Below are 1,153,433 nucleotides of genomic sequence, written 5' to 3'. Positions count from 1 at the left end.
AAAAAGAGATACCCAGAACACAAACAAGCTTGTACCTCTTGTATCTTAGAGCCTCCTAGTGAAGACAAGCTAAGTGCTTCTTGCTGCAGTTTTAGGTACAGCTTTTTTAAACAGTCCATAAAAACTACTGAGTACGAATGATCTTTCTTTAGTATTCCAACCATTTCTCAGCTTGCAGTATCGTATTTCTGTCAAAACCCCATGTGAACTACAGCGTTATTCTTACACGAAGAACACCTTCAAGCTTCCACAAAACTTGCATTGTTACTAAAAACTGTTGTTTCACTGTAGGCAACATACACTTAACCCAAAATCATTCTACCCACAGCCAAAAACTGCTGATGTGCCCAGTAAAGCCATTATTTTGATTAGTTTGTTAGGTCCAGTCTTGCTTTAAGAATCCCACAACAAGCTACTTCCCAGATCACTGACTCAGAATTAAATAAGGCCTATCCAGCTGCACTAACACAACATAATGTTCATGCCTATATAAAGCTGACATATGTGGCTTAGGGTGAAGACATCTTACCTTACTTTAGCTTTCTAAAAGTTAGTCTCAGAGTAAAGTTTGGTAACACCAGGAGATGGCTGAGACAACTTAGCACCTTTCCTGCCATCTAAAGGAGCAGTCTCATTTGTTTGACTGTAGTGGGTTAGTCCCAGATCAGGTTCAAGGACCAAAGGATGGATGACAAAGGCTGGATGAGCAGAATTGCTATTACAGTGGCAGCAAGCTATTAGGTCACTTACATTCACTCAGTCATCAAAGGATGGAGAGGAGTCTAGATATTTTAAAAACCTCTAGACACATGCACTGACATCAGAAAGCATAGCTAGTCCAGACATCTACTTTTTAGGTATCTGATGTTAGATGGCATGAATCCTAAAGAAAATGTTCTTTGAATTGTATACATCATATAATGTAAGCTACAAGATGCTTTAGTGACTGTCAATCATTGGAATTACTGCCGGTGATTTTTGTTTGGAATGAAACAAAGCAAACAGGTACATAGTATGCTGATATTGCCTTGAGAAAACTATTAATGACGTAACTGGAATAAGTAGCTTGACATTTATAAAATATAAAAACATTTATGACTCTGAATAAGTTTTGTCATAACTACTTTCAAAAGAAAAATAGGAAATCTGCTTTGAAAAATTAACACATCTCATTTTGACGTTTTTGGTATGATACAGATCAGTTTTTGTTTTGAAGCAGCCAATTAGTTTTGAAATTTTTTTGTTCTCTCCATGTTACATATAAAAACAAAACATGGGAGCAACATACAATACTTTGATTTTACTGCAATGAAGGAAGAGGTTTATTTTCAGGGAAATTTTGGCATTGCAGTTCAAATCAAAGTAAAATTTTGTAACCCTGTATCATTTGCAGCCCCAAACCTCTGTTCCCTGCAGTGCTCTGTTCACAAAGCTGACATTTGCCTGCTAATTTTCAAACTGAGGGTGCTTGGCATGGAGTATTGGCCTTACAGCGTTCTTGATAAAAGCTCTGCCTGTCTTGTGCATCATTACTGAAGAACACATAGTCCTCCTTGGAGTAGTGTTAAACTATTGTGTCCTGTATCACTGCTTGCATCATATTTCTCTCTTAATTTAGGTTATCATAGAGCACAGAATTACAGCTACTATTAAATGCAGTTTTCTTGTTTTGCATAATCACTGGTTTCAACTTGTTACTAATAATATGCACCATTATGAGAACCCACTCAGCCTCAAGCAAGGACATTTACAAAAGGTTACATTCATTGCAAAATGTTTTGAAAGACTCGTAAAAAGTGTTTGGACTTAACACAGCATTATGCTTATCTCGCAGATATAATCAAATTAAAACATCTGTTGTGTGTAATCATCTGTCAGAAGGAGCCAATCGGCTTGTTATCAACTCCTGCATACATCAGAGGCAACAAGAATAATGTTATCTTCAAGATTTATCTCAGTAATGCTTTCTGTACAAATCTCCTGAATGACACTTAGCAAAATAAAGTTTAGCAATACTATTCAAATTAGCAGTAGACTCTCAGGGCGCTGGTGTTCACATAATCTCTGATTTTTAGCTATAATGCAAATCAACCATTTTTAAGCTTCACTGAATTGGCTTGTTCTCTGTTTACTGTGTATGTACAAACACCCCCAATAGTGAAAGCAGAAGTACATGTCAGAAGAGATATCGCTCCTGCAGTGCTTCTGGCCCTGCCAGAAGCAGGAAGCACCATTAATCTCACCACACAACCTTTTGCATGAAGAACTCCATTCTATTTTTCCGAAAGCAAAGGACATTTGGAGAACTTTATACTGTTTTCTTCAGTTTCCTGTACTTCACACAATGGGTATCTGAGCTGGGAAAAAACCTTGCACATTCCCATTAGCATGCTCTATCTTTTGTCGTAACTCTTCTACACATACGAAGAGCTAGTAAAGCCAAGACTAGATGAAGTGGCATTTTTAAAAGACATGGAACAAAATTATTGCAGATATACTTGGGAGATAATTTAAGTTGCTCAAAAATATGGTTACCCATGGAACCTGTCTCCGTTACCACATAATTTGTAGTATTTATTATCATCAAAGTTTGTTATTTTAGGCTCTTCATTAGAAAGAATTTGAACATTGGATGCCAAGCCTCAGAAAATATCTGAAGCTATCAAAGGATCTAAGTAGCATAACACAGAGGCCCTACTGTTTCATTTTTCCCGCTGGAACAAAAAGGAGTTGTGAATCTATGATAGAGTATATCCCTAAATCTAATCTGAAAGAATTCCAATACTTCAACCACAAAGCCCCAGAACCGAGGAAAGCATCCTCCTACTCCAGCAAGCAGAAGATCATGTCCGTGTTATTCAGGAATGCAGTACACTGATGATGTTAAACTGACTCATTTGACCAGGATCTTTAAACAAATTTCTTTGCGATAGCACAGCTGTTCCTCTCAGGAAGGAAATGCATGGCTCCATAATTTTTATCTGTAAGGCAACTTTATGATCTGTGGTCACAGGAGGTGGCTACTGTGCTTTAGAGGTCAGAAGCAAGCAGTACAGGAGGATCCAGAATGCCTTGGGAGTTGGATGTTATTCCAACAGAGCTGACCCTGGAACAAATGGGCTAACAGTGGCTTGCAAATAACTCAGCTAATATAATTCACTTTTGCTATTTTCCTTTCTGTGACTGACACCAGCACCAAACTAGCCTGTGAGCCCTATTTTCAGGCTGTGCACACAGTCTCCTACATCTTCCAGCTGGTATGACATCTCCCCAGTTGGAAGATGCTCTCCATGCAGTCCCACCAGCCCTGAATGTTGGGCAGGCATTTCCCTTCACAACTCAGGCCAGACTAGGCGGGCTATGGTCAATGGTTTCAATTCTTGGCTGGAGCTGTCTAATACTGGGCAGTGAAAATTACATAGGGCTCACCTGAATCTCTCAATAGGTGTGAAGGATACCAACTCTACCTGGTAGATTGGGACAAGCCTTGGGGGCATTAAAGACTTCTGCAAGGATCAGGGAGAGGTTGTTAATCCACAGCCTCAATGATATTTAAGGCTCTCTGCATCACTATAACAATACAGGGACTATTAGAGAAAGCTTTAGTGCAATTTACACCCATTTTATTACCCTTTTATAATATTAAAGTGTTATAAATAGTCCTTAACATAACTGAGAATTAGATGCTTTGCAGTTAATAAAAGATGCTTATTGACTCCACTGTCTGTGGAGAAATAACACTATGCATTTTCTGGCAATTTGGCATTTCTGGAGTGTCAATTCCCCAGGTTCTACGTCCAGATAGTGATTGCAGTGAGGGAACAAATAAGCATTGCTGGTTTAAAGTCAGTCTTCCCTTCTATACAAAGGTGCCTAACATTTCTCGCTCAACTTTGCCCTGTGTGTAAGAACATTTTCGTGTCTCTGGTGACCTATTGCTGGAGAAAGTGATTTGGTAATTCTCCTGCCTGCTGCAAATTGAGGGGCAATTGAGACTGATGAGGGATAAGAGTGTGAGTGAATATTTGTTGTCCCTTCACATGCTTTGAAGTATAGATAAGGACACATCTTGTCCAGTGCTACCACAGTTAGATCTCTGAATCATGCAGCAGTTGGAGCCCTCCTGTCCTGAGGGACTGCTGCCCATGTAATATAAAAACTGCTTAGAAATAGAGGAGTTTGTAGGCTTTATGGTTAGGTAAACAAGACAGCCAGGCAACAGGGTGGGATGTTGTGCAGAAAAGTGTAGCGATGCTTATTAGTGAGTAAGGAGATCCTCTTGAAGTCAGACTGAATTTTCTGAAGACCTTCTATAGTACTTGCTCTTTGATGTATTTGCTGGCCAAAAATACTAGCCGGGTTTTCATCTCTACCAAGAAAAGATTGAAAAATCAACTTCAGTAATCTTCATCACAAATGAAAAGTAATATACAGCTGTCTGCATGACATTACTCTTGTATGATTTCAATGTTTTTCCTTTAAAGGGCATGCTGTTCTGAATTGGCATGTCTTTCTTTTCTTCATTTTGTTGCCTTTTTTGTCTCCTTTCCTTGGTTTCCTTTCCCTTATTTCTCCTCTTCTCTAATATCTCTTTCCTTCTTTTTCAGTTTATTTGTTCTGTGTGTTTTAATCTATCCCCATTGATTTTTCCTCTAGGTGTCAATTACAGACTGCTATTTTAAAAAGAAATCCTTTTTTTAACATCTTTGCAATTACTGCTATTTCCAACTATGGTACCGTTAGACTTAACAAGCTGCTGCTTCAGAAGTGTGTCTGCTTGTGTGTTTGTGTGTGCATATTAACATTTCATTCAGAAGAAATCCCTGACTATTAGTTTCACAACTAGCAACAACCACACTCAGTTAATTTATGAGTGGTAAAACTTCTGGGTCTCATATAGTGTCTTTTAGTCAAAGCCCAGAATAAAGGGCATTGTGAAATGGGAGTGGCATAATATGCTTTACAGCTCTTCTATTTGCCCGGTTAACCACAACAAAGAGTCCCAGCCCAGACTGCTCTCCATTCCATTACCGCCCTCAACAATTCCTTCTAGTTATTCTCAGATGTGCTGACAAGCTGATACGTAAAGCCCTGGAAAAAGCTGTGGCACTGAGGTCCACTTTTTCTGCCAGTACAATCATATACATGTGTGTAGTGCTGGCAGGGTGTAGTGCACCTTAACTGGGGTTGGCAGCACAGAATGAGCTTGGCTTCCTGTGCAGAACCTGTTTCCATTCCTCTCTGATCTGCTCATGAAACTTAGTGGCATATTGGGGAGTATAGATCCTATTTTCACTGAAAAAATGTGCTTAATTTGCAGAAAGGACACAAATTGACTCATGAGAGCACTGAACATCTTCTGGTGCTGTCCCACAGTTTGCCCTGGCTGTGAGCTCTTCCACCCTTCCCAGGGACTGGATCATTAGCTCAGATGAATGCTGCACCGAGACGCACTCCCAGACTTGCTTGACACACTATCCCCGGGAGACCCAGGGGGGGCAAAGGTAGATTAGGCTAATTTACACACTCAGATCCAGGTTACCAGAGCCCATGCTGACTGCAGTGAAGACCTATCTTCCATGTAACTAAACTGGAAGCTAAAACATCAGCAGACATTTACCATAACCCAGAGCTGTAGCAGAATGTTTCAGACTCAGAGCATCTCCTTTCTGTCCTGCCTTCCCCCCTGCCATCAGTGCGTTCTCTCACCTGCTCCTTCCAGTTCCCGAGTCCTCTCTCTCAGTTTCCCTGCTGCTATTTCTAGTACTCTCTGAGTTCCCGCCAGCTGCCACTGCCTGCTTGGCCCACTCAGCCCACTGCCCGGCTTGCTGGGCAGCAGCCCTGGCTGGCAGGGTTTGACATGCTTGCTTTGGGTTGCTGTGCACCTCGAAGGAATGCTGGCGTACCTGTCCCTGCCCGTCCTGTATGGATCCTCCTCCATGGCTCTTGTGGAAGCTTTTACATGGTATTTCATGCAAAGTTTCTTAAAACCAATAAAGGTTCAAGGAAAAAAAGCAATCAAAACCCCCTACTAGATGATTGTTAAATTTCTTTCCTTACCTAGCCGCAAAAAAATTTAAAAGGTAAATTCAATTTTTAGCACTGAATTGCCTTTAATACTGGGATTAAAGTTTGCTGGTGCCACAGTCATATGATCATTGACAAGAGGCTTTTCATCACTGCCTTTCTACACCAAAAACATTGAGTAAGTGCTGTCTTGGACTCTTTAAGAACTTGGATATCTAGCTGCTGCTTATTGATTAATTTTGATGTTGTTCATCCTCTTGGGTGTCAGTGAGAACAATAAGAGTCTGGCAAAGAATGAATTCACATAGACAGCTCGAGTATTGTTCCTTCCCTTCCCCATACCACACCAGACATGGCTGTCAGCCCAATCATTTAGTACACAGGCTCCAAAAGTTTTCAGTCACACAGAATGTCCCCTGAAAGTCACAATTCCTTCCACGTGCCATGACAAATGGCGCTAGCTGTGGTCATATTGCATGATACAGCTGGAGCATGGAGCCAAGCTCTGTTGCCTTCCTGTTTTCTGCTTACTGTCCACCCACCTCATTGCAAAGGAAGCCATGCCTTTGAAGGGGCTTCACTGGCAACCAGAAGGCAGGCAGCTCATGGAGGTGATGAAGGGAGCAAGGTACCATTTTGCCTGTTCTACATAGACACGTAGAGCTTCACCTCACTGAACTGCAGTCAAGTAGCCATAAGCATAACTTATCTTATAATCTTCCACTGGAGACAACGGCTGGAGGTAACCACTAGAGGGACCTGAGTTTTTTTTTCCCCTGCCATTTTTTTAAAAAAACCCTATTTTTTTGCATTAGAATAAACCACTCAAGCTACAAATGATCACAGTTGCACCATGCATGCTGACGGCCTGCACCTCGCTCTGGGGAGCCATACGAGCTTTCTAAGCATCAGAGGAAACCCAATGATTCTTATAGACTAAGAGACACACTACTCCCTGTGAAGTGCTCGAAGATCCTCAGCTGGAATGCGTGGTGCAGAAGGAGACCCCTGGGAAGCACAGTTTCTTTTCTCATGAGTGATCATTATGACCTAAAAAAATAGTCCCTTTTCTTACAACACTGAGCAGGTGTTCAGATGAGGATGTATATCTATTCTTATTTCTGCTGACTTTTGTGTGTGGCACATGAAGGGACAAGATGGGGGATAACTCATACCTCTGTGGACATGTTTTCTCATGTGCGACATGGAAGTAATAATTACTACCCCACAGTGTGGATGAGACTTATATATTAGGGTATATAAGGCATACTTTACTTTCCAGGTGGAAAGCACCATAAATGATATATGTACTTCATAACTCTAGTATGTTTTCTTCTACATGGCCTTTCAGGTGCAAACACTATTCTCTTTGCAGTGTTCATGTTGATGACTCTTAAGAAGACATTTGCAGTATCAAATGTGATTCTTCTGGGGCATGCTAACACCACCACTTACTTGTAACTCAGTGCCAACCATAGACTGGCAATGTGAGCTTCCAGGTGTGAAAGAAGTGGTGACAACTGAGAACTGGCAGGTGCTGATAGAGTGTGTAAGCCAATATGCAATAAGCAGGAACCAGTGTGAACTTCGGTTTCAAAGCTTAACACATATTTTGCAAAGGATGCATTTGCAGCCGTAGACAGAAATTAGAGGTTGTTTTGCAGCAGCCACAGAATAACCTTCTGCTATTGTGCTACAAAGGATGCACACCACTTTCAGCTTTTGCAAACCAGTTTACCACAGAGACTTCCTTGTGGGCTTACCCCTGCTGTGTTGATACTATTGCACACAGGCAGCTAGGCTGCTCAGAGTACACAGCTGGTGGGGGGCTTTCTGCCTCCTTTTACCGCAGGCAGCCATTTCTGGCCTTCAACTACACCATTTTAGGAGATGGGCCCCAAGTTGTAAGGTCTGTATCTGGATCCAAACACAATTTTCTTCAGCATTCACAGGAGATCTCATCCTAGGTTTGGGCTTGCTCCATTCAGATCAAAGCCCAGCTGCAAAGCTTGTCTTCCAACCAAAACTTCCTCAAAGCTTTGGGGTTTGCGGTTGTAGTTCTGGTTTAACTCCATTTCTAGATATTTTTAAAAACTCTACATGTAGAAAATTTAAGGCCAGACTTTTGTCCCATTGAAGTCAGTAGAGTCTTGCTTTCTTGACGCTGATTTAAAAAAAGGATTTAGGCTGTATAGGTAAGATCAATGCCAACTGGAATTTTCAGGAATTTTCCTACATGCCTCACATTTTGTTGCCAGACACCTTAGGTCTGCAGAAATCTCCATTTTGTGGTCACATTTTATTTCATTAGACACATGGCCTTCTCTCTTTAGTATTAATTCAACAAACGTCCAAAAAAAAGTCCTTGCTTGGTTTGACCTCATACATTCTAATAGTTGCTTCTGGGGTGGTGGGTTGTCTCCTTCAACAGATTTAGCACTGAGATAGGATAACAGATGGGAGTGGACCACCAAGCCATTCCAAGGCAACGATTTTTATGTTTCTCCCATTGTGTAAAGCCAAGGTCCGACCCAAGCAAGTGAGAGCTGACGGTGCGCTGAATGGCTGAGAACAACAGTTGTCAGAAGGAGAGGACAGCAATGTACGCAGAGCACAGCACTCTCCAGGCTCTCACAGGAGTTTTTAGAACAGTTTTTGCTCTTAGCTCTATGTTGGAAAGGGTTTTGGAAAACATCTTGCTCTAGGAAAAAGAGTCTTTCTAAAGCGTATGTTATTAGTTATCTTTGTTTGTTTGTAACAAAATTAAAATTGAATGGGTTGTGCTCACTGAGCAGCACAGAAACAGCAGTTGGCTTGAAATGAAATGAGCTCAACTTGAACATGCTCAGCTTCAGATACACATTAAGCAATTTCCTGGTAAAAGTGTGATAAAGATTATTTGTATAAACAGTTGCTTCTCCAGCCATGTAGAAAGAAACACTATCAGTAGCAGGGGGTGGCTGTGGTCACCGTTAAGCAGTCTCAGTGACCTCTGATTATTAATCTAGCACTCCTCCACAGTGTTGTACGGTGCTCCTGGGCTGTTGTCAGCCTCTGAAACACCAGTGGTTTCTGTTCAGAGTCTGTGTGAAACTTCATTGTGTTGGATGAAGGAAATCTTCATATATCTGAATTTCGTTACAGGGGCCCGATAATGACAGGTGGTTTTTAAGTGCTTAGAAAAGCAGCAAGAGCAAAAAGACTCTATCAGACTTTAGGGATGAGAACAGAGCCCTGGGAAAATCTGCAGTTGCAGCAGCACCTGTCACATCAAACTACTATGCAAGTAGGTTAGGCTGTGTAAAGAAGGAAAGAGGAAGAAATTCATGCGGTTACTTATGGTCACTTCTCAGCTCTGTTACTGCTCTTAGATGTAAGTATAGGCAAGAGATTTAAGATTTAAACACATAAAAAAAAAGATTCTGCAAGGAACAAGCTACTAAATGTCCATGTCACTGGACAGTAAGACACTTGGAATACTTTCACATTTACAAAAGGGGCAGGGAGCATTTTTGAAGGGGTCAGCTTCACAATACAACAGCGCTGTGAGGCTCACATAACTATGTGGGATGCTTTCCAGCTATTGAGAAGTGAGCAGAGAAGTACCTGGATAAAGTGAAGTCTGTGTTACCAAGGTCATATTTTTAACTCTTTCCACATATTGGCTCTTCTATAAGCAGAAGTTCCCTAGCACTGTGAAATGCTTCAGACTTTTATCCAGAAAACAGATTTATTACAGTACATGCACAAGCCCTTAAATAAGGGAAGAATTTAATTCTGTAAGAAACCATGATGGTGAACTTTTCCCTCAAAAGAGAAAAAGCAGCGCACCCCTGTGCACCCCTTCCAAAGCCATCAGGACAGCCCGGTGGGCAGCCTCTGCAGAACCACCCCAGCACCACAAGGCAGAGTGAGAGGTGAGCCCCTTCCAGTCAGTGAAGCTTGTCCTTCAGTTGTACATTGCCTTTTCTAGGAGAGTTAGTGTCTCTACACCTTCTACAGTGAAAAGACTGTTCAAGCTGATGGCAATACTTCAGTAAGGGTATGCATACAATTAACAGAAAAAAGTTTCCCTACCTTAAAATTGAAAGGAAAAAAAAAAGCAGATTTTAAAGTTCTGTAAGCTGCTGAATGTTTGAGAACAAGCTGATATTTAGCTCATTTTCTTTCACAAACCACACCTTGTCCTGCCTTTTACATCGTATGTCTTTTCTTCCCTGTACCGTACCTTCCAAATGTGCTTTAAAACTCTTAGTATGTATCATGTCTTTCAGTAAAGTAAGTTCAGGCAAAATAATCTGCAATAGAATTGTTTTAATTAGGGAGAGAGTTGCTGGAAAGACTGCCAAGGGAAATGAGAGAAGAAGTCCTACCCCTTTTTAACTGGGTGGAAAGATGTTCTTGGAGAGTTATGTGCTGAGAATTCATTTGTAGCATAATGTCTTGGCACTGTACAATATTTTGTTTGATTGCTGTGGCAGCAGACTTACCTACAATGGTTTCACAGAGAGATTAAAGCCAGGAAAGCAATTTTTACTGGTGAGAACTAGAAAGAAATGGCTCACCAGTGACAATAAGCAGTTCTTCAAGGACTACCAGTTTACCCACACAGATTAGCAGAATTAGCAAGAGTTTTTGCAACAGTGCCATCTGGCCTTCCTTTGGAGCAGAAGAGTGCTGTACACATATGACTTGTTCAGATGGAGCACTGCACAAATGCAGTGTTTAAAACTGACTGATATTTGTAATGAGGTTAGTGTTCCAGCTCAAGCACTTTTGCAACTTGGTTAGCACAGTTAATTCCACAGGTGACAGCATCTCCCTCTGAGCTGTGGCAAAGAATAAAATATGGGCAGTCAAATTCAAAGGTGTCCAACCTTCTTCCTTGAACAAACCATCCCTTTCTCAGAGGTTCTTGAATTGTAACCAGAACCAAATAGATTAAATCAGTGTCTTAAGAGAGAGATCTGTGGATTTATTTGTCTTTGCTAATGTCAATCTACATTGGAAGATCAGGATTCAGTGTGAATCTTTCTGGAAAGGGTGAAGGCATTAGTGCTCCTTTAGCTCAACTAGCAAGGTGCTGTTTTTAATACTAAAGCAAAATTCTAAACCTTTTCCCAGGGACTGTAACTGTTTTACTGTTATTTACTCTGGGTGACTTTATAATTTCTAATGTCAGTGATCCTAAACTACTGAAGTCTTACCAGGTAGCAAGAACTCATGCCGGGAGTGTAGGCAATTCATATTGCTCAGCTGATCAGGAATGTTTTTTTCCTTCAGTGCAAGCTGCAGCCATAGGATCCATGCATTCATTTGTTGTGACACCCCTGAGAAAGGACTGCTCTGTGTTACTGTTCCACAAAGGAAGGAAAACAGAGAAGCAGCAAATATAGCAGGTTTCCGTGATCTGAGGAAGTTGCAGAAGAAACATGCTTTATGATTTCCCTAAGAGGATCTATTAGATCAACCAGCTTCCCCAGGAGTTCCCCTTATCCATGACATTAGAAAGGACTGAGACTTGATGAAGACTTTTTAGGAAATTTAAAGAAATACGTATTTTGTATGCTTTGTAAACGAATGGCATTTCATTCCTTAAGCATCTTCCATTAAAATAGTTTTTAAATATTTAGAATTTTCTCAAGCTTTTATCTTTCTGTTTTTACTGCCACTCCTCTTCCCCCTGCACACCCCATTTTGCCCCTAAAGTGATAGAATGGAGGAATACTCAGAAAAACACTGAAGTTTAATTTCAGGCTGCCCTGAAGAATCTTCTTCAGATTTGAATTAAAAAAGAATGTAGTTTCCAAAATAATGCAACTTCCTCATTAAAGAAAACATGCTATTTATTTTTTCATTAACTTTTTAGGTTTTAGAAGCAGTGGCAATAACTATGGTGACCATTACTATCCTGCTATGAAGAACACAGCAGCTTTTGTGGCAGGGTTCAAAAGATTAATCAGAACAGCTGGAGATGGAAAGAATGACATAGGCAACTGTAAACAACTTGCCACATTAGCTTGTTTTGTTACTTTTCTTGTTGCTATTTTCTACATCCAATAAAAGGGATTGAATGTAAATGAAAAAGTATGGCTAGTGGTTGGATTTGAAGAGCTTACAAAGCATTGGAATTGCCGTATATTCCTACCTGCAGAGACTGAAGAACAGTGGCATTTCCTTGTTCTTGTCAGAGCTTTCTCATCAATTATTAGTGTTCACTGTTACAAATGTAAGTACAATGAAAGTACAGCTATCATCCCAAAGGGTTATAGTCTTACAAGGCTGGATGAATGGTGAGGAACAGAATGACATGTCCATGGTCATACATTAGCTATATTGTAACAACGTCCAAGGTCTCTATGGAAGGATGATGACGGGGGAGAGTCTTCCATGCCAAGCAAAATACAAACCTAAAATTAATTATTTGAGTTAAATGAATGCTGTGTCTTATAGACATTGTTAGATAGCTTTATTCCTTGCTTATGTTTTTATGTATCAATTCAGAGTGGGAACCCATCTTCACAAGTAGGAGAGGGCCACTCAGAATAAGACTGAGAAGTCTTCATTAATTAACCTCATCTGGAGAAAATACCAGGAAAAAAATCATACATAACCAATGACCAGAAGCTTAAAAGAGATGCCTTTAAAATTAGATACTTTCTTTTAAAAATTGTGAGGATGACCGATCATTGGACAAACTGTTGCAGACAGTGGTGGATTCTGTATTTCTTGATGTCTTCATATCGAGAATGTAGAAGTTGCAACTAAACACAAGTTACTGGAGTAAGTTAGAATGAAAAAATATGGGTCAGACTAAATCAACTAATAGTCTTTTCTGGTCATAAATTCCAGGAATCTCTGAAAGAGCATGAGAATAGTGGGAAAACTGTGGGCAGCAGCTCTATCTGTCTAGCTCCAGCTGCTTCTTCTCACTGGCTGTGAGCTCAGGGCAGAGCACTTCTCTAATCCATGGCTACTAGGAAAGTGAGGTTCTTTAGCTTTCGTGTTGTGGACTAAGCTTCCCTCCTCTCTGAGCTTCTCTGCCATTTGTACCAGGCTCTTTTTACTTGTATAAATTTGGATTTCTTGGAGAAATTCCTTTATGTATGGCAGAAAGGAAGAGCCCGCTTCAGCCTCATGGGGTCTGCCTTGGGACAAACAACTTCAATCTGGCAGGGATGTAGAAATTTATGCTGAGGTATTTCTCTGAATTTTATTAATTAACCTCACACCAAATGCCTTGACTAAACTGTCTGGGCTGCCCATTCTCCACAGCAATAATCCCTATCAATGGGAAAATGGATCTTCCCATGAATGGCTCCTATAAGTAATGTCTGTGCTGGATGTGGCTGCCTGCCTACCTACTTGTTTTTTCTACAACAATGGCAGCTTGGAATGATTATTTCTTTTTTTTTCTTGCAGCTGTGACATACCTGAAATATAGCAAATCATTCATTTAACCATAGAATTACAGAATAGCCCAAGTTGGAAGGGACCTTGAAAGATCATCTGGCCCAACCTTTAAATTTAAATTAAAATTGCTATTGTGAGTGTCCACTGTGGTAATATGGAAATGCAGTTGGCAATTGTCATCTGATTGTACAAATCACTGAATGCACAGCACCAAAAGACAGGCCCCTACTCCCAAAACATTGACAATCATACATAAATACATATTTTCTACAAGACTTGGTCTACTTTGTTAAATAATTATATGCATCAGATGTTGAGTTTAGGCTGTGAGGTTGTCCCAAAGCATAGCAAGTCTTTGTTTTGCCAATATATGTCCCTTAGCCAGATATGAATGCAGCCAGAATGGTGATGGAAAGGGAAACTGGGGGAGAGCTTTACAGACACACAACTGCTCAGGTGCTATATAAACAATCAAGGCAACAACCCCTGACTGGTGTGAAGGAGCTTTTAATCCTCCTCTCCATAGAAATCTGTGTTAGTCACAAATTTACAGCTGGATTTCTGTCATAGGAATTCCAGTCAGGTATATTGCTCAGTTTAATTCAAAGCAGCTCCATTTCCCAATGGGTGCTTCACAGTTTAGCCTCAAGCACATCTCCAAAATCTGAGTCTGGTCTATACAGACAGGTAAAACTTCTGGCCATGGGCCTTATAGGTCTACAAGATATTCCACAATGAAAAAGGATGGAAGCAAGTCAGTTTGCCCATGAATTTTCCTTGTGATGGGAATACTGACTCAAGAGTGATTTATACTTTGAAGATCAAAAGCATTTTTGCTATGCAATTTACATACTCTTCTTGCATGCATTTTGAAGTCTTGGCCTCAGTGCAGTAACAGCCTGTGTATGCTCATTTCCATCTAAGCTTTCTGCATCAACCCTTACTGTCCTGCTCTTCCAAAGAAAAATGTGCATTTTGATGGAGTATTCCTTTCAGTTTAGTTTACTTTAATTCACATTCTTTACTATCGTATGAAAACCACCGTCTCTACAGTGGTTTGACCTGTAGTCCCTTGGATTTAGTCACTTGTCAAAATAACTCTAAATATTAAACTATTTCACTGTTTTAGAAGCAAGCTCTAAATACTGCCTCCTTCCACCCTCCTGTGTTTTCATTCTAAATGAAACAGTTGCCTTTACTTGACTAATTCCAACATTTTTGTTATCACATCAGAAACACAATATCTTAACAACCTCAAACCGAATTTGAAGCAGCAAAGAACATCTTAATATTTAACCATTTTGAAACAAATTGTATTCCACAGATAGCCAAGTGAATAAACCACATGAACTGAGTTTTGCCCTCAGGAGGTCTCACTCATGGAACTTCAGAATTCAAATTGTTTTAAAACTCAGAGCATTTGAAAACTTTTATGGCTTCCCTTGAAATAAGAGTAGCAGAAGCTGGAAAGAGCCTGAAGGTGAAAAAATAAGCTACTAAGACTTAAATCCTAAACAGAACCAAGTACTATCTGAGTACCTTCCACAGGACATCAGAAGCAATAGTGAAGTCCTTGGTTGCCTAGACGGAATTCTTTGCCTGTGCTCTGTGGGATCAACATTCATTTTGGTGGGAGAAAGCTGGGAGAAAGGAGGAAGGGATTACGGAATAAAAACAGCTGTTGAATTGTGTCATATATGGTAATAAACTCCCCCCCCGCCCAATCACATAGGGAAAACTGCAATATTTCATGAAGATGACCAGAATCCAACAGAGCATTCCACAGCAGGATTACCTTGGCAAGAGGTGCAGACATAGCAAAGCAAAACCAGATTCATATTGTGAGTAGTTCTCACACATTTTTTCCCAAACCTCCTGATCTAAAGCACATCGGAGGTATGCAGCTGTCCCTGACATATCTTCAGTTGCTTTGAAAACGATGGCCAAGGCTGTAAACAGGTACTGAGAGAAAGTGGAAGCCTGCTGAGGGACTTGAGTTCAGACACACTGTGCTAAAAGCACCTTACACCACGGAAAAAGTCAGCAGTCACCTTCTGGATCCATCCACAGGTTTCGGATTCCACTCCTGTTACAGGAGTTCAGGCTGGAGGTGACAACTGCATGAATCACTGGGGCGAGATGCCCATCTACGAGGAAACGACAGAGTTTCCTAGTGAGCTGAAAGTGAGAGAAAGCATTTCGGGAAAGTGCTGCAAATTTGATCATCCAAGTCTAGCAAGGAGTCAGCCATAACTTCGATGAACAAGGGCTGTATATCTTTGAGGAAGGATGGTGACAATGTTTTGGCCAGCTCTTCAAAGTGTTTCCCCTTTCAGTCAGACACACTTCAGTCTTTCCTGGATTCAGCCTGAACTGACTGTTCTTCATCTAGATAGTTACTAGTAAGCATTTTGACATGGTAGAAGTGATGGTGGTTGCATTGCTCGACAGTGGGTGTACAGGAAGACAAACAAGATGAGGGAAGCTTGGGTGGACACACTTTGCAGTAACTGTGAGGTAACATATTAAGGCAGAATTGCCTTCTAGATATTTCACTAACACCCTAGCAAAATCTGCAGTCATGTCATGTACTCTGAACACTTAGCAAAAGGAGCCCACCCTTGTCTCCTGGTTGGAGCTCACCTGCAAGACAGAACCGGACCAGAGGATTCGGTTGGGCTAATGGGGATTAATTGGCAGAGCCTCCTAGTGGAGACCTTCTGTATAACTCCTCATGACACAAAATACATGAGGAGACACCCTTTTCTTTGGCATAGCTATGCCTACCCTGTGTTGTTGGTAGGTTTTTAACAGGCTGTGCTGGCTAAGAGAGATTTCCCCCCACACTTCTGTCCTGTATGAATATGCATGCAAAACACTGCAGTATAAGCTTGCCTTTCAGAAGGGCTGAACATCTCAAATAAATGACCAGATTTTCAAAAGCCCCAGAACTCATGCAGGAACCAGAAAGAAGCTTTCCAAACTGAATAAAACAAAACCCACTTTGGCTCCCATGAGAGCAACAGGAATCTTGGACAGTCTGACTGAAATGGCCCAAAGCAACTGAGCTCCAAGAATCCGTCCCTGCACAGGGCTGCTAAGTCCTTCCAGAATACATCCTTCACTGCTGTGGCCCCATACTTCGCTATGACAAAATAACCACTAGATGCATTTAGCTATTTATATGATATTGATGAAACCAGTGGATTCTCAGATTGTAAATCTGAGACTGCCATCTGCTCAGTGTCCCTGCTTTCTGAGTGCTTGCGTGCTGTTCTTTGATTCTGCCTAACACTCATTCTTGTTGCCATTGAGATCAAGAGGAGTTTATTGTTACAGGTGGCCACAGAGATTGTACCTACTGAAGATGGTTAAGTTGAGCACCCATAGTGCAAAGCTGCTTCATAATGAATCAAGGAAGTAAAAGGAAGGTTTAAGAGAAACAAAATATACGCTGGTCCGTATTTCTCTGCATTATACTATTGCTGAGAGGATGTCTGTGAAATACATGTAACAGCATTCAAGAGCGCTAAATAAACTCTTCTTTTGCTTTAGCTGAAGATTTGCAAACTGAAAATAGTGTCCCTTTTGTGTGAGGAAAAATGCTGTAGATTGGAATGGTTCAAGAAAATCTGCACAAACTCAAACTATTCCCAAAGACAGAGAGCAAGTCCCTGAAAAATTTGCCCCTAAAATCACTATGCTGATTACACTTGCCTACTACTTCATTTTCTTTTCCTGCAGTTCATCCATATTCTTCAAACTTGCAGTCCCAGGATAATCAGTGTTTGCTGCTCAAGAAACTGCTCATTCCAGAGTGCATGTAAGCAGTGTTCTCTCTGAGACTTGGGAGTATGCTGAAAAATGCAAGCTGTATGTTCAGTTGTTTGGTGGGCTGAAAGTTAGTCAATGGCTGCTGTGCACTTCCAGTTTTGGAGGTTTCCTTTCTGTCTTTGTTTCACAACAAAGCCTGGAATTACTGGATTCAAATGGGTATTCATACTTTATGGGTTCTTAAATAACAATTTAATACTTAAAACTGAGACATCCAACTCCTAAGACAAAGAGCTCTATTTTTATTTATGGATAGATTTTTTGCAAATATCATAATGTAAATTGGAAACCAGAACTATAACATATTAGTAATTTCTTTTACTTGGTGTTTAAGACATATGTAGGCAAGAAAGGGAGAGAGATGGGGTGACTGGACAGATGATGGGGACTTTAAAATGTCTGTTACATTTCCAGAATTCCTTTCCTGGAAAGACTTTGAAAACTCACAGCTGCTGCCCTTTAGCTTGTATGATTATTTCTCCAGCTGTGTGGAAATGCTGCAAAACCATTTTGTGACCTGTCATAGGAAATATTTAGACTCAACAATCAATGACATAGAAGTTTCTGCTGAATGGTATTGCCTAACTCTGGTGTTAGAGTGGATAAAAAAATGTTGTTGATTCTTAATCATTGTATTTGGAACTGAAGTATTTAGGATGCTTTTTCCCAGCAAAGTTGCACTCTTTACCCTTTTAAGAGTTTTGAACCTGGTTTCTCATATCTCTTCTATGCTTTAAAGCCCTAGTTAAGGAAAGGGTTAAAGGGCAGTTAAGGGGGAGTCTTTCTCCTTCAGTGGAGACTGATTTCTGGCCCTGTATCCCTATGTGCAGGGATAAAACCCCTGCAAATCAGAAAGAATAGACTTTAGGGTGGCTACCCAAGTACCTGAAAAAATGAAGATGGAGGAGAGGGAAAAGTGATCTAGGAGATCTGTGAGGCAGGAAAAGTTTGGGAAGGTACTACAGAGAAGTGATTCCAGTTGCTTTACAAATGCTTCCCCTGACAGTTCTGGGTTCTTTTGCAAAATGTCTCAGTTATCAAACCCCACAAAGAGATGCAGGTCAGCCATTCCTCAGACAGGGCTGACTGACTGCTGGCCACCTGGCAAAGTGGGGAGATGCTCAGTGATGGCAAGTGGCTGCTGAGCTGCCAAGTAAGGCCAGTGGTCTGCAGCATGGTGGGGGACAGAGGCAGGCTCACTTCAACTCCCCATGTTGCTGTGAGAGGACACCAGAAGTCTTGCTAACTCTGTTTTCGTTCAAATCTTTCCTTTTTTTTGCTTAAACACTTCTTACTTCATAACCAGTAGGCTGTCGTTAAAAAAGAAATTTCAACTTTCTCATGCTTGCCCTGTGTCAGCACCAGTTAAAAGAGCCAAGCTCCCAGACTCTGTAGCACAAATGTGTATCATAGGCCTTGACAATGCTTGACAAAGGAGTGATTAATCCTTCATAATTACACAAAAAAGGGAAAAAAATAGAACTTGAAGGAAGCCTGACTACTTGTCTCGACAGCCAAGTGTTTGTTTTCTACCATCTTGTGATACGGCCCCACAAGATCAGGCTATGACCTAAAAATCTTGCTTCTCTTCATAGCAGCCTTCAGGGCATAAGCTAATGGTTGGAGAGGTCACCTGTCTCACACACACAACTACAACAACATCATTATATACCTGGCTAAGTGCATGGCAATGTTCATTATCTTAACTTATATCTCAAAATGTTGGCTGTATCTGAAGGCAGGAAACTAGGCTAAAATTGATGAATTTTTTGGACAGGAAATTAGGCAAAACAACTGCTAGTAACAACTGTGCACAGATTTCCCAGCCTGCCTTTACAAAGATATTGAGGAGAAGGTACAAAATTTGGCAAAGGAAATGATTTTCAGGCAGATGCTTTCCCACCTTGCTTAAGGCTGTCTTTAAGAAACACCATTCAACCCTCTCACAAAAATGGTGTTGCCTGTTTTTTTCTTCCCATAAGAAAGGGCTCCCAAGGGTCACTTCTTTTGACTCCTTCCAGTAATACTTGCACATATAAGAAAATCCCAGGGTGACAGAGTCCAGACTGACAAGACACATTCTATGGTTACATTGGATTCATTTCTTAGAAGAACATCAAATTTTCTGTAATTTGTTTCCTAATCTGGCATTTAAGGTCAACTATTTACCCTGAAAAGACAAGAAAAAGGCCAGCCAAATTCATGGATTAATTATACTGAATTAATTGAGGTTTCTCAAGATATTAGTGGATGCAGAATTAGGTTGTTGCCACTGTTCTCAAAGACCTATTTTGTCTGAAGTAGTGCTGTGCTTCACAGTTACTCTAGAGGCTCTGTATGGAGTTAGGGTCTATGACACTAAAAAGGTATCAGAATCTGACCTGGTGGTGCTCTTGTTCAATCTTTCAGACTTGTACCCAAAACTCCTGACTGGGCTGCATTTTTACCAGAACTCACATGGGAAAAGTAAAGAGAAACAGGGTTATCAGAGACTAGGAAGGGAAAGTCACAAACTGGGAAATGAGGATTTAGTGCTAGAAGTGGGATAGAATTCTGAATGCATTTCCTTCTATCAAGCCTTCTACGAAAAAGTATGGTGAGGTAAGTTGGGATGTGGATTCAAGTATGGGTGATAATTTGCCTCTCTTTTTTCAATATCCCAGTGGCAAATGTGGTTTATCAAGAGATAAACTGTGATGTGGCACAGTGACTTACTTACCTTCCTACAACTCTTCAGTATCGGAAGTTGATACTCTGCAAAAAATTCACAAGTGGAACAATGGCTGGAGCTTCCCAGGAAGTCTGTATGCCAGAGAGGAGCCATTTGACAGGCTGGCTTGTGCCTGCAGACTGTGTATTTGTCACTGGGAGAATAAGTTGTTTTGCCACAGAAAAGGAAGAGAGGCTAAAAGGAAACAATTCAGTTACCTAAACAGAGTCAACAAGTTCAGTTTAGATGTTCTAGAGTATCTAAGACATCCTCATCTGACACAGGCCCTATGAGAGATTTCAGGACAGAAAACTGAAAGCCTTAGGGAATACCGTAAGGCATTGAAATGTCTCTCAACACCTATGTTTAGATGAGTGAATCCCACCCTCACAGTCAAATGAAGCAGTGGAAGGGATTTGGTGAGCAGAGAGACATCTGAGATGGAAGGACAAGCTCTACAGAAGACAGCCAGAGTATACCCACAACAGTGCCTGCTAGAAAACCCACAGGATTAAACAGCTTATTATAGGAAAGGAAAGACAAGATAACGGAGAAGATGAAGACGGGAAAGAAGACAAGAAGAACTTTGTTCAGAATATGGACAATCTAGCAAAGGGCAAAAACAGGCACTAGAGAAACATGTCCTGGAAAGGGGATATGAAGGGTGAGGAGCAAAGAGAGAGGGTAGATCTAATTCAGAGAAACGTGTACAATCCACCAAGTTCAAAGTAGATGAAGTAATACACCCTGCTCCATAAAACTTGTTTCAAGTACTTTCTAAACAATTTCCCTTGAACATGATAAATCACTAGTTTCTACAGCAATGCAGAGCAATGCTCTCTTAAAACTTTTCCTAATTCTTCCATAAGATTTCAGAAACCCTCAGTTTCTCTTTGTCACTTCCATACCACAGCTAACATGTTTCCAGACAATGAAATTAAAAGGACATGAACCTGACAGTCTTTAGGATAAAGGAAGAAACCACACAAGAGGGAAATGGACAAAAAATTACAGGTTTTTCTTTTTTTTCCACTGAACAATCCAGTAGGCAAAGCTCTCCCAGGAGTTCTGTCTCTGAAGTAAGGACAATTGCAGTGCTGTAATTAGGACAGAAAGATTACCAGTTGCCTCTAATTACATTTTGATTTCTACCATTTTTTATGGTTCATTTTTCTTTGAAAGCTATTATTCACTGGAATGAGCCTGAACAGCTGTGAGCCTTTGTTGGTGATGTGGGTTAGGAAATAGTGTCATTTGAACTGATTAAGTGTGCACATTCCACTTGTCTCTATCTCATTAAATTGTAACACAGAAGATAGTGTACACACTGGAGAACACACAGATCACACACGTACTTGTAGGAGACTAGCACGTGATAAGTAGAGACACCAGGCTTGCCTAGCGGTCACCTGGGATTAATTCCCACATTGCACAATACATATCAGTTTCATAGACCTCATAAAACGGGGATTAAGATTTCAACCCTATATTAAGGTACATGACATATTTTCAGCTGTTTTAACAATGAAAGAGAGAGAGAGCAAAGAAAATTTTCTTAGGAGAAAATGTGGGGCACAATTTACATTACAAAAACCTCCTTATCTAGGCAATATGGTATTTTGCCCAGTGCTCTATGCCAGGAGACAGCAACCTGTCTGAAAGGGTTGCATCAGGATGTAATTTTCTTCCCCCAAAATAGAGATTAGAACCTGCATAGTAAAAATACACCAGAATCCAGGACATGTTGCACCTCCATGAGAAAAAGTTTTACTGACGGCATCTCAATTCTTTATGAGACAAGGGTTTCCAGCTCAATTTAGATTTAAACAGAAGCAGGGAGGTGTTGCCTTTTACAGATTTATCTTTTACAATGTTGCTCCTAGCTCTGGACCACATAGCATGAAAAACTGCCTGTGTGCCATCTTTGGCTTTCCTGTCTTTCTTGCTGATCTCTGTTGCAGACGATTGCAGCTCTTAGATCTGTTCTTGGTAAATGCAACGACTCAGAATAAAGTTTTATTATGCACTGTATGTTTCCTATATGACAGACAGACAAACTCCTGATACACTCCGTATCCCCTATGCCATTCCTATGCTCGGTTTGCTGAAGCAATAGGGACTAGTCAACTATTAACAATCTTTAGAGCCTTTGCAAATGCCAAGGCTGTTTTGCCTCAGGCCAGAAATTATAAAAACATTTTCTTAATTAAAAAAAATACTTTAAAAGCCTGATTGAGTGCCACATATATGGAGGTCAGGTTATTCTCCAGTGAACTGCACTAAAAAGCTCAAAGCCTCATTTAGTAATGTCCAGCCTGCCTCTCTTAGCCTGGGTCAGTTGCCATGGCATCTGCACAGCTCTTTAAAAAGAACCAAAAGCCAGTGTAAGCTACATCTGAGTCAGCTCGGTGCCTGACCTAACAAAAATACTGTTGCCTAAAACTGGGCACTCCTGGTTGCTTTTACATGAAGCTTGCTAGTTTAAGCCAGATGATAACACTACCATGGCAAGATGGTGCATGTAACAGTTATGAGCAATAAAATAATTCATTTAGCTACTGGACTTGCCAAAGAATTAGAAGGTGCCTCTGTGTCATAACACCATGTGTCAGAGAAGCTGGCAACTAAAGACAAAATAATACACCAACGCTCAAACAAGCACCCGGAGTAAAAGGACTCAAAGGCTTTTTTATATTGGGTAAGGGTTAAAACTTCAGTTTTGCCGTCGCTCTCATGTTTCCAAAAATACACAGATAGGAAGCACAGGTTTGCTAGGAAGGAAGGAGGTGACAGAGACTGTGGTCACACGATTAGTGCTGATGTAGCACATCTACCTCCGGTCAAGTGATGGGGAGATGCCTGTTCAGGAGAGGACCATGTTCACCTCCAAAGGGACATCTGGGGTCTCTTTTTATTAGCTGTGCATTTCTCAGCATGTATGGGATCTCATTCAGTGCCCAGGCTTATTATAGATTTTGTAAGGGCAGGAAAAACAGCATGAGAAACAGAGGCCAACAGTTTTGTTTCTCAAGCCTCTGATCAGCCCCTGTCAAACTCATTTTCCTGCCAATAACAGCAAAAGAGTGTAGTGCTTGAGTGTGTAATAGCGGGAGCCAGAATTTATAAGCAAATGGAGAAATTACTCCTAAACTTTTAGGAGCTACTAAAGATTTTGAACACCACCTTATACTGCCATGCAAAATACTGGACATCTCCTATTTTAGTGCAACATACTATCTCTTCCTAAAGCAATCACCGTTAAACCTTCTTCACTGTACATGAAAGAGAAGGGGAGTTTTGTCTTGTAAATTGTCATTTTTTTTACAGTATCATGGGGTTTTTTTAAGACTACCTGAACTAACCTCTATTTCTTCAGCCATTCATAACTACTATGAAAATAATAAAAAGTGTACGTGGTTACTAACTGGAAGTAGTAGGGAGTGTCCCTGGGTCATTTGCCCATGCTCCAGACTCAAGTCTTAAAAAATGGGGACTGGCCATATCCTGCTGCTAATTCTGCTTCTGTTACCATTTGGGTCCAGAGAGCTAGAAGTGAGCGACTGCATCTGATAAGGAACTCTCTTTTGCTCCCCAAGCCCTCAAAAACACAGAAAATGCTTCTAACTTTACAGCCAGGGCTCAGGAAGGACACATAACTCAGATGCAATCTAACGGGTTCGTAATCTAGGACGAAGATACTCAACATTATGTGAACCAAACGCTGCCCATTTGGCTTTGTGACACCCAAGCCATCTGCACGCCTGCTAATGGAAAGAGCACACAGGCAGATGCATGCAGGTTCCTTTGGAACATTCTGCCTACTGGAAGAGAAGAAATCTGCCTTTCACATGAAGTCATTTTGCCAGTGTTTTGAATAGTATTTTCCGCATGTTTTTTCTATGAGATCAGCAGTCATGCCCTACTGTTCCACATTATCAGCCTTTTTTTTCCACCCTGTGTTTTACATTAGCAAATCAGCCAGCTCTGAGATCATATTATGTAAGTTTTTTGTTTTGTTTTTTCAATTTCTGTGTTTCTCTAATTAATAGGAAGTGGCTCACCATTATGGCCTAGAGATGATAAATGGCTTCCTTTCCTCATTTGTGCGTGGTTCAGCTACGAGCCCATTGTTCCTTGACCCGCTCTTTCCCAGTGCTGCCAGCCCCAGGGCTGTTGTGCTTCAGAGAGCAAGAACCACTCCAGGGACAGGGCAACCGTGTCACGAATGCGTTTGGTCCTCACCAGTTGGAGGCCCTTGCGACAAATATGTTTGCATAATGTAAACATGTTTACTGCACATGATAAACTTTGACCTGTAATTTTGGCTCTGACTGGAAGCTAGGCCCTCCTGTAAGTTGGATTCGTCTCACCTAACATTAAACTACTGAAAGATAGTTGTGTGAGCTACTGAGCTGGTTATTGAGGCTTCCTCTATAATCAGTGTGGAGCAGTATTCAACCTATCTGAAGTGGATGACTTTTCTCAGGAGCTGCCTACTTGCCACTGGCTATAGAGCGAACTGAGGCTGCTACTAAATTAAACATCTACTTTCCAGATGGCTGAAATGGTATGATACGAATTCCATCTTAGATGATTTGCTGCACCAGCTGAAGCCTGATTTGTATGCACAAATCTCTTCCTTACACTGTAGTCTAAGACATTCAACACTACTTCCATTTTCTATTTTGAAGCTGTTGTATGACTTTCCTTTTCTTCCCCCCACCCCCCCACCCCCCCCACCCCTTAGTGGAACTGGTAAATAATTTGCAACAAATCACATACTTCAATGGAATAAAAATTTTGGAAAAAAAAATCTGTGAGAACCTTCCAATTTTCCTCCAATGCTTATGCTTTTCAAAGTTCAGTGACTGCATCATTTGCAGACAGTTGGGTAAGGATATTCAATACTTAAAATTCAAAGACTGTGGGTTAGTCTGGTTTGGATACATTGACCACAGAGTATTTTTCCTATTCTGTGGCAGAATAACAACTAGCGATTATTTGCAGTAATTCATTTGACTCTGCTCAGCACTGGTTTAAAAGCATGGCAATGGTCTGTTACAATGACTCAGTTGCATGGCAATAATTTTGAACTGAGGCGGAATTATTTAAGCTGTTAAAACAGGATTGCTTAAGATTATCTTGTTTAAAAATTAGGTTTAATGAGCCAAAAATTTATTTTCTGCAGATGAACCCTAATATGCACTTAAAATTCATAGTTTCTAAGAATGCTATTAGTGAATTTATTTGCTACTATATTCCTGGGGAAAAAAAAAGTGTAAAGGAGAAGGATATATTGGAAATACATTCACTACTTCTGTTCAGCAAGTAAGAAGCTGAGAATTAACACTGAACTAGTAACAGGTTTTACAAAACAAAAGGAAATGTTGAATCATTATTGCCTTATAATCATTAAATTCTCAAAGAAAATGTGGACAATCATTTGGCTGTCTCTGGTATTTAAGATGATATGAGGGAATGGTCATTTCAAGCTTAACAATTCTTGCTTGCATATAAAAGTCTGAAGATAATTTCAGATTTTGGCTTGGGAAACATATTCTTGGGTCCTGCAGTTATTTTTAAAGGAAGGCTGGAATAGTTAGAACTAGGTGGTGTCACAAAATGGAACACAATTGTAACAACTGTTAAAATGAGATGCCTGATTGGCAAAGCTCAGGAGACAACAGCCTGTAAGAAAACAGTCTACATTACATACATGATCTTCTCTTAGTGTCTTCAGTGAGAATCCTTTCCTAAGCCTCCTTGCCACAGCACCCTTCCAAAGATTCTGGAATCTCTTTTGTCTTGTTAGCCTTGTCCTCATGTCTTGCTAGAAAGTGAGTTGCCTTCCAATAGGCAGTTCTCATGCATTACTTCTTTCCTGTCATGCCTATGTTTAAATTTTGTTATTCCATATTTCTGTCCTGCATGGGCTGGGATTTCCAAGTCTGTGTTCCTTGCAATGGAACAGACTACTCAGCCAGCTGATATTCTCTAGCCCATATATTAATTGATCACAAAATCCAAAGGTCAGAGCTCTGGACATATTTCAGTTAGTGAGATGAGTAAAGGAAATGGGATGTATCAGAATGGATACTTGGGTCCCTGGCAGCTGAATGCTATGACAGCACATGCTGATGAGAGATAATAGCTAGCGGGTCTGTTCCACAGAGGTGTGCTGGTAAGCTGATTTAGAAGCCATGCCTAGACACAGCTCCAAACAAACAGGGATCTGAAAGCTGGCTCCAACTCAGCAACATGGTGACCATTAGCTAGGCTTAGAAAACATTTTGTTCTAAAGCTTTTAGTGATTTCTATTTTCTACAGGAAAATGTCCATAGAATTATTATTATGCACCTTGCACTCAACAGAGGAAAAGATGTGGTGAATTCTTTGCAGTCTGAACAGTTGATTTAGTACTGAATCCTTGTTGGTAATTTGGCAGTGCTACTGAAAAACTCCCACAAATTTCAGAAGTGACTGTTCAAAGAGGATGACAGGCATTAGCATGCTTGGCAAAAAAACCCCCCACACTGATTGCTCAGCACATTCCTCCCTGTTTTCCTTGTCAGGGTCTTTGGAGGAAGCATGTTGTAACCACACTCACAGAAATTCCATTTTGGTTGCAAGACCTCTGCCCACCCTAGAGAAAGCTACGCCAGCATTGGAGTAAAGTTACATTCAGAACTGTAAGGGAAGAAAAATATTCAGGAACATTCCTCTTTCAAAAAGTATCTGTAAGAATGGCAGTCAGTGTCCCCTGAGGTTTGGACCTTCCAAAATTTCTGTTGCTGTTTCCAAAGCTCCATCTCCAAGGCCCTGTCTGACTGATGTAAATCTGTGAAATCACATGTGTTTAAAGATTTTCCTTAAGAAATACTACACCATTAATGCACCCTCCCCAACAGGAGCACTTACTAGCTAAAAGAAGCTTCTTCAAAAGTAATAGTTTTCAGGAAAGCCCAGAAGTGAAAGGCAAGTTGTTTGAAAATATATGCCTAGTCCAAATTATTAGGGAATCAAAAATTCCTTATTCCCTTGAACAGGAATCCCCACTAGCTTGTCCACTGGTCAGATGCAGTGGGTCCACCTTCTGGTTGAGGAATCCAGATATTTACAGGATTAATAAAGTAATTCTGAGGTTTTCAGGTCCCTAGCCTTTATCTGGCCTACTTGGTAATGACTAGAAAGCATTATCATCACTGAAAGTGATTGTGTTCACATTGATGTCCATGGTGGCTTTATGCAACTTGAACGGAATAAGGTTTTTTTTATGGAAAATGGTGATGGTCTTACTCCATTACCTGGAGAAGGCAGACAGCTCCAACATAAAGAAATCAAGTCAAATAAGAAATATGATCATAGGTCAGAGTGGAAAACCCAAACATCAGGAATGTATATGATCTGTGGCAAGAAAAATGAGTATTCTCTAGGCTTGTCAGTCTAATATCCTTCACAAGTGTAGAAAAAGTCAAAACAAAAAGGAAAAGGAGGCTGGGAAAATTTCCATCCTTACTATTGTAAACCATGCACAACACCTGGAAATGCTTAGGATTCCAATAACAACTTAGAATATAGCTTTTTTTATGAGCAGTCCTAGTACTAGTATTCTTCACTCTGTTGTTAATCTGAGCAACATAATCTGGCAAATACTATAAACATTTCTGGAGATACTCACTCAAATTTTGCTTCACCCAGACTTTATATTTACTTTCTTGGGTTACTTTCTTCCCTGGGGACAGAGCCAGCATCAGAGTGAACGTCACCCTCTGAGAATATTAAATGATCAACCACTACGTTATGTCTACAAAGCGTGAGAAAACGATGCTTAGCTAATGCGGCTATAATGCTGCAGTAACACTCAAGCATCTATGTGTACCACTGAGAAGTGGTTTTGTAAGTTAAACACCAAAACTAAGAATTGAATACCTGATTCCCCTGGATCCGTTGAACATTTTGTTTCATGTTTCTTTGTTTCATTTTTTTAAACAGTTATTACACAAAGTAATATAAAACAATTTATTAAGGACTTATTAGAAAAAATGCACTGTAGACTCTCCCCCACAATAACTATTTAAATATCTTATCTGGGCTGGGGTCCCCTGAAGTGATGACTCGTGCTCTGTTTTGGACAGTTAGTTTTTCTTCTAAAGCCTGCTGAAAACTTTTGTTTGCTGCAATGCTCATAACGGCACAGTCTAATTAGAGAAGGGCTGCTCGGACCTACCATGCCACCCTGTAGTGTTTAGTTATGTCCTCCTGCTCTCCTGCTCATCCACCCCTCACACCTGGACGAGGAGGTGTCTGATGCCGGACTGCCTGTGTTCGTGTTGTGTTCGCACAGCATCCCTGTCCAGATGCATATGCCTAGGCTCTCTAACCTGTATAACATACAATAACAAAACCAAGCTCCCCCTTCTACTTACACATAAAAGGCAAAGGAAAGTAACGGAAATAGTCACCTATAAAATATTCATAACAGGAGAGCTTTAAAGTTAGTTTTGAAGACAAGCGGAGTCACAACTCCCTGGAGAAGCCTAGTCCCTAGAGAAGAACCTGCCTCTAGCTCAGGCCAAGGTGAATTTTGGGTGGGAAACAGGACAGGCTCAGTGAACCAGGAAGGTTGGCAGTTACAAAGGACAAGGGACAGTCCTTCCCAGTCCACACAATGTGTAGCCAGGCCAGCTGGATTTGATGGCAGCCTGCTCCGGCAACCTGAAAATTCTGTGCCAGACAATTTCAATAGAGAATGGACATTTATACAAAATGAAACAGAAAAAAGTTACCACCCACACTGCTTGTCTTCCTGCAGTATTTACCACACGATACCGTCATTTGCAGCTTACAGAGTAAGCATAGGTTTCTGCACTTATGCCAACTTGCAGAAGTTACAAATGAGAAAGGTGAAGGTATTGGTAGGGACAGGTGGGTAAAGGGGTGAATAGGGGGGGTGAATAAGGAGGCAATATGGAGGTGTGTCACATGCACAGTAACAGCTCAAGTGAAATAACTGGCGGTATGGATGCTTACACAGTCAATTCAATGGTCAAAGGTTCTGAAGCGATTGGAGTGGGTCACATCTGAAACTTTTGTATTAGCCTGTCTACACACCGAGGAAAATGCAAGTGCTTTGGTTTGACCCAGGTCTTTTTCTTTATAAGCAAGAGCTAGAATTGCATTTGAGATGAAAGCCCTTATTTTGGAAACCAGTTTTGTGCCATAGAGCACTCTCCATAACCTGTGCCAAGGCTGCATGAGTGCAGGTCATCTGCAGCTGCAACTTGGTATTAGACTGCTAAGTACTCGTTTAATAACCAAACGTGCTGTGATCATGTCTTTGAACAGGGCTTTTTTCAGCATAGGATTAAAGTTTAAATTTCAAAACGGCATACCCTTCAGTTAATGCTTCCTTTAGCCTTTGATGTCTGTTTACTGTTCCACATACCTGTTTCTATTTTAGGTCAGAGAGCATTTGTATGTATCTAAGAGTATACATATCTAAGAGACTATTTCTGCATGGATAATACACAGGGTAATTTTAGGTCTAGAACACATACTGAGCAGTGGACAGGCTGCCAGAAGGATTATAAAACCAGTCGTGTGTTTTTCAAATCTAAAGGACAGGTTTCAATTAAGCAAAGCTGGGTTCAGCTGTAACAGAAATCAGTGCCAGGTAGACAAGACTTCTCCGATCCCTCTCCTGCCTCACCCACTCTTTCCCATTTTGGTCTTTTGGCTAGCTATGAAATGAACATTTGTTCTGAACTTGCAGAAACCCTTGCAGCATGACAGTCTATGGTAAGGAGTTCTAAGGTAAAGGGTTTCTATATAGCTGAAACACTAGATCGGTGCAAGAGGCATGTCAGAGGCTGGCCCATTGCCAGGAAGATAACCTGCCAGTTGGTATTCTGGAGCTCACTTGCATTAAACAGGCAGGAAGATGCTGTGTACTTTACCATTGTACAGGCTCTGACCCTGTGCCAAAATAAGTTCCTGAAATGGATGCACAGTGCAGCATCTAAAACACTGCACTGTCCCATCTGCGGTAAAAGGAAAACACTTTTTTCCCTGTTGCTATGTACTTTGGCAGATATCCCATCCAAAGAATTGTGCTCAAAGTACTCTGGAAACACCTGCCAGGAGACTACTTGGGAATGTTGTTTAAACAAGCATACCTGCCAACTTTCCAGTACTGTTGACTTTGCAGTACCAAAAAGCCGTCCTATTTTAAAACAGACTTGATGGATAACAGGAACTGGGACGTAAGGATGAAGCACAGAATGTGCTTAAAAATTTGCTTGCAGTTTTTGAAGCTGCTCAAAGTAAGTAACTGTCTAATGTACAGACATTTCAATATGTAGCAGTACACATGGCTGGACTCAAGACAGGAACACATACGTAATAATGGTATGTGTTGATTTTTTGTGAAGAGAGGAAGGATATGTTTTTCCTACAGTAATTTATTTTAAAAGGGCTTCCACATTATTTTATGCTGATAAGACATCTTTTTACGTGTGTGTGTACAATATTTTTGGTAAAGCTATAAGAATTTGTAGGGGAAAGCTTTCACATACAGTGTTTGTTCTCAGGAGAGGTCATGCAGAAGCAGAGGTAAAGGCAGTAACCACCTGCCAGATTTGTTCACTGAAGGGGAAGAGAAGGTGAAGAAAGATAGAGAAAAATGTCCTTTTTACATGCACAGACTTAGCATGCGCAAATACACCGGCAGAGCCAGAGTTACCAGGCGATGATGAAAATACAGTCTGCTTCATTAACATCAGTCAATGCACGACAGATGCCAGATCTTCTAATAGGGAAACTGAATTTCCTGCCATCCCCACCATGCACGTACTTCTTCTATTCCCCCGTACAGTATGTTTATTTCTAGACATGGGTAGCTCAGTGTCCATTTACTTAAATCCCACCTGGTCCCTCTGAGGATTTCAGAGATCTGTTCACACCTTTGTTCTTGACCCACTCCTAACAAGTCCTTGTGCTGGAGAACTTGAATTCCACAGCAATTTTCTAGCTGTGAAGATCTGTGAGGTTCTCCCCCCCTCCTCACTCCACATATTTAGTCTCTCCAGGAAACTTGAGCAAACATGGAAAACGGCTCTCTAAAGGCTCCTCTCAGGCACAGAGAGGAGGCTTAGCCTGTCTGGATCAATCATTCACACTGTACAAGTCCAGTCATGCAATAACTCCAAGAAAGGCTGCATTAGAGTTCTGCTGGCCCATGGATGTGCCAAAATGCTCAAATCCAAGGTTGCAGTTAACCCCCAAGAACATGCAGCCATTTAGTGAATGTCCATCAACATGGCACATGGCAAGTTCTCTCAAGCTGTTTTACTTTCCCACTAAGTGTTTCACATTGACTCACAGTAGTAAGGAATACATCTGCCACTTGTAATGCAGTATTTTGTGAATTTTAAAACTCTGCTCTAACCAGCTAAAATCCAGAAGTTGGCTGTAATGCTCTTTATGTCCAGATAAAAAGAAACTGTCTGCTGTGTCAGCACAAGTATATAACTCCATTCTGAAATATTTACAGCCTTTTTGGGCTGCTTTTCTCCAGCTGAAGCCAAAGGAGTTTTGCCCAGACTACTGACTTTGTAGGTCCATCTATATCCAGCTTCCTTCGAATGTCAATGGAAAGACTCTTGTTGACTTCAGTAGGAGCTGGATAAAACCTGAAGTCATAATTCATGAGACAAAAGGCTCATAAAATTTAGCTGCAGCTATTCCTGCACTAATCAAATACTGTTTTGGGTAATATTTACTGCTGATCTTTCCACCACAAAGGCACCTGTGCCATTAGAACAGAGAGTCTCAACTGTTATTTAGCAATTTAGAAAACATTCACAAATATTAGACATCTTTTCTTCACGTAAGGTGGTATGGCTCTATCACTTCATCTTTCTTGTTGCACAGGCCCAGATATCACTAACAATTAGAGTTGTACAACCAGCTCCGTGGACAACACTGAAATGCAGAGCTCTAAGCTTGGCTTGAGGATGTTTGGCATTTCTTTTTGCAAGCACCCATCTTTCACGTGCAGTATACTACCAAGGAGAGAGTTTATAGGCCCAAGAAAGCAGCAGACCCATGAAAATGTAAAAATCTCCCAAATCCTTAATCAACCACTGAAATCTATAGATGTGTGGCAGGGACAAGTAAAGCCAACAGAAATGCCTGTGTATGTTTGGGTTACCTTTTTTATTCTATATAGTGGGGTTGTTTTTGCTTTAAATCTGGTTTCTCTTTCCTAATGTGGCATATGTGATTCCCTTCACTGCCATTATAATCTCACCCTGGATAGTTCAGTACATGTTCCCCCATAGTGGTTTTTTGTTTGTTTGTTTGTTTACTTTTCTACAGGAACACTACAGCATTTGCTCAGTTTTCTGGCTTCTGCTTCATCAGATTTTCCTTTCTTCTTTTGAACAATATAGAAAGCAAAAACACAATTGTGTTTCTCAAAAATATTTTTAGGAGGAATAGTGCTCTAAGTAAGGTATTTATTTTTAAAAGCCTCTATGGTATTTTAAAATATTTAGTTTAGTGCACAGAAAATATATGCAGTACTTTGATATTCCTGCAAGGTTCAGATATCTGACTTCATGGGAGGAAATTTTGTTTTAGTTATTATGAGCTCTTTCATCCATTGTCTAATTCTTGTTTCCTGTATTTTTAAGTATAGGAGATTGAAGAATTAAGCTGATTAAAATTGGAAAAATGTTATTTTAAAAAGCTAAACATAATTTCTGAGGTGAACTGTCCTATACATAACATTCTTAAGCATGAGATTTTTGCAGCACTCTGACACTGAAATGCTTTCTATTGTAAGATACTGTGCTTACAAACTCTGAAAGAAGCTTGAGATACTTGGCTCAGATTTGTCTTCTATGTGTAATGAAACCATTTAGGCAACGTGATAACAGATACTAAATCACTTCAGCAGATATGACTGAGAGGTGGAGGCTGTATTCAGTGTGGTTTGTGATGAAGATCAGAAACTCACCATTCATATTGTGCATATGAAGAACTGAAACAGCTATTATGTTTCTCATATTAAATTTTGCATTTAAAATTCTCTTATCTATGTCTGAACCTACAGTGTAGCAGTCATATGCAAAGCCCTTTCCTTAAAAATGGGCCCCTTTTTTTTTTCCCAAGAGGAACAATATTTTACAAGCAGTCATTGAAGGCAGTTATAATCTTTCCTGATAATTTAGTCACGAAAAGTTTAATCTTTCACATAACAGCACACTGAATTTTCTGAGTGGGGTCTTGAAGAAACAGGAGTTTGGGAACTAAAGGCATCTAACCAAAAAGCCTCTCTAACTTTACCAGAGGTTTAGACAAGAGGTTAGACAAGTTTAAGAATTATCAAAGATTCCTCCACTTTATTTCTGGGGTGCCAGTTTTGCTCCATCACAAATGCTTTTATTTCCCTTCCATCTTCTTTCTCTCTCTACCTTTAATAGTTGAGATGGAGCTACTAAAGAGCTGGTCACTTTATTCAAGCAGCAACTAGACCCTAATGTTCCTTTCAGAATTGACTGTACTTGAAACGCTGGCTGAACTTGGCAACTTAAAACCCCTAATAATAGGAAAAACCAGATTCAGCTAGGAATTACACAGCAAGTTGCTGGAACTTCACCAAAAAATAGTGTCAGACCTGTCTGTGCTGGGCAACTGTCACTGCAAGAGACTGTAGAGCCCTCTGAGGTAAATGGGTCAGAGCAGGGTTGCTGCCAGTCTAGCGAGAACTGATAGCTCTATAACAATTTGCTCAGCATAGCAAGAAGCAAAAAATACAGAGAGCAGTGTGAGGAAATGTGTCATATTGCTGAGGCACAGGCTTTTCTAATCCTAAATCAAAAACTTCTTGGGGTTGCTCCAATGTACACTATTGGTTGGTGTCTAATGTTGACCCTACACCATTTGAGAAATCTTTGAAGGACAGGAAAAATCTTCACTGGACTTCCTATCTCCATAGCAAAGAATTAAGCTCAGTTTAGTTTTTGATTCTTGGAGAAGTAAGGAGGGGGGTCAGCAGAACTACTACCTTGGACTTCTGGAGGGCTGACTTTGGCCTGTTTAGGAGCCTGGTGGACAGAGTCCCTTGGGAGGCAGTCCTGAAAGGCAAAGGAGTCCAGGAAGGCTGGACACTCTTCAAGAAGGAAGTCTTAAAGGTGCAGGAGCAGGCTGTCCCCATGTGCTGGAAGATGAGCCAGCAGGAAGGAAGACCGGCCTGGCTGAACAGAGAGCTTTGGGTGGAACTCAGGGAAAAAAAGAGAGTTTATGACCTTTGGAAGAAGGGGCAGACCACTCAGGAAGAATACAAGAATGTCGTGAGGTTTTGCAGGAAGAAAATTAGAAGGGCCAAAACCCAACTAGAACTTAACCTGGCAACGGCCGCAAAAGGCAATTAAAATGTTTCTATAAATACATCAACAACAAAAAGAGGGCTAAGGAGAATCTTCATCCTTTATTGGATGTGGGGGGAAACATAGTGACAAAGTATGAGGAAAAGGCTGAGGTACTTAATGCTTTCTTTGCCTCTGTCTTTAATTGTAAGACCAGTTATTCTCCTGGTATCCAGCCCCCTGTGATGGTAGGTAGCAGTGGGGAGCAGAATGAAGCCCCCACAATCCAAGGTGAAATGGTTAGTGACCTACTTCACCACTTAGACACCCACAAGTCTATGGGACTGGATGGGATTCACTCAAGAAGACTGAGTGAGCTGGCAGAAGTGCTCACCAAGCCACTTTCCATCATCTACCAGCAGTCCTGGCTAACCGGGGACGTCAACAGCCAGCTGAATATGAGCCAGCAGTGTGCCCAGGTGGCCAAGAAGGCCAACGGCATCCTGGCCTGTATCAGAAGTAGTGTGGCCAGCAGGAGTAGGGAGGTGATCGTGGCCCTGTACTCAGCGCTGGTGAGGCCGCACCTCGAATCCTGTGTTCAGTTTTGGGCCCCTCACTACAGGAAAGACATTGAGGTGCTGGAGCGTGTCCAGAGAAGGGCAATGAAGCTGGTGAAGGGTCTAGAGAGCAAGTCTTATGAGGAGCGGCTGAGGGAACTGGGGTTGTTCAGTCTGGAGAAGAGAAGGCTCAGGGGAGACCTTACCGCTCTCTACAACTCCCTGAAAGGAGGTTGTATAGAGGTGGGTGTCGGTCTCTTCTCCCAAGTTACTAGTGATAGGACAAGAGGAAATGGCCACAAGTTGCGCCAAGGGAGGTTTAGATTGGATATTAGGAAAAAATTCTTCACTGAAAGGGTTGTCAGACATTGGAACAGGCTGCCCAGGGAGGTGGCTGAGTCACCATCCCTGGAGGTATTTAAAAGATGTGGATGAGGTGCTTAGGGACATGGTTTAGTGGTGGACTTGGCAGTGTTAGGTTTACAGTTGGACTTGATGATCTTAAAGGTCTTTTCCAACCTAAATGATTCTATGATTCTATGATTGTATGAGTGGGTGTAAGAACCAGCTACCTTGGTCTTACGCCATCTGAGGACTTCTGGATATTATACACAATTTTGGCTGGACAGCTTGAGCCAATTCCAGCCCCCTCAGTAGTAAAAAAGAAAAAGAACAGTGGAAAAGAACCTGTTAGTGTTTCCTGCTAAATTATTAGAAAGAATAGTAATGAAAAAATGGTTTGTAATATAGCCCATAGAAATATGGTGATAAACAGCAGGGAACCAACCATACGTACACAGCAAAAGTAACTCTCTCCTACACTATTACTGACCTAGTGTTTTTCTACTGAGGCCAAGAAGCAAAAGAGCAAAGCATCAGGCCCAAACTTGAGCATACATCTAAGGAGCATTCTGGGCCTAGAGCAATATCCCCAGCCAGCCAAATCAGGTGAGAAGAGCATACCTGTGAAGGGATCAGCTCTCACTCCCCGACCTGTACTGTGCTCCTCCCCATCACCTGCCTCTGCTACTGGTTGTGCTCATGGCAGGGTGGCTTTGGCATCTCTAAATGGCAGGAAGAGAGAGGGAAGGACGGAGAGGGTGAAGGGGATCATGTGGCAGTACCAGCAGCAGACGCCTTGTGGGTCCAGGACTCGCTGGATGGCATCCATGCAGGGCACTCCTGTCTCCCTGCCTGTGCTACTGCTCTGATTGTGCCATGTAGCCCAGGTGACATTTTGGTGACTCCTTACATGCCTGATAGTGTTGAAGAGTTTTGCTGAAGTCACAGGTTTGTTCTACTGAAAAGTGCTAATCAGGTTCTTTTCCAGCAGCTAGCTCCAACAGCATTGGCAATCACCTTTTCATTTATGGCCACTAACCTGCTTTCTTAAAGTACATTTTATTTAGCAACCTGCTGTTTTGTAATGGCATCTGTTCCATTCTGATACAGGTGCAGATGCAAAATTTAACAGTTTTATTTATTCACAGATTTTACTTCTTTAGCGCTTCCTCTATTTGCTGCACTCTGACAGGCAACATTATCATAGTTTACTGGGCATAAAATACCATCCTTGAAACAATTCTGCCTTTTTTTAAATGAAGATACTAATGAATGTGGAAAATGTCTCAAGTTAATTTGTTCTTCTCAGAGGGACTGGAATGGGAAAAGGAAATGACAAGGGAAATAGGTATAAAAATAAACCATTCTTGTGCTCTAAATTTCCTGATCTCCCAGAATTTTTCATAAGCTGAAGTAAAGGAAAAACCTCACAGATGGTGCATTTATGCATTTTAGATGCATATGAATAGGAATATTTATGCTTTAAAATACCGACATAATTTTAAACCACCATTTTCTAATTGCAGCTGATATATGCTTCATGTGTTTCTTGGCGGCTTCATTTGGAAAAGACACAGGGACCTCAAAAAGTGTAGGATTTCATTAGGAAAAAAAAAGCAGCACAGACTGCTGTATATATTGAGGAGCTTGCCAAGGCTGTGGGAAATCAGAGGAAGAGATAGGCCAGCCTCCTTCCCTCAAACTCCACCTCTATGAACTAAACCCAGGAACATTTGCTGCCTGGGATAGGACTACTTTATTGAAGAAAGCCGTATGTGCCTAGGTAAAAAAGAACAGTATGTGCTTAGGCTAAGCTCATCGCCCAAACTCATTTTCCATAAACAAGGCTCTGCTACGGAGACATAACTCTGTTTAATCCTGTCTGGATGACTTCATTTGCTAAGCACTCCAGAGCTTGCCATAGACCATGTGATTCACCCAGCTTCATTCACTCTGGAAAGCGGCTCTCCCTTTGACTCTGAAGCAGCAAAAAATGTCTTTTATCAAAGCAGTGGAAGAAGTACTTGTCCCATTGGATCGTGAATACCCTAAAAGGTTATCTCTCTTCCAAGAAAAGTCTTTCCAAACCATTGTATTTCACTGATTTTTATTCTTTTCCCTTTGTTTTAAAATAACCTCAAAATCACTTCCAACGTGGATTCACAGTTATTTAGTGATTCCAGCTACTGGATACTGTAGTGAAGAGTTTCATTCTGAATAAAAAAGAAATCCATGTTTTGCTTTCTTACCAATGTTATATTTTAGGTGCATATTACATAACTGCTTCATGAAGCAAATAATTTTTAATTAACTTTTATGCATTTTTTTTTCTTTGCTCCTTTTCTGCACCCCCTTACTCACAGCATAAAATCTTTTTGCTCTTCCTTACAAAGAAGTATTTAAACACTTTTGGAGTGAATGTAATGCTTGCTGGCTTGGAGCAGAACTACAGACAAAAAGCCTTTTTCTGTAGCAAATGTTGAGTTCTGGTAGCACTGCAGCAAGTTTTCCTGACACTATTCCTCAAGCTCACTTGGAGTTCAGTGGGTTGGGGATGAGGCTAGGAAGCAGTGGCTTCTCCATCCTACCTCCCCAGGTGACTGCCTTTAGCTGTCCCCTTACACTACATCCAGTAGCAAAGCAGAAGCAGCTGGATTTTGAGTGCCTTTATGCCTTATGTCCTGACTCTCTGTGAGCTAGCTCTAGCATACAGACAGCATTCTCAACTGAGAGGTCAGGACTGACTCCAGGACAGTGCAGGTTTTAGCCTTGAAGGTGAGGCTTTCAAAGCTGCCAATGAAAGCAAGGTGCCACATGGGTTTCTTGGGCTGACCATCTTTCCACCATGTACTTGAGCTGGAAAAGCAGGCCAGGGAATAACAATCCCTTGAGTCTAGTTAAAAGATCCCAGCTTGTAGTGTGGGAAATGCCTCAGTGCTATTCCATCATGAATAGTGCTTTGCTGCACTAAACAATCTGTGTAGAATCTGTTTCTTAAAATACAAAATGGATGTGCTGATTGTACATTGTGGATCTGTTTTTATTTTATTTTTACTGAACTAAGGAGTTTGGCCACATGATTGTGAATAGGAACTGACCAAACCACTAGAACTATTCAAGAGTGGGCTCCAGCCGTAATCAGAGGGCAGTGACTATTAATGTGAAAAGAAATCTGTTCTGGAACATAATAGATGTGAAACTTGGCAAAATCTTCAAAGACTGAATTTGTCATATCTTTGCTGTACAAATGACTGCAGCGCAGGAGGCCCAGAGCTGGAAGAGAATAAGGTAGCTCAGAAATATCCACCATGGTGCTGAACCAAATATTGCTTTGCATGGCTTGACTGTGGCTAATATAAATTAATTCATGTTCATAGTTTACACCAAGAGGCCTAGAGCAAGTTTTCTGTTAGTCCTAATCCATTGTCAGATTCTTTTAACAAATCAGGAAACCAAACCAGATACCATGCCTTAAATCTGGAAAAAACCTGTGAACTCTTCCAAACAGGAGATACTAAAACCTAGACTGAAACTATTTATTACTCTCACACTTGGACCACAAATTCCTGGAACTGAAAAACATTTTCCAATTACAATTTTGTCGTGAGTGATACATTATCCTTAAAAATTTTAGTTTCAGTATTGTTTTGACAAAAAAAACCCAAAAACCCCAACCTTCCCAGAGCTGACTGGACTGTGTGGATTTGGGGGCCAAGTTTCTCAGGAAGGGATGAGGATGGAGAGCAAATACAGGCATTGACTACTAGAAATAGCTGAACCCAAACAAGACCCAGCATGTAAGGTGCTTTGCAAAATACCAAGATATGGTCAGCCAGTGCTAAGGAGGTCTTGTAACATAACGTATATTCATGTTAGATGTTGGGGGGGGGGGGGCAATTTTCTTATGAGTTGCAGTATACTGTAGCGCATTCAAAAATTTTGTTGCTTCTACTGTTGGCTTTGCATTAATATGGCTTTCAGAATGGTTTTAAGTTTTTTATGAACCCAACTACTCTAAGCTTTGTTGGTTTTTGTTTGTTTGTTTATTGCTGCTCAATTGAGCTGATCCCAAATTCTGGGACAGTGTCTCTTGCAGAGAGATCAGTATCTCATTTCTGCATTGCCTCCTTTTGTAGACTTGGCTTTTATGCTATTTGCTAATCTCACTGAGATTGCCTGTAAATCATTCAGTCGGGGCTGTTTTTCTCATTTTCTTCTTTTGTTTCTAGGGTATATTACTGGCTGCCTTCCTCTAAGGAACAATTCCTGCAGCTAGGCCAAAGAGCTTCTTCAAAAGTGACTTATTTAAATGCCTCTAAAAATTGAAAGGAAGACAACAAAATACTCAAACTTGAAACTGTCTTACTCAACATAGAAATAAGGAAAGGGAATGAGAGGTGGAGACGCCTTAGGAACTAAACAGCTACACCACAGGGTCCTACTCAGTCTCACAGCACACCAGCCCTGCTGCCCTTGTACAGGATGGCATGCAAGGAAGTACTTAGTTATTCAGCTGCCAACTATCCCTCGGTGTCACAATAGTTAACCTACTTTCTTTTCAGATTTTACAACACAGACATCAGTACATTCAGATAACATATATAGTCCCGTAGCTCCATAAAGCACCAAGCTCTCTCACACACTAGAATTACATGCATCTACATATATGTATACATGTACTGCATATATTTCTTTTGATGACAAATGCTATCATCAAAATTATTGGAAAATGCTATAGCTTGGAAAGAAAAATATGTTACGTACTAAAATGTGAATTATGTACTAAATTGATCTCCTGTTACATGAGGATCCGGAAGAGTTCCCCACCCACAGTATCACAGGCTAAGTCTATTCTGTGCAGAAAGATGTTTTTTAATCAGGTTCTGCAGGTGAAAAAGCCCAATAAAATCTGTTTGTCTTTTTCACACCTCAAAAAATGAAATCTGATAAAAAAAATAAGTAACAGATGGAAAAATAAAAGTCCAGATTTCTGAAGCTAATAAAAAAAAGTTACTATTCCCAGTTAACCCTGCATTTCAGTGGCAAGAGGTATCAGACTTGCCTAAGTATTTTGAAACTCACAACCAAAAATGCTACAAGCAAAATATAGGCTACAATCAAACCATCATCAGAAAATGGATATTAGAAAGAGAGGAGAGAGAAATAGGGTTTTTGTTATTCAGACGAATTGTTTAGATATCACATGCATGAGTTGATTCCACTCCTCACTGGAGTTCTTCAGAACAACTTAATTGGAGTTACTGGGTCGGACCTTGAAGGGCTTGCAGGAAAAAAACTTTAACAGTTTATCCCCCAATTAACACTCCCAAATATGTTGTCCAAAATCCAAATTTTAAGAACTTGGCCTACTTTCTAGATTAGCTCATTTCTCCCATCCAGCTTCTCTTACTGCTTGAATAAGAAAAAGAAAGCAAAATTCACTTTTTGGGCTAATAATGTGCCTTTAGGACATAGAGGGAAAGAGAAAGACCTGCATCTTGATTAAAATTTACTTGTCACTGGGGTTGTCTCTCTGCAGCTTTTGTGAGTCTACCATGAATCAGCCCATTTAAAATATCATGCTATATGTCTCGCTCCTTGCTGCTGCCATGACATTTTGATTTTAGGAAGGAAAATGTCAACGCATGTCAGCTGGGTTTGCTTGGTAATTTCTTTTTTCTTTTTTGGTCTGTGTGTCTCTTACTTTCCCAGTGTCTTGCTAATGGAAACTCTTGTACTTTTGCCTTTTCCCCTAATATTTCCTGTAAGTCTCTTTTTTTTCATGACAGTTGGTGATGCAAAATAAATGAGAAAAGGATATACTGTAAATACCACATTTTGGTTAAAATCCTGTGCCTGGGAAGAGCTTAGACCATTTCATATGAAAAGTGAAACTGTTGCAGTCCCACAGCTGGACTGAACATTTATGAGACACAGAGCTCTTAGCAATTTCTGGGGTAAGATGAGGTGCAGTCCCTAGACATTTTCCTAGATAACTAGAATGGACAGCATTGTAAGTCAGAGACCCCCCCCAATCCTTACCTCTCAGGTCTCCTTCCTTCATCTAAAACTAATCTGTATTGCCCACAGCATGGGGCTTTTATCAAAAGAATTGAGCAGAGACAGGGTGGGGATCCTGTTATGGCAGGGTGTGGTTTTTCTGTAGTTGAAAAGACTCATCCCTTCATTGTATTTACAGGAAAAGAAAATCAATCTTTTGAGCGTGTCCTCATCCTAACCCAGTTACTGCACATACAGATAAGAATAAAATGCAAACTCCCCTCCTCCCCAAGGCTTCATGTAATTGACTGTAAACCTCTAGATCTGCCAGGTACTCTAACACTGAGATATTGCTTGCAGGTTGGAAAGAGAATCCTCAAGGAAGCAAAATCTTTATAAAATCATGGATAAATCTGGACCAAAGTATTATAATAGATTTTAAAACAGGCATCTGAAATAGGTAATAGAAATCTATTTAGCTCTTAAGCACTACTGAAGGCCAGTAAGTTAAAATCCAAATCAAAACCCCACCGTAAATTTTATTCTAACTCTAAATAATCCTTATTAGGAATATGGCAAGCCATAGCCTCTCTCCGTTTTGACACAGGACTCATGCCCAGACCTTCCCGTTCCTGACTTTTGCTCGGCTTCCTGCTATAGATGTAGAGGAAGAGACTAGAGAGCCTCACAGCAGAGGGGAGAGGGCAAGGAGCATGCACTGGGGCTAAGCTGCAAGGGGGCATTAACGCTGCAGTCTAGGTTCATCCTCTGGCAAAGGGAGATGCCTAATGAATAAACTGGATGTACAAGAGCTTTGGGGGAGTGCAGCGCTCCCCCCAGTTCCAGCCCCCAAGAAAATCTTTCAATTTTTTAGTGCTAACCATAATTGACAAACTGATCCCAGTTTGTCCGTGGGCTGCACCTCCAAAGCTCCTTTCTCCAGCTCCACCAGACTTCCTCCTCCTCCCGTGTCACCCCAGATGACCCAAGTGGTCATTGCCAGTTGGGGCAAGGAGGAGTGGAGGACTCCTCCACAGGTGACAGGGCTTTCTGCCATGGTCCCCACAGCGTAGGTGCACACCAAGAGACCCATGTGGCTCAGCAGTCACAGCACCAGGCTGCGTCCCTGCAGAGTGCTGCTCAGATTTGAAAAGGCAGCTTGATTTCTGGACTCTTATGTGACTTGCCCCACAGAAAACCTTTTCTGTCGTGGGGGCCCAAACTGCACTGACTTAGAGAGAAACAGAAACCGGATAAATATGGGAAGAGCAGTATGATTCTTACTCTACAGAAGCTGTAAGAACACAGTTCTCCTGGTTTGTCATACAGCCACCACAGCACAGGGGTTAACAGAGCTCCTTGTTAACAATTTTTCCTGTCTTTAGGCTTGTTATTTTAGGGTACTAAAAACAGTTTCAATGCTAAAAATAAGTTTTAAAGTGTTCTTAGCTTATTCTTAATACTTAAAAAGTTATTTAATATTTTTTTAAACAGATGACGAAACCAATAAGAGTGATATACTTCAGGTATTTTTCTCAAAATGGTGGAAGAATCATGGGGAAAGCTCTTATATGAACTATGTAACTGTAGGTGCATCAACACAGCTATGGAATAAAGCATGGATATGACCATTTTTGACAGGATATTTTGAAAAAAAAAGGTTGTATCATGATTTTTCTCCTTTTTTTTTTTTTTAATTAAAATGATGACTTTTTTGTATGCACCCCTCCTTTTTCCTTTCCAAAATGAATGATTTTGACCAAAATATGCTTTTCCCATTAAAAAAATTCCTTTGGTCAGAAAGGCGTTTTTGCTTTTGTTGAAAAGACGTTTCACAAACACCCACAGAATAGCTCCAGTTAAGAATTCGGTTTCACTCTTACAGTTAATGCTACCGCATTATTTCCCCTCACACATAGTGAGTACAACCATTAACAGCATGGTTACGGTATATGGAAGATATAGTTTCATACTGTTCCATACAGCAGCATTCCTTACCAGAACTTCACTACCAGGAATATTAAATTTAAGGCGTGATAAGGTAGAAACAGCCAGGTAAAGGCTACAGAGCTAGAGAACAAAGCTGGGGGGACTTTTTTTTCCTGAGGTGCTGTGCAGATGGAGGACAGGCAATGTGCTTGGCAGAAATGAAGTGGTCACATTTTTTAAAGCATGGGATGAAGCTTAAGTGAAGGTACACAGCCAGAAGGGGGATGAGAAGATGGAGGGAGTTGTCCTGGGTAACAAACATGCCTGAAAGCTTTTAGTAGTACTGCCTGACTTGCAAACTCAGCAGCCCACTGTACAGCCCATCTATACTGCATTTAATAGCACTGGTGTATATATTAGTGACAGCCCCTGGAATACAACCCTTTTTCTGCTCTGCTATCATGTTAAGCCACTGGATGGACGTGTTTGCATAAAAACATTGAAATACAGCATTGAAAACATGCAGTAGTTACCAGGAACTGTCAGCTCTCTATCTCCTACAGCCATTTTGCTTCCTTGTATATACATATATTTACATCATTTTCAAAATGCGTATTATTAAGCTGACTGTTATGGCTCCTCTGGAGTGGTTACCGTCTATTATGTAAACATATCACTGCTGCAATTTATAACACTCCTGTTATTTACCCAATAGAATGTGTAACTGTTCCAAGTGAGCCATTACCGTCTGCCACGTAAAGTAAATCCATCTTCAGCTGCTTTTGCAAGCATGAGTTATAACGACACTTAACATTTCAATAGTGCCATACACTTTGGAAGATCTCAGTGCGCCTTACAAACATTAATGGATGAATTTAGATTTAAAAGCAGTCCCATGTGGCAAGAATTAGAGCTAAGCCAATAATTCACAACCAGGTCCTGATTCAGGAAGAGGCTTAATCTTGGGCACCAACTTCAACGTGGCTGCTTATGTGTCGGAAGTTTCACACATGCCCAAGTTCCCAGGTGACTACGAATCTGCGGGGTCTACAGCATTCATTTTTCATCTCTTTCTGTTTGCAGAACATGATCAGCTTACAATCTTAACACAGAAGGTCTCTCTGCAAACCAGTCTTAATTCTGTAAGACATTTGGTTTGAATTTCATGCACACACCACCACCACCCCCCCAACCACACAGTGTGTTCATTCTTTTCAGGTCCTTGTGTTTTGTGCTAACTCTTCCCAGAAGAGTGTTTCACCCATTAGTCACCCCATCGCACAGTGTTCTTAGTGCTGGGGGGAGGCAGATGGTAAAGTCCAGCAGAGCTTTCCCCAGCTGGGCAGCAAGGACACAGCTCTGCAATCGGACATTTCTGCTTGGTGGAGGTGTGGAGTCTTGAAAGCTGTTAACAGAAAGAGGAGCTGCAGGTGTCCAGACCAGAATGTTAAAAACCCACACATGCCCGCTGCAGGACAGTGCTAGGACAGGGACAAGGTAGGGAACAGAAAACAAAAATCACCTCTGGTTACTGATTTTTTTCATTTGGAAGCTTTTGGGTTTCGTAGATATGCCATGACCAAACGGTATTGCCCTGAACTTATTTTCTCATGACAGCTCATGTGAGAATAAGGGAAATGGAAATGAAACTTCATACTAACTTCATTAGGAACATAAACACAAAAAGTCAAATTGTCCTCTGAATTACACTGGCTGCTGGAACACTAAAAGCAATGGAGTTACAGTAGCACAAATAAGAAGAAAATCATATATCTTTATTTGATTTAGCGAAAAAGTCCAAAACTCTTGATAAAATGTCTTAATAAATACAGTCCCTATAATAAATAGTAGTAAATTCATTTAAAAGGGGTCATGAGAGACATCAATTTTTTAAGGATACTATTGATGTATATCTATGCATGCTCCTGTAACTGTGAGCTGAGGTAGTATGACCTATGCATGATAGCATTTCTTCACGAGAGAAGGCACAGTGAAGTGAGTCAAGTCTTTGAACTTGAAGAAAGGGACAAAGTATTTAAGCTCTAAAAACTATCTAGGTTGCTAGCGATGAGTTATACTGGATTATATTTTGTTCTGGCAAACTGTTTCTAAACTGCATCAAAAGCATATACGTGTTCTCTAGAGTGTATATGCTGTGCAACTACTCTAAGTAGCAGACACTGTACAAGCCTACTTTTGGTCACAGACAAATTTCAGAACTGAAACTCTGGTACCAAAAGTGTTTTCAGGAGCAAATTCCTACACAATTTGGTGCACAGATATCAGATGATTTACAGTGTTTCCAAAGGTGCCAGACCACTGAAAGTCTCCGTGAACAACATTTCAGGTTCATACGCATATATATACGTGCCTTCTTAGATGGTATGTGGAAGCCAGGTTGCACGTATACAGTGCATCAAGCGAACACTGGTTGGAGAATTGACAGATGTACTAAACAGCGTGTCTTGCAACGGTTTGACATTATGTGGGCTGGCAAACCAACTGCAGGGGAAAGCAATGCGTAGCAGGAAAACAACTCACAGGAAGGTTACAGTTAACCTCCCCCCCTACTTTATCATATCCTCTTCTGTTATTTACTGCTGCTTATACCTTCCCATTCACCCTGCAATGATACGGGAAAATGCAATCTCTGGAAAATTGGTGGCAGTAACTCCCTTAGCACTTAATGAACCTGATTCTTGTCTGGCAGCTGATCGACCTTGCTACACCTCCATTTAAATCCACGGAGCTTAGTTTTGATTAACACTTGCGTAACTAAGGTGAGCATCATTTCCATAGTCTCTCACACCTGATATTTAATTTTCTGCAGTGACTGAGCAGAGAATTCCATGTAAGTAGCACTCCTTGCATTAAAAGTTGAATTCTGGGCTCCGTGAAGTTGATGACAAAATGCTCACTGCTTCTGATTTTTTTGTGGTTTTTCAAGGATATCTAAGCAATTTAGAATGGACAAGACAAGTGCACAGTCTTACAGTACAGAGAGACACTGACGTGACAGATGAAGATGAATGATACACTCATAAAAATAGAGAACTTTGAATATCCCTTCTTCTGTAGATTTAATTTAAGTCAGATCCTTCAATATTGTATGGATGTGGTTTATATTAAAGAGTTTGAGAACAATCCCTAAGCAGTGAATTGAACACTTTATCATTCAAAAACGTAACATAAAAGTGAGTTAAAAAATACAAGATATGAAAGACCTTGGAAAAAAATTAATGGTCATGCTCTCATAGCTCCTAATGATAAATGATGTCTCACACGTAGATTGAAAATTGCTTGCCTTTTGCTTATGATGAGTTTTTCCATTTTAGATTACTGAAATAGAAAAAGAGGACTTGAAATATTTCTAATTACAGGGAAATTCTGAACTGGAAAATATATCTCGTTTCTTTGCATGCCTCTTATTGGTTTTCTGAGAGGTACATAAAGTGCCAATTTGAAATCCAGCAGATGTGGATGGATTCCAACTCCCTCCAGATAGCAGAGGTTTGCAGGCAGCTGGGCCCTGTGTAATAGCAAACATGGTTATTTGAGACGTAAATGCATGGGTCCTTCGTACTATCTCTTTGAATACAGCAAAAGACCTAAGAAAAGTTTACATCTGATCTTTCAGCATGAAAGGTACTGTGGGACTAAGCAAAGGAGCCTCCCTCATCAGCACAGGTTGTGGGAACGACCCTATTCCAGCTCTTCTCTCAGCTCCCACTGTAATGGCACTCCTCAAAAATGGGAACAAAAGACATAGGCAGAGTAGGGAATGCTAAAACTGTATTTTCTTTCTCACGGTCCATTAACAAAACATACTTTAGAAAGGTCTCAATTTACAATGGGAGCGAGGCAGACCTAAGAGCACAGAAATACAGGAAAATCAAAGAGGTGGTTTAAAAATCTCTCTTTCCCCAGTCTCTACACTAACCACAGTGACTGAAATCAAAGCACACAGTTTATGCCGCTGCCAGCAAAGATTTTGAAGTTAGAAATTCTGAACTTTTTCATCAACCTTCTTTGAGCAGTAGTTTAATCGATTGACTTCCAAGGGTCCCTTCCCAATAATTTTTTTCTATGATTATGTAACAATAGATCTACCAGTGAAGAGAATCAAGTGACATCAGCATTTTGGAGCTTTTGATCCACCTTCTATTTAGGAAACTAACTTCATGCATTTCAGGAAGTAAAGTTCAAATGAGAAGACACAGATCAGAATAACTTCCAAATGACCAGCTTCCAGAGAACTGACCTCCTCTTACATGTGTTCCCATAATAGTGAAGAGATTTACAGAGTCTATTTTCCTTCCTTTTGCAATTGTAAAACTTCAAACTTAACACCAAGGAATCCCTGAGTGGTGCCTTTCCATTTCATTCTTTCTCAAATGCCTTTCAGGCCACACAGCAGTTTAACTGCTTCTTTTAGTGATGTAGTTTTGCAGCCACTATTCCCCTCTTCAGAAACAGATTGTGTTTCTGGATGAGAAATTTCAAGGGCATGTCACATACACTGATGATATCTCACTGTGCCTTCCACACCCATTTTGGGCACCAGCAGATTTGCCTCTTGACTACATGTATTAGCTTTTGATATCCTCCTGGAAAGACGATGGTTGGCATTATTTCCATCCACATTCAGGGATTTAAGTGAGGGACCAGAATTAGAAGCATATTCACCACCTGCATTCAGTGAATGGCCTTCTGGAAGTCCTTAACTACCTTTGCAGATGGAGGCACGCAGAACCTTCGGTGCAAAGTGTCAGATAGCAAAGAAGCTGCAAGTTTAGACTTGATTATCCATTTGAAGAAAATGGGATGGAGTTAATTCCATGTGACTACTCAGATGCTTGCAACTAGATTTATTTGCATGTTTCATGGATTCAGAACGCTTGAAATTTAACAAGACTAATATTGAACATGTCAGGGAATAAATTTTTTCTTCCATTTCTGTTGCTGCGCCACTACTGGGTATAACAATAATTAGTGTTTATTTACCAGAATTTGGATTTCTTATTTCTACTAATCGTACTTTGCCAGTGTAAGTTGCAATTGTTTGTACTGAACCATGCACACATTAGCCTACTAGTCTTGCTCACTTAAGCAGACTACTGAATTTTTCTGCCAAGATATCGGCTTTATCAGTATAGGTGAAATCAACATGCTTTGGATTTGTTGCCTGTAGTCTTGGCTTGAAAGCATAGGTTGAGCTTCTACCAGCTCAATCTCTTTTCACATCAAATCCATTAGAGTGAATAGAGTGGCATAAGGTAATCACAGAAGATGAGATTTGGCCCCAAACTGATGAATGGCCCAATCACTCTATCGAGCTGCATAGTATTTTTATATGACAGTTTTCTTTTTGGCTGAATGAAGATGAGTGAAAGGAGAAGTGGCTCCCTGGCAAAATCTAAAGCAAAGGCCGAAGTCTAATGCCTTCATATTTGTAGAAGTGGCTTCAGGTAAATTTTTTCTTAAAAGTGTCAATTTAACTATTGCAGTTACAGTCTTTTCTAAGGAAAAGAGAAATACAAAGGTAGAGTAGAATAACCAAAGAGAAATGGTACACTTATTTTGGGGAAAAACATCTATTTCAAAATACCCAGATTAAGGTTTACCCAGAAATTACTTCCGTGGGTTTTGAGGCTCCTAGAAAGTGGTTAGATTCCTTTGAGATGCAGAGTAGGCTCTACTATCAGTACTGAAATGAGTCACTCCCCATTTCTGACGAAGGCTGAAGGAAGGGGTCTTTTGATGGGATCTGCAAGACTGCATTTTTTCTCCAATAAGAGTTGTTACCGTGTATTGACTAGTAACATTTTTGCAGAGACTTGTGGCTAGGTGGCAATGTGATCCACATTGGAGAGAGTGCCCCATACGGGGACTCTATATAGGAGGTCTCCACACAGGCTGAAGAGCCACTGCTCCCCAGCTCACTTTAGGATCAGGCCACACCACATTAAATATTTCTGGGAACTTGAAGACCCCCCTCAAAGTGGACTGTTCTGGTCATATTTCCCTGGCCTTGAAAAGGAAGCTTATTTATATAATTTTCTTTATAAACTAGAACTGTAAATAAGGGGTTGATTCTGAAAAATACAAGCCTCCCTGTGCCTCACTGGTTCCATCAGCATGGAGAATGCTCGGGGTCTTCTAGGCTTTAAATGAAATATAAATTGCTCCAGTCGTATTGCCTTTACCACTAGGATCTCCAGGATTAAACTATCCAAACCTCCTTGTGCAACAACGATCCCCGCTTTCCCCTCTTTATCGAAGTTACCACAGACACGGGATTGTATAGCCACTCAGTCTGGCTCTGCTTTACAGCATGTCTCTTAGAACGCCTGTTTGGCTGTATAAAGTGTTGATTACTGCACTTCTAGGGCTCCTTGCAGTATAGGGATAAGTGCTTTGCATTTTATTTCTGCCAAATGTAGAGAACTCTTTATAGATTGTACAATATCACTGTAGCTTTTTTTTTTTTTGCTTTAAAAAAAAACGATAAGAAGAGAGTCATCATCCTGCAGGAATCCCACAAACTGATTCTATAGCCATTTTTTTTCCTTTAGTGCTTCTGGGAAAAACAGATCAATTAATAGGAGGGGGGACAGGGGAAAATCTAGGGTTTCACTTTGGGAAATAGGGCTCATCTCACCTAACTTCAGCTACCTTGAAGAAAGGCAATCCAAAACAGTCACAAAAGACTATTAATCCTCTCTCAAGAGAGGTGGGTTGAATTACTCTCAGGAGCTGCCTGCCTCTGTTCCTCTTTCTCCAGACAGAACTAAGATAATTCATGTAGATTACGGGGCAAGGCCTAAAATGGCTGAAGTTAAGACATAATTAGTATGACCCATGTATTGAATCCTGCGTCTTGCATGAGAGAAAAAAAATGTAAATTCCAGCGAGTAAATGATGGGCTCTATTTTCTTTTTAATGCAGGATACAGTTTCAAGCAGCATTTTATACCCACTCTTTCTAATCTGGGATTTAAATGATGAATTCTTGCTTCCTTGCTTGCCTAATAGATTTTGCTCTTATTTACAAACTGAAAAGCCTCATGCTCTGTTCTATTTTGTAAACATAAAGACATTATTATGGATATGAATAGAGACCAGAGAACCAGCCTTCAGGCTGGAAGGAAAATGAAGCTCTGCAGGGCTGAGGGGCTATGGCCTGGCAACTGAGGGGATATGGCCTAGCAACGGAAACAAGGAGAAAGAGAGGAAGGCAGTCTTAAAGATGCCTGCTGATAAATACTTTTGTGACCCTGTTAAGCAGTCATACTCACTCTGGAGTCAGATTTGTGCAAGTACAAATCTAGGAAAAATGCCAAACAACATTATTTCAGTTTGGGGAACTGTTTCTTGTGCAGAATACTAAAAATTTAAAGTACCCCTCCCCAGCTTTCTATTTTTCTATTTGTCTGGCATTTTTACAGAAAGCATGACAATACAATAGAAATGGTGTTTTTGTAGCCATGATGGTTGAGCAACACTAGTTAGTGTGAGCCTGCCTGCTGCTTCTCCCTCAGACCAGAAGAAAGGTTTGCATGCGTGAAGACTTGTCTGTGTTCTCCAAGTGTTTCAGCTGGTCTAATGCAAACTATGGCCTCTCCCTTCAGGCTTGTAGTTGCTTCAAAGAGAACATGCAGACACCTTTAGTGTTAGAGGTTACTGAACAAGACCAGGATCAATGCTTCCCTGCAACAAAGGGCTAGCAAGAATTGAATGTATTTTTCAATCTAGCAAGCAAAAAGGCAGGAGCAGTGCTGGAGGGGAACACAACAGCAAGCAAGGGATGTGAAGAGGACTTTGGGAATAACATCCGACACCTGCAGCCTCACTAGCAGGCAGATATTCAGCTCCCTGCAAAAATGACTCATACTAATTTGAAAGCGTAGAGGAAAAGCTTTGGCAAGCACAGTGAAAGAGGCAGCTCTCCTTCCCTAGAACCAAAAGGCTGTTCTTTAGAAAACAGCAAATTTGATGTCATTTTAATCTCACCAAGATCATTTCCCAAGATCAAAGATGACAGATCAACATCCCCCTGCTAACAAGTGCTATTGAAGAGCTATAGTGTCACTCACTGATAAACAGATAATTTCAGACTTGTTAAAAAGCTCTAATTATTCCAAGTCATTTATAGAAGGAAAAGGTGATAATGGGATGTTGGGGAGGGGGTGGCAGAGATGAGATTTCAAAAATGCTCTGCTTTTTCCTAGAATCCTTTTCTGTAATTTCTGAGGACGATGCTATTTCTTAATAGAATTAAAAGTTGAAAAATCCCAATGTGAGATCAGCGCAACATGTGGGTAAGGTTTGGCAGTACAGATGACAGCATCCAAAACACACACCTCTTGTGATTTGCAGGCAAGTCTGCGTCCCTACATTCATTACAGTTAGAGCTTATTGTGATTTTGGCTGTCAAGGCATTAGCATTCTGCTGTTCCCGGTTAAAAATAAAAAGACATCACAGAAAACGGACACTTCAGATTGCCTCCAGCTATTCTATCCAGCTCCCATTGTTCGTAAGGCTGCAATGCTGTGGCGTCTAGCAAGGATATTGCTGAGAACACTGCATTAAAAGTTAACATTTCTATTCTGTAGGAAATTCTAGACTTTTTTCTTCTTTCTTTGGAATAAAAAAAAAATAGAAATTTCAAGAGTTTTCCATGAAAGTGAAAAGTTCCCAAATATTTTATTTCCAAATAGCTAAAATGACTGATTTTTCAAAAATGTTGAAGAAACTGAAACTGGAGACCATGACAGACTCTTGCTTAATGCCCAGCTCATAGGGTAACAACAGGAAGTCAGAAACAGCAAAGCCCCAAGAGTCCATGGGTGAGGCAGCATACTGGGAGTGTGGGAAACAGCATTCCAGCTCACTGGCAAAGGTGTCCCGAGTAGGGTTTTTAAACAGAGCAGGCTTTTTAGTTGGCTTATTTAAATCCTGCTTTCCACATGAGCCACCATCAAAAAACAGAAAACAATGTCTCAACCTTTCTTCCTCCCAGATAGGGAAGGAAGACTGTTCTGTGCAGCATGAAATGTTGGAATTTGAGAATTTGTAGTGTTTTTTGTTTTTTTTTAAACTTTAAATTCAGGTCAATTTAAGAAATAAATGTGTTGACTCTCCTTTTCACTCAAAGTATCTGCAAATTACTTGTATGGATATAAATAGCTATTTTTTCAGCAAAAAAAAAGCAGTTTGTATCTGTGTCTACATAAAAGCCCTGAGAGAGACCCCCAGCATGAGCTCAGCTGCACAGCAGTGGGCCAAACTCCAAGTGGACCAAAGGCTCCTTGGGCTTCTGGCCTCCAAATGCCTGTGAGAGTTCCTGGCAGCTATAAAAACCCATAGAAATCCCATGGTGCTGAAGAAGTGACTGTTGCTGGAGTCTACAACCTCCCACCAGGCAAACAAGCGTGAAATGACGAAAACCTCCTTATAGTTCACTGTCAGTTTGCTAAAACTGACAGAGTTCCACAAGTCATTCCAGATGTGACGAGTCACCATTTTCTGACAAAAAAATGGTTTGACTGGAGAACATCCAACCCATTCTTGGGATGGCTAGAAATTCCATCGTACTAGATTTCCTCTTGTTCTTTGACCTACGACAAAACACGGCCACAGCTAATGGAGCCCAGAGCAGTATGCTTCAGTTGATCAGGCCTCCAGGCACATTTCCTGAGTATCTCATTTCAAGGAGTACCACTAGTTTCAAGCTAAAAGGACCTTCAGCACTGCCACACAAATGCGCTATCCCTTTCACTGTGACTGCCAAAAATCTTTGCCCTCAGAAAGAGAGTAAAAGAGCAGAGGTAACAGAAAGACCAATTTATATTAAGAGAATTCATCCAGGTGCAGTTTACTTTTGGTTTTTTTAAACATCCCTAAATTTGTTCTACAATTGAATTTTGGCAGATGGAGAGGCATGTATCAAAGTCTTACAGGAAACTGGAAGAAAGTTAACGACCCCCTGAAAATCAGGTATGTCCTGAAATGTGAGTTTGACTAGCCTAGCTACAAGCAACACTGTTTTCTACCCTTATTAGTAAGGTACCTACCCTCATGTGACTTGTTACGTGCTGCGCTTATCTGTCCATCCAGTTCCCAATAATATGCTCAAGCAAGCATGGCAGAGTGACGGCAGTCTCAGAGGCATTAAGTTCCTAGCAGTTGCATGAAGGCTGGGTAGAGTCAGGCTATCAGTGCCTCCCGTGAGGGAAAAAGGTGCAGTGTTTATTAGATACCAGAAGTCTGCAATATCAAAAGCCCCTCTAAACGACCCCATGGTTGGTAAGGCTTGAGCAAGACCTTGCATCTTAGGCTGTGAAGTCAATCACCAAAGAAATTCGTAGGAAAGTAAGTTTCCTTCTGTTTGATGCTTACGGAAAAACTGGATTTTTCCAATAGAAGAAAGCAAGACAATGTTATTAGGAGATCTAATTTTTTTTCCCAACTTTTAGTGGACCAGTCTTCATCACTTGCTGCTGCTTCTTTAGTACGAGGATTAATGCAATTAGGAGTTTGGCAGTTTTGCATAGTTACAGACTTGGAGTCAATCTGGCTGTGATAGTCTGTGTGAGACAAGGTGAAAACAGCTTGCACAGGCAAAAACTAGGCTATCTTTTAACAACTCTATCAGTTGGTCTAACACCTCCATACAGAGAATGCTTCATCAGTCACTACATTGGCATAGCTTGCAGTGATTTTGAAGGAAGCTTTGTAAAAACAATAGATGGCAGAATAACTGTAGGATTTTGCATGAACAGCAATATTGTCACCTGCGTTGACTCTGGTTTTGGTAAAAAAATTATATGAAAAATGAACATTTTGTCATTTTTTGAAAGGCTGCTGGCACAAAGTCCTCTCCATGTTTTAGACAAAGTGATGGACATACTCACACGTAACACAAAGGAGAAATAGGGAAACCTGGAACCTCCTGCAGCAAGCAAGAAGAGGCCCAGAATGGATATTGAAAAAACCATTATGATTTAAATCATTTTATCTAATTTGGAGAGCAGAATGTTTGAATTGCTAAACGTTAAGAAAGAAAGCAAACCATTCCAAGATCCTTAAGTGTAAAAGTGACACACAGTGTAAAATCTGCAAGGACTCAGCAGCAGTGCAAATTTGCATTTCCATAGTCATCCCTGCTGAGATGATCTCGGATGAAACAGTGAGATCCACGTACGTAATTTAGTGCAGGAACTATTCAAGCCTGCTCTAGTGAAATGTATAGTATATTCAATTATTTTTATGCATCCTGATTTGCCAAATGCTGATGTTCCTTAAAAAAAATTCTAACCAATTTGGCTTCATTCCTGCCAGGAAATTAGTATGAAATGACAACAGGGTTTTTTTAAGAAGTGTTGTCTTGACTGTTCTGATGTGTTTAGCTGGATGATGCAGTGCAGAAGATGTTGTTAGGGCCAAAGCAGAGAAAAAAGTAACAACATGGGGACTCTGACATTATGCTCTTGTTTAAATCCATCCTCGTTCAGCAGAACATTTAAACACCTGCCTTGCTGACTCAAGGGCCAATGGGTATCCCACTGCCTATCTAGTACTTGCTTACACAACTCTCTTTTATAAAGTCCAGGTGACTCTGAATTATTCACTTTACAACGCACTTAACGGTGAAATATTCATTCTACCAAGGGGGAACTGAAGTATATAAGTTCCCCCTTTTTGTGGTTTCCACCCACAGGTGGGCCCACTGCCTTGGCCATGGGGCCCAGAGTAGTTCACATTGTCACTCCTTTTGCCTAGCCATGCCCAGCACCAGCCAGTCAATTCCACACTGCACACCACTTCATGCAAACCCTGGCTCCACAGCTGTCCCATACACCTCCATTTTTCTTCCGTCAAAGGCAATTCTAGCACATGGCTCACGCCATGCACAATACTTGTCTGCCTTGTGCTCGACATGGCAGTTTCCCTCCTTGGACCTTAGTATAGATCACATTTAGTTTCAATGCTGTTTTTAAACTCCTCTAGGTGAAGTCACTCCACATCCCTGTAGGTCACCAATATCACAGTCATGAACTCTCCTATCTCATACGGCATAGCTTGAGGAACATTGTTATAAAGATCCCATCTCTCCTCCAGGTCCCTCGTGGTATCTCTTTTGGGTTGAGACATCTTAAAAACCTTTTACATGTTCTCTAAGCATTAATCTCTTGATGCTGTTGCAGGAGGTCATGTGTCAATATGGTGCTTTCTGGAACGGCAGTGGATGACCAGGCTGGTTGGAGGACCAATACCAGAGGACTGTCCTGTCCAGTGGAACAATCTTCGCTCAAACTCTATGTAGCTGCTAATTTTGTCCAGAAAGAGACCTAGTTATTCCATTCCAGGTGAAATCTCAGTATTGGTCCAGCAAGCAGACAACGCATACAGTCAGGGAATTGAGATGCTGAAGTAGCCAGGAGTCAATCACACTTGTAAGCACAGTGGAATAAAAGAAAATCAAGCAGTTGGTACTGGGGATCCTGTATGAGTCATTACGTGTGTTTTACTTCAGACTTGAGTTTAACCTGATTCCCCAGACTGAATGTTCCCGCCTTTCAAGGTGATTCTCTCTAGATAGGGTGTCCCACAAGCCCAACTAGGCCTGGTAAGTTTGCACAAGCCAGACACCACCAGAAAAGACCTAAATATTGCAGCATTTACTGCCTTTTGTTTGCATATAGCAATAAGGGTTTTGTGGCAGGTCACCAGATATAGGTCCATGGCAAAGCTGCTCATCAAATTCAAATTTCAGTCTAACCACCGGATTATCCTTCCAGCTGGAGAAGGGGGCTTAAAGCTTTATGAGCGTGTAGGTGGCAAATGGAACAAGTGGTTATCTACACACACAAAGCAAAGGTAGAAAATATGGCTAGCAATGACATTTTAAGCCTTTCTGTGAAATGATCCATTACTAAATATACCTTTTCTTTTACATACCGTATCTGAAAGGAGGATTATGATCAAAATGTCATTTTTAATTGTATTTTCTATCCTTGACTTTGTAACATTTAGAATAAACTCCAACTCTGTTCCCCTAAAAAAAGAGAGACTGTACTCTTCCCAGGCATATAACATAAAATGAATTATTTACAGCTCCAGGAGAGAGATTTCTTTTAATTAGTGGTATAATTAGTGAATCCTTAGTGTCTGTTTTTGCAAATGGTTAGTACTTTGTAAATTTTTAGAAAACTGATATTTACATGATGATTTGAATGGTAGCCATGTAAATCTGAACAAAAACGAGCTGTTTTACAAGACAGACAGAAAGGCAGGAGGAAAATGTTCACAAACTTTGCCATTACTTCATTTAGGATTTGGTACATATGGTCCTACATGGAGTTTAGTACACAAATGGAAAGCTCTTTAAGATACTACTTTTACCAATACCAATGCACATGTGAACCACAAAGAGCATGAACAGGAAGAGCATGAACAGGAAGAGATGTATATGCCGTGCAGCAGACAGTGTGAACAGAAGGTGAATTCCAGAAAAGCCTTTTAAAGGAAATGTGTCACTTTCTGCCATTCAAGTATGTTTATTTTGACTCTAGGAAACTTATAGCTGATGTAATTTTATCAGATTTTTTTTTTAGTAACCTGAAAACCAGAATCCCTGATTTCAGCACTAATTTTACTGTAACCAAACAGAATTAGACACAAAGAGCAGAAAGTCTTTATCTTCTGATGTAAGGACACAAGCTGCAGCTATTTCAAAGGTACTAAAGCTTTTGCATCTCTAATCAAAGGCAATGGTGTAGAAGATTAAGAACTCAAAAAATGAAGCAGCCATCAGCTGCATTTGGACTTCTTATATGAGAAAGGGAATCTGTTGTGCTCATCTGCATTTTGGACTTCTTGATTAAGAAAATTTTAGGGCAGACTCCTGGCTTTGAAGTCATGGCAGAGCGGACTGGACCTATCCTGTATCAGAACTGCTGGCACAGTACAGTCTGGTAACACCAGATTATATATTAGTGAGTAAAGGCAGGGAAGGGAACTATGGTCATGACTTGCACTCCTAAATACATCAGAAGTTAGGAACTTTTGCAAATATCCTTCATAATAATTTATAATGTGCAAAGCAATCAAATAATTTCCTTTAGCACTGAGACTGATTTGAGAGGGAATCAGCAATCTTGTAAAGTTTTTATATTGAGACCTATGTGATTTTGTTTGGATTTGCTGAAAAAACCTGACTGAAAAAAGCACCAAGGTTACTGATGCTGTCTTCCCTCCTTTGCCAGCGGCAGGAATCTGGGGCAATAAAGCATTTTAAATTTCAAATCTTAACATTTTCATGAAGAGGAAATATGCCAACACATAGGGAAAAAGCAGTTCGTACAACAGCAAAAATAGTCTTTGAGGCAGAACAGTGACTACTGTATATCTGAAGTTAACCATTTCAAGACACACAACTATCTCCTCCAATCACAGAGTGGCTGTCTTCATTTTATGCCATCTTAAATGTCTAAAGAACAGGCACAGCAAAGCAAGCATGGCCTGCAACAAAGAACCAGAAGGAAAAAGGTTTGCAGGAAAGAAAGGAAGCAGCAAATTGGCAAGGATCTGATAGTTTAGACTCCTGAGGCTTGAGGATGTGTTCAATTATCATTTATTTTTCTAATTTACCAGGCATGGACAGATTTTTGAAACCACCCTCCAAGTCAGCAGGAGTTTTGCTATTCACTTCTAGAGGATAATGAACCCAGAACCTCACTGCATTAATTCTTCTGGTTCTTTAGATGCAAACTTCTGTTTTGAAGTCTTTGCATTGCTTTTCTAGGCAAATTCTGTTTCAAGTCCAGACAGTATTGTCAAGGTTAGTGCAAAAGCAATATTGCTACACTAAGGTTATATATTTTTAAAATTTCCAGATGGAGCTAACAGCCCAATCTACCAATTCCAAACATGACACAAAACAAAACAGCTTTCATTTGTATTTGTAAAATTGCAATTTATGTTACCATAAAAATCAGAATCAGGATCCAATTCATAAATTCCTTTGAGGTAGGTAAATATTTCTTCCATTACACAGAAAAGGTAATGAGTTGTGTAAGCTGATCGATTTTCCCTTAAAGGCACATCATTAGAACTGGAGAATTCTTGTATTTAATTTTGTTCATTTCTCCACCATGTTGTATTTCAAACTGGAATTCTTTGAGGTTTTACACTAGGTCACAAGTGGATAATATGACAATTTGATGGTGATATTTTTTATTTTCTTTCTTGATTTTTTTTTCCCATCTCAGTTCATAAACCGAGTGGCTTTTATAGCTTTCTAATAAGGAAGGCCAAGCAACTGCTTGATGGCTACAAAAAAAAAAAAATACAAATAAAAATTTCAGCATCAATTGAAATTGAATTTTCTCAAGTTATCTTGTCTTCAGTGTGTTAATTTTCTTTAGGAATATATGTGCAGTTGCCTTCTTCCTTCCCCTCACCATCTCAGTCTATTCTTGTCCCTTCAGATTTTTGGAATTTATGTGACAGGGAGAGAAAAGAACACATGGGTGCTTAAGGTCATCCTCATAATTTTGGCAACATCTCCACCTACTTTCTCCTTGTCTCCTCTACAGAACTGACTGAGAACAACTCACTTGGTTATGACCAACGTGAGCAGAGACATGTCATGTTCAGGATCACACTGACTGTGGTGAAAGCCAGTTTTCTTCCTTAGCACAATACTGAGTCCACCTTATCTTGCTACTGACTGTAGAGGTAACTACACTGTTTTGGTAAATTAAAATGAATGATCAGTTCCTCAAAACTAAATAGGTATTTTCTATTGATATATAGGCTTGCTAGGTTCTTCCAGTTAACCTTACCATCTCAGCATCATCAGATGAAACTTTCTGAAGTTGGTCTATATTCATTTCAACACTCATTTATTTCTGCCATTTAAGTAATGAGAGCATCTAAAAAGCTTTTCCCTTATAAACTAGCCACTAATTGGAGACAGCTTTTTGCCCTGTGTCTTTGTATTCTCCCCTCCCTCGTCCACAAGAATGCAGCTTTGGGTGCCTGGCCATTCACTTGCCTCTTCCATCTGAAAAAAAAAATCTCTTCCAACATCCCTTTTTAAGATATTTCTGCCTTTTGCTGTTCATCTTACTGCATTTGGAAATGGAGGAATGTGGCAAATGACATTTACATCAGCAAGTTGTGCTTTGGACACTCCACAGCTGACTTAGAGTTTTATTTTTTTAATGCTTACAAAGTTTCATCTCTGGAAGCTAGAGCCTATTTGAACATGTTAAGCACTTGATTATTTCTACTGACAAGATCAATTTGGTACCAAATTAGAAACTGTGTAACCTTCGGTAGTTTGAACAAAATGAGTGTTAAAGAGAGAGAGCCTGTATTTGTTGAACTCAAAGTGAAAAAATTTCTAAACTCCAAGTAACACTCCTGAGCTCACTCATACTCAGATTACCATCAAACATTATAGGCCAGATTTTGAACTTGTTCAACAATGTAAGAGAATCTCAGTAGCCTCTTAGAGAATTTTCCGTAATGCAAAATTGATGCTAAACTTGTACATGAAACCTCAAGCTTCTCCCTTAGAAGACTAGCACCGGAGTGAGGCCACAGAAGCTGTAAAACTTCAACCATTCTGGGTCACATGGTTGTTTCTAAACACCAAGTGAAAAATAGCAGAAATTACTGTTGCCAGTGGGCTGCTCTAACTTCCAGTGCTGGTAACATAATCACTAGGCTAGGCAAGGAACTTGGTGTGTTCCAAGTCAGAACATCATAAAAAAGCAAAAGCAAAGACAAAAAGTGAATTTTTAATTAAGCAGGAATGTTTGCAAATGAGGTGGAGGGTGGCTCTTCTTCTTAAAAAGTTTTCTTGAAACATTTCTTCTTTTAGATAATGAACTCTCCCCTCCTTCTTTCAAGAATATTCTGGACAAGAAACTCCAATATTTTTGTGCTCAAGTCAACATTTATAAAAAAGGAATTTTAACCAGCTGTATGTACAAGTATAGCTCTGTTCCCAAGAAGTCAAGTGTGATAAGCATCTTACAGTGATTTTTAGCCAGTGCACATCCTGTGCTTGCTTGATTGTGCTGAAAGTTACAACTTGTTTTTTATCGATATGATTTGGCTGAATGTTTCTGGAGCAACGCTGTAAGAATGTGCCCACATCCTCAAGAGCCTGGGGTTTTAATGTAATTTGATTTCTGAGAAGGCTGAGACTGATGTAAACTGCACCACTGTTCTTGCTGAGGGATTTCTGCAAAGTAGCTTTTCTCATGCGTTCTGACTTCAGCCTGAATTATTCTTCAGGAAGGGGCCTTGTTCAGAGGAGCTGAGAATCCTCAGTTCCTCTGAAAGTTAGTGAGCTAGTGAGTTTTTTGCACATCGCTACAGGATGCTAACATTTTGAACGCTACTTCAAACCATACCTATCTCAGCTGACTGTGTTTTCTGCTCTAATTTGGGATTTGGCCAGAGCACAACATTCACATCGGTCCTATCTTGACATCAACAGTTACTTACGTTTCTTCATTATTCCACTTTTACCAGCTGGCCTATTATAACCTGTCACAAGGGACTGTATCAATTACATGTGGTTATACTACATCTGTGAACCTAATGTAAAACTGGGGTTGAGAGAATGGGGTTTTCTCACAACTGTGGATAAGCAAAATGGCAGCTTTACAAGAATGGGTGCTAAACAGTAAATTAGAAACCTAGAGACATCCTGGATTTATGAATTACTGTTACATGAATGAGTTATGTTACCACAAACATATACCAAGAAAATATGCAGTTAAACTGCTTGAGCAAGTCAAGGACTCTCTTCGCTTATCTATCCAGAGGCCCTCTGGAAGCTTAGGCTTAATGTTTGAAGTTTAAAAAAAAATATCCTTAAAAGCACTTCAAATACTCTATTGTGTAAACTGCAGTGAAAAGAAGTCTACTTCTAAGTGAGAGTACCATGATGGGGTGGAGGAAAGAGCACTCAACTGCTGTATTGACTTCATTTCACTGAAGAGGCTGTCAAATTCTCTAGGTAGATGAATCCTGAGCCAAGATAAAAAGCCTGTGCCAAAATGTTTCCCTTAACCATATGGTGACATATGACAAAAGAAAGACTTCAACAAATCTGAGTTAATTGATACCAGCTGGGAATTTGCTCCAAAAATCACGGTTTTCCTTCTATTTTACAAATCGTGAAGCTGTATTCATGTTTTGTGAATGTGTATTTTATGCAGTAATACTTTTATGCCCGTGGAAACTATGAAACAATATACATTTGGTGAGAGAAACCAACACCTGCATCTTCTATGTCCATGGATGCAGAAAAAAATGGTACAACACATAGGACTGTACTGTGGCATTTAGTCTGCTACTATTCAACAACTGCTGTGAAGAGAGCTTTAGAGAAACTAAAACAATAATGTTGTTATTGTCACCAAACAATACAGCTCAAAGAATCAGTGCTATATATAAACTCCTAAGAATGTTTTCATCAGGTTGGGAAGCCAAGTCTTTGTGAGGCTGAAAAGAAGTTTTAGTAACTGAACAAGTGTCCATTCTGCACTGCATTCCCCAAGGGTTAGAAAAATGGCAGAAGGCTACATAGTTTATGGCATATCAGCATTTTTTTTACTATGCAGAACTAGAAAAAATGAAAATATATCTTTGTTTTATATGAATTTTCTTTAGCCCTCAGACTACTGAGCTATTCTTCAAATGCTTTTCACTAACAAAGACTTAACATTTACCAGAGGATCGGACAAATTCCTCAGGCATTAGAAGCATGGTTGATTAAAAAAGCCTGCATTTAGTAATTAAAACAGTGCAAGTAATCCACAACTTGAAATATTTTGGAAGCATATCATAGAGTGAATAATGCAGCTGTCAAGTGAAGAAGAGCTTTTCTCATAAAGGATCACTTCACAATATGAGCATCTCCAGATCCCCTCCAGCTATAGTGCACTTTTGCATAGTTGGAGATTTTTAATATTTCTTAATAGGCAATATAAATCACAAAATTCATAACAGTGCAAGATTTCCTAGGGTTGGTTTAACACTTACAGAGAGCAGCAATTTGCTGTAGTATCCAACTAATGCTTACATGCAAGTGGTTTTGATTCAAGCAATGTAATTAGGATGGGTTTTATATATTGCTGGTCATCCTTTTCCAAGAGCTTTGCCATTCCGTATACTAAGTGGTTTAAAACTTTAGATTATGTAATTAGTCATGACAGACACATCAGGAGGACTGTGGAACCCCCAAATTGATATGAAACAAGCCTCAAGGAACCAAACTCTGTGAACTTAATAGTGGAAAGGCCCCCTTTCCCTTTCTGTCATCTTGCTGATGGACATGGTCTGCTTTCCTCACATCTGTACTGCTTTATCAGAACATGCAAGTCCCACAGAACATTTGTGGCAGCCTCAGTAAGAGCACCTGCTATTTTTCAAGCCTGAACGAAATCAAGGTATTTTCTTACGTAGATTTTGAGGCAAGAAAGTAATAAGGGAATGTTATTCACAAATTTTTTTCCTCCAAATTTCTGTTACTTCAGTCAATAAATACATTAATCTCTCTCAATTATGTTCCTCTCTATCAGTTACGGAGGAAAATGGTCTGGTTTGCTGTAGCGGAAAATAGCAAGGACACTTATTCTGTGTCAGGCATTTCAGAAACCATGACTGGGGCCACAGTCTCCAGGAAAGCCACTTTACTTGTGGCTACCATCAACCATAGCTGTCTCTCTTCATGCTCATTCACTCACTCTTCACCACAGAAAGCCAAACTTGCCACACTGGAGGTGTTGAAACCTGAGGAGCAGCCCTTACTCCCAACTGCAACAAAAGGCAAATCACAAGTGAAGGGAGTTCCTGTGTGTAACACAGATGTCTGAGACGGAGATTGCTCAGCAGCACCCTTCCAAGCTACCAGCAGGTACTACTTTGCCAGTTCTTCTCTTCAAGTTGCATCAGTCTTCATAGACCCTCAGTCACAGAGGAAAAAGTCAAGAGGATCTTAAGACTCACATGGAATTCAGTCCAAGAGATAAGTAAGACATAACTAGGTAGCTCATCTAGGCCCAGCTGGGAGGAGAACAAATTACTCAGTCATGAACTGGAAGAAGGTTACAACACATTTTTGGAGGATTTTACTTTCAATATCTTTAAGCATCAAGACTAAAGAAAGAAAAATATGGGAGATTTAATTTCTGTTATCTCTGTACTATGCATATTTATGTAATATACTACCACTGACAGGTAGTATCTGCTAGCACCTTCCTATTTAAACTAACCGCACTGAAACTGATCCATGTAAATTACACAGCCTCCTAACAAAGGGCGCATTACTGCTTACCTTCTACAAAACCATCTCTGCAGATGTTCTCAAATCACTCAAGAAAACAAATGCACATAATCATATTGGATCACAGTGAGATGATTATTTCTGCATTGATTAAAAGGCACTACTAAATCCCTCTAGCACTCCTACAACCCTCAAAAAGAGGTGAACACAATTTCTCTGAAAAATTTTCCCTGCACTCCCAGTTGTCGTCTTGGTACTCAAGGTTACAAAAATGGAAATGTAAAATACAGAGCTGATGGGATACGGAACTACAACACAGTGGTTATTTCTAAAGGAATAATACAGATGAATCGCCAGGCTCTTAACTGCTATTAAAGTCAACCTGGAGTTTTAAGAATAAAAAAAAAATAACATTTTCCTCAAGATTACTTTTAGCCCATTCAAAGCCTTGTCTCTGTTACAGCACCACAAGAGAAACACAAATTGCATCGCAATATGTCAGTAGAAAGGTAAGCATGGGAGCGCCTAGCTAGTATCAGGCAGTGGAAAACCTTAACTGGTATTTATAACTGCAGTAGAAGATGGTTGTTGATCTTGGATATTACAGAGTACAAAATGAACATTTCCTTCCTCAGCATATAGTAAATTGTGCCTATGCATGTTTCTGCATATATTATGTTGGTGACATTAAATAATAAATACTTCTTTCAGTAAAAAAGTATGAATACATAGACACATCTGAGAGACAATCTCAGGAAGTTGGCAGTTGTGGCTCATCTTAGTTTGTGCACATTCTCTCACAGCCAAACAAACTGCATCATGATGTGCCTGCTCTCACTTCACTATGGAGGCGACACAGCTGAACACTGACCTCCACATTTCCTTTTCCTCAAAAAGAGCGGCATGGGAGAAGGCTCTGTTAGCTTTCACCCAGGTAAGGACTGCTTACCTCCAGGCAAACAGTTAGCTGGCTGGCCAAGGTCAGAGGTTGACTCTTTGTCCTTAGTGACTTGATTCAGGACTTGGCTATTACCCAACCCTTATAGTCTCTCCCTTGACTTTTCATGAGGCTTGTTTCAGAAGCTGGGACTGAATCCTTCACGTATATGAAGTCACAGCAAGCTTTGCTTTTGGCTTTGGTGGGAGCTCTTGTCTCCCTTGAACTTGCAACATGTCAACACATTTTTGCATCTCTATAGAAAGTACTGTAATCTTAAAACAGGTGCTTGTTGTAGATAAGCAGGGAATGGCATACTCTGTGCTGATGCTTAATCAAAACAGTGCTATCGCTGCGAGCTATTAAAAACACTTTGGTCTTCTTCACCAGCCAGCAGCAGTGTAAGGGATACTCTGCTGCTAGCTTGGAAAACTGTCAGCCATTTGTTTCCTAGAGCCAATATTACCTGCAGTTCTTGTGTAATAGTGTTTGCAATACACGAGAAAGAGGAATGGAAAACTGAGACTTCTCCAAACAATTCCACTGTGTGCTCATTTTGATCCCTGGGAATCATCAAATAAAGAGAGGGTTTTATTTTTTCACTCTGATTCCCAACTTGCTTTGATTTTAAATCAAAAAACAGTCATTACCTCTTCACTCTGTGTTCAAATCTAGTGACAGCTTTCAATGCATTATTTTAATTAGGCTTCCAAATTTGTTCATAAGCTGTCCAGGTCACAAGGAGAATTAAAAACAAACACTGGTAATGTATTTCTGCAGTACTTCTACAGGCAGCTATATTTGACTTGTATCCAGAAGCAAAGCTAGCAGGATCCACATGACTGGAAAGGGCATCAGTGAAGTTTGACATTGTTTAAGCTTCTGGAAGCTCTGCTCTGAACTCTGCAGTGCCTCTGTTACTTTGGGATTTCTGTGAGAGATACAGGCTTAGTAACTCTCAAACAACACACAGGTATTAGAAATTAAAAGCTCACCACTAAACTGCATAAATTATTTATGCAGTGATAATAGTTGTATTTTCAATACACATAATAGATTCCACATTTGTATATACTCCTGGAGACCATACCTTAATAATGCCTTGCCTATGATTTTCATGATTATCAGTAATTTTGCCCTCATTCTAAAATTTGCCCCCCTATTCCCCCACACCCCCCAAGTCAAGTTTCAAAGCAAGGGCTAAGATATAATTTCCCCTAAGCTTGTGGTTACGTAGAAAAGAGAATTTTATAATTATTAGAATATTCTGTGCCTTCCAGGAATTCAAAGACAGGCAGTTTTTCAGCATTTGTGAGACAAAACAGAAAACTCACATTGCTTCCTCAGTTTTTGCCATCTCACAGCAAAAACATGACAAAAAAGATGATTCAATGGATATATCAGTCAGAGCTAAATGCACAGAACCAGAGTTTATTAGTGATTAGTTCCCAGCAACCCATCCTGACATTCTAATTTTAGCTCATCAGCAGCTCAGGGACAGAGAAGAGCCAGCCAGAAATACAAACACACACACTTTGATCCCTTCCTGGATTTTCTGTGGAAGTACAAGCACAATGGCTTTTTCAAATTTGCTGACTTCTTAAAGTATTTAAAAAATGCTTGATCAAAAAATACCATTTACTACAGCATAGATAAAAAAGAATTTCGGGAGGCTGGTGTCATCCATGGGAATGAGCCAAGTGAGTTTGTGGACCTTAACTACGAATTTTCAAACTTTCAAGCATTCGATGGCATGTGAATGTAATCTTAACTCTGAATTCCCTGGGCTTTAAAAATCCATGTATAAATACCTTTCTGCTAACTACAACATTCTTGTAAGAGTCTTACTCTGTAATTTACTACTGTTCACACTGAAGCCAAACTGCTTTCACTTAAAAAGCAGGTTTGTTAAGGCATATGCCATTTCTAGTACCTTTTGCTTTAGTGCTTTGCTCTCCTTTATGCACACTGAAGATTTTTACACAACGGTGACTATCAATACCTTTAATTCCAGCGATGCTACAGGCAGAGAAATGAGATTCTTCCTCCTGCTCCCCCAGGCAGTTCTGTAGGGTGGTAGATCCGACGTGCAGAGACCTTGCACCAGCTGCTACAAATTTTCTGTGGACCGATTAACAGAAGACTTCACTGTACAGAGCTGTCAATCCAGATCTTTTCACAAGTGCTACAATAAACTTCTGAAAATTACTATCCAAACTAAGCTATTATAATGCCGAATATTGCATGAAGTCCTGTGAGTGTTAGTAGAATAGCAGACTATGGTTCATACACTGGCTAGGGGCTCTGAGGTGAGACTAAAGGGCGATCATTTGCCTTTTTTGCGCTCTCTGTTTCTCAGGTGCCATTGACCTAAATACAGAAGAAACTGATCACACAACTGTACTCCACTGGAAATTACAACCATGATATTTTTTTTTTTTTTAAGTTTACACTCAGTCTGCATATCATGAACCAGCAAACAAGCTGTAGTACATTTATTAATCACCTTAAAATTAATTTTGTTATTCAAGTTGCCATGATAACGCTGTATGTAACCAGGGGAAAATGCATTCCTTTAAGGGTCACCTGAAAAACATTTTTTTCATGTTTTCAAGCCTGCAAAGTAAGTGGTGAATGCTTGCATTTCCAAATTATATACAGATACAGTTAACTACAACATAAAATTAAAAAAAAGGAAATATTTCAAAATGTATTCAGCCTCATCATTCCATTACAGTGAAGCATTCCTGCATTGACTTATCATTTGTCTGCCTGATTTCTCATTTCCTACAGTGGCATTTCCTTTTGCGATGAAATAACATTGCTGTTATTTTCTCATTGTTACCTAGAGATCCATTTTACATATAGCCCATTGAAACAATTCTGGTCTTAATGTTCCCTTGTTAATGAACGTTCAGAATCACCAAGTTCACCCAAATCATTCTTTGCATTTCTGTAACATTATCTACAAAATAGTCTTTGTGAAGAACGTGGAAACATCTTTTTTGTGAATAATGAATTTATCAAAGAAAAATAATGGTGAGGCAACTAGAAGCACTCTACTAGTCACAAAGCTTGGCAAATACTTTTGATTAAAAACTTGCAGAAGTGTAAAAAATATTTAAAAGTTCCATTTAAAACATTCAGTTAAAAAATCTAGAGAAAAAAGCAAAGTAGAAGGGCTAAAAAGGGATTAAGAAACATTAAAAACACTTAAAGACTTGAAGACCTACCCTACAAGCACAGGAAATACTAATATAAGAATGCATCCTGAGGAAAAGTCCATAAAAGGAAGTAGTAGTCAAAGACTGTTACTTAAATACAATTGTTAAGTATAAAATAAATTCCATTGTTAAATATCATATATTGTTTAAATAAATTGTGATTTTTTTTTAAGTAAAAATTTATATCTGACAACTCACAGCTGTTAAGAAATATAGTGCAATTTGTTTTGCTGGATTACCAGAAATATTTAGTTATTCATCTTCTAAAAATGGTCTCTATTTTTTATTATTTTCATTTGAGACAACAGAAATGACTAAGCATCACTGTAGCTGAAGGAGCTATAGGATTTTCATGTTTTATTAAGATTCATAAGTTTCATTAAGATTCATAAGAAATAACACAGATTTAGAAATTCAGAGAAGGGAATTAGAAATTTAAGGTTAATAATTTTTAACTTTAGTGCTATCCAGAAGAAATAAAAATTTAATTTTCATAAAGCTACATGCTGCCTTTCGATTTTGAGATCTCATTCATCTTTTAATCTTCCCAATCTTGGAAAAAATAGTATAATAGCAGGAATAGAAACAGAACATTTTAAGCAGCAGGGGGTTTGAGAGTCATACCTTTTCACTATATTCAGTTGCAATCAGAGTATCTTAAATGAAGATTAGCCTTTAGCAGCCAATACACCAGCTGTTCCTGGGATGCTCAGGGTCTGATCATGTATTTAGATGTGTACTAACTTACATGGGCGACTAAGAGTTTCACATCTGCAATAAGAAATGTCTTAAAAAAAATTACTCTTGTCCTTTCTACTTTCATGTTAGGTGGCTTAATGATGAAAAGAATGAAATGAAAAAGGTATCTTTTAGGTCAGAAATCTATGGGGAGATAGTTGCATATATTACATCTCTCAGCAGGCAGCCAAATCATTAAGCCTGCATAGAGCTCTTTGCTGCTGGAAAGAAATTGGTGCAGAGAAATCCATCCTGTTTGCATTTTGACTCAATTCTTACTATAAGTGAAAGTAGCCTAAAGATTTGCCTGTGCCCTTGTTTCCCTCTAAGATAAGAAGTCCTCCTGTGATAGCACCTTCTGGGGTGACAGGGTAAAAGTGCTGTGGGTCATTCAACCTAAACCATTCTATGATTTTGGACAGGGGCTATCCTTCAGTCAAGGCAGGTCTCAATATTACAACAGAACTGTGCAAGGCAGCCTAAAGAGCCAGTAAACTGGGCTAAAACTTGCTCCTCTGATGCTGTATGTTGATAAGCAGACATACTTAACAACAGAAAGGAGGAAAAACACTTTCTAGAAATATAGGGAAAACAGCCATATATACAGAATCACCTCACCACCTGTAAAGTCATCAAAGCTATCATTCTGCCAATACACCAAGGTAATTAAACACGAGGGCTACAGCTGCTTCTGGAAGGTGCTGAGAAAGTCAAAACAGAGCTTCTTTTTGGAGCAGCTGTACACAGGGTAAGTAAATTTTAATATCAAGAACGTCAACCAACTTTCTTACAGTGCCATCATCTGCAGACTGGTTTGGAGGTGCAACTTGATGGAATGGAGCGGAGCAAAACCTTGAACAAGAAGCAAGTATGGCTGTGACCAAGCTAGACTCCAGTCTAGAGGTCTTCTACCCTTTTCCCCAACAGTGGCAGAAAATAGCAGCAGGCATTATTGTTACTAAGGAATCTGTATTATTTTAAGTTCACTAATTTTCACTTCCTTGGGCTCAGTAGGCTGACAAATGTCAGCAGCAATATTTAAAAAGAGATGACAGATACAGCAAGAGTGTCAGATGACATAGAAGCAGTTAATGTTCAGTCCCAGAAAGTTTCCTTCCTCCACACCAAATTAAATCAATGAGATTAAAAATTAATGTAAATTCATTTTCCTTATTTTAAACAAACAGATAAATCCTCACTGACCTGTTAAATTCAAAGCGTAACAGGCAAAGACCTGGTTTAAGCACTACTAAGCAATTAAAAACAAATACAAAAGTCTCCCACAGATGACCACAGAAAACCTGCTATCCCAGTGTTGCAATGTGCCTGGCAATATGAACAGTGACTTAATTGCTAGCAATCAGGTTCACATGCTGCTAATTAGTTTCAATTTGTATTAAAAGCAAAGCATGCAATTTGAACAGTTGATCTTAGAAGCATTTTTCAGAGGGAAGCAGTAACTTTCTATGACATCTGGAGTGTGCAGACAGTGTGTTTTCTGTATGTGCTTTATATAAGAATCAACAGGTGAACAATGAAGATACTTAACTAATCCTAAGGCCCAAGCATTTGGGTCGAGCAAGTTCTATTTTCAAACTCTATTCATAAAAGTCCTGAACTGCAACTTACTCATATCCTAGAGCTGTTGGTGACTCAAAATCATCATCTTCTGAATGACTGGCTCTGTCTTTTATCAAAGCAGAGGTTTTAACAGTCTCAAGAATAAATAAACTAGCACTTTCACTTCTGTGAAAGTCTGAGGGCTTTGTGCCTGTTGCCAGAACTCCATGCTGTATAGATAAGCTCGGTTGATATGACCTTTCCTGATTCCTGTCCATGTCACATAGCAGAGTAGCATTATTTTAACAGAAAAGAAAAAGGAAAAGGTAGGTATTCTCTGAACTATCCTTTTCACTTTTGATCACTATTATGATATTTTTCTCTATCAAAACTGAGAATCTCTACAACCAGCCATGAAAGTCCTACTTTGAGAAATCCCATTTCCTCTAACTTCACTACAGATCCTGCATAGTGACTTGAGGATGCTTTCTGTGTAAATACAGAAATGGTAACGCATATGAAGATTTTATACCCTTGTTTCCAGACAAGATTCTAACCTGTCCCCTTGCAGCTAAGCAAACCAACTGAGGAAAAATGTAATGCAGACCTATAGGTTCTCCCAAGGTTGCAGAAAACCTCACACAGATTTTCCAGTTGACTTTGCAGTTGATTTATAGGCTGTCACCAAATCAGCTGTCAGAAGCTGACACAAAATGTCTTCTGCAAGCTTTGATTCCTTATTCATTATAATGTCTTCTTCATTTATATTCTGTTGAACCAAACAACCCAGCATTTCCTCTCCCTTTGTTGGATAGCTTCCTGTCCCTGCAGCTGCCTTCTGTGATGTCAAAACATGAGAGTTAAGTGTTGTCCAAGGATTATGTCACCCAAGTCCACCAAAATAAATCAGATTTGAGTTCTGAATATCTGAGTTTAAACAGCAAAACCTCCTGTAAAGAGGCAACTCCTCCCCTTGCCCAGACAACTTCTTGACAAGTAAAGATTCAGTATGACTTGCCTTGAATCTTACACATTGCAATATGCTGAAAGTTTCCTGTTATCTTTTCTCCTTTATTGTAGCAGAAAAAGACTTCTACTGCATCAAAGTTTTATACGAGCAAGTTTCACTGTATGTATAATTACATATCATTCTTGCCTTCCCACTTGAGCTAAATCAATTCTTCTGGTGGCAGAGTCTGTACTCTGACTCTGTATTTGAATAAAGCATCAGTTGTATTGAATGTGCTGGAATTGGCAGATGGTTGGTCAGTCATTCAGTTTGATATTAATTGCTTCTTTGAGAGCCCTTCCAGAGGACTGAGGACAAAATGCATAGTGTCTTATTACATTAAGAAAAAAATCACATCTGAAATTCTTTGATTCATCTGCCTGGCAGACAATACACTTTCTCCTTAAGAGTTAAAAAATGACTAAAAAATTCCATGATTTAAAGATTATCTCATTTCCTTTCAGTGAGTAAAAAAAATCAGACATAATTTTGTTTGGAAGAAAAAGTTAATTTTTTTATTACTATTTGAACAATACTTGTAACTGATGAACAGAGTTGTTTGGGATTTTTTCAGGAAGAAGGTAATGTGATGTGTTCATTATTATTATTGTTATTATTATTATTAAAATTTGTCACCACTCATTTATGAACATGTTCAGCTGTGTTCATGTGTGTCTTGTAATGACTCATGTTGAAGACTACAATAGCAAGCAGTGGCGGGATCAGGTAAAATCAAGAATATTTATCACTTGTTTTTAGTGACTGAACATCTAGAAGACGAACAGAACACCTGGCATGAGGGCTATAGGTCTGCTTTTCATGTATTATGGTGGGTCCACTGCTGGAGCCAAATAATTTTCTTCAGGTGTAGAAGGTACTCCCAGGAACTATCCAAGATAACTTATGATTATATTCCTACTTCACATCAAAAGCAATTTTTCCTCAGTATATTAAACATGTCTAGCACCTGAAAATCATTATGTATGATTTAATCTCAAATTCATTACTTCACAGATATATAAAATGTATGTTGCATCATTTATTCATTGGCCATTAGAAATACATAAAATAGCTGTAAGCTTTTTAAAAGTGTGGCATCCTTTCTTCTGGTAGTTATGTATTGCTATTTCCAGCATAGCAATTACAGCAGGTGCCAAATGGCACCTATTTCTTTTTGATAAATGATGTCTTATGCAGTATTTAAGTAAGTAGTGTGTCTGCTCACCCTAAATATTTTTTAAGAAGAGATAATCAGTTAAAACTGGAGGCTGTCTGCTTCTGCCACTGTAGCATTGTACTAGATAAACAAGCTCAATGCCTCGTTTCAAAGGTAAGTCTCTCTCACATCAGTGGACACAGAATTCCTATGCCATTCCTGTGTTCTCCCTTCTGCACTTTTCCCTGAGTCGTCTCCACAGTAATTTTTTCTTTTTCCATAAGCACACTGGACACTCCATTTTTCGTCTCCTCTCCTACTTTTGAAGTCACAGTGGATAATATCTGGACCTCACGCTCAGGCACTGCAAATCATGAATGTTTTAACATCTGCAGCCTATTTACAAGCAACTTGGAGGTAAAACAGTAACACACCTGGTGTTTCTAATTTGAGTAAAATCCTCCACTGAGTCTAGGGGCTAGATCCTGAGCTAGCAAGAATCACATTAACTCCATTATTTTTAAATAGACAATGTAAATTTACACCAGCCAAGTCTTTGACTTCAGAAAGTCACAAGGCCTCTTGGCACCTCACATGCTTCATCTGGAAAGATGGATAAACTTGGGACCAAATTTAAAAAACAAGAGATTTTACCTCTAAGCTGAGATTTCTTAGGTAAACAATAAAAAAGGCTTAGTTGTATATTGCTGCATTTTGCTCTAAAACTGCAAAAATATGCATTAACCAGATATTATTGACATTGGCTAAGGCTCTTCGCTTAATAATTTACTGCAGTAAAATACTAAGTCCACATGGAAGAACCACCAGAACAGCACTGACAGCAACTTGGATACTGTGGGCTCACCGTTCGTTATCTCACTTGGCTGCACAGGAGACAGCCAGTCGGGTTCACAGCAGAGCAGGCCTCTTGGACCCTCTCTGAATGCTGCAACCTTGAGCTACCTCTGCCCTGGTGGATATCACCATCATTGCTCCTCTCCTCTCCTCTGCTCACCCCCAAAGGCAGAAATATCAGCCATCCTTGCAGCTGGCTTTTAAAAGTTTGCTGGGCTCAACCATCATTATTATGCTTGTAGACAGAGTGTACAAGCTGAAAAACTTGTGATGATGACATCTTCAAATAAATCCTGTGTCATTGTCACAGGGTATTGAATCAACTCTCTTTGGGAAAGGTAGTTTTACTACTCTATGTGTAGTAGCTCTCTCTGAAAAGGTGTCGTACTTTTCGCATTCAGCTGTACAGGTAACAGAGCCATTCTTGTTACGCGTTTGACAATGGCTTCAGTGTGCCTCTCTCCTGCTACCTAAGTACACTGACTCCAATAACAAGTCAGGTGCCAAAAGCAAATGGGCTTTAAGAATGGGAATCTGTATTACAAAGGTCAGGAAGATGTCCCCTACTTACCATTAATGGGGGCACACCGGGGTGATGCCCAAGAGTGCTGCTCAGACATCAAGCAGCCATACCACATATTTAGGGGAAGAAAAACAAGGTGTGACCTAAGAGGCTGAAAAGCTTTAGGTAATGTGGTGAGCTTCTCAGGGGGGCTAATTAGCCTGGGCTTAGTGCTGGGCTGATGCAGCCCTGCTGCTTCCATTTCTGAAGCTAGTGTCTGCTCAGAGCTGAGTTGTTTTAAGTGTACAGACCCAGTCATTCAGGGTAGCCAGGTATCTGTAACACGGCACTTTATCCCAAGGTATACAAGCCCAGAGAGCTGCACTGAAGCTGACAGACACTCTAGTGGGAATAGTAGGACACAATCACAAAATTGTGCCTGAAGATATTAAAAAAGGAAAAAACTATCCTATCAGCTAACCTGTTAATCATGCAGGTAAGATGGCAAATGCAAAACTACGGAGGAGTTAAGAGGAAGAATCCTTTTCTTCGCAAGCTTACCTGCCCCATCCTTTCAGCAAAATCAAGCCAACAACGAACAAGAACTTATTGTCAGAGAGAAGATCTGCAAGGAATATTCCTAAAACAGAAGAAAGCACGTTCAGCCACAGCAGCAAAAGAGGAGGTTGACACACTCAGCAGAATTTCTGAGCTTATGAATAAAGATGACAACTGAGTGAGAACAGAGCCAGAACTCAGAATAAAAACTACGTAGCAATATTCACGCCTCTAACGAAGCCAGGGAATTTCTGGCTCTGCATCTTTTGTGCTTTAAATATGACACTTTGGCATTTTGCCTCTTTCTGTGTGTGTGTTTTAGCAGTGAAAAGAAATCCTACCTTGAAAGAATGTTTCATTTTGCTTTTTCCAATGAAATACCCTGCTAACAAACTCTGAGGTTAGGGCCACATGAGCATCAGAGAGTTGGGCTCAAAGCTAAGCAAAAATAAAATTAGACCAAAGTGAATTTTAGCTCCCTGAACAGTGTCCTGCCATGCACAGGGGTTATCCTTTTCATTATATAGGTCTCCAATTCAGTTTTGGGCATGCTGGCACTACTGCATATTTGTTTCTGGAGGTACTTTGGAACTAAGCCATAACTGAAGTCTAAGTCACTTCTTACCAGCCCCATAAATTTGTTAGATAGGAAAATGCTAAAATAATGTGAAAAGTTACTCCATCAATTCCTGCTGCCTTACAAAATATCTTGGCAGCCTAATTTTATTTTCTTTAGACCATCTTGCAACAAGTTTGCTGGAAGCATCATGTTTGGACAGATTTACTGTTAAATTTTTTTCTAGTACAACACTTGCAACAATTTTAGCTTTTAATAAAGTAGGGATGGAAAATAGTTACATACAAATGTTTGTAAATGGTTACCAGTGGAGTTGCTCAGAGGCCTGTCCTGGGTCTGGAGAAGGAGACAGATTTACCCTCGACAAGTTTGCAATGACCTGAAATGGAGGGGGATGGGGGTGTGTGCAGCTGACACGCTCAAGGGCAGGGCTGCCATTCGGAAGGACCTAGACAGGAGAAATGAATTGACGAGAAACTCATGAAATTCAGCCAGGACAAATGCCTTGGCCTGTGTCTGGGACAGACTAACACCCAGCAGGAAACAGACTGGGATTGCCTGGCTGGGGAGCAGCTCTGTGGAGAAGGGCCTGAGGGTCCTGGGGGACAGCTGGGTGGGCCCGAGCTGGCACGGCCCTGACAGCGCTGAAGGCTAACAGCACCCTGGGCTGTGTAAGCAGGAGCACAACCAGGAGATGGAGGGAAGCAGTTACTCCGTTTTGTTCAGCACTTGCTTGACCATATCTGGGATACTGGGTTCAGTTCTGGGCCCCCCCGCTACATGAAGGCTGTCAATAAACTGCAGTGAGCTCAGCAGAGCTCCCGAGGCAGCCAAGGCCGGAGCACTTGCCCCGCGAGGAGAAGCTGAGGGAGTGGGGCTGGTTCAGCCTGGAGAAAGGGTGGCTTCAGGGGACCTGCTGCCCCCAGTACCTACAGAAGTTATTGAGAGCAGAGAGTCAGGCTCTTCGGTGAGGTGAATAGTGGCAGAATGAGAGACAGTGATCATAAATCGGAATGAGGTGATTTTTCCTCCATATAATGAAAGTAATTTTACTATGAGGATAATTAAGCAGTAGAACGGGGGCAGACCTGGCGGGACAAAGCCCCGAGCAACCTGGATCTGTCAATACAGGCCTCTTGTTGGTTGCAATGTATTCTCTTCCTCTAGCACTATTGCTTGTCCTACTACCTCAGCTGCTCCAGCTGTGCATTAATTCCTTTGGAGGCGATGTAGCTGATGAAATATGTTAGTTTAAAACAGAATTTGTAAGTAGGAAGAACAAAAGCAAGTTTGGGGAGGAGGCATAAAAACTATGCTACAGTGCTGAGGCAGCAGAAAATAACCCCTGTATGCCTCTACAGTTAACAACTGAAATGATTTGTACTCCGTGATTAGATTAATAGACATCAACTTTGATGTGTGTTGGGCATTTAATCTTTTAAAATGAATTTTCATGAGAGAATGTGTTTGCCCATTCTACATTCATCAGTGCTGATGATTTTGCTCATTTCCTTCAAAGGGCTTTCTTCTGTGCAGACAATCCTCCCATTGACTAGTGAAGAGGAATTTGACCCACATCCTATAGTTTGGTATTGACATGTAAACCTGCTATGGAGTAGGCTGTAATAATTTCTGCTTTAGGAAGAGGTCATGAAGTTACAAATATACATGCCTCCCTACCGCTGCACATCACTAAAGACTATTACCCAGATACCTTCTGGATCCTCTAAGGTGATTAGGTTTGAGTGTTGAAGGAGAAGGAGGCACTGAAAGCATTTGGAAACTTGTGAATTACAGAGTGGTCAGAATGGAAAGGTAGAGATCTCACTGTGGCAATAAAGAAGCTTTCACATTATCAGTTTAAAATTCTATTTCTTCTGCAGTCCACATCTGGAAAATGCCAGTATATAGGCTTGATAGTCTAAAAACATATTGGTGTGCCATACTATCCCATAACAGTCCATTTCATCCACAGATTTTACAGATGCTTTCCCTGTGGAACTTTAAGGCTGAACTGGTGAATGTCCTCTGCCAGCTCGAGAGGACCTTCTCTCTCCTTAAGCTGAGGATAGCTTTGGGATTTCCCCACCTTGCGGTACAGTGGGCATAGGCTCCTGGGCTGCAAGTGGGATGTATGGTGCCCATAGTGAACATACTGGCTGCAGACCTGTCATTGCAGCACACACTGCTGAAGAGAATTTCCTGTCTGAGTCAGCCAGAACTCTCCCTGGGGCTTTTCCTGCGGTACAGCTCCTCGGCAAGCTCAGACCTCAGAGTCACAGCCAGGCCCTATCAGATGCTATTCTTATCACTGGTGTAGGCTAGGAGATATGGCAGCAATATGCAAATGGAAAATCCTTGTGGTAGCTACCAATACTTTCCAGACTAAAACTTGAACCACTAACATTCAAAACATAAAGGACCAATTTCAGACTCTGAGTAGCTCAGTTAACTTCTAGGGAATTATATTGACCTACCCAGAGAGAAGTTTTCCCCTAATCCTGAAAGCAGTTAGCACAAACAGCCACACAGAAGCTGTGTAGGTCATTGATTTTTTTAAACTTATTTTGCATGTAGACTAACTTCACCTACTGGATTTAATGAGTGTTGATTCAATTTTATGGACTGTTATTTCTTCAGTGGCCCCAAACCACATAAAAATATCATAAGGAAAGAGTTCTCTGATTCCAGGCTGTAAAAATTATCTGTATCTTCATTTTCCACCTGCTTTTCTTTTTGTTAGGATCATGTACTTTATTGTGGTTTTGTCAAAAAAGTGAAATACAATTTGATAGTTATGATAAAGAACTTCTGGGTTTGGATGTAGTAACCAGGACTGCCTGTAAAAGTAGAGGTTTGTGGAAAGTGATTTAGTATATTCAGTGAGGCTGAGCATTCTAGTTCTCATAGTTATTTAGACTAACTTGGAAAATCCAAGCCTTGTTTTCCTGTTTGGAGTTTCATTTTTTGATCTAAAATGTACGTAGTAAGTGATCTGGGCTGTTGGGGGCTGTTATCTACCAGTCTCTGCACTCGCCAAACTCTCAGATAGTGAAATATTTTTTTCTCAATTATGTTGAAATTAAACAACATTCTGAAACACCTGTACTTCTGCAAGTGTTGATTGTAAGGCACAGAACAGATAAAGCTGAGAAGAAAGATCTGAGTATTCTTCCTCAGGCAGCTCTGTAATGAAGAACATGAAGTCTCTCTAGTTACTGAAAGAGACTTCTAGAAGATAAGGCATGGATGCTCAGTTATGAAGTTTGGAAGACTAAGTAAAAGGCAGGAATATGGTGTGGAAAGTAGGCATTGGACAGCCCTACGGCATGGTATGCTTTAAGTAAACAAACACTTCTGAAAAGAAACCCAACCACCTTTGTGTGGTATAAAATTCCCTCTGTAATGTGGCTAGAATGCTTATGCTACATGCAAATCAATAAAATATGAACTCCAGCACAGAACCACTGAAATGAGCCCTGCCTCCACTTAGTAAAAGCAACGCTGATATCTGAGAAACTGAAAACTCTTTTTTTCTCAGTTTCCAATGCTCTACTGTTTGCTGCAAACAAGGTAGAGCAATATAGCTATATGGGATGCTGCTTGCAAATTGAAGAACGCACAAAACCTTTGTTCTTTTTTGTGCCTGAAAGTATTCCCAGAGATGTAACACTGTTATGTTCTACACTTGATCCTGCCCCTATGCTATGCTATGCTACTACCCTGCTCATGACATTAGTGAGACCTACTCTGCAAAAAACTTAACAGAGAAGTTGAGTTTCAGTTGTGGCCAAGTAATTAAGAAAAATGTTTTTCTCTTGCACAGAAAAGAAAGCAAAAATTAAAAAGCTGTGCATTCCTGAGGTTATGTTAAGATGCATTTGTTTCTGTCTGTCTCTGCCTGTGGTAAGGTAACAGAACCTGTGTTTTTTGACTATCTTGGTACTGCAACCTCTTGTGTTAGTCACGTTGCTAAACAGTGGAGGTGGAATTTCAGATACTGTAGTGATCAGCATGCTACATAGAACCACCTTATACACAACAATGTTCTCCTAGTATCTATGCCCAAGCACTGGTAGAAGCAACAAAGCTTTTCATATGAGTAACAGCAAGAAAGATCTGGTCTGTTAGTACCATTCAAAGTAAATCACAGACAGAGGTCTGACATTTTAGAAAAAGAAGCTGTTTCAATAATCTGTTCCTTTTCTCTGGAGTTAGGTTGTACCATTCTTGCCTTTGTTGGAGTCAAGGAAAAAGAAATATATAGTATTTCCTTTCTACCTGTGAAATATTTGCAATAAATGACAGTTTTGCTGAAAGACAATAAATAACAATTTTAAGATTTCTCCAAACACAAAAATTCAAAAAGTTCTGGCCTTTACTTCTTTTCCTGAAACACTCTGCATTCCACAAATTTAACATCTACCCTCCATTTTATTGCTGATGGGAATTACATCTTCCTTTACTGTGAGCCATCCATCTCCTCCATCTGTGGGCTGGCATAGGTGGCTGACCATATAAATAGACCTATCCCCAGGTAGGTCCCCAGCTAGCGTAAAAGTAATTTTTGTAGCCTGTTTGTTTCCTTCTTTGGGTTTGCTAAGGAACAAGGTAAGTTATAAAAGTAACTGGATGAAGTAGGTTTGAGTTTTTCTTTGAATACAAATGAAAGTTATTATTTGCACAGCATTGGTTCTTAAGTTCTGTTAAAAAGCTGAGTCATCTGATCTAGGACAACATTCTGGTAAGGAAGATGAATTGCTTTTCAATGAATCCCCCATATTTAATGGGAGCTGTGTTCATTACATATGGGGTGCTTGACTGTACAATCATCACCACTGACACGAGTGAAACTGCTTAAAGATTCATGGGCTGAGGACTGACTGAAGAATTGGACTGGTATTTATTCTCATCCTCAGGTAGAGCCTGATTCTGATTTACAGGAGCAGTACAACTTTTCTGATTGACCTGAGGAGGAGCAGGATGGAGCCCTAAATTGACAGTGTGATTAATATTAACATCACATTGATGTTCCAGTCTGTTTCATTAAAATGGATCCTGAAATTATAGCTATAGAGCTGCTGCTCTTCACTTCATCTATGTCACAGTACAGGTTTTCTGAAGATTCAGTAGCTGAAGAAATAAGTAGAAGCTAAAGACCACCAGGTTTTTTGCTGGTACATGCCATCACAGTTCCACTGAAGGGCAATGGCATTTCAGCAATTCATACCAGCTGAAGCTCTCCAGATGAAACATTTCTTGCAACCTGGAAGGAAAGGCAGAGTCCGTACACCACAGAGCAGCCTCAGAATCTTTCAGTTACTTTTTCTTTTGTACCCAGGGTATGTGCAGGTACTAAGGGGAAAGCAGGAATGAAGGGACAAACAGAAACCAAATCATGATGATTGTGCTGAAGGAAGAAAGAGTTGTGAAAAATTGAGTCATAATGAAATAATAAATGGGGCAGCTGGGGTGGGGGGAAGCCCATCATGTTTGGTACCTTAGTAAGGTTAATTAATAGGTGAAAAATGTGAAACAGGATGCAAAAAGCAACATGTGGCAAATACCAATGAGGTAACGAAGACCATTTAGTGTATTTCCTATCAAAATTCAAACACATGCAAAAATAGAACTGCAACAATCCATTATAGAGCACATGGTTGCTGTTTATAAATTCTGTTTTATGCCTACTGGAAATTACCAAAGCACATTTTGCACAAAAGAAACTTGAAAGGTCTGTGGCTGTGAGTATTTTACTCAGCTTGAAAACAATCCGAAACCTGTTAGCTGAAGCAGAGGTGCAAGTTTCACAGTGCTCCAAACCTCACTCGCTGAGCTACAGGACTGCTATTTTCTCACAGAGGCAAGTGTCACTTCTGTGGAGGGACCCAGAGAATTTCATTGCCTCCACTCTTTTTTAGGACCTACAGTAACATCATCTGTTGGGGCTGCCCAGGATTATTGTGTGCTGTGTTTCCTTAGCTATCTTTCATATATGCAAGCAGCTATGCTTCTTGGGAACCTGCAGCAAATGTATTTGCGTGAGTGTGTACTTGTGTGTGTTTGTGTGTTTGCCAATACATTTGGCACAGATAGAATGCATCTGACTCGAAGAAACTACAGGATGTCTACTCTGACAGCATTCCAGTATTAGTAATGACATTCAACTTAGGCAGACATATCTACAGAACAATCATGCATTTGTCTGGTCTTTTGAATCAGAGATGCTAACTTGAATTGGAAAGGGCAAGGCCGTTTCAGAGCACTCATGAAGCCGTTGGGAGAAGGAGATCTAGAAGGCTAAGGTTTTTTCCATCTTGTTCTTTGGAGCCTAAATATGCAAGAATGGAGCACAGACTGAGGGAGGCTTTGCTGTGTCTAAGACTCTGACCTCAAAATTGAAAGCTTGGAGTCAGCTAAGTCTCCCTGACAACAGAGAGCAGGAAAATGGAATTGGCACTCCACATTATTCATTTCTTTGGATTACGATTCATTGTCAAATGGGGAATAAACTGAATCAACAAAAGTGGTAAAGAAGTGGTCTCTTGTCCACTGCAAAAAACATATATATATATCTCCAAAGAACAGAGAGACAAGGTCTGCTTGCCCTTGGGGGCATGGCAGGCAGCTGTTGGGTGTGCCAGGGCAGGAAACAGCACTTATCCTGTGGCATTTTGGGGTCCTCTTTGGGCCAGGAAATGCCATTATGACCTGCAGCAGATAAGATAAAGAGCTCTGAGGAGGGCTGCAGAGTCTTTACGAGAAATCAGTTGTTCAAATAACTGGTTATATTCTGTGTATTTAGAGAAGCTAGTATCATTTTCCCCCCTCAGTTCTTACATGCCAGTGACATTGCTGACATTTCCTCACAGCTCTCTCAAGCACCCACATCTACTTTGTGTTGTGGGAATAAAAAAAGAGTGCTTGGAAATGTGAAGAATCCATGACCAAAACTCAACCCCTCTCCATCTCCTCTAGTGCAGTTTCACTACCTGGTAAAATGAAGAGTTAAAGTGAAAGGAAAGGGAGTATGACATCAGACCTGAGGCCAAGTCCTTAATTTGTTTTTTTGCTGAGGCTGAACTCAAGGAAGTCAACTGGATCCTTGCCTGAGTAAGTACTGAGCAGAAATTAAGGAAGGGCTTGAAGACTGGGTCTTTGATGTTTAGGTCAATGCCTTCCGTGTAATCCCAAGTGCTCAAAAAAGCACAGGGGAAAAAAGAAAACTGTACCCCTTAGCACTTCCCATTGCCAGCTCAGGCAGGAGGACTTGAGTACTTCTTGTAACATCAGGATTCTACAACTGAACTGATAAAACCCTACTGAAATGGGAACAAGACTGGGGCTGGGCAGTTGCAGCCAGGTGACTGAGAAAGTTAAAATAAAACCATTTACAGTTTTCATGGATTCCCCTCTCTTCAAAATCACTGTGAAGCACAAGGCTGTATGCATACATCTCCTCTACAATGCTGAGCACACCACAGGGTTCCAAATCAGACTGTAGATATTATTCTGCAAAGCAATTGCCCAAGGTTGTAATCCAAATGCCTATACCACCTACTTGAGTGAATTCTTTGCCTGATTCAGTGAAGTCCAAGACTGGGTTTGCAAAGCCTTCATTGAAACTATTGTATACCATGCAAGCTATGCAATTACAGTAAAACAAATGACTGCTTTTACCTACAGATACGGAACTTGTACAAAGCAGATTGGTTCTACTAACACATAATATCATGCCAAAAGTTCCCCCAAAGAAGCCGTCAAAAAGAGAATGATAATGCTCAAAAAAGTAACTAAAAAGTGACCCTGCCCAGTCTCCACAGGACTGAGGAGTGCATTTTTCTTGGGTTCAAATGTTATGGCCAAATTTTGTATTGAGTCATCACCCAGTCTTATTGACTCCAATGGAATTGTACCAATCCCAATCAATCCTAATTGTCCAGTATCCTTCCCTTGACTCCTAATTCCTTCCTTTCCAGTCCTTTTCTTCCCACCTCATCGAGCATACCTTGAGCTAATTCAATGGCAGGAGTACAAATACAACACTGCAGAACTTACCAGTTTTATGTATTCATAGCCATAGGAACCAGAGAGTCAGTAATCCTAGAATCAACTGATTAGACTGCACATAAAGCCAAATTTAATTCCATTGTTTTGCTGCCTGCAGCAGTAGTTGGGAAAGGAAAGCTATTAGTAATCCCCTTCTGTGTTGCTCTCACTGTAAATAAGTGTTTTTAGTGGATTACCCGAGGATGTAGATTTCATATTTTAAAACTTCCTTATTGCTGTATAAACTATGAGTGTAAATTAAGCTGCAAGAGGTAACGGATATATAACCAAGAGTGCTCAGGGTGTAAGTTCGGCTTCAAAGGGCTTGATTAAAGACTCAGATTATAGCATCAGTGAGCAGATTTATATTTATACTGTCAGGCTGATGTGAAACAAACAAGATCTTTCTAAACAAGAAAGCAACTTAAGCAGATTAAATCAGCAATCCTTGCCTTGTACAAATATGCAAACAGTTCTGCTTCACCCCATTTTCTCCCATGCACATCACGTGTTAGCGTGATTTATTTATTATATTAAATGTAGGAAAAAAAAGTTCAGTTGCTTAGGATTAAACTCATAAGGAACAGAAAGTGCCAAGGTAGGTACTCAACGGTTTGGCTGGCTAATCAGTACTCATCAGGCAGCTGGAGCGCATCCTCATTGCAGGCTGTGTCAGGAACTGGTGTGTGACTCCACTTAGTGCGAAGGGGAATCTCACACCCGCACCCCCTGGTGCTGAGAGACTGCGTGCTGAGTGTGTCTGTCATGGAGCTGTTCTCACCTCGAGGAAGATTGGAGCCAAGTGCTCTGGGATGCCTTTGCACACCATCGGCTGACGCAGGTGAGCAAGTTGTTAGCCAAATGGGTCCAATCTGGGAACTCTGCCAGCTGGAGAAGGAGGCAGAGAAGAGCCTGTCTCTGATAGCTGTAACTAAAGGTGTTCCCTACAAGGCTCATAAAGGATGGCTGGCATTACCACAGGGAGCTTCTAACAGAAAGTGAGACTTCAGCCTTATGAGGTTTTAAAAAAAATGCTATTTAGTATGCAACTGTTTGCATTTGAAAAAGGCAGAGCCTTCTGCAGGCATTTCTGCTTTCCCTTGCTCCCCTCATGAGCATTTAACAACATCACCTTTTTGCTTACATAAAAATTGCCCACCAATTCTTTTGTGCCATGATCTTACGAGATGGCTTCATGAATCATTTTCTCAGTAATAGTTTGCTTCTACCACATGTAGCATATGCATGTACGTGGAAAAGGACATGCATCTAGAACATATGACCTCCCTTGTTGGTTGGCTGATCGAACATGAGGTCTACACTTCATAGGGCAGACAGAAAGAAAGACAGCAAAACTCGCAGAGGCAAAAAAAGTATGCCCATTTGGCTTCTTGCTGTTTATGGGTTGCCAGCAATGAGATGATAGTGTTCATACACCTATCCTTTATGTACCCAGACATCTCATGGTTATCCAGTGTTTAAATATGGGCCATACTGTGACTTGGTGCAGAAATCAGTGTCTCTCTACAGGAAAGCAGTGTGTGTATGTGTGTGCATGTATGTGCAGAGCAGGACTCTGCACTGTAGACATAATGTTCATGATTCATTTGAGAACCATGCAAGCTGTAAGTAGTGCATTTTGCCTTAGCACAAGTACGTTCAGCTTAGGACACATTTTATGCTAGGTTAGAATAAGAAAAAGCATCTGGTGCAAACACTTTGGGTTTAAAAGTTCAAAAGTCACTTTCTGAGACTACTCCCCCTTGCCTGTATGCAATTTGATGGCAGATATATTTGCTGTTTTCACTTACATATTCATTACCAAAGCAAGAACAGCAGGCTGGAAGGCATAATAATACAGAAAGCACAAAGGTATTTCTTACAAAGAAAGTGGTCTTAGGTAAGGGGAAGAGATAGATGTCTCCCTGCTCAAGCCAGGAACATGGATATAGACCTAAATATAACTGCAGATTCTGATACCAGATTCACTACAAGTTGGACATTTATTGTGTACAAGGGAACATAATTCTGAGAATCTCTCCCAGACACACCTCTGTAACATCCAAATTTCAAGGGCAAACAGAAGAAAAGGTTTGAAAAAGGATCTTCCTTCTGCCACATATCAGAATAGTTGTAGTTAATTACAGAATTTCAAGTGTTAAAATTACTGCATACTGGGTGGAGTCTGACAGCCTCATAACAAGGCAAGCAAACCATAGTCAAGATACAATAAAACAATTAAAAACCCTTTAAAATAGTCTGTTATTATATCTTGCTCTTTTCTGAAACTGCCAGATGAACCACTGTAGTGCTCTGCAGAGTCTGCCATGATGTTATGGCAGCCCTTTCCAACCGTAGAGCATACTAACTGGCCCTCAGCAGCTCAGCCAGCTGCAAAGTCCAGAGCAGGCTGAAGTAGACCAGAGACAAGGGTCTGGCATAACCTGTCTGCTCCCACCTGGCACCTCATAGATAAGCAAGCGACCATTTGTGGGCCACAATAGCTGAGCTGGCAACTTCCATAATCCTTGAGCAATATTGTGGGCTCTCAGAGAGGCAGGCAGAAGTCAAAGTACTTAGTAAAATGCTGCAGTAAGATTGTGAGAGTTTAATCAGGAGGTCTGAAGCTATAGATTTTACCCCAAGAGCATATGAAAATTTCACCCAGGAGCACAGCACGTAACAGTCTCGAGTTCCCTTGAAAAAACCAACCAACCAACCAGACAAAAACAAATACCAGTTTATGTTGAAAGAGGCAATTTTGTTTTAAAAAGCCTCCCTCAGCTATTTCATCCTTCCCTTTGGTTTCAACTGTTACTCGAATCTTGAAAGTTCTGCATCAGCCCCTTCATTTTGTGGAACCAAATTTCTGTTCTGCAGAGAAAATGGAATGCAGATTCAATAAAAAAAGCAGAAACTCAGTGAAGAGCAAAAATCGTTTATGTATTTCAAAAGGACATGCCCCTTTCAAAAAAAAAAAAAAGGTATTCAATTGGAAGTGTGCAACTGATAAAGAAATCCTTGACTTGGAAGCATTCAAACTGTTGAACAACAATATAGCACGGCTGGAGAAAATAATCAAAGTTCATTGGCCAAATTCTGCTCTCAGAAAGGAACAGCTAAGATCAGAATCTCTCCCAATTGCTATCTGTTTTCCTATTTTATAATTAAATCTTGCAATCTTTGCTCAGACAAAATCATCCTCTGGGATTGCTGGCATTTTTGTATGACTTCAAAACTTGGCACTTGGTGTTCTCAGGAGGAAAATCTTTAAGAGTTAAAAGAATACAGCTGAATTGCAAAGAAGAACCGGCCAGAAGTGGCACGACCTCATCCCCTAGCAACAGAAATCAATAACAACAAAGATAACATAATTACACCACAGAAAGGATCCAGAGGGCAGATTATGCCAAGTATTATGTTGTTAAGAAATAATGACATGTGAAAGAGACAGCATGTTTTAAACATGGAAGAAAATACAGAGAATGTGGAAGGTAGGTAGGGAAAAGTGAAATAGTAACACAGAAAAAATTAGCCCGCAGACTCTTAAAAGGGAAAGAAAATTATTCCTGTTCCTGCTTTCACTGTTTTATTTATTCAGTACACAGATTTAGATTCACAGGGGAGCAGAGGAAGGCATTTTATTTCACAAGAAGCATCGTGGCACAGGAAAAATAGATGACCCTATGATGACAGCCTTGTTCTGGAGACCCAGCTCATTTCCTGCTTAGGTATCCATACTACTTAGACAAATCGTGGACTTTCTGTGCCTCAGTCTCCCATCTGGAAAAGAGTGCCAATAGAAGTATAAGGATTCAGAACTGAGATGGATCAGATACTGCTGTATTGTGGGAATTACACAGAATTACCTACAACAGAAAGATTGGCAGGGGACATATGTTTGCCTCTCAAACAACACACTCCTCTTTTGCTGTTCAGGTTACTCATATGCTTAGACGAGGCAGGATTCTGTGATGGGGCAGTCCTCCATTTCTCTGCAATATTTAAAGTTCCAGCATCACACACCTGCCAGCACAAAGGTTATTTAGGAATGTGTTCACTGATATAACTCTCTGCTAATGCTTTCCTACAGCTTTGAAATACTAACTAATGTGGGGTAATTTTTCAAGCAAGATTTCATTTTAGGGAAAGCTGACCACAGGATCACAGAATCATTAAGGTTGGAAAAGACCTGTAAGATCATCAAGTCCAAGATCTAGCCAGCCAAGCCTACTGCATTTTGCCTTCTCGCCCACTGACCACAGCAGAAGTGGCTCAGCCACCGGGACCATCCACCTGCAAGGCCCTGGACTCTCAGCCCTGTGAACGTAGCTTTCTAACCAGGGCCCTAGCAGGCTCTGATTAAAGTCACCATGCCCTTTTCAGCCATGTACCAGATATTTGCTGAAATTAAACTACTTAAACTAAGAGAAAACCCAAACAAATTAACAACAGCAAAAGGAACATTGGAGGTTAATACTGCTCTGTCATCATGATTTCTACGTACTGATACATGGGCTAAGCTACAGCTTGATGAACTTGGTTTCCAAGTACTCAGGGAGCTCAAAACCAGGATCAGGGTGAAATGTTCATGGTAACAATTTTTGGGGGGTGAAGGTGTACATTAAGAGTATGATTTTCACTTATTTTTTTCTGGCATTTGTGAAAGCACCTTCTGAACCACAAATATATGCTTAAGAACACTCTTAGCAGTTCAGCCAATAGTAATAGAAAATCCCAAATTAGAAAGACACAGAGAGAGAGAGAGAGAAAGTATGTATTAGGAGGTACATGAGATGTAACTCACACTGTGGTTTTGCCTCAGTTAAACACTATTGTACCTGTTTTCATTATCCTTGTGGCACACGGCACGGTCAATATTTCTACCTCTACGTCAACTTCTAAATTGATGGGGTTCAAATATCACACAGAGGAGACACACAAGCAGAGATATGCCAGAACACAGAGGCTACATCAACAGCGGTAAGTGAAGCGGTGCCAGGAACAGTCCTGGACACCGTGTCTCGGTCATCAACATTGTTAAATTGTTATAATGTTTCCAGGCACAATTTTGGCCCAAGCCTGACAGCCCATCTTGCAAACAAGTCCTGGGCCCAGTTCAGAAGTTGACACTGGCCAGGGATCATTCCCAATGGCAATTTGGATGCAGCCACCCTGATTTGGAGGGTCAGAGAGTTTAACTGTATGGACAGGCTCTTCTGTGCCATTTGGCCTCAAAGCCAATCCTGGGCACATTTAATTTGCTCGTATGTACATAATCTGTGACTGCTTATGCCTTCTTACCATGGGAACCAAGTCCCACATGTGTTACTATTCTCAAAGTCTTCCTAATTCTTTTGATTTTGAGCTAATTCTTAGAAAGCATTGCTTCTTGCCTCTAATCTATGCAGACTCCTACTGCATTTTTTTTGAACCTTTGCAGGCGAGAGCCACAATTGGGCACCCATCCAGGCCTGCTTTGCTGTGGCACCCACCTTCACATCTCTTTTATGAGTAGCAGGAGCTGATAACAGACCAATTACGGTCATTATTCCTGTCATAAGATGTAAAACTCAGCACAGATGGTATCTTATTCAACTTTAACATGATGCAAACAAAAGAACTATTTTAACACGCTGTATAAAATCAGGGGACTTTCCACACTCTTTCCCAGGAGTGCTTGAGTGCTGATGATTTAGCTGTCTTGGCACCTACCCTAGACCCACCAGCCAAACTAGACTATTTTTCCTTCAGAACAATACATTTTGCAGATATTACTAAATCCTGTTTTTTCCCCAGCTTCGTATGGAACTGTGTTAATCACAGCTCAGTGGATGGGAAAATCAGTGCAGTGGATGCAGTTTCATAAGCCCTTCTCAAAGCCTGCAAAGTCAGTCTCCTCTAATACTGGCTTACAGTTCCCCCATTTGAGCTGCTGTTTAACTCAACTGCTTTCCCTTCGTGTCACCCTGCTCATCTTTCCTAAATCCTAAAAAGGTTCATCTAAGACTATTCAAGTCACTGATGGTGTCTCCATATGACAAAAATGAGCCAGACAATTCAACCAGGGCTCCCTGTTAGATAATTTGAAGCAAGGTCATTACCTGCATTTATTAGCAGTTTTTGAGATGAGAAATGCTTATGAGAAGTGAGGTTAAAAAAATCTGGCTGAGATGACTTAATAAATTTTTTTCTGTCTGGTAATCTTGCAATCTGCAGGGACACTGAGATTACCTGTATTAGTTCAATTTACTGGTGTGTATTCACGTGAAGTAAGAAGATTTTCCACATAAAGTAAGAATACTTTGATTTCTTTGTGGCAAGTACTGTGTTTTCAAAAAAATCAGATGTTATTGCAATTTAACACAGAACAACGTAGAGGTACATTGTAAACACGTAGCAAATACAGCTAGTCTAAACAATGCAGAGATTCTGTCCCAGGAATAAAGAATTGACATAGCAAATCCTGTCAGTGGTAACTGTCATGATTATCATCTGTTGTGTATAATATTGGTATTCCTTAAGGATACTGCAGTTATTTCACAGGTTGTTAAATGGTACATGGCATCTGCATGGAGAAAAATTACATTGTGATTGGTCTAGTTGGAGCTGTGGAGAAGAACAGAAAATCTTCACTATTTTATAATTCAAACTTAGTATGTTTAGCTGTTTGTCAGTGATAATGACTTTGAGTCTGTGAATGTCAGTTGCTAAAAATGATCGATTTGATATTTTTGTTCAGAACTCATTGTAAAAAAACAAATTTAATTAATTTTTGGTCAACTTTTTTGGAAGGACTGCATACTTTAGGTAAGCTATATATTTCATTCCCTCTAAGAAACTCCTGGTTTAACTCAGAACCATTTAAAAATGAACCACTGCAGTACTGAATATATGTTTATATAAATGAGCATATTATTAGCCTTGATCCAATAAATCACACATTTCAATAGCTACAGGAAATGGCACCAGCATTTGATGGATCAAATAACACACACAAATCTCTACAGCTAAACTGAACGTAAGTTATTGAAAAATTCCTCTTTAATTGGTGGAAACATTTGTCTACTTCCCCACCCCCAGCTTCCTTCATGGCTGGTACATAGGAAGGCACGTTGTTGCTATTCTTGTTTCCAAATTCCAATAACATATTCAAGATCACATACATTTATAAAGAAGTTAAGTAACTTATGATCTAGTTTGGATATAGATAACAATATTTGTGTGATGATGTGTGAGGTAGAAACGTGATAGCTTTAAGAAGTATGATTGAAAGAATGCTAAAAATGTTAATTGATTTGATGTACACTAAAAAGAGAAAGGTTTCGTGTCTTGAGCTGACTGGAGAAGTGTTTGAGAAGAAGAACACACTGTCAAAATCAGTGAGTATAATGTTAATATTCAAGTATTTGCTGGTTTTCTGCTTGCTGGAATCTGAAATCCAATATAAAATCTCAAGTTTCATGTTTTTCTGTTTGTTTTTTTTCTTTTTTTTAAATTGCGGAACCACGAGAACAATGAAATAATAAAAACCTAAAAATAACACAAATTTATCCAAAAGGTTCTGAGGGCTGAAAACAACACACTGCTTCCCAAACTTTGTTTAAAAAGAAACAAAACCAAACCCCCTTGCAATCTTATAGCAAATCTTATTGTTACAAGTGCTTGACTAGGTTCTTACAGAATGTGGCTGGACAATACTCCAGGGGGAAGTTACAAGGTGCTTGTATACAGCTAAAAGAAGGGAGAAGCTATAAGAGAAGAATCACAAAGAGCTTAAAAGAAAAAGTACCTTTAGCCAGATGTGGAAGATGAGAAGTGAAACCTTACTAGGAATCTGAAGTTAATAAGCCTGTGATCTTGGAAGAGAAAAACACTGTGCATTGAGGGATATAGAAACAGCATGATAATACTGGTAATTTTATTTCAAATGAGGCCCTGACTTGCTATAACTGATAATGCTGCAAGTGTTGCCAAGGGGTGATCTGATTGTCTTCCTGAGTATGTTTCCTAAAGAGCCATCAGAGAATGGAGCTGTGAAGGAAAACATCCTGTGATGCCATTCACTTCTGTTGAACAAGGCCCTGCAGAAAGCAAGAAGTCACACAAAACTGTAGCTAAATTTGCTCTTGGTATCTGTTTCTCAGCAGATCATTCCTAAGCCCAGGGTAATGCAGGGGAGTAAAGGCACTAGTATTCAAAATGAAGGGCTTGCCCTTGACCCTGCTGACCCATCTCTGCTCCAAGACGGGTATTATTTCTTAAATGAAACAAGAATATGTTTGGAATATACGTACACTTCGTTACAACTGCTTCTTCCTCACTGGGAAGCCAAGTAGAAAAGGCTTGCCCAATTTTTACCCACTGGCAGAATGGGCCTGTTGAAGAACAGCCCTTCCTTCCCCTTAAAATACAAAGGATGTGATTCTTCTGTCTGCAAATGAATAGCAGAAATAACTGCTGAAGTTAGTGAAGCTCAACAGTGAGGAAAATGAGAACCACATCCTAAATGTCAGCACAGTCCCTCTAGATTTTCAGTACTGCTTGGCACTTAGACAACACTTTTTATCTGAGAAACTCAAAAGGCCAGTTCTTAGTTCAATCTTGTAATACCCCTCTGAGGCTGGCAAAATGCCCAGCTAAGGGAACTTGAGTACAGAAAGGTTAAATAATTCACTGACAGTCACACACAGTCAGTAGCAGATACCAAAGGCCCAAATGCCCAGACCTGTGCTGTAAATGTAACAAGCAATAAGCAAATTCTGGCCATTGTCAGTAGATTTGTGTATCTATTCTTTAATGGAATGCATTGACTATGCATCCTTTGGGGCTTAAATTATCAGTAAATCAAACTGAGCTAAGGCTTGTTTTAAATAGATGTAGATTTCTAAAATAAATAACAACATTCACTCAGAGAATTGATTCATAAATCATGGATAGGCTGGTTTTTTGGAAAGAATAATCAGCAAAATGCAAGAAGAATTTTTACAGTGTTGTCTAGTAACAGTTATCACTCCCATGTGATATTACATTTAATAGTTAAGTCCTTGCTCAAACTGCAGTAGTGCAAATCTTAAAATGCTTCTTTGTGGAGGATAGGAATTATTACATTTATTTTCCATGCAAAGAAACTGCTGTCCAATTAGAAACTGAAAAAGAACAGGATTCAGTTCAAACCAGTTTAAATTTTGCATGCCTCAAATAATCATATTAGAAGGAAAATGGAACTAAAATGCTACCGCATTTGAGAATCTGTCATACGGGACTTTCACAAAAACTTGATGTAAAATCTGGACTTGCAGTTCAGGACTTCTGGAATTCTAGACCAATATGCAACCCACACTAAATCTTGTTTGGGAGCATTTTCATAATTAGTGAACTTCCAGCAATTAAAGAAAAAACAGCAGCATTCATATGAATAGTTAAGTCAGCAATAATTTACAATTATGGAAAATCTTCAGGGTTTTTGTCTAACCAATACGTATTATAGGAATGTGCTTATTAAATTTGCAAGTGGCATGGAGCTAGGAAGAATTGTGAGTACCTTGGAGGACAGGATTAGAATTCAAAATGATCCTGCCAAATTGGAGAAATGACCTAAAAAAATACAATGTAACTCTAAGAATAAATTTGAGGATCTACAGTTAGGTAAGAATAATTAACTGCATAACAGTATAATTGTAATAGGAAGGGCAGCTCACTAGATGTGGATTCTTTAGCAGTGATTTGTGGTTTATGGTGGCTCAGAAGTCATGTTAACAGTGTCATGCTGTTTGGAAGGAAAAGGTAAATATGATACTGAGGTATATATATATAAACCAATTTTCAAGAAAGAGGAAGCCATCCTCCAGTTTCCTTCATCTGATGCTATATGAGTGTTGAGCGAAGTGGTAGCCCTGTGTCCAAATTTGAACTCAAGAACCACGAACAAAGAGATGGAGGAAAAGGAACACAGATTTTGGAAGCACAACCTTGAAGAAAAGGCTTAATGAACTGTGGTGGGGTGGGGGCAGTTGATAAATTTTCAAACATACAGAAGGCTGCTACTACAAAGAAAGGAAAATCCATTCCCTGTAACTAGTACAGCCTAAGGTGCAGTAACAAAGATACAGGATGGACATTGGGAGGAGCTTTCTAACAGCAAGAAAGTAAAACAGTGCAGTAAGTTGCAGGAAGCTCTACATTCTTCCCATCAGTGGTGAGACATATATCTGTAGGAAGAAATTCTTCACCGTGAGGGTGGTGAGGCACTGGAAGAGGTTTCCCAGAGAAGTTGTGCATGCCCCAATCCTGGAAGTGTTCAAGGCCAGGTTGGACGGGGCTTTGAGCAACCTGGTCTAGTGGAAGGTGTCCCTGCCCATGGCAGGGGGCTTGGAACTAGATGACCTTGAAGGTCCCTTCCAACCCAAACCATTCTATGATTCTGTCAGGAATGACACTGGCACAAGAAGATGGCTAGATGATTTCCATAGGGCTCTCTGATTCTATTCTGCTGAAATAAGCTACATTCCTTTAATATTTCACACAAATATCTGCAGTATTCATTTTTTCTGATGTAGTGTGAAAACGGTGCTTGATTGCATCGCTTGATCTAACTCTCCACTCAGGCAAAGATAGGGAGGATTTACCTGGACTGAATGGCTCTAACTATCAGATGCCTAATCCACAAGTCACTTCTCAGCTACCACACTGCCAACATGCTATGGGGAATCTGAAGCAGACATTACTCTCAGAAGGGCTGTAAGTTTCAGTTGTGGATGTTACATTCAAAAACAGTAAGAATGTTTGAACTTGATCAAGATGACAGTTTTGCTCAAAGCTAACTAGGGTGGTAAAGAGAAAATTATGACCTAGAATCATCTCATGCGCAAGTAGATCCAACATAGTAAGTAGTGTTGACGTAAACATCAAAATGCAGAGTCAGAGTGTTTTAACAGATAAATCATGTCTAGCTTTGATCATGTATATGATGCGTCAAAAACATTTGATTGGAAAGAGTTGGGTAGACATACATGGTGCACCCAAGCCTATATTCCTTCAAAATTATTTTTGCTTTGCTGCTTCTTACAACTTAAGCTGGCAAAAGTCTTTACACTAAAGGTTTAAACTGAGTTGAGATTTTTAAATCATCTTCCAGTTATTCTTCTCCCTCTTGATACCTTAAAAATATCTATACTGGCCCTGAAGAAGTAGGCATGCGTTAGCTGATCTGACACCAATTATCTAGAATTATAAAAGCTTACTGGAAAGACATCCTCAACTGCAAACAAACACCTTTTTTAAGATTCAAATTGTACATACTACTTCAGAAGGGCTTCTTATTTTTTGTATACCTCCACCTGTATGGACCAGAGATAGAGTAACAGTGAGGGGAAATCAGGAAAAAGAGAATAGGGGAGGGGAAGAAGTGGGGTGGGAAAGGGTGAAGAACACTCCTAAACCCAGTACCTCATCTTTGTTTTCAGGAGACTTTGTGTTTAGTGTCACAGACCTAAGAGGTACCAATAAGCTCAAATCATACTGGAAAAAATGCTGTTCCGCAATTATATTTGCTCTGAATTCAGTAAATTTATATCACTGTTAATGACAGAAGAATTTGGTGTCTGAAATTTTAGATGCTTATTTAAATTTTCTCCCATTAAAGCACTTGAAACAAAAACCTCTTCTTATTAGACTTTGTGGCATTCACCAACTTAAAGAACAGAAGACCTCCCTCTGCATTCTTCACATCATTCCTGGGTTAACTTCTTGATAAAATTATATTTATTGTAGCCCAAGGGTTTCTAGAATTAAGCACCTAATAGCTGCTTAACAGTAAAACACAGAAGCTTGGGTCCCGTATGTATGCTGAATGAACCAAGGCCAGAGTGTGTATGTCTTCCATTGTGCAAAACTGAATGTGTAGTTAAATTAAGAACAATAGGTATTCATAAATCAGCATGAGTGCCCATGAGAAACAAGTCTTCTAATTAAATAAGAAGAGAATCAGTGTTCCTTGTTCCGGGAATTGTTATTTGGTATTAAGGCAGAATATATTGATAGTTAGTAGAGAGACATTTTTTGTTAGAAGAATTACTGGGTTTATTTATCAAAAACAACCCCTTTCCAACATATTATTAAGGTTAATTTACAAAAATAACTGACTTAGAGGGAAGTCACATACATGCTTTTTAAAAAGAAGCTTTAAAGTGCTCTTATAGAAAAAAAAATCTTTGTGATCAGAATAAAACAAAATTAAAAGTAGTATTTGCATGGAAACTGCTGTGGTGTTTAATTCTGTTTTGTTTTTAAGCTAAAAGAAAAAAAAAACCCCACAAAGAAAACCCAAACCCAACAAAAAAACAAGACAGACATTAGTATCCTTCTTAGGAGAGGATTTGAAAAAAAGAGTTGGATGGTTTCTTGTCTTGACAATACTTCAGAATTTGAGTGGAAACTGTTCAAAGTATTCACTACTCAGTGAGTAAATGCGGCTTTAGGAAGGCTTCATAATTTTCTGATCCTGATGCTTGATGCCTATAGCCTCACAAGTGCTTACATCTTCTCCCATCATCTCATCAAAAGGAGACAGAAAGCAGCGCATTAATGTTTTCTAACTTGGGTCCTGCAAACCCAACTTTTATCCATCCATTATGGTGCCTTGCAGCTCTTCAAGTGCAAAGAACCACCTGAGTAGATTATACTTGGTGATAAAGTCAGGAACATGTACGTTTCAAATGATGGAGAGCTTAAACATCACATTTGCTTTAACCTCTTCAAATATAAAATAAAATAATTCTAAAGAAACTTTCAGAAATTTGTCTACAAGTCTGCTTTTAAAAAAAGTCAGCAGTTACAGAAGCAATTTTCAGTATGCCAGATTGACTGATTGAATCACATTAATCACAGATTAAAGGAAGCAACTACATGTTTCCTGTACAAAGTGTAAATAGTTAGATCACCAGTTTAGGCATCAGATTCTGTTCTCACAGTTAATCTGAATTCCCTTTTAAGGCATGTTAATCTCTTGTGTAGACACACTTATACAGACTGGAGTTGGCTTTGAAATTCTATCTTCAGATTTACACAAACTGCCTGTAGAATAGTTACTACATGTAAATTCTCGTTAATTTTCCTTTATGTCCCTTGATGCACAAGTTCAAAGCAGGGAAATCCCACAAAGGCCTCATTTTGTGTCAGGCTAAAACTTGATTTTGAGATTGTCCTCTATAGTATTTCCACATTAATGAACATTAAACTGCCAGGGCAGCTTCCTTGCCTAACTAAGAAAGTACACCACACAAACTGAAATATATAGCGTATCTACATGACACATTTGAAACTTTCTATCTTCACAAAGGACGATTTTAATATTTTGTCATGGTGATTTGAATACATTTTGTCATGAGTAGTGTTTTAGGGTATGAAGGCACCTTTTTGCTATAAATGCATTTTTAATAGACTTAATGGCTTTTGGATTACTATTTTTCCACCTAAAGTGAGCCAGCTTCTAGGCATATGTTTTGATCCTGTCAATTATAGCCCAAAAAATGACATTTGCTTCCTTGAGATGGAAGAAAGAAAGAGTTAGTACTTGAATAGTCTGGGTTAAAAGTCGTCAAACAAAGAAAAAAGTTAGGTTTTGACCATTCTGGGTTCAAGCTGTTGTCTTCTACTGAAGCTTTATATGCCTCATTAGACACATTGCATCCCTGGGTTTTGTACCATATTAGTGTTCTTCAACTCTAGTGTCAGTAACTTGGAAATGAGGTGACTGGCATTGTACCAACTCTCTCTGTCATTTAACTCTGGCCAAACTAGAAGTATGATGGGATTTCTAAAGCAGACTATCTTCTGATGCCACCACAAGTCAATGGGCTAAGACACTTTTGAAAGTCTTACCCTAGGACTTGAGATCATGAGTCCTGCTGGAGTCCAGCCAGCGTAACAGTGGAGGGAAAGCTTTTAAAATATTTCCCTGCTCCAGTCAGAGCTCTTGGAGCTGAAGATTTGTCTCCATTATCAGTAATTTTAGTCATTCATCAATGTGCCTTGTGGATTTGTGTCCATAGAACTGTCGTTACTGGCATGTTGTATCTTTTAACATGAGGCAGGCTTTTCCCACAAGGCTCCTTTTAAGTGGCCACTTCAGAAAAACTACTAACTCTACCTTCAAATCTGTTGTGGGCCATCGTTCACTTTATTCCATGCAACAATAGTAACTAAGGAAATGTTTCTGACACTTTTTTATTCCTGGTTTTGGGTGATTTTGGTGAAACGTCAAAAAGACAGAACCCAGAAGCACAAATAGATAAAAGCACAATATTATTAGGTCCAGTTCTGTAGTGTTGAAAAACTTTCATGAAGGCTGCTTGTCCAGAACATTGTGTTCCCCTTGAGCTTCCAGAAACCCGGAACAGTAATAGACCACACAGCAGTGACCATCAAGGGCATTCTTGCCTTTTAAAATCTTTGATATTCAGCCCTATAAACAACATTATTTTCATGGCCATTGTAAGGCTGTGTTTTTTCTCTGCCTGGAGCATTTTCTACAGAGTAAACTCATAGTCCATGTGTGAGAATGTATGGAACAATTCATATAGAATTTTGCCATCATGTCACAGAGGACACACATTGTCACTGCCATTGTAACTAACTCCAAACACAGGATGCTAGTCCCCTGAGTGTGCAGCACCAACTAACAACATTTTACAAGACAGAGAAAAGTAGTCTAAAGAAACTGAATTTAACATGAGAAAAAAAACCCCAAACAACAAAAACCTACCCAAGCAAGCATAGCTAAACTGAAACCCATTAAAAAGAAAAGATTAGGACGACATGAATATTTTTTCCCCCCATTGTTAAATGTAAACTAAGCTAATGGTCAAAAAGTCGTGGAGGACGAGGGAGGGAAGTTGTGGATGATTGCTTCATTCTTTATTACGTCCCCTCTCCATCCTGGTAAGTTGGAACATCAGTACAGTTCTCATGCCAGCTTCCAAGTAAACAACACGCACTTCCTGGCTATCTCTAATCTGGGCAGTAATGTGTGTGAAGGGAGAGCGCTGAGTGATCTGTGGTTCTGACCAGGTATCCTGTTTTGACAAGGGTGTTTGTCCTTTACCCAACATATTGCAGAAGTTATTCTTGACATTTCTGTGCTATGTTTCTTTTTGGGAAAGGCCTAATTAGGTCTTTTGGGAAAGATTTAATTTGGATTACTGAGAAGTTTAGAGGGCCAGAGGTAACAATTAAAAAACAACAAAAAAGAAGCTGCACTGATAAAATGGTTTTTGCATTCAACATTTTAAATTACAGTTAATTAAAAGATACTCTCTTTCCTCTAATTAATATTTATACTATATATTGCTCAACAGCCTGTGGTTCAAAAGCAAGTTTTAAATTTGCTTCTAAAAGTTTTTCAGGAGATAACGGAATTGTTTTAGCAGCTAGCTTACCTTTCTGTTCAATAATTAGAGCTACTTGGAATTTATTTTCAGCAAAAGACTTCTAGTTTGGAAAATGCCCATTAAGCAAACCCCCTGACCAATGGTAAGTAATGCTTCTAGTGAAGCTTTGCTGGCAACAGCAAAATTCTGAAACAAATTTAAAAATGAACAACGCACAGATTGTTGTAATTAATTACCTGGTACTTGGATGAGATGTGGTTCAAGGTCCATATTTTAAGGAAGGACCTGCTGTCTCCCGAGTGATTAGTCTATTCTGTGGGCTAAAGAGAACTCTTTAATTTGAGACAGTGACTCCTTAGCTATACTGAGCTGAAGAGTACCCACAAGAGACTTTTAAAAGTGGCTGAACAGTAGAGATTAGTGATTACGTCACCCAGTTGACATGTAGATGATCTAGGTTGCTGTTCCTCTTCTGTCTAATGTAGAGCAAAGTCTTGAATGTGTAGCTCCCATATCCCACCTAGTTGTCATAGTTATCCAGATATTGGCTTTTTCCATAGGGAAAAAAAATTCTATGGTCTTAGTGAGAGATATTCATAAAATTGCACTTTTGTTTCCCAGCCAGCTTTAGTAAAATGCTTTATAATATGGATGACGAAAAGAAAGTAATAAAGTTTACACCATCTTTATAGTTTAAATGGTCTAGTCCTTCGCACACTGAAGACTTGCTGTATTTTATCCCTCTATGATCCCTTTGCACTTTGGACTAATATAACAGCTGATTCCATTGAACCCAGTTCACTGAATAAGATGGATATAACCATCCCAGTTGTGGCCCCAGTCGTAAACCAAAGAATGCTAATGTAGGCTTGTCACTGACTTCCATAGGAGGGGAACAGAGGTCTGTACTCCCCCAAAACCAAATTACTTGTCATTTATGAACCTAAATTATCTGACTTAAATCTAACATAGCTGTAGATTTTACTCATGATAAATAGCACTGGCATCATGTCAGAGAAAGAGGAGACCAAAAGAAGGCACGTTACTTGCGTCAGAGGCATTTGAAGGATTTAGACAAGCTCTGGGCTGAGAGGACATTTAGGAAGATAACAATTCTGACTATCTACTGTGTCCAGTAGTCACAGAATTTAATCTTTCTCCACCTAGCTTTCTCCATTCACTACATTTGCTGACAAAAAGTATTAATTAAAAATGGCTTTCAGTTGGCTACAGAACCTATTCAAAATGTTCAACATTCAGAAAAATTTAATTCCTCAAAACAAATGCGTCAAAACCAGCTAAAAATCTTTAAGAATTCCCATTATATCATCTTAAAGAAAAAACAACTTTATTCTTCTTTCTTTTTTGAAGACGAATTTTACCTCTGAATATTTTAGAATTGTCAAACCTTTGTACTGCAGCCAAGGGAAGGAACACTGGAGCCACACGTTCTCCTTAAATTCCCTCTGATTACACAGGAGTGACCTGGGGATGACTTTGCCTGATTATTTTATCGTTCTAGAGTTTTGCCAGATAACTCCCCTTGCATCCCAAATCCCACAAATCCAAAGAGCTGTGAAAATTATGGAAATGTTAGGAATCTGCTCTGAAATCCTACATTTCTAACTTACATTTTTAGGGTTTTTTAAGAATCAAATATCCATGCACCTGTTTTCTATCAGTTCATTTCTATATTTGAATAAAGGCAATCCAGAGCCACAAATGCTCATTAAGTAGTAACAAACAGGACATTTCATGGAGGAATATGCAGTAAATATAGGGACTGACAGTGATCTTATATATTGTTGGGAACTCAGTGAGTCAATGAACTTAGAGCAGACCTCATTAAACAGCACTAATTTGCTTTTTCTTTTTAAGGCAAAATTCTACGTCCCTGAGATGTTGTAATGGACAGTGATTCCAGGAGTCCTTCTGAGCACAATGCTCAAATAAGGACCACTGGAGGGAACTAGTTAAAAGGATTTACTTCGAAATTATCTGGTATGAACTGAATATATTAGAAATAATGAATCATTACAAGCTGATGCCTTGGAATGCTAAATCCTCATTTTAGTTAAATATACTGGAGCTGCACAGGAATGATCTTGGAGGGTAATGAAAAGCAAAATAATGACAGATTAGCCAGTTCACTAACTTCACTGATTAAAATCTTTCTTCATAATGAGCAAGCCAAATTAAATGGAGACGTGAGGTAGAAATATAAAACATACTTTTCTGCTGAAGTTTTAAGTACTTCGGTAAATTCTGTGAACAGATTTCAAATCCAAAGACCACAAATGTAACCTAGGTCTCTCCCTACATTTTAATTGGAATATGATGATGTTCCAGTGATAAAGGCTAAATGAGTTCAACAAGCAAGAGTCACAACACTGAATTTCTCAAACTGTGACTAGAAGTCAAGACTTACAGTTAATCCCATGGCTGAAGCAAATCAATAGAGAAAGAGAGGGATTTTAATCAGGTAAAGCTTCCACGAGTTAACTTCACAGTGTTCTGGAAACAGCTACTTGCAAATGCAGAAAGCAAGAAGTCCACCCTTGGTACTGTCTGAGTATTTTTTTATTTTATTTCTGTTTAATGCATACAAATGCAGCTAATTAGCTCGTTTGGGAAGCACCATTAACATCCCAGTTCCCACTGGAGAAAGGTACGTTTTCCAAGAAAATGTGAAGTAATCCAAGAATTACTTGGAAAAGTCTGAGGCCCCAAACTGTCATGTTCTCTTACAGCACACATGGTTTGCCTGCCTGCACAATCTACCTAGGAAGATTTGTAAAACTAGTGACCCCAGTGCATTCTTTATTATTCCACAGCCCCAAACCAGCCATATTTTAATTTCATTTACACTGCTGTAAGTCTGAATAAATTCACTGGGTAGAATCCCAACATTTCTTAAGTCAAGGACAAATCTCTCCTTTACTTCACTGTGGTGAGGAGGTCTCTCTAAATTCAGTGGAGTTACTCGAACTCATCTCAATGCTATCAGCTCAGTGTCTAGTCTTTTATATCCTGGGGTTACAGCATAAATAAGGCAACAATTAGAGACGCAAAACAAGTTTCAGTATCAATCTTGGAAGTAGATTGTGTCACCCTAGGAAAATAGAAATGTGAATCCCAAATGATTTAAGCAGAGCTGCCAAAGGGAATATCTAGCATTTCACTAATGGAAAAAGTCAATGTTAGATGGTCGGCATAATAGGAAAAGTGCCACAACACTTGAAGCCATATGACTGATTTATATACAGCATAACTTAAAATACGTTCAACTGTTATTTCCTTTTTAAGGTCTTTAGCAGGAAAGCATTGTTAATTTTTTCCAGGGGTCTCTCAAATAGCAACAGATATGTGGAGACACTTTTCTAGATACTCTGTTTTTGAAAATTGTTTTGCCACCATCTTTTGTTAAACATGAAAGTTTGGAAAAATGACACACATTTCTATTTTCCTTTACCTGTTTTAGTTGTAGTAATTATCTGGGACTATTTTAAGACTCAAAGTCAGTAGAGAGCAAATTATTTTAGAAAGGGAACTAAAGCAACCCGGTGCCTCTTTGTTAGCAAAACTGAAAAGTCTGCCTATATCAAGTCGAGTGAAAAAGAATACTAGTTTCTGCTTGTTAGGAGGGCTCCAGCTTTCCATGAGTTGCAAAAGGGTAGCACCTCCAGAATTTTCACTATCCAGGAAGATTTACAGTTGGACACGATGATCTTAAAGGTCTATTCCAACCTAAATGATTCTATGATTCTATAAGATTTTGTTCCTTAAAAAGATTGCTTTAGGCTATTATGTAAAGGGCCAGTTTCTGATCCTGGGACATTCACAAAGAATTTTTGAATTTTTAGATTATGAGTTGGACTGCTTACATGCAGGATGGAGTAAGATTTCTTCCAGCCTTCAGCTTTGTATAGATCTACCCTGCACAGGCAATGTGGTTGGGTTTGCCTCCCATACTATGCAGCATATGGGCAAGAGAGGCAGGAAACCTCACTAGCTGACTATCATACTTGTGGTGGTCTGGAGTCTTCATTACAGTTAACTGCTGTTACAGACCAACCCGGACAAATCTGAATCAAGAAACATAGACAGGAGGAGATATTTCTGAGATGTAATGCACTTCAGAGCCCCTTTTGCTCAGAACTGACCTTAAAGGCTACAATCTGATCCTTTTTTTTAATTTGCTAAAGAAATCCATAAACTTATATATGTTACAAGGAACAGGGTTTTTTTCCTGCATTCTGGCAAACAAAAATGAATTAGAAACTAAAATCCTACTTCTAATAAAGAAATAAATATTAGAGGTGGGTGAAGCATGATTTTGGCTAGGCCTTTTGGCATAAAGGTACGTGACTGAAAGGCACTGTGAAAGGGAGTAGTAATTAGTAGGAAAAAGAAGAGGTAAACATCTCTTAACTGTAAACCAAAGTATACATCACCTTCAAGATCTTAATTAAATTTCTAGGCAGGAATTGGCTCAAAAAAGAAGGAAACTTCAATCCACCTAAGACAACTTATTCCATAACACAGAGCCTGATGGTTATAAACTACTAAAGGTAATTCAGAGAGGAAACACAGTATAAGCTTTACAGGTAGACTGGCAAGAAACTAAAAATCCTCAAGTGCAGATAAAACAAAGTCTATCTCTACCTCCTTCTTTATAGCAACAGATAAATCTGTCTCATGGTTTTAATGAAAAAAAATTTAATTTTCTCTCCATCATTTTTAGCCAGGAAATCAGTGCCTTCCTGTTACATTCTTAATGGTTTTACTTTTTACTCATTTCTCTTATGCACTGGAGTTTTCCTTTTCTCCTATATAGTCTCCTTTTTAGACAAAGCTTCATGCATCACAGGTTGCATTTATATGCCCAGTCTGCACTTCCACAGAGTTTGGTATGTATTTTTGTCATTTACTGGATGGTATGTGTGAAAACCGTTCAAGTGCCCTCTAGTGACTGAAACTCGCTGTAAATTTATGGCTCACTACAGCAATCATGAGTATTTGACGGACCCAATAATAGCAATAATGTGGATGTGATGTGTTGTGGCCATCAAGCTTTCCCATTTTAACTTTTGATTTCCTTGCTGCTGTGACCAACACTGGAACATTTCACAAGCAACATACTGCCTGCAAGCTATAGGGTAGAAACCATCAACCTGATGTAGAGTAGAAGATAGATGCTAAGATGACAGGAAACCACAGATGTTTAATACTTGGTCCATCTTAGGACTAACTAAAAGCTGCAAGAAAAAAAAAAATTATAGTCTATAAACAGTTTAATGCATTCTTCATGAAGTAATTTCTGCTACTTTCATTACTCTATTTAAGAAAATAATGGTAGAAAAGTGATGTAGCAGTAGTAGTAGTAATGGTAGGCAAAGTTTCCATTTGACTACTTGGTCTAGAAAATGGATTGCAAAAATTATGCTTTTTGAATCAGTTCAGATTTTGAACACTTGAATGTAACAAAGCCACAGGCTAACAACAGAATTCAACAGAAATGTAACAACAGCTATTCACAGAAATGTACTATTTATTTATCAATTTAAAGGCTTATTAATCTAGAAGCTTAGCCATTGACAATGGGGAACCATATAATATCATACATGTAAGTCTTAAAGCCAACACAGCTTGATAAAATGAATACAAATTCTAGGCAGTAAGACATGAAGAATAAAAGCGTAAGTTTAGTTTTACATTTCAACCATTTAAGACAATAAAAAAATTGCAATGATACATAGAAATAAATTTTTCATTTTAGGTCATAAGTAGCCTTTCTAGTCTAAACAATCAGTCAAATAAGGGCAACAAGCCACATCATGGGGACTTTTTGGCTCACTAGAAGATATCCTGGTATGTGGGTTGGTACAATAAAAGCAATCTGATCCAGGAATGAATTATCTACTGAACATAAAATTCTTAGGAAAATAGCAAAAGATGCTCAACCCCCCCATGCGCCAGCATGAGCAAACCAATTTTTTCTCTCCTACCTAAAGGCTGTGTACCACTCCTTCACATACTATTGTTCAAAACATAAAGGCATACTGCACTGACTTAGCCAAGAAAACCATACTTATTTATGGCTCTCTGGCAGTTGTTTTATACCAGGCTGAGTTTGATTATGGTTAGAGATCTGTTTAGACATTAAAGCCAGCTCAAATTCTGTGAAGCTTGAATAACGGAGAAAGTAACGAAAATTCAACAAAGGGCAATTGTGGGGTTTTTGTATTGGTAAGGTATTCTTCTGGATACCCTTGGAGGCCCTGGTATTGTCACTGAACACTTCTAATAAAGGCAGAGTGCTTTAAACAAAGTATGCCACTCTGCAAACTCTTTTTGAAGTGGGATAGTTGGTGAATAATTTGTGAGGCAGAATAATCACTTTTACAAGGTGTTTTGCAAACCATCTGCCTTCTTTACATACTTCAGTTTTCATGAGTTATAACAATAAATACTGAACCTTGTGTTTATGTCCTTGAAAATTTCTTTAGTGTATGCTTCAGTAAATCCAGAAAACTCAGCAAAAAATGCAAGCAGCCACAGCTGCATGCTTAAAATTATAATGGACAAAAAGTTTCAATGCATGTTAGGAGAAAATTAATCTGTTCAAAGCCAATATACAACATGACGACAGATCCTCTAGAGGTGTGACTGTTCTCTGGCTTATTGGTAGTGCTCTGAAGTGCTGTTACCTCCCCTCCTTCTACCTCAAACTTTTTCCACCTTCAAACCATTCACCATGTAACATTTTAATCCATATTTTTGTTCTGCATCCTACTTCTCCCTTGTCAGCATCCCCCTTAAAACATTACCTGCGATATTATTTTCTTGGTATTCTCATTTTCCTTTTGTTGTCTTCCCTTCTCACAATATGTAAGACAAAATGTTATATTGCAGTCCTCCTATAGAATGAACATTCCTAAAAATAAATCAAACTCAAATTCAAGGTTGAAGAATAAACCCTAAAAACATACAAAACTTCCACTGGTGTTCAAGGGTCTCTGCCTTTCAAAAAAAGCCTGCAAGAGTGGGCTTTAATAGGGATGTTTTATTGTTGCTACAACAGAGCAGGATTTTTTATTGTGGTTTTATTTTTCAAGTTTGCCTTAGAGAAACTCTCTAAAATGCTTTCTATCCCTCTTGAAGGTCTCAAAACCAATCTTTCAGCACTACCAATTTCCCTGTAGCAGCAGGACAACTTTGCCTGCCAGCAAGCCAGTTCTTTGTCAGAATGAAGAGCTTCTCATCAGTAAATGCAACATCTTCAACTCTGCATTTCAGTCTCTGCAGTAATAACATAGCCCTACCATTGACTTGAAAATAATTAGCCAGCAGTATCATTGGTATTTTCTTCATTGCCAGCACAGCTCTTCAAAGGAATAATTCGTCTCTCTTCAGGAGCATCAAGCTCTTCAATTGAGTAATGATGGACTTGAGCAAATACCAGTCTCAGCAGCAAGATTCCTACTGTGGAAACGTGTAATGCAGTTTTCTTATGTAGCAATCTAGTGTTTTTAGAACTACAATCAAACCCTCCATAAAAGTGATATAATTGTGTGCAATTAAAGCAAAGTAGCTGAGATCTAAGCTTCTGAGGCCAGTGTTTTCCTTTCAACACACACTTCAAACCACTCAGCAATTCCCAAACTTCCCCATGTTACTACCATGTTCACACATCCCAAACAAATTCAGCAACCAGTTTCCTCTTTCAGCATTGAGAGTACAGCAGGCAATGCTGTCCCTTTTGTATCAGCATGGCAATCGTCTAACTAAGCCTCTCTGACCTACACTTCAGTCTTCTGAACAACCCATCCAATCCCCTACACACATGAAAGTCCTGAAGCATGTCTTGTGTCCCCAGTCCAGCACTTTGATTTACACTGCTTCAGAAATTCACACAAAAAAACCCTAGTTCAAATGCAGGCTCTTGAAATATTTAGCTTTCATTCTCAGCAGCCCTTTTTTTTTTCCCTGTGCACACACTATTTTTGCAGGCAGGCATAGGACTGATACTGTGTTATTTGTACTTTAGCAGGACTAAACGAGGTGCTGTCCAGCTTCCTCCAAGCCTACAGCAATACTCCAACAATTTAGGAATTGCTGGTAGGAAATAAACCCCATTTATTAAAGCCAACCCTGATTTGATAGAAAAATGATGGTGAAAAGCAACGTCTGGAAAGGAACGTTACTTACTGGACTTTTCATGGACATGGTCAGATTGCTCAGCTGGGTGGATGCCTTAATCTGAGTAGCAGTAAATTCCTGACCTAGTGGAGGAAGCAGGTGAGGGCCATAGAGGCAAAGTACAAGACAAGCCTAAAACCAGTAACAGGTATTCAGTGAAAAGGCAGTCCAAGTGAACTATGAAAATGTAAGTTCTTCCTGTGTTTGTTGGTGTTATGGTCTGAAGTAATTTTCTTTAGTGAATTAGTCCAAGTCCACTTTTTGTTTGCAGAGGGTAATTTTCTTTCTGGAGAGTTAATCAAAACCACCAGACAAAGTGGCTAGGTATTTTTCTGACTTTTTTTTTAAAAAAATCAATCAAGGCTGTGTGATTGTGTATGCAAATGCATTTGGAATATTAACTGTGTAAATCAACAGTTGATTTCCCAATTAAAATAACTGGTAGCAGCAATTAAGACAGCAATTGTTAGGCTGTAACAGTGTAGTCAAGAGGCTATTTTCAAACTGAATAGACTTGTGTGTGTCTTCTTAGTAAACAAGCAAATTGTGGGGGTTTTTTACTACAAAGTTTGTTTTGGTGTGATTTGAAAGTAAACCTCTTTTTCCTCTGTGCCAAGAAGAATGTCCTTTGAAGCTAAAAGTGAAAACTCCAGACACAGTCTGCACCCTTTCTAATAATCAAAGAGCTCTTAACTGAGCATTGACACACACTCCTCTAAATGGGGCTCTCTCTCAGATCTGCCTTGCAGTACAGCTGTCCTACTTCATTATTCGCATGACTAAATGTCACTTCTCCTCTCCACTTCCCTGCTGATGAACAACTCACTTCTACCAATGTCTAAGAGAAGGTTCTTCCCTTTCCTTCCTCTTGACACTCTGCTCTCTTTCTTCTGTTCCTGCTCCAGTTCCTCACCATGTTCTTCTCTGGCCACCTGTCAATTAGGCAGAACTGGTTGAAATTTGTCAGTTTTAAATACCCATGTTTTGGAGGGGAAAAAAAAAATATCAGAATGTTCTGTCTACATGTCCCCTCCATTTCTGAACCCTTGATGTACTGTCTCAATGTACATAACACAGAAAAAAATTGATTAGGATGGTTATTCATACAGATCCCATCCATTTTGAACACATTTCCTTTTCTTCACCTTGCTTCCTGATAAGTAGAGCTGGTCAGAAGATTCTCTGAGAAGGCCTAATCACCAACAGGAATGCTGATTGAAAAGATCTGCCCCAGTCAAGCGGCTGGCTTCTTGGAGAACAGGGATTAACCCCTTGTTTCTCCAACACATTACCAGAATAATAGTGCTTCTAACAGTACTGATTCATGGACAGCATTGTTTTAGTTTGAGACAGCTACTTAGGCTACCACACTCTGTTCGCTCTTCCTTATGCTGCTACATCAAAGCAGAAACTCTTGTGCACTGATTTGCCTTAAGATGCTGTGTGGGGAACTGATGTTGCCTCAGGAATTCATTCACAAGCAGCGTTGCCATCCATTTAGGACTCGATACTCTGTTAGCTATTCCCAACTATGCCCTCATGAAGAATACCTAGGTAAGAAATACACTGTTGCACAGCATGTGAGTAATTGCTCTTGTACTTTTGCAGTTTACATTGTACACTGGTCCTCACCTAATACGAAGCAGCAAGGAAAAATCTACATATCAGGAAAGGTTAACTGAAACTGTAGAGCACTCCTTTCCTCAATCTTTTGTTAATTTCTGTCCAAGCAGACAAATCCTGAAACATAATTAAAACTTCAAAAAGCTTCTAAATTATTCTTAAACATACTAAAAATGGAACAACTGTTTAATTCACAAACAGTCCAGACGTTTAGGACTATGCAAACTTGCTGCAAGCAAAACAAAAACATAAACAGACAAGAGTGTCATAACAACAGGAAAATATGATGAAAATGCCTCCAACCACCACAAGCTAAACATTTTGATACCATTCATTCCACCCACAACTCAGTTAAACCAATGTTAAATAAATACAGAAATGGCAGATTCACTTGGACTGAAGTCATTTGACAATTCTGAAGTGAGTGAAGGGAGTTGTGCGGGGAAGCGTGTGGAACTCTAAATTCACGAAAGGCAAGTTGTCATTCATTTTCTTGCAGTAGTGACTAAAAAGGATGTAGGTGGGAGAGAGTCTGGGAAATATTAACAGAAAGAAAAAGTAAGACATTGCTAAAAATATCATGGACTCCAATTCCAAGTCTATTGTTTTATAGCAAATTACATAGCTAACATTATTAAGATTCAGTCTAGGTAAAAAAAGGCAGACAAACTACAGGATAAGCCCAGCTGCACAGAACACATAACCCATCTTTCTCATTTGCTCAATAACTCAAAGATTACGTTCTGCTTGAGCAAGCTGCTGTTTGTTCCCTTACACACTCGCCTTCTTCCATTAACATTTTATACTAATTGCTGTTTAATTTGAGGTTTTCCTTTTAAGAAATCACAACCGGAAACTAAGGTTTCTGAAGCAAAGCGTATCTGCAGAACACTTCATTCTTCAGCAGTAAAACCATAAGCTATCACTTTGCTTATAGGAAAAAAGAAGCAGTTTTTTTCCTATTCTATTTAACTGAGCCTTCTATTTCTTAATTATTATCAAAATAATCTTGCTCATAACAAGTTCTTGTAACTGCTTTATACTGACTTCAGAAAATATGCATAGGTAATGAGAAATAATTGTCTACTAACAGCCACTCTTTGATGAGCAAATGTTCATAGCACTACAATTTACATAACTGATACATGACTTGTGTGTCTTTGAATACCTGTCCAATTCTCATCTCAACAGCCTCACAGTCTTTCTTTTGCTACTTTTTTCAGTGTGTTTGTACTACACTACACTATTTTGGTTTTCTGTGCAACTATTCAGTTTTGCCAGAACTGGCACTTAATCATATTATTTATAAAAGTGAAGTAAACCAATCCAGACTATGTTGAAACTTTACGTGACAGCTAGAGGTCAGTTTACATGACATTGGTGCAGATTAGGCACAATGTAGGGTTTTAGTCTATCATTCCTTACCTAAACAAAACTTGGGTTAAAGGGAGTAGAAGCTTTGCCAGTAAGATTTACACTCACATTCTGTCTCAACTCTGTGCATGAAATTCTATTCAGAGAAAGCCAACTTTTCACAGCATAGACAGTAGAAATTCGAGAAAGAATTAAGAGATCAATGGAAAACATATTGATTAGCCTGAAAAAATGGGAGTATTCTAGACAAAATTAGAGTATCTGAGAAGCATGAAGAATTAATCCCCCAACACACATTCACAGAGGTATTTAGAACACAGTGGTAAACTAAAGCAAAGCTGCAGCAAGATGTTAAGTCTAGAAGGCACTGGAGAATAAGAAAACATGTGGATGAGGTGCTTAGGGACATGGTTTAGTGGTGGACTTAGCAGGGTTAGGTTAACGGTTGGACTTGATGATCTTAAAGGTCTTTTCCAACATAAATGATTCTATTCTAGTCTATTCTGTCCTAAAAACTAAGCTGTTAATATGTTTACCATGAAGACAGCACAGCAGAACATTTAAACTGTTCAATTTTGGATAGCCATCTTATTATTTTTTTCGTAAAACAGGGTAAAACAAAGCAAGCTGACCAAAAAGAAAGTAGTAAAATTTCAGTTTAACCACCTCACAAATTCCACGGAGTATGTACTGCAGATGTTCATTTTGCACAGACAAATCAAAACTTATCCTTTACTGAAAGAAGGTGATCATTTCTCAGATAAGGTGACTAGTTCTCAATTGTAGGGTGCACCGCACTCATACTTTTCTGACTCACATTAAGGTGGACCCAGGGAAAGCTTATTAAATGGTTGCAGTAGTGAATGACTCACGTATTCATTACTGTAAACCCTGATGCTAATCAGGAGAATAAACATGAAAGTTCTCTAAAATGCCCTTAAGTTGCAGTTAGAAGAAGGTGAAAACAAAATCTTGACAGCTTTTCCCTGGAACGGTGCTGAGGTTATCGCTGGTGATGCATCACCAGCTCTTTAATGCTATGACTGCACAGAAAGTGCAGTAGCCAGACTGACTTGCCAAATAAAATGACAAACAATCAAGGAGAGGCACTGAAATGGCAGTGTGCTATGCTGCATTTACGTATACGAACCAGAACAGGGACCAGCGACTTAATAAAACTGTTGGCAACAAGGAATTCCAGCTATTTCTCAGCCAACACATAATTTTTAACACTGATCCCTATCCTACAAAGTGAATTTGTTCCTCCAAAAAGCAGAGTGCTTTCAGTTCCTGTTAAAGAAAATTTTAAAGGCAAATGACCTTAACCCCAGCAACCTTTGTGGCCTCAGCATCTGCTCGTGGAGAATTAGCACTACTACTAGTTATGATTAGAGGATAGAGCTTCACTGTGTATCAAGCATAAGACAAACACAGAAAAGATGGTCTCTGTCTAAACCAGCTTGCAAACCAGACTGAAAAATTTGAAATGGGAGCCACACATGATAAACAGCAGAGTATCCAAGAAAACAGATGACAGGCTGAGATACTGAAAGGATTTAAGTCATGTGTTCTCAAAGTCACACATGAAAGTCCCATCTGCTACTTAACTGTTCTAAACATACCTATCGAGTTACCTATGGTAGATCAAATAAGGGACATAGTAGCATGTAAGTAAAAAATCTGCAGCATCTCATGCTTAGGTGCCTGCCCCTTCAAAATATATACCAAGCTCATGCTTGAGTACTGAGACCCTTACAAATGACTGGCAGTTAGAATGATAACCTAGTAGCATCAAGATGCAAGGGGAGCTTTCTAGAGAGAGCCAGCAGGAAACACTAAATCCAGGATCTATGTGAAATCCTGCATCTCTTTGGGGCTTAAAGCCTTGAACTAGAGCTTGGGCAGATGCCTGAACTCCCTCAGGATTAAATCCTCTGCTGAGAGTAGATGCTTACAAAGTTTTTTTCAAGCAGGTGAGCAGGGCTCACTTTTGAGGATGCAGCTGCTGAAGCAAATAAATAGTATCAACTCTCCTATTTCAAATGGTAGCCTTATTTAGAAATTATAGCACTCAAACAAAACTTCTGGGCTCCTAGAAAAGCACCTAGCCAGACAAAGTGTGTGTGAGACAGGAAAGCATACTTCACTCTTTCAGTCCCCAGGCAGAGTTTTATGACAATCCCAGTGCCAGGAGAGAAGCATAGAAGTCTGACAGGTTGCTGTCCTGCCTCCCAAGACTTTATGTATGTTTAAATGGTGGAAAAAGGAAGTCCTGGAGGAAGAGTCCAGGACTGCCTATGCTCACCTGAATCCCCTAGCTATGGAAGCATAGCCTCACACCCCTCCTTGTGCAACTTAGTGGCTGTTTTGCAGATGCTCATGTTTCAGATTGATCTACAAGCACTATCATCCCTTCCCTTTCCTTTGGAGTAGCTCCTAGTTTCCCCTCCTGGAAAAAAAAAAAAAAAAGACATCAAAACCAACAAAGACTCTTAAACGGTAAATTAGCATTCTCTGTTGAACTGTTCCTTAGCTGCTGTGTCCCTCATGCTGATTAATGTTAATGGAACCTTCTGTGAAAGCACAAAGGGGACCAAATGCCACCACTTTGTGCCTGGAATTGTAGGGTTCCCGTTTCCTGAGATTCTTCACTGCTGCAGGAAACAAGGGTGGCTGTCTCAGTTGAAAGCTCTGAGTCAGTGTTGAATCACTGCCCAACATGATGTGAGGGGGCAAGAACGTACATGCGGTTTTTGTTTTGCCTTTTTTTTTATGATGGTGTCTTTTGAATATAGACATAAAATTAAGACCACAACCATTTTAAAGATCAGACACTCCAAGGTGCTTTTCACACAATTACCTCTGATGGTTGCATTCCTAAGGCCATTTCAAACAGACACAATATCCTGCCTTCTGTATAGTGCTGCCTTAACAGATAAGAAGCTCCATATCCTACTGGGGAGATAACATATTTCAACAGTGGATAGGAACAGCAGGAGAGGAAGGGTGACCTTGTGCTTCAATATTAGTCAGAAGCTTGAAAGATCTAGATTTGAGTTCTGAAGTGAGAAGATCAAACTTTTTTGGTGAAGTTGGATCAGTTGCTTAGATACACATTCAAAGGAGGTGTTTCATGCCTAAACATCAGCCACATCAAAACTGTAATCCTTAAAACTATGATCTCCATCAGGCCCATCTGCCAGGCTTCCTGGAAAGGCTAATTCTCAGAAGACCCCAAATACACAATGCACTGTAGTTAATGGCTGCAATAAATGAGGCAAGACAAAGTTCCAAGGTCCACGTCTCACTCCAAAGTCAGCACAGGTACTTACAGGTATGCAATAGCTGTTTTATGTAAAACACAAACCCTCTCCAATGCAGTAACTTAAACCCAGTCCTTTTCTTTTCCCTGATAAGTGTCCAAAAAAAAAATACACTAAGTATCATGTTCCCCCTCACTGGGCCAGTGAATCTGCAACAAATTCCCATTAAGTGGAATAGCTTCAACAAAAGGGAGGGGAGTATGGCCAATAGCTGTAGGGAGTGCTCACTTTTGGAAGATGTGGGTGTCTTCACCAGTCAGATGAAGGCAAGAATCAACCGCTGTGTCCTCCATCTTGGATCAGTGTTCTAGCCACTGAGATTGTCCTGCTGCAAGAGTTGCCTTCCTCTTTGTAACTCTCAGCCTTGTGTTGGAGGAAAAAAAACAATGGGCTGTGCTTTGCCCAAGGCCTGTGACAAAACCATGACTGAATTTAGAGTTTGTGAAATGCTCAAGGGCTCTTTCAGGACAACACATTATATACAAGATGCTGTTGGACTGATTTCCACACTAGAAAGGAAGCAAACTGTCTCCTATCAATGCCACTGGCAAAATTCCTTCTTGTCAGTGACAGCAGGAGGAGGTTCCAAATAACTAGAAAGGCAGTATGAGATAGTGAGGAATACCACTCTAAGCAGCTTTGCATTGTGATTTATTACATTGTTTGTACTTTACGTTAAAGCTCTTTCCTGTTTTGTAGCCCATGGTCTAGAGAGCTGAGGGTGTGCATTCACTACCCTGAGCCAAGCATTGCCTCCACTTCTTAGTGATGGTACAGGAAGACCAGGTGCAGAAAATTGAAAAGCTAGAAATAGTAGGGAGTGAAACAGAAGACAGTTGCCTCAAAATTTCGCAGTGGTCAAATGCCAGATCTTTTTAAAAGTGAAGAAGATAGCTCATTTATCAGTCTCATCTCTTTAAGACTTGTATGTCACATCCTTTTTTAAAATAGAGTTTCTCTTAATGCAAATAGACTGACCAAATTAGCAGTGACTAGTAAGGAGGCCCTGGACATCACTTTGCATGTCCAGAACATAAATCACTGTATCATTCTACATGAAATGTATCCAAAGCTTTTGTATATAAATAATCTCTAAAGATGTAATTTCAACAGTGGTGTGTGCATTGAGCTAGAAATGGCCTGGACAAGCTGTGCTACTATCAAAATAGATAATTCCTCTTTTCCCTAGCAGTAGGATATAAAAAATAAGAAGCAATATTGCCAAGGCAGAAATTACTTTCTGAATCCCCTAAAAAAATTAAGAGTCACTGACAGTGATACTAGGTGCTATTAAAAGCTGGAGCATAGACTGAATTAGGAATTGAAAGAATGACAATGATTTAAATCTGATTGTGTGAAGTTCCTGAGAGATCTCTAAATGATACCCTCAAATCTTAATGACTATGCATTAGTGCAGATAATAAAAGTTACTGTAAACTATAAATATGCACGTCTGCAACAAATTATTCTTGTTCTCTTGTACTCTTGTACTATTCCATAAAACAATTTTAACTGTTTGGGAAAGCAGAGAAATATCAACACTTCAGAGAAACAAGAAAGCCTTAAATAACATGATCCTAGAATGAAAATTCATGCAAATTCACTAATTTCAAAAGTAAGTGCATCTAGCAAAACACTAAAACAGCTTATTAAAACAAACATCTATTTTTGACAAAATTATTTTTTCTACCTAGGCTGAACATAGACTGTAACTCCCCGATGCCAACTGAACCTAGGAGACTCCGTGAATAAATGATGAGATCAGCAGCAGGGCAGTGCAAAGCCAAAGGCTCAGATCTATTGAGTCAAGTTTTAGACTGATGCGAGTTCTCACACAGATGAACTACAAAGCCCTGAAAACATTTATAAGCCTGATGTTGACAGGCCCATAACTACCAAGGAGGTGCTACTCTAAAAAAAATATTCCAGAAGAGAGAGAACCAAAACAGCTAAAAAAGATCTGAGTGAAGTCTTGCCCATCAGTCAGAAACCAGATGAAATGTTTAGGTTTTGTGTAGGTTCTCTGGCTCAGGACAATTTCACCTTAATAGAAGGCGTTTTTCCTGTTAACACACTGCAGTATGTGTTTCGCCACAGGACAGGTTAAGCTCTGTTTTTTAAAAGCTTGGCATGTATATTCTGGGTTTGTAAGCGTATGTTGAGCTGAAGACAGGAAAAAGCGTATTAAAAGTTGGAGGGATATGTTTATCTCCTCTCTCCAATCCAGTGTTCATGTGAGATTTTAACTACACTTTATTTGTTGTTTGTCTTTTAACTTAGCACTTTTGAATTAGGACATTTTATTCATGAATTCAGATACGCAGAAGAGAGGTCTGACACATGACTTGTAGGTGTTACTTAGGAAAAATCTGACCCTTCTCATAGCATTTTATTTATTTACTTATTTTTATACCCACTATCCCTTTGTTTTGCTTAAAGATAGGCAGAGACATTATTTCCCACTCACTCTTGGGTCTTCTTGCCTGTCCCTTTAATTAAGTTGCGGTTTTCTCTTTTAATAAGCTCTGAAGTAATTTGTTATGAAAGCAGTTTTGCCCACTCTGCAAAATGGTATTTGTTGGTTTATTTGTTCCACCTAATTCAGAAAATGTTTTTGGCATTATTACGTGCTTACAGCTATAAATCACTATTTCTCTAACAATTGTAACTCAAGGCTCTTACTTTATACAGGTAGACAGCACCATCTACATTTTGTGCAGTGTCTGTTGCTTTGAAAGGCACCAGAGTTGGATGCAATGGCCCAGAACTGAGCGGGGGCTGACCAGAGAGGCAGCAAGGCAAAAGTACCAATGAGTTGTAGCAATCGAATGCATCCTTTCATGACCACGGATCATCACTGTCTACACTATTCAAAGCAGCATGCTGAAGAGTCACTTAAATTAGCCCTCCAAAATCTGACCACCCCAAGCCATGTATATTATGCCACGCAGATAGGTCCCTTTGAGTCCCTGGGTTAAAAATCGCCGTATTCCTCTTCAGGAAAAAAGCATCATGGAAGCCTTATTTCCCAGAGGAGAATCCCCATATCTCCTTTCCCCTTCCACCCTGACATGAATTACCGTAGTGGACTTGGTGTTGCATTAGCACGTGGTGTTATCTGAGATTGTTTTCAAGGGCTTAATTAAGATGTTTAACAGAAGCCAACAATCACAAGAAATGCGATGTGGATGTATGGAATGCAACTTGCATTTTAGCTTTTTAAAAAATTGTAGTTTGCTTCTGGAAAGCATTTAGTTCCCTGTGAGTTACCAGAAACCTAACATTTTTAAAGAGCTGAGAATTTCTTCCCTGAAGCTGGTACTACAGTTCCAATTATCACAGATCACTATGCCATCTGTGAGCAATTACCTTTCACTTCCTCTTTAAAACATAGTCAACATGTTAAGCTAAGTCGGGCTTCAGTTCTTTCCTGAGGTTTGAATGCACGAACAAAGATATTTACAATAAGATGAAGTTCAGCCCAGGCCTTCTCCTCCAACTTGGCTCTATCAAGAGTTGCTGCTTCAAAATTGTGCATTTTGTACTCTGAATTCTCCCTGCTTTTCTGTCTCTACTTCAGAAACCCCTTAAATCTCCATGAGAGCAGTAGTACTCTTTGGATAGTACTTCTCTCTTTTTATGAACCATATAAAATGTTCCTCTAGGGGAATGGATGCTGCAAAGCTAAAATTATTTCTGCCCCTTTTTCCAGGACAGGCTATTAACTTCTCCATCCTTGTATGTTACCAAGTTTGTTCTTACACCATCACATTAATGAGAATAGTAACCCTGGGGACCAAAGTGACATCGTAGATTTGAAAGGAAAAAAAAGAGTATTTTACTTTTCTGTAGCAGTTGAACTACATCTTAGACAAGATTAAAAGTGGCTGTCAGTACATGGTCACTGCTGTCCAGGTTCTATTTTATGTAGTGGAACAAAAAAACCCACCACATCATTATATAAGAAAGGTCCTTTTTAAAGTCTTTAACTGTTTCTTCAATGCAGCAAATAATTTTTTCCATATTTTTAAGTGTTTAAAGGACTGATTATTTATTACAGCAAGGACCAGCAGATCTGGAAACAACTATAATAGGTGATACCTACCTGTATTTCTACAGCACCTCCTCTAAATGGAGGTCCTCAAAAGATTACCAAATTTATCAGATCTGAATGTTCTGAACAGCTCAGATAAGCATTGGAAAAGCACATGTGTTTTTGAATTTGCATCAAAAGTTCACCTAAATATACATTTTCTGAAATTTCATACTCCCATGATCCCCTGGGAGCTGTGTTAGCACCCACTTATTTTTAACCATCAACAGCTGTATTAACAGTATTAGCATCAGTAGACACTGTTGCCAACTGGAAGCATTCTCCACAGAGATGTTTGAATCCTGAATGGGATTAGAAAACCTTGAAATGGAGCTGATTTATATTAGTGATGCACTGAGAGGCAACTGATGCTCACCCCTGTTCTTGCTCCTCTGTGGAGAAATTTTAATCTCTGTAGTCTTCAGTTCATCACCAACCTCATTTAAGAAGAACAAATGCATAACGTACAAACCAGGATGACAGTATCATGGCAGTGCTACTGTGGTCTTTGCAATGACCCTAACTGCCAATGCAGTATTTCTAGAATGATCTCAAAAAGTCTCCAGAAGGTTTTCAAATAAAATATTAGAAACACTTCTTTTCTCCCCATTACTTATTCAACTGTAGTTGGATAATACAACAGCAGTATTCTTCATCACTGTTCTAGATCCATACCATGTTTCTACCACTAGTGCCTACTAGAGGTTTAGTGTAAAGTTTAGGGTTAAGAAAATGATGAATGATTCAGGCCTTCCAGTCAAAGACAGACACTTTCCACAGCTAAGGGAGAAGCAGTTACAATAACTAAATTAAGCAGATAGTGGATGGTCTGCTTATAGTCCCACAAGCCTTGTTTAATTCAAATACATACAAGATACCACTTCTGCTATTCACAGTAATTGTAAAAAATTCTATTCACTGTTCAGCTATAAAGGAAGACAAAATCTCTGCCTCAAGACACATAAAGGCTAATTCTTATTGCTTCAATAACACTCTAATTGATAGAGTACAAACTCCCTTAGAAAAATATCATTACTTTAACTGTGATGATGGAGTCTCCCATAAAGCCAATGTGTGAAGCTTCAGTTTTTGGAGCTCCTTTGGTGAGAAATTAGTGTGACTTTAACCACAAAATTATGGCTACAGGTGTCCTAGTGTAACTTCTTGTGCTCACTGTACCAGCACTCCTCTAATTCCCTCAGTGTTGCATAGTGTCCATCTTACTTTGCTCACAGGATTTGATAGTGCCAACCCAAACCATTCTATGATTCTACAAAACATCATAACAAAAGATAAGCTGTGAGTGTGACATTGTTAATAGATAGTGAAACTAAAACACACTGAAAACATGTGACTGGCCAAAAGACACATAGGGGACTGGTATAAAAAAAACCAGCAGCAGAGTTTAGTTGTGCTTCCTCACAGACTCTGCCACCTTCAACAACTCATATAATGATGGAGCATGAAGGGTGAAATGAAAGGCACCATATATTTCTTGCAAAGACTTACTCTCTCATACACACACTTAGGAACTGGCACTTCAATCCCACACCAATCACTCCAGCACCCTCTGCCAATGTTCCTAAGTCAAGCACTTGCACTTTCCCTTCTCAACTTTTACACAGGACAGTTTCAGCTCTGTATGAAAATTATCCTCACATCTCTCCGTACTGTCATTTAGTATTTCTTCTAGTCATCTCATAAAAAAAGAGATCTCATTGAAGATTTGGAAAGTAATGAGGTAATAGTTTTGGGAACTATTTAGATAAATATTGAAAAAATAAAATAAAAAAACAGCCAACACTGATTCATTTGCAGTGTCAATTCCATCAAGCAAGACTTATAAATTTCACACTGACTGCTGAGTTTCTAACGCAAGTCTTTGATTGCAGAAGCTGAGGTGCTTTGTTCTACTTCCTAAACAAACTTTTTTTCCCCCTCTGATATTTATAATGCCCATATAGTCTTATAATTTCTGTAACACCAGCCTATTTTTTCAAGGGTTTCATATTTAGCCTTAGGCAACAACCATGCTAGATTCCACAATAATATTGTCAATGCTTTCTTCTTTGCAATTCTCAGCGTGGTTTCACTTGTTGGTATGTGGGGTTGCACAACTCCCTTTGAAGCTGTGTGTGACATTTTTCAGTACGCCTTTAGTGCTTTCTCAGAAACTTCGATGCTGCGTTTTCACTTAAGTTTAAGAGTTTAAAACAACTCCTGCCAAGAATGACTTCAGACACCATGATGCCAAGAGGCAGTTCTGCCAGTCAGCATCAGCACTAAGTGATGAAAAAGCTTCATTCATAGACAGAGGTTTGAAGAACTCTGAGATGCTCCCCTTTACAAAAATTGACATACTGGACATTAAAAATAATAATAAAGCAAACAAAGAAAACCATAGCATGGCTATGAAATGCGACTGCTCAGAAGTCAGGGAATGTGAAAGCAAGCAGGGTCTACGAGCTCTTTCTATAAGCAAAGTGTACAGAAGGGCCCAGTTTGCACATTGAAGTGCAGTGGTGTGTTGGAGGCTAGATATGGTTGTGAAAGCATTTTGCTCAGCACCAGTGTTTGTATTCATCATGGGAACTGCTCACCTGTGCTGCCATAACTGAGCAGAGCACTTATGCAAGTGAAGAAAACCCCACTGTCTCTCTAAGTCCCCTAATAGCCAAGCGTTCTTCTTCAGCAACCAGTAGTCTAACAAGGTGGAAAGAGCTGAGCCAATGTATAGCCAACTAGTAACATTTAGAAGGTAATTCTGCTACTTGCTCTTAATTACCCTTTGTGCCACTTGCATACAGCTATATTCCCGCCTGCTTAATTCAGCTTTTTAATCCAGTGTCTCCTGATTTTGAGCCTTGGCTTCGTCTGATCCTAGGCTTCTTGATTCTTGACAAAACCTTCTCTTGAATTCTGAGCTTGCCTGGCCCAGACCTAATCATGGGTGTGCACTTCCCAACCCACAGTCCACAACACAGATACTACGTAGTCTACATGTGTATTAAATAGGTAAAGAACTCAGATATTAACTTCTTCCCAGCAAAGCAGAAATTTCTTAGCTCTCAAGGCCAGCAATGCACCATACAAAGGAATTGTGGTGCATAGTACCACTTTGTGTAAGATGCCTGGGAAAATAAGATATAAAATTCCTGGATTCATGTCAGGATCAGCACTTTCAGGCATACTCAGGAACTAGGCTCATCATTCAAAGTCTGGGTCTGGTGAGGCATGCAGTACAGGCTATCCTAAAAGTTCATCAGATTAGTACTGGGCTCCTACCTGCACAGAGCAAGAGAGAGGCTGTTCTGTAGTGTAACTCAGCTGGCTGGGCCGTGCAGAGGCTGAAGGCTAGCACAAGCCATGCCTGTGCTTCCTATGCCCATAGCACCTCTTGTTGGCAGTCTGAGCTATGAATGTCCGTACATCCCACCAGCCCTTCCAGCAGATGATATCTGGGCTTCTTTAGGAAGGTCTTTGGCCATATTGTCTGCCTGAGGTTGGTATTACAACATTTCCAGAAGGGGAAATTGAGTGCCAGGCCTATCACAGTGCATCCAATTACATGATATACAAGCTCAGGATGAAAATCTGGGTGTCGTAAGATAAAGTTTTCTCTGGAATACCCTGATGCCACCTTAGCCATCACCTGAGTGAAAACTTAGTATAGACAAAGCTAGTGCCCTTGCATGAAGCATCGTTTCCCTGTATCCCTTGAGAGCTGTGTAGAGCTGATGGCCTCTTACAGAGGATTCTGGCATCAATGTCAAAGTGCGCATTAAACTTAACCCTACTTAAGAGATCTCAGAACAGTCAAATGTTTTGCAGTACCTAATAGAAAAAACAAAGCCTTATATGAACTAATTTTCCTGACAGTTTTTTTCTCTCATTCTTTTACACTTTTTATCCTGATCATCACCAATGCTTTTATTCATTTAATCCAGTGTGAAGCAATTTAAAATAAGTTCACACATTTGTTTGTTCACAGCAGCAAACACCTAAACAAGAAATTTTTTTGTAATTCATTTTAAAAAGCTGCACAATGAAAATAAATCCTTCAAATAGGCTCACATGGAATATCACTCTACTGGAAGCATAATGTCACAGAAACAATTTCCAACTTCACTCTTTCTGTGCAATGCAGCAATTTTCCACATTTGGTTTTATCACCCATGTCTTACTGTATTGCCAACATCTGTACAAGAATTCCCTTTACCTGCCAACATAAAAAACCCCAAAACAAAACACAGACGGAAAGTGTGTTTGCTTGGAGTTCTATTTACTTATTTTAATTTATGTTTGCCCATTCAACCAATAAATTATGGATACGGGTAAGTAACAGTTGAAGCTCAACTTTTGACATGGACCAAGAGAGATACTTTATTTCCAGAGTGAAAGACTTGGACTAAATACATGAGCATTTTTAAGATGTCATGTCAACTTCATATTGTGTTAGAGGGAGATTTTTATCACCTTGCTATTTTATGCTTGATTTTATAACATTCCTTCTTCAAAGGGAGTCAAATCTTTTTGCTTAGCTCTATATATACTGACTCAGCCACACTTGAAGGGCTCCACTTGTGTGAGCTGTGGAGGGGGTGTAGAATGCCTTGTTTAAAGCATTATGTATTTACAAGCCAAATCCCCTGATCATCTGATTTTGAGAGAGGAAGAGGTGCATATAAATTGCATGAAACACAGTAGGACTAAATTATAGCTGAAGCTTTTTATCTGTGGTTATATCCCACTCTTCCCACTTCATGCAAAGATACAGTTATATCCTTCATACTATTTTCTGCTGTAGATATTCTGTCGTTTCCATCATGGAGAATATGAGACATAGCAGTTTAGTTATCTTCCCTTGTAATCTATTCAAAGGTACTTTTGGTCCAGTTGCATACCAGTAATTTTTGCTTTGCAAGACAACGGCTTTGAAGAGCTGAGAAAAATTAATAACAATTTATTTAAAGCTCTGATGCTTTGTCAGGCTTTGGTAGTAATCAAATTTTCATTTGAATCAAATAATGATACCAAAAGAACCAAAGAAAACTATTATGCAGTGTCTTGAAAATGGCCATTAGACGCAAGCTAATTAGTCTTGTTTGAAAAAGAGTGGTTGGCTAACAAGCAAAAGCAACAGTTCAAAAAGGGGAGGATTTTCTAAGTAGAGAGAAAACACACCAATGTACGCAACCACTAAGATAATGAAAGAGCTAATTTTTATCAGGACTAAACATTGATCAAGGAAATCTCTCAGATTACGAGAGCCAGCGTAGTGTGAGAGCACGGACAAAGAAGTGAACTTACAGTATATAAACTGAAAACTTGGAGGGAGTAGCGTTGACACAAGTTAACAACGGGGACTTGACAGCTGATCCACATGACATAAGGAAAACTTAGAAGACTTTTATGAAACATTTTTTAAAAGCGAGTAATCACACTTTTGTAATAAAAAGACTATTAAATGAGTGCTAAATTATCAAAATTAATTATCATCTGGCAAACACAACTACATGCCTCTTCTGTTTATGCGCAGAAGCTTATAGTTCTTTGAACTACACAGAGCAGATACTTTCTGGTCGAATGTTATCAAATATTCCTAGCCCTCTCACAAAGTTTTTTTTCTCAGCTGTTACTAAAATAGGCAAGGTTTTCTCAAACCATGCTCACCACTCTTGTTTCTGAACTATCTGTAGAGAAGAAATATGTTGAAAGCTGTGCATTGCAGCAATGAATTTACCTTCTGAATATAGCATTTGTGGTGTAAGAGCAATTTATATCTTCAGTGGAGGGGGACCAGACCATCTCTGTGGAAAGGAGACATTTTTGCAGATGTCATGGGTGCTGAGATATGTGACTATGTCTAAAAAAGAAAGTGATGTCCTTCCTCCTTGAGGTAAAGAAAAAACTTAAACATCCACATGGAATACCTACTAGCTAGGCTAAAACATTAGAGCTAGCATGCAGAGATAGGCAATCACACTTTATGCCACCCCTTGAACAATAATTAGATTCAAATGATAATATTCAACCCCAATATTTCTTGGCTGGCTTCCTTCACTCCTTTCTCCTATGTGCTTTTTGGAGCAATGGATTAGAAACAAAACTGACTCACATGGAATTTGAATAAGAGGACTTTAAAATAAAGTGACATTTTGGGAATGGTAATTACTTTGCTAATGGTGTAATAATAGTGCCTCTTCCCAAGACAATGAAATAAGAGGATTTGGTGTCCTCTTTGAATCACAGACAAATCCAAATCCAAATTTCCAAAGTAGGACTAAAACATGAAGAACACAGAAGCCCAAAATCTGCATTTTATTTTAAAGGGGTCAAAATTTTCACCATGTATCTTACACTTACTAAAATTGACAATAAAAAAACCATTGATATGAAGTGAAATGATACAAATGCAGCTGTACTTGATGTACTAAAAAAATCATATAGCTATTTTACTTTCCTTCTCACTTTTCCATTTCAGCCTTACTATTTACTGTGATGTAATAAGAGAGGACAGTTAAAGTTTGTGGCAGTAGGAGACACATCTGGATAGCAATGGATTCTCAGGGAGGAGCGCTTCCCAACTCTATCATCCCATCACAGAATCTGTGAGGAAGCTGGTGCCCTACAAACTAGGGCAGTATATTATCTGTCCTTGTGCTGGTTGGCTAAATGGGGAAAAGGAACATTTTAGGTTAGCCCAGAATGTCCTGAACTGGGAAAACACCACCATAAAGTTACTGTCTGATATAATTCTATGCGACCTGCTAGAAGGAATGGAGGGACGAAAGGGGAGAGTTTGGTCTCAGTGGAGAGATGCCAGAGATAAATCTGGCCAACTATGTTCACAACAACATAGGAAGAAATTAGTCTCTCCAACCACAAAAAAACCCAAACCAAACCGAAGTCTAAAAAACTTTTGCAACAGGTTAAATGGCATAGCTTTTTAAGTTTCTAAGAAAAATGTCAGTATGCCTGAAAGAATAACCCCTAGTTTCTGCCAAATGGTAACCAATAAAGAAATCTCTATTGATACCAGAGGATGAAAAGTTCTCAGAACAAAGCCATCCTATTTCCAACTTTGCCAAATACTAGTATAAGTTTATTTTCCAAGAGAGCACATTCCAGACAAGGCACTTGGCCTAGGAAAAATGACATTCTACTAACTGACGTCAAACAACAAGGAAAAATAACAAGCGAGTTCCTGAAGCTTGAATACCAGGTCATAAAACTCAAAGGAGGAGAACAGTTTCCTCAAAACCAGAAGAAACTGTTGCAGACTTTCTAGACTCTTTCTGCAGTGGGAATTTGTGTGTTCAAGGCATGTTTGTACAATATGGGAAAGAAGCAAGAATAAGCAAAGAAAAGTGGTGACTCCATGGAAACCATTGCAGAAAATGTCTGCCTTCTTCATAGTTCAACAAGGGACCCTATGCTTTAGGAATGCTGTGACAGGGAGCTGCAACAGCACTGTATCTTACGGAAAAACTTTACATACCTGAGCATTCAGAAGTGTACTCTGCGTGCTTTTCTGCATACCAATTCCTTATAGTTTACAGTTCAGACTGAAGAAACTTCAGTATCTCATCCCAGCACATTTCAGTGCAGTATGTAAACACAAGCAATGTGTTTTAATTGGCAGTCACCAGCGACCTGTGCTATGACAGTACAGGATGCAGCTGGACGTGTCACGAATACAGAGCAACAAGTTCAACACACATGCCATTGTGCAGAGACCACATGCCCAAACACAGAAATTTAAAATAGCCCTTGGATGTTTTGAAACCAGGCAGAACAAAATCTGGTCTTCACTTACACAAGTGAACTGAGTTAGTGAATAATGAATAGAGCATGCATTTCCCTCCTACTTCCATCTCAGGGAACCATCAAAAAGGCTTCCAGCTTGAGACTCCCCAAGTGCCAGGAAGGGGTTCTGACCTGGAAGTTAGCTTTGGAGGTCTGTCAGGCTGCTAATTCTGTCTCCAGTGCCATGAATTAGCATTAGCAAACACATGCTAGCCTACTATTTGTTGTAGAAGAGGAAGACCATTTCATTTTCCATGCTCCCTTTAGCAAGCCTGCATTGCACCATTCCACCACTCCCACACCGTCAAGCAGCAAAGAACTGCAAGTTTATAAAAATGCTTCTAAGTGATTGTTTCCCTTTAACTATATCCACCTCCTGTGATTAATATCAGTCTGCCAGGATAATTTTCCTGCAGGTATGCTGTTTTCAATACTAAAATAAAAACTAACACTTAACTTGATAAAGCACAGACTGCTCTGTATAGGTCTACTCAAAACCAGAATTATGCATCTGTGTTCAAAAACATACTCCTGCTACTGAGAAGCATTCATGCTTTCATCATACTTAATTTACCATTCTTTACAAATGAAAGCAAAAAAAAAATATGTGTAGCTATTGCTCCTTCTTTATGATATTTTAAGTACTGCATTTACCATTGTTTTTGAAATCAAAGAGTTTTCGTCCTTTTTTGGTAGTGGTTTTACTGGCAATTCTCAAGATGGCAAGAAAACTAACTGGAAAACAAGTAGTCTATTTCTATTTGAATTAAGATGGTAAAATACAAGCAGAGTTTTGTACGAAACACTGGGGTTTTTGCTGGGGTTGTTGGTTTTCACTTTTTAAATAAAAACATAAAGAAAATAAAGGCAATTATTTTCCTGATAAGCTAATGCTTACAGATTTTCTATTTTATTATCAAAGAAACCAGACAATTTCAGAAGGAATAACAAATTTTACTGAATAAGATTGTTTCCATTGAAATACTTTATTTTTTTTTCTTTCTGAACTGATTTAATGACATTTTCAAAATTTGACTGAACAAGGCCATGGGCAACCTGAAGTTAGACCTGCTTTGAGCAAGATTTTGGACTCTGTGATCTTCAGAGTTCACTTACAACCCAAATTTTACTATCAGACTAAATAGCACAGCTATTTCTGCTTCATTCTCTATCCAAATTAAATGGTTAAAAATAGCCAATCAGGCCAGTTCAGAGTAAGGCTGAAACAGCTACTTACTCCCAGTGTCAGTACAACTATAATAACCTCCATATGATGCTGTATCTCATACTGCATTCATATCCTTGTTTTCTTTCCTGCCTCACCTTTATGTTTTAAATTAACACCTATTTAATTCAAATTCCTGGCAAGTCCTGGAAGAAAAGCTTTCTTTGTGAAATATTAATTATTTGTATCGTCTCAACTGAGGACTGAAAAAATTATCAGTGTGTGTTTTTTGTTCTTTCAACAAATTATTACAACTAACTACATCAACAACAGCAATAGCTATTATTGATTACATTTATAAAATTAGTATCTGTTTCCAAATTCTATATTGATATATCAGGCTAAGAGCTTTCTGATTTTGGAGTATCTAAGTTGTAGGAAAACTAGCATCCTAGAACTAGGAACATAGATATAGCCCAAAGCTAATTAAAGTCCTACATTTTGGACTTACAGATCTGGCGACTAGCATGTGCTTATGCTTTTACTGGCATACAGTGGATATATGCCAGCATAGCTTGCTTTTTCTTTTTTTTAATAAACACAGATGTTTGCAATGAATCTGTTCTTATAATTTCCCAATTGACCCATAATGAAGGAAAGCCGCCAGCTTTAAAGCACCAGTTGTTAATATCCTTTCTTAATCCAGGTTTGTGAGGCTACCTTTGCAATAAGTATGTTTTGTGAAGGTGAAACTGGAAATGCATGTGTGCATACACACATATGTGTGTATTCTTTCTACAGAGAAAAAGAAATGCAAAATGTCTTTGGAACTGGCTGGCAAATACATGAAAATTACCAGATGAACCACCTCAAAGAGTGAGGTCCTGCCTTGGTCACACAGCAGTCCAGTCAACAGTATGATGAACAGGTCATCATATTATGCTGGCCACACAATAGTCTGGATGTAATTCAGATCCCAGGGATTTAAAAGCTTTTTGAAAGTTACATTCAATAATTATGCTGCTCAAAAAGTTTTCACCTTATTTCCCAGTGAAGACAACCAGGAAACTCCTGATGCCACCAGAATGGATAGCAGCAAGAATATGATGTTTGGAAGAAAAATTGCTTAGATAGTTCATAGCTATTTGACATCATACCTACTTGTATCTTCCTGAGACCAGGATAACAATCATGGGAACTGAAAATCTGAGTACCAGAAAAGAGGATATGCAAGATTAGTCTCAATTCTACCTTTCACAGCTGGTTTAGTACAGACCTTTGATATGTGGGCAATAGCGTTCAGCTGCAGGTTGCTACTCTGACAGGTTTTTCTGCCTTGAGAAGTGTAGCTACTTCTTCTATATTTAACAGATAAAGCCAAAGGTTGATACTGCTGAATAGATTAAGCAACAGTAACAATACAACATCAAAAAAAGCTTTTCTAAGGCCATCTATAGACAAGTGTTATGTAACATATCCCATACCTTATAACAGCTTAAATAGACACCTAAGTTTATGAAATAGATACACAGATACTACATTCTTTTTGAAGTACTAAAAAAGGTACATCAGTCAAAAGACATATGTATGTGGTATGATCTTCATAGTGAAGCTAGAACACAAAGGATTTGTCCAGTCTGACTGATCTTTTGCCTGTGGTTTCCTTTTGATGACCAGTGACTGATCGTATTTCCTAAAGAACTACATAGCAGGTCATTGAAAGAAACTCCATGAATCACATCCAGCAAGTTGTTAATGTTGCTGCTTTGAAGCAGTCAGAATTCCTCCAAGAATCTCTCTTCTGACAAAATTTGGATACCTGTCAATCACTTGCCTTGGTGTTTAATGATACAAAGACCAGACAAGTGAAAAAGATACTCAGAAAAAAGTTACACAATAAAAAGCTATCAGACTTCATTCACACTGCAGGTCCAGATCACAGCGAGTAACGAATCAGTCTTACAGATGGTTACTAATGTACTTTGTCCATTTTACTCAGGTAACTGTGGTGAAAGCAAGGACAACTAGCTTTGAACTGAGCATCCAAAGAGGTCTTTTGAAAGTCTAAGTAAGAAGAGTTGATAATACCAAGAATCAAGTGCAGTACTTACTATAAGAAAAGTAATATATTTTTAACTGCCCCAAGAATGGAAATTTATTGGTAGCATTGGAGATGCTGTAAACAGGAGTGATACTGTGTGGGTCTGAATATATTTGACTAATAACCATTTTTAACATATAACACATAGCATATTTTTGTTTAGCTCTGTGAGAATCTGGTGATGCGTTTTCCAAGGAAGGGTGATATACCTCAAGTGGGAAGCAGTACTCTATAATGAAAAGGATTTGCTTCTATCTGCATGAATTGGGACATAATAACGAAACACGGCCCTGCAAAGAAAACCTATCAGTCAGGGCCCAGCATTCTTATGACACGACAAGCCTTGAAGGTGACAAAAATATCCGAGACACTTCACACATAGAAACTAATCTATGTTGGGTTGTGGGAATTCCTCTATGGAAATAATGTTTTGTTCAAAGGCTCTCAAGTAAGTGAAGATGGGGAAGATCCTTTATGTGGTATCACTTTCACAGATTAATTGGAACAGAAAGGAAGACATAAGGCAGGTTCCTTCTCTCAAAATCATTTAGACAAAGCTCAGTGGTGAGAAATTACTTAATTAACTTCACATATTTTAAGTCAAAGGTAATTTTGGCAACAGCCCATTAACAGGTGACCCAAGCTGTAATTCAGAAAAAAAAAAGAAAAAAAAAGAAAGTACATTCCAATGTTTCCTTTCTGACAGTATAATCCACATGAGCTATGCAAAATTCCGTCTACAACCTCAGCTATTTTCCAGGGGGCCAAGAAGGTGAAAAGTAGCCTAGAGGTAAAAAGTGATTTTTAACAGGCAATAATATCTCATTATCTCAGTGCTACAATAATGTACAGTGTCATGGGAAATAACATATTCCTTCATGTGAAAACATAATCATATGCATTGTAGTCTTCATTCAAGGAGTTATTTGGGGAGAGGCAGGTGGTAGGGTTCGCAGACATAAAACAGTTATACAAAACCATAGATGTCTCCATAAATATTTGTTTACATTAGATTTGCTTTCTTTAACATGGACTAATAGAAAGACTGGAGTTGGAGAGGGGAAGAAAAGGTAGATAGAAAATGATGAGTGGAACTTATCCTTTACCCTGAAGGGGAATTCTGTAAGAAAGGCAAATCATATCAAGAAAAGCCATTATTCCCAAATCAACACAAATCAATTAGCTGTGGATTATATGATTGGTTTAGTCATCAGCTGCTGTATCTACATTATACATGTTTTTTCACAGCATGATTTACTTTAGCAAAAAATAAAAGACATAAGGCAGTCTGAGTTTTATGACTTTGGAAGTACAAGGGTGAGACCTAAATTTCAGGATCACCTTTCTATGAGTTTGTTGAAGAACATAAGCTCAGAAGACTAGCATGACCAAGGAGAACATAATATACTCATTTCAGTCCTGCAAGACTCTACTTAAATCCCCTTTCTGAACAGATGAGTGACTGCATGAGTGATAACTGAGTTCAGCTCTCAGCAGTCACACAGTGACAAAAACAGTAGCATTCACATATAGTATTATTTTCTAAAGCAATATTGTGGGTATTTAAAGGGAATGAGCCTTTTTCATAGTGATTTGATCTGCCTGACACACATTGTACCTTGAGAAGCTGCAGGTTGGTCCTGTCAGTATGTGGGTTTTTAAGTGCTGCTTTCAAGAGCATTTCCATTGCTGACATAATCTTGCCGCATGGGTTTCTGCAGCTCTAGGTATGCTAGCACAGCTATGCTCTCAGGGACATGCTGCTGGACACATGGCACTTGCTGACAAAGAGTTTTGCTGCCAGCAAAGCTCTACCACCTCCTACATGACAAACTAAGCCACCAAAAAACCTCCTCTGTAGCCATAGGGGCATCCATGATTTTTCCCGGTCCTGGCTAAGGATACAATGCCAGAATAACATTGCTTTATGCCAGCCCTTCTGAAAACTGTTCCCGTCTCCTCCGCTAGCTAGTGCAATTGTTGAAAGACATAGAGAGCAGGAACAACAGGCTTCTATCTTTTCTTGATCCTTTTAGAGGAATTTGTCTTACTGTGAGCGTTCGATAGGCTTTTATACACTACCAAGCCTTACACTTCTGCTAGAAAGAGATGGATACAAAGAGTAAGTTTGAAAAATTGGATGAAGCTGAATCAGATTAAAATGTTTAAGACCCAGCGTCACATGCAGTATCCTGAATCTGTGTTATCCCAATATTGATCTGAAGTCTTACTCTTCCCATGTAGTGATAGATTTTGGTGAGCATTTTTATCAGGCTGGATATTACAATAATGACATGTTGGACAAGGACAGGGTTATGAAGCATTCTTTTGGGAGGCTTATTATTGCAGTGGGGATAAGGAGTAGCAGAATTTCAACAGGGCTGACTTTAAAGTACTATGTTGTGTATCACATGCGGTGATTTGCGAGACAAACCCACATATTAAAAGCTACAGCTCTACCAAACAAGTACTTTTCTAAGTCTAGTAATAATTCAAACCATATAACCAAATATTCCAGTCCATTCTGATCTAGTTCTGTCAGACATTCCTAAGCCATACTGTAAAAAAAAACCTCCAAACCAACAAAAAACACAAAACAAAAACCCCACCAAGAAACCTGAAGGTAATCGCTTTGCAAGCTTTATTTATTTTGTTGTAAAGTAAGCCTTTTGGAAAGCTTTCAAGACAATGCTTATTCTTGAATAAATGCCATTACAAACTTCACAAATGTATAGGATAGGCAAATCGATTTCTGAAGAGAGAATGAGCAAGCATCCAGCTGAACAAACCACAGTGCCCCACTGCCCCACTCACATCCCTTGCTCCACATAAAAGCTGGAAAACATATTTCTTCTGGATAAAGTGAATGCTGACTGATTGCCTTTTTTAAAAAAAAATTGCCACCTTGACAAAACCCACCCATTTGCTCTATCCCTATGTGCAACCAAAATTGCTTTTCTGAAACACTTTCAAATTCCCCTTACTGCCAGGATAACTGAATGTTTTATCTATTAGGTCTGAACCCCCCTGGCCATGACATTATTCAAATACTGCTGATACAATGGTCTCCGCATACAGCTGCTTCTGCTAACATATACCAGGAAGAATTTTATTGTGACAGCTTATGAAAAAATTTACATAATCAAAGGAAATGTGGTAACCCTTTATTTTAAGTGTCCAGTAACCAGTACTTCATCACGGCACAACACCCACAGGAAGTGCATATGACATCCACATGAGTACTAAATGAATCCATTAGGATTAGTGGTATTAAAATAAATACCAGATGCATTAACAAGGGACTGCGTAAAACAAAATGCTGCACAAATGTTTGCATCCCAATCCCAGCTTTCAAATAACATCAGCATATTACCCTAAAATCATTACTTTGCTATTCTAGTTCCTTTCCTAGGGAGCTCTAATGATAGTTCTTGCCCTACAGTGAATTCATATTGCATCTGGCACAGGAAATTTGGCATTTCCATTTACATAACTGTTTTCAATTGCACAAATTTGCTGTTCCCTAATTCTCAGCATACTTTGGACAACAGTTTTCAATGCTTGACTAAGAAAGAGCAAAGCTCTGAGCCAAACAACTTTTCTTTCCCTCCCTCCTCTTCCATCGGTAGGTTCTTGTGCTTTTTCAAATGGAGATAAAGGAGGGTTAAGTGTCAGCTTTCAAAGAACAGAAGTTGTCCATCATTTTGCCTGGTTCAATTCAGAGAGCTGGGACTGATTGACAAAGACTGTATCACGTATTACAAGTGAGAACTGCAGTCTAGGTGAAAATTTAGACACTAAAATGTATGACATTTCCCAAGAAATAGCGTTCTCCTTTGTGTCAGATCAAAAGAGACAAAGATAAATGATAGCATTTCTATGAGACAAAACAAAATAAGTACAGATTTATTAACAACTGAATTTCAGCTGCAGCTATGGAAGGCAGATATACTTCTCTGGAATATGTACAACTCCAGGCTGTACACTACTGGATGTTGAAGGAATAAACTATGAGTGAACAGTGATAATACGCCACACACAATCTGTGTGAAATACCAGTGTGGGATTTAGAATGAAGACACCAATGGACAAGATCTGCAGGTGGACTGGAGAGGAGGGAATGTGACACATAGAAATAAATCAAGTTCTAAGAAGCTGCAGACCCTCTAGCTTAATCTAGTGGTAAGTAAAATCCTCGGAGTGAGTGCTTGTAAATCGAGGGAAATGCCATTATAGTGCGACTCTGGGTTCCAACTCACACACTGAAGCTATTTATATTTCTTGAGAGAGAAACAAGACGCTGATATGGGGAAATTATAGAAAACTACAGCTGTGGAGAAGGAGAGGCAGGCTGAGCCTAGTGAATTTTGTTGCCAGTGTCTCTGCCATTAGGAGCAGCAGTGATAAAATTATCTCTCTGCTTGCCATTTCCATCCCATGGTTTGCATGTATGTTGCTCAATTTTCCAACATTGGTTCCTGTGATATATTCGATGCCTGTCATTACCTGCCTGTGGTAAGACACCTAGTTTTTGTAGCAGCGCATTCTCCATGACTGAGTCTGGCATCTGAGATAAGAAAAGAGACAACTCGGCTTCTGAACAGGGCATGTCCTGGGTAAAGGAAGCCAGCACCATCTTCATCCAGTACAGAGGAATCTACTAATAGAAAAGATAAAGCCGCAAAGAGTGGTATCTCCTAGCAGCTCCCAATGAGAGTGGTTCTCCTTGCTGAGGCAACAACGTAGAATTGATAAGCAGCAGAGCTCAAGGGACTAAAGTTTGCCAGAACTACACTGTTTTGATGCGGAGCCATGTCCAGTGCCTCCTGGCCTTTTTGAAGATAGCAATGGCAGCCACAGGGTGGGCTGGGGACACAGAGACAGCAGGAATTTCCAAGTGGAGGAGAGAGGAGGAGCTGAGCTCAGTGAAGGGAAACACAATGCCAAATTTCTCAAGTACATCTCAGCCACAGAAAAGACAGGAACCACTGGTCTATGCAAATCCCTTCTGTCATGCTGAAACCTTCTTGGCAGCCTGGTCCTTCCTTTTTTTTCTGCTTCTATTAACTGCTGCCACCATTCCACCCACTACAGCTGTTCGGCCATCTCCTGCTGCCCACTCACTAGTGTGTCCCAGTCCCTTCCTTCTCCTGGCCTTTGTTGCTACTTCTCACTGCCCAGAAGGAAAATATGTCAATCTTGGGATCAGCAGGTTTGGGAAGAAATTAAAAGGGCAGATTTGACTTCTCAGCCATACAATCTCTGTGACAGAACTAGATAGAAAGCCACAGAAACACAAACTGCAACTATATGTAGTGTAATTATGGCTTTCACAGACTTTGCAGCTTGATTTTTCCCTGCTTGTTTGCAAATTCACCGCACAGAATAAATGACTAATTCCGTATGGAAGGTCAACCAAAGTAAACAGTTTTAAGAGAGGCAGTTATTTTGAAGAAAAATTATATTGTTTTATTTAAACACCCTCCAAAAGGTGGTATGGTATAAATACAGATTTCTTGATTTCCTAATAATTGAATGTAGAGAATGCACTCTGGAAGACATACATAAATGCATGTGTGTGCAGTGCTGTGGACTTACTGTACTATTCTGAAGTAAGTACAAGTTCCAGTTTACATCAGAGGGGTCTTTCAATTATGAGGCAAGAGCAAAATATTCCACCATTAAAGTAAAATACCACAGAGTGTGAAGGAATTGAAGCTGTACTAGTTACTTTATCCCTGTAGTTAAAAACAAGAAAAATATATCCAAACCCCAGAGTCTGTGTTGAGTCTGCTAATGTCACTGCCAATAAGAGTTAAAATTTCAGTTCCTATGTTTGTCTTCCTTGGATACATTTCAGACTACTTTTACAATATGTGCTCTGACAGGGAGGTCTAAAAGAGAGCTGCCAAACTCCTCATCCCCTATACTCACAAAACTAGGAATAATCACCTCTTCCTTAACCCTCCCACTTTTTTGATATTATGGAAGCAAAAATAAATTAACTAAGCCAATTTTTAAAAAGAAAGGAATAGGACAGAAAAACTGAAGCAGTTTTCAATTGTTAGCATTTTCAGAACTACTAACAAAAAATTAAAACCAATGAACACTTAAAATGGTTGCAATAGTTTAAGGTGTGGTTCTATAACTGTAATTCAGTTCCAAAGCCTTCTGTAACTCCAGTGAAGTCAATACAATTTGGATGAATTTTACATACTATGTTTATAAAACATATGAACAATCACACGACTGTCTACTGTTCAAAAGATTTTTTACGATTTTAGCTTAAAGAATCTTTGAGCTTGTAAAACTGGAAAAATGTGATTTACAGTATTTCATTAGTTTAGGGATGCTTTAGCTCTTTGGGATTATGCATCTCCATGTCACTTCATATTCAGTAAACACAATTCTATACTTGATCAAATCCTGATTCAGAAATGGGATAGGGAGAATCCACTTTGAAATCAGAATCCTGCCCAAATTATCATTTCAAAAAGAGAGCTTGATGAAATAACCTATGTTTATACCAATGTTTTGGGGTAGAGAGAGATAAGATTAAACAATCCATAATTCTGTACGCTAAAAAGCCTGTATACTTGAATTACTTATATAGTGTGGTCATAAAAGCCATAGTCTGCCTTTAGACGTGAATTTAAATAGTTCACATAAACTTGAATGTAAACTGTGTGCAGGCACTCACAGGCAGACTTGCAAGAGGGAATGGTCCGTTTTCCTTTTTATGACTTCTGAAGAGCAGGTACAAATAACAAAAAAAACCCATTTGAGTCTTTACATGGGTCTCATTCTCAGATCTAAAAACTGAATGTCAAGGAGAGTATTTCACAAATCTCTACTGCATTGACTGTTGCTTTCTCTGTAGAAAACAGCTGCTAATAGTTAATCCATTTTGGTGTTACCATGCTGTCTTTTCTGCAGCTGTCACAAGGGCAGCATTTTCAAGACACTTAAGTAAATTTTTGGTTTTAGTAGGAAAAACAGGGTATAGTTTGAAGGGCACTAAACAAGTACCAAGCCAGTGAGAGACTATTTTCTAATTCAGAGCCTAAAACACTATCGAATACTCTTGGTTTCTGGTTTTGTAATACTGAATAATTACGGCTTGAATTCTTCCAAATGGAAACAACATCAAACATTTAATCCTGCCTTTAGGAGGTTTCTATACTGCCTAGCAAAACCATTGCATTGTGTACACCTCACTAGAGCCTCATAAAAAGAAAAGTTAAAGAAACAGAAATTCCACATTGCTCTCTAAGGTTATCCATTTTGCTTCTCATTTATTGTTCTATCATTCTAGCTATTATTATTTTCTCACTTCTTATGTAAGCATTGTGTTCCCTACTTCCCACCTGACGTGGGTTGTTGTAACAAAGTGTTGGCTGACTGCTGGAGATTTCCAAAATTGACCCTAAGCAGATGTCAGTGCATGACTCTTGAAAAGCTTTTCAGCAGACACATTCTTGGTGAAACAAAGGGGAAATTTTGACTAACCTTACCCAGAATGAACTGAAGTGCTTTAGTGAAAGACAAAAAAATTATCTTTTACTGCCAAAGAATAGTACCGTGAAGGTCTGTGCAAGTGAGAACTCTAGTTATAATCTACATTCTTTTCAAGATGAGCATTTTGTTAAAGGAATGCTAAAAAAGAAGGTGTCATTCTAAACAGGAGCAAAACCACCAGCCAGCTGGGGCACTACTTGTTCTGGCTACTGTCTGCCATACCAATGCTGACATTTTAGGAGGTCCAGTCTAAGCTATATTGAAGACAACCTGAAGTTTGAGAGAGCTCCTTGCAGAAAAGAGAGCTCTTCCAAGGAAGACTTAGTGTAAGGGAGAGTTTTAGTCTTGTTTCCTTAAAGCTCTGTTCACTTTTTGTGCTTGATTATTCCTCCAGAACTTCTCTTCCCCTAAAAGATAAGTGACAGTCTTCAGGTTGCTCTAGGCTGGGGTGGCTGACATTGACCCAGCTAGAGTCTGCTATAGTAGCCAGCTCTCACAGTCACGCCTGACTGGGAGCATCATCTCAGTGAAGCATTCATACAACAGGAGCTGCTTCATCACCCACTTCCTCATCATTCACCATCTATTGATTGCAGCTCCTGGACTTCTACACGTTTCTATGGACAGGCCATCAAGAACAGGAGAAGGCAGACATGAACATGACCAAGGAAGGATATGATGGTCAACACCACGTTTTGGTCTGGAGCCAGCTGCATCAGAGACAATGACTTCAGTGGCAGCCTACTGAATTCAATATATTTAGTATTAGCAAATTTCATAAGCTTTTTATATTAAGCAGGCTAAATTGCTACAATAGTTCTTCCTGACATACTGTCAGTGGCTCAGCACAATGCTAGAACTTGAAGCAGCAAAAAGAACAATGCAAAACTCAAGTCCCAACAACTGTTTTTCAAAAGGAAGATGGAAAATCTTTAGAAATTCTATCTCCCAGAATCCCTCCCAATCCCAATAGAGAATAAACTTCTTTTCGACACAAGATTATACTTAAATGCCAAAATGATTAAAACCAAAAATCTTGTGTCATCTCTTGAGTTGTAAAAATGATATAGCTGCCAGTAGATGAAAGGATTAAAGCAAAATGAACAGAATGATTAGCAGCAGAAAGACACTCATATACTAGCAGAACACACCCTCATGGTCAGTAGTACTGAAGTTCTAGCGCTAAAGCTGCTGGGACTGTAGCGATGCATCTACCAATAGTGAATCACTGTCTAGATAGCCATTTAGCGTCTCAGCATGATGATCTCTGGCTTTTCCAGTCTACACCATCTTCAGCTTTCACTTACCGAGAAATTTCAAGTGCATGGAAAAGGGATGTAATAGTTCACATTAGGGCAACACCAACAGTCATTAGATATCCAACAGATCAAAGTGATTTTGACTCATTACCTTAGATACCTTCTTGATTACAGAGAGGGCTTGACTTCTCAACCTGTGCTGTTTAAAACTAGTTCTCGAGGCTCCTATTGGGCAACAAATAACAAAATCTGTGTATCAGGATTAACCTTATAATTACTTGCTGACTGATTTTATCCTGGGCAAGGAGAAGCAATGATCCACTATGGAGAATTCTCTTAAGATTTGCCTGTGCTTCTTATTAAGTTCCACATTTTAAAGGATTGGCCATGTTTTTTCTAACAGTAAACTGCAATTGCCTCATCCCTTGCACCTTGATACTTACTTATTTATGTTAATCCTGGGATGCTCCAGTTTACTAGAAATAGATAGGAACTCTTTCAGTTCTTTACATTTTTCAGTTCTCTTTTAAATGTTAAAAAGCTTCTCTGCCATTTTCTAATTCTTTTTACCATAAACAGTCATGTTCAAATATTGAATATTCTTTTGAGATTTTTTTTTTTTGTCACTTGTGGTTTTCTACTCCAGCTTGTGAGCAGTTTTGCAGATGGTATTCATTTTGAAGCTTAAGTGAGGTGATCTTTTATATTATTACTGTTCATGCTTGTTCATAACTGGCTTTCTTTCAATAAAATACTGTATTTGTGTGCTCTGTTCCACTAGTACATAATGTGCAAGAATTTTTCTTCATAAGAGTCAGGAATCCTGGCCAGCTTCAATCTCTCTATATAAACATTTGCCTGCACTGTTCTGTTGTTTATCCCACTCAAAGAGAGATGAGGTGCAACTGGAGGGGGGGGATAATATAAATAGCAGCATAGACTATTGCATATGAGTTAATTAATCAAAATAGACGGGAATGGGTCATAGAGAGGGTGATGGTCAAGCGAGCACTTCTCATAGAGACATTGAGAAACCTATCCAAAGCAAATAGCTTAGACTAACAAATGGCATAGGTGCTGTTGTTTTAAGTAAATCTGCAATTAAAAGCTCAGTGAATCTATTGGTATACACAAAGTCAGCACTAGAAATTCAACTGTATCCAAATTCAGAACAAACCTAGAAAAAAACAACACTGACTACAGGTGTGGTCAACCTTAAACCACAGCACTCTGCCTTGAATTCCTTAGCCTTGGGGTTTGTCTTTTACCAATATGAAATACACATGCGAGGGAATACAGTGCTCCTAAATTATTTGTCTTTTCCACAGTGCACCAACCACTAGACATGAGAATGTTGAAGAAAATGGCTTTGTGTCACCTCCTGCAAGCAGTCACACAGCTATTTTACCTTTGAAAGCCAGAATTTCGTAAGTGTGATATCTTTGCATGAAACAGTTCACAAGCCTCACAGCTGGAGTGAGAAATACTTCTATTTTTTTTCAACCCAGAGTAAGGTGTGGTGGGGAACCAATAGAGAAAAAGAGATGGGGCTCTAAAGATACCTGTCTAGGTCTGTGGTGCAGTGCCTGTGGAGATGTGAGTGTCATCTGGGAAGTCCTAGGAGTACAGAACCTGCAAGTCTCCTTTGCCACTACAGTGGCCATTCAATGGGGTGTGCCACTACTTTCCATAAGTCGTCCTCATAAACACAGTGCAAAATGAGGTGGGCACCGAGTGCTTGTGTGTCAGCTGAAGAAGGACACTGAATGTACAAAGATGTAATAAATATTTTAGGTTTCTATTCCTTCTGGCTCCAACCTCAGAACATTACTAAAGCCAACATACCCAGTGACAGTTAAACATGCCTGATTTTTTTTTTTTTTTGTTCAGGACTAGGCTTCAATTCTCAAGAAACACTGAGCACATGGAAATGCTGTAAAACCTACCTGCAGATCTGAACACAGAGAAGTCTAACCAAATTTCATCTACAGCCATTCTTCCACTTAATATCTCTTTATTCTTTCAGTTGGAGGAGATATTTTCTACAAGCATTCTCACCTTCATGTTGTAAACCACTGTTGTGCTCCACCCCAGATGTAGAAAGCAGGCAAACTGTGCTGGAAGTCCCCGAGTGAAAGGCAAGACATTAAATACCTGACAAAGTACTATTATTCAATAGGAATGATCAACATGCCAAGAAGCACAGCATACTAACTTCTCCTGTTAAAAGGAGTTTCAGAAGCAATTGGGGGAAAAAAGATCTCTTGGGGAAACCATTCCATTAACCTCGCACAACATGGCAAAAGCTGTCTCAATTTTTAATCCCTAACTTTAAAGAAATGTGGCTACATGAAAGCAGTAAATGATTGTGTCAGAGCTAAAGCTAAACAAATCTCAATGGAGTTCAAGATGTTGCAATTTCGACTTCCTATTAGCCTGGCTGGTGAGGAGGATGCGTCTGCCTGCAGTACAGTCTGACATTCACAAGCATTTTGCTGTGGTTTAAATGAACTTTAAAAAAATTTTTTCCCCTGTATTCGATAGACTAGCAACATGCCTATGGTCCCATGTTTTATTTGAAATAAAGGAGGGAATTTCCATCCCTTTTGACTTTTTGAATCTCATTCAGAATCTAGAGTAATTTACTTTTGTTCACACTCCTGAACCTCCGTATCTTTTCTTATGTAGACTTGCTTACGTCACTGCCCTGTCATCAAAACATAATTTACACAGCATCTGCACCCATCTGCCTTTGTTTTGTCCTGAGACTGCGCTGGTATATGACAAGCATAAAAATAAAACTCCAGTTAAAGTTCCAGTTACTTGGTTGGTAGGTTACATCAACACAGATTCTTTGAGATATCATTGAAATACGTGCCAATATATCCTAGGAAGCATAGTGAAGTATAACATTGTGGGCCATTCATGCATTAGTTCAGTGTACTTGCAATGATGGCAGAAAGTGTAAGGGCATGCTTTGTTCATTTAAATTTTTTTTAGAAGCAGGACATTTTGTTTTGGATTTTTACATTTCAAGGTCATTTACTGCACGTCTTGTCAGATACTTGATGTCTCGCATTTCATCATCTTGATCATGACTCTCCCATAGTTAGCAGTCCCCCTCATCACAGAGTCATACTGTGAAGGGAACTGTCGAACTTAATTGCACCCAAGAGACAGGATGCAATTCATGATATTATGAACATCATTGCTGATGTCAACAGAAAGAGTCACTGCTAAGATAAAGCTGGCAGATGGAAGCCAGACAAATCAGAAATTGGAAAATACTACAGTTGGCTGCCAGTGTGAATTACTTTCAGGTGGTCAAGTTCATCCCTAATTAAGATGGCACCCTCAGCATGCAATCCTAATGAGCCCTTAGCAAAGGCATAACGAGTCCTAATTCTCAGCTTGCATAGTTACATTTCTCAAAGTGGGTTGGTTATTATGCAACAAGTGAGGCATATCAAGTATCTTGCATTTGCTAAGTGAAGTGGGAGTCAGATGAAATTAAAAATTTTATTAGTTCATTTGTGTGTGCCTGTTTTAAAAAAGTATCAGAGAAAAAAAGAAGGAAAGTTCACAATTTATCCTGTTGGTAGGCTGGGGAAGTTTTGTTGGTTTTGTGGAGAAGTTTATCTTAATCGCATTTGAGTAGGCATACAGTATACATGATACACAAAGCTTCCTTTAAGACTTTACATTATTCAAAAGCGGATCTCAAAGCCTATTATTAGAGAATATTAGAGAATCTCTATTATTAGAGAATAAATGGACTTCCAGCATGGTTGCCTTGCAGTTAAGTGAGCTTTATAACAAAACTTTAATAAGGGAAGTTGGCAAGGTAGTATAAAAGTTAGGTCTTTTGTAGGGATGCATGGCCAAGAGGTTATAGGGCTAGCAGGAAGAAGACCTGGCCATTCCTGACTGAACCACAGAATTGTTTCATCGACTTTAGAAAAGCTATTTTCTCTACTGGAAAGAGAACCAACTAAGTAAAAATTAATGTGCAGTCTCAGTTGCTGTTTTCCATCTATAACACCAGAATAGATTCCTTGTCTCATGGGCATTTTATGACAGCTGTTGCTTACAACATCCTTGAGCAAACTAGCCTTCAAAGGTGTTAGTTAACATGATATGGTTAATCACAGACAATTCTAAAGCACAAATGTTAGTCCAGAACCTGTCTGATGTATTACTTTCAAAACAAAGAGCCATTTTGACTTCAAGTCCTATTTGAGACCCATAGATGCTAATGTATATTAATAAAGAATGAAATTAGTATTTTTAAACTCTGTCAGTAAGAAGACCAGTAGAAAGCTTACCTTCCCTGACAGTATCATAGTAAGTCACATAATGATGGACATACCTAGTTTACCTTATCACATAACAAAGGTGGCTAAGTAGCACCAAGCAACAAGTCTTTTAAATGTGGTATCCTCCAAAATGTTTGTTCATAAGGCAATAATGAGTTTTAACAGACATCTAGATTACAATCTACTCAAATCAACTCATTTGGGAATATCTGGATTATAGGTATAGTAAAAGATTTGCATGGCCTTCATACTATATATAAACTTGCGTACATTGCTTGCTGTGGTCATAAACTTGCTTACATTGCGTTTTGTTAAAATGGTTTCCCTGCTTCTGGTTGTGACTCATTAATATTTTCTTATAGGTACCAATACTTAGAGCACTTGGGAAAAGACAACTCAGTTCAGTGAAAAACATGAAGTGCCAGATGTTCAGCTAACGTGAATCAATGTTGAAGAAAACTAGTCTGGCAAGGAAACTTTTGTTACTATGTCCAGGCTGGTGTGTTTAAAGGTACAGAGCTCGGCATAATGGGGCATCAAATTGCATGGCAACGTAGGCTGAAAATAAGTGGGTTGATTTAAAAGAAAAGGTTCCTCCATTTTCTTTCCCCAGTGCCTCAAGAAGCTGCCAGTGCAAGATATGAATGCCACAAAAAGTTCTTGGCATTCACACTATTCTGACCTAACAAAGATATGCTGAATACTGATTTAAAAAAAATCTCATACCTTCTTTTGCCATAGACCAATCTGACACATCTATTTCATCTCCCCCTATGCAACTGCATTTTCATCTTCTTTTTCCTTAGTGTTAGGCATTGCCAGATACTAGCACACACTCTTCCAGGAATTTATACCTCTTTTAGAGCTGGTCGGGAATCTCCTGTGATTTTTTTTTTAATTATTTATTAGGAAATATTAAAAAAACTAAACAGGTCATGGGAAAGTCAATTTTGTAATGGAAGATCAAGTTTGATGCGTGTTACACAGTTGCAAAATTATCATTTTGTTTTGACATTTTCAAAAGGAAACAGTTTATTTCCTTGGTCAAAATTACTCCTAATTTTGAAATTAAGTTAATGTATGCCTCAACTAAAGGTTTAGTAAAAACACTGTGAGGTGAGGTTGGCTTGACAGGAGTGGGGGTAAGTGTTGCAGCACGGAAGAAAACCTTCCTGTGATTGCCAGAAAGTACTGTGACAGTGCTATGCAGACATTTTTCAGTTTACAATAAAAGCATCAGACAGGAAAAACAATGCAAAATGATTAGAAAAGTTTTGTACTGACACTGAGCCAAGAACTCAGATTCTTGCGATACTTCAGCTAGAACTGGAAGGCATCTTATCATATCCCAAAGGCTAGATCAGCTGTGCTTAACTAGGTCTGAGAAGTGTTTCCCAGCCTGCTTTTAAGAGCTGTCAATAGATGGCAGTCCTCCAGGGTCCCTAGTGATTCCCTTCCAGTCTTCAAATACCTCCAGCTCTACAAACATAGCTACCAGTAGAACCCTTTAGCTTTACCAGGCCTTGACCTTAAAAATTAGCCTCAGAAACTCTGAGGAAGCCTGAGAATTCATGTCAGATGTCTTCTGAATCTATACTCAAAGCTTGCACAGTCTGGAAGGTCCTAGAGCCACACAATAGCTGCCAGAACAGGTCATGCATTGTTTTAGCACAATTTACAAAATTAGCTAGGCCAAACAGATTTTATTTGTTGTTGCTAGTGACAGACTTCCTTCTGGTGAATGACACTAATGGAAAACATCTGTGGGATAAGATGGCACAAGACCATACTTTTCTGTTACAACCAACTTTTGATAGCGGGCTTGCTGCCCTAACCAAGTTGTAAAGACGGCTTGTTAGGATTACCATTTTTCTCCTTGGTGAAAGCCCTACTTTGCCTGCTCCTGGCAAAGATAGTTCCAGGCACGGACAAAATAAATAACGATATAAGCAATAGGCAGGTAGCCTGCTACACAGTGAAGCTAGAGAAGGGTTGAATGGATTGCTTGGGTACAGAAGCAGCACCATGGAAAAAGCCTTGTCCTCTGCATTACCTAGACAGGAATACAAAAAGCAGAAATAAAGCTGTTGCTTTTGCCAAAGGATTTTAGGATAAATGGGGTAGCAGTTACTGCAGGGAGATGATATCCCATCTCAACAGCAGCAACTGTCACTTATGGGTCCTCTTGCTCCATTTCCTTAACAACAGCTGGAACAACAAGCCTATTTTTTCCAATCTGTATCTCAAGTTCATCTTATCTGCTGTCCCTGGCTATGACTGGAAGGACTTTGCCCTTCACCTTTACGGCAACAAAATTCAATTTTGCCTACACTGCTGAAAGTCTCTGAGAAAGTTCTGCTTTGGGAGTAAAGGAGAAACAGTGTCAGGGTAAATAACATTAGCCAATCTCATTTTTCTATTAGTTTCAAATAAACTTAAAAACCAAGCTGTAATAACACCACTTTTCAGACGCAACTAAGTTACTGAATCCCATATAATAAAATTAAAATTATGTAAATAATTTGAAGTATTTATCTAAGCAAGCTGTATAGGTTTGAATGTTAGACATGTTGCTGAACTTTATCACATAGGTTCCGAAGATTCATGTTTCTCCATGGGCAACGTTCCAGTCCAAGGTAGACCTGAATTTCACTGAATGACTAAGGATGATGCAGAAAAACCTCCAGCATTCTTGAAATTCCAAAGTTTATAGTAGAAAAATTTTATTAGCAACCCCAAACTTGCTTTCTCCCAGCTGCATATTATGAAAACAATTTGTGATTATATAGTTGTAATCTCAGTTATTCACAACAATTAACTGTTTCGCTAAAAGGTTATTTACTGTGGGGATGACAGGATTTATTACCAGTTGATAATATACTACGTATAAATAGAGAGGGGCAAAGCCATAGGGGGGTTAGTTTTAGAAACTACGCAGTCATTCTTATCTTCTTTTTGCCATATCAGATCCCAAGCCATTCAGGAACAGATAAAAATACAAAAAGTTCTACTGATCCAGTTTTTGCTTATTGATCTATAAGTATTCTTCCCCTTTTAAAAATGTTTTTTTCTACCTTTAGGACTACAATTATGACAAAACCTAAAATTCTAGCCCTTGCATCATAATAATGCAAGTTAGAGGATTCAAGGCATCAGTGCTGCAGAAATGTGTATACAAAGAATGGCGTGAGGTTTTGTAGTGCATATGGCAAATGCTCTCATCAATAGTTCATTACTTCCAGACTAGGAGAAATCAAGCAAAAGATGACTCCAATACATGATAGAAATATTAATTGCACACAAGCTCTAGTGTCCCACTACAAATCCTCAGTTTATATCAGACTAACTGGACCAACTATTCACCTCATAAGGCCCAAGAGAATTAAAGCAGCTGTTAAACTTCCCTGCTGAGGATCATAACCATCCTTCTCATACTTCCATGGAAGTGGGTGTTTGACAGAGAACAAATGCAAGCTCAGATGGCACACAGACACTAAGAGCTCTTATCAATCAGCACCACTTAAACAGCACTGAACATCATCTAAAGCAGAATCAACAACCCAATAAATCCTGAGCAGCAGAACACGGAGAGCAACAACCCTCTATGCCTCCAAATCTCTGGCCCTGTGATAAGCACAGTTTAACTGTGGGGAGGAGCAAAACAACCATCCAACTGTGTCCTTAAAGCAAAGCAGACTGGAAGTGTGGTAGTGGCCAGGCTGGAAGAGTGTATAATGCCTAGAATATGACAACTACATGCTGCTCTGCATTTCACTGCAGGAAAACATCCAGGGTTATTTACTTCCACATAACCCTAAACAGCTTGAAACTTAATTTATGCACCTGTATAAAAGAATCATCTGGAAACTGTACCACCATCACAGTCACCCCGCAGCAGCCCTGATAGTAGTGAAGTTTCAACTGTAGCGTCTCCTCCAGATGAGCAAACTTTCAAAGCCTCAAAAGTTATTGTTGTAGTAGGAGAGATCAAAGGCCTTATAGCAGGTGTTTCAGCAGCTGCTCCTGTCCAATTTCTGCCCAAACAATTCACAGCTGGCTATGAAAGGGCCTGCAGAAGTAGCTCTGATAGTTACTCAGAGTTAAGGGAAGTCTTAGTTTCTCCAACTCAGGCACTTGGTTTGTGATGGAGAAAGTAGATTATTATTACATGACATTTTCTATGTAATAGCACTAGGGAGAACTTTTCTGCTCAGCACCTGGTTAGCTAAGGACTTACTTAGACTGAACAGCTGTGCTGAATTGTTCTGAAAGGCATCTTTCTGTCTGGCCAAAGCGCATAGGAACACTTACCTCACAGAGAATGGAGCTAGGTGCAAAAGTAGGGAAGAGCGGGAAAGGGCCAAATCCTTTACATGCTGCAGGGCATTATATCTCAGTTGCAATCAAAAGACATCCACTGACCTCTGGATGTTACTGTAACAGGGTGCTATAGCAATAAGTAAACATATGGAGAGTACCAAACGTTAGCCACTGCTTGCTAGTGTCTCTTAGCAAATTGGAAATGGTCCAGAAAACAGCCACACAGAATGGAAAGTAAACCATACAATGAAAGAATGAAAGTCAGCTTTTCAGAACAAAGGGATTTATTTGTCCATGTTTTATACTACATGGGCAAAAAATTTCTCACGATGAAGATACACTTTGGATTTTGTGCGAAAATTGAAACCAGACAGTTTGTGTTGGAAATACTACACACATTTTAATACTGACAATAACTAACAAATCCTTATTTGACTGTGAAATGAATTCTCCATTGTCCGACATCTTTAAATAAAGTTGAGAGGTCATTTAAGTTATGTGCTCTAGCTTCACCAAAAGGTTTGGGATGGTGAAAAGTATTGGGCTAAACCGCCTCAGGACGTGTAAATGGACACACTGCTCACTTCCCATGTTGGAAAACTGTTTATACTGTCATAAGAAAACCACATAATTGGAGGATATGCCCAGTGCATACCTGCTGTCACAACCATCCTTGGGAGACTTAAAGAATGCCCCTGCTCACTGTGGCTGGCATAACAACATTGTGTTGAAGTAACTGAATATTACCCCGATGCACAATAGACTCAATGGTCAGTAGGTCAGTACACACTGATGCGATTAACATTCAACTTTGTGCTAGATCTATAAAAAACCCTAGAACTTCTATTATGGAAACAATCTTAGTAGTTAAATATTTGCTTATATTTCCATTTGAAAAAAACAACAAAAACCAGAGGATTTTTCCTAACAGGATAGAATTTTCTTGGAAAAAATGTGGCGCTGATCTAATATTGCTTTCCTATTTAAAAAGTTTCATATTGGCATGAACTTTGAAATATTTATATTAAAAACTGAAATACTGATTTGAAATGAAATATTAAATTCTTTCATTCCCAGCAATGTCAGCACCATTGAAAGTAGTAGGTAGAGATTTTCCAAAATGAAGTGTCATTGAAAGCTTTGACAGAAGGTTCTGATTCGACAAAGTTGCTTTTTCCAAACAGGAGACAAAAAAGTGTTAGAAAAATTATTAGCTCTATTTTGAAACCTCTGGAGTCAAGTGGTGGTGTATAGTCTTTGAATGCAACTGAGGAAATTAAATACAGTCTACACTCTTTAAAAGGCAACATTTAAAAAAGTGTGGTTTTTTTCCCTTTAACTTTTATTTAAGCAAATTTAGCAGACCTGCAAAAAGCCAAGGGAACTGTCCTAGAAGCTCACCTCCTTTCACTAGAGAACAGTTTGAAAGCTAGAAAAAGTGGAGTTTGCTTCCCCTCCTTTTTTTTCCTCCTGATTTTGAGCTAATCACCCCACACCTGGGTAGACCATCCACAGTTATGAAAAGACAGCTCAGTGTTCACCCCCTTTCAACTTCTTGGTCTACTTCCTGAGACACACAGTCAGTTTTTCATTTCCTTCAAATGTAGAATGTTAAGTGGGTACTAATTCAGGCATTTTAAAGCAAACAAGACAAGTCGGCAAAAAAAGTAATGGAACCAACATCAAAGAGATGTCTGCTGACTCAAATAATCCTGAATTGAGGAATGACTGTAAGGGAGGCACCAAAATCCTGCAGATGAATGCTAGGGCCAGGGATATGGGTTCTATCCCAAACAGCACAATTTCCTAACCATGTTACCATAGCATTCCACTTAATCTCTGTGACTGAAATAATTTAACCACTTTTAGAATACTGAGACCTACAGATTAAAGTAACTTTACATGCTGCGTATTAATAATTAAAAATATCAGATACTAGCCTGAGGTTTGCATGACAATGCAGTAGTTTCACTCTTGGTTGCAAGGCACCTACAGTGCAACTAACCAACCAACCCCAGGCAAACAATTTCAGGGAATTTCTTCTTTGTCAAAATGTTTAAGAGTGTCGCTCTTTTAATGGGTTAAAAAAAACCCTGACACATGAAAGGATAACTATGATACCTACTTCACACAATGTAGAAAAATTACCTTTGGATTTAAGCCACGTGTGCAAGGAATTTATATAAGGGTATATATAAATATATAAATAAGTTCCTGGCACATTTGTGTATTTGGAAGAGCTCAGAGGGTTTTATAATTTTATACATATACAGCACAGACTGTTTGAAGGGTTATTGTGTGCTTTGTAAACAAGATAAATAACCACCCTTGAATTCCTTTGTGAACCATAAACAAACATATAATTCAAATATTTCAAAAGCTAAAATACACTGCATGAAATAGGGCCTGGAAATGTTCTTTCACAGGCACATGCTGATTTTCCAGAGAAATAAAGGGCACTGTAGCCTCTGCTCCCACTTTCTTAGTTGCCATTGCTGGGAGTGGCATGAAGTCCATGGCAAATAACAGTGTTAAAAAAAAGATAAAAAAGAAAAAGGAAAAGAGAAAAAAGAACAGCCCATTCCTGCTCTATTTTCTTCTCCCAGCTTCACCATTATAACCAGCCCTTCTCATAAAGTAGCACAGACTTCCTCCTTTTTGGATACAGCAATACATGACTGAAATAGATCCATACTACTAACTATACCCTCATATTGAAACTAAGACCAGACAGAGGCCATTAATTGAATGTAAAAGCTGAACTCTCCATCTCCTTCCCCCAGTCGCACATGAAAATGAGTTTACCTCTTATCCTTCTGTTTTGCTCTAGCTGTTTGGCCATCTTATCCCCAACAAACTATTCAATGAATACTTCAGAAGCCTTTTCCTCAGCCCTTCCTTCAAATCAATTCACACTGTGCTTTAAATTAACACTGCTGAATTGGCTTCACAGCTGAGCAGTAATGTCAGGAGTAAATACAGCTAAGTTACAAGGGCTGAGGCTGTTCAGCCTGTGGCTGTTCTGATCTTGGCCAACAAGTCATTACACATGAATACCATTTCCTATTATGCTGGAAAGAAGACAAATCCACATAGTTTTGTACCAGTTACATGAGCCCAAACATCTTCAGCATCCTGGATCTTTAAATGCACGGCTTCACAGGGTCAGGAGACTCATTACAAATTTACAAAACCCTCCAAGATCCTTAGAGGTATGATCAATAGCTATGAAAGTATCATTATTATTATGAATGTATTGCAGTATTGTGCCTAGTAGAAGCGATGGAGAAGAGAGTCATGTAATAGCCAACTGTATAATGCCCTGAAGCATAGCATGAGTTACCCAACTGTCAAATTTTAAGAAGTGCTGGCTACCTGCATCTCATGCTGAAGTCATCTCTTGGGACTTGACTCCATTTGTAAGGAGTATGGGACTTGCAGGGTCAAGCAACGAGAACAGGGTCAAATGAGGCTGAAACGGCAAGGTTAGAGCAGCGCACACGGAAATGCAGAGCATGGTGGAGCTGTACAGACAGCTGTAACAGCCCTTTTTCGTCTATAAACCCTGCTTAGGGCCTACTTTGTTACAACTCCCAAGGAGTATGCATCTACACAGCTGCTATAGCTGGCACTAGCTGCCACAAAGTGAAAGAGGTTTTTTTGTAACCAAGATGTCTTGTCTCAGTCTATACAAAAGAAACATGATGATGCATAAAACAGATACCTGATGTTAGCCACATCAAATCCAAAGATGAAATATTGCCAGATTTAAACATCAGACTTACAACGGGATCTGCCTGGCCAGAAAGGCCCCTTCCAGTATCCAACTGTAGTATCAGAGGTTTCCTCTGAAACCAACCCTTCCTCACCCACACCCCACCCAGGACATCTGCTATCAATATTAGAAAACATGGTTTCATACTAGTCTGTCTTATTCACATGAATTTACCTATGTGAAAGCAGATGATCTGTGGCCAGCCATTTAACTCTCAAGCTCATTCTCCCTGGAGTTTCAACCTGAGGGAATTGTTCCCAGACTAATCCAGCTTTGCTTTCCACCTCCCTCCCAGTAAGCTAATGGAGTTCTAGCTGACTTCACTACTCAAATAAAAGGGGGGTGGGGTTGAAGGCAGGGTAGTGGCTTCAGCCTCCATAAAACTGTTGCCAGTGTTCTGTAAAGGAACTATCTTGATTCCTCCAGACAAGATCATGAAGCAGGAGACTGATGGGTAAAATATGTGATGAGCTCTGTGATGGCTTGCCTCTCTTCTGCAGAGATCTTGGTGCAGCAGAAGGCTTCCCTTGCCACCACCCATGCTGAAGCAGGAGCATGAGGTGGGTAGTCTTATAATCAACTCTTAACAGCATTCATATCCATTCACACAGTCATACTGATTCTCATCTTCTTGATATCCTTGTTCTTTACTTAACAGACAGGCCTTTTATTTGAGCCCACTCTTGAATGTGTGATAAAATCTTGGCTTCAGTTCCAGTTCTGAGAGTCAGGATCAAGCAGTTTCCCCAAGGTGGTCATCATACCTCTGGGAACCTAGAAAAATTTGTCATTTTACCAGGTCTAATAATACTGTTCTTGTCCTAAACCAAGGCATCATGCCACTCCTCACAAGAAAATCTTCCCTAGGCATTTGTTTTTTGCCTTATACTCAATACTTTCAAGTCATTCAAAGTCAGCATCTGCTGCTGCTATAGTAACTGCAGCAGCATGGATAGGGGCAGCATTGCAAGCTTCCATTTTACTGCATCTGGATTTTAAAATACCATGCACAATTATTAACTGCCTCCTCTGGCCATTTCCTTCATTTATTTTGCTCAGGCAAGCAGGCCTTGCAAACCTGAGGTTGAGTAGCATCAGCAGCACCAAATGGTCAATGATTTATTAAGTCAAGCTGTAGATGCAGTAATGCTCACCAGGTGGCTAATAAACAGCCTTTGTGAAATAAAACTAAGAAAAAAAAAAAAATCAGTGGTCTTTTCTTGGGATAGTTTCAAAAACTTTAAATATGCACCAGAGCAGGCACACACTTTTTTCTTTTTTTAAAACAGTTTGACGTGTCCTTTGAATGTTAAACAGACATAAACTTGGCATTTTCTAAGCCAGTATAATTCCACAGTGAAGGAGGGGGAATATATTAATGTAGAAATAGTCTCCCTTCTGTGTGGAACAGTGTTTAAATCTCATAGTGAAATGGTCTTATATAATGAATTGCAAGTATAATCCAAAAGCCAAAGAGGGCTTTGATCATGCTTCAATATGCTTCCCAAGCTGTGGTGACACAAGGTAACTGTGAGGGTGAATAATGGTGCAGCCAATACACTGGGAAAAGTTGAAACAAAGATATGCCTTTTTTTTTTTTTATTATTTGCTAAACACAATGGAAGCTGCCACAAGAACATGTTCCAAAAACTGTAAAACTGTGGAATAGGACTAAAGATAAGAAAGTGTGCTCTGGAGTAAGTGAAATACATATTTCAACAATAAGAAAATGGCCTTTTCAGACAGGTCATCTATCTTGGCTACATAAAAAGCTTAGATGCAGTAGCCTTGATAGCTTGGCAAGACTATGGTGGAACCTAAATGTTTAAATTTTGATGCTCAAAAAATTTTTATATGGAGCTTAATTTTTTGCAGAACAACACAATATGAAATCTTGCATTAACCTTTTTTTCATGTTTCTCAGCAGCTATAAACTTTTTACTTAAAGTACCTTGATTAAAGGAATAGTAAAATATATAAAAGGAAAAGGTAATAAAGAAAAGAGAACTTACTGACAGCAAGACAATAAAAACTGATACAAATTTTTATTCCAGAAATATATCTGATTACATAGTTTCAAGAAAGGAATAAGAGAATTTGTTTTTACAAACATCACTTTTTCCTTTCTTTCATACTTCTTATTTTAGTGACAATGCAAGGTACTACTAAAGTTAGCTGGTAAACAGGTTGGCATGGATCAGCTCTTGATGGGTCATTTGAGAACAGACAGCACCCTTTTTAGATGGTATCTAGTTTTACAGACCTCTCATTGTCCATAGGCCAGACTCTTTGGCATACTGTGAACCTCAAGAGATCATTTGTATAAGTAACAGGAAGAGAAACTATTTCAGTGTATTCAGCCACAGCATATTTCCATTACCAACTGTCCACCCATTTTTTATGTTGCTTGCTAATCAGCACTGAGAGAAGGCATAAAGACCGTCCTTGTGATTACCTATGTGTTACATATTATACGATCTGCACATGGTGTTTCCCACAGATTGGGACCCAGCAGCACTACAGCATTTCAAAGTAACATGTGCAGAAAGCATGTTTGATTACAATCAGAGAAAGGTCTCGTACGTAATCTATAAATAAGTCACTGAATTTGCTGATCTATGAAATAGGCAAGCTCTATTTTAGAAAATTTAAACATTTAGGATCCAACATAGTCTTGCTAGGCCCCATATACTTCATCACACCCCAATATACCTTTATGACCTCTTTAGCAAAAAAGGTCCTGCTTTCCTTCTCCTACCACTGGGATTACTTCACTGAACTTCCTCAGGTTGTATAGTTCCTTAACAAGGAGCAAAACCTGAGCTCAAAGATAAACAAAATCTTTGGCCTATAGTCTAAGGCTCTAGTCCAGGAGCATGTGGTTAGGACTACCCATGTTCAGGAAAATACTTAAGTATGTGCTGAAGCCAGACTGATCTCAATTAGATTTAAATACATTTAAAATGCCCTCCTGAATGGAAGCAAGAGGAACTCCAAGTAAGCATATCCCTCAACCTGTGGGGAGACCTACACACTTCAGAGAGGGCTGACGTGCTGGGATCAACTCACTTCATGATCTCTCTTGGAAAAAAATGTTAATGTAAGCACTGTTAAAACAGTATCTCATATTTTGCCATCAGCTTCTCTTCTGTCTTAAGTAACAACACCGATGACATATTAGTCACTGCAAATATACTACTTATGAAAGGTGACAGATAAACACATTTGTAGTAGGAGCAGATCTTCAACAAGGATTTGTGGACATAGTGAATCTGTGGGTATGCCCAGGGTATAAAATTCAATACACAGAGTTTAATAGTGTGAGATATATATAAAATGTACATACATACATATTTTATATATAAAAATGTGTGCATATATGTACACGTAAGTAAAAGCACTGTTCACATAAGAATAACTTTCTTTCCTGGCCTCCACTGTCAGTTGTCAGAGGAATGACAACTCTCACTGATGTGCCAAGCAGTGACCTCCTCCCACCCTCCCAATTTCAAATAAGGAATATTATCAAGTAACTTGTTTACCTTTTCAAATTTATGATGTACGGTAAAACAGTGCCGCCTTTTGCCCCTACTAGTCAAATTTCACAGAAATGGGTTGTCACAGCTGACAAAATTTCTTTTGAGAAATGGCCTCTTTTCTACTGAAACACCCAAATTACCAGTCCCAGTGGAGACCATAGCATCACCCTGGAGATGCAAGACCATCAGGATAAATAACCAGACAGAAGGACACTCATCTTAATTCTCAAGCAGTGCTCTGTCATCTTCTGAAACTTCCTAGTCCTCGGAGATTTAAAGTACTAACTAGATATACTATAGAAGATGGCAAAGAATGATCTACAGTGACTTGTGCATCTTTTTCTAACCATAAATAACTTTATATTTCATTTCTGGCAGCATGACAAAGCAAGGAGGTAATGAGCCATTATGGAAAACCCATCTGTTGCTCATAAGGGGAAAGGCTTTGTGCTGGTAGATTTATAGAGGAAAATTTTCAGTGCAAGTCCCGTTATTGTTAATGAGAATTGCACATCTAATTGCCCATGCTGAAAGTATACCCCATTACGTTCCTTCACTGTCTAGATAGCTACTGTGTGCTTCAGCAACAAGAGAAAAATATTATCAAAAGAAAACCCAGTGTTCAAGTGACAGTGACATTCAGATGACGGGGAACGGAACATGAAGCAAAACAGGGGAGGCTGGGAGAAGAAGAGTGTGAATGTACCAGTAAAAATTTCTGATAATACAACAAAAACACTGAAAGATTATTTTTGACATTCAAGTAGAGAAGCTATTTAATACCACAAAACAAACCAGGGAAGCGTAGTGCACTTGGTCTACTCCAAAATCCATGTCTTTTTACTCTTCTTGCCAAGTTTTGCCTATTAAACCTCAGATTCCCAGACAGAATGCCAGCCTTGTATTGTTTTACTAGATCATTCTTGAAAACCACTCTAGAGAGGGTGCCACAGACAACAACATCCTGTCTACACCTACTCAACAGTGTTTTCAGGCTTCTCCAGGGCACTGGAGACTTCCTTTGGGTCTTGAACACCCTGGCAATGCTTTTAGCTTTCCTTTTGCCTACGATTTATTCAGCTCATGCACAGACATTGGACCCCATCTACCAGTTCTGTACCAGTTTGCCCAGTCCCAGCATCCCACAGCAACTGGAATGGGGCAAGAGGCCTGGGGAGACAGAACCTGCGCCAGTGGTCCAAGACTATAAGCCTTCTCCACTCTTCTTCCATGCTCGTCTCTGCCTGAACTTGTCAGTGCCACAGGGGAAAATAGCAAGTGCCTAACTCCAAAGGCTTGGTCCTGCAGGCACCTGAATGAGCAACTCCTTTCCCCAGCTCCAAGACTGTCAGCCTTGGAGACACTGATATACCCTGTGGTTTCCTGCAGCCATTTCTCTGGTATGGCATCTGCGGCCTGAAGGATCTATTCCTTGAGGCAGCCAAGAAGCCTGATCTGATATTACGAGAGTTTACCAACACCAAGAAACACAAAATAGGTGGAAAGAGAAGTGTAAGGAAGCAACAATAACAGGTTACTTCTTAGTTTCATATTTGTGGGAAGGGCTGGCATGCTGGTTTGGCTGGGATAGAGTTAATTTTCTTCACAGTAGCTGGTATGGGGCTGTGTTTTGGATTTGTGCCGAAAACAGTGTTGATACACAGGGATGTTTTAGTTACTGCTGAGCAGTGCTTACACAGAGTCAAGGCCTCTTCTGCCCCTCACACCACCCCACCAGCGAGTAGGCTGGGGGTGCACAAGAAGTTGGGAGGGGACAGAGCCGGGACAGCTGACCCCAACTGACCAAAGGCATATTCCACACCATATGATGTCATGCTCAGTATACAAACTAGGGGGAAAGCTGGCTGGGAGACTGCTGCTTGGGGACAGGCTGGGCATCGGTCGGAGGGTGGTGAGCAATTGTTTTCATTTGCATCACTTGTCTTTCTTGCGTTTTATTTCTTTTTTTAATTTTCCTTTTCATTACAATTTTTATTATTACCACCAGTATATTATTTTATTTCCTTTCATTTATTAAACTGTTCTTATCTCAACCCACAAGCTTTCTCACTTTTACTTCTCCGATTCTCTCCCCCGTCCCGCTGGGGCAGAGGGGGAGTGAACGAGTATCTGTGTGGTGCTTAGTTGCCAGCTGGGGTTAAACCTCAACAACTGGTAAGCACCACGGAAGAGGAAACACATGAGTGATAGCTCTACCCCAAGCAAAGTGAATTAAAAAACCTAACCCCAAACCAGACAATATTGATTTCACCTCGTACCTAGTCCTAGCAACAGTGAAATAATGTTAGTCAGAACAAAATAACTTTGCCCTTTTCATTTAAAGAAGAGTGTGCAAGGTACAGTCCCTGTAGCCAGACTGAAACAGCAATACGTTACCTTAGTAATATCCAGATACAAAGACTTAATGCAAGACAAGGCAGCTTTAAGAGAGGGTTTTCTGGCTACAGCCCCTGAAAGATGCCTCTCCTCCTCCAAACTAAGTCTCTGTGTCAAAAGCACTGGGCCTTAAACAACACTGATCTATTAACTTTATCTTTCCAACATACAGCTACAAATGACAATCTACCACTTAAAGGAAAACAGAGCATTGTAACCATTCCCAAAGTTTTCTCCATTAATACAGTAAAACTGATGACACCCCAGTTATGTTCTGGGTATGCTTCTGATGGCTTGATCAGAAAATTTATCCTGCTGCAACCACATGATGTGGATACAATTGCAGTTATCACTGAACTTAACAAAGCAGATGTCTAAGTAACAAAAGCAACATGACAAATCAGACAGTGCACATATTTTGAGGAACCGTTGTTCAACAGTCTTTCCTACTGGGAGGCCTCAAATACTGTACAAACATGCACTTGCTTTGCATTAGCTCAGTAAGGTAGAAATGGCATTCCATATGCTATCCCTGAAACACAGTCACATCTGAAGTACACAAAATAGCCTGTGAAGAAATCCAACTGAAACTCCTGAATCTAACTGAAATTGCAGGACTGTAAGTAATCAGAATGTAGTCAAGAGTTTGGGCAGATGACTGTGTTTGACCTGTGGGTCTTTAGTTGCCATTAGTAGCAATATTACCCATATTAATTTCCTCACCAGGAACAGTTTAAGAAATAATGGTCTCTCTAAAAGAATTACTTATTGATTCAGTGCTACTTTAGGTGTATGATTGCAACATGGTCTTTAAATGTCCTCTGTCCAAGTACTAATTCAGACTACTCCTTTGGGAGCTGGTGATAATGTTTAGTATGGCATGCTACAACCAGTAATTTTTAGAAGGATTAGTGGCTCTTAACTGGATGAGGAGCTTATAGAATCACCAGAGGAGAAGGACTCTATGTTGTTGTAAAGATTCTCCAGTTAAAGGATCATACTCCTTGTTAGCTTGTGAAGACTAACATGAAACTTCGGAAGACCATATGTGTGAGCTGCAGCTTTGTGAGACAGTTTTGAAAGAAATGCTATAAAGAATGAAGAGAGAGTTATTTTAGTTTTATTTCTCAACCTGTATGTATGTATATATGCAAGCATGCACAAGCCCTGAATTTATAACAGTTGGATTTTGTCTCAGAGGTGGTTTAAAAATGAAGATAAGGGCTCAGGGAAGGTCAGGACAGCATAAAAAGAAACTAAAGTTAGACAATCGAAACCAACACAGTACAATTTCACAAAAACCACCTCACAACACTAAAAGCAGGAAAGAAGGACACCATGTCTCCAAAGCACACATATAATGTGACTTTAAAGAACAAAATTCCTCCGAGAGAAAAGGAGAGGAATGAAAGGCCCAGGCTGAGCTGTGATGTAGTATATCTCCATGTCGGCAGATTTCAAATGGCACCAGAAGGAGATCTGGCATACACTTTACATAGCATCCTGCAGAGTTCCCATGGACAGAGAGGGAGTACACCTTTTCCTAAAGGCATAAAACATGCCTTTATTTTGCTGCTGTGGAGAAAAACAGGATGGGAAAATCGTATGTTTAGGTAACAATCGGGCTGCAGGGTAAGGCCATGTCTGGAAAGGGCAATCCTTACACTTCATCTGGCCAGGGTACAAAGCTCTGAAATTTCCCTTTCCTTCCTGAGTCTGTGCATCTGTCCAACGTCTCCATGCTGCCTGGGCCTACAAAAGGCAGCAGGAAGAAGCACTCTGCCTGGAAAAGTCTGCATTTACAGATAGTACCTCCATAGCACATCCATTTCCCTACTTATTTAGGCTTATGCCACATCTAAATTTATGTGCCAGAATACCTATATTGCTCAGTGAATTCTTTTGAATAAATACAGTTATACGAACACAAAAGGACAGCTCATTCCATTTAAGAACTGCTTTAAGATTCCTTCTAGTATAAGCCATAATGCCCATAGCAGGATTTGCTGTGGCAGTTCTACCAGCATAACCGTACCAGCAAACCCCTTCAAATTAGACAAGACCTTATTGCACCAGCAGAAGGCCCAAAATTGTTTTTCTCAGAAGACCTCCTCTCTTCCATTGCACATGTCTCTGAGTAGGTTCAATTGCTGTCTCCCTGGGGACCTGCGGTATGTACAGGGTTTTTTTGATCTCTACAGGGCTTGAAAGCAGCGTGATCAAACGGATGATTGAGGAGACTTGACAGGTACGCAGCTGTGTGCTGCAGCTCCACTGCCCCCTGACTTCCGAGCTCATCTGTCTCTCTTGTCTCACAGCACACAGACAGGAGGGAACAGGAGATTAAAGCCACATTACATGTTACTAAATTACATAGGAAAGAAAGTAGTTATCAGCAGAGAGTAGAGATAATGCTTCCAAGTAATAAAGTAGACAACAAATCCTGTGAGTCCCTTTTCTCTGATTAAAAGGAAGCCTCCATTTCATCCTTCTCTGGATCTACTCGGGTATTCTTGTTCAGGTTTTAGCAATTTTAGGTTCTTTAAGGCCAAACAGATTACTTCCCTATTAAAAAACATAATAGCTAATAAGCCTTTCAGAAATGACATGGTTATCTGTTTACAAATATAAACAACCATCTGAAAAAGAATTTTTTTCCTGAAGAGCTACTTAAGCTAGATCTTTGCTGAAGAACACTGTAAGCTAAAGAGATTTCTCCTTAATTTAAACTGACTTACTCATTATCAGACACAATTTAACCATATCGGCATAAAGCTCAGTACAGGCTGGCTTACCCTACAGTGGAGCATCCATGCAGGCCTATTATAACTGCCAAATGTTCAAAAACAGTTTTCCTGCAACAATTTTGAGAAGGCATTGCACCTCTTTGGCTACCTGAGGGAAGGGAATAAAGAACTGCACGTTCCTCACCAGGAAATTTATATGAAGTTAATATTCAAGACAGTTTAAAGCTTGTGTCTGGGGCTCCAGAGTTCTTCTGTATGTTGTATTTCTGCTTCCATTTCTCAAGGCTGTCCTTGCAGGGTTTAATGTTGCCTTGGACTTAGGACAGCTAGACTGTGTAATTGAATGTACAAAGGAGAAGATGGACAGGAATCTGTACCTTGAGAGCGATTCTAAAAGATATAGACTTCCTGAGGAAACAGAGGGATTAATAAGACTAATTCTTTTATTGATATGGTTAAGTGCAGCAAATATGTTATGGGTTGCACAGCACAGTTGTGCCTGCATAGGCAGCTGGAGGACTGTACGCACAGCACTGCCAGACACACCTAGTTAGCTGTAATGTTCACGGACATCCATCCACAGACTGGATCAGTATGACAAACAGGTGGGCATCCTTGAGAGTCATTTTAGAATAGGCAGACTGGTGGTTCCAAAAGCCTTCTGTATATCTTCTGACATGCTATCAGAAGCAGATTATTAGTTTCTTCCATACCTTTGATACCTAGTGGAAATATACCCACAACCAGTGGGCCAGCTCATAAAAACACACTTCTTATATTTACAGCAACATCTTCAGCAGGTTGCACTTGTCTCTTATCAAAAACAAAAACCCACAAAACTTGTATGTCTCCTTCTGAAAATACATAGTGAAAAGGCTTCCCATTTTAATTTCATTTTGTAGATGGCATGGCTGTGATCATAAGCTGACAATCAGACTACTGAAAATGTGTAATACACAGTGGCAAGAACAGTGTACTCAGACCAACACTCCTGGTGAAAATCTGGAAAAATAATTGATTTATAAAGTACTTTATCTCGCTTTACCTAATGAAAATGACGGGAAAGAGGATATCTTTACATAACCACATTCGAGTTAGTCTTTTGATTTAAAATACGTCTACTGCAAAACATTAGAAAATACCTCATAACACAGTTGATTATAATTTGATAGCATAAAGCTCATATTCATTGGGCAAGGAAGAGATCCATAAAGAAAGCACAAAATAATTTGCACCTGACTGCAGAAATCTGGTTATTGCACTATGTAATTCAGTAAAGGTGGATACATCCTACAGTATGCACTCCTTTTCTATTCATTGATTTGACTAAGCATTCTTCAGGCCAGAACCAGCCAGCATACCCTGTATGGGTTAATATGTCATACAGTTGTATCTACCAGCTTGAAAGAAACTTCTTCATTAGACCTTTCTGGTTTTAATATCCTAAGATTTTAATTAAGCACTGTCACAACAGGGTGTGCAGTAACAGACCATTGGCACATGCCTTTGGAGCATTGTGAAGCACTGGACCAGAGACCAATTACCTTCTACCACCCAAGCACTACAACAGCAGCCCATTAATGCACACCCTGGTGTGGCCTGTTTCAATTAAAGTATATTTGTAAAACGACAAAAGGAGGGGAAGTGTGGAACCACTGAGAAAATCAGATGGTTTTAGGCTAGGATCCTGCTGATTATTCAAACTTTTAAAAATGTACACACTGAAATTCAGTAAACAAATTCTCCAGCTCACTCTGTTACACTGCATAGTAAGAAATGGGGCTATTACGAGTACAGAATGTTATTTCCATCTGAACGTAGAGAATGCAAGAAGGAAGCTGTAGTGTCAGCAGTTCTTCTGTCTCCATTCCCCCAAAGGAGGCTCAGATTCAAGAATCTGGCAGAGACAACATTGAGGAGAAATAGGCTCTACTCACCCCACCACAGGGTTTATCCATGAGAGAAATGGATAGAGTTCATACAACTACGTAACACAGTTAAATTCACTAGGAACTTAATATCCTTCCTGGTTTTCTTTACTTTTACTACAAAACTAATTTTCTACTTCCTTAAAAATTACATGCATGACTTCAGAAAAAAAGCATATACATACTTAGCAAAATATGTTTTAACTGATTATAACTAAAAATCCCATGCACATCAGGCAAGTCTTGTTTCCTCAATGGTTTTCATTTTCCTCTTCTCCCCCCACTCCTTTTCCATCTATTCATTTATGTCAGAGACCATTTAAGGTAAGCATGATCCCTTCTGGGATGCACATACAGCTCCAGATAGAATGCCTCCCACTTTTAATAGAGTGCTTTCAGCTACTCTACTGTGAATCACAGGTAGATAAATATGAAGCATAAACCCACAGCCAACTAGCAGAGTATAATTACATGCTACAGGAGGAGAGTAGAAAGCTGGAGTGTTGATCTGCTTGAGGGTCGGAAGGCTCTGCAGAGGGATCTGGACAGGCTGGATCAATGGGCCGAGGCCAATTGTATGAGGTTTAACAAGGCCAAATGCCGGGTCCTGCACTTTGGTCGGAACAAACCCATGCAATGTTACAGGCTTGGGAACGAGTGGCTGGAAAGCTGCCCTGCAGAAAAGGACCTGGGGGTGTTGATTGACAGCCAGCTGAATATGAGCCAGCAGTGTGCCAAGGTGGCCAAGAAGGCCAACGGCATCCTGGCCTGTATCAGAAATAGGGTGGTCAGCAACAGTAGGGAAGTGATCGTGCCCCTGTACTCGGCACTGGTGAGGCCGCACCTTGACTCCTGTGTTCAGTTTTGGGCCCCCCACTACAAGAAGGACATTGAGGTGCTGGAGCGTGTCCAGAGAAGGGCAACAAAGCTGGTGAGGGGTCTGGAGCACAAGTCTGATGAGGAGCGGCTGAGGGAACCGGGGTTGAACCTTATCGCTCTTTACAATTACCTGAAAGGAGGTTGCAGAGAGGTGGGTGTTGGCCTCTTCTCCCAAGTGATGAGTGACAGGACAAGAGGAAATGGCCTCAAGTTGCGCCAGGGGAGGTTCAGACTGGATATTAGGAAAAATTTCTTTACTGAGAGAGTGGTGAAACATTGGAACAGGCTGCCCAGGGAGGTGGTGGAGTCACCATCACTGGACGTGTTGAAGGAACATGTAGACATGGCATTGTGGGACATGGTTTAATGGGCATGGTGGTGTTGGGTTGATGGTTGGACTTGATCTTACAGGTCTTTTCCAACTGCAGTGATTCTGTATTTTTTGACCACTTCACTCTAATTGAAGTGAGCAACAACGTCAAAGGCCGTAACAATATGAGTTGCAGAAAGCACAAAATAAGGTGGTAAAAGTTCCTTGGCATGAGTCTCATTCAATGCCCATAGAAATCAACTTATCCTAATAGGTTAGGATCAAGCAGTCTGTAACTACAGTGAAACCATTGCCAAAATACCAGGCTGAATGAATTCGGCAGGAGCATTAAACATGTGCTGAGTCATATCCTACCTTACTACCTACTTACAAGGGTAGGCTGAGACATGATGGACTGGTTGATAGTCTATAAATATTTGGCAACTAGGAGTGTCAGAAAAAGAACTAGTTAAGTAGCAAAAGGGGGTTATAGCTAGTAAACAACTAGGAATGAAGCTAACCAAAGTGATGTTCTGGCTGAGTGTGAGACAATGTTTTTAAAGAGAACAACTGTGGACAAGTTCCTTGTAGAAAATTGTGGTTTTACTAGCCAGGGCATTAAAAGTGGTTAAAACTCCAAGCAGTAATGTTCTATAGGGGGAAGCTGGCATTCATAGGAGGATGAACTGGATGGCACAGAGTTGCTTTTCATTCTTCATTTTCCTATGTTTCTAAATGACTCATCAGGCAAGACATGTAATGAAGTCATACACATCAGCTACCTTCTCCCAAGTCTCAAAGGTATAGCTTGATAAATTCGCCGTACAGCTCGTTAGTTACATAGGCAGCATTATAGCCTCTAGAGATTTTAACTGCATTACTGCATGTAGCAATTGGATTTGCCTCCGTATTCCAGGATCTACCCAAGCTGAATTTGAGATGAAAAATGAGCAATGTGATGAAGACACATTGGCAAAATGATGAGATACTGTCCCTCCTATTTTGTTTTCTTTCAGGGTATGGTCCAATAACTCTAAAAGCAGATGTCATCTTATTCAAATACTCTTCTTTCTCTCTTGCTGTAATAATGGATTTTGCCAGTTCTAATTTGAAAGAAACTGCGACATCTAATCTTGAGTCACTATTTAAGTATTGAGAGAACACAAGTTTTTCTTCTACAGTTAGCCATTAAGCTGAATGCTGTGTGTATTCTCAATTCTGTATTAACAAACTCCCAATGCAGACAATAGGCTGCCAGAGTGATGGACATGGTTGAAATATTGACAATTAGATACCAACTTCTAATCAAAACTGCAAACATCAAATTAATTTCAAACACATTTGAGCTGATGGCACTTTTTCTCCAGCTACCAATTCTGCCGGCCTCTTATCTGTTTTTATGGAAATCTATTCTGGGATTAACAGGCTCAATCTCCCTCCCATCTTTTCACTTTCCTTCAAAGGAAAGATCAATCCTTCAATTCCAATCATAAGGTAGTCAGAGAAGATTGGTAAAGAAGCATCTAAACCTTTCACTAGAAGCAGTAAGACGCATTGTTTCTATTTTTTTCTTCTACCACATTAAACATGATGTCTTATAGGACTTTCAGGATCACTTAAGAATCAAATTCTATTCTTTCTTCTCTTTTCCAGGTGGAATGATCCTATCATCTGCAATTTCTCTTTAGGTAAGTATCCTATCAAATTATTAATCAAATAAAGTAGGTATATATATATATATGAAGTATAAAAGCAATATATAAATACACTGAATACACATACGTATATAAAGAGATATAAAGTCTGTATCAACAAAAATAGATACGTATATCAAATATGTATATTATTAAATGTATAAAATACGATTCCTAATTCAATTTCTTTTCAAGGAAGGAGCAAAGAACAGCACATTCCAGACATGGCAAACATATTTCTGAGGAAACATTATAACCCATTTCATTCTAGCTTTCCTAGAAGCTCTGTACACTGGTATCTACTGACAAAGTATTAGTGTGAGTTTGACTCAGACTAATATCTAGATAAAACAATGTGTAGAGCATTAAAAATTGAACTCAATAATATATAGTAGAGTTTAATATTTATGTTTTATATTTTCTATTTTATTTATAATACATTGTTGTTATGGATAAGATTTAAACTGTACAATTCTTATTCAAGGTTAGTAATATCTTACCCCTTACCTACCTTCAAAGAACCTCCAAGTAAATTTTTGTGCTCTCATAATAGGTTTCTATTCAGAATGAATCAAGGTATTAGCATCCAGCTTGCAGTAAACATATCTGAGTCCTGCATGAACAACTTTCTGTGAAGATTCAGTTGTACATTTGAGGATAACTACTTCATTCATAATGTTGTTCTGTTTGATTTCTGCAAAGTTTCATACGACTGAGAGTTGTTACCATAGGGAAAGCAAGTAAAATATTCCCCAAAAGAGAACTAAGTGCGCTTTCTATAAGCATTTGCGTGCATAACATGAAAAGATACTAAAATTTGCACAAGTCATATCATGTTTAAAATACTACAGTTATTTTAGAGATGGAGAGACTATTGGAGTGATTCCATTTGTAACATTTCCCAAAACTTTCAAAATTAGACAAGAGAAATAAAGCATAAATTAATCTCCTAAATGGCCCTTTCCAATATGGCCTAGGTTAACCCCTTGAATCTCTCCTAAGAAAAGTCAGTTGCTAACAGCCAAAACGAATAGGTGTTAATCTTTGTTGCTAATGATCTTTTTTCAAGACAATGCAAGATAAAATTTGAATTAGTTCTTCATGGTTCAAAGACTACATGGTAGAAGTTAATATCACATAAAGAGATCCAGCAGCCTTCCTAGCAGAAAGGGGACATAAGGACTTTATTGGTATAAGGTTATTACTTTACCAGGCTTATAGAAGAGAATTATTCTTCCATTAGGAATGTCTTTTCTCAGCTGCTAATAATTGATTACTTGCTTTAAGTCAGCGGTTTACTGCTGCACTGCAGCCATACAAAGTTGAAGCCATTATGCCAACAAATACAGGAAGTTTAAGTTCAAATATTACCTATTGTTAAAAGTTTATTTAAAGTATAAAGAAAAATAAAGAGTTCCTCTATTATTTTCCATGTATTGTGTTGACAGCACTGTTACAGCTCATGAAAGATTTGTAGGTTTCTACTACAAGTTCATGATTTTATTTTGTCCCAACACTTCACTGGTTTTTTGCACATCCTACTAAAAAGGCAGGGAGCGCTAGATTTCCATGTGTGTTTTTAAACAGCAGCTCATGGGGATGATCACTAGTTGGATTGATTTATGTTTTAATTTTATGGATGATATCACACAATTATCTCCAGATGGAATAATCGGGATGAAGCATTGCCAAAGAACATTAGACACTAAAGAAGTCAGCCAATGCAATCCATTCAGTACTGTAATTATTTTTGTTTTGGCTTCAGACGTTTGCACAGAGCCACAAACTCATTCTGGTACAGCCTCATTCAGTATCTATTTAAGTCAATGGAAAGACTTCCATAGATGACAGGAGACACTGGCTCAACACCCCACAACCCTTCATTCCCTCCACACTTTCACCTATGGAATATCTCAGATCTCTTCACTGTATTTCCCTTCTCTTCTAGCCTCAACCCCTGCTCTCCCCCAGATTTTTTTTTTTTTTCCCCTCACAGCACTTTGCAGCTGCTCTTTGAACCCATCATTTGTGGTTTATTAAGCACAGACAAATGAAATCAAAGTTGTTCAGCCTGGGTAAACCAGAAAAATATTAATTACTATAACAATCTATATAGTACTGATTTGTATTAATTTATTGGATGAGCAAATGATAACAAGACTGATCACTTCAGGTTTCTTGGTGTTGAACTCAACCAAATATTTCTTCCTAGATTAAATCTGACAAGTCAAAGGGACAGACAAATTTCTCTTTTTTCTCTTTTTTTTTTCCAGGAAAACAAACACACACTGTCTTACTGAACAGGCCCTGCTTTACTGAGCAGCCAACATTTCAAGGCATAGAATTAGTTTTCTAGGAGTGGATTTTCAAAAGGACCTGCCTCCGCTAAAAGCACAGACCCCATTACAAACTCTCAAACTATATTTAGAAACTTAAATAAAACCAAAAAATTTATTTTGAAATGTAAGTGTAGGCTTCAGGTTGTGACTACTTTGACTATAGTGCCTACTGCAGAACCCAAACAGGCACCATGGAGGAACACAGCAGATGGTCCTCTTAGGACATGTCTACATTGCTAAATGTACTGCCATAGAGCTAATCAGCTAACTCAGGAATTGGAAGCGGTGTCATGACACCAGTGCAGCTTGCTGAAAGATAGAGATAATTACTGTGGATTCAGAGCTGTATCAGTGTGTTTATAATGCTTTCAGGACACTCATGTTTCATCATGGAGCTATAATTCTTCCTATAGACCCACCTGGAAGTAAATCAAATATCTTCTACAAATCAGTCTGACCTGCCCATAGATCTTAAAGAGTTATGTTCTCTCCATCATTTGCTCATGCTATGTTAAGTATGTTTGTTTATTATTACATCTTTATACCCGGCTGAACGAGGCATGACTATCTATACAGTGTAATACCATATTGAGTTCTACTTGCTTTTGTTCTGGAGTCAATGAGTGAAGCTTTCAGGCTTCAAGAGCCTGAACCAAAATTCCTGTGTTTCATAGCTTTCTACTAGGTTTTGGATCAGCTGCGTAGGTTGTAACTGGCATTTATTCTTAGTTGAATAGAGTGTTCTCTTTCTTCCTACAAATATAAACATAAAAAGGTTTTGTGGTAGGGCAGCATGCCTGCTTGTTTCAACTAATTCCTGAAAATGCAAATGGAATACTACTTTGACTGTCTTGTGTCCTGTCTGGGAGTCCTTTGATACTATTTTATTAACCTCCATTGTAGACTTTTCCCTCAACTTTATCTGAGAGATTCTTTGCAGAATATCATTGATCTAAATATAATTACGAAGCATTAGGAAAACAAACGGACAAACATTTGAGAGAAACCACTATATTCTTTCTCTTCTCACTAAACATTCAAAAAACTCAGAAAGCTGTGATGATCACTTCCTTACAAAATTCCTAAGATGTTCTCTCAATAACCATACAAAAAAGAGCCACTTGCCCCCCATTTCATAGAAAATTAGTTTATACTTGGGTTTTTAGCCATAACCTAAGAGCCTAGGATATGAGTTTAGAGCTTATGAGCTACTCCATGATAAGTGCCCCTCTGTATGATCTACAGTAAACAGGAAGCAATCTGTGGTGACTTATCCTTTAACACAACAGCAGTAAGCTATCTCAGAGGGTAGAAGTACCCTCTAAAGTGGTTGTCACAGCTAATGCTCTGTAAATTCCCTGAGCTCACACCAAACAAGCAAGAGGTGATGCAGCCTCTTGGTAACTTGCTCTATTTCACCATACCACTCAGGTGATTTGTCAATCCCTATAAGTAACAGGCAGGATAAGTCCCATTTAAAAGCCCACGGTGTCCTGCTGCAGTGCACACGCATAGCATAAGAAAAGAAAACAGAAAGCTGGGATCTGAAGCACAGAGACACCGTAGGCTAAATTGTGACACCTTTTTCACCAGAAACTTCATGATGAGTTCAAAAAGTTCTTGCTGAATAAGGTGCTTGCTCTAGCCACAATACAAGTAGGCATGCTGACAAGATGACGAGTGAATTTATTAGACTGGCACTGAACCTGAGCTAATAAATCTTGGAACCTCCTGTATGGTATAGAGATGTGCAGGTGGCACTTAATAAGTCTAGCTGGCTCTGAACTGCCTCTGTGCAGTCCCAGTTCTTGTGGGAAATAGGAATGCAGTACTGAAGCCTTCCTGACGACTCCACAAAATGAGCCTGGGTGTTCAGGGCTATTAGCTTGTGTTCTGCAGACACAATGCAGCTAAACTGCTCACAAACCCAAGCTGGCTGAAAAGGCAGTACAGCTGTCTCTTTCTGGCATTGGGCCTAAACTAGTAAGTCTGGGCAGCCCAGTGCTGGCTTGGTAAGGGGAAAGCTCAAGTATCTCTGCTTCCATGGTATGATTAAACCTCAAACCGGTTAAAGCACCCACAGATAACTGAGTGTTGATTGCACATAAGTTCAGAATCACACAGAAAACATGTGGTAGGGCCAAGGGCTGTATCTACGCCTCCTGCATCTCAATCCAGCATCTACAAGAAATAGCGTACAAGACTGTTTCCCCTTACAATAAAGGGGTATATTTTCAGTAGCGTGCCAGTAGATAAAAGGTTGCTTCTCAACCCAGATTTCTTAGTGCATGATAAAATCGTAATTAACAGAAGACATCTATGACCCTGCCTAGGTTGTTAAATAAAAAATAAGAGTACACAACAAAAAAATTAAACTTAGAAATAAAATAAAAAGAGCCAGGGACCATTCCTTACACCTGATAAATAGAGCCACCCTGCTTATATGTAGTCCCCCTGTGGCAAACTGCTTATGTGCAAACTACACAGCATTTCTTCCCGAGTTCCCTCTGGTGCCTCCATGGCCCTAAGACATAATTACCAGTTAGTGGTTTTATTTCAAACTCTTCAGACTGACCAATGTGATTACTGGCTGTGCTGTAAGCTATCAGAGTTTGTAGTGTGAAGCTGAGGAAGTGTGTTGCATGAGCATATTATGAGGATGCTTGAAGGGATGTTGACAGATTGTATGGGGAAAACACCACCAGACTTAGGGCAGCCTTATCCATTGAGCTTTCTGGGGGCAGTCCCTTGAGTGTGCTCTCAGAATTGTACCCATGCAATGGTTTAGAGAGCCAAGTTGTGTGGCCCAGCTAGGGTGGGTGCTAGTAATGACAATCCAGGATCCAGTGCTTGACCATCGTCTGGTCCCCTTTTGTTGAACAGTGCATATGCACCTTGATGTTCCCAAACTCAACTGGTTTCAAAAAGGGATATTTATATTTAGAAGGTATTCATGTATTCTGGGAGTGATGGACAGAACTTGTGCATACTGTTTACTCAGTACATATTTCTTTGCCGTATAAATAAAATAGCCTTTCATCAAAATGCTTGCTAAAGTTGATTTCATTTCCCATCCTAGGAGTGTGCTTAGTGCTGAAAGAACTCTGCTAGGAAAAGACTATGAATATTTCTTTCTCCCTGCCCCCCTCCCCCAATTATTAAAACAAACCACAACATTTGATGGTGAGGAAAATGACCTGAGAGGGGAAAAAAAAAAAAACAAACAAAACATGCATGTGAACTTTGTTGGAAAAAGGAAACCATTGTATTTGTTTGACATACACAATGAGTTTGTACAGTACAACAACTGAAAAGAAGTCACCTTTGCTTCCTCCTAATTATTATCAAATATTGTGCAATGAGTCTGAAAAATTCCATTACTGGCTTGTGACTTTATTATTTGCAGCAAAAAGAAACTGTGCTAATAAAGATAACAAAGGTAAAGGAAATGCAAAAGCATTCAGCATGCATGGACAGCAGGGTAGAAATCAAAATGCAGCACCAACTTACAACATCCTGCCTGAACTCTCAGTGAAGGTCAGTGGCATTCTCCTCTGTATTCATGGACTTTCATTTCAGAGGAACACAACTACAGAAGGAATGCATTTGCAGTAGAATAAAATTACAATAAACTCAGCTAGCCACCTTTGATTCCCAGTTGAGGGCAGAACTAGTTACATTGATGCAGTCTAAGAAATTTGAGCTCCATCTTGTGCTGTATTTGACAGAGCATATTCTTAAGCACTAAGAAAATACTAAAACTAGTGCTAGAAACAGCTGTAGCAAAAAGGTAGGGTAGACACGTCTAGTACTTGCAGGGGGCAGAGGATACTTGTAATGGTTGAAATAGTTTCATCACCAATGGTTTGCTCTATTACACAAAGCAATGTGTCATTTTTCCTACTCTGTGGAGTCACACTGTAAGCAACAGCTTGTGGATTATGCTAGTTCATAAATAACAGTATGACTCTTTTGTATTCTAACACACCTTCTGGTGTTATTTTGAGTTTTCAGTACCAACTGCTTAAGACAACATGACTAAATAAAACTTCATTCTGGAAAAGTACTTTGAAGTGTTCCTGGAACTTGAATCTGCAACAGACCCAACGGTGCAGCCAAGTACCTACCATTAAAGGACTTACAGACTAACACAGTTAGTTTGACTATTGGCAGCCTGCACCTCTCTAACTTATCACTCTCAAGCCCTTAAAATAAGGCATTTGCCTAGTAACACTTCGCTAAATCTCGGTACCAGAAAACAAAATATCATGAACTAGGGCGGAAACCTCATGGGTTATCTCAACCACTGGTTATAAGCTCCTGAAGTTAGAAGTCCAATGAAACATGCTTATGAAAGAAATGTAATTAAAAAAAAAATCACCAAAGACAATTTTCTGAATCATGACAAGTCATCAAGAAAAAGTAGCAATGACTTGTTTGTGAGATTGTAGAATTATCTTTATTATAGAAAAAATATTCTTAAATTATGTATAACTATTTAGAGAACCTAGACTTGTCCAGCTAAAATATTTCCTACCACCCAAATTTTCTCCTATGCTACAGTAAGTGCCTTGGGACTGGAGTGGAGAGTAAGGGTTAAAAAACAGTAGATGCAATATATCTTGATTTTGACACAGCATTTCCATCAACTATCTATGAAATAAAGTATGGATTAAGTTACCATACAGTGGGTGAAAAAGTGATTGCTTTGGCTTCCAAATTGGTTATTAAAGGGATCTATGCTAGGTCTGATTCCACTCAACGCTTTCTTGATGACCTGGATGAGGTATGAGAGAATATGCTTATGTATTCGGGAGCTATAATAACTGGGAGGACTGTAAAGGGTAGGATTCATCATAATGTTGAAAACTGAATACAGTTGAAATAACACAAGTAAATAAAAACCAAATGTGAAGTACTACGTGCTGGAAGGACAGATCAAGTATAAGACATGGGATAAAATACACAAGCTGTTCTACAGCAAAAGAGAAGCGGGAGAATTATAGTAATAAATACATTTTGAAGCCAAAACACAGCATCACTTCTGGTACACTGCATATAGTACTGGTGAAATTTGTCTGGTGCACTCTGTTCAGTTTTGGGCATAACAAATTGGAGAAGGGCAGAAAATATCAACAAGAATTGTATGAGTGCTACAAAGCTAACCAATGAAGGAAAAAAGATTGATTTGGTGAAGAAGTGTTCTCTGGAAAGAAGAGAATAAGAGGATGTGTAGTTGGAAGTACACATTACAACAGTCTTCCAGTATATAAAAGGGAGAAAAACCAAATGCTACTGTGAGGAGCCAAAGAAAAATTCTGAGCTTCTGAGTGTTATCAAGAGTTGCAGCATATTATTTAGGGAAAGGGAATGATTAGATCTCTTCCATTACAATTTATTTTTTTAGATAGCTCGAAGAAGGGCTGCTAGGCATAATTGTCCTGCATCAGGGCAGAGGAATTTCTCATACACACTCTCTCAAGTCCCTCCTAGCCCTATACTCCCAAACTTACACCAAAAATTATTTGTACATTCACAAAGAAGGTTTTGGTACAGCGCTCTTATATAAATATGCTCAAAGCTGAACAGCCCCATACTGACTCTCTTCAGTGCCTTTTAGATGTTTGTGCTAAGACTCCACAGGAGTTTAGGCACACAAATGCTTCTATGCTTCAAATTATATGTTTACCGGAAAGCATGACTCTTCATTTAACTGTGGTGTTTATAAAAATTGTGTTTCTGGTTTGCATGTCTGTTTTGCTTATCTTGGTAACAGCATATGAGGTACAACATTACACTTTTGGCAGGTGGTGGGAGTTCGGTGCACTAGCAAGTGTTTTGACACTCTACAGCAGCCACCAGCAAAGGTCAAAACCCAGTTTCATAAAATATATTGTTTAAGGAAGCAATGCCTCATTTTTGAATGACTGCTACTACTTTTTTTTTAAGAGACAGATTGCCCAATTCCTGTACATTAGAGTTACTCCTAAAAAACCTGCTACTGACATATGCAAGTGTCATAAGGCACATGCATAAACCAGTCTGGACCACTGACGTGTGACTGGTCAACTCACTACTTGCTCTAATTCTAGGAAATCTCCCATTGACTACTGAAATGGAAGGTAGCCAAAAGGAGAAGGGAAAATGGTATTTGCAATGCAGTTTCAGCTTGTCTTGAACTTCACGGACACGAAGTCATTCTTTGGTGCCTAGGTAAGAACTGCATACCAGAAACATGATCTCCTAGAAAATAACCTCCAACATCCATCTTTTGTAAAGCTCAGTTCCAGATCCCCTTTTCACCTAGGGTTAAACCAAATCTGTATGGTCTGCACTGACTTAATCTCTGTCACCCAGTCAGGAATGGCAGTCAGTTGACTAGTCAATTGAAGGAATTAGAAATACCCTCTTCCCTTGGCCCTCTAAGTTCAGCTAATTGCAGAAGGGAAAGGCACCAGAAAGGAAAGGTGGGACAAAATCTTCTGGCATAGGGTTTTTAATTAATTTACACCCCCACCTTAAATTAAACAATTCCACCACTAATGCCAGCTTCGATATTGCAGTAAAATACTTTATGGGGTCCAAAGCAGATAAGTACTTAAAAAAAAGCCCTCAGAATGAAGGGTCTTGTGAACAGAACAATAAACTACTGTCAACTGCTGCATAGCAAGCCCTGTGGCAGCTGTTTGTTGTGATGAGAAGATATTTTATCTAAGAAACTAATCTCTCCTTAAAGGTATGCCTTACTCCTAGTGAAGACAGGGGCAAAATCTGAAACAAATTCACCATAGCTAGAATTTTACACCCATCTGTTGGGAACATAATGTCTGGCCAGCTCTGCACTGGCACTGCCCCAGTTACAGTAGTGGTACAAAATATACAGCCCTCTACCCTAGTTCACCCTGACAATGCATGCAGAATAGGAAATGCTTGCAAGGGTAATTTAATCTATCTGGCCTGTGTAAGGCTCTCTTGATAATCTTGGATGCCATGCCATGTCTCTGAATAAACAAGCAGTATGCCTCTGTTTTTTTAATTGAAACAGATTTTGGTGCACAGACTTCCATTACCAGGCCGTTCTCCCCTGAGATTCTGCTGAATCCAGGTGATGACAGCATTGCCAGTGTGGAAACTTACTTCAGTGCAATCTTGCATAATGTTGCCCTGTTGGGAAAGAGCCCCCAAAAGGGCTTGAAAAAGTAAACCAGTCTGGAAAAAGAAAGAAAGCAGACTTCAAAATCTGAATTCTGACTGCCTACTGCCAGCCGGTCTGAAACACTGCCCGATTGTCCAGGGTAGCCTGCAATCATGTGGGAATACAAAGCTACACTTGTAATCTAGACAAGCGAATTGGCTGCTATTTCCCACACAATGATACGGATTTAGCTGGAATGCTCTCCGCTGCAAACACAACTGAGGTAGAAACCTTTAACACTATTAGCTAACAGCCAGGATTTTGTTTTTCTTTTCTCCTTTTAAATGGACAAGTACCCAAAGACTGAACTGAAAATGCAGACATTTAAAATTGGGCATGTGCCTATTAATATTCAAAGTACATAATTTTGAAGAGGATGACCAATAATTAGTTTCTCTCTGCAGAACCTAAGATGTGGTAGTCCCTATACTGATTACCTACTTAAAATGCTAGCCAAGTTTCTCTTATCTCCCACCACACTTTTTGCAACAGGTCTTACTCCAACCTAGGTAAATATAACCTTGTCCTACCCTTACCCATTCAAAGATCATTTTCTTGGTTCATCTTTCTGTTCATCTCATGTTCCATATCTCCTTTAATTCCTCCCCTGGCTTTGTTATTCCACTGAATCAAATCAAAGATGCTTCTCTTCACTTTTACACACATCACAGCCTAACTTCAACTTGCTGTCACTCACAGAGGAAATGCTGACTTTTACCTCACTGTCCATACCTGTCATCCTTGCCTTCATTTGCATTTGTTATTGGTTATCTAAGATGCAACACTAAATAAATTGGTGTAGAAAATGGCTTTTAGCATCTGGAATTATGAGATTTTTTATTTCATAACAAAAACTCTCAGGCACTACAGTGGTATAAATTCTAAGAGATAGCTCTTATCTAACACGCTACAACAATCTCTAACAGTCTTCTACTGGCCACAGGGTTTTGTTAGTTACTAAATAAATAGAACTGAACTTACTAAAGTCAATAATATAGTTAATATTTATCATTTTCAGCCACTCCACTTCTTCTCAGATAGCCTCACTGTTGGCATTTGTATAGTCATTATCAGTGTAGCACATAAATCTGGCAAAAACGTTTTCCTGGAAAAGATAGTTTGCCATTTTATTATAGGTGTGATCAAGAACACATCTCTGAAAGTGATATGCATCAGTTATTGATTATACTTAAGATGCAATCTTCATTTGCAATTTTAAGGACTGCCATCGTATTCTCTAATCATTTCCATTTTTGAAGAATGATATCTTGTAGCTAAGATTCTTAGCATGTCACTGGGAGGCATGGTGGTCTAAGTGTGAAGTGCTCAATTATTCTTTGTCTCTTTTGGAAGGAGTACCCAGAAGATTGGGGCCTTTTGAATCTCTCCCTCTCCCCACCCTTCCCTCTGTCCATATATATGTGTACAAATATATCTATACATATATATAACTTGTCCTCCAGAATCCGTATCTGGATAGCCATGAGTGGAATGTGCCTGAATTGTGGTTTTGCAGAAGTCTTCTGAGGGATACAAGGTTTAGCATGCTATTATCAAATGAATTGCATTTAATAGATCTAAGTATTTTTTTTTAGATATTTATTTCAAATTTCTACAGTTGCAGATACTACAGACTAATAAATTGACAGAACACCTAATATTTAGTCTAAATCATTCCCACAAAATACTTCTTTAACATGTACTCAAAAACATATTTCCCCTAGCCTGTTCCAGTGCTCACCGATTCTATAAGTTAGCATTCTCCTCTGTTGTAAAATAAATCACTCTCACAGAAATCTAAGCCCACCGCTTCTTGTCTCATCTGCCACTGAGATGGAAAGCAAAGCAGGCTCCTTCCTTTCTACAGCACCTTTTTACGTATCTGAAGGTTGCTATGTTGTATCCTCCCACTTTTCTGATCAAACCACCTTATCTTCCTAGATCATTTTTCCTATGTGTCCAATCACTATCTCAAGACTGCTGATTTCTCCACATCCCTTTGCAACATATGTATTTGCTTGTATAACATAGTAGCTGTTCTGGGAAACTTGACATGAATCCACATAAATCTGACAGGCATTTAAATCCCCATTTGACTTGTTTTAAAGTTTGTAGGATGCTTCACATTGCCTTCAAAAGGGGCCGTATCGGATCCATTTATGGCAGCACGTGCGTTTGGCTTGCTTACTACAGGTATTCTGAAAGATATTGAAAAGTCAAGATTCTTCTCTAAGAAAAGGATAGCACACATTCTGTAATTCCCTTTAGAGCTGAGATAACCCATGAAGACAAAGCAGTAACCTTAGCTCAGACACACACTGGCTTTTCTCTTTATGTTATGCTTCAACATTCTTTTTCTTTCTCTGTAGTGTTTCAGAAGTACTGCAGTTCCTCTATCAGTGAGGCTTAGAGCAAGTCACCAACCCACAAATCAAACTTCCTTGGGGATCTGGTTAGCAGTTGGTCCAGCAGTACATACACAAACTCTTTAGTTGATGGAAAACCTAGCTTACAGAATCCATGTATTTCCTATGGTTGAAAGTGAGAAAATTTAAGAAAAAGTAACTTGACTTGATTTAAAGACTTTGAACTGACTGAAATACCAGTGGTTTGCGATTCCGCCCCCCTGCCCCTGCTTCATAAGAAAACATGTGAAGGCCAGAGAGACCACCAAAAGATCAGACATGGGCAGAATATCAAAAAAGGAAAAGTCGAACTCATCTTTAACCTTGCTCATATACATAAAAATCAAACTAATCCTTTTAACTGTACAGAGGCCAATTAAAAAAAGTAACATGAAATTCTCAAATACCAAACCTAATGAAAGAGTCATTTAATAGTGACCATGAATGAAAACTGAAGCTAAACATTTTGCAGACATCATTTGATGAGCTACATGAACGAACATCTTTGAATAAGATCCTTAAGGTTTTACATGTTTTTAATCAAACTCTGTAGTGGAAGGGTTTAATTGGGATGGAAACCAGCAAATAACTGCAATGATCAATGAAACTGACAGCATCTAAAGAAGACCTTTTCTTAGCTTGAAAGGTGTTTATAAACACAGCACTAGTTAATTTATTTTACTCTCTCTATATATTTCATTATCTTAATGTCATCTTTCAGCTGCAGGAATTCATCACACACTGCATGCTGCAAAATGAGTTACCTAAGCTGCATCCTAGACAGGAAAATTATCTCATTTCAACTGGAGTGCAAGATCAAAATAGATGGAAAGACTGTAAATTACTTGGAAAAATAGTTCTGACTTCTGATTCACTGGTCAAGATACATCATTCATACATTCTCTTTAGGACCACATCTATGCAGCATTTTACTACATGGGACAGGGCTACTCGTTAGAAACCGATTCTAGCCACTGTTGAGTCCAGTCCAGGATCAAACTTAAGTATATCTTAGTGATTCAAGGTGCAAGGCTCTGCAGCCATGACTACAGTTTAGGAAGCCAGTTGGCCACAGTTACTACCTGCAGAAGCCAACACAAACCACAATACTAGCTTGTTATGACAAAATAGGCATCAAAAGAATTGGTTGTAAGCATATAAAACATATAAAACATCCCTTCCTCTGGAGTAGATGATGCTGTAGGCAGTCAACTCATTCCCCCAAACTGGGCAGCAAGACAGAGATATGATTAGGATGGACAGCGAAAGCACTGATTTATCATGTTTTCACAGTGGCTTTGATTGGAGAAGATTTCTGTCAATCCTCAAGCACACAAACACACTGCTGCCCAGAGCGGGATTTCAGAAAGTTCAGTGGTAGAAACAACTGCTCTTTCTTTAATGGGTATTTATGCTGAGTAAAGGGTGTACATGCTGTCCCATAGACACTTGAAATCCTTTTATAATTAGACCAAGGGAAGTCTCCATAATAAAGACAGACAAAACAGCTTTAGTTGATCGGGGCAGCAGGTTGGGGGAATTATTAGCTTATTTGGATAAAATTCAACACACACACAAAGGAAAGAACGCTGCAGTGATTCCTTTTGACAAATACAAACCAACACCATTCTGATTTCTTCAGACCTCATTTGCAATAGGACGTAGTGCCATTATCTCCCTTCTAACGTGTGTAATCATAGTCAAGGCAAGTCAAAGACAAGAGAATCAGGGTCAACTTCCACCCATGCTGGCTTGGGGTAGGGCCTCACTCAGAGCCCCTGCTGACTGAACTGTGCTGAAATGAATCTCTTCCAACCTTTCCAGCAGAGACTGTTAAACTTCATGTATGTGCTCAGATGTGTTGAAACAATGACTCCTATCTCACCCTCAAACAGTAGAGTGCCATCACAAGCTATCTGTAGACATCCACTCTTTTTCTTTCTATCCTGAGAAAGATGTGACAAGTCTTCTATCTCTGATAAAAGATGCCCGTCCTCTGTGTACAATCTTTTTGCAGTGGCAGCCCAACTCCTTACTCCTAGTAACACAGGCATCAGAAGCAATGATCCAGTTCAGAAGACTACCTGAGGCTGGCTGTGGTATATATTTTATATTTAAGACTGATCTTCTACCATATTTTCTTAAAATTAATTCCAGCAAGGTTTCAGCTAGTCACTCTCCACTCTTCATTGCTATGCTACCTTCTGAAGTACTGCAGAAAAGAAGGAACTTTTCTGTTCCAAAATATCTACAGAATTTAGGTCAGAATAGCATTATACTACAAATGCTATTAAATTACAGAAGGCTTGCTTTCTCCACCTAGTGGCTAAAATACAAAGCTAATATTCTGTATATACAAGTGCCCTAAAGGAAAAAGCAAAATAAAAAATAAAGAAGTAAAACATAAAGCCCCTGATTCCCTAATACTTTGGTAGCTTTATTTCACCTGAAAAAACTGACAAGGTTTTCCCCTCCCCTCAATAAAAGAAATTTTGCCTTTTCAGGCAAACCCAGGGACATGGATTTTGCCCTCAATGAAACCTGTTAGGCTAGGATCCCTAGAGGTTCAAATCATCTGTTTTCTTCTGGAAGAAGCACAGTGCAAACAAACCAGCTCACTATTGTGATGCTGAGAACTGCCCAGATGCATGCTGAGCAACATGTGAGGAAGAAATGCAAAGGTACTATTTTTCTTACATTTGTGCTTTTAAGCTCACTGTGGGTAAGTTGTCCTGACTGCCATAAAGTAGAGCAGCCCAAAGATCATGATCAGGTTGACAAGAGCTCCCTTGACCCAGAAGAGCAGGCTGGCAGTTATAAAGTCATAGGAAGGCCCCAGCCACATAATTTCTCAGTTATATCCTGTAGATTTACAGAAATAGGAGCAAGCTCTACAGCTGCACTCAGTGAGTACCTCCAATAGGATTGCCCTTCAGCTGGGTGACCCTACTGCTTATATTGGCTTTATAGGAACATTATATGCTTGATTTGGTCCACAGGATCCAAATTGGTTGTTTCATGATTGTAGACAAAGTTTACTGTGCATGCAATTATTTTCCAAAGCCAAATGACATCAATATGTGGAAACAAGAATGCTGATGGGTCACTATCTAGAATGTAAAGCAATCAGGAAAAGTAACCAAGATCATAGGATCATTTACATTGGAAAGAACCTTTAAGATCATCAAGTCCAACCGTTAACCTAACACTGCCAAGTCCACCAGTAAACCATGTCCCTAAGCACCTCATCCACACATCTTTTAAATGCCTCCAGGGATGGTGACACAACCACCTCCCTGGGCAGCCTGTTCCAATGCCTGACAACCCTTCCAGAGAAGAAGTTTTTTCCTAATATCCACTCTAAACCTCCCCCGGTGCAACTTGAGGCCACTTCTTGTCCTATCACTTGTCACTTGGGACAAGAGACCAACACCCACCTCTCTACAACGTCCTTTCAGGTAGTTGCAGAGACACATAAGGTCTCCCCTGAGCCGCCTCTTCTCCAGACTGAACAACACCAGTTCCCTCAGCCGCTCCTCATGAGACTTGTGCTCCAGACCCCTCACCAGCTTCATTGCCCTTCTCTGGACACGTTGCAGCATCTCAGCATCTTTCCTGTAGTGAGGGGCCCAAAACTGAACACAGGATTCGAGGTGCGGCCTCACCAAGTACAGGGGCACGATCACCTCCCTGCTCCTGCTGGCCACACTATTTCTGATACAGGCCAGGATGCCATTGGCCTTCTTGACCACCTGGGCATGCTGCTGGCTCATATTCAGCTGGCTGTCAATCAACACCCCCAGGTTCTTTTCTGCTGGGCAGCTCTCTAACCAGTCATCCCCAAGCCTGTAGTGTTGCACGGGGTTGTTGTGTTGCAAGGCACTTGGCCTTGTTGAACAACATACAATGGGCCTTGGCCATTGATCCAGCCTGTCCAGATTCCTCTGAAGACCCTTCCTACCCTCAGGCAGATCAACACTCCCACCCAAATTGGTGTCGTCTGCAAACTTACTGAGGGTACACTTGATCCCTTCGTCCAGATCTTTGATAAAGACATTAAGCAAAACTGGCCCCAGTACCGAGCTCTGGGGAACACCACTTGTGACCAGCTGCCAACTGGATTTAACTCCATTCACCACAACCCTTTGGGCCCGTCCATCCAGCCAGTTTTTTACCCAGCAAAGAGTGCGCCCATCCAAGCCATGAGCAGCCAGTTTCTCCAGGAGAATGCTGTGGGAAACAGTGTCAAAGGCTTTACTAAGATCTAGCTAGACAACATCCACAGCCTTTCCTTCATCCACTAAGCAGGTTAGTCAGGCAGGACCTGCCTTTCATAAACCCATGATGACCGGGCCTGATCAACTGGTTGTCCCACCCGTGCCGCGTGATGGCACTCAAGATGGTCTGCTCCATAATCTTCCCCAGCACCAATGTCAGGCTGACAGGCCTGTAGTTCCCCGGATCCTCCTTCCAGCCCTCCTTGAAGATGGCCATCACATTTGCTAACCTCCAGTCAACTGGGACCTCCCCAGTTTAGCCAGGACTGCTGGCAGATGATGGAAAGTGGCTTGCTGAGCACTTCTGCCAGCTCCCTCAGTCTCCTTGAGTGGAACCCATCTGATCCCATAGAATTCTGGTGTCTAAGTGGTATAGCATGTCGCTAACCGTTTCCCCTTCAATTTTGGGGACTTCTTTCTGCTCCCCATCCCTATCTTCCAGCTCAGGGGGCTGGGTACCCAGAGGACAACTGTTCTGCTCTGCAAAGTTGTTCTTACCTAGCCTGCCCTTCCTTCCCCAACTCCAAGTATCAATAAATACCATATCACCTGCTGGGGGCAGCTTACCGAAAACAAACTCTGGAAGTTAGAATACAGATAGAATACAAACCCATTTGTAGTTCCACAACCTGTTATTTCCTCCAAGACACAACATGGAAACAGTCCCTCCTCTGATTACATTAAGGTAGGATCTCACCTAAATCTGGGTACCTTAAACTGGACTTCCAAATGCAGTGTGGTCTCCCAAGGCTCTCTTCAAAGCAGGTAAACAGGTGCCTTCAGAAAGTGTTATCTGACCTTTCTCACAGCTTGGTCCAGGATGAGCTGCACTGGCTTCTGTAAGGTCCATGTCCCTAGAAACCTAGGAAGACTAGCTCAGAATCAAACCATCTCTGATGCGGGGTGCTAAATTAGAGTAGGTGAGTTGTACCCTAGCATACTAGGACTGCAATTTTTAAGTGCTACATGCTTTACCTGTTAACCTAAAGAGCCTCTAGCCTTTCAGAGTGAGTAAGGCTCAGAGTGCATGTTTTATTTTCAAGATCAAAAGTTTAGTCAGTTTATTTTTCACTATTTCAGAAAAGGAGGGTGAGACAGGGAGGGAGAAGAAAATTTTCTATTCATACTTCCCCCTCCATCAGCTAGTCATCTAATCTAATTGGCTCTAGATTTCACAAAATTGACACAGGCAAGAGATGAGGAAATATCTAGATAAGTTTTTCCGCTTTCTAACGGCCCAGTCTAATGAATTCTGAGGTATCGTAGAAGTAGTCTGGCTCAGCAGCTACCCACTACTTATTGACACATGCAGATTTGGATGGCGATCACAAACCCCTCACCCACTGCGTCATAACAGGCATGTAACAAAAAACTCTAGTAACAAAAAAAGATAGAAAAAAATTCCTTCGCTCTTAATACCCAAAAAACTCAGTCCCATCCAAATGTATATGTTTGTGCTTATTCTAAAAAGCCAGGGAATGCAACGTTCTTACGTTTACAAAGAAGAGAACCAGAAGAGAGTCTCAAATTCTACATGCAGAATGAACTTTGCAAAATAGTTGCAATTATTAAAAGCATGTTTTCAGTTGCGGAGAATGCGTAAGGTTGGTTTGAGTTAAATGGAATTTATGTTTGCCTTTACAATTCAGCATATGGTTAAGTGCTTTCCTAAATAGAGATTGATTTAAAATGGTATTTAAATGTTTTGCAGGTCTGGATCATCTGTAAATCAATGACAGTCATAAACAGAACTTGAGAAATATTTTTATTTCATGATTTTCAACATTATAGGAGAGTTACAGAACAAAATGTAAAAAAACCAAAACACAACATATGGGGAAAATAGGCATTATTTTTGTAGTTTCTAAAGCTATTGGCAATGGTGGGGAAAAGTGCTTGGTTTTGTAACATTTATACAGAGGACATCCGGTTTATATACCACTATCTTCATCAATAGGTCATCTGTGTCTTAAAGCATGAAAACCTGAACTACAGCATACTTAGTAAAAGCTTAAAATTTATATTATGTAAGATATATCTGAGATAGATTGTTTGTTAATTGGCAATGTCCTTTCAGAGTTACAATACCAAGTCTCTCTGAATGTCAGAGGAAGGTGCTTCCTTAACAATATATTGTAAGAAGAAATATTGCTGACCTACTTCCACTCTTCTCTTCAAGCAGTGAAAAGTATTGAACAAACACCTGCACTGTTACAAAACACTGCAATAGTTTAATGCAGCTTAGAAAGCACCATCACCCAATGGCTTAGCAGCTAGCTTAGAAGTAATAGACTTTTCTGTGTTTCTAATTAGTAATGCATATCTCTATAGTAGCATATGATACAGTAGTACACATTAGTAATATGCCTTCCGCACTCAGAGACAGTGTGGCTTAGAAAACAAGTAACCTTCTTCTGATACGTTCAAAAAAGCTCAGGACTTCTGCCTCTACATCTTGCACTTTCCACCTGTGAACAAGCTTAATACTTAAAGCTAGCTATTGCGTGACACTTCATTCAGTCTTTTTTTGTATTTCAGTATTTGTTTTCATGACAAATTGAAGAACATATCCTGTGTGTTTCCATAAACCAGTACAAGGTCAAAACATCCTCTTCAGCTCAAACAGGTTAAGTTGTTACTTCAGGTCTTACCTGAATCATACCCACTGGGCCATCACAGAATCATTAAGGTTGGAAAAGACCTTTAAGATCATCAAGTCCAACCATCAACCCAACACCACCATGCCCACTAAACCATGTCCCGCAGTGCCATGTCTACACATTTTTTGAACACCTCCAGTGATGGTGACTCCACCACCTCCCTGGGCAGCCTGTTCCAATGTTTCACCACTCTCTCAGTAAAGAAATTTTTCCTAATATCCAGCCTAAACCTCCCCTGGTGCAACTTGAGGCCATTTCCTCTTGCCCTATCACTTGTCACTTGGGAGAAGAGACAAACACCCACCTCTCTGCAACCCCCTTTCAGGGAGTTGTAGAGACAGATAAGGTCTCCCCTAAGCCTCCTCTTCTCCACACTGAACTACCCCAGTTCCCTCAGCCACTCCTCATAAGGCTTGTGCTCCAGACCCCTCACCAGCTTCGTCGCCCTTCTCTGGACACGCTCCAGTACCTCAATGTCCTTCTTGCAGTGAGGGGCCCAAAACTGAACACAGGATTCGAGGTGCGGCCTCACCAGGGCCGAGTACAGGGGCACGATCACCTCCCTACTCCTGGTGGCCACACCATTTCTGATACAGGCCAGGATGCCATTGGCCTTCTTGGCCACCTGGGCACACTGCTGGCTCATACTCAGCTGGCTGTCAATCAACACCCCCAGGTCCTTTTCTGCTGGCCAGCTTTCCAGCTACTCTTCCCCAGGCCTGTAGTATTGCATTGGCCCATCGATCCAGCCTGGTGCCAATGCAGCACCAAGCCAAAGATCCCAGAAATAGAGACCCAATGAACTTACATGGCACAGCACACTACCATGCAAATCCATCAGCTTGCTGATGTTTGACACCGAGATAACAGCAATAATCTGGCTGTGTTTGTGCAGTACTATATCCAGGTTAATCCACCTTTTCTTTTCCCAAAGCTGATAAACAAGTACTGTTGCAATTTAGTAACAGAACATGGTATAGATAAACACTTGCTATACAGAAGTGACCAAAGTATATTACCTCAGAAACTTTGCTACAAAAAAGCCAAAGTCTCTATTGACATAGTATATTTTAAAAGTAACTCAGACATTCTCAAACACTGCATTACTGACAATGCTTTTCTACAGCGTGGGTAAGATTACTGTAACCTACTAAACATTATAAAATTGCTAGTCACTGCCTTCCTCTCTAAAAATCTAGCTTAGAATCTGCCTCTTCAGTGAAGGAGAATACCAACCCAATGATGTATAAGAGCTGATGTTGCTAGGTTAAATATCCTTTTCTACGCTATCAAGACTCACAGTGGAAATCTTGAAGCAGCTCTTTTATTAAATCCCTTACTAGCAACCTCCAGTTTGAAGTTCCCTCTATCTGACCAAAGGATAGAAACACAGATCAATAGTACAGAGAGATAGAGCAGGACAACTCTTTAAAGACATTCATAGCATTGCAGGAAGAATTTGCAATTACATTTCCAGCAGGATCTAGAAATATCTGCGCACTACGTCTACTTTCTGAATTGTCTTAATGGCATCATCTCAGCACAGAATAGATTCTTTGGCCTATCACTCAGAACACTTTTGCTTTGGGCCAAGTCTACCTTATTAAATCTTGGCCCACTTCTGCCCCCACAAAAAGACATCCCAAAAATAAGCGAGGGCATTCACATTTTCATCTAAGAAGTTACCCAAAATTTGGAATCTAATACAGGTTGACAGAAGTCTCACAGGCAGGCTGCAAGAACAGAGCTGTATGCATTTTCCACTCAGATACAGGCTATTTTTAGACAATATTGGCTCACTAGCCAAGCAAGATTTACTGCTATCCTAAAGGTGAGACGGAAGGGCAGTACAACTCATCACCAATTCAGTAAAAACGAATGTTAGTGTTGCAAACATGAGTGGTTTTTGCCTTTATTTTTTGAAGACATTATTAATATTCTCTGAGTTAAAGGAGAAGAGGCATTTTTCTTTCATTTTGCTTATTTGCAAGGGTTGCTTAATATCCTACTTAGATATGCAAGTTATATGTGTGTATATGCTACAGCCAGCAGTCAAAGGCAATCATGCATTCATATCCCACATTTCCATAAGGAAAAACAATACATTAGTGGTATAAACAACAGCTATTTGCACTGCTTAGTCTTCAGACCTGGCAAAGGTTATTAATAGTAAGCGCGTACCAGAAGACTTTTTTTCCCTGTGCTCCTCTACAGTGCTTAGGGGACTGAAATAATGAAGCTGTTGGCAACATCTTTTTAAAAGGTAACTGCAGGTAAAAATACAAGCAGAAATGAGAATTAAAAAAGCCATGGCTATAATCAGTGAATTACTTGGGCAGGGGGAAAGGGAAGGGGAGAAAAGGTTTACCACCACAGGCTCTGATCCTCACTGGCTCTGCTCCTTCCCATATTGTCCCAAGCTATTTCACTATGCTGAAGCAATTTCACATTGAAATGATCGAGATTTTCAGAGGCTGATTCCCAAAACCACACACCTTTTATTTCTGCTGCAGTGCAATTTCATTGTACTGTGTTTTACTTCAATTGTTTGCTTGAACAAACAATTAAAACATAGTACCACATTAAGTTTATGCTCTGCCACCTACTAGAAGGAAATCCAGAAGATGAAAGATCCACTTCAAATACAAGCTGCTGCAAATAAGGAAGAGTCTGTAAGAGCAAGACCTTGAGACAGAAAAGAATCAGTTTATCCAAACCTGTTTTTATCAAAAAAATATGTATTTCAGCTTTCTGAGCCTCCAAGATATTCTGATTTAGACTGGTACTTAAGACTGAAGCCATACTTCAGTTTACATATGATCTCACAAGTCCATTTCAGATTGCCTCACTGTACATATGACTTAGACACATTTTAAGTGCATTGATACACTGTGTCTTAATGCAGTCCAGACAGGTCATCTCCACCACATCACCTTTTTTTATGGCAATTAGGGTAGTTTGAACCAGTAACTTTTTACTGGTAATAGTAGAAACTATTTATCCTTCAACTCCTGCCTAGCATGATGCCAGCTGTAATTTCCACATAAATCTCAGGAGACAGACTGATAACTGAAAGAAAGAGAGAAGCCTGCAGCTACACAGCCTGTGATACACACCTAGCTCTCATCTACAAACTGCTCCTAAAAGTGGCTTAGAGTCATAATAGGCACTGATCTGACGGAAGGCCTTATTGTTTGTGGGTAGGTTTTTTGTTGTTTTTTGTTTGGCTGGTTTTAAATCACATGCCCTACAGAGTTAGGCATGTGTTGTAATCAACACCATAACATGCTTTTTTGATGAGTATCACTCATTCATCACACTTCAGCCTGACATGCTAGTGCTTTTCAGCCTGTTTCAGTGTTCACATTTTATACTTCAGGTACAGCGTTGAAGCATCTCTCAAGATCTGCTTTCATGGCCCCTGACACACTCCAAGGTTACTTCAAATTCCATGAGTTCCCTCGTCTCCTTCCTCCCCCAGTAGATACCCAATACCTAAAGTTCAAGTGTGCACAGGTTATGCCTAAGTGGCAGCCAAAGCGTATTGTGGGTGCTCAACAGCCCTGCTCACCAGCAAGTCAGTTGCGGGAGCAGAGGAACATCTATTACACTCCTGTTCAGCCTGTGCACTCAAGAATGTCTAGGACATGCTCCTGCGTCTTACACTATAAACACCAAACCCCACCCAACAGCCACCAAAACCCCCTCCCAAAAAAACTACAAGAAGAGTGATTGAAAATAAATAATCTGGGTGGTTGGGTTTTTTGTTTTTTAACTAAGGGGATTTTTACATTTTTCTGTTGTTTTCTGCCTGTTAGGATTTTTTTACGGGAAAAAAGATATTTCTGTTGTTTAACAGACCACAGCTAATAATTTCTGAACCTGTTGGTTAACTTAATCAAATTTGAGAGTGAGACAGGTCTTGAAGTAACAGTATTTTTTTTAATACACATTTTTTTCCATTAAAGGGGCAGAAGGGAAGTTCAGATAGGAAGATGGATACCACTGATGAAACACTGAAAGGCTAGTTGCCATTTGGCACGCATTCTACCAGGCAACCAGTCAGACCACACATAGCTCTGACCCAGCTATAGTATGATGGACTTCCAGATCTGAAGGGCTTGAGTGGGGATAGAATAGAGAGGTTTTACAAGAGAATAATAAGAGCACAATCAGGGAAACAGGAAGACATGTAAGTTGCAACAGGAGACTGATGGGGAGGTAGGGAAGTGAAGAGGATGCAAGATCCAAATCCATAGGAACTCAGGCTTCATTAACTCAGCTGCAACTGATTTATTGTTCTCAGTATTCCTGTTCAGAATTACAAAAGACAGCTTCATTCATTCTTCCTGCTTTGCTCATTATTTCTATGGGAAAGACTCCAATAAAAGTAAGTACAACACCAACAAATTAAGCTATTCACAATTGCACATGCACAAACCTAACATCTCTCTTCCATCTTCTCCCATACAGTACCCTCAGAAATGCACACTATGGAGAAGGGGGGGGCAAAGAGGTAATGCTTATTACTTCACATTGGTCCATGAAAATGAGATGTCTATATATGCTTTCAAATTCTGATGCAACACAGTCTTGTATGGTTGCACACATAAGAAAAAAAGGTAACTGAAAATTAATCTTAGTGGGAGATGTGCTAGGTATTGGTTAAGAAGATGAATTTGTTAATACATTCCTCTTCCTTAATAGCTCTAAAGTAGGCAGGCAATTGTGCACTATTTATTTTGTATAAAAATTGATTTTATATTAAAATGAAAGTACTATAAAAATACTGCAGCATCCTTGGGATTCAAAGGCAGTCATATATCATAATTTCATCTCAGAATGCATGCTGACCATGTTTTACCATGTGTTTTATTTCTAGGAAGCATATCCTATTGAATATGTTGACACTGCAATGTAATACGCATATATTAAGTAAACACGGGGAATTATTTATCCTCAGACATGGGTGTACAGCTCCCACTCCAGTGACTACACAAGGGCAGGCCCGGACCCCTGTTTTCAGTCTAAGTTCAAATGAAGCATAAAAGTCTACAAGCAGGAAAGCAGATAGAAAATAACACTGCTCTGTCTGAAACAGATAGGAAAGCCTAGGCTATACTTCTACTGTATGTATTTAGTTGCCAGTTCATTCATTAAGAAATACTCAAGTATAACGATGCAACTACTAGTTTAGCTAATTATAGGCCAAGAATTTCAACTGATGATCTGGCATATTTCCACTATTATTCATGAAATTATGGTAGTTCATACCAGTTGAAGGTATGGCGTCTGTTATCATTGAGTAATTATTGGCCTTGCCCCATACACTCATGGAATAATTCATTATCAGTTATTTCTGAGAAAGTTACTTTCCAAGTTGTGTCTTTTGCATCTTAAGAGAAAGTTCTAAAGAATCAATTCACAATTCAAAAAAGATTTCCTTCATTTGATTTTAAGTTTTTGGTTAAAAACAAGGTGGGCTTTTTGCCAGGCTTCTGTAATGCATCAGGGAGTCATACATTGGGTTGAAATACACTGTTTTAATATGATTTCATCTCCTAATTGAAGAAAATACCATGAAAAAAGACAAAATTACACCTTATGTTTGCCCTAGAAATGTTTCTCTCAGGTATTGAAAAATGTCAATACAAATCCAGTAATACCATATTTTTATAGTTAGTTAACTCACTACCTCCATTTTGACTTTACCTGAAATCAAATCACCTGCTGCATACTCATGTTTTAACAGGTTCACCTGCCAAAATGAGCCTTCTGGTCATTCAGCCCTCCCCCAAAACTGCAATAAACAAAACAAAAAACCCCAAACCAAACAAAAAGCCAAGCAAACAAAAAAGTGAAAGTAAAATTTTGTAGCATTGGCTGTGAGTGTTGAATTACATATCAACCTATTTCTATAGGTTTGTTTGCTTTGGTAATTTAGGTCTCTTACTCTTGTGTTTTAAAAGCTGGCTTTAGCAAAATGACAACTTAAAAGCCCTCCTTATTCACAGCTTGAGGTTGAAATGGAATCAAGCCAGAGCTGGAATGGCTTTCCAAATTAGCAAGGGAACCTACTGTTGAAGTAGACTATTACCCTGCGTGTGTTTGTGAATACAGCCTTATTTCCTCATACCCACAACTGGGCTGGCTATCATTTACTCACTTCACAAATCTGCCTCCTTCCTGTTCTTCTTAAAGAATTAGTTAAAACAAATGAAAAATTAACATCAAGTCTTTTGTGCTTGAAAGCACTTTGCCATTTCAAATGGCCAAGCAGCATCACATCATTTAGGAAATAATAATGCACACAAACGGCCAGGGCTGCAATCACACCAAGGAAACATACAGAGAAAATTGCATAGATCAGCTGGGTTGCAGGTCTGCTAAGGAAGCTCTTAATAAATATGCAAAGTCAAAGCTTTTTTCCTTGAATGCACCCGATACCATACATTTTGGTGAGACCAACAGATGCAACCACTTTAGAAATGGGAAATCCGAGTCACAGAAACATAACAAGAAGTCACTCAAAGAGTTAATGACAGAGACAGAATATGTCCTTTCTGTTCTAAGTTTCCTACCCTTGCACAGAAGAATCTTGAATTTTAATGCAGATTAACAGAAATTGCCTAGTTATTGGGCTAACTTGCTCACAGGTATTAGCATTCACAAAGCAGCCTAGCATGCAAAGATGATAGGCAGTGTTTTCCCAGATGTCTCTTGATCATTGTTTCCACAATTTTAGTTTGCACTGAAATCCACACACATCATGAGTAAATGTGCTCCTTACAGAGACACTCCAGAGCTGGGGAGCAATGAAGAAAGGCAAGAAGAACAGCAGAGCTACTCTGCAGCTCCTGGGAGATGAAGGAAAAATATCACATGCTATCAACTACATATGTCTATGGGCTACAATCATAGCAAAATTGTTCCTTGCAACTCAAGAGCTCTGTGCTGACAAAGTTTAAAATAAAAGGAGCTAAAAGCAGGAATTTCATAACAAAGTAAAGGGCACATGCAGAGCCTAAAACCACTAGTAAAGTTGCAGCAACAGCAAACATGAAGCCACACATCAAGAATACTAAAGAAACTGCTGACTATAATAATGAACTGCATTTGAAGAATTACAACCTAATTCTACCTTGCCAAATGAGTTGGTTCACACATTAGACCCCAAAGCAGCCATTGTTACTTACGGTTTCCTTTCTCAGCCACCTTGCTGCTCTCCTTGGGCTTGAATGATGATCCTGGGATGGAGCACCACACAGCCAGGCTCCCCCAGGGCAGCACATCCAAAGCCAGGTAAAGGGAATCACATATAACCTCACATGCCTGGCAGATCTCATCAGCTGCAAGCACTTCTAATTAGCCCTCTGGAAAAGGCAGATGCAGCTAGGACTGACTCAGCTTTTCCTGCCATATTCACTAATCCCCAAAACCTGGGTGAAATTCAGCCCAGCCCTGGTGATTATCTTGTTCCAGCAAGTCAGGAGGCCATCAGAAACTGCCCTGACAGCAAAAGATGGCTGCCCACTTCTGCGCAGCCCTGACGGGTGGAGCTGCGTGCCCTTTCCCACCTCCCTGCCCACCGTGGTGTTCATGCACAGCACAGCCTCACGATGAGGGTCAGCACGTGGGTGCCACCTGCCTGTCTGCCATTTACTGTGTACACCGAGCATTTCACGGGAAGACAGAAATGCAGGCAGCTGCTGGGCTGGGAACCTTCTGGAAGGGGCCATGGGGAGCAGGGCCACTGCTGAGCACGCGCAGTGCTGCTGCTGGGCACACCGGGTGCCATGCCTGGCAGTCGCGCTGCCAGGGAAGGTCTCATGCGCTGGGTGTTATTTTTTTTTCAAGCTGAGCTCGTGGGGCCGCTCAGCTGACACCCACTGCCCGGGAGAGGTGGTGATGGGAGTCTGTGAGCGGCCAGCGAGGCTGGCTGTTACCTGCAGCCTGGCATAGCTTGCAGGGCATCCAGGCATTAGTTTTTGTAGTAAATCCCAAATTGGTAGTAAATCCCAAACTCAGGCAAATGTTATTGTGCTTATGATACACAGCGGGCGTTTCTCATAACTTATAGGTGGCTTTTCAGAGGTTAATCTTGCTTCCTAACAACCCAGCTTTCCTTTCCATAAATTATTGCAAATGACACAATGTCAAAAGATGCATAGAGAAGACACAAGCCCAGGGCTTTGGGGTTTTTTCACCCGTAAATTAAAAAAAAAGTCCCAGATTCGTTCACAAAATATCCCCGTTTAAAGTGGTTCCCTACTTGAAACTGATTCTCTCAGCGAAGGATCTAACCTGGGATCAGAGGTCAGTGGACCAAGACAGGGGAGCTGCTGCAGGTCAATGTAGAAGCAGCAAGAAACAGAGCTGCTTCTGCTCAAGCAAACTAACTTTGTCGAGGAGAGAAGGCAGTAGTATTTATGTTGTGAAAGGCCAAGGCTACTGAAACTGTGATGGAAAAGAGATGTAGGCCCCTCTGGCTAACACCAGTCATGCAGTACAAAGTGGTGCTACTCACGACTGCAGCGGTTAAGGGGACATGTGCACACAGATCATGGGTGGCATGGACTGCCTGTGCCGGCTCTTGTGCTCAGACACAAGCTCTTCAGTCACTCTGATGTGAAAATGATCATAGAATAGTTTCGTTTCTAAAAGACCTTTAAGATCATCAAGTCCAACCGTTAACCTAACACTGCCAAGTCCACCAGTAAACCATGTCCCTAAGCACCTCATCCACATGTCTTTTAAATATCTCCAGGGATGGTGACTCAACCACCTCCCTGGGCAGCCTGTTCCAATGCCTGACAACCCTTTCAGAGAAGAAGTTTTTTCCTAATATCCACTCTAAAACTCCCCTGGCGCAACTTGAGGCCATTTCTTCTTGTCCTATCACTTGTCACTTAGGAGAAGAGACCAACACCCACCTCTCTGCAACCTCCTTTCAGGGAGTTGTAGAGAGCGATAAGGTCTCCCCTGAGCCGCCTCTTCTCCAGACTGAACAACACCAGTTCCCTCAGCCGCTCCTCATGAGACTTGTGCTCCAGACCCCTCACCAGCTTCATTGCCCTTCTCTGGACACGTTGCAGCATCTCAGCATCTTTCCTGTAGTGAGGGGCCCAAAACTGAACACAGGATTCGAGGTGCGGCCTCACCAAGTACAGGGGGACAATCACTTCCCTACTCCTGCTGGCCACACTATTTCTGATACAGGCCAGGATGCCATTGGCCTTCTTGGCCACCTGGGCATGCTGCTGGCTCATATTCAGCTGGCTGTCAATCAACACCCCCAGGTTCTTTTCTGCTGGGCAGCTCTCTAACCAGTCATCCCCAAGCCTGTAGTGTTGCATGGGGTTGTTGTGTTGCAAGGCACTTGGCCTTGTTGAACAACATACAATGGGCCTTGGCCATTGATCCAGCCTGTCCAGATTCCTCTGAAGACCCTTCCTACCCTCAGGCAGATCAACACTCCCACCCAAATTGGTGTCGTCTGCAAACTTACTGAGGGTACACTTGATCCCTTCGTCCAGATCATTGATAAAGATATTAAACACGACCGGCCCCAGTACCGAGCCCTGGGGGACACCACTTGTGACCGGCTGCCAACTGGATTTAACTCCATTCACCACAACCCTTTGGGCCTGGCCATCCAGTCAGTTTTTTTACCCAGTAAAGAGTGTGCCCATCCAAGCCATGAGCAGCCAGTTTCTCCAGGAGAATGCTGTGGGAAACAGTGTCAAAGGCTTTACTAAGATCTAGCTAGACAACATCCACAGCCTTTCCTTCATCCGCTAAGCAGGTCACCTTGTTATAGAAGGAGATCAAGTTAGTCAGGCAGGACCTGCCTTTCATAAACCCATGATGACTGGACCTGATCAACTGGGTGTCCCACCCGTGCCGCGTGATGGCACTCAAGATGGTCTGCTCCATAATCTTCCCCAGCATCAGTGTCAGGCTGACAGGCCTGTAGTTCCCCGGATCCTCCTTCCAGCCCTCCTTGAAGATGGCCATCACATTTGCTAACCTCCAGTCAACTGGGACCTCCCCGGTTTAGCCAGGACTGCTGGCAGATGATGGAAAGTGGCTTGCTGAGCGCTTCTGCCAGCTCCCTCAGTACCCTTGGGTGGGACCCATCCAGTCCCATAGACTTGTGGGTGTCTAAGTGGTGTAGCACGTTGATAACCATTTCCCCTTGGATTGTGGGGGATTCGTTCTGCTCCCCACTGCTATCTACCATCACGTGGGGCTTGGTACCCAGAGAATAACTGGTCTTACTATTAAAGACAAAGGCAAAGGCAAAGAAAGCATTAAGTACCTCAGCCTTTTCCTCATCCTTTGTCACAATGTTTCCCCCTGTATCCAGTAAGGGATGAAGATTCTCCTTAGCCCTCCTTTTGTTGTTGATGTATTGATAGAAACATTTTTTATTGCTTTTTACAGCAGTCACCAGGTTAAGTTCTAGTTGGGTTTTGGCCCTTCTAATTTTCTCCCTGTAAAACCTCACGACATTCTTGTATTCTTCCAGACTGGTCTGCCCCTTCTTCCAAAGGTCATAAACTCTCTTTTTTTCCCTGAGTTCCATCCAAAGCTCTCTGTTCAGCCAGGCCAGTCTTCTTTCCTGCTGGCTTATTTTCCAGCACATGGGGATGGCCTGCTCCTGCACTTTTAAGACTTCCTTCTTGAAGAGTGTCCAGCCTTCCTGGACTCCTTTGCCTTTCAGGACTGCCTCCCAAGGGACTCTGTCCACCAGGCTCCTAAACAGGCCAAAGTCAGCCCTCCAGAAGTCCAAGGTAGTAGTTCTGCTGACCCCCCTCCTTACTTCTCCAAGAACCAAAACCGCTATCATTTCATGATCACTGTGCCCAAGATGGCCTCCAACCGTCACATCTCCCACAAGCCCTTCTTTGTTCACAAGCAGGTCCAGCTGGCTGCCTTCTCTAGTTGGCTCGCCCATCAGCTGTGTCAGGAAGTTATCTTCCACACACTAGAGGAACCTTCAAGACTGTTTCCTTTCTGTCATATTGTATTACCAGCAGACATCTGGTAAGTTGAAGTCCCCCATGAGAACAAAGGCTAGGGACTGTGAAACTTCTCCCAGCTACTTATAGAATATTTCATCTGTCTCCTCGTCCTGGTTGGGTGGTCTATAACAGACTCCCACCACGATATCTGCATTTTTGCCCTTCCCCCTGATTTTTAACCCACAGACACTCAACCCTATCGTCACCATCATTAACCTCTAGAAAATTAAAACACTCCTTGACATACAGGGCTACCCCACCACCTCTCCTTCCTTGCCTGTCCCTTCTGAAGAGTTTGTAGCCATTCAGTGCAGTACTCCAGTTGTAGGAGTTGTCCCACTATGTTTCTGTGATGGCCACTATATCATAGTTTTCCTGATGGTCAATGCCTTCCAGTTCCTCCTGTTTGTTGCCCATGCTGCGTGCATTGGTTCAGATGCATTTTAGCTGGACTATTGATGCTGCCACCTTTTTGGGAAGAGAAGCCCTAATTCCTATATGACTATTCTCAGGCGCTTCCACAGTTTCTAGCACACTAACAACCCCTGTGTCTTTGCTACCACATGGGTCTCCATCCCCTACCTGCAGCAAGACAGCTGACCAAAGGTCCTTGCCAGCACACTGCCCTCAAACACTGGTGTGTCACCCACAGGCTTATCTCCAGCGAGCCTGGGTTTATCCCTTTCCCCCTTAAAATCTAGTTTAAAACTCTTTCAATGAGCCCAGCTAACTCCTCCACCAGGATCCTTCTCCCCCTCAGAGACAGGTGTTCCCTATCTGTCGCCGGCAGGCCTGGTGCCATATAGACCAACCCACGATCAAAGAACCCAAAATTCTGCCGGTGACACCAGTCTTGGAGACAGGTATTGATCTGCTGAATCTTCCTGTTTCTTCCCTCGTCATTCCCTGCCAGTGGCAGGATGGAGGAGAACACCACTTGTGCTCCCAATCCCCTGACCAGTCGTCCCAAGGCCCTGAAGTGTCTCTTGATCGCCCTTGGACTTCTTGTCGCAACTTCATCGCTGCCTACCTGAAGAATCAATAATGGCTAATAATCTGAGGGCCATACTAGGGTAGGAAGTTTTCTTGTCACGTCTTTAACACGGGCCTCAGGGAGGCAGCAGAATTCCCTAAGAAGTGGCTCTGGTCTGCATGTTGGGCCTTCTGTTCCCCTCAAGAGAGTCCCTCATGACAACGACCCATTTTTTTTTCTTTATGCAAGCCATTTTTATGAAGGGCATAGGCTGGGTTAACCTTGGTGACACCTCCAAGCTTGGTGAATCCTCATCCTTATTATTGTTTGTGTCCACTTGCAGAGCCTCGTACCTATTGTGTAAGAGAACCTGGGAAGGTGGGGTAGTAACAGAGGAGGCTCGCCTGCAGTGCCGGGCAGGAACTTGTTGCCATTGCCCCCTATCCCGTAAGCCACCTTGTTCTGCTGTGTGGAGAGAGGAAAGGGAGTCTTCTGTATCCCGTGCTCTGTCTGCCTGTTGGGCCTGTCCCAGGGAAGGAAGGGTGCAATTCCAGTTCTGTCTCCCACTTGCAGTCCCTAATACTCCTCAACACACTCACCTCCTCCCGGAGCTCTGCCACTAAACGGAGGAGCTCCTCTACCAGGGCGCACCTGCCCACTGCTGCCTGCGATACTGGCGTAGGGCACACCCCGCAGCCTGACACCTGGGTGGCAGCGAGTGCCCACCGGAGCCTGGGAGCCTGCGTCAGTCGTGGTGGGCGCAGAGCTTAAAGAGGCCATGACTTTCTGCTGGGTGGGTACCATTGCTCCCTTGTTGAGCCAGCAGAGCTTTCTGCACACGCGCTCTCAAACTGCCACACCACGCCCTGGTCACTAGCACTCCCTAGGGCTGTTTAAATCTCCCGCAGTTGCTCCTGGCAATGCCCAAGCCATGTCAGCCATCAGCCTCGCTTGCAAGAGCTTCTAGTTCCTGGTGGGTCTCTCTCCTCTTCCTCAGGTTTCCCTGGCGCTGGGAACCCCCTTGCCCGCCTCAATCTAGCACCCAGCCATGGAACTTACCGTTGCCACCGCTGCGTTCCTCGCCAACTGAGATGACTTGCAGTAACGCCAAACTTTTCCTGTCTCTCCAGACTTTCTGTTCCAACTTCTGTGCAGCACTCTAATGGGCTAAGTACAGTCCCCTTGTACATGTCCCAGCTGCATGATTGATACAATCTCACTCTCCAAAATACTTTCCTGATGGGACTTAGTTGAGTGAGAAAGATGGGTTGGCAAAGAGGTACTAGACATTAATCTTAATGGCCAAGAAAATCTGGAATTTATATTTTAAAATAGGAGTATGGCTTAATATGTTGTAAAATTACATTGAATATGTTGTAATATATAAAACGGAAATAAATCAAAACAATTCTTTGGGGGAAAAGCTTCAGATCTACCATACAATGATGGAGGGGGAGGCCACCTTCCAGAGTGCCACCTGGTGTGAGTAAGCCCACCTGGCATCTTTCATCTGCCTGAAAGGACCTGCTGTGTTTTGGGTGCTCCATCACTCTACCAACAATTTTAATATTCATAGCTCGCTAGCCTTTGCTCCCTAACCTAAGTCTCTCTCCCATTTATTCTGTTTTTCTGTCTCCTCATTCTGTTTTCCAGCCTTCTTCCCTTGCACCTCCCTCCTTTTGTTCTTTTCCATATATCGCAGCCCTTGAATCACGCCCCTGTTGCCAGACAGTTTGTCCTCTGCGGTGCTGAATGGGCACTTCAGAAGGCAGCGTGTCTCCTCTCAGGAAGCGACTGCTTATTTCACACACGGAGAGGAGCATCAATTCAGCACAGCGGGAGAAATTACAGAACACAGCCTGGAGGGGAGGTCGATGAGACAGAACACTGTTCTGGAGCATTCTGGCTTCATTTAACCTCTTAATAAAAGTAGGTTAGAGCATCCTGATATTAAGGACCATGTGAAAGGGGAAAAAAAAAAAAAGAAAAGCATAGAGAGGGGGAGGAGGGGGAGTCCTCATCTAGGAAACATGTCCTTGCAGGTAATGCGCATAGAAATCCTTTCTGATGTATAGTATATAGGATGGTATTATCATGCTCTGCTCAGCAGTTTGCAAGAGTGCATTTTTTTGTCAGAGTGGCAGGTCTGAGCAGTCACACCTCTAGCTGTGCTGCTTCTGCACCTGGGCCGGGCAGGAGAGACTTAGGGGGAGAGGGTAGAAAAAACATTGTCACTTACAAGTCATACAGACAAATCTAGAAAATAATCTGTGCTGCATCCTTAAAAAAAAAAAAAAGCTGGTGGTTTTTTCCCCTAAAAAAAGAAGTATCTGAAGGGCTAAAATACTTTGCAAACATGATCAATTATGCTTTCAAACGGGTGCTGAGAAAATACTCTTATTCCCATTTTTCTACATGGGGAAACTGAGGAACCTTTCTCAAAAGTTAGTTTGAGACAGAGCTCTGGACTGGCCAGGCACGGGTGAAGGGATGGGGACGTTACCACTAAACTGAAATGTAAAACTGCATGTTAATAGAAAACACGCAGAGAACCATGAAGAGGCTACTGCTTTAACTTCATCACACTTATTAATGTAGACTGATAGTGAGGGGAAAAAATAGACCAGCAAGTTTTCACCTCTGAGTTATGATGGATAGCTGTGATCCAATAAAGACATTTGAGTGGGATTTCATAATACATTATTTCTGTTTTAATCAGGCACTATAAAGCAGCAACAGGACTTATATACTTCACAGCCACTTTGGATTATTGAACGCTCACAGTAGGCTAAAAGAGCACTTACAGCTCATCAAATTAAGCAAAAATGTTCAAATTAAGTACCATCAAGCCCACAAGCCAATGCATTTACAGAGAGTGAAGAAGGGGAAACAGAAGAGACTTAAAGGATGAGGCATTAAAATATACTTTACAGTGTGCTTTTAAGAAATGACATTCATGACTGAAGAAAACAATTAAGCATCTCAGTCCATCCCTTGTACCAAGCTAAGACCTATTTCCACACCTCTACCTGGTCAACTATTTATCTTTCCTAGTCATTGATTACTGCAGTATTTCCAAAGAGCATCATTTATTGTTTCCCACGCACGCTGCAGCTTATATAGCATGCCTGTCATGTGGGGCATGCTCAGCCTGGAGCTTAACAGGGGCAGCATGGATACCAAGCTCAGGATCTCACACCCAGAGCCCGTTTTGCAGGGTACCATGTGGAGCAGAGACACTGGTGTGTTATGAGCCAAAATTGCAGCCTTCAGAATGCAGAGCAGCTTTCCTGTCACATAAAAGCCTTGTCCAGGTTTAATGATCCTAGGAATTATATTTCTTCTCCCCCTCTCTAGGCTACCATTGAGGGTACCTAAATGGAGACTCTCGGCTTGTTTTTTGGCATTATGAGTTTGCCAGTAACTCAATCACTATTCCTTTTCTTTGCTGCCGGTTCCTGGACATCATAAATCAGCAATGCATTTTTTTTCCCGGTGGCTCTCATGGAAGTTTTCAATACACTCAGGATTGCTGAGGCTCCCAGCTAAGACTGGAGGCTAAGACAGGCTGAAGATGTCTTCAGCAGGAACTGGAGGCAGCAGGTGCCTGCCCATTGCAGCAAGGGTTGGAAATTAATGCTTTAAAGGCATAGGCTGAGAAGAGGGCAGTTTCACTGCTGTGACACCTAATCAGGAGGGAGGGAAGGAACAGCTGGAAACAGACAGATGAAGAAACAATGCAACAAACACTTTTTTTCTTCCATATACACTACCTAAGACTGTATAATTTCTGTTGTGCCTCTTATTGTTGTGATAGATCACAGGAATTGCCACAAAGTGGTGATAATAGCACAAGCTAAAATAGACTTTTAAAGCATAGAGGGAAAAACATTAGGAATTACGAAAATGTCAGAAATTAAAATAGCTTGGAAATTAATCACAGACCAAAAAAGACTTTATGGATCTGATAAACTGTTTGCAAAGAATAGTCATGCAACTTTAATCTACACTGCAGCATGAAAGAGCACCTTTCCAGCAAGGACTTTACAGTATCAATTAAATATGTTTGTCCTCAAAAACATGAATATTATTTCACATGCCTATGAAGGTAAGACCTCACACATTAATCAGTCAGCTGACAAATCCCACTGCAGAGTCTTCAGATCAAGGAGAGATTTTGTTTCTAAAGCAAACTGAAACAACTGAGAATTAATTAAGAAAAAAAATGGGAAGACTAAGTAACAATGAAATTTGTCAAGTGTGTTTTAAATATATAACCCACAATATCATGAAAATTTTATGACTGTTATTTGCCAATTTATTTTAAAAAATTTTTTTCTGTGTGCATTTTTAATTTCTGCTCATCTTTCATATCTCTACAGTATTCTTACAGTGAAGGCGTTTGATCAAACTATCGAAGACTCAAATTCAGATAAGGATGGTAACCAGTTAGGATAGAAAAAGCATTCCCTTTCCATTTCCTAGTAAAGCATTGGGTAGACAGCCCGTATTGCAATGTGGAATGGTTGGATTGAAAAGATTTCAGATTTGGATTCCAAGGAATAATCCTTCAATGACTGAACTGAATTTAAGAAAGACCACGCAGCAGGTATTGCAAGTTAGAAGAAAGTGGCTACCGTAAATTGTGCTAGAAAGGAAAAGTTCATAATATGCATTGTCTCTTTAATCACCTTTATTTTAAATAGTACAGAGTGCCGGTACCATGAATGTGTCAAATATAGAAGCACTATTTCTAGCGTGGTCTCAATTCAAGTTGTCAGTTGGTCTTTCTCCTCCTCCTGTGGTAGGATAAGGGAGAAGTAAAGTTGGTGAGGTTTGTAGGTGTCTAGCACTCATACGTTTGCACCTACAAATACATGCCTATGCCTATTTTATATGCACATACATTTATACAAATATATATACACACACACATATAGATCGTGGCTATGGATTACAGTCTGTGGTGCCATCTGGTGGAAAGAAATCAGCAGCAGCTCTACCGGTATGGTAAAAAATACAAGTGCAGGTATCCTTAAATAAGGAAGGAAGGAATGAATAAACCCCCAAAAGAAGGAAAGTCTGATCCATATGATTTATAGAAGCCACAGTGTTCATCAAAAAACAATCAGTTCCAGTCTGTCTTAAAACTTAAAGCTTCTTACCTTGCCTGTCCCAGACTGTCACACTCATTGATACGGATCAGCAGCCATTGATGAGCTTTTAAAACCACAAAAAGCTTAAATGGGTTATGGAAAAATGTAAAGACTCCCTGACATTTCTAACTGTCTCCATCCCTGATTCTGTCTGAGGTAGAGGGGTTGGAGTCTTGCAGGTTTACTGGAACAGCAAACATCTTCAACGCTTGCATCTCATAGTGAACCTTTTTACAACAAGCAAGTATTTACATGCATACAAGCTGAATTATTTTTTTCTGATGCCCTGTCAACTTCATCCGGCATGAGTTGTCTCCATTTCTCTCAGTAGATGCAGTGCTTGGGATAGAAATGGGCCTCTAGACAATAATAAGCAATCATTTATTTTAAAGATTACTTGGGAGTAATGTTTACCATATAGGCAGAGGAAGGCAGTCTTCACATTTTATTTGAAGAATTTGGGCTGGCTTTCTCAAAATTCCCTTTAGTTTTTGAAGAAAAAAAAAAGACTTTTGGACTAGTTACTTTCTAAGAGAAAGGTTTCATCTTCAAGGACAGCACTCACATCAGAACAGACCGAGGCCTGAGGGAGTCTGCCCAATAAGATTAAGGTCTAATTCTTCACCAGGTTATGCAAAATTTGGTCATTTGGGAATATTCTTTTATAGAGAGTTATTATATAGTTGTAACTGTGTATTTATAGGTCTACTGACAACTAAGGATCAGGCATAACATTTTTAAGGCCTCCATGGTAGAAATAAAGGCAGCAAAACCAGAGTCTTGTAGAGAAACAAAAAAAAGTTGAAATGTTCATCACTAAGAGTGGTGATACTGTATCTTGCTCATACTCTTTTAAAGGTAGCTTGTCCTATTTCAGCCTTCTTATTTTCAGATGAATATCCGGAAATGAGGTGGTTAATCAAATGATGATCTGGGATGTTTCAAAAAAAGGCTGGAAAATTTGTCGAAGTGTGTCACAAAGAAAATACTCTGGAAAGCAGAGACTGTAAGTACATAGGTGAACAAGCACAAATACATGTCTGTATACCAGCTGGTAATTAGCTTCTGCAGCTGAGGCAAATGTGGCACCAACAATTCTTCTTTCTTCCTTTTCTTTCCCCAGGCTCTCTTTACCCTATGCCCATTCAGCAGTTGTCTATCACTTTCCCCCTTCCTTCTCAGGCTCTCACAAGGCTCCATCCACCTTCCTGACAGCCATCAAACCCTCTCCATAAAGCAGATGGAAAGGCAGTGGGAAAGAAAGGTGATATGACTAAACAATAATCCCATCCCTGCTGAGATAACATCCTAATCCAATGGCAGTTTTTCTTGATAAAGAGGGAGCAAAATCCTGGATAAGATTTTAGGACTTGAGTTGTGGTTAAACCATCTTTATAGCTGGCAAATTAAATTTATTGATTGCTCTCCAAAACATAGCATTGTCATAATGTGTTCTGAAAGCTCAATCAAAACAAAAGAAAAAAAGGAGTTAAAATGTATGACTTCTGTTTCTGCCATTGCCTTATTTCTGCAATCCTTGCTTTTTGCTCTTGTGTTCCTTTGTTTCTCATTGCTTATATTACAATGTCTGAATCACAGGCTTCTCAGTGAACTCAGCAGAATAATTCTTATTGACTTTACTGGGTATAGAATTGGATTTACTGTCCATTGCTCTAATCTGTTAGATTACTTTCCTCCTGCTATTTCTTTCCTTTATGTAAATAAACGATGAATATAGGGAAGTTGTTCTTATTGGCTAATGTGGTTGTTGGAAGAATGGAAGCTAAACAAAAGAAATGGCTATTTGGGGGAACAATTTTTGTACATTTTTAACAAAATCTTTGTCCATAGTTTTGACTGCTAGGAGTTGTTCAAAAACAAACTTCTATGTACTACAGAAATGAAACCCTTTTCCAATAACTATAGTTTGCCTTTTCTGCCTTCCTGTAACTGAGATTCTTCCCCACCCCACCCCCATCATTAAAATCCATTGGGAGAAAAATACCTATTTCCTTCCAGTTTTTCTAACCAATGTCCTCGTGTGTAAGCCCAGAAATAATTACGGGGGGGGGGGGGGGGGGGGGGGGCGGTTCATTTGTAGGACAGTTCAGCAAGTTCAGTAGTGAATGCCTGGAAAATCCCTGTGATGTGCATTGTTACTATGATTAATGACCCTTATTATTGATGCAGAACCATAAATTTACACAGAATCTGTCAAGAATAAATAACAGAGCATTGTGTTCTGCTATGAAGAGTTACAGCAGGAAAATAGGAAAGATTTATAAAAAGCAAATCTTAACATATAAACAAACACATTACAAAACTGTGAACATGCTTGTGCTCCTTTTGTAGTTCTTGGGAATGTTGTCTTTTCTCTATGATGGGAGGGGGACTGGGCTCTTAGTGGCTATAAGAAAACCAGAACATAAAATAGAATTGGAATTTAACAAGGGAGCTGATTCATTTCCTCATAAAACCTTGAAAAAGTAACTTGAAGACAATTTGTTCATGAACATTCACCTGAACTGACATCTGACTGAAGAAGCTGAGAGTAAATGGGAAGGTGTCACAACTTTGGGGAGCAGGGAAGGGGGTTGCTTTTTAGCCTCAGTGATTTCTTTGCAGGTTCACAAAGGAGCATTACCACCTGCAGTTGCAGTGCGCTCTTTTCTCTGGGCTGCTGCTGCGCATCCTCACTCAACAATAAACTCTGCTCATAGGTAGTGGCACAAACTTGGAGTGTGTAAAGCAGGGGCTGGTAGTGTCTGGTAATCTGGAAAGTATTTAGGCAATCAACAGCAAAGAATACAGACCTTGAGATTTGGTAGTATCTGCCTTGCAAGTTTAGATATCCACCTCTGCCTAGGGCTAACAAAGGGGAACCACTGTAATTTCACCTGGGGCTTCAAAGACATCAGGGAGATACAGCAGAAAAATCCTTCAGGGATTTGGGGATTCCATATTAAAAAATATGCTTATCCTGTGGGTAAAGTTGGCTTATCTTTCAGTGGTTTGTGGTTGTAAAAATGTAGGAATGTAATCTGATTTTGTGTGTAATGGAATGTATCTCTGAAGTGATTCTAATGTTGCAAAATATAATATGGAAAAAGTAAGACCAAAACTCTAGAGAAAACCTCCAAACCCTGTAACTGGATGTAGAGGTGAGATCTAATATGGTGAAAGAGTACAAAATAAGAAAAAAACCAAACCCCAAACCAAGTCACATATGGATGCTGTACTAGCCAACAGGGAGGGAAGGAATAGGATCAGAAGTGTTTCAAAGCTGAGGCAAGAGGGGATATACAGTGGCATTTATTCCTCAGTACCTCAAAATCACAATACCTTACACTCCACATGCATCGCACTTCTTCTGAAATCACCTCTGTCTTTCCTGTGTCCTTGCACCGTACTCATAGACATAATCTAGGCTCCTCCACGTGTGATTCTTCTGGGCTGCTCTTTACTTGGTTCCTCTGCAGTTGAATTCTATAAGGTTTCCCATTATATGTAGCGTTCAGCTGGCACCTCTCACACGTTGCTTCTGGCTTCATTCTTAACACACCTCATAGGTATTTCCATTGCTTTTTCTGAGCCTTAATTACTGAAAATGTGCCTGGGCAGCATCAACTGACACTAAAATGATTTCCTCTTTAATGTCACCTGAAAAACGAGTTCCGTTTCTTGCTCCAAACATCACTTTCATGTCAGTTGTTTCATGAGCCCAGAAGAATTTTACTAGAGCAGCCAGCTGCCATGGGTGGAATTGTGCCTCCTTGGACCACGCTCTGCCAGCACACACTCAGCTGTTACTGGTGTTCTGTGTTTTGAGTACTCAATACCCCTAGGAACACCAAGTATTTTGAATAGATCTGCATTTGGTGGGAAGTGGAGACAGTGCTGCAGGGGCTACTGTGCAGACAGAAGGAGTCATGAAGTCTATTGCAAGGAAAGGAAGATCAGAGGCTTCTTAAGCAGAGCTATGGGAGGGGACTGAGAAGTTTTTTTGTTGCACATTATGGTGAAAAGATTCCCCTACTTAGGTCTTTCTCTGATCTCTGCACAGAGGTCCTTTTTCCTGTCTAGAGACTTGAATTCACATACTTTTCATTATCCATAGACCACGCCTCTCTGCTGTGTCTGTTGCACCAAAAGGCACTTGCAGCCATTAAAAATGAGAGCAACAAAAGCCCAAGTTTGCAGTGGCATGTAGTGAGGCGGATCAAATATACAGGCATGTTTTACACATATGCCTTGCTACCAAGCAGGTTTTATTACTGAAAGTATTGTGGGAAGAAAAAACCAGGTTGTCGGCTGTGCAGTTTGCTTTTTCATTCGAGTTCTGAGGATGGGTTATGGTTTACAGAAGATTGAAGATAATGCTACCTAGAGTCCCTATTGCATAAAATTATCATGCCTCTGTTTATATACATGTACATACATTGATATCCACAGCACAATGCCTTTCTTAAATGGCATTTTATAAATGGGCAAAAGCAAGCAGAACTTTGCAGAGGACCGAAAGCAACCATCTTTCTTGCCTCTGGTCAGTACCTTAGTCTACAAACAAACTTATCACACAAGTGTGGATCTTAAAGAGTGTGTAATTCTTTTTTTCTTCTTCTTTTCTAATTTAGGAAGTAAGCTATTGCAGGGTGCAGTTCTACCTTACCCTCTACAGTAATTAAATTTATGGGTTTGTTCTGCCTTTTTTTTTTTTTAAAAGCTTTATTATTTTAAATTAAGTTGCCTTTATGTCATCTTTCATGGAAAAGAAAATCAGCAACCTAAAATATGAATGATAGCAAGGAAGTCAAGAGAAACAAGTCTGAAATACTCAGGGCTACAGCAGTCTCTCTCACTGCATTTCTACCATGTCTACAGTCAGGTGCAGCTGTGCTGATGAAATGTCTGGCTGTGTGTGCTGGGGGGGCAGGCAACGAGTAGCTGAGGGAGGAAAGAGACTGGGGCTTTATTTTGCAAATCATTTATTTTGGATCATTGTAGATACTGCTACTGAGAATAATAGTCCTGCTATAAAATTTTTCATCCCATGTTTCTGAGCCCTTGTTACTGATAAAGTCAATGCTTGTCTGTGCCACGTTGAGGAGGAGACAATTTTCTGGGCCAGGTGTTGATGTCCTGCTATCTGACATTCAAGTTTCCTTGTTCTCTCACAGCCTGCGTGCACCTCAGCCATCCATCCTGCTTCAGTGCTTTCCCTTTTACCTGTGCGTAGAATTAATCAACATTACTGATCAGAACATCAGAATCAGAATGAATTGTTAATTCATTCACCAGGGCAGCTCATGTTCAGTGTATCTCGACCTTCCTAAACTGTAGCTGCCTCCAAGGAGAGGCAAAATGGGGCAGAGCCTCACTAGCCTGCCAAGTCTCTTCCCAGTTAGGGAAGGTCATTTCCTGCCTCTTCTTTTTGGGAAGTTTGCCTATTTTCACCCCTTTTTGTCCAAATAGCTACAGCCTTTAATACTCCTACTCATCAGATGAACTGCTTCTCGCAGGTAAAGAGTCTATATTACCACAGTGAGCTTTGATGCTCAAATCCCTATTTTTTAATGAGAATTCTTTCCAAGCCTAACAAAAAATAATATGCTTTGGGAAGAAATAACCAAAGAAGTCCCAGCAGAGAATCCAGTGTGGTTATAACTTGGTGCTCATGCCTTGGGTACTTTTTGAAGGTTTCTTCTAGGTGCTGTGTAGGCAAGTAGGCAAGTCATGGAAATCACCTCAGAAGGCTCAAACTCTGCATGTCAGACAGGTTGCGACATGTAGATGGGACAGATAAATGAGCTGGAAATGGATTGGGAGGTGAAGGAAGTTATAATCAAATAAACTAGAATTTAGTGGAAGAGCAGAGGTTTTTGCTTTCGCAGTTCCCTGATCCTGGGTCACCACAGCTGGAGGAAGCTTCTTACACCTTTTTTTTTTGGTGGAGAGGGGACAGGGAGGACTTGTTCTCTCTACTTTCTGTCAGGAGGGGCTGGCTACAAGAGCTGAAATGTATTATAGTAATAAATTTATTTCGCACACTCAAGGCTGGCAAATGGAAGGACTATGGATGCAGCCCAGGGAAGTCCTTGATGTGGAAGGAGACCTTCTTTGTCCAGGGGCCTCTTGCACCTCTGTGCAGGGGCAGATTCCTCATTAGGAGCACAGACACTGTTGACAGTATGCAGCGAGCACCGAAAGGGTCGTGTTCAAAGGAAAAGCAAGGAGAAAATGTCATTTGTAGAAAACATCTTCAACCCCGCCCTCAATGCAAAAGTGAGATAAAAGAAGGGGTTGTTTTATGGCTAGCTCACTGCACAAGTTCTTAGAGAAAAAAGGTTCCCATCTAGGTTATGTTTAGGTGAGGCCCTCTTCTACAAAGACAATTCAGCTGTCTTGTGTAGTAGAAACAACCCTACCATGAACATCTTATCTCAGTCATTGCTATAGACAACATTCTTCACCAGTCAGAGCAAGCTCAAAGCTTTAGCAACATTTAAAGGTCAGTCAGGCCTCCAAAATAAGTTTTTTTGAATTGAAGAAATATCTCATCCAAGTCATACGGGTCTGCACAGGGGTGAATCATACACCTCAAGATGATTTTTGTGGCAGCACTTTCACCAGCTGAAACTACTGGGTAACTATATTTTTCTAAACAGCAGTAGGTGTTTCTTCTGAGCATGTTTTCTTCTGGAAAAAAAAGAATTGGATATTCTCCAAAAACTGTCATCTGCAAGCAGTTGTTTACAACCCAAAGCCCTCACAGTACAATCAATATGTGGAAAGGGAAATGGATTTTGGAAAGCAGTCCTCAAACTCTGTGCTATAGCCAGCTATTGCTGTGAAAAGTAACCAGCAAGGCTGAAGCCACTGTACTCAGCTGTTTCTGAGGGTCTAGCAGAAATATGAATCACTTAATGGATTAAGCGGATCATTTTTCTTTCACCTTATAAGCCTAGCAGAACATGTCTTTTTTCTGTGTTTGCACAGTACCCAGTGGAGACGGGGGCCTCTGTGTATTACTCTTACAAATATTTATTTGCTCATTTGGAAGCAAGCACGGGACGTAATACCAAAGAGACACAGTTGAGAAACAGGGAAGAGACACTACAAAAAAGAAAAAATTAAAAAAAAAAAAAGTGGTAACTTTCTGGGCCTCTTGAAGACTCACCTCTACAGCAAGAAAGCCAGACTGTCAGGGTGGTTGTTAAGAAGACAACTGTTCACTGCTGGCAGCTGCAGCACAGACGAAGAAAGGAAGCGTTGGATCAGATCTCCACTTCTCCTGGTGGCTTACTCAGTTCTGTTCACTGTGCAGTGGACGTTAAGGCTCAGGTGAATGTTCTAGCGGCTATGAACAGGAAGACACGTGTATGTTTAGCTATGCCAATGGCCGCATACTGCACCTGAGAACGCACATGCACAATTTTAATTCTGTTGGCTGGCTGTGCATGCCTCCCAAGCAAGAGAAAGAGAGAGGGACATTTTAAAGAACTCTGATTTCTCTATTACTTTACCTTCCTCGAACAACTTCTCCCTTGCTTTTCTCCAGCTATGATTGCTGTGTCCTTGTATCAACTGATGAGATCTGCCTACTCCTCTGCTTCTGCCTCCTCCTCTGTACTTAAAAGGGATTCAGTGGTGGCCAAGCACCTCCTTCGCATGTCACCAAGATTAACTAGAAAATAATTGTATCCTGTGTGGAAAGCTCAGGGGAGCCTGAGTTCCACTGCAGAGTATTTCCTATGAGATTGGCACTGGGTAGAAGTTGCTCTACCTGAGGAAAAGCACATCCTAGTGGCCTGCCGTGTGGTGTAGCACAACTGTTAATAAGGAGGAAATGATTTCTGAGTAAAAAACATGGGATTAGATCCCACAGGAATGATGTTCAAGAAGCTTATGCAATTTTCAGTTGGCCGTGTATCAATGGCTGAATTCCACACAAGATAGAGAATATATTTTCTGGTAACAAATAGTGAAATAAGTCAAATAATAGGTGTAAATCAGGCTTTCTATCTTTTTTTCACACTTCTATTTTTCAGCAGTATTTTAATGCAGCACGGGCCTCAGCGAGCCATACTATAAATCCAAACCTGTTCAACTTTAAAAATCAGCTACATCATTTTAACTAGATCAACTTTCAATTCCTCCATTTAAAGTAGTGCCCATATCCAGTAGATTATTTAGTTACTATTTATGTCCCTCCAGATAAGTTCAGTGATGTACCAGTGCAAAGCAAGCTGATAAAAGCGAGCATGCCTTTGGCAGAAGTTTATACGTACAAATTTTTAAGGGAAGGAAGTGGTTTGGTCACAGCATCTTTGACCCAAAGTGGATTTTTTCCAGAACATTGTAACACTGATAAACAAACCTTGCTGACCATGTCTGTGCTTCTCTGAACTGACAGGCTCTAGGAGGGCTTAAGTAGAGAGCTGCATGTCTCCTGCCTGCTTCCCATCAACACGACTGCCTTGCATGCGGCAGTGGGCTGTTGCAGCCTGCCTGTCTGGATGTGCCGGGCAGCACGCTCCCCACCAGGCAGGCTTACTCTTTGCCTGGCAAAATCATCCCCTGTTGCGTGCAGCCTCAGGACCACTTCTGCTAGCCATTAATTATCCCTGTGGCTTGTGCTCTGCTAAGTCAAATGGAGACTTACACATAGTGTACAGTCTTCTCCTGAAGACCTGACTGACAAACGTGGGGCAAGGAGCCAAGGCACAGAGAAGGGTACAGCAAGTTTACCAGCAGTCAGGCAGGCACTTATGTTTGTATCTTCATTTGTTTGCCACTTCAGTAACTTCTGCTGCAGTCCCGTCTGCACCTGAACCTTTGCTTCTGTGTTTACTGATCATTATTGGCACATTGAGACCTTGCTTTCCATTTGCAATCGCTGGTCACCCAAAATAATACAAATAAAATGTATTTAAACATGGTAAGTGTGTAATTATCCTCAGTTTATTCCACAGCAGCTGTTCGTTTGGTTTTTTTCTCTCCCTCTGCCTGAAACCTCAGGGAGTGACAATCGGAGCACATGGCTTTCTCCACATGAAGTCATGGACTTCCATTTCAGATGCAGACTACGGATAAAAACAACAGTCTCCCTCTAGAAGCAACATATATCACACATGACAAAGGCCCATTTCTCCTTGTTATTTTAATTCTATAGTATAGATAGGGGACTCAGTGTTAAAGACAATCATATCATTTAGCAATTAACTTCTTTTCGACACTGATGGTGGGACCAGGAAGATGAGAGGAGAAAGCCTTCTTACCTGCACTTCCGTGGAAGGTGATGCAAAACCCCCTCCGCCTGGTTCCATATGCACACGGACAGCCAACTGACAGACAACAAAACCAAAAACACTAACACCACAGTTGCTAGAGACACCCTCATTGTTAGAATTTGAAGTGGAATGATCTTGGAAATAAAGCAATCCTCAAAGCGACAAATCTGAACCTGAAAGCCAGAGCATCAGCTATAAACCACCTTGGGTGGCACCACCTGTGTGGGTAGGACAAAGTGTCCCACTTTCTGCTGCTCTCCCCAGGCTCCTCACCTACCACTCAGAGTGCCAGGCAGGCTGTAGCTTCAGCCTCCTGCCTTCCTCCTTCTCTCACCATCATCATGACCAGCAGCAATGGGCATTTCAGCACTAAGTGCAGTTGAAAAAACCCTCTCACCCGCTTCCTCCTCCCATTCCTCCATCTTCTAAAGATTTCTTTGGGCTTTGCTGATTAGGCTGAAGGGAGTGAGAAGCTCACCCACGGGTAGTTCATTGGGCAGAAAGAATGAAAAGGAAAGTGTGCAGGCAATCCCACAAAACGTGTTTAGTGCTGAAGGAGACAGCCATGTTCCTGGTAGGTAAAAAGGAGCACTCAGTGATTTCCAACCTGTGAATAAAGCTCCTTGGCTGGGAAGGAGAGTTCCTTGACACTTCCAGCCCACCCTCAACTTCATCACAGAAACAGCCCTCGTGGGAAGAAATGCACATGGCAACACCAGAGTCATTGACTGAAGCAGTCATGGGGAAGTGCGCCAAATAGCTTTCTTGCTCCTCATGAGATGTGGCCAAGGAGGCAATTTACTTTCCAGTTCCCTTTCAAGATGAAGTATGGGTTGCACTACCACTGCTTAGGCTGTACTTATTCCATAAATAAAGATCTTTCGGTCTTCCATGTGGCAACTTTTGCCCTGAAGTCACTCTTTAAAATAAGTCTCAGAAACAGAGGCAATGTTCCTCTAGCAGGTAGGTGCACAGCTGAGAGCCCGGACAGCAGATACCCGTTAGTATTGAACACTCAGTCTTTGTGCGAGAAAAACTTTCTCCTGTATTTCACCTCCTAACACGTGGGTGGTTGTGCTGGTGACAGGGCAACAGAGCAGTCCTGTCTCTCCAATCCCTTCCTTCCATTTGGCGAAGATGCGGAGGAGGCAGACTTTGCTGCAAAGCCTTTCCACTCCCTCCATGCTCAGCACAAGAGCCACAGCCTTCGGAAGCCTCTGCAGAAAGCTGCCAGAAGAACACAGAGTCACCCAGCTCTTTTCTTTCTTTATTTTTTTATTGAAAGCTTCATCAAAGAAAACAGAAGTTTAAACCTAACATCCACTGATCTACAGAAAGCCCCAGGAGTGGGAAAATGGCAGCTATTAGGATTGTGGTACAAATGGAAAACATCAAAAAAAAAAAAATCATAGCAGTACAGATCTTTCAAAGACATTCTGAGACATCAGCACACAGATGCCCATATAAATAAGATTCATAATTTAATGTATCACAGAGGTTCTGTATTCTACATTTTGGCTACAGTGAGGTCTGTAAGGGCTTTAAAGAACCTCTGTCCCATTTGTGTGATGCATGTTTTCTTGATAGGAAGTTCATCTGCTTTCAAAGCTGCTTTGATTTCTCCTACAGACAGAATCTGTTCATTCTCCTTTAAAACGGAAAACAATTAAAAATTCCTATATGAATTCTGTATGCTTCCTGGTTCTACATAAAATTGTTTTGCCTCCAAAAGATAGTAGAATTTTCTTCCACTCTGGAATACAGCATATTTAATACTACTTTAGTTACATAAACATCATGTTCTCTTCTCTAGGCTGTATTTTTGGGCTTTTAAAAATATAATTGACTGTAAATTTCACCAAATTCATAAAATTATTATCCAAGAGAAAGACACTTAAAGGCAGAAAATTAATGTTGGGCAGATATTCTCTTAAGGACAACAGATCCAGATCTTGGAAGGTGCTTACACCTTGCAGGGTTTGGCCCTACAAGGAAAAATGGATTTGTGAACCTGTCAAAGGCTGATATTTTTCACTTCATTACACATTTGTGTTAAGGTAGAAGAACTCAGCTGTCACTGTTGGGGAACTAACAACTGAACTGAACAACTGAAATGAACACAATTTTTCTCATCCTGGAAAGCTAAACCAACACTGGGTTTTATTTTTTACAGCTTTTCCCTCATAATTTTCTGTTCAATTTTAACAAAGAGCATGTTAATAAAGGGGAGAAGAAAGGGTCTCTTCTGCCTGCTTTGAGGCACAAAGGTGAATAAATCTCTGGGGTACATACAGTGCTCTAGCCTATTTGGGTGACAAGAGCAATATAGAAAAAGTTGGTGCTCTTTTTGAGGCGAAAATAACTCTCCTCACACTGCATCTTTGCTGCTTGCTGAGATTCTAGAAATCTGCTCCACTGAGGGAGAGGAGAAGTCTGCTGCTCACTCAGCCCTCCTAAGAAAGTGTGCGTGCATGATTGTGTGTATGCGTATTAGAAATGAAAGGAATCATCATTACTACAGTCAATTGTCATTAAACAGAAAAGACTAATACACCAAATGTCAGCGTTTCTGTTGTTTTCTGTTTTGCATTTCCATCACACCGTGACTGTTTTCTTAGTTCATGCAGGCTACTGAGAAAGACCAGGAAAATCCCTTAGCCTAGGGCACTTCTTTTATATCTGGACCAATTTCATGTTAAATAGAGTTTTGAAAGGAAATGTTGACCATGTGTGTATCAAACATTACTATCTTCAACTACCACATTTGGTCTCATCACTAAAAATGGATTGATTCATTACTTTAAGCACATTATCACTCTTTAGCATGACTCTTGCTATAGGTGGAGTTCAGGGAGTCTGCCTAAACCTGTTTTGCTCATGTCAACCTCAGCATTAAAATGAAGTGGCATGAGGAGCACCATCACACTTAAAATCATGAAGCATGGCAATCTGTTAAACAGTTAGTATCAGTCTCATCCTTCAGTACCATAAACAACATAATATAGATCCAAATACTATGACATATTAAAAATAAACTTTATTACAATGCAGGCTTCCTCAAATTTGCTGAGTTTTGGTACATATACATACATAAATAATACCCTTCGTCTGATTTTTACTCGAGTAAAAATCCATTCGAATGCTTCAGCCCATTGCCCATTGAAAGTTTAAGCCCTCACTTCTCTAATCACCAGCCTTTATCTTCTACGGTTGGGCATGCATCCATAGCAGAAGATGATACAATGTGATGCAATTGCTCTCAAATATGCCTCATTCTGCATTACGGTGGATTTCTTGACCAACGCAACCAAGGCAGTCTCTTGGTAAACAGAACTATACAAGTGAGCACAAGCTAAGGACGTTTCAAGAGTCTGTTTCACTGGAAGGCAATAAGAGGACATTCACAATTTGAGGCCTGACTGTGACAGGTGAAAAGTGCTTACAAAACCAGCAGTAGAGCCAGACAGGAAGAAGAGTTCCTCAGCCGTCTCACTGGGAACAGTGAGACCTTTCAGTGCCCTGATCTATGCTCGGGTCAGCACCTGCAAATATAATACTCTCTTCAGTTCCACTGTATCCATTTTTTTTTTTCTCAATGTTAAGCGACAAGCCCAGGTATTCAGAATTTTCTAGCCATAATTCATATTTTTCTGACAACCCTTCTGTATTTATCTTTTAAAGTAAAAACAAAAATACCAAACCTGAACATCCAGATTTGACTATTTACAAGAATTCAGGTGTGATGGAAAGTACATACGCAGTTCAGCTTATGGATTTGATGTTACTTCTAGACCTCTGGGCCAGGCACCATTGCCTTAAGACTTCTAGAGTTTTTTCTGCAACCTTTCAGGAACCCTCCTGATATTTAAAGCTAAATTGGTAAGACAGACATAGATACTGACTTTACAAATTCAGGTCTTCAAAAAAAGAAAAAAAAAAGAAAACAGAAACTCAAACAGATAATAATAATAGACCTTCCAAAAATCTTATCAGCCAGAACATAAAGAAAACCAGTTTTAGATTTCAGAGGCCACCAAGTATTCCTGTCCTATGACAACACCCATGCAGCAAGCGTGTTGCTCTTCCACTGTTCTCTTTTGTCTCATCTTTAACTTTTACAAATAAGTTACCACTTTCTGAGCATTTTGTATGTTCCAAATAAGTTTTTTTCTTACCTTATGATCTATGACTGTTTATACTCAAGGCTCACATTGTTTATAATTCATAGACTTTCAAGTACCAGTCCACTGTTTTTTGGGGATCAGTAAAATGACCAATTGTATTTAAGGGATCCATTTTCTTTCCTCTTCTTCTTCCTCTACTTCTTTCTTTGTTTGTTTTGATTTCAAACACTATTAAACAGTATAGCATGGAAAAAAAAGGGAACAATTCTAATACAGAATGCACTTGGAACACTTTAAGTGACAGGCATCGTGATATCGTGCTGCCTGTCTGGCTTAATAAAAAACACTGAGATTGTTTAACTTTGTTTGCTGAAAAAAATAAAAAAAATGTTTCTGAACATATAAATAAAGCAGCAGAGTTCTGAATAGAAACAAGAAGGTACCTCAGCATATTCATCAGCCACATGGTAGCTACCTTGTAGCCTCATTGTTGATAGTAAATGAGACTTTTTGTGTGTCACATTAGAACTAACACAGAAACAAATGTATTTATTTCATATTTAACTGACTTGTGCCTGGGCTTATCTCTATTTGTACAAAGAATTCAGAGAGAGACAGAAAGAGAGTACATGTAGAAAGGAAGAAAATAAGGCTAGATTGATTTTTTTCCTTCATATGCCCTCCAAAGAAAGAGGGAACCTTTATCCAAGGACAAAATTCAAGTGCCACTCTAAAAAAGGAACAAGTAATGAGACAGCATGTGAAACAGAAAGAGGGGTTTTTTTCTGAATAGAAAACATGTTGTGGATGTTGTTGTTCTTTTACTTTGGCATCATCTGGTTTTCAGAAGTGTTGAATATCAACAACTACTCTGGAGAAAGCAGAAGTTTTACCACTTCTGAAAATCAGGCCCTCTTCCTATGGCGAAAAACCACGTGAACTCCCATTTCTCTCTTTTCTATGTTGCATATCTAGCAGCCATTTACTTGGGAAACCCCCTACCCCCCACTACGTTAAAAAATACGATCTTGTTTTATCAATTTAAAAAAATAATTGTGTTCTTTTCCCCAAAAAAGTCACGTTAGGGAAACACAGATCTCTTTTTAGAATTGGGCAGTGAATCAGATTGATCCAATATATATGTTTTAATTTCATTATTTTTAATTGATACCCTGTCTCTAATGCACCACAATAAATGTGATGAAGCTTCCCCTCTCTTCTGGATGGAGGAAAATTTAAAAATGTTTGGTTTAATTTTTACATATAGATGTACATGTATGTATGTATATATTTAAATGCTGCTTCTTTTCTGCCTCCTTAAGGAAAAAAATCATCTTTTGACTTGCTTCTCACCTTTTTTGTTTGTTTGTTTGGAAAAAAGTAAGGGCCATTATCAAGATTTCTCTACGGAAAATAAGTGTCACTCCTAAAACAGGTTTCAGTGGATTCAATTTAGTCAGTGTCATTTTTTGCCTAATCTTACTAATTAGTGATTGTCAGCCAACATATTAAGACAACAGAAATCATAGCAGAGAATAATTTTTAACTTCCTGCCTGGATGACAATACTAAGTCATTTTCAACATTTCTGCTTGTATGGGAGACCTAAAATGAGGACAAAGATCAAGTTTACTTTCTCTTGCAACTAAGTGGCAATTCAAATGCATCACTGAAAAACAAACTCAGAATTAAGGTGGCTATGCATGCTGGACGATGACAAAGACTGAGGTGAAGAAATGAATCTGCGGTATGTCGGAATTCAGAAGGAAGACTGTTGTTTCAGTAGAAATACCAAAGATCAGGCAATTTTACAGAAAAACTCATCAAAATTAAAGCCTACCTGTACAGATTAGTTGGTAATCCACTCCCCCTTGCTTTGGGATGTTCTCCAAAGCACACCATCAACAAGCTTCTAATACCAACTATTCTGAAATTTCCACTATAAACATATGCAGTATGTAAAACACCAGTGGAAGATAGTTTAAACAAACAAGAAAGTAAGAACTGGTCCGGCCATGTAGGTCAAATAAAGATAAAAAAAGAAAAAAAACCTCTATCTTCTGGACTGCGTTAGGGTGTCACTTCATCTTTGGTATAAAATAGGCCATCCATAGGCTGCATTTGTTCACAACTAGGAAAGACTACAGAAATTGTCAACAATTTCTTCTATCTATTGCTTTTTTTGCACTTTTTTGACCATAAGCTCCTATCTACTTAAGTTTTTTTTTAATGCTCTTAAGCTAGGTTTTTGCAATGTGACAAGCAAAGCAGACTAAAAACTTCTTAAAGCTCATAAAAAAGACTGCAGATAAAAAGCACTAATGCTTTTGCTAGCGATCACGCTTTGTAAATAAAAAAATCTGCATTCTGCAAGAAAAAAACCCTGCATTCTCTATAATGCAGCAAGTTTTTTTCTCAATTCAATAACTTTACTGTAAAATGCTTTAGCCTTCTAGAATTTTTTCTGTCAACACTTAAGACAAAGTTCATAAAAGTCCCAGCATTTTTCCAATCCTTTCAGTTGCCACAGTTCCTTTATCATCAACTTTTCTTCAAAAGAAGAAAATCATTTTCTTTTAAACTGTACAGTTTATTTTTTGTTCACCCCAAAAACTCAGTCTATTAAACTTCTGCACCAGCACCGGTGTGAGCAGTTTCAATTCATTCTCGGGTTTTCTAACAAGACGTTGACAGCTTGCCTTGAGAGCCTTTGACGTCCTTAAAATTAAGGCAATTAAGATTCAAGATAAACCTTACCTAAACATTTCTTTAAAAAAACAAAAAACAAAAAACCAAAAAACACTCTAGATTTAAAACAAGAAGAAAAATAAAATGAGAGAAAAGAGTAGCTTAATTTTTGAGGAAGACAATTGGTTTTCATCTCAACTTGCTCCCTCTTGACATCATCAGTTTTTCTGTTTAAAAAAAAAAAAAAAATCTAGCTACACCTCCAGGTAAATTCTGAATTCAAATGTTCGTCCAGATGAAATGTCAACCCAGCATTTTTCCTCTGGGTTTTTTCTTTAGTTAAAAAAAAAAAAATATAGCAAAAATAAAATTGTCAGACTACATGACGGAACCATTTGCACAGCACATAAAAACACTGTTTTGTTTTCGTTGGGAAAGGTAGAAAAAAAAAAGCATTCATTTGACGCCTGTGCAAACTGGAAGCCAACTTCTTGTTCAGTGAAGTTTCTCCATTCAAGGCAAAGATTTCAGACCGACATTCTTCAGTCCTGTTTATTGTCTGTGGAAACAATTGAATTAAAGTGGTCATTAAGTCAAAACAACTTTGAAATACGCTCCTCTCCTTTTTTTCCACCCAATTCCCTTTAAAAGTTATCCAAGTTAAACTAACTTTGCAGCTGTTTAAATATGGTACTACCACCAAGCTGAAAATAGGCAGAAATAGGGAACTCCTGCTTTGGGGATGTTAACATATCCTAAGCAGATGAATTTAATCTTGTTAATGCTATGCTTAATGGACAGTGTAACTACACTGAAATGAGATGAATACGTAGCTTAACACTGTGCAAATATTTCAAGAGTAATACAATAAGAAAGCGAATATTTTCATAATAAGTGGCACTGTTTATTTTGGATACTAATAATAAAACGAAGGATAAAATTAAAATAAAAGGGTACATCCAATTTGCTAAAAAGAACACATTTTCTGATGGCAAGAACAGTTAGACTGTGGAGCAGTCTGCTTAATGAGCCGGTTGTGGCTAACTTAGTAGAAACATTACAGATAATATTAATGAGAAAAATATAATTTTTGATCATATCGTGTCAAATCTTTCTAAATTTAGCACAGAGAATAAGCCAAACTAACAACCTTTTTCTTACGAAAGGTAACTCTCATTTTGTGTTTTTGAGGTTTCATGTCATTTAAAGATATGTCACATCAAACTTCTCTTAGCAAGACTATATGAGATCTTTGGGCAGACGTAGAACCTATGTATAAATGCTATTTCATGTCTAGGGCTATCAGTAAGGGTTAGTTATTGCTTCTCCTACGGTCCTCAACACTTGCTTGGAAAAAATCCTTTTCCAGACGAAGTTCAACGCAAGAAAATCCAGAACCTTTCCTTTTGCAAGCATTAATGCGTTTGCCTTGATTTGTTTTAAATTAATTTTAATATTAGGAGTTAAATTGTGAAGAATGTCAATGACATAACATTTGCCACAGAACTATTTCTCTGGGATGGGAAACATAAAACTAACTTCAATTTTAAATATTAAATTTACCAAAGGACTTTTTCACTGTGTGAAGACTGAAAATTAGTATTTTTGAATGTAACAACAGACTTATGTGGAAAGCAAGAATTGATTATTTTCTTAGTGTTTTCTATGCATAACTTAAGGTAGGAGTACTCAAGTTGGATGCTCACCTCCTGAGGTTTTACTGCCCCTCTGGGTCAAGTGGCCACCATATCTGTGAAAGACCAATTCCACCGAAGGGTCACAGCACACACTCTCTAATCTAACCTGGCATTGAGCTTGCCCACAAAAGGCTCCAGAAAAATGTAATTCTTTCCACATTTAAAATCAGAGTACGTTGCCCAGCAGAGTTCTGCTTTTCAGAAGTACACTTTTCAGAGGGAAGGATCTGAATTTATCTTCACTTCATAGATTTCACACTTTTATGTGCAACATTAAAGATTTACAAGGAAAAAAGGGAGTATGGGTCTAAAATAATTAAGGTGATTTCCTCATAAAGTAGAGTCCTCTGCTCAGAAACCAAGGGCTGTTTCTCCTATATTGCCACACAAGAGGTAGTAGCCAGGTTTTTAACATGAAGTCATCATTTCTGAACATCTATGGGTGGGATCCTCAAGTATAGCAGCCAGCATATTAAATAAAAGAACGTGTATGCTGATTAAAAAAGTGGAACTTAAATTTTAAGTCTTATGGTTTATTTTTACTTACAAAGGGAGTACAGAGTCCTTATACCACCCAGTTCATTCTGAGTACATTGCCTCTCCTTCGTTGCCTGCAATTTCATGATTGTTGCAAAGAAAATAAATATAATGAAATACACTGTTACAACTTTCCTCCTGACTGATCAGCTCCTATGAAATGATTTTTACAGTGTCTGCCTTTTTCTTTGCCTGTATCTGACAAAATCATTGGTTTGGTCATGTTAATTACTTCCTCTCATCTTGCTTTGAAAACAGCTGTTGTATATTGGGCATGATGCTTGCTATTAATAAATGTGCCCTTCGAAGACCAGATTAATAAAACTATATTTTAATCACAAAATAACTTCACTTGGTTTTATATTAAAGGTTACTGATGGTTGGACTTGATGATCTTACAGGTCTTTTCCAACATTAGTGATTCTGTGATTCTGTGAAATATTCCAGCAAGAGTTTTTTTTTTTTTTAAGACAGAGATTGTGTATATTTTGGTTTGTTTCTGCAGCTTTCCACACTTTGCATTTCTGCCTGCAACTGGCAGATATAAATGGAGGGCACATTTCAGAAAAAAATATGGAAATAATCATAATAAAAAATCTGTAGTGGATCTGCCTGTGTGATTAAAAAAGAAAGAAATTCCTCGGACTATAAATGCCAGTGCCATTTAAAGTGTATCCATCATTGCAACAAGGCAGTAGCTGACAAGGAAAGATGAGGAATCTCATTCTCAGAGAAGGTGGGAATTCACCACACTGGCAAGAAACACAGCACCCATTTCAATAAAGAATTGTGATGTAGTTTCCTCCTGCATGGGAAAAATGCCAGAATCTGCTGCTCACAGCTACCGTATGAGGGCTTCTGAACCTAAGTCCTTCTGCTTTGAGACTTAAGCGAAAGAGAACTGGAGCACAAGAATGGTGAGATCCAAACTCCTACAGAACAGAGTCACCAAAACAAGCCAACAGCAGGGTACAGTCACAGGTATTTCTCTCTTTGCCTACAGGTACTAGAGAGGCTGATGGCTAGAAGGGATAGACCGTGTCTCCAATTGGGTGCATCAACAAAAAGCTTGTGATCAGTTGCTTTTGTAATATGTACATATAGATAATAGATAGGTAAATAGATAATAGTGAGGTCTTATGTTTTATGGTGGTCAAAAAGGAACATTGTGTTATCTGAAACCATTTGTTACTCATATGTTAGACAAATAAATGCATCTTCCACTTCCAGAGGTCAAAAATGAAGTAAAGCAATTGACAGATTGGCATCATTCTAATCTTTCCTATACCAGCTCATACCTTATGCCTCTATAAGTATTTTGTCATGATGCATTGTCTGACATATTTCTTGTACGACTATTTGTCTACTTCCTTCCTCAAGATAAAAAATGTGTAATTCTCTTTTCACAGGGATGCTGGTGTTCAATATGCATGTATTAATCACGGACTGGGTTTGGGCTCCTTCCTAGAATCTGTCCAGCATTGATCAGTCCTGGTAGGTACCTTGTCGCTAAGTAACCTTCTCTTCGTGAGGACCAGTTTTATTGTGGCAAAGAGAAGGACTGTTTGAGGATTATTCTGAAGATGAAGGGACTCTTTAGGAGTTCTAGATCCAGCTGTCAGTGTATAAAGTTTGAATTTTCCAAGGTATTCCATGGCAAGCAAACAAAGGGAGCAGAGGGTGGGAGAAACAGAGCAGTGCTTCTCCCCATCTCTTCCTTATCCCTTCTTCATCCATTATCAGCTTCTGCCCACTCAGTGTCTGCATGGCACCAGTTTTGCACAATCACAAATACCAACTCGGGGCAATTTATACTGCTTCACTAGCTACACTTTCAGAAAGAAACCTTTAGATGTGTACTGGGCCAATATTTTCACCTCTGCCCTCTTTTTAACCTCTGATGCCAGATGCTGCTTTAGCCCAGTGTGATGTTTGTTAACGCAGTTGTTGGGATCCTTCTGAGTCCAGAAGAGCAGCAGACAGTTAGAGAGCATATCACTGCAGGCAGTAACTCAAGGATGTTTTGCCAAGGTGAGGCCATCAGCCAAAACCTTTTGCTAATTAGACTGCTATATATCCAGAATTCATATGAACTTAACAAAGCTACTCAGAATTTATACTGCTGAAATGGGGAGCAGAATTTGGCCCGCTATAACTAAGAAACAAAACTCTTCTGGTTACAAAGCGTATGCCTACTTACTTAGACTGTTGGTAAGAATATGCAGGTGCATGTTCACTGGATGTTTCCACTGTCATCTGTTGCTGTTGACCACTGGCTTCCTGTGACGAAGATGCTACTGTCTGTGGAGAAGTATCAGCAACAACACCCTAGGGAATCAAATGAGAACACAAAAAACTTAATGATTTTACTCACTGCAGTGAACTACATAAAACAGCTCAGCACCAGCTCACCGTTCCTGTACTTCTCTAGAGGTTACGAGAGTTTGAGATAGCAGAACCACATGCTAACACAACAAACTCCATCAGTTTTAGAGAGCTAATCCAGCAACAAGAAGCTTCCTTAGCGTACCAGCCCCTGCAGTACTTTGCTCTCACAGGCTGCAGTGGAAAATACCTCCACCTTTGAGGGCAGTTCCCTGCCTATTCAAAGTCAGAGGCAAAACTTCTGACTTCAGTGGAGTCTGGATTTTACCTCTTGTCTTTTTTACAACATATGTAGGGCTCTTCCGATTTTCACGTACGCACACAGTGAGCTCACATTTATTTTGTTTGATTTGCAATGCGATAAAGGCAGAATCTGGGCCCACTGCTCTGCTGTACTACACATCCAACAGAATTTTAGCCACCTTAGAAAAATACTGCACTCCTCTACACACTGCTTTTATGCATGTTTCCTTCAAAACCAAATTTACTTCACACTAAAGACTTTTATCGGTTAAGTCAAAGCTCCAGTGAAGTGTATTTTTATTTATACGTTTGCAAAAAAATAGATAAGTAAACACACAAAAGATGGTATGTATGAATTTAACATTATGCACTATTTCTTATCCTATTTAGACAGTCTGAATAGTATTATTTTTAAGTATTTTTGTATGCTTTCAAAGCAAGCTATATTTTCTTTCCTTTTCTCTCATGCTTGGTGTGTTGGTCACATTGAATACCACTAGCAGGTCTCTTCAGGGAACATGCTTTATTACTGTATTGCACACAACAGAGCCAGAAGAGGGAGCACAAAGCACTTGCTTTGTTTTTATTTGAGTCCTGTGTAAACAACAGGTAGTTTATTTTAAATTATCTTTTAAAATGTCACTTTCATTTTTCAGAAATTCTTCATATCTATTGCTTAACAGACTGTCAGTATTATCTTTTTCTGTCTACGTCCTTGTCTTTATCCTTCTGCTTTTGTCCATCTCATCTTGAGATTGTAAGCTCTCTGGGGCAGAGACTGTATTATTTGATCTCTGCTTGTGGAGCATCCAGCATAGTAGGGTCCTAGTTCATGATGCTACATGAATACAGATAAACGTTAACAATAATCACCATCACTGGATCAGAGCAAGACAGGCTATACATTCAGACAATATTTTGATTATTATAGTAGATAATTACAACGTCATGTTACTTCAGCAGGCATGAATATACCAGTGGGTGATGGGGAGGAGGGCTCAGGAAGAATTAACTTAATTTCTCATTTGTGCTGGTCAGCACAATATGCAGGCAGTACTGCTGTATGAACCACTCTCCATCCCACCGCCTCCTTTTAATTTGGATTTGTATGTGCCCAGTTTAATACTGAAGAATTGCAATTGAAAAGAGGCACCCATGGCCCGTTTGTAAATAAACAAGGTTTAGGACAAAATTATCCCGAGGCAAAAAAGACTAAAACATGACCAGCTCAGTATGACAGAACAGTAGCAGCCTTTCCGGTGGGACCTCATTTGGGAATCTCAGTAATTGCAAAGAACCAGGAGAAACCAGGATGAGTCCACTTGACTGCTGGTGGAGCCATGCCAACAGTACCACTAACTCAGCATCCTCAAAGCACAGAGTAGTAATAGCACAAACTCCAAAGTCCACACAGCTGAAGACAGAAGTACAGAGACCCTGGCACTCCTCGCATTACCCCAGAGTAGGGGGGAAGTTATTAATAAAAGAGGGTAGCACCAAAGAGAAGCACACAGGGAAGAGGATGCCAAGGCTCCCTCCTCTCGCTGTACTCAGCAGCCCTTATGAAGCTTCACAGAATTGGAGGCCAAGCTGACGCTCTCCCGGCAGCTTGTGGTCTACAGCGTTGAGTAAATACTTACTCATTAGACTGTCATCAGCATGACTCAGCCCCAAGGAGGGAGGGAGCGAATCCTTCCTCAAGGATGAAAAGCACTCAGTCAGTGCAGCATCCTCCACGTCTGTATATACAAGAGGAAGGTTTCCATTGCTCAATCACTTTTTCTGGTGGCTAAATGTTTCAGCAATTACCTATACTTGCTAAGGAATGCATCAAACCCTCTTGCAATCTTTTCTTCTTGGAATCTCTTTTGGGTTTGCGGTCTGCCTGCTGGGTTTGTTTTCCTGTCTCTTCCCATCTCCCTCCCAAGTACATGGGGAAAAACCAGTCATAATCACTGATGTTTTATTCCATGTCCTGCTGTACAACAAAACAAATGCAAAACAAGAGCCCTTGCAAATAATTTTTAAAACAAGGGAGAAAAAGAAGGAAAAAGAAAGAAAGAAAAGAAAAAGAGAAAGAAATGTGCAGTCCTAATTTTAAAAGTGGGAAGCTTCCAGCCACCATTCCATAAAATAACTTTAGGCCCCTTTCAAACAACAGGTGCAAGGAGGCATAATAGATAAGAGTTCTGCTACCCCTCCACGCTACTGTCATGGATGGAGATACACTTACTTCAATAGGGACAGCTGTTGGAGGCACAGGAGTGTACTGGGGAATGTAGGTCCCTTGCATAGGTGCAGCAGCAGTCATGTACTAGAACAAATCAAAGGCAAACAAACATTAGAAAACCACAATCAAGATGCATAAAACCATATTAGAAGCATGACACTGTTTCAATTTCCTGTTCAGAGTCTGTTGGGTTTTGTATAGCCTGTTATTTCTTTTAATTAAGGATTTTAGGCAATGGTATGAATTACCTAGCTATTAAGTCATAATCTTGAACTTCAAAGCCAGGTCATATCTGAAAATAGGCAATAGCAAACATCTTGCTGATAGATTTAAATTGTTCACATGGCTTCTAAAATTGAGAGACTCCTATCTGTACTTACAAAAAAAATGGTAGAGACATGACAGTAGAATGTATATAGTGGTTACAGATACAAAAGCAGCCTAAACAATCTTCTGGAATCTTATTGATCTTATCTAATGATGCCTACAAAAAATGAAGCATGAAATTTGACAGGTTTATTCCAGTCTGATTTTAACTGTATCAATAACAGCGGTTGAGTTTACAGGGATACAAAGCTGCAGGGAAGTACAACCCGAGACAGGAAAAATAAAGGAAGAGGAAGATATATCTGGGAGTTTCTCCTTTTGTACACAGAATCCCTAGCTAAATCCTTATGGCTTATTCTTAATATCCAGGGATATTTTCTATGCATTTTGAAACTTTTGTAAATTATTATTATAGCAACACTTTGTATTAGCTTCTCTAAAATACTGTCTCTCCCAAGCACTACAAGACAATCTTTTTTAAAATTCATGACTGCATGCGAATTTTTCCATTGGTATGGCACTAATCTCTTTATATACAGCACTTCTTAAAAGCTCTTGAACTGAATGCAACAGATATTGTTCAAATCTTCAAATAAAGTATCAAGTCATCAGATCTATATGTACTTTTCTTTCTACAATTCAGTCCTAACTGCATGTCTTCACTGACAAGAATCTCAGAATATGCCCAGTCCCACAACTGACTGTATGACACTTCCACAACATGTTATCTTCAAAGACACACCGAAGATCTGAATCAGCCCAGAATGTATTTGGTGAATTTTAAAATGAGTTAAATATAGCTTTGCTTCCTGGCAGAGCTAGGAAGTGCTTGCAAGATTTTATTCCGCTGTTTATAGTAAAATTTACATTTAAAGCACTTTCTCACCTCAATTCTAAACTAACTGGATGGTTTGATATGCCTGTCACAAACATGCATTATGAAATTGCATAGTGGGGTGCAGACTCTGCAGCAATGCTGGAGAAAGGCCTTAGGGAATGAGAACAGTGTATTTAAGAATCCCACAGCTAAAATCTGAAGTCTTCATTCAAGTAAAAGAAAAAAAATTACTTCAATGAAATTGTTTTCTACAGAAAAAAAAAATCAGTGAGGAACATAAGCGACACAGAATGTATACTTGCAATATGAGTAGCATATTGTGTTGAAAACCATTACAATACTTCTGCTGAAATTCACAGTGCTTTCCTTAACGTAAGCAAAGAGATGGGAGTGTCCCCAGTGTCTGTGTGCCTGTAACAGGCCATGTTTTTCTGCAGCTCCTTTTCCTTGTTCTTCAGAAAGAGAACTGAATTCAATAGTTTTTTTATGAATGCTAACCCACCAAAGACATTACGCCAACTATCCCTATTGTACTCAGTACAGTCAGGCTATTCTGCTCCCTTACGGATTAGGAACTAATGAGAATGTTACAGCAGGGTGTTCCAGAGCTGCTTCCGCTTCATTCATTCTGCTTTGTAATGTTGCCGTCACATGTTGGGACGACATCTGCTGTGTAGCATTGCTCTAAATGTGTCAATATTTAACATTAACCTGAAGCACTCATTCTTAGAGTTCTGCAAAGACCGAAAAGGGTTTTAAACACCTATGCAGGCTAGCTTCACTTGGACAAATATATATGTTTTAATTAAAAGTGTTAATATAAAGTGGCCTCATTCAACTTGGACTTCCTCCAAGTTCCTCCTTCAACCCAGCAGAAGATCAATGCTCAAGCTCTTGTAAGATGCACTTGTCTGCCATTCTCTTACCTTACACACAAACGCCTATGAGTTTTAATACACAACTATCAAATTATTCAACTGCCTTTTAATTCAGATCAAGCCACTTTTTGCAAAATCCTTTTAGCATTTAGTTCTGTAGCACAACAACTGAAAATGTCCGGGAATTAACTGGTCTCTTTGCTGACTTTGCAAGCACTGCTCTGGGTAGTTGTGCAGTTTCTTACCTCTATTGTCATTGTTTTCCTCTCGAGGCAGATCCTGATCTTACTTGCCAGCCTACTTCACGTTGCTTCCTTCACTGCTACACAATCTCTAGGGGAGACTGTTCCGTTGACTTGAGTGTGGCTGGTGGCCTTGGCCAACCCCTGCTTGCCCTGATCTTTCCAGACACTCACACCTCCCCATACTCTCCCAGTTTAATTTTTTTGCATGAATTTTAACTGAATTCAACCAAACAGCAGGTGATTTACAGGGCTGGAGACCAAAGCCATCTAGTTACTTGCCAGACTCCCTGAAGAACTGTAGGAATGTGACTTCTCCCCTGTATATAACATATTCTAAATGTCCACTGTAATGGTGGTTCAACCCTTTGGTTAAATCATTTAGAGCTCTACAATTAAAACAAATTATGTGGGCCAAATTAGTTCCACCAATGGCATAAATGAAGTCACAGTTTTTGTGGCAAAGAATTTGGTCCTAGTAAAAGTTAGCCAAGGCTCAGTCCTACAGAGTACTGCTGCTTACCAACTGGCCCTTGACCACACAGCAGCAGATTGGCCTGTATTACAGATACACACATTGTGCCCTTTAGTGGAATATCCAAACATATTTAATATATTTATGAATGTAAAGATACCCTCATCATTTCAGAAAAGAGTAACCAGGTCAAGAATTAAACATGTTATTGGGGCTTGGAACTGATTCTCAGTCTCCAAACTCTCACTTAAGGATCCATTGAGGCTTCTGTAAAAAACTATACAAAACTATAAAGGACAACTAGGGCTTAGATTTCAGAGATACACAATTGGTCGTAAGTATCTAAAGTCCCTGCACACGCACAGGGAGCCCCAGCTGAGACCGTATGAATTCAGGAGTGTCTGCCCTGCTGGATCTGTTTTCTCCATGGGAAGAAGCCTAGCGCTGAGAAGCTGCTTTAGTTTAGTTTGTTTACTACCAGTATAATGAAAAAGGAGGACAGATTAATTTTTGTTATAACTGACATTAGCTCAATCAAGTTTGCATGTATTTCTTTCCTTTATGAACTCCATAGTCCTAATTCTCTGATCTCACAGGATAAATACATTAAAGATTATACAGTGCTAAGGCACAATGTCAGTAGCAATACTTACATCAATGGCTTTGGGTTATGCAAGAGTTGAATTTCTTGTCATGAATATTCACAGTTGGTTGTTAGCAGAAAGCTTCCTGAACATCGCTTTTCAGTAGCTTCCATACCCAGCACACACTGAGCCCACTGGAGTCTGTGTCTCTCCCTGGGTCCCCCAGACACTTTACCTAGCTATTTTGTAAAACAGTGTGCTCTGGATGGGTTGGAGTGAGCGATGTCCACAGTGGGAAGTGGAAAAGAGCTTCAGAAAGAATTGTGAGATTCAGCAGAAAAGTTAAACATTTTGCATCTACACTGCTCAGGACCACCCAGGATGAAGATTCTGCTCTAAGACCATCCCTTAGCTGAGGCACTCTGTAGTGATGTAGCTCCATGGGGACCACAAGTCCTGTAGATGCACATAGTCTGCATATGGCTTCCCATCTACCTCAAGAAACTAACGCAACTTGGAAGTAGGCAGATGGTAGACAAAGACGACATCTATCTCAGAAGACCATCACTGAGATTTATTTTCTCCATGAACCACCCTCACTTAAAGTTCTTTATCCACATGTACGTGTGAAAGAGAGACAGCATGACTCACATGCTCAGCTTAGCAGTACCCAGCTAATTCCACTAAATATTAGTATTGTAAGCACCGAAATGAGAGAATCTGAAAAATCCAGATCCATTCTTTCTTTGTCATATGTTTCCATCAGGATTAAAGATTCTTGAGCTGCAATGTGATCAGTCATTCAACAAAGTACGTGCAAGGCAGAGGAAAACACTGTTCATTCTTCTACAACTGTACAGGCTTTGTGGGTCTAAAAGTAGAAGCTGCTTATTTCTGACAGTAAAATGAATAGTGACTCTACAGGCACAGATGATGGATCTGGAGGGTAAAAGGGAGCTTTTTTTGGCACTCCAATCCTTTAAAAGCTGGTAATTTCTACTACAGAAAGAAAAAAGAGACACTGCTGGTGGCACTGTGCTCTTAATTTGTTTGTAAACTATTATTTTCTTCATGCAGTACACAGAACACATGTTCTCAGCACTGAGGGTGTGCAGTATTATAATATAATGTATACTTTACAATGGCTGACTGCTTAATTCAGACTGCACTTATAAGGGCACAAATTTAGCCTACATGCTACATTAACAATTCAGCTCACACCTTGTCCAATAGGATTTTTGTTTTTACCTTTTTGAAACTGCTTAAGTGTGTGAAAAAATATATAGCTAGAAAATGAGAGAGTAGTAATATACACTTACACCTCTGCTCTCCTTTCAGATATTATCCTCCGTGACTACAAAGAGTTAAATGAAAGGAGGTAACAAATGACTGAGGAGGTGGGTTGAGAGCACAAAATGAAACTGTGAGAAGGATCGTGTTTAATTCAGAGAGCAACATCACTTCATACAGATCTGCAAACAGTGTGGTATCTCAGCCTGGCTCCAGCAAGGCTCCTGTTGAGCCTGGAGCAAACACTAAACCTGTAAAGGTGACAGGCACTGGGAAGAAAAACACAAGAGGAAGGCAGCTGCCAGTACCAAGCAGAGTGAGGGAGTGTGTTGCAGTAGGACAACATGTTTCACCCATCAAAAGTGGAGCTGAGTGACCTGCAGGGAATTTGCAGGAGCTTTTACATCAACGCTGTGGCACAGGAAATGGCCACTTATTCATTTGCCCTAGGAAACCTCTGGCCTGCCTTTCTTGGGCCCAGGTTAATGCAGAGTCGGGCCAGTGCCTAACAGCCGAGATACACAGCAAACACCTCTTACACAGGCTATTAGTTACTGAATTTCAACCGAGACAGTGCCTGAAAGAGTGCCTCTTGCAAGACCAAACAAATTAATTTACACTGCCAGAAGACTTTGGCCACACACTTGGTTTAAATTCTGAAGGTCATCAATAACAGAAAGTATAAGAAACCACCCTAAAGTACAGTTCTATTTATAGGTCTAGTTGCCTACAAAATAACACAGCTGTGATTAGAAGATGGCTGCTGGATAGACATTAACTCTCTTGGCCACTGTAAGTATTGCGAGGTTTTACACAGTGACAACAGTTGACAACCTGATCAATGTTGAATAAGTTTCCTGGTATAAAGAAAACCAGAAAGAATTTACAAAATCAGACAATAACATATAAGTTTGCAGTAGATTTAGAAACCTTGAACAACACTTACTAGAATTAGTAGGTTTACTAAGGACAAGGGGCAATGAGCAAGGAATAAATGTCAAAGAATAAAATCAACGTGCAAAAGTCATTTTCTGGAGTTTCACTTTCTTTTTATAGAAATGTGTATCTGTTGAAAGAAACAAAGATCGTTTTCCTCATTTTATCACTGCTCCAGAGAAGGCACAGAACCTTTTCAGTCAAGGTGAGAACCAAATTGCAGAATCCTTGTACCAGCATATGCTGGTAAGCATTTACACCACAGCAGCCTGCTGAAGGGAGATTAAATGGGATGTCTTACATGAGTAAATGCTAACCCATGTGTCTTAAATGAGCAAGGATTCCAGAGTCTGTCTTCAGTGACTATTTGTGGTTTCATATCACTGCGTGAGCTATAGCACAGTGATAATGACTTAGCTTTTTAGGATTCTCAGAATTAATGCCAGGGTTTGTGTTTTTTTAAAACCATCTGAGAAGTCTAGACACTGCATCACTAACAAAATTATGTGAAAACATTTGCATTGCTGGAAAACTGAGGAAATTAGACTGTTGGCTGGATTTATTTTTATAATATTTTTTTTTTCCATGAAGAAAACCTGCCCTCCCACTTTCAAGTCTCTTTCCCTGCAAAGAATAAAAATTGCATCTCTCTCTGACCATTGTGAAGTGGTTATAACTTTAATGAAATATAGAATAAAACTGCTGCTTTTTTGTTCCTGGTTCCACCTTCTCATTTGAAAATACCCTGTTCTCCGATAGAAAAGAACATTGTCTTGCTGTGTCCTCTTATCCCACAGTCTGGCATGGAGACGTAGGAACTTAGGAAGAGAAAAGGACCATCTAGTTCATCAGTGCCAGTGGCAGTTCAATGAAAAACAATATCCAGCCACCACAGTTTATACTTAAACTTCAAATACCTTTTGCTACCCAGAAGCATTCTCATTTTCCAGCTCAACCCTGTAATTATTCGACGGCTGTTATTAATCTTAGTTTTTCCCAGTTAAAGAATATGAGAATAAAAGACATGGAGTTTCTGCATATGAGACAATATTTTTGCTAATAATTATCAGTCTGGCCTAAAATATAATAATATAATGCCACACAATTACCATACAATTACCACAGCCCTATCAAGAATAGCACTGTCATTCAATAGAATCCCATCACTGGGCCACTGCACTCATTGTTCAGGCAGAGAATAGAAATCTTTACAAGATTTAACCTTCCTTCTCTGCTGCTCCGTAATACAAACGTATTTAGGAACACCAGCTATCACTTCCCTTTCAGCTTTCCTAATGAGATGTTACCTAATTCTCTGAGCAAGTTAAATGAAGGTAGAGAGTATAATAACTTCAAGAACTGTATTTACAAACTAATCTCTTTTTCTCTTCAGGAGTTCTAAGCACCCTTCACAAACCCCTACCTTTGGAAATCAGAGTAATACAAAGGTATAGAAGGAACAGTGCAGATGAGCTAAACCCCCCACAGCTAACAGGTCTGTTCTTTATTTCAGAAATTCAGGCCTGCTACTAAAGCAGAGCGATCAGGACTAATCAGATAAAGACTATTTAGAGTTAACAAATGTGAGACCAGGCAGATCACCACATACAGCTGTGCACCACTCTCTCACTAGCATACAAAATCCCATGTTTGTAAAAACTGTAGCAGATACAAACACCACTCCAGGAATGTCTATAGAAACAGATAAATAAAAAACTGGCTTATTCGTTTTAACCACTTTTTAGAGTCTAAAGCCTGGCATTACAAAGGGACTTAGTGAAAGTCTCAAATCACTTTCAGGTATCTCACCAATGTCTGAAAAGGGAGCAAATGGAGGGAAACCCATCAGGATGTGAAAATTAAGTTCCCATTTTGATTGTATCTTTCATCAAAGGCAAGTGAAACTTCTTAAAGGGATACTTCTTTGTAACAAGTTGCTCATGTTATGTTTATCGGTTTATACATAGCTATGGAACTCAACCTCAGGGTGCCAATGATCCTTGTAGTCCATGTCAGTGTACCTAGGCCCATGATATTTTCAATTTTGTCTTCCTTGTGACAAAGCCTCCACTGTAGGCAGGGATCCATGGAGGCTGTACAGAAACGTAGACTGATTCTCCGTGTATGACTGCAGTGGCAGATTCTGATATGAATAGCCTCAAGATGTGAAAACTGTTTATTTTGCATAATTCTAATAATGCCACGGATCTGATGGATACGTTTGCAAGAGAGCAAGACTACACCTATGCTTAGAACAAAGACCAAGACTCTAGTGTTTTGTTGTACTTTCAATTCTTAATTCTTCAGTTCTTACCCGTTTCTCTAGAACAGGGGTACTTTTAATTTTTTCTAATACCCTCTATGTACCTGTTCTGTGAATGTACATTATGAGATCTCTGGGACAAGTTTTTGAGCATGGGTTAGTGCATAATTTATTACAGACTGTCCTGTCTGCAGCACCCTATATAAAACCAGTATAGTATAGTATACAATATATAGTATACTATACTATACAAAAGAGTAGACTGCATCAGTCTTGGTCAGCCAGGGTCAGTAATGACTGAGATTCTGTCACATTTATATTCTTCTTCCAGATCCTGTATCCTGAGGAATAAAGGGATGATGCAGCAGAATTATAACTGCTTCTTCTGAAATAAAAATTCCCTATGCACACCCTCGGTTGGAAATTCTTAGGAATTTCCATCTGAATACAATTCTTTCAATTAGTCCCTGATGAATGGCTGCTAGTAAGATGAAGGAAGACTGATCTGTACATTTTAATATTTTCAACATAAGTAAATAAATAAATGTGTCAGTGAAATTCTCAACACATGAGCACATTAAGCTATTATTAATAACATACCCATTTATATGAACAAATAATTGCTTTCTAGAGGTAAACATGTCTTCTAGAGGCTATTAAATCTCCATGAATTTGAAGAGTCTAAAGAGAAGCAGACTACTGTGTGCAAATGTCCATACTGTATGGATGAAGTTGTTGTTAAAAAAACAGGAGAACTGCTTAGACTTGTTAGATAACAGTTGCTCATCAATCACATACACCTTCCATTTGCTCTTTCAGACCAGATGTAAGAGTGGACAGCTCATGGGCCAACTGTCCAAGAATGAAGCAGATTAAAGCAATAATAATTACAAGCTAAAAAAAAAACCCCAAAACCACAGTAGAAACACAAACCAGTCACCTGAATTATTCTAGAAACAGGAGGAATTTCATCACCTCCTGCATGAAAATGCAGTCATGTCTGACAGCTGTAAGGTAGTAAGATAATAGCATTACACCACCAAAGTACATCTTGGACATTCTTAAGAGCAGCTGAAACATGGTATTGCTCAGTCTTTTGTCTCTAAAAGAGCCCTGGAATCCAAAATATTTGGTAAACTGTAATGAAGGATATCACCGTCTTAAAAAAAAAAAAAAGGGAAAAAGAAAAGAAATCATCTGAAAACTTCATGAAAAGCAGCTGTCCACAAGTACCCTGCATCTAGAGATGGAGGAGAACTTGCCAATTCAGTGAGCACAAAATACCTTGCAGACATCGCCTGTGGGTCCTGTGGGGGCTTACATTGGAAGTTAACAGTGGCACTAGGGATGCCTTAAAAGCTGGCCTTCCTGTATTGATGGTAAACATGCAAGTCCAGGGTTAGGCAGGGGAAAACGCGTTCCCTTTGGGAAATGCTGGGCCCTTGTGCCTAAGGATGCAAGAAAAATCAGGCTGCTATCAGACATGTGTGGCCAAATGTCCTGCAAAGCACGCACTCAGGGCTTCCAGGCTACTCAACACAGAATTGGGGTGGTTGAGTGGGGAGTTTGCAAGCCCTGAGAGCCCCACTTACATCTGGGTCTCGTGCGAAGCTCTGGGACGTCCTTGCCTCTTCCTGCACGCCAAGGAACTGGCAGTCCCCATTCAGTCTTCGAGCTGGTGCCCTGCTTTTCTTCCAGCACAACCCCACCAAGCTGCCTGCCCAAAGCAACATTCCTGGGGTTTTCTGACTTGGCTCTCAGGACTAATCTGGTCCTCAGTAAGCAGACCTGTAAGCCGACTCATTAGGAGATCTGGAAGCCTGCCCAAAGCATCGGACATGGTGAGGCTGCTCTGGAACATGAAATCCTGGGAGTGCTTTGCAGCTGCTGCCTAAAAGCTGACATGGACCAGGACAGCAACTGAGAGGGATGTTTAAACCAGTTGGCAGCTATCAAGATCTTGCAGAGTATATTTTGTATTGGAAACACCATGAGCCATTGTTTCCAAAAATTAGTTTTTGTTTGGGATTTCTGGCTCATGGGAGGATCTTTCTGTTTTGTTTTGAATTTTTAATAGATGAATCAGAATGAAACCAAATTTCATAAGAAGAATTTCTCACAAACTGGAAACCATGATGTTGCTCAGCCAGATCTTCTTCTATCTGTAACGTAGGCAAAAGGATCAACCATGTTCATATTTGGAAAGGGTGAGGATAATAGAGAATACTAACCCTTAACGGCTGGTAGCAACTTCAATACATTTCAAGTACTATGTTTTAAAATAATGCAGTACAAAATATTGCTTCTCATTACCATATAAATTGGTCTGTTAAAATCTTTAAATATATTTACATGATCATTAGCTTTGCTTACATGGCAGGGCTGTGGAAGGTGGCAATAGTACGCGTTTTTGTGAGGGCTTCCTTTTTCCCACTTTCCACAAACTCTTGAAATTCTTATGGGAGAAAGGTCCCCTGAAAATTAATGTCAATGCCCTACTAATAGAGTGTGACTGAGTAAGAACATTACAGAGTCTGCCCCTAAGTATGTTAATTATCGGCTGTGGGAGGATCTCTGAGACACATCAGGCTGCATCAGCGCCAGGGCTGCATAACCATAGGAGAAACCTTCCCTTTTGGAAGGGTGCTGGCTAAGAGGACTGAACTATATTGCCATGTCATGAGCTTGCCTACCATATAATGATCTGCTTACAGTGTTGAACTCCAAAACTTACTTTGTGGTAAAAATTACACAGAATCTCTCCCAATTTGTCATTGTTTCCTCCAAATAACAAGGAGAGAAAAGGAGAGAGGGGAAGAGGAAAGATACCAAAAAGTAAAAAAAAACAGCAAAAGAACAAATTAGAAAATGAAAGAAGGAAAAAAAATGCCCAATATTTCAAAAAACCAGTCATCCCTCCTTGCCTCAGGACTTCCTGTTTTGTCATCTTAATCACTAATTCTACCCCTAAACCGTCCTAAAGAGGTCCCTTTAGAATGTCTCCCATTTTTGACTACTGTATATCTTTCACACTATTTCCAATACTATTTTCTTTACCTTGTACTGGGACGTTCTATTCTATTGGGAAAATGTGATCAGCACAGCTAATGAACTATAGGTGAAGCAACCAAGAATGCCAGCTCGATGCTTCAGCTCTGAATCTCACTGTACAGGTGAGCAACTTAAGATCTAGGAAACGTGAGCAGTATTAAAAAAAAAGAAAAAAAAAAAAGCAAGCACCCATTCGCCATAAGACATTACTTAATATAGCTTTATGAGTGTGCTTAGTACTTATTTTCCCAGGAATCACATTAGCAATGCTTGAAGGGGCCAGTAAAACAGATGTGTTTGAGTGCTGGCAGAACAGCAGCATTCCAAGGCTGTTCTTTGTATTCCTTCAGTGCTAGCTTTCCAAAAGAGACAGAGTCAGCTCATATACATTTGAATTATATACAATTACCAATCCGTATGGATTTGTGCTTTAACACCCTCTTACAGTTCTGGACAGTATAAGCACAAATACTGGTGTATGAATTTTAATATTTTTTAGGACTAATAAAGTCCAGGCCAAGTGAAAAGCAATTCACTTCAGTGGGGAAAAAACCTCTTAATCAGTCTTGTCCTCACTTTCAGTGTACTGATTGTAAACCGTTTTAGACAGGGCTAAAAAAAGCATAGCAGAAGTCTCAGGTAAATGCTTGATAGACAAGTATGCCGTAATGATTGTTCTTGTTACATTTTTTCAGGTTAGCACATTCTGTGAAAAATTAAAAGCAAAGCAAAACATAACAAAATCTTACCAACTTCCTCCCCTCCCTCTAATTCCGATAGGAGATGGAATATGAGGAGGATAATCCAGGAAGGGAATCAACATTGGGGAAGACATTAATACATGTACAAACACCCATATTTCCTCCTTATGAATGCCCTTTATATGACAGAGCTGTCCAAACAGCACTTAAGGAGCAGCAGCAAAATGCCTGACAGACAGGCATGATAAGTTATGGCTCAAAACGTTTGCTTGCCAGACAGAAAGGGTGACTTTTTTTAAATTTTTTTATTTTTTTCTGAAAACCCTTTAAGGTAAACTCACTCCATGTCCACTGGCACGCAGCCATTTTTCTATAAATTCATATTACAATGCTGTATTTCTAATGGATTGGGTATGGTGCTTTTCCATTTTGCTAATGAGAAAAGCTAAAGGCCATTACTTGTTCTGATTAAGATCCCGAGGGAAGAAATGTGATGTGTATATTACCAGGCCATACGTAAAGGAAGTATGTGGCATATCTAATCAATCAGATGAAGGGTAGACAGAAAAAGTCTTATCCTGTGACTGCAGAGGAAGAAGATATAGGGGGGAAAGAAAGCATAGAAAGTGTCTTTAAAAGGTGACTTACGGGAATCAGTTATAATGATATTAGTATGATCAATGACTACGGCTACTATCTGGGAAGGATGTAATTACCAAAATGAAAACTTTCAAATGGGAAGCCTGATCAAGGGCAGAGGTACTGTCATATTTCTCAGCGCACTGTCAGCTCTCATCCAGACAATGTATTACCATGTCCCTCACAAGCATTACTGTACCACCAGGTTGAGCTGTGCTTCCCTGGGGTGGGAGCAGACCCAGGGAGTGAGGGGTTGTGAAATGCTGCATCCCGCTCAAAAATGGGGGTAACTCTTGGCCCAAAGGCAAATTCAAGGTAAGGAAAGGCAAGGCTGGGAAAACGGAAAATGGAAAAGAGAAAAGTCCCAGTCATGACTGACTTTAAGGAAAGTTTTGCAGTGGTGCACATTTAAAACCCATTTCAACCGAAAGAAAGGAAATGTTGTAGACCAGTGAGCTATTATTCATCGTATAGGAGATCAAACAAAGAAATGTACCAAGAGGCGCACTGGTCAATTTGCAGAAGGATACTCTGGAATATCTGTTAAGATGTTTCAATATGCAATTTCTATATGTTTAATCTTGATGGCATAGAACTTTTTCAAAATTATACCTGATTGAAATCCCAAGCTGAGAGACATTTTTTCATTCTTTTTTCAATGGCTGCATAGTTACAGCTTGAAAATGCTACAAGATACACGCTCCAAATGGCAAATGAAATTAATAGAGCTTGGAGGTGGGTGTTCTAGGAGAGGACAAGATCCTTCGAGTGTGTCATAACACGTAGTCAGAGCTGTAGACATATTTTTAATAATAAATTAATTTCACAGAATATTATATATCACTGCCAAGCATTATAACTGACAAAAATTCTAACATACTACATCCTCTCAAATGGAATTCCATGTGACAGATTAATGAAATATTACTGTCAATGGTGGCAAAACTATAATAAGTGATAAGACCAGCAGGAGAGACAGTCTCATGCCCTCTCCCAAATCTGTGTTAGGGCATCCAGCTTTCCTCTATGGGACACCACTGCTTCTTTACAGACACTTGGGAATGCTTCAGATAGATCCACATGGGAATAGAAGAAAAGGTGTAACACTTTCCCCCATCTGTTTTAAAAGAATAGTCACAAGAAACACTGGGACTGTGAATCTGAAAAACTTCTTCAATCCTTCCCTTCATCAGGAAGCAACGCTGAGAGATGTATTCTCTTAAATATCATTGGTGACAAGGCAAGGCATGGATGCCACATACAGTGTTGGAAAAAAGTAAGAATCACAGTTGAGAAAGCCATCTACAGCTATCAAACTGAAATTCAATCATCTTTAGCTTTCCTTAAAGGCATGTATTTAAAAAAATTCTACACAGACCCTAACAGGAGTTTTCAGTGAAGTTTTCTGATCCCTCTGCTCCACTCATGCGAAAAGGAACAAATGCTGCACCTCAGCCTGTACAGGCAAGTAAGCAGGATGGGGGAAAACAACCTGGCTTCTTCTAAATGCTGCAGCCCAGTCAGAGGATTGTTCTTCTCAGGAGGATCTAGCAGAGTATCTACTTCTAGGCTAGGTTGTCCCTTATGGTTCTTTGATGCACTTCTGGCTTTGGCACATGGGCTGACTGGAAAGCTCAGACATCTTCATTTTGCGTTGGCGCTCATGGATCAGCAAAATATTCCCTTTCTGCTTTCTTTTTACACTCAAGAAAAAAGATTAAGTGCTGTGCAAATATTTGCAACAGAGAAAGTCCTAACTACACAACAGATTTTCTTGTCCAAGAATATGACAGAGGTGACAAAGTGGCCATTTTTCCATCAAATAAATTTATATCAACACCTTTAAAACCATAGGACATTGCATGATTCACCTTACAAAGAAGGATCGCTGCTGACATACGAGTGTTATACTGAACTCCCAAGCCTCACTCCTAAAATACAAATTAGCAGAGTTAACATTTAGAAAGTGTAAAACGGGCTCTTTCTGAAGCTGAATAAGGGCACTTGCAGATTCCTCTCACTTAGTGGCTGATGTCAGGGACAATGAATTTAATCTTAGGATGGAGGGGGATGTGGGGGGTGGTCTGCCAGCCTGTCCAGCCGTAATATTCCCTAATAGCCTTGAAGGAATTGTAATTGTGAACTGAAACAGCATCTGCTTAACTGTCATCCTAGCCTCAGGACTGGAATTTTTTGCTTGTGAAGGATCATGAGAAAGACTACACAGAGCGTGAAGATGAAAACAGAGTGAGATTAAAACCATTAAATACAACCACCAAGACACAGCTGTCCATACTGTTAGTGAACTCAAGGAAATATAAATGCCAAAATGTATTTGACATTCATGATGTATTTTGGCATGGGAATTTAGAACATTGAGTTGACTGCAAACTTCTAGTTTACAATCTTTTTCATTATTATTATAGAGGACAGATTAGTACAGATTATTCAGTGAGAAGCAAATAAGTTCCAACGCTAGGCACACTGAAGAGGTAAGGAGTAAAGCCAAATCTAACCAGAACTGGTAAAATCTACTCTTTTCTTACTGGGAAGAAGGGGCCAATTAGTTCAGCTGCCATGACCAGAACAGTGTATGGCAGTCCATGGTGCCGAGAGTCTGGGCTTTGCCTCAAATGTCCTGCTTGCATTAGCAGTACAGCTGAGCCATCCCTGGGTTTGGAATAGGGGCTGCTGTCCATGCTATAAGAAAGACTACAGTGTATGGAGATAATTTTTCTCAAAGGTAATCGAAGGTCTTGCATTAATTTGCTTATTTATTTAAGTGGCAGTATAAGGTTTGATTAATGTTTTTAAAACACTTTGAGAATATAAAATGCAATATAGGTGCTGCTGTTGTTATTTGTCATTTGTTTTCTGCCTCAGGATGTCTCTCAAAAGGCTGGAGTCCTGTTGTGTTTGGGAGGAATAGCAAATGCTATAGATTCCCTCCTGTATCACTTGTACTTCGGGGGAAAAAAAAAAAAGAAACATTCGGCAGAAATCTGCATGGTATGTGCAGACAGAGTTAAAGTATTTTAACAGGAACTCCACAGATACATAAACTGAACTGCCTACAGAAGAAGTACTTCGAACTAACAGTAAGTGTTGCAATTTCTTAGTTTGCAATGGGCCTAACTCTGCCTGCAAAGATCTCTATGGAATAATTACAGGCCAGAGACACTAATCCTTTACACTTCTGTGCCAGACTTGTAATTGCGATCATGTATTACCATTCCTTGGAACACATATCCAATAGTGTATGCAATAAAGTAAAAATCCTAATATTAAAAATAAACTCAAGATGATGCTGTGATGCTTAAGCCATATTTTTCCCTTTTGAACCACAAGAAAATATAAAGTTGCTCATGACATTTGTATAAAAATTAACGAAAAGGAAAACTGAATTTATAAACCTTGAAATGTATCATTCTTTTTTCCATCTTCTGTTGCAGGTCAATTACTTTAAATTTTTCTATCAATCACTTTCTGATTTCCAATTCTGTTATATTCAGTTTTAAAGAAAGGATAGAAATTTCAGGAAGGTCAGTGGTCTGCTCTCAATAATTCAGGCACAAACTATACAAATATAATAAAGAAAACTCCTTATTCAACCAGTGTCTGTACACCAAATGGAATTTGTTTCTACTATTTCCCTACATCCCGTAACACATCAAAGAAATTTGAAGTTGTTGCTACTTGTATTATTTTCTACTTACTAATAAACTTTGTGTAATATGATTAATCTTCTAGAAAGTATAAATGAAAAAAGATACCCTTTTGCTTACATCAAAGTAGAAAGCCTCAATTAAAATAAAATACAATGAACAGAAGTATGGCCACCTTGATGAAGCAGCCATTTATTACCAGAAAACTAAAGTTTCTGAGAAAAGTCTGTTATCGTCACAGGAAATCAGCCCTACTAATAGCTAGTTAGGAGCACCTGCACATTAAAAGAAAGGCAGCAAAATAGTTTTGCTGGAAAATTACCTTTGGCTACTAAAATTTTGAGCACCAATTTGGATTCTGTGGATAGACTAGGCAAGATTATCTGTGGGAATACTATCATAGCCAAATACTCACTTTACCTTGTTATTATATTTCTGTCACTCCGATTAGCACTGTCAAAAATGGTCATTGAGAAAAGAACAAATAGAACCCATTTTTTAGCCCAGTGCAGCTGTTTTAGGTGGGAAGGGTTGGCAGCAGAGCAGAATCAGGGTAAACAGTACGGGAGGAAGGTAATAGTCAGGTGCCTTAGTGGTTGGAAAAAAGAAGTCAGTTTGGAAATTATAACATCTTTGGTCTATGCTGCAAACCCTGTGTACAACAGTGGTTGGCAGGCCAGAGAACACAAACAGGATGAGTTTGTGCATTGGTGCATTGCATCAACGAAATCAGTTTGCGTGATAGAAATATTACAGTGATTTGAGGGAAACCCCTGCAAGAGAAACACACTCAGCACAGGAAAACGGAATTGAGTCTGGCAAATGTGCAGTAATTTGGACGTTTAGATACTAAACTTTTAAGAAACTGCCTGTTGCTGTATTACAACTTCTAAAATTAAAAAGCATACAGGTGTGCCTATCACATTTGAAAGCCACAACAAATCCCAAAGTATAGAGCAGTCTCCACGGGACTGGAGAAGGATGTGTCTCTTTGAGATACAATTGCTCCCTGGACCCATCCCGACGTGGTGCAGCTCTCATCTGCCACACAGTAGAAATCTGATGTGTTCAACAGTTCATTTACCTTGCTAGAAAAACAACTCAATTCAGCAAACTCCCAAATTCACTTGATGCAGCTGCTCTCAAACCCCTTGTTACACTTTAATGAAATGTGCTGACTGAGCTGTTTCATAGTAAATATTAGTTATAGCAGAACTCTCCTCCCAAATTGAGTCTTTTAGGAGCAAGAGGATTCTATGGCGCTGTAGCACTGACACAGAATCGCCCATAACTCACAAATAATAAAATACCATCTGAGGGCAGAGAGGTTATTGCCATCAGCAGCTCCCTATGGAATTGTAAATCATTTGAACAAATCTTACCTTTTTTTGAGAACTTCAGGCTGAAATCACTGTGTCTTACACAGTGTATGAAGACTATACCTTTAGCTCCTTCATTTAACCTTGCTTCACAAATGAGTGAATCCTGAACAGGCTATTCTTTCTGGATGAAAATAAGAAAGATACCTCAAAAGCACTGGCAATTTGTCTTGGAGGAAGTTTAAACCTTTGGGCTACCAGCTTGCCAACCATCTGATAAGCCATGTGGATTAACTGTGAAATGCACTGTGCACTGAAGTTCAGCGGGATATGCTATGGAAAAAGCCAGTGAAATTCAATGGAACATTATTTTTGCAAGCATCTGCAGGTCCAGACCTTTGCCCAACACATAGGATATATTATTTCTGTCACTGTAATTAAAATATGAAAAATACTGAATATCCTTCGAATTCAATTCACTTTCAACTCCACTGTATGTGTGTTCAATAATGTGGCAATGTGTCACCTTCAGAAACACTGCAGCATCTATAATCCAGTGTTTCTGTGAAGTCCCAGTGCCCCTGGAAGTGAAGTTTTCCCTATGAGAAAACACTAGGAATGTATTTCAAAGGTTGCTGCTCAGAGCAGAAACATTTTGGTTAACAAAATATACCCATCCGATTGAAAAAAAAATGTCAAAAGCAAGCAGTATATGTACTAATCCACACCACACATGTTGAAATGAGTCAATCTTAACTCTTGGTCCCAAATGTTTTTTTCTAAGTGAATACTGTGAATGGTCACTTGCAACATATGTTTACTCTTTGACTGTGTAAACTTCAGACATCGAAAATAAAATGTCATTTTGAGGTACAGCTCTTTTCTGAGTCTTAGTACATCATCCTCAGTAAACATTTAAAAAAGTTTTATAATTTCCTGAATTCTCACTACTTAAATGAATATAAGATAAAAATTAAATTATTATTACTTGTTTTGAACTGAAATAACAATGTTTCTTTGCAATGAAAAACAGAGGTTGGAGATGAAAAAAGCTGTTAGACCATTGCTCTGGTTTTGTGTCAACGTCTGATAGTCCCTCCTGTGGATTTTAAGGCGTTCAGCCCAGTTGAGTTCTAGATGTCCCTAACAATGACCTTTCCCCAATTCATTTCAAATACTGGTCTAGCACTTAATATATTAGCAATTTCTGCAAGATATTCAAGTTACGCTTTCCATATTTTACTTTCAGCTCCTGATTTATATTGTTAACGCCATCTCCTCCTTTCCATGGATGCCCTTCACATACCTACACTGTGTTACAAGCTACTGTTGTCTGTCACCTTCATGTCCTTTTCTTTCAGCTAAAGTTTACGACATCTGTGATTGAAGTTGATACAATTCACCTTAGACAGAACTGAAGGAGTGTGAAGGACTGCAACAGTGCTTAGCAGAAACTAGTTCTACCATGTAATTTATCATGTTGTTCTTTTCCGTTGAGGATACAGTCCCTTTGATGATTTCAGGACTTCTTGCTGTGCTTATAGCTCAGTTGTCATGCGCTTGTAGCAGGTGGAGACATGACCACAGGACTGTTTCCCAGCTCTCGGCAGAGAGCTGTGGAAGCACCACCTCTGGGAGACACTTCTTGCCTTTCACATCATCATGGTTTAGCAAAACCCCCTCACCTCTCTAAGATCCTCAAACTTGGCTTGGATTACAGAGGCCCCACAGAGTTTATCTGCACCTCTGATAATCTGGATTCATGACTTCTCTGGAAAGCCATATTCATAATTTCTTTCACAATCACCTGAGTCTACTTTAAGCACAGGCAGGACAGTAAAAACAAGTTTCATTCTAATAAGGCAGAGAGTTACGTTCTCGATTACAAAATGGAAAACACATTTACAAAAGAGAAACACATCAAGAAAATACAGATGACAGACTTGACATTTAGAGTACTTTGTCTTCCACCTTTTATTGAGTTTGTCAGTTGTAGGTGTGGCAGGATGTTTCAAACCCAGAATTATTTTCAGCTCTTCTTAACCTATTATTTGTTCCTCTTCTACTTCTCTGTCTGTTAAAGAGCCTCTTTCAGCTAAATCTTATACAAATCACTAAAGCCAAACCAAATCAAACTAAACCAACCTTCTCTCCCCAAAACCTGCCCTGTTACTTGTGGCATCAGCACAATTTCCCGTGAACATGCGTGAACATATACTTTTTTTCCTCTTAACATTCCCTTTTTTTTCCTCTTAACGAAGTTTTTAGGGGAATGATCTACTAGTAGCTAGTAAAATGAGTTCATGATCTTGGTTCATCTCTAGCAGACATATGAACAAAAATTTCTGGGAGTATGACTAAAGGTGAGCCTTTTGGGGGAGGATATGCTGCAGGCCACTAACTATATGCCAGATACTGTAAGTTTTATGGCTTTTGGTTTCTATTCACTATTGCAAAATAAGAAAGTTCATTTTATATGCAGTGCATGGCTATCACTAAACAAAAAACATGCTTTGGAAGAGGTGGCTCTGAACTGCAATCCTATTGGCCCTCAAAGTATCACCAGCTAGCATTTCTAGAAACCACAAAATAGAACTGCAGGAGCCGTATGTAAGAAAATATATGAGCAACAAGCCTCTAAAAATTCTAGTTCACAGATATGTGAAGTCAGCTGCAAATTAATTGTATGAATGACATGTGTCTGATGATGAAAATGAAGTTTAATTAGTTATGGCTCTTTTGGCTGATACTTTTTGCTTTGCTGATCCATCACTGTTGCTTTGTGTTGATGTAACTTTTTATCACCGCCATCAGGGAGTTGGAGTCCTTCTCTGAAAGGGAATCTGGGCTAATGTCACTTTAAATCAGTAGCTGATACCTCAAAGAGAGGCAAGGAGTCCTCAACAAAAAAGCACTTGTTCTTTTGTGGAAGTGTCATGTGAAGGTAATATTTAACACAGAATAAAAGCTACTGACATGCTGAGCTTATATGAAGGGCTGCTTGAACTGAAAATGGAATTCCCTCCATCTGTGTTTGTTCTCCTTTTACATTCCCCTTCTCTGCCTATGGCAGGCAGTGGCTTTGAAGGTAGGCACACTTGCACATAAAGGCAAACAGTAAGCCACTACCAACGAATGGTAGGAAAGTAAAGTTGAGTTCAGAAGAGAAGGGGTGACACTATAGAATTGGGATTTTATAAACTCTATTAATTCAAAAATACCATCTAACCACAACTATGGTCAAATGTAGACTGTGGAACCCATGCTGAGACAGCTGATTAGAAAGAGCCTCCTCTACATGAGGGCTGATCAGCCCAATTCTCACAAGAGTCAATGGGACTTAAAGATGGTCCAAAAAGGGAAAAGATCACATATCTTTCCTTGTTCACCCTACCTTGTTCAGCCTATACTGTCACATTAAGAATTTTTCCACCCTGCTGTTGCACCTGCAAATGTTTCCTTATAGAAATGTTGAATCTGTTTTTTAAGATTGCTAACCTCTTTGTCTCAATAATATTTAGTGGCAGCGAATTCTGCAAAATGATTAAATACTTCATCAAAAAGTTATTTGTTCATTGTTGACTGCTTGGAATTTGGTGATTTTCAGTTGCACTAATTCCCCCTTTTTTATCTCAAATTATGTATCAGGCAAATTGGAGCTGCCTTTCAAGAGGCTGTTTGGGAAGGAAGGTGCAGAAGGAGTTATTAGTTTTTTATAAATCTCGAGACAGATTATGCTGTTCTTCTCCTTTCCAACCAGAATAATTTCTCCTTAAACGAATCTCCTGCCCCAGACAGCTCAATGCTGTTAATCACCTGCATTTGCCCTGGACCTTGGCTGAGTAAATGGACTAGGATGATCTTCGTTTCAGCCTGAACTGTGCTATTTCTATTTGCAATGGGTTCAGTCCTATATTTTCCACACAAACGGTAACTGAAACACTCAGTCAATAAATAAAATAAAAGAGCTTTAAGATTAACACCTGATAACGTGAAAGGCACAAGACTGCAAAGAAACTTTGCTCCAGTAACTCTGCTGGGACCTTGCAACATACAATTAGAATAACAGAGAGTGCTTTTTGTAACAAGGATCTGAACATCAGGGGAATTTGATGATGTTTCAGCTCCATGTAGCTGTAATATGTGCAAATAGAATTGCAGATTAAACAGAAAAAACCCAACCCTATCTAACAAAGCAGTTATTCTGCTGAGGCCTTTAGGTGACATTTTAAACCACCGGTGACCGTGGAGTATCCAAAGGAAATAATAGATAAAAAACTTATAACAAGCTTGTTGTTCCATTGAAGGGTTCTGGAGATATCATCAAGCTCTGCTGGCAACAAAAAGAACTAACAAAGTGAAAGATAAGACTGATGTACCCGCATAACAAGCCTATTATTCCATGGAGAGATTTCTGGTGATACTATAAACCAGGAAAGCTGAGTTAGGGTGGTTTGCAGTTTCAACAGAATCCCATGTTACGTCAATGCAGTTCTTCTGCCTGACTGCATTTTTAATACAGAGGTATCTGGAACAATTAAACAATTTTTATTTATTTTTAAAAGTGCAATGGAGAGCTTATTTTGTAAGTAGCCCATTATGTTTCTAAATTAGAAACTGAAAGCTGAGTGAACCGTCTGCAAGCGTGAAGAACAATTAAGCAGCAGAGTTGAGTTAGCAGTTTTAGTAAAAAACCTACTCACTCTCCGATTCGTGTGGGCCTCAAAGGTTTAAGACGAAACAAGCCTACGCTAAGGCAGTTCCGAAAGAGAGAGAAAAATAGCTGGAATTACCCCTCTGCCAACGAGGACTAACAAAGGCTGCCTCAATTTGTTGGATGAAATTGGAACCCAAGTGGTATCTGAAATGGATGCTAACAGCAGGCAGGGGAGAGAAACCTGGACCAAGAAAGTGCAGAGCAGAAAACTTCCTTCAGGAATGAGCAGCAGAGGAGAAAGAATACAGCAAATCTTCTTCCCACTGAAGAGGCGGATTATTGCTGCTGACGGCCAAACGTGGAAGTGCCACAATAAAAGGGAGCCAAGCAACAGGGACTGAAAGCAGTGATCAGACTGCTCAGTTTTTCTATTTCTAAAGGTTTTTGTATTATATCCACACAGGCATCAATCACAACTTTATTAAACCCCGAAACAGATGTCAGATCAATGGCTGTATCGGAAACATTTTGAATGACAGGCTGATGGTGGAACAATTCCAGCCTCCATACATTATTAAACACATACTAATGCTGCTCTTTCAATGCTGCCCTTACAGACTCACTCACTCTATTCTCCCTCTATGGTACCTTTTTTAATAGCAGACCTAATTGTAGATGAATATTACATAGGAAAAACAAGACTTACTGTAATAAATAATAATAAACTAGTAAACAAAAGAAAAATTTCAAGGTTAAAACCAGTTGTCTATCCTCTCATTATTCCTCCTGGCATTAAAATTTCATTTTAATACAATTGTAGGAGCTGAGGCTGGGTTGTCAGCCTTAATCAGAATATTCAGAGTTATCGCCTTTTTTGCTGTAACCTTGACATAATTTAGGCTTAGGTTTTCTTTACACATTTGCCCACAGCCAGCCCACCCATGTAAATGCTTTCTGCTCTTTTTGACTGAAGAGGTATGTATGAAAAATACATATAAATAAGGCAGAAATCGCCCCTCTGGCAGATTCTCTGCTTAACTCCAGATTTCAGGCAGATTTGGGGAGGTGATCAGAGCAGCACACTTGCCTCCCAATTAATCAGTAACGTAAACTGTACTTCCACTGACAGAAATCAATTTTATTTTCATAAAGGCAGAAAGGAATTATGCTCTTGGTGGATGAAGCACAAAGCACAGTAACTGGGAGATGCAAATGCTGTAGGAAATTCTCTCATAGCACAGGAACATAGGGTCAAGTTGCCACAAACTGCAAACCACTACCTTCTCACTTCCCCTGGTGCCCTGGAATATTTGCTTCAGCTGTATGTTTTCATGACGTGGGCAGTGAAATCAAGTAAAGATGGATTTGCAGCTTTTCACTTGGCCTGGCATCTTGATTGCCTTAGTGTATCCTCCTGATTAGTGCTTAGTATAGCATAGAGGTCTAATTTTATGCAGACAATTCAATAATAGATAAGAAATGAGAACGGTAAAAAAGATAATAAAATCAAATACGCATTCTTTGGGGGGTTTGGAGAGAAAGAAAACTTCTTGTTCCTATTCATGACAAATGGTTTCCTAAACAAAATGATCTGTGCTTTTTGGGGCCAGTAACTGAAGGCTTCCCATACCACAAGGGGAAGGCAGTTGGCTGTGAGTGGGTCTGTAGGAAAACTGCTCTGTTTCGGCTGCTGAATTGGATGCTAGCAGCTAGAAGTGAGCAGCCCTGCCAGCATTTAGCCAGAAATGCCTCCCCTAGGCTGGTGACTAAAGAACCAAATGCAGGCAGGGATGGAGGTGGCTGCCCCCCAGATTCCCATGGGTTTTAACATGTGCTTCAGGGCTGAGAGATCAAAACTCATATCCAATTTTTGGTGTCAAGGCAGGAACTGGCAGAAGCTGCTCTTACTCAGGTAACTTGCCTCACCGAAGGGTTATAGAGTGCTCCTCTGTGAAGGGTCTCCCCTCTGGAACAGCTCCAGCCTGGACAGAGTATTGTAATCTTTTAGAGAACATCAAAAGGCAGAATAATTCCCACAAGATCCGAGGCATGCATAGGCCCTTATGCTATTTCTCTAGCTTACTCACTAGAGAATAGATTTTCTGTTGAATCAATGTTTTAGAAACACAGCATTCATCCTGAATAGGGCAAGTTTAGAAGTGGGTTTGAAGTTAACTCTCACTTAAATGACCACAGAGGTCTGTTTTGGCTGAAAAATGTTATGTTAATTAGAAAAATGGTTTGTCTAAGGAAGTGAATGTATGAAAGCCTTTTAATAAAAACTATTTTGCATACTGCAAGTTTTTAAATTAAATTGGGACAGAGTTATAGCCAACACTGAGCAGAACTGTTTGAGTTTTTGGCTTGTTCGCTTAAAAAATCTGTGTGGTTTCTTGAAAGATAGCTGGTGGCTCTTTATGGCACCCTGTTGCACAGTTTTAAGGATAAAATAAAAAAATGTATTCAGAACAGAAATGTATAGTTTATGTCTTATATCTCCCATAAAACTTAGTCCTGCTGAGGTACTGACAGTAGCATGGTTTGGACTTGGCTCAATTTGTAATGGCTTTATGTTCTCAACGCTCCTATCTCTGGACTGAAATTCAGACTTCAGAATAAATGAAGTAAAGATACCTCTAAATAAACTATAACTCTAAATAGGTTGTCCATTTTCCCCAAATTTTTTTTCTGTGACAGAACACGTTAGGAAGATTCAATTTCAAGTCAGGATGGATACATCCAACAAAACTGCTACTGGCAGCCCAAATCCTGAAGTTCTTCCTTGAATTCCCGACAGGAGGAATTCCCAATGACCTCCATGATTATCCTGCTTGCATGAGCACTTTAACTGAATATGGTGCTGATGGCAGTTTTACCAAAGAGAAATCCTGGATGTGATAAAATAGGGTGTCATTTCAGATTTATGAAAAGCCTATGGATATTGTAACACCCATCAATCATTTACTCTTTCTTGCTCTTTAAGTTTTCATAAATGAGTTAGGAGTTTTTAAGATAGTAAACATAAACCTATATAGTATACCTCTGAATGTATTTCAAGAAGTTATCAGGGAATGCTGTGACCTTGAAAGAGAAGACTGTGTAAAAAGCTAGGAAAAGGAAGGAAATATTTTCTTTCAGTTGCAGTAAAATAAATTCAGGATCATATTATCACCCACTAGATCACCCGCTGCTTTTCAGAGTCCTTCCCCTGCCACCCCAAATGGATTTTTTGCTATGGATTTGTTGCTATGAGCATTGTAATAGTGGTCTCAAGTTGGAAGAGAACTTAGCTGGGAATTTTCTAGTTTGCATTAAGACTGCAAGAAGACGAGCACAGAAGACAACGTCTGTAGGAGTCATGGAAGTGAAAATGACAGACAGAAGGAAAAATTCGTAGGAGCTGCCCAGCAGCACAACCAGAATTCAGTTTCCATTTCCTTGTCCTGATTTTTAAACACACTTTTGAATCACAGTAATTACACACAGAGAAATTCTCACTAGTCCTAGTGTTTCCTTCAATTTCATGTCTTCAGAGGGGAAGAATGCTGATACTAACTTTGAAATGTAATTCCTACTTCTTTTGATTGTTGAATGAAACATTTAAAATAACAGCAATAAACAGTGTACCATCATATTTAAGTTTTGTCAGAAATAAATACAGAAGTCTCAGATCTTAACAGAGTTTTTTTAAAGAAGGGGGAAAAGACACTGGAGTTAGAATTAAATTCAACAGATAAGAAAAAAGGAGAGGAAGAGAAGAGGATCAGGAAGAGGAAGAGAAGACCCAATACAGTGGGTAAATAACTTTGTACAGATGTAACTTTATTCAGTACCTTATTCAATTTAAAAAAAAAACACCAAAGTTAGAAAACTGTGTTCCTATAGATTAGTATCAAGTAGTACAATGGTGAAATGGAAAAAAAATTTGTAAATGCATAATAGATCTTTCACGCAATTATTACATAAAAAGTGTGTATGCTAAACACATAAAAGTGTAACGTTTATGCCGGCATTTTCATAAAAATATACATGTACATGCAGTGTGCACACATTCACATATCAAACCACCATATACTGTGTGTAGGCTGTCGTATTTTACGAACTTTTCAGAGAGTTTTAATAATTTTTATTAAGAGTATTTTTTGCCTTTCTCTGACTCTGGGGGAGTTAATTGAGTCTGACTTACATAGCTTAAAGAGAAAATAATTATTGAAATATGCATGTTTAAATAAATATAATGTACTGGAAACATAGCTGACCTTGACCCAAAATCACATTTTTGAGCCTGGAGCAAACTATGTATGGCTGGCTGCTATGGTTTAGAAATGAGTAGTGAATCCTACCATGAAGCCAGAATTCCCATTTCCCAGTGGTATAAAACTTTCTAGATTGACAAGCAAACAATTTCTGATTAAAAACCAAATTGATAGAGGAGTATTTCCATATTTACATGAGAATTAGTACAGATAATTCCTGCCAAGTATAGAGCAGGCTTTGTTGACCTACTGTTTTACTACTCATACTACTTTGTCATTTCTGTTCTATAATACCTAATGCTGATTGTATGATGGTTTTACAAACATATCTGTAGATACATGTTTGCGTGACATAGTGATATAGGGATATTGTTTGTGTCGTACATCATGTTTGGGTCATTTTGAAAGGCATTTTGATATGTTTGCTCAGACAGGGCCAGACATCTTTGGACAAAAGGAGAAAAAACAAAGTAAACCACAGCAATATTAAACTGCAAAAAGGTGAAGCACTGAAAACCCAAGAATAATAAGTTACCTTGAGAAACTCAGTAAGCAATCAATGTTTTGCAATATAGAAAGTAAATAGTATAATCTATGCTCTTACCGTTCCTGTTGTGCCCAAGGAAAGGTGATTCATCTGTTGGGTCAGAGGCCCCATCATGCTTGCTGGCTGCATTGACATAGTGTGGTCCATTGTTGGTGTTATCACAGCACCCTAAAAACACACATCATTTACACTTCAACATTTAACCGGAAAAAAAAAAAAAGCAGCATTCTCTAAATGAGTGAACCTGGCTGAAAACTTGACATGAATCTTAAAAGAGACTAATATATCTGTCAGAGGAAATATGTTTTGTTCCTATTGACAACCAAGCTACACACATATATTACTTGTACTACTAATGAGGCCATTTTATGTCAGTTCCAATTAAGTGTCATTTTTTACTTCATTGCTTCTGACAAACAAATGCATATGTTCTTTCTATGATGAATGCTACTGTACATTGCAAAATGCCTGTCATTTCTATTTTCTCGTATCCTATATAGAACAATCTTACAGACAGAACACATATGTCCCCGATTTTCTCTGACTTCTGAAACCTTCAGTCTCTGAGATCTTCAACCTATTATGGTAATTATCTTGGATTTTTCCAGTCTCAGTTAAGAACCCTTACTCATGACATTTTATAGCTGATTAAGTAAGACTAGCTATTGACAGTGAGTTTGGTAGTGACACCCATTTAAAACATATACACAGCGTTTAAAAGCATTTTTCTTCTCCGCATGAAAAACAAAGAGATTAATAACAAACAGCACGTGAACTAGAGCAAGAACAAGACTTTGAACAAAAATGAAACAAGAGACATGCCAGAGGAGCTTTGGGGAAAGCTTCTTTGCCATTCATATTCCTTGTTTTTTGCTCTCCCACTCCCCAAGGTCCCATGTTGGTAACCTCATGCCTTAGTGAAGTGTTGAGTCTCTTCAGTTCTATGGTGTAAAATGCTATTTCCTGTGTTGGTTAGAGAAAGTCAGTCATAAACAGAGTGGTCTGCTCTTTTTCTTGCAGATAGTGAAATAAGGAGGCATTTTCAGCTATTTTTTCATATGAAACACTAGCTCTACTTTGTGCATAGGTATATTTGTGTGCACGCATTCTAAATTTCTGCAATCACAACATTACACCTGCTACAAAGCGTGGAAAATGCGGATGAATATATTTGTTTAAAAAAAAGGAAAACTGACATTTCTTCCATCGAGATTACTGACAAAATCCACCTATAAACAGGAATTTAAAATAAACTAGTACCAAAAACTGCAGCACACCTGTTCTTAAGTGTCTGTCTCACATTTACGTAGAGCTATGTGACTGCATTGCCAAGGATCTGATCAGAAGCAAAAGATTTCAAATTGTCAGCCGCAAATAAAAATAAAAAATGCTGGGGAAGTACCAATTCAATTTTTTCTCACCTTCCAGCAATATTTTGTCTATGCATATCCTATCTGAGAAGCATAGATTCTGCAGTCTCTGCAAACCCATTACTTGCATGCAATGGTAAAGAAGAGGTAGGCTCAGCTTGGTCAGTCTTTTTTGTAATACCCTCAGCATATGAAATACATACACGCTTGTTTTATGTCACACAGTGGATTAGGTTTCTTGCACTGACAAGAGTCCCTAGAGAAATTTCGCAAATTACAGAAACTAGCCTCCACAGACTATCTGTCATGATTCCAAATAAATGCTTATAAAACAAGCTGATCAGTGTGCAAGTATCAAATATGCAACACTTGCAAACACTTTTGCTTCTTTCTTGGCTATATTAATTTGCACTGGTTTACACAGATTAACCCATTCATTAACTCATTCTAATGAACTACACGGTGCTAACCTTCTCTTTGTTGGCACAGGTCCTTACAAATCGAGATAGTTACAAACTTTCACCACAAAATTGCTTTCAGCATAGTAGAGGTAATGTTTTATTCAAAAAGCCCTTCTTTCTTCCTTACATGACATTCTTCCCTTTCATGTTGCTCCTCTCTTTTTGCTGAAAAAAACCTACCCGTTTGCTGAAAGAGTCTGAAAGCAAATCTGCGGGACATACGCCCGTTCAGCGGTCCCTACATAGTAGATTCAGTGCAAGAGTCTGAAGTAGCACCATGGCCAACGAAAATGATCTTCTTGCTCTATGCTCAAAACCAGTGGCCTGGGATACAGGGGCTGCTCCTCTAGAGGAGGAGCACGCAGCCAGACAGGGTGGATTGGACATCCACCTGCACTTCTTGATTAAGGTAAGAAATCATAAGCTTTATGCTCAGAATGATCCACACCACAAACGAACATTTTTACTCTACCAAATCATAAATGCTCAAATCAAATTTGTCAACTGATAAACAGCTCTCAATTCCCTCTACGAGCAGTCTTCTCCTTTGGCTTAGAGATGGACAATTCACTGCCTCAGGGCTTGCCGTGACAGACAAGGTGAGCTCCCAGTTGTGATGTGTGATGGGGTAAGCAGAAAGTCACACCCACATCACAGCTTCATGCAGCCCTGTGCTGCTGGCAGTAGTGGCTGCAATTAATTTAGGATGTTCCAAAGCCTTAAAATACCTAGCTTTCTTTGCAAAGATGTTTATTGCAAAGGTATGGTTGGAGGAACTTGCTGTGATTACAGATGTGACAGACTGATAGCTATTCCTGTGTATAAATTCAGGAACCTGGAAATGAAGAAGGGGCAGTGGTGAAGGAAGTCTTACAATTTAGTGTAGCAAACACAAGTGCCAGACACACAGTGGAAAAATCTGATAGCAAAAGTCTTTCAGTAAATAAGTAAACAAGACAGGTTTTGCAAATAAACTATTAAAAAAATATGGACTGGAGAGAAAATATATCAAGGACAAAAAAATAGCTCAGAGACAGTAAAGATATTATTTTAAAATAGAAAATACATATATTCTAGTCCCTAAACATATACTGTTCAGCACGTTAGGAAAAGAAGTTGGGAAAACAAATCAAGTATTTGCAGCTTTCCTAAGACAGCTTAACGTGTTTGAAGCTGACAGTTACCTAGAGCAGAGAATTACATGCATTTGCCAGACCATTAATTCACCAGAGTTTGCAGAATCCTCTTGTGATCACGTAGGGAAAAAATTATACTTAATTAAGGAAATATCGTCTGGTTGTTAGGGCGACACCCAGCCTCCAGACCATAATGCGTTTCATAATACATGCTGTCAAGTCCATTCATATTCAATTTATTTAGCTGTAGAAGACAACAATGTCTTGCATCAGATGTTGCCATCATATTAAAAGTAATTTGATCCTTTTCAGCCTGTAATAGGTATTTGCTGATAAACATCCACTTGGCGACTGGCAAAGGCTACCGCAAACATATTTTTCATCTTCACCTGTTTGGATGTCTGATTTTACTGAGTTTGTAAACTGTATACAGAGACATCTTAGCATAGCATAATACTACTGAAGGCCCAGCTCTGTTGAAAAAACCTGTAGAAGAAATTATGATGAGGTTTTTGCCACTGTCTTTGCCAAAACAAGTAGTTGGCCTGCCAATTATTTAGGTCTGCCCTGTTGCCTCAGTATGATTTTTTTTTTAATAATTCCTGCAAGAAACTGGTTACTATAATGACTTTTATGTTTGGCAAGATATTCTCGGCATATGACTTGTCATACAATTCTGTTAATGCTACAGTGGCTTTAAAAGAAATTAAGATTAACAGGGAAAATGGTAAGGAATCAATGATACAGAAGAAAATGCACTATTTTTGCAGCACTATGATAAACGTAAGATAAGTTCATTGACATACTGACTTTAATTCCTCTTCACTTTATTTGAAAGACCTTGCTGTTTTAAAATGCTCTAAGCTCTATGGACATACCTTTCATATAAGAAAGTGAATATATTTATTTCAGAATATTTTCTAGCTTATCACTTGCTAAGAAAGAAGCATGACTTTATCATATCAACTACAAACACTGTATGGCAACAAACTGGAATCACAGGAAGGACACTAAATATAGCCTGTTTATTATACTAAGTAAACTATCTTTAAGTATTTGCCAGTACCAAAAGTCATCAGCAGAAATAAAGTTTATGTTGGTGCAATGACACATGCCACCTTATACGTCTTGAAGGGTGGGAAAGTGACATCAGAAATAAAAAGTGTATTAGCAGGCTTTAGGAACAGAGAGTTCACTAGTTGAGACATGCACTTGGCGGCCAGTGGGAGGAAGGATTAGTTAGTCCCAGCTTTCTAGAATAATGAACTGTATTAAAGGCTTCTGTTTTATTCCAGTGTTCTAATATGATATTGGACTTAAGGCACAAATACCAGCTGAATAAATAGTTTTTAGAGCTTACAGTAAGCATCTGCTTATTTTGCAGTTTACTTTTTCTTTATTTAGGAAGTTTTAACAAGTTAAGCATACTTACAAATTCTACTTTGTAAATACTGGCCAATGTAAAGCCAATGAACATTACAGCAGCAAACTTACTTTTCAAATTTGTTTACAGACACATTGTGCAGTCATATAAGCACCAGGTCATTCTATCTGAAAAGTTATTACCATACTACCAAGTGAACGTCTTTATGTTATCGAGAACATGTTGTTTCTTGAGGTTTTATTAAACTGAGTGAAAGGATGACTTCCCTTATACTTATCAGACCAGACGTGTCTATCAAGAATTAATATGAAAAAACCCAACACGCGTGCTTTTTTGCAGATAAATGTACTCTCTCTGCATACTGAATAAATGATGACCATATTTCTATTGGTTTACTGTTCTGTCTAGATGGACTTGTCTCATCTCCTTGGGCTGCGTCTTACAGGCAGCAGAAAAAACAGGGTTCCCTTGTCAGAGCAGTGAGCCTGGTGAAGTGCTCTGAACTGGCTGTAAAGTGGCGAATCTTTCATGACTGTAGTAGTAAGACTAAAGGTAGCTGTGAAATCCTCTCTGTCCTCTGTCAGCAACTCTGCTGGGGATACTTGTTGATATTCCCCAAAAAATGATTATATTTCAAAATAAAAGAAAACCTGTTTTCCCTTTCTCAATGAAAAGTTACCAATTGTCTTGGCATTTACTAGCTGACCAGAGATTAAATCATGATTTGAGTATGCTGAGGAAGATCAGCAAACATCAGCTGATAATGTACATTCTACAAATCTTAGGATATAGTTTCATTTTATTACATTGTTGAATTTAAAAGCTTGCTAAAATGGGGTAAAGTGAGCAGGAAGCCCAAACCCTACACTAAATTAAAGCAGCTTTAACTTTGGAATGGGCAAACCCTGATACAGACCTTCACCAACTCTGAGTCTTGTTTCTGTGGCAAGTACTAAACAATTACCTTGTATGGTAATATTTCTAACTTTGGGCATAAATTCCAATTCTTATCTGACATCACCTTCATACCTTAGCTGAATCTCCTTGGAGCAATGGACACATTTGCTTTCCCTTTCTCATTTTTTTTCTGTATGTTTGTGAACTTCCTTCCTCAGCTGAAAGTGTATGTCATTGGTCCAAGAGTTACTGCCCAGAAGTAACTCGTCTTAAAGGATTAAGAATCCAAATACAGTGTGGTAAACAAAGAACAAAGGTGACCCTTGTGTATGCACCACCTTTCCTACAACAACAGCCAAGTTTTTTGATGGCTTCTTTCCCATTGTCCTTCTTGCCTTTAACTATATATATCCTGTCTCCTAATTTAAAATGCAGCTTTTGGTAATATACAGACACTAACCTACACATAGAAATGCAGATTAAAAGGATATAGGAATGGGAAAATCAACAGATAAAGAAAATGCAGTTGATGCAATAGAAAGAGTTTTATATCAGTAACTGTGTGTACAAATAAAGCAATGCCTGCAACTATATTGGTACAGGTTAATAGATGTATTACATCAGGGAGTACCACTGTGATATTATGTCAGTAGTTTATGCTCCTACCAGAGTTAAAAAAACAGTGGGTTTCATAACATACCACTGTTTGTTAATCTAAAAGGACTTAAAAAAAAGAGAGAGCATTTCTGTTGCAAACAAAAAGTTGCCCGTGCCACCCAGTGTCTAAAGTGGCTTTTACATGGTGACTTAAATCTTTCTACCCAAAAAAGATCTCAAGAGAAAGGTCATTGAACAAAAGGACAATATTTATAAAGGGAAAATATACCTCAATTGCTGCAGTGACTCTGATGAAGAGTTTGAGAGCCCTGTGCTATATCTTTGCCCTTACTGTCTGCAGATGTAGGCTGGACCACAAGCCCATGTGCTCTCCCTAGACTGAGAGAAACAGTAGTTTTCATACCCTTCTCCAACTTGCCCCAGGAATAAAATAAAATTACTGGTATTATGTGCCTGAATAAATGGGATTAGTTCTCCTGGGGCCTACTAGCAGGAAGGAGCCCACAGCAGTTAGGAAATGACCTGTTGCAGTGGGGCATTCGTTCCAGCAAGTGCTGGAGCAGGCAGAGAGGCCACAGACAGCTCTTGCTCCCTGTTCTGACATATTCTAGAGGGGAACAAGAAATCACATTTCTTTGTTTTCTTCCTACCCTTCTGTTTATAAGTGCACTTGGCTGTATGCTGGCTTTATATATCCAATCCATGTAACAGCGCTTTTGCTCTGTCAAGAACAGCCATCAGTAAGAAAAGCATCCTCACAGCACTCACATATGGCTCAGCATCCCCAGAAGACAAAAAGGAAACACTGAGGTTGTCATTTGCCCGGGACATAACCACTGGAATATACAGAACAAATATTCTTCTACCTTTCCCACTATCAGATCTCACAAAAAATATCCAAAGGCCTTTTCATTCCATGTCAAAATAAGCACAAATTTCAAAACCTCGACACTATTAGTGAAAACAAATCTTTACTTCCTGCACAGAACTCCTGATCTATACCTAATTAGTATGTGACGCATGCTAAATTGTTGTGCTTGGCAATTCCATTCTGTTTATGTTCTTATACATATTTTCTGATGTGGACTAATTCCTTCATCCACTGTCTCCCAGTGGCTGATGTGCCATCCTACTAAATGGGAATCAGGAGTCTCTTTCCTGTGGACTAGTTTTTCTTAGCATTAGAATGGAGTTTCATCTATTAAAGCTAAATCCAAATAATATTTTCTCTCCAAACAGTTTTGCTGTGTTCCCTCCCTTCATGCCTATAACCAGGCGTGAAAATTGACTTGATGGCACATCCTAGTTCTAACAAGGTGCAAAATGGAAATTATTAAACAGCACAATTAAAATATAAGTCAGCACCAGTGTTTAGCCTAAATTTTCACTTCCCTGACTTACTGGGTTCAAATGAAACTTTCAAAAAGGATGCCATGTTTGCATCCTTAGTAGTCTGATCTTTCCATATATATACACATATATACACACTTACAATTGCATACAGGAAGACAAATGTTATTGCCATTTCTACCACACCCACTCAGGCCACACTGTTTTTTCAACATGTGGATAATTTTTTTGGTGTTTGAAACTCTCAGTCCAGGATTTATTATGACAAAAGCAACCAAAAGCAACAGTGACAGGTTTTTAAACTTCTTATTTATGAGCAACATTTAATAAATTATGAGTAAGAGCTTCTGTTATTGGCTGAAGACACTTACTTATTTTATTTTACTGAGGGAAATATACTCAAAATACAAGAAAAATGCCTAACTGCAAGATTTGCCTTCAGAGCTTGTGCTTGGACGTAGAGCAGCAGAGCAGGTTGGCGGCATGAGAGCATGTATGGTGTGTTTAATGTGGTAGGACCTTGGCTCTCCCTGGGTCTCAAGCCTTCTGGGAAAGGTGAGGCAGCCCTGCCTGTCTGTGTGTCTCCATGAAGTCATGACAACAGACATTTGATCAGACCAAATGTCTGAGACACTGCACTGTTGATCTCTGCTTTTCTGGCGAGATTTAGTACATAGGTCATTTGCCAGGCACGGAGAGTGGCTAAGTGGGTTTGGGGAGGAACTATCTGTGACATTTCTTCTACGTGCGCTTCTAGCCTTGACACTACAACGGCCAGTGACACGACAGCAGCTGTGATCTGTAACAGATGTGCTGTGTTTCATTTCCTGCCCAAAACCAGGGGGGACTCACGCTGTGTGAGCTGCAACCTAGCGGCTGTGCTGGAAGAAAAGATTCAGTCATTAGAAGGACAAACACTGACACTGGGAGACGACAGAAATGCTGGGGAGCTGGCTACCAAAGAGAGAAAAAAAAAATCAGAAAAGGAGGTGGGTAATGTAAACCTGTGTATCCACCAGAGGTAAGAGGACAAAATGACATCCTACACAACCGCTGCCAGAGGAGAAAAGTATGGCTGTGCATGGTGTCAACTCCACAACACTAGAAGGACCTAACCATAACCAGCCTTAGATGGAACTATCCGAAACATCTTCAGCTTTCAGAAAAGTGAGGTGGTATCACTGAATGAAGTACCAAGGAGACATACTGAGGTGCCAGGGTGGCAGACAGCAGAGTGCTCCTCTGTGAGATCCCTAATCCCTTGACAATGGGAAGAATGCTCAACGGACGGGTAGATATCAGGATGTCTCCCTACAACTCCAAGATCAAATAGGCTCTTGCAAGTCAGAATTTACTAGTGATGGTCAATACAAGTGAGAATGCTTCACACAGTTGCTCATGGACTGAATGGTGACCCTTGCAATGTTGAGCCAAAGGTAACTCCTGGGCATCAGAGCTAACTCCTAACTCCAAATCTGAGCCTCACCCTCAGAGACATGCTGATGCAGGGGCTGCCACATAATCCAGGTGTCCAGCTGCATGGGGCGGGGAGAGAGCCACCTTGAAATGCTGACACTGATGTTGCTGTGTTACTCTTGAATTCAGCTACAAACCCAACATCCATCATCCATGACAGCACACTGTGGAGCACTGTCATCTGCTGCCTATGTCTAAATACTTTTGTGCAGCTCCTGCACAAAGGAAAATTAAAGGTATGGAGGGTCAGAAAATTATCTCCTTTCCCTCCCCATCCCATTTTCCGAATTTAAAAGTTTTGGAAGGCTGATGAGGGGCAGTAACATCCACATAATCTTCTCAGGAATCTTTCTTATCCTACCTGTTAAGAAAGACGGATAGCAGAAGATGCTAGAAATGAAACTCTGAGTGGGTAAGGATGTTTTTCGAAAGATATGCTTCCGTTCAATAATAGTTTGCAGACTTGAAGTTGATAGACGGGGGAAATCCTGTACTAAGCCACAGTTCGTGTTATGTATCAATTCAGTTCTAGATCACAGTGGTTCATTCTGATCTTGAAATCTAGAAATGTCTCCTTATTGGAGAGGACATCTGTCTCTCTGTCATGTTCCGTTAGATTTGTAATCTGTTATGTTTAACAAACCCCTTTCTCACACAGTAACGGAAAGAAAACTATTCCAGCCCTGCCTTTCCTCTCATTTAAAACCACAAGCTTTCACAGCCTAAATGCCTTGCCCCAGATCCCAAATTGCATTTCATTTTCTGGACTCGTAACCCCTCAGGGGAGGCTATGGGTGAAATCCACCCCGTTCTGTATTGGGATTTGTCCTTTGACTGGTTAAATCTGGCTACCTGACAGTGCCAGCTTGCTGACAGACCTCAAAACCAAGACTGAGGCACAGATTTTCAATGGTGCCTTCTTACCTTATATTCTGTCATTAAAAGTAATGTGAGCCTATGTCTTACTCGTGCCTTCACAAATTTTAAGTATGGTTTTTCTGACTCTAACCAGACCAATTGCTGCTTGGACTCGACTCTGTACAAGCCAACTGCCACCAACACGTGGCTTTTGCTGCACCTGGACAACTCCACCATCCTTGGATGATGTCCCCAGTGACACCTGTGCAGTTTTCCATTGTTCTGAACAAATGATAATACAGGCACAATCTGGAGAAACTGTGGCTGCAAAAACGTCCTTACCTAAAAATTCTGTCCCTGATGCATGAGACCACAAGAAGCCAGTAAAGCTGATGGCAGCAAGCACACATAACACGCACTTCAAAGTGAAGCACATTCAAATCAGTGAAGATACAACTGATGTAAATGAAATCAAATTCAAGCCCTCGGTTTTGTGTCAGAAAATAGGAGTCTATAAAGGGTGAACACATTTTATAACTAAATATGTGGTATTTTAAGTTCTCGTTTATTTTAAGGTACTTCCAGTGAAACCAGCCTTGCGTATTACAATAAATGCTTGACATTTATAAGTCTCCCTTCTACCAAAGACCTCTAAGTGCTTTACAAACTGTGTGATATACAGAGGACTCAGGAGCTACTCTGTTGTCAGGGTTCTGGGATGGGTCTGAACTTTCCCAAGTCCACGAGCGTTCAGGGGTACAGACTGGGTCATCCCCATTGCAGGCCTGAAGAGAACAGGTGGTTTTGATCACACGCTCCAGTCCAAATTAATCAAGAAAATAAAACATTTTACCTCTTGATTCATGCTGAGCAGATTTGAAGTAAATAATAGAAAATGGCTAGCTTAAGTCTACTTTGCTCCACGTTTCATTGTTGTTTAAAAGAAGATGAAAATATTGAGGAAAACCACTTTAAAACCGATCCTTGTGAGTAAAACTTCATTGTGCAAGTGGTCCAGCTAGTCTAAAAAGTAGATGTGAAAAGTTCAAAAAGGTGTAGATTTTGACTATTACTAAGCTAAAAAGAAGAAAAAGTAAATAACTGATCCTGCAAGGATTATTTACTCTCTTTTTAATATATCTGTACTGATTAAGAATGTCTAAATTGATATATTTTCCTTTTTCTTTGTCCAGATAAAGTCACTCTTGGGCTGAGATCTTCCTTATAAAGCTTCAGCCTGGAGCACATTTTTACAGCTGAGTTATTATCCTTAAAATATGAGTTCATACTGGAAATGCTGGCAGCCTTCTTTACTATTGTATAGCAGTGAGCACAGCTGTAACACGTTAAATATGTTGAAAGTACATGGTGGGAACAGTGTGGCTCAGAGGACTGGTAATAGAATGGGGAGTCTCAGTGCTGGGTCACCAGGTTCGGTCATTGTTGGGACTGAAAGTCATTATCAAGCTACAGCTGTTCAGTTACGTCCAGGCATAAGCTACCCACAGAGAAACTCTCCACCACAAAAATACATTACCGCAACTGGTGATGTCCAACCGCCTTCCCAAGGATTGTGAAAGGTGCGGAGATGCATCCCCACAGCTGCATCCCTGCAGGTTAGCTCCAAGGTGAAGAGCACTGATGGCACAGAGGGGAGAGGCTTGCATGGTCACTGCCCCGCACACTGCCCGGTCAACGGAGGGTGTTCATCACCAGCCTGTCACTACTGTGTCTTTTCAGGGCACTCTATTTTATCAGAAAGATAAACCAAAGTCTTTTACCGAAGACTGATCCCAAGAGTCCATTTTCCACATTAGCGAATGGACCACATCCATCCCATCATGCTATCAGTTTCAGAGGAATTCTGGTGATACTGGTTAAATGAAGGCAGAAAGCAGATGATAAAGTACTTTTTCAGCTATCCAGTTACAGTAATGCCTAGAATGACCAAATACTTTATTATTACCTCCCTCTACATTGATAGATGGCAACCTCTTGCTATTTGCATCAAATTATAATCCATTTCAACCTACCCCAAACAGTAGTCAATTTTTGCATACGCAGATGAATGCAGAGAGTTCTGCATTTCTCAGAATCAGGCTGTCTGCTCAAGCACAGCCTTTCGTCATAAACCAAAGTAGCCAAAAATGTAGTCAAAGCAACATGGGCAAATGAAGTCCAAGTTCGCTGCTTCAGTTTTCTAATGTGAATGGATTTATTTGAGTAAATTAGGTAAGTCTCTCTCGTTCACATTTATCCATACATACTTCAGTAATCTCTATAAAAAGCTTTGATTTGTTACAGCTTTTTGGTGCACCACCATTCCCTACCAGTCACTGTGTACAAGCCCACGTGAATGCACAGCAGTCAGATCCTGACATACGACAAAGATGTTCCTTACTCCTTTATGGCTTTGTGTCCTCCACACGCAGTCTGATTTGCAGAATTTTAGGTCAAAGTCAAAGATGTTTCTGTGGGCTGCTTTCCTGAATATCTTTCAGCTGTTTGAATATCGTAGAGGTGCTTAGTTTTCTCTGGAAAAAAAATCTTTATGTCTGATTTATTTTCTCTGGCATCTAGAAATCAAACTACCATTGCGGTCAACACTAATTTCAGAGGTCCTGAAAGGACGAGCCAAGAAAGAGCAGTTCAAGAATTGTCAAGGTCTTTTTTTAAACCCTACATTTACACTTACCCAACATAAATCAGTTCTTCAGGCTACAAGGCAGGTACAAGCTGACTAGGAACTGCCTACTAGCAAATACTGCTGTGAAAATGTCTCAGACAACATAGAGCACCTTGCTCTGCAGCCAGAGAAGAATTTACCAGTACTGTGGTAAATGTACCAGAGTGAGTCTTTGACCCAAACTAGATGACCAGCCTTCTGGGAAGCACAGATTGGGCAGCTGAGTCTGCCATGAGTTCAGAGAGACAACTTTTACGTGAAAGTAAGAAGATCTCTACGCTTTGCAGGAATAAATCATAGCACGAACTTGAGAAAAAAAGGCCAGCTGGATGGTATACACATATTGCTGAGAAGAACAGTAAATTATTTGGAAAAAATGCTTTGAGGAGAATAAAACATCCTGTGAATTCAGGTCACACTTGGCACATAATTGTGACCAAAAGAATGAAAAAATTGGAGCTGTCAAAATGCAATGTTTCCACCATATTTCAAAATGACATGTCATTTCAGAATTTATCTAAATTTGAAGGAAAAAAAAGCTTAAAATTAGTTCAGTAACCCAGAAATGAAAACAGAAAGATTACAGATATTTTGCCTTTGTTCTTCTTCTCACCCTCTCCCTACTCCCTAAATTCTCTCCTGGAGTGGAGTCAAAACATTTTCACAACTTTTTCCATGTCACCACCCTCTCCCTCTGCACATTTTCACTTCAAGACAAGTTTTAAGAGTTATTATTTGATTCTGCCCACAAAGCCAAATTTTATTATTCACAGACTACTCTATATGTAATAGTCTTGTCAGTTCTAGCCAGAGGCAAAGGGTAGCCTCAGAGGAAAAGGAAACAAGAAACATCCAAAGGAAGATAAATAGGAATGAGATGATAGGCAAATGGGTAATACTCCCATCTTTTCTTGAGAGCTGTGTGGATAGAAAAAAGAGCGCTCTAATTAATTCCAGAGTGACGGCGACTAGAGGGCTGGACTCTGTGCACTGCATGCTTGTGAATCTTCATTCCATGTGAACCCCCTTCCTCCAAAAACCAAACAAACCCTTGTTTTGTCTTTGACATCAAAAGACACAAGATAACTAACAGCAGATGTTCCGATAAACTCCAGTAGAGACCAACCTCTTGGCAGCCATACTTCTGTTCTGCAGTGGCTTTTCCAGGCACACAAGAAAATCCATTTGTGGGACTGAAAAGTACATGAAATGGTTTTCTGGTAGTATTTCTTGTGGTATTTTCGGGTACTCTTTCTACTATCGAGGAACTGCAGTATCATGAAAGACCCTGTTTCGTGGTGTTTCAGCCCTGCGTCACTGCAAATGATTATAAATGCAGGGAAGTAATGCAGAAATGCAGAAGCCTGAAGCATAAAATCGGAACTAGGTGAGGATGAATTTTAGCAGGAGCTCTTTGCAATTTCAATGGTTAAAACCTCCATAAGCCAACAATCACAGTAACATAGAGATCTTACGTTAGTGAATTTGAAAAATTTGGCCTGAAATCCTGGCCCCACTGAAATCAATTAGAGTTTTGTCACTGACTTGAATACTACCAGGATTTCACATTATTTTAATCCTCAGAGACAGACACCGAACTGTACATTACTAGGCAGGTATCCAATAGATTTTTGTATCACAGACAGATCATCATTAATTAATTATCCCAAGCAGAGTTGATTTTGCTCTTGTTTTCAGATTCAGACTGTAATTCAGTGATTTTTTTTTTTCAACAACCCAATTTTAAATTTCATGTTATTTTTATTTTCTGCAGTACTTGCCATACAGGCAGCCTGTGGCTGCCTGCAGACTTGCTTAATCAAGAAATAAAATCTCATTTTATGGCAAGACAGTCATCTTGTCTAGAAGCTGAAGTAATTAATAAAGATAAGGACAACCAACCTGGGAACAGGAAGGCGGCAAGTCTAATAACAACTTCCAGTATGAAACCATCTAATAAATACCTGTTATGCGCACTGAGAACAATCCTTAGGCTGAAATGTTGCCATAAATTATTCATACAAAAGTTTTGGACAGTAAACAAATTTATGAAGATAATGATCTCTTTGCAATTCGTGAACAAACGTGTGGGGAGGGGTCAATCCCCAGAATAAATTGCAATGTATAAATCCACCAGCTGTAGGCAGAAAGTACTGATGCAGAGATTCGCTGCAGAAATTGTAAAATAATCCCTGTGCGTTTTCTCCTTCCAGGAAGACAGCTTTGAAGAGCAAATGCAGAGCCAAATAATTTAGCATATACTCATTTGCTGTTCTTGACCAGAGCACTAATCACAAGTTAGGAATCAAAGCCTTTGGACTATAATGGGTGAATCAAATCAGAACTGTGCACAGCATTAGCTCTGGTCTGCTTAAAACTAACAGCAAGCAAGCATGAAACCTTTGTCAATACGGACTGCAAGGGCTTGTTGCAAGTTTGGGAAATGTTGATGTATGTTTTTGTTTGATGTACCAAACTGCTTTTCCTCAATTGAGGATCCATACTGAGTGACTAGGTGGTTTAAAAAGCTGAATGAATTTCACAATGGCAAAGTTTACTTGCAGTACATTTATTTAATGGCTGAGGCAACTGATGAAAGGGAAATAAAAATCTGATGAGGAGAAAAAAAATTAGACTAGAACCTAGACTCCCCCAGGACAATTTCTTGTGCTTTGTATCCTCTGTACTGACAGACAACATATTTGCTTTCTAGCTAATTACCAACAAGACTAAAATTTTACATCTTTGATGTGTATGAGATCAAAGACTATTAGGAAATAAAAGTAAGATTAACATAATTGTCTTGTACAGCTATAATAAACTATGACTACGTATACAATCAGACACCCTGCTCATCAGGAAAGCATAAACTAGAATCAATTGCACTAAACAAGAATCTTGTTTAACTTCGCTTCCTCAACAGCTTCTCACCTCTCCTGACACCCAGCACTGGATCACAGACGCAAAGCCAGGAAAGATGCCCCCTCCCAGTGGCCACCTGACACCCTGAGACCCACGGGACCTCCTGTTTCAGTTGTGGAGCCTTTAAAAAAAAAATGTAACTGCCTTGTGCAGACACAGTGGGCCATCAGCAGGGAAAGAACTAAAGGATCTCCAGGTCCAAAATCACATATCCCTTCTACTTACTTGATTTAAAGGATTAACTTCTATTTATTTCTCTTACTACTATTGTCTGCCTTATGTGCACACATAGACTGGGCACCAACCCTCTTTGGGAACACGCTTTGGTAGTGCAGACTTTTCCTATTATGCATATAGGATACAGTTCTCATCTATCAAATCTGTATGATAGTTAGTATGCTCACTTTAGAAAAAAAAAAAGGGAGGAACTGGTGCTTTGGTATACACCTGCATCTAATTCATCCTTACCATGGCTAAAATACTGTGTTAGGAGTATTTTAGGAGACATTTTCTTTAAATTGTCTATGAGAACAATGCTGCCCTGTAATAATTGATAAACACCTGGCTTTGATTGATCTGTCTTCAGCCTTTACACACACAGTGTGTTTGTTTACTCCAGAAATATCTAGTATTCTTACTTCCTCATCAGCTCAACTGCGAGAAAAAAATCAAAGGCAGCCAAAAGTAACTGCATCGTAAGAGTAAAATGGGGTGGGAACGTTTGGATCGCTTCTGCTCATTAAGGTGATGTGAAAGGTCTACTTCTGCCTAGGAGCTATGAGCTGCTCCTCAGAGCAAAACCATTTTGAAGGTTTTATTTGTCATCAGGTGGCACTGACAATGAAAAACATCTATTGCACTTCAAGACAGCTGGTAATAAAGCAGTGCGGGGAACGACTGACAGAATAACAGTTACTGTACCAGTGTAGCTTCTAAGTTTTTAGAGCCCCTCAGCTGGAATTATACCTTTCTATTAAAAGTGGTTTAGGGTATAAAAAACATTTGGTACAGAAGGGCTCTCTCCCTCCCCATTGCCGTATCAGGAATCAGAGCAACAAAATTTGGGAAAAGCAGGTCTTTTGCTTGATTGAATTTAGATATTTTTACTGTGTAGTTTTGCTTTAGTTCACACAAGGGCAAGCCTGAAAATGTTTCCTTGCTGACAACTGCCTCATTCAGCACCCTTGCAAGCAGCTCCCAACAAATCGCAGTCTTCAAAGGCACATTGTTTTTGTTTGTTCTCATTGTAACAGATGTTTTGTATCATGTACTTCAACGAACTAATTCATCTGCAGAGGACCGCCTACTCTGGCTGGTGTGCATCCAGCTGTGGAAATAGCTCAAGTGTCATCTGTGGCCACTTTCATTCCATTCTTCTGATCTCACAGGATCTCAGTGACCGCATCCAAGCCCATAAAAAATAAACAGACCTGAGAACATCCTTTTAAAAAATTTCCAGCGGAGGAGTAATGCTACTCCAGGCAGGAAGCCTTTCTGGAAAGAATGTAACTGATGCTGAAGGAAGATTCACTCAGCTTTGGAAGTCTCCTCCAAAACATGCTGCTTTTATCATATGAACCACCCAGTCAATATTAAGAGGCACTGGAGCAAAATCATGTGTGATTTTGATGGAGGTGAGAGCTTCTGACTAACTCAGTGCCACATCAATTAGCCCGAGCACCAGTCAATCAATCACCACTTCTTCTCTAAATGTACTGAGCTCCCATTAGAAGCTGCAAATACCGTGAGGCTAGTTCATCTCAACACACTGAGCACTTTTATATACCGTGGGTCTACTGTAATACATTTCTGAAGTAGAAACAAAATCAATCTGAATTGCTCTGGAGTGGAAGCATATCCCATTAATAGCTGTGCAACAAGATTAAAATGTATTAGCGGATAAAAAATAGTCTGTGTCTGTAAGAAGTCAATTACTGCTTTCTTAAAAGCGACCAAATAAAACATCCAATACTAATACAGAATAGGCTTTCTGAAAATGCCTTTAAAATCAGCTGGGATCACTTCATCACAAGTCAAAACATGCCTGGGATGGTGCAACCATTCCTTGATTAGCTTCCTTAGGAGAAGGAGCAACAAGTTGCCTTCTGAATTTGTTGAGAAGTTGACCACAGTTTCCCACAGGAAATAAGTAGTTCCTGATAAGATGCTGATCATACACTTCAATATCAGATCCACTGGGTTTGCTAATTACTTTCAAACCACTTAGTCAAGTCACCCATTAAGAGGAAATTATTCAATTGCAGATCCACCGAACTGAGAAACTAGGTGACCAAAACTCCTTGCGGAGCTTGAATTATCCACCTGTGTAAGAGGACTCACAATATGTCAAACCAAGTAGTTAATTTTGGTTCAACTATGGCTGTATTTAATTAGGCAGCTTGGCAGGATTTTTAATATTGTACAACATCAATTATTGGAATATTTCAGAAACATTTCAGAGGCCATTGAAAACCTTCAGGAAAATTAGAGCCTTATATCGATCATCAGAACTGATTCATCACTTTTAGGAAGCTGCATTCCAAGTCCTTTAACACTGCAGAGAAAATTTTAAAACTTGCTGGCAACTGTCCTATATTTTGGAGATGATTATTCATCTTTTCACTTCTGATCAGGCGTATTTTCTATAAACTTGCTCTTTGGGTATACCTACGGGTCAGCTGCCTCAAGGTCTAAGCATATCACTGCAGAAGGCTTGAACAGCTTGCTGCAGCTCATGACATTTAGTGTAGTTCCTAAGTCGGAGGTCAGTAAAATGGACTCACTCACATCAAAGCTAAACAATTTCACATTAGTGTGCATTGACTTCACAGTAACTAATTAACCGATGATACCTAGGGTAAAAATGGGTGCCTGACAGAAGACTCTCTTGGGATTTTAAGTCTTTGTCTGCCACACATTCTAACCTTCTGCTGATTCTGCTGTTGCTTGGTTTGCTTGGCTTGGGCTTCCACTTTGGAGCATGTCCTAACGAAAGATAGCGTTCTTTGAAATAGAGAAAATACTTCTCAGAGGGAAACCACCACATTTGAGCAAAACTATTGTCCTTTAGCAGATATACAAAAGCAATGCCTGTGATGCGCCTACAACTTATACTGGATATTGGAATTATTAACTTCAAAGAGTTCTGTCACTTCTATTTATCCGTAAGAATTTTACCAGCATAAAAGAGTTAACATAGCCTTTTCTTCTGTGAGAAGAAGAATAAATATGGTATAATACACAGTTACATATTGTCCCAGCTTGGCCAAGATGATGAAATGAAAGAGCAAGGCACAGTCCTATACTTGACACAACAGCACTCATGGCATGCTCCTACTTACTCCTTTACTGTTGAACAAAATGATGAAAAGAGGCTTGGAGAGGATTCGAATACACTGCATATTGAGGAGGCAAGCAGATACCATCACAAACAGATCATGGCTAATCACCATAGCCCACGCTCTCAAAGCCATGACCTGTATCACTGATTTTTATCTGGAAGACAGATTTGAATGGCATGTAAAACTCCAGGAAGAATGACAAATGAACACAGCTGAACATCCAGTCCCCAGGTGAGGAAGTTCTCTTAGCTAAATTATGGTACTTGAAACTCCTCAAGCTCTATTGCAAAATCTTTACAATGAGCTCAGATGGCTTATAGCACAAGCACTTCCAATTTTTTTTTCTGAATGGATGGCAGTTACATACATTAATCTATATATATTAACCCTGTGGAAACATTTGTGGTTACTACCCACTGAAGTACAAAGCCCGGAATCTCAAAGATGTGCTCGTCACGTATGCAGTCCCAGGAAAAGGTTTCTCAGTGTTATAGCAAAAACTGAACTTTGTCACCCAAGGATAAATGGTCTGGCTTTGCTCCCTTGGAAAGTGGAGGCAAAACAAGGGAAAGGGCAAAACTAGTATGGAGGTCCTGTGAGCTACTCCAGGAAAGTCACACTTACCTCTACCATGCACACTGGCATAGATTGAAGGTAGGTTTGCTGTTGTGAGTCCAAATCTGAGCATTGAGCCCAAACTCTCTCTTGGTGGCAGTAGCAACAGTACCAAGACTACCTTTCAAAGACCATTTTCCCCCATCACCCTGCCCTAAGCCACTGCCTAAAATTGGCTCTATAGTCACCTCACGTTAAAAGCAACGTGCCCAAGGTGTTGAACACCTGTGAAGATTTCAGCTGAAATGTTATAAAATTGGGTATCAAGCGGAGGCTGAAGATGGGAACTGGGTGTTACTGTCTGTAGAAAGCAGCATGAAACCAGGGGAATTGCACAGGTCTCTCCCTTCACATTGTTATTCCTGAGCTGTTCCTGGGGGAAGACGTGGCCTGTCAGAGCTTTAGCTGTTATCATGAGTGGCTTTGCTTGCTGAACTTGGAGCGAGAGTTAGCGAGGGAGCTAATACAGCTTTGCTACTTCCACAGACATGAATCAGGGAGGGAAAAAAAGGGTGCTGCATCTGCTTGTCTATCAGAAGCACTCAAACTGCTCCTGACAAATGTCCACCCCCTCCTCTCCCTGAAGTAAGACCTGTGACAAGCACCAGGAAAACACTCATTGCATCAAACACTTCATCCCCATTTGAAATAAGTACACCTAGAGCCATCCTCTCCTTTCCACAGAAATGACACGGCCTGCCAGCAGGAAGAAACGTCAGTGGCGGAGCGCGTACAACCGCGCTTTTCCTGAAACACTGCCGGTGCTCCTGGCCCACTGGCGCCCGGGGTCAGCCAGGAGCAGCTGCGGCAGTGCGGATGGACCAGCTTTACAACGGCAGGTCTCTCCCCCTACCTGCCGACAGAAAACATGCCTCCAGCCTCACCCCTGTCAGATGTGGGACATCTGCGAATGTGACGCCCACCCTCTTGGCGAGAGGCAGGCGATAGACTAGTAATTTCCAAAGCTGCAAGCAGGAGTTTTTTATTGATCGTGCTAAAGAGGAAGGCTATCAAGCTGGGAGCTGACACAGACTCACATCCTGTGTGGATTGGGCAAAGAGGGGGTGCATAATGATTTACAGATTGCCGTACTGGAAAAGTACAAAGGCTGTTTGAAAGCAGGCTGTTTGCTGTGTGAATCACATGCAACCCTCTTGTCCCACCATGGAGATCAGTAGCAGCGTGTCAACCCTGTGACCCTTAGCTTGGAGCTGACAAAATCGTCCAAGTTATCCTGGACCAAGCCCTGGATAAGGACTCTGCATATATTTTTTTCTCTGTGAATTATACAGCTTTTTAGAAGGCAGAAGTAGACATCTGTTACGAGGAACCTAATTGTCTTCCTGCTTTGGGATGTGCGTGTGGTTTGTGGTGCATAGAGAAAAGGTAACTTCCACTCGACTCCTCACTCTGAAAAGCACGGTGGTGAAGGGCTACACCTGGGATTTGGGATGGGTGTTAGAGGCAGGGGATCTCCTGGGCAAAAAGGCCTGCAGTGACGTTACCAAACCTCCCAGGTAACTTATTTAAAAGGCACGGAGTGGGAAGGCTGTTCAGCAGACATCCTTTAACTAGGTATGCTTAAGGCTGTAGTCAGTAATAAGGAATAACAAATTGCATTTAAACCACAGTTAGAAGAAGTGAAATTTCAACCCCTAATTTCCACCTTCTTGTTAACAATAGGCCATTTGATAAGAAAGCCTACCCTGCTGGAAGTGCATCTCTCTTTGGCAGGTAGTCCAAAAAATAACCATACAGTGGTTTCACTAAACAACAACTTGGCACTCCTTCAAAATTCTTCAGACTCAGTTGATCTGTCACTGTGTTACACAACTCATTCTTCATCAATCCACTGCGAAACAGTCAAAGAATGTTTAGTGTTTATACTGTTATATTTCACTATCTGTTTTTGCAATCATATAAGAAAAGGATTGAAACCATGCTCTCAACAGTGTTGCAGATACCACTGATTCATAACAAGAAGCTTTTTGGCACACTGTTGAATGCATGGACTTAGAATGGATTTATTCCTAATTTACACCAGTTTGAGAGGAAAACAAGGCTACAAGGTTACAACCTGAAAACTGTAATTAAGCAATCACTCCACCAAATTTCAGTGGGACTGAAATCAGTTTAGGAAAGAGACACATGATTTGATCTAGATTTGCCTCTGTACTGCAAAGCTTAGGTCAATATTACATTCTTTATAAAGACATTTGACCTGAAAAGAAAGCATTTTATCTAATAGAGTAAAAAAAAAAAGAATGGCAAATAATGTTAGACCTGACTACATTCAATAATAAGCTATTACTTATGATATCTTGGACGTTTCTAACTTCCAGGATGTCAAATCACAGTGTACATTTGTACATTGATATAAAAAAACCTGTTAGTACTGTATCTGCAAAAATAATTTTAAAGTAATTATGTTATTAAGATGCTTCACCAGTTACAGTCGAGGAGCTGTTAATTAGTCATCCACTTACTCAGACACCTCAATAAGTATATCAGGAATGAACACAGACGGGAAAAAAAAAAAGACAAAAAAAGCTACTTCTAGAGGCCAGAAGTAAGATTTGCTAAAAATCTATCTGAGACTTTGCAAATGACATTCAAACACCTAACAAAAGGTTTCTCACATAGATAAATGAAAAACAAGGACAGAACCCAGAGCTGGGCTCCCCATGCAGTGAGGATGGGGTACACCTTAAAGGTACTTCAGAAGTAGCCCCAACAGGATAAGGAGACTGCCTCAATTTCCCACATGAACCGTGAGACAGCAGAGGCAGCTTTCTGGGAATGACAGTTTGGGCAGAGGAATTAATACAGTCAAAGGAGATGAAAAACCCACAGAAGTCACTGAACTCAAAGTGTGGGTGCAAGCAAAATGAGGAACCAGGACTGGATCATCTCTACTGCAGAGAAATGGAAGAGCTGGCACACAGAAGCACAGGTCTAGTGGCCAGGACTAAAGGATATTAATGAAGATAGAACATAGATAAACCAAAGACAGAGCTAGCTAACCTCATTTTTTAAAATAAAATGACCTATTTTCTAGACAAAGGACATGCAGCAGATCTAAGCTCTCTGAAGGTCAATAAAGTATTTCAGGCAGTGCTACACCAGAAATTACTAAACTTTGGGGATGATAAAGAATTAACTAAAGAGGAAATGACAATAGGTTGTGCTAAAAGACAAGCTAGACTGCTTCAGTGGGAGGGTCACTAAAATCTCCATAAGGATTGTTCTCATCCAACATTTTTAATAATGCCCTTGAATAATAAGATTTGGGGAAATTATGATGTTGTGAGGCACTTTCAGTAAAGTGGAAGATTGAACTACAGGAAGGACTGGATTAAACAGAGCAAGGTGCAAATTCATGAAGACAATTAGGGTAATATGTGGTTTCCTTTATAATGTAGGAGCACTTGCTGTAAACCTGGAAGAAGGAGAAAACCTAGGTATATCAGTGAACTACAGGATGACTGCATTATCAAGGTCATGTGCACAAAGGAAAAAAGATGTTATTTTGTAATGCAGCAAAGTACTCCCAGCGAAGAGCAGGAAGTATTAATGCTATTGTACAAACGGCTGGAATACAGTGAGCATCGGCTGTCCCAGAAAAATGAATTCAAAGTGGAACAGATCCAAAGAAGGGTCATTGTCGCAGCCAGAAGTACAAAATCCCTAAGTTACTGCAAATGCATAGTGACGTTGACATAGTTAGCCTAGAAAATGAAGACGCAGGTAAGATTTTTGTTTATAAATTAATGTGGTGAACATCCAGAAGGGAGAAGAGCTACTGAAGGTAGGGGAGAATGCTTGACCAAGAACAGATGGATGTAAACGAATAGGAGTACCTTTAGGTTGGAAATTAAAAATGCAGTGCTAAGCCTCAGAGCAAAGGTGTTCTGAAACAAGCCTCCCGATAGGATTAGCAAGAGGCAAAAAATCAAACTATTTAATCAGGTTTTGGAAGGGATTATATAGCATGGTTCCTGGATACAGCAGGAATCCTGAGTCTTATAAATTGGTCACTAAGTCCTTAGAGTACATTATTACAATTTTTACACAACTCCTCCACTAGATAAATCATGATGTAATCATAAGTAATATATAGATTAGCTAGTTTCCCCTACTTATGTAAATTGGTCCTTGAATACACTTGCATAACATAATGGTAATTTATGGAAGTGCTTTTGTTCTAAGGATTAGGAAGGTGCCGGAGTCTCCTTCATCAACTTACTGCTGCAGGCGTGACTCTCTTCTCATTCTCACTGTTTCACACCTATGCAACTCAATTTTCTTAAGCAAAGTTAACTCTTGATTTATACTGGTAAAAATTAGATCCAATATTTGCCTTTGTAGCTAGGACAGGCTTGTTTTAATATTTAACAGGAAAACACTAAACATTAATAGTAACATTGTGAGGCTGTGTTTAGAGGCATCATTCAAGATCGGCCCTTGCTCCATCAGACTTTTCACAAACAGCTAGTAAAAGCTATTTAGTGGTATGACAGTTTTATAAACTAAATAGATGAGATAAAAAAAAGACAAATGAGAAACTAAGTCTGAGAAGAAACATGTTTTCTCCAAGGTCACACAACAGATCAGTGGCAGAAGAAAAAGTATCTGTCACTAAATGCTCTAAGCCTATGTGCATCCTCTGAAACCAGTGCAAGGAAAGGCAGGCTCAGGTCAAAAAGGAGCTCCGGCAAGGATGCATATAGTATACATTACATTCATAGCTGAACAAGTATGCATGATTTCCATGTGGAATTTGCTTCCAATAACAGTTGTATCCTCTGGCACAAAACCCCGTATGAATACCATATTTTAAAAAATAATAATACAATAATTAACTTCACAGTTTACACCTTGATTCTTACATAACCCCCCTCCTACTCAGTTGTATATAAAAGGACATCTTGTTAATAGCCTAAAACTTGACTTGATCCTTCACTAGCAGGAATTCACATTAACAACTTCGACAGGCTGTTGCAGTCTTTATAATTCTTATTTTGGAGTCATCATAGTTACAGTGCTGCCCTGGCATTACCCTAGTTGTATAACACAGCTGTTCCTCAATACTGCTTTTCTGGGTTCACAGGGCTGTTCCCTTCTCCAAAGCTGCCCAGTGCCTCATCTGTAATGGGAACGCTGATTTTCCGCAGTGCAGGGGGATGGGGTTTGGGAAGCCCAAAGGAGATCCAGGTCCCTTTCCACTGGAGAACTGTCCTGCAGCAACATCCTCTATCCTTAACTGCACTACAGAAACGAGCACCACATCTCCATCACGGGAAAGGGACCCACCACTGTGCGCAGCAGGCACCCACAGTAGATCATTCCCAGCCTTGTCACCAACTAGTGTGAAACCTCTGTGCTCCCAGAGCACAGAGCTTATTCAAAGCTTTTTGCTGCCTGTGGCAGATGAATAGCGTTGCCTTTCCTTTCCACCCTCACAGAACTTGCACGTTCGGCAATTGCACTATACGACCATCTGTAATACAAGCGGGCTTGTGTCCCGCTTACTACATGCACATTGTCTCATTTGCTTAAACCAGTGTTGCAGAGCTCTCACTACAGAGGTTGGATAATATTAGCATCAACTGCAAGACAATGGACGTTACCAGGCAAAAAATAAGAGATGGTCCATGATGGAGCATAAATTTGAGAGGACTGTAATCTACATGTATCACATGCCTCTCTAGTTCACAGCACACATATGCGTGTGTAACCACAATGCAATACACATGGCAAAATATTTGATGGTGAGCTAAACTGAGAAATCATCTGACAAATTTATATCACATGCTTACCTGATTCACCACTCTGCTGAGCCCATTACTTTCTGCACACTCATTAATCTAACTCTTGGCCTATAATTAATATCATGTGCTTACGCAGTCCATTGCTCTCTCCTGATCTTATCATATTCTGCCTACTTATTAATCTACCACCTGGACAATAACTAACTTGACCAGTGCTAAACAAATGAGGAATTTTTGCTCAAAATGGCAAACACAATATATGGACCTTATAGTTTGTGTTCAGACTTTGGACTTGATGTAAATTTAAAACTTCATGGAAATGCAAGTCTACATGCAATCAGAAATATTACCTGTATTATATGAAATAAATAAAGTGTTAGTGATTTTCAGTCTTAGTTGATGTACGTGAAGTTGGAAAAGTTAAAACAGACTGCAGGCTTTGTACAAAATTAGAGATTGATTTTTTTTAAAATGCACTACATTCTTCCACAGAAGGTACTCTAATGTCTATTGATTAATAACTATCTTTTAAAAAAATAGCCCCCTTTGATAAGACTTACTGCTTTTAACAGCTGTTGTGTTAAGATTTTTCTTGACAATGAAGGCTGACGGTTAAGGTTGCATCTTTTCTGTTAAAAAGAAATCAATATGCCATAACCTCAACCAGAATTTCCTGGCTTCAAAATCTCCGGGGTACCTTTCAAATTTAGTGTCAGCCTTCTTCTTTTCCTAATATCTTTTCCATTTACGTTTATAGATTTGTTTGAAATATATGTATGTTTTTTCCACTAATGTAAATGCCTTTAAAAAAATCTTAGACTGAAGGTTTATCCATTTAGTATTCACACTATCTGTAGACTATTTGAAAGAAGAGAAAATTTTACTAGAACTCTTAAGCCTTTTTAGGATAAAACAGCAAAGCACACGTTCCTCAAATGCAAGGGCTTGTCTACTGGAAACGCTTGTGGTTCTCCCGTCCATGTTTTCTAAGTGAATCCATGTGTGGTGTGTCTTGCTGCCGTCACAAAAAATGTCGTTTCACTAGGGGGCTCTAGCAGAGTGTCAAAAGGAATGGAAAATCTAACTTGGATATATCTTTTTCTGCCATTTGTATTAATTTGTATTAATTTCTACAACAGCAGAACAAATGACTGCAGCAATACTTTGATATGATTCCAGAAGAATTGTATAATCAAATGTACAAACCCCTAAACTTGAGTACTAGATGTAACTTGGGTCAATCATTTACACCTATTTCCTTTTAGAGGTGTGAATTGGTTGAGCTTGGGCACTGTTTTTCTGACCTGGGTACTCTCCTCAACAAAACAGCACCTGGCACTAAAGAGGGTCGGTAAGCGCATGCTCAGCTGAGTCTGAAATTACCCATTCAGTAGCACTGAGACAACCTCTATATACGGCGGGTGCTGGGTGAGAGGCAGGCAGAAACGACCTCATGCAAGCCTGCCTGTCCCAAAGGAACATTGCCAATTACTGTCTTGATTATCAGAGTTATAGAATTGCCAGTCCTTGATTTTCTGCCTCGGGAAACACTGGAATTAAAATTGTTCAGCAGAACTTTGGCATTGGTATTTGGTTAGTTATTTCAACCTCTAAACTCTTTAGCCTTAAAAGTTCAAGTAAGTTCACGTTCAAAGGATCTCTTAAAAATACACAGCTAAAAGTTAAAAGACTAGCTGGAGATTCCAATTTCTAAGGATTATTTCCTGTTTACTTTTCATACCAACAAGCCGAACTCTCACATTTCATCTTGGAGGCAGGACTCAACCGTCTGCAGAGGACATACTTTGTTCCTTTACACTCAAACAGGCAAATGCAAGATGGTCTCCCAGCTCTATTTGCTAAAAAGGTAGAGCAACAACCAGGAGGTAGAGAAAGCTGTCTCGGGAGAGTAACACTGAACGCAGCACAAGGAACTTCTTTGTTCGAGAGTGTAGGAATCAAAACACTGAAACTGCTGTGGTATTTTGGGTATTATCCAAAACAACAGAGTCGCTAGTGAGAAAATGAAAACTGATATATTTCAGTTGGACAGTTTGTACTTTTTATGCTACATTCATGCACAACAATCAAAAGGCAAGAATCTGGAGTCCTTATTCAGCCTTGCTTCTCACCAAAGTAGGGGTTTTACACTGCTTATGAAATAAGAAATGTTTTTGTTGTTGCTTTTAAAGACAGACAGATTACATTTAGCCATGGGCCAGAGGAAGGAAGACAGAAAAAAATAATAAGGCCATTTGTTAAGACACTGACCTTTCTAAAAGGGCTGTAAGGGCTTGAGAAATGTCCAGAAGAGAAGTTCTCCCAAACGCACTTCATCATTATCAATAGTAGGTTTTTCCATATGCTGCTCTGCTTGCACCCTTCATGCTGCCACTGGCATATTCCTTCTGCAGCTATTACGCAGAAGCTATTCCAGACTGACAAGAACATCTATCTGTGCATACACAGTGATTACTTATGGTCATGCAGTTTTACTTGCAAGTAAAAGAGGGTAAGTGTAAAACCAGTGTGCGCATAGAGTTTTAGGGTAGAGCATTTCTGCTAGTTCACTAAAAAGATCTGCCTTTAGAGAGGAAGAGTACATGTATTATTTGTAGTAAAGATTTGAATCAAAAAAGTTTTACACAAATGTCACCATTAATAAAAATGAAGATTATCTATATGTGAATTGACTTTAAACAACATGTTTTTCAAAGTTTTTCCTGAACTGTCGGACAGCCTTCGGGGACTACAGGAAAAGCACACTAATATGGCAAATGTTATAAATCCCCAGAATAACTCTTATCCCATTTATGTTTTGATTCTGTCATCGCTATCCATCTACCCTTATCCTGAGGCAGTAATGAAATACAAGACTTGTTTCAAATAGGGATGAGTGAGCACTGTACTTTGAAAGCTATAGTTAACTGAACAGAGCCCAGACTGCCATCAGTGCATTAAATGTTATGCCCATGAGTCCAGCCCCACACTGCCATAACTCTTCTGGAGCTTGTCTTCCATTACAGCTAGCGATAGGGACCAGGGCACGTGGCAAAGCAAAAAAAGGCAAAGTTGAGGCATTCTTAGACGGACACAGTGCAGTCAATATGGTCAAAAAGTGGTGAAGATTCCATTTACAAAGGGTACATTTTTCAAAAGTGTCTGAGTCACACATGAGCCTCAAGGTAGATTTTTCATCATGTTCACATGATTCGGGAATCCTGTTTTCCAAAACCCTAAAGGTTGTGCAAGCACAAAGATGTGGGAGGTTTTCACATGTGACCCTACTTATGCCAGCAGAAGAATATTTTTAATACTATTTATTCCGAAATTGCAATGCTACTTCAACCTATTTGATATTGATTTTCCATGGCTCTTAGTATAAGGCTAGCAAAAATCACTGATAACGAAAACCAAAAACCCTTTTAAAATTGTATTTGCAGTTGCTCATTGGCATCAACCTATGATATCAATGTTAAAAGTTACAGGGAAAATAATGAGGAAATTATGATATACCTGCAGAGTCCTTGACTGCCCATTTGACTTTCTCCCATTAGGAAAAAAATTTTCTTACTGTTTTTTCTCACAGAGTGTCATTTTGGTTGTTATCTGCTTTTAAGGAGACCACAAAAGTAAGAAAACAAACGAGGCTGGGGTACAGAAAGCAATATATGGAAATATTTTCCAGTTAATATATATGTTATTGCTATCTGTTAGGGTTAGAGGTTTATCTAGTTGTAGGTAAAAAACTACGGAAGGAATTGGAGATACAATCAAAGTACAGTGCAACATCTCCGGCAGGCCAACCTACTGCAGGGGATATCCTTGAAGAAAGAGCACGGTATTTAAAAGAGCAGGCAGGCAGGTGACAAAGGAGACGAGATGGGCAGGCAGCGCAGAGGCAGGCAGACACAGGGTGGTAGCGCCGTGCGGCACAGCTCTTCCCTCCTGTCGGCAAGCTTGCCAGCCTGGGAGAAAACCGTCCTGTCTGTGCGCAGCAAGCTGTATGAAAAACCTCCTTTGTCTCCTCTACAGCATGGTCCTGCCTGTTCTTCTGTCATGAGGGACACTACGCAGTGTTAAATTATACATAAATATCAAGTAGGACTTTCTGTCGGAAATGAAAAGCTGATCATCCAGAAACATGATTTAGTGGATACTTATAATTAAAACAAAGAATTAACTACCAGCATTTGAGCAATTCAAACTGTGCTTTCTGTAACAGTTCACCTCCACTCAGAAAGAATAATAAAGGCTTAACAAAACGTTCTCCTTCCTGGGGCAAGGGGAATGCAATATTTATCTGCACTGGTTTCCAGTGGGACATCACGCACTGCAATCAATCATCTCATAAAATATTATGAGATAAAGCGGTGGCAATTTAGATAATAACATGGCAAACTAAGTTACAAGAAGAAACAAAAAGCTAACCAAATTAGAAAGTTGCCAGTTTCATTAGCTCACAGGGTTACCAAAACTCGCGTCTTAAATTCTGGCAACTTTATCATAAACTTTTCTTCATTTTTCTTAAGCTATGGAGGTGCCTAGAATAGAGTCTATAGCTAGGCAGGAAACTACAGCAAACTTACAATGGACACAGACTCTTTATTTTCTTTCAAAACAGGCCATTAATTCTGATGCCTCTGGAGTCCTCTTTGTAGTAATTCTCTGACAACTTTTCAGACATTTCTAATAAAGAATTCATCTCTGAACGAAACCTGGGGAATGGTAGTTCTGCCTTTTTGCTTTTATACTTCTTCAGTACTAAATGCCTCATGTCCATTTATTTAAGAACATAATCTTGGAAAACACATGGGAAAAATCTTTCAGTGAAGAGACTGGAACTGCTACAGACAACACATGGAGGTAACCCACAATGGCAATGACACTGGTACTGAAATGTTACACTGCTTATCCACTGTCCCTCTGCTTTTCCTCCTACAAGCACACATCCTTTCATTGACACAACTCTGGCTGGCAACGAACACAGATTTAACTTGGCATATTGAGGGTACCACTCACTATACAAGTTATTTTTCTCTTCACAGCCCTTTACTAAGGGGTAAATACATCCAATTACCACACCAAAATACTCACCACTTCTAGTATTGCAGAAAAATGCTTTGCTAAACATTATCAAATAAAATTCAAACACAAATATACACAAGAACTGGGGCTGGTAAAGTGCTTAGGTTCTCCTTTTAGAAAGGAAGGCTTTCTGCAAGGATCAGAGATCCTTTGGCTTCCACAAGTCTGGTAACTCGTCATATACACACCTCTAAGATTTCTTGTGGTCTGCAATTAAATCCAAATGTTAGAATACAGGACTGATTTTAACTGTGAGTTTGTTCAATACAGCTCATCTCCCTACAAGGAACACAGCTGTAGCTTTATGCCATTGAGACGGAAACTGCCACCAGTGTCTGGACCTGGTGCAGCACAGAGGTGCAGCACCACAGTGGTGGGAATTGGGCTTCCAGGAGACAGTCAGTCCCACTCTACAGTCATTCCCTTGTGAGAAAAAAATGAAGACCTTGTCTCGGAAGAGCTGAGGGATGTGGAAGGGGGCTTCAAATTGGGATGAGAGTCCTGTGCTACTAAACGGGTATGTAGTGTAATTATATCCACGTTGTTGTATAGCTAACTCCCACCAGAGGTTACTCTACTATGAAGTCAAAATATTTGAACACAGATGTGAATAACAAACAATCCTAAACTATCCACCTTCATTTTAATTTTACCCTCCTCATATAAATCAATGTACTGATGCTTATGTGGAGCATACATTTGAATTTTGATTAATGACACCATTAAGTGGACCCATACCTGAGAAACTGCTCAAAGGTAGGAAATGAAACGAAAATAATCTGTACATAGTGGGATTCAGTATGTTGTCTCCTTCTTGTATATCACTAATATTTAGGCAAAGTGCATCAAAACTCTTCTGCTGAGGTAAACAAAAAATCACCTGCACTGCTTCTAATGAATGTCGGTAGAAGTGTAATGCAGCTTTAAGAAGTAGTTACAAATTGATGAAAGATGACAATTTACTCCAGGGGGAAAAAAAAGAAAAGAGTTGACTGGTCAAATCACAAAACAGATTCAGATTTGGCAGAGACTCTGTAAGACAGCTGTGCTTTACCCTTTTCCAGTACTTGAAACGCATTACTGAGACACTGAGGATCCTTTAAAGTATATACAACTACAAAGGACTTTTTTGATGGATAAGCATATGAGGGAGGGGTAACATGTGTTGATCCTGGCAATTCAAAGTATGCAGGAATGCAGTTATCTTGCAGTCCCTGAAGCAAAGCTTCAGAAGCAACACTTTAGAGCTTGTTATTCTCTTATAATCGATGCAATTAGCTAACATATCACCCATCCTCCCCTTTTCACTAAATCAAAATGGTGCTCCTTAAAGAAGCAGAATCTTTACAGCAGAGGGCTCTTGTCAAAGGGAGCAGCTGGCTGCTCTTACATGACCTAGGACTTTAATGTGGCTGACAAGCAGAGCAAAGCTACAGTGTAAGCACTTTTAGCTGGGTATAAGCAAGTATCCACTTACTGTTGGTTGCATAACATATGGCGGATGAGGCATCCATGAAGTACTCTGGACCTGCATATCAAATACTTTTAATTAGCACAGAAAAGTTTAAAACAGAACTCAAAGATTTACTTGAAAATATTCTTTCTATTACAACTACAGAGCTAATTTTGGCAAAAGACTTAGGTCATGTAACTCAACGCAAAATTCATTTATGCTTCATAAAGTTATCGACAAAGGAAGAAGCTTTCCAATTTCATTTGATAATGTTTTCTACCAAAGTCAGAAGTCTGAGCAATTGCATCACTTCTATGATCCGCACAGTTTTATCTCATAAAGCAGTCTTCAATATTCCATGTTGTCCTGTTTTTTAATTTGTATTGTTTGCTTTCATCCATCAATACAGTCATGAACATGTCATCCAACCGACAGTGCAGGAGACATAAAATGTTCAGAGTTTATTTTCAAAAGTATCTGTATGAACTTTCAAAGGTATAACATGTTCAGAGATCCCAGAATGTTTTATTCCATTTTCAGTAAGAACTGCAGATCTAATTCAGAGTTTTTGAAGCTTATTTTAATTGAAAGCTTCCATGGCAAAGCTGGCTTAAGATGTCCCTGCCCCCCAGGATCAGCTCTTGCCTTGGGCATCGTGGGGTCCATTCCCACCAGAACTGTATATGCCTCACCAAAGTCTTTCTTTGTTGATCTGCCTTATGACTGACATGTAATAGAGTCCATGGATATACCAGTTTTACTAACAATTAAATGCATTACAGAGTTCTTGCACATTTGTGGTGGCATGTCTGAGCCATAACTCCCTCTTGTGCTACGTGTGAATGGCCCACATGCCATCATAACTCAGACTCAGCCCCAAAACTGCATATCCCAATTTCCTTTTGCATCAGTCTGGGCATCACAACACACAGGAAGTACACAAAAATATAGCTGTGCTACAGCCATCAGTGGGCACCTCACGAGCCATCCCCACGCTCACAGAGATGGGCACGCGGCGTCTCAGACTGAGCATGAGCAGGGATGACTAGGAGAAAACTACAAGGTCCCGATTCTCCAGATGCCCTCTGATTTTGTTAATGAAACAAATGGTGAGAATTAATTGTATAATTGTGTGCCTCAACACTTGTGGAAGTTTATCAAAGTAGATTTTTTGTTGAAAAGCAAGTTCAGTGAAACATCTTTAGAACCAAAACCAGCACACACACATGCAAACACACCTCTACTACGAAATTTTCTGTTGTGAATCCCGCCTAGTTAAAATATATTAGAGCTGCCACAGCTTGCTGCTGTTCATTGCTCCCACTCTTGCACCCTTGCAGTTCCTCCTCCGTGCCAGGGCAAATGCCTTTGGGCTTACACTGCAAACTATCTATGGAGAATGATATGGGTTAACAAAAAAAAAAAAAATCAGTGGTCTTGGTGCAAATGCATCAAACGATGAACTCATGCAATGGTTCAAGTCAGGATGGGAGAAGGGAGCAACTGTGAACTGTGGAGCAGTGATGGGAATAAGTGGCTGGGTGGCCTGAGTAAGAGGGAGGAGGTATGACCCTTAAGCCAGCTTTGCTACTGAGAAGAGTGCATGTGAGCTGCACCCATATGTCTCTGGCACTGACTTTTCTTTGGTGTTGCCATTTACTGAAATTTACTGATTTATCTCACCAAAACTACTTTTGTTTGGCAAGTGTTACATAGCCATCTAAAATTAAATAACAAAAAAGTCAAAGAAAATTACAAGAATCATTTATCTTTGAAGACCAAATTTAAAACACAGTAAGTGTAAGCACAACCTCCTAGAATTACCTGTAAGCAGTAGTATACCATCTCAAACCCCCACCCCTCAACAAACCAACCTTAACATTAAGAACAACCCACCATGCAGCTTTGAAGTTTGGGTAGCTTATCTCAGGTAGGACTCAGGATTGGAAGAGCACTGATGCTATGGGACAGAAATAACTGAAATGGGAAAATGTATAGCCAACGACCAGCTTCAGAGTGAAGTGATATTTTCCCAGAGAACGGCTAATAATAAAACTATACAACCTGTTTTTGACTTCCATCTCAGAAAGCCAGAGCATGGCAATAATTTCCCAGTGGAGATCTGTGAGGGATATGCTGAAAAGAGAAGTTCTGAACGACAGAATGTGTGGGAGACTGAAGAAGGATATCAGGACAGTTATCCTCAAGTAACTTGCTTTGTCAGGGATTACTGGATAAAAATGAGCACTTTTAAAGGATGCTGTTACTGGAGCAAATACAGCTGAGGTCAGTCAAAAGGTCAAAATACGATGCAGTCAACATAAATTATAAAAAAACACATTTAAAAAACCTTTTGGCTAATGAAGGGGAGCCAAAACAAAAAAACATTTCAGTAAGAATGATAAGCTTCTGCTGTTGTCAACTGGAAATGAAGCAAAATGCTATTTACTAGAGAAGTTGATTGAAATAAGAAATAATTACGGTGGCTTTCATTGCTAGTGTAAAGAATGCAGGAAACACTTCAAACTCTGCACCAAATGATACCTGAATACTACTAGAAAGCCTTTTATTTAAAGTGTGACTCAAGAGCGCAAGCACTCACAGGATTTTCTGTAGTACACACTCTGCCTTCATCCACATCCAAAACATAATTAACTGGGAAACATAGTAGACAAGCGCAAATCTGACGTACCTGATATGTAGAGACAGGGGAAGCAGCAATGAATGGCGTGATTGATGTCTGTGGAATCATGCGGTTTGTTGGAATACTGTACGGTGAGGAATAAAATCTGCAAAGAACAAAAGCGAGATTTTTTGAACCTTTTGACTGCTAGGCTCTGACTAACTAATTCACTGCCTCCCGGGCAAAGACAAAAAGAGTCTACACAGGTAATTATGTCCATCTATTTCCAAAACCACAATAAAGAAGATGTGATGGCTCCACTGAACAGATCTTGAAAATGGAGAGGAGGAGGAATATTTACACAAAGCATATTTTTTTCACTTCAACTAGCAGAAATATAGAACTTCATGATACAAGAAGTAATTATCTGAAATGCAAAGACAGCTGATTTTCCAGAGTGCTAGAGAGTGAAAGGAAATTTCGTACACGATACCGCTGACAATATTACTGATTTCATTTTTACATGCGATACTGTTTTCTTTTCAGATCTTAATGCTTCAGTGCTGAGAATAACACATTCCATATACATGCCTGAATTATTTTATTAAGGGATGGCTACAAAAACTCTGGCTGAAATTTTCATATTCATCTAGGCAGAGAGCAAAAAACCCACCTTCTGGTGAAATGTGTCACAAATTATGAGTCTAAATGCCCCAGGCAGCACTGAAAATCTCAGATTTAGTTGTTTTTATTTCTACTGTTGCATGCTATGAACAAAAGTTGCACTATCTCTTGCTTGACGGTAATAAATGTTATATTTCTTCTCCTTCCTTATGGGTTAATGATTATTGATAAAATTATCACTTGGAAAATATCGCTACTGGTGGATTGTGTAAGTACTTAATATGTGTGTGCTTGTAAAGATTGTTGCATTTGCCCTTTTTTCAGTTTTAACTGTAAGCCAGAAAAATAAAACTGCTTAAAAAAAGAATGTTTGTGGTCTTACAGCTGTAAAAATACTGATAATTCGGGGTCTGAGAGAGAGAAACACTCCTGTGCAGTGTTCTCTTGACCGATTTAAACCCCATGCAGATCCTTCTCATATAGCATGCACCAATCTTAAGAGTAACAGAAGATGTTGCACATATGCTCTCTCTGTAACAGTGAAGTGGATTACACTCCCTGCCTTTTTATGTTTTTTTTCTCCCCATGCTGAGGCAATCAACAGTAGCTTTCCATGAGAGCCATGCAACAAAAAAATCATTACTGGTGTTTAAACAAGTGCTGTATTTCCTGATCGCCCTGGCATCCCGGATTTAGTACTAATCAGTCTAGTTCAGACTGGATGCCTTCATTCTGGATGCAGGCTCAAATAACCAGGGACTTCATCCAACCAATAGCCTCAGAAAAACAGGCTGCAGTCTTTGAAGGTTGGGCGGAAACATTCAAAGTTAGGAGGGGAGAGGGAGACAGAGAAGCCATCATTTGTTCTCTCTATTCCAAATAAGATTTTAAAATGCCAAAAGCAGCAGGTGGCGTCTGAGTGATTTTTTGTTTAATAGAAATACATTGCTATTTTAGCAACATTTATCTGCCCTTACAATGCTCACACAGAGACTATTTTAAAACTGTGCCTTTGCCCAATTCTATATATATCCTATTATGAGAACTTAGAGGCATTTAGAACTTAGAGCATCCCACTGCTTGTATCAAAGATTAAGTTCATACAACATTGAGGGGGAAAGGATTTTTACAGCACTAGCTGGGTTAATCTATGGCATTAACATGATGCATATGTTATCTATATCCTGTTACAGAGGTCTTCTCCCAGATCAAGGTTAAACAGAAATCACTTTGGCTATGCTGTTGCTAAGTGGATGAACTAAGAAATGCTGCGTGCGGCAAATGAAAACAGTCAATGGCAGACTGATAGAATTCACTCGATAGGTAAAATGTATAATAGAAATACATGTAAACCTCTTGAACTGAAGGACAGTATAAAACCAAAACTCTTTTGAGAAAACAACATATTTTTGTTCATTCTGTTCTCATTCTGTCCATCAGTCTGGCACTGATGCTACACTCATACAGTGTATGAACTGCTCGGACAAAGACGAGCGCAGGGGACAAACAACTTTCCATTTGGAAGTAATGCTGACTCTTTGGAATAAACTCTTCAATAAATCCCAGCAAATGCTACCAAATTTACAGAAAGCCTGTGCTAAGCCAAGAACTTGACAGACAGCTAACCATTTCAGTTTCAGCTTAGAGATGCAGTTATCTGAATAGTACATAAGCTTGTAGAATATACACTCTGGTAATGTGAAAAATACAACCCTTCCAACACCCCTGCCAATACCATTTATCTGTAGCAGTTTGGAATGCTCTCAAATAAGCATCAAATAAAACGTACTATCAGGACACTCAGCTATATTGCGAAAATGCATGCACCAGAGCGACAAAGAAGAGAAAGGAAAGAAATCTGATGCAGCGAATGACAATGAGAGAAAATCCAGTTCATGTATTTCGATTTTAATAATAGTAAATCAAGTTTAATGATCTGAGTCACTGTGACAGGGTGTAGGTCAAACATTTTGCGATCAGGAATCCCTTACACCCAGAGACAAAGGTTTGTCTTCCTGCCACAGTGTCCCTTGTGCCCAAAGGGATCTAAAAAAAGAATTTGGATGTTGCCTGAGGGAATTCAACAGAGCAAAAACTGAACAAGTATGTTCTGAAGGCCTCTCTGCCACGTGTGAAGTACAGTGGTATAGTGAGGACAGGGGTGTCCTGCTGGGGACAGGCTCAAGCGGAGCTTCCCCGAGGCATAGGATGCTCAACCTGCCACAGTGCTGCAGCCATGTACCACCCTGGCAGGGCCCGCTCACAAAGAGGGCTCAGCATGCTCTCACCCGTGGGACACAGAGGCATCTCCCCAGATTCCCTTTACTACAAACAGGCTAATGTCCTAACATGTAAGTGGCATAAGTGACATGCTGGGAACCTAAAAAAAGACAGGAGGAGCAAAAATGCAAGAGTGGTCTGCTCTGGTGGAAACCCTACGGCATCCCAACAAGACCTGCAGCTGCTGGCCTTGCCATGTCCGATCTTAGGCTTTTCCTCTCTCAGGGAGAGGTGAAATGAGGCGCAAGATGCATGTTATACCTAAGTCCACGGGAATACAGGATTCTCAGTCGTCAGAATATGTACATTGGAAAGAGGAGTGGAAAGAGATATGAATTATACTGGCTTTGACTCATTTTAGAGATAGTGTTCAATTATGGCCCCAAGTTTACTGATTAAAATGTACAGTATCTGGTATGGTACTTTGAGAGCTGTAGGCTTTGTGGTAGTTGACCTGTGGGCTCTAAGGAGAGCTCTCCAAAAGGCTCAGCTGCATTTTCCGCAAATGCAGTTTGCATCGCTATCTTGGCCTGTCCAGTTTTTTGCAGGCGCAAGCCAGTGCCCCTGCTCCTCAGCTGCAATTGCAATGCTAGAAGCAAAAGCGTAGAAAGGCAGGTGGCAGAGAGGAGTTAAAATGGAGATTGCCATTGTATTAAAAATAGACCTTTTCAGCATGCCCAGATTCCATAAGCACAAGGCAAACTTATCACCAGGAGGCAAAAAGATGTTCCTGTATGTTCATGAAGAGGGGTTTATAAAGGGCTCAAAAGAAAATGTTTTTGAGAGATGTTAAAAAGAACCATGTTCCCAGTACATCATCAGGCACACACAGGCAATGCTTTAGGAACAGTTTCTGTTGCTTAACAGACAAAGCACATAACTCCCCTCCTATATCAACCCTCCCTCCGCATTTGGGGACTGCATTATCTGTAGCGTCTGGTCGCTATTCCCTGCCAGAAAATAGAAAAAAAAAATCCATATGGTTCCCATCCTATGGGGGAATATGCAAGCTTCCACACAGAATCTGCACAAGAGTGAGACCCTATTTGCACTGCAATAAACACCATTTGCTCATGCCTCATGCCTGCAGGCAGTACTGAAAAAGTTAGATTCATAAATAGTATCCTGGGGCTCACATAATGTAAGAGTATTACCAAGCGTTATCAAGGCAGCAATTTTCTGTTGCAATAAGCCACAGAGTCAGATGTTTGAGATGAAAAAGACCTATCTGAATATTGAGCCCACTGGCCAGCAAATGTGCAGTATAGTCCCCCAGATATCAGATACTACACTGATACAGTACATCGCAATCTTAGTCACATGGCCAGGAGGACGCAAGCCTCAGGAACATTTTAAATGAGCATCCTTACAGTGCAAGTACAAGAGGTCTATTTTGTTCTTTGTACAAGTGCATTAAACCACTAAAACAATATTAATATCACAAATTGAAAAATCAATAGCATATTATAACAGGCACACTACTCCCCAAAATAAAACCTGAGTACCTTTGTAAATGCAATTCAGAAAAGGCTGATTATAAAACAAAAAGGCACAGAGAGATTGGCAGGGGAAAAGAGCTTATCTATTGAAGTGTGTGGTTACCACGTCTTCAGTAACTCACACTGCAATGCTATGGTACACTACGGGCCGGATTCTCCACTCCATTATACCAGTTTTATGCTGATGTAACTCCACTGGATGCTTAAAAAGAGTTACATGGGCATAAAACCAATATAATGAAATGGAGAATCAAGCTTTACAACATAATAGACTCAGAAGAAAATTATCTATTCCTTTGTGGGGAAAAAATCTTAGCTATTTTTAGTGAAAGCCTCTCTCTCACTCTCTTTTGTTTTATTCCTGCTATAGATTTTCAAGCAAATACGCAGTTATACAGTAATAAAAGTGATAGTACTACACTATGAGCAGAGAACCCACCTTTTCATCAGGACAACATACAAGAGTCCAGATTCTTCCCTGAGGTTTGGCTACGCCCCAACCCAAAACCTAATATAATCCACTCCTCTTAAGGAACTGCAAATTTTAAATACCACGCTGTGACACCTGCAGAGACATGTCTCTCTAGTAGGTTTCCATCCTCCATATAAGCCTGTGTGGACTTAGCAACTTACATGCATCAAAATGCATCTATCAACCCTATAAAGGACTCTAACAGATGTCATCATGTGCAGTCAGTCTTTCTTTTTAAGTTTTATTGGTAATTCATAGCTCACCTGAATCTTCACCTTGCCTTGGGTATCTTTGTATTTCCCATCTCCAGCCTCAGTTCACTAAGCTCCACGCTGGTGGGCACCCAAAGGACTGCGCGACTCATGCTTATCACAGCACATCAACAAGTCCTGAGCTGTGCACAGGGTCAACACCCACTTAACCTGACTGCTGCACCGAACAGGCCTGCTACAAGGAACCGGTCTTTGTTTTACAGACCTTTGGGTAACATTGCTCCATGCAAACCTTAATGGCTTGGTCCCTCTTACCGCAAAGTATTATGCAGCATTTTACCCACAGGGTGGGTATGGGCACACCATCAACATAGGGGGGCTGCAAGCGGCAGCTTTGTGCTCACTTCCAGACCGTTCTCACTGTGAGGAAGAGCAATGTGTTTTGCCTAATGACCCTTCACTGACAATTAAGTTAACCTGTTTTCCTTCATAGCGCTTAAGAGCCTTTAACTCTCTTTCACCATGGCCACACACCTGCTATCACACCCGTGTCTTCTGTCAGTGAGCAACAAATCGCATCTGCACGTTTTACAAGCAAAGCATCGAGGTGCTCCCGGACTCAGCTAAAATAAAATCCATGAGCTAGATTTTTATTGTACTTGCAAGTAAAGAGGCTTACGAAAAATAGTAAAAATTTGTAGCTACAGGATATGTAGAGACTTTTAAGTGAATGCCTGGGGAGCTAAAAAGAAACTGTGTAACCAAAGGGTCCTGGTGATCCTCAGGTGACAGCATTTTAAAGATGCAACCAAAGGATGGAACAGCAGTTGTGTAACTTTTGGTGGATGAATCGGTTTTTCCGCATAGTAAGAGCTTCTCCTCATGATACTGCATGCAATCAAATCTCACCATAAGAGCATTTTGAATGAGATGGTTTTGTCCTGATGAAATTGAAAATATTTTGACACTCTAGAAAGAAGAGATATGTCAAAGCAGTAATTCATTTTCACTCTTAGAGAGAGATCCAGTGCTGTAGTTTATTTCATGTTTTACAAATAAAAGAACATTTAAAAAACTGCAGAGCTGAAATTCTCCATTGGGTACTATTTCTTTTCCCAATGATCACTGACAGCGTGTTCAAACAATTGAGTGACCAAACCACTCGAGCAAGCCTGAACACCTGAGCAGCATGGGTACTCTCTGATACAATTAATGTCTGATTCTGAGATAACTTTCATAATTTCAAAAGAAATTATTCTTGAAGCAAAATTATATTAATCTCAAAGGATCATTTAAATTACAGTTTCCAAAACATTCATGCAACTGACATGCAGGAATTCCTTTGAAATAAAAACCAGTTGTCCAGCTGAAACACTGTGGTGGATTATGAACTGATGATGGTTTTATTTATAGCCTATAATGTATTACCAACTGAAAAGTCTGACAATAGAGGAGAAAGACTTGTTTGGGAGGTCAGAACAGGGAAACAGAACCAGAGGATTCTGAAATCACAGCTATGCAAAAGCCCTCTTTTTTCTGAGTTGCTCTGGTTTGGCTGCTTTGTCCACAACATGGGAATATCACAAGTCCTACATAGCTACTGCTTGTAAAGGGCAATTAAGCAAAATATACTATTATCATTGCTTTTTTTAAAAAAACTACTGGGACTGTTAGTTTTTTCCTAAATGCTTAAACTAGCAGTGCCCTAACAAATACTTAACAAATAAACCCATTGTCATCCATACCAATACATTCTCCCCCTTCAGCTGGAGAACGCAGATGGGAGTATGCATGGAATTTTATAATCATATTAAACATCTCTCTGACCGAAGAGTGACTGTCAAAGAGTTCGGGGCCGAACCTCCTGCTTCTCTTCAGATTATTGTTCACCTATCTGAAAGAATAGCTAGATTTCAAGGCTCTCTTTGTCTAGCTCATGAAATAATTGGAAATGTAATCATGCAGGTAAGTAATATGACGATGTAACTTCTCTACTAAATTTGAAAAAAAGTTACAATTCTTTATGTCAGCAAACTGTACTTGAGAAATGAAGAAGAGTGTTGCTCAGAATTTTACTCCTAAATCCCATCTGCTAACACACTAATTTAAGGCTTTCTCCCTATTTGGCATTTCTATTCAGATAATGCCATGGAAGCCAGCCAGCCTATAGAGAGAACCCCAGATGAAGTAACAGCTCTATTATCCAAAATACGCTGGAATCTTCAATGATTATTTTAACAAAGCAAAGTCAGTAAAGGGAAATTTTACTGGTTTCCATTTGATGACAGAGAGAGATTAAAAAAACATCTACTAACATTTGCCAAATAGAGGTAGAAACTATTAGGAAAAACAACTTCCCATTCAAGTGGATATGACAAACGAGGGCATAAAAACAAAAGGGAAACTAAAAGAAGAACTTGACAATATAGCATTACACGCTTCAGTCAAAATATGACTGAGTAAATTTGCTTCTGAATAAGTTTCACCACAGAGAGAGAAAACAGAAGATGGCATTCAAAATACTTTTTAAAAAGGCATAGAAAACATGCATTCCTTACCCATTCTGTATAGCAGCTGTTGGATCATAAGTCAAAGCCATGCCGGCCTGCACATAGTTAGGGAAGAAAAACAGATTTTTACTATTACTGCAGGGAAAAAAAAGAAGAAAAAAAGACGTAAAACATATTCTAAGCCAATATGAATAAAAACTGAATGCAACTTAGATGGAAATCTAAGGTCTCCAGGGAAGCTCAGATGGTCCAAAGCAGCACGGACAGATTGGCTACCTCCCCTGCCTGACAGATCCCCGCGAAACAGATCTGTTCAGTATGTTGGTTGTGATCTCTCCATAACATTTAGGGCAAATAGTGCTTTTGTTGCACCACTATCAGTTAATAACTCCACTGAAATCAATGCATTTACGTCCGATTGCTCACTATAACAAGACAGGGCCAAATCCTGCTGTTGCCTGTGAGACAGGCAGTTGGTAAATATTCTAAAGCCAACTTCATGAGAGCTTCTCAGGAAGGAGTCTTCTCTTTCCTACAAAGGCCACACCCTGCATGACCCCAGCCATCTACCATTGCCGCATTCATTACCATAAGACAAGAAACAAAAAGTAGGCTGTGAAGCAGAAAAGACCCACCAAAAAAAAAAGTGCTTGAGCTTTTAAACAGGGCTTTTAAAATACTTCAGGGGTCTGGACAGCAAAAGAATTTGTTAACGGGCTACACAGAGACTTTTAACGGCGGTTCACCACCAAGCAGATGGTGACCTGTGTGAAAGGATCTGGCAGTGTCAAAACAGCGTCCAGTTAACAACTGTCGCCACCGCCACAATTAGCAGACATGTCCACAGGTACCACAGGAAAGGCAGGGAGAGAGCAAGGCTGGAGACTGAATATCCTGCTCCACCTTATGCTCCAAGACGGCAGTCGGGGCCATGCAGGAGGGACCAGCTTTTTCCCCAGCATCCACTTTGAGACGTGGGACTGATAATCTCTCCTCCCACACACTGCATTTGCTTTGACTTTTTGTCTTCCTTATTGTTTTTTTTCCTCCCTTCATGAAATACTTTCCAATGTAAGACACTACCAGGAGATCGGAAGACACTTCCCTTTCTGCAGAGCTAGGAGGAGAGAGGAGAGGGCCTCCATTACTCAAGGTGCTCCTCTCCCTTCGGGAGTAGCTGAACAATGGCCACGGCACCCTCCCACCCCAATGCACTCTATTTATCTCTGCTTGTCATACAGACCATATGCTCTCTGCCTGAGACAGGGGACAGAAGAATTTGCTTCAAGGACAGGTGCTTTACTAACCCCGTCCACGCTCCTGGTGGGAGATTTTAACGCCCCTGGACCCATCTACCAAAGTACTTCTGAATAATGACATCTGCCCTCTTCCAGATGGCTGCTCAGACAGGTCAGGAAAGCGTTCGGGCTTGGCTGGCTCCCATGCAGGCAGGTGAGCAGCCAGGGTAAATGCTTTGGTGACGAGCAGGCAGAGAGCGGGCAGCATTCCTGCAAGAGCCAGGTTAGCCAGCAGCTGCACACTGGTCCAAGTTTCCAGAGGCCAAAAATAATTTCTGATCTGAAAGGGTAGGCTTCACACTACCTTATGTAGCCAAAAAAAATGTTCATGTCATTATTAAATTTGTATATTTTTCTCATTATTCTTTTAGGCAGATGCTAGGGCAAATGCTTTGCTTATTGAAAATGCCATTGTTTTAATAAAATATGTACTGTCTCCCAAGCAAAGGATAATTCAGGAGACTAAGGCCAAGAACACATGGCTATTTTTTTAAAATGCATTCATTTCATGCAAAGAAAAATAAAAATAGCTATTTCTGCAAGTTTAAAATGTCAAAGAATCAAATTTAGGGTGATCCCAACCACTGCTAATTTTGATGTAAAAAATAAATTAGCTTAGACAATCGTAAGGGATTATCTACTTACCTTTGTTTTATATTCTTATGTCTTATACATTCTCAGCACATTATAGTTTTTGGCAAGGTTGCATTAATTACTGACGCAAACATATACAGTTCATCCCAAAAGAGAGACAATAAAATTTTAATATCATAAACATTTTTTGTCTGCAATACATTTTTACAGAAAAAATCCTCTCATTTTCCTTTCTCTTTTCAAGACTTGTAAAATTTGTTATTGCTCTCTTTTTATATTCCTGCGCTGGTAAAGACAACTTAAATAGTATGTACAAGCCCTAGAGGAACAGAAAAATTAGTTCTAACAATTTTTTAAAAAACTTAAAAATAACTTAAGATACTCTCTATAAATCAAGGTGTTGACATTTTAACATCCCACCACACATCTACTCAAGCCTAAGAAAAAAACCCTTGTAACTCCTTGGGAAAGGAGAGGTCCAAGCTTTCTAAATAAGGGAGTTTCTAGATCTAATGGTCATTAGAGCTGCCTGGATCAGAGCTCACTATATCCCACAGCTCACATTACTGTGACATGGGGACAAAGTGGCAACAAGGGAGGCAAGGCTGGAGGGGAAAGGGGAAAACGAACAATTGCTCATATTTTAGTTTCTTTGACATAAATAAGAATGAGGGTGCAGAAAGGATAAATTGCAGCAGCTCTTTCACCAGAGCCCTAAGAACGCTCAGTGTCCACATGAGACCTGCAAACACATGTTTACATCTCCTGCGGTTACTTGTCTCATAGATATTTGAGCACGCAGTCATGCACAGACCCTCAGCTTGCCCTCCAACCCCATCACACCCCAGACCTGCGTGTAGGTGCATGCAGACAAACTGCACATACTCCATTCTCTATATATTAGCATCACGTCCATTACATATTATTGGTACTAGGAATAAGGGACACCTTCGCGGTCCTGGCGAGTACAAAATATGAAAGGATGGACAACACTCATCTCCTTATCCATGCTCCATAACCACACTGCACAGTGACAGATTACCAGAATCTGTTCAAGTACTTCAGCAGTGACCACTATAAATATCACTATCACATTTTCCAGTAAATGAAAGTTTCACATTAGACAAATATGACACACTGTGTGGCAATACATGCATCTGGTACACCACCTACAGTTTGCCCAGTAATATTGCTAATATCCCCCATTGCTGAATAGCCTTAAACAGCTGCTATTTCAAATAGCTGCTAACAGAGGACTATTTACTTCTTTCTCATCAAGTTGTGTAATTCCTCCCTACAAAATTATGCTGGCTGGAAGCCCAGGAGAGGCAACAGTTAGCCTGGATCAGTGAAAGATTTATGGTCTGAAGCATCCTCATTCATCAGGAACAAAAACTGATGAGCAATAATAACTTACTGGAAAATTGTCTGCACTTTCCTCCATAGCACACAAACAGGAATTCCAAAAATACCAAATACAGAACATTAGGATTGGTCTCACACTTCCACACGATAAAGGTCCAGCTTATTCTGTCAAAACCAGTACTGAATATAGCTGTCACTGTGCTTAATATGGTGTTAACTATACTGAGGCACTAGCTGATGCCTCTATAGCAGTCCTCAGTTGTGCTGAAGAGTATTTTCTTCCAGGTCTTTTCATCCACTGTTGTGCTCATGTTTCAGTGGAAGGACAGGGTCTTATTCCTTCTGATAGTGACACTTCCTGATGAAATGCCACCTGAGAGAGTGGCACTGATGATGGAATGCCACTTTAGGAAAATATTTGTCAGATAAATCTTCTATGAAGGAACAACTGAACCACAGAATTTTTATGCTGCTCAGTCACATAATGGACACATACTCAGCTACTGAATGAAAATCCTGCACCTCAACATTTTAACGTGCAATTCCGTACAGCAACCAAAAAAAAGGGTTACCTGCTATCAGTCCCACACATAATAATAAATAAAGACCATTCTCAATGACTACTCGACTGGTGTGTTCAGAATGTCACATGTGACACAGAAATAAAATCAGCTTGTTTAAAATACTGATTTTTTAAAAATACTATTTAAACCATATGTGTTTACTTATTGCTTAGTTTTACCAAAGTGTCTGAGCTTAAGACAAAGGAATGAAGATTTTTGCTATTTCGTTGCTGCAGTTTTCTAATTATTGACATCGGTGAACAAAGAGATTCTAACAACAAGAGACCCAGTCTGCACCTTTCTTTAAGTTTAGGCTCTTTCCTTCAATAAAGTGCAGGAAATATCAGAAAGCCTCTGGAAGGCATGGGTTCCCCTAGGAAGTTTGAAGGCCTTTGTTCAACACTTTTTTGTGAAAAATTTTCCATGGGCAAAGACAAGGTGTTCTGTTTCTGTTTTTTTCCCTCTCTTTGTTATGATTTGAACATAAATGAGCACATTTGCCTCATTAGAAAGACTCTTAGACCATCACATTTGCATTGCTTATGTAAATTGGATTTGTAAATCTCTCAAAGAAATGATTAAGTTGTGGAGTAATTATTAAAAAAATGATCACATCTTCAATATCAAGTGGAATAAGGTGGGTTTATTATTTCTTTTCCAAATCTCTGTGAAAAATTGGAGAAGCCTACAAATTCAAAAGGGGTGAAATCCACTGATGTGGTGGGTTTTCCAAGCAGAGGGTTCCCTGGGTTTCTCCTCCATAAGGTGAGATTTGGAAAAATAAGGTTGTACCCTAGGACTAAAGGGAATTCTGTGGTGAACTGATGTGGAATTAGACCAGAAGATAAGCCTCTCTTCCCCATCTCCTCTGACTCATCTTCTCATCCTTTCCTGCTGGAGGACTGCTGTCCCAGGGGAATGGGTGTGCTCTTGGCTACTACAGTGGAATCAATTGAAATTTCAACACTGAAATTCCTGTACTTGTTTCATTACCACCGCTAATATCTGCCAGACATCACAGCACAAGGATCTCTTGTGCCCTGACAGCAGATACTCTGACTGAAACACTTTGAAGAAGGAAAAGAGAGGAGGGGGAAGGAACCAACAACGCAAATGACATTAATTAAAAATACCGGTTTAATAAAATAAGCTCAGTCAGCAGTAAAGTTAACTTGGCAGAGTTCCTTCTTTGATTATTTAAACAGTTCTGTCAGAAATATTCCACATTATCAGAAAGATTTCTGAATTTAATTCTGAATAAAAAACACCTTTCCTTTTCAGAGAAAAAATCTAAAATGTAAATGTGACACCTCTTAAATATATAGATGCGTATGAAAGAAATGGAGCATTTGCCAGTGATGTGTGCTCCTTAAGCAGCTGCAAGCGCTGAGAAGAAAGTGGTTGTGGAGAGAAAAATATGTAATACTGAGGTCAAACTTGGGAAGTGATTCATGAACCTCAGAAGGTCGGAGGTTGAGCTGATAAACACAATGACAAGTTCAGATACCCAAATGAATGACAAGAAACCCTTTTTGTCCTAGAGAACTGGACTGGAAGTTTGATCTACACAGCTTCTGTTCTCGGTGTTGAGTCACTTTGTTCCCACTTCACTTTATCTGATGAGTTAAATGATAAGTGCTGAAGTTTACGAAAGTTAAAAAGAAAAAAAAAAAGGATAATATCCTCCTCATGGAGACATATATAATACAATATAATTATTCTGTTTCCACAGCCAATTCATATGTTTAACCTTGCTATCTTCAGTTCTACAAACCATCTGCTTTTGGGGATCTGGCACACCCATTTTACCATCAGTCTGATCCAGTGTTAAATCAGCTGTGGATTACAGTCACACTAGATGAGTGTGTTACAGTGAGTTGAGAAGACTTCCAGGGATGACTTGCAGCACTACTGAAAATGACGGCCCACCAAATATCTGCTGGGGATACAGCAGAGTGCAGAAAAAGAGATGTCCTTTTCCCATGTCTCCAACATCTGTTTATTCTGCATAAGAAAACATGTCCATAGCAGCAGAATTTGGAGTAAAACCCAACTGCAAGAAAATCTCTGCAGCAAACGGCATGACATTTTTCACCACAGAAGGAAATCCAAAGCCAAAATGAGAACTAAGAAAACCTAATCTCAGAGAGCAGGTACAGTCCTGATTGTACTTTAACCAAACCATGGCCATTATTATGAGTAAAATCGGTCCCTTTTAAAATCCTGATTTCAGGGACAGTGATTTCATATAGGTCATTATTTTAAAATAGTTCTATGTGGTTTATAAGCTCAAAATTGAACCATTTAAACTTGTCTTTGGTATTTGTGCCACTTAGGCATGCAAAATACTAACCAATGTCTAACTTACACGCATGCTAAATATATAGTAAATGTCTTTGTGCATGGTTTGCATATGAGGGTACTACTGAATATCTGGACAGGCCTGGAAATTGCCTCCCACAGAAAAGGAAAAATTATTTGTCTAGGTATAAAATACATCAGCCCTAGACACTGAGGATTATGGACCACAACTAAGCAGTACCTATCTCCTTGGAAGCATAAAAAGAAATCTATGTCTGAGTTATAAATGGGCCTGGCACAGATCTACTGATCATTTCTAAATGCCTGCTGCTGGTAAAGAAGGGGCGACTGGCACCAGGATCAACTGCTTCAGCCCTTCACTGGTACTGACTTCACCAAAAAATCAGGAAGTCTCTCAAATTACCTATTGTGTGGTTTTTTCTCTAAATTACTGTTTGCATTAGACAAAATTGTAATGAGTAGCAGATAAAAAGAGAAACTCGTAACAAAAGCCACATTCCCAAACTACTAGGTCATCTTATTTTTTAAAGAAAGAATTAAAAACATGTTTAATTCTTTAGACGTTTCACCAACTGATCTTGAAAGAAAACAAAGGAGAAGGGCGGAAAGGAGGAAATGGAGGTTAGCCTCTTGGCTATTGAGAAACAAAAATGTAACCCAGATTACAGAAGCAAGAAAGCAATCGATAGAAGAATTATTGGTGTCAATTATTAAATATCATTATAGACATCAGACCAAATTCAATGACAAGGGGGTTGCATTCGATGGTGCATATTGCTCTTGTGATATAAGCATCGATACTGTAATGCTGATATTCTCTTGCAAGAAAGACAAAGCAAACATTTAAATGGTCTACATTTTACAGGAACTTGCAAATGAAGTATCAAAGGTTTCAAAATATTGTGACTGTAAAAAAAACTTAATCACTTTGGGCTGACCAGATATAGAAAGGCTACAATTTCTAGAACTGTTCTTTCTAGAAGAATGCACACAATAATAAACTTTGGGCTGATGCAAAGCATTTCATTTGTTTTCAGTTCATGTGAGATTTCCCCTTTCTACCAGACATATCAAAAGATTTTACTTCTGAATAACTGAAACAAAGTTTCAGTAAATCTGCAATAAAAGGTTATGTTGAAAAATTTAAGTTGCAGTTTTTAAACCAATCTGATCTCAATTTGTAAGTACTCTTGATTCCCCAGATGCATATTCAGCTAATGAACATTTTTTTTTTGAGAAATGTCACCCACCTCTAGACTTGTCAATTGCAATTCAGAGGTAAATTAAATCAAATATTTTACAGACAGAATTTGAATATGATTACCCTCTATCACCATGTCAATATGATCTTGTCAGGGAAAGTTTCAAAACAGAGTGTTGGATTAAACCAGTGTGACTCAGAAAAAACCTATCCTGAAATAAAAATAATGAAATCAGTAACTCAGTTATTAGGTCGGAATTTCACTGCAAATATTTCCAACATTTGCACATTTCACTGTACATTTATTGCGCCTGTATGTTAGATGCATAATTTGACAGCCTTTTACAAAGCCATCAGAAACCTAAGATCTTGGCTCCTTAGTCCAGAACCGGTCAGCCATCACAAATCCTCAGTCAAATGCCCCAGTAAATCTGCTGAGTATTTCCTGCGGTTTCAAACAAGAGTGGAAGGGTAAGGACTAGAGAGTGCTATTCAAGGTCAGGCATTCTGCCCTGGTTACAACTGGCCAAGTAACCAAGTACCAACCCCCCTCCCTGAAAAGCCCTAGTGAAATTCAGTGTATTCCTGAAGACTTGACTTTAAAAGGTAAGCCAATTTAACAGCCAACTAAAGTATTTCTAGATGGTTATGAAGCACTCTACAAAAATGTATGATAGGAATAAGATTTTTCTATTACATTCTGCAGTACGGCCTGAAAAATTTACCAAAAAGAGTAATCCTCTCTTATAAAATTCCACAGAAGCTCTTCATAAAAGAGAGCAAAACCTCTGAGAACAGCATGGCCAGAGGGGTAAAATCTGCTCCTCCCCGCTAAATCTCTTGCCATTTCCTCCCTACAGCAGAGTATTGGGCACAGATGCCTTGTCTCTGCTTTGTATGCTCAAATTTGAGGCCAGTGACAGAACTGCTAGTGCCATTTCTCTGGGGTCCGCCCTTCCAAGCAATAATCCTCCCACATGCTCAGTGTTAATGCTGGTGAAACCTCAGAAGTTTTAGAAATGCCCTTCACGTAAGTATTCAAGAATGCAAAGACTTATCTGAACAATAGCCAAAATACATCTCGGTCTAGATACCACAGGATTTGGCCAGGGTGGAAATACTGAAGGAGTAATCTCTTGGACACTATTTCAATGCTTTTCTTCAGGGAAGAACCCAAGAAAAAGCAGAGGTCCAGGGAGTATTTCCAGATCCCATTTGTAATCAGAACTATGACACTTGTCATATATCAATTATTTCTCACTACTCACTGCCTGTTCTTTTTTAAAGAAATTAAAGTTGACAGGAATAATTGCAGGAAGGTTACCCGAGTGCTGCTACACAGAGAACAACTGAATGGTACATCGTGGTTAGACTAAGATCATTAAAGGACAAAGAGTTAGAAAAACCCTATTGCATGTAAAATATAAGAGTAATTACACAGAAGGATTTTACATTGGAAATAAGAAAATTAGCAATGGTGGGGAAGAAATCCAATAAATGAGCGACCCTAAAAGAGAACATGCATTCTTGTCGTTGATGCGTTGAGTAGTAAATATCCAATGTGCAGCAAGGTATTAGTAATGATGTTAGTAAACAGCAAAAATCTAAGAAAATCTAAGAAAACAGAGCACATTCCTAGGCTGAAATATTTCTGAGTTTCTGTCTTTATAACCTTTTCACACTTGTAGATTACACCACGACAACAGCTCTGTAGTTGACTGTGAACAACAATAAGGAATGATGTCTGCCAGCACTGAAACCTAGTTTTTAAATGTTGATACTATAAACACAGCAACCACACCCTGCTTCTAGGTCACAGGGCTATCACTGTGCTTAATATGAGCCACTCCACTAGCAGCAAATGAACTAAGTACGATGTAATAAGTTGATGCCCTGAGGCCATAGGCATAATGGCTTGTTGGCTTTAACTTTATATTCTCTTGTTCATTGATTTGAACTGAAGGAAGTATAGAACAGTGGAGATAATAGCTATGATGGCATTTACTATTTAAACAGGGATTTAGAGGTCTTTAAAATATGGATTGTTGACCTTATTGAGGGTTTATTATTGTCTCATATATATAGACCTTTGTTTTTCAAGCTCTGGTACGATTACCTGAGTCTACTGCTTGAAGCACTTCTTGGGCACTTGTTCCTCAGTAGATCCTTAACATGACAAACCACAGTGGCTCCTAAGAAGATGTCTCCATTTTTAGAGACATATGACATAAGAGACTGCAATGAACCCTTGGAGACTTCTGCAATCTCTTGTAGTAAATGTGGCTGCCACACTGGCACTTTCAGCCCACAAAGCTAAAAATATTTTGGAGCATTGCTGTTGGAACAGTGTACAGTAATCACCTTGCTGGAGGGAGAAATTTCTACGCTTTCAAGAGGCCCTTCTGTTTGTTTTAGGAGCTCACCATTTGTGCTAGAGTATATATGTCATAAGCAAAACTCACCAAAAAAAAAAAAAACAAAAAGAAAAAAACCCCAACTTGTACTCTAGTGGGTCACAACTGAGCAACATACTTTTTTTTTCCTTGAAGTCTCAATCATAAACACAAAGCATAGGTGTTTAGGATGGAAATACTTGTAAGTCCTTCAGCCTTCGTAGCTATAATCATGCATAAGAAGGTACTATGATCAGATCTATTATTCAAGTATCTTTATGCTATAATAACATTCAGGAAGAGTAAACAAACTCTTGAAGAGTCAAATAAATTCCTTTCTTACTTCACCCACATTTGGAGCCACTTCATGTACAAGTACACAGAAAGGAAACTCCAGTAACAGACTATTTGCAGCAGAACAGAAAGTAACTGTTAGATTTTTTTTTTTTTTGAAACTTTGCACACATGATGGAGCCGAGGCTACTGTAAAATGCTTCATGTTGGACAGAACGAAGAACCCAGCCCAGATAAGCTTTTGGGAAACTTTTACATGGACCATACATTTGGATGTGGAAGTGCATCTTTCCCTTTTCTATCAGCGATAATGTTTTATCACCAAGTACTATATAGAAGAAATAACATTGTTGAATTGCTTAAGTTTAAATTGATCCGGGATTTATGAAAGGTACAATACGGGTGCTGACAGCATACCAGTAAGAGAATACTGGGCTCAGGTCTGGCTGCAGACAGAGCACTTGCACTGGGACAAGGCTGCGCACAGTTCCACACCAAGCTCTGAAATTCTCTTTTCCTGTAACTTTACACTCCACACATTATTAGAAGCCTCCCTCTCCCCCCTGCTTATATACCTTTTTCTATGTGAAACTATTGTATTTTGTGTGCAATCTGATTTCTTCGTAGCCCTGAAAGGTAGACCTCCAGGTCTGCAGCTGACTTCTGCCAAACCCCAGGAAAATAATTGCCGCGTGGCACTTACCTCTCCTTCTCTGGGCCACGGCCTTCCATTCTGTGTGTATTTGCTTTGATTCTGTCGCTTCTTTTGCCCTCCATCAGCAAATTTGCACAGCAAAGGCTCAGTGGGGGCTGTGAAGACAAGAAACCCAGTCTATATTAGCATCCCCCCCGAAGAAAGTGATTATACCAGCAACAGTAGTGCTTTGTAATACTGATCTTTTGAAGTAAAATCTTGCCTTCTGCAGATATTTTTTGCCTCTTCTAGCCTTGACTCCACTGGCAGCTGTTCTTACTAACTAAGCTTCAAAAAATATATACTGGCAGCCCTTAAAAGAATTTAGCAAATATTGTTGAAAAAATAATCAGCCTACGCAGAACGTTAAGTTGCTGTAGTGGAATAGTAGAGTCAGGCATTAGTTCCAGCTAAGTTAGACACGTATTCATGACCAGCATTAGTGTAAGGATAAACACTGCTTTACTAAAGCAGCTTTCTGTTTTTATTGTAAAAAATTCACAAGAATCTGTTTAAGGAATAAGTGTTCTCACTATTTTTGTGTTTCTCGGCACCCAATCCTTGAAAAATCTGAATAAACAGAATAAAATAGAGACTTTTGCCAAGCACAGTCCAATTAGCTTTCTTTTCCTCTTAACTCCTCTTTTAAGCAAGTTGGCAGCTGAGAAAACCCCTTTCCTCTCCAACTGAGATCTGGTGTGTGTGAATACAATAGTCAGGGGGGCCGGAGCCCCGGGAAGAAAGGATATTCAGAGAGCTGCACACCCCAAAAGGCAGCTCACAATAGGGCCCCCTAGTGCAGAAATTACCACACATCAAATGGGTACAACAGGAAGGGAACTTTGTGTCTTGGGATCTTTTCCCATCTACCCAGCTTTTAACAGCCTTCTAAAACATTTTTCTGCCAAAACTGTAATTAGCTTGCCAGTGGGAGCTTGTCTTTGCTGCCTGCTTCTTAAAAGAGGGGGCAAATTCTACCCACTTCATTAGGTGTATGTTGACTGTCCTTCATTGCCTACATCAACAGATAAGTAAACCAGTATCGGCTTGGTTGAAAGAAATCTAAAAATGATGCGTCACATCTGAATTTTTTCAGGAATTTTTGGGTTCCCAAGCATGAAAAGTAGAGGCTCTAGTTAATTAACCAGGGTTTTTGATGGAAGAAAGCAAGAAACCTGTTTTTTTCTCCTTGTTTCCTGTTTCTGGGAAGCTAAAAATGTTGAAAGAATAAAAGTGCAGGGACATGAAGGAAATGCTGCATTAAGGGGGCTAGTCAAGTTGCTGACATTTATTTGTAATAAAAATAATTGGTTGGTTAAAGGATGAGTTAAGGTCATGTAATATTAAAACAAGCTCACATCCCCCAACCTCTTAGTTACAACCAGCCCAAAATGGGTCAAAAAGCATAGATTAAAAATATGACCACTTCAAAACTGCAACCAAGGAGCAATGCACACAGAGAATCTCACATCAAAACCACAATTTCTCATTGGGACAGTATCACTTTGGCTACTTCTGAAGCTTTAACAGCTTTGTTTTTTCATTACCATTTTACCAGGCTAGTAATTTCCAAGGTCACTAGAAACTGAACTGCAGGGAACAATCCATTATTGGCAGAAAGCTCGACTGTGTGACCCCAGAGGTCCTTCCCCACCTCTGACTTCGATTATTGTATCAGATTTTGGTAGAAGCAATGCTCAGCCAACCATTTTAAATTTAAAATAATGAAGGTTTAAAAGCATCCAGGTGGCTGCAGAGATTCTTTCTGCAGATGGAGAGATTTTGCAGGGCTGATTGCCCTGCACTTCCACCAGTTTTACTCCACAGCGCGATGCTGCATGATTTCAGAGCGGTTACTTACAATTCACTTTGATGTGTCTGCGAGGGAGGAGCAGGTGCTAAGCCAGCATTAGAGAAAGACCTATTAAATGTCACATCTGAAGCTTCAAAAGCTTTTTGTTTTAAGCACTGAACAACTATCAAGCAACATACAATACCATTAGGAGGAGCACGCAAAAACAATCTGCACGTTGGATATTTACACATGCCATGATCATCTGCTAATGTACACATGTGGTATTAGCCCATATACTATGATGTGGTTGAGCAAGCTAGGAAGTCATATGGTTTACTACGTATCCTCTCTCTATATGAGCCAACCACAAATAGGAAGCTGTTGCTTTTCTGGACTTCGCAATATCCAGCATTACCATCTGACAGCCTCTTACTTGTTAACTTGGGGCTTCCTGAAGTTGACTGAGATTGAACAGAACTGCCAAACAACTTTACCCAGCCATCTAGAAAAAAAGTGAAAAACACTGTACAAACTTTTCAGGGGGTAGGGAAGAAGATGGAAAAGGACAACGGTACCATGCCCTTCACAGACAAGTTTCTGCATGGAAGGTCATATACCTCTAGAGCAAACTGAGGGGAATTCTGGGGAAAAAGTTGATCTGTGTTGCTCAACATTAACATAAGCAAAAAGATCAAAAGAAAATGTTCTGACAGGAAGACAGAGTCCAGATAAGATGTGTTTGGGTTGGTTTTGTTTTGGTTTTTTTTGAAAAACACAGGCACGTAGCATATTACATCCGGCAAGATAGAAAATTATCTTATTAGCTCTGAAGTGGTGTGGGTCTTAATGGTTTACACTGGGAAACGACTATGGTAACTAACGTCCAAATGTAAAGAAATCAAATCAATAATCTGTCTTCTTTTAGGACATGAGGTAGAGCGTAACAGAGTCTTAGGAGTTCAAACATGTTGCTCCAAGTACACAGAAGAACTCACATCTCTGGTTTACTTCAGCCCTCTTGAAATCCCTTGTAAGAAAGGTTCTCTAGGCTTTGCAGTATCAGATGCACATGAATATTTGACATTAGTACCACCATTCTTAGCAATCAAATACATAACAACAGAAGATACCGGAAAGAGCATACCCTATTCCACTGTACCAGCAGAAGTATTTCTAAGTAAACTTCTTTTTTAATGGTTTCATGAAATGTCAGAAGTGCTTTAAAAATAATAAATTTACTTCAGACAAGAACAAAATCACAATTAGGTACTATGGTTATCAATTCAAAAGAAAATACTTAGGAACTATTCAAACAATATCAAGATTATGTGAATAATATCAAAGGATTGCAGCAGAAGTGGGATATTTTACCCCCAAATACTTCAGAAGGGGAGGAAGAAAAAAGGGGAAGCTTTTAAACTTTTTCTGCTTTTGCTCTCTTCCATTCCAGACAGACATTCTTGAATTTATGGACTGAATTTTCACTTTTCTCCTTCTCCTCTGTATGAACACACTGACTGAAAATGCATGCCTGTGTCCCGGCCTCTTCTTTCACCTTTTGTACTGCTGACTTAATAGAAAATGTAATTTGGGTATCTGTAGATGTTCATATTTTGAACAGATAAGCACATCTTCTTGTATGGTTCTTGACATCCTCAAAGATTTGAGCATGTGTGGTATTTTGAAGCATATCTGGAAAATCTACTGCTGGTATTTTCCTGTCAGAAAAGTGAGAATTGATTCACTTGAGACAAATTTCAGGCTATTCCATCTTGATAAACTCTTCAAGATAGAAGGCACTGCTCTTTCTTTGACTTCTACCTGACAGTAACAAATACAAATACCAAGAATAAATAACAGCTTTAACCTGAACAAGGTTCATTAAGCCATAACCCATTTTTCAAGGAGATTTAAATGCTTGCTTTAGTTCCCATCCAAAGCCTGCTCTAGTTAGTAAGACATAAATAGCTCTGAACTTGGCTTTCAGTCCTGAGAAGGAAGCAGGATCAAATTGATAGTGCTTCTAAACAGCATTTGCCAAGATATTCAGGGCTGCTTTAGGAGAGGGCAGTAGTTGCTAGTGTTCAAATTTTGTTCCCATGGAAGTCAACGGCTAAAGCCCTATCTCTCTTCAATCAGGCCCCGAATTTACTCTAAGAGTTCAGTGGAGGTGAAAGAGAGAGACTGGTTTCATGTCAATCAAGCCTGTCAATATTGTTGGAGTTCCCTTAGGAGATCAGTTTCTCATGCTCTGCTACTTTAGATGGACAGACTGTGCAGACAGACAGCACTGAACTGCCAAAAGGCTGTTCTATCACCAAAAGCAACACTGGTATTTAAAATAGGACAAAAACTTTAGATGGAAGGAGAGAGGGATAACAGTGCCCCCTTCTTGAATCTGGCAGGCTCTTAGAAATGTTCCGTCTCAGGAAAGCAACTTCAATTAAATTGGAGAATTCGACAAAAAAAGCAAACTTCTAACTAGTTCTGAATACATAATTTCCTTATTCTTTCATTCATCGGAAGGCAGATACACTTGAGCTTCTACATATGCAAAAATGTATATATTCATGAGCATGTGCTTCATAAAGGAAGATGAAAGCTGTCATTTGCATTCACTGAATCTTTTTTGTTATTTCAGGTGCCTGGAAACTTTTTCTGTCTTAGAGTTACTGACAAAAGCTTGTCCTCCGCAACTTCCGATTCAGTCATATAGCATCATCTGTCCAGCAACGGCAAGAATTACACATATAAAAAAGTAATAAGAAGAACATATTTATGTATTTTAACTGCTTTCACTATGAATATTTTTGAAGACAGACTACTCTTCAGCATGTCAGGAAGCATTTAATCTCTACTTCTCATCTTGTGCAAAAATGAAAGTAACATTTCCAGTAGCCAGCCTAGCAACAAGTGCATTGCGAACATTCATGTGGATCTTTAAACACCTTCATTTTGTTAATGTGAAGAAAAACGATGAGAGAGTCATTGGCATATCGATGCATGGTCACTGCACAGTCAATGATCTTCTTCAAAGTATGTTTTTATGAGAAAGTTGGATTAATTTATTTTTCAGCCTTGGCAAATCCTCCTCCACAATCAAAAAGGAGCAGAGCAATAATTGAGTTCACAATTACACCAAGCATCCAAACTGATCAAGCTTTGATAACTATTTTTTTTCTTAACTCCCTTCCAAATTTTAAGTATTTTGATAACATGTTCTTGTACAAATCACACAGAATCTCGGATTGAAACATCCATGCAAGAACCAACCCCTTTGTTTGCGACAGATCAATCATTTTTAGTATTTAAGAAAAAATTCATCCTACAGTAACATCAAAGCCACTTTGTAAGCAGACCTGTTTACTCATACAGTATTTCAGAGGGCGACATGAGAGACACAAAAGCTCTAGAAGCAAAGCAGAACAGAGCAAGTTAAGGTTCTGATTCTATACCTGGGCTCAGATGGATGTACCCAGCAGGACTGCGGTCTTTACAAAACCTGCAGAGTTTACTTACAAAATGAATTTTTCTGTTGTAAGCTTTAAAATTGTAAAAGTTTCAGGACCCCATCAATAGAGCGACTCTCTGCTCTAGTGAGTCCACTGGCTTCTAGGAAAGTTCTGTCACGCAGTACTTATTCATCCCAAAGTCATAAATAAACAAAACCTGAACTTCAAGGAAGATTAGAAAACAAAACCATAGCCATTCTGCTCTTGGAAAATGAAGATGAAGAATTACAAAAGATGGTACGTGACACAAAAGGACAAAAGGACATGTAAGGACAATGTGTTAGCTGAGTAAGGAAACAGTAAGTAACGAAGCAAATAAACACATCATCCCATCCCACATGGAATGCTTGACTTGTTGAAGGACAGCGTTGATAATTTTGTGGAGTAATAGATTTTGTCCAGAAGTCCACGATACCGGGTGTGATGTCACAGGACAGACCCTTACATACATACATAGAAGTATAACGAAAGTGCACTGTTGCCTGTTCAAATCATTCCTTGCTGCTCAGTGTTTTCGCAAGAGCCAGTGCTTTTACATAGGTCAAGCAATGTACAGCATATTTGTCCAGTAGGTTTACAGTTAAATTTAACTACATGATACTCAGTGGACTTGTACAGCTGATAATGAAAGCAAAACAATGAGTTAACATTACATTTTAGTTTCTACAACATACCACTTTCACAGTGTAATTATAGAAACTGGGGAAACAGCTTTACATAACAAAAAATTACCCCAAAGCTACAATTAAAAAGCAAACATCTGTTTGGCTAGCAAGAAAAAAAAAGTGATTTACTTTTGATAAACTGTATCTTAAGTAATTATCTCTAGCTAACCTCTTTGTCTTAAGAAATGGGAAGCAATCCTTTCATCTTTTTGTATAATAATTATTTCTAAAGAGCAAGAATATATTAGAAAAGGAAAATAAATCCCAGAGGAGAAACAGTGTGTCAAGCACAAAGTTAGTGTTTCTATCCTGTGAAACAGAAATTACTTAGAGCAGGTAGAACAGCTAACTGTATGCATACGTTGGAGAAACAGCATGCCAACTGTAAAGTGTGGTCCAGATCTTGTTGCCATCGATGCAAACACTCCAGCTACTACATAGAAAATTTATACTTAATCATATCGTTGCAGAAGCCCCCACAAAGATTTGTTAGAGCAGATCAGAGACCAGAGTCTCCTGTCTATGAGAAACCACAACATTCATTTTACAGTTTGTTTTTGTTTAAAAAACTACTTTCATTTTAAAATTTTCAACAGAAGGGCAGATTGAGAGTGCCTGATTCAGGCCTATTAAAATGTTCCATTCCAATGTTGCTGATAAGGAGAAACTGTTGTAACAGACAGCATTAACTCGATACATAATTTTACAGAGATAATGTATAGAAACAGATGCTTCAATATGGTATTGAAACTTAAATAAAATCAATCCAAATAGCAAAGCTGAAATGCAGTATTAAAACAGTACTGAAATGTTGTAACACGATGGCATATTTTTATTTTAACAAACTCAATTTCTCCACCAACTCTAGCGCTGGTCTCCATAGGACAGCATGAATGGATGAGAGGCAAATCCTGAACAGAATTAAGGAGTTCATTAATTAACTTTATTAACTAATAACTAATTAAATAATACGCTATACTTTAATGTTGGATTCTGCCTTTATTTTAGACAAAAGGCCTCAATCAGAGCTCACAGAAGTTAGAGAGAGATTCTCAGTGAACCCAAAGCCACTCTACCGAAGCCAAATTTAAATTTGAGGTAACTGCGAGTGTGCTGGTTTTGGCTGGGGTGGAGTTAATTTTCTTCACAGTAGCTAGTAAGGGGCTGTGTTTTGGGTTTGTGCTGAAAACAGTGTTGATACACAGGGATGTTTTAGTTACTGCTGAGCAGTGCTTACACAGAGTCAAGGCCTTTTCTGTTTCTCACCCCACCCCACCAGTGAGCAGGCTGGGGGTGCACAAGGAGTTGGGAGGGGACACAGCCGGGACAGCTGACCCCAACTGACCAAAGGGATATTCCACACCATACAATGTCATACTCAGTATACAAACTAGGGGGAAAGCTGGCTGGGGGACCGCTGCTTGGGCTGGGCATCAGTCGGAGGGTGGTGAGCAATTGCTTTCATTTGCATCACTTGCCTTTCTTTGTTGTTGTTGTTGTTATTTTCCTTTTCATTACTTTTTTTTTTATTATTATTATTATTATTTTATTTTATTTCATTTCACTTACTAAACTGTTCTTATCTCAACCCATGAGCTTTCTCACTTTCACTTTTCCGATTCTCTCCCCCATCCCGCTGGGGCAGGGGGGAGTGGGCGAGCGGCTGTGTGGTGCTTAGTTGCCAGCTGGGCTTAAACCATGACAGCAAGCAAGAGCAGAGTCAGGCCTGCGATTTTTGCCAGAGAAAGCAGCTTCCTCCAACTTGATGACACAGCAAAGTTCTGTCCCACTGGAGGTCCCTGGTGTAAAGCTGAACAATATCAGCTGTAGTTCATCCTTTGCACCCAGGGCTGTGACAGCTCTTCACAACCTTAAACTACTGGATGAAAAGGAAGTGGGGTCTTTGAGGAGTGATTTGTTTTGCAGTTTAATTTTCTCCAAGAGCCTTTCCAACAAAAGAGGAGGTCCTTTTATTTAAAAACTGTGCAATCAAACCAAATAAGTATGTGCATCAGTTTGCAGAAATCATTTCATGCATCTGTGCTTAGACCTGTATTTTCCATGACTTTCAGACAGGACCCATAACCAACTGAAATTTGGGGCATATTGTTTTAATGTGCCAATTCTGATTACAAACCATAAAATTTGCCTGGGTTAATAGCTCCTGCAAAAAACACTTTGATAGATTCCCTTGGATTCTTGCCTCACTGGAAGTGCCGTGTACCAAAAAATTGAGACAGTATCATATTTTGAAGAGGACTATTGGTTACAAGCCATTCAAAGCACTTCACATATTATCTGTGAGATAGATAATACATAAATATTGAAACAAGTAGATATAAAATATAATTTTGTTAAATGAGCAATGCCCCACACTTGCTCAGTCAGCACCGTTAAAAAGTGAATGCTTAAGAAACAAACCCACCCTTCCATGCTTGAAGAATTTTTGTGTGGAACTTACGTGCCCCAGCTCCCCTGTATTCCTCTCATGTCTGAGTAACTAAGCAAAAACAAAGAAGGGCCTACATAGCCTTTCTGGAAACTATGCAAGTAATTAGTAGAAAAAAGATATGATAATGCAATAGTCCCCTATCAAGAGTTTCTCCCCACTGACAACAGTGTGAACAGTTTTTGAAGAGCAACAAAAAAAAAAATATATTTTTATGTTTTTTCACAGATTTTGCAAATGCTAATTACTATCTGGGATTCTGACTTCTATGATCTATTATTAAAAAAAAAAAGGTTGCCTTTACCATTTTTATGCCATTGGCTTCTTGCACAATTACCACTGCAGAAGCTTATTATACTACACATGTTGATTCCTTTAAGTGAAATGAAAAAAAATGCCAAACTTAAAAAATATCCCTGAAAGCATTTTAAAACATCTTACTGTTTTTCATTGTGAATTCCTAGACCATGACTTGCCACACAGGCACACGCTTCTGTGTGGAACTAGGAGGGATCAGGTGAATAATATCCATCCCAAGATCCCCAGATCCAGAGAAGCTGATGAGAATACTTTCAGTACCTTCAATGGATTTTAGCACAGGCTCCTAGCCTATGACTTGAACTGGAAGTAAATATGACAGCAGTTACACTGGAGTCTCTCTTACGAACTTTGTTTTTTCTCCCAGCATTTTTCTTTCAGTGCCACCACTCAGAAATTACAGGTGCTAGTGTTTTAGTGGGTCTTTAAACTGAAAGCTGCAGAATCACAGAATCACAGAATCAGTACGGTTGGAAAAGACCTGTAAGATCATCGAGTCCAACCTGAAAAAAAAAAAAAACAAAACAAAAAACCCCCAAAAAAACCACAAAAAGAAAAACCACAAAACCCACGCCACACAACAACAACAACAACAACACTGCAATCCCGTCATATTAGTAATAACATGTACAGAAAGTCAAGACAACTGCTAGCCTGTCATCAGGAACTAGTTTTCAGCAAAAAACTATAGAGTGAGGTTCTACTGTCTCACTGTGTTGCCTCTCATCCCACATAACCACTAAAGCTGAAAGTTTGTATGTTGCAGCAGTGAACTAGAGGACAGGTTTGAGCTGGATCATGGTTTTAACCCCTGACTTTAGCGCATTTACTTCATACCGGTGTACCACTTGAATGCTCCTGTACCAACACACGCCAGCTGAGCGTGTGGTCCCAGGACTTCAATCTGCAGGTAGAAGTTGACTGAAAAAACCTCACCCTCTAAATGTGAACCCAAAACCACTCTTTAAATCCCTTCTGAGACTGCCCTATGAGCTTTTAGGAAGATTGTACTTCATATACCTCTTTGCCCTCTCCCATAATCTCAGAAGTTATTTTCTTTGGATGAAAATTGAGATCTTGTATTTCTTACTGTTCAATTATTAAGGAACAGCAACAGAGTCAGCTTCATCTGAAAGGCTCAGCGATTTTTAAATGATCTCATGCACCGTAATTTATAATGGAAAATCAGGTACAAATAGTGTGAGATGCTTTCTAGTTCCCCTCTAATGGAAATAAAATGAATCCCTGGTAATGGGTGACCCTACTTGCTTCTGTGGTCACCCATTTTACTTTTGAGTGTTCTCTTTAGTAGTCTCAGGAGAAAAGAGCAAATGCAAAGCTTTTATCTGAAGCTGCTTCTCAAAACAATAGCTCTGTGCTGCTATAAAATCTATTTTTACTATTCTCATAAACTAATGTTATTGATCACAGAGATTTTGCTATTATCCCACTAAGAAAAACTTACTTGCACTGACAGTCCAGAGACAAAATGACTGGAATTTATGCAGTACAAGTAATTAATTCTGGCTCTGCTAATAGAAGGTTATTTCATGTAGCTGTTTAAGTATTTCTTTAGTATTTAGTATTGAATTTATTTAAATTTAAATTTTATTTTATTAACTTATTTACTACTTTTTATTATTTATTTAGATAAACCAGAACATTACCATCACATCATCCCTTGTCTGTGTGACACTGCTAGAACTAACACTACAGAGAAAAGAAAATCCTTTTCAAACATATGTTTTCAATATAAACAAGGAAACCTAGCCAAATGTCTTATGTCAATACAATGATTTCTTTCCACCAGCATAATGATAATTGCTGTACATAGACATTTATTTTTGACTAATTAAGGTTGAGTCTTGGCATTCGCTGCTCACACTCCAACATATGTATACCATTAATGTCCAGAAAAGCTTATGCAACCCAGTCTTAAACGGCATGAGGAAAAAATGCTTCAGTTATGAACATTAGCTTATTTAATTCAGACATACATGTTTAAATACTACATTTTGTTTACCTGTTGTGGGGAAAGACACATCTGTTGTGTCTTTGTGAATGGTCACTGCAATAAAAAAGTGGCCATATATATAATGCTAACATTATTTGTGGCTCTACTCATAGTCTGTTAAAGAGTAACAGCAGAAAATTCTTACAATAGGAAAAAAAATTTGGTTTGGGTAAAGATGCCTTGTGCATGGTCAAAGCAGTAATATGACCTTTTTGGTATCAGAGCTGAAACAGCGTATTCCTAGAAGCACCGATTAGTGTGGATGCATGAAATATTCCTGTGTAAATGTAAAAATAAACCCAATCTTTAACCAGCTATCGATCTGTTCAACAGTTTAAAAATATCCAGGAATATTCGGGTATTTTTTTCTCAGACTGCCTAATGAAAATCTTTTCATTTAAATCAGTTCTAATTAACACACATTCCAACAACGACTACTGGGCGCAGCAGCAAGCGCTCCAATCACTTATAATCTAAAACATAGCCGAGCAATATAATTTTGCCACTACTGTGAGAAAGAAGGAAAAGCTGAAGGGAAAATTATTTTTATTGTTATTGCCCTTCTTTCATTCTATTCTTCTGCATTCACTGGAAGACGTAGTGTGTATGCCCTAAAATGAGGGAGTTTGCTAGAAGCTAACACACAGCATCGCCAGCTTCCTCACTTTAATGTAGGAACACCTTTAAAAAGCAGATTTGACCCTGACGGTGTCAGAACCGTGGCTGGGTATAAGTTACACAGCAGAAAGCATTTACGAGATGGTGACTGACTGATTCTTAAAGGCAGGAGTTCATTTCGCTGTGGTAGAGAATATCCAAATCACGCTAAACACCTTGGACAGGATAATTACTGTGTACCACAAAACCTCACTGCATGCTCTACCATCTTCTCCTGTAAACAGACCCAAAGGGAGGGAGGGAATACTTCAGAAACAACATTAAGTGAGGATGCTGATACCTGTTCCCCTTTTCTCCCCAGCAGAAGGGGTGAGCAGTAGCTCAGAACATGGACTGGTGACTATGCAGCACCCACGGGACACACCAAAACCCCTCGCAGCTCCAATTCGACGCATTGGCTGCTCCTCACGGCAACTCCCAAGCCCTGAGTCTGTTAGACAGGCTTTTCTGGGTGGTACTAAACTGAACGTCACTGCTCCCCTCACCAAGTGCCTGCAGGTAGAAAGCAAATGCGGCACTGGCATGTATTTGCCAGGAAAGGAAGAAAGGGCCTTGGAAAAAAAATTGCTCAGTGGTTCCCATTTCCTTGAAGGGCAAGAAGGCAGCAAGCCCCTAAAGCATACCACCACCTGGAGCTCCTGCCGGGACATGGAGGCTTTGCACCACCTTAAAGTAAGTCTCTGCCTTCAAGGGACAACTGTGATTTCCATGACAGAAAACGGCACAGTGGTTTCACCGGGAATTTTCCAGTAAGCCACCTATTTATGATTACACTTTATCCAAGGGAAAGACAAAAAAGTGAAATGATAATCTTTTCCCAAGACAAAGGAAGATCTTATTCATACTTCTTAGCTCTTTTCAAAATGTGTTGATGACACCAACACTACATCTAATGTGCTATGACATAAGGAAAATTCTAACCCTCGCAGCTTAAAAATCCTTTATTACCATCTGAGACAATATCCTAGAATATTAAATAGATAACACTAAACTCTTCTCAAATTTTCAACTGCAGAGCTCTCAGCGGAAGGTAGACAAGGAAGCAAACTTACATATTAGAGACTGAGTGATAACCTAATCTTCTTCAACTCTGGGTAATACATGTCTCAGAGGTTATATGAAGGTCATGCTAGATCCTGCTTTGCCATGGGTCCAAAAATTACAAAAGGAATATGATCTCAATGCTAAGATTGGCAAAGCAAAAATCAGTCCTCTGAGCTTTCAGTTAAAAATGCTGGAATAATAAGAACAGGAGCAAGCCAAGCACAACAAGGAAGAATAGGTAAAAAAGAAAAAAAAGGTATAGAAATAGGCAAAGAAAAACACCTTAAGAAAATGAAGGGAAAAACAGGAAGGGAAGGGAGAGGAATGCTTCTAAATTGCCCTTGAAAATGTTCTAGCTTCACACCAGAGCAAATGCAACTCATGCCCTTCTCTATTTCTGGATGACAACAGGGGCCTTCACAAACACAAAGACTGCAGCAAGAAAATGTTGTAACTGAAGAAGCTAATGTATGGGCTAAATGTCACTGCCTATAGCAAACAGAATGACAGAAGTTTATAAAAACTGTGGTTTTATCTGAAAACAGAGCCTGAAGACCTGTTCTGCTGCACTATGAGGAACTGTGCTGGTTTTGGCTGGGATGGAGTTAATTTTCTTCATAGTAGCTAGTACAGGGCTGTGTTTTGGGTTTGTGCTGAAAACAGTGTTGATAACATAGGGATGTTTTAGTTACTGCTGAGCAGTGCTTACACAGAGTCAAGGCCTTTTCTGCTTCTCACGCCACCCCACCAGTGAGTGGGCTGGGGGTGCACAAGAAGTTGGGAGGGGACACAGCCGGGACAGCTGACCCCAAATGACCAAAGGGATATTCCACACCATACAATGTCATGCTCAGCATATAAAGCTGGGGGAAGAAGAAGGAAAGGGGGACATCTGGACTAATGGCGTTTGTCTTCCCAAGCAACTGTTACGCGTGATGGAGCCCTGCTTTCCTGGGGATGGCTGAACACCTGCCTGCCCATGGGAAGTAGTGAATGAACGCCTTGTTTTGTTTTGCTTGCGTGCGCGGCTTTTGCTTTACCTATTAAACTGCCTTTATCTCAACCCATGAGTTTTCTCACTTTCACTCTTCTGATTCTCTCCCCCATCCCACCTGGGGGGAGTGAGCGAGTGGCTGTGCGGTGCTTAGTTGCCAGCTGGGCTTAAACCGTGACAGGAACCCACTAAGACCGTGGATGGTCTCAGAGTAATTGTATGGCATCAAAACACAAATGAAACTGAGGAGACTGTAGTCTCTTGTACACAAAAATACTAAGGGTCTGTTATCAAAGTCAGCTTAAAAGCTTATCTCAAAACACTATAGATGATCCAACACTTACGTGCCATAGGAGATAAAATTAGAGATGACTACATGAAAGATGAAAAAGCAAGGACCTTTCTTCCAGATAAATTACATTACGAGAAACAGTAACAGGCTCCAACACCAAAATCCGACCATTCTTTAAGGTTTTGTCCCCGTTTGGGTGGGATCCTTCCTTGGTTTACATGCACGTGGATGCAGCCACGCTGGCATGATGAGCCTGTGTGCAACTCCATTCATTACAACTGAACAGCAGTATCAGAGTCTGGCCTGACAAAAGCCATCTCCAGCTGATATGAAGCAGCAATTTCCTTCAGAGCAAATGATTTCACGAATCAGCCAGCAGGGAGTGACAAGATTCTGCTGCCCGTGACTAAGTGTATGACCTCTGGGTTGCAATTTCCACCAGCTTATTAAGAGTCCATTGCAAACGTGATCATATTTTTCACTCTGCTGTTAAGAGAGATGTTAATCTGGCTCTCAGTTTCCTTCCTTTCTTTTTTTTTTTCTTTTTGCCAGCTTTATTGCTTACAACGTAGTATTTCCCTGGAGACAGAGAACAAAGTCTACTCCACATTGCTAATAAAACTTGAAGACAACACAGCAGAGTAAGAATTAAAGGGCAACAACTTTCTACTTTGAGGAATGTAGCAGGCCTAGCAGAGACCTCATGGCTTTCTCCTGCCATGAGAAGGCCAACTCAGTACTGAACTTTGCAACCTGGTGAGAGACAAACAGACCAAACTGAGAGGGAGAAAACCTTTTCTAGAACATTTTCTGGTACAGATCCAGAGATGGAAGAAAAATCCCACAGTCCTGAGGATGGTCAGAAGAGGAACAATAAAGTTTAGATGAAGGGTAAGGCAAAGACTAACAAAACCGTGAATACTACCCAAATTTTAAAATGTTCTCCAAATACTTCAGCCAGGATCTGCACACAAATAAAATCTCCAGATAACGAACCACAACACACTGATGTCAATATTTATGCTACAGGATTAACACAACAGTAGAATACTGTACTGCCTTATGAAACTTGATTGTAACTCTAAAACATGGTAGGAAGTGGTTTATTTATACCTTTAATAGCAGTGTTGAGGAGAGGGATAATGGAAACCTAGATTTTAATCAGCATCAGGATTCTAGCTGATTGCTGATCCGAAAAGAAGCCACAACAAATGGTTAAAAATGCTGCCATTAAGCCACATTTGTTATTCCTATGCAGTACAGTTCCACTTCTTGGGCTGTTACCAGTGGGGAAGACAGAGCCTCAGGCTCTAAAACTCAGCTCTGAATTGAGAAGGACAAAATTCTAATACTGGAGGTAAAATAACTAGTGATGCTAAGACTCTATGCCAAGGGTGAAGGAAGCTTTATTGAATAGGCCAGCATAGACTTGCTGGTGGAGCAGGAGATGAAAAATATAAGATTTGTCTCTACCTCTGAGGTGCCCAGAGAGCTGGACTACTTGGACATGCGCCATATAATTAATGTGTATCTATCAAATTGTGCATTCAATGGGACAGAGTCATACGAGATTTCCTGGAAACTGACTCATGGTATGTGCATGGGGTTTTTAACTAGCCTAGACAGAATGTATTTCCTGGACACAAATACAAGCACATGTGACATTGGATGCAATCACGGTGACCCAGGGCTCAGCCCAGCCTGTTCACACCAGACCGCTTTTGCCCTTGGATAAGCAAAGATGAGAGTGTATTTGGGCAAAAGCTCTTGCTTTTTGGGTGCCTTGGTGCCAAGCCAGAATAATATTGCACGTTTACACCAGGAAGATTTGCTTTACAATACTAGAAGAAAAAAATAGTTACTTGAAATGGCCAGCTTGGACTAAACTTGCTTTTATTATCATTTTTCACTGTGTTTACATAACATATAAAATGAACACAGACTTATTCCAGGTTTAATCCCGTATGTCTTATTCCTGCTTTATAATTTCGTTGTAGGAGAGTCTGCTCATACTAATTGAACTATTCATATTTAAATTATGCAACATGTACTAGTGTTGCAGGATTAAGGTACGAGCATGCTATGTAGTTCTCAAGCTGTGCCATGCCATGCTCCTTCCAGGTAACTTCTGCTGCCACTTTTTGTATACTTAATAAGGTGGTTTTTTAATGGCGCTTACCACAGACTTTGTTTGCAAACACCTCACAAGCACTAATGAATTCGTTCTCCCAGTAGGCAATGAAGTATTTTCTTTGTTTCACAAGAAGATGAGCTGCAGCACAGGGATAATGCAAGTTGTCCAGTGTCACACAGGCACTGAGTACAGATCTCCTGAGTTCTTGTGCAGTATTTATTCACAAGATAACCCCCCTCAAAGAGCTCTGCCTAGGTGCCCTACTTTCTCAGCCCCATTTCCCACTTCACTCTATTTGAGGGAAGATCTCTTTCACCGATCCATGTTTGCAATGCCACCATCAACTCACTAAAATGCTTCATCAGAAGATGGCTCTATCTACAGTGCTCATGAAAATTGAGCTTGTATTGATAGTAAGGACTGGATGCCATTATAGGTGTCCGTATATACATTTCTCCGTGCGTGTTTGTGTCTCTGCACATTACATAGATACGTATACATATCTATACATGTGCATGTTACCAGGTATCTGTGGGAAGTTATCAAATACAGAACATCAGAACAGTTAAAGTGCAGTTATCTAAAGCTTCAAACAAACCTGTATTATTTACTGTAATATTTAGCTATTTCTAGCTCACACTCCTATATCCCTAGAGGGCAATGTCACCTAACAGGTTGTGCTCACACCCCTGTCATCTTCATATTAAGTCAAAGATGATGCTATTGCGAAGACAGACAGAAATAAGTCTGCACTTAATAAAATTTAATTTAGCTAAATATAGATTTGTCCCTGTTTACTTTCAAGAAGTTTTGCAGCCTGATTTCACGTACAGTTGATTTTCCAAAGTTTACCTACCTTCGCAAACCTCTGGGACTTTCCTACCACATCCCTGTGTCGAACAGTCTTAGGCACAAGTAAAGAGACAGTTCAAGACACCAAGGCCTTAGAGAATAGCATGCGCGAATGCCTGCGTAAGATAAACTTGAAGGGAAAACGGTAATTTTCTTCCCTGTGTTTATTGTCTCGCTGCTTCGCAATCAACATTCTTTTTCGTAAAGCCCAGTTTCCTGTTGCCAAGGCCCACGTTCATCCCCAGGTCTCACTCCACATTCACTTTCCACATTGTTCAGTTTGCATACTATGGCTCTGCCAACTCTGCTGAGCGCCATTGCAGTGGTCTCCTCTCCTCTGCGAGTGAAGTGAAATCCCTCACTTCAACAACGATGTCCTACCTATGAACAGAAAACGATGTTTGGAGAGTGAAGTTTTCCAGCAAAGCTGCTGACAGTGTGACCGCAATGGAAGCTGTGACTGTTCAACATCATCTAAAATCAGAATAAAGCTTTGTAATTGCTTTATGGATGGATTTAGCAGCCCAGATTTAGACCCTGAAACATAACAATGTAGGCTTCTGTTGTTCGCTTCCTTTTTGTTTTAAATGATTGATAATTATTTCACAAATGTCTTCCCCTGACATTTGATCTGCTGGATAATACATAAACATACATTTTCTAATGGGTTTTCCGGCCTTTTAACCCAATTTCTTTTCTCATTACTTTTCATTTCCAATTCTGATATAAAATCTATTTTCCAGAAAATTTTTGTGTGTTCTGAAGCTCCCTCACTTTACTAATGTACGGAATGATATTTTAAAACAACAACAAAGCCAAGATCAATGATAGCAGAAAAGCGAAATCAACCCATATTTTTAACTTTTCTCTTCCATGTTGAACTGCTTCACACACACTCTCTCCAAGATGGTTCCAAAATTATGTTGGAAACTAGTAATTATTTTGTGTATGTGAACCTTTAAAAAAATCTACCACATGAAAACAGTTGAGTGAGGGCAAACCAAGACAGTTCAGCATAAGAATAGACATATTTTTCTGTCAAATACTGGCTGGCATTGTTACTCTGTTGCAAGGATTTATTAGCTAATTAATGACTAGGCAGACCATGGTGATAATCACTAAGAAATGAAAATTACATCCTTTATATTTTTGTAACACAGAGAGAGGAAATAATGGCTAGAACTTGAGGGACATATATGAGTGTGTATAAAACTATGAAAAAAATCTCAATGTTAAGGGAAGAGAAGTAGTGAGTAAGTATTCCAGTACACTCACTAATTTCAGTGGCAGTGACTAACAAAGTCCAATAATTTATTTTCCATAACAGCATATACACTCTTTGGAACAAAGCAGGTTGTAGTAACAATTGTTCTGAGTGTATCTTTGGGATTGTGTTCATTTAGTCAAATTTCCTCTGCATGAAGAATTAAACTGCTTTTTTTGGTCTTCCTCAGCCAGTATAAATCTGTTGAACTCAGTGGGACCATGTGTTTATTGGTCTTATGGCACTCCATGTCCATCCACCACTCCATTCATAAATGCATGAAAATGCACATCAGCTTTCTAAAGAAAACTGCTTAAAAGTTTAAAGGATCATTGCCCTTTATTTTTCTTTGACAGAATCCTACATGACTAGGAGTGAGACATAAGTTTTTTTCCCAATGAAGAGTCTCAATATGCCATCTCTATATCACCATCCTTTACACAAAGGCCCACCGAGATTTCCTAGCACTACGTTAAACAAATTAAGCATGTTTTTGTATTGCTGCTTTAGTCAAAGCATTGCTCCCATGCTCTAAGACTCAGAACAGAGGAAGTCTTCTGAAAGAGAACACATCCAATCTGCTATTCAACCTATTTTTTCCATTCTAAAGTCTCTTTTTTTTTGAAGGTGTGGCTGTGGGTATAAAGGATAACACAATTATGATCTTCAAGCAACAATACCTGTATTGTAAAATCGCAATTTATTCAGATGTCCTTTCCAGTGTAGCCTAAAGAAATAACCTGACATGCTAACAGACAGGTTTCTATTTAAACAAAAAAGAAAAAAGAGAAGTCCTTAAGAAACAGCCTCTAAAAAACATGTTTTTGACTTTCCTCCTTGAATTCCCCTGACGAAAGTAATGAGTGAGGTGACAGGAAACCTGATATTAATTCTGCAAGTTCTAACTAGATGTGCAGGAGATCTAAGCCCTAGGAATAGAGCTGGAATGCAGAGCAAATAGGCAATTATTCTGAGCAGAAGAATTCTGTGCCTGATGATGACTTGCCTGTCTCCGTTCTCCGGTGTCGGTTCTACAGAGACTGTAATCTTCTATGTTGATGCCTATATTCAATCTAATGCCTGATATTGAGTGATGGGAAACTGTAGGGATTCTTGCAAGATTCATCGTTAATGTGTTTAACTCAATTGGTATGTCTGCCCGGGATATTTCATAAATACATAACCTACGCTACGTGATCGGAATAATTACTTAGAACCACGCAGAGCGCCCATCTCAACAAGGAACTTTTTGTTCTACAGCTTTTGCCATTTTCTGCTTTACTTTTAGCCTCTCATCTTTTAAAAATAATAAATGCTGGTAAGAGGATATGCAATTATTTCCCCCCTTTTGCATGCACTCACACAGTTCCTGACTTTGCGATCTGAGGTTCTGAGGAATCCAGCTCTGAAAAAGCAAATTTTTGCCACATGCTGGGATGGCTACAGCTCTCCTTCTCTACTGTCTGTGTGGACCGTTCTATACTGATGCAGGTTATACTCAGAAAAAGAAAACTCCCGTCAGAAAGAAAACTAACGATTTTGCATGAAAAATTTTTGAGAAAGAAAAGAAAAACCTGCTGCAAATGTGCTTTTCAAGTAGCTTGAAATTTATCCAGCTGTTTTTTTCCATTATTAATTTTCTGCCTCTTGGTCCTCTCTTTTCCAAATCCAACATCTACTACCTTTGTTAGCATATGACATGCAGAAGATTTATTGGTCCGTAAGGCCTCTCCATACATAATGCAATTGCTATGGTTTCTGACCTATCTGAGCACTATCATTTGCAGTGGACTGCATTCATTTTTATGAATGGACTTTGATGACAAGGATCTCAATGACCCAGCAGTAGAAACATTCTCGGTATTTGCCTCTCTTGCATTACTGTAATAAACAAAAAGAGCAGAATGACACAGGGTCCACCCCAGGAGAGGGTGTTCCAATTTACTGTGCCAGGCGTCTGACAGATGATTCCGGCATGGTGATACCATGCATGGCTCCTTCCTCTAAACCCACCTTCTGTTTTTCTGCAGTCTTCCCAGTTACTTCAAAATTAAGGAGGCATACTGAATAAAATATATGTTCAGATGTACAGGACTAACACATGATGCAAAGTGTTCCCACTCAGTCTATACGAGAGAGTCCCAAGGGTTTATTCAGTTTGCTAATAGCAACCATGCTATAAAATCACTACAATGCAATCTTCATTCCCAATCCCATCAGAACACATGGCTAAAAATTACTTTCTGAAAGCTGGATCTCATCAGATCTTTGTATCAGAGTTTATGTGGCTTTTCTGGAGATCAGTATGAACATGCAAAAATAAGGCAAGGTTGACAAGTGAGAAGCCAGCAAAGTTAAACAAGGAAAATCCTACGATTTCAGTTTTAAGATCAGATTGACAATGGGTTGTGTTTGGTTTTAATAGTCATGCCTAGTTAATTCCCTTCAATTAGTAATCATTGAAACTTTAGTTTGAATTTTAAAAAATCATATTACAAAGTAATTTAACAATCGTTATTACCACTTTCATCTTTCAGATGTGCAATTATGCAAATCCACCAAGCACAATTCTGACTGTATTTTCTTTACTTGGTTGAAATCACTGTTAGAAGACTGAATTTACATAATGGCATCTGCTACCCCTCTTAGAATTTGTATTTTAAAAATAAAGCGTGTGTAAGGTAACTTGTACAACAGTTTCACTATTCCTCGTCTCAAATAGTTGCCATTTCAATTTTTTCCTCCTTGTTTAGTAAGGATGCAAATGCAGGACAGAGAATAAGCAAGGAACCAAGAACACAGTTTAGGATATTTGCCAGCACTGGTCTCATTTCCAAAGCGCATGCTCTCTGAAATGTGCATACTTAATTTTAGATATAGCTAGAACATATATGCAGAGCTAGATATAATGAAAGTTCCCATTTTTGGAGTACCATGAAAACGCATATGTTCTACAAAACTCAAAGCATTAAAGAAAAAAATTAAAATAGTCAGCCCATTAGTCTCTGCTTGCTCCTTCCTCCAGTTCTCCTGAGTCGGGTATTTGAAGATTCTGGACTCTTCAGTACTTTATCACATAGCAAGTTAACAAAATGGTCCTTTATCCTTACAACCTTGTGCTCTAGCACATTTCATATCAGCTCTCAGCTGATAATCTCCTTCTGATCCAATTTCCTACCAATCAGTTTTCCCTTTTGCACTGAATGACTCCATATTTGGCGACGTCTTATTTTCCATTACACTTATTTCTTGACTACCTAACTGGTTGACTTGAGTCTAACAGCACTCAATAAATCAAAAGTAAAAATCTTGACTAAAAATAGCTTCATGTTTCAATAACCCTATGATTCTACTTACAAAATAACATGAAGAAAAACCAAAAAAACTCAACCTCTAAAGGCATAAATGGATCATTTTATTCTTATAATACTCTGGTATACTGAGCTGAACACTCTCACCATTATTATGGGTTTGAATTATTGGAATGCAAGACAGTCTATTGTATTAGGTTCCCTACAGGCAACGAACAAAGTGTTTACTACAGAAGTACGAAACAAGAAACAACAGAAACAATATAAGAGAAACAGAGCCAGTATCAGGCACTGTTCTCTATGCACAAATAATGTAAATCATGTCAATTTTCTGGTAGTGTCTTCGCAAACAGAGTTTTAAAGATGGACCAGGAGAACTGTGATGGGGACTTACAGATGCTTAGATGCTTCTCCATTCCAGATACATACAACATAGAAAAAGAATGCACATTTTACAGTAGACATGGACCAAGAAAAAGGTGTTACAGCCCAAATGAAAGCTAGTTCAAACTCATGTTCAGGACCATTGAAATGTCTGAGGTTTTATTGCTTGGTCATAATGCAGGAACTTTTTGTGGTCTTCATTCAGGATAGATATGCTATGAAATCACATCACTTCAGACAGAAAAATAGATACTTGTGAATAAAATAAAATACTGCACCTTTGTCTGGTTCCAGGTTTTCCGTTTGTTTTCAGATTTTCTGTCCTTGTTCTCAGTTTTCTTTGTTATTTCAACTTAAAAGTTTTCTTCTCAATTTTAAATGGGAAAAAATCAGCACTTCTTTTAGAGGTTGTCAACTCTTTCTCAGTTCTGTAATGTGTGCCCTTGTCTAGAGATACCTAACTTTAACTCCAACTTCTCCTGCTTTGAGTGACAAAATGAAAATTAGATCAAAGAAGCTGAAGTTCAGCATTGCTGTTTGTGAGTCCTTTTCCTCACCATTTTCACCTAAGTTTTTTTTTTTTTAGCTATTCTCAGTGTTTTCACTAAAACATTTTTTACATGTCTGACATATATTGTGCTTTAGAGTTTCTTCAATATGAAAACACTGAAATTGTGTTTTAACCCACCTTATGAAACAAAATTCTTAAGTTACAAAACATTTCACAGAATGATGTTTCTATTTTTTGGCACTTTGGCACTAACCCTAACATTAAACTTGAACGAAGAACTGTCTCCCATTCCCCTTGTTTCTCTGGAAACAAAAGCAAAGTATTGCACACACTTCAAGGACTTAAATCCTACATCCGTATGTCCTAACACCACCAACATTCAGAATGATTCAACAGTCAACTACTAATTGTGTCACATCTGTATAGTAAGAATCACAGAAATAAGAAAAGTCTCAGTAGGTGATTATTCAATTATTACTAGAAGTAGAAGTGGTGGTAGCAGTGCATGCTTACTGCCTTAGAAAATACCAAGATAATATCTATGCGACAAAGAGTACACAATCTAAATTAGGGAGACAATATCATGAGAAATGCATACAGCATTTGAATAGCACATTTGCACATAAATGAATTGAAAATAACACATATTCCATATAAACATTTCTTGCTCTTTTTTTGTTAACTCCTCTAAATTGACACATCTTACCACACTGCAGCATGACTGCTAAATTTGTAAAGACATTAACACCAAGAAATTCTACCTAGGTGTTTATTTCTGCTTGTAGCACACATTTGGGAACTGTGAGAGAATGATGAGGCTGGGCTAGATCCAGATTTCTCTGAACCCCATAAATTTCATGTTTTGTTTTATCTGTAAGTAGTTCAAAAATGAGTTTCTTTAAAAATGAGGCTAATAGCTACCTGCTCTTGCCTTCTGCATTTTAAGCCGTGCCGCTAAATACTTTTTTTGGTTTTCCACTTAAGTAAAAGAAAACTTGGCTATGTAATAACAATCCTGGATATTCCTTACCGTTTACTCCACCTTCTGTGTCTAGCCCAGTATTTATTGCTCTGATACTGGTAACAGGCACTACCTACAGTACGACATCTGGTGAATCAATCACTATTACCATAGAGCTACATTATGACTCAGTCCAAGGCTTTTGTGTTCGCTGCACAAAGTAAATAACGTTTATTGCTGAAAAGCTACCAACTTCAAGCCAAGCATGCTGTGTTATCGCATATTTTTGTTATAACTTGTGATACTAGACTACGCTTAGTGTGCTCATCTGCACACTGGCTTTCTGAGGGAGAAGATGGGGGAGTCTCATCTCTCTGCCAAAACGAACTGTAAGAGAGTCATTACAGCTAAATCCATAATAAAAGATTGTGCCATGCCATCTGCAGTTCAAGTAATTTCTCATATCCTACTGCATTCAGTATTTAGCCTTAACATTGAACAAGTTACTTTTCTCTCTCTCTGACAGGTTAGCACCCTTCCAAACCACTTTTAAAGAGACCTGGCCAAACCAATGCTGCTGTTCCCCTTGCTCTGTGCAATCAGAACCAAATTTTTGTTGAAGAGAAACACACTCAGACCACCAGCCCAATACTTACTGTAGGCACAATCAATGACTTTGTTTTCTATGAAGTAGAGTGCACAGGGGAGGCTTCTCAGGATGATTTCTCTAAGCGACACCTAATGCTACAGACATGATGGCTACCTGCTTCTGCCGGAGTCTGCCTACAGAAAACAAACTAAGCAGGTTTCACTAGGGACAACTGTTACATTTTGCACCTATTAATACTGTATTTCCTACAAAGTTTATATACAGACTCGCTGGGTAAAAAGCCCACTTAGGGCAGGTGCCCTCTCTCCAGAGGCAGGGAAAATGCAGCAGAAGGAACTAAGCACACACGGAGCGAACAGTGGAACCACATCAAGAATGAAGATGCCCTTTGACATCAGCTCTGTGGTTACTAATCAAGATACCCTCATGGTACTGAACTTCTACTTTTGTGGAGGATTTGTTTCACCTTAAAACACATATGGGCATTATAGACCTCTATATGCAAGCTGGTCCTCCTGAGATTCCTCTATAATCAATTAAGAGATAAAAGAGCAGACTTGTGACTTGGGACATATAACCGACTTTAGGACAAGATGAAACACGACTTGAAAATGCCCATTTCTTTCCATTAACTGTGAGAGGACAATAGGTGATGTAGTGGGATGTAAGCTTCTACGCTGAGCTTCTGGTGACTAAATTCAATCTCTTGAGCCTGAAGATTAGAATTGCTACTCATAGAGGTGCTTACCAAAATGGAGTGAGATTTGATCTTTTCTAATTTTTCTGGCTCTCAACATTATAAAGAGAGCAATATACTTAATATAATACACTGATCATGTTAAAAATAGGTAGAGAAGAAAAGGAGAGTTAAATCACAAAATCAGCTAAGAAAGTAGGCAGTAGCACTTTCCATATGGAAGTTAGTGATTCTGATTAAGAAAACCTGAGTTTGTTGGCTGCTTTCTGATGACATGGCAGGATTTGATGTCATTGATTTGTATCAATGCAAAGGACACCTTATACTGCCAGTATTGTGTCAAGTGGCCCTACTGTAAACAGAATTCATTTTCCAAAGCCCGAAGGAAAATGAAACTTGATCTTATATATCAAAGGTACGTGTTTGTGTGTGCATGTGTGCATCTGTGTGTTAGTGAGAGAGTGTTTATGTTTGTGTATCAGCTCTCTTTAGTATCAAGTGAAGCTGCTTATGCACAAGGACATTCTTTTCTTTGTTTGGGTTATGTTATTGTTAGATTAATTTATACTTTAGGTTAACAGGTCTTATTTCTGACATGGTGATGGACGAATGTGAATGAGAGTTCAGGGTGAAGGAGTCCTTTCAGCCTTTTTTGTTGTGGGAAACAAAAAGGGAATCTAATTATAAAGAGTTTGATTAAGACTCCAGTGTCTCTATTTTTTTGACCTGTCTGTGGAAACTGTCCTCACCATATGGATGGGTGAAAGACAAAAATAATGACAGAAATCACCATCGCTCAATTTTTTCTACCTACACAAGACATTCATATTTGATCCACATCCAGGGCACAGTTCTTATCTTGTTCAGAATAGTCACTCCCTTACTTCTCTTAGCCATTTACTTATATCACTTCAGTCCATCACAGCAGATGCTTTCATTAAAAATGCTCAGAAATAGAGATGACTGCTGGTCTGGCCTGGAATTTGGAAAGAAACTCAATTTAAAATCAAAATGAATCTAAATGTCTCTGGATATGGCACTGCTGAAAGAGGCAGTGCTGAAGCTCTCAATTTATTCCACCAAGAACTTTCAGGTTAATATATATTAATGTACTTCTGGTAGGTCTGCAATGCAAGTTTGATTTGTTTCTCCTAGAAGCAATTTACATTTAAATTCCAAAGCTGTAGGCATCTGAAGAATGCTTAGGTTGACTTAATCATGGCAAACCAACATATACAGGGATTAAAAGAAGCCAACAGCCTACACACAGTCTGTTTAGAGAAGTAGCCACTTGATAGCATTAAGGTGGGATAAAAAAAGAAAACAAAAAAACCCTTTTAAAGCTTTCAAACAGATTTTTAGAGCCAGCAGGCCGGATCCTGGTGTCTAACCAATGCAACCAATAACCTTCAGCATAAGAGCTGAGAGAGGAACGAAAGTGAAGAGACCTGTTTGAAAGCAGTCTTCACATCCTGATGCATTCACAGGCCTACTCTGACCCTTCTTTGCATTAAAGGAGATGCTGGAGAGGAAGTTGCAGCAAGAATTTCAGCTGCAGTGAGTGGGCAAAGGTTGTGAGCCAACAGCTCTCCTCCATGAGGACAGGGGTTTTTTTCCTATTTCCATAAAATTTGAACCAGGGGACTCTTCTGTCATGATGGGGATCTCTGACATCCAGCTGTCAGAAGAGGTGAGGGAAAAGTGTAACTGTGGGAGTGGAAGGAGATGCTTAACCCGTACAACCACTGGTAACAATCACTGTATGCAGAACACCCATCCAAGGAGCGTTCCTCGGGGAAAGGGGTAAGCTGGCTTTTTTGAATTTTGACTTGGGACGCCTTTTTACAATGACGTAAGAGTAGTCCACCTTCGCTGTCAACAAGTGAACCTCAAGTCTACTTATCTTATCCTGGGTTTCTTTCACATTTCCCATTGATCTCATGGTAGTTCACAAATTTACACGCAACAGACACCAAGGTGTTAATAAGAAAAAGTGGCAGGTTTCTAAGCGGTCTATTTTTGCTTCTGCAATCTTTTTTTTTTTGCTGGAAAAGCTAAAAATCCTATTAAAATAATTTGGCTGGCTTTCACTCTCTTTACTAATCAGACCGGCTAGCAAGTGACTTCTTGGTAGCTGAGAAATACCTGTCTTCCAGACTTTACTAGTAACACCAATTAACACAGCAGGAAATATAAATATTTCTACCATGCAAAGTGATCATTGCAAGGCAACCACACTCTGTTGATCAGGGTGAATAATGACTCCTAATACCTGTGCAAGTTTCTACTCTCCAGCACTGGAAAAGAGAATAGGAGAAATGTATTTTTAACCTTTTTCAAGAAAGAACAGCTAAATTCTTAATGAAAAAAAAATTTCCCCTAACTGTATTTGTCAGAATTTGAAAATGCATGTGAGATGTAATGTCTATTAGCTTCTATTTAGCATCTTCCTCACACCAGGGAACTTTATAATAAGAAGCAGCTGAGGACAAATCAATGTTGGCCTCCATGGATGTTCTGTGTTCATAGGGATGGCTCCTCTGATTGATTTGTTGGCAACATGAGATAAAAACAATTCAAATTAAAAAAAAGAGCCTAATGAGAGCTAAAGTCTGTATGAGAGAAGAGTGGGAGACTAACACCAAAACAAGGAAGAGATCCCTAACAGCTCCTCTGACCTTGCTTTATTAACATTTTGTGTACATGGACAAGGACAATAGAAGGAGAATGGCTTCTCCCCTAAATTTGACCCTCCAAGGTAAAATAATCAGGTCAAAACACTAGAGGCAATGCAGAGTATGAAAGGAACGATTTGGCTGTAATAATAGCGGAGCACCATTTATTTTTCTCCAGTTTACAAACTGGACAGACCTATTATTATTTCTTTATGCTTATAATAATGTCTCCCTACCTCACTGCTGCAAAGCAAATCCTTCAAGCTTCCATGCAGCACTACTGGGACAATGCAAGAGTACACAGTAGCTGCAGGTCAATCCAGCACCTGATACTACCCTCAGAATATAGTCCCCCCCAGAAAGAAATACTTCTCATAACTACTAAAATGCATACAGAATGCCCCTTTCCTCTTCCACATAGAATTTTATACATTGTACTATACTATATACATGTACTATACATGTATGCTTCATAGCCACAGATACCTATCTCAGCAAATGTTAAACAGGGAGCCTACACCTCAAGGTAGCAGAGGGGGACCTGGGGCATTCACAGAAGTATAGATGAATGAAGCTTGAAAATGGTATGAAACATAAATTACACTGTACATAAATTGAGCTCAGTGCCACTCTCCATGTAAAAAGCTAACTGCATGTTCTTGGTGGGCAAGCTTCTGACGTGTATTTTCTTTCCAGTTGGTGTTGTGCATCTCTTATCTGCACCACAGGTCTCTGCTGTTTATCCTGACGGTGCCTAATGCACAGAAATCCTGTTGAGATCAATGAAACTTCTATGCATAGAAAGGGCAGGGAATGAGCAACAGAGAACCCCAAGGTAGGTAAGTCTTAAAAATCAAGTTCAAGGAAGGTGAGTTTGCCCTGTGTGACTGGTAGAAGATTTATTTCAGGCTTTATATAATTCACTGAAAGCCAAAGATAGGTCTGGGGTTTTACTTGTTGTTGCTTTTCGAAGGAACACTGAATTAATTGTATTTAGAGGCAGATCACGCAGCTCTGTACACTGTCCAACAAAGAGCAGCAACTATTGTCATCCAGCACAGAAACAGAATCAGCATATAGATGCACTGAGGTGTAAAAATTCCAAATCGAGTGGGAGTCTGGAGCCTAATGTATAGCTGTGCACTTAGTCTGAAGTGCTTTTGGCAGAAAAGAATCAAGACATAACACTTAGGCTTAACAGCAGAGTACTTACTCTTGTCTTTTGTCTCCTGGTGGTGGTTAAGTGGCAGAAAAGAGCTGGTTATAATGCAAAGTGCTTTCATCCATGTAGTACTACACCCCTCTCTCTTCCTCACCATTTCCATTTGTGTGCTCTCCAGGATCAACTATATTTTCCCAATACATGACAGAATTATCGGGGAAACTGAGCGAGCTCATCCTAGTATTTCATACAGACTTCCCTGAATCACAGCTGCTGTAAAACACAGCAAACTCTGAAGGACACCAAGACTAGGCCATCGGCTGACAACACACCAGAACACAGAGCAGGAAGTTTGCTTTAAAGATTACCTGTTTATGTGATTCACTTTGTCTCAAAGCTTTGCAGTTAGATAAATGCTTTTTTTCTTCATCTGAGTTAGTACATTCCAGTGTAACATCACAGTCTCTGCAGCTCATCCCCTGTAACTCACCACTATAATCAAAATGTTAACATGAATGACCCAGAAAGCATGCATTCACTCAGCATCGACACAAAACTACCTCTGTCAGGCCACAGGGGCTTACAAGGTACAAAAGAGCTTTTTGCTGTGAAGGACAGATATGCCAGCAAATACACCCTGCTTAACATCCACCTATAAAAGTCAAAGCTCTTCATCACACAGTTCTGATCATACAAGTATTCCCAAACTAAAAAATAATATGCCTTTGTATTTTACTCTCCGCAGCACACTTCCACATATTGTTAGTCCATTCCACTGGAGTGTGCATCCACTCACCTCTATTTTTTTCTTAATTTTATGATTTAGCGCACCACTTACATTTTTAAGTTAATAATTGTATTTTTTTTAAGTAATCTTCTCCCTCCAGAATAAGGAATCACCGCCAGTTTTGTTCCTGATGAAGTATGCCAGCTGCCGTCCACTACAGAGCCTTCTCTGTTACCAGTTCAGTTTCACCACAGGGCACCAGTTTGCAACTGTTTCAGCAGTCCACTAAATCCTAAGAGCAATTGCATGTTACTGCCGAACTGCTAAACATAGAAAACATCAACGAACCAATGCAAATAAATGCATTTATACAGGTACTTTCAAGACTATGTTTAGCTGAGTGTAAAGCTTGTGCTGTAACTCTATCCCATCCAGGTTACTAGCACAGCAACCAGCACTTTGTCATTTGAGCATATAATGCATGAAACGTGGAAACCTGGAACCCTCAGCAGGGGATGGCAGGGGCCACTTCCTCGTGTCATGGTCTGGAATATTAGGAAATATTTCAGGAAAAATTTCAAGCTTCAAATCCTTTGTCAATCATTTGCATAGCAAAACACATCATTGTACACAGAGCAGAGACAGCTTTCCTCACTCATGGATGCCCACCTTGCCTGACGTACGCCCACAAGCAGTTATGGAGGATACAAGAGGTGGTTGTATCTCCCATAAGTGTGAACTTCCCACCCGGCATGGGGAGTGCGGAGTCATTATTCTTAATGATTCAGTCAACTCACCTGAGGATACATCTGGTCATGACTGCTAGGCAAACCTTGGGAGTTCAATTCCCAACTTTGGCAGTGCAATTTATTTACATATAGATGATGAAAAATCAGCTTGAAAATGTAATACGAAACGATAAATCATATAACCCGAATCAGCTGTCTGCCACAAATAAAAACATCCCAGTAAAAATCAGTGAAATACATTTTAAACAGAAATGCTTCAGAAAGCATAGGACCTAGAACTAAAATCAGTTCTCACTAATCCCAAGACTCATACTCTGTTTTGAGGGCCAGTCAGTAGAGATTAGGAGGACTACAAACATTTGTTCTGGTCTCAAAACTAAGACCCAGGTTTAGAAACCTGGAGCTCCGGGTTCTATTTCTGTCTAGGCCTCAGAAAGTCATGCTAGGAGGTTTTCACGCTGACTACACAACAACTGTCTCCACAACTCAGTGGGCAAAATTTAGGATCTTCAGTTCCCTGTGCATTTCACAGAGAGAGCAGGAGTCACAGAATCACAGAATGACAGGGATTGGAAGGGACCTCTGGAGATCATCCAGTCCAACCCCCCCACCAGAGCAGGTTCACCTAGAGCAGATTGCACAGGAGTGTGTCCAGGCGAGTTTCGAATATCTCCAGAGAAGGAGACTCCACAACCTCTCTGGGCAGCTTGTTCCAGTGCTCTGCCACCCTCAAAGTAAATATGTTCTCCTCATGTTTAGATGGAACTTCCTATGACCATGTTTGTGCCCGTTACCTCACAGAATCACAGAATCACTAAGGTTGGAAAAGACCTGTAAGATCATCAAGTCCAACCATCAACCCAACACCACCATGCCCACTAAACCATGTCCCACAATGCCACGTCCACACATTCCTTGAACACCTCCAGTGATGGTGACTCCACCACCTCCCTGGGCAGCTTATTCCAGTGTCTCACCACTCTCTCAGTAAAGAAATTTTTCCTAATATCTAGCCTAAACCTCCCTTGGTGCAACCTGAGGCCATTTCCTCTTGTCCTGTCACTCGTCACTTGGAACAAGAGGCCAACACCCACCTCTCTGCAACCTCCTTTCAGGTAGCTGTAGAGACAGATAAGGTCTCCCCTCAGCCTCCTCTTCTCCAGACTGAACAACCCCAGTTCCCTCAGCCGCTCCTCATAAGACTTGTGTTCCAGACCCCTCACCAGCTTCGTTGCCCTTCTCTGGACATGCTCCAGCACCTCAATGTCCTTCTTGTAGTGAGGGGCCCAAAACTGAACACAGGATTCGACGTGAATTTGAGGTCCTGTCACTGGGCACCACTGAAGAAAGACTGGCCCCATTCTCCTGGCACCCACCCCTTAAGTATTTATAAGCATTAGTAAGATCCCCCCTCAGCCTTCTCTTCTCCAGACTAAAAAGACCCAAGTCCCTCAGCCTTTCCTCATAAGAAAGGTGTTCCAGTCCCCTAATCATCTTCGTCGCCCTTTGCAGTTCCCTCTCCTTCTTGAACTGGGGAGCCCAGAACTGGACACAGTATTCCAGATGTGGCCTCACCAGAGCAGAGTTGAGGGGGAGGATAACCTTAAGTCTTTGAAGGCCAAGTCAACTCATCTGAGCTGGATGCTGAGTACAAAAGGCATCAAGCAATCCTGTCCATCACCTCACTGTGTCCATCACCATCCATGCTTCAGTATCTTTACTGGGGAAACTGGGATGTTTTTCTCATATACAGGAACTGCAGGAAGCTAAAATAATTAGTATTTGGAAAACATTACCTTGAATACTGCCGACAGAAACCAGATTTCTTAATCTGTTGAGAGGATCTGACAGAGAAAAGAAGATCGCGTCTCTGTGGTCATCCTAAACATGAACAACTTTGTATCCTCAGGCATGAGGAAAGAAAGGGGCAGCGGTAGTCGTTGTTTGCCACTCTGTGGCACCACCAGCCACTGACCTCTCCCAAGCCCTGTCCCCAGTAGTGGCCAGATTTTCATACAGTTCCACCCCACAAAATCACCCAGATGAACATCAGGTTTTTAAAAGTGCTCTGTCTCTTCTAACACCCCTGTTGACATTTAAGACTGTACACTTTAAGGATCTGAAATGTTGGATATTTATGTTTGTGCTCAGATGAAACCCGAACTCTGAACAAAACATGCCCCAAATTTTTAGTGAGCATCCCAGCAGCTCAAACCATTAAAATCCACTTGCCATTGATCACCCAGAAGAAGAGGAAATCCTTCAAAGTCATGTAAAATTTTTAACTTACAGCACTGACTTCTTTTGCACCAGCTTTGTAGAGATCTAAAATGTAGTTTCTTTACACGATATGAACAAGATCTTCAGGGATTTAGTGAGAGAAGCATGTGTGCATTTTGTTTTAGTCTCTCTGCCAACCTTCCCCTCTAAACACAGAACCAGGTCTAAAGGATGATTAAATAGGTAATGGAATGAGGCATAATGTGACATCTTACTGAACGATAAGAGGGCAAACACAAGTATTTAAAGCTTTCTTCTAGCCTGTAATAGATAAAGCAAGCACCATTATGTAGAATAGTCTTCATGTTACTTTAAATATCCTGTAGATCTCCCATAAAGCTTTTGTGTAAAATTCTTCCCTGCATACATAGAAATGAATCATATCACATTATAGCTGGCTATGCATTCTTCCCTGAGCACACTATGTTTTAAATTGCAAAATCCATTTTTATTTTCTTTTTCATTTGTCACCTCACCACTGGAAAGAAGGTTTCCTGGAGCGTATTCCATTGCACGGCTGACAATATCAAGTCTGTCTTCGATACGTTAGTATAAAAAATTGAGGATAAATGACTGCATTTACATGAGGCCAACGAACAAGTACAGGAAACAGAAAACCTACATGATTCATTGTATCTTCTGCTACAAACCTCTGAGACTTCTTGATGAGAATATAGATATAATAAATAAGCAGTTAGGAGGGAAATAATTAATATTTTAGTACTCTGATAATTTTCAGATAATTTCATGAATATTTGGATATATAGCCTGATGTGAATATGTCATCTTTGTTATCTGCCATCTCACAATACAGCAACACGCTGCAGAGTGTTAGCCTCTCCTTGTCCTTACTGTAAGTCAGCCACTTGGAGATGAGGCACTGACGGATTTTATCTCTGAGGCATTCTCCTCTTTAATTCTGAAATACTACAACACCCCAATCAATGTATACATTCACAACATGCTAATGCAACAAAGCTTTAAAACTGGTGCAATCATAGTATAATGCTTTATGTCACACCTGTGTGCTTGGAAAAAAGAGGAAAAAAGATGAAAATACTTGTAAAACATGTATAAAGCAGAAAGGCTGAGCATCCTCTGCAGGGCTAAAACACTCTTCAGGATACTAAGGGAGAATCCGTAAATATTTAACATTGCTATAAGCAGAGGGATTAACAGAGTAGAGCTCTTTGATCAATACTTGCAGCATCGTGTATTATTTCCAACAGGCATGAACAGCAAAATGCTATTTATTGACTAAAGTATGCTACACATCATTGAAGTTTAATACGAGGGGACATGAAATTCTCTCATGATCAGGACTAAGCTACTGACCTCACTGTAGACTAATCAACCATTCCTTGCACTGCAATAGCACTTGATGGTTCCCAGCCTCATTTTTCTGGGAGCTTTCCAAACCATAGGCAAATCCAGTGTCTGACATCAAGAGATTAAAGTATTAGATAATTTAAGATGAAATTAAATGAAGGTGGTGCAACAGAACAAATGGAAGTATGAGTGGTGAGAGGGTAAAAAAGCACAAAATCACTTGGGTTCATAGACTAACTAGGTGTTCAATTAGTAGGTTTGAATAAGAAACATTTTTGGTTTATTTTTCTGGCTTATAAAAATAATAAGAAAGAGTTTTGGTAGCTTTTGTCCCATTTTCATTTTATGCAGTGCCATGGAAGCCAAAAATGAACAGCAAAGGGGACCACGGCAGCCAGACAGAAGTTAGTGCTTGTTGAGGCAAACCAGAAACCACCCAATCAGATTGATGGCCAGTCTGACCAAGACAATGCTCTGTATCTGATACATACAAAGAAAGTTCAAGAAAGCAAGCTGTAGACATCCGTGAAATAAACGGCCTGTAAGAAAACATCATTTGCCTTGTCATTCTGAGTCTCTTAAGATATATTGCAGGATTCTCACTCATTAATCTCACTGGAATACATATGAAATTACCTGGCACTACTTGGGAAAAATCAACCTGTGAACCTAACTCTGCTCTTTTGAATTTCACATTCTTCTGGTAGCTGAAATGCCTTGAAACAAATGGTATGGTTCCCACCCTTCATGCAAAACCCTGCTGCACATTTGACTGCAAAGGAAAGGCACAAACAAGGAATTTCACATCAGTCATTCCTACTGCTAAGACCTTTTGAAGATAAATTGTTGCAGTCCACTGTCCTCCAAGTCTGCTCCCAATCTCCATTTTTTCTGTTGTTGTAACATGCAATGTTTGTTGTATTTACATAAAAGCTTGGACTAGATAATGCACCAGTTAAAACCCCTTACATATAACACAAGTGCATTACTATAAAGCCCAGCAACACATACCTGTACAGGGGCAACACAGACAACAGATTCAGAGTCCATGTGAATATCTTTTTCTCTCGATATTGAACATGGATGAATTAATCCCACAACAGCCTGCACCTGAAAATTGTGCTTACCTGCTACTGAAGAGACCAAACTCTCACTAAAGTGCAAGGGCCAGTGCATGCGAGCTCAGCTGCCTCCAGACCCACAACCTCCCAGGGCTGAGCTCGTTTCCCGTAGTTCATAACCTATATTCGACAGTGTTGTGCACTGCTGAATTCAAACTTATGCTGCTTATTTGGAACTAGGTAATCTGAATAAAATGAAATAACTTTTGCTCAGAAGGGAACTCTCTCAATTTTCCCTTCACAGCTGCATTTTCTGTCACTCAATTTCAAGGAAGCCAAAGCGGCTGAATGTACCTGACCTAATCTTTTTAAAGGGCTCATATACGGCTTTCAATCTCTTCCTTGCTTACTGATGTTGTATCATATCCAGGGACCAAACAGGAGCTTCCCCTGTAAACCCTGAATAAACTTTTCCAGAAAGTGTATTTCAACTCCTATTTCTAAGAAGGAAAAAGGTTAGTCAAGTAGATAATCGCTATGTAATTCACTTTTTAATTTTATTTATCATATACCTCTCATGAGGTTTCTAAGTGATACATGTCAAAAGCTAAATGTGAAAGTCCAAAGAAACTAGGTAGACACAACCATATACCACTTTACATAAAATGTCATTCACTCCTCAAGAATGATTCTTGAAGATAATTCCTTAAATTACCATTTTATATTCTTTTTCTTTTCAAATATGGACCTCCTTTTCCTCTCAAAGCATTTTGAGTTTTCTTCTGCAGTTACAAGCTTTTCTTATGATTCATCAAGAGTTACGATAACACTTATTGGTTGCTTTTAACAATCACACATAATCCTAAATACCTATGAGGGATTTCAAATTTCAGCAGTCACTGAAATAAGAAGTCACCAACTTTAAAAGGTTGCCACCTCAAGCTACCCAACTGACTTGCTTTCTACAGCTGTTTTAAGAAATACAAACAACTCCACAATGCTAAAATAAATGAAACCAAACCAAACACTGCAATCATTGAAAGTACTGATAAAGGAAAAGAAACCACAAACCGAATAAAATCTGAAAACCAAACCCCTTTTCAGCACTGCAGCCAGCCCACAAGAACTCTTTAGGGCATCTGAGCAAATGATGGATATTCTCTTGGCCGATAACAGGGCTGATGCACAGAACACATTGTGTACATAAACTGTGTGAAGTGAGTAAAAGAGGATGAAGAGAAGAGGATGTATGCACTTAAAGGGGAACAAAGACAGCAAGAGTAAGAGAAAATATCCTGGAGGATATTTCTAATGGCTCTAAAGAGATGACTCATACTTAGAGAGACAGATGACAGTGTATGCTGAGGTAGGTAGCTAAAGGCAGACCACAGGTATACATTCAATACATAAAAAACTAAGGAAAAAAAGAGAAACAGTCATGTTAATGACTCCTTGCATAAAACCCCTTCCCACCTTTTCTCCTTTTTAATACAAACTGTTTACATAAATGTGTGTAAGGAATTTTAATGAGATGTACACTTTAAATGTATTAAAATGAATTATGCAGGAAAGCAGCAGGAGAGCAACAGATGTACAGATTCAAGGGTGACATGCTTAGTTTCACTTGATGAATGTTTGTTTTGTTGTTTTGAAAAATTAATGTAATGAAATATTTAAAGTGAACAAGAAACTTTAAAATTGACTTGGGGGATGGATTACTTCCTTACAAGGACAGTGTTTTATTAAAGAAAATATGCTGCTGGCATCTGAATCAGGACTCTATGAACAACCATTATATTACTCTAGACATTTTAGGAATGTCTTACAGACAGTGTGTTCCTGAACCATGGTATAACACCTCTTATGGGCCATGAGGACAGAGAACAAAGTCTTCACAGCAAACTTACAGGACAGTGTTTCTAATTAAAAAGGTGGTGATATGATAATCTTCAAAAACTTCTGAAGGTTGACAGAAGACTAACGCTCTCCATTGGTCCAAAAAAATTATGGACCACTGCTTTTACCTATACCAAATAGAGACAGTAATAATTCTTGAAACACCATTAACATTTAATTATCTTCCTTCCAGGTACTTAACCAAATGAAGGAAATAGAAAATTATGAGAAACCGTCCATCTCATATTTCTGTTCTTAAAAGTATCTATTTTCTTACCTAGAGCATGATTTTCTGAGGTTTCTTTTAAGCAGCGGAACTTTGGGTGTTCTTTACCTTTGAAAACTACCTTCAGGTATTTAAATTTAGGCATCTAAACCAAAAGGACATCTGAAAACCAAACAAGAGATTCTCTGCCTAGGTTCTTCAGCTTTCATTGGCAAGAGCTACGAGGGAGTCAGATATATATGCTTGATTCCCCCCTGCAGCCTGTACAGCATGTAGAGAAAAAGCAAGTACTAAGACTCTGACTCCCCAGCCCAAGGTCAAATCCCAGAATTGTAAATAAGAGTAAGGTTGTAATGCCCAATGGAAAGTGACTGTGAACAAAGCAACAAACAGGAATTATTAACCTCGCCCACAGCACCTCAGGGAATCAGAAATTTTTTATTATTTTCAAAGAGAAAGAATGTTCTTAAGAATATCCAGCCTCTCCTCCATGAGAAAATTGTTCATGAGGCAAGTAAAGAAGAACAGAGGAGGTTACGATGACATAACTTGCATGTCGAGCCTTTGAAATTATAGCCTCGTGAGAAAGAACATGAATCAGAAGGATTCTTTGATTTTTTCCTTTAAAAAAAAAAACCACAACACAAAAACCTCACATTGTCCAGTACTATGCTCTTTACCATTTAGAATGGCTGGTAGCCAAGAAATGCAAACTAACCACATATGAATGATACAGCTGCAAGGTTGTTCTGCAAAAACAAAAGAACTTCTTGTGGCCTAACAATGTTCCCTGACTCTAATCCATCTATGAACAGATCACTACCGATAACAGCAGCAGCAATGAAAAACCTTCTGGGTAAAACCATCTAAATTGCATAATATGTGGAAATTGTATTATTTTTATAACAATTTAACCTCAAGCCTTATCTGTGTATCTGATAGACACCCTCCCTCCCCCCAATATCTTGATCCCCTATATACAGGATCCACAAGCAGAACACATTTTCATGGTGGACTTTACCGAAGTATATTTTAGTTTCATGAAAATTCAATTAAACAACAGAGTGCAATTATCTGTTTACTGGCAAACAGGCAGTCCACATTAGTTCAGCTCTGCTTTGCTGAACTGTGTTCAACTGCTCAAAGCATTCAAATGTTTCATTACAAGATTTCATCAGACACCCCTGGCTCCAGCACCATGGCACAGAAAATGGGATGCACAATGCCCGCTGCTCTCCACATTTTGGCTGCTGCTTTTTAAAAGCTGCCCCTGCTCTCCACAGAAACTGTTTACAAGTATATCAAAGGTTAGGATAGCCTCATGTATACATGGTTTGCATTATCCAAATCTTATCTAGGCTACTCCCTCCCTCCCTTCTTTTAGCATGGAAAATTGAAAATTAACTGTAGTGGCTTTGCTTTTGCCTCACTTCAGTCATAATGCCTAAAAAATCAACAGCGATGGTATTCTGTGCTATATTAACCACACGCAGCCTTACATCCTGGTGTAACTTCCCACTAGTGCACACGAAGTCACCCCTGTCCCTGCATGGCTGAGCTGGCATCCACATGCTGATGGCACGAGATACATCTGACTGAACTGCCATTTAAACCTGAAACTCCTGATGGAGCCAGAAAAAGCCTTGATCCTGGGAAATGTTTCAAGTGAGCTGTCCCCCTTCCCGAAGCAGACAGATCTCAGATCTGAAATGTCACGCACAATTACCCTAGAGTCCTTGACTCAGACTCTCCAAATAACTCCCGGCATTATGCAGGCTTTCCTCTTCCCTCGCAACTTTCAGGACTTGATTTTAGTGAAGTACAAGGTTTGTCCTTCATAAGTATTGGCTAAAATGAGAGCCATGACTTAACAAGGAAATAAAAATACAACATTCATTCTTACAAATTAAGCAGCAGAATGCAAACTATTAGGGAATAGGGATCTGAACAGGCTGGATCAACGGGCCAAGGCCAATTGTATGTGGTTCAACAAGGCCAAGTGTCGAGTCCTACACTTGGGTCACAACAACCCCACGCAACGCTACAAGCCTGGGGACGAGTGGCTGGAAAGCTGCCCTGCAGAAAAGGACCTGGGGTTGTTGACTGACAGCCGGCTGAATATGAGCCAGCAGTGTGCCCAGGTGGCCAAGAGGGCCAACGGCATCCTGGCCTGTATCAGAAATAGTGTGGCCAGCAGGAGGAAATTGTCCTCCTGTACTCGGCACCGGTGAGGCCGCACCTCGAATCCTGTGTTCAGTTTTGGGCCCTCACTACAAGAAGGACATTGAGGTGCTGGAGCGTGTCCAGAGAAGGGCAATGAAGCTGGTGAGGGGTCTGGAGCACAAGTCTGATGAGGAGCGGCTGAGGGAACTGGGGTTGTTCAGTCTGGAGAAGAGGAGGCTGAGGGGAGACCTCATTGCTCTCTACAATTACCTGAAAGGAGGTTGCAGAGAGGTGGGTGCTGGTCTCTTGTTCCAAGTGACAAGTGATAGGACAAGAGGAAATGGCCTCAAGTTGTGCCAGGGGAGGTTTAGGCAGGGTATTAGGAAAAATTTCTTTACTGAGAGAATGGTGAAGCATTGGAACAGGCTGCCCAGGGAGGTGGTGCAGTCACCATCACTGGAGGTGTTCAAAAAATGTGTAGACGTGGCACTGCGGGACATGGTTTAGTGGGCATGGTGGTGTGGGTTGATGGTTGGACTTGATGATCTTACAGGTTTTTTCCAACCTTAATGATTCTGTTATTCTGTGATCCTGTGATTCTTTGGCCTATAAGTCATCAGCAGTGGTTGTGTAAACGATGATGGGGAGGACCCCGTGGAGCAAAGTGACAGGTTGAACCCATGGAGGTGGGCCCACCACCATTCCCTATAGGCACATGTTCTCACCCTCACTGTGCCCAGGCAGGAGGTCTGGTCATTCATGTGATGAACGTATTAAGCTCACTGTGCAACACCAGCGATTGCTAATGCTGGTCTGAGATGGGGGTAGAAAATCACCAGCCAACACCTCCTCCTCCTCCTTGGAAGAAGGCTCAGAGGAGGTGGGCACAGGTGAGGTACATGCTCAGGAAGCTCAGAGAAGAACATAGGGGGTGACCACAGCCTTGTAAAGAAAGATGAACTGAGATAAAGTGGCACAGTAAAATGGCCTTTGTTTTAGATAAACAGCACTATCAGTTGAATGGATCACCTGTTTGTGTAAATGGACTTCCCTGAGTTAATCCAAAAGGTGTGAATGTCCTCCTGAACCAGCCAGCCAGCATGGTGGAAGTGTCTACATGTCTCGGGCCCACGTAAAGTACAAAATATGGACAACTAATACAACAAACTTGGAAAAAAGCAGTATGTTTGAGCTGGCTTCAAGCTATGTATTCCTTTCTAGCAACTGGGAATGCTCAGTGTCGTGATGGTGAAGCATATACAGACCGGCCATGGTAATCACGTTTCTATTGTGATTCCACTGTATATAACAATTGCTGTATCATGCTTGTGTTGTAGTTTCAGCATATTGCCGTATTGCTCTTCTAAACCACAATCCCACATAATGTTAAATATCTTTAAATACGTAAATCTGGTATTAAAACATTAAACTCTTCTTGTGTGAAATATCTGAAGGAACCTGGTCAGAGAGTATTAGACTCCGACAATCAGAAAGAGTCTCAGGAGGAAATATGTCTTCTGTGGGCTGTTAAAATTATACTACTTACAATCTAGTGCTCAGAGACTCCGAACTTGCCCCTTTTTATTTTTATAGAATGAAAAAAACAATAATCATAACAAAGAATATAAATAGAGTAGATTAGAATCTTCTCTCTCAACCAAGCAGTAACAGCCATGGGAAAGCAGTGATGATGCCGTTAAGTGCCTATTCCCCAGCATCCTCTTCCTGTGAGCTCACAAGCCCAAAGACATTCTCAGAACTGTCATCTCACTGCGCCATGGAAATGAGCAACCGATTTTAAGGCAAATAAGGGGTGGGGGGGCAGAGAGGGCATTAGTAAAAAAAGGAGGGGAAGTCTTTTAACCAGGAAATTAAAACCAGGATCTAACAAAAGCCTTAAGGATGTTTCTAATTTTGGCAAAGGAGGAGACTCAGCATCTTAAAGACAGTCTTTTGGTCTGGAATAGAGCTTTGACATTTCCAAACAGGCAACAAGCAGTGAAAACATTTCAATACACAGAAAAAAGAATGAAACTGAGGACAAAATAGCAAAAAACCCCTCTATCAGGATGTCGAATGCAAGGGAATGTGCTGAGAACTGACTGTTTTTAAGACACAACTTTTAAAAGCTAGCACGGAAGAGAAGGAACTGTTTTAAGTTCATAGATGCTTTAGAGTTCTTAACAAGAGAAAACAGGAAATACCTAAGGAATTGTTATTTTGGTTTTGGCAGATATTAGGGACAGACCTTTAGAATGCCACAAGAGCAAAAGGATATCCTCTTTGAAAGGAACACGAGTCCTCTTCTAAGAGCTAAGCTCAATTGCAGAACCCCATAAAAACGAACTGATGCATGTGAATGTTAACATTCATGGCTCAATTCCCCACCCAGCTCAGCTGAGATCTAATTCCAAGAGACAGGTATTTCAGCACAAAAGCACATGCCAACAAATTAAACACAGTATCCAGATGGAAGATACAGGCAGCAATGGTCTCAAAAATCGGCACACAATGGTAAAGTATCAGGAAACTTAATTTCTTAAAAAGGATTACCTAGGAGAACAGATTTATAATCTCTAAAACCAAAATAAAACCCATCAACACAAACACAATCTGACTTTAAGAAGAATGAACGAGCTTGAGCTAAGATGTAGGATTAAAAACCAGATTTCTTTGAGATCCGGTAGTGAAAAAGTATATGCAAAAGCTATGCATTAATTATTTTTATCATTCTTTGCACTCCAAACTTCCTACATGATATGAAGTAAATCTTCCCTTCTTTGGTCTCACCTTCGCTGTCATAAAGAAAGGCCAAAGATTACTCGGGATATTATCCTGTGAGTTAATTCATTTGTAAGATGCTCAAGCATTATGGACACCGAATGGGATGGAAATAGATATGAATATTGAACAAACAAAAATGTCCATAGCATTCAAAGTAGAAAAAGAACAGAACTGTTTTTTAATGTAACTGGCTGCCAATATGCCTCTATAAATTTCATGATTCAGAGGAGTTCTTAGCTTGTTCAAACAATTCAGATAAATTGATTTTGATCTATCCAAAATGATTAACTTTCATTTGTCTTTAAGAAAAAGATTCAAAGCCATCCTTCAAAAGCTCAGCAGATGTTAGAAAATGAACTTTGCTCTCTCACCCAGCTGCTCTTTTACTCTTTAAATAGAAGGTTCAGACTTGGGAGACTACTGTTGTTCAGGACAAAAATTAAGCACGTTCTTAAAATTTGAGTAAGGGCTATTTAAGTATGTACTAAGAAACCTTTCTCAATCAAGGTCATCAATGACATTTCAGGGGGGAAAACCCCCAAAACACATATATATATATATATTTGTACACACACAATCCTGTGAGAATCAGCTTTGATGAAAAATGGGCTTGCCAACAATTCTGGCATGACAGGTGGGACCACAACTCAAATTTTCCCAGATTGTTAGGCTGTATCTTCATCTACAAAAATCAACAATGCAAGGCATATTCAAGTCAACATCTTTCACACATATCAGAGCTCAAAAAACCCAAGCAAAACAGACAAAGCAAGATGAGTAGCTGTCACACGGATTTAGCTCCAATGATACAAACTTGTTATCAAAAGAGGTTATCAGAAAACAGAAGGTTTCTCCTGCCTAATCTGTTACAGTGTAAAACATTAAGCAATTCTGACTCCGCATTGAGAAAAGCCCAGATAGGCTCTAGGTCCAAGCCATTGGTGCCTAGATTGCCTGCCAAGAGTGGAGGAATCTGTGCCATGGCATCAGCCGGCAAACCCTTTCCTTCAGGAGCGGATAAGTGACAAGACGCAGACGGCGTCTGATCTAGTGCTGCAGGCACAGGATATATAGACGCAGGATTGTATTTACAGTAAGTTCAGTGCAGCTGAGGCTGCTCAAAACCCATGGAGGAAATTTTTGAAATGCTGGCATAAAAGAGACGGTGACTGTAAGGTAACGCTAGCTGCAGGGAAGACACACTGCACTAAGCCTGCTGGGAACAGGAAAGGGTGATGGACAACCGTTTTATTAATCAAGATACTCTCTCCAAAGTGCTCAGCAGCAAGGAAGTGAGATGCAGTCAGTTGTTCTTTGAGTAGTTGCTTGTGCAGGTTAAGCTTGTTCTTACCAAAAAAGTAGCAGGTTAAGAAACACTAAAAAAGTAACAAAATGAGGATTAAATCAAAGAGCAAACCCATGGTATTTCTAACAGCTGCAGCTCTCTCACAGAAAGCATGCTCTGTGGAGTTTCCACTGTGGTACCAAACAAAGATCTGTCTGCTCATGGGTCTGGTGGAAGGACTGACATCCTAAGTAACCTGGTGTCATCTCTTCCCCTGACTGATCTTTCTCCACCACATCCCCCTTAGATGGTGCACATAAACTGTCAATGGACCCTCAGCTGGAATCTGTCAGCTGTGTTAGGTAACTGAGTTATTCTGATTTCTTAACTAGTGTTTCTAAGTTTTGACAGACACATTTCATTTTATTAAATGCACTTGTGCTGGCTAAAGCCTTTCACAATGCCTCCTTAGGGCTCTATTACAGGCTTCAGATTGAGACCGGACTGCTTGGCATTCATTGTGTTCCTGGGAAAGGACTAGATTACAATGGCAATTTTGCACAGCAGTTACCACTAGTCTCTGCCTGTATTGCTCTTTGCCCGCAGAAGCTTAGAAACATGAAAATAAATAGAATTAAGTTTGTGTTTGTTATTAGAAGATGCGCAGCAATCAGGCGGAAAGGTTTTCATGTTCACTGCTAGGTACAGGATCTGATGCATGAGAAATGGTAATGAGATAACAAATTAGCCATTGATTCAGACCTGACAGTGGTGACTGAAAACCATTATGTGGTGACTGCTCTTTTTTGGGGGTCTGTTTGAAGTATGTTGGTGGTCCTCATGTATTTCCTAGGAGAAAAACATCTGCTGAACAAAAACCACTATCAAAATCAATATAATTAGCATCTTTTTGAAACCCTCGGCTTAAAGGAAGGGTAGATCTTTTTCCTGATCCTGAGTTGATCTTTCTTGTGTGACAAATACAAGCTTTCAGTTTCCAAGTTGTTTTTGTTGGATAAAGAAATAGTTTTACTTCCCAGGTCTGACAGTCTGGCTCCATCTATTAATTTTCATACTCTTCGTTATATTAATGTCGACTAACGGTTGAAAGTTTCAATGAAGCCTGAAAGACTTTAATACCTAAGTATCCATACAATTTAATAGGACTAATGTACCTCTCCTTCAAAGTACTTAAAAAAATGCCAACAATGTTAAATGAGGAACAGATACTGGAGGAGTAGTACGGAGCTCACTTGCAAAATAAGCCTCCTGTACGTCACTACTCTAATGTCCAGAAAGACCTTCTGGAATCAAAGATCACACAAAATGGTCAGAACAGAAGAATGCTGAGTCAGTCCTCTCATTATGCACATTTTTAGGGGTGCTGAACATTTTTTACTTTTCCAAAGCCAGCAAACAACAACAAGCCTTATGAGGAGCGGTTGAAAGAGCTGGGGTTGTTTAACCTGGAGAAGAAGAGGCTGAGGGGAGACCTTATTGCTCTCTACAACTACCTGAAAGGAGGTTGTAGAGAGGTGGGTGTTGGTCTCTTCTCCTGAGTGACAAGCAATAGGACAAGAGGAAATGGTGTCAAGTTCTGCCAGGGGAGGTTTAGATTGGAAAAACTTCTTCACTGAAAGGGTTGTCAGGCACTGGAACAGGCTGCCCAGGGAGGTGGTTGAGTCACCATCCCTGGAGGTATTTAAAAGATGTGTGGATGAGGTGCTTAGGGACATGGTTTAGTGGTGGACTTGGCAGTGTTAGGTTAACGGTTGGACTTGATGATCTTAAAGGTCTCTTCCATCCTAAATGATTCTATGATCTTGGGAAAATAGCTTTAAAATTAAACTTAGACATGCTCCAATATCTTAAATATCTTCCATCTTTAAGTATTACTGTCCAATCTACATCTTTTATCTTCTTAGCACTGAAATTAAATAACACTTTGAATGAAATGCCTAGTACACAATGCTAAAACTAGCGACCTGGGTCATGAGATGCACAAAAGGACTATATTTGGTTGAAACTACAGGCAGGCAAAACATGTACTTACATAAATGAAAAACTGCCTACCAACACCTCAATCACAAAAAATTGCATTTAGGATTTTTAATGACTACTCTTTCTTGTAAGAAAGAATACAAGATTACATGCGGTATGCTGAAAGACAGATAACTCATATGGAAAAGGAAAACCAGCTCAACCTGAACTTGCATCCACCACACAGCACGCTTGCTGGAATCACAGCCTCCTAAGGCAAAGACAAGTTTCTTGGTGCTGCTGTTCACAGGCAGGGAGAATACTCTCTGCTTTTAGAGAATCCAGCTCACTTCTCCCTGGTTTCTATTAGAGCCACTCTTGGGGCTAGTCTGAAATAAGATAAATTAGAGATGAAAATAACCAATGACATCAACTCCTGCATCAATGAAAGACAGACTCTCACAATATATTTACTCTGATGCTACCAGCCTTCTTTTGAAAATCCCAAATATTGACACTTCCATTACACTGTAATGTAAAACTCAGCTGATGGAGAATTTCTTGAAGGAGAGCGCTTTGGAGGGCAGGCGCTCACTCATGGTGCTGTTATAGTGGGTGAGCTTGGAGGAGGAAATCCAGACAAGAATACAGTTAGTAGGCTGCTGGGTCATATTTTCTTAATTTGAATACATACTTGAAAATTTTATAGTGTCAGCTCCGAACTACAAAACTTCACACCTGATCACAAAGTTACGGTATTCACTGAAATAGGGGAGGAGAGAGAAGGAGGGAAAAGGAAGAAAGGAAATGGAAAGGAAAAGGGAAAAGGAGGAAAGGGAATGGGAAGAGGAAGGGGAAGGAAAAAGCCAGGGGGAAAAAAAGGCTCAGAATCAGTGAATTCACAGTGTAGTCAGTAATCTAATTGAAGAAGATGCTGATTGTATTCACTAACATAATACTGTAACTGAAGAGCCACCCATGACAATTGGGACATTTTTTGTTAGGGTTTTTTTTGTGTTAAAAATTTGCATTTTTTTAAATGGAAAGTCTTATGTGAAGTAAGGCTTGTAAAACTTGGCCGTGGAAAGTATTTTCTCATACCATATCCGTGCAATCAAAAAGTTAAATTACTCCTTTGCCCCTCCTCTCTCATTTTTCGGTTTCTTTTTCTTTGCTGAACAGCAGCAATTCTGGAAATACTATATACTCGAGGATTATATACAGGGTGGTAGGGGAACAGCTACATATAAAATGCTATTTTAATGAGCTTTAACAAAAAGGATAAATGTAGAATCAGACATCCAGCACCTTTCCCCTCCCTCTTGATGTCTCTTACATTGTAGAAGGTAAATTGCAGACACATCATAGACACTAAGGCAGTCCTAGTAAAATGTAGGCTGTTTTGCCCCTCTTTCAAGTTCCTGTGATTGAACCTGGGAAAGACCTTTCTATGATCTTGTGATCAAATGCTGCCATTCAAACAAGAAAGACTGACAGAGATGGCCAAGAAATGGGGCTTTTACAGCTGCTAAGGACTGCTGACCAGCACAATGACATTGCTGTTGTGACCAAAAAAAAAAAAAAAAATCAAATAAAATGTTAGCCTCCTGCTTTCCCAGTGCTTTCAGGCTGAATTGCTTTTCTCTGTTGTGCAGTACCATTTGAGGAGGAGAAGGGGGAGAGAGAGAGACTTCAACTATGCAAGAGACTCACAGTATTCAAAATGTATGGAAACTGCTGTTGTGATACTGCTCATCTTATTTTGTCTGGATGAATCACAAAGGGAAAGATCTTCACACGCTACTTCAGACACTTCATGCCACTTCACGCTTTCAGCAGGAGCCCCACAGAAGAGCACTCAATGCTCCTCTGGTGGCAGGGAAAGGTTTACCTTTGGAGGAAGGGAAGGAAAGTGGCAGAAAGGCAAGACCAGGAAGGGTGGACAGGCCCCGTATACTCCTTTCTCGTTATATGTGCCTTTTCTCTCTCATTACACTCCCTTTCTTGCCACACAGTCCTTCCTAAAGGCAGCAGCACCAAATTTCTCCCAAAATGCTTAAGGACACACCCTGCAGGCTGACTTCTGTTCACAAAAGCACTCAGAAGTTCGGATACGTATCCCCTCTTTCAAGCCACCTAATTCTTCACAAGCTCTGACAGTAAAAACGCATTTGGAGAAAACCCTCCATACCAGCCCTGATGGAGCAAACCCACCCGAGAGCCTCCGTAAGGCTGTCTGCCACCCAAGCGTGCTCAAAGGCAGCAGCTGCCGTGTCCCCGTTGAGCCCTGCAGGCAGCACAGACCAGGCACGTGTCACCTGGATGCTTACTGATTTAGAGTGGCACTCCAAAACGTGTGAAAAATCAATGCTCCAATTTTATTGGGATATCTGAAAAGGCCAATCCCAGAGGCCTCCACTTCTGGCTGAAATATGGATGCCCAAAGGAGTGTGTCAGAAAATATCTATTTGTCCATTGTTAAGCTTCAATAAAACTTTTTTGTTCAGGTTAGCTGGAATTTACAGGGCAAAGGTTCAGACTGAAACTTCTGACTTAAACTTCTCTATACTTCGAATTTAAAAATGTTTAATGTGAAAGTAAGTGGAAAAGTGGGAGGAAGTGAGGAAGGAGGAGGAAGGGAAGAATTTTTCTGTGAAAGGACTGAGAGGGAAATAATGCTCCTCAGTTGGAAAAAAAAAAGATCATGTAAACCACTTGCTGGATATTATTGAGCATAACACACCATGAGCTCAAGTGGTTAGTCGGTGCTCAGCTAGATTGATATCCTTGCTCAAGTTAGCTTTTTAAATGAGTTTTAAACTAGCTGGCTCAGGTGTGACAACACTATACTGCAGCAGTAGGGCCTGCAAAGCAGATGTACTTCATCATTTAAAGTGTCCTGAAGGGACTAATAAATTAATGCAGGAAAGGAAGAAACAGGAGGAGTTGTGCCACTGCTGGCCACAGTTGATGCAAAAGCAGAATTCCTCCCTGAAATCTGAATCATGTACAAATGATTTTACATTGTTCCACATTGTTTCATGCTCTGATTTGCATGTTTTTATTTGTTTGTTTTGCTTTGTTTTAAATTCCCAGCCCTTTAGACCTAAACAATCTGAAATTCAAGCTGTGAATCTTTCTGGCTCATAAATTTTGCCTGCCCTAACACCTGTGCAACTTGTCTGTCTTGTCTTGGATTTTACAAGTGCATCCAAGGAACAGCACTGTCCCTGGACCAGAAACTTGTCGACACTTCTCTTGCCGATGTATGAGGCATGACAGAATTCAGTGCACACGCTTTCAGCTGTGCTGGTTATGCAATAGTAACATACAGAAGAGACTTTTTTGTTCATAAGCAAATATATCTGGCTTTGCATATAAAGGGAATGGATTTGTTGAATTACAAGATCTACATAGTCATTCTTCAAAGCAAAAATGCACTTTGAGTTAAAAGAAAAAATGTATATATTAAAATTAGTTTAGCTAAACTGTGACACAGTTCATTACCACTAGATATTACGAATGAGAAAGGAATGCAATTCTCCATTTATGCTGCAGACTTCTGGAAAACTTAGGAAAGATATGACAGGTGAGACCGTGACAGAAAGAAACAAGGAATGATCTTTTCTCATTTATATGCCATATTGTTCCTAACTTCAATCTTATAAACCAAGTGAAAGATCTTAATCCAAACTGCAGTAATGCTGTTTTATACATCATGACCTGAATTACTGCAATACCACAAACAAACTGTTATTATGCGTTTTTTATTACTTCTAGTTACAAAGTAATAAAAAAAAACTGTGAAAGAATTTCTCATTAATTATACAGCCAGATTACAGTCAGTGTTTCATAATACGGTTATTTAAAATACAAGGCACCAGTACAAGCTCAGCTAAAACATGACATAAATATGTAGCACATCAGATCTTTGAGACTGTCCCCATCATCAGCATCTTTATATATTGCTGGAAAAGCAGGCCTTAGACAATGTCAGCACTCCGTTTTCCCTCACACAAATTCCCTGACGAGCCAAAACTACATGATTTACCACTGATACACACCTCCTAATATCTGAAATACAAATTAGGTAAACTCATGTTCCTCCAAGAAATAAGTGCATACCAGCTATCGGGGTTTACTGGGTAAACTTCTCCTTCTGTATCCTGCTAGTTAAAGGGAGTGTCTGTCTGAGCTAAATGGAAATAAGATCAAATCTTGAGTAGACAGGGGAATATTTTTTTTCTAGAAAGTATCCCTTATCTTTAAAGAATATACAATCTTCCAATTCCAAGAAATCTAGGTAATTTGGAATGGATCTTTGCAGCAATACATGGAATGTGTGCTATAAAACCAGAAGCACCTACACAAATGTCAGGACAGCAAGAGCAACTGAAAGTTACATAAATGTAATTCTGGAGGAAAAAAAAAAGGAGTTAAAGATGGAGAAACCTGTCTTGTTCTGTGATCAAAAATGACACACTTCACATTTGAAATTCTCAAGAATGCTATGAAGCAACACAAATATTGTCTGACTTTCAAAGGCTGTCTTTGAAAGGAAGGAGACGGTCCAAGAAACACTTCCAGTTGAAGTCACAACCTATTGGAGATGTATGTGTGAGGAGTCGGTAGAGGCTGGATTAACTACAAGCGAGATTTGACCGAGTTAGCAGAGGGAGGGCAAGGCCAGGAGCCTCTGCTGGTGGTGTGTGACAGCCATGGCTCTCAACACAGAACAGAACATGCAGCACTGAGGAGGGTGGCCACACCACAGAAGCCTGCGTGAGCCACAAAACAAAGCCACAGAGACCTAACCAGGGAAGTGCTTTCTAAGCAAATGTTTTTGTATTTTGTACCAATTCAGAACCCATCCTGTAGTTTCTTGATTACAAAGTCCATCTTTACAGCCTTTTCCTGCAAAGTCTACGTGATCTCAACTGCTTTGTGGTGCCTGAATAATGAAACTCTAATTTCCCTAGGGACACTTTCTTCTGACAGCTGCCTACACCACCGAGGCACCTCTCAACATCCAACATGACGGAGGCAACAGGTCCACAGAGCCCATTGCACACCCAGCAGTTTGTCAGAGAGACCTGAGCTGGGGACTGCTGCCTGCACATTGCCGAGGATGGGGGAAGCACCTGGGGCCCAAAGCAGGAGGAGCTACAGTGACCTCACGGTCATCACCAGGACTCAGGCAGGACAATAACAGAAGGAATTAAAGATTTTAACTATCTGTCAAAGATGAAGACTGGGAACTGACAGAAGTGAAAAGGATGTTTAGAGGGTTCGAGATATAAAAGGAATTTCTGCTAACAATGAGCTTAGCACGTGCATTCGTGGAGCACAGAAAGCGAAAGATAAGCAATTCCATAAAAAATGACAGCCAGGAATTGGAAATAGGATAAAGAAATAGCAAATTTGTTAACCAGTTATTTTTTACAAAGGTCTTTACATGGATCATATTTTCTGATACAGTAGGGAAGGATTTATATACTGCAGTCAGCAGATAACAATGAAAATATTTACAAAACTGAATTCTTAGAAGACAGGCAATATAAAAGATTGAGATAACATTAACATCATATATGGTAAAAGAACTGAGAACACAAATGATAGAATTTGGGTTTTTTGAATGAAGATAATTTCTAAGGATAATAATATGTAAAAGATAAAACGCTTTTTAAACTAGCTCCACCGAGTATTACCAGTACCAAACCTAGCAGAATGCCCTTTATTCTGTTTAAGTTCTCTGTAGCACTCAAAAAATGTTTTAAGCTAACCACAAACCAATACCTAGTTTCTACCTTTGGCTGCTGTTTTGTCTTGTTTAAAATGTCAAATACATATACAAATACACAGAGAGCGAGATAGAAAGACATGGATATTTATAGTAATGTATTACTTACCTTGAAAATGTGAGGTAAACTCCCCAAGAATATAGTTTTAGAAGAGTTTGTCAGTGTTTTATGCATATAAAGGATGAGACAATTAAACAAAACGATAAAGCACCAAACTAAGAGAGAGGGGCTAAAAGTTATCAAACAAAACATTTTAAGTTCATTCATTCAGAAAAACAATTTACAGCATCACTAATGACAAACAAGTTATCACTTGTTCATCCACTAAGAGAAAAAGAAAAACAGTGTAAAACATTGCTACTATCCCATTGCACAGTTAACCCTCAATTGGAATACTGTTTTCTCATGACCATTTTAGCCACAATCTCCTACAAAAGATGTTTTTATGAAATATATTATTCCATGTTCTAAGTCTACTTCTCTGAAGCGAAGATTAAGCATTTGAATTTACTCTCCACAGTTGGAGCATCTAAGAAATGACATAAGAGAAATATTTAAACTAAGGAGAGAGGCAGAAAATACCCATTCATTCTGGTGAAATGAAGACACAGAAACGCAGTGCTTGGGCCCTATTCAAGAGAAGAATGCATGGCCAATAATGATAATTATTTAAAGCAAGATCTTGCTGCCTGAGGTATTTGTAAATACATCTGTATTGTTGCAGATAATTTCTTTCTATTTAGGAGTTTCTGTTCTAGTAAAAGTCAGTCCCAAAATGCCACAGTCACTTGTTACTTGTGGGGTTCTTAACCTACACAAAAATAGTACTTCCTTCTTTTTTATTTTTGTCAGATATTTGCAACCTGACATTAAAAATAGTCATAAAAGCCACACAGAGCTACTGCAAAAGAGGAAGATTCTTGTCCATGCATTGTAGTATTCATGTATCTCACTTTCTTGAAATTTTTCCTGAGGAATTGGCCCAATGTCCTCTGACAACCGAAAGTATTTACAAAGCAAACAAAATTTAGGAAGTACTATAATGACTAGAAAATGCTGTGAGGGAGCATAATGGACGTATCAGCAGAAGATAAGCACTGCAATTGAGGCATGTTCCTGTGAAATTCCAGAGAGAAAAGTAAGAACTTGCTAAGTCTTTGCATTTATTCAAAAAGAGAAAATTAAGTTTTTTAAAGACGTCCAAGGATACTGGGAGCTGAACAAAAACTCTATGCAAAGGCTGTACCCTAAGCTTGCCCATCCAAAGAAAAATCAATTTGTTACTGACAGAAAAGCTAGGAATTTTTACGTGCAATCAGTGATTGCAAAATGTGATAGATTAGCAGGATTTCATATGAAGTCCCCTATTCACCCATAAAAAGAGATACAGCACTGAAAGACTGAGGGCAAGCTACCTTCGTCGTTAATAGTGCCCTTCACATCTTGATGGAGATGTACAGGGCTGTAGTCTGATCCATTCATTTGCTGACTTCTCTTTCAGAGTGGCAATACGGGGCCTATACAATTAGTTTCATGTGGGGCTGCATTCTCTATAGGAAGAAAATATATCCAGTTGGCCCTGGTCTATTTATCTCAGAGAAGCAGTGCTGATAAAGGGAAAACAAAAACAAACACCAAAAAACCACTAAAAAAGTAATCACTCAAAGCTACTCAGAATATTTATGAAGTTCACATGGAATCTGCCAAGTGCTGAGAGTTTGCAGATTTCTGGAGACAAATGTACTTTCTCAGTCTGGAAGAAATGCAAAGATATTAACTAATTATTTATGGGACAACCAATTATCTTGCACTGTGTATCTAGACTGCACATCATGAAATGCTTATTAGTTGAGCAAGCAGGACAGCAGAGCAGTTCCCTTTGGAATGGAAGGAAGACAAGGAGTTGGACAGAGAAGCACACTTAGCAAGAATAATTCACTAACATAGGCACAATACTGCTCAATTTGCCTAGGCATTACACATCTGACCAGCAAAGTGTTTCATGTGCCAGAAAATAACCAGAAAATAACCTTTACATTGTCACTGGGTTAAAGCAGAGTGGTCTGGAGCTGCAACTGCTCAGCTCTACAATTTTAAGAGACAACAGACAGTAGTTGAAGTTAGAAAAGTCAAACAAGGAATGATATATTTTTGCCTTGGGAACACAGAGAATACAGAGCCTCCAGCATGCCCTGTGTGCCCTCCTTTCCTTGCAGACGGAACAGTGCTTTACCCTTTCCTGCCATATTGTTGGCCTGGTCCAGCTTAGATGTATGACTCCTGGCTGTGCTCAAATGCCCAGGTATACAACAGTTACTCTCCTCTAATGTCTATCTTATTTCCAACAAAAAGAAAAATACATCCAACTAAATTTACATCTCATTTGCCGAGGAAAAATTCGTTGGGAAAGAGCTCTGTCTTCAAAATGAATGTTTGAGATAACTCTTTGGGAGGATCTAAGCAAGTCATGGTCCATAGTTTATTAATTGTGAAAGCCAGAGCCATGGTGCCCAGTCTTTCTGATGGGTTGCTCAGCATCACGTGAAAAATACCTACTCCACTCTTTCTTCCATCATGACTTGGTAATCAGACACAATGGCCACACAACATGTGAACATTTTATCCTACAGACATGGTATTCCCACATACATACATCCCACTGTGTCGCCAGGATCACATCTCATGGAACACAACTGGGGAAGATGGCATGGATGGAAGGTTGCTGCCAAAATGGTTTGTCTGGTCCTTAATTCCACTGCCTCTGGAACCAGGGTAGTACAAAATGGCCTGCAGTCAGGCTGATTTCTTTCCCGATGGGCCTCATGCAACCTTTTATTAGCTGGCAAGCCTGAACCAGAACATGAGAGCTTGGGTGAGAGGAGATGTGGAAAAAATGTAAAACCTTCCCAGTACACTGCTATGCCTGAAATAAATCCAGCTACAAATCCCAAATCAATTTAATTTAACCCTAAAAGGACTGATTAATTTTCTCTCACAGTAAGATCATGTCTTTGAGCAGCAGAGGTTAATAACAGATAGCGTTGCACACTTCTGCTAACGTTCTCCAGTTCCTCATTTTTCAACTGAAATCCATAAAGAGGTCACAGCAATAACTAGAGATTATTTTCTTTCTATGCCAATTACTGAGATGCTGGGAAGATAATTTTCAGACTCTGATTGCAATTTTCCAAGTACACTAGGAGACTTGATTTTCCTTCCTTCTCCATGCAGGACGATAAGCAACTGCCAGGACGGGGATAAAGCAAGATGCTTCTATCTTTCCTGAGAGGCTTAAATACAAGTTCATAGCAGAGATGTATAAACTGACTAGAAGCTCTTACAGGAAACTATGTCAGGAAGAAGAAACTAGGACTGAGTGTTCTTTGCAGTGGATCAAAGGTAAATGAATATGAGTGGCCGGTATCACTTGAATCAACCCAACTGCTCAAGTGATCATGTTTGTTCTCTGGCTTTTTAAGACGAGCAATGAATACAAAAAATCTTTTCAATATGGATTTGAAGAGTGCCCTACTCTAATAATGAGGCACAAATAGTCTCTTTTATGTGGATCAAATATTCTACGATCATTTCTAATTTGTGTTTGGAGCTACAAAATCTGTCCTCCAAAAATGGAGGACAAAATGGGATCTTACAGATATCTGGTGCATAGTTGATTGAGTTCCGTTACTGGTTCCCTGGCTTTGTCCCAAGCTGCATTATGATTTACCTGCATCTGAACAGCACTCAGACAAATGAAAACTCTTAAAATAGTCTCTTCCCAGATCATCCTTGCAACTAAATGCCATCTGATCACAACAATCAAGAGAGAAACATATTAGACAACTTTACCACATGGATACCTTCTTCAGGAAGCTAAGAGCTGGTTCACATGCTTTAGTTGACAAAGCAGCAAAAGTTATAACCATTAAAATCCAATTTAAGTGTCTCCCTTGGAACAAAAGTAAGCAATCATGCTATCTTATCAAGACTCCTATTTTGATGTTCCACATTGTTCGTGTTGAATGCGCAGTGTATTCCTGACTAATTTAAAAATAAGTAAATACAAAAATAAACAAATAAAATAATTTACAACTTCTAGCTTTCATTCTTTACCACATAGCTCTCTTTGTCTCAAACAGGCACTGTAAGAATATTCTGCTTTATTTCTGGCTCAGATGATGTGTCCTCTATGAGACAACCGGGAATGCGACCATGGAGCACACAGGGTTACAGTGACGAAGCTGCACTTAACAATTCCTTGCTATTCACACTCTTTCCATTGGGTGTTGCTATGATATTAAACAGATTACTACTGTGACCCAATGTATGCATACAGAAAGGCATGCCAAAGGTTTAAGGTCTCTCCCTATGTTGCTTTGCCCATTGTTCTACGCAGCCTGAGTCTTTTGTACTTCAAAAAGTTGGTGTTGTACTTCATTAGTTGGTGTCAAGAAAAATGGTCAGTGACTACTTTTGAAAAAGAAATCCATAAAATGGAGTCTTCCAGCTTGTACTAAAAGTTTTATGCTCTTTCATGAAGGTGATCTGACTAAAATTTATATGTACATTGAAGCATTCAATTACTGTACAGAGTAGCTGTGCAGATGGCTCTCTTTTAATTAGAGTATTTAGTGCATCTTCTGCATTAAGAACCAGGCAATGAATAAGGAGGAATTTAATGAAAGTAACCAAAAAAGTAAATAGTTTAATCGAAGTTAAAAAGAAAGAGAAAAAAAAGATAGTAACTTAGGACACTGTTGTTGCAAGGATTTCCTGCTCTTTGAACATAGCTTTTTACGCAACCTGAGGGAGAAATCTTTGCAGATTTATGGCCTCAGGTAGGTCTTGTCAAACACTAAGAATCAGGCAACTGATCACTAAACTTTGCACAGCTGATGACCAACAACATAGATGACAGCTGAAGATTTCAAAAGCAAGATACTGTCTGGAACCGGGCGTTCGACGTGGCACAGACACAACACTGAATGTATTCTATGGGTATAGTCAGAAAATGGCAGGATTTCATCAGGTACAAATGGTATACAATCACTTCATATTTGAAATATCCTCAGTTAGTAACACTAACTAGTAACACTATCTACTAGCTGCAAAGAATACAAAGCTATTACAACCTGAAATCCTGGCTACTTTATAACCTATAATGCAGCTGCTGATCTAGTTATATTCCTAGGTTGTTAGAAAAGTACTGGCATTTATTTATGTGGCCTTTGCTCTAATTGGAAAAAAATCACGCACAATATAAGCATATAGAAGGAAAAAACACAGTAGAGACAACAAGATTTTTATACATACTTAAATTTGCTGCTGTCAGACATAAACGCTTGAATTACTAACTTGGGCAAGGAAGACGTTGCTATGTGTCATAAATGATAGGCTTCAATCAGGGCAGTTGTACGCCCTCTTAGCAGGTCCAGTAATATAAGCCACTCTGAATGTAAATTCCAGGATTTCTGTATTCTAAACTCTTCAGTGAATTATAAATATCATAATGATGGCTAGACTTACCTGGTAGACCGGGTGGGGTTTTCAGATATTTGCCATTAAAATGCTGAATTACTACTTCACATTTTTCTGTAGACTCCATTCTGGAAAAGAGAAGAGGGTGGGATGGGGGTAGAGGCAATACGTGTTACTAGACTGTTATGAAAGTGCTCAGTCAGCAAAAACAAAAAGCAAAAGGAGAAAAAAAGGACAAGCACAGATGCTGAGAGAAATCTTCAAAGCTGTTCTTGCTGATTTCTGCAGAAAAACTGGTTGAGCCCATTATAGTATGGTGTGGCGTGCAAGGAAGACCTGCCACCCTCAAAGCCTGCAGCTGCACACCCGGCTGTGTGTGAGCCGCAGCAGTGTCAATGAACGATCCCCTTTTGGCTCCGGCGGATCACCCTGAACAAGGACATTCTCTATACTCTCACATGCTGCCTGGGAAGGCAAAAGACATGTTTCTAGACTCTTTGAGCACCCAAAATAACTTCAAATGGCATGAACCTCCCCCCACCACAATTTGGAGAAGAACCCAGAGGATTAAGCAACAATTATTAAGGATTACAATGTTAAAAAAAAAAACAACCTTCAAAGACAGATTTTAGAGCAAAACCAAAGACAATGCATATATGCCTATTACAACATAAAGCCAAATTTTGGGTGAAGACAGTAATTTACACGTAATACTGGTAGGTGAAATGCCTTACTGTTCTCTCATATGACCTCAAGATAACTTTCAGCATTGAGACATTAAAGCATTAACAGTGAACTGGTACATATATTATTGAAGGAACTGTAAAAAATATAAAGCTACTAGTCAAATCCCAAGTCATCGTTATACCACATCTGGGAATTCACCATTCTTTCAGGTCTTGTAAATTGACTGCACACTAGTCCAGAGAACAGTTGACTTTGCTACAGAGTGGGTAGAGAAACTTTGAAGAGAGGAAAGAGAGAAATGGAAAGCTAATAAGCAAGCAAAAAGAAAAATCATACTGCTTTTGTTTTTCTTAGAAAAAATGTGTTTAAAAACCATGTTCAATGCTCCTTCAGTACAGCAGTGCTTACCTCCAGGTACCCTCCGCAAAGTAATTCCGTATTAACTGACATAAATATTGCTTACTCATCAGTCCAGATAATTTTAAAATTAATTTATCCACCACCCTTCATGTCACATGGTTTTGGGAAAGAGTGGCTCACATGGAGTTGAAAGCAGCAGTTTGGTGCCCAGGGTACAAGTTTGCCAGAGTTTGAAGGACCACCCCACCACATCAACAACAACAACAACAAAATCCTGATAGCATGATTAATTCTCCAAGCAAGCCAAAGTCTTTTGTCAGCTTGTTTCAGGTGGAATCATTAAAAATTGTCCCTTCCAGGTGGTATCACTGCATATCATGTGGGCTGGACCATTTCTACAAGCACAAAGACAGCAACTTAGATTGTTCACTTTGGTTTCATTCAGATTTAACTAAGCGAATGTCTGCACTGAGCCTTTGGAGACTCTTGTCTCCGAAAGAATAAATGCAATAAAAGTCTGTTTTCTGTAGCTGCAGGCGCTTAGTGTCAAACCATGTTATGTTGCACCACACAGCAGTGACAATTTCATTTTAATACATGGGGCACATTTTAACAAGCCAAAGCAATCCCTGCAAAGAATGCAATATATAAGCTGCCAAGTGAAAGAGACTCAGTGCACTTCATGCATTTATGTGGGAAGAGAATAAAAGTGAAACCCACAGTGTTCTGGGATAAAAAGGCCATCATTCGAATAGCACTCTGAAAAAGAATGTGCACATTTTCTTCTCAAGTTTCACAATTAACGGCTCTCAAATGCCATTGCTAGCGATCTGTAATCTGGCACACGCTTCGCTTGAAACCGACACTGGCATTATCAACTCAGTTTGAAAAGGCAGCACAATAGACAGAGCTGTCTATACACGTTCCCTTCAGATGTGTTGCTGAGTAACAACTGCATCCATCCCTCGTCTCCCCTACCTGAGTCCCCGCGTGCTTTCTGCACCGCGTGCCTGTGGGGTAGACCTTCCTCCTGGCCACGCCAAGGCCTGGCAGCGGCTAACTAATCAGGCCTGCATCTAGCCTAGGGCCACCGAGGTATGAACTGCAATTTTCGCTTGTCCACGATACCTGTTTTTTAAGAAAGAACCCTTTCAAATTGTGTTCTTCAGGCTGGTTAGCTCACTGACTGACTGAGAATTAGGGGTACAGAGCAACCAGATATATTACTAAAATTGTCTGACACTTGCCATCACAAGACCACGGTTTTAGTTTAGTTAAAACTCTGATCAACATCAACCACTTTGGTGGCAATTCCTATGGCGAGCGCCCACCCATAAGCTGAACCTATCTGCGCACATCAATTCAGACATTCCTCTTTCTCTTCTTACTTGTTCTAGCCATAAAGACTAACCATACCTGGGAAGAGGCCCAATAATAATATACTTTTCTTAGGTCCACACTAATAAATAAATAAATTCAACCTACTTTTTCTTCAAAAAGCTGTGGCACTTCTCTATTGTAGAATGTGTTTGGGAACTTGGGGGAGATGGACAAAATACACTTTTTGTCATGAATTTGTTCTTCTCGTCTGAGACAGAAATGTTTCAAAACGTTGGTTCAGACTGGTATTTAATAAAAATATCATTAACAGGAACGTTACATGTTTAAAGTTAGCCTCCAGGGGACAGGTTTTCTATAAAAGAATATCATCGGAGCACAGGTAAACCTGGGGGAAGAGCACTCTTAAATCCCTTTTTTTAGGTGTTTGTTTTTTTTTTTTATAATTGATAGAACAAAAATGTGGCAAATGATAATATCCTGGAGGAAAGATAAAGATCTTAGATTCTTCAAAACCTTATATTGAAAGATACAGATATAGCACGCTGCTGCTGGAACGGGGAGGACATCAGCTTCACATGGTAATACAAATCTGCTTCTGATCAGATCATTCACAAGGTATCATTTTCAAATTCCATTCATCAGTATGTTTTTGGTGCTGATCCTAAAAGGATCTTAGATAATAATTCATGTTTAAATGCAATTTGGAGATAACGATAACGCATCTGAGTATTATTTTGAATCGGGAAACCTACTGCAAAAAATTCTATCCAATTGGAAAGGAAGTGAATTTAAAAAAATGTGAAAGGGAAGACTGTTTTTATGATTTTTTTTTTCTCGCCATAGTTTGCAAATTTAAGATATGTCAATATGATTAGTAAAAGAACAAGAAAATTGAGGGTACTTAAGCATGTATCACAACCAAATAATTTGATGTTCATGTCTTGCTATTAAATATTTATTTTAGATTATTTAAAAATGCATATTACTCTATCTACAGACCATAGTGGCTCCAAAGTAGACATTATGTGTCGTTATAAGTAATAGGAAATGTTTACCATGGAAAAAAAAAAAAGGAAAAGGAATTTTTTTTAAAACTGCAGCTCCTACACATGCTTATTATAAAGACTGATGCAGTGTCAAGAAACAACTTAATAAAATTTATATACAAGGAATAACATGATGATTACATAATTATTACATGAGAAATATTCAGTACCATGTAATTACCAGTTAGTGGTAAAATGTGGGTTTGGTTTACATATACCCTATAGTCACTTTGCTTAATAATAATAATCTAAATGAGAATCAGGACTGTATTTTTTTATATCCAGAGTAAATATTTAAAGATTAAATTGTTAGTACCACATTTATAGTATGATCAGCATATGAATATTGTTGTTTTCTCATAAGAGCAGAAATAATAAATCTTGGGAGGCAATGTTTCTCTATTATTTAAGGCATTTTTTTCAAAGATGGAAGTAGGTAGGTAGTATACAGTGGAGGAATCAAAAAAACTGAGGCCATAGTTAGAATACACACTGGAGTTGTGACAAGAACCAGATAAATTTGAAAGAGAAATTAGGCAGAAAAATTTAACTGCAAGGAAGGTGATCCACTGGCACACATTAGATAGAAAAGAGGTGCCTTTTTTTCTGGGTGATGTCTTCAAATCACCTCTGAAAGTTTTATTTTAATAAAAGACGAGTATTATCTCACTATTAGGTAACTGGGAGTACTTCAACTGCCTGTGATATAAAAGAGGTCAGGGAAAATGATCTTCAGGTCTTAAATACTCTAAAGCTACAAGATAGGTTTGATTAGTATGAGGTTTCTTAGCACCTCCTTATGTTCTACTCTTCATCCTTCTATGGCAACATGTTCACTAATTTCTTTAATTTATTTTGCTAATTTAATTCCAGGCATTCTAAGACCCTGATATGGCTGCAACCTGTGATTTTCTTCTCTCCTGTAACTGACTTTGGTATCTTACGTCCCCAACTTTTCAGCTGGTAGAAGACTGTTTCAAGATGTTTGTGCTTTTTGGTTTGAATCCATTTTGTGCTGGAAAAACTGTTCCCTTTGTTATTTACAGCCTAGGAAGAGATACTAATTTTGACAAGTTCTCCTCATCACCCATAAATTGTATCTTTTCCCAACATGTCTTGCCTGTATATTCTTCATGTTCAGTCCTGTTTGTATGAACAACAGGAGGTTTTTTACCATATCAGATGAATATACAAGATCTGCAGAAACCACTCCAGTGAGGACAGGATAGGCTCCTCTTCTCTGGGTATATGGTCCATACTGTACCTCACAGCATGACCCATTATGCCAAGATGACTGTTTTGAGCTGCCTGAGTGAGTATCTCTGCACAGAGCTACAGTGCTCTCCATAGGGAAACCTCTTTGTTTCAAAAGAAATCCAATATAACTAAATGACACCTACGTTATCCCAAAAAACCCTGAAAGATGCACAGCTTCCTTTGAGGAAAAGAACATACAAATTAAAGGCTTGGCTCTCTCGTTTTGCTTCAGTGGAAACTGGAGCACATGCATGTCTACTGAAATCCATGCAAAACTTCTATAAATAGAATAACGATCCTGTGGGGGCTCAAAATCTTGTTTCCCATTTTCTGTTGCTCCCTTTCAGTTGCTGAGTCGAATACTGTTTCCAAAGACTAAATTTAAGACATGTAAAACACAGACAAGCAGGAGATAAGTTTAATAAAAAACATATGCAGGCAGAGAAAAGCATCCCATTGAAAGGTGTTCCAGGAAAGTAAGGTAGGTAGGGAAAAGACAAGGAGGAAGCCCGAACTCCCAACAACAAAATGGGTAAATGCCCCACTACAGACCCCCCCGCTCTGTCACAAAGGGGTGGAAGTATCTCCTCACTATATGCTTTTGCTCTGAGATGATAGAGACAACTAATTGAGAATCTCTTGACTTTGGTTGTTTGCTGGGAACAGCATCATAACATTCTTCTATGACAGTTTGTGTTGGACAAATTTTCTCATGTTACTGGAAAAGAATAGTATGAACACACAGTTGTTTCCACCTAGACCCAGGCTGATATATGCTACTGCCTTCACAGTCTCAGGTTAAGTATTATACTGGTGCCTGCCAGCAGTGCAATACTTGACTGTCTGACTGTCAGCATTTCCATCATAAATTTCTGGTTTCAGAGGCTTATGACTTCGTTGTAAAATGTCGCTCAGGGGGTGAATCTTGCAAGGTCGTTTTAAGTTACAAGACAACAAACAAAATAAAAAAGTTAGTGGTTTCTAACTCTTTCCTTGCACTTTATCATTCAAAAGGACCTATAAAACGCTTGCTCTGCTGTTCAGCTGAGTTTGGTACACGTATGTATGGTATTATTAATGTTACTATCTCTATGGGGAGGATACTTAAATAATACTTGAATGGTATTTTACTGTGGGGTTATAAAATGCAATTTTTATTTCACTGATTCAGTGGTATCAGTAAGTCCCTCCCTAAGGTATATCCCAATGCGTCCTTGCCCCCTTTTCCATGTCCCATGTCTTCAATTAAACTCACGGTACCTTGGGCTTGGATTACGGAAATTGCTCAGCTAAATTATCTGATGGCTCCAAACTTTCCTTGTTCCTCCCTCTGCACCTTTAAGGGCTTCATATCCATTTTCATGTCATGCAGTCCCACTGATATTTGTCCTGGATCCTGCCCCACCTGTCCCTCTCTGGACTTTGCTTCTTCCTGAAAAGTGCTGCTCCATGCCTGGCAATTTTCTTAGGGATGTACTGAGTCTACCAAAATTTGGTCCAGGTTGCAATGCCAGATGGAAATGTGAGGGTCTCGGAGATACATTCTTCACAGACCTCCCCATCACCCTGCAGTGATGCTGTGAGCCCCTTCCAGGGAGGCCTTTCAATGGGAATTTATCAGCACAGCATTGGAATATTTTACAGATATCACACAAAGTCTTTGGGGCATGTTTGGGATTTCCAGTTTCATCTCAGATACCCAATTATAAAGTGATTTCCTGTGTAAGATGTAGGATGTGACAGATCATTCTTCTGACTGAAAGTAGGAATGATTCTCTAATACCTAAGCCTGCACTACCATCCCAGATGATGGATTTGTTCAATCTAAATTTATAGCACCTTTTTAACTGCCTTCAATTAAACCCTTGAATAAGGAAGAACAAAGCATTTCCCCTCTTCAAAAATGCATACTTAAACTGCCTGGTGCTGCTGATACTTCTCTGCCTCCAAAGTAGCATCATTACTGGTCCTCAGAAATCTCCGTCTAAATATTCCCCCTTTCATTTAGCAAAACAGCACCACTGCTTTGGCTCCACTTTGATTGTGTTACTTCTTTATCTCCTCCCACAACATCTGGAACTCACCCTTCACAGGCCTGTGGAAAGTCAGGTCTTCCAGCATATACAGTTACCTCTTCATAAGTGACAACACATCTTCAGGATGAAGTTAAATATTTCTCTCCATGCTCTCAGTACCTTCTCCTATGCAGTAATTCTAGCCTCTCTCAAAGAGCTTCTCACTTACTACCTCCGATCTGCTTTTTACTCTCACCAACAACATTGGTAATGTCCTGTTTGCAAAACTCAAATCAGGAGAGATCAGCTTTAAAATTGTATCTCGAAAAAAGTCTTCAAATCTAGTTACTGGGGCTTTTTTTCCTTCGCTTCTTTTTTGAGGATGAAGGACTATGATTTTCTTCTAAGCTCCAAGGAATCCACTTACACTTTTTAAATGAAAGATCAGATGCTGAAGTCATTAGATGACTCCCAGCAACAGGGATTTAAGAGAAACACCTACAATTTTAAGTCTTGTGATGAAGTCCTGTGTGAGGGCAACACTGCGTCATTCCCTCTTTTGACATGCCATCTTATAACAGACTGGACTAAAGCTTCTCATCCGCACCGCCTCCTTTTTCCAATTCCCTACTTCTAGTAAGTATTTCTTCCCCCTCCTTCTCCTCCTAATTTCTCTCTCTGCTCTATGATATGCTGTGTTTAGTCCCAGCTTCTGCTTGCTGGTGTCAGCAGAAACTTATGCTGCCAAACGACAACAGCAACACAAGCCCCGCAGAATGCCAGCTCCCACGGAGCGCCTGGAGCCAGGTAGCACAGCTTTGAAGTACAAAGCACAGACAAGGAGTGAGACAGAGGCAGGTGTCCAGAGGTTATGGCAAGGTAATTCCCTTTCAACTGGATGGACTTCCATAGAGCCACAGTCAGAGTCTAAAGCTTCCCTTCTCTGGCCCCTTGCTCATAACTCTCCTCCCCAAAATCTCCCCTGAGGTGCACCTAGGCACAGCTGAGTTCAAGCCACAGTGAAATGCTCTGGAAAGTTTCGGGAAAATCTGTTCAGTTGCTTTTGAGGGACGCAAAAGAGAGGAAATACTTTCACAGCTTAAAAAAAGAGAGCTAGCTTTGTACGTGCATACTTTGAAAGAGGCTGAACTCTAATGTGGCCAGACATTACTCAGTTAATTTTCGTCCAAGAACATTTGAAGTTACCTGGGTTATAAATGATTAAGTAGCCACCTGCAGTACTGCAGTGAAACTGCTAATCATACCCATTTAGGAGAAAAATCTGACAATAGCTGTCTACTTAAGTCTTTACTTCCGATTTCGTTTTGAATATACTTATTTTGAGATTGACTATTCACATAATTGGGTAGAATCAAAAAGTGATTTTTAATCAACATAGTGCTTAATTAATAACTTTGAAACACCAAATTTCAAAATTGCTGGATGCTGCATCATTTTAGTGTATGCAAAGTTAATTTTTTCTCCTGTGCTTCTGTGGCTCAGTTAAGAGCTATGCTAAACAGCGTATGGCATTTCCACAAGCACGCAAGATATACTGTGATAGAAGGCCCCAGGACACAAGGTATAATAGCCAGGATCACCACACGGGCTGCTGATGTGAACTTCTGAAATCTTATCTGGACTGAAATACAGCTGCCATGCCCTAGCTGGACTGTATTTATACCCACTCAGCATGTGCTTACACTGTAGGTAACTAGAAAGAAAACCTTCATGACTACAAGTAAAGCTAAACAAATTCTATTTGGATTGACATGCAGGAAAAAGATATCAAATAGCGCTTTATTACAAAAAGAAGGTCAGGTGGTCATGTAATTAAAGCTTGTATTGATAATTCTGCAAAGACGAGAGTCAGCATTCAACTACGGTTCTAAATTTCTGGATTAACTCTGGCTTCATTCCAGTCAATGGGAGATCTGCTGTATACTTTGATGGAGTAAAGGTTTTACCCCTCTGTCTTTTGCATGGTGAATCACACAACCTTCAGGTTAGATCACTAAACGTTTTGTGAAATGTTACATAATTAAACACATTTCCACAAACAAAGTCAATTTTTTAAAATTCAAGTTTATCCATGAGTTACACTAATCTATATTTACTGAGCTAGAAAAATTCATGTTATTATCTGCAAGAATGCGTAAGGAACAGTGTGTCATCTTTCAGCACAGATGTTTTGCCTTTTTCCATTTGAATTCAGACAATATTATCTTAACATTCTATGTGCATGATGATCTTTCACATCAAGGACAAAGGTAACACTACAATGCCACTTATCTTGCAAGCTACCTTTTTATCATACAGTACCCCATTTCATTTAGTGGTGTTACGACACTAACAGAAGTGCCATGATACACCAAGATACAGTGTATTTCAAAGAAATTTGCAAGATGACTAAGTTATTTTGCCTCCTCTACAAAGCACAATGTTATGAATATTCTGTAGAAACAATGATTTGGGATTTTTTTTCCTTTTCTTTTGAAGCAGAAGACTGATTTACAGCACAATCGCAAATTTCTCTTATTTGTTTTTTCAATACCTTTCTATATATAGCTCTCTATTCATTGGCTTTTCAAAAGAAAGCTATTTGATTTAAGAATGTTTCAAGCTGAAGAGAATCTATGTAAATAATCCCTGAGAGTAAACACGGAAACTTGTGTATCTGTACAGACAATGAACTACATGGTAATAATATGTTGCCCATTCTATCTAAAATATCTGACTACTCCGACAGGGCTTGTTATATGCAAATATTTCTTCTTAGGCTCTTCTCACAGGCTTGAGTTCCCTGCAGCTTTCAAGGAAGCCACTTTTCTTCAGTTATAGTTCCTCCCCTTTGCTCTTCCAACTGCTAAATTTACTTTTTCCTGTTGCAAAATCTTTGCTAAACATTTAAATGGTTTCTTCACCAACTGCGTGCTTTTGGCTGTAAGACATTTATTATTATCCAAGCTTGATACGGCATTCATTGCTCACTGTTCCTAGCGATTTTTATTTACATAAACATACATACAATGAACTACTTTTTAGAGCAATGAAATGAACATCCTTCTGCATTAGTATTCTTCAGCTCGGTGGAAAGAACAGACACGCAATCTAATAAAGGTGCTGCTCGCCATCTTCCATAGCTATGAGGCTTCAGAGTTATGGAACAGACAGCATTTGCAAAGGACCAAAGCCAAAAATGTGTACGAATCAAAAAAGAGTAAAGGTTTCACCTGGCAAAGCCGACTCCTCTGCTGACTCCATTAGCATCTCTTAATATTCTGGTGGAAATGACATGTCCAAAGGGTTTCAGCATATTCTCCAGTTCCTGCTCATCCATGGAAACAGGTAAATTTGAGATGTATAGATTTGTGGGATCTTGCTCTTGTTGCTATGACAAAATAAGAGAAATATCCTCAGTTAGACTTAGTACAATAGAATAGCTTACGGCTCATACAACGAGGGCGACTCAAAATAGGACGAAGCCAAGAATTTATAGCTGCATTAGAAGCAAAGCTCGGCAATCTGTTCACAATGACAACATACTTGCCAAATCTCTGCAAACTCTCATGCATGTGCTTAATTCTGTGCGTGACTGCTCTTACTGAACTCAGTGACACTACTCATTTATAGAAAATTACTCTCATGCACAAGTGTTCTCGGGTTTGTGTCCTAATTTAGCAAACAGATTGTGAAGAAAACATGATTTCCACAAATGTGCTCACTGTTAACATAAAGAAAGAAAGAAAACTCAACACATGTTTTAAGCAGATGTGCTTTCCAGCCTGCAGACTTCCCATTCAACCTGTTCATCATAAGCAAGGTTGGTTGAAAACACAGAACACTTTCCATAGTATCTTTTCTTTATTTTCCCCATCAGAAATGTCTTGGTTGACAATGTGCAACAAGAGCTAACTGGGCGGGGGGAGTTCTGCAGTTCAATCTAAGGTCCTGGTGAGATAGGTCACATGTTTATTCTCAGACTGAATTAAAATATCTTGTAAAATAAAGCTTGCAGTACGAATAATTGAGAAAACAAATCTGAAGACAGCCTTCTCATTCTATTTTGGATTTTTAGGCTAAACTTTCCATTTTGGCAACCATTCCGATTTATATTGTTGCTTGTCGAACTACTGCAAAGAAACATGAAACAGGCATAGAAGTCGTATGTAAGTAAGTGTGTTAAAGCAGTAAAACCTTGTATACAGACAACCAGGTCTTGATTACATTGAATCAATTTAGTTAAGTCCTTGCAAATTTTCATGGCTCTGGTTCCATTTTCAGTGATATGAGCTTTACATAACATCTGATCACCTGTCAGTACAAGCCTGATTGGGATCAGGCATGACTACGTAATTTTAGCTAATGCTTAATAACCAAAAATATAAGATACAATCTTTATGCTGTGCAGTAAGCCAGACAATACCTTACCTGACAAAGTCTTCTGAGACAGATTTTTGGATTCTTTTTCATTACACACTTTAATGGGCAGAATTTATTTGTACTTGTTCAACACTGAGACTTATATGACAACAGTGTTACCTTCTTTTGCTATGAGGTGTCCTAAAAACAGCTTAATAATCTTGCAGCAGCACCACAACCTTACACTGAAGAAATTACACACAGTCCTGCAGCCATCTGCCCTGGTTTAACTAAACTAGTTTCAAATTACATTTCATTAAAATCAGTGCAGATGTGTCTTGTCAAACACAAAGAATCACACGTCTTATTTCTAGAAGATGTATGAGGACAGGACAGAACCAAGATGTCTGCTCCATTACTGCCTTGCACATTCAAGGCCTCAAAAATGGAAGCAGAAATAATTTCAAGCTGTGATTCACACACGCCGTCTTTACAGGGAATGACTAAACAAAGTCTAGCTCAGCTAAATACCAGAATCAGAAGCCAAAGAAAGTTTTCAGCTTCCTTTACCCCAGGCTCAAGGGTAATTTTAGCCCTTTTGGATGAGAAGCAAAGTTGCAAATGGATAACCCAAAGGGTCCAAAATCAGGAGGCGTGTAATACTGTTTTACTGCATAATTTGGATTCGGACCTAAGTAAGAGCTGTGAACACTCGCCTTTGGACATACTGCTTAATGCCCTTTGCATCCTAGCTTTGCATCTCCAGACCCATTACCCCACAGAACAACACATTACCATGCAGGTTGAATTCCCCATTATTTTACAAAACAGAAATAAAAAAACCAAAGTAGGCACATTTGCAAGCTGCTGTCCATAAATATATACCTAGTTATTACCACGCCGTATAGTAAGGGACAGAGGAGATGAAAACCACACACACATGAACAGTGAACTTACTGCAGACTGAACTGCAGTTACAAACCCCAAATCTAGAAAAACATTCTTTCCCTTTCCAGTCATCTTTCCCTGCAGTGATCTTCCTTTCTCTCACTTCAATTTACATTCACAGAGATCTGAAAGCTAGTTCCTCTCCAATAACGAAAAGATATTAGTGAGGGGTCAGAACTGTTATGATAAACAATACAAGGAAAATCATGCAAACAGTCCTGGCGGGAAGGCAGGCCGGAAAAGAGAGGAATATGAGCTTCAGATCACACTTTTAGCTTTGGGAAAAACAAACAACACCCCAAACAACTTTCTTTCTCCTCTATTTTTTTCCACATTTTTCCCCTTTTCTGTGGGCAAACTATTTAAGTTTTATTGCTTGTTACTTTATTCCCCCCACACAGGCCACAGGAAAAAAAAAAGAAAGATATAGGAGATTAGCAAGCACCTTCGTTGTTACTACGCACTTTGAAAATGTGAGCAATGGAGGCAGCTAAAGCAGAGGCATTATAGAAGCAAATCAAAGTAGAAAGGTTTGCAATTCCAATAGGCACAGTTTCTCAGAAATAATCACATCGTTATGCAAACCTCTACCCATTGATTGGTTAAGGACTTTGATTAATCAACCAATCAGTACTCAGGGACTGACAACCCTTGTCAATATTTAGGAAAAAACCTAACAGTCTTATGCAGCTGAGATCCCCATAGCCAAAGGACAGACTAATATGAAAAAAGCAGAGTTACGCCTCAGTAACTGCACAACAGCCTTTGCTTTCGATGAAGCAATTCAGTCCCGCATAATACTAAAATGAGAACTTTTCTTCTGACCACTCAGTTTTCAAGCTGGGGCAAACAAATAAAATAAGAACCATCGCTTCACTTCTGGAGTAGCAACACATAAGCCTTTTAACTGTGTTAGAGATTAAATGCCGTTGTTTTAAATATCCATGGGAAGTTCAGCTACACTCTGAGGATGAATGAAAGACTAGCAGGCCATAGTCACTCTCTCGCAAGGATTTACCAAGCCTATCTTTTATCAACACCATAAACAAGAACTGCAAGCAGAGAGAGACAGATGAGGCCGCTCATGCTACCTCCACAAAAATTCCATGTTATATTTCCTTGCTATACAAATATAACATTTAGAGAAATACCCTTTTCCTTTACAGAGAAATATCACCCCACAGAAGCCGTATCTCACACCACAAACTGAAACAAGATGAAATGCCTTCCCAGCGACGAAGCCTGGAGCCGAGCAGGCTTTACAGAAGCGGTGTGGAGCAGGGCTGCCCTGCCACCGCGCAGCCAGACCCCACGGCCACCTACCCTCACAAGCCCCAGTTTCTCCGGCTCAGCCCCTGCTCCCAGCCGCTGGCACCAGGGCTCCTCATGATCTTGTTCAGTTATGCAGAGATCCCCTCTGCAGCATGGAGGTGCTGACACATGCTCCTCGTTTTGCCTGAGCCTTTTCATCCCAGATTCCCCAAGCTCCCGTGTGACGTACTCGCTTCCCTAGCCCCAGTGTAAGTGCCGAGCTTTTCAGCTTGGAAGGCGGGCGTCCTGCTGTTCAAAATGTGCCTATTTGTTGACAAGATGAGCCTAACCAGAACCATAAGTCCAAGCACCCCACAAACTACTAGCCTTTCATAATCCCAACTAGTTGACAGTCAGGTTTCTGCTTTCAGTGAAGGATCACATCCCAAGGCTCCAGGAATGGTGGCGACTGTGGCGTCTGGATCCACACAGTGTGGCCCAGGCCCCCTCTGGTTAATTTAATTCTTTCCATGGCTTTTCACTAGGTGTTAAAAAATGCTGTTTACCGCCTTCAGATGCTAAAATCCCATTTATATTGTGTCTGGTCCCAAACTGACCAGTCATCAGTGAGAGAGCTGAAAGTCATTCGTGTGATACTCATGCTCACTTCAGAAACGCGTTTTCCTCTGATGCCCCCAGTATTTCGAACAGGACCAGAAGAGGCTGGGCAGCAGAAAGCCACACTCTCCCCACAAACACCCCCAACAGCACCGTGCCTCAGATGTCCCACAGCTGCCGACTTAGAGCCACCGCAGCGGGGCCACCAGCCAAGCAGAGCCCCCACTGCCACCTGGGCTTTGTGGTCCCTGCCCCACTTTCCCCCTCCAGACCACACCAGAGACACCAGGCTTGTCCCGCGCTGCAGGGGAATGACACGCCTGTTGACGCAGTCTTCCCAAAGCACAGCGGTCTCTCCCCTACATGGGAGAAGGGCCCCCCGGGGGACCAGGGCCGGCCGCTGCAGCCGGCTGCTGCCGCAGGGGCTCAGAGGAGGAGGGTGCTGCCGGGAGCAGTGGAGGGCTAGCTGCAGCGTGGCGGCACGGCTTCTCTGTCTTTCCCAGACCCTGTGTGCCAAACGTGGCTAATTAATGGGTACGAGACCAGGCCAAGTTGCTGCTTCTTCAAGGGGAGGCAGCTGTGGAGCCTGCTGTGTGTGCCAGCTGCAAAAGCATCATGCTCAAGGCATGCAAACTTGCAAGCACAGTCTCAAGGCACCGTCAAAAGCCTGGCCGTCCTCGCTGAAGTTCATTTTACCCAAAATCTCCCATTTGACAGCCCAAGGAGGGTCACATTTTCCAAGTACAGCTTGCACTTGCACCGCAGCCCCAGAGAAACAGGGGTGAACTCATCCAGTCAGCCCCAACCCTCTGAAATCCTGACACAGCCTCACACCCTAGACTGAGCTCATTCTGGGGTCCTGGTGTGTGCCAGTCTGTGAGGGTACACCGAGTGCCACAGAATGGGCACACAACAAAAAAAAGAAATGAAGGCAATTGAAGCTCCTCTCCAGACAAGTGCAGGGCTTTTTGCAGTTCCCTTTGCTCCCATCCCAGCCTGTTTCACCACCGTTGTAGCCCACATACATCAGCTGCTCTGGCCTGCGGGCTCCGGGGTATTAGCTGCACGCATATGTTGTAGTTAGGCCATTCCAGCTGGGGGGCATACACGATAGACACTCCCAAACTGGCCAAAAGCACAGCTAGGAAGGTTTAAAATTGTGCACACTGCAATCTAACAGTAGGTCAAAACCAAGTTTTTTATTAGCTCAGAGCATTTCCAGCATTCAGCAGCAGGCGTCCTGCTGCAAGGCTCTGGAGTTCAGCCGTCAGAAGCAGTTGTACTGGGGAAACAGCCAGAAATTGTGTCACTGCCTTTTAGCATGAACTGGGCCAGTCACTCAGCTCCCAAGGCCTGTGCCAAGGAGGCAGAAGAAGTTTGTAATGCAGAGGATCTGAAACGCACTACACCAACAGCATTTGAAACGCGTAAAACCCAGCGGAGGGCGTGCTGCAACTCAAAGTTTGCTGTTTGCTTTCCTGGACCAAAAGAAAGGACAACGCTCAGATGGGATTTTCCCTCCCATCTTGAGATAATCTTTGGAAGCAACTCATGAAAAGCTGAAAGAACAATTCCTGCTGGTGCGAGAAGAGGCTGAGCCTCTTTACATAGTACATTTGGTAATGCATTCCTTAAAAACATATGTGTAGGGAGGGGTGGGCAGTTTTTGGCTACGTTATTTTTTTCCCAAAAGGAACTCAAACCTCCTGTAATCTCAGTAGGGCTGGAAACTGAGTGTGTTTGATTTATTTGGGAATCCTATGTACCCATTCTTTTTATTCAACCTAAATTATTTCTCCTTAGAGCAGCTTGCTCAAGGAAACTAAGCGCTGATTATTAGTTCAAATGATTCCTTTTTCCACCTTCCAAACTTATCCTGGGAATATAACTTTATATGTGGACCAATATGAGATTCTGAACTCCTATTTTTAAAGATATAGTCAATATTTATATTAATGGATCATATACTTTTCTTGTGTTTAATAAATTGAAACTTCATATTAACATTGACACAGGTCAACATCCAGCTCACCGTTAGAAGCATGGTCAGGTATTTCTGAACATTTTAGACCCAGGTTCATATCACCGTTAATTAGTATTTTCCCAAAACTAGTTCATCTCTGCCTAGTGGCCACTGCCCAGATCTTCAGGCTTTTTTAAAGATCTGAGTTGAACTTCTATCTCCCCTTGACATAAAAATAGTTATGCTCTTTATGGAAAAAGCCATTTATGTGGAACCATTTATATGAAACCAGGTCATTTATATGGAAACATTTACATGCCATTTCATAATTTTTCCAGTGTTTGCCCAGTATTTTAAAAACTGTAGTTGTACGGTAGCATCAGTCTGAACTTCAGTTTATTAGATTATTTCTAAACTGGATTCTATACAAGCCACTGAGCTTAAATAAAATTTAGAGGAAGCATGTAATACCTTCCCTCAGTAGATTCACATTCAATATCTCTTCTTGTTGTTTTATTATTTAATATTTACTTTTTTAGTACTGCAGATCATGAGAACTTTCCAGGACATCTGAAACAGACATACATTTGAAAGCCAATTTGCTATGCATTTGATTGGATTCACACAGCAAAAATCTGAATTAAAGGATTTTTTTTCCACAGTTTTCTATTTTTCCCCATTTATTCCTGCTGCTTTTTCACATTACAGTTAATGTGGCATATTTTTGCACATATCTAAAGATGCCTGGTTTTCAAACAGAGTAAGCTACTGAATTTATAATTCAGGTGTTTAACTACTGATCTAATACCTAACATCTGTAAGTAACATTTGGAGAGGGTCTCTCTTCACTGACCTATCCAAACATGGCAGGATGCTCCTAACTTAGTTAGCACAATTAGATAGGATGAATATGGGCTGGTGGTGCAAAAGTGAAAGGAAAGTCACCCCAAACTCCACCACCTCCTGGTATCAGAGAAGCGATGGCAGGAAACCTGTTTCCTCCTTCTCAATGGAGGTGCGAGGGGGGTTTCTGTGCTGTGGTTGGGGACTGGGATCTTGCCCGCATATGTCTGCATTGGTGCCTGCAAATCAATGAAGATACACTGATTTGAATCAAGTGATAGTAGCCCTGTGTTCAAACATTTTTCACATTATGGTTTCTTTTATAAAAAGAAGGAACAAGCAAATTAACAAACCTGCATGAAACACTATAGCAATGGCCCTGACCATATAGCCGTTCAGAATTGCCAACAACATATTTTGAACCATCATTGCAGTAACACGAGGTGAACAGAATGAATCAAGTGCAGCTGCCAGGGTTCCCTTTGACTTTTTACTGGCTTATTTGCTTCTCTTTGTGCAGGCACATTTTTAACGGTGTAGACAGCTAAATCAATGGCCAGTTAACTACTGATCCCTGGCTGGTTTCAGTCTCTTGTTGAGCAGCACACCAAAAGGCTTACAAGACTGTACAGAAAGCATAAACTTTACATGGATTTTATTAGTGCACCAAGTACCAATAACCCAAAAGGTATAGTGGAAGGAAACTGTGATGCTGGCTGTCTCGTCAAGAGTCCTTCCAAAACTCTTTGCAGCAGGCACTGCCAGAAACACTAGCTATCTCCTCAACCAAGACTGTGTCTAAACAGTGAAGGTTTCACAGGGAAAGTCTGCAGAGCAGAAGACATTGGGGTATTCAAAGAAGCTTATTTTGTCTTAAGTACCTTCAAAAGAATCTGTATGTTGTTTGATGGCCTTTCAAAGACTCCAATACGTCAAGATTTAACATCCTGAGATGTTAAATCTCTCTTTCAACCTAATAGAACTACTTCAGGGTAGTCACTGTACCTTTACAGACTGAGTGCTGACTACATGTTTCATAAATTATCTTTCTTCCGTACCCAACCCTATCTGACTTTTACACTACGACAGTTCAAAATTTACTAGCAACATGGTTTTTCCACAGCGCTGCAGGAGATTCAGTCTCACCATAATTATGCAACTATTGTACAGCAATAATTAAGCCCAATCCATCAAACATTATAAATATATCTAAAACTAAGCCTGCAGCATGCATTTTCTATATAAGCTTGATTGTCAACAAGTCATGTCCAAAGCCTGTTAACTATAACAAGAACACTTTCTGAAAAGACACAGTGGTTCTGCACATGAACACAGAAAACATTTATAAGTGCTATTTTGAAAAAAAAAAAAAAAATCCCAATGATTTTCAAAAGTATTTTATTGTTATTTGCATAAGTAAATTTAAGTACTTCTGAGCTTTATAATGACCCAAGAAAAGAACTCCTGCCATTAGAAATCCTTTGCCTGGGATCATCTAATCAGAAGAGAGAGATGTGACCCAGCCTTACTCTGCCATCACTGAAACACTCTTTGCAGTTACTTCTTAAATGAGGCATAGGCTAAAAGTTGTTCTACCAAATTTTGTTGAAAAATTGCGAACAAGCAAATTCCTAAAAAACATGACCTATGAAGAGAAAAAGAACAAAAGTATTGTAAGAAATTATTTGTCACAAATACCTGTATAAGCTCCACAGTGAAGTATTATTTATAAGTACTGTTTTAATTAAAACCATGAACTTTAAAAAGAGTTCACAGTTTATATATGCCCAGGATTTCTTCTCACTGTGCAAACTACCAGAGTGCTGTGCCGTGCTGCGTAAGCTGGACTCAGCTTTCTTTTAATTAAGTTTGTTCATGGACAGCACAGCATTTGCTAAAGCTAAATATTGCTGGAACCGAATTGTTATTGGTCTGTCCAGCGCAGAGCTGCTGCAGAACCTTCCATCACGCATTTCATCTGCCAATGGTGATTTGATTTGCCCTTCGTCTTGTGTGGCAAATATGGACTTGAGTCACTATGACCGCTGCCTTCAGAGCATTGTAAAAGATACATGGTACCTCCTTTTATTTCCACAAAATAGGATCATAACCAGAACTATCACAGACTGATATAAAAACCTATTTTTCATACTTCTGCTATTATGAAGTGAGATTTTTAAAGCTTCTTACTTCTTAGTTTTCCTAGAAACAAATTTCCACAGTTTCCAACTTGCACAGTGCACTGCAGCCGAAAAGGCAGCTCAACCTCTGCAAAAATCATTGTGTCACTCTAGCTTTGAAGGTATTCAGTTGCCTCCATAATCTCTGTCATTCTGTTTCAACGTCCGCTTTGCTATTTATATTGCTGTTAAGTAAGAAACAATCACCTCAGATTACCTGAAGCTTGTCTATAAAAATTTCTCAAAATGCTACATAATCTCCTAGCCGTGAACCCTAAATTAGAAACTCACTGATGACCTCTGGAAGCAAAAGGCTGATTTGACAGATGAGCTGCAATTTAAGTTGAACACCTTACCTATTTATTTTGATTTATCACCAACTGTATCCCAGTGAACTTAAGACACAGTGTCCCATTGCACGTTAGACAATATTGCATCAAGTATGCTTATTTGCTTTATACTATACTGGGTTAATGACATGCTGATTGATGTATATTTTCCAGGATTTTCTTACTGATATTTAGACAGGAGTCAAGTCCTTTGCCCCTGCATGGAGTCAACGGATCTTGCAATTTAACTCCTACTATTCACATTCTCACTGAATTGTGTTTTACATGATACTGTCCCACAGAAAGGGTACATTTGTATAGGCGCATGTATATACTTACACAAACAGAGAAAGAAGATGTCACAGAAGAGATTATTTGCTTTACAAAGGACATAGCATGAAATCAGGGCACAGTTTAAACTTTCCATTATCAATAATGAAGGAAAGAAAACTAATTCGAGCTAAAATGCTGCATGTGCTAAATCAATAAGATTAAATTAACAGCTTAACTTAAAGTGCTCTTAAAAGAAGATCTTAGAAATATGCACAAAAAACATCCCGTTATCATGGATTCTTGTGGTTATTTGGCATTTTGAAAAACATGATACACACAAATAGTAAGTATTTAGTAGTACAGCTTACTTCAGTTCTTTAAAACAGATCTGCAGTGTCAGTGGCACTAATTAGCTGAAATGCACTTTTTTAATATGTAAAATGTTCAGTGCAAAAATGTCCAATTGTAATAATAGCTAAAAGAGAATTACCATTATTTTTGCTCTACTTAAAATTATAATACTCCCAAACACCTGACATAAACACAAAGAGTTTCAAGATGGAACTCAGACGATACAAAACTCTTTCAAGAATTCTATTGTTCTCATTTGCATAAGCTGAAATCTGGAAAGTTATGATGACAGATCCTGAAAAGCTGGATTGGTGTATAAAGCAATGGAGATAGAGTAAAGGGTTAAAATTATTACAGAATTTCTAGATCGTGCTTTTTTTAGTCTACCTTTGTCAAGGTGGCAACTCTCAAGCCATGGTCTGGTGACTCCTGGAGCTGACTGAGCAGTGCTACTTTCTTACCCCAAACTTTCAAGCAGAATGTCTCTGTTCTCATAACAGTAACACTGGACCAGAAGGATTACAAATGGTAGTGGAAATAAATGGTTTTCTTCCTAATCTCAGGATACAATAATACCACTCCCTCAGTGCAGACAGAATCTGACATTGTAGAGGACAGACTTGGATTCCTCAAACTATAGATTTAAAGCATTTAGATCAACCTATGGATTAACCCTTCGTATGTACTTTGCGAAGACTGTGCCAGGTGTTAGAGCAGAGGTTGCATGTTGCTCCTCCAGGTCAGAAAAGGAAGTGATGGGATTTTCTGAATGACAGGAGCGTGGCAAAGGGGAGGACTTTGCTGTCTGATCTTCCAGTGGCCATACGATGTCATAATGAAGCAGCAGAAACACAAGTTACAGATGTTTTCATGCACCCATAACCTGTACTTGGCCAGGGTGGCTTTAGGACTTTCTGTCCACTATTTCTAGCAGCTGTTCTCCCTAAGGACAGACTATTTGCTCTGTCATGGCCTGACCCTTCTCTAACTGAATTTGACAGCAACATTTTCACTGGTCTCACTTCGCAGTATCAGGATCTGTGCTTGGAAAATATTTTCAAAACAATATTCAGATTAATAAAGATGCTAAAAACCAAGTGGATGCATCTCTTCTGATTATTATCATGCATTTATTGTTTGCCTTTAATACTTCCTTTCAAAGCTGCCAGTGAAATGAAGACAACATAGATGTGAAATGCTATATGTGCACACAGGGTGAAATTATTTTCAATATTGCATCTATCTGTAGATCAATGGGAACTTAGGCATTTCTCTTCAGAAGCTTCTCTAGGTTGGGGCTAAGTCAGGAAACTCAGTTTTCTTCACGTAAAATTCAAAGCCTTAGCATTTAACTGTCTACACTTGCACTGGAAAAAGACTGTAACTATTAATGGTAGTAAATTATCAGCACTGGGAAAGCATTAGAAGCTTTAAGAGGACTTTTTGGGACAGTATAATGCTTTTTAATATTTGACCTATTGACCCAAAGGCAAATTCAAGCAGCAGACAGATCCCATGTGATTGCTTGTGAAGAAAATCAAATGCTTTCTTTTGTCATGTTTTACATTACGTCCTATAAACCATAAATGAAGTCAGAGTTTTCTCGTCAAGGAATGCCCGTTGGGATAAAAGTTGAGGTCTACTTAGCCTGAGTCCATACAAACTGCTAGAGAACAGTTATTCATCTTGATGCACATGCCAGAAATGGAAACCTACTAGTCCTTGAGGATGCATCAATTTTCAGGGAGTCTGGATTCTTCTAACTACTACAGAAACTTAAGAAAAAATCTACATAGATACTGCTTAAGGAAAACAAAATCTACCATAAAACATAGCCTTGAGAAATCTGTATTTAACACAGACAAAAATACCATTCCCATTTAAGATCAGGCACAACTCACGAAACATACACTGCAGAAATACTTACACTTTTCCTAAATGAATCAGATACAAAAAGGCAACCAAGTCATACCTCAGATGTGACAAGTGATGGTTATCGCTCAGAAGCATGACAGACACAGCAATACCACCTTTTCCCTGTGTGTGGAATTTCTGGTGCTGAGTTAGCAAGTCCCAGTGGAGGGTTAGCAAAAAGGCCTTGAAATACTTAATTTCCACCATCACAGATGAAAATGAAGAAATATTATTAGTAAGCGAAGAAACTGAAACTTTGCTTTATTTAAAAAATAAGATTTTAAAATAGAACAAAAAGGCAGGGTTGAATTGCTGTATTTATCACTGCCGAATCCCCTTGTACAGAGCAGCTGAGCTGTCTGTGCTCTCCTCAGCGCCCATCAGAGCAACTCTTGCTCCATGTGATGAGATTGCCCTGGTAAATGAAGTTTAGCTTAGGAGCCAACATCAGGAAAGCAAGGAAAAAGTGTTAACGATGGGGCTAAAATCCCGCCTTTTTGCCAAATCAAGCAGCCACAGTCCCATGCTCTCCAGGCTGTAGTCTCAGCAGCACTGGTACCGTACCACCACGTTTTTGCTGACAAGAGAAGTCCACTGCCCCACAGCTACAGTCAATGTTGAAAAGCAGAGCCTAGACAGCAGGTAGCATGCAGGGGGAATGGGAGGTGTGTGACCACCTCCCTTCCTGCTCTGGCCTCAGCTAACCGGGGGCTATGCCCAGCTCCAGGGGAGCAGCAGAGGCTACAACTAATGAATGAGAAAAGCACAGCAATGACATGAGGTGAGTGTGGTGGTGCCCACCAAGCCACTCTATCACTCCCCTTCTCAACCGGACAGGGGGACAAAAATATGACAAAAGGCTTGAGGGCCAAGATAAGGATAGGGAGATCACGCAGCAATTAGAATCATGGGCAAAACAGACTTGACTTGGGGAAATTAGTTTGATTTATTATGAATCAAATCAGAGTAGGACAATGAGAAAAGTCACAGCCTCCTTCAGGCATCCACCTGCTCCAGGGGACAGCCTGCCTCACCATGGTCTTCACCACAGGCTGCAGGGGAATCTCTGCTCCGGCGCCTGGAGCCTCTCCTCCCCCTCCTTCTTCACTGACCTTGGTGCCTGCAGAGTTGTTTCGCTCACATATTCTCACTCCTCTCCTCTGGCTCCTGTTGCACAGCAGCTTTTTTCCCCCTCTTAAATATGTTATCCCAGAGGCGCTACCACCGTCGCTGATTGGCTCAGTTTGGCCAGCGATGGGTCTGCCTTGGAGCCGGCTGGCGTTGGCTCTATCAGACATAGGGGAAACTTCTAGCAGCTTCTCACAGAAGCCACCCCTGTATGCCCCCCCCACACCCCGCTACCAAAACCTTGCCAGACAAACCCAGTACAGTGTGGGAAATCAATAACCCATGGTGGCCACTGGACAAGCAGCAGAAGAGAAGACACCACATCAGTCTCCAGATGGACAACACAGGGAAGAGGGGCCAGGCACCTGTCATTCCTCACAGCTCTTTTCAGAGAGGGAGACAAGAAAAGCATCAAAGCTTCCATTCCCTGACACAAAAAACCCAGCACCACTGGGGAAGAAAGCATTATTTATGGGTATATTATGCTTTGTGTAGACAGAAAGTCAGGATCTGAGTGACCCAATGCATCAGCTAGAGGTTTAGGGAAAGCCAGAAGGGAGTAGTAGACAGTCCTACAACTGTACAATATTGTGGGGAAAACCAAGGATATAGAGGGCAGTAAGAGAAATGTGGTTCTTCTCTTGCCAGTTGATGAAAGCAGAGGGGAGGAAATTTTATTGTGCTTTGCCATCTACAAAGAACACAGCCTCTCCATGAGATCCAGAGCAGTGAAGCAGAAAGGTGTCTATGAACTCTCTTACTTCCCATAAACAAGGAAAGTGTGAGTTCTTCATGAGAGTTTTCCTACAAACCTCTCATTAGTTCCTTCCGTCTTTCATATCAGCTAGAAGAGTGCAGTTTTCTGAGCAGTGAATGCTGACTCAAGTTTTCCAAGCCAATGAATGTTTCCAGTTGCATATTCACATAGAAAAGACAAAGTCAACAATTTTCTGCAGAAGGAAGCAGAAAACCACTCAGAAATTAGAATAGGTACAGCAAGGTGGACAACATGGCCAGTTTTATCCACCTACTAAGCATCAAGACAGAGCTATAAAGCAAATTTTGTCGAGCAATGAGGAGCCATAACCTGGTTCTACTGCGGAGAGAAAAAAAGAATTTCCCTCTGCTCATGAGACTGATGTGAAAGGGCACATGTGCTGTTCTTGTGGCAGAAATGAAGAGCTTTGAGAAGGCCAATAAGCAAAAATGTCTGGCATTTGAAATGAAATAACGCACGCAGTTGTCTGCAGTCAGCTAGTGAGATGCAGCAGAACTGGGGTGGCCAGACAGGAGCTCTGCAGCAAAAGGCTGTTCACAGGACAGCAAGGACAAGCTCAGAGGCATTGCTGCATGAAGGGTGCCTACCTGCAAAAGCTCATGCAATTCAGCTCCTTTGTAACCAGGAGACCAGGAGGCAAACTGTACAAGAACGGCACATGATGATTAAGAGAACAGTGTAGCAGAGATTGAAAGATACTACCAGTTGAAATTCAAGACAGAGCACAATGCTTGAACCTGAGTACACGTGACCAGTCCCCATGAGGAGGAGGAAAGGAAGAAGGAAATGCTCCAAGCCCTGTAACTCTGTTTTTCCTTCTGCTTCCAGAAATACAGACTTGGTCGCCCTGCCTAGCACACAAGTGGCTGTGTCTGCTTACGTGTCAATGATTTGCTGTGTTGCACTAAGCTGGCTTGTGAGAAAATGCACCAGCATTCCAATATTGATCTCTCCATGGCTTGTGCTTATCTGTTCTTCTTAGGTCTATACAGTATTTCAGCTGTGGCTAACATATACATGCATATGCCTGTGCCCGTGTGTGTGTGTGTATATGCATGGGAATGATGTGTTTAAATACATAAGTACAGCTCTATATTACATATATAATAACAAAATATATTATACACATAAAAGTGCATTCCAGTTTAAGCATGCTTTCAGTTTTGAAGATCTGCATAAACAGATGTCTGTGTGTAAAGACATACAAGACTATACCCAGGCTTCCAAAAAAGGAGGCGCATTTGCAATTATGCATACATATGTGTGAGTGACTGTGTATACAAAGGAGGTATCCCCATACATAGCCACTTACTGTGCTTAGCTGGTGGTATGCTTGTGTGGGATTAAATACATCTGCATGTAATCATATTTTACATTCATTTGTATACGTGTATAAACCGTTCATATAAAAAGTGATGGCTTTATCAATCCAACAAATGAAGGATGTTACTATCCTCCTTCTCACTTACAAATCATAAGCAACTCTAAGAACTTACTGCAGTACAAGATACAAAGGCATTCCTTGAGTCCCAGACTGGAAAGGAATTACAAAGAAGGCGTTTTGGATGTAGCGGATGGTTCGGAATTAAAGGCAAAGGAGAATCTGCAAACAAGGTGTAGAGGGAGCGGTGTGGGTCTCCTCCTAGGACACTGAAAGCTGGACCTGGCTCTTGTTTTGGTCCTTAAATGATCTGAGTCATTTTGCTCTGGCTTTAGAATCTTCTTTATGACTAAAAAGACAGCATTAAAGAAAGGAACTTGAACTACTGAACACTTTAGGCTTCTGGATTACCTCTCCCAGGTGCTGTATTTGCAACTTGTTTTCAAACCAGTTTTAGTGAAAAGAAAGCCAAACATCTTAAACTCTCAGCTATCTAATATTGCACCACTGGGGCAAAGAACTAGAATGAGAAAGAGCCACTTTATCATGTAAATTAGGAGTGTTTTATCAGAGGCACACTCCTTATGCCAGTGCTTATCCTTGCCGATACTGATATCAGCAGTTGATGACATAAGCAGAAAATCACCCTGTACTTGGGAAACAACTTCAACCATTTTTTGAGGAGATAAAATGCAGTTGTTCCTAAAGGAGGTAGGACTGAAAGGTACCATGTACAATGCCTTTAAGTGGATGCCTATGAAATTCCAGATGTTTGCTTGTGAAGTTCCCATCATGACTGTAGCAATTCCTGGTGGCTCATGGTAAAACATGTACAGCTGTGGACTTGTGTGCGTTTTTCACAAGCCATGTAAACACTTTAAACCTAAGGGACCAAACTCAGTAGTTTACAGTCCTGAGAAATTTGTGCTCAGCTCAACTTTGCTCAACAGACCAAGCTAATGTTACATGTATTCTTTGCGCACAAACCTCCCCAGAAAACCAAAACCCACCCCTATGTTCTAAATATGGAAGCTGGTCATATCTACACAAAATCCCTTAAAAACTCTCAGGTTCCACTGGATCCCACTGAGTAGTGTCTCAGCCTGATGTTGATTCAGTTGTGGATGTGCAGATCAGAGACTGTCACAGACAGACGCACATCCAGGAGCCTCAAGATGAGATTTGACATTCAGAGGCTTCCCAGCCTTACCCTGCCAGGGAGGGGATGAGGTTGGCTCTGCTGAGAAAAGCATCAACAGCCTCTACAGCATGTTTGCTTTTTAAGGGAAATAGTTTCAAGTTACATGACCCTATTTTTATAGATCAGTCAACTTAACCTGCTAGGCTGCCTTCCGCAGGTTTTTGAGATACTACAGTGTTTCGAAAGATCAAGCAATTCCCAGAGAAAGGGAAAAGTTAAGGAGTAGAGCCATTTGCATTTACTCTGCTATTAATTTTAAAAGCTCAAATAGTAATATTAAGAGACTTCAAAATACTAAAGTGTGGGGAAAATATTTGAAGGGATGCAACCAAATCAGAAGGTCATGCAGTGAAATAGGAAGAAAAAACCAAACTATACAGCCAGCTTCTGTCACTTGAGATACACATAGAAAATCATGCTGCACTGTCTCAATGTTGCTGATGCCCATGTAAGCAAAAAATTTCCCTGCTTTTGAATTCTGCTAAACCTGCCACCTATTCTATAAGCTCCAAAATTAACATGAAGAAAAAGAAATACTATTCAGAGACAAAGCACACTTGAAACCAAGGCCCTGACTACTTTGGGACAATTAAAGTGCAGCCTGGGTATATTAATCACAGTCTTCTGGCCTGGTTCCAAGTTGGGCAATTACAATCTGCCTACCTCAAATTCTCCCCAGAGTTTCAAATGCAAGAGTTATTTGTGATTTCCTTCCTACAAAAAGTGTTGTTTAGTGCAGCCAGTAAAGACTGGTTTCATTCAAGTGATGGGTGAATGACCCACATTGACTATAGAAAATGTGTAAAAGCACTTTGGGATCCTTCAGGAAGAAGGACACTTATTACATGGTCATTTTACAGTGCTTTTATTATTCTAAAAGGAAGTACTCCTATCTAGCTGTTTCTTCACATGCCTCTTAGTAACCAAGTAGTTCAGAGTTTGGACTTGTTTTTCTAAAAATTAAATTAGGTTAGGTTATTTTTTCTGTAAATTTAAGATGATAGATCTGAAATGCAAGCACTGTATCACAAAGTCAGTTTAGGAAAACATGCACAACTACTTCTACTTTGAAAACTATTCAGATCATTTTTTGAGCCAAAAAAGATTAATGATTTATTATGGGGCTCATTAATCAAAAATTGTGTGTTCATGTGTTTTAAAGGACCAATTCCACTGTTCAAGTCAATTAGGTCCTCTAAAGCTATTACATCGGGAAGGAGCCGCAATATTACCAAGACTTCCTGCAATATTGTTGAGACTTCCCCGAGTGTATTTAGAGTATAAAATAAATGCTATTATTCAGGAGATACTGAATTGCTAAGCTGCTTAAATTTGTACAATTGGGAACTTGAAGTACATTAAAATGCTGAAACTCATTAAGAGCCCTTTTCACAGCTGCAAAATCGTTGGCATTCACAGCACCGTGCAGAACAATAAAACACTCCCCACACCTTTGAACAGGGCGACTTCCGTTCCTCCAGCTCCGCTTTAATGAATCACTGAGGCAGAACCGGTATCTAACCTCACCGTCAACCTCCTCCATTGAAAGGGAGAAACAAAAAACCAGAACAACGCTAATATTCTGAACAGAAAAGCAAAATGTATGAGCATACTGTACTAACCCTCCCCCAACACAAAACCCTCAGCTACCGCTGCTACTTTGTTAGAATATAATTCAATTTTCTCCATCAACACCAAACAAAACACCTTCAGAGGCAGAAAACAATCCATGTTTTCCTCCCAAACCAGCCACCAAACTATGCCCGAGTAGACTTTGCTTCCTTGGGTGTCATTTTTCTGGACCCAAAACACGGGACTCAGCATTTTGGTGGGTGTTTTCGCTAATGCTAGTTGCATACGGTTGCTCCACATGCTGAAAATGTCCTCCTGCCCTGCTCACCGAGGGGCTGGACTTTGTGTCTGCAAAGTGGCACCACAACAAATAGCCTGAGTCCCGAGCAGACCTGTGGATGCCCCATACATGTTTCCTACACATTCTCCAGTAGACACACAACGCTGGGCCTGACGCTCAGAAGACAGCACCTTTCCAAGATACATCTTTCTCCAACTGCATCAGGATAACCAGTGCTCAACCCTTCTCAGCTAGAAGCCAGTCACTTTGTACAGTGAGCGATTGCAAACAGCACTTAAAAACAATCCTTCTCTTTGATCTGGTAACAGCATGTTCTGCCTCCTCCTCCGGCAGGAGGGTCACAACTGCGCCTCTAATATCTACAGGTCTCACCAACACCAGGGCAAGGAAGCCCAAGTCTTATCAACACCAGTGTGCACCAGTCTGATTTCTCCAGCTGAAGGATTTGTTTCTAAGTAAATTTCCACTGGGCCACCTACCACGCTTCCTTTGGTATTTGAAAAACAGAAAGAAAAAAAGCCGGTAACTGACCAAAAATTAAGTGTGAGTAAGAACTATGGGAATAGTGACTACTCTAGAGATTTCACAAGATTCATCATCATAAGCTTGGTGCTGGACAAAACTGAAAGAAACAGTCTTGGAACTATTATTTAGCTTGTTAAATTCTATGTGCAAGCTCTATCTGTTTATTCCAAACTATTCCCCAAAGCAATGAGTGGATTGTCTCCCTGAGAGGGGGAAATTGTTCCCTTTCCTCCTCTAAATATTTTTGAAAGGAATGGAAGAAAGTGCAATGCCAAACTGGTGAAGAAGATTATGTATTTCAGAAGTGGGTTTGAAAGATTCAGAAAGAGATATTCACATTAAAGATTACAGAAATAATTACAGAAAAAAAGGGGGTGGAGTTCTGTGCGGGTGTTCCCATCTGCATCAAACAAACTCAAAGAAAGCAACATTATGATGGAAGATTAGAGTATGACATAAACAAGGCATGAGGTTAAAGCAAAAGATGCTTTGAGAGCGTACAAGCTGAGGTGGTTTTGTTACGGGCAACGAAAAATGTAGCTTCCAAAGCTTAGCTGAAGAGTACTACTCAAACCCTATGGTTCTTGACAAAACACAATACAATTGCTCTTGAAATCCAACTGTTTTGGCACATGATTCTAACTCCATATTTTCAGTTGAGAATATCCAACCTATGCCAAGTGAGGAGCGCAGGAAAACCTGCCTGCTGACAGACACAGAAGCGCACAAACGTGCACACCCCCCCCCCCCCTCCGGTGATCACAGCCACGGAGAGAGGCTTGGGAGCAGGCACCGCTGGTGCATGGCCATTGGCAGCACAAGCAAAGGAGGTGACTGCCTCTGTGTCAAACACTGCAAGCGACACAGCAGTGGCAAAGCTCAACTTTTTCCCTGAAAACAGGCCCAGTAAGAAAAGGGCTGTACCAGTTTCAGCTGGCCAGTTTTTTAGGGTTTGGAACTGATTGATATTCACATGGAGACAGTAAAAAGAAGGAGGAAGGAAGCTCTCTAAGCTTTTCAGCACGTAACTTTGTTAGAAGATTTTGCCATCTGACCAGGAAAGCAGTCCCCAGAAGAAAAAGAGACTTTTTTAACAGCATTTCATCCTTTAAGTGTTTTGGATTTCCTTCCTGAAACCATCTTACTCCTTCTATCGAATCATTTTATTACAACAAACTAGGCTGTCCAAGCTGACAGCTTTAAGATATAAATAAGAGGGGATACGACAAGTGGTTTTCAGGGAAAGGATCACTGTTGAATTCATCCCCCTTGCTGAGTCCAACAGAGCTCAACACCTTCAACCTTCAAGTCATGGTGCAAAAGTTGGCTTTAACAGACAACCCTGGCTTTCCTCGTCCTATAATTTAAAGTGAGTGATCTTCTGCCATCTTGTATTTTGTGAACACTTTAAATTGAATGATAACTTTCTAACACAATCTTAAAAACAATCTGGATTTCTTTAAGCTAAGCTTTTGTTCTCTTGGAAAATAACACACCCATGTTTATGTGCAAGCAGTGCAACTAATCATCTCCCTTTCTGTGTGATCGAGTACACATCCACAGGTATGGTAATCTTATTTATTCTAGAGAATGGGTCAGTATTTTTAGAAAATAAGTACCCTTCTGAGCAGAAGATCTGGCTTGCAGAGATATTCTCAGAATCGTTTTAAAAATGCAAATTAAAACTTTCTATTTTGCACCCCAAATCATTGCATTAAAAATTTTATCACCACATTTGAATAATACTGGGTATTTGGAGCTGAAGGCACATGGTTGCACTTAAAACTACTTGCTAACGACTGAACTGCACACAAAGGCAGAGGTATGTGCTCAAATGTCTGCGTGCCCACACCACGGAGGTTTGGATGGGTCCTATGCACCTGGCTTTGTATATCCCAGTCTGGCTCTTCAAGGAAAGGGAAAAAGAGACTTCCCTGATTTTAAACACAGTGTCTTCAAGCATGAAATATTTTCTGTTTTTCAAACTGACTTTTAAGAACAGTTTGAATTATTCACTTTATTCATTAATTATGCTTTGGCCATTAATGTGGACTGTGCTTTCCAAAACGAAAAAAGAAAACCTGAATATATTACAGGCAATGTCCAGACTGCGCGCTGTGGGAAGAAAAGCATTTACTGAAGTTTAAGGCTCACAACAGAAATACGAACATTTCTGTGCGGTATTTGGGTATCTGGCTAAACTGGATGCTAGTGTAGGAGCGCAAGCCCCTCTGGCCGTGCAGGAGATGACAGCCCTTTCACCTTCCCTCCTTGCACTAGGACACAGTGGCAGGAAGGAGAGTTGGGCTTAGGTATCTCATCACATATAGTTTCCCTCCAGCATATGCGAGAGACATTTACAAGCTGTTTTAGCTTAAGGTATTGTCATAAGGGAACTCAATTATCCTAATCCAAAACTGCTCTGCCTTAGCACCTGCACCTGGTGCTAAAGTCCATGTGAACAGGCAGAGGACTGTGTGGATTGCAGACCCCAGCCTGAGGCCTGCGTCCAGTTTTGAAAGCTTTTTCTTTGCACTGCCTATGTTTAACCTTTTAGAGATCTAAATGAGAGGAAAGATTTGTTTTAAATGATTGGACTAGATTTAACTTTGCTTTTTTGCAAGAGTTTTTGGCTAAGAGTTCAGGTTATGTTTGCTTTTGCCCCTAAGTAAGTTCCAGCTTGATCCTAGAAGCCGCTTGTAGCACCTGAAAGTGGTAACGTCCCTTCAGACCTCATCCTCAGACAGGTTTCAGTACTGTCCCCTGCAATCCCCTGTGGTTTTGAACATCTGGCCTTTCCTTGCCAGATGACATTAAAGGGATAAGTGGAAAGCTCAGGGTGGGTCATTTTCACGAGCAACCCCTGATGTGCAGATACGGCCTGAAAAGTATATGCAACACCAGAACCTTTATTTCTAAAACGGACAGTGAACAGAAAACAAAAAAGCAAAAGAACCCAGAAAAAAAAAAGAAAATTTGAATGTATAAAAGGATTTCCGTTTCAGTTGTTTCAAGCATATAAATCAATGACGTCTTAATCAGCTGACCATTTTGCTGATCTAACTTACACTAGCTATTCGAAAACCTCTACCACCAACAGGACCAAAATTAAGCTGTAAAGGAATACCTTTCCTAATCTTCTGCTCTAAATACTGTATGCATAAGTAAATCTGAAAATGAAAGACTTCCTACGTTTTTGATACAAAGCAGGTAAACATTGGTCAAGCTTCGTTGAAGCAGTTCGTCAATTACCCAAGTTTGAACTGACAATAGAAACCAAACAAAGAGTGAATATGAACTTGGCCAAGCAGGTTCAACACCAAATTAAGCTGAACAGGATGGGTTATGTACAAGCTAAAGCACAATACTTATTTGTAAATCCCAGAATGAAAGGCTGTAGAAATAATAAAAGAGTGCACATCACTAATCTCATAAGCTCCTAAAGTATACCTAAAAGTAAGGAACGTTCTTAACCAACTTCGGGAAAATATACCAAACGCTGTTTTGAATTACTTTTGAAAATATAGGCCTCTGTTTTGGGGTTTGTGCTCTTTTATGCTTGTGCCCACTGTATTATAAAGAAACATTAATTATTTTTTTTCCCCATTTTTTAACACTGTCAAAATTCTAGCTATACTTGGGCTACTGGACTCCCATGTTCGCACGGTTTTAACCAAATTCTTTAGTACGCCAACACAAAGAGGACCAAACGTAGTTGAAAACTTCTTATGAAAACATGTTCAAAGCTAGGAAAGATTTCTGTTCCTAGCAAGCTGAAAAGAATTCGCAAGTTAGAGTTTAAGCATAGTTCAAACCCCCTGAGAACCACTACAAGACCACTTTCTTTCTGAAGATAAATAGTTAATAGAGGAGTTAGCAGTAAATGATGCTTAAAATGCGGATCTTAATTCATGAACTTTATGAGAACAATAAAATATAGCGATGTGCTTTTCTAATGGCTTCCACAGTTCAGCCATCATCTCTTAATGGGTAGGACCTCAGGCTTTATTGTAAGCATAAAAAGGCAGCATTTGGCATCCTGTGTGAGGCTGCTGGTCCACCTAACCTGGAGATTGTGTCCCTTTAGTATCAGTTTTGTCATCGCAATGAAAGAGTAACAGAGACTTTCACTAATATACAGTGGAGTTTACTTACATATGAGGGAAAATGAAAATATAAGCGTCATCACTGCTTTATGTAGCACATAAAAAATAGCCTAACTTAACTTACATTTCAGACCTAAAGTTTCTTCAGGACTGCTCTTTTTTTACCATTAAAACGGAAAGCTGGGTTAGGAACTTCCAAGGCCATACGCAGATCGTGACACTGGGTGCTGCCTGGCCCCTGTCTTGCCTGGCATGGCAGTGGCAATAATTTAGGAAATCCACTGTTCTCCCCTTTGGAGACCCCAGGACAACACCACGGCTTCTGCCACATGGAGGAATGGCAAAATGTTTTCAGCAATGCACGTCTTTTAAGTTGACATCATCCTTCCAGAACATGTCAAATACAGCCACTAAAAATGCAACGTACATATGGTCTAGATTAAAACTAACAAACAAACAAACCAGCCCTTAAATTATGAGGCTTTCCAGAAGCAAGGAGCCAAAAGTACAATAATTGCTTTATACTGTACTGCAGGGACTGACAGCGGAGCCGGCCGTGAGCACAGCGCTGCAGTATATCCAGCGCCACTCAGAAAAGAGATGGCTCGCCGTTTTCCTGTGAGCACGATGGCTTAACACCCGCTCCCAGGGCAAAAGGGCTGCCGGGCTGCTCGCCTCCGTGCTGTGCCCCGGCTGGCAGACACCCTGGACAGCGTTTGCACCATTGAAGAAGAGAAAAACATAACACAAACCACAGAAAAACCCTCCGTGTAACTGTGTGCAACAGGCTTCGGACCTCAGCCCCGGGGAGCAGAGAGCTCCAGGATGGTTTGATATTAATGACAAAAATGAAGAAATTAAATTTGTGCAGCTTCCTACATTTAGTAAAGGAAATTATGCATTTCCCACAAAGCCTAATGCCAGCTCCACAGGGATTATATTACTATTTATTGTTTTGTTTGCTCAAATAAAACACCTGTCAAGGTCAGCTATTCGAAGAATTTTTAATATACCAGCCTTACACTACGGAGAGTAAGAAATGTTTATAGAGGCACTCCTGGTAAGATTGTTGGCTTTTTTTCCCCCCAGGTAGGTGCATAATGATTTAATAACAGAAACAGCATGCCCACAAACCTCTGAACCTCAGATTTAAATAAAAACTAATATATCTGAAATCTGGGTATCAGTCTCCACAGCTCCTTCAGCTTTCCCGGTTATGAAAGGAGGCGTAACCCTAGGATACGGCATCCTTCTTTTGTAGAGTCCCGTCTTAAAGTGTCAGGAGTCAAGGAATTAAAAACAAAAGCGGCATAAATCGCTGTCAATCATTAAAGTCTTTGATCTGCTCTTTGCTTCAGAAGGCATTATGCCTCCTAAATGGAGGGATCAATCACCGTAGGCCAGACCTGCTGCTAGGCCCTCTTGCGCCGCGGCGCCCGCGCGGAGGGCAGCTCATCGCGGCGCATTCCAGCTCGCCCTTCAGACTAACCAACGGGCAAAAGCATGCCAGCAGGAAAACAAAACAACACGACACAAAGCCCTTTGCACAGCTACACAACACGACTACTTCCCCTTTGGGCATTTTTTTAGGCTTTTCTATTAAACAGCAGCTCGCTTCGGCCTCTTTCCCGACACGTCCTCACCAGGCGTTCCACCATCACCGTTCCTCACCAGCAAACAGGATTATTGTTTTTCTTTTTTTAAAGAAGGAAAAAATGTTTGTATTTTCACTCATTCATATCCATATGAAGTATTACATTGGCCTGCCTTAACTTGTTTGCTGCTTTTTTACAGTAACTAAACAGGCTACGTAAGTAAAGGGGGAGAAATTTATTTACCTCTTCCTCAACTGCAAAACCTCCCAAAATGCAGCACATTCATCTCGCCAAGAAGAACATACAGTGAAAAGAAAATAAAACAAAAAACGAAAAAAGAGATGAACCTTCCCACCGAGAGGTGTGACAGTTATTTCGGTATAACAGATACGCGTGCTGACTCAGAAAGCCACAGCTCAACCCAGACAGGCCCTGCTGTCCTGCGGGGACAGATCCTACAAGAAGGCTCCAGGGTAAAGCAACCGCAATGCTCTGTACCTGCACAGGAGGAGATGCAATGCGCTCCAAGTAAATACGGCAGGATTAGGCCCTTAATTGTAATGCTGGCTACTGATAGAGTTACACAGATTTGGTGAAAAAGAATGGATTGTAATGATAGCGAATGGGATCAACTGCTGGCCAAGAGACAATATGAACAGAATACCTGTTTAAAGGGGTGTACTTGGCCTGCGACAAGAGTTAAATAGTTTTTCATGCTAATTCAAACAGGTTTGTCACTTTAAGGCTGCTACTCCTCACGTGTCTCCCACGGCTGAATTCTGTTGCCCTTCCTCAGTTTGAGGAGTACTCTTGTCCATAAACATTCCCTTTAATTTCAGATTATGGCAATCATGGGCACAATCTGGTCTTTATAAAAAGGGAGTGGAAGGAAAAACAAATGTCAAACAGAGATAAAAGTAGCATTGTACTTTTAATTATCAAAGTATTTTATTTCATTTAAAGGAACAGATTCACTGGTCTTTTCCAGCTGCCTTGCATCATCACAGCAATGCAAAGCATTGTAAATCCAGTTCACTCAAATGGTTACAGTGAGTTCGCAGCTGCTTTACATCACTGGAGCAGCATGGAGCAGCAAGCATTTGAACCTAACCCGTACCCTTTCAAGGCACTTTTCTTTAACAAAAAAGAAAAAAAAATTTCTTCTCCATCAGTGACTGCTGCTTAACTGAGACAGCACAGTCATCTAGTCAAGAGGAATAAAAGACACCAGAAAAAATCTCTGCAAACAATTTTGAAGTAGAATTTGCTCACTCTCCTTTGGCTAGAAAGAATATTTCAGTCTCATCAGTGTCACTGATGGAAGAAAACTGTTTAAACTAATATGCCTCATTCTCAAACCTGATTTTAGACAGTTCCAAATACAATGCTTCAAGACAAGTTAGAAGGGCAGATTCACTGTTACTTTAGGGCTCGGAGCACAGAGAAATCAATACACAGAGATAAAGACAGATAAGCACTTTGGGCAGATATGAAATAGGAAGAAAAATACTGCTCTCAAACCCTTCCTTCTTAGCTAATGCAATGTAAGTGGAAGTGTGGTATCTTCCACAAGGTGACTGCAATGCTTCTTTCACTTGCTTGCAGTCTCATGTCCATTCAAGGATCCCTCTGTTCATGCACTGCGCTGCAGCACGATTAGCTGAGCAATTAACTATGCCCTACCTTGTTCTTTTTTTACCTAATTATTGCTTCATTTCTCAATTGGATGGAGCAATTGCTCCTATTGGGCTAAGCTCTTAGGAACCACAACTTCTAATTTCCCAGACTTTTTTTCTGCTGGAAGACAACCTGCAGCTCAGAGTGAGCATTTCCTTCTACCTGAATGCCAGAGAGAACAGGGGAATAGCTCCATGCGAATGGCTTCCCTCATCAACACGTGCTCCACTCTGCGTGTGCACGCACACACACACACACGCTCACTCACTTTCAGCTGTCTTCTTTTACACTGCCGTATTTGGAAGATGACTAGAAAAACAAAAGTAGACTTCTGTCCCATCTCCTATCAGTAAACAGTGGCTGTTTTATCCTAGTTCCTAGGGAAATGAGGCAAACATGTTGTCTGTGTTCATAATTTCTTAGCATAATGGCAGCTTACTGCCAAACCCAACAGAAAGCTAAGGTTTTCAAAGATAAACTATCATTCTACATGTCTTTTGCCATAAAGGGAGATGAGAGACCAAGCAAGTTCCCCCAGCTGTAAGAAAAAAAGAGTAGTATGTGTTCACGTTTTGTTAGACAGCAGAGTATCCACGTAGGAGAGATGCCTTATAAATGCCTTCATCGTGAAAAAGTTTCACTCAGATCTTGTGAGCTTCTGAAACACCCCCATCAATCAACTTTCCAACAGAAACCTACAGGAAACTAAGCTTTGTTAGTTCTGGTGCTCAGGGAATGATGTGTTAACAATACTGCTGCAGCTAACTGTGCAGCATCCTTTCTTGGCTCTGCTCTCTTGTATGCCTGCACCATGGGTGGCTGGGTTACCGGAACATTCAGGTTGCCCGAGTTACCTCTCTATTTGCATCCCCACTGATCTGCACCAATGCTGCAAAATGCTGAACTTCATTTATACGCAGGGCTTCTGCGCGTGAAATTGTTCATCCTTGCATCTCTCACTCCCATCGATTGCGGCATGTCGTAGGTGACACTGGGCTTGGTGCTCTAGCCTGGCTGATGCGTCACTTCTGATGGATGTCCCAGAAGCACTGTACCGGCTTCCCCGTCCAGAAAGCGAATATGGAAACTCGAACGCAGACAATACTTTTTCCAAATGACAATTACTTGAGTGCCTTCTTGCAAGCCATTTCAACTCAATTACTCCAGTGAGCAGTAACATTTAATTTTACAGCTTGGGAGCACAGTGATTCTGTAATTTAAACGTTCTTGGCAATTTCAATCATCCTACAGTTTTCATGCAATTTTCTGTTCCTGACATCCAGTGGCAGAAACCACGGAATTGATGCCTCTTGCCACAGTTGCACATGCTCATAATTGTGCTGTCACAACAACCTGGCAGCCTGGTGCCTGTGCCACCAGGTCCTGTGCATGTCCATAGCTCAGTACAACCATCCAGCCGGATAAAAATGACACCAGATGACAGGGAAGAAGGCAGAGCCCTCACTAACACACCTGCTGCTACCTCAGGAAGCCAACAGCAGTAACAACAGCAATTCACCCTCCAAACATCCCATTTTCTGGATTCCTTATAACAGAGGAACACCAGCACATTACGTCCTAGATATTTCAAGCACAGCCCATCACGCTAGCCCGCCAGCCTCCTTTCCTGCTTCTGGCTTTACCCACTCTGAACTTGCAGTAGGGACAAGCACTCTCTCTTCTCCTCCCTGCCCTGTGAGGAGGGGCTCAGCGTGGTGGGGCAACAGAGCGATTCATCAGGTGACAATGCAGCTGTGCAGCTCTCACAGCTGCATCTGCTCTGTGTTTCTGAAGGATGGCTGAAGCTTATGTCTCTCAGAAATCAGTACCCTGTCTTTGGAGACAAGTGGAGCTGCTGTCACTCATAGATCGGAAATGTGGGCACTCACAGTGAATGTGCATACCTTATTATCAGGAAAAAATAATAATTAAAAAAAAAAGACATCCCCATTTTAGGTCTGAACTCAGGGAAAAAGCATAGCTTTTAGACCTGTCTTTCCCTTTTCTACAAGTAAAAAAAGAAAAAGAAAGGAAAAATCGGTTTAACTTAAAACTTCATTTTGAATACCAGTCATAAACATTTCTCCTGACTTTGTGGTATCCAATTTGGACTGTTTGGACTCCTGGTTTACCAGTACTGACACCCTCACTTTCTATTTCCATGCCTGAGCAAGGTAGGGATGAGTGACAGACATGGACAGTGCCCATTCAATGTAGGCACCAGTCAGAAAATGAAGAGTTCATTTTCCTCCTTTCCCTGCCAAAACGAACAGGAATGAGATGCCTACCATGGCAAAACAGGGGGTAGTTGAATGCAACGCCAGTGGCACCACTGCCATTTTGCATGGGCGCTCTTTCATTCCTGTAGCTGCAGCTCCCCATGCCACCTCGCCAGCATGCAGCAAGGCGAGCTGGAAGAGAAGCAAAGGACAGCTGCCTGGCTGCCAAGCACAGAAAAGTGCAGGGATGGCTCAGCACCAGGCACAGTCCTCCTCCCTACATCTAGGCTAGACAGGGATTAACATTTCCCAGTCTTCCTTGCCTTCCCTCCTTCATCCACCCAATACTTTTCTCCCAGAGGACGAGCATTTATCACTAGGAAGGTCACTTTAGAGATGTAGAGTTTCTCTCTGGCTCTGAGTATCTCAGCTGAAGTTGAAGTAAGCACACATAGATAATGCTGGGTATGAGGCAGAGCCCTGCAGACCAGCTTCGATCCAAATCCTCAGCACTATAATTAAACTAATTACTATGTCCAATGAAAGAGCTTTAATTTCACAGGAATTCAGGCAAAGCCAGAATGTGTCTTTCCTTCACGAAGGCTATGTAGCAAACCCTAATGGCATCGGATATTTCTTTTGCCTTTTTTATTAGTTGTTAATTTTGAGGAAAACACCTCAAATGTTTTCCGCAAGCACGATCAAATATGTTATGCTGTGGAAATTGTGCTATCTGCAACTGAAAACAATTACAGACAATGTATAAAAATGCACTACAGCAAATCAATTCTTTCAAGAGAAAAAAATAGTCTACTCCAAATGAATATGGTTTCCAAGAAGCAGTAGTTTTACCTAAAGAAAATTTTTGGTGCTGAAGCAAGTATTTAGTTTTGAGACACCACTATTCCTTGAGTTGTTGAATCAAAAAATAATAATACAAATTAAACCTGAAGAAAATTACAAGCAAAAAAAGAGACCCAGTGCATGACATCAATGACATCAACACTACTTTTTCTACCCATGCCTTATAAACATATCCTCCTGTGTGGACTCCAACAATTTTTATCCAGGAATTTTTTGGAGAGACATCTATGCCTGTAACTATTGTGCATATTTGGTAAACTCAGTTTAGGAACATCATACTCTATATGTTCTTTACAAACAGTTGACATGTCCACATGTAAATCCGAACACAGTAAATGCTGGATTTATTGTTTTGCACAAATCATCTGGGTGACACATTAATGGCTCAATGCTTTGGATTTACTGTGCATTGCGACACAGTGTAGCATGCATGAGCAGTGACTCCAACCACATCGCACAACATCTGGATGCTCTGGACATGGCTACAGCCCACGGAGTTGCCCCAGGGATCCCTAAGGCAGTTGGCAGTGAAAGTGGAGTTGAGTTGAGTTTAACAAAGGTCCCATATACTGCTCAAATAAAAAACCTTGAAAATCTCCCCAGACAATTCCATTTGGAAAAGACAGACATTAACGGGCAAAAGTAGGTTATGCTCCTTTTATGACACTCCTGTCGGTACCTCTGTTAGCAAGGGTTGACCAATGCACGAGCAGGAGGACTCCTTGGGTGGTTACCTGTTTCCCAGGGAGGCACAGGAGCTGTCTGAAATGTGCCAATTCCAGAAAAGTAAACTCAAAACATCTGGAGCCTTTCTTTTCTTTCTTCCCGAAGAAAAAAATGAGTTAAATGCTTAAGAGCCCTGTGAGAGTTGCCGTTCAACTACACATAAAACATCCACTCCCCTCAGCGTGTGAATTGGCTGCTTGATAGAGCTATGTGGAAATCAGGGGACTGGGGGAGCTGTTGGGTAAAAAGGATGAAAGTACACTTTTCCCTGAGGCTGTAGTTTCAGTCCAGCTCCAGAGAGCCGGTGCTGTTGCTGCCAGACACCATTTCAGTTATTCCCGCGAAATGATGGATGGCCTCAACCCATTCCCTAATGAAGATTTCATCGGGAAGGTTGCCATTGCAATTAGCTTCTTTTTTAGGGCAGCCTTAAAGGATAGGCTCCCACCCATCCCACCTCCCCATGCACCGATGTGGGGGCAATTTTGTGAGGCTGGAGTTTAAGACAAGAGGTAGGGGAGAGTCCGAACTCTGGCGACACAAGTTGTACCTGTTTTGGGGGGAAGAGTACAGCCATGGCTGCTGAGATCTCCCTCTGCCTCCTTGCACCACCATCACGTATGGACAAATGCAGGGCCCCAAAATCTCACACCATCTCTACACACTTCTGAAAAATGAGGTGCTAAATGGCAGCAAGAACTTCTTTGAGAGGTTCCTCTATTGCATTTATTAGTATCTCCCTTGTTTAAAGGAAAGGAAAAGAAAAGAGGCCTCTCCTACAGGCTAAGAGACCTCCCAGCAAGAAAGGGAATCTTTAAAGTGTAGTACTCAATGAACACTAATAAAAGGCAGTGGTGGAGGAACCAAACCACGCATGTGGAATAGGGGCACTTAAGCTTCCCAGTATAATGCTGTGAATTCAGGAGGCCAGCTGGATATGACAAGCAATTTCTATTAACTTTTATAGCATTTTAGTGGTCAACAGGAAATGTTTCATCGGACACTCTTGCAACAGTGCTGAGTGCTCCATCAAAACCTCTTTCAGGTCTGTCTTCTGTGTGTTTAAAACAAACTTGGCCATGCTTTACATTTTATTTGAGAGAAAGAGAGTTAGGAACAGAGGAAGGCGATACTATTCTACACAAACTTATATATTGTACCAACCTATAAATTTATTATAACCAGAAAAATAAAATAAATGCCCTTTTTGGGGTATTTTTTATGACAATGGCTACACTAACTGCAAGTGCAAATAAAGACAGACTAGTAAAATAAGAATTGAGAGTGTTCATCTAAACAAGAAAGTGGAAATTATTCATGTCTAGCAGCATGAACGATGTATTTAAGAAATAACATCACAGAGCACATCATTGCATTTGCTGCACTGTGCAATGTTTTTGTCCTCTAAATAGACCCGGTGCTCCATTTTGACTTAGGAAAAAAAAGATCCATCTTGCTCAGTGCTTTTGGCCATAAAATATGCTTTACATGTAGAATACATAAAATGTTTACACAAACCTCTGAATATTTTAGAATAGATCTGTCTCATTTGATTCACAATCCTGCAGCCGTTGTTCACTAAACTTATACTTCCTTTTTTGACACAGTCAAACACCCCAGTTCTCAGATGGAAGATTACATTCAAATAAATCAATTTCATTACAAGTTAAACTATTCTGGTTGATTGCTTTCAATAAACAGAGTATGCGCTGTTTTCTTCTCTGTCTCCTACAGATCACTAAGGTCTAACACCTGCTTTAGACACTGTTTACTCTTATTCATGATCTTCCAATAAAAGCACATACCGCTCCACCTCCTCACTCCAATTCTGGTTATGGCATTTGGAGCATGGAAAGTATGACAGGAACACATCAGAAATAATATGATACAGATATATGAATTATATTTGTATGGCCTATTAAACTAATATTTATCTAATTCACCACCACCACCACCAATTGGCCACCACAGCTGAGGTCTGTCTGTGACAGTTTGACCCATCCCCCAGCTCTGATGTGTCTTCATCTAGAAACTCCCTCTCTCCAAAAATCTTTTCAAGACTGTAGACATTCTTGAGCATCATCACAACAGTGTTCCCCACTACACTGTATTATTACCAGTGCTTAGAGCTGCCTCCTCCAAATCTGACGGGACAGCAGACAAAAACCCCACAATTGCTCAGAAAGGAAGCGAGGGCCCTGCTGTTGCCCAAGAAAATACAGCAAAGTACAAAATTGGAGTTGTAATTTGAATGGTTACCAGCCAAATTTCTCGCGTGTCTGTGCCTGGTTGGGTTCCAAGAATGAATGAGGGTTCAGAACATTTCTAACATTATCTGAAATGGGCAATGCAGCCTTACTTCATATAAAAGGATATAACATAATGAAACACAATATTATTTTAGCTGATGAAAACAAAAAAGAGCAATTCTTACCTTAAACAGTCTCTTGTATTATCCAGATATAACAAGGACAGACCAAAACCTCAGCAAAATAAATACAACCAGCCATCTAAAAATTAATGTTTATTCTTTTAGTCATACTCTTTTTATCCCAAGTACTATGGTCATCTTTATCCATCTTTTGGGGAGGAATAGGAGACTCACTGTTCACCAGTGTTATACTACGTTTTCAGTCATCGGCTACAACGTTAAAAAAGCTAAGTGCTATTTAGTCATCTCCTCTATAACAAAGTTTTATAGGAGGATTTTCCCCTCTAAGATTAAAAACAGAGTAATGCGAGTAGACACAGTACATTTTTGTAAAGAAAAGAGCACTGTATCCCTTAAGGTAGCATAAAGCCCTAATCCTTCCACAAAGCCAGCAGCTGAGTGAGAGCGGCACCAGGCTGCCCCCACCATCTTCTGAGAAGCCACGGAAACTTCTTGCTTTCAGAGCTTAAACAATTATCGTTGCTTTTAATGTACTTCCAAAAAAATGCACCTGCCTTAGATTTGCCCATTTGTAAGTGGGCACAAACGGGTCACCCCACCAACAGCTGAACAATCTATTTGTAACACTCCTCCAGATGCAAATACAAAGTTGACAAATGAGCAACATCATAGCTGAGGAAGCTGTGATTTTAAGAGTGCTGAGACCTGTAGAGTCCAATGCACTGTCTTTACCCAGCTTCCACTGCTGTTAGCAGGGGGAAAATGCTACAAAGAGTATCAATAGTAACTGCAATAGTAACTGTTTCCATGGCTCAAAACCTAATGAAATATTATCGCTTCACAGCAATTCCCATAGCTGTTGGTTATGAAGAAACATTGTTTCAAACAATAACAATATTGATAATGCTAGACTTCGTAACGGTGGTGCACGCGTGACACTTCAGGGCACTGTATCTGAAAGTGCCTGATGCACTGTAGGTGTTACCATTACAGAATCACAGAATCACAGAATGACAGGGGTTGGAAGGGACCTCTGGGGACCATCCAGTCCAACCCCCCCACCAGAGCAGGTTCACCTGGAGCAGATTGCACAGGAATGCATCCAGGCGAGTTTTGAATATCTCCAGAGAAGACTCCACAACCTCTCTGGGCAGCTTGTTCCAGTGCTCTACCACCCTCAAAGTAAAGAAGTTCCTCCTCATGTTTAGATGGAACTTCCTATGACCAAGTTTGTGCCTGTTACCTCTTGTCCTGTCACTGGGCACCACTGAAAAAAGACTGGCCCCATCCTCCTGGCACCCACCCCTTAAGGATTTATAAGCATTAATAAGATCCCCGCCTCAGCCTTCTCTTCTCCAGACTAAAAAGACCCAAGTCCCTCAGCCTTTCCTCATAAGAAAGATGTTCCAGTTCCCTAATCATCTTCGTAGCCCTTTGCTGTACCCTCTCCAGCAGCTCCCTGTCCTTCTTGAACTGGGGAGCCCACAACTGGACACACTACTCCAGATTAATGATCATAATTTCAATATGAAAACTTCAGGGAAAACAAACGTGTTCTCAAGATAATTACACTCAAATACAAAACATGATTTTACTTGATACATATTTTGAAACAGACTGCTGGGCTGCAGACTGTACTTGCTAGTATTCGCAGCCCTCCTTTGCACGTCAGTGATATACTTTCCCCTTACTTCATCACCTGCCATGGGTAAGGCAAATCCTGCGCTCAGGCAGATGTTTCAGGGTTAATGGAGATCGATTAGGTGAGGTTCTAAGGCCAGTCTCGTGTGAAAAAACATCTGTTGCACCAAAACCTATGAGCATTATGGATGCCCATTACTTTTAGAAAGACCTCATATGACAAGAGGTAGCTGCTCACAAACATACACATTTTTCCACACAGCCTTTGTGGAAGGCTCCTTCTCTGTAAACTGTTCCCCTCCCATTCAGAGCATACGTGAGGATGTAGACTTTAGCATCATAAATAGGGGGCAGCTCTTTTAGGAATGTATTAGTGTTTCCAACAATCATATTATCTGTTTTGTTACTAGTCACTGGTTTCCTGCGTGGATAAGCTTTCCGTGTTAAAAAGTGTCCACCAAAAGGAGAGCAGAGAACAAGAACAATTAAAGATGTTTTAAAGTTTTAGAGAAAATCATTTTTCCGCAGCAAAAATATTAGGATTTAAAAGTCTGAAGTCATTCAGGGATAAAACCAGATCTTAGATCATTGAGATGTTGTGTGTTCCTCTTCTCATTTCACAGAAATAAAATTCCCCTCCCAGCTACCAAAAGGCCAATTACTATACTGTTTAGAGAAATATCCTACTATACTTTCACAGTGCTTATGCCTCTTCCTTAATCATCTTCTAACAGCCGCTCTGATGAGCCATTGCATTTGGCCTGGTTCAGGGCAACTGCTTTTACTTTGTAGCAGGCAACGGCCCAGTCCAAAATTGTAACTTCCATCCTTTTTAAAGGGCAAATGAGATCACAGCCAAGAGAGAACCCTCTCCTTTTCAGATCACCAAAGTGATGTGTGCTTTATGCTGTTCAAAAGTTTCCAATATGTAAAACAAATCCCAGGGAAGACAAACTAGAGGAATATGTCCAAAATTCATCTTGTACACAAGCTGGTATACTCACTACTTTATTATTGTAAATTTATTTTCCCTTACATATAAATGCAACTTCAGAAATAGCTGTCATATTCTGTAGTCAGACATACAAAGAGTCATGTATAGACACAATATTCCCTTCACTGGTAGCTGGTATTACACTTGTATACTTGTTTCAGTTATACTTGTATAAATAATTCTGGTTGCTGTTATTTCCTGTTTATATTAATCCAAATTTTTACCTAAATGCTATTTTATTCTTACTTATCAAATCCCTTTATCAAATAAGAAACTGGAAATGGCTCTCTTTACTAGGCCCATAATGTTATATATGCAATGAGTGTAAACTCTAATGAAAGAAAAGGAACAAATAGTAAAAGGTGATTAACTGGCATTGCTTTGTAGCTCACCTGGGTGTTGTGAGGAGCAGGTCCAACCTCGGCAAGCAGCGCTTAGTTTCAGCACACTGTAAAGCTATCTCATGTTGGGACTTCGGGAGAAACGAAAGCTTCCATTCAACCCAATAGGCCGTGTTAGAAATTTATCCTGCCTGGTCTTCATTAAACTTGTAAAACATGACTTGCTGGAGTGCAGTGCATAACACCCTCAAATAACACAGTTTGAACACCAGTCAACACAACAGAAGAGGTAGAGAAACGTGACAGAAGTGTTAAAGCTACGTCAGCCCTGAAATGTCTGGAGCTGTTTAAATGTCTATCCAAACCTCTTTGGACTTGGAATCAAGAAGAGAAGTCCTGTGTGAACATAGTAATGTTTTTCTCCAATACCTGTTTGCAGTCAGGCTTCAAATACCAAGAAAAAAGACCAAGAATATCACGGAAAAAATATATTGTCTGAGTAAAAAGAACTGTGTTTTTTCCTTTTCACCTCTCACTGGTTGAAATCACTCTGTCACCCCACAGAATACTTAATTCCAATGAAATGTTTCACTTCAAAGACTTCCTCCATTATCTTAAAAAGGAAATATGAAACAAGTATTCTCCAAGGGAGAGTAAATCTAACTTGCTGCCGAATTTGAGAGTGTGGGTTGGGAGAGACAGCGTTCAGTAAACACCAAACCCAGCCTCAAATAAAATGAAAACAAAAATTAAAAAAAAAAGCATAAATTACAAATCCAGTGATAAGGCAAATTGGTTTTGAAAGAAAAGACACTTTTCTCCTTCGTGTTTTCAGCATTACAACAATTTTCTCTTAAAAACACTATATCTACTATTTGTCTCCGAGCATTTTTAAAGTGCACGTGTGGGCTTTTTCTCTACCTAGATTACTAGTTTATGGTGTTATGAACAGAGAATTACATGATACTAAGTGGTTTTAGTTTCAGAGAGTTGTGTCTAGTCAAACTTTCAAGTTTTGCAGGAAAGAGCGTGCTTGTCGTCAATGTTTTTAATCTTGGGAGAGCTTTCCCCTTTGAGGTTGAGAACTAGTAAAATTTCAGTGCTGTTGACTTCACGGAATTTATTTTATTTCAAACTTCAGTATTAATAAAAATCCAGTGGAGATATCTGAAAATAGGCTTATTGAACTTATCTCAAGCTACACTGATGGACAGGAAAGTCAGGTCCAACACATAAATAAATGTACTGAGCGTTTGTAAGGATCTGAAAGGCTCCTATCCAAAAGAAGATTGTTTCAGTAAGTCTTTTTCTATCTTTCTTGCTTAAGTACTACAGGCAATAAAATTATTTCCACGATGTTTCTTCATAATGTAAGTGTTCAAGTGAATCAGTACTTGTAAACAAGCTCTACTGAGGATTCATGCTGCCAATTTAAGATAAACTATTTTGTATATTCAACTCCATTTCTCTGGTAAAATTTCCCTAATGAAATGTAGTAAAACTCACAAACCATCAGATCAACACACACCAGCAAAATTAAACCCCTGAGAATATTCGCTACTTTATTTTTATTAGTACAGCTTTAAATATTCAAAATGTATGGGTCATAAAATTATGCTTAGGGCAACATTTTCTCATAAGTTCATTTGTGCATGTTTTTAAATAGATTTAAAAACTAAATAATTTTATTCTCAACCTTAACACAGAGACAAACAGCAGAAGTAGAGATGGGGGCAGATCTTAATAACACCCTCCTCAAACTGTTAATTTTAGGATATTTTAGGGCTAAGGAATGCCCCAGGCAGCAAAAGGAATGTATTTAAATGCCTGAAGCAGTTTATACAACGCTTCAAATTTCTACAGCAGCCTCCACATTCCCTTCCTTACAAACACAAGATAAAATTACTTGGAATTTCCTTATATTATTACTGAAAATAGGACAAACAATAACACTGTCAAGAGTCAGACAAGGTGACCTGTGATTATTTTTCATGGAAAGATCACAGGACAATATAAAATCTGACCAGCCGGTTAGAAAAATGGGTTCCCATGTAGTTTACACACATACCCCTCAGCATACAATTTATCATGTCATTACCCTGGTCACAAATTCCAAGAAGAAAAGTTCACATCTACTAGCTTGTAGGAGATGCAGTGTAACGCCATGCTCTGGCACACTGACTGGCTCTTGGCATACCCGGAGAGAGCAAAGCACTATTGGCAGCACCCAGTCTCGGCTCCGCAGACTTATACTCTGCGTACCTCATGGAGGTATCGATCGGCATCACTGCAGCCCTATGCCCAGAATAAGCAATGAAAAGCCACACTGTGATTTGAAAGCAAAGTTTTTCTGTTTTTTTTTTTTCCCCTCTCAAGCGAGCCAAGACAGCCTGTGATGTGATGTGGATAGCTTCAGGAGATAAAGGATGCATTATCTGCAGTCACTGGAAGAAGAGTGTCCTCGCGTTCACCCCAAGAATGTAAAGATGCTAGACCCCTGCTGAGTCACAGAGGACAGCCTTGCAACTCCTCACGAGTTTTTTGCCAGGTCTGATTGTAAAAGCAAGGCTGAGGAAGAGGCAGAGGGAGGTGGCAGGTTGTGCAGAGAGGCTGGCCAGCACTGGGGGAAAAGAAGCTGCTGCTAGCGGGATCGGCAGGGGACGTGACACCTCATGTTTATCCACAAGAGCTTGGAAGCATCAGGGTCGGTATTCAGTACAAGCTACGCAGCTCCACAAAGTGCACTCTAACTTGAGCTGCAGCCTGCCCAACTTCTGGGTTAGTGTGAGCTAGAAGGTAGATAAGCCAATATTGAAGCCTTCTGGTGAGGTAGGGACATCATGAGAAGGCAGCAATAGATTGTTGCAGGACTGTGTGTGGCATCAGGAGAGGATGCAGAAGCTGCAAGAAAAGCTTCTATGCACAGCCACTTCAAGCACACGAAAAAGCTTTTCCTTCTTTCTTTCCTTCCTCCCTCCCTTTTCTTTCTCTTCCTTTCTTTCTCCCTCTCTTCCTCTCCCTCTTTATTTCATTACCGAGTCCTCTAGGAACAGACATTAATTTTCACTTTCTTTTACCCCTTGCTTGCAAGCAGGAGCAGAATCTTCCACAAACAGAAAGTCTCGATGCTAGTGCCTCCTGAGTACAGACAAGGCAACTGCCCAGTACCGCGAGGGATTCCCTGTGTGAAGAAGTCAGTTGTGAATACCTAACTGTCTTTTGACTTTGTAAAAAATGTTGCCATGGTGCAAACTGGCTGGAGACTCTCGAGAGTAGAAGACTGCCTGGCTGGAGCCTTTCTCGTTGTGGAGACAAACATGTATCACCCACAGACAACACCAGTCAACAGCCCAGTTGGCAGCATGGCTGAGGAATCCTGGGAAGGAGCAACAGGTCGGGGGCTTGGATGCAGCAGTTATCACCCGGAGAAGTTTGGAGTAAATCCCAGACCGCTCCTTTGATCTTGAGTCAGATTTAGGTGTGGAGTTTTATCCTTCCGTGTTACAAAGTTTTGCATCCAAGAAAAGTCTGCCTTGGCTCTCCCTCACAACAGGTCCTAAATGTAATTTCACAGAAAATTATTCTGGAGAAGAATCTAAAAGTGTACATCTGATTATCCCTGCAGGCCCTATGGAGAAGATCATTTTTCTAAGGAAAAAGAATGAAATCTAATGCACATCACATAGTACACGGCCTTAAGAGAGACAAATGGACCCGAAATGCACAGCTTATGTAGCTTCTCTTTGGTTTCTTTTTTGGTTCAGACATCCCATGCCAGAAAATGATGATAAGGTAAGAATCCAAACTGACTGGCCATACAAAAACTGCTTTATTTGACTACACAGTGAGGTAAGAAGACATTTTTGGCTAAGAATTTAGAAAAACTTCTTGGGGAATCCAGTGAAGTCACAGAGCATACAGCAAGAAGGAACAACACCAGGGAGGTGCAGACTATTATAACTTTTGTCTAGAAAAAGCGACAGGACACAAACCCACAAGTGAACATGTACTGAGACCGCCCCAGAAACACTGTGTGATGTTATAGCTGGTTGAAAACCATTTTTAACAAAATAAGCCTTTCAAATGCAGGGGGGGGATATAACAGCCAACAAATCACCTAAATGCTTTTCATAACAGATACCCAATAGAATATTATGTAAATATTAAGACTTATAATTGATGAAATTGCTATTACAAAATATTATGTTAGCAATAATATTTCCTGAAACCTCACCCTTGCATTATACTGCTCTTTATTCTAATTTCAGGCAGCCTTTCTAACATGAAATGCCAACATGGTACACATCAATGGCCTCGAGGGTATAATTAACACTTGTTATTTACATTTATTTTTTAAAATAATTAACTAGCAGCATGTCTAATGAATGGTAATGGGCCTTAAATTGAGACACAATATGTCAACTACCTTGCCATTTAGAAGCGAACTCCCATGCAGCTCGGGTCTGCTCAGGAGGACTGGGCTGAAGCGAGAGCCCTGTGGGTAACACTGCTGAAGGTGTTCGCCTGTCTCTGCCAGTATAAAGTCGATGGCACAACATGTATTGGCTGTCTATTGGTAACTTTGAAGAACCTGATTTTCACATACATAGAATATCAACGCGTTAAGGCACCGGTTTGTTTTTTGTAGGCTTCAGTGACTAAATAGAGGCTTACCCATACTTTAAGCTAACCCCACTGTGGTCCTTAACACTACGCTCTCTCCGCTTTCCACTACTCATAGGTATGTCCTCAGTTGACACAGTTTATAGGACATGGCATACGCAGCTACTCATGCCAGAATAAGCTTCTGACTCAGAAAGAAGCTATGCATAAAGAAAATCCTCGCACAGTGATGTACTTTCAAAATGCATGACCTCATTCTTCTCCAGTCAGGCTCTCAAAGGGAAACAGACCCAAACAAAACATTTTGTGGAGTGAAACATGAAACCAGTGTCTGCTAGTTCACTTCCAAGAGTGAAAGGCAAATTGCAAATGTGTAATCGATGTAACAATGTTTCTGTCCACTTAGTAAAGGAATAAATCCATTTTCCCAGCATCCTGAAAGATTTTGCCATCACAGTACACTTGGTGTAAAAGCAAAGAATTGACTTATAAATGCATAGTCTTTCAAACCTGATCACTGGTTCGGGGTGCTGGTACTAATCATGTCCATGACTTAAAATTAAAAAAATGGGATTTGTGACATTTCTCTAACAGACTTATGTAACCAGTTCAACTCTCACCAGTTCAAACTCCCTAGTTTTTCATGTATGGCTTCAAATGTATGTTCATAAATGATTAGCAGCTGTTTACATGTAATACATATATTCCATAGGATGCACAAAAAATCTCAATAGGAAGAAAAACCGAGGGTTCTTGTGTCAAGAGCAAAACACCCACCACATACCAAATAATCATATGAATGAAGATCCAGGTTGTCAATACAGTAAGAGAAGGAAGTAGAAGGAACGTGATGTTTTTCAAACACAGCACCCATAAGCAGAACAGCACAGTTACATGTGTGTATCACTAATTATCTTCCTCCCCCCGCCTTTAACTTCTTCCCCTAGGTCTGTCCATTTTCAGGCTATTTTTTTCTTCCTTTCAAACTCCTCCTTTTCCCCCTCCTTCCAGGCCATTTTTTTGGCCTGTTGTTGTGGGCTGTACTGCTAATATTTGATGCAACTTACTTAATTTAGGCAACTCGTGCGCATATCGATACTCATGAGTTGGTAGTAAAGGCTGCAATACCTAACAAAGCTAAGTTGACATCAGCACAATTACTTTATATAATTCTACAGCGACAAATTAAAGAAATGCAAGATGAGGATTAAAGAAATACAGGGATTTATTTATCTAGATCCATATTATGCTGTGTGCCATATACAGGGATACAGTAGAAACCACCCCAAGTAATGGGGCAGAAAACCATGAGTAAGTTCCTTAAAACAGCTAAAGCAAACTGCAGCCCATACAATTATCACTTCAGACTATAGCAAGTCTGCTCTTCTGGCCTGAGTGTCTATTCATCTTTCTATAGACATAAATGTGCATGTATATGCATCAGCTCAAAGTAAAAACAGGAAAGAAACCATGCTCCTATTTCAAACCTAAATATTTGAAGTTTCAAAACAGCCAAATATTTTTGAATAATTGGATAAGCAAGGACAGTTGCTCTAACTAAAGAATGATTGTTTTGACTACCATGTATGATATACAGAAAAAGGAAGTGTATCACAAACACATATATACAGCCAGGTGCATTTCTATACTGAAAGTAGGAAAACAGCATATGCTAAGAGAAACTAGATGGTGGTATTCTAGACAGAAAATGTACTGTACCTGTAATATCTGTCAGTGTGAATAATTTCTTGGCTGCTGGCTAGAATATATTCTGCAGTTCATTTTGTTTTATCACATTATTCACACTTTTTTCTGGAACAAGCAGTTCTCTTCTTATAAGACTACACTCTAGTGGAACAAATGAGCTCAAGCCTATGATTGATTCTCTAACATAGTTGAGATGCTATAGCTTTATTCACTTGTTTTTTAAACGGCTTTCTTCATTTACTACCTCCAGCATGACTCCAGAGTGTCAGCTGCTGAGAAACTGCATTGTGAAAGGTTCCCTCCACATTCAAGGAGGTGGTGGTAGGTTTTTTTCAATAGTAAATTCCATGATAAGGAGGAGAAGTGCCCGATACAGACAGACTGTCTCTGCTCAGCAGTTCAAAAAGTGCACTCCCAGAAATATTTTCTAAAAGCTTATCAGTCTAAACATTCCTCTTCAGCTCTGTTTCCCTGATGAAATGCTGTGCGAGTCTATTTGGATCAAGGCAGCAACTCCCTGTTTTATTTCCTGCTGGGGAACTGGCAGGGACGGGAAACCAGCAGCGTCCTGACCAGGGCCCCTTAACAATCTAACGCCACGCTATGGATGAGAAGGTTTCACACAACGCTGTTCGGCTTTAGTGTCACCGGAAAATAACACTCTTTTTTTTTTAACAGTCTGTATCTTTTTATTTACCTCTATAATAACCAATAAAAAGAAGGGTATTTGGGGGATACACAATTCACACAGAAGTCACCACATTTGCTTCTTGCATGACGCTCAATGCTAACAGTAGAATGACCAGGACTGCTGTGGATTCCCGTTTCTCTGGACATCTCTCTTTTTCCTGGTGGAAATTTTGTCTAGGGAATTAATAAAAAAGGGCCATTCGTCCAAGATTTTCCTCGATGTCTCAAACCCACAACACAGGGGCTGAATGGCTCATGCACCAATATTTCTGCTCAGGAAATCCCACGAAGAAGTCTCATTTTCAAAACCAGGCATTCAGAATAATCCTGGACAAATAACTGCATTCCTGAAACATCCTAGTAAAGCAGAGATTTCCAAGAGGCCACCAGGAATAAAAAAAAAAAAAAATGTTGTATCATCTGCTAGTTTTACAACTTAAACAAGCAGTAAAAAGATTAAAGGAAAATGTGGAGGTTCTTCGGGTTAAGGCACAATCTAAAAGTGACCTAGCTGCTTTTCTTTATTACCAAGGAAAGGAGCTAAACTGAGTTGGCCTCCATCAACTGGAAACATCAACTTACAGCCAATTCTACAATATAAATGTTAAGATGTGTGTGGGTGAAATGCAATGGCAAATAAAACTGTTTTTAGAATAAATGGTGAAAATAATCTTGCACATGTGGAATGATAATATCCACTGATATCTCCTACTATAATGTTTTTGCTTTTATTTGTTCAAAAGAACTTATTTGTTCTTTTAAATGCAAGAACTTTACATTGCATAGTAAGCAGAGTTTATAAAAATGTAAGTCTCTAAAAGGGAGACAACAAGTAAAAACATGCATTAATTTAACTCAAACTTCATGTAACATAATGACCTTTTTAAGTTCCACTTAAAAAAAATAGAAAAGCAGCTGCATGATTTACACTGCCACAATCTTTAAAAAGCTCAGAAGGCTGGATAAGGAACAAAATTCAAATATTTGGAACCCAACCACTGGATTTTGGACTCCTTCCTTTTCCAAAGTCTTAACTTTGTTTATCAGCAACTCTTCTGTTGTGCAAATAAAATTATAATCACGTAACTGAGCAAGCAAGAGATGCCTTAAATTAAAAGCACTCTGTGAAGAGAACAACTGTGTAAAATGCAAACCAAAAATGACTAGGAGCAGAAGAGAGCTAAGCAAGCTAAGCATGCTCATGAGCTCGAGGATCTCAAGAGAAGAAAGTTTTCATTCTCCAAAAGCTCTACCCCCTTACTTTTCCAACATACAAAGAAGGGAGAAATGAAGGGAGCAGGACTTCCTAGGGACTGCAGGGGCAGAGAAACAGAGGAAGCCACAGCTGGTTCTTGCTTCCTCATAGACAAGCTCCTTCCTTTCAGAAAATGTCTCATCGTGTCAGATACTAATCCTCTGGTGGGGAGAGACTGAGCCCACCTCTCTGCTATAAAACTAATACTCACTAGGTGCTACAGGAGTGAAAAAAATGAGGAAATAGTAAACATCACCTTCGTCTCTCTGAAGGACATAGGGGTGAGAATCACTGACTTCACACAATTTCCTTTAAACTTGACCTGTAAGCAAACACCAAATCCTTTCCCCTGCAGCAAGGGAATAGTCTTGCAGCACCGCATCCTGCCCCCGGTGTTACACACTTATCTGTCATTTTGTGCTATTACAGTTGGTACGATTCACCTCAGGTTTGCACTAAACGTGAAGCTTTTTTCTTTCTTCCCCTTTTTTAAACCACTAATGTTATTGTCTGCTTAGGGAGAACCTGTAACTCTTTCGGGCTAGCTAGAAGCCATTCACAATTTGGCAATCTGTGGTTCACATGTTTTCTTCATTTTGCTTTTTTTGACATCCTTGTCAGCAGTTTCAGAAGAAAGGGAGTTCACAGCTCCTGAACTACCCAGTACCCTTTCACCCCTAGTTGAGGGCCGTCCTGACTGCTGCCTTAGGCTCCGCAAAGCAGCCCGCTGCTGCAGTAGCATCTTCGTTCTCTGCCTGTAAAAGAAGCTGAGCATTTGGCACTCTACCGAATGTTTAATTCAGCTACAACTAATCGGAAAGAAATGTGCGCTTGATCTCAGCCTCCTCCTCACAAGCAGGGACTTCTCATCTCTCCTCCTACCCCCTCAGCACTGTAATTTAGAGCACAATTCTGGGTCTGTTATATGCTACTTGGAAGTTATCATTGCTCCAGCTATTCATGGCTCATAAAGCATTGTTCTGTCAATTGCATTGTATGGCTCTTTGTGTGGAAATGATGGATGAAATAGGATACATATTACTTAATAATTAGACTTCTGCAAAACATGTTCAAACAGATACGCCAGGCTTGATGATACCTTATTATCATCAATGAAACAGAGACAGCATAATGGTGCCATGTATGTATTTCTCAGCAGTAAATGCAAATGAAATGTTTCTGTTTCAAACCCCGACAGCACCTTAGTCTCAAGTTATTTCAGTTCAGCTAAAGATGACATGCTAAAATTAGGGCATTTATTACTAAGTGGCATTAAGAAGGGGGATATTTAACCTACCATTGAAATGCTTACAGCAACGCGCGGAGAAATCATCTAATGTGTGCTGGCAGTAATTTATGACATTGGAAAAAATGCTATCATCTTTTTTTCCACCGTCTGTGGTCTGGCTTTGCAAACTGCAAGCCCTGAGGAGCAAGTTTGATATAATATGGCTAATGAGAATAAGTGAGCACACTGCAATATTCTTAAAGGGTTACACTGCTGAGTCTTTGACTCTTTATACTTTTTAATTTCCTTGTACAAACAGTGCAGTGAAAACCGCAAAATCCATTTGGCTGGTCTGTGCTACAAATTAAATCCTTGATTAAATTTCGGCAATTACTTCTCCGGGTCTTTTTCATTTAAACATTTTTTAATTCATTTGAATAAGCTGCTTAATCATGATTCTGGCAATCCATTGTATAGCAAGACAAACTCTAATAAATACTATAATGCAGCAACAGACAAACAGAAAGATGGATGGATGCTGAAAAGGAAGAGTTCTGTCTTTTGGGGTTTTTTATTTTTTATTTTGATAAGTGTTGCCTATATCCATCTTTCGTGAAAGCTGTATTCTAGTCTTATGTGATGTTGAAATGTATCTCATTATGTGTTGACATTTCCCTTTGTGATGTCAAAAGCTAATAAAGACTCCAGGTAGGGTTTCAAACCCTCTTAATAAGAGGGTGGAAGAAAGATCAAATCATCCTTAATGCACAAATCAATACTATAGTCAACCAAAGGGTACAAATTAAGAGGGAAATGTGAAGGGCTGTCACTCTTCTAGCAGGAAGATGCTAGATGGCCATTTTCAGTGAAGGTGCTTGAATTTAGCTACTCAGCCTTTACTGCACAGCATTGTATTACCTATTGAAAAAGTATCCCACAACTTGAGCTATTCTCTGGAGGGTTGGTTTTTTTTTCCATCCATGAAGACAGACATGAGATAGCAGGCGGTAAAGTACATCCTTAGTCAGACAGAAAGGTCCAGAGCCCTCTGAGCATGGAGAGCAGCACTGTACCATTTTCTGTGCAAAAAGGACGTGGGGAAAAGCCGTGGCAACTGGATGAGCAGAAAGAGGCAGGAGAGAATAGAAATTAAAACAAACCCTTCAGGACAAACAAAACTGAGTGGAACTAATTAAATGTTAACCATTTATTTTTAATTATTGTGCTACCAGTTTACTGATGGTGTAATGTCTAGAAAATACTGGTAAATATAGAGGCTAAAAAATTCACTCAATGTTTATCAGTGGCTCTAGAAAAGAAAGAGTTAAAGTCTTACTGCAAGGCCAGCTCTCTGTCGGACATGAAATATGCTAATATATAACCTGCAGCATCCCTACTCCTGTAACCTCTGGAAACGCTTAATCTCACCAAAAGAGAAAAGACAACCTCTGTGATCCTGAGAGGATAAACAAAGGGATTGCAGATGCCCTGTTTTTTTCCCCCTCCCCTTTAAGCCAGAAAACACCTGCAGATAGATTTGCTTCTTTTTCCCACTGCATTCCAGAGGAGAAGAATTTAAAAGCCATGCATTTATTTAGGCGCACTTAAGTGCAATTTCACCTACACCTTACATTGTGAGCTCAGTGTGACGTAAAGGCGCAAAGCAGCCAGCTAAATAAAAGACTGAGAAAAGAATCCAGTAGATCATATTAACACTTAAAAGAGGGGAGATGCTAACTCTCAGCAAGCTATACTAATGTTGTATCTGCCTCTCCTTGTCTCCAAAGACAAGGAGACTTAGTTTTGGGGATGTAAGTTGAAAGGTGAAGGTTCTGAATACCGGTTAGTGAGCATGCAGGGGATATAAAGAACAGGTAAGCTCACTTGTTTCATATAAAGCACCAGTGGATAATGATATATTACCCAAATGAGAAGTCTGTCAATGCCATATGCCTGTGCTTACGCTCCATTTCACCAATACACAGAGCCACTTTTAACTTCAAATGTTGGGCCACACAATTTAGTCTACAAGTTAATAAAATCGTGGGTTTCTTTTTAAAGCCTCTTCTCATGTCAAAATTTCATTCTCTAGAGTGTTCGTATCAAACCCGTGTTATGATCCTGAATGAAAAGCTATTGCCTGAATAATACCACAATGAAGAGGGGAAAAAAAATCCCAAATGAATCAAAAGAGAGAAAAATCCTTACCAAGAGAAAAACCTTCAGTAGATCACAACAAATCATACTAGAGCACACGTGACAAACACTCCAGATCCATCACCAGCAAAGAAAAACAAGCTACCATGATCTATTTACACAAATATAGTGATAGAAAAGGAACAAGGAAAGAAGAATTCACAAGGAAATTACAAGCTCTGGGATTCTAATTTTGTAGATTACTGCCATTTTCTCTATAGAATTTGGCACAGAGAGGCTTCAAGAGCCAACTTTAACCCTGAATTCTTTTCTTGCATAAATGAGGGACTACGAGCTTCCTGATACTGGATTCAATATAATCTGAAAAATGTTTGGCACAAGTAAAAGTAAAAGTAAAATGTCATGTATAAATGCTGCTGTGCCAAATATTGGGCCTTATACGTAACTTTAGATGATTGAAAGGGTAAGACCCAGAATTCAAAGATAATACCTTCAAGATCGGTATCCTATTGCAAATAGATTTTATTTCTGTAGAATCACTTTAATTTAATAAAGACTGGTAGAAGATGCAAAGACTTCCTCACCATGATTAGAAACTAAGGCCTAAGTTATACTTTTTGATGCACAGGGGTGTCTCTAAATGAAGCATGGCCACGTAAGGGAGACAGGGAGCTCACCGTCTTCTATAAGTTAACCAGATGATGACAACAACGGCAACAACTCAAATTCTACTTGCAGCTGGGCTCTTCACAACTGCCTATCATTTGCTGGTAAGACACTTCGGTTTTCTACACAGTCTGAACATTACCTCAGTTTTGGTGTGAAGGACAAGGTCCACTGTTTAGAAAGCAATGGGAAATATAACCACTGGCTGGTTAACTGGTGCATCAGTAAATTTTTGACATCCATTATTACGTATTACAAGCTTGGAAGCAGGAAGGATGTATGACTTCCATAACCAAACACTGGAGAAAGATGACACTAGGTTCAGACAATTCCCCTTCCCAACTAGCCAACACCTGGCAAGCTTTTTTCACATATCTTCTTTTTTTTTTTCTGTTATTTTAAAATAAAATCTTCCTATGAGCTTCAACTCCAGTACATCACAGCCTGCCAAATTCATTTGCTTATAGCCTTAGGCTGAAACATCTTTTAAACCTCAGTTTCTACAAAGCCCGAGGACAATTCCTATGCCTGTGTGGCACCTACTCCTTCCCTACCCTACCCTGCCCCGCTGGCACCTCCTGCCCAGCCGGAGGAGCACCTCCAGGATCTGGCACTGGCAGAGAGACACCCTTTGTTAATAAATGTTGGGGACAGGCTGCAGCCCAGCGCTCATCAGGATATTACCATGCAAGCCAGCATGTTACTCTTCCCTATTCAGTCCCTAAAGGAATCATGTCTGACAGAAGTGAACAGCTGCTGTGTATTTAGAGATGTGAATGTATTGCATTATTTAATGAATTGTGTCATTTTAATATAATTATTACTAAAAGTCTGAACGTAAGCCTATTTTTATTTATGCTTCGCATTTTTACCCACTAAGCATTTTCAACTCTGTTTGCAGCCAAAAGTGCTTTCCTTCCTTTCTAGATAGTACCAGGACTGTAGCTGCACTGCTTGCACTTGAGCCAGCTCCCCTGCATGCCACTAGTATTGCTATCTTGCATACAGTATTTCTGGGCTTTTAGCAAATTACATCCACGCAAGGAGTCCTGTTCCTCCTCCTTTTTTGTAAAACTCTTTTATTACCCCAGTGCCTCCACCTACATATTCTCTCTTACTTAATACCATGACAGTAATATCTATGCCAAAAAATCTTGCGCATGAACTATTCCCTCATGTGCAAAGCAAGTACCTCACGTGAAGGAAAGGATGAATTTCAACAAGCCACTTGATGCTACCAATATCTTAACACACTTGCAGCCTAACAGGCACCACTGCAGTTCAGCAGCTCTCGCTGTCAAGCCCTCAGCAAAGCTCGGCTCCCACCACGTACAAGGACATGACAAGGCAGTTTTGATCCTGGTGTTCGCTTTCCCTTCTGAACAGCACCGCTAATAAACTCGTGGGGTTTTCGGAACAAGAGGGAATAAAAAGGGAACACAGGTCGTGACGCTTCGCTTCCTTATTACTGGAATCCAGAGCGTGACTTGACTCTGCCTACTTGCCACTTAAAATTACAGCGAGGTAAAAAGCTTTTAGAAGCGGCGCTCTGCCTCTAGCAGGGGATGGATACAAAATGACTGGTCGCAAGGCTCTGGTGACCACATGCATTTGCAGGCATCTCCTTTTATGCACCTATGCAATAATCTCATTTTTGAAAGTCATCTGGAATCTTTCTCTGGGGCTGTGACCCTGGGCCTGACACATGTTCTTTTTGGAAGGTGTTTCTGGTTTCCCAACTGTTCTTCTGCATTGCTCTAGGGCTTACAGACACTCTAGCGCTGGACACAGCCTCATGCCTCATCCACATACCTTTATATTGCTACATTACTGGGTGGATACTGAATTACTCATCACCATGGGTCACTGAAATAGTCACCTATTACTTCATTTGCAGTAGATGTTCCCGTGGATGCAGGCCAAGTTAATACTGAATATGTTTTTCACTTGCAGCATTAGACAGAAGATGCCCTTCTTTTTTGTAAAATAGCTGTTGCTATCAGAAGGAAAATATATCTCTATGTATCTTTCCATATATACCTCACACCTCTAACATCTGAAATCCATCAATTAAAGACAGGAATGTTGCTAGCCTGCCTTACAAAATGCCTAAAGGTAAAATGTGCGTACACCAAACTACCCCACACTCTTGGTTTTTTTTAAGATGCCAAGTATGTATTTAAAATAGTCAGACTGAATGACCTGCTAGCGTATAAAATCCAACTTAATCTTAAACAGCATAGAGAAGGTGACTACAGAAGGATAGTGTCCTGTTTCTCTCTAAAGAAGTAGAGAATATCATATGAAACTATCAGGCAACAGGTCTAAAACAATCACACAGAATTTAATTAAACTGTGGAACTCACTGCCACAGGACACCTTAGGTGTGTGCAATCACATACTGATAAGTATGGAAAAAAGATCTAATCTGTGTGCAGCAACCCAACCCAGGGACCTTGCTATGTGTATGTCTGTATTTGCATACCATACCCTTACATGCCTCAGAAGAAAGACACAAGCACATTGAAAGCCTCTCGCATCAGTGCACCCAGGCATGATGCTGTTTAATCTGTCCCTTATTACTAGTTTTCCTTTGCAAATTTAAAGGGGGAGCTGTGGGCAGGAGGAATGTAGCTTGTTCCTCCCAAAGGGGTGTTTAAAATCCAACCCCCTTTCTGAGCAGCCGTGAGTGCAGAAGGCGGCAGAAAAATCCTAACAGGCACTCTAATGAAAACGCAGTCTGTTGTAGTCCCTGTGATACAGAAAAATTCAAAGAAAAAGAAGCAGCAGCTAGTGAGGCTTCACAAGGGACTACTCTGAGGGTTTAAAAACAGAGGGTATACAGGAAATAGAGAGGATCCACACAAGACTACAGAGTATCAGTTAAGACTTGCAGGGAAAGTAAGAGTAACAGAAAAGCAAGGGGAGTTCATGCTAGCCAAAGGGATTAAGGGGAGTAAGAAAGCCTTTTACAAATACTTTATGTCAGGCAGAAAAAAAGATGGAAGAGGTTCGCTAATAAATGAAGGCTGGGACAAAGAAAAAAGACAGTGACTCCAAAATGAATAAATCGGCTTTTAACAAGGGACATAAATAAGAGAAAGTTGGATAATAAAAGGAACGACGGGAGAAAAGGCAGGTAGAGGAAAGCCTGGAAAGCCTGACTGCTGTGTGCCAGCACTGCGGGTGCAGAAGCATGGGGCAGCAGAGGAGCCTCTGCAGCAGGCGCCCTGTGGGCACTGTCCCCACCTGCGTGGGGCAGAGGGGACAGCACGGCCCAGCAAGGGCTCCCCGTTGGCGCTGTAAGGCACAGCGTGTGCCTGTGGCTGCGCCGCCTCCTTCTGCCGGCTGGTAAGGAGGGGGTGCAACAGCCTTCCTCTTCCTTCTCTTCCTCCTCACCTGCCTTGGAGCCTAAGGGAAGGATGGGGAGCTCCTCCTGGGATCTTGCAGAGATAATTGACTGCATGAAGCTCAAGACGAGAGCACGTGAAGCCAATAGTTCGTATCTTTGACCCCGAACCATGTTGTGAGGCCACTGGGCAGAGGATTAAGTGGGGATTCCCTGCCTGTAATTTCAATGTACATACAGGCACTTCACATATGCTGTCTCCCTGTGAATATATGCTGGTCCCAACGTCGTGGTTTACAGACCAGACCGGCTGTGATACTTCTTAGGGCAACTCCATCAGGAGTTTCAAATTTAACCTGCGATCAAGCTCAGGCCTTTTCCAAGGAAGCACAAAACCTCAGTGGATAACAGAGAAAGGGTAGCAAAACTCCTCCGATACACTTGGCCCATCAGTCACCACCGGTGGACACCTATGGAGGCAGGTGACACGTAAGAGCTACCAGCTCATGTAGTGGCTCCCAGACCAATGATAATCTCATCGCAGAACATCTGTAATACAGGTAGCAACAGATGAAAATCACCCATAGTTTTTAAACTGCCCTTCATGCTTGACCTTGAAAAATGCCTCCCTGGAAAGGATCAGACTATCGGCATAGAAGAATGCTACACATATGATGAAATGTATGGGCCACTCGGTTGCTGTATGCCCTTTACCATCCCTAAAACGAGGCCAAAATGGTAGCAATAGAGTAAGATGTCAGTGCCTGAAGAACCACACAGCAATTTCTGAGAAACCTTGAGAAACTTTCTTTCAGATGGCAAGATATTAAGCAATTTAAATACATTTACGGAAGTTTTCATGCTAATCATCTGACCCAACAAACTAAGCGTTTGTTAAATGTAAACTCTGTATTGCTGAACTCTTCAGCTCAGCTGTATGAATTTTTCTCTGGGGAAATTTTGCGGCTCCTGAGTGTAGCCCAGACCCAGGCAGGGGAACAAGCCTGCAGTTCCCAGCCCTGTCACCCTCCTATGGCCCTGTGTCTGTAAGACGGTTTGAATGGCAGCTGAGTAAAGCAATACTGTACAGAAAGCGGCTCCCATCAAACACAGGGCTGTTAACCCAAAGTCACCCAAAGGCAGTTACCCCAAGCAGTAAGCCTTGGTTCTGCCTGCAGGGGTGGTGGGATGATGCCTGCAGCCCTTGGCCTCTCTCATGTGGCCTCCGTCCCTCTGTGCGACCACTGCCTGCTTCTCCTTCCTTGTCAAAAAAAGGGTCTTTAAACAGTTTACTTATATTTTGCGAGGAGGCTCTGGGCACAGGCAAGGAGGGTTGCTGAGCCCCATAGGGAAGCACAGCTCACCCCTGCTCTCAGCAGGTACGTCCCCAGGGATGCCAAGCCCACCTCCTCCACTGCTGCATTTACTGCTGGTTTCCTCCTAATGGTCATCTTCAGCTCCATACTAGCAGACAGAGTAAGACAATTTACACTGGTAAATGAAGGTGCACATAACACATGTACCAAACAGTAGAGATACTCTGCTTGTTCCCAGTCAATTCTACTTTCAAAGGCACCCGGTCTCTTTAAATTGCTGATCAGAGGTTAACTCTGAGTACTTCCTTTCATTCTGTCCAGCTTTCTCTTGGTTTTCTCTACCACACCCCAGACGAACCCACTGAATTTGTACAAGACTTTTACTCAGTTTAATAAATTAAAGAAGAAGCAAGAATGGATGGAGCCCTAATACAATTTGTACCAAACTGAAAGTAGTCAGAGCTGAGCTACCAAGTTGTTGGAAAATAAGCAAACCCAGCCATTTACACTGAATCTTTCTCCATATATCAGTCTCTTGACAAAAGCATCTGAAACTGCTTCCCCTGTTTCAGATAAGACATAAACTAAATTCACTTTAAACGAGGGTGAATATTTAAGCTCGGGATGGATTAAAACCTTGAAATCTGATTTCAAGTACAAATGAGATTGTTCTAACTAATATCCCAGTACACATGAAACAGTATGTGTCAAAGACTCCAGAAATTTCCATGCATTAAGACAGAAGAGAAGCAAAATGCTGCTAAAGCACTGACCCAGATTAATTATTCCACTGGAAACCCAGAAGCAGTCAACATTACTCTAAGAATGGACAGAACAAAATATGTCAGAGAAATAAAAAGTTACCTCAAAGGCTATCCATTATTCTTTGTTAATACCCCTAACCTTCCCCCAGGTTCTTTGATGAGCTAATGATACAGGCTGCTGGGGGAAAAAAATCTGCCGTGGAAAGAGAATTGGGTAAAGCCAGAAAGCCCATCTCATGCGGGAGTCAGAAAATCAAAACCTTTTTTTAGATATTTAAACAGACTAATTTATGCACTAACTTCACTTTTCAGAATAAATTTGCTGCTGAGGCCCCAAGGATGCCCCTCACCGAACTAGAATATTATCAAACAGGAACGAGTGCTTTGCTTTCTCAAAATCCCAAACAACTCTAAGAAGAAAAGCTGAAGCTTATTTACAAGCATCACTTGTGCACCCTCAGCCATGAGTAACAGATTTCCATTAACACTCTGAAAAAGTGCATTTGATTTTTACAGACAAGCTACAGGCTGTACGTAACTTTGAATGCAGTAAGTGACCAAGCAGGATGCTTCAGTGATTAATTTTTATGTGAACCACAATTATTATGAGAATGTCTGTGCTGTTTTCTTCATTTTCTGATTTTTCACTTTCATGTATTTACGTCAGAGACTTCAACAAAACAGATTTATAAACAGGGACTTGCATTATTACCCTTGACTCTTTCATCTTCTGAAATAATCTAACATCTAGTGTAAACTTGGATAAAACCAATATGATATACACAGTTTATCTGTTCACAATAAAATTACACAGAATAAAAATGACTTAAAGATTATTTCATCTTTTCTTATCTTTCATGTAAATTGAATTTTGCTACTGTGAGCCCTTTCTACCCACATGGGGGGGAAAAACAAGTACTTTTTATGGCATAATGAACACTTAGATAGCTGCAGAGAGAGGCATTCAATTGCATTTACATTTGGCAATTATTTAATGTCACCTATTAATATCCAGCTACTGTCTCCGGCAGTCCTACCTTGCAAGGTGGCTGAGCATGCTAAATGTGCTAAAAAGGAATTTCCTCCTCATTTCCATCTTTGTTACACTTAACTAGGGCTCCCACTGCCCCTGTGCACCCTCCCCAGCAGGAAGGCACCTCGCCTTTAAGCACCCCCTCAGTAGGGCACGCCTGCCGCCGGCACACCTCAGCAGATGCACTGCTTGGCACCGCTTGGCTCTCAGCGCTGCTCCTCTTTTCTGCTCACACATTACAGTGCCTTACTCCTCCTGATTTTGCTATAATCACTACCCTATTGTTGCCTGGGTGGTTGAGTTCCTTGTCTGCCTTGAAAAAAAAAATAAAAGAAATCATAGATTTGAACCTCCCCAGGTTGTGATCTTGTCTTATCTTTTCCTCTAAGCAGAGTTGGAAGATGCAAGTCTGATGTTGAGACTCGGATAGCGAAGCTCACACCATGCTACTGCTGTTCCAAAGATAATTTTCTGAGAAGCAGGCATCTGTCTAAGCTGATCTCATGGCTAAATTCCAGTTTTCATCGTTTGGACCCCTGCACACCTTACATTTGAGTACTGTTTTCCACCTGCCTAAAGCACTGAGTGGTACTGCTGTGCCTTGAAAACCTTGTGGTGTACCTGCACAAAGATGGATGCATGTCACCAATGCAGAGATTCATGTAAAACTATGCACAGAGTGATCTGAGGTCCTGCAGCATTAGAGGAAGCTCATAGTATACTTTCAGAGCTTTACCATATTATTGACGCTTTTTCTCTTACTTAATCAGCCTTTACCATTTTAGTTTCTTACCATACCTTCCTTCAACCAAATCCACAAGTTGATCAGCATCTCCCTCAAGAGCCCTCATCTCCCCTTAAAATGAGCACACATGAAGTCAGATGAGCTGGTGATTAATCCCACTATGGTTCTAAAGGGTCCAAATGTTGGCAACAGCATAAAGTCAGGAATTACTTGAAATCAATGGTTAATCTTGTAATGACCTCAGCAGGACTGTGATTTCACTGGTACAAGGCAGCTTACACAGAAAGCTTGCTACCATGTGGATCTACTTTGGAGCTCCAGGGTGTTAACAGAGGTTGGCAGCCAGAGCAAAGATGGGCAAAAATTCTCGCAGCCACATTTATAGATGAACTTCTAGGTATGCTGCAAGTAAGTCCCAAAAGCCAGAATAAAACCCAGCTTTCTTCCTAATGTCATTTCATTGCTGATGGCTATCAATATCTTTCAACTCTTCTCCATTATCTGTTCTGAGTTAGGTCATTTGCTCTACAAAGACTGGGCTAGCAGAATAGATCCCAGTACCTGAATCCATGAAGACCAGTGGCCCAAGATCTTGATATCTATGAACTCGCACTCATGGATGAAAGATGCTGTGCAAATGCAAAGATGGTTGGCAGCCTCTTGTAGGGAGAGCCCAGATCAGACTGGGGGAGCCTTTCACCAAGCAGTGCAGACAGCCCGCTCGGTGTTAGGGCTGGAGCATCACATCATCTGGCCGGTGACCAGCTCTGAATTAAAATCTTGGAAAAATATTCCTTTGTATTTTACCATCTCAGTGCTAATTTTTCATACCATTAGGTAAAAACTTGTAAAATGACAGGAGGACCTTACCTAAGGCTCTAAAAATTACATACAAAATCCACCAAAATCAGCATCTCCCAATGTGCAGCAGCTTTTGCCTGCATGCAATTGTGTGAGTAAAAAAATCAGCAAATGAGTAAAAAAATTACACGTAAGTCTCTGCCCTGCCCATGCCCATTTTGTATATAACAATTGTTTCTTCTGCAGCACTCCTAAATATCTCTTACAGGGGACTCCTAAAGGTCTGCTTTGGAGGACTGAGAAGTAGACTAGGAGACAGGCAGAAGAAACCAGCTCTTACAGAGAACAGCTAATAGCAAGCGACTTCCTTTATACTCGAGCACCTTTGCATAGGTCAGCTACGGCAACCTGGTATCTTATAGGGTAGAAAGCCTCAAGCCACTCAGCTCCCTGATACAGAATAAATTTGCCCATTTTGAGGAAATGTCAAGCCCCTTTGACACCAGTACCAAAACTTCCCTTGGCTTCAGTGGAGGCAGAAATTTATCCTCTAAGTTTCATTCAAAAAGCCCCAGGTTTACCCAGTACTGTTCCTCTGAAAGCTCATAAACGGATTTGGGCCAAAACTTGTCAGAATTCCTACAAATCTACTATGTACCATGACCAGCACAGAAAATACATTGATTTTAACATGGAATATGAAAACAAAACTGGAGAGAAAGGCCTGATGTAGACCAACTGCTATCCTCTCCAAATTACAAGAGAGACCAGCAAACGTTATGCAGCATTAGTGGCATTTTGTTTTAGCTACAAATAACTATTCCAATGCTATCTACTGCAGTAACATCTGGTTTAGTCAAACGTTTTCAACCCATTCTGCCTGGGTGGGAATTTATTTAGATACACAGGTCTGGAAGGAGAATTTAAAATCCAACAACAATTACACACTGTTAGTTCCACATTCACAATTTACATACTTCTTGGTATCTTAAATGATATTCAGAAGAGTAGTCACTCAAATTCCTTGCCAGAGACCTGATTTTCATCCTCCACATTCTGATTAATCCCTGTTTTTGTCCAGACTTAAAGCAATTGATATCAAGAAGCAGCTGACACCAAATGGTTCTTTTTTCAGGCTCTAACTCCCTCCACAACCTCCTCACCCAGACATTTTGAGCCTGTCTGGGCCTCATTCATTTCCTTCTTTCTCTTTCCGCTCATATTCTCCTTTCCATTTTTTCTAGGCACACCTCTACAGTATCCTGTTCTTCACTAGGCACTATCATCCCCTCTGTCTTCCAATCCACCACGTGTCACAGACAACACAACCAAGGCAGAAGAAGAGAGCAGGCTTTTAACTTCAGAGCTACTAAACCACACATGGCAGCTAGCAGGACTGGTAATAAAACCAGATTCATTGTTTAAAAGCCTGAATTACTATAGAGTGGAGTGAATCAAGCTGATGCATGTGTCAACCCCAGACAACGTTTCAGTCCAGACCTTGGAATGGCTTCTGGGTGCCCTGCTTGATAAATGCCCTCTAACTGCTGGGTATTGTAAAAAGCAGTGTGGGAGAAGCATCCAAAATCTTAACACTTTCCCAAATCTTTGTAAAACTTCTCCAGATCTTTTTGGAAGAGGATTGAAGAAATGCTGAGAAGAAACTACTTCACAAAAGTTTTCCGATACTCTAGTTTGGAGAGAGTGGGTCAGCAGCCTGCTCAGATGTAATTCTGAAGTGTTGCAGATAGGAAGATCATGCAGAGCAGGTGAAACAATCTCACCGAAAAATAAAAATGCTGAAGAAGTCACTGTGCCAGCGCAAGGGCTCTGCACCATCAGCACCGAGCCCATTCTCCCTGAACAGCATTAATTCGCAGCCATGGGAAGACAGCAAGGTTTCCATGGATGTAAGGAAAATCTGAGATGCAGTTTGAAATGGAAAGCTTTCGAGAGAGGTATGGCCAGCACTACAAAGTCTCTGCACTTGTTTCTTTGCTCCTTTTGTTTCCAGTCCCAGACAAAACAAGGAAGGAAGAAAATTCTCAAAGATTCAAATTTGGGTTTTAAATAAATGTCCCACTGTCTTGCGAGAACCAGTCTTTTGTGGAATCAGCGTCCCTCCCTCACACAGGGAGAAAAAAGGGAAGGTTTCAGATTTTGACTAATAAAATGAATCTATGAAATACTGACCACAGCTACTCCTCACAAAACTGCTGCACAAAGACATCATTTTGTGTTGCTGATATCTGACCGAAGGCAATGAGGCTGAGCAATGTGCCTTCATGTCAGGAAAAATAATGCAATGCCTAGATTGTGCCAAGAGTGTGGTAGCCCATTGGGGCTGAAAGGGAGAAAAAGCAAACAATAAGCCTTTAGTTTCTCATTCCACAGTGCTACTCCAAGGCTGAACATCCCAGACCCATTCCAAGTGCTGCCTTCAGAGCCAAACAGTCTTCCTTCTGCATGGATGAAGCAGCTCTAGATTCCCTTGCTCAGGGCTAAATAAAAAATAAAATTAAAGTAAAATAAAATTATAAATCACAGGTTACCCTTCTTCCTCTGAATTACTAGGCATTGCTATTCAATCAATCAGACCGTGTTTTTGCCCCAGCATCTTAGAGCCTGAGGCTCATCCTTGCCAGCAGTTACATTCTGGGATGCCCCACAGATGTTAAGAAGGCTTTGCAAACTGTTAGCCTGATAGTCCTCTTCCAAAATTCACAACTAGAGTGCGACTAAGGTACAACACCCAAATGCCCCAAAGAAAAAAAGCCTAAGAAACACCACTCTGCCACCATGTTTCTGAGCCTTCCTGCAGATCAAGCTTTGAAAAAATTAACCTGTTCTTTTAACTTTTTTAATTAAAAAATGAATTAAAATGAATTAAAACTATTTTTGAAATTAACCTGTTTACCTCTTAACTGAACAACTACCTTGAGACAAAGTGTTTGAAACACATGTAAAAATTAATATTAAACTCAGTATAAAAATACCTCCTGTGGATTTCAATTTTGCTTTTAGACTCCTCTTGGGAAAATTATTTTAAACACAGGTGCAGATAACAGTAGGCTTAGATAAAAAACTGATTTTCAATAGTTCAGGGCTGGATTAAGGGCTAGTAATTCCTCTATAAAGCCACAACAGTAAAGATAGCCTGGACAGGCCCCAAAAGCATACATATGCACCTTATAAATCTCGCGCAAGATTAGATATTGCTCTTAAGGGTGTTAAGAATCTGACAAAACCCCCACAGCTATAGTGAACAGAGCCAAGAAAGACAACTAAAACTTGCAGTTTCGGACGCCTTTTCCTCCCACAAGAGGATGAATTGTCTGAGAGAGAAATTTAGAACATAACATTAGCCCAAGACTTTCCAAAAAAGCACTCTGGGTCAGTTTTTAATGGAATTTCCATGCTTGGGAGTTAGGTACCTATCTGCTTTTTAAAATCTCCCTGCAAGCCTATTTGCATCTTTAGATATCTAAAATAGATTTAAAATTCTGGCCAATAGCATCCCATTTTCTCCCATCTAGCCTCCATAACTTAATCAGCCAACTCATCACTTTGAAAGCAAGAGCAATTAAATCCTTGTATTAGAACTGGGTCCCATTAGATCTCCTCCAGCAGAACACCTTCTTAAATGAGATCTGCAGGAAAAAGACATCTGCTGGAAGAACTGGGCTGTAAATTACTATTTGAATGCTGATGGCATTTGGAAAAAAAAAAAAAAAGAACTAAAAGCATTTAAATTTCTATACCTAGAGAGCTATGCTTTTTAATTAGATGGGAGAGTTGACAAAGCTTGGAATAAAAATATTTTCATGTGCTGTGCCTGCAAATACAGATCTCTCTCTTCAGTTCTAAGAAAACTATCATTTGGATGTGACTGTGTGCTAACTCTGTTTATGGTGTAGTTTAACACATTCCACTAATGTGTTCCAAGAGACGGCTCCCTGGGAAAAGTCGGCATCCATGCAAGCAATGAAAAAACTTGTCTGTGGAAGGCATGCCTTGCACTGCAGTGGGAGCAGACGACATGTTTCTACGTACTGCTCCATCGTGTCTGTTTTCAGACAGCCCTGCATTCTCTGAAGGCAGTTAAATATCTCCAAAAGGAGTACAACCCTAGTGCTCGACATATTAAATCAATTTGTCCTGAAGGAGGCTGTGCTAATGATGGCAGCAAAAAAAAGAAGTCTCACTCTTTGCCTAGTCTGACTTTAGAAATAAATCTGTGGCAAAGGAAACATTTGTACCTGATCCAAGTAAGTTGTTACTGAATGAGTTTGACAGATTGGTAACACTTTCTTTGACGCAGTAATAAAAATTTTCAAACAGAAATCAGGATGCCTCCTTTCTGTTTTAAACAAGGATGCTGAGAGGTCCAGTATATTCAATTAAATATTCCAGACATATATTCAATTAAAAACAGCTCAGTAATAAAAATCTGTGGTTTTTTGTCAAGTACTGTAATTAAGGAATGCTGTGGAAGGGCACCTTTTACCTCCGTACCCTGTAGCGAGCACAGAGATGCCCAGTAATGAGCCTGCATGTGAAAATGGTGGCAGGAGGGCCAGTGGAGGTACAGAAATATCTTCAAGAGGTCTCCCACCTGCCAGCCCGGCACAAGGCTGAAGCACGATTATTCGCTGTCCTTTACAGGGCAGAAGACGGATTTCAAGTGCTGCATAAGCAACACAGATGAGTTCGAGGAGAAACCAAGGTTAAGGAGGTAGTTTGAGGGACCATTATTATGCAAACAGAATCTCTACCCATTTGGCAGGCCCTCTGATCAGAGACAAAGGGAACCGCTTGCTCCCATGAATCTATTTAGGGTCGCAGAGCACCACCTCTCTTCTGATGAGCAATAAGGGATCAAAGCTGATCTCTGAGGCTGCCGCGCACAAGATGCCAAATGAGCAGGAAAGCCTCTTACAGACTTCCTAACCCCAGACCTTCCTTCCTTTCTTCCTCTCTTTCCTTTTTTTTTTTTTTTTGATTCACAGATGCTCAAAGATCTCTGACATTTTAGCAACCTGCTGGGGACTGCCAGATGAGTAAATGGCAGAAAAGCCACAGAACAACCCCCACCTTCTCTTGCCTGGATTCACCAGGTAATGCCAGGAGTTTCATATGCCCTGGGAGCTCAAAGAGCAGCATGGGCGACTGACTGTCTCGTGAAATAAGGATGATTAAGTCAGATCAGAGTGACTGTTTGCCTTTATGACCCATGTCTAGTCTTCCATCACATTTACAACACTTAATCCTTAATAGGAAATGCTCCATTTATTTTGACCACTGATGTATTCAGGACATCTCAAGGGTCAACACGGTTTCCATCTTTCTTCCTCCCAAGCTACATTATCATTACTGTCCCATGGGAAAATCAGGCTTCAGCTTATCACATCAGCTCCTTGCAATCGGATGAAGGACCTCCCCAAGAGGAAGGCAAGCAGGAGGGAGAGCCAGGGCGTTTTCCAGCAAGGGCCTGAACTCTTCCCCACCTTAAGCGTGTCTGCCAAAAGGGTATGACATGAGCTTTGGTCGCTAGTTCACAGAGAGTTGCCAGGAAGGTTTGGCTAACAGCAACAGCATTTCCCTCAAAATACAGACTGTGCGATATTGTCGCTCCACCTCAGATTGTATTAACAGTGGTATTTACGTAATATAGCTAACCTGGAGTGATAATCACTGGTATTAATAATTCTGTTCGTATTTCTTAAATATTTAGCACATTTGAATGATTCCCATAAAGAGAATAAAGAATATATTACATTTAAAGAAAAAAGATACTTATTTCGCCCCTCCATATCTATTCACTTGTTATTCACAGAAGACCAACAGACACACATTTTTACCTCATTGCATTTTTATTGAGGTCTTTTCATGTCTCAAGTTTTGACATCAAGGATTTCATGTCTCAGAGAGACTCCAGTTCTTTAAACTGATTTCCCAACTTCTTTCACAGAGTTTTTGGCCAGGATAAAATATTTTGCCTCACAAACACAACGTGACAGCTTTGCACTCCACGTACTTTACACATCTAAAATAATGCAGCAGTAATCAACAGAAAACAAACAGACTAAAATATATAGGCTTATAAAACAGGACTGCATAGACAGGTATGTTTAGCAAAGTCATTTTCTACCAGCCTACAAGTATCAAATATCTAAATTCTTAGTTCTTTATTCATTCAACTTTGGAAGGTTTAGTTGCCAATTCATTTTCTCCATCTCATAACTTCATAACTTTTCATTATTTGCATTTTAATACAAGCATGACCTTTATTCTAGATTCAGAATGGGTTAAGATAGGACAATAAGAAAAGAAAAAAGTATGCTTAGAAGTGGTAGAAGCAGAGTGAAAAAAACAGAAGGAAAAAAGTTGATCACAGATATGGAAAACTTCGAAACACCAGGGAGAAAACTATTTGTTAAAAACTGGAAAAGAAGAAGGGAGAAAAAGCAAAAATAAATGGAGTAATGGTTAACAAAAACATATTATGAAAAGGAAGGAAAGAAATTTAAGTCCTTTGAAAAGAATGAAAAATAATATAAATATCGGAGGAAACCATAGAGGGGGGACAGCCTGAAGACGAGGCTGCAGATGTCAAAATGGAGAACATCGGAGTGCAGAAGAAGGGCACCCTTAAAAGATCATTCTTTCCATCCATTGCATAAGTTTGACTTCGCCACATTTCCAATACTCACAGCACTTTCTGTGGTATGTGCTGACCTTTTAGGTTTGTCTACTGTAGTATTTTCTTTTACTTCAATATTTTTCTTTAAACATTTTGAATCAATGATTTAATGTCCTGTTAGGTAGAGCTCTAGTAAAAATAAACCCACACACAGAACAAAAAGAAAAACCAAGAAAAATAACCCTTCAGAACATTTCCAGCTTCGGATTTGGATAGAGGCATAAGACTACCTTCTTGGAGCTAACCTCCAAGGCTTACTGAGGTAGCTTCAGTCTTGCGTTGAAAAGCTGCCTGGAATAAACACCTTTATACGCAGTATCTCTTAGGACGCTAAAAGCTTAAGGGTTGACATAGCAAAGGTGTAAGCCTGTGACTGGTGTGGCACCTGAGTATTACGCTGGGAGCCAAAATACTTGGGTTATAATGCCAAGCTCTGACATAATGGCCTCAAGTGATTTAAATTCTTTGGGACTCTTTCTCCTCCTATGGTCTTCTAAATACCATACAGACCACAAACCCTTTTGTCTCTCAACATTGCCTGCTCATGCTGTACCACTTCAGGTACACACAGACAGCCAAACAGTGGCTGAACGGAAAATGAACATTTTCACACAGAGCAATACTACTGGTAGAGTTGGTATTTACGGTCTGGCAGTAGGATTGAGCAAGTCTGACAAAAACTAAACTAATAAATGAGGCTGGAATTTGTGGTCTGGTTAAATAGCAATGTTGTAGTTCCAACCAGAAGTATTTCCACTTGATGGGGGAAAACAGATTGAAAGACTATAGCGACTACATGGATTAAATCAGTCAGGAATGTGACCACAGATTATTAATAAGAAAAAGCAAAGCGAAACAAACAAGTTAAAAATTGGATAAAAATGCCCCTATATATTACATCAAGATTTGAAATGATAACCCCATCATCATTTTCCAGTGTTCAAAGTCCACAGTTATTTCCTTGTACAGAAAGGCAGACTGATAATTCCCTTACGTCAGTTAAGGTCTTTTTTTCCCTTTACTCTTTTCACAAAGCCCTTCTTGTCACTGGGAAATTCCTTAGACAGCAGCAGGCCCTCTTGTTAAGAATGAACAAGACACAAAGCTCAACTTCTGCAAAGCACTGCTCATTCAGCAGATATTAATTTGAACACTGAAATCAAAGTGTCTGCTGACAAACAGCTCAACATCACTGGAGAAACGTAAGACCCAAGGTATGAAGCAGTGAAAGGACCTTCAGATTTTTACATACCTACGCATTGTTGCTGCACTGTTAAGCAGGAGTTTTAAAACTGATGCTCTGAGTCTCAACATCTCACTCATTAATCACCATTTAAATAACCAATTAAAATGGACCTCAAAAGACAAGGAAGCCTTTCACTTCTCCTATCTCTCCTGGACCTGAAGGTTGAAGATGTTTTTTTCTACTTAATGAGGTTGGTTCCACAGGCCCCTATCTGCAGATTGAGGTAATTTTACTTACAAAAGTTCTTTTCAGAAAAACGTCAAGCAAAGCATGTGTATCTTATTTATCCACACAGGGAATACTCAAAACAAAGCACAAATCTCTAAAAGCAATAACAAGTCCTGCTTCTTTCAATACGCTGGTTTCACAGTCTCAAAAAGTCAATGACAAGTAAATTGTGCACATAGGTAGCATATGCAAAAGTAGGAATTTAATTTATTTGTACTTTGTTAAAAAATAACAATGAAAGAGAAGAACTTCAGAGGGGGAATCCCACTAATATTTCAAAAGGTTACAGATGACTTATGACCAGGAAAAGTAAACTGGAAAGGAAGGATCTGAGGCTCCTTAATATGAAATAATGTTTACAAGAACCATATTTGCATATTAAATACATTGCTATTCATTGCTAGTCACTATAAAAATATAAATACTTTTGGCATATTAAAAATTGCTTACATGACTCTACAAGATCCCAGTACGTAATGCAAGCACCTTCAGTTCTTACAGGTGCTGCGTAACTGCTGTTTCCACTAAGTTAAAATGAAAAAAGGATGCTTTTACATACTTCGTTTTCAATCTCTGCAAATGCATTTTTGAAGATCAGCTCAGATCTGGTACTCATTTGCAAGTGAAATGCCAAACTTGGCATGAATTTTAGCTCGATTCATCTCGCAGGGTCATTTTTTCCCATTCTCCCTTTTGGCACGTAATGCCTCCTTGTTGACTTCTCCTCAGTTTCTAGTGTTTCAAAGCAGATATTGGTATCTCATTTTAAGGAATTATTGTTATTTTTAATTGGAGCCATTTGCCCTTCTGAAAAATCCGCATCACTAATGGCCAGCTCCTCCGTTTCTGACCTCCACCACCTCCCTGTCAAACTGGAAGGGAAAACAACCAGCTCTTCCATTAAATCAGCTCCTGCTGTCAGTGACAACACCCAGAGTTACACAAGTAACAAGAAAGCTGAAAAAGTGCACAGTCTGTATGGACTGTTGCTGCAGAAACTGTCTTGACTCAGTTCAACCTCTTTAATCTGAACAAGGTGGGAAAGACGAAAGGAATTCAGATAAAGCAGAAATCAAATTGAACTGCAACATCTGGATCCAAAGCGTTCTTCTTATGTCACTGTTGGAGGGAGATACAGGGAGTTTCGGGACTGAGCCGAGTCCCAATTTAAAGCCCACTGCTTGGGAAGACCGCCAAACTTCGACTATTTTACTAATAGGCCTTTTCTAGAGATAAGAGGAAATCCCATACCTGGCTTTCCAAGCAGAGTTGATGTTCTGGCCTGGCTCAAGAACGAGCACTCTTGCAGGCAAGTCAGGTGCATTAGCGCTCTTCCAATTAAGCAAGGCTTAGAGAAGGGATCTGACTGTGCATTTTTCTTTTCTTTCTTTTTTTCTTTTTCTAATTGAAATCTATTTCTGCTTTATGTACGGGTACCTTGTGCATGTATCGCGATGCTGTCCAGAGGCAAACCATTGCAGTCCCACAGGGAACTAACAAAGCCACAAGGTGCCTGGTGATATCTAAACTTTCAGGGAGTTCAAACCCTCTCCTGTCACAGGGAAAGCTGAGAAGCAAGCACTTAAATATCTTCTGGCAGCCCCCAAGAATCCTCTTTCGAGTACCAAGTGTAGGAAATGCATACTCTTAGAATACGTCTTTCTTCTTCCACTGAAATAAGAGTAAGACATAACTTGCCTGCTTACGAGAACCGTGGGTTGGACTGCATAAATAAATATATGACAGCACAAGGTCTGCTGCCCTAGCAAAAAATGATGAAACATTCAGGGATCAGCATTTTCCCCCCCAACTACTTACAATCCAAAGTAGATATTTCAGACTGGCAAGTTATACCTCTGAGGACAGAGTTATGAAATAATTTCTCCCCTGGCTTGACAATAAAATGGGGGGGGAGGGAATGACAGGCAGGATAAATGTGCCCGCCACACAACTAGCAAATAGTAGAATCAAGCCTTAAGCAGTGTTAAATAAAAAACAACGAAAGCAGAAAACCCAAACCTCTGAACTTTTGTCACATACGAAACGAATTTCTCTCCCTGAATAATACCCCCAACCCACCTTCTATATAATAGACATGTCGTGTTGTTTGACACCTGGCCTGAAGATAACTTGACAATCTTTGGCTAAACGCTACGGGGTTTTTTGGGTTTTTTTTGTTCACTATGCGCTTTAGTTTCCCATATTGTGGGCATTAGGGAGGAAAAAAAAAAAGATGGAGGAAGGACAATTTTTGACAATACTATCAATGGCAGAGGATGATACCGCTTTTCCTCCATCTTGGGACATCCAAAATGAAAAAGTATCTTTTGTAGTTAATGACTGATGGTGAACTGAGAAATTATCACACAGATTCACAGAGGGTTATCTCAAAGCGAAAACAAATTTGAACAGAAACACTTTATCATAATTTAGAAAAACCAACCTGACAACAAACAAAGCCAATGACATGATGCTCCTCTTGTGTCTACCATGGAATACACTGGCGTAAGAGCTCATCCCTAAAAGCTCTGCATGTGCAGTTGCTAATGCATGGGAAATGTTATTAACTGACTGAGAAAGGCCTAGAATTACTCCCATTCTGACTAGATTACTGGATAATTAGATTGGTGGCACTCTTCCCTTACTGGGCTGTCAGATTAAATCCTGCTGGTTTTCTTCAGATAACTGTCATGTTCCACAATAACAAACAGGGACTGACACCAAGTGCTTTTCATGTTCAAAGGATGTAAATACCTCTTCTACCTCCACTGGACCAATAAGAAAAATGCCCAGTGCACTTACTATTTCATCGAAAATGTCATTAAATTTGATTAAAACATACCTAGTTGATAAACCTGGTCAGAAACACTTAATTTGACTTGATAAATGGGAATCACAAGGCTTTGAATACTCATCTGGCCGTTTACTTAATGGAAGGGCAAAATCGAGTTACGCTTTAAAGGGGGGAAAGAAGAAACATTTTTAAGTTCTGCTCACAGAGAAACAAGTCTCTCATTTCCATGCTCTTTCTGGGGATCTGTTCAGTCCAAGAAAGGAGCTGGCAGGTATGTTTGGATCTTCCACTTTTGCTTAATGTGGGAAGTGAAAGCTTTTCATATTCTTGAATTCCTATAACTGGTACTGCACCACATGTTGTTAAAACAGTAACAGGTAGATTTATGCTATTGGGTTGCTCTATTCTCTCCTCGAAGAGCTTGACAGAGCTTGACATTAACTCTGTTATCTCACCAGACTGGAAAGTCGAACTATTAGTTCCCAAAATACACAAATAATGTTACTATTGTCAAACCTGTACATTTGCATCTCATGAGATTGGCTAAAAAACAAAAACAAAACAAACCCAAACCAGGACAGGACCTGAAACTTCAAGAGTTTAAACATATGTCAAGAAGTAAAAAAAATCCAAAATAACTTATTTGATTCTGTGAGTCCTTAAAATGTCATACTTCCAATTTTCACTCAGCAACAACGAGGGTTAGAAATGTACTGCCCCTTTTTCTGTTTACATAAAAGCTGATATTTTCACACTGAGGTTTTTCAACAAACATCTGTAAAACACAAGATTTGTGCTAGAATTGCAAGGGCTGGCAACAATCACTTTGTTAATTTACTTCAGTGCAAACAAAAATCTAAATATATTGCAAAATATATTGCAGCACTTCTAATGCTAAAACAATTACCACTAACTCAACTGAAGGTAAAAACCTTGTCTTCATTCAGTAAATCCACTGACTTCAGCAGGAGGTTTTTCCTGAGTAAGTTCTTAAACCTAAGATAAAATGAGTAAAACACCAGACATCCGCTTAAGAGGATCAGAAAGTTTGGTGTTTCTTCCTGAAGTGATCACTGGATGGAAAAAGTCTTCTGAAAGATAGCAACGGGTGCAGACCAAACCAGAGTCAAAATCTTGATTTGGCTGAAAATAGTGGTGAATCTCCCATCGTCCTGAACAGCAGAGGGGAACGGTCCTTAGTGGCCCTTACACAGTGGGGCTTTGCTGCCCCATTGTAATCCAGTCCCAACAGCAAACCAGCTATCTCCACTGCAGCACCCACTAGCTATCACTACACCGGTGGGTTTTTTCCTGTGGATTTCAAGGTGGCTGCTATTTGGAATAAGGCACAAAAGTTGACGTTTCAGACGTTCCTTCTCACTTTAAATTACGTAATACTGCCATATTTAGAGCCTTTCCAAAGCTAGCTAATAAAGGTACAGTTTTATGTACAGCTGGTCTCCCTGGCAAATTTATGCAATGTGATGAAAAATGTACCTTTTGAAGTTTGATCAAGAAAGAGGAGATCGAAACCAAAGAAAAGGTGGAACATCTCTGATAATGCATGTCAGAATATCAAAAACATTTGAAGCTGTAAAGCTATATCTGCATTTTTTTTGCCTTCTAATGACTTTTAATTTTTTAAATTTCTTTTAAGCTGTAAAAGTAGTTTACACTTGTATGAGATTATTGTCTGATGAAATGGGGAAGGAGTAGTTATAAACAATGGCAAAGAAATAGAGAGCAGATAAGCAGCTAAAACCGTGAACTATAAATGTACAGAGCACAAGCTAACGTTAAGAAACAAACCACTGTCATATAGCTTGTATTTACAATAGTAATGTATATTTATCATATCTGATATGAATAATAGTTCCAAGGATTCACAACAATAGTTAGAATAACAAACTTAATCAAATTAATGATATGGAGATATTCATCTAGAGAATTTTTATTTTTTTTTTCACCCACAGGTTCTGCTTTTTATAAAACTAGATAAGAATCATTTGTCTTTTTCACTTATGGCTGAAACAGAACCACCTTAGAGGGAAAATGAACTGGCTGATTTACAGTGCCCAGCAACATCAAACAGCAAGTTTGGATAAGAAGTAAGTGACACTTTACCTAAGAAAAACAGCAGAAGGATTAGAACAGATTTCTTGAACTAGAATTTGACCAAAATGTTCAAATTAACTCCTTCCAATCTCACAGAATGGGATGGACAGTAAGTATTTTGGAATCCTTTCTATCAAGGTGCAATAAAAGGGAATACATGCTCAGATATTTATATTAACTCTATTTGTGAATACAGGCTAACTTGTTACCTTTATGTTACAGTCAACCAGAAATGAAACTGGCAACATAGCGCCTTGAAGAGACTTTGCCATTTGTATATGTCTTTTGAATGCTACGGAAAACTAAATTTTCACAGAAAAACTAAAGTTCCCAACAATTAGGGCCCATGTGCGCATAACAGAGAACTGGTGTAAAAATCTCCATACATTTTAATGGAGCCAGGCTGATTTGTATCCATCAAGTACATGAATTATCATATACCTTCACCCATTCTGATCCCATTTCTTACAAAACTATGCATAAGAAAATTGCTGATGGGTCAGAGCTTTGGGCTGATAATTTTGGGCTACTGGTTATAAACATATTCTGATCACTACTCAGTGGGGTGGGATTAAAATCAATACAGAAAGGAGTTTGGAATCATCTTTTGATACACGATTCTTCATCTGAGGAAAGGAAGGAAAAATGTCTTTGACTACTTGACAGAAGCAAAATGCCATTTGTTTAAGGTTGCTCAGGGAATTGGAATGGCAGAAAATGACCTGTGAGAGATGGATTAATATAAAGTTAATGCCGACTTAAGTACAAATACATGATTCACCTGTCTATGCTGTTTATCAGATGGATAGATACATGCACATGCAGTCAAGCACTCATAAAACCTTGACTAAAATTTGAAATACTCTGCTTTTCCTTAATTGCACTGTAACTCTTCCCCCTTTGAGGCTCTTTGATAATGCCATTTGAAGGAAACCTTTCCTGGCAGTGGCAGCAGGGGAACTCCATTTCCCTGGGCTTTCATCCTTGCGCTCATTCAGCAGCATGTGTGTTTGTGCTCACTGCGATGGAGGTCTTCTCTGATGTGGACACCTGTCCAACATGAGCTGAACGGAAACCACCGACACCTTTCACAGTGCCTAACAACTATCAGATGTTAATACATTTTGGCTAATAATGAGTGGGATTATGATTAAAGCCAGTATAGTAGGAGGGTTTTAATCCTGTTCTTACATGCGCTGGGGAGTGAGCGCTCTTCAATTTGAAAGGCTATCATCCAGTCCCTTCATGAGAACTAAACGCACCAAACCAATAATGTGAATAGTATCCACCACTTCACATATTTTGGGTGGCCTTATTTTAACAAAAGGTTATTCATGCTGTTACATTATGAGGATCCCTAAAACCTCATTAGCAGCAATGAAGCAGATCCAGTGGCAGTAATAAACTCTAGTTTAAATTAGAAACAGCTACATTCTGCACATTCACACGCATACACACGATCTGGTTGCTGATAACCCAAAATGACCAATTTGTTACAGTTTACATAACTTAAACAGGAAAAATAATAACAAACAACCTCTGCATCTAGAGCAATAAATCCTTTATTCATCCTACAGCTGAGCCATTCCTCTAATCGTTAAGGAAAAACTAATTAAAACAGGGCTTCATACACCTTTGCAGAAAATTGCATCCCAGGGTGAGACGTGGTAGAGCCAAAGTAGGCTCGCATTTATTTGCAGTGTGTGGTCCCTGCTGTGAAAAACCACACAACTTACAAGAGTCACTCACATTTTAAATATTTCCAGCTTGAATGTTCACTACAAAACATCATTGCTAAGTTCGTATTCAAAAGGCACAGCGTAGTAAAAGTTCTCTTTAAACACAAAAGGAATGCTTTTTGGTTTACAGCTAAACCCCCCTCTCCCTTTATTCCACTGAGAAAAATGCTACATAGCACAAACACAAATCAAGTCAAGTTTGCTTTCTTCTATGAAAATTTCTATTTCAACATCACAACTGCTATTAACTTCAAAGGAAGCTGACAATTCTCCAGTTATTAAGTTAAAAGACAGCCAACTTTCAGCTGGAGTCATTGCAAATTAATTCTGCCTTACAAGGCCACATTAGGTCATTTCCTGAGCTGATGGTAATAAATAGCCCTTTCCATAATGTAAGAACAAATGAGTATAATGAGGCTGTCCTGATGTCAAAACAGGAGGACCAGGCTAGGCTGGGCTCAGGGAAGTCGTGTAGGGCAGCCTGACCCAGCCACATGCAGACCCACCTCCACTGCAACGCCACCTGCAACTTGAATCTGCATCTCAATGTACAACAAACTTAAGCGTATGTCCAGGCTGGAGTGCCGCAGTAGGTATGATCTGACAGTACCTCTTTTACAGCCCCCTTTACTTTCTCATTTTACATTTTGTCCTGCGCACTTGCCAGCTATGGGACAGAGCTGGCAGACTGGAATCAAAACAGGCTGAGGCCAGCAGGTTTTCTCTTACAAGCTTGATCTCTACCGTGTCCTCAGCTTTGAGTGGCACTTATTTATTAATGGATTTACAGGAAGAAATAGAGTTGGCAGGAACATCCTATGCAAACCAGCATTGAACCACCGACATTTTCACTTCTTGCTGAGTAATTTGCCACAGTCATGTGAAAATATTAGTTAACAAAGCCTAAAAATCCCAGATTTTCTCTTCCTATTAAACTATTCTAGTAGCTTCATTTCTCAGAATGCAATGACCTCCAGGCAAAACATTTCCTCAAGCAGTGGGAAAAATCCTGCCTAAACCTTGCATGGCCTCAAGCTTGTGCAACCCTCTCTCTCTGCGTACAGAGACAGCAGTGAAGATGCCACAACACCCAGGTACAAGGCCAACATCTAATGCATGATGAGTATTAATCCCGCATCTGTCATCACCTGCTGTCTCCCACCCGAATATCTTCAACTATTTGGGGCAAGGGTTGCTCTTTTCTTCTGATTTGTACAGCACCTAGTGGAGTCACGGTCCTGATTAATTACCACTCTAACACAAATAATAAAGTCTCTATGGTGTCCATGTTAAGGTCAGGATCAAATGACACAAGATGGTGCAGAGCCAGTTTTTCTGAAAACATGAGAAAAATGTACACAAATTTTGCCATTACCTTCAGTGAAGCCACCACTTAATTCGGAAGGTCCACAGCTCACATTGCAAGCTGAAGAGCAAGAAGTCTGTGCTGGGTCTCTGCCACCTGCCTCTCATTATGGGAACACAGATTTCCCCTCTCTAGCGTTTCTGCTTTTTACCTACTGAAATCTCCATATCTGCGCTCTACACTGGTTAAGTGAATTTCAGTGAAGAAGGCACAGATTAATTTTCATTATTACCATTATTATCATTATCACTGAGTTAGTAAAGAAAAAGAAAAAAACCAAAAACTCAGACTCCCTGACCACCAAATGAGCTTAGGTTTAATTATAAACAAAATGGTCTTGATGGTAGGTTTTTGTACAGTCTCAGACAATCAAAGTTACTGAGAAACAACAGGCATCGTTTACGATGGGAATAAACTATTTTTTTGCTTTGTACAAAAGAAGGAAGCCTGAGAGCTAGGAGTGCAATAGGGTATCTCTGTGGATTAAGTAGTATGTCTTACAGCACACAGAATATTAGTAAGAAAACCTATACAGAGATGGCTACGCAGCCCGTGGTGGTGTCTCTTTGAGGGAGTGATGAGAATGCAGGTCAGTAAGAATAGCTGGCCGATTATCTTGCCTTTGCCCAAACCAGAAAAGAACATTAAAACGTAGGGCACAATCTGACAGCACGAGGTGCCCCAGGGAGTCCAGGCTTCTCCAGCAGGATGTAAGAGCTCTGGCTATGAGGCCCTACATCCCTGATACCCAGCAGGCGATACCTTTAGTCTCTTGCACTGCCCCAATGATTATTTAATTATTCATACAAGGTGGGAACGGTCTAGGTGAGAGAGCATAAGAGAGGCTTCTTTCAAGACAGCCAATATTTGATGGGGGGCAATCACCTGGCATGTAAGAGACCCTCCTTAGAGCCCCTGCTTCAAATTAGACTGACACAGGACTGAACCCAAGCCACCAAAACCTAAATGAGTTTTTTAAGCTCTGAATTATTAACTATTCTGAAGAAAAGAGATTCTTTCACTACAAAAATTCTTTTTGGAAGCTCTAGGTTTTTTTGTCTAAATACATTTCTATAGCTTTATTTTTTTGGTAAGGTCAAAAAAACCTCACCATTTTCACCACCATATTTATCTACCCCGCTGTAAGTGGCAAAGCAAAGTAAGGTTACGTGGTCCAGTGAGATCCATGATGAAGGGTCCTACACAGAAATAAGAGACATGTAAAACAAGTTTTTAAAGTCCAGCAGGAAGAAGGTAGAAATATTGAAAATTGATAAACGCCTACATAAATCGAAGTTTCATTGATTTTGCATTCAGAAAATTGCACTTGGAATGACCGCAGCAGTGAATTGAAGTATTAGAGTATTAGAATGTTTATTGTCTTGATAAATAGAATTTCTTCATGAAAAATAAATTCAGCTAACATATTTCAACAAAGAATACAGCAACTAGTCAGGTGATACTGTAGATTAACATATATGATCAGGCTAAAGCTGATTTGTTCACACAACACATTGCAAAATAAATCAAGCAGGCTGAGTATCTTCTGTTACGCTGAAGTCAGAGATAATTGCTAATACATTAGCATACGTTATTTATCATAATACTCCTATCTTTCAGCTCAGAAAATAGCCACTCGTTGTCCTTTGCAAGCATTTAGTCATTTCCATTGCTTTGGGATCTTAATATTCTGGTTATCATATAACATGCATTATAGCTACTACACAAATCCTTTGCAATCACAGTCAAATTTTCTGGAAATGGAAAGAAAACCAGCAAGGTAACCAAGTGAACCTCTAGGAGCTTGAAGTCCCAAGAGAGCTGTACAGTGCAGACAATTAGTTTCTGCTTACCAGTAATGTTTTAGAGGCAAACCAAAAAAATCCCCTCACAAACAGGGAGAATGGATAAGAACTCTGAAAGAGGCAAACCACAAAGCATAGGAAGAAAATAAAAAAACAGAAAAAGATTTTGAGATCAAAGCTTGCCTGACTTTCACCTCTGTAAGGTCTCTCCCTTTACTTCTAGCTATTGATACATATCCTGCACTGACGTTTTGAAAACAACATGAAACAAAGTAGGTTTATTTGGAACAGCATCTTTCATTATTTATTTACTTATAAACCACAAACTGCTATGCCATGCATTTGCTGCAGTTGGAAAAAAAAATACTTTTTATTGCAGTCTTAGTCATTTCCTATTTTCTTCCATTACCGAATAATAATTTAACACAGTAAACAAATATACACTCATTAAAGTTTCTTAGCAGACTAAAGCTTTGAGTCACTGTTCTGGTAAAATTTACTTCTCTGAAAGCTCTTAGAAGTGCTTCGTGAGCAATCTTGCACAGGTAATGAACACAGCACATGAAGATAAATAACATAAGTTCTGTGTTTCAGCACACTGAAAACCCTACCACGGGCTGCCGAAGAGATGTACGTTTATTAGGCCATGCTCATCTTACAGTCCTCCTTTGGCAGCTCTCCAGCTGGCAATCACTAACCTCGTCACCAGATGAGCCCGGATCGACGCTACGTGGGTCTCATCAAAAAAACCCCTGCTAATCAGCACGCAGCTCTGGGAGGCAAAGTCTTGGGTCCACGGTGGGCACAGAGAAGCTGAGGAATAATGCTGTGAACAGCACACGTAACATGGGCAGTGACAACCGTAAAATGACAGTAAATGATTCAAAAGTACCTCCTGACTGCCTCGACTAAGCTTGATGCAAATCAGGGTTCAAACCAGACATCTCGAGATCTGGGGCAGTGTGACCAGCTTTGAGGGGCCTGAGTCTCATCTCCAGTGCAAGCGCAAGTTCGCACGAACAAGTACTGAAAGCTTAGAGATCGAGAGGGGGAATAGCAGTTAAAAAAATTTGGTAGGAAGGGGAGAGGAAGCGGGAAACCATTTGCAGGTGCTGTGCAAGTCTACACATGACAGAGACCACAGAAATTCTGACGGAATTCGGCCTTCTCCTAAAACATAAAGGAGAAGGCACGTGCATGCATTTTTTATTTAGATCTGTGCTTTCTTCGGTGTTTTGGTACTCAGGGAATACCACTTGGGTTTAAGCAAGGTTTTTGCCATTTACGGTGGTCAGCATTTATGGTGCTCCCAGAAGGCAGAGAGCTGCAGGTGCTGAGTCCACACCAGACCTGCTGAGATAATCACCAACACATGTTCCTGCTCGGGGTATTCAAATCCAAATATGGAAAAATTGCACACCTCTGTCCCAAGATGGGCAGTAACCAGGAGGCTGAAGGCTGGAAGGGATTCTGGGAAAACCAGGAAGTGACAGATGTCAACCTGTGGCATGGACTATTAAAAAGTTTGATTTTAAAATTAGAGAACAGATCCTCTTGTCCTAAATACCTATAAACTTTCAGGTAAGGATAGGAAGATGGTGCCCATATATCCACACAAATGAAGCTTCAGCAGACTGGTGAGAGGGACAAACATGGCCCAGCCTGGGAGGCTGAAGTTAGCATCCCTGGCCCAGGAGGACAGGCTACAGGGTTACACTAGTAGAAATAGCTAGAGTTGCACCTAAAAACCCCTCAGGAACGGCGCTGGGAAGCCAGGCGGTCCCGGCAGCATCCTCCATACGCAAGCACCCGTGCCCTTCTCTGGCATCATGCTCGCAGGAGAACTGCCGGGGACTTCTCCTCCCAATTTGCAGCAAATGCATTTAAAAACAAAAAAAAGGAAAACAAACAAAGTGGGCCAGACAGTCCAGCACAATGCTCTTTTTCCATACGGTTCCAGTGAAGGATTTTGAAGCCACAATACGCTGCCACGAAGCAGAGCTGCTGTCCTACAGGCAGCCCCCCTGGAGGCACACCTCCTTCCGTGCACTGGCACAGGAGAGGGAGGTGCGGTGGTCCCAGCTCCTGCAGGGCACTGCAGCCCCGCGGCAAGCAAGAGATAAGAAACCACGGCAACACGCACCCACCACCCATGGGCTCCATCAGCGCCGCCAGAGTAGGACTAGCACCCGCCGGCCCTCCTGTGACGCCCTTTGTCCTCTACCACCCAACATGTTCTGTACAAAGAACCAAGAGCCTCCCTCTGAGCTATCTACTACAAATAAATAAGGTATTAATACTAAGGCAGCTAGTGATCTTCTTACAACTGATTTATTTTAGGTTTCTTGCTGCAGGGTTAACACATCTACTAGGCTGAAAACGCGCACACACACACAAAGGTACCGTCATGTACAGTGAAAACAGTGGTGCTGAGGAGGTTTGGAAGCTCTCAGGTTTTTTCCATTAAGCATCCAGGACTGGTTATTTCTCAAATCAGTCAAAAATTTAGCAGAGGGCACCCCTTCTCCTCTCCCTCAACTCTCTGCAAAACATTTCTTTTCCAAACCATAATCAAAATTTGTTCAGCAGGTATTTTATCGTCTGGGACTCAAAGAGGCTGGGGAGGAAGGAGCAAGCTAAGAGAGATAAGGAGCTAGAGCAGAAACAACTGGAGTTGAGAGGGAGGAGGAGGAGGAGGAGGAGGTTCAGACTAGTTTTGCACATTTCAAAATATTTTACATTCTAAGATAGGACTGTGAAGCTCCAGATGACACAGAGGTCTACAGCGATACTCTCCACCACAGTAATCTACAGCACTGATATAAAATACTGGGGAAGAACACATGTAGCAGCCAACCATTATAAAACAAGCAAACATCTGATTTTTTTTTTTTTCCCCCAATTTTTTTTTAAATCCTGAGAACTCAGGAATTGCCAATCTTCTTCTGTCAGGAGTGGCTCCAGAGACTTCTGAGCTCTGTTTTGAAGGCCTCCTTGTTACTTCATCATCTTTTCCACTTCTTCAGCCTCCTGTCTCCCCATTTAATTATAGAGGTGTCAATGAGGTTGATTAGAGCACAGTTTTTGGGAGCCAGGGGACTACCATGATATCAAATCTAAGGAGAGACAGCTCAGATGAGAATCTCTTATAAATAGCTACAATTTGCAAAATAATTTTAGTCTACTTAAGAAAGGAGGCCAGAGGAAAAAAGAATCTTAACTCTGCTTACTTCTCTGCCCCTGACCAGCTCTTGCACCATGCAGGACAACTACACTTCATGATCTAGCCTTTGAGTACCTGGACATACCCATCTTCACAAAACTCCCGAAATCCTTAAAACTTAAGGTACAAAACCATTACAGCAATCCTCTAATAAATGTATATTAAATCCACCTGCGTGCCTGAGCCCAGGAGCCTGCAACCCTACTCAACATGAGCACTTAGCACCTTAGCTCAGGCTGTACCACACCATGCTTTGAACTCTGTGGGTCCTCAGCCCAGACCCTATTCTATTAGACATGGTGGGAGACACTAGAATAAGGAAAAAAACATTATCTCCATGATAATATTAGTCACGCATAAATCACTGAAGTGACAGTTTATACAAGGAATTCAAAAGGTACGTTACATTTTTTCTTCTCTATGCTTTTAGATAACTGTTATTCCAGACAGCACATGCCACAGTATTAGAAGGATATCTTGAGTAGGAGTTTTGTTCCAAAGGGCCATCATGCATCAAGGGCTCATGTAACTAAAAAACAGAGTCTACACTGTAATGAACAGATAACGATAGAGGAAAAAGACAATCCAGTATTTTCTTTTCACCTTATAAAATAATCTACTTACTCTATTAAGCTCTTTTTCCTATAATGGCTGTATGAAGTTACTTACAACATACATTAAGGCAATTACTAGCCTTGATTCTCACTTACCCAGTGTGCAATTATTCCCATAGCCTAACCTACTCTCACTTGTTTCCTTTGCATTTTGCAAGAGGTGCAAAGTAGCCCGAGTATTAACAGGCATGAAGCTCACTGAGGTTGCATCTACATTTGCATTTTAGTGCGAATCAGGAATGTGTCTTTGACACAATTTTCCTAATTATTCCCACTTGCCATGTGCTGGTTCACATCACAGAGTGGTTGTGGAGCACAGGAACTCAGGTATTTCAGATTAAATTTACCCAGAAGTTCAGTCCAGGACTACATTTGATACATTTCCACCACTACTGGGCACGCAGTCCTCATGACCTGACAAAAAGTAGAGTGAAATAAAACCCCGCTAAAATGCACAAAGCGGATGTCAGCTCTGCAGCACTATTTCTCTGCCCAGATCTGCTCCTTTTAGTCCATGCTGCTTCTTATTGTAGACATAACCTTAATGCTGGACTTGGGCAAAGCTCTACAGTTCTCAGCTCAGCTCAGCAAACATTGCCCAGCTGAAAACAACAGACCCATTTTTCTCTCTGTTAATGAATTTCACAGGATTATGGTGATCTAAAGATGAAGCAAGTGAATGAGGAGTTCAGGATCAGAAATCATTTTGGTCCCCTTGCCTCACTCCTTGCTGCCTTAGCAGCAATGTCCAAGAAAGTAGCATGCAACACCTTTCTGTCCTCACTGAGTCCGGTTAAGGATAGAAAGGCTGACTGCTCACTATTGCCGCTATGTCTGGACAGAAATGTTGAATGCTTTGGACCATCAGTTTAAGAAAACACCACACTGATCCAGTTGCTAAAAATTCCTTCATGATTTCTGTGGGAGTACTAGCACTACTTCCAGAGAAAACTTACTCAAGTATTTATACTCTTCTGGTAGTGTGAAATTGGATTGGTTAATAATTTCCTTTTATTTAAAAAAAATTAAAAAACAGAATGACCAAATCTGATTTTATTATGGAGGACATAATAGTTTTTACAATGAACATGTCCCGAAAAGTACCAAAACCATGAAAAAACCCATTACCGTAGGCCCCACTTTGAAACAGAACTTACAGCAATATGGTCCTAGGGACCGTTAATCAAGATCTCTTTCCTTCGTGGTCATGGCCAATGTGTGTGCTGCCTACAGTAATGAAAAACGTACTCGTTGGACATAAAGTAGACTTCGTATGTCCTGAACTGGTTTGTAGGACATTTAGTAGCACTTGAATTTTAAAAGTCAGCTTAAATAGGTAAGATAAATAACACATCTGTACCTAACATTTTATAAAGCTAGTAAGCAAATACCTGTAAAGTTTGCCCACATATTTGCTGTCTACAAGACACAAAGCATCATCATAACCCCCTGGAAAAAACCCTCTTTTTGACAGGGCTTTTTCTTGTCAAAGACTGTACAAGGACAACATAAAACACAGACTGTAGAATAAAATTAAATACTTAGAAGAAACCTCAACCTATGAAGTAATCCTTCTGTCTGTAGAGGAAGTGGCTTGTTTGAAGATGGCAGGAGCATAGCTTGCCTAATTTGCCAGTTCCATGTCATAATTACATTAATGTTGTGTGGTGTCTGGAAGTTCTACTATAAAGGATTTGCACCTAGTCAAACATTCTCTTTTGCTTTTCGTTTATGTGGGTTCTCTCCCCCAACTCCTCCACATCTCTATTTGCCTTCATAAAATGGAATGAAGTATTTTCAAAAGTTTATCCAAGAAAACATTTTCATTGCGGTAAATTACAGAAGAAAACACACTAGTAAAGCACTGTTCCAGCAAAAAATTCCTTTTTTTTTTTTTCCTTCTCTCTGGAAAGTCTGAGCAACAAAGCAGGTGCACTGGGGAAAAACACATCTGCTGGCTTTGCACAATGGAACGGAAAGTCCACTTTGTTTTATTACCATTTCAAGCCACTTACAAACTTCAGTGTGGAGGAAAAATAACACAAATGAATGAACAAAATCAAGATTTTTCTTGTATAGTCTTTACAAAATTCCCTTGTTAAAGCAAAGCAGTAGAGGTTTTCTCTTGTTTCTCTTCCCTCTCCTCCCTTTTGAAAAGACTGTTGTGATCTTGAGAACATAATTTGGGAAGAAACATCTGGTCTTCACTTTTTAATTACATTTCAGTCATCTCAAAGGCTTTCCTGGAGGTAGACATACCTACAAGGGCTTACTGTCAAAACTATAGGAGTTACAGGGCTGCTGTATAAATGGATCAACTGTAATGGTGGATTTGGGAGCAGTATAAATAAATAAGATCATGCCACATAAAACTTCCTCTTCAGAAGCAGTGACTGCATACAAGCAGATTGCGGGTTTTTGACGCTGACAGAAGCATGGCTTGGGGCAGGGCAGAGAAACCTCTGCAGGGGAGACAGGGCCAGGGACAGAAGGAGCATCCAAACTGGGCTGTGGGAGTATCCCGGCTGCCTGCCTCTGGCCACTGCCCAAACCTTGTCACGTAGGAGGCGAGAGTAGTCCCTTTTAAACGGCAAAAGCAATGCCCTCCCTGACCATTTGTGTTTATCTCCAAACGAAGACAGAGGGGAGAAGAGCACAGCAGCGGCAGCAGTGGGGCTGGGAGCCAGGCAGCCGTGCAGGTGGGCTGCAGCAGCTTGCCTTGCGGCTGGTACTTGCTTCCTGAGCCTCCCCATCCCAGGTGCTGACACTCTGGAGACCACGCGGGGGGAGCAGGAGAGCTGCCAAGTACAAGGTGTTATCCCGGACACTAAAATGCCTTCCTACAGCTCTGAAGCTTGAAGTAATGTAGATACAAGAGGATAAGGAATTCACAATTTGTTCGGGCTGCGATCCAGCAAAAAGCACTTAAGCAGGTGTATTACCAGCAGAGCCACCAGCTCCATCACACACAGCAAGCTAACGTCCAGCTTCACAACAGCAGAATACACACCATGCCGAGGGAAAGAGGGGATCACATTGAGAAAAAGCCCTTTTTCTTTTTCCTTCCATCCATTTCCAAATTTCATGTCAACCTGGCCACAGTATCCCCTAGACTGCAATGGAAACAGCACTGAGTAACAACCAGAGAGATGTGCTTCTCTCTTTCTCTTCACTAATATTTATGCCGCAGTAACTGAAGCCAAGAACAGCGCTGCTCTGTGCTATGTTCTGCACAGACAGAAAGTAAGAAAGTCTCTGAAAGCAAAAAGTGTCAAACTGAAAAAAGCTAGAGGGAGCAACAAAGATGGCAAGAAGAAATGAGTTGACCAGTGTCAAACAGCAGACCAGCAAAAGAGCATGGAACAGCATCCACACTATCCCAAATTTGAGTCCAGTAGGCTACTGTCGCCTCTTAACCTTGGGGGTCAGTACTATCCCCTGTGTCATCCATGCCCCAGCAGCCCAGAGAGAGAGGCCAAAATCTGAAGTAGCAGACGTAGATATTGTTTCTATACTCAACGCTACCTTCCATGCTTCGGAGTATTTTTGAGGCAATATATCCTTCACCAGAGCCCTGAATCCTGGCAAGCATTTCACCATTTAAAATTACTTAGTAAAAAAATGGTTAAAGAGTCCTCTCTCTTTCTAGAGGTCTGTGTATATATGTATACATATATGCATGTATTTAGACATTAAATCTAAACAATATGTATTGACAAGACAAAGCAGTTTTCCACTCTTCTTTCCTTTAGCCTTACATGAACCTAATGAGGTTCTGCAAGGAGGTTATGTCTCAAAGTACTATCAGTAACGGAGTGGTAAATAAATAAGTGTTTCATCAGCATCCCTTTTACAGACCTTTGCTCACAGTGTCTCTTGCTGGTAGGGTCAACCTGACATAAACCAGTTCTCAGCAGGCATCTCCTGGCTTTCAAAGAAGAAACAGAACTTAAGCTCTGCAGATGATAAAGCACCTTGTGTCAAAACCAGTGCCTTGTGACTTTGGCCTCGGAGTTAAACCTCAAAGGTCTGCTTTGAAGTGATGTAATTCACAAATTATCTTTGTTCATTACTGCTTTTAAACTTCATAATGGTGAATAGAGAATATCCTCTAGATTAACAGAAAATCATGACAGGCTAGAAAAATACATATGGGTAACAAAATGACAGCAGGAATTATTTGTAAATTTTCATTATCCTTCCTTACTACAGATAATTAGCAAGATGGAAACAGTTGATGCAGTTCTAAGTAGCCTAAGGCACGATAAACAAAAAAGTAGTTGTATCTCCCACTTCGATTAGCAAACCGAAACAAACCCCAGTAATCAGAGTTGTTCGGTGTTCCCAGGTGGCAAGGAATGGGTATGACTTTTCTTGTCCAGATAGAAGTGTGCTGACCCTCAGCTTGCCTCAGCCATGTTCAGGGGATGGAGTTTTTCCCAGCTTTTACATCTCGTGTTGGCTACCAATTACACAGCCCTTCAGCCCTGAGCTAGCTCCACAGTCCATTTTAAAAGTCATTTTCTAAGAAGGAGCAGCTCTCATCAAATAACACCCTTGCAATGCGACCCTGCCAATATTCATATTCAGTTGCTTGACCTGTGGTGGCAAAATACTTCGTGCACCTACTGCTGCTCATCCAGTAGACTTGCATTTGGCAGTGATGGATACTGCTGGCAGGCAGTGCTGTTGGCCTAGTCCAGCCATAAAAGAAGGCCAGTTGGGGTGTGTATGTGGTTTCTTCACTACACTGATTAATTTCAGCAGCTTAGATGATATGTGATATTTATGGATTAGAGGCAAAGATGGGAAACGTTTACTTACATTTTAAAACCGCCAAGCCTGAAATATGGGATAAGAAAACACAGAAGGAATCCCAGCTCAGAGGGCAACTGGCTTTTGAAACCACCGCAGCCAGAGAATGGCGTGTGTTTGGACAAGATTTATTCTTATGTACTTGTGGACTGATCAAGAGTAGAACCCTGTCACACTCCTTCCAAGAAGCTCACGAAGAAGCAGTCGAGAAGCCAAATCGCTTCATTCCCTCTCCTGTTCCCCTTCAGAAATCCTGCTGTGCACAGGTGATGCTTTTGATGGAAGGATGTCAGGGAGAGAGAGAAGCTAGTTTGGTGCTGAAGGTAGGCTCATACATTTATTGCCTATCTTACTAACTATTTAGTTAGAGACACACTCCCCCAGAAATTTCACTAAAAAAGGCCTGGGACTGAGGTTTCCTGAACATTTTTGGGAATAAACTCTCTAGGAATAAAGGGTCCTGTATAATTCAAAGTGAGAAACTGTTAAGAAAGATAAGGAAAGAATCCTGGATATTCAAACTAACTTTGGTATTTCAGAGGCACAGAGTATTTGAAGCAGGGTATTACACCGCAGGAGGTTTGGTGCATAGGTTCTGTAACGCCCTTCGGATTTCCATGAAGGAAAATCTGTGAACAGAAACATAAACACTCACAAAGGCGCAAAAAATGTACCACTGGGAGCGAGACACAAAGAAGCTAGCAATGCTGTAGTTAGGCCAGCACCAGCACCAGTGGCATATGCCTTTTTCTTACCAAAACATAAAAACATACGTACAAGACTTACACCCCGTGCCAGGGAGCCTAAGCCCTTCAAGCTTATCCTGGGGTGAGAAAACCAGTACAGAATTTCTAATCTGAACGTAGCCTAGACAGGCACAGTACTTGGGATGAACGGTAATGAGGCCTAGTTATCTGCTAGCTGCATAACCCTTTGGAGGGGACTTAAGGTTACAGCTCGACTGAGGGCAGTGCCTCAGAGCTGCTGAGCCTCCTTGCCATGACATGATCCAGACACCAGCGGCTCATTTCCACGCTGCAGCGCTGGGCCTCCGATCCCTCCTCCAGCAATCAACAGTGCTCTAAATGGAAACACAGTTACAGGAATTTGTTTCATTAGCCTTCTGTGCAAACATTTATACCTTTCCTTCACACTCCTTTAATCTTAAAAAAGGAGCTACCGATTCTAAAGGTCACTGGCACCTCTCCCTCCTTCTGCACTGGCCCATCCAGCACAAGACGAGTTACCAATACCTTTGTATTTCCTTCCAAAAGAGTCTCTCGTTTGTAAAAAGAAAGGAAAATGAAAGAGATGGGATTCTTCCCTAAAGTCTCTGTGGATATTTGTTTTCTCTGGATGACTATTTTCCTACATTTCAGCAAACGGCCTGGCTGCGTGACCCTCCCCCTCGGCACCTGGGAAGCACATTGTCAACTCTGGAAGTGTTTATTCTCTGTAGATTAAACAGCATTTGCTGGATGGTGATCACAGAAAGTTGTAAAAACAGATGGACAATGATCTGTCCAGACTTCCAGAGCTCACCATGAGAAGGCTACTTACATAAAAACATTTTGCTGAAGGATCAAAGGATTTTCTTTCCCCCTCTCTATACTCAGTTACATGAGGTCTGTTATATAAACACGGGAACACAAAACAACTATCTTAAATAATGCCAAAACTCTGACTCTTGAAAGTAATATTCCAAGTTAGGCTATTAGAATTAATGGATTGGTTTTAAAAAAACCCACACAAAACCAAACCAATCCTATGCACGATCCTTTTCCCATTTCACCTGCATCTCAAAATGTTTCTCTTTTTTTCCAGATATACTGTTACTCCTTGGTTTCAGTGGAAATAGCAAAACTCTTTTTTCACACTAGAGCTCCAGATCAAACTGATTTAGAAGTTGACATCAGTGTGCTCTCTTGTGCATCAACATAACCAAACAATGTGCTATTTAAAAAGCATACAGGCTTTCATCTAGGAATAAGAAATAAAGAGCATTTTTCTAGGTGGTGAGCTCAACCCTGAGCTTTGCCTCTGACAAAGTCTCAAGGTCATGCTAAATGACAAGATGAACATGGATTCCTAGTGTAATGCTGCTCCAAGAGGCTAACGGGATGAAGGGGAGATACAAGATGGGTAAGCACAACGCTGCCTCTGCCTTTGGCTCTAGTGCTCACACCACAGGAACTGTGAGGTCCAAGTTCTCGCTTCTACGCTAAGGACTTGGAAAAAACAGAGCAGTTGCAGGGGAAAAAGCAAGAATGATGATGAAAGGAACAAAGCATTTGTTTCACAGTGTGAGATGCAAGATGATCAATTTATTTATCTCATCAAAGAGATGGTTTAGAGGTGACTTGATCTCAGCCTATGAGTATCCATATGGGAAACAAGAATTTAATGGAGGGCTCTCCAATCCAAGAACAAACAAGCTAGAACCTGAAGTTTGTTCATGTTATAAAATGACTCTCTCTCTGCCACCGATTGTGATTCTATAACCACCTGGTCCTTCTTCACATACTTCATCTTGAAAACTAACCAGAAAATCCAAGCAAAGAATGAAACAGAATTAAATGGGAAAAAGAATTCAGGAACATACACGAACAGAAATAACACCAGTGATCTGAGCTGTATGCAAATAGTATCTTCCAAGCATTGACTTCCCTTCCATCCCATGTTCATGTTTTTCTGATTTCTATGCTTCTGTTAACATTATTTGAAATATTAACTCCTCTGTCAACAAACATTGCCTTTGTACTTGTCTTCATGCAATTAGGTTTTTATACTACATATACTAAAGATGACTAGCACCTTTACTTTATATACCAGGAAGCTGGAGCTAATCCCTAGCCTGGAAAGTAGCAGTTTTCAAACTGGGGATGGAGGATTGCCACTTTAGCGGCCCTTAAGAAGGTTATCAAGGGGACAAGACGACTAGCATTTCTGCTCCTACACAAAACGTGGCCTCCCATGCCTTCAGGAATTTTGGGGTACTGTTTTGCAGTATCCATGCTGCATGCATCTTTGCATAGGCATTCAGCCAGAGAAGAGCTTGGGAAATTTTACTGTACAGGAATGTAACAGTGCTACTGTCCAGAAGGCAGGTGGCATGAGAAAGACTTTTTGCTTTTTTGCTAAAGAGGAATTTTGTATCGTGTATTAAAAGGTCTGAGTAACAGACCTTTATACTGCAACTTTATACTGAAAGTCCATTAATTTTTGAGAGCAATTGCTGTTGTTTATTTTTTCTATTATGGTAGTTAAACATTGGACTTTGATGGACAGTTTAAAAATAAAACATAAGGAAACTCCCAGAATAGGTTTCAGTCTAGGCAAGGCAGATAAAGGTTGGGAAAGGGAAAAACCTCATGTCAAGAACACCTTATTGCTTGGCATGCAAAGTAACGTGATTGTTTGGAGCTGCATGCTTTCTTGGTCAGACCCTCAATATCATCATGCCCTACCCAGAAACATGTAAGGAAGCGGGCAATACACCAGCCTTTATCACAGGAGAATGCCAAATGCTTCAGTATTAAAAGCCACTAATGCAGTATAGCGGCATGCTGTACATATTTAATTCACAAGCACCAGCACTGTGCAAGCTCTTCTGGACAAGCATTTTGCCTTTTGGTTTTTTTAAATACATTTAAGGCACTTTGTAAGACTAATAGTCCTGGGATACATAGAAAAGTATTTGCCATACCAGCGTGTGAAATCTCCAAGCTGACAAGCTGTGTTATAATGCAGAACAGAAGCATACCCCACACTTGACTTACCTAAAGAGCTCTTCATGAGTAACAGAGTCAGACTCAGAGCCCTTGTAAGAAGGCTAATTAAGAGCTTTCTGTTATGAAAAGTTAGGAACAAACTACAGAGGGACAACAAGGGAGGACAGGGCAACATAAAAGTTCAGCCCTCCGCCTGCATGATCCTTGTAGGGCACCAGGGTGTGGGGAACCCAGTAGCTGCTCTGTACCCACTCTCAGCCCACGAGCAAGCGGCTTGCCCCTGAATAAGTGGGACAAGGAGGGCGGCAGTCTCCTCCTTCCCCATCCATACCGTCAGACAGGGAATACTCCGACACTCCCTCTGAATGAATAAAATAACAGCTCTGCATCCAGACACAGGGGGGAATGAGAAGAGTATCATTCCCTGAAGGTCCCTCAGCTTCCACCCCAAACCATGAGCTGCACCTTGGTGACACAGTCGTGCCCCTGAGAAAATAATAATTAGATTAACATCATCAAGGACGAGGAGAGAGATCAACTGCCTTTTTCAGTTGTGACATTTATAGATCTGCTCTGGATCAGGCCAGAACTTCGCTCCTCACAGTCCTCGCCTTGCCAGCCCCTGGTGTGAATGCCCACCCTGTGGCATGAGACCGGGGCCACTCACTTTCTGATTGACACATGTGCACATACACATGCTCACAAGAAACACAGCATGAGGGAAACACGGGCGTTCATACCATTCCTGATGAGCAGAAGGAAAGTGGTAACCATTTAACCTAAGGAAGCTGGGGAGGAGTTAAGCCTGTCTTCCACCTTTCTAATGAAGTAAACAAACCGAGTTAATTCTTCTTCTTTTCCTCCCCATCTGTCTCTGCCCTTCTCTTCCCCACTATTAAGTAATGTGTAATGTATTATACGTTAATACAAGTATGAAATGGGGTCCTTGCCCCTGACAATCAGCGCTCTTCTTGCTCCCTGCAGCAGGAAAAACGAGATGTTTGGCTAACTCTCCGTCTAATTTGTGGAAAAGAACTGCAATGTTGACTAGCAATTATAAGCAAGATTAACGATTTGCCAAGAGACCTCTTTGTACTTTCAACTACCTATACAAAAGCTGCTCTTTGTTTACAGAAAAATAGTGTTTTGAGAGAAAATATGATGCAGTTACCAGGTTGGAAATTTTCCCCAGAAAACTACAGGCGGGGTATTTTAAGCCAGCACTACGGTAAGCCCTGCTTTGCACAGTGTCTGTTTGTATCAAGTATACCCCACCGGGCAGAAACTCCCCTAGCTTACTCAAGCCCTAACACTGCAATGTTTTGGAGAGGGAAACCTCCATCAGAAAGTAACAAGCATGATGCAGATACACCATGTAGTCAGTTAAGATGCCTTAATGCTGATCAACATTTTACTGAAAATACTGCTACTCCAGAAATAGTTATTGGATCAATTAATTGTAAAATCAAGCGAAGATTATTTATTAAGTACCTTCCATCACTGAAAATATTTTTTGGGAAATTTAGCAATTTTTGCAGGAAATGAGGAGAAGAGTGTCACTGCTTGCTACTACAATGAGGCAAAATATATTTCGCTTTCTCCAAGTTCCTAGAAAGCACCAGTATGCTTTCTAGGCGTCACTGTGTTCGCTGTGAGGCTTCCTGAATGTCCTTTCTTTGTGTTGAATTCTTCATCTTTGTGTAGCTTAAAATTTAAACAAAACCTTTACATACCACTGCATGAAAACAAGACAGAGGCCTACAAAAATGCACCTAGTTGTTATATTTTCTCAATGTGTCTTTCTTGCTGCTCAGATTTTTACCTAATCTCAGAGAAAAAATATGAGCGATACTGAGAAAAAGAAAGAAGAGTTATTCAAAATAGGAAGTGTGGTGCAGAAAACAGATTTATATTCAATAGAATTATACATAATGTGCTCAATAATGTTTACTTCTATCAAATACAGCTCTATCCTCCCATCTACACATACATATACAGAGGACAGATATTTGCACTCTACACAGTATCTTGCAAAGAACTGAAAGCTTTCAAATCCCACTAAAATTGGTGAGAATTACTGGCAATTAATCATATCCTGGAATTATTCCGTGACTTGGAAGAAAAAGCACTAGGACAAAAGAAATACACCCAGTGACTAACATAAAAACATGAGTGATTTGCTAATAAACCCAAATAGCTTAACAGGGGATCACGGTTCCTGCCAACATCCTTTTTTTTTGTGAAATCTATGAGGGGAAATCACGTCAGGGAGTTACTGTAGGCATTCTCCTTGAGGCTACTTATCATTTCCACAATAAATCCATGCATAATTTCAGTTTGCTACTGATAGATTCAGATTACCAGAAAAATGGTGTGTATCTCAGACACCTGCATTTGCTTTCCAATACACATAGTCATGCCATTTGACAACAAACAGGTCTGAGTCTTACGTGTTTAAACATTCCCACCATCTACCCGGGAAAAATTTTCCAAGAATTGCTATTTGTGCCATTTTATTTTATGCTGGGTACTAGATGCCTTAGCTAAATGTGATTTCCTCACCCTCTTTCTAAAATATATCTTTTCCTGTTACTCCAGGTAGTTAAACCAAATCTAGTCTAATACATTTTCCCTCACCCAAGTTGTGGAGGAGCCACAGTCCATCTAAACACATGGGCAAGGCTGTGACCAGCTCTTGCTTACACGTAATGACCTAGAAGTCACCATCCAAAACTGCAACTGAAGCTAACACAGTTCATTGGAATCCTCACACCCAGTGCACTGACTAAGCTCACTGCATATGACTCCGCACTTCAAGGGCAGCCTCAGTCCTTTTCGTTAGCAAAGGGGCTGTGTTTATGGGGTAATTTTGTAGGGATTTCCCCAGAAACTCATTCTGTCCATGCTTCGAGTGAACTGAAAATGAGCGAGCTGCAGTTCGAAGGGAGTTGAGCTAGAGACAGAAAAGCTTGCTGAGCAGTTCATATACTTCATTTTAAACATAATTAAGCTCAACTTCTCCTGCACAAGAATATGATCAATTACAATACTATAATTGCAGCATATTTAAAAATATTTTGGTGAACTAGGGCTTGAGTTTCAATTTCTCATAGAACCTGTTAAAAAGATGGAAGGCTTTTCTTGCTAAGCCCATTCAGACATGTCTTGTAAATGACTCATAATTCAGTTGCTACCAACAATAAAGCATTTAAGGAGAAGATCATACTGAAGACAGCATATGTAAAATAATGCAAACGGACAAAGAAAAGACCAGAAATTAAAATGTAATCATAGCATTGCAAAAGCTGAGAAAATAGTGACAAAGTATATAAATAGAGAATGAGATTTAATATTCAGTCACAGTGCTGTTTCCAAAATGCAATCTTTTCTTCTTTTTTCCCCTTCTTCTCTTCAACATTTGACCTGCATTTCAAGTAAAGGAGCATGCAGGGAGGGAGTGATTGCTGAAATGAGTATTTACACAGCATTAACTGTTATTTTCAAAGATGAAATAATTAGCCTTAAAATCTGACATTTCAGAAATGACAGGACAAATACTGCTGGTTAAAAATGTTTGACTAAGGTAAAACAATTCATTATTATTATTATGAGCCCCAGAGTGGAGTTTGCAGAAACCACAGGTAGTTTGTAGCTGGTTCTAGAGTAAGACTTTTGGAAAAATCTGCTTTATATGAAATCAACAACCCTAATAAATGAAGGCAAGCCGTCTATTTAAATAAATACTTTCTTTCATCATCAAATAAAAGCCCTTGACTGAACATCAATCTTCCTTATAGAAATGTAAACTTTCAAAACTACTTCCTACCTCAATAATAGCTATAAGTTACCCATCTATGGATAGTAAACACACTGTGCTATATTTTAAGTATTTTTTTAAGTGCTGGGCATAACACCCAGGCACTAAAGAAGGATATTAAGGCAGTATTGTTACAGCAGACAGTTTGCAGTTGATTAGTGGAACAGAGCATATTCCCAACTATCCCTATTTCCGTTTTCTGCAAAAGAAAGAGAGTATTTATGAAAGAAAATCATAACCCATGCCACATATATCTATAATCAAAGGTTCATCTGCATTCCTGTTCCACAGGACAGTGGATCATTTACAACTTAGCATCTTCAGAAAGATTTATGTTTCTTCTATAATTGCTCTCTTTTCTATGCTACAATCCTAAGGCGCTGCCACACACTGGAAATGGGAATTTAAACAGGGAAGAGGAAATGCTACACATGTATAGGAACAATGGAATAAATTTCACCTGTTGGAAAGCAAGGAGCATTTATTTTCTGGATGAATAAAGGCCAAATTTTCAAAGAGGAATCATCTTAGGGTCTACATCTGGGCTATTACCAGCTTCCACTTGATGTGAAACAATTTATACACAAAGATCAGTACTTCTGTGTGGAAAAAAAAACTACTGCAGAGTTCAATTACCTATATGGATAACCATCTCCCACCATTTCTTTACACTGGTAAACTTTTTGTGGATTACGTACACAAGGAGGAATCTTACTGGGAGTGCTGTGAATTTACATAGCTTTTTATCTGTCACCTAAGGACCTGACTATTCACTCTGCATGAAGCACTCCCTACCATTTATGCATTTGAAAGTTCTTCTGCCTAAACTAAGCCAAAAAGGAAAAGTATTTCTTTCTTTTTTATATCAGTTCTTCTTTTCAAAAGTTTCCTTAAGTTTCTATTCCTCACATTCAATCCTTTCTTAACCTTCTTTTATTTTCACTTACATCTTTTATCGACTTTCCAGTAAACATGTTCAGGAAACCTCTAGATAAGATGGTGACAGATCTAGGAGAAATAAAAAATGCATAGCACCAAAGGCAAAAAAATACATGAAACAACATGAAAATTGCAGAGCAGGCAAACGCTCTCCCTTTTCAAAGTTTCCCACAATCAGCTCTCACATACTTCCCATAAGTAATAGTATCTCACAAACTGCATAGATAAGGCAAAAGCCTTATCATGTAATTAGACAAAATTTTGTAATGACACACTGTGCACTAAACGTCAGATCTGACCTACTAAATATGTGGGAGGCTTTCCATCTACTTCAAAAGTTGCTGGACTAAACCCTGAGTGTGTGGGCTGACTAATAAGCAATCTGACTTGTGCCCAAGAGCCAGGCAGAGGATAGCTACAAGAAAATGCAATCCCTACCACTTGTAATTGTTTAGATGCTGGAAAATGGAAAACCACAGAAATAATGAACTGGTCAAGACACAGCCCACGACACATTTGCTTTTCATGTATTCTGCTAATCGAAATTTGTGACACATGATTGGAAGAATAAAAGATTTATAACTAGAAAAATTTATGCTTAAATTAGCTATCTAGAGTGAATTGACAGCTCATTCACAACCTTAGCAGGAAAAGCCAGTCATTTACACCAGCGTGGAGACAGTGCAGAGGGAGGCACACTTAGGGGCATGATAACACTGCAGTACAGGAGAAACCCAGCCATGGTCCTGGAGAGTTCTCCACAAGCTAATTTAACTTGCTACGAAAATTAGATACAGAACTAACAGGAATTACTTTCCCAAAAGTAACTTTAACACTCGCACAGCCACTAAGTAGTATCAATCTAAAGCTTCTTAAAAGCATCAGGTCTTGAAAAGATTAAGTTGAATTACAAACTTGCGATTGGTACTTCGGTTTACGTTGTGCTAAAATACAGTCAGCACACAACACAGTTTTTTTCCTGCTTTATGGAGTATACAATTACATGAAATACACATCAAACTCATCTAAATAGCTGGCCATTTAACTGTCTGTTCGGAGCAGTTGCACACTCTGTCACCCCGTGTGATCTAAAGCACAGAGTCAAGTCTGGCTGCTGTTTATAATTTAAGATAGGTAGCTCTGAACAACAGGGTCTTTCCCCCTCCTTCCTCCCAAGGAAGGGAAAGCTCTTAAAAGGTCAGGCACCAATGCAGTTTACTGAATAAAACTCAAGTTTGAAGAATGTGCCTTCTAAAGTGATTTTACTACCTGGGATGTAATGAGTTTTACAGGCCCTCTTTGTTAAATTGCCCTGACGATTTCCATTTCCACTTGCTTCAATCATATTAACAGAAGCTAAAGTTCACAAGTAGTAAAATATTTCAGTGTACTGAGTTGGGTCTCTAAAAAATAGATCACACACTTGACAAACTTGGCATTCCATTTCATGTTTGGCTTGGCATGGCTCGTTTAGGACAGGACAAGATGCCCTACCACAGTATCTCATTACTCACGGAAATAAAACGCGGCTACACCAAGGGCTTGACAAATCCCATTAGGTATGTCAGAAAGACAAGATTGTCCCAGTGAATTGGTGAGGGAAGGAAAAGGGAAATTTTGGAGATGCTCCACTGAAGAGAAACGTACTTAACACTGTAAGACTCAAACATACAAAATCTGGGTAAATAGGTAAGAATTGAAACAGGAAATCCCTCACTGAAATGAGAAAAGGGAACAAAAAAGTGAAGACAGCAGGGATAATTCTGCTTCTCATTAGAAGAGCACACGAACAACTCTGCTGCTACCTTATTGTGTGTTTGCCTTTGCCTTTTTAAATCATACAGTCCTTAGGGGATGGGATGGACCTTCCTCTGTCTTTGGCAAGTATCCAGTGCTCCTTGGAAGGTACTGTAATCTAAATAACAATGATCAACAAATGATAGCTTCCTCTTTTCCAATGCTGAAATAGTTCAGAAAGCTTTATATAGTTTGCAGAACATAGGAAAGAAAACTTCAGTGAATTATTATGTGATGCAAAGGAGGATTTGAAAACGATCTTGCACTAATTCAATGCAAAAGCTTACAATGTGCAGCACAAGAGGCTCACACATGCCTTCATATTTTGATTGACAAATTTTGCTTCCCAAATGTTTTTCTACATTATTCTCCTAGAGCGCTAAAGCTCTGACTAGCCTGTAAGATCCATCAGCACTATATTGAGATTTGAATTGATTTACTGTGACTTCAGTTGAAAGTGCAACTTGGTGCAACCAAGCGAAGAGCTAGGCCAAGAAATGTTTTTGCTAAAAAGATCCACACTAAGTGACACACGTAGCAAATGGAGCATCTGGACCTATGTGAAATATCCAACAGCAATCTACAAACCCACTGAGTGAGGGAGTCTGACACAGACCTTTAGGAAGCCGGTTAATGGGCTACTGAGGCTCTTTGGAGTCAAAAAGACAAAAGGAAAATCAATGCTCTCGAAACAATTCTAAACCAAAAAATTTGGAACTATGCATTATCATCCAGTCATTTTCATAAACACATTAATAATGCTGAAGCAGGTTCAGATACAGTCAATACTTAACATAAAAAAGAAGTAGCACTTAAATAAATGCTGTACTCATCACTCATTGCTCCCCCCGAGGCCCAAAACACAGTAACTGGCTTGACAGCATAGTAACCAGCTCTGATGTAAAAGATCTTTATTATATACACTTATCTGGCGGCACTGACTGAAGGTGGCAGACAGTATGTGAAGGGAAGATGAGTGCATAATGGGAATACGGTTCCCAGGATCCCAGGAGGAATAAAAACCTGTAGCAATCGAGGTAAATCAAAGCTGCATGAAAAGAACTGCTCAGCTCATTTAGATGCAAATACATCCAGACACCACAATGCACCACCTCTAAACAGTATTGCACATCCAGTATTACTTCCATCGTACCGACAAATGCCTCTCTTCTCTATAATAATGTTCTCTTTGATGTACATGCTGTGGAAGAGTTAAGGCATATTTACATTCAATCAACAAAACTTCATCAGCACAGCAAGATGAACAAAGATCATATCCGTAACTGGCATCTGACCTTTTCATCTCTCTCTCCCTGAATGCATGTGTACGAGGCAGGCAAGCGCGCGCATATACATGAGCAGAAATGATACATAATGTCTGAAATCAACTTCTGGCCAAGGCATCCCAATATTTTCTCCTATGGTAAGCATTTTATTCACCGCAAGCACTGGATTTTAATTTGTGCCATCTACAGAGCTATGCACAGAGTTGGTGCTGAAGTAATGGAGAACAGACAATACATTTGTTAAATAAACGAAATACCTTTCAACCTAAATCACTTATTTACTAAATTACTTATTTACTAATTCCCAGTATTCAGCCAGGATGTGGCCTACTCATCACAGACCACTAAAATTAAACCTGTGCATACTGCAGGACTTTGGCCCAAAACCAGGTTATTGCACATCAGCCACTTTTCAGAAACCATCTGCATGCATATTTTTCCCTGAAAATACATGCAGCAATGTGAGGTAGTTTATCCTTCAGTAAAGGAAGGACGAATCACCAATTTATTATTTTGAAATAATTTCTTGATGTGTCAGAACCTTTACACCTTTTCACAGTTGCTGATACGATCTGTCATTCACCATCTAGAAATAAAATCTTTACACTTAAAGTGAGCGGTAGAAGTTAATAACGTTCTTGGTGCTACTGTTTCAGCTTGAACAACACAGGACTTAGCACACAGTAATGGTCTGACAGGGTGCTAGGTGGCCAGCTTTGGTTAACAAGGCTCCTTTTTTAAACTGCAGTCTGTAAGAAGCTATCGACCTCTCATTTGCAGCAAGGAGATTAATCGCAGGTTTCTACTTTGTTAAGACTGTTTTTGGAAACTCTAAGCTGGCTTAAAACAGCTGAAAGTATTTGTCTTAATGTACAGTGCTTATACAAACCAGAGGCAATCCTCTTTTCAAAGTGGTTCTTGAAGAGACCGCTGGAACCTTATCTAGGATTTAGGTCCCAACACGACTCGGTTGCACCTCCTTTCAACTCTTCCGATTAGTGAGGGAGGAGACAGTTTGTGGATTCAGCGGGCCAAAGCGCACACCACTGACTGTGGCTGATCATTTGAGAGCTGCCCAGAAGGCCATACTCTTCGATTTTGGTTCCAGCTTGATGGGCCAAGCTGACCTCTGGGCACGGTTCTGTTATCCCAGCTTTGCCTTTGGGATTCAAATTATCCATAGTAGGCATGCAGGGCCCCCACTGACAGACACAAGAATTTTGTGGAATGATTTATTAAGGATGTTTTCCTCTAGCTGGGACTTGAGTTTTAAAGGCAAATCTGACCACTCGTTCCTAAATTCGTTCAGAATAAAAATCTTGTGCCATGCCACTAAGGGTGAAAAATAAAAACAAGGTCTATACAAAACCAGTGTTTGCTGTTTGTTTTTTAAGAAAAAAATTGTTGGGTTGTTTTTGGGATTTTTTTAACCAATATGTTAAGTGGGGGTGGTTACATTATTGATGAACAAGCAGAGCAATATCAAAGATTTGAGATTTTTTTGCTAAATACATACTGGTTTGGATTTTTTTTTTTTTAAAAACAAAAATTAAGAACATGTGCTAATGGAATTAAAATGAAAATATCAACAGAGATCATTTGTTGATCAAAAAACCCCAATATATTCCATTTCTGCTGCAAAAGACGACAATAAGCACAGATGAGGCAGCAAAGTATTTTACATAGGTGGAATATCAGCTAGGGAATCAGGATGCCAAAATCTTGAAATATTCCAGCACATCTTCCTAACAGAAGACTTTGTATTCCAGTATTACACGCTGAATGGGTCCAAAATATAGCCCTGTATTCTAAACCGACGAACTTCAGAACGACAAATAACTGCTCTGTAGCTCTGAGCTATTTTATTTTTAAACACGATTAGAAGTGGTAGTACAAACAAAGCTGAGGGTCATCTAAATCATTTGAATTTCCAGATTTGAGCTCCTGCTCACAAAAATCGAGTTCTGTCTTAAGACAACTGAACTGGATTCCCTGAAAAATGTTTGTACATGTATCTGTCATCTGGATGTTTATATTGGGACACCAAGATTTCATAGTTGTCTAAAACAAGTATTAGACACAAATATATCTCAAGAGTGCATCTCTCCGGAGTGCCAATTTGAATAGGGTAGATCATTCTCTTAGCAAATATGTTTTGCACGTCTCAAGGTTTTTGCTCTACATAATAATTACGTGAACAGCAATTCTAACAAAAAAATCCCAAACAACCAAAAACATGAAAGAAGTAATAAAATACCTATTTGCTTCTTACAGATCTATAACTCAGGCCTATATTTCTCACCATTCTATCTTCATGTTAAAACTTTTTAGCTGTGAAATATCTGCATAGATAATACAAAGTTGCTGGTGGGTTGTTTTTTAAAATAATCTTAAAGGTAATAAAAACCTGCCAAACCCATGGAACCCAATCCTCATTTCTTAAAGCATCTGAGATTTTATCACGATTGACTTAAACGTTCCTTACAGCAAAAATACCAAGATTCAATATGTTAGAAACTCATCTACCTTCTACTGGCATTTTCTCATTTCCACTTTTCTTTGTGAAATGCAGCACTTTATAAAGCATTTAAAGTTTAGAAGCACATAAATCTAACTTACTTCCTATATCTCCTATTTAGCTTACTATATTTTTGGAATTATACACAGCTAGAAATTAGGCTTTAGGACACCAGGCAAGACTTTTCTAGCACAGGTCAAGATACTAAGCTGTCACATTTACAGTGTTAAACAACAGCCTACCAGTTGATATAATCACTAAAGACAAACCAAAGAACAGAACTTTAGCTGTGAACATTTGCAAACACTTGGAGGGTCATTTTAAAACTTGCACTTATAAAATATAACACCTGCATTTGACTCAAAACCTGGTAAAGCATTCTGAGATTTAACTTTAAGAGACCAAATGAAATTTAACAATTGAACATCCAAAATAATGCAGTTTATTGACTTGCTAGAAATAAGAGTTTCTGCTGCAAAATCTAGGGTGTTCATCAATTGACTAAAAGGTACTAAAAATACATATTAGGCAAGGTACTGCCTAACTGAGAGATGGTACTACAGCCCTGAAAAGAGCATCTCTGAAAAATAGTGTACAGCTCTGCTCAACCACATTGAAGAAAGATGGATTGGAAGTGGAAAAGGTATAGAAAAGGGCTATTGAACAATGGAATATCACAAGAAGAACTGGTCTCTTCTAGAAGAGAGACTTTGCCTGCCTTGTGCAACATCCAGCCAGCTCAGATCCAAAATTTATGTAACTGCAACAGGATGGTGATAATGCGGTATATTTACAATAGCAAAAGGAAGGATGCAAATGGAATATCATTCTGCTTTACAAATGCTTTGTGTGGCTGGACAGAGGTGGAAAAGACTAAAGTGAAAGGACTGCATTCGCATGGGAACAAAGAGAGACGTTACAGAAGGAAAGACATTTGTGAAGGGAAAGATCACTGTGAAAAATTTCCAAAATATTAAGTGAAAGACTAACACATAAGGGGTTATCAAAGAAATACCAGCAAACAGACAATAAATAATATTTACAGGTATCACTCAATACCTGAGCTGATCTATGGACCATTAAGACCAGGTGGCATAAAAGGACTGTGTTTTGTGAGAGGTTTTCATCACAGTATAAATTGTTTCAGGTCTCAGCTACTACAAATTCAAAAGACCTCTGACCAAAGAAATGCAGAAACCTTTAGTAAAATCCAGTACAAAGGATAGGTACTAGACGATGCTCCCAGGAGGGAAGTGCCTAAGTTGCTACTTTGACAGACCGTGTCCTTTAGATAAGCTTGCACCAGGCTTCCCCAGATGTCTTGCGATCAAAGCGAGCCAGTACAATAGTCACTTACAGGAGTGCAGAGAGGTACCCTGGTAACTAACCTAATTGCTGACTGATATAAAATGTCCAGCCTCTTTAATGTACTCCCGTAAGCCAATCTGGAAATTACTTATATACTCAAGAGAAATGAATAGCATGCAACAGGGCAATCATGCAAGATGAAACTATTTATTTGAACTTCAAGCAAAGCAAAGCAGAGTCTGTATCTGACATTCCTTCTTAACATAGAAAGCCTGAGTTCAAGAAGAATTAGAAAACTGATCATACAAAAAGTAAGACATTACATATTTCAGCTAATGAAATTTTTATTCTGAAAGGGAAACATTTCCATTACTGCAGGCCCAGCAGCCCCCGGAGAAAGGGCAAGGCAGAGAGACCCCTGCAGACCCATTACAGCCAGATTTCAACACGGTTTGGAGCGGCTCTAGCTCCTTTACCAAATCCACAATGTTACTATTTGAAATGTGCTGTACAGTTAGAAGGCGGTCTGATGTGAATTAGGTCACGCTATTAGCAATGGGTGACCTTTCACTGATGAACAGTTTTTAAGCAAGGGAAAAGATTTTTTGGAAGTTAAGACACTGCGAAGAGCCTCCTTGCACTGACTCCACGTGCTGCTTTATGCTGTGTCGCTGTATTAAAGCAACACAGCCATATAAATGATAGTCCTGGTTTTCCATAACAAGCTATAGTTGGAGTAGGTGACCAGGAAAATTTTTAGATAAATGGTGGGATCATAACCTTTTATGCAAAATGGACAAATAAGTTATGGAAATATCTGGGAAACCCTGAGGCTGTGTAGCTCTACTTCAAGCCATAGGCATAGTTAAAGCAGACAGTAAATCACTAAATCTCATATCAGACTTTACAATTTTGTTGTTGTTTTGGTTTTTGCCAGTTTTTGCTGACAGATGGAAAAAAATACTGGCTGAATGCGACCAAGATTTAATTTACCTCCAATTTCATTCCTATTTCTACAGCACATTCCTAAAAACACACAGCATTTTATTCCCACTGCTTAGAAGAATTACTAGTAAATAGTCGCACTCCAACAGTACGTACTATAAAAATACCACTGTAATACTTTTTGCTAGTCATGAGAATTGCATTACATTACAAAATTTTCTCAAGAATACTTCTAAACAATCATCTATAAATGTGCGCATACATTTATATAAATATAGTTACTTGAATACTTACCAACTATGCCTGCACATACTAAAAAACTGTATGTCCATATACAGATAGACAGAACTGTCATACTGCACTCAAACAGCATCGTGTATTAACTGAGTGGGATAGTGAAGTGGCAAAGATACCCCTGAAGATGGGGAATACTTCCTTTCGACACAACATTGAAAGTATGCCCTCATACTTGGGGTTGCACTTTCTTCACTTACTGTTTTAAAGGAATAGTTACATTACTTTTTTTTAACACTTCAATTATTTCTGGGGTACATCTTTCTAAAGCTGACAGTTCTTATTTAAAAAATTGAACATCCTAGGTTTAATCAGCTATGTGCATTTATCCTTGTACAAAATGAGGTACACATTACAAAATAGCTGATATCAGCCAAATGTACCCTTCCTCTGTCTGTCCATTTTCCCATTTCCCAGGCTACAGCACTACACAGCATTAGCAATACTCAACTCATGTCCAGCATATTGATATAAAATGACCCTCTAAGCTTCCTATCAGCTGTGCTCTCGTATTACAAGAACACTTTACCATGCTTCATGTTCACTACTTAACAACTGCTCCTTGCTTCTGAGAACCGCATCCTTATTTACACATGCACATCCTGGCATAACTTTCTTAAAAGTGGAAAAGGAACAGGGATTAAGGAAAGCTACGATTGCATTTTATAAAATTGTAAGTGGCATGAAAAAGATTCATAGGGAATAAGAGCCTTCTGTCTCTTCCAACACAAGCATTAGCAGGCAATCAATGAAATCAACATTGCAGGTCCACGTTCAAGCAAAGGAGATGGTTCTTCGAAGAACATATAGTTAAACTCAAGAATATCTTATGGCTGGATGTTGTGCTACCAAAATTTTACATGCAAAAACGGCAGGATAAATTCTTTATTTGGGGGTGGAGAGGCAGTTCTACAGAAGGCTATTCAGTACAAGCTCAGGAAACCCCAAATTTCAAATTGCTGGAGGCTATAAGAGCACTCTGGGGAAGTATCCTTAGATGTTTGGGTGGTTCTTTTACACCTGTGTTGGCAAGTGCTATAGCACACTATCAGAAAGAGAATCTGATGTCAGGGGGACCTTTGCTCTGGCCCAATATGGCCAGTTTTACATTCTTATATCACTTACCTTTATTTTGATGACGTCAAACTTAGTCTAATGCGACTACAAATAGAATTCAACCCTTCATATCATCATAACGTCCCTTTCTGAGCACAAATACATAAAGGGAAAGTCCAAGAACTAAAAAATTCAGTTAGCTGCCATCATGACTCGGTTTGTTGCAGGTATCATGAGGAGAGCCTAATCTGATAATTTTATACAATGGAAAAATAGAGGAGTTTTTCCAGCAACAAAAATTATCATTCATTAGTGAACAAAATTGCATCTAAACCTAAATTTATTTAGATTACAGCCAAACCACTCAGACATGTCGGTTGAATGGGAGACATTCATTAATAAGGAAATAACAAGCAGAGTATTCACTAATACAGTAACATTTAGATATTCAGAGGGGGATGCATATGTGCACAGGGAATATCTATGCATATTACTAGTAGATTTGTGTTTACTGGCAGAATATGCACCTGTGTATTTCCAGGTTGATGAGCTGTTACACAGGCACTCGCATCAACTCAGAAGAAATGCTACTGAAATTTGCACACCTGCTTTCCAAATCAAACAAAATAATCTGAAAGTGGCCTGATTTTCACACAAATCGCATTGCTTTTCTGAATCTGTGTCTCCATCCAGCTGATTGGTACCCCAAAAAGCATGCACATATCTTCCCACTGGTGGTCACGTGAATCACCTTCTCCTCCTCCTGAGGAAGCATGCAAGATACAATGATTTTTTGTTTCTCACCTTACAAAAGCATCGTCCTCATGCTGAGCTACAGAAGAACATGATTAAATGATATGTCTCTGAAAGAAAGGCTACGTCTATTTTCTACCACAATAATATTTTCTAAAACCACAGTTTTTTGATCATTTCAGAGAGCACTGGGTTTTTCCTGGTGAGTAAAGATGTGCTTACTGAATTTAGAACATAGTTTCTCTCAGTCTGAGCTGCAGATTCCCAAGCTGCATAGTTGTGGTCGGATAACGCCTCTGTGGGGCATTTGGAGTTTCCTGAGTATGGAGGGAAAAAAGAATTAATCTGACTTTAACTCATTTGCAGGACTCAGATTTCCTGTTCTGTGAACATAAAGGGCTTGCAAAGAGTGTGTAAGAGCTTCCAAGATGTATAGCTATGTGAGTGCTAAAGATAGGGAGCCTCATTCTTTTCTCTGGCTTAAATTGCCAAAGCTCTGTGGATTTCAGCTGTATTATTACCAATTCAAATGTGTTCCAAGTCAGAGGAAAGTCAAGAACAATGTGTATTTATGAAAAAAGGCCAATTCTTGTTTGGCTGAAGTTCATAACCCAAAAAGAACCCAGTAATTCCACTATTCTCCAGCCTGAAGGTTAGCTACATCTTTCACTTATCAGCATCTGTTCTGTGGTGCAGGGCATTAGTAGCATGAAGGTGGATAAATTTACTGATTATTTACATTGTAATTTTCAAAGGCAGAGGAATGTTTTAATCTTAGATGAAGTTACAGTACGAAAAAAAATCAAGTCAATCTAGAAACTAAAGCAGCGCTTGAAAAGGGAAGTAAAATACCATGGCAAAGTCTATTTGAGGTGATAGCTAGAGAATAAACATGATTGTATGTGCCGTAAGATTCTGTAAGCTAACTTAGTGGTTAAGAACGGTGCTGAGCTAAGAGTTTTGGGAACAAAGGAACATAGCACTGACCATTAATCAACAGTAAAGTCCCATTCACTTCTAGAGAGTAGAATTATGCTAAGTTAAGCACTTCTGAAAACCTCCAAAGAAATTTTTGTGTATAAATTTGGCAGGTGTGGTACAAGCACTGCTGATGCACACCCCCTTTCATACTGACCTACATGTTTTTAGGAGCCATACGTGGAAGTGTGAAAGGACAGTTGGATTTTAATATCCCCAGTATTACTTGATGTTCTTCTTTCAAGAATGGGTCCAGCTAATGCATTCTATGTTGGCCTGTGAACGTGCATCTAAAAGCAGGAACAGGATCATTAGCTCATTTCACATTGGCTACCATATAGCTCTCAGGTAGAAGCATGAAATTTTCCAGGCTAAATGAGGCTATGAAGTCCTTCCATTAGGGTCATGTATCTTCGCTATCACCCCAATCCATCACGTTAGCTGTTTCTTACAAAGTTGCTCACTGCTTTAGTCTTGATTGTCTAGGAAGCTCATAAGACACAATCATCTGCTACTGCAGACCTGAAATTTAAAGTCAGCATTTTGCTATAGCACATCTGTGATTTGAATCCCGAATTTAAAGAGTGTTCCATCTGGTAAAAAATCTTCCAGGTTTGAAAAGGCACATCTTCCTAAGATATTTTGTGATAAAACCTGATACAAAGAACTAATTTAGCATCTCTTCAATGCCTTTACTTCGTCAATCACTATCCTTTAAGGAATGAAAAAATATCCTGTATTTACAAAACCTGCATTTAAGGGCCAGCTCCAGCTGGGAAACTACGATTCCCCATTAAAAGAGTGAAAGACGGTTTATGCAAAACAACACAGGTAAACAGGCGACAGAGGATGAGGAGGGCATGGTTTTGATAAGCGACACTATATGATACTGTTGGGCTTGCGGTTATTGCTTCTGCAGGACTCCTTTGGTATGGTTGAATTGGTAAAAGAAATCAAAGAAGAGAGACACTGACACCTGTAATTTACACATCCAAATCGAACCACTTTTCACTTCCTCCCAGCTATCATTTTTCATTGTCGTTTAACCCAGGATCGTTATCGATTCAGGTCAGTATTGGTCAGTCAGTATGTACTGTGCATAAACACAGGGAGAGATAGTTAACATTTTAGGAAGGTAAGAGGAGTGTTCACTGCAGAGTGCTCCACACATATACACACAGTTGTGCCAAAAGTCTCTGACAACTGGTGAAGCAGCAGCCCACGCCTGGCTGTGTAATTCGTTCGGAAACGACGTGGAAGGTGGCCAGCATCAGCACAGTTCTCAGCTTCTCCTATGTTGCTGAGCACGCCGGGGTTTCCAGAGTCACCAGCTCCTGCTCTAGCAGCAAATTAAGAAAATCATTTTAAAGAGCCAATACAAATAGTTGACTTCATAGAAGAGTTTGCTGGGGGTGGTGGATCAGATAATTAAAGAACGGGATTAAAATGAAGCCTGACAATTTCAATATTGAACTCTAAAAGTCCTAGCATCCTGCTGTGGTATCAAAAGGAAAGTTAACTCAGTCAAAAAGGCTGTTATCCACAAACATTGTCCCAAAACGCAAACAACCAGTATCCTCAAGTTTGGTTAGCTAAAATTTGCAGACTTTTCAATCATGAATTAAGAAACTACTTGTGAGGTTCAGTGTATCAGATGTGCAGTGTATAGGCCATATTTCGTATTTTGTAAGGATAGCATTTTTATTTAATATTTTCATTAATTTTTAAACTGCAAAAAACAGAAAATTAAAATTTTCCATTACAAATCTAGATTAAAAAAATACTAGAAAGGAGGACTTTCACTGGAGAGTTTTTCCATTTTCTGCACTTTCCATTTTAAGGAACAGCCCTTTAGAGTATTGGTATATGACAGAGAAAAAGAGAAGTAATTTAAAAAGAAGAGAAAATGAAGCTGAAAAATGAGCAGGCAGAATGGACTCATTTGGTCAGCTGACTCATACCAGAGCAATTCCTGAAACCTACGCAAAAGCCTGGAAAATAAATAAGATTCTTCTGTGGGATTTCCTTTTCCTTGGTCCTTGGAGAAAAAACGTCTATTTAACTATAGAGCAACCAGCTTTCTGTTCCTCTTCAGAAGCTCTTATGCTTGGCTCTGTTCTGTGGGAAATAGCTCCCTTTTATGTTTCACCTAGATGGTGATTACTCCCTGTATTTAAGCTTTTGCATGATGGAGAGATGAGAAAAATATCACACAAGAAGCAAAATCACATTCTGTAATTCCCTCATCGAGCAAAACACACGAGAGCCTATTGGCACAGTCCTTTTTCAGAACCAGCTCTTTCAGTGTACCCCCTGGATGGCAATTACTGCAGCAGAGCAGTCGAGAAATGTTCCTTGGACTTAGACAACTGCCAACGCTAATTAAATATTTCTTCAATGTCCACATTTCTCACACAGGTGCTGAGGATGTCTAAATGCATTGTAACATACAACATGAAAACCCAGAGAAGACGCACATCATCAAATACAATTTTTAATCCTTACAAATGCACTTGGAATAACAGCAGGACTGAAAACGTCTCCCTGGTGAATGTGTTTGTTTCAACACTATTGATGGGCTGCTAGATATTAAAGAAGCTGTTATATACTCTCTGCAAGAACCTACCTTTGCCTGAACTTCCACTTTATGCAATCTTACAGCAGACCAGAACTGAAAATAAAAGATGGTAGAGAGGACCCCAAAATGTCTGTGAAGATATAAACTGATTGCACAGTCCACCAACTTCAGGCTGACCCAAGTTCAGACACTCAAATTTATTTAGACAACAGACTTCTATTGATTCTTCAGGTGATTTAGACTCCTCGGCATCATTAAAAGCTTACATATAAAGCAGATTAAGAAGGGTCCTCTTGAATATGTAATTCTGGGTGAAGGACCATTGCAAATCCCAAGAATAGATGTGGCTACAGATTTTATTAGAACACTGATATGTTTTGCATGTGTACTAGCTTCCTTGCCTACTTGTCTGAGCCAACTCCCATATTACTAAGATTCTCCTTATTAATTTTCCGTGTTCTGCCTAGAACATTTTTCTAGAAAATGCAGGAAAGGAGCAGATGGAAAAAAAAAACCAAACTGATATATAAGCCACGCACATAAGCATTGTCTTTTCTGTGTTGTGTTTGTGTAGTCCCTATCACAAAGAGACAAACAAATCAATAATTCCTGTGAGATTATCCAGTGGCGTATCAGTTGTGCCATTTTTAGTAGGAAAACATAAAAAACCACCTGGACTCTGCGAGGCAGGACAAGCAGGCGCTACATACATACAAACGAATCTGCAACATCTGAGTTATGGATTTCCAAAGGCAAGCAGGAAGCACATAGTAAAATAAGCCAGGCCAGCTGAGAAACCATCACTCAGCAGCTCCGTAGCATTAATTCTTCTCAAGAAATGGAATTGTTAATAAGCATTTTTGAAAATAATGGACAACTTAGATGAACTTCATTGGACATAGGATAGTGGCAGTAGTCAAAAACTTCTGCTTTGGGTACCTGTGTGGGGGAAATGCTAGAGTCAAGGTGACAACACATGCATGTAAAAGACCCTCACGCAGGTCTCACGTGGGTGGGAGGCTGTGAGGGTCCTTGTCCCACCAAGCGGTCAGCTGTCCATGGGCCCATGAGACCTCACCTCCCAGCTGCCACTACTACTTCTGCAGGAATAGTACTGCCGTTCTCTCCCTCAACCGAATCCTCTCCTGACTACTTTACACCAGGCTGAACAGCATCCAAGAGAACAAAAAGAGAGCTTCAAACACATTTAATGATGTTTTTCCCTGTGTAGGGTTACAGGGTGTATTAGCCTTGACAGAACAAGTTTTCCAACAGTGATGGGACTCGGAGCATTGATCCACCAGAGTTTAACCTTCTTCCAGAGGCAGCACTCTGAAACAAAATCAGCCAAAAAGGTCTCCAAATGCTATAAAAATGAGGGAGGTGGCTGTATTCAAGCATCAATAAAATTAGTATATTTTACTCAAGTATCCACAAGATACTTCTGCTAGCCAATATGGGTGGGGGTTCAGTTCTGCTTTTTGTTTTTCAAAGAAGATTCCTGGATTTCTATGAGAAAAACTATACTGTGTTAAAACTGAGAAAGAACTTTTCTTTCCGAGCAAGATTTCTCTCCAGGAAAACATCGCAGACTATACTAACACTTCAGCATACTTTCTCTCGCTACTGGAGAAGGCCAGCACATAGCAAAAGCTGGCCGATGCCTCTTTCACCTTTATTCAAAAGCATCCATGACTCGACTGAGATTTTTGACATTCACTGAACACTGTTTACAGTCTTCTCGTGGGCTTCTGCATGGGGCAGCTGCACTGCTTTGCAGTGCAGAACAAAAGATATAGGACACTGACTGTATTTTTTAAAGGTATTGTATGCAAAAGGTTTAGTTAATTTCTTCACACTTACTCTTTTTTCTTTGATTTTATTTGATAGTCACCATTCACCACGAATTAAAGCAGTTCTTGAAACAAAACTGCTCTGGATAAACTTCCAGATGTGGAGACTAAATTCTTCTTCTGCCTCTTTCTTCAAACCTCTTCTGAGCCCTCACTGTTCATTCAGACACTGGCAGGTAACGTTGTCTTTCAGTCCTGTTATGCAACTTGGCTTCCAACATGTGCAAGAACTAACATGTTTCTCCAGATAGATTTGCTTTCCCAGGCTCCTACCTTCTCAGCAATGTGAAGTACTTTTTGTAGAGTCGTCTCAATTTCCTTTGAATCCCTGTTTTTCTAAACACTTTGATTTTTTTTTTTCCAGAGATAGGAAGAGTCAGTTGTATATTTATCTTGAACTATCAAACACACTAAAAAGAACCTATCTGGGATTCCAGGCACCATGGACAAATAATAAAAATACAGTCAGCCTTACGCAAACAGATGTGTACACCTCAGCCACCCCAAAATCATCAGGGCAGAAAACTACTCCCACCACAGATCCCCTCAGTGGTTTGTACAGCCCTTCCCATTCTGAAAGCACCAGACTTTGCTTTTAGCCCCCAAAATATTGGACAATCCAAAACACAGTATTTTAAGTCACCTTCTGTTTTGGTATTTCCATGCATGCAAGTGCTGAAATTGTTCGTTGTTCTGAATCATGAGAATACTAAACATAAATTCGTCTTTCAATCCTATCTTTAAATCTCTGATTTTAAATCTACAGCTTTACAGATTTACGTAGTTAGAGATTTACTCCTCCCCAGAAATGGCTGTTTGGTATCAACCAGTAGGACAAAACGTATCTCCTGTCTTTGGTTTCTTTTTCATAGCTTGACTAATGCATCAAACTGCCTACTTTTTAACAAGGAGATGCGGTGTATCTGAGAAATAAAATAGCACAGTCCTTAGTAGCTGTTCACATTCTTCAGCTTGCCATCCTTTACCCATTTGAAGCAAATATTTTTTATCGCCACATGTCAATAAAAACTAAGAGCCAATAAAACAGCATAGCTTGCATTGTAGGGCACTGTTAAGCAGAAATACATGGAAGACATCCAGTTACTTCAAGGCACAGTGAGTGTAATTCAGTAGAAGGCAAAAGAACCTCATTTACCGCGAAGGATTTTTTTTCATTAAAAAATTATATGGTTTTAGTACGATATTGTTGAAAAACAAAGGTTTAAATCACCAGCATTCCTTTAAACAGGAATCTTCAAATGTGGTGATTGTTTATTAGTTGATTTGCCTCTGTTTTTGTAATTACCTGTTTGTTTTTACTGTTTGAGATTCTAAGCCAGCATCATTTCTGCAGAGACTAAATCAGGCAATACTAAGGGCTTTTTGTGATTCTAGAGCAAGGCGTTTTTAAAGTACAAAGCAACAGCTATTTTTGCTGACCAACACAGTCTAGAGTGCAAAGGCACATGACTATGCCTTCAGAAAGGCAACAGCTGGAGCATGTGATGGTCATTTACTATAACCGCCATCTCCCCATCAGCCCCTTTACTTGGGGACAAAGGACAATTCCAGGACTGGAGTATCTGAGCTCACTGTGCTTGCTACGAGATGTACAGCATGGCTCCTCCAGCCTCTCTGAACAACAGGCGCCAGTCACCTCCAGACAACCTCCAGCAACTATTCTTTCAGCAACATGCTACACTTCCATTTATGTCCTCAAAATAAGACAGGATAAGCCAAACCGAGACAGATCAAACAAACTTTCCTTATGTTCAGTCAATCACTCCTTCAGAGAAGCCCACCAGGCACATCAGAAAAGAAGGCAAAGGAACCAAATGAAGACAACTTCGAGGCAAAGAAAATGCAACTCTTTCACAGTGCAGTCAGCACAAAGGCATTTCCAACCGCTCTGCCACTCCAGCACTCTCCATCTTATGACTTTCTCCAGAAAGAGGGGCAGAGAGTATCAGGGCAGAACCCACCGCATGAGACACAGCTCGCAAGAACACAGACAAACCATAGGATGAATAAGGCACTGGAGCCAAAGGACAAAAAAACCATTGGAATAAGCGATCCAAAACCTTAAGAAAAACAAAAGCAAAACAAACTCTTGGAAATTTAACCCAACTGCTCAGATAATTCTGTAATAACATGGTTGCTCTTACCTTTGCCATCTGTGCCTGCACGCCATTTGCTTTGAGAGATGCTACTGCTTTCTGTGCTGCTGCCGGACTGTCAAAATCTACAAAACCGTAACCTGAAAAATAAACAGATAAATAGACATTTTCATTATTATCCCTGTGTATGTGCATAGATAAAGATTTTATAAAGAAGAAAACCCTTTCCCTTCTCTCACGTTGTCTCATAGTCTTCCACTAGCACTGCCACCACCACCAGCCATCACACCTCTATTTCTCAAACCCTTCCTCCTGAACCTAGTGGGGTTTAAGGAAATGCAATTACCTGAAGCTTCAAAGTGCAGGAAGGTATGTAGCAGAGGGGGAGAGAAAGCAGCTTTTTGCCTGTCCTAACAGATAAAAGGTCCCTGGCAGCAGGAGGGCACATGCTCAAGGGGTTCTGGTGCTCTGGAGTCCTGCCCCATCTCCTCCATACGAGCAGGCAACTGTATGACCCTCCCTGGGATACAAAGCTACAGCTTGCAATGGCTGGTTTCATGAGAAAACAACACCCTTTCCCTGTCCCTTGGACCCATATGAAGATTAAGCTTCAGAAGAGGAGGGTAGCAGGTCTCTGCGACCGGCTGGGGCCATCTGTGTAGCGGCAGAATGCAGTCTTCCAGCAGGTGGGAGCAATTAAGGGAGAAATCACAACCTGTGCTCTACAAGTGACTGCCAGATAGCTCTAGAAGATGGTAAGATAATAATGTTGCAGCCTGGTTAAACCACATCCCTTTTATCTCGCCGCCCTCTCTCATGGAACAAGGGCCAGGTCCCTACCAGGAACTGCTTCAGGGTATCATCTGAACAGCAGCTTAGTGAGGTTAGATCTTAGGGATTGGCAAGGGATAATCATCTGCTTTTAAGTGGCTTTCCTACTCCCAGTATTTGCATTAGTTCAGTTTATTAATCAGCCAGTCACTTCCTATCTTCTCTCCTTCCCTCTCCATTTTTTCTTCCTGTAACCAGCAAGACTGGTATGTTCAAGCAAGACCAGTGCTGTTGAGCCCCTACTGGGTATCAACAACTCTGGCAGTATTTTTAGTTTCCTAAAGATACAAAGGAGGGCAAAGAGGACAAGGAATGGACTTTTCACAGCTTCTAAGCACTGAGCTATCTCTGATCTTCAACAGCATTCAAATGTCTTGCTCATAAAGATTTCAACAGTTAGGAAGATTTAAAAATCTCGCCAAGCACCTATTTAGGCAGCTGCATATATTTCACAGTCCATCCAGGGAAAACCCCAGCCTACATCTTATTAAGCAATTACAGCACAGGTAGGCACGTGCTGTTCAGACAAGCTGTGGCCAGGGGCCACCTCTTTGGCATCTCCTTGGGAAGCCATAGGGACGAAACTGAACTGCCTGAAAGCTTTAATAATATTAGCACAAGCATATTTATAGCACAGCAGCTCCTTTGCAGACATCTCCATTTACTAGGTCAATACACATCATACCGGAGGCAACCACAGATATGCTTTCCTGCGTTATCCATTTTTATTTCTTTTGCCAGCCTTTCTTCCTGCTCCTGGGAAGCCTTATTGCCGCCTTCTCTGCACCAAATCTAGGTGTAAGAGTGCATGCTTGTGACCACCTTGCCCCCCAAGTTATAAACATCTCTTTATTATTATTTTGGTATGTATGCATTACTCGATGCAGGGGTTAGTCCAATGATGAATGAATTTTGTGCACACGGACTTTTTTGTTTTTCTTGGCTTAAATAACATTCGCAAAGTTTTAAGAAAATTAAAAAGAAGTAAGAAAATGAAACAGCCAAAATTGTTAAAGAAACTGCTGAGTTACTTAAAGAGTATGAAAAGCACTCTTTTGATGACAAAGTCAAGATCAGAACCTTTCTGTTCTTTTCTTCCCTCAGTTTTCTGGGGTTTTTTTGGTTTTGGGTGAATTTTTTGGTAGGGCATTAGTACAAATTCAGGAAAATCCTAAAACAACTGTACGCTGGGACAGCAGATCTCGTAAACACCACCATGGAGAAGTGCACTGGAGTTTGGTCAACTTGGGAAGTTGGGGGGTGTTTTACCTGCTCAGATTCCCCCATTTGATTTTCCCTTCTTACTGCTACCAAGCATGCCATGTTTAAATCAGCTTTTTCTACACTGCATTTTGCTTTGCAGTGTTATCCAAGCTCTCTCTTCACTGCAGAGCAGCAGTGAAGCTGATGCTGCTTTGAACCAAAGAACACGCTACAAGAGAGCAAGAGTCCTCCCTGAATTTCTCCAATGCCTTTACCCTTTGGGAGAGCAGCTTCTGGGAGGAAGGAGGAGATACAATTAGGTGCAGTTTCCATCTTGCTAGATGAGAGATCCTGACAACAAGCCAGAGCTGCCAAGTGGGAAACCTGAAATACCTGGGGAAGTCATGGGATGGCTTGGATCAAACACAGAGCAAATTATTTTTTAGGATAGCAAGGTGCTCTTCTCAGGAGACTAAATTTGTTTTTATTTCTCACCATGTTCATGCCCAAAAACTAGGAGGTGAAAGTGCAAAAATAAGTTTTAATATTGGTATTAAAAGCAGATAATAGAGTTAGATTTTTATATTCATCATTAGTGTACAGTGCAGGATTCATGTATGCAGTAATAGAAAGCAAATGATTTTTAATATGACTTTCTAGACAGCATGGTAAGTATTCACATCTAAGTTAGTATTGCTTGCAAATATAAACTGGGATGTAAGAATACTCCAGTGTTGTATTACAGAGATCAGGTATACCTAACAGTGAAATACTGAAGATTAACATCAGTCCATAATATCTAAAACCATTAATATCTTCTAAACATTTATTCAATGGGCACAAGGGGCTATATAACCGTATCAGAGATCCAGTGAGAGTCTTGAGACAAAAAAACCTTGCATCTTTAGCTGGCCGTTATGCATTCTAGTATTACTACTCCCAGCCTCATTGCAAAGCTGCTCTTTTTCCTTCCCTCAAGTTCATTTTCATTCCAAGTATCTTTTTCTGGCTCTCCCCCCTCCCGACACATCTCTCCACCACACACAGAACATCAGGACAAAATCACTCCATGGCTGAAAACCCGTCCAAGGAACATCAATCTGCCGCAAGGGAAGCCAAGTTCCCAGGCTGTTTCAGCATTCAAGTATCCTTACAAGAACCCTGCAATGCTATATAACAGAAAACCAGGCACACTGCCTTTTTGTACAGTTTATGTTCTTCCATGTAGATGTTTATAGCCTATGTTGGTGACCTACACTGACATACTTCATTTGTTTATAATCTCACTTCATTTTTTGGGTCTCGGGCACTAACAAAGTAGCACTGGCTTTTTTGTTTGGGTTTTCTGTTTGGTGGGGGGGTTGTTTTGATTTATATACTTTTCAGGGCAGACCAAGTTTAGCTGCCACAGAAGCTAAAGCTGGGTCTTGGAACATCCCCTCCAGCTCTCCGCATAGCATAAATGAATCCCCAAACTCCCTGTGCCAAGAGTCCTGCTCTCCTGCCCAGGCTGTGGCTGGAGCGGGCTCAGGCCGTGCTCCCCTCCACCCCGCCGGCAGAGCTAGGCTGCTCAGCCACCCATCGCTGGTCAGGTAACTATTCCCTGGCTGCTTCTGGGAAAAGGCAGCAGGCTGGCTGGAAGCATCCCCTGGGAGGGATTCAGACCAGGGTCTGCCAATCAGATGCTGCCGCTCTAAGAAAATGTCTACATTTCTTTTTCCTCTTTTAAACATGAGTGCAAGCCCCACCAGCCCCACCCTCTGCTAGCCTCAAATTCCACAGCTTTTTGGGTTTTTCCTTCTTTTTTTTGTGTGTGCACTGCCTCATAAACGTTCTGGTCAATGGATTATACCTTTTTTCCCCCCAGTTTTTGTGCAGAACATCATGAAAAATGCAACTGGATTCTTAACTGGGACCTTCAGACTCTGCTCACAGGAATCCATCACCACCACAGGAAACCAAAGCCAAAACTATTTCCCCTTTTTTCATGAAGCATCCTGCCCTTTTCCTTTAAGAGCTCCAAAAACAAATAGGGAAAGCTGCGTTATCCCCTGCTGCTTCAAGAGACGGGAACTGAATTTATCACTAATGTGAGCCCCTCAGCTCAAGCGTACTTACACTGAGGGTGACTTCGGCACTCCAGTGCTACAAGAAGCATTCCAGGAGCCCAAGGTTTTTTTGCAGAATGACATATTGCTAGTTCGTACATAGAAACACACACACAAAACCCCAAGACAAGACTATCTAGATTAATTGTTAAACCTTTCCTCTAAGAAATAAAATGCCTGTAATTTTGTTTTGGCCTGATGCCATTAGAGCGAAATAATTGAATTTAAGGAATAAAACCAGTGGGTTTGTATCTGGGGGGGAAAGAAAACAGCTAAGCATCAGCAAGCGCAAGTTTATAGCTAGCTGCCATAAGTGCTACCCAAATACACTGGCAGACACTAAACATCTCCATCTCCTATAACCTAAACGGCTGGGGGCCTCCTGGTCTCAGTTTCTCAGTTCCATAATTAAGCTTGGCAGCAGGTTCAAATGAATTAAAACTGAATGTCACTATTTCCTCAACAAATCCCTCATCCTTGTTTTTTCTTACTTGTCAGGAGAAGACCAGCAGAACAGCAATTAGTGGTAAGCAGTGCAGTGAAAAAGAACCAAGTATACACTAATTAGGTCACTCGCCAAACACATTCATTTCATTGGCAGATTTAATCAATGTTTTCCTGAAATGTCTTAAATCTCCTATGCTAATTTAAACTTTTGTTATTGTTGTTACTTTAAACACAGATGGGATGCCTGGAGATTTTCAATTGCTTTCCGCAAATCCATTTCAAAATAACAACCCCTCATATAGTATATCATCAAAATTTAGGCACAGGTTTTAGGAAATGGCCTCTAATTTTATGCCAGCATTTTTGTGCCTGCAAATACCTATGGGTGCAATTTTGTGGATTTAAGTAATTGCAGGTGTGTAGAGCTCTTAGACATCAAGCTCTGAATTGCCCTGACTGATCGGGTACTTAAGGGTAATGCCAAATAATTTAAGGGTCTGCCTGCCACTTGCGGTTCCCACAATTATCGCCAAGTGCCGGTGCAGTGGCACACGGCAAAGGCAAGCTCCCACTGGCGCACATGGGCTTCACAGTCGAGCTTGACTGACGTAGTGATGGGACCAAGGGCCTGGCTGCCTTTTTGGAGAGTTGAGGCAGCTGCTCTGCCACTGCTGAAAGCAGCATTAGTTACTGCAAGTGAATGGAAACAGGTTTCAGGGTATCTTGGAAGTTTGGTCCCCCGATTAGTACTTCCAGTTAGCACACCACGGCACTTTTTTGCATGGAAGACTTTCTCTGTTGGCAGAAGCCATTGCTGACGCCATGGGAAAGGGAGCTGTCACGGCTGCTGAACTAATCCACACGCTTGCCGACCAGGCTCTGCCCACCGTCCTGCCCTGACCACGCACCCCCAGGTCCTTGCAGCGGCTCCCTCCTTCCTGCTGGCACTGCCCCCAGCCTCGTGACCACCAAGGGGTGTGAAAGGGCCACCACACAGCCTGCCACTGCTCTGCACCCATCCCAGCTCTGTCCTGATGACCCAGGTGAAAATAAAAGAAAAGAAAAAACAAACAGAAGCGTTCTTTCCCAGAAGCAGGGAGCAGAGCGCCTTGGCATACTGCTGAGCTGGAGCTCTGCAAGGCAGCAAACTCTGGCAGGGGTGCTGAGAAAGGAGAAGCCTTGATGAACGAGGGAGGATAAGCTGGGGCTGGTGAACTCTCAGCTTCACCCTGCCACAAGGCCAAACATCACATCCGACCAGGTGCTGTTTTAAATCACTTGACTTCAAGTCAACTTGTACTCTGCATTTTGCAAACCCCACACACATACACGCAGACGCAGAGACAGGAAACAGCACAGCTGGCGCACGCAGCCAGGAGACTGGCATGAAGTCTGTGCGTTAATTCAACTAATGTGCCCAGGTAACTGGTCTTGTTATTTAAAAAAAATAAAATCAAAAAGTACCTAAATAAACTGGTGGGGAGCTCATACATACTGGGGAGCTCTTCTGGTTCCACTGATGTCAACAAACTCACTTCATCAAAAGTTTTAATGCTTTGTTTCTGTAAGGTAACATCTTTGCATTGACAGGAGAACACATCCAGCCTGACAGATGGGAAATGCTGACTGATGGCTGTCCCACGCAGCCTTCACTCCTGCAGGTCCCTCTGTACTCAGTGGCTGACACGGGAGTTTGAGGGAAGCTACAGCAAAGGAGGGTCTACAGCTCTGCCATTCTCCTACCTTGGAGTGTTTGACTTTGGCACGTAGATTTTTTTTGGCAACATAAAATTTGTGTAAATTTTGCATAAAGTTGCGTAATTGTGGAGTATGTAATTTTTAAAGATAAACCTCAATTTGCTTATGTGTAATTACAACAATTCTGTTATACCTAAAACTGTTTTTCTAGGTCTGATATACCAGACCACTTGTAGCTCTGCTTCCTACTGGGATACAAGGTCTTTCTAATGTAAGGAAGTGCCCAGTCCTTGTTTCTCACCATCTAGAACTCAATGTATCAGATCTGAAATCCAGAACAGACAAGACTGAGCATAGCATTCATGCTGGGTCTTCAAAAGGTGTAGGCTGTTTGGACAAAAAGGAGGATACGGTCATTTTAAGGCAGTGCTTGCTTTTTTTCGTTAGTGTTTTTGTTAAGTTTGCTCCGAGTTTGGAAATTTGAAATCACTCCCAAAAGGGGCTGTGATGAAGGAGAGGAATACCAGCCTAGGGAAGAAGGAGCAGTCAAAACTACTTATTGACTTGGGAAACCATGAAATAGAATACATTTATCACAAATTTTTTTTTAACTTTATGATGTCACTGCCATACATATCTGTATACACAGATGTATACTTTTGAAGACAACAGCACAAAGTTTTTACACAAACACCAATATATGTACACAATTAAGGAAATACATAATAATCAGTGTGCATTTCTCCTTCACGCTTAGATGAAACCACTTGGATTTCACGAGAACCTAAGTCAATTTTAGTTGTGAAGTTCACTTTTGCCCACTTTAGATTGTCTCTTAAAAGGCAGTATTCATTCTGACAATCAGGTAGTCCACAAAAAAGTGATTATCCAGTAATTTACTATGCAATTTTCAGCCATTGTTTTATGCTTAGATAAAGAATCAAATTAAAGTCTTATAAGCCTTGGAAAATGAGAGTTAGCAAGCAAAGAGGTTAAATCACCCTTGAACACAAAATAACTGAAAACAGCTTTTTCTTTCATCATTCAAATGGTGCTAAAATATTCCTTCAGCTCCAAATGCTCAGAGTAATAGTAAAATATTCTACATTATTACTATTTTTAAACCTCTACTTTATAAAAATGTTCTTGGTGGCTAGAAAGTGGTGAATCGTCACCTTTTAATTAAAACAGCTAATACACAGTTAGAAAAATAATTGGAAATGAAGAGTGTTATATGCAAGAAAGAAAAGATAGTCCCTTCATTTCAGATTACTCCCCAGAGACACACCTACATTGTTAAGTATGCATATACAGCTGAATTTTTTTGTTTGCTTAGCTTGATATGGAAATATGGCACAAAACTGTCACTTTGATTATGTTCCTGCAGTGATTTCTTTTGCCTCTTGCATTATTTGAATCCCCTTTATAACAACAGAACTGCAGAAAAACAGCACTGTAGGTAACTAACAAACAATTTTTAGACATCTGTTTGCGAACACATTCTTAATTTGATCATTCGATTACTCCAATTTAAACACAGTGTATATGAATGGAGGTTGTTATTAATGGCACAACTAATTAATGATAATATTCACATGCAAAACCGAAGTATGGAATTCGTGATGATCTTTTCTTATATTTAAAAATGTTACTAAATTGAAACATTTTTGCAATCTCCAATACTCCAAAGGTAACAGTACAGAGAAACCTATAAAATGTTGGTATGTGGGAAAGAAGTATTTATACAATAAATAAATAACTCTATGTATATGCATATGTATGTGTATTTTTCTGGAAGGTAATCCTTCCAAAAACATACTTTCTGAAAGAACAGAAGCAGACCTCAAAACTGACAAAAGCTCTCTGTGAAATATGGTTGCAATAACAACGGCAAGGGGGAGAGGGGTGAGCAGTACAAATTTAGCAAATATACCTATCAAGAAAATGATATTGCACTTGACTACCCTCTCTCAACATTTACACTGCACTCCTGGCAATTCAGAGCCACAAAGACTGGCAAACTAGAGAAAATTCTGGAAAGAGCACAAATAGAGCCATAAAAATCCTGATTTTGCAAACAGCAGAACTCTATTTGATTATCCCTAACAATAAGCCAAGTGTTTGGGGCCTCAAAAGTGAACCTACATGTGACTGAGTACCTATGGGCAACCAAATTGCAGCACATGACCAGCATAAACAGTCAGACGTAAGACTTCGTGAGGACCTGTCAAAGAATGAAAACGTTGGTGAAAATAAACCGAGAGGGAAGTTGAGAAATATTTCCTGGTATTCTGCTAACAGCACAAACTTGGAATAATCATACAAAGCCAATGATGGAAAACTCATTGCTCGAGTTACTAAATATGGACTGAATAAAGAAGAGAACATATTGTAAATCTTGCAGTGGCAGAAGGACAAGAGATAAACACACTTTTCCATCTTTAACTTCTGAAGTTACTCTCCCTGCAAGTCCCATTGATTCACTGTGAAAATCCAAAATTAAGATTAACTCTATTTTTGAATACAGGGATAGCTCACGTCTACAATTTTCATATAAACCAATGTATGATTTAATATTACAATTATTTAGTACCATAACATTTCTTATCAGTGTATTAGCTATATAACGTAATCATTAAGATTATTTTTACTCGACTTGTTTAGCATAAGACATTCATTGTGGCTCTACAGCTGAGCTCAATTTCACACTTGAAGCAGTGACTGAAGAAAGCAGAATGTTCTCCCAAAACGTGAATACTCCAAGAGCAGTGCCTAGTTATGTATTTACATAAAAGGGAGGGAAGGATACAATAGCAGTTTCTTCCCTTGACTGAAGAAATACTCAGTGACTCACAAGTAATAATATTTTGCAATACCCAGAACAAAATAGCCAAAACTCGTAGCTTCAGATTAAGATCTCCTACTTTCAGATACAGAGTTACAATATTAATTAATAGCTTCACTGAAAAACTAGAAAGGAACCTCACACCCCAAAAGTGAAAAAGGGTTCAATTTTTAAAGAATTATTTTTCATATTCACTTTCCTCTCTAACCATAGCGACATCCAGATGCTGAAGTTCCAAAATACCACAAGAAAGACTATTTTCTTGGTATTTCCAGCCAGCAGGAAACACTGACACTCTCATGAGAAAGTCTGTTCTTCTGAAGTTTCACGTTCAGTTATGCAGACTCCAGAGCTTTACTTAGCTTGGATAATGTTTGGGTAAGATATGAAACCAAATCTCTTGAGATTTGTCCATCACTTATTTTAGAGCTGAGCGACTTGAGTAAAAAACCTGGTGTACAGAAACAGTTTAGGAAAAAAAAAAAATCATTCAGCCATTATCTCAGAAAGCTCCCAGAGCCTGTGTAGACAAGCAATCTTCTCTTCTAAATACTGGACCTCAGTTTACCTGAAGCTAAGCAAGTTATCCACCAGCTGTTCACCAAAAGACCATATAACCCAAGAAGCTGAGACTAACTCCAGGGCTCCCGTGGACTAGTTAGAAATGAATGTTAATATTGTCATGCTAAGCACCTTTCAGTCATGGTATCTGGCACAGCACTCCAGCAGGCATTTATGGACAGACATGGACAAAACAGAGTATCAATGGCAGCTCTGCTTTCAGTGTACGGTACCTATGGAAGACAGCAATGAAATACGGGGGGAAAAAATGAAGTCCTTCAGCAGTCAACTCTTCCAGCATTAGGTTTAAACAATGATACTATTCTCGGAGGCAAAGGAGGATGTTCTGTACCACCCAGTGCTCCTTGACAGAAATGAAATATTCCATTCTCTTCCTCCCAATGCTAGATTGCTCAGTAATCATAACATTAAGTAACAGCAAATACTTGCGAGTAGGAAGAAACAATCTGACAAGAGAAGATGCACTTGGTGATCACACTGTGATTACTGTACTTTATTAAAAATAATTTTCATTTCAGTATGTTTTGACAAGAAAATAGAAAGCATCTTGTGCAGGCTTCAGGAAATATTAAAATAACCCAAGGTGATGAACATGTTATTATCCAGCCTGTTCCAGAGGGAGGATGCTCAAGTACTGAAATGGTTTTCATTTCAAATACACATTCATTTTCAATACACCACACTTGAAAAATTGGACTGTATATTTGTCATACAGTAAGCAGTGATAAAGAGCACAGCAATTTATGTTCTTTATGTAAACCACTTGTGATTCAGAAAACAACTATAGTTTCTAAAAGGCAGCACAGTGATAGCACTTTTCCAAGAAGTGAAATGTTTTTTTCATGCCAGTTAGCCAATTCTGGCATGTCAAACTTTGCAATGATAAACATTTTGGATAACATGCAAAGAGCTCCTATTCCAACCCATCAACACTCATGTCTTGGAGCTTGAGGCAGAGATGAGCAATACCTTCTGAATACTTCATGATTGTGATACTAAGAAAAGGATCCTGATACCACCATCACCATAATGCTAAAACACTAATGACCTTTTGAGCAAGTGGGTAGTATGCTTTCAAGAAATGGTTGGTGGTCACAACCAGCATTACACCTGTGCTATGGAGGGGAAGCAGAGCAGGGATGGGCAGCACAGAGCAGGATAAGCCACAACACACAGATCAGAACAAACCCCATGTTAAATATACCGTGTAGATTCAGTGCCCAATGATTTTGCTCTTACACAATATTTCAGACAATCACAATTTAAGTATCCCTATAGTGTTATAGCTACATTGCCCATCACTGTTTATAGAGTGTTCTTTTCCTTTTGCAATAACCCTTTTGTGGTTAAGTACCAGTTGCACCTTCTGAGCCTCTTGTCATGTATCTACCACATCTATCTGTAGCCTAAAGTTCAAAAATGCTATTATTATGGTACCCCAGGCTGAGAAAGAAAAAAAAAAAAATGGAGAAGAAATCACATCAGAAAATCTCTTTTCAAGACCTCCAATACATTTTTCAGATTTGTCTTAGTTCTACAATCTAGGTAAGTGGAAGATGCCGATAAAAGTGGTTGAAACGCTGGTTTGTAATCAAATCTGAATTTGAACCAGTAGAAGTTTTCCTATCATTACAAATCACATGCCTCAAATATATGAAAAAGAATCAAGTAACTAACATAATGTTTTAATCTTGGGCAAACACCTTTCTTTCTTTCTTTCTTTCTTTCTGTGATTTAAGGTAGCTATTTAGTGTTATTTTGACTGCCAGCTTGCATTTGAAATCACCTGCTGGTACAGTACACAGCAGTCACACACCACAAAGGTATGATGAAGGATGCTATCTGAAGGCTGTACTGAAGCCACCTGGGTGATGACTGTGAGGCATCGGAAGGTCAAACCAGCAGAAGGACAGTCCATTGTGCACAAATGCTAACATGTAGAAAACTTCTTGCTCACGGAAATTCACGTCCACAAGCCTTCACACAGCTCGTAGAGAGAAAGCACAACTATGGGACTGGAAGAGGCATCCCGGGTCTTTCTGGAAAGTGGATGACTATAACCCTATGCCAGATGACCACATGGGGTCACACCAATGACTCACATAATTTCTACCCTTTACCTACTGGAAGGATCACACCTCATACATCCTTGTACCGTATTTGTTGCCTTCACAGCTGTGCCCATTTTTGGCTTGGGCACTTACAAGATCATCTAATAATTCTGTCATCCTTTTCCTTTATTCCCTATAGATAAGCTTCCAACTTCCCATGCAGAGTTTTTCCTATTACGTCCTAAGTGGATGATTTTACTGTTGGATTTGTTCACCGTTTCTCACAATCCAGTCTTCATGATCATCTAATTACCTTTCTGTGTAATTGCCTAATGCTTCCCAACTTAGTGTAATGAGCAGGTATCAAGGCAATTTTGGTAGCAATATCATTAAAGATGAGATAGGAAATCTGGTATATGCCTTAGAAAGAGAGAGGTAGGTGGGGTGTTGCCAACGATGCTGACTGACATGTCCAAGCCTGCATCCAGACCATAACATCATCAGCTAGGAGCTACGCCAGTAGTGACTATCCTCAGTAGCTCTTCCTAAATGTTCAGGCACCTTCTGAACATAAAAACATTTTGTTTAGGGTCTCTGGAAAACATTAAGGGTTTAACTTCAGAGCAAACCCATTGATATATATTGCCAACGAAAGGTCAAATATACAACGGAGAACAACTTTCACCCCATGAAGCCAGTTTAGAGAAATGTATGCATTTCAATGCTTAATAAGAGAAGATAAATGGGAGGGAGGGGGAATTTACGTGCTAAAATATTCTCTTTAAAAATGAAAGTGAGGACAATTCAGATATAATAATATTCTCTTATTTACAAGGGGTATTTTATTTTTAAAAATCCCAGAATTTTTATGAAATTATACAGAAAATGACTGAGAGATGCCCAACTCTGTAGTAGGCTCTGAGTTTTGTTTGCAGAGAGCGGTTTTGAGCTTAGTACATCAAATAAACCAAAATGAAAGAGAAAGCAGGGAGGAGTTTTGCCAGGACACACAAACACAGCAAACATATTTTGTCTAGGAAGCCAAAATGCCTATAAAGAAAAAAAGACATTTTAAATGCCCAGCAGCATCCTCTCACACCGTATCAAAGAAATAAAGAACCAGCAATCTAAAATTATTTTTTAGTCTTTCAAGAAACAGTGCTAAATCTCACGTACTTGTGTGTGTAGGTTCTTGGTCAGTCACTTTGCCTACGTTCGTTACACAGGCACGACAGCTAATAGTCAAAGGGACTGCGGCGCATCTCTTACGCAGACGCCAAATACACGTTGGTGTTATCAATGCAGAGATGTGTAAATGTTTTGAGACTGAATGTCTGCTTCCTGTCAACAGCAAGAATTAGCCAGACGAATATCCCGCACGCGTGGTTGTGCTTTCTTAGGGTATAAATATTGTACTACAAAATTTGCAGGCTGCTTGTTTAATCCCTGGCCTGTTGCTCTCAAAGCCGTTTTTGTGACCAAACGCAAAAAAAAGCAACTTCCAATACCCCCACTAGACCCTGGAAACAGTGAGGCATGTGGGGAGGAAGATGATAAGGTACCAGTTGGCTGAAAACAATCAAGGGAAACACACAGAGTAACTCAGGGCCCGTGATCAAAAGGGTGTCTGCAAAAGGCAACCCATCTCATTTCCATTACGCAGAGAAGGCAGCCTTGGCAGCAGCTTGCTACTCTACCATTAGACCTTCCTAGTCACTATTTTGTATTTCTGGGGCAGACCTCAGACTCTTTCTTCCAGAGCTTCCATCAGGTGACACAGGCAGGTGGTGCATGAATCAGGAGATGGCATATCCCTGTATTTCTGTATATAATGCCATCAGAAGATTCTGTACTGGGTACTTCTATTACATACAGATTAAATTGTGTTATATGACCCTGAGAGCAGGTATATTTTTCAATGCTGAAGGGCGGGGGTGAGTGGGACATGGACCTGCTCACTATATCTGGCTGGGAAGGAAAAAACAGTCCTCATGTTCTTACCACTCAGGGTGGCAGGTGTCTTAATTCAAGTAATCATTCCCCAGAGGTGCAGATTCCCTCACACGCCAGACTTGGAGCCTTGGAAGGAAATGAGGATGGCCACTCTCATATCTAGTCAAGGGACGCAACAGCCTCACCCTCCCTAGCGCTCTCTCCTGCACTGGAGGACAATATGAGGTTCCAGCAACAGACACAGAAGACTTTTGGAAAGAGGAAACCTTCTAGAAATCATACCATCCCGTTCTCTCATTTTATTTGTTTTTTTTCTTTTTTCTCCCTGGATGGCTCGGACAAACACTGCACATGAAAAAGAAGGAGCCTTTCTTTGCTTTCATCTAGGAACAAGCAGATGGGGCAGATGAAGGACCTCATGCAAAACATGATGATGTGACATGATGGGAGACAGACTACAGTTTTAGGCAGCCTTTCCCTCCCTTAGTCTACATTGCAACTACATCTAACTTGGCATGTCCACTTCACCTTCCTATCAGGCATTTTGTCACTGAGGAAATCTGCATTTATTGCATCAAGGTATTGTTGTTCCAGATAATGAAAATCCTTTGAAAAAAAAAAGCCCAACAAATCATGCGATTCCAATGCTAATGCACACATGTGGCACAAGTGCATTGCACTTGTTTAACAGCTTAACCAACAGAATCAAGCTTCCCTCAGGAAAGTCAACATTGCAGTGTACACTAGGAAAATTGAGAAAAAGTCAGCTTCCAACCAAAAAATAAACTCCACATTTAACAGCTTAAAATGAAGCCACTGAAGACTAAACATCTGGGCTTTTTGGATATCATCCCAGATACTGCGTGTAGCACCGAAGCTCTTCATCACTGTATCCTCTTAAGAATTTGAATAAAATCATTCCCCCGATATATGCTGTTTCTCTGCAGAACATCACAAAAAAGTGCCTGTTGCCGTAAGATCTGGGGGCAAGGCCTGGTTTTTACTACATGTGCAGAAAGTGTGCAGAACCACAGCACTTTGGTTTTCTTCAGGATCTCCAGGACTTCCCATAATACAAATCACCATTCTGCAGCAGTGGCAACAGCAACAACCCGTGTGGACCACAAAAGAAGACAATTAGAGGAGAATTATCAGAAACACTCCAGTAAATCAGTAACACTTCTAGAAGCGCCACTGAAAGTCAATGGGATTTTCTGCTCCTGAAACGCAACAGGCACAGCCTCAGTGAATCACAGTCACACCAGCATCCATTAGAGACCTCCCCACCAGCACCGAACAAGGTAGTACACCTACCTGGCCCAGAGCAGTGTATTAACAGCATGGTCCTTCCAGGACATTTAGGCCTGTTTCTCATCAAGTATAAAAAGACCTAGCAGAGCACCACCATGCCACCAATTTCAGTGCTAGCTTAGAGACATCTACTCAGTACAGCACTGCGCCGTGTGTTCCTAGATGCTCAGGAGCTTATGAAAACCCCAGTTCCTGCGCAACCTGCTTTGAGATCTCCACTGTTCCCAGCTTCCATGCTTCACAGTCAGTACCAGCCATGCTCGGATGCAACCTGGATTTACTGGGATTGCGCAAGGATGGCTGCACAAAATTCTGTAGCTGGTTCTATGGAGGAGGTCAGATCAGATGGCTGCATACATTTAAACTCTGTGAACTGCTGAGAAAGAGCATATGGAACTTGGTCACCGGAAAGCAACTGAACTAGCACAACATTTCATAAGCCAGAGGCACATGGATTACAACTACAGCCAAACTACACAGTGCAAGAGAGCCACACAAAAGACAAAAAGCATTGGATAAGGCTGAAACAGAATTAGCCTTAACAGACAGTGCCTCCCTAGAGCTTTGATGCTCATGGCCAAGCAAAACGGTTCTGAGCAGGAAGACAAGAACTGCAGACTTCTGGCATGGCTCTTGAGACACAAACAGTATGAGAGACTTGTTCCCATAGTGGAACAAAGAGGTGAAGCAGACCCCCTTGAAACAAACAATTCCTGGCCCTCGTACCATCCAAACAAGCACAAATAAAATTGGGCATTTCATCTAAGTTTTCACTTTACTCATATATAAAATAAAGTAGAAAATAAGAATTTTAAAAGTTGCTAGCTTTTTTTTTTTTTTTAATTGACCTTCCTCCACTTCCTCTAGCAAATCACACACAACCATACCATATTCTCCCTTTTTTAGAGATATATTGGTATTAGGAAGCTCTGTAGTAGGCTGTTCTTTTTGTTTCTTTCTTCCAAACAGTCTTGTCCATTTTCTTTCCAGCCCTGAGATGATCACTCCTATTCTTCACTTTCCAGCTCCTCCTTTCCCTGCTCCTCTAAGGTGACTTAAAAAGAGAAAGACTCATGCACAGGCTAGGAAGATGGCTTGATTAATGACTTTTCCACTCCTGTAAGTCATTTCAAAGGAATCATTCAATCCAGGGATGACAACAGGGAAGATGTTTCCATAAAACCCTGTATGCTTCCAACAAATACATAATCATACCAACAGAGGCAAGGAGAAAGTGAAGACCTCACACTCTGGCAATGCAATTTTTTTTTTTTTCTGTTTGCTTGCTTTTTCTCTCCACACTTTCTGTTTTTCCCATACTTCCTGCTATGTTTCAAACAGATCTCTCCTTTACTGCGTTTTATGTATTTCTGTCGTTTTCTTCCATCATCTCCTCTTTCCTAGCTTGTTTTTCTAGCATCTCCAGCCCCCATTTCCCTCGTCTGCTAATTTCAGCTATTAAGATGGAAACAGTAGTTCTCAAGAAAATACACCAACTTCTAAAGTTGAAACAGGAAAACTACAGAGGCAACAGATGTCTTAGGAGTCCAGTACAGAAAACAAGGGCTTTGAAAAAAGGTGAAAAGTAAGCAGAAAGGTCTGTTTTGAAATGATAGTGCAACAAAGGAACCAATTAGGGAAGAAATAAAGTGAAAACTAAGCCAAATCTTTGCGTGGAATTGAGGCTTTTTTCAGCTAGAAAAAAAAAGGTGGTCTACTACACCCGTTATTTTTCTTGTCCGATATGTTTCTGCACTTGCTGATTTTATCCAAAATTGGGAGTAGTCTTGCTAACATATCACTAGAGTCTTCCTACTAATGAGACTTTTAGACAGAGAAAATGCCACAATTTCTAGATAAATCGGAAACAGAAAGTACTAGGTACTTACACGGAAAATTGCTTTCATGAAAGAGTCCAGCCCCATACCCCAAGCAAGACCAAGCCTATGAAGTGCTATCTTTTTAACAAACCAACGTTGCAAACATCTTTGTAAGATTCAGTCTAGCTGCCTCAGGAGGGGCTTTGCTATCAACACCCCCAACACAAAGGACAGCCTGGTCCCAGCTGAAGGGCCAAGGGCACAGAATAACAAAAAAGAAACCTTATCTTGATGGATGCTGCAGTTTAGGGTTGCAGCACATTTCCAGGGCAGCGTGAGAAAGCCAATATTCTGCTGGTGTCACAGCCTTCGGTTGCCTGCTGCAATGGTTCCCTGCCGTAACTTGCTTCACAGGCACTTGCTTCTGTCCCACAAACACAGCTAGAAAACACTCGAGATGGAATTGGGGCCTTGGAAAGTTTTTTGAACACACTTAAAATAACTGATTTTTATCCAAGGAACACGTATCAGAAGATTGTTATTTTGCTTCTCAAGGTATGGTTGCTACAGGAGAAAACTTGTTCACCAGGACACAGCCGAAGATAGCTCAGGTTCCCAACTTCAGTTCTGCCCAGCTTCAGGTAATGTTGACTAATTCAGGAGGGCAGGAACCCCAAGTTCCTCATGTGTCAGTGGAAATGGAGAGCAGCTCCTGTATAGGACATTTCAGAGCGCCAAAGCTAGATCCATTTTCTGAACCACCTTCTGAATGAGCCTCTCTCTGCAGGTTACACAGAGAGTCTACAGAAACCAGCTTTTAAACTAAGACTTTTGTGTTTGTTTCTAAAACTGGACAGGGTGAACATTTCCCTCTGCAAGTATCACTATTCAGTCTTTATCACGCTTATAGTGTGGGGCAAGAGCCAGCTCATGGCATGTGCCAAAGGGAGAAGAAAGGAAGGGAAAGGAGGGCGAGACTCTCACGCTGGGACTGTACACAGAGGAAGGGACAGGGCAGCGAGGCACTCATGCAAGGCACGGCATAGGTGGATAAGGAAAGAAAAAAAAAATTAGGGATACTTGCACATTAGATTTTAGTTCTAATAAATAAAAACTAGGGCAATGCACCCATTTTTATCACAAGGCTCCACTAATGAGAACACTGCTAATGAGAACACAACATGGACAAAAGCTTCTCTCAAAGCTCGTTCATTCAACACCAAACACTTCCCAGTCAAAATCCAGAAAGACTTCCTAATAGGGATTAGCTCATTTTCATTGTGCGCCAGGGGCCTTTGGAACAAAAATACCAAGTGTTTGGTCAGGAAAACTAATTTGGGCCAAATATTGTTCTCATTTGCTCTCAGTCGTTTCTTTCCCTCCCCTCTCTGTTCTCTCCCAGTTATGATGAAGGGTACGACTGTCACCACTACTTCTTCCTGTTAGCACATAGGAAAGATTCAGGGAAACAGCTCTTGCTCGATTCCATTCATTGCAGCTGCGTCATGCAGGCAAACCACAGCAAGACGATACAATGAAAAGTGAGTATTAGCTGGAAAGCATGAACATTTTTGCCTCAAATTCTTCTGCTCCCTTACATCTTTTTAAAGCAATGTGCTACTATGTATATTTTAAGAAGCTGAACAAATTAAAATCAATTAATCATTTCTTCTTTAGCTTTTTTCCCTTATAAAGCAGGTGGAGTATACATGCATGCACAGTATTATAAGTATGCATAATAACTTTTAAATAAAAATAGGAGGTCAAGTTCACAGTTGGTGTAATTTACCATATTGACTACATACCCCGCCCCCCCCCCCCCCCAGTATTCAGCACCCCACTAAATCCTGAAGTGCCTTCTTAAATTTGCATAATACATATGTACTGTCACCCAAATCCAGATGTGGATTGATACAGACATACCAAGGAACAAAAAACTCACTACATAGATGCAGATGTAATCATTCTCTGATTATGGCTGACATCCAACAGATTAGCTAGCTAGTGGAAACAACTCTGCATCTACCAAGCTGGCTCAATTTAATGAGCATTTCACTCACCCTCAATGAGATTGTCTTTGAAATAAAAATGCAGAAACAAAGTGTAGATTTTGGTGGTCTTTTACTTAATGGAGAGAAAGTGGAAGAAAGAATTACAGACTTCAGGTACATCTGCTGAAGTTCATCATTACCATGGGAGATCAAAGCATTTTCCTTAATCTCTTTTTAACTAAAACAATTTAAGACCATTTTCATTGTTACTTCCCCAGGCTGTACCCTTTCAAGGACAGTTCCACTGTTTTTAATCTAAAACACAATAACCTGCTTCATGCACAAGACACATAAATTTCCAAATCTCTCCATGCCAGGCAAGAGCAGTAAATTGAGAAAAGGACAATGACGGTAACTTCACGTGTGCAAAGCCTGTTTCCTAGCAGGGTATCAATAATAGCTGACTGCATTATGGTCACAGGGAAAGCAGCACCAGGTTTGCGGTTTTGCTGCTGGAGGTCATTCATGCCCTCAGTACCACCAAGCCTGACCGTGTATATACATGTCACAGGGTAGAAATGTGCAGAGATCTCTGAAAGAGCTCAGAAGAAGCCAGCCTGGGTGCTGGAAGCAAAATAGCTGCAGGGCCCAGGGAAATTGGTCAGTGCAGACCCAGGTTAGCAGAGCAAGTGCCTCGCAAATATTTTCACTCCTTGCGCAGCCTAAGTAGGACTTCTTTTTCTTCTTTTGGCTCCACTCACATCATAACTTTACCAACTACATCCACCTTCCTAGCAAAAATAATAACGCTAAAAAATCTCTGAAGTATTTCTATCTCAGCTTCACCTTTGGGGGAGTTACTCTTTCCTCTCAGAAAGGAAGGACTAGTTTGTCCAGCTCACAGGGCTACAAACCGAAGGGTGAAATGAAAGATACAGTCCTCAGCAATTGTCCTAGATCACCAAAGAGGGAACCTTACCTTATTTTATCTCCCTTTCTATTTAACAGTCAAGCTTCTCTTTTTTATTCCCTTCACTATACCAATGCTAACAGTCTGCAGACCTTAACCTCCTGCTGCCTCAATTTCTTCTTCTGTAAAATGGAAATAATACATTTATATTTACCTTTTGGCAATTAGACTAATCCAATTAACCAGTTACTGTGCATTTGTAAAGCACTGTAAGCTCCTCAGATGCAAAGCATTACAGTAACACAAAGTTTTATAGTTATTGTCATAAAAATAATCAAAATTCAGAGGGGAAGGGAAGATGCCAGCTGGCAGATTGACTATCCAGTCTCACTTATTGGCAGTAGTTTCATTGTAATAAAAGCAGGACCACTGCTAATTATGCAGGCTTGTGCTTCTAGTTTTCAACTGGTTAAGGAGCTATTGTCAGCTTATTTCACAGAAAGTTCCTTGTGGCTCAAAATACTGTCTGATCAGCTTTTTTCCATGGAGCCAGGATTCCAAAAGCAGAAGTCCTTAAGCACACCCTTAGAGTAAAACTAGTGTTCAGGTGCTTTGGTTAATCAGACTCACAATAAAAAAACTCCTCAACGTAAGAAAATGAAAAGGTTTTTCCCTTCCAAAAATACAGATACTTTAGAGTATTCATGGCCAAAATTCCTCTTGATTTAACTCATCCCTAAAGCCCACAATTGCCTAGAGTTTGTTACAGCTAAGTATATGCATATACATACAAACATACATATACATATCATATATATTTCATTTAAATAAATCTCTTCCTTAAGGCTTATCCGTTGATGTTGCAGAAAGATTGTAAGATTCTACTAGGCTTTCACTCCTGTTCATGCCATCTGGATTACACAGGTCTAAGGAGTAGATTCCAATTAAAAAGAACCTTCTTTCTGGCTGTTTAAGAAAGGTTACGCTAGCCAGTGACGCCGAAAGATGGATGCATGGTGCAGTACGTACTGAAGTAACAGACTCTATACTGGCAAGCATGGACTCTTGTTGAAAGCTGAAAAGTACCAAAATCTCTGAGGATGTACAACAACTTCTGAACGAGATTTTTGGAACATTTGGACCATGGCTGCATCAGCAAAAGCCAAAAAAGGTTATGAAAGGAGTCAACAAACCGAATCTCATCCTGAAGTGACTACTCTTCCTGGAATAAGCAATAGTTAATAATGAGAAACAGACAGAAAGCCACTGAAAAATGAAAATAAAAACACAATTTACTCAAAGAGACAATATGGTTACCACTCACAGGAAGCATCATTAACTAGGACTTCTAAAAGAAGATTTCTCATATTGTAGGAACTTCCTAGCAACTGATTGCTCCAAGGTAGGTTTCAAAACATGTGAAAATGACAATTATATAATGTTACTAACTAAAAGATGACTATGAAGATGATATCAAAGATTAATTCTACAATTTTTATTGGCACATTCCCAAGGATTAGAATGGGAAACTTCGGTGTAGTGTTGGGGATGTTGACAAGCCAGTGGAGAAAACAACAGGCAAGTCTGACACTGGTAACCACTGTCTACTCAGTAAAAGACCAAGCTGACCAGGAGAGCACTGTTTCCTCACATCTGTACCCACCACATGACTTGAAACATATCTATGTATTAGACCACCTCCCCAGGATATCAAAGGAACTAATGTCATGACCAATCTAATTTCTGATTAGTAAAACTATATATCAAGTTCAGGAAAACCTGACATTCTCACAGTGTTCGGAAAAGCAATAGCAGAAGGCTGGAAGATCCAACAGAAGATTTGATTATCACTAGAGCAATCTAAGCTGAACAGAAGTGCAGGCTTCAGTGTTCTTAGGCTTTATTCAGATCCCAGGAAGTCACTATTGACACACCACAATTCTGTCTATATGACAAATTAAAGGCAATGCAGCAGCTACAGCTGCAAATAGTTTCCATGGAGGCTCATCTGAAAGCCTGGATAAGCAAGGATACCAGCACGAGAAAGAGAAGTCGTCAAACCAAATGCTAATTCCTCAAAAATAAGTCCTCAAAGAAAAAGGCAGAAAAACATAGTGTGTAAATCAAAGGTGATCTAAATGACTCTGATTATTGGTGACAGGCAAAATAGATGACCCATATTAGCATATCTAAGGGAAGAGTGGACTGTATTTCGCAGTCCAGAAGATCACGTGCCTACCAGATTTTCACCTTCAGAACAGTTACTGAGAAGCACATCAAGTGGCAAAACAAGCTCATTAACTTAATCAGTTTTTGATAGCATCTGACAGCCTCCATCAGTGCTCACTCAAATGCTAACAGAGGCATCTGAAGGTTGATCAGGAGCAAAACAGACCTTTGTTGTTGCAGACACAGGGGCCATGGCTGGGTTGTTCCTGTCAGGGGAGAACAGCATGAACTATTTGTTGTTTTTGCTGTCTTGAAAGACAATGTGGAAAGAGACGTTACCCTTCCTCCTATCCCCGCAGCTGCCACTGTCTTGCTCATCCCAACTCCTTGTTGGCCACAGTACCAAAAAATGGGGGTTCCCAGGGCTCTGCCATGGGCAACATGCACAGCCAGGCTACTGCAGTTTTGGTCCAAGCTGCTGTTTACTTCACCCACTTGTAGCAACCCTGCATCTTTATATGCCATGGGTTCCTATTAAAAATAATGACAAGCCTTAATATGAGCTATCAAAGTGAAGCAATGAAATAAAGGCAGTGGAGCAAAATATGTTGTTTGTCTTCTGCAGGCCAGTGCCACAGATTTTGATATGAAGAATGGATAAACGGATACTATCTAAACATCGCCTTGGCCCTCTAGCAGTAGACTAAAGTTCGGCATTCAATGCCAAAACAGCAAAGTCACAGTTCAACTATCACACAGGCATGCCTCGAAACTTCACACACAGTAATGATAACACAAACAAGATGCTGTCAATGGTAAGTTAACAAAAATCAAAAATCACAAATTAATTTGGAAAGTTAAGAAACAGAAAACATGACAGAATTCATATATGTTGGCACTGGCATGAAATGTTAGGAGGGATATTCATAAACACCTATCGGCAAACTGTTAAGGATTTACTCATTCAAACAAAACCAAAATCTGGCCATCAAAATCAATGCTGAAGACTGCAATACAAGTACTCTCCACCTTAACGAATTGGTATAGACAAATACCCTTGAAAGATATATTTGTTGTATTTCGTCTCTGTAATTTATCTTAAAAATAGGATGAAAATACCTAGTTCATTTGCTAAGAGCAAAGCCTGACCATCTGTCTTGGCAGGAGCACCACCAGGCAGCTGGGGAATGTGTAAGGGAGTCTCTCCATTGGCTTTTCTTCAGAGAGGGATAACGTATGGGACCTGATAGAGAGAATGCAGCAAGACCAGGCCAGGGGTGTCAACAATTGTACAAGAGCGAGCTACTTTTTGAGATTACAGGATGTATTCCAGTTATAATGCATCATTTATATATATTTACTGTCCTTATGCTGTTATTGTCTATATTTATTCTATTATTGTCTATACTCCACAGGATATACCACTGGACCTACAAGCATTTCTGGGTTTTTTCTTGCTATTAAAAAAATAGTGGGTTTCTACTATTGGCAGCTCCGAGATTTCTTGGTATTGGTGACTTAACTAAAAGTCAAACTCAAGAGTTTGTTTTCCTAATCATTTGTGATTTGTTGTTTGGGGGTTTTTTTTAATGTTTGGGTTTGGCAAAAGATAAAGCTTGAGGAATTTAATAACCAAACCTGACTAAGCACATAATGCTACCTCTTTGAGTGCTATTTTAAAAGATGATTAAAAAACAGGATGCTGCAATAATAATTGATTATTTGCATTATACGGTAGAAGAAAGGCTTACACTAAGCTTGGGCCTCACATTGCAAAGCCTCGTAGAAACCAAAAGGGAGATATATTTCATGTGTCAAAGAACTATGGATAAAATATGCATGACAATTTAAGCTTGGGAGGCCCAGAAAGGTTATTTATTCTTCCTGTCTGGGAAAGAGTTATTTGTTTGTTTAATTGTATGGTGCCTTTTAATAAGGAATGTTAAAGAATTTTCCGTCGACAGGAAAAACAATATAGTCCAAACCATTTCAACAAGCATGTCTATTATTCACTGGATAGTATTATTCATATGACATGCATTGTATTTGCTGCAAACAGGAGAAACATTTGCTGTTTTGCTCAGCTAAACAGAGAACAGCTTCTCAGCCATGCTTTATGTATTTTTTTCAAATATTAACTATTACATCACTGTGAAATAAATTAATTGACCTGTGCTGTGAACAAATAAATTACAAAATTCAATATGCTGCTTTGAATTTGCAGCTCATTTCAGCAAGCTGGTTTTGCAGTAGCTCTAACATATGAGTTAAGTAAGCCTTTCTGACAGGTGTAAAAGCCTTTCATACCACTTGCAAGGTTATGCTAGCGAAATATGACAGAAAACGTGGACTAGTCACAATATCATATGTTCCATATCAGCAAGTATCATAACAGAAAGGCTCACTACACCAAATAAAATGTACTATGTGGTAAAACAATGGGTGTGCAGAAATAATGACATAACAGATCAGGCAGGAGCTAGGGCTCTAATTTGGCGGCTTGCTTTGCCATAGGATTAACGCAAATGAGACCTCATTATCTGGGAAAAATAAAATAATGACCTTATCCATCAGGAGCATTACGCTATGTTTGGCTAAGGAGGGAGGAAGCAACATTTATTTATTTGTTTATTTTTTTAATGCTACAAAGAGTTATACAAGATTTTGGTAGTTTTCACATGCCTTGCCTTCCTCCGCCATCCTGTTGCATGCACTTTCTCAAAGGGACTTTTCCGACCTCTCTTCCCAGATGTTTCATATTTGAAGAAGTGTCGTAAATCACTGCTGGAGCAGGAGACACTGCTGGCTCTGACCCATAAAGTGCTCCAAATCAGAGTTTCATTTTGTTTTGCCCAATTAGCAGCTCAAGTGCCTGCTCCCCGGCTCACCCAGGCAGTACTCTGCATACTTCGCAAAGAACATTTTAATGGCCTTGGCCAGGGAATGCTTTTGGTTATTACCAAAGCTGGGTGACTCTGCTGAGTGCCTCCATTCAGAAGAATGGTGAATGTTGGAAGGGAGCTATTTCTCTATCATAAGACTGAACAGCTGATGAGCCAAACATCATCTAACTACTCACTTGTGCTCTGTGCCTTGGAAAGGGCTCCATCCTGGAAAAAATGAGTCTGTGTGGAACTGCAAGCTGGACTTCAATCAGGGTCTCTGTGCTACGAGGCCAGCGCTGCATTTGGTATGCAATCCAGAAACTTCTGCAGAAGGTTCATGTGAATTACACATTGCCTCACATTGAGAGTCAGGCAGCCAAAACATATTGTTCTAAACATCCTTGTTCACATGAACTTCAGCCACTATTTACTAGCATTCAAGGAAAAAAAATAAATAAAAATGACATCAACACTGATCTAATGCTTCGATTTTTTACCAGGGCGACAGATGTTTATACCAGTCTGCCTCATGTCCATGAAAAAGCACAACTTACTAGGACAGTTGAGGGCCGGCAGTGAGCGGAACTGAAAACCAGGTAGTTTAAGTTCCTCAAACCTGAATTCATGCAAACAAAACAGATTTTTTCCGCCTCCCTTAAAAAAACAAAAAGCCCTAACAGGTCTTCAGAGAAAGAAACAAGAACAAGTGAGGTATTAACAAACACAAAACCAAGACAACAGGATAAATAAACTGGGGATTAATTGTTTTGCTCTGTGACCATCAACAAAGTCTATCAGCTAGCATCTATTTCTAGAACTTCCAATTCAAATTACACCTAATGAGTTTACAGTACAATTTTTAAAGAGTCTCGCCTGAGTCATAAAGACTGAAGCAACCATTAAGCCCCATTTGTTAACAGCTATGATAACTACACCATCATTACGCACACTGTAGGACACTGTGCTACACAAAGGACTAATGTTATTGCACCAGACTAGAAGCACTTTAAAGTCATCTTGTGCAACTAGTAAGACAGGAAAAACACATTCTCTGATCATAAAAAGCACTCTGGAAATTGCCAAAAATGATACATTAGCATCAACTGTACAAGTAAAATATTACCTTATTATAACATTTAAATAGACCATGTTCACCTGCCAAGTTTAGCTTTGCAGTTTCTGTTAACTATTATTATCAAAACACACAACAGTTGTGGTTACATTTTCGTTTGGGTTTAATGGTAGTTTCACGCTCTTACTCCCTTTACATTATTTTTATTTGAGGAAGCAAATTTATCCCCCCTTTCTTTTCTAACAATATTAATTAACGTGTTTTCCTTGTTATAACTGTTCACTGAGTCTAGACAACAACATGTCAGCAGATACGTTAGCGAAAGTGATGAAAACTGTGGACTATACTTGAAGCTTGATGGGTAATCAGAGCTTATCTACTTGTAATTAATTTGTCACCACACTGAAGATTTGAAATTGAAATCTACTGACCAGACTCTGATCTTAATGTATACCTGGAGAAAACTAAGGATATGAGACATTATTCTAATTTACAGTGGTATAGCTAACATTGCGTTCTGGGGTTTTGTGTCTTCAATTCTAGAAAATCAGGGTTTTTGATAAAGCACATACATCTGAGATATTGTTAGAAAAACTAGCTTGATCTCAGTCTTAAGATCTTTATCTTCCCACTTATTTAAAGAAAATGAAATGGAACAATGACACATCACAGGATCTTGCGGCCATGATAAGTCAGGCTAGAAATCATACAGGAGACCTTTGATAGCTCTTCTGTATCAGAAAGGAAGCGTCTCTGACAGATAACATTGGCACAAGATATTGCAGTAGTACTGGATCAGTGCTGAGAGGACTGGTGGAATGGATATTGAGTGATAATGACTGCTAATCTACCACCCAGGTGTTCATCCCAAGAAGGCATGTTGCATTCATATTGTCTGTGTGCAGCTGAGAAGTGTATGGTTTCCCTTCAACATTTCACCCAAGGTATTTTCAGAAAGCCTAATGACTTAGATTGAAAGAAAGCAGATGTATTATACAGGATGCACTAGTTTATAGAGACAGATCAATCACAGCACAGCATTCCACTTTGCAAAGTACAATGTGAAATGAAAGACAACTTAGAATAAAATAAAAAAAAAAATCAAGTCTCTGGAATCCCCCATTAATGACCAGTTTATATACCGCTTTAACTATGATATTGGGATGATTTCTCTAGATAAAAGGGAAGAATTAGCACACTTTTTATATAGGCTTAGCAAAACTAGAAAGAAAGAAAAACCTAGTCAAATATGTATGTTGAAGGTAGCCTTTGTATTCTAGAGAAGGAATTATCACACCATTTATTTATACGCTTCAGAATAAACAAGGCATCACTGCAGGGAATGAGTCCTTGTCCTCTCTTCCTTAACAAGTCACTTTATCATTATCATTTTCTGAAAGAATTATTTATAAAAGATTCTCCACGGATATTCATTTGGGGGCATCCGTCTAAAGAGATAATCACTTAATATAACAAACATCTTAATTTAGAGTTAACCTTTGACAGCATGTTCCTTTTAATGTTCAGCTGGTAACTACCAAAATGTCTCGGTTTAAAGAGGGACTTTAATCTGAGGGAGGAGGATGGGAGGTGCACGATGTCTAATGGCAGAGCAATGTTTTAATCCTCTTATCAGTCACAAACCTTCTGTCTTACAGTGTTTATACTAGTTACTGTAGCTATTTAATTTCTAAATCAAAGGCTTTCCCACATCTTACTATGACCTCTTGCTAGATGCTCCTGCCCACAAGGTTTTGACTTTCCCTACTACCCAGTGGAGTCAATATCTATCTTTTAATGCCCCACGATTTCAGCTGATCAGGGTCACAACTTGCTGTGTGCTGGTGGTCAATACATGTCTAAAAGCTGGATGCTTACTTCTTCTCATAAAATTAAACTTCTAGGCAAGACTAGTGAACTTCTTACTGGTCTGCTCTAACTCCTTCTCACCTTACGCTCTTACTGTTGGTGCAGATTACGCTGGCCTGCTTTGGGCTTTCCTCAGACCGAGTGCAGCCTACGAGCAGCCCTGCACCCAGGCGCATTCGCTCTCTTGGGTTAGATAATCCAATGCTCTGACTCTCCAAGGCATTCATCATTTTGCTGCAACTTGTTCCTAAGGCAGACACAAATATTGCAGGCTCAACAGCGCAATGGACTGGGAAGTTACCAGACAAATAGCTTTCCTCTGAAAAATACTCCAATCTGTTTAAATTAACACAAAACAATATAGTGGTTTCCACATACCTTTCACCTCCACATTGTAATTTCTGCTCAAAGTTGCAAGAGGGCTAAGGGCAGCAGAGCAGCCTGAGGATCAGAACACCCATCGGGGGGGTGGAAGAGGTCAGGCTGGGCACTGATTCAGACCCAGAGCTCCAACCTGAGGTTTCCACCCCTCAGCCAGCTGTTTGGAGGGGGTGTTTCTGGTGGTCATGACACTGTAACAGTGCCAAGCTAAGGACAGGAGAGAAGCAGGTACAGAGAAAATATATTTTACTACATCAACAGGTGGTTGGAAAAGATACTTTCGCACACACAAGCTTTTCTTCAGATTTGAAAAAGCAGCAGAGTGGGCCTTTTTTCTCCCCCCTCTCTCCACTCCCCTGCCTCCATTTCAAAAAATCTTGGGTTCACCACAGTACAGAATAGGTGAAGAAATCCTCAAAAAACTTAACAGATGGGAAACCCATTTTTTGCCCTGTTTCATCCAAAAGTATTAATTCACTGCTGACTGCAGCTGACAGAGAAGTTGGACCTCGGCGGGAAAAAACCCAACTGAAACAGCATAGGAAAGTACTACGCAAAAGCTTATTTCTAACTTAAAATAATTCACAGAAGTGTTGTTCCAGCTGACACTGCTTGCTCATGTGCATCTTCCAAAAATAAAATAAAATAACTGGTAGAAAGGAGAGAATTTGGACCCCAAAAAATTGTGCAGAGATTTTGGGGTTTGAGTCCGGGGGTCTTCTGTTTGTTTAAGATGGATAACTGTAGCTACACCTACTTATAATTAAAATATTTACAGACAAGAACATTTCTGTTTGGGAACGGTCCACATTCCTGGCTTTTTAATGATAGCCAAGAAAACAGTCCTTCCATTAGTTCAAACTCTGTATTGACACATCGGCTTTGCTATCCAACTAGTAAAAACACAACTCAGCTGAGCTGTGCAGATGTTATGAACTGGCCCAGAAAGCCAAGCAATGTGATCAACACCCTACCACCTTAAAGTTGTTTCCCTGAGCATTCAAGCATACATCTGTACTGCATATTTCTTCTTTCACCAATGATATCCAATAAAAAGCAACTAATTTAACAAGCTTGCCAGTAGATGCTTCAATATTTCACTTATGTCAAATAGAAAACAGATTGTTTTTTAAAAAACACAGCAATTTAATATATCATTGCTGCTTGAACCTGGAAGCCAGGCATCAGACATGCAGCTTACAGAAGTCACTGAAACCAGGAAATAAAAATATATTTGTAAAACAATACATTGATTTTTTTATTTTTTATTTAAGGGCATGTGGAATTTTCCCTGGGTGTAATTCAGCATGGCTTGTCAAAGAAACATTTTCTTTATGTGTGCAAATGGAGCGTTTATCCTTTCAGCCATTTGGGAGCCAGTGGCTTTGCGCTCTTGGTATGCGTATGCTTTCCTCATCCATTTCATACCAACCTTTCAGTATTGTGACCACCGGGGCCGGACTGAAGGCTTCCTCTTAACTGCATTCACTTCTGGTATCATTGCGCTTCCTTTGTAGTCCTTCAAAATGGACAGACTTTGAAGCAGCCCTCTGATATTAAAACTTTGAGAAGAACCACTGCATTCTCAGCTTGCAGTCACCACTGGTGCCCACTGGTCTTGCCCAAAGACCAAAAAAAACCATTTCTAGCATATTGCTTTCTCTCACCTTCTTTTGCATAATCCAATCCCCTCTTTTTTTACCTCTGGGTATTTCTAGAGCATTTTGGCCTTTTGCTTTCTACTATTAGCTGCGTAACTTTACAGACCAAGATTTAGGTTTCACAGTGATTCTCAGGCACCTTGGGAGCTGAGGGAAAAAATGGACTAACGGGGGCTAATTTGTCTGGCTGCCCATGCCAAAGCCATAAAGATGACATGAAAATCAGAGAAATAACTGCATGGATAGGTGGTCTGGCTCCAAAGAAGATGGTTCTTGAGTCCTAACATCTGGGGGAGTGATCATTTTCCATGTATAATAAGCTCAGCTATTTATTAATAGAAAAGTATTTTACAAAGGGAAAAGTAGTGTGGAACAAATACCAATTAAAAAACCCAGATCCAACGTAAGGGAAAAAAATCAAAGACATTTTCATTTTCCATATTTAATTATGTTTGTTCCCATAAAGTATTAGTTCTCTCCCTTTATGATAATTTGATAGCCATGATATTAAAAATACAATGATACCAGAAATGTATAGAGGGGACAAAATGCCAGCAATAAATTATATTATATTGATAAACGATAGGAACAACTAACGGCATTCTCCAATTAGAAAAGTGAACAGCATTTTTTCCCCTTAATTTTTAAAAAATGTTTACTATTAAGAACTATTTATGATTTCCTTTTCAGACTTTCTGAAAATGCTTAATTAACCCCATAATTTCCCCTTATCCTCCAACCACTGGAAGCAGGTACCTTGACAGTGGAAAATTATCTGCAAGTACTGAAGTGTTTAAGATGGGGAAAAAATGGGGAAGCTCGGTAGGTTGCGGGATACTGCCCTAGCTTTTCACCTCTGCTGAGCTGGGAAAAAAATTCTGCCTTAGGTCATAAGTCAAATGGGCTTCGTGATACGAAGGAGTCCCTCAGGAACACAGACAGGGAAATGAGGAATGAGAGAAACGCACTAGGACTCATAACCTACCTCTGCATTGCTGCGAGCCAGTTTCCTATAAAAACCTCACACAGGCATGCTCCTTCCAACTGAATTTTACCCGGATGCATCCTAGGAAATTCTTGAAAAATCTAAGCTTTCAATCACTGAAATCACACATACATACACAAGAAGTCCTTCAACAGTTCTTGGACCTACATCCATTATTATTCCGTGGGCTGAGCTCTTAGTATGGAAAACGCTAGGTTAATTCCTCCCGCCCCTGCCTGTATAAACAGGCATGCATGTCCCATGCCCTCCCGTGTTCAGTGAGGTGACTCCAGCCGCAGGGCCCCTGCCACTGTCCTCAGCAGCCTGTGCCACAAGCCGAAACCCACTTCCTGAGAGCCGGATGTTCAGCCTCGTCTTCCTTCTCTTCATTTAAGCCTGTAAGCCTTCATCTTACTCTCCTGAAACATCCTCCAGGTCAGGTAGTTAAGGAATCTCCTATTCATATCAATCCCTCGTAGCTCAGGACAGCAGTAAAATACCTGTGTGCCAGGAGAACGGTGCGCACGGGATTAACTGATCCACTACGATATTTCTCCTCTCTGCCAGAAACACTATAAAGGCGAGGCAAAGCCTATAATGTTTGCAGGGAGTAGCAGTGACTTTCTCTAGCCCAGCTCACATAGCTGGAAGAGAAGAGAAAAGCTTTGGGGCAAAAATGAGTTTTTCAGGTCTATCATCATTGCACTGCTGCAGCTACAACTGTATTTCTACTCCTATGATAAACACTAAAATTACGATGCATATTCATATGTGCCTATACGTATACATGCATATATAGATACATTCATCACACATGTATGTAGCTAAGGAAGAGAGCCAGACAATAAGATCTTACAGATAATATGATGACCACATCATGCTACAGGCTTTGCATTAAAGGACAAGTCCAAATACAGTTCTTTCCTCCAGCTACTAAGCACAGTGCTTAGGCTGGACATATCGCAACAGAGCTGTAGCGACTGTATCAAAATTGTATTCTGACAAGTAATAGTACATTTTTATGAGGCTTTACACATGGTCAGGGATTCAGTCCTGCCATTAAAGAGAATACCCAGCCAATAAATATCTTGTGCCGTTCTTCCCTAGCAGGAGTGTAATTACAGCCCAGCACACCAAACTGCTCTATCTCGTCCTTGTGACCTTTGTACTTTAGCAAACCCACAGAGGAAAAAACCAAAAAGCTGCCATTCTTGCTCCAAGGGCATCACATACTACTTTTAATCTGCTTCAAGATTTTGCTGCCCTTAGAAACGCTGAACTCCCTTCTGTGTGAACAACCTGACAAGAAGCCAGGCGAAGGGCCACTCGTCGGTCAACAGGAAGTAAGCTGGGACAAAAGGTCCAAGTTGAGGAACGCTTCTCTGGGCTCTCTGTCGATGTGCAGCCTTGGCAGCCTGCGCCTGGGCCAGAGCCAGCAAAAAAATGTACTCCGGGTAACTGTGGGCTTTGATTAAAAAGCCACAGTGCTTAATAACAAAACCTGACTGGAGAGAAAAGAGGACCGAAAAAGAAAGAGCTGAGCTTATGAAAAATAGCTCGTGCCTTCAGGCTCATTTTAAAAATGTGTTTTATTGACTTTTTACTCGATTAAAGGATATTCTTATTCTCTCCTTAGATACTGTCCGCTGCTTCATGCTGCACATCAATAGATGGTGAACCAAAGCAAAAGGGTTAGGTAAAGCAATCCAGAGCCACTGTGTGAATGAGTTCATGTTTCTCTCAGCATCTCGGAAAAAATGAGCTCTTGAACTATTCGGAAATCCCATTAAACCCACACATGGATTGAAAATAATTGCATTTCCAGATTGTCTGTGTGTGCACTGACATCAAATACTAAGTACGTGTAGACCCAACTAGCTTCTAAGCACTTCTGAGTTAACTGTTGTGAGAAGCAGAAGCTTCCAGGCAGGTGAACCAAGTGGCATTACCAGTGCCAACAGATGTTTTTTCGCTGAAAAATCTCCGAAGTGGGACTTCAGGCAGACATACGAAGGCTCTTCAGATATCACAACAAGTGTTTCAAAACTAACTGCTTAACCACAAAACTGAATCACTTGCCTCGCTTGCAATAGCCCTTTATACGTACAGAGAACGTCTCTTGCATGGGAAGATCTGGCTGTAGCCATCCCTGAAACTTTACTGTATGCAGCTTTGGGGGATTTGATCAGATGTCTGTCTCTCTTTTTTTTCCCCCTTTTAAAAAAGCTTCTGAATTTATTTTGCATATAAGGAAAAAATGTCCTTAAAATGAGACTCAGAACTCAAACACTACTTTCTAAAACAGGACTGTGGATTCCTCTTTAAGTAATTTTAACTGGATGACTACAAATTTCAGCTGAATTATTAAAAATAGAAAGATTCTTTTTCCTTGCTGCCAGAAAATTTCCGAATGCCCTGAAGTCAGTTGGCTCAAAAAGTATCACTAATAAATAGAAAGAATAAAAATAATTCACAATTTAAAATTCCTCAGTACAACTTTTAATTTTGATGATAAACTTTTCCCACTACATTATATGGTATGCTTATAAAGGTCTTTGCATTTAAAACATGGTTAACTAGTTTTCCTTATAGTTCAGGACGACATTGAAGTACTGATAAAGGAACAAATCACCATCCATCACCTGTTTGGCTACCCCCTTTGCAAGTTCTCACTCTATGAAAAATGCAAAGCAGCTTGCTGCTCCTTTGCTGAAGGTAACCTCTCTCATAAATAAGTCACATTTACCCCAATGTACTGGGTGGTGTGTGGACCTGAACAGTCAGAGGAGCATGCAAGAACTTGCCACCTTACGGTAACTTGCTCGTATGAGCCTTCACTCCCTCCCTCCTTCCTTTGTTGACTGTGTCATATAAATAGCAAGAATAAAAAGTGCTAAGAAGAGATTTTGCAACAAAAGTAATCCAATATCATGCTTAGGTCATACTGGGGACATACTTTTAACTAAGAAGGGGAATGACCGCCTGGCAACAGCTTTGAAAAACACATGCTGGACTTCATCATGCTAGCAAACTGAACACCACCATAGGAGCACCAGAGAGCAGATCTTACTGCAATGCATGAACAGGGAAGTGGTGCAAAAACCAACTAAAATAATCCTTCCACTCTTCAGTTTGGAGGTTTGTGCCCATTTATGAAAGCCACATTTCATGACCAACTGGTTAAGTCCAGAGTAGAACAGAAAAATAATTATAAGCCTAGATAGTACGAGCTAAGAGGAAAGACTGAAATAATTGGGGTCAGTTATTGGAGAAGGCAGAAGACAGACAGGATAAGAGTCTTCCAGCAAATTAACAGTTGCTGCAATATGTAAAGGTAAAACTATTTTACGGTGTTCATTGGGAACAGTAGCCTAAAACACAGCAAGGAAAATAGATTCGGTCAGAAAAAAAACATGAGTAAGCACAGCATACATTGCTGGGAACGTTCAGGAATCCCAACCATGAACCTTTATGGGGACAGGATGTAGGAATAACTGTAGGATATAAATCAGATATCGTTAAGCCTGCCTTAAGGTCAGGTGGATGGACTATATAAATTTTTACCAGCCTTATCTTCTATGAGTATTATTTTTATAGAGCCCCATTTTAATCTCACTTGAAACTGCACAATTTACACTAATATTACACTGAATCTTTCTCAGAACAACAGGTTTGTACTACCTAGCTGTTATTGATAATTTGAAGCCTGTAATACATAAGTTTTGTAACTAATGAAACTTTACACATACTAAGCTAACTACCAGCTGAAGACAGACCACATATTTCATTGCAGTATTTTTTCACTTATAAGGACACCCACATTTTTCTCATGTTAACCTCTGTAAATTAAAAGACAGATTAGCGTTTGAAAGCTTATGTATGAAGTGGACCTATAAATCTCAATTTTATAAAAAAAATTTGCATAGATATAAATTTCAGGCTATTCAGACAATCAATCATTACACAGCTGGCACTTCTGTTGCTTTGTCTGTTACAATCTGTTTGAAATTATGTTCATATCTCACTGTAAAAGCTTTCAGAGAACTTGAGAATGGTTTCTGATCCCTTTTATTTTCAACGCCCAGTAACAAGACCCATGGAGAACACCTGCTTCTACCTTCTGGACATAACTTTCTGCAATTTTAATTTGACTAGCAGAAAATAATCAACTTCCTGATAGCGGTAGCCAGCTCTGTCATACTGACTTTCCGTAGTCACCCTCTCTAAAAGTCAGACCTTCAGACAGATTGATTAGGAAAATATGAAAGATATTCTGGAGTACAGTGTCTGAAACACAGGGAACACTGATTTTCTATTTCCTTCTTTTGTGTGTTTTGTGTTGTTTTCCCTCTTGTTTGTTCGTATGTTACACTGTCAGGCACATTGGAATTAACCAGAAGATACGACCCAGATGTCAGTGCATTTGTAGTGGAAAAAGGCAATTTCAGAGTCTAGTGCTTAATAAAATTTTTGCATGATTTCCTACAGCTGTTATCCATGTGTTATTTCAGGATAGCTGAATCACTGCACTGTTAAAGAACTGAAACAAACATGCAAAACACGCTGAAAATGCAAATCAGCGCGTTACTTTAATGTGGGATGTAAGTGTAACAGAGCATTTGGGGCCAGCACTGATAAATAACCACTACGTTATCCTTGCCACCAGATTCTGGATTCCAAACCCAAAAACCTACTAAACATATGTATTTGCCATATGTAATTATAATATCCTGATTTAGTCACTGGAGTCTCTTCTTTCCCTTAAGTTTAAACCTGTTTACTTGTGACACAATGTGGGTTCTCATTGCACTCTAGAATCTAGAGACAAAATAAAAGTCTGTGGTTTAAAACAAAAGCTAAATAGAAATCCTTCCATCTGAACTCTGTGTCCGATGATCCTAAGGGCCACAACAATGTGTAAGTTTCAGGTGACAGTCCTGGAGCTTTAAGAAAAACAGTAATTCCTTTTCTCTTGAAATGTTAAAGAGAACAGGAATTGGTTTGCCCTATGTTATGAACAGGGATGTGATCACTTTTCATTGCCTACACTGCCTTTGAATCAGGAGCGTTTGCCCCAGTCTATCACACAATAGCAATATGAGTTCACCAAGTGTTAAGCTTACCCTAAAAAATAGATGAAAACAAACAACCATGCTTATGAATACACTGCTACTGCACTTGGGTGGCCATCTGCAAGAGAAGAGATGCTGGGACCAAAGTCTCCTCTGGTATGATTCCAATGACCTCAAAGTTACACCAAGACCTACTTGCCCACCGCACTTACTGATACACATCAGGATTTTTAAATAAAAACATATCTTGGGTGAGAGATTTCCAGAAACAGATGCACAAAGCCTTAGAAAGGTTTTGTACACAGCATGGTGTAACTGAGTGATCCTGTCCAGCAAAACACCGGAAAAGCTCATTAATCAAGAGCCAAAAGCCCACACTCTGGATTTTTCTGTTTATCTTTGCATAATTTGTTTACATAAACTTTGCACAATATTTTTCAACCCACTGTTCCTTTGGTATTTACTTATCTTCCCAGAAAAAGCTTCCTGCCAAATAAATAATTGGAAAATAGATTTTCCCCTTCCTAATTATTAAATATTGCCACTAGTAAGAGAGGATATTTAAAGAGATTTGATAGTCAAGAACAGCCTACTCTGAACATCATTAGAAGTCATTAATGATGGAGCTCTATAGGTTCACACAGAAATGGTGACCTGCAGGATGAGTCACTATGAATGTTCATGACAGAACTTGTTTTTCTCTTTTAAAATACCTTAAATAATCACTGAAAAGACACCTTTGAAACAGGTTTTGTTTTTAAAAAAATGGTGGCCTATCAATAACAAAAGAACACACACCCAAAGCCAGCTGCTTCACATTCCATTCATCAATCTTTTGGTTGCTTATGTCAAACATTGACAGGTTTAATGTATTGAGAGATAGGAGTTTGTCCTCGGCTCCAGCAGGAGGGAGGAAATGAAGGCTGAGCACCAGCCCACAGCACACACACTGAAAAGCCTTAGGAGTAAACTGGGGCCTTGTAAACACTCATCCTTCCGTGCCCTGGGATCACCCTGTGCAGACACCACAGGAGACACCGATGTGTGTGTGTGTCACCCTGAGCAAGGACAAAAATAGAGATCCCTGAACTAGAGCGCCTTCTTTTGGATGCACTTTGGGCAATGCAACAGTAACAGGCATAAGCCCCAGTACTATATCCTGGACAATTCCAAAATATCTCCTAGGCTTTATAAAAAACAACATAAATCCATCTACACAAATGCATATACCAGAATGTTCTGCACTAACACAGAGCAAATAGCCCCTGCAAATGCAAGCATACACTAAGCAGACAAATAGATTTCTCTAATTTCAATTTTGTGGGCAAATCTGAAGAGTGCCGAGAAAGTACAGGTATCTTCAAAAGACACACATGTCCCCTAAGTCACGAAGGTCTTGAAAAGAACAACTAAGAGCAAGGCATAGTACCTGTTGCCTGATGAAAGCGCTGACACGGGAGAGAAGAGGAACAAGTGTGGAGTGCTATTGTCCCGAACCATCCCCACACATTAGGAAATAAAAGATGCTCATGATACAAAATTAGGACCTGTGCTTCCTAATGACAGTTTTGTACAGAAAGTTTGGGAAACCATGTGATCACAACTTGTACTGGGACTTTGTCCCGTCTTACAGCATCCCAGAAGCAAATGTGTTTACCCTGGCAATCTGCTGGTTAAAGGATAAAAGAGGGCTGCAAGGCTGAGCTCAAATCCATACCCTGTTTCCCCACAGAACTGGGAGCATCTCCAACACTTCTCAGGACAGTCCTTGCTTTCCTTGGGGCTCCGTCCCCCCAGCTCCTTCACAGCTTGCTATGAGAATCAGGGCAAGTTCATTCCCGTGCACACTTTCCCCAAGATAATTTGTTTGGGAAAGAAAGGCATCAACTCCAACCGCAAAGACAGCAATCAGTCCTAAGTTTGTAATACCAACGTGAGCCCCTCTGGTGCTGTAGAACATCTCAGGGTTGCATGCCAAATTCAAGATACTTACTTTATCCTACATGTGGTTTACATTATTAATTATTAAATTCAAGTTAAGCACAGGACTGAGTATATTTTAAACATTACCAAAACCCAGTCATTTATGGAGACACTTCCCATCCTTACACACAGCACCATCCCCCAGATAAAAAGGAAGGTTATGTTCATTCTCTGGTCTTGGTCTTCTTTAGTCCAGGAAATGCAGTGGCTAGGCTATTGTACGACCAGCACCTTTGGCCACCCAGCTCTAATCAAATTATGAATACCTACAGCTCATTGAGAAATACCATTGGTGTGGTCAGGGTCATGGCCTATTTCCTGAAAGACCGCCCTGACTATAACGTAAGTAGAGCCTACCTTGCCCAAGAGAGGCAACAGGTTCAGAGTTAAACAATTCAACTACCCAACTGACACATTTACCCAGGAGGATATAAAAAAGCAAATGTTACTTTCAAGATCCTCCACCTTCTCTGGGTATTATATACGGTCAACCAGAGGGAAAAATGTCTCATGGCAAACACTGACCTGGAAAAATCTGCTCTACCACACACTTTCTTTAAAATTCTGTAAAATGGGACTAATAGTACTTCCCCCACATCCTGGGGTGTTGGGAGATCAAATGCATCCAAGACTGTGAGGCACTCTGGTACTTCAGCGATGCAAGCCGTGGAAGAATACAAGATAGACAGATAATCCTCATTTATGCCAGATGGGGAAACACTGAAGCAAAGAAAAGTTAAGCAACCTGTCACTCAGGAAAAAAAATACCAGGAGAGTGCCACGAAGAGAATTTCATCCCCCTTTCCCCAGTACTTCAGACATTTGGAACAAGCTTCGACATGAAGAATATTACTGGAAATAACAGCATGGGAGACACATGACTAGCAGGTTCCCAATTACATAGCCCAATGAATACAAAAAAACATCTCCTCGAGCCCATTACTGGTGTTAGCATACATTACCGCACAACATGACTGAATGCAGCACGACTATACTCATTTTGATAGTGATTGTTTAAGTCAGTCAAGGGAAGAGCTGACTGTCACTTCTAATCCTTTACTATGAAAGGTGGCAGCACCAGCTCTGCTCGATCCTTCTGCAGGATCTTACACCCCTGAGCACCAAGGGGCTCGCTGCTACCAGACAAGTTTCATGGCAATGGAGTAACTAATGACATTGGAAGAAGGACTCTTGATTTCCAGTGGCAATACCTCTGCCTGGGTGGTTTCAAGGGAAAAGTTATCAGTCAAGGAATAGCAATTTAGGAGCCATAAATGTGGGGACAGAGATGCCTGTGGGATTTGTGTGTGTTAGCTTTGCTTGCAACAACACATTAGGAAATCAGATCGAGAGTTAGAAAAGAAAAAGGAGGAGGGTGAAAGAGGAAGAAACTAAAGTTAGACTGATGGGAACTGCTGCAAACTCTGCACTTCTGAAAAGATAGGTCCGATAAGAAGATACTCATAGATTAAGAGAGTTTATGCCTCCCACATTCAATCACAACAGCTACAAAGCTATAGTATACCCATGTGCAAAACAGCCACATGTGGTGACTTAAACCACCCAGGAAATCAACACTTTACAGAATGATTGTTTTTACTACCAAATATTCAAATGAAAGCTCAAGATTTTTCAAAAGTGTTTACAAATCAGAAAAATGTATTGCCGTATCTGTAAATGAATAAGAACCAATATTTCACCAAAATTTTTATTACAAATTTCTTCAAGCTCAGCCCTGCAGAAATGTCCAGTTCAAAACAACACATTTTTTAAAAAAATGAGGGGAGGTGTAAAAATCATATATTTATAATATCAATAAATAATTTATAGCAATTTGTTACAACACTATTTCGAACTCAAGGATAGATTAGGCACGAAAGCAGCCTACTTAAATATCAAAGTTTTATGTACATTCTTACATCACATATATATCTATATTTAAGCTTTTCCAGGAACAACATTGGCATTCCAGTCAATCACTTAAAAAGGAAATACGGTTGTTTGATTTTTTTTTAAACTATCAAAAACCTGTCATTGTGTAACATCACATTCAGCAGTTCATCTGATTCTCTCTAGAAAAAACAAAGTGCTGAGGTCATCGAGTTTAAATTTAAAACAGCAAAGTACTGTGACCAGGCTTCTGCTTTCTGATGGCAAATGCTAAGGGAACACTCTGCTCCCAAGACTAAAATGTGTCTCACGCTGATCCAAATGGTACTTTCCATGAACACTGATAGCAGTGAAACTCGCTGCGTGCAAATACTAATGGAGAACGATAAAGATGTATGGTTATGATATTACATATTTTAAGTAGGTAAATTTCGAATTTTCATACTAGTTCTAGTAGCTTGCATGTACAGAAATCAGTACATTTCCTACAATTGTGCAATATGAAAAACATGGAATTAAAGGGGCCATCTCCATCTTTAAACTTAGCTTTACTGCACAGGATTTTAAAATGCAGACTATATATTTATCATTTAGTTATTATATTTCATTTTCCAGGACTCTGTGTTTTAGTTTTCTTAATTATACCAATTAATGCAATCTTTTTCTGGTCTAAATGGTTTTTGAGTTCTTTACCTCCCGGAGACACTTGCAAAGAGTTTTGCGAGATGCACATAGGACAGCAAGGAAAATTCAGAAGGTTTAATCCTAGCTTTGCCAACACTCCCCTCTGTGACTGTGGATAAAAGACAACCTCTCTCTCCCTCCCTTCTCCTCTAGCTTCAGTTTCCATGAAAAGATCTCAAAATAGACTAATAGACCTCCTGTGAGGAGATCTTAAATTCATTAAACTATTTCAAGGAAAAAAAGTTCTGACTATTAATGATTTAGCCCTACTGCCGATCCATTTAAATACAGACACTGCAAAATTGCTTCACATGCCTATTACCTATAACCTCTCAAGCTAACAGTCGTCCATTATTTGTGACAGTTCTCCAGCTTGAGCTTACTAGTTGCTCCTGTTGCATGAATTAGGAGTCTTCCATCATCTCTAAGGTAAGGACTAAAAATGCACGACTTTATAGAGTATCCTTTCAGAGTACTCCTTATTCTTCATTTTTCTCCTTAGCATTTATTATTGGCCTACAGCAATTTTCCTCAGGCCAAGTAGTATCATCACTGCTTTCACACAGCTTAGCCTTTCCTCCAAATCAATCTTCCATGGGAACGTGGTCCAGAGAGGATTTACTCTTTGTCAGGTGACAGAAAACCATAGATATTTTGATAGGATGATTAACAGAAAAATAAAATGGAAATTTTAAATGATGATTTACAGGACTTTTTGCAGAAGATGTTGGCCAACATATCCTAACAGACACAGTCTCTAGTAAGTGATTTGTTTTTTCCAGGCAAAGCTCACATCATTCCTTCTTTTTGTGGTGGTATATACCATATTTGCCAGATGACAAGGACATGTTCTTTCCAGCCTTTACTTGCTCATCGTCTGGGAGTTGGGCTTGGGTTTTTTGCTTGGGTTTTTCTGTTTATTTTTAAGATGATTGGTAATACATGATGGTACTGTGCTCCCTTTGTAACTGGAGAGCAGACTTTTAAATGGAAAAATTATCCTAAGTGCCCTTTTTGGAAGAAGGAACAGAAGAAATGATGGTTTGGTCAAGATTCAGATGACTAATGACAGACTAAGCATTTGTTTCATTAGTGACTTGCTTAAGTTTACTTGGACTGGCATACTTATTATGTCTAGGACGCAGATGATAATAAAAGGGAAAAAAATGAGGGAGGGCAGATGTGATAGCTGTCTACAAATACACAGGAGAATGTCATTAAGTAACGGAGAGGCTGATTATTCACCTTACCAACAAAGGGTAGAATAGGAAAGAACAGCCTTCACAGTTTAGAAACCCTTCCACAAATAGTGCTGATTGAAAAGGAGAGACATGCAAACCGAGACTTTTGAAAGGTTCATGCCAGGTCACCCACATATATAACACATTTCAAAAATAATCAAATTATTAAAATCACCTATGCCCTAAATATTTATTAAATACGACTTCCTAAGTACATTTAAGAAGTGCCAGACCAGTGCCCAGGTTTGATTTCAAATCTGATCATAAAAACTATGATCAATCTCCCTCTAAAAAAAAAAAAAAGCCCAAGAGAAAGCAAATAAAAATGGTTTAAGGGCACTGATACATAAATTCCCAGTTTACAATGTCACTCACACTTACCTGGGGTAACACATCCTGTTCTGATCACTTTGATACCAGCATTTTGTAAACAAACCAGAGGGTTTGTTCACTGATGAACAGTAACATTGAACAGAGGTCAGCAGGAAGAGTTTTACAAGGAAAGATTGCTGGAGCTAAGATGTATTTACTCAGCCCAAAAGATACAAGAAAAAAGGAATGCATTTTAACATTGAACTATAATATTGAAGGGTAAAAAGCAAAAACCAAAGAGGGAGATGAATTAATTAGTGTGGTGCCCAGAGGTAGGGGAGGAGGGATAATGAAGAGTAGTGGGATTAAATTAGGAAAAGCAAAATTTAGGCTGAGTATAAAGAAAAAAACCTTACTAATAATGAGTTTTATTATTTCGGGAATTAGTCTCTCAGGTGAAATGATGGAAACACCTGCCTAATATTTAGGACTTTTAAATTTAGGTTGCACAAAGGCATTAATGCATGATATACAAAGTGCTGGTGGAGACAGAAAGAGCGGATGCGGCCACATCCTGTCACATCTCTATGACTGCAGTACAATTACCAACATCCTTTTCAAGAACTGCCCAAAACACAGCCTACACCCAAATCGGACAAGCTCTGCTTTGAAGCACTGCCCACATGGAAAAGAGATGAGCATGTGCAGGAGGGGATGGGCACACAGGTAGGTGACAGAAGTGATTGGCCCAACGCAGTCCCAAGCACGGTGGGGTAAGGATGCCTCAGCACACCTGGACTTTGTTCCCGATCCCAGCACCAACTCTCTTTGCCACCCTTCCGGGCCTTCCTTAGCATGCCCTTACCTACCACAGGCAAAACAGTTTGAAGGCAACAGAGAGAGAAATCCATAAACAAAAATGTGGAATTTCATTGCTCTAATTCAAGTATTTCATTACTTTGGAGATTAGCTGGCCCATGCCACAGCATTCAGAGGCCAGGCTTGGTGCTCTAGTCACAGCACGCTGGTTTTTAGCGCTTTCTGGAGTAAATACGGCAGTTCAGAGGCACGACTGCTATTGCTGCTGCCTCTTCATTTAGTTCATGAAGGCCAAGCAAGCCAGCCAACCCTACCATAAAACAAAACAAAGCATCCCTTCAAAAAGGGCTGCAAGACAAAAACGCCACAGTGCAGCTGGCAATCTGATTTCTTGTTTATAGCAGTTTTTCTGCTATTTTAAGTGGGAAATATCACCCAAACCTGCTGTAACATTTTTGGGGTTTTGCTCTGCGTATCTCACATGAAAGTAAAAATCAGCAAATGCTTTGCAGGCAATTCTAAGAGCACTACAAGGACCACAACTGGATAAACAGTTTGTGCCTAATACTGGGCAGGTCATTCACCCAAGTGAAAAAAAAGGAAGGGTTAAATGCTGTAGCTTTATCAGGAAATTTGAGGCTTTAAACTGGAAGCAATTTGTTCAATGGCTATTTTGACCACAGAACTTCCTAATCTCAGTTCCCATAAAGTTTGGCTTGGAGCCAGCCAGAATGGTTCGTTTCAGCTGCACAGATATCTTCCACAGAGGAAATAAAAGGATTTCAAACCCCGGAGTCATTTCCTTTGGTTCTCGGCTCATTCAGAAAAAATGTCCTTTCGGTCAGTGATATCTCCAACTTAATTCCTGCAGCATGACTTTTAAAAAAAAAGTCTTTGTGGGAAACTTTTTCTGAAGGTTTGGAAGTGTGCCCTGTAAGCTCTTTGCCAGTTGGTGTAAAATACCTTCTTTACTCCCAGAAGCTTGCAAAGCAAAAGGTCCTCTCCTCTTCTGCATTAACTCTGAACTCTCAGCTTGCCACAAGTTCTTACTCATCGTGCAGTCCCATTTAATAATTAAAGGAGGTATTCATGCTCATACGCATAAATGCAAGAGTTTGCAGAAGCACACATCAAAATAATCCATTAAATGTACTGAAATCACAGGGAGTGATCCGTGTGCAGCTTCAGGTGTAGTAGCGCAAGCAGAACAAGTAAGTATTTATCAAAAGGAGCAATGAACTGTTTTCCCAAAAGTACTATAGATTTTGCAGCATATAAGCATAATACATTGCACACCTCTGTGTCTCACTTTCAAGAGCAGTTGACAAATATTTGAAGATTTAGCCCCAAATCTGAAGAGTGATCCAAAGGATCCAAATAGGATGTTTAAAAGGGCAGCCAACATAAGTGCCAGGAGCATAATGCCCTCTCCAAATAAGTACTATACTTACTCCTTGAGGCTACCATCTTAAACATGTAGTCAGGGTTTCACCGGAATAATGGAGATAACATTTTTGACATGCAGCCTAGCTGTAATGACCAAATTCATTCCAGGCGCATCAGACCTGGGAACGCTACCTTTACATCATCACAAAAGGAAGAGGAAGTTTTTCAAATATATCCTCAAGCCTGTGATATTTCTAACAGTACTATAAAACAAAATACTGAAGCGTAGGGCTCAGTATAAATGGTAGCATTTGTGGGTCCTATAATAGTGAGTTTAAGCATCCTTTGTTCTAAAATGAACTTCGAAGCACAAGGTTGCATCAGAGCTGACAATCATTTCAAGAAGATGACTGATTTTAGTGAAACTCAAGGCCTTCTTCAGTACTGTGCTTCAGCACACATCTAATGCAAAGTATACACATTCTAAGGTGGCCTTTTCTATATTCAGAAAATTCAGAAGGCAGAGTAAAGGACACATGCAAAGTGGACACATTAATGAGTTGAACCCTACTGTCAACTTCAAATGTCAATGCCGATCTTGTGATTGATAATTAAATTGTTCTTTCCAGGAAAGTTTATCACTAGACCCAAATTATATTTTTAGTTACTATCCATGAATTGCAACTTGTATAACTTACATCTAAATGCTCACAATTGTCACTTCTTGTATTATAATGATGCAAGGTATTATATGAGATGGACTGATACATCAACTTCTAATAAAGTAGTTCAACACACAGATACACACATTATGTATCTTTATCTATTTATATAGAGAGATATATATAACAAGCTCCTTGATAACACTGCTCTGCACAAGGCAACTGAGGTCTTAAAATTGAAGGCCTTCTTTACCCTAACTCAGAGGTTTTCTTACAACGCCTTGAATAGCACAGATGAGATCTGCAATCTGCAGTGTGGACCTCCACTAGAGAGGAGATAAGCTGTATTATTAGATCTTATTTCTGTTTTCTGAAGGCATGTGGGGAGCCATCTAATTTATAAAATAAATAAGTAAAATAAATAAAGGACACTTTTCTATATGCCAATCCAAACATTTCTCTATTGCAAAGTTTTAACCATTTAAATGCTTATTTAGCAGGATAAAACAACGATGCAGAGACATTGATGCAGCATATAGAATGAAAGGCGGATGGGACGTTTACAGAACAGCTAGTGTTTCTGAGGTTAAAGTGGACCAACGCTGGAATTATAACGGTTCTTTTTTCCTTTTTTCCTTTCTTTTTTAAAGTTATATGTAAATTGAAACCAAATGTGACTGGAAAGTTTCTCCTCTGTTACATTCCACTTCTCTTCTCCCTTCCAGGAACGCCAAACCCAGGAGCAGAGTGTCAGTAAAGACTGTCTAAACTGAAATGAAATTTCTGGTTTCACTTAGTCCTGTGGGCAACATGTGCTTCCACTCTTCCCTAAAACACAGTGGGAACACGGGGCTTTAAAATCATAATCTGAAAATCCCATTTTCTTATAAGCTCTATTAATATGAAATGACTGAGCGACAGTCTCGCCTTTCAGTGAAAATAATAGGGGAGCATTTCATAGCCATTCCTCTGCCTTATCCTCACTCCCAAAACACAGCAAGCTCACCTTGATGGGCTTTTGAAAGTTAATTTGACAAAACCCATTTTGGAATTATTTTAATTTCTTTAATGCGCAAACCTACAGACACTTCCTAGGCCTCACACTGGCAAACATGCACATAACTCGCAAGCAGATGAACCGTAACGCAGCCACAGTTCGCTCCTCTGCCTCCTGCTCCCTGGCATTTCATCAAAACATTGCAGCTCCCACACACACGCACCCGTGCACCCCAACGCAGTCAGTCAGGCTGGTTAAGGGCAAGAGAGATTGCTGGCCCCCTCTTCAGCCCGAGAGCCAGGACCCGAGTCGGGAGGCAACCTCCAGGGACAGGCTTGTTTAAAAGGGCGGCAGAGAGCACTGGAGAGTGCCCCAGCCCCAAAAGCCCTGAGCCAGCATCCGCTGGATCCCAGCTCCCATATTGGCTGCAATGTCCCCAAAGAGAACAGCCCTAAAGAAAGTACGTCTCTCTGCTCCCTCCCCAGCCCTCCTCGTGGAGGTGCAGCTATTTAGATTACTGTAGCAGTTGAATGAAATGATGCACTAAAAAGCTACGTCTGACCATACCTGCCTGGCTCCAAACTCACAACATCGGGAGAACTTTACAACCTAAGAGAATGCATTTGGATGAGAAGTTGGTCATCAAACCCTCACTCCACTCTCAAGTAGCCTCACGCCACATTTCCTGTCGTTAAAAATGAGCTTGTTCCACCTCCTGTACCAAAACTTTGTTGCTCTGGTGGTCAGAAGTTCTCACCCATATTTCACCCAGAATTTAATCATGGCCCGTTTACCCTCACTTATTCTTGCTGCCAGCACTGTGCACACTTTTTTTTTTCCCCCACCTAATACCAGACACTGATTTCTTCATAGACAGTGCCTTTCCTATTTTGTTTTGGGTTTGTAGATGTTCTCTTAAATGCTATGTCTTCCATTCCCCACCAATCCCACTCTATGCTCTTTTGAATAAAATGACCCCCAACATTTCCAAGAACTAAGCTGAGACCACAAAACCATGAGTTTGACTGCATGGAAGGAGGCAACAACTCTAGCTTTTGTCCTTAAGGGAGCAACAGGAGGGGAGGTCAAACAGGTTACCTGGGTAGAAAACAGCTTAAGGAACAACCCCGTCAAATACTCAGGGAGAAGAAATTAAGGCAAGAATTACCCAATTTACTAGTCCAACTATCACTTCTACATCTTCCCCGTGGGAGAGCTGCACACCAGAGTACATTGCGCAGACAACTTATGGTCTTCAGCTGGAGATTCGGGCTCCTGAGAGCAGGACAGCAAAATGGGAGGAACTGGATGAGACAGACAAATTCAGCAGCTGAACCTTCAGGGACATCCCTTCCAAGCAATCAACCCAAATCCTGCTAGGGGAGAGGAGGGAGAGGTTCACAGAGGATATTTCAGCAGTGCTATACAGCAGGCTCAAGTCCATTAGGGCAGTTGCCAGCTCAAGGCAGCATTCAGGTGGTGAAGCAGGACATGATCCAGTGCTAGATCTTCCCCATTGAGAGCTGCTGACTTTGCATCTTCTTGCATTGAAAGTGTCCCTCTAGAACTTGGAGCTAACTAGAAGGAGGAGCAGATTGGAGTGATGGCAATCTCTCTCACCAGGCAAACAGATGGGGGAGTTGGCAACCTTGGAGAAAATCAGAGGGTGGTCACTAGATTTATCCCTCTTGCACATAAAACAACAGGCCAGAGAATGTAAGTAGACATACTAGGATGGAAAGTAACCACAGAGTCATTCAAATACAGTGCTGACAACACAACTGAAACACTAGTAGCTCCCTAAACGTTTTAAGCCTAAGAAATAAGATGGGTCAACTGGAATACATACTACAGTAAGAAAAAACTCATGTATTAGAAAGACTGCGAAAGTGAGGCAATGAGTGGACCGCCATAATGCTAAGATACAACATGCATGGCACAGACAGAGTAGGCCAAGCTGGTGGTGGAGAAATGATCAGGCTAAGCATGGCAGCAAGTAACACAGAACCTGCAAGAACTGAAATCCCAGCTCTAAATGTAAAGAACAGTAGTTCTGCATTACTGGAGAGGTACCTCTATACTGCTGACTGCCCACGAGGATGGCAACAACAACTGCAACACGCAGAGGAAGATGCAGAAAAGCAGTAAAGGCAGAGAGCAGAGTGCTCAGAGAGGACTTTAATTATCCCTACACAGATTGGGCAAAATGGGATATAATGCAAAGATCACATTTTTAGGTGCTGTTTCAGAGAACAGCTGCTTAGGAAGCCCAGAAGAACAGATGCAACTCTTAATTTGAAATGACCACGGAGGAGGTTATGGGACAAATTGACAAAAGTGAACACTAACAAATTGCAACAACAGATGGTACTCACCCTCCCCATTTGAAAAGAGCTCCAGGATGCAATAGCTGACTACACACGCTATTAAGTGGCATGCAGCTTCTTTTCTAAAACTGACTTCATACCTGGGGACCCAGAGGTGGCACATGTGGTGGCAGCATTCTGAAAAGATCCCAGGTGAGATCCGGGTACCTACAGGTCTGTAAACCTGGTGTCAATCACCAGAAATTACAGAAACAGGGTAAAAATCAATGGAAATACAATATATGGAAAGAGTTAACCTGGCTTTTGTAGGTTTGCCTCACAGACCTATTGGAGTTCTTTGAAAAGGTCAACAAGCCTGTGGATAAGGGTGATCTGGCTAATATAGTCTGCTTGGATCTCCAAAAGGCATTTGACAAGGGTCTCACAAAAGATTTCTTAGGAAACTAAGCAGCCATGGCTTAAGAGGGAAAGTTCTTGGATAAACAATTGGTTAAAAGATAAAAACAGAGGGTAGAGGGCATGGTCTTTCTTACAAGAGGGGAACGGCACCAATGGACTTCCACATGGAGCTTTGCCAGGACCCATACTGCACAACCTGTTTCTAAATGACAAGAAGAGGCTAAGCAGTGAGGTGACAAGATTATTCAGGAGAAAACAGGGGGGGGCATCTGTGAAGAACTGCAGAAGGACCTTATTAAACTAAGCAACTGGGTAATAAACCAGCAGAAGAAATTAAATGTAGATAAATGTAGTGTTGCACATGGGAGAAAACAATTCCAGTTGCACATTATAAAATGATGCCCTTTGAACTGTCCATAGAAATGTCAGCTCCATATTTGCTCAAAAAGGCAAACTGAATTCTAGGAATCATTACAAAAGGAGTAAAAAGCAAGGCAAAGAATATACTGCAGAAATATCTACATATGTCAGCCCCTCCCCTTCCCCATAACTTTTGAACTGACTGGTTCTATTCAAAGAAATTTAACAGAGGTAGCAATCTCAAATACTCAATCTCATGACTAGACACTAGAGGAAACACAGCAGAGTCACAAAACAGAGGCTTATTAATCCCAGCAGCCTCAGACGGACTTGTTGCATGGCATACACCTTCTGCTTTAAGTGTAACTACTTTAACACTTCTACAGTAACAGCCCAAGAAAGTAGAGCATGGCAAGCAGTAGCTATGCAATTCTTTCTGACGTAAGAACTCACATTCACCCACCCTGATAAATATAAATCTGTCTCCAAAAATCAACACATATTTAATGTCTTTTTTAATGTCTGTTCTGTGAGTTTTTTCTCTAATAATTATGTATACTAGCAATAAAATCCGGTTTTATTAAAAAGGGAATAACTACTAGGATAATGTGCAACAAATTACCAGAAATTAAACACTAGAATTTTGAACACGGATTTTTCCTCAGTTTTGGGCCTTTTTTTAAAGATACGTTCCATACATTATGTAGAATTTACCCTACAATTTACTGTCAGCTGAAGTGACTGACAAGAGCAACCAAGATACCTCAGGCAAACCAGGTCACTCACAACTTTTTCTTGCTGTTTCATGATTAAAGGTTGACCAAAAAACATTTACTTTCTGCAGAATGACATGCCTGATTGGTTAAATATTCAGGCAATCAACATAGAGATAACATGCATTTAAATGGTGGTCCCATTGACCCCCATCTCCTGGCGGCAACCTTTGCTCTGAAAGCAGACAGCTTAGCAAAAATATTCAATTAATAAAAAGCCATGAAGGGCAACAAGTCCATTTTAATTCATTTAAAAATAAGTGGTGTTTACCGCTCCATATTTAGAAAGTTAATAAACAACAACACCACGACTCATACTGGAAGCAACAAGGCCATGTGGCTGAAAGATCTTTATCGAGATCATATTAAAAAAATAAATTAAATTTCTGGTTTTCTCCTTTGTTTAGAATAAACCAGATTATTCTATGAGCAATGAAGCAAACAAAGCCTGTCGTCTTACTCATTTGAGCCCCATCTTTCCTGTCTCTGCTCATGTCCTATCCCAACCGTGCAGTAACTTGAATCCCCCACCCTGAGCATTCCTTACTGCTTCCACCCTCCCCTCCAGTACCCGTACCTCCCTCCCAAACTCCTTGTTGGGCAAAACCAGCACAAGCTCTGGCTCCACCATAGCTGAGCAAGTGGTGATTTACTGTGGTTACTTTAGGTGGAGAAAAGCTAAACCCACCCTGAATTCCCTTCTGCAGGAGCACCGAGTCTCCACTCTATGTAGTTGCCTGTTTTCTGAAAATAAATTTAACTCTGTTCTATTTGAAAGGCCCAGTTCTCTGGCACATTTGCTTGAAACTGGCCAGTAAGTTGTAAAATTCTATGTGAATAAAAATTGAAAGCTTGGAGACTCTGAAATTATAAACCAAACTAAGAGATGTTTTAAAAGAAAAGAAAAATTGAACTATTTGTCTTTTTTTAATCAAACTTGTAATTTGGGGGTCCAGAGAAACCATGTATCACACCACTGCCATCTAATGGAAGAGAATATCAGCCGATCATTGGTCCTGAGGAAGACCCAGTCAGACAAAAACTATTTCACCAGGAAAGCTGTTTCTACCACCCCTAACATGGCCTCCTCCTTTTCTCATATATAAATTTAGCTCTCCTCAAAACATTCTGGGTTGAAAAAAACTCACTAAATGTTATCCAAATGCATGACTATTCTCAGGAGAGCTGAAAGACTGGTTTGGGGTTTTCTTTTTTGAAGAATTCAGTATTGTAAAAAAAATGTTATTTAACTCCATTCAAAGTTGTAAGTCATTACTCACCATACCTAAAATTAATTGTGGACCCTGCTCTTTTTCAAAGCCCTGGGCTGCAAAGTCCATAGGACAAGGTTGTCTTTTAATTAAGTTTTGTACAGCACAATTGTTTTCTGTACCATTGATTAGCACCTAGACCTTTACTGCCATACAGCTACCATAACCTAAATAGATGGAGTAATATTAATAGCGCCCATCATTTCCTTCCCCAGAACTGGTGTGGGTGGGTTTTTTGCTCAGCATTGAGAGAGCCACATCTTTATTGCCAGAGGTTATGATTTTTCTCCTGTGTTGCACATGTATTCCTACTTCAGCAATCCTACTCCACCTCTGGACAGGCGGCCCTCAAATACCCAGAAAGACAGATATAATAAAAATGATGGCACGGTCTATTAGTGTTTTACTTTCACAGTATATTTTCAACCAAGAAAGAGAACATTTATTTAATTCACTTGGGTAAGAGAGTTCTGCTCTTCTAAACAAAAGCCAGGGACATGCACTAATAGGGGAAAATGTGAATGGTGACTTTTCTGACTGCCGGCATACCGCAGAAGTGAAGTCACGCTATAATTAACAGATCTAATTCAGAATGGTTCCTGTCAAAGTACCCATGTTCAATAAGAGTCTGTCGATTGGATTTATTATCAAATTGTCGCTATATCAAGTAAGCACTTGTTTTGCATATGCTGTATACTATGAGAGGGAGTAATGGTGTTGGCTCTAGCAAAACTAAGAAGCCAGGCACTGTCCTCCTCTGCCTGGGGGTTTCCACAGGTCAGCTGTTGCACTGAGGGTCTTGAGACTTTTGAGAAACCAACTTCTCAGTGGAGTACCACCACTTTTTGTAGAGATGACCTGCCTTCAAGTAACCAGGGGCCAAACAGATTTACAGATATATGAGGTGCTGTATCATGATTCTATGATTCTGTGGCACCAGAGAAAAAACATTTTAGCAAAGTGATTCTGCAAGACAGTTGCAAAAGCCAACACATTACAAGTAAGCTTTCAACAAAGCTGATCATGAGCCACTGTTCAAAGAGAAAAAAAATTCTCTTCTGCTCAATTCTGTGATATGAAATAGATATTTCCAAGTCTGCTGAGACCACTAAGAGCCTGCTAACATTACCCAGTCCCAAAATGCACTTCAAATGCATGCCAGGCTATTGGCAAAGTTTTATACAGACCAATGAATCAAAACATTAATCACTGCGTATAAATGGAAATTTTACTTTTTTATTTCTCTGGAAGGAAACAAAATTAAACCAATTATTTGTTAGCGATATGGGCCTGCAAATTTTGGAAGCAGTAAATTAAGAATAATCACAGATTTGATATGTCACAGAATACTTGAGCATCTTGGGTCTCCTTACAGAAAATATTTGCTAGGCCATGAGTTCATTTATGAAAAGATAATGACCCAGGAAATATTTTCCTTAATTGCAAAGAAGCCGTTTAAGAAAGTGTCTGGGGAACTAATTAGGAAGGAGTTTCCTCTGTAGAGGACCTGGCTTTAAACTCAATAAGCAATTTTTAGAGGACTTGCTTGAGACAGAACACTGTTTAGATGCCGTCAAGAATGTTTGCTGAGGTGCAGCAACATTTTGCAGACATGGAGGCGGGTACGTCTCCGAGTCCTCACCGCAACAGGGCAGCGGCCAGTACTGGCATGCTCCAGCTACGGTGACTTGCTCAGCACGACTCATCAAACCCTCTCCTATTTCACTTCAGCAGATGTAGAAGGCATTCAAAAACATACAAACAGGAGAATCTCTACCTCCAAGCTAAAGCGAGATTTTGCGAAACACCTGCGCATCTGCCTTCAAGACACATGTAACGCCTGCTGGCCAACCCAACAGTTGCCAGGAAAATGGCATCACACGCTCCCACTGAGGGCCTTTGCTTCTATATGTTACCTAAACAACCATAAGCACATCATCTGTAAGTTCAAGGGGATAGCTACATATATATTTTTGAATATACACATACACTCCCCCCCCCCCCCCCCCCCCATCTAGTTTCTGGTAACTTCTTAAAATGGTCAGATTTACAGAGCATCATAGTTCATAAGCCTGCAGATCAAACAAGCTTTCATTTGATAAGGCAGGGTGTGAACTTACAACACTTAATTGGCGAGTGAACAACCTCATGGTTTCTTACTGGCAATTCTCTTCATTTTATTTTGATGTATGCCTGCCTTTAGGGTGTCTAGATGTCTCCTTTAGGTATTTTTCCTGAAGACTTGGCTTCTAGTCTCATGTGGTTACAAAGTAATATCACTTTTTAAATTAAAGAGAAAAAAAATTCTAAACCTTTACTTATAAAAAACACAGGAGTGAAACTAAAGTTTCAAAAAACAGAAAAAAAAACCAAACTAAAAAAACCCTCCAAATATTTACAAATTTTAAACAACTAACCTCATGATATTTAAACGTGTCTCTTGTCATCAAATAACTTAGCACAGCTAACTCAGGAGTTGTGGGTTCATCAGTTGGCTTGCCAACCAAAATTGGCACAACTCAGCACAGTTTGCGCTCTCTGTTCAAGAGACCCAGGACCAGATTAGCTGAGGTTGCCACAGGCCAGAAGTGAGATGGATCAGCAGAGCCATACTTAAAACTTGCTAGGCGCCTACCCACACTCAGCATCTCTCCAGCCTTCACAAATGCCTCACTGTCAGAAAACCTATCAAATTAAAATATTCCATATTGCTACACTTTTAATAACTTGTGAACTATTATGCCACTGATTACATAAAACTTTGGAATGGATAAAAAAATGAAATGCAAACAAACAAAGAAAACTAATGCACACAAAAATCCCCACATCTATTGTCTATCCCAGCATCAAAAATAGGATTGATTTATTTTTTACACAAGTCTAAAAGTTTCAAAATTAAATAAGTCTGTTTTACAAATTATTTACTTTCTACAAGATCCATTTCGCCTTGAAGCGTGCTGTGCATGCCCTCCTAGTGTGAACAGCTTACAGTCTGTGATCAGGCACAGACCTACTTGGCTGGTTTTTTTTTCTCTCTCAAAATGGCAATTCTGAGAATCATAAATAACGCAGCACAGTTATTGCAATTTGAGCTTATTCCCAATAAATAAAATTTATTAACTAAATAGCTTTCTATGCAGCTTAGCTCTTTCTTCACTAGCTTACTATTTTACATAGACTTGCTTCATGTTGCTAGTCGCAACCAAATTGTGCCATCTCAAGTATAATAGGAATAGGAATTAATAAATATAAAGTGAAAATGTGTCATTTCATATGACCACAAATAACCTTTTGTCTTCATAGAATATGTGCAAAAGATTACTTTCTAGAATTTGAAGTTATGAAAGTATTTTGTCTAACATACACACCAAGGTATATCTACTATATGCTTATAAGCTTTGTTTATCAGAATCCTGAAGCAGAAGCCTCCTGCTCATTAAGCTCCAATACATTAGGGTACTTAGGGATGCTAGTGAACTTAAGCAGATGAGTAGCACCACTGACACAAGGCAGGACAGACTCCTTTTGGGAGATATGAAGCAGCACTTCATCATGCCATTCCAATTATCTCCAACACTTATAGTAAGCCTCCAGTTATCCCATTTTTGTTACATAAATAAACCCTCAAATTATAAAATAGGTCATGGTGAATTTTAAGTCCCGGTCTAACAACAGCAAGGCAACTGGAGAAAGAAAACTGTATGGGATATATGGTGGGTTAACACAGATGACCTAATGGCATTTTTTTTACCATAAACCCACCACAATCCTCATGACTGCATATCTGCATTCCCAGTTTTTGTATTTTAAAAATGAACAGATCATTGCTAACATTTCTCAACAAGAAAAATGTCATTATGAAATATTAAAATTATAAATAGAGTCTCTGTAGTTCCCCTGATCATGTTAGGCACATTTCTCTCCTAAGAGAAACACTGCTATTCAACAAACCAAGTCATGCACGGCTTGAAAAAATATACATAAAATGAAGAATATGCAGTTGAAATGTTTGTTTCCTACACATTACTGTGATTCATAGGCTTTATTTATTAAAAACAATTCCCACAGGTGGGATTTCATACTTCTAGTCATTCTCCCATGCTCATCCTTTAAGGTCCTAGTAAAATGCTCAAAATCATACGAGCTCCTGATTAAACCAGGAAGTAAATCTGCATGCGTGCAATTAAAGTGTCTGCAAGGGCAGATGCAGATGACAGTAATTCATACTCTAAGAAATGGACTTGTGTATTTGGCAGATTAACTGTTCTGTATTCCATTGCTATGAGGTATGGAAACTGTACTGTGAAAGAACCATTACTCATTCCCTCAGCTCTAAGCACGTAGGTCTATCAAAGGCAAGCCAGTCTGGAGAGGGCGGGGGGGCAAGGGCTGGAAAGAGGAGAGTCTATGCGTTTCAGATTAGCGCTTCTCTTGAATGGTTTCTTTTATTTCCCCTACTTTTTAAATTAGCAAATACAGTAGACCCAAAAGGGAAATGCACAAGGGGGAGAGGGAAAGAGGCGAGGGAGAGGGAAAAAGCAAAAGCAGCCAAAACTCTCAAACTTGTTCATTAGGGTTTTTGTGTTTGAACATCTGAATGAATCATGTATCTGTTTTCCATTATTCTCCATATGTGATTGTTCCCTGCTTTGTTCAGTGATTTCTGGCCATTTTGTCATGACTGTGCTTATTTTGTTTTATATATTGTTCTATTACAGGGTGATTGTTGCTTCTCCTCTGCCTCACTTAGCAGTTATGCCACCACCAAAGAGCAATCTGAAAATGAGAGGTTACGTCAAAAGGTTTCCCTGGTGAACTCCCTTGCCGCATATATGATTACTTTAGACATGACTGCTTAATTCATACCAGGAAGAAATCCTCAGATAACATTATTCCTTAGCATGACAGGAATGTAGTGGGTATCTTTTTAAAAATCTGAGGAATACTGGAGAATGACTTAAAGTCCATTGCAGAGTGCTTTCCTAATTCTTCCAAGGGGAAACCTAACAATTCTTGCTAAGAGTAGCCTATTGTAACAGATCTGCACATTGACACATGGGGTATTTGAAGTAATTTCTTTGCTATATTAACTATTTTCCATTTTCAGCTCTACTCTATACCTTGGTCAACACACAAATGACACTAAGATAGATTTTGAAATCTCCAATCACATGATGAATTCTTCTATCATCTCACTGAATTTAATCCACCCTACTGTACTGTATAAACATCACAGGATGATGTGTTCATTTAACAGGGTATGTCATACTTTGCGGAAGGTGAGTGAGATTCAGAGGACTGGAAAGGAGCAAACAAAATGCCTGGGGTTTTTTGCTTTGTTTTGTTTTTGTGGTTGTTTTTTTAAAAAGAATGGATGCAGGCCCCAGTGAATTAGAGAAATTCTAACATAGTTTCAACTTCTGAAAAAATCTTAGAGCAAAGAGTCATATAACTCCATTCGCAGGACCTCACAGGTAACAGGTGATTAGTACCATGCAGCACAGATTTAGCAAGGATAAATAGTATCACATCATACTTCCATCTAGAAATAGGTAACTAATCTTACGGATAGGTAAGTACTATATATTTTAGCTAAACCTTGGTTATCTCTCATAACTTGAGAAGATAGGAGAAATATGATCTAGCTGAAACTGCTGAGATGTAGGTGCCAAACTGATTAGCAGATCCAAATTAAAAAAGAACTTCTCAATGGCTCAGTGTTGCACTACCTGGTGTACTGAGAGGGTTTCCTCAAAAGTCTTCTCCGGGTCTGTTGTTATTCAGTCTTTTCCAAATTATCTTGTCCAGTGGATTAGAGAAATCGTTTATTAACTGTGAAGAGGATACTAAAGAGGTAAGTGCTGCAAGCGCTCTGGAGACTTAAGATTTGCGAATAATCTTAGCAAATTAAGGAGTAGCCGGGAAAAAAACTGGATAAAATTCAATACAGACAAATGAGAAGTACTAGCCTTAGGAGGGAATAATCAACAGCACAGAGCAAAGCACACGATAAGGAATGCCTGGCTGGCAGCAGTGCTGGAGAAAAGAATAACAGAAGTGGGGGCTGCAGAGAATCTCTTAGCATAAATCAGCACTGTTGTTCTCATGCAACACGCTGTACCTCGGAAATGTATCTGTATTTTAAATATACATAGTTATTTACATGGCTATATCAACAAAGAGGAGAGTCATGTGATCACAGAGAAGACAAATGAAATAACCTCTCCACGCTATTGAAAATAGTAAGATTTAGGCCATCTGACACCCTGTGCCCAGCTCTAAGGACTTCAAGTAAGAAGTGAGCTAATTAGAGATAGACCAATGAAGTACAATATAATCAGATACTTGAAACAAATTGCCTTTAAGGAAAAAGTGAAAGGACCAGTGTTCAGTGTAAGGAAAAGATACCAGACGCATAGCAGTCTCCAATATATATGTTTGCTGCAAAGAGGAAAGGAATAAACTGTTCTGCATGTCCACTGGGGATAAGAAAAGAAACAATAGGCTTAAACTGCATCAAGGGAGATTTGGGTTAGACATTAGGAAATGCTTCATTATACTGAGGAGAGGGACTGCTATCACAGATTGCCTGAGGAATCTCCACCGCTGGAGGCCTTTGAGAGCAGGTTACAGAAACACCCCTCAGCAGTGGGTTAGAGCTGATCGTGCCCCGAGGCAGAGGAATGGACCAGCTGACTTCTTCAGGTCCCTTCCACTTCTGATTCCTGGGAAGCTTGTTTTTTGGTTTTGGCAGCCTTACTGAAGAGGAAGGAAATTGTACCCAGCATTTAAAGCAGCAAAATGTCTATTCTTTTTATGCCATGAAGCATACTGTTAATAAATCCAATTATGTTTACGATTTTTTAATGGCACCACTTAAGTCATAAAGATCTTTGAAAACACAAATAACTATCTCTGTCCCACAGTGTAATACAACAGCATGAAAGCAAACTTTTACAGAATTCCAACTCACTGTTATATGACCCCCACCTACAATAATCTCAAAGCTAACTACAATACAAAGAACACCAAACTCAGATGTTTTTCTTTCTCAAAATTCTACCATTCATATTCTTTACAGTCTTTTCACTTCACATTTTGTGTTTTGTAAGCAGGTCTGCTCTTTTCCTTGTTTACTGCTGGCAACGGGAACAGAATGAAGTTCTGAGCATACGACACTGCGTTTGTGGAGTGGTTACCACTCAAACATGCATTTAAAAACAAAACGAAAAGTTAAGAACAATCATCGAGCACACTTCCCCCAGATTCTCTCCATCAACCCTTAGGCACCCAGCTGAAGCATCTACACTGACAACACAGTGGTCTCAGACAACCAAGATCAGCAGAGACAAATACATTTCTCTCTCCCATGGACTTCATCTCATTGTTCAACATACAGCCCAGTTCAAATCCAACTCCACCTGCTCAATTTGTGTTGCCATTTCAGATGGACAAATTTCAGAAAAAAAGATGAAAAAATGATGGAGTTGACACATGAGAGAACAGAGAACACCTCGGTCTTGTATGGTAGTGGAAAGAGGGACAAAGACCTACCGACATGTCCCCATCCCCAAAGGAAGGTCTTAGTTGGAGTGTAAGAACGTGAAGAGTGGCCCCAGGGTAACCCCAACATACCTGACAACAGACTTCCTATTTCTCATCCCTCACGTCAGCAGCTCAGGCTCCTCCAGCTCTCCTAGGCCTAAGCCCCAGAGCCCTATCCCAAAGCCCTTCCTCTCCCAAAGCCCTTCCTCTCCCAAAGCCCTTCCTCTCCCAAAGCCCTTCCTCTCCCAAAGCCCTTCCTCTCCCAAAGCCCTTCCTCTCCCAAAGCCCTTCCTCTCCCAAAGCCCTTCCTCTCCCACTGCAGCACTCTTCCTCCTTGTTAAACCAGCTCAGTCCCTTTGTAGCCCCATCATGCTGCAAGTCCCCCTCTCCCTACAGCTCCCCACATTGCACCTTGCCTCCAAAACTCAAATCTCTTGGCCACACAGCAGCCAGCGTGAGGCATGTCCATCACCTCCGAGCTTTGAAACTGCAGCACTGTCGTGGTTTAAGCCCAGCTGGCAACTAAGCACCACACAGCCGCTCGCTCACTCCCCCTCTGCCCCAGTTGGATGGGGGAGAGAATAGGAAAAGTAAAAGCGAGAAAGCTCGTGGGTTGACATAAAAACAGTTTAATAAATGAAGTAAAATAATAATAATAATGATAATAAAAATTGTAATGAAAACAACAACAAACAAGAAAGGCAAGTGATGCAAATGAAAGCAATTGCTCACCACCCTCCAACCGATGCCCAGCCCAAGCTGTCCCCCGGCCAGCTTTCCCCCTAGTTTATATGCTGAGCATGACGTCATATGGTGTGGAATATCCCTTTGGTCAGTTGGGGTCAGCTGTCCCGGCTCTGTCCCCTCCCAACTTCTTGTGCACCCCCAGCCTACTTGCTGGCGGGGCGGTGTGAGAAGCAGAAAAGGCCTTGACTCTGTGTAAGCACTGCTCAGCAGTAACTAAAACATCCCTATGTTATCAACACTGGTTTTCGTACACATCCAAAACACAGCCCTATACTAGCTACTATGAAGAAAATTAACTCTATCCCAGCCAAAACCAGCACAAGCACTCACCTCTGTGCCCCCCCGGCCACCCTGCCAGTTCTTTCTGCACTTGGCCCAGTGCAGAATATCCCACAAGGATATTCCTTCATAATGCAATACAAAGAAAACAAAAAACTCCAAAAAAACAGAACAGGTTTTGCTCCTGGTGTAATATTCAAAGAAATACAGAGAGAGTGATGTTATCAGAAGTCTGCTGGAACAGTGCTCCAAGGAAAGGAAAAGCATGTCCAGGCAAAAGCAAATGCACGGCAGTGCCACTTATGATGATAGCCTGTGACTGATTGGGTTGGTGGAGTTTTCTAAGACTAGAACTGCAGTCTTCCAGCCTACTTTTCTCTTGAATGGCTAATGAATGCTATTGTGGCAGGCAATGGGTAAAGGCACACACTTCTACAAACGGCAAGAACATCTTTGGTACAGACAGCAGGATTTTGCCCCGTCTTATTATTTCCTCAAATGTCTTCCTCTGCTTCTTCTCTTCACACCCTATCTGGCCACTTGTAAGATATTCCTGTACTGCAATGCCTTTTTTTTTTTTTCACTAACTCACATAGATATGCTGTCCAGAATGTGCTTCTTATCAGAAGAACCCACTCTAGGAGATCTTATTACTCCAAAAGGATTCTGTATACCAGTAGTGTAAAGTTACAGAGTCATTTTAAAGCAGAGCTTCTCCCCCATAGACTTGATGGCTCTTCAGACTGGTAAAAGAATAACAATTCTAGTCCTGAGATACTAGACATGTTAGTCAATATTTATCTAGGCAAATATAGATATACACACATACACGAAACATGCTACATTTCACTAAAAAATGTTTTTATAAATTAGCAGACAAATTAAGAACATAAAACTGGAAGAGGAATCATTTTTATATCTTGGTTTCACAACTTGTGGATCTATTTGTGTCAAAGAATATCTTCTTCTTCCAATAGCGTAGGCCAAGACTTCACAAAAATAGAAAAATTAAACCAGGTTTTGTTTGGGAAACTTTTCCCAAAGGTTTCTCATTTTTATATAGGAAATCAATTTGCATCACTGATGATATCATTCAAATCAGACAGCACTATGTGGTTAGAAGGTAATTTACTTTTCTGCCGAAGCAATTTGATACTTGTTCTGATTTGTGATTTTCATTTTGTTTGTTAATGAAAAAAATTAATGAGCAATGTTACTGGAAACACAACTCAAAGCTTTGGCATTATTAAATATGTTTGTAATATACCGTACATTATGTTGATTGCACAGTTGGAGCCAAAGCCTTGGCAGTCAAGCCACCAGTCAATCATTCAAACAGACAATGAACTCACAGGGTGGACATTTTGCACGTACCTTTGCACTGATTTGTGTTTTTGTCAAGAATTGCCTTTGTAGATACAATTTTCCCATACCTATGGAGAAAACAAAAAACAGAAATACTTGTTACTATATTTTAATAATGTACATAGTTATTCTTGCACACATATGACACATATACTAGGAAGAGACCTAGTGCTCTTGAAAAAATTTTTCCTGATACTCCTGGAGAGGTTCCTCCTGCTACTGCAGTTCAACAAACACCTTTCGAGTTCACCTGAAAAGCACTGGTCATTTGACAAACCCTGTCTACCTCTGGTCACCGTGCCGCACTGCCAGCATAAGTGCCGATTAGAGTAAGAATTTTAGGGCATCAGCACTAGTAAAGGGGTTTCTTTGGTTAAATTAATTAGGTTTGCTTAAAAATACTTTTTTCATTTTTAGCTGCCAAACAAGGTTTGTTTTAATACAGATGGATCAGATCCCTCCAGGATTAACAAAAATGCAGGAGGTATGGCCATTTTTTTACATGCACAGACAACGGTGCTCACATGTGCATCCGTGCCTGCACATATAAACTCTTAACTTCTATTTTAGGTAAACAGAAGCCTTGAGGTTTAGGTGCATCTCCTAGCTCTTTCCAAGATGAATGTTAATACTTATTTGAATTTATGTTGCCTTCCATAGATAGCACAGCACTGCACTGCACCTTGATAGACTTAGCATGATGAAGAGGGAATTCAGGCAGCTACAACTTGGTGCACTAAGCAACTAGACCATAAAATAGGTATCTGTCTTTACCTCACAGAGGTTACGACTAAAAATGCAGACTTAATAGTAAGCATCACAAAACCCTGGTGAAAAATCACAGAAGATGGCCATTCATGGCTGAGTATAAGACTTCAGGAGAAAAAGGAAAATAATGTTATTTCTCAAGTCACTGATATGTCTTGGTCTCTTCTTCACTGAAGAGAATGCCGTCTAAAATGCCCTTTCCCAGATTTTTTAAAAAAAGCATTACTGGTATTCTGATAGATTGGGCTTTCATTTGGAAGACTTTGATGGCAAAAGTTGCATTCCATGCTAATGAAGGACATATTATAAAAGATTATAATAAAATTGTACCTTCGAATGGCAAAGCGATGCCCATTGAAAATAACCAACAGTTCATCAAGTATAAACCACTGAAACACATGGCAGACCAATTTTTATTTGGTTAATCTTTATTAACAACATAAATCTGGTGTTAAGTGATTTCTACTTAAAGACCAGAAACCAGGACATGGAAGACCTTGCTGCAATTCCCTTCGCTGCTTCAGAAGAAAACCCATGTCTTCTACTATACAGAAAGGGACTCTAAGGGCAGCTAGAGCACTGTACTACATATTCAAGGCCACACTCTTCTCTGTCCTACCAGTCTGTAAACATACCCAGTAAACCAGGAAAGAAAAAAAAAAAAAAAAGGACAAAAAAAGACAGGGAGCCAAGGAGGGAATGGTACCATCACTTGTACAAAAAAAGGGACCTTTGGGTTTCAGTCTGGGACCCAGAAAACATTTAAATACCTCATGAATGGGGAGCAGCAGCAACAGGAAAGACTGGAAACAGCCTGCCTAAACATACCCTTTGGTACCAGCAAAGAAGATTTGAGGCAATTTTGTGCCTGACAGAAATTTCTCAGCTGAAGTTTCCACACTGTGAGTGACATGTAACCACTCAGCTTTAGATAAATGCAACTGTCTCTCCATCTCTCTTTACTCTGTTTTCATGACTGATACAAAGTGAGACTTTCATTTTCACTGTTTTTCCTTTCCCTGAGAACCTGCGAAAACATTTGTTTCCATTTGGGTTTCATTTTGGGGAGGAAAAACATGCCTTGCTTTGTTTTATTTCAGACAAACTTGTCAGAAGGAGGGCAAACTGACCTAAAGGCATTAATAGTTTGTGCCATTTAAGTTGAGCCCCGATTCAGCCATCTTTTAGGAACAAAAAAATTGCATAAGCCTTCCTCCCCTCCACACACCCTCTTTTTCTTGCTGGCTCTGTAGACAGGCAGGATTTTGTGCTCTGAAGGCAACGTAATGCATTGTACACCCCACCATGATGGGTACATGCAGGTAGTTGAGGGCTCCACTCCAAACACATACATAACAGATTCAATGTTAACCATGAGATCACATGCTTTTCTAACCTCAGGTGTTTCCAGAATTGGAGCCTTTATACTCACTTACGTTCCACTTAATTTTATAATTCTTCATGGTAATACCTGAAGTTGACTTTGGCCTCGAAGACATCAGAGCACATATCTTAAGAAGGCAAAGCCAAATTCTCTGCCAGTGTGATTTACAGTTGTTCAGTGGGCCAACTCACCCAGCAGGAAATTTGGCCAGTGCAGTGCATCTTCATTTATTTGATTTATTTAGATTTAAAATCTAATACATAAAAAACATGCAAAAACATGCCTATCTTGTACAGTAAAGGGCCTCTGACAGATATACGGAAAAAGAATCCAACAAAAATCAGCGGCTAACCCACAACAACCTCAAATAAAACACAACCCCTACCTAAACTTCCGCCAACAAAAACTAACACCCAGCCTCCACTTCAGTCCAGCCACTCCTAATGCACTGATATGTTGCTTCATCCAAGTCACGTGATAGCTAAAACTTAACTTTTCTTGCCAGCAGAGACAGGCATTTGTGGTTCCACTGCTTTTATTACAGATTTCCCAGAGTTATTTGCTACACACTGTGATCCGGCAAACACTTAGTTCCATTAGAGATTTTACTCACGGAAGCAATTCTGTTCAGTTTAGAAGAGGTTTCCTCCAGCACGTAAAGTTATGTGCACACCTTCACGTTTGCAAAAACAGACATCAGAGCAGAAGAGGCACCAGAATAACAAACACTGTTACAGGCAATTAGCCATGTGCAGGCGATTTAATCTACCACTATAAACCTTGAGCGCTACCACAAGAAAGTAATTGCAATTAATTTGGACACTGTTTTCCTAAATATTTCAAGTAATTATTTTTACAGTAATCAGAACATCAATTCTGATGAAGAACGTTAATTTGTGTGCTGCATGAAATCAGGAATGTATCTTGTTCCTACAAATGTAGTCATATTTCTCTCTTGCATGTAGGAAGAGCAGTACCAAGTTATGTCTCCTCTCCAAAGTTGTTTGGCTTTCTGTTTGTGTGACCTTTAATTGTGATTTGATTCACCCAGAAGTACCAAAAATGTATTCTTCAATGGAAAAGCCCACAGAAATAAGGATAAGGTGCATCACAAGAGCTGGCCTCTTGTTTTCTTATATTTAAATGGAAACTACTATAAAATTCAACAGTCTGCACACCTCTGGTTCCACAAACTACTGATAACATTAATATATAAAATACCAGGTATGGTTTGCTTGTTGCGAGAAAACATGAGCACTGTTTAGTTTCCTCCTGAGTTATGGTGCATGGAGGTATTCTTTCTAAGATTTTGAATCAAAAATTCTGGTCAGAAAAAGATAATTGTGGAATTGAGTTCATCTCAATGCCTTATTACCAATCCTACAACATAATGACTGTATCATTAAGGATAACCTACTGCATCACAGTATCCAAGGGAATAGATGTAATGAATCTGTGAGATGGCTATCTCAAGAACCTGTCTACTGAACATCTGAACTGAAATTGCTATTCAAAAGATTTCCAGACATGCAACGTGTTGTTTTTCATTACATTCTTCCCGAAGTGTTATCTAAATGCATAGTAAGCACAAATAAAATTGTTTACATCCTTTTTTTTAAATCCTTTTAATCCCTTATATTCAATTATGCTTTTAAGGTTTTTCCATGTAATAATTTCCATTTAAAACCAGGTGGTCAGATATTTGAAAGAGCTTCCATGTCAGGAGCAACTACATAGACTAGGACTTCAGCTGATTAAAGAAGGACCCGTGCAGTGAGATGGTGACTAGTTGTCTTCACTGTTCCTCATAATAGTTAAGGACTGCCAAGAAAATTATAATGTTTAAAAAATGCAGAAGGTGGTACTTCCCCAGAACAGAGAGTTACTTGTGGAACCCATTGCCACAGCCTGCACTGATGCCTCACAGTTTTTTGTAGAGATGCACTCTATCAGACAACTTCTAGGATGGAAAATCTGTCACGAAATTAAAAGCAGACACATTTGTGGCCCTGGAAGTCACATACTGCCAAAAGCTGGGAGAGGATACCAGAGCAGAATCATTGCATGCTGTCCCTGCTTTAGTATCAGGCACCTCCACAGCTGCCAAAACAAACTCCCATCTGACCCAGCCCAGCCATTCTTACATTCCAAGAGAACATTAATTTGGGGGCAGAAATACCTTCTTACAAACAAACATTTTTACCTTCTCTTGTATGTATCAGTTTGGGGTGAAACTGTTCAAATCATCTGATACCCACTACTAAAATTACAAAGGTCACTTAAAAACACTTCACTTCCAAATGGTGGTAACACACACCGTGTCACACGGAGGCGAGGACTAAGGGAAGACCCCACACTGCTGTGCACAGAGAAACAATCTCCCTGCTCAGTTCCAGCTACAGAGCTATGTCAAAAACCACTCTCAAGAGCCCCATCCCACTGCGCCCCACAATTTTTGACTACTCAGTAGACTCGGGAAAGATGCAAGCAATGCAGAATAAACCCTTAACGTACATCAAAGATGCAGTATCAATAGATCATTTCAAGAGCTTGCAGGCAGACAAAGCTCCACCCGGTCATTCACGAGAAGTTTTTGGTAACTGCTGTTAAAATGGAGATAGTTCCTGAGGGGAAGCACTTCAGCTGCAAGTGATACTAACTTTGAAGATGCGGGAACCTTTCCCACAGCCCACATGGATCCCAAGGGAATTTGCTGCCTCACAGCACACAAAGGATTCGAGCAATTTCTGCTTCTGCCTGAGGGAAGCCAGGAGTGCAGGGGAAGGCAAGTGGGTGACTAGGAGGGAAGTGAGATTCAGCTGGGGACTAGCTCAAGGCAGAGGAACCAGGCACCACCCACCCCGCTGCTGGCAGGCAATACGCCAAGGTGGGAAGACTGCCAAGGGACAGCCACCAAGAAGAGCCGCTGGGTCAAAGAAGGGATTTCCTGGGAGACCAGCCTGGTCAGGGCCACTCGAACTTCTGAGCTTTTCCATGGCACTACAGAAAACAAAAGCCTCTGGGTTCGTTACGTCTTATTCTGTCCTTCAAGCCAGCCTTCGGGCTGGCCACGGCCAGTCCTGTAATGCAAAACAGCCGTCGGACCAGCCAGGCCAAGCCTCTCGCTGCTCGCCCGACTCTGTCCTACACACATGCTGCTATCCTCATCTACAAGGTGGTAGGTGCACAGACTTGTACAAAACACAGCTTTTTCCCAATTCCAGTTACTGCTTGTTAAATAAACGTGAAACTTGGGATTTAAACCCAAGTAACCGGTGTACAGAATTCTTCCTTGCTTAGTTAAATCAATGGAGTTACCACGTAATTTCCAAGTTGAGAGCGTTAGGGTTCACTCAAGGCTTCACGCATTGCTCAGAGCACAATTCACTCAACTGAAAACAGTCTGCATTTCTGGGCATTTAGGTAATATATGCTTTTATCTCGGGAACTTTTGTACTAGGATGAATTTGACCAGCAGTAATTGGATTTAGATAAGCAACTCTGAGGCTCTTTCATTCTTGTGAATTAATACATAAATAGCATAACTGGGTTTATTTTGTTTAAAGCAGACTCTATTAGGAAAATCATGGATTTCGGGAGGAAAAATAAAAGCCCACATTATGAAAGCCTAAAGTACAGAAGGAACTGCTGCTGGGTTTCTTGGAGAGATGTTATTCCTATAGTACACTGCCACATGAACCTCAGACATCCAAATATACACAAAAGGGAAATTCACTGAGAAAGAAAGTTCTCATTTGCATGATCATTTCTGGGCATTTCATCTACTGCATGACATCTTCAATGCTTGTATTTTTTATCAAAAATACAATACGTTACTATTCTATCCATTAACAAAGATTGAGCTGATTTGTTGTTGTTTCTCTGTACATTATTTTTAATTTAAAAAAGGGAAAGTTTAGTCTTAACTCTTTTATTCGCATAAAAATACAACAACAAAATTCATGTCATTTGGACTACCTTTTATTTTCCCAGACCAGCGCATGGCTTGGGGAACAAATAGAAGGAGGTAGTTGCAGGGAACCTACGGTGTACTGGATTAAGAAGACCATACTTCTATAAGAGTTTAACATTCAGCTGCTCTGTCTTCTCTACTTACTTCAGTCTGGCTGTCAAGTTTACAAAAATCATTCTTTCACTGAATATAATACAAGTTAGTACAGCATTTTCAAAAACACCACAGAAAAAGGGAGGAGGACCTCTCAAATCCTTTGGTTGTACATCTAAAACAGCCCTGGACTTTCAGAAGAGCTCCTGAGTCATTAGTACTGAATTCTGTAAAGGCAAGTGTTGCTCAGCAATTTTGAAACTCAGACCGTGTTATTTCTGTTCCTACCAACACAGTTAGGAGCCCAGTTTTAAGCAGACAGTAATGAATATTATAGTATCTATGAGAAGTGAATTTTCAAGCTGATGAATCACTGAAAGAATGTATGCATATTCAATATATCTTCTGGTACAGATATTTACTACTACGGGTGTAGTGATTTTACTCACACATGGGATTACTATTCACCACCACTCCATGTCCACTGAAAATATATTTTTCAGAAGTATGAGAGAATAAAAGCTACAAAACCCATAAAATAACTATATGCACATGTCTACGAACACTATTATTCCTTTAGACAAATAAAACCCAAGATCATACCATTCTCTTGAATAACAGCTCCATGTTAGGAGGAAAGAATCTAAAAAGGCTATTTCAGATTATGGATCATGCCATTTACTTTACACTGCATTTACAGATCATATTCAGAAATCCTGCTTTTCAGGAGAAGATGCAAGCACTATTTAGCTCAAATTACGGGGCTCTAATACAGCCCTGGAGCACCTCTACTAGATCCTTTGGTGCTCTTTTATTGAAGAATATGGAAAACTTGGTAGTTTTAGTGAAGTTTGCTTCTTGCAAAATTTCAACAGCCTAGGGCAGAGAATACTGTAAATAAACCTCTTGAAGTGTGTGTAGAAACACCTACAACCAAAAAATCCCTCCACTGTTAAAATGTCAGTGTCCCTAAAATCTACTGCTATTAAAGCACAGGAATGCACCTCGCCTTCATCTTCACTAAACCAATAAAGGCATCTCAGATTCAAGTTAGAAATGTATTTACAAGACAACGCAGATATTAACCAAGAGAGTCACATTTCCTATTCAAACTAATCTGCATCCATATACTTAAACATTATATGCACATTTCCCTCTGGAAAACTAGTCCCATATGAAAATGTACAGGCTCTGGAGACTTATTGTAATTCTTTTCAGTACTTGGGAACTTAAGCCAGGTAAAACAGAAGTTAAAATCTGGAAATAGGAAGACCTTGAACTTTCAGACCTGCAAGAGGTATATCACTTTAGTAGTTCAAAGGTAACTTTTCCTGTAGCCTTGTTCCTTTCCTTGCCAAAATAAAAAAAAGATTTTTTTTTGTCTGCCTATAAATGAAATTAAGTGGCTTGATACAACACTTGCAGATATCAAAGGCAGTTTTTTCATTGCCTTCAGTAGGTACAAGCTCAAATCCTATTCACAGTGCTTATAAGGCTACAGATTTGTCACACTCTTGATAACCAAGACAGAATAAAATGCCACGTACTAAAGTGGCACTCCCCATAAAAGCCTGACATTTCACAGTGTTTTTCCCCAGTTTGCTGCAAGTAAGACACTTGGCTCTTAGCTGCAGTTTTTATTCTAAACGCTGTCTATTCTGAATTAGTGCTATATATTATATTCATATTATATCTGTATGTCTGAATATTGAAGCTATTTAAGACTATTTAAAACATGATTACATTATTGTATATCATATTTAAATTAAAATTCTGACATTTATATTTTTGCTTTCATAGACAGCTATGTTCTTCCCCTCACAGTTCTGCCATGACAAATAACCAGTGTTAATAATTAATTAGCAAAATATTCTACAGTTGCTAAATTAAGTACGGAAAACAAAATTCATGCACAAATTAATAACTATGATTTCATGCAGAACACTTCAGTCCTTCTTCTGGGCCATCATTAAATCTTCAACTACTAATTATTCTATATTTGCAAGAATTCAGATGTCTTAAAAAATAAAATGCAACTTTTGTTTGCAGACACTCAGCAGTGCTGCTAAATTTTCTGTATAATGATAGGACGCATTATTGGGAAGACAGCTTAGGGATCTGAAACCCTTCACAGAATATGTGGCTTACTGTAGCCTGTCACAAATTATAATGACAAGCATACTCTAATTTTCAAAGGGGGGGATTAAAAAAAAAAAATCCAAACCCTATCTTTTCTCCTATAAAGACATTGTTCATGGGCATTGGAAGAAAAAATTAAGCAGATCTTCAAACCTGAAGAATCTCCTCTATCCAACAATTCAATTATCTCAGATATTGTGAAAGTAACCCCCCCACATATCATTCCATCAGAATTTATTTACTTTGTAAGTTCTTGCATGCTGTGCTGTCTTGTATCCGATTTCTCATTCACAGTCTTCCTTACTTATGGAGGATCCATTGTTAAATTACAGTTGGTAATGAACCAGCATGCCAGCATACCATGATATTAATCTCTAAAGTATTCAATCATTTAACAATAGTCTCATTATTCAAGGGAACCCTGAGTGTTTGGTTTGTGACGATTTTCTGACATTTCACTAAAACAACTTACTCTTAAAAGAATTCAATGACTGCAACATATTGTAAAATATATATACACACATATATATGTCTCAATCAGATGGCTCCTCTCCAATAATAGCCATGAAAAGAAAAGGAATTAATGAATAAAAACAAGAACTCCAACTACCACCAGGGACCGTGAACTCAAACTGATAACTTAAAGCTAAAGCATTTTACAGAGTTCACACAGAGGCCATTTGAATCAAATGCGTGAGTGAGACTTCTTGAGTTCACAGAGCTCCCATTTCATTATTTACAAATTAGAAAAATCCAGGTATTTGGGATGTCTTCGGACGTTTTGAGAGGAACCATTTCTTAGGATTTTTACATTGCAAAATACATATTTCAGGAACTACATCACAAATTGCTTCTTTTTCTTCAATGTATTTATTTTAACCCTTTCATTTCCAAGGCTGGAATGTCACAGTTGTATTCATTTTCCAAAGGCCGAACTTTGACAAAAGTGGTGCAGAGGAGCACATTTTTCTCTGCCTGAAATTTTCAAGGAGAAACAAGAGCATGGATTTTGATTTTTATGATTACATGGACAAAAGTTCACACTGCTTGCCCAGGACTGGGACAGAATGCCTCTGGTTTTGAGTTTCTTTGAATTTTATTTAACTCCACAAAGTGTATTTTTAGAAGCAAACATTTTTTCTTCCATTTCTTTGGGCAACTCTGTAACATAAAGACAGCCACAGAAGAGGGTGTGGAAATGGGTTCGATAAACTGTTTGTCCATAATATTTTTAAATGTTTATGCATGTGTACAACTTCAGGCATGAAGCCCAGCTGAACTTAAACGGGACAATCCACATTTCTCAAGGTTAAAGCATATTTGTAGGCTCATAAATTAATGTGCTTGTTCAGTGTGGAAAGTCCTCCCTACAGCCCCGATACAGCAAACAGACTTACACAGGGGACACAAGTGCATTTTTCCAGTCAGCAAGTGCTTTGCTTTCCTTAGTGCAAGGCCTATAGCTACTACAGTAATGACTTTTAAGAGGACAAATCTGTTCTTGCTGGTAACTCACCACAACTGCCAGGCCAGGGTCCCAAAGCAGGTATTCTCCAAAACCTTCTCTTAAGTGATAGCTTTGTCAACAATAAAATTCAAACTAGGTGAAACCACCCAGCATGCAATATAGATAGATAATTTATGAATCGTATGTTAATTTTTTATGTTTTCAAAATGCTTTAAAAACCTGCAAGTAAATATTGCATTAAATGAAGAGTCACCTGTTACAAAAACACATTTATAGGTTTAAAAAGGTATTTAGTTTAGACCCCTTATCTTTTCTATAAATAATTCTTCATTCTTTCTTGTCCAAAGGAAGATGGACATAATTGAACGTATTAGCCTCACTGTGTCAGCCTGGTAAATATATTGGAGAGGGATAAATGAAAATATTTGGAGAGGGAGAGCTTATTAAAAACTGTGCTTTGGATCATGGTCTTGGTTTCCAGAAACGTGGTGCCCTCCTTCTGGGCTGCCCCAGTTTACACCAACGGAGCAACTGCCTCATTATTTTCTGTCTTTCAGCGTTGAAGTTACACTTTAAGATAACATCAAGGGGCAGGGAATACGGCATAATTAGCACATCTTGTAGCTCTCTGCTTATCAGTCAGCACTTCTGAGCCTAAGACAAACAAAATCTTAGTCAACCAAAAACTCACTCAGGCTTTGTGCCAGCTGCTCTCACTGGACACCTTGGCCTTGAGTCTCCTACAGAAGAAAAGCCAACACTGGCAATTGCTGTGCTCTGCTGTGGTTCAGCTTGCACCCAGAAACAGCCAGCGTGGACCAGGAAGGGGTTAGATAAGCCATGGGATTCAATAAGTAAATACACTCTTTATACACTTAGTGTTTTCTGTCCTTAAAAGGACACTTGGTTGGTCCTGCCAGGCAGAAGCCTGGATGGAGAGCTACGAAAAAATACGTGCTAGGTAGCCAGTCCTTTCTGAAATATACATGGGTAGATCTGGAGGAAGGAGCAAGAATTTAAATATTTTATGTTTCTGCTGAGAATTTTTACCCCAGGACCAAAAGACACTGAAAAACACGGTGAGCATATCTTGAAATCTGCTCAGTAACACTGGATTTGGAAGCAAATTAGCTTCAGTTGCTTGAGAGAGAGAGAGAGAAAACTGTGATTCACTGGGATAAACCCACAATTCTTCCTGTAACTGGCCAAGGAATATAGTACTGACAATTCCTGTTGCTCTCTAACACACCAAAAAGTTGTGAAATTAACTTTTGGTATTAAAAAATAACTAAGAAATAAATACATTTGAAATATCCTTTTATTTTGCTTATACATTTCAAGCCTTTGTGATAGACTCAGGTTGTATTTTCATCCTCTCTTTACAGCCATGAAGGAGAGAAACCTACATTTTTTTAAAAATTGAAAGCTGAGATTCCCATCTTATCACATGCCTCAGGATCTAAGGGTTTAAGAAACAAATATTGTGAACCTCGCAATAAACTTCTGAGGGTTGGCAACACCAAGGGCAACATCTTCATCAAATATTAGTGAACGTCCTCAGCTAGGGGAAAAAACACTGCTTGGCAGTTGCATGTTTTGCTTCCTAGAAAACAACCTTGTGAAGAAAAAAAAAAAATAAATAAAATAATAACAATGAACAAATCCACCCTGTGTTCTATTCCCTGCTTTATAAAAAGAGCTGGATTTAACAATTTAGGAAAACCCCAGTGCTGACCCCCCTCACTTTACTACTGCTATCACACATATAAATGGCAAGTATATCCTACACGGATAAGCTATATTCCAGCAGCTAAAACATAATCTGCCAAATGTGCTGGGTTTAAAAATTAATAACACAAAATTTACAATGATCACCTCTAGTGGCAAGCTGACTGCTTTTTGAACATCCCATCAGAAGCAGTGAAAGCACAAAACCAACGTAAAAAGGACACAGTCAGTCTTCATGGAGTCAAAGACACATTCTACAAGAAACAGACCTATAGTCTGCAAATATTTACAACTATGAACAATTGAGTTCATACTCTGGACAACGGCAAACTCTCATAAACCAAGCACTTGAAGTATCAGGCCACATACTTACACATTCCTGAAACACCTTACTCATCAAAAGCACCTGCACCCTTTCCAGCCACTTACTCAGACCACGGGAGTTTCCGACCCTTTCCCTTTCTGCCGTTCAAGAGAGGAAGTTCTCAAAAGACCGACGTCTTCAATAAGAAGCCAAAGCAAAAGAAAAGGTCCACTCCAGCTATTCAATTTCCCATATGCCTCTGCCCTTTGCTTTCTTTGGGCTTGCTCCAGAGACCACAGAGATCAAGAGAAAGACCTATGGATTTGCCCTGTTCTGCAATTTCTGAGCACCATTAAATGTTATTCTACATGCAACATTCCATTTTGTAAGAAAAACTTCCTAAGTTCAGACTTCAGTTTCTTTTTGATTCCCACATTCTCAGGACAACTACTCCTTTGTTCAAGCTTACATGTTTATGGGAATGTTATCTTATCTCTGGTTTAGCCTTTAATATTGAGCAGAGCCAGAAAAGAATCATCCTCTTGTTTGAGATGTAAAGATTTATGTCTGCTTACATTTTTAAGATACATAACCATACAAACATACTTACAAAGTCTAAGCAAATTTACTCTTATTAGAGCCGTTATCTGAATGATGATATTTAACACCAGTTACAGTTCAGTTCCCTTATCTCCCCTGTGAAATAGTTCTTTCAAAATCTGTTACGCTAATAAAATGACAGCATCCTAGGGAAAACAAGCTGCTTTGAGCCTGTCTGCAAGGGAGCAGCAAGGTTGGAGCAGAAGGAAATCAGCAGAAAAGAAGAGAGGGAAGCAAACCACTATAGTGTGGGGAAGGACTTTCACAGCCACTGGGCCACTGAAGTTGTGAGAGACACTCAGTGCTGCAGTGAAACTGTGATTTAGAAAAGAGACACAAACGTGGAAGAGTGGAGACTGGCAGAAGAAAATTACTCTAGTCTGAATTCCATGGTGAAGAACACAAGTATCCATCCATGCCACAGTCACGCCAGTTCTGCAAGAGAGCATGGAGGTATCTCAGCTAGCTTTAACTTAGTCCCAGGTTTCACTGCATGGCTCTAAAACCCAGAAGTATCTGCAATATAGATGCTCCTTGAGGAAGTTAAATGCACAGTACTGATTCAGTTCTGCAGGTTTGATCTCCATATAAAAGAAAAACTCATTTTAAAAGAGAATCACCATTTGTCTAAACCCCAGGCAGTCTTCTCCCCAACCTTCCCCTGTCCCCCACCCCAGAGCTTCTCCAGGCAGCCATTCTCCCTCCCATCTCTAAAATTAGCACGTTCAAGTCCTGTTCAGTTTGGGGGGGGGGGGGGAACAACAAACCACGTTGAACAGAAAGCCTTTTAAGTCTTCCCTCGCTTTTGAAGACTTTGTATTTTTAATCTCTGCTCTGCCAATTTTGTGTCTCCTTACCCCCCATCCCATTCAGTGGAAATTTTCTACTCTCTGCCCGGCTCTCTGCAGAAAATTGATTTCCCCTAGGATACAGCCATCCTACTGTTCTATGCATGGTCATTAATGACCATCCTGTTCACCAGAGAGACAGACATGGTGGCACTCCTCCGCAGCTCCTTAGCACAGAAAGCATATGGGGGGAAAAATCAGAACAACCTTAGAGCTTAACCATACCAAGAGTTCATCATCTCCAGAAAACACCATACGAAATCTCCAAATGAGCTATTATGAGAGTAAAATAATTCTTGCTGGTTTCTGTCACTCTTTACTTCCACTGCACTAGATTAAAATTTTTAAATCTCCCCCAAATAACAACCATCATATAGTTCCCTCTCTCCCAGAACCATGTGGGAATGAACTCTAAATCAGATGTGACTTGAGCTCATGTTGATTTTACTTGGGCACTGGTATCAGGGTATCTAAGGGCACAATGCATTTCAGCACAGCCTGCAAATCTGCCTGAAGATGTGAGAAGATATCTGGGTGCTGCACTTTTTGCTGTTTTAGCTGCTTTGCAAGCAGTGTACCTGCTGGCTTCACTGTCTCTGGGAGATCTGCAATCTCATGCTTGATCGTAGTGAAGTCTCATCCTTGAGTGACAGACAATTCTTCCTTTAGCTCTTGCTTGCCTCTGATGCCAATAGGTAAAATAAAATGATTGTACTCACAAAACAGCTTAAGCCTTCTCTATAAGTATTTTGTGGATAGACTGTAAATTGACCCCATGCTCCTCCTTGACTCATGGGGTCCTTGCAAGAACTTCCCTTTGTCCCTGCTGGTACAGGGAGGTACAATGGAGGACTGGAAGCCATGAGGAAGAAGATGGGGTAGTCAACACCTTTTCTTCTTCCATTTCCAACTAAGGATTTTTATGTGATGAAGCTAATCTTGCTTACTGAGTTGCATTACTAGTTTCAGCAGGACCAAAAATGAGGAAAAATATTAATAAGGCCCAAGATGAGTACAGAGTGCTTCCCCCGCCCCCCATATAATTCAGCTTAGTTCCAGTGACTTTACCTCATATCAATAGGAGCAGTGTCCTTAAATCAAAAGGTAAAATTTAAAACAAAATCTTTTCAGTGACTGTTGAACAGAAAAAAACAACCCTAAAAATTAGTTCTGAAACTGGGAGAGGGGCTTAGCTACTGAACTGTAACTTGGTCTGAAAAAAGTAAACACAGCTAATGCCTGATGCAGCACTTCAGAAATGCTGGGATGGGTAAACTGCCCAAGCCAAGAAATTCATATTTAAAGCTCACATTGTCCAGCTATGCTCTGTAAATTGTGCCAGGATTTCTTTACATAATTCTCGCTAATGCTGGCTGATGTTTGCCGAGGAAATCCTCCGCAGACAAACAGGACAATCCACCCCACTGCAGGTTCCATAAAATCACACGCTCTATGGAAATTTCCAAATACCTCGGCACAATATGGGTGAGTTAAGGATAAAGTTTCAAGCCTGAACTCCATAATTTCCTGTCTTTTGCTAGTCTACACAGCTCTTTAATGTTACGTTAATATCATTTTTGTGGGTGTGATTGAATTACTCGCCGCTCTTGATGCCAGCATTAGTGGATTTCTGTGTAATAGGAGAGCATGCTTTACTGCACATACTGTTACTAAATACCATTAAGCAGACCAGCTGCAGACCTCCTGATAGCAGGACTGGAGGGCTACCTCGTTAGGAGGCAATGAGCACTTTACTGCTGGCACACAGCCCGAATCCCGCAAGCCCTCAGCATGTCGAACTCGCCTCGATGTCCCCACCAGACGGCCTGCTGCAGCAGGTCCTCTGGCCAAGAAAAGTGCCCAGCCCCAGGAATCTGCTGAGACTGCTGAGATCCCTCTCGCAGGCTCAACATCCTGAGTCCTACACAGTGCTGCCATGACTTGGCAGTCTGAAAAGATAGAGATGTATTTACTTGGCAACATTTCGACTCCAGGTGCAACGGAGGGCTGCTAAATTCTCCACTGAGAGCGTGCCTCACACACTGGTGACAGCTACTAACTAGTGGTGCAGTCCTTTAAAAATCCCTTTCAGGAGTCTTTGTGGAGAGATTAAAATGCCACGTGTATGTGAGTTGTAACAATTCTAGGGCAGTCTCCAAAGGGAGATTTAACACAAGCTTTCTCATCAATACCTAGTACTGTTAACCAGCACGTACTAAGCAAATGATGAGCCTGACTACTATGCAGAAACACCCCTCTTTAGAGGAGGATTGCATTAGGGAAGAAAACAGGAGTGGGGGGACAACTGAAAAATGAATGAGGAAGGACAAGGAATTTAAGTCTGTTCCATGTAGCTGGCTCTGTACACACTAAACTGTACTGATAGGCACCATCATCCAAGGAGCTGCAATGTATTCTAGTCCCTCTTCTTGCCCCTCTGACCCACCTCTTCCTCACTATGAAACGCCTCGTATGCTGGCTGGTTGAGCTTCACTTACCCAGCACCAGTGGGAGATTCAGCTGCTAGCGCTCACCTAAGATCAGCCCCATGTTGCCAACATACCACGGGAACAGCACAGCAGGGACACAGCAGGGACAAGGACAAGCGATGTGATCTTGTAATTAAGAGAAATGACTGTTTCTCTGTAAGTGCAGGAAGAACCAACAAACAAATGCAGTAACGTAAGAGGTAACGATAGCAAATCCATGTTACAATAAAGCCAGGTTTTTCTTACCACTTGCTGAAAATAGAGATGAAACAACTAGAAGTCCTAAAAGTGCTGATAGTATTTAACAGCTGTATCATTATAGCCTGTCTCCCACATCTGTAAGACCTGCAATCAATCACATCTTTAGTCCAATTCCTATGTTAGGCAATGAGCAAAATCAAGGCATGAGTACGCTGCCCTGCTTTGATTTAAACCCCACCTATGACTTGGTCATATTCCATTTCGTTCCACTGTAGCCACCAGTTTTCCTTTCCATTTAGAAGCAATTGCTTTGAGCTCATTTTATTCTGAGAGTCAAGAGATTGCCCTATATGAATCCTTCAGCTCCTTGAACTGGCTGTATGTTTGTATATGTGATAGGAATTCATTTGTTATGCAGTTCATAAGGCACTTAATAAACTTTATATTGAAATATTTGAACTAAATTATTGTAGAGTAATTAAAAAACTTCATAGCCATACTCCATTTAATTGACAATCCTAAAGTTGGTGTTGATTTAAGTAACACAGAGAGGACAAGAAACATTAAAGATGAGTAGAGAAATTAAGTTCCACAAAATTAAGTTAGGTATGGCTTAGATCCAAATGCCTTACTTTTTAAAATAAAGCTTCAAGGGTGCTGCAGTTTTCTTATCGTATGGGTTTTTGTTACTCAAAGCTGAGGATGGACAGATATCTGATTTACAATTAAAGGTAATCAAAACTTCAGAGGTGGAGAGATGAGCTTCTGCTTCTGACATAGTGCCAGTAACCAGTGTACTGTAATCTCCACAGAGCACATACTGCACCTCCTTACACTCCTGCTAGGGCATCACAGCAGCTTTTGAGCATTATTTCTCCTACTTAGGAACACTGACATTCTAGTGATACATTTCATCCACTTAAAGACATGTACAAACAGATATGGCTACATAAACTATATATAATACCAAATCTCCATAAACATGAAAAGGAAATTATTTCTAACCTCAAATAATTAGTTTTAAAAATGTTTAAATGACCCCTGCAGTCCTTGATGAAATTATCCAAAGGCTGGAGAAAACTGTCTTATAATCAGAGACTTAAACAGCTCTATCTATTTTGATTATTAAAGAAAAAAGTCTGAGAAGTGACTTGATTATAGTGCGTAAGTACATCTGGGAGGAGGACGGGGGGAGAGGGAGAGAATCTGAAAGGTCCTTAATCTGATTACAGATTAAAAGGTAAAAATCAACACCAGAAAGTTGATTTGGAAGTCAGTCAGAAATTCTGACCGGGGAATGAGGTTAACAGGAACAAACTGTTAGCAACAGCAGTAGGTTTGCTGTTGCTTTCATAGCTTCAGATCCAGAGTGTATGCTTTTCTGGAACATATTCTTTACACCAAAATAAATTGCTATATTCAGCCCAGGAGGAAATAAGGAAAATTTAAGGACCTGAATCAACCAGAAAATAATGGTAGACCAACCCTTGGTCTCTTCTGGATCTTAAATTCTATGAATCTGTGAATTATTTTATCCCTTTTAATTACTAGTTCCCTACTATAAAGCAGCTAAAAAGTTAATGTTCTTCTTGAATCAGTGAATTACAGAAAATAATTGAAGTTTCGTAATTGGATTATAACCCCAGGAGCATATGGAAATGGTGAACTGGGAAGCTGAAGCAAGGAAAGCATGTCTGTTTTCTTTTTTTTACGCGATCACCAGGCAGTAATAGCCATAAATGCTGCACTTATTACCTGTATTACACTGAAACAATAACATGGCTGTGATCCTGCAATAACTGCTATTTGAACAGACTGCTGTGCTTCCATGAAGCTTATATGAGGCTGGGTGTCTGCCGGCAGAGAGCTTATTTCAGACTAGGACCTATATTTCCACATTGCTGTTACCGTCATTATTTTATTTGGGGTTACCCCCAAAGCTGTGGCTAGGTACTTTCCAAGAGAACCAAAATCCAAAGGTCTAAGCTTTCCCTACAGCTCATGATGGGAACACAGAAAATACATGCCCAAAGAAAGAGAAAACCTTTTCAGATTTCTATCAAATCAACATCTTTTAAAAATTAGGTTGAAAACATCCCATCTTTCCTGTCTCTGTTTTATAACAAAGCAGACATAAAACCTCTGACGCAGTTGCAAAAATTCTAAGAAATTCCTTCTCTAGCAAACACCTTTAAAAAAAAAAACTAAAGACTTTTCAGTTTTTAACACGAATCTAGCAGCAGTGCTTGTCACACAAATAATTCTGGGAAGTTACCAAATACTTGGAATGAAGGACATTGCATGCTGCATAGCACAGAGCTCTTGTCGATGCTTGTTTGGAATGGTATGGGAAAGTCTAGCAGCAGAACACAATGACATTTTTGTTTTCGTGCTGATAATATTCAATAACCTTGCCATCAAAGTTGGCCTGCTGCTTCCCCTTGTATAGAAATTACAGGCATGCTCTAAGGTTCTTGCCATTAGCTGGAAGTAGTGCCCAGGTTATTCCTGTTTCGGGGGCAGGAGGGCGGTTATTAAGCATAGCTGGTATTGTTTCCTTCCAGCAAAGCTTTAGGACAATGTATTTCTCAAAAAGATCAGAACATTATCTGCATCATATCTTCTAGAGAAAGGTTACAGAAAAATTTCTGCTACACAAATGTCAGAACATGAACAGTGTGTCTCCAACCTCTCCCAAAAGTCAGTGACTCCTAAGGAGTATAAACCACATCCCAGTTAGAGAACTTCCTACTTCCTTCTCTGCTCTCTGCGCATGTAATGCAGCCATTGATTCTGCTCTCCCACTGCTGCCATCAATTCTCAGGAGACAACAGATCAGACAGACTCACTGAACTTGACACCGCAGAATTTAGGAGAACAAATACGAAAAATGCAGACAAATTGAAAAGACATGGATGAGCTTCAAAACAGAAGAACCGAACATAACCAGAACTTTCATTGCCACTATTCCCATTGAAAAAAACCACAACGACTCAAAGGACAGCAGTGAAGGAACCTTTGTCAAACCACCAGCGCATCAGTCAGCCTCCTCACTGGAAACAGAAACTGAACATCAGAGTTTTACAGAATGCCTTGAGGAGCTGGAAAATTCAGATTGTCAAGAGACCCACTGTCATGAAGGCCCCTCCATAGAGCAACACCCACATTACAAAACCAGGCATTTGTCTGACAGACATGCACTGTGCAGAGCCTATCTGTCCTTTGGACAGTTTTTGGCCATGAACATCTTCAGACTCTTAAATGCTTACATCAATAAGGGGACGATAGCCTCATAGACAATGGTGATGCCATGGTTGATTGGCTGCACACAAAATACGCTGGAGAACTGGAAAAAGAGGGGACAAGGAAAGACTGGAAACACATACATTTCAGAACAGGTCAGAAGAAGCTCATTAGGTGTGTTTACCATCTTTCTATCTCAACACCCCTCCTGCACAGTAAGCAAAACAAGTGGCTGTTACAGTCATGCCCTTCACATTGCTACACAGAAGACTCAATATTTCTGTTATGAGCTCTCTGCTTTGTTGTGGGGGTTTTTTCCCCAAGGACTTTAATTAAAATTCATCAGAAGAAATGTTTTCAGCAGCAGTGTCTGAGAACGGTGCCTCCTCCCCTATCTTCCATTAAATCAGGTTCATCCAACTTGAAAGGAGATGAGAAACTCTCACTGACACTCTGTCACACTCCAGTGAAAAGACGGGCACATTCAAAACAGGGAAGAGTGCAGGTGCTCATTTATTACTTTACGCAGATTATTTTTCTGCCTTTCTTCCTGACAATGGGAACGTTTACATCCCAGATGGAGCTCTCTGTAGTGCTGTGGGCATTTGCTGACCGAAAGTTTTGTTTTCCTTGATGAAACAGGCTAGGTAAGAAAAGCATCGGTTCATTGCCTACTGGGGCAACTTCAATGTTTGTTCTTAACAATGGAAGACATTTGGAGATTATTTTAATGAGGAATGAATATACAAATAATTTTTTAACAATATCAGGTAAAGGAGAAAAAACCCTGTGCACATCCATGTCCATATTTACACACCGCAAAGATGTAATATTTATATAACTGAGTGCAAAAATGCAAATCAACTGATTTCAGAAACCAAGATCTCAGCTGAAATACAAGTTCACTCACTTGTACCAATTCAGACCCAGAGAGCAACCCCATGTTTCTAACAGAATTAATAAGCACCACCGCTGTGAAGATGTCTTCAATGCTAGAATTAGAAATCATGTTCACAGCATAAGGTTCTTCTGCTTTTATGTCTAATTTACACATCCCTAATATTCACCATTTGGTTCCTGATCAAATGCATTTTGACTTAAAAGTATTAACCTGAAATTAATTTTTCCCCCTTTCCTGCCCCTCTTAATAAACTTTTCCTAAAAGTCCCTAATACAAAGAACTTGAGAAGAATACAGATTTCTCCAAGTTAACCCATCAGTGTGTTTTTCTCTGGTCTGAACAGACACATTTAACAAATGAGAGGAACAAACTCATGTAGTTCCCTCATTGCTTTGAATCAGCAGCATATTTAGTCCAGCAGGACACCTTTATTGTGCTTGGCCCAACAGTACAGCCTTCTTGGGACTTTGCTTTCCCAATTTTACTTGGAATAACAAAGCAAATCTGGGGGTTTTTTGGAGGGTTTTTTAATTCCCCTCAAGCCTGGGCACGTCTTTGGTTCCCATGAAGACTGATCTCTTCAGCAGACTTCAGAGCCATTCACAGTCCTCATATTACCAGGATACACCAAACCAAAACATCCACAAAGATTTAAGCATGAACTACTCTATATGATGCCACATGGTTCCTATACGAGCTAATCCCACTGAACGAGCCTTTATGCCCTTTTCAGTCTCTGCTGTATCACAGAGCAACGGTGTCGGCCGATTTTAATTACAGGAGAGACATAGGTTATGTGGTTCTGTTTGAATTAACATTGAAGCCACAGTACACCTTGCTTTAACATACACAAGGTTACAGAACGCAGTAAAATCCTTTACATCTCCAAAGTTTACTTCTTAAAAATACAAAAGCAGACATGGACTAACACTCTGCTGCTGCCTAAGTCACAGATAGTGTGGGTTCTGTCTTTACCAGGGCCAGGATAAGAACACCATTTCACACTGGGTACAAATTTGGTCTGACTTCATTGTGGAACACAGGATTTACTCCAGGAATTCTTTTAGTCTTTTTGGTTTTGAACTCACTATGGGGATTTTATTTGGGTTAACCTTTATTTTATTTATAGTTCAGAGTAATTATTGTTAATTAACCTTTTAACGCAGAAAAAATGGAAAGGAAGGGAACTTACTTTCCCCACACATTCATTTCATCAGATCTTATGTAATACAGGCTTCTTGTTATCTTCACAAAAGAAAAGGAAAATAAAAATAGCTAGGAGTTTCAAACTCTTACTGTCTTAACACATGACAGAAATGGTCATCATGAACTTGCTATAAAGCTCGGTCCCATTGAAAATGTTGTACTTGTTGCAGCTGTTGACAAGAGACCTTGTCCTGAAAGGCACCTTGAACCCCTCTGAAACCTCGATGAACTCAGCATTTTTCTGTGGGGGCAAAAGGAATGCACACAGTTCATTTCAAAAATAGTCTAGGATTTAAGTAAAGTGATGTGTGTATTTTCAGTTAATAACCTCCGTTACATTATCCTTGGGGCTAGCCCTTTAGTAGAATCCAAACAGTGGCAGCTTGAATATTTATTCAGACATTCCACAGGGACAAAACCAAGGACGTTCAGAATGGAATGAGAGGCTAAAATCTCACTCTTGATGACTTGTCAAGGAAACAATCATCATACCTTCAGAAAAGAAAAAAGAAAAAAACCACCCCAAAACTTGAGTAATCTGCACAAAACATGGATCTGGAAACTACATATGCCTGAGCAGCCTACAGACTTGTTCCCCTTCAGGTTTAGATATTTTTACTACTCTTGTTTCAGTTATGTCCTTTAACTTTGCTCTGGACCACAAACAAGTCAAAACTTCTTGAAGGATGATGAGATAGCTAATCCAAACAAGAAGAACAAAGCAGATGGAAATAGAAGATTTCTGAAGGTACATTATAGGCGCAAGAGGGGAGGACTAAATCAGGACAAAAGCATATGTAAGTTTAAAGTATCAGACACTAGAAGTTTGAAGTAGCTTTCTTTCAGACTATAGACCGGGCATGAAAAATTCATGACTGACTCAAGATGGACAGGGATTAATCCTTTGAATACATGCCAATGTCTTAATAGTGCAATGCACAAGGCTTTTTTTAAGTCAAATGTTGTTATTTTTAAGCCATCTTTTCTTTTCAAATTATGGGGCGCGGGGGGGTGGGGGTGCGGGGGTGGGTGGGGAGGTGGCGAGACAGTTTATATCTCTTTTCCCAAATTCCCTTTCTCTTCTCCAAAACTTATTTTATCTTTTAAAAAGTTTTGGCTCTAAGCCTTCTTCAGTGCAAACATGTAAGAAAAGACAGACAGAAAGCCCAAAATCCTGAGAGACAGACTGTGAGTTTTTGAAACGAAAAATGTTTCAAAGTAATGAAGCTCAAATGTTTAATTTGTGCGTAAGATTTCCTTCAGTCTATCTCCACCAGGATGTAGTTAGTAAGAATGGGATGTGTCCAATATACCAACAGGGGACTAAACCATCTCTGTATGTTTTTAAGAGAATTTTGGAATTCTTCTGGATGAAATATAACATCATGCATGAAAATCAGAGTGACAGATTATGAATATTTCAAAGATAATAATTCATATTTTGCTTGTGCAGTGACACACCATGCACAGTTTTCTGTCTATAATCTATAATTTTACATCTTAAGGTTGATTATCTTTCCTTTTGATGAAAAGCATATTTATATTTTGACTGGAAAGATACATGTATAACAGTGTGCACCACTGTACCAGCAGAGACTGTGTACCTCAGAGAAATAAATGCTAATGACATGATATTTACTATTATTTTCATAAGATATTTAAAAATCAAAATGCTAGACTAATAAGTTCTGATGAACAATATGATCACAGATTGGTATAAAGCCTCTTTTTTAAAAACCTCAAGAAAGGTTAAGAGAGGCCAAGGTCCATTTTTGGAAGTCCCTTTACTCAGTGTTTACAAAAACCCAGAAGATACATACAGAAAAGAACAACATACTCTTGCTTAATAAACATTCCTATTCACTCTTTTTCAACGTAACCTTTGACAGAGTCATTGTATAATGTCCCAAAAGATACAGTGCAACCTAAGAGCTCCCAGCTACAAAAAAGAATTTGATTCAACTTTGCTGGACACATGTTAAACCAAACACTGAAGATTAGAACCACACAAAAAGAAAATCTTCCAGTAGCATTTTTTTTATTTACTCAGCTACTGTACAGCCTATGATGACTTGTTTTCCTTTAGTTATATGAACAGCTTGACAGATTACTGTGACAAGGTTACTCTTAAATTGATAAAAGGTTTGATGGTGTCGAAACATTTGTCAGAAACGTCTGACATCACATGTAATGGACTCTGCACTTCAAGCATCAACGGTACTCCAGTCTGCTGTTTTCTGTTTAGTGTGCGATACACATCGCCTAAAAACACACAGCAGAAATACAGAAAAGCAGGCAGGATTCACCAAAACAGCCCCGTACTTTATCAAACAATTCTGATTAAAGGGTTTCTCTTCCATAACCCACCTGGCAAAACGCATTTGAATAAAAAAATGTTACACATCACTTAGAGGGTGGCCTCCTTGCTGGAATAAACCTGGAAATGAGATGGGCTATGATAAATGTACATAGCCATAAGCATTTCCAGCACTCCTTGTACTTCTGAGAGAGAAATATTGTGGGTTTAGAACATTATTCCTCAGACCTGCCAAATGTCAGACATTGCAAGTGACAGTTGTACTGCTGGCAGCCTTGTCACATGCTAGAGTGGAGGAAATAGGTTCAGAAGGGCTCATTTTAGGCACTGGCAGCTAGCCTTGGGGAACCAGGGACCTGGGTATAAGCTAGCTTTGGTGAATACCTCCCTTAAATGCAGCTCTCCAGAACTCTTGTACTGCAAAATAATAATACGGTTTATGGATTGGAATTCAGGTTTTCACCTCACATCTTGCAGCAAATTACGCTAATACTTCTATGCAGGAAGCCTAAGAGCCAGCACCTTGCGCTGTTTTGTGAGTTCCCGTTCACATGAAGTCTTTAGCACATGATGAGACCCTAGCCATGTAAACTGAGAGAGTGCTCTATAGAAGACAACCATTTCTGAAGAGACAAAGGTACGTTTTGCTCACACAGCAGCAGATTGCTGCTATACAGACTGCTTGGGGGAAGGGGGGGCAGCGGGAAGAGAAGGGATTTGGACCTTTATCCACCTTCATTACGTAACCATCTGCAAAGGTAAAGAAAATGTCTTGCAATATATTACTTCAAAAATCTACATACTGCCATGACAAATACTTGTATTTTCAGATATTTAAATTTCTCTATTATCGTCTTTCCCTTTTGCTTTGATAAATACTTTTAATATTCTGAAAAAAGACAGAACAACTGTCTGGTTCCTCCTCACTTCCATTTAGCCAAAGGATAGAAAATCAGCAAAATGAATGTCAGCATTTTTCTTAAAGAGCATCTGTTCACACAGGAACTCCATGATAGCAAGACAAAGCCCTCTAATCATAGACCAGATTAAGTTTAGTGGAGCGCATTAAAAATTTTGCCACAGTGACGAAAGGAAGCTCTCAGATACTCGATGTGCACTTCCCATATGCAGACAAGGGGTAGGGACATGCTCTCTGAACTTCATGATCCAAGTAACACTGCTCATACCACAGCCAACTTGTGCCTCACACCATGACTGCAGCACTAAGTGCCAAAGGCGTGAGGCTCCTCTAGGAATAGTTAGTTCATTCCCGATCAGCTGCTCAGCTGAAAGCATTTGTCTGAACTTGGAAAGGGTCAGACTGCAAGATGTAGTATAGCAAAATAGCTTTTTGAACATCAGCAGACTACAGTCAATTTATACCTACTGAGGATCTGTGATAATCTACTGATTATCTGTGACTGTCACAAGCGGGAAGTGTCAATGAACGTAGTTTGTACAAATGTCAGACAGGTACACTCGCAATTCAGCTTGCATGAAATATGAAAACCCACCAGCATGCTATACTCTTGCGAACAGTGAGCCAGTTCTACCTGTAGCAGCTTCAGTTGGAGAAAGTCACAGGGAAGAGTTTCAAGCTCATGTAATTTTGCTAAAGTTCAGATATCACTTCAGTAAGACTGCTAGTTCCAGTCCTAGCCAGCCATGTCCACATAAAGCATACTTAGGGAAGTCCTTCTGCATTTTTGGTCAAAATCGCAGAATGACATGAAGTTTTAACATCCCATTAAATTGTTACTCTTATTGCAAGCTTCAAAACAACAGCCATTTGGATTCAAGGCAGTAGATCATCCCTAGACTTCCTTACTTTACCAAACTTAATTTATTGATCCCTATTTGAAAGGCTGATTTGTGATGAAAAATATCAGAGATGCTATTGCCTTTTGGAATAGGCTATTGTGTGGCAAAAGCACTGTGGTTCTCTATAATCACAAGGGTGAATTTTTATCTTTCAAATCTCTCCATTTTCTTATTTCAACAGAAGAAATGTGTTATCCTGAATTCCACCCAGGTGATCTCTGTTTGGAGTCTCAAACAGGATTATTCCCCTCCCACATGTCATCAAGACTTTGGAAATCCGATCAGGTTCTCATTTCTACTCGTATTAGCCACTACATTCAGTCGAGTGAGGAGGGGTAACAGGGTGCAACATTTTTGGAAAGAGTTCTGTTATGACGCATGAGGAGCAAAGAGCTCCGTTCTGCTGCCTCTCCAGTTTCAACAGGAATAAAACATAATAAAACTGATATTTATCAGTACAATCTGCAAACATGACTCTCAAGATAAACAGGGAGGTAGAAGGTGCTACTTTCTACATCATCAGTTTTCAGTGGAATTGCAGTCAATTAGATGTTTGCTATAAGGCCACCTTCAGTGGGTTTCATACTTCTCAATCTTTGAGCCCGGCAAAATGTGACACAGCAATCAAAAGATGTGATAAATGACTGAGGTGGGAACACCCATGTTTTGTTGTGCACCGGGTTATGACTCACAGATCATTATAACTATAAAATCTGTCATTAGGGAGGTTCTCTTGCTGTGCAAATTCTCCTTTTAACACAAGAAAGAAACCCAATTAAGCTAAACAGAAGTCAATGTGAAGGCCCTCACTTCTCTATTCCCCAAAACTCATTACCAGAAGGTTTTCAACGGGCGTTAATTAGCTGTTCAAACTAAAGAAATAACAGTTAACCTTCAAGTGCAGGAGGCTTCTAATGTCTTTTTGTGGACATACATAAGTGTAAACTGAAAGGGAAGCTTTGACATTTTCCTACCCAAAGACACGGATTTTAAGTGCACTTACGGCTGGCACAGCTTGATAAGGTCCTGGTCAGTGGTGCCGGGTGGAAGGCCTCGAATGTACAGGTTGGTTTTACTCAACTGCTCTCCGCTGCTGTTGTTGCTGCTGTTGTTGCTGCTGTTTGTGCTGGGACTGGGAGGAGCCATGGGGTGGGGAGCTGGTGCATAGGACTGCTGGAGACAAAACAAAAAAGGCTGTTACTGGAAAACAAAGGCATGGCAGACTCATGTGCTTTACCCAGGTAACTCCAGAGCTATGCACTGAGGGCATGCTTGTCTTGCCCTCCCTGCCCGCCTCCAGCTACCCGCTCCCGCAGCACATGCACCCCCTCCGAGCCACCTACACCTTTCAAAATGCAAAACAAGGCTGAGATTTTGAGTTTGGCCATGGCTATGGAGTCCATTATTTTACTTCATTTCTTAATTTGGAAATAAAGTAGCTAGATTATGAGCCTATTTTATCTAGATCACAAAATAAAGCTCTGAAATGACAGATACTCAGGAGTAACTGGTATTAAAGAAAGAAGTTAAACACAATCTGCTTTAGGACTACTCTAAGAGAAGAATAAAAGTATCTAGCCAAAAGTATGGGAGCTGATGCCAGAAGCCTAGGAATTCTTTTCTAAACACGAGGAGCATCCAATACATGCACAGTCAGGTGGCCAAGAGTTACCTAGCCTGAGAGGGGAAAAAATCCAAAGCAGCCTGAAAAAAGTCTGTCATTAGGGACATCTTTCACAATAAACAGGGTTTGGAAAAGATGCGGCTAGGACCTCCCACTCTCTAAACCTTAGCCACTTCTGAACAACCACAAACCACACACAACAACTGAGAAATATCACTTAAAAAGGGAGGCATTCTCACAGGAAAAACACCACTCTCCCCTAACACATGCTATGAAAGAAGACGCACGCACGCTATAAAAATTAGCTAAGCACCTCTGATCTGGGGCAACAACAGGGAATTTAAACTGCTGCAAACATTCCCAGCATTCTGACCATCAGCATATATTCGCAGCAGAGAGTGCTTGTCAGGAGAACGAAGGAGCGGTTGCAAGGAGGAGGCCATGTCCTGTCACCCCTGTGACTGCGCAGAAAAGCTGAGATCTAGGGGAGAAGCTGGGAGAGCTGGGGGATGCTGCAGGCCCAGGCTCCAGCTGGGCAGCCGGAGGAACTGGAGTCAGAGCTCCAGGAACTTAGCCGCCTGCTAAGAGAGGGGAAATCCCGTTTCCGCAAGCTGATCAGCTTATTCTGTTAGCAGCATGTGTGGTTACAACAGCAGGTAAATGCCGGGCCAATGCTAAGTTAACCATGATGTGCTAATGGACTAATAAAAGCAAAACATGTGCAATTTTCATTATAGTAGCAATGACACTTTAGTGACTTCTAACATGTTCATTCTGTATTTAGGCCTTGAACAGAGAAAATATTTAAGTCTGTGAGTAATTCTGATCACGCTAATCAACTACCCCTTTCATTTCAGTGACCTTACTTTAGCAGTTATAATTATGTACACACTAAATCAGAGACTTGATAGATGGGTATTTTTAAATTAGTAGCTCTAAACTCTTTCAAACAAGTCCCTTTACTTAGACAAACCAAAAGAAGTTGGAGAACATAAGGGGAGCATCAGTGACAGGTGAAGCTCAGAGGCTTTGATGAAACACATGAAGTACCACACTTGCAGCAATGCCTTTCCTGCGGCTTTCTCCTTCCTTCTTCCCAGTTTCTCCCATTTAAACCAGGAGAGTTGGAACACACCATCAAGTGTCAGGCTATCAGAATTCCTCTGCAACCTAGCCTGGTTGTAATGTGACTCAAGCAGGACCCATTAAAAGGAAAAATCAGTTTAATAGACAGTGCGATCGCCGTGCTAGCAAGTAATGACATTTGCTCTCATCTACAGTAAAAGAAAAAGGGCAATGAGTTTCCTTCCCCGACTATCTGTGTAGATACTTTTGCTGACAATCAAAAGCACTTAATGCATACGGATCATATTTCTCTGCACACACATTTTATCACGGGGTAATCCCCACCCACCCAAGCTTCAATGTCATTCCCAGAAATAGAGAGCTGAAGAAGCAGCAGCCCTGAGCACCAGCACAGGGAACCGCCTCGTTCCAGGATCTGAGGCAAGTCCTGGAACTCAGGTCAACGCCACAGCCATGACACAGCTGGGTAAAACTGCAGGCAATGGTAACCTCCAACAAATACACAGACACGTGCATCTTGGAACCGCCTGGCTGAAAGCATATTTAAGTATCTGGGCACTCCAGGGCCACGGTAGAGGTAGATGTGACTGTAGCACATGTTTGGCTTCAGCATACCAAAAGCTCAGGAAATATCCCGTGGTAATCTTTTACATTACCAATGCTCAAAATGTGCAAGAAAAAAAATACAAAAAGGTCAAGGTAACATTCTTACTGCTTTACCCCACGCCTCCAAGTTTACCATACACACTGAATGCATGTAAATGATGTAAAGCAAGGACAGAATTTTCTGTAGGCCAATAAAGTGCTAGGTACTTTAATTATTAATTGTTATTATTATATATGTCTCAGCAGGGGATAATGAGTAAATGGCCTATTCTCACACCAACCTAATAAGCAAGAAAAAAAACAAGTGGAAATATACCTTTGAAATACAAAGAGCAATTTTCATTCTATTATACGATCTTTTTCCTCACACAGAGGAAAGCGCGGGGGGCCTAATTCTAATTTAAGCTTAAGACATTTTATCCCTCTCGGCCAACTGAAAGGGGACCTAGTAGTGAACATGAATTACAGTTACACTGATTTTAAGGCCACAGCTAAAAAAAAAAGTCCTCAGTATACCCAGAGAATTAGGCCATGGGATAGGTGGTCTCTCAAGCAAGAGCTGCTCAGACAATAGGCACACACAGATGCCCAGGTTCACAGCAACATCCAAAGAAATGCTTTAAGGATGGGCAGAGAGGCAGCCGCACTCCACTTTGGAGGAGGCTGATCTTCTCAGACCAGCAAGCACTGCTATACTCCAAACCCTCTTCACTCATAAATCTCAGCCACTGCAGCCCACAGTAATTTCCATGCATATCCAATATCCCAAAATACCGTCCGCAGAAAGATTACAAAATTGCCCGTACTAGGGCTGATGACATTTTCTGGCCAGTTGCCAGACTAAAAGCTTCAGGTCAGAAGAAAGCTTTGAATTCTTGTTTCCTGAGCCGATGAGTGCATGACTGATGGCAGAAGTATGCGATTTGCCTCCAAATGAGCAAAGGGTCTGGTTCGTTAATCTCCACGTAATAACTGAAGTGAAAGAAATGAATGGCAACCTGATGATCCCAGATACGGACCACTTGCTACAGGATCCCGGACGATGCCGAAGCGTGCATTGCCTGGGGAGCCGCGTGCGCACCCAACAGCAGGAAATCTGGTCCTTGTTCTGACACCAGCCCCCTCTGTGGCTGGGGGCAAAGCACTTAACTTCCCTGCCATGAGAGCCATGAGGAGCACCGCTTTCCAGACTGGCTCAAAATACCCTGACACCAGCTGTAGAAATCTGGGAAAGACATTTTGCCAACACAGCCGAGCACAGGACCTGCAGCGCTAGGAAAAAAAAGTATTAGGCAAAATCTACATGTTTTACTTCAAAAGGAAGCTGGAATTCAGAGCTGGCTTTGCCGTTAATTTTTCAAATAACCAATGCAACCAACTCATTTTTCAGTTCTCATGCTTCATTATTCAATGGGGAGTGTGGGGAGAATGAACTGGTTTGTAGATCATTCCAAGCAGCTTATTAATTTAGCATGGCTGGCTAATAGGATTTGTTTTCATCTTTGAAAAATGAATGAAATTTCTCATTTTTCATTATTTAAAAGTAAGAAATTAATGTGCTTAATTCTTATCCATTCTCAGGAATGCACCCTTGTGCTTAAAGCCCACCGTTGAGTTCTCTGAAACAAAGTGCCCCATGCAAGCATGCACAGCTAAGCATGAACAATGAGATACCTTGGTCTTTCTTACTCTATAACCCAGAAATGCTGAACCAGAAGCCTCTTGGTTACTAAACGAACAACACTCCTCCTTCCAACATCCAACCTCCTTCTGCAAGAATGGTATTTATCTTCCCATGGCAACGACAGCACTCTTACATAGTTTTTCACTTGTTGCAAGTTTAGTCTAAAGCATTTTTCTTCCAAAGCAAAACACTATTTAAAAAGACAAATTTAAAATATTTTTTCACATACAATTCCTTTTGGATGGGAATCACAGGCCCCAGATGCCAAGTTGTAGAGTCTGCTTCATTAGCAGCAGCTGGCTCCTTGGCAGGCTTCTGAGGCAGTCGGGCTTGTGGTTTTGGAGTGGCCTCAGAGCCTAGGATACAGCTGGACAGCTACGCTAATGGACTAGCCAATTTGTTTGTATTCACCTTTGGCTATCCCAGATTTGTACTCTTTTATCCACTTGAAAGTAAGGTCTTGGAAAGATTCTGCATTAACACTGACACGTTGACTTTTCCTATCGTAGTGCACATTTTACATTAAAAAAAAATTAGTACAACACACAGTCCTGCATTAAAACGTGTGTTATTCAAGCATTTGTGAACATACACTATCCATTTTGCTCTGAACAGAGTGTTTTCCAGCTGCTAGATTCATCTCACTTAGAGTCCAATTGCTACACAATTCCCTCAGCTCCTGATTGAGAGGATAAAATAAGGTGAAGTAAATACAAATAAACTGTGCAAATATCAGGTTACAGCTCACACCAGCAGAACACTGTTCTCTTTACACCCTACTGTACAAAGGAGTAATTTTTGAGAGCTGGAGGGTTCTCACTGGCCAATTATAGTAATGATGAGAGGATGCCACCAACTTACCGGCCTGTTTACAGGATTTTGGAGCTGACTGAATGGCAAATCTCATTAAGCAAAAGACAGTCATCACAGTTGCAGAGAAAACAAAGAGATAGGGCAAATATAATAAAAAGAATTAGATAAAAGCCACAGCAACTCTTCTGCCTTCAGCTGGCTTCCTCAGTGAGGAGCAGCACCAGAAGGTAAGCTGTATTTCTCATCCATCGCCAGGTGGAATAGAAAAGTGAATAAAAGATGAACATTGAACTGGCAACACAGAAACCTTGTGTCTTTTAGAAAGGCTGCTGTTAGGGGAGCTTGGGTCATAATTTTCTTCCAGAGTTTGAAGGGCATTCACCAGTCATGCAGAATCCAGCCATGACTATTGTCTAGCTCCCATCCAGCCAACGAAGGCCTGGAAGACAGAGCTCCCCTTGGACGCGTCTCTACATAGGCAGATCTTTCCCTAGACATCTAACAGAAAACAAACAGATGTAATAGCACGCATATTTTCTAACCTCTCTGCACAGTGACAAAGCTTCCCGGACTGTTTCTGTAGAATCAACAACCCACCACTTGGCAACGTTTTCCATTTCTAAAGGAATGGCACGTGACAATGTAAGTAAACTCAGAAGATGAAGACAGACAATAAGCTTCAAAGTCTGTTCCATCACAGTGCTTTTAATCAGGAAAACCAGAACACACCTCAAGAGGATTTTGATTTCTCTGAACCACTTCCAAGGCCTTTAAAAGTCATTTGCTGGATACAAGAAGACCTGTGAGTCAGAGCTGCTGGGTTACACTCTCTGTACTGCCACTGCATCACTGTGCTACCCCAAGCAAGTCATTTAGATTCCTTATGTCTCAAGTTTACCAATCTGTAATGATTCTTCCTTACCTTTTCAAGGCTTATATAACGTTCTGTGATTACTGGATGAAAGATGCTATTGAGGACTGCAATATTACTCAAACATGGGGAAAATATTATTAAAATTTAACTTACCAACCAAAGCTCTTCCTAATTCTTTTGCAGATAAAAACTATTTCTGCATACAGTGATTTTGCTACCCTGTACCCAAACCGAATGAACAAAATAATTTTAAAGCTTAAATAGAATACCAATCCAATTAGCTTTCTCATTAAAAATAATTATTTTTTTTAAAAGAAACCTTAGAATTATTCAATCACAGTGTTCTATTGCTCATGCTTCTTACATACATTGAACTTTTTTTTGTTTCATTCTATTCCAAACAACACCTTTAGTCCATAGGAAAAAGGTGTCATCGTGTTTTGCTTACCCTTTCTTTTCACACAGCAAAAAAGATCACTTGTGAAAAATGACGATTATGGAAAAAAAAAAAAATAGTCCTCCAATAGGCACAGTAGTCATTCAACAATCAGATTAAAATTGGCATTTGATGGGTCGATAAGATACTTTGAGATCTTTGTTTCACACACAAAGCTGTTGAAATTAGTAGGCTAAATACTCCTGGGGCTTACAATTCCCTTGAACCTGGCACAAAGCACAAAAGCTCCATAAAGCATAAGCTCAGGAAGAATTTGGCTCAATTTTCTCTGTTCTAAAATACTTCTCTTCCAAATCACGACTGCCTAGCTTTTAGCATTTTATAAGCACCTAGAGGTAGAAAATGCATAGGAAGCAAGGAATCCAAGGGAAGAGGAGTAAGCCCTTTATTGGACAGGACCTGCAAAGTACGTCTCATTTTATACAGTTTTCTGCATTAAAACCAACCAACCAAAAAACTTCAAAAGCAAATTGGTCAGGTGGAAAGCAGCTTATTTTGAAGTACAATGAAGTTTAAATAATAAAGTGGATTAGAGCAGATATCATTAGGATAGACTGATGGTCATTTTGCCTGAGGAGGAGCAGGCCCCAGTGAAACCCATTCCAAGACAAGGGAACAGCACAGAGATGACGAGCATCATTTGCAGACTGAGAACGCCCCAGCCATCACTGCACCCCTGGGTTTTGGTCACTAAATAGATGCAAGCTGCAGAGCCACCAACCTCAGCCCTTCACCCTCTCCTCCCTACACGTTGCTATACCAAAGATAAAGTACTCACCCCTCATAAGCAATTTTCTGTTTATCTGTGGACTGCCTGTCACTCTGGACTAAAGTATGGTAGCTTCCCTGAATTTAGGCCTTCTCACATCCAGACAGGAGGGTACAAATTAGTCCTTAACACTAAAAAGCCAAAGACTATGAATAAGAGCTGTGTCACCAAATAAATATTTTCCAGAGCGGAAAACAACCTTCACAGCCTTGTCTCCTCCCGTTTATTTCATGGCAGGAGGCTCCCATGACAGACCATTCCTGTGGCATTATTTATTTTTCAGCAAGGGAGAAGAAGAATTCTTTCTATAGATAAAGTATTTTGGCACTTTTGCAAACTCGTAAACAGAAACCTATATCCTTTGACATAAATTAGTGTTATTGCTTTATTATCCAATCCATTCATGTTTTATTGATGTACTGAGACTAAATGTGAACAGAATCTAGACCTTAAAAATACTAAAACTGGGCAATCTGGACAATAAAACATTGCAATTCCCGTAATAGGAATATTTTAGAGCACAAATCAAAATATGACAGCAATTACTGCCTCTGATACCCCAACTTTGTGATACAAAAATGGGGGGAAAAATAATAAATTTAAGTAGAAATAATTATTTGTGTTTACATTTCCATGCAGCCAATTTTGGGGCTACAATGATGAGTTGTTGGCCCATTTGAAGGTTAAGTATAAAAATGCAGATCGAAAGGCTGATACTTAACTTTCCAAAAGTTTGCAAAAACAAACACGTTTTTGGTTCTGAGAAACTAAATTTACTCTCTGGGTATTTGTTTACATGTTGCAGACTAAAAGCATCTTAGAAATGAGATGTAGCAGGCACGTGCTTTATTGCATTGCTTTTCTGCACACAGTCCACGCATACCACAGCATCAACACTGGTGTGAGAACCTGAGGATAATAAAAGCCCATCACATAAAACTGAATTTAAAGCACAGAACAAAACCAAAACATCAATATCATCTCTTTCCTTTCCACTTGAGAATTTGGTGACCAGAGATCAGAAGCAGATATGTTTTCGTTTTGCAGAATGAAAGCCCAACCAAAAAGATTTTTCAAAATCCAACCCAAGTTTCCTCAGTTTGTCTTTCTTATGGAAGAATGAAGTGGGAAATCTGCCACTGTTGACATAAGCATTGGTGGGATGGAGGAACCAGGGGTGGCAGAGCTCCCCAGGAACAGCCCCCATCACCTCCCCATGTTACCACAACAATCTTTTGTAGATGCATATGGGGAACCTCTGCGCCCTCCATCCAGTCCTGTATAAAGATGAGCTGTGCCTCCCCTCCTGTGGCTAAAGGAATCCGTGGAACACAGAGTTTGGGAAAGGTTTGTCCCAAAGATAACAGTGTGACACCATCACAACAGAATTTGGGGCATTCCACAATAGCCAGAGTTCATGTTTTCCTTGGGGCCCCTTGGGCTACAGCAATGCACTGCTCCCAGGCCAGGGGCCAGAGGATGCCCACAGAAGATTATGAGCCATCACAAACCTCACCACATTTTTGCTTCCAGTGCAAACTCCTCTAACAAGTTCATTATAGCAAATAGCTTTTAAAAAAATTGCCCATACAAGTCATTACAGTTGATGCCTAATTCCTTGCCTAGGAAGGAACCAATCTCATGAGACTGATGTCTGTAATGTCATTTAAAGGAGCACTAGAAAGCCCTCTGATAGTACGCTGATACAGCTGGGACAAGGATCTGACAGTAGCAGTTAGGATTTAGGTGTCAACCTATGGGCGTAATTGGCCAATGCAGCACTGGGCACCTTCATGCTTGTGACAGCCCTGAATCCTGCACCACGAAAGGCTGAGGGAGGCAGGGAAGCTGGGGTGGCCACGCGAGGGTCTCACCGCTGGCAGCGCGCTGCAAGAGGCAGCTGGGTCTGAAACCCCATATTAGGAACCTCTCTGTCCCATTCTAGGTACTTCTCCACAGCCTTGAAATGAGCTGTCTATGTGAAAGAGTGAGTTTTATAATGAAGTCACCATTACACATGAGCTAGGATACTGTTTGGGTCCACGTAAAGACTGAAGTGAAGGAATGGGTCTGCAAGCCTTAAAGTTGGTAATGAGATGAGTTGCAGACCTTCATCAGGACAAAAGCAGCTTTGTGTACCCACTACCAACATCCCAGGCGCACATAAAATGTTAGGTGCCTGGGAAGGTGAGCAAGATTTACCATGATGCATTTGGGGATTTACGCACTTCCTTCTTCAGCTAGTGTCACTAAGTGCTTAAATTCATATGCTAAGGAAGTTGAATACAGATAAACACTCTCCACTTTGTTACCATAGACTCTGATGTCTTATAAAATCTCCATTTTCTCTAGATTTCATGTGTCAGACATGGGAGGTAGTGTGAGAAATGCTATAATTTTCTTTGATTTAACAAACCTCTACTATAATTTACGTTTAATTTTTCTTCCAGACATCAATCAAATCCACTTGAGCCAAAATTTACTAAATAAACTAAATAATTAATGCAAAAATTAAGAACCTCTTTATTCTATTTTTTGAATTTTTAGAATTACACTAAATTTATTTACAGTCATTCCTACCTTCTTACTTAAAATTAAACTTTCTATAAATGATACTGGTTTTGAGGATGAATTTACTCAAACATGCTATGAATGTGTAAAAAAGCCCCAACACTGCTGTCTTTTTGAATCCATGAAATAAAATATTTCCATATTTTTGTTTCCATTCATACTCTTATTAGAAAATCATACGTACCTTAGACTGAATTGAAGCCTGAGCACTAAACCTTCAGGATGCATCCTATATTCACACCAAATGCAGACCGAGGCAAAGGTCCAAACTGATCAGCCCATCCTCAGGGGTGTATTTGACCACCTGTGTAACTAGATGTCATAGTAATTACTGCCTATCACGCACTTTGTTGTCATGACTGGAGGTCCTGAGAATGCCTGCAGGACTACTGAATGATGAAAGCCTCCTCCTAAATTTTATACTACTTAAAGACACTGGAAAATGACAGCTATATCTTAGCAGCTAGTGAGATTTTGACATTTGTTTTTGCTAGAATGTAAATAACAACATGAACTTATTTGAAAAGTAAAAAAAACTTCAGAAAGTCCACTTTGCTTCAAAATCAGTGAATCTGAATATGCACAACCCTGCCCTGCTGGTTAGATATACAAAAGACCTATCATTTCTTACACTGTAATCCAGTATTACTCAGCAAGTCCTTTCCCTTCTAATTCCTACTTCTTTCTTCAATGTTTTCACCGTTTCTGGTGTTCAGCACTTCTCAGAGCAGGAAATCAAAAAGTCTACATTTACTATGGTCTAAGTTCTCAGTTTCTTCCCATTTCTTCAGCAACAGATTGTGCTTCTGTGCTCGTCCAAAGTTTCAAATGTCATTCGACTCATGTGCTCAGAAATGTTGACTCAATTAAAATATCCACACAAAACTAAATTGCAGTTTGGCAAAAAGTAACCTACCCTTTTTTACCCATTTTTAGAATGGCTCTTACATAACCAATGCAGAAATTTAATTTCATTGTGACAGCTTCCTTTTCTCAGTTCCCTAAAATTATCATTATTTTCTGCTAAATGTTGTGGGATGGTGAGCTAAGTATCTTGCAGATTCAGCTGAAGACATTTCACCTAAACCATTTTGGGCTTTGTGCCATGCACTTTTTCCATACTGTGCATAGCAATACAAAGAACCTGAACCTGTGCACTCAGGGCTCAGAGGTGAAGAGCCTCAGCTGTTTCATTACATATCTGTGTAAAATCCAAGGGAAGACTAATTGGGATAATGAGGTACTCCTGTTGCAAGCAATAGGAATTCAAAGTAACAGGATACATATGTTAAAATTCCTGAAACAAACCAGAAAGTTGAAAAAAAAAAAAAGAGAGATCCTAACACATTCATCTGTATTTACTATGTTTTTCATCCAAATTATACATTTCTTGATAAACAAGAGCTTAAATTTCCTTCTGCACTGCAACATTGCCTCCAATCTCTTCTGTTAGCTTTCTGGCTTTTTGACCTTTTAATATTCTTCATTCAAGCTGATTTATTTTTTAAGTCTGAATTTTTTTCTCTGGAAAGGATATGTATTTGAAGTCATTTCAAATGTTAAATTAGGATAGCGAAAGTAAGAAAGAAAGCCTCCTTAATACATTTCCTTAATAAATGTTATATCAAGATTTAGAACAGAAGCTTGAAGAACGTTACCAAGTAACAATAAGGTTTATATTTCAAATTAGATACATAAAAATATTCTAAAAGTCCTAATCGCTCTTAATACCACTGTCTTAGACTCATGTGCATGAAATGTTGAGCAAAGAAAGGAAATTTAAATCTAAAATGAAAAAATAATTTACATCGTAAGCCACAACAGGGAACAGTGACAACTACAATGACTTCTAACAAAACAGTAATCAGATCGTAACAGCAACGTACCATGTTACCAGCTGGAGCAGAAATTGTTTAGAAATACCAGGGCACTAAGGTTGTCTATGGGCACATTGGAAGCAAAAGACTAAGGAGAACACTTGCCCGCCGCTGAATAGGGCAGGGCACTAACGATGAAGGACGCAGGAGAGATGGAGGCACTTGGTGCTTTCTTTGCCTCAGCCTCCACTGGCGAGGTCTGCTGCCAGGCCTCTCGGGTCCCTCTGACAAGTAGTAGGGCCTGAGGTGAGAGGCGCTGCCCCAGAGGAGGAGCATTACGTTAGAAACTACTCCGGGAAGCCAGTTACAGGTGACTCAACACTGACCGCAAGGGACAATGACCGCAAGGGAGCTGGACGATGTCACCGTGAAGCTGCTCCCTCTCATCTGTCATAGGCTGTGGCAACTGGAGGGATCAGGATGTTCCCGATGACTGGAAAAAAGGCAAACGTTACAGCTGTCTTCAAAAGAGGGAGGATCTGGGGAACTGCAGGCTGGCCAGAGCCTGGCAAAAACTAAAGAGCAAAGCCTCCTGGGAGCTGTGTCTGAGCACCTGAGGGACAAGAAGGTGACTAAAAGCCTCCAGCATGGATGAGCAAGGGCAACTAACGCTTGGCCAACTTGCTTGTCTTCTGTGTTGAACCAACTGGCTCTACAGATCAGGGGAGAGGAGTGGATGTTGTTTAGCTTGAGTTTAGCAAGGCTTGCAACACGGTCCTCCACAGAGTCCTTGCAGTCAAACTGAGGAAGGCATGAGCTGGAGCAATGACAAGGAGGATAAGAAACTGACTGGAAGGTTGGGGTCCAAGGGGAGTTGTCGATGGTTCGAAGCCTAACCAGCAACAAGGCACAACTGGAACATGGATACTGCGGCCGGCAATGTGGTACCATCACCAACGAGCCGGACAGCGGGAGGGAGTAGACCCTTACTGAGGTTGCAGATAACACCAAGCTGGGGGGAGCAGTTCACTGACTGGAGAAGAGGGCTGTGTCAAAATATTATTATCAGTATATCCAATGCTCTAAGAAAGAACTGCTTAACACAAAACTCTTTCACCTCACGCATTACGTATGTTAAAAACCCTCCAAGTTTACTTACAGAACGAATGTCTACTAAGTGATTTCTGCAGGTGCAGATATATCCTATAATCAAATTCAACTGCACACAAAGGATTTACTAAAACTGAGACATCTGAACTTTATTCCTTTGCTATGCTTTGACCTCAAGCTTAGTTCATTTGCTAAAGTCATTATAAAACAACAAGGTTCCACACAGATTTCAGCAGCAGTAGTATTTACATTAATGCAATATCCTTGGTTTAAAGTCATTAGAAATGCTGAAAATCCTGCTCCTCAGCTTCTTTGAAGATCTACAGTATAGTCTAAGGAAACATTGGCTAAGAAAAAACACTACCATTTTCAAGGCAGCCTGGTTCTCAATCATTTGAAGTGAAATAAACTGGCAGGTCTTTAAAGATCTCTGAGACAAAAAGTTACACCATTAATGTCACTGCCAGCTGCCATCAGATAATCAAAGTTCAATTTTGGTAAGATTTTAAATTAAATGCAATCCTAGTTATAACAAACAGATTTTACCTTCTTTTTTTTTTTTCCCCTACTTCTTGAAATAGGGAAGGCCTCCCCCATCATATCAACAAATAGCTTTCAATGGGCTTACTCAGACCAGGTACTCAAGAGTATCTAGGCACAATCTTAGACATAAAATGTTGCATACAATAGCTCTAAAGTGGTAAATTACAACTTAAGCCTCAATTTTTTTTTAATTTGGCCCAGAAAAAACTTGAAAAACAACTTCTTCTGTGATATTAAAACTGCAGCGGTATACTGAAAGACATCAGCAGATACACTGCAGGACTCCAAGATGTGTCTGAGGACAGCTGCAGGACTGAATCCCACGTACAACACAAGGAACTAAACTATCACTAAATACCTCTACAAAGGCTGGGGTCTTGTGGAAACCAGAACATACCTAATCAAGTGTTTATATGACCATGTGGTGATGACTACTCACATAGGATCCAAATTCAGACTGTACAAACTCCTGAGGTCCAACATTTCCTAATTTCTGACTCCTTGACTGTATAACCTTAACTTCTTTTAACAATAATTAACAGAGTCTGATAACAGAAGCTGACAGTTACTTTACATAAGAAAGACCACATTTGGGGAAAACAAATAGCCCACCTAGTGGAGAGCTTTACATTTGGGAGTTGCTAATAACAGGTATTTTGGGAAATGGCATAAGAGATGCAAGCAGAGAGTAATTATTCCCAGTACACCTTTCACTTTGGGATGTCCCAACCAGAAGCTGCATGTGGACCATCAACCTAACACATACCAAAGGTCCCACCTCTTCCATGATTTGATCCATTTAGACTTTAGTCTAAAAACCTCTTTGTTGTAATCAGTTTTAGAATTTAATTTGATATTAAAGAAAAAATTTAAAAATCATTTTATTTTAAATCTGCCACCAAAAAAATGTAATTGGTGCTGCTTCCCCCCATTCCTGTTTTACAAGGAAAATTTTGTGGTGGTTCTTTTTCCACCTTCTTCTTACCATTCAGAACATTTTATGTGAAACCCTGTCTTACTTTATCCCATATCTTACATGGATAATCCTCAAAAACATGAGGAGGTGGCAGCCACCCAGTCAGGGGGATTGCCATTGCATCTTTTTGCAAGTAAATAGAAACATCGTTGACATGGTGATGCATGTGCCAAAATAGAGAGTCAGATTATTAAAAGTGCTAGATGTTTTCAGCACGCTTCGAAAAACAAATGTCTATATTAAAAAATATTTATTCTTAGGGATTCCTCCTAAAAGGAAAATGAGAAAAAGGGAATCCTAGACTAAAGATATATAGATACTCTTTTAACTCTACAGGTGTTAAATATCTGTGTTATCCCTCATATGCCTAATATTTTGTTTGCAATGGCTTGCTGCCAGATTTCTTTTCTTGAACCTGGGCTAATGCAGTTCTTGCAGGGCAAAAAGTCTTTCCATGAAGGAAATAACCTGTTATTACGCTATTATGTATTTCACTGACGTCCATTTATCATTACGATTCCCTCACCCTACCACGCCCAACAGATGAAACTCTCCTACAAAAAAGAAAATGCATGAAGAAACATGGCATCCCTGGGAGGGGCCCTGCCATAGCTTTCTGTTGCCATACAGAGGCCAGTTCTCCCTGCCCTGTCTCCAGCTCCCCACACTCAAGACCTCATCCTGCTCCCAACACATCTGGAAGAGCCTCTGTAGCCAGCAGACCTTTGACAATCCACTGGTCTGGCGAGGATGGCCACAATTTAAAAGATCCTTTGCAGTCTGTATACTAAGGATTTCTGAGCCACATGTGGCCTCCTGGCATCCTCCCCCATTTCTCCTCATCCCCCCTTCTAAATATCAGCAGCTGCATAAAGATGCCTCAGAACATCTGGACGGACAGGAGTTGTTCAGCCTCTGATGGTGAAACAGGCAAGTACAGGTGAGGATCAAAATGCAGAGTGATTCCTGCAATTTGTAACATAGCTCTGAAAAATATGGCAATGGCTATGAAGTTACACATATGCATTCATTACACTTTTCTGTCTCCATATCATACATTTCTTCTAGCAAAGAAAACAGGGTTTTTTTTCTCATTAATGCTTTTTATGGTCTTTGGTAATTCTTCTGCAGAAAGCTAACTACCACATTGATATAAGCCAGGAAAACAAGACTTTGAAACATTTCCACACACACACAATGCCATCAAGTACGATGACACACAGTATAGCCTGGTTTTCCTTAAAGCACTACCTCCAGAAGTGTTAACTGCCAGATTTCTGCAGCGACAGTCTGCAAGGCTAAAATTAGCAAGCAACATCTTCCCTTGCACCTCATCACATGATAGGAAACAAACATAAATAGGGAAATACAATATGTTCCTAAAGGTGGAGTCTGAATACGTTCATCTCTGTAACAGTTTAGAATTAAAGGACACTTACACAAGCAGCTTCTCGTGATCTGTCATCTGCTACTACCATTATAATTCACTTTCTGCATAGACCACCTCTAAATATTTTCCTTTACAACCCAGTCTGGCCTGAATCAAATTACTTCATGTCTATGTTACAGACAAATTGTTTTATTAGGCACCACTATGTTACCAGATGCCTATTTATTCTAGCACCCTTCTGCATAGATAACACAAACCTTTCAGTGAATCCATCTCATTGATAACTGTTATTCTACATTTCACCCAAGGGTATCACAAACTCCCTCGGAGGCCACATCCCTCCCTCCTGCACTACTGAGGTGCAGCTGATTGCAGGCTGGATGGCAGGACTTGGAAGATAAAACACCAGGTCATATTTCTCTTTTGGTCCCCCCCCCCCCCAAACAGTGCCATGCAGTCCTTAATAGCCTTCCAAAGCAGCAGTGGCCCTTCTTTTTCAAAACCTTGTTCAGAGGACACGCATAAAATCAGGCATATTTAAGTCAATTTGCTAATTCAAACACAACGAAGGGTAGAATCAAATCTGCTGAAGCTTCATCGCAGTCCACACACAAAAAGAAAGCATAGCCAAATTATCAACTCATTTAGGACCTTTATTTCTCCTGCATAAGGGAAGCAGGAATAGTTCTTCGCACACACACAAAAACCCGGACATACGTCACAGTGTTGCATAACACTACATAGCATACAACAGGAGTGCATATAGCTAATATGATTCAACTTACACAGTGCTCTGACAACCTGCTTCTAAGCTTATCATCACCTCGCTGGCTCAGTTCTAGCTCAGCTTGACTACCTCTTCTACTCTTCTTGCTGCAGCGGTGTGCCTGTGGCTGAGGACAAGGGATAACTTTTCCCTGAACCAAGGCTCGGCTTGGCCACGACTTCCCAAGGCAGTGCCCTGGATGCTCTGATGCCACCGCGATTTCAGCAGACCTGAGGTAGGGAGAGGCAGAGATTTTTCTGCAAATCCCCCGGGATCCGACTGCTTCTATTTTAGTATCCCTAATTACAAACATAGAACATTTTAGGACCAAAAACAGCAGAGCTTTTTTAAAATTAGCCACACCATTTTACTTGAAGACACCCTGGCAGCGGGCAACTCCACAGGCTAGCAGCCTACTTGCTAAATTAGTGTTTATCACTTGAACACAGTAGCATTTCTTACAGTTTAAACTTGAGTCTCAATTTAAAGACATCTTTAAGAAAAAAAAAAAAAGGCCTCTGGATAAGCAGTTCTCACCCAACATCCCAAGTTTGTGAACTGACCTTGATGTTTAATAAGAACCATTTCTGCCAATAGAAGGGAATTAAAAACAAACACACACAAACCCCTTTCCCCTGCCACAACAGCTAAGGAGCAAACAAGGCCATCGCCATCGATTCCTTTCAAGCCATTCATCAAACTACTGGCAAGAAAAATAAGGCCCAGCTTTGTTACAAATAGAACAATGAAGAAAAAAGGAAGTTGAAAATTAAGGAAGAAATGCTCACAGACAATAGATGGGTTTAAGTTTTTTTTATTCATTTTTTTGTCAACAATCCAGGCACCAGGGTTTTCTTTGCTGCTGCAAAATTACTAAGAAAAGTACTAAAAAAATTACGTGGCTGTTTCCGATTAATTTCATGACTTCGAATTTCAAGTCGTTCTTGAAATATTTCATTGTTTTTCAGAGCTTTTTTAAATAAATACAACATTCATTAATGAAATCAGGAAAGGACAAACCACTTTCAACTTTATAAGCAGTAGCTGATCTTACTCAAAAAAACCATCCAAATTAGCTTACTTTCACTCCCTGTGATCCTGTTGTTCCTATTTACAGATTTTTAAACTGAGCTCAGCTTCCTTGAAAAACGAAAGCAAAACATCCCTACAAAACAAAAATCCACCACCAACAAAAAAAACCCTCAACACCTTCTCCAAACTGAGCCCACGATATTTGCCTTCATCCGCCAAGGCCTTAAGAGTGCCTTAGCTGTGTTTATTAGCTACAGGCTGGCACCAGTTAGGAGGTGCACACAAGATCAGCTCCATCCCCCATCCCATGCACCTTAAGAGACAGACACCCCTCCCACAAGGTTACGGTCCAAGGGCTTGGTCATGCTTTCATCATCACCAAGGAGGCACAGCGCTAACACACAAGGACTAAACACATTTCCCAGGAGAGCTGAGGCCAGTCAGCAGGGGTGAACTAGGTGGAGATGCACAGAAGTGCCCCATGCAGACAACCAGGATCTCAGCATCGCATCACTCACCTGAATCCCACTGCCTTGCAGCAGCACCCGATCCCTTCTTCACATCCTTCACTTTCCGTCGGAGCAAAGATTCTCCGAAATGAATGTGGACGGTGGGATTGGCACTTTGTATCAATTAATAAATTTTACAATAGGGAATACCAGTCATGTGACAAGGCTGATAAGTGATTACCAAGATGCCTCACAAATCAGTATCAACTTGCCATATTTTCAGTTTAAAGCAATTAAGGATATGAAAGGAGACCCTTTCTTCAGAGAAGGTAAAGTTGGCAGGATAGAAGGTCTCTTGACCTCTAGTACCTAACACTTGCAGGTGAAGCGAGGTAGCAGGATAATTATCCTTTCTGAAGATCTGGTGGCATTGCTTATGCTAGCAAGTTAATTTTCTCTATTTTCTAAGCTCCCTTGCAAGGATCCACTGGTGGCTGGTCTCTCCCTCTCTAAGCTGACAGTTTATTCAAATAACTGACACTATTGTTGTTATCATTAAAATAGCTTCCATTCAAGCTGCCATTGTTTAACAGCCATGGTCTGTGTATATAAAAAGAAAACCCTTTAAAACTCATTTCAAAGATGTCTGTTAGCCCAGGAAATATTTAACGGCAGCAGTAGCTACGCAACCAGAAGGTTAAGTTAGTTAGTGTTTATGACAATTGCACTTTGCTATTCTATCCAATGGCAAGAACATCCTTGCATTTATCAAGGGAACAGATTTAGTAAGAAACTGCACACAGCAAGAAATAAATGAGAGATGCAGGGAAAACTCGTATTACTGTGGCATCTGCTAGAGCTATTTTAGAACGGTGTCCCCCTGTGCTGCTCCACTGATGGGCCTGTGAATACTCACTAAAATTTAAATCCATTTCTCAGGCTTTTGTAAATAGGCCACAAAAACTTAGCAAGTCTCAGAGGTTTTTCTTTTTTATCATCCCATCATTTTCTTCATCCATTTAGAAAATGTTACAGCCTATGCTTTGGAGTGGCCCTTGTGCCCTGGACCTGCTGTGAGAAAGGCTCTGCACTTCCCGCCTCCTCTGCCAAAGAAAATATTGCTTGTGGCGTGTCCTCAAGTCCTCTTGCATATAGGGTCAGGCTCAGGAAGAGTTTGCCCTGAGTACTATTCATCCCTCAAACTGGACTTTAGTATCCCATTTCCTTAAGCGCATGTGAAAACCCCGGCTCATCTTTTGCTTTGCCTATGCACAGGTACCCTTTGCACAGGCAAGGCCAAATAGATACGTCCTATCATTTTTCGGTTTTTTTAAAGGGGCTGATTCACTGTCCCATGAAGCAGAGTCCACCTCTTTTCAAAGCAAGCTGTTCAACTCACCAACATTTAATTACGTTTTGTCTCCCATTAGGATGTGGCAGCCTGACCAGAAAGCCAGAAAAACATAAATGCAGAAATGGCTTTGAGCAAGATTGAAAGCCCTCTGCTCCCCTTGGCAAATCTGAGCTACTCACACAGACACCGAAATAATTGGAGCGGTGTGAAAATATACTCAACTGTGAGAGCAAAGGTTGTGTAAATCCAGCCACAACTAACTTAAGAAAAATGCATATACCATCTCTTACCCTGATTTTTATTTTTTTTAGTTGGTGTTACATGCTACAGCAAGGTCTACGTTACCTCAAGAGACAGAAAAAAGTAGTAATGGGAGTATAAAACAGAACTAAAATGGTATGTCTGAAATTTAAATATGCTAATCTGTAAGTCTCCTCATTAGGTGGCTGGGTTTGGAACACAAAAAGCAGAATATATCATGATTTGAATAAGTTACACTTAGCAACATGAAGGATAACTGCTGAACTGCTGACTTCTACTTCTGGAAAGAGAAAGTTTATTCTGATGCTGGCTATACCAACATATTAACTCTTAAAGTTATCAGTCTCCACACAGTAGTATCAAAAAGGCTTTTCTTCTTCCTCAACAGGATGATAAAGGGAAATCCCACTCTCTTAGCTATACAAGCATTCCCATATAAAACAAACTGCTGACTTTTTGGTGAAAAAAAATTATATCTGTACCATCAAAACGGCCATCAGCTTGGGTAGAGAAAATCATTTGCATGCTGAACAAGGAAAGTGCCAAACTGGAGAAGAGAGCATCTGCTATGGAGGAGGCTATAATTATCTCACGCATCTGAACACCGCTGGGCATTGAAGTTACATTAGCTATTTTGCCAGATACTCTGCGTTCAGGGCTCCTACATGACACCAGCAGGAAATAATCAAGAGTTTGCGAGACCTGTCAATACAGACCTTACACATTTTGAAAGGCTCTACTTTTGATGGCATATGCCTAGTCTTCTTGCTCTAATACGATGAAAATCTCAACTGTTTTGCTGTTACTGTCTCATATTACAAAACGCTGTAGCACTGCTAACCGCAGCACTCACAGGTAACAACTACTTCTATACAATCCACCCTGGCATGCTCTGCTGGTTAAGCATTTTAACAGAGGTCTTCGAGATTTCAGACAGAAGGCAAAACCCCAGCAAAAATACCACTCTGCAGCCCTACCTCCATCCAGCAGAAAAAGCAAGTAAGTGACTTCCCTCAACGGATGTACAGTCTGTTGCTGTCATGGGAACTTTTCCCCTGGGGATGCCAAGCGGAGGAGAGACTCGAGCCTGCTGCCAAACCTGCGTGCAGGACCTGTGTGTGTCTGCGTGTGCAGGGGCAACTCTCAGTCCCAGGCCCCACATTCAAATCCCCTCAGTGAAAGCCTTTTACGGGTGCATTCTTTGATATTTTGTTAGGTTATCATGCACTTCTGGTCCACTCCCAGAGAACATAGCAACTACAGCTGATCCCCAGCAAGTCTGCTTTAACTACCCATCTCATGCCTGTCATCAGCCGATCACACAGGAAAATATGGAAGAAGGTTATAAAGCTGTTGTTCTTCTAGGACAACAAATAAATATTGTTCTTTTTTCCCCACAAGCAATATGCATAATTGTCCGCTTCTGGAAAAGTAACTCAAAAAAAGTAAAACATTTTTCCCTGTTAATTCGCAGTCTATGCCTGTGCTTTTCTGAGAAGGGATCAGGGGAGAAATGGGATGATAAAAACACAAACTGCAGCAAGAAGAGTGTACAACAATTTCCTTTGATTCTGGGATCACTAGAGGCTAGAAGAAACTTGGCTGCCTGGGTATCTCAAGGACAGATTCTCACGTGAGACTCCAGCCCGGCTGTGTCACAGACACTGACAGATGGGTTTCCCCAGCCTTGAACAACCTAATGGAGCTTTTAGCCAATTTGCATACTGGCTGTCGCTAGGTGAAATGGGTATGTGTCAAGGACATTAAGCAGGCCAAGACAAAAGTGTAATAGCCTTGTATACAATATCACTTCTTACTGCTTTCTATTTTCCCCCCGCCCCAGGGGGGGAAAAAAGGAAAGAAGGAAAAAGAAACAAGCAGCCTCACTGGAAGCCGGTTCTGAGGCAGCAAGTTCCTGCTCCTGGGAATGGGCTGAAGCAACAAGATTCTTGCAATTTTTGCAAAATTAAGAACAATAACACTGCCCAGATAACTACTGGCTAGTTTCTTTTCTTTTTTCAAAGCAAAACACTGTTGGAGTCTCCCAAAGACTACCTACATTAGCGATCCATTTTGGTCCCAGCCCCACAAAGAGAAGCACGTGGAGCCGATTCCCGCGCCTGAATGGAGTCCAAAGTAACACCACTAGAGCCCCATGCAGATACGAGAGCCCAGCTGCTTGCTGCCGCTCCGTACAAGAGCTAAGCCTAAGGCTAAGTTTTCTCAGGCCTGAGTCCAGATTTTCTTTCTATCTCCTAGCATCTCACACATGGCTGTGTCTTAACAAATTAAAAAGAAGAACAAAAAATTCAAATTGGACTCGCAACAAAAATTTACAGCCTGATGTGGAATATAAGGTCAAGCCCTGAGGGTGGCTGAATTACCTGCTGAGTTCGTTACAACTCTCACTCACTCCAGGGAAAAGCACACGTACTTCATATTTGCCCAGCAATCACCACAACCTCCTGGCTACGTTCTGCTCTCAGTCACATTAGAATAACTCAGCTACCAGGCAATAAGGTGTGATTGAACAGTGGGGCTAAACTGCAACTTGTACAAAAACTAGCCCCTTCAAATCACTTGAACTTTTGTTGCTGTGCCTTCTCCTCCAGACCTGTTACTTTCAGCTTGCCTGTAATGCACGTTGGAGGGTCTACCGTTATTTAAACTTTTTTTTTAACATTTACTAGAGATCAGATTAAAAATTAAGCATGCAGAGGCTTCCCTGAGAAAAGCTTCAGCTCTGGCAACCAAACTTGGCACACAGCCGTATAAAACGTACACTGGAAATTGTCAACCAGTACCTTTGACAACAACAAGAACCATGCCAAAAAGACTCAGAATTTAACCCAGTTGAGCCATACTACCTCACCACTGAATGAATACACTCATATGTGACGCTACTAGACACTAGAGATCCTTGGAAAAGAAGGGTGTGCAGATCTGTGATCTGTTTATGACCCCCTTGCTTATGTTGAGTAAACATCTATCAGGAGAACATACGGAGGACCAAGAAGGTAAGTCCTGGTTTGGAGCACAGCTACCTCGGCGCTATTTCTGATTTTGTCATTAGTTTGATGGGTGATTTTGAGTAAGCTGTCACTAGGGAATTCCCTTTCTTCTAACCAAAATGAGAACAGTAATTTTGATTTTAGGCACTTCTGAAATCTTTGGATTGAAAAGCTCTATAAATGAACATTATTATTGTCAGCGATACTGTTTTACCACTTCCATCGTTATTCAAAATCAGACCCAAAAGTAGTGCACAAAAGAGCTATCTAACAGCTATCTGCAAATCTAGGCCAAAGACAAAGGTCAACACTTTAAGTGTTAAAACGCTGTAGGATTTCCAGATGAGCATCTTCAGTCATCATAGTATCTCAGGCCCGGTTCTGAAGTCCATTTAATTAGAGGGGGTGAAGAGGGATAAAGCTCAGAGGGTGTTATTGCTTGGGTTATGTGTACACCTCTGTTTGCTTAGTGTTACAAAAAATGTTACGAGATTAAGTGTAAATTATTTCAGCCTTTGGCATTATTCAATTATATATGCTAATTTTAGCTGGAGTAGATTGTACTTGAAATAACCGGATTGCATGTGAGCGAAGCCTTTATGGTTAAATCCTGCTGATACTCTGTCAAATCTTCTCACTTGCTGAGAGCCACCCTTTCTCCCAGCTGATTTTAATCTGCCAGACTTTTATTGTGAAAAGAGGATTCACACTCTGTGACAAAAAAGCAATTCAATTTAAAATTCCTCATTCAGTTCAATTACATAGAAGTATGCACATATCTACTCAGTAGCTAATGACAGGGGCTTTTACATACTCTTTCACAAGGCTTGATTTTAAGACTTTCAAGGATTATCAGAAATATATAATCCACTCAAGGTGTAAGTCACCAAATTTCTACAAATTAGGTGAAAATTTTGTTATCACCTCATAATAAATAAGTTGAACAACTTTTTTTTAAATGCGTTAACCAATACAATACAGCTTTTCAGCCCTTCCTGATTTCTTTTTCAGACACAGACTGCATGACCAGCAGCAAAAAGGCTAGTATAGCAGAGCCAGAATTAGTAAGGCTAAGGTTTAGTCATAAAAAAGGCTAAGACTAACAGTAGAGTTAAACTGCTTTTTGCACTTGAGTTGGTTGCTCTGCAGTAGTGAGCACAGACCCAGCAGCTCATTCAAAGCGAGTTGAAGTAATTTAAATTAAAGTTGCATTTTGCCATGTAGACAGTTCCTTGGACAATTTGAAAAAGTATACAGAGTACAAAAAAAGCAAGAATGTAGCAAGAATATGCAGCTCAACTCTATCAAATGTCTAAAAATCTGAGGCCTGTGCGGAAACCTATCTTCCTAGTGGAAACATCAGAATAACACTCAACAGTGTTAGCATTATTTTATAAGTGACATTTAAACAAGGGCGATTTCCTGTTTCTTCTATATCTGTCCTGCAACTAGAAGAAATTAAAGTCGTATCAGAACAAATTTATTCGAGGCTTGACTTCAGTGTTTTTTTGTTTGGGTGATTTGTTTTATTTTGTTTGGTTTAACTCAATTGCATTTACTTGATAATACAGATGTTAAGCAGGTAATTTTTGAATAGAAAGGGGGTGTAAAAGTGCAAAAATTATTGCTATTAACAGTACTTCCTTCACTAAAAAAGGTTTAAGAGTTTTATATACACAGCAACAGTCCAAAACGCTGACCTCCTTTAGATCTTGGGTTCACACCTCAACACAGTAAGGCAGGTTCAAGATTTACAGCTTAGTGACAAGTCTGCCAATTCATCACCACTAAACCATCTCGAGTCCTCTTTGGAAGCGACACAGGTCAAAAGAGGAAACCACCAGCTGCTGAAGAGATCCCTTTCCAAATAAATTCATTCCACAAGTAGCCAGCCTGGCACTAGCACGTGTGCACACACACACGCTCCACCAGTATCTGCACTACAGTGGGGGCATTCAAATCTTGACTTTTCCACTCACCTTCCAAAACTGTAAGAGTAACTTTTAACAAGTGTTACCAAACTTTAAGATGAGTTAATACAAAGAGTCAAGAGGAGAATAAAATACAAACACAAAGGTCCAGCTCTTCTGACGGTTCAGTTTTCTCTAAAGACAAGAAGTGGCTGTCCTATCTGTGTGTCAGTGTGCCTAGGCTGAACGGTTGGACTCCTTAAGTCAAACAGTAAATGAAATACAAAATTTACTCCCACCATTCTTTAAAGGAAACTACAAAATAAATTAAACAGCTTGTGGAAACATCCAAGTTTTCTTTGGTTTTCTGTGGGACTAATACTGTTCTGGCAAAGAAAACCCAAGCAATTTAAGCTGGTCTGACCAGGGAATGCAAATCCGTATCTGTGCACCTACAGTATGTCTATCTGCACTAAATTTTATCAAATATACTCACAGTTCAGTTTAAAAGTGACTTACTTTACCTTAGTTTAAACCTTTGTCCTAACTAATTTAAACCAAACTGCTACAAAGCCAAGTGAATGTTGACTTAGGCTTATGCATACAGTCTTTTGCATCAGTTTAACTACATCAATTTGAAATCACACTTTTCGTCAGACTAGTGTCATTCTGCATAAGCTTAGCCCTTGCAGCATCAGACACGCAAACCCCATTGAAATGCAGTGACAATCTTGTGTTTAATTCCCTCAAATTCCTTAGGAAATCCTAGCCTAAACTGTGAGGAGGAAGCAATCACGCCAAGACCGCTTAGAGATGAATTGGGCAGCTCACATCTCTACCAGGGCTATCGCTCCTTTCTTACTGCCCCTCGTTTAACAGTATACTTTAACCACATGCTTAATATTTTGTAGAGGAGCAGTAGGGTTACTCAGGTATTTATGGATATGTTATGCTTAAATTCTTTGCTGGGACCTCAGAAATTACTGTTTTGCATACCTCTGCACCAGGTTTAATATCTTTACTCCTCAATATCTGTCATCTAAAAGCACCGAAACAGGCTGAGAATCAATGGGTTGGGGACCAGTCTGCCAGGTCATCTTCCCATCCAGTGCCCACTGAGAAATACGGTGGGGAGGGCTGGAGTTCTGCAGGGCTCATCTCCCCCAAACAAACTCACACCAGGAGCTACCACAGACAACACACAAACCCGCCGAGCTGCCTGACCGAAGAGGCACTCCTATTTTGCCTCTCCATTACTGCAGTTACCCTAAGGCAGCTGAAAAAAAAAAAAAGGATCTGATGGCTCTTAGCCTATAACTTTGCATACTACACCGCCGCTATTTCAGGAACAGTTTTCAGATGAGTAATTTGGCGAGATTCACTGTTTGCAAACTGCGTACTTGGTCTAAAGAGCACTTACAATGATGTCTACAGCACCAACATTCAGGCTGCAGCACTCTGTTTACCCTGCTTTCCAGACCACCCATCCTGCCTGCTTCCTCACCATATTGATTATTACTGACTCTTACAAAAGCTCAGCTAACAACTGTTCTGATACAGGGACTATTTTTTTTTTTTTTGGTAGAAATAAAGGCAAGAAAAAGAATATTTTTTTAAAAAAAAAGCCCAGTCTAAACTAAAAAGTTCATGTCCTGTCATCCTCCATCTAGGAGAGCCGCGAGGAGCGGCGGGATATAAAAAGACGAGTTCTCTAACTGGCAGCTCTCCACCAGCCTTTACAATTAACAAGCTAGCTCATTGTCTGAGCTGTTATCTAAATTACAGTCTAGGCATTTTCTGCTAACATTTTCTGACTTTTTAAACACTATACGGTACAGTACCTAGTACAAAGGCGTCTTTCTCTAATTCTATTTAATTCTCTATTTTCCTGTTTTAAAAATTAACTACTGTAACCATAGCCTTAAGCAAAGAAAGGGAGAAGGGGAAAAGGAAAAGAGAGTGTACTTTTAGCAAGGACCAAAGAGAGGTGAAGTTCAGGTGCTGGGGTTTTCTTTGAGGCAGAGGCAATAAACACTCACTACTTTTAAAAAGACTTGAAATTAAATTAAAACAGATCTGAATCCTTAAGTTTCATTAAAATTGACGTGTTTCCATTTTTGGTCCCATCACTTTTGCTTTATCACCACTCATCAATAGCATGGCAGCTGACAGGGGGAGCAGGATCAGTCCTTTCTTATGAAGTTTCTGAACCATAGGGTATACCTTCATTTTTTCTATTCTTCTTTTTTGCGTTTTTGTGTCTAGCCCCATTAGAAAAAATATTTAAAAACTAAAAAGGGGATCCAAAATAATAAATGCTAAGTGACCTTACAAAAATATATTCCATTATATCTATTCTAGATATTGCAATAAAGGATAAAATACACAAAACATGGGAAAAGTATAATACGCATTTGACTAAAACACAGAAATAGGCATCTTTGGATCAGCCCCCAATAATGAGCACTTTCGCTGGTTTTATTTAACTGCTTTTGTTTCTTGAGATTTCCCCTCCCAAGTCATCCTCTGTATGTGCAATCTTGTACGTATAGACAGGTGTGCTTTTCAGCAGATTTTTTTTTTCATTTCATATATTGGAACCGCTCGTAGAACATTTTAACCACAATTATACTGATCCCATTATACTCTTCTTTTGGCCAAGAAAAAGGGAATAGTCACCTGTTCATTTTGCATTTGTAAAGTCACTAATGTTTCACTCCAAGTTAAAAAAAAAAATTGGTTTCTTCCATTCCTGAAACCAGAAAAGCAGCAAGGCTTTTTTCACCATGTATGTCAGCAACAGGAATATTACTTATGTGATGGAAGGCAAGCTATAAAAAACCAGTTTGCCTTAACTTTTCATGGTGAATTTACAAGACAGCCCATCAATAAATCTATTTAAAATTAAAAAAAAAAAACAGCAAAAAATTACAAATCATTGAACAAGTATAAACAAGATTCCCATGATATCTTTTATGTTTGGTTTTTAGCACAGAGTTTTACCAGTGCCACTTGTCAAATCTGGCTGTCATTCTTTAAACTGGAGAGAAACAGAAGTAAAGCTTTCTTTGACCCAGAAAGATTACAGATATGGGAAACTTCTCAAAATGTACTTCATCCTTTTACTTAATGGTTGTCCTGACACACTAAATCATTACACTATGGGAAAACACGTTGACTTCTGAAAACCTCCATTAAAAGACTCCTACCAGCAGGTTGGTGTTTGCCAAGGAACCTGTTTTCCCTTAAAACATATACTTCTTTCGATTCTGCGGATTAATTCAGATGATTCGATATACCAGTAAAGAACATGGATTTGGTTTTGCTGAGCTCTTTACATTGTGTAGGGGATGTGGTGCTGTGCTATGATGACAGTCTTCCCTCTAAAGGTGCAGACAAGCTTAATTTAACGTGATTATGCATTGGGACGTTTTTCTCATGCAAGAGCTGTGGTTTCAGGCTACATTGAGATGTCGATAATTTAAGACACCAAGTTAAGACAAACCCTCTCGCTACTGTACGTATTCTGGCGGTTCTTATTATTTTTGAGAATTCTTTCACCCTCGCTTTTCCCAAGCAGCATTTATTGCTAAGACACATTACCATCCCCTGGTTACGATTCCCCACAGCCAGACAGCATAGGTGCCTCATAGCAAACCCTGAGCATCAGCAGCAGGGCGACACCAGCGAGGTATAAATTGCAACAACTTTTAGTCTGCTCCATCTGGCACCTGGAACCAAACCAGTCCTCTGATGGAAAGCTGTCACGATGTCAAGCTAATTCTGACCCATCCTTTCAGCTCAACACCAGCGGAAGCACAAAGCCGCTTTGGGATCAATAACTTAAAAAGCCGTTCACTCTGATTTGTAATCCAAACAAGTATGTGCGAGACAAAGAACTGGAGGATTGAGCCCAGACTCATTTCTTCCGATTTAATACCTCCAGCAATTTGCCTTAGCCATGCATTTACCAATTAGTCTAAAAAATACCCACATTTTGAAGGTTAAACCTATATAAATTGTAAACAGATCACAGCATATACTAACACAGAGCTTTGAACATGAAGCATTAATATTTATTCCAAGTGTAAGGCTTTTATGTGAGAAAATATTAATACCTTTTCTTAGCTGAAACATTTTTAAAGGTTCATCTTCTCTGAGGAAAGCAGTAAAATGCAGTGTGACACAAAAATCCAGCACATACCACGTCCACATATAAAAAGATATTTTCAACATTTCAATTCAAAGACCAGCAATAAAAAAAACCCTCTCATATCCTTAGGATGCCAAATAATCATTTCATCCATGTCTCAGTATTGACTTACAAAGACATGACTTGCTTTTGCTGTGTAGTTTTCATATACAAACGAACTGAGGATAACTCATTGTTACGGAAGTCAGTGGGATTGTCAGCTCCTTTACAAAAAAAGAAAGAGCCAGCTAGATGCAGCTGGCTCAGAACTCTGGAAAAAATATTAAAGACGACAGAAAGAACATGATGTTTTGGCTCTTCTGCAGCCATTATGATATTGAGCAATATGCTGCAAAGAGCTATTGCAGTAAAGTGCTGCAAGACCACCTCCTTGCTGAATAAAGGTCATGCAAGGACTCCATTGAATACTCTAAGCTGTATGGCTAAGTCTGCATCTTCGGAGTTATTCCTGTATACATCTTTCCATCATGAGTTTTGGGTTCTTCACATACCAACAGAAATGCTGTGGTGGTGAATAAAGATCTTCCCATTTCAAACACCACCAAAAATCCAAATCATTTGTTTCATCTTTACCATCAAAACCATATTAGCTGTTCTGCTCAAAATAGCCAGAAGAGCTCTCCTCGATTCCCATTACGGAGTGGAGAGACAGAGGTGTCGTCGTTGCCTCAAGGAGACGCAAGGGGATACTGTTGACAGCTCTCCTCCAGGGAATATGCTGGTTATCGGAGATGTCCCTACCCACCCATCCCCACTGCAGTTGGTGGTGATGGCCAGCTGTACACAAAACAGCATCCTGGGACACCTCTGGGACATCCACCCTGCCCATCTAGCCAGCCTTGATATCTCCCCAGCATCTGCCCTGTTCACATGCCCAGTACCCAGCACCAACCAGGAACCCAGTGAGGTTTCCTTGGCCTGAACTTGGTTCCCCTTCCCCCCATTTTATTTCCATTATGCTATGTTACAGCACATGATACAAGAATATGATGTATATATTACATAGATAGACGTGTATATTTCTGCCTACATACATGTTGTATACATTATATATACACACACACCCCCCAAAGAGAACACACACATCAGCAGAAGGCCTGTTTATATTACAAACAGGGATTGCATCAGTCACATTAATAGCTGACATGGTAAAACAATTTTGCAATTTGTACTGCCTTTCATATCTTATATTTTCAGAAGAGGAAAGCAAAGAAGAGACTGGAATTTCTCCTTCTAGTTACTCAGACCATAGAGCCAATGGAGTTCTGCTATCTTCATTACATTATTTTTCCCCAGAAACAGTAATACTCCAAAAATATTAAATTAAATAATACTTTAAAAAAAATCAAGCAGTTCTTTAATTTCATTTCAATACCATCTTGCTCTTCCAACAGCCTCTCAGATGTGCAGGAAATGGCTTAATGATGTGCCTTTATTAAAGGGAAGTGCCGAGGTATCTCTCTGCATTGCTCCCATCCCCCAAAAGTTTGCACAGCCACCACCCAGAGAATATATATCTGCCAGCAAAAACGTCTTCACCAGAGCCTCCTTTTATCACAGAAGCTGCAACAAAAACAGCACTTAAAGGACATAATCATCTCTACTCACAGTACCTCCTGAACTGTAAACACAGTTTAAAAACTGCACTCCATGGAGCTCAGGCATGTTATCTAATCCTTTAGAAACTCTATCCTACTACAAACATGGGGAGCAGCAATGCCAGCCAGCACCATGTGCTTCCACTTACCAACCCACTCCCTCTCCGCAAGCACACACCATCCCTCAGCCCTGGCCGCCCATCACCGAAACACTAACACAGCTGTCACGGCCAAAAGGATCAGGGCCTCACCTGGGAAGCCCTGCTCTGCCTGTCACCCTCCTAATGCCCTGAGAGTTAAAAGCAAGTGCAACTATGCCTTATATATGCTGTTGTCTAGAGACCAAGAGAGATATATTCCCTCCCCCTTGCCCACACCCCTCCAGTACTACAGCTGGAAAATACAATAAAAGGAGTGCTTTTTTTAATACAGTATTTAGGGCTGCTGTCCTTGCTCTCACTGGTGGCCTGTCTGAAACAGTACTTACCTGAGCAAGTGTTGCAAGGCTCTCACAACACTTATTTTGTTAGCAAAGCAGCCAAACAACCCAGGTGGCTTTGCAGCTGCCTTGCAGGGTAGCACTGCAACAGATCGGGCTTTGACAGCCAGACCTACCATAACAAGGAGGACACAGGCTTTTTTCTTTCTGTTCCTTTTTTTTTTTTTAAATCTTCAATTACTCAGAACAAGGTAATTCGCGCTAACTAGAAAGCCATTCTTTCTTTTTTTTATTTTTTTTGCTAATGGTGCTGAAGACTCCTGACAACACATGTGAGCACAAGCTTCACTCAAAGTGGCCTTGGGAGCAGCAAGAAGTGCTTGATAGCAGTTTCAGAGCTCAGAGTGGCTGGGATGGGAGCAGCCCTTTACATATCCTCCTTGCAGCTACCGGTATAGAGCCAGAATCCCACTCACAGCACCAATACAGCCGCTCACCGCAGTGATGCTATCATAACTTGCAATGGCATGTAGCTACTCCATAATAAAAAACTGACACGGGCTGTCAGTTGAATAATTCTGGGCAAGACAAGAGTACAACTGAAGGGTGTAGGTTTTACCACTTGCCCCAAATCCTGCCAGATCAAACTGTGCCTGAACACATCTCACTTTGGTAGATCTTACCAGTGCGAAAAGCTGTTGCTTTTTACAAAGCATCAGCAGAGCTGCTTTTTTCCTCCCCCCAAACTTTCCATCTAGCTTACATTTGGTAGTAGATTCACTGAGGACAATATCACATTTTCCAAAAGCTGTTACCCATTGCTGCCTCTGTTAGTCTCTGTCCCCACACTCCACATCTCATCTGAAGTGCCAATCCAAAGACCATTTAAGTCATAACCTGCATTGATTTTTAAAATCCGCCCGTAGAGAAAGAGGAATCCTCCTCCACAGATCAATTTATAAGACCGTCATGGCAGTAAGGTCACACACACACAGGAACAACCTTCTGCTGCGCTGTTACCCTGTAGGACCTGATCCGTCTCTCCCAGTATAATCAGCTTTGTCGTTGGGAGCATATGGGACCCTAGTTAGGGTTATGAGAGACTCAAAATTGCAAAATCACACACACACACACAAGAGGAGCATGCTCAAAGGTTTATCATTTACTACTATTTCTTACACAACACTAGTTTTAAAAAAATAAATGTACCTTTGTTAAGGGACCGACATACTGTAGATGATGTTCATTTGTACTCAGGCCAAACACCGCACTGATCAGCTTCATTGAACAGCTCTCTTGCATCACAGATCACGTACTCAGCAAGCACAACTTCAATACTAAATCACTTTTCCCTCAACTACTTCAATGTTCTCTATAAACTTAACAAGATCTCCGAGACACAAGTGAACATCTGTCTACACAGGAAAAGAAACTAGAGCAGAAGATACTGTATTCCTTTGCCCAAAATTATATACCTTAACAAAATTCTTATATTGTCCCCAGATTAATTTCTTGCTCCAGTACAGGGTAATTTTTACAGGATTAGCATACATTGGTCTGGCAAAGGGATATGAAAATTTTTGCTTGCTTCAGGCCAAACATGACTTCCAAACACCACTGGAAGCCACGCAAAGCTAGACCTTAGCGGTACCCACGTGGAGATACAAGTCATGTTGCATTAGACCATACGAAGTGAAATCAGAGGCCACATCCAACACGCAGATTTTGTCCTAGCAGCCCAGATGTTGCATGCATGATTAACTACCAGCCTTCTAGGGGAATGCGATGAGCATACTTGTGTATGTCCTGTACTCAGATTGCCCCTGAAAAAAATCTATTTTTTTACCTTGTGAAACAGAGTTATGCTGCATTTCAAATAGCTTATAGGTGCAGTTTGACTCCCATTGACATGACTTACGGGTTGGCTGATCCACAGCAAGTACCAGTTCACAGGGAGCAGGAACTACCCTGCAAGTCCACATTCTGCAGCTTTGTCGGGAGCTATGCATTGATGCGCATCCAACACGCGTTCATATGATCAGTCAAACCATATCATGGCCTTCAACTTAGCAAGAATTAATCATAACAACAAGGCATAAAGACACCTGTCGAAAGGTAATGCTGCATTAACTACCTAGACAGACACATCACCATTGATTCTCATGGAAGAGATGGGGACCTAGTAATGAAACTGGGAGTCAAGGGCACGCAAGGGGAGAGAGTTGCCACAAAAAAAATGTGTCAGAGGGATCTGGAGCATGAGGTAAACTGGACAAGGAAGAATAAGTAAATCTCTACTGGCCTTTGCACTTGAGGCACTCAAGATTAAGAGGCACTCAAGATTAAGAATGCAAAGGTGCTAATCTGACATGCAAGTTTTTGGAAACGCCTTTTGGTTTTATTCTTTTTGTATAGAAAAAAGTTTAGACAGCACAATGTTTAAAAATGAAGCATAGATTTCTTTAAAAGGTTTCTATGGCATAGGGTGTGAGCAAAGGCCTTACAAATCACGCTTGCCTGAGAACTAACAAAGACCTTAGAGAAAGCTAATTCACATTTCGTAAGAGAGTCTGAAGACATTGTATCCATGTTTATCTTATTAGCATCAAGCAGCTGACACTACCATGAATGCTGCAGCGCAGAAGTATCATGAATCTGTACCATTCAGAAGTGTTTCTACTCTGTACAGCTGAGGATTTAATAGACAGAGCATTAGAGGGAAGAGGAGATTTTTCTCCTTCCTAATTAGCTGTCAAGTGACACAGTGCTCCTTACTGTCTGCAACAGCATTTTGGGAAGTGGCTCCTTGGTATGTTAGGTCACATAACCCATGGGAAGCTAAATGCACAGTTACTACCACTGGATGAAGCTGCTTTGGTTTTCACCAGAACTACTTCCTCTGTTCTTGTTTGCCAGCTACCTCAATTTCCTCCCCATCTCACTCCCTGTTGGTCCATCCCCCCCAACCCGAGTGCAAATAACATTAAGAGTTCAAAAATCAATCTACATTGCACAATGCCTTTGTTCAACTGTTTGTCTGACAGTTCTCCACCATCACTCTGCAGTCACTTGACATTCCACTGAATTCATTAAAATTTTCAAGCTCGCCAGCAACACAACGAAAAGTTTTTTTATCGGCAAATACTTCAAATGTTACGCAGGACATACATTATGTGCATCTGGTAGTTTTTTAGAAGACATTAAGTTTTGCGTTTTGCATCCTTGGGGGAAAAAAGCAAAAATACTTTTAACTGTGTTGCTACCTCCCCCCTCCTCCAGACATCAGGTGAATGCCTGTGTCTTTTTTGGTTGCTTCACTAATTTCTAAACTATTGTTTGAGACCGATGCTTCAACTTCCATAAAAAGCATTAAACCAGTTCTGCTTGCATTTGTGCCAAGTTCTTGGACTAAAGTTATCAAAATAGCTAGCGGCACCATTAGGTTGCTGAAAAACAAGCCTCCATCTAGAAGCTTTCTGCATTTCACAGTAAAGGAATACCTCAAACTGTTCTCTCATGTAGGGACCAGAGCTCACAAGACTGCAACTCAGATGCTCACCACTAGTTGCACAGCATCATGAACCCTTTTAGCTCATTAGCCCCTTGCATTTCGTGATCATTTATACTTCTGGATGAGTTTTGATTATAGATCAGCAAATGTTAGACAAAAAATAATTAACCATAAGTGCATTCATTACAGGCAGGCACCCACAAATGGCAATATGAACATCAACTATGCTTCCCTAAGTGACTAGGAGTCCCTCAAGGCTCAATTACTTGCCACTTTTTTCTCTATTTCAGATGTTAGCAGTCCTACTCTTTCTAAACGGGTAATAACTACCGATAACCATTTACAAGCAGCAATTAAGAGTTTTAAACTGATACCAATGACTTCTCTCAAAACTGGGACCAAGCTTTACTTGTTTTTTTTCTTAACTTCATAGCTAATTATCTCAGCGTCTTCCATTTCCCACATAATTTACTTTAGTAAATCACTATTATTCACTATTCACAACACACACACAGAGCTAGAAGTTTACTGAAAATGCCTAGCCTGTAACAAGGATCCCACCTAAAGCTGAGAGAGGAATACTGATACATCAGATACATTTTTCTCTGTAGTCTAGATCCAGGAATGGTGATTAATAATGGATGAGACCATGTTAGTTCATAATACCTGCTTATATCTAAGGGCAGTGCACAAACCAGGATGCATGAGCTCTCAGAGCCCCATCTTTTCGAAAAGGCACTCCCACCCCTTTTCAATAATTGAGCTTAGTCTGCCAAACATACTTCCAGCAGATACTGGAAGAAATCAGTATCACATAATGATTTATCATGTATTAATTAATTGTCTGCTGCACATCCACACGACCACACTTGTGTGGCTTCCTTGCTCCTACACTTACTCACTTGTTAGCTGCACAAACCCATTCAGACAGGAAACAACCAACAACAACAAAAAAAAACCCCAAAACCAAATATTACTTGTCCCAGCAGTCTCAGAAACTGAATAGCCAAGCCAGAGCCTGATAACACACTCCGGATGTTGACAAAACATCCAAACTTCTGACAACCTGCAAAAGGAGAAACTTCCAGTAAACTTCCAGCAGAGGCATGTGAGCTGATCACAACAGCCAAACTGTCAGTTCACAAGTGGGAGCAGAAGCAGCAAAGCTCTCGGCACTACAGGCCCGCAGAATTACCCCCGGTGATAAAACACAAAGTCAGGTATTTCTAAGTGTTCATCAATGCCCTTTAAAAAATATTTCCTTCATTATCTAGAATATTTTTTTCTTTCCTTTTACCCTGAACAGTATGGCACTTTGCATTCCATTTTATGCATTTATTAATGACTGTTTGACTCGCATCATTTCCATTAACCAATGCCATTTATATACCAAACAGACATTTTCACGGACTCATAAAGAAGGTAGTGGGTAAGTACCACCAAAAGTATTTTGAAGATAGTGCAAATTTTGCCCGTGTTAACAGTGAAGCATGTACCCTGCTTACATATCTTTTAATTAGGATTCATTCTGGAAGGGAAACCTTACTCAAACTTTTTCAACTGCTTTTTGTTTTTTGTGGTTTTTTTAAAACCCTTTTGTACCACCTGCATCTCTCTTCCCCAAGCTTACACAGCTTGTGGCAAAGCATACATATAGAAATAGAGCAAGAAAAATCCTTTTACAGTAGTTACCCTGAAACCTAGTCAAAAGCCGAACCAAGAACAATAAAATGAAAGAATCTATTTTTTTAAATCATACGTTCAACTCAGATTCTTCAGTTAAAAAAAATAAAGTTCTCCATTTGAAAAAACAAAAAAACCAAAACAAAAAACCCAAACAATATAAAACAATAGGGAGGTTAGACACAGTGCTTGCCTAGTGGGGTTTTTTGTGTTCTTGGTTTGTGGTTTGGTTTTTTTTTTTTGTCTATGGTACTTACGTACTCTAGTCAGAGAGGGAGAAGTAGTAAGAGAAAGAACACTTTCATCTTTCTTCAGAGACGCATGGAGATGTGCTTGAATGGGGCTAAGGGAAAAGAGGAATAAAAGTGATGTCTGTTTTACAGCACAAACTTTCAAATGCTTACTACTTTAAAATGAAGTATCTAAATATAGCATTTGTAGTAGTCAACAAAAAAAACATGGATCCAGCCAACAAGACTGTTGTTACCGCCATGATCTCTGATGCTGAGCTCATGCAGACACCAACTTGAAAACAATAAAAATTAAAACTCATAAGCAGCAGCAGCCAAACAGCTCAAGAATGTTGATACCTCTCTCACAGAGTGCCATCGGCTCCTGACAGCCGGATTCAGACATGCAAGGTAAGATGTTTCAATCTGTGCATCCCTCTGGTCTGTCTGCAGTGCAACGTACGACTTCAAACAGCCCTCAGTAAACAGTCTTCTCATCACTCCAGCTTGGGCTGAATTTTAATCAAGGTCCTTTAAATGCCATTGAACAAATCCATATACTATGGATTGCTTCTTGTATGCCTCTGGCCAACCACTATTATTATTTTTAGAAAACCAAAACAATCCAAAGTAACGGTACAAATTACTGCATATCTCAAAGCAGGGTGCAGTCATTTCTGGTTATTTCCTATTACATGTGAATGAAGCTTTTAATTATTCCTTTAACATGACATAGTGGATGCATCCATCTGTTAGTCACATGAGAGGAGGAGCTAGATTTATCTCATGATTAAGCAACAATTAAGTTTCCAGGCTACTCACATATTAAACTTGGATTCTAAAATTCACGTATTATGCACTAAAGGCAATCAAAGGACAGAAATATGGGCAGCACTCTCAACCGTAATCGTAGTAATAAAGAATCCACAATTCAAAAGAGATGCTACATATGATGAAAACACTAAGCCTGCCTGTAAACCATTTTTTTCCCAAATCCGTCCCAGGGAAGGTTAGACTCTGCGTATCAATTATCAAACCAGAAGTATGTTCCCAGTAGATCTACGGGTTTGGCAAAAACTCATTAGAAAGCGTGTGCGTGCAGGGGGGAAATGTGGTCATCATTTGACTGCTCTGTTCTGCAAAGAACTATATTAGGGAGGTATAAGCCAGCAGACTGCTGACTGCTACAGTTCTTTCTATCTCCCATAGATAAGTCAATTAATCAAACTTTGCCTACTACCTGTCAAAAGCCTGTCTCCGTCCTCTTGTTGAAATACAGAAAGAATGCAGGGGCTCTTCCTCTGCCTGCAGGTTCTCTCTTACTTAAGGAGTGGTTCCAGTCATTTGGGGAAAACATTATTTTCATGCTGTTAAACAGCTTTAGAAAAATCTCCTTATCTTCTCCGTCTTTCTCACAAATAGAGCGGCTGACAGGCAGGGAAAGATGACTTTCACCTGAAGAGAGGAGTGGGGCTTAGCACAGCACCTGAGTGCAGCGCTCAAAGTTACTGTAGTGTTTCTGACACCTTCCTCCTGTAAACTGCTGCCCACAGGTTTGGACCAAGCATCAACACAGGCCACCCTGCAGCTTTTCTAATTAGTTGTGGAATGGCGTTTTGAAGCCATGTGAGGCCACGCTAGGCAGACACTTGTTTTGTGGCTTCAGTGTGTTGCTTCACAGAAGAACATTCCCATTTGGGTTTTGAATTCCTTGCAGACAGAAATTGAGAGCAGGTCTTCAGTGCACTTCCCCTGACTTCCACCCCTAACTCCAACGCAGCAGCCAAAGCAACATGTTCTAGGAAGCACAACAAAGGAGCGTGTATCAGAAAGGCTGTGTGTCTTAAGCCCTAATTCTCCTCTGGCATAGGGGGTGTAAGAGAGACAATGAACGTGACACAGAATTTCCATTTCCCTTTCTGTAAAATAGATAATACCAACAGGACATTGCACTCTGACGTCCAAAAAACAAGGGAACCACATGCAAGCAAGACACAAATTCTATGAAAATAACCAATACAAACAATATACAGTATTCATTCCTGTTGCAACTTTGCCCAGGTTGATGGAGTTTGAAGTCATGGGCATCGTCCCTTGACTTTGCAATTGTCCTTTAGAGTTTGAATTTCAGACTGAAAGGGCAGTCTCAGGGCTAGCAATCTTTGTAGTTCTGCAGGCCCAGATGAGGATAACCAAAGCAGATCTTTCAAGAAACACATGTCTAGGAAAAATGTTCTCCCTGCCTCTTCATGTCAGAAGACAATCAAAAGAGCAATATGAGATGGGATGCTGTTTTTCTTCTGCCATTACAATTACAGGCATTCACATCCATTATGGGAAACTTTTGTGTATATTCTTAATTGGAGACTCAGAAGTATTCTTTGAGAAATTTGTCAAGTCCTCTTCCCAGAAGGAAAGAAGCAGGAGGGGGAGGAAAGAAGGAAGTGGTAGAATTTTCCCCTCACACCTTGAAAAGCCTGAGGAACTGGAGTTGTACACATCTGGAACTCAAAATTCTGCTGAAAGCAGCTTATGCCTTTTTGTTCAATTGCTGATGGTGCAATTAGTCAATGTGCAAGTGGCCCCTATTGTTCTTGGAAGGTATGCTAAAAGAGGGATGTTTCACAAAGACTTTGGGGAAGAAGAATGAAGTTCCACTAAGGCTGGTTTTCATCCAGACTTGAGGAAGGGGTGAAAGGCTACATATATAAATCCTGAAAGATTTCCCCTTCAGGGAAAACAAATGCAGGTTACGGACATTATTGCTATTGCTCACGCAGGCCAAAAGGAGCCCAGGAATCTGGTCAAATAGTCAACACACAATGAGTTGAGTCCACCAAAATCGATGGGAACACTACTACTTGTTACCATTTGTTCCATCCACCCTGGGATTTCGTTCTGCAATTGACTAGGTTCTTCAGTACTTTTATACTACATATTTCTTTCACACTGTAGCTTAATGAAGTGCTAAAAATGACCAGTTGTTGAATACAACCAATTCCCAGAATACACTTGTTTTGGATTAGTTTCCGAATTAGGTTCAGACTAAGCATTTTTAGGTCTATTTTTATTTGTGTTGAAATAGATGCTTCAGTGTTTTTAGCTGTTTGAGCAGCAGCTGTTGCCACAGAATACTTTGCTGCAGCATGAGCAGGAGTTGGATTCAATGTTATTATTTGGAAAAGTATTTAATTATTCCCCCCCCCCCAAAAAAAAAAAAAAACAACCAAACCTCTCCTGCACATAGATTTGTTTCTAACAGTTCCTGCAATTTCTATGAGAGGAATCAAAATGTTCTTGATTTAAGTTCCTCAACCCAAGCATAGTGAGAGGCCACACTCACATTGTGAAGATATTATTCTCGCTGTGGCTGAAGCCAATAAGACACATTTGATTTCAGTTAAAGTTGTATCCCTCTCTAATATTTATTTGCCAGACTATTTCTAACTAAATAATTTTCTTTGGCAATCGTAGCCTAAAGGTATCAATGAAGAAAGAAATTTCTAACCAGAAGATCCAGCATCCTCCACAATCATAACCTCCAGACATTTAAAAAACATACAATCAAGCAAGAAATTCTAATTTTTCCACTCCCTAGCTTTTAGGCAGTGTCCTTCAACTCACAATGATCAATTTCATTAATTGAATTCTCCCATTATGACAAAATCAAAATTTTGGAAATGGAAGAAATTGCAACATTTGTCTAAATACAAATACCTTTTTCTCTCTAGTAAAGTCAAAGTAACTTTAGTGAAATTTATGAGGAAGCACTCCACATCAATTACTCAAGGTATATATCAAATTCTTAACTGGAAGATAGTGATTATAGCCTCCTACAAACCTCTCTCCAACTCTCCTACCATTTTCCTCATGTATTTGTCTTCCCTCACACATGCTACGCTCTTCCCTTTCCCCCATATGTATGGCACTGGTGAATACTCTGAAATGCGTTCAATAATTCAGAATGGTGAAAGACAAAATTTTTTGAGGTCCAGTAGCTAATTCTAGTGGTTCTAGAAACATAATTTTTTGACAGAACATGAAGTATATCCTTTGGTTCTTCCCACTTCATAAACTGGCTGATAAGTACCTTGAAACATCTGAGCAAATACACTCATCAAATGAAGCAATTTAACATGAACAAGATGGTTTTGGAAAATCAATACTAAAAGGCAAAGTTAGCCTTTCATCCAGAGTCAACTGCAGATTTGTGCAGGCACTAGTCTCAGAGATTTTGCATGAAAGAATTGCTTCCACTGGCTCCTTGGCTTTTGAATTCTCGAAGTTATTCTTTTAAGTGATGTTTCTCCAGTTGCAAAACCTGATGATTTCCATTTGTCATCCTGATTACACAATGTATGCAAGGAGTCCCTTTTACAATGTAATATTGACAAAAATATTAATGGAAAGTGATGACAGGAACCAATCCAAAATAGTAACATGTACTTTGTTATTAGCTGTGTAGTCTCCACCATTAAATGGTCTGTTCCCCTTAATTAGATTTTAGCTGTTGCAGTGCTAGGAGTCAAGAAAGGAAAAGGACCTTTCAAAGCATTAACATATCAAGCTCTGCAACGTCTTTAAGGAGCCAGCACAGCCCAGTGATTCATTATGCATGTAAAACTTTGCAGAAGATCACCGATCAGTTTCAAAGTCTCATTTCTTTAGCCCTTGAGTTGGAAATTAGAACATGGCATATAAGGAATTTTCACCTGAAGTTTAAAATGCCTGTATACATAGGAGTTTAATTTATTATTCTAATGACTTTCACAGCTTGAGATTCTCACTGGGAGACATGCCTGTATGCATTTAATAAGGCTGCAGAGATTGGGACTATTCCTGAAGGACTTTCTGAATCATTTCCAAAGCATCTTTTTATAGCTAGCAAAGTATAAATTATGTAAAAAGGCATTTAGATAGATACCATCAAATCTATTTGACTGTTAACCCCTCTTTGTTAGATTAATCTATAAACCTGAAAAGAATCCACTTTTAGCATTCCAAGACCATGCTCACTTATTTAGATGTGAAGATGTAATCATTCAAATAGCTGGGGCGGGGGGTAGGGGAAGGCAGGAAGTCTTCATGCTCTTCTCCTTTACTCTCGAGACCTAAACAGCACGTTCATGACAAACCTTCTGTCCTATTACTGTGATGCTGGTAACTCACAAACATAATTAATGATCCCAGCATTAGTTTTTTTGAAATCTAGTAAAGAGATCTGATGCACTCACCTAGCAAACGGATGTTTATATCTGCTCTCCTTACTGATGAAATCCTAGTTCTTTGGGGAGGCAAGAATGGAGAAGAAATGTTCCCATGATCCCAACCATCCAGTCGTGGAGAGTGAAGAGAGCCAGTGGCAGAAAACAGAGTTCCAATTAAGCCACATTTTTTTTTTCCACAGGATCTCCCCATAGATAACAAAAGATCAGGGTTGAAGCAACAGCTCTCTGCTCCTTTTCATAAAAGGCACTTCATTGCGTCCTCAGAGTTCACGTAACACGACAATGAATATTAAACAATGGCTTCACAGAGAGGCAAGACTGCAAAATTCTCTAGGTCAGCTACCAGGGGCTAACTCCAAGTCAAAAATTTCTGTTCTCCTTACAAGGAAGTTATAAACAACACACCATGCATTCCTGCCATTTAAGCCCAAAATACTCCGGAGAATTGCACATCTCCAGTTTCAGTGCCCTTGAAGCCAGACAAGATCATTCAGCCTCAAACACAAGCTGCAGCTTGCCTGTAATCCAGACTCAGATCTAAGCACTCTCTTCTTCAACCATCTCTAATTATGAGTAACCTTGATTTGCTTTTTAGCTGGGTAAACAGAGAAGCTGGCTAAAGCGTTTCTCACACCATGGCAGAAGACTAGATACATCAAAAGCAGTCTCTTTCCCTTCACCGCATGACTTCCATTTTGCAAGGCATGCCAGAAGTAGAGATCATGTTAAACCATTTGACAAGAACTTTCACTACTTTTTCCCCCATAGAAACTGACTGTGAGATTCTGGTTACAAAGACATTCTGTCAGTTCACCCCTGTAAGTGGCCACTTTTCATACACGCCAGCTAAGCAGAAACAACCTGCGACTTATGAATACTTATCAGATTGTGTGAAAGTCACAGGCATCACACTACTGTCTGACTCTCAATAGCAGGGGACTTCTGGGTGTCATTTGGGAATGAAAGGATGCTGTCATTACTCCAAGAGGAGAAAAAGAGAGCCAAATGAGACTCCTTGTGAAAGCAGCCCAGTGATAGAACATTTTGATTAGAATAGATGACACCAAGAAATTGGCTGCTGGCAACCACAAATTTTCCCATTACAACAAGAAGATACAATAAAAGAGAATTTCTTTTCCAACTCTCATTCTACTGGGAGGTTTCTGAAACCTCAAGTTTCATGAGACAACAGCCTCTAGAGATGAAGAAACAGGGGAAAGGATTTGCAGCAAATATTTTTCTGGGGAACTAAAATAAAAGTTGCCTTAGTTGTATATATATATGCATTTCCCTTCCTACAACTGATCTTGTTCCTTTAGAGGGCAGAATCTTGCATTTCAAAGAAAATAGGCTATCAAGAACACAATTTAGTAAAAACATGCTACCTGCCCTGAGGGAGAGTTCATCAATATTACCAACGAGCACCGCTCATGCATGGCCAGCACAATGGTAACTGCCCCATCGAAGGGCAGCGGCTGGGAGGTGTGCTCAGCTGCCTGTCTCTCTGTCTCCAGCTCTTCTCTTTCTCTCCCCCCATGTTTTATCGATATCCTTTCTACTCACATTAAAAAAAGAGGCACTGCTAATACATGTCTGTGTTTTGGGTGGAGTTTTAGCATAAAACCGTAACTCATGCCTTTCCTCCACCAGATCCTTTCCCTCTCAGTCAATGACCAGACGTTCCACCCTGGAATAAAGCTATTTTCCAGACTCCTCAAATGAACGGAAGGATTCAAAAGAGGTCGTTCCACTGTGTGCACCATGGTAAGTGCCTGATCCATGCAGTCAGAAAGCCAGTCCCTCTCAAATTAATTTATATTTAATTCTACAAAATGGAACCAATCTAAGAGATGGAAAACACCGTGGTTTTGGGTGCAGGAAACCCAGAAACTGGGGCCCACATCCAACTTGGAAAGCACCTGGAAACTGCCCTGAAATTGTCCTCTCTGCAGGTGACTTCCACAAACAAGGGTGAGCAGCTGCTCTGAGGACAGTCTTCCTCCCTCTCAAGTGAAAACTCACCACGCACCTCAGAAATGTTTACATAAAGAGTTTTATTGAAATTGGTAGGTACTTGAGTGGGAAAAGCTTAAGTTTGGAAGAAGAGGTATTCTGTAACTTCCTGCCCAGCTTTGCCTGCAACTCTCTCCAAGTGGTCAGTCACAGTGAAAATTGGTTTAAATGCCTGCTGAGAGCCCCAGCAGGCCTGAAAATTGAACTGACCTTGGATTAAGTTGAGTCACGGTTTGTAGAAAGCTAATCATGTACCTGCAACTCCAAATAAAAATAAGCACATAACACTTTCAGCTAGATCAGGGAAGGGGGAGGAAATCAATACTAAATACACTGGAAAATGTATTTTGTATTTTGAAATACAAACAGAAACTATACGTGGTTCAAACTCAGGTAACAGTTTCAGTGAAGGAAAGGTTTTAGCCACTGTATTAACTGAGATATTTAATGTATAAAAAGGTTTTTCTCCACATTTTTCACTAAACTTTTCAACAGTTCACTTAAATTGACATTGTTTAAGTATTAAAAACCCAAACAAACCCACAAGTGAGCAACACACAGGATGTTCCAAGCAGAAAAGGTGGGTTTTTTTGATCTAAGCACCTTTACATTAAAGGACAAAGAATCATTAACTAAGACAGAAAGCTTTGGATTTATTTGGTTCAATGCAAATCAATTTTTCAGCCAATTTTTCAATTCATCGACAGATTTGAAACCAGCTCCACAGGTAATGCACCTCGCTCCTTGGACCACTCCTCCAGCTCTCCTTTGGGTCACCTTCTACATGGCTTGGGGTGCATCCCCCCGAGTGGTGGTAGCACTCAAGTACAAATGAGCTTCTGAAAAGCCAGTGGGTAATTGTGGCAATCCTACATCGCTGTCATTTCCTCGACTTCAACTGCTCCAGTTTCTGACAGGTAATTTGAAATGGGTGAGTGCCTGGGACGGAGCAGTTTCAGTGTGCCTCAACCAGGAGGCACCTTACCCAAGCGCCTCATCTAAAAGGAAAAGCGCTGTGTTGTCATGTCAGTGCTCCAGTGCTCTTGGGAAGTCACCCAGGTGGGAATTGCAGTTTTCCCCTGAGAGCCACACTCAAACAGTCTGAAACCCAGCTCCTGCGAGCAAGTTAAAGCTGTGGAGTTTTTCGCATTTGAGACCAAGACCCCAATCTCCACATCAGCTCCTTTCTGCGGCATCCCAGAGGTGCGGTAGCATGACAGCCTTGCAGCTGACCTGTGGAAGATGCCTGAAGTGAAAACAGTTTTAAGGCTACCACAAGGACAACATTTGTCCCAGGCATTTACGCTGCAGAAAGCTGCGCTGCTCTCACAACACCCCTCATGCAGTGACTAAAACCCACTTACCCAGCTTCTAACCATGTGGCCAATGCTGAAAGCGTTTACTGGAGCTCTTCACGTAGGTAAGCCTGACAGCAAACGCACGACAGCTTTGCACAAGCACAACCACAGTACAGTCTCTGGAATATGGACTCCATTTTGCTGTTTTATAAAGCATCATGTACATCCTTGGGACTAAGGAACACACACCAATAGCAAGAAACATTTAAAATTAAGAAATGGTATTTGTCCTACAGTTGTCTCTGATCGCAGCGAGGCACTCTTAGGCACAGAGGCTCTTCCGAGCAGAGTTCACCTCTAGCAAGCAGAGTCATATTTGTAAACTAATGGTATTATTAGAAAATAGCCATTGATGTCTTGGAAGATATACAAACAATGAAATTCTGGGACCAAATCAGCCTTCACAAAGGTTAATCTAAAAAATTAACTGCTTGTAATTTAATTTAGAGGTCCGTTGTTTGTTTGTTTTAAATTAACTCCCCCAAAGGTATCTTAAATTCTAGCCAGATACACCAGTTTTAGTACCATTCTCGCACCCTCTTTCCAACACACTTTATTGCCATACACTGCAAATAAATTCTATTATGGAGTAAATGCAGAATGAAAACCTTTAGTGGCACAATGCAGATATCAGACATTTGAGTAAAATAAAAAAGTCGCAGACCTCCAGATATAAAACATACAAACAGCAAAATGAAAAAAAAGAGGGAAAGGAAATGGAAAGTTAATTCTTTCTTTTACATTAAAAAGTTACTTTTGTTATGAAAAAGACCAAATCAAATGGTAACAATTCCTGCAACTCAAACTATATTATATTAATGTGGCTCCACAACAAAGCATGTTGTTACGCTGTATAAATTAACTTTCATTTTCTGGAGACAGTAAGTGCTGAGTGTTTTGTCTAGCTATATGGACCATGAACAATGTAGCAATTTCAGAGCATTTCCTTCACGCATAAAAAAACCTGCATACTATTAATACATCCTGACTAGATTAAAAGCCTTGCAAATGATTTTGCCTGAAATGCCCTAGTATGAGATCTCCTTTAGGGAAATATCTTCAGCACCTATTAGTTTAATTGACAAGGAAGCCAAGAGAATAGCAGGGAAGAGACAGAGACAGAGTAGACCAGGAACGGCTCCATTTCCACATTTGCTCTCATATCCTGGAGTCTATTTGCGATTAGTATTTGCAGCCTTCCCCACCCTAACTATTTATATTACTACCACTTCATGGATATGTTGGAACTTTAAAGCATGGGAAACCAGCGGACTAAAACTTCATAGGTTATCAGCACCGCAGCCATGCCTTGCACACTTTTTCCTTAAAGGCCCCACTTTCATCACTTGCTGTCCCCAAATAGCTGGTATGCTTTTGAACAATTTTAGCACACCACAATTGTTTTTCTCCACCCTCCAGGGAAGAAACAAAGAGAGCAAATTTAACCTACACAGTGCGGTAAGAACTGTGAAATCTTTTGCTTCCCCCCCTCCCTCCCCCCCTGTGCCCTCCAGAAGTAACCAGAGCCTACCATCCCATCAAATCAGTGACGTTTTAGGGCCCCTGTGCAAGGGGGGGAGAGAAAAAAAAGTTGTTTCAACCTTGGGAATCATGTGGAATCCACATAATTTACTATTTCCTGTGATTCATCAAACTTCCTTCTTCCCAAGAGTAATTGGTCACCACTTATTTATACACCACAGAGAGGCTTAACTCCAAAGGTCAGTCCAAGATTAAAAAAAGCAGATCATTTGTTCAAGAAATCTGGGTGGTTTGGGGTTGTGTTTTTTGTTGGTGGTGGTAGGGCTTTGTTGGGGAGGGGGTAGGGAGTGTGGTTGGTTTTTAATGTGGAAAGAAAAACTAACATGTTTTAAGCAGGCATTTAGCCTGTCATAAAATACATGGATTACCATTGCTAAGGCAGTATCACACACTAGATCTAAGATGCAGAATCTTTAGCAAAGAAAACTGCTTGCATACACAGTACGTTGGGCCTCAATTTCAGGCAGAAGAACTAGGAAAACTGGCAGCATGCAACACAGCATCACACACTTGCTTTGGCAACTTCTTTGCACATTTTAGAAGAAAAGGATGTTACGCATATGGACCAGTCATGCCTTGACACCCATGCAGATGGGACGAGCTTCGGTGTCGAGAATGCTTTTGCAGGAAGAGTGTGTGTGCAGTTTTGTGTTTACAAAGCAAAACATTTGGTTCCCCTACAATAAAAATGTTTTATCCTTACCATAATAAGAAGGAAGGAAAAGCAATTATGAAAATAGAAGCCCAGAGGATAGAAATAAAAATGACGAGCTAGTCCTTAAGCTCCAAATTTCAAACAAAACTATCATTCTAACATTACACATTTACTCTAAACATACGTGCACTTTTAATACACAAACACTAAGAGACTATGGAATTGAACACTTTCTCTGACTAAACTTCTGCCCAGTTTTCATTTTCTCTCCACACCTTACAGCCCTATAAACCCTGCCTACACAAAGGTGTGAAGCAATATAATAATAAATGCTTGACTAGGTTAATACCACATAAAATGCAAAACCCAGTTTGTGTGAAAAATTAATATACCCATGTTAAAGTTTTCAGCAATTAAATGCTGAGATATAAAACCTCAAATCAAAAGGAAAGCTTACATATATAAGCTTAAATGCACATTTATAGCAGCATCCATGAGAATACAGCATGAGCCATAGTTGACATTAACAGGGGGACAGACTAATTCAGCCTCTTTAAGAACTAGAAAACATAGCCCAGTTCTTATTTTAGGATATAATTAAAGCATATCAAATATTTCATTATTATAAGGGAAAAATAAAAGAAACTAATAGAAGTTAAGCCAATTGTTATAGAAGAACCACTTATTTTTCTATCCCTCTTACAGATTCCAAAGATCTCCTTTATGGGGAGCAAAGGAATTCCAAACATTCTTGCAGGGCACTTTGCCCTAGGCATTAACTGAAATTCCCACCATGATCCAGACAGCGAGAAAAAGAAACAGATTTTTTTGAATTTTTCTTTATATATATATATATATATAAAAAAAATAGATGTGTGTGTGTGTACAACAATACATATATATTCATCAAACAATATGTAGTCAGCATGTCAGATGAGGAAAAATAGACAGAATTAGTATTGCAAATAGTATTTAGTACCCTAATTATGAATTTAAATATGATTCTTTGTGACAAAATGGCACATGCATAAATCCCTAAAGGTTTAGGAAAGAAATCCTACATAATTTTTTGTTGTTCATATGTTTAGGTCGGGTTTTGTTTCTTTTTTTTTTTTTTACCTTCTTCATTATTTGTTAGGAAATATTTGATGTCTGAAAAAACAGGAATCTGAGACAAAGCCTTCCCTTCTTCAGCTAAAACACTTCTTCAGCTTTTTTTTTTTTTCCTTTTAGTATTTCTGTGTACCTGCCTAACACCGGTCAGATGTACGGTCATGATCATAGCCATTTTTTCAAATTAGTTCAAAGTACTACTTCTACTCCAAATTAATCATTTTAATTATGCTGTCAACAGCTGCATCAGGGCTTCAAATCAAATCTGTTTCATTAATGAGATCCTGTTGCCATACATTTTTTACCCAATACCCTTTCAAATAGCTAAGCTACATGTTAGGAGATTCTATTATAGGCAGGTCTTCATATAGACTTTAAATAATTTAAAGAACACACTCTGAATTTTCACATGCACATAAAAAAAACAACCTCCTGGAAGTCCTGTCTTAGGAAGACAGGAATTTTTGTCTTTCATCTGACTTCTCATGAAAGTAACAGGGGGAAAAAAAAAAACTCTTTAAATGGAACTATGGCAGAGAAGGAAGACAACAAAAAAAACCCCAAACCTCGCTGTGAGAATTTACTCCTTTCCTTTTTACTCTCTGTGATGAGCTGCGCTCCTTCCTGTTTCTGCATTTGCTTCAGCGAAACCTCTCTAAATGGGCAGAATTTTGACACAACAAAATATGTACCGGTAAGGTCAGGATTTTGCTCAGCTTTTTTCCTCCCATCCCTGGTGTTCCTTTCAACCTTACAAAAGAACCTGTAGACAAGACTGTCAGGTAAAACCCACAGAACAAAAGAATGCAAATTACCACCTATTACCTCTCAGGCACATTTCAAATAACCAAAAGAAGTCTAGATAAATGATAAGATTCCAGTCAATAGCTCATTTCTGCTATAACCAACCACACAGTCCTGAACGGAAATACACTGCAGTTAAGCCAGTAGTGATTACTGGACAAGAAAAATATAGTTACCTTTTAACCATAGCATAATAACATTTACAGATCAAAAACATGTTTTTAAACTCCCAGACTGGCCACTCTCCACGTCTTCTCAGAAATATTTCTCAAAAGCTAATATTTTGAGCAATACAGCACCTGAAAGTATGCATACCTTGCATTTTCTTTCCCACTTCAGTTTCCATAAATCCCATCTACCCCTCTATGCAACTAAATAACTATCCTTTTAAGAACAGTATTAGCTTTTGTAAAGTCACAGGCTTAAATCTGCCACTGAAGCAAGGTGCTTGCAAGCACTTTGTGTTGGCCTAACCCCTACGCTTTTGAAAATACCACCCTCGGGCAACTAAACCCTTGGCCTAATTTTCAAAATTGCTGAAGATTCAGCAGTTCCTAATCACTGCACAGGAACTACTGGGGTGTTAGCAGTTTGAGAAACAGGCCACTTACTTGAGTCCCTTAGGACCATAGTTCAGAATGCCTAATTTTAAACAGACATTTTAAAACAAAACAGCATTAAGTCAGACTTTTTGCCTAAAGTTTGGTCAAGCAGCTTGCCCCTTACGATGAGAGGCTAAAAAGGCTGAGACATTTGACCCTGGACAGGGGATGGCTGGCAGGGGGGTGGGCAGTAATAAGAGCAAGGTTTGCAAAAATTGCGCGGGCAGTGGAAGAGGTGAATGCAGAACTGCTACTTCCCAAATCCCATCATGCTACAAACCAAAAGACAATTGCAGGTGGCATGAGCAGGCTGTAAAAGGGATAAGAAACTATGGGACAACAAATCCGTACGCAGACACTAAAAAGCAATGGGCAGAGATATCCACTCTCTCATGCCGAATCAAGCAGCTGTGGATGCCGGGGCAATACATGAGGAATGGGCCAGGCTCATGCTCATGCCACCATCAGAGGTGGCGTACTGAGCTTGTGGGGCCCTTGGCCTAACCCAGGGGGCATTTTGGCTTCCTTACGCAGACGTGGCTGGGAGCAACACACTAAGCTCCTAGGAACATGTCAAACCTTTGAAGCCCTTGCCTGCAACAAGCATCATCCACTGGAAGGGTGGAAGTGAGCATAGTTTACTCTGCCTCTGTTATGGGCTTAGCCCCTCTTCTTCAGCTTCAGAATGAAATAAGAGTGAGTAAAGCAGAGACCTGAGAGGCACAAGAACATCTCTCCTCCGGACCGAACTCCTTGTAGCATGAGACGGTCATGTGTGATACTCAAACCAGAGGAGGGTAGGCAAGAAACAGAGCAGGCTATCACACACGCATCACTCAAAGCAAGAGGACTGTAGCTGATGCTGAGAAAATTATGCAGAAAGATCAACTACCAGAGAGCGGAAGGAAACGGCACAACACTCCCTCCCATATTTGATACTGTCATTGCTCCATGGCAATGATGATGTTACTCAAGTGATGTGCTTCCACCAGTACTGCCCAGAACAAACCATTACTCAATGAGACACTCTGAGACTCGGTGTGAGTTACTCAGATTCCACATACAAGGTCCAAGTTGCAGTACTAGCTCTTACCAATATGCCAACCTCCAGCATTTACACCAAGACCAGTTTTTTGGCCGTCAAATCCAAAATCGGAATGATTGGCAACTCACTACAGGAAAGGCTATTATATTAGAGTTAGTATCAAGCATTTGGAGTTTGTAAAGCAAGAGGTGGCTCACTTTTGTCACCAGACTTCTGATGATTTATTCAACAGTAATAGCTGATGCTTGATAATGCTGGTATGTAAGATCAGCTAGCACCTGAATGGCACTGGACAACAAAAAGGGAGAAAACAATTATATACAAGGTCAAACTCTAGGGATTTCTACAACTCTTACACAGATCTGCAGTGCCTATTTTCATTCATAAAGTAAGAAGTGAAAACAATAATCAAGGCTGGATTTAAGTCCTTTGAATATCCCACAGGAAGGCATTTTATAATGCATTGAATCTATTTAGCAGTTTGAGAACATCAGTATCATCAGCCAGCTAATAATGAAATCAAAGCATTACCCATGCAATGTAACACGCAGACAAATGCTGTCTCCTAAGAGTCTGGGCTGTATTAGAACATGTTTTCTACATAAACCTTACTGGTGTAATCTAACAGATTTAGAAGATGTATTCTTAAAAGCTTGTTATCAAACAACATTATTTTACAAATGATGCTACATTGTGCTTTATGGCAAGGTTCTACAGTAAAATTTTAATTTAAATGCATACAGTAAAATGGTCTAAGCATTATTTTGGCAACTTCATCTGTCAGGAATTCATCCCTGCTCCAGTTTCATAATATCTTCTGTCAGTTCTTGCAGACTGAAATTGTGCCTAGCAATTATTGAAGAAATGTGACTCAAAAAAAATCTATATGTAGTTTACAAACATTGCTAAAATGTTTGCCAGCAAAATATCTAAGCCTTTTGACTGTCCCCATAATATAGTTAGATTTCTGGATTGCTCTTTTCAGTGATGGAAAACAATTTTTCCCTTAAGATTAGAGACACAAGTTCAAAGGACAGGTCCTGTCCTGGTTTACATCAGGCAGTTCTGGGTAAACCTATTTCACTCAACTGACAGTCTCCCTCAAAGAAAGTAACTTTTGCTTTTTATGTCATCAAACCACTTTTCCCTCCATGGATTTCCATTGCATCTTTCTTTTGTGGAACATGAACTCCAGCAACAGTTTACATATCCCTTCCATTTCCATTTTGCCTTCCTTTACTGCAAAGTTTCATTGGCCTCTACTCCCTTCTTCTCTTCCCCTGTAGTAATTGCCAAGATTGGTTTCTTCTCTGAAGTGTCCTTCACATGCAAATGCTGGAGTTAGCCAGGCTAGGCACTGAAATAAAGAGGGTATACTTCTCTCTCCTCTCAACAACAGGAGAAAAAAGCCACCTGATATGATGAATCAGAAGACTTTTGTGCCGTTTCTATTTTTAACATCTCATGTTCAAGTAATGCTTATCACAGTCTTTTCTTTCCTTATTACCATTTTGGATGAACTATATGATTTTTAGAGTTGGTGGAAGAACACCAGAAAAGTACAATGAGCTAGCAGCATTGCTGAGAGCGTAACACAGGCTAGCACAGCAAAACCAATAAATACAAAATTGAAAAAGGGAATTAAATGTATGCATCATTAAACAGTTTATTCAATGCAAGATAGTTTCAATAAATGAGGATTTTAGCAAAAAAGTTTGTCTTTGATGATCATGTAAGTCACATTCATGTGATTCCATTCCCCATACATGACCTCTTTGTGTGTTTAGGAAGAATTAAATATTTGTCTACTAAGAGAAAACTGAAATAGTAAACTATTTTATGAAGCTGTAGTAATTCTAAAAAATGTATTTCTAGTTAAAATTTGAGTCTCAGCAAGGCAGCATAAGATAACAAAGATCTATACACTTATATAAAGGTGTTTCCCTTCCCACTTGAGAAGATACCAGATACAGAGTGCAATTTGGAAAACTTCGTATTTCCAAGCAAAAGAAATGAAAATAGAGCCATTTTCATTAGAAATGCATTTCCACTTCAGAAATCTTTCTCCAAGTCTCTCTACATGCCACAGTCTTTATGTAAATAAGAAAAAAAAAAAAAAAATGTACAAAACCCAAGTGGCCACGTACTAGCACCTGGAAATAGCTTTTAACTAAGAATAGGGCCTGAGAAATCAGTTCCAAAGTACTTCACTGGAAAAAACTTTAAGAAATTGGAGTCAGCCCAGACATGGTTGTCCTGTCCTAGACCTGCGCATATGCAAACTTCGGCTACAGACTACTGCATTTTGTGCTTCCCGTCGCATCCACACATGTGCGTACACAAGCAAATACGTAATAGCTTAATTGAATGAGTTACAGTTATTAGCTTTTAACAAAGCAACTATTGATGTATCACCACAGTGCAAAATTCTGCTGAGATAAATTACTTCTCAATTATCAGGCACACTTTACTTGCTCCTTAAACTCCATTGTTCTTTCCCCCTCCCATTTCTAATATCACTGGTCACTTTCTTTGTCCTGTAATTGTTTTTTTCCTCAGAGAATTTAGCATTATGGAACTTGCCAGATTGACGCCACAGAAGTCACAATTTTTATTAAAAAAAAGTAGATATCTAGGTTATTCGGAGTCAACTTATTTACACTATACTCTACAAGGCTAACCTGGAATGCAGGTTAGCCAAACTAAGCATCTTCTAGATGTTCTCTGAATTAGGGGAAGCTACAAGAGTTGAGCACTGCTGGGAAGAGTCACTTCCAAGAATCAGGGTGTAAATTAGCATAAGTCTCATTACCACTATTAGACAGTCAATTACAGACAGTGAGGGGAAGCATGAATCCTGTTGTCGTATTTATCTTAATTTTCAGCAATCCAAAACAACATGTTCCTTATATATTTAATACAGAAATTCACATGCAGACACTCACAGACCTTTATTGTTATCTCTGTCTGTATTGTTACCTAGAGAATGTTTTGATGTGTGCATAGTTTTGTTGACAAACTGCGGTATAAGAATAACAAGTATTATTATGTAGGGTAACTTTCTTCAAAAACTAAAGAGCAGTGAATCACTTCTTGCAGTTCAGCAGGCCTGATTAAAATAAGTATACAGCATTCAGTTCCTCTTTATGGCCATGCATCAAGAACTGAAGACTTTGCCACCTCTAAGTTCTGCAAAATATATTCTTTTAAGGACCACTCAGTAATCATGAGCCCACATGTACTCTAGACCTGGTCTTGTATCTTGACTCTGATGGAAGGTTTTTTTTCCTGCCCACCATCACTAAAAAGGATTTTCAGGACTTGTGTCTCATCATGTCAGCCCCTCCTTGCAGAGCTGACCTCTTTGCATCTCAGAGTTTGGAAGCACCAGGGGAAAAAAAAATGCAGAAAAGCCTAAGCAGAAGTCATACATCACTTATAAAGACTAGACAAGGAGACTAGAAATCACATTCACATCATTGATGCTGCAGTTAAGATACAAAATCTGGTCCAGGAGTTCTCTCCCTCCTTCCTGGCATTTTTTCCCCCTCCAGTCATTCCCACACAACTGTTAAAGCTGCACATTCCTGAAATGAAGTGTGTACAAGGGTAAAACGATCACTTCAAATACTCAGAGCTGAGCACAAGCCACAGTTTTAAAATGCAGATTTCTTCTTTGGGCTTTCCCAACATTTCGGTATATTTCCCAAAGGAATTTTTGTAGAGACCCTTTTCTCATCAAAATAGATCAAGAAACAGGCAAATGATAAGGAAGCTGTAAACTACTGCAGGAACACTCAGAGAAGGGAAGACTGGACCATCGGACCTGAGTTCCCATGCCCCAGCTACCACCACCAAGCCACAACAGCTACCGCTGCCTGTTTTCCTGCCAGGGCTGTGATTGGAGACACGAGACAGGATTACAGCCCAGCTGTGCTATGCAGAGATGGATGTTTAAACTCTACCCATGTCTGTAGCATAATAAAGTGAGAACACAACTCAGGTGCATTCAGGAGCAAATTGCCTCTGCTGAAAGCATGTTTCTCAAAGCATATAATCCTGGATTATTTTCTTGTCTTTTCCACCTTATGAAAGCCCTAAATTTTGGGTGCCTGTGTTTTAATCCTTGGATGCAACGTAACAGTCCTCCAAGACCTGGAGAGCATTCAGGACTCACTCCATGATAACACATAAGGAATTGGTATTCTCTGATAGCACCTGACTCATAGTTAGACCAAGTGGTTTGAGATGTGCTATATAAGAGGTAAGTATTATTACTATTATTTGTCTCTTCTGTGCCAGACAAAACACTCTGAATTGCAGCTTTCCTTGTTTACATGAAAACAAGGAAATTAGTTTTCTATCAATTCTATCTAGGGAACGCACAAAGGCTGTCCTAGAAAACAGGCTTTCTGAGTTTGCCCCTGTAAAGATACTTACGGGGCAGTAATTTATGAAAACGCCTTTGAAGTGGGAAGTGTTGCTCAAGGGCATCCTGAACATGAAATATATTATTGTACCTATCCAATTATTATTCTAGCTACTAAATTTTATCTATAAATTCGTACACAAGCACACACACATGCTTACATCTTTTTTTATAGTTGTTATAGATACTGATTATATCATATTAAATAAATATTTATGTTTTGCTATATGTATGGATATATTACATATATAATTATTATATTGCAAATAGCAACACATTTCCAATTAGATACACACATACGAGTAATGGGATGAAAAATTATCTCCTTAACATTTTAGGTACTGGTTTTCAATATAACTCATGTACTTCTTGTTAAAGGACCCTATGCTAGACACACCATGAAGAAACAGGGAAGATCTGAACTGGCTTTTTTTTGTTTGGTTGGGTTTTTTGGTGCGTTTTGGTGAGGTGGTTGTTTGGAGTTTTTTTTGAACATATAGCAAGTACATGAAGGAACAGGAAACACTGTATTTCCATTGTGCTAGCCAACAGGAATACTTTGTAGTTAATTGCACTTGTGTTTTCTCAGGCAGCTCAAACACTGCTAAGTCAGATTCCTCACAAAGTGGGAAAATATTATCTTTTCAAATGAGAAGACAGAAATAAAGATGAAGTGACTTCCTCAAGGCCACTGACAGGAGAACAAAAAGCAGGAAAGTCAGTCTTTCAACTATTTGATCTTTCCTCTCAGTAGAGGCAGGCCTCCTTCTCAGCTGAAACAGGTCTATTTTGGGGACAGGTAAAAAAACAGCTTCAGTTGAAAATCAGGAGGTTTTTTATTTGGCTTGCTGAGTTAGGTGCAATGGGTAAGTAATGGAGAGACTCATTAACTCCTGGGCTTTTCACCGCTGCTTTCAAAGCAATCATGGAATTAGCTGAAAATTGTTCTCTGGCCCATCCATGTATTCTATTGAACGATTCTCATGATGGAAGAGCCAAGATCTGTGACCTTAACTTGGCTCCAGTAATGCAGAGAGCAGTCTCTCCTCTGTGGTGAACCGAGCCTTGAACAATTTCATTAAAAGGAATCATTGGAACAGATGAAATCGATGCTCTCATAACACAATAGTCTAAATCGTTAATACAGGTCCTAATTTAAAGCAGGCAAGAATGTAAATTTTCCCCATCTTCTCCTCTCACAAAGCAGCATGTGTCGGGCTTTCATAGGAGGCATAAACACACCTGCAGTATTGATAGTGTAAGTTCAACATTTATTTATTTCAATAACATCAAAAATAACCAGGGTGCCCATTCCATTTCACAACATGTAACTGCTCGGACCTAAGGGCACAGCTGAAAGTAGGTGGTCTACCTTGTAAATGAGGTAGATGGATGAAAAGAAATTGGCATGTTTGTCGTCAAACGGTACTTCTGCTGCGAAGCAATGCCAGTCCATGCACAAAGATCCCAAGCACTGGTCACAGTAAATTGTTCAATCCGATACCAGGAACCTTATTGTATTATTTCACATGAATTAGAATTATATAGTCAAGCAGCCTGACAGCTTTGCATGTGAAGGACAATTTCTCCAAAACAAATGCCAGCAGCTTATTAAGTTACCAATACATTGCTAAGCTATATTGACTTAATGCCACCAGACCAAAATATTTTCAGATTATTTTTAAAGGGCAGTGCCAGGAAGCTTGCAAATCACACATTCACATTTTAATGAAAGGTGCAATTACTGAGCATTTACTTTGTATTTAATTAGAATGAAACATCAATAAGGGTCATTTAGCATCTCTCTAATATGTCAGTAACTTTTTTAAAAGGTGGTAGCAAATATTAATTTTTGATTTATACAGTTATGCTGCAGAACAGCATTGCATTTGCTGGGTTGCTGCTACATGATTGAATGACAAACAGTGCATTTTTGTCAATTCTAAGGCAAAGATAACTTGGCTGTAGTTCTCGCACAGAAGACAAATCAAAGACTAATTTAAAATCAGTATAATTTCCTTTAAAATAACAACAATGGAGAGGATTATCATATGCAATTACAATGGAGGAATGCATCTGTTTTTCTGACCTAGCTGTCACTGTTTTGACTGCTTCCTAATGCATTCAAAATTACAAATAACTGATGTATGTCTTCTGAAATTAAAAAAAGATTATGGTAACAACATGAGAATACCTTTGCTGAAGACATCACACGTAACATAACTGATTCTACTTTGCCAGTCTAGTTTTTGCGTGAGCTGTTTCTTATGCTGCATACCTCAAACTCCCTTCCAGCTGGTGGCACAGTTATAAACCAGACACAAGGTCTAATAATAAATTTCCTTCTGGCTCCACAGTCTTTTGCTGTCCCAAGCACACTTGTAGTCACAAGACTCTAGATCTAGAATTAAGTTTCTACCAAGATCTGCTAATCAAGGAGCAATGCGATGACTCCAGCTCCCCCGGACCAACCGCTTCATGGCTAAGAACTGTGGGAATCACCTGCAGTTGACACCCAAGCAAGAAAACAACTTAAGAGAAACTTGTCCTTCTAATTCAATATTGAGCAGCAGCCTACCAGGTAGGAATACATATCTGTTACAGGAAAATTTAAATATTTAATATCCTATGTGATAAATAGCTAATATTTACTCAAGCTCAGAGGGAAGTTTAATTAAGAAGTGACATAGTTGTAGCGCGGTTTCATATCCTTCTCCTAGACAAGCATTCACTTTTTTAAAAGTTCTGATTTGCCAGCCAGCTGGCTAATGATTTCTTGACCATGCTACATAAATATTATTTCCCTGATTTGCTTTAGATGTGTTCAAGCAGATATTAAAAGGGCATAAGGTTTGCCAACAGCATCTCTGCTCTCACTTACGGAAACCCATGACAAAATATCTGCCATAGAGGGCTCAGAAATCAGAGGAAGCTGTCAGAGACATTCAGAAGGCATCCTGCACAGGTCAAGGTTTTGAAATAAAGCATAACAAAGCATCTCAAGGCTTTCTGATTATTTCCAGCTCCTCACAGGTCACCTGTACATGGTCAAGACACATTTAAACAGGAACATCTTTGAAAACTAAGGACTGCAAGAGACGAACAGTTCTTCGATTGAAGCTCTGGACTGAATTTCATGAGTTTTGAGTTCAAATTCAAGATTTTGCCAGGCTGACTGTGGGATTTGAGATGCTTCACCCACTCTGCCTGTCACTTCCAATGGGGATTAGTTGTATTCCCTACGCTTTTATGAGGCACTCACCTACAACAGGAACGGGGTTTAGGAGCATACGCATCCCTGGGCGCATTCTCCCATTACAAGCAGAAATCAGTAAGTTTTGAACAGATTGCAACTATTCCTGTGCTACAGGAGAGGAACAATCTGTGAGCATGTGTGTGGCAACACTGACCCCAGCTGCCCTTGGAAGCAGGTGCCAGGTCTCCAGGTACGCGCACAGGAATTAAAAGCTCTTCTGTCAAGTCAGCCTCAGCCAAGAGCTAGACATCCTTCTGCCTAAGCATACACCAAAGCTTCTTCTGACTCACTCTGGCAGGTCACATTTGTTTTTTCCAACCAATGCACACAAACACACACAAAAAAAAAATTAAAAAAAGCTGGAGTTACATTCTCTGATGGAACTGATGTAATGGGCTGAAAGGGAATGAAGCCCCCGAAGGAGACTCTAGCCAAACCACACTTGTATGTGTTTTTAGCTTATAACAATGCTAAAATCCAGGGCGATTATTAGCTTGTTCTCAGTACATGCAGACTCTTTCCTACCCAGAGTAATAGCTCAGTATTTCTTACCCTCACAATTAGCACGGTCTCCTACCCTCATCGCAGGTGAAGTTAGTATGAGGAATGAAAGTACGGTTCTGCCTATCTTTCTGCAGGTAGCAATTTTGTTACATCAACCTAATACACACCTGGCTCTGAGAAAACTGCTCTGTGTCACAGGCCATCTCGTAACCATCAGACGATAACTTTTCAACACTGCTGATCTGAACTGCGCTCAGGTAATGACAACATTGACAGTTCTTCTGATTTTCTCATATTTGATGTTTCATTTAAAACCCCAGCTCCTCCAAACAAATGATCTTCGAAGAATGTCAGCTTTTACTTCTTAAGGCATACTTCCAGCCCTCACGTTGTACATAAAAGCCTAGGAATGGGAACAGGAACCAAGTGTACCTTGACGTCTCAAAAATTCAAAGCAAAATGAAAGAACCCAATGTGTACTTAACATACCATCATTTTAGGGGATCAGACTCCTTTCCACTAAGATTAGGATATTTTTTTCTAAAAACAATGTGACTAACTAGAAAATTTACCTTGAAATTAAATGAAAAATTTTCTTATTATAAAGAACTGTTCAAAAGGCAAAGGTGTATAAGGCAAGCTTGAACAAAGAGTAGTTTGGGTTCCTTGTTTCTTTCTCTTTCTTTTTCCGCCCCCATCTTGAAGAGTGCTCAATTAATCCCAAGAGATGGAGGACTTCATATTGGCTCTGGCTTAGCATTTATGAGGTGCCTGCAAACTTCAGCATGAAGTGGATCTGTTAGGAGTTTGTACTTAATGCTGTGCAGGGACTTGGGAATGGACCGATTGCTTGGAAGGGGTGACCTGAGGATTTTAACAAAATCTTTAAAGCAAGAAAATACTTTAAGTTGCCACAGAAGGAAAGGAGGGCACCCCATTATTTAGCTGAAAGAAGGACTGTGAGGAGCTCACTTCTGACAGACTTGGACTCTTTCCTCACGTTTCACTCAAATGCTAAAGAATGAATTTATAATGCCAAGCTTCAACTTTGCAAAACACCGCTCTCCAAGCATTATGCATTTTTAAAAACTGGTTTAGTAATATACATTCATGCACAAACCAATGCTATAATTGCAGATTCTTTAGAACAATGAAAGACTAAACAAATCCTTAATTTATAAGGCTCTGCAGTGCTATTTAAGGACATCCCTGTATTACTGCAGAATTTCAAGCCAAACTCTCACAGTCACACGTGGCGAGGACCCAGCTAATCCTACCCCAGCGTGGCGTTTTAGCAACCCTGTTGCAATTAGTCTGAGGCCTGAGGTGAAGCAATGCAAAGCTATTACCTATCTCCACCCCATTTGCTTTGGGGCGGGACATGCTTGGACTCAATAAGGGTCAGAAAGCCCTCATCCTCCTGGCAGTGAGACCTGAGGAAGGCAAGGAGAACTTCTGGCTGGGCTGGATGTGGGGACAAAGTCAGTCGCTGATTATTTGTGTGGCACTGGCTGAACAGCATTGTTATTCACATGCCAACAGCTCACATCCAGACCCCAGTTGATGCTACGAGACAAGCAACCTGCACACACACACACACACACACACACACTGCTTAAGTCTTTCGTAACAGACCATCCAGGAAGGAAAACATTACCAAGAGAAACTTGAGCTTCAGTTCAGCATCCAATATATTCATCATCAAGGGCTTTTAATAAGAATAGCAGCTCGAAGAACAGAACAGTTTGCCAGGAAAGACAAGCAAAGACATTTCAAGTCAGATCTACCAGTCAGGGAGATTTTGGGCTTTGCTCTCCTCCCCTTTACCCCAGCGCAGTCCCAGTAACATACCTAAACTCAAAGGAATTTCACAATAGAGGACACAGTATGTAAATGAAAAGTCAAATGTGATGAGGCATATTTGTTAGATGTGTAAAAGGATCAATTATAGGAAAGTAGCAAGTATTGTGGCACTTGACATTCTCAATCAAAAGGTGTTAAAGAAAAAAAAAAAAGGCTTCAGGTCTCTAACTTCTGTATTATCCACAACTGTGAAAATTAAATTCAAATTTGGAGGACAAAGGCTCCTACCCCTTCCAGTAAGTCACTATATGTACATTTTCTATGCCTGTTCCACTACAAATCTAAACAATTTCAGAATTAGTTTAAGAAAGATGATTTTGTGCTGTCTGATGTTACAGACCAACGCTTCAGGAGTCCCAAATGAAAAAGCACTACGCCATACTGAATTAATTTCTCATTCAGTTTTTATAATCCTGTAAATAATGTGATTTGCACACTCATCACCCACACACTACCTTGAAACTCTTCCCCAAACTGACTACATCAGAGAACATAATGTTCCTTTTCAATTAAACTGCTTTTACAATGAGGCTATAGGAACAGAGTACCCTGCATGTGTGCAGTCTCATGATTGAAAAGACACAAAACAAATTAGAAAAAAAATACCCTAATCAGGAGACATACAAATTGTTTGATATTTGAAAGAAGAAATGATTATTTTTTTCTTTTCTAGGGCTATTAATATCTCACTAAACTGCACTGTAGACCCATCACAAGTAAGATGTTTGCAACACCTATTAGACAAATTCACAAATTACAAGAGACCACAGGAGTCTTCATTTATCCATGGTCAAACCTCATTATAACTTCAGTTATGTGATACATAACCGAAACCACATGTGCCCACGACATTTCCGAACAGCATCAACCTGTGTTTTAAGGCGGCCCTCAGAAAATGCCCTCAAAGAACTGCACAACATGGCCACTGACGGTTAGAAATAAAACCTCACAGGATGAAGTATCAGTGGGAGTGAAGAGTTAAAGAAAGAGCCTTACTTTAATGTAAGGAAAATCCTTTCCCACTGTTGTATAGATACAAAGAAAAATAATTGAAGGTGATAAGAGGAGAAGTGTTACAGGAGGCAAAAGTACCCCTACACAACCTCCAATTCTCATGGAGTAACCCCCATTCACTCCAGACAGAATCTTTCCTAATTATTGTTTGATAGGGCTAGAGGGAAAGAAGATGTACAGTCATCTTAAAAACCTTTGATAATGTTTCCCTTAAATTTTATTAGGAACACATGGATATTTCTTCCACTCAGCAGCCAACCTAAAATCAGTTTTTCAATACTAGCTCCATTCTCTCTTTAGTTCCCCTTTATTAGGACAGCAGAACAGTTCCTACAGGAGAATTAAAGCCAGATGCTGACAACTGGGCCATGCACTAATGCATTTCTTAAATCCTAAACATATACACCTCCAACCTCCATGGTATCTCTGGGCAGCTGTATCTCATACACCTGTTGCACAAGGTATTACTTGTGATCAGGTACTGGCCAATGTGAGGAATGCCACAGTCAGGCACCTCCGACTTCGAAAACCTAGCTCTTTATACTTTGAGGCCCGGATAAGAATCATGGTTAAAGACAGTCTATTACGTAAACAGTCAGCATATTTTTAGAATTGAGGAAGAATTTATGGAACCATTTTAAAACCACACACACAACGGCAGTCATCTTTCTCTCTCATTTGCCTTCAAAAAGGATACATTAACAAAGAGAGACAGAAAACACAACCTGGTGTAAATAGGGTCAGATTCCTTTGCTTTCAGACCGTGACTTCTCTGTTATTGAGGGAACACATGAAGGAAAAGTGAGGCACTGATAAGGAAAGAACTCCCAAAAGTTGGAAAATGGACCTCAGTACTAATGTGTTTGGTAATCCTGCCCTTTGACCTGACGAGCTTAGTCATGCTTAATAGGGAGCTGGCAGCTCTGTCAGAGACAAAGTTTCAAGGATGCGGCAGCGATGGAGAGAAACATTCCTGCCTTTTACAAGCACACAGCCTCCTGGTTTGGGGCAGGGCATCAGGAATCCACACCGCCTTCCACAGTTGCAGAAAAGGTGTAAAGAGCTTCGCTCTGGGTACCGCAGCTGGTGCTCACAACGCTTCCTCCCCTGCCCTCTCCAGTAATGACAGGGAGACAACGACCCCCTGGTAAGTGAGTTTGCCAGAAGGTAACTGCTGAACATTTTCTTCAGTCAAATATCGTGAATGCTACCAATTGAATAGCAATGGAGGAAACCTGCCTTCAAATAGCCTACAGAAGAGAGCAGAGATTTATGGGTCTGATCCAAATCCCTTTGAAGGCAGTGGAAAGACCGCAACAGGGTAAGGCAGGAATTCTCTTCCTGCTGTGGAAACGCACAGAAGAGATGTCATCCTCTGTTAACTATTTTTCTTCTACAAGAAAGTCTCAGGAAAGGAAAAATTTAGCCCTAAAACATGAGAAACAATATATATTACTGAACTTTTAGATTCCACAAGAATTGATTCAAAGATTCTTTAAAAGAAAATAACATCCAAGATTACTTTAGCAAATCAATAGGCTTTTATTTTTTTTTAATAAAAAGAACAATCCCCTGCCTCAATTACAAGTATTTTGATATTATATCACAACTTCTAATTAAATCATATAAGCACATACAGTAAAAAACCTCTTGATCACATTATACTGGTAGGTGGTTAAGAATGATGCCATAAGTCATACCTATACATAACTACTGACTACTAATGGTTGTTTAATACCAGCATTGAGTAACCCCAAAATCTAAAATCTTTACTATATTCTCATAGCATTTGTATCTTTATAATGCACTTAGGAAAAGTTTATAAAATTTCTTCTTCACTGTTTTCACTACAGTTTCCACCTACCATTTGAGATGGATGGACCAAAGTCCAAACAGAATTTGAAATGTGGTATGTTCAAGTTCCACTTCAAATTTGCATTACTTGTCACACTTTTGGTGATTCCCCCTCCCTTCAGAAACATTTGTTTTGTTTTGTTTTTTTTCTAGGAGCACTAAGAAGTCCAAGCCAAAACTCTGCTCCCTGCACAAGCTCAAAATAAGATGTCTCTGCTCCAAAAAGTTTACAAACTAAACCAATACAAATTCAAAACAAATGGATAGAACAGCATCCACTTGTTTAAATCGACATTCAGTAACAGACTGATACTGGAATCTAATGATTTTTCTTGCACAAATTTTCTTATTTGTAAAACTGCATCATTCATATGCCTTGCATTTCAGAACCACTGACTTAGCAATTCCTTGAGACCAAGAACGATAAAGATACAGAAAAGTCTTAATTAAAAAATAATTTATCGCAACACAAAGTTGTTTTCTTAATGAAGGCTGGATTCTGCTGGCAGCTGTCTACATTGCAATATCTAGGTTTTAAGGCCACTATCACTTTATTCCTTTACTTTTATAAATGCAGAAAAGGTAACACTGCATTAAGATTGATGCAACTAAACTGAGTTCCTATAGTGAAATGTCATTCTTCTTTATTATCTTTATTCTAATACTGCTTGCAAATCATACTCTGGCTGCACTATTTATTTCAGGTTTGCTTTCAGAAAGCTAAATAGGAAAAACACTGTTTGACTCTTAAAACCACCTTTGTTGTTAGCTTTGCTCTACAGTATGAGCTGTAAAAGCAGAGGTTTCACAAGGAAGACATACAAATTTCCATGGCTATATTTCTGTTTACTAATAGATGAAGATGCATGTAGAAAACTAAAAAGTTAACATTTGTTCCTAGTTCCGTTCTTAGCAATGAAGGCCAGATTTTCCCGGGGCTACTTGTGTGGCATCCCACTCCACAAGCAGTTCTACAGAAACTGATGGATTTCTATGTTTCATTCAAATGTGACTTACCACCCAAAATGAGCACAGAGGCCCTTAGCAAACGGTTGGGTATTTGTAACCACTGCATCTTTACTCAACAAGGAATCAAGATTTTTCCAAACTGTTGAACTGGTTCTGCAGAGTGATATTTACCTGCTGCCCAAACATCCTCTTCTGCATATCTGAATGCTGCTCCCAGTGCCAGCATCACCTCCCAGCACCAGCACCAGCAATGGCATTTCCAAGCTGGTAAACCCTTGTGATACCTGTTCGTGATACCTGTACTCTGAAACATCTCCTAAGGAAGAAGGTATTTTGTTTAGAGCTCAGCAAATTTCTGCTTTGCTTTTGTAAGAGTTGTAGTACTTGCAGAAATGCACACACAGCTGCATATCTTGGGAGTTTTAATATTCATGATGTAGTATGTTGGAATAGAAATCAGACAGCCAATTTCCACTGAGGCTCAAATAGGAGTTGGATACCATATTCTATTAGGATCCTATGGGGAAAGAAAAAAAAAAAAACACCAAAACCTCACAAGCTAGCCTTGTATCTTTTCATAAGGGTCACTGGCAATGGGAGAAAGGAAGGAAGAGAACAATGTTCAGGAGATTGCTAATGGGATATGAAGGCTTTCCTCTCCAGCACAATGAGACATTAGTAACCAAGATGTCAGGCCAGTGATGACACATCATTTTTTTACCAAGCCTACAAACATATCGCCTTTTGAACCTCAAGTTTTTACTCTCGTGATGAGCCTTAACCATTGTCATGAGATTCAACCATGCTGGGGATTGCAACCCATAACCTTCCTCCCATCATTCAGCTGTGCCTATTTATATAGTATCTTTGCACTGAAGACAGGATAAAGATTTAAGATCAGTTAAGGCTAAGCTAAAATTGGAATACTACTCTAGCATGGCAAGAGGCAGTTGTGCTGATGTGCTACACTACTTACCCAACAGCATCAAACTCTCAGAGGAAAACTAAGGTTTACACCAGGCACGCCTTCAGTATCATGCAACACAGCTGCTGTTCAGACTGCAACCCCTCAAACTGTAGCTAAAACTTTAAACACCATGTTGAGCATACCCTTTTCACACCCATACAGTTCACTGAATACCTATCACATTCTGAGCAGCAAAACCAGAGATGAAAAATAAACACTTCTGCATAATGCAAAATAATTTATTATTATATTAGCAGAACCCTGGAGAGAAACAGTGTCTTGCCAAAAACCACTTCTACATGTAAGAAAACCTACAAATCAGAACTAATGTATAGACTTGCTCACGTATCAAGAAAATAAAGTGGCAAACAGGAAATTTGATACCTTATTTATAAGTACATCTTCGTAATGAAGAGGTTAAAGGCACATCATAGACTGTAGACATCAAGACAGCTTTCATCTCTACAAATGGATGACTGACAAGCAATGCATGCATACTTGTCTGTGTGTCTGCGCTTGTGCACGTGCAAATGAGGGAAACATTCAGTGTCTTGTATGAAATCAGAATTAAAGGATGTTAATTATTTGTTTACAAAACACTTAAATGGTATACTCTCTTTCTTGGTCATTTCCTACAGACAGAAATACACACCGATTTTTAGGTACAAGCTGGGGAAAAACTCATAGGCAACTTGTAAAATTATTATAACATACATTCTGAATATATGAAATGCAGAGGATGCCTTCTCAGTAATAACGACCAAGTAATTTTCCGACTCCCTCCTCCCTAATCTGTTAATCTCTAGCAAAGTTGTGTTTGTGGATCTTCTTGATCAAAGAAAGAGGATTTTAAAGTAAATACAGACACATTTTTTCCTATCAGTCATGATCCTAGGGATCAAAAGATCCTTTGTAAAGAGAATTTCCACCTCTTCCTTTGAGATGCATTCCTTAAAATACAAATATCTAGAATGAGACAAATTGTATATGGTTTTCTCTCAATCAGCACCAATGCACAGAGAAGACTTTTAGACACACACCTACAGAACCGGTAGCAGACTGATGACAGAAAACCACAATGGGTGAATTGCTGTATCACTAACCCCGAGGCCATTTGGCCTATGTCACTCCAGGCAAAGTGACTGCTCCACCTTGAAAGCCTAAAAGTTCTACGGGACTACTTTTTGAAGCTTAACAGAAGAAAGAAAATCTCTTAAATTTACTTTGGAAAAAATTGTGAATCAGTTGAGAAGACTCTGATTTCGGAGTATAGCATTAGGCTTCCAAAACTATCCAATTAGAAACAGGGCCTCTAAACATGTCTATCTTGATGGAAAAAGTAGTATATTTTTGCAGGTATTTGACCTGGACAGTAACACATGAAGCGGACTGAAGTTTCAAACTCTTCGGGACTAAGGAAGAACAGATCTTTCTTGCTCGGACAGCATTCTCCATAAAAATGCAAGCCCTCCTGGAGGAATTCATTTAACATGGTCTTTAAATAATACATTTTGTCTAAGCCATTACTGTATGTCTACTTTTCTGCATCTGTGAGAGTAATAATGATTTCATTCAAGTATCCATTTCAACTCATCTGGTCCTGGATTTCATTGAGGCAGACCAGCTCTGCAAGCTCAACATACCATATCCAGGGATATGTTATCCAGATAGGAACTTCAGCTCAAAACCAGCACCAATAGCATAAACGCTGTTCTCCGGAGTCTGAAAGTAGTAGATGAAGAGATACAGACCAGTTTTGTGATTCATGCTCCAGTCTGAATGGAAAGCCCACAGGGTAGATTACTGGTCTTTCAAGGTACAAACTGGCTTAGAGTGAAAAGACGGAAAAAGAAAAAAGAAAAAAACAAAGATAGATTTACGGGTCAAGTCTTCATTCCGCTGAGTTTTCCCTCTATTAGGCAATGCTGAGAGATACAATAAGCTTTGTATCATCCAGGACAGGTTTACTCAGTAAATCAGCATCAGTTTGAGTAAGTTAGCTGCTCACAGAGAAAGCATTGCTCTGACATCTCAGTGAATCACTAAGTTCAGGTGGATGGATGTTTTGCTTTTTGATTTTGGACATAGATGAGCACCTCTCCTCTCAGCATCTGAAATGACGATCAAACTGACCACATCATGAGAGTCACACTCTGTATTCAGTCAAGACAGCAGGGAAAGAATAAAAGATGATTATCATCATAGCCAAGGTATCTTCTAATGTGAAATGAGGAAGGGATAACAGGAATTAATGGGTATCTTTTTGATTCACAGAAGATTTTTTTGTGCAAGAAGGGCTTTCCCAAAGGCTTCAAAAAGGATGTGTTGTTTTGATTTTGCAGCAACAGTTCTTTTTCTTCATAGCGATTTTCATCTTCAGTTAACATTCATCTGAGCTGAAATTTGTTCTTGACAGCATTCATCCCACTGTGTCCATGGTTATCACAAATCCAGGATAATCCAGGACTACATTACCATGTATGTTTCCCTCAGCTCTGTCTCTGGACAGACCTCATATCAGGGAGGGCGAAAAGTCCACGAAGACGTAAAGTGAATATGCTTCTACTTCACTACTATATTAGCTTTATCTGGGAAAACATTCAAACAGCAGAAACCAAAAGTGGAAAACAAAGCTGCAATTCATATTCAAATTAAAGAGACTATGAAGATGCACCTATTTTTGGAACTTACCTAGAAACACGTCAGACAGAGCTTTAGTCTGCTTATTCCCCGGTCATGTGGGGTTAGAAAGAGGGTGCCAAATGGGTTGCACTGCTCCAACCTCAGGTAGCTGAAAAGAACAGCTTCACTCATGTCCATGCAAGTCCACCAGTAACAGCAAGGGAGCACATCTGCACTTCTGATTCTTGCTCATTTTTAGAGCACAGCCTTGCTGGACAAAAATTGCATGATGATAAATACTACAGGTAGCCAGTGCCCCCAAAATTAACAGCCAGGCAGCAAAGGTAGGAAAAAAAGAGCTCAAGTCTATAGAAGCAGAAGTTCTCACACCATCTTCATTTCTTTCCATGGAAAACAGAACTTAAATCACTTTCTCCCTGAGAATAACTTACAGTTTTCCCCAAAGCTCTCAAGTATATCATTTACAAACCAGAAACCTCATACTACCCACAGAACCTGCCAAGCTCCACAGCAAAGAGCTCGGTAAGGGGAATGGAGGGCAAGGACACTTGCTTCCATCTTTGGCATATCTCAGCTCTCTTTCCTAGAGGTCTGTAAGAGCAAAAGGTGCCACAAACTCCTAGAAGCAGCAGAATTAAGATAAGAGTCTCCTTCTGAGACAAAAGGTGCCCTGTGATATAACTAGGAACGAGACACAGCCACAGTACTGCTAGTCCAATATCTAAGTGTCTCTAATAATAATTCAGAAGCACAAAGGTTGTTTTGAGCCCTGACAGCAGCTCAGCACAGAGCATTCACGGTTACTGCTTTCTAAAGTTCCCCCTTACCTCACCTGACCAGACTGAAGCATCATTTTAGGCAGAGGACCTTGACATCATAAAAAAAAGAAACACATGACTCACAGAATACAAATTATTCATGAAAAGTGAGCTTATAAATAGGATATTTGATAAGAAAGGTCCCCCTTCAACCAATATTCTGGTTTTTTTCTTCTCCCCAAAGATGTAGTAGTGCTATAGCATTAGTCATGTCAAGATAAATGCACACTAACACTGTGTGGCAACAGCAGCACTAATGAAGAAGATATCTGGGAAAAAAAGAAGTCACTGATGGTAGGAAAGTTACTGAGTATTAAAGAAGAGCCAATATAAAACTAAATTGGTTCTCTATCTTATTTCTGTTGGGGAAAAAAATAAAAATCAAAAGCTAGATTCATTTTTCACTGGATCATTATTATGCTCCTCTGGAATTGTGTGCAGTGACTTTCATTCCAGGAAATAATATAAATCTAGTATTAGAGCTGAACTCAGGAGTCACATGCACTTTAAAACCACAAATTTAATTGGGTTCTGGGATCAAAAAGTTATATCCGCATTGCATTTGCCGTTCTTTCAGCCTCCAATTGTCCTTTCCAAATCAGCATTGCTAATAGAAACTTTTACAAGTCTGTAATAGTGAAAACTCACATACAGATAATGGGCTGGATTGTGTCTGGCTCTGTGAAGGTGTGCAAAGGGGAAAAGATCACAAAGAGCCTACAATACACAATATACTTTCTGCAGGGCCAGCCAGGATTCACAGCCTTCCAATTTATGGAGTGTAGGCCAGTGCTAGACTCTCAAAAGCACTTGAGGAGAGTTATGGCTTGTTACTCCTGTAACAATCAGCTTGCCTTGCACAAGGGAAAAGGACAGTCATGCTGCACCTTCGCAAAGGGGCAATAATGGCCAGTCTTTTACACAACAACTGAAAGCCTTCCTTCTGCTGAAGCCATAGTGGTCTCCAGATCTTTAAAACTGTAGTAATCTCACCCCTACCTTTAAGAACCCTGAAAATTCTTAGCTTTAAGTTTTGGCCAAGCCAGGGATGCTCATGTTGGCTTTGAAGAGAAAACAGATTGAAACTCAGTACTTACTATGTGCTGCTCCTGGAGAACGGTGCTCCTCAGCTCTGACTGCACCCTACAGAGCTCAAAACCACATCCCTTTCTGTGCCAAGAGGATGATAAGCAAAGCCTAGCTGTTCTCAGAGAGGATGCTAGAATGTGAAATTGGACTTGCAGTAGCTGGCTGACAATAACAGTTTTAGAAGAAACACATGTTACAGCGACAGTAGCAAGTTTAAGCTCTGGGTCATATTAGTGACACTCCACAGTGCTGATAAAAATCATAATACCAAACTGCAGCTAGAAGACCAATAGTTTACATAATAAATGTTCTTTCTCTATTATACAATAGGCACTTAACTTTTTTCTCCATTTTTTTTTCTGAGGGAATAAATCTCTTCACCTTTGCTATCTGAATCAATCACCAGTCTTTCAAAAAAGACCAGGAAGTCAAATCATCAAGGGAATTTGTTGGTGTTTGTTTTGGGAGTTTTATATTTCCAATTCAAATTATCTTCTAATACAGTAAAAATTAATTTCATTTAAGATGCATATTATTTGTCATACAAATATCATTCTAAAACACTTGCTGAAGTTAGATACAGTCACTTGACAAAAAATATGAAGGAAAGGAATGAACGTCAAGAGGAAAAAAAAACACAAGAAAGAAATCCTGCCACAAAGGTGTCCTAATGTCAAGAAATTACTCTTATGGAGTTGCAAGTTTTGCACCCATCTCAGCAAAAGGGTGGGAATGAATATCATCTACCTTGTTTGTGGAACAATACCTCAACATTTTTCTTTTCTGTTAACATGTACTGATAAATACGAATCCAGAACAAATCCACCAGCCACAGGGAGTGCCTGCACTTTCAACATCCTTCATGAGCAAAGAATGTTTTCCATTCTGTTCAGGAAGTGCACCCCTTTATAAACATGTGAATCAAAGCCCTCTATACTTCAACAAAACATGTCTCAAATTAAAGCATTAAATGTTTCCTTAATCAAAGGAGCAGCAGACTTCTGTTGAACATCTGAGCAGAATCATTTTGCTATTCAGATTTATCTTTACTACTAGAATAGTGAGTAGTTACATAAAATGGACTGACAACTCCTTTGAGCAAAGCACTGTGCAGAACGTAGGGGACACACCAGCACAATGGGAAGCCAGTGAGTGAGTACACCCTGGGATGCTACCCCATCTTGCCTGATACGTGTGCGCTCCTGACCTACTACAATTTCAAAATTACTGTAAACCATTTTTGTGGCAATGCTTCAGGATAGTTTAAATTTAACCTGCTTTACATTTACATCCACAATGAAATTAAAGCATTCACAGTCAGCTACCAAATTTCAGCTGAGAGTCTGGAAAAAGGGGCAGGCAAGTGAAGAAGAGTACAAGGACCTCGTTAGGTCATGCAGGGAGGGAATTAGGAAGGCGAAAGCCCAGCTAGAGCTCAACCTGGCCACGGTCGTGAGGGACAACAAAAAAAGCTTCTATAAATACATTAACAGCAAAAAGAGGGCCAAGGAGGATCTCCATCCTCTACTGGATGCGGCGGGGAACCTTGTCGCGAAGGATGAGGAAAAGGCTGAGGTACTTAATGCCTTCTTTGCCTCAGTCTTTAACAGCCACACCGGGTATCCTCAGGGTATCCGTCCCCCTGAGCTGGATGACAGGGATGGAGGGCAAAATAGGCTCCCCATGATCCAGGAGGAAGCAGTTAACGACCTGCTATGCCACCTGGACACTCATAAGTCTATGGGGCCTGATGGCATCCACCCAAGGGTGCTGAGGGAACTGGCGGAAGAGCTTGCCAAGCCGCTCTCCATCATTTATCAACAGTCCTGGTCAACGGGGGAGGTCCCGGATGACTGGAGGCTTGCCAACGTGACGCCCATCTACAAGAAGGGTCGGAAGGAGGATCCGGGGAACTACAGGCCTGTCAGCCTGACCTCGGTGCCGGGGAAGGTTATGGAGAGGCTCATCTTGAGGGCGCTCACGGGACACGTGCAGGTTACCCAAGGGATCAGGCCAAGCCAGCACGGGTTCAGGAAAGGCAGGTCCTGCTTGACCAACCTGATCTCCTTCTATGACCAGGTGACCCGCCTAGTGGATGAGGGGAAGGCTGTTGATGTTGTCTACCTGGACTTCAGCAAAGCCTTTGACACTGTTCCCCACAGTATTCTCCTAGAGAAGCTGGCGGCCTGTGGTTTAGACAGGTACACTCTTCGCTGGGTAAAAAACTGGCTGGATGGCCGAGCCCAGAGGGTTGTGGTGAATGGGGTGAAATCCAGCTGGCGGCCGGTCACAAGCGGAGTCCCCCAGGGCTCGGTTTTGGGACCGGTCTTGTTTAATATCTTCATTGATGATCTGGATGAGGGGATAGAGTGCTCCCTCAGCAAGTTTGCAGACGACACCAAGTTGGGAGGGAGTGTTGATCTGCTTGAGGGTAGGAAGGCTCTGCAGAGGGATCTGGACAGGCTGGATCGATGGGCTGAGGCCAACCGGATGAAGTTCAATAAGGCCAAGTGCCGGGTTCTACACTTCGGCCACAACAACCCCAGGCAACGCTACAGGCTTGGGGATGAGTGGCTGGAAAGTTCCCCTGCAGAAAAAGACCTGGGGGTGTTGATCGACACCCGGCTGAATATGAGCCAGCAGTGTGCCCAGGTGGCCAAGAAGGCCAACGGCATCCTGGCTTGCATCAGAAATGGTGTGGCCAGCAGGAGCAGGGAGGTGATCATGCCTCTGTACTCGGCTCTGGTGAGGCCGCACCTCGAATACTGTGTTCAGTTTTGGGCCCCTCACTACAAGAAGGACATTGAGGTGCTGGAGCGTGTCCAGAGAAGGGCGACGAAGCTGGTGAGGGGTCTGGAACACAAGTCTTATGAGGAGCGGCTGAGGGAGCTGGGGTTGTTTAGCCTGGAGAAGAGGAGGCTGAGGGGAGACCTTATCGCTCTCTACAACTACCTGAAAGGGGGTTGCAGAGAGGTGGGTGTTGGTCTCTTCTCCCAAGTGACTAGTGACAGGACTAGAGGAAATGGCCTCAAGTTGCGACAGGGGAGGTTCAGGCTAGACATTAGGAAAAAGTTCTTCACTGAGAGAGTGGTGAAACACTGGAATAGGCTGCCCAGGGAGGTGGTAGAGTCACCCTCCCTGGAGGTATTCAAGGAGCGTGTGGATGTGGCATTGTGGGATGTAGCTTGATGGACATGGTGCTGTGTGGTGTTGGGTGGGTTGTGGCTTGTTATTGTTGTTGTGTGGCGTGGGTTTTGTGGTTGTGTGGTTTTCCCCCCCCCCCCCCAGGTTGGACTCGATGATCTTACAGGTCTTTTCCAACCGTACTGATTCTGTGATTCTGTGATTCTGTCAGAACCTCCAGCAGTGCAGAGGTAAGTCCTTGAAACGTGCTGCCTCGCTTGTGACTGTGCAAGCATGGCCTAAGAAAGTCCTTAACTGACAGAGCTGACAACTGAAATGGCAATATGGATAAAGGGTGCGTGCCAGTTGAGTCAGACAGATGAAATAATTTGTCCCACGTTGAATAGCACACTAATGGCTGAGCCTAGAAAATAATGGATTTCCTTCCAGACTACCTACTCTATCAAGGTAGTTATCAAAGCTACCACTTTGTCTCGACATAACTTTGCAAACAACTTCTGCAACCAATACACATCAAGCATTCCTAAAAGGGCAGGACTCCCAGATCGGGTTATCAGAACAGCTGTCTACACCAAGCTGTCATGCCTATGGTTACAATACTCTACCTACTGGACTCTGCTACTTCTAACAATATTCTTTCAAGTCACAAAAAAAGGCTATACTGGGTCAGAGCAGAAGTCCACCTAGCCCCAAATCCTGTCTTCAACAACAACCAGAAGCAGATGCCAAGAGAAGATCACAGGAACAGAGGAAACATACAGAGATACTACCCTTGAGCACGCTCCAGCCCTCAAAACTTGGGAAGACAAACACCATCATTCTGAATGTGTGTCCCCCCTTCCTTCTTCTTCCCCCAGCTTTATATGCTGAGCATGACATTGTATGGTGTGGAATATCCCTTTGGTCAGTTGGGGTCAGCTGTCCCGGCTGTGTCCCCTCCCAACTCCTTGTGCACCCCCAGCCTACTTGCTGGTGGGGTGGTGCGAGAAACAGAAAAGGCCTTGACTCTGTGTAAGCACTGCTCAGCAATAACGAAAACATCCCTGCTTTATCAACACTGTTTCCAGCACAAATCCAAAACACAGCCCCATACTAGCTACTATGAAGAAAGTTAACTCTTCCCCAGCCAAAACCAGCACAGAGGGTTTGGCATTTCAGAGTCTTCTGGAGGTGATTCCTATGTATCTAGCATCCTCAGCAGATTTCTGTGGGATGAAGTTATCCATTCTCATTTTGAACCCAGGTGAACTTTTGGCATCTCCAATACCCTTTGGCAAAACCATGCTTTTTTCCTTAGATGGTGCTCAAATCCCCTAACTCTTAAGATTCGAAGTGTAGTGCTCAACCCATGCAGCTATCTAAGCAGACCCATCTTTACAGCTCCAAACAATCTTAAGGTTTGACTGGGTGAATGGAGGTAAAAAGTTGTCCTTTTCTACGGTCACCACTTTCCCATAATTTCCAATTGCCCCTGTCCTCCCCTTCCACCACATATTCAGCCAGCACGACCAAGAATGATGCCCACATAGCCTATGTTGGCAAAACTGGCAGGGAAGAAAATCCTCTCTGCAAAAATAATATTGTTTGAGGTAGCAAGCAAGCTGCCCATCTCTACACCTGTTGCCTCCCTCTGTGAAGGCTCTAGCATACAAGCAAACAGGCATCGCGCCCTCACAGCACACAAAGATGAATAATAGCATTGTATTTGTATAACTGGGGTAGAGATAAAAATTCATTCCACTTCTGAAGTAAAACCATTCATGTCATTTTTGGTAACCATGTTGTATCCCCATCACAACGGTGACAATAACACACAACTGCTATCAAGGCTACCAGTTTGTCTTGACATAACTTTGCAAACAACTTCTGTGACCAATAGACATCAAACATTCCTAGGAGGGCAGGATTCCCAGATCGGTTTATCAGAACAGCTGTCTACACTAAGCTGTCGTGCCTATGGTTACAAGAATGTGCCATGGCTAATCTGGATCTGGGTGGGATTTACTCCCTACAGCTGCTGGTGCTGAGATTTCTGCTCTATTTAATTTGGCAAAGAACCACACAGGAAGCTGAAAGACTGTGTCACTATAGTGAAGCTTCTGACATTTTTGTCCCCGGACCCTGGAGAACCCAAACACAACTCCTGCCAGAAGTCAGTAAACTATTTAATTTACACAAACAGGCATTTAAACTCAGGTTGTAGTTTTGTTACCAATTTAAGCTGCCCAAAGTGCAAGTTGACTCTGACAGTGGAGTCCTGCCCCCGCCACCTCCCTTGGCTAGGTGTTCCCACTCGCTTTCGGGTGCCAGCACTACTGCTTGTTTGGCCATGTGCAGGGCTGGCTCGGGGAGCCCAAGGACAAAAGAAAAAAAAGGGGGGGACGGGGAGAAAGAAAAAGCAAAAGCAGAATGCCTTAGCTTTCAGCCAGATTGCTTCCTAGCCTGATTCACCTGGTAGCCACATGAAAGCAAGCGCCTGCAGTAGGGAAGGAGCAGCTGCCAGCAAGGACAGAATTACCTCTGGATTAAATAACTGTGAAACAGCAGCATGGTAGGACTGCTCTCACTTTCTACAGAGCTCAGTGGTGTTGCAGTGAAGGAAGGCAACAGGTCTGTTTGTCTGCAGCACTGCTTAGATCACGATCCTGCCATGGCTCTGGACAGCCACTTCTTAAGAAGATTTAAATATCTATAAACATTGCCTGCTCAAGATTAAACAAATTAGTTGGTCTGACAGTGCACATTTAATAATTACTTCAACCTTTCGGTAGTTTATCTAAGCCATTAAGCCTGCCCCAGCTTTCTTAATAAAGAACATACTTTAGTAACGATGTGCTGTTCAGATCCCAGCCTAATTTCACGACAACAAATGTAAACTTCACAACCTGCCATCTTCATCCCTGCTGAGTGGAGAAAAGGACTGCTTGGCACCCCTTGCTCTCAGCCTCTGGAGAAACATAAAGGTCTATGTGAACCTAGGACATAGAGTACCCTATTCTCCACAAGACCTGATCTTTCCATACAAACATTAAATCAGATTGTCAGGGAGGGAGGTGAGACTTGCACTGACCATGCCTGTTCTGCATTTGGGAAGCTTAGGCTCCTGGGAATGCCTACTTGGTGCACATCTGTGCCAATTAGTGGTAAAAGGCACCTCCTGCAGAGCCCATCAAAGCCACCCCACCCCTAACAGGGTTGCGGCACAGAGATCTGAAGCTCTGCCTTCCGCCTAGAGGGAGGCAGGGATTCCCTGCACCTTACAATGCGGTAAAAGATCAAATCCAGGAATCAAACTCCAAAATCTCACTCACAAGATCACTAAGGCTGACAGAAATGTCAATTTTAATCAAAATCAAGTAAAAGTGAGACAGTGAACCTTCAGAGAGCTGCCATAAGAAAAATATGTACAGCTGCACTTTAAAAGACAACAACAACCATCTAATAGCCACATCTGTACTAAAATACGTTTGACATTAGCCATGTTAGCCATCCCACTTGACTTATTCCCACTGGCATGTGGCTGCAAATTGCACCCCCTTAGCCAGTAACGCCATAGAGGATTTGCCCCAAGAAAGCGACACGACTGCACCAACCTTCCCCCAAGGGTTTTTCCCAATGGAAAAAAGCTTTTATTTGCAGCTAATGCTCTACAGTACTTTCTCCATTAGAGGCTGCAGAGTAAAAAATGCTAAATCTGTGCATCTCTATGCAACCACGACCAACTACACCTGCTCAGTCCTGCAGACAGAAGGAATTTTGTCCTTTTTCTACTGATATAGTCATTCCTATCACCAGCATCTTTAATCCAATGTCCTCACCAATGAGGGGTCAAGTCTATAGACTTTTACATTCTCAAACATGTAGTGCCTCTAGTATACCTCCATTTACAGCTTTGATTCCTCACCAGGAAGCTTAACAAAGGAATGTCTGAGAATGTTGGCCAGAAATGCTCCTCCACACATCCCCTTCAAACCATCCATGATAAAAGTCATCCATAAAGCCTCCTATTAACTAAAGACTTTTTAGAACCAAAATCAGAGGCAATCTGGAAGTGGAGCTGTTGAAGTAGATTTTAGGAGTAAACAGATGTTTAAGAGTCTTTAGATGTCTCTAGATGACAAAGAAAGAGCCGCAATGTCCACATTTAAGTAATGCAACATACTTTTTTTAGGCCTGCCAAGCAGCATTTTTTTTCTCCTTTACCCCCTCCTTTTCATCTAAAGCATCCTTCTGCACGTAAAAGAATTTTCCAGCTTCCTTGCAGCCAATGGATTCCACTAAGCAAAAATAAGTGAAAAAGTAGAAGAAAGTATAAAAAGAGCCACAAGAAGATGTAATAGCAACCCAGACTCACCTTCAAAACTGGCCTTTTCATTTTAGATAACAAGTTTCATCCTTGTTATAGAAACAGGGACAATTATGTTCTCCAATCTTTAAAGAGGGTGGCTGAAAACCATTAGCAACACCTGCATCTGCAAATCATTTTGTAATGCTCTGAATGAAAGATGATAATAAATTGCACTGACATTTATGGAACATTTGCAATTTCATCATTCAAGAGAACACAGGGATTCTGGAGGAGAAGCACGATAGAAAATCTTATATGATAGGAAATAATATGGGTAGTTTGCATTTATATAGCTCCCAACACCTGAGAGAAAAGAAAAAGATAATACATCAACTGCATCTCTGAATATCTTTCATAAGATTCTATAGGCTTCTTACCGATCTCAGATCAGAAAAGGAAGACACAAAACAGCAACTTTTGCCTCAGTTCATACCGCAGGGTAAAAGGCAGAAGAAGAAACCAGTCAGGAATTCCTTGCTCTGCCTACCCCATGGCTTCTTAAATGCTGAAGTGCCAACATCAGAAAAAGAAAAAATTCTCTAAAAACATAATGGAAGTGGCACAGAAATATTTATCAACATTGCAATCTGGGATAGACTTTAGCCTTCTAGCAATATACTATGAACCGAGAGATGAAGTAAGTTGCATAGCACGTATGTAATTTATTCCTAAAGCAAATTCTACTGTAACTTAATTAACATACAAATACAATTTTTCTTCCATTCAATAATAAAAGGAAAACTCTATTCCCTTTCCTAATGAACTAGTTAAAGTTTCCTTTGTTTCAGCTCTCCAAGAATGGAAGTTTTACTAGTTTATTCCTTGACTTTTTCTTTTAACCTTATTTGTTGCAGGAATTTCAGGGAGTACAAACCAGCATAAATTGAAAAAACCTCCTAAAAGCCATTTGGACTTAATTGTTTTCAATACAGCAGTTCATATTTCAGCATTATCATGTTGTCTAGCCCCCTTCTAATTCTCCCCAAGACTCAGAACATGGTTAGCTGGGGCTCAAAGAAGAAACCAGGTGGTTTATGAATAATTATCACTTTTTACAGTACTTCTCTACACACCTTTCTACTAGCATACTGTTCTAAATTTAATGGGATTCTGAATACTCTGAACATAAAGAGAAGTATTTACACGGAGCAGCATTTTCTGATGGTTGATTTACTATTGGTAGAAAGAACTCATTAGCTGTCAGGCCAGTTGTTGAAAAGACCGTAATGCCAATGCACAAAGTTGACATAATGAAAATAAAGGAAAGAATCTGGGCCAAATTCAGAGGCAATCTGTAAGGTAATGCAATTTATACCCACTTACGCTCACTCAGATTCCCTTAGAACTTGTTCTACCCAATCTACTGATGCATGAGGAACTCTAAATTGATGTCATTTATATGCCAAAGAGTCAGAAATGCTGTAAGGCCCCAAAGTCGAAGGCACTTAAAGTCATGCTTTCCTACATATTGTTCTCTTCGTTAATCTGTCCTGAATCCTCCCTCCTTTTACTGTCCCAGCCTGTGATTTATGCCATCGAGAATCCCTGAGATGCAATGGGTCAAGTGAGAGGCAGGGTGTAGGTAAGTGAGCATGACTCTAAGGAAATCTAAGTTTATGTAACACAGAAGCTAGGGAAGCCAGGTGTCTCTCACATGCACATCTACTCTTCCCATCACTTAGATTCAATTTGAGATTTGGCTCTGCATGTCCTCCATTACCACTAGCAATTGAATTTGTTACTCAAACGATACAAGCAGCCACAGCTCAGAGAACCTCACTTTAGGGCCACAAGGAACATTATGACGATCTAGTTTGACCTTCTGCATAATAGAAGCCATCAAATATCATCCAGTAAACCCTGGACTGAACACAGCAAGTTGAGTGAATGAGAAAGACACCCAATGTTGATTTAAAGACTTCAAGTGATAGGGGAATCTGCTACATCCCTCAGCAATCTGTTCCAGCGGTAAATTACCATTACCTTTCAAAACATGTACTGTGTCATCTCTTGAATTTTACTGCCTTCAACTTTCAGCCATTGGCTCTTTCTTTGTTCTACTAGGCTGGATAGATTTCTTTCTGTATTTCTTATGGAGGGTATATCAGATTGCTTATCAGTCTTCAGTTCAGTGTCTCACACTTTCTAGATCTAAAATCAAGAGAATACAAACAGTGTAATGAAAATAGTTTTAGAATGAGTTGAGCTTGCAGTAAAAAATATTTATGTATGCTATCCTGATAAAAGCCTTTTCATTTGGAAGAGGAAACAGGACAGCTGGAATGTGGTGACCACAGCTTCCTCCTTCAGTTTCTGAACACTCCAGGATACTATCAGTTGAAGTGTTTACTTTACTTTCTCCGCTAGGCTATCTGAACATACTGGGAGGAATGGAAAGAGAGCCAGAGTTGCAAGCAGCTTGATTGTTAAGCCACCACTCTTCAGTCCCTTCCAAAGGTCTTTGACTGACAGCTATTCTGCTATTCTGCTCTGAGAAGACACTCCATCCCACACAAAAATGTTGCATGTATCCCAAAAATTCAGATTTTGTCACTATCTGCTAATATACAGAGGTATGTGGTCAGCAGTAACCCTGGTGTCAACGATATACTGTCATATTTTCTGGTTTCCTGTTGAACTACAAAATACTGTGTAATAAGTAATCATCACACCTCAAGGGAAATCTCATTTCAAACTCCGTTACAACTTGAAGAGTTGCAGGAATGCATGAGAAACACACAAAGGAATGCTCCAGAGCAGCACTCTGGTCTTCTACCAACCAGTAAATGGGATCATCCAGAACATGATGTTTTCATGTGGTTTGTGTTCTTGTTCCTAAGCCCTACAAGAAGATTCATCAGACAACATGATATGCTACTGTTGTTTCTGATTTCAGAGGTCGGCATGCTAATCTGTTCTGCACGGATGGGAACGCTTGGTGCTGCCTGTCCCAGACAGAGAGATGTTAAAGTTTTACACTCTGTGTGAATGAAAGGGCTGAAGCCTAAACTAGCCCGATTTCTGTTTTGGTCAGAAAACTAACTCCTGGATAGAAACAGCTGGCTCCCAGCAAAGTTAATGTTCCTCTATTATATGTCAGGATTAGCTGCCGTTCGTTTGGAAAGTCTGTTCCCCAAGAAAGGTACAGCCTTCTCACAGGAGCATCAAACAGAGCCATGAGGAAGCACATCGCTGCAGCGAACCACAAAGAGCAGCCAGCGCCAAACACCGGTTCAGTGCTTCCAATCAGTTAAAGCCTTTCATCCCGTGGCCTCCTTCACCTCCAGGCTTGGCTTCTGTCTGCATTTACACCTTCCCAGAATAAAATCCTTGCTTCCCTCACCCACTTGGTAACCATCATTCAGCTAGTTTGTCTATGACTCACCCCCTTCAAAACCCTGCTGACTCACAGTCCTCAAAAAAGAAACTTGCTCAAAGAACGTTCTGAGTTGTGGGTACACCATCCATGCCAGCGAGGAATTCATCCAAGTTGACCCGGTCTCTTCACTAGTGAAAGGCAAGAAAGATGCACTTCGTTTGTGAATCGTTATCATTTTAAAACCTAATTAGCTTACAGTTATTTATAACCAAAGTATACTTCGATGGCCTGATTTCCAAAAATACTATGTACCCAGTAGCTCCCACCAAATCTAATGGGCGCTCAATAGTGGAAAATAAAAGCTGTGTAACCTTATCTTGAAACAAGAATATACAGGCTGACTTCTTGAACTCACTGGTAAAAACTGTGACTTCAACATGTGATAATACACGTTTAACACCTTTGAAGAGTATGTGAAGTTAAAGCAACATCTGCAGGAAAAAAATTTATTGTAAAAAATAATAGTTAAAGACATTTCATATGGAGCTGTCACTCCCGAGTTGACTCGTGCTCCTTCACCTCCATACAGTCTATTCAAAATGAAGTGTCTTTACGGGAGAGGGACAACAGGCCCTCCTTGAAGGACAAAATCAAAGAACCAGACAAATTTGCCTTCCCCCCCCCCCCCCCCCCCAAAATTATTAGCACACCGGATAAGGTGCCCACGTAGGTAGCAGAACCTCTTTAAGGAGAGGGTGAGGGCTTCAGAAACTTCCTCAGCCACACCTCACACCACAAGGTAGGAATTCCTTGTGTCTCATTATAACACAAGTCACTGATAAATATCTGGTAGAAACACTGTAAATCCACTTGATTTCACCTCTGAGGAAGGGAGGATGGTCTCTATGTCTTCTTGAGGTCTCGTCAAACACTATATCCCTTCTAACAAAATACTATCAGTCCATCAAGGAAATAAAAGGAAACCTCTCACTGCAAGGTTATCCTCCCTGCTCTCCCCATTTCTCCTGAACTCTACCAGAATTCCTCCTTCTCCACAAACTGCCCACTAAATGCACAGCCTAGTTCAAATCCATGCCTTAAGACTGAGCGGTTTACCTTCAACTCTCTCTAGCTATCACCAACACCATTTCTCAGTCAAATGTTACCAGAGACATCTGTCTTCACTAGGACACTATTAGAGGCACTCATAAATGTTGGCAACAGGACAGGTCTACTATCTTCCTCTAATACCTGGAGCTCACAATCACGTGATATTAGGAAAGAAAAACAACAACAAAGAAATGACAACTGGACCAGTGATCTTCTGAATTAACCACAGGACTCATTGCTACAATTTGAGTTTCTTCAAAAATTTCTTACTGTTCACATCGAAGGAAGACATCCACGCATACAAACTAAGTAAAAACTAATCAAGGTATTTCTCTGACAGACTGGAGAGAAAGATAGATAAAACAATGATGTTATTTTATTTCTCTTTGAAATTATTTGGGAAGAGCTAAGTATCTTGTTTAAACAGACAGATTACATAGCTGGATAGATAGATTAGCCACACAAGACTAATACCGAAATGGTGCAGAACTGAATATCCAAACCAGTTAGTAAATCCTCTCGCTGTAATCTTGCTAATTTTAAGAATTTATTCCTATCTACTAATTTAAACATTTACTTTTACTTGAATAATTTTAAAAGATAAAAGACTGCATCTAACAGTTCTCATGAGCTGATACTGAGCTGGTATGCATCACCTGTAAAAATGTAAATATTATTTGAATGTTTTTCAAACAATCTAGATAACACTGAACAAAAAAGAAAACCTCTGTAACATTAGATATTTGATAACTTGTCCCTTATCTGCTTGATGTGACATTTAGGAAAACACATTTTTAAAAGTCAGTAATGTATTCTGACTTTAACACTGGCGCTTCTTGTATCACAGAACCTCAGTAAAATCATAAAAAGAAGAAAGAAAAATGAAAAACACTTAATAATGTCTCCCAAAGCAATAATTTTAAAAAACTACTATTATAATGTAAAATAAGACTAATGTTTTATTTGAAAAATCCCACCCAACAAATTTTCTCATCCCCTAAAGAAAAATGTGCCAAAGATTGCAGAGTTCACTGGAGACTTCAAAGTTGCTATCAATCTCTATACAGAAAGCATTCAGATACTGCAGTGATGGGCAGCAGTATAAAACCCTGAGAGAGAGAGAAAAATAGATAAAATGCCCTCAGGAACAAGTTTCTTTCCAGGAAAACTTACTAAACCAAGGCTTAAATTGAAACAGCATTATTTTTCTATGTAGTGGCAGTTTTTCATCTCTTAACTCTCTATTGTTTGTAATACACTCACAAAATGAAATTTCTTTCCTAAAGGCCAAATTCTGCCCATCCTCTTCCCACTGAATAATTCCTCATCGCATATGCAGTGTGCGGTTTCAGCAGAGTTGCTCACCAGGTAACGTTCAGCTGCGAGCACACTGGGACGGCAGGATGGGGCACAAAGGGAGAGCACCTCACAAGTCACCAGTCTCCCAACATGGGCACCCCATTTGTCAGTAAATCACTTCTACCAACAACAGTGGGAAGAAAACTAATACAACTAAACAAACCAGGCACAGGTTTTTCCTCTAGATATCTGCTTTGGATATTCCCCACTGTTAATGCTGAGTAAGCAACAGATAACAGCAGCACTCAGCAGCAGTGTGAAACACAAACCTAGGATTTCACAACACATGTCTAATTAAAAAAAGTCAATGATCATGAGCTGAGTGTTAACCCCAAAACCTCAGTCTATAAACTCAAGAAATAGCACGGCAACCTACACCTAAGCCTAGGGAGCCCTGGTCAAGCTGGCTGATACATCCCAAGCTTTTTGGAAGACTGCATTCTGCCTTTTTTGTGTGTGACTTCTGAGCCTTTTAGGTACACCTGGGTTAGACAGTCAAGCTTTTCTCTGCAATCTAGGAGGAGATAAAACCTGATACATATACAAACACACATATCGAAATTTTAGATCCTTTTGAACTAATGTACCTTTAGGAATAATAAATTCCTGCCACTTAATATAACTATGAGAGCTGGTAAGAGACCAAAGCAGTGAGTATGTTTCAAAATGCATGTTTCGTAAAAATAAACTCCACATAACTGCTAGAGAAGCTTCTGTCACTTTTCCCATCTAAGCAAATAATCATTTTCTGACAGCCCTTGCATCCCAACCACTACAAGATTTTAAAAATTAAAAAGATACAAGGGGAGAAATTATGTCCACCTTCATTATCCATTCTAAGTTGCCAAAGGCAAATGACCAATAAAAAGTTATTTAAATCATTAACATTATGCTGCTAACAATATGAACTATTACCTGTAAGAGACACAGAAGTATTTGCTTTTGGAAATACATTTACCACTACTGTAAATAAAAAAAAGTTCTTCCCTTGGTCTCCCAGTCCCCTTTTCTCCCCTCTAAGTAAAATACAGTAAAAGTGAGAGAAGATTTCCCTGTCAGCTTGTAACTGCTATTAAAAAAAAAAGGTAACATTTAAGCCCTAAGGAGCTCCTGGTCTTCAAAAGTGCAAAGTACATACGGTTCTAGTTGAAGTTAATAGGAGCTGCAGGTGACCAGCACTTCTGACTCTGAGGCCCCAAGCTACTGTACAAAGCACTGTCCCTTTGAAATTTCAGCCTAGCATTTATCAGCAGGCAACTTGCTGAAGTGCAAGACATATGCATCCCTTTCCCCCCACAGTATTTACTTTTTAAAAGCACTGAACAGTTGTGGGAAACATGGCTCTCCTGCAATGTTACAGCCCTAGCAAAACAGGAAGCAAATATGAAAAAAATACTCTAATCCTCACCAAGTGCAAACCCCCAGCCATCGCACACCATGGTATTTCTAGAGCTCTCATCCGCTGGGAATAGACTTGCTGTCTCACACTGACCTCAGACGCTATGCTGTTTAGTCCAGTTCCATTTCACTCCCCACGAAGCCAGCCAGCAACATCGGCTAACACTTTATTTTTGAAGTGCCAGCATACCGACACAGGCACCTCCAGAGAACCACGCCGCGGCTTCCTTCGCTCTGCTGCCAACACCCGAAATCTGCCAGAGTGCAATGCATGGGACAATGACCACCAAACGGCGAAGATGGAGAAATCGAAGCCCAGACAAAGCCCAGGGAAGCATAAAGGTGGTTGTGAACAGAATGTGTGCAACGGAAACCCTAAATATTAGGAAAGAAAATGAAAAACATCAACAATGCATGAACCGGGATGGTAGAGTGACTCATTCCCAAGGTGAAGGAGTAGCACACGGTATATGGGTAAACAACAGACACTGGTTACCATCCACCATCCAGGTCCTGGCACTGCTCTGCAATGCAACCTCCCACCGGGCACTTTACTTCCCTCCGCTTCTGTTCCTACCCACCTTTGTGAGCCTGCCTTATTTACATTGCTCATAAACTCTTGCAGGCAAGGACTATCTCTTACCCTGGTTTTGTATGCAGCTCAGCACAACAGAACTGCACAGTCAGAGGCGGTCTGCAAACAGTAAAACACCATCAAAAAAGGTAAGCGAGTCATACTCTTCCCTTTAGGAAATACAATTGCAATATCTATATAAAACAAAAAAAAGTTGTGATGGTCAAATGGTAGAACAAGCACCATGACATACACATAAGCATTACGTGAAAGAAAAATGAGAACCAGAAAAGCTCTTAAAAGGATGAGAAAAAAATAAAACAAGGGGAAAAAAATCCAGAACTGAGAGAAAATTGTAAAGAAGTAGATTTGCTAAATCACAAAAGATGGACAAATCACAGAATAAAAAGAAAGCTTCTGGCATTCCTTCTATTTATTTCGTGCAAACGGTGCCCACACCTCGTGCCTCAGCCTTTTCAAGGTCAGTCCTTGTCACCTAAGCATCGGATCGCCTCTTTGCCACTCGAGTTGGTTAAAAAGGCAGCACGCGCTTACCTGACAATCTCTCCTGAGAGCAAATGAGAATGTAGGAAACAAAAGGAAGGAAATAAAATTCACAGATCTCTACCCCAGAATAGCTGACTAGTACAGAAAGGAAGTTACCCACTGAAGGTTAAGAAATAATAAACAACTAATAATTTATTCCCTTGCTAAAAGGCCAGGAGAGATGAAGCATAAACGCAGTCTACTTCATCGGCTGTTGTTGGAGCATGGCAGTCATACTTCATTCTTCAATACACATTGTAAAAATCACAATCTACATCTTTGTGGCCATTGGCACAGTTCCTTGTTCTGCTTTAAAGACACCAATAATCCACCCTTGTTTATAGTGTTTTCACATATTTAAACCAAAACCCTTGGGACACAAGAAGTTATCAGCATTAGGAATATCATCCATTTGTCTCCCATCCACAATGTACCTTTGAGTCAAACAAGCTGTAATTTTTAAAAATGCAACTACTTCCAACACAACAGTAAGGGAAGCACATATGATAATGTTACAAGGCAAGATGAAAGGAATAAAAAAAGTAACGACAACAAAAAATCTAAAATAAGTCCTGGCAAGACACACAACATCGGGCATGAGAAAACCAAAGCCAGTTGGCTCTGATGAATCTGTATCTATCAACTACTATTCAGCTAACACCTACCCATAAATAACTTCTTTGCTATTCCCTTGCTGATTAACAGGGTGCTGTAGGTTGGAAAAATTATCCTGAAGGACTCAAACACAGACCAGTCCTTACATGATGCTCATCAAATCCTGACAATCGTTTTGAATACCCTTCCCATCAGCGCCTGACAGGAGGCTCCGCAAGGGCCAGCGAGGCTGGGGGCTGTGCGTGGGCACTGTTTGAGTTTTTCCCTGTGTTACTTGGAAGGACAAAGTAGTCCTTTGCATCCTTATCCAGGTGTCCACTAAGTTTGTAACGTCTTCTGGAAAAATTTGGGCCAAGCACTGTCTGAATCTCTACAACAGTGCAAGCTGGGCCCTGATCTGCCCCTCATATCACTGGTCACACAGCACGAACATCCTTTTCACCTGGGCGACTTAGTAGGGAATGCAGACAACCACCTTCCCCAACACTGAAACAACAGGGAATTCCTCTCCTCCAGAAAGTGTGTCCTTTTACTGTGCTCCATTTCTCTTCTTCCCCAACAGAAAGGCTCAAGGGCTGGAAAGTGTAACACTGAACCAGCTAAGCTGGTTCAGCCACTCGCTTCAGGTAAGTGATTTTTCAAAGTGCTCTGTTAATTCTGGATGCCCCATCTGGGAGTCATATCAGGTCTGGCTTCAAATATTTTTGAGACCTCCAACCGTGGGAGTTGTGGGTACTCATCACTTCGGGATAACCAGAGATTAACATGCCACCTTCTGAAAACATTTCCCTTTTATTTTCCCAGCTTTGCCTCAACTTTTATACCACTCACATTCCCTACCTCCAGGTTCTACCCAAAAAGAGGTGTGGATGGTACACAACTCTATCCCTAAACTCTCGATAATCCAGTATGGTCTTCTAGAGGCTGAGACCATTATTTGCATGCAGCCATTACATGAGCAAATAAGGTATTTAAGGCACCCCTCAGAATGGCTCTGAAGATTAGTTAACGTTTATACAGCCCACTGAAAATTGAAATGACTGCTAAATGCTAAGTATTACCATCACCAGGGATCCATTTAAGTAAAAGCAGGGCAGAAAGTAAGGAAATAAAACTTATTTCTTCTGTCCAGCACAATTACTGCCAGACTTATGCATGCTAAAAACACCCAATAACCCATCTAACACCGTAAATTAATGTTTATGCTATTAAGTTCAGACAATCTTATGCTGAAAGCTTTTCAAACTAGAGGAAATTGTATGTTGTGCAGGGACAACTGTATACAATTACAGTGATTTTGTAAAATGGCAGAGATATAAAGCAGAAAGTGAGTGGCCAGCAAAGCTTCTAAATCACACAGATAACAAGTATGTCCTGTCGGGCCAGTAGCCTACAGCTTTCTCACGGCTGTTTCTAGAGACAGGAATTATAGCCATAATCTCAAAATTCAAGATGACTCAGTGCATTGCACACCTGTATCTGCGAGGCAACATCAGACAGGTGGGATCAGCGTGTACCACTACTGCCATCCTGGAGTCACCATACATCAGCCAGATTTATTATTATCTTGCACCACCAGCTGGCACCCACAGCTAAAAGGGCCACCGAAAAACAACACTTTTACTGGAAATATTTGTAACAACCCCTGTGTTTCTCTAGGATGCAAAAGCTCCGAAGAGACACAAAGAGCACAAACATGAAATCCAATGAGTGCGATGCTCTCCCAGGCAGAAAACTCCCAGCTGCTTTGCTAAAGGGCACAGCAATATGTCTGCTTTATGCTTGTTTTCACAAAGGATTGTTTAACAGTACTTAGTGCAGCTCTACCTTGACACAGTAAACGTCATCTTCATACAGCCTAGGTAAAGCACTCAGCTTACCAAGTCCTACTGCATGCTTTGTCAAACATCTGAAGGACTGCAGTGCCTCTGACTTTTTTCTGATGTCTTTCAGGTATAGAGCTGTATTAAAGGTAGTTTTCGTGAATGCAAAACCAGGCAGGGACTTGTATAAGAGCTATCGGTCCTATTCCTTACCTTATTCATTGTACCGTTCACAGATCTTTTCACCACCAGCCTCCCTGCCGCTAAACAGTTTCAGAAGTGTCATTTGCACACGTAACGAGTATATATTAAACTGTTCAGTTACATATGGTAGAGTATCAGTTTGTGTGTATCAGCTAAGCAGAACATCGACAGCTGTGTAGACACGTCTCAGCTGATACTAAAAGAAGTCTTGTCGGCAGTTTTGGTCTTAAAGCAAATACACTGAAAAACTTAGCTCTAATTAGGCTGAAAGGCAGATACGATTTTCTGGAATGAACACTAAACGAATGCTGACGATAACACCATCTTTGCAGAATATCTTGTTTGGTTTGTCTTAAAAAGATAACATTTTCAGGATAAAATATTCTGACTTACAAGCTACGTCCCTGCTGTTTGTGTGTTCACAAAAATCCAAGTTTTGTATTTTAAGCTGTGTGTTATGCTTCATTAATACGAAATCACCATCCTGCATCACAGACATATTAGCTGAGCTCCAAGTGACCTAATTCATTTTTAATATTTCATAGTTTGTTAAAAGCTGAAACGAGAGATCACTAACACAGCTCTGACACCTCCTGTCATGAATCAAAAGATGTAGGGAAAAGGTCATGTACTTACTAACTGGCACCAAACCAAATTCATCACTATAAAATGAGAGAACAGAAATGAAGACTGCATTTCCCATTATGCTTCTCTCTTCGTAAGAGCATCCATCAACTTGCATGATACCAACAAGCAGAATTTATTTATATGCATGTCCCCCAATAAAAGGTCAGAGAGATGTGAGAAAGAAGAAATAAGGATGGCAGCCTTTATCTAAGCAAGAAGTAGTTTCTTCCCTTTAAAGCAAACTCAGCAGCAACAGCCTTTGAAGACGAAAAGGAGAAACAATTCCCAACCACATAAAGAAACTAACAAGTCCCTTATATGGCTAAGAATTGCAATGCCATTTTTTTTCCACAGCCGGAAAAATTAGAACAAGAGGGAAAAACAGAGCAAACTTTAAACAGGCAGTTCTCCGAGCACCAGGGAATTCACACAGGCACATCATTCCAGCTTTAAGAACTGACAAATACTTTCTTCTTTAAAGGGAAGGAGGACATTACACCAGGTGAGTCCCTCAAATCTAGATTTTAACTCTCCTGCTGTAACTATGGATACCTAGCTTTAAAAATCTTTTGTGATGCAGCAGTACGCCAGGCTCCCTTATCTCCTCCTCTGGCGAAACACCTCCATCTGAAATCCCCTAATCTCCCTTTATCTCGCAGGTCACCAATGCACCACCTCAAGGTTTTGCCAGCTCTGGCACCATGCGTTCAAAACAGCCCTCTGCCCTGTCTACTGCATCTTCAATCCGCCTCTCACCCTCTGGTAACCCTGGGGTGAGGGTTGCCAGCTTCTCACCCAGGAAGGCAACTAGATCGCATCGCGTGTTGTTTCAAATAACCAGAGAGCTTCTCGCAGGCAAGTCGAACAGGACTCAATGGTTGATCCAGCCCTGCCGCCTCCCGTCGGCGTGAGGTCGCGTGTGGAAAGGTCAGGCTCCCGCGCAGCGTCGAAACTGAACTTTGAATGGCTCAGCCTGGCTGGTCTCTAAATATAGCTGGGCAGAGGAAGGGCTGCGAAAGGGGGTGGGGAAGGGAGCGGGACAGAAGCCAAATGAGCAATCAAAACAACATCAATGCCAGTCCACCCATAAGACTCTCCCGCTCTGCAGCAGAGTATTTAAGTGCAGCTTCAACATTTAGTCTATTAATGCAAACTCACAGAGTAAGAGTAAACTGCTGCTGGATTTATAATTGGGGAGAGGGGAGACAAATCTGTTCAACTTTTCTCCTTGAATAAATTTTAATCACACAGGAGTGACATCACTTCCACTACATGACAGCCCATAAATCATCATCAACCACATGGTACCATCCATTAAACATGTGTCATGGAGACACCAACAAGGAACAAAGTATCAGAGAGCTTTACATCGTAAATATGCAATCTTATGCATCTTCGGGCTTCTACTATGATCTATATAAGTCAGGTGTTTTATTTCATTCATTGGCATCTGAATGAAGTCAATACAAGTAGCAGAGGAACCCTTACAGAAAATCCATCCAAACAATTTCATCTGCATAAATTTACCACAAATGATACACTTAAAAATGTAAATACTTACTTTTTTTAATAAATTACCACATTGGATACTGAAGTTGACTTTACAACAAACAAGCAGAGAAGGAATTTATTCCTGCCATGGTTGCAAGCAAACAAGCTCAGAAACAAACAAGGAAGACAAGAAGAAAGAAAGAAAAAAAATGTCTTTGCATCCAAAAGTAGGAAAAATAATCTTTTTCTCTTATATGACAGTGTCAGGCCTGAAAAATCTTTCAGCTAATAAAAACTTCCAGGAGAAGAGATTAAACTTTGCTGTAAACCAACAAAATCTAAAAGACAGTATGGCTGAGGAATTCAACAGGAGCCTCCAATCTGCAGCTACAGATAGGACAAGCAACCTCTGCTTCACTTCTCCATTTAGAAACACTCTATCCTCAGAAAAGACCTACGCAGAAAACTGACTTGTTTCAAATTTCAAAGAGGCTACATAGTATTTTTATCTTAAGAATTATAGAAATAAAAGCAAAACCAGCTCTCCGCTCTATCCTTTACTTTTGGTGGATTAACCACGCTTACTGTCTCACAGAAATTGCTAATCTTCATTATAGGCACTGGGCTCCATGCGAGACATCTTCTATGGCAATTTGACTTCCACTACATATAAATCATCTCTCAACTGTGGCAGAGAAAGAAACAGACAGAAAGACAGAGCGTCTGTTTTTTGCTGTTCATTCTCTGAAATTATAAATTAGAATAAATAATGTTAAATAGAAATTATAGCCATAGAAAATACAAAATGCTGTTAAATATCAGATGAGGTATGTCCTCACCCACTTGTATGACATAGAATCATTTTGATAGACAGCTCTTGTTTCTTTTGTAATCTGCATTTATATTTTTTTATACCTGCATATTGTTCAGCCGTCCTGGTTTTGCCATGGAGAACAGTATGTGCTTTGCGGGCCTGATTCTGCCTTATTGAAGACAACTGAAGCTCTTTCACCGATTTTTCAAGGGAAGCAGAACAGATCCCTCTCGCTAAAACTTCTATTCAATAATATTATTGTTAATCAGCTATTTAAAATATTGGTATGTCATTCGGCATCAGTAGACACCATTCTCAGGCTGATACCCTGCAAATTTAGAGTAGCTCTCTGTGTAAAAGTGTTTACTTCTAAACTTCCCTCCACCACTCAGTCTTGCCCATATGTGTGGGAAAGCAATTGCAAAACATCACTACACAAACACTCACAATATAGGCTGTGACAATATCTGAGTAAATCACTGTTCTCCGTCTCCCTTCTCTGCCCATCTGCAGTCTTTGGTATAGAACAACTATATCATAAAAGCTCTTATTCACACATGCTTTTGATATTACACTATTTAATCACATACAGCTGTAGCTGATGAGACTGTTACAAAACACAATTTTAATGCAGCACTGGAAGCAAGTTCTGGAGACACATCAACCATTTTCCTCTACATAAAATTTCTAACATTAAAAGACTTTTCTTCAAGAAAAACAAAACAGAAAAAAATAATAAAAACAGCCCACTCATTTTTTTTAAAATCTGCTTCTCTTCCTGGACACTCCAGAATGGGCTTGTTTGCAAGTGAACTCAAAGTCGCTGCCTGGAGTATAGATAGTGACAAACCCACTTCCCCTACACCAAAAAAAAATAAATTAAAAAACCCTGCTTGCAATTATATGCAAAGGGAACACTATCCAGGCTACTTACAGCAAGACCTGAAATGAACTCAGGCATCCTACTTGGAACACATCTTTTCTTATCTGGTTTTTAATTCATGGAAATTTAAAAACTGACAGTCTGATGACTTCTACTAAGATACCTGAATTAAAGTGTGAATATACCATCCTGCTTACTTTGAAAGGCCCCCATGCATTAAAAACCAAACCAGTCCAGTTCTGAAGCACTGTATTTTACTTTTGAAGGTGCACCTTGTATAACGCATTGTAAATTATAACTATTAACACACAGCATTTGCCACAGGAAGATCTGTGTAGCCTAATCTGGCAAATGCTAAATGCTTGTAACTTCCATCTTTTGTTATGGAAGTAAAACATATGCTTGCAAAATGAATCTCTGTAGCCTACAGTAATACACAAATGTTCAAAAGAGTAAAAATTTGAACTTTCCTTTCCCACAGTTTTGTTTTTTTAATTTAAACAGACTTGCATTGAGATAACACATTAAAGGAAGATCAACTAAGAGATTCAACATTATTTTAATATATATCACGGTGTCCCTTACAGCAGCAAAAGTATTTTTATCCAAGTATGTAAGAATAAATGGCAAACAGAAATGGAAAACAAATTAGTTCATATATTTCTGCATTTTTCAGAGGAACATAACTTTTATCTTCCTTATTGTTTAAAGCAACTGGCAAAATACTGGAGTTAAATATTAATATTACTGTCAAAATTACAGCCAGGCTTAAATATTTTTAAATGGCATTTAAACGAATTCGTATTTCTTTAAGGCAGCTCTCAGAGGCATTTAAAACATGCTGCGACATACTGAATCAAACAGGGGCTAAGTGCGAACGAACTTCATTCCTAGAAATGCATTTCTCTATTTGCAAGTGTTTGCCTTTACTTCGGCATGATCACATGGGCTCCAGCTAGACTTTTGAGCTCTGGCAGCAATCCAAGCTGCAGATGGTTGGAAATGCAGCCTGAAATCAGTGTGTGGTTGATGAATTACTCCTTACACCTGACCCCTGCTTCACACCAGGCACCAAACACAATCTGAACACTACCAGCCAGAGAAGCCCTGTCAGGCATCTCCGTATCTGGAACGCTTTCTTCAAGGCCTTCTGTATGGCCAGATGGTCAAAAGTGGGGAATGCGGTAAACTCGCTAAACAGAAACGTGAGTGACAAAAGAGCATGGGATTGGTAGGTACATGGTGAAGAGAGGCAAGAGCTTTGTGCCGATTCCAAAAATACGCTTTCTAGAAGAGGCCGTGGAGCTGAGGATGGAGGCGTGCTCATGGCATGCAACTGAAAGAGGTTCCCGATTCCTTCATGCCAAAGGATAACCTAAAAATGGCAGAAAGGAGACAAAACACGTACACGCACCCAAATGTGTACCCATAAAAGGACTTTATCAAGCTTAAACTCTTCTGACTACACCTGTTTGAATTTCCCAATTGTTTTTTCCTCAGCTGGGGCGCGTGTCTGTCACTTCATGGACATGCTTATTAAGCCACTCTTGCCTGCAGGCCGGTCTGCACGCTTTTCACATCCATAGAGACAGGATTTTATTCACATAGGTGTTGGGAAATCACACTTCTTCATTTTGCATGTGTTCACATGTGCATCAGGCACACTGAGACGAAGAGGTATTGTGGGTACAGGAAACGCCCCCTCTCTGCTTGGGGTATTTCAGCCTTCTGACTGGGTAGCAGAGTCCACACCATGAGAGTTTAACTACCAAACCCGAACCATGACTAATAGGTAGGAAATATCTAGAGAATGCATGAAAGCAAACCACACGGAAATAGCTGCTAAACTGGCATATTTTTACCCCAAATGCAGGTACAGCGATCGTAAACCAAACAATTCATGTCGGCAGGTAACTGTGGCACCTCCTCCTTTCTACCCAAGCGAGTCAGGTTTTTTTTCAGTAGACCGTTCACAGAGAGAGCTTACCCTGGCTCTAGGTCTAATCATAAGCTGCAGAGGACAAAGATAAAACACAGTGTCTACTAAATTAAAGACAGCCCTTCAAATATATTCAAATAGTTCAGGTAATTTTTTTCCCCCTTCTTCATATCATTACATGATATTTCACGGTGCTTACTTTTGTTTTCCACTGTGCAAAATGGCAAAGAGAACAGAATTTGCTTTGGCAAGCAAAAAGCTAAAGAAACAAACTCAGACCACAATGCAAGATTTAGCATCATTATCTTTTCACATGTGACAATTTACAACATACTCCTGTAAACTAGCTACGCCATCAGCAAGAATGCAACTAAGGAAGTTCACTCAACATCTCAAAATAAAATAAAAAACTACTATAGGTTCTCATCAGATATACATGAGCTGAACCCACCTCTGTGCAATATTTTTTGCAGCAAGAACACAAGACTATCCTTCACTTACAACAGTAACCAAAAATGCTTATGCTGAAATAAACTCCTGGGACACAGCTGGACTCTGCTCTCAGGATCTGCCTAAAGAAGTTCCAACACTGTACTTTCAAACTGCAGTTATCAGACAGCGTCATGCCAAAAGAAGAAAAATAAGGTTACGTCTTTCCTCAAACTCGGTGCTTGTCCTTAACAGACATATTAAATTCCTTGCAATTGTCTCTTAGAAATTGACCTTCCTCTCCCCACCCCCACCCCCCCCCCTTCTCATTTTTGATGACAATGGGTTTGTCTAAACCTGCAATTAAAGTTTTAGCTTCAGTGGTGGCATCTGATAACAAAGGAGCACAAGTAAATTGAATAATAAGAGTGTGCGCTTCATGTTCCACAGAAGGCCACGAAACACTATAAAACATGAAGCAATCAAACAAACATATGGAATCCGTTTTTTCTATTTATAAACCTATTACCCTTATAGCTATTCATTTACACTATTTCTGCACAACAACATGCTAGCTATGTTAGAAGATGCAAACACAGAGCGTAGACTGAGATCTTGTGGAGCCCCGCGCTCCCCCGTGAGAAGGATGTGATGTACACATTGTTACCGTACAGTAACGCGGTACTTCTCAAAGAAGAGCCGAGACAACTTCACCAAACAAGCAAAGCAAAAGCAGCGCTTCACCCAGATGCGCTGGGGAACACAAATTTCCAAACTCTGCCTGTTGAACATGCTGCCACGCCGCGTTTCACAAGCTGTACACAAATGCCAGAAAAAGCCTAGAATTTCTTTCTTAATTACAAATGAATGCACACCCCCCCAGCGTGCATGACTATGAGCATAAAAACACATTCTTTCTGTAGAGCTGAATCCTACCATGTTCGGTACAAAGAGCAGTTTTTGGAAAATAAAAAGCTGGAGTTCACAGGATGGCTGGAATCATACAGGGGTTTATTAATATGTGTTGCTCCAATAGGCATGATAAAAGATACAGCTCTCCACCACAACGTTATTTGATTACCCGACTATTAGCTTTAGACATACAATGGATCTAACTGCTTTAAAATGTCCCAGAAGCTGATGGCTAGCTTTAAGGTAACAAAATCCAGATGCTGCCTGTCTGCACTGCTCTAAACTCTTAAGGTCTATAGAAGAGAAATACTTGCACACGTGTGTGTGTGTGTATATATGTGTGTATATATATGTTTATTATTCAGGTTTTATGTACGGACTTAACTATGGAGCAAGACAAAAAGAAAAATTAATGCCATATAAAGCGTATCACCAATTTGAAATTTTACCTATCCTTACAGTAATAGTGCATGTGTGCAAAGACAGATGCACATGACTTTTCACAGGGTTGATAATTTTACATACTGGCTATAAAAGTGCATTTAATTATTTTTTTAAAGCATTCGGTTAAAAAAGCCACAGTATGGAAAAGCTATTGTTACTATTTTAAGCTCAAATACAAGGTTAATTTCCTCAAAAAGCTTATTTTACAAAGTTAAAAAAAATAAGCTAAAAAGAAAAAAAAGAAAAAAGACTGGCAAAATGTAAGCTACATGAGTAAAAGGCATGGAATGTCCAATATTTCTCCTCCAATACTCGAGGCTATTGTTCTTTCAAAAAAACACCATCAATTGTTTCATGTCCTTGGCTTGCCAGGTTTTGAGGAATAGCATCAGTCTGCGTCCCCCAATCCCCCAAACAGTTAAAGCTATAGGCAATATTGCAGTCAAGCTAGTGACGGGCTGCTGCTGCAACAGCAACAATACACACTAAATGGTCACAAAGGTAAAATGCAATTTGGATCGACGTTGAAAGGAAGAAAAAAAAACAAACCCAAACCAATAAAAATCACTCCAAAATACAAAATTAAAAAAGGCTAAATTTTATAAAAAAAAAAAAATCTGCACAACACAGTGAAAGAAACAGTAGAGCAAAGAAGCGAGAGGTAACCCTGCCATGAATTAGAAGGTTGTAATCATACTGAGTGCTTCTGGTGTCATCACAACTCCAACCAGCCTGAATCACAGTTTTGACAATTAGTTAATTTACACAATGCAGTAGTCAGGCCATAAACGTTAACAGGAAAGTAATTTTATTAACAAGGAAATATAACTTATCCTTTCAGAACTGCAGCCAGATCAATGTGCTTCAATCCAAAAGTCTGGAGAAGTCAGCCTCCCCCATGGCACTTCACCACACACAGATGCACACATCAAATGTCCCATGTGTTAAATTTTCCACAGAATCACGATGTGTGTATGCGTATGCAGTGCCATATGCACGTGTGTGCTCCCTGACTATCTTTTTTACCCCTAAAGGACGTTAGTTTATTGACTGAAACTGTTAATCTGTGGCTGTGAGGTCACATGTCAGAACAGTATTTTTTTCCCCCTTTTTTTTCTCTCTCTCTTTTTTTTTTTTTTTTTTTTTTTAAATACAGTGTCCTAACAGGGTTTGCAAACTTTCGGTTTAGGGATTCCTTTTGTTACTGTCCCTTGGTCACACAGGAAATCTTTTCAGAGAGCAGACTATTATACAATGGCATTAGAAAAATAAAGCTTTAATTAACTAACTCATGGCCAGGTAGCATTGACTTCACTCAGCCTCTTCAGGAGATGCAGGCCTGCTTTCCAGTCTGCTAGCATTTTAAAAATTATTAAGAAAAGAAGAAAGAAAAAGGAAGAGTACGCACTCGGACACGCTCTCCCAAAGTAGTTACCCTCTATTTTAAGACCTATTAAGTGCAACAGAGTACAGCCATATCATCCTCAATATTTAATGAAATATTAAAAGCAGTGCAACGCACTGAAACAAACTCCACCAGATTTACAGTCGGTTAGCTCCTCGCTTTCCTCCGAGCTCCACAGCATCTCCTCCTCAGCTGATTAAAAGTTTGAGTTGCCACAGACAGCTTTTCCAACAGCTAAATGCTTTTAAGCTCCGAAAAAACTGTAGACATCACTGGAAGAGCCACCAAAACAGTGTTCCGTGCCTGATGCTGTCCAGAACAGCCTTTCTCCTATGCCATAATACACGCACTACCTGCCCGGTGTTAGGATAGCGTTAACTGCACCAGTCTCCCCAAACAATAAAAGGAATTAGCCGACGCCAGCAGCGCTTGGGAAAAAAAAAAAATATAAACTAAAATAAAGACAGAAATGAAGGGGAGGGCAGGCAGTAACCTCCCTGCCTCTCTCCCGCCTGCTTTCTGCCTACCAGCTCGGCTCTGCGTGACACCGAACCCGAGGAAGCGACGGAAAAATCGCCAGAGAGAAGAGGCGAGCCCGCGATTGGCGCCGCGCCGCTCCCCATCACCCGCCAAGCGCCCGGCCCCGCCGTACCCTACCTTGGTTTGGAGATAGTGGGGGTAGTAGTAGGTGTACTGGGGGTACATTGGCTGCTGGTCCAGGCGTTTGCCCATGTAGCTGGAGTCCTTCTGGCTGGTGCAGGGAACTCGTTGGCAGGGTGTAGTGCCCCAGGGCCTCTCCTCCTCTCACGCCGCTATTCCTGACAGCGCGGGCGACGGAGGAGGCTGCCGAGACTTCCTCGCCGTCTACCGCGCGCTACTTCCAGCGCAGCCAAAAACGCGCACGCACGCACATATATGTGTGTGTGAGGAGGGGGGTGGGGGGTGCCGGGTGTGCGCGCGCGGGGCTGGGTCGGTGGAAGCCCCCTGCACGGCTGCCCGCGGCGGCGCAGCCCGCCTCCCCCGCTGGCAGCAGCGTGCCTCCGGCGGCGGCCGCTGCCCGGCTCGGGAGGGGAACGTCCTGCCAGAGGAGCCGGGAAGACAGTGCAACTCCAAACCTCCGCAGAGCCGCTCGCTCGCTCCCTCTCCTCGTCCTCTCCTCGGCTCGGCTCGGCTCGCCCCGCTCTCGAGCCCTCCCCTCTCGCTCCCCACCCACCCCCCTTCCAACCGAAAAAAAAAAAAAAAAAAAAGAAAAAAAAAAGAAAAAAGGGGGGGAGGGAAGAGCCTTCCCCAGCCTAGTTGCCGCTGCCTCCCTCACGGAGTGACATGGTGCTCGGGGCTCGTCCTGTCTTTCATTCAAACCCCCTCCGCGCCGCGCCGCCGGTGGGAGGGACCTCGGCGCGCCGCTCCCCCGGGAGGCCGGCGCAGGCCGCGCGGCCGCCTCCGCGCCCCCGCCCGCCCCCGCCGCCGCGCCCGCGGCTCCCCGCGCCCCGCCGCCGCGGCCCCCGCCCCGCCCCGCCCGCCGCGGCCCCGCCGGAGCAGGGAGCGCCGAAAAGCGGCCGTGGGACTCGGGAAATCCTAACGCCGGGGGGGCGGGGAGCGTGGCGGGGAGCGAAGCCCCACCACGCTTTTTGCTTTTTTTTTTTTTTTTTTTGAAGAAACAGGCAGGGGAAGGTCACGGAGTCTGGTCGCCAAGCAGGGAAGTCGTCGTCCTCCCCCCCAGGCCTCCTCAGAAAACTGCTCCGTACCGTCATCCGGCACTTCGCGGAGAGGCGACCCGGGGCCAGACATATTAAATACATACTTTGTTAGACCGCTTATGTAAGACTTGGTTTATCTAAAGTTGGAACAAAATGGAGGAAGAGGGTAAGAGGAAGCCCGCCCGGCCTGACGTACGGCTGCCTTCGGCCAGGTGTGAAAATAACCACGGAAGTTACCCGCGGCTCCCTTTGCCCCCAAAACGGCCGGGCTGCCCTGGCCGCAGCACGCCCCACGGCCTCCACCCCGCAGCCGCCCGGGCCCAGGTGAGGGCCAGCGCCGCACCCGCACCCGCACCCGGCGGGGAGCCCCACACCTGCCACAAATCCCGGGCGCGCCGGACCTGTGTCAGCACAGCGGTCCCAAATACTTATTCTCCGAAACACGCGAAGGAAGACTGTGTCTTGCAACAGGACTATAAATCACCAGCAAGAAAGTGCGTGAATAACAAAACGTTTCCTCTTGTACACAAATCCCAGCGTTTCTCCTTTTTTTTAAATCACTGATTCCTTCAACACGTCATCAAATTCCTGGGCCTTTCTAGAGTGGCTTTGCCTATTTATAAATTCAGGGGGAAAAAATGTGGGGCAGCAGTTTCTTTTTGTTTTTATTTAAATCATCGGTAGTATTGCAGCAGGATTGTCAGCTGCTGTATTATCAACCAAATTGCTTCAGAAAAAAAAAAGAATTATAAAAAGAATTTCTTTAAAGGGACACTTCTCAAGACTGGTAGAGCTAAAATTAGACTTGCCAGCTGTGTTTTGGTTTGTGGGCACGTGCTTGCACATGACAGGAACATGGAAATATCACGCTTTACTCTGGCAGTTTGCTGTTCTCATAAGCGGAGGGTTTTGTTATGGATTCCTATAACTGCCCCGTAGCCAGTTAGTTCACGAGCAAAAGAAAGCAGCTGAAGGAAATGGGCAGTGCGGGAAGCCATACACATGCTCAAAATACTGCCTACGTATGTGTATACCACACAGATACGCTATGCTTTCATCACCAGGCATTAATAATTATTAGCATTTAGGTACCAGTCCTGTGCCACACGGTAAGAACAAGGTGCCACTCTTACACAAGTATTTGCCCCATGTTTCAGGAGGAAACCTTTTGCAAAACGAGTGCTCTGTTCCCAGAGCCCTGTACAGACATTAACCGGGCGCTCTTGCCCATCCAGAGGAGCACTGCGGAGCACTACCACCACCCCAGCTTCCAAACCTGCCAAAACAGATTCAGAAGGCGGCCCAGGTTGGGGAAACTATTGAGTATTTTCAATTCCTACTGAAGTCCAAGCTGGCCAGGACCGCATGGTCCCTCGGAAGCTCAGATCAGAGGTGAATGAAGAAAAAAGACAGGAACAGGAGAAGAAGCCTGCAATTCCCAACTTCCAGCCCTATGGTTTATATTGCTGCTCAGCTTTAAATACGCTGCCTCTCATGGTAGTGTGTGATACTCCAGTAATACTCTCGCTTAGGCTTTTTTCTCCCCCCGCCCTGCTTTCCCCGAGGGTGAAATAGACTGTCTGAGGGTTGGTATCTGCAGAAGTGAATAGTGATCACTTGACAGTACGTGATACTTGGAGCCTGACAACTTTCAGATTGTTCTTTCAACTGCCAGAATTAAGTTGTTGTGCTTCTCTCCCCACCTTCTCGCTTTTCCCTCAGGATATTAACACAGTTTTTCTTGCTAAGCGGTTGGCTTGTAGAAATGGATGTAACCAGATTTGGGGGAAGAAAGAACCTGTGTGTACAGGGTGAAATAAAAAAGAAATACTAAGGAAGTAGAAAACTGTGCATTCTGACCAAGAGCTCTATCCGAACATGCAAGGTTTGCTGTGGCCATTATTTTAAGTCCAGGAAGGACCATTTTGGCTATGTCACCTGACTCCTGCGAGTATTTCACATCATGCCATAAAATTTCAAAACAAGATTTCCGCACACGGCCTGTCAGATGCACGGGCCAGTAGCACCAGCGGTTCTCGCAATCAGGAGAAGGTGGGGAGCTGCAGGGGAAGCCGGACGGTTACCAGCGGGTAACCGCTCCGCCTTCCTCCCGCTCTCTCCCAGAAAAAGTCTTAAATATGCAGATGATTTGGATTTCCCTTTTCACCTGTAATCCTGACGAGGTGCTGAGCAGTCTCTGCTGTTTGTTCCGAGTGCGCAGCACCTTGCATGATTGAGCCTTCAGAGATGCAAGATAGAGTGGAGGCAGCAAAAATAGGAATTCAATATAAAAGAGTGGGGGGCCAAGGGGAGAAGATGGGAGGCAATATAGCATAGCAAAAATGCAAATGAACAGCCACAAAAGCAGATTTAGATAGCACACAGCCTCTGAACAAATGCTAGCGCTGGAAAATGGAAAATTTCCATTTGCAAAATACAGACATCAAAAAGATCATCTGTGACTCGGGAGCACGCTGCTTAAATAGAATCCCCTTCATTTTCTGGCCTGTGCATTTGAATAACTGAATCCACTTGCAAACTGAAATAGCAGTTTGCCTACCGAGTGTTAAGTATAAATGTTCCTCAAAAGAAAAGACAAGCTGTTAGATCCCAGTGAGCAACAGCGAGCAAACTTCACAACTTTTTTTCCTCCTATTGGAGGCTCATTATCAAGCCCAGCCAGGCCCACTTGCGGGAATCCAGTGCGCGAGCCGAGTCCCAGCGCACCTGCAAAGGCACTGCTGCCACCGGTGTCACCGACCTGGGGTGAGATTCACATGACAGGCGAGCAATAAGGATCTCTTCAATGGGAAATTTAGAAATGAAATCAAATAAATGGGAACAGATCAACTGTAAAGCAGACAGCCAAATACATTCAAAGGCAGGCGCCAAAGGTTATTAACTCAGATACAACCAAAGCCGTGGATAAGAAACCTGGAGTTACCTGACAGGAAAAAAAAAAAAAGAGAATGCTTCTCCTGGCAGCCTGAAGTACAGAAATTACATATGTTTGGATGTATTTTTACCTTTCATAAAATGCAGATTTTTTCATTCACAAGAAGTGAGTTAAAAGAAAAAAGTAGACACCTAGTAGAAGGATGACATTAAGGGGCTCTTCTTTGCTAAAATACAATTCTACATACACTTATTTCTTTTTTTGTTTTTTTTTCCTATGAAAGCCTTCTAACGTCACAGGTATCAGCATCAGGGAGCAATTCAAACAGTTTCTAGCTCCTTGCTCTTGAAAAGCAGCAATACATATTCTAGGCAAACTTTTGACAAAATTATGTCAAAATTGTCTAAGTCAGGATTAGGGAAAATTTGCTCGTTGGGCAGCAGAAATACAGCTACCACCACCTAAAGCAATATAATAGGGTAAAGAAAAAAAAAGAACAACAATTATCTTGGGCTTACATTTTTGACACTGTCTTTCTGCTTTTATTCTATTTACTCATTAAAGCTATTTCAAAGGAGAACAGTGATGCTTGACAGCTTGTTTACAACGGGTTACAAGAAGAATACTGATTTTATTTCTACATCTGTCAGCTCCTTCAGTCCAGGTACCTTAAAACTATGTTGATGAACACTGAATCTTGCTATTTAATAGTTCATTAATCAAGCTGATTTGCCTAAGGATAGCTAACCGAATTTCTAACAAGCAGTATATCCTGGTGCAACTATTAGTAAAGCATGTGATAACCATGGCGGAGGTGGGGAAAAAAAGACACAGGATCAAAACACTTAGCTTAACAATGACAGCATTAAGCGTCTGGGATCGACAAAATCTTTCTGAGGTAGGGGACGCCATCATTTTCAGATGTGTTCCTCTCACAGGAGACCAAACACCACCGAGGGCGGCTTTCCCCACACACGCACACCTCCTGCCTGCATGAAAAATGGGCCAGATTTGCTCGCCACACTTCAGCACTAACCATTGCAGCACCACAAAGTCTAGAATTAGGCAGAGCTGCAGATGGCCCAGAGTAAATCTGAAAGAGTTAAAGTATGAGATTTTGGACAACAGCAAAGGCTTACCACCTACCTATCATTAGATTTCATTATTTTACACTTTATCATCTTCCATCTTAATACTAGGGCTCAGGTATTTCCATTGGTCTACCTTTACCTAAAGGCCCTTTCCTAAAGGAAATCTTCAGACAGCAGCAGAGCGGAAAATTTTGGGGAAAAGCGAGTAACAGTGAACATTCACTGCTACCAGATTTTTTGTGCTTTCCATCTGATATAAATGCACCTGCACAAGCAAATGAAACTAGCAGCCAGTTCTACAGACAGCCCTAAGTTATGTGTTTAAGTCCTCTTTCTGCAGATGTTAACGGATACAACCAAAGTAAATAATATTATCTTATTCTTTTTTCTACAGTCTGTTTCCTACACATCTCAGAAGGCTTTGCAAGTATTAATTCACTCTGTGATGTGGAAGAGAATTAAGTAACATGACCAGTCAGCACCAATGCCCCAGTTATCGCAAAGAACAGTGGGTTCCTCCCTCCTCACAAACCCTCACTGCATGGTAAAGGCTGAAGCACATACGACTGGTGGGGAGAAGAAGTGGTACTTCGTTTTGGTTCTGGTGGAGGTTCATGAGGAGAGAAAGCAGTGCGATGGCAGAGAAATGCAACGTGAAGAAGTGGGAGAGGAACATTGGCTGTGGTGTATCACTGCTGTACCCTTAAACAGGATCACACACACATCAATAATTCAAGGCTATCAGAAAACTCCAGGATTTTGCACAGGTTAGAAGACATGCCTTTCAAAGGTGGTATTTTCTATTGCACCTCCACATCACAAGTGAGTAAATATTGCGCCTGTTCTTGAGTCTAAACTCTTAGGATGAAAAGAGCAAACAAACCCCCAAACAGTAAGAGGGCTAACCAAGGCCATTTCACTCTTGCAGCATTTTAACTTAATACTACCAGCATTAGATGTGGTATGTTTCCAGAGGGAGAAAATGCTCCGCTTCCCACCTTCCTCCCTCCAAAGCCCTGCTTACTAGTCACTTTCCCCACCCTCTGTTTACTTAAAATGAGATTGTAATCAGGGAACATGAGACTTTTTTCTTAAGGAAGTTTATTTCTGAAGGTAATGGGGAGACATAAATATGTCGCCTGTTTACTGAGGCTCATAAACACATAAGAACACAGACAATTAATTGTCACTGAGAGAGTTCACAGAAACTGCGAACACAGAAAATCCTAGCTTTTTAGGGCATGTTTAACTAAATGTTCACCCATCATGTACTGAATTACTCAGTGAGATATTAATTTTGTGCTCCAGCTGAGGGTAATCACAGAACAAACTGGCATTATTCAAGTTGCTCTATGAAATTACAGTGAGGGTAAGCTTAAGAACAAAGGCCAGCAGGAGTCGAGCCTCTCAACTTGAAAGGAATTATCTTTTCCTCTAATTGAAGTGAGGGCTGTTTTGTTTTGTTTTTTCTTTCCTTCCTCTTGCTAGATTTCCAACAACACTCCTTGGCAGAAGGTCTCCTTGCAACGGGGCTATCACGGTTAAAGCCCAGGAGCAGGAGCTCATCAGCCTGGGAAAGTTTACTAACGTAATTGCACCAGCATTCTCGACAGCTAAAGTTATACCCACATAACGCCTCGTGTGGGCATTCTTACCCGGGAGCAATTACACTGGTAAATACCCCTATTTACGTAAGCCCAGAAAGACTAGAGGTCGGGGTCCTGTTTTCCTGCTGCTGCTGCCCCTGACCTACGCCGTGACCTTGGACAAACCACATCTCCCTCTCCCTCCCTTCTGGCTCTGTCTCACAAGCTTCGACTGGAAGCTCTTTGTGGCAACAACAATCTCCATGTTTTCACAGTACCACAGAGGAACCTCGATTTTGGTGGGGCACCTAAACAACACATCGTCAGAAATCTGTAATAATGCATGTAAACAGTTTGTTCTTCCACCATCCAGACAGCTGCTGTTAGAGAACTCACAGTCTGTGGCATTTTTTTGTATGGGAAAAAGTTAACAATAGGCAAGAATAGAGGGTCATCTCAGGCTACATTCCATCACTATCAAATATAATACTGTCTTCTTTCTCCATACTTACCCTCCCCAGCATGCCAAGACACATTTCTTCTTGTCTCTTTCATATCTGGCAGGCTTATTTGCCCACTAAATAACTCCTCATCTATTGCTGGCTGTAAATAAAGCCTGAATGAGCCTTTGCTAATAATTTCTATTTCATCTGCTAATAGACCCCCTTCTAAAATGCAGTACAATTATGCCACTACTCTTGCAATTTAGCCCAAAACTTCATTCAAAAATGTTTGTAAAAATAATTTTTCATTATGACTATTGCAAGTTTTATGGTTTTGATGAAATCTCAAAATATGACCATTATTTTCAGTTTAGTTCAAATTTTGATTTTTTATGTTAATTTCTTCATACAAGTTCTGCCTTGACCCAACTGCAATAAAAATTTCCCTACTTGGTCCCCCTGAAAAAGGAAAAATCAAAGTCTAAAAAAAAGTCTCTAACATGTTTTCAAAAATATCTTAAGCAAAAATACTCTTTTTTCTCTACACATGTGGGAAAATATTATTTAGGAATTATACAGATGAAATACCACTATTTAAATCAGTCTCTAGGGAAATGTCTTCATCAGTTGTTTTGGTTTTAACTGAAATTCATGACTGGGAAAAGCAATCTGCACTTTAGCTTGCCCCGGTAAGTCCTACAGTAATTCAGAGTCTATTCAGTTCTAAGTATTTTATAAATAAAGAAAAAACACAGGTTATGGGAAACTGTAATCTTTGTCCATAACAAAATGCTATTCTTCTCCTTCTCACCTAAACACAATCGGGAAGCATATAAAACCACTTACTAGGACCTCTAGTGCCTTGTTATCAACATGTAAAGCTTCCCCATGACATTACAAGAAAAACTGTAAGCGTCCACTAAATATGGAATCAAAAGATTGTGAGTAACAATTCCCAACAGAGGGGGAATTTCCAGCTCTCAAATTCTGTCTCAGACAGGTAGGAAGAAAATGCATAGCAAATGGAGAAGTACAGTACTGGGAGTTGGGTAAATAGTTCCACGTTGCAGGTAAGCTGGAGACTCAAACCAATTCTTCGTTTTTCAAATCAGTTCACTCTTTTTTAGGAATAATGGCATTTTTTGTAATGGACAGTTTCCATTCACCACAGAACCAATGCAACCTGCCATGTAAAATCAAACCTTATGTCACGCCAGATTACTGTCCATCATAACCAACGAAAATGTATTGAACTGAATATACTTGGTTCAGGAAACCTCTATTTTGTCAGCTGCAGTATAGCTCATTGTCCATTAAACAGTGCCAAGCCCATTCTGAACAGAGCACACTGTAGAAATGTTTAACCTCCCAATCCTATACTTGTCAACTTTGCAGAACAAAAGGGAGGGTGGTACCTAACATCTAACAAAAACAGAGTTAGGACTGCCACTTTCCTGTACCAGAGAAATTCTTTGGGTAAGAGATAATTTATTTCCTGCAAACAGACAAATGCTAATTATAGCTCAAATCTTCCCTCTTTTTTTCCTCCACCTTTTTTTTTCTTTTCCTTCCTCCCCGCTGCATCTTTTCTTCAGTCTTGTTCGTCAAATATCTTTTGCCTTCAAAAAAATCTCATCAAATCTCTACATTCTCCTTCACCTAAAAGTTATCTTTTTTTGAGAATAATTTGCCTGCCTTCTTTTTTATATTCCAGCTGGAGTTTTTAATAAAGCACAGGGACTCAAGGCTACTGTATTTTTATTAGGAGATGGTGGAAACTTTATAATGATTTCTATTCACATTCAGCAAATGTTCTTCCCTATTGTTCTACCCTATTCACCTCTCCCAACATCCCATTCCCAAATCGTTTTACTCTGTAATCCTTCATCTGTTTTGTCTCCTCTTCATTCCTGTCCCTACCGAATCCCTATCTTGCCAGCACAAGTACTTTCCTTTTCTTAACCTTTTCTCCATTTTTTTTTGTTGCCCTGATTCCTCAGTCACAGATGCTTTAGGCTCCGCTGATATTTTCTTACTTATGTCGCAGTTCTTTGAATGTAGAATCAAAATATTCATGGGGAAATAGATACCACTGAGCTGTTCTTTTTAACTTGGAAATCTATCCTGCTAGATGGGAGGAGAAAGCACTGCATGCCATAAATATCTAAATTCATGTCAGCCAAGGTGCCTCAGCAGGGTTGTGGACAGAGTTAGAGAGTTTAAAACATAGTAGAAGGTGAGGATACTAAGTTCATTAATAGGGGAAGAATTGGGTCTCATAAACGGAGGATCCAGTCAATCTCACCTCTTAATGACTTCTTTTCAATAAAGGGATTTAAAGAAGTTTCTGCTCGGTATAGATGTAGACAGCTTCCCTTCTCCTCACAATTGCAAGTTGCACACCCCTGACATCAACACGCTTGTCTTTTCAGGATCCTATGGCAGCAAAATATATCAGCCTAAAAATATAAAAAGTCTTTGCCAAAGATTTCTCACCTCACATACAACAGGGTAAGAATGACAAGGAGAAAACACTAAAAGCAACTAGGAGTGAAATATTAATCTTTTGATACAGTTTTCCAGCTGAAATACTGACACAAATTCAGCTTGCAGATAAATTTGCGGTTTGGCCATTTGGTACATTCCCACAAAGCAAAGGAAGAGGTTTCTGTACTGTGAAGAGGTTGTAGGAGGGAAAACAAAACAACTTAATTTCATTTAATTCAGGGGTTGTATTTTTAGCAATAGATATTTCTTTGTGCTAGTTATCTTATTTGGATGTTTTATCAGAAGGGCCAGGAGCTTTCTGTCACTATGGAGGTTTGACATTTCCCATTATATCAGATCTCCATTTGAGTGAACTATTGGTTTGTCAGATCTCTACCATTTCAGCTGAGTATTTCCATCCTGTAGATCACATCCTCCCTTCAAATTCATGGTGAGACATTTCAGTCAAACTATTTGTCCTTTTGTTGTTTCTCAAGAAAGAGATGAGGTTTTTTTCCTGTGTTGGAATAAAGTGGTGCCAAATGTAGGCAAAAATGTCCAAGTTCATCCAGCTTCTTCTCCTTGGGTAGTGGCTGGAAGGAGCCCAAAGGAAGGCAAGGTTTCTTACTACATGTGCAAGAGAGACCTGAAATTTGGCCAAATGGATGACTCTTTCTGCTAGGGAAGTGCCTGTCTTGTGAAAACTTTCCAGATTTTGCCACGAGAAACATTTGAAATCACATAGTCCCTGCATGCTCAGCAAATACCTCCCTGAAGTTTCTATACTCGCTTCCCTACCAGCTCCCATACACCTCTGCAGAAAGACAGGGAATGGCATCTACCTCCCTCTTAGCTGTGGGGAAGTGTGCACACAGAAAGAGGAGCTGCACAGAGCAGTGCTGGTCTCACCTGAGCAGCACAGCATGAGGCATGGATCACAGATACGGCAGGAGATGCTGGCACCTAACTCTGGTAGTACTGTGGGGTATTGCATTATTTTTGCAATTATGATACTGCTGCGGTGTTGGGGTATTTCCCATCACTCACTGAGATGTGGAGCTGTGGAGGAGGGAGCACAGAAGGAAACTGAAGAATAAAAGGGCGATATGCCTAGGTTATAGGGAGAGATGAGGACAAGACATCAAGGCGCTGATGTTGTAAAAGGAGCCCAGGGTGAGTGAGTGTTACAGTCTAGAGTGGAGAAGAATCAAACAGGGAGCTGGAAATACCTGTGCAAAATGGGATATGAGATTAAGAATCAAGTAAGATTAAGAATGAAGAAGCAGCAGCAGCAATGGCAACCAGGTAGTTAGGAAGAGCCAAATTGATTTGGGGGGCTAGACAGGACAAGAGCAGAGCCAAAATGGGTGAGAACAGAAGGGGCAGAGATGCGTATGAGGACAGAAGAGGACAACCCTTTCCCTCTGCATCCTGGCCGTAAACTTCAAATTCCTGATGTTGACCATGCCTCTGTTGTCAAAAAAAATCATCTACGCCCAGCTGCAAAGTGATCCAGCCCCAGACACTCTCCATGTCTCTGTGATAAGGTTTCAACCTTGCTGACAATCCATTTGTCAACATGCCATGGAATGGCATTTTCAGATTCTTTTTTTTTTTAAAAGCTAAAACCTTTTTCACACATAAATTAAATTAAAAGAACAAGGGGGAAAATTCCATGTGATCCCACATTTAAGGTTAATGAGTAATGGGATAATTATAATGAATAATAAAAAGATAATGAGTGTTCACAGAGAAGCCCATTATAACTGCGTAGACAACCATTACTCTGTAATTTTATACCTTTTGAACACTTGACTTTGCAACCTTAATGCTTTTTTAACATTGTTTTTGTCTGTGTAATGATATATAACAATCTCCAGACACCATCTGCAGTCTTCGTATTTCCTTGATCTCTTTCAAACAAATTTTAGTAGTGGGTATGGGAAGAGGCGAGTGATTAACTCACTGAGCAACAGCCAGGACATAGAGAGGGATGCATTTGGTTGTTTCCTCTCTGCACTTTCATAATTCCTATCTCAACAGCTGGGACCATGCTACAAGGTCTTGAGCGTGGTTTGTCTGCTTTAAAGCCTCTGCGTTATGACAGTTCTGTCAAAATTTCTTGATTCTGCAGTTTGCTTCTCCCATTGGTCTAACAACCGAACCCAAGTTAATGAGGCTTCAGGACACAATTAAACATTTAATGGTTCAGTTAGGGTTGTGGCCAAAAGCATGGCATCAACCATTTTCTTGATTCCTTTTCATCTGACACTGTGCCGATTACTTTAGTTGTACTTGCTGTCCTTCACTGCTGGACCCCTGCTTAGACATGGTACTAGGAACATTTTTTTAATTGGAAAGAGGCATTGCACGCTTACAGACTATCATATTTCAAGTTTACTGCTAGGAAAAGCCAATATTAATAAGGGTTGCTTTTGCATTTCTTCAGGCATTACATATTTTAGCTGCAAATGTCAGCTCTTAGCAAGTTCTTAGCTCTTGTTTCCAAAGTATCGTAATATTAATAAATGCCCCATAGGACTGTCACAACTGCTTGACACTCTAGCAGCTCTGGGTCACCTTAAAGCCACTGCAAGTCCCTAAACATCTGCATCATTCAGACTGGAATCCTAATGTGTACTGTGTAGCAACCATCACTATACTACCTGCATGCTTATATGCAGGTGATTCTCTTGGCAGCTGAGATTTCTATTTGCAATAAAAGAAAAAAAAACATTTGCAGTAAAGAGCAGACACTTTGGGGGACCAACTCAGTAACTCGACTACCTGTGGAGCACACATTCTCATTTCCACCCTCACGACCCTAAAGCCATCATTGCAGTCTGAGTGGAAAAGGGGAGTTAACACTAAATAATATTAGATAAGAGCCAATCTCTGCTCAGCACTCTTCAAACACCAAGAGAAACATGTCTTAGGTGTAAAGTGAGAGATCAAGTAGGAGGAAACAGTAGTGAAGAACAAGAGGGCAGATGAAAGACCCTCTCTGCATGCCTCTCTGAATTGGTCTTTTCTATTATTAAGTTCTTGGCTACAAGAGAAAGGTGACAGAGATCCCATGCTCTCACTGTCACAGCAAGTCATTCACTTCTTCTTCAACATTACAAAAAGCAGTATATGAACCTCACAGTATTTATATCTCTAATTTTATGCAAAAATTTAGTTGCCTCCTCCCTACATGAAGGAAACACAGTAACACCTAATTCAAGAGCTAGCCTTGTAACAGCACTAACCAGCAACGCAAAAAAAAAATCAGGGGATGTAAGGATACTTAGTTGTATAACTCCTGTAAAGATGAATGAAAACAGAGACTCCAAATTCCAATGTGCTGCTTTGAAAAGGACAATCTCTGAACTGAAATGATGGACGGCTTTCTATATACAAATACTTATACGCATGTAACCCATGATCCAAGTAGGCCTGTAGATGACAGTGTGCCATTGCACACTTTGGTCCCCCAGGACTGTCTGGAAGCAGTTTGACCTGGTTCAGCAGAACTGTCTCTGAAACATCGCAACCGTTTCCTGAACCAGCTATTAAAAACCACTTCCAGCAGTGGACTTTGCAAGCTGCACACCCTGCCCCTCACTCCAGCTCCTCCAGGAGCCACAACGCCTGTGGCTCTGCTCGGTGTGTGGCTCTGCTATACCTTCAGTGCTCAGTCCTCAGCTCTGGCCTCCTCCTCAGAGTTGTTGCACATCTGCCAGCATGAATACCAGTGCCTTTTGGCCGGGGAAGAGGTGTCATACCAAGCCTGGGATTTCTAGAATATGATACTAGGATTTCTACATTAGCCTGATGGAGCTTCTAAATTCCCACCTTAGTAGCTTTATGTAACACAACAGAATGTATATGAAAAGATGAGTTGCAAAGTAAACAGCTAAAATTTCTGGAGTACCAGAATTAAGACTGCTTATTCCACCTCAACTACCCCCTTGAGCCTCTTCATTAGAATAAAATCTGCAGAATTACGTTTAATTCTAATGTGAGGTCTCCTTGCCTTGTTCTCAGTGTTGGATGGGCATTGCTAATGGAATGACAAAATATTTCATATTTTATTTTCTCATCACTTGTTAATACCATACCATATTTACTGTACAACATTCAAACTCTGCTCTAAAGACAGAATTATTAACGTTTGCATAGGCTTTCAAGCAGGAGTTTTTCACTACAGTGACAGTGTGCTTTATAACACATGTAAATTTATCTTCTTAACACCCAAGGAGATAGAGAACTATGTTCATCTCCAGTTAACAGATAGGCAATTGAGGCACATACAAAATTAACTAAAATGTCAGTACTGGGTTTTGGTGCATATTTTGCGGAAGGGCCTACAATTTCAGTATACTGTGCATCATATAGCACAGTCCTACTCAAAGCCCAGGCTTCCACCAGGAGACATACGTTCATTGGTCCCAACTCGTATGTAAACTGGGGTCTTCAAGTAAGCCATCCCTGCCATGGCTCCTCCACAACAATAAAAGCTGCAGCTCCTTCTCAAACAGGGCTCAGCCACAAAGCTAACAGAGCGACCAGTAGCAACAAGACCTTCCTGTCCTCCCCTGTGGGGTCAGCCCACCGAACTGCAGCAGTGAGCCCCATGGATCTCCTGGCAGCAGAGAGACCTGCTGAGCCTTGGCAGGCGGTACTGCTCCAAGCCTCAGACTCACATGCTAATCTCAATCTTCTTGCTCAGTAAACTTAATCCTATTCCTACAGCAATGGAAAAGAACGATTTTTAATGGGAAAGGATGGGAAACCTTAACAATAAGCAGTTCCATCAATCCTTTTCTATATATAAAATTAATGATACTGAATTGTAAAATTATCAGAGAATGAAGCAATAATTTTACGAAATAGAGAGCTAAAATAGATTCCAAAGGATTAACATCCACAGTAGATTATCCCCTCCATACTAAATTGGGTAATGGATTTCTCTGAATAGGATATTTCTTTATAGCAGAAGCATGAGATACTCTTTTTAAAAAGATCTGTAATATCTTACTTTACATATGCCTTTTGTTTTCTTTTGCTATTTGCTACTGTCATTTAGAAGTAGTGATCTTGACTGATGACACAGGCACATATTCTAGTTGAGATATCTTAATATAACAGGGTGGAACACACAAGCCACATGTGATCTTGTTCGGAAAGATAGAACAGAGTTCTCTGCTTGAAGATTTCTGGTTGCTAATGGAGTACAGTGGGACTCAAGTAAGCAAAAATAGCATTGTGGTTAAGATATTGGACTAAACTTGGAAGATATCTTCTGGTTCCTGGCTCTGCTGCAGACATTCTGTGTGTCCTTGGATAAACGCCTCATGAGGCTAATTTCATTTATGTGCTCATGTACATAGTAATGAGCCTCATAAACAGCCTATAAATATAATCACTTGAAATATTTTTTAAGGTACAATCTCTCATATTCAGGGAGGGTTTTCATGTTCTCTTGGGAAATGGGGAAGTGTTTGCTAGACTAAAGGCATGAGATGGATTTGGATCTATCTCAATTTCAGTGGCATCTGTGTGCACATTTAGATTTGGCATGTGCAGACCATTACGATAAAGAGTCTGCAATATTTGTACTATTTCTCATTTTCTTTCTCGGACTGGGATTGTTCCCAATTATAGGATGTCAGACTGTAGGAAGCAAGGAGAAGCACACGTATAGATGATGATATCTTTGAAATATGCACTGGCTCTGTGTCCTTTTTGTTCAAAATTCTTGGAAACATCCTGTAAAAATCTGTGTGCATGCACAACAGTTGTAATTATTCACACAGACCCTACTGTAAATCACAGACATCTGGAAGTTACATGTCTCAACACGCACAATGCATGTAGCTATACAGTTCAAAAGTAAACTTCTACAGGAAGGGTGGTCCTAGAGCAAATGCAGATTTTCCAAATCTGCTAGCTAGGGTGCTATTTCACCATTTGTGGTGCAAACTACTGCTTTGCTGCTTCAGGAGGTTTGTCGGTGCTCTGGCAGCCTCTGCTATAGACATCCAGAAATGCCAGGTAAACAATTGCTGCTCAGAGCAAGTCTACATCAGGTGGGCAGGAAGTGCAATACACCATGGACCCTGGGTCTACCCAGCAAACACAAACAGTATCAAGGTTAGACCACCATCATACTCCCAGTTTTGTTTCTCGATCCCTATTCAGCGTTTTCCTTTTCAACAAGAATGATCTCCTCCAACATACATCTTTACATGGGTGTTGACCTTCTATGGCTTAGATAAAGCAAAAAGTAATAGGAATAAGTAAATTATACAAGTACATTTTGTAAGTCTGTATCTATTGTCTGCGCCTACCACCTATGTCTAACACAGATTTTGTAAAAATACAGCTACCTGCTTTCCAAGGTAGATGTGCCTTACCTGGGATATGTCATTATAGAAACGTTGTCTCTTTTGTTTTAACTTAATATATCCAGTTAAAAAGCTATGCACATGCAGTCATTTCTGTATGGATTATTTACAGGCAAAACGGTGTCTGTGTTTGAAAACTCACTCCATCAGGAATACGGTTGCCATAAAGCAAAGAGTTTCATAATGTGGAAGTGTAGCTGAAGATACTCTTGATGATAAGGTAGGAACTGGTGTTCCTTATTAATTTGTAAAGTAACTATTGTTTCCCTTAAATCTCTACAGCATTCCTTGCATTATGTTACTGTTTTCAAATAAGTAGAAATGCCAATACCTTAATGGATCAGACTACTACTAAATAGCCTAAGTCTGTTAGAATACCAAAACATCATCAATGTCTAACATAAAAGGGAGAAGGCAAGAAGACAAAATTAAGGACATGGGCAAAAGATACCTGCTATCTCCAAATGAAAAGTATCTGTTTAGATGAGATGCAATGCAGCTAGAAAACCTGTGACTGCAGCTTCTACAAGAGTTGATAATTCAAATGTAATCACTTATATATATAAAAAAAGCAAGTACATAACGACTGTGTTAGGTTTATTTTTTTTTCTAGACGGGAGCCCTAGTGTATTATAGTTACTGAAGTGGATTCAAGTTCATTTAAGGACAAAGGTATGTTTCTGGAACTAACCCTGCTGTCTGGTCTGTCACAGAATTAACAGCCTTAGCAATTAGGAATAGAGCCTTACTAAGCAGCACCCTTTTGTAAGGGGAAGGAGTGAAGATAGGAAGTGAAGAACCAGTGCCCTCTTTCCTTGCCTCTCAGGAATGGTCTGAGCTATTCGTTAAATGCCTCCGCACTGGGATGTCTCAGTAACAGTAAGGCCTGTAGCAAAGCAAGAATCTTGACACTCCCAAGAACTTGTTAATTTTGGCAAGTAAGTTATGTCTGGGGAGCTGAAGTGGAGAAAATGAGGATGTAATAATGTCGCAATGCAATATTATAACATTATGAATAACATTCATAATGCCATCAGATACCTTCCAAAAGGAGACTAGTGATACAGCAAAAAAAAAAAAAAAAAAAAAATTGGCTCATATTTTATTAAAGCTGAGGATACAGTGACAGCTCAACAGTAAACTGTATGTAACAATTACTCAATAACAGGTTTTATAGCAAGATTGGATAGTTTCTTGCTTGTATCCTTTTGGCTATCACTTTTTTTCTTTTTTTTTTTTGTGTACTGTAATGACAAGGGCATTGCTCATGTTCACTGAAAGACCTCCAACTACGTACAAGCTGTGATCAGTATCACATTTACCACTGTCTCACACTGTCCCTATATTGCTATTTTCTATTTTTCAGGAAAATATTTTTAACATACAGGCACAGAGTAAATCCAAAACAAGCCTTAAATAATCTTGTTCAGGGCAACAGAGAATAATGACTGTGTCTTCAATGAGGGGCATAATTACAACAAGCTGTCAAAGGAAACTTTAAGAAGGTTTGGGGGCAGGGGGAATTAAAAGCTATTTACCTCTATCAAAGCAGAATGAATAAGGGTAATGAGTAATAACCCTGAGAAAATGACAACAAAGGGTAACATTCTCAGCACCATGAGTGGGAAATTAATCAAGTCCCTCTTTTGTTAAACAGGTGTTACACAATAAATTCCCTGTGTTCCACCCTGAAAAAGCATCCTTAATATTAGAAAGGAAAAAGTTCTAAGTAAACGGGAAAAATGCTACCTTGTCCTTACAATGCATCATTCGCAAGTGTCTCAAAGCACCTTTCAGTTCAAAACAGTAAAAGAAATACAGAAGTTCTGTATCTTATGGTGTTTTGATTTAAAATCATGGAGAAAATAGTGTCCTAAATTAACCAGTAGGCAATGGATCCACGACTACGAGATCCATTTGGACAACACCAAATGATTTTCAGGAAGCTTCATGCAACAGCTAACAAAGTACTGGTGTGCCTACTGGAGATACACAAACTTGGACATCTTGATTACATCTACAACACCTCGGTCCCCTAAGCCAGGGAATACTTAGTTCAAGTCAGAGCAGCACAATGCAGTTGTATAAATAGAAGACTGAAAATCAGGAAATCCTTAGTTCTGAAATAGGATCCAACTGTGCCCCTTTTTCCTGTCCACAAAAAAGTTAATGAAGCAACCTAAGTCACCCGCCCTCTCCTCCCTCTTGGACAGGAATAGTAGTATATAGCTACCAGTCTCAGTGAAGTGTTGGATGGATTAAATAAATTAACGTGGATGGATTAAATAAGTTCACATCTTTAACACATTTTGAGGAAGAAAAATGGTCTATAAGCATTAGATATTATTGAAATAGTGAGCAGAAGATCTTTTCAAGGGGGGAATTACTACATTTCCTTTCTTTATATATCAATTACTCATTAATGAAGCAAAACAAAGAAAGATTAGATTTGACAGTTCTCAAGGAATGGTTTTCACTGTTACCATATGCTTTTGATTTGACACTACAAATAAACACGTTATTCAGTGGACCCCTGATCATGTTCCCAAAGCATTCCTGAGGGCTACAATTTTAAGACTTTCTGTGCAAATTATCTTCTCTAATGTCCAGTCCAGCTTAATCATATACTTAAGAAATAGGCATGCACAAAGCATGTTACTGCTACTCCTTGTAAAATTATTTGAGGACAATTAGTTTAGATGTTTACTCATTTCGGGGATTGTGAAATATGCCTTGCACCTCTGCATCTTCAGATTTATCTAAAAAATCTAAATCTATTTATTCAAATAAATCTAAAAAACCTGAAAAACAAAGGCCACTCCTAAGTAAAAAACCAAGAGTATTAAATGTTCTGGATGAAAGAGCTACTGTGAATGCCCAAGGATCTGTGTGTTTCAATGAAAAGCTATGAAAAAGGCAGGTGAAGGCATTATATCAGTTCATAAATCTGTGAGCTTAAAAACAGTTCAGGAAACTGAGACACAAGAGGGACACCTTGCCGAGATCATTTTGCCTTTTATATCAAATATCAAATTTACAAATTGCATTAAATTAAGGTTAAAAAAAAAGCGACCAAAAAACACCCAAACAACATCTTTTCTTCACTTTTTCCATTTACGTAACTGCTGTAGTTGTGGCGAGGGATGTAGGCAGCTCAATGCCAGTAGCTAGTATAAATGAGACTGAATAGGAGGGTGGCATTTGGAAAAGACCCTCTAGAAAGAAATGAGCCGTGTAGAGAAAACATGAGAACCTTTTTGCAGAATACAAGGCACAAAATTGCTTTTGAATTTTGCTCTTCTTTTAGAAGCTATTTGAAAATAAATAATGTTCTTCTAGTAACCATAAATAATTGTTTTAGAAGGAGAATGGTCCTGTATAAGCAATCTCGGTGTCAAAGTCCAAACAGAAATAGAGGGTTCTAAAAAGCGTAAAATTTACTTTCAAGCCAGGCACCTTCCTCCACCATCTGCTTTGGTAAGTCTTCCCCAAAAAGCTTTCATAGCTTTCTTATTATGCAGTTTTGCTTCACATTGAACAAATACTATTAAAAGTAATGGTACATAAATGTGAGAGTCATGGGCCTTGGATAAGTCAGTGAACCTATGCCAAGTTATTCTAGCTGTATATTTGGCCTTCAAGTGAGATTTCCCATGAACCTATACAAGCATTATATTGCATATTAACTTGTTCTGTTTAGAATAAGACAGGAAAGTTGATCCAGTCCCACTACATTTTGAAGAACCAATATATGCCTTGAAGCACACAAAAAGAAATCTCCTTCAACCAGAATACATGCTTAGAATACATCCAAACTTTCTGTGTGTCATCAGCCATGCTGAGCAGGCAGGCCTATGATTTCTAATCTAATCAACCTCAGAGTGATTGTGAAACCAACAGCTGTGTCTGAGCAATTGGAAAAATAGATACAGAACAAAGGGGAAGACCCATCTCAACAGGGCTTCTCCCTCAAGTGCATAAACTCAGCTTCAGTGGAAAGTATAAATATTTCATTCACTATTTTGTACTGTATTTCTCCTGTGATTTGTGCTCCAACTACTTTCTTTTAAAGGTGCATTAATGTCTTCTTTTAACAGCATCCCTTCTAAACTTTTCCCCTTGCTTAATGGGCCTGAAGGGATTAAACCCTTAGCAGAAAAATGCATCTGTTGTACATAACATCACAGTATTAGACTATCATAATACCAACTCATTTATTTTCATTTTGTGGAAGTATACCTTCCCTTGAGAATGATGCTACAGGGTATATTTCCTTCCTGATGCTTCCTTTCATGTATTGTATGATATTAAGGAGAAACACTTGCATTCAGACATCAGAAGCCCAAGGCCCATTTTTTGCCTTGCATTTTGAGGCCACATTGTACCAGAAAAATAGCTAGGCTGACTAGCAAAGAGCTCCAGCAATCCCGCTTGTCTCAGAGAAAAGCGATGCACGTTCTTTGTGCTTGTCACAGTTCTGGACACTGACCAGACTGAACTGACTTAAATTTGCTTTTGGTTTAGGTGACTTTCTTGCGCATAAATTAGAGAAAGCTGAGCTTAACATTTTAGCGAGGTCAGCTGTGATCTCACTGCTGGAACGCATACCACAACAGTCAATGTCAGCACAAACAATAGTGCCATTCATCTGGTGTTGTTGGTCATGTCTTCACCTACATGCAGTTACAGCTACGACAGTCCTTTCATTTTGCAATAAATAGGATTCCCCGCAAGGTGTGCTCATAGTCTCCATCATATACAAAATCAAGACCAGGTAACCAACATAGCCTTGAAATCAAGACATTTGAGGGACTACAGTTATCAAAACTGGTAACTATACTTGGTTACTTTGGTAACTTAGCTTTAGTAAACTTACTAAAATTTTTATAGTTCACCTGAATGGAAAAAAGTTACTTCATCTGTAAACTAACTTCACTTTAAGCCTGCTAAGAGAAGCTGTGTATGTTTGGTGCCAGAAGCATAAGGGTCTTCAGTTTCTTAAAGAGATACATGGCAGCTCAGTAGGATTTTCAAAAACCATCTGGACACCCACTCCAGGGTACATCTGTCTAGATTTTAGGCAACTGCATGTCTTCAATCACTGGCATCTAATTTGGCTGATTTAACCCCTTTCACACTTTTATGCCAAAGCCTACCTGACTTCCCAACACATTTCTAATGAGTATAGTAATGCAAAAAATATTGCACAACCATTTGGAGATCGAGGAAACTGTCACTGTTTTCTTTGAAGGAGCATAGGCACAGTGCAAAGCATTTCGTAGATACTCACAGAGATAAACTCTTCTGGCACAACAACTGCTGCAGGCAACAGTAGGAGCAAACCTCAAACTTGGGTGCAGTTCTCTTCCTTCTCAGTGAGAGGTTAAAACAGCCTGACTTTCACTCATTGCTGCAATAAGCAGGCTACAAAATAGTATTTCAGAGAGAATTACAAGGAGGCAATCACTTTTATTAGCTATATAGCACCTTTACATAGCACTAGATAACATTATACACAACGGCTGGCAGCCTTTAGGACAGAAATATGTGAAGTTAGAAGCAATATAGTACCTTGCTGCTTTTAATGTGAAAATTATCATACGGGGGGGCAGAGGGGACGGGATGACAACCATCTCAAGCACTTAGGTGGATTTGAAATGCATCCATTCCCTACCTAACAGCAACATAGAGTAGCTAATACACTGTACAGTTCCTGGTAGGACTTGCTGGGAAAAAAAAAAAATTAACAATGCTCTATAATACTTCAGAAAAACTAAACATTTCCAAACATGCCAGGTTTTCATATTTTATCTTGTTTTTGTTAGCATACTGTGAAGAACTTAACACTTTGTGATATAATTCCACAAACTAACTATGGAGAAGGATTCTAGTTTTGCAGAGAATTGCAGTGGTTGCATGTTGAAGGACAAAAACATAAGACAGCCACTTTCCTATTAGGGCAAAAGAGGAAGGACAGCCTTAGGCAAAAATTTCCAGGGGCAGTTTTGAAGAAGCAGTTCGTGGAGAAGGGTGTTTAATTCTCCTACCTAATACAATAGTGATCAGGAAAAAATACAGACCCAATGCTTAATAGTTCAAATGGAGATGTTGGCAAGGAGCTGTTTTGGAAAGAGACACATCTGTAGTGGTTTTGACTCAATTTTAGTCTATGTTGAACTGAAAACCCAAAGTGCTGGAAAGTGAAAATGTACCAAATTTTCCTGTTTCTTCATGCTAGCCTTTTTGCAGGATCCTGCACTCTTCCAGGGCTAAGGGCAATCATAAGTCTTACCTGAAGAGAAATTTAAGATGTCTGGTAAATAACACAGGCAGAGGATGGAGGGGTGGGGGAGAGAGCCATTGTTTCTGTCACTCAGTCGGAAAGTAGATCATACAGCCTGCAGTACATTTGCAATGCAACAGACTTCCCAGAGTGCAAAAGTGTGTTAATTAATAGTTAGGATGTGCCTAAACGTATAACAAGCTTCACCTTTTGAGAACATATATTATCCAAGAGGGGGGTTAATGAACATTAGCACAAAACAGAACTATGGTTGCAAAATCCTAAAATGACAGGGAGAGGAAAGTAACACCAACTTGGAATCATGGCAGGCTTAGCCACTGAATGATGCTGAGAAGAGCACAGTCCCTGTTGACTGAAACTAGAGCTGAATTCAAGCCACACAAATTCCAGCTCAGTTTCAGACTTGCCATTATTTTTGCAACTCTGCACAAATCAGCAATCTACTGTGACTGGACTGCCCTTGCTGTCCTTCTGTTTCCCAGTGCAAGCAGTGGAATAGTCTGCTCTGCCTAATGCACAGAATTACTGAGGAAGAAACCTGTGCTTCTTACCTCTTTCCGTGACTTTCCTGTTTACTGTAAAGCTTTTTCCATTAGCAAGAAAAAGTAAATGCATTTGACTTCCACATTGCAGCAATGTATGGTTGCATAATCTTTCAGTCTGGTCAGCTTTCCCAGTTGCCTTTTATCTTCCCTGCATAACATCTGTTTTTCAAAGACAAAAGATTCTCCAGTGTTGTCTTGGGACAACACTGGGACATCTTCCCTGAGGAAGGCATTTTCTTGCTGTTTTGCCTTGTGTAAATTAGGTGTGACATCTTCTGATATTCTTGCTAAACCTTCAGGGCTGGTTTTTCTTTGTGAGGTGTCTGACTAAGGTGTCAACCGTGTTTTCGCACTGGACAGCCAACACATACTGCTTTGCTGGTGTTTTCATTATGCTGAACTATATAAAAAACAAGGGACAGTGTGAAAGGCAGAGCACACAGTATTGTATTAACAACCGCATCTGAAATATTTTCATGTTCATTTATCTTGGGATATGGATAGGATACCTGAGTCGGGGTGGCAACTGCTATTAGATGACTGTTTTCCATACCACCAATACATGTCCGGCAAAAATACACAGCCCTATTGTGCAATTTTGTGGTCTGTTTTACTTTACCCTCAGCTGATAGTTCTCATTTATTTCTTGACATCATATATAATGTGGAAGCTCCTTAGACCAAGAACTTTACGAGGAAATAAAAACTGACTTGTTTTGTTTCTTCGTCCTTTATGGAGAAATGTTCAATTAGAAAACCCCAAAAGATACCAAATCTGTAACGTTTGGTATCTTGGCATTTTTAGAAAATCAACCCATTTTGAATTGCCTCTTGTTAAGCACTGAGGATCAAATTTGCTTCTCAGGTTTGAAAATATCGATACATCTATCTATCTATCTATAAAATTCCTTTTACATCCATAGTGCTATCCATACATTTAATAAATCTGAGATGGATCCAAGACTATATTGATCTTCAGAAGCTGGCTGTGTATAATAATCTCTACTTCTTTTTTCAGAGTGTATTTAACTCATTGACAAGGTAGTTGGACCACTGGGTAGGTATAATGCTACAACCATGACTGCTACCACAGAAAGCCCCTTTCTGGTTGCATTTTATGTTACTTTTCCCCAAGTCTCTTCCATCAGTAAGCGCTGACATTTGTGCAGCAATGGAGGATTACCTGAATGATGTAGAAAAGGAATATATGAAATTACCAGGCGCTTGTAATGGCTGGCCAGAAAGGCTATAAAAGCAATAAGCACCTGAGTCAGGTAAAAAGTTTAAATATGCGTGTAATATGATAATATTGCCGGTCATAAGTACTCTGTTCTAGTCAAATCTGCAATAAACATCACCATGCAGGCTGAGTTTGAACTTGTCAAGCTGATCAAAACCCAAGTTGTGCAGGTGAACTGAAAAGTAAGAAGGGGGAAAAAAAAGCTCCATCAGGCAGTAATATGTAGTTCATCTTTCAAGTGAGGAAATAATGACTCTGCATGCATGCCTTCCTGCAGGATGACGACCGCAGTTTTTATGTAACACAGGCAAAGATAAGACCTTGGAAGTTAGATTTGCTTTCTTATCCCTTAAGTTGGCACGTAACAACAGCTGTCCTAAGGATTACTAATAGGAAACAAAGCCTTGAAATTCTGCAAAGATATCAAGGTACCATAGAAGTTAAAGTTTAAAAGACTGAATCAGTATTGGATCAGTCAGACCAGCATCCCTCTCACTGCAGGTACAGTGCTAGCCCAATTTCCTTCTCACTGAAAGTCAGGAATCTCCAGGCGGTGATGTTTGCCGTGCTTCAACAGGAAGATAATTTCATTATACTGCTAGGGTCAAATTCTAAACTCGGATGTATTAATACAGAGCTACTCCATTGAAAGCAGAAGAGCTGCTTCAAATTATTACATAAAAGTAAAATTACCATTTTTACCTGAATATAAGGAGACCATTATTTTTATTTATTTGCATGTGTACACATCTTTTGTAAGAGGACAAGTGTGACCTTGAATTCAAGGAGACCTCAACATGCTTATATCCTGTAAAAGAGAAACTCGTCCTTCCTACATCCTCTTCCTGTCTCCCGTCAGATACCTGCCTGATTTCCCAACTCATGATCATTGCTCTCCAAACCCTCTCCCTCCTAATGCACTTCTAAGTGCTGAGTGAGATAGCAGAAGCTGGAACCTGCACCGAAATCCTACAAGCCTACCTCATGTAAGGGCAAGTCAGATGCTGAGCAGCCAGATCTTGCTGAATTCCTGCTGGCTGCCTTGCACAGCAGCAAGGAAGTGCAAACCAGCTGACTGACAGTGACTGGCTCCTGCCTCATACATAGATAAGACATTGCTCAAATGTAAAGCCAGATATATTGTAGAAAAATTTCCTTAAGAAAGGATTCTCTCTAACACTCAGATTCATATGGCAGAATTGAGAACTTGTGTGTGCTTTTGATTTGTATTAAAAACGTTTAACTTCATTTTAGGGAAGCTCCATGAGATAAATCCCCGTCTCCTCATTCAACAGTCTAAAACAATAAATTCACAGAAACTTGATCAACTTCAGAAGTTATTCAGAAATTGTATTGGGCCAAATGAACACATAGTTTCCATCTTTCTTCCTAGTTAGCTAGTTAAATAACCAATTTTTCTTAGAGGAACTCATTTCACTTTCCTCAACTACTCCTGTTGCTCTTGTCCCTAAGAAATTTAATAAAGAATAGGATCCTTAGAAATGGTCATTTAAATTGACCACCAAGAGTAATGCAGTTTTCATCTTTCCTCAAAAGGAAGAGGGTAATCGATTTTATTTTAGCACAAATTTCACCCAAGCTATATTTCTGTAAAGTCAACATTCGTACTACTCTCCAAACAACTTATTTTAAAAATGATCCTGTATTTGTCATACCTAAGGATCATACTAAAGCTTTAAAGTGATTTAATAGCAGACAGCCACTAGCCAAAAGAAATAATTTGCAAACGTCAGAAGCTATAGAAATTCATTGCTTATTTTAGCTGATTACATAGCTAAGCTTATACAAAACAAATTTTAATTATTGCTAAAGAGCAATAAGTGTGTAAATTCAAGCTCTCACAGAAAAAAATTAGTCTATAAATAGTATCTCAAAATAAAATGCACTAGCTACACTCTGTGCTAAAAATAAATGATCCTGCTATTATTCCAGTGAAATATTTTTTTAAACCTTCTAAAGTCTGATCCAAGGCCCTGCGATTCACCCCCAGCCACTAAAGCTGGTTAGAGAGTAGATACAGCAAATAAGTTATCTCTGCTGTGTGATAACTTATCCTCTTCCCATTTTAATGGTAGTCAGACCACTGCAAGATATCCAAAATACGTAATTTCCAATTCAAGCAACAAGTTTAAACCCACCAAAATATTAATTAAATGTTTCTTCCCAGCAAGCATAAATAAACTGTGGAATTCATTGCTAGAAGATAGTGAACAGACCAAAAGCATGGAAAGGTTAAAAAATCTTAAGGCTGTCAGCAGTTACAAAACACTATGATGTACATGTAACTGGGATAAGGAAGTCATACACTGCCAAAGGTTGAAAATTCTATTAGTGGAAAGATCAGCACATAGGTCCTATAAACAGCCTGTTCTTTGACCTCTGGGCTGGCCTGAGCCTGTCTGGGTGCTCCTGCATATCCACAGGCATGGCCAAGAGCCTCTCTCCACCACTCTCCAAGGTACCTGGATCGGGACATTATGGTTGAATTGACCTTGCTCTCTCCTGAAGCCCCAGGATGTCCGCGTGTACATATTTCAAACTGAGAAGAGAGCTAACTGATAGAGCAGTAAACAGTAAACGTTTTGGAAGTGATGGAAATACGGAATTTGTTGGTGACCTGCTAGGAAGGAAAGATTATTATCTGCCAAGGACCAAAATTCTGATCAGAATATAGGGCCTGTTTTACAAAGTGATTTAGCCAAAATCTGGCCCATACAGAGTCACTATAGTCTATAATTAATATACACTTTGTGTATTATTTATTTTACATCTAATTTTAATTGCACATTTTATTTTTTTTCCCTCAAATGTAAATTAAAAAATTAATTCTTTTCCATTGCATACCTACCAGCATGGACAGTTGTCTACCTCACTGAATATTATATTACTCCAAAAAGAAAGAGGAGGAAGATAACAGATATACTGGGAAATGTTTACTTAATGTGACAGTGCTCCATACATATTGATAGTCTTCATACTTTGACAATGCAGTCCAGTGGTTCTGATGACACAATTCAAATTGAATCTAACTTTCTGTCCTAAAAACACTTTGCTGTATTTCAATTTTATTCAGAAAAATATCATGGTGATAAACAGGTGTTTTTAAAAACTATTAAATTCTACAGTTTTTTTTTTTTTAAATGTCTCCTCAGATTTCAAGCTATTTGTTACACTTGTTCATGAAGGTGGTCATACATGCACCCAAGAGTTATTGATGACTAATGAAACACTTCACTGGGAAAAGACAGAAATATTTTCAGTTCAAGTGTTTGTTCAGATGAGAGGTATCAAGTCAGTTGGCAGCAGCTTAAGTAAAACCTCAGAAGGCACTCAAGTCTTTCTACCGTCTTAGCTATTCAGTTCCTAACCCTTCATCCGCCCATGGGTAGCTTGACTTCAGTTTCAGTACAACTAACGGGCTATTACAGCTGTTACTGCTTGGGGGTGTCTCTTCCGCTGCAAACACTACAGGAAAGAGAGGCATTTCTATGCAGGCAAGTGAATCATTTCACTTCCACCAGAAAAAACAGCAATCTATCTTTCTAAGGAGACCCTCACTCTCACATGCAACAATTATGTATTCTTTCTCATTTTGTACCAGTAAGTTAGCTCCTACTTGCAATTTTTATCTCACTCCCCACTAATCATGTATCAAATTGTCAAAAAACCCATGTTTCCCTCAGGCTGTCTCTCACAGGAACTGCCTACCGGAGGAGTTCTCCATAAAAATCTTTGAGAACAACTGTTCGTCCCATCTTTCCTTAGAATTGTTGCGATGCCTCCAAAAAAGTTGGTAGTTAAAAAATGACAAAACTTCTGGCTCAGAAAGCCCCTCAGCCGCAAGATCTCGGAGGCTGGGAGAGCAGCACTGTCCAGTGCTGCACATTTGCCCTAGTTCCATACCATGTCTTAGTCATCTGTGTTGCCACTGGTGAAAAGAGGTGACTGGGTTACACAGACCTTTGTTTTGCTCATCTTACATTCCCACGTCACCGGTTGCCTGTAACCTCGACCAACACCATCGCATGGCTTCTTTGCACTACTTCATCTTTTTCTATCTGCTTGCTGTCTCTCATGCCAGCCCGTAACTTGTTTGTGGCAAGGATGGCCTTTTTTGCTCTTTTCCAGTTCAGAGGCAGCCTGGTAGGGGCTTGCTGTGTGCACTGCAGCCCCAGGCTCTGAATTTATGAAAACAAAACACAACAGCAGCTACAGTGTAGTTTCTCACCAGATAATCAGGCTATCTTTGAGGTAATATTTTGAGATACAGCCACAATCTTCTTTACAACCCTCAAACTTTTCAAGAGAACTGTGGAGTCCAAGCACGGGGAATAACAGGCGAAGCCACCTCATCAGCAAGCGAGTTGTTCCTGCCACTTCGCTGGCAGAAACTTCCAATCCTGTCCAGATTACCTGAGCCAAACCTGCATGCCCTTAGCTCTGCACTTTGAAGAACATCGTGGGAAAATGCCTCAAAATGGAAAGAAGTCGTCTGAAGTGTAAACTGGCAGATCCATACTACTTGCATGAAAAGGAAGGCTAGACAAAATGCTAATGTATATATTTGGGGAGTTAAATTAGAGAACAATGTTTAACAAACTGGTTAAAATTGTTACTTTGTCATGAAATTTCTAGTGAACGGCAGGCAAAACTAAGGTTACTTTGGTGAACTCTCCTTCAGCAAATAAATAGTCTTCATTTTTTCAAAGTGTCCTGTGTCTAATAGATATTCAGGCAGATAACTTGCTTTTTTTTAGGATGGTAAACTATTGTCAAAAACATTTAGCAATACCCTAAACTTCCTGTGGCATCACATCATGACTCATCATCAAATTCTCAGGGCTATTCCCTTTATATGCTTATTTAGATTTGAAACTACAGTTGTGCTGGTGGCTGGTTTATGTAGCTTTCTCAACTTGCTGTTTATTTACAGCAAATAGAGCTTAAATGGAAAGTGCTTCTCCTTCTGTACCCTAAAATTAATCCTTATAGATGACTATGGCGCATTATAAGTAGTTTAAAAAACAAAACCAAACCAAAAAACCCACAACCCTTCTACGTACAGCACCTCTTGCTTATATGACTGATGGCAGGATGTCCACATAGGCAGGGAAAGGTGGCTTTTCAGCTGGAATGAACTGCCATATTAATGGAGAGTGGAAATTTGCCATTTAAATCTGTAGCTGATTTCTACATCATCTGAAACATTACAAATTACATTTCTCATTATGAAGAAAAACAAAATCACTTGGGAAATTAGTTTTACTTCTCACCTTCTTTGTGCTAAAAGCAGAATGTGAATATCTGAAATGAAAAACAGGAATAATTGACAGTCTGTTTCCCCAGTGCAGGGTTATTATGGGAACATACAAAACTGGACAAGTATTCTAAATTCATCCTATAAAAAGAAAGCCAGAAACTTTTTGTTTGTTTGTTTTAGGCAGGTATCAAATAAAAATCTTTCTGTCCTACAGATTACAGACTTGAAATGCCACTCTAAAATATTCTGTTAAGATCTCACTTATCATCAGTGCTGAATTCAAATGAGTTTCAAAGGTACTGAACTATCACTTTGCAACATATTACTTACCCAGGATTATTTTAATTTTCATCCAGTGCTGCTAAAAATTCAGCTCTCCTCCTTTGCCACATCTTTGTGTACATAATGAACTTTATGATTTCTTACAGGCACAAACTATTGCTTTTAGTTTGACTTTCAGGTAGTTTTTTCTCAAGTCATTTTTCAGTAAATGAAGAAAGCCCAAATACAACAACATGCCTTACGAGATTTGTCAGTTTATTTTATTACAAGACAAGATACTTGGGTTTTTAAAGATTAATGCATTGGATAGGTCTTTGCAGAGCATATGCTTCAGAAAGGTTCACCCTCATGTCACCCCTAATATGTCCAACAGCACACTCTTTTGGAATTAAAAAACAAAAAACACCCAACCAACCAAACAAAACCTAAAACCTATGTAACTTCTCTAAATCATAGATCCAATTTGTGGAGGCTTCTGCAAGTCTATTGAAAAAATACTTTACTTGACCAGGTCAGATTTAATTTGACTTTTTACTTTGACTTTCAAAGTGAGAGATCAAACACGTTGGGGAAAAAATATCCCAAATGCTGCAGGAAGATCCATGTGGTGAGCCCACCTTCATTCCTACCTCAGGCAATCATATCTATGCACACAGATTTAATGCTGTCTCAGAACTGATATTAGTTTCAAAACATCAGGATGGCTAATGGCAATTATTACCGCATCATTCTGCTATGGGGGAAAATGCTACAGAAAAAAAGGGGTGAGTAATACCTTCTGGTACATTTAGCAAGGTGGTAGGTAATAAGGAACATGAGTTCCAATCTCAGTAACGCTCCTCATCTAATTTCACTGTACGTCAGTTCTCCTAAGCTATAAAGGAAATGTTCCCCCACTGAAATACTGAGGAAAACTGCCAATACTTGTAGGATGCTACAGAATCCTTTTATTAATTAATCTAAAAAATCATCGTCAATCAAAGTGCGGGGGAACCTCACAATTCCTGGCTCTAGAGCCTGGGCTTCTTTCAACAGCCCTCATTGCCTCAAAGCGGGCAAAAGCAATTTGCAAATAAAAACAGTAGTGAAAATGTATCTTCCACAACTACCAAAATAATTTCTAAAAATTAACAAAAATAAATTCAAAAAAGTGTTAAAGTAAGCAAAAGAAAACAGCGACGGTATTCCCATGAGACAGAGCTGGATGCTGACAGAAGAAGAGTTGAGGGATAAATTCCAGCTTTGTAGAGCTCTGCAAGTGGGTGGTTGTGTTAAATGTACTTTATTCTAGCATTTTTAAGCATTCTGAACACTTCTAACAAAATAGTTGGAAATAAGAACTATCCACAATTGACAGAACAAATGTGAGCAACAGCAACCATACAAGCAATTATGTAAAATGTGTCTAGGGAATTTCTCTCCATCAGCTGAGAAAACAACACTGAAGAAAACCATATGGGGATGGAACATAACATGAAAATATTTTAACTGTTGTATCAATAGGAAGAGCATGAGGATTTTCTGTGGGAGCATTCTCATAGATGCCATTCCCTGGAGACTATGCATTTGTCTCCTTTACCAATTGCAGGAATACTGTTATTTTTATATTCATATTATTTAAGAGCAGATACAGAAATGAAAGATGAATTTCCTAATGCATTCAGAAATATTCCAAACATTAATACTGACGCATTCTGGAAGCGATGCAGCATAGAATTATCAAGGCAGCTTATTAAAATGAATAGTGTTATTACCTCTCTCCCCACCCATCCTAGAAAGTTAGTTTATTATCATGCAGTACTCCAGGAAAATTATTCCTATGTTACAATTTTATTTAAAGACATTATTTAATAAAATACTACCAAGATAAAGAACATTTTTCTCTAAATTTTTACGTTTAAATTGACCTATAATGAAAGCGAATCCTTTGTAGTATTTCATTTCATGAGATTTGGATACTTCTAAGGATTCATCAAAATATTCAATAGTGTTAATGTCTACACTAATTAATCTCAGGAAGGCTTATTATTTTTTTCTCCTTGGGTTCATTTGCTGTTACTACGGCACAGCACTTTCCCCTCTGATGCATAAAAACCAATGGAGGCAAAATGACTAGCCAAAGTTAAGTTCATTTTCAGGTATACACTCCCATTTACAGGTTCTGGTCTTTGAATTTTTCATGGTTTGCTAAGCACATCATTCGGGTTGGCAAATATGGTGGGTCATATGGTGACAATTCTCATTTTCTGCAGCATCTGGTATGTCCACTCATTGCATCATTGACAACTAAAATTAGATATTTGGCAAAGCAGTCCTAGGAAGTAAGGGCTTGATTAAGTTGCTTAATTATAGCTGCCTAGTGCCATTTGAGATGCCCTACAGTACCTCTGGCAACCACAAAGGCCTGGCAGGTATCACACAAAACCTACGGGACACCTATGGCCCTCCAGAGCACGAGCTGTAGGCAAGGAAGGATAAGCCCTATGACATTTCAAATGGCACAGGGAACTTTTGTTTTGACTCATTTAGGAACTGAACACTACATGTTTGCCACCGGGATATTGAAGAGATCAATTCTCCTGTCTTAGCTTGTTCTTGCATCATATTCCCTCTCTTTGCAGGTGGGCGCATGAATTCTCAGTGCTGCTCTGTGCCTGCTCTGCTGCACGCAGCACAGGGAATATGAGATACGAAAATAGGTCAGAGCAAGCTTTAATTATGGGGGGGTGGGGTGGGTGAGGGGGGTGGTGGAGAACCTCTTCCAGAAAACGGACCAGCCAGGAGGGCTTGCATACTTTCTCCATATTCATCTCATCACTGTTCACTCAGAGGAAAAAAGAGATCTGCTTAAGGAATTGCGCATGCTAGTTCCTATTGTATCATGGGTTTTCCTTGGAGGTGTCCAAAGCAGAATCCAGTCTTGCTTAATTTGTGAAATTTGACATGATTACAGACTGGGGTTGATAAGGTTTGCGTTTAGGGAGTCTTGATGGCACCTCTGAAGATTGTAATTCTTCATCCACCTCTCTTTCTTGACAAGATTGTATAGAAATGGAATAAAAAATTGCTTTATTCTTCTTTTCCACATTAAGCAGAAAATGGCTTTCTTGAGAGTATGCATTTGCACTGGACTCAAGAAAACAGACCCCTGAGGAGCATGAAATGACACTGGGGAATATATTTTCCTTGACACACTAGGTATTTTTCATCTGTCTGAGGCAACTCTCCACACCCCACCCCCCCACCCCCCTTTTTTTAACAAATTTATGCAGTACCTTATATCAGAACTCATCCTTATATTCCCCTTAAAAAAGAAAATGAGCAACAACAGTACAGAGGGACAAATATTGCTTATCGTAATAAAAACAATATGGTCTCAAAGAAGCAAGCGCTATTTGGAAAATGGTATAAGAAATACAATGCTCATAGAGTTTCCTGATGCCCAAAATTTCACATTTACTCATGAAGGTGTAAAATATTTCCTATAAATCTGCTGAAATTACATGAAATCTAATAGTTTGATGCCCAAGGCAGGGCTAATAAACTTTCCCTGCTTCAGCCCAACAATTCTACTGCCTGAATAAGCAATACTCAACAACTACCACAGCTAAAGAGTCTCCTGAATATCAAATCCCTTTCTCCAACAAAGTAACTCTCATTGAGGCCAATATTTATTCTGACTGGCATATATTTCTGTTCAGATCAGCAATTTGCTTTTTTCAAATCTGAGTCAATGTACAAGTGAATGGTCTTACATTTTTACAATAGGGAAACTGCTTCCAAACCCCTCCACTTTCTGCATTAACCTGATCTGTTCAGCTGCACAATAGATTGGTTAAGATGATTATTAGTGATATGACTAAAGTTATTCTGCCCACCATCGTTATTATATAGTGCATTCAGAGCAAGAGCTAGAAATAGCATGCTTAAAGTGTGGCTAAAATGGAACAAACATTTAAAAACTGGTATGTAGTTAATGAACAAGGGTATTGAAGTACTATGCAGTCAGAAACTGAGATTAAAAGCTTGCTGTTGAGCAAATGTCATTTAAGATATTTTGGGAGCCAATGTAGACTGGTGGTGGCATGAGAACCTTGACGAGAGTCCCTGGTAGCTGGTGACTTCCACGGGGTAAATTGTCACCAGATGGCACAATTTCATGGGCCTAAATCCCACCTCGCTCTTGCTGCCCTAGAGAAGGATGTGTACCCAAATTCAGAAGGGATTTGGGAAGCACAGTGACTAAGGCATAGACTGCATGAACATGGCTAGAGGTGTTTTGTTAGGGTTGGTTTGGCCCCATTTTAGTACCTAAAAATTTACGTATCCTGGTTTGAACCATTTTATTTTCTTTTTAACTGTTAGTCAGGTTGTTATAAAAACAGCATCCAAGAAAATGTCTTCAGTTTGACTGAGAATCACATCTCAAGTTTTTACCATCTTAATATTAAACTTTAAGGAAACTTTGAATTTGGTTCAATATTAGTAAATTAAAATGTAAAAATATAAATATATTGATACTCTATTTAATAAATATCCAACATTTAGCAGTCCAAAATGGTTTAAAGTAATTCCAGATACATGGGATAAGATTTGAAGAATTTTAAAATAGAGGTTAGACTATTAGACAAGAATTTGAACAGACTTTAACAAATTACATTTGGATTAAAAAGATCATGTATTCATTTATTTATGCCTTATGTTTCAGCTTTGGTCTTAAATCTGTCATAATGCTACAGAAAAGAAAAATATTTTCAGATGGATAGAGACAGGAGAGTAGGAGAGAAAATGAAAAAGTTTATGAACTGCTCTCCATTTCCTACACTGTAAAAGAAACGCACACTCTTCCTATTAAAACCCTGTGGCACCCTGATGCGACTATCACTTCAGTAGCATCTGGCAATGTCAGGTAGACTTTCTTGAAGGCTCAGATCTTTTGGCTTCTAAAATAGTAACAAATAACCTAAACCAACACTTTCCTGAATCACCAGGAAATACCAGGAAATACCAGGCTGAAACAATCTGTGCAGGGAGGCAGATTTTACAAGGGATTTTGTATGTATGACACTAGAGAAATGATGTGGCATCTGAATTACTACTAGACATCTGGTGAAAAGGTTCCTTCCTTTGCCATGTGTGTTGTTTAAAAGTAAACACACAAAGAATTTGACAATTTTAATCTTCCGTTTATCTGAGAAACTGGACACCTATTCCTTACACTTAGAAAGAGATTTCCTGTCAGCATTCATGAATTTCTCTCTTGACCCTGAGCAGTGAGAGAAGCAGCCTGAGATATATTGCAAAGCCAAATGTTTAAAGTTTATATCAATATACACGTGGGACAAAGGTAATTTACTCAGTGAAGGAAGAACCCCCTGCTACATTTAATCATGCTCAAGTACATGGGAAAGTGCCCTTACGGCTGTTGTTTCTCCCTGCCTTTTTAACCCAACTATTGAGAAGCCCTTTTCTTCTCATGCAACACCTTAAACCCAAAGCCTAATTAAACCAGTAAAACACCATTAAACCTGGTGAGCAGACTTATCTCCAGCCACTACAGTTTGCAATTAGATTTTGGGTGAGGGTAGAGGAAATCAATGCTATGTTCACCCCTTAATGAGAACACAAACACTTCCACATTAAAACATTATTTTCTTAAAATCCCTACAGGTAGGTGGGGGATTCACTTCACTTGTGAAAGAACAAAACATGGGAAAGAAAACAGTGGAAAAAACCAAAAAACCTCTTTGCCTTATGTGAAAAAGGTATTTTCCCTTCTCCCATAATCTCAAGAAAAGTCGGAAGGGGACAGAACAAAACGGCATATATATGTGATTAAAGCAACATGGTCAGGGCAAAACTCAGGAGAGCAAATTTGCCTCTTTTTAGAACCACAGAAACCAGACTTGTTTCAGTGTGTCAATGCAGTCGATAATAGAGACTTAAGTACATGACAAAGAAGTCCATGTTGGAGTCAAACACACCCTTTGGCTACTTTTGCTCATCAGACCATCAATGAATGCAAACAGGAACATCTTGGTTGAGGCCAATGGGACTTCATCATCTCTGGTGATCCGAGAGCTTGGCAGATTGTATTCTCTACACAGAAAGAGCAAGTGTATACTTCGGAGTTTTTTTAGAGGGAAAAGCAAAAGTGGAATATCTGTGGGAGACATTCTGCGCAGTGATAGGCACCATCACCTCTTCAGACTGGAAGCTGCATTATAGATGTCCAATATATCAGCAAGGAGTCTCATATGCAGCTGGGGATCTGCTGATACCACAGCCATCACTAGAGATCATTGTAGTAAGCACTTTGTTGAAGAAACATTCCCTTCCTCACAAAACTCAAGTATTGTGCAAAGCAAGAAAAAGGCTTCTCCTTTCAGCTACGTAATTTGCGTAGGATGACTCTCAAGTGTCTCCTCCAGTTCCCCGTTTGGACCAGCAACTCATCCCTTCATCCCTTTAGTTTAAATCAGAATGAAGTATTTTCACTTTAGGTGTAGGAAATTAGATGTTTTTATTCCTCCAGACAAATGACTTTTAAAAATGTATAGGGCCAGTTTATAAAGCATTCCTTGAGTGGCAATGACATCACTGTTGGGTCTGGTTTTTTGTTGGGGTTTTTTTGGGGGTGGGGGAATAGGGTGTTGGGTTTTTTAGGACTAAATTAAATATGGTGAAAACAAAATTCCTTAAGAATATTACAGGTAACAACCTAAGTTCACTTTTGCTGAAAGAGATTATATTTGGGGGGGTTTCCCTCCTTCTTTTTACTTGACATGTTGTTTATAGACAGTTTAACTGGTTCCCCAAAAACATAATTTAATTGGCACTTTTCCTTCTGTGTGGGTTTGTCATTCCTTTTTCAGAGGAAAAAATCTTTCCTCTTGCCCTCCCTTTTTTTTCCTTAAATAAGGAAAAATATTTTTAATCATGCAGTTACTCTACCCAGAGAGACCACCACAATGCAAACACCCCTAATGATGTTAACAAGACTAGCAAAAGGGTTTGTTCACATGGAACATCTTAGAGTAAAATACCAAAGTTAGATGTAGTCCTTGAAGTCAATTCATTTATTTTTAGTCAGTTAACAAGATTTCAATGCTGGTTGCCCTTTAAAAACAAGTTATTCACAAAGCCATGCAACTTAGCCTTCACAAAAGCACTAACATGCTTGGCTTTCTTTTATTAATGTTATGTGATTTTTTTTTTCTACTTCACTAACATTTCAGGAAAAACAAAGTGATTGTCATATGGTACATTCAGTCCTGGAACAGCAGCACAGCTGTTTATTCCCAGACTCTGAGCATTTTTTAGATCTACACAGCAGTTTGTATTTTCTCTGAAGGGAATTATACATCTTACCATAAACAGATACAGTTTCCATATTCAGTTTGCCTATTGTATGATACTTGGCTGTAAGAACAACAAATTGAATGTTTTGTCCTCTTTCTATTGCCCTTTATACCTCGAATTAACTCCTTTGCTGCAAAAAAAGAGGACAAAAAAGCCATGGCAGAGAATCACAAAATTACTCCATTTTGCATTTCAGAAAAATCAAAATGACCAAACATCTGGTTCAGACACCCTCTACTGGAAAGCATCAAGTTTATCTCTCTGCTCCTGAATTAACTGATCATGTGTAGGAGGGGAAAAAAAAAAGCATGAACGTTTAACTGTCTGAAAAGACTGGTATCTAGTCTATAAATCATTGTATTGCATTTAGGGCAGGAAAAGATTAAACGATTAAATTATTTATTTCAACAAAGGTGGGAAATGTGCATCTGAATTCTTTGACTATGAAGCAGCAAAAAGGACTCTTCAAAATTCTGTGGCAACTTGCTTTTAGGATTAGACCAGACCTGACAGGTTTCCCCAGAAAGGTGCAAGTGGCATAAACTTATCACCAAGTAAAATAGGGACTGCAATGAAAAGACTTAGTTACGATACACACAAACAGCAACCTGACTTATTTTCCCCACAGGTGAGAAAAAAGGTCTTGAAACTCGAACTAAATGTCTTTAAATTAAATCTGTTCATTTCATGTAATTCTGAAGCAACAAGTGTGCTGGGACACAGCTGCTTTGCAGTTGTAAGTGACCACAGCTAGAAACTCTGTTAGATTACCCAGTACAGAATTTTGTTCTGTCAACAGATCGCTTCCATCATTAATCTATTAAATAGCTATTGAATATATTCACTCTGGGCTGAAACCTGTATGTAGTCAGACAGAGTATCTTAACTCAGTGGTGGGCAGGGTTGCTCTTTAAGGAAAGGTTGAGAACTTCCTCTCTTCAGAAACAAATTCTGTGCTACGTTTTTGAAGTCTTGGCCCCCATTTTCATCATGGTAAAAGAAAAAAATAAAAAAGATTAAATTATCTAAATAATGACGGATCTTCTACCACTGCTTTAAAATCTACATCCCAATGAACTAGTCAGAGAACCTTCACACATCCTTTTCCTCACGTAGCAGTGCCAAGAGATTTTGTCCTTAAAAGACTGAAAAGACAATTCTATCAAGCTTCAATCTATAATTAATTCTTTTACTTTTCTACTCCAGAATAAAGTATTAAGATAAACAGCCTGATTTGGTACCAAGCATTGTTCATCGTATGCTCTCCTTGATGATGCTACAGCTATCACAATTCTGTTTGACCTGCATAATGTACTGTATGTGGGTCAGTGAATTACATTCCTTTCTAAGAGACCATGCTGAATTACAATTTCTTTCCCAGGACTCAGGTGAATAATTGCACCTGTCCTCCTTAAGCAGACAAAAGACACTAAGTAGCAGCCAAATGGAAAGAAAGATTTAAAAAGAAAATCATTTTATAGGTTGGTAGGAAAACAACTCAATCCAACCTTTCATCCAGCTGTATACAATATGAGGATTTCTACTATAGTGCAGCTTCTGAAGAAAGGGAGGCTTTCAATCAAAGACTAGCCTGATAACAAAGCAAAAATTGAGGTGCTTTCTACAAGTTTAACAGAGCCTACTTTTAAAATAAATCATTGACAATACAAAATCAGCTGCACATTGAAGTGTTTGTGGGAAAACTTTCTCATTTACATGATACAAATGAAGAAATAAAGTAAGATGGGGGAACAAATAAAGCCACATGGTTTTCCCAAGACCACACAGAGACACAGTAGTAGAACCTAGCATAGAGCAGAAGTGAACATGCTGGAACCGCAACCTAGATCTCCTGTCAAACTTCACACTATTTCATAGAATCATAGAATCATTTAGGTTAGAAAAGACCTTTAAGATCATCGAGTCTAACCGTAGAGAGTTTGTGACTATGCTGAACATAAAGGCTGAGTTTTGCTCTTACTGACTACAAGTGCTTGGAAGAAAGATCCGCAGCAGCTCTGGTTTCATCAGAGCCATGCTGGCAGACATCCAAGGTCACCAGGGTAGAAGGACAGAGCCTAAATAGAGCATTTGCCTTTGGTGCCAAGAGATTCCTAGCACCTGACCATGCCAAAGGGCTAATGCTTAAAAAGATGAGAAAAAAAGCACAAGAGGTGAAAAAACCATAGAGAATCTCCGCAAAGATCTTTGCGGTATTTCCAGGCCCTTTCAAATTTCTTCCTCTTGCATGGAAGCTGCCTGTATACCCCAGGAAGATAAGAATTTGCACATGAATGGACCAAATAGAAAATATTCTGCTTCTTGTGGAACCTGAAGATAGTCTGTTTGGCAAAATCCGGGCAGTCCATCTTGCAGCTATAAAGAGGAACACTGTGGAAAACTACAGTAAAATATTGACAGCCCCCAAATAAAATAAAAGTCAAGAAACAAAGGAGTGATGCCTTGGGGGGAGGTGCCCTTGCAGGAAGCATGTCTCTCCTTCCCAAAAGCACAAATGCCAGTATTTAACATCCTCAATGAGAACCTGATATAGCACAGAAGAGGGACACTGCTTAAAAACAAAGAATATAACTAACCATACCTGCTTTCAGCTAGAAGCTTTGGTCTTCAGGAAACACCTCCATCACCTTATAGTTACAGTTTTTAAAACAAAATTAAATGCTGTCTAGTTATATAATTGGAAAAATACAAAAAAAACCATCTGGTTTGACAGATAAGGCACCAATTTGGAATTAAATGAAACCAAAGCCTACTGCCATTCTTTTTCTTCAACAGCTGCATGACCTTGGGTAGGATCCCTTCTCTCACTGCCCCTGCTTCCCTTCCTACTTTCTGTCCCATCTAGTTACATGCTTTGGGACAGGAACCTTCTTTTACAGTATGTTGGTACAGTTCTGAGGTCAACAGAGTCCTTATCCAGGAAAAAGTCAAGAAAGCCCTGTGATGAGTTGTTTCCTGCATAGCAGAAAAAAATAAAGCCTGGTTTCTTGCAGATTTCTATTTTCCCTTCTCAAAAACTCCAGCTCCCTCCTTCATGTGTCCTGTGGGAACACCCTCCACACAATGCTTCCAGTCTCCCCGACATAAAGTAAGTTCTCCCACAGTAGTCTGCGTCTTGAAACTGGCTGAAAGCAGAGAAATGACTGGAAGACAGGCCCAAGACAGACACACAGATCACATTATCTCCCAAGGTGTTTCTTTTAAAGGAAACCCAGCTAATAAAAGCAACAGCAAACGTTTCAACAAAGGCAATAAAGATCAAAATTCAGATTGCTTAGCAAATTAATCATGGCCATGCAAGGAACTTGAGGGTTTTGGTCTTTTTTAGATCATGTGCTCTCAACAAAGTATCTAAATCGCTGGTGGAACATATGCCAGCAAACTGCAAGGGACAAATGATCTTTGGTCAGCATTTGGGTTTCCAGTAAAGCAACAACATTTGAAATTTGTTAAGGGTAAAAAACCTGAAATTGCATCAAAAGAATATTTCAATTTTGACAAATCATTATTTCCCACAAATACATGTTTCTTCCAGCTCCCTTTGTAAAGAGAAGTCGCTGTTGACAGTGCTGTTGAGTATCATCCCTTTTGCAAGACTGGTGTAAATAAAACTTCAAGGCAAGGAAGTAGGTCTAAGTGCAAAAAGAAAATTTTCATCCCAAATGCCTTCACTAAATTGAGTGGGTTTATATTAAATCAATACCCCCAGTTAAAATTAAGAGTGAAGATAAAGACTCCATCAGCAAAATTATTTGAAGCAGTATTTGTTCAGATTAGTCAAAAACTCTTCAACCTTGGGGGCTGCAGTACAACAAGGAAGTCTCCTGAGTGTGTTAATTATTTAAAATGAAAGCAACACAGTTGCTGGCCTTTTGAAATAATCAATTTTTAAATAAAGTGTCAGGTGTTTCCAAAACATGTGACAGGTTGGCAGTTTGTAGCATCTACTCTCGAGCCCTAATACCAGGATTTTCTCTAGAGCCTGGAGGAACTCATCACCTTTACTAACAAATCCTACAGACAATCTGTCTGGCTCACTGAAAATGAGATGGAGAAGCTAAATTAGAACACAGACCTCCTATTTGCTAAATTAAAGCAGAAAACCAAAATAAACATTAGAAGCATGTATGTACATATATATATAGAAACACACACATATATATATATAAACACATATATGAATGCAGACACAAATACATGTAGAGATATGTATAGGTAGATATATATCTGTAGCTGTAAATTATAGACGTTTACTGAGATCTGTATTTACTGCCTCCTACAAGTCTATTTTACAGTCTAAATTTAGGGAATTTTCTTCTCTTCTTTCAAAAAAAAAAAAAAGAAAAAAGGTCGCATCTGGTTTGTATTTTTCAAGTCTATTCAAAAATACCTTTTTTCTGCATGTATCTGCCACTTCAGTACACAAGAATAAAAATGTAGAATCAGCAAGAAGATTGCTATAGAGCCTTTTTGTAAACAAAAAGTTCCCATCTTCAAAACAGTTGACCTTATTAGCACTAAGAGGTGGCGAGAAACTTTTCAGCAGTACATATTTTACCAATACTGTGGATATATATCTGTATGTATTTTTTGGTAATTTCAAAGATTTCAATTATATTTTTCACAAATAAATCTTTCTTATTGAAAATAAGTGTACAAGAGTTACATACAAAGGATTTTTTCCAATCTTGCTAATATTAATAGTTCAGAAAAAAATATTTTGTCCTGTGGTTTTTGTGGACAATTTGAATTTTTTCTCTTAAAATACAAGCTAGAGACAAATCTATAAATGGCATCAACAAATATAAATCCAAAACATTCTTTAATTAACCTGTTGAGAAAGAATAACAAGACATAATATATGTCATGTGTAAATGCGTAGCAGATACAGGAAAAAATAACATTAAAACAACATTCACACATAAAAATCAGAATTCTAAAACCAAACAACTGCAAACTTAAATTTAGGTGGAACTTCTCCATTTCCCCAGACTTTTTGAAAAATATTTCTTGCAAGTCAGTTGAAACATTTTACGTTATCAGTGCTCTACACTCTGAGAAGCCCTGCCATTTCTGACCAGGGCAATCAACTTCAGACTGTAATTGCCATCCACCAAAAGTTCTCCAGAAAGGAAAACCTCACTTGGTCAGCCTGAACCACCCACGGGCAGTGGCCTTTCACACACTCGACATTAGCCCTCCCAGGTCTGGCAGGCTGCACCTGCAGCATTGTACCTTTGCAGGACCCAAGTGGAGCCATAGACAGTATTTAACACAATTATCAGAGCGTCATATATATATATTTTTAAATAAAATTACTCTTTGAGGTAAAATACAGTACACTACTTTGGCTAAAGTCATATATATTACTGGTGACTTTTCCCTACAACCCTTCGCAGAAGTTCAATTTCAAAGACTAATACACAAAACAAATACACTGGATACCTCAAAGGGTGAATGTAAAACACATTTGTGGATTTTGTGATTTTTTTTTTTAAAGGCCTAGCCAAGTTTTAATGGGCTGTCACACACAAATGATTATGAAAGCGCTACAATGAACCCAGCTGATAAGCTGATCTGATCGGAATTAACTGCATGTGATTGCTGCTTTGAAAAGCTGGCCTAAAGAGGCAACATTGAAAGCAATCTCACAAGTCACTGGTACCGCTTGCCTCAGCTATAAGTAAGCACAGATGGTGAGAAAAGTTAATTAAGAGACATATTTGTTTGGGGGTTTGAAATTTCCACCCTCTCCTCCCCAAAGAAGCTGAGCGACAGTGAAAATGTGTTTTACGTTTGCGGCCTAATAAGTTCATGTTTTTGAGGCTCTGTTCCTGTAGATGGAGGTAATAGATAAACAGAATAAATAATTTATGTCAGCAGTTAGCATATGGATTTGCACTTCATCACTAAGCTACTCATTGCACCTGATAGCTACAACATCTTGTCAATTAAAAATATTCCTTTTTCCACAATTCTTCATTTACTTTCCTCCTACCCAGCACAGCTTTTCTCTTATACCACAACTGACACCCAGCAACAGAGATGTGATCCTTTTCATTCTCACTTTAATGACTGCCTCTTTCATTTGCTCCCTCATTTCTTCTTGCAGTATTTCATAAGGAACATATCAGCAATTACAAAAAATAGCTTCTGGTGATATGCCTTTTTTTTCTCCTGGTTGGGAACTCTCTTTCCCGCCTCTCTCCAGCCCACACTTGAGCTGTCCCCAGATTAACTAATGGGCTGCTGAAGCTGGGACAGTGCTCTGTAAAGTGATCACCATCTTTAGAGGATCAAAATACATCCCTTACACTTTATATACTGTAATACTGTGACCAAAGCGTCATGTAGCAGACATTTTGTTCAATGGTCTTTCAACAGTGTATGATTCATTGGACCCATTTCCATTCTTTATACCTGAGGCTACTATAATGACATTGGCCTGTAGCATCAAATAAATACTGGCTGAAGAATGGTAGAGATCAATCTCACATGAAAAGCCCTTGAAGGTAAGAAAGGGTTAACACTAAGGACAGAGAAAAACAAGATTTCAGAACTTCAAGTGAAATTGAGAGGTTCTTAGAGAGGCATTTCCAATTCATGCCTACTGTACTATTTATTTCCTTCCCCATCATTGCTGATTATAAGGATATGCATGTGTAAAAGGAAGTTTCTTTGTCTCTAATCAGACCAGCTCTATTCCATGAATCCACAATCCACTGTTCGTGACATTACAAAATGAATCAGGCAGGAGGCTCAAGCCAGATCAGAAAGTGACAGCTTCTGTTTAAACACGTATCTTGGAAATTAGTGGTGACAGAGGACAGTGTTATACTGCATGAGCATTTAACTCTTAGGACTGTCTCACTCTCTAGTAAGAGGTGCCACAAAATTATTCACTGCAAAGATCTTGGTATTAAAAAAAAATAAATTGGAGTGCTGATCTGTTCTACTTATATTTCTGGAGAAATAAAGGCCTGTTTTGAATAGGACACCCATACTATGTGTATTGAACACTCCCTGGATTTAAGAAAATTTGCTTCTTAAAACATTATCTTTGTATTATAGTGTATGGTCACATAATTTATGGTTTATCTTAAGAATTTGGCATATATTAGTATATTGCTTCTGTCAGTCTTATTTCTGTGCTATAGAACTGATTTAGAGGAGGATATTACACTTCTTGCAAAAATGTGTTCCTTAACTAGGTTTACATTTCAGATGATGAAATCACATTAAAAGGCTAGAGAGCAACACCCAAGACCAGCCCTGCACTGAGAACTTTTGTATGTCATTCTGCAAGGATTTTAGCCAAAACCTTCATCTGTGTACAGAAATAGATATACACAAACTAATAATTTAGTCAGTAGATATATATGTGTATACATACAAATTAATAATTGCTTCTTACATTCCCAGGTGGTCCCTAAACATTGTATTATCTAATCACATAAAAATGGCAGGTTTTCTTATTTTATAAATGTATACAAAATAAATTGTTAAAAAAGTCAATCATAGAGAGCTCAGTACAGATGTTAATCCAATTTGTGTGGTAATGATCAAAACAGTCAGTTTACATAAAGCATTACAGCTGTGCAATATTGCAGTCCTGCAGTTCTGTCATCAGCAATGAGAGTTACCTACCTGCCACTGGAAATTTGTGCAATGGACTCTGCATAGTCATGCTGACAGTGAGTAGGACCTTCCATTAATGTTGCCTACAGTGATAGCCTTGCTCCCCTTCTGCTTTTCTGTCCAAGAATTGTCAGGGGAAAGTGCAAAGAGAGCTACAGCTCCTTCTACTGGGTCCTAAGATTCCTAAGATTAAAGATTTGAGTTCCTACTAGGGCTCAGAGAAGTGAGTGAAAGAAGGCCAGTAGCATCTCGTAAAGCTCTGTGTCACTTTTTTTTGAATTTTGCTTTGCACATTACCACTAACAGCATAATTTCAGAAGCAATCATGCATTTAAAGAAGTTAGCAGAAAGAAGTCTGGGGACAGACTGTTGGAATGGGAATGAAAATACTGCTAAGCAAACTGATTGTCTGATCCACATATGACTTCTCAGATGTAACAGCTTATAAACATTATCTGTAGAGCTCCAAATAATAACTTTACAGATTTAACCAATCATGCTTTGAAGGCTGTCACTGATCTAGTGGAGCATGATCAAATCCCGTTAGAGTGCAGAATAGATTCTAGTGGAAAGTCTCACATATGCTGAGTTGCATATCTAGATAAGGAATACAAAGATGTCACATATGCTACAGAGATGTATGCACATGAAGAAATTAATACATGCAACTAAATTCATCGTCCCATGGGCCTACAACAAAGGTTTCAAACCCTGCAGGGTAACTCAGTCTGCAACAGTACTGTGTGCTTCATCAAAGCACATCACATTGACAAATTCCTTCACAAGTAAGGACTGACTTCTACATAAGTGAGCGTGGCAGATATCTGTGACTGCTACATGAATATTCAAGAAAGACATGAGACTCCCTTACAATTTCAACTGAAATAGTCAAAAGTAGATGAAATCTGTGTTTTGTTTGCCCAATTCACACATGTACTTCTTCAAAATTACAGGACTATCTAAGTAGTCATTTCTTAGAGTTAATTCACTGGGCAAGATTTCCTAAGATCTGCTGAAATTCTATCGTCCTTCCAGCAAAATGTGGGGAAAGAGAAACTAAGTGAGCCTTTGAGACACTGGAAAAAGCATGGGTAGAAAACCTGCACAGATGTGAAAGTGCTCAAAGGACTATTCCTATCTTGCCCAGTGGGGATAATCAGAATTACTTTGACTATTTTTTTATCTTGCTTGTGTGAATAAAGTTCAAGGGAAAAGCATGTTAGGTGGCTATGTGTCTCCTCCTATTCTGAGCACTACATGCTGTATTCTCTGGCTGCAAGCCTCTGCATGTGAATGCCAGGGGAATTTCTAGCCCCTAATATCAAAAACAAGTTGTCATATAATTTGTAAGGGCCATCTACCACATTATCACTCATATTAGTATACACAGATCCTACAGGGTATCCTGCCTCCCAGTACAGCTAGGAGAAGTTAGCATCTTCTCTTTTTTTCAAAAACTGCATTGCACTGTTGACTGTGATGATATGCAGTCTTTTTTCCCCTTAGATAACTCCAAGAGCTGAAAAATTACTCTGTTTAAACCAACTTCCTATTCTTTTCTTTCCTAGGGTGAAAAGACTGCTTTAATCAACGATTGCTGCTCTATGGAGGAGAGATGCAGAAAGTGCTCTCAGATAAAATAAAATAGAACCCCCACCTTTGGCTCAGACACATTTCTCAGCACAAGCCAGTCATAAGGGTCTCTTAACACTGCACTTTGTATGATATATTTTCTTTCATTTAGAAAAAAAATTAATTAAAGGATTTTTTTTTTTTTCTTTTGAGTTACATTTGGCCCAATTAACATGAATCTTTTTTGTCTCTTTCAGCTTTTCTCCAAACAGTAGAGAAATCCAAAGCTTTTCTTCTGGCTCTCTCTCCAAGGACTGATATCTTTAAGTACTTCAAGGCCAGATCCAACTCCCTGACATTTGTCTGCCTTGAACTTGCAAAGCGCTCGTAAGTTTGTTAGCCTCCAAAGCGTCAAGAAACTGCAATTATCTCTAGACATATTCCATGTGGGAGGTTTTGCAGAAACAGCTTCATACACCAATAAAACCTACAGCTTGTTCTGGGGAACCTGTGTCAGACGAGGGCAAATAAAATCCTCTGAAGTATAGTAGATACCCAGTTGAGCATGTTACACTGGGAAGATTCACGAATAAACGAGCTCCTCCGTATCCAGGTTTTATTGTTGTCATTTGCCATAGCAATGTTGATTTGAGCCCAGATTAAACAAATCTAAGTTAGAAACAGGGACCAGACTAATCCTAACTTTTTCATATACACTGCAACAGATATTCAAGCAAATATTAAGGCATTGTTTTCTCTTGGAAAACTTGACCCTCATTTGATGCTGCAGAAGGGAGGAGCTGAGTTTGCTTGAGTGCCTTGCCTGGGCCCTGCTTACGGCCTCACCCTCAGAGCATTCAGAAGTAGGGAAGGTATGGAAAAAGTATGCGATCATAGTGGTAGGCACTGCAACGGCAGCTAACCTGTTACAGCTTCTTACCACCAGCCTAGGAAATCAGTCCAGTTGTCTGCTGAGTAGCACTGCAGCAGAGCTCCTAAGATGAGCAGGAGCCAAGAAATGTGCCAAGTTTTCTAAACAGTTGAACCCAGGGACCCTGAGGGCAGGACTAATCAAACAATTTAGTTATTTATCTTGTACTTATCTACTTGGTTTTGGCATTTCTCATCTGCACAAAGGTTTATGCAACTCTGGCTATTCTGAAATCTCTACTTCCCAGCAATCAGCTAAATTGACTTCCAGATTGAAGTATCATTTCCAATGACTACATATTGACTACTGTCCAGAGAAGGGCGACGAAGCTGGTGAGGGGTCTGGAACACAAGTCTTATGAGGAGCGGCTGAGCGAGCTGGGGTTGTTTAGCCTGGAGAAGAGGAGGCTGAGGGGAGACCTTATCGCTCTCTACAACTACCTGAAAGGGGGTTGCAGAGAGGTGGGTGTTGGTCTCTTCTCCCAAGTGACTAGTGACAGGACTAGAGGAAATGGCCTCAAGTTGCGACAGGGGAGGTTCAGGCTAGACATTAGGAAAAAGTTCTTCACTGAGAGAGTGGTGAAACACTGGAATAGGCTGCCCAGGGAGGTGGTAGAGTCACCCTCCCTGGAGGTATTCAAGGAGCGTGTGGATGTGGCATTGTGGGATGTAGCTTGATGGACATGGTGCTGTGTGGTGTTGGGTGGGTTGTGGCTTGTTATTGTTGTTGTGTGGCGTGGGTTTTGTGGTTGTGTGTTTCCCCCCCCCCCCCCCCCCCCCCAGGTTGGACTCGATGATCTTACAGGTCTTTTCCAACCGTACTGATCGAGGTACCATCAGCTTTAGTCTAAACAAAGGAAAAGAGAAACTGTGGAATTAGCCTAAAAAAGACTGCCATGCCTTGACTGACATTTTAGTTTGTATCATATGGATACAAAGATGTCTCCATTTTTAAACCATCTTACTGGCAGTATAACTTTCTTTTCACTCTGTTGCTATGTAGAGTCAAAGTTTGACTCACAGGGAGGGTAGTGTTTATTCTAAATGATCAAAGTTAAGGAGCAGTTAATGACTTGACTACCCACAGTTTAAGTTAAATTAAGCTGTACAGGGATTCTTTTTGAGCCATCATTCTAAAAAAGGAAAATATCTGTGCCAAATACCTTTTTTCCTTCACAACAGTTTTTGTCATTTTCAATGACACCATAATGGAATTGAGCAAACAGCAGAATCCATAGAGATGTTTAATTCACTCTGAGATCTCACCACCTCAGAAAAGAGATAGTATTTTACAAATTTATTCCCCTCCTTTATTTCAATTACCATGTTAATTCTTGAGACAATTCCTAACCCAAACTTCTGGCCAACAGTCTGTTGGCAGGTAAGATAGCAGATCTAAATCAAATCACAAAGATCTTGCAACAAGATTGCATAGCACAATTTCCCCTCTGTAGTAAAAGCTGCACTTTTCCCTGTTTTCCTACTGGAATTCACTATAGGATGACAAAACTTCATTACATACATTACACATGACAGGATGTCAAGATAGTATGTCCTTTAAGAAGTTCTAACGATATCCAAAGCTATGTTCAAATCCAAACATTAAAACAACAAAATGTAGAGTGGGAAAAGAAGGAAGATTGCTTACACTACTGAGGTGTTCCCCAGTTAAGTCTCTCAGAGTCTTTCAAAATCAGAAACTAAAAGAACGAAAGGCTCTGCTATAAGCAGTCTGCTACACCAATATGACAAGAACCACCATCAGACTTCAGTTGTGACCCTTTCATTGTTGTCATATTAAAACATACAACAACAGTGAGACCCTCTCCCCATTCTTTTTGGCTACCAGTTCATGCAAATCACAGACGACCGGTAGTCTTTGCCTAGCAACAAGATTGCATGTTCACTACTGATCACATTAATGATAAAGTAGTGAGTATTAACAGATCTAATGATCAGAAGAGATGCCCTCCTTCACTGACTCATCCATACAATTTAAAATCTCTGAAATAGGAAGAATAATTCATTCATCTAACAGACTCACTAGAAACAGAAAAGAAGCCATCAGTAATACTGCTTTCCAGCCCACATCCCTGACATTGAAACCCAGGCACACAACAGTAATTTCATGTGAGGAGAAGGATTGCTAAATGTACAAAAATATATGTATTTCTACTGAGCCATGAAACTTTCACATTTGCTTACGTCTTAGACTCATTCTAATATTTTCTAGAGTTACGGTTAGTACACATGAGCTGTCCTGACTGCTGTGGGACACAAAGAGCGCTGGCAAAGTGTGCTGAACCATCAGCCCCCGAGCGCCTCCACCTCCCAAGGAATCATACAGCTCATTCAGGTAACTGCAAAAAAGGTTATAATTACTTACAGCAGGATGTCCAGCACAGTAGGTGTAGCTAGCATGGGACTGGTAGTGCAAGCTTGCTCTTGGAAAGGTGTATGTATTCCAAGCAGGTTGGCTGCTATTCCACTGGGAGCTAAAGCCAGGGCTCATGGTCACTCTTGATTTACTGTTTTGGTACGTTCTCACTGTGGAGCTGGACTATCAAAAAAGAAAGAAATGCAACGTAAAAATAGCTTTTAGGGTAGAATACAAACAATGCAGTTACATATCATCATTGTGCATATACATACTACCACACAGTCTGGAACAAACCTGAATGTTTCCTATAAGGAACTGTGAAAAGCAAAAAAATTATTCCTTCAAAGATATCAGTGAAACAACTATGTCACTGTAATGCCCAAAAGAAAGACTGATGACTGTTAGACTTCAGGCTGGGATGTAAATCAAATGGGCAATGGATAAGTGATAGAGGTAAGGCAATGTTCTGAAAAAGTGTAGAGGGTGCAATCCTGCAAGATTAATAGTTGAAACTTCCATATTTATTTATTATAATGAACTAAATATTGACATTTATTGAGCTCCTGATCAGCTATGTCCATTTTACAGTAAATGGCTGTTTGGGGCCAATGTTTAGATGTATTTCTTGAAGTCTTGAAATCCCAGCTAGTGGCTAGGTAAGGCTAAGCCATCAGAACGGCACCCCGACATTTCAAATATGTAACCTTCTAAACAGACTATGAAACTTCATGACTTTTTTTAATTACTTACACTGCAGAAGAAAAAAACCCAACAAAATATTAAATCTCTTTTTTTAAAGTTAATTCAATAACTTCATCTGAAAGTAACCCAGACTATGGATGTGTAATTCACTTTCATTCTTTCTGACTTCCTCTCATTTTACTTTAACTGCAGTTTTCTGTTTCTAGTCCTCATTTAAAAAAAAAATATTCCTAATAAATGATTGCACTGATAGGGGTGGTTTATTAGGGCAGGGGGAAAAAAAATCAAAAAGAGTAGAAGATGCATTAGAAGTGGATGCATTTTTAGCAGATACTTATGTTGGTCTTCAAAGACATGCAAATGTACTTTTTCCTCCATATTCTGTTCTGCATTTGGGTTTTGCTTGCTTGCTTTTTATTGGCAAAGGTGTTCTCAATATCCCATGCAAATTTACACCAACTAATTGTAATTATTATGAACCTGAAACTGTTCTTTTAAAACATTAAATTCACAGTGACCTTAGTAATACAGTGAAAGCTTGAGAAATACGAACACAAATAATATTTCTTAGAAATGCTTATAAATGTCCCTGTTAGTAAATCAACGCTATCAATTTTAAAAGTTACAGTCAAGAATGACGTTTCATTTATTTTTACCCTCCTTTCAGAGACAACTTTTATGCACGATATGTGTAGCATTAACCAAATATCAATATGGGCCACCATCGAACAAGGTGTTTCATACGGTCCAAGACCATCCATACCCCGAAGTGCTTACAAGATAAATGAGAAGGTCAGGGAAAGGATGAAAGAGCAGAGCCTGATGCAGAAGCAGAGAAAACAGCTTCATAAACATGACTTTCAGTTTCATTTCAATGCTTCAGCTCAGTTTCACTGGGAGAAGATTAGTGAAATAGAAGGAAAAGGGGATGGAGAGAAGGGATACAAAAATGTTTCAAGGACACATTCTAACTATAAAAACATATTCCCTGTATAATCTTTCCGATTTTTAATACTGTATTTAGATAAGCTGGTTGCAGAAACTACAGGCCGCGCTGGCATTAGGCTGAACATGCCCTCTTTATTTCATTTAATTTTAAAAAGTTTAAGTACACAAAGTTTTCCTTGGTTATCAATTGCTGTATAAACTTTAAGTTCAAGAAAAGGCCACACGACTTCCTGCATGTGTTTATTTCCTGCGCCGCCGATTAGGAAGCCTGAAAAGAGCAGTTTCCGCTCACCAATTCTCAATATCTCGACAGATTCGCCTCCCGCCCCCACCCCTAAGCCAAGGATTCCTGCAGTGTGATTTCTAAAGATTTAACTTATGACTAGCTGAACACAAAGCGTATGAATGAACACTAAAACCCACACTAAACTCTCATTAGTCACCGTGTGTGACAAGTGGTTACTTTGTTCTTACAAAAGGCTTTAGGAAAAAAAAAATCTGCCCCTACAGTTAAAGGGGCTTGTTTGAAATAAATCTTTTTGTATGAATTTAAATCATGACAAATCAAAGGAAAGAGGCTATGGCTACAGCTAGAAAAACTGAAGGGTTTTAAAGTTTTTTTTTTCTTTTTTTTTTTCTTTTTTTTTCCTTCCCCCTTTACCCTCTTTCCCCAAGGAGCAGAAACTGCATTTTCTTTCCTTTGACGTATTACTTATCTTTCAGATCGCTCCTCAAAGACAAATCTCTCTTTCTGGGCCCTGGTAGACTTGCTTCTACATGAGAGATGAAGGCTAGGTTTTGTTTTGGACAGATCAAGTAGGTTTTTAGCCATGATGTACTTCGTGTACGTTTCTCCCCTTTATAAACATCAGGTATTCAAGTGTGGCTGCTTATTAACTCCTCTTGAGGAGTTCATCCCCGACTGAATATTCTGTGAATATTGAGCTGCTGTACCCTAACAATAGCTTCACTCTTGCCTATTATTTCTGATGGGTCTGCATTGTATGGACCAGTGGAAAATATCTGTGGCTGATGGGATGTGAAGATGCATTGTCAGCTGTCATAATTGTTACCTGATTATTTTCGCTATGGGAGCGAACTTAGCTACAGCAAGGAGAGATGTGCTATTAGTACTACACAGACGAGCACAATACCTGTTCCTGTATTAGAGAACAGGAGCAATAATAAGCCTGTTTTTTAAACAGCCTGGCTCAGATGCTGAAGTTTTGTTTCGTGCTTGTGCGCTACACAGAATGCCTTCCCGTGTCTGCCACCATGCTGGAGGCACGGTTCAGCCCCAACGCTAAATCCAGGCACAGAGATGAGCCCCTCTGCCCCCTTTTTGCTCCTCCACCCAGCTCCCACCTCACGGGGGGCCGTAAGAAACGGCGAACCATTCAGACGGTCAAGGATGCGCGGGGTGTCCTGCCCGTGCAGCTCACTTGGGATGCAGGGGGGAGCGAGACCCCATCTCCCCCTCAGCGCAGCCCTGCGGCCGGGGGAGGGAGGCCCCTGCGAGGAGGGCCCTCTGCTCTGAACGGCTTTGTAGAGAGGTTACTATTTCTGACCCGATAAAAACTTCTCTCTTTCTGCTGACTTACCTCCACAAAAAAAACAAAACAAAACACAAGCCAATACACAAAGTCACTCCCAGGATAATTGCCTTTGAAATCTTGAAGCTATCGAGGTGTCAGCCAGAGAAAAGAGACACCTGCACCGCCAGCCACCAAGTCCAGGGACAGCCTGGTCACCTCACGGCTCCAACCCAGGGCGGTTGGGGAGCTAAGACATGAGATCAGGGACCCCAAAAGTCGACGTGTTGAATACAAGGTGTCCTCTGAACAACAAAACGCTGCACATCTCTGCAGCCTTCCCAGCTCAGCACAGAGGTGCCTGTGGGAAAGGCGCTGGGCCAGCTGGTGGAGCTGGGAGGGCAGGATGGTGCCCTGGGGGCAGGTGCCCAGGCGCTGGCAGCATGGGGTGTGGGGCGGCCTCTGTGCGGAGAGGCCGGGGCTGCCCCATGCCAGAAAGAGCCGGTTCCAGCCGGCTCCAACCAACCCATCGCAGGGCACAGCTGAGCCCCTTAGCCAAGACGGTGGCGCCTCTGGGAAAACGTATTTAAGAAAGGGCAAAGCGCTGCCTGGGAGTGAGGAAAAAAGTGAGAAACGTCACTGTGAGCACCCAGGGGAGAGCAGGAGGAGGGTGAGGAGGCTCCCCTGCAGCCCCTGGAGAGCCCGCCTGGAGCAGGTACTCCAGGACAGGATCCGTGGAGGACCCCATGCTGGAGGACGTGGATATGTCCTGAAGGAACTGCGGCCCATGCTGGAGCAGTGGAAAAGCGCGAGGAGCAGGAGAGAGGAGCTGTTATTCCCCATCCCCCTGTGCCAGTAAGAGTGGGGAGCGGGCACAGGGTCAGGAACGGAGGGGTGAAGCTGAGCCTGGGAAAAAGGGGTGAGGGGGAGGTATTGTCTTAATTTGTCCTGGCTTCCCACTATCCAAACTGACTTTAACTGGCAATAAATTAATTTTCCCCAGTTGAGTCTGGTTTTGCCTGTGACAGTAATTGCTCAGTGATTTCCCCGCCTTTATCTTGACCCATGAGCTTTTCCGTCTTATTTTCTGCCCTTGTTTTGTTGAGGAGGGGGAGTGAAAGAGCGGCTGGGTGGGTGTCTGGCAACCAGCAAAGGTCAACCAACCACAAACTGTCAGGTCTTGTGGCACACAAGCTTTTATTCAGGATCTGAAAGTGCATCTGTTTCCCCCTAACTCTATTGATGACTCCAATAAAAGGTATCACCTCTCCCTATAACCCTGTCTTATTTATATCTCTTAGGTTGTCAATGGTAGACCATCGCTGCCACTCCTGGACAACCTGATCAGCTTTTCTTAGAAAACTTCTGCAGAAAATTATCAGATTACAACAAAAAAGAACTGTTGCCCTCCTTGCTATGTCTTACCAGAAACAATAAATATTACAAAGCTAGGGGAGAATTTTCTTTTCCTTGAATAAGTCACTCCAGTACCTTTATACCCTAACGGTCTGATGCAATCTACAATTGAGATCAGTAAAATTTAAATGTCTAAGTGTATTTTAAAATACAACCCTTTTTTTTCCTGTGTCTTAATTTCTCTGGCTTATAAGTAAGGATAATCTTATTTTAAAACTTCTAGGCTAACGTTTTTCTCATGTTTGTAAAAGTTTTAAACATTTTTGGACATAAGCATGAGTGAAGTGCAAAGTACTATTAGTATTATTACATTTCTTGAGCTTAACTGCTTTCAGTTCTTAGTTCTTTTAATAGCTGATGTGTGAAGTTTAACAGTGTCAAAAATAGAACATAGTATTTATGGAGCACTTTTTATCTTCAAAGCACTGTGCAAATGTTAAATGGTGGCAAAATTTCTTATTGGTGCAACATTTCCAACTTTTAAAGCAGTTTATAGTAGATGTAAGAACTAGCAGCCATCCCTTCCTATTTGTATGTGAATAAAGCACACCATTTGACTAGGACATTAAGCAACATGAATAGTTCTGATGTAGACTTAGTCTTCATGTAATCACACCCATGCTTTCCACTCTTTTGCAATACAGCGTCATCATGCAGTAAACTAACAGGAAAAACATGTGCTAATTCTGAAAATCTACATCACATCAAATGCAAGACTGGCTACATCTATCAGACACCCTTCTGTCAACTATTCCAAAGGGCTGTAATTATTATTGGCTTTGGCACTCCTGAAGAAGAGAGAGGCTCAAATATTCTGCTCTATGTTACCTCTACTTGCATTGACTTTAAAAAAAAAAAAAAAAGACAAGTGGGATTAAAGAGGTGTAAACAACATCTGAATTCAGCCTCCCACTACCTCATCTTTTAAAAGCAACTTCACAGAGCTATGATGTCATTTTCTTAGCCCACACAATTTGAGCTGTCTCCAGTCTCTTGGATTTTGATTACAGAGTAGTTCTGTCTTCAGCTGCATCTTCTGGGTTTTTTTTGTGAAAGGGATTGTGTTTGAAAGGGTGACCACCCTCTTCCCCCTATCCCTTCAAGGGGATAGGGGGTCTTCCCCCTATCCCTTCAAGGGGATAGGGGGATATCTAAATGATTACAGGAGTTGGGAAAGGCCAAGTAGAGAAACTGCCATTCTGGAAGTACTTCTTGCAGGAACTCTATATGCCTGTATTTGGATCAGACCATGATGCAAAGCACAGTCCTATGCTCTTAAAAGTTTGGATGCTTTACAAAATACTACCGTTCCCATAGAAATCAAAGTTTTCCTATAACCTGGAAAAGTCAGAAATGAAAATAGCTGCCCTGGAACATTATTGCATGAGCTAAAATGATACATTTGTTTTCGTGCTCACAGAAAATATGAAACTGGCAAACCAAATCTGAAGGTAGTTCATCACAAAATCCACCTGAGAGACCTTAAAGATTGTGGTAATTGTGAAACTGAAGAGTGAGGGTGTTTTTTTCTTTTTGGGTTGTTATGAAAACTAAACATGGAAGATATTGCAGATTATTTTTTTTAATAGCAGGAAAGAGGACTTCTGTGCTGCTACTTTTCCCAACATAATTTTTCACTATAGCTTGCAAATCTTTTACAGTCTAGAACCAGATTGCATCTGTTCCAGTAAGAACTGAGCTCTTAATATTTGGCCACTGCAGATTTCGAGTTTATCAAGTTTGTCTCATAACCTTTATGAAAAAACTTCAGAGACATGACCAAATTTAAGAGAAACATTGTTTTTCCAGGCATGGGATTGAAACTCAATACGCTGTACCTGGAAAAACAGGATAAACTAAGAGAAATGGCATTCCACTGAAACCACAGAGAAATGATGAGGCTGTATTTCATATCTCGGCATACATGTAAGGCTGTAGCTCACCCAGTGGATCCAAGAGCACCGAACACTAGCCCATGTCATGCCAAAAGCCAGGGTGTGCAGCCTATCTGCCCCCTCCTGGTGGGCAGGAGAGGAATGCTCTCCATGGGCTACCTATGCTTAGCAGGCTCCCTACAAACAGGGCAAAGGACACAACTAGCACAGCTGAATCACTTAGAGCAGGGGCCCAATAGGAATGCGAAGTTGAGAGACTTTTTAGGATAGATCCCACATTATCTAAATAATTCTTGAGGAAAGTATTCTAGAAAAAGAGTCTGCCACTCATTGTTATTTTTTCCCCCAAGTTACGCCTTGAAAACAAAGTATATATGGTTTTCACACTTTGCTGGTTAGAATTACTGTCATTTCCAGTGACTCAGCACTGTAATTCATGCTGTACTTTTAACTGTTACTTGAATCCTAAGAGCATTTTTTTCCTGGGCAAAGTATGAAACATTGCTCTTGTAGTTACAGAGAGTGAGCAGGGGAGCTGAAAAATGAAGGCCTTCACGGTTTGAGGAAGAGGCCATGAAGAGCCTGGTCTTCTGCCATCTTATCATCCACATCAGTGCCAAGGGGCAAAGAATTAGCAACAACAGACAGGCCAGTGACAGTTCAGATTAAAGCCTTAAAGTCTCTTGGTGACCTGTGTGGAAGACCTGAGTGTAATCAAAACTTGTTGTTACCTGATGGTTCTCTAGGCAAGAGACCGCTGGGTTTCAGTCAACTTCTGCACACATGCACCTCCTGAAAAGCATTACTACCACCAGTATCTCAGCAGGCAAGCTCAGTGCAAAGACCAAGTAAAAGTCACAAGAAATGCTCTTGTGCTTCAAACTGGTTTCTCCGGAATAAGAAAAAGAATTTTGCATGCATAACAGAAACTTGCATTGGTTTTGTAACCTGTGTTGTACCCAGCCATAGGGAATGGGGATACTCGTGCTCCTAGACTGCTCATTTGTATGTCTTCCTTCCACAGAAGGAAAAGTGAAGGGAGACTTTCCAAGGGATTTTTTTTTTGTTTCTTTATCTTTGTTAGGTTATTTATAAAAAGTAAACCAGGTTTAAAAGGTATGTTGTTACATGGGATCCTTATTGGTCTGGTTTAAACCTTTAATTTAGTTTTTAACTCAGTGAATATCTTGACTCCAAGTCCCCTCCTCCTCCCTCCTCCTTCACTTTGAAAGGAGTAAGGGCATGGAAAATGTCAAAGTTTCCCCTCTTCAGAATATTGTTTAGTCAATCTATTGTGAGAAATTTAAGTCATAACAACCTCAGAAGGACATTGAATATGACCCTGTAATGGTAGGTCATTAAGTAATTATTTTCTGAAAATAAAACACACTGGCATCTGTTAAATTTACTCCAGCCTTTTTTACAACACCAAAGTTACAATTTAAAGTAGTGAAGCATTACGTTAACCCAAGATGAGCATGATCTGAGTGTTTCCAGTAAATTCTGGCAAGATAGCACTGGTTAAGACCCCACCACAGATGACCTACATGTGCTGCATAGTTCTGATTTCTAAAGAAGTCACCCATATGAAACAATCACTCAATCCAATACTCCTATGAATGCACACACAGCTCATCTGTACAGAGTGACTGGAGAAAAGGATGTTCTTCCACCAGGAGCTGGAGAGCATGCAAGTCACAGAGGCAAAGACCCTGAAGGGGAGGATTTGTGCCAGATAAGACAGTCTAATGGTAAACATTAATCTTAAGTCGTTGATTACGTACAAGACATATCGTATTAAGTCTCTGATCTTGGCAAATCTTTGGAGTAGAATTTTTACAAGGTCTAAGAATTCCTCTCTTATGTATGACAGTTGCCACTCAAAGTCTTTTCTGCAAACTACATAGCAGTATTTGGGACTTGCAGTATTCCCTTGGTAAAATACAGGACACAAAGGGATGCTGCAAAAATTGAAAAAAAAATTTAACATGTGATAAGGGCATTTCCTAGGATCACATTCCCAGGTACAGAGGGCTCTTGTACTAGTTTGGCTGTAAGTCAACAAACCACTTTTACCTACATCTTATTTTTTTTTATGTGGACCTATGTACCACTGACTGAAACACAAGTTCAGGAGCTTTACTGATTAATGACTGATTTTAGCATTTACCTGTCTGCTAAATTGGAACTTTTTACAGACGGCTAACATCTTTTGTGAAACTCATTATTTTTTGATAGTTCGCGGAGAAAAATAATTATTTCATTAACACTTGAATTCCTTCCCCTTTTACAGTACCCAAAGGTACGTTTCACTGTGTTCTGCAGTATCTTAATGTTTTTTTCTGATGTGTCTGTTTACTACATGTATATTAAATTACTCCCTGAACAATGAATCAACCACTGTCTTGGATACAAAATGATTTTCCTCACACTAGATCTGCAATGTGCAACTTTTTTTAGGTAATCCCAAGAGTAACAGCTGGCTGACAATTTAAGCAAGTCTGCAACATTAACCAGTGAGACCAATCCAGACTCGTATACCAGGGAAGAGGGATGCTTATGAACAACCAAAAAAATGTCCATGGCACAACATCACTTCTACAATTCTACTAAATCAGAAAAAGTCAGATTTCTTTCCTCAGCTGCAGTAGGCAAAGCATTGATTCCAGCATCACACGCATATTACAAGTCTTCACATCCACAAAATGCTTACTTTACCGAATGCAATGCGGTTATGAAATTAATTTGGCCACTGGGAAGAATTCTATAAATCCTGCAAAGCTACCCAATGTACCACTCTACAGCTAACTCCTGTGGATGGACCTGCATGCTTTTGTAAACCTCACTGTGGGATTAGGACATTTATCAAAGCTATGATTTCTTTCCCACAATGTTGTATCTATTGTATACCAGGACTTCTGCAGGTGCATGATTTATCCATCCTGTCGTTAGCTACAATATCCTGCAAACAGTTTTTATTTTGTGCTAGAGAAACAAATACTCCTCCCATAAATTGTTTTATTGCTGATTGGGGAACAAGCTCCTGCTCCCTTGACAATAAAACAGCTTGCTTTCTCTGACCATGGAGTTATAATTTCCAGCATAACAATCTGAAGCTCAACACCATTTCTTATGGAATTAAGTAATATAGGGAAAATTATAGCTTACTTTTTTTCAATATCACGCCTGAACTCTCATTGTCTGTTAAGTGCCAACATGTCTGATCGCTTGAGGGACATTACAGACAACACAGCCCCTAAAGATCCAACTAAGGGAACACGGGAGGAGGAAGCAAATGTCAAATAAATCGAACGGACAAAATTCTCTTTTAAAATGAAAACAAAAACTCAATATGAATTCTGTTACTGGGATCAGGATTCACCAAAGGTTTCAGTTTGGCTGAAAATGTTCAGTGAACATTTTAAAAAGCAAAGAAGCAAACTGGATAGCCAGGAAATCCAGAAATGAAAACCAATTTCTTACTCAGTGAAATCATACTCAGACAGGCCTTTCACTCAAATTAAATATTCATAGAACCACATATATTGTATATGACACATTTGAATGTGAAAAGGCTAATATCCTCTGGCTTTTCCAGTACTCAGCTAATCCATTAGAAATGTAATAGTCAGTCTAACCATTCCGTGACTTCAGTAGGAGGTATGAAAAATAAAAAAGAAAGCAGAATGAACTACAAAGAGAAGAAGAAAATAAGAAGACAGACATATCCAAGATCAGGTCTCAGGGTACTCAAAATCAATTTCAAGTGCCCCAGATATCTGTTGAGTATCAAATACAGAACAGAGGAACATGCACACAGGGCTACAGAGTTGCCTAGAAAAGCTGCTTTTTCTTCCCTTAAGCTTTGGGCACTCATGCTGGAGAAGAGAGAGAGATCATTAATTTATTAAAATGGATGAGCAAATTATGACTGGGAAGTTGACTATAAGCTATTTGAATCCAGTGTAGCAAAGACTGGTTTTCCAGGATACATGAATACAAGGTTACAGATTTCCTTAAAAAATAAGTAAATCTCAATGAAAAACAACATTAAAATTCCCAATATAAAAGACAACAGAAATACCTAAGTGATAGTGTGTTAAGGCACAAGAGCTTATGGGATTTTGCTTTGTTTTGTTTTCATTTCCCTGAGGGGAAACAAAAAGGCAATGAAAGGCTATTAAAATCCAAATAGTTCTGCAGATTATTGACAATCCTGTAGTCTAAACTAGTGGGAAGGAGACATGGTCATCAACAAACAATAATACTATCAAGTCAATGAAAAACTTAGTGAATATCTTAAATGACGGAATAAAGCAGCATGAGGTAACGCATGCTGAAGGTTTGACCATGCAAAGCTTCTCTGTCCTTGGTCAACACAGCATTTAAAATAATGGGACTACTCATGACCTTAAGGTAAACCATGAGTATTAGCAAACAGATCCCTGACAAAGCCTTGTAGAAACTACTCCTTAAGTTAAACATGGTTCTCTCTTGCATATTTGTCTACTGCACATAAAGCACTATCGTGTGGCCAGATCATAAAAGAAAACTTTCCTCTAGATAATGTCAATCAAATGTTTCTAAATATATAAAAACACTTTTCCTTTCAAGTATCGATGTGAATGCAAATAAGCGACCTTCCACTCATAGTACCTTTTCTACAACATATAAACCACTCCTTTCATTCTTATCAGCTAATGATCAAGAGTTTTATGGGCTGACTTGCATTTTGGCCATGCCACAAATGTTTCAGATTGGCATTTTATACTCTGTAAATTGGTAAATAAGCCAAAATAACAACAATAAAACTCCAATTACTTACATTTTAGTAAGGTTACTGCACTAAGGAAAAGTCACATAGGTCTGAAAATAGCTTCAGCTTTCCTGAAATTACACTGCTGAGAAAAAAAAAGCCCAACCCGTTACACATTGAGGGACTCGAAGTGGAAGGCAGAGATCTTTTGGATCCTGTTGGAGGGTGCTCAAATAAGAGAAGGCATCGACCCTCGAGAGAGGAAATCCAGCTGAGGCTCCTCAGAGCCTGGCATGTGGAGCTGCACTTCTTTGCTTAGGAAATACTGACAGCTAGGGGACTAACTCAGTCGAGCTCAACCTAAGGGATTTTTCTGCCCCAGTGCCCAATGGTATGAAGAAGATTCAGATCCTTCCTACTGAACTTCAACATCATAAACTTGACAGGCAAAAGGAGGGGAAAAAAATGAAGGAAAGCTCTACTTTTGTGTTTCTCCCTGTTGTAACCAGAGCCCCCTTTCCTATCCCCAAAAGTTTGTTAAAATGTTAAAATCTAGATTTTAAATATAAGTATAGCAGTAATGTCCATTCTGCAAGAACCAGATGAGAGATGAGAAACAGAGACTGAGGACAAGAGAGATGACCAGAAACCACAGCAGGAGGCTCCGAGGATAAACAGATGCTACCCTGTCTCATCTGTGTTTTCTGGTTTGTGTTTTTGATCCTACTTCTCGAAACACTAGACAGGGAATGAATGCAGATGGAGATTTCTGTCCATTGTTCCCAGTTAGTTTAAAACCTCCACTTCTCGAGTCAAATCCTTTCTAGAGTTGATGACTGCATTTCCAAAGCCTGAGGATGGATAGAATTTGTTACCACTCTATAAGGACACTGGTCTAAAAATGCTAGAGGATTAACAGCCAATTAAACTAATACGGTTACCATAGAAATTCCTTTAAACAGTATATTTTAAATTTCATATTTCTATGTCAGTAGATAGTCTCTGCAGCTCTGTGCTTAGAATATACATTTCATGAAAATTTGCCATACAGCATATTCAGTCATACGTTGTATTTCCTGACACGTGTGGGTCTTATAACCTTACAGCAGAAACAGGAAAAAACAGCACTATTAACAAGATTTGTACAGAAGCTTACAACATTAGTTACCCTATTATCTCCCAAAACAGTTCAGAATGACTGGTGGGAATATCTCTGAAGATTGCTAAAAGATATTTTTAGAGATACATTATTTGTTTGCTTTAAAATGTATTTTAAAAACTCCAATCATCTATATGTAGCTTCATTATTATTAAAGTGAAACTTTTAGTATATAGTAAACTGTTATGTAGATACTAAGACAGAAAGTTAATGGGTATAGATGTAAAAGGAAAGAATCTCACCTCCTATACTTGGAAAAAAAGGATGGTCTTTCACCTAAAGAGGAAAGCAATGATTTGAAAGATCAAAAATCACCATCAGCTCTGAATCAGGCTTCTTATTTGACTCAAACTTTCCACAACTCTTTCCCGGTCTCTGTAACAGAGATTCTACTGCTTCCTCTTTTGCACCCTTTGGGAGATGGTATGACATCTTTTGTCCATTCATATAAAACAGCAATGTCGCAAATCACAAAACTAATCACCAATCACCAAGTCCATTTTTTGGTCAATTTTCCGTTACATAGTGAGTATGAAAGCTACTATATTTAGGAATAAATACAACAAAAGACACCGGGAGGTTTCCAGTAATTCACATTCCTATATGTAAGCATAATTAAGTGAAATACAGAAGAACACAGGCAGAATACAGAGGATATTTCCAGTGATGTTTAAATCTATTGGCAGAGTAATTTTTTAAGGAAGCTAACAGCAGAACCATTAATTAGGTGGATTTAAGAAAGCTATAGCACATACAAAAGCAAAGATGGGGGAAAGCAGATCTGAGGAGCTGAATCATAATAACAGAGCTTTGCTCCATCTCATTAATCTGTGTATATTTACATTTATACATCTACATATATATTACATGGTGGTAAATGTTGTGAAGCTATTCTTTAATTCATAGAGAATAAAACCAGACCTTTTTATAACTTTTTGAATATTCTTTTACATTTTTTTTTTCTTTTAAAAGACATGTCTAGAAACATGTATTTCAGAGGAAAAGATAAATTTTTAGGGTTTTTTTAACTGACTGTTGCTAAGATTTTATGTAACATGGATGAAGAAAGGCACCGGAAAAAAGATGATGCTCTATAGCTTAAATATTGAAGAAAAAATTTATCTCATATTCTAAAAACGAAATATATTTATGCCCCTAACTCCTCTAATTTTAGAAATAGCTGTTGTAGACTGTCATTATACCCAAATTGTTTGCAGATGCTGCTGCACAATGGAATTGTCAGACATAAACTGTTGAAATATTTGATGGCATTGTCAACCCGTTAACAAAATAAAAATGATTAAATGGACACTGAATAGATGCTGGTAACACCAAGATTTGAGGTTACCAACTGTTTGCACAGCGCTCTCTTTTATTTTGGCCATGATACAGAAAAACGCATATTTCCTAAGTAGACTTTCCTCATAAGAATTGTTAACTTAGATAGATAGATCAAATTGATAGAACATGCATAGGTATTTTTTTTTGCCATTGCCTAAAATTCTGATTTGAGTCAGAAACATTTTAATTCATAACAAACTCTCTAGAGAAATTATTAGTTAATGAAAAGCAATTTAATTAGTTTATGCAAAACTATTTTTATTTTAAAAACTTATTTTTAAGAAGCAGAATACTGGAATATAGTTGCTATAAATACGGTAGAATTCAGTTATGGTAAGACTAATTTTAAGTAACCATTTGATTTTATGGATCACATCTAGCTGATCAAAGGATAGCAAACTTGTTAGATGAAGTAGAGATGTATTTATTTGTTTCTTTACCATCAGAATCATACAGTTTGACAAGATTCTGCTAATCATTCATCTGCAAAAATTTGATAACATTAGGAAATGCCATTTAGGTGCTGGATGTCAATTTTGTTCTAGATGCTAAGGTCCCAGTGGATCAAGATCCTTATGCATATGCATAGCTGTAAGCACAGGAAGAAGTCTACTGAAGCCCAGAGGATTCGTTATAGTACTAGAATCATACACAGATTTTCATTTGAAAAGCTTAAATATCTAACAGAATTGATCCTGTGCGGAAGACAAAAATTTTATTTCTTTGCAAGAACAAGAAGATAGGGACTTAGATAGGAAAGGGGGGATTTTGTTGTTTGTTTTAAAAGGATATAAATCTTCATGATGCAGGCTATAAAAGAAGGCTAGGAAGATTAATACTCCACTCTTATTGTCTACAGATATCTTGCACCTTGTTCTGAAGCATTTAGCAATGGCTCATGGAACACGAGATGTTTAATGGTCTGATATGGCCTTGCTGCATCGATCACTGTGATACAGCAATCAAAACTAGAGGGTGTGTATGACCCTATTTGATCTTTACAAGAGAATTCCACTATGCTAATCTCTAAAACATATCATCAGATTATTCATTTCTCTCCCTTGTGTATTTCCTTACTTAAATAAATCAATCAATATAGACATCATGCAAAATTTCTGAACTTAAGGGAAGTCAGTAGTGTTCGTAAGTGCTTGGCAGAACACTGCTTCTGTGCTTATCGGAGTTGCAAATTGTGAGGAGCCCTGTTGACCTTTTTCTTTTAATAAACTCATTTTTGGAAAAACCACACACATTCATTATGTCTCCTACTTCTTGGAGGAAATATTGGTGCAGCTGAGGTCTAGAAACAGAAGACTCAACAACAGGAAGAAACAATTGAAGTATTTCACTGTCTTGCTTTTTCCTTCAATATTCTTCTACACAAGCATTCTTCTTACTTCTACTTACTTTCTATTAGGTCTAAATTGTTCAAAAGATGAGTCATCCACCATACCTTTAAAAAAAGCTACATTTTTACATGAAAAAGAATAACAAAGAAATGGTTGTGTAATTTGTACTTGAATACTTGTATTTGCCTTTAAAAATTAAAGAATTTGCAGACAAAGTAGGTGTAAGTAGGCAACTTGCATCTGGATTTGAAATTATGACCAGCTTCAGGCTATTCCATAAAATCTTGGGTATCTATTTCAGTGAGCCATGTCTCTTCCATTCCTCTCTTCACTTGCTTGCACACACTTCTTGTGAAACTTTTTTCACTTCTCTTTATTTAGATATTGTTAACAGTTTAAAGTTAGGTCAATATATGAAGAATCCCCACCTGAAAATTTGTACCCTTATAATTTGACTCTCAGGAAACAAACAACAATTTAAAGTATAAGATTAAATGGGTAATAAAAGAGTTTGAGGTTCATAATTGCCAACAAAGCTTCAGTACCCAAATGCCTGACATGAAGGAATCTACTTTTATTAATTGCCTCCAGTAAGGAGCTCAGACATCTCCACTGATTTTAAGAGCTGATATAAACTTTTCTTTTTTTTCCTTTTTTTCTTTTTTTTTTTACTTTTCAGGGTTGACTAAATGAGTTATGTGGAGATAGATACCCATAAATTTATAACATTCTTAAGAAGTGAGATTTTGGACTTTTTTTTACTACTAAAACTTGAATGTATAGCTTGCAGAGTAGTTTCCCTAAGGTTCACTTTCTATAATAACAACAACAACAAGAACTCCACCACCACCACCACCACCATTATTATTATTATTATTATTATTATTATTATTATTATTATTACTCCTTCTCCACCTCCTCCTCCTCAACAAAAGAAAGCAAAATGGTCACAGGATCGTCCTGGTTGGAAGGATGGGGGAAGTTAACTGGGGAACAAGAATTCATGCTAAAGTCCCAAGTTGAGCAGCAGCACTGTGAAAAGGGTTTCAAAGAGAAAGCCATCTGCAATGCACCGTTACATGCTTCATTGTCACTACAAAACTCAGACATGCTGCTACTTACTCTCATACATGTTCTTGTAAGCATGCTCTATTAGCATCTCATAACAGTTTAGTATTTCCTTAGAAAAAGACCTCTTACTGCAATTTGGCAAATAGAAACACCCAGGGGTAGCCCTCCTTCCACTTAATAATTGACAACTTTCCCAATGCATGCACAATATAGGATTTTCCTTCTTCCCAGTACAATTTAAAGTCTACAAAGAGCAACATGTGTTTGTCACCATTTTTTCAAGTTATCAGTGAAGAAAGAGGTTATAGTCTGAAAAAATCCACAGATTATTAAACCTGTGTGAAATTTTGAAAATGACCAGAAAACAGCTGGGAACACTTCCACAGGGACTTTGTTATGCAAAGATTATAAAGAGAGAAACACTATTCTTGCTTAATGATATCTACAAATAACATTAAGCAACACAATCATGGGACATTCCACCTAACATTGGCTATTCGATAGATAGAAACCACTACAGGCCACTGTGAAAACCATTAAGTTTCTTCTATTGAATGTTCCCTAAAGGTCATAAAATGGCCAAGTCACTCTGTGTGTGTTATCAACAATACACAAGTTTCTTCCTTTTAATGTTACCCCAAACTAGGGAGAAACAGGAGGAGCTAAGTAGAAGAACTACCGTTTTACGTTTTCTTCCGAGGGTGTGCAATGAAGTGTCAAGTCTGACGCGAGCAGATTCTAAATAAATTCTTTTTTGCCTGTTGTATCTGAGAGAGAAGGTTGTAGCTGGAGAACACAGTTCAATTGCTAAATTAATATTCACACTGTAGTTCCACATTTCTACCCCAGAATGAAAAAGGTCAGATCATGTGGAGACAGATCTGGGGGGGGAAGCCAACCACTGAAAGGAGAGCTAGGAGAGCTACAGCCATGTTGTGTAGTGCAGAGAGTGGAAAGATCACACAATGAAGCACTTTGACTTCTTGCCAGGTATACCCTGTGAAATGAATTTCAAAATAAAGTTTTAAATTACAGATGGCTTTTCCAAGCCTTTGCTGGCATGAACACTACTGCGGAAAAGCAGTGACACCAGCAATTAGGGATAGCAGAGTCTGAGATATTAAGGGAAACTTGCTGAGCAGAACTTAAAATACCTAAATATTTTTCCTAAATATTCACCAAATGAAGAAATAGAAATTGCTTTGGCTCTGCTTGCCTTTAAGTTTGCACCTTCTGGATTTCTGGGGAAAATATTCACAGACATTAGTTCAGAACTTCTATAAACATAATACTAATTCATGTCTAAAAGTATCAGGAACAGGGAGGCTAAAGATAGAATTTTTTTACAATATAGCATGTGGTGGGCCAGCAACACAGTCCTACGAATTTTATGTTTGTCCTATCTGTCCAAGCAAAACACATTGTGAGCATCTAACCAAAGCTCCTTGAGACCCTCGCTTAATGTTTGCAAGGAATGCAGATGAAAAAGTATTTGCGAAAAGAATTATGTTCATGAAAAGAAAGCATATACATTTAATGAGTGACAAATAAGGCAAAGTACTTCAGTCCTGTCTTAAATGACCCTTGCCCCATATTAGTACCAAACATTCATGGAAAAAAATCCAAACTAATAATTAACATTTTAAAACATCATGTAATGTCTGCACAAATGCTAGCATCAACATCAGAAGTGAGCACTGCAATGAAAAGTGTCATAGAATCTTTCCAGAAAACCTTGAAAACTTTTAAAGAAAATATGTATTGAATAAATGAGTTTCTGGTACTTAACAGAAAATTGTGTTTGCCCTAAATATGTATCATGCACTAGCTAATGAGCCTGTTTTAAAGTAGGGCAGAAACAGTTCTACAGTCTCCAACACCGGACTCCGGTGACAAAAATGATTTGGTACCCTTTAACTCCCAGCAGAAGATACAGAAAGTATTAAATGTAGATGCAAACAACTGGGCTGGCTCCTGGTTTCATGGAGGTCAATGAAAAATTGCTATTGGCACAGTTTCAGGAATGATTAATTTTAAAAAAATATCCCCTGAATGTACAATACCCCTCTAATGCCTTCACCAAACTGCTTGTCACTGTCCCCACCTCCTCAGTCAGGTCTTCTAGGATAAAGAAGTAGAAGAAAAGATGTCCAAGCCATGCGCTAGCTAACAAGAGGTTAAATTCACATAGTTCCAGTTTGCTGTAGGAACTATTTAAGGTCTTAGTAAATCTCACAGCACACAGACTTTGCCTTTTACTTCTCCTGCTGGGTCTAGCTAAGGATTGAACCCCATAGCTGAATTTTGAGAATCCTTAAAGTTTGTGGATCACCAATTGTAACAGATGTCCCTGCTGTGCAGGGAGTTTTGTTTAAAGGTCCATCTGCCTGCAGACTGAAATCTGGAATTCTTTGTTCGCATCCTGCAAAACCAGATCTTTCAGACCAGTCACCGTAAAAATGCAGGGTTTTTTCTGAGGGGTAAGGAAGATCAATATGTTGCATACTTTCCTCCCTCTAAAAAGAGAAGTAGCTGAGACTGTCTCAGGGTTTGGCAGGACACAATCTTATTCATGTTAACATTGCTTCCGCAAAACCTGTTGCCTGCTGCAGGAAGGAAATTAATATATGCACCTATGGCTTTTTTCTGTAAACCCTATGTATCAGACTTCAGTGCTCTCCACTTCTGGGGATGTGGAGAGTCACCTCTGCACTGCTAGATGGGGTACGTGGGCCAGACGGTGGAAGACAGGGTCCAGACTATGGTCATCTAGAGGAGAAAGGCACAGAGACTAGAGCAGCAGTATATTTAAGAAAATGATTTAGATATGGTTCCAAAATTGGAGCAAAAGAAGACAGGACAATGAAAGAGCAAATGAAATCAGAATGGAAGAGAAGTGAGAGACTATGAAGGAAGGAAAATCAGGAGATGGGAAGAGAAAATAACAAAAAGGGGACAAGTGAAAAGAGAAGGAAAAAGTATTTACTATGCAATTAGATTTCATGCGGGGAAGCACTCAATTCCTTCCTCTGTACAGCTTACAATACTTTTCAGAAGAAATTCTCCACGCTCCCCTCGGCATATGAAGGGGGAGGGCAGGTGGGGGAAGGGCTTCTTCACCCCTGTCAGGCTCCACTGCTCTTTTTGAGGTACTTCCATCAGATGACTACATTTTGGGTTTCAGATGAGAAACTTGCAGGAGTGAATGGGATACTTGTACTTGAGCAGAGCCAACCACAACCCCAGGGGCTTTCTGTGCAGGCACCCACAATACCCTTGGGAGAAGAGGCTCCAGCTTCCTTCCTTGGCTTCCTCAGCTCACTTTCAGCCCAGCAGCTCTATGTTTCTTTACAGAAATAGCATCTCCCTGTCTCTACATTCTCCAGTCATCACCAGCTTCCAGTGGGCCAACTTCCCTCCTGCTCATCCTCTAATAGCATGAGGATATCTCCTCCTCAAAGTTTGAGTTATCCTATTCACAGTTCATCTCTTTGGTGGCAGGCAGGCAGGCCCACAAGCTTGAGAAAGGAATGTACAGACAGCCAAGAATTTTTTTTTCGTTTTCTAAACAGTCTCAAGTGTTGCCTACGCTTAGGTCAGACCTTCCTAAAAAAGTCCTTATTGCCCTTCCTTTGACTCCTCTACCAAATCATGCATAACCTCTGCTTTATAGACAGCTTCCTTCCTCCTGGATCAGGTCCTGCATATGCAATCGTGTCCAACACAAGCATACCTCTCCGTTTCTCTCCCTGTCCAAGCTGAGTAATGACATACTTCTAAATATGAAGCTGTGAATGATACAGCAATTTCATAAAATTAACTAGAATTCACAGGTTATGACAATGTCCACTTACTAGAAACTGGTTGCAAGTGTCCTTGTGTCTTCAATTCTTCACTATTTTAGAATGGTGCTTTTTAACTCCACTTAACAGCCAAAGGAAGTCAAAGAGTGTATCTTCCAGCTATTTCAGAAAACATTCCGCAACAGGAAATATATTTTTTCAGACACTTATGGTAAATGTTTGCCATTGTTTTATAATCTGGCATCCTGCTCACCAGTTTAGAGGTAATTATTAGAGAACTTGGAAGACAAATCAGTGCTACACACCTGGGAAGCTGGGCAATGGTATTCATCGGCAGAGGATTCTTTTTCAGATACATTGATATCTTGAAACCTAACAATGAATTATTTTTATATTTAAATCTTTGTAGAAACAGAAGGTACTGGTCATAATAACCACAATGTGGCCACAGCTAGTATTCGCCAGTAGAAGTATCACTACTTCACTGTTTTCTGCGTACAGTATTACTTTATTTTTATGGAATGCCTTTGTATTTTATCGGAAATCAGATGTCTATGTTCTTTTATTACTGGCAGAAATTAGAAAGAGGAACAGGTCAAGTCTTTAGCATGGCATTCATAGTTTTTCATGTTCTGTACCTCCTTTCCAAATTTATTCTGTCATTTTGTCAGTCATCTATACTGTCCTTTTGTTCACATTTGAAAGGAATGGAAGTTTTCTAAGTTCTTGAAATTTTCCCCCTTTTTTCATATTAGATAATTCAGTTGTGATTCTTCACGTTAGTGGCCATAATTGGTTACAAGACTTCTTACAAGGCCCCATCAGTGGTAGACATATTCTCTATTCTTATGCTACAAGCATCTAGTTAAGCTATTTGCTTTTAACTACTGCTGTTTGCCCAGCAAGATCTTCTACTGCCTATCTGTGACTGTACCTCCTAAACTGTCAAATTGGGCTTGGAGAACTTTTAACGGGCATTCAGTCCTACTGATAGCTAGAGAGCAGTTCCATCCTCTTTCCAAGGAAAGACTCCTCAGGCACAGTGAACTCTTTAATTGTTTCCATAGTCATTCAATGTGCCCAAGATCCAGAAGCTGCCCTACAACTCTGTTTCCCATTTATACTAGAGGGTGACAGGCGTGCTGAAAAAGGGTCAAATTTTAAAATAAGGAAATGATTTTTTTCCCCCAAAATAGAACATGCACACAAAAGCAAACAAAAAGAATGCATGCCGAAAACGAAAATTAATTAGCTCCACTCCTCCACTAAAAGAAACCAACAAATGCTTTTAAGACAACAGTGAAAAGCTGACTAGGGCCTGAACTTGCTCTCACTAATGTCAGTAACAGTTTGATTCAATGGGAGCAAAGTAAATCCCATTAGAGCCTTTTATAGAAAAATCCTAATAAAAGCAGACACAACAAAGTAAAGGCCCCGTTCAGCCCTAGCTTACACCATAGCCATTGTAAAGTCACACCATCGTTGCTGAGGTCTGCATTCAGACCGGGAACATTTCAGTCCAGTGCTCACCATGTCGCAGAAAGCCGAAAGGAGATGCTGTACCGAAATGAGGATAGCAAGTCTCTCCTGGCTGTGCATTTAATACATTATTGTTAAGTTTACATAAGATCTGGCTGGGTCCCAAACGTGCATTCCCCGACACTCATACTGCCTGATTTATGCTGTCTTATTTGGCTGGTAAAAGAATCAAATTGGTGACTGGTTTTGAATGAAGGCAATTAGGGTGGTTGATTGGTTTTGTAATCTGGAGAACACCACTCTAGAGTATAAGTCAATTGTGTAGAACTACCCAGGTCTTTAATCACTGGTTTCCCTGTGCAAAGAGCTGATGCTTTACATCATCTGAAATTTATACCACTTATAATCAATTCCATTCTCCCCATTACCCCCCTTATTGATTCCCCCCTGCCCTGCACCTGGCAAAAACATGACATTTTACCAGAGAAAAAGTTAACTATAGTGTGGCCAATTATATTTCAAAGGTGTATCCAAATTTAATTTACAGGGTCAACCGAGTATGTGGAGGTAATTATCTTTACAGAGCATCTGACAGCTGTTGTGATATAGTGGTCCAACAGTTCCTGCTAGAATTCTGTTGGGAAGCACTGCTTTAAATTTGAGTAAGGCTAAACAACAGACTTCTGTCTGCAAATCCTGGAAAACAACGTCATCAACAAAGACACCAATTTTACGTAAGTCTCTTGGGTCCCCCCAAAAGACTGGAAATTCTCAGTTCAAAGAGTTTTCTTTCTGAATGGATCCTAAAATAGGAAGATCTGCAGGTGTAACACACAAAAATTAAGCCAAGCATAGGATAGGAAATCAGACATAATTTGCCTACGTATAGAAACCACATACGTTTATGAAACACAGTTTCTTATTTAAACATACAGGCTCCAGAAATTCCAAAGCTGAGAAATAAAATTTCACTCAAGAGTTGCCTCAAGCAATTCTTTATTCTCAACAGTGGACTGGAATTAAAGCGTACCTTCATGGGATAAAAAATTCTGAAGAGTTACATGATATTTAATTGGCTTCTAAGGAACATCTTCTGTTCCCTCACTGCAACCTACATTTTTGATGTTTATTCAGAACAAGGCTATATTTTGCCCAATGGCTTTCGGATCACTAAGTCCCAAACTTTTGGGCCAATGGTTCGCTGATGGTCTTCACCACTGATCACTGACCACCATGAAATGATACCAAACATTTAACTGAAATGTTGGTACATCTATACAATGCTATAAGCAGATGTGAAATCCTGAATTCCACTTCTCAGCAAGGGCATATAATCATCTGTGCTATGCTGAATGCTGCCGTGAAACCTCTGGTCAGCTCAGAAAAAGTGATGCAACTTCAGGACTTTCCATAATGTGCCGTATCTTCACACTCCTCATTGAAAGTCTTTTCTATAGCTGAACGCTGAAGCCCTGTGCAAACTGACCACCACTGACAAATCACAGTTTGGAGATCCAACAGTTATATTAGTAGTTAATTAAGTAACTAATTAAGTTATGTTAGCAGTTAATAACGTGTAGGGTTATGTACCTTTGCACACAGCCCCTGTATACAACCTTAATTTATTATGGTCCTGATAGTCCTGAAATTTTAGTAGTCTGCCAAATAGAATGAAACTCTGGTTCTCACACTCAAGTAAGCAGCAAATCTTACTGATTTTGAGGCAGTAATAAAAGCATGTCAAAAGGTTTGTACAGCATGGAGTAGATGATGTAATTGCTAACTGGATTCAATACTACTTACAGTAAGCAAATTCCATAGCAATTGAAATTATCCTATTCCTTGAAATAAAATATAAAGGAAAGAAGAAAAGTTTTGGATTATTGCTTTGTTTCACCACTTCTAAGCAACAAGGAATATCTGAAAATTCATTATCATAGTGGGAATATTGGTACTCTGGTACTGTAAACATCTGTGACATTGCTGTGCAATTTAAATACCCAATCTTCTCATTTCACCTCACCAGAATACTGCATGTGGTATGTTCGAGAAGACTGCTAAATTTTAACTTGACTTACTTTAAAGTAGCTGCTTACCTAATAACGTTCACACACAACACTATACATAGAAGGACTTATTTCGTCAAAAACAGTTTTTACCACTGCAGCCATTCTGAAATTGCCCAGTACATATTTTCAATAACCCATAGGAGCACTCTGGGTAAAAAAACATAGACTGGCCAGATGCTTTCATGGAGCTTCTCCTCCTAGGTGACCAGGCCCAGTGGAGAAAGGCTGAGGAGTCACATCTCTGGCAGCTCCCCAGATGACCCTTCATGCCTGCATGATGTTACAGGGTAGTGCGTGGAGTGGGCAGACCAGCATTTCAAGCATGTAACAGATTAATTTGTATCTAAAGAAATATCTCAAAACTGACTTAAGTACTTTGTTGTGCTCATTGCATCGAACTTGAAGAAAAATGCTTACAGTCCCAAGCTAGGCTTCCTGGGGCCTGCTGTCAAGGACAGAAGGTGCTGCTTCTTCCAAGGACAAAGGCACAAATGGGAAAAATCAGCTGTTACTGTGCCTCAGAGACCTGATTGCAGCACATTAGCCCTCTATGAGAAACCCCGAGTTATTTCTCCTGTTGTGTTCATGACTCAAGCTTGAAGGGGACACACAGAGCATATTTGTGACTGAAGTTGCATGTCTACAACACAACGGTGCTTTGCTGCCTTCCTATAGCTAGAGAGTAAACTCAGGAACTCAGATCCCAGCTAGAAAAAGGCAGTGAGAACAAACACAAAAAATACTGTCCTGGGACAAGGACATCTGCAACAACCCACAGATGATGAAGCTACATCAGGGTCCAACAGTGAAGGAGAGGAAGGTACAGGACCTTCCAGTGATCCCCCATTTTGCAATGTGTGGTTCAGGTGTTTGTAGAAACAGAGGAAGATCCAGGAGCTCTGGATGCAGACAAACTGGTGACAGGCTACAGGCCGTGCCACGTGCCTTGCTGAGGTAAGGGAAGCAGGGCAGAACAGGGCTATTTCCAAAACTGCCTCCAGACACAAGGAAACAAAGGCACAGCTCCAAATCAAAGGCCCCAATGATACCAGCCAGCAGCACAACCCGGGGCAAACCAAGGAGCATCGAGCAACAGCTGGCAGGAAGGGGAAGTTCTTCCTCATGATTAGTGGCACTTTCAACAATGTATCTGAAAGGGGTGGTGGCAGAACAGCTTCATATCCCTCACTCAGCAGCGGGGAGGCTGGCTCCAAATGGCTCAGAAGATTAAGGGATCCCATCCTTTGGAGGGACAAAGGAGCAAATAATGTTCCAGAGGCCTCTTGGGCTAAAATACTACAAGCCTCCGTTTGGGGCAACAGCAATTCAAAAATACTAGGAGTACAAAAGGATGCTGGAGAGGAGCATAGGAGGGTAAGAGAAGGTGCAAGTCCTCCTCCTAAGGGCACTGGCCTCCCCCAAGACCAGAGGCTGAGCTGCATACAGAGCTCCAGACTACTAAACTAAAAGGTTTGAATAACATCTGGATACAGGTATAATTATAGAAATCGTTCTTTTAAAGCACATTACATTGTGACTCACAAAAAGGGAGCAAATGGGTATTTCATCCTAGCACTGCCCACTTCTCATTGAAAAATCAGACCCCCAAGAGTTGGGAGATTTAGAAAAGAGCAATCCAGCACTCTTGAAGCTGACTTTCGAACTCCCCTCTGGCCCTCCTGAACAAGGTGCTGAAGAGAGAAGACATTAGCTTTTCAGCCCGCAGTTATGGTCACAAACACTCTCCATGCCCCCTGCTGCTCAAATTTAGTTTTACCTTCAGGCAAAAGAGCCATCAACCCATTTCTTAATAATATGAAGAATTTTCTTGACTGCTCTGTTAGCTGCTCCCTGCAATCCCTAAGAGCCACAAATTTCTTCACAGAGCAGTGGGAAGCAGGGGAAGGAGGAGAAAAACTGCTGCTGACTGATTCTAATACGAGAACTGCCGTTTAAAAAAAAATTTATAAAAAGCAATTAAAAGTGCCATAGCTGGGCCAGGCACCAGAATTTTCAGATGTTTTCCCCAAAGCCCAGCTCCCAGGCACCAGGATTCTGCCCGCATATCTAACATCAAGGGTGGGTTCATGTCGTCAACTCCAAAGCCCTCACTAGAGATATTTCACACTCTGTCCCCAAAAAGCCTCCTAACAAGTGAGCTTCATGCACTGCTGCAAGGTGCCAAAACCAGACAATGACTTCACAGGAGATGGCTAAATGGTTCCTCTAGAAATAGGAGCATAAGGACTCCCCTAAAAGATACAGGAGAAAGCTGACTTGCAAATGTTTAAGAAACTTGTCAATGCACAACTGACTAATTCTGATTGATTTAATGAAAGTGGTCTGTATTGCTGAGGGGGTATTTACAAAAGCAGAGTTTAATCTAGTGAGACTGTGTTCCCACCAGAGACAATGAATAGGCATAGGCTTGCCCTGGGCAATGTAGAGAATGAAGTCATGCTAAAGACTGCCTTTGTGAAATGTTCCACTGTTTCCCACCACACACTGAACAACCATTTGCTGACATGGATCATTTCATGTATCATGCACCCTTTTTGGAAGCAGTTATATGATAATCTCAAGAACAATTAACACAGAATGCTTCCAAGTAATTAGAATAATGAATACACTAAAGAGGTCAACTGAAAAAGATTCTCCTTTCGCCCCCAGCTACTTTGCAGAGAACAAACAAGGAGGAAGTGCTAGAGACCACTGTTAAAGGTGTTTTCTGAGCAGAAAAGACCTGTAAGCCTCTTGACGCAAACAGATTAATGGAGCGTACTGGTGGTGCAAAGAAAAAAAAATATCTGAAGACTGATCAGAAAGAAGACAAGCTTTGGGGACCCTAGGGAAAAAATGATCAAGACTATCTTTAAGTAAGGCCGGAAGATTTGGTTTGGATGCATCTTGCATCATGTAAAATGGGTGACTGTACACACAAGCACTTAAATGTTAAGGTCCTGTAAAAAATGACTCATCTTAGCGGCTCCTACTACAATAAACTCACTTCTTTTAGACATTGTAGATATTGTATAGATTACTGAAAAAGTTATAATTCAAAATTAAAGCATCAAAATGCTGTTAATAACAGTCAAATGGCACATGCCCTCTATTGGACAGCTTTAGCAAAAGATTGTCTTCTGAAGGCTGCCAGTGTCTTGAACAATTAATTCATACACTCCATTAATTCTTGAAATAGGGAAAATTGCCTAATTCCTTTGGAAAAACAACACAAGTATTGCTGAGAAAGAAAAAAAAGTCAGAAGTCTGTCAATCATACAGACTAGTATTATTCTAGATAGTCAAATATTGGCAGAAGTCTTGGCAAACTGACTCTACTCTTACCACTACCACCAGATCACTTAGGCTAACCTGGCTTCATTTAACAGGCAGATGCAATTCCAAATATCTGGTGAGCACTACACATTATTCTTCACTTAAAAATTATTAAAATCTATATTAGATGTATGGAAAATGGCCCAGAAGTATTCCTCTAGACTTTTTTTTATTTTTAACACAGGAGAAATTAATTTTCAGTTAGTCTTACAATCTCTATCAAGGAAGTCTACAATTCTCACCATGCCTTCCTCCATTGAAACAGCTCTTGATTAGAGGTCTTACCCTAAAAAACCAGTATAAAGCAAGCATTTTTTTGGTTACTTCATCTGTTCATTCTACACATCCAGCTCTCTTCAATAAGTATCTCTGAGTCTCATGGGTTTCAGAGCATCACTATCCATGCTCATATAAACAAAAAAAAAATCTTTTCATATTAACATTCTTCTTTCTTATAATCAAGTGCAAGACTCTGTTCAGTACCTTAAAAAAACCCAGAGTCTGTTGTACCTGGTTTTCACGTAAATGTGGCCAGTCAGAGTTCATGTTCATAAGCAGCCAGATTTGGTAATTTTCCGTGCTGCATTTCCTATTCAATAGCATAAACTAGCCTGTTCCTGCTGCTTAATCTGTTATATTAAGACTGGCTGACAATAAAAATTGAAAGGACCTTCCCTGTATGACTCCTCTCCAACATATAATCACAGGTCTTCTTACCGGCTTGATCTATAGCAGAATTCATGTACAGTTGTAACAGGAAAAGATCTTGTTTGCTTGCTCCAGTCGCAAGACAGAAAACTAACCATAACAAGGAACTAATCCTCCTCCAGTATCCAAGGCAGCAAAAGATAACGTGTACTTGCACCTTGATTATTTGTGATCACAGCCTCATATCCCTGCTAAAACTGCTGAAATGGGGTTTCTCTGAATCAAGGTTTACCAGGGTGGCTAAAACCATTGGCCTCAGTACCCTTCTGCTGACTTCACTCTGTCAAATCTTAGCGCAGCACATTTGGATGTTACTACTCCCAGTTTTCAATGGCTGCCACCGGGTTTATCCGAGTTCCCCTGGCAGGTATGGCTACTGAGCGAGAAGCTCCACAGGAGCTTCAGGAAGAAATAGGTAATGGAAACATTTAATGGAGTAAACCAAATAAGCTCATATGTCTGTGGCTGTGTCTTTCAGTTACAGATGCCTGCGGGCGATCGTCGCAAGTTCTACGTCACCTGAAATTCAAATCTTAAAATTGCTCTGAAGAAAACTTTATGGTAGTGAGGCAGGTGCCTCTTTTGACTCCGATGGCAAACATTTCAGAGAGCTCACCCATTTCATTTAATTCACCTCAACAGTAGAAACACTCAAAAAGTGCTAATTAATCAGCTCATTATATTATGCTTGGATTACAGAGCCAGCATTATCTAGATCAGTTCTGGCTAGCAATTCTACATTTCATTAGATTCCAAGCAGACAGGCATTTAAGGGAAACACACTCAAGGGGAGTTACATGTGACAGCAACTGTGGGGTAACATCAGCGTTCAGAAGACATCCACCGTGCGCAGAGAGCTTACCACAAACCTACAGACACCACCAAAGACAACCAGAGAACTATGCAGCCAGCGAGACAGCTGAAAACCAGACAAATTTTTCATTACCTAAATAAAATCTGTGTGAACTAAGGGATTCATATATAAATATCACAATAAATAAAATAGCGGATAACTTCTCTGATTTCTAACGCTACCAGATCGACACCGACACTAACCATCTGGCCAAAATACTGTTTCAAGTGGGAGGGACAATGAAGAAAAGGCTATTGTTTTAATAAATATTATCAATATGCAAGGAGGCAGAAAAAACTAAGCACTCATTAATAGCAAGTGATGCCTCAGAACACACTTTTTTTCTTGGCAAACACCAAATGCAGAATTCTTTATTTCTCCTTTTCCTTTATCCTGAAGGCAATACAAATAAAAATGAATATTGATTAGTAAAATTGCTTGAAGGCCTTTCCTCCTTCAACCCTCTTACACACACTGATTTTTTTTATTTCTTGTCCAGCTGAACTCATCCCATGTTTTAGCTATCAATTATCAAATAAAGAAAACACAATGAGTATAAGGAAGGGAGAGAATTTTTTTTTTAAATTAAAAAGTGAAAGAAGAAATTTAGTTGGAAGAAATAGCAAGAGGAACAGAATGAAAATAAGTTTGGACTGCAGGAATAGGAAACAAGAAAATATGTTTTCATTTTTTAATTAGATAGTTCCTTCCCTTTCTTGCTATTTTGTTGAGTCAAGCATTTTCACTAGATAATCTACTTCACCTTGAAATGTTTTTCAAGGCAGCAGATATCAAAGTCTTTTTTTACTGCAGAACATTGAACTAAAATGGACTTGCATTACTAGCATTATTAGTCCAGTTTCATTTATTTACACTCAGACAAATTCCAAGGTCATATTTTAGAGATCACCACGTAAGACTAGAGAGGAGAACAAGACGCAACTTTTCCTGATGCTTGCACTGGCTCATCCTGTGATTTCTAGGCAGCGAGCGGCTGGAGCGCAATGTGATATTATTTAAGGACCACATCAGGCAGCGAGTTGTTTTTAAAGCCCGTTGATATCATTAAGGATTTTGCTAGGGATTATCTTACTGCAGCAAAATTTGCTCAGTAGTTCCGTCCTTCCCGTCTTCATCAGGTCCCCTGTCCTATGAACTCTAGCTGTGAAAGGAGCATCTGTAATTCTGAAGGGAAGGAATAAACACAGGCTGCACTTGCTCTGATCCTTCCCAGATTCAGATTTAGTGACCTTGCTAATCTTCCTGGGTTAGTCCTACTTCCTTCAAGGCCTGAGAAGCAAGGAAAGTAGAGACAGCAAAGGCTCATTTTAGGCAAATGCAATACAGCTTTGCAAAAGCATAACATTTTAATTGAGAGCTGGTGTAAAAACAACTGTATACCATTAACTACACCAATATTAGCTATATGTGACAAATTTTCATGAAAAAATTTATTTACAAACCAGCCTTCTTTCTAAAAATGGATTTTTGCAGGAATTGTTGATGAAGAAAAAAATAATTTCTTTATTAAGTATTTATACTATATTTATCTTTTCAATATTTTTAATAATACTAACAATAATGTTATCAAGAGAGTCCTTGGAGTAAAAAACATGAAAAAATCTGCAAAACAGGAAAAAAAAACAGGCTGCAAACTATAAACCAGAAATTATTGTAATGTTCAGCAATATGGTATTTTTACATTAATTTGCATTAAATAATGTGAATAGAAATGAGGAAACAGGTAATGTGAATTTATAATTTCTGTCCTATAAACTGTATAGTAACTAGTAGTCTTGGTAAAATCTCTGGGTCACAGATGCTGAATTCACGAGGCTACTCCTCAACGCCTCTTCTTGCCAGCTGCAGCAACTGTCCCTTAAGAGCAGAAAAGCTCCTTGCTTGCAGCTCACTTTGTACCATGAACACAATAATGACACTAAACACTAGATATATCAATACCTAACAATATGACCTCCATTATCTATCAATTATTATTAAAGTAATTAATAATAAATACACTAATTATCTAACAAAGGTCTTTGCAACTCACTAGTGCAATATATTCTTACAGGTTTGATTTACAAAGACTTAAAAGCACTTATGACACTACTTGTGTGGAAATAGCCCCATTAAATAGTGAAGCAGTTTGAGGTTTGTTGTTTTTTTTTTAAACTAGTTACTAGACCTAAGTGATGGGACCTTGTTACCACTACTTCATTTATGTGCACAACATAGAACATCCTTTCAGGGAATTTAATGAACCATGCAGAAAGAGGAAAAGAAAATATCAAAGGAGTTAGTGACCCTTGCCCCAAAAGTAAATTGTAAAGCCTTTCTAGTATTTTTGCTGAAGCGTCTTTCTATATTTGTAATGTATCTATGCTGGAAGTCGAGTTGTTATGACAAAAAAAAATTGATGTACAACTTGGGAAAGCTGATTGAGGTGTCAAATGTCCACAGGTTTAGAGAACGATGTAATCAATACAAGAGGTACAGGGCATGCAGTTTGTATTGCCGTAGCTTGAGTCCTTTGATGCTTTGTTGTTTATTTACAGCAATGTATTGGGTTTGTGTGGCAAGGTTTTGGTAGCAGGGGGGCTACAGGGGTGGCTTCTGTGAGAAGCTGCTAGAAGCTTCCCCTGTGTCCGATAGAGCCAATGCCAGCTGGCTCCAAGATGGACCCACCACTGGCCAAGGCTGAGCCAGTCGGCAACTGTGGTAGTGCCTCTGTGATAACATATTTAAGAAGGGGGAAAAAACCAACCATGCAAGAAAGAGCAGCTGGAGAAGAGAAGAGTGAGAATATGTGAGAGAAACAACTCTGCAGACACCAAGGTCAGTGAAGAAGGAGGGGGAGGAGAGGCTCCAGGCGCCGGAGCAGAGATTCCCCTGCAGTCCCTGGTGAAGACCATGGTGAGGCAGGCTGTCCCTCTGCAGCCCATGGAGGTCCACGGTGGAGCAGATATCCACCTGCAGCCTGTGGAGGACCCCACGCCGGAGCAGGTGGATGCGCCCAAAGGAGGCTGTGACCCCGTGGAGACTCTGCGCTGGAGCAGGCTCCTGGCAGGACCCGTGGAGAGAAGAGTCCACACTGGAGCAGGTTTGCTGGCAGGACTTGTGACCCCTTGGGGGACCCACGCTGGAGCAGTCTGTTCCTGAAGGACTGCTATTTGCAAGAGAACTTCAGAGGGTTCCATCATCCTTCTCCTTTTGCAGGAAACAGCTTGGCATAGAAAACATACTTTCAACAGAAAGAAAACTTTTCATCATTCCAACCCAGAGCTCAGAAGCCAAAATACTGGAATTTAGAAGTCTGGATCCAGATTTTGCCAGTCCTTCTCTGATTTGTCATTCTTCACTGCAAGCAGGAATAAATTGGGCAACTATAACGTCAACTATTTGGCTAATTTTAGTTTTCAAGTATTTAAGCCCCATTGTTGAATCAAAAAGGTAGCTGTTTTTCTTAGGACAATCTCCACAATACCCTGGCAGCCAGCTTGTGCAAATAGCACATTTCCACTGATTTAGATAGAATAGTTTTAAGTGAAAATAGATCATATCACTTGAGCACAGCAGTTTCAATTTACTCAAGCTGAGAATTTGAATTTAATCAGTATTTTAGAGGTTAGTTTTCTTCATTTTTGTTACCTCTACTTATTTCCCTGCCATTATTTGTGGAACAACCTAACAATATTAAAAGGTTGAATTTTCAAATTAATTTCTGGGGTTTCCTTCAATAAAATTGCCTATACTTACTGCCAATTCTGGGGGAAAAGAAACGTTTCACATTTAGTAATCATTTTACAAAATGAAAACACTTCTTCAGCATTGTACTTTGTCACAAGACCAAATGCAACAATAGAACCAGATTGGAGCAAAAATTTTCATGACAGGCAGAAAAATAGTCTGAAATTATAATTAGTCAAATCTGAACCTCATAGAACCACGAGAGGACTCTTTGGGTAACAAAAACTTTGCCTTTATGTTAATGTGCTACAAAATGCAGGGACATGCTGAAGAACCCAACAAGTTTGATTCTCTCATTTTCACTCTGACTGATACAATGATTTGGGTAAGTGGGGCTTTTATCTCCCCACAGGAAAATCAGATACTTTTTTGATAACAGGAAGGGTGCAGAAGAGGAGGCAAGAGACAGATGCCGTCCTCATACCTGTAGTCAGGATCATTCATGTTTAAACAAAACAAAATGGATAAAAGAAAAACCCAAACCCAAAACCTATTTTTCTACTCAAAATCTGAATTTTTCTGTGGCATTAAATGGGAATTGTTTCTCTTCTTATACATCATCAAAAGTGAGATGCTGTTGAGAAGTGTCTGGTTTTGGGGCACAAATAAAGAAATCAAATCAGTATCAGCAACACTTCACTCTTCAGATGGCTTAGATTATCATCATGGTTACTAGAGTAAAGGATACATAGAAAAGTGAGGAATGTGAGATTGCAAATCTACAGTTTTTAATGAGCTCCACTACAGGAAAGCAGGTGGCTATTTCATGCCAAACTGCAATTTTGTCAGTGGCAAACAGCAGTGCCTTGAGACCATCCTTTCAGAGCTCAGTGGCACAGGGGTCCTCAGGGTGGAGGGGCCTCCAGAGTGACAGAACTTTACAAATTACTTAAGAAAGGATATTAAACAAACAGAAAGGGCCCTGTTATGCTCTGCTGCAACTGCATCTGAAATAGTGCTTGGCTGCCTGGGCACCTCATCTCGTGATAAACACATATGCAAACTAGAGAAGTTACAGAAGAAGGCAACAGAAGCAATCAGAGGTGTGAAACCGCTTCCAGCTTGGGAAAGAGACAACAGCTGGAGAATGGGGCAATAAAGGTCTATTAAAGAAAACATGAGTGATGTGGAGAAGTGGCAAGGAATACAAGGATGAGGGGTTGCCCAAAGAAGCTACTCGTCAGACTTAAAGCCAACAGAAGAAGGAGCTTTTTCAGGAAATGCCCATTTAAGCTGTGCGGCTCACAGCCACCAGATGCTTTGGTAGCCAGCAGTATAAACAGATTCAAAATGGATCATGGAGGACAGATCCAGTGCTCACTGTGAAGGCTAATAGCCTGGATGCAACCTTGATCTCAGAGCCATTGAGCCATTGATTGCCAGGAACTGGGGAAGTAAGCAGCACAGCAGGACAGCTCTCGACTAGTGCTTTTCATATTCAATACATATTCAAGTTTATACATGCAATAGCACTGTATTTCCGTGAGAAATTCTACCTGGCTCTTTCCCAACAAAATTTCTTCAAAAAAGGTTATATTCCCATAAACGCTTCGGTTTTGACAAAACTGGTTCTTTCCACCTAGGGAAAATAAATAAATAAGAAAATCCGACCAGTTCTTACACTCCATGTAACTGAAAACCCAGCGGCAATTTTCTTCTGAACTGCTTCAAACCTGGAAATGTTCCAGTGAAACCAATGAAGATACTGCAGAGTTCATAAAAGAAGCTGCCCACTGAGTCGCTGTGTGTACAGGAGCTGCATATAAGGTGAGCACTCAATTATGTCTGCTGCTTACCAAAACGCATTGCATTTTGATTTGATAATTTTAAATAACAAGAAGGAATGTGCAGCCTTTATTTAAACAGATTTTTAAAAGAAATTGAATCCAAATTACTAAATAATGGAAATCATCCTCTTTCCATGTCTTATTTTCCCCTCTGACACAATGGCAAAACAAACACAATAAAAGAAAGAAAATATACCATATATGAATTCTCTTTCATCGTTCTACACAAAGTAGTTTAACTACTATTTCCAGTGCTGTTGTCAGCCACGACAGGGATGACCTGCTTTATTAGAAACAGAGGGAGCTTGCCAACTGAAGGCAAAGGGTTCAAGAAATACTAACTATATTTACCAAAAAAAAAAAAAGGTCCTTAAACTGCTGGTGCTTATACATGGTGATACTCCAGCAAACAGCTCTATGTCTGTTTAAGTCACTCGCTGTGCATAAACTTGAATATGTACTTGTTTGATCCATTAGGTAGTAGTAATAATAATAATAATAATAATAATAATAATAATAATAATAGCAATAAAAACTAAGTAAACTTTTAGAAGAAGTTCTTTACAAAGGGAAAAGAAAACAGTAAAAGGTCTCCTTTAAAAATTACAGATGCCACAGGGGAAAATAGCCCTCCTCTCTCTACTTGGAACAATTCTAAAATCAGAAGAGAAGGAATGAAGGAGGTAGAACAAGGAAAGTTCACCTCAGAGCACAAATCAAGCAATCACTTCTTTGGAGCACAGTTATTTTTGAAGTTACCATATCATTTTTGTTAATATTAAAGGATTCTTAAGATCAAAATCTAAGATTTTAAAGGCTTTTAAGTCTTATTTTTAAACAGTCTTATTTTTAAAAGTGACTCATCACCTCACTGAACTGAAATACAGATCTGTGTTAAAGATCAAAGAAGACGCATCGCAACCCAAATATAATTTAAAGTTGCAGTTTGTCAGGGTATAACCTTACAGATATCAGTATGGGTTTTTTGCAAAACTATTAGCAGTTCCTCCGTCAGTGTGCACCATGGTAGGATCAGCAAGTACGTGTCAATGTTGGAGAACATGCTCAACTGCATACCAAGTCCTCTTCATATTTTTCTTTGTTTGCACATAATTCTCCTATTTTTAAGGCATTAAGAACAAGACCAGAAATCAATATTGAAGGCAAAATACCTTGCCTTGCTCTTGAAAATATCACTGCTTTTATACAAGAAAAACACCACAAAAATTACACAAACTGTAGGAAAAAATATCCCCTATTTTTCAGAGAAAAATGCTAATTTCCATTCCCAGTTGTGTTGAGGCAGTGCCAGTGATTGGCTCCATATGTTTCAGCAATTGGAGCCATATTAACATTCTTACAGTTCTTTTGCTTTCACATGCTTTGTCTTGGTTACATTATGCAAACCTGGGAAATCTAGCATTTCTTAACACCCTCCCCCCCAAATAAAGACTGATTTGGTTTCCTGGCTACAGTGGTTTCTCTATCCCACTCGCAACAACGGTGATTTCTCCAGACAATGCAAGGAGGTAGAAGGAAACCCATATTTGGCTTCCAAAGTATGTTAATTTTTGAGGAAATTATGGTTGACTGCATAGCAACATGCAAAGATCACTTTTAAAGGAAGAGCATCTTTGCTTCTTGTTACAGCAAAATGTTAATAGATTCTGCTTGTATTTTTCCTTGAAGAAAAGACAAGCAGAAGTATTCATCCTGATCCAGTGAGAAACTAGCAGTAAAATACTAGTTGGGCTGAGACAAAGCAGACTAACTTAATAGCTGTAATTTTCATCAGTACCAGAATACGAGTGGTAAAATGGAAAAATCACTTTCCAATGCATAACACTGGCAAATGTATTTTTCCAAGACAACCTGTTTTTCTAATGCCGTTGACCACAAAGCCATTCAAATGCATGGTTTTCTTCAGAGGAAGGTAGATCTGCTTAGGATGAGTAACACTACCACAACATGAATTTTACGCAGATGGTTCAAAAAAGTTTATTCTTCATCATAAAAAGTACGGGACAGTCCCAGCTATGAAAGAATTCAATACTTCTCTTTCAAAGAATATTACTAAAAGTCAGTGAGTCAAATCACGGATCTTTCGGCCCATTAACAGTCCTATTGAAGTTAGTGCAGGTAGCAGGGATGTAAGTAAAAGCAGAGCATTGAAGAGAGGAAACACCGGTTTCTTGAATTTTACTGTGCAGCTGCTTATAGGGTGGCAGATCATATCCCCACTCCTAACTAAAAGATGAAACATCATCATAAAACAGGCTGGCATGAAACAAGTGCTTGTGGTCTTGCTGGTGTGGGGTTTTTCAATTTTAAAATCTGACAAAAACAAAATATGATTCTGACTCCCATTAACTTAAAACAAAAATTCTTGTGCGACTTCCAACCAGCAATTTCAAAAGCCAGAGCTTTGAAGTGCCACCTAACCAGCAATAAAGGGAGCGTCTATGCTATGGAAACACAGGGGAATTCAGAAAATTCCTCTCAAGGACGGTGGAATTTTTAGGACTGTGCTCCATTTAGAAATACCAAGCATTTTCGAAGAAGTAAAGAGAAGAAAGGAAAATAAAAAAAACCTCCTCAAACTGAAAGCAAAAACCTTCACCCAGCCAAACCACAGATTACGGATAGGCTTTCTGACATGCATTTTATGACATTTAAAGAACTTAACTAACAAATATCTGAAGCTGTTGGTTACTAAGATCTTGCTGCAGCAAAGCCTTTAAAGCATCTACTTATATTTAAGTCAACTGGAGTGAATGAGTTTTGAGCATGCATCAAAGATTACTCAGGTTATAAAGTCATAAGGATATGCCAAAGGAACAACGTAAAGCAAATGACAAATAATCAGATGATACTTATGAAATACACACTTTCAAGTCTAAAGTAATTTATTTATAAAACAATGCAAAGAATAGCCAGAAAATGGGAAGAAAACCACTCTAAAATTATGAAGGAAAAAACCTGACAACTCCAGGCAGCTGTATCACTGAGGAAGAAATTATAACAATCACTCTTCTATTCTACAGATCTTCTTCCCCCCTGCCTCCAAAGTGTGATGACGGGAATTCGGCAGACATAACAGATTTGAATTTTAGTGCCACATTTGTCAAATGCCATTGTGAAATCTTACGAAACTATTAAAGTTCTGTTGGATGTAAATAGTGCCATGCAGGTTCTTCTCAACAAAAGGCACCTGGGTTAAAATCAAAATCGAGATTGTGCAGAAGCATTAAACAGTTCTGGCAAACTGAATGACCACAGTTTAGGCAAAACACATCATCCCTTACAAACTTGTTTTGCAGACATGTATTCCTCACTGTCAGGGTACTGTACTGAATCAGGTATGAAATCTCCAGTACCTCTAATTTCTAAAATCCCATATTCTATCATCTGCAATAGATATTTCATTTAAGAGTTGTGTGCAAATCCTTTTCCATTTAGAGCTCCTATCTATTTGAAATGATTTTCAAAAGATTAAGTACTGAATATGCATTAAGAAAATACATAATGTGAATACAGACTGAAATATTTACCTTCTGCAAAGATACTTTGTAGTTTTAGAAGATCTGATGAGCATGAGCTATATTTTGCCTGACCATCCTCATTTTACAATGGGGAAACAGGGGCAGAGTAAGTCTGAGCAACTTGTTATAGAGCTGCGTGACCCTGAGGGAGAACAGGACCTAAACGTCTACCCCCAAGGCCCTAAATCTAAGCTCAGACTACAGTGCTTCCCGTTGCCTTACTCTTTAGGTTATGCAGTAGGCATGAAGACAAACACACAAACCAGGCAACCTTTGGCCACTTACATATCAGATGCAGTGGTTTTACCATTTGCCTCTTAGGTCTTTGGAGATCTTTGTTGAATCTCCTCATCTCTCACTTACAGTAGCCAAACAAGTTAGTAGAGGTCCTGCTCTACACCAATACCTTCTCAGCAGATCCCTCAATCACTGTGGAGACGACGGAAGAGAACAGTGTCACAGGCCACTATTTTAACCACAGTTCTATGTCACGGACAAAGGGAATTGGTTTTCTTCCTTTTATTTAGTTACTTGCCTGCAGGGGGGCTGCTGGGTATCCTTGAAAGGGCCCAAGACAGCAAGGCAGGCCCTGAAGTATAAAGAAGCAGGAAGTAGCAACACCTCCCTTAGTAGCAGAAGCATCATCAGCAGGTAAGTAGAAATGAAAGTTGGATTAGCAGCGTTCAGCACAAAGTTTCAGCAGCAGTCACTCTCAGGGATGACATCCCAACAGGATGCACCCATTTTAATTTTGTATCCAGTGGCATATTTATAAGCTGCAGAACAAGGACAAGTGACCATTATGCACAGGGATTCACACACCAACCTTAAAAAGTAGGTTTTTCCACATGATCACACCCACAGACATTACTTGGCAAAAGGCATAATGAAGTAAAGCAACTGGGTGACAGTAAATAACTGGTAAAGTAAACTCAGAGTCCTTTATTTTGCAAACAGTACTGCGTGCCATTAATTATGGGCAAGGCAAAACAAGAGTGTACCTCCAAGGGGGATACTTGAAGAAGCAGAACACGTCAACGCCAGAACACTTCTCCCCAGCAAAAGGAGGATGCACAGGAAGGAGGTACAAAATGCTCAGACAGGAACCTTAATACTGCCTGAAACACTTAGCTCATCAATAAATTTGTCTTCCTAACATCTACACTTGATCAAAGCAATTATCCTGAGAAACAGAGGGCTTTACTACTTTGAGCACAGATATAAAAAATGTCTGTGTATTTCTGTATGAAACAGGCAAATTGGGGTGTGTTGACCCGGGCTGGACACCAGGTGCCCACCAAAGCCACTCTATTTTATGGTTGGACTTGATGATCTTACAGGTCTTTTCCAACCTTAGTGATTCTGTGATCACTCGCCCTCCTCAGTTGGACAGGGGAGAGAAAACATAACAAAAGGCTCATGGGTCAAGATAAGGATAGGGAGATCGCTCAGCAATTACCATCACTGGCAATTATCAATTAGTCTGATTTATTACCAATCATATCAGAGTAGGACAATGAGAAATAAAACCAAATCTCAAAACACACCTTCCCCCCACCCGTCCCTGCTTCCCAGGCTCAACTTCACTCCTGAATTCTCTGCCTCCACCCCTTGAGCAGCTCAGGGGGAGGGGAATTGGGGTTGTGGTCAGTTCATCGCACGTCTCTGCCGCTCCTTCCTCCTCAGGCAGAGGATTCCTCACACTCTTCCCCTGCTCCAGCACTGGGTCCCTCCCACGGGAGACAGTCCCCCATGAACTTCTCCAACATGGGTCCTTCCCATGGGCTACAGTTCAAACTGTTCCAGCATAGGTCCCTTCTGTGGGGTGCAGTCCTTCAGGAACAGACTGCTCCAGCGTGGGTCCCCCAAGGGGTCACAAGTCCTGCCAGCAAACCTGCTCCAGTGTGGACTCCTCTCTCCACGGGTCCTGCCAGGAACCTGCTCCAGCGCAGAGTCTCCATGGGGTCACAGCCTCCTTTGGGCGCATCCACCTGCTCCGGCATGGGGTCCTCCACAGGCTGCAGGTGGATATCTGCTCCACCGTGGACCTCCATGGGCTGCACGGGGACAGCCTGCCTCACCATGGTCTTCACCACGGGCTGCAGGGGAATCTCTGCTCCGGCGCCTGGAGCCTCTCCTCCCCCTCCTTCTTCACTGACCTTGGTGTCTGCAGAGTTGTTTCTCTCACATATTCTCACTCTTCTCTTCTCCAGCTGCTCTTTCTTGCATGGTTGGTTTTTTCCCCCTTCTTAAATATGTTATCACAGAGGCACTACCCCCGTTGCCGACTGGCTCAGCCTTGGCCAGTGGCGGGTCCGTCTTGGAGCCAGCTGGCATTGGCTCTGTCGGACACAGGGGAAGCTTCTAGCAGCTTCTCACAGAAGCCACCCCTGTAGCCCCCCTGCTACCAAAACCTTGCCACACAAACCCAATACACAAATGAACGATAAAACCCCTGCTCTGTGTTTGTAAGACGCCGACTGTCTTTAATATGAAGGACAATAGCATGGTTTTTAGCTTTTACAGGGTTTTTTATTTATTTTCTTATCACCGTTGTTGATAGCAGTATCAGTTTTGTTTATAGTTTTAAATTAACAAATAAACACCCTGTTTCAGAAATCTGCAAGAAAGGGATTCCTACCTAAAGAGTGGGGAGACAGCTCTGTTTACAACAATGTCATCAGTACTTTTCTGTCGGTACCTAACAGATCTCTTCAAGACTCAGCGGTATGGTGGTCCAGACATGATACATCGAGAACTAAGCCATGAAAGGCCAAGCCCAGAGATGTTACTCATCTGCCTGGGCTCCGTAGAGACCTGCCACACTGCATTTCCAGGGTACAGCTCAAGGGGATGGGCACGGTCAGAAGAAAAATTAAGCTATTACAGCAGGGCACCAGAGTGACAGCAGGGAGACGGCCCTTCTGCAGGAGCAGCAGCTTTGGGAGTGGGTCCAGCTTTTTGCTATGGAATGAACCTGACTTGCCTAATGGGCAACATGGAGAATAGAGAGCTTCCCCCTGCCACGACTCCTTTCTGTGTGGTTCACCCTGAGCAGAGATAATCCGGCCAGAGTTACCATATAGAAGCCAATTCAAAAAGCAAATGCTATATTTCGGTCTGCACATGTGAATATTAATGATCTCTGACCAACGATTGCCTCTTGACGCCAATGTAAGAGGAGCATGCAATGTTGTTGTCAGGCTGATACAACACGCAGCTTCAATTTCCAAGCTGGGGATGCTGAGCAAATGATCAATTTCATACACTGCCACAGGAAGCTAAATTATTCATTCAGAACACCTTATTTTTACACATATTTGCATTCAAAATTCGTTTTCACCTGTTTGCATGATTGCCAAAATGAAAGCCTCCACTTGCTCTGTTTTCTATTTATACATTAAATTTTTCCACACAGCAGAATGTAGCTCTCCACTGCTTCCACAAAAATCTTGTCAACAGCCTACAATTAATGATACCATGTATTATTACACCGAGATGAAATAATACCATACACCTCACCAACATTTTCAATAAATGCCCAGCACTCAGCAGGGGAAGAGTGTGTAAGGCCGGCATCTGCTAAACCACCAGATTTATTATACCATCCCTACTGGAAATACTTCCCAGTTTTGAAGAGATTTAGCAGAAGGCATCCCAAGAAAAAAGAGGACAGACGTTGTCAGAAAGGGTCCTTAAGTTCCCTACAGGACTTTGTGCATGCTCCCATTTGTCAGGGTCACTTTAAAGGCTTTGCTTCCTACCTCGTGGGAAAGAAGGCATATGAGAGGGACCATGAAGGACCACTTCACTGCCTCTTTTCCTCATTTCACTAATAGCTGCTATGAAGGGCACTGGGGATGAGGAGTGGAATTATGATAACCTGTTATACACCCTTTTGTCCAATGCCAGATGCAGGGGCTGCCAAGGCTGCACACCCAGGCTGTGCAAGGGTTACAATACCTGGCCAAGGACATGCAAACTTCAAGCACTGCCTTCTTTTCCATGTGACACTTCAAGAAAGTAGGACAAAAGGCTCCTAGATCCCTCCGCTTGTGAATTGTTTGCATATACCAAAACAAAAGGCTCTCGAGACAGCAACATTTTTAAACCAGCTACCTAACTCATTGACTTTGCTGGAGGATCTGTGTAACCAGCTCATGTTGTGGGATAAGGTAGGGGTACCTCTTTGAGAAGAACTCCAGCCCTAAATGCAAGAAGAAAAACAGGTGTTTTAAAGACACAGATTTCCTATGAAACAAAAGGAGATGACAATCTTTGCTGTCCCCAGCAGCCCCCCAACTCCCAATAACCCCAAAAGAGGGGGTTATTTTTCAGTTGAAGGGTCTCAGGACTCTAACACTCACCTTCCAGGTCTATCACATTTTATGTGTGACATACAGGCCATTCCAAAATGGGATAATAACATTTCCTAACATGCCTCTGTCTCGTCTAATTAGATAGAGTCATTCATGGAAGTCTCTCTTGAGGTTTGGGTAGGGAGCTTGGAACAACAGAGCTGTGATTTCTACTGACACTTCTTCTGACGAAAGGGTAATGCAAGCAATACACTTGCAAGAAATCTACAAGACTTTGCAGAAAAAAATGTAGTTTAAACATCTAGAGCATCTACTTCTACTGCTTCGTGCCACAACTGAGTACGCAGGGACTCAATAGTAGTAGTAATGTAGTAGTGGACCTAATGTAGTACCAAAAAAATGAACACCCGTTTTTGAGGACCCCAAATGGTGCCAGTGTGACCCTCACTTAGACAGCAGTTCACTCGCAATCTTCAGAATCATTTAAGAGTGTGGATAACCATTTGCTTTTTTCATGTGTAGGGAAGGAGAGGCAGACGACTTGACAGCGACTTTGCACAAGGTCACACAACAGCTCGAACAGCCAAGGGAAGGACAGAACTCAGGTGCTTTGTTCCTAATAAACTGCCTGGTTCTCTAAATCATTTTTTATATTGCCATTTCCTATGTACACTGTGGCACAGCAAACTCGTTAATTTACTAACAACTGTTAGTAAACATTTTCCTGTAACATTTCCCCAGTTACCAGCTAATGTTTCATTTGAAAACTGAAGCTTTTATTGACAAAGCCATTTAAAATGTAAAATGAATCATGCAAACCTGCAAACAGGAGGGAAAGACTAATCCATGGAAGAATTACGCGGGGATGTTTCCAAACATGAGAGAGAAGAGCTGAGGAGATGTTCCCCGGCAAGTCTAGCAGGGAAGGAGAGATTTCACCTTTAACTGGAAGCAGCTGTCGTAACCTGCTTAACCCCACTGGAATGCGTGTGCGGGGCTGCATCTCGCTGGGACTCTGGCACCGGGACCGTGGCAGCTTTCCTGTGGGCAGGCAGCTAACTCACATTTCTGCTATTTTATCCTGAAAGAAGTTACCATGGAGACTGGCATGAAAATGGCAATAGGCCAGCCAGATAGAGACGGAAAGCACGGGAGGCACAGAGTCCGGCACTCATAATAATCTGGCCGAGATCTCCAACTCCTCAGGCCAGGTGCTGGGTTTTCCATACTCATGAAGTTCAGCTCCATCTCTATCTCTCCCATAGCAGCAGCCTATCAAAAAAGGTTTGACGGAGTAGGTAAATGCCAGCCATTAAAAGTAATCTATCACAGCTCGTGAACACCTAGTTAACAGGCATCGTATTGCTTAATATGTATTTGCGTGTGCAAAAGTTATTAAAAGCAGCACTAAAACGACACAGTAAAGGTAGGTGTTTATTTCCCAAGACAAAAGCGTAGAACGGCAACGGCTTTCCAGGAGAGTCTCGTCTTCTTTTCTTTTTTTTTTTTGAAACAAAATACTATTGATCAAATACTGTTCTCCAATCCCCTACATGCGAGGGTGATCTAACTTTTTAAGGGAATTCGGAAAAAGCTCTGATGCATTATGGGAGGAAGTTTCACATTTCTGGTTACTATGGTGCACTTTGGGAAGCGCTGGTGGGAGCGGCAGGTCTTCACAAGAGCTGTGCTTTCTGAGGGAAGGACCTGAAGGAACAGTCTCCTCCGAAGACCCGGCAATAGTTTAACCAAGCCATAATACGCGCAGCGGGGAGGAGGAGGAAGGGAGGAGATGCCATTCCCACCCGGAGGTACTGGGAGCCTGCAGAGTGCTGAGTGCGGGCTCTGGCATCTGGAATACATTGAACCTGAGGGCTGAAACGTGCTCCCCATCCTGTCCTATCTGGGCAATGCGCTTTAGAAAACATTTACATAAAATTCAAAGCTTAAGACTCTGCCCAGGACAACAACAAAACCTGTGAGAAAATAGAAGAAGAAAGGGCTCAGGATGAGAGGAACTTCCCCCATGTGTGGGGATATTTTTCTGTGTGCTTTTCCCTTTTCTTTTTTTTTTCTAAATGAAGGCAGAGCTGATGAACCGCAGGCTCCCCGCCGCTGAATTTAGCCAACGAGCGCAACAGGGTTCCAACACACATTTCTGCTTTTCAGACCCGTTGTGAACTTTATGGACCATGTTCTTCTTCCATCCACAGGGCAAATGTTCCAGGAGCGATTCACAAGCCCTGCCACTCAGTACCAAAACATGCTCCCCTGAGCTGGTTAATTTAAGGCTGGAATTAGTCTCTGTGCTGACAACCTTTTTATGAAGGCAGCATAATCCCACAGAGCACTTACTGCAAGCATTTCAAACCCTGATGTTTTATAGTGTTACTTTTTACAACATACGTGTATGTTTGAGAGGTTTCTTTGATACATTCCTTTACCGCAGTACAAAGCACAAAATACAACCCACAGAGCTTCCAACTTACTGACATTATTCCTTGCATTTGAGTACATAATGGCAATGTCATTTAAATTGTTTTGAAGTACAATTTACAGCATTAAATAAAATGTTGATTTTTAATACATTTCCAATTTTACTTTTGCACCACAGTGCAACTGCTGTAGTCTGTCTAGACAAAAAGGTAGTTTAATCCAGTAATCTTTCTATAAACCACTGAAATAATGCCATCTATGTCTGCATATGTGTATCTGAAAAAAATTAATAGAGTTTCTGACATTTCTGGAAATGCTAAAAAAGCCATAAGTGACATGCAAGTATTCTCCATAGAAAGTTCTGAGGTCAAATGAGGAAACCAAAGTATTTAAACAGACTGAAAAGCTTAAGTTTTGCATTTTATGACACTGAGTAACCATACATACCCTACAGTTTTTACATCTCTACCTTAATTCCTCTTAAAACTCTCCTTAGAAGCATAGTGAATGCTATATGTCTATAGTGGCAGGGCTGGTCCTGAGATCCCTGACAGAAACCCATTGGTCATGGTCCCTAGGGATGTGCCTCTTCCTTTTTAGAGGGCAACTTCACAGACGACAGTACCCACACAGCAGCGCGGGAAGCAAGTGACGGGGTGGGAGGTGGTGGCGCCTGCAGGAGCTACTTCTGCGCCTTTTGCCCCCAAATAAAGTATGCTGACACTATAACATAAGTTAAAAAAAGGCCTCGCTTCTGTTCTCGTCCCATGCCTAAAATCTTCAACTTGATATACCACAAAAGCTGCAATTTAAATCAATTGTCCAGCAAAAAAGACTAGATGGACAAGTCTTTCCTATGCAGCAAAGAGCATCAAATAATCTGGAAGCAAGTTGCAGACCGGATAATTCATTACATCTGGCTTCCAGAGCAAAAAAAAGCCAAGGAAAGTGGGGAGGGGGAAGGTAAATATCCGGTACTTCAAGATAACAAAGAGTTCTTTCCATCCTGAGCAGTCCAAATCAGGACAAACTTTTGCAAACTGAAGAAAAACAAAAAATGCAATTAAAAGTATGTTTATGAACTTGTCAAAATTTATATGCTTTTACTAGCACACTTCTCTACAGTAAGATGCATTTTATACCTGATTTTCTGAAAAGGCCAAAATAAAATATGTTTGGAGCAGTCGGAAGGGGAGAAGGGCACGCACAGCCATGCAGCTAGTTCACCACATGCTCCTTGAACACCCATACAACAATGTCGTCCCCTTTAAAGCCACAGTTAGTTGCAACTTTCTCCTGTGAAAATATCAAAGCTGACTCCTTCCTGCTTTTCCAGTAGACTTCTGATTAACAACTTCTTGTCAAAAAAAAAGGGGGGGAAAGAAAAAAATCCCTTGAAACCGCAGGTCCCGAAGATCTTAGAATTAACAGCAAGTGTGATAATTGATCACAAACTACCCTGAGAGAGAAATGACTGCTCACAACCTTTGGCTAGGATCTCCCCTACTGTGACTCACCTTAGGGTCTTATAACCCCACTAAGCACCTGTCAAACGTATTAGCAGGGCCTTAGTTCACTACTTTCAGAGTGTTAAAAATTTTAAAAGCTAGGGGTTATTATTACTCACTTTTTTTTGCATGTACACACATATGTACACCTTTTAATGCCCTCCTGTCTGGCACTCCCACAGATGTTATTTGGGACCATTTAGGACCTCTTTAGTGCACCTTGCACATTAAGTCTCTGATTGCTGAAAAGACATTTGGATGAGGAAGAAGTTGCTATCGAAACAGAAGGAGGATTATTATGTCCAAAGAATTTCTTGTACCTTTTTTATTCTGCTCCCCAAATATAATTCAGGCACAGTTCCTACCCTCTGACTCTCAAGCATCAACGCATGTGCCACTGTAGACAGAATACAATGGCAATCAAAAAAAGTATCACCATGGCAGAAGTGCCTCTCCATGAAAAAAAAACAGGCAGACATAGTTTTGTTCACAAGACAAATTTACATATTAAAGGCTGTATTTATCAATATTTGATTTAAGCGTCTGTGCCTGCACATTTATTGAACAATGCCAGATGGGTGCAGGCAGTTGCACATCTGTATTCATTAATAGAAAGGAAGAGAGACATTCACAGACAGCCACAGCAACAAATAGAGGAATGAAAAGTATTTGGTTGGACTGTAAGCATTTTACCTCTGTTCATCAACAAAAAATGGAGCCTTCCTCAGGCCTACATTCATCCTTAACTTTAAGGACCCAAGTACTTAAGTTAGGAGAGTATCTGAAGCAAACACTGGAGAGAGAGATGCTTGCAAAGGTGCTACAGCCCACTTAAGACATGATTAGGTACACCTCTCCTCCTTGGCCACACAGGGAAGCTGTGATTCCTCAGTTAGCTGGGATAAATTTCAGCCTCAATATTTAACTGCCAAGAACAAATTTGTGTTTATAGTGAACTAAAATGATAAAATGCCTTCTATAGAGTGGGCTTACATTGTCACAAATGCAATTAAGTTTTCAAGGATGTTCTTAGCATTAAGGACCAAAGCAAAAATTTCTACCAGTCCTTAAAATTAAAAACTTAAGTGCACTTTCTGACTGAAGCTGTGGCTGCGCTACTTCTATGAGCATCACATGCAATGGAAAAAGATGTACAATCCAACTTCTCTTACATGCAACCTCTACTGATGGAACCAAGATAAAATGTGTTCTACAGAAATTCGTCAGTTTATAGGATGAGGCAAACCATTTGGGATGACCTACCTTTAGATACCAGACAAAAAACCTTCAGGCATCCAAAAGAGCCATCAGTCTCACAGCTACCATCAACAGGAACAGGCAACTGCTCACATCCAGATTTTCAGTAGCTCCTGAAGTCTCAGATCAGCAAGCCTCACAGTTTTCAAGAAACTCAGTTTTGAAACCAAAACTACCCATGAAATTCCTTCTATTTGCTAAGCATGGTGTGTACCCAACTTTTCAAATCAAAGATGTTTTCTTGCTGAAGTGGGACCTGAGTGCTTCACAAAAATTAATGGTTTCATAAGTGCTGATCACCAGTAAAGCTTACAGTACTCTCTTAAGACTGTGGGCTGAGGAAACCAAGTGAAGATCACCCTGCATTAAATACAAAAATGAACAAATTAATTATTAGGAGAGAGGACTGAAACAGGCAGTGTGTGTTAGTTCTGATGGACCTTTCTCAATGGATGCACAAGGGAACTGGGGGAGGCGGCTATTCTGTTCCGCTAATGTAATGGAAATCAAAAATTAGTCTGGCATAAAACCAAAGGCATTGTGAGGAAAGGTCTTTTACATTTGCATCCTCCTTACAGTACTTGCACATGCTTCCAAATTAAATGGAATAACAGGACCTCAATGCAGGACTTACAGATAACATGGCACCAGTGAGAGAGGTATGTCACCTGCCATCGCACTGAAAAACATGTCTTTTGGATAAATGACTGACATCATAGAGCCCAAACCCCGCATGGTTTACTCTGAATGAGAAGAAAGATCTATGCCTTTCAGCCTACGCCACTACCACTGATAGCTCTGCTTCCTAGAAAGAGGATCATACACAAAAACGTAACTGGATACTGTGCTGTGTGCAACAGAACTTAAAATTGAACACTGACATAATCGAGGAGTTTAGATCGTAACAGCCTCCTGCCAGTCTACAATATTATGCTTAAATCTGCCAGTAGAACGCGGAACAACATAAATATTGCATCGGTGCTTTGGAGCTTACAGCATGTTACAACTTTGCTTCACAAAGAATATACTTCATGTACTCTCCAGTGGGAGCTAATAGTAATTCAGCAACCCACTGAAGTGCTTTATGCTGAATAAAGGCAAATACCTTAATGCCAGAAGGAAGAAGTTACTTGTTATATACAGGTTATGCAATAAAATCATCCAGCTGCCTATTTCTGATTTGCTAGGAAGGATACAATGAAAATGGTGTCTCAGTTCCAGCACTGGGCGGTAGGGATCCAGCAGGCAGTGCTGCCGTGGGAATCGCTGTGCCTTGCATCCAAGAACACTATCTCTGCAGAAAAGCCTTAGCTACTTATCTTGGTTGCTAATCACCATGTCTGGGAACACAACAATGTGACAGGAAAGGCTTCCGTTTTGTTCCAAAATCCTCAATACAAAATGGCAAAAAAAGCGCCTTTAAAGATTTTTAAAACTCTCTCTTTCCAATTATTTTTCTATGTCTCAGAAATAAAACGCAAAGACAGAAACCCTGCTGATACCCCATGCTGCCTGAGAGCACACATCTAATTTTGGAGGGAGGGACGTTTCCATACGCAGCATAAGTTATGCACAGGGTCACGACCTGCATCAGCTTCCCAGAACCACCAAGGCAGGCTTCGCACTGCAGCCCTGAGGGCTGGGCGGGCTCCTCCTGCCTCCAGAAGCTCTGCTGGTCCCTCAGGTCTCAGAGGCTGCCCTGCCACCCAGGGTACGCGTGCACCTGTGTGCGCTTCACACTCCTTCACCACACACGCTCTCCAGGGACCTGCTGAAAGCTTCACCCAGCTTGTGATTACGCTGAAGTTTTAAATAGGTCGTCCTGACATCTTCTCTCACACACACGCACACCTTGCCTCCCGAGGAGGAAATTAGGAGCCAGATGAGATGTGCCTGGGGCGGCATTTCTCAAACAAGCTCGCAGGAGCTGCGTGTGAGTCTCTCTAGTAAATTGTCAAACCTCCAGATACAGTGAAAGTATTATACTTGCAGTTCTTTGAAATGATATGTTTTCACGTGGCGACCACACATGAAGTCTCTCATGGTCACACATAGCCACCAAGACAGTACTCGAGGATGCCTTGTTTACCAGCACAATTTTATGGGCCTTTTACTGCCAGGAAACTGGGATGAGGCGTACCGGGGGGGAGCAGAGTGTTTACATAAGGGAAGAACACCTCTCAGCCTGCCAGGAGCTCAAGCCCTTCATGCCAGTGGTCTTGGACCTCCTATGGTTTTAGTTCATTTCCTCACAGCTCTTTTGGAACCCAACACCCGCCCATTCAGCAAGAGAGCACTTGCTTACTAGGAGGAACCTGATGAATACCCCAGGAAATACACCTTCATCACTGAGCAGCTTCTTCAGGTCTTTTCCTAAGGGACAAGATCTGGTCTTGACTTAGCTTAAGCCACAACTGTGTTTTTACACAATAGTAAAGCCTGAAGGGTACCATAAAGGTACCTTCTACTCTGTGGTAGGAATCATGGCAGCTTCACCAGTCATCTTCTGCGTTATTTGCTCTTCACTTGTGGCCAGCACCGTCTGGAAAAGAGGAGGTGTTTCAGACTGTTTTCCTGTGCCTAAGACCTGCAGCGAAAATTGCCCGAGCTCACTTTCCAACCACTTTTCCAGCAGGAACGGCCCCTGGGCACCACTCCTGCTCAGCCTTATGGAGTTGTCTCAGGCTGCAGCCTGCACAACTACAGCACTTAGAGGCAGCCACAAAGAGGAGGCACCTGGCAAGTCTTCATCTCAGAAAACCAAGGGAAAGCAGGTGGAGCAACCTCTTTCACTTACCATCGACTGAAAGCAAAAATCTGACCTACTGCCAGGCCTCGGATCAGAGAAGAGTTGCAGCTCCTGATTTGGCTAAAACAAGAAACTCTCGTGCATTTTAATAATTCAACTCCCTACAGCATGTCATGATAGATGAAATCACATATATTTCCTTTTCAGAGTGCTTTCAGTTGCTCTCAGAGAAGATGGGGCTCCCCTGAGGGTGCTTCAGTGGTTCTTTACAGATCTGACACCAGAAGAATGGCTGCTTTGACTGAAGGATCAAGACCAAAACACTGGACTTGGCTGATTTTTAATTTCCTCAGCAGAGCTTCTCCAGCTTTTCTTGCTGTAACTAAAGAGAAGCCTGTCTCCACTTCCTCACTGGCTCCGGCCACTGCAAAAGCTTTTTTCCTCTTTCTCTCACCATTCACAACTGCTTTGTGCTACCCAGTCTGCGAGTGTATAGGTAATTAAATAGACCCCCAAAAATCCAAATTTAAAATGGGAAATTCTAAAGGAGTCTTACTACTTTTGATAGTAAAAAACTAGTCAGGTTTTCTTCTTGAAAGTAAATCACTCCAGAGAATCAAAGTGCTTATTTGGTTTTAATCCAAGCACACAGATAAGCTTGGTGCAATATCCTGTGAACACCTGAGATTTCACCTGTGAACACATGATGGTTGGACTTGATGATCTTGCAGGTCTTTTCCAACCTTAGTGATTCCAACCTTAGTGATTCTGTGATTCTGTGATTTCAATTCTTTTCTCTCAAACATCTCTTGCTTGAGGCCTGTACCCCACACAGAGCCATGGTCTCACAAATAATTTTGCATGTAAGGAACAAAGAAACAACCATCCCGTGAAAGACTTGTTCCCCGAAAATATCTATATACTTGAGTGGTACAACAAATCAGCCATTCTCAAATTAAGAGAAAAGTTACTTAATTTAATGCCAGTTAAGGAAGCTGTCCACATGAAACATTGCTGGTTTCCTGTACACACATCAGTTTGGTGCCTTGCCATGGCACAATTCACTTCTAAGGGCTTCTGCTTCAGGTTTTTAAAAGCTCACAAACCCCAAACTGCTCATTTCCACAGGAAAAAAAAATAAAAATCCTAGGCTAAAATTCTCCCCCTTGGGTGGGGGGGAAGGGCATGAAAGGCAGACCATGGCAAAGCCCTTCATATTAAAGGACTGATCCCACTACTCTCCTGCAAGCAGAACTCCCACACTGAGATCAGCATGCACAGAGTCCAGGGTCAAGTTTTGTTCCATTTTTTGTTATAGAAATTGCTTGGAGCCAAGCTCCCTTATCTGCGCTTTTGACAAATGTGATTTGCCATTAAACTATACCAAGGCCCGTGTGCTTCTCTCTGCTTTTAATTCATTGTCCCCTGGAAATAAGAAATGTGCACAGTGTGTGTTGTAATCAACATCACAGGACAATTCTGCTCCACTTTACACAGAACTTAGCCAGTGTCATTTTAAAAAGAGACATTCGGCATAGACAGGTAGATAGATAGATAGCTGTAGATACAGATCTATAATCTCCGTTTATGGACACAGGGAGCCCTAGATCCAGCTCCCTCCTTGATCTCAGGAAGAAACAGCTGGGCAAATGGTTGGCAGGAGGGCGTTTTATAGTTTAAACAACACAGACAATCCGTAAATGCAATTCCTACCTGAGAAAACCCCGTACTGTGCAATGACTGACACATCTCCTGAGGTCATTTTAAAAGCTGCTTGTGTCCTATGGGTTTATTTTGTTGTAGAGCTGTTCTTTAATCTCCCAGTACCTATACATCAGGACCATGTACCATCTGTCAGTTAGCTGATGGGCTGAGGCAGGGTGATGGAGAGCAGAAAGCGATGAGATTTCACAGCCTCTTGTCAGTCACTGGGAGGGGATGTGTGATTTTTCCCTGGTGGAACATATAATGAAAGGTTGCCCACCGCCACATACTTAAGGCAGACAGCACGATGATGAGCTTCTCTGAATCTCAAACAATTTCAGCACACATTCAGGACTTTAGACCCCAGTGCAAGAATATATCTAGACCGCTAGAAATGTCAGTCATCAAGACTCACGTGGGGATGCGGGAAGAAGCCATAGCTGAAGAAACAAGAATTCTCGAGAAATGGCCTAGTCTCTTCTGAAGCTATATGAGACCACATTTTGCTTTTTATTGTCATTATTCGGTGTTAACAAATAAAAGAGGCATTTAAAAACAGTTCATTGTTGGTTAAACGCACAGAATAGTCTTTCGTTCCAAACTCCCAAGGTTTCAGACCGCAGATGTTCTCCGCTGCTACAATGAATTCTAAAGAGCTTGACGGTGCCAGGACCCTTAGAGCTTCCTTGGCTTATCATTATTTCTATAGATTACATTTATGAAAACAAGCAGGCCAGTTTAAATGAACTGCTTTTCTAGGAGCAAACACAAGCAATGACACTGCTTGCCATGAAAGGAAGCTTTTTCAGTATCTTTTTTGCATGTGATATGGCTTCGCTTCTCAGACCTAAGCAACTTAAAGTTTCCTATGCTGGGGCAGCCTACATTCCCAGCATCCACCAGCCAAAATGTAGGATTCTGTGGTTATAAAGAAAGCTTACATAAAGCATATTTGGAAAATATGCTAGGAGGAGCTCTGGGAAACACTTAAGCCCAATGCCTCAGAGCTACAGGGGCAGAAAGAAGGGAACAGATGTAGAATTAAGTTGAACTCAGAGTTCTTGGTTCTGCAGTTACCGAAGTGAACAGGAGGAATGTCAAAAGGTAAGGGATTTATTTCAACCACGATCTCATTCCCTCTATGTTCCTGCTAATATGCACAAGAATTTTGCAGTTTTGCTTTTCAATGGCTGCTGTTTCCGCAGGCACAGAGGTAGTTCTGGCCCACAAAAGGCAATGGATATTTCTATCAATCAGTATTATTACACTAATACAGTAGTATTCACTAGTGTCTCCATATATAACTACAGACCTTCCCCCAAAAAACATTTGAAAAGGGAGCATGCTAGTTCTGTCGGTAGTGGTAAATTCATATAGACACACATGCTCAGAAAAGACCAATTTGTGCTTTATTTTTGCATGGTTATGAGTGCTTGCTTTCTAAATGCACCCATATAGACCACAACATATGGCATACAGCTTTTGCAAATATCACATTGGGGGGGACATTGAGGGAGTTCACTGGTGATGTGGCTGTTGTAACATCTCCAGAAACCAAGATCAATGGCCTTGTTCTTCTTCTCGCTGTGTAAGATGGTACAATAATATGTACTTTTTTGTAGAAGAAACATCTGTGTCGCTTTTGTTTGCTAAGTGTGTACAAGCAGCTTCATGTCATCATATGGGTGCATAGGCAATTAATCCTGGCATTTCCATTAGCCCATGCAACACAAGTGAGACCACGCTGCTTCCGCACTGTTACACTTACAGGTCGAGCCAAACTTGACCTATCAGATCTTAAGTATATTTGTACTTTATTTTGACTCATCCATTACCAGTGATGAAAGCATCCTAGTTTCAGAGCTAATTTGATTTTAAATTTATCCTCATTCACATGTAGACCAAGTCACTTCAATACATATCCTTTGACAGGATTTCTTTCATAACTAAAGATCTCCAAACGTTTAAATGCCCATGAGAAAACATTGCTTTCTTTCAAATGATGCCCACTTTAGATAGTGATAACTTCTACCTACTTCTTTTACCATTTGATGTCCTTTCTTAAAAAACCCTCATACTCCAGCATCATGCAATTGCATGAAAAAAACTCTTTTCTTTTTAAAAAAGGTAAAATTTAAGCCTTTATGAATAGAAAACCAAAGGACTCAAAGTCATAAGCAAATATAAAACATATTTGTCTCAAAATTAAACAGCTTTGTGGGATTTTGAAAGGAGGGGGACAGCCATGTGATTTTTGATTGCTGTGGCTAGCTTTCCTCAGAAGGGCAACCTGCGTTGTCCCTGCCTGGGCAGAGTTGCAAGTGGCTGCAGCTTCACTGCTACGGTACCTAGGCTAATAAGGTGAGGTGATCAGGAACTCCTGCTGCCACTGCAGGGCAGGCGTGACCTAAGACTATATAAAGAAACCAAACCCAGAACATTCAAAACCAGATAGAGTTTTCTGCCAACATCAGCGGGAAGGGAGTTGATGCCATGGTCTGTAATGTACATAAAGACAGTAAACTCTCCTGTTTGAGATTCTGTAAATGCTGTATTGTCCAAATTAACCTTTAACTACACTGAAAGATAATTACTCTAAAGCAGGCTTATTTTCAGAGACATTCTTCAAATTTCTCATTGACTTCATTGTTTATAAATGATGTTGAATTTAGGCTCTAAGGCGGGAAAACAAAATACCCACTACCATTTCTCTATGCATACGAACAGCACACTTGCATACTTGCTGTAGTGGTTGTACAATAGATGGTGGGAGCTCTCTGCCTCTGCTGTCGTCTTAATGAACTCAGCATAACTGCCTTTGTGAAACAATGGCAAAGAGCAGAGCAGTACTTAAATACAGCTCTACTTAAGCAAGGGCTGCTCTGGTAGCGTGCCAGCTTCCCATCTCCAGGTCCTTCATAATTCTGTCTCTCCCTCTTTTCAAAACACTCCTTTTTTCTCCAAAATACAAGGCCAGGATCTCAGCTGATGTAAAGTGATGCAGCCTCGTGTGATATTTACTAAGACATCAGTCCAGAGAAGAAGAGACATAAGCATATCGCAGCCTTCTTCATGCTCCATACTCAGGTGTTCCAGCTGCCCAGCTCCCTCTGATGCCCACCAGCCCCATGTACCATGCAGTGCAGTTCGTTGGGTTCAGTATCGGTCTGCTGGGATGGGAATGGAAATCTGCAGCCCTCACGGCAACTTTTCAAAGCAAAACACTTTCTTTAATTAAATATGAAAAATTGATTAGCGCAGCACTTGATTAATCTCTATGCTTATTTGATTCTGCAGTTCAAGTTTTCAGTATGTTGCAATATTACAGGTTACCAGCACACAGCTGTATTGCACACACTAATAAACCGAGCACAAGCAATATTTTGGGGTAACCACTTACTTGTGAATGCTCGATGATTACTGTGTTACAAAGTGAATGTGACAGGAAAGTTACAAAGAAATCATGCCTTTGTTAAAAGCTAAATTCATATCCGAAAACATCTCTCTGAAACTACGCACAGCGGGGTATACCTGTCATCCCTAATTTGGCAGTCATAGGCTTGGCTGATTGCGATTTAGAATTCAAATATTCACTTTGTTAAGGGAAAAAAGAGGGCCAACTCTTTTAAACATGGCAACTGAAGTTAGATACTTAAATTTGAGTCTCATCAAAATAAAAGTGCCCTGGAATATGCTGTTCCTTTCATCTTTAATGGCTTGCAAAGTGATTTCAATAGACCCCCTTACTGAGAAAGCAACGCACAACAGGTCTCATATGACATCCAGTGAAACCAGTGACCGTTTTTGTACAGATCCGATGAGAATGGTGGGTATCTTCACGCTGTGACTTTTAATCCAGCTCTGACACTGCTCACACCAACTGAAAATCTTCTGATGAAGCTGAGACAATCTGAGATATACCACTGCACGATCAGAATGATTGTTTGTCTTTAGACTTCTCTCTAAATCACCTACGACCTTTGCGTGCTATATAAATAAATTACAACCAGTATTCTAGCTTCTTTCAGACATGGCCATTATAAGAATGTCACTGACATTTTAGTCAGGATATTCTATTTAGTTTGAAATATGATAGGAGCCTAATGAGGTTTTAACCAAAGAAAGGCAAACGCTGAGAAGTCTGAATCCAAATATATCTAGGAAAATTAATGGAAAAAGCCTATAAAGACTATATAGAGAGCAAGCTGATGGTACCTAATGTTGAGCACACCCTTCTTATCTGGACCTCTAATAAAAAAAGCAACAGCAGGAGGACTATAGCAGTAGAGATTTTGCTCTGGCTGCAGTACATTTAAAGCAAGACTGAGTACAAAAGTAAGGGCACACTGACCGCAGCTGGTAAGTCCTTGACTGCAGGAACAGGATCACACGTGGCAGGGTAAGACAATGCATCCTGTGGTACATTTTCCCTCGGGCGCCAGGAGATGAAAACCAGGGGATGAGCAGGATGTTCCACATGACAGAGCACCAGCCGGTGCTCCCCCAGTGCAGAGCCCTTGCCCCACCAGGGCAGAACTAGCTGTGCAAGAACACACTCTCCTGTCTTCTCAGTTGCCTTTACCTAGCACAAGGCAGGGTGCAGCAACCTCCATGTCTTTCTATTGTTGTACTCTTTCATTTTTTATGGCTTACTACAGTATGAATTGCATAGTTCACCTAACAACCAGCCACTTCTTTTGTTTCTGCTGGCGAAAGCTGAATACAGGGGTCCTTCATACCATTAAATACCCATCAGTAAAATAACAGTGTAGTTAATGAAGGATTAACATATTCAAAATATGTATATGTTCTATAGTTAATTAATTTCTAAGTACAAGTCACTCACATGACCATTGGTTAGAACAACCTAAGAGCCATACTTGAGCACTATAAGTCAAATTAAATTAAATTAAATACCAATTCTGAAACTGTGTTTTTAAGTGCTGCCCACATAAACCTGTACAAAATTATAAAAACTAGGAAATAGGAACAAAGCTCTGACTTAACATTCTTTTTCTTAATTTGAATTTAACTGGATTACACATGAATTACTAATTGCTGTTTCTAGTGACCCATGGTGATAATATGAGCTCTGTATTACAATGACCTGACATTTAATTAGTTTGTATGAGCAGATTATGCAAAGTTTTATGATAAAGTGATTTAAACTCATATTGCCCTTGGTAATGCAACATAGCAATAGTGAAGTCTACACATTGATACAAACATAAAATTTCAGAGAGAATCCATTAAAAGAAAAATCAATTGATTAAATGTAAAATGAAAACAAGCTCTGCAGAGTATTAGGTACTAAATTCTATTCATCCAAGCTTCAAAGTTTGTAATCATCAACTTGAACTATGTAAAATAAGTATTAGTCACACTTCAACTACCAAATAACTCAGTTTGTATATTACTTGCAATTCAAAAATTTCCAGAGAGCTCCACTAGACATTTATATGTGAGTTACAAAACCAGCTTGTCTAGAAATGGTTTTGTATGGGAAGCATTTGCCTGACTGGTCCTCATATGGAGTAATATAGCAGCGATTTTGGCCACCTTAAACCACTACAAAATGGGTAGGGGAATAAGCTGGCATGGACATCACACTGCAGGAGATAAAAAAGAAATCACTCTATGATAAAGTATCTTCCCAACAAGCTGAGAATGTTTCTGAAGAGCTAATAGCAAGCTCAAACAACATAAAGCAACTAGAAAGAGGCACAGATGCCACTGAAGACCATGCACCACTTAATTTACTGCTATCCAACACTGTAATATCTGATACAAATCAGTAACAAAAATGTTGGCCTCTTCTAACTTCATTTACTCTTTCAAGGAATGTTCTGATAGGAACTGAAATTTTGTTTTGAGATTTTAATATTTATATTTTTTTAAGTTCTTAAAGATTTATTAGGGAAGAGGAGACTTGATTTGGAGAAATACTACTCTTACATTGAAGAAATATTCCTCCTACTGAAGAGGTATTTACATAGATTACCGAGTTCCTACAGGTTTCATCTTTACCTAATGTGTTTCCTTGCTAAACCATTTGATTGAGACTGTATAGGGCTGCTTGTTGAAATTTTGGGCATCTCTACAGAGAAACGAGTCCAGCCTCTGGAGGAAATGCTTGCTTGTCTAGAACAGTATGGAGTAAGAAAGGGAGGCCAAATGTCAGTTTTGCAGCCAACTATTAGGGACACATTATGATGTTGCCAAATAACCGAGACAGTTGTTGAGCAATAACCCAAGGCCTGCCACTGGAAAACAGATGCTGATCTTTGGTATGGAAAAGCGAGTGATCAGACGATCAGGCTGTGCTGAGGATCAGTATCTTTATTTTTGTTGCTTCTGTGCCAGGAAAGATCATTTGATCTGCAGGTCCTTCCTGGCGAGGCTCACACAACAACCCTCTCACAGGGGCCAATCTGATGTAGTAGCCTGAAACATTTGGCTTAGTAAGTCTCTGAGGGAATATTTCCACTTCACATTTCCATTTTGGGGGGGGGGGGGGGGGGGGGGGGGGGGCAGGCAGGGGGAGGCATATATCTTTCTAGTTTCAGATTTCCATCAGCATTCATAAATGAACATACACTTTCAAAAATTACCATTCCTGATGACCTTATTGACCTTATATCTGTCAGGATCCATCAAGATACTTAGAAGGCAGGAGCAGCCAGGCTGATTCTGAATACTTGGGTAGTGTCCACTAGCTCCTCCAAGCCACAAAAACCAATTGTCTGTAAATCCAGCACATTGCCTGCAGCTAGGAAGCTTTTTCCAGGACAAAGTGTGGCCCACCCTGCACTTGTCACCTGTAAGTTATGTACCAGTGGCTCCCAGATCCCTATGCCGCTGGTCATCTTTGCCACCGGTGCTGGCTCGGCGCAGAGCCGGGCTGCTGCCCAAGCAGACCATTCCTTTTGTCAATGCTTCATATGAGGGCACTTCTGCAGCCCAGGCTGCCGCCCCACAGGATGATATATCTCCCCCAAACTAGCTCCAACACACCTTAGCAGCACCCCAGAGGCCATCTTGCCTCCAGGAGGGCTTACTACGTCTGCCTTCGTGGCAGCTACGCCAGGCCTGAGCTGCCCTCTTTAAATATTTCCTCACTTTTCAGCACTGCAGCCACCCAGCCCCTTACTGCTTCTGGTAAAGGAGAGCTGACCTTACCGGAATTAATTTTATATTTGAGTTAGTCTCCTCTACAGCCCCTTGGAGAAGAGGAAGCAAATAACCAAGAAGCTGCATGTCGCAGACCACTGTGGCCATACAGTTTGTCATGCCCATCTGCCCACTGCCAGAGGACTTTAACCTCTCCCAAGAAAAACACAAGAAACAAAAAACCTACAAGAACCTGCGCACTTGCTTGCCACTACTCTTACAAGTACACGGGTACTTCATTCATTCGCCCTTACTCTTACAAAGATGTCTGATCATTTCCAAAACCATCTACTGGCAACACCGTATCAAAGTCATCCATTTCTCATGAGATATTAAGTCCTTAAAACATATTGCTGGCTTTGAAAACTCCATGCAAAGTGTACATCTGCAAATTGTTTGTAATATTTGAAATTTACCCAGCCTGAGCTTGAAAATTGCACACAGCTGAAGTTTACCTCTATTACTCATTGACTTCAATGAGACCGTTCGTGCAAAAGGTCCAAGGCAGTTCTAGGGCTTTCGGTAATGTGTGTGTACATGTATCTTTTTACTTTTAAAAATGAAGAGGGATTTCAGAATAACCGTGAAGATCATGAAGTGGGTAAAGACTTTTTTAAACCACCACCAAAGCACAATCATACTGGAAGAAGCTGACAAATTTCAGCAGCTCTTTTTCATTAAAGTACATTACTTTAAACAAAATCCCCCAAGGCAAGCTCTGTGAGAAGTTTGCCATGATGGGAATATACTCATGGGAAAGAAATATAGCACAATCTAGCACATTCATAGAAACGTCACTTTTAAATATAAAGTCCATTATTCATTATTAAAAGAAATGGATACATATGTGAGAAAAACACCCATCTTGTGGCTACATGCCTGGCAGCAGCTTATATTCTTTGCAGAGTATTTTACATCCACAATAAATGTGAGAGAGACATGTATATATCTAACTTTTTAGGATGTTTCTTCAGGTTTATCGTCATTGGGAAATAGCTGCGTCTGGTTCAAGAAGAAAAGAAAGCTACATTTATCGTGTAAGTGAAAGTGCCAGGAAATTCAAAGATGTGGGAATGCTGGACAAGTTGAGACACAAACGGCAACGGCTGCATTACACTGTAAGACACACAGTAGTCCCCTCCAGTAACAGAGGGGCATTGTCCAGAGCTTGACGAAACAGATTTCATAAAATAAAGTGGTGTAAGTCTGATTTCATTACAGTTACAGCAGTTTATGACACAAGGTATTGCCTCAGCATTTTGTGGGGGATTATTTTGGTCTCCTGTTCAAAACTAGCCAGAAAGATAGATGGATATTAATAGCACTGAAGCACAAGCAAGTTATCAGAGCGCACCTATGTTAACTACTGTTGTATTTCTTAACCCATAGCAGGGCAGTGCAAACACTGAAAAACATTCGCTTGTGCCAGAGAATCCATATTTAACCAATACATCAGGCTAAGACTCAGATTTTTATGCTGCAGGATATTCCCACTGTTGAAATTTACAAATGACAGGTGCTCTGAAGTTTTCCATAATAAAGACATTTTAAAGAATGTCATTAACATTTTTTAAGCCCTTTTTTGCCCTGAAATTGCACAGGTGGCAGCTCCTTAAGCCCTTATGGTCATCTCCAGCTGTGCCGTGAGACAGGGCTTGGAAACTGGTGGTAGCTCTTCTGGTTCCAGAAGTTTCTCAAAACACACTGCCTTGAAGTGTGGCAATTTCAACATGTTGGGGCTTTTTTTTATTCCCTCTAACAGCAAAAGGAAACTTGTAACTGGGGAATGGAGAGAGAGTGGAAGGAGACAGAATTCACTGTGGATTGTTTATTCCCATCCCAGATGGAAGGAAAAGTTAAATGGAAACACTTTTTTGCTGCACCTGATACAATGGAAGGCCTGATGATGAAGAGGTTGATTCTGCAACCATTATCTTCGGAGTTGAACTACTTGGTTGGATTCAGACTTGAACTTTGGTTGAACTCCTTGGAGACTCACTTGCACAAGGTTTATGTACGTGAACACGTACTGGAAGTGAGGTGCATATTGCCTTGCACACAGGATAGCATCAAAGGGCAAGAGTAATCACCAGAAAACCCTGCCTCCACAGTGTCAGACAGCAACAGGTTTTAGTCAGGGCCTCTGTTAAAATTAGCAGCAGGTTTTGCTCAGGTAGGAGCACCAGACTAGGCTTAGCAGGTGATGCATAGAAGGGGTAGGCTGGCTTCTGGGGGCACATGAGGCACCAGATGACTCAAAAGGTCATTTTAAGCAGTTGCAGAGAGCCAGCGCCTGTGGGGGAGAGCAGCATGGATCCATTTACTTCAGGAACATGGAACAGGTTCAAAACATCTAACCACCCAGCCACCTTACTTTGCTGTGTTCAGGAAATTGTTCTCAGCTTGTAAAGGTAGCCTGTCCAACATCTCCAGTGCTTAGCTTTACAATGGCCTGGTGCAGATTGCATTCAGCCACCTCTGCAACAATACAGACCATTGCCTACTATGTCACTGGACCTTCTCTTTCAGAATGAATGGGCTGAATCTGTGATGAAGTTTTGGACATTCCTGCTTGGCATGGTTTTTCACCAAGATGAGGAATGGTTGGAGGAACCAGGTCCTCTCACCGACATCTCAGGAAGCTCTAGCCCTCAAGTGGTACATTGGAGGAGGATGAGAAACAGGCTGCTTGAAAGCTGCATTGGGATAGACAGTTTCTCTCTGCTCCCTGGAAAGCAAGAAGTTGTTTTTAACCACTCAACTATAACTAATCCATTGCCTTTCTGGTATTCATAGTCCTTTCTCCACCTTTGCATCTGTGGCACAAGTGAGAGCCTGGCTTTAAACTGCATTGTGATTTTGGTGGGCTGCCAGCACTTCTTGGAGCACACAAGGCAACAAAGTGAGGTGGCAATCTTTAATATTTGATATCTCAGGACAAGCTGGATGTCATTCTATGGAATAGGAGAAAAATTAATAACAAAAAGGGGCATTTCCTTAGCCAAAGGGCATCCTTCATGCTGCATATTAATGACTCACTGCAAACAGGAGAAAGTCAGGAACTTCTCAAAGGAAAGGCTGCAAGCATCTTTTGTAATGGAAAGCTTTAAGCAGCTTAAAAGTAGGCACTGCTAGCAAATCCCTCTATAAAACATGGAAGATAAATCAGTTAATCTGGAAAAAATATACAAACCCAACAAAGAAAGGAAAAGCTTCTGAACGAATCTATTAAAACTAAGAGCCACTGATCTCGCACTGGCACTGCACCTGATTAGAACTGGAAAGCCGAGTTTGCCACAGCGTTTTTGTCTTGCTCTTGTGATTTTGAAGCGGTGTGAAAAGGCAGAGAGACACAGGCTGGATTTTAATAAGAATTACATCTAAACTCTGCTCATCACTAAAGGCGGAATGTAATCACTTAGTACAAGTAAGGACACCAGAGGAAGATGGTGAAAAAATTCTAGAAGTCAAAGTGCTGTCAAAGTGACAGCTATATTGCCATGAGAACAAAGCTGCAGGAACAAATCTCTGCCATAGCTAGATCCTGACACATTAGGGACCTTGAGAAAAACAAGAGGTAGATTTAAAAGCTTCAGTCATTCAGTCGCTCCCATACATTTATAAAGTGCAAAACCAAGGCAGAACATGTATCACAGATTCACAAGCCTAAACATAAACCTGCTTGCTATGACTATGTACCATATCTCATCCTAGTTAGGCTGAACAGAAGTTCTCTTGCCTAACTGAGGAGGAGAAGCACTGAAAAAATAAATCATTCCCTGTGGCCTGAATGAACCAGGTTCAAGATGTGGCCAGAGATGGAGGCCAGCCAGCCAGTACAAATTTTGTAGCTAGCTGACAATTACCTTGAAATTTGGGACTGGAAATCAATTACATGTTAAGCACAGATCCAGCTGCCGACAAGCATATCCACAACAAAATGCAAGAAGATGGGTAGACAAATGCATATATGTATCCAGATAACCATATGAAGGAAAAACTTGATAAAATGTGTTTCACTTTTTCAAACACCTTGAGAAGACTTACAGATTAATCAATGTAACTTCAAATCCCAGAAAGATAGCGAACAAAATTAAACTATCTGCAAGCAGTAATTAAGCAAAGAACGTTACAGACAAACATACATGACTCACATACATAACATATCCAACAAACCAATTTTACTCCATGACAGGATGGGTCTTATGGAGAATGAAGAAGCAGTGGCTGTACTAGGTCTTGACTTTAGTAAGGGTTTTGATACTCATTCACAAATTTATCATAAACAAGACAATCAACTAAGGTTTAGGTGAAATTGTTCAGTTTGGTTCATGACTATTTGAAAAAACACACAAGCAGTGCTTCACTGCCAAAGAGGAAAGCTGAATTAAGTGCAGGAACCTTTTTTCATTCTGGGACTTTTCAGTATTTTCATTAAAAATTTGGTATGGTGAAAGATAAAACAACCAGGTCTGAAGAGACTATTGAGCTGGGAAAGTACAACAGATGCTTTAGAGGAGAGATTTAGGGCTTAAAGCAATCTTGAGAAAGAGGAAAATGTATCTGAGAAAATGAGGATGCACTTCAAGTATGAAGTAGCAGACTATGAAATGTGCCAACCACATATACATATATACATCTGTGCAGCTGACAAAAGACATAAGACAGGAAACAACTGGAGAGGCAATGAGTCTTCAGAAAAGGATTTGGAAATCATAATGGATCACAAACTGAACGCAAGTCAAGAATATTTTGCTTTTGAGAGAAAGCAAATATCAAAGGGGGATATATAAACAGGAGTGCTGCTCATAAGACAGCTGAAGTATACCTTCTGCTATTCTAAGAAGTGGTAAGGCTCCCGCAGCTGGAGTACTGCAGCCGGGTTTGGGCACAGTATCTAATGCAAGAACAATGCAGGCCAACTGGAAGGAGTTCAGATGAAAAGAATTATCACCAGAGGTCTTGAAACCTATCCTCGGAGGAAAGTCGGGGAGAAGCAGAGTTGTTTAGTCTAAAAATAAAGATGTCTGAAGGGAGACATGATAACAATCTTCAAATATAGAAAAAGGCTGCTAAAAAGAGAAAGGAAATAAGCCCTTTTCCATGTTTGCTAAGGGTAGGACATGTAGAAATAGGCTGAAACGGCAGTAAGGGAGATTGAGGTTAGACTTTAGGAAGTGCTTTCTAATGGTAAGGATAGTTAAGCCCTGGAAGAGTTGGCCTGCAGAGATCCTGTGATCATCATTATTTAAGCCTTTTAAGAACAGCTATATAGACATTTGTCTGAAATATATCAGTTGTAGCTGTACTGTCTTGGGGCAGGTGGATGGTCTGAATGACCTCTCCTTTACAATGACCTCTTTTCTTTCAACTTTCACTGTAACTATGAAAAATAAGTGTGATTGGAATATTAACATGTTTGAGTTTCTTGCAGACCAGCTCTCTCTTTGAAAATGTATGAGCGCTCACTAGACCAGTGCTTGGTGTCTTCACAGCATCACCTCTCAAGCTTTGGTACATAGACCAAGGCAGCACAAGGGAGTGCAGCAGAACTCACAGGCAGAGTCGAGTACAGTTTGCAACAATAATTGGCTTCTATTCTGGAATAAAGAGGAGACAATGTGACAAGCTCAATCTCTCTTCCTCCCCATGGAGCAGGTATGCAGTGTTTGCCCCCCACCATCCCAGCCCAGAACCAGAGGCCGGGAGACCATAGCAGGGGTGGGAGCTGGCCTCTGTGCCACACTGCCCAAGAAAAATTTTCATCCTTCATTTTAGCACAGTAGCTTTAAAAACAAGACTTTCTCTGTCGGTAAATGTGCAAGCAGGAAGACTTGGTCCATTTTCCACGAGGTATTTACCCAGAAGACTATAAAAGCTCTACAGACATTTTGGACCAGTATTTTGTTCTCTTGTAGGAGTGCAGTAAAACACCAGCTGCTGTTAATGTACCTTGGTGAATAATCACACTTAGCTAATTTTCAGCTATGAATGATAAAGCACTTCATACAGTATGTGAACGTAAAGAGCCATTTCCTCACACTTAAAATATATTAGATTTGAGAACCCAGTGGAGCGAACCCACCCCATGCCAGTATAAGGACAAGTTGCAGAATTAGGCAATTACTCTTATGCGTCCATGACTTAGTGCGACATAGAAATTCTGCAGGAAAGCTGTGACACCCCTGCACAAACCAATATTCCTGCAACGCTATTCAAAGCAGACTGCAGGCACTGCATGCTTTTACCTTTGAGTTGCCATGCATATATTACACTTCACAGCTTCCAGAAATACCTCTGAAAGTTTACAAAGAGGCAACAGTCCGAATTTGTCAGGTGACTTAGGATCCCATTTGGTAAGCCTTACTTGTTACTAGTAATTACTCCTGCAAACTGTTCTCTGGAAGTCAGTTTGACACAAAAAAAAGCATTCTGTGAGCTGACACAGAAATTGCCAAGTCATACTATTAGCCTACATGAAGACAACTGCTGTTGCTTTAGCACAGACCTGGGTTTGGGTTCAACCTCGAATTAACTAAAACCATACACTTACAAAGCTTTATTATGAAAAAGACATTTAACATTCTCCTGAAGCTAGGAAAGTCAAATGCCCCAACTGTCTAGAGAGCTCAGCTCTGTACTCCTTCATTTGCTCTTGCTTCCTGCGTGAATACGTGTTACTGAACAGGAGTGAGGATTGTGGGCTTGGCCACCAAAAGTGTGCTTCCACTAAGCACAGTTATGTATTGCTCTCCACTACAAAAAAGTAAGAAAGGTGCTGTACTGTTTTACTGCTGATAGGAATTTTGGAGGTCACACCCCCTGGAAGAGCCCTTGTAGCTATGCATGGTAGGTGGTCATCCTTTCACAAGTGGCTTTCGTTATCCTCCATCCCCAAGAAGCTCCTTTGTATGACACACGCAACACAGCTACAAGAAGCACGGGCTGTCAGGAAATAGCCGTTCTGATTCTGCACCACCAAACGGAGGTCTGTACATATGGTTATAACAATTTACTTTTTATAGAATAATAATAGGCTTTGGGTAAGTCCTGTGCCAACAGATCAGCGGCTACTGTTTCCACTTGGAGGTTATGAAAGATTCTGCCCTCACCCCTTTCCAATGGCCTCTTGTTCCAGAACAGCTGAGTGTTATTTTTAAGCCATAAAATTGTAGGAGAGTGGCCGGGCAGCTATTATTAACAATCATACAGAATTCTGCATAATATGTGTCTCAGTCCACTTTATATTCTACCACTTAGACAGTGGAGAAAGTGCAGACTGAAATAATTTACAGTCAAGTGACATTTTGCATATATAAAAGATACATCTATTTGAACAAGATGGGTTCAAATCTGTGGTCTCTGTTCAAAGAAAACTTAAATGTAAGTCAATGAGAACAATGTCTGTGAATATAGGCTCTGCCTGGCTGCCTTCAGAGCATAAGATCAAGTTTATTCTTTCAAAAATTCCTTAGTGTGCAGCTCAGGACTGGCTTTTTCACCTCCAGGTTCTCCATTCCCCTGATGGTCCAGCTGCAGTAACTACTCCAGCTGTCCTTTTGCTAAATATAATGAGGTTTTTTGCCTTTTTCTAATTCGTTCTTACCTGCCCCATATTCACTTCCAACCTCTTTCCTGACAACGGCATCCTCCTCCACTTGCCCACCTTTTTTATGACACAGGACTTGAGAGCAAGTAAGAAGAGGAAATTACAATGGCGGCTAAAGGAATAAACTGGCAAAGAGAAGAATTCAGGTCCTTTTGGGAAGAACAAAAGCAACTCCTATTCAGATTTTATGGGGATTTTTTCTTTCTTCCTTTTCAGATTTGAGAGAAGAAAACCAGAATTGAATCTTTTCCTCCCTCCTTTCAGGTCCACCAGGAAATTAGCCAAACAACTAACTGCCCACCCCGCAACAGTCCCCCAGCACGCCGTATGAATGTCTCCGATTGCCACAGTTTGTTAATTGCCACACAGAAGTTATTGCATTAATGCAACTTGGATGCCAAGAATAGTTTAAACGAAGTTAAATCAGTAAAGCATGCCTAGTAGTTTCCATTGTTCAGCCTCATAGACAGGCAGTGAGTTGTATAATTGGGCATTCTGACACTTCCAACTCATTTGTTTCATTACACTGTGTTGCTTGCACTCAAATAAGCATCTGCAAAAATTGTGAACAAACAGATCTAGGAATTCTTCTTGAGGAAAAAGCTGCTTTTTACTTGGATTCAGATTGATTATGCACTAGGAACTTGTAGGATTAGGGGGTTATTTTGTTTTAGGGATGAGGTTTTTTTCCTCCCAAATGAAGCATGCCCCACAAGAGCAACAGGCCATTGAAGTCAGAGCCCTGAGTATCACGCAATGGACGTCATATTAAAAGCAGACTCCTGTAAGATCCTGAATTTCTCCTAACATTACATCCCATTACTATTATGTAGGTGCCCTTCACCCTACAGGGACATACAGCACTTTGCAGAGTCAGAGTCCCACAGCTGGATTATTGCAGTTCCTGGACTTCCACCACTCCCATGGGTGCCAAGAGGTATCCTGCACTTCGAGACAGACATTCATCCCCTACCAAATATAATACTCTTCAATGGATATAACTCACCATTAGCTTTTTCTAGCTTTTTACTAGTATAGCTCCCCTGACTTCCACAAATTTTCCTAGCACAGAACCGCTCTGACAGCAATAGTTGCAGAATTGTCAAATTAGGCACCACTTGTCGTTGTGGCCTAACGTGACGCTGGAACCCAACAATGACTCTCTCGGTGTCTTCGTGCTGGCATTACAGGATGTGCCAAAACAGATCAAGTCCACTTGTACATCTAGTTCAGTAACCTGCCTCCAGCAGTACCTCTATGCTTCAGGGGGAGACAAACCTTTTGTACTGTGTATAATGAGAGAATTTCCCCTCTCTAGCAAGTCATACAGCAATTTGTGGATACCCTGATGGATGAGAATTGATTAGCAAGACTTAAAAGGTCAGAGGTATGCACAAACATCATATGTGATATAAAGGACAGTTTATCCTCTATATCACAGGAAACATACAGTGAAATTTTCATCGTTACTGATATAATATGTAACATATTGCAACAGCAGGTTGCATTCTAATGCAGCCTTTATCATTAAAAATCCCACTACAGCTATGTTATTCTCTTAGGCAGACATTTTCAGCCTCCTCCAGTTAGACGGTTAGTTTTTTGAAGGTTAGTGAATCTCACTTTTATTTGCTAAAATAAATTCACAAAGCTTCACCTTCTTGAGAGATGTCAACCAGCTGACTGACCAAACCCCCTCAAAGTCCTAGCACTAGAGCTGATTAATTTTATTTCTACATAATCTTACTGAACTTTTCTCCTCCTGAGAAATCTTATTTTCCAGAAATAAAAAGATCAAGATTTTCTGCAGAAACGCTCCCATTCTCCAAAATTTCATTAAGAAAAAGATCGAGCAGACACTGTATTAAATACTGAAACATAACCGCAGTGCAGCAGTTAACAACCCAAAAGCCCAACACGTCTCCAGTTTGGAATCACAGAATCACTAAGGTTGGAAAAGACCTGTAAGATCATCAAGTCCAACCATCAACCAACAAACACCACCATGCCCATTAAACCATGAAATAGTTCAGGTGTTAACATTTCTACAGAAAGGACATTCTGTGTTTGAAACGGTTCTTTTCTAACATTATGAACTTGTGAATCTATGGTGGGGTTTTTTTGTTGGTTTGGTTTGGTTTTTTAACTTCAGCAAGTCTCACAGCATTTGACATAAACATCATATAAGCAGGTTTAAGATTCTAGCTCTCAAAGTTGCAAAGAACCACGTAAAATCATGAACCTAAAGGTTTGAAATCCATATGGTAAAAGAGAAGAACAGAAAAGTTGATGCTTTATAGTTTCCAGGAGTTTTGATTCAATCTCATCTCTTGGGAGCTGGAACCATTTTCTTGAATGTGAACATGAGCAAATTGCTGAGCAAGGAAATGAGGAAACGAGCAGATAGTGTGCCATATACTTACAAGTTTTGCACCATATAAATATTTTTATACAACTGCAGATGCATGGCACAAGATTTTTGTGATGAATGCAAAGAGCAATGGAGGGAGCTGGTGGAGCAGATACTTGCTCACCTAGGATTCAAAATAGTTCTTGCTTGTTCTGTCTCTTATTTCATATATATGTACATGCATATGCACATGAACACACTCTAAATAGCATTTACAGTCATTTTTTAATATCACTTTAACATTTCAGAATTGGGATACTAATCACCAAGTGTTAGAAAGATTTCCACAAGGTGATGCCAGCGCAGTCAGTGGGATTATGCCAGCAACATAACACTTACAGAATCAGACCCTAAGGTCATAACAGTTGATCTCTTATAGCAAGCGACTTGAGCAGAATCCCTGGGAATGCTGTAAAAGTGACAGATCGTTACATATTTTTACACTTTTATTTAATAATTTTGTTAGTTGTTTTATTCTTGCACTCTTCCTCCCATATTTCACAACTGTTAAAATATTCCATTAATATACTTAAAATTATTTAGTTTCTCAACTTGTAGCCCCTGCAGGAATCGTCATTTCCACAAGAAGGGAAGGAACAGCTACACTAACCCAGGACAGTGCAGAACTCTTAGAAACCTCCATACATAATTCACACCTGTTCCCATCATTTTTTTCTATAGCTGCATCCTTTTTATTTCCCCCCTGGCCAGGAAAAGTCTGTAATGGTGGCACAATGAAGCCTCACAGCCTGGTAACAGGACCCATTAGTTATTTATATGTAGAAGGAATATGCACGTCATATGACTTTTTACTGTCTTTTTCAAGTCCATATTACAGAATTTTCTGATATCTCCTGAGGTTTATGTTTAGTTACATACACTGAATGCTACCCTAAGTGTGTCACTTGGATAACTGAGGTAGAAAATGGAGTTTCGTTTGGATCCAGCCTCATTAGAACAGAGGCATCCCTTCATTTAAAAAGAAACCCGTGGCTGATAACACAACCTTGAAGAAGTGAAGAACAAAATATAATTTGATTATGATTTGACCCCAGGACAGGGAACCAGACCCACTATGCTCTAACCATTGTTTCAACTCAGGACTCATTTTGTACATTTTGAAGAGCCACTACTCAGAGAGAGGAAATCTATTTAAGTTTTGTATGGGCGCATAACACAGACCTAGGGTAAAAAAAAAAAAAATAAAAGCAATAGTCTCACTCCACACAATAGTAATTTTAAAGCATTTCAGAAATACCTGGTTAAATCTACACTTCCCTCCCACCCCAGTCAGGTTTTCATAAATTCTTGAACCTTAAGGTTCTCATTGGGTGGAAGTTCTTCCCATCTGAACTTCTCCCAGTAGTTGTAAATACAGGAAGTATTAGACCGAGGTTCTTCAATATTTTAGAAATCAACTTAAGTAAAAATCACTTGAAATTATTTTGCTCATGGTATCTTAATGTACTTAATTCAAAACTGACTAAATTGAAAAAGTGGTGTTAAAGTGACTATAAGTTTGGGGTACGCTGTTTACAATGTCTTTACAGAGCTCCCTTCCAAAGATGAAGATACTGTCCCAAAACTGCAACTTCTTAAAGCATCTTGCATTTGGTACTCAAATAAGGCCCTTCAGTTAAATTTCTGAAGGTCTAAACCAGCCAGTAAAGCCTATAAGCATGCTGGAAAGAAAATAAACTAACTGGGGAAAAAAAATAAAGACCTGAAGAGAAGAAACATATTTCGGAAAGGTAGAAGAGAAGAGGGAAGAAGTAGGTGGAGTGGGAAAAATGGATAATAAATCACAGCCCTGATCAAACAGCAAAGATCAGTAGATTTTAGCTGAAGAAGAAGTCAGGTTAAAAGCTGCATATGATTGAAATGAAATTTTAGGCACCAGAAAGTTTAATCAAGTTACAAAACTAGGCCAAAATCAGAATTTATTTCTTTTTTAAACACGTGATGCAGTTCCCATCAATGACAATAAGAGCTTTGCCAGTAAAACCAAGTAAAGGCTCAGACGCTGCTTTCGCTAATTCTCGGTTCCTAGTAGAGGGGCATGAAACATCTGTAGTGAGTAAGCAAGCTTGGAGCCTGGCATAGCCACCCAGTAAGATACTGAGCCTTTGGCCTGTGCCTGGGTTACGGACTGCATTTCAACCTGAGAACATGGGTTGGAAGAGGAAAAAAAAAAAAAGAAAGAGACAAAGAGGCACCCACTGTCACCAAGCAATATTATATTGTCATATGAATTTCACAACACATGCACATATGTATGTACATACCATTATAGACATGCACAGACATATATACACATTATTCAACTAGAAGCAGATTAGCATCAGCTAAATAAAAATACACATACAGATTTCAAAGAAAAACCGCACAAGGTACAAAGTGCTTGCTTGCCTGTGGCATCAGTTTAAGAATAAATATGATAATAAAAATCATCAGGAAATGGCATATGGTACATTTTTGTACACATATTATTCACTCATTTTTTATTGTATTTGACTTGACACTGACAATATATCTTACTCATTAGGGGAGCTTATATTTCAGTCTCAGCTGTATGTTAAAAATCTCCCACTGTTATGTGGCAAGAATACATAAAAAACAAATAGGCAAAAGCACGCTCGCCTGGAAAGACTTAATATTTCTCAAAATGTTCAGAAATGATTCTTCCCATTAAAAATCCAAAGTCAAAGGGGGAAAATACAATTGTTACCCTTGATTTTTCCCTGGTGTTTCATTTATTACATCAAGAGTTCCTTGATTGGATTCAAATGCAAAGTTGCTCCCATGGCTTCAAAGTCAGACTAAATTGAAAAATGCACTTCAACAACATTGATACTGAAATAACATCCCAGAATACTGTCTTAATGGCTTTACCCTTATTAAACAAAAACATAACAAAACTTTGGGGGTCCTTTTGAATGAAATAACAGAATGATAATAAAAAGCAAGAAAAAGGACCATGTACTAAAAAGAGAACCTTGTCCCCTTTTTAAACCCCCTCTGGAAATAATCCAGAGGATCAGCTTTCCTGCAACTCTGAAGAAGCACATACGGTCTGATCCACCAGCGCAGACGTCCACACACAGTGTCCAAGCCGACACACCAGATACTAAAGGGAAGGCTGCCACTGTGGGCAGCGCTTTGAGCAAACAGTTGAGTGTAAAACCAGACCAAAGCTGGGGAACCCCAGGAAGCACCATGTCTCGGATGGAGCGTTTAGACACAATTCTCCCCAGATTTCTCTCTGGATATATCTGTCCATCTGCAGAAAAACAGGCTGGAAAGGAGGTCCACAAATTGCTGCTGAACAAAAGCTCCAAGTTCTCAAAAATCATTTAAATAATCTACACATACAGTTGGCCTATAGTACCTATTAGTACCTACTCTCTATTTTAAGGTACGCTCTGGAATTTTAGACAGCTGCCATTTCATGTCATTTCTGTAGACCAGAAGAGATTGAATATTTGGGGGGAGGTGAGGAAATGTCCCAAGAGCTGCTGCCCTATGTAAATAATACCAGATGCTGCTGCTGCTCTGATTCCAGTCTTTTGGGACTCCATATAGGTTGAAATGACATAAATTCCAACCCTTCCTTCCTCTTGGCAAAGAAACAACAAGGGGAATGAGCAATGACACCTCTACTGCTGGCAAAGCATGTATTACCTTCCCACGAGGTCACCCCTTGCCCCCTCCCAGGTGAGCTTCCCTCTGGCATGGCTTTCTTCACAGCAAAAGTCAAGGTTTGGCATTTTCTTTTTGACTGGTCCAACTTAGGCAAAAGCAGTGTGTTTGTGAAAAGTAAATGAGGGGAAAATGCTTTATTTTCCTCAACCAGATCCCATCTCTGGGCAAGCAATCACAGACAACAGGAGGAGATTCGGCTGGAGTAGCAATGTCACCCTGATCAGCTGTAATGAGTATGCCATGACATAATGACACGGGATAAAGGTGGCAAACAGTCGCAAACATACCAAAGTGGGATTGAGTCACTGAAGTGAATCAGCTGGACAAAACACTTTACAGCCACATGAACACATCAGGACAATGAAGAGGCTCATGGCTTATCCATATTGCTGATTCACTAGCTGTCAGGATGTCAGTCAGAGAGACTCTGCCACATAGCGACAGATGCATAGGACAATGTAACATCTCCTTAACTTCAGCAAGAGTCCAGGCAGATGGAGATTTTCTACAAAAAGCATGTACTGCTCAGAAGAGTAGCAGCCAGAATAGCCTATTTTACCACTATTCCTTCCTCAATAAGAAATGAATATTCTCCGACTCCTTACCTTTGTTATAGAAAATATTTTTAGGTGTTTTCCAAGGGTAAAGATATGAAGTGGGTAAAGTTAATCTAAGTCTAAGTGCTGAACTTAAACTGTGATATTTCTATATCATGTAACCCTTGGAATGATGGCATTTTACAGAAGGTATATCACAGTCTCACCTAAATCACACTGTGCTTCCATAGGTTTTTCAGTTTTCATTTTTGCCCCTCCAGGATAACAGGCCCAAACTGTCACAATTGAGATATTTCCACTTCAACAACACTGTGATGCAGTACTGCTGATTAGTTTCCATCCACAGAAATAATACTTTCAAAAACAATGGAGAATCTTCTTTGGAAGGACAACACCCAGGTTAACAGACACCAGGTTTAGGAGTGCATCCATCGTCACCCAGGGGGCCCAGCACAAAAGGATGCTGTAATCTATGGCCGCTGAGATGCATGAGAGGACCACATCTCCAAGACAGATATGACTTTCATTACATTTATGAATTATGCCTGACATTTAATATTTGAATGTAATATTTTTTGTTTTAATAAAGAATCACTGGATCATCAAAATAATGGATAGCACTGGTGCAAATATAATGAAAATGCCAAGTTTTAAATAGCTTGTTTAATTATTAAAAATGTTACCGGAAAAAACTAAGTTTGCATTGCTGTCAAGATCAAATGAACATGAATTTCAATCAAAAGAGAGGCTATTGTACAATATATTAAAACATGAGGTTCTGCCTACAGTAATTATTGTGCACAGCGCACAAAGGGGAAAAAAGGCAACACTATCAATCACAGTCTGTCCACATTCAGTCAATAAGAACCCCTCCCCTGCTTTGTTGCACAGTTTTTCCTTTGTTAGCCGTATTATACAATACATGGGGCTTTCAAGAGCTTGGCCTTGGTTGTGCATTAAGGAAGGCTCTTGAGATCCTGCTTGAAAGAAATTCAATACCTTTTCTTGTTTGAGAAAATTGCAATAAACTATACAGCATCTTCTTTTTATTTATTTATTGTTTTTTATTGCTAAATCATCTGCTACTTACCACATTATCCTTTCTGTGTGATCATGGCAACATGCTACACAAAACACAACCTCCTCACATGTTCATCTGCATTATAGTGAAAGTACAAGCAGCACTCATTCAGGCTGCTGAAGGAGTTATTTCTCCATCCAGGAGAAACACAAGGATCAAGATTTCCATTTTGCACCACTGTGGCAGGTTTGCTGACTAAGTAGATGCTCTTAATTTCCATGCTAAGCAACTGCTGGGAATAAGACAGAACACTCTATCTCGCAAGAATCCCACCACTGCATCTGTGCATATTAAAAAACTCATACTGCTTAAGCATATCAAGTCCAGTGGCTCCACTATTTTTCTTTGGTTTTCAGAGAAGCAGAAGGTAACATTACGCATGTATGAGCATTTAGTTGCATGTCCTTCTTGTCCATTTTTCTGTTTCTATCTCCCAAAATGTTGCTAGTAGGCAATTTCTATGTCAACCAGGATGTGTAGCGTGTATCCTTGGCAGGATTCCACTGACACTTCAAAAATATTTCCTCTGCTGCTTTTGAAATTCAAGTTCCTTCCCCCACTACCACCAATTTTTTCTCTTTTTAATCTGCATTGTTTTAAAAATATCCTTTAACAAAATTGGTTAAGAGGTTGCATTGACTTTTTATTTTTCTATTTTTGCTAAGTTTTGTTGTGTTATGGCAAAGGCTCTTGTGCTGTATTGCTCATTTGAATGTCATTAAAGAGAAGTTCCACATTTTAAAAGGTGAGGTTCAACCTTTACAAAGTTAGCTTTATAGGGACCTAAGTATAAATTCTGAGCTATACACAGTGCATATGCTGAAAACATTAAAATGCAGATTTATGTTTTCCTCCACCTGGCTACAACACATCCTGTTTCTATATAGCTCGCTGCATCTGTGGATCTAGTAGTAAAAGATCCCCTTTCAGAGTGGACTTTCTCGTAGGGAAAGCATCTGTGGAACCAGTTTATGCTGAAGTTTGTGGGAATTTTGTCCTCAGGATTCCTACCAAAGTTACAGCAGTCATGAAAGCTCTAACACATCTGTGTTAAAAGAGACTTGCTGCCCATTTTACTGAACACAGAGGTGTTTGCTTATTTACCCACGTCTATGAAAACCTTTACATACTCTAAACTGAAGATTCACAGGGGTGCTTGAAATTAAACAGCAGAAACAAAATGTCCTCATGCACACACTTGAGGGAACCATCACAAATTCTGTAACCAGGCCTTTATCTCAAGAGAGCTATAAAGCTGTAATAAAAACCATTTTATTGCTACGCTGTCCCATCATGGGTCTGCTGTCCTCTCATGAATATTGGAGATGTCCTGCACTTAGCCATAAATGCCTCCAGCATTGCAAACCACTAAGCGCTTGAGTCGTTCCAGCAAAACACTTTAAACCCACACAACCTGAAGCATGTATCTAGCCTTATGTAGTCTATTTCCAAGTTCGTTTTCAAATCAGCACAGGAGAAGGGCTGTATGGTTACACCCTATACCAATGTTACAGTCAAAGGGAACCAAAGAGGGGTAAGGACACGGTCTTTGTATCAGTCCAGTGGATAAAACCTGTAAGCTGAAACCAAAGCTGCAGACTGGCTATATTTTTTTCCTAACTTACGGGACAGAGTTCATCTTCTCCAACTTCTAATGATTTTCCTGGGAAAAGAGTAGCTATTCCTCCCTACCATGCCATCACCATGCTACCTTATCTAGATAGCCATGAAAATTACAGCCAAAATATATGAGATGGATTAAAGAATGTGTGAAATGCATTTAATGAAAAGCTTGGCATTGAAAGAATTGCATAAAAGTCTTAGTTTTCTGTCTCTTCCTGCTATTCATACCCCATGCCCACCACAAAAAGCTGGAGAGAGCAGGATCACTTGGCAGAACCCTCACAGAAGCAAGAGGCAGATTTTGTAGCACAGCACCACATTTGTGCAGCTAAACTACTTCCACCCCACAACTGGCTTATCTATGTCTAGCGAGGGGCCTAAAAAGCTTAGCCTTGTCTACTAACAACCGCATGGACTCGTACTTTTTAAACACCACCATTGACCCTATACCTGCTCAGTTCTGAGCATGAGTTTCCATCATGAACTACAGTCATGTTAGGACTAACAGCATAGAAGACAGAGAAAAGTAATTGCAGTGCTGCTTCAGCTCTGTGTAACTCAAGGGGAAGGAACATGTTCAAAGCAAGCTGGGAAAGTGCCAGGTATTAAGTTAATAATTACTGAAAGTATTCCCCCCATCCCTCCATCCCATAGCTCTTGTGGACACAACTTCTAAGGATCAAACAAGCATAAGTGAAACATACAAACTTGGCCAAGGCACCTACTGAAGCATCAGGCTCTCTCTGCTCTAGTTACAACCTCTAGTAAATCTGTTCTGTGAAATTTTTTAAACATTAGTTCCAAGTTTCATGGATCTTAATACAAACATTTTAACTGATAATAGCATGGAGAAATTGTTTGAGGAAAGTCACATCTTGTAGCTACTTTAAGACTCCATCTGTGTTGTCCCAAGTGAATTAGTTGAGAGGACAGGGGCAGAACACTGAGTCTATTAAACACATTGGGCTAAAAGCAGTAATTGGCTTCACCCAATATTCTGCAGACCTTGTTGCATTATGCTGTATTAACTTTTCATGGCTTCACGCAACGTACATTTTTTGACATTGCTTTCCCCTTGTCCCCATGAGAGCAGTCTGTCTATTCATTCATCTTTGTTTACATTCTTTCAATAAATTATATGGATAACTCTCTATTTTGCCAATTCTTCACTACTGGCATTTTTAGTTTTGCATTTACATAAGACATTCTAAGTTTATGAATTGAATTGGAGGCGATAAAGTTAAAACTAACAAGGCTATAAAAAAGAATTTTCTTTAATACTGCAAACATGCTCACAGCAAAACATTAGTTGCAGCAAGCTTTTCCTCATTTTCTCCTGATTCCCCTTCTCATACAGCATTTGCCTCAAGCCACAGAGAAGGCACCTCACCCAAGCCCTTCATTAGCAGAGTCTATCACAGCATACAGAGGAGCATCTCCGTTCATAAATTTAGTTCTGGGGCAATCCAACAAGCCCATCCACAGCCAACCAAAGAAGATTCCGAGCCAGCAGCATCACTGTCATTTAGTGCGGCACAGTTTGGGGGTAAAGGAGCTTTCATCATGTGGAATACAACTGGAAACACACTAAACTGCTGCTCAGAAATTCCCCAGTAACATCCCTACAGCTGGTCAGAAGAGAAAGAGACTTAAAAATATATTTTGAAAAAAAATTTAAAATAAATCGAGATTTTGCAATCGGAGAAAGAAAAGGAAATATTTCCACAAGAAGAGCTGCTAACACCCATACCAAAACAAAAATAGATGAGGCTGCCAGTCTGCTCCATAATTTAATCTTTACAGCATCTCTCTGAAAGGGTGTGTGGCAGTCAGTAACTGTATTTTCATATAAACGATGCAGACATCAGTTAAGCCTTTTAGAAAAGAACAAACTTCTGCTCAAGAGCAAGTCTTGTGTTAAACCACCCAAAAAAAGAACGATGAGATGCTGCTGAGCTCCATTTAACTCGCACTACCTGCAGACACAGCCTGCACCATGGCTGCGCAATATAGTCCCAGAGAGGAGTGGGAGGCAAGGCAGAGGGTTTGCTTGCTCTTAAACCAGAGAACCTGCATGCAGAGATGTAAGCCTATGCTAGCTGAGGAGGTTCAGACACTTGCAAACCAAGGGCTTTCAAGATTCTGGGCCAGACACATATATTTGAAACTGCAATGCATGTAGCTGACACTATACAATAGAAAGTATTATTAAATAATGGGTTAAAACACTACTTAAAACCACTTTAGCTAGACATTAAAACCTTGCTAAAATTCTAACATCACCTAAGAAACCAAATTCAAGATGACAAGAAATTCAGTGGGATTTAATTATGCATACAGGGAGAAATTTTGTGCAAATAATCTGACCAAAGAAATGAGAGCCTAACGGCAGATCTGATATTCCGATCCTCAGAAAGACTGCCTAACAATTTCATGTCATTGATATGAAACCAGTTTCTAGCTTAAACAGTCAAAGCTAATTTGAGCATTTAATATATGAGTTATTAATTACATTTAGAAACACTTGTCATATTCCAGGCAGAAGATTATTTCCTTGACTTACATGGTACATTATCCTGATATTATCTAAACCCACAGCATAAACAAACAACAGCAAGAAAAGATAATTCCCAAGAGCAAAACAACAAGACAACCTGTTAGACTTAGTTGAAAGTGTATTTTTAGCCAAAATAAAGATAATGGATTAGTTTTCTCCTGTGATTTGTATTTAATTTTTGGCTGGCAAAGCTTGCTAATGAGCAAAACTTCCAGATTATAAAGGTCTTGTGTAACACAATTTGGGGAAAAAGTCCAACTATTTCAGGCAGGGGGCAACAGTTATATGAGTTGTTAATAAATCCAGCATTTTCCAAAATAACATCTCCATGGGAAAGCTCTTCTTTGTTAAAAACGGCACTTATGAAAACACAATTTCATTGAAGAAAAACAAAACAAAACATTCCCTTAAAGCTGAATAACTTTGACCTTTTCAGAATGCAACTTGTACTTTTGTGTTGTCTTACATGAGGCAAAAAAATAGACTTTCAAAACCAAATGGTTTACTTTTTTCTGAAGGGAGGAGAAAAAGAAGTAGATCTTTCATATGAGATTTTGAAGTTTTGTTCTTAGTCTGCTTGGAAGAGGATGTTTTATTTGTCCCAAAACTTTGTATGAAATGGAGAAATCCAGCTCCCATCAGCTCTGACGTTTTCATAACCTCTCCCACTGCTAGAAGGTACGGGTGTGTGCATGCACGATCACGGGAGCCATAATCAGAAACCACAGCTGGGCACCTGCTGTTCACTTTTCAAAGGAAACAGGAAAGGTTATGGTGGGTTACGGGGTGATTTAAGTCTTGCACAGTTGCTGAAAGAGCTCACTGGAAAAAAGAGCCTCAAAAGGTAGGCAGCCCTCTCTAACTACTTTTTTTGGGGATCAGGGACCCTAATGTGGATTGGAAAGGCTGTGCAAATACAGCCCACAGAGCTGAAGCCTGCTCTGTACTGCTCAGTGCTAGCAGTAAACAGCATGCACTTCGTTCTGCAGAGGGGTGGCGGGCAGGGCTGAGGGGGGGCCCATCACCCCCATATCACAGTGCCACCACCCGTCAATGCAGCAGTCACAGTGCCCCAGGGGAGGATAAACGGGGCATCCTCCTGTGTCCCGCTGCCAGCCTGTCTGGCAGGCGGCCCAAAGACATCTGAGAGGAAGTCCTTGAGGAGCTGGTGAAATCACTTGGAGGGAGGAAGACTGGAGACTGGATGAGGCTGCTGGAGGTTCTCCGCTGCAAGGCCAGCTCCTGGTGGGACCACGTTCAAAGCCTATCTGATGGATAGAAATCTTGTTTCAGCCTTTGGGGAGCAGATGCCAACTCCTCAGCAGATGAGAAGAACCACCAACTCCAGTAGCAAGACCAAGGGAATGCCTTCTTGAGGAACACTGCAGAGCTCTCCATCCTCATCCTCTGCAGAGCCAGGGGCAGCAACCATAAGAAATGGGATGCACAGATGTTGCAAGGGGTCCCAGTGCTTTGGAGCACCCACCAGTGTCCTGCCAGGCATGGGAAGGATTCTTGCCCCAAAGGACAATCAGTCCAGGGACATATGGCCACTCTCAGAAGCCCCTGAAATTGCTCCAGGTTGAGGAAGAATAGGGGTTGGGCACCTTCTGGGAGGCATGACCAGCCTGTGGGCTGAGAAGGCAGGTCTTGGTCACATGCTCAGGGAATAGCTGATCACCAGCTCTGGGGTCAGAAAGGAATTTTCCGCTGGGGCAGATTGGCACTGGTCCCCAGGGGTTTTCTGCCTTCCTCTGTGGCATTGAGCACAGCCCCTTGTCAGGGTTCCTCTGGGCTATTTAGGCTAGGTGCTTGCCTACTGCTCCTGCACCTCCATGGTACCACTCGTGCCCTGACCCTCTCCGGCTCTCTTTCCCATTGCAAGTTTGTAGCAGGAGCGAGCTCCGGTCTTCCCTTGGCTCCATGTCCCCAGGTATTCTTGCTTATGCAAACCAGCCTGTTCTTGGAAGGGCTCTGGGCTTTCTGCACCATCTGGAGCTGCCACTTTTCAGCTCTTCCTGCATGCAGTACAAGCACAAGGCAGGCACGAGAGCGCTATTCATGCGTCACTGGCCAAGAAGCACAGCGGAGCAAGTTTTTGAAGGCAAAAAGTATGCTTGTCTTCAACATGTGTCATACTTTTGAAAATACCCCATGATACCACACACCTCCTCTTCTTCTTTTGTATGTGGTCAGTCCCGATACTCATTCTTCACATTCTCACTCTTCAGGAAACAGGGACTGCTTGGCCTGTATTTCTGCTGCTACTTTCTGTAGCTCTGTGACTTGCCTTTGCCAGACTGCAGAGGATGTTTTTTCAAGCTAAACTGAAGAATGCATCAGTCTGCTCCTGGCTACACATACACATTGCGTTTAATGCTTGTTAGCATCAGCTCTGAAACGGATTCAGAAAAATAAAATAAAATCCTGTTTCCGCTTGTAACCTTTGTGATGTGTCCTTGGAAGTGTTTCTGGAGCTGAAAAATCCCTGGTATTTCAGGCAAATAACAGTCTCATCATTATTCGACTCATGGGGAACACAGGGAGTGGAATAGAATAGAATAGGTATGCTATGTTATGCCTAGAGTTATGTATGCCAAGCTATGACCTAGGCTTCAGGGGTCCATCCAGGAGAGCAGCTATCTGCAGTGCAGGTCCCAGGCCCATCCAGGAGACAGGGGCAGAGACGGGCACACCTACAACATTGCTCAGGCAGGGACTGAAGGCCCCAGGCTGAGCTGAGACATGTCCCCTGGGGCCGTGGCAGGAGATGGTGTGGGTGGAGGTCCCAAGGGAAGCCAGTCCCAGCCACTGAGGCCTATGAGCAGGACCCTGACAGAAGTAGACTTGCACTGCTCCTATGCTCTCCTTTAGACATTTATGGTTGGCTACTTTGGAGACACAGTACTGAGCTAGATAGACCTTCGCTCTGATGGAGTACTGCTATTCTCAGGCTCTTTTATTGTGTTTTTCCAAGGGAAACAGCTCAGGCATTTCTAAAAATGAGTACAAGGAGAAAAAAAAAAAATCCATGGGGAAATGAACAGGTATTGCTCACATCAAAAATTTTTGCAACCGTTTAGTCCAGGAGCACTTCCTGCTTCAGACTGAAGGCTTGATCTTTGAGCCTCGCTAGTGTCAGAGATGTGGGGTTTTGCCATCCTGTGGAAACCCAGCTAAACTGGGTAAACAGAAAGTTTTCAAAAACTCCACTTCGCACACGCTTTTTGCAAATTTGTTCAGATAGTCAAATTACCTAGAGACAATCCACAGCTCTCACCCCCATCAGAAGTTACATGCCTTCTTCCCACAAAGTGACAGAGGCAATGCCTAGCCTGGGACATGATTACCCATTCAATCCCTTCTGCTAGGGCAGGGCTGGGAAGAAATGTCATCAGAGATTTTCTTTAGCATGTAACTTCTAGGGAAAGGAGGAGGTAGGAAGAACAAAATAGAACAGTTCAGCTGGAAGGGACCTACAATGATCATCTAGTCCAACTGCCTGACCACAAGTTAAAGCATGTTATTAAGTGTATTGTCTTAATGCCTCTTAAACACTGACAAGCTTGGGGCATCGACCACCTCTTCAGGAAGCCTGTTCCAGGGTTTGACTACCCTCGTGGTAAAGAAAGGTTCTCATGTCAAGTCTGAACCTCCCCTGATGGATGCAGCTTTGAGCCATTCCCACGTGTCCTGGCACTGGATGTCAGGGAGAAGAGATCAGCACCTCCCTCTCTCTACTTCTCCTCAGGAAGCTGTAGAGAGCAATGAGGTCACCCCTATGAGCTAAATGTTTCAGGATGTGCTATGTCAGCATTTATTTGCCTTGCATGGCCCTTTGCAGAGAGGAAAGAATGGTCTTAAAATGCACCAGCTACCAGTTTGTTTTCAAGTGTAACTCAAAGCTTAGGTTTTAGCTCATAAATCCCATATCGTTTGAAATCCTTGCTACTTGAAGACTGTCGTTTTCCAAAAAGCCCTCTGGACAGGGGGCATTCATGGCAAGGGAATTCGTCTCTAGCCTTACTCTGCCTGCTGATGTATCAGATCCACGTTTGGACACATGCAAAGGCCTGTCTCATCACACTGAGCTTGCATCAAAATGTTAAGATTAGACATAGTCTGGCAGCTTTCTGCACTCATTGCACCTGTTCTGCAAACGAATTACTATGTGTGTGCTGCAAGATTATTTTTCATAGTTTCTTATATTAATTTTTTAAAAAAAAGTTCCTTTGTATCTGAACAACATCATCAGTAATTTCATCACACTGACATTCTCAGGTGGTTTCAGGTGGGCATATAAAAAGCAAAATTTTCAGTCCTTCTTTGCAGCTATCTTACAGGTGCATAGGGACTCTTAAATAGAGCCAGTTTCCTTTTAGTCTCAGATTGCCACCTGGCCAGCCAACTCCTTACCCACCCCCATTTATTAGCAGCAACCTTCCTCTTCACTAAATGACTGCAGAATTCCTTTAAAAACACAGTAACCTTTATTCGCAGTCCTGGAGAGTAAAGCATACCTCTGCAGACAGGAGTGCCACTAACTGCATCGCACTGACCCACCAGTATTTCGTCTCTTGTAGCTTTTTCAGTGCCTGGGCTGATTTGGCACTTTCTCCAAACTTCCAAAATGGGAGCTCAGTAGATGCCAGCTATGATTATTTTCTTTCCTAGGAGGCAGACATCCATTTTGAAAGTGCCTAGACCAACACCACCAGCTTCATGTTCAGAACCCACCCACACAGTGCATCCATTGCTCAGCTGGCTGGTGGGGCACTGGATCTTCCAGTTGTGACTGCATGGAGCTGGACTCCAGCAGGCTACTGATGGGTGAAAGCCTCATTAACACATCTCTCAGGCTCCACCTTTCATGCTTTGATGTCATCAAATGTAGGAAACAGTGAAGTCTTTTGGATGTAGAATGCAGAAAAGCATCGTTTAAGAAATGTAGGTTTCCTCATCCACATGATATTCTGGATTTCATGGCATCTCAATAAAGTAATGCATACCAGTTGCTGCTCCTGATTAAACTGAGAAAAGCAGCGAGCAGAGAATATCAAAACCTCAAATGGAAGATCTCACTCATGGAGAACTAAGGCCAAAACCAAAAATTTAAAATGTGTTTTTATGTAAAAAAAATAAATTGCTTACTCTAAGTATTTTATTTGCTAGTGCATAAGAAGCAGAAGTCACTTGTCTACACATTACTTACAAGACCATACACTGCGTTCAAGCTCTTGCACAAGCTACCTCTCCTTTTAAAGGTAGAAGTTGTGCAAATGTCACTCAACATAAAAATAACATCTCTATAGCCTTGTTTCCCATTACAGAAAAATTCAGTAATTTCTTTGTTGCTCTTAATTTTAGATCTCATGTATAACATCCTGCAGAACATTAGTCTCTAGAAATTTTTCAGACATTAATAATTGGAAGAAAAAACAATAGAATTTTGTTTATGGCTCTAACTACAACACATTTCTTAGTTATGTTTGAAAGCTTATCTCGCACAGATTGAGGTTTCAATTACTTTTTTTTAAAACATTTTCCTAACACAACCATATTACACTGGTGAGAGTAACTAAGCTAAATTCAGCATGTTCTGAAGATCCAGAAAGACACGAACAGTGAGCCACTCTAAAACCCAACCCTGATGAATTCCGCTCTCTACAAACAGATGAGCGAGGCTGCAGATTAGCACTGTACCTATGCACAGAACTAATTTGCACCTCCAGTTCTCGATGGCTGAACTGTGACACCACATGAACCCAACCCCTCTCCAAGAAGTAAACAGCTTGCTTCAGACACTGAAAAAAGCACAAGCTACCAAACCCCATCAATTACACTACGCATATGCCCAGCTAAAGTGGGATTTTCTGCACCACCACAAAAGCACCTGGCCCAAAACCTGCTGGGGCTAGGGGGAGGAGGGTCATACTGAGTCTTTGTGCTGTTCCTATCTGCAGCCCATCACACATCTCTACACAGGCTCTTCCAAGCCTCCCACAGCAGTCATACGATGGAGGGCTTTCCCTCATCTTTCTGATCCTCCTACACACTTAGGGACTCTTGCTAAAGGACTGGATCATCTGTAAAATAATCTAAATATACAGATACTAAGTAGGAAAACATAAACAGTGCCATTCATCCATATGTGCTATTATGAACGTTTTGCATAGGCATTTGTATGCAGCAACTACAATTTTCACAACTGAAGAGCTTTAAACCTACAGTGGTATGCTGTTCCCTGGGTGGAACAGGCAGCCAGCTCTTGAGTTACACTTCAGTATTCCCACAGAAGGCAGTTGGTGGGACACCGAGGTCTTGCTTTGTCCCACCTTATGATGCGGCAATATCAGTTTCACAACTTCATCTGCTTGGCCTCCAGGTCTGCTGTCAATCAAACAAGGTTACTAGAGGCCTCGCTTGTGGGACTTGAACTTTTTTCAAGCTGCATACACTACCACTCTCTGGTTCAGATGTTTATATCCTTGTTAAGTTTTTAGCAAGCATGTTTGAACAACTAACGTGGACATCCGAGTTCATTTTGCCCTCCACAAGATCTAATTCAAGTGCTCCAGAGTCACACTGTGAATCAAGCCAGTGCCTCGTAAGCAGAGAGGTTTAGCAGACTTGCTTCAGAGCTGCACTACTGCTCTGGACAAAAATGCTAACATAGATGCAACCTGGGATATGCTTTGCATTCAACTGTGGTTGGAACAAATCTTTTTCCAAGAGGTTCAGACTTAAGACTAATGTCAGACAGAGAAGTAATTTCCACCAGAAATGCTTCTAGGCCCAGTCTTAGGAGTTTCCCCACTTACAAAGAAGGTTAAAACTAGGCCTGAAACAATTAACCTGTGTATCAAGCACCAAATTAGCATGCACTTGATGTCTGCTCAGCTCAGCAGAAAAAAAATACTCCCGGCTGTAGGAGTGTAACTGAGCAGCATCCTACCCTCTTTCAGCAGTACAGCCTACCAAGGGGCATCCATGTGCCAGGATCTCTGTTCTTTTCCTCCAGCTGGCAGGAGGAGCAGCAGGACCAGTTACTTGTTTTCCATGTTCAGTTCTGGTTTTCTGGAGCACTTCAAGTTAGACTAGTCTAAAGAAATTGTCATAAAAAGATATTACAGTCACACATAATGCAATGCCTAGAATGAAATGCCAATTCTTAAGTTTTGTTAATTTACTGTATGGTCCTTGACTAAATATTACCATTAAAAAATGAAGAATTATATATGTATAAAGTCTCTCAGGTCTCTTTTCCTATTTTCACTGCTCAGAATTTAAAAAGCAGACATAATTCCAATTTCTTAAATCAAAAAGAATAAGTGAGACTAGTTAGGAAAATAAATGTTAATCAGGTATTTTTCCATCCTCTCAGAACAATTCATACACTTTTCAGTTTCAAAATAAAAGTTTCAAGGTCTTAATAGTGAAAACTGAGCTCTTTTACTGCACTCTTCATTGAGCAATTCTATTTCTTGACTTCGGCTTTATTCTAGTACAGAAAACCTAATTGAATGAAGACAGCATTGGTCTCATTTCTTCCAGAGACTGCCAAAGTAGACACACTGCAACCCAATGTGCTAATATCCATACCATATATTCGCTCATAGCATGATCTCTCATTAATGGAGCAGCCTATATTCAACAGTGCGGCCATTCTTTTACTAGAGGCTGTGAGGTGCAAGGTAGGTGAAATAGTGATGCGAGTATTTTCTTTCATCCCCAAGCATACTGAGAGCATGGATTTCATTGGCTGTCTGCTGACAGATGTATCGCTGTTTACTCCATGTCCTTGCTGGTGGGTTACTCCTCTGATCTCTAAAAGGATCCATCTGGCCTGGCCAAACTTCAGCTGCTCAAGTCTCATTCACAGTATCTCTTCTCACAGGAGCCTGTAATGCTCATCACAGGAAGCCATGTAAAATTCAGCTACAAGAGTATCATATGCTTACTAAAATCCAAGAGGGACAAAATCAGCCCTCAGATGACAGTGGGCAGATCTCAGTTTCAAGAAAAACAGCAGCCACACACTTCGGGGTGGGGGTGAAATATAACCTAGGAATAAATCCCCAGTGCTGGCAGTAACTGGGAACAATTTATAGAGCCAAATACCTGCTTTTATCATTTTGTATTTTCATAGGTTTCATATCGAGTTTTTCTCCTTTTATTCAGCAGCAGAAAATTTATAACAGTGGGAGCATCATTATTTGTTATACTTCCTTTAAGGCTCCCTTTGATTTATGCAGTGAGCAAACCAAAACAAAAAATCCCTGCTTCTAAATTTACGAGTTAGTGCTAGAGGCTGTCAATTTCTTGCAAAAAAGTATCAAAGTGGCTAAGAGAGATAATCAACTCTCTTTCAACATTAAGATATTTTAATGCTATTTCCCCTAACCACTCAGGCTGATGCTGTAGTAAGTTGTCATTCCTATACTGTACAGTACCTTCCGGGGTGCATGGGCAACCAAAAAGGTCAACATTGTTTATGGCTAAGAAGCAAGCATCATCCCATGAGAGATGTAGAATTTCTAACCCAGAACAGACAGGCAGAAATGCTGGCGGCAGAACCCCCTTGTAAATATATTCAGATCAGTATTAAGGCATATAGGAAATTTCCTATATAAAGTTGCCATATAAGACTAGTATGATCAGATGGAAAGCAGCTATGAGCAACTGAATTATGCCCTTCTGATGAATATCATCTTCACTGCTGTCATACCCTTAAGACCCAATTAGCTCACGCTGGATAATGACCAATGTCCTGAAAATATGCTCATCGAGTGTAATCTCAGATTTAGCCATCAGAACCTTAGCTAGCTAATAGACCAGTCTACTCCAAGGCTGATATAATTAGCAGGAGGTCTAGTGCTAAGATAGCAAGTGTTACCACTTCTGAGGGAAGCTGTAAGAGGATACTGGGGTTAAAGCTTTTGTCACTGTACTATTAGTAAACTTGCACTTTAAAAAGCGGGTCGCCACGGATTTTTCAAGAATGAGGCTCTTGCATTCAATCACCTAACGTGGCATATTAGGAGCTTTCTACTAAAAAATGGCAACTTTCTGATTTATTTCACATCAAATTCATTGAGATGTCTCTAATTTTCACTAGTTTAAGTGAAATGTGCAAGAGGATTGATCTAAAACACAAAAACCTAGATCTATGACAAGGTAAATGCATTAACCAAGACAATACATGCTCTTGGTTAACAGCTAAGACATCCCATCAGCAACCTAACCCTAACAGCAGGGACCATTTTGCAAAATGTGATAAATGGCAGGCATAGTGGAAGTCGCAAAAGCAGTTGTCAACTTCTAAGCTCATAAGAAAGTAGGTAACCTTGGATGCTCTTTCTGAGCTCGTATGCACAATTTAAGTACAGTTTGCAGTGTTATGACGAGTAGTGTGAAAGAACCTGAATGAATTATAACACACATCTTACTGTGTTACTGGCTAGATTACTATCAGGTTATTAAATTCACTTTTCTGTTTATTGCACTCATCAATATACTAAACTTCAGGCTTACTGAATTTGAAATTTATATCTATAACTACTTTGGAGAGATTAGATAACTCTTCCTGAATCTTAAATCAAAATATGGCAGGCTCCTAAATAAACAAGAGCATTTTCCAAAATATTCTACAGTAAAGTAAATAACATTACATGCGGACCTTGATTTCATTGCAAAAATCATAGGAATCATAGGAAAATTCAGGTCAGAATGACCACAGGAGGTTTTTAGTCCAACCCCTGCTCAAAGAAGGGCCAGCTGTGAGCTCAGACCAGGTTGTACAGTGCTTTATCCAGTTGAGTCTCGAAAATACCCATGGATACATGGGTGGACACTGACTGCACAACCTCTCTGGGCAACCTGCTCTGCTGCCTGACTGCTGCCATGTCCACAAGGGCCTTTTTCCCAGAGCTGCTTCCCAGACAGGCAGCCCTAGCCAGTATCATTGCAAGGCTCCTTCCTTCCCAGGTGCAGGATTTTGCATTTGCCCTTGCTGACTTTCATAAGGTTCCTCCCAGGCCATTCCTCCAGGCCATGTAGGTCCCTCTAGATGGCAGTCCTGTTCTCAAGCATATTGATCCATTCACCCCAATTTGGTGTCATCTGCAAACGTGAGAGTGCCCTTCATCACATTCTCCAAGTCACTAACAAATATGTTAAACAGGACAGGTCCCAGTGGAGACCCCTGTACTACTCTACTCAGAGTCAGCTTAAGCAGAGTACAGCCCTACCTGGATCTAACTTCTAGGCTTGATCATCCAGCTGGGTATTTTTTTTTTTTTTTTTTTTTTTTTTTTTTTTACACATCTAGTTAAACCACCCACCTCTAACTTGGATACAAGAATATTGCAGTGCACATGAGAAGTGTTGCTAAAGTCAAGGTAAATGACACCCACTGCTCCTCTCTTGTCCACAGACCTAGTCATTTTACCACAAAAGGTTGGTCAGGCATGCTTCACTCTTGGTAAATCCATGCTGACTGTTTCCCCAGTCACCCTTTTTTTCTTTCATCTGCCCAGAAATGTGCCATTCAGCTGTAAAATAGATCTAGAAACAGAACGCTTTTTAGGTTTTTTTTCTTTTATTGTATCACTTCAACATTCATAATACTAGTCCAATGGATTAGGCCATCAGGTGCTAAGAACAGAAGTAAGGCACTATATTTAAGGTATTCACACCGCTCTGTTCTTTGCATAATAGTCCAAATTCAAAACACTTGTGCCATTTCATACTATCACCTATCTTCAATAAAGAACAAAACCTGGTAAAAAATTATCTCTATCTGATGTGTGCATAAAAAGCTTGGGTGGAGCCTTGCAACTAGCGTACACTCAAGACCCCCAGAAATGCATAACCATAGAAAAATTCTGCTTTCAACTGAGCTACCAAGGGAAACATCAGTAAGAGCACCTCTTTAAGTGTCATGTTCTCATTTATTACCAGTGATTTCAAGTATAAATCAAAGTCTTTCTGCTTGAAGTACTAAACATTCATTGCCTTTAAACCAACAGATAATCATCATTTTGTTAATGCTCCTTGAAGCCAATAATACACAAAAAGTAAATACTTGAGAGCAACTGAAAGACTTGTGAATAAATACTAATTTGTAAGTATCAGCATTTATGACTAATGCAGCTTACTATCATATCAGAAGAACAGCGTAGGGTATTGTGACTGCTTGCTTCTTATTGCTACAGCTATCATCATAACCCCACTAACTTCAAGGTTACTATATGACAAATAACAAATTATGTGGCAAATATCATCTTCCAAGTCAGCAAACTCTTTTCATTAGATCATACAGAAGAGCCATGATTGTGGTCCTCAAGTTAAATTGGTCTACTTTAAAAAGCTAGCCTATTTAACTAGTGAGTGGTCTGTATCTTAGCATGTACCCTATTTACAAATAGCAATTGAGTCAGTATTGGGGGGGGTGGGGGGGAAAAGGTTGTGTTCAGCAGGAACACATGCAGGGAAGAGCCCTGACTTTAATGTTTGCCAGTAGTGTCAATCAAGCCTGTAAGTTTGCTCAGGACCCTAAGGTTAAGTATATGTCTAAATACTTGCAAGATCAGACCTTCATAGCTCAGCCACAGAGAGGTCAGTATAGCACTTATTCACATGTTGTTGGGGTGCTACACTGACATCTCACACATTAAAAAAAAAGCCAAAATAAGTTGTGCATCAGAAATAGGCCAGAAGACAGACACTATGCATGCAGCCCACTACGTCATATTTAAGTAGGACCAAAAAAGCAATAAAGAAGGAAAAAAAACACACCAATCCCAAGACCTATTTTTTCTATCACCAGAATCACATGAATGAATATAAAACAGATTTTTAACAGGGGAAACTGCAGTTTTCCAGGAACTGTACTTTCAGAAGGTATTTGAAAAAGGACTGCAAAACACATACGGGAAGAGATAAAAAAGAACATTTCACTGTCTTGCCTCTAACACATGTTAAACATAAAATGGGAGGGAAAGCCAAGGCAGCTCCTACAGGCATGCTAGAAGTTAGAAATGAAGAGTTCTGAAAAAGCTGCAAACGTTCAACAAAAGACAGCAACTCATGTCACCCAAGATCTGTGTTAGAGCAGGTTGATGTATATGCAGACATGTTCATCGGTAGAATCTTTTGATCAGAAGAGAAAAAAAACCCTCAAAACTTTTAAATTGTTAAAGGGATGGATAAAAGGGACAATAATAGTAGCCCTACTGTTAGTCATAACAGGAGTTTGTCAAAACTTGTCAAAACCATCTGCACATTTTAACAATACAGACGAGGACCAATAATTCCTAGAAACCCTATGCAAGTACGTCACTCCACATACATGCCTTCTCAGACATTCTGGAGAATCATGTTTCCAAAGTGCATATGATGGCAGAATCATATACAAATATTAGCCCAAAAAAAATTCATCTCCCCAAATCCAACTGAAACACAATCCTTGCCTGGAGAGCAATAGGGACAAAAGCTGCTTCTCCTCTCTAGGTACATCTTCACTTGCAACTAGAACAAGCTCTGCCCAGGTATTCCTTGCAAGCACTTTGTCAGTACCTGAAGCTATTTCTTCTCAAAATAGTGTCTTTTATTTTGGACTAGAACTTCTTAGGAAAGGTAAAGGACTGTAACAGTATTTGTCTACAAACATCATACATCATCACACAAGGAAGCCTGAAACACAAAGGTCAGTTGGTATCTGCTAACAATACCGTTACCACAGTGGAACTGGAAGACCCCTTCTCTCCGCCCCCCTTCAAAAGACAAGCAAGTGGGTGTATTATGGGAGCAATGCTACTTAAGGTCACACAACTTGAGATATGAAGTTGTATGAGCAGAAGAGTGTTGAATTTCTCACCAGAGGATATCTGTATGCTCACAGTTCCCTAGCAAAAGCACTTTTTGGCTGATTCCTCCACTCTACAGTTCAAACTAGCATTACAGAATCACACAGAATCACAGAATCACTAAGGTTGGAAAAGACCTGTAAGATCATCAAGTCCAACCATCAACCCAACACCACCATGCCCACTAAACCATGTCCCACAATGCCTCGTCCACACATTCCTTGAACACCTCCAGGGAGGGTGACTCCACCACTTCCCTGGGCAGCTTATTCCAGTGTCTCACCACTCTCTCAGTAAAGAAATTTTTCCTAATATCCAGCCTGAACCTCCCCTGGTGCAACTTGAGGCCATTTCCTCTTGTCCTGTCACTCATCACTTGGGAGAAGAGACCAACACCCACCTCTCTGCAACCCCTTTTCAGGGAGTTGTAGAGACCGGTAAGGTCTCCCCTCAGCCTCCTCTTCTCCAGACTGAACAACCCCAGTTCCCTCAGCCACTCCTCATCAGACTTGTGCTCCAGACCCCTCACCAGCTTCATCGCCCTTCTCTGGACACGCTCCAGCACCTCAATGTCCTTCTTGTAGTGAGGGGCCCAAAACTGAACACAGCATTCGAGGTGCGGCCTCACCAGTGCTGAGTACAGGGGCATGATCACCTCCCTTTATGGTCCCTAGACCATAAAGACCCAAGAGATCAAAGGAAAAACAGTGTCATCCCAAAGAATTTCATGTTTCTTGATTGCTTTTCACAGATGGGCTGCTGCAGCCAGATTCCATCAAATGGCAGCAACACAGCTTAGCAGCAGTGCCTTAATGAAGTTGAGGCAGAAGAAAGTACACCTGAGCACAGATACCAGCTCAGTTGTTTCCTCCACTGAAGACTCACCCTCTGTTTGGGTCAGAGAGGATTTTGTACAGTTTGTTCCTGACACGTCTCAGGCTCAGTTCATACCATGAACAGGATTTACTGGCAGTGGGCAAAGATGAAAGTGGGAGAGGGGAAGAGTTCTCAGGCCCTTCTGCAATGTCAGCAGTAGCAGGTGCCTAATGGGGAACTGAGATACGAGGAAGAAACATGAGCTTTTTATAAGCATAAAAAGCTTGTGCATGCTGAAGAATTATCAATGGGTAATTCCCAACGAGGACAGCAAGGCAAGCAGGAGCTTTCACGCCTACTGCTAGTGGAGTGACGGACAAGTAGGGAAAAAAAAAAGGAAATCAGACTGTTGTTAAGACTCCAGCTCATTCAAGCTTCCTTTTCTGAGCCTTTTTGATCACCAGGAGCTGCCAGCGGCAAAGCGTTGTGGAGGAACAGTTTGCAAATTTTTCTGTAATTCCACTTGGATATAGTGGACCTGTCAGAAAAAGCCTCCAGAACGAGACGACTGGTGTTCCCTTTTCTTAGAAGGCCTCATCTTATCCTGTGGTTTAGACTGAGTAAGTGGGTTGCTAAGTGTCAGAATTTGAGGCTTCATTTCAGCATGTCTAAAGGAGAAAATGAAGGGCTGGCAAAAGAGCCTGCACATGGTGTCAAGAAAATTCCTAATCTCTCTGCCTCCATTTTAAACTTTGTCTTGTTCTAGTCACCAAAAGGAGCAGGTCTGAAAAAAAATAAAAACATTATATTGCCTTCATTAGAGAAGCCACCTCCTTCCATGAAGTGTGCAGGAGTCAGGAATTTCCATAAAGCTTTAGCACATGATTTCTCTTGCTCACTGGTCACCTTGGTCAAGCACCAAAACTGGCATCACACTGGTCTCATGTCTTGCTTCAAGTCATAGAATCATTTACGTTGGAAAAGACCATTAAGATCATCAAGTCCAACTGTTAACCTAACACTGCCAAGTCCACCACAAAGCCATGTCCCTAAGCGTCACATCTACATGTCTTTTAAATATCTCCAGGGATGGCGACTCAACCACTTCCCTGGGCAGCCTGCTCCAACGCTCCACAACCCTTTCGGTGAAGAAATTTTTCCTAATATCTAATCTAAACCTCCCCTGGCACAACATTCCTCTAGTCCTATCGTTTCTTACTTGGGAAAAGAGACTTACACCCGCCTTGCTACAACCTCCTTTCAGGTAATTGTAAAAGAGCAATAAGGTCTCCCCCGCAGCCTTCTTTTCTCCAGGCTAAACAACCTCCAGTTTCCTCAGCTGTTCCAGTCATGATGGGGTAGGGTGTGCTCCAAGTGGTGAGTAGGAAGTAGAAAAAGAATCACCCTTCCAAGGATGACAACCTTAAAAGAGGTTTTCCTGAAATAGTCCTGGAGGCACTGCTACCAACCTTATTTAGTGCAAGATTCAAATGCCTACCTGGAACTGCACTCTCCTCCCAAGCAATATAGGCAATGAGAGCATCCATGTGACTTTAAGAAGTAATTGCCATACGTAACACCAGGTTAGAAATCTGCCAGGAATACTGAAGTCACACAATGACAGCCTAGTAAAAAACCAAACACATTGAGCTTTGTTTCCAGGAGTGGTAGGAGGGTAAGAGAGAGGTCAGAGAGAACCTACCAGATGTCCAGATATAGGAGGTTACTAGAAGACATAGAGCTGTACCCAGAGTCAAAGAAAGGAAACACAGCTGAATGACTTATGCCACAGGCTGAGAGGAACTGAAAAGAGAAGGGCACTGCCTGCAGTACGTGTAGGAAGGGGTTTGTATACAGAATGGCTAAGGGGGGAATCTTCTGGCTTTCAGGGCTCCTGCATAGCTACAGCACAGTAAAAACATATCATAAGAAACACGTCCGGAAAAATAATATCTGACTGACGATAAGGACAAGAGATACATAGTTGCGAAGGCATAACTCAGAAGAGACTACAGTAACTCCACCAAGAATTATAGACATGGGAAATGTCAGCAAACAAGTTCACACTGAACTCCAGGAAGCTGGGGAAGCAGGCATACAAATAATTCACTGAGTAGAACAGGAAAAGTGTAAAAAGAAGGAAAAATATGGAGTTTGCACAAGATACAAGGTAAAAAAGTTAAACAGAAATGCAACAAATAAGTACAGTAGAGAAAAGTCACGACAAAGTTCATAGGAAAGACTTTGCATATAGAATCAAATCTAAAATCTGTGACAAGAAAATTATACCTATCCTTGCAAACCAAGGAAAGCACACAGCAGCAAGAGAGCAGACAGTCCCAAAAGATGAAATATTTTATGCATATGACAAAACTAAAAAGAATGAGAGCAGTTTTAAATCACAGGCTAGTATCAACAGCAAGGACACGTTTGTGTGTAGCGGGCACAAAGTAGATAACACAAATAAATGGCTCCAGAGACAGCAAGGGAGATCAGAATTACATCTTCACTTCTTTGCTAGGAACAGCCAGGGAAGTAAAACACAAGATAAAAGAAAAACAGTATGAATCTCTGATTGAGACCAGAGCTACATACGGAACCATATGCATGTTATCCACCCAAGGATTGCACTGTTACCTGAAGAGGGATAAGCATTACAACACACATCTTTCCCTAAAAAGATTAAGTAAATTCAAAGGTTATTTAGCTTTATAAGCTGTAAAAACATCTTCCGAAGTTTTCAGCTCTGCAAACTATGCTGCAGTTACCTAGCAGTCAGGAAGAGCTGGGTCACACTGAGGCTGTGATAAAAAACCATTCCAGTCCTTCAGTGAGGAAAAAGGGACCTTTCAGCACACACTCCCACAAGCTCCCAGTGTCCAGAGCTTTCATGCCAGGGCCACTTCTGCTGAGGGAACAAATGATTGCCCAAATGGGGGGGGGGAAAAAAAAAAAAAAAAAAAAATCTGGCAAATAGTTAAATTCACACCATACCATTGTAATCATTTTTCAAGAGTGGGAAGTTGTGCATAGGAAATATCGCGCACAGAAAGAAAGGACTTCAAAGTCACTGCTAGCACAACTACAAGGAAAAAAAAAATTATCAAGGCATATATTGCTGACTTCTGTAAGACAGTCTTGTAGCAGAAAAGCATAGCATCTGAACAAGAACGTGAACTGTTAAACCAAACCAGTTTCAGAACACTTCAAGGTAACAAAAAAATTAAAAAAAAAATTAAGAAAGAAATATACAAGGCAAAATTTGTATCAATTCCACTTGCATAGTCAGACACTGCAGAAAAAGACTTGACACTCAAGAACATTTTAACTCTCAAGGTGATTTGAAAAATACTTCAGTGTTACACACAGCGAGACAAAACACTTTGGCGGTGTACTATAAAATACTTTTTAAAAAGTTTCTCAGAAGTGTGTGGGAGTCACTCTGAAATAGAAACATTTATCAGGAGGCTCTAAAGATACAGCGCATTCCCCAGCAGGGCCTTGAGTGTTCAAGGCCCAATGCAGAGCTGTGATGTGCATTGGGATATCCAGGCTAAGCAATAGGCTACAGCCGTGCTAAAACATGCAGCAGATTTTCAAACATAGTAGGAATCACCCGTTTCACTACAAAAAGCACACAATAATATCATTATCACAGACTATTATCTAGACACCTGGGAACTAAAAAAAACCTCACAGACATTACCTCAGTGACCGCTGTAATCAAGGCAATGGACCGTTTGCTCAGTCATGATATCTGAAAATGTGAAGTATCATTACAGTAAACTGGGCTCCCTTGTCTTTGTGTGATTTACCTGGAAATGGGAAGTCAGGCATATCACACATCATTTCCATAACACAGAAGTCAGTCAAATGGCAAAACAGAATAGCAGTTAAAATTGTTATGGCTATTCAAGATGAGAAAGAAAACATGTGGCAGGGCATTCTTAACTGAAGAAGCTGATAAAACACTGCAACACCAGAAGAAGCGAGTGTAAGGCAGCTCCTGTGTGACAGTAAGACATGTACTCTGCCATCTGCCAACCACGCTCGACAGTTTGCACAGCATTGAGATGCGCAAGAACAACCCTCCTAAATACAGCAGAAGAAAGGTCAGTTGCCAAAAAGGTTAAGTGATTACTTGCATTAACAGGACAATGTAGATCTTACTGGTTGTAACAGGACATTAAACAGCTTATGTATATAAAGCATTTATCTTACGCTTCTTATAGTGTTTTTGACAGAGATCTCTCACAGGAGACAAGTTTACCAATATGTAAGGCCTATGGCAGAACAAGACATTGCATAGATAATTTTCTTCTGGAAGTACTTGATGAAAGCATGACAAAGTGCAAAGCAAAGGAGAGAACCTGGATGTTAAACTGTTTTGGCTATCTCCCTTTTAACATTTCACAGAATCACAGAATCACTAAGGTTGGAAAAGACCTGTAAGATCATCAAGTCCAACCATAAAAACAAAAAAACAAACCACCAAACAAAAATAAAAAAACCACCCACAAACCACAAAACACACCACAACCCACACCAAAACAACCCACCCACACCGCACAGCACCATGCCCATCAAGCCACATCCCACAATGCCATATTCACACGCTCCTTGAATACCTCCAGGGAGGGTGACTCCACCACTTCCCTGGGCAGCCTGTTCCAGTGTTTCACCACTCTCTCAGTAAAGAAATTTTTCCTAATATCCAGTCTAAACCTCCCCTGGTGCAACTTGAGGCCATTTCCTCTTGTCCTGTCACTCATCACTTGGGAGAAGAGACCAACACCCACCTCTCTGCAACCCCCTTTCAGGGAGTTGTAGAGACCGGTAAGGTCTCCCCTCAGCCTCCTCTTCTCCAGGCTGAACAACCCCAGTTCCCTCAGCCACTCCTCATCAGACTTGTGCTCCAGACCCCTCACCAGCTTCATCGCCCTTCTCTGGACACGCTCCAGCACCTCAATGTCCTTCTTGTAGTGAGGGGCCCAAAACTGAACACAGCATTCGAGGTGCGGCCTCACCAGTGCTGAGTACAGGGGCACGATCACCTCCCTACTCCTGCTGGCCACACTGTTTCTGATACAGGCCAGGATGCCATTGGCCTTCTTGGCCACCTGGGCACACTGCTGGCTCATATTCAGCCAGCTGTCAATCAACACCCCCTCAGGGCCTTTTCTGCAGGGCAGCTTTCCAGCCACTCGTTCCCAAGCCTGTAGCGTTGCCTGGGGTTGTTGTGGCTGAAGTGTAGAACCCGGCACTTGGCCTTATTGAACTTCATACAATTGGCCTCGGCCCATCGATCCAGCCTGTCCAGATCCCTATGAAAAGCCTTCCTACCCTTGAGCAGATCAACGCTCCCGCCCAACTTGGTGTCATCTGCAAACTTGCTGAGGGAGCACTCGATCCCCTCATCCAGATCATCGATAAAGATATTAAACAAGACCGGCCCCAAAACTGAGCCCTGGGGGACTCCGCTTGTGACTGGATGCCAACTGGATTTCGCTCCATTCACCACAACTCTCTGGGCTCGGCCATCCAGCCAGTTTTTTACCCAGTGAAGAGTGCACCTGTCTAAGCCACGATTCACCAGCTTCTCCAGGAGAATACTGTGGGAGACACTGTTGAAGGCTTTACTGAAGTCTGGGTAGACAGCATCCACAGCCTTTCCCTCATCCACTAGTCAGGTCACCTGGTCATAGAAGGAGATCGGGTTGGTCAAGCAGGACCTGCCTTTCATGAACCCGTGCTGGCTGGGCCTGATCCCTTGGTTATCCTGCACGTGTCCCGTGAGCACCCTCAAGATGAACCTCTCCATAATCTTCCCGGGCACCGAGGTCAGGCTGACAGGCCTGTAGTTCCCCGGATCCTCCTTCCAGCCCTTCTTGTAGATGGGCGTCACATTGGCAATCCTCCAGTCGTCCGGGACCTCCCCCGTTAACCAGGACTGTTGATAAATGATAGAGAGCGGCTTGGCAAGCTCCTCTGCCAGCTCCCTCTGCACCCTTGGGTGGATGCCATCAGGCCCCATAGACTTGTGAGAGTCCTGGTGGCATAGCAGGTCGTTAACTGCTTCCTCCTGGATCATGGGGAGCCTATTTTGCTCTCCATCCCTGTCTTCCAGCTCAGGGAGATGGATACCCTGAGGATACCTGGTCTGGCTAATGAATAAAATGAAAACACTTTAACAATGAATAAAATGAAAATAACAAAAAAAAAAAAAAAAAAGAGCTGCATGTAATCTGAAAAGATGAGGAGAGGAAAATAATTTTAGGCCAGAAACTGGCCTTTATTGAAGCTATTTTACTAGAAGTGTACGATTATTTTCAATCCAAAACTTCCATAAAGCTTGAAACAAAATCAAAAATCTCTCCATTTAAAAGTAGGTATAACCACACCTTGATATATACACTACCTAAGAAAGAATGTAAATATATTGATGCTTTATTTACTCACTGCCTTGTATACATTCTCAGTGGATATTAATTAATGCATGAAAATGTCCAGTGTACTTAATAACTAATTACACAGAAGCTAGATGATGTTATCCCGAATTCAAGCCTTGGGCTGTGTAAAGACATGCCCTCAATATGCTGCTGAAATATAAAGACAGCGCTTGTAGCATATGAAGGTTACAAGCCCCACGTAGCGCAGCACGCTGCATTCCACAATCTCCACTACTTTGCTCGGGCACTGCAGCAGAAGTGGGGGAGCACAAGCCTGCTCTCAGCAATATGCATTTGTGGTTGCATACATCATATCATAGCAAAATAATATGCTGTTTTACAGAAATGCAGATCTGCTATCAAATGCCTTTTTCCTTCCTTTCCTAGTTGTAAGCCACAGGAACGTCGTGACTGCATGTCTGATTGCTGCAAGAGTATGAGAAAGCACCTTTGAAGTATCATAAGCTGTAATTTAAACCTGTAATACATCTTTATACAATAGACTGCAACATCCCTTTATGGCCAGAAGAGGTTTTCCTTACACACCTATTATTTTTAGTCAGGAAGAAATTTCTCTTTTAAGTAGATTTCAACATGTGAACAACTTAACAGAGATTAGGGGTCTAAAGCATACAGTCAGCAAGATGAAGTCTGACACAGATAGTAACAGCTAGGACATCTGACATTACGGATGATACCATGTCCTTAAAGAAATTCCATTACGCCCAGGTACGTATTGAGCTGCAGTTGTTTCAGATAACCAAGTGTCCTTTCTGCCATATGCGCTTTGATACTTAAGCAAAGCAGGCCCAATTAAGGACAAAATGCCAGCTTTCACTTTGAATTTTGCCTCCTCTTCTCCATTTCTTTCACGTGCATTACCAAGTATAAAAAGCACATACAACAACCAACCATCAAGCTTTCAACACTCTGTTCACCAGGATGCAAGTGGGATTTCATTCGCATTCAGCAGCACTGTGCAGGGATCAGACACAATTAAACCACTCACGCTTTTTAGAATTCTCTATAGCTTTCCTCTAAGAGAATTATCACAGTGTAATCAGACCACATCCTCACCAAGAAAGTAGTCCAGAAACAAGAATATGCCATGCTGCATTTCCAAATTACCGCAAGCAGCTGAGTAAGCAATGTATTAGCTGAACAGGAAGCCAGGCATGTTTGAAACGCAATTACTACAATGTTAACGTGTCACTGTCACTGATCTGGACTTTAGAGTCACCTCTACAAAGGGAAAGTGACCAAAAGTGATAACTATGAAACGAAACTGTCACACGACTGGTGCTGGGGAGAGAGGGGGGTGGTGGGTGTCTCTGTTTTAATTGTTGCTGATATATTTTTATAACAATTTTTACACCTTTCCAAAACACCAAGTAAAACCCCACTATGCACAAACTTGTTTGATGCTTTGGATTCTTCCTGCAAAATTTTGCTCTCCCTAGTCATCCGTATACATCAGAAGCAGCTATAGATAGACTAAAGCATGGTTTGAATAAACTGAGATACGTATCAAGAGCCAGTTTAAACCTATTTTAAGATTTAATGCTTCTGCCTCCTTGTGGCAGACACTGGAATGAGCCTCCCTCAAGAGCTAGTTCAGCTGCAAATGCATCTGTCAGCTCTCAAAAAGACAGGAGCATTGGCTCTCCTATAAAATCATTGGAAAGCAGCTTACAGTTAATTTTTTAACTGAGTGAGAAACCACAAGAAGCTGCAGGACAAAAAGAAGCGAGAAAAAAAAACTCACTGGAAATTATGCGGTGTTCCCCCCCTCTTCCCAAGTTTGTGGCTGTTTAGCAAATCTCTACAGGCACCAGCTCAAGGGAAAGCAAAGCTGAGCAGTGTCCCAGTACTCATCTGGAGGCCTTAGCAAGCTGAGCTCAAAGTTCTCCAGCACTTTCTGAATGCTGACTTTACCTCACTTACCCTTCATAAATATTGTGTGGGAATTAGTGGCTTTGATGCAGAAAGCTGTAAGTTGCTTGAGACTTGGTCTGTGCGATGCTTACTTCTCTTTTTGCTATATTGACACAAATACAATATGCCATAGTGATGGATTATTGTCACACTGCAGCAGAGGCTGGAAGAGCTGGCCCTCCCTACAAGCGAAAGTTATTCTCTATAACCTAACACAGCCTTCACTTTTTGAGATACAGCACACAACACACATTTAAGTAACAACGGAACAGCTGTAGCAACTCAGAGTAAAGGTCCAAGTGAGTCCCATACTCCTCCAATCCTGAAGAGTAGCAACTGCTTCAGGAAAAAGTTACAAGAAACAGTACAAACCTGGAGTGGTACTGCTCCAGAGTGGGTAATCCTGCCTTCTGACCCTTACTAAATCAGCAGCTTTCAGAGCCAAGAGTTAGATATGCATCATTTTGTTGAATACACCTCAGTAGACTTTGTCAGGTCTTCTCTAATCATGTTGAACCTATCTATACTTTCTGCATCCCGAATACTGCATGGCAGTGACCCCCCCCCCCCCCATGTTATTTTTTTCCTTGCATGAGAACAATCTTCCTTTTGTTCTGGAACAGATTGCCCGATAGCTCCCTTGCAGGCTCATGAGAAATCACAGAGAACATGAGATGGATTCTCAGTTACTTTTTTTTTTTCCAATTAACTGAGATTCCAGTTACACCCTGCCATAATTCAGACATCCTTAAACTTTTCTCAGCACAATTGAGCTTCCAGCCTACTCAGCCCAAGTGCTCAATTTGCTAGAGCTGTACCATCTCACTGCTATTCCACTTTTTCAGACCAGTTAGGAATATACTGATCATGGGCGTGAGAACCAATCCAAAATGCATCCCAATGGCAACTTTTCCCTACTGTGAAAAAGGGTATCTTATTAATCCATAGAAGGACCTTTCCTTATCTTATGAGGATTTAGTAAGTTTTTCAGTTTGTTTTAGGCACCTTCAGTGAAGGATTCTAGCCAGACTCTTAATGTTTGAAACCCAAATATGTTACAGCACCGATACCACTTTCACCTAGGGGTTTGCCAGTTCCTTGAGAGAGTTCAAGCAGATGCTCACCTTCCCTCAGAAGATGCCCTCATGTCAATTCTAAATTGCAGAAGAGTTTTTTATCAGTTTCATTGCTGGTCGCAAGTTCAATATATATGACCCCAGAACCTCTTTGCGAGATTGGCATCATATTCAACATCTCCAAGATAAGCAACAAAACACAAGCCAGAGTTGGAAGTTTAGCGGTTTCAGTTTCGTTTACTTGCAGCTCTTAAGCAAGGCCAACCAATAGCAATAGTCTTATTATATACAGGGACCAAAACGGAGTGGTTCTTGAGAAAGATCATATTAAGGGCAATATGGGAAGAGAGATTGAAAGAGTCAAAATTCATTCCACAGATGCTTTTATACTGTAATGCAGCAAAGTACATAAGGAATTAATAATTAACTTCTATTCAGGGACTTCCAGGCTGTACTTTCTCACTGAAGACAACAAAATAATCACTGCAACCTTAAACACGTTCCAGAACTGTTGAAACAGTTCTGGAACAAGAGTAAACACTGAACTGTGACATGAGAACACTCCAGTTCATGAACATTTCCTATACCAGTCAAAACACATGGCCTTTTATGATTTATTTCTCATACTACTTAATGCACCTATATCAACAGTTTTACAGTCATTATTATAGGCAGTATTTCGTATTAATATTTGTGCTGCAAAGGCTGGTACAGTCACTATTGCCTAGTAACTTGTGGTGGGTTGACCCTGGCTGGACACCAAATGCCCACCAAAGCTGTTCTATCACTCCCTCTCCTCAACTGGACAGGGGAAAGAAAATATAACAAAAGGCTCATGGGTCAAGATACAGACAGGAAGATCACTCACCAATTACCATCACATGCAAAACAGACTCAGCTTGGGGAAATTAGTTTAATTTCATTATCAAAATCAGAGTAGGGTAACAAGAAATAAACCTAAATCTTAAAACACACCTTCCCCCCACCCGTCCCTGCTTCCCAGGCTCAACTTCACTTCTGATTTCTCTACCTCCTCCCCTTGAGCAGGTCAGGGGGATGGGAAATGGGGGTTGTGGTCAGTTCATCGCACGTTGTCTCTGCCGCTCCTTCCCCCTCACACTCTTCCCCTGCTCCAGCATGGGGTCCCTCCCACGGGAGACAGTCCTCCACAAAATTCTCCAACGTAAGTCCTTCCCATGGGCTACAGTTTTTCCACAAACTGCTCCAGCATAGGTCCCTTCCGTGGGGTGCAGTCCTTCAGGAACAGACTGCTCCAGCATGGGTCCCCCAAGGGGTCACAAGTCCTGCCAGCAAACCTGCTCCAGTGTGGACTCCTCTCTCCACAGGTCCTGCCAGGAACCTGCTCCAGCGCAGGGTCTCCATGGGGTCACAGCCTCCTTCGGGCGCATCCACCTGCTCCGGCGTGGGGTCCTCCACAGGCTGCAGGTGGATATCTGCTCCACCATGGACCTCCATGGGCTGCATGGGGACAGCCTGCCTCACCATGGTCTTCACCAGGGCTGCAGGGGAATCTCTGCTCTGGTGCCTGGAACACCTCCACCTCCTCCCCCTCCTTCTTCACTGACCTTGGTGTCTGCAGAGTTGTTTCTCTCACATATTCTCACTCCTCTCTTCTCCAGCTGCTCTTGCGCAGTTTTTCCTCCCCCCCCCCCCCCCCCGCTTCTTAAATTTGTTATCACAGAGGTGCTGCCACCATCACTGATGGGCTCAGGCTTAGCCAGCAGCAGGTCCGTCTTGGACCCAGCTGACATTGACTCTATCAGATATAGGGGAAGCTTCTATAGCAGCTTGTCACAGAAGCCTGCACTGTAGGCCCCCCGCTACCAAAACCTTGCCACACAAACCCAATACATAACTATAAAACTTCTCAGATCCTACTTTTGGGAAATAACATCATAGAAGAAACAAGACTAAGGAAAAGTTAGGAGAAAACTCTGGATTTCAAAACAAGAAAAGCTTTAGATACTTATTTTATGTACTTCAGAATGCAATTTAGTTATTTGAATAACAAACTGAAATCAAAGGATGCCAGACTATTGTACTGTGATAAAAGACTTGGGCCTTGTCACTAGAACTGAAAACAAGTAGCCAAAGGGCATGGAAAGCCGTTCATTCTGAACTGGCTGTTTATGTTGGCCTAAAGCAGAACTTAATGCTATTTTCACTTAATTTTCCATAGTTACTTTTCCAAAATAAGTGTTTTGGCACAACATTCCTAGATAAAAATCAACATGCAGAATGTCATACAAACAAACATCAGCTGACATCCAGCTTGGATAATTCTTCACAACCCACAGGTTGTCCATATGTAGTAATTTGATACTGGCATTGTCCTGTTGCACAGGAGAACAGCGAACATAAGTGATTGAAGCTTGAGGGTAATATATTTATTTTGCCAAACTGTAAATCAACCCTAGGATTCATGCTTCCCCCAGCCTAAAGAACTACAAGATCTCATGGACAACTCCTGCAATATCCTCTTCTGGCCAATTCATGCTTTTAAATTTTTACTATCAGATACCCATAGTATGCTTCACTCAGTAAGACAGAGAAACTCCTCCTCCAGAAGTTCACAGGGTAGTACATGGAGGTGTACTACATCCTTCAAGGGAGATAGTTTTGTTGTAGTTATATTTTCCAAAGGAATCCAAACAGAGCTTGCTGGCCTACTGCATAGGGTGTCCTACTACAAGGACTAAGTATTCCTCAATTTTCTCCTTGTATGGTCTATTTTCAGTTCAATACAGCTAGATTTCCACTGAGACCATAACATCATCTGTTTATGTATTCTGTCAAGTGTTCCCAAAACCTACTTCAATTGTTAAAAAAACAATTTTTTTTTAAGTGTAGGGCCTCTGCTGTAGGTCCTCAAATAAAGTGCGTGCAATATTGATCAAAGTCCTGCTCACACTCCATGCGAGATTCAATATATTCCTATTAGATAGATACAAGCAGAGCTTGATCTTTAGCAGGATAAGCAAGCACTGTATGGCAGAAGACAATAGAGCTCAGTTGTTCTAAGTGGCTTAGAGTTTTATCTAGTCTTTGGACACCTACCTAAAACTTACTGGGAGGATTAACAACATTTTTTCCCCCCACTCCCTACAGTCAGCCATTGTTATGGAGGTACACAGCACAATTTTGCTTACTGTTTTCACTGCCCAGAAACTTAAACCTCGAAAAGGAAGTCTGCGTGCCTTAAGTCTAAGACACATTATCATACCCTGCCAGATTATAATTTTTATCCACAAGTTTTGCATGGGTATATTAGCAACGTGCACACAATATTCTAGTTTTTCCTTCTCAATTTTGCAACTATCCAATTAACATCTGTATTTTAACCTGTGTGTGAAGAGGGATTCAAATCCATCTCAGCCATTGAGGCACTGTCACCCATTCATTGCAGTTCAGATGCTTTCCCCATTTGAGCACCGTTCACACCTAAAAAACCCAACAAAATGAGCAGTTCTGTTAGAAAGTCAGATTCTTCTTACATTGATGATCACAACTTTATGGTTTCATTGAGGCCTATAGGATTTCTGTTTTAACTACTTCAGCCTTTTCAATAGCTTGTTTGTGGCTTTTCCTTCATTTTTGAAGGCTTAATTCAAGTTTGTACTCCTGTGCAAATTTTCCCCTGACGCATTAATAATTATCTTTCACATCCACTACAGCTGAAACAAGAAATACAGTGGATTTATGACAAAAATCTAAGCCAAGCTTATAAAGAATTGCATTATCCAGTTCTTTGCCTACAATATCCCAACTTCAACTTCTTTCTTAGAAGAGCTGAGTATTTCATTTAGACTGGACTTCGGGTCCTGGCCTCCAACATCAGTGAACTTTGAGTATTGCTGTAAGTCATCTGCAGGCCCTTGGCTTTTTTAAACAATCCCATCCCCCAAATATGGGAAACATTGGTGCTTATTAAAATATTCTCAGTCAAAGCTGACAGCCCACTTCATAGCCAGGGTGATGGTCACACTACAGAATGTTCTCAGGCACTGGCAGAACTGCAGGGAACTAAAGACAATCATCGTGGACCTTGGAAACAGAACTCTTCAGTAGGATATAAAACTATGGATAAGACAGAGTAATGCAAGCTTTGGTGAATTTGGGGAAGCTAACTAGTTTCTGCTAGGAACACATCAAGAGATTCTCAAAGAATTTCCCTCTGAGTCTAAAAGCTGGTCATCAGGATGACACAGGCTATCTAGATACGCTGGGAGAACCATCACCCTGAACCTCATATTGAATTCAATTGCCAATATAAAAGTCTCATTTTCTTTCTAGCACCACAGCCATGTGTTTAAGATAATGTTAAGCATTGGTCAAAGTTAACTAGTGAGTAACTGATTCACCGTTAATACAGAATGGCAAAAAAGCTGGTGTTTCCTTACAAGTACAGTTTGATTTCAAATATCAACATAGCTTGACTGTACAAAAAAGGAGCAGTCATACAATCAAGATCTTGGTAACTAATCTGTACCCTGAAATGTAAGGGCCAGTAAGCATCCTGATATGACTGAATTTTGCCAGTGTTTAGTGACTATTCAAGCTTATGTAGAGCCATGTAGTGGACAGCAGACCTCAAACTGCTGGAGTAAAACTGAAATACTGAGATCCCTAATTAATGAAGATTCTTAGCCAAGACCAGCTCCAAGATTAGACAAAGAGACTCTAGAAAGAGTCCACATTCAGAAAACAAGCCAGGACAAACAGATCAACTTTGAAGACAGAATATCTGTTTGTGACTTTGAGTTAAACTGAATTGTATCTGTTGAAGAACTGGTCCATATGTTCAAGAGGTATTTTCCATCTCCAGCTTTTATGATTCATACATAGATTGCAATTGCATTGCTACAGGGTAAATACATTTTAAATTAGACTATATAAAGACACTCTAAAGTTGCCATGACAGTTGCAGCAAAATGCTTTGTCGTTTCTCATTACAAAGCATAACCTATCTTTATAACCAAATTAGCTTTTTCAGCTATTCCCCCAAATGTAGCCTGCAGATCTGTTTTTGTTGATCCCCCAGTTGTTTCTTTCAGATTTGCATGGTTAATTATCAAACAGAACGATCATCATTTAGATTATTAAAACAATCCATCAGCCAGCTTTGTTCTCTTTCTTAAGATAGGAAAGGTGAAAGGTTTTAGAGAACTTTTTGTCAAGAGCTTGTTTAGAAAGGCAGAGAACCAGTTCTATGCCACCAGCCCTGGTCTGACCATCTTCCCTAGACATGCCCTCAACCCCAGACCTGCCCCTGGACATAGCTCAATGCCAGCTGTTTCTCCTCTGAAGGTTACCCCTACCCCTCAGCTAATGTTTGCTCTGGAAAATCATCAACCCCTTTGTTAGTGCAGCTGGTGGTGGATCCAGCCATGGTCTCTTAGTTGCATTTCCTTTCCAGGTTTAAGGCTTCAGGAGTATGAAAGATGAAAGGCACAAAGAACAGAGTCCATCTGTTACTTTTAAATAATAGGACAGGGGGGCAGAAGTCTCCTAAAAATAACTTAAACTCTTCTGCTCCCACCTATCTTTCAATCTTTAAAAACATAGGAACACTGAAGAAAGTGGAGGGACACGGTAGTACGCATGTAGGCTGCAACTTGTCATACTAATTATCTTTTGCATCAAATTGAGCGCATTAACCAGAATTTTAGAAAATCTATGAACCATTCATTCCAAGAACAACTAAATCTAAAGTAAGAAGAATCATGACGAATTGCTGACAAGTGTTAAAACATCATCTGCTGGCAGCTTCTTTTTCTTTTAAGATGTCATAGCAAAGTCAAAACCAAGAATTCTACAACAGAAGATATCAAATGACACATTTAATAGAGCATGAGGCAAGATGTTCATGTGTAAAATCCTTTGTCAATCTTTGCTATTAGTCAATACACACACATCAGGGATACTACAGGCAGTGTAATGGAAAGACCCCATTGTAAGATTATGTGCTGCTTCAAACAATATTATCTGACAAGATCTGAACCTTGGGAAGAGTCAGGAATAATGTTGCTAGATGCAGCAAGGAGATAGTTTCCTTAAAAGACTCACAGATTTAAAGAGTTCTGAATTCAATCAATCCAATATAGAATTTTGTTAGAATTCAACTGTGTAGCTGTGTGAACAACAAAACTAATTAAGCCTGATAGTGAATGTACATGCCTCTTGCAGCTGATTGACTTCAATTGAATTGTTCTTAAAGCTCTGGGGTGAGCTCATCCCTTAACCATAAAATCTGCACAGGAGAGAAAGTTTAGTCTCATTCTTGAAAGAAAAAAAACCCAGACACCAACAGCTGAATCTTTTGCCTGATTGTTAGGAAATCCATAACATCATTCTCTCCCATGAATTGCCTGATGGCTAGTGAAGGGTGATCTCACGCTTTCCTTCATGTGGCATTACCAGCCTCTCTCCTCTGCTGTGCTCTTACAGTTTACACAGAAACCTCACATCTCTAGAAGGTTCAGGAAACTTGCACCCTTCCCTTTCTTCAACAAATTCGGTCAAAATACGCCAAGTTATAGGGAGCAGTCAGCATTGACAGACACAATACCAATAAGCTTCATTTGCTAAGAAAAACAGGTTAAAGAGTTATGGGAGGAACATTCCAGGAAGTTCTCAAAGTGACTCTCTGCAGTTTTGAAGTGAGGTTTCCGATAAGAGGTAGGGCAGCTTTCAGTGACAATACAAGACGTGACACAGAGAAAATTTTTACTTTATTGGTTTAAAAATTAGTAGAACCCTATTGGTTTCAGTCTTCAAATCTTACAAAGTTCTCCTTCTAGAAAAAAATAGTTCTGAGTGACAAAATAAGTGCAGCTGACAGACACTCTTTGGAAATGTTTCATGTCTATGGAAGTCATCATAAAGGCTGTTACTTCCCCCTCATCCCCAGCACACACACTTCTCCAGGCAAACTTGAACACGCTGAGCAGACACTTCACATAATACACTCATTAGGTATTTGTCACCAAAAATAATTACATAACAAGTGAATAGAGTAAAACAGTTAGCCAGTCTAGAAAAAAATCCTATTATGGCAGTTGTTTAGAAACATCTTTTTGAACAAAAGCTTTTTTTCCCCTGCATGCTGAGTTTAAGATTAGCTGGGCCATAGATGTAATCTTCTGAACCTCAACTTGAAAGTGCAACAAAATACCAATGCATCTCCAACTTTGGGTAATGATGAGAAAGGAAACCCGTTATATTTTTCTTTCACACTTGCAGAAGAGAAAACACAATACTGCATCTTAGAAGAGCCCTTTTATATTTCCATAGCCATTACACCTAAAGTTTCAGGTTTAAATACCATAATGATAAAGAGGGCTTGAGAAATTTAACATAATTTGTTTACCAAGACTTAGGTCATCATAACTTCTGCAAAGCATGCACTCTCTAGACTTTCAAGTATTGTAATACTAGACTCATGTAGTTGTGTGGGAGCTAATGCCCAAATCCCATGTTTGGTGAGGGATAGAGATATATATATCCAACCCGCATAGTGGTCTAGTGTTACAGAGATTGCAGAGGACAGTTAACCTGCATTTTGCCATGTACACTAACCCATGAAGCATAAGCCCTGCTTTTAAATATAAGTTTTAGTTTATTTCTAAAGATGCACAACAGCTAACATAGCATCAGTAGTCTTCATCCTGCAGTACTATCAGATACAAAGTATTTCTCCACAAGCAGTAAGAGAAAGAATGGGGTTATACCTTATCTACTGCTATTGCTTCCCTCCAGGCACAGGGTCTCATCCTGCTTGCAACATAGCAGACAGCTTTACATTCAATTCAGTAGGCCGCTTGGTAATTTTGCCAACACAACAGATAGCATACTTGGATGAGCAACCTTTGAATAACACTATGTACATTTACTCATATTCTGTCACTGATCAGAAGCTATCAGTTTCCTTTTTGAGTTCCCTACTACTTATTTTGCTTAAAATCAACCTTAGCTTTGAAAAGCTAAGTTTCTGTTGTACTTTGCTTGGCAACAGATACAACAGCTCCCAAGTTTCATTTGGCCAAGTTATCTTCATACAAAAATAGCCCACACATCTTGCTGTACCTATGCATTTAACTGAGTAGCCACCACAGTGTGCCATGCTCTCTTGTTACTTGCATAGCAGTCAGAGATTAACAGGTCTGCTCTGTCCTTGCCAATTACTTTGGTGAAGTTGGGTTTCTCAGCTCAGGTTGCAGATTCCCATTGCTTTAAAAAAAACAGATGCCAGGTTCAATCTTCCCTTATGATGGCTTACCAAAAGCATCGTGCTAGAAGCAGTGGTCTACAGATTTTACTGAGGAAGCATCAAACTCTGGAGTCAAGCAGAGCCTTTAGCACCAGGTTTCCAGTTGACTGGAAGAAACCAGCAACCTCTAGCAGAAGAAATGAGCTAGTGCTACAAGAGGCAAGACACACAAGAAAAACAGCATCTATTAGTCAGGGTTGTACTTGACTTGGCTACCTACTACGTGGGTCAGTCTTTATTAATAGTAAAGAAAATCCCACAAAGCTATAATGTGCATAACATGGCATACACTATGGATGTAATAAGAGCAGCAAACAAAGTACTGACCACAGATACTTAACTTTTCCAATCCTTCAGAGAACTTAGAAGTGTAATAATTCTTTTATACATCATGCCTTGCAACAAGTACTTCACTAGCTAAACTTCCTTCTGCAAGGCACCACCTCCACCTCAAATTCAAGTTTAATGAATCATCTAAGATAAGTCTAACAGAGGCTTGTTGAAATTCAGTAAGTCCATTTGACATGTCAAAAAACTTCAATAAGAATTCAGGTTTTTTCATTCCATATTTGATTTTATTCCATGTGCTTATCCAAAGATGATTTAAAACCAAATGTAACTAGGATCAAAGTGTAATGAGATCCAAGTTCAAATGTTGCAAAGCTATGATGATGTATGGTGTAGAGGTATGTATAGTTCTGAAAAGATGTATTACAGGAAGGAGGTATTTAGGGATTTTTGTACTCAATTTATTGCAAAGCTGACAAATTTCCCTCATTAACTCTGATTAAGCCCACTGAATTTTGCTACAGTTTTTTGGTTATACGCCAAGTGCCAGGAGGCAGCAACATATTTCTGTGGCTTGGGTTGTCTGATCTGCTTTTGGATAGTTGCCAGATCTCATTTGACCTTTATAATAAGGTTTAACCCTAGTAGTTGGACTAAGTCACTCATTTAGATGAGCAGACTGGTGCAGCTCAAACCTAGGTCACAGTGAAGGAATGTTGTTACCGTTTGATGGCTGTTCAGTGGCTTCTGGGAAAATTATTGGTGTTCTCAGTACATTTTCTAGTGGACAGGCACTTAACTTAAAGTTTACTGCCACAGTTTGCAGTGCTCAGCGGAAAGGCAAACAGATGAGTCATCAGGGAGACAGCAACTTTCTTAATACTGACTTTTTCCAAGTCAAACTTGAGGCACCAAAGGAAAAAAAAATTCCACCTGCAGGTCCCTGTTAATCTGGGTACAAGCAGGCTGCAACAATCCCAACTACTACTGGTTGAACCACCAGCAGCCATACCTGGAATGGCTTCTTAGAACTAAATAAATACTCTACTCTCATACTGAATGATTGATCACAAGGTTCATTTTGACCTCACGCACTGTGAAAGAGACTACTGAACTGACAACTATGTATAATTATCTGCTTATCAACACATACACAGGAAGAATAAAAGGGCAAAAACAATGCAAGGGGAAAGCAGGGACACACACACACAACAGGGAGCAAGCAAGACAGCTAAGTTACATATACTGAAATCCCTGACCTGGAATTCAATGAAACAGCTGCCACAGTAAAACTGGAGTATCACCCTTCCCAGCTTCTGTCTTCTTGACTGGTATTTCCATCATCTCAATCATGAAGAAGCTGTACAATAAACTATTACATGGAATGGTAGAAGAGTTGGCCTATTTAAAATTTAGATCCTACACTGAATGTTTATCAACACCCACAGTCTGTTCTGACTCCTCTAAGAAAACAGCTGGGTGCTAAAATACAGTACTTATCTCTATGTTTAAAGAGAAGGATATTGAAGAAAAAACACATTCTGACCTTAATTAAGGCACTGATGCCAAGTTCAGCAATGGACAAAGCTTTGACTATCTGCAAGAAAGCAAGAAGCTTGTGTTGCCAACACCAGAAAGCCAGCAGCAGTGGAGCCAGACAGAGGAACATTATGGAAGTTTAGCTGAGAGTCCTCCTGTCCCGTGGCCCATTGGACACCGTTTCACTTTCTGCATTTTTACTTCATTAGCTCATAAGCTAATGTCTTGCTAATAGATACAGGGAGGAGAAAGATGCTGAAATGTTCTATATTATTTTTAATGGCATTTAAGGCGCACCAATTATTATGCAGGTTCATTTAGCACCTAATACTAAAGATGCATTCATATATTTCTAGAAATTAATATAATCCAAGCATCTCTAAAGATACTCCTGCTAACGATTCTTGTGCAAGAGACCTGGAATATTGTCACAACGGTGCCAGTCAACAGTGGGGACCAAATGAATGGTCTGACTTGACCTAGTTTGCCCATAAGCAAGAAAGACAGCCTATCTCACAGTCATTCAGAGGAAGGTACTGCCTTCTGCTTGCATATAAAGTGGATTTATTGTGAGATCTGTTTAGGTGCTACCCACTTTTTGCCTCTCATCAACAGTAGGGACATAAGCAAGTTAGGAGGGTTGCTGTCCCATTCTTCTTGCTTTTAGGACACTTCACCTATGGTTTCTTTTAACACCTCAACTTTAAGCTGGCATCTGAAATACTGCTTTTCTTCCAGTTTTCTAAGGAACAAATAATATTTTTTCCCTTAATTTTTACATGTACTTTGACTATACCACCCCGATGGTTCCCAGCACTTAGCTCTCAAGTCATTACTAGTAATGAGTGGATTATTAATGTTGACTGCTCCTAGGGACAGCTAGGCTGCAATATTGAATGCCTTGTGTCCCACCCTGCCTGTGTACCTATGATTCCTGATGACAGACAGACTGTCCCACACATGGATATGCTACCACTGTAAGACACTCTGCCTTGGCTGCCATCCCACTCAGCAAAAGCAGCATCATGTTAGAAATCACCTACATCATTGTGCCTTATAAAGTGCTACTTCCTCCTTCATTTTCATCAGCAATAAGAGCCAGCTGCACTTCAGGAAGCACACACAGTCTTCAAAGTAGCACAGAAGAACTAACTTCACTTCAGAGCTTCTCACAAAATTGCTTAAGACTTCTTCACCCATCAAGTGATGCCACTAGCCAAGAACAGCAGAACAGGCAATTTCAGCTCATTAGTGTCAGTTTGTGTCTTCTCCTTGATTCCATCCCTCAAGCCAGTTTAGTGCATCTGAAGGCAGCAAGGTCCAACGCAGCTCCGTGGATGCCAGTTCAGAAGCTGAGATTTGGTTTGGCTTCCCTGCTCACCCCCCCCAATCCTTTAATTAAATAGATTAATTCTTTGGCTCCAAAAAAGATCAAACTCTTAGACTATTGGCTTCTTATTCTGACATTGAGAAAGCAGAGTGCTTGAAAAAAGCTAGCTTGAAGCAGGTAGTAATGCCTCTTTCCCAGGGCAGTCAGAAGGAACCTCTTAATCAAGTTTTAAAGATGCCTCCCCTGCAGCAAGACACTTTCCCAGGCTCAAGGGGCAGGGAAAAAACCCAAAACATTCTCTGAACAGCTTCACATCAAAAAAACCTGAGCACACAAATTCCACATGTCCATGAGAGCGATGAGTTAATAGGAACTTATTAAAAACCTTCCCCAGATAGCATATTTGATATAGATAAACATGCTCAACTTATCCAATACAAAATATAAGCATGTCTGGGTAACACAAAGCAGAGTAAGTCTGTGAAAAATGTGTTGTTTTCAGTGACTCATTGACCCCACCTGCAGAACCCTTTCAAATATCTCACCCAACAGACCTTCAAACTTCACACAGATAGAGGAAATGAAGGAAAACTTGGGGGAGGGAAGGAGGAAATCAATTTAACTTTTAACATTTCTTAGATGCATCAAAGGTCTCAGCCATGTAGTTCTATTAGGTTTCTATGTGGATTCTTTAAGATGTATGTGGAAAAGCCTTCACTGGGTTCACTGCATGAGACTGAAGAAAATGCAGACAATATGAATTTGAACTTCAATCTTTATCTTTCCTGGAAAGCCATCTTCAAAAAATGTTTAAATAAACTATATATAGATGCTGGCAAGTTGCAAGGCTGAATACAAATCTCTGATCCAATACAAATATTTTGCCACTCTCAGCTCATGAGAGTGCACAGCAGTACTCAGATCTTCCAAACTGAACTACAGCATGGCTATACATCCTCCCAGTTGGTACTAGCATTTGTACTATGCGAGGCAAGTTTATAAGCATATTAAACCCAAAACACAGAAGACAAAACCTTAAAATAAACAAGGATGAAAAAGAGAAGATTAGAGTGTGAATAACAAAGGAAGATGAGATTAAAACTGTGGGGTACAATGCAGGTGGAGGAGAATTACCACAGGCATGCTTTAATACAGTATGACAATTTTTTCCTGCAGATGCTGGATGGTCTAAACATACTTTTAAACAACATTCCTGGTAGTTAATCCCTTAACTCCACTAGTTATTTGACAGGGTTGTAATGCTACGAACAATCTTTATTACATGCTTTTCTTCCTCTCCTTCCTCAAAAGGAAAGTCAAGTGTGTAGAGTATAAAGTATGATCTCCTCCTAATTTAGGAATGTGTCTCTCGTTAACATTAATGGGCAACTGCAGACACACAGGAAGAGGGGAACAGTCATTGCTGTTTCAGCCTTGTACATATTAGTGGTACTCAATGAACTTTTTCTTGTTCACCATCTGATTCCCTAGGATGGGGTAAGCAACAACCACCAAAAAGAATTAACCTTCTGCCTACATAGTCTTCATTTTTACCCCCCAGCAGTGAAAATTCAATGTTCAAAAAGTGAAAGAGAAGAAACACGGGAACCTTAGCAAGCAAAAAGAACATACTTTTATATGGAGAGTAGGCACAAGACTCTTACAATACTTTGAAAGCAGAACTATTAAGACTGGAAAGAGGGTGAAATAGCATTTAGCCACCTTCTTTCCCATCCTAATTTGAATACAAAGGAAATTCATAGTTTCTTTGGCTTTAGTTGTTAAGGCCAAATCTCAGCTTATTGGAAGTTTCCTCTCTCAGTGTATACATGTCCTTCATAAAAAGGAGAAATCCAGCACACCAGATCAAGAATTTGCTCACCAGGATAGCTTAAATTTTTCATAGTGTCAAGGGTGGGATGGGTTTGTTGTGGTGTTTTGTTTGGTTTTTTTGTTGTGGGTTTGTGGGGTTTTTTTTTTTAGAGGAAGTGAAGGTAGAAAGAGGTTGGAAAGAAGCAAAAGTAGAGGCTAGGGGAAAGCAATGTTAATATGATCGTACTGAACAAACGCTTGAAGAGTTTTTAAAGAGGAAGTTGTTTTAGTTGAAATACATTGTTCTTTGCTTACAAAGCCAGCCATGTCCTTGTCTACAGTCAAGGAAGTTTTTTGGTTTTGATGAAGTAACAGAAACCCTGAATAACATTCAAATTCTTATAAAAAGAAATCATTAACAATAATATTGCTTCCTGGCTATCACTGAACAGCTTTCCAGCTTCAGTCTGGGTTCATAACAATTTTTCCTGAAAGTTTTGGCCAGCGTAACCACTTCACAACTCAGTTGTTTTAAGTAGTGCTAAAAATATTGGGGGGGCAGCATGGGAGAACATGGGAGAGCATTACCAAAGAGCATTGCTCAAACACACTTTTAGCTTAAGTGACAAGATGCAAAGGATAGGGGGATCCAGCCATAATAACCATCCCTGACAACCCACAGAAAGGCACCACCGCATTAGAGGAGTCACAGCTGTACAAGGCCCTCCATGAGGAACAACTGCATCTAACAGTTTGCCACAGGATTACCTGCCAGAACCTCAGAGATCAACATGACCTAGTTGGGCTAATGCAGGTAAATAACAGTCTCGGATCAAATCCTCTCAGATTCATTTTAAAAAGAACCATGTGTCAACTTGAGCTTCATACCCTTTTTGACAAGGGCATCTTACCTGATGGGGCTGTGAACTGGACCATCTGCTGTAGGAAGGAGCACCAGAAGTCTTGTTGGCTGTAGTTCTCTGCAAAATAAAAGATAGACATGTCAAATATTCACCAACATCTCCATCATACACACAGTCAGCTTCACTGATCTCAACCATGTAAACTCTCATAGTAACAAAAACCCTAAAAAAAACCTCAAGAAACCATAAATACGATACAGTAGCACTAAAAATCACAGAGATTAAAGTTTGCTAAATTTGCTACCAATGCTCTGTTCAGCCTTGGACCTCAGAACCTCAATTTTCACCTCAACTTCTGCATGTCATCTAGATTACAAATTTAAATGCTGAGCCCTAACCTAAACTGGGGCTGCAAAGCACTACCCTTCAGCCAGGGAATTCACCAAAGCATTACCCTTCAGCTGGGTAATTCACTCAGATTAGGTAAACATGCTCTATATTCACATTTATTCCAGAAAGGCATCGTCAAAGGGGTTTGTCTGCCTGTTCTGAGAAGTTATATCTGTATTTTTCCCTAACTCATAGTGATGTTTCATTCCATACTTCATATAGTTTTATAGAAGCTGTTCTTAACTCATAGAAAATAAAGCAAAATTGTTTTTTCAGAATCACTTCACCTTACTTGGAAATGGAACTTGGGATATTTTTTGAATATGTAATAGAAGAGATAAGTTATTTACCAACTTCTTTTTGAAGAAAAAACACAGCCTTTATGATTTATCCCTATACTTCTTCCACCCAGTTCCCTGTATTTCTTTTCTTAAGCACTAAGAAGAAAACACCATACCATGGACATTCATATCCATATCATGTGTGTCATATGCAGACCTTATAATCAAACTGCCTTTGATACTGCAGAAGAATCAATGCAATATGTTGTCTAGAACACCACCAATTATTTTAATACGCACTATCCCTGATTTCAAAATTATTTTTTATAATGAACTTCTCTGCCACTTACTCCTAGTTTAGGCTAGAGCCTAGCGTAACACAGAGCTCCTCCAAATGCACCCCTCACTTACATGAATTTGGTGCTTCTAGAAATCCCGAAACACCACACACCACAGTCAGTAGCCAAATATCTTGAAAGTATATCACTGCTACATTGTGTAAGCTCAGGTATTACAGAAACCTTGTGATAACAAGGCTATCTGTATCAGGAAGATCAGGTAGATCTGAGTCACCTACTCAAGAGATCTGAATTCAAACAGGCTTTATAGACATGAGATACTAATTTATCAGTACATTGTATCACCAACAGGATGCTAACAGGGGGACAGATTCATATTTGAACCATATGGACATAAATTATACTTTAAAAATGCAACTAAGACAATCCATGTGAGACTTATACCACAATGTAGTATACTCTTTGTAAGTATGAAAATATATAGCTTATGACTTCTAACAGCCAAGGATATAGTACATTTCTATGCCAGTTATAACCACTAGGGCTTATACATCATTACATATTCTAAAGCTGGCATGTCATTCCCCCTAATGAGAGACAGCCACTGTTGTAATTGTGCCTTTGTGTCAGGCTATCAAAAAGCAATTGTTTTACAAATGTAATCATACCTTATAGTGTATTTAGCTTCTACAAGACACCCTTAGAAGAATAGGCATTTTTTAATACACGGATACACCTTGCAACAGAAAAACACTTTCTTTTGATAAAAAGTTCAGAAAAGACAAACTGCACACAATGTTGAGTTCAGCTTTAAAAAAAACAACTTATGAAAACTATCTCAATCCACTTCAGAAGAAAGACCGGTCAATCTGTGAATAACAAGTTGAATAACAAGATAGCTAGAGTTTTTCTAGAAGCATCTGGAAGTTGTTTGCCAGCAAGATGCCTTTCCACAAGCATCACACACCCTTCCCAATTAACATATATAATGCATGTCTGCCTTTAGTATTGTCCAACAAAAACTGCATATTCCTCCTGTCTAAACACATAAATAGTAGTCTTTCGTTTCATTATTTACTCCAACACCTGTTACCTCTAGCAGGTAGATTTCCTCTACAGCAATCACTCTTTTGAACTCTTCCACCTGAGTATCAAGGACATCCCAAAGAAAGCTATCCCACAGAAAAACAGTACTGCAATATTACAGAGAAACAAGAGAACCCTTTCCAGGAAGGCAGCCAGCAGACAAATACCTCCAAAGACAAAGGCAAAAGATCATTTCACAAACAAGAAAGGACCAGAGCCTCAGAAATATTTAGAAGTTAACCTCCATCTTTCAATTTGATTAAGATGTAGGCACTTTACACTATTATTTTTACAATGTTTTTTTAAAAGGTCTAAGATCAGCATTTATTTTCCCTATCCTCCCAGGCTTTTTTCCCTCCATTCATAGATCAATGAGTAGGACCAGCATGTTCCAAATCTAAATATTAGGTTATAGAGCAAAGGCTTACACTGCTCACACACAGGAGCGTCTATATTAGCTCATTTGGTGTAGATTCTGAAAGATCTGGAAAATACTTCCATCTGAACTTCTCTCCAAGTTCTAAGGGGCAACAGGAAAAAACCTGAAGGCTAGACCACATCCCCTGTTTGTCTCAGCAGTTAAAATATTTGAGGCAGGTGACTTAAAAAAACAATGCAAACACACACACATACATGTATACTCTCACTCCTATTTCACTGCAATCAGTAGAAATTGGACAACCACTTACCTTTAGGAATATGACCCTTCACACACAGCAGCCAAGATCACAAGCTAGACCACGCTCTCTGCTGGATAAAGAGCTTTTGCATGTAGTTTGTACCACAAAGGAAACCTCAAGATGTTGCATTTTCACTAGGTATTTTAGCAGAGAGAACCTAGGCTGCATTTAGCCCCTTAAGCCACATCCCTTTCTTCAGTTAAAATCAACTTCCTCATCAGTCACCCTTTTGAGAAAGAAGGAGCACATACACAGAACATTTAAGGACTTTCCCTCTGGCACAATTAGCACTTGAGCACAAACTCGGAACATAAACCCACCCTCCAGTCCTGTAGACCTCCCTACCAACATCATTTGAAACATCTAAATCAAGTAACTCTCAACTCTCCCAGGGACTCCAGAAAGCCCTCACTCTTTACTAATTTTATATCTAGCCCACCTAACTTCCCAGCTCATTTCTACTCCCTACAAGCTGTCTCTCAACCATATGTAGGTACAAAAACCTCTCCTCAACTATTAAAAACTAATTAGGACTGGCTGTTCTAATTACCTGCTTGGCCAAGCTGTTCCTTATGTCCTTGCCCCTCCTCCTCATTCCCCCCACCTGTGAAGAGAGGTTAAACTCACACAGCTGCAGGTGACCACCAGTAACTTTAAAAGACCAATGAACTTCTGCTGAAAACTTTAGAAAGGTAAAACAATTTTCACAGCAGACTGTACTTCTGAAGGCAATAAAACTGCCAGTTGGACATGTGGTTTTTGGTATCAGAGCTAAAAGTTATGAAAAAAAAAAAAAAAGAGAGAGCAGAAAGCTGGTGGTCTGCACACCGTTGCCCAGACAACAGTCAGTATGAAAGGAGAAAATCTGATGTAGGTACAAGTGCTCCAAGCATGTGGCCGGACCCAAGCCTGAACATAAGGAATGCTGAAGAAACATCAAGGTGCCTCCAAATCCCAGTGAGTGCAGGAAAAAAGTACTTTTCATGGCAATACAGTGGCACAAATAAAAGAAGAGCAAATGATGCAGTGTACATTGCAAAGCTGCTGTTTTACATGCAGTTTGCAGGAAAACAGTTTTCTCAGAAGACTCCCACTACTGAACACAGTAGATAACATAGCAAGAAGCCAGAAAAAAACTTTTAGGACAATACATGGAAATCTGAGTATGGCTCACAAGGAGAGCTCCTGAGAAGATATGTTACTGTTTCATTTTTGGGCTAAGCCTATTAATGACTTTATACAATACAAGCCAAGATAATATACAGTCCATAAATAATTTCTCATTCAGTCAAGGAGAGCTTCAATGTAATACCACACTTCAAAATTAGGAAAGAAAAGCAGAGCACAGAGAAAGAGCTACAAGTGTCGTTACTCTGACAATATTTCTAAAAGCAAAAAACAGTATATATTCTGATAACAAAGCCAAGGTTGGTAACTTGTTTCACAGCCAAATAAACTTATAAAGCCTTCTGATGGGCATGGCAATTAATTCCATTAGCTTGGAAAAGTATCTTAAGATGGGATGAATTACTGTCTGGAAGTACCTGTCTCTTTCCATCCACTCACTGGAGAGAGAGGCTAAGCAGACAGTCTGAGACATCTAGCTCGGGATGGCTAATGTTAGGTGAAATTAAATCTACCCACACTCCCAGTTCTCCTTCCTACCAAGGAATCTAGGCAATTTGTCCCCTTCTAGGGTTTAAAGGGTTATTATGGTAGCAAATTGGCTATGTAATCGGGGTACTTTTGAACTGCCTTGTGAACTCCAACAAACTGTGTTAATCTTTCAAATGCAGCTCACTAGTAAAGATGTGAAGTACTGTCTTGACTTTCAGGACTTAGTCAGAATTTTTTGGCTGGGCAAGAAGGGGAGAAAAGATTTTTACTTATAAATACAAAAAATATAATATGAAAGTAAATGGAAGATAGTACTGAATCATATCAAATAATTTGTCCAGAGGGATCTGGACAGGCTGGATCGATGGGCCGAGGCCAATTGTATGAAGTTCAAGGCCAAGTGCTGGGTCCTGCACGTTGGTCACAACAACCCCACGCAACGATACAGGCTTGGGGACGAGTGGCTGGAAAGCTCCCCCGCAGAAAAGGACCTGGGGGTGTTGGTCGACAGCCGGCTGAATATGAGCCAGCAGTGTGCCCAGGTGGCCAAGAAGGCCAACGGCATCCTGGCCTGTATCAGAAATGGTGTGGCCAGCAGGAGTAGGGAGGTGATCGTGCCCCTGTACTCGGCACTGGTGAGGCCGCACCTCGAATCCTGTGTTCAGTTTTGGGCCCCTCACTACAAGAAGGACATTGAGGTGCTGGAGCGTGTCCAGAGAAGGGCGACGAAGCTGGTGAGTGGTCTGGAGCACAAGTCTGATGAGGAGCGGCTGAGGGAGCTGGGGTTGTTCAGTCTGGAGAAGAGGAGGCTGAGGGGAGACCTTACTGGTCTCTACAAGTACCTGAAAGGGGGTTGCAGAGAGGTGGGTGTCAGTTTCTTCTCCCAGGTGACAAGTGATAGGACAAGAGGAAATGGCCTCAAATTGTGCCAAGGGAGGTTTAGGCTGGATATTAGGAAAAATTTCTTTACTGAGAGAGTGGTGAGACACTGGAATAAGCTGCCCAGGGAAGTGGTGGAGTCACCCTCCCTGGAGGTGTTCAAGGAACGTGTGGACGAGGCATTGTGGGACATGGTTTAATGGGCATGGTGGTGTTTTTTGGTTGATGGTTGGACTTGATGATCTTACAGGTCTCTTCCAACCTTAGTGATTCTGTGATTCTGTGATTTTGAATCGTATCAAAACCATTTTTTTTCAGAGAAAAAAATACTTAAGACTTACACCTGTAGTTCTTTAAGAATACAATTATAGTTACATGATATATATGATATACTACCAATTCCTGGGCTCTTCAGTTTCCTGGCCTAAAATCTTGCTGGCATTCAGCAGTTATCTTGATCACCAGTTTTACTGGAGATGTTGCTTATTTAAAGCGTATAGAGTCCAGCTGTTTATGCGAAGCCTGACATCAAACTCGGGATATATTTTGCACTGTCCAATATCTAGATTACTTTTTTTGTATTATTTGCTATGGAATTTCCCTGATTTTTCCTTCAAAAATTCATTTTCTGAAGAAAGTAATAGTGACATCTGACAACTCTGTAAGATGTTAAGGCACTGAAGTTCCTTCTTTGAAGTTTGCTGTCTTTTTTTCATGGAGTTTGGTATATCTGTGACTTCTGCAAACAGTAACCACTAATGTTATGTTAAAAAGGAACAATATTCAATGGCTGCTTATTGACAGATACAGGCTTTTGGGCTCACTTGTTTATATTATTTTATTTCACAGCAGGAGTTTATGAAGACAAACACAAAACTGAAAAATAAAGTTTTAACCTCTCATACTATAAAGGGTTATAAAGTCATCATAGAATCATAGAATGGTTTAGGTTGGAAGGGACCTTCAAGATCATCTAGTTCCAACTCCCTTGCTGTGGGCAGGGACACCTTCCACTAGACCAGGTTGCTCAAAGCCCTGGCCTTGAACACTTCCAAGGTTGGGGCATCCACAACTTCTCTGGGCAACCCATTCCAGTGCCTCACCACCCTCATGGTGAAGAATTTCTTCCTAATATCTGATCTAAATCTACCCTCTTTCAGCTTAAAGCCATTACCCCTTGTCCTATCACTACATGCCCTTGTAAAAAGTCCCTCTCCAGTTTTCTTGTAGGCCCCCTTCAGGTACTGGAAGGCTGCTAGAAGGTCTCCCCAGAGCCTTCTCTTCTCCAGGCTGAACAATGCCAACTCTCTCAGCCTGTCTTCACAGGAGAGGTGCTCCAGCCCTCTGATCATCTTCGTGGCCCTCCTCTGGACTCGCTCCAACAGGTCCATGTCCTTCTTATGTTGGGGGCCCCAGAGCTGAACACAATACTCCAGGTGGGGTCTCTCGAGAGTGGAGTAGAGGGGGAGAATCACCTCCCTCGATCTGCTGGTCATGCTTCTTTTGATGCAGCCCAGGATACGGTTGGCTTTCTGGACTGCAAGCACACGCTGCCAGCTAATGTTGAACTTCTTGTCAACCAACAACCCCAAGTCCTTCTCCTCATGGCTGCTCTCAATCCATTCTCCACCCAGCCTGTATTTGTGCTTGGGATTGCCCTAACCCATGTGCAGGACCTTGCACTTGGTCTTGTTGAACTTCATGAGGTTTGCACGGGCCTACCTCTTGAGCTTGTCAAGGTCCTTCTGGATGTCATCCTTTCCCTTCAGCATGTCGACCGCACCACACAGCTTGGTGTCATCGGGTTGGTGCTCAATCCCACTGTCCATGTTGCCAACAAAGATGTTGAACAGCGCCAGTCCCAATACCAACCCCTGAGGAACGCCACTCGTCGGCACTTGGACATCGAGCCGCTGACCTCAACTCTTTGAGTGTGATCATACAGCCAATTCTGTATCCACTCAGTGGTCCATCCGTCAAAACCATGTCTCTCCAATTTAGAGACAAGGATGTCATGTGGGAAAGTGTCAAATGCTTTGCACAAATCCAGGTAGATGATGTCAGTTACTCTTCCCTTATCCACCAATGCTGTAACCCTGTCGTAGAAGGCCACCAAATTTGTCAGGCACAATTTGCCCTTAGTGAAGCCATATCCTTTATGACTCTCCAGAAACAAATAGTGGATGAAGTCCTTTTGCCATTAACTGTAGCAGATGGGGGGAGGGGCAGGGCAGAGGCTGGTTTTTGAAGTATTGAGTTTTATTTCTTTTTACTTACTGAGCTTATTCCACAACCATGCAGTATAGAAAATGACAAGTTACTAATTTCTACATACAAGTTAAATAGGAAAGCTGACAACTTATCTGATTCTATCTGATCAAAAATAGCGCTTAGAGGAATTAAAGAGTATGAAATTTGAACCAGTAATATCTCTTGAAACAACATAGACTTCATGCCTACATATCAATCCATCCCTGCCTCTAGTCTAGCTCCAGAAACTCTTAAGCCTTGTTGATTCTCTGTGTTTGGGTAAGACCTCGCACACTTATGGTACTAAATCCCTCACAGCCTCTTCCTCACAAACATCACCTCAACAGATCAGAGGAGTCAGCTCAGTGTAAAGGATCTCTCTGTGCTTCCAATCTGGTATCACACCTGGCTCCATGGGGAGACAAACCCCACTGAAGCAATTTTCATTACAGATGTGCTGCTTACCCACGAAGCCATTTTCACTCCTGTGCCATAAATATACATGATTCCCTGCTCCCTTTGAAACCTTGTCCCATTTTTCAACAATACCAATACTATGCTGGAAATTCATAGCTAGTGCCACTCTGGACATAAGACAAAACAAATTGCAAATACTTTAAAGATCCAGGGTTTCTTCAATACCGTATAAGTAAAATTAATATCCAGGTTCTCATTCCTCACAGTTAAATCTTCCAGAACTGCCTGGAAAACTACCTGCTTTCTAGTGAGACTAGCACTATGAAATCCCAGAGAGATGGATTTTTTTTTTTTTTTTTTTTTTGGGTCAGAAAAATGAAGACAGAAAAGGTTGATAATTAGATTAGTAACAGGAACATTATTTCATTACAGCTATGCAGCAGTTTTTACCACTTGATGGCAAACATTGCTGATCATGGGGTTAGGACACAAAGTGAAATGTAGTGGTGTTGACAGCAGTGGAATGACAGTACATGGCATGACAGTATGGTCTTCTCTTCCATGCAAAGGGCACATGATGCATTCTTCAGCTAGCTTGGCAGCTAAGTGAATATACTGTGTCAAAGTGACATCATTGTCTTGCAGTGATGAGATGATGCAGGAAAATCATCAAGTATGTCATCCCATAAAAGTGTAAAATCAAGAAGAAAGCATTAAAAAAGCAGTTGATCTGAATACAGTGGTCAGGACGTAAAATGTAACAGAATTATGAGAGGTAAAGCATGTAAGTTGTAAATGAAATACATTTATAAGCTGTGTATGAAAAAGTGCACAGTGGGAAAACAAACTTTCCTTAAGATTGTTGTACAATGTCATCAGGGATTATTTCCTCTAGCTTACAGAAATCAATGTTATGACAGGAAGAGACAGAGCAGGAGAGATATTGACTGAGCTGTCAACCATAAGAGTACATCTCTCTGAACCTGTGGGTTTGGGCTTTGATGAAGCAAATGCATTCAGCAGATGTTTTTATAGGTACCCAGGCACTCACTCAAAGTACTCACTTGCATTTTATATCCACTGTCTACTCTTGGTCATCAACATAGTGACTCAATTTTTGAGGTGAAATTGCCAGAAGTAGTATAATTCCTCTATTACTCACCCCAACAGTGGATTCTTGACAGGTTAGTAATTTGACATGGGCTCTGAACCATGATGTGGGACTTGTCATGACACTGTGATTCTCCCTGTTTTTTCTCTTTGTCCACTCCTGTTCACCAATTTAATATAGATATTTTGGCACCCTGGAAGGAAAAAAAATCTGGACAAAGCCAGGGATGAAAATATCCTCTCTTCAGCAACTCTCTTTACACTTACCAACTAGGAGTTTTGTGTTAAACAAAAAAAAACTTCACTTCATGACCTCCCATATCCTACTTGATTGTTAAAACTAATAATGAATGAATTTGAAATTTTGAAGTATATCTCTAAATGGGGATGAAGTCCACAAGCCTTTTATATCTAACAAACCAAATAAGAAATTATGTTAGAGATTGCACTACCCATCTCAAACTACATCTACTGTAGCAGAACTAGCTGGTTAAGCTCAAGCCAACAGTACTGTAGCCATTAATTCCTTCTCCATTCCCATTTGCTTTGGCCATTGAAAGTGCAGTGTACTTGAATCACAAACAAGCTGAACAACTGTTACTCTTGGTGACAAGCAACAACTTTTCTCTTAGGAATTTTAATATGGTGAAAGAACTCATCTCTGTGGAGATGCTACATACACCATGATTTGCTGTGCAGTCAGCACTTTCTCCCAAAGCCAGAGAGTTTGAAGATAAGCTGCAAAGAGATCAAGGAACAACCTTCAAGTCTTCCAGATGGAGTTGACATAAAATTGGCATCCTTATCCCATAAAATGTACAATTAAAAAATTGTAAGAAAGTCACAAGACTTGGAAACATGAAGTAAGTTAAGGAAGAGAAATCATCTCAGCTTGAGTGAAAAAAGAAAAACAAGAATATGGAAACATTCAATGCTTTGAGGTCAAGAACTCTCCCAAGCACTACAGAGAAGGACGGGGAGCACATCACAGCCATATGAGAGGTAATATAGTCAGAAAGTGGATTTTTAAAGTTAGCAGCTGCTTGTTATATTATCAGCAATTAGTAACTTTAAACAATCAGTCAGGGAACACAACAGTACTGATATTACCAGGACATCTACTTCTATTGAAAGAGTGCACAATGAAATATAAGATGCATTACCAGAGAACTTGGAACGTATGACATCTTTTATGTCCTTTGGACTCTCACCATTTTCCTGAGTAAATGAAATGCTGGGGCACAAGGAGGTGTAGGGAACTAACTATAAAAAAGACAGTCTTGGTGATGGCAGACAGTGGAATGGGATTAGTTTTGTGGGACTCAAAGTAGGGAGACAACGAAATTTCTGCTCTGTTTCATAGCAACCCAACACTAGGCTGGGAAGAGGAAGAAGCCCCATACTTTTCAGAGTGGTCCAGTCACTGTGTGAGTCTGGGGTTGGAAGGAACTGAAGCAATCTGCCTCGACTTCTGAGCAAGTCGCTGCTGTAGGAAAGACAAGGTAGGAAGAAAAGGGTGTTTTCAGATCAATGAACATAGCAAGAAAAATTCAAGGAATATAAAACCAGGTAAATAGCTGTGTAATGATAAGATTTTGAGCAAGCCTTCTGTCAGGCAATGACATAAGGTTGCAATGAGTTTGGTAGCTTAAACACCTGGCAGCATTAAATAAGATGCGGCTTTCTTCAGAAGTTTGCATAGGTCTGCAAAAATGGAATTAACAGGTATATGCTGATTTGGGACAAAGGAATAACACCAGCAACACAAAAGAATTTCATTGTAGTGAGCGTAGTGAGAGCTGTTCTCTTCCAGCAACTATTCTGAGAAAGGTATCTGTCCCATTAAAAAGCAGACATATGAAAAGTGACCCAGAATCTCTGAGTAATATCAGTTCTGAGGTGGTAAAAGATAACAAAGTGACCACACCGAAGACTGACACTGAGTAGGAGACCTTCAGAGATACACTATAGAGAGTATCAAAAATCATTGGAGGAACAAATGCAGATGTAAAAACAATGGATGCCTTCATAAAGGGGGGGGGGGGGGAATCTTTCCTTCTTTTATTAATGTTCACCAAAGATAGTAAGAATTCAGAATTATGCTTAGATTGTAGATTATAATAAAACCAGAACAGAGAAGAGCTCTGATAAGACAATAGTGCAGAAGTTGAGGTAAATGATGGTATACAGTCGATGTACTAATCAGAATATTTTACATGTATTTCAGTACTGGGAGGCAAAGACATGAATCATGAAGGTTCAGGAAAGTACAAAAATAAAAATCTTTATTTGCAAACAATGCAATCATAGAAAGGTGGAGGAGATACTCTAATGATCTCTTTAATGGTGAGACAGATAAAAGTGAACAACAAAAAGCTATTTTCTAGATAAATGAGTCATTCTCAGAAGAATCAAATTTTTAAAGTATTCAAAAGGCATTAGACATTCAGGAAAAATGCTCGCAATTCCTGCTAAGTTATTAAGACCAGGATGCAATAAGCTTAGTCAAATTTTTTACAACCTAATTTTGAAAACATTCCCAAGGAGTGGAAAGGGAAAGTCAAACTTCCCATTTCAAAATAGGGAGGTATTGGAAAAGTAAGAATTACTTGTACATTTCTTCTTATTACAACCTCAAAAAGCCATCCTCCACACCTTTTACAGACACATTGTCATTAAACAGAGGAAACAGTGAGAGACAGTGAGTGTTGGTGTCTGGCAAACAGCATGATGTTCTCTCCCAAGATTAGTCACAGAAAACAAAAACAAGCCATCAATTTCAGTTAGATGTTGTCTCAAGGAAAAATGCTGATAGAAACACAATTAAGGTGTAATTTCTTAGAGAATTTAGGAAGAATATGCTAGTGGGTCTTTGGCCTGCAGGGAGAGGGTCTGACATCTTAGAAGACCATAGCACAAGCATGCAGCTGTTTGTCTGATGTGTAGAAAGTTGAGTGCTTTCTAAGTAGGGAGACAATGAAATATCTGCTCTGTTTCATAGCAACGCAACACTAGGCTGGGAAGAGGAAGAAGCCCCATACTTTTCAGAGTGGTCCAGTCACTGTGTGAGTCTGGGGTTGGAAGGAACTGAAGCAATCTGCCTCGACTTCTGAGCAAGTCGCTGCTGTAGGAAAGACAAGGTAGGAAGAAAAGGGTGTTTTCAGATCAATGAACATAGCAAGAAAAATTCAAGGAATATAAAACCAGGTAAATAGCTGTGTAATGATAAGATTTTGAGCAAGCCTTCTGTCAGGCAATGACATAAGGTTGCAATGAGTTTGGTAGCTTAAACACCTGGCAGCATTAAATAATAGTACAAGTTTGTGGGAGGAAGAAATTCAATTATTTGCTACTTTGACCCTAGTGACAGTGGGGAAATTTGTCTTTATACTCTTATTTTCCTAAAAAAAACCTAAAAAGTCACCAAAGTAAAAAAGGGCTCATTTGACTAGATTAGCACTGATACTGCCTCATCATCAGCTGAGACAAGGAGCTGGCAAACTGAAGGCGTGACATAGTACTGCAGTTTGACTGTAGTCAGTGCGAGCATAATATAACTAGCATGGGTGACAGCTGCTGTGACTGTGAAGCAGTACAAGGTTTACTATCTCTCAACCACCACAGCAAACTTGCTGGGCTCCTGGGTACATAAAGTACTCTCATTTTGTTGCAGACATTTCTACAGAAAATTACTGAGAATACAGTTAGCTGACTGTTTTGCACAGGATCCATACCACCACTGTTATTGCCCAAGCAATGTGTTGGACATGATTTTTATAGGGAGATTCTAGTAATCCAGATAATACTCTTTTGCAAACAGTATGCTCATTTATCTAAAGGCTGTGAAATCCTACACCTATTGTCTCCACCTACCTTCCTCTTCTACCGGTATGAGCCTTTAGGTTCTCCTTGTTCGAAACCCCTGCACTTGCTTCCTGTGTTCAGCTTGCACTCCTTCTCCCCCAGGCCTATCACGCAATCTAAATCCCAACACCATAGAAGGTGAGACAGGCATTCAAATTCGGCTGTCACTGCAAGAGGAGAGATGCGACACAGTGGCTAGAGCAGCAGTAACTGCGAAAATATATCATTCCAGCTTCTTCAAATGCCCCTCCCTGCACCGTGATCGAGGCACACCACGGCAATAAATTCTTCTAAGAGCCCTTAAATCTATCACACTAATTGCTAAATGTGGAGTAGCTATTCATCTTTCCTGGTAACATTGCAATGCATGAATTTGCTGTAAGATTTTTTTAATGTTTCCTTATGATTAAAGTATAAAATAAAAGAAAAAGTAACATCGCTCTGTCTACATCCAGGCTGATGCTTCTTTTTGCAGCCTGGAGAGGAGTTCAGGATGGAAAATATGAAAGATAAGGAGAATTGTCAACAGAAAGGGACAAATATTTCCCTGCTCTATTCACATGCATTCTTAGCACTTAAGACACTTATTTCTAGACTGCAGAATGAATAAACAACACTCATATTTTCAGAGATTTCCTAACAACCTTCTCTTTAAATTTCTTTCTAGAAATCTCACAGCAAGTCTCCATTCATTTAGCATAGAGAGTAAGTGAAATTTGACTGTATTTTAGCATAGAGGTCAAATATTTAAAATAATAATATTCTTTCAAGTTGGTCAATAAGTATACGTGGAAAGAAACTTTAAGGAAAACATAGGCAATAATGAGAGGCAAACTTGGGATCGTGAGCAGGTCCTTTGTCAATTTGTTCAGTGTACAGTAACCTTGCCAAATTAAGAAAAGTCCAAGTGCATTAGGAAAGGCTGCCCTCTTCAGACAAACTTAATAAAAGGTACCCAGAGGAAGTTCTAGGTGTCTTGAAGTTAAACAAAAATGTGGTGAAATGAACTGTGCAGTGCAATATCAACATTATATCAACTTTCTTCTGCTTAATAACAATTTGCTACTACATAAAGAAAAGCACTTTTTATCATTAGCTACATATTAATGTGTGTTTGTTTAGACTCACTACAGATCCATTTATACATTTTCCATAAGGCTGTTAAAACTTTCATTCCTATGCTGAAATACAGAGACATAATTAATTAAGAAAGCTATTGAGTCTGAGCTTTCCCTATACTGTCATATGGAAAAAAAACCCATTTTGCAGTGCTGTGTTTCTATCACGTGGAAATTTTCATTAAACACTATAAACTTGCTTCTTTTCTCTAACAAAACCTGGGGTTTAGATATATTTTGATCTCCCTAACAATCCAAAACAGTGAGTGTAAAAATGTTTTTGTCATCATGATTTGTGTTTTATATTTGATGGCTACTTTTAATTTCTTTTCCGTAAATCTTTCATGAACAACTAGGAAACTGAGCTTACTTAGCCAGAAAGTTACTTTTTTTTCCTCTCTATTGGTCATCTGAGTGTTTTCACAGATGAAATTGTGGATTTTTATCTTGCATCACACCAGGTGGCAAAATACAAGGCCACCAGGTACTTTCCTGGTGAATAGGAATGAATTTTCATAAGGAAGATGACCTGTATGAAGAAAATAACTGTATCTGGGTTTACTACTGTAAATAACAGCTTCCAATTTATTGGGGAAGGTGAGGTGGACACAAATATTTTTAGTGGTGTTTTACTTTGAAAACTGAAAGGTGTATCCTGGAATCTGCCAAGGGGAACCAGTAATACAGATTATGCTCCACAATACCAAACCTTATACTTACCTATGAAAATTTTTCAAGTCCTTTAACAGGACCTGGGACTGTGCTAGGCAAACTTTTTAAAACAGTCATTAACTGTCAATATAGCCCCCTAAAGTTGCTCCAGAAGAGGGAGCAGAGACGATGCTACTAGAAGAGGAAGTACTACCAGTGACAGAAAGATACAAGGGATTTAACTGCCAGCTTGATGGAAGTCTCTCCATTCATCCTTAGACAAGGTCTTTTTTCTAGCTTTTCAGCAAAGCCTCCAATGTCATGATGTCTTGGGGGAACACGCCTAACTGTCCAGTAAGTTTATGAGCTGAGAGATGGCTCTTTTTCACTGCAAAACACTTTTTTTTTGGTCTCAAAGCACTTCCCCTAAGCATGATAAATCCAGTTCATTCTCTATTCTGCTCCAAAATTTGAATCAAGTTTCCCGCCTCCTTCACCACATTACACAGGCTTTCTGGACAACAGGTAGTATCTTCTTTAAATGTCATTTTCCACAGAAAGTCTCGTGAGCCTGGGGTACAGGCAGCATTTCTAAGTTCACTCTAACAAAAAACCCACACTCTTAACTTCAACCATGTGGGGAAGTCCCTCTGAAGGCTTCTCTTGTTTTTTGCCTTTGTTAAACAGGATTCAGTTTAAGATGTACGTTAAGTTAAGCATTACTTAAATGCTTTGTTGAACCAGGGCCTGAAATGGGACTTTAATTTCCTTAACAACTCTCTATGTACCATTGCTAGAATAAATGTAGAAAAATCAGACTTTCTGAAAAAAATGTGTCTCAAGGGCACTAGTACAAGCAAATTATGGAGAAGTTATATACTGCCAAGCTATAAATCTCGTATCTACCAAGACTTCTCCATGTGTCTTAGCAGTATGCTAAGGAGCAGGTCTTGTTTAAAGACTGAGATGTTAGAGCTGAAAATTAATACTTGCCTTTTAGTCCCCTCCTATACTATGGTATTCAGTTTCATGTATAACTGATGGGCTGAAATTTTAAGATCACAGAATTACACAGAATAACTAAGGTTAGAAAAGACCTGTAAGATCACCAAGTCCAACCATCAACTAACACCACCATGCCCACTAAACCATGTCCCACAATGCCTCGTCCACACGTTCCTTGAACACTTCCAGGGAGGGTGACTCCACCACTTCCCTGGGCAGCTTATTCCAGTGTCTCACCACTCTCTCAGTAAAGAAATTTTTCCTTATATCCAGCATAAACCTCCCTTGGCGCAATTTGAGGCCATTTCCTCTTGTCCTATCACTTGTCACCTGGGAGAAGAAACTGACACCCACCTCTCTGCAACCCCCTTTCAGGTACTTGTAGAGAGCGATAAGGTCTCCCCTCAGCCTCCTCTTCTCCAGGCTGAACAACCCCAGCTCCCTCAGCCGCTCCTCATCAGACTTGTGCTCCAGACCCCTCACCAGCTTTGTCGCCCTTCTCTGGACACGCTCCAGCACCTCAATGTCCTTCTTGTAGTGAGGGGCCCAAAACTGAACACAGCATTCGAGGTGCGGCCTCACCAGCACCGAGTACAGGGCCACGATCACCTCCCTGCTCCTGCTGGCCACACTGTTTCTGATACAGGCCAGGATGCCATTGGCCTTCTTGGCCATCTGGGCACACTGCTGGCTCATATTCAGCCGGCTGTCAATCAACACCCCCTCAGGGCCTTTTCTGCAGGGCAGCTTTCCAGTCATTTGTCCTCAAGCCTGTATCGTTGCGTGGGGTTGTCGCGACCAAAGTGCAGGACCCGGCACTTGGCCTTGTTGAACCTCATACAATTGGCCTCGGCCCATCGATCCAGCCTGTCCAGATCCCTATGAAAAGCCTTCCTACCCTCGAGCAGATCAACACTCCCGCCCAACTTGGTGCAGTCTGCAAACTTGCTGAGGGAGCACTTGATCCCCTCATCCAGATCATCGATAAAGATATTAAACAAGAACGGCCCTAAAACTGAGCCCTGGGGGACTCCGCTTGTGACTGGATGCCAACTGGATTTCGCTCCATTCACCACAACTCTCTGGGCTCAGCCATCCAGCCAGTTTTTTACCCAGTGAAGAGTGTACCTGTCTAAGCCACGAGTCGCCAGCTTCTCCAGGAGAATACTGTGGGAGACACTGTCAAAGGCTTTACTGAAGTCCGGGTAGACAGCATCCACAGCCTTTCCCTCATCCACTAGTCAGGTCACCTGGTCATAGAAGGAGATCAGGTTGGTCAAGCAGGACCTGCCTTTCATGAACCCGTGCTGGCTGGGCCTGATCCCTTGGTTGTCCTGCTCGTGCCCTGTGAGCACCCGCAAGATGAACCTCTCCATAATCTTCCCCGGCACCGAGGTCAGGCTGACAGGCCTGTAGTTCCCCAGATCCTCCTTCCGGCCCTTCTTGTAGATGGGCGTCACGTTGGCATAGATAGAGTAAATAAATTATGAGTATTCAAAATATCACCCTTTTGCCAGTAAAACCCTGTTATTCTTCACACTGACTCAGCCACCTCTCATGCTGCTATCTTGATTTATAGGAGCAGAATTTTCTGTGATTTTGTGGTATACGTTGACTAAAATTATTTCAGTGGAAAACATATCCCTGATTTTGTAATAATCAAAATACAGTACAGTTTTGTTTGGGTATTTTTTCTTCATTCAGTTGAGACATAGTGTAAAAGAAAGGCATATTAGTTGAATACCAGCATTTTATATGCTATTGCTAGTTCTTGCACAATAGAATTCCTGAGAACTGTGCTGTAATTCTTTCCTGCAGTGAAACACAGGGGTGTCCACATTGGCATTCTTGAATTTTCTTATGCTGTTAAATTATAAGACTGCTTGTACTATGAAGAGAGATTGGGTTATGAATTTTCTGAAGTGACAGATTCCGTTATACAAACCACTGGTGAGTCTGGGAATGCCATTCAACATTTTCAGCTTTGGAATTAATTTTATTCTCCTTCTTCCCATGAGGAAATCAAAAATGTTCACAATTTTACTGGTAAGGAGTGCAGTTTCCATGACAAAGTCACATCCCTGGGAAAATCCCAAGTACTTCTTCCAGCCGTGGGAGGACAGAGCCGTGGGTGTACAGAGGTACAATTCTGTCCTAACAGCTGTGCACCTGTTGCAAGTTACTGAGAAACTCAAACAAGGATCCTAAAATTAAAAGGCTGCTCTACAAGATAGCTGCAGCATACTTCTTGTAGAAGACAAGGCTACTGGGCTTGGAAAAATAATAGAAGAAATAGTTTTTGTGGAATGCATTATAAGCCTTTTTTTTAAAAAAAAATACTGGTCTCTTCTCCCATTATATGCAAGTCTTTCCACTTCTTTCAGGCCCAGGCTGGTGAGAGGGCTAGTCAGGTATGTCCATTGTTTTTCATCATTACAGATGAGGCATCAAAAGTGAACTGTGAACTAACTGTCCGATACCACTTATAAAAGTTAATATCATATTCTTACACAAATTACTTTGTTCAGTGACAATTTGTAATCACAGCCTACAAAGCCCATTCAGGACTTCATAAAGTAAATAACTTGAGCAGAAAGAACTCTTCTACAGACAGCAACTTTCACTAAAAAGAATTTGAACAGGTAAATGAACACGTGGAAATTTATTAATAAAGAACACAAGAAATGAAAGTTTGCAATGGGATGAAATACAAATTCATATTGAAGCATTAGAGGAAGTCAGTATAAATACAGGGACGAAACAAAGATTACTGATTTTTCCTTAAATAAAAACAAGAAAGCAACCTAACTGTGTCCCAAGCAGCACTGGCTGATAAATCCATTCAAAGAAATACAGTTTGATTTTGCCTGTCTCCTTTTTCTAGGCAAAAGCCATCAAGAACGTATCAAAACCGTTATTCCAAAATCTGCAAGCTTCGCAGTCCTCTCAAATACTCACCTTCACACTCCTAACCAGAAAATGGGGGGAAATGAACAACACCCCTCCATAAATACCCAGATCTCCCAAATAACATGTTGATGTAACCTCATTACCTCTCTTCAGATTTACTTTAGACTTTACCCCCCAAAAAATACAAATATATAAAACTTGATGCTTTAGAGCATATCTCCAGGTCTCTGCAATTATACTGGGCAGAAACTCCCTAGGTGTGCACTAGGTGATTTCTAACACCTTCTTGTCACATCAAAGACAAGTGACAAACCTAGGCTGACCACCAGGCTCACCCAAGTGCAAAAGCAAAGTCAATTTTCACATCGCTTGACCTCTCTTCAAGCATCAGCATGGCCATTCACAAAACGTTCACAGCCTGCTTTCAACACCTGAACACTTTGGAAGGCGGAGTATGAAACTTTTCACAACCTTAAATGTAAGCTTCAGTCAGCAGATGCAACTCTTGAGTAAGACAAGTAGATCTAAACACCTTAGCACTGGATTTCAGGAAGTCAGGCGTGTGCAAGAGAAAAGCTCACACTCATAGACCCAAACTGCAAGTTGTCTGGAATATCGCAGTAAAAGCTGAAATACAGAGGAAAAACAGTTCTTCCTGGGATGTGTCCCAAAAAAATGTATGCTCTTGGAAAAAAACAAGAAGGAAAGTGAGCTGATATTCATTAAAAATGGAAGAAATTGCTTAACAGTTTTACTGTACTTAAATACAGTATAAATCCATTCAAGTAGTTGGGAGTGGGGCAGGGAGAGGTTAGTTTAAAATTTAATCTGGCTGTTCAGATTGCAGGCAGAAAAGCCACAATTCAGCCTACACAACCTGCTTAAATTCACCAAAAAAATTATCAAGCAAGGGCAGAGATCCAGCAGAGCCCCAAGTCCTTCACCAGATGAACAGGAGAATTTCCGTTGCATAATACCAGCAGTGTGTTAAACCAAGTCCTGCGTCAGGGTACTTGCCTAGTAGAAATATAATCCGCAGTTGAAGCAGGCCAGCTTTCGTCATAACATAAAAGTTGTATCCAGTATGATGCATATACACTGGGTGCATTAATAGGTTCAACATCATGACTTCTAAATTCCCATTTTAACCAGTGGATGTTTCAGCACACTGTCCTGGGGAATGATTCTGTGCTTGGCCAGCACAGCTTATTGCAGCTCCTTGGAGAAATAGCTACTTCTCCTCTAGCTGTGTGATGTTGGTCTTATGTCAGATTCCATAACACCCCTTAGGTCCAACTTAGGTATGCCAACACAAGAACATCATATAGACTGGGACTGTACTCACAGACACGGACACTGAAAGAGGCCTTGGCAAAACAATCACTGAACTCACATTTGGCCTGTGTCCTTGTACCTTCAAGCTGGGATTTTCAAAGGAGTTTGAACTTCACTGGTAGATGAACACTTAATACCCCTTCATTACTTTGAAGAGGCCAGGCTGAAGCTGTAATGAGCCTGCAAATAGTGATTAGCATTTAAAGTGGCACCCTCAATAATAAAATCTCTGCGAGACAGATTCTAGTTTTCCGGAAGTGAAAGACAGTATTCACATTTACCTCTCAGGAGCCCAATTTTGGTCTCATACTGCTAAATGAGAGGTCACAAGGTATCAGCTCTAGTGAATTGCTCCTAGGCTCTTCAGGTAAGATTTAATTCTCTGTGTTTCATTTGCAAGCTTTCTGGAGGCTGCAGTTTGCTGCTCCTTGCTCCATTCCCCTTCCAGCCTGAAGAGGGGTACCTGTTGTCAGCCAGGCTGCAGGAGGCTGGAGTGGTACCTTCCTAGTCCAAAGACTCATATCTTCTCCCAAGCAGGCATGAATAATTGCCTCTGAAGTCTGACTTTCCCATTACGCTCAAAAATCCTGATCCCCACATCTGGAGCCTGACAGAGTTACGGGGCTTTGAGGGTCTTTGTGGTATACTCTGCACCTCCCCTACCCACTGAGACCAAGTCCATGGTAGCCACTTACAGTTCAGCTCAGTCTTCAGCAAAGCATTTCATTGATAAATGTTGTATGGGGCTAGTTAAAAGCACATGGGAAGGATTTATCCTGACATCGAATTGAAGCTTAGTAAAACCAAAATAGCAAATGAACGAACCCGCAGCCAGGTAAAAATATCTGAATCCACAAGTGGGGAAGCGTTCAAATAACAGTAAAGCTTTCATTCCTAGCCGCTTCTGTGGAAGTAGATGTTAAGCAGAAATGCCTCATGGAAACAAACCTAACCTGGGCAGGCTCTTTCAGGAGAGTAAATAGACAGAGAAGTCTCTTGATGCTCATGTAAACGCCATTACCTCTCTTTCTACCTTCTGCTGCAGCGCACGCAAGGACACTGGTCAAACAGTTCAGAGAAAAGGCCAAGCGCAGGCTTAGGAGCTGTATGTTCCCCAGAGAAGACCTCCTCTGCTGTGATTTTTAAAAAACATAGTCTCTTACTTTTCTACATTAATCTTGAAATCTGTTCCTTTTTCCACGCTTGACTATAGAAACCCTCTCTGAAGTCCCTGAAATAAAAATATTAAGCAGAACACCAAAGTGTTTTTAAAATACTGTAGCACTTGAGACTCTGTCTGCCACTCGGTGGCACATAGCAATTTAAAATTATTGAAGCTCTTAAATTAAGTGCTTAAATTTGAAGGTGATCATCACTCTGAACATGTGAATTGTACAGCTATCTGAACTATCAAAGTGCTTCAATTTACTCTAAGCAGGTCATTTTTGGAAGTGATAAGAGAGCCTGTGATTGCCCAGCCTGCACTGATTTAAAGCTAGTGAAGTTTTCTATTCATTTTTACAAGTACTTGAGCTTGTCTTGAACACATCTGAGCAAGTTGCGGAGTATGTGTGTGATTTTTTTTGTTCTGTTTTTCATTAACAATTTTGCATCAGCATTTTCCTTCAGGAGTCAAGTCAAAGCAGGTGTTTTTCCCTAGTTCTTCCACAGTTGTGTAGATATAAAAATTGAACATCCATATCCATTTTCAAAGTCTTCAATTCACTTAATATACAGCATACAATTTTCTGAGTGTAGTGAAAATTTCATTGCTTTGTAGCTACAGATTGAAACCTATAATGCTCATCTCCAGGAAGCGATCATTAATGCCTTTTTTTACAATAGAATATATTTAGTCTTGCAATTTTGGCACACAGTGCCTTTTGAAAGTATTTTCTTAAATGAACTAGTAATAGCTAGTTACCCCCTGTAATATATTACTTGGTGATGAAATAGTTATATTCCATACAAAAACCTTTTATAGCTGCAAGGACTATAGAAACACAAGAGATCCTTAAGCTCCAGGATGATTCTTCCCTCTGCCATCCAAAGTAGCTTAGGGCCAGAATGACGCCTTGCCAGTTTTTTTTTTATTTGGACAGCTTTCTACATATTCCCAGAATTGTTAAATATTGCACTACTTCCCACACTGCATAAAGTTCAATTAGAGACATTCTTTTTCTGGGCCTTTTTCTTGTGCTCCTCCAACTGCCCCATGGCAGAGCTGTCATGGCTGATGCCCTGCCTTCATTCACAACTCCCAGCAAATATTTCCCATTTCCCTTTCTGAAGAGCTTTAATGATAAAGCATAATTATTTGAAAACTCTGATGACTTCTGGTATTTGTTATAAATTAATTCCACTTAATGCCTAGTCTTTTTAGGGCACTTTCTTTCTCTATCAGAAATAACTTGAGTTGAAGTTTTGTCAGTTAGCCTTCCAGTTGTAGACCCTTGAAAATCATATCTCTTTTAAGTGGAAGCACATTTTGGCTATTTGACAGCATTTCCTTTTATACATCTGTACTGACCCATGATCTATGGCAAAGGATGTGCATTACTGCTTGTACGCTCTGCCTCCTAAAATAATGTGTGAGCTGGGACCTGGGGGGTTCTTGCTGCAATATCCGTTGTTTACTCACACCTGATTGATAACCAGCTCATGTTTATGATGCTGAACAGTCTTGAACTACATGGGGGGGATTTTTGCCATTTGGAAGACTTCTGCAACCAGCAAAATCTAACTAATTCCAATGTACAGCTTCTGAGTCACACAGTGATTGTGCTGTATTCACCTACATTTTTCAGCATAATGTCCAGTCAAATACCAGAGGTGAGATAATACAACTATGCTTGACATTCATCTATTATCAAATCATTTGCTCAAGTTTACATTGATTTAGCTGTGCACGCTGCACCTTGATAAAATTATTTTTATTGGCATACCGTGACACATCAAGATGTTTCAGAGTAATTTATAAAGAAATCCGTCACGTGATTTCAGAAAATGTATGAAGGGTTTTTTTAAGCCATTTGATGTACTCTTGAATGATTAACCCTCATGTGAAAAATCAGCTGACAGATTAATTTTCCAGGTCGAAATCCAGGCTTCAACTCAACCACTTCTTTCATTTTGTTTTATATGACAATGTGGAAGAGTTTGCCTGTCACTGGAAGAAGTATAACAGTTGCAGTTGCTTAGTTTGCTAACTGCTATGATCGCTTACATCTCTGTTCTCTGGTATTTTGGTTGTAATGCTGCATTCCCCATTATTCTGCAAGATTTTCCTAGTTCTTTGCTTTGCTGAAGAGTTCAGTAATTTATCAGCCATCTCATTATCACAAGCATTTCCCTGGTGGTTTGAGCTTCACCTGAAGTTTTCTCAAGTTTATGAATGTTTATCATATCTTTCTACTGTACCTGTAAAGCAAGTGCCACAATAGCAATTTCAGAATGGTCAAAGTCTTACTCAAGTTCAGTAGTTCAGCTGGTAGAATACTTTACTACAATCTCCTGAACAAACTGTTTCAACTTCTTGAAGAAATTATCCTTGTTGTTCCCTTCATTTCTACTCATGTGGCCTCGTACTGTTCTGTCCTTTGTTTTACAACTTTTGCTGGCTCTTTTTTCAGAGGTATTTCTGAGGAGTTAATGCTTTTTTTGGCTTGTTTCTTTTCTATCCCTCAGTTATGCAGACTTCAGAGACACTTTTCTGAAAATCAGTAACAGCTGTTGCAGCATCTATGATATGATCATTCAAAAAAGACAATGGCACATCAGTGCTGACTTGTACAGGATCTGAACCTCGACACACGTAGCAGACTCCTTTCATCGGTACAACCGGAAATTTGTTTTGTTGTGTCTTGATTAGCCTTTTCCTTATGCTTTTTTAGGATCACAAAAAAGAAGAATTGGAAAGGAATTCCAAGGCTGTTTTGGCCCCACTGTCTGCATTAAGTTGGGATCAAGCAGTTGTAGACTACCCCTGGCAGAGTTTCTTTTAACTACTTTTTTAAAGCCTCTAATGAGGAGCCCTGAACAACTGTCCCAGTGTTGGAACAATTGCTTACTATTCCTTCCCATCGTTCGTGTATGTTTTGGGAGATGAAGTTTCCCCTCAGGCCTCTTTTTGCTAAATTAGACAAATCAGTTCCTTCACCTTGTTTCCATAAGCACGTTTTCTAATCCTCTTTTCCTGTTGCCCTCCTCTGGGCTCTATCCAGTCTGTCTACTCTTAAACCCAGCTCCCAAAACCGTATTTCAACTGAAGCTACACCAGTTCCAAGAGGAGCAGAGCACTTTTCCTGCCTCTGACAAAAAAATTAAAACATTCCAAAGAAGTGTCACTCTCATGTTTTGCAGCAGCATCACAAAAAGGGGTGCTTATTTTTAATGAATGTGTTCTTCAGTCTTACTGAACAAAAACTCTGGTAACTTCTAATATCAGCTCATCTATACCATCTCATGTCTTAAAAACCTGATCTAAATTTCCTTTTAGGAAAAGTTAAACCAATTAAACCAATTCTCAGTGACTCCATTTGGATGACTCCCATGACTGATAGAAATCCACATTTAACAATGGTTTCCGCTCACTCTGAGCTCTGTTGCTGGGCACAGATTATAATTTTTTCCTCATGCTGATCTAAAATACAGGGATTGTGCTTGCTCATTGCTTTCTCCAATATATTTTGACCACACCAACTTTTGTTATTGCCATTATCGCAAGATACTGGCCTAGAAATGTTGTCAGTCAGAGCATGCTGGTGAGTAACTCCACAGTCGTAACGGGCTCTTAGCCTATGAATGATGATGCTGTTTCTGAATCAACATTATGCTCACTGAATAGTAACTATCTTGCATCCTTGGATATGTTACAGATTTTTTAATTTTTAAATTGCTTTTTGTCAGCACTTAACATTTGTGCACTCCAAGGATTTAGGGCTTGTGTTTGCCCGTTTCTTTCATTACTGCCATCAACTTTTATTATTGCAACTATTGTTCTAATGCTCTAGAAATCTACTTACATACTTAACTTCTTCAGAAAAGACTGCCATAGAGGCCTGGCTTTACCAATGACTCACATCAAGAGTTGCAAAAATTGCCAAGTCCATTACCTTGCTAGTGTGACTACCATAGTGGTTTTTGATGCTTGACTTTATTTTGCTAACGAGTACAAGTTATAGAACTATCAATCATCTGCAAGTCTGGCAAAACAGTGAACTTCATTTCATCTGGCCTCTTTGGCGTGTTAGACTTAAGTGGCCCTCCCAGGAGCTAAAACTACAGACAGCAGAGATGATAGGATCATTGAAACACAAGCTTTTTCATTACCGCAAGGGGTAGCCCTCAAAGACCGAAATCTCAGTGGTGGTGCTCGTAAAGACTAACATTGCTGCTAGAAACCACTGCCCAGCATTTCAAAACACTTCTACCTAAAGCTAATGCCTGAATTCATACTTAGGCAATGAAACCAAAGTAACCTGGTTTGTGAAGGTGCTGACCAGTCACAGCTTTCAGCAAATTTTTGGAATTAAATGAAAACAGTAGGTGAAATAACAGACAAACACAGTGGCATATGGCTATAGTATTTTCAAGACGGAAGTAAATCTTTGTATGAACTTAAATAAAAAATTCTTAAAAGGTGAAGTGACTAATTGCTTCTTTTTATATAGTTTAATTGATGGCCTAAAGCCAAGAACAGATTTTAAATTAATCAAAGTTTCATAAATAATTGTGACTTCATTGCGATACAACCCTGAATAATGGACTGAATAATAGGTTAATCAATTGACTGATTCTTTCACTGAACAGAATATCGAATGAAAATATTCACCTATTATTTATATTCATTTGTATTTAGATGTAAGCACGTACAAATCTGACTCTTTGCCATATTGAAACAGGATGGAGTATTACAGCATGAAGTGTTCAGAGAGAATTCATCATCCATCTGAAACTGCAGGCAAGGGTGACCGTAACACCTCCTCTTAGCATATGTGACCTATCGCATGCTGTATTTGATGTGCCAAGGAAAAGGTACCAACACTTACCCAGCCTATCCATCAACATAATTTCTTTGGGAAACTCCCTTCCCGTTCTCTGCAAAAGATTCAGGGTCATACAAGCAGTGCACTGAATCTGGATAATATAGTCCATCTACACAGGTTGTACACAGCACACTAATACCAGCTTGCAGATTTGGGGGGGGGGGGTTGGGCAACCAATGCACTAAAGAACCTCTGCCAAGCAGAGGAGTCTTTACCCCTATATAAGATTGATACCACTGCCTCTCTGAAGGTTTCAGTGCTCCCACATAACTTCATATAATCAGGTTTTGAAGGTGCTTATTATGAAAGATTCAAGCCAGCTTATAGTACGCAAGAGCACAGTTAGCAGTTGTTCACAGAGGGACCTGAATGTGGAGGAAGACATGGAAATAATCATGAAATAAATACATCCATGAGTCTGCATTTTAAAAAAAACCATGTTTTGAATGTAGGGCATCTATAAGTCAGGTGCTAAGCTAACAGGTTGGCAGGCCAGCATGTTTTCTCTTACTCCTTTTGCTAGTTCTAGGTTATATTTTCAAGTGTCAAGTCACATTTCAGATCAGCACTGCATATTTTCTTATCAGCAAAGCAAAGCAATACTGACCTTCTAAAATAAAAGTGCATATTTATTTGAGAGCACCCTGCGATATACCAGCAGCCAAATTAAACTGCATTTAATATTTCCTGTGTTGGCTTTTTATTATTTATCACATGTTTCAATTTAGTAAAAAATATATATATACTATATGAGTATCTTTGAAACTACATTACCATTTCTCAGAATCCTCCAACAAGGGCTTTGTTATTCAAAGCTGCCGTAAAGAGAGCTGCGCCAAAGGGAGCTGATTGGACCACACAACAATGAACTTTATTGATCCTGCAAAAGCCATAAACACTGTTACATTTTTCTGAGTGCCATTTATGGGCACATTTGCCATCAGCTCATAATGGGAGTGTATGTGTGCCTACGTATTGTTGCTAAAGACAATGCCACTATGCACCAAAGAATTCAGCCAACACATGCTCCAAAATTTCCAATTCTGGAGTGCGATCTTTGCAACCTTAATGTTCTCTTACTGCAATTATGTAAGTTTAATTGGCATTGACCCTGGACCCACACTGAAAGTGCGACGTTATCCAAGACTGCAAAGATTTTCTGGCTTTTTCTTTACAGTAGGTTAAATTGTTCCAGTTGTGGCCGTGACAACTATACATGTGTGCCTGTCCATTCACTCCCATGCAAAAAAAAAAAAAATTAAAAAAGGCATGTGCATGCAAGTGAAATAACCGTGCACCTAAATAACTGTTTTCACAAATAATATGGCAGGGTATTCAGGAAGCACCATATTTGGATAAATCCTGTGTGTATAAAAAGCAGTAAGATACAAAGTAGTGTCTGTGTCAACATATGGATTTAACAGTGGGGCTACATTAATGTATAACTTGTATTCCTGCTCGCCTGGTCTGGCAGGACGTCTGTTAGAGCGTGTCTTTCCTCCTACCCAGGCATGTTTCCTTTCCTTAAAATCCCAGGTCTGGGAAAACGGTGTATTGCATGGCCATGTCTTATCCCACATGGAAATAAAGCATGGCTAGTTTGTGTGCACAGACTGGGAAGCATAGAAAGGAGAGGTCTTCCAGTCTGGTACCATAAACGTATCCAATGTCAACAGGGTTTATTTTACAGTGAACATTAAAGAGGCGATTTTCAATGAAATGTAAGAAAGTCATGAGCAACCAGGGATCAAACACCTTTAGGCTCCTCTGAATAGAACACGGTAAAACAAAACGAGTACACTGGCCCATACTAATTGCCACATTGTAACGCTCCCTGAGGCTTCAGTCCAGGAAATCGGGATCTTGTTTATGGAAACATAATTAAAGCACTTTCCTTGCTTTCCTGTAATAGACACTTTAGCACCTGGTAATCAAAGGGAAGTAGCTGAAAAGTCTGTCCTTGAGTTTCACTAAGACCATGCATTAGAAGCCTATTTGCCTTCCTGGTCCCAAATTCACATGCCAGGCCTTCTTTGTCTCGTTGGTAACACAACCCTAAATCCGCTGTTGCTTGGTGAGCCTACCTGCAGAAGCTTCCTTCCCCTTGCCACTAACAGGAATTTAACTATCTATCATGCATTTTTAAGAGGCTCAAGTGCTTTACGCTGTTTAAATGTTTGGACCCTTACACCTGCTGCGATGCTGAGAGTATCAAATGGGAATCCTGCCCTTAACACCCACAAGTGATTCACATACATGTTTCCCTTGGCTCAGACTGTGCTCAGGCCCATCTGTTTGAAAGCACCAATCCTGCTTGCTGGTCCAATGCTCACACAGCGATGCCAAGGGATGGGAACACTGGGCAAGATAACGCTTGCTCACATAAGGCCACAAGAGTCCTTTCCTTTGCTTCCACCCCTGCAGTCACACTACGTCACTTCTGCTGCAAGTCACGCTGAAAAAGGGTTCACATCTGCTCATTCGAAATATGCTGCCATGGCAGTGAGATACGGTCCAAGGGAGCTCCAGCTATACATGGTGGATGCTGTGGATGAAGTCTGTCTTCACAGGCTTGCCTAGGACCTCATGCCTGTACCAGAAATCTGTAGCTCAAGAAACGGGGATTCTACTGCGGACAAATCTCCTTCTTATTTGAAGGAATTAATGCAGTGGAGGTGCCACAGGGAGATTCACAGAGCTCCACACACACATATTTGAGTCCTAAAATTCTAATGAAAGACACAAGTCAGAAACAAAGGACTCTGAGTAATGAAATGATTAAAGAGAAAATACAGTTGAAAATTCCTGGAACACATTATAATTTAATATCTCATTATTTACTAGGCACATTGAACATAACATGAATTTCCCTCTGCTCCACCAAGCCCACTTCATATTCCACAGAGCCTACGCTTCTGTATCTCATCCAAGTCGAGATGAAATTGTCTTGTATATCAGACAAATGTACTAGAGACTAGCCTACACTTTGATAATGTACAATCTGAATGTTCCCAACAGTCCAACTTCCACATCATTTAGAGAATTTGCACTCACACATTTTCGATGCATAATGAGTGGCTTTAGCAGTTCGTAATTATTAAGTAGTTATTTTACATGCCCGCGTGACTGGTAAATAATACCACAGAGAAAAAAGTAACCAAGGGTTTGAATAAACGATTCTGCATAAACCTAGGAGTTCTTGTTTTAAATCTGCATTATCATGTTGGTTCAGATCTGTAGGCTTAGGTCTGAACAAACATGAACTTCAGGGATATTTGAAATTCAGCTCTGAATCCTGACCTGGATTTTCTAAACGACCTTTGAAATTTGGAAGTAAATCCAAATGTTGCAGAGTCTCTACCTGGAAGCCATTCGCTGATGGATTTTCATTCAATCTAATGTAGGTGGCAAATTATGCCAGGAATAAGTCATTTTCGAGAGATCTAAGGTCTGGCATACAGACTACTGCATCCAGCAGGTTTAAATGGAAAACAAAGGTTCTTCATTTACCTCTGAGGTTTCTGTCTGATTTATTTTGCTTCTCTGGTTTGCATTTATTTTATTGGTTTTGCCAGGTAAAATGGAGAAAATGCAGGCATTGCTAGGGAAAGCCGCAATCTGCAGTGGTCTGAGGCAGCCCTCAACCACAATGACCTCTTGAAGACACCTTTGAATCAGAGCAGAAAGGAGAGATGGTAACCCACAGCTGGACAGGCCTTTGCAGCTTGCTCAGATGTCAGCAAACCAGTCTTTACTGGCCAAGATTGAGAGTGCCATAACTTTTTACAAAGCAGTGAAGCACATACTTAACTTTACTCACATATTTAAACTTAAAAATGCACTTAACTGCTCTGCTGAACACAGACAGGCACAACCATGTGCCGTGCTGCTCTGGGGACGTAGGGTCAGTCGCTCTCAGAGCACTAAAAAATTCTCAAAAACTCCTGAAAATGGGAAATACAAGGAATACTATTTATCGGTAACTACTCCAGTGTCAAGAGATAGCAATTAGGAAAGTCTCCCTTTTGCAGTCACTGACAGTATCTGATACCACACTACGACAAACTCAACAATCCTCTACCCTTTTCTCTGAAGGTAGACATTCAACATATATTGGTAAGCTAGCAGATCTTTCCTGAAGAGAAAATGAAGAGAAACAGCATCACAGTAGTTCTCTTCTGAATTGTACTACAACTAAAATGAAAATATATAAACATAATTCTGAAAAGCTGAATTGTACTTGCTATTACTATCATTTGTCTTGATTACATAGGACCATGCACAATTAAAAATAACAACAAAGAAATATATTTTACAAATGCACAAATACTCAGAGGCATAAGTCAGTCACCTTTTCAGACGTCTATCAGTTGCTTTGGTAATGTGTTGAAGAAAATAAATGAAGATTAAAAAAATCAGTCTAGTTACACCTGCAGGAACTGATTATCCTTTAAAATAACTTCAGTTTTATGAAAATGTAAAACCCAAAAGCTTCAATACAGATTGAGAAAAATGTCCAAGTTCCAAGGAGAGGAAGAAAGCTACCAAGGCAAGAATTTTGTTTGCCTTTCGACCATTTCTGCATGCAGAACTCCTCACAGTGATGTCCAGCTCTGTTTCCCGAGTGGTTACTGTTAGAAAGATGCAATCTCCCTTTGACCATGCCTTAATCTGCATTTTTCAGGACAAAAATTTCTTGGCCACTGTGGTGAACATCCAACTAGAATTTTTAAGTACCCTCTGAAATTCTCCCATCTAAATAGCACTATGTCCTCTGCACATTTTGCTATCTCACTGTTCATTCTCTTTCCTTAATGAGAACTGTGGATACATTTTATTTCTTCTGTACTGGCAGAAGATTTATGTTTCTACAGATCCTTCAACGTGATTGTTTCTGCATTTCATGTGAGCAGTGGCAATATTTTTAATTGCACTGTTTTAATCCATATTTTGAATAGAAATTACACATAGATAAATACAACTAAGTTCCAACTGAGATGAAGACAACTGGATTCAGGATTATCATACTGTTTTTTACTAGTATTATGTGTGGTTCAAAGACAAACTTTCTTCCCTCATCTTAGAAAAAGAAACATGAATCAAAAGTCAGCCTCCCATTTTAATCAAATTGCCCTGATTATCTGGTATGGATCTAAAGGAGGAAGGTTTAAATAGCTCCTACAATGGAAATATTTCAGAACTAATCTAACAGTACAAGCAAAAAGAAGTAATTAATAAAACAAAATGAAATTACATTGTAGTAATCAGGGAATGGCTCAGGAAGGGGCACAAAGATTACAAGAACCAGCTGATTACTGTGGATTTTTTCTACATTAAAAAAAAAAAAATCCATGCCCTTCAGGCTACCAAAAAGGAAGAAAGGAAAAGGAAAACATAAATTTGTCTTTCTATACAAATGCATTACTGGATTGCAGTTTGCTGGACTTTGTGAAAAGAGAGCAGTTTCGTATTAATGAAAAAAACAGATTTGATGATACAGTTTTCTTTCTGGGGAACCAGACACAGTTTTCTGCAACGGAGTTAATGTGAGTGTTAACTGAGTGGCAAATCCTGAGCCAGACTTCTTGCTGAATGCTTAGGAAGGAAAATCAAAATCCTTCACTGAGGACAGAACTCCCATTTCACAGTTTTATATTGCCCAAAGAGCCTCTTACCTGGAGGTATTGTTGGTAACTCTGTCGTCTTCTCGTCTGGGCATAAGAGAGGAAAGGTACTGGAGGAATGCCATTGGGCTGTGTGGACAAACCCCAACAGCTATGGAACAGTTCAGGTTCACCTTACGTGAAAATGGAGGTTTGCCATTGAGCTCTGGCCAATGTGAAACTTGACAAACCATTAAAAGACCCTGTGAGCACTCCCAGAGTCCTTCTTTAGCCAGTGAGAAGTAAAGTATCTCAGGTGTTATGCCTTGAAAATGTAAAGCAATCATGATCCTTACCATAAAGTACCAATGAAAAGAAATTTATGTATCCAAAATTATAATTCATAAAAGGTAAGAAAAAATCTACCACATGCTAAGAGATTAGTATCCTAAAATATTTTTAAAATATTTTTCAAGCTGACAGATTAACTAGCAAATTACAAAATAAACTGCTATTTGGGAGGATGTGTTACAAGGACATGATTGAATTGCCTTTAACAACTGCTTTTCCCTGTAAGATTCATGCCTTAGTTTTTCAAATGTTTGTTAAAGGGAGAAACTAAAGCAGAGGTGGATGCAGCTGTAACCCCCTGGAAAACCCTCTTCTTTAAGAGGATCAAGTTAGGAGACTGAAAATTGAAGAGCTGTAATATGAAACTTAATGTATAGTCATCATCAAGTGAGGCAACTTAGAAACTGGAAAGCCTTGTCTGAGAGTTAATGCCTTAATCCCAACATATCATTCACACTGTGAGAAAAAATGTCAGAAACTGAAAATCCATGAAACAAGGTTATGGAAAAAAAAAGAACAAAATAAACATTGTGACTGACAATGTGCTGATATTGATTTGTTTTCATCCCTGAAACAGGTACTTACTTTCTGGTTTGCCAAAATCTGACAGCATCCTTTATGTTCAAGTTATTTTGAGGCCTGATCTTGTATGTCTTTAACTAAATATTAATTAATGAGTATCTATGCCAACCATTGCCACTAGAAATGGGGTATTTATCCTGTCCTATGCCTGAGCTCAGAAGTATTCACTTCTCAAAGTTCTGGATTGCCAGAAAATAAAATTGTGATGGTAAAGGATGTGGTTATGTGGTAAATTGTGGAGAAATTTCCTTTTAACTGAACATAGAAAGTAAAAGCTTTTCCTGATTATTAATTATGAGCTTGTGCTTGGGGCCTAGCTAAATCAAAGCCAAGTGTTGTCAACCACAGAAACAACAAAAATTATGATTGCATGATAATCATATATGTTTTGATTATATGCATCCTACAGGCTCCCTCAGATCCTCCTAGCACTTAGCCCAGTGTGCTGGTTTTGGCTGGGATAGAGTTAATTTTCTTCACAGTAGCTAGTATGGGGCTGTGTTTTGGATTTGTGCTGAAAACAGTGTTGATACACAGGGATGTTTTAGTTACTGCTGAGCAGTGCTTACACAGAGTCAAGGCATTTTCTGCCCCTCACACCACCCCACCAGCGAGTAGGCTGGGGGTGCACAAGAAGTTGGGAGGGGACAGAGCCGGGACAGCTGACCCCAACTGACCAAAGGGATATTCCATACCATATGATGTCATGCTCAGTATACAAACTAGGGGAAAAGCTGGCTGGGAGACTGCTGCTTGGGGACAGGCTGGGCATCGGTCGGAGGGTGGTGAGCAATTGTTTTCATTTGCATCACTTGCCTTTCTTGTTTGTTGTTGTTGTTGTTATTTTCATTTTCATTATAATTTTTATTATTATTATCATTATTATTATTATTTTATTTTATTTCATTTCACTTATTAAACTGTTCTTATCTCAACCCACAAGCTTTCTCGCCTTTACTTTTCCTATTCTCTCTCCCATCCCGCTGGGGCAGAGGGGGAGTGAGCGAGCGGCTGTGTGGTGCTTAGTTGCCAGCTGGGCTTAAACCATGACACCCAGGCACAGCTCATCTGCTGTCCCATGACCAACCATGCCAGCCCAAAACCCAACAACTTTCATAACTTTGTTGCTAAAGAAGTGAGGAGGAGAAGGGGGGCAGATGTAGTCTGAGGACAATCGTTTTGCCAGGGCCCTGCCTATATCTGCCCCACTGGAGCAGGCAATGCAGCAGACAGCCCCTACAAGCTCAATTACATGTGTACGTACATGGAACAGGAATTAGCACCCTCTGTGCCGTGACTGCCAGGCCAGGACTCTCCGGCAAGCCCCATGAGATCCTTTCACCACTTCCCAAGAGGATACAGAGGAATTTGGATGCCCTCGTCTTGGAGAGAGCCTTGGTGTTGGAAAGAAAGAGAGAAAGGGAAAAACTCTTTCCTGGATTTTCTATTTGTATACACAGGTTTTGGAGGACTTTTTGGGCCTTCCTAAAAGCACTGAACCAAGAGACACCATGGACAAGAAATGGGGGGACACACTGGAGAGGCATCATCAAGATTCAGTGAAGGAACAAAATAAAGACCACTGCAACAGCCATGTTAGTCCTAAAGTTTTCTGTTTAGCGTTCAGAGCAAGGGCTGTCTTGATATATACGAGATACAGGCCAAGATACTAGAGACAAGCAAGTTATTTGCCCTCAGGGACTACATCTATGCTGCTAAAATAACAAGGCCAGGTCATGGGCTCCAGCACTTGCATGCCGTTGGCCATTCTGGGTGCTACCTTAGGCCCTGGCCTCATGTTCCCCATAGGATGTTTGAATCAGTTCACCAAGTTTTGAGGGGCAAGAGAGTTTAGCAGTGTGCACACACACTGTGCCACACTCCTTGGCTTCTGGGACAGCAAAAAGTCTTTGGCACATCTTATTTCTTAGTATAGAGATGTAGGTGCACAAAAGCTGTCCTAGAAAGCAAAGGGAGAGGCAGCCATGTTACCAGTGGTGAAATACAGATGAGAATAGTACTCACCTTCAGTACAAATATCAGTAGCAGAAAAGTTCTGCAGTGCGCCAGCTATTCCTTCCTCCATAGTGAGAATGCATCCCGGCATGAGTGCTCGTAATGCAGGTGTTCCCATACCATGAAAAACATGCCAGTACTGATGCTTGCACCATTTCAAAGTCGCAAGGAGTCAGGAACTGTTGACTGCTGCTGATGGTGGTGCCTGCTGCCACTGCTAACTGTACTACCCTTCAGTACAACCCCTCCCCTAAGAAATGGTAGGAATGACAAATTGAAGTGTTAATTTGTTAAACTGCAATAGCACTGTCAAATTAGCTTGGCTTAATGCTACAAGTAATTCCATTCATTACTACAGAGCTAAAACAAGCGTCATACCTTTTGATAAAATTCTGTGTACAGAGCAGTCTTAAGAGTCCAAAAGAAAAAACAGGGAAACAGGTAGGTGTCTCAGACTATTCAGCTCATACAAACGGAGCAAGTCCAACAAGGACGTTGCCTCTGAAGACACTTCAGAGAGTGAGCATATGCATCTGCTGAACACCCCTGAGGTTCACCAAAGAAGTGTCTCGAACCCTAGCTTCTCTGATTGCTGCTCTGGTAGTATCAAAGACTGTTCACTCGTGACAAAACCAACAAGTACCAAGTAGTGAATTGCCTCCTAATATATAAAGAAAAAAAATACACTGTCACAATTCTCTTTGTGTGGATGGAGGCCAAGCTGAGTCCGTTCCAAGCATCAAGGCCAAAATATCATCTACAATTAAAGCTCTGCTCACAATGTTGTTGAGGCTACATGAGACAGAGCAGATTACAGGTCATCCTGCAGCTTGGAGGTATATTGGCACTGTGATTGTAGCAGTAATAAAAATGTGTTTGTGTCAGTAAAGTAAGCAAATATGACTCAAAGCACACAGGCAGTAGACAGGCTGAACAAGAATTCACTTTTCTAAACATAACCACAATTTGAAGTGCCAAGGCATGGTGGCCTACAGAGCCTCACTGCTGGACAGCTGCTGCAGAAATCTAACAGGACATAACTGAAATTAATGATAGAAGAAAGCAACACTCACAAGCCTACCACAATTACTGCTTTGCAAAGGCAAAAGTTCTTTTCTATCACCGATATATTCAGAAACACATTAGATAAAGTGAATCTATGCCATTTGATAAAATACCATTGTATAGGGGTAATTAAGAAGTAGGGTAGGTAAATGCAGGCACTGCAGAGGCCCTGCCATATTCTCACAACAGGAAATACAGAGTTGTGGGGAAAAAAAAATAAGTACAACTGGAACAGAGAGCATAGCCTTCACCATCTGGGAACTTACTTCCCTTGTCTGGGAATGATCTCTAAGCCCACGTTAAAAGATCAATGAACTGCAAAAGATGTCTCAGTCTGCCTGGGAATCTGAAGAATGAGTGGAATTTGGTTTTGCTTTGATTTCAATTTACCCTGCCCACATTGCAATTTTGTAACATACTGTCATCCTAAAAATATTTGTTCTTTTGCCAGTGTCCTATCTCTACAGAAAGGGAAACAGTGATATTTTGATCGTGATGGGTAAATGACAAAATATGAAATAAAGTGGGGGTGCAGTGGCGGTGGGAGGGGGGATAGCTGAGGGAAGAGTCATTCCCTAAATAACCCAGTAAGCCAATGGTTTAATACTCATTGTGAAGCGTGATCACGCTGCTAATGAAGCAATAAATCCTCCCTTACATTGGTGCTTGAGGGAGGGGGGTCAGAAGGTGGAGAGAGCTCCCTTTCCTTTCTCATTACAAACAGCAATGCAAAATGCTTTAATAAAGCTCAGTAATGTCCTAGAAGGAATAATCAGCTAATGCTTCTCCTCAGGAACCCAAGCCTCAAAATGTCATGGCTGCTTGGTTCCTCTGGCTTTCCTCTTAGGACCCCTGTCCTACAGCCAGCACCAAGCCTGACCCTGCCCTCCCCGTCCTCCCCACCAGCCATCGTCCACTTTGGGACTTCAATACTTGACTTACAGACCTGCACCAGCCAATTTAAGCATAAGCATAGCATAATGCCTAATTCACACCTCCCCCCGCCCCCCCCCCAATTTGAAATTGTAAAGGAGAGAAACATTTACTTTCCCCAAAATTGAAACTGGCAATGAAAAATGAGCAAATCCTCTCTCTAATTAATGCTAATCTGTCTGCCTTGTGTACGCACTAGTGAGGGAGCCACAGTACACTGCAGATCAGAAGATAAAAGCACGCTCAGGAGTTCAACTGCTTTAGAAGCACAACATCTGTTAGCCATGTTATTCTGCAGCTACCCAACAAGCAGAGCACTCGTCATAATGCTTAATAGCTTATGCATTATGTATGCAGCCATTGATACAGAGGTGCTTGGGCTCAGGGTTTCATTCTGCGCAAGTTTCAAATTAGAAAACTATGGGCAAATCTGGGGAGTGTCTCTCTCTCCTCTCTCCTTCCTCACGTGGTAAGTGTGAGCTCAGGGCCAAATTCTGCTCCCCATTACACTAATATGGCTCCACTCAACATCAGTCTGTGTAATGCAGAATGGTGTCTGACTGACTTCATCCTTAATTCACTCAGTGTGTGGAATTAGAATAAAATTGCAAGAAATCTCGTTAGAAGACAACATTTTAAGTCACCTGTTGTTATAATATCCTTGATTGATTTATCCACTACATTATTATTACAAATGAATAAAGGAAGGGCACGCATTAATGGAGTTTATAGGTTTTTCAATTACTGGTTTCCTATTATTCTTTCTATTATTCAATTCACCAGCTTCTTCATATAATTTATCTATAACTCCAATGCATTATAGTGCTTCAGAATTTATGAAGTATATACAAAGCATATAAATCATATTAACTCATTCTATCATACTTATAATTGAGTCAATTAAAATGTTCTGTGCATCTACAGTATATAAAGGGGAGGGAGAATAAAACTGAGACCAAGGGGTTAATACATCCTTGATTATTTATATTTTCTTAAACTTCTTTGCCACAATGGAGCCAAGAGGCAGCATGAATATGCTGCATTCTGCTCCTTAGACCTTATAGCCCGGGATGCACTGTCCAGGGAACATATAAGAGACTTTAGAACAGCTTACAATGATTTTCATATTCATTTTAAGACCAAAGGAACCATTCTGTTCTTCTAATATGACTACTCGCATGACACAAGCCCACAGGATTTCACTCAGGGATTCCTTTGTAAAGCTAACAGTTTCTAGAAGAGTTTTTTTTTTAAGTATCCAACCTTCATTTAGGGATTTCCAGCTATTTGTTCCAATTTTGTAACATAGTCTCACTGTTAAAAATATACATCCTGGCAGCTTTTCATACCATATATGTATGCCCATGTTAGGTATCCAGCTTAGGAATGATTCAACAGATCAAAGCAAAGGACTCAAGTTCCCTGCCTAGTCAATGAAAAGAGGCAGTCAGTCAGCTTTGGTGTATTGAGTCAGAGCGTCTAAATGAGATGCCTGAAAGAGCTAAAAGCAGACTAGGAGAATAAATACCTACCCTGACTTCTGTTCTGAACTGCTCGAGATCCTCCTCTTACTGATAGCTGTTCCTTCCAACTTCCAACCATTGTCTTTGGCAATATACTTTATTTGCTAGACTGAATAGGCAGCTACTTTCTCTATAGACATACATACAACTCCATAATAATTAGAACACATGGAATTTGCAATGTGATAGCAAGACAGATTTTCCAGAACTCAGATCATTCATAGAGGTCCTTCCTCATCTCTACCCTTTTTGCTGCTGTCTTTATTTCAGTGCCAACATACACTGCAACTCAATACAGGGTTTAGGCAACAGAATCCTAAGTGCCACTGTATTGAATTTGTGCTACAAAGACATTTAAGTGCTTTTGAAAATCACACCCTTGAACTCTCGATAGGTCTGCAGCATTATCCTGGCCACAGAATCCCTCTGCAACATCTATGTATTAATTCCTATTTGTAAGGCACTTGGAAGATGCTCATACTACTGCACTGCACCCTGCAGATTTTCCTTGGTGCTAACATGGTACAATTCTGTTTTCTCCCTCCCCCCAGCCTGAACCAGTCTATAGAGAGCAACAAGAAAGACCAGAAAATGTGTTTTTCCCATACATTTGAGAAGACAAATTTTGATGTCCCAGCATGAATTATTCTACAGCACACAAAAATGCTAATTAAGCCTTTATTCTATAACCTGACAGATGTTTCTGCTGCACTGTTCATTCATTTCATACTGTACAAAAGCTAAAGTTTTAAACTTTTTGTATTATGACAAAATTAGCATTATTCATGAAGAGAGCCATCAAAAGTCTACTTGAAGCGCCGCCCCATTCCTCAGAGGGAAGAATACAGACAGACATAGCTGAAGATTGCCCTCCCTTGTGCATTAGGTCGACATGCCACATCCACAGCCTCATGCAAGGAGTGCACAGGCCCCCATTCCTTCTCCCCACTTACCTCCATTTGTCTTTCCTACTAGGAGCATTTTCTGTTGCACATAAATTACAATCCTGGTGGCTTACACTTATTTTACATACCCAGCCCACAAAACCTAATGCTATTCATACAGAGCTGCAGTTCAAGCAAAAGAAATGCTTTTGTGACTGTAACATCACAGGGAAAAAAGTGAATCCAAAGATTTTTGTGCCTGATCACCCTATTCCTCCATTGCATGGAATTCTGTCTCAGTGCCCTTCTGTCCCAACAGTGGCCAGTGTCCACCTCAGAAGCAACCCGCTCTGCAGTCCCTGTGCATCCCCCAGCATAGCACTGGTTTTGGCTGATAGCACTGCTGCAGCTCTCCTGCTGTTGCGCTCACCAGGATGGACTGGCAAAGACAAACTCATTTTCGCATGCATTGCTTTACTCCCTTGCCTCTCCTATGGGTACAGCACATGTATCCCAGGGAATGGCCCATCCTGTCCCAGCCTTTTTCTGTCCCTGTCCCCAGGGAGGATCCCGATGCGCAGGGCTGGGGTTGCCCCCGGTGCCCCCCAGCTGCCCTTCTCCTGATCAGGGCAGGTGGGACGGGCCCTGGCTGCCAGGTCCTGCCCTGCCGCCCTGAGGAGCCCCGGCTGCTCCCTGATCCCAGCCCTTGCTGTGCCCCAATGCTTCCCCCAAGCAAGCCACCACTGGTTCCCATCGTCTACCTCCCTGAAATGTCACTGCAAACTCGTCTTCATCCCTGTTCCTTTTGTCCTATCTTCTACACATCTACACCATTTCCTTCTGTATTTTTGACTCCTCTTACATATCACTATTCCCTTTTCTCCTCTGTTCCCCTAAAAAAGCACATTAATACTCCAACATACTCAGTCTCCTGCCCTTGTCACCAAACCAACATCTGAGAAAACACTTGTCCTTTTCTCTTTGCTCTCCGGAGTAGCTGTCAGGAAAAGAAAGATTTCTTTAAAAATACCGGTTCAGCAACTACACACTGTTACTTGGAAGGCAGTTTGTCCCTGGGGTAGTGATTATACATATAAAGACAATAATAAGACTGAAGGCTGCAAAGTTGTGTAGCAAAGGTAGAAATCTTAAAGTCCGTCTTTACAATTCTCCAGAGGTTTAATACATAGCATAAAAGAGCCTATTTTACACGTATGCAAGTGCTGTGAAAACAATTCATTTGCCTGTTCATCACAAATTACACTACAAAACGTCTCAAGAAATGCATCAATAAGAGGATAAACAGAAACAAATATGCATGAAATAGATGCAAAGAAATGAATATCTCTAATAAAGGATCGACCTATTTTTTTTCTATTTGCAAATTTTTGAAATTGTGTTTATTAACAATATATACCAGAGTTATTAACTGTTATTATAAAGCTGAAGATCTAAGGGATGTGGTCTATTACTTATCAAAGAAAAGCTAAAAGTAGTCACCTGATCACTGCTTTATGTACTTATGTAGTACGTAAGAAGATACGTACACAGGATGAAGAATATTTCTAAAAGCAGGATTTAACTGAGCAAAAATGGCCTATGCCAAATTCAGGGCCATACAGCAAAACCAGAGTTAAGTAAGTGAAACCTGGAAGTGTGGCACAGATAACTTACTTATCTACTCCTCTTCCCTCCAAAGGACCTGGGGCAGCCAGGCATGGGATCTGCACCCAGTCAGGGTGCTTTCCCACACTGAAGGCTTTCCACTGTCTCAGTTTGGAAATGCTCAGTCAGATGAGGGCAGCTCTGGCAGAACACACCAGACAGAACTGCAGCACGGGGAAGTCTCAGGCCCAAAATACATTGTAAGTTCAGACACCTCCAAGCTAAGGCAGTGACTGTTGAAGGATTCTTTATTTCACTATTTTGTGGGATATATGAGACATGGTGGGATTCATCTGATCTATATTTTGACATCCACCACACTGACCTAGTCACTCTCAATTCCCTTTTTAGCCTATGGACCTGTTTTAGTCTAGGTGTCTTTAGGACACGGTTGATTTCAGCTGGTTTAGATGTCTGTCTTAAGAGAGGAGAATCATGTCCTCCCTCTTGACAGCAGCATGGGTCTAAATGGCCAGTAAGAAGTAGGTATCTGCTGTATGCATGTTGATGTACCATTAAAGGCTGCATCTGTTTTGTTTTATGTGACTACGTCCTGTGGAGCTAGCCCTAAAGATCACAATGACTCCTTCTGTCCTTAAAATCTATTAATCTCCTAATTAGAGCTAATTAAAATGAAATTCATTACTTTTTTTTCCTAGACAACTATCTCTTTCATCATTAAAACACTGACATTTTTTAAACGAGCTCCCCTAATAGTAAGAGAACATTAATATACATTATTAGTATTCTTTTCTAATAGTAAGACCACAGGCTTGTCCAATTACACATTTTTATACCATTAGAAAACGAAGTGTGACGCTACCATAGGAATAGCCTATATGTAATGGCACGCTCTGATTAGCACAGTGAACCCAGCGTAAACAGAAACCAACCAATTAAGACATTCTTCCAGGTATCGGGGACAAGGGGAATGCCTAGTGCTGGGAAATACTCCACTGTAGTTCATTAATTGTCTTTAAGTGTACATGCAATAATTTTGTGTTAAATATTTGGGATAAAGTTGAGTGATGTAGAAGCAGGAGAACAACAGGAAGAAAGCAGGGGGCTGCATCAGTAGGACATGTCTCCTCTCGAGCTTTCAGCTCTCTCTTTATAGCTCATATGAAAAGCTTGCAGCAGCAGAAGACAACAGGAGATGTGCCATTTAAACACAGGTAGGCCATTAATATATTGTTTAGAGTAATTCAAATGCATTGCACGGGATTAGTTGCCTGCCAATCATCCCAATTAAGCAGGCGTGTCATTGATCAGGATAGCAATTAAGAGGATTCTAGGGTATCAGCAATTTATTCTTAGCAGCCTCAAAACTAATTGCTTTCAAGCCCAGAACCAGGTTCAACATTCTTTACAAAAGAGAAAGGAGAGAGTTATTGGAAAATTTCTTGTCCTTTTCCCATGAACTACCTATGGACTAAGCTAGATTAGGAGAATTTACAATACTCCAGAGCTCTAACATAGTAACAAATTATTCCATTATTACCTGCTGTGAGCGATGGGAAATGACAAGATAAAATGGAGCAACACTTGGTGGTTTTTTTAATCTGGATTTGCAATGTCCCGATAAGTCAATGAGCAATTCAAACTCCAAAGCCAGCACATGGTAAGGCAAAGGCTCTGCAAAACGGCCAGTGAAGACGAGTGTGCAGGCAGACGAGACTGAAAGAGCGAGGCATTGTGCTCCAGGTAGCTCAGGGTCTCCCAGGAGCTGAGTTGCCACAAGGATGAGTTGGACAGAAAAAAATGGATAACTAGATGGGCAGACTGAGCAGTGCTGGTCCACGGGAACACTGAGAAGTCAGGTTTGGTCATAACCTCAGCCTTGGCACAAATCAGAAACCTAATGAACCTCGTTAAAGTTACAGTGAGAATCCTTGTGTGTGCTACAGTATGCTGCTCTATGGTTTTGGAGGGTTTTTCCTCCTTTTCTGTCATATCCTTTCTGTTCATATAGCTTTTATTCATGTGCATCAGTAAGGAAATAAACAACAAATATCTTAATCGGAATATTTACATTTTTGCTTTTCTTATTGTTTTAACACCAAAACCACTGTAAACTGAGCGAAGAAATTAAAAAAATACGCAACACCTCCAAAAAGCACACTGATGATATTTGAATACTTATGTAGAGCAGCATGTATCAATATTATTTTGAAGTAAGCTTCAAATCTTTGCATAGCATTTTACCTTGCTGAAAAATCAAGTATTTGGTACTATAGAAATACATTCCCTATTTTAAAATACTTATTATGCCGAGAGCATAATGTTTGTTGTTAATTATAGGATACATTAATTACCTCTATATAAATGTGCTATTTTACAAACTACTCTTTACATAAGGTGCATTTTACTTTAAGTGCATCACTTCCCTCTACAGTATCTGCAGTTCCTAAAGGGAGATGGTAACAGTGATGCAGACCTTCAACACACCAGAGACAGCAGGAGTGGGAGGGAACCTTCTCCTTCTCAGTCCTTGGAAAATGCCAGGTCTCTGGCCAGTTCAGCCTAGAATCTCCAAATCCTTACACAGAAAGTAAGGACTTTCTCGTGCAAACAGCCCACCAAGCCCCAAGCCCGTATTCTTGCTTCATCTCCATAACAACACCTAAACATTGCCTTTCTCTTTCCTACCTGAATTTAACCTCCCCAGACCTCTAGAATAGAGAATTGCTAATACCCCCCTGTTAGAGATGTGAGGCCCAGAATGACTCACTTACCTGAGGTCACACAAAGAGCCCAGACAGAGCCCTGAATGGGATTTGGAAGTCCAGAGCCCCAAGAGTCTACTGCCCTAACTCCTGAATGTATAAACCAGAAGTATTTTTAAGGAGCATCTCTTCTCCTTTAATGTGCCTGGGACTTCCCCTCATAGTTCTGCTTCAGGCGTTGTTTTGCAGTCTTGGACAAACTGCCACATCTCTCCCCCAATAATTCTCCCTGTAAAATTAATGTTGCCATCCTTTTAAAAGGCTTTGATACCCTGGCCTAACAGATGCAGTTCCTATTTATCCATTAAATGCTATTTGGCATAGTGGACCCTTGCACCCAGAGCCGAGAAGAACACCCTATTAACCTGCTCGTAGCCTAAACAATAATAATTGCAATTAAATTTCAAATTGGCTTTCACAGAGGTCAGTGAGGCTGCTGTGGGTTACAGGGGACGGAAAGTGCAAAACTAGCAATTAAAATAGCCTCAGTCTCTCCTAATAAAAGGTGCAGGAGAATATATATACATACTGATTTTCTAGCCAATGCAAATGTCCTTTGTAAATGCATATTTGGCAACTCAGCAGGTAAACAAATGGGTCAGTAAGAAAAATTGTTTCTTTGCTCTGTCATTTCAGGAGGGTAAAGCCTGCAACAGCCTGCATTTTAAGTAAACCAGACTTTCTACTTGCAACAGTGGAACTGTTGATTTACACAGCTACACGGCTAAGCGTTTGCTTAGAAAAAGAGAGCACAGCTCTAGTCCCCAAACCAGCTTTTTCCTATTAATTTCACTTTGCTTGCTCTCTGTGTAATGCAGCCATTTGAAATCCTTCCATCTTGTTTGCAACTTGAATCATGTCTCTATTTTTAGAGGATTTGAAGCTATGCTATAACTTTACCAAATGGAAAATGTAATCATGTCTGTGTTATGTATAACAAAGTTTGTATTAGCCAGATGAACTGCATCATCAGGATTTTGGACGGAGTCAGATTTTGGGGATAGTAACAGTCCTAGGAACCAGCCCTGCCAGCAACTTTGCTTTCCTAACTTGCATTAGCTGGAGGTTTGTAACAGTTCCCCAGAGAATGGCACTGAGGCACCACAGCGAGAAGACAGTGTCTCAAGAATGCATGAAAACAAATTACTCAGTTTGTCCGTATAGCGGATTGGGATCTGGTCTATTCAATGGGAAGAGACACAGTCAACTTGGAAAAAAACCCCACATTTCTTTAGGAAGAGCGTGTATACAACGTGGTTGTAACTGACTCTCAGCTTAACTAGCACTGGCAGAGATTCAAGAGGGTGAAACACTCCTCCCAAACTCCACGGGGGCTGACTTATGCCACTGGGCAGCATTTGCACATAATGAATTTCCCTCCCAGAGGGTCACATTTACTACTTCTGCCCTGCTCCAGAGGCAATTCACATCTACCTTCCAGGCTCTGCATTTAACAGGAATGAGAACAGTGAAGCTGACAGAGAAACTGAAGAAACATATGGCAGTTTTGTGCACATGGAAAGGAGAGGTGTGACTGGGAGCACGCTGCGTGTTGTTGCTATTGGAGCCCCTCAAAAGGCCTATATACATGCAGTACGTAACAGGAAACCTAAGCTGTTTGGTTGTATGGCGGTTTTCAAATATTCTTAAATTAACACTTACTACATGTGGTATTCAAAGCACTCTAGATCAAAAAAGAGCCATTCTTTTTAAATACTTAAAACATTTAAATATATAGCATGCCTTTACTGATGATAATAGAGAGGCATAATGTAAAAATAACTGCATGCATGTAATCTGGTTTTCCTCTCACAGCAGTTTTATACCAGTGTAATTTCATTGATCCCTAAGAAACTGCTACAGATTCAATGGAAGAGAATCCTGAGAGAGAAGAACCAGCTGGTGAACGTCACTGCCTTAAGACTGGTACATGATATTTTACAATGCCATAATAAATGTCCACAGAAGCCACAAAATGCCTTGCAAAAGGAATTCTGAATCATCCACATGTGGGTCAATTGTTCCTCAGTAGAGTGGTCTTCCCTCAGTGGAGGAACTGTCAGCATACAATTATAGATCTCTGAAAATCATTAAATCTCCATGTTTACTGGAAATGCATTAGTGAGAAAACACCATTCTACTTCTCCAAATGTCTTTTGAACATAATAGCTTTTTTTTTCTGAAAATGAAACTCCCAAATCTGCTAAGAAATTACCACAAAATGTCACATTTCTGTAATTAATAATTCAAGTCTTTTCCCTACCCAAACCCATAAAGAAATCAAAAATACAATTGAAATGTTGTTTGCCTGGCAATATGTATTCCACTTCACAGCGGCAGTTGTCACAAAAATACTTTTGGTGTTAAGAAAGACACTCCGGGCTTGGTTTATAAACAAATTTTTGCTGGCACAATTGACATAAATCAGGCTAACTACATGATTTACATCAATTGCATTAGATCAAATTAACTGCTATAATCGAGCAAAACCATTCAGTTCTCCTAAATACTGCTAAATGAAGAAAAGCAATTCACATCAGGCAATTTGTAAGCACTTCCTAGTTGTTTGGAAAGTTATGCTCCCACTTTCAGAAACGCTGCAAAAATGTTTAGCATAACATCACTCTACCATACGGTAACTTCACTCTGTATCAATTATAAACTTTCCTTAGCACTTTGCTCTTCAGCAATTCTGATGCTCTGCAATTTAACTTTGCCTCTGCTCCCCCGTGGAGGAATAAAGGAACAGAAGGAGCAGGTTGAGCCACAGACCCAGCTATTTTCCCACTTTCTTAATAAGAACCTGTGCCAGCCAGCACAGCTGTGGCAGTAAAAAGATATAAATAATTTGCACAGGTAAAGGACTATAACAAACGCTAGGGACCAGGGATCCATCAAAAACATGAGTGTCAAAACAACTTTCTACAGAAAAGTAGACCCTTTTAGAAATAAAGTTATTTGCATCTTCTGGTGCTGTGTGGATTTGGATGAGCATCTGATGGTGTGAAGTTGGCCCTTCATCTTCAAACATTAGTCCGCTCAGAGAGACACATTGTAAGAGGCTGCCTGCAACTGAAAACCTCCTCTCTTTGGAGACCACATCGATCCACTTCTAAAGTTCCCAGCATAATTTTGTTCAATCCCACAAAGCGCCATCACTAGGCAACCACTTTTTGGTGGGCTCCAACTCATTGCTTAAGACAAGTTTTTCTGTGCTATATCCGTCGTCTACCACTCCTTCCCTCAGGGTGTTGAAATCTGTCAACATTCCTTAAGACAGAGGCAAACAGTTTTATTTCTACTTGACCCCGTGGCAAAATTGTATTGCTTTCCTTCACTGCCTTTAAATTCCTTCTCAGCATCCATTTGCTTCATATTGAAACCGAATCGGTAGTTGCCAGGAGTCTTGTCCATTGAAACAGATTTCACTTCTAGTCCACGATTGTACCAGACTTTCTTTTAAAGAGTATTTAAACTGCATTTTAAAGGCACCTAAAGCCTTTGATACCTGTGCTATGTACAACAACAACAACAGCAGCAATAAAAAACGGTGTGGTGAGAGAGCGAGTCCTTCAGAAATGTGTGCGGGCTCTGCAGAGGCATGAAGCCCTGCGTCCCCCCAGCACCCTCCAGCCCCCTGTCAGAGTGAGACCTGGGCCTGGAGCACATGCCAGGTCTCCAGGGGAAGGCACGCGGGCCAGAGGAGCGCAGAGGTAATTCAGCTCCTTAGTTCCCTCAAGCTGCAGCCAGTGTGTAAGGATAAAGCCATGTCTCCTCTGCATTAGAGCGCAGACATAGCAAAGGGGATCAGGAAAAGGAATGTGTGTGTTACCATTCAAAGTGAAATGTGGGACTTTTTGAAGAGAATCCCTCCTCAGTCTCCTTCTTTCCTCCTCTCTTTAATATTTCTTTCCACCTTTTCACTCTGACCCACCTCTCACCACTTTCTGACACTCACCAGCCGAAAAATATGTTTTAGAAACATACTTCATCTCTGCAGTCCTATTGTCAGATTTGCTGGAACTGTTTTGACTTCTAAAGAGCACCATGTGCTGGTGATTCTTGTTAAGACTGTGCTTACATTTTATAGATGGAACAAGACAATAGGAAACATTTTTATATCATATATAATTAGACTGTGGCAACTCAGCTCCTTGGATTAGGAAGTTTCCTAAAAGAACTATACACCTATTTCACCCATTGCATAAAAAAAGATAGTTGCAGAAAAGATTCTTATGAGGTGAAATTTTCCTGTATGGAGGAATTTTTCTCCATGTAGGGAAATCACACCAGGTAGGAATCTTGCTGAACCTACAATTTATAATTTTTTTAAGTGTAATTAATACATCTGCTTCAGGGCATATGTTAACTTCATGTTTGGAAGAGAAGAAGTTTCCATCTTTCAAAAAAGAGGATTATTTTGGGAAAGTCTTCCACTCCTGTTTGAATGATCCAGTATTACCCACTGTCAGTGAAGGTAGAGAGAAAATGCTATTTAAGGATAAACATATCTCTCTCTCTCTCTGTATACATGTATGTATGCAATGAAATTAATCCTTGAATGACTCCTTTGACGTCAATTTTGCCTGATTCACGGCAAGACAACAAAGGAAAAAGTAATTCTATGTTTGTAATTCAGAAACATGAGAAACCTGATTGTAATAAATGTATTGCCTTATGCGGAACATGCCTGTATTCCCATCTTGAAAAGCATAGGCTTTTGGAGCCTCAGCGTTTACCACAAGGAGGATCTAAACCTCGCAGAGGAAGTAACTAGAACTGGAACATACCCAGCAAAACCAGAAATCCCATACCAGTTGAGTGGAAATCCCTTGCCAGTTGAGTGAAAAGTTAAAGCCCTGATTGGCCAATGCTAAGGTATTTTTTAGTTGCCTATTAAAATTATTTAAAACAGCTATCAGGAGGTGTCTTTGTGTAAAGAGGATGTATAATATTGCATCAGTGCCAGCAAAGAGGTACTGCTGCCAGTTTTACACTATTCCTAATGCATCTTGTCCATGGCCTGCGAAAGGTATTTATCATTCGCGTAGCGATACGACATAGAAGATCTAATCAATGATCTGGACTCCACTGTACCAGCCATTAAATGGATACAGGCGAAAGATTATTTCTTTCCTACAGAATTTGATGAAGGGATCCAAAGCAGAAGATGGACCTAAGGGGGAAGAAGCATTTTAGAAACCTATCTAAACCCAAATATACATTTTTCAAAATGTAAATTGTCATTCTTCCATTCACTTTACTCTGTTCTGAATGCTTAAGTTTCTACAGTCTAAAAATCATCTGATATGTCTTTTTGCTTTGCACAACTCATAAGGAGTTTGATAAACCCAACTATGCTCTCACCCCTTCACAAATTTTGGGTATAATTAGTTAAACTCTTGGTTTAGGCAAGTCTGAAAGTTATTCAGAGCAACATCACTTATATCAAGAGAAATTCAGTATGAAACAGAGGTCATGTGGACAGCAATAATTCTAAACAAGAACATTTTGCAACCATATCAAAACATTAGGAAGCCAGAAACCATATGAAATGAAGCAGGACAGATTGTTTTACAACCGAAACTCATTGGTAGAAGGAATAAATAGAAAAACTTAGTTGTGGTTGTAAAGCTATCATGGTATTATATTATTAGCATATGGGGTTAACAGTTATGGTTAACCATTACACCAGAGGAAATAGTTCCAGTGCCAGAATACTTAAAATCAGCATTCAAATGTGCTCTGGTCAAGATACAACTAATCATTAAGTCTCAATCAAACAATCTCATTTGAATTAGCTAACACTGACCTGATGACACCTAATGTTTACAAAAGGTTGATAAATATTAAACTAGCAAAACAGAGGTCAGTTTTAAGGAAGTTTTCAAACTAGTAACAGAGTGACCTTCTCTTTTGTTTCGCCTTCTTCGAACAGTAGTTCAATGAAAGCTCCATTTGTTTACAAAAACAGTGTTAGTAAACATAGACCAGAATCAGGTCATAAGTGGATAAAAACATAGCAGAAACTAGAGTAGTTAGGAGGCAGGACTGACTGAAGCAATTAAGAAATACAGCCCTATCACTCCTTGGAGCTCTAGGTCAATATGGAAGACAGCGTATCTAGCCCACCAGATCTGCAAGTTTGTGTTTGCTAGAGAAGTGAGAAACTTGTGCAGTTGTAACAACCCTAAATGTCCCTTCTTGCTTAAGGAAAGAGATGGCCTCAGGCAAGGCAAGAATCTTGCAGTGAAAAATCCCAGCGTCCATCAGACTTTGTGGGTAGGACCTGAAGGTGCTAGGCAGTGTATGAGTACACACAGGGTGGATCACTTCCGCCCCAGGAGGCTTAATGTGAAATGTATTGCCAGCTTTTGATTAGCAGCAATCGGAGCTGGGCTTGGGTTTTTTTAATTATTATATAATATATATTTTATATAATATATAATTATTATTAATAATAATGCCTGAAAAATCCTATCATCTTGCTGTGTGTTTTATCTTCCATTGCAGAAAACTAAAAAAGTAGCAAATAAACCTTGTACCAATTCAATTTGAAAATCACAAGTTCAGCAAAAATGAAGAGACACAACAAATTATTGAAGAAGTTACCAGGTTTGAAAAGACCTTTATAGGGAAGCAAGGTGAACTGGAGGTGTAAATAAGTTTTTAAAATGGAATGAGTTTTCTAACAAAGCTTTAAAACAGACAACGTACAAGGTCAGGATAAAACAAAGATTTAGAATGCCATTTAACCATGCGAATTCAAAACAGGGAATGAGGCTGCTTACCTCTGGGACAAATCCTCCAGCTCTTCAGGGAAAATGCTAGAGAGCAAGAAACTGAGAACTCTTCTAGCAGCAGATGGACCGTGACCATACAGAAACCCCTCCCACAGCGGTGCCTATGAAGACACCAGAAGGCACTGAAAGCCTGCTCCCATAGATCAACAGGGATGCAAAAGCACATGAGGACCAGGACACACACACGCGCTTCCTAAAACATGTCAAGTGCCCTTAGTGGGAAGGAGAAATGTGTAAGAAAGGTTGCGCATTATCTCCACAGCAAGAACATTGGTGTGATGAGGATGACAACAAAGGCCATGTCTATGTTCTCTCGTTCCACAATCAGACCCATGTAAAACAGGCCAATAGCACAGAGCCATCACTTCTTCCTTTTCCTCTCATCTAGAAATTCTCCCAAAACACATGGTATTTTGGTGATATCAGTGAAGGTTACAGAGCTTACGAGCTTTTGGCTCAAGACCAAGCTATTGAAAAACTTCTCAGACCCTCAGAGCTCCTTCCAAGACTGCCCTAATTACCTCTACTGCAAACAGTGAGTCACCAAAGAGCTGCCTAAAGAAGTCAGTTTTTGCAGTTTGTGAGCCTTCCTTTTTCTCCTCACTCATCTGTGCTGGCAGGTTGATTTTCTCCTCAATCTGGACTAAGAAGAAAAAAAAAAAGATATCAATTTATTTTTTCAAATACTTACAAAACCCAATGGGAGAACCAGGCAAGAAGAAAATTGCAGGCTTTTCAATCTCCTATTGTAGGGAAGTATGCTGGAAAGACATTCATAAAATGAAATGAATGTAAAGAGTACATCCAAGAGTGCAGATTCGTGAGGAACGCATGTGCTAGGATTTGCATAATTCCAGCTGGTTGGTGGAACATTTCATATTAACAATAATGCTAAAAATAACATTTTGAATATACGTGAATAGACTATGCTTAAGCGCTGCTGTTTTCTTCACAGTCGATGGGTGCTCTACAAGAATCAACAGCAAATGCAGGGCAGGAAAATTCATCCTCAAGTGAGGTGGTTGCAGACAGCATTTTAAACAGCTACAGCTATTGCAGTGAAAAATGCCAACATATATAACCAAACAAGACAAAATTCCTGCACCTACTCATCAATAATCCTTTAGTGCTTGCAAGAATCCAAACATCAAGTTCTTGTTCAAGTGAAGTTCAGACCTGTTTGACTGTGGATCTAAATTAAGCATTGCAAGGCTGAGAGACTCCTGAAACTACATTGTCTTAAAAACTCACATGGTTTCAAGGGTCTTTACTTCAGTGCCTCTAAGCTTTGAACCGCTAAAAAGATATTCTATCTTTTATGCTTTTAGTTTGCTCTCTGTCTAAGGCTCCTCTACCTCTAGCTCATAATTTTATTTTGTGTCTTTTGATTTGGTGGTTTTCTTAAAGCCCAGCTCCTTCAACAATATGTTTAAGTAAGGACTTCATTTTTTGTTTTAAAATAAAAACCCAGACTCTCTTAGCCTTCTTTATTGAAAAGAGGAGTTTTGAAGACATCACTAAGCTGAAGATAAAAGATCAAAAACCAGAAGGCAAATAAAAAGAATGCACATTTTGTTTCAAAGCCCCGTATTTTTTTCAGCCAACATCATGATGTTTTTGAAGTATAACATGATTTGTAAAGGTTGAAACTGGAGAAAAAAATACAAAGAAAGTGCCTTTTCCAGCAAGCATGAAGATACCTGATGCCAGTATTCCCAACAAGTTAATGGAACTGTTCACTTGTATAAATGTGAACATGGATGAATATTTACAGTATGTGACAAACATCAGTGGAAGAAGAACTTTTTGGTGACTCAGGCTGGATAGAAAGTTTTATTCATTTTTGTTTCTATGTATTAGAAGTGAATATCAGCCCTGAGGATGTAACCATGGCTCAGTCTACACACCATCCAAAACCTGTATTAGAAGTGCGTACATGCAGTATGAAGAAAAAAACCCAGCACATCCACCAAGCTCTGGAGTTACCAGATGCCTAAACTGATAAATAAAATGGGGGCAGTAGCCTGTGAACAGAAAATACCAATTATGTAAGGCTAAAGTTTGGGTGATAAAGTGGCAGAAAGAGGAAATTCTCAAATTGACAATCTCCTGAAAGGCTATGTCAGAAGCCTCCATTAAACTCAGAAAGACCCAGTTCATAAGTCTGACTTACAAATGAACAGTAGATATGTGATTGACTCATTCATACCTCAACTTTAATTTTTCAGTATGTCAGTAGCTTGATTTTCAGTCCCAGAGCACCTACAGCTCCACTGAAGTAGCAGGAGATGTGAGAATTCAGCCTCTTTGAAAATTCAGCTAAAGGCACTTGGAGTTATGAACAAACACAGACTCAGTTGCATGCCTATTACTGTATGATCATTATGACTACTCACAAATTAGGCACACAGTCACACACATGGTCTTAGTCACATGGGGGACAGTTTCAAAGACACATCATGGGATGATAGGAATCCAGCTCCCCATAAAAGCACATACCTTTGAAAAGCTCACCCTGGGCTTTGAACAGCTTTTGACAATGGATGTCCTCCAGGATGTGGTGGTAATAGAAATCGTTCCTTATATATCACTGGATAATAACTCAAGATTATTGAAAAAATGCTTATTTTTTCGCAAGAGGAGGGAAGCTTTGCACATTGCTCCTGGGAAATGTATGTTGCAACAAGAGGAACAATGTAGGGCAAAGATCATGCAAGAGCAAAAAAGAAGTATAACTGCTACACTGCTACATGAGGGATATCTCATTTTAGTCCCCTACTAAATCCCTTGTCTGTTTACAGTGAATTCATGCCAGAAGGGGTAAAAATATAAACTATCTTCCAGTTAAGCTCATTCACAAAATTAACACAATTTTGAACCACCCCTTGTATGCTTTTGTTCCTTTACAGTTTAAAATTAACATAATCTAGTTTATTGTTTTTTCATCCCCTTCAACATTTGCCTTTTTATCCTAGACCCAACACCTAACTATAGGGCACATAACTGGGAGGTGAGGGGGGAAGGTAAGCACCTTAATTAATCTCAGTCAAGGGTTTCAGTCTCACTTAGGATTTGGAGTATAATCATGCAGCTAGCTTTTACAATCACTGAAATGTATTTAAAATGTTTGCTTAGTTTAATCTGTTATGCTTTGATGACATCACTATATACCATAAGCGTATGGCAAGGAAATACATAATATGAATGAAAGCATTAATAAATAATCATTATAAACTACAACCACGCCTTTACATGCTCTTTTGACCTTTACTGTGTAAAATGCATTTAGGCAACAGGTAAAACAAAGTTCCCTGGAGTATACCATCTTCTGAAATGTTATGAACGAACAGAAAAATACTGATCCATAGGGTAAAGCTGTGATTTCATGTGCAGTCTTAGCACTGGTGAAGTCAACAGGAATTTTGCTGCTGTTTGGAGAATTTTACCCTATCCAAATACTGTTACCTACATTTTTTCTGACCAACCAGATACCGTTATCGAAGTTTTTTCTGAAGAGAATAAATAACACGCAGCTAAACAGCTAGTTCTGAAGGAGGAGGATGAGAACAGGACAAAAAGCCTTACAGCCCACGTAGGATAATGAAGCAATACCACCCAGAGTCTGTGCAATGTCTTTGCAGGAGTAACGTTTATCACCTGTCCCAGAAATCTGCGTATCAGCCCACACTTCCAGCTGCATGAGTCTCTTCCTTCCTCTGTTCCTCAGCTAAGGAAAACTTTGGCCTCTTACTAGGGGAATTATTGTTAAGGATAGGTGCATTATTCAAATCTCTAAGAGACAATTATGTAACTGGGAGCTGGGCATCTGAATATTTTGTCTCCAAATTTGTTTCTCCCAGTGGATGAATGCTTGATGCCATAGTAGGTTTTGGTAACAAAAAGAATTATATATTCTTCAATATAAACCCTATAAAGCTTGATTCACCACCTAATCCCATATTTAACAGAAATCAAGAAGGTGAGCAGAGCATAATATTGATGGCCAACTTTTACCCAGAGAACTTAAACAGGTAGTTTGACATCCCAGAGACCAGATTTTCAATTTTAAAATAGAATATAACCTGAGTTAAAAATATGTTGGAACACTATCAAAATATTATCTGTCCACAGAAAATCTGCAAAGAGGAGGGAGGAAACATTTTGGGAGTCATCACTAATTGATTATCCATGATCTAAGGGGAAAAAAAAAAAGTGAAGACCCCATTTGAAGCCTACATGATATTTGGAGTCATTTCATGGGCAACTGATGATGTTATGTATTATCTAGACTTCAAAATGTTAGCTTTTCCTCTCTGTTCCTTTTATTTTGCCAGTCTGTTTTAGCCTGAAACATTTCAGTGAATTTTTTTTTCAACTTAGTTACAGGAATAGTCAGGAGTTTTGTATTTTCTGAGTTGCATGCAAAGGACAGATGCTTATACATGCTAAGGTACAGTTAAGTTTCTCATAGTGCTCATACCAAGACAGGAGAGAGGCTAGCATTTTGCGGGCTTTTTTACAAAGAAGAATACTGGGGAAGAGTTGCAGTTATGCATTACAGTTCAGTCACTGAAGCTGGATTGAATCCATATCATTTGCTTACATCTTTGCAAGATCTTCAAGGCATATCAGCTGCAATGCGTTATTCACAATGTCAAATATTCTAGACAGAACAGAAATAAATCTGTCTATGAGCTATGACTAAGAAATCATCCATCAGCAACACAAAAGTAATCTCTGCTGTACTCTAGTCCAAAGTCCAGTTGAGAGGGTCTAACATGTTGGCCGAGATCGGTTGCTTCTGAGCTTGGCTTTTTGCCATTTTCTCAGTCATCCCAGAAAGAAATGAGAAATTAGGCAGTGTGTCAGCTTGCCAAACCAATGACATCAAAAAAACTTTTAGTGGTGATTGGATTATTGTGTTTTCAGGGAAGGTGATAAATAAAAATTAAAAAATATTCTACATTACGTATGTAATGGAAAGACTTTTTAGACGCTCTTCATAATCTGAGGCATATCAACTATTTTTTCCCCAGGTTCTTCCTCTCTCATAAATCCTCTCCAAAGAGCTGATACAGATCAAATTCTGAAGACCAGAAAGTCGTTACAAATTTATCATCTTAACTCCCTCTCTAGTTAAAGGATGAGTTTGGTGGCAGTCACAGGAGAAAGCATGGTATACGTAAAAACCTTAAAATGGCATACTATGAGATTCTGAAGATCCATCATGCGTCATGATCATAGGTAATCATGCTATGCATACACTGCAGAATCTTGTCTTGTTGAGGAAAATAGATGACTTTCATACAGCAACCGTGGACCGGAGGCCATTGGTACCTAACCCATCTCAGAGCAGCTCGTTGCACCTGAGCAATGACACGTTCTGCAGTTTCAGTGCAGATACCCCAGCATCTGCTAAATTGGAGGGAAGGAAAGCCATGAGCCAAGGTCCTATTTCTTTTCTCAGAATATGATGTAGCAGACCTTTAAAACAGGTCTAAAACAACAAAAAGGGGGCATAGAAAAATAACTTCATTTGAGACATTGCCTTTGTGCCTGTATGGGTGCAGTGCATAGCAACAGTTTTAAGTGAGAACTTCATTTTACTGTAAGCCTACTGGTAACAGAGGGGTTTAAAACCCACAAGTATTTATGCCGCTATCTGAAGGACTCCTGCCTGTAGGTCACTGTTAGAAACAGCTAGTTTTGAAGGGGGAAAGGGCAAGGTATGCTAAATATTGCTAATTTCTGTTTGTCCAGCATACTTCAGGTTTCCTCCTCCCCAAATCCTGTCTTTCTGAACACTCTGAACAAACAGAACATCCATTACTGTCGCCTCAATTTCTGTCACCAGCAAATTTCAATACAGGCCTAAATCTGCTGCCACTGAAGTAAATGAGAGTACTGCTTTAACAGGACTAGCGCCCGTCACTGCTGCTGACACAGCCTTATAGCAAAGATCAGCCTGCCCTTACACCACTTCAAGTGAAATCCTAATCCCTCCGAACCCTTGCCTTAGTGACAATCACTAAGGAGAAAGGAAAGCGTAAACTCTGGGTATTTCCTTCATCTTGGATTTTTTTTTTCAGCAAAAGCAAACCAGCTAGCCCATGAACTTCCCTCTAGAACAGGGTGTACTCAACTCATATGCTTCAGTCTTGACAGCAAACAGCCCGTGTTGCTAGGCTTAATTGCTCTCTGGCAGCTCTAACCAGGCGAACTTCTCCAGCAGTTTTTGGAGGCTGCAATCCTGCAGCTCCCTGAAAAAACACCAGAATCTATTCCCACTCCTGTATTTTGGACACCCCTTGTCCTGAACATTTTTCTATGCAGTTTACACTGGGTAACAATTGTAAGTCGACACAAATAACTGATATGTTTTGACTACAACTCCACCCAGACCACACTGCAGGAAAGTAGTATGTTTGGGACAGGATTCATCTCACCTAACTTACTTCATTTCAGAGTCAGAGCCTGTATCCTAGGCTAACCAGCTAATTCCTGTTATAATCAGTGAGGGCAAAAGCAGCTGAAGATTCATTTCATTCCAACACGGGCTTCTACATTAATTGCAATGAATTCATCTCCTTAACTCCTTGACTGTAGAGGGAACCCAGAGAATCATGTGAGACAAGTTGCTTCCTTTTTTAGATCTGGTTAAGCAGCAGCTACATGATCTGAGCTCCATGCAATAGTGTCAGATCCCAGTGGGAATTTGATTGGCGTATATATTCCAAAAGATTTCAAATAGCTTCTTAGTGGCTCTCTGTTTACCCAAAACACCATATGTTCGGTAACTTCCAGCCAACCTCTAAGAAGTCTAGCTGAGGTGTTCAAATGTCTTAATCTGTTCCTCTTAGAAACAGGAAAATATGTTTTATGAGATAATATAGCAGAGTCCATCTTTTCAGACGATAATCAGCAATACTTTGTTTTATGTTCAGTTTCAGACATGCATAGAAAAAGGGGTGCCTATATTTTTCTATGTACAATATCTTTTAGTGGGATTTCTCACCAGGCTTTCAAATCTGGATGTAATTTTTACTTTTTCAGCCAGCTGAACATACAAATAATACTATAATTGGTTTTGGCATTCAACAGAAGACATGGAGTCTCGGGTATTTGGGCATTCTATTATCAAAAAACATTTTCGTTATAATTTTTTAAAACATATTAAAAATTAATATGTAAGAAACTACAGTGGCATGCAAAATCTTCTAGACATGAGAACAAATTAATGACTTAGTGGGTGAAACTCTGGAATGCTGACAACTGCAAGCTAGACTTCTGTGATGTACTGGTAGCATGGTTAGCAGCCTGCAACCAACATGTCTTATAATCTTTATGTGAACCATCAATGTATGCCTTTAAACTTACACTGCTATTATACCGTTAGACCTTTTTTTTTCCCCTTGCCAAAGTTTACTTTATTTTCTCGGGCAAATTCTACACTAATACAAAATGTTGGCCTGGGGTTGTTTGAAGAAACAGGTGTATATAGAAAAGAAACAAACATCAAACTTAGTAGGCATTCACACAGGGTAAAATAGATTTATCTTGCATGTTGAGATGCTGGAAGGGGGAAGTATCAGGAAGAGTAATTAAGAATAAAATACAGTAAAAAGCTATGCATCCCTTTTATCTTACACCCTCTTCAACCCCTGCTTTTCCTTCAACATCGTCACAGTCAGATTTTCTTGCATGTAACTTACATATTAACTACTTTCATGCTCCATGTAAAAATAGTGCCAGGTTGTACTAATTTCTAGCAAGGCAATTGCTGAGACACAGGTGGTGTGAAAAAATGGATAAAGGAAGACTTCCTTCAGAGCCTTGTCACCAAGAAAGAGAAACCAGACGTTGGGGGTTTTTTTCCCAACTGTTACTCTATTATTGTACCCTCTTAGGAAGGGGTCCCTTCTTACCCTGACTTAGGAAGTTCCCAAATCTAGGAAAGTATAAGGACAAGGTATCAATGTAAGCTCACCAAGACATCCACTACTTCCTAGTGCTGGAGACAAGCATGGGCAACCTGGCCTTTCACTCTGACCTGTTTCTGGCCATTCTTACATCTACTAATTCCCACCTGATGAAACAGACCCATCAGCCTACAAAACCAGGCAGCCCTGGGGCCATCCTTGGCGTGAAACATGCTCAAAACTAGTCTAAAGTAGTATTTTCTCCCTGCAGAAACCTATGCCAAGACCCTGTCTTTCTGAAATCTCTACTATAACATTTCACGGCCATTCCAAAAGACACCACTGCTTACAGAATGTAGTTATAAAATACTATCCCATAAACTCTGACTATAAAATCAGGGAATATAAAATCATTACAGCAACTCCCTTTTGTATTACTCACCAAAAATAAAGGAGGAGAAGAGTAATAGAAATTCAAACTTCTTGCAGGAAGGACAGCGAATATGTATTTATTTGATGGTAGTTAACTCCACCTCCTTGTTACCTTCAGATCTTTTAAGGTGTCACTTTAAATGATGATTACTGAAAAGTAAATTTTAGCCATTTTTAAAACGCAGAAAATTTACTTCTGAGTAAGAAAGCTAAATTGATTTTCTTAAAACAAGATATTCAAAAAGTCTTACAATAAGTATATCCTGACAGAAATAACTGCTTTTAAGACCTAGAGATTCTACTTTGTTTTTATGTTTATAGGGTGATATCCTATTCCCACAAAAGCCAATGGCAATTTTGACACCCATTTCAATGGTGGCAGGATTTCACTCACTGAGTTCAATGAAATTTATTAGGTTTTCATGTTAAATGCAGAGGAAAATCCTGTTAACATTTCCTGCTAATCTGGACTCAGAGTTTCTGCACGGCTAAAGCAAGAGAGTTGGTAACCTCAGATCTTTTCTAAACTGTACAGAAATGACCCAATTTCCCACATTCTTTTGAATGCTAAATCTTTGAAGCTTGTGATGTAGGGAGGAACTGCTATGTTGCACTTTGAGTTTCACTCAGTATTCTGACTGTAGTCTTTGTAAGTCTGCAAGGATTTGCATTCATTGTTTCTCCAGAGTCACTTGCAAAATGATTTCTTAAAATTTTCTCTTTCAACTACTATTAGACACTGTCTAATACAGGAACAAGGAATTCCTGGCCCAAGGGCCAGGTAGAGTCTGCAACTTAATTTCAGGGAGACTACAGCCAAATGAGTTTGCATGCATGCTTATTTATTATTGGATGAAAAACAAAGGTGCTTATTAACATATGACTTGCCAAATGTCTCTGTGAGACCTAGCTGGTCCTTCTCAAGGGAAGGCTGTCTGCCCCAGATCTAATAAATTGCAACTCAGCATTACAGCTACCAGCCAAGCAAGACAGAAATGCAATATTGCAGAATATTACGCAATACATAAATGCAGTAGTCCAACATGATTGTCAAGTAGATTTGCCATGCTGGTACAAAGGGCATCATTAGCAGACAGAGAGGTTACTCAGTACTGGCACCTTCACTTTAGTCAATGGCAAAGATGGGGAGGGTGGAAGAGAGAGGGAAGAAATTACTCTACCTTGAGCATCAGAGTCCAGAGAAGATCTGGGAACTGCCAGGAACAAAAACAAACAAAAAAGTATCCTTTTGCTTTCAAACAGAGCATTTGATACAGAAACTGAGGAAACGAAATGAATGTAAGACTCCACAATGTCATTTCTACAAAGTTCCTTTTTAAGCAGAACTGTACTTTGATATCAAGCAACGTTAAAAGCGAATGCAATAAATTAAAGAGGGAAAAAATGTTGAGAACTGTAGGAAGTTGCTCACATCTTACTGTTACTTGATCTGAACCATCTCATATCCATCTAGGTTATTGCTGTTTCCTGCTATCTGTCACTGATAAATGACTGTTCATGCAGTTAGAGCCACTGTCATGCAATAGCTGTACTGTAGTGGACATTTTAAACCTCCTTGGGTTGGGGGGGGGACAGGGGAAGGAAGGGAGGGAGGGAGGAAGAAAGGAAGGAAGGAAGGGAGGAAGGAAGGGAGGAAGGGAGGAAGGGAGGAAGGGAGGGAGGGAGGGAGGGAGGGAGGAAGGGAGGGAGGAAGGGAGGGAGGGACGGAGGGAGGGAGGGAGGGAGGAAGGAAGGAAGGAGGGAAGAGGTGAAGAGAAGAAGTTGAGAGGCAAACAAGAGAGAGGAAAATGTAATGGGTTTACATCGCCACCCTTCATAAATCTTGATCATGTCTTCAACAAGATCTAGAAAAATCACAATTTCACTCCATGACAGGGATGTTCGTTACCCAAGTTCAAACTGAATGAAAAATTACTGTGGGAAAATCATTCACAATTGATTTATGACTAAATTGAGGGAAGTGAAAGTGCCATGGCCAATCCGCTGCCTTCAAAATATCTTCCAATCTTGCACCCACAATAAAAGCTTTGCACAAAGCTGCTTCTATCATTTGAGTACCCAAACACAAGGCATTAACCCAGCACATCCCAGTAATCATTCCAGCCACCTAGAAATGAAAGCTGCAATAAAATGGAGAAAGGGGAAGAATGAATCATTTAGTAATTGATCTCTATCTGGAAAAATGCACCATTCTAAAATAAACACTTCTCTCTTTACAAGCCTGAGAGAGTCCTTAACAATATTTATATTAAAAAATCTAATCAATTTATTCATATTTCTTTAAGAAAAAAAAAAAAGAAAAGTCTTTCTTTCAGAGGGAAGACTCAGGCTTCAGAATTTTCGTTTGTCTTATTTTAAAACAATATCTAATTTCTTGAGAGCGGCTCAGAGCAAGCTAAACAGAGGGAAGGCTCTGTATGACAGATCTTTTCTGAGATCAGCTGTTCAATGTCTCCATATATGTCAAATCAATACAAAGGGCACATGGATGTTTAGATTAATATCTGTGTTCCAAGAAGTGCAAAAATATCTGACCATGCATTAGCTTCTGTGCTCTCCAGCAAGTTTATCATCAACAGACACGTTACTTTAGAGCTGCATCATGCCCCTAGGAAAATTTAACTCGTGCAATGCCATGCCACAAGGAATGTGTGGACTCAGAGCAGCAGCAGAATATTTGGGAAAGGGAAAGGAAGGGAAAAATGATGACTCTGCTTGAACAGAGCAAGGAACAACCTCTCAAAGCAGCAGCCATCCTTGTGACACTGTGAAGGGAACTAGGACCCACTGGGGAAAGAACCATCTCTGTACAACCCTGAAAGAAGGAGGTCATGAAAGCCACTGGAGAAAAAAAACTGTGTTACTCTTATTTGCATCCTGCTGAGCATTCCCCTATCATGTTTCACTATAAATTCATTTGTGCATGCACAAAAACACACGCACACACATTTGTTTCATATATACACCTGAGTAAGTGGGTTTAGGCCAGCTAATCAAGCAATTAAATGCACATTTTTTTTCCAAAGCACATAAACTAGAATCATGAGATATTACATAGTAGAAAATACATTTTAAAGTTGCACAGTAGCTGAATGACTCTGTAATAGCACAAGCACTAGACATCTCTATCAAAGGCTTTTTTTTTTTGTAAATGAGCACAGTACACTGAATTATTAACTCCCCTTATAGAATGTAAACAGGTTTTAAGAAGAGGGATGAATCAGGAAAAATGCAAGTAACAATTTGAAAACTAGAGCATGAAGTAACAAAGTAACGATCCCTCTGAAGAAGCACATTTGTCAGGAGTGAGGCTTTTGTAGGACTGCGGCTGTTGCCTATTCTTTCCCCCTCTTAAAATCTTAAAGTTGAGTTTATGACATGAAGCCTGAACTGTTACTATCGCCTCCCCAATTAGTTATAATTAGTATCTTTTTGAACAACTGTGAAGTTTCATCCCATGCCCCTGTGGGCCTATGCTATGGGAAGAGAGTAAGTTCCTGACCTCTCGTCTCCAACATAATCAGTGTCCTCCATACTTGTATAATTTCTCCTCTTCTCTACCTTCTAAGGTTAAATTTTTGGTATCTCTTCCAGCAGGAGTTTTCCCAGGCTCTTGAATGTTCTTGTCAACCTTTTCCCAATCCCCTTCTTTCAGCCACATCCTTTTTGAGCTGGGGAGGCTAAAGTTGCACACGATGCTCTAGCTGGGACCACAGGCACAGGGAGGACTGACTGTCCATATTCAGTCTTACTTCTTTATTCACCACTGATCTTTATTTAGCACTGTTCTCCCACTTGATGGAAAACTTCACAATTCTCTGAAGGTATTCATAGTTTGTACTGCTCTTGAACAGACTAAGTAAGTATTTTCACTACATATTTTGCAACTTTTATGACTCCAGCCCTCTCTCAATACCAGCAATAAATGGGTTAACAACAGGAATCAGTTAGTTTGCAGAGGTCCAAAGCCAAACCTTGGTCTCTTTCTACCCCAGAAGATTAGCCTAACCCTCTGCTTTTCCTCCCCTCCCCAGCTTTCAGCCATACCAGTATTTTGCCTCTCACTGCACAACATTGGAGTTTCTGTAACCTTTTGTCCAGAGCTTTGTCAGAGACCTGTCACTCACAGCATTTTGTTTCCAATTACTCATGACTTCTCCAACACGTTCTCTGTGCTAGGAGATCACTGAAATATCAGTCCTCACTGTAAAAAAAAAATGCTTGTGGACTACATCATGCCATAATCTCTCTGGAACTTTTTACTATTGTTTTTAAATGAGGATTTCCAGTTGGTTGCCAAGTCCAGATGTAAAGTGTTACTTAAATACATCACTGAATTAACTAACTGCGCCTGTAACTGATTCACAGCCAAAGCTCTGTTTTCAGCAGAATTTATAGAAGAGACACAAGCCTCAGATCACTGCTAAACCCAGCCACAAATCAAAGTCCTCTGGCATATGGGACCAATCGATCTAGCGGAGGTTTGCTGCTGGAACACTCTGCAGTGCATGCTCACAGCCATTAGCTAAACCATTTTTTCTCACAGGGCTTTGCTAGCTCCAGTATTGCCCTGCTCTCCTTTGCAGATCTGCCACGCACCCATGCAGATTCACTGCTGTTTCTGAATTACTTCTGGGATCCAGAATGTGCCCTGCTATTCTCTAAGTCCTTCAAGGGCTCCTCTTGCCTCGAAGCCCTCCAGAATTTGAATTCCCTTCTTCAAGGAAAGCAATGGCCAGGCCCAGCTGCCATGCAGGAATTCAAGATTTTGATATGGGATGAGAATTGGGAATCCAGGAAGGACAAGAAAAATGAGCAGGACACACTGTCTTCCATGATCTCTGCTGCACCAAGGAGGCAGCTCTGTCAAGGAGTTTTATTTAATCCTTCTACTCTGAGGAAAGGTCACCTGGACGCTGTGTACCTTTCAGGATGAACGCGAGGAAAGAACAAGACAGAAGAATCCCACTGACTCAACCAGCATTTGGGAAGAAGTAAAGAGAGGAAGGAAGAAAGAAAATCTAGCGTATATGAAATGGTCCAACGTCACTTCCATCATCTTGGAAGGAGAGTGGGAGACTACTGAAACCATACCAGAGACCAATATGACAGCAGGGTTATTGTAAATGATAGCCATAATAAAAAATGCAATACAATTACAAGTGCGCTGGTGTTATTACACTTCAGAAATTAAACTCCAGTACTGAAAAAATCACAGGCATAGACATACTCTGAAATCTGTCAGTCAGCCCTCACAATGACAGCAAGTACCACCACACTGATTGAAACACAGCTCAAAAGTAAGCATTTCTTGTTTATTTACCCCGAAGTATACAGCACTCAGAGCAAAAGGACAAGAACAACAACAAACCCTATGTGCGTGCTTCCCCTTCTCCATCACAGCTGCATTTCATCATGTCATCCACCCTAGAGTCACCATCTCTGGGTTGGGAATGTAACTCTGTTCCCAGCATGCTCCCCATCTGCCTGTCAGTTCAGTGTGATGGGTGCTGAGTAACCCTCCTTCTTCCTTACACCAGTATCTTTAAGGCTTTAATATTCTGTTTGATCTGTTTGAGGCTATGGGAGGAGTAAGCAACTTTCTGTCTGGCTTATTAGCTAGGTAGGGAACACTCCCCAATAAATATATTCTGTAGCATTTCCTTTAGACCGCTTATCCATGCCATTGTTCTGCCTTTTTTTTTTAAGACTTTTTTGTTTAACTTTACGTATTCAGACAAGTGGATATAATGCAAATAATCTGAGAGCCAATGTTATTTATAACATTACTGCACATAACACCCTCATTCTCCCCACCAGCCTTTTACTCTATAAAAATATACAGGAGTAAACAGGCACTCCATAAAAAGAAACCCAGGCATCCAGTGTTAAAACTGAACAGCTAAGACTTAGCAGCAGCAAATATAATCTCACCTCCTTGTGAATAATGCCTTGCTATTTAGTCTGGTTACATGATGATGCACCATACTGCAAATACTATGCTGTGGTATCAGCTTTTTTCTACAATCATCTTCAATACAAGTCAAGAAGATTATGTATGTGGAGGCCAAACAACCCATTTGAAGGACTGAAAGAAAGCAAATACGTTTTAAAATTAAGAGTATTGTAAAAAAAAAATTATACAATTCAGAATGAAAATGCTGAAGCATAGGCAGTGTAATGTGAAAAAAATGACATATACTTCAAAAGGCAAGATGTCACTGCACATGAAAGGAAAGGAAAGAAAAAAAGTAATTACTTTAGCTGAAAAGCTTTGCCCAACTTTCTGCCCAAACCTTGTGAGCAGAGAAGGTTCACATCAGTTGTCTTTGCAGTTTCTTTGGAGGTACTGATAAAGGGCTAACAGTGTGACTTAAAATAGAATCATCTAATACTCAAGACTCCTGCTCACTACAGATGAGGCATATCCCTGGTTAACAACATGGGCTTCATCTTTGTAGAGACTTAAAATATTTTCAGAGCACTTGGCCAGAAGTCCCAACAACCCTGCCACCAGGCTGAGAAGTGATGAGGCACCCATCTGCTTGTTTTGTGTTGTCTCATGAAGAAAATCTTTAGAAGAATTTTACAGGGAAGCTTTTAGAGAAAATAAAAATATTTATTTTTTTTCCTCTTCTGAAGATTTCTGGGTTCACACTGACATTTCACTGAGCAGTTACTTAGCGTCCTGTACACCATATTTCACTTACAACAACAGTGGATACAGTAAAGTTCCCTTTTTCCCCAGAAGATGACAATAGGGTATATTTTTCATAGAAAGTTACATTTTTTCAAGGTTTTTTCCTTCTTTTTTTTAAAGGCTCAAATGGGGGAAAATACGTTTGCAAGGAAGGATCTATGGTGAGAGTGACACTGAGTCTGGAGGTACAAAACTTGTTTCTGTGATACATTAAATATCCTACCATGGTCAAACAGACACATACAATAATTATTTATATGTGCAAAGGATCCACAGTCATAGATCTGACACCTCCTCTAGAATTTGCTTCAGCAGCAGATTTCGTAGTCATCGCCAGGCACCTGTAAGACAAAAGAATAAGGAACAAGTGTTAGCAGAGAGACACTTCTCCCATCCACAGCTTGTTGCTTAACAGAATTTGCAAGAATCTTTTAACATCTGTCAACAAGGATGACTAATTCTTCCTCCTGTCCTGCAGCATTCTATGATCAGCAGATGAATGAGATCTGATTTATTTGTGATCTAGGTATACAGCAGGGGCAGCAGGGCTATCCATGAAGACACCCATCAGTACCCAAACCTATAAAAGACTGACGAAGTGAAGCAGCATCATACCTGTCGCCCACATTCAGCAACGCCACCCTCTATTTGGTGCACAAAGTGGGTGTTTCTACCCACCTGTGCAGAGGTACTGATAGAATATAGCATTACGTTTTGGGATTATATGTTACTCATGTTGTTAAAGGCACACTGGGGAAAGGTAGGACAGCGAGCGTGCATTTGTAATACACCACCTAGCTCACCGAAAGGAGCAGTAAAACCTTTTAAACAGACACAACAGCAAAAACAATTAAGAAAACTCCTTCAGTTCAGAGCTACCTGGGGCGAGCACATGAACTGGCATACAAGTTGCCTGGAGGCCCTGGAGAGCAATTGCTGAATTAGCAAGGATTGGAACAACTAATTGGTGATTGTTTATCAAATAATACACTAGCAATTCCACTGTACTGTAAGGGGGAGGGAAGAATAAAGCTATTTCAGGTGCCACCACTGTGAACTTAGCATATTTCTGATATATGTAAGACATATTCTTCAACTCTTTTAAGTGTCCACATGCAGACTAGACAGAGGCTGGCAGGAGGCATATTTATAAGTGCGTTTATTTCAAGTGCCTCTGCTAGTTCAAAGAACTCAAACATAAACAGTTGTCTAAAAAAAAATAGATGTGTTTTGGAGAGGAAAAGGAGGAGAATTTATCACTTTTGAGGTGAGAGGAAGGGATGGCAAATATGGTGCTAATTAATATAAAGCCTTCTCCTTCCTTGCTGCCCCCTTGTCCCCAAACACACAAAATCAAGAGCCTGCTCTGCTAAGCTCTCTCAATACGCTTGGCACATACCTCCTTCTCTCTCCCCCTCGCACTTTCTTTCTCTCTCTCTCCATAAAGGGGCATGAAATGAGAAATTTTAGCAAGGTTTCTTTACAGAAGACAGGCTTGGCTTCAAGCCCAGTATACAGATGTGGAAGGGAGTCTTCAAAGAGAGACTCCCTCAGCGCTGCCCGAGAAAGTGGTACTTCTCACGGTCCGGAAGCAAGGCTTTCTGGGACTCAAGCCCCACTAGTACTACCTAGTCCCTCAGAGGCAATAAATGTCCAAGGAGGAAAAAACATCTGCGTGATGCTGTCTTGGATTTTCTCAACTTGAACTTTAGGCAAAAAGTGACCACATGTTGAGAAGGATAGTTAAAAAAAAAAAAAAAAGAACCAAAACAACCCGCCAAAACACTTGTGGCATCCCTAGATTTGGTATTTACTTTTTACATACCGCGTCCAGATAGATTATTTCTTTTCAGCAAGTCCTTGTAGACTCTTGTAATGGTTTATTGGTATAGTTATACAAGCATAGACAATTTACACTAGCAAAAAAGCCTTTTGCAGGTACAGTTTTACATCATTTCCATGAGCAAATTAAGTTGTCCAAGAAAAAAAATCCTTTTTTTTCCCTGGTGTAACTTCATATATACTAGGGCTTTTGCTAGCATAGCAATGATGACAATAATATAATAAATCGCTTCCTGACACAGCTGTGCCAGCAAGACTAAAGCCTTCATCTCAATGAGATTGAACTACTTCATATTTCAGCAACATTTATAGTACAGGCTTTTCCCCTCATGGCACAGTGCATCCTCCCCAATTGCCTGGCTTTGTCTTGCTTCCTGCCCATACTCTGGTAACTGTGGGTCTGCTAGGCAACCTTTACAGTATCAAGTATGCAACTGTATGCTCACTAAGACCATTTAAAAGGTGTTTATTATATATAGTTTAAAAAAAAATTCTCTCCATCATGCAGACAGACATTCCACAATTTCCGCTGGGCCCTCAGCCCCAGCTTACAGCCAACTCTAACCCACTTCTTGGTATTAAATTGGTAGTAAATCCTGTCCCACATGGTTGCAATGTATGTTTGCTTTAGTTATGTCTTTCCCTCCTGTTTTAAAATGCAAACATAAATCAAACGCATCTAGTTTCCACAGCCATACTTCCACTTTGAACGTATGAGGAGGTAAACAAAACAGCCAGCTCTTAACTGACTGCTTTTCTGTAATTTAAGAGGGAATTTCTTACCATGCCCAATGAAATCCAGAATGTTTCAGTGCAGATGCCTGAAAAAGAGAAAAGAGTCTTTAAAAGACAGTCTTTTGCTCAATGAAAGTCTAACTCTGAAAAAACTATTGCCAGTGTATTTCTATAGGTTGAGTTAAATAAATAAATACTTATCTGATTAATTGTTGCCTGGAATCCTTTTGTGCTTGTATCTCTTGAGTTAGAGGCCATATTAAAAAAAGTGCACAGGAGATTTGAAATCTGAGGACAACCTAAAGCTTGATTCTAAGAAGGCTCAACGCACCAGTACTTTCCCATGGCGTGGGTGAGACAGGTTTAGTCATCAGGTGTGACAGAGAGCAGCCTGTTGCAATCCAACACTACGTGAAGAGCCAACTAGAAAGCAACGTATTTAGCACATACACTGCACACATTACAGTACCCTCAAAGAAAAGAAAATCAGGTGTTTCAATACACAGGTTTTATTCAGGTCAGCTGCATTTCAGTCTCTCTGAAAAGCTACAGCAAGTGCCTGGATACAAAGATGATCACGATTTGGATATTATTGCCAGATGTCAACATCACTGTTATTCACATGGGGGTGACATACTAACGTACTATGTGTAGCTATTAAGACAAAAAGACCCTCCAAAAGTATTAAAATATCTTTGCAAATTAGGACTTCACTCAGTACACATTTTTGTTCATCTCAGCCTTTTCTTTTATTAAATTCTTCTTGTTTCTCTGTTGTGCAAGGACATTCACTGAAATCCTTCCACAAAAGCTCAAATTGATTTTGAAGGGCAGGAGCTTCTTTTGTCATGTGTTTAAACAATAACTTGGCACAAGGTGTGTCTAGTTACACATGAATAGCCAGACAGGATTGGCTCAGAGACTGAGGAAGTCAAGCATCCTATCATCTTCACAACTTACACTTTTTCCTCCTCAGGCAAGTGCAAACGGCTGCAAACCTCCTGTTCCAGCCTCCCAACCTCTGGGCCTCTCCAGCTCCCAGCAATCTCTTGCAAGGTGATTCCCTGAACCAGAACTGCATTTTTGCGTACAATAGCCCCCGGGGGGAGTTTTTTTAAGGGGTATGTCCAAACACCACTGTCAGTATGGGAACTTTTGGCATCTACAATATCTCAGGGCAATTTCACAGCTATAGAAAGTCCTTTTTGCCAGTTTTAAACTTGTGACCTAACCATTCACTTGAGGCTGCTTGGCTCCCATGATACGGGAGAATGAATAGTCATTTTCTATTTATTTGCTTTCTCCATGCCACTTGAGAGTTGATAGACCTTTGTTTTCTTCCCAGTCAGACAGGAGACTGAAAATCCCCATGTGTTAAGTTGTTTTCCATACAGGAGTCACTTCACATCTTTTATCAAGATTTCCTGTATCTTCTCCCCTTCTCCTGCATCCTTTCTAAAATGAGGGAGCAAGTATGCAATATTTAAGTGTGCCATGCATTTATACTGTAGCAAAAAGATCTTACTTTTTGTTCATGATTCCTTTACCAATAATTCCTAGTATTCAGTTCTTTTTTTTCTTTTCTTATTCCTACCGCACATTCAGCAGACGTTTTTATACAATTATTATAACCCAAGGTTTCTTCCCAAGGGATAATTTAGATTCCATCGCTGTGTATTTCAATTTAGGATTGTGTCTCCTCCTCTGCACTATTCCATATTCATCAACGTTGAATTTCAACTGCCAGATCACCCGTCAGTCACTGTATTGTGAGGCCCTTCTGTGGTCCCCTAGTACATCCTCACTATGCTGAACAGCACCAGACTCAATAGAGAGACCTTACTGGTCACTCCACCCTTTTTTTAAAAGCTGGCCACTTTTTCCTTAACCTTTATTTCCTAAACTGAAATGATTATTAATCCATGTAAGGACCTTGCCCCTTATCCCATGGCAGCTTGATTTCATAAAAAGTTTTTGAAGAGGTATACATTAAAAAAACCACCCACCTTAGAAAATTTGGGTTTTTGATTATGACACAAGCACAAATATTCTGAAGCCCAAAAATCTCTGCCACTGTCCAATCCTTCTTTGCAACCCTTACCCTTCACATACCAAGGTTTTAGCTTCTTCTTAAAATAACAGCACACATATCTATACCCTTAAACAACTTCTCCCCAGCCACAGGAGCGACCTGTGCCCTGTGGGGAATGTGTCCCTCACCTTTGAAGAAGGCTTTTCTCACCATGTTTTCTTTAATCACAGTGAACTGCTAAACAGCAGGGCCCATTCCAGTCCCTTGGGATTACCAGCAGTTACGGGCTGCAAATGCCTCACTCCTTCCAGGACCATTAAGCCAAGGTATGTAGCAGGAGTCACCAGCTCTGCAGATCTTTTCTGTAGAGTCCATCTGGAAAGACTCTTTTCCTGTTCTCTCTTATTTTAGGAAAGCTGAAGCTCTTCTCTCCCATTCCCAGCCCTCTTGTACGCATGCATAGGTTAAACAATGGTGCATGTTCTTTCACTGACTGAGCTATATTTTCAATGACATGTTTACACAAACCCTCTGGTTTTGAATGTCATTCAAACAACGCAACACCACATATGGTTTCCCAGTGTTCAAGAGCAGCTCAAAAGTCCCAATTTAGACTCTGAGGCCCACCAAATAAAAAGGAATGTGATGCATATGTTCCCAGATCTAGCTCAGCAAATGTAGGCTACAGGAAGAGAAAAACATCAACCCTGGTTACTTAATATTACAGTAGATGAATAAGTATAATCTTCTAAATAAAAATAATTGGCTGAAATGTAATGCCAATAACCCTTCAGGGGACTAGAGCTGGTGAGTACCTTTGAGAATAATAAAGGAGGCAATTCTTATTGCATGCATGCACTTGAACTACAGAAACCCAACATGAGAATTTTAATTCAAATTATTTGAATAAAGCTGGCTACCCTGAATCAGCAAACAAAACACACAGGTCTGGCAAAGTACAAAACCAAAAGAACTACAGGTTTCAGACAGCAATCCAATCTCAGCCAAGCACAACTCCAAGATCGCTAGGACAACACATGGGGTGATGGCTGTGCTACATGGAGCTTCTTTAGGAACAGGACCTCTGCTACGTTAAGTACAGGCCCATGGTCCACACCAGCCCTGACAAGGCTGGATGGTCCTCGCAGTGCAGTGGATGGAAAGTTGTCTGCTCAGGCCCTGCATGGCCCCTTACTGCACCAAAAGCTGTAAATAATTGCTCCTAGGCAATAAAGAGTCAAAAAAGTAAAATCTGAAGAAAATAGATATTGGTAAGAAAGATTCTGATTTTGCCTTCTCCAGCAGAGCTCTGCCATTGCAACCTTATAGCACAGAAGCAGCTGGTGCTTTCTCTTCCCGGGAGACTACTCCAGTGACTGGTCAACACCAGAGTTAAAGGATGCACTTATTCATTACACATGCCTTCTAGATTTCCCCAGGGCACCCCGTGGAAACCCCAATCTTCCCTTTTCAAGGACATAAACACTGTGGGAAGAGAGCAGTCAACCCCCCACCAGCCTGGCCAGGACTATACCTCCTGCAGCACACATTGCTTCCCCAGGACGTAGTGCAGCAGGGAGCAGGGAGTGGATTCAGCCCAGCTCATTCACCGTTTAAAAATTAATGGCAAATGCAGCCTCTCTAGCTGCAGATAAGTCACCCCAGAGACCTCTGGAAACTAATGTCAGCCCTCCAACTCCTGTTCGTATTACAGCATTAATCTTCGAGGTTCATCCACACACCGGTAAATGCTTAAAGTGGCCTGTTAGCTCTACCAAAGGACTGATTTTCACTCAGATCACATACACAGAAAGGTAAATGCAACATACCGGTACGCACATTCCACTATCAAAGAACGACTTAGAATTGTCAAATTTTTAATATCACATACTTATTTACTGACGCCTGCCTTAGTAGGCATATGCAACCTAATACTGTATTTTACTGATATTGCAGATGGTATAACCAATCTCCTAAACTCTCTACACTCTCAAAGGATTAGTATGATGTGTAAAGCAGTTTTAGCTTACAACGCAGTACTTGAGTGTGTAGGGTTATTGATTTAACTTAGAAATTCTGCTATATAGTGTAGTTTTACTGATTTACCTTTTACAGCAGTGTAATAATATCTTTTATCCCCTAATAACTTTGACACTCTTCATTATCCAATACAAAATATTGCTCCTGGTAGAATTTCAGGGCAGGCATTCAGTAATCAAAATTATGGACTTTTTGAAAAATTCTCTGTGTTGCAGAGCTCCTCCCTCCTTACTCATGTCTTTTTTACTAAATAAACCTGGCATACCCTCTAAGCTTTTCAGAAATTTCTCAGAGAAGCCCCCACAGTTATATATAAGTATATCCCCTCCCCTGTTCCAGCCTCCAACCTTTGAGTCAGATCTGTTTTGATATAGGGCAGATAGATACTGACACAGAGGAAAGAGTTTTTCCCCCCATCTGGAATATTTCCCAAATGTGCCGATACATTTTTCTTCTTCTCAGCCATAGTAGTCATTCAAGCCTCTAGTCTCCCCTCCTCTTGAATGCTGCAGGAATCTCTTGTGTGCCATCCCCAGTCCCAGCTCACACGGTTCCAGCACATACGGAAAGCTACAGCTGAATAGTGTGTACAAATGACAGCAATAAGATAATCCTATGACACTGCTAAAAGCTTATTTTGAAAGTGCATTTTAAAAACAAGACCAAACCCCAGGACCACTGCCAATGGCATTCTTTTCTAGCTTTTCTTCATGATCAACTGCATCTGCAGCCATGCAACTCTAACTCCTACCTTCTGCCCTGCAGTGCTCCTCTTTCATCACTGTTCATGCAAGTATATTCTCTTCAGTTAACTTTTCTATGTGTTTAAATCCTCCTCTATTCTGCTATGTTAATCACTCCTCCCCCACCTCTATCTTTAATTTCTCTGCTATTAAACGTGATAAGGAAAGTGCTTCAATTTTACCTTGTGATGATATGGCACAAACCATTATCAAAAAGAAGCCTAGAGTCTAATGTCAATAGCTATTCTTTCCCCCCTTTTTCTTTGCAGATGTAGAGTTACATAAATAGTTAAATCTGTCAAAAAGTTCACTTAGTCTGTATCCTGAAGTATACCACGTCACCACATTTTTGTACATTCAACAAATTACAGTCTTTAACTGTTTTAATCCAAAACCTACATATTAGCCCATTGCCAGTAGTCCGTGATATGACAACATGTGACTGTAGTAAGGGCTTAGACTTACAAATGAGTTGCTGCACATTTGTTGATTCATGTCAACCAGCCGCATGTATATTTTTTTTTGGCCTATGGCAAATTCACATTAGCTCAAAAAAAGTCTTGCCTCAAGGAAGGAATGTCATACGGTTCTATCACCTCCAACACCACAAGGAAATAGTAACAGGTAAGAGTTATGCAAAGGTATTACTTTAGTCTCAGATATTTTACCTTGTTTTACAGTGTTTCCACGCCTTCACACTTTAAGATAATACTATCATAATATCTGGACACTCCCAAACTCTTAGTGTACTAATACTAAAAAAAATATATTTAAGTTTATATCTAAATCTCTATTCTGCTAAGGTAAATAAAGCACTGTGATTTCAAAAGGTACATAGATCATAGACAAACTGGTCTAGCAACCAAACCCTTCTCTCTCACAAAATGATAAATTGTGCCATTCCAAGCAGCTATTTAGACCTCACTGCCTGAACTCACACTGACCCGAAACATACCCATTCCTTCATTACCCCAAGCTTTGTGCCATGTGCGGCATCAAAGAACTTATCTTCTTCCTGCTTACAACACCTCCAGCAACAGTTTTCTTTTCAAAGACAAAAAAAAAAAAAGGCAGACTATTTAAAATTGACTGATGTTTACAAAGTTAAAACAAAACAGAACAGCACACCCAACTCTGTTCTATATTTTTCAGCAGCACAACATCCTGCGGTGGCCTCAGCTAGCTGGGTTCTGTGACCCTCTGAGTGATCCCTTGAGTGTGCTTCCATTTTATCAAGCAATGAACTATCCGGCCCCAAAGCCAGCAAGAAGTTTGTCACTGACTTCAGCTGGGAACAGGAACTGCCTCAATCATAAGAAACCTTGAGCTAAATAAAGCGGCAAGAAAAGGCATAGGCTGGAGGTCGGGGGTGTCGGCTCAGAGTACCATGGGGCACAGCTCTGCTTGTTACCAAGGTTACTTGATACTTCCCCAAGTAAAATTTCATTTTCAGTTGCCAATAACTCTGCAAAATTTTGACCCCCTTGAGTGGGAATCTGGGGTGGAAATGCGTTGAATATGTGCTGCAGCCTGATTTGGGGTGGAGGAAAAGGTTTCTAAACATAATATTGTAGGCAGTTTTGAGAAAGAGGTTACAGGGAAAAGTGTGGAGGGGGAAAGCTCTTTTTCAAGAAAAGCTCCCCGCTACCTCCCTGCTTCAGGTCTGACAATAATTATGACACATCAAAAATTTACCCTTTATGTTAGGAATATGTCTAAACAAAAACCTACCTGAATTTGGACAAGGTATAAGTCCTCAAACAGAACAGAAAAAAAAAACTCCAGTTCAAAAACTGTCAATGAAGATGTATTCGATTTTTAGCTGGTTTAGCCGATAAGCTGCTTAGGCAATTTCAGCCATTCCCTCAAGGCTCCCAACCCATCAGGTTTGCTCCAGCCTGGGGCTGAATGGGACTTGCCTTGGAACTGCAATTCTAGCGTGCTGAATGCTGCCAGATCCAGACCTCTAAAACAAAGGCATGGATATCCTCTTCCCCATCAGTGTTTTCCCAGCCAACATCCTCTTTTTGCTCCAGGGAACAAGGAAGAGAAAGTTTTCAGAACCAAATGTAGTAGGGACAGAAGTGTTGGGTTTGCAAAGTTCAGGGAGAAATAGAGGGAGACAAAGTATGTAGGTGGGGAAATGTCTCCCTAAGCTCCTAATGACTGGCCTGGAGAGGCTGAAATAGGAATGGATGAGAAATGTGATCTGAGAGTCAGGGAGACTGAGATCATTCACAAGTCTGGCACTGAAGTTTGGCAAAGAAAACCATGGCAAGGAGTCAATATGGTGTGGAAAAGTGGGCTAGAGTCACAGCTCTGATGATCTTGGATGCAGAAGAAATGCTGAGACTATGTCTTAGGTGTACTTAGCTGAGGTATCTTTGGAAAGGAGCTTGGGCCTGAGGTTCAGTGGGAACAAACCAACATGGCAGAAAATACCAAAGTCCAAGCAGAGACAGATCAGAAGAAAATCCGTGATCAGGGGACTTTGTGTGACTGAGCCAAAAATTGAGATTTCTGTGAAATGAAATATCTGTGAAACGATTCATAAAGCAGATTGATGCTCCTTCATGCCAGCCTGTGGGGGAAGATGCTTGGTGGCTGCCAGTTACTCCGGTAGCCCAAGTGGCCCTGCTCAGTGTGGTGGACAGGAAGACCTGCAGTCTGTCCCACGACTCACAGAGGTGCACGTTTCACACCATATCATTAATTTGTTTTTTGTAAAAAGTGAGTTGGCAGGGAGCAACTTCTTCCCTTGTGCTTCTCACATCCCCTGCTCCATTCATGTACGTTTATTTTAAAATATTAGATTTGGTTACTTATAGCTGGACCCATCTCTATGGTCCCTCACCCTATACTCATCTACCTTCACTTGAAGCTCAAAGAGAGTTAGGAAATTCTGTTGTCTTTCACTTGCTGGGAAATGTGCTGCTTGTCCTTGCATAAAGTCCCTGCACTGTGGAAGAGATGAGAAAAGGCATATTTTACATGCTTGAGAAGTAGTTATGACCATATTTAACAGTACAGCCTCCTTCCCCTCAAAAGATTTTTAATCTTAATATCATACAAGATGGTCACTTGCGTGCTAAGGCAAAAGCTGATCTGAGCAGCCTCATTGACTTAGGATAGCATTCCTTCTCAGGAACGAGCACAGACAGTATTGTTCTGGGATTCGTTCATGAATTTATTTAATACATAGTGATTTCAAGTTTTGCATGGCACTTTCCGTCAGTTACTTAAAAAACTTTGCTAAATAAAATCTGTAAGCATCATTACAGATGAGAAAAAGACAGCCTCAAGAGAAGAGTATTTGCCCCAGGTCCCCATGCAACCTGGGAGGTGAGTTGGAAGAGAAAAGCAGTACAACATAACCTCCTACAGCACAAGCCACCTCACTGGAATAAAAAACCCAGATCCAAGACTATTTAGTTCATGATGACACCCGCCCTTCAGTAAAAGGGCCGAAAAAACCCTTGATCACTGTCATAGCTCATGAACTTGCACAAAACTTTCCAGTTCAAAGCACAAAGTAAATCTGGCATGTCTGGAAACATGACCCTGCCTCACCTGACGCTCTGAGAACTACCAGGTAATTTTTTTCCTGGAAGGATCACTTCATTCAGAACCTGGCGCCATTTCCTTCCTAGTGCTATGCTGTTTGCATGGCTGACAAACAGAAAGCAGTTCTTGCTAAACCTGTAGTATCTCAGAATCTTGATCACATCCAGGGGAGGTTCTTGCATTTCCATTATTCCTCCTTCCCCCTTCAGATTCTGCTATTTGCCATTCAGCACAGATGCGCTGTTTGTTGAACAGGGGTTGGGCCATGACAAGCCGGTTAGCCTGGCAGTTTGAAGAAAAATGTTAGAACGCCTTTTACAAAAGAACAAACATTGACTCATGTTAGGAAATATCACTTGTGTGATGCGCTATTTTGCAAGACCACCATGGTTGCACTGCCTCACTCTGATCAGCCACATTAATATTTGAATACTGGATGACAACAGTTGAAGATTAATTCCAGTAAGTTATGCACGCCTGGAGGTTCAGATTTCCAAGCAAAAGCATGTGGGCTAGACTATGGCATTTCACCACAGCCTCAAGGAAAGTGCAGTAGGAAGTCACCCAGCCCCAAGAGGGCAAGAATAGCTCGTACCTTTGTAAAATAATCCCTCTTCCTGCTTCTCTGTATCCAAGACACTTCACCGCAGGAGATGATATGCCAGGGGCCTTTTCTTGCTCCCAGCCAGCACTACCAGACAGTGTTTACAAAAGGGGGTGTGGACATACTCAACCTTGTATCCCCACTGGAGAAAGATGCATCATTTATTTACCCAGGGAAGCAAAAAAGGCCATTCTCAGACAAGCCTTCCTTGCAAGACCAGGATGTGTTTCTGTGACTGCTCAAGTTGGGACCAGTTTAGCCCTCCGCACTTACTTCAGTTCCACACTCCTTACATAAGAGTGTTGAAGCCAAGAAGGACTTGAGAACATGACAGTGTGAGAAGAGATACTGCCAAAAGAAAAGCGTGAAGGCCTATGTGGTGAAGAGCCTCTTGAGAATGCTTTCTGCCACAAGGACAAACCGTTTTTCTTGGATTGGTACTGATGCACACAGAGCATGAAACTGATGCCCAGGAGCGTTATTGGAAAGCCAGGGCAGAGGTGTTTGACTGGTCAGCACCTGACCCTCTGCAGAAGGAGAGCCAAGGAGTGCCTGCCTCCTACTGCTAATTCTCGCCTAGGGTTTAAGGAATATAAACAGCAATGAGGTTATTTGAAATACTCTGTATTTTTTCCTGAAATCACCATTATACACAAATGTTTCTTCTACCATTTTTTTAAATAAGGAAGGAGAAGTAGCCTACTTTTCAGAAGTGCCCAGCAACTTCAGCTCAACCACAGCAACATCTAAGGGTGTACCTTCAGCGTGCAAAAGTCCGCTGAAGACAAGACTAGAAAATATTACTTGCTGATTCCCACCTTTGAAATGGAAGTTCAGAACTAGCAAAAAGAAAAACTCTCTACTATTATATTTAATGCTACCAAATCACTATGCAGAAACCACCAAGACTTCCACCCCATCAGGTCTTAATGAGTCCAGCTATTATTGTCTGGCTGTCTTGAAACTCACTGCCTCACATCTCCATATAACAAGTCACAGAATATGAAAATGTTGGGTACATATTAATTAAGAGATATGCAAAGGGGTACAGAATGAATTCTTTAATATACTGAGCATTAGTTTAATGACTGAACCTGTGTTTATGTTAGCCAGAAGTTCATACAGAAATCACCTTGAAACATATGGCTTTCAGTTTCCAAACAAGGACAAACTACAATAAAGCAACTAATAAAAGTAGCTGCAAGTTCTCTACTGGTTGGTACTCAAAATCAGAAAGGCTTTTAAAATAACTAATAAGAGTGTGAGAAGTTTTCTTAGGCTAAACATAAACAGTACAAAACATTGATCTTTTAGGCTCTCTGGGAAAAAAAAAAATCCAAATTCAAAATCCTCTCCTTCCCCTCCCTTCTATGACCTGGGCAGAGACAGGAGACATTTACAACAATGTGTAGTAAAGTCAATTTTTTCCATTGCTTTGCAGTTACATACGCCTCTATAAAGTGGACAGAAAAACTCTGCCAGTGGAAAGACACAGAGTATTTCTGGTTGGCACCTTTCATCCTGCGCTATTTTACAGCATAGAACAGGCTCACTGTGCTCTCATGGATCATTACAAAAGTCCAGGTCAACAAAGATCAGGCTCCTTGTCTAAACTGTCAGTTGTGACCCTGATGCTGGGATTACTTCTTTCAGTCTCAGGCCTCCCCGTTTCCTCTCCCTTTCTGCTAAAAAGGCACTGAGCAGCAGCAGCCGAGATTCACCACCTTCTTGTGGCTCCCTAGGGGCTGAGAGGTCAGGGGCCTTGCTTACGTGATGCCAGGCTACTCAGCAGTGCCCAGCGCTGTGAGGATTTGTGGGGTTGCAGATACCCCTGCCTCCAAAACACACACCACTAAGCTGGCAAGAGACTGTTGGAAGTGATTCAGTGCTGCTGTCTGTTGAGATTACAGGAATTTGTGTTTGGGTTGTGTCTGCTGGCTGCCACAACCACTCCAAAGATTTCCACTGGGTTTAAAAAGCATCCCCTTTCACATCTATTAGCCAGCAGCCAAGGTTATTGCAGCAAATTATCCATGTTGTAAAGACAGTTTTACGCAGCTACAAGTTACTCAAGATGACCAACACGTCAAGGAACCAAGAAAAAAACCACACACAAAAAAAGGAAAAAAACCTTAAACCCCCAAACCAGAAAACCATCTTCACCTTTATGATGGCCATTTTAGGGGCTCCATTTTAAAAGCAGCAAGCTCAGGATTTCAGCCTGAGATACAGACAGCATTGAGACAACGGGTTTGCTCCAAATTCAATATAACTAATATTTACGAGAGGAGGAAAAAGGTTCAGAATATAGAGCAGGTCAAGTAAAATGATTGTGCAAAATCAAAAACACCTGTGAGGTGGGGCACATATGGAAGATGTGCTGACTATTAAGGAGTAGACAGAAAGGAAAAGGGGCTTGGATTACAGCTGGAGTAAAGAGCTGTCTACTGCCAGGAGCTGGCATCCGAGACTGTGAAACCTGCTACAGCCACGTTCCAAAGCAAACAGCCTAAGATGGGGCTGGGCTTAGTCTTCACGGCTTTGCTGAGAAGAGCACGGGAACCTACTAGAGAGAGAGTCCGGTGCTTTTCCGTTTCATCTTAGTCCTTCCCAGTTTTCAGCTTACACCTCCTGGTAAAGAGCAAGTTTGGGTGTGAACAGGCATTTGGGAAAGTGTTGATAGGCATCCTGCTCGGGCTTCCTTCAGCTCGGGCTTCCTTCAGCCCGAACTAAAGCAGGGCAGAGACATGATCACTCTGAGCAGACTGGGAATAAAATATTGAAAACAGAAAAGAAAAAAAAAAAAGAAGAAAAAAAAAAGATGTATCTAAACTACAAGGGGGAAGGCAGTGAGCTAACTTAATGAGTTGGGGTTTTTGTTCCCTAAAATTTTGCATAAGAATCATAAGGAGCTAATGAGATAGGGAAAATTCTGGAAGAACAGCTGAAAAGATCTGGTTTTACAGCCCCTCTTCCGTAGTATTTTTTCTTAAAATAAAATTTGCTTTAATAAAGTATGAAATATTAGATATAATAAGTTATTGAAAAACCAACATGTTAAACATTTGCAAAAAGCTCTGTAACAGTGTCCTTCCAGAGATGCACCCCAGGGCCAGCCGGGAGCTGGCTGTGACAATTCTGACGCTTCCAGAGGGGGCAGGAGGGGGGCAGACAGCAGTAATGCTTGGGGTAGCTTTCAACATTACTCACCTTTTCTAAGTAACAATCTCAAGAACAAAACTTAGCTCCATTCCTCTTTTACTGCTCCATATAGGGTTTCTCCTCTCTAACCCCAAATGTGGTCCCCCGGCACGTTTAGGTCCTGATCCTAGCTGCCCGTATGTGTAATCAAGTCCCCTGACAGTCAATAAAGGCATGAATTAATAAATAGATAATTAGACCTAAGTATTTTCATTATCCAATTCTACCCTGGCTCTTGCTGCATTAATCCATGCACAAATGGCCTTAAAGCATAGGTGATTAACACTGCCTGAAAACAGACATACTACTTCTGTACTTCACAGCAGTCGAGCATCTGAAGATGCAGTGTATCCTTTCACATTAACTGAGGCTCCTACTAATCAGAAGCCCAATGGAGCAGTACTATCGGAAATGCCACTTGATTAGTCTGTGACTCAAGGAGAAGAGCCTTATTTATTATTAAAGCAAAAATTCTCATTAAACTGTATTTTTCAGTAAACCTGGGACAAGCTGATCTCCACGGCTTTTGAGCTTGTTCTGTTAGTCTTAAGCAGCATACCAAATACAGTGTTTCCCAAAGCTGGTTGGAAAGAGCATGCAAAGTCTTTTTACCTCCTTCTCACTTCAGCTGGTATAATGAAGATGATATAAACATTTAGGGAAAAAGTGAACTAATATTTTCCCTCTTCCCCAAATTCTTACAAAACTTCACTTTGGGGGCAGTTCAGCTTCCTTTAGGAGCTGCTCTTAGAGATCTTCTTAGAACAGATACCAGTGTTCAAGATTTGGAAAATGAGAGGTCACATAATGCAATAACTTCAGATAATCAGATCTGCAGAGTTACTGAGACATCAGCATGTTTGTCACTGTTTCACAGGAGCTTAAAGCACATAAACAAAATCAATTCCAAGTCCAGAATCCCAAATAAATAAATTGGTTACCTACACAGATAAGACAGAGGGAAGCAGTTTTCCCTGAAGCCACTCAGATTTACATCAACAGAACACAGTAACCTACTGTTTCCAACCACTTTAGAATTGTTAAAGGCAAAAGATAAATTGACCGTGTTACACCATAACGTAGTCTTAATAAATACAACCAGCATCAGCACCACAGTCCTATCCTACCTACCACTGGTCCAGTCTACCGCTTTGAATATATTACTGAGCAAAGAAACAAAATGTGAAGGTGTTTGTTTGTTTGCCTTTAAAGTTAATTGGTGAGTCAGTATTCACCAGCAGGTAAGTCAGTACAAGAACACTTCTATGCATGGTCCTAGTCCATGATGTTCCAGCAAACTTCCTGCAGAAATCAGTAAGAGTTGTGTCTGTGTAAGAAAGAGTTCAGCCAGGTACTGTGAGAGTTACAGAGTACAACACCTATTCTATTAGAAATAAATGAGTTAATTTACATTTTAATTCTGTGGAACAAGCCACTCTCAACAGCGCAGTTTGCTAGAGTTACTGCAGATGTACAGAAGTTATAATTTTCATCATAAATGCACATTACAACAAAAATCTCATCAGAAAAACCAGAGAACCAATAGGCTTATTAGCGAAACTGCCCGTCTGGGAGGTCCCTCCAGATATTCATGAACACAGTCTCTTCCTATCTTGCAGTATGTTGTTGCATAGCTATATACCACAAGAAGTCTCATTAGTAAGAATGGAAATTAGTACAGAAAATATTGTACTTTTCATTGACCCTTTGAAATGATTAACACCAGATGGAAATCACACCAAAATATTTAAAGCCATAAACAATTTAACTGAACAAGCTCAAATAAATACATTACAACAGAATGTACTGATATGCCTCTCTCTTATTTAGGGTTTCATTTCTATGAATCTTGTAGTCCTTAAACTAAGAACCTGCCATCCCTGAGTAGATCAGAGGATGGAAAGGCAAACTCTTAGCACAGACTGCAATCAGGGCTGGGTCAAAGTCTGCTTAGGGGATGAGGACATTGGTTTTATTGCATGCCTTTTAGATTCACTGTGATCTTAATATTGCTCATAAGAAATTCAGGTAATACTTGGCAAATAACTATGGCTCAATAAAACAACCCAAACCCCTCAAATATTGAAAGACCTTGGAATATAGTCTTCATAAGTCATGATTTCTACAGTGACAATCACATGTTTATGGTGTGCTGGTATTTATGACAAACAGAGAGACAGAGTCCTCATTTTAAGTTGCTGCTCTTAGGTAGGGAAGGAACATTAACCCAGGGCTTTCATTTCTGAGGAGACAGACCTAATCATTAAGTTGAAAGCTACTCCAAGGTAGATTTTTCTTCACTATTTCTACCCGGGCTTGTATCACTTTATACAGAACAATCATAGAAGCCAAAATCAGAAAACTTTCAAGTGACTCTTGCTCTCTTTCTGGCCCTATGACCATTAGCATTATTGTTTTCATGATGAAAGAGTGTCAGAATAACAGAGCATCCCAGGAGAACCTACAGCTCTGTAGTGAGAGCATTCCCAAAATGGGGCGAGAGATGGTTTTGCACAAACTGAAGATCTGAGGCAAGGCCAAGCACAACCAACCAAGTCTCAGGGATCTCCAGCGGTGGGGTGCAACAAGCACCGTTTCCCTCTTTCTTCTCCCCCCTTCCCATCTGTGACTTTAATCCTTTGGTTTTCTTTAGAAAACCTCAAGATGAAGTGGGTTTCCTTAGGGCTGAGTCTATTTGTTACACACAAGTGATTTCTGTAAAATGTTTTCTCCCAAGTTTCCCAGAAAAAAAACAGAACAAACTCCTCTCCCAAACCCCTCCTCCCTGCCATCCCAAAAGAAGCAAAAAGGGCTAAAACAGCATTATCCACTGATTCAGCATTCCTTATACGCTGAAAAATGTGATGGCAGTCAGATCATTTTCAAGAAGCAGTGAATGGTAAAAAAGGAGTGGCTTGATGAATTATTTTCCTAGATTCAAAATTTTATGTGTAAAGAGAGAATATGGATTTACCTGTTCTACTCATACAACCCTTGTAAGTATGCTATTGTCAAAGGAAATCATCACCTCAAATATGTATTTTTAAAATTATTTTACAGAGTCTGGTTAAGAACTGGGACACCTCAAGAAAGATACCTTGCAACCGCACATGTATGCATGAGTACCACTATTATCTTCTCTAACCACGCACTGAAACATGCTTTGTAGCAGACAGGGTGAAAAGGAAGTCTGTAGCCTACAGAGCGAGGAAAGAGTCAAGATGATTTTGCTCATTCGCGGCCCCCCTTATCATCATGCAGGAGGAGGAGGGCGATCTATTGATACTGGGTGTAAAGACAGCCGTTCTTCTGATCCGGAATTGCTTTTGTTAACAGCAGTGAGCTGGTGAAAAAGAACAAACAGTCTCCCCTACGTGCATTGTTAAAGTAGGAGACAAAAGAATACAAAGAATACCTGTTTTGAATCACTGAGGACTATTACTGTAACAGAGTACAAGATAACATTTCTCCAGAGGATACAAGAGATTCTGAGAGGAGCAACAATGATACCAGGCAACCTTTCCCTCATCTTACCAAACTGCTTGGGTACCTACTGAACAGTGTGGGGAAATAATAGGAAATAGAGAGCAAACACAGTTAATCATTACACAAAGGCTTATTGATAAATAATAAAATAGAGCTAAGACTGGCATGCTGGCCTTTGCCAACTCACATTGCTTAGAAGACAGGATATAAGACAGGCCTAAACAATTTTAAGATAAACAAATACATACGCAACAGGGAAATGTTGCATGAATGAATTCCCCCATTCTCCTTTTTCAAGCAATTCAAGAAGCAATCAAAGCACTCTGAGGTTTGGTATGCTTTTACATACTTTTTTTGACACGTTGCTTTACAGAAGCTTCAGTAGCTTTGGTGTCACTGTATGGTATGTAAATAGAATAGGCAGATCTTTGACATAAAAATAATAATCTCTGGTAAAATTACAGTACTACAGTGTATCATAGCATCAGAACTGTGGAAATATTAATACATGGATCTTTGACAATACAATGTAAGATGTCACTTTGAGCAGTTATTATGCTAATAACGGATATTATTATAAAACAACATGAAAGAGGTAAGCTATGTGGGTGTAGAAAGGGATATTTAGTATTCAGAAAATGTATTAAAAGGGAAGAAAAAGCAAGTGCTTCATACAGCATCTAATTCCACATTAGGCAGATAAGGAGTTCCCTGGCAGATGGGTGTCAGGGTACCCTGGGACTTGGATGAAGCAGCGCATTATCTCTCAAGGGAGCACATATGCCAATATAACTTACAGCATCCTTCGAGCTTCTTTTTGCAGTGGGCCAAACTGGGACTGAAATCATGAAGGCGGGGGAAAAGTGGCACTAGAGCTTTGAGGATTAAGTAGAAAAAACGCTCATCACGTCTACCAGGGTTTCAAGAGAACATATTTTGCTCTGTGCTCACTGACTTTAAAATAAAATTAAAAAAAATCTGGTACTAAAGAAAGAAAGTAACATACCACAATGAGGAAAAGGTCTCATACCAAATTCCTTATACAAAGCAAGCAAACAAGCCAGCATCATGACTGGTTCCATTTAAGCTACAAGAAAGCGTCCATTTACATTATGGAAAAAAAATTCTAAGACTATGAAATGTAGCATTTAAAGCCAAAGGAAATATTTACAAAGGGTTTGTAATATAAGGAGGAGTCCAAGGAAAGAGAGTCTCTGTTGGTCTGATGGCTAAAGAGTACCTTTCTCTAGGGTTTGTCTACTTGGGGAAGGAACAAGTTATAGCTATTCTACATTAACTCTCACCTGGGCCCTCTTACTCTGCACCAAGGCCCCTTTTTTCCACCTAATCTGAACTACAGAGGCACTCTGGAGGCAGAATCACCCATTTGGCACAGTGCTACTACACTCTAAATTCAAATCCTAGCTGTATTTTACAAAAACTCCTTCCATATAACCAAGCCACATGCCGCCTGTTCATGGGCAACTTGAAACCATTGTCACCCTTACAAATATACGCTTCAGCCCTTATACGCGTGCACCACATTTGTGAAGACAGAGCATAAGATGCAACACTTCAGACAACAGCCATAAATAAAATTCTTACATGCACAAATGTAATCCATTTCAAAAAGGAATGTTGGTACTTATGCTGTAGCAGTTGGAAATACTTGTCTTTCAATATTAAGCCTTGCGCGAATAATGCTTAGCTGCAATCTAAACCTTAGTGATTGCAGCAGAACAACTAGAAGAAGCTGTGGATTGTTTATCACTGCTCCCAGTCTAGGAGAGTGAAACCTGCCATGCAGGTTGCATGCAGGTATAAGGAACAATGCAGACCCCTTACCTCAAACAAATAATGGAGGGAATAATTTGAATTTTGCTTACAGTTGCAAGGATTTCCTCATGCATACTTCTATGTACAGACACATTTGCAGGACAATTGCACTGACTGTGGACTAGATCATAGATCCCTCTTAATTACTTGGCAATCTTCTGGGTCAACTTTATTCAACCACCCACCTACCTACCCCCTATCATTCCCCTCCTTCCAGATTCCTACAACTTTTTCAGGGTAGATGGAGGGCTCCCTTATATTTTGTACCCTTTCACATGCCTTTAGTTACCTTTTGTGGTAGAGAAAAGGCAATGGCTACCTGCAAAAGCTATCAACAGAAACCTGGGAGTCTGCAAACTACACTGAAAGTTACTGCTTTAGTAGCACGACAGCAGTAGACAGCTGTGACCAGCTACTGGTGTGTTCAAATTGCTGAAGCCTGACAACCCTACAATTCCTGGGGCATGTCCATTGCAGAAAGAAAACTTGTCTTTCCCCTACTTTCGATTCTGAATTTGATTACTGCCCAATATACTAAGAGCAAGATTTGGAGACTGGCAGTAGAAAGCCAGTAGAAAGCACTACTGCAGTTATTATCTGTTAGTCCTGGAGCAGGCTGGGAACACAACGAGAACAGAGGGCATATGTGAGAGAGCAATAAGAGTTTTCCACTATACATACCCTTTAGAGACACGCAGACTTAGCAAGGAAAAAAAAGGCTTAGGCACATTGCTGCCAACTCTCACAATCAAATTCCTACTTTTACAGTATTTAGTTTTTTTCCCTAAACCTTCAGTTCTAATAATCAAGGTATTCAGTTACACTTGCAAATTTCCCTTAAAGAAAGGTGGTGGGCAGAGCGTAAGAAAAAGCTTGAAAAGAAGATTCCTCCAGAAGCTAAAAAGCAGAATTCATTCATAAATCATTCATCAGTCCTAAGCCATATTCGTCATTGGGATCCTGATTCATTGTTCGAACTGCGAGGTCTAGCAGAACTGCTGAATTTCCCTTCCCAACAGGTGAACATAACTCATTTTACTCTTGTGTGCTGGGGAGCCCTGGAAGTTTTCTTGGCATTTTAAGATAAACTGTACCTTCAGGCTCTAACAGTCTCCTCTTCCCTTCTAACACCAAAGCCTCAATTAGACCATGATTAAAGAGGCTGTACTTACAGATACTAGCAGAAGGTACAGGTTGTCAGTTTTATTACAGGTCAGGAATTTGTTTCTCTGTGTACTCTATACTTCAGAGTTTAATGTGGTAATAGAGTTTACTAACAGGCAAGTCAGATTTGCTAAACAACAGGATTCAGTCTTGATTATCAATTAAACAGGCATAAAAACATCTAAACAGATGTTTTCTGCCAGTCAATGGAAGTCTTAAGGGGAAGAGAACTCATGTTCATTCACAGAAATATCTTACGCAAAACTAAACAAAATACAACAGAAGATGTGCCTCACATGATGCTTTAAACTCTTCTTTGCTTAAAAAAAGTGAAAGGAAAGCCTGGATACTGCAAAATACTAGTTAAGCAATAGAATTCTGCAGCTCCATTTTCTTTGTGAATTTGTTTCCTACAATTCAGAGCACTGATCAGTTTCTAGAAAAATATGATGCAAAATTATTAACTATTGTTGCCACTTGGGAGTGCCAGATTAAGGATCTCGATCTCACTGTGTTAAGTATGCATACACACACACAAGCTGCTTCAGCCCCACAAGACTACCAAAAGTAAAGGCATAGAAGCCAGGTCTTGGAGTCCTCACCCCATTTTCACTGAGGCTCAGCTATGGTTATTCTCCTTTACTTTTGACTAGTTTCTCTCTGGCTTTCTCACACTTCAGCTTCCGCGCAGGTTCAAACAGATACCTATTTTTTAATTGCCAAAGAAAATGTTGCTTTCTCCTGCACAGTTCACCATGTGGTTTCCTCACAAAGATGACACTGTCCCATAGTGTTTAATGGGCAGCATTCAGTTTTGGATCAGTAACAAGTTGACAATCTGGTAATGTGCACTCTCCTAATCTAGAAATGGAGCTTTATAACACTGAAATACTGCAAGAAGCTCCACTGCTTGCCCTTCCATTAATTTTGCTACTTACTGTGTTGGATTCTCATCAGCAATTCTTAATTGATCTACTATGAGCCATGCCATCACATATTCTCTATGGATCTAGTTAGCAACAATGGTTAGTTCCTAAATTTTGGTAAGCTACTGATTAGTTAGTTTGTGATTACTTCAGAGTACAGATCTTCTTATGTTTCGGAAAGCCCCAGTAAATAGTGGGCACTGCTACAGATAAATAATATACTATAATAAGGATTCTTATGATGGTAATGTATGATGCACAACCATTTTCCAAATGCTACAGAACCAATTGTGCTGCTAGCTGAAGAAGCCAAATCCAAAACACATCTATAAGAGGAATTACTGTTGAATCAATCTCATCAGTGAGAAATGCTTCAGTCCTACAAACCCTTGTTCACATTAGCATAGTCTTCATAAAGTTAAAGAAATGCTGTCTGCCCCTAATACAGCTGTAAAACCAAAGTAACTCCCATACAGGTGACTCAAATTAATCTGAGTCAGAACTGGTGTAAAGGAGAGCCAGGACTAAGAACATTTTCCATCAGAGGAAAAAGCGATTTCCTAACACAGTGGTGTGACACCATTGCAGAGCAGCCTCTGCGTGGAACAAGAGCTGCCTGACACAGACTCCACCCTGATGCAGGAAAACAATGTAGTGGCACAACTGTGTTACTGGTGCTGCATCACCACCCAAACATCCTTTACGCCCCCAAGTCTTACAGCAGAACTGGCCCTGTTGGTTCGCCTGTAGGGTAAAATATTTCTCCTTTAAAGAAGAACCGTGTTCCTCCTCAAGTTTTAAAGAATTAGATAAGTAGGGTGTATGGGCTTTAAGACTAGAACATCTAGTTTGACTCTTTTGAAACAAAAGCCAAAGAACTTCACCCAGATACACAATACGAACAAAAACACCAAGAGGCAGACTTATATCACACCATTTCCTAGTCATCACTTAGCTAATCTTTAGATTTTTAGTCTTTTTAATCCTCCCTCATAAATCAATACCTCTAGCTCCCAATTATTTTAGTAGCAGGCTCTCTAAGCTTTATCGTGTAAAGAAAATTAATGACCTTTAAAATAGAAAGTTTACTTACACAGACATTAATTGCTATTGTAGCGCAGATGAACTGTTAAGCAGGCCCGTGAAATGTTTTACTCAAGCACCTAATTCCAGAGAAGGTAACACTTTACTCAAATCCTTGGATAACAAAAGGTCAAACACGATGAAGTTCCTATCAGAGAAATAACCTACTCAGGTCTATTTGACAAGTACTGCAAACAAGTTAACCATATACATCATTAAGTTCTGAACCCCATCATGATCATATGGCATAAACCTGATTGCAATTACAGTGCCTTAGGCAGAAGATGTCATTTTAAGTAAAGAATCACTACTCTGGACAAGTTTTATAAATGATTCTCATTGATTATCATCTCCAATTAGAGGAAATAAAAGCATTAAATGGCCACTTTGATATTGGAAATGGCCTTTCACCTGGACTCTTCCCCTAACAGATGAGGGTTAAATTTCCTGTGACAGCACCTAACCACATTTGGTATGGCCTGTGATTTGATGGTACCAGTATCACATCAGCAGCAGGCCAAGTTGGTAAAACCATTACATGCAGTGTTTCTATCAGAAGTATGCTTATTAGTATCCCAGGGAGTTGGAAAATGTGGGCATTTTCCAATTACCTATGTTACATTTCAGTAGCTAAAAAATGACACGTAGCTATACTATTACCTACAAAGGGATTTTTCACAGGAACACACATTTTTCTCCTTTATATTTTTTTCTGCTTAAGGGATCTCAACTTTACTAATTTCAGCTCCAAAATGTTAGTGTTCCCAATAACAACCAATCACCACAAGTAAGCAAATCATAGGTAACATCCTCCTCTCCAAACAAAGAAAACATTGTATTTCTAACATAGTACTGCCTCTTTCAGTTAGCACAGCCATGTGAAATTAAATATAAAAGCTCTAGTGAGTGATTTTTTTACTAATCCTGTGTAACACATTTTGCAAAAGTGTCAAAAAGAAATATAGTTCAGTTGCTGAATACGGAATGGAAATTATTTGCTTTACAATCCAAACTTCTCTATTTACATAAAAATAACCTTGCTACAGCAGAAATTTTAGGCTAACTCACAAAATTAATGGAGTCCAATTGCATATCATTCTAAATGGGTTATTTTATAGCCATCATAATATTAGATCTAAATACAAGACACGCACTCACACTTGCAGTATATTTTAGCATGCAAACAATATTTCAAAAAAGTGCAATAGGTAAGCATCAGAAAAGGGCTTTTCTAAAACTACCACCCTCTCTAAAAACTGTATTTGTATACATGCACAAAAGACTTATTTCAGTATTAATGTTACTTAATTCAGAATTATAATTGCTATTCCCATAAGAAAGACTGACAAAAACTTCAGGCTGTAGAATGAGCCATGTATCACCTTTGATTTATTTCTTTGCTGACATTTTTTTAGTGTTCCTTTTACTGGTACTGTTTTGTTTTATAGTGGCTTTACTAGTGTCCTAGCACTCATCACTGTTTGTTACGCATGCCTCTCTACAGTCCATCCACGAAGGAAATGAATCATTACAGCTTTTAGTTACAGGGCCTGACTTTTTAATGCAAGCTGTAAGGCTCATGCTTCCATCCTCAGCATCACCCAGCACAGGGGCCCTTCCATTAGACTGTGCTATTAGCCAGGAGTCCTCTGGAGACCTATACTTCCACTGGGAAGTGCCATAAACATGAGCTGCAGTGAATGCCAGCTGGGAAGAGGAATGCATTGCTGTATCTTTTTAAAGGAAGATGTTGCTCCCCAGCGCAGCTGGCAAACTACTCTCAGGCTCCCCTTTGGAGCCAGCCAGAAGACAGCAGTTCATGTTCACCAGGAATTACTTTCTATTTGCTTTCATTTTCTGTTAGATTGAAGCAGTATTTTAACAAACAGAATAAAATTTTAAAAGCCACCACCACCATATAGCTGAGACAGCCTGCAGGCTGATGCTTTGGGAGGGAGGTGGCCCCCCACCACCTCTCTGAGGCTGAGGGAAACTGGTATTTTTGCTAGCAGTAGCCATGAGCCTGAGGAACATGCCATTTTCTCCGAGCAGCTGCCAGGCCTCCCAGGGCCAGGGCTCCAGCAGGGTCGAGCACCCTCCCGCAGCCACACCAGCGTGGGCTGGGAAACCAGAGCTTCTAGACCTTTGGTTCAGCTACCTCTCCAGAACTAGCTGAGCTCTTGAAATATCTAGGCTTTCTGCTGAGCAGCTAAGAGGTAAGCACCATTTATTGATGGGGCTTCCACAGTTTTCAAAGTCTTGGCTCCACCTCACCAAGTGTGGAACGGCAAGGGTATCTGGCTTTTCTGCAAGGAATATCTTCAAGTAGCAGGCTCCTCTTCAGCCTGCCATGAGTGCCGATGTGATTGTGAGAACCTGTCTTTGATTTACTGAAATCAGATCAAACCTGAAATGTTTCCAATGAAATATTTTGGCATAATGTTCTGATCAGCTCTTCATCCCCATCTACCCCTCAACTCTACCTCCAGTTCGCCAGGCCTAATGAAGCTTTGTCCTCAGAGATCCATAAGAAAAGACTAGAAGAAATGGAGGGGAGGAGAAGGAGGTAGTAGGAAAAAAGGAAATCTTGACTCCCTCTTGTTCTGTGCCTGACTCTCACTTACATTAATCAGGAACAACAGAATAACAGCAAAACAAAACAAACAAAAAAAATCCTTTGTACATAGAGGGTACTTCTCAGCCTCTGAATACAACTTGGTCATTGTCAACAGCCTGTAACCCTGTGGAGAACACAGTTCATGAGAGACGGTCAGAAGACTTGGCACGCAAACCAGACCACAATAATGAGCAGTGGCAGATTTGCATCCCATGTCTTTCCACCATAGCGCAATTAGTCTATTGATACTGTAGGCATGACTAAGGACCGCAGGATGTCAGGATAGATGATAGGGACAAAGTGAATGATTAAATGGCCTTATATTTAACCTGTGACCTCATTCCATCATTAACAGCAAGCAGTGAGAGAACTTGTGTGTCGATCAAACAACCTGGCAGGGTTAGCACAGCACGTGAGACAAAAGAAATGGTATACTGCACACATTCTTGGGCTGCCACAATGTGTAGTCTGCAGCAGCAACACAGAAGATCCAGGTAGCAGCTGGGTCCCAGAACAACCTAGCTGCTTACCTGGGGAGATGATTAAGCCTCTTCCACAGATAACAAAGCAGCAGCTGCTGACTAAGGAGAGCCAAGAGGCTCACCCTCAGTGTCTGCTGCAGAGCAGTAAGCAACAAAAAGGCAAGAACCCACATGAAAAAGAAGTCACTTTCCAGACTTCTCTTCCCTGTAGCACACAGCTCTCCAGGCTGAACTGAGACCAACGCAGAAGTGCTGGTTAACTCTGTGCTGCAGTCTTTCCCGCTGCCTCCACAAATCCAACTCAGAAGCCTGATTCCAGGCTCTCCTACTTTGATCAGCAAAATATAGTCCCCTTTAAGCTCTAGAAACTGTGTCCAAGAGGTGTCCTTGTATGTCTAAGAGACTAGAGTCATCAGGGTAATGCAGTGGGATGAGAACATCTTTGGTTTCCTACTCTGTCTGCATTGCTTCTCTATGGCTATTTACAAAGGGACCCCAGTTCCTCTGATTACCAGTTACAAACATGAACAAACCACCTTGTCCTACGATGCACTTCCTTTCGCTAGGACCAAGCATTAAGCAACATTGGAAGTTTTCCAGGCCTGTCCTATTTCATACTCTGGTAACCAGACAAATGTACTTTATATTATACAAGTGTGTGGGAGAGACAGTCACCTTTACAGACACATTTGCAGCATTTGCTCCTTAGAAACAATGAAATGCATTTATTCAAACTCCTAATCAGACTGCAACAGAGTTTGCTGTAGCTTTTAAGGCATAACCAGACATGATGAGCTTTTGGAAGGAAATGGGTACAACTGTGGTGATCTGTACAGGAACAAGAAATTGCTGCTGGAGATCTACCCAGCCAGAATCCTGCAACCAAAACATTGCACAAACAGCTGCGTATAGGAAAGACATAGGAAAAAAGTCCTTTTGACCTCAATAATAGCAGACCAGCTTGAACCAAACAGGCACCTTTTCCACCATTCTTTCTGGTTTTTAATCCCTACGATTGCAATTGGATAGCCTTGTTATCTACGTAAACAGGTGAGTGTATCCATTAGTGCTGAGCTTTCTAAGCGTCAGCATGCTCTTGCACCATCCAGCTCCAGAGCTCTTTCCTTCTCCTTCACTCGAACCTCCCCCTTCAGTTAAACCAAGACTAAGCCTACCCTGCATGTAACTCTCTGTTCCCCCAGAGTCCTGTTAAACTCTTGCCCTCAGAGATACCTAGCAACAATGAGTTCCGTCAGCAACTAGTTCACTGCATGGCAGAGCACTTCTTTTTACTTACTTTTGACTTTGCCACTTTTAAGCTTCACTGAATGCTCCTTGTTCTTCCCTGATGGCAGAATAGCTCTGTAGAGCCTATGCCTTCATTGTCTGTAACCTTTTATCATCTCACTTCTGATTCATCTCATTCATTTCCTCTCCAAGGTAAACAGTCCCAATCTTCTCAATCTTGCACTATATGAAAGTTTTTCCTTGTCTGTTTAAAAACTGATTTAGGTAAACAGTTAAAAACTTACTCTGTTAGCTTAGCTTATACCTATAAATTACCTGTGCATATTAAACTTGTATTAGCTAAGTTTAACTGAATTAAGTGTATCTACACAGGATTTTTCACCAAATTCCTAAAGTCACTTTAAAATCATACCTTTTGTTAAAGCAGAGCAAATGAAAGTGTAGTTAGGCCATAGCCAGCTTCTGATACACAAGGACTTCCAAGAAGAATTCAAACAGTGCTTTGGGAAAGGGTATATTTCAGCAGACTCCTCAGAGATAGTAATCTCCACTATCCTGAAATTCACGAAGCCCCCATGCATAGCAGGGAGTAATTCTTCTGGAATATTTTCCATCAGCAACACAGGGATTTGTTACAGAATTAACTCAACATGTTTTATCTTGATAGCACCTCCATTTACAGGAGATAGTTTATTGCCTAGGCAAGTCAAACTGCTATTAAACCACAGATTTTAATTCAGCTGCAAGTGAGCTGCCCTATTGTACCCAGAACACAACAGAGATATAATGAAATCTGCTATAAAAATTAATTCTGAAAATATCAAATACAAGCATTGTTAAGTTTAAACAAAGGATATTGCTAGTTCATTCCAAGACTTAGCTGCATTCAAAAATCCAATGAAAACTGGCTTTTACACACACAGACACACACACATTTGCTCATGGAATAAAAGTTTTAAATTATGGCTATTAAACACATGGTATTTCTTAATGATAGCATTCATTGTTATACTCATAATAATACATTTGACAGAGGAAAAAAAGAAGAATTTATCGAAAAGCTGCCAGTGGATTTTAATAAAAAGTACTTTCCAATAGAAGGCAACGTCCTTATCTAGTAGACTACAAAGTGCTTGAGTATTTCACAAGGAATTTAGAGGTACTGTTTTGCAATAGAAACTTCCTGAAAGTTACGAAGAAGCAAATAATTCTAAAAATCAAATATACAGGCCACTGAGTTGAAAGAAAGTAATTTCCCATGTTAACACTAAGATCTATTATACATGCATAAAAATTTTCATGCAAATCAGACTCACTTATTGTGTATTTTGCCTTATTTAATTAAAAATTAAAAAGAAGAACACCTACCTCCCTCCATTTTGCCTCTTAAGTTTTTTCTGCCAACAGGACCCTCACAACAGTGTTTCCATTGAGGCTAACCACAGAGAAGAGGTATGCACATAAACACAAGAAGACTAATGCTTAAGTTAGAGAGAGTAGCCACCCAGCCTGTCTGACATGTTCACCTCTATTCACATGGTAATTGATGTACTCTCTGGAAAGCTGACTAGACCCATCATGATCTCAGAACACTAGTTATCCCCTACCGAATCATTTTCGAAATTGGTAAATAATACGGCTAATTTAAAAGGAGAGAATGTCAGACAATTCAGCCTCAGAGGCCTCACTTTCACCGTATGCAGAGACTTCGTGAAAGGAGCTGAAATACACACAGCCAGTCCTGGTCACTGCTACAGCTGCGGTCCTGGCAGAGATGCCCCTTGTTCAGACTTCTTTGTGTCCACCCCATGTGTGTGTCCCCTTGACACTTCCCTACAACCTTCACTCCTCTTTTCCCACAGGGAAACATGCCAGCAGCCTCCTGCCCTCGGCTGCTCCATGCCAGCAGGACGTGCTAGCTGGATGGGCAGAGCTGCTGTGGGAAAGGCTTGCGCAGCGCCCCACTTAGCTTCAAAGCGCCTTCCTGCCAGCTCACTTCCCCTGCCTAACTCCACTATCTATAGCTTGCAAATGCCTCCCCTTCATAATCACACCTCCTACTATTCTGAAGACTATTTTGTGGGAACGCTGAACATATTTGTTGGCTCACTGGCCCCTAGCACACTGACTGCTCATTCCATAACATTCACACAAGACTGGAAAAGACTTGTCATCCTCTTACTATCTGGCACTCCGTTACTAGCTTACTACTGTTTCCCTCTGCGTACTGCAGGTCCAAATTGGATGTCAGACACAGAAAAATGCCAGCAAAAGCTCCGGTTCACAGTCAGGAACCAGTCACCGGACACAGTCCAAAACCAGACACACATTGGCACATTACCATTAACACAAGGTTTGGCACAAGTAAGCCCTTTGCCATTCATCTTTTTGTCAGTGAAGATGGGGAAAAACAGGGTTATTATTGCAATATTTTTAAATATTTGTAAGGTGCTAACATCCTATAGTGATGGCATTAGTCAAAAACTCAGGCAGACACTAGGACAAATAGATTTTCCTGCTTCTGTAGCCAGGTCTTCTCAGGAGCAAATTCCCACGGAGATCATACAACCTACAGTGTAATTGTCTCCTGGTTGTCTAAATATTCAGGCAAAAAAAGAAGGAATTAGCTCCGTAAGTCTGCCCGCTCACTAACCAGCCTGCCAAGTACATCCGCCGTCCAGCCCCATTCTTCCTGCTGTCTGGTTCTGCGACTGACTGACTTTCCCGGACGGAGCAGAGCCACATCAAATACAGCTGGGGCATTCCTGCCAGTGGCTGAATTGTCAGCTAAAATAATCACCTAGCTGTCATCAAGAGCAACACAGGTAGGGCTAAGGGGAACAACCTAATCCGCATGCTTTCAGTCGATATGGTAAACAGCTGACATATGGTAATTTTAAAGTTGTTGACATGCTGCAGCAATTATAAAAAGGCTGACACTCAGCTGAAAGAGCTACAGTTGGAAGTTACGCCCTAGCACAAAAGAGAAAAAATGAAAGCGAAATGTGACTGAACTGTTGTCTTGCATGCTCATATTTTGTTGACAAATGTATTTGTAGGTATGAGAATTCGGCCCTTTCTTAAGAGTGTCACCATCAGCTGCTGATAAAAAGCAACCTGAATCTGTTACAGATGTGTTACTCTTTAAACTCATGCTCCTGGAAGAGCAAGAGGACAAAGCATTCTGCTCTTATAAATCTGTTGCACAGGGTAAGGCTCTAGTACCAATAGCAACATTTGACATTGTTACGCATCTCTTCTACACAAAAAAAAAGAGACTACTTGTAATCTGAATTATCGCTTTATAATGAAATACCTCTTTAAACACATCACCCTAGGAAAATGCAAGTTTGCTGATGGTTTCAAATTTTAAACATATTTTCTTTTTAAGGTGCTGCAAACGATTGTTCAGTTATTACACTAGTACTTTATATGAACTATTTACTACCAAAAATACATTCAGGTTAGATACAGCCTTTTAGGATATCACATCCCCAGCACACTTGTTTTACTGAGATCTAAGATTGTTTTTGATACAGTAGGAAATACAATTTTATACTGTTGAAATATTATACTTAGTGCTACATAAACATACAAGTATACAGGTTTCACTGTAGCAGCAATGTTTAAATACGAGAGATCATACTTCCCCCTGAAAAACTCAAAATTGCAAGATCTGATCCTGCAAGTGTGCATGCCTGACTGTGAGACTGCAGTGAGCAACTTTATTTACAGTTGCATTAATTTTATACAATTATCAGGTAATTCATATCCATTTTTGGAGTTTGAATGCATCTGAAAAGTCTGTGTAGATGCAGTTTCATTTTAAAAAGCATCAAAGCACAAGAACGAAGTGGAAGATCTACAGCGTTCTCCTGCTCCAAGGCAGGATAACTCCTAATCCCAAACAAAATCTCATCAAGGGTGTTTCTGTCTTTTGTGGGGAATAGAGTAAGATTTGGACTACGCATGTTCAGTAAAATTGTTACTTTAACAAACTTTAAACCCCTAGATTTATTTCAAACTGCAACCTGTTGATGTTCCTTCCTTTTTCTCCAAACGTTAAAATTACTCCCAAAATTATACTGGGCAAAACAGTTCTCTTACAGCCTTGAAGAGCTTAATGCACAGAAGGGAGTTTCAGTTTGGCATTCATGCTATAGCATGTCCTTCTCCTAGGTGTATATAAGAATCCTTTAAACTGCTAGAGCACTGACAACGCACATCTGACTACCGCATCTGAGCCTACTAATCCACCTTCCTCTGGATTATTTTTAACAATCTGTACCTCCCTACTCCCTCCTGCACAGTTTCTACTCATAACAAGTTTTACTCGGTCATAAATCATTTCAAGAAGGTAAAATATAATATGCTTGTGAAAAAGTGGTGAACTTCCTTTGCCAGCAGGATACAAAATTTGTCCTTAGCCTACTATGAAGTAAGTCAAACGTTAGATCTCAGCTTCAAAAACATTGTTAGCATTTTAGAAGCACTTTTCCAAACTCTGTTTTTTAACTTTATTAACTTACTAGTCCTTTTAACACTTACACATCTACGCTGATGCTAAAGTGATAAAGCTGCTGTCAGAGAGATAGGGTAATACTCACATCAAGGGTGCGGTCTCTGCCCTCTGTTCCTGAGTCCACAGGAGCATTGCCAACACATGCTCGCACAAGTTTGGAAGGAGATCAGGAAAAGCGACAGTAACAGACTTCAGATCAGAGGTGGCACTTTGTCCCCCACTATGGCCAGTATTGCACTGGCACCCAGTACCACCTGGACAGACAGAGTACCCAAAGAGCATTTTACCTATGGTGAATGTGCCCCCGGATACTTCAGAGCAAGCAATAGCCTGCCATACAAGCAGGTCCCATTCCTTCACACTTGCCAACCACAGAGGAAGATGGATAAACCACCTTGTTCTTCTTTTCCTTAACTTTGTACTTAAAATTTATCACTAGATCCCAGTGCTACATTTATGTATTTTCTATTGTTTTGGCTTTTAAATATGAGTTTTATTATTCTTGCCTAACTGTTGCACATGTGCTTTTTCCCCGATACTTTTACCCACCATTATAATACAAATCTTGGTTGGAAGCAGAACTTCATATTTTCTGCATAATACATACTACTTCTGTTTGTGCACAGAGTAGCTTGGTGCACAGTGCATTTCTGTACTTATCATTTGGTACCTCACCTTTTATTCTCTGCCGTGATCTCCATACCACCTTTCAGAGGTCCTGACCCTGACTGCTGAAGTCCTGTACTCCTCCTCATAGTCTGCTGGGTAGCTGTGACAGTCTCTGCAGCAGCATTAGAAGGAAGCCCATGATATACAACAAAGCAAGGAGCACACTGCATGTTGAGACTATTGATACCACAGAACTGTGTGTCAACAGGTGCAACTGCATCTTAAAAACAGCAAAGGTTCTACCTATGACAGATTCATCAATAATTTTCCTTTGCATAGGTGAGAAACAAGTCACCTGTATCAGCAAATAAAAGAGCGATGATTTAGGCACCTGTTAACTGTTGTTATCACTGTGTCTTCCTGCTCCTAGTTCTTAACAGTAACATACAGTACATAATACATAAGCACCTGTTATTTATGGTCATCTACTTTTAATGGCTCTGGTCTCTTCCAGTTACTACCATCAGATGTGGATGTATGACTAAAAGGTGTCATGATATGATTACAGGTAACATGCACAGAGACTTCTGAAATGCGGGGTGGCATTGCAGAATGACATCTTTTCATGGGCTTTGCTTGTACCTGCAGACAACATGGGTATTATGGATAGTTCTGAGCTACCAGGGACAAAGCCACAGTCCATGGGATAGTGTGATCTAACAGACAGCTTTTTGTGCAGTTAGATATAATTGTGACTGCCTTAGTTGACCAGCTAGTAAGAAAGACCTTAGTAACTGTTCTGCATGCAACAGCACGCAAAAGGATATGACTATGAAACACTGCCTGAAGAGAGAAAGTTGGTGAGTCTTACCAACAGGCAGAACATGCAAAGCAAAGACCAGACCAGACGGAGAAGCCACAGCCTTGTTCCTGCCCTAAGCAACATTTCCCAGCACTGGGTAATGCCAGTTCAGATGTACATCTGGCTGATTATCTCATGACAGTCCTGTGGCATGACCCTTCTTGTAAAGATGCCCTGAGCCACACTGATCACCTCTGACTCTCTAGTGTCTACATGGCTTCTCTTAGAATTGATTCATCATTTATTTATCTTCTGCACGGGGTGCGTCCTCTTGACAAGTTCAAGGAGTGGCATGTTCGGTTCCCCATTTTAAGGTCTAACAAGGCTATGCTTTGCATAACACCACAACAGCAGGTGACAGTAAGCTTCCACCGCATTAGCTACCTCCCTACAGTGGGAGGCAGATAAAGTCAAGTTCAGGATGAATGTCTGACCTTTGTTACTGACTTGCTCCTCTTGCTCTCTTGAAAACCTATATGGCTTTCCTTCCCATTAAGCTTGCTGGTTTCCTCCCTTCTCCCTCTGGAAACATATTCATGGCCTCCTCCAAACTTAAGTGTTCTGTTTAAACAAAAATTTCCCCAAGTGCACAACAGGCACAGTTTAACTGCACACCCTTAAGTGACTACAGAATCTGTGGATGTCTATCTTTGAGGTCATGCCAGAAAGCTCACCATTTCCCTGCATCTGTCTTAACAGCCATCTGATAATAGTGTGTCATTTCCTGTGTCACACTGTGTGTGCAGGGGTGTAGATGATAGTGTGGATGGTGGCTGCTCTGCTTAAGAGCAAAACAGGACAAAAAATGACAGACAAAAAATGGGGATTGTTTCACTTCTAACATCTCTGGGGATATCCTTTCTAGCCTGTCATATCTCAAACCCAACTAACCTAAATATTATTTTATCTGTTGGCTTTAGCAAGGACTTGCTGTTGCCTTTTATTAGATATGAAGAAATAGGTGGGACAGAGCGAGCCAATTAATTATTAGAAGTGGCTTTCACATACTTTTAAAGTCTGCATGTCCTCGAAGCACACTCAATAAAGTTAACAAGGCTAACCAGGGCACTGTATAATGTCTGTGAAGCCTAGACAGGCATTTTGCGAACTGCGCGAGATTCTGTTGTGTGCTTCCTTAACTCCACATGGACCCAATACACACTTCATAAAGTTCTTTTGTCTCAAAATACTAACCTTACAAACTCCTTCCTTCCAGTCCTACTCAAAAGTTGCTGTTTTCAATTAGCTTTCCAGCAAGGACTCCCTCCCTGCCCTCCGTGCCACTCCCTTTCACTCTTAATTCACCTTAAGAGCAGAAGTTATTTACATCCTACCCCCACATAATATGCTCACCTGCCCGTCTGTGAGGACTTGTAGTCACCCTTCCCATGTTACGTCTGATTCACATGGTAACAACCTCAAGGCAATATGGTATTCTTTTCGAATTCTCAGCAAAGCATAATGCATATTTATTATACTATAGCTAATATCAAATTACTACTAAATGTAACAGCTACAACAATTATCTTTGATAGATACTAGCCCTTTAACTTCCTTTCCACAAAGACTTATCTTGAGCATGTTAGTTTGGATCCAAAAAGGGATTTTCTGCTATGGGCTCCTGGAAATGAGTATAGACTCAGTAATAACCTCCGTGAGACAACCATCATTAGTTAATAGTGAAGAAGAGGTTTCAGTGGTGCTTGAGGCACTTGTTGAAATCAGTTAACATGGACTCTATACTAATGGAACAGGCACAGGTTCCACGCCATTTTATTTTCATTCTCCAGTCAATGATAACAATCCTTTGCAGATGGTATAGAACTAAATGGGGAAATACTCATTTTATCTCCCTGCAGTATTTTCAGTTGTTGATCACATTATCACTTTGAACAACTTATGCAGAATATCTTTTCGGAAAGAATAAACTCTGAAACTATAGGCCAAGGTGTTCAATGGAATGAACTCAGATGCTCTGGAACAGTTAGTATATTAACCAAACTTTGGGGCTTGAGTCTGTAATTTTTATTGACCCAACACTTGTTTTTCAGTCAAAGAAACTATTTCTATTCTGCTTCTATAACAAGATTGGTCTTCACTTAATAGAATGTATAATGAAAGTCACAGCTGTATTTAAACACATAGCAGAAGCCATTAGGCATGGAAGAATTACTCTTTTTCTAGTAAATCACAGCTGTCTAACAAATTTTATACATGACTGTCTTTGTCCATACCATGAGCCAAACTGTGTCTTGTTTTATCTCAGTTAAGATGCACTGATTACTATAGTTCCTGGAACAATTCATATTCCCCTTATAGTTCAGAATGCAATGTGGGGAAATGAACCAAAACAGAAGTTTTCTTTATAGACAGAGGAGAATTCCAGAGCCTTGGAGAAAGGATGAGGAGTGAGGAAGGAAAGAAACTACTGTAGAATACTTAATATCTGCAGTATCTTTCAAATCTGTCCTTTTTTCTTCTACATGTTTAAACATCACATTAGAACCTGATCTGAGCACTACTTTCATAGAAATTATTATCAGTGCTCCTGTTGTCTTTTTTCCTATTTACAGCTGCAGTCCCATTTTCTTTACTGTTGCGGTATTTTCTGAGACACGTTGTTAGAAACTAATAACTCTACTGGGACTGTGCAACTTTTTATACCCTTACTGGATAATTACTACTGGTAGCTAGTCAGTACAGAAATCCACCTAGCACAAGCCGCTGGGAAATAATCCCAGCCACTATGTGAGCGGCATAGCTACAGCCAGGCAGAGAACAACCAAATATGGAACCAAACAAAAACTGAACCACTTCACACATCAATAACTATACTTCCCTCTTAGCTCCGAGCTAAGTAAACCTTAACCTCAGTACAGTAAGAATTACTGTGCTGTAAGGGTGCAGTATGACACAGTAAGCTTTTACCACAGATAGAGATGGTCTAAAACCACTGTGAGCATCTAGCAAAACACTGGGAATAGCATGTAACAACACGGGTATTGTTCTTTTCTAGCTTCATTGATTATCCATTGTTTGAAGCCTCAGATTTGTTACAAGCTGGCACTCAACCCTTGGACAGAAATTCCTGTGAATACTGGGCTTTTGAGAACAAGCTCTACATAAGTGAGAAAGACATGCCATGCGCTGGCCAAGCTCTGGGCTGTCATGTGCAGTCCTGAATAGGACTGCTTTCCAGTCTCAGCACATAGGCACAAACACATACCACTACATCTGAGTCAAGGCAATGTCCCAACTGCTCAAGAGAAGATAACAATGCCCTTTTCAGTGCTGCATCTTCCTCCGAGAAGGAATCCTCGCAACCCTTCTGCAGCCAAGATGAATTTGCCTTTAACCAGAGAGCCAGTTCTGTGTCTTCTGCATACAAAATCTGTGGCTGTGCTTCCGATGACTCAAGAGTGTTGTTTAGCTCCCACCCATGGTGTTCATTGTTTACGTCCCTGGATTTGTTACCTAATCAACTACACATGCACTTGATTTCACTTTGTAATAACTACAAGCAGTACTTACTTTTCACGAAATCTCCGCGTTACGATGAATGTTTCTATGTTTACCCCAGGAACTAGTCAGAGTGTGACCAGCTTTTCTAGCTTCATCCACTTACTGATCAGTTGGTTGAAAAATTTAAACAGCTGTTTGCTCTTTACCAGAACACTTATCACTCAATTTCTTTAAAGGGAAGAACTATTTTAAACAGTGTATTTTCTTTCAGAAGTCTCAGTACTGTGTAAGATTTTAAAGAATCATTCATATGCACTATAATGTATGTTGTTTTAATACAGACACAGGCAAAGTGCAGAAGTCAATTCCACCCTCTCCAACTTTATGCTTTCTAACATAAAACCAGTGCTGGACCTTATTTTCCACATTCCCGATTCTCAATATGCCACCTGAAGTTAAATACATTTTAAATGTGTATTTACTCTACTTCAGGTAAGATTCTTTCTCATATCAGTAAACGGAATTCTCAGAATACGAGATAAAAAGTAATTTTGGAGCTATGAAAATTATGAGGCCTGATTCCCAATATCTCTTCTCCTTACAGATTCTCTGATGTTTAATAAAATGTCAGTTTATTAGTCTTGCCTTCAGTTGAGGTACTAACAGTTTCTGCCTTTCTCTCTATTCCTCTCATCTGCTTATTTTTGTAATAAAGGCACAACCCTAGGTTCATCTAAGGATTCTCTCACTAGAGAAGTGTGAGAGGCAGAGTACATCAAATGCATGGAAATGCAGAAGTAGACCTGCCTGCAAAGCAAGGCTCTCAGTTCACAGTGAACTTACTCTTTTTGATTTTTTTTATCGGAATTTTTTTTTAATTCTCCTCGAAGCAGATGGCCCCTGGGCCTTGATCACTGAAACAAATTAATAGCGTGATTAATAGCTTTGCTACCCACAGCAGCAATACAAAGGACCAAAACCTCCCCTCCAGAGGCACCTGCCAGGCACTGTGGCTCTGGGCAGCCATTCCAGGTAGACGCATCTGGGAGCCCCCCCACGCTGTCATGAATTAGAGCCTGCCCTGGAGCTCTGACCTGGGACTCTGCAGGACAAACACCCAAATATGAGGGCCTCAGCAAGTCCTGCATCCGTGGCTTTGGGACAGTCTCACCACCCAGACAGCCACCAGGCTCTGGGAACTACGGAAGCACAGATTAAGCTTTTCTTCAGGCCATTTCATCAGGAAGACACTGAACTATGCAGATCAATACCAATATCATGATGGCCCATGTAAGGAGCAGCTTATGAATGAAGAATAGATGCTTAAAAGTGGTCCTGAAAAAGACAGAGTTAGTTGATTGCTGGGCTGAGGAATTATTTCTGAAACATTCGTAGCAATGAGTTAGAGAAAGACCCATTATTCTCCAGCTCTGTCCACACTTTAAAGTTACACTGGAATTTCTGTCTGACATCAAACTCTCAGAACAGCAACAGCTGCAAGTAAAAAGTTTCTGCTATCTCTGGATGGCTAAGAATTTGTCCATCCAGGCAGACAATGGCCTGAACTTGACTATTCATGCCTGCGTTACAACTTGGCAGGGCCACAGCCCATGATACACCTGTCACAAAGCCTTCAGTACTTGGAAACTCCAGCTAGTACAAGGTGTTGCATTTTATACAACTATCAGGAGAAGCTGCTACCTTCAGCAACTGGTAGTGTTGTCTATCTCTGCTTTCTTTGTCCCACACATGCCAGACTGGTTTCCCTTATCCACTACTGAATTCAGTTTCAGCTTTTGGATCTTATCTTCAAGTTGCTCAATGGGCTGGGTCCAGGTTATCTGAAAAAACACCTAAACGTCCAGGAAAAAGACAGTGGTTGACAACTACTCTCCTGTGCACAACGGAACTGCCTACGGTAAGATAAGTACATCTGACCTGAGACTGGAGTGATCCGCCCCCAAAAAGAAACTTCCCACCATCTGCTTCAAGCATAAACTGCATTTCTTAGGCCTTCTATTCTCTAAATATAAACACATGGTAACATACGGCTTTTCAAACCAAACAAAACTAAATACATAAGAGAAATCATTAAAAAAGAATTGCCCCTGAAGAATCTTCCACTCTTCCTGACCTACTGCTTGTGGAGGATGAGTGAACAACCACCGTATTGTTGAAGGCAGTAGTCCTGTAAATATGCTAGCAGAAGGCTTTCAGAGATTAACGATTAGATCAGATCACGTGTACAGCAGAACAGAATTCCCAAGTTAATACCAAGTGCCTTTCCCCAAAGCACTCAGCTTTTTCCCCCTAGAAGCTCACATCTGGGTACCACTCTCGCACAGCGATATCACAGGCGAGCATTCTGGGAAATGACATACAAATAAGCCCACAAAACACTTCAGCAAACTGTTTTTGAACCAGAATACAATGTACCCATCCCAGATAGGCTTGCTTTTGCTGTAACCTTGGTGTGCTCATTTCCATGTAAATACACAGAAGGTTCTTCACCTTGGAGCTATTTCATAGGGGTTTTGTATCTGGAATGTAGGTATAAAGTGAAAGCTCTGGGTGTGCTTGTAAATAATTTGTGCTAAATGATTTCTGCAAACCTCAAATATACAGAAGTTTTCCTCAGTAGAAAACAAAGAAAAATGCTCTTATTTGGGTATGCAACATTACATTACGAAATCCATACCTAGGACCAACTTTTGGAGGACTTGGGGGCTACACAGTACTTTGGAAAATGGCAACACTACAACACACTGCTGGTAGCTAAGGGCTTGAAAGTTCTAACTCAGGGTACCACCCCTGGGAAAATTCTGGTCATAATGTCAGCTGTGGCAAATGTCACCATAGTCACCTACCTGCAAAGGAACTGCAGAGTTGCCTTCAACTCTCAAAGTGCTCCCTACACCAATCCTTGCAAAGATGCTATCACTCCAATATAAGCTGGAAAGAATCCTCAGTAAAATTTATGGGCCTGCATCCCCTTGCACCAAGTGACAGAGCGGTAAGATGGTGTGACAGCCCACCGACACAACCTGTCGCAGGCTTCAGCTGCACCTCCAGATGGGAATAAACAGGCAGGATTGCTCGTCGTTCTCTCCCCCAGTTACCTGCTTTGCAGTACTGGAGAATGTCAATGTGCTGCTGTATATAGGGTTAGAACTACATGCTTTTAACTAAAGTAACAGAAAACATTGTAGGAGTGTTGAAAAATATCTTCTGATGTGTTTTGCTTTAAAAGACAAAATAATACCCTTATAGAGCCAATCATCTTCTAAATCTTACACTCTACTATATCTGCTTAATTTTCTCCCACCTAAATGGCAACTATGCTTTAAAGCACCAAGTACTGCATACTTAATAAACTCAACCTTCATGATTTCTCTTCTCACAGATTGGTCAGTGATGGTTTCAACACAGAAAGATATATGGGAGGTAACCTAGGTCTTCCTCCAAAAAAGCACTTAAGCATACACTTCAGCATGTCAGCATCCCAGCTGAAGGCAGTGGGATATACTTCAAGTTATGCGCGTTTCACAATTTTATTGAAGTTCAAAGACAAATAAAAAATGAACATACATCAGAAAAAAAATCCAATATCCATATAATTGACACTATGGTAGTACATTCTACTGAAATTCCATAGAATTAGGAAAATACTTTCTTTGGTTAATTCAGCAATGTTCCTTTTGGAGGCAGTGAAAAATATAGCTTTATCAGAGCATAAATTTGACCCAGCTCCATTTAGATGAAAGCAAAACTCTTTTTACCTCCAGTGGAAATGGAGCTTTCAATGATAAAATGTAATACTTTTTATAATTGAAGCATGATCCCCAAAAAAGCAAGTCCTGACAGTGGAATCATGAGATGTTGTAAAATCTTAATAGTTAGTATACATGTCTCAGGAAATCAGGTTCTAATGTCTTTTGCAATTTCCATGTAGATTGCTTACACTTCTAGGATGTATCAGTGTGCCTCTGACATTTGTTTAAGGATCAAATAAACAATGGTACTGTTATTTCAATCCATTTAGAAAGTTCTTATATGATGTTTCCAGCAATACTTGGGTTTTGTTTTGTGGTTGGAATTTTTTTTTCACAATAGTGTTGGATTTTACTATCGATTTAATGGGTTTTCCCCTTCTCATCACATTTCTGGTGCCACTATTTTACCAGATATCTGACATAATTCCACACTAATAAGAAGTACTGATTGTCCTGGGACAGCATCCAGAAAAGACACATACATTTAGGGAGGTTTGAAATATCACAGTACTTCCCAAAAATACAATCTAAAGTAATTGCAACCACCTTGGCAATGGCGAGCCTGGAAAAGCTGATAGTGGATTAAAAGAAAAAGGAATATATCACAGTACTTTAGCGTGGCTACAACTAGTACAAAAAAAGGTAGTACTTTTGTTTCTATGTCCAGAAAATGCTGGCAAATACAGAATAAACCAGTGCAATACTGAGTTATCTGAACACGTTAATTAGCCACACCATAGAGAATCAGGCCTTCTCCAGTGTTCGTTCACCTTCAGTCATACCTTGTTTGCCTTCCGCATGTCCACAATTGATAAAACATTAGACAGACTGTGTCGCACATCAGAAAGTAACTATTGAGCATGGATTTCTGCCGATGGCAGGGTTTTTAAATGCTCAAGGCGCTGGTACAACCAACTCGTGTAAATGGCAACCTTGGCTCTACGTTTCAATTATTTTGAAATAAAAGCATTTTAAGTTCCAGTAAGTAACACAATGCAAGGAAAGGGATCCTAGAAACAATCACACACACACAAATCATTTAGCTATGTACAGCAACATGCAGTCATGACAGAATGAAATATTCATAAACTCAAGGGAGATGAAATTCTGTGTTCCTCTATCACAATATGTAAATCACCAGTTATGATTTTAAAAATAAAGCCCTTGTATCCACCTTATTTAGCTGTACAGGCCCTGTTAAATTGATCAGTCATTCATACTCTCTTTTAATTAAAACAATAGGACAGATTTTACCACACAGTAAGGAACCTAAAAGTATAGGAAGTAAATACTACAGATTCGGGGTCTCCAGTTAGGGATACCATTTTTTCAAAATACCTTGTATTTCTCATGCTAATTGCAACTCTAGTCATGCAAATACATGGTGTGACAGAGTTGTTCCATTAATTTATTGCATTGCTGGTTTACATTCCTGCATTGTGTTACTGTTCTCCTACACATTTCTAACAAAACCAAACTATAGTAAAACTAGTTGAAGAAACAGAGCTCAAATCCAGTACATGGCAATATTTCTTTTTTTCATTTACGCTAGGATTATAATCTGTTTGGGGGTATCTGTCCATTCAGAGAATCATTCGGATTTCGATAAAATAGAAACGGATGTGTTTTACGCTCTAGCACACACGGATCGCTCCTTGCAACAATCGCCGTATCACGATGAAACTTACACATTTGTCAGTCTCTGCCTATTACAGACACAGGAGAATTCATCGGCTTCAATTTGGTAAACCCATGCCGAGAAAAATGAATGGAAATGAAGACGGTGCCCACAGACAAAAGCACTGATCAACGCACTCCGCTGACATTATCTTAATGGCAACCTTTTTCCATCCCATCCTCCCTACTTTCCGATTCTTCCACCAGCGGAGATATCCGCACTGAAGGATGCGATCTGACCCATTTCTGGTTGAACTCTGTCACCCACAGGTTTTCACTCGGCAGCGAGCAGCCGTCCCCCGATCCACAATGACACAGCAGGGCTGGAGGGACACGGCGCCCGGACTCCTGCCCCCAGGTGACTCGCCCCTCGCCGCTGGGTGAAAACCGAGGCGAGGGGAGGGGAGCGGCGGCCCTGCCGGCACTGGCCCCTCGAAGTGAGGTAAACTTTCGCGGCGGTACCTGGGCCGCCGCCCGCGGCGCCGCTCCCGCAGGGCGGGCGGAACAATGCCCGGCGCCCCGGGCCCCGCGGCGGCGGCGGCCCCGCGCCTCCCCGCCCCGCCGCCCCCGTGTCCTCAGACAACCTCCGCCGCCGGCCCCCCGCCTCCCGCCGCCGCGCTGACAAAGGGCGGCGCGGGGCTGCCCGCGGCGGCGCGGCCGCGGCCGGGCGGGAGCGGGCCCGCCGCCCCCGCCCCGCCGAGCGCGGCCCCGGGCAGCCGGCCCCTCCGGCGGGCGCGGCGCCGGCCGGCCGGCGGCGGAGCGGACCTACCTTTTTGTCCTCTTTCTCGCTGCCGTGCCTCCGCTCCGGGTGGCCGCTGTCGGCGGCGGGGGCCGGCTCCGCGGGCTGCCCATCGCGGTGGTGCGGGCGCTGGTGCGGGCAGCCGCCAGACCCCGCCGCCGGGGGGATGGGCTCCGGGCACGGAGAAACTCCCTTAACATCCATCTCCATCTTCCAGTTCACTGTATTGCGAGACAAAAGCAGGCAAACACTTTCCACCACCCCGCGTCTTTCTTGCGCTTTCCCTTCTCTCTCTTCTCTTTTTTTCCTTCTTTCTTTCTTTCTTTCCTTTTTTTCTCTTCCTTCCTTCCTTTTTCTCCCCTCAGGAGGCCGTGACACGCATGGCTCTGGCCGCCGCTGCTGCACCGATCCGGCGGCTGCAATTCTCCCCTAGATCCTCCAGACTTTTGTACCAGCGTGTGTGTGTGTGTGTGTGTGTGTGTAAGAGTGAGAGTGTGTGTGTGTGTGCGCGTGTGCGCGCGTGTCCTTGGTACGATGGCCTTCAATCGCCCCGAAACAGCAAACGCTAACTAAGCAGATCTCTCGCCACGAAGATCAACTCCCGGCCCCAGTCTAATTGTGGTGGTTATTTACTTTACGCTATCTATGTCCCAGGCCCGGACAAGCCCTTCTGGCTGCAGCCCTTTGAACAAAGTTAACTGGAGGGAGCCGAGCCCGGGGAGGGGGTGGGGGCGAGGGGAAACCACCGGGGTTTGACACGGGGGAACTGACAATAACCCGGTAATGTCAAGTAAAAGTTAAACCTCCCCCTTCCTCCCCTCCCCCTCCCCTCTCCACATCCCAGGCAAGCGCAATACAGCGAAGCAAAACAAGCGATTTCAGACCTGTGCAAGGTGCTGGTGGCGAGAAGAGACGCGCATTTACCCGATTGTTGCTTTTATTTTATTTTCCCCTCGCCTCCCCCCCAGCACCACCCGCTATTGCAAATGTGGGCTCCTTGATGTTCATCTCCTCTCCGCGGTCTGAGTGTATGTATGTGTGTGGCTGGAGCTCCCTCTCTCTCAAGCTGCCAGCGCCACGCAGCATTGCACAAGGAGAACTGGAGTAAGGAGAAAAACAAGAGCAAATCCAGGCTGGAAATCTAAATCAGTACCAGCCACCGGCTCTCTGATTTTATCAACACAAATACAAGAAAAGAAAGGAAAAAAAAATCGTCTGTAAGCTGCTAAATCAGTCGTGACTGCAGTGCGCACACGATTATTTTATTCCTCCTGGTAGCTTCCTTCTCAGACTGAAGTTAGACATGGTAGGGAAAAATGCAATCTCATTAAGAGTGTTTTATACCAAACCAAGAATTTCCTTAGTGGCACCGGAGCCAAGCCAACTCTTCAGCTATTCCCCTTTTCATTTTGAAGAGATGAATGGCGAGCGTAGACCCGATCATTCTTAAATCAGGACATCATCAGGTGACCAGTCTGCACTTCTAAATATAACACCACATTGTCCTGAGGAGCAGCTGCTTTGAAAGTTAACTGGGAACATCTACCGAGAGCCTGCAGTGTCAAGATACATATCTGATCTATGCCTGATCTGTCTGGTGCACGTACTGACCTCTCCGATAGCAACTACCCGCTCTGCAGAGATGCTGGGCCACATCCTTAGGAGCTGGTCTGTTTTACACCAGGAGAGAACCTGTCCTGGGGTATTTCGGGCAGCGGGTGACTGTCAGGTATTACATGATGCCCCTTCGTTCCTTGCCTTGGGTTCCCTTATTCCGCAACAGGATTGTTACTGTGGGAACCTGAACACATCTTACTGCAACAATATATTTGGACAAAGGGGAAGGGCTAATCTCGCAATACATTTTAAAAAGTCTTTGTCATACACCAAAGCTGTATTTTAAAAATACACATCTCTAAAGATCCTTTAGTATTATTCTCAAAGCATGTCAAGTATTTGCGGACCCTGCTATCTTCTCAGATCGGTGCAAATAAGCAGCACTTCTATTGAAACTATCAGCATCACTGTCTAAAATTGAGGTAAATAATAAGATAATCAAGCCCTGAATATTGACGTTTATAATCAAATACTTTAGACTACTTACAATAATTTATTTATGATCATTTAAATATAGTCCACATTTTGGGGTGGAGGGATTTAAACATTCTGGATACTCATATAGTTTTAGCCCCGTTAGCAAAAAACAGTAGTAACTGCAGACAGGCACTTTTGGGGAGACCTGTTTGCATAGCCACGACGGCTGCGGAACATGTACAAAGGTGGACTTTGCTGTAGAATTGCCCAGAGCAAAGCAATGAGCCCACGCAGAAGACAAGCCACCCCTCTGTCAGTTCTCCTGCGCAGTCACCACCTCCCTCCACACACGACAAAGCACACAAGGAACAAAATTCTGGGCTCAAGAGCTTTCCCTGTTTGGGTCAAAGTGCTTCCAGTATCACAGGTCAGAAAATGGCAAGATAAAAGTGAAAATAAAAATATCATTCATTCAGGGGCTGCAGCGCACACTTACAAAATTTCCGATGAATGACATAGAAACCTTCCCATGGTGGGTAATACTAAATAATGCTGTTAGAAAATAGCAATTCACAATCTACCATCTCCAGATCTGTACAGTACAATTCAAAGCAAAACCAAACCATCTAAAAATAGAGAAAAGCTAACCCAAATACAAACATTTCACCATGTGCTCTGAAGCTTACTGGAGCTGGACATTGGCAGAAAACCAAGGAAAACTAATTCCAGAGGTAGGGGCCCTTGACTCAGAAAGCTCTGCTCCTAATCCTAGAGAGTTTAACCCCCAAAAGCAATAGAAACTTCTTAGATGGTTGGAGTGAACATGATCATATATAAGAAGAGAAGGGCAGGCCCTAGACTATATGAAAGTCAGTACAAAGATTTGTACTTGGCTGCTGAATTTCAAATTTCCCTTTCTTTCCTTTCTTTTCTCTTCTTTTCCCTTCTTTTCCCCATCTTTCCTCTTTGTGCTGCAAAAGATTTAGCATACTAATGCAAAAATAAAATTATTACAAATAATTCATCACAACAGTGTACTCCCAGCTGTTCTCTGCACAAACCAGCTTTCTACCCAGCTGCTGTTACTTAATGGATTTCAAGAGAATCCTAAGTAGAACGTATTTTGTCAGGTTAAGGTAACAGTCTGAATAATCATAGCAATTTTCTGTGAGAGAAAAAGTGGTCTTCAGGCCAAACATACTTTGAGATACAAAGAGTATCTACAAATCTAGGAGCACGAACAAATTGGACAGGAAAATGAAATCTGAACCAGCAGGCTGAGAAGATAAGAAATACAACCTCCTTCCAGTCTCTTAAGTGGTCCTTCTGACAGGTATTGGCTTCCTCAGGTCCACGCAGAAGCAAGTGAGCTTTTACCCTGAATTATTTTTGGTAAGCACTGAGAGAAAAGTGGGACTACAGACTGTAATAATGCAACAAGCCACAGAGCTGAACAGTTTATCGGTATTGTGTAATGGAATACTGGCAGAAAAGAACCTGGGGTGCTGGTTGACAGCCAGCTGAATATGAGCCAGCAGTGTGCCCAAGTGGCCAAGACCAACAGCATCCTGGCCTGTATCAGAAGTAGGGTGGCCAGCAGGAGTAGGGAGGTGATCGTGCCCCTGTACTTGGCACTGGTGAAGCCACACCTCGAATCCTGTGTTCAGTTTTGGCCCCCTCACTACAAGAAAGACATTGAGGTGCTGGAGCGTGTCCAGAGAAGGACAACAAAGCTGGTGAGGGGTCTGGAGCACAAGTCTGATGAGGAGCGGCTGAGGGAACTGGGGTTGTTCAGTGTGGAGAAGAGGAGACTGAGGGGAGACCTCATTGCTCTCTACAACTACCTGAAAGGAGGTTGCAGAGAGGTGGGTGTTGGTCTCTTCTCCCAAGTGACAAGTGACAGGACAAGAGGAAATGGCCTCAAGTTGCACCAGGGGAGGTTTAAACTGGATATTAGGAAAAATTTCTTTACTGAGAGCGTGGTGAAACACTGGAACAGGCTGCCCAGGGAGGTGGTGGAGTCACCATCACTGGACGTGTTGAAGGAACGTGTGGACGAGGCACTGTGGGACATGGTTTAATGGGCATGGTGGTGTTGGGACTTGATGATCTTACAGGTCTTTTCCAACCTTAATGATTCTGTGATTCTGTGCTTCTGTAATGAAAAGTTTTTGGTACCTTCAACTGACTTGGTACATACGTTGAACTCAAAACCTATGTCCACAGAATAGTATTTGGAGCTGAGGTGGAAGAATGGTGAGCCAGAATCCTGTATCACATGGCAACTGTCTTGGAAGACAATGCATTGAGAATCAGAAAACAGGGAGTTTCACTGGAGGGCAAGTCAATCCACAGCAGGAAGGCTGCGTTTGTAAGAAAACAACATTGTGTTGAATGCTTTCCAGATGTGCCGACAGATTGAAAAAAAAATTAGCATGGATCCTTCACTCATGTTCACTGTGGTAAAACAGCATATAATTTAGATTCTATATGGAATAAAAAAGTACATTACTGAATATGGACTGTCTATTACCAAACACAACATGCATTAAGAATTTCTGAGCCCAGATCTATTGTTCATTTTTCAAGAGAAATGGCATTAAAATATTGCTCGTGAAATCAATACTACAGCTCATTAACACATGGTCTATGATTCTGCATATTTTGCAGTTGTGGGTTGTGCTGTAAAGCAGGTGTAGGCACCTAAATAAATTCCAGAGACACTGACATTCCAAAATGCAAAAAGAAAACCTTTCAAGACCAACTGCATTCTTCATGTCTCAAAAAATTAAAATTAGGAAGTGATGAGACTATGAATTTAATTACAGGCCAAGTATCAGAACAATTTGATTGAAAGGGTCAAAGATTTCTTCTTGTAGAAAACAGTGCCATTTTTGCATTCTTATTCTTGGTTATGATCAGATGATAGTACAACACACTGTGCAAGCCACATGGCAGGGGAATCCTCTGTAGTCCTAATTAATAAGGCTAGAAATGGTGGGAAGACATATACAGATTAAAATATTTACCTAAGATCATAAAGTAGTTCAGTGGCAGATTAAACAGAACATTTATGCCTTTCCCACGGTCCCTTCTTTCGGTCATTTGTTTCAGTTAGCAATTTGTCACTTTTTCTTATGAATAGTTTTAAGTTAGCTGCTCAGAAACTAAATCATTTACTGATGTTTACTTACATAACAACTCTTGTTCAAAGATATTTTCAGGTCCTTCTCAAGCGCATTTGCTAATGTGGATGAACTGAAGATGTTGCATGTCAAATGTACAAAAATGGCTATTACAAGTTAGCAGGATATATGCAATCTTCATAAAAACACAGCTACAATTGTATGAGAGAGCATTCGGCTTTCTGCTACCTCACATATCTCTTGGTTCTGGATTCACCTACCCACTGCATTCAACATTTGAATAATTTTGACCTTTTACCACCCTTAGACAATTCAAATCAAAGGTTTCCTGTTGTCAACGCAAGCTCCTTGGGGCCTCACTCAACACTGTATCTGTCAACTTGCATTCTAGGCTATTTCATTTTTTGCTTGAGAGTTGCAAACAAAGTTGCTTTCTCATGAAGACTCTGACCTTATCAATAATTCCCTGTGTACTATACATTTCAAAGTGGCTGACACAGATGTTCATTGAGTCATTTTCCCCACCCATCGATCTCTGCTTCTGTTCTCTACAGTGCTTTACTGCAAGTATGCAACATTCAGTAACCTGGGGGCTCCTGTAACTTTTGGGATCTATCTATGCAGGTATTTTCTATTTCAGAAAGTCTATAATGATATATGCTTAATAAATGCTATCCTAAAAGACTTATGTTGCACAGGGATATGAAGACATGCTGTGGGTATTCTTAAAGAGTAAAAGTTGAAAATGCTATTCAAATTCCACCATTCTCTACACAGTCTGACATGAAAATAGATACATTACAAGCTGCATTTTCAAAAGCATCTTGTCTTCTAGCTTTCCACCCACAATTTTGATATCCGTTCTCCCCTATATTCTAACATTTTTGCTCACAAGTACTGAAACCACAAAGAATGGCTGCACAACTCAAGCCTTCAGTGACATTTTTTGAGCCTTTTAAAGACTTATCTCCATTTCTTTTTCAGAGCAAAAAATCCTGTAACCCTTGGGAGGTCTCCTGAGCTCCTGCAGCTCCTTTTCCAGAAAGCCATCAAAACAGAATTGATAGACTTCATGACTTTTAAACATGAACATAGCTCCTTGCAGTTTATATTCTACGTAACTGACAAACAAAACTATTCTGGCCACAGCCAGAGCTTCATCTTTCCTTGCCCAAGGTATTGCAAAGAGAGCAATGGCCATGCAGACCCTGCACTCTCTTCCCAAAGCAGTGTCATGATTTGAGCACGTTAAGTATCTGTTCTGCAGGGTGTATGGAAGGCTTTATTCCCCTCAAAATTGCTGTGTGAGATGGAAGAAGAAGCAACTATTTCTGCTGACTTTTCTGAGAGTTGGCCTGGGCTCATAGTTAGTCAAGACATCACTGGGTGGGACAGAAGGCCTAACCTAGCAGACTCAAAGAAAGGAAATGCAGCTCTGAGGCAAATGGATGGGGAGCACAGCCACATAGACATTTGTTTCACAAAATCTGAAAACATCTGTATTTCACTGGGTGATGTTGCAGTCTTCTCAGTTCCTATGGTAAGCCTGGATCTGTGCCAGATTGAAAAATTTGACCTAGTTTTCATTTTTTTGGAAAGGAAAATATCCACTGAGTTCACTTAACTTAGAAAATGGGGAAAAAAGTAATTTGTCATAATAATGATTTGTTAGAAACAAAGAAAACAAAAGGGAGATGCATTAAAACAAGGGAGTAAGAATTGGTCTGTATTATTTCTTTAATGGGTACCAAACCTTCATTGCCAGAGATTAAACTTTCAGGAGCAGACAAAGGCATAAGAATGCTCTACAAGGGATACAACATCTCCAGTGGCAGCCAAGGGTTGGTATGCAAGGACTGGTCCACTGAAGTTCAGAGTCCCACTAACGGGGAGAGACAGAGACAACAAGAATACACGTGGGTTTAGCTCTCAGGCATTTCTGCTTCACCAGCTGACCTGAAGCTCACACACAGCCCCCAGCTCCCCCAGCTCTGCTGTGTAAAGTGCAGAGGAGATTTGTGTAGGAACTAGTGCAGGTCTTAGGAGCACTAACTCCTGTCCCAGTTTCCATGCTATGGAGTGTTCCTACTTGCCTTTATTACTGATATGCCCAGTGGGATCCTAGAGAAACATCCTCAGAGCTGGAACATGCCATGGGGTAAGGAGAGCGCCCAGAACATTTAGGTGTTTAGCTCCACTGATCCCTTTCTTCCTTGCCTTTTTTTTTTTTTTTTTTTTTTTGCTTTCCCAATCTCCTCTCACTGCTTCTGTCCCCTTGTAGTAGAGAGAAGCATAAGGGCTCAATGTGCTAATAGCATCTTCTTTTTTTGTAGCAGGCTGCCTATATACATATGCAAATATAGTTTTGAGCTGGGCTGATGGGTTTTGTTTAAAACTGTCAAAACTGAAGTCTGGAGAATTTTCTTGATGATGATGAAAAAAGATGAGTAATCCATTTGGTAGTATCTGTGTAAACAATATGCACAAAACCACTTTCTTAAAATGTTTCTGCTTTTAATTTTTAAATTAATGCATACTGCTCAATTTGACTACTTCTTCCAACTTCTGCTAACTCTCTGGCCCTGCTGAGATATGCCCCATTCTCTCCTTGTTCCTTCTGTAGATTGGAAATACATTTAAATTCACGAAATTTCTTAGAGGAAAAAAAGAAGCGTGTTAAGCATAGATTAAAGAAACAAAGTATGTTTAAGCATAAATAAGACCAAACACAATTCATTACATCTTCTTAAAACTAAAAATTGGTAACAAGTATGTACATTATCAATTACCCTTCTATGCAACTGCTGGGACTTGAGTTTAGGGTTTTACAGTTTTGTCCACTATATTCAGCTCTTAATTTGCAACTGGCTGAATCCAGTGAGTCAGATAGTATGTATTTAAACAGTACAGTCTTCACCACTTTAATTAATCTTTATGAAAGAGTCTGACTTTGCTGTCTTTGCCTAGGATAAACCTGTTTTGAGGTCAATACTACAACTACAAGGTCGAATGAAGGACTGGGCTTTGAGGGAGAAACACAAAATCCTGAACTTTCCCTTTCCAAAATAATCTTAAATTCCATAAATAATTTCAATATATGCGTACTTTCGAGCTAGCAATGTCTCCTTAATTGTAAAGGCCACATTTTCACTATTTCTGCTTTTGCAGGATCCTATAGGGGAAAAAAACTGTAGTAAAATTTTTAAAGAAACATTTGCTGAGTGGCATATCATACATTTTCCAAAAGAAACATAAGAAATTTTTTTTTTTAAATTTTTCTACCCACAATTGTAGAGTTAAAAACAGACATTTGAACAACTGAGTATGAAGCAAGTTAATGAGGATACATAAGAAGACTAAGATGCAAAAACCTAGGAAATTTATGAAAGGAAAAAACCTCGCGAACAGTTTTCTGACTTTGAATAGCAAACGCAAGAGAGATGAAAGATGAATGCATCAAAAAGAATATCCTTTCGTTCCTTGAAAGAATAGGTTATTGTCTACTTGTATTTCTTGGACACCATCACTGGTACTGCACTCACAAAAAACAATGGAAGACACGTCCCTGCCCCAAGGAGTGTACAATCAAAAAGCCAATGGAAAGATGTCCAGTAATTTCAAAAAGAGTATGATTAGACCCAAAATTAGGCAAACATACTTGAATAGCAATGCCTGCCAGCATATTATCAATAGTTCAGCAAAAGTCAACAGTCAGCCTAACCATTCAAAGATAGATCTTTTGATGACAGATTAAAAATAAATAGACATGGTAATGGATATAAAGAAAATAAACTGAAGTTGCAAGGAAATGTTTTGATGAAAAAGCTGATGTTCTCAGGTCAAATATGCTGTCAACAGGGTATGACACTTAAGGTCTTAAAAAGCACTCAGGGCTAAACTTCAACTCTGTGCATGCAAATCACTGGTGTGTGTGGTTGTTTATCACTGTCACTTGTGCAAGCAAATGGTAGAATTTACATCTGTAAAAGCCCATTTGTGCTTAGTTTGTATTCAGTTAGCACATACAACTGAGGTTTGTATGCATATCTGTATATTTTATCATTTGCTTGCAGAAAAAGTAGTGCTCGAAATTGTACCTGAAAAACAGATGTCATATTTCAAAAATCTGGTTCTGAGTAGTACTCAGCAAAAGCAAAAAAACCCAATACAATGCTGCAGATACAATCTAAGCTATTTCCAGCAATGACACCAAAATAAGATAACACAATTTAAAATCAAACAAACAAGATGCCAGGCGTCATGTAGATGTTAGAGGGTGTTTGTCTGTTTCCTTCCTTGTGTCCTTTAAATGACAGTGAAGTACTTCATAATTTTGACAGTCAATAGGGGTCAGTTAACTTCAGAGAAGTTACTACTCCTTTGCTACAAGCAGGCACAATTCATAACTTTTAGTACTCTTGTTTGATCCTGCCGTGAGACTCATGGTATGTCTGTACTTTACAATGGTGCCAGTCACATAATCAGAAGTAAAATTCCTGCATCAGGACAGGTGTGAGGCTTACTTAGCCAGCTAACGTCTCCCTAAGCCATCTTCAGCACTGAGCTACATCCTTCACCGAATTCTGCACCCCAGCTATCCCAGCCCAATGGATCCCAATGCACTGGGATCCAATGGGCTCTGCCTATTCTCCTTTAAAATATATTATTTCATTAGTTATTTGTGTTTGACAGGATATTGTAATAAGAGCTAGAGAAAATGTATTTAGCGTGAATGCTTAGATTCTGAAACACAAGAGTCAACTGCCAGGGAAAAGCATTGGACTGCTAAGTTGTTCACTGCCCAGTTTAACTCTTGCACTTGCCTCTTAAGAGACATTGTTATCCCTCATACAATAAATCACATTCACCCACAGCCTGTGAGCTTATCTGTTCAGCTATTTGTCTCATTTCATATGAGCACCAGAACTCTCAGCTACAGAAAATAGTTGAAGTCAGAGTCCAATAGCAATCTGAGAGATTATATTTTCACTTCATCAGACACTTAATCTATTCTCAACCTCCAAAAAGTACTTTCCTTTGATCTACCTGTACCTATCTTGACTGAAATTTGGTTTCCAGAGTTTGAGCTCTGGCCCTCTGGGAACACTGTGCCAGCATGTGAAATCTGAGTCCTCACATCATTCTGTGTACATGTAAAAGTAGTCAGGATTCAAGCCCTGAGCAGTAATAGCTCTTAAAGTACCTTGTGTTCTCATGAAAGTCAGTTCACAGCTGAACATAAGATAAACGGTATTCCATCAAAGCAGAATTTAGTATACTTAAAAATGGAATTCAAGTTTGAGAGCTAGAGGGTATGTCCATGAAGACAGAGCCTGTGTGAAGTAGATCTAGTGAATGTTTTCTGGTTTAATGCAAGAGCTTTGTCTGGAAGATAGTCAAGGAGCTAAACAGCTATTATTAGAAATAATAGAGCTGTACATTAACCTGAGCAGGTTTGGTACAGGGAAGACCCCTACCTTCTTAGAACTAAGCAACAGCAAGATGCCTGCTGTTTCTCATGGCATTATCGCACTGATGTCTCACAATAAGAAAACAATTTTGCAGAAAAAAAGAATTTTGTGTGCCTTCTGTGAAATCAATTTGCATTTCTATTACTTTCTAATGAGAAACATTACAGTTTACATACTTGGCTATATTTATGCAGCTTTTATAAGCATGTCAAGTTATCTGTTTTGCTAACCCTACAACAACTGCTGTGGAATAATTATTTGTGTGTTTACTATATTAGGCACTTCTGTCGTTTCTAAAGCAAATTAGAAGAAAATTAGGAATTGACATCCTAGATAAGACCAAAAGGCCTCCTCCTCCTGACAGTGCCCAGTGCCAAATGCTCTTCAAAGGAAAATAAATAGGCGAAAGTATTGAATAAGTATGAAATAACTAGTCTGTACTAGACATTTCCTCTTAATTCCCACCACGTTGTCATTAATTTATGCCAAAAATAACAAATTTTATCTACAGTGTAAAAAACATTTCTTACTGTAACACCTGTAACTGTTAATGTTCTCTTTACCCATATAAAGAGCTAATACTCTAAGAATCTTACAAGGCTTTTTAAAAATCCAAAATAAGGTACAGCAAAGCAAATGCAAATCAGTAGACCTTACTTTTTCAAACATGGCTAATGACTCAGTATTGTTTAGATATGCATTTTGATTTTTACAGCTGCATCTTCCAGTGCAGTGCTATCAGTCAGACTAAAGTTCTGAACAATCTGGTGATTCTACAGTCCTGTGACATCTAATAGCTGATTTATTTTTTTTACCTGTCATAACAACATAACAATCTATTTAAGGAGAACATTCAAGCTCTTATTTAAGATTTGCCTCCTACTAAAGAAACCTGTATTCTGGGACATGATTCAGAGGGATGGGAGGGTTAAATAAGTACAAGCAAATAATACAGCCTTTCGGTCCTTCTTTCTCAACAAACTAGCTTCAAGAATGCCAAGTTGAGAACTTTCTTATTCTCTGTTTAGAAAATACTTAATATGTTTGAAGTATATCTGCAGCATACACAAAAACAAAGAGGACAAGAAAATATTAAAGCTAATCTCTATTAGCTTCATTAAAAAACCCCATTCAGATGACCTTCTGTATTTGTGCACTTAAACATATGAGTATATATCAGTATATAAAGCACAAACATATATAAAGCATGTATTTCTGTATTATACAGACACACCTACACCCCCATATGTGAAAAGGAATAGAGGGTAGACAGCAAACAAAACCATCCCGGCTTCTTAGCTCAGTCCCATTTGCCGTGTTTCAGGATGAACTAGAAAAGCATTTACAAACAAGAAATGCTATGGCATTGGGAAAACGTAATAGTCTCAAGAAAAAGAAGTGTTTATCAATGGAAATTGGAAAATTCCCTTGAAACGCAAAGGAGAATTGAAAGCAGTCTCCAGGGGAAAAATCAGAATAAAATCTTGATTGCTGAAACAATTCTAAAATGTTAGAAAAAGAAATTAATCTGAGCAGAAACTCGCTAATTGGTGTAGCTGATTATGGACAGGTATTAAAAGAACAGCAGCCTGATTCACAGAGCCAAGACTAAGTTTAAATTAAATGGACACAGCAGACTGGCTGACGAACAAGTTTATGATTCATGAGTAGCAGACAGAAGAGAAAGAAATTGAAAGTATGTAGGACCATATTGGCCATACATGCCCTCAAGTGGAAATTCAGAAAATCTGGAAAGTTAAAATCACAGGTATTGATTTCACTAAAAAGATTAAAAGATACTGCTATATTGGAAGATCTCATTTGGCCAGTTCTGGATAACAAGTTTAGTATGCATTACTTGTCATAGTACAAAAAATTCTTAATTTCTTGAGCTGAAATTTCACAGCTCAGGTCTTCAAGTGAATCCATGAAAGGGTGCTGATTTAGTGCTGGGGTATATTTTAAGAGTTGCGGGGGAAAAATTCTCTGGAGTAATTTCTTTTTCAAAAATGAAAACTTGAATTTTTGGCACAGCAAGCAAGTTATCTGTACTAGTTAAAATACAAGTCCTTGTTATCTCACTAATACTTGACTAAGAGATTTTGTCTTCAGGAGGCAACTGAAAGGAATGTGATGTAGGGACAAAGTAATAAAGGACAGACTTTACGACTAATGGTGGTGGTTTAATGAGTGAAATCCCTGTTCTTCTTCAGAAGGAGTTTTATATCAATAAACATTTTCTCTACACTGAAAAAATAGACATTTCAAAACAAAATAGTTCAAAGAGGAGCAAAGTTTTTTAAATTTCTTTTTAAAGCCATCATTTGGATAAAACAGTTTCCTCTTAATGTTCAGGTGCTCATTGGTAATCAAATTTTGGGTTTACTTCTCATCGTTTAACATCTCTAATAACGAGGATGCACTCAACTTTGTTTATTATCTTGAAAACTCTTCAGTTGTCTTTAAGTTTTAGGAAAAAATATTCATCCTAACTGCAAAAGATAATTAACCCATTCAGTTAAGTACAATTAAACGCTAAAGGAAATGAAGTGAAATTACATGACTTAAACTGGCTTACAATTAGAACACCTTAAAAAAATCCTCACAGTGATATTTCAAGCTTTTCACACAGTCTGAGAAAAGTTGTACCTCATATGATATCCAAAGGGATTAAGATGGATTCAATTTTTATAGACATAAGACAATCAAAGGAAAACCTTTTAGAAGCTTTATTGGAAGGCTTCAGAAAGAGGTAAATACAATCTAGCTTCACAGAATTCCAGCTACCAGAGGATGATATAGCCTATTTGTAAACAAATGGTTATTCATTAGCTATGATGTCCAAGAGATGAGGATTGCTAGGGATTTATGAGTAAGTCATCTATCTCGTTTCTCCGAGTCGTGGCAATGACTCAATTTTCCTAGCTAGAGTGCAGTTTCAGTATGTTCCACCGATCTTGCAATAGACTTCATCACTTGGATGGGGTTTTTTTCTTAATTCTAAGCAACAGTGGTCATAAGACATGATATCTGTGGGGAGCATTTACCATGACAAAGCATTGCATACTTAGCAGAACTGTAGTCAAAATACTCTTCTCTACAAAACTTCATTTGTAATTTTATGTAGAAGTAAATATCAGTGCTTAAATAGCAAGCAAGAAATGGTAAATAGTAAAAAAAGAAAAGTTTTAAAGTTGCATAATAGCCCAGTTAGTGCTACTGTACAAAGGCAAAGAAAACAACCGAATGCTTACCAACACAATCAAAGTTTGTAAATACAGAACACCATGCGGTGTGTGGGAATGGGTCGATTCCTGTCTCCAGAGGTCTAGTAAATTGGGCAACATAGCTGAATGACCAGAGAGAAATTTACTGAGTTTCTGTCCTTAGTCCTTGCAAATTTCTCATTCTCATTCTCTGAACTTTTTCCAGGCAGCTGCACTTTGAGCTCACACATACAGCCCTGCCTGTCTTTTAAGCTCTATGTGCTTGAATATGTCTCAAATATTCTCCTTCCTTAGATATTCTGATTTAGAGTTTCGCTCCTCAGAGACATGGGATGACAGAAACACAAAGCTTGTAGACTCTTAAGGGTATTCTAAGAATGACCGATCCATATCAGGTTTCAGTGAAAAACTTGCCATTATGAATTTTCTATGAAGTAAGTATATGTTACGCATAAAAGCCTAAAGAACAGTAAGACTACATTTGGAAAGTCAGTGCAACTTCCTAGCTTTTAAAAGCAAAAATTATAAACAGAAGTTACATCACATGCACATACTCGCAACTGGTTTGAGTTTTTAGGTGCAGCACAGACCTCTGACATGCAATCGAGAAAAGTATTTGAGTAGTGAAAAGCTGTCACTCTTCTGTGAATCAGCCACAAGAGGCAGGCGAGATACGCATTTCATCTGGACTACAGAATTATTACCTGGCAGGAGCAAAAGAATAGTTCTAGGGGGCAGGCAAACATAATACCTATCTATCATTTTCCAAACATAAATCCTCCACTGGTGCTATTTCCAGTACATCCATATTAGTCATAGATTCCTTGCTGGCCTTCCCAGTCAAATAATTCCTTCCTGAGATCCAGACTGTTCCCACTCCTCTCTATTATTCTTACATTTTAACTCCACTTTTCTTTGTCTTCATATCTTTTGGCCAATAATTTCAGTTATTCTCTCCTTTGTTGTCTCCATCTTTCTAACACTAAGATCCAGCTCCTAATGTTCCACTTAGGCAGTTTTCTTTTTATTGCTGTGGCATCAGCAGGGGTTCTTTGACACACAAAGAGAGATAATCTGCTACAAACTCTGTTCTCCAAACCACAATACTTGTCAAAGAGAGGAGGAATTGCACAAAGTCCCATTCAGTCCCTTCAGTCCAGGCAAGGAGCAGACCCAGTGAAGATGAAACTTTGGAGAAGATAGCTGCCAAACCCTCATGGCTAAAAACATGGAGGCTTTTTCTATTTTTTTTCCCCAGCAGGTTATAAATGCAAGCCAAATGTAGGCAGACTTTCACAGGATAGCTCATGCCAAATTTTAGGCCGCTGCTCCAGAACATGAAGATAGTACAGTTTCCTTGGTAATTGTAAACATTTTTCGTAGGGGCAAAAATATTTTCTTATGAAACGTATTGCGAGGCATAGATGTGCTCTGCTTGCTTAAGCCTTCCAAAACAAGTAAAGAACTACATGCATTTCAGCCTGAGGCAGACACCTGCCATGGAAAACTTCAACTTGAGTATTTAAAATTTAGCAAAATTGTGTTCTATCTTAAGACACTTACTAATGGGAAAAGACAGTGGCTTAAATATAGGCATTTCTTATTCTGCCAAGTATATGTGTTTATTTTAGATTTTGACTGTACCAGTATTTCCTCTGAAAGATGGCATTGTGGGGATCAAGTTATTTCCTCTCAAGGGGATGACAGTCATTTTGCAGACAATCTTAAAAACAGAATTTAACTAGAGTTGGCTTTTTTGTTCTTCAAGGGCATGGGAGATACTTCAAAAAGGCTAAACTGTGAACTGAACAAAGCTTATTTTAATAATTTTTGTGTATGCATTTGCAAGGCATCTGAAAAAATACCCATGTGATTTCTCCAGTTGCAGTGATACCGGATGTGTCTCCCAGGATGAGATTAGGCAGATTGCCTTGGGTTTGCTCCACAGGGGACAGGTCAGCTACCTTTACTGCATGCCATCAGCAATGTGCCACTGAGGCATTTCCAAAAGATTAAATATTTCTCAGGATTAAGAGGCCTGGTTAAAATGGAAAATTTCCTTTTTTGTTTTTGCTGCATGTAATACTTATTAGGGGGCTATAAAGGGGATTATGGAATCTTAAAACATCGACAGTATCGTTTGCTGAGGTCTTTTTGTTCTTTTTGCTTATATGTATGAAAGTATGTGCATTTACAAATTGTATATACATGTAAGTATCTATTAAAATAAATGCAGAATAATACGTTGTTTAGCCTCCCTAGACAACTGCTGCATTTCTCAAGTCACTGAGCCAGTTAAGCTTTGTTTTATGGTTGGGGGTGGCAGTTGGTATAATTATTAAAGAAAAGAGATTTTCAAAGATTCAAAGGATTGCTTATCAGCAGTACTTTACGTGACCAGATAATACTTCACTGTTCTTTAATAAATAAGGTTCCTTAAAAATTCCTTTTACAATCCAGAAAAGTGAAATTTAAAAAGTATGTTAATAATGGTAAACTCTATTTCTTGTTAATTATTTCTCAGTCTCACATAGTCACTCTTTCAGTTTATATTATCTGACTGAATAATAGAAGATTCACATATTTTGGAATTTATACTTTTTGACTGAAATGTTGTTGAGTACATGATATGGTATCTCAGTCAATCAAATAATTATTTAAGCAATTAACAAAGCTTTGCATGACACTTCTATATTTTTCGTATTAAACTTTTTTTTCTATTAAACTGGAAACAGTTGTAACCTTCTGTCCTTGTGTTTTCTCATCACACAAATGAAGGCTGGTGCAGGGTACATGATTTCACTACATGACAGGTCAGTCTCAGAGACTGCAGGACTATAGATGGAGGATCTTATTTTCAGCAGAAGTCTCATGTAGCGCCCCCCCCCCTTTATCTTTCCAACTATTTTACTCCTGAATCCAACCCTGTCTTTAAAATGGGAGTCTTACAGTGAAGCACAGAAGCTCAAATGGCATAGATCTATTTTGAAACTTTTACTCCCAATACAACTCCTCTAGAACTTTTTTACTTAAGAAAATCAGCCGCAGATCAGGGCCCCACTGTGTTAGGAGCTGTACCAAAAAAGAGAACAAAGATGACTCCTACTCCAAAGAAGAAATATAAAAAAGAAGACTGGGGGGGATGTAACAATCCTAGCAGATTTTGATAGGCAGTTAGGCATTAGTGTAAGTATTAGTAGGCATTAATGCTTTATAGGAAGATAAATTTTGATATTAGAGACTATGCTGTATAAATTAAGGCTTCTAATCTAGGGAGGACAAAAATAAATGTCTACGGAAGTGCCAGTGGAAATAGTCAGAGACCAGTAGCACTGTACTTTCCACTTCTACCACAATTAATCTCAGAGTAACTGAATTAGTCTAAGGTTTGACTTAGTCTAGCTGAAGAAAGTTTGACAAAAATAGGTACATCCACTTGCCACATTTGTACTAACACTGCTTCAGGTTAGTGCTTAGACGATAAAACAGGGCCCTCCCCTGAGAAAACGTTCCACTGGCACTGATTTCATGTTCATGCTCAGCTTCCCAGCTGCAGATATGTTAAGAACCTTGCTTCTTTGCAGCTTAGTGTTTAGAACTTGGATAAGGTTTTTACCTAACAGCTGGACAACTCTTAACATTTTTCTACTCTTTTAGAACTTTTTTTTTGTGATAGGGTTGCTGTCTGTCTGCCAAGCTTATCAATAGTGCCCTGCATAGGTATTTCTTTTCCAACATATTTTTCAATTATTTCTTCTGTCTCATGTCTCGTGTTCTCAAATTTTTTTTAAGACTCAGTTCTTTGAAACATTTTGTTTCTTTGGGGCAGGAACATTGAACTCTCCTGATGCCCAACTCAAGTGTGGAAATCAACACAACGTATCACATCATATACTAAATTTTGGGTATTGAAATGTCAAGTGCAATTCTGAGGAAGGTATGAAGGACACGCAGTGCCTAAGGAGACAGACTGAACCACCATTTCCTAAGATACCTGCAGCCAGAAAGGATGAATGCAATCATGTCATAAAATGAAGCTGTTCAAACCTGCACAACGGTAGTTGTGCAAACTTTCTGCGTTTGGGTATACGTGCACAACAAAATGACATGCAGCTGTAGAATATTCCAGTGACAATAGCAATGGAGATTTCCTGCACATTCAGCATGCTTTGCAGTGCCGGGTACATATCCAAGGTCTCTTAAGAGTTAGCATATACTAACATCCTAACATTGTCTTCTCATTTACTACTACTCATGTTAAACTGTACATGTACTCTTTCATATGCCAGTTTCCATTTTATTGTACAGTATATATTTTGTTAGAGAATGCTTATTAAATTCTCTTCAGTTATTTGTTAGACATGTTATACAGGCTTCATCTCTGGTTTTGTGGAGTGTGTGATTAAACGCCATTTTTTAAGGCTCATAGTTGTCTCAAGCCCACACTGTTTGGATAAGAATGATATGTGTATTGTGAACTTTAAGTGAGATAGATTTGGGGCATGCTGCAGACTGAAAACTTAGATTAAGTCCTAGCAAGTTTGAGTATGCTTCTGTCTGAATTATACATTAGCCAAGCATCAGCTCCCTTGCAGTGACATAATATGGCCAATGACGTCAGCTATGTGAATCTTCCTAGGAGGGTCCAAATGTTGTGAAATACAAAGGCAGATGGATTTGTAGGTTGTTTGAGCTCCAGAAGCCTTTCTAAGCCTGGAGGGTATGCTACAGGTGTCCTATATGTGACCATGCAAAGCACTGAGACACATCAAGGGGCGCAGCAGCTTTAGTGAGCTCCATGGTCTGGCCCCTAAGGTGCAATGTAGACATAATCATATTCACGAACATATGTCTAGTTCTTTTACTCTTTTCCACAAGCCAACCCTTCCAGTATCAAAAAGTTTCTTCATTTCAACTCTTCCTTGCAGAGAAAGGAAAGCTGTGAGATGCTTATAGCCAATAATGATATTAAGTACTAACAAACTATTATTATTACAGTGTTCCATCTCCTCTCATTCTCCACCATTGCACCAGCAACTCACTTGTTCAGTCTTGACTTGAATGGAGCACTGCAGTTTCTTTCTAGCTCCTCCAGTGCTGGAGAGAAACTGCAGTGCTGTGCAGCACCTGAAAGTAGGAGTGCGAAAAATATGCTTTGCAGCTCTTAGGTTGGCAGCGTGCCCCACCGTACAACCCAGTCTGTAGGGAATGACCTGAAACAACAAAAATGGGACACAGCCTCCCCCTCTGCCATTAACAGTTGTACTGCATCTACCTCTGGCCTCAAAGACACAGTGAGGGATTATGATTTCTCTGCTTATAGCAATGTAGCTCACGTCATGCATTAACTCTGCGCACAATAAAAATGCTGCATTGTGGTGATACATCTGCTTTTGCAACCAGCTCAAAAAATTGGTGAGGTAAACTTGAGAGAACAAGATGCACTATCCTGAAAGATGATACAGTTTGTTTATGTGCTCTGCAGATCAGGGAGCTGAAGAAGGGAGTTTGCCTCCCAAATCAAATTGCTTGTTTTCTTACACGTTCCAGTTCACATTCATATACAATTTGCAGTTCAATTATTTTCGCTGTAGCTTCTTTAATGTTACTACTTTCCATATCTCTAATACTGAACTTTTTTATATTATTCTCTATATAATTAGATTTAATTTTCTAAGCAAAACTTTCCTTGTTTTACTTATTTTCTTCCTATATTTGTAACCTCCTTTCACTCTTCTGTATTATCTCTTTTTTCACTAATATTTGCATCACCTGCTAATTTAGCATCATCTGTGAAACTTACTATCTTCTTTTTAACACCCCTCCTCTTTCAGATTATTAATAATGGTGTTAAATAAGACATGTTTAAGAGATGATGCAGCTTCCTTTCTTACATTCTCAATTACTATTTGCAACATGCAACCTGAAGAAATTTGTTTCCCTAAAGATCGATCTGAATAAATGGTGGCACAGATTGCCTGGGGACCGTACTGTGTTCTGAGGAACCAGCATCTCTCTGATCTTCCATCAACAAAACCCACTCCTACCTTATTCTCAAAAAGTTCACAAACTCAAGTTTTACTAAATTTAAGTAGAAGATTCACAGACTGTAGATGTAGCTAGAGACTTTATAAATCCACTGCTCTGAAGAAAGTGTGCCCTTTCCAGCCACAATCAATCTATTAATTCTAACCTAGACTCCCTCCATGCATGCTAAAACACTGCTATGCATGCTACTTTTCTCCAACACCGAAGGCCAGCTGAAACAAGATCATGTGCTGTGTATCTTCTTGCAAGGTAGCCAGAAAGGGTACTACACCCATACTGCTCATAATGCTTTGGTTGTCAATCACCTGCTACGAGTACCTTAACAGTGAAAAACACAGAGATGACTTCTCTCCAATATCCATTACTGACTATCTTTGGTCAAAATGTTCAGGTGTAATCAAGACACCAAAGAACCAAGGAATTTTCTGTTACATCTTTCTCATCTCTACATTTCTTTTGGCAAAAATATAAATAAGTTTGTTAAGCTATTTATTCACTCACTTGAATGGTGAGAGATTTACTGCTTTGTTGAGGCCTATGTGTGACAGATAACTCTCAGACTAGCATTTAACCTAACTAATAAGCTTTTCCTGTCTCTGTTAGTACTAACCAGTTGAAAAAAAGACTGAAGATTGATTTTTTAAAAACATGTGAAATACTGTATTAATATGCATGTTTGATACAGTACCTCATGCATGCTTATATTTTGTTCTGTACCTTTTCAAGCATTCTATAAGGTTTTGTTACATTTTTCAGTATTTCTAATCATAATGCAGACAAAACTCTGCTAGCTCAAATAATTTTTAATATTTTTGTTAACAATCACCAATTTGACTGTTTGTTAAGCTTAGGTAAAGTGAAATGGATCCCAGTGTAACTACCTGAGCTATACATTGATTTTCATGAAAGGCGTATCATACTTTATTACAGCACTTTTAGAATATCTCTCATCATGGCATTTATCACAGATCTCTCACCATTTGCATTTACATCTGTGCTAGCAATTACTAGAGTTCAAGTTTGAACTAGGTATAATTGATTTCACTACCTGTTCTATTCAGAGTTAGCCACAGCTTCAAAAAAATGTGAAGCATGAATAAACAGGAACTGTCATGAAAAGAAGGGATCCCTTGCAGCCATTATTCCTGCCCTTCCTCTATTCCCTCTCTTAATGTCATAAGATGTATTTATGATGTGGCTACATGGTGAACTGGATCAGCAAAGTAACCTGGCAAAACACTAACTCTTTGCTGGAAGGGATATGGGCTTAATTTTGACCAAGATTGGTTTTCTGATCTAATTTACTAAACATCCACACAAATACTTGAGCTGCATCAAGTGACACTGACGAAAACAAAGCACCAAAGTCAGAAGGACTGGACTGCAGCAATGTCAATTTGATGTTTTGAAGCTACACTATTAGAAAACAGTGTAGTTAAAATCAAATGGTACCTAAAACACATCAGTGGTCATATCATAGCGAACTGTGATGAAAAGGCAATCATGAGAGATTTCCTGGAAATCACCAATCTAGGTAACATAATTACTAGAACAGGGTAAACTCTTAGCTATTGAGTAAAAACAGAAAACCTTATTTTTTCCTTAAGTGTTTCTTATTGCCTGCTAAGAATTCCTCCCTAGTCTGTGAAGAAGCTATTTATTAAAACCTTGTTTGTTTTGGCTTACTCACTTTTAATCCTTCTCAGAATTTTGGCCTTACCTCACGGCTACTTTATTTTTCTTACTAGTTTCTTGTGAGAGATTTAATCAGAAATCCTTTTTAAAAAGCAAAGTAAATTACTTCCTCAAGATGCCTGTATACACTGTACTGTTGACTCAAAGAATTTAGCAGGTCAAGAATGTGTGATTTACTCTTGTGGCAACCAGGCTGGTTTGATCTTATCAGCGTGTATTTATCCAAGCATTTCATTACTTTGTCCTTAATTATACTCTGTCAGTTTTTCTAAGACTGAAGCTTGCCAGACTGTGATACCTATAGTCATTCTCAAATCCTTTTAAAAGATGGGAACAATGCTAGACACTTTTCAAACATGGAATTTTTTCACACTAAAGAATGTATAGATTTTAGAGTTTCACATTTTACGTTACTGTTTTGCTCTTAGAATGCTTTTGTCTTTCAGTCACAAGCAAAATGTAGTGAAGAGGAAGTATTTTCAAAGATAACTTATGTTTGCTTAAGGCCATAAAAATTACTGTAATATGTCTGGCCTAAGTGAGGTGATGTATTACTTAAAATATTTCTTAACACTAATATGTAATTACCTGAAACTTAAAAAAACCTCAGTAACAACAGTTGCCAGAAATAGAAATGTTTTGAGAATCGTTTCAGTAATACTTTTATTTTTAAAAAGAATTTTTTTTAATTATTGCAAAAATAGCATAAAATAATTTTAAAAGGCTTTTCATTGAAAACTTTGTGTGGGGGTGATGACCATTTATCCTGTAGAATAGCAAAGTTAAAGTCTTCACATTTAATATTAATATTTTATTTGTCTCCTTCTGCCTCTTTCTTAATTCAATTTTTATCCACTTTGTTCTGTTTCTCTTTTCCTTCCCTACTCCTGAGGGTGGGAGGAAAGAGATGTGCTTTGATCTTTATTATATTTTGTAAGTTTCTCTTTTTTAAGTAGAATTTTAGTTGTAGGACAGCGAAGTGAGCATACTTTGGATGTTCTCTAACATATCTAAAAGCTGTGTAGCAGCTAATACTCCTCTGGACAAACATACTATTTTTGAAGTGAAAAAACTCTTAGAGACAACTTGGAGTTTGCAAAGCAGAATTTTCTGGTACTGAATTTAAACCTAATGTTAACCCAAAGGGTTTATATATGAGGATCAAAGGACAATGAAACCCCATTATTGTTTAATATTGAAAAAAGGAATGTAGTCAAGATTATATGGCTGAAATGTAGTTTCTAACTGCTGAAAGATTTGCGTAAATCAGTTCCAAACACATAAAGATCCAGCATTTTGCTAGAATGCGTTGAGAATTGAAGATGTGTTTAGAATCAGAGAAGCTTGTCTGTTTTTATTTTAACAGTTATCTAAACAGTCATATTTCAGTTACCTAAAATTGTGTAAAATCTCAATAAAAATATTCTCTGTGAAAAAAATAAATACAACTTCAGTTTTCAACCTTAAACTTGAACATACAGCAAGCTTGTTAGCAATTGCATCATGTCACGTAATGCTTAGTTAAAATAATTATTCCTTTGAATAGTTCAAATTACTTCATTAAGAATCAGTGAGTATGTGAGAAAGTGGACAATATGTGAGTACTTCAGCAGAGGAGTAGTGATAGCAGTAGTGATACAGGTTGCCTGATTCTTTGGTGGCTGAATCCCAAGATATGTTATAAAGTAAATGCAAAGGATCTGGCTTTGAGTAACCTGATCTAGTGAAAGATGCCCCTGCCCATGGCAGGGGGCTTGGACTAGATGATCTTTAAAGGTTTCTTCCAACCCAAACCATTCTATGAAAATAAACCCAATAAAGCAACATTTATTCTACTCTGTCATTATTTTGATACCATCTTAGCATACAAAAATTATATGCAAAAACTCCCCCAAAATCTACCAAGAATCCTGTGAATCCTTATGTATCCCATAAAGGGCCATAATGTTATTCTGCACTGTGCAAAATAACAGATTTTCAAAACATGGTTAATTATATCTCGTATGACTGTGTGGCTCTACAGTATTTTTCCCATTACCAGGTTCCAGAGTACTCTTCAAAGCTAAAGTACCTTGGTTCTGAAGATGGTATCAAGAAGACAGAGTAAAAAAAAGCATCTGCTTATACAGCATATGCTTCTGAAGAGAACTGTGGTAGGAGACAGTATTCAGCGCATCTCCAGCTTCAAAATGTTCTCCCATTAGTGATAATGAGCCAGCAATGTGCCCTTGTCACAAAGAAAGCTAATGGTATCCTCGGCTGCATTAGGCAAAGCATTGCCAGCAGGTCGAGGGAAATGATCCTTCCTCTCAGCACTGGTAAGGCCACACCTGGAGTACTGTGTCTAGTTCTGGGCTCCCTAGTACAAGAGAGACACGGACATACTGGAGGGAGTCCAATGAAGGGCCACAAAGATGGTTAAGGGGCTGGAGTATGTCTCCTATGAGGAAAAGCTGAGAGAGCTGGGACTCTTCAGCCTAAAGAAGAGAAGGCTCAGGGGGGATCTTATCAATGCATATGAATACCTGAAGGGAAGATGCAGACAGGACAGAGCCAGGCTCTTTCTAGTGGTACCCAGTGACAGGACAAGAGGCAATGGGCACAAACTGAAACACAGGAGGTTCCCCCTGAACACCAGCACAGGTTGTCCAGGGAGGTTGTGGAGTGTCCATCCTTGGAGCTATTCAAAAGCCATCTGGATGTGGTCTTGGGTGACCAGCTCTAGGTGGCCCTGCTTGATCAGGGGAGTTGGACAAGATGAACTCCAGAGGTCCTTTGCAACCTCAACCGCTTTGTGACAGTCCTATCATGATAGAGTAATTTTGCCACTAGCAAAGGCAAAACAATGCAATGGTACAAAAGCACAAAGTTTTTGCCCAGATTTTCCTGCATCTCAGATGTGTCCTGAAATATAAAAGCCTTTCAAAGCATTTGTGGTTAAAAAGATCTGATACCGAAGACCTGCAGCAAGAATATGTTGAAATAAAATACTCTTGGAGATTGAAAACTGCATAGAAATAGGAGAGCTAACACCCTGTGAATGCAGCACATTCATGACACTAAACAGCATTCTGCGCCTTATGAAGGTCACTAAACTATACTGGTAATTACATAGATAATTTTTCATTTGAAGATTATTTGACTGCTGTCAACTGGGTCCCAAATATAAGAGTACACTCCTTTCTGGTACTGCTGCTCCTCCTATTTTTTTTCAAAAGGTTTGTGGGAAGAGGTCCATTTTTTAAATGAATTTTAGATAATTTATCCCTAATTTTTTGCATATACATGCTCACTTTCAAGAAATATCATCAAAGTCTGATGTATGAATCTTTGAATAACAAATTACAGTGCAATTATTCTTTCCAGAATTGTTTTAAAAAATTGAGAGATAAAATAATCAAGAGATTATGTTCTAAAGAATGTAACACCATAGCAAAATCATGCAAAAGACAAAGATAACCATGAAAATTTTGTAATTGTTAGAAGGCCTTTCAGGAAACACTGGAAGAAAACAACTTTTTCACAGGAGATAATGTAAGTAGTAAATAACAGTATTTTATCCCATTTTGCTTTTAACATTTGGAGACAGTTTATTCATACTGAGAAATAATGAAGGAACAAAAAAATTTCTTCCTTACTAACGTAGGGTACACCACTACCATCTTTTTAGTTTATTACAACTCAATCCCTGTTACAGTTTTCCTCTGTCACAAATTCAGAATCCTAACATAAACTCTGTACCTAATGTATGAGTAGATAAAGCCAAAGACAATCACTTCTGGACTTTCTTTTCTGAGTTCTGACCCCATGTACTGGATGATGCCTTGGGTCAAATGCCTTCAGGACAACTGACTTCAACTATGTGAAAATACACTTACTGCATTCAACTTAGTCAAATACGTGCTATTTGATACCTCAAAATAGAACTTTTGGTTTTGCGCATTTTGGAAAAGACTTATAACAAATTTTAGTTGAAGAAATGCCTTAGGCCAATATGGTTGTCCTCAAAGCACACTGCACTAATAGACAATGCACAAGTCTAATGTTTCTCTTAAAGCAAAGTTTATGACCCATTGCCTTATAAATGATATTAATTTCAATCTGATCTCCCTCTGCACATAAATACAAAACCACCCTGTCAAAAGAATCAAAAAACCTTTCAGATCATGCAGAATATTTAAACACTGTACAGCACTCGCCAGTCACTTTTTTAAGTAGATAGATCTATATCTGTAGAAAAAAAAGCACATGAATTCATGACCCCTTTCCAGGGGGCGGGGGTAAGTGCCTATCCCTTTCACACCATAGTATACTTTGACTCAAAAATAGCCCCTACAACACAGGTAAAACAAATAACTTCCAAAACATGCCCAAGAGGCTCTACAAGCAGTGCGCACAAGGATGCTTTTCAATGCTAATACATGAAGATTATATAAACATAGCCTTACTGTGTCTGGCCTAAAGAATCATGATGAGAAAATAAAGACAAGAAACAGAACAGAGCTGAGAGAGCTTAAGTATGTCAAAAGCATTTCTCTTACAAGGCTTTCCTATAATAAATAGTATAACAGGAACCAAACAGCCTAGCATAAGATATAACAAACCCTGGGCTTCCCTGGGATACTGCTCCCAGGAGGGAACAGCAAAAGAAACGTGCTCTCATGTCCAAAGACAATGCAGACCACTAATGTTTCAAGGGCTGTGACAGAAACAGACCATAAAAGAGTCTAAAAAGTGTCCAAAGTTACAATCATCATTTTTCTGAAAAAAGTTAATTTGCCATTTAAATATTATCTCAAATATTTCTTTTTCAAATAAAAGAAAGTATATGGAATAACAAATAAGTTATAATGCTGTCTTTTAAAATATGCTGCAACAGGCTGAGACATCTTCATGAGGTCTGGAAATTTCTTTCTTCAAAATCAATTAGAAATAAATTGCATAAAAAAGGCAGCCAAATATACATCCCTACAGATTCCCAACACTTAATAGCAAATTTCCATGGTAATCAAAGGGTTGGAGCACACACACAAAGTGGGGACCTACTTGGGCATTATCTTTTCCATTTTAAACGTCATATTTGTGTTCAAATTCCAGTGTGTGCTACTCGTTGTTAAGTTTGTAACTGCCGTTGTAACAGCAGGTCTGTGTAATCAAAAAAGTTTGCTGTGAGATTGTCATTCTCATTTGACTCTTATAGTTCATAATTTCCATATATCACCATATATAGTAAGACTATGTAAGTTAGCATTATTCTCTACAGTTCTTTAAATTAATTTCCTATTAAGAAGACAGGGCTTGTATTGAATCCAGCTGAGACTTAGAAAGGCAGATCTCGGGTGTAATATTTGGGCAGACAATGAGGCAGAAGGGAGTAGCTCCAACTTTTTTTCTAAAGGTCTGAGCTTAGAAGTACACCGAAGACCTTCATTAAGAATATGATGGCCCACGTGAAGGCTTACAGAAAACAAACACACTAGCATTCCAATCTGTGCATCCTGCCTTGTCTGAGAAGAGCAGCAGAAACATCAATACAAAGTGAAAAAGGAGTTTCCACATCTGACTCTCCTTGATACACTGGATGCAAAAGAACACAGACAGGATACAGACATTCTGAATTGCAATGCTCTGGACTTGATCCATGTTAGAGTGATCAAAGCAATCAATTCTCACTGATCAAATGAGTTACAATGAAATGTAACTACTTAACTGGACATGTGGACAGAGCAATAGTTCTGGCTAATATAGTATATATAAAAGAACTAAACTGGGCCAAGAGTTGTCTTCCTTTTTACAGATGGGTCAAGTAAATTACTTCAGAATTAGTAGTACCGCACCCCTTAACAGACCTGGAATTTCTGTAGGCCAACAAGAAGAGATTCAAATTTTAGTATTGAAAATACATGGAATTCCTCATAGGAGGAACTCATATAGGTAGTATTCAGAGTTCTCAGTAACATAACTTGGTTTCAGAAATAGTTTTTATTAATTGCAAAGGAATTTTAAAATTGCATTTTATAATTATAAATAAATATACCTTCAAAATGCAAAAATGCCTCTAATCATCAGTTATCAGCAAAAATACGTACTTTTATACCTTTTTTCCTTGTATCTCTTCCTTCTCTCTCTACATGACTGACAAGCTGTTTTAAAACAACAGCTCTGCAACATGCCTCAGAATTAGTTCCAGATCTTTTAAAATAATTGCTGTCTCAGACTAACTAAAAAGCAAAATTTAGCTAGCGTATACACTATTTTTAATTCAATATTATTTCTATTATTTGATAATTTAAACTAGTCATTCAGAAGGACACTATTTGTAAGAAAAATTATTTTAGCCATAAAAAATAGGTTTCACATTGTCAAGGCATATAGAACCAAAAAAAAAAAAAAAAAAAAATCAGCTCTTGTTGATACTAATGTGAACAGAGATTAACTATCTTTGCTTTAGGTTAGGACATAACTTATCCCAGAGTTTTCATTTATTTGAAATAAGTGAATAATATTCAAATAATTGTATATGAATATGAAATTATTGGGTAAATAGTATAACTGACATTAGTAGAAACATCATTAAAAGCAAATACTTAAGACAAACATTTTATTTATACACACAAATCAAAACAGACATCTTCACCTTTTGGGGCAGAACACTCTGGAAGAACGATTACAAAACACCACATGAGAAAGTAAAGTTCCTGAGGTTGAACCCCCTGGTAAAGGGCTACGGATTTTTTGTTTGGTTGTTTTTTCCTCATCTTTCTCTCAGATACAGTATTAGGGTAGCTGCGGGAGTTCTACCTGAAGACAACAGGATTCTGGGGACAAAGGACCAATGTGGCCATCTTCCATATTTCCATACATGGGTGTAAGACAAGTATAAGACAAAAATACATTATTTACATATAGGTATATCTGTTTTTAAAAAAATCGGGTTTATTTCATGTTTACCACAAATACTTTTTCATGCCCACTGAAAAAAAGAGAGTTTTAAAATGGTCATACTAAACATGGTTAATATGTTTCTTCACAACTAAAAATTACTTCTGTGGCCAAGGATCACATTGGCATACAGGAAACCATTAAGAAGTATTTTACTGCTGTCCAACATGTTTACATGAACTAATTTTATAACATACCTGCATGGATGGAAGAAGCCAAAGAATTATTGCTGTTAGCTATTTTTAATACAATGTAGTCAGCAGATAATTGTGTTTGTCTTAATATTAACTAATGCCCCTCCTACTGTGTTTTAAAAGGAAGTGGATCAGCAGGAAACATTTAATTTACAGCAGCTTCTTGCTGTTTATGTGAAAACCTGCTATCAGAATACCAAATAGTTATTTTATGTACAATTTATTTCTTCCTTATTGATAAAAATTCCTCTTTTAGAAGAAAACTTACATACCAAGTAACAGGGAGAAATATTTTAAAAATACATGAAATGTCAAAAGTTCACTTCTTTGCATTTATTGCAGCCTATACTCAGGCTGTTCCAGAGTTTTAAGAATATTTGTGAAACTGTGTCCCTCGAAGCTGTAGCTAAGGAAACACAGTTGTACACAACAATTATATATCCTAAACTTAATACTGTTAGTCACTTTCAATGTCATTACTGAGAGTGCTCAGCAAGAAATCTGAAAAGCAAAAGGGGAAGGATTTTTTAATTCTCCTTTTATTATTTTAGGATGTTTTGTCTTGTTTTCTTTTGGGGGACCTGACTTCATTTTCTTTTTATCTGATTGACTGCAGTCCACATGCTCATAAATACCACCTGTGGTCATGCTTACACAATATTCTATACAGTATTTTCAAGGGCTTTTCAAACTGAACCACAGCTAGCCTGTTTGGAATGCCAGAAAAGAAAACAGTGAAATAAAACAAATAGTTGCCATTTAGCCTCTAGTATATTGGTAGTACTGCACTGCATGGTTATTTTACTTAGCTTTATTTTCTTACTCTCTTATGTACTGTAATTCACAGTCACTTTATAGGTTTATCTAAAAAGGTTTTTGACCTCAGAAATACATGTTCTAAAACTGGTTGTGAAGTCTAGCAGTTTTAAGCAATTTTTAGTGTATTTGAGAATGGAGTTTGGTCAAGCAGCTGTTTTAATTTCCTGTTTCTGCCTGTCAACTATTTCCCTGGAAAGCACAGGCATATCTAGCAAAAACAAAACTGACCAAAGAAAATGATACAAGAGATTGAAAAGGTTTACACATAAACAGCTGGAACTCCACTTGGAATCACTATGAAAAAACAACTTGGGAATACTTCCTCTTGTCAAAATAAGGGGAAAGAAAACCTCTTACTGATACTGAAATTACTTCTATGATTAATGTTTATTTCAAAAATGCTTTTATAATTAACAGCATAGATGAGGTTCAGGTTTCCTAAGGTTCACTTATTTTACCTTCTACATATGGAACATACAGAACTATATCTCTAGCCAAGATAAAAGCAAAGCAAGTCCAGCTTCTCTTCCCTCAACCCTGCTCCTCCTTTTCCATTCCCATCCTTTCCAAATGCTCTTTGGTTTATATGAAGATGAGTTTGGCTGGGAACTGTAGCATGGCCATTTCAACCTCAATTTTTCAACAGACTTAAAAACTCTGTAATTTCATAGCTCTTACTGAGTGGGGCTTTTCACCCCACACAGTTTATAAACAAATTAACTGATCATCTATGATGCTGCACAAAACAATCTGTGGCATAGGAATACCACAGAACCTAGTCCGCTACTAAGGAAGATCCAAATCACACAACTCATTTATATGTCAGGTTGGTTCAACTGGTTTTAAACTGAAGCCAGTCTTAGGCCAAGTGATACAGCTGGGAGAAAAAAGCACTAGCATACAAGCCTTTTTCTTGGGCCTGAAGTATACATCTGACTTGCCTGCTAAAATGTTGCTATATCAGAAATAAACTTTTTTCTCCTCCTAGAGAAATGCTTAAATATTTCATATGTATTGTATGCTAGTTGTAGATAAGTAATTTCTGATAAGATGACCCTCATAAATAAACAAGACTTTTATGTTTCTTACATACCCATAACTGTTTCAACAGAGCATCTTAGCACACCTTTCCTTTAAAAAGATTGTATCATTTTGTGAAATGTCATTAAATATTCATAAGACTCACAATTTCAAAAAGCTGAAATATGATCTCCAGCCGCATCATTTCATAAAAGAGTTAGTGGCTGGACATCAACTGTGAAAAAAGACTCTTTCTTTTCACCATTTAGCAATAATTACAGTACTTAGCTCATTCTGCAATTTATTAACAGGGCAATGATTCCACAGTTCCACATTCTGAAAAACAGCTTTTCTGTCTATGAGCAATGAGGCAAAACCCGGTTGCCTAAATATCTCACAAACTAATCTAAGTTATATAGATCTTTAAGTACTTAATTTCACTGATAAATAAGACATTTCAAGGTATAAATGGTCTATGCTGTTACCGAACAAGAATTGCATCTGCTGTTGTTTTCATTGACATAGTTTGGACCAAAAATTAAAGCCTGATAAAAATCACAATGAAAATCTAACTCATTAGAAGTAGCAATAAATTATTTAGCAAGGCGAGCAGATGTGAATTTGGGAAAAGGAATTCTTACTTAAGAGTGTTTCTAACTTCTGAATAAAATAATTTTACATTTACTCTTTAGGAATCGTTAAAATTTTTAAATATTACCTTATCTGTGTTTTCTTCTTCAAAATTCTTTGTTATAGGGATCTTGCAACCACAGGGACCTCCTTCCTTTCAAGAGTGTTGTGAATTTACTACTAAGAAATAGTGGTTATATCCCAAAACAGGGTTTCTATTTGTCCTTACTCCTCACTGAAATACACTAAAAGCACACTTGTATCCACATGAACCACGGATACATGACTAGCTGAAGAATGCAGAAATAACTTAGTACTCACAGTGTTATCAAGTAATGAAGAGTTATTAGTTTATACAGTTTATTAGATTACATAAAAACATTTTTAAAAGACTACTCCAAAATTTTCTCTTTTGTCTAAGTCCATATCTATTTTTATGAGTTTTTTCTCCCTAAGAGAGTAAAAATAAATTCTGGTATTTGAGTGACAATTAGCTGTAACGCTTTATTTGTTTCTATTGTATGTTAATAAATTTGGCTACAAAATTAACTTCAATCTACATTTAAATTTATCATTATAGAAGTTTTTCCAATTAAAAAGCAAATGAGATGCTACACCAAGCATGTATGTGTAAAAACTCAAGATTTGAGAATTTTGCTGGTACAGTTAAGACCGCAGCCTTGATACATTGGCTGAAACACAGTGGGGTTTTTTTGTCTAGAAATACCAAAAAGGGAAAGTAAAGAAAACCGTGTTAATGGATGCTTGACCAAAAGATTAGACTTATTGCCAAAGGAAACAAAAGCTATTTAATATCATAAACTGCTCTTCATCACCAGTTTTCCTTAGAATTGCTTATTAAAGTTTCATGATATCGTAAGCAAAGTAAACTCTGGTCAGTTGGTTAGGACAGTCTGGTGATGTGGGTCTCACCTCTGACTCTGCCACTGAGCTGTTCTGAAATACTGGGTAACATGTTTCATTTCTTTGAGTCTCCATCTTCCTTCTGATTATCTGTCAGCTCTATTTATATACATTTTGGAAGGGGTTACCTTTCAGTGTATTTCTATAGCGTCCCATGAAGCAGGCTTTTTGTTGCACTTAATACATATAACACAAATTTACTATTATTTATTAAGATTTTCTAAATTATTATACACTAAGGAAAACCAGATAAATTTATTGCGATATTTCCAATAAATGGTAGATAAGTAATCATTAAAAAATACTAATGGTTCACAATCAATTCAGAAGTACAAATCAACCAAACAATAAATAGCTTTCTTTTCAAGCACTGCTTGAGCTAACACTTAAAATCTAAAGCTACTTCTTGATTAGTCAGCCTGTGCACTGAAGCCAGCTTAAGGAGTTCCTGCTCACATCAGATCTTGAGCCTCTCTAGGCAGCTAAGATTTGTCTTTGTAACTGTTTCTGGGACTGTAACATAAGCCCTGTGACTACTTCTCTGCAAACAAATAAAAACCTATGGTCTCTGACTTTTACCTGTATTTACATAAATATTACATGTAGTTCTCAGAAAGTCCTTCCGTTAAGAAAACTTATAATTCAATTGTGTCTCATCCCTTTTTCTTATACGTAAGACAGTAATGTTCCTTTTCCTTCCTCAATCCTTTCTCTCTCATTCCCCACATCTCACGAATTTGAGATCCTTGTCAAAAATGTCTTTGGGCATTTGTAGTCATTCACAAGAGAAAATCAGTAGTCACCCATACTTGTTTTTCAAATGCCTAGAAGGACAAGAAGTCCTGAAGTTGCTACTTAGAAATGTGATGAAATGAAAATGCATTACGGTTCTCCAGCTCTGTTTATTGCAAGTCTTCAGTCACACCAATGTTACTGGTTACAACAACTATTACTTTCCCTCATTATAATACTAACAATTATATAGTTAGAAGAGTGTGAATTACATCTCATTATCATTTATCTGATTCTCCATACTCTCAGTCCTACAATATTGTTCTATTAGGTTCTTATGTGAGCGTAGCCTATCTGCAAACCTCTTACTTACCAGTAATAACATATTCAACAACCTCAGCTTTTGTGCTCACATGTAGTTTGAAGAAATAGCAATTTAACTGTTTTCAACATGTAAATTTAACTTATTTTTAAGGTGATACTAATTTTATGCCTTTTTATCGCTCCTTTTTCACAGTAGATTTGAACTCTTTGTAAGTTCAAGCAAACAGGGACTGACTGCTTAAACAGTAGTATGTAAAGTCCTGCACTTCTGTTTAATAAGTGATTTTTATACAATGGTGCTTCATACAATATATGAAGAATAAGCATTTTTAATTAAGAGCAGCAGAAACTGCTACAGTAAATTCCATGTTTGGGTTGATATTTGTTCTAATAAATTGTGTATTTTTTAAGAAGAAAGCTTATCTAAGAAGTATGATACCAATATCCCAATTATTTTTAAAACATCTCTACTAAGAATATACTTCAGATCAATTAACATGATGCTTAGTCCTAACTGCTGTAGGTTTTCCCTAACCTTTTTTCTATAGGGCAAAATGGTGCACTGAAAACCTGCTGAAGCAATATGCTACTATTTAGCAAGTTCAACATTTAAAAATAGAATAGATAGTATCCGTGTATCCTCTAGTGTGTCATTGTAAAAAACACCAATTTGGCATGATTTAACATGACACATAAAAACTGCTGCAAACGGAATAGCAACAATATTACAAATTCAAAAGAACATTATATAACGTAAATTATACAGAAGAGCTCACATTATATTCAGCATTAAAATCAGTTTCTTTCTTATAGTTCTTTCCAGTGCAACTCAAAACATGAAGCTTTCTAAATCTCCTGTTTAATGACTAAAATAATGCAATATTCATCCTGGACATCTGCTCTAATTGACAAATCCAGATGAACTTTGTACTTTCTGTTTCAAATTTTGCTGTTACAGAATGAAATTATGTGATGTTATACCATTATGTTTAGCCTCACCACATCTCTAAAGTAAGTGTTTCCTAAACCCCATTTATGTTCAAATAAATGATCATAAGTATTCTGGACCAAAAATACTCCAGATAAATATATCACAGAATTCCAGGCAAAGATTAAGTACCATAGTGCCCACTTGTACTTTCATTACTTCATCACATAGAAGGCAAAGGTAGGCTTCTCCAGTAAGATTCTAGAACATATTTTTTATGTTCTTGAATCAAGTGTCAAACAAAAAATAAGTACAATTGTTGTTGAACTCCTAAGAATATTGTATTCTCTTTCTGCAGTTCTATAAGTAACAGTTGATTACCTGTCCTTAGATCCTCATGATTTTTGATCAGATTCATGACATTGCATCAGTTTCAAATTTCTGCTAGTGACATTGTCAATTTGTTTGTCTCAAAAGAGAGCACTAATGTAACAATTTTGGTATTAAAAGTGTACTAGATGACAATCCATTAATCCATCTGTCAAAGACTGCTCATCCATTTTTAATTCTTTCCTCCAGGTTAAGATTTCTCTTAAAAGGTCACAGTTAATTCAGTCCTCTGACTTTTATGTTTCCCACAATGTCAAGGAATGTTATCACAATAATCAGTAGTTCTGTGCTTTTAAAGTGAAAAAGTTCCTAAATGTAAAAATCTGCGTTTGTGTCTCCATTCGTGCTTCCTTTTCCTCAAGTGATGATAACCTTTTAATTGTTCAAGTAACACACAAACAACTGATATGACATGGAAAAACAGAAGTGATAGAATGAAATACTTTAAGATGCAACATTTTTAAGCTTATTCATTTTCATTTCCTGTGCCTTCTAATAGTTTAATAAAAATTTCTTCCTTAATTATTCACTAATGAAGTCTAGAGAGATATGGAAGGTTAAATAATTTTCCTTTTTTACATTGAATAGTAAGTATAAAGCATAGAATTTCTAAATTTGTTTATTAAGAGAACCCCAGATATTCCCATGCCAGAGTAACTTCAAGCACTGGCCCATGTACAACTGCACTTTGTACGGCTGATAAAATCAGCACCACTGCTATTCTCTATGTCTGCCCATATTTCTCAGTGAATTTTTGTCTGTCTCCATAAAACTTGGCTCCGGAAAAAAACCAATACTTCCCTGTATAGTCTACAACTGGATTCCCACATAACAGAAGTTATGTTGCCTTCTTAAGTGGCTCTCAATATTTTTAGAAATGCTATTTTATTTTTATAGTTCTCACAGCACAAAGAAAGCAATGCTCATTTGAAAAAGATTGACTAGGAATTAATTCAAGCTCAAATAATCTTGACTAAATGACAACTTTGCTGTATTATAAAAATAAGATAGCAATTCCAACAGTTTATGATTATAAAATACCATCTTTTGCAGATTATCAAGACAGGAGGGCAAGCAGATTTTATTCTGTAAGGTCTTTTCCTCCTGAATATAGAAAATGAAAATACGTGCATTGTATGTGGTGAACAGAAAATATAGGTTAATGTTATTTCCTTTCTTTTGCTTTTTGGAGGGACTTGTTCTTTATTTCAGAATTTTAACAGAGAGGTAGAAAAATATCAAGGCCAAAAGAACTATAACTAAATTAGCATGACCACACTTCCTATACGGGCCAAAGTATCTCCTGCTATTAAATCAAAACTAAATGTCTTTGTAAAGATTCCAAGAAATGACAACCTACATCATGTGTTCCAAAGGTTAGTTACCCTCATTGTTAAAAGATATGCACCCTATTTATTAGTCTGAATTTGTCCACCTTCAGTTTCGAGCTTCTGGACCTTATTATATTCTTTACTGTTATAAGGCCATCAAATACTAGAAATCTCATTTTCATGCATCTATTTGTGGACTCTGATCAAATTACACCTGAATCCTCACTCAAACATATTGAACAGATTGAGCTTTCTAAGCATCTCATTATAACTCACATTACAAGAAGCCCACAAAAATTCTTATAGCTATTTCTGAACACTTTTTCAATAATTTTTCCTTTTTGAAATATAACAACCATAACTGAAAACAATATTACAGGAATAGTCTAACTTATGCCATTAGCTAATGTTGTCCTACTTCTCTATTGCTATACCATTTCTATGTCAGCAACAGTACATAAAAAAGTGATCTACACACCTAAACACATTACTCTGATCTTAGAGTACAAAAGATCTAAAACAACTTCTGAAGAAAATAAATCATTAAATTTATGAGGGTAAATGGAAAATGAGATAGAATGACATAACTACCAAAGTAATCCTGTTAGAATGACTGGATGTCTTTGATAAAAGAGCAAATTTTCTAGACAAAGAAAAAGCAGGATGGGATTTATCCAGACCTCTGTAATACACTACAAAGAAGTTTTACATAAAATGGGGATTAATGCTGCAATTCTAAGAAGCAAGGAAGTGGCTATGGAGGAGATTTCAACTCCTGTGTGCTAGACCTTTGCCCTAGAGTGAGGTTAGTAGTGGAGTTCCTCAAAGATCATCTTTGGGAACAATCGTATAAATATTTTTAAAACTGCCTGGCAGCAATGTCAATGCCTCCTAACCATGTGTCAATACAGAGAACTGAACTATGATAAAGGAAAAACTGGGTGACTTGGGGACTGGAGTAATAGAAGTGTCATGACATTTAATAATACAAAGTATGAGGTTGGGACACAAGCTCAGCACTCAAGGCTTCTTAGCAGTGTATACCAAATTGGATTTTGATGCCCTTAAGGAGAGGATAAAATTACGTATTTTCTCAGCATGAACAGGCATCAAAACTGTATTTCATGGTGATGACAGAGGAACCAGGACAGGAACACCTTCCTGAGAAGTTTGTGTGTTGCTGAGCTAAGCGACATCCCTACCACCAATAACAGATGGCCAAAGTCCCACTGCCTTCTGCACAAATCCCCCTCTGACTCAGGGCTGGGTCTGTGCACCCTGCCCGAGGGGGACAATGGAATGCTGCTGGCCATGGCAGAGAGGTGAGACAGGCACATCCCAGGTCAAAAGAACTTCCAGTTCCAGCATCAGATAGCCAAGATCCCTCAGTCTGCTCTGTGCTCACCTCTGTCAATGGCCAAATCCTTCTAGAACTCTATGTTGTCTCCAATCTGGAGAAATGAAGAGGAAGGGAAAAAGCCACAACTGAGTAAAATTCCCCAGTCCCAGTAATATGTGGCTATGAAACCTAAAAACACCCAGCTCTGCTAGAAGTAGGCACCACCTTTAAGCCCTTACATCCATCTTCTATTCCCCCATGCTGAAATGAACTGCTTTCTATTTTGTTATCCCCTCTAGCAGCTGATTTGACACGGCTGGGGAAGAGGTGTGGGCAGAAGGGGCTGAGTACACAGCCAGCATAGCAGCAGCCACATGAAATTAATGCTTGCGTGATCTTGGCACCCTGAGCTGCTAAGAGAGGATGAGCTATGGGAGCAATTCTGTACCACGATGATTTTGCAGACACATCAGTCTGTCACAATACACAACTATTTATGCCTAAATCTAGTTCTGTGACAGTTCCTCAGAAACTAATACACTGAAAACCTATTAGGGAAATGAAGATCATAACATATTAGTCAATCTCAGGACAACTGAGCCACCAATGTGATGCAACCCTACAAGGCAAACATGACCTTAAATCAGAAAAGATCATTTCAGCAGAGTAAGAGAAGTCTTTATGCTATTTTACATTGCACTAATGAGCCCCTGTGTATACGGCTATGCAGAATTCTGGCAACTTATATTAAAGAAATATGGATTTAAACCAGGACATGTGCAGAGAAATGTTACTAGGATGATCAGAGAATGGAAAATCCCCTGGTTTATAAGAACCAAGTAAAAGAACTTACATCTGCATAAAGTGGTGTAAGTTTTTCCTTACCCCCAATTCTTCCATTGTTTCTTTCTGCTTCAGCATCACCTGCATCTTTCTACTAACCCAAATGCTCGTGTTGCTATGCAGTGAACTGGGTCAAGGAACTAATTAGTCATTAAAAAAGCTTTCAATCATCAGTTTCCTGATGGGGTTTGTTTTCTGAGCATGTAAGTCTACGCTGGCACACAGAAAATAAGGGCTGAAGCTGAGGTAAGAGTAGCAATGCCAATTTATGGTGCAAGTGGAGATCATTGTTTGCGGCTAAATACACGTTGAATGGCAATACCAAGAAGGAACACAGCTGTTTAAACATAAGGACAACACATTGCGAAAGAGAATGGTTATAAATCTATCACAAATCACTTAGGGCTAGAAATCAGAAGGCTTTTAACTATCACAAAAGTGCAGTTGTACTTGCAGTTAAAGGGACAAAAGCATAACCAGTTCTTACAGCAGAGCAACTGGCTATCTACTACTAGTTTAGCTCTTTTTCAATCCCATATTTAACAACTGTTCCATATTTCTGATAATAGATATACATTTTATTGTGTTGGAGTGTAGTTTATTAAAAAAACCCCAATTTTGCAGGAAGTCCAGAATGGTAAATTAAGAAATTAAAAAATGGTATCACTTCTACAAACTAATATTATCACATCTGGAAAAGCTACTAATAGTAGTATTTACTAGTAAAGTTAAAAGAAACTTCAGACTGACCATTCATTTCTCTAAAATTCTGAAACTACTCAGACTGCTTTTTTCCAAAGAATTAATCCCCTATACATGGTATGAGACTTTCAGACATACCTTGTACGCCCTGGAACCATTACAATACTTGTGACTGGATTTTTAAGAGAGCTTGGTACTCAGTATTTTGATTTTTTGGAAATTTGTCCACCTGTTTAGGTGTCTAAAGCCATTGATTTGACTCCAAAAAGGCAAAGCATGTAAAAATAAATATATACAGTTAAAAAAAAAAAAACCACAACAAAACAAAAAGCCAAAATATAGGCAGTCTGTTTTCATATACGTTACACGGGAGTTTAATGTTAAAAAAAAAAAAAAGAGGCACCCTCCAAAATCTTCGATGCAAATTTTGAACATGGTTAGAGATCACTATTTTGCATAAGAAACTTGACAAACTATGGAGTCTTGAAGCATACCAACCTGCAGCAAATCTATTTAACCATACATGATAAGCTCTTACTTTTCATACCAATGAGTTGTACTGTAGCAGCTCCTTTGGAGGTCCACACTGGGGGCAATGAATGTGCATTGCTTTCTTTCTTTGTTTTCACATTCTTTGCAATGAAATAGTGACTTAGGGATTTATTTTTCTAACAACTTGGTGGAGATTGATTATTAGATACTAGAAAAATGTTTTGTTACCATTTTAAAGACATTCTAATAAATTTAATTAAGTTGAGACATATAGTTAGTTGAATTATGCTGTTGGGCATAACCACACAAACAAAGTATTTTACATGCCACTTGTTAAATAACATTCATACGTGACCATATAAGCCTGAACTATGTCTAACACATCAAAAAACACTACCAAGTTTTCAGATTTTAGACTTGATACTGCTTTCTTCCCCCTCAAAGGATGCCCCCTTTGTGCCTCACAGTTCTACAGTGGAGCACTTGAAATATCTACTTTTAAAATACAGAAAATACACACAAAAGAGCATGTGAAAAATTTTAAAAACATATGCAAAAAATAGTAATATGAAAGAAATTCAAACCTCAAATAATATTTACAAATACATCATCATATCTTAAAACACATTATTACAGTCTTCTAGATATGCTTTTTTTTTAAAAAAGTTAAGAACTTCTATCCTGGCATAAAGAACACCAGAATAGGGTTTTTTCCCAGATGTTTTTTCAAAGTACCTTAAGATCTCAAAGTCTAAAAGTGGTTGACAGCAAAAAACATGGATATGGCAATTAAAAAATACAAACCTAATACCATGCTTATCATCAGTTTTAATCAGAACATTAGAAATTTGTATTTTACAACAAATTTTATAAAAGGTCTCACTTTTCTCCTGAGCAATACTGCATCATTATCACCTGCTTGGTCCTCTAGTACTGCCAAAAAACATTTCAAAACCAACATAAGCAGAAGCCAAATATTTCTGACAAACAAAATAAATTATGTTATACTGGTTATTCATGATACAAATGTATTCCTTGCATTGAAATATTAATAGAGCTGTTGTAATTGATTTATTATGTCACATTAAAGAATAGTACCAAAAAATTTCAGCTTCATTTTCAAATGACTAACTTTTTAGATGTGTCTGTTAATATTATTTTAACAAATAATAAATAACATACAGTTAATAACAGAAAATAATTTTTTTCTTTTTCTTCTTCATCTCATCCTTTTTAATTTTTTGTATGTTTTATAATGTACATATTAGTACAGTAGCACATACGTATATTTATAAATTAATATATAAATAATATTTTTAATGAGACCTATGTGATTGAATATACTTCAGATTTTTTTTTAATCTTTGTTTAACACTTTGTGATACAGCAACTCAAAGGTCTGGTTCTACGTTCATTTTATTTCAATACTTGGTTTTAATGGGTGTCACAGCTGAAAAAGATACTTCACAAAGATGCATAGATCCCAATGGAAGAAGTGCATCGTTGCCTGCACTTACTAAAATCATAATATTCATTTTTCTGTCCCAACCACCAATTATACAGAGGTTTTGCTGGAAAATGGGTTAGTAAATGACCATCTTCCCTGATGTCAATCAGTTGTTCTTCCAAACTAATCAGAAGGTGTTGCATGCTTATATTTTTAATAAATAGGTTCAAAACCCATTGAAGCTTTTATTTGGAAGATTTTTAAACAGGTTAGAAAATTCTGTTTCTATCCTTTCAAAGTGTACCGATATGAGAGATTTTTAAAGGTAACACACTCATACTGCGTTCAGCAACAAAAAAAAGGCACCCAAAAAAACCCCCCACATAATGAGGGGAACATATCCAAACACCTGTTTTCAAAATGCTCTCTCCATAGCACAAGTTTCTTTTGAAAAGCAGTTACTTTCTCACTCATTGTTAAAACATCACCTTCACCTCGAAGGGACACAGTAAGTGTGTTTATTTTTTGGAAATATCTGCTAGGTAGCAAACTACTCACAGCCACCTGTCATCGCTGAAAAGGTCAGCAAATTTGGAACACTTGTCTTTTTGTAAAAGAAAAATGTGTAAAGTCTGACAACTCCTTTAAGCACTTTGCCACAAGATCACCAGTGAACCTCTGTGTGGTACAAGAGATTTTCATGGTCACTCCCCATCTCATTACAGAGTCTGGTAAGGATTTTATTACTTAGAGGGCTTGTTTTTATAAACTTAACCACATTGATGTCATCCCGTAGCACTTTGTGCACTCCTGGCTCCAACTTCTTTGCTGCAATAGCTCATCTATGAGTGATGCAGTGAAGGAGTTCCACGTGCCATGCTATCTCTATGACCTTACCCTGGAATCCCTTCTTTATTCCAGTCAAAGTAGCCACTCCATCAGTGGCTACACTTACACAGGTTTTCCACAAAACATCGTTTTTATTAAATAAGCCATTTCCTGTTGAGAATATATCTTCTCCAGTACAGCTGTCCTTTAGTGGCTCCCCCCTCAAGAAAAAGTTCTTCATGCATTTCATTATTGAAATGTAAATACCTTAAGCTGAGAGAAGTTAGAAATATCTGTACTTTTCATCCAACCGTATAGCAAACCTCCCACAACTGCGTAACTTGTTCTAATACTTGTTTCTTCAAATCTTCAGCAGTGTCTTCTATGCATCTTCCAACAGTATTTGCTGACAAAGGAGTGCCTTTTAGTTTGTTGCGATATTGTTTTGTGTGTATTATTTCAGCTATTTTTACCATGGCAGGAAGAACAATTGTTTCCCCAATGGTATGTGGTCTTTTGCTATTACCTAAGAAACTTCAAACAAGGCTTCTAGACACTTATCATTTTGTAAAGTACTGGATTGAGCATTATGACTTGAAACATCACTGAAAAAAAATTGTGAAGGTTTGCCTTCATGTTCTGAATGCTTAGTTTCTAAACATCTTGCTAATCATAAGGGCTTCATACTACCATTATCTAATACCTCAAGAACCAATACACACTTAGAGCGAGGTTCATCATTAACGACAGCGGATGTCAATTCATATTTCAAACAGTCTTGATAATTTTTAATATTTTTGATCAACCTATTGTCAGAACCAATCAGATCAGATCGGGATTGTTTTTGATCTTGTGGCTGACAAAGAGCTCGTACTAGGAACAAAAGTGTCAGCTCTGCCATTTTCTTATTGTTTGCTTGTGCTCAGTATTCTCTTCAATCATGGTTTCTTTGCAGGAATCTTTTTAAGCCACTTGTCCATTTTGTGAGGGTTAATGTAGTTAAAACTAGATAATATAATCTGTAAATCCACTTAAGCAGGCACATGTAAACTGCAATACCTTGCAATACACTGACGCAAGTGACGGTGCCACGGTCAACCTCTCCGTGTTGTGGAACACCCACTCCTCCCCCAGGATACCTCCTGTACCATACCTGATGTGAGCATCTGACATACAGACCGAATGAGGGCACCAGCATCGATTTGTATATTAAATATTAGCAAAACTTAATTTCTCTCTTTTTTGTGGGGAGTAAATAAATACAAGTGCTAATATTGTCTTCCCCACACACCAAGGATCATCTTCTGTACCTCCTGGTGTGTGCGCACCCCACTTTGGAGACCACTGGTCTAGACGATCCCTAACCAAATGATTACACTAATATAAAATGCAAATTCTTCACATTATTTTCTTACAACTACTGTTAAAAAAGAAAATGTTTCTATCACTATCCTGCAGGCCCTACTTCAAGTAAAAGAGTTTTCCACTAGTACCAGTTTCTCGACAAAGCTATCAGGTGTAGTCTCAAAGAGGTATTGCTACATATATTCATTTTATTTTATTTGTTAAATAGCAGGACCAGGAATTGCTGGAACAAAGGCAGAGAGGGAGGTAACTGAATTATCTTGCTCTACAAAGAGGTTGAAACTTCCAGTTTTGTTTTTGTTTTTTTCCCTCCTTTAAAGGCAGGCGAGTTGGAGGAGCTACCACTGAAGCAAGTATAAGCAAAGCGACCACAAGGAGAATAAACAACAGCAACAAAGAGGCCATGTTGCTGATGGCACCTTTTAATATGGAGTTCTACTGAAGGACAGGAATTTTCCCAGCAAGGCCTAGTAAGTCTGAACAGTTAAGGACCAGCTTGTGTGTCTGCATATTGGCTTCATCAAACCCTGAGATGCCATCCAAGTGAGCTTTCAGTTATTTGTGATCGGTTGCAACTACATTCCTATGGCTTGTTTCTCAGACCCAGTTAGTATTTGCTTAATTCTGCTTCCCACTTCTGACTAGTCTGCCTGCCAGCTTATGGCTTCTTGAAATAAACTCTTACCCTGTCCTTCAATTTAATATACATTTTGATCCTGTGGCTTTCTCATTCCAAGTCTGATTCCTGAGTATGCTTCCCCCCCCCCCCCCAAGATTCTCTGTGCTATTCGTAATTTCTATTTCAACTTTGGCTCATCTTAACTTTGTTTCCAGCCTTGATTCTAGTCTAGAGCAATCACTGACCCCAGCTGCCTATTTATAGTATCTACTCCAGATGACAGTTGTTTGATATTGTGTGGAAGTTGACAGTATAAATCAAGAAGTGAAATTTTCACAAATACTGAACATGTTTAGAAGCCATTACTTGAAAACATCATCAGAACAAATTGAATTGAACACTGCTGTAATTTTCTAGACAGCTACTGAAATGTGAATAGTCTCTGGGCATGTGTAGGAAATCCAGAGTACTTCTTTATCTTCCACTACGAACACTGTTCAGCTTGCATAATTTAATAATTTGGAGAGCGTTAGGCCTCTGATTAACTATAAAGTTTCAGCAGGGAGGGTGACTTGCATGCTATACCATTACCTAAGCTAAAATGCAGATTATTTTCCTACAATTTCTGAATTAAAAAGATGTTATTTATGAAAACTGGTGATTTTGAATCTGAAAAATTTTAAGTGCAAAACAGAATATAATTTAAAATTAACCTTTTTAGTAATTATTTCTAAAACTGATACAAGTCCCAATACTATTGTTTATTAAGCATAAATTCTTCAATATAACAAGTTATATTAATAAAACAATAATAAAATCTATACCTGTAATCTGCTTCAACAGACATACAAAAATAAAAGTCCTATAGTTTCAAAATCTACTTTATGGCTTCTGTTCAAATCTCCTGTCCTCTTGAGATTTCTGGTTTAGCAGTTTTAAAGAGGCCTATTTGAAATTCTCTGTAGTGACAGAAAAGCACTGAACTGAATCTGGGTAACTTGATCTAAAAATCTTCCATGAAGGATCAGAGCAGATGGTTTTTGGGATTATGCTTTCCACCTTTTGACATGAAAAGAAAGTGAATGTCTGTTAAGTTTTTGGCTTCTAAACTTAAGCAAACTTTCACATCTGAAAACAGAGATAATCTTCAACACATTCATAGTGCACTTGGATTTTGCTATACCCACATACCAGAACTTGCCTCTGAAGAGACCAAGCACTGCTCATATGAAGTGAAAAGACTACTTCAAAAATCTGGACCCTTATACTTGTAATTTTTTTGGATGGCATTGTAACCTGACAATTCCTATTCAACATTACATTTACCTTGACTGGAACATGGTTTAATCACACTGGACCAGATCCATAGTTGTAGGACACTAATGCAAGTTCCACCAAAGCCTTCTGAGAGTAGCATTATCAGACTAAACTTTGACGGTTTGCTGTTGTCCAAAATCTGTTCCCTCAGGTTGCTGAACAAAATCTATGTCTTCTGCTCCATACTACTCTTTAGAGTGGAGCTCTTAATGAACTGCATCCTGCCACAGTGAATTAGAAGAAATAAATCAGCACCTTAAGAGAGTTTTGAAACTGGAGAGACTAAGTCAATAGGAGAATAAAGATTCTCAACCATATCTTGTTGAAGAAAATTTACTGTTAAGAGTTACCTCTGTGTATTCTTATTTGTGGAATTAGCAGCCTCTGATGATAAGCTTACAAAATCCTTAATAAATGACAGGGCCACTGAAATCAGCATTTGAAACTGGTGTTTGTCTTAAATCCTATTTCCGAATATGAGTATATTGTAAGCTGGCATAACCAACTGGAAATTAACTTTTTGCCAGTTTAATTTCAATCTTTTTGTGTTTGATCATTGATCAAATGGCAGAGCAAGGACAAGCAGGTTGGGGATTAGAACAAGCAGTCAGAGGGAAGGATGGGAATTCGTCCTCCAGTGGCACTGTTCTTGGAAGCATTCATAAAATATGACTTGGGAATATCTGAGAGTGAAGTGGCCACATATTCTTCAACTGTGATGTTACCTTGAGCAAAGTGAACTTTGATGCAGAAGATGCAGTGGTAGCAAGTTTGTGTATATGGTGATAATGCTTAGAAAAACACAATTATTAACAAGAATACTATGTTTCTTCAAAGACCTCTGTACATTTTCATGGTAACAGTCAGAAATGCTGCACAGAATATAAGGAGGTGTAAGTTGTTCTCCAGTTAAACATAGAAAAAAGTATTAAGCAAAAGACAAAGCATAATATTTAAGCAGAATTACTGATTAAGTACTGACTACTGAAGAAGAGATATTAACTCTGTTATGGTTCCTCTACATATTTTAATTTGTGCATCTGCAATTAAGGCAATAGTACCTAGAATAATTCAAGTTCAAGACAGAAACTTCAGTCAGAGTTACCAATGAAGAGGCATCAGTTAAGTATGTAGAAAATATTAAGTATGTAGGGATAACCAACCAAGTTTTTCAGGGAAACAGGCTGGAATGTTACCCTATAAGAGTCCAACATGTCATCTTAAGGGTATTCAAACTGATACCTCAATTCCATTAGCACTGCATTCAGAATGAATAATGTAGGTAGTAATGAATATGTATTTTTTGAAGTTTGATATTTTTAAAACTTTGGGGAAATGGAATAGTACACATGAGTTGATGCTAAATGAGCCTTCAGGAATTCAACGCGTGAACTATTCATCCAAAAAACAGAAAAAACAGTTCAAACAGTTTCTCGCCCCCCCCAGGTTGGACTCGATGATCTTACAGGTCTTTTCCAACCGTACTGATTCTGTGATTCTGTGATTCTGTGAAAAGCAAAGACATCAAACAAGGCTCCTAAAAAAAACAAAAAGGAAAGGAAAAAACCACAAAAAATCCCCAACAACAAAAAAGCCACCACCAACAATAAAAACCCTACCTAACTATCTATCTACAAGACAAAGGACTTCCTCTTTTACTCAGATTATTTTCTGATTGCAGATTTTCCGCTGTGCGGAAGACTGAAATTTTAAGACAACAGGGATGCAGTATACAACATAACATCATAGTGTAAGTAGTGTCATTTTTCCTTTCAAAAGAACTTGCACTGAAGAATAATCTTCCTATTCTCTTGCTTTTTCTTAATGCTAAAGTTGTATAACTGGGGTAGATAATGCCATGAGTGGGGAAACATCCATAATAATAACGTAAAGGATGTACCAGATGAGTTTTAGGATACAGTGCTGGAATGTATGGAGCTAGTACAGGAAAAATGGATGTATGCAGTGGTGCTGAATAGCTGCTTTGAAGAACCACTGTTCTTCAAAGATCCTTCAGCTGATGGGAATACTGAATCACAGCTTACTGTAGACAATGAATATAGACAGAAAGATTATTACTTCCACTCGAACTCCCTGAAGAAGCCTGCAAGTATCTGGACAAAGAAATCAGGTTAATACAATCTTCTTGGATTTCCGAAAGGCACTTAGTTCCTTAACATAAGCTCTTAAAACAAGTAAGAATGCCATGGAATATGGGTCCTCAAATGACTAAGCCAATGATAAAAGAAGAAAATGGGTAAAAGGATGTTTGGTCTGTTTTCTCAGTAATGTCATTTCACTAATGGTATCCCAAAATGGTCTGTGCTTAGCCTTTGCTGTGCAACTTGTTCATAAATTATCTGGAAAAGGGAGTAAACACTGAGATGAATCCCTAAGTATCCTCTGATGGTGATACTAACTTGCTCCAGAAAGATGAAAGGCATAGGGACAAGGAACTGAAAAAAACAAGCAAAAAGAAACCCAAACAAAAAAAATCCATACAACTTTCTAGTCCTGACTGGGCAATAAAATGGCAGATGAAATCCAGCGTAAATTAAAACCAAGAAGTAATGAATATGTGAAAGAAATCTTAACTTTATAAACATGACAGGGTCCAAACTGAAAACTGACATTAAATGGGACCTTGAGGTTATGACAGCTCTACAAAAACATTGGTTCAATGCTCAGTAGCAATCAAAAAAGTAAATCAAGTATTAGGAATTAGTAAAGATGGAACAGAGGAAAATACCACCATGCCACTGTGATTCCACAATGCTCCCAAATCTTACAGGCTGCATGCATTTTGGTTCCACAATTACAAGAATAACATAGAACAAAAAATGACAGAGAGAGGCAACAAGGAATCAAGGTATACAATGACTTTCAAGTACCAATACATAAGGTAAAATTCTTTAGCTTAGAAAACGGATGGCTCACAAGGTGGTAAAATGGAGATCTACTAAATCCTGACTGGCATAGAGAAACTGAATAGGGAATGATTTCCACTGTCTTCTTTAGCATGAGAACTAAGTGGCGTCAAACAATTTTTGGACACTGTAGGCTCTTAACTAACAAAAGAAGATACTTCATAAAATATGTACTTACACTGAACAACTCCTTCCCACATCACACAGAAGTTTATATGGGTCCAAAAGCAACTGAACAATGTCTGGAAAAGAAAAGAACTAACCACCAAGACCTTTGCTTGTAAAGGAAGGCCCTACAGCTGCAAACTTTTGGAGGCTGGGAAAGCATTTTAAAGAAGTACTACTACATGTTGGCATTGTTTATATACTCTTTGCTGGACATTCTGTATTTACTGATCAGAGAAGGGACAGTGGGCTAGGTGGACCAACAGTTTGAATTGCTAGAACTATTCTTATGCTATAATTTTGTGTTACCTATGTTCATTTTCACCACTTCCCCAAACCCACACTTTCTGGTAGTTTTGTATGCATAGCCTTGTTTTCTTTCACAAAGAGAACATGTCAAGTTATTTGGAGGAACAAGATGAAGACAGGAAAAATGAAGATTTTTTAATAAGGGAATAAAAAGTTCATACATTATGCAACATGAGGAAAGAAAAAATAAACCAACACCCCCACCCCAAACACAAGACAGTAATATATAAGAGTACCTTTCAAGAGGTGACAAAATAAACTGACAGTAGAAAAGAATCACTGGGGGAGGTGGATCAGATTTTTTTTACAACAGTAAAGGTTTAAAAATAGAATTCAGTGGCCAGCAAGAGAATTCTGGCCTGAAGACTAGTGAAAGGCCTCTGAAGAACTGGCAGGAGTATTAGTAAGGTGACAGCACTTTCAGAGATTTGCCACAACCAAAACAGAATCAAGAGACTTCCAGAATTCCTATGGTTTGTTTTAATTTATATTTCCTATTTTACTATGTCCTCACAGAAATAAACATCTGCAACAACAAAAAAAGGGAAAAGCCATTACTTAAAAGAGAAAGCAAAACAGGAAAGCTGTGAAGGAAGTCCGAATAAATGTTTGTCACAAGACAGAAGTATTTTGACTATGAAGTTAGCAAATGGAGAGCTAATGACAAAGGCAGCTGAGGACAGAAATATCTGCCATTACGAAACACTTCTCCAAAGACAATATTAAAGTTCGGGGGGGGGGGGGGGGGGGAAGGAAAGAAGAAAAATTTTTTACAAATAGATTATTAAAAAATGCCATCAATGGTGTTAAGCTATGTTACACATTCACAGATAGGTGTGTGACATCTAGTGGTCAGACAGTGTAAATTCAGTTAAAAAATACAATGCTGTAGAGCACCTTTTGTTTTGTTTTCGATGTTAAAAGCAGAGACCCTGAAGTCATGATCAGTGATGGGGGTGGGGGTGTGTGGTCGGAATAAAATCAGGACTATACACTACTTATATTGTGTGTATATATATATATAAGTTTAGTTTTCTAAAACTTAAGAAGAGGGGTTATTAGAAGGGCCTGTTAGATCTCAAGTTTTATAGTGTCAAGTTCTGGAGTGATACATGAAAGAAAAAAAATAGTTGACTTAAATGCTGTTCTACCATTAAAACAGACATGCTTTCTTTAACACTGTTAAATATGACTTCAATTATTGAGGAAATTAGACTAAATTTTGAGCCTAATCTGAACCCAAAAATCATAAACCACCTGAATAATGCTCCCTCAGCTGTGAATGGAATTGGGTTTGAGTTACACCACATACATATGGTGTGGTTTGAGCAGGCACGAGGACACATGTAACCTTGAAGACCCATGCAAGGGAAACAAAACATATCTATTCATTTGGCAAACCCTTCTGGAATACAACTTCCTTCTAGCCCTCAGTTTGGCACTGTGCACCTTTTAAGAGCCACTCAGCTCAGCACAGCAAAAGCAATACTAATAATTTGATTTTGAGATCTTTAAAAGAAAGGGTTATATAAAATATGTCACAACTATAGTACAGGCTTTCAACTATTACAGATACTTCCATTTACCTACTTTTAGGTTTGTGAAGTAACTGAATATTTCACTTTAAAAGTAAATATTATCATATAGTTAATGTTGAATTTCAAAGTGTAAATATATTGGATAACACATTCACTGAGATACCTATTCAAGTGCAAATTTTGAATTAATCTAAAAAAACCACTCTAGTTTACAGAAATATTAAATCAGAAAAACAATCTTTCTTAAATAAAATATGAATAGATATGACAAGAGGTCAGTAGTGTTGCAAATCACATTAACCAACTTTTTCCTTTTAAGAAACTTACAATCTTGACAAGAATTTGAGAGTAACTAAATAAAATGAACGTACGTATTTAAGTTGCAAGTCTGCTTTTCTTGCTTTTCCTAGGTGAGAATGAAATATATTCTTGTGGAATATGGCAACGTGAGGATTAAAGTCCCCCATTCCTTTTTTTTAATAAAAGTAATAAAAATGCTGTCTTCAGCAACATAAGCAAAGAACACTCTGAACACTTCAGAAGGAAAAATCTAGTTCTCAGCAATAGGATGAGGTCATGTAACAGAATGACTTCTGTGACAAGGATTGAAGTATTACTAAGACCTTTCAGAAAACTTCTAGTCAAGGCATAAGGTATGTTCAGAGGGAAGACAGAAGTATCTGAATAAGAGGCCCAGAGAAACTAGAAATATCTAACACAATAAATAAAAAATGTGACTAGATAGATGCAGAATGAGGGGGGCTACATTGCTCTTCTACAAGTATTTTCTCCCAAACATAACATTGTACTAATGTATAGTATACACATTTCCAGATAGCATCTTGACTTACATACAAAGTTAGTTATACTCAGTGCTGTATGAACTAAGCCACGATGTAGAGATAAGTATCAGACGAGCTTTTCTGAATTAGCCATATGGAAAGGAGGTATTGGTAAGAAGGGTGAGAAAACATCTACACCACTACTGTCAGATCTGTATAGAAGAAACCATGATGATACAATGTGATGTGTATCTGTCTGATTACCAGTGGAATTGACAGAAACTCACAAAATTAAATCCAACAAAACCATTCGTGATCAAATTTCCATCCACTGATATTTGACAGCAAAAACTGAGAATACTTCCTATCTATTAGGTCATAATTTATCTACAGGTAGATCATTGCACCTCCTGAATATCAAGCCTAGTGCAATACCACAATCTAACCAGCACTCGTGAAATCTTGAAACTTGCAGCTGAGTCCTGCAGGTAGAGTTTTACATCTGCTTGGCAAAGCTAGCATCAGATGTACTTGAAAAGCTAGACGCCAGTCTCAAAGTGCTACCAGAATGAAAATAAATATCCTCCTTTATGTTAATGAAAAAACAGCTTTCTTATTTATGTCAGCTGCTGAAAGACGCACCTCTTGCTCAGTTTTGAGGGGAGGACAGAAGAAGAGGGGTCAGAGTTCTGGAAAACTTACATAAAGCTGCGTCACCCACCCTGCCCCTCTTGGTCAGAGACAGCCTCTCCAACAGGGAGATCAGATGTGTCTAATGATCAGAACAGATGGATGTAAAAATTGAAATAAAGTCCTGAAGCATATTATCTTGGAGTTCTCATTAGCAGATGGTTCTGAGGACTTTTGGAGGAATGCTCCACAGACCTCATGTATAGTACCCATTTGGAGTTAATTTTGCTGCCAATCAGTGCTGTAGGTAATCACCTTCTCAGACGGGTATGAGGAAAAAGTCTACGAAAGAAGTCAACAGGACTATTAATCTCCGGTGCAATCTTGCTTCTCTTGCAGAGTTGCATAGCAAGCTTCCTCAGAATCTTAACTGTGAGATATGCTTCAGCCAAAGGCAAGAACATGGTAGTTTTTTAAAGAAATATGTTTTTCTTTACAAGAATGGACACATCTTTATTGAGACGAACTAAAGTGTCTGAAAAATAACAGAAATGGGTGTATTAAGAAATACATGAATGAGTTGGGTGAATTAGGTAGAAGTCGTATCAGGCACCTGGCAAATAATTTTGGTCCAGCATAAAGGCCAAAGGTTCAGCTTGTCCACGCACACACAGAAAAATTACTTCAGCCAATCTAAGACAAACTGGAAACCATTTACATTGTCTACTCTGCTTGAGGGCATATCCGTCCACACTCTACACCTTAACTTTTTAATAATCTGCTAGAAGTTCTAAAGATCAGTGACAACATGCTATCTTTCCTAAAGAAACCACTCAAACACTTCTCAGAGTCATAACAAGACAGATGGCCTTTTCAGATTTTTCCTCTTAGAATGGTAGTCTAAAGACTAAACAAAAACTTTTAAAAGGGCATTCATACTTAGGTTGGTAAAGCTATACATAAAAAAGAAAAGTTGATGGTCATGTCACAGAATGTTTTTAAAAATTATCTGAGACTCCTTTCTACACAAAATACTACATCTCTAAGGATTATTTTTATTTATTTAAAAGCAATTTCTTTTTAATTTCAGCATTCAAAATTCCAATTTACTGGTATGCATGCATGTATGGGTCTGTATCTACAAACAAAGCTGGGCTGTACCTGAACACTCAAAAATCACAGTACTTCAACAGTTTCTGGCCCAAATAAGTGAATACTGAGACTTACAGATGCCTATGTAAATATATTAGCATTCGGCTATTTCTATCAGTATAAAATAAGCGCTGGCTATGGATAATATAGCAAGTAGCATGCAATGCATTATTGATTTATCACAAATTAAGGACATGTGAAAAATTGTTCAGATAATATTAAACAAAAAAGATGGCACTTTTGAGCTAGTTGTTTTGCAGTTCTGCAAGTAGGATGTAAGTAGTAACATCTTCCAGAAAAACAGGCATGCCACTGAAGAACAAGTGCTAATACACTGAATAACTGGAGGAAGAGAGGATTATAGTTGATGACAGCACACAGAACATACTCTCTTAAAATATCCGTAAGCTATTTTACATTCAAAATTCCAAAATAAATAAGACATCGATTTCATATTTGATTTGTTCTGGCACAAATCTGGGTAAACTAGAGTGCAGGGCTACCCAACATGAAGTTATTAAAAGAAAATTATACCCACACTCTAATCTCTGGCAAGCACTCAAAAGCAGTCAAAGCAACAGTGATGAGAGAGTTTTATTTCACGGCAAATATCTGGCATTTTCATTAGTATACACTGGCAAGAAATGCATACTGATGTTCCGAATGCCTATAAAAAGCAAAAATGAACACACACACACACACACACACACCCCCCACACACACATCACAAGTAATTTAGAAAGAAAGTGCTCTTCCTTTTTCCTATCAGTTGTAAGCTCCTATGAGGTTGCCAGCAAGTGCTAGTAAAAAAAAATATTTGGGGGAGAAAAATGGAAGGTTTTATACGTAAGACCTTTGTCCTGCTAAGTCAGACAAAAGGTCCACCTAGTGCAGTACTTCAAAGCAGCAAAAGGAAATGCTATTTAGGGAGAACACGTATGTCCAGCCAGTTTCTCCCAGCACACTCCCACAGCACCTACAAATGTTGGGTTAGGGATGCTAGAAGGCACTTACTTGCCTACTCCTTTTCTTACTAAGTCATCATTTTGTTTAGAACAATTCCTTTTTGAACCTACTTACACTATCTGACTCTACAATCTCCAGTAAATTCCAGAAGTTCAATGCCCACTGCATAAAGCAACACTTTGCTTTATCTGTTTTAAATTCACCTCCTACCACCTTAACTGAATCCCATCCAGTTTTAGTACTGTGAGATTTGGCAAGTAACAGTTCCACATTCCTTTTATCCACTGCCTTTGTGACCACAGAAACTTCAATCACATTTCTGCACCTTCTTTTTTCCAAATTGAACCTACAGCTTTGGTTACACTACTTGTGTTTCATACAGCAACTGCGACAGATACACACATGGTCTATCTGAAAGTATCCATAACTTTCATTTTTAAATCTACTTTGTATTTAAATTTTACTTTTGAATAAAATCTTTTAATTCACTTCTAAAATATGGTTTAACTTTTCAACTTTTGACTTGACAGTCAAAAAATGTCCAAATTCTCTAAGTAATTAGGACATTATTCTTATGTCTGTTAATACCTTTATAATACTTCTCCATCATTTATCAACAGTCCTGGTTAACAGGGGAGGTCCCAGCCGACTGGAGGCTTGCCAACATGATGCCCATCTACAAGAAGGGCCGGAAGGAGGATCTGGGGAACTACAGGCCTGTCAGCCTGACCTTGGTGCTGGGGAAGATTATGGAGAGGTTCATCTTGAGGGCGCTCACAGGGCATGTGCAGGACAACCAAGGGATCAGGCCCAGCCAGCACGGGTTCATGAAAGGCAGGTCCTGCTTGACCAACCTGATCTCCTTCTATGACCAGGTGACCTGACTAGTGGATGAGGGAAAGGCTGTGGATGCTGTCTACCCAGACTTCAGTAAAGCCTTCAACAGTGTCTCCCACAGTATTCTCCTGGAGAAGCTGGTGACTCGTGGCTTAGACAGGTGCACTCTTCACTGGGTAAAAAACTGGCTGGACAGCAGAGCCCAGAGAGTCGTGGTGAATGGAGCGAAATCCAGTTGGCATCCAGTCACAAGCGGAGTCCCCCAGGGCTCAGTTTTGGGGCCGGTCTTGTTTAATATCTTTATCAATGATCTGGATGAGGGGATTGAGTGCTCCCTCAGCAAGTTTGCAGACTGCACCAAGTTGGGCGGGAGTGTTGATCTGCTCGAGGGTAGGAAGGCTTTTCATAGGGATCTGGACAGGCTGGATCGATGGGCCGAGGCCAACTGTATGCAGTTCAATAAGGCCAAGTGCCGGGTCTTGCACTTTGGTCACAACAACCCCATGCAATGCTACAGGCTTGGGAATGACTGGCAGGAGAGCTGCCCTGCAGAAAAGGACCTGGGGGTGTTGATTGACAGATGGCTGAGTATGAGCCAGCAGTGTGCCCAGGTGGCCAAGAAGGCCAATGGCATCCTGGCCTGTATCAGAAACGGTGTGGCCAGCAGGAGTAGGGAGGTGATCGTGCCCCTGTACTCGGTGCTGGTGAGGCCGCACCTCGAATGCTGTGTTCAGTTTTGGGCCCCTCACTACAAGAAGGACATTGAGGTGCTGGAGCGTGTCCAGAGAAGGGCAACGAAGCTGGTGAGGGGTCTGGAGCACAAGTCTGATGAGGAGCGGCTGAGGGAACTGGGGTTGTTCAGTCTGGAGAAGAGGAGGCTGAGGGGAGACCTCATTGCTCTCTACAACTACCTGAAAGGGGGTTGTAGAGAGGTGGGTGTTGGTCTCTTCTCCCAAGTGACTAGTGACAGGACAAGAGGAAATGGCCTCAAGTTGTGCCAGGGGAGGTTTAGGCTGGGTATTAGGAAAAATTTCTTTACTGAGAGAGTGGTGAAACACTGGAACAGGCTGCCCAGGGAGGTGGTGGAGTCACCATCACTGGAGGAGTTCAAGGAATGCGTGGATGTTGCACTGCGGGACATGGTTTAGTGGGCATGGTGGTGTTGGGTTGATGGTTGGACTTGATGATCTTACAGGCCTTTTCCAACCTTAGTGACTCTGTGATTCTGTGATATGCAAAATCAATTTCCAACTACCTTTAAGCATGAATATATAAAGTAACTCATATCTGAAAATATTCTATCAGTCATCTGTGTATAATGTGATTATTTTCTCAACTTTAAAGGAGTTTGGAATAATTGTTAATATGTGTTGCCGCAACCCAGGCTCTGGAACAATGACTAACCAGAAATTCAATGTGATAGCTTTAAACAAAGCCACCTAAATCATACATCATGCACTGTCTGTTAACAATATTGGAACAAAGTATGTCAGGTCACCCTAAAAACTAACTGAAAGAAAATACACCCTCACAGGTAGTCTATTTGGGAGATGTATTCACATCTCTGTTACCATCAACTACTGCATGGAATGCATTAGGAAGAAGAAATAAAGTACTTACCTTACTTTGAAAGCTCTCTAAAGATGAACAATTATAACATCCAGATTGACTCCATCTGAATTTTGTCATAAACCTCTGTATCAACAGAGAGCATGTCCAATCTGATACATTTAACAAATTTAGTTTCCCATTTCATTGATATTCCTGTGGCAGGACACACTAGATGTTCATTTTTTTACTTTATGGATTTGCTTATTATAATATAAAAACACAGAAAATACAGACATAAAGCTTAGAAGATCCTTCAAAGATCAGATTTCCAATTGTGATTGTCTTTATAGACATTCAGAAATTCTCACCATGGATTTGAAAGACTTGTCGATACTAAAATCCAATAGTACTATAACACAAATATCACAGTTATGCAGTTTTGCTCAATTAGGGATCATATTAGTATCCTCTGACCCCAAAATAAATAATGGTTGTAAAACGTCAATGGAAAGAACTTCCACTGGAATAGCATGCAAGATGCATGTTTTGTAATTTCTACATTTTTAACATTGCTATAAAAGCAAAATTCACAAAAGGAATTAGAAAGCTTTCCTGTTCCACAGCAAAGGTCTATGCATTCTCTCAATGCTACAATTAGCAAGCAAGAGCTAACCTTTGCTCCAAGAAGTGCCGCAGCTGTTTAGAATCAATGCAAACAGGCTTGGAAACTGTAAGCCAGGGCATATGACTGTGAGCACTATAAAAAGCAGTGCTGTAGGCACTGTGTAAGAGAGGGTAGTGCTTGGTGTGAGGTTCTCTAGAGAAATGGACAGAAGAACAGTTGTCTGTTAGAGAGCATCAGACAAAGGTTCGGAAGAGTTCAACATACTCATCTGTGGGCAAGATAATGGTATGGTTTCTAAGAGAGTAAAATGAATAGAAAGCCCCAAGGAATAGAAAGCTTTGAAAAATGCAGGGGTGGAGTGGGGAGGTCACGTCATATTTTGGTCTGTTGAAAGGATAAGATTGGCTTGCATGTTCCTATTGTTTCTGTATACCTAAAAAAAAGTATTAGATCATCAGAAAAGTCATCTTTGCTCGAAGGCAACTGGTACTAGAAACTGGAAATCTTTAATAAAAACTGCTTACAAAACATTAGCCCGTAAAGTTAAATAGGTATCACTGGAGACAACATGAAGTACAATCTAATTTAAAAAAAATATCACTGGTGCTGAAAATTAGATATAAATCATCTTACCCCGATAACCAAGCACAGATTCAACAGTGATTGAAATAATATTATGTGGTTTTTTACAATTCATTTTTATTTTTCATACTAAAGCACACTGGAGAAAAAGAACACATCTAAAATATTTCTGCACATAATACAAAGTAAGTATGTGCACATCTCAAGAAAAAAGACTACGACCAAAAAATTAAGATTATAACACCTGTAATCTTATCTTGGCCATCTGCACACTTTTCCCAGAACTACTTCCTAGAGGAAGCTCTGGACAGATACACTTACTTCCACTTTTATGGAGCTCAGACTCTTCAGGAAAATACTTGTTAGAAATCAAACACTTACTAAATCATGGATGAGTATCCACGTCGCAATACTATGGCTGATTTTTATAAACTTATATAGCATCACAACTTGAAAACAGTCCCTGTTTTAAACATTTTCCATTTTCACTCTGAACCCACACTTTAGCTAGAAAAAATTTTCATTTTTTTCAGCCATAGGAAAGTCAAATTTTTGCTAATCCTTCAAAAAAGTGTCGAACTGTATTTATTCTAAATTGAAAAAAACCCCAAAGTTATAACAACTATTACAACAGATTTATTTCAAGGAAGATTTACTTATCAGTAAGACTTACCAGCCTAAAAGTAACATCTTGCAACAAAAGCATTTTATCTTAACACTCAACAAGGATACCAACAAACTGTCAATCAGTGGTTATGTAACAGATCACTTCAGCTACTTCTCCATCAACTAATGAAGAAAGTAGAAGAAAAAAAAAAAGCAAAAAAATGTTGTAGAGAAAAAGTAGGATTATGTAAAATATATTTGTCAATACAGTCCCCTAAGATCTCCAATTGTCCATAATTCTTACATCCAAAAGAATATCAGATATTTAAGATGCGTAATTAATTATATGCACATTAATGGCATTTCAACAACAAAATCATACCGTAATCCCCTATTTTCACACATTTAGTAACTTACAAAACCAGCTCTGCTTTCTTTTCTCATGGAAGCATGATTATACGTTAAAGCATTTTTTGCTTTTAATTTTGTTAAATCAGAATATTGCACAAAGGGAGGGAGTCCCCTTAAAAATGAATTACTTTGATGCTTGAAAATGAGATCAAGTATGACAGCAAAGACCCTTGTCCACATTAGCAGGTCAGTGCAGTGATTAGAGAGCATGTTAGGTAGAACTTAAACCCAGGACTGTTTTAAGTGGTTTAACTGCAGAATATGACATGGTTGGTACATGTATGCAAGAAAAAAAAAAAAGTCAACAATGTATATTGATATCAGGATGACGTGCCTGGTCCAGACTCTATTCTTTTTCTGTCAGATACATTCAAAGCTACCAGGAAAGACATCAAAAATGCATTCTCATCTGAAAGCTATGTAGAAGAAAAGAGAGGAAAAAGATGAGAAGCGCAAAGAACACGGAGCCTACCTTCACTACAGTATACCTATCTATACCTCTCTCTCTTCTCATGGTTCAAAAAAGATGGAAGAAAGAGCCCTCAGGAAAATACTGCTTTTCTGGGGAGTACATCAATCTATCCTGAACTGTGATTACTCCCCCAAAATTAACAAAATTAATTCTCGTCCTTGGCCTCCTGGAACATGCTGCAGATCCATCAAGGAGCAGACTGGGACATCTCTATACTTACCGACTTACGGCTTTGAAACTGTCAGCTTAGATCTTGAGTGGTTCAGTGGTATTCGATGGTATAAAACACAGGTGGAAAATTATGCCAAAGGACCTTCCTGGTCATGAAAGAGGTCTATCCTTTAGCAGTAGGACGATACTTGTGTTATCAACAGAAGGCCCCAAGAAAGTCACTCAGTTTTCCTGAGCTGCGAAGTAACCATTTTCTTGAATGAGCTAAGATATTTAAAACATTAAAGCCATTGAAAAAGAGTTCCATTGGTTAGGGAAGACTTGAAAATACAAAGCTTTTACAGTGTGTGTCACTGAACTGGAGACTTGTTAAGCCAGTTTCTAATTAACGTAACTATCTCAGCAGAAAATGACTCATTCTTCTTATAGTACCAAATCAGCTATTTATCGCCGTACCACTTAATAACTTCTGGGAATGAGGAGTACAAACATTTCCTTCCTATAGTCTTCCTCCCCACAAAACTCCTCTCCCCCCACCCCCCAAAAAAAACCCCAAATACAAACACCCCCCCCCTCAATTCTTCTCCTTTCCCTATGCTTTCTTAATGTATTTCACTAAATTTTGTACAAGAAATCAATAAAGAAAGAGACAGACAGTGGGAAACCCTATATTTGAGTAAGTTCTAAAGACTTTTAGCTACAAAAGTAGCTAAATTTCCAATTCTAAATACTCATAAGTAAAAGATGAACCATTTGGGATTAACACTGAAATGAAATTAAAAAGCTCAGTCAGAAAAGGGTAATGGAATTTTAACATCTTTTATCATATTAGCATATGGAAGTTCAAACTTGTTGCAACTAATGAGAACGAGTTAGCATGCTCAGGACCAGATCCTGTTCTCTTCCCTTAGCTGGAAGGCTACCAGAGCACATTGTCCTGACGGTCAACAGATCTCTCTGGCTCATATACCTTGATTATATACTGCTAAAGAGTAAAAAATATTAGACACCAAGTAGTTAAGAGCCTTCCACAACTGAAGACAGTGCTTATGGCTCAGGATATGGTAGGTTTTGAATTCAGGTAATTTAACATTTTCAGAGAGCTACAAGTTCTGAACATTTCTACCTTGTATGTTTACATTTTAACAGAATAACACTTTGTTACTGGAAATAACAATAATACTCATACAATGTAAAGACTTACGAATAAGATGACAGAAGATGCTAGGCTACTTACCCATAAGTCATTAACCTATATGGTAATTTAAATGAAGAGTTATATAGAATCATAGAATCATAGAATTGTTTAGGTTAGAAAAGTCCTTTAAGATCAAGTCCAACCATAACACCTAACACTGCCAAATCCAGCACTAAACCATGTCCCTAAGTGCCTCATCCACATGTCTTTTAAATATCTCCAGGGATGGTGACCCAACCACTTCCCTGGGCAGCCTGTTCCAATGCCTGACAACCCTTTCAGTGAAGAAGTTTTTCCTAATATCCAATCTAAACCTCCCTTGGCACAACTTGAGACCGTTTCCACTTGTCCTGTCACACTTCATTTGGGAGAAGAGACTGACACCCACCTCTCTACAACCTCCCCTGAACCTCCTCTTCTCCAGGCTAAACAATCCCAGCTCTCTCAACCACTCCTCATAAGGCTTGTGCTCTAGAGCCTTCACCAGCTTTGTTGCCCTCCTCTGGACACGCGCCAGCAACTCAATGTCTTTCCTGTAGTGAGGGGCCCAAAACTGAACACAGGATTTGAGGTGCAGCCTCACCAGGGCCAAGTACAAAGGTACAGTCACCTCCCTACTCCTGCTGACCACACTGTTTCTGATACAGGCCAGGATGCCATTGGCCTTCTTGGCCACCTGGGCACGTTGCTGCCGCATATTCAGCTGGCTGTCAATCAACACCCTCAGGTCCTTTTCCACCGGGCAGCTGTCCAGCCACTCATCCCCAAGCCTGTAGTGTTGCATGGGGTTGTTGTGACCCAGGTGTAGGACTCGGCACTTGGCCTTGTTGAACCTCATACCATTGGCCTTGGCCCATTCATCCAGCCTGTCCAGATTCCTCTGAAGACCCTTCCTACCCTCAGGCAGATCAACACTCCCACCCAAATTGGTCTTGTCTGCAAACTTAGTGAGGGTGCACTCAATCCCCTCATCCAGATCATTGATAAAGATACTAAACAAGACCAGCCCCAGTACCGAGCACTGGGGAACACCACTTGTGACCAGCCAACAACTGGATTTAACTCCATTCACCACAACCCTTTGGGCCTGGCCATCCAGCCAGTTTTTTACCCAGTAAAGAGTGTGCCCATCCAAGCCATGAGCAGCCAGTTTCTCCAGGAGAATGCTGTGGGAAACAGTGTCAAAGGCATTACTAAAGTCTAGGCAGACTATATCCGCAGCCTTTCCTTCATCCACTAAGCAGGTCACCTTGTCATAGAAGGAGATCAGGTTAGTCAGGCAAGACCTGCCTTTCATAAACCCATGATGACTGGGCCTGATCGCTTGGTTGTTCTGTACATACCACGTGATAGCATTCAAGATGGTCTGCTCCATAATCTCCCTGGCACTGAGGTCAGACTGACAGGCCTGTAGTTCCCCGGATCCTCCTTCTGGTCCTTCTTGAAGATGGGCATCACATTTTCTAACCTCCGGTCAACTGGGACCTCCCTGGTTAGCCAGGACTGCTGGTAGATGATGGAAAGTGGCTTGCTGAGCACTACTGCCAGCTCCCTCAGTACCCTTGGGTGGGTCCCATCTGGTCCCATAGACTTGTGGGTAGCTAAGTGGTGTAGCACATCGCTAACCATTTCCCCCACCACTATCTACCATCACAGGGGTCTGGGTACTCAGGGAAAAATTGGTCTTACTATTGAAGACTGAGGCAAAGAAAGCATTAAGTACCTCAGCCTTTTCCTCATCCTTTGTCACTATATGTTTTCCCCCGCATCCAGTAAAGGATGAAGATTCTCAGTAAAGACAGTAAGTAAGACAGTAAAACTACTTCACAAGGAAAGAAAACATAATTAGCCATAAGAATGCTGACTGTGGAATCAAGCGAACAACAGGAACAATTCGCTCCAGGAAGTTGTCATAGCACACTGGAATTTTCTGGGGGTATTGTTAGCTGTTACCACCTTCTGCTGCTGTAATCCTTGAAGTTAACAGCAGACAGACCATGGCTTCAATGTAGGAGACATTTGACAGACAAATTAAGCCAGAGCTAACTACTACCTTGATAATAAAAATATTACTTACTCAGCTTATGAATTTCATAACACTAATAATTACATGTGTTTCTTTATCATACTGAAAATATCTGACTGTGTTTCCTCTGGCCCATTTGTGCCATATCCTAATTGTACTGAAGAAAACTGAATGCATACATGAAACAGTTAAGAAAAAAGTAAAAATAGATAAATGTCAGTTAAAAGAAGAATTGTTTAATTAGCTTGATTCCATACTTACTAAGCCAGTGGCAAAACTCAAGTGATACTCTAAGGTTCCTCCCACCATCCCTGACTCTTTTATAATCCAAAACCTATTTCTCTAAAAATGGTAATAGAAGTTTGTAAATTGCTGTATTGGGAATGGCAATGCTGTAGTGCCTTGAAGTTTATGCATTTTGCTGACTACATTCTCTTTCAGAACAGTGTTTTCTTCATAAAAATGACTGACCATTCTAAAGCACAGTGTTTACCACCAAATTAGCTCTGGACAAACCTCTTTCCGATTCCTTTCTCTTCTCATTCACACACATATTTACCTCCTGGCAACATCAAACAAAAGTAAAAGTATGACTTCTAAGAATCTTTTCAAGTAATTTGTAAAATTGTACAGAGCTTCAAACAGACAGTTCTTTCTAGCCTACTTTGATACATAGAACAAGCCTGATAGACATAAGTATTCTAGCTACACAGAAAGAAAAGTTAGTGAAATTTCCCGAATGCAAATTGGGGCTAATTTTTGTTTTAAATCTCAAAGCAGAGAAGGGACAAAGTAGAAATACCTACAAATAATATTCGTCTAAGCACAAACAAGAAATGTTTGGTTTTAACGTACAAAACAATTTAGCATTTCAAAATCTATAGGCATTAAGGGGACAACAAAAGAAATCTAGCTCAGTTGAATTCAGTGGAACGTTTGCCGTTGATTTTTCAACCAAAAAACCCAACTACTTAAACTATAGGTGATGATAAAATATTTTATATTTTTAGCCTCTTTAAAGTACTTTCTTCCTAACAGAAATTATTTTTTCCTTTGCCAAAGCATCTGTTCTCTGCAAGGATTCACCATTTCAACTAACATGGGTTCTAAGGCAGCAGCATTAGAACTAAGCAAGATGCATGGATCTATTGTGATTAAAAATATTCTTCAGCGCCAAGATCCTCTGAGGAGCTTGCTATGACGGCTAGTAAACTTCCAGAAGGGCTTGTTAGGCAGAAGAAAGGGCGGGGGGAGGAGGGGGGTGGAAATCCCAAAACCAAACACCACACTCTTATCTGCAACTACTTCTTCCTTCAACCTGTTAGCGGTTCTGGATGAGGGATGAGAGGTTTTCGCGACGAAAACTAGAGCATTTCCGACGGCGGGCGCGCCCGCTCCCCTCAGGACGTGAGGGAGGGAGGGAGCCCGAGGTTGCCCCGGGGGAGGAGCCCGCACCGGGGCTGCCCTCACAGGCTGATCCGGCCCCTTTCTGCCTGCCCGGCTAGGGGCGGCCCCGCAGTGGGGTGAGTTGCTAGTTTCAGAAAGGAACCTAACCCGGCGCGGTACCTGCGGTATTTCAGCAGCACCCATCACCTCGAGGAAAATCGTACCCGAGCAGCAAAGGGGTATGGACGTGGCCGCAGGCATTTGACTTGAGGGGAGGTGGGTGAGTCGCTGCGTTGCGACCCTCCCTTTCCGCGGCCGACGCCCTCGAGCCGCCTAGCTCACAGACAGAACGGGCACCGCTAACCTGCATGGCCAGCTCTCCTCCCCCCGTGGCCGGCCAACGAAGCCGTTGAACAAGCCAGTCCCGCCGCCACCGCCTCAGCGAACCGCCCTTCACTTCACAAGCGCCTCAGCTGAGCCCGGCCGGGGCTGAGGGAAAGGGGCGCAGCGGCGCCCTCCGCCTGCCCGGGCCTCGCGCTCCTGACGGAATTTCCCGCCCAATGCCGCGGCAGGCGCGTGCTCGGCTGGGCGGCCGCCCCACCGGCGCCGCTGTGCTCGCCGCCCCTCTCCGCCCCACGGGCCGCAGCCCTCGAGCTTTCCCCCGGGCCTGGTGGGGATTTCTTCAGCTGTTAACGGGCTCACGGCACCCGTCAGGCACCGCCCGTCCTTCGGTGGCGGCGGCTGGAGCACGCAGGGCTGCGCCGGCGGGTTGCGAGGGAGGACGCGGCCGGAGCGCCGGCCTTCAGGCGGCCTGCGGCGTCCGGCCCCGCCGTTGATCCGGTCGGCAGTCTCGGAGCTTGTCAGCACTTTAACTTCGAGCGTCGTCGTCTTCGCTGGCAGCTGGGTAAGACAGTTATTACGCAGAAACATGTCATATAACCTCTTCCACCGCGGGACCCGCTGGCGCCCCAGTCAGCAAGCCCTGCCTAGTAAAAACTAGTTTTACATCTCTTTCTCAAATCCTTTTTTCCTAACTCTTTAGAAATTATTCTCCGAGTTATTTTGCTACTGCAGTAGGAATAAAATCACTAATACATACTGTAAGGTTCAAAAGAAGGATGCTGTCTTTTGCTATAGTGTCTGTAAAGTGTTTGTTCGTTTTCATTCACAGCTTGGGTCATTAAAAGTGTCACCCACATCTGTCCCTCATGCAGTACTGAACTTGTGGGTTTTTTCAGTCATGGTTTTCTTAAGAGACTGAAAATACCTTAGAATTAACTGTGGGAAATGCACCACCTTTGATAAGAAAATAAAGGTGGGCTTTGCATTTCTTTCGTTCTTAGTCTTCACTTATTCTTTGCCAGTAATAAAATTACCCAGTTGTGCTTCTGCATTTTAATTCTTAACAAAAATCCTAATAAAGTAATGAAGTATAAACGTATCCTAAATTGTTTCCCTAAGAGATACCTTTTTGTGTGTGTGTGTGTTATCAAATCCTTCCTTTCATATCCATATTGTTACAGAGGCCCTGTAACAATAGCCAGGACAGAACAAGCTCCACCTGCCTGAGTCACCAAAACTGTGGAGATGTGCCTTCCAGCATGTCCTGCTATCTGCTAAGATAGCTGGGTAAAAAAATAGCAGCCTTGTAATCTTACAAAGTTTAGCATTTTTGGCAAGGGGTGTGTTGTTCTTATGTTTTTGCATAGCCCAGAGTTTTCCAGGGGGGCATTACTGCATGGCCTTTTTTTTCACATCTCATAAAGACCTTGGTTTTGTTAGAAATCCATAAACAATGAACTGCAGAAATCACATCATAAAGTGTTTGGGGTTGGGTTTTTTTTCCCCGCTTTCTTCAATCTCTACAGCTAGCTACTGACCTTGAACAAACCCATACTGGTTGAAGTCCTGATTCTGTTTATCACATTTTATGAGTGTAGAGCTGTGTCCCATCTATCTCTCCATAAGATATACTCTGCAGACCAGAAAGTTCTGCGCTTCCACTCTTACGGTGTTTGAAGGATAAATGGAGTGGTCTCCTGTTTTGCATAGGTCTGTGTATATGCTATTTCTCTCTGAAGGACTTTAGTTCATTTGTTAGGAATTTCTGTTGTGAGTAGCCTGAAGATCCTTGATGAAACTTAATATTGTAGAAATAGCTTCAATCTAATGGGTGTTTGAAGAAAAAGTATGCTGTAACTTTGAAAACTATATTCAGTACTTCAGTTTGAGTAATATATCTTGAAAAAGAAATTAGTGACTCCTGTAGAAGAATTTATGCTTAATATGATACAGAAGGGTTAACCTATAACTAAAACTCAGCGAATGCCCTTTGTATTTAAATGTCACTTGTGCTGTATCAACAGTCTAGAGGAATACACGGCAAGGATTTTAATTGCATATATTCAGATGTAGTACTTCCAGGTTTTTACTGTAATGCAGCTTTGTGTCCTACCATGACTGGTACAGAAGGATTGCAAAGAGAGTGTAAGGACTGCTAAGGCATTACCTTTGGGCAGGACATGTTTTAGGGTCTTTGTGCTGCTTCTGTACAATGTCAAGGACAGGAAAGGATCTGAGGAGAGCAACTATGACTTATTTTTGTATTTGCAAGGATTTGCACTGTATGAGGAGAGAGTAATAAGTATGATTACTCACATTTATTTTGGAGGCTAAGCTAATGAATAGGTAAGAGCATTGAAAACAGCTTTTGCATCTGCCAAAGTGAATCTAACTTAAAACGTTTTATAGCATGCTGATTTTTATATCAAGTTCATTTTATTCCCATTATATACAATAATTTTTTTATTCTAATTATACATTATTTAAATCACACATAAAAGGAATAGTCAAGAGAATTCAACAGAGTACAGGGAGTAAGCTGTTTTAGGCGCATACTTCTAATGCATCAGAGTTATTTAATTGTAGTCCGGGGCCTTAACATTCCTGAATTTTATATCTTCTATTTAAAATTTTCTAGATGAAAATCTGATGTGGTTTGGTTTAATATAGCTTATGCTAAATGACTATATTTACTTGGTGATCAGTGTTTTTTCCATGACAGAATTTTTAACTTTTCTGTTTTGTAGTAAAACACACAGTCTTTCTGTCAATCTGAAACATAAGCTTTGGAATCAGTTTCTTTAAGGGACATACCTCTCTGGTGGGTCATCAAACTGGAATGTATTTAGTACTGAAAAGTTACTAGTCTCAGTTAACGATACACTTCTTGACACGGGATGTTCCAGCCTACATCCCTGTGGCCATTTGTTGTGTTGAAATATTTGCAAGAGTTTGAAAAGATTTGGGATTTGGTTTTGGTGGGGTTTTCTTGTTTTGTTTTAAAAGTCCAATATTCTGGTTCTGCAGGCTTATGCTTGTGCCTGGCAATATATTTGACTATATGTGCTTAACATGTGCTGGAATTAGGATGTCAAACTGCAGTACAGAGAAATGTCTTTCTAGTTAGATAATAAAGCTTGGTAGCTTGCAAGATCTAGGCTGAACAGCTTAAAAAGAGCTATGTAGCAACATGATGGTGTTTTAAGAAAAATCTGTCAATCTAATGGTACATTTCATTCTCTTTTTTCTTTTTTTTTTTTTTTTAATTCCACAGTTGTTCAATGGAAACATTGTATGCCCACATGCAGCTGAACATATATGTTTTTACACTTTATAATTAGCTTTTTTAATCCATACCCTGGTCTAGTACTTTCAGTATAATGGGGTGATAATAAATAAGTTTTTCCCTCTTCAGAAATTAAAAGTATCTGTTTTCAGAAAAGATAACTAACACTATGAACTGTTGTCCACTTAAATATTCAACATTAAAAAAAAAATACTATGGGAATAAATTCTGACATTAATTGTAATATTATGTCTTTAAGCTGTTTCTAGATGTGTGCCACCAGATTTTACAATATTGGCCATTGCTTGGGCCTAGTCCTTTTTTTTTTTTCCTAATTGCTCTGCATATATGATCCCAACTGTAATTTTTTATGGGGAAAAAGACTACAAATTAAATACATGGATAAAAATAAATGTAGTAATTAATCTATTAATGCTACTCACAAAAACAGTGGACATATTTGATAGCCCAAATCCTTATATGCTTTTCTTCTGGATTTCATCATGGCACTATTTCAAATCAATGCTAATTTATCTGATAAAACCTCTGTTCTGTAACTTCATGACATACAAACACATTTGTATCCATGCCATATTAATGATCACAAGGAGGTGTTAACTTGGAAATGATATTTTTTGGGCCTTAAAAGGAGGACACTGCTTTTGGTAAGAAGGATTTTAAATACAGCAGAAAAGAGAGCACTGCACTACTTTGGCTCATAAAAATGCAAAGTTTATATCTAACCTAAACTTCTGGTATGCTGAAAACTTTGAAAAGTTGTTTTAAGGTCTATGAATGCGATTAATGGCGACCTTGTGTTTGATGTTTTGGGGTTTTTTTTGTGTGGGGTTTTTTTAATGGCATTCTTGTCCAAGGAACAATTCCCTACCCACAGCAGATTGTGAGGTCCTGTTTTCATTTGGTCCCTAAGTATTAAGGAATTCACGATACTGCAATATTCTTCCATGCGTAGATCAATTTAGCATGCTAATACACGTCCCTTGCTCCAGCTGACTTTGTGACACAGTTGCAGCAGGCCTTTGGGGACTCGGCCGGAGAGCTCTCATAACGTAAACCCAAACTGGTTGGGTTTTTTATTATGAAAGGTAACTCCTGTTAGTTTTAAATGGGTCTTGAACAGTACAGCTGCTCTCCCTTGTAGAGCTACATCAGACTTCTTGAACCAGCTTGGTTTTGTCCCTAAAACAGAGGTCCTGAACTGTGATTTAGATTTATTCTTGCTTCACTTTCAACTTGGCTGCAGAAAAAAAAGCCGCGTTTTTGTCAGATGAGGGTACATGCGGAGGTCTCGTCACCCCGGTGGGGCCATGGACGGTGCACTGCCCTTCACCTCTGCCTTGGCACTTACCTATGCTCGTTGCGAAAAGAGGAGTATGGATGTAAAATGTTACACCGTGGCTCGCTAGCCCTTCAACTCTGCACAGGTGTAAACTTCTTCAGAAGCTGGAAATAGTTTAAAGAATGTAAAAAGAAAAAGAAAGAGCCCTTTTGTTCAGGAGCGCTCGGAGGGAGCTGTGCGCTCCGTCTGCTGGGAAACGCTTTTCCCACCGTACGTGCTTGTTGACTGGGGGCAGCTCCCACTAAAAGGCACTGATCTTTATTGCTTTATTACGGTCTTATTTTGTATCGGGGTGGGTGATCCGGTGCACCTCCGGGAGGGGAGAAGTCTTTTTACACCGCTGCCTTCTAGCGGCGTTGCCCTGCGGTGCAGCTGCTCGCCAAGAGCGGGCACTGACGGGCCGTCGATCCGTGGTCAGAGGGGCGGAAGCGCCGCCCCCGAGCACTGCACCTGCCTGCTCAGCCTCGGGCGCCGCCGCCGTGCCGGCCGTCGCTTCGCCTCCCGGGTAGCAGGCGGGTGGAGGGCGCTCGGAGCCAGGCCCCGGCCTGCGCCCTGGCGGGGGAGCTGGGCCTCCCGACGCGCTCCGCTCGGGCCCCCCCCGCCCCGCGCTTGCATGCCGGGATTTGTAGTCGCCCGCCCTCCCCGGTCAGGCGGCCTCTCTTCTTCCGGGAGCAGCGGGCGCCCGTTGGCGGGAGAGACGGGCCGAAGGACCGAGGTCGCGTCACGTGAGGCGTTTGTTGACTTCCTCGACAGGCGGGGGGCGGGGCCGGCGCCCCGGGAATTTACAGCGGTGGCGGAGGCGGACACCGTGGCTGGGCCGGCGGCGATGGGAACCCCAGGGGGCCCGAGCGGAGACCGCGACGGCCTCTCCGCCGAGGTTGCCGCCCGTTACTGACCCGCCTGGCCCGAGCAAGGCCCGGAGAGGTTGGTCCTGGCGCGGGGGAGGGGCCCCGGGCGGGCGGAGGGGGCCGAGGGAGGCTGACTGTGGCCCGTCGCCTGTGTGCGGCCCGGCCCCGCGGCCTGCCTCTCGCGAGGGATCCCCGGCGGTGCTGGGGAGCTTCGTGCCCCGTTGCCCGGTGGAATAGGAGCGGTGGTCCCTGCGGCCGGAGGCGGTTCTGGCCGATCTTTAGTTTATCTTCCTAAAATACGGTCGTTCTCCTGGAAGGAGCAGGTTGGGAGAGTCTTGTGTGATGTCGCTGCCTGCTTTTGCTGTACAGGCGAAGGGTGACTGGGTAGAGAGGGGCATCCCTGCTGTGGGACGGTGAGCGTAGTTTAAAGGTGCTGCTAAGGAGTCAGGAGTGGGCCTTAGGTAGGCAAGAAAACTGGCCAAAAAGCTGCATCTAATTAAGCTGAAAAAGTGGGTGAGTTCTTAGAGCAGCAATTTGTGTGTTAGTACAGGGGGATCTGGCAAAGGAAGTGAACCAGGTAGGATTATTGGTGCAAGATGTGAAAACAAACATGATGAAATACTGGAGCAGACTGGAATACAGGTGTTGCAGGCTGCGTTGGGTTGGAAGAAGGGAGAACGGATGAGTGTGAAGATAGTCTTATATGCTAATGATGCTTTCAACTTTTAAGAAATTACAGTTTAAACTCCTGATGTTTCACCTGGTAGGGAATTACTCTGATCTCCTTAAATAAATCTGTCTCCCGGCAACTTAGAAGTGAGAGTAGGTTGGGCTGTAAACTGTTCCAGTGAGTGGTTTTAGGAGCTTTTGTATTTCTCGAGGAATCCCTTAATTCCCCTGCTGTCTTAAGCTGTGTGTATGCAGTAAAATCAGCATATTGGAAGCCAGCTCTGGAAAAAGCGGAGTGAGGGGACAGTTATTGTCATAACAGTCAAGTCTGCTCTGGGCTCTGAGAAATGTTATTGTTAACTATGGGAAACATTTAATTTCCTGAATATTGGTGTGTGATCAAATGCTACTACTGCTAATAATACCAGTTATCTGTTAGCGTGTGTATTTCTATCATAGAAACCAAAACAAATCTAAGATACTACTACATTTCATTCTTTGAATAATTGGTATTTTATGAAAGAACTTGTGATAGAAGTAAGTGATGATTGCACTATAACAAGTAGGAGACTGTTACCCCAAATTCTAACCACAATTTTTGAGCCAACAACTCTGAGTGAAGTCAGAAGGCAGGAAACACTGGTTGAGTGAACTCTAGATCAGATTATATGAGGGTTTTAGCCACTTCCCCCCAAAAAAGCTCACATTTTTTCTAAAACTACTTTCCCCCCGCCCCCTTCCCCCCCCCCCCCAGCCCTTGTATGCTACGGTTTACAGTCCAGAAAAGTATAAAGTGACCAGGATATAAGCTAGGTTATGTTTTACAATGAAAATTAAATAGTAAAAAGTTTTTTAAAAGGGCAAAGGAGATGAAGTGACATCTTTGGGCAACAAAAATGGGTAATAAATTTGAGATTATTTTAAGATTGCCTAAATTTCAGCAAATACTCTGATTTGGTATTCAGTATGTTTGATTTCTATGTGATAGTTAAAAGGTGAGGAAAGCATGAAATTATCAGGTCAAATACATGAACAAACTATATTCAGTATACTCAGGGTGGAGAAATAGAGTAACTTCATCTCACAATGTTGGAAAAACTGTACATGAAGTTGCAAATCCAGTAACACTTGTTCTTATGATACCAATAGAAGCACTGAATTGGGGATTGTGTGTTATGACTAGAAAATGTTAAATGAGGGATATCTATTTAGGAAAGTGAATGCTACCCTGGAAAAAGTGCAGACCTGTTACTGCACATGCTATCGATACCTGATTTCTTTAGAATAGATTTTGAAGAAAATAAGCAAAAAGGTAGAAGTAAATGGGATGAAATGCAATGTGGATTTACCTTTTGATACATGTTTTCATTCTTTCACAGGTATTTTCTAAACAGAGGAAGTCTAGGTAGAGAGTCTGTATTCAGTAAAACAGTTACAGTGGCAACGAGAGCCAGTTTGTTAAAATGGCGATGATAGGATTAACACAAGAGTCAGGCTAGTAACTAGCTTGGTAGAAGTCAATGGTGGGTTCTGCTGAGGGGGACTTTCAGAGACTCCATACGTACATGACTTATCCACAGCCAACTTTGCAATCGGTCTTATGTTTTTGCTATATGTTTGTACTATAATTTCATTAATTAAGTATTATTTACATGATTTATATAGTATTTTTTTATGTGGAGTTCTTAGTGTATAAAATGGTAGATGCTACTAAATTTTGACAATACGTTTGGGGAGAAGAAATTAAATGGAAGTGAAGCGTAAGTAACTTGACCATTCAAAGTCCTTTGTGTCCTTTGTGGAAAAGGGAGCCTAGATGAGATTATCTAGCACCCTGTCCAGCTGTGGCTTGAAAACCTCCAGATGTTATGTTAGTGAATTGCAGGATGACCAAGGGCCATCAGTGGAACTCAGTTTAACTTGCCTTTTAATAGCTGTGACAGGTGAGGTGTGTTTCCAGTTGAATCAAAAGTTAATGCAATTATACAAGGCTTTCATAATACCTTATCACTGAACTTGTGAACTTATTGAAGGTGAATTAATATGACACTTGAATTGAGTAGGAGGAAACTTACGACTGGGAGGTAGGACCTACTGTTCATTTTACAAAAGAAGATTTAAAAAAAAAAAACCAAAAAACAAACCCTCTTAGCTTTCATCAATAGTTGTTCTTTATAAATATTCTGAAATGGGAAGGAATGAACACCAACAAAAGTGTCTATTAAAATAACATTCAGTGTTATCATGAGAACATACGGGTTTTTCAGTAACCTTTGAATATACTTACATTTGGTGCTAGAAAGGTTTAACAGTCAGAAGCAATCTTGCTCCTACTTGTGTTTCTTTGGCAGTATTGCTTCTAATTAGTTTCAAGATTAAATTTGAAAGTTTAATAAACAGGATTATATTATGTTGAGCAGACAATATTTAATTGACTCCAACTTTTGAGGGTTTTTTCCCCTCTTTCTGATAGTTGTCAGGGAAGTGATTACTGTGACAGCATCCACAGAAAGGCAAACTGAATACATTATGATGAGGATGCATAGGGTTTGCAAATTAGCAATGAAGATACTGGAGTGTGAAACTGTTCAGGTGAAACTGTTCAGAGAAAGTAAAATTTATTAAGCACCATTGTCATAAAATGGGCTTTTCAGTACTTTTCTTGTGAGAGTAGATTATTTATTGTAAAAAGCTTAAGATAGAAACAATTGCCTGTTGTACCTAAGGAGATTTTGCTTGGCTCCTCTAGCTTACCCCGATGTTCACGATAGATGAACTACAGTGATCTGGTTTGTGAGCTTAGAGACAGTAACCTTCCATTTCCTGGAGGCAGCAAAATGAAAGTGATTTGGAGGTCTGATTTAGCTGATGTGCTGACGTGTTTCTGAAAGAGCACCAAGTATGCTGAGGCTGCAGGGCTGTGCCCTTTTACACATGGACACTTAGGGAGTGCTTTGGGGCTGTGGACTTTGTCCATACAGAAGGATAAGCAGTGGCCAAAGCTAGCAGCTACTGAGATGGGGGCGTGCAAATTTTTTGCTCTAAAAATGGAGCAAGTATCTGTAAAAAGCAATGTCTCTCTCTGTAGAACAGACTGTTCACCACTGGAATCAAAGAGAACTGAAGATTTCTGAGGGAGAGATGCAAAATGATAGATGCTTAAAGAGACTGAAAGTCTTGCTTGTTTTAGCATGATGTGTCATACAGTCCATATACTGTGTGGAGTTTTTGATGCTGACTGCAGGAATTCTGTATTTTTTGTTGCTGTGCTGGAGTGTCTTTTAAAAAGAAAAAAGCAGTACAACTTTTCTGAAATTAAGGTGTGGGCTGCAACACACTCATTCAGGATTCCTGTGGATCAAAGGCATTTCTTGAATTTAATGTTTTATTTTTACGTCTATATGCATATATACACCCTTCTATGTAAGGCAAGTTAAACCAGTACAAAAATTATACTCTTATTATTAACAGCTGGAGACTGTTCATACTACCATTGTGAAGTCAAACCCCTCAAGTCTGGAAGGTAAACAAAGTAAAATGATTCAGACTCTCAGTAGCCTTGAAAAAAAAATCAGGAAAATACCATCTTGAAATTATTTTCCTTTGACATTTGGAAATATTTTGAAAACCGTTCCACTCGCTTTCAAATCAAAATATGGGGCAAAATGGGAACCTGCTCAATACTGGGAAAATGTTAATGTAATCCTGCTTTTACTGTCTCTCCTCCTGATCCGAGAATAAGATTAGCATTTCAAACTACAGAAATTTGTGCAGTGGTCTGCTTGCTGTTAGAGCCTCTGCATCCTGTGTTCCTCCTATGTAAAATGTGTTTTATATTTCACTACCTCCCATGGTGTTAATGACTAATATTTGTAAAGCTCTATGAAGAGAAAGGCTATATTTCTGCTAAGCGTTAGTAAGAAATGGGAAAACATTCTTATTCTCAAGATATTTAATATATTAAATCTTAAAGCTTGTTCTATAACCCGCATTAAGCATCCATGATCAACAGAAGTGGTTTCTGGAAACCATTCTTTTCTACAGTATGTGAAAGGAAACTTAAGTGGTGCCATCTCTTCAAACTTGTATGCTTATAAAGAGTGGGCATAATTACTCCTGCTAGAACTTAATACTACAATATTGTCAACTACTTAATACTGTCAACACTGTATTTGGGTTGTTTGTTTGGGTTTTTTTAAAAACATTGATTATTTAATACAAACACTAGTATTGATACTCATTTAATGTATTTATTTTTGGAAGCAAAGATTAAAGTCCTTTTAAATAGGCTGTTTCATGTGCAGATCATTCTAAAAAAAAAGTATAAATGGAATGTGTTTCTTTGTCACAGGCAAAAGTATTAGGGAGACCTTTCTTGGGATGGGATGTGTGGTACATGGGATTGTAAAGCTTGCTTTAAGTAGGCCAAGATGGACATCAGTTGTATTCATAGACATTAACTTGTCTGTATATCACTTTAAATATTTTAGTGGGCAATCTTTCACTTAATCTGTACTAGAGTAACCAGTTAATCTCATGAATTGCAACTGCAGAGTGTTCACAATTCACTCAAGTGCTTCAGAGTGACAGCTCTGGGGCATTTGCAGCAGTGCATACAGGCGTAGCTTTGAATTGGAGAAGTCAAACAGAATACAACACGAACAGAGGTCTGTGGTTGGGCTCATTAAGCCATCCTGGCTTACTGGCACTGCCAGATTTCAGGAGTCGTAACTTGCGGAATAATCTAATGCATGTATTGTGTCAGAAAGTACTTCTTTGATTGTTGCTTACAGTTCCTATTTTTTAAATGATATAATATAGTATTGGAGAAACTAAATTTTGATTCCTGACCTTAAAGAATAAAATTAAAGGCTACAGCTCTAGTCAGGGATTTCTTACAGATATAGCCCCATTTTGTATCGTTTTTTCTTCTAAGGGTTTCATGAGAGAGTTTCTTATGGAGAAAGAAGTATTTGTGAGTGTGCTTTCTCTTTTTTTTTTTTCTTACAGCAAAACAAAGAGCTGGGTGAACTGTGCTTTGCACCATGACCTTTATAGAACTGCTGATCTTACACTGTTTTAACAGCCAGGTTTTATTCTTGTATGAGCTTATATCTTTTATTGGCCTTTTAATACAGGCTTAGCAGGTGCTGGAGGAGTAACTGTGCATTTATTTTTTTCTTTGGAAATAGTTCAGAAAGTTTTTTGCAGCATAGAGGTAAACTGTTAGGGGCTTTTTTGTTTTCTTTTTTAGATTGTGTTGATTTATTTAGATATATTTAGCAACACTGCTCTAATTTTTCTAATGTGACTTTTTCCTCATGCTTATCTAATGTATACCACAGTTAGTGGTGTATATTTTTATAACTTACTTTTGAGTCATCATGCACCTATCCAATACAGAAGTGATAGCACTTTTAGAAAACGTCTATCATATAGTTCCGTAGACTGTGAGATTTGAAACTTTTTGAAATATGCAATAAAAGGAATATTTAGTAAGCATAGGCAACAGACTGATGTTTACTAATAGAGTTAACTGTTAAAATTATTTTATATCAACTTATACCTGAGATTTGATAAATGCATTTTTTTCTTCATTTTTTTCTTCTGCAAAAATTGTAAAAAAATTATAGGAGTTTTTTTATAAACTGTGTGGTTTTGTAGAACAACTATTATGGGAGAAAATGGGGAGCTATTTAGAATAAAATAAGTAAAAACTTTTCCTTTCACATTGACTGACAATAGCATCATGAAATCTCTTAGAAATCATAGTGGCTTGTTTACTTTGTGAAGAAAAGATGCTTTCAGTTTCAAGAGTAGTGCTCCTTTCCAAAAGCAGAAATGTCCTTTAAGAGGTAGGGGGAAATCTCAAAATACAAACAGCTTCTTGTTTTCTGACTGTCTACGCTATGGCTTTTTGAAGTGATCTTATGCTAAACTTCGAGTAATATAAGTATTTTATTATTATATTTCCTTCATGTCATGCTCTAAAATTTTGAGTAAATTGGTGTTCAGTGGCATTTAAATGTCAGTTTATGTAAATCTGTCCATTTATTTGAAAGTGGTGTCTGTCTGAAGTCTTGATTTTTGTTTCCATGTTGCTGGGCATGATGACAGTGGTGATTTGAATCGTGTTTCTTGTAAAGCTGATCGTAGCAGTGTAATACGGTATGTGAATATTAATAATACTTTATGTTAATATAGATAATGAAAGATAAAAATAAAGTATAGAGAATGTGACTGTTGTGACTTTCCCTTCTTGACAGGCTGTTTAGCTTCCAGTACAGAGAAGCACGTTTCATGATAATTTTATTTATTTTTAATAATTGAAGCAAAAAGTTTAAAAATCGCATAATTCCTTCTGAATATCCCACTTACTTCATTTAAGCCTTTGTAAAGTGTGTTGCCACTTTCCCCTCCAAAGTGGTACATCATCAGATCTGTTCTTTAAAGGGATGAGCTAAGAAGAAGGTGTCTTATTTCAGTACGTGTCTCTCAGGAGAAGTAGACTTTTTTGTAGGCAGTTTGTCGTCACTTAGTTGCAATAAGATTAGTCAAAAATGTGTATGTCAGATCCTTCTGAAACAGTTACCTTGTGTGTAGAAATTCAGAAAAACATGTATTACAAGCCCCTTTCAATTATGTGGAATTATATGCTTGTCTTCTAAATAGCATCCAGTGCTGGCTTAGAGAGCAGCATCAGAAAATCAGAGCTGAATAATCCTGAAAACTAAATGAGATCTTTCAAGTGAAAAAATCTTAGTGTAACTAGTGCTCTTGGTAGGTACAGGTTAAGTATACCTGAATTTATAAAATGGTATTTGTGTATGCTGAGTCTTACTTGGTCTTGCTCTTTTGGAAGCTCATAAAGGCAGGAAGTTTTAGTTAGCAAAATACAGAATAAATATGATCTCATCTTCTGATGATGTGTCCTGTTCTCCCTTATTGCCATCTCCTGGTGGAACTGATGTGTGCAAGAAATAGGGAATGTATGATGCTCAAGTTCAGGAGCTATAGGAAGGTGTAGGGATAAAGATGTATTTTATGTACAAGGTCACACAGTCTGCTGCTTTCTTCAAGAGGTAATGATAAGCTGTGACACTTCTTTAATGACATCTGAGTCTAGTGTTCAGAGAAAAGGAGATGTGTTACCTTGAGAAGGCAAGATCTTGGAATTTGATGAGATGGGTGAGAAGACTTGCAGGGCCCTTGGTAAAACGGGGGAGGAAAAGATAGTATGTTATGCTCATCTTGGAAGGCAAAATGAGCAATTCCTTCAGTCAGTTAATGCAGTTTGAAAGATGTAGTGCTTTTGGTCAAGGTCACCTTGTGCATGGAGTGGTATTATTCTTGCAATGAAAAGGAAGCAAACCTTTTTTGCAAGGCTCTTTCTAATTAAGTATGAGGGAGAGCAACAGACAAGGGAAGCTTAGGCTACCTGTTTTTTAGAATACATCGAACAGTATGCAAGGCATCTGTTCGCCTCCTGAAGATAACCATTAAAAGGACTTCAGTTTTGGTTTGTAGTTTTTTTGTCTTTCGTCACTGTTGCAACTCCATTGCTGTCTATTTAGTATAAATGAGCTGTCACAGTTTTTTTTTTATCGTGTTGTCCTAACTGGCTTGGAGCAAATTGAAACAAATATGATAACAGCGCCATTGTTCAGCTATAGCTGTACTACAGCTCTTCACAATGCTGCAGTCCATGTAGCTTTTCCATTGCTAGCACGGTGAGAGAAATTTAACCACACAGATAAGCTCCAGGGCAGTTGATCCCGTTACCTCTTAGTATCGCTAAACAAATGGAAGTCTAGTCTGCAGTTAAATAGCAGATACACAGTAGAGGCAGCAGTTATGGCTGTGGGTTTTTTCCCCACTGATGCCTGTCTTTCCTGCAATGTTCTGCTGGTCAGGTCAGTTTTCTGTTGAAATAGCTTTTTCCTACAATACAAACTATCTTCATTATGCTCATTTCTTTCATTCCAGCATTTCTGTTGGTTCATTAGCTAATCATCAGGAACCTAAGGATTTGTTCAAGGGGAAAAAATAAAAATAAAAATCTGCTTTTAGTAGAAGTAGCGTCAGTAGTTTTTTTTTTTTTTAAGTGGGGGCAGAAATTTTATCAGATACTGTATAGCATTTGTTAGTATTGCATATAAATGCAAGGAATATTAATCTTCACAACTAAATAAGTATGAGCTGTGTCTTTTTTTTGTTTGGTTGGGTTTGGGTTTGGATTTTTGGGGGAGTTTGTTTGCTTGTTTTTAAATCAACCCCCTGAACTTGTTCCTGACAACTAGCAATATTAAGGGGAGTGCTGTTGGGGCTTTTCCCTTGAGGCTTGGAGTTCAAGAAAGTACATGGAGTTTTTTTTTAAAGGTGCTGTTTTCTTACTGAATGTTTTGCTATGCCTAAATGATATGTGTTATAATGAAAACTCAATCTAATGGTTACTTTGCATTTGTCATTCCAGTGGATTTGCCTAGTATTTTAGGGTGATACTTTTCTTACGGTCAGATTGTTGTCAGTTTTCTCCATGCATGTTGAGGTAGATCATGTTATTGAGTATGTTTTCATTCTCAACATACTTGCAGTCAAGAATTACTGTGATTATTGTTCAGCAGGATGTTTTCTACTGTGACCAAGTAAAGAATAGCTGCTCATGCAGCCTCTTTAAGGACTAATGCAAGTGTACCTTAAGATTCCATTTTAAAGTTTGGCAAAAGTATAAATATTTGCATTTAAGAATGAAGGAGATTTGGCACTTGTGCTCAGGAACCACAGTAGTTAGTCAATTTCTTGCAACTATAGTCTCTTTTACTGCTCAGTGCTGACTTGCAAAAACTCTGACACAGTATTCCTTTGGAGTTCAAATATTTAATACCAGCCAAATTCTAGAATGGTGTTAAGCCCTAATAAAAATGAATGTGGGGGTTCATAAATCTGATGCATACTCAAAATATTTTTATGAAGTAATAGTGAAAGATGCTTCTTTTCTAGGCAGTGTATTTTCAGTGTATAATGGGTTTCAAGATTTTTCTGCAAGATTTAAGATATTTCCTAATTATTCAGTCTTGTCATACTTGGACAGAAACACCCTGCAGTATTATTCTGGAAGGTTTTCAGACTTGAGACTCTTGATGAATTTGTCTTTGTGAAAATTTTGCACTCATATCTGTCTTTTTAACAGCTGTCATGGAGGAATTGGTAGAGGATGACATCTGTATTTTGAACCATGAAAAAGCAGACAACACTCATAGGAGAGATGGGGAGATTCCTGTTTCATCTTACAGTGGAGATGAGTCTGTTGCCTCACACTTCGCACTTGTCACTGCATATGAGGATATCAAGAAACGGCTAAAGGAGACAGAGAAGGAGAACTCCCTTTTAAAAAAAAGAGTGAGAATTCTAGAAGAGAAGGTAGGAAAAAAGTTGATTTATCAGCTTCTGGTAGCAGCTACTTTTTTGCTCCTGTCTAGATGGTGGAGCAAATGGTTTAAGTATTTAAAATACGTACTTAAGATAATTTCCAAGTTAAAAACTTCGGGTAAATTGTTTTACTTGTTTAAGAGAAACACAGTTTCCTCCTCTGGTAGTCTAGTTACATCATACTGGGATTTTTGATTCTTACTGGGCATGTATGTGATGCAATGCAGTAGTGCCCTGCAAAGACACTAGCTTTGATTCAGAAAGACGTGTAGTTGCATTGGAACGTTTCTGTATTTCATCTACCTTTTCATGGTGTTCATTAACTCAGGCACATGTGACTTAGTATTGTTGATTAGTGAGGTGCCAAGTCTATAGTCAGAATCCAGGGATTGTCTATCAAAAGAATCTCTTGGGCTCAGCATACTGAAATGACAAGGGAAAACTGGTTGTTAAAAATATCTGGCTAGGTCTACCTAATACCAGTCTCAAACATGAAATACAAAGTTGCAATGCTTAACATAGAGGTCTTGGCTAGCGATTTTTTGATTCAGTAATTCTAAAACATAAAGGAATCTAGGAATTTGTTTTATATGCAGTTTTATATGGCCTTAGTCTAGTGAAGTTCATTAAAGCTAAAAATTGACCATGGCGCAGGCTTTTCTCCCCCAGTAGAGAATGCTATCATTAAACGTATATCCATCGTTCAGCAGTGAGTGTCGTTGTACTGCAGAAAGTCTTGACTTCGATAGATTGCTTTCTTTCCAATATAAGATGGAAAGATAGATCCTAGAGTTAGACCTGAGACATTTATTAGGACTTAGTCCTAAATATGTGCTGCTGACTCTTTAAAAGCTTACAAACTATGTATGTATTATTGTGGCATTGGAATGAAGAGCTTGAGTCACACTTGGTACAATTTTCAAACACTTATTCAGGAATTCTTGGTGACTAGTTTGACAGGATTGACTTTCTGTCAAACAGCAAAACTTCCTCAGCACTTTCTTTATGTACGGTCCTGGAGGGGTGTTGGGGATAGGAATATTCTCTGAACCATGCTGAGTGTAACATCTTTTACGAGGTTACTCAAAATCACAGTAAACAGGACTCGATGACCTTGACAGTCCCTCTTAGTCTTGTGTCTTTTGGTTTGGCCTAGTTCAACTTAATTGTCTTGAAGATGATACTTTGTTTTCCATAGAGAAAACTTTTGTTTTAGTATGTGAATACCATAAAAATGCTTCCATGAAAGAGGGGCATTGAGAAGGCCTAGACTGTTAAGAACTGACTTTCAGTCTTTGTTAATGGCTAGTATACCTGTATGATAAAAAATACATGGGGTGTTACCCCTTTTGAGTTTTAAATTTCAAAGTGTATGGAAACTTCCAGAAAGTTTGTTAAGGCTTATGTTCGTTCTGAGTGGCTTTATTTGGAGAGGGGGGTGTAATGTAAAGGACAAAACTTAAAATGAATATTACATTTTGAGGGTCAATACAAAAAGCAAGGGGCAGAAGCTTCCTATTTTTATGGCTTGCTTTCCCGAACTTTCTTTCAAGCAAACACCTAAAAGGGGAGGTATTTAAGGTAGATACATTCTGTCACCTCTGTTTTTTTGTGTGTGTGTTTCTTAATTTTTAAGAAAATGCATATAAATCTGTCGCAAATATCTACATTAGGTACACTGAATGTGTTTAAATGCCTGAACATTTTAAAGCAAGTGTGCAGAATAAACAGAATAAAAAGGATAATGCAATACTTAGTCAAAACAAGAACTTTCTATATGGACAGGTATAATTTGATGTAAGACTTCTCTTCTTACTGTCTTATTAAAAATACTGAATATATTTTAACTCTGCTCCCCTCTTTCTGACAACCTAGTTGATAGTGTTTATTCCATCTTGCTTGTCTCTTGCTTCAGCGGGCAATGAGGTAGTGGTGACCTGGAAGTTAAGTTATTTGTAAAATAATTCTGCTTTGGCTTTTCTTACATAAATACACTGAAAAACATACTGAAGTTAAGAGTCATTAAAAAATTACATGCATTTTCCTCTTCATTTTCCATATGTTGTGTCTTTATATGCTTAGAACTCTTTTTTCCAAAAAGCAGTTTGTACATCTTCAGAGCCTGGAAAAAATATGATTAAGGGCATGTCAGTGTGAGTAATCATGACTTGTGGATGGTTTTTAAATACTCATAGCAGTAAACTAGCAAGCATTAAGCATGGTTAGAGATTGCAGAATTTGTAGATGGCCTTTCTTGTGCTTCTGTAAAAAATTTTGGTCCATAACAATGTATTTGATTAGTTTATTTTCTAAACTTTAACAGCTTTTTTTTTTTAATGTTGCAGACTGTACTGTTGCACTTTGAAAATTTTGCAGTTCTCAATATAACATACAAAACTCTTATTTCTCATGTCTGTTAAACTTTTAGCTGCTTGGCTCCCGACTGGAAGAGGAATGCAGTTCAGTTGGACGTGAACAAGTAAATAAGGCATACCAAGCCTATCGAGAGGCCTGCATTGACCGAGATAATCTGAAAAGCAAACTGGATAAAATGGTATGCTTTTTTAAGTAATTACTTAAATGCATGTTATGTAAGTACTGCATAGTTAGTAAATGTTTACTGTAGAATGAATTTTATTTGCTGAAGATCTGTGGTGTTTATCACGCCTTTAGGTTTTTAAAGTACATGATGATACTTTATGTAGGAATAACAATTTTAAGTATCTCAATTTTATTACTGAGCTAGGCTAATGCTAAAAAAAAAAAATCAAAGCAAGAGTTTTCTTGTTTTGTTTTTTAAAAAAAAGTTGAATTGTCAGATATGATTGAAAAAAGCTTCACAAATGGCTTCCCCCCCCCAAAAATAGATGAAAGACAGTGCGGAATCCTTGAAAACCTTGAATGAACAGTTGCAGTCTAAAGAAGTAGAGCTGTTACAACTAAGAACTGAAGTGGAAACTCAACAAGGTATGCATTTGGTTACTTCATCTTAATGTATGTTGACTAGTCTTAGTGGTTATATTACGATCTCAGGGCGTGAAGAGGTTTAATCCTATATAGTGGCTAGGTAAGACAGGAGTATACTGCAGTGAGGTACCTTGAGCTTGTATAGGTGGTGTTCATTCTTGTAAAAGGTGACAGGCATGTTTTATTATCATAGATGAGGAGCTCCGTAGTAAAGATCTGAGGCTGTCATGTTCTTCCACTGTGGGTTATTTAATAATTTGAGAAATGTGCACAACCTGACACTTTATAGACTAGTCATGTACATCTCTGGACCCAACACCTTTTTCCTCAGAGTGGGCTGGGGGTATACTTGTTCAAGTATCAAACGCTATCCAGTCGATACCACTTTCTCTGGTAGCTGCAGATGATCTGATATATGGCTTTGTTTCACTGCTGGGATATGACAGGTACAAGAGGATGTTGTACAGCAATAGCTGCAGTCAACAACAGCTATTTAAAGGGCTGGGGGATAAGGAATGGTAGAAGGATGCTGGTTGTAGAGAGCCTGGTGGAAAGAGAAACAAACAGTGTACCCTGGCAATTCCAAAAACCCACATCCAGCTTCTGTTACTGCCATTGTGAAGAGTGCTGTGTAGGTGATAGGTATGTAAAATAAAACACTATGGAAGAAAAAAAAAATCTTTATTAATGTACTGTTACAAGAAAAGAGAAGAAAATGCCCTCTGTGTAAAGTTAGAGATGTGGACTGGACTTCAGATTCTGTACAAATGCAGTCATTTGAAGGGTGCTTCTAAGTATTGCTGTGCTTGAAATGGATTACTTTCCAAGAGGACCTCAAGCATGTAATGCACTACTTCAATTGCACAAGTTTTTAAACTTAGAGGAACAAAGCACATGTAGTATTAATATCATTGTTAAGGACATCATGGTTTAAGGAGGTAAGAAGTACAGTTGATGAAGAGAGCTCTGAAAATGTGGTGATTTCAAGCCTTATTTAGTAATCAATTTTACTCATAAGTGGGCTCTGAGTACCTTGTTTAAGAAAAATCGGTGTAGCTTAAGCTTGTTTAAATTGTTAGATCTGGAAGTGAGTGTACCACGCAGTTGAAGACTGGAGGGTTTTCTTCCTGTCATGTTTTTCCTTTTTCTTCCTGTTTAACTAGCCTCCTACTACTGATTTGATGCTAGGATTGTCTCAAGTTGCTTCTTAATAGACACCATGTGAATTTTGTTCTGTCTAATAAAAAGACTTATGTAACTGCTAGACTTCACCTTTTTGTTTTGATTGTATCTTTTGTAGTTCTTTTTGGAACTACTTGGTATTAAACTTGGGGAAAAACTTAGGGTAAATTATGTAATGATATAAATCGGAGGGAGGAAAAGGCTTATGTTTTCAAAGCATGTAAGAAGTATGCAAGTTGGTGTATATATCATGCGTGTTTGCCATTAACAGATTTTTGTATTTCCAGTGCCTTTTATGCTGTTACTTCCTTTTTCTTCATGTAAAGTCTCTGGTGCATTTGTGGAAAGTAGGGGTCCGTACTTTAAACTCGAAAAATAGACTACTACTCTGCCAACAACTTTACCAGTGTTACTATTTCTCTGTTGTTGTAGACTGCAGTTTCTTCAGAACGTACAGGATAATTTTTTGTAGGGCATGGCCTGGTTAAGGCGAAACCTTACATATTGAGTTACGTTTCTTGAACTGAGACTGAAATCTGATTGTCTTGCTTTTCTTCTTACAGTGATGAAAAATCTGAATTCTACTCAGTCCAGCTGGGAAATAGAGAAGCTGAGCAGTGACCTGAAAGTGCATGGTCTAGAACAGGATCTAGAAAAGCTCAAGCAAGAGTGCAACAGTCTCAGAAAGGAGTTGAAAAAACTCAAGCAGAAGGTACCTTTATCTTTAAGGAATTTTTGTATTAACAGATTTGTCTGTGTTAAGCATTATTTTAAATCCCTTGTTCAAGCAAGTATAGGGTAAACAAAGAGATATAAAGTATATAACTGAGTGAAAGATGAACATCCTAGTAAAATTAACGTTAACTATTCTCATAGACTGGGTTGTTTCTTGGAAATAGTACACGTACATATGAGAAATTTCCCAGCTGTTGCCCACGTAACAACAGAAAATAAAACTTTACAATTTCTTTTAAGTAGCCAATCAAATCTAAGTGTTCTATGCTGGTATTTGTCTTGGGCTGGAATTCTTAGAAAGTTTGGGCAAGACCTGGTTTGTTTGGGTTTTTTGTTTGTTTGTTTTTCTTTTAAAACAATAGAACGCTTATGTTAAAAGATATCCTGAACTATGTTTAAGGAGCTCTAGCACAGCAGGGCAGTTCCATGAAGCTTGACAGGAAAGTGAATTTTTGTAACAAGGTTTCCAGAATCTTGCTATACCTCTTTTAGTGCTCTTCCCTGCCATTTCTGGGGCAAGTGTCAGTTGTGACGGACTCGTTGTGTAACGTAGATGTGCTTAAGACTCTCAAAAAGGAAATTAAGATATCTTAACAGTAATAAAATGCATTAAATTTATAAAAATTATGTCTCATGCATGCTTACTGCTTTACATGATAAAAGGTACAGTGGCAGTCTCCAGGACTCTGCAGTCACATTGAAGTTACACAATAAATTTAAAATATTTAAATGTGATTGTTTGAAGAGGCAGATGATTTTAGGTTCCTTATGGTCATTAATAATTATGATTATGTAATCTTGAGTCACATATTTGAGTGAGCTGATATTCAGGGTATGTAAGACTCAGCCCCTCCTGGGCATTCAGGGACCAGACTAGAGCTAGCCTGAACTCAAGTCCTTCTCCCCTGCTGCCCTCAAAGCATATACAGTTGGGGTATTGGGTTCTCAGCACTGAACGGGCTTCTACAGATCTGCTGCTGTCATGCCACACTCCTGGCTTACGCGGACAGGGTTATGTGCATTGAGATTGTCTTGTCTCAGGATTAGTCTGTGTTTTTTCCACTAGGTGGGGATAAAGCACGTTACCTGGAAGGCATGTGAGGTGTTTTGTTAACTTCTGATACTGTTGGTTGTTGTTTTCACTTGTACCTGGAATTCTTTTAGGTGTTTTCAATAACTTGTAAATTCCAAAGGCCTACTGTAACTTCTGTGCAGTTCTAGTGTCTTCGGATAGCTGTACAGAATAGAGTAACAGCTATATAAATAATTGAAGATTGCAGATTGTATTGTGAGAATGAATGTTGCTAGAAAGAACAGACTAAAATGGCAGTTGTAAGGAATACTAGATATGATGTTGTTTAAATAATGCTTATGTCAGCAGCTTTTGTTGCAAAGAACAAATATAAGGAACAGCTTTTTTTTTTTTAAAATGTCATTTCTTCTTGATCTTGGTAACTGCTTTCTATTTTCCATAGGAAATAGAAAGGTACAAGTTTTCAAATGTGAGGTAATATAGCGCAACTGTTTTGTGGAGGTTTTTTTGTCTGTTTTTCTTTTTTAACCATGAAATTGAATCTCTGATGGGTGGTGGTGGGAAAGTCTTCTGGAGGGGGAAAATTTGTCAAGTGAAATACAGGGAAATGTGATCAATGGGCAGTGACAAGTCAGCATTGTTTCAAACCCAACTGGTATTTTTGTTACTACTGTTTTTAATAAAATTAGTTAGCATTTTCAGATTTTTTTTTTCCTACCTTAGGCAAGTATACTTTCTATTTTTTTCTATTTTTAGATATTTGATATTCACGTTTTGCATTGTAGTTGATGCAGTGTGTACATTATATTGACAAGTTGCTTGAAATGTGTATAGGCCTTCATGAAGCCACAGTAACAGGTATCAAATTCGTAACAGCTTTGGCTAGAGGGAAGGGTAGTAGGAAGGGAACATGAAGAGAAGGAATATGAATGAGAACTCGTCACAGGTGAGGGTCTAATAGAAACATGACTAAAGAAGCAAGCCCAATGTTTGATTTGTTAAACAGTCCTGTTAACTTCAGTGAGGCTGCTTGTATGCACGATTTAAAGCAGTCTTTCAGACTCGAGGGGTATAAATTATGTTCTATTATAAAAGTAACTCGTGGAAGTAAATCTATACCAAAACAGTTTTCTTTAATTTAAAGGTCTTTATATACCAGGGCAGGGAAGGAACAAGAGAAGACTGATTACTTTTTTTAAATGGAAGTCAAAAGTCTTTCTCAATTTTTGCTTTTCGAAGAAACACAAATTCCAAGAGCTCAGTGGTTTCTAAAAAAAAAAAAAAAAAAAAAAGAAGAGAGAGAGTATGGTGGTGGCTGAGCAATGCTTTCGTATAAGTAGGTAATTTAAGCATTTTTAAGTGGAAATTATTACTAGAAGTCTTTATGTCCATTTTGAAAACCACTGCAGCCAACACAAATGAAGACTACATCACTTCTGAATTTTAATATTAGCAAACTTGTAGTTTCACTTCAGATAGAAGATCTGAAATCATATGTTCATTCCTTCTCTGTTTTCCCCTCACTGTGTTATGCAGGAGCAGGCTCAAGACGAAAATCCATTAAATGGAGACCTTCAAAGGCAAAACATCCAGAGGTATGAAAATGAAGTGGCTTTCATGTTTTATTTTTAGTTTACTGAGGGACAGTTGATTGAACAAGTAAATATTCTTGCAGCGTGTTCAAATGGGTTATTTCAAATTACATAACCTAATTTCAAGTCTAGGTATACTGATTTAGCAAGATAATTGTAATTTTTTTTCTTTGTTACGTTGGTAGTCCAGGATGATAAGAAAACATTTACATTTTCAGATTGTTGTACAGAAAATGGAAATTAAATTACTTTGTATTTAAAAATCAGCTTTTTAATAGTTAGTTGACTTGAGGAGGTGGTAGATAAATTTTGAAGTTTCATCCCAGCTATAGAATATCTTCATTCTGCATATGGGGAGGTTTCTGTATTTGCATAGGTGATGGCTTCAGATCTTCGCATAGTGTTGGAACATACATTCTTTCTTAGCACAGTGCAATAGTATTTCTACTAAAAGACATTTTAAAGGATTTTTTTTAATATTGAGAAGCTATTGTGTGACCTATTCAAAAAGAAATAGCAATTTTCCAGAAAAATGCTAACATATCAGAAAGCATTTGTTTTCATTTTGCAGCCGTTCAAATAGTAATTGTGCTTATGTTCTAAACTCCTATATTATCCTTTCCTGAGTATGTGTGCCATATGAGAAAGTGTATACATATCCTTTAGTTCTTTATGCAAAAGAACAATTCATGAATGCTTGAAAGTTCCCAAATGTTCTGTCTTGCAGAAATGAAATACTAACTGCATCTCTTATACCCAGTTATGCCTATTTGTGTAATTACATGATTTTCCACAAGAGGGAAGAGTGGTCCCTCATAATGACAGATTGTTTAGTGTAATACCTTGCTGCTTACTTGGCTACTGAAGAGATGGGAAAGGAAATCAGTCACTGAAAGGCAACAGCACAGATACTTCTTTTCATATGTTCTCTGGCGTAATGATGATACTATACACGCTATACACAAATTACACTTTCACCTTTCACCTTGACTGGAGAGCTAGCTAGCTAACACTTTTTCTTGTGGTTTCTGCTGGAGCTTCATAGTCAGTCTTACACGCTTGATAAAAGGTGTTATCTCAAGGTAAAGCAGTTATCTCTCTGATCTGCCAGAGCAGATTTATTCCACAAAGTGATGTTCAGGTGGCAATCATCTGAATTAGCATATGTACAGTATAGTGTTTAATAAATGTGTAATGTGTACTGATTATGTAAGCCCATCCAAAAATCTGTGGTAAAATTGAAAAACCCCCTATGCGAAACACTTGTTGTAGCAAGCAATCCTGCTGTTTATGGGAGATGGAGGCATTTGCAGTTAGTTAACTTTTGGGAAAGTAATTATTTCACATTTGTCAGCAGCCTGCAAATCTGACTTTAATTTCTTCGTTTGCAAATCTACTTTGCTGTAGATTTAGATAGGCTATCATATTCAGGGTTTATATTACAAGTTAGAAGGCAGCATAGGATAAACTTCCAACCACATGGAATCCTTGGTCTTCAACTGCAAATTCGCTGAAAATTAGGGTTTGCAATGGGATTCTAGGTCAGTATCCACAAAACCAATTAAAATAAGTTATGTGTGATTTAAGTGGAATTCTCGTACCTGCGTCCTTTTGCAAAATGCTTTTAAAAGCGCTAAATGCATGTTACAAAATTTATCTAAGCACTTCCCTTCTGGTTGGTGGCTGACACTGACCTGTTCTTATATTTACCACTTCTGTATTAAATATATCAAAATAGAACTGTCCAATAACTTTGTTATATCAAACTTTGTTTGATCTTATTTTTGAGACCAAAACACGTGAATAATTAAGAGTGCTTGCCACATTAACTTAATTTTAAAATTGTCATGTCTTAAAAATTCAAAGAGCCAAATGGATTCTCCAGTATAAATGTCCAGGTTTAGCTGAACTTCTTGAAATACCAGTTCTGAAAATTTTAACTTTATCTATCAGAATTGCTGATAACTAATACATTACCTATTAAACTATCAGCTTCCTCTGTTCTTTTACAGAGTTTTTGAATCTGAATTCTTGTATTCTGGGGAAATATTTCTGCGCATAGAAGAAGGTTTAACTTTTTTGATTTAAGGGAACTCTTAGCATTAACTTGCAGAACAGAGTAATAGCTGTTTCTCACAGTGCTTTTGAACACATTCATGTCTGATAAATTTCATGCAGGAGTGGTCCGAACTTGCTAATTTTAGAGGGATAGAAAACTGTATATATGCATGTTTGAAAATACAGTTGTTATATAGCTTAATAGTTCTTAATCATTTCAACAATAGTTTGAAGTACAGAGCTGTTTTCAAATAAACATCTTTGAGGTGAATATAGTGAGGAGGAAAGAAATATTCTGAAAACTCTCATCCATGATAGTTGTTCTCAATAAATGTGTTGAGCATTAAAAAAACATTAAATCATTTATTTAATGTTTAAGTTGAAGTAACTGCATCTTCATGTCTTTGAACACTAAGTTAATTCTTAATCAACATAAATGTGGTGTTCAGTGAGCCTTTGCTTGAAATTTTACCACGAAACATATGGTGATGCTGACTTTTCTGACTTTCTTGTTCTTGATTTTCTTACCAGCTAATAACCTGGAACTTCAATGTTGGAACAGCAGTGCTATTGCTAACTATGTTTCCCATATTATGCTGTCTTACCAGAGAATTAATTGTCACTATTTTTTTAAACTGTTGGATAAGGCACTGTTGTAATAACATAAATCAGATGACTTGAATATGAAACAGTATGTTTTATATTTTAGTTTGGTCTGTATGTGGGTGCTCAGGTTAGATCTCTGCTGTCTAGTCTGAATTCATTGCAGCAAAATGCATGGCATAAAGACCCAAATACTGATTTTGACTGAATATTTAAAACCATGATCAATTAACATTACTAGGATCATAATATATGATGGTGTGTGTGGTCATTTATCAGAAGCCATTCAAAGTTAATACTCTACTTTGTTTGCAGTCTAGTGTCCATTTAATGTATTTATTAAAAAGTATTCCTTTGAGATTACTAATTTTATGGTAAGATGGTCAGTTTTAAATAATGAAATTGGAGAACATGCTTTATATTTCTTTCCATTTGGGGAACTTGAAATTATTAGTATCATCTAGTATGTTAATATATAATAATTATATATTGTCATATGCAAAAGTCAAATAAAATATACAAAGGTCCATCAGTTTAAGATGCTCAATTCATTTTGAATTATGGTACTCTAGTAAAATTGGTGATGTATGTCAGGCAAAAATGATTTATCAACAGTTAATGCTTGATAAGCATGTTAATAGGCATGAGGGTGCTTTAGAGATGGCAAATATTTAACTTCCAAAAAATTTTGTTTTGAAAGTGTGCAACAAGCATATTGGGAACTGAAGAGAGAAATGTCTAATTTGCGTCTAGCGACTGACATGCAAGCTGAGGTTCTACAAAAACTGAAAACAAACCCAACAGCGACCAAGAAAGGCAAGTCAGTTGTTTGCAGTAATAGACCTTGCAAACACAAACCGTTGATTCAAGCTGTAGCATTTTAAACAGAAACTAGCTATCATATCTTATCAGAATCTCATCAATTGAAGTTGATAAGCTAGACTATATTATGGTTCCAGCCTACCCATTTTTTGCTTTTGCTTCTGTCTCATACTGGTCAACTTCACACATAAAGGTGTTGCTGATGTGTTTTTTCTTCAGTACTGTATTCTGTTCCCCTTGTGGCTTTTTTCTCAGTCAAGTGTTGCTTATGTGCACAAGGCTGAGGTGTTAAGTTTACTCGTATTTGACCTTTTACCACAACTACTTCATATTAGGGGGAAAAAATCTTTTTGCAAACACAGTCTTTTTTTTCCCAGTATGGAATATATAAAGTATTAATTTGGCAACATTTTAAAATCAGACTTTAAATAGACTGAAATTCCTTTATTGTTGTGTTTTTCTTTACATTGGCATTCAGAAAAGTTGTCTTTTCTAGCAAAATGCTAGGCAAGATGACATTTTCTGACTGTCAAATACTGAGATGGCAAAACTGCCTTACTTCTGCTGCTACGTTGCAAATAATTAAAGGGAAAATTATTTCCACGTAAAACATGTATAATTTCTATGAGCAGTTCATCAGGTGGTTCCTCTGTTTCATACATACATTTCTCTCAGAGAGTGTTCTTACTCTGGTGAGGCCAGGCTACCAGTCTGACTGTTTATCGCAGTGTTTATTTCCTTCATTTTCTGCTCACTTCAGTGGTGGTATTTATTGTGTTCAGAATACAGAAGATGCCAGTGAAAGACAGTGAACTTGGCTACAATATATTGCTGACAGTCTCTAATGTCCCTGTCCATTACAAGATCAAGACATTTTGTTTCTAAACACCTTTGATTGGCTCGGTAAGAGAGCGATAGGATTCACCTCCAGGTCAATCACTGCCTTTCTCTGTGGCCAGCAGTGATGAGTGATCACTCTCTGGTACTTGGCTGATAAATTAGCAACATATTTTGTAGACTTGATCATGTTGTTACCGGGTGGGTCAATGTTCTTACAATTCTAAGACATGTTTGGCAGATAACTGAAGCAGAGAAACTGGGAACTGAATGATGTTTTTAATCCTTCAGTCTGTTGAGGTTTGATGTGATCATGTAGCATCTTTCTGTCGTTATTTTTAATTTGGAGTTATTTGTCTTGCCACTACATGGCTACTGATTTTTCTCTTCTCCTACTTGGTGAACGGTCTGATTTTCTGCCGTTCCTAATGCAGTTGTACATCCACAGCTATAAAAGGCATTTTTGATTAATTGGGAAACAATGGATTTTTGCTTTTTACTATATAGGCTTTTTTCAGTAATTTTTTCAGAAGTATGTAAGAGTGGACAGGCTTGGCAGAAATGAAAACTGTATTTATTTTTTCATTTACCTTGCTTGTCAGCCACACTTATAAATGCAATGCAGATATATCTGTGCTTATATTTACAGAAAAATCTTGGCTTATGCAAAATATGGGTAGAACTGACTTAAAATTTCTACTTCCTATACCTGCAGTACTAGGTATTTTACTGCATACAAACTAGTTGGTGCTATAAGAGGTGCGTAAAGTCTGCAGAACGCAATGTATTCATTGCTCTGTGTGTGATGTTAACAATATTAGTTAACATGCAGATTCTGCTTAGCTGTCATTTATGTATGGAGGCATTTTCACAAACGTGTGTCCATTTATGAGGCTTTTTTTTACATTTTTCAATCCATTTTCAGTGTATTCCATTTTTCTTGAACTTCTAAAGGTCTGTAGGCCTCAAATTGCTTTTTACGCCTGTCAGCACAAAGAGGCCAAATCCAGTTCCTTAGCATGTCTGTCTTTCAGATACAGTGCCTGTGCTATTGGAAAGTGCTTTTGGCTGATGTTTGCAAATTGGGTACCGCCTTTTAATTTTTAGTGACAAATGGAAGTTGTATTCTTTGACCAAGATACTGGCTCCTCTTTCTGTCCCTTAAGAACTAAAGTTACAAATCACAGTTTGTACTCAAGATTCATAGCCGTTCTAGAAAACTACCTGTAAAACGTGAGTTTCTTTAACTGCAGGAATCATTACATGTTCATGTAAATTATTGGCTGTCTGTTCAGATGTGCATGGAAGGTGCAGCTCTTCCGGGTAGATGCTGTTCTATTTCAAAATCCTCCCCTTCCTAGCATGGTTTAAAGCCCCTGGAATTTCAGATGGCTGAACATTGATTGCAGTCTGTCGCTTTCCTTTCAGAAGTCAGACAGTAGCGCAGCACAGAGAACTTGTGAGCACCATGTGTTTCCCTCTTACTGCTTCATGGACAGTGGGAATTCAGGTTCTTGGCAGCCTGAGAACACAACTTGTTAAAAGAATCAATAGAGTAGGAAGAAGCAGCAGCAAGCTCTGTGTGAGCCATGTTCTGAATCTGGTCGATTTCTCCAAGTGCAGGAAAATCCTCTCTGTTTCAGCATTCATTCCAGTCATGTCAAAAAGATGATCAGTTTATTTGTGTTCAGGTGGGAACTGGGAGGTTTCCTTGCTGTTGGGTATATTTTAGACATTGCAATTTCAGGATCTCTGATTTATCTTGCAAAATCAGACTGAGGAGGTTAGTATGTTCTGTTCGTAACTTTTAAGTAGTTACTGAAGTAAAATATGGTCTGAAAATTTGTAGCTTGAAAACACTGGGTTTAACATACCTGCTATACTGTAGTACATTCGGAGTATATGGAAAATGCGTTACATTATGTAACTTTAAAATCTTTTTTATCTTCTTTCTTCAGCTGCCTCTGCTGCACCAGTACAATGTGTTGACTTGGACATTTCAAAGCAGAATTTGACGCCTGGGATAGTCTATAAAAAACTCTCACAAAATGATAAAGTACTCTGCAATGCTGTGTCTCCCCCTCTGCCAAGAGATATAAAAATCCCATCTGAAAGGGTGACTCTACAAGCATGGACAGATGAGAGGCCCGTTCCAGTTGATGGCAAAACATTTCAGGAACACCATTCTTATGGAAAGAGCTCTCTGGAAGATAATTCCTGGGTATTCCCAAGTCCTCCAAAGCCTAACGAGAATGTGTTTTGGGAAATGAAAAATAAAACAACTTTGTTAAACTGTCCAGCAGACTACCTGGATCAGTGTAATCAAAACTGTCTGCACAAGAGTTAAAGTTTTTTTAGAATGAACTGAGGCATTTTTAGAATGGTTCGGAATAGGCACCTTAATGCTTGAACTTTAAAGAGGGAAAACAAACTGCCTGAAATGTTCGTTCTTTATTTTTAATTCTAGTTCCGAAACAGAAAGCCTAGTCTTCCACTGCTGTAAATCAAGAGCAAGTTCCTTGAAGTTAAAGCTGTGCTGGTATTATGTAAATATAAAGAAATCTAGCATGGGGCCTAGATAGTCTTGTACTGCAAATGGCATACATTTGCAAAAGATTACACTGAAAAGTGAGTTCTTGGAATAAAACCAAGTAATCCAGTTCTGTATTTGTTTGCTATTTGTATGTTATCAAGAAAATACTTGGTATCCTGTGTTAAAACTTGTACCAGCTCTGAGCTTATTTTTTGACAGTGGTTTGGTTTTTTTCAGTGTGAGAATTGGATTATCTCTCCCTTCCTCCTTTCAATTAAGGTTTTGATTCCTCTGGTTTAGAAAAGCATTTTTATGTAATTTTTAACCAAGAAAGGTGAGATTTTTTTTGCCACTTTCTAATATAAATCAAGATTTTGACAAGAGAAGAATCACTCCTAGGCTATCCTGTTTAGATTGCACCATTTTGGGCCTTATTGTGAATGATACAGGATCATAAGTAATGCTGCTGAACACTGAATCCTGGCCGTTCAGCTTGTTTCCCTCAGTTCGTGCTGTAGGAAACCAACTTAATTCTGCGCACAGCGGTGCCTGCCACAAAACTATCCTGTTCACAGGGCAGTTATCTTCATTGTGCCTCCTCTGCACAGCACCAGAACCTTGACTGTTGTATTTGTGTGGTGGTGAAGGCTACTAACTTTTCTTTTTAATAAAGAAACAAAGCCTTAATTTAATCGGACTAGGTGTTGTAGCATCGTTGATATATGTAAAAAGTATCTTGTGGTATCTTCAGTATGCCACTGAGAACTAGAGTTATTTGAATTGCAACTGACTGCTTTATAGATTATGGGTGTCCAAGTACTACTTTTTTTTTCCTCTTACGGCCAATAACTATTTTTACACAAGTACAATTTATGCCTTTTTTTTTTTTTAAACTGCTCTGTTTCCTATCTGGCTTAATACAACAGGGTTAAGTGAAATGCCTTGACTGCTCAATACATTGAAGAAAAATGCTTTGTATTTTAGATCCATGATGCCTACCTTGTAATGGGTGGGAAGACACTTAATACTAAATATGTTATTTACAGATGGGTGAGTGGGTGAAGCATTTAACTTCACAGGTCCAGCTTAAGATCAGTATAATAAAAATTAATTTCTCAGCTTTTTAGTAACAAATTACCTTAAAATTGCTTGCAAATACATGAAGCAGCTACGACTGTAGCATAGCCGTAATAACGACAGGCTGTAAAAGTGTTACCAAGGTGCTACATGACCTGTGTGGTTCCAGACACTTTCTTCCCTGTGGAGTAAGTACTTCACATAATGCCCATCTTCTTCTCTTCCAGTTTATCTATCGAAGTTGAAAAAATGCCTTCCAGATACCTTCTACTGTATTAGCAAACAGCATACATAAATAATGTTTCCCATTCACCAGATATTGTTTTTATTGTTCTATTATCTTGCTCACGTATACTGGCTTGTCTGTGATTAATGGAAATAGTGTCAGATGCTGGAATTTATCCTGACCAATGAACACAGCTGACTCAGGGGAGTACAATTTCTTGGAAAGTAATAGAACAAAACCCAATATGCATAAAACAAATGCAAGTTACTAGGCTTTAGCTGAAAGAACCAACTACCTGTGTAATAACAAAGCAGCAGAAAACATTTCTCATGTGGCTGCAAAAGCTATATGGTATCTAGTTCTAATGTAGCCTACTTTTTGGGGTTCCCCACCTCAACACTGCAGAGGTTTTTTATTAAGTAATGTATTATCCAACAGACATCAACATGATTAATACTTTGATTTGTGCAATGAAGGAATTCGACTGTGTTAAGATTTTTAAATAAATTTATTTTTGTTTGAAATTGGTTTCACTCACAAATCTTTCAGTATTTGGCACAAAATTTTTTACTTGGTTTTAATTTCTTGATTGTGTATAAAGGTAATTCCAAATACAAACAATTTGAGGTTCATCTTCCTCCATTCAGGAAAAAAAAACAAACATCTGCTGTAGACTGCTTCAGTGTATTCTGGGAAAAGTATTCTCTTAGATATTGAAACCTAAAGGACTTCGTTACCTTAAGCTATGGTGTGTTCCTGTGGTTTGACTACTTGTGTCAAAAGGTTGCTGGTCAGCCTGTCTTGCGTGACTGGGAAACTTAAAATTAAGCTGCTCTGGGCAGTGCCTGAGAGTTTCCGGGCTTTGCCTTTGACTCTTGGTTTATCTTCTGTGCTGCTTCCCGTGCTGGAGAAGACAGCAGCAGCATTTCCCAAGAGGAACTTCAGAAGAACTGCGGCTACCTGAGAGAGGAGGGCAGGGTGACGGAGAGCTTGCTCTAGGCAGCATTTCCAATGCAGTCACTCATTGCTGTGGTTAAACAGTCACATTTTAAAAGGCAGGCCCCAGAGTTGAAGACACGTGGGAGCTAGCTGGCTTGTGAAGCATCTGTTGTTCTGAAGCATACAATCAAATTTTGACTCAGGATGGAAAAGTCATTTAAATCCATGCCACTCATGGCTTACAGTGCCTTCTCCATTTTCAGAAGTAAAAGCTTTTCGTAACAGTGCCAGCAAATTATATGTAGAAGCAGGTGTAGTAAAGAGCTTCTGGTGTTTTGTGTGCACATATGTGCATTTGTTATATAAAACCATAATTGCATAAAGTAAGGACCAAAGTCCTCAAATAAGTAAGTATGTTAAATTACACCGAAAAACAAAAAAATCACTTAAATGCAAACTTTGAACAATTTAAAACTTCACCCAACCCACACCTTTGGCAGTTTTTAATTTAAGCAAGCACATTTAAGAGAAATGGAAGACAGCTTTTGGGGCAGGAGGAGGTTGTTGCTTTGCACATGTACATCAGCATATGGCAGGCTGATGAATATGTATGTGGAGAGTTGGACTAACTTTCTGATCACTCATATGTAAACTTCCCCTCTTTCGTTCATTTTAAATATTTTAAAAATCTGATCATTTGAAGTCTCCCTGCCAGTTTTGTAGGTTTACAACTGATTAGTTTTCTGTGAACTAGCCATGTTGACGAAAGCAAACGCACAAATTAGCTGTGAGGCACTGTCAAATTTTTACAGCTGGAAAAAGATGAGAGGAGTACTAGACATGTGGTGGAGTTACAGTAAGACAAAAGCCATTCCAAATAATTTAACACAGGCCCATGTAAGAATAATATGAACTATACTGGCGATGTAAAGCAGATTTAGTTTTACTTCAAAAACTACTTGCAGTAGACTGAGATTCCTACACTCAGACACCTGTATTTTTAACGATGCCGTGGCCTGGTAAAGGAAGAGTGAAATGCTCCGGTACCTAACTGACTTGCCTGCACTTTCTTCTGACCTTCAGACAGGGCCTGTGAAGAACAGTGGTTGCAAAGCAGTGAGGTGTTTCCCTGTTGCTTTGTGTAGTTTGAATACAAAAAAAGGCATGTGGGTTTTTGCGGGTTTGCTGTATTGCTTTGTTGCTTTGAAGGGTCAGGGTTTTGCCCCTTGCTGTAGGGGGGTGGTGTGCTCCTTGCAACTGTATGAACATAAGACAGTGCACAAAAGTATTTCGTATTTTTTGTTATCATAAGCACTAAAGGTAACCAAGTTGCAAACTCCTAAGTCTGATAAGCAGTTGAACCATTTTAAAAATAACTAAATAAATAAAAATCTGTTCTCTGTAGTATTGTGATGTAAACTGAGATCAGTATCCAGCAGAATTCATTATATTTTAAGATGGAAGAGAAAAAAGTGGTTCAAACATTAAGACAATTCAAGATACAGTAATGAAGTGGTAAGAGGATGGTGTTTGAGTATGGATGTTTGATCTAGGGGAGAAGCACGGAAGAAATAACCAGGTGCTTATTGCTACTGAACTGATTTTTAAGTAGATGGAAAGCTTAACATTTCAACTGTATTTGACCATTTTTGGACCAGCAGAGTAAACAAAGTAAAGCTTGCAGGAATTACTTGAGGAGGGGCACAGCTGTACCAAATACGAGGCAGAATGGGTTTCTGGCTTACGGATTAATCAGTAGGTGGGGACTCTGAGACTGCAATGGTAGGTCGTTCCACTCCTCTTGGAAAACCCTGCGCATTACAGAATGCCACTCATCTTTCCTCAGAGTGTTCATTTTACTCTATGGAGGCAGACTTTTTCAGTAAGTATATGACAGCCTTTTCCTCCTTCCTTTTTAGAGTTTACATTTGTAGGGGGCTTCTCTCAGGAGTTTGAAGAGAGCTTTAATACACTGACAAGAGTGTAGCCTGAACTGAAAAATGTGGGTGTCCTGGGTGCTTGCCAAGTTCTCCCAAGTGCTACCAAGAGGCAAAGATAGCCCCCTTTGCTGCAGAAAACTGAGAGTCGCCTTGCTGCGCTGTGTGAGGGTGCCAGGTGACAAATCAGTCTTATAGCTGTAAGACCTTATTCCATCAGTGCCAATCCATGGTGCCACACAGTGGATGGTTTTAAGTTGGCTGAGTACATGGTTCCCATTAAAGGAGGTGAGCATAGGGTGCAGGCTAGTTGTGTGGCTACACTGAAAGCCATGCAACTTTGTGAAAGCTTCTAGTTGTAACAGGCAGTCTTAAAATTGGAATTGCAAACACTTGGTAACACCACCTTAATTTTTAAGAAGGTTATGTGTTAGAAAACATCAGGCACTTACGCAAGTATTAGCTATGATGGGCTAGTGGCATTGCCATGCTTCAGACTTTGGCCGACCTACTTGAGTTAGTCCTTGCCTCTGCACTTAAGTAATCTTTTTATATTAATAGGCTAACTTGAAAACATTGGAGACACACCTAGACTAATTCCACCAATTGTCTACTCCCATGTAGAGTAATAAGTGTAAGAATCCTGCAGAATTGATTTCAAAATGAAAAAACATATGAAGAAACATCTAGGGACCGTTAATTAGAGTTGCAGTCCCAGGTTTAGAGGGAGATGGCTAGGTGAAGTACTGCCTGGCTGCACCTATGTTAACTCCCTTCCTGATCACCTGTAGCTGGCTCCTCTCAGTAAGTACAGGCAGCTACATGTTTTGTTTCATTGGGAGGTGGAGGGGCTGAGGAGGGGAAGACAGACAGGCTTCCAGAGCTATACCCTCTCTTCATTCATGAGTAATTTCCAACAAAACAGAAATGCTTTTTTAAAAATACTCAACATCTAGCAAAAAAGCTTCCAGTTCACTGCTGAAGCACAACTGAAGGCTTTGTCAATACTACTGATGTTTTCTTACATTGATCAGAATCTAGGGCTGCTTCCTGTTCACCTGAATAGGAAGGAGAGGGTGCAGCCGAGACAAAAACAAAACCAAAGCAATTTACTAGCATGAGGTGGTCACTTCATAGTACTCATTCTTTCATTTAAACTTTATTTAAATGATGGAAATGCAATTAAAATACAGGATACTGCACAAGAAAGTGAAAGGTGTGAAATCAAGAATTCAAAACTAGGAAACATCACATTAAGGCCATGGGTGTATTACAGAGGAAGTTGATGCCAGAGCTGGGTAAGTGCCACGGTAAACAAAGGAGGAGCTGCAGTAACCCAGTTCTTCCTTACACACACAACAGTGCAGGTAAAGAGAAATGAATGGTTGACAGCATAACGCAGTACATGCAATTTCAGGCTTGACAGTAGAGCCTGGTCATCGGCGCAGACATGAGTTGTTACAGTCCTTCCCATAAAGCATGTATAGAATGGTGGGGAAGTAACACCTGCAGGTTAAACTGGGCTTTGTCCCACTACAGGCATTAATTCCTCCCCAGCAGTACTAGTCAGTGCACTGGGGTTCCCCCTCACCTGCCGAACATACTTTCTGCTAAGCCAGAAAAGGAGAAGCCCAATCCTGGTGCTGTTGTCTGTATTCACCAGCTGTGGTATGAACCGGAGTAAGACCCAGGTGAGCCCTCTATGCAGGCACATACCACTGGCAGCACACAGCACTCACCTCTAAAACAACGCTCACCCCAGCCCAAATCCTCTTTGGAAGTGCTTTTGACAAAAATTACAACCACTCAGGCTCGCTTTCCAGAGGCTGAAAATGTAGCAGATTTTCATAGTGGGATAATGGAACAGTCGCTGTCCTTAAAAAAACATGTCACTACTCTACCTTAAGTTTCTTCTTTTTTAAATACATACAGGGAAACAACTAATTTCCCACTAACTGATCTGGAATATTTTTGTCTTCCAAAACGCTTGAACTGAGGAGCCAAGAGCAAGGACAGGTGTAGGAAACTTTATTCCACAGAAGCTATTTTAAGGTGGTTAGTTTTAGAGCTGAGTGCCGCTTAGGTTTGCCCAACAAGGCAGAATGCTACCCATCTTTTTCATTCACAAGCATTCCCTAATCCTCCAGCCCATCTGCTGTGTAACAGCAAAAGCAACACTATTATTGATTATTCCAGTAAAAGGCACAGAATAAAAAGCAAGGACTAACCTGCAACGTTAACTTAAGTACTTCACATACACGTGTCTCAAAGTCTGATTTGAATTTCCTACTTGAACAGCTTTAGAGCAGTATTGGCTTTGTAGTGAAACTACTAAAATAAACAAGTCAAATTTTGCATGTTCCAATGGAAAAGTAACAAATCCTACTACTTACTCAGGCAAAAAGCTTTTTTTTTTGTAAAATCAGGGCATTGAAGTTACCATGTGAGTAAGTTTTCTAAATGCAGCCTTTCCTTACTTGCAAAGAAATTTTTTATTTCCAAATGCTTCAAAAGATACCCCAAAATAGTAATAAAAAGTTTTACTCACCATCTCTAGTGAAGCCATTTATGCATTTGGGAGTTCTACAATTAAGCAGCTTCAAGTATCACTATACAAAAGATCCTTTGTACGCCCCCTTATAAATAGGGACTTGCTTATGCTTCGTTTCTGCAAGAAGTGCATCTTATATACCTAGTTTAGTTGTTTACTCACCTCTACCCACAATAATTTTAGAAGTGTGGTCACTCGCTCACTCCTGAAGTGTGGAAGCTTATACAATCATTTCATTCTGAAAGAGGAAAGCATGGGAGGACACTGCTCTCAAAGATTTTGCCTTCAGCATGCCTTCTCCCATTCTCAGGGAAGGTCTAGATCAGACGACTTTTTCCACTAGAGTCGAAAGGCTCAGTCTGGGCTACACACGAGCATGGGACATCCATCTCTTCTGACAACATAGACTTAAAAATGAGTCACGGTGTAGGCAAAAGTACTACCAGGCTCTCATATGACTCAGTGTTTTCATGAAAAAGATAAATCAAATTGGTCCAAGAAGCTACACTCTTCTGCATTTGCCACTTTCCTCTTCTAGTAAGAGCATCAAGAGCACCTCCACACACCCTCAGCTTCAGATGACAGACAGACCAATTTTAATGCATACCTGATTTGTAATCAGTTAATACAACTTAAATTATTCACCCTTAAGTTTTTGTGTGGCCTGCCACACATAACTACACACAAGCTTTAAATTCCAAAAGGCCATTTGTAAATTGATAACAAAATCTCAAGTCCAGACAGAGGAACAGATCTGTGCAACTTCTCTTGCAAACTGTGACTGCGTGCTTTCTATCTTTAATTACAGAAAAGTAAACAATTTACTTCTAAGTTCAGAGATTGTTTTATTCTCCGTTCATCTCATTTTGTGTATTTCAGTTAAATTCCACACAGAGGGTTACAGATGATTGAAGCCTGTTTAAATCAAGTCAAATCAAAGTTGGATATAAAATTTGAAAAGTTCATTTTAACTACACATTTGAAGTAAGCTTTTGTCTTTTTTTCTTAATTCCAGTTGCTCTGTATTCTTCTCTTTGCTTCAAATACTCTGTTTTGCATTCTTCATAAAACAATGGATCAGAATAGCTACAAGACAGACAAATACATAATACTGTTTTTCATCTTCGAATATGGAACAGATATTGCATGAATAACACTCATAATTGATCTTCCTTTCACACCCAAAGAAAATTTGCCTGCCTTCAATAATAAAATACCTTTTTTTATGAAGTACGTAAGTGGTTAAAGTTATCTTCGTAAACTCTAAATACTGAGTTGGTCTGCGTTCTCTCATGATACTGCTTGCTCTTGAGGCATAGTCCTTTTCAGCAGAAAAAGGGAAAGACATTTGGTATTTCAGTTCAGCTAAATAATTTGTTATTATTTGCAGATAGCTTTCTCAGCATAGGAATCTGCTGGAGTCCACTTACATTTATGTACCCAAGGAACTACTGGGAACAGGTTCAACCCTATGTCTTGAACAGTAAACATGCAGGTCCTTGATCATGAAATTCAATTAATTTTCCTCATAATTTTGATTTTAAGTATAATTATTCAAGCACTAAACATTTTTTTTCAGTAGTGTACATTTGGTTTGGGGGGTGTTGTGTTGTTTTCTTTTCAAAAAAGGCAAAATTTAATGCATGGAGGTACAAACAAATAAAACTGAGTAACTCCAGCAAGTTCTCACTGCAGTTCGGTCTGAACTCTTTCCTGGCTGCACATGTTTTTTCATCAATTCCTGAATACCTGAGAATAACTGTCATGAGTTTAAAGGCATTTAATCTTAATCTCTGGTTTAACAGGGCAGGACACACATTCCACCAAAAAAGAAACCAACCCCTTTTTCCCCCCAGTCAAACTCAGAAAATCCCCAACCCTCATCCTGGGAAATTCAAGAATCTAACACTTCACCCTGATGGCAATGGGGATAAATTAGGGCTTCCAAAAGAGACATTTCAATTCACCATGGCATCAAGTTGACCTCTCTAACAATTTCCCATTGCTGCTGCTATTGCTGTTCACAACAGCAGGACACTTCCAGGACAAAGACTAAATCTTAAAAAAACAGTTTAAGAAGTAAAATCAAAACAAACTTATCCTGACTCACTAACAAGGTATCAAGGTGCTTCTCCCACTCACCCCCATCCCCAGATATATAACTCAGCATAGTGACTACAGGGCTACATGTTGTCTGGGCTGAAAATCTAGATCCATCAACATTTAAATCAAGAAAAGAGTCCTTATAGCCATAGGACAGCTTTATTAAGGAAATAAAATCTTGTCAGGTAGGCCCTGACCAGCACCTTTTTTTCTAAAGCAAAGATAAGAATTTTCAGAAAATACATCGAAGTCACTGACCTTGCAACACCCTTTTGAGAAGATTTTAAGATTTCTACTCATTTCTAGATTAGTATAGGCCATGCAACAAACAAACCAACAAAAACTCATGAGGGACTTACTAGCCAACCAGACAATCTTTCAGTGCTGTGTTCTCTTGCCGGCACTTCACCACCATAAGAAGACCAGTTTCTTGACAGCATTTAGTAAATGCTAGGAAAAAAGAAAAAAACACAAACTAAACTGAAGTTAGAAAAATGAGAAATTGTAAAAAAAAATCCTCCTATGTGTATACTCTTCCATATAAAAAACCCCTCACAGACCAGATCTGATTCATTATTATTATTAATATAACCATAGTTGGCCCAGAGTCTCATACTGTTTGTAAGGTCTTTGTCACTTGTTGAGCAACAAGATATTAATTGGGATTCTCCTCTCGTATCATGTAACACATTCACACACATACCACTATTGCCAATACCAACAAATTTCTGAAGCAAATCCATGATTCTTGTGCCTGCTTTTCATTCTGACTACTCAGGGCTATCACAGCAAAACAAAAGAAAGCATGAAAAATGAGGTAAACCAGGGTTGTTAGCGTTTCCTCTACAATGAAAGCTTTTGAAATTACTGAAGCACATTTGTATCTACAAATTAAGAGGGCAGTAATGTTGACAGCAAATACTGGCTCAAAGAAATGCCACTGGCAATCACCTCCGGTGAAGGTACCCTTGGGACAGGAAATAAGAAACTGGGAGGTCATAGTTCTCTCCTGGAGTTTCCAAAAAACTCTCCTCCTGGGAGTGCAAGGAGAAAGCCAGCAGCTTATCAGCTGGGAGTGCCAGGTTATACTCCATGACACTACAGTGCTCCAAGAAGGACTGTTATCTTTGTATCTTCTTGGCGTTGTGTAGTGGCCTGTAGCTGTTCTTCAATATGGAGTTTCTTCGAAGTCCAGATGGCAAGTAAAGAGCATTACCCACAAAAATACTGATGATCATCTAGATTTCTGGGATCATGATCTCTGGCATTAACAAGGGAATATAAAATGGAGGAGAGACAATGATCTGTCTCCTCCCAAGAGAAACGATCTTGCATCTGTTTGGTCAATGAAGTGAAAGTACTTGGTCAGTCTTAAGGGTCTGAAGACTTAAAACCAAGTCAGTGAGATACTGAAACAAATAGCTTTGGGGACTGGAGGGGAAGCAAAGTCATGGTTAAGGGTATATTTTTTATCTGGGAGTAGCTAAAATCATGTCTCATTGTTACCAGCACCCTGTGCAGATGTTTCACTACATAATAAAACTAGGTAAGAATTAGCTGTTATTCCTATCAGGAGATTTCAAACTGTTTTGTTATATGGGGCCTGAGTTAGTAATCATCTGTGTTTAACAGGTGAAAAAGAAAGAAAGAAAGAGAAAGCCAGTTGTCCAAGATCAACCGGTAGCCAGGTCAAGAACAAAGTCAGTTCTACTGTGTCCCCTTCCAGAGTTCCATCCATTTCTCCTCTTCTCTTCCTGGAAGTGATTTAATATCCAACAAATTTAGGGCATACAGAAACTGTTATATTCTTGAACATCTTTAGCAAAACAGCTAATCCAGTAACATCAAAACTTAAAGATGCTACATCATACAATGGTAAATCATGTTATCTATACTCAATGTATTTGTACATTGAGTATGTTTACGTACATTCAGTATATGCACATTGAATATTGTCTATATATATATATGCTCAATGCATTGCTCTTACTCTGTTTTGTCCAAAACCTTGTACTTCATGTACTCACACTAGAATCTTCCCCTTCTTGTACACAGCAATCAAATATGTAATATTTACAGAAATAGCAATTTTTGTATCACTTCCATTCTTTAAGCTTACTGTATAGATATACCTTCTGAAGTCATGCTGGGCATCAAACAGGCACCTCAAACACCTGCAAGTTATTGACCATGTGAAAATGCGGGCACGACTGTTAAACATACCAACTGTACTCTTGTACTTGCCCTTGTATGTTTTCAAGACATTTAGCTGAAGTTTCAGATTTGCCTACTAAGTAACTGTTGATCCTGTATGCTGATGAAACTTCTATTACATCAAAACTTGAATCAACAAGAAAACAGAGATTTGTGCCTATAAAAGCAGCAGTCCTGTCCTGTGCTCATAGAAGACGGTCACTGAAATGGGCATCAAGTAATCGCAGACCTCAGTGGAACAAAATCCACCTTCTAGTATCCTGGACACTACTAACAAGACTTAAAGGAGAAAGTGACCAACAGCTGCAAGCAACCCCTAGGTGAGCCTAATCTGCTTGCCCATGGCTATATTAATTAGGCTTTTGATAAAATAACTTACAAAAAAAATCAGTGTGCTGAAAGTGTTGATGACAGCCTTAAGTGTCCTCACACTGCCAAACTTACATGTACCTTTGCAAAACTGCAAAGAATGGACGTCTTGATGAACATATTGATGAACACTTAAACGTGCTTCAGCACAGCACCTGATGTTATACACTGGTAACATCACCACATGCCACTTGAAAATGTACCGGATGAAAGTATGAAAAAAATGTGTTTAAACTAGTTAATTACTAGTTGGGAAGACATTGTAACCTGTCCTCAAAGGCATCTATGAATAACCATACTCAATTTCTAAGATCTTGTCTGGTATGTGTTTCAGTTTAGACCTAAAATCATCCGAATACACATGCGCAACCTCGAGGATGCTTCTGAATACCTAAAGTTTACGAAGCAGTGTACACTCTGAACAATAGGAGAATTGTGATATTATCAAAATGTTTATTTGGCTTTTAAAGGTGAATCTGATGTTTCTTCTCTTGTTTCCTGGACTGCTTACATTGAGTGTCCCTACATCAGTATCTCAGAAAAATCATCTCTATTGTCACATTTCTAAAAATGTCCTTTGTTTTTCTGGGAAAAACATCATAAGCCTGTGAAAGCTTATGGTTTGTTTAGTGACCAGTTTGATTTCTACTCTCTACAGGCACTTTCTTAAGTGCTGTGCTGGGTTTTTTTTCAGCAATCATTCCTTCAGGAAGCTGTGAAGTAAAAAAATCACTGAAGACAACAGGAGGTCCCTCTCACTTGTTAGCTCACCAGTCTTGATTGGTTCAAGGTGTGATGTGCCAGTGAACAAAACCTGAACTGCAACTGCAAGCATTCCCTGGCTTCAGGAGGCCACGGTTGCGGTACACGGCCAGGCACTGTTGCAAAGCGGTAAAACTGCTTCCAGCTATCTAGCTTTAACATTGCTGATGCTTAACAACAGACGGGGGAAAAAAAGAGCAGGTTAAAGCATATTGGGCGTCCTCATATGAGCACACAGAATTTGATCATCCATCTCTCCCCTTACTTCCAGCATTTCAAAATCCCTTTGGCAGTCACCTAAGGAGTGTGCTGCAAGATATGTTTAGTTATAAACGTTTACCAGAAACCTTACGGGAGTCTGGAGCACGTTGGTTTATTTTTAATTGTGCCCTGTCTTGCTCACAACTCTTTCAAGAAACAAAACATCTCAATGTTGAGCAGCACAAAGAGTGTTAAATACTGGTTTGGAGAACAATCTCAGAAATAGTGCACAATAGTTCCAGATATAATCTCAAACCAAGAATTAATCTCCATCGCCATAATCTTGACAATCACCACTCATTCTTCACACGAGCAATATCCGCATTGTAGACCAAAGCTTCAGGGTGCATAGGCAAGATACCACAAAAGGAGCAGATAAAAAGGATCTGATTACAAACCCATTGTAATTGAACACTTCAATAGCTACAAGTGGTAATCAGAATGCTAGGGAACCAGGTCTCACACTCAAAACGAACCTGCTTCCTGATACTGCACGTGATACAAAGAACAATTGCTCTGTCAGAGCAGACCTGGTCTTTTAGAAATCTTGCACATCATCCAATCTTTACAACTTTAGCAAATGGCCTTCCACAACTTTACAAGCTCATGGGCTGATACAATGTTTTCTTTCTCCTTGCAAGCTGCAAGCTACCAAACGAGAACCTCAGGCAGCAGCAAAATTAAATGCAAATTTGGGCCAGTCTGCAAATTCAGTTCAGGCTGTAACACAACAGAAAGAAATGTTTCAAAGAAACAATAAAAGTTATCCCCAATATTTACAAATACAACCTAAATAAAATGAGCGACAGAGCTCAACACAACAGGAGTGAAAATGCCTTGTTAGAAAGGGAAAAAGAAAGCTTGCTGTCCATAAAATGAACCCTGATGAGGCTTTGCCAGGACAGCTACTGAATGCTCGAAGCACAGATAAGGACAGATCCAGAACTGCGTCAAAGAGCTGCAGGTGTCTACCCGTTACCATGGAAACTGACTATGGATCCCTCTTTCACCTGCAGCAGTTACGGTTCATGACATCATATCTGACATAGGTTAGGCCCCATAGGCTCTTCTCCATGCCATAGGCTGTGTCTAAGTGGACGCACAGTTACATATATATATATATAAAAAGGAAAAACTTTATGGAAAAAATGGTAATGCTCTGCTCCAATCATTAAAACTAATCAGAAAGCTTTTAAATTTTTGTGATTTAATAAAGCAAGCAGATTATATTTGTAGGGGAGTTTTAAGTATTTTTTTTTACTTGAAATATTTAAAAATATTAGATACTTAATTATTTCTTTGCGCAAACCTGAAAGTCTGTCCATGTGCAAAGCAAGAGAAGAATAATAAGTCTTTGGGACTTGTCTCTAGACAACCAGCTGCATGGAACCTGTGCCAAGGGATCATCATTATTTTCAGTGTATGAACTGTATGTAGCATAAAGGCTATTTCTCAAAGTTCATTTTTTGCAGATTCAGATTATAACAACACTTGGCACTTTCCTATTGATTCATATTGCAAAGTGTTGTGCAATTCATTATGTATCTATTTTGCAGATGTTCTTGTACACAAAATAAATGAAATATTCCCCATTATCAAGATAAATTGATCCTCTCAGGTCTGGCTCTAGTTTATTTAAAGACTTTACAATTTTACTACTTAAGAGAAAGTCCTACAGAGGTGTTATCTCACCATTTATATTTTCTCAACACTTATGATACTGCTATCACACTCTTAAAATAAAAAAATGCTTGTATCATGATCCAGACCAGGCTTATGCTCTATTCCTGGGGCAGGTTTTTTTCTTTACACAAAAAAGGTAATAGTTTTGTCCAATGTTTGGGTCATTCCTTAAGCTGTACCACTGGGTGGAGAAAAAATGCCCAAGTAACAATGGGGATTTGGGGGGTGATGGTGGAAGGAGGAGGAAACTGTTCCCTTTAAAATGTAAACAAGGACATTTTTAAATCTATGTTTCTAAAATGTGTACAAAAACATTAAAATTATATAAAACATTATCAGCAACATTTTATGGCAAAGTTATTAGGCTTTCAATTTTGTATTAAATTGTGATTTATTAGCTTGTTACTTTGAAGATTACTCAGTATGCACAGAACAGATTACTGGTGCATTTAATGAGCCAGAGGAAGTAGTAGGATGAACATGAAAAGATTGTTTTACATTGTAGAGTACGAGCTATTTGGTATTTCCAACACAGTACAAAAGAAAGCTTCTCTGTAGATTGATCATGGTTCAGTTAACATCACTGAATATCTAATACCTCCAACTCAATTAATTCTCACCTGATTAAGATCAGTCTGATATTCAAACTAAATCATCTCTCCAGTCAAGTAGAAATCAATATTTCTGATTTTACTTTTAAATTACAATAACAAATAAAATACATGCATCGTCAGTATGCCAGGAGTAGCTTTCCTATTCTAGTCTACTATGGCATGCATAACACAGCTGATTAAAGAATTATTCTAATTTGAGCAACAATATATATAAGACAGATTAATTTGAATAGAGGGAGATAGCATGAAATAATTAAATGCATCTTATATAGGGCAAAGAGAAAATTGACATAAAATAACCTTGATTCTTCCAAGTGAACCTTTGTTATCAGATCAAATACTTTGTCTCTACAAATACTCATTTGCTATAAAATAAAAATAATCATATAGTTTCCATTTTCCTGCCCATCATCACCCCCCCCAAAAGGCTGATCCATTTCAGCTTTTGTAACTCCAACATACTGCTGGGGGCATCTGTCCTGGGGCAGACGATCAATATATGGTAGCACACAACGCAGGACTGGGGAGGAGAGACAATTCCAGGAATCCAGAAATTTTAGGGAAGGGATGTTCACTGTGTTAAAAGATCTCTCCTCTTGCCCAATCTTTTCCAGGGCACTCTCAGCACGGAAAACCAGCTTTGTCTCAAAGTATACATGCAGAGGATCCTCCAGTAGACTACAGCATCTCTTGCACTCCAGTATGAAATGCTGAAAAGTCATTCGTCTCATGATTGAGAGGTGAACATACAGCAGGAGAGAATCATCAGGAAGGCAGATAGCACAACTGTGATCCGCAGAGGAAGAGTGTTTCCCAAAAAACTAGAAACTGTTTCTCTAAATGCATTGCCTTGGGGTCAAGAATGTGTGTTATCAATATCCTAGAAACAAATCTGAAGACTTTGCTTTATGGGACACTTACAATTAGAGATGAGACAATAACATACTGAATCGGACAAAGGGCCCGTTTGTCCTGTATACCATCTTTCTCAGAAGCCACTAATAGCTGCTTCAGAAAAAGGTGCCAGAAAGTCTACATTAATGAAAAACATTTTCTCAGGTCAAGTTTCTCCCTAACCTGTATCAAATATAAACTTGGCTTATACCTTGAAGCATAAAGTTCTCACATGCCTTTCAAAACCCTTACGATCACTTGCACAGTGGATCTAAACTGACAAGCCTCCAAGAGAAGACGAGGAAGAAAGGGAAAAAACCCACCCCAATACCAAAAAGGCATATGCTAGCCTGAATTCCTTCATCTGCCCTGGCTTGCTTAAGTCCTGCTGAAGTCCCAACTATTGCAATTGTGGTTATTTGTGTCGTAACATGGATGCCTTTTTCATTAGCAAGTTTTCAAAATCCTGCTGCAAAAATTAATTGGCCTCAAAGTATCCCTCGGCTGGGTGTAGAATAGGCCAAAGCAGTAGGGAGGAAAGGCACTCTATGCAGATGAAAAAAGTTTGGGGGTTGGGTTTTGTTGTTGTTTTTTTTTTTTTTTTTTTAAGAACAATCCAGTTATTTGCTCTGTAAATGCCATCTACCTTCACTTAGAAGCAACAGTCTTCAAAGTTTTAATCTCTTAAATGCATAGATATTACAAGTTTCTGTTTTGCTCAACTGCTCACACCTGGCAAAAGCACTTCTTTTCTGAAATTAAGGCTTAGAAGGGGCTTTTCAAATGAATATAGGAAATCAACGGCTTATTTAAACTTTCTGTATCAAAAGTTATCAAAAAATTATTGGGTTTTTTGTTTGTTGGCTTTTTTAGAAACCACAATACCACACCAATTCTGAAAACACAAATAAGGCACATAGGGATTCTGCAACATCACTTAATTCAAAACAGAAGTCATTGCTCAGCTGTTGATCTACTTTTTATTACAGAAACATTAACAGGTTTTCTGTTTGCAAACCCAACAATCTTTAATGACTGAATTTCTGAAAAAAAAAGAGGATTTTAAGAAACTAGCATCAAGGAATGCAAAATAAATCCAAGAAAGCCATGAGCAATGAAGACATGGTCCCATTCCCATATGATGCAGAGGCTCGCACTGGGGGAACCACTCTCACCAAACTCACTATACACGCTCTGCAGTCTAAAATTTGTTCCACTGAGAATTGTGGATGTTTGTCAGAGGTATATCCAGGAACCTCAAGCAACAGCAGGGAAATACTTCTGTCTGTCCCAATTAACACACACTTGTCCACAGCAGCTTGTTGGAACTTTTCTTCCTAATTTCATAATGAGGACTAAGAGACAGTGAACGAAACTGAAAAGCAGCAAGTTTAAGAAAGAGAAAAATTGTTTTGTCTTTTTAAAAAAAAAAAAGATGACTGAGGTACACAGCCAAACACAGTAATTCAAGCCAACCCAATTAGTACAACTACCAAAAGTAGGCAAATACTTAAAACTGGTAACAAAAATATGCCAGATTAAAGTAACTAGAGCTACAAAACAGAATTCTGAAAAAAAATATACACATGCAATGTCACAGTATTTTCAGCAGGTCTTAGTTCTGCTGCTTGGACAAAGACAGGTCAGGTCTCCTCATTCTACCTTTCTGTATCAGTACTACACACATGAGATCTAATCAAAACTACTTTTGGGGTACGAGGGGTAGGATTGAAGTTAGTTGACAGTTTGGTAAGAATTCTGAATGCACACATTAAACTTGACTAGGGAATATGTTTTCTTAAGTAATCACAGAGACAGAAAAGATTTTTAAAAAACGTACACCTTAAAATGTCAGATAGTACTTTCCTGACTATTGCTGAACGCTGACGAAATGCTGTGGTAGACACAATTTGTTAGTAATATGCCTTTAGTCACTAGAATTTCAACAGAACTTGGACTTCAACAGCAAATGGAGCTTTGGCACAGAGGAATATCTACTTGTTAGCTTTCATGTAGTGGGCACAAGCTTGACCTGATCTGATCTCTCATCCTGGATTTCAAGATTTGTCAGCATTTTTTGTATGCATGTGTATACACACATATCTACACATGTGTGTATATACATGCACACACACACATGTGTGTATTTTACCCCAAACACACAGAAATATAGTACACTGTCACATTTACGAAGTTCAGCAACGCAGCTCTTCAAGAGCTAAGAGACAAGTCCTCCTGCCCCTGACTAAGCAAGAAACCCAGAGCACAGCAGTACAAAGAAGAGGGTTGTCCTCAGAAGACAGGGCAGAAATAGCAAGGGCACAACTATTACGTATAAGGCTTTGCAGTGACTGTACTTTGTCAGGCAAGGCAGATTTAAGTGCTCAAAGATAATCTGCTATGCTATTCAGGCAGATTTGTCAAGAAAAGCAGACATCCTTTTCTCTGCACTGAAATTACAAAAAAAAAAAATTCCTTTTAAGCAAAGTAAACACATTGCTGTTAAACAGTTTACTTGGGTAGATCATGATTTGTCTATTAAAGATACTTGCTTTAAGAATGTTCTTGTCAAGTACACGCACTGCCTTCTACATAAGGTTCCAGGTAAAGCATGCCCAACAACTACAGTCACCTAGTTAAATTGCACTGTTTTTAAACAACTGCTTCCCTTAAGACTGACTTGATCTAATTTTCCTCCCACCCTGCAGTAAGTATCCCTGACATCAAGCATTACCATACCAGGTGCTGGAAGAGGCAGAACTGGAACAAATGCAAGTTCCCCCATGGCTACTGTCTGTCACTGCCTCCTTCTACATAAACAAGTCCATCCAACTTGAGCTGCGCAGAGCAGCCTCGCTGCTGCTTACCCTCCCACCTCCTTCGGGAGCTGCTGAGCCACTCAGGGACAGCTGAGAAGTTAGCGTAACAGATGATTAAAAGAAAGAACATCCCCCTCCCTCCATCCCATAGTGACTGACTCCTTAGCTGAACTCCAAAGTTAAAAAAATTAAATCTATTTATAGAAGACAGAGATTCAGAGAGCGGCAAAAATAGCAGTAATGTCCTTCTACCACACGGTGGAGATAGAGCAGGTCATTTATATAACTCCTGAAGAAGCAATTACACAGCTATTCCATCCACCATGACACCAGCTCTAATTTACAGCATGTTGCTTTGGGGATTTTTTTTCCCCCTCAGTTCAATTTATTGTATTTCCAAAAGTATTAATTTAACTCAAAGTTCCAATACTGAAGGTGGTGGTGGTGGTTATTATTATTATTTCTCCCTCCTCTGAATGGAACAAAATATCCTGTAAGCAAAAGTGAAACTGATTTCAGGGTTCCAGCTGGAGGGTGGGGTGGGATAGGGCATACAGAATAGGGTCAGAACTTTAGGCCTTCTGGGCACTCCAACAAGGATACAATATTAAGGATTAATACACTTATGCTCTTTTAAAAGAGGAAGTGACTTTCCCTTATAGGTCACAACTCACCCTATACTCCTTCCCCACCATCATTCCAACATCTCCAAAACAGGCTGCCATGTACTTACCTTGGTTTGCAGTATATGTTTAGCCTCTCTCTTTTTTAAAAAAATTACTAGCCTTCAGCGTATACCAGTGTGGAGGTGTGGGAATAATTCCTGCTGAATGAGGTACTACTCAGAGTTCGTAAGGATGACAGAACCAGAAGCACAATTTTTCAGGAAGCAAAAAAAAAAAATTGTGTTGTGTCTATATTCTGAACTGGATACTGAAGAGTAACTTGACACTTTGCAATGGTGGCCACAGTGTGATAAAGTAGGTATAATTACTTTTTCAAAAGAAAGTGCATCATTGACTATGTAGGCAGTCAGAATTTGAGACTTCCCTATTCATTTCATGCTTTTGAAGAGAAGAGTTTTAATGATGTGACAAGAAAGCACACTACCAAAGCTTAGCAAGATTTGAAAATTTGGTAGTAACTGTGTAACATTTATCATCCATCTTCTGTAAATCAGTACTTGGTTTAAATAAATGACTGTGATAACCAGATAACTAAAAAGACCTGAATACCAGACAGCAAATAATCCAGCCACCATATTCTTCCTGTATCTTTGAAACTGTTGCCCAAAAGCTTTTTCAATTGACAAAACACTACAGCCCAGAATTTTGTTCAGGTCCTGGAAAACTCTCCATGAGCTGTAAGCACTGCACGCTGCCCTGCAGGAGCAGGGCAATTGCGATTTTCCCCTTGATCAGGAACTCCCCCATGCCACACACCCTCCCCGAGCTAGTAGTACACGCTTTCTTCAAACTCTTCAGAGACATTAAACTGAACAGATGAGGCCAGTGCCACTCAGAACAATGCAAGACTGGCAGCTTACTACAACCGTACTTACAGAGCAGTTCCGTTCTGGACCAAAAGCTTGCATAAAGATAGCAATCAGCTCAGGTGCTTCTACTCAGAGAGGCAAACTGATCACAGAAGGGAGGAAAAAAATCCTAAAATCAACCAACCCACCCTCCCCTCTAACCCACTACATCTTTTGGTCCGATGCACAGCTTCCAGGAATCATTTACTGCCCAGGCAGATGGGGCATCAACATCAAGCATCGAAGAGCAGGAGAAGGCAGAACTGATGACATAAGAGCTATGCTAATAAAGCCATTTATTTTGACAAGGAAGCACCAGGCTGAAGCCATGATGTCATGCCCAAGCATACAGCAGATAGAACCAAGCAGATGCTTCTGTGACGCTACTGGCTGTTGGAACCAAACAGCACCAGGCCAAAGAATTCTACGTTTACAAGGCTATTAATAAACATAATTATATAAAGAAATTAAGATATGTGGCCATTTTCCATAGCAAAGATTATAAATTTGAATACAGTAAAATGAAACACTTACAGATAGAGGATTTACAAACAAGCTTTTGACAAATACACAATGCGAAACAAAATGCACCAGGAACTCTTTGTCAGCTATGACAGTCCCTCAAAAAAGAGGAACTGTTCTTCAGTGTAAGGCTTAATGGGCAAATGACATAAAAATCTGTATACACCACAGACTTTACTGGCACTAATCCAGAACTAGTTTGGTATAATGAAGTCTCAGGGACAGTGCTCTAACTTTTGACAGTCGACTAAACTCTGTTCCTCAAGCTGTAGCCACACATGTACTCAAGTCTGGCAGGAGATGCTTGTTTAACTGCATCTATTCTGCCTGTTCCAAGTATCCTGTTTCTGATGCAGAAAGATTTTAGAGTAATACAGTCTCAACACTGTTATGAAAGAAACAGCAAAAATAATCACATAAATGTGGTTTCCACATTTAGAGAAACAACTGCGCTTTAAAGAATTTACTTAGCAATTCAACAAAATATTAGCAACACATCTGTTACAAAACCATTGGCAAAGGAGACATTAAAGGTTTAGATGAGGAGAAATATATATGTGGCTTTAGTTTAGAAGCCATTTTAGTCACACTTCTTCCCATGGTATGAGGATACCTCTTAATGCTGCCATTACCATGGCCTTCTCAGCAGTACCATTATATCCCGGTGTAACCTTTTGTCTTCCTGTATACTTAGGACTGAAAGCTCTTTGGGGTGTATCCCAACTTCTACGTAATGACCATTCCTTGTTGGGACCTCTCAGTGCTATGACTGGATGACTGTGAGTACCTTTTCCACTGGTACACTGAAATTTCAAGAACACCATCTAGCTGAAAATCTTTCCTCCATTTTCTGGGTCCTGAACTAAATGAGCTTTACTCACTGAATGCAGATGTACACATGCCTCCACCACCACAGATCTGTCAGTATCTAAGTTTTTCCAAAGGCTTCTCTCACCTTTATTCTCAAAGAAAAAAAAACCACCCAAAAGCTAGCATATGCTGTATTAATGTAAAACCCCTAGAGGGCAACTAAGCTTCAATTTCAACCTGCATAAATATTCAGCTCCTTAACTAGTTTACAGATTATGTAAACTATTTCCTTCAACCTTGGGGTTTTTTTCCCCTCATTTAAAAGAAATGAATCCTTTTCATTCTCAAATCACATTACTGCTGCCTATTTAGTGTAAGTTAATCACCACTGCCCAACTAGAGACTGAGTTCTCAACCCAACAAAGCTCAAATGTGTGCAAAAGAGAACAATAAAGAAAACACATGCAAGGGCCTCATTTAAACAAAGACAGAAAACAAGCATATGAAAGTCTGAAATCACTTTCTTTGCATTAAAGACCTTTAACAATACATCTTCTTTATTATTCAGCTTAGTATTAATTTATTGCATGGCATCTGTTTTCTTGTACAGCAGGCTGGTTCCAACTCTCAGAGTTATGATTTAAGTTTATACTGTTGGGATTATTTGCCTGTTTTCCCCTACATAGTATGATTTCAGCCTTAAATGTCATAAGTATTCAGGGACAAAAAGAAAAAAGCAGTAAAACAGGAGCTAAGATGTCAAATTACTTTAGTTCTGGAAAATAGTTTCATTTATTCTTCAGTCTTCAACTAGAGTCTGGGACTGCTGCTAGCGGTGAAAGAAAAAAAAAGCAAAAGTAATTGGGGCCATAAAAGCCAAAAACCTTCATTCAATTCCAAGTGTTCTCCACAAATTTTAAATTAGTAACTCCTGTGTCCAGCTGAGCCTACTTTGAAATGAAGTAGCAGGCATCAACTGCCTTTCCCCTACTTTCCACCAAATCTTGGTGGGAGCTGAAAGGCACTTACTATCCTGACAGTCCACATCTGCACAGAACCTGCAGACACACTGATGTTTAACGTTAGAGGAGGCACTAACAAATCAATGGGACTCCGAGGTGATGTGGAAAGCAACCTGAGATAAGGAAGAAAAAACAGCTCAAAGGAATCCTTAGCAAATTCTAACAAAGCCCAAGGGTTTCTTTTGCAGGAGATCAAATACCCTAACAAAAAAAGCCTAGCCATCCTTACTTTATGCATACCAATGCAATGCCACATATGCATTGACCATGATAGTTCTCCTTCATATATGGTCTTATCCTCATTTACATGTGTGAACAGAGACTAAAAATGACTACCAGTAGAATTCATTTTACCTCATTTTAGCCACCTAAAATTTACATGTCTCACCTAAAGCTGATTCTGGAAGTACCCTGCTCTCCTTCTTGTTGCCTTGACACAAAAACAGTGAGAGTGCAAGGTACTTCCAGAATGCAGTAAGGTCCCACCTAAGAGATTTAAACAGGATGACTGGTTTAGACTAGACACAACTTTCAGATGACTAGAACTGGGATGGAATATCTCCCATCTTATATGACTTAACAAAAAATCATAAAGGGAGCGTTCAAGGAGCCAGCACAAGTCTCCAAGGCTAGTGCTCCACTCACAAGGGTCTCCTCTCTTAACACTGCAGAACAGTATGAAGTAACTGCTGCCCTCCTGGAGCTTTGAAAGACTGCCAAAGGGAGAAGAGAAGAGCTAGACACTTGTTTCTTATCCAGATTCATCCCCTCTGACTGCTTGAAATATAACAAGCTTTAAGTGATCGTTCTGGCTTTTTGCCACAAGTTCAGCCAAGACTTGAGTGTGAGAACTGTTAGTACAAAACCTGCCCAAGTAATACGTTACTGTGCCATCAGTTAGGGTTTGGACACACAAGACACTGGTTACTACCAAATCTCTTTATGTGGATGCCCATAGCACATGGTAGCACCTAAACTTTAGCACACCAACCTTTGTAATCAAACTTAAGACATTGGCTATATTACATTAGAAACTAGGGAATTCCACCTGCTTCACATAAAGCAATTACAGTCACTGTTACTGTTTACCCTTCATCTGAAATGCATCTAGGTGGACCTGAAATATGGTAATGCAAATACTAAATTACCTTTAAGTACTTTTAACACACTCACAGAGGTGATTTTTTTCTCCTCCTTATTAGAGTGGATGTATTAGCTTTCAGGCAAGTCAGGTCATTGCAACTCAAACACTAGGGCAATGGAGATAAGTAGCGTCAGGTCTGGAACAAACAGCACTGCACTAAGACACTGCTTATGCCTCAGAGCGAAAATACTTTTGTGAACTGAAGCCTTGGGTAAGGCCATGAGATCAGAATTAGGTTGCACTAATGGAATTGCCTGTGAAATGTTGCATTGGTTTCCTAAGCATTCTGTAGTCATGTCAATCCAGCAGTTTTCCCATAGGGACAATAATATATTTTTGCATTTAAAAATCCAACATGGAATCCTACCTTTCATTAACAATAGCAGTAATGAGACACTAATTAAATTCAGGTACATAAATGCATAAAATATATAAGTAGTTATCTAGAAGAGAATGGAACTAGAATATTTAACTTGGGAAAAAAAAAAAAAAAAAATCACATGCCATGTTTTCTTGAATTGATATTTAAACAGCAAGAGCAGAAGATAAAAAGATGAGACCAGAACTATTCATCTCAATTATTGGTCTGTTGGGAGAATGCAGCTAAAGCAAAAGTTGCCAACTCTGTTAAATATCTTCCTTCATAGAAGTGTAAAAATTATTTTTTGGGGTTGTAATTTACATAAGTATTCTCTGCCCAACAATGAATGTTTCTCAAAAGTTTATGCACAGTCAGTAACTAGTATTTACATGAATTTCATAGCAGAGTGAAGAGGACAGATACCCCAAACAATATTCTGTTTTAAAACTGCTGAAGTTTCATAGTTATTCAACAGATGAAGCATATCAAAATGAACTTACACAATAGCCTTGCTGAAGCAAGAGGATTCTTTTCCACACCATTTCCACTCCCCACAAAGGATTTAAAACTTTCTCAAATTGTTTTAGAGGTATAAAATAAAAAAATTCCATCACATGTCCATGTATATGCTTTTTATTTTCCAACTAGTTAAATCTAGAATAGTTTTTTAAAAGTACAAGATGAGGACACCTCTATTACAAAGAGAAAGCTGAGGAACCATTAGTACTATTACTCAACAGTAATGAGGCATCATTAGATGTAGATAATACAAAATATTTTAAACATAGGACATTGGATAGAAGTCACTGAAGACACCACAGTAGCTCTGAGCTCTGCTAGTACCCTGTTAAAGATTAATTAGTTAATTATTAATTAATTAATAATTAAACCTTTGGTTATATAACCCTAAACAGTATATATTCTTTTATATTCTTCTTTTCCATATTCTATGGAAGGCAATGTAAGTTTCTGTTCATTAACTAGATATATGTCAAAGCCTACATTAAGGTAATAACACAGAACAGTGCCTTAAAGTAATATAAGAATGTAAACATTATGGTCTGGCAGAATTTTATCCTGAACTTCCTGGCAGGCAGAAGGAATATGCCCATTTGCATTCCTAAGAGTCTGTGTACTTGCCCTGCTGCACTGGATCTCACTCAGCATGCCGTATTTCTTCAATCATGTTGACTTTTGCTTTCAAATACCTCCCTCACTGAAGTGCTCTGCAATCTGGAAAGAAATGGAAGGGACGTTTCCTGCACACCCAAACTTTATGCAAGCTGCATTGTTGGGGTAGGAAATGGGATGACACACAAGCCAAGCACCATCTTTTCCAGATTACTATCTATAGCCATACCTAGGATGGGTATCATGGACAAATTAATGCTTGTGCAAAACCTGTAACACACAGGTTTTCTAAATTTAGGACCTACATTTCTTCAGCAATGTTTAGACAATGGTTTTGTTATGTTTCTTAAACAATGAACAGAAAGCACACTGCAAGTTGGAGAGTTTATATATGTTAAGAAGGAACATAAAAAAACCACTCAGAAAACACAAAGCAAAGAAGCAAGAGGAGGAAATCAGGACAGATGAGGAATGACAAAGATTATTTACACCAGAAAAAATAAAGAGTACTTTTCATCACTGGCCTTATGAATTATTTTGACTGGGCTGTCAGATTCACTGTAGAAAATTACCACCCCAAAGGCAGAAAAAAAAGTAATGGGAAACAAAGTATAATATTAGAAGTTGCAGACTGTGGTCACTCTTGTTTAGTAGATAGCAGTTTCTTCAACCTGAAAGCACTAGTTCTCCCTGTAAATTTAGAAGTCATTTTTTAAATGGCTACATTAAAGGGTTGGGGGTTTTTTGTTTTAAATTTGCCATGCTCCTGAAAACAACTCTGGAATCTCAGGGTCCAACACCTTCCCTAAGCAATCTCAGGGACTCAGAGGTAGAAACAGTTTTCCAGGATGGTTACTGAACAAGCCTTTTATTTGGCCTTTTCTTTTTCCTCATTTTGCCTTTTTTAGATAAAATGGATTGTCCTATTTCTTCCATTCAAAGTGTTGCTTTTATTCAGACCACTACCAGGAAACTGCCCAATGTCTGAAAACATAAATGGCTTGATACACAAAGAAAAGTTAGTTTAGACATTAAAAAACCAAAAAAATCTCAGAAAACCAGAAAACATTCTTTGAACGGTAAAAAATAACTAAGCATTGGAACAGCCTGTCTATAGAAGCTGCAACATTAACCAGATTACAGGACAAACACAGGCATACTAGATGAGGCCACAAGAGAAGATGATGGCCCAAAGTGTCTTCTAAAAAGTCCTTTCTAGCCCTGCATTCCTCTTACGCTCGATAAATGTGCCCTCCAATGCAGAGGTAATTTTCTAGAGCACCAGTCTAGCTTGCATCAAGAAGTCCTGCTTTCAGCTCTCTCCTATGTGCTTCCGCATTATATGCTTCCTATACATTTGCCATATATTAAACAATAGCATTCAGAAGTCCTTTTGCCAACATAAGCCGTGTCTCCATAAAATGACTTTTAAAGGATTAGATTGACAGTCTACAGCCACAGGTGAGATTACATCTCAAGCCACACCTTTGCACCTTCTTCACCAACTTAATGAGCATCCCATTACAGCAAAGTGTATAGGATATTTTTGTCACCAAGAAATAAAGCAAGACTTTTATCAAGCCTGGTATGCAAGTGTAATGATGAATTTACACGCATAATTATTGATGATTAGGGGACTGGAACATCTTTCTTATAAGGAAAGGCTGAGGGACTTGGGTCTTTTTAGTCTGGAGAAGAGAAGACTGAGGGGGTATCTTATTAATGCTTATAAATCCTTAAGGGGTGGGTGCCAGGAGGATGGAGACAGTCTTTCTTCAGTGGTGCCCAGTGACAGGACAAGAGGTAACAGGCACAGACTTGATCATAGGAAGTTCCATCTAAACATGAGGAGGAACTTCTTTACTTTGAGGGTAGCAGAGCACTGGAACAAGCTGCCCAGAGAGGTTGTGGAGTCTCCTTCTCTGGAGATATTCAAAACTCGCCTGGACACACTCCTGTGCAATCTGCTCTAGGTGAACCTGCTCTGGCAGGGGGGTTGGACTGGATGATCTCCAGAGGTCCCTTCCAATCCCTGTCATTCTGTGATAAGCAGACAGTATGATTTAGTGTTTCAAAAAAGACTATTTAAATATCCTTAAAATACGTTGTTGATCTGGAGGCTTGGAGGGCATATTTAGTTTATATTGAAGAGGGGGGAAAAGAAGAATGACTAGATACTTCCTCGAGATATTCTGGAAGAAAGAAGGCTATAAAGTGTAAGACATTATATGTGATAAAATGCATACAAGGAAATCCTGAACTTGACTATTAGAAGTGAAAAAAGGCATTTCAGACTTAAAGAAACCTTTCTTTAAACTCATTTCAGGAAAAAGCTAAGAAGGCAGATGTCTTAATACTATAATTAAAGTCCAAAATTCCCTACAAGTATTTCAACTCCTTCCCAATCCAGTGGCTATTAAGAGAAGAATCTGTTCACTCCATCCAAGGGAAATTGTCATGCACTGCTCTTCGACACTATCTTCTTCAAAATTCCTAATGTAAGTTCCTTTCCTACTCATTATCCCATCAGAATTATTACCTTCCATCCCTGACATGATTCCCTTCAAATCCTTTACTAGTATCCCTCTCAAATCTAGAATACAGCAGCTAAATTGTTTTTCTTACTCCCTGATCATAAATTTAAAGCCTCATCCATACCTCCAATGCTCTGTACAGCTCTAGCATTCCTTGTTCATCCCCTTTCACATCCTCTGACCAGCTCTGCAGCTCTTGATTCCTCATGCAAAATACTTCTCATCTTCTGTCTATGCTTACACTTCATGTAAAGGTATCTATCCTGATCTTAGGCAGCACACATTCCAGGCACTGTTTTCTGCAAGATTCCTTTCTTCTTATTTTTAAGGGTGATAAACTGTTAAAAATAAAATTCAGAGGAATGACAGAAGAGCAGAAGTGGTTTATGACCTTTTATTACTGTAGCGTTTACTCCCTTCTCAAGCATCAGACCTGTAAGTAGAACACTCTTCAGAGCACAGAACTCCCTACCCTTTTTCTATGCAGCACCACAGAGACAACTATTGGAAAACAATTACTATAGCAACAAAACTAAATTTGGGGGTGGGAAAGAGGGGGATTATTTTTTGTTGCCATTATTCAAAGGACCTGAACAATAATGTACAAGAACGTGGTTTTATTCAGCAACAGACAATATTGTTTCTACTTTAAAAAAAAGTTGTGCATTGTCAGTGTTGTTACCACAGGATCCATTAACTCCTGTATCAAAGAGTAAGCGCTGGAGGGATAACTCACTCAATTTAAGCTAAGCAATCTTTAGAACTGCTGTTCCACATGGAAAAACAAGTTTAAATCGTTTTCATCCCAAAACAGCATGAAAATCTGAGATTTCATTAAACACACTCTGATGTTTCCAGAACACCAAAAAGCATGAAGAACACTTAGACCACCACATCTTGTTGCAAGTGTGTTTGTTCACCAAACTGTATTTCAACTTCAACTTGCATTGCCTGATAAGACCTGTGTTTCCAGCCCTTTGTTTTTTGACTGGCTCTGCTGACTTCTAATATTCCACGCAAAGATAAGTACAACAGGTATAGCTCTTCAGTCTACAGGAAATAATGGAGATCAAAACTACAACTCTCACAATGCACTGCTTCATAAAATCAAAGCATATTAGATGAACCTGCAACTATTATACTGATTCCTGTTTAGCTCAACTGGAATTAATACTTCATTTCAATTTTTGTGATTTGGATGACCAATTTTCTTTGGCAGATACACATGCCAACTTCGTGCGTTTTCTAAAGAAGAATGGTGGACAGAATTTTTCCCCTATTACCTTACCCTGAGTATCATACGTTCTTTACAAGGTCAATACACTGTTTGTAGGCTATCTGAAAGCTCACTATTTATACTATTTCTGAATACACAGTAGCTACTTTTTAACCAACCTAAGTTCTGCTTTCCACGCTGAACCTAATGGTATCTACACAACACATTCTGACTTCAACAGCTGAAAAATAACCTATTTTCTGTGTGAAAGTAACCCCAGGGTAATATTCATAATTCATATACAATATAAATATTTATACACATGCAAAGGGAATATAGCATGACCTCTTAAAAGTATTAGATTTATTTACACAAAGTGCTAACTGTGTTACTGTTGAATGCAGTATCTAAGAAGGATTTATAATCCAAAACTGCAAAGCAAATACTTAATACATCTTTAAGGACATGCAATTAAAATAACAGTTACCGTAAGTCACATGCACTGCCATTAACAATGCATTGCTATGTGCAACTATAATGTGTGTCATGTAATACTGCAATACTCTAATACATAAGCTATGGTATCTGTAGGTTATCACCACCATCAATGAATAGATACCAAAAAAACCCCTACAGAATCCCAAGTATGCCCTCACTTGCTGGCAGTAAGAATGACTGACACAGAAGAATCAGAACATGTCAACTGGGAAATAAAAACTATGAGAATCAGCAAATACTGTGTATAACATCTAGAAAAAGATACAAACCTGGTCTTGGTTAAGAAGCTGCAACAGTAACTACCCTAGCCTCCCCCTTTTGTTGGGAGGAGAACTTAACCATGTCTCCCCTATCCACTTGCTGCTGCCCTATGGACACTCACCTCACAGAGAGTCAGCAAAAGTGGTTCTCTGAAGACTGATCTAAATATCATGAAATACCTCAAGATCAGTAGCTACAGGCAAGTTTGTATTTCTCTATTTTTACAGCTTGCACCAAACCGACCTCACCAGGACCCTAAGACATGGAACCAGCTATTCAACCTAACAAGATGGAGTTTACCAGTGGAGAAATGGAAATAATTAGAACACATAAAAGGCAATCTTAGCTTCAAAAGAGCTAAACACCAGACATAAGCCAGACAGATTCAAATCTCCAAAAGTCACAGGATATACATTAACGCTAGCATCCTTCCTGAAAGAAACAAGTTTTAAGAAAGGATGTCAAAGAAGAGACTTGGCACTTTACTCATCACTGAGCAAGGAATTTCCAGATACAGAATTCACATGAAGAGAGAAGCAATGATCCAGATTTGATGGGGAGTTTGTCAGGGAGCAGTGACATGACTAAAGGGTAGAAACAACTGATGAAGAGGATCTGGATTTTAATTCCAAGTCCAACACTTCTAGTGATCCAGGAAACAGTACAAAAAGACAAAGACAATTGTTTTTCTCTTTCTTTATACACAGTTAAAGTACTTCCATTCTGCAGATGTTAAAACACTATCAATCCACAGTCTGAAAGAACAGTGTTCCTCCTAAAACTGGACCGCCAACTTAACACCACAATATAACATTTGTATCTCATCATGAAAGCTGCAAAAGAAGCAATCCTGTTGTTCAGTCTTCAGCAGTTAGCTTGGTAAGTGCTCTTGTCATGGACATTACTGCCATGTACTACAATAATCCAAAACCATGCAGGTCTCTTCTATTTAAACTAGCATTTGTTAACAACTTTTAATTAATTTATGCTATCTCAATGTATTTATGCTGGACAGGGGAGACAATTTGAAATTCAGGTTCTTAACTGGAAACCAATAAAATATCTTAACTTGAGAAAACAAATTGAAAGACTGGACAAAACATAGGTAACGTATCAAGGTTGTCATCTATGAGCTCTGAACTACCAATATCACATTAATATCTATACATAAAAGTCTCTACCAGGTAAGAGAATCAAAATTAAGACGGTGCTTTTAGGATTTGGCAACCTGGCTGAAATTGATATTCATTAGAGTACTCTTTGTATGAATAGGAGCATTTGGACTCTGTGGTCTTTATCAGAGCCCCAGCTGGTAATGGTTGAAGGTTAATGCCTTACCCCATTCTGTTCAATTTTCTGTCCTAATTAGTCCTCCAAATCTATAGCTGTGAGCACCAAGTGTCTGTGCTCAAAAGAAACTAATTAATGCTAGCAAATTAGATCAAGTCCAAAGATCCAACAGCCAAACTCTTAAATGCTCCTTGTTAATAGGAAGTGTAGCTGTCAATAACTGCTGTTGGTGGCTATAATGAGGCCTCTTTCTTTCATTGAAAGTGATTTCATTTCTCTTTGTCCCTGTAAAAGCTGTTCCATTCCCTAATAAATAAAAAACCCCACACAACTAAGTTGCAGTGGTAAAGCTAGCAGTCTGACCCATTTCTTGTCATCAGCTGGGTTGAAATGACATGGAAGGGGGGAGAAGAAAAAAAAAAATCAAATAGGGTAAGTTCCCTCCCCGAACATTTTCTTCGAAGTCCTAACGCTAGGTTAGAATACTTAAATTTCCATCACCAAGCAACACAATATGCTTTCATATTTCTTTTCTATAAAATCCCCTAAATTAGCTTAGGGTATTTAATGCTGTAAGTATCATTAAAAAAAAGACTGTGCGATCTAGGATCTCATTTCTTCAAACTGTAATTTACATATAGCTGTTCTCTCTGCCCAGTTTGCTGGAGCAAAGCTCAATATACCATAATCCCTCTAGAGATTGTATTAATTCACATAGTTAAATGTGATGAGAGTAAATGTTCATTGGAAATATAAAGAGCTGAATCATTTTTCCATAATAAAAGCTATTGTGTGCAAACAAGAACATCATATAAAAATTCAGCATCTTAGTCTTGAGAAGCACTAACCAGGGAAAAACACCTAGTAACTTATTACCAGTACTAAATATACCTGTACTCTATCAAAAAATCTAAAATAATTTAAATAACTGACAACTACACAACATGTACAACAGTAATCTCAATAGCTTCATATAGGGTCATGGGGTCACACATAATATTACCATAATGTACTTTAATATTCAGATAGTAAATACCACAACAGAGGATAACATTTTTCTCCCCCTCTCCACCTGCAGTTTTGTCGCTGGATTGAACCTATGTTCTCAAATTATATTAACCTTCCTCTCACGAAAATGAAGTTGAAGGCAGTAAGGCAACATTCTTTTTTCATTCTCATAAGAGAGGGCTATTAAGTCATAAAATCTATGATTCCTCCCATGTAACCTCTCAGGCTTTCCATCAAATTCTGAACAATATGTACACAAGCACATTTAAGCAATTTCTGGTCACAACTCACTTAAAAAAATGTTACCAAGACTTGTCATGTTAAGTCATTATCCATTACTTGATCTTTTTGCTTTGGTCAATTAGAGTATCACTGTATTCCCAGATACTCCTAAAATATGTGAATTTAAAAAAGAAATTGTAAGGACTATATTTTCACAATGAGGCAAAGCAAATGAGCAAAATTCAGTTATAAATGGTGGGTTTGGTTTTAATTTGCTTCAAGAAAATAAGACTCACCAAAATTTTTAAATGTGAGCTGTCATGTAATTTCCAACTACTATCAGTCTTAGCATCTGTCAGTGTCAACCTCAGAACCATGACTGTAGGTACCAACAGGTTAATCCTCCCCCAGCATTCAGCAAGGGTTTACATCAATTAACAGAACTTGGCCTGCAATACAAAGAAAAGTGAACAACACCACTGAGTAACATCAAGATGAAATTTACTAAGTATTTCACACATTTCATTATCTGCATTTCTGATAAGGAGTATATATAACAAGACTTTTTTTTGAAGAAAGAATATCTAAAGGTGTGCTTGGGAATTTAAATGTGCAGCATCACATGTAGTTCAATCAGAAATTTCTTTGGTTTTATGGGCCTTGATGTGTCAGGTGTAAGGGTCATGGTCTAGAGCAGGTGGCCCCTACGGGGACAGAGATAATGTCAGTGACAGGACTGTTGAGTAACTGCACATTATCAAAACTCTGGTTGACACTGGTCATGCTCTACTGTAGAGAAGCCTGCAGTAGTGTTGTATCCCATCATTATCACTAAGTATCAACATGAGCCCTGAGGAGGAGAGGGCTAATGGGGAAACTGGAGAATGGGAGGAGGGTGGCTGCTTGGAAATGTCCTTTTCCAGCCACAATTTCCAAACCATTTTTAAAGCCTTGCCAAGTATCTGAAGAGTTTTTTCAGTGATGTAAATCCACTTGCCATAATTACACACTTCCTATGGACAAAAGAACCAACAAAACAGTTTGCTCCAGGGAAGGCCCTCAACCCAGCACAAGTGGACATATCGTCCTTTTGTCTCCCTCCCATTAAAACAAACCAACAAAACAGAACAACTTGTCATTTTGGCCAAATGGGTATCTCCCACAACAAGCTTCAAATAAGAAATGGGCAAATTCTTATTTGCAGAGTCACAGGCATGATCAGGTCTTCAATCATCCAAATTGTTTCCCTTACTTCACTGTCTTCCTAATGGCAGATCCAGGGTGATCTGAACTATCTATCCCTGTATTCACCCTGAAAAGTGTGTAGCTCAGTCTCCTACCTGAACCCGGGAGCCTTACAAATGAGTCACAAATAAAGACAACATCTGCAAGTCACTCTTGGTGACCTTTAAAGGCCCAAAACCCAGACCATGTATCAGTAGCAGACAACAAAATTTAGAAGAAGGAAGTTTAGAACTAAAATCCCTTGTCTCTGGAGCAAGATTTTTTTTTTTCCCAGAAAAAAAAAAAATTGTGGGGTTTTGGAAAGTGGCAAGAATTGCTTTATAATACAACAAATACACAAAACATATACAATAAATATAATACAAAATTATGGTCTCATGACTGACTCAACGATCCTGTACTTTCTTTTAGGGATCTCAACTTAAGATGACTTCTTCAGAGTCCAAACCCACACCCTGTCAAAGTTAGTCAGCTGTTTCTATTTTTATTTTCCAAGAAGTAACCCAAAATCAAACCGAACTGACAGTACAATCCCTAAAGTTTGTATATTTCTGTCCTCAACAGTTCTTCTCTACCTAAACCCAGCAAGTTAAGTTTCAGAATTGGTAACTCTCAACAGCTGAATAGGTGCTTTTAAGAAATGGAACAAACGTTTCTGTAGATACGATCAAGATCAACCAAAGCTCTTGCAGGTTTTTTTAGTGAGTGTCCCCAGTTTCAGAGCAGAGAGGAGTCACAGAAAGCACAGCACAGCTAGATGAAACTACAGAAGTTTTTATAAGCTAAAGGTAACCTTTCTGATGAAAAATGCTAACTTCAGGTTCCTGAAATTTGCTATGAATTTGCTTTAAAGACATTTACTCAAATTTAAATTTTATAACTGGAAATTAAATTAAAAAAAGATAATTTTGAAGGAAAACAGCTTGCTTAAGAAATTATCTCATAAAAACAATGGATGAGACAATGGCAAACAAGTGTTTCTTTTAGCTACTTCAGCTTGAAAGCACGTATTTTTCTATGTCAAGGACACACTGATACAGAAATACATGGATTTACTATTATTTCAGACAAACTCAAGCTACAGTTTGTACAAATACAGTGAAAAGTTCCTGGATGACAATTTTGTTGGGGTTTTTTGTTTGCTTGGTTTTTACAACACTTCTGATACTCCTACATACATACAGTGCATGGATATTAACACAGTAAAGCATATTTACATAATGGTCATGGAAAATTGACTAGTGTTTTGCAGAAAGCATGTATACCCTCTGAACAGAATCACAAATATATCCATTTTCACTGAAAAAGTGCCTGAAAATCTTAAACACACAGAAATTATTCCGCAACTAAGATGTATTGAATTCTTGAGAAATGTGCAGCACACCCAAGAAATATACTGGAACAATCTGAAAAAATTTCAAGGTAAATTCAAATATTCTAAGTAAAATTAAATATGAACAGACACAATACTTAATTGCTCTTAAAAATTGTCAGATGGACACATTTTCATGGTTATTTCATCCCTAAGCCACTCTGGTACACTAACACCCAAGCACAGCAATGGGTCACCCATTTAATCATGCTAGGGTAGCAGGATCACCTTTTGAGTTAACAAAACCTTTATTTTTTATTTATTTTTTAACCCTTGGGGTTTCTTTTCCCTGGATGGCTCTTGAACACGTGCTGGACAGGCTGTCACTACTTGCATTATTAGCTCTGATAAGCACACAGCTCTAGGTGGTATAGCTGCAGGCTAAGGTAACGGACTGTATACAGATGGACCCCCATGCTCATGCAGAGCACTATTGAATGTATAGGGGCTCCCCATAGGGACAGATATGAACCTAGAGTGATCAAGTAAATTGTAAAAGGCCCATACTTGTAGAATAGCTTTGTTTCCTATATTACCAATGCATTTACCACAATTTACTAAAGACAAAATGAAACAAAGGTGTATTAATAGGAGTTGTTCAAATAAAATTAACAGAAAGCAGAAAAATCCTACACCAAGAGCAAGTTAAATGAGTAGCTATGCCACTTAGTGTAAACAGCACAATTTCATGCACATGTGTGCACTCTGTAGCACATAAACCTGATCGCAGGAGTTTTGATTACTTAATTACACAGCTTATGTTCATAGCTTATAATTGTTTACAGCATAAAAACCATAGCCTATTTACTCTGATTAACACCTATCCCTGTGTACTAACAAGACAAATTTATTCCAGGAGTAATTTCACAATGGATTTAAGAGATGACAAATTCTCCTGTTCACAAATCTGCTTAAGCTTCATTTCCCATGGGTTGGTCTCTCTCTCCACCCCATCCAGATTAAAAGGTGTACAACAATATAGCTGAACTGATGCTACCACCTTTTTTTTTAATAGGGGTGTCAATATGGGTTTTGCTTGTCTATTTGATCATAAAAATTGCATCAGAAATATTCAGTTTCCAACTCTAACTTCCACGCAATTTGATCAAAGCTGGCTTACAGGTTACAGAGGAATGAGGGGGAGACAGATGCATCCACAAACCTCATTTTTGTAACGATACACAACTGAACTCTATTCAGGAAAAAGAAGAAAAAAATTATAGTTTTGCCTAACACCATAAAAAAAATTTTAAGAGATAGCATTTTGCTTTAAAATTTAGGGAGGCAAAAACATGGAGAAGCTGCAAGGTCATGGTCCACAATTCACAGTTCAAGAATCTCCAATATTGATTGCTGCCACAGAAAGTTAAGATGCTGAAAGCGAAGTCCTCATCTTACACAGAGAAAGTCCAGCGGAAAAAACCACACACACACCCCCGTTTGGTCTACCCCCCAAAAAAATTATACAAATAGCATGCTCTCAAAATACTTTTAACTGACATCCTCTTCCAGTGATTCAGATTACTGTAATTGCTTTTCCTCTTCATTTTTTTTCCCCAACAGGTATAGAGTTCGAAGTAAAAACCATTCAACTGCCATTCAAATGGAAAAAAAAAAAGTGTATTAAGTTCTTCTCGTAGCACTGGAAGTTACATGTCATGTGATGCCATTTTCCTTTGGCAGATATTCCCAAGTCTTTTCCCACTTACTCATCTCAAAAACACCACTCCTTTATATCTTTTGGGGAACACCTATAAGCAGCTGCTTGAAAATATGCTGGTCCACTTTAACAAGACTTGACTCTAAACCTAGTGATAAATGTCTAGAAACCTCCTTTGGAGTTTCTTAGGTAATAGCAAAAGACCACATACCACTGGGGAAACAATTGTTCTTCCTGCCATGGTAAAAATAGCTGAAATAATACACACAGAACAATATGGCAACAAACTAAAAGGCACTCCTTTGTCAGCAAATACTGTTGGAAGATGCATAGAAGACACTGCTGAAGATTTGAAGAAACAAGTATTAGAACAAGTTACGCAGTTGTGGGAGGTTTGCTATACGGTTGGATGAAAAGTACAGATATTTCTAACTTCTCTCAGCTTAAGGTATTTACATTTCAATAATGAAATGCATGAAGAACTTTTTCTTGAGGGGGGAGCCACTAAAGGACAGCTGTACTGGAGAAGATATATTCTCAACAGGAAATGGCTTATTTAATAAAAACGATGTTTTGTGGAAAAACTGTGTAAGCGTAACCACTGATGGAGTGGCTACTTTGACTGGAATAAAGAAGGGATTCCAGGGTAAGGTCATAGAGATAGCACGGCACGTGGAACTCCTTCACTGCATCACTCATAGATGAGCTATTGCAGCAAAGAAGTTGGAGCCAGGAGTGCACAAAGTGCTACGGGATGACATCAATGTGGTTAAGTTTATAAAAACAAGCCCTCTAAGTAATAAAATCCTTACCAGACTCTGTAATGAGATGGGGAGTGACCATGAAAATCTCTTGTACCACACAGAGGTTCACTGGTGATCTTGTGGCAAAGTGCTTAAAGGAGTTGTCAAACTTTACACATTTTTCTTTTACAAAAAGACAAGTGTTCCAAATTTGCTGACCTTTTCAGCGATGACAGGTGGCTGTGAGTAGTTTGCTACCTAGCAGATACTTCCAAAAAATAAACACACTTACTGTGTCCCTTCGAGGTGAAGGTGATGTTTTAACAATGAGTGAGAAAGTAACTGCTTTTCAAAAGAAACTTGTGCTATGGAGAGAGCATTTTGAAAACAGGTGTTTGGATATGTTCCCCTCATTATGTGGGGGGTTTTTTTGGGTGCCTTTTTTTTGTTGCTGAACGCAGTATGAGTGTGTTACCTTTAAAAATCTCTCATATCGGTACACTTTGAAAGGATAGAAACAGAATTTTCTAACCTGTTTAAAAATCTTCCAAATAAAAGCTTCAATGGGTTTTGAACCTATTTATTAAAAATATAAACATGCAACACCTTCTGATTAGTTTGGAAGAACAACTGATTGACATCAGGGAAGATGGTCATTTACTAACCCATTTTCCAGCAAAACCTCTGTATAATTGGTGGTTGGGACAGAAAAATGAATATTATGATTTTAGTAAGTGCAGGCAACGATGCACTTCTTCCATTGGGATCTATGCATCTTTGTGAAGTATCTTTTTCAGCTGTGACACCCATTAAAACCAAGTATTGAAATAAAATTAACACAGAACCAGACCTTTGAGTTGCTGTATCACAAAGTGTTAAACAAATACTTTAAAAAATAATGAAGCATATTTAATCATATAGCTCTCAATAAAAATATTGTTAGTAATATTGTAAGAGCAAAAAGGTTTTCGTACCATTGATAAATAACATAAAAATGATTTTGAAGTACTGTTTATTTCATCTTCATCTCATCCTTTTTTAATTTCTATTTTTGTGTTTTATAATCTACGTAACATACTAGTACAGTGGTACATGTACATAATTTATAAATAAATTACATCTATTGGGATTGCACACTCAGGGTGTGTGATCAAAAGATTTTAGAGAGCACAGATCTAGATAACAAGAGGCAAGTGCCCTCTGTTGAAAGCATGCCACTTGTATATAATTCTGTGGCCTCTTTTGTTTTTTCCCATTCTTACATCCCTCTTACAGCAACATTCTCGGCTAACCTGTGTGTAAGTAGCTCTATCTTTCTGGTACTTCAAAAAGTTCCAGATTTCTTCCAGGAATATGTGAACAGTTGGGTGTCAGAAGAAGTGGTGATACCCAACTTTAAAGAGTTATTGTCCAGTACTCTTCAAAAGAAAATGAAAACATGCAAAAGTGGACTGCATCATCCTATTTCAACGTCTGTCTAATGACACATGCATGTTTATGTGCATGTATCATTAAAATATTGGGGCAGGGAAAGGATGCAGTTATTTGGGAATATTTAATACTTAAATAAATTTATCATAATGAAGGAGGCCCTAACTGAAGGCTCACATAAGGCAATTGCATTTATGTAAGTATAAAATATTACATACAGGAATATAGTAACTCTTGCGTTGCTCTGGCTTCACATAGTCTAGACCAAGATGTGGAAAGTTTTATATTAAATCATACTAAATTCCACAGCCCTTGAGAACAAGTCATTTTGGAAAATAGTCCACATCACCAAGCAGCCAAAGCCAACACGGCAAATTTATACACTTTACTACTGGTTTCACAGTGAACAGATAAGATGCAGATCATACATATTAATTCTCTGACTACTTGACTTCAAAAACAAGGATTATATTCAGGGCACAAAAGTGAATACATCTGATCTCCCAATGAATATTTGACTCTTACCTTGTACTTTATCTGAACACAGCTCCTTGGCTCGCTCTCTCATTATTTGTGGAATCAAAACATCTTTTTCTACATGTCTCAGCTTAGAATTTTCTGCAAAAGTGAAAAAAAACCAAAAAATAGTAAAAAAAATATTTTTTTTCCTATACATCAGAGAAAGTCAATCTACAGAAACAACACAGCATTGTTTATATAAGATACACTAGTATACTAAAACTGTCACAAACTAGCAGCAGAAAGTACCATGGAAGGACTACACAGATCAAAAGGCAGGAAAGTCCAAGATTTAAAATCGCTTAGATACAAATATGAGCATTATCCTGAGTATTTCTGTTCGGCACAATGTGCACAATGAACCAAAAATAATGGAGAAAATTCTGGCAGAACATTCTAATTTCTGCCTTACTAAATAGAACATCTGCATGCAGACTGCACAAAGGTTGAGAATTAATTTCAGGATACTAGTATTCTCCTATGTACATGATCTGTACAAAGCGCCTTTTTTACTCACTGTCATAAAGCTGAGAAATATTGCACATATTAGAGCACAATCTGAAATTTCTATTGCTACATGGAAGACTTCAGTTCTTTAAAAAAACCCTAAGAATCCTCTTAAATGAAGGATCTAGGAGTTTTTTCATTGAGAAATACATTTTAACAAGAACAAAGGCTGCTGCCTGACTTCTGTGCTTAAAAGTACAGTTGCAGTTTGGTTTCAGCTGTCACAAAACAGAATTCAGTACTCTGAGTACAGCTCGTGATTTTGAATAGTTAAATAACACAAACCATTTAGAAAAAAACCACTGCATTTCCAAATCCACTTTCTTCAAAACAAAGGGATGAGAATTTATCAAGCACAGCTTTTTAATTCTTAGCTTCTGAGTTAAAAACCCTTTAAAGGATATTTGTTCAGAACATTGTATAGTCCAACACAGTTATACCAAATACCTGGTTTTCCTCATCAAACACACTATTTATTAACCCTTTTATGTTGATATTATGCTTCAGAATAGCATCAGCTGTGATGCTCACAGTATGAAAACTCTACTGTCAGATACACTGTTATTTTGAGTGACAATCATTCATTTAAAAATTGCTTATAAAAAATTTAGATTAAATGAAATCAAAAGTGCAATGTATTGAACTTAAGGAAGGAAGCAGAATTTAAGTTATGTACTGCTTTCAAACACTATTTTTCAGAGCATCTGCAGTTACTTCTAGATCAAAAGGCAACAGAGACTAACATTTCTCTAGTCATTTCTAACTCATCATGTTTTGAAGTTCACTAATGTGATGAGGTTACATTATGAGGTTACACAGTATTGAATCTGTGATATTACTACGGGAATCTGGTAACAAAACAGAGGATTACAATGAGCAATATACACAACCTGAACTAAAGACTTATCTTTCTCCTCAAAAATTTCTTACTTGAAATTTCTACAGCAATACCACAAAAATACCAAACACAAATAGCTCATAACTTAGATTTGCTTCTATGCTCTGACTTCCATGACTGAGATAAAATAATTACAATTAAATACCCTTAATTTTAACTTTCTGCAGAGTATCAGTGCAATTACTGTACCAAGCATTTATTATCTTACAGACAACACAAAGCTGTCATAAAACTTGTAAGCATGTATTTTAAAAAGGACAAATCAGTTCAGATGAATGACATGGCAAGAAACAGCACCACCAAGCCACATGCCTCAGCTCTACTAACTTCGGTCAAAGCAAGCTGGCATTGCGGCAGTCCTGCCCTCTCCTGATCCCTATGACGCTCTTTTTCTTCTGCCCACACAGATGTGCTCTGCAGCCCTGTGGTGAACTGAAAGGGGAAGTTAATGTGGTTTAAAGGTAAATAAATTGCTTGTCAGGGAATTTTTCAGCTAGGTAAATTCTCTGACCTAGTTCACTATATAACTGCATAAACGGCCCATGAGAGGGAACTGCGTAAGACTAAGACAAGAAGGAAGACTGAACCTTCACGAGCACTACTGGCTCAAATTATAGCCTAAGCTTCCCCCCATTTTTTTTTAAATTGGTTATGCTGGTACTTAGAGTAGACAGAAACTAAGCTGATCTGTGAATGTGGATACAGATAAGCAAGTGGGTTGCTAGCTGCCACCAAAAGGGAAGTTTTAATAGTCCCCCACTGCCCTCATTCACCCCCTTCACATCAGCACTATTACACACTTAACCACAAACTTAGTGACCAGCTAGATACAGAAAACTAACTCAAATACATGCAAAAAAAGTGCTTCTCAGCTGGTTTACACTTTGGAGTAACTACATCTACTTATCAGAGTTCTAATAATTACTTCATTTAACTTTCACACATCAGTATCTACCCCAGCATACATGGAAATGCAGTGGATAGCACAGAAATCCTTAGAGCCTGGGAAGGGTGGCTGGGCTTCCCCTGCTGGCAGAGGTGGCTAGAAGCACCCGTGGTACCCACAACGACAAAGCACAGGGCTGCAATGCAAGGATCAGCCACCCACTACTGACAAAGAGGAGAAGCAGACAAGAACGCAACTGAAGGCTAGAAAGGAAACAGGACAAGGGCATCCTCAAAAAAAAAAAAAAAAAAAAAAGAAAAGAAAAAAAGAGAAGGCCTCCCTATTAGCCCAGAACAGTCAAAAAGGATTTTCAGCTTTTATCTGAGCCTAAGCACCCAATTTTCTGTTTGATTATTCAAAAGGGAAGGGGCATAAGACATAAATGGAAAAGGAAAGAAGTTCCTTGCATAAGGCAAGAAGCAGCTGTACTGGTGTTAACGCCAGCTCAACCAGAACTATGTGTTCTAGGCAAACTCCCTCTTTTTAGTCCCGTGTTGTCAAACCTGCAGAGGCTGAAAATGCAAGAAGGAGAGGGCACACAGGGCAGTGTCCAGTACAGAGAACCGTAAGAGAGCTGTAACAGTACTTCAAAGGTAATCATTCAACGGTATAAAGGGAACAGGAATAAAGACCGCTTATAATCTCATCTACAGTTTTTAAAAGAATGTTTGTTGGTAAGTATCAGTTTTTAAACCATGAAAAGCACAACCAACTCAAATCATCTTATAATGTCTAGGAGGTAGTTTTGGGCACCTGGGTGCAACCATCTCTCCGAATAGCTCAAATGCAGATGTTCCGTTTGGGCAGTACTGCATCTACTCATGAGTTTAAACTGTAACATCTTAAGTATTTTAACATTCTTCCTTGATTCTAAACTCTCCATTGTATTACAATTACAGTGATTTTCCTTGAAGGATTTTAAAACACTTCACTGAAGTTGGCAACCCTAGCATTTATACAAAATACTACAGAAAAATAAGGCACAAATATTAACAATACTGGGTACCGGCTAGAAAAACATGTTTACGTGCAGAGTAACTGCATTTCTGATACCAATGTATAAGCACTTGCAAGGAGATCATCATCAAACCAACCTAATCAGCTCTGCAGTAACATACATGGCAAGAACTTTCAAAGAAACAACACCTCAGAAGCAAGACTTCATCAAAAAACATGAGAGAGCCATGATGTGAAACCATCAATTCCTTTTGTCTTTTTTCAACTGTATTACAGTTTCTAGAATAATAAGTACTTTCTTTTCCTTTTGAAAGTTCACTATTCTGCACTAAGAAAGATAATTCTTATTCTAATACCAGATTTGTTGCAGACTAGTCCCTACAGAAGAATCTGCATGGCAACAGACCTACTACTGTTTTATTTTATCTTCAAAACATCAATAAAATTATCCCCAGACAAGCAAGAAATATGTTTTCCTACAGTTCGCCTTCTGCATTTGAAAGCTGATACCTTTGGTTTCCACCCACATCCTCCACACACTTTGCCTGGTCTTCTGGGTAGGCTGTTTGAGATGATCATGGCCTTTGGCCACAAAGTGAACCAACAAGAACACATTACCTCTCAGCTTCCAGAGGGACAGACAAATGTTAGCAGCAGCTTTTCCTTCTCATCCTGCCAGCCAGAACTCGGGCATGTTTAGAGTAACTTAATACTCTGAGATTCTACCTTTACTTTACATTCTGTTGAAATTTGCCAGTACCACCAATTGTTATGAGGCACAGATGGATTAACACAAGCTAATTGAGTAAAGGTTACAAAAATCATGCTAAATACAATTAACAGTAAAAACTAAGTATTCTGTAAAAATATACGCCAAAGTTAAGCCAGAATTAAAACCAAATACAAGCTTGCAGGTGTTACAGCATCTAAGCCACTAGCTCCTTGAAAATCATGATAAGGCTACAGCCAAGGAATTAATGTGGTAAAACTACTGAATGTTTCCTAAGGAAAGAGATCAGCACACTCCAGAACGCTGCCACTCCTCGTGGGGACAAGGAGCAGAGGAGAGGATAAAGAATGGGTATAGAGGTTATAAGCTTGCAGTTGCCAGAATAAAAGACAGAAGGGGAGAAAACTACAGAAAAGGGAATACCTCTGTGAAAGAGAAATTGCTTTCCATACCACCTCAGCCTAGTGTAAAGAATTAAAGGAAGAATAGAGAGATTACTAAACTGGGAGATATCCCTAGACAGCAAAACACTAACAACACATTTAAGACTTTTTTTTTTTCTTTACAAATAAAATCTGTGGGTTTTGGCAAATCTCAATGCTTGAAACAGTTCTCTGGTTGCATACAATATGTAGGGCACAAGACTACAGTTGTAATAGTTTTCTGTGGTTGATCAAAACCCTCAGCTGCAAAAGCTATTTATTGCCATGGAAGGCCAAGGACCACAGCCATTTGGTTTAACGGTTTTCATGTTTTTTGTAAAAATGACCAAAAAAACCCCAGGAAATAAATGTATCAATAGGAAGGAGAGCGTCACAACCCCTGGAGCAGCACAGAATACACATCACAGAATCACAGAATCACAGAATCACAGAATCACAGAATCACAGAATCACAGAATCAGTACGGTTGCAAAAGACCTGTAAGATCATCGAGTCCAACCTGAAAATCCATGCAGATTCACTCTGCATGGAAGTTGGGAAAACAGATGACAAATACTCTCCTGGCTTCCTAGCCTCTGACCACAGGGTCCAGGAAGGTCTTGAGAAAAAGAGGACCACAGTGTAGACCTGTGCTGTAGGCAGCAGACCTTTAAGAGGACAAGAAGAGAATGAAACACAAAGCTGCTTTACAGTCCTAATAACAAAAGGGACTGTAGCAGCTTGTCATATTAATTAGAAGACTACTACAAAGAGGGGATACCAAGCCAAAAGCTTTCCTAGAAGAGTGTCCTGAGAAAAGTATCATTTCCTCTCTTCATTCAGCACAGCTGGTAACTGACTTATTCACCCTTTTGTCACTATGTACTGCTGGCAGTTTACAGCTCTGCTTTCATCTCTCTCATGACTTCAGGTAGCAGGGACACAGATTACTCAGAAAAGTTGAGAAAAAGTTGAAAACTTGTCTAGACAGGTATTTATAGAAACCTTATACCTTCTGCATCCAAGAGGAAGGAGTCAAGCAATTCCAGTAGCAGTTTTTGAAACATGCATTTCTCATTATACAATCTGTAATTTGAATTTTCTTGGTTCAGTATATCTATGCATGTTTAAAAAAAAATCTCAAAGTAGTACTTTGAATATTATAGCTATTTCAGTAAGAATCACAGTGTATATGAAGAACATTAGCAACTGTTATACCTCATGTTTTTCTTGAAGTCCCACTTACATCAACTTCTACACATAAGTTATGTCATTTACTAGCAAAAATGCTGTAGAAAGTTCAGTCAAGGTTCAAGAATCCAAGTTAAAAAATATAACACCCTTCAAAATATAAACACTTTAAAACAGTCACTATACGAATAATGAATTTGAAATTGAATAATACAATAATGAATTTTGGGGCCTTGGTTCAGAAATGTGGAGCTATAAAAGGGACTTTTAAAAAAAAAAAAAAAAATACACCTTACTATTTTTTCCCACCAGCTGCCATCAAAGATAAGCAGTTGTCAGTTGACAGATTTCTAAGATGCCTTTCTTTTTTAAGCTAAGAAATAGAACCTGATAATGAAAACTTCAGCAGCAGAAATAACAGAGTTATTACAGTGAAAGGGAAGGAAAACAAGAACATACATGCAGAATTCCCATTCTTTAACTTACACCACATTTAAAGAAAATCACCACTCTAAAAAAGCGTAAGACAGTTCTTTTCCTGGAAGGTAAAGTCTTGCCTTCATCTGTGATGAGCCTATTAAGCTTGAGTTTACCAGCCATTCTCTCATTTTTCCCATATGCAGATCTATAATACATACAACACTTAAAGTTAAGATGGGCTGGAGAATGTTTATAGCTAAATTATGTAAGTACATCAATTTTGAGGATTCAGTTATTTTTTGTATCACTTGGTAAAAACTATTTCTGTGCTGTAAATATTCCGTTTCACCCCAAAGTTTTGTTCTAAAACACTTGCCTATGAGCTAATTATAAAAATACACTGAAAAAGTACATTTTTATTAATAGCTGAAGTAGCAGCACAGTGTTAGTTGCATGCTTATTGGTCAACATTCCTTTCATCAATCAGACTATTGGCTCCAGAGGTTCGATTTTTTCAAAAAACATTTCAGATTTATTTTAGTGTACTTGTAACAGTGTTTTGAATGGGCAAAGATAATTATAGCTTACTACTCCTCCAGGAAAAGAATGCATTCAACTCAAAATTTTCATCTCCTTTATTCTGCCTAGCTTATCCATTTTGTATTAAATGAAAGTTACCAATCTTACGTTAATTCATGCAAAATCATTTGCGCATATGTGCATCATAAAAACAGTTATCAAAAATGTCTGCATCATTGAATATATTACCAACTACTTAAAAATCTCTATTCTAAAACACTAAGTCACACATCAGAACAAATTAATTTAGACATAGACCCATTAAAGTCACGGAAGAAAAAAACTTATGTTTCTAAAATCTAAGTTTTTTCCCCTCCAATTGTAATTTTATGTATCAATGTAGCTAATACTTTTAAGTACTCAACCCTGTAGCCTGTGAGGGGGCTCCTTTGCCCCTACTGACAAGAGGTTCATGCGGCCAAAGTGACAAATAGTTTCAGCATACTGCTTTGTAACCTTGGCCCCACAAAAACATTCAGGATCCTGTTCAAGGTAATGGATTTTATCAGTTAAAAACACCCAGTGTGAACTGACTGATGATGGACCAGGACCAAACATCTTTATGCATATGTGAAATGCTGCTGAGTTTGGTAATTTCATTTGCACATAGGTGTCTGCATATGAACTAGAGTCTTAAGTACTTTGCTCTCTACTAAGGTTTTAAAGTATAGAAGGACATGAAGTGACAGAAGTGTTATAATCCAAGTGAAACAACATATGTGATATCCTGAAACCGTGATTTAAAAGCAAAACAGGCTGATCAGTGCAGCTTCTCTACAGAGCAACCTTTTTTTTTTCTTAGATGTATATGAATAAATTTCTTTGTATTTAAAAAGTTACAGATTTTGAGATCTTTCTATCTAATACTGACATCATTTTAAATTAAGATGGAGTACGGGGATGACAACACCAGGGAAAATTTCCAAAGCTTTAACTTCTCACCATTCTATCATCACCTCAAAGTCAATTTTCACCTTCTTCACTGGCTGAATTTGTTATCTTACATTTTGCTTTGGGGCTCATGTTCTTGCAATATGGCAGTACTGGATTACAAGAATACTGACAAGCCTGTTTGCTTAAAACGAACAGCAAGTCTGTAATATCTAGAAAGAAAAGGAAAAACAGACCTAACAAAGCACACTTACTTGTTAATTACATACAGATTGCAAACACTTATACATCTAGTGAGTAATAAGTAAAGCCAAGCCTGAAGTTGCTTGTGAAGATTTTTGACACAAGGAGATTTTTTTAATACTCTTGATCACACAGCAAAGCCAGGTACAGGGCCCAAATAATTAATTACAGATCAGGGCTTAATATTTACTACCGAAAATAATGCAGGTTCATTAACATCTAGCCTGAACTACTGTTCAAGTATGACAGACCTGCCAGTTAGGAAAACTTAGGGTGTGAGCTACCTATAAGGGGAACACCCCACCCCACCTCAAATCCCTTCTGACAACTGGCGATGAGGATTCCAGCAAAATGCACAAAACACGAAGTCAGTAACAACTAGGGCCGTGGACGAACCAAGAACTGAAATAGCACACACAGCCTTAATTCTGTCATTTAAAGTTTCTGAATGCTTCACTTGGTAACTGATGTAAAAACCTGAACACAACTTTTTGTCACTTAAACAAAGACACCACGCAGCAATATTTCAGCAACCAAATACACATTTTGATTTTCTTCTGGGACAGCAAAAAAATAGTAACAGCACAGATACGATTAGATTCCTACACATAGGGTTCCACACTTTGGAAGCAAAGCCCAAACTTTTGAGCACCTCTTGTCTGAAACTGGTCCCAAGTGTACAATCCCTATTTCTTCTATGCCTTTTCTAACTAACAGTGGATGTTGTCCAAGAATTTACTGCTTACTTCCACCTGGAGTAAGAAATAGAGAAAGGTCCTGCAAAAATCACAAACTATTTGAAGTATATAAACCGAAAAGACCACATAAAACAGAGCTAAGCAGTGACCTCAAGAACTGTGCAATAATTTGCATCAGAAACAAGAGATGAGTAACAGGTAAAACCTACACAGAAAGAGCAAAGTACCCAGCATCTGGATGAAGAAAGGATGTAGGAAAATCTAACAACCAATGAAACCCCCCAGTTATTACAAGAGGAGATGCTAACCACCTAAGATTTCCCACCATGCCCAGTAACACTAATCGGTGGCGACAGCACTACATACTCCTCTTTGCTAATTTTCAGAATTGTGTGATGAGGCATAAAGAAAAACAACGTAAATCACAAATAAAAGTTTCATTAAAAAAAAATCTGCCCAAACTCTTTGAGGGCTTGAACATTTAGCTCTTTAACCACTCCTTTCAAAACAAAATTTATACCTTTCATTCCAAATAACTAACACCATACACAAATTAAGAGCAAGGCTTTTGAATAACAGGACCAGATACCATTCTTCCTGCTTTTTTTTTTTTTTAACTGGAAGTAATGATTAAGAGACAAGAAAAAACAATGCCTACCTTTGATTTCTATACCTATGTATTTAATGAACAATCAGTATGTATAATACAAATGAATGAAGATCTTCGAAACTAACATCACGGATATTATCAAAACACACCAGTGTTTTCAAAAGTTGCAGAGCATGAGGTGTTCTGACACGAAGAGAAGACTGAAAGCCTTTTGGTTACATTAACACAAGGATTGCAGATGTTATTCTGGATTTCAAACTCTAAAGAATCCTTTCAAACCATTCAGCATTATAAAACCTGTTGGAGTGTCCCAATACGTCTTTCATTTTTTAGTTCTTTTCCCAGAACAGTTCTCTAAAATGTGGTGTCAAACAACTTCAGGAAATCACAGTTATCTTTTCCCTTCATGTTCCCAACACAGGTCAAAGACACTAGGAATACCAAAAAAGTCGTTCTCATTCAACTCCCTTCTTGACGGTGGCAACTTACGTTCTTAATGACAAATATTATCTAAAAGAAGCTTCATTAAAAGCTGAAACTGTTCTTCCTTTTACTTACATATTTTTGCCCTTTAAATTCAGCACTGCTTTATGTCCCATTATTTTTTCCTTGCTATCTTTTGAAGCTCTAATTTCATTCCTTTCAGTATATTCTACCTCTGCCTTACTGCCGATGCCACTTCGAAACAAGTCACAACCATTCTGAAAGCTGAATTCTCTCCTTCCACTGAAATACTGCTGCTGTATTTAAAAACCTAGATTTCCACATGACAGTAAGAAACAGACATTTTAAGTACCTTAGGAAAATTATGAAATCAGTCTTCAACCCCATTGTTTTTAAGACCCAAAAAAATGTCCAGGATAGGTACCAAAACCTGTATTGTGTATCTAAGCTACTGTCAATAACCCTACTTTTCTCTTTACACATTTGTCAATCTTCGACTAGGGATCCAGACATTACCACCTAACACTGACAGATATAACCAAGTGCACATTAAAAAGAAAATGAGCTTTCTGATAACTCATGACCTCTACTACTGAAAACAGCACCCTACAGAGTTTTGGAAGTGCTGCAAACAAAAATCAACTTCAATGCTGGGCTGCAGAACCTTCATTCTGAAGAAGGGTAAAACAAAATAGTGTAACATAAAATTTTGTCAACACATTTATCTATCAATTTATTTACTGGATGCAATCACCTAATGACATAGCCACAGTTCCTTCCTAAACCGTGGCTGTCAAAAAACTCCTCCCATATAAAACACAACATAACTCACAGCTTCTACATTCAAGGACTCCTTGATATTCACTCCCTACTGCCTGGCAAAGCCATGAGAATATTTGTGTCTTTTGTGACCATAAACCAAAGCAGCAGTCACGGTTAACAATTTACGAACTGCGATTGTCCCTCTTTTTTCTCGCATGTGAGCAAAGAAGCAGTTAACAATGATGACATTAAAAAACTACCGCACCAGGGTATCTGAGTTAACACCTTACTGATATGAACAAGGCAGCTCACACCTCTTGCAGCTATTGTTCCAGTTTCTCTACAGCCTCATAGACATCTCCGCTTTTAGTTCACATTCTGAGGTTTTCAACAGAGCCTTAACAGCCAGGGACTGATGGTAGGGGGGGAAGTAAGCAAAAGATACTGGATAACAAGGTAGCAGATTTAGAGAGGTGTCAGTAAGCAATGCCACTGCTCAGACGAATCTCAATATTGGTGTCACGTATCATGCACCCAAAGTACATCCTCAGTAGTCCTACCACAGCTAACGTACAACTGCAACATGGATTAGGAGGGACATATAATGTCATTACAGACATAATTAGAGAAGCAGAACACCGATGAACTTCAGTGTTTGGAGACATCCTTTTTGCTAGATACTAAATGCTCAACAGCTTGAATTAAGCTAGTGTCATAATTAGACTTTTTCTAAAGGACAGCTGGAAGCAAAATTACGTTGTAGATGAACAACCACCACCTAAGATGCAGTGGTAAGTTTTATAACATTTTATTAATTTAATAACACATCAATGCTTAGATGATACGATCAACAAAACAGAACTTGATGACCCTACGAATGCCTTTTTTGGAGAGCCTGGAGAGCCAGGCCCAGGACAGACTTCCATCAGAAAAAGAGAGCTTGGCCTTGGCCAAGCAACCTCTGGCTTTTGAGGAAGCGGCCGCAGGCCGCGCAGACCAAGGCACACAGTCACGACCGCTGCAGTTCACCACCACCAACAGGTGTCTCGACACCTTCTGTTAGCTGAAGCATACCAACGCCTTGCTGGGTTCATTCTGCCGGGGGACTGGCCTTTTAACACCAACATACCCAGCCGAAGGCACCTGCCTCAGGAACGGGGCAGATGAGTGAATATTACACAGCTGTAAGGACATGGGCTTAAATTCACTTCCGGGGATAGGTGGCTGTAAGTGCTCGGACAACATCTTGGTAACACGAAGCTGGGGACCACGTAACCCTAGTATTTCGCCTTTACGTTTGTTTCCCAGGCAGGCAGCCTGCGGCAGGCCGGGCGGCGGCAAGGCCCGCCGCCACCTCGAGGCCCCAGAGCAGCCTAGGCGGCCGCTGAGGCGAGGCCGAGCGCCGCGCCCCGCATCTTGCGTTGGAGGTCACGGCCTTGGCGGGAGCGGGCGGGAGGACGCGGCGAGGAAGGAGCCGCCCGGAGGGGGCCGGGAGCCTGCTGCGGGCGGCGGGGGAGCCGCAGCCCGCCGAGACTCGCGGAGAGCGGACCGAGCCCCTCAGGGTGGCCCTGCCCAGCACCCGCCGGTGGTGCAGCTCAGCCCGCTCTCCTCGCCGGCATGTGTGAGGGGGCAGCGGAAAGCGACGGGGATTTCCCACAGCCCTAGCGAGGCGAGCAGCGGCGGGGCGAGGCGGCAGCGCGGGGGGGGGAGGCGGCGGAAGGAGAGACTAAGGGGGGGAGGAGAGAGGGAGGGGGGGAGGAGAGAGGGAGGGGGGGAGGAGAGAGGGAGGGGGCGCGCCGCCGCCCCCCTCCCCCTCGCTGCACGTGCGAACCGCCGCGCGCCGCCCGCCCGCCAGCCAGCCAGCGCGTGCAGCGGCTACCCCTACCTGCGGCGCCAGGGGGAGGCTCCATCTGCGGCTCCACGCTACGGCGGCAGCTGCGCACACTGCGCAGCCAGCCCCAGCCCCGCCCCCTGCCGCGCAGGCGCGGCGCAGCCGAGCCCCACCCCCTCTTCCCCGCACCAGGCAGAGGCTGAGGGTGTTGAGAGCAGGCGGGGGGGGAGAGCGCAAGGTGCACGCGCATGCGCGGGAGGGGGTGCGTGAGCCTGGATGCATGCGCCATGTAGTGGGTTGGGCAGGTGGCGGTGGTGGGCGGCAGGAGGGGTCCGGCAGCCGCCGCCTTCCCGCCCGTGCCCACCGGGCTCCCGTCGCCGGGCCAAGGTGCGGTGGATGGGGCTGAGGAAGCGTGGATGGGCTCGGTCTCTGGGAGTCACAGAAGGGGCCCCGCATGTGCGGGTACAGGGAACGCCAGCTTCTCCGGGAGCCCCATACAAACTTCCGTGTGGGTGCAGCCTCTGGCACGATGGCAGGTTGGGGTGTCGCAGCCTCAGGCCAAGGGAGCCCTTGGGGGTGCCTGAGAGGCTTCCACAGCAAGGGCTGGAAGTGGAAGATGAGAATTACAATGGTGGCCGCTTTTATGGATGAGTTTGTGCCCTTTAAAAAGGGCTTCCCAGTGTATGGGCAAGAGACCCTCCCTCCTGTCTCTGTAAGCAGTCTCTGGGACCATGTTCCTGTGACAGGTGTTCAGGCGATGGAGGAATCGGGAAATTCGGTGTCCCTCAGAAACTCGGACAAAATACTGTTACAGAAATTCCTGTTGGCATCGTGGTCAGCCTAGCAAAATGTGGCAGTTGGGTTACTCCATACCTCAGTTACTTAGAGCTCACTTTTTTTTTAACCTCTGTTTGTGTAGTTCAGCATGAAGGATTTCAAGTATCTCCATGTTACGTTGTGTCAATGTCCTGTCATTTTTTTCAAGTATTGTATACAGAAGAAAAGGACCTTGCCGTGTAAAACATTGCGTAATAAATGCTAGCAATCAAAAGGTTGAACAGGTGGTTTTGACATGCTATACAGAAATTAATGTGGGCTACTAGCTGCCCGGTTATTAAAAGGATGTAGGTTTTAAGGCAAAATTTGAAGAACAGTGTGGTTGCTCATGAAAAACTTTTACACAAATGGGGAGGTCTATAGAAAGAATACAAAATGCTTTTTTGGATAGTGTCACTAAAAGTTTGATAATGTTAAAAATTACTAATTTATCTGTGTGTCCTTTTGGTCTGCCTGTGTAAGTAAGCATTGAGATATATGTGAAGTATACTTCAAAGGCAAAGGAGTAATTACGGTGGTATCTTTTATTTATGAGTCTGTAGTATATTTAACTGACCTGTCTTTCTTTAGTTATTAGTGGCATGAGGCAAGGTTGACCCCTTCCAGAAATAAAACATGGGATAAAAAAACTGTCAGAAATTACCATACATTTAAAAACCTGAGAACATGATTCCCCAGAAATTAAGATAAATGAAAAACAAGGAAACATATTAAGAGCTGAAACTCAGAACTTATTTTAAGAAATACAATGGAGAATTTCAAAGACCCTACTCTCTTTTCCTGTCTTCAACATTTTAGACTGACAGGTTGTATGGAAAATTAGTCGATTTATGCAGTAACCTCTTACACAAAGCTGCAAAAATTCTTCTAAATACAGCATTTCCTCTGTTATCCTGGTTTGTTATTGTTACATCCTGTTCAGTGGAAAGGTGAGCTTTAAACATTATATTGTCAGGGAAGTGAGAGGTCTGGGAGTCTTCCTTCCCTAAACACCAGCTAGACCTTATACACCTCTAGAAGATAACAATAAACAGTCTAGAAAAAAATCAGTAGGAAGAATTTTGATCACAATTACCATGTTACTTATTCTTAAAATGAATTTTCATTAAAGTAAAGGTATGAGTTTCAAGTCCACAGTTTTTTTCCCAGATTTACATTATTTTCCCCACCTGAAAATTCAGTCCCTTTATTTGAAAATGGATTGTTTCAACTTGAGGCCACACTAAAAGCCAAGTTCTTTGTGCTGTTACGTTCACAGAAATTAGTAGAGCGTGATGTAGACAAAATCTTCCACACGAATGCTTTTGGCCTTACTGATCTAGAGTATTTCTGTTATAGAGCATTAAGTGTCTTTATGCTTTTTTTTTATCCACAAGTTTGATCTCATTCCTTAAAATGTGGATATTACAGTTGTTTTCTGTAACTTTAAACTATACCACTTCAGTAAATATTTATACACTGATTTGAGAATTTTAATTGAACAGGGCTGTGAAAATGCAACATATCAATTTATTTGTATTTGTTTTCTTAAGGGGTTTTGGACTATGCCACTTCTGCAATGAATGTAAGAGAGTGTTAAAGAAAGAAGATACCAGCCAATCTGTGAAGAGTTATTATATATATGCAATGAGAAAATACAAGAAAACACATGATACAAAAAGGAGCTTTCAGCATGGGAACTTAAAAGGAGAATGTACACTTAAAACAGTAAGTTGAATTTAAAAAAAAAAAATTGAAGTTAGTATCTTAAATTCTTGGGTACTGGTATTTATATATGCCCTGCAGAATCAGAACTGTGAGGATTTCTTCTATTTAAGATTAAGATCTTTGAACTTAAATGTCAGCTCTGTGTATTGTGTTAATTTGATCATTTTCAGGGACAGGATACTAAGATAGACAGAACTTTGCTTTGAAGTAGTATTTCTGTTCATTGATGAAGACAATAAATACAAAAAGAAAAATCCAACAACTTTGTAATTTGGGGAAGTTGTCCTCTACTGCTTCTTCTTCCAGTAACAGGCCTGGAAAGCACAAACAGGATTTTTCTGCAAGTCTTATTTTCACGTGTGACAGACAAGAATGAAGAATGCTAAGAACTGCAAGGGAGTAAGGAACATCTTGGGGAAATAAAAACAAAGGGGAATAGAACAACTTTGTTCTGGAGATTTGAGGGGCAGAAATAGTTTTTGAGTGAGAGAATATGCAGATGTGGGTCTGATAATAGTTTTATGCTATTTGGGGCTATTAGTATTGGAAATGAGAAAGTATTAGAGAAAGTGTTACCTTGGCAGATAAGTAAATGAGACTGGCATTATGTGGAGCAGGAATGGCATAAGTAAGACAGAAAATCTCCACAAAAGGCTTTACATTAAGATAAATAGTTTGTGTCTGACTTGGGAGTCAGTGCAGTGACGCCAGGAGGTGGTACAGCAGCTGAGTCAGTGACGCAAGATTATTTTCTTGTAGCAGTTTGAATGAATAAGCAGAATGATTTTCACAACCAGAAAGGAGATTACTGTGTTAGAGATGTGAAGTGTTAAGAGCCGTATCAAGAATTTTAGTAGCATAGATAAAAAACCGAAACACTTTATAAATACATGTTCTGCATGCTTTTATATGCAGTCTACATGTAAATTAGATCATCAACCTATGGAGAGAGAAAAGATAGATTTACTTCCTTCATTCATGTGGAAGTGCCTGCTATGTGAACTCCACCTGTAGGAGCATTCTAGGGTATAAAGGGATGGTTTCATTAAAAAAAAGAAAAAAAAGGAAAGAAAAAAAGGTACAAAGTGGGTCTCCCTTAAACATGAGGTCTAACTTACATCTTGTCCCAGGAGAGAGTTTTGAAATGACATCTGGAGTACGTAATTTGTGTTTAGTCAAATCTTTTTAAATGTGAATCTTGCACAAGTTCTGCAGCCTTGTGAAGTTATGCTGAAATGTGTGGGGCTTTTGCTGTGTAGCACTTTGATACAAGTTAGTACTGTATGCTTAATTTAATTGGCATACTTATCAAGAAAACTTGCTTAGTTGGGACATCTCCCAGGGCATTGATGTAAGGCCAGTAGTACTTAATACACACAACTGTTACTTGACAGAGCCTTAACAGGACAGTGGCTGCTGCTTAATAGTATCTGCCCCTAGTTATTCAGTGCTGCTTATGTCATCTGTCTGTTACAGTCTCTTGGAACTTGTCTATACAAGGAAAATATTCCCTGCAATTAATTCCCTGATGGTAAAATGCTGGGTGATGTAATGAAAATAGACTGGTGATAGTGGTCACGATGTTCTGCACTGATTATGACAGTGGGAAAAATCTGGTAACTTCCCTTATAGTCTTGAAGGATGCTTGAGATAATCTTTTTCTTATAAAATTAAAAATAAAAGTATAGTCATAAGTAGTGTTGGATTGCAGTAATTTTTGTGTTTCTAAGATTCATATTGTCATTTGATTAGTTAATCGCCCATTTTCAAAAGTGTGAACGTATTTTCACACTTCAACCAAGACAGTGTTAACAATGAAACTATAGACAGCAATAGAGATTAATTATCTATTGCACAAGTCTCTGCACCTTATTCTTAGCAGATAAAGAGAGCCTATCTGTCTGCACACAGGTGTGATTATTTTTTTTTTTTAAAGTCCAAACAATAGCCTTGGTCAAATGAGTTCAAAGGAATATTGTCAAATGGCACCTCTTCAACATGTTCACTGTTGACATTTTTGATTTTGTTTCATGAAATATAACTTCCAGTAAAAGGCTGTGATTCTTTGCTAAGCTTACCCATGTGAAATACATTCACTCATAGGTGAGAGATGTGGGGGAGCTTTGAATGAGAATTAACATTTAGAATCAAAGAAAAATTTCCTTCACTTCTTAAGAGAGCATACATTTACTGAAGCCACTGTAAAGTCGTTCAGGGCCTTATTTGCAATTGACATCTGAGATTTTCACTGACTGGAGACATGTCTTCCAGAAGAGCGAAAAGATGAAGGAGGAGTTTGTAATGTCTTTTTGTTGTGCGAGTTGCAACATTTTCTATTTATTTCCTCATATAAAATTAAACCCACCCACATGTCCATTTTCTAAAGGTTTAAGGATCTGGGGCCTTTACAGCAGAATCTGCTATTGTAGGAAGAGGAAGCACTAGGCATGTTGAACTATTTCTGCCCTGTCTTATTAATCTATAATTCTGCTTGTTCTAATGAATGGATACTAGTAGCTTGCAGATCTCTGAACCTGCAGCCTGTCAAGTCTCACATAACCAACGTGAGACTTTTGCAGTATCTTCACAGTGCAAGCACTAGCGCTATATTTCCTTGGCCTCTCTCTTGCTCTAGAACTGCAGCTGGCATGTTGCTAGGTGGCAAGCTCTATGGTGGCAGTGCCTATGTCGAGTCCTGTGGCCTGTCTCTTACCACTTCACCAAGATTGAAAGCTTTCCCTTCATGGGCTAGGGCTTTCCACTCCTGATTCAGGGGAGTTGGAAGCATCTGATCAGGGTGACTACCATAATTTGTTGTCTTTCTAGCAAGATGTCACTGAAGTAGTATCTAGGGAGCTGGCCATCTGCTCAACTAGAAAAATTGCATCAAATAATTATGTTTGCCAGTCACTGCTAGAACTGATTGGCAGAGTAAAAAACACTTCCGTTCTCTTGCTTTTCCAAAGTCCACACACAGCAGCACACTCTTTCACTGGCTTTTGTTTCTTTAAAACTTCCTCTTTTATGTCAACGCATTCAGATGTCCCCCAAAATTATAAACTATATACCAGATGTAGATGACTTGACTGGCATCAAGATTTTCAAATAATAGTAGTTCAGTAATGTCAAAGGAAAGGAAGGTCCACCACCAAAACAAACCAGTCTATAAGCTTTCATAGTTTGATTTACCCTACTTACAAGAACAATTACCTTTCAGGCTATGGTCAGAATGTTTTTGTGTCTGAACACATTCACAACAATTACAGGGTGACTCTCACTTGCATTGGAGGTTTTATTTGGAAACTTATTTCAGCCATTACCAAAGCTTTGGATTTTCATTTTCCCTCCTTCTGGCTCTGCATGTGGTCACAAGTTTACTTTCTGTTTATGATTTTCTTTAAAAAGCTACTTAGCCATTCTCCTGCTTTATCCTTTCTCATTTTTTTAAATGCCATATAGAGAAGGGCTAGTCCCTGATCATAAATTTTTAAAAGGCAACGGTTCAATGTTCAGTGTGGCTACTAGGCTACAGTAACCACTGTGTGGTGCAGTCCGCTGGGCATGTGAGCTGGCGCTAGAGCCATCCCACTGTCTTTCTGTTAGTACTAGCCTGGACATTCCCTAATATCTCCCTGGTCTGGTTTTGAGTTTGTGTGGGGTTTTTGTGCCACAGTAGGAAATGTCTCTATGGAGGCAAACTCTGAAGTTCTAAGGTACTTTCCAATCCATTCCTTAACGTAGACAGGTGTTACAGCTCCATCCTTGGTGTCAGGAGTTATTACAAGTATAGAAAAAACCCCAAGATTTAGGCCATCAGTAACTGAAACATGCTGTAGAGTCAGTCCTGTTGAGCACTAGTCCTGTTTGCATGTACTCTTTTTGTTTAGTAAATCCCTACTTAGAGACACAAATCCTCTTAACTGCTGGTTGATTCTCTTAAGAATCATTGTCTGTTTCTTTAGTTCTGGAAATGTTTGCCTCTTACAGGACATGCCACCCTGTAATGTAGGATCACCATTCTGCCTTGAAGTTCAACTATAGTAGTTGCTTTTTTCATCTCTAAACCTCAAAAAGCCTTATAGAGTACAAAAAGCTTAAGCAGTTTGCCTGACTTGTGGAAGAAATACCAGTGGTATAGTAGAGATCTGAAGATCAAGCTCCTCAATTTCTAGTCTATCGAGATGACATAAGGTTGTAACACTACTCATAGTTCAGGAAATTAGGCCTAAGTACAGTCCATACTTTTGCGTTTGGATTGGTGTCGTTGGAAATGGTAAGATCTGAGTCATTGGTGCAGAATACAAAGGTGATGAAACAAAAGCTAGTTATTAATGTATGTGGAGAAGGATGCAGAAATGAATGAGAAAAAAATGTCATTGCTGAATGTGATCCTGATACTGTCTAAAAAAATCTTTCTGTCAGCAGATGGCTTCTTTTTGCATGCATCAAAATCTCAATATTTAGCTTATAGTAAGTCCTCATACCTATCTATACCCAAATTTACAGTAGGGTAGTGTTATATAATTATTTACAATGTTATATTTGCATACCTCCTTAGTTTACATTGTTGAGAAGTCTGTGGTTGTTCGTCTCCTTCTCCGTAAAATATAAAAAACAATCGGAGATACTGGGTTTTGTGTTCCTTAAAACTGACAATAATTAAATATATTCACTACACTTCCACTTGTTTCAAATTCAAACTTGTCACTTAAAGACTGATAAACAGGATGTGAGTAGAGGAAGATGCTTTTCCTACCATGACAGGTATGATCAAAACGTGTTTTTTTATAAAAGCTTTTCCACTCCCTTTAGTTTTTAGGTGTATAAGAGTGATGCAACAATAATAATGCTGAACACTTAGCTTTTCCATATTCACCAGTCTGGAAAATTCAGTCTGACTTTAAATTTAACACTACTCTGCTAAGGAGCTTCAGCTGACCAGCACTGATTCTGTGGTTTTACTTACTGAGATATGGATGTTATCAAGAGGTAGTATTGGCAGTCATAAAACTCCATAACCTGAAGTTCAGTAAGGGGAAGAAAGTCTTATATGCTTCTTTGTGTTCATGCATTACTTTGGAAATAAACTTCTTAGTTCCTAGTATCTTATCTATGTTGTGTAGTTAAGCACTTGCCTGTTCGTAAGTACAGGATTCTTATTGTTGAAGGCAGTGAAATTATGTCACATATTTTTGAGCTGAGAAATAAATTCTCTTTGTAGCTGCAAACAAACGTGATTTCTATTCCCAGCTCCCTTTCTCATCTTTTTTGTCTTGCTGAGTATGGTTTTATAACTGCTGTACTTTCATCTACAGAAATTCATTTCAGTCTTAAGGGAGCACCAAATGCAGGGAAGGGAGATCTGATTTGAAAACTCAGCTCTCAACATGTATTTCCCAGCAATATGATTCTGATATGTTCCTAATTATCTACCTTACTGGGATATTTACATCCATAAGTAACACAGGTTTTGTGCAACTCCAGTTCTGATGGCTGGTTGGCAGGGGTGCGGCAAACCATAGTATCATCTGTAGAATCCTGAGATTTTTTTCAGACTGATTAATGTGACATGTTGTAATACATAGAATCCAAATGAAAACTCAAAAGATTTATCCCATTGATTCCAGTTGTGTTTAGAAGGTCATAAGAGCCTGACAATTTCTACATTAAAATTCTTTGCTGCAAAGCATTTAATTAACCATCTCCTTTGCTTTACAACCAATGTTCAACCCTTATTCACAACTGAAAAGTATATGAGGATATGTAATGTAATGAAGCTGGATACAAAAATGGATACACAATGGAAACCCTTGGCAAAGTTAATAAAACAGATCTTACAAGATCTTGGAAGTGCTAGACAGTTCTGAAATTTCAGTGACAATGGTAACAATTTTAAGTTAGGGCAAACTGAAACTGGGAGTTGAGGAGTACAGATACTATGATTCAGGATTTCATAGTTAATCTGTTTGCTCTCCAATTAAGTAAGTGTTTAAGGTGTGTCCTATATTTCTCGACTTTTCCTAACAAGCTGCAGTTTAGAATTATAGATTTTACATAAATATTTATATTATTTACCTATCTCCAGCATTAGTCTGATCATTGTGCATTGTTAACGTCAGTATCAGGGATTGGAGTCTGTTTCTTCCGGCATTATCTGCACATCTGTTCCAAAAATCTCATAGCATAAACAACTGAAATGACATAACAGGCAGAATTGAATAAGGGCAAAGAGAGCAAGAAGACATTACAAATGTCAAATGTTTGGTATGAACACATCTACTGCATATCTGTTGTCATACATATGTAATATATGTGGAATATAGTATATGTATTATACATATAGGCATTTAATTCTCTTTCCTACTTATCCTATAGAATTAGGAAGGAGCATAGCACCAAAGAGGAAATGACTGAACAGTGATGTGTAAAAGAAAGTGTAACTAAGGTTTAACTTTCTGTCATGTTTTTACATAACTAGGGCTAAGTGTTAATCAATTCAGAAAAGCAGGGATTTTTGGTCAGGCTATTTCAAATTCATTGTTTCCTTGAGGTTTTTTACCCCACTTGTTATAACACTTTTTATTTAATTTCAGTGACTAATCCACATTTTAGAGAAAAGAATAGTCAGTGCTCTAAACTTTCAGTAAGGTACATATCATCTCTGAGATTTCCCAGAACTTCTACAACAAAATTATGGGAGAGCAAATCTGATATTTCTGGTAAGTCAAAGGCATGAAACAAACAGAGGATTATTCTTTTAAAAATTAACAATTACATACTTTAGCATAGAGAAGTAGAAAAGCATAGAAAACAATTAAAATGCCCATCTTCCCAATCTCTCTGTGTTTTACTTTCAATGGGAATTTGGAAATGTAACTAAGTCCACTGCAGAGGATAAATCAACTTCTTTTCCTGAGCATTGTGTTCTACAACACAAACATGTAAATCTCCTTCAGTATCATAATTTGTATTCAGTTAAGTACCAAAAAGTTCATTGCAGAGTGTGATGAATCAATTCCCATGCTGGGATAAGCCATAGAAAGGGGAAGCTGAAGTATGAATGTCATCATTTTCTGATATGGAACAGCAGATTATGAGTAACAGCAAGATTTTAACCCCTGTGTTATAAAAAAACATTGCATTTGGAATTTCAGAATAACTCTTTTTCACTTGGCTATGCTATATACTGTTGCTAGCGTCTATAGAAATAAAAGTTCTATTTGCTCTGATCGTTCTTTCTCCCTGGTTAGAAAACAAGGTTTTAAGATGTGGAAATTTGCATAGCTTGGTATTTATTTTCTCAGCTAGGAAATCTTAGCAAAATGGAGGCAGCCAAGTTAGCTGGAGAAATCATAGCACCTTTAGAGAACCACAATTTTATTTATTTTTTTTAGTATGTTTTTATTGGATTCTTAACAAGTGCTTCTTACACTTTCTTGTTATGCTTCTTGATTTTTCATTCCAGAAATATATACTGTAAGTATAGTATCTTAATGTTACATCTTTTCTTCCATTGCTATTTCATGCATAGAAAAACATTTGTTATTCTTTTGCTCTCTATTACAAGTGTGACAGCTTGGCCCTTTGTAATGCATAAGGATCACTTTTTGTCAATTTTAGCGGGAGAAGAAGCAGTATGTTGCAAAACTTTATCTACCATCTCTGGCAAATGGTATTCTTGTTATGGTTCCAATTTTGAACCCATTGGAATGCCAGTTACGCTGTCATACAGTATCCTCCAGTTCATTAATATCATTCAGTTTTTATCAGAGTTCATCTCCAAATTTGTCATATTAATTGTCTTTCTTGCCATCCTTTGTTGTCCATGAAAGTTTTTGTTTGTTTACTTTTTTAAATATGAAGGTTTGGTTGGTCAGTGGCACCTGATCTGTACCAGTATTGATAGATGCGCTAATGCAAATCACGTGTGTGGCTGAACTGGAGTTTCTGCAGATGCACTTTTACAGTCCCTTCATATTCATTTGCTTCTTGCTTAGCTATTTACATGTTAACTTTCCTTTTACCATAAAAAGCAATCCATAACCTGGAATGTCAAGTCATTAAAAATATTCCATATCTATGGCTGCTACCATTTTGAAGTATTGAAAAGCATTTGCACTTTTACAACAGTGATGGTAGCTATTAATAGTGTAACTGAAAGTAAATAAATACCTTTGTAATTCAGCTCTCATATACCTTGTATTGACTTGAAATTAAGTCTTGTTAGTCAAAAAATCAGGGGAAATTTTGAATTTTTTTTTTTAAGCTCATATATGGTTTACACAAGCAGGAATGTATGTTAATTAAAAAAAATTGAAGCAGTGTGCTATATCTGTAAGCTTCTAGACTAGTATGATGTTTAGGAATGTCTCACATCATTGACTTCAGTTGTAGATTTCATTGTGGAAGACGGAGCTACTCATATGTAAGAGACTTAGAATATAAACCTAACTAGGACCATCTGGCATAAGTGCAAGCAAAGTACCTCTAGGAAGCTGTAACCAGTTGTGGTGGCAGTTTAAGCTCCATTCATGTTCTTATATCTTCAACAAAGATAGAAATGTAAAGGATTGTTCCAAAGAAAATATTACAGTACCTAGCTTTGTATAATTAAAAGATAATTTTGAACAATTTAGCATCAAACTAAAATGACTGTCCAGATGACGATTAGGACATCCATCTATTGAATGCAATTTGCATTGAATTTTGCCTTACATAGCCCAAGTTCTGCCTGCGCTAGCACTCAGCTAGAACATGGCAACTGCACAGCATAATTCTTTTGATATCGGGGGAACATATGTTGGCCATTTGATTGACTTTCTATTCATCAAGCCATGTTCTGCTTTGAACCTAAAGAATTCAAAATGCCTACTACAGCAAACTTTTTTCCTCATAATTTCATTCCATTGGTATAGCAAAAACCTCACAGTGTACCACCATCTGCAAATTCTGAGCACCAACCAGGTTAGGCCCCTGCAGGCTTCCAGCTGAGGAGCTCTGGTTCCCTGACAGGGGTGACACCCAGCCTCCAGGGTCGAGGCCATAGAAGGCACCTTAGGGAGACCTTCTGCTGGTGGTGAACCAACGCTAGGAGGGTAAGAAGCAGCTGCAGCGAGAGCTGCTCGCCAGTGTGCCTGCTGGAGGTACAGGGCTATGGCAGCACAGAGCCAGGGCGGGGGAAAGAGGCAGAATCTCAGCAGCATGGTTCTTGCCAGGTTAGGGAATGTGTAACGGAGCAGCTGTTGGATATGCAGTGACAGTTACCACGGCCACCATGGCTTTGCTGGCTGACAGCATGTCTCCCAAAGGGGGGGAAAGCATGGGCTACTCTAATCAGATGTTCATTCGGAGAAAAATGAACTTTCTGTCATTCAAGTCCTTGTGGGTACTACAAAGAGAACAAAAGAATAGAGTCATTAAAAAAAAAGTCACTGGCTACTGACCTGCCTGTCAATAAGCATTAAAGACATGTGATGCTACTGCTGAGAAACTATCAAATTTGCTTTAAAGAGCAATGCTAATGTCAAATATGAAGTCAGAATCGGTGTTGATTTGTAATGATCATGCTGGAAACCAAGAGATGCTTTTGGTTTGATTGTGAAGGAAAAATCCTCCACAACAGATACTTGCATTAACAAGGGAGAAAATCTGCTGCTGAAATAGGGAGAGAACAGAGCAGGGGAAAAAGGTAGTTTTTCATTCCAGGCACAGTTTGGATATAGTATATTCCTCACAGTTCACAACAGCAATTAGGCTCTGGAAATTAGCAGTAAACCCTGAGAAAGGATGAACATATTGTCAGTATTTTTTTTATAGAGGTACGTTCAGTCTGACTCAGGAAGGAGCAGTGAAGGGAGAGTAGCAAGCACTAACATACTTCTGACTCATTGGCGTTTGAAGCTGTGCTACTGTAAAACAACAATTTTTCTAGGAAGCATCTGCAAGACCCTCTTCAGAAGAAGACATGCACACACCAGTTCCTCTTCTGCAGACTTAAGTTCATACCCTGTTTCAGAAAAGAGAAAGAGCTTTGTGGTCTCGCTTCAGCTTTTACTATGTTTGATGTACATCAGAAATACCCTCCTAGCTTTTCACACACTATCAGTTAGAAGACTACTGTAATTCTGTAAGTGCTGTGCTGTTCTGGCAAAGTGGTTTTGCCATAAACTCTTCTTAGCACTTTTTCATTCAGTTTCTCTCTGCTCTGTCATTTACTTCAGACCACTTCTGACTTCTGCAGTAAAAATACACAACTTGTAGTGTATATAAACATAAATGATACTCGCTTAAAACAAGTGGGTTTTTTCTTCTGTCCATTCCGTAGTCATGTATGAAGCTTCTACGTTTTTCTTGTATTTTGATAGTTAGTCGGAAGGCCATATAGACATTTGGGCCTTTGGGAGAGATTCTTCCTGTGTTTCACTTGAAAGCAGCTCACTGCTCTTATTGATTTCTGGACTACCAGATATTGTATGTGTCAATGTCAAGCTTTAGGTTTCCTCTTGTGTTGGTATTGGTGATGAAGAATCCAGTATTGGGGTTGTATGGGGGCATACCTAGGTCATTTTACCATTAAAATTACCAGACAACCAGAAATGGTCTCCTGTTTTCAACTAACAAATCTCAGCGTTGTTCAAATATATTTAGAAAGTTCATTTTATAATTGTTTTGTTGGTATTTTTTTTCTTTTGGCATTTCCAGCAAAAAGTCAACAAAGGACTTCTTTTTTTCTTTTACTATTTTAAAAGAACTAGGCTTATTCCTGGAATGTTAATATTATTGTTACTATCTTAGAGAAAAAAATTGAGATTAAGAGAGGGTGAGTTATTTTCTTGCAAAAATGATGGTGAATGATGGCAAAAATATCCATGGGGAAATATGTAAAACTATTAAGGTGCATAGGAATTAAATGGTGTTTTATTTAAGATCTGTATAATCTGTCTGAAATAGAGAAAACTTTAAAGAATGTTGCCAAACGTTTAGCTAGAAATGTATCAATTTCTGTCCGGATCTTATTGTAAACATCAAAATTAATTCAGACCTACATTTGGAAGGGAAGATCTTATATTTTTCATATTAAAATTATTGATATTTTAATATTACCAGGAAAATTTCTTGATAAAGCTTATAAAACTGAATGCCATTTTGGCTGGGAAAACTATCTTCTCCCTGTCAAGTAGCACTGGATATGTTGCAACATCCAGAAGTGCAGACCAACAGCAGTTTCTTTGAGGAGAGGATCTCAGAAGATTAAGTTCCCTTAAAACTGCTCAAACCTTCCCATGAAACTTAGGAATACAAACCACAGAATAAAGTGGATATGTTTATTAATGACACTCTTTTTTTCCCCCCTTCTTCACTTCCACTGTCTGGAGACTGCAGCAGAAACTGTGTGACCAGGTAATTGCCTTTCAAATAAGTTAACTTTTTGTCCTTGAAAACAAAAGCAAATCAAAGAATACCTTAAGCAACCTGAAACATTTCCAAATGGGCGCACGCATTTGGTGGGACAGGCGCATACTATTTCTTCTAAGTATAAATCAGTGTACTGCAAAAGGAAAAAGTAAACCTAATACTTGTATGTATAAATTAAAAAAGAAATCCTTGTAAGCAATCTAGGAACTGGTCATTCAGCTGACCAGGTTTTTGTCTAAGTCTGCATATGAGGTGCAGTGTGTTGAATTTCCAGTCTGAAGTTCAGGCAGAAGAGAAACTACTTCAACAATTACATTCAGGTATGGAGTGAGAAATGGACACATTCTTACTGACTTACTGAGCTTGGCTTTGAATTGGTTGGTTTTGGACTACAGGAGCAAATTTTCTCCATGTGTGCCGTATCAGTTTACCTTGGCCCAGAGTTCGCTTCTTCCAGCAGAAAAGGGATAAAGTTACCAGTCAGGTACTCTGTAAGCCATCTTTATGTGATTGAATGGATTCTTTTGTCATGTTAAGGCACCTTTCTGGACTGCTTGGAAGAAGCTCTGACAACATCATTGCTTTAAAAAGTCCAACAGCAGAGTAAACTCTGCCTACCTTTAGCAGCTGTCTTTAGATTCTTTCATTCCCTCTTAAGTAGGGTCAGACTTTATGTGCCACATGCCTGTGACTTACAGTACCCAGTGGTCTACTCTTCACAGTCACAGGCTTTGAAAAGTGTCCCCAAATACTCGCTGTGCTTGATGTGTGCAGCTGTCCTGAGGCAAGTGGCTTAAGGGCAGATATGATTATTTCAGAGTTTTCTAACAATCTGAATTGGAACATTCCGGACAGTTTTTTAGCCTAGTTTGCTTTTATGCTATATTATCTTTTAACAATAGCTGCCCAGTTTTTGTGTCATGTTTCTGATGCACCTGTTGCATATTTGTCAAGGGATTGTCCTTCTTCAGCAGGAAATAAAAATGGCCCTATGAAGATGGGTTCTGTAATCTTAAAATTGTGAGTCCAGAAGGCAAGAAAGAAAGGAATAGAGGAGGCGTGTTCAGCAAGGAATGAAGAAGAGCAATAAATGACTTACAAGTTCACCAGGATATCACACAGCTCTTGAGATAACTAGAAGGGCTACTACAATCATTTTGAAGAAAGCATGTCAACCTATACCCCAGCAGTAATTACAGAGGCCAGACAGCTCTGGGTTTTGGTGTGGGAGCACAGATTTTTCCAGCCATCCCACTCCTGCAAGGCAGTGTATTAGGCCTTCCACTCAGCTGGAGGCAAGAACAAAGACAATTGCTGTCCTGATCCAAGCATTAGCATTCATTTGTTTTTGTAGGCTGTTAAATGTCTCCTGGAAGTGTTCCTGGTTATTGCTGAAGTGTCTTATTTTTTGAAAGCAATGATATGTTTAGTTTGTATTGCAAAAAAGCCCTCTGAAATCCAAATCTAGTATCCCCCCCTAAATTTCTAAAATTTACCAGCAATTAATCGAAACTCTAAGAACATACCAAGGCCAGTGTATTGGTGAAGTTGCAAAAACTAATATTAAGTGATGTGTTGCTTGGCTATGGCATGTTGTCAGTGCTTTTAAGACCTCCCCTTCACAGTTCAGCACCTCACTGTGCTCTGCCAGAATGACCAGGCAACCACTCCGTTTGTCCTGACAATGTGTCCACCTCTCCTCCTGTAGCTTCACAGATACTCTAAACCCAACATGCATCAAGAACAACAGGAGTATTTGTTCTCACTGCTGTGTCAGTCCACCAAACAAGTATGCAATATGAAGTTACAGAATGGAGAGAGCTGATTTTCGGACTTTCTACTTCCTTGAGAGGAGGGTGTCGTGGTTTAGTCCCAGCCGGCAACTAAGCACCACACAGCCGCTCGCTCACTCCCCTCAGGTGAGATGGGGGAGAGAATCTGAAGAGTAGAAGTAAAAAAACTCGTGGGTTGAGATAAAGACAGTTTAATAGGTAGAGCAAAGCAAAGCAAGGAATTCATTCACTATTTCCCGTCGGCAGGCAGGTGTTCAGCTATCTGCCAGAAAGCAGGGCTCCATCACACGTAACGTTTGCTTGAGAAGGCGAACACCATTACTCCGAATGTCCCCCCTTTCCTTCTTCTTCCCCCAGCTTTATATGCTGAGCATGACATTGTATGGTGTGGAATATCCCTTTGGTCAGTTGGGGTCAGCTGTCCCGGCTGTGTCCCCTCCCAACTTCCTGTGCACCCCCAGCCTACTCGCTGGTGGGGTTGTGTGAGGAGCAGAAGAGGCCTTGACTCTGTGCAAGCCCTGCTCAGCAATAACTAAAACATCCCTGCTTTATCAACATTGTTTCTAGCACAAATCCAAAACACAGCCCCATACTAGCTGCTATGAAGAAAGTTAACTCGATCCCAGCCAAAACCAGCACAGAGGGCTAGTAACCTGCAGTGCTTTGGATAAACATTCCAGGAGACAGTGGACTAGCCTGAGGAATAAGGGACACTTCACAGAATCACTAAGGTTGGAAAAGACCTGTAAGATCATCAAGTCCAACCAGCGACTAACACCACCATGCCCATTAATGTCCCACAATGCCTCGTCCACACGTTCCTTGAACACCTCCAGTGAGGGTGACTCCACCACTTCCCTGGGCAGCTTATTCCAGTGTCTCACCACTCTCTCAGTAAAGAAATTTTTCCTAATACCCGGTCTAAACCTCCCCTGGTGCAACTTGAGGCCATTTCCTCTTGTCCTGTCACTCGTCACTTGGGAGAAGAGACCAACACCCACCTCTCTGCAACCCCCTTTCAGGTAGTTGTAGAAATTGGTAAGGTCTCCCCGCAGCCTCCTCTTCTCCACACTGAACAACCCCAGTTCCCTCAGCCGCTCCTCATCAGACTTGTGCTCCAGACCCCTCACCAGCTTCATTGCCCTTCTCTGGACACGCTCCAGCACCTCAATGTCCTTCTTGTAGTGAGGGGCCCAAAACTGAACACAGCATTCGAGGTGCGGCCTCACCAGGGCCGAGTACAGGGGCACTATCACCTCCCTGCTCCTGCTGGCCACACCATTTCTGATACAGGCCAGGATGCCGTTGGCCTTCTTGGCCACCTGGGCACACTGCTGGCTCATACTCAGCCATCTGTCAATCAACACCCCCAGGTCCTTTTCTGCAGGGGAGCTTTCCAGCCACTCATCCCCAAGCCTGTAATGTTGCATGGGGTTGTTGTGACCTAAGTACTCGAATAAGGGTTCTGGATTTTGGTCTCAAGCCTCTTAATGTAAATAAGAATGTGCTGTATTGGTAAGGAGAGTGAACATTTCATGCACTCTAGTGAGTTTAGACTATGGCTGTTTGTCAGCATAAATGCAGTGATAATTTTTTCTAGTTTAACCCTATTTTGGTGATAGTTTCAGTTTGACTCATTATTACGCACTGAAAGACTTAAAGTGATGGAAACCTTCAGAGTGATGAGAGATGTTCTGTAATCTCATCAGTCATTTTGTGTTTGCAATGTATACTACAACTTTAATTTTTAGTAATTTGAATTCTTTATAGTTAAATGGCCAAAGTATCTGGGCTTCCTATCAAAGTTTAATTATAAATCGTTACAAAAATGAGTAAGTTACATGAAGCTGATTAGCAAAGCTTGTGGAAAAAGCTTTTGGCAAGAGAGTAGCTTAGAACATATTTTATGGGCTTGTCCAGAGGTAGCATGTTTTTGGAAAAAAGATAATTAGGGTAATTAGGAAAATTGTAAGTAAGGCAGGCTATTTGTGTTGAGTAGCAGCACAGGAAAAACCAGTGTCTGATGAAAGGTGGCACGATTTTTCTTCTTACTAAGTTTCCTTTTAATTGTATGAAACATTTTAGGTTTGTGTTGCCTCAAGATAAAAATGTAGGAGGCTGAGAGATTTTTCTTTGGTACAGGAGGAGAGATGCAGAGAAAGAGGAAGAAAAGAATAGTGACGACATTGGCAGAAATTAATATTTGGTATCATAAAATCAGTAATATATGAACCTCCTAGTTTGAATAAGCAGTAAGAATATTTTCATAGGTTGACCATTTCAAATGTCTGCATTTGAATGAGAGTGACTTTCTATATTTATCAGGTTATGTCTGGTCTTATTTTTTGACATGAAATATTTGTGTTGTATGTGCAATCTGAACTTTGGAAAGCATACCCAAAATACAGTGACAATGGTGGTTCTGTGAGGCTTGCTGAAATTACATAGTTTCTGTGCCCTTTGGATAAGAAAACTTCTTGTCTCATTTTTCGAACATTTTCCTGTTTTCATAAAATACTGAATAGCCTGTGTGAAATCCTGGTCTTCAGTGCAACAGTAGCGCCCTGCTTTGGGACCACTGATTAGTCATGCAGTAGGGAGCAGAATTTGTTGCTGTATGTTTGCTCTTCTGTTGCTGTTCCTTCATATTGTCCATGATATGTTTGGCAGCACATTAGGAAGAAGTCTTATCTAGTGGTTCATTTAAATGAACAATGTGCTTGAGTTTGTTGAGGAAATAACTACTACTTCTAATTAGAAGATCCTAACTGTCCCAAGATGAATCCGCAACAGTTGGTTGCCTTACACACTAATGCCCAGTGGAAGAAGAATCTGTGCTACAGATAGTTACTACATCAGAAATAATTAAAAACTGCAAGAAAGAGAAAAATAAAAATAACTGAAGCTCCAGACAAATTGGCAGGCTGGGTTGTGTAAGTAAAACGACCAGCTAATTGTATTCCCTGGTGAATCCAGTCCAAATGGACCAGACGGGTTGAGTGCATAATAGAACACATGCACCACAGTTGGAAAATCTCTGGGAATACTGAGCTGTCTTGTGCCACCCCTGATGGAGCTGAAATTGTAGTGAACAGAATGCTGGAACTATGTTGTATTATCAGAGGACATGGAACCACTTATTTGAACTAAACACTTAGTGCTGTCATGCTGGTGTGACAGAAAATGGCACTAAAGCACAGCTGAGTGGCTCTTTTTGTCTAGATAAATACTCCAGTTTGTCAAGCTCTGTCTTCAGATCTGCTAAAGCACAAAGGTAGAGTTGAAAATTAGACATTAACAACTTTACTTTATGTTAGCTCAGGAAGAAGTATCACCTCCTTTTTTTCTTTTTTTTTTTTTTTTTTCCTGTGTGCAATTCCAAATGCCTAATAAATTAAAGTAACAGGTCTCAGGTTACTCAAAGAGGATACTTAAGCCTATGTTTCATATTGTATTCCATAAAAGCAAATTTTGTATAAATTTACTTGTTACTTTATTTCAGTTCATCAGTTTCTGGCCTTGCTGGTGATGGATGTGGTCTCCAGTTTAAAAAGCATCCCTTATAAGAGATACAATTATCTGTACTGTGCTGGAGCACTTAGGGTATTTGCTTTTGTGTCCCAAAACTAACAGCAAAATATAAAGAAGATAGAGGTTACAGATACAAAGATTAGAGCCTCACTGGCTGAGCAACCAGGCTTAGGATAGAAGTGGGAGTTTAGGGTTTCTGTTCTTGAACTAAAAGTCTAAATTTAATATTTGCTTAATAATTCTTTGGGGGCTTTTTGTCATTAAACTTGACTACAGTTGGGGTTCAGGTAGATCAGCGGAAAATCATAAATTTAGGGTTCATGATTTCTCTGAAGCATTTTCTGCAAGTGTGTAAAGATGGAACATTATCCCAAGACCTGTTCATGGCACCTTGCAGCTGGGGAATGCTCTGTGGCAAGCTGAAGAGTATCACTGTGAGGCTGTTGTCTAATGTTGGGGTGAAGAGCCAATAAAGAGTAGATAGATGATAGAGAAGTACTTCAGGCAAATCTCAAGGCACCCCAGGAGCATAGCTGTCAGGATACAAAACTGAAGAGGGAGCCTCAGTATATGGGCTACCTGTACGGAAGGGCTGTGCTTCTCTGTGGGAAATCTGGCTTTCTGGCAGGACTGCTTGAGTGGAAATTTTTTGTTTGATCAATAATCAGAACTATAATTTTAAACTGAGGTAGTACATAGAACTTAGAGAAAGGGCTCAATAATACTGCCTTGAGTATAGCTCATGAGTGTTCTTGCTAGGCTTGCGATTGAATGCTGCCGATGTTGCCTTGAAGCTAGGAGTGCTATGCCCTGGGAGAGAAATGGGAAAAGATGAAAATAACGTTTTGCATCTCTGGTCCCCTAAGGGCAGTGCTCTCAAACTTTCACTACCCTCTTCCTGCAAATGAAGAGAGAGTGGTTTGGTCAGTGAAGAGTAGTTCTCTCTTCCTCTTCGGTTTCTTTCTTTTCATTTGAACTTTTCTTTACCTGAAACTGATCTGTGTCATGTAAATAGTGGTATCCAAGATACCAAAGTTAAGAATTGAATACTGCATTGAAACTATGGCTTATTAAAAACATTTTACCCTTACAATTTTAAGAATTTTTATAACCCATTTTTAAACTCTTCATAATACTCATACTGATTCACAAGTGTTGTTTCTGAGGTTTTAGGTCAAAGGATATTAAGAGGTAGAATATCTTCTAAAAAGTTTGTTTCTGAATGAGGCATACATTGTACAGCCAGATTGTGCATGAATATCTGCGGGGGAATTTTGACCTCTAGTCAGACTTGAGCTGACTTCTGGGAAATCTCCTCCTGCTCATTGTCTGGTAAAAGTATTGCCAGGCAGAAATTAAATAAAATGAAAGTTCAAAAGAACAGATTTAATATATTAACATATTATCAGGGATCTAGGATGGAAGGATTTTCTTAGTTGTATTTCCCTGGTTTCACTGAAAATAGGATTAATAGCTAAGGCCAAGATCTGCCAAGTATTTTTAAGGGCATTTGGTTAAATCCTCTAGTCCTAATTATGAATTTTAAAATATATTATCTGGATATCTACCACAATTCTTGAATATAACTATTCAGTGCAACACTGTTGGCCATTCTAGTAGCTGGAGAAGGTACATACACAGAGAAATACTGAGTTATTCCAGGGGTAGCATAATTTTTGTTCATGGCATTGCTCGTGGTGTTGCTGAAAAAAGAACCAGGAAGCCAGGTCGAAGATTGGAAGGGAGCAAAGAGAAAGTGTGATGGAGGATCAAAATGGTTTGTGTCCATTGTAGTTGTCAGTATTTTTTAATGTTAAGAATTGGAAAAGCATTTTAGAAGTCAAATGCATATTTGACATTAACAATGCCTGTTTTATAGTGATAGTTATAAATACCTTGATATATTTAGCTTATCAGAAGACATCTAAGACAAGGATTGGTCCTCACCAGCATGCAGTAGAATATTGGGAGAAAATATATGATGATTCATGCCGTATGCACCCGTTAGAGAAATACATTACAAGATTCCCAGGCTAGAAATAAAAGCAAGACAGATGAAAATAAGCAGCAAGGTCCAGTTTTTAACAAACTAAGTAATGGATTCAGTATCAGTCACTTTTCCAATCAAAATGTTTATTTTCTTGCTGCATATCCTGTGGCTCAAACAGAAACAGTAGTCTTCTTTGCTCAGGAAGTCAGCCACAGTAGGCAGAATGATTCCTTCAAAATATGTAAATAAATAAATGAAACTAGTGTAATGTGTGTATAATCTGTAATAGATTCATTACCCATCTAAATTAAGACCTTGACAACACTGGTGGATGCAGCAGTGGATCTGCAAGAATGCCTAACTCTTGAGAATATCTAATTGAACTCCTATCTCAAATGTGTAATTTTTCACTTTTCTACATTGTATTTAGGCAAAATATTCTTTCTTTAGTCTTTAACATTTATCCAGGTTAATGCAAAAGTTATTTATATTACAGTCATAGCAGAAGTTCCATTGTGCTGTGTGCACTGTTCTTGTCACAGTGTAAATATGCTTACAGTTAGGATGGCCTGACATGCCTTTAGCTTTGAGCTATAGGAAGCCATACAGTTTGAAATTCTTCCTGGTTGGAGTCTGCTTTGAGGCTAACTTTTTTTAAAAAGCAGCAGAACAAATAAAATCCATGTTTTCTGGAAAAAAACAATGTTGTTTTTACTGTGTATTTGTTTGCTTAACTGCTGCTTTGCTGAGAATTTCTGTTGCCTTAATGTTTTCAAACACCACTTTGCAATTTTCAGAGATGTTACTGTGTGCAAATCTGTGCAAGATTGATGGCATTTTAGTTGGTGCATGCATCTATGGAATGTATACTTTAAACAAATATGTCTTACCATTTTACTTTTTCGTGCATGTTCTATTTCCAAGAACCAGAAAGGTACTGAAACAAACTGGAGTCTTTCTGCCTGTGGGATATATTTGCCCCTGGTTATGCACACAGCTCCATTTGGTGCCTGTCAGAAAACACAATGCAATTATTTGAGCAAATCAGAGTACAAGACCCTGATCAATTTAGCTTTGATTGATTCTTATGATCAGGTCAAAAGGGAGTGGTCTGAGACTATAGCATATGCGCACCTAAAAAAGCAGATTGAAAAACACTGATTTCGTTATGGATTTTGTGTCCTGACCTGTAGTTTGAATATCTACATAACATCTTTGTTTTTCATTTATCCTGATAATGCAGTTACTTATTTATTTTTAAGGAGAACCAAATGCTAATATTTTGAGGCAATTGACTTGTAAATATTTATTTAAGTTTTTGGATTTGCCTTTGAACAGGAAATAGACTCCTCTGCTACTAGGCTGCATCTTGTAACTAGTAACACTGACAGATACCATGTCAGAATCGCTGTATGTTCCTCAGGACAAATCCAAAGCAAGTGTAAAATTCGTTATGTATTGTGCTCTGTACACAGTTTTACATAGCTTTTCCACAGGCTAGACAGACATTTCCAAATTAATTTGTTGAGATGGTTTGCTCTTGAATTACATGATGCCAACCTAGAAAATTGACAGGAAGCAATTATTCAGATTCTTTTAAATTTTTAATTTTAAAGCATATTGTTATGTATTTCTCTACTAGGTAGGGTAAAGCATCTTCCTGACAATACTGGAATGCCCTGAGGATCCCCAAAAGCCTTTTAAAGAATATTTTATTTACTGTGAGGAGGACTTGAGATAACCCTTTTAGGTGTCTGCAAGATTTGTAAAGTATGGTGAGAGCAGATTGGCAGTGGATGCCTTCATCTCAGACTTTACTGTGTAAGGTTTACCCTGTATGGTTTCAGGGTACTGGCAATACTATGAGCGTTAATGCCTTTGTAACATTAGTGTTGATGACATGGGAGTAGTATGCATGGCTGAGGCCAAGTCCTGTAGATGCTGATCCACCCCAAACTCAGAAGTAGGTTTCTTTCTTTCCTGCTGCTCTGTGTTTCCTAACAATCTTGGTTTACATGCTAAATCCAAAGAAAGAGGTGCTGGGCAAAGCCTTACTGTGGTGCTACTGGTTTGAAGAGGTTCCATGAATATAGCTTGGTTTTGTCTTTTTGATATTTGACGGGACAGACAGAACTTGTGGCAAAGCACTTATTGTTTATTGTTTAATTTCAAACAAAAGTAAACTTGCTTTCATTTTATATCAAGAAGCAAATTGTCTTACCAGTGTCCAACCCTTGGTAGCAGGTAGAAGATCTCTGTGAGGAAGTGAGCTATCTGAGTTGACACAAGAAATGGGATTGAATCTGGGCATGCATATCACTGGAAATTAGGAGTTTTTTAAGAGGAGTGAGCTCTCGAACAAACTCTTTAAAATATTAATGGAGAGAGCAAACTAGGTTGATTTAAAGATGACATTTCATCAGTTCATGAACAGAATTACAGGGCCCACCTGCCTTCAACAGCAGGAGTCTTAACATGAGTCATGAGTAATGTAGGCAGACACTTTTGAGATCTGTGTGTTACCAGTTATTATAGTTCTGATTCTGTCCCATCTGTTTTCTTCCAAGTCTTCTGTTTTGGGAATCCCATTTCAGCTGAGCTAAGTAAATGGTAGACTCACAACATTTGTGATCCCTATATAAACACATTTTCACCAAGGAACAGGTTCTGCACAGCAGGATCCAAGCAAATCTACTGTCCTCAGATCTGTCAGCACAGAACAGGTTTCTTTGTCTGGTTAATATGAAAACCCATAATCAAGGGGGTAGGCTGCTGATTAAGAATATTTGGCCAGACAACAAAAACATAGTCATTCTGTTTAAATGACATTCAGAACCATCAGACATGCTTTTGCTTCTGGTATTTGAGGAAAGATTTTGTGAAAAATACAGGGTTTAAGTAACAAATTAATATTGATCTCTCTTTTGTTGAAGAGTAGTGAAGTCAGAAGTTGATTGTGCCTTATGAAAGTGTGGATTCATTCAGTTTAATCATGGGGTGATAGAAATGTTGTTTGGAAGGAACCTATGGAGGTCACCTAGTCCAACATCCTGCTCAAAGTGGGATGATTGTCAATGCCAGAGCAGATTAGCTGTGGTGTTGTCAAGTTAAGTCTTGAAAACATCCAAAGATGGAGACGCATAGCTTCTCTGAGTAACCTGTTCCAGAGCTACACTGCCCTGCTAGTAAAGAAGCCTTTCCTAAATGTCTGTCATTAGCATTTTAAGTAGTACATGCATAGGTACAAGTTAAGATTGAGAAAACTGCCTCTTAGGCTTTTTGTTTCTGTCTGATTACTTTAAAAAGTAGGAAGGAGTCATTTCCTGTGTGAAAGTGTTCACTTGCCCTTAAAATGCCTACAGCCAGACAAAGTAAGTTACCACTAATAGGTAGGTAAGTTACCTACCAATGAAAAGGAAAAAATTAAAAATACTTTGCGTTCAACATATTTAATCTATGCAACATAAATGAAATTTAATTATGCATTATAACTGAATAGATTTTGAAAAAATCAGTTGCATCCAATTATGCTTATTCTATCAGGATGTAGTTAAAATTGTTCATGGTATGTTCTTCTCAGCACATTAGGTTGAGATTATTAAGGAAAGAATGAAGTATAAATCCCTTCTATAAATCTCTTCACTTGTCCTTAGCCTGAGCAAGAATCAGTTTCTAATTTTCCCACAAATGCTTTCCATGCCACACTTCATGCAGGTGAAGCATCACAGGTATTTGCACAGTTACAGATTTTGGAAAGTCTGTGATCATTGTCTGTCTTTCCTGTGCATATCTAGGCTATACCCGGGTTCAACTAGAGGATCGATTGAAAATGTCGACTTGTAACTGGAAATATAAAAGGAAGCATACAAAATATGAAATAAACAGTAGAAGTGCGCTTCCGTTTACAAAAATGAAAGTGCTTTACTTGGTAAGATATAGTGCATCTAGATGTCTTAAGCATGCAGTATGGTAAATTACTGACAGAAACAGACATAATTCTTTAAACAGTGCAGGCCACAAACTCTAAATCTACCTACATGAGCATGGATTACATAACATGTTTACGTTGGCTGAGACAATTTTGTAAATGAGCAGAGACCGCAGGAAGAGATCTGACTCAGTACAGAAATAAAATAATGAGAGATTTAACCACTTCAGACTTGCCGTTTGTAGCAGTATGCAAACTGATTAATTGTCCCCAATTTTGCAAGTGTAAACCTACATATCTTGATATATAGAATTTCAGTAGATTGACTGGGTTCATGATATGCAAAATGAGGAAGAGTGATCCTATTTAGGTAACGAATGCCTGAACTCTCTGTCCAAAATTCAAACTAAACTTAAATAACTTTTTAAGGTTCAAAAGCATATAGTGATCATACTCAAATGATATATACTGTTTTATTTTCGCTAGAATTCTGTTTAGAACTAAAAAGAACAAGTGGCAAAAAAGGTGGTTGTTCTGACTTAAGCAGCAGAACAAATGACCTATTGTGCTGCTGGAATGTCTCTTTCTGTTCAGTTTTGCAGATTCAAAAAGATCTTGTAGCATGAGTAAAATTCACAGAAGTATCTCAATTGTATAAATTTTTAACTGAACTGTGTACCCATCAAAATTAGTTTAACTTGGATAACTAAAATTATTAAAAGTTAGACATATAGACAAAAATTAAATAATCAAGGCTTTACATGTTTGTTGCTTCTTTTATAGTAAATATTATATAATCTTATAACATTTGTGGAAACTACTACTAGCTTTAGCTGAACGTATTTTAGAGCGAACATAAAATCAAGACAGCCAACACAAAACACAAATTTAGTCACCTTCAAGTATATAAAAGTTAGCTAACCTACTTTTTGGTGGCAGTGAAAGTAAATTTCATGTATGTATTCAGAGTGATATTAATAATAAAAATACTTCTGTAATTCACAAATATATATTAAAAAAGAATAATAATTTCACAGCTGTAGACTTCCGATAGTAAAAGATGTTCTATACATCTTAATTGAAATGCTTGCAAGATTTTTTGGAGAGTTCTATCTTTTAAAGTTTCAAATATCCTTTTGTTCCAGGTGGTAAATGTTCCTTCATTTACATATCTAGTCTTGCAAGAACTGTATACCAAAAAAGGAAAAAGACAAAAAGGGCAAACAAAACCTAGGAAGTCAAGACCTGATATTCAAGGTACAAATGTTCCTCGGTTTTTAAAGAAGAGTTTGAAAAAAGTTAGAATAGAAATCCATTCACTTTGTTTATAAGTAAAGGCACCCTTTTTATTTCTTGTTCATAGATCTTCTAAACCATTCACAAGTAAGTTTCAGAACCACTACAAATTCAGATTTCTGTTTTTCCACAGATGTTGTGTATACTGAAATACCTTCTAGAGTTTTAAGATTTATCAGGACTGCCAATATGTATTGGGTATTTCTTTCAGTTGGAAAGAGAATACCAAAGAAATTCTTCTCCCCAATTTTTTGAATAAAGACTGACACCAGATTTAGCTATGATACAAGTAGTTCTAGACTTCATTCTACAGTAATTCATATTCAAGCTCCATTTTAGTTCAGATTTATTACTTCACTGCATATTTTTCAAATATGTGTATTTGCCCATTAACATAATAAATACATTCTTTCTTATTCACACAGTTGTGCATTAATACTACCAATATATTCCTTCTCAGCTGATGATGGCAAAGATATCTTTCCTTCCCAAATTACTGTCTGCAAAAGATTTCTTTAATTATAACTTTTAAATAAGCTCTTGATAATAACAATAACCAGCTGAATAAAACATTCCTCCTCTTCAGCTTTGAAATTTTCTCTCAGCTGGCTTACATGTATCATATAAGTCAGATGTAAAAAAAAAAAAAAAAATGTGCAAGTTCTTTGACTCAGGCTATACAGCATATGATTGAAGTAAAGAACATCATCTCCTTTGTTCACCAGGGTTTTTTATTATTATTATTTCTCTCTGGTCTTCTACTTTTCTGCTCCTCAAATAAGGCTAATTACAAAGGAAAAAAGTTGAAACTGGTGGAGAGAGATCCTTTAAAGCCATTCCTTTTGCAGAATGGAACAAAAGAAAGTACCAAGGGCATGGATAGGCCTTGAAAAAAAGAAAAGAGAAAAACCATCTAATGAGGATGTTGAGATAAGTGCTTGTGAAGAAAACTGGCAAAAAAGGGCTTTTAGTCTAAAATCCATAAATAAGTGGGCATTAGATGGGTACTAGAACATTTTTAACAAGAGAGGCCACCAAACTGTATCATCCTATGCAAGAGCTACAACCCTAAAAACTCTTCTTCTTAACAAGATAAGGGTTTTTCTCTTTGAAATATTAATTTGAAAAAGAAATACTTGAAAATTAAGGCATATTATTCATGTCTGTGAATCCATTATAGAGGAAGACACCATCAAAGCTGCTTTAGATATAATTACGAATGCTGTAGACTTTCTAAAGGTTAAAGATCCTAAACAGTATGAAGAAATTGTTCACAGTATATGATGGCTCAGACAGGATTTGACCTCCAATCTCTCTTTGGGTCTTCTAGGCTGTGCTAAAGAAGAATCATGTACAGCGTCAACTAGAGAAGAATTTAAGAATCAAATCATTTGCCCATCCTCCAAACCTATTTCTTAATACTCCTGGGTAATTGGGCACTCAGACGTGCTTGATATCCATAGATGTGCAGGTCAGGTGTTTGAGACTCAGTCTAATTACCAGAGAATGACTGCCAGCTAAGCATTGTCCATTTCAGCTCTCAGTGCTGCTCTTGTAACACATAAAGGAAAAAAAACAAATCTGAAAGGGAGAGAAGATAAAAGGACAGAGAAAAATAAACTATAGGACCTGATCCAAAGACTGTAGAAGTTAATGGAAAGTCCCATTAGCTTCAGTGAGGTTTAGATTAATCCCCGTTTCTAACAAGACTGGCATTTCTTTATCCCATCATGCATTTAGATCTCCTTTGACCCATGTGTACCAGAAAGATTGCATTTAGTACCAGTGATCTGATTTTTGAACATGTTCTGACAGATTTGATATTAATCACAGTATCACAGAATGAATCAGTCAGGGAATTATTTACTGTAACTTTGTTTTTTCAGAAGTTCACTTAATGTGAAATTTTAAGGGCTTTGAGAAAAGATTACAGTACAACAGCAGTAGTCCCCAAAATATAATAATAATAGCTTGTAAATCCCTCTGGCCATAACTGAAAATCTGATGTTTTCACTGCTTATGGTGCATTTTGATTGTGAATAAGAAAAGTAATGAAATACTTAGTGCAGGTTTATGAACAAAGTGTTTCCTAAACCTACGATACACTTTACATTGCTCTTTTCTTATTCACCTTTAGTGAAACTTCTGGCATGTGTTCTGTGCCGCAGATGGACCAGCAAAATACACATGTATCTGGTGATCAGGTGTTTGAACTTGATTGCCAGCTAGCAGCTTTTGGTGTGATAGAGGATTCGCCCACAGGTGTCCTACACACAGGAGAGTAATATTTTGGCAGTAACTTTTCACAGCAGGCTACCTGTGTGGCTGATAGTCATTGGCCCTTTTATGTGACTCACTGCAGCATTTCCCAAATTCTGGGTCAATGATGAACAAATATAGCAGGATAATACCAAATGGTTTGATAGATCTCATGCAGTAATTTAGGTTTATTTATTACAGCTTACAATTTGATTTACTAAACAGTGAAGCTGAATTAATATGAATGTTGGGTGATTTTCCTTGTATCAATGATTTTCCTTGTATCTGGGTTTTTCCTGGACCATCACTCACAAAACTTATGTTTTATGAGTTTTTGAGAGCACAGATATTATGTTAGATAATATCTTCTGCATAAAGATTAATAAACCAGCAACAGCTGCATAAGAGATGGTAAGAATATTTTTGTGCTAGATTCAAACTAGAGAGATTAGTAATGTTCTTTACTTGTGAGACAGTCTTTTATTTTGCTTTATATAGCACAGTCACTATCAGTGAAGCATCAGAAGTAATTCCATAATTAAATTCCATTGATACTTGCTTTTAAAGCAAAATTATAATCCTTCTGTTTCACACATTAAAGATGACTTCAGTCCCTGAATAACACAGAAATTCTTCAGAGGACACTTGAATTTTCTTTATCAGATTTTAAGAAAAATATTTACTGTCTGTAGCAGAGGAAACATGTATAAATGCTCTCTTATTGGCTTTTTGCATATTTTTCTCACATATCTTTAAGTTCAATTAGCTAAATAACCACAGTTCCCACAAACTGCAGACTTCATAGACTCAGATGGTGTCTTAAACATAAAATGCTTTTGAACTATGAAAATTGTATATGCAGAGTTATTTTGCATTTTTGCTTAGACGGCTGCTGTGATTAAAGGAGAAGCAGCAACTGGAATTGTATTATCTAGTTACTATTCAAAACTATTCAGTTTATATGGAAAACTACTCAACTTACCTTCTGATGGCTTCCAACGTAAGTTAAAAAGGAGAAAAAAATCTGTTTTTTTTTTTAATCTTATTTTCCTAGCCGTGATCACTTGGTTGTCTTAAAATAAACAAAAATGACTCGTGATGACAGTAGTAGTTTTCTTTCTATTTAGGCATTATATGAACTTTGGCTGGAAAAATTGCATGTAATGAATTACTAATCTCTGATTTTGAAATATGAATATGAGGAAGAAGCGCCACATCTATTTTCTTAAAAGTGTCAAACATAGCTGTAGTCATCTCTACTCAGCTCAGCAAAACCCTTCCCAAGTTCACCTTAAGAGACTGGACTCTTAGCAGCCCTCCTGCCTCAGTAAAGCAGTGTCATCCGTGTTTGAATTACTACAACTCAGTGCCTATATTTTTTTGAAAGGACTTATCCCTTGGGTTTCCACTGTGTGCTCATCTGGAATTTCACTCAAACAAAGGAAAAAAGGGACATTTTGGATTATGATTTCTGTTTCTCTGTACAGAAGAAAATGTAGGAGGAGATGGGATTGCATTTCGTACGCTTTTGTTTATTAGTCTTTGTGATTTTGATAATGCTGCCTTGTTTTGGCCTCTTGAAATAGCTCTATTTAGGGTCTGTTGGTGTGATTTTGTGCAAAATAATGAAGCTGTTCTGGATTCTATATTAGGCTTTACTTTTCCTTGAATATATTTTGGAACATTAAACTTTTACTTTGGTATTCTGGGAAGCTAAAGCTTCCCCATCTCAGCTATGTTGCTTTCATTATATTTCAAATCTTCAGCACTCTGAGTAATTTTCTTAACCTGCAGAAATTACACAACTTTTTTTTGTATGCTCAGGTGAAACAATCTTTCAGTCTCTAGTTGAGGAAAACCAATACCAAATCATCTCAGACTTTAAGAACCTAAGATTAGTAGGAGCAATTTCCTCAGAAATACTGACAAGCTTATGCACATTTGACTACGTTTTCTTAGATAAAGGCCCAGTTCAGTAAAATACATCACTTAACTGGAAACTGTATATGGCAGATATGAACACAGTGAATGCACTGGATATCATAATTCAATAAGCTGAAGGGTGCATTGGGGGTATCTGAGAAAAAGAAACACTGAGAAATTACTTTCAATAAACAACATAGAAATATTAAATTAATTATTCTCATCTCCGAACTTTTTGTAAGCGAAAAGATCTGCTTGTGTTTCCAGTTGAATTATGCATATCTTAGTGACAGCATAATCCTACCCATTACATGGGACTTTTAGAAAACAGATTTGTGCTTCTTAGTGTGCCCAAGATCCATTATTTTGCCATAATATGTGCTCTGTTTTATGTTACTGCTTGCTGAAGACGAAACACTTCTGTGATGATTGGAAAGCTTTCTGCTGTTTCTTGTTTTCACACTGTTTAATACTGAAAAGGTGAAAACCAGAAAAACTAATAAAAAGATACGTTGAATTGGCTTTACAGAAATATTTGGCTAGATGCAATAATAATATCTATATGGAACATGGTAGCAGCAATCGACATATTTGCATGCTTGTCACACAGAGAAATTTCAAAACTTGTGATACAGATCTCCATTCTCCCCTATATCTAAATGTCAGCTGGAGTTGGCGTAGAATGGTAGTACCTAGCATAAGCAGCCTTTTGTTCTAGTTTCTATCAGGAAGGAAAGCGAGGTCTGTAAAAGCTCCTGCTCTGTAAAGGAGCAGGGTTACTGTGCTGCCTTGTTGTCACACCTGCCCACATCACGAGTCTTGCACCCTCTCCGACATCTTTCTCTGCTTAGAGTAAATATGGGGCAGCTGGTCCAGGAGGCACCAGGGAATACACCCTACGGTGGAGGGAATTTCCTACTATATACTGATTATGTGACACAAAGTGGCCTTCTGTGATTAGACAATCCAGACAGAAGATAAATTATTAAGAGAGTAAACATTTTATTACAAGAAGGGGAGGGACAATTTTCATTTTAGTAACCATTCATATAAACAAGCTGGACTATAAATTACCATCTTTACCCAGGTCAAAACCAGAGCAAATTTATCTAGTTCAAAGCAGAAAAATGTTTCTTTTAATTACAATGCCAAGTGTCTCTGTAATTGGAAATGGACCTCTAAAAACACAGTAGAACTTGTCAGATGTGTGTCTGCAGTGAAAAAATTGGTGACAGAAAATGAATAATTTCCCAAAATAGTTCACTTCCAGAAACAAATGTATCATCAGACATAAGTAGAATGGTGCAATTATCTCCTGTTCACCCTAGGAGAAAAAAAAAAGTTTTTTTAAAGTTCAGTTGTAAAAACCTTATTTTGTTAATTCTGTTTAAAACATTCTCCTGTGGAAGAATATGTGCTGGGATTGGACTATCAGGAGTCTTTAAGCATCTAACTGATGATGCTATCTGAAAGTCTCAAATACCACTCTCAAAAACAATGCAAAAAAGAAACACTTTGACTTATTCCATTCCATAAGTAACACACAGATAATCAACAGTGAAACACGGAGACCCAAAACATTGAGCATCATGATACATTGTCATTAGATGTTTAGAGTATTGTCAATTGAATGATTTATAAATTACTATAAAGCATTAAGATACAGTATTTTAATAGGGCAGTCATTCGGGTAAAAGTGTATTCATATAGGAAAATAAATGCCAGTTTGTGGTAGGACTAATATTATCTAATATTATGAATCTGTATTAATTATATGAACATAGTCTCCTTAAGTGCAAGTTTGATGACAGATAAAATTAATTAAAACCCTTTCAGCTGCTGCTTCAAATTGCTTCTTCTGCCCCCGCCCCTCTCCCCCAGTTAACCACTAACTGTGTCTTGGCTTTTATAATTCATGTATGAACTGTAGAAAAATTACATGGACTATAATGCATTTTTACTGGTGATTTTTGTTGTGGAAGATGTGCAGAATATATGACATTAAAACGTATGCTGAAGCTTCTGTTTAAACCAGGATGCGTAACTATCTCTTGAATGTATTCACAAGGAAAAATGATGATATACAGTTGAATGGATGAGTGATAGAAGCAGCCTTGCTGGAGGCTTAGTTTGATTCTTGGCTGTAACCCAGTTAATGGAACCCAGTCATGGAAACAAACAGAAGTCCTCTGAGAGTAAGAACTAGACTACACTTAGTACTGCACTCTGCGCTCTCATGGTAACTCAGGTTGCAAGCTCACGTATTTTATTCCAGATCCCATAAGTACCCACTGTTGTCTCACATTCAGCTCTTCTTTGGTGAAAAACAGCTGGCTCCCAGACAAGAGAGCTTCAATGGGAAACGCGGAGCGTATGTGATGATAGTTGCTCAGACTTTTGTGGTTCACTTAAAACTTGAAGAGGCAGTTCAGTAAATCTGTCACAGGCTCTCTGAGGCCTATCGTACAAGTCTCAGGAGTCTATCTAGATCTAGACAAATGTGGAAGTGTCCTCCTTGCTGGGACTGTACCTAGAGCTAGCACGATTAGAGTAAAGAGCAAAGAAATGCTGGGTCCTATAACTCCAGGGATGTCTGCTTCAAGGCAGGGGAGCCAAATCACCCTGAAGCCTCTTATTCACATCCCAGACTTCATCAGCTCTGTCATGCAGTATGCTTGTGCAGGGAGCTCAGTCCTGACTGAGCCAATCAAGAACTGATGCGCCACGAATATTGTCACAGAGTGTGCTGGGAAATCATAAGACGTGTGAAATGCACAGGAATTACTTCATGTTTAATCCTGGAAAGGCCTCTCATTGCTGAGTGCAAAAGCAGATGGGCCCAACAAGCCTGTTAAAGTGAGTGGAATGCAACAGGCATCAGTTGTGAATGAATGTGGGATAACAGTGTGGACACAATTGGCTTTAGCCATTTGGCTTTGGGAACTTGAACCTGGTAACAAAGAGCACATAAGCATGCCCATAAAATGCACCAAAAAGATGTGGGATTACTACCCACCGTTTTCTTGGTGGTGCAACAGATTTACAATGGTACGCTGGAAAAAATTCATCCAGCCATAAAGAAAATCTAAACATATTATTTATTAACAATTATAAAATTGTATTTGGAGATGATTCTGCTTCATTCCATTTCTTTCTTACTAAAATGATCTAAATTATATAACCTATATAGTATCATTAGCATCTGTCTGGTAGGACACCTGCAGGTTTAATAACCATCCTTACCTAATTTAAGCAGAATTTTTAGACCTAAGTTTCATGTTTTAGTTGGTGTTAAAGGACTGCAATAAATACTAGGAAATAATAGAAAAGCAAAAATGAAGGAACAAAGCTAAAACTGAGGGTGGCAAAACAAAACGAAGAGGAAGGCTGTCCAGCTCTGTACCAACTGTACTGCAAGGTTTTAGTCATCATTGTGATTGAGTCTCTGCTTCTGAAAAAAGTTGGATGGGATGAGGTATTCAGAGCTGGGACTGCTTTACTTCTTTTAACTGACTGTGCTGCTAAATCTGCAAATAATTGTGTGAGTAAACATCATTTGTGGGAACAAACTGTATCTATGTACACATGCTGTTGGACCGAAGTTATCGTATGGATAGCTACACAGCATTTGTAGTAAGTGAAGCAGAAACAAGGAGAACAGAAACCGTTTTCTGAATGGCATTTGGCTTGAAGACTCCAGGAGGCATAGAACCTAGGTATAGCACTACATAATGAAAATGTATCTTCCAAGTATATAGTGCTGCATTTGTCTACAGATACTAAAACTATTTACAACATTTTTAAATATTTAAGTATATATTATATATAAAATATATATAAAATACAAGGTTTTTTAAATTGTTTAGTGCACGAATTACAAACATTATAGGTCCAAAAGTATATGTACATTTATATACTATATAAGTTCTATTTGCAGTCAGTGAATCACCATGGAAATTAGACCAACATATTTAGCTGAACTTTTATGCTTATGTTTATACAAAGGTTTGAGAATATCATCATCTTGGCATAGGAGATTTTCAGTGACCATTTAAAGATGGCTACTTTGAAAATAGAAAGGTTTGCATCAACATTACACAATACTGTGGGACACAAAGTGAAAGAAATGCCCTGTTCAATGGGTCTGAAGAACTTTCTCTTTTAAAATTTACCATGTATTAATTATGTATGACATTTCAGGGAGTGAGAGTTGTTTGTAGCCTATGGCAATGAGTTAGTGAAATGAGACATTACTGACACAGAAAATAAAAATGTGTCAGCGTATCAAATTACACAGATATTGGTAGCTTAGATGTGTTTGCTAGTTTGGAAAGCTATGTTTGGTATTGTGAAATTAAAGCTCTGCACAGTGGGTTTAGATAGTAGTATCACATTTCTTTAAAAATAACAATACTGAAGTAGTTGAGTGAAAAGAAATTCAATTCTCATTTTGCAGCATCACTGCAAACAGAAATGGTAAATAAAATATCTTCTCTTAACCTATTCTGCAGCTAATAAAAATGATGATAGAACTACTGAAATGCATTTCAAAAAGAAAAAAGCTCAGCAACCTCCTTCTTATTCAACAAAATAAGGAAAAAGCTTATTGGGGATTTATATGCTCTGTGTAAACATTTTATTTGTTTTTCCCCTTGTTTGGAAGAATATCTTTCTCTAGTAGTGTACTTAGCTCCAAAATTCAAAAGGCATTTCTTCCTTCACACGGGGGAAGGAAGGATCTCCAACTTTCTAGGATCAGTTATTGTTTTAATTTAATAATGCTGTATTTTACAATATGTTGTTTGTTCTTTTTATATCTTTTGATCCCATGGAAAGAGAAGCTGGCTGTCTTTCTCACAGCCAAAGACAAGCTGTTGAAATGGTTGCCAGCAGACCTGTGGTGTTAAAAAAACCCCAAACAACCCAAAACAAAAACCATCTTGCAAACTGGAAATGGTTGAGCCAGTGGGAAGTCTTTTAACATTCCTCCTACCCTACCCACTTGGGTGCCTGTCTCCCTCGTCCGGAAGTGTGAGCTTCATGAGTATTATAACAGCCACTTTACCAATAGTATCTGAAGAAGATTTCCTTCTAGCACCTCTGATATTTTAGGGACGTAATAATTTCCTCTCCTCTCTTATCTTGCTACGATCTCCATTGTCTTCTTTAGTGTTGGGGAATTTGGATGGGAATTCCTCAAAGTCTCAGGACTCAACTGGTGCACAGTGCAAGATGATCCATCCTAAGCATGTGTAAACCTCCTCAGCTGTGCTGATACACATTGTTGTTAAGGATTTTGCAGTCCTGCAGCCCATCTCAAGGTTAAATCAGTTAGGTACATATGATGCTCAATGGACTTAACATTCTATTTTATCAAAATGTAAAAGCAGCAGCCTTTATCTTAGCAAGCAAAAATTTAAGGTGGGAATAGCAGTTCCTACAATACATACAAACTGTGGCTATCACCTGGAACATTAGTATCCATCTGCATTCCTTACAGTGTTTTGTTGTCACTGCTGCCCCTGTTTGGATTTCTCTGGTTTGTACTGTCCATATTCAGTACTGCCAGAGCTTCCATATTCACTGTTCTTAAAGGAGGCTTTGAAATTTGTAGGAAAACACTAATAAATTTCATCCTTATTGACATTTTTTAGATTTCGTAGCATCTTCTAGCTCATAGCTCATTTGTTTTTGAATGTTAATTTCAAAAAAAAAAAAGTGTTTGCTGCAGATTTTAATTGTCTTAACAGTTTCCAAAGTACTTGACATTTGTTTTGCAAAAGTAGTGTATATTGTACTGTGGTATTTCTAATTATTCAGTACGGAGACCACATGCTTTATGGGAACTGTGAGTGCTTTTAATTTCAATGACTGATAGTACTTTATACTCAGCTAACCTTTACAGAGGATTTTTTGTTCTTACGTTCTACAATGCTAATGCACTTCCAGTCAATTATATCCGTACTGAAGTAATGTGTTCTCTTCTTCATAGTTTTTACCGTTGTATCCATGTGCCTTCCATCAGTGTGTTAAGCAGTGTGCAGATGACTAACATCTGTCATGTTTGTTCCTGGACTCCAGAGAAGCAGCAGTGTGTTCAGTAAAGTAGCTTTGTTTTGAAAAGGTTATATTAGGAAGCTCAAAAGTATATGCTTTAACTTGAATAGTTAGACATGAGGTTTGTGATGATCTGTAGTTCCTCGAGAAGTGGTGAAGTGAACAAGCACTCCAAAATCAGCATCTTCTGTGCAGACAAGATTTTCCTGATTGTTGAAGCTCCACCGAGCCAAGTAGAAGATTGTTGTCAATCATCATCGTCATCTGTGTGCATTAGGCTGTCTTTCATACTGATACTCTTTGTGTCAGCAAATGAATGCCCTAACTTAATATTCAGTGGCAAACCAGAACAAGGGGTGGAGGATAGGTTTGATGCACCTGATACACGGTTGCTGAGAAGACACACTGCAGTGTTTCGTATTGGTTATGACACGCATAGTTTATGGTATTGCTATAGCAGGCTAACAACCACATGCCAGATGCAATTTTGGAGAGCAGATCATGGTTTAGCAGGATGCAGAAGTCACCTAGCCGACTGAAGATACTATTCAAAGAACTGCTATTCAAAAAGTAGTGTTAGCTTGCTAAACTACATACCAAGCTTGTAAATTGTAGAATGCAAGTCATGAATTGTGTGGTTGTACAGATAGTGGTTTCTTTATGATAGAAATGTTTATAAAATGTTTCTGTAAAAAATGGATTAACGATAGAAGTATTCCACTTCGTCCTTAACTGAATGCCCCAGCTGAATGAGAGGAACTGTGGTAATGGATGAAGTAGTAGTAAGAGCAGCAAACTGTGCAACAGCTATAAAATCTTATCAAAAGGATATTTTTTGAGAGAATTTGGGCACACGCTGAAATTAACTGACAGCAAATGGAATTTAGTAAAGTTATTACTGTGAAAAGTGAAAATCATGGTAAAACGTGCTGTTGGTTCTTTAAAACAACAGCAAAAATCTCTCTTCCATCTTTAGCCAATATAAAACAAAAGAAAATTTGAATAAAATATGGAAGGAAAAGTGACTACACTTGAGGCATTTGTACTGCATTCATCTCTGTCTATTACTGTGTCCTCTATTACACATAATAAATTAAAAAATGGAGCATGGTTTTGACAAAAGCTAGGAAGATATCTGTGAGGATTGTTTCTTGACAGTGAAAAAGGAAAAAAGGCTCTTGCTTACTTAATCTTCCTAGTCCTTTATGTTTACAAGGACATGCTTTACTTCACTGTTGTTACCATGTCATCTTCCTCTTCAGTCCCTGTTAATGTCTTCTTCTGGTCTTATCCTGCTGTGACTGAGCATTACAAAGTTTTTCACGCCTCCATGCGTAAGTCCATCAACCAATTAGTTTTCAGAGCACATGATACATATAGATGGCATGGCAGTGGGTTCAGACCTAGGTCAGCATACTCCCAGCTTTCATTCAATATGAAAAAAGTATAGGTCTACATTATCAGTTGTATCGATTTAGAGAGTGGATTTTTCGTTGTTGTTTCTTTTCAAACTTCCAGCTGTGATCACTGCTGTTATTCTGATTTTTGTCTCAATATTCACCACAGAATTTCTCACCATGACAAACACTGATTTTAGACAAGCACCTGAAATGTATCAAAGTATGGGTCTCATCTTGACTCTTTATAGGTCTTTGTTGCACATCTTACATACCTGTCTTTTAGAACATTCCAGTAAGGTATCCAATTTTTACATCTAATCAGCTTCTGTTTTTTTCTGAAAAAGTTTGGAGGACTTGTTGGTGAGGACTTCTGTCGTAAGTCTGCCTCAAAAATATGTCTTGCTTGTAAACTAATGTAGAACACGATGGGCAATGTATTTTAATTGAACTAAAGAATCAGGTTTTCAAAGTCTGAAATAAAATAATCAGGGATCAATTATTATTGATTGTGTTTAATGTAGATTGAAACAAATGTGAGTAAAACAGTGAGACATCCTAGATTAGAATGAACCACCCTTGGCATTTTGATGGAGGCAATGAATCACTGTACAAATATACTGAGGATTTGGGATCAAGTATATCTCAGCAGAAAAAAGGGAAAATGCTTTTCTGAAAAATATGGTGTCTATTTTTTTTCTCCATTGCTATCCGCAACTTTAGGGGCTGGAAAAAACTTTTCTGTTGGTTGCTTTGTAAAGAGAGAGATTATACCTGCATAATCTCTTTAATTTTATTTAGTATGTTGATGCATCAATCTGGCTGTGATCTACCTCTGTCTTGTATTAACTTGAGGGGGTTTTTGTATGATTTCTGTTTTGTCATTATAACCAAAATGAGAAGTAGGCCTAACAGTTTAAAACAAATACAGGTTTATATTATTGTAAAGTTTTGAGATTAGAAAATGAGATGGTACTAACTATTGTTAAAGCAACATAAACTGGAAGCAGCTCCATGCAGCTGCAGTTTGAATGGAGATGAAGAAGGGTGTCTGCAATTAGAAGGTAATGCTTAGGTGGGAACTACTGCCACTTCGTTCTCTTTCATTTCTGCTTTCTCCATTCTTCTTCTGCTCTGAAGTAAATAAGATTATAAGCTCCCCTGTAATCAAAAAATTGCGATGATTTATATTAATTCTGAAAAAAAAACCTTTCCAGTAATTGCAATATACTGATATCAAAGCTACCCAGGGTAGGTAAAAATATTATATTTATTTATATTGTTGCTCTGTTTTTATCCATACAATAATGAAGCTCTAATGATGAAATCCGTGTCCCACTATCATTTATTTTAGTGGGGCCGGAAGTTTAGCTTAGATTTAGAAACTTTTTGGAAATCTGCTTTCTGTTCTCAGTCATGTGTCTTTTTGTACAATCAGTCTGGGGAGATTCGTATGACAAGTATTCTTGTGCTGAGACACAGTCCCTCTGAATTTAAATTGAAGACTACAAGGATCTCCTTGCAGGTGTTAGGTAGTTTAATGGATCATCCATATATGTTTAAAGAGTTACATCTTTTTTTATTGTTGTTCGTAAGAAAAATGGTTGCAAAAACGGGAAGCTCCCTGAAATATGTAACTTTGAGTTCAGAGTACGATATATATGAAATCATCAGAGCCTTTCCTTATCCAGAGAATTTCAAAGTACCTTTCTGTTCCATACATAGAGTTGATCCGAGAAAGAAGGTGAAAGTGTTGTTACGCCTCATGACTGTGTCTTGAAAAATCAGAGTTTTAAACAAATAAAACATAATTATGCTTGCACAGATCATTTCAAAATATCCTCAGGCCTCTGACATATCCATATTTCTACAGCAACCAGTGGTAAAGATTCTTTAAAGGAAAGAACAAAACAAAACCCACAACACCTCCACCTCCAAATCCAGACAGTGGCATGTCATAACAAAGACTGGATCAGGGGACTGCCCACCTACATAGAACTAAAAGTGACCATCCACAATCAGGTACACAGTCAATAACTCAAAATACTTTCGGAAAGCCTTTTCAACTTCAATCACATTACCTTTACTACGTATTGAACTGCTACTGTGTGAGTAGCTTCAGTTCAAAGAGATGGGAGCTTGAAAAAATTTTAAACTCTAAATAAATCATTGACCCTCGGTATATACCAGGTACATAGCGTGAGTTAAAAGAGGTTTACCAGGAATATTGAATAAAAATCATCCCACAAATTTTCACATGCCAAAATCAAACTGTCAAAATCAACAGATTTCCATCTTTTCTAGACAAATAGCCTCTGCTGGTTCTACTTTCTTTCATGGAGGTTGAGCTATTATAACTCCATATAATACATTGAATAAATGCACTGTAATACAATACACATTTTAAAATAGTTCTGATACTACTAAAGAAAAAAAAATGTTTTACATAGCTTTTTCTACAGGAATGTTGATTATCAGTGACTATGCTAGAATGAGGTTGGTAAAATACATTTTTTCTGCAAGTTACAAAAAATGGCTACCCAAGGTAAAAATCTCAATCCATATTTAGGCATCCAAAAATCATTTGATATTTGAGAAGTAATGATTACTGTGGGCAAGGTAAATGGAAGCTGCTGGGTAACCAGAAGGGTTGATTATGAGTCTGCCAGACTGAGTAGTTCAGTATAAAATATAGGTGTTTAACTTTAGACATCAATCAAAACCAAAAACAAAAGGCCTCGTGTTTCCTTCTTTATCACCAGCTGTGTTCTGCTTTGCCTTAACTCTCAAATCCACTGAACTGGATAGTTGTTACCAGTCCTCTTCAGTCTGTGTAAACATAGACAATATGTTCTTTTTTGACAAAAAGGTGAATTTTGGCCAAGTATCTACAAAAGAAAGTATGGAATTCTGAGCTAGATGAGTACCATTGTGGGAAAGATGGTCTAGAGACAGTTCACTAAAGCCTTTTTACTTTTTCTGTTTACTTTATTTGAACTATTGACCTTGCAAAAATATTCAGCTTTTTATGAGGTTTTTTTGGAGTGGCTTTTGGTGCCTGAGCTTTGAAACATGTATGATCAGACCCAGCTTATCTCTGAGGCTGCTGGGTTTTCTAACTCGCTGTGCTGGAAAACACACCAATCTTGGGAAATCAAGCTAATGTCTCTCAGCTGTGCAGAAAAAGTGTGAACAGCTCTGTCAAATGAGCTACCTCCATCTCCTTTTTTTCAGGCAGCATCTTATACTCGAGTAGTCACTTCACATTTGCCATTTGAGCAGTTGTGATATAACTGCTGTTTTATTGCCTATAGGAGAGTTTCTGTGAGGAATCAGAAGCTGGTCTTTCAGCTACCCTGGCCAAAAAAGGTTTTAGTCACAGGACTCCATTACTGGTGAAAGAGTAAGGAGTCCTGACAGGATAACAAGAGGATATGAACACATAGCTCTGGCCTAAAGGTTGCTAACTGACCAAGTGGTAATACGAGGGGAAGTATTTTCCAGCCTTGAACCTCTTTACCCCCAGATAAGTATATTAAATGCCATCAGTTAACCCCTTGAGTGCAGTGACCCAGTGCCACCAGGGGCATGCCTGGTATGATAGACCCTCACGCTTCCTAATCAGCGGTGATGTATAAAGTACAGTCATAGGTCCAGATGAGTCATAGGTCCATTCCTTTGTTGGATGGAAAGACGTCTCTGGGCATTTAAAAGGTTAAACACAAAATTTTAAATGTACAGCTACAGTGGCTTAAAAGCACGTGAAAAATATAAAGCAAAAGAGCAGTCAGGAAAGAAATTAGAACAATGTAAAGTGAAAAAAATAAAAATCTCAGGAATTCTGCTTTGGAATTGAGTTGATGCTTTTGTTTTTTTCATTTGTTTTATTGGATTTTTACTGTTTTCGCCAGATAGTTTCCTGAAGAGTGAATATGCTGAGTTATCTCCAGCTTAGTTCGTTCCTGTACTTATTCTCACATTTTGGACATTACTAAATTTCACTGAAAAATATCAAAGCTATTATGTCAAGTGGGGATAAATTTATGAATAGTAACTTAGACTTTGTAAAAAATTACCATTCCTATAAGATGTAAAAAATGTCCAGTCCTATAAGATGTGTTTTCTCTACTTTTTTTTCTGTGGCATCTTTCATTTAATTTCCAGGCAGAATATTTATGTTGTCAGGATGTTGCGTTCTAAATCAGTGTTTTTCCTGTGGTAAAAAGATGTAAAGATCTGTATCAATTTATGTGTGGAGAAAAAGACATTCAAGACTTCACTCTTGTCTTAAAGATGTTTAAAGTCAAAATTGTCCATTCTGGGAGGTGAGTACTGCCCTCCCAGTTTAGTAAAGACTAGAATCTTCCTTGTACTTACATTACGCAGGACTTTACCTCTTGTCTAATTTCACTGAAATTACTGGGGTTACTCATGTAATATGGTACCAGTCAGAAGATATATCAATGGCAGACTCAGCCATGTGGAAGCTGTAGTTATGTAACACAGGTTTTGTCTTCACTGACATGAAGGTATTTATCTATATTTTACAGTGTGATGACTAATTCTGTTGTTTATGATGGGTGTCTTACAAATAATGTAGATTTGGCCACCAGAAACCATCTCAGTTGCCCTGAGGCACCTCACATTGTTACACAACTGTATGAAAAATTACATTTGCCATTTCATAATTTGTTTCAGGTTTTTTCATGGTTTAGCATCAAGTCTGATAAACTTAGAAAGCAGTAACTCATAAGCTGTGTTGTTGACTCTTGTATGTGAGATGTGTTACACAGGCTTAATCAAAACCAACAGTCCCCATCGGAACTATTAAGAGAGCCAAGTGCTGGTTCTTCAGGCCAGAGAGCAGAGCTAGAAGGCAAGAGTTCTCCTGAAATAGGCATACATGAGGCTTTGTAGGCTTTGTGTGTTGCCTTTGACCATGAGCTGGTACAGTAATGGATATGGCACTGTCTTTTAAAGAGGAACACTGAAAATTGTGGGGAGGAGAGAGAGAGAGACTCGAGCTGTGCATGATACAGCAATGCACATCAGCAGTTCTATAGTGTGGGTGGCTTTTTAACTTTTCATTTAAAAAATCACCAATCAGTCTTCCTTTGATCACATGGCACTGTATTAACTCAGGCTGGAACAGACTGTTTCTCAACCTGATTCCATGCACCCACTTTCTTTACAGCATCCACACTGTACGACTGCAACCTGAGCTGACGCTTTCTACAAATACTATTTGCCAATCTGGCAGGTGATATTCTAGGAGAGGTCCCTCTGTCGTGTGCCACCTGCATACACTTCAGGCTTATATGTGCTTGGACCCAAATTAAAAGGCAGCATGAACCTGTGTGGACAGTTGACAAGTTTGGACTTTCAGTGCTTACCCAAACACTGGAGGAGCTATACTGCCCAGTTTCCTGCCTGTGATCTTTTTGGTGTCTTAGAGCTACATATACATACTCATGAGAAGTTCTAGCCTACCTGGAAACAGCTGAGGAGCATGGCAACTGGGAATCCACACTTGAGTACTCACCAGCTGCAAGTCAGTTGCCACATTGTGTAGATGTGTGCCCATCCCCTACAAAATGCAGCGCAGGTACCAAATAAAAACTGGGTATCCCACCTACAAAGGAATAATTGTGCTTGTGTTTCACTGTCTGTTTTGCTTACAAGATCCTGCTTTACAAGTGTAGGTTGATGAGATACATGGTTCCCTGCCATACGGCTCTTTGTAGTGGTTGGCTTGGAGACATACTAATGATGCAAATGAATGATATCATAATATTAATATGCATGTTAACTGTAGCCTCTTAAAAAGGTGCATCTTGTCTTTAGAGTGCTAATAATTAATATGCATATTAATCCCATCTTTAAACTGTATTTTTTCTGGTTAGGAAGAAATCACCACTTTAAATGTAACTGGTACAACTGGTAGGGTGGGTATTTTCTAGGAGGAATAAAATTATTCTCCTTTTGAAATGTCAGGCTTTAAACAGAACCAATCCTAGTTTTGCTTTACACACTCTGAACTCCAGAGCTGCCCAAGAGCTGCGTTCTGCCTTCCCCAGTGTACATGCACTACTAAGGTCCCTTTCTTCCATGAGGCATCACAGCAGGCCAGTCGGAAGTCATACTTTTTATATTTGTTTTAATTGGTTTTGGTTTCTGCATTATAATAAATTTAGTCAGATTATGGTCACTTGACCCCCAGGGGCTCAACTCTAATTTGCTCTTACTGTCTGATCATTGGTTAACTAGATCTAGACATGAACCATTCCTGGCAGGGTTCTCTGCACATTAGTTTAAGAAGCCATCATTTTTGTATCCATCACCCTTGCCTTCATTCAATCACACCTCTAAGGTTTCCCAATTATACAAGAGGTAGAAATTCCCCATATCAAATTGCCCTTTGCCATGTATGCCATCTTTAGCCCATCATGTAGTACACATCACTCTGAACTCCCTTGTTTCTCCTGGGGGTAGTGAGGTTTGTGCCATTCCATGGGCCAGAAGAATTTGTGTGCGTGTACTGTACCTTGCTCTAACTATAGAGTTCTCTGTCCATCACTCCTTTGAAATTTATTAACACAAACTCACAACTGTACATCCAGAAATGGTAAATAGACAACCTATAAATAGTCAGATCTGTTTTTTATGTATCTCTTTTAGCCTCATTTTCTGAGGAAATAAGACTTCCACAGTTTCCCAGGGAATATGTATATATGTTTGTCTCCCTTCCCTGAATCTATTGACCAGCTTCAATCAAATCTGACAGAGAGGTCTCAAACTGTAAAGTTCATCAAGTTGCCTGAAACAAGGCATCTGAGTGGTGTGATAGACCATGATCCACAAGACAAAGATTGCAGTGTAAATTCAACTAAGATTAGATCCCAGACAATCCACACAGGGGAAGCTATTCAGAAAGACCTATCACAGAATAAGCTTTAATTACTGATAAAACAAAAAACCAAGACAAACCAGGAGACATCAGTTCTACTTTTCATTGGATTACCCGTTATTTTTTTGCATAAGTAACATATCTTACTATTCCAAATAAAGCTGTGTAGCTAATCAGTAAAGAGTATTATCCCCAGCTTTACCATAGACTTCATTATATAGAAAGTAGCTTAAAAGATGACCTAAAATGTGAAATAATATTTCATCTGCTTTTTTATTCTTCCTTGTTAAGAACATTGTACTAGAAGGAAATATTTGACTACTGGGTCCAGTCCCTGCTAACAGTGGAGATCACACTGTGTAATCCTTTTAAGTAACTGGCCAAGCTCCACATAGAGAATAACAGTGTTTCTTGCCATGCATCTTGCTCTACGCTGGACACACTTGATGCATTACAAGCTCTAGTTGATACAGTGAAAAAACACCATTTAGTAAGGCATAAAGCTGTTTGGTTCATGTTTACTGCTAATGCCTATTTTACCCAAACAATTAAGAGGGAAGTTTGCTGTGTAATGCTTTCCACATTTAATCTTTTTATTTCAGAGCTAAAGCTCAGTCAGAGGAAATGATTAGCAAAGCTGGAGTTGCAGGGATACTTCCAAGGCACAAAACAAACACTCAAAAAATTAAGAACTGTATACACAAAGATAATGTGGAAAAAACGGAAAATACAGTAAAGATTGCAAGAATAAGGGGGAAGAAAAGGATTCACGGTCACTTAAGACATGATATGATGAAACTGTCATTGCTTAATTCTTTGCTTGTTCCTAAATCTCTATACCCATAAAAAAGAAGTCCAAACTTTTAAAAACTATTTCTTACTTCCATCACTTCTATTTTATGCTTTTGTGTCACACAAGACAATTTTAATTTTTCTCATATATTTTATTGCTTCCGACACCAAATGTAATTAGCAAGCATGAGGTGCTTTGTTCTTTTGTTTTCTTTTCTCATCGAGTGAAGAGTTGAAGAAAAAAAACATTCCTGTTTCTCCTAGAACAGTCTGATTCCATTGGCTTAATTAGTATTATTCCTAATTTATGAGTGTTAATGTATTTATTTTCTGATAGAGCTTATAATAGATCTTAACACAGCAATTGCCATCCACTGTAATTCATATGTCTGATTATGTAGTAAGAAGATGACTTTGCTATCCTACCACTTCAGTCACTGGGAAACCTTTCTTACTGTTCTCTCTTTCTTCTTTTCTTTCAGATGTCTCCCCTTGCTAATTATAAATCTGCTAGACTCAGATTTCATTACCTCTTCCATCCAGCTGTTCTCCATTGCTCTCATTATTTTGCCCAATTTGTTCCTGATTTTCCAGGTTTCAGTAAACGCACTTCCAGGCATACACAACTGAAAACTATGTGAAGCATTATATTCTGGTTAGCTTGTGTAGTCATAAGATTGCAGTAGTTATCTGTTCCCTTGAACACATAAAATAAATCAAATTCTCACAGCAAAAATCAAGTGATTCCAGAATCACTAGTTATAGGTAGAAGGATGAAATATCCCACATGAGAAAATATAAAATGGAGTTAAACGCTAAAATCTTACCCAGAAGCTTTCAGAAGCCTTGTTAGTGGGTTTCATAACATATAATAGAAGCCAAAAGGCTCCTGGGGTTTTTTTTTTCTTCTTCCTGTACAAAAGGCTCCTGGGCTTTTTTTTCTTCTTACTGCAAAAGGGATTTCAAAGCAATAAGATCTCTTAAGATTGAACAGTTTCAAGCATGAAACATGATTGTTATAACCAGCATGCCCCTCTAGATCATGAGTCTAAAATCCAGAACTCAAGAAGATGGGAATAGGTTTCGGAGACACATCTTAGTCCTATGACTGGTACCTTTCCAGTTCATTGTGAGTTTGTGGTCAGGCATTGGAACAGGCTGCCCAAGAAGGTGGTGGAGTCACCATCACTGGAGGTGTTCAAAAAATGTGTAGACGTGGCACTTCAGGACATGGTTTAGTGGGCATGGTGGTGTTGGGTTGATGGTTGGATTTCATGATCTTACAGGTCTTTTCCAACCCTAATGATTCTGTGATTCTGTGTTCAGATCTAAACAATGTACGTTAAGGGTGGGGGTGGGGGTGGGGGATCACAGAGGGAGCTGGTTTAAGTTTCTTAAGTTTTAAAATAATAATAATACTCATATATATAATTCCCATTCAATGACCAACACATGTAGGGAAGTCTTTAGAAGATACCAATGTCCTACTTGAGGAACTCTACAGTTGCTTTGGGCTGCTATTGAAGAATATTTTAAAAGGTTGTGAATGCTATTCCAAAACTCTACTTTAACCTTTACTTTCATTTTCAGATAAAAAAATATTAATTTGTGCAGTGAAATCAGTCTTAGCTCTACAAAGAAGTACTGACAATTTAACATTCTTAGGCCTGCTTATTCATTCATTACTCCATTCAAAGCCAAACAAGAACAAAAAGTAAAGAAACTCCAGGGAAAATCTTCAGGAGATGAGGGACTATTTATATCACAAGGCCCAGTCTCATAACCCCTTGCACATGTTTTGATTCTTAAACATGCAGGTAGACCTACAGGGCTATCATTTGCAGGATTCACCAAATAACATTTGTCAAATACATATTTTCCATGACTCTCAATTGTTTGAGAAATGAATAAAAGTACATCGGCTGTATTAGCAATGTACTTCTTTCTCTTCCTTGAGCTTTATCAAGAGTTGTCACGCATTATAGTTTGGTGACAGTGCTAGAAAAAAGTGAAGACAGAACTGACCTCTCATAGCATTTTTGTGACCATGGGGCTCACACAAGCAGCTTGGCATCTGCCGGCACATCTTTAGCAAGTTGGCAGCCCCAGCGCCCTTTGCAGGTTGCAATCAAACCTGCCTTCTACAGCAGCCTCTTTCTGGCTGATTAAGTTTAATGTAATTTTAATTAAAAACCACAGTGTCAAAGGGTTTAGCTGCTCGAGAAATGAGCACAGATTGTGGCACAGTGGCAGCAGTCACTTGGAAAATGGAAATGCATCCTGACAATATTGTGTAGGGGCCAGATAAACAAAGCTGCAGCTACTGTACCTTGCAAAAAGCTGGGAGAGACCATCATTGCAAGGAACCTTATTCAAAAAATGAAGTATAAAGCAGTACTGGTTCCTGTCTTTTAGCTATTTTAAAGTGCATCTCAGCAACTGAGTAGAGTAGTAATTGCCAAGAATTAATTTCAGCCTTTCCTCCCCATTTTTACATTTGTTCAGTGGGATGTATAAATGTAAATTTCAGATTTCTGTCCTTATTTATTTTCAACAGCAAAAGATTTGCTTCATGCAATAGACTAATACAACTTTTCTCCTTAGGCTATAAAGAAAAAAATCACTAGAGATTTTACCAGTGCTGAAAGCAGGTTCCATTTTAGGGAGTTTTTTTGCTTTTATCTGCTTCCAGCTTTTCTTGTCCCTTGAAGCAGATCACAAGGAGATTTTAATACTTTATATACTGCAGATATTGAGCAACATTTGGAGAATGACCAAAAAAATCACTTCACTGACAAAAGGTTGCATCATATCTACAAGATCTAATTTCACTAGGTCCCAGTATACATAGAGATATTGTTAATAATGGTTTCCCAAAGAAGTGTCTCTGTAATATTTTATTTTCTTAGTTGCCATCTTTTTTGAGTAAAGAGAATTGCTTTGGAGTTATTAAACACCCTTGTCTTGGCAGAAGTTGCTATTTTTTAAACCAGTCCTTTGAACACGTGTATTTGTGAAACAAAGGCTTGATCCAAAGTCCACTGAGATCGGTGGAAAATCTCCAGTGTCTCAGGCTTTGGATCAGGTCCTGAGAAGTATACATGCAAATAGGTAGGTATTGTGGTAACATTGTTCGCAGGAATTCCTTTCAGCAAGAAGTCTTTTTATTGTTCGTAAATGCTACTGATGCTCCGGGGCCAGAACCCCAGGAGAATTCCACCTAGTGACGTCAATTCAGTAGAGGAGAACTTCCTCCGTCCCCTTTTAGGTTTGTGGGACATTTTCGAACAGATGGAGCCTATATAGGTGGGATGGGTTCCATCTGAACAGAAGGGTCACAAATGCACCGACTGAGAGGATAGACAGAGCTATGGGGGAGAGTTTAAAGGAGTGGACAGGGGGATGGGAAGTCTGTACAGAATCCAGCAGAGAGGAAGAAGCAGCTAAAATAAGCAGATGGGTAGACAAGGGAAAATAATATTAAGGATTGAAATATGTAACACACCTACAGAAAAGGTTAAGAGAGAAAATCAGAAGACAGAACTTCTGTCGCAATACAGTTATGAGTCATAGAAAAGGCATGATTAAACGACACACATAGAGGTCTGACAAAGAAAGTCCATTTTTAAAAGTAGTAATATTCCAAGAGAAGGGTTGTCCTGAGCATCACGTGATGGATGCAGGTACTAGAATTTATTTAAAGGCATTGAAATTGCTTTGCTACATAGGGGGCAACATGATAGAAAGCTCAATGAAGACCTGAATTAGGCCTCTAAACTAGAATTTACTGACAGGTAAAGCACCTTGGACATGAATACATGAAAGTATGATGGATTCTCTGCCTCTGAAGAGAATAGAAGCACTGATGGAGAAAAAGGACACAGAAGGAAACCAAAATAACATCCTACCACAAAATCTGAAATGCAGACCACCCTGAAAGTAACAAGCCAGGAATGGACAGAAAAAGATGACTGACTACAACCAAGTTATATAGGAGAGACACCCTGCAAAGTTATTAAAAAAAAAAATAAAAATTGAACTTCAGCGATACACTGACCCTGGATTGAGATGGAAAAAGATACTTGAATGCAGCTCCATTTACCAATAGTTTTAGATACTGGTTAAAAAGGACTTTCCTCCCACCCTTAGCCTACCATGACTACTATCTAAATAAAAATTTAGATGAACATAACCAGCTTTTATTTAGTAGTGGTTATGATATGATGATAAGATTGACTTGTTACTATAATGTCACTAAGTGCAGCATTTCTCCCATAAAGCAGTTATGAAATCCCAAGCTGTTTCAAATTAAGAAGTGCTACCATCCATTACACCTACTACTACTACTATTACTTTACAAATCAATATGCATTATTTGGTTTGTTTCTGAATAAATGCTTTTAGTCCAAAGCATTTATAACTTGTAACTACAGATGATTCTGAATTACAGAAACATCAATCAAGTCCAAAATTAATATCTGGCTTTATAATGGACCAGAGTGAAGCTCCAGAGAGGAGCACTGCCAAGCATTTAATAGTAAGGTATCTTCCATTCTTTGTAACACATTGCTGTGTACACAAGAACCTTCTTCTCATGGTTATTATCTCAGAAATCCTTAGGGTGCCAGAACCACTCAGCTTTGCTTCTCAGTTCTCTCTGTGTTTGTGAACAAGGTTCTAAGGATATTCCATGTGGAAACATGCAAGTGGTGCTTTTATGATCACCAAGGGAAGATGTTTCCCTGAAGCCTTTATATGTTTTCAGGAAAAATCTGAGCATCTGCCTGAAGCCCATTTGAATCATATATGCAGTTCACTTCTACAACAAAATCTGACTGAATAGAAAGGAAAATGCCCAAAGGGTTGCGCTACACAATAGCAGGATACAGCATTTCACTAGCATGCATATAATCCTTTTATTTATGAATCAAGACTTAGATGTTTATCTATAATTGTACAAATTGTACAAATGGCTAATTACATGTGATGAAGCAATGAACTAATGAATACCTTAGTAATAATAGGTATTTTAGAACTTCTAAAGTGTCAGAATATTTGACTTTCAAAGCATGCTGAAGAAAAATGCTACTGTTACCTTGTTAAGAATGCTAGGATAAAAATAGAGAGTAATCAATATGCTTCTTTGGTTATGATGGCGAAACAAATATAAGACATAACTATTAATATAGATTCCAAAGGACTGACTGGATACACTAGTAAATCTGTGTATTCTATGAAGTCCCTCAAATTTTATTAAAAGTATTACATAGTTTTATGTATTTCCAAAATGCTGTAGATGTTATATTGTACAATATCATTTGGGGTATGTCCAGTCCTTCCAGTTCTGTTGCATGAGTAAAGCAAATACAGGTTAAGTGGGTGACCAGCCATTATTTATTGAATGTACCTAACAACATATAAATTACATGGAATAAGCCTCAGTGAAACCAGTAAGTAGCAGTGATGCAGTTCAGCTATTAAGACTGGCTGTAGACATGCATGGCAGAACGCAAAGTAGTACACTTCTTCTCAGAGTTGCCTTTTTCAATATTCCCAACAAACGACTTGATCTGTCTCCTGTGTTTGTACAAGCATAACATTTTAGATTTGTGGAAGATGCGATTGTATAAGCGATAATCTACAGAGTATAAATAAGGCTCTTTTTTCTTTGGTGCTGATTCTTGCAGAAAGCATTTGCTAAATTGTTTCCAGCTGTCTATAGCCTATGAGGTTTTTATAAATACTCCACTGGCATGGAGATAACATTACAACATCGGCACCAAGTTTAAGCACCAGACCACTAAAAATTACAAACTTTGACCAAAACATGTGACTTCTACAAAGCTTCTTCATTGAGGGGTTTTGGGGTTTTTGTTTGTTTGTTTTAAGTCTGCAGTTCTACATTCTAACTGTTCATTTCCAGTATAGCAAAGTATTTCAAATTTGTTTACAATGTTAAATGAAAAGTTATTTTAATATTATTTGTTTCACAGGTACCTTAGTAAGAGTAGGCTTAATGATGATCCAGTGGACTGGAGGTTAGCAAATGTGACGCCCAACTACAAGGAGGGCCGGAAGGAGGATCCAGGGAACTACAGGACTGTCAGTCTGACCTCGGTGCCGGGGAGGATTATGGACCAGACCATCTTGAGTGCCATCATGCAGCACATACGGGACAACCAGGTGATCAGGCCCAGTCAGCATGGGTTTATGAAAGGCAGGTCCTGACTGACTAACCTGATCTCCTTCTATGACAAGGTGACCCGCTTAGTGGATGAGGGAAAGGCTGTGGATGTAGTCTACCTAGACTTCAGTAAAGCCTTTGACACTGTTTCCCACAGCATTCTCCTGGAGAAACTGGCTGCTCATGGCTTGGATGGGCATAGTCTTTCCTGGGTAAAAAACTGGCTGGATGGCCGGGCCCAAAGGGTTGTGGTAAATGGAGTTAAATCCAGTTGGCAGCCGGTCACAAGTGGTGTTCCCCAGGGCTCGGTACTGGGGCCAGTTTTGTTTAATATCTTTATCAGTGATCTGGACGAAGGGATTAAGTGCACCCTCACTAAGTTTGCAGACAAGACCAATTTGGGTGGGAGTGTTGATCTGCCTGAGGGTAGGAGGGCTTTTCAAAGGGGTCTGGACAGGCTGGATGAATGGGCCAAGGCCAATGGTATGAGGTTCAACAAGGCCAAGTGCCGAGTCCTACACCTGGGTCACAACAACCCCATGCAACTTTACAGGCTTGGGGATGAGTGGCTGGAAAGCTGCCTGGTGGAAAAGGACCTGGGGGTGTTGATTGACGTCTGGCTGAATATGAGGCAGGTGGCCAAGAAGGCCAAAGGCATCCTGGCTTGTATCAGAAACAGTGTGGCCAGCAGGAGTAGGGAAGTGATTGTCCCCCTGTACTCAGCCCCGGTGAGGCCGCACCTCAAATCCTGTGTTCAGTTTTGGGCCCCTCACTACAGGGAGGACATTGAGTTGCTGGAGCTTGTCCAGAGAAGGGTAACAAAGCTGGTGAGGGATCTGGAGCACAAGCCTTATGAGGAGTGCTTGAGAGAGCTGGGGTTGTTTAGCCTGGAGAAGAGGAGGCTCAGGGGTGACATTTTCTGTCTCTACAACTACCTGAAAGGAGGTTGTGGAGAAGTGGGTGTTGGTCTCTTCTCCCAAGTGACAAAGCAAGAGGAAGTGGCCACAAGTCATGCCAGGGGAGGTTTAGATTGGATATTAAGAAAAACTTCTTCACTGAAAGGGTTGTCAGACATTTGGAACAGGCTACCCAGGGAGGTGGTTGAGTCACCATCCCTGGAGGTATTTAATAGACATGTGGATGAGGCACTTAGGGACATGGTTTAGTGGTGGACTTGGCAGTGTTAGGTTAGCGGTTGGACTTGATGATCTTCAAGGTCTTTTCCAACCTAAATGATTCTGTGATATCTTCTCTCTTGTGTAAGTAAAAAAAAAAATGTGTGAGTGAATTCCCTCTACCGCCAATGTAGCAGCTTTCTCTGCTATGCTGTTTGCAAGGTGGACGTTGTATAACTCTGCTCCTATTTAAATGATTTTAGATGTTTTTTTAGATTAGTTATGCAGCTTTCCTTTCTGCCTTTCTACAACAATAACAAAAAGTTGGTAGATTGGAAAAGTGTGCACTGTATACTATTTTTTCAGCCCCATTAAATTAAATGCACTCAACATAGCAAAAGAGGCCTCAGGCATATTCTACATACTACTTATTTGCAGTATTAAATATTCAGTATTTTTCCTTTTAAAAGCATATTTTTTACAATTGTAATAAACTTCCATGCTAAATCATGTTCAGGTTTGCATTTAACCTTGTTTTTTTCCAGGTTGCCAAAACTAAGCTTTTCATACTCATCAGTCTTTCTGATATATAAAAAACTCAGTTCATATGGAAGGAAATTTTTAAGTAGCATTTTCTTTCTATATTAAGCTTACATGCAAGTGTTCTTTTTACATAATGTAGAAGAGTGAATAAATGGGTACATTAGTCCAAGCAGTTGCATTAGGCCACTATACTCATGAACATTCATGATTCTAAGCCATTGGCTGTCTGTTTGGGTCAGTCTGATCTATACATTTCATATATTCTGTTGACTGACAGTCACTCCAGTATTCATATTGGAACCAAACGTAGGCATTTGGAAGAGTTAAAAAACTCAATCATAACATTAAGACAATACAGTGACAACATAATATTGATTCCTAAGTTTGAGTCATACTTGACCTTTATTTATGTGCAAGTGGCTAATTTCAGTGAGGATATTATGCATCAGTTTGAAAATTTGCCTTCTGATTTCCTGTCTCTCAGATATCATACTGGTGGGAAATTTAGGAGCAGTCAGTAGTGTGCTAATTATCATCTTTGAAACAAGAGACTGCTTAACAAGGATATGACTTGGTTATAATTCCACCTACATTTATTGCAGAACTCACGTACACTGTTCAGTTAGAATGAGCAACTCTATTATCTTTTGCAAGGATATGGGTAGTGAAGGCTTAATGTATATCAGAGTAGTTTAATAGTACAACATGAAGTACCTGGTGAACTCCCAAATTACCTCATTGCCAAATTTCATTTTCCAAATTCAAAGCATGTGAACTGAAGAAGTCTTCAATAAAGCTTTTTTAACACTAGTATGGCTACTTTTTTACTCTCAGAATTTATTAAGAAATCCTGCCACTGGTCCACTGAATCAGAAATTAAATTTTCTCATTAACTAATTACTCATTAATTTGATTGTGGTTTTAAAACTTTAATGATACAGAGTTCCAGCTGTCAGGGTACAGCAGTGACCAGGGCACTGCAGGCCAGCAAAGCAGGGGCTTTGTCAGCCAGGGCTTATCCCACTTCTCCCAGAAATGTAGCAGGGCAGACCCAGAAGTGATGGCCATGTCCCACCAAGAGTTGAGATTGCCAGACAAGTTCACATTGAGAAGGCAGGTCTGAGGTCAAGCTCAAGCAATGAGTGAAGGCCCCAAGCTGAGCTTAAATAGAGCTCCTGGTCCATGGGCTAGGGTGGAGGCCCCAGCTGAGGGAGGTCAGGGCCATTAAGTCTTACTAGTGCCCCAACATGTTGAAGTGCACCTATACAGGAATAACTATGACACTCCCAGTTTCAGATGAGCTGAAATTTAGCTAGATACAGGAGGCAGGTTCCACTAAGCCCTTGGTCAGCCATATCTTCCTCTTGAGCAAGACAGCATTTGCTACTCAGGCCTCTCACCTGTTTATCTTGGTGCATCTACCCTGAGCATTATTCCATCAGGGTAGAGGAGTACTTGACCTTTCTCATTACATGTTGCTATTACTTACAAAGCTGGAGATTTATCAGGCAACAGTGGCTGTTGAAGACCATAAGGTGTTGAAGATAGCTGGAGAGCAACACTGGAGGCCTGTAATGAGCAAGGGTGATGTGATGCATTGTGGGAGTCTGGAATCTGTAAAGGACAGGCATGTTGCCCAGTGAATGGCGAAGTTTCAAGATATGGTAAAAGACTAGATGTTTCTGATCAGACATCAGCCTGAGCAAGAAATTAATAGCTGCTGCAAGGGATTGAAGTAGACTAAGGGCACGGGAATCACCTGTAGATCATAAGAAATGAGAAAGCAGTGCTGCTCACTAACACTGTCATACAGATGCAACCCTGCATGATGTTTTAATACCTTAGGTATTAATAACTTGCAATGATAATCAACTCACACTCTTCTGGCTGCTGAGCACAGAATTTATGTCACTCTATTGATTACCTTGTAAAATACACTTTGAATGCTGTTGAGTAGTACACCTTTTTTTTCCAGAAAACAAAAGACTCTGGCAAACCATCCTCAAAAGATTGGTGACCCATGGCCTTCTACCCATCTGCAGCAAGGAGTGGAAAATAGTAAGTATCATCCCACTTGAAAATTAGTATGGCGATTTGAATCTTTCTTAGTATTGGCTTACTTTGAGATTATGATCAATTTGTTTTTGTAATGTAAAATCATGAAGATAAACAGAGACATTAACACCTTTGTAAATATATAAAGCCAAGTTCTCATTCACAAGTTCATATCCGTTTAACTTCCTGACCACAAAGGAAGTTGTAGATATGATAAATTTGTACATTGTTTTTATTTGGTGAATGTCTTTTTGTTAAATTCTCCTTTTAGATTAAAATAGCAACATTTGGAAGTGGAATCCTCTTTATGGGTATAATTTTATTATAGTAGCAAGCATTGAGCAATATCAATGCTGTATAAAATAAAAATGAACCTCTCTCCAAGGATCTTATATCAGAATTTCAGTCTGCAGTGTGGGCTCTTACGCTATCCAGTTCAATTCATCCATCTCCTGCCATGATCTTGATGTGCTCTGAAATTGCACCAAAGTATAGCTGGTCGCAAATTTCACACTTACCACTTTAGACAAGTGAAAGGTCAAGGGCTTACAACAGTTGAGCAGCTCCTTATCAGTACCACAAAGCACAGACAGGCATGGAAGTGACTGCAGGTCAGATCAGTTGTAATTTATACTATCTAAGTCCATATAGATCCATCGCACTACCACCAGACAGCCGAATATGTATGTTTGAACATCGCTCACTTGTCTCATTTTTCATCTGCTCTGTGCAACATTAGAATCAACTATATATGCATACTTTCATTTAGTGCCATCCTTTTGTTTTCAGAATAAACAAACATTAAGTATCTCTTTCAATGAAAAGCCTTTCCGTATTTGGAGGGACTAGTTTAACTCCCAAGACAGAATTAAGACTTTGAATAGCCAACTAACCAAGGGAAAAACAGGAGCTGGAACTAGTAGTCTAATATCTTGTTGAGAACACTGCTAGAGGGAAAAAATATAATGACATATTCAGTACATTCTAAAATCCGAAAAAGAGGCATTGCTTCTAGTCTACAATGAGACATGATACTCAGTGTTGGTTTGAATATTATAATGTGGGATAAAGAAAACCTAAAAAGTGCTAACTGAATTCCCTTGAATCATATTACCAGGCCCCATTACAGCTGGCAACACTGGATTTACATATTTTCATTGACAGGAATCTAACAGTACAGGACTACTGTTGATTATTTTAATGTTCATGAGTCACAGTCCTGAGTTATGGATGTCTCCCAGATAGGGAGGAAAAGCAAACTTAACATTGATGACTTAGCTTTCATTCCTGAATAAGATAAAAACAGTGACTGAACCTAAAATAAATCTAAATAACTTCTGATGTGTAGCTACTTTACAATTCGGTTTTGTCCTACAAAGGACTCAGTTACAGATTCACAAACAGTCTTGGCCAAGAAGAAATGAAGACCCCTTTGTCCTGAAAAAAAATCCCATTTATACATATATATTTTTTTTAATTTTTAGAACTGGGGTTGTTAATGTTCCAGTTTTGAAGTAATTTCTTGCTAAATTAATTGTCATGTTTTAAAAGGAATTTAAATATGTAATGATCACAGAAGAATAAAAAAAATAAAAATCCCTTTTTGGGTATACCTACACTTTGATTTGTTTTCTGAACTTGACACTCAAGTCAAACAACTGGTTTTCTTCGTCACATTGTTTACCCAACAGTGCAGTTCAGCACATCAGTTTATTCCTGATCAACAGAATCTGTTTTGTGGATATAAAATACTTGACTTTTACTATCCTGTTTTCACTATTAGTGGCCTATAGAATTGTATTATACACTATTATTCTAGCACAGATTCTTCTTTTTGTGCAAGCAGTTCTGTAGTTATTATCAGACACTATAAAATATATGAAAATTTCTTTGGAATGGTTTTTAATTGTATGCTATACCAAGAAGCTAATTTTTACATAAGCCATGCAAAAAGCCCTTCAATTAACTGTTAAATCAGGATGAATTAGTCCCCCATATCCAAACTAACTCTGAGTACACATAACAATGATACCTTGAACTTTCAATGCCAAGGTCTGGTTAAAAAGCGTTTTGTAGTCTGATGGAATTATTGGCTTAGCATGCACCACATCCAGTCTGTCCATTGCATAATACTTCAAAATTCTGTTCAAGCAGAATATATATGTTTTTTCTCTTGGACAAGAAAAACACCAACAAACAAATAGGCAGCTGGCATTTTATCCTGTGAGGTGTTAGCCATCTGGTCCCACAAAAGAAAACATTTTATTTGTCTTAAGTATCTAAGTTAAGTGATTACCAAGATGCAAAGGCATTAAGATTTTGCTTTCAGAAAGTTGGAACACCTTCTCCTTGGAATTTCATCAAGAGTATACATACTCATTACTATGTATTTGTTTCTGCTAAGTCAGATGAGGAAGTTCAGAATAAAAGTTGTCTTCAGAAATTCCCATATGGTTTTGAATAACAGCTGCTATAGCACAAGCCAAGCGGCACACTCAGCTTTATATAAAACTACCTGCATTGTGCTTTCTGTAACAGAGTACCTTTCACTCATTCCCTTCTCTATGACAAGTACACTGGTCTTATCCCTTAGACTATCCAAAGGAATTTCTTCTTTTCATGAAACTGCATTGCTACTGGTTTCTGCAGTACTCCTGATGTCTTATAATATTAAAAGCTTATTTGAAGAGTTTACTGTTGCTAATTTTGGCTTTAGCAACAAAATAATTTGAAGCTACTACTGCTGTATCTGTCCTTCATATGACACTGAAATGGTCAAATACCAACCTAATGTTGGCAAGATACCTGAAATCTACCAAGAGCATTTAATATTGCTCTGTCCTGAACACACTATTTGCCTGGGAATGTTTCACCACTACATCATTGATGATAAAACTAAAACCAATCACCCAAAGTGAGATTTAAAATAGCAGCAAATTCTTCTTTGATAAGATCTGGCAGTGCTCTGTTTCTGCTCATCTTCCTCACGGTTTTGGATATGCACAGGAGGACATTAATTTCAACAGAACTGTGGTACCCTTGCTTTCTAACACCAGAGGCTTTAGCACAAAGCAAAGCAAGGGCTTCTTACAGTGTCTTTTCACTGAGATTCTGTTGAAATTAAAGGCTTAGCTGCTCAGGTTCTTGCAAGTTATGCCCACAGGCCCTGAAAAGGATTCTGGGACACAGCTGTTCTCTAAGGCTCTTACACTTATTTGTATGAAGTCATCCAATCCTAGCCAGGAATTTTTCTGCTGATGTGAATTATTAATCAATAAAAACTTCCCATGGATTTTATACATGCAGAAGAACATAGCAGTTTAAGCTCACTTACTAGTGAGCAACAGAAGTCCATATATTTCAAAGTGTCAATGGGGAAAAAATATCTAAAAGTAAATCCTAACTCCAGCATCTTTACAAATAAATTCCATGTAATTTACAACTACAGATATCCAAAGAACTTAATGGTTATCCCAAAACATACTGCAGGGTAGAGTTAAGGTTGTTGGTTTCCTAAGGTGGTTGAGGTTTTTTTTACCTTATGCTAAACCTGAAATTCTTTCAGATGAACTGCAGGTATGGGATGGGTCTGCACCATATTTGGTCTTTAGTGTTCAGGGGCTGTAAGACACCATGCATGTCCTCAGCTCCCCATTGTGCTCACTGGGGAGACAGGATGTAGAGCTGATTTGCTACTTTCAGTTCTGTTGCCAGCACAGAAGTGGCACAAAACTGAGGAATGATGATAGGTATACTTTACTACACAAAATTTCTTCTCCAGATTAAGTGAACTATTAACATTTTCTACAAAAGCCACAAGGTGTCCCTTTCCTAGAGGGAAACCATCAAGTCTGCCAATACTAAAGTTCTTAAATTAGGGGACTATCACTTGCCACAACAACATGGCAGAATGTAACAAGGCACTGCAGAGAGGGTATGAGGCAAGAAAGATAGTACTTAAATAGAGATTTTCAAAGATAATAGAGAGATCAGTACATATTAAGGTTAGTCAGCAGTCTAGAACAGGAGGGGAGAACTTGAAAGGAAAACAGGTGGTGTTTTTGAAAGCTTCTCTTTTGCAGTAAAATTCAGTGTACTGCCTCTGCTGTATTCACAATAATGCTTTAACTGCATGCTTAGCTCTCAGTACCATGCATTAACCATTTTTACACTTTTCATCAGGGAGCAGCAAGGGCTAGAGGGTCCCTAAGGGGCATGGAGCCAAGGGGCCAGGGGCCACCCCACAGTACCTGAGCAGAGCAGGCCCAGAGATAGTAGCCAGGTCCAACCAAGAGTTGAAATCTTCAGGCAAGTTCATGGTGATGAAGCAGGTCTGAGGTCAAGCCAGGAAGTCAGTCTGCAGGTCAGAGTCAGGTCCAGCAATTGCCAGGCAGACCCCAGGTCAAGCTAGGAAGTTAGTCCACAGAGGCCAGGGTCAACTGGACACATTGCCAGGCAGGTATATAGCTGCAGCTCAGCTGAAAACCAATGCTCCTCCAGAGTAGCTTAGGAAAAAAATGGAGGCACAGGGCTGAGCTTAAGTAGAGCTCCTGGACCCATGGGTGTGGCTGGAGGCCCCAGCTGAGGCAGGTCAGGACCATTAAGGCCTATTAGGCACCCTGACTAAGTGCTGTGCACTACCTAAAATTTCGCTACCAGGTGTGTTTATCACATCTGCCAAATATTGTTGACCCTTGTGCTAGGGTCAATCTTGTGCTGGTTTTGCTACGTTTGTGCTGTAGCCTCAGCACTTCTTTGCTACATTTGTGCTTAGCTCGAGCACTTGGATGATACTTAAAAGAAGTTAATTTCTTTCACACAGGAAAGCTTTCCTCAGAAAAAAAACCCTAAAACCTGCATCTAAAATACTCGTTCTGTGCATTTATAAAGAATTCTTTTTAAAGAATACCCAGGAATATAATGGTCTATTCCTCTGTTTGAATGATCGATAAAATGATACAGACTGGAATGACGGGATGAGAAATAGACATGACCAGACAGAAGCAGTTTTAAGTCTTGGACTCAGACACTAAAGGCAGGATTTAACTGTCTAAACACAAGTACTTTCCATTTGAGGTGCCCTAGAGTATCCAAGATATCCACACATATGATCTTTGCCAACAGGCTTTAAACCAGGTACGTCAGGGGATAGTGATGACAGCTTGCAGATAAGTGAGGGAACAGAAGTCGGGGCAGTAAATACATGGGACAGGGTGACAGGAGCAAGAAAGCCCTCAGGAAGGATAAGACACGTTAAAAGAAGGTTTGCCTCAAGTGTTTGTGCACAAATGCATAGAGTCTGGGAAGCAAACAGGAGGAGCTAGAGCTCTGTGTGTGGGCGCAGAACTAAACATCATGAGAATAACTGAGATGTGGCAGGAGCTCTGCACTGTAAAGAGCATACAGGCTCTTTAGGAACGACAGGCAGGGAAGACAAGGAATGGAGGCGCTATCTATGTGAAGGAGCAGCCTGGATGTATGGAGCTCTTTTGTGGAACAGAAGATAGGGTGACTGAGGGCTTGTGCGTCATGATCAAAGGAGAGGCTGGTAAGAGCAACATTGTAGTGGGAATCTGCCACAAATCATGTGGTCAATATTAGGAAATGGATGAATTCTTCTTTAAGCAACTCAAGGAAGTCACCAGATCCCTGACCTTGCTTCTTATGGATTGCCACCCTAGCACTGGGAGATTCTGCTGAAAAGGACCTGGGGGTCCTAATGGGCAGCATACTGGAAGTGTCAACAGGAGTGTAGCCAGTCGATCTGGCAGTAGACAGGCGCATACTGGGAGATACCAACAGGAGTGTAGGCAGTAGATCAAAGAGTTATTATTCCCCTCTGTTTGCCACTTGTGAGACTGCATCTGGAATACTGCCTTCAGTTTTGGGCTCCCCAGTACAAGAAGATGCTGGTAAACTTGAGCAAGTCGCTAGACGGGAGAGGCAACAAGATGGTCAGGAGGCTAGAGCACATGCCCTGTCAGGAGAACCTGAAGGAACTGTGCTTCTTTAGAGAGCAAGATTGCTTAGGGCAGGTGTGGGGCATCTAGTAGCAGCTTTCTGATACCTAAGAGGAGGTTTCTAGGAAGACAGAGCCTATTTCTTTACTAAGGAATACAGTCAGAGAACGATAGCCATAAATTGAAATAGGGAAGGTTATAGCTGGAAATAAGGAAAAAAATGTTCTACTGTGAGGATAATTAAGCATTTGAACAGGGGCCCAAAGAAATTATGGAATCTACATCTTTGGAGGTTTTCAAGACTCAACTGGACAAATCCCAGAGCAACATCATCTGAATGCAGTGTTGACCCTCCTTTGAGCAGGGTGTTGGACTGGAGACCTCCTGAGGTTCCTTCCAGCTGGAAGGATATGCAGTTCTATTGTATGTGTGTGGTGGTGCATTCCTTCCCCCCTCTTCTCCTGGGCTGCTTTACGATCTCAGGAATTCCAGCTAGGCCTTGGCTTTGTGCAATGAGTTGGGCAGTTAAGTGTCCCTTCGCCATACCAGGAACTCTTGCACAGCGAAGGTGGGGAACAGCACTGACCGTACCAAGTGCTCCTGTTACCTGGGCAAGGTGGGTAATGAGAGTAAGAATAATGGAATAATCAGTCATCCCCTGACAGACCTGGGACATTCCTTATCTGGATCATAGCCCAAGTGGAATGACACCATTGTTACTGAAACTCCATCATTTTGCTAATGACTAAAGCCAATCATCTTGCGAACCTATAAACAGTGGTCCCAAGTGAGACCCTTTGAGCTCTCCCGGATGGCAGCAGGCTGCAACCGGCATCTCCCTCTGAGTGGGACGCCTCTCAAAGTTTCACAAACTCTCCAGTTTGTGAAATTTTGGAGGACTGTGCTGAGCTGGTGACGGAACCTGGGCTAAAACCCTCTCCTCCTTGAGGCTCAACTCTGGCCCACTGAGAAATGCTGAAACATTTGAAGTGAGTATTTTCAGGAACTTGAGGGGAATTTTTAACAGGTATACCTCTGTTCATATATATATATATCTCTTTATATCTTTATGTCTGTGTGCATGTGTGTGTGAATCAATCTGTAATCAAGCTATTGTGATTAGCTCGCTTTGTAAATCTTAAGCTAACCAATGGTCACGTATTGCTAAAATCTTGTGATCTACCTCAAACTTTGGATGAACCTCAAATTGCTGCTAAATACATATAATCCTTTAGATAAAACCCATTGACTAAGTCTGAGACTAGGTTTGGACCTAGCTGCACCTAAACTCCTCTGAGCAGTTTAGAAAGCAAGGGGGTCTACTCTGAAGTTCGTGACTCAACAGGAGGGTCTTCCCTGCTCTTTACCCATTTTGTTTCTCCACTCTCTCTCTCTGTATAAATCGTTCTGATTTGATTCTAATTTGATTTGCCTTTGTATGTTTCAGTAAGTAATAGTGAACCTTGCCATCGTATTCTGTTAAGTCATATTTTTATAAACTTCTATTAAAATAACTTTTGCCAATACCCTTGACGGTGATTCTTTCAGCAGCCTAAATCACTCATTCGTGACAATGTGGGACATACATGGTGCAGAAACCACAGGAGACTCTAGCTCTTATGGAATGATGGGTATGGGCTACATGGAAAACACAACGGCATGTCAGATGGCTTTAAGGGCTTGTGTGTAGGCAAATGAAAGCCTGCTTGTCTTTGCAAAGTGGCCAGGTGACACATCGATCTTCCCATCACAAGTGAAGTATATGCAGAGGAGTATATGCCTACATTTTCTTTTTCCATCTCTTTTTAGCTGTTTTATCATTTTATAATTCATTTCAGAGGAGTTTATCATTACGGTCTTTTGACCAGACAGAAAGACTTTTCTGTCAATTCCTAACAAGTAAAATTCTCTTTCCAAAATGCCATTCAAACTAGGGATCATGTTTCAAGGTTGGATCAGCACATTCTTGATGAATTTCAAGCCCATACTATAATAGACACCACTGAAGCTAAAAATAGGGTCAGGAGTAAAATAGACTTTAAAATGTTCAATCAAATAAGTAATAATCCAATGAAAAACAGTCTGTCTTATGATATTATTGTGGACAGCTCACAACAAAACCTTTATTCTGCTTTAATTTAAATGCTGATGGGCTTGTGTCATATGTCGCTGTGTTAAGGATGTGTCTGATACAGCTTCCCTCTCACAGGTCTTGTGAAGGTTGAGATTTCATGTTCAGGTACCAGTGTATACCAGTGAGATAGGTTATTACTTCCAACTGATTTTTGTTATTTATGAAAATACAAGGTAAACAAAATGCAGAGCAGGGATTTTCTAACTTCAACGACTTAATGCAGCTTGGAGCATATTCAAGTTTTGTTTTCGCTATTTATATATTATGCTGTAGTGTTGCCTATTAAATTCAAGCCGAGCAGAAGAAAAGGATGAATTTGCATATCCCTTTCCATTCAAGTTATGGACTTTTAAATCCATGTTGCTTGTGTCTATAGACTAATGAGTGCACCATTATGGAAGAGGCTTAGTATACTGCACTTGGCATGTCCAGGTTTTTGCTCAACATATAATATTTTGAGAGCCATTTTTTTCAAGCATAGCGTAATAGGCTTTAACTTTGCTAAGCTTTTCTGCCAGGCCTCCAGTGCCCTGCTGTTCTATTATATTGAACTTGTAAGCAGGACACTCTGCCAGGCTCACCCAGATTACTGCTGCAATAAGGGCCCTGCTGAGTGACTAGTGTCATGATAAGTGCTAGGGAGGGAGTTCACCATCTTGGCATACTGTTCTCATCTTATTAAATTCAGCTTTGTGGAAGCAGGGAGCCTGCCTCTCGGCCTCACTGGCTCTGGCTCAGTCCAACTGCTACTGTCAGACAATATGAAAATAGGAACCACCACAGCTAATGGCAGGTGCTGCACCACCACAGCTGAGGAAAAAAGGGAGCTTTTCTTTCTTTCTTTTTTTTTAATACGCACTTGACTGGATTGATTTGAAAACATTTAGCTTTTTAATATTATTATAGCTCTCATACCCACAGATACTTGCTGAGCCACTGTTATTTTTGAACATGTTTATTCTGTCCACTTTATACAGCCTCCTTTGTTCTTGTTTACGTACATTCAGGAAATACAATGTAGCAAACAAGCCCTTGGAACAGGTCTGATACCATTCAGATTTGGTAAAGGGTGGTATTGTAACGATCCAGTCCTGACATTCGTATTCAGGCAAAACTCCCTACTGGGTGTTGCCTGAGGAAAATTTCCCGAATTCCAGTCTTGGGTTTCTACTGGGGGTGAAGCAAGTTAGCTGTTCAAGCCCTCCTGAACTCAGTGACACCTGCTTACCTAATTTTCATAATTCTTTTAAAAATCTAACCTTTAGTTTTGGGTGGAAGATTCAGAATCTTCCCAGAGACCTAAAATGACCAGCTGTGATCCGAGTGTAAGCTATGCTGCTGAATGCAGCAGGACAAGTGCAACATTCATAGAGAGGAGAGAGAGAACAGGGGAATATGTGTTTGTGAGCCATCCCTATGGAGAGGAAGAAAACAAAAATCACTCATTTTGTAGTATGAATTTCCACGGTAGTAAAGCATGGCTTAGTTCTGAATATCAGTTTCCAAAAGAGTATTTGCCCTTTATTTTTGAGCCTAAGATTTTTTTGAGCTAAGAATGAAAAAGCCCTTCCCAAGGGCATGCAGAAGGGTAGATAAATTACTTCTGCACTTGCTGGTGTCTGAGCACATATAGAGCCTTCCCTGACATCAGCAAATATATTGTTTCTCCCTGTTCAACAATAAATGTTCAAATAACCCCATTATTGTCACTTCAATGTTTTGTAAATTGGACATAATCAACACATGCAGTGTAACCTTTCTGACAGAAATATCGATGTGATCCAGGTACAGAAGTCATTGTATAGCCAAACCTAGTGGGGATCAATAGAAAATCCAGATTTTCAAATGCGTTTATGGCAGGAGTTGCTAAGTCTGGCAGGTTGCAGTTCAGCAGCACACTTGTTGGCCACGTCAGTCTTCATAAGAGTGACAGGTTTGATTAGACTCTTTGAGAGAGGCTGATTCAAAGATTCAGATGAAATAAGATCTTTCTGCCAATTTGCAATATCACATTCACAATCCATTCCAGACTCATCAAAGGTAAGGAATAAAGGACTTAACGTTTTAATCCCCCCTGAGAAAATGAATAAGGAAATTATGTCTCCAAAAAGTGTGATTTTTTTGTTGTTGAAAAACAAGAGTGGAGAACTATCAGTGAAGCTGACTACCCTGAATATTGTGTGCCAGACCTTTCAAATCCCAGGCAATGGGCATGCAAGGGAATTCTTGTCAAAAATCAAGGGCAAATGAAAGGATAAAACAAATCTGTCTGGTCAAGTTCATTTGTTAGACAAGTCCAATTTGTTCATACCTGTTCTTCATTTCCATATTGCATTCATAAAGTTGTCATTTGTAAATGTTTCTAAATGTTCCTTCTAAGTCACACTTTTTCTTCTTCTTCTTTTTTTTTTTTTAATTCCTTAAATCTTTCTTGTTACCCTGATTCACTGTGACAGTATTGGGGGGCAGAGGATTGGGGGTTTTTTCCCTCTGGTCACTGTGTGGTCCACACAGAGCAAATTGCCAAGAAAACCATGATTAATTTAGAAGAGGTTTTAACCTTAACTTTTCTCTTTTTATCCACCTCTTTCACTATGACTTAAAAAGTTTACTTGAAATTCAGAACACTGCAGCTAATGAGTGGATTACAGTGGAATGGTTGCTGGAAATTGTCAAGGAGAAGTGTAACCAAGAGGTAAGTAGAGAAAGCTAACAATCTCAGGTGAACTTTTTGCATTATATGAAATTGGTTTTATTTTGTTTTACTTTGAGAAAGCACAAAGATCTCAGGCTTAGATCTTTGCCACTGAATCCAGGCTTGAAATCAATAAATGTGAGATGACTGTGACATGATTCGGAAAATATTTTATGAGGAATGCATGGAACTTACTCCAACTTAGTGATGACGCTCACCTCTAGCCATTGTGCCTGTGAACATGGAACAAAGAAGGTGTCTGTTAATGCTAATCAAACAGATTTATCTTCGGTTTTCATGCTGTAATTTAAGTGATTCAACAGGGAGTGGCTTTTCTGTCAGATTCTGAGGGATTAAATGGCCTTGGGATGTGACCTCTCTTTGTGAGAGGGAACGTCAACTCAGGATTCAGTTGTTTCAGATTTTTCTTCATTTTAGTGTGGAAGAAGAATACCCCTGAAATATTCCAACTGAGCAGCAAAATTGTAACAGGATAGCAGAGCTGGAACCACTCTTTTCTGTGGTAAATCTGGATCTTGAAACTTGATTGCAGTGAGATTCTTGATTTTGCAGCTGAAGAGTCTAGTGCTTTTAAATTGCAACAATCAGGTGGGCGAGACATTCTGAATGAAGGTGGGCCTATAAAAAAGCATTCACTCTTGTCTTCCATTCATCACATAAAAATAACATAGAGTGCATTACCAAAGACAAGTTAACCTTACCATCACACTTCAAACATCCTTTGTCCTGGTTAGCTAAAACCTCTTTTGGCAAAAGACTTTTGTCAAGTACAACAGATAGATATACACACTAGCTATATAAGCCCAGGTATACCTGTGGTATGTTGGGAAAAGTAATCAATATAAAAACTGAAAAAATGGGCCAATCATGTAGTAATTTTAATAAAGTCAAGTTATTTGCATTTGGTTTTATATATATGTATATCTTTTTCTAACTATATGAAAACATCATTTTTGGATATGGCAGTTTGGAGATAAATATACCAGTGCAGTGTTTGCAGCAGAAGCACTGAATCATTATGCTAGTGCACGAGAGTGAAAGAGAAAAAGAAACGAATCTATTTTCACTGTCCAAGTTGAATGAAATGTGAAAAATAAACAAACAGCACAGATGGTGAAACAGTTTAAATTTTTAATACTCTTCCAGTGTTAACAATTTCCGATGTTTATAACAGCATGATAGCAACATATATTAAAATATGTTATTTTAGTCTAAAAAAAAAATTAAGCAGATGAGCAATTCACAATTTTCAGCACAGTCATATTTTAAAAAATATTTTTGGAACATAATCAGTTTAAATTTTCCTGCATGAATATTAAACAATCTGTTCAAATGCTAAATCTTTGGCAGGATCTTATTTCTGTCTACTGTGGATAACATATCTGAAAACTTACAGTTCCGTATGCCCGTTTCTTTTTCTTTATTAACTTGCTAAGTTCAGAAATGTAAGCGTAGACAAGCAGAACTAGGATGCTCAGTAACTCTCTTCATTGTTTTTCAGTATTCTCACAAACAGAACACAAATTTTGGAGAGAATCCCAAATGGCAGGTGCTGACACTAAGTAGAGACAGGAACAGCCTTCTTGTTAACATATTATCTAGTCCTCACCTACCACTGCTCTGTTACAAAACTCATTGACAATGAAAGCTAAATGAACTAACTGAAAACTAATTCAGTACTGTTACAAATATTTCAGACAGCTGCATAAACCTTTCTGCAGCTTAAATGCAAACCAAGCAAAGAACCTCTGAAATCTTCTCTATGCCTAGCCATGTTGGATGACATCCAAGCAACTATATTTTCTTTCCAGAGCAAATTTAAAGCATTCTTTGCAAAAGGTGGTGTCCTGGAGAGATGAACTGGGAAAACAGAAAGACAGATGGAGGAAATCAAATGAATCAGGTACTGCTGCTTGCACAAGGAAGTGAATGAGAAGGACAAGTAGTTGATATGTCCTTAGTAGATCCATATTGCTGTGTAACAGGCCCATTAATAAATTATATGATATTAGAGTATTCTATACATTAACAGTTGATCTAAATAGTCTCATCCCAAGTCACAAGAGACTCCATCTCCTTAACTACCATCTCTAATTTCTTTCTTTCAGTTCCCTGAAGGATATTATGACTCCTAACTTGTTAAAGGGAGAGAAGAGTAGAAGGCATATGCTAGTTTGTAGTGTTGCAAGTAGCGAATGTAATGATATTTATAATACTTCTCCAAATTACTCTTGGTTTTGATACCACAATGGCAAATACTGAGGAGCTCGCATTTAGGTCCCCTAATTAAGAGAAAAATACAGCTCTCACAGGCCTTGTTCTTGTGTTCAGTAGGTTCCTTCAAATTTGGAGAAACAAGTATGCTTTCAGGTCCGTTACTGTCCTGTTGCCCTCCCATTCTAAAGATGACCGTGGCTGCTTGGTAAGTATTGACAGGTTTATCAGGAATATCATGGGGCCAGTTCTGTGGAGGTGAAGTTTTCTTGTCAGAAGCAATGGGATGGTTGACTGTGTCCCCATTAAGTGAATATAGTATTTATCAAGAGAACACCCGATCTAAACTGTTCAAAGGGTGGGTGGTTGGTTTTTTGGGTTGGTTTTTTTTGAGGGGGGGGGGGAATTATTAGATATTTCTCACAAAAATGTTAATTTTTAATTGTTTGTCCCAAAAAAATTAAATGTAGAGAATTTTTTTTGCAGTGAGATTTTTGATTTATCATTTCCTCATTCATATTCCTCTTTTCTTCCTTTCTTTCCCACTGGAAACAAAGAAAAGGAATAAGAAAAGGGAAAATGGAAACCAAAAGCTCTTTGAACTGAATTCATACCAATGGCAGGTGTAATAGGAAAGAAATGAGAAAGGAGAAAAGCTCTATCAGCTTCCTACAACTATATAAACCTCCTTTTCATTGTTTCTCCCTTTCTTCCATCAAAGCCCAGAGTGTGCCTCTTGTTGTCCTAGTCTGAAAAGCCAAAGAGCTCTTTTGAATAAGATCAGAGAGAGGTATGGTGGCAGTGACTATGAATGATATCTTTTTATTTACAAGTCCCCATGAAGGATCATTCTGTTAAAGTTACTGACTGTGCTGTCAGTTCATAGAGCTTTCTTTTTTATTTTCTCCTTTAACTTGAGGATTGAACTTCCACATTACCTAGCTGGATAGTGATGTTCAACTCATCCTGTGTAGCATTCTGCTATTATGGAGGTGCTATGCCTCCTTAATATGCCTTGCCTTTCTTCTGAGGGAGCTAACATCCTAGTTTTCCATACTCCTTTTGGGAACTGTAGCCCTGTGGTAGATGCTGTCAGCCTTGTACGTTTTGCTGGGTAAATATGACACTATAGTCTTACCTTGCTTCTAGGCAAGTGATGCAGGGAGGAGAGGACGCTTAGCGTGTACCGCCTTAACGGGTAGGTACATATTGCACTGCCAAGATTTTCCAAAATGGTTAGTGGCTGAAGGTGTCTTGGCTGGTGGGTGCCCCAGCTGAGATATCTTATAATGACCCTGGTTTTTGGAAAATAGCCTTTGAAACCAGGCCTTTAACAACAAGCACTAGTCACTCAGATGCTTGGCATTGCTGCCTTGGTTTCCTCCTTGGTTTTTGCAGGCCTCACTGTGGACCATCTCTGGTGACTATCACAAAGCCCGTCTATCTTAAAAGATAATTTAGCTGGTACCTGTGATAGATTCACATCCTTTACATATCAGCCACAAGAGGGGGATGTGGAATACTCACTGAAGTGTAGGTTTTAGTCCACTGTTTCTGACAGTTGTCAGTGTTATTGACAGCTTCTATGATTTTTACTGTCCGGCCACTTTTAACACCAGGCTTATTTTCCTGGACATCACGTCTTGCAACAGTCCATTTTTAGTTAGGAGCAACCTTTAGAGGGGGTTCAGATGGAAATATTCTGTCACCTAAATTTGACCCCCTTTTTAATAGAATAGTTACATTTGTTTAACACTTTCAGAGAACTATGCAGGTATCTCAACACAGGAAAGGGATTAATGGTCCAACATGATTTTTTTCCAATAAATAAATTCTAATTGATCCGTAGATTCTAATCACAGGAAACCTGTTTTACAGCAACTGTGCTGTGATGGGCTATTTTAGGGGCAGGGTGGTGCATACTGTAAAATTCGTACATGAGAGCAAAAGGAATAGACAATTGCTTTTGGGGACTGTGTAGATTAGTACATGATTGCATACTAACAAAGTGCTAATTGCTCCTTTTGACCACGGGCCCAGTTTACAGAGCTTTAGCACAAATGTGCCCTGTGCAGTAAATTACAAAACTGACTGCATTATTTCTCGGTACAGCTTGCAGATTCTTTTAGGGCAGTATGCATTAACCTTAATTGGATGCAAAGAAAAAGGATGGCATAGAGATACTCACTTGCAATTTAGAAAGAACAGCCCTGGTGCTAATTACCCAGGTTGCAAATGTTACGTTTGCTTTGTGACGATAATAGTAAAAGCAAACAGTACACACATATTTATATAATTTTAGGATTATGTTTTAATATTGTATATAATAACTACACAAGCAATAATTTTTCTCTACTTGGTATGTTAGCTAAAAAAACCAGGTGTGAACTACTTTGAACAGGTTGTTGGTACTGATTTTAGAGAAATTTTAAAATAGCAGCTGTTCAGAAGATTTGCCAATTAGTTAATGACCATTTCACAATAACTGGGAAGGTAGAACAGAACCACGTAGAATAATCTCTCTTCTTTATCTTCGTTAGAATTGTACTCAAGAAGGTAGATGTTTTAGTTTGGAAAAACAGCATCTCATCCTTCTGCTCCTCTTCTAAAAGTCCAGAATTATTTGCTCACAGACTCTCTCCACCCCTCAAAGAGGACAGAAAGAAGCATCGTGACTGGATACACGAAGAGTCAATAAGAGACTTCACTTGTTTGGAAAGGCATAAATCTACAGGTGTCATTCCCATTGTGCTGCACATCACTTAAACCTTTCCTGCACGAGACTCTTGATTTCATTGTTCTGCTAAGAGGGCAATTTGAAGTTCATGCTTCTTTCACATATTTGTTTGGTCCCTTTTTTCTTTTTATACAGGAGTTCTTATACATCTGACACTTTCTTTAAGTAGGCAGCCTAGCACTAACTGAATTTAATTTCTACTATAATTTAATTCTAGCTCTTCAAATTCTTCATTTGGGATTTGAAGACTCTAGTACTAGAGGCCCAACCTGAGACTTCAGGCTTGCATTGTAGTATTTGAGGGTAGGGCATGTATTACAGTATTTCAGTAAGGAAAAATAAGTATTTGGAAAGGGGGAAAAAAAAAAGATGCTATAGGGAATAATCCAGTGTTGTGAAAAGAATAGGCTGAAATATTTTGTGGGATTTCCTTTCACACACTGTTAAAACAGTATGAGTACTGAATAACACAAATTCCACTCTCTAGTCTTGTGTTTTATCATAAACGAGTTGATTAAAAAAGTATAAAATGCAACTGAAAAGGACAGGTATGTGTCACCGTAAGGGCACTCTGTGTCACAAAGCAAGCATGCCTTAGCGCCAGCCAAAACAACCACCCACTCAGGGTACTGAAGGGTAGGCATGCTGTTATGACCCAGATTCAAATGGTGAGAGTAGGAGTGAGAAAGTGAAAGTGTTAATAATACTTCAAGCACAGAGCTAATGGAAGGGGAATTTCTGGGATTCCCCTTTCATTCCTATTCTCTCTCAAATGAAAACTACAGAGTTCCCTCTGAAAAAAAAAGTCTGTTTGGCTTATCACCAAATGTTGAATTTTTAGACTGAATGATGTGCAGCAGAACTGTGTACCTGTCCTGGCTGGAAATACATGTGTGAGTACTGAAGAGGGATAGATGAATTGGGAGGTATAAAAAATCTCAGAGGACTTGAAACTTTGACTAGTGCTGAAACACTTTTTGAGAATGGAAAAAGATGGGTAATTTAAAATACTGACATACTTCTTTGTTTTGCTGCAGCTGACATAAATTTGAAAGACAATAAATCTGTTGCTTCCATCAACACCAAATCCAGCAGCCTGCCCCACCAAATAGCTTGCACAATAGCTTTTTGGAGAGGATGGAGCATATGCTTACCATACTGCTGCAAAAACTCCTTTTTCTTACTTCTTCATGTGCCTAACTCAGTTCATTCTTATTAGAACAAGAATTATTACATTGCTGAAATGTTTAATATTTTATATTAATATTTAATAATATTAAATATTTTACAGAAATACTAGGAAGCCTTCCAACTCAGATAAGCTTTGTATCATATTAACACTGAATGTGGTTAAACAAGACCTAACATTAGCAAATTGAACGATTTTACAGTGGTTGTTTTTTTAGTTTTTAATTAAGTTTAATAATTAAGAAATTAAAGCTTGATCAGACTGTAGCAGCACCTATGTTGAACAACACTTAGAGATACAAATTACTTGAACCATTGCAAGTAGGTGACTCATGTAGATAGATTCTGTATAACAGACATAAGGATTGCAACATCAAGCTCTTTGAAAACTTCTATGCCTCAGGAAGTCCTGTATTCAGGGCATTTTCACATAGTAAGTGTAGGGCAGTAAAGATAATGATGTGGTAGTCCTCTCTTTAACTTGTTAAAACTAAAGTGGGTTACAGGGCTACCACTATCTCTTTCTGATAATGTTTTTTTCCTTTGGTGTAGGCAGCTTTTCGGTCGGAAAGGATGAGAAATGTCAATATGTGGTTGCTTGCTTACAATATTTAGAATGACTCCAATAAATATCACTTTCTTTCAAAACAGAAGTGATTTATTTACACTATCAGTTGTGCTTGCGGAGAAACTCCCCTAAGGCAGAGCATAAATGAATTAAAAAGTGGGCTCAGGGGTGACACATTAGCCTGCCTTCCTCTGTTGCTTTCCGGTGTTTGCAAGAGGGGGTGATGGAAGGTGGAGGAGGAGGAGGAGATTGTCTCCTTTTGTGATGGCTCTTGTCAAGGTTTTTTCTCCCAGTGACTGAGCGCAGATATTGAAAGTCTGTTCTATCTCCCCAATGTCTGATGTCAACATCAGATGTCATCCTTAGCAGCAGCAGCAGCAGCCGCTGTGACAGCAAAAGACAAACAGTAGAAGACAGCCAAAATGTTGAAGTCCCTGCTTCCCTCCTCAGGGCTAACAAAGCATGCAGAGACCTACATTCTGAACTTGGGACACAGCTGTTAAAAGCACTTTAGTTTTCCAACCTGTGTGTCTGGAAAACTTTATGATTGCAAGTGATTTGGACAAGTCTGGCTTTTGAAGCAAAGCAAAAACGGGATTCTGAAAGTTTGAAACTGTAACAACTGAGTAAGAATGGCAGAATTTCACACCTCTTATTTCAGATTTTCAAAAGAGGCAAAATAATGTGCCTGGTGTTTTAACTCAGCTTTGTTTTTAATAAAATAAAATATATGGCTATATAAAACTATATGCCATACTATATACCGCAGAAACCATAACAAATTGCATCTGCATAGAAATCTTCATTCTAAGGGGCAGTTTGAAAAGCTGTTTATTAGTCTCATCACTTTTCCTGGTACAGTGGAACTGTTAGTAGTATATAGCAGTATTGGAAAACACTTTAAAATTACTATATCCAAGGACTGGAGTGAGTTGCCTTACAGTAGATTGTCATGCTGTTTCTTTTTCTTCTTTTTTTTTCAACTGCCATCTGTGCTCCAGAATTTAGGTTTTTATTAAAGCAAAAATCACCTGTAAGGATTTCAGTCTCATTCACATTAAAACACCTTCGAATAACTGAGAACCTGATCATATAGTTGCAAAGAAAAACTCTGAAATTCCATCCTCTTCTTTTCCAGTTTGTATGTAATCCTCATCACTTTAAAATCTGGGCAGTTCTAGAGCTATATAGAGTCATCTGGAGGCACAAACAGAAACCAAATACCAAGTGTTGTAATGAAGCTCCTTTACCCTTCTGTGAGCTTGCAATTGCATCTCTGAGAGGTCAGATATATCCCATTAATCTCAATGCCATATCAGCTTGGAGATCTAATGACAGTAGCTTAACTGTCCTCTTTATTACCCATTTCATTTTTTATCAAACTGTATGATATTAGGTGTATGGAGATTGGCACACGTTGCCCTATGCAGTAAACGTGAGTAATGAGAGAGATAAATTACCAGCAGTCTGAATTGCTAATTAAGACAAAATCTGAAATTTCCTGTGATAACTTTAAAAATATGTTTATTTTAAATCCATTGGGTTGGTTTTGTGGGTGGGTTTTTAGAAACAGCACTGCATTTTTCCAACCCTTGTGTTTGTATCATTTTGAATTGTAGAAGAACTCAGGTGGAAAACAAAACTTACTAGTAATTAATATTACTGTTTCCATCCATACCACTATCCAAAATGTTGAGGGAGCTCTGTAGTGGTTCAGATGTTGGTTGTGTACTTCACATGAAAGAGGCCACCTGATGGTGCTGGTATCAGCCTATCTCCAACTTGTCAATGGTGCTCAGGAAGTGATGCCATCATGAATTGTTACAAGAAAAACTGTAGATTGAAAAACAAAATAATCAGTGAAATCAATTGCCTTCCCTCCCCCCCACCCCAAAATTGTTTGTATTATGTTTGTTAATGTTTGTTGTTAGTTTCCCATACGAAAACATGGTTTTCTTCCTGTTTCAAGAAGCTTTTAAAAATAGCCTGGACAAAAACAGGCTCAGTATAACTCTGTGAAAATGAGAGCCTTTTTAATCTTCTGAAAGTTTGCATTCTGAAACTGTTTCCTATTTTTCTGGATAGCACCATCCATTGGATCTCTCAAATAATTCCTTTCTGAGCTTCTGGGATTTGGGGGGGGGGGGGCAGAAGGGACGGTCTCCATTCAAAGTACTAACCAGGCACAACCTGATTTAAGTTGTAAAAACTGTGATTCATGAAGCCTGAATTAATGTTTGTACAGCCCTTGAAAAGTATATGGCGCAGTATAATTGCTGAGTGCAACATAATTGTTAATTATTTTGATGTGGCTTCAGGCAACATAAAACCAGCAGTGTGCTCACACTCTTCATCTACAGGAGACACCAGAAATCACAGATTAAAAAAAATACTGCATTGTATAGGCCAGTTAACAGGAAAAAAACGGTGTGAGGGAGAAATCCTAGCATTCT

General features: G+C 39.8%; 3 protein-coding genes across 5 annotated transcripts; 1 reads left to right on the top strand and 2 right to left on the bottom strand.

Annotated features, from left to right (window-relative positions):
* Positions 1-218,990: 218,990 nt before the first annotated feature.
* On the bottom strand, positions 218,991-933,406 carry RBMS3 (RNA binding motif single stranded interacting protein 3). 3 transcript variants are annotated; one of them, XM_059818611.1, is made up of 15 exons: positions 933,227-933,406; positions 824,836-824,904; positions 709,349-709,522; positions 562,273-562,442; positions 535,796-535,854; positions 474,951-475,042; positions 366,711-366,868; positions 356,820-356,899; positions 300,700-300,806; positions 290,015-290,061; positions 282,439-282,535; positions 279,771-279,821; positions 248,378-248,488; positions 221,656-221,736; positions 218,991-219,122 (listed from the first exon to the last, which is right to left on the bottom strand). In XM_059818611.1, the coding sequence occupies exons 1-15, from the start codon at positions 933,404-933,406 to the stop codon at positions 218,991-218,993; spliced, it is 1,608 nt and encodes a 535-aa protein (XP_059674594.1). The 3 variants fall into 3 exon arrangements, with proteins under 3 accessions (XP_059674594.1, XP_059674595.1, XP_059674596.1); XM_059818612.1 differs by lacking the exons at positions 709,349-709,522; positions 824,836-824,904; positions 933,227-933,406 and adding an exon at positions 659,854-659,928; XM_059818613.1 differs by lacking the exons at positions 709,349-709,522; positions 824,836-824,904; positions 933,227-933,406 and adding an exon at positions 659,854-659,928 and having other exon boundaries at positions 562,273-562,439.
* Positions 933,407-1,002,152: 68,746 nt separating this feature from the next.
* AZI2 (5-azacytidine induced 2) lies at positions 1,002,153-1,028,415 on the top strand. Its single transcript, XM_059818475.1, has 8 exons — positions 1,002,153-1,002,249; positions 1,012,033-1,012,262; positions 1,014,700-1,014,825; positions 1,015,139-1,015,238; positions 1,016,984-1,017,132; positions 1,019,725-1,019,783; positions 1,023,142-1,023,257; positions 1,026,059-1,028,415. The coding sequence occupies exons 2-8, from the start codon at positions 1,012,038-1,012,040 to the stop codon at positions 1,026,445-1,026,447; spliced, it is 1,164 nt and encodes a 387-aa protein (XP_059674458.1). The 5' UTR covers positions 1,002,153-1,002,249; positions 1,012,033-1,012,037; the 3' UTR covers positions 1,026,448-1,028,415.
* A 3,518-nt stretch (positions 1,028,416-1,031,933) lies between these two features.
* Positions 1,031,934-1,077,847, bottom strand: CMC1 (C-X9-C motif containing 1). The gene is made up of 4 exons (XM_059818691.1): positions 1,077,789-1,077,847; positions 1,065,612-1,065,704; positions 1,035,826-1,035,916; positions 1,031,934-1,034,449 (listed from the first exon to the last, which is right to left on the bottom strand). Exons 1-4 carry the CDS (start codon positions 1,077,811-1,077,813, stop codon positions 1,034,335-1,034,337), a joined length of 324 nt encoding a protein of 107 aa, XP_059674674.1. The 5' UTR covers positions 1,077,814-1,077,847; the 3' UTR covers positions 1,031,934-1,034,334.
* Between the last annotated feature and the right edge of the window lie 75,586 nt (positions 1,077,848-1,153,433).

The sequence above is a fragment of the Gavia stellata genome, chromosome 6 (assembly GCF_030936135.1).
Source record: "Gavia stellata isolate bGavSte3 chromosome 6, bGavSte3.hap2, whole genome shotgun sequence".
Taxonomy (NCBI): domain Eukaryota; kingdom Metazoa; phylum Chordata; class Aves; order Gaviiformes; family Gaviidae; genus Gavia; species Gavia stellata.
This window is presented reverse-complemented; position numbering and strand designations above follow the sequence as displayed.

Excerpts from the sequence above, each read along its gene's own strand:
- RBMS3 (XM_059818611.1), bottom strand. The coding sequence starts at position 933,406 with ATGGAGATGGATGTTAAGGGAGTTTCTCCGTGCCCGGAGCCCATCCCC. Across the intron at positions 356,900-366,710 it reads AGAGGAGTCGGCTTTGCCAG|AATGGAGTCTACAGAAAAAT; the intron begins GTGAAACCTTTA and ends TCTCTTTTCCAG. Across the intron at positions 290,062-300,699 it reads CGTGGCCCAGAGAAGGAGAG|GCCGGCATGGCTTTGACTTA; the intron begins GTAAGTGCCACG and ends AACTATGTGCAG.
- AZI2 (XM_059818475.1), top strand. The coding sequence starts at position 1,012,038 with ATGGAGGAATTGGTAGAGGATGACATCTGTATTTTGAACCATGAAAAA. Across the intron at positions 1,015,239-1,016,983 it reads TGAAGTGGAAACTCAACAAG|TGATGAAAAATCTGAATTCT; the intron begins GTATGCATTTGG and ends TTCTTCTTACAG. Across the intron at positions 1,019,784-1,023,141 it reads CAAAGGCAAAACATCCAGAG|TGTGCAACAAGCATATTGGG; the intron begins GTATGAAAATGA and ends TTGTTTTGAAAG.
- CMC1 (XM_059818691.1), bottom strand. The coding sequence starts at position 1,077,813 with ATGGAGCCTCCCCCTGGCGCCGCAG. Across the intron at positions 1,065,705-1,077,788 it reads GCCTCCCCCTGGCGCCGCAG|AAAATTCTAAGCTGAGACAT; the intron begins GTAGGGGTAGCC and ends TCACTTTTGCAG. Across the intron at positions 1,034,450-1,035,825 it reads AAAGATTGTCTGGTTGGCTA|CTATTCTGATCCATTGTTTT; the intron begins GTAAGTCCCTCA and ends TCTGTCTTGTAG.